Genomic DNA, 1,153,433 nt, shown 5'->3' with positions numbered 1-1,153,433 from the left:
AATGCAGGATTATCTTCAAAGCCTCGCCCAATGGATGCCCCCTAAGGTATCAAGTCAAGCGTCTGAAAGAGAATTCACCTCTATCCCATTCCTCCTCTTCCTGTGTTTTCAAGCAACATCTTGTTTGTGTTCTATCAGTCTCTTAGACCAGAAAACTTGGTCAGTTCACCTTCAGGTCCTTATCTGTCATTCACTACATTCAATCACCCATCTCATCATATCCTCTCATCTATTTATAATTTTCAATTTCCATTACCAATGCCACTTCCATAGTCAGGCTCACTTGAGATTTTCACTGGATCCCTATCATAAAGGCCTTTGACTAGAATTCCTCTTTCTCTTTCCTTTGGCTTCAAAATGTCACTTGGTGTTTGAAAACTTAAGTCATTACTTATGACTCAGAACCAAATTAAGGCTATCTTAGAATAGGGAACATCTTTAATTTGGGGAAAATTTTATCACTTGATTTTTTAATTGGAAAGTGAAAGTGAAAGTTAGTTGCACAGTTGTGTCCAACTCTTTGTGGTCCCGGAGACTGTAGCCCGCCAGGCTCCTCTGTCCTTGGAATTCTCCAGGCAAGAGTGCTGGAGTGGGTTGCCATTTTCTTCTCTAGGTTTTTAATTGAAGTGTAGTTTATTTATAACGTGTAATTTTCAGGTGTACAGCACAGTGATTTAGTCATACATATATATTCTTTTTCAGTTCTTTTCAGTTACAGATATTGAATATAGTTCCTTGTACTATATATAGTTGCTGTTTATGTATTTTATACATAGTATGTGTATACATAGTTTGTATATGTTAATCCCAAACTCTTTTTATCCTTCCTTCCCTTTTCTCCTTGGTAATGGTAAATTTGTTCTCTATGTCTGTGAATTTGTATTGTAAGGACATATGTTTATCATATTTTAGATTCCATGTATAAATGATATCCTGTGATATTTGTATTTCTCAGTCTGGCTTACTTCACTTAGTATGATAATCTCTAAATCCAAAACAGGTTTTCACTCTGCCTCCCAGAAGATTGTGCTGATGGATTCACTGATGGCCTCCATTCTTCCTGTCTTTCTGCTGTTTATGCTGCATCATTCTTTCTGATTTTGCTGTTAGAAAAGGTATCTCCCACCTCTGTGTGTCAAACACTCTGGTATATGTCCTGTTGCCTATGGGGTAGAGTCAGACCTGGCCTGTGTGGCCGACCCCTACCTGCAGCCTAATCCCCATCTTCACCCAACAACAACAGATAAAATTTCGGGGAATAACTCTCCAGTATGTGAGAGTTATGTGATTTGTGTCTCATTCAGAGATTGACCACATAGTCAAGAACTGTTATGCCCAACAATCCGTGAGAGAGCCTGTGGATTGATTTCTGAAGGTCGTTGAACCTCCTGAAACAGGCACACCTGAGTGAACTTTTCAGGGGAATATGCTCCACACCTCTTGTAAGATTGTCAAGTGGGTCCTGACACCCCAGGAGTTTCAGAGCCATGGTTAATCTGTTGAGAGCTTGGGCATTAGTTAATCAAACTTGGTGTAACAATAAGATAAGAAGTAAGAATGGGTGTTTAGTACCCAACAATGGATGTAAAGTACCCAACAAAGTAAGAATGGATGACAGTGTTTTAGTCAGATCATAAAACAGATCTTGGGGTGGTGATGGCTCTGGGGGTGATGATGACTTGCCTGGGATCACTTACACACTAAACAACACATCTTAGATTTAATTGTTGTTTCTTCTCTGTTGTTTGCTGGTTCACATGTTAATTTTACCTTTTTTTTAGTTAAAATAGAGTGGAAGCAACTTGAAATCTGGGATCTTTCCTTGAAATGACATGACAATGAGGATGATAAAGAATGATGATGACGAAGATACTTTTGGAGGAAACTGAAGGAGTGACAGAACTGAAGCTAATTGTTAGTGGACGTGGGACCAAGATAGAGGACCAGTTACACAGCACTGCTTCTTCTGTACGGAAAACGCTCTGTAGGCCTCTTGTAATTCCTGGATAACCAGAATTTACTAATTTCAGTCAAGTGCATTTAATAGATCGCGCAATTTCCAAATAAATGTAAAATGATAGACTCGTTAATTTGCAGATCTACTTTTCATGTTATGCAGTTTATTTACAGATAAATTAAAGGAAGAGATGGCCATTTATCTGAATTATCTTTCACGGGTTATGTGAAGCAGAGGAGCTTGCTTCAAGTTTTGCTTAACCTTTACCAGATAGTTCAAATCTCTCCATTGTCTGGTTTACTGATTTATTTAAGGTTTTAGGAATAGTTTTATTTTGTTAGAGAACTAAAGTACCCTCTACTGTTCCTTTTCTGTCATTACAGTCTGTTAAGACCTTTGAATTAATAGAAAAATTTAAGAAATAAAACAAAAAATTGATTTCTGATAAAGCTAAATTGAAACTGTGAGTTATACTTACAAAAAAAGAAATTATCCTTGACTAAGCATTTCTGAAGCATTTATGTTTTATAAATTGATTAGTGAATAAAATCCCAATTATTTGACTTCATCATATTTTTGTCACTTAAATTTTGTCTTAGAGAAATGCGATGCCATTTATAAATAGCACTTTCAACTTTTCATATTGATTTCAATTCATTTTATATAAGCTAAATGTTTTTGCTTGGTTGACTAATATCTTTTTAAAAAGATGAACCCAGTAGACATTTCCAATTTAAATATGCAGAGGCATAAATATAATTAAGAAGGGCTAGTCATGATTATATTAATCTAATTAATTAAACTTGCTACTGAGGAAGAAAATCTCCATCTTGTTGAGATGTCATGTGATTAATACTCTGAATAACTTAAAAATAGAATTATCTTACAAGTTTACATTTTTGCTTGTTGCAGACTTAAATTTTGACTAATAATTATGCATATATCCTTACAGAAATTTTCAAGTCAAGTCAAATTCATTTCAACCACTATTCATAATCACATCATTAAAAAATTATGTCATCTCCAAGTCTTAGCATTTTGTTTATCTGCATACTGAGAGTTTTAGGATCTGTAGAGAACACTCCTTTACAATTTCATAAATCTAATTATTTAAGAACATTTTTCTCTTTCTCATTCTCTTTTTCATAAGAGTCTTTCATCATTGGCAAGGTTTTAAAATTTTTCTAGCTGTTGGTAGCTATTCAGTTGCTGTACAAAGACACAAATCCTGGCTGCCGGCCTTTTGGCATCTGCTAATATTTTCATAGACCTCATTTGAACTTTCAGTTTGTTCATGAAACTTCAGAGGCTGAGAAAGAACCAGCTTCTGTTTGTCTTTTTCACCCTTCACTTTTAATCCTTTCCATAAGACACTTGAAAGGACTGTACAAGGCAGTTCAGGGATAAAAAGGGAAAAGAAGAAAATCTACATTTCCTTCACAACGTTTTGAGTCTCCCTTTTCTTTTCATCCAGAGAAAATCAAATTAAGCAAACATCAAAACTGGGGACAACAGGGTGCCTTTAACTGAGATCAGCATTGGATGAGCCTCAAACTTAGAACAGCCATTTGAGCTCCCCTGTGTGCCAGAATCAGTCAGCAAAACAAGCCATAAAAACACATTCAAAAAAGTGGAGCAGAAGCGAGAGGGGCTTGTCCGGGAGTGGTGAGCTCACACCAAACCAAACCGCGGCACTCGAATTTGCAGAAAGACTCAGGTCCTTCTGGGGCCCATCAGGCCCTCTGGCCTTTTGGATAGCCCGGGAAGAACTGTTGTCAGCTACCCTTTCCCACTCTGACCAAAGAATGAAGCAGGGCCTGTCTCGTTAGTGATGCCATTACCTGCTTCCCCAAGTCAGTGCATCCGGATCCAAGCTTAGAGCATCTCCGGATAGGTGGGGGTCCCAGTTTGGGTAGGAAGGCATCCCGTTCCTCCCTGGGTCTCCCTCAGATGGGCCGCCCTGTGTCCTAGGACACGGAGCATGGCTGCAGACAAGCTGAAGCTACCAGTCCCATCTAATGGTAACACAGGTGCTGGTGGGTAGCTGAGAAATGATTAGATAGATGGTGAAGCTGCTTAGGCATGTCCGACTCTCTGCGACCCCGTGGACTGTAGCCCACCAGGCTCCTCCGTCAGTGGGATTCTCCAGGCAAGAATACTGGAGTGGGTTGCCATTTCCTTCTCCAGAAGATCTTCCCGACCCAGGGTTCGAACCCGGGTCTCTGGCATTGTAGGCAGATGCTTTACCATCTAAGCCACCAGGGAATGATTAAGGGCTGGTTTATAATGATGCGATTTGTCTCTGATATGTCTTCCCCAGGCTCTGAGGACAGCTGTGTTGTCAGCGGGTGGGCCTGTGGGTACAGCTTTGGTTCACCTGCTTTGAGAGCTGCAAATCCTCTCAGTCAATGAGATGTTTCTTTTTTTCTCCCTTTTATGTACTACTGAATGCCTTCCGCCATGTAATGTGCTTAATCGCTGTGGTTGATCTTTCTGACTTTAGTGTTCTGCCAAAACTTTTAGCCCTATCATATCAGACAAACCATGTGGGGGTAAAAATGGGATCGGTGACAAACAAGGGAAGCTTACCTCGATGCAAATTAAAATCCAATTTGATAGGACCTCTAAAGAAATGTTTGCAGGGATGCAGAATAAAAAATCAGTGACAATTTGGAATTGGAAGAAGTTCTTTAAGATCCCGAGGGTTGTTATAAACTTCATGGCAGTATGGGAAGATGGACTGAAAATCCTATCAATGATACATGAAAGACACTGTGGCTTCATCGGATTTGGAGAAACAAGGAGCTTAAACGTGGGTGCCCCAGGTAGCCTGTCTCCTTAGGAGCCAGCCCTGATGGAAACGGCCGTTTCTCCTGGAAGCCTTGGTTCATCTGAGTGGGGACAAAGATCTGGTGCTGGGTTTGCTACTCTGGCTTTTTCTGTCTTTTTCAGTAAAAAGAGCTAGGACATCTGTCTACATATACTTGCATACCAATATACTCACATACATACATATGTAAGTATATGTATATGTGTACATATACACATGTATCTATGAACTCTTGAAAGTGAAAGTCCCTCAGTCATGTCCGACTCTACGATCCATGGAATTCTCTAGGCCAGAATACTGGAGTGGATAGCCTTTCCCTTCTCCAGGGGATCCTCTCGACCCAGGGATCAAACCCAGGTCTCCCGCATTGTGGGTAGATTCTTTACCAGCTGAGCCATAAGGGAAGCCCAAGAATACTGGAGTGGGTAGCCTACCCCTTTGCCAGCGTATCTTCCAGACCCAGGAATCGAACTGGGGTCTCCTGCATTGCAGGCGGATTCTTTACCAACCAAGCTACCAGGGAAGCCCATGAAGTCTCGTGCTCACACCAATACCTCCAGTTCCAGTCCTCTCCCAAAGGGCTCCCTCCCACCTCCCAGCATCCCATATCTGTGTGTCTTCTTTCCGTAGTGAAAACTCAGGCTGCCAGCAACATCAACACGTTTCCTCATTTGTTCAATGCTTTAGCGCAGTAGATACTTCCAGAATTGCTTTGCACATGCTATTACCATAAACACCATACTAAGAAGAATTTGGGACTTGTTTGAAGTTCCTGCTCCCCCTCCATCCTGAGAGTGAAGGTACGCAGTCAGATACCGTGTTTGCCTAGGCTGAAATGACTTAGACTGGCTGTTCTTCCCCCTTCCCCTCCCTGCAAGGCACCCCATTCTGTTCAGGTACCATGGTTTATTCAATCTACTTCCTATGCTTAGACAGTGACACATCACATTCTGTGAATAACTTTGCGTGGACAACATGTGTTTTCATGTTGTTGGAGACAATGCATTCAGGATAAGTTCATAGAGGGAATTCTGTGTTGAGATTTGCTTGCATATACTTGATCCAATATTCTCAAATTGTCCTCCATAGACTTTGGACTGCTCTTTTTGTTTTTTAACTGATGGAGATTATTTACTTTCCCTTCTAGCTTTATTGAGATATCATTGACATACAACACTGTGTAAATTTAAGGTGTACAGCATAATGATCCGACTTACATACATCATGAAGGGATGACCAGAATAAGTTAGTGAACATCCATCATCTCACATCAGTTCAGTCGCTCAGTCGTGTCCGACTCTTTGCGACCCCATGAATTGCAGCACACCAGGCCTCTCTGTCCATCACCAACTCCCGGAGTCTACCCAAACCCATGTCCATCGAGTCGGTGATGCCATCCAACCATCTCATCCTCTGTCGTCCCCTTCTCCTCCCGCCCCCAATCCTACCCAGCATTAGGGTCTTTTCCAATGAGTCAACCCTTCGCATGAGGTGCCCAAAGTACTGGAGTTTCAGCTTCAACATCAGACCTTCCAATGAACACCCAGGATTGATCTCTTTTAGGATGGATTGATTGGATCTCCTTGCAGTCCAAGGGACTCTCAAGAGTCTTCTCCAACACCACACTTCAAAAGCATCAATTCTTCGGCGCTCAGCTTTCTTCACTGTCCAACTCTCACATCCATACATGACCACTGGAAAAACCATAGCCTTGACTAGACGGACTTTTGCTGGCAAAGTAATGTCTCTGCTTTTAAATATGCTATCTAGGTTGGCCATAACCTTCCTTCCAAGGAGTAAGCGTCTTTTAATTTCATGGCTGCAATCACCATCAGCAGTGATTTTGGAGCCCCCAAAAATAAAGTCTGACACTGTTTCCACTGTTTCCCCATCTATTTCCCATGAAGTGATGGGACCAGATGCCATGATCTTAGTTTTCTGAACGTTGAGCTTTAAGCCGACTTTTTCACTCTCTTCTTTCACCTTCATCAAGAGGCTCTTTAGTTCTTCTTCACTTTCTGCCATAAGGGTGGTATCATCTGCATATCTGAGGTTATTGATATTTCTCCTGGCAGTCTTGATTCCAGCTTGTGTTTCTTCCAGCCCAGCGTTTCTCATGATGTACTCTGCATAGAAGTTAAATAAGCAGGGTGACAATATACAGCCTTGACGGACTCCTTTTCTTATTTGGAACCAGTCTGTTGTTCCATGTCCAGTTCTAACTGTTGCTTCCTGACCTGCATACAGGTTTCTCAAGAGACAGGTCAGATGGTCTGGTATTCCCATCTCTTTCAGAATTTTCCACAGTTTGTTGTGATCCACACAGTCAAAGGCTTTGGCATAGTCAATAAAGCAGAAATAGATGTTTTTCTGGAACTCTCTTGCTTTTTCGATGATCCAGTGGATATTGGCAATTTGATCTCTGGTTCCTCTGCCTTTTCTAAAATCAGCTTGAACATCTGGAAGTTCACGGTTCACGTATTGCTGAAGCCTGGCTTGGAGAATTTTGAGCATTACTTTACTAGCATGTGAGATGAGTGCAATTGTGCGGTAGTTTGAGCATTCTTTGGCATTGCCTTTCTTTGGGATTGGAATGAAGACTGACCTCTTCCAGTCCTGTGGCCACTGCTGAGTTTTCCAGATTTGCTGGCATATCGAGTGCAGCACTTTCACAGCATCACCTTTGAGGATTTGAAATAGCTCAACTGGAATTCCATCACCTCCACTAGCTTTGTTCATAGTGATGCTTTCTAAGGCCCACTTGACTTCACATTCCAGGATGTCTGGCTCTAGGTGAGTGATCACAGCATCGTGATTATCTGGGTCGTGAAGATCTTTTTTGTACAGTTCTTCTGTGTATTCTTGCCACCTCTTCTTAATATCTTCTGCTTCTGTTAGGTCCATACCTTTATCGAGCCCATCTTTGCATGAAATGTTCCTTTGGTATCTCTAATTTTCTTGAAAAGATCTCTAGTCTTTCCCAATCTGTTGTTTTCCTCTATTTCTTTGCACTGATTGTTGAGGAAGGCTTTCTTATCTCTCCTTGCTATTCTTTGGAACTCTGCATTCAGATGGGAATATCTTTCCTTTTCTCCTTTGCTTTTCGCTTCTCTTCTCTTCCACGCTATCTGTAAGGCCTCCTCAGACAGCCATCTGAGGAGCCATCATCTCACATAGACACAGTTAAAGAAAAAGAAAAAAATTTTTCCTTATAATGAGAACTCTTAGGGTTTACTCTTTTAACAGCTTTCATATATAATATAAAGCAGTGTTAATTATATTTCTCATGCTGTACATTACAACCTTGGTACTTATTTATCTTATAACTGGAAGTTTTTATGTTTTGACCACTTTCATCTGATTCCTCGTCTCCCCACACCCTGCCTATGGTAATCACAAATTTAATGTCATTTCCTAAGAGTTTGCATGTTGGTTTGTTTCTGACATGTGACTGTCCTTACCTCTGTGTTAGTCCGTGGCTCACAACGGAGGAGTGCAACCATTTTTCATAACCATCAGCTGTGAATGCCTGTGCCCATGTGTGCACCACCTCATTATCAGAGCCTACTGTCAGGCTTTTGAATTTTGATGATTTAATGGGCAAAAAATGGAATTTCACTGTAGTTTTCATTTACATTTCTTTTTTATGTGGGAATGAAATTGCACATCTTTTAATATTACTAAGGGCCATTTTTATATTTGTCTGTGAGTTTTTTGTTCAAGTCTCTGCCTGTTCTTCTACAGGCCTCTTTCATCAATTTAAAAAACAATCCTCAATAAATTGGGAACTTAACCCTTTGTCTGCAACATATGCCTTCTGTTCTCCCAGCCTATCAGTTTGACTCTAACGAATTCTTTTTCATTTGCAAAAATGCTTTGTTAATACTTAGTCAAAATTTTCAAACTTCTCTTATATGGCATCTGGGATTTTAGCTAAAAAAAAAGTCTTTCCTGGGACTTCCCTGGTGGTCCAGGGGTTAAGGGTCTGCCTTCCAATGCGAAGAATGAAGGTTCTTCAATATTTAGGTTCTTCATGAAGGTTCTTCAACCTCCTTTTGTTGAACCTCCAACCCCTGGTTGGAGAACTAAGACTTCATCTGCCCCGGGAAACTGAGCTGGTGTGCCACAGCTACTACTGAGCCTGTGCACTGTGACCACTGAGCCTGTGCACCGAGACCACTGAGTCTGTGCATCGTGACCACTGAGTCCGTGCACCATAACTCCTGAGTCCGTGCACCGTGACCACTGAGTCTGTGTACCGTGACTACTGAGTCTGTGCATTGTGACTCCTAAGTCTGTGCACCGTGACTCCTGAGCCGGTGCACCGTGACTCCTGAGTCCGTGCACCGTGACTCCTGAGTCCGTGCACCGTGACTCCTTAGTCCGTGCACCGTAACTCCTGAGTCCGTGCACCGTGACCACTGAGTCTGTGTACCATGACTACTGAGTCTGTGCATCGTGACTCCTAAGTCTGTGCACTGTGACTACTGAGCCGGTGCACCATGACTCCTGAGCCCGTGCACCGTGACTCCTGAGTCCGTGCACCGTGACTCCTGAGCCTGTGCACCGTGACTCCTGAGCCTGTGCACCGTGACTCCTGAGTCTGTGCACCGGGACTCCTGAGTCTGTGCACTGGGACTCCTGAGTCTGAGGACCATAACTACTGGGCTTGTGCACCATGACTCCTGAGTCTGTGCACCGGGACTCCTGAGTCTGAGGACCGTAACTACTGGGCTTGTGCACCATGACTCCTGAGCCTGTGCACCGTAACTCCTGGGCCTGTGCACCGTTACTCCTGAGTCTGTGCACCGTGACTCCTGAGCCTGTGCACCGTGACTCCTGAGTCTGTGCACATTAACTCCTGAGTCTGCATGCTCTGGAGCCCGCGAGCCCGAATGAGAGCGAAGTGTGGGCCACAGTGCAAGATCCTATAGGCTACAAGGAAGATTCCTCAGGCCACAACTAAGACCTGACACAGTCAGAAATAAATAAATGCAGAGAGACAGAGAGAGAGAGAGAGAAGCCCTACATAGGGTTTGGCACGTGCCTACACAACAGCAGCTTTAAAGACAATAACATTCTTTCCTCACATGTGCGTTTTAGAGGAAGTCACTCATGTTTTCTTCTGTTGTTTTTATAGTTTTTTTTTTTTTTTAATAGTTAGAACTCTGATCCATTGGAGTTATTCTTAGGTGTGTTAGAAGGAATGGATCTATCTGCCTTGATAGTTTTCCAGATGGCTGTCTAGTTGTCCCTACATTATGTGTGAAATTGAGATATCTGCCCCTTAGTGATTGAAGATACCTCCTTTACCATAAACTAGATATTTAGATGCAGCTGGGTCTATTTCTTGAGGTTTTAGTCTATCCATTCATCTGATAGCATATTCTTTTGCCTGTACTGTATGGTTTAATGAAAGAGATTTGCAGTATATATTTATACCTGATACTAGTTCTTCCTATCCACCCCTGCACCCCCCCCCCTTACAGGTCTTCATATTTAGTAGTTTCCTAGCCATTCTTGCATTTTGTATTTTTAGCTTTTAATAAAACTAAAAATTTTATCAATGTAAAAGTAGCTTTTACTATATCACCATTAATAAATCATACTAAACTTGGATTATGGGAACTGATTTTGTAAACAAGGGAGAGTAATCATTTGATTCTTGATGGTGAAAAATACTTCATCTATTTAATCTCCACAGAGGTTAGTATAGAAGAAAATTATTTCAGTGTAATACCTCCTTGAAAAGTTTATTTTATTGCCTTATCCCTAATATTCCTCATTCTTCCTACCCTTCATCTCTCTCCAATCCCCCGTCCTATCCAGGGGAAGAAAAACCACGCCGTCACCATGTTCTGGGAGTTTGTTTCACCGACACAGAATTCGCAATGAAAACAAGATATTAACTTAACAGTGTTTGGATGAATAGGATTCCCAACTGTGTATTTATGGCCCTAAAATGAACTTGAGACAATCGTAGTCCACTGCTTCTGCCATGGGATTGGGTCTATACTGAAGAGCCTCTACAGCGGCCAGAGATCAGCCAGCTTTAACGTCATCATGGTAATCGTGTTAAATTACAGTAAGCTAAAATAAGGTTAATCCACCCTGCTTCAAAACTGTGATTCAAAAGATAACATCTGCTGATCCAGTGGTCCTTGAGGGTACATTATGTCTTAAAATTCTGTATCCTATGAATCTTATGTTTATCATCATAGTACATTTACTTTTGTTTCTGGCATAAATTAATATTAAAAATTATATATCCAGTAGGATTTACTAATGATAGCCATTCTTCCCATTAATTCTGGAAAAAGTTTTGTAATTTCAAGGCTAGTCACATATAATAGTTAATCAATAGAATTTTATACTCCACTGACATAGTTCAAAGCTTTTAAAAAGGCGTCTTCAGAGATATCACATCACTTCACTCAATTTTATGTGGCAATAATAAACCAGTGGACCAGTTCATCAAGACTTAACTTTTCAATCAGTCAAGATTGTCCTCAATGTTGAAGAATTTTCATTTTAGACACCATCGTGATTATTATCGCTGTTGAAACTTGTGAGCATATTACCAGTCAATTTATGTCTTCTTTTGTGAATTATTATTTGATATATTTTCCCATTTTTCTATTAAAGTGTCTCACATATTATGATTATTTATACTCTCACTGTCTTAAATTTTGTAGATGTTTCCCCTAATAATTATTTTTCATATTTTGTTTAGCATGTTTTATATGTAAGGTCTTAATTATCTTTATTTATATTGGTCCTTCGTCTCATGGACTTTAAAAAATTGCTGTAATTCTTGTAAGGTTTTCTCTCATCTTCATATCATATAAATATTTAACTATTTGGCTTTAAAGAAATACAACTTTTTAATCCAGCTACAATTTATTTGGCTGTACAATATGAGGTAAAGACTACCTTTTTTTTCTATTAACCAATTGTACTATTACTATTTATTAGGTAATTTCCTTGTTGTTCAGTCGCTCAGTTGTGCCCGACTCTTTGCGACCCCATGGACTGTAGCACGCCAGGCTTCCCTGTCCTTCACCATCTTCTGGAGCTTGCTCAAACTCATGTCCATTAAGTCAGTGATGCCATCCAACCATCTCATCCTCTGTCGTCCCCTTCTCCTGCCTTCACTTTTTCCCAGCGTCGGGATCTTTTCTAAGATTAATTAGGCAATTTATTCTTTCTCTATTGTTTTATAATGACCTTTATCATATACACAATTTTGTATGCAGGCTTTCTTTTCTCTTTCATTTCTCTGTTTGTCTATTTTTAATATTGTACTATTGCATTTTAATTAGTGTAGCTTAAATTTTTTCAATATCTGGGTAAGGCAAATCTCTCTCAATAAACTTCTTTCAAAATCTATTTGATTGTTCTCACCTATGTTTTAAAATAAATGAACTTTGGTGTAATTTGATAATTTTTTGTCCCAAACTAACCACATTTGCTCACTGCATTCCATGATCCTCAGCAGACTTAGTCATTTCCTTCATGCTGGTCTGTATACAGTATTTGCACGGGTCTGTAGGTCAGGTGTCTGTTTGACTTGGCTTATTCTTCATTTTGGTTTCTCAAGGCTGACTTGAAGATGACTACAAGTGTGCATCTTTGTTGGGGGTTCTGGGGATGGACTGCCTTCCAAGACCATTCATTCTTTTTATAGAACTGAGTTGCAGGTGGTTGTAGGACTGTGCTCCTCACCTCCTTGTTGGCCATAGGCTGGTGGCTGTTCTCAGCAGCCAAGGTTGTCTCCACTCCTTCACCAGCAACCCTCTTTATCCATCCTCAAGACAGCAATGGCAACTCTGCCAGGGTTGCGCTTTGAATCTCGCAGCCCTTCCCTTTCACCTCTGCTCTCCTCTGCTCCCTCTTCCTCCGCGTCTCTCTGACTCTGTTGTGTTTATTTTACATAAGAAATTTAAGACCAATGTACCTAGCTTTATAAAAAGTGCTTGTTGGAATTTTTATTGGAATTAGATTATATTTGTAAATTAAATTAGGGAGAACTGACGTCTTGATGATGCTGAGATGTGCTAATAAAAATAAGAAATGTCTTTCCATCTTTTTAAGCTCATTTTTGTGTCTTACAGAAGTCTCTTAAAGTGTTTTATAGTTTTCTTTATATAAGATCTGAGCATTTCTTATGAATTTGATCCTAAAATTTTATCTTTCTTATTACCTTGTGAATGATTTTGTGCATTCATTATATATTCCAGCTGGCTATTATTTGTGTATATGAATGCTGCTGATTTTATATATTAATTTTATATCCTACTATCTTACTAATTCTTTTATTGTTTGTGTTCATTTTATCATGGATTCTATAGGATTTTCCATGCATAATATCATTTCATCTGCAAACAGAGATAGAATTCATTTTTTTCCTAGTGAAATTTTATTTTATTAAAGAATTTATTTATTGAAATATAGTTAATTTACAATTTTGTATTAGTTTCAAGTATTTGTTTTTGTTGTTCAGTCTCTCAGTCATGTCTGAGTCTTTGCAACCCCATGGACTGCAGCACACCAGACTTCCCTGTCTTCTACTATCTCCTGGAGTTTGCTTAAACTCCTGTTCATTGAGTTGGTGATGCCGTCACCCATCTTACCCTCTCCTGTCCTCAGTCTTTCCTGGCATCAGGGTCTTTTTCAATGAGTCAACTCTTCACATCAGGTGGGCAAAGAATTGGAGCTTCAGCTTCAGTATCAGTCCTTCCAATGAATATTCATTGTTGATTTCCTTTAGGATTGACTGGTTTGATCTCCTTGCTATTCAAGGGACTCTCAAGAATCTTCCCCAGCACCACAAAGCAAAAGCATCAAGTTTTTGGTGTTCAGCCTTCTTTAAGGTCCAACTCTCAGATCCATACATGACTATGGAAAAAACAAAGCTTTGACCATATGGACCTTTGTTGGCAAAGTGATGTCTCTGCTTTTTAACATGCTGTGTAGGTTTGTCTTAGCTTTCCTTCCAAGGATCAAGGATCTTTTAATTTCATGGCTGCAGTCACTATCTACAGTGATTTTGGAGCCCAAGAAAATAAAGTCTGTCACTGTTTCCATTTTTTCTACTTCTATTTGCCATAAAGTGATGGAACTGGATGCTATGATCTTAGTTCTTTGAATGTTTTGTTTTAATCAAGCTTCTTCATTCTCCTCTTTCAATTTCATCAAGGGGTTCTTTTATTCTCCTTCACTTTTTGCCATTAGGGTGGTATTATCTGCATATCTGAGGTTGTTGATATTTCTCCCAGCAATCTTGAGTCCAGCTTGTGATTCATCCAGGCCTGCATTTCACATGATGTACTATATAAGTTTCAGGTATAAAACAAAGTAATTCAATTTTATTATATATATATATATATATAGATAGATAGATAGATAGATAGATAGATACACATATACATACGCGTTCTTTTTTAGATTTTTTTCATTATAGGTTATTGTAAAATATTGAGTATAGTTCCCTGTGCTATATAGTAGTAGGTTCTTATTGTTTATCTATTTTATCTATACTGCTGTATATATTTTAATCGCAAACTTCTAATTTATTCCTCCCCACCTTTCCCCTTTGGTAACCATAAGCTTGTTTTCTATGTCTCTGAGTCTATTTCTGTTTTGTAAACAAGTTCATCTGTACTATATTTTTAGACTCCACATATAAGTGATAGCATATGATATTTGTATTTCTCTGTCTGGCTGACTTCACTTAGTATGGTAATCTCTAGGTCCATCCATGTTGCTGAGGATAGCATTTTTCATTCTTTTTTTATAGCTGAATACTTTTCCATCGTATGTATGTACCATATATTCTTTATCCATTCATTTGTCAATGGACATTGAGGTTGCTTCCATGTCTTGGCTATTATAAAATAGTGCTGCTATTGGGGTTCATATATCTTTTTGAAGTATGGTTTTCTCAGGGTGTATGCCCAGGAGTAGGATTGCTGAGTCATATAGTAGTTTTTATTTTTTAAGGAACCTCCATACTGTTCTCCATGATGGCTGCATCAGTTTACATTCCCACCAGCAGTGTAGTAGGGTTCCCTTTTCTCCACATCCTCTCCAGCATTTGTTATTTGTAGATTTTTTGATGATGGCCATATTGACCAGTGTGAGATCATAGCTCATTATTGTTTTGGTTTGCATTTCTCTAATAATTAGTGATATTGAACATTTTTTCATTTGCCTCTTGGCCATCTGTGTGTCTTCTTCGGAGAAATGTCTATTTAGATCTGCCCATTTTTTTATTGAGTTGTTTGTTTGTTTAGCTATTGAGCTGTATGAACTATTTGTATATATTGGAAATTAATCTCTTGTTGGTTGTATCACTTGCAAATAATCCTATTCTGTAGTTTATCTTTTTGTTTTGTTTATGGTTTCCTTTGCTATGCAAAAGCTTTTCAGTTTAATTAGGTCCCATTTGTTTATTTTTATTTCCATTACTCTAGGAGATGGATCCAAAAAAACATTACTGTGATTTATGTCAAAGAGTGTTCTACTTATGTTTTACTCTAGGAGTTTTTATAGTATCTGGTCTTACATTTAGGTCTTTGACTCATTTTATGCTTATTTTTGTGTATGGTATTAGGGAATGTTCTAATTTCATTCTTTTAAATGTAGCTGTCCAGTTTTCACTGTACCACTTATTGAAAAGACTGTCTTCACTGTATATTCTTGCCTCCTTTTCACAGATTAATTAGCCATATATATAAGTGGGTTTGTCTCTGGGCTTTCTATTCTGTTCCATTGACTTATATTTCTATTTTTGGGCCACTACCACACTGCCTTGATGACTGTAGCTTTGTAGTATAGCCTGAAGTTAGAGAGCTTGATTCTTCCAACTCCATTTTTCTTTCTTAAGTTTATTTTGGCTATTTGGGTTATTTTGTTTTCCCAAACAAATTAAAAAATTTTATTCTAGTTCTGTGAAAATTTCCATTTATAATTTGATAGAGATTTCATTGAATCTATAGAACGTCTTGGGTAAAATGGTCATTTCAACAATATTGACTTTTCCAATCCAAGAACATTGTATATCTTTCCATATTGCATGTGTTGACTTCAATTTCCTTCATCAGCATCTTATAGTTTTCAGAGTACATATCTGTTGCCCCCTTAGGTAGGTTTATTATTCTTGATTTTATTCTTTTTGATGCCATAGTAAATGTGATTATTTCCTTAATTTCTCTTTCTGATCATTAGTTGTTAGTGAAATTTATTTCTCATTACTCCAGTGCCTCTGGTTATTTTCTAATTTCATTGACTATTGCCACTAAAAATGTCAGATACCATTGGAGACAGTAAGCTTTTTAAACTTGTTACTGACATTAGTTGGAATACCTCTAGTATTTCTCCATTAAGGAAATAGCTAGCCATTATTATTTTCCTAAAATTTTTAACTAGGAATGAGAATTGAATTTTGCCAAAGTCAATTTTTAACACTTCTAAAGAAATTCACATCATTTTTTTCCATAGAATTACTAAAGTAGTAAATTATACTAATTTGTTTTCTAACATCAACCATATTTGTATTCCTATTATAAGGCTTATTTGCTTATGGGGTCCTAATTTTCATTGTACTATCTAAGTCAGTTCATTATTATTTTTAATTAAATTTTTGAAATCAATCTCCACATGTGATATTGCTCTGTAATTTCTGTGCTATCATTGTTTGGTTTAGATACCAATAATATTTCATAATTATTTCATGAAAATTTTAAGGATTATTCTTGATTTCTTGTAATCTGAGATAATTAATGCAGCATTGGGAATGTTTGATCTTTTATGGTTTAGTAGAATTCTCTTGTGTGCTCCTCTGGGCCTTGTGATATCATGTGCAGTAGCTAGAAATCTTTTTCTATTTCCATAAAATTTGGTCTAAATTTTCTATCTCTATTAAGGTCAGTTTCACTACACTATATTTGCTTAATAAATTATCCATTCCCTCTAGGTTTTCAAACTTATTTGCATAAGAATATGCAAAGGTAGATGTTAATATCTTTAAAAAAATTTTTGTGTGTCATAGTTATTCCTAACTTGTAATTTCTTATTTTGTATATTTGGGATTTCACCTCATTTCCAGTGTGTTGTTTATTTCTCTAAGGAACAAAGACTTTACTATGACACACTGTTTTTCCATTCTTTACTTGACTAATTTCTTTTCTCTTTTAATTATTTATAGTTTTTTTGTTCCAGTTTTTTTGAGATATAACTGACATACAACATTGTATAAGTGTAAAGCATACAGCGTAATGATCTGACTTACACAACCATGAAATAATGACCACAATAACTTTAGTGAACATCTATCATCTCACATAGAAAGAAGAAGAAAAAAATATTTTCCTTGTTATGAGAACTCTTAGAGTTTACTCTCTTAATAATTTTCATATATAACATGTAGCTATCATGCTGTTAATCATATATTAATGATGCTGTATATTACATAATAGTACTTATTGATCTTGGAGCTTTTTTTAATTACCTTCGTTCAATTCCCCCTGTACCTACTCCTTACCACTTATAACCACTCATCTGACCTCTTTTTCTGAGTTTGTTTGCTTTTATAGTATAATTTACATAACTAGGCTGTAAATAATGCTACAATGAAATAGGAGTACATATACCTATTTGAATTGGTGTTTTTGTTTCCTTCAGATAAATACCTAGGAGTGGAATTGCTGAATTATATAATAATAGTTTTATTTTTAATTTTTTGCGGAATCTCCATACCATTTTCCACAATTTGCATCAATTCATATTCCCACCAACAATGCATGAGTGTTTCTTTTTCTCCACATCCTCATCAACACTTGTTATCTGTTCTCTTTTGGATAGTAACCATTCTGACAGGTGTGATATGATATGTCATTGTTGTTTTGACTTGCATTTCCATGATGATTAGTGATTAGTGATGTTGAGCATCTTTTCATGTGCTTATTGGCCATTTTATGTCTTATTTGGAAAAATGTTTATTCAAGTCCTCTGCTCATTTTTTAAATTGAGTTTTTTGCTATTTTCTATTGAGTGGTATATGTTTTTCGAATATTTTGTATATTAAGATTTTATTTTATTTTATTTTTTATCAGGTGTATCATTTTCAAATATTTTCTCCCACTCAGTAGGCAGACTTTTTTATTTGGATGATAGTTTGCTTTGAAAAAATTTTTTCACATAGTTGTTTATTTTTGCTTTTGTTTTACTTACCTGAAGAGACATATCCAAAATATTTATGCTAAGACTGATGTCAAAGTGTATATTGCCTATGTTTTTTTTCTAGGTGTCATATGGAGTAATTTAAGCCATTAATACATTTTGAGTTTGTTTTTATATATGGTGTTTGAGAAAGTAGTCTAATATGTTTCTTTTCCTTGTAGCTGTCCAGATTTCCCCATACCATTTACTGAAAAGGTTGTCTTTTCCCCACTGTATATTTTGGCCTCCTTTGCCATATAGATTAATTTCCCATATAAGTGAGGATTCGTTTCTGGGCCCTCTCTTCTGTTCCATCGGTCTATGTGTCTTTTTTTGTGCTAGTTCCATACTGTTTTGATTACTATTGCTTTGTAATATAGTTTGGAATCAGGGTGCATGATACTTACAGCTTTGTTCTTCTTTGTTAAGATAGGTTGGGTTGTTTTGAGTCTTTATGTTTCCATACAAATCTTAGAATTATTGGTTCTAATTCTATGAAAGATGCCATTTGACAGGGATTATATTTAAATGTATATGTCTTGGGTAATATGGTCATTTTGACAATGTTAATCCTCCTAATCCATGAACATAAAATATCTTTACACTTAATGTGTGTCTTCTCTTTCTTCAATGCCATATAGTTTATAGTGTACAGGTCTTTCACTTCCTTGGTTAAATTTATTTCTAGGTATTTTATTCTTTTTGATGCAAATATAAATGGAATTGTTTTCTGGCTTTAAACGCTTTTTAGATTTTTAAAATAAAACATTTTATTTTGAGGCAATTGGAAATTCACAGGAAGTCATGTCTCATTCAGCAAGATCTTTAATTTTTCTCTTCTTTCTTTCATCCCTCCACCTCATGCCTAAGGAATACAGCCTCTCCTCTTTAATCCTCTCTGAGAAGCACCACCTCTGAGGCAGCCACTTCAGGCTCCCCACACTTTTAAGCCCCTTCCTTATAGCCAGGACTGTGAACTGCCAACTCCCAACCTGTATTCAGTGTTTTTGTGTTTTACTTCCTCCCTGGTCCTGCCTCCCCCTACCTACAGGTTTGCTGGGATAGTTGCAGATATTGGAAGCTTTGTTAGAATTTGCTTCTTTTTTCCCTCATAAGTGATTTGAAGGTTGCAGGGTTTCTATCTTCTAACAATGCTTAAATCATGGGTCCTGTGTAGTTTAATTGTTTCCCTTGTCGGTCTTGTGACTGTTCTGGGAATGTGATGGGGAGATTTGGAACCAGGCTGCTGCTATTGTTCTTCAACCTCATTTCATGTCTCTAACAGCTTTATAAGCTACCATCAACCCTTAGTCCTTTGAATAGCAGGAAACTAAGGCCCAGAGAAGTTAAGAGAGACAAAGAAGTTGGTAAGTGGACACCAAGAACTGCTGAAACACACTTAACAAAGCCTGAAGACTGAAGTGATGGGAACATTTCCATTGCATGGATCCCTGCTTTCATACAGACCACAATGGGTACTGACACTTCTACTTGAACATCTCTGGTGATAAGGGAGTCATTGCCTTAATATGGTTGCAAATACTCTTTCTTCATCCTCAACCAAAAGCTCAGAAGTTTACTAGAATAGGATTTTCCGTGGTCCGTGTGTCCATGTTGGTCCAGCAGAGTGATGCTGTCCAGTAGAGCTGCTCAAGGATCTGGTGTGACAAAGGCTCCGCTTTGCCGAGTGTTTCACCAGCACAGGGCACAGGAGCGTGGAGGTGCTCGATGGCACCTCTGCCCACGTCTCATGGCCCGACGCAGGTCCTGGGGCCGCACCCCGCCGTCGAGGATGTGGAGAAACGCTACTTTCTCATGCACAGAAGGGAAGGGTGTCAGGACTACCTGAAAACCACTCAGTGACAATCGCGTTTTCTTAACTCTTCCATTTCCGTTTCCTCTCCTCGAAAATCTGGGATAAGAATTCCCAACTGAGAGGGTCTTGTGAGCATGGCTGAGTGGTTCAGAGCAATCTCTGGCACCATGCTACCTGGGCTGGAATCCCAGCTCCAGGCTTGGTAGTGTCCCCTGGGTGATTTTCTTCATTAACCTCTTGTCCCAGATTCCTTATCTGAAATATAATACCAGTGCCTATTATTACTATTATTTGGCTGTGCTGCACAGCTTGCAGGATCTTAGTTCCCCAACTAGGAGTTGAATCTGGGCCCTTGGCAGTGAAAACATAGAGTCCTAACCACTGGACTGCCAGAGAATTCCCAATGCCTATTAAGTGTGAGGATTCGGTTAGTTATCTAAACAAAATGCTTAGAATGGTCCCTGGTACATAGCAAGGATACTGACTATTTGCTTTTGGCCCCTATCATGGCTTCTGGAACTGAGAATGTTAGTGATGGTTCTTGGTTCTCATGATGATGATGATGATGCTAGAATGGAACCATGTTGGCCCATGTCCAGCGCTGACGTCATGAATGCTTGTGGAGAAAAAGTCAGTAAAATCTGATCAGATTCCACCTGGTAACTGAGTGGATTATATGGAGTTTTAAAAGGTTCATGGTGATAATTGTAAAAGAACCGGCCTGCCAATGCTGGAGACATAAGAGACATGAGTTCAATCCCTGGAAGATCCCCTGGAGAAGGGAATAACAACCCACTCCAGTACTCTTGCCTGGAGAATTCCAAGGACAGAGGAACCTGGCGGGCTACAGTCCATAGCGTTGCACAGAGTCGGACATGACTAAAGAGACTTAGCACGCACACACAGAAGCACCCATTTAGCAGTAAGTGAAGCAGGAACAGTGTCCCCCAGACCAGAAGCTTCCTGAAGGGGATGACATCTTTGTGTTTGCCCTGTTGGCCAGGGTCATCACTGCACTGGTGTGATCTGCAGATGCCGGGGGTGGGGGGGGAGGTGTTGTGGAGTGGGAGGGGGTGGGAGAAGGCGGGGGCCCAATGTCACTGCGGTGACTGCCTGTAACCAACACTGTCTAATCGGCGCTCCCAGGAGAAGGCCCAGGCCCCTCCAGCAACCTCACGTGACTGGGCCAGCGACAGCTCGAAAGCAAACCATCTTCAACGGCAAAGATGGTTTTAAAGACATAGTCTTAGTAATGTCTTAGCCTGGGTGTTCAACGTTTTCCCATACATTTAGAAATTCACAGCTTTCCAGGGACTGAACTACACCGTGAAGTCCTAGGTGTTGTCTGACCCTTGAGTGACGGTTATCACCAAACCTCAGAAATAACTTTTACCTTATGAAACATGGAAGTTAAAATAGGACATACTTTTTTATCTCTGAGCCAAAAAGGAAGCATTTAACGGTCATTACTTGGTTTTTGATGACAAAACATGGGATGAACTCAACATTACAGAATGTTTAGCGTTCACTCCAAGATCGCACGGTATTTTTCTAGTCAGTCTGGAAGCAATTTTTCTTCTTTAATTATGATGACTTTAATGATCATCCAGATCATCATATTGATCTGTTTTAGCTGGGCAGGCTCCCAGGGTGTACACTGCAGAGGTGTGTTAACCTGAAGACTCTAAGGTGTGTACAGTTCAAATTTTCCTAACCTTGAGTGGGGGGAAAACTACAATTATTCTGGTCCAATTATCCTTTTATTTTCCAGTGGGAAAATATTTTATCCCTAGAATTCTAAACATATGTTACTTTTGACCATGCAATGGTTTTCAAAATCTTTATTGGGGTATAGTTGATTTACCATGTTGGGTTGGTTTCAGTGTACAGCAAACTACAGCAAGTCATTCATACATATACATATATCTACTCTTCCTTAGATTCTTTCCCCACATAGGTCATTACAGAGTGTTGAGTGGAGCCCCCTGTGTTACAGGTCCTTATCAGTTATCTATTTCATGTATAGGAGGGTGCGCATGCCAATCTCACCCCCTCCCTGTGCCCTGTGTGTGTGGGGACTCTCCTAAGCCCCATAAGAACAGCCAGAAATGCAGGCACACATTTCCAGCCCCCTGGTGGGCCGCACCATTACCAGATGAGGAGCGCCACACAGAGCATGTTGGCACGTGTGACCTGGTACATAAAGGAGCCAAGATTTTCTGGTTTGGACTGAATAGACGAGCTCCCTCAAGCTGGTGTTTGAAGTTGCAAGCTTTTTTTTGTTTGTTTCCTAAAAAATAAATCTTAAAAGATAGTTTTAAAAACCACAAAACATTCCTTCATTCAAAGAAAAGACAGAAATCCCATCACAATAACCATTCTAAAGATGAAGTAAAAAAATGCCACAGTGAGAGTCTACCTGTGTTTTTGACTCTGAGTGGCAGAGGGTTTATGCTTTTGGTGCCCAGTCCCATGTTGCGTGGCCATGGGGATACTTTGACGCATCAGGGTCTAGCCGGCAGTGTCTCCTTCTGTTTCTTGTGTGGCCACTGCTGCCTGTGTGACCCTCGGTGAGTCAGCGAATGCCGTCACCTGCTTCCCCGAAACATGCATAGCTGAAACCGTGTGGCAACATGGCCAAAGATAAAGGCCTTTCACCATCAGCTGTTCACCCTGATCTTTCAGGACATTGGAAAGAATTTCTCCTATGACTGCTTGAACAGAGACTTCTGCTTGCCTAATTTAAGATAGGTGATATGGCTTTAATTTTTTAATGCTTAATTCTTTAAAACTTTTTACTAAAATCTGTCACACAATCAGAAAAGTGAAAAAATAAATTTTGTCTTGAAGACTTTTCATGAAGCATCACACCTGTGTCACCGGTCCTTAGACAAGAATGGACATGTCACCAACTCCTCAGAAGTCCAGTCCCTCACACCCACTTGCAGGCACTGGTCCCCCAGGCCCAAGGCTGCCACATGCTGACTCCTATCACCATAAATAATAGAGCTGCTTGTGCTAAAATTTGGTACAAGCAGAGACCTAGACAGCATGCCGTCTTCCGTGTCCTTCTTGTTTCGTTATGTCTGGGAGATTTACTGATAACTTTAGGTGACATGAAATCATTTATTCTTACTGCCATGTGGTATTCTGTTCCAACTCTTTGTGACCCCATGGACTGTAGTCCATGGAATTCTCCAGGCCAGATACTGGAGTGGGTAGCCTATCCCTTCTCCAGGGGATCTTCCCAACCCAGGGATCAAACCCAGGTCTCCCACATTGCAGGCAGATTCTTTACCAGCTGAGCCACCAGGGAAGCCCAAGAATACTGGAGTGGGTAGCCTATCCCTTCTCCAGCAGATCTTCCTGACCCAGGAATCGAACTGGGGTCTCCTGCACTACAGGGGGATTCTTTACCAACTGAGCGTGCCAGGGAAGCCCTGTGAGTATACACAATTTATAAATCCCACCATTAATGGAAACTGTGAGTAGTTCCCAACGTTGGGGCTGGCATGGATTGTGCTGCTGTCACATTCTTGCTCATTTCCTTTGAAGGACAGTCTACATAGTTCCATGTGGGAGACAGGAGCTGGGACCCAGGATGGATGCATGATGTTCAGGTAGATGCTCCAGACAGCTTTCTAAAGTGAGTGTGCCAACTAATGCTTCCTTTTACAGTTTTTCCACATCCTTTCTAACATTAGATATTTTTTCCTTTTAAATTTACTGAGTCTAATAGGTGTGCCTTGGCATTGAGCCGTGATTTCAGTTTGCATTTACTTGATAACCAATGAGGCAAAGCAATTCTTTATGTTAATGGGTCATTTGCATAAGCGTTTTATTTGTTATTCAAGTCTTAGTCCACTGTTCTGCTGCCTTGTCTATCTTATTAAGTTGTAGGAATTCTTTATACACTCTGGGTACAAGTTGTTTGTTATATTTGTTGCAAATATCTTTTACTCTATATGCAGTCTTTTTGTTTTCTTAATGATGTCTTTTGATGAACAGAATTTTTTGATATTATTATTTTCCAAATTGTCATGTTTTCCCTTTATGGTTAGTGTTGTCTTGTAACCTTACTAAGGAACTTTTACCCACTCCAAGTCATAAAGATGTTCTATGTTGTTGTTTTTTTTTTTTTAATAAAAAGGAGCTTTATAGTTTTTCTATAAAACTTTATAGTTTTATCTTTCATACTGAGATCTACAATCCATCTGGAATTTGCTTTTATATGGTATGAGGTGGAGGCCAATAAGTCATTGTTTTCAATAAGGATATTAAATTAATCCAGCACTGCTTCCTGAAAAGACCATCCTTTCTCCAGTGCACTCAGAATCACCTTTATCACAAAGATGTCTTTATTCCAGTCATATATCTGTTGTCTCTTTATTGCTGCACCAATGCCATACCACACTCTGACTTTATAATAGGTCTTGACTTTTGGGAGGGTACTTTATCCATCTTTTCGTCAAGGCTGCCTTTGTCATTTGAATTATAAATTCTAGACTTTGCTTGTCAGCTTACTGTCTCTCTCCTGCTCAGATTCTGCTGGGGCCTGCATTGCATCTACTTGGTCCACTTGGGGAGAATGAGCCACGTAACCGTCCTGAGTCCTGTCCTCCATGGACATGGCCTATCTCTCTATCTTATTCAAATCTTTAATTTCTCTCAGCAATATTTAATTTGCAGGGTATAGGGCTTATAGAACTTTTTATCAGATTTATCTTTTGGATATTTGAATGTTTTGTTGCTCTTTTAAATAGTATTTTGAATTTCATTTTAGTTTGTTGCTGATAGACAGCAACACAACTCATTTTTATATATTATCCACATAGTTTTTCAATGATAGAGTTAACCAGAAAAATACCCAAGAATGATTGTCATGGGTTGATAATCTGTTCTCTGCACTTTTAAAATGAAGAGGAAAGGAGAACTATATTTAAATCCAGAGAAATCTAAGCCCCAGTTTTATAAATTACCTCTAGGCATAAACACATTTATATTATAAAAACTTACTAATTTAAACAAATAGGAGACCATGAATTCATAAACAAATAATGGATATATTAGACTTTTATTTCTGTTGAGTTTTTATGACACAATTAAGCTTGCAAAGAATGGTCACTTCTTTAAAATATAAATGAATGTTTATGTTTAAAAATAGTTTTAAAAAAAGTATTTCCAGCATTTGCTTATTGAACAGCAAGCACCCAAATGTAGTACAGTATAAAGCCAAATCATCTTCATCAATATCTGAAGAACTATACACTTGAAAAGAGTAAGGTGCATGTTAATAATTTGCTTGTACTATATACAATGATAATTGGAATATATAGTATACTTAATAAATACATATATATACATGCATGTAAACACATTTGTTTCACCTTTTAGTTATACAACTGCTTACCAATATCTTTTCAGTAAATAAATATATACATAACATGATCTCTCAAGCATGTTTATTATTACTACTTACACATGTCACATAACAGACCAGGAACAATGAGAATATACTTGAAAGAACAATGCAAAAGTGAACAATATCATATAGATCTGTATCTGGATATTTTTAATAGATAGTGAAATAAATTTTCCATTCATTTCACTTCATGTATTTAGTTTTGCAAGACTGAAAAAGGCAATGATACCACTGAATAAAATTAGATACTTTAGACACTCAGAATAAACAAGATGCTTATATTCTGACACAGTATACGTATCTACTTGTGGGTTCACATGAGTAAGGCTTTTATTTCTGTTCACTGATGTACCCTCAGAGTCTGGAGCTGGAAATAATAGGTGCTCAATAAGTATTTCTTGGCTGATGGAAGGAAGGTCAGTACACATTTCAATAAGCTTTGGAACAGCTGCACTCATGACTAAAAGTTAAAATTAAGCGACATCCTGGATATTTATGCAGAAAAACTAAAAAGCTATGGAAAAGCACATGGGTCATTCTCTTCCTACTTGGAGCTGTTTTTGTATTTACTCATATAATCTGTGTCTCCTGGCAGAAAGTGCAGTTTCAGACATTCACAATAACTATTTATTTGAGGAGACTGGAGAGCCTTGTCTCAGAGGGCTTCCTAGAGCCTGGAGGCAAGGCCTGAAAAGGTTGATGACTTGCCCGAGGCAGAGTTGCTCAGCCAGCACTTTGGCTGTGCAGTCAGTCCACTGCAGCAAGCCCAGCTTTGCAAATACTTCCTTGAAGTCACATGCTAAAGCAATTGTATTCATACACCAGGTTTTTTTTTGGTTACACTTACATGAGACAATTGTTCCTATTGTCTTATATTTTGCACTCAGCAAGAAGATGGGATTAAAAATTCCTCTAATACCTTTAAAGCAGTAGAGTGTCTTTTATTAATAGCTTAAAGGACCAGCATTGTCGATGTATCAAGATAACATATGCAAGCAACTGTGTCTACATTTGTTTCACAGCAAAGCAGGCATTAATTATTTTACACTTTTAAAGGCTTGTTATATTAGAATATACTTTACAATTTAAATATGCTCCTTACAAATAAAACTTATCTATATTGATTAGAAAAAATAACAAGAGAGGGACATAAATGCTGGGTGAAGTCTAATTCTAGACTAAGCTACTAAACAACTCTTTGATTTCAACTATTTACAGAAAACAAGAAATGTAAGAGTTATGGGTTTTCTGGGAAGGCTGAGTCCAGGAGTTAGTTCTGTAGATTTTTCTTAAAATTCCCCTTTTTGCATTCCATCTGCCTCCTCCACAATCTAGTCTTTGCTCAAAATGTGTAACTATAAAATATTCTGGTTTTAAATAGCAGGTCCTATTAATAGTGTTCATTATTACCACACTTTAAGCCAAACTGGGGCTCCAACCTGCAACCTACTTGACAAAATAGCAAGTCTAAGGACTCCAGAACTTTTGCTTCAATAAGAGCTAAACTCAGTGTCGAAATGCTGTTCAGGTTAATGGAGATCATCGGCTTTAAGGTGCTTTACCCTTTGTTGCTTTTACAGACCAGACTCTAGTCACCTACAAAATGCAGACTCAGCTGCATAAGTAAGTTACCAGAATATTCATCTCTTGGGTTTATGGTAAACCTTTTTTTTTCTTTCCTCCAAATGATGTTAGACAGGTCAAAGATAAATCTCACAAATTATTTTATGTTTGTTAGCATGACTCAGTTTACTTCTTTCCTTTTAGCATTGACCTCATAAATACTGGCTAGGACCACTTACAAGACACATGTAAAGACACTCCCAGTCTGCTTCTCTAGTTGATTTCCAAGGCAGAGAGAGTAAACAGCCTTCTCCCAGCTTTCTCACTGTGCACAGCTGAGAGTGTAGGGTGTTTACAGTATCTGTCCCTCAGTGCTCTCTGAGGCGGGGCTGTGGGCAGCAGCTCAAGCCTCGGGGAAACCCAGCATTGTTTCAAGATTCCATGAAGTATCACGGGAGAGGACCAGAAACCATTCATGGGACTAAATGATGGTTCTCTGAGGACTGGCATTTTCTTCCTACCTTGTGTACATTAGGATTCTCCTGGGGTCTACAGTTTTGTTCTTTGTACACTTGTGGATTCTCGATAACGTGGATTTTCAATATTCTACGATTTTCCAAAATGGTCTCAAAAGACTCACTCACCCCTTAAACGGCATACCTTTCCTTTCTGGGTGTAGAACCCAGCTGCTCACTTTCTGAGCGCTACAACTTTGCCTCAACTCACTCTAGCCTGTAACTGTGCAATGGGCTTGCAGACAGGCCACCTGTCAATTACTGAAAGTTAGTCACTTTAATCATGGGCTATGTAGCCATAAGTAAGTAAGTAAGAAAGTAAGTATTAGTCGCTCAGTCGTGTCGGACTCATTCTGACCCCATGGACTGCAGCCCACCAGGCTCCTCTGTCCATGAGATTTTCCGGTCAGGGATACTGGAGTGGGTTGCCATTTCCTTCTCCAGCGGATTTTCCCAACCCAGGGATTGAACCCAGGTCTCCTGTACTGCAGGCAGATTCTTTACTGACTGAGCTACAAGGGAAGGCCTATGTAGTGGTAAATTCAATCAAATGAGCAAAAGTAATTATGATAAGACATAAATTATGTGTATAAAAATGGTGTACTGCAAACTGCTAACATAATGCTGAAATTTTTTTAAAAAATGCAAAATTTGGAAGGAAGCAAAGCTGCAATTAGAGGCATATCCATGAGTGAAGTTAGTTGACACCTGAAGTTCTTTTCTAAGACACATTTATTCGAAAGGTTCTTGGACTTAATTTGCTAAATTAATCTATGGTGCACAGAATGCTTGTGTGACAAAGAAAGTCAGTACTGTGTATCACAGGGCAACCCTCTGTCATAGAAGAACACCACAAGGTAAACCAAAGCGGCATCAGATTTCAAACTCACCAGACAGCGTGCATGCATTCCTTCATTCCACAAACACATGTGGGTGCCTATCATAGATCACCGATGTTCTAAACTTTGAGTGATGAGAGATGAAGGGGATCATCCTTGCCCTCAGGGAAGACACAGCCTAGTCTTCAGCACAGACACATTAGCTGTCGTCCGAGTGTGACAGGCCGTGCTGGGTCAGAACACGCTCTCAGTCAGCTGAAGCCTGGGCTGCGTCTTATGGGGGAATGAACGTAACCGAGAGGTGATGGTGTCTGTGGGGGTTTGGGAGAGGTGGGCAGGGAAGGAGACGGTGCAGCTGCGAGTGTCTGAAGAACAGTCACATTGCTGGGACCTTTGAGAATCCCAGAGTTGAAGCCAAATGTGAACGTGGATGAAGGGGGCTGAGGGGAGGGCTGGACAGAGAGGGATGACATGGGTCCCCACACCCACACCCCGGGCCAAGACACGGGGGCATCCTCTCCAAATGAGGAGGCGGCCAGGCCTGCACTTGTAAGTTGACCCCAGCTGCCAGGCTGCAGGGAAGGGAGGTTAGGTAAAAGATTCCTGCAAGCGGGTGGAGGAGTGTGTGGGACCCTAACTCAGGACAGCAGTGGTGAGGACACCTAGCAAACAAACCTGAGAACCAGGAAAGATGGAGACAGCAGTGCTCAGCGAGAGGCTGGCTGAGGGAATGGGGGAGTCCAGGCTGGGGGTGGGGGCACAAGGCCTTTCCTGGGGGAGAGGGGGAATATGAAGCCAGGCGTGCAGGAAGGAGCTGGGGAGAATTCCAGCTGGTGCATTCACGGATCTGCGCTGGAAGGTCATGAAGCTGTGTGGAAGGTGGGTTTAATTGTCATACCTGAAGGGATGGCGGCATTGTGAAGGACTAATCCATGCAGTCTACACCCCTACCAGTAACACTGAAGAAGCTGAAGTTGAACAGTTCTATGAAGACCTACAAGACCTTCTAGAATGAACACCCAAAAAAGATGCCCTTTTCATTATAGGGGACTAGAATGCAAAAGTAGGAAGTCAAGAAACACCTGGAGTAACAGGCAAATTTGGCCTTGGAGTACAGAATGAAGCAGGGCAAAGGCTAATAGAGTTCTGCCAAGAGAACGCACTGGTCATAGCAAACACCCTCTTCCAACAACACAAGAGAAGACTATACATGGACATCACCAGATGGTCAACACCGAAATCAGATTGATTATATTCTTTGCAGCCAAAGATGGAGAAGCTCTATACAGTCAGCAAAAACAAGACCAGGAGCTGACTGTGGATCAGATCATTAACTCCTTATTGCCAAATTCAGACTTAAATTGAAGAAAGTGGAGAAAACCACTAGACCAGTCAGGTATGACCTAAATCAAATCCCTTATGACTATACAGTAGAAGTGAGAAATAAATTTAAAGGACTAGATCTGATAGACAGAGTGCCTGATGAACTATGGATGGAGGTTCATGACATTGTACAGGAGACAGGAATCAAGACCATCGCCAAGAAAAAGAAATGCAAAAAAGCAAAATGGCTGTCTGAGGAGGCCTTACAAATAGCTGTGAAAAGATGGGAAGCGAAAGGCAAAGGAGAAAAGGAAAGATATACCCATCTGAACGCAGAGATCCAAAGAATAGCAAGGAGAGATAAGAAAGCCTACCTCAGTGATCAATGCAAAGAAATAGAGGAAAAGAATAGAATGGGAAAGACTAGAGATCTTTTCAAAAAAATTAGAGATACTGAGGGAACATTTCATGCAAAGACGGGCTCAATAAAGGACAGAAATAGTAAGGACCTAACAGAAGCAGAAGATATTAAGAAGAGGCAGCAAGAATACACAGAAGAATTGTACAAAAAAGTTCTTCACGACCCAGACAATCATGATGGTGTGGTCACTCACCTAGAGCCAGACATCCTGGAATGTGAAGTCAAGTGGGCCTTAGAAAGCATCACTACGAACAAAGCTAGTGGAGATGATGGAATTCCAGTTGAGCTATTTCAAATCCTGAAAGACGGTGCTGTGAAAGTGCTGCATTCAATATGCCAGCAAATATGGAAAACTCAGCAGTGGCCACAGGACTGGAAAAGGTCAGTTTTCATCCCAATCCCAAAGAAAGGCAATGCCAAAAAATGCTCAAACTACCGTACAATTGCACTTATCTCACACACTAGTAAAGAAATGCTCAAAGTTCTCCAAGCCAGGTTTCAGCAATACGTGAACCGTAAGCTTCCAGATGTTCAAGGCGGTTTTAGAACAGGCAGAGGAACCAGAGATCAAATTGCCAACATCCGCTGGATCATCGAAAAAGCAAGAGAGTTCCAGAAAAACATCTATTTCTGCTTTATTGACTATGCCAAAGCCTTTGACTGTGTGGATCACAATAAACTGTGGAAAATTCTGAAAGAGATGGGAATACCAGACCACCCGACCTGCCTCTTGAGAAACCTGCATGCAGGTCAGGAAGCAACAGTTAGAACTGGACATGGAACAACAGACTGGTTCCAAATAGGAAAAGGAGCACGTCAAGGCTGTATATTATCACTCTGCTTATTTATATGCAGAGTATATCATGAGAAACGCTGGGCTGGAGGAAGCACAAGCTGGAGTCATGATTGCCGGGAGAAATATCAATAACCTCAGATATGCAGATGACACCACCCTTATGGAAGAAAGTGAAGAAGAATTAAAGAGCCTCTTGATGAAAGTGAAAGAGGAGAGTGAAAAAGTTGGCTTAAAGCTCAACATTCAGAAAACTAAGATCATGGCATTTGGTCCCATCACTTCATAGCAGATAGATGGGGAAACAGTGGAAACAGTGTCAGACTTTATTTTTCTGGGCTCCAAAATCACTGCAGATGGTGACTGCAGCCATGAAATTAAAAGACGCTTACCTCTTGGAAGGAAAGTTATGAGCAACCTAGACAGTATTTTAAAAAGCAGAGACATTACTTTGCCAACAAAGGTCCATCTAGTCAAGGCTATGGTTTTTCCAGTAGTCATGTACGGATGTGAAAGTTGGATGATGAAGAAAGCTGAGCACCGAAGAATTGATGCTTGTGAACTGTGGTGTTGGAGAAGACTCTTGAGAGTCCCTTGGACTCCAAGGAGATCCAACCAGTCCATCCTAAAGGAGATCTGTCCTGGGTGTTCATTGGAGGGACTGATGTTGAAGCTGAAACTCCAATACTTTGGCCACTTCATGTGAAGAGTTGACTCATTGGAAAAGACCCTGATGCTGGGAAGGATTGGGGACAGGAGGAGAAGGGGATGACAGAGGATGAGATGGCTGGATGGCATCACTGACTCGATGGACATGGGTTGGGTGGACTCAGGGAATTGGTGATGCACAGGGAGGCCTGGCGTGCTGTGGTTTATGGGGTCGCAAAGAGTCAGACACGACTGAGCGACTGAACTGAACTGAACTGAACCCATGAAGCCTGTTCTTTATTCTGCTGGTTCTGCCCTAGACTGACCCTCCAGCTGGCACAGGCCCACATGCTCTGTGGCCCCCGCGGGTCACCACCACCCCTAACACTTGCCGGCTGCCCCAACCTGAAGGTGAAGGTCCATTCCTCTCTGACCATCAGGGCACTCTGCATATACTTCTACCACAGTGCTTACACTTTATTGCAAATATTGATATTTGATATTGATTTGTCTGTCCCTTGATTTAACCGTTTCATGTCATTTCACTTCACTAAAAAAAAATTCAAAACCATATAGCCAGTTTGTTTGACAGGAGGGAAGTTCCCAGTAAGTGTTTGGTGAGTGAAGTAATGCTTAAATGTATGATGCCATCTGCCACCTGGCAATCTGTTAACACTTCAGAGATAATTATCCAGGTTTTAGATTGCCAGGTGGCAGATTTACCAGTCCCTGAAACTTTGTTTTGAAACTCCCAAATACTATGGTCCCCAGGGATCCAGGAGGAATTTGTTCTAGGACTCCCTCAAGTACTGAAATCTGCACATGCTCGAGTCGCTCATAAGAAATGATGAAGTACAGTCTGCCCTTGGAAGTACAGGTTACCCCTGGATCCAACCAACAGCAGTTTGAAATCTGTGCCTGGAGCACCTGCAGATAGCCGATACCAAGGGCAGACTGTAGTTCAAGGTCAGGCTGTTTTGTTTTTCCCAAGGAACTCATGGCTAAGAACAGAAATCACTTCATGACAAGCAATCATTCCTTAAATGACAGCGAAACCTTTTGGAAAGTTAACTTCTCATGATGAACGTGTGATTTATTTATTTTTTTGTGATGGATTCCAAATGAAGGGAAATCAGGGTCCAGAATCAGTGCAGAGGAGATATGCATGTAAACAGTTTATAAATGGACAAGAAAGAAAGGAAATGGCCCTAATAGTTGGACCTGACTGTTGAATAATCATTTAAGAGTTTAAAATGTTCTAACTGGGAAGAACCACACCCAGACTAAATACAGTGATTAAAGTAATTTTTGTTACATAAAATGATGATTTTAACCATTCACAGACAAGTCTGAGAAGTTTCTGTTGTAACATGAAATCTACTCATTTTGTTCAAGTCTGGTTTCTGATTTAACATGTATGTTAGTTACATAAAACCAAACTATGATAAAGTAGTAATTTGCTTACTCAAAGTGACCAAAAGTAAATATTTATATATTTATAAATATATATGTATATATAAGAATATATTTATTTCAGGTGTATATTACATCTGATCACATTTGGCACATTTTGTATTGGAAAAAATCTTTTAATCTATTATCTGATTAAAAAAATAAATTCTGCAGTAGTGTATCTTTCAGGATACACAGTAACTGTCTCCGAATCTCATATTTAAGTTAAACTGTAGCAGCTTTATAGTAGCCATGAGTGACTGACTTAAAAAAAAACACTGTTGCCACTTTGGAAGCTTCATGTCTCTCCCGGAAGCAGCATTTTCTGGTCCATCAGGGGTGTCACTACTTTTTAGTCAGGCTCCAGGCCTCCCGCCCGGAGAAGGCAATGGCACCCCACTCCAGTACTCTTGCCTGGAAAATCCCATGGACAGAGGAGCCTGGTAGGCTACAGTCCATGGGGTTGCTAAGAGTCGGACGACTGAGCGACTTCACTTTCACTTTTCCCTTTCATGCACTGGAGAAGGAAACGGCAACCCACTCCAGTATTCTTGCCTGGAGAATCCCAGGGACGGCGGAGCCTGGTGGGCTGCTGTCTATGGGGTCGCACAGAGTCGGACACGACTGAAGCCACTTAGCAGGCCTCCCGCCACTGCACGGTGGGGCCGCTACAGAGTCTCGGTGAGGGTGCCGGCCTGCGTGTCAGGCGTCTCTGTAAGCTGTCTGCCTCCCGCTGCCTTCCCTCGCCTGGGCCACTCAGTTGCCGTGTCATCTGCCACTCATTTGCTTTCATTTTGCCCATCCCGTGAGATGAGCATTTAACAGGGAATTTTCACATCCCCCAGCTGAAAACAAAATCCAAACCTCCCACAGTCTTACCTGCTCTCAACACATAATGAACTATGTGGACATTTCCAGAGTGACTTATGAGCAAAATCCCAATGCAGATGTCACTTTACAGGCTCAGACTCGAGTTTGTTTGCGAAACTGGAAGCACAGTTGCTTCACTCCAAGGTTACAGTATATGGATAATCAACAACAATGTGACTTTGAAATAGATGTAAGTACAGAATGTATTCATAAGATTCATGGACACTTGTCCAACTGAAAAATTCCACCCAGTTTAACTCGTTTGTTCTAAGAAGCTCACTCATTGTTTAATTAACTTCCTTATGTCTATCCCGAGGAAAAAGCTCTCCTCTCTGACCCCAAAGTGCTGTACTATGAACCCATGCCTGCAATGCCTCTGTCTCAAGTTCTCACTGTAGCTCAAAGCACCTGTTTAAATCCAGAACCTAATAAATTTTACAGCATGAGGGAATAGCTAGAAGTTCATGCCGTCTTGCGTAGAATGCTGTGAGTAGATTCAGAGAGCTAGGAGATCAGTCAGTGTGATGTAACCTACTCAGTCACGCCTTCCTTACATATTCTGTGGGCTCTTCATTCACCTAATTTTATTTTTTCTCATTTACACTTGCTGTTTCATATAAGTTATTGTGCTTGGAAGGGGAAAAAAGAGAATGTGGCCTATCAATCTAACTAGTTTCTTCTTAATTATGCAAATTTCAAGTTTTTTAAAAATATTAATAGATTAAAAAAAACCTTTTTAAATTAAATATGTGGATTTTCAATGAAAGTGGTAGAAAAATTGCATTCAAACAAAAAAATAATGATAATTATTCCAGTCTTCTTTCCATATATTCTGTGAGCAGAGTTACAAACTACAGATCATACTGGCAACTTATAGTAAGCAATTATAGTTTTGGTTAAATAACACAAAAGTAAAAGTTTCTTGATTTTGGCTGCAGCCATGGTGGTGAGAGTGTCACACCAACGGGAGAGAAGGTATTTGGGCAGTGTTGTCACACTGGGACTCTCGTTAGAAGACCTAGTGGTGCTCCAGTCAACATTTTCGTTAAATCTTGAATATTTACTGCAGACATCTGAAATGACTTTAGAATAACTGTCCCTAGTATAGAGTTTCAACTTGCTATAATACTTAGTGGCACAAATGCATATTTTGATGAAGCTAGCCCCTTCACTTCAGCCAAATACTCTCTTTTATGTACCAAACACACGAGAAAGTAATCACCCATCTCTAAATGCAATATGTGTGTGTGTGTGTGTGTGTGTGTATATGTTTGTGTGATGGTTCTGGAAAGCTACATACCAAACTGATAGCAGTAGTTATCTCTGGGGAAACAGAGAAAGGAAGGGTCTAGGGTTGGACAGCAAAGATTTCAACCTTATTGGAAATAATTCAATTTTTTATAAAGAAAAGTTACTCATGAATATATTTAATTGCTAAATTAAAATTCTCAAGACTAGAACTAGTATTCAGTCAAAATTGAAGTTATGGCTTCTTCAGAGACTTAAGCTGTGACCTTGGCTACTCTCCAGAATCTCCTCTATAAAACCATAAAATAATGTTACGAGGTGCATGGGTATGCGAGGCATGTTGTCAATAAATACACATCATCAGAGGCATTTCATAACGTGTTAGTCACACTATTTCCAGGTTTAGTATTAACAGTATCTTAATTCTTCCCACCATAATGAGATCTGTTTCCCAAGCGCAAGGTGGAGAAGGGCTTCAGACCCAGGGACCTCTTTCAGGGAAGGGAATTTGGCCAAGGAGGGAGGGGCCTCTTAAAGCACAGCCTAGCTGATAAAACAATTACTTTAAAAAAGCTCTAGACAAAATAAATCATGTCCAAAAATGTTCTTAAAACAAACAAACAAAAAAAACTAAACTGAAAACAAAAAAAACGAAACAACTCAGTACCACCAGGTGTCACTGTAGCCTAAAGTGCTGCAGGTAATTTCTCTTCATTTGGGAAGTAATGGACGTGACAAGCCAACAAACAACATCTTACAAGACTTTCCATGTCTATATATTATTGTCGTTACTAAACTACAGTTGCTGAACTCGACGTGTATCACTGCAAGCTTCAACTTTTAAAAAATTATAAATAGTGACAATGAATGCTAAATGATTTAAAATGCAGTAAGTAAGTGGACCTTTGGAGGTCAAGGATTTAATATTTTCAGTCTTGCCTTTTGAGAGGCAAGCTGAAGCCATGACTATGCTGATCTGTCATTTGACTGAGAAAGATTTATTCAGAGAGCAAGTGAGTCCAGCCTACTGCTTAGCACTTTTCTTATTCTCTGCTTGATATGGGATATGACTCTCAAAGTAGTAAAGAATAACAGTTGAAAATTCTCAGAGCTAATAAAATTAAGATGATGAATTATAATTTCAGTATAGAGACATAATGTATTTCCATGACTACTCATGGATTTAAACATCATTTTTTTTATACTTTTCATCACTTCTTAAGACACACAACCAGTTAAAACAAAACTTATTACACTGTATTTTGGGGTTTAAAGTACAGCCATTTCATTTCATTGTACTTACTATATTGCACTTAGAAGATATTGCCTTTTTTTTTTTTCCTCTTTTACAAACTGAAGGTTTGTGGAGTCCTCTGTGGAGCAAATCTCTTAATATCTTTTTTCAACAGTATTTGCTCACTTCTTGTCTCCCTGTTGCACTTCCCTGGTCCCCTGGAGAAGGGGTAAGCTACAAATGTCAGTATCCTTGTGCTTCCCTGGTGGCTCAGACAGTAAAGAATCTGCCAGCAACGTGGGAGACCTGGGCTCAATCCCTGGGTATTGAATCCTTGGGTATTCAATCCATATATATATATATATGTTTATCTATATCTATCTCTATATATCTATATCTTTATACATATATATGTATCTCCAAGGCTAATTTGATAATAATTTTAAGTTGATTGTGATAAATTAAAGAAGCGTATTATAATCTCTGTAGTAATCATTAGAAGAATAATGCAAAGGAACATAGCTATAACAAACCAATAGAATTAAAATATACCATACTATGAAACATCCAACGCAAAGAAGTTAGAAAAGGAACATGAAATGCATGAGACAAATAGAAGACAAACAACAAAGGGCAGGCCTAAATTCAACTATAACACTTCTTACATTAAATGTTAATGTACTAAACACTCATCAAAAGGCTGATGTTTTGGGGCCAATCTATATAAAAAAGCTTCATTAGGAAAGACTCTGATGCTGGGAAAGATGGAAGGCATGAGGTAAACGGGATGACAGAGGACAAAATGGTTGGATGGCATCACTGACTCGATGGACATGAGTTTGAGCAAGCTCCGGGAGATGGTGAAGGAAGGGAAGCCTGGCCTGCTGCAGTCCATGGGGTCACAGAGCACTGGACATGACTGAGCAACTGAACAACAGCAACAGTATCAAAAAGCTAGACTCAACTATATGCTATCTGCAAGAGATACGCTTTCAACATAAAAATACAAGTATCTTGAAAGTAACAGGTTGGAAAAGATATGCAATATGCAAAAGTAAGGGCTTCCCAGGTGGCACAGTGGTAAAGAATCTGCCTGCCAACGCAGGCGATGCAGGTTCAATCACTGGATCAGGAAGAACTCCTGGAGGAGGAAATGGCAGCCCCTTCCAGTATTCTTGCCAGGAAAGTCCCATGGACAGAGGAGTCTGGCAGGCAGCTGTCTATGGACTTGCAAAGTCAGACATGACTTAGTGACTGAGCATGCATGCGTGCGTAAGTAAGCCTCATTGGCCATATTAGGGTCAGACATAATGATTAAAGAATCAATACAGCAGGGGCTTGTAACATTATGAACATATATGTATCTCATAATAGAACTGAAAAATACATGAAGCAAATTAGACTTCAAAGGAGAAAAGACAATTACAAATACAGTCAAGCTGATGACTTAAATATGCTTCCTTCAGTAACAGAACCAGTAGACAGAAAAATCAGTAATGGCAGAGTTGTACAACACTGTGAACCAAATTGGTTTAATTCATGTTTGTATACTTTACACTCTACCAAACAACAGCAGCACTCACATTCTTTTCAAGTATAGACAGAATATCAATCAAAATACACTATATGTTAAATCATAGAACAAGTGTCAATATAGTTAAAAGGACTGATTTCATATAGAACATGTTCTCTGATCACAAATAAATTAAAGATAGTAATCAAGATAACTGCAAAATTCTCAAAAAAATGTACATTAAACAATATATATGTAAATAACCCACAAGTCATAAAAGAAGTGATAAGGGAAACAAGAAAGTATTTTGAACTGAATTAAAATGAAAACACAACATCAAAATTTGTGGGGTGCAGTGAAGACATGCTTAGAAGGAAATTATAGCTTTAAATGCTCATATTTAAAAAGAAAAGTCATTTCTCTTAAACAAGCTTCCAAATTTTGTTAGGCCAGTTCTTTTATATTCTGCTAGATGCTGCTGCTGAAGAAGTTACTGCCGGTTTTCAAATGTTTTATGGTCGGGTATGTATCTCATTGGCTTTTGTGAATAACAGAGGGAGATGCATAGCAAAGAAGTATGTACTAAGTGCCTACTGAGTAACAAATGGTGCATTTAAATGAAACACCTTTTTTTCTTTTGAGATTCAGCGAGGTTTTCCAGTCACAGAGCTAGTGCGTGATGTGATTTGGGTGAAGTTCAGACTTGAGTCTGCCTGACTGCATAGCTCGCACTCCTGCTAGACAGCATGATGCCTGAGTTCCTGATGGCTGTTCAACCTGTGGTCCACTGTGGATCCTAGGTTTCCTCTTGCTTAAGCTTTAATCTGCTTAGTTTATCTTCCATTATGATACACTGTTTGTTATTAAGTAGAGTTTCCTATAATTTATCCATTGTCAATTTATGTAAGATAGAGCAACTGCCTATCTTTGTCACTGTGTTGCCTTTTAGGTTATAGGGTCATACGGGCAGCATTCACGTTTACTTCATCATACTCCTCCAGGTATGAAGTGCATGCACGGCATGATCATGACAACATGCTTTTATCACTTAGATTTGCTTTAGGAAACACATCTGGTACAACATGTTTCCAGGTGTCACACCATCAATTACTGGTAACAGTGACGGCTATAAATTCCCAAACAGTTAAAAAAATAAATGCATTTATTAAAAATTAATTCCACTAAATTACCTGAATAAGCCATGTCTTAAAATGGTTCTGAGTTAACATGACTGATCAAACTTTAATAATGATAGCTAATATGTTTGGATGCTTTCCATGGTCCAAGCCCTGTGCTAAATGTGAAGTACCTTACTGCTGTAAATACCCAGATGGATGAGGAAACCAAGGCTTAACCTTGCTCAAAATTACACAGTGTAGATCTACCCTCAGATTTACTTGTCTCAGCATCTTTATAAATATTCACATCCTAAACAGAGAAAGTATGAAAAATGGAAGTACACTCTTGTTCTTAAAGCTTTATATGAATATCCATTGATATCAGAAAAGTACCAGAGACTCAGATGTATCTGGAGACTTTATAGTCTCTTATAATTGCATGCTGTGCTAGATGACACATAAAGTTAATTAGCTGAGGATCATGCAATGTTTTTATGATTCCTTGCCTATAGGTATTTCAATATTCAATAATGAAATTATTGATGAGCATATAACTCCCCAAAGAATAAATTCAAGTAATAAAATATAGAGATCAATACATTTTATAATCAGGAAATTCAAGTAAATTAATTTTCTGAGTTAGCATTTTGCAGCTACTAAATTAGCAACATTAAAACATATACACAGTGTTCCCTAGTGACTCAGTGGTAAAGAATCTGCCTGACAATGCAAGAGACCCAGGTTCAATCTCTGGGTCAGAAAGATTCCCCTGGAGAAGGAAATAGCAACCTGCTCCAGTCTTATTGCCTGGAGAATCCCATGGACAGAGGAGCCTGGTGGGCTACAGTCCAGGGAGTCACAAGGAGTTGGACACTGAGTATGCATGCACGCATGCAAACATCCATATGGTATAGGCACAGCTGCAGCAAATCTGTTATACCCATATGTAGCTAAAAAATCTGCTCTTGCCTTGATGCTATTGCTTAAGGAAATTTATTATGAGAATATGGTAGAACCAAAAGCTGTATGAGAATATTAGTTGTCAAACTGAAAATAACTTAAACTGCAATTTGGTACATTACCATATCAACATAATGTAGTTGTTTAAGTGATTGAGTAAAACATCTAAGTATAATATAATATTGTTTAAATAGTCACGTGATTTTTTTCTGCATAAAAATGTACAGGCACTACAAGATAATAACTAAAGGCAAAACCTAAAATATTTGGGTGTGAATAGTAGGATTAGGGCTCATCTTTCCTTGAGGACATTTTGGTTCCTGTTTGCTCGATGCTTCAACAATATTTAAGAAGACAAAGAAGGATACAATAGTACCTGTGCATTCCCTGAGTCATATGGCAAATTCCTACTGGCGATCTATTTTACATATGGTAAATTTCCATGTTACTTTTTCCATACATCCAATTGAAGCAGGGCTTTGTAACAACCTAGAGGGGTGGGATGGCAAGGGAGGTAGGAGGGAGGTTCAAGAGGGAGGGGACATATGTGTACCTATGGCTGATTCATGTTGATGCTTGGCAGAAACCAACACAATTCTGTAAAGCAATTATCTTTCAATTAAAAAGATTAATTAAAATAAAAATATAGCTAAACTTTAGCTATATTTTCTTCAACTAGAGATCACTTCAAGAAAATTAGATGTACCAAGGGAACACTTCATGCAAAGATGGGCATAATAAAGGACAGAAATGGTATGGACCTAACAGAAGCAGAAAATGTTAAGAAGAGGTGGCAAGAATATACAGAAGAACTATACAAAAAAGGTCTTCATTACCCAGATAACCACAATGGTGTGATTACTTGCCTAGAGCCAGACATCCTGGAATGCAAAGTCAAGGGGGCCTTAGGAAGTATCAATACCAACATAGCTAGTGGAGGTGATGGAATTCCAGTTGAGCCACTGCAAAACCTAAAAGATGCTGCTGCTAAAGTGCTACACTCAATATACCAGCAAATTTGGAAAACTCAGCAGTGGCCATAGGCCTGGAAAAGGTCAGTTTTCATTCCAATCCCAAAGAAGGGCAATTTCAAAGAATGTTCAAACTACTGCACAATTGCACTCATCTCACATGCTAGCAAAGTAATGCTCAAAATTCTCCAAGCAGGCTTCAACAGTATGTGAACCTTCAGATGTTCAAGCTGGGTTTAGAAAAGGCAGAGGAACCACAGATCAAATTGCCAACATCTATTGGATCATAGAAAAAGCAAGAGAATTACAGAACATCCACTCCTGCTTTATTGACTTCATCAAAGCCTTTGACTGTGTAGATCACAACAAAATGTGGAAAATCCTTCAAGAAATGGGAATACCAGACCACCTCACCTGCCTCCTGAGAAATCTGTATGCAGGTCAAGCAGCAACAATTAGAACCAGACATGGTACAACAGACTCGTTCCAAATTGGGAAAGGAGTACATCAAGGCTGTATATTGTCACCCTGCTTATTTAATTTATACACAGAGTATATCATGCGAAATGCTGGACTGGATGAAGCACAAGGTAGAATTAAGCACAAGCTGGGATCACGATTGCCAGGAGAAATATCAATAACCTCAGATATGAAGAGGACATCACCCTTATGGCAGAAAGTGAAGAGGAACTAAAGAGCCTCTTGATGAAAGTGAAAGAGGAGAGTGAAAATGCTGGCTTAAAACTCAACATTCAAAAAACTTAAGATCATGGCATCCCGTCCCATCACTTCATGGCAAATAGATGGAGAAACAGTGGAAAGAGTGATGGATTTTATTTTCTTGGGCTCCAGAATCACTGCAACTGGTGACTGCTGCCATGAAATTAAAAGACGCTTGCTCCTTGGAAGAAAAGCTATGACCAACCTAGACAGTGTGTTAAATAGCAGAGACATTACTTTCCTGACAAAGGTCCGTCTAGTCAAGGCTATGGTTTTTCCAGTAGTCATGTATGGATGTGAGAGCTGGACTATAAAGAAAGCTTAGTGCTAAGGAACTGATGCTTTTGAACTGTGGTGTTGGACAATACTCTTGAGATTCCCTTGGACTGCAAGGAGATCCAACCAGTCTATCCTGAAGGAAATCAGTCCTGAATATTCATTGGAAGGACTGATGCTGAAGCTGAAGCTCAAATACTTTGGCCACCTGATGCGAAGAACTGACTCATGGAAAAGGCCCTGGTCCTGGGAAGGATTGAAGGCAGGAGGAGAAGGGGACAACAGGATGAGATGGTTGGATGGCATCACTGACTAGATGGACATGAGTCTGAGCATGCTCTAGGAGTTATTGATGGATAGGGAAGCCTGTGTGCTGCAGTCATGGGATCACAAAGAGTAGGACATGACTGAGTGACTGAACTGAACTGATGTTTTATTTTTAAATAACCAAAGTGTAAAATAAGCTATGTTATATGTTATATATTTATAAATTATGTTATAAATAAGTCAAAAAGAGAAAAAGTACCTTTGCCTTGCAATGGACAAACTTGGAGAAATAACATAATGCTCTTTTTAGGTCACTGATTATATTCAGTAAAATCTGAAGAGGGGACACCTTATATTTTAAGAAAACTTTTGAAAATTATTTCTTTTCAGCAGCACTGAGGGTAGTATCCTTGTGCAGTTTTTTGCTGCTATTGTACATTAACATGACAGAATGTTTTTTTCTGATAAAAAACACAACCCAGTAAAATTGAGCAAAAAGGAAAATGTATAGAAAATTTTAAGGCAAATTAGTTAAGATATTTTGGGGCTTTTTCATATTTAGTACTTGATCTTTATGTCTTTCTAATTGTATCTATGCACATGGTCCAAATTTATCACAGCTATTTTTTCCATTATATTAAAATATATACCCTGAGAAAAACCACAATTCTAAAAGACACATGTATCCCAATGATAATTGCAGCAGTATTTACAATAGCTAGGACATCGAAGCAACATAGATGTCCATCGATAGATGAATGGATAAAGAAGATGTAGTACAAACACACAATGGAATATTACTCAGCTATTAAAGAAAAATTTGAGTCAGTTCTAGTGACATGGTTTAATCTAGTGACGTAGTTTAATCTAGTGATGTGGTTTAATGCATATATGTGGAATGTAGGAAATGGTACTGATGAACCTGTTTGCAGGGAGGGAGTGGAGGTACAGATATAGAGAAGGGACTTGTGGACACAGTTGGGGAGGGAGAGAGTGTAACAAATGAGGAAAGTAGCATCAACATGTATACACTCTCATGTGTAAAGTGGATAGCTGGTAAGAAGTTGCTGTATAACACAGGGAGCCCAGCCTGTTGCTGTGATGACCCAGAAGGGTAGGAAACTCAGGAAGGAGGGCATATGTGTCTAGTTGTGGTTGATTCGAGTTGTTATACAGTGGAAACCAACCCAACATTGTGGAGCAATTTTCCTCCAATTAAAAAACAATAAAAAAATTGAAAGTATGTTTCAGATAAGAAACAAATAAACAGGATAAAAAGTCTTACAATAAAAGAATGTTATCTTGTTACCTTTGCAAACTCAAGCCTCATTCACTCTCTTTCTTCCCCACCAAGAAAATCTTTGAACAAAGATGAAATCCTATTACCTGGAAATTTATCTGAGAACTGTACATTTCCTTTCTAACTCAGCTAAAGGCTGAGGAGTTTTCAAGGGAAGCAAGAAAAATTTCAGATGCCCCAAGAGAAATCTGATTTGGCTCCATGTCTACTTGCTTAACCACCAATGCCTGAGTGTCTCCAAGAGCCATGTGTGGGGATGAAAGGAGCCTGATTTATAAACTTGAAAGATCAGTCCCTCCCCCATCTGTCCTCTCTCCAAAAGGGAGGAAAGTAAAGCAATACAAGGTTAATCTTGAGGAATGAGTGGTCACTGCAGAATTAGGCAAAAGAAATGAAACAGAAAACTGAGTTGGCCATGTGTTCACCCTCCACATTAAGACTCGGTGAAGAAAAATTGGAGCCCTTGATTGAAATACAACCTTCAGATGAATCGTGGTTGATATTCTGGCCTTATTCACTCTGATAAGCAGGTGCTTGTTATAAAGTTTAATGCACTGCCCTTTATGTTCATTATGCTTTCTCTATAAAGATATACCAATAAATATTTATCAGATCAATTTTTCTCTATTTGGAGGCATTTTAAGGAGCTGCCTAAAGAAACAGGGTCAGCAGATCTGGGTGTGGATCTTGGTTCCACGTGCCACTTGTGTGACCCTGGGCAAGCTCTGAATTTCAACAGGCTAAGCTTTAAAGCAGAGATGATGATTACAACAGCCCCCTCACTAAGATAAACCTTAGGGTTCTGAATCATCAAAACAGGCACTTAATTAAAAAACAAAACAAAACTGAAGGATTTACTATGTGCCAGACACTGTTCTAAACCATAGGCGTGAATCAATGAGTCCCTGATTTCATGGTGTGCACAAAAAGACAAAGAAAAACAAGAAATTAACATATAATTTGACAGGTCTGATAAATGCTTCGAGGGAATGCATGGCAGCTTAGGTGATCAGGTGGACAGGAAAACTATTTTAGGCAGAGGTGGGGCTCAGGTAAGGCCTTTCTTACCAAAGTGACATTTGACCAGGAAAATGAGTTAAGCAAGAGGATGAGCCCCATGTAACCCTGGCGCCACGTATCTGCCTGATTTCATTTAGGCAAGTTTCTACATCTACGTGTGACACACATTTGTACAGGAAGCTGCTGTACAGACAATCAGGGGATTGAAAGAAGCCTGAGAAGTCAGGAGACGAGCAGGAAAATGTATAAAGAGGAAGGAAAACAGCGATAGTGAGAAAAGGAAATATTTATTTTCCTTTGGCCAACTGGGAAGGTCTCATGTAGCTTCTGAGTTTGATTACAAACAATAGGATCCCAGGTGGAAGGGATGCAGGGCACCTGGGTGGGCTCCTGTAGGGATCGAGCTTCAGAGGACGGATGAAAAGTGTAAGTTGCTGACTCATATCCAACTCATTGTGACCCTCTGACTGTAGCCCGCCAGGCTCCTCTGTCCATGAGATTCTCCAGGGAAGAATACTGGAGTGCGTAGCCATGCCCACCTCCAGGGGATCTTCCTGACCCAGGGATCGAACCTGACTATTGTGCATTGCAGACAGACTCTTTGCCATTGGAACCATCGAGGAAGCCCAGAAGAGTGATGGATATTACTTTTATTTGCAGCCTTTTTTAGTGAGGCTACTAAACTTTAGACCCAGGGTCAAGCTATCCTGGAAAAGGGGAAAAGGAACTGAGTTACTGCTAATCAGGCTGATTATCTTCTCTTTCTCCACCTGCAGTCCTTTTGGGATCGTGCCTGGGGTATGATTAACTTTGAAGTCTGTATAAGAGTCAGCCCAGGTGTAGCACACACCTAAACAAAGGAGGATTTTCAGACAACGGTGATTCCAAGCCCTCGGGACAAACAGTGGGAGAGATGGGTATTGCCTAAGCAATTCTCTGAAAGCTCTGGGAAGAACATTAGACTTAGGCAACGTAGTAAAAAAGTGATCCATTGTTCTGCTAGATGTTTCCCCCTCTGTGGCAAAAGAGTCAAAATCCTTACATGGCAGTTCTAAGTTCAAAGACACTGACTTCAGATGACAGCGCCATTTGTACAGTGTCTTAACCGGTGTGTGTGAAAGCTATTGCTTGCATGCACTTGAATTACCAGCATGAAAAATCTACTAATCCCAAATGTTTTAGAAAGCAATCTGCTCCACATTTCAGCTTCTTAGGCGTTATGTGTTACATGGTTCAACTAGTTTCCCAATCTCTCTAGATTTTTTTTTTTTTTTACAATATTATTAACTTGAAAAGCTTCCACATCTGCACGTTGGTGCCTAGCTCTGGTCTGTCGAGCACTGACCACAGCCCCTCTCCCCACCCTTCAGCCCCTCTGAGGGCAACTAGGCAGAAATGGCCATTTCTGGGGAGACAGGACGACATCTGACTTATTCACAGCTGTATCCTAAACTCTTAGCACAGGCTTCCGTTCAGAGTAACTGCTTAATAAATATTGATTAAATGAATAAAATGATGTCTGAAATCCTGTGTCTTAGGTACAGTTTATCTTTCATCTTCTCTGAGAAGGATCTAAGGGAGAAGCCAGGCATGTATTGATGTGATACGGGTGTTGATTTTTATTTCCTCCCTTTCCGATAGGCTTACTGGACTGTGGACAGGAAAAGTATACTTGGCCAAGTCTCTCAAGATGTCCTTGTGGAGAAATCGAGTCTGGATCCTAACATAGTCAACAAGATTCATGACTGCTGAACAGCTGTGCCCCAGAGGATTCAATGGTCAGCCAGTTTTCAACCTGGAGTCGAGGGCTGAGAGCCAGGCCTCATGGCTCTGTTTTATTTATTCATTTTCTAGGCAATGATTTTTTTTAAAATCTTTATCAATAACTTCAACTAACCTTGAGAATAAAGACTTTCTCAATTTGACATAAAATTCTAGAAGCTAGTATCTATGCTGGATAACTGAATCAGGATCCAAAAGGACTTAGATTAATGCAATGGGCCAAATCTAACACAACAATTTGGTAGTATTTCTAAGAAATTTCCTCTGGGGGAAATGTGGCATACTGCAGCTCTTGTGAAGTCTTAGGGATACATGTATCTATCTATTTAAATTCAGATAATAGGCTGAACAAGTACCAATGAGGGCAAAAGAGCAATTCAAATGAAAAAGGAATGAGTTTTAATTGACCTTAAGCCCAACCTGAATAAAACTGATGACTGCCAAGAAAAGTGAATGTGATTTTAGTCAGTGTTAAGAGACCTGTGCTATCTTTAGAAACCAACAAAGTATTCACGGAGCTTCTATTCACATTGTTCTTAGTGCTGCATGGGATAGAGAAGTATCAGGCAGAAAATACCTGCTTTTATGGCACATTCTAGTCAGAGGAAGTTTAGCAATCAGAAGACAATGTAAGATAAGGGATTTGACAGCCTATCAAGGAAATGATCCCTTAAACCTTCCAAACACCCAAAACCAAAACCGAAAACAAAACAACTGGAGGCGTAAGGGGACTCAGCGTGCATAATCCAGTGATACTCAGAACCATTGCCCCAGACCATCAGAATCTGCCTCCTCAGAGGTCAAGTCATAGGAACACACCTCAGAAAATGTCTGTTTTGTTTAGTTTAGTGTTCGGTGGCATGCGATTCACTTATCTGGAAAACTCAAGTTATGAGGATCAGGCCACTCCTGAAGGGGGTCAAATAAATCAGATACCACCATATACAGTTAGTAGCTGAAGTAGAGCGGTCAGTCCATGATGCTCGAGAGAAGAAGGGAGTGAATCCCGCCCCAAGCTCTCTATGAGCCGGGCCTGCTCTGAGGACTCTGAGGTCAAGGCCTAACCAAAGACTGGGGCATACTCACAGGAGGAGGGGGAGACAGCTGCTTTTAGATCAAGCCAACCTCTAATTTACCAGACTACCCCAAAGCGGCACACAGTGTCACATTACTTTTTACAGCAGTGGCACACCACACGCTCAGGAGGTCCCGGCACACAGTAGTCTCCCTCCTTGGTGCCTACGTGTGAACTTCTCATTTAAGGCTGGAGAAAGTCATGCCAACAGGTAGATACCTGCTTCTCCAGCCATATGGCCTCTGCCTTCCGCTGGCCTTGGAGCTGCCCAGGGTCAGCCTTTTCTGTGCTGGCAGCAGCTTTTCCAGATGTCCCCACTTCCCTATTCATTCCTCTCAGGCGTGACCTACCCGACCCACTTCATGAACTACCTGTGGCCCTCATGTGACTGCATCCCAGCTCACAGCTGTCCCGATGGCCGCCCATCCCTCTTTGTCTACAGAGACCCCTTTCCTGTTCCAGGCTGATTCCTCCATCCCTTTGCAGCGCTGATGCTGTGGACCCCCTGTGGAACCCTCTGCTCCTGACCCCTCCAGCCCCTTTCCGGCATTTCCCTCTGCTCATTAACTGCCCACTCCTCGATTCTGTCCCTGGTCCTGCTCTCACATTTCCTCAGGCCACCTGATCCACCGGCTACCCCTTTCTGATTAGGCTCTGTTCTCCGCCTCTCCATCCTCTGCACAACCTCTATCTTTCTGGTGTGTCTGCTCCAGTGGTCCACTTGCCCAGGGTCTGTTTGTCCTTCAGTATGTTCACAATTTTTGGAACTGATTCTTGGTTCTTGTGCATGCTAAGTTGGTTGTGTCTGTCTCTTTGCGACCCTATGGAGTAGCCCGCCAGGCTCCTCCGTCCATGGGATTCTCCAGGAAAGAATACTGAAGTGGATTGCCATGTCCTCCTCCAGGAGAATCTTCCCAACCCAGGGATAGAACCCGCATCTCTTATGTCTCCTGAATTGGCAGGCAGGTTCTTTACTGCTGGCGCCACCGGGGGAGCCCTGTGTCCTGAGTCTTACCCTAAGCTAAATAGACCTCTGTGTGCAACATGTCCTAAAACTCTCCGTGGACCTTTTACCATAGGTTCTCTCCTGCAATTGCTGTTTATCTTCTTTTAAATAGCCAGATCTTTGAAATAAGAGACTGCACTGTTTCTTTCCATATCTCTGCGTAGGAAGGGCTCAATAATCACCACTTGAGTGGATGGATAAACTTTATGTGTGCAAAATATGATGTCAATAATGAGGTCCTTGATGCAGAAGCCGCCCAAGTGTTGTCTGGATGACCAATTTTTGGGGCTGCCACTGGTAGGGATGAGGAAGAGTCTGTGATGTTACAATGATTTTGCACCAAGCAAATCTTCTTCAAATTATTATTTTTTTTTGAAGACTAGAAATTAACAAAGTTTAGACTGTAGAACAAATTAAAAAGTCCATCGGTGGTATTATTTTGCCCTTATTTCCCTCCGCAGACATAAACACGTCTGCGTAACTACTGCTCTGTGTTACGGTGGCAGGGCTCATCGGCTGGTGAAGACTTAGACCATCCTTGTATCCCAGACTTGTACACCTAGTAGGTCTTGTTCCTCAGCAAACGGTCTCTAGCTTTCTACCGCGACTGCTGATCGACCCCTGGAGCCCATCTGACATGCGTGCTAAATCTAGGAAACTCAGGTCATCAGCAGCTCCCCAGGAGCCCTCATGTAGTTAGAGGCAAACAGGGAATGATGACAAGAACACCTTTTCCTGTACTTTGTGCAATCTTTATTTTTAACATAAAGCTCTTTGTGTTAAGGCTTTAAAAAGTACCAGGTCTTATGGCGAGTGTGTGAAAGAAAATCACTTCATAGTTTCTGGCACGACTGGGGACATACAAAGAGCTGTGGATGTTGAATGAAATCACAGTTTTAAACCTTCCTGAGAGACAGTTATTTCCTCACTAATTCCCCTTAAGCAAAATGTTTAAGATTAGTATGAAGTTAAGAGACTACAGCTTTTTCTTGTGAGGATTACCTTTCATGGAAATGATCAAATGGAAAAATAATTATTCCACAAAGTCCAATAAAAGAGACAAATCCTCCCAGCAAATCCAGAGATACCATTACCCTTAAATACCCTCCACTTATCGGGGGGAGAGAAAAAAAAAACTTCCTTAGATCCATTCAAATCTAAAAACATTCTTTACTACATTGAATTTTATAAAATCCCATTGTTAAATACTTCCTCTCAGGCTCCTGCCAATGGGAGGATTACAGCCGAAACAGACAAGGAATCTGTGACCTCCTCCTCCTCCCCTGATGAACATCAGGGTTCTACTCTGGCACACATACAGATCTATTTTCTACAAAGGATGCAGCTTTTCAGAGATGTGAAGGGTCCGGAATGAGAACACTGGCCTTCATCAACCCACTTCCTCTATTGGAAGGGAGTCTCCCAAATAGTCCTCAAAAGGAAATGCTAGGATGAAGTCACCCATGTTTAGTCAAGTAACAGTAGCCTGGTGATGGGCTCGTTTCAGACGGGACCCAAGGTTCAGCAGTGAGACCCAGAGTTCACTGGGACTTTTCATAATGCAATTTTAGATAAATATTTGCACAGATGCACACACGTATTTATTTGTTCTGCTTCAGTGGGACCCATCCAAGTGCTGGTTTTAAAATATAAACAGTGGGAAACTGCTGTAGTAATGACTAGCAAAAGACAGCAATTATTTGCAAGAGTTGAAAACAGTTCATCTAATAAAAAGTGGGAATGCTGTGTGGGAGAAAGAGGAGTGAAATTCTCTAGCAAGTGAGGCCCACTGGAATTTAATAATTCACTTTGGCAATCATATTTGTTTAGTCAGCAGGCCAGAGTTCTTGCTGGGCTGCACAATGCCAGGGAGGGTCTTCATGTAAAACACCCAGCATGCTAAGAGAGCAACTGTTTCTAGCCACGCTGCATAAGTGCACTCAGGGCAGCTCTTCTGAGTAGATACAGATTATTACCTATCTAACATGTATGTAAATCCAGAAAGGACTCTGGTTAGTCGGAGAAGAATTTGGCTGAGATGGTAGCAGTTTATTTGAAAGTGGGCTATGAAGCACTATTTCAGAAGTAGCTTCTATGTCAGCAGACAGCTATGCTCCAGTTAAAAACTAAGATAGTCTCCAAGCTATATTTTTAACATCCCCTTAGTAATATAAACAGAGACTAGGACAAGGAAAACTCTCTTTTTATGAAATAATGTTTGGACACTTCAAGAATATCCTCCTCAGCACCATTCATTGAGATTAACTTTCTTTTTCAAAGCTGAAGAGGTGCAGAAGTTGAGAGGATACAGAGTATGCATATACTGCTATTGTATTAAAAATAGATAGGTATAGCTGATGACCAGAACAGTAAAATGGGGTCTTCCCTGGTGGCTGAGGGGTAAAGAATCTGTGTGCAATGTGGGTTTGATCCCTGGGTGAGGAAAATCCCCTGGAGAAGGAAATGGCAACCCACTCCAGTATTCTTGCCTATGGAAGGTCCATAAAGGAGGGAATGCAAAGAAATGGAAGGTCTAAAAACCCATGGCTGCCCATACGTCTGCGTTCATCTCCTAGCACTTCTAGCACTACTGGCATTGACTTCCTGGGCTTACTCAAGGCCTCTCTTATGTTTGACTCAGAAACATCATTTAGGTATTATTATTATTTTTTCCCCCAAACCTCACAGCTTGTGGGATTTTAGTTCCCAGACCAGGGACTGAACCTGGGCCTTGGCAGTGAGAGCCCAGAGTACTAACCATTGGATCACCAGGTAATTCCCTTAAACACCACTTAGTTGGTTAATACTTCACCAGGATGAACTCTGTATTAATTATCTTGGTAACCTAGAAACAACAGACCTGGTCATCTGGAAGAGGGATAAGTTAGTGTCTGGGTATAATTTGATAGATGGGCTTCCCTTGTGGCTCAGCTGCTAAAGAATCCGCCCACAAAGTGGGAGACCTGGGTTCCATCCCTGGGTTGGGAAGATTTCCTGGAGAAGGGAAAGGCTATCCACTCCCGTATTCTGACCTAGAGAATTCCATGGACTGTATAGTCTACAGGGTCGCTAAGAGTAAGACAGGACTGAGTGACTTTCACTTTCATAACTTGATGGATAATAATTTTTCTTTAATAACCCTCTCTCTCTCTCTTTTTTTTTTTTTTTTTTAGAAAAGATGACTATTTCCATCTAGGATCCTCACAGTCGTTACAGAAGGCAGCTGTGATACAGAAAAATACCATCTTCTATGGCTCCTTCTGCCCAAACAGCCTCTCCCTTCTGCAGCTGGCCTGACCCAGACCTCAGCGTCTCCCTCCCGGACAAAGAGCAGCTCAGGCCACAGGGCCATCCGAGCGTCCCGGGTGGAGTGGACACCAGGTCCCACGGACAGCGGCAGCGCGAGCGCCTCGTGGAACAGAATGTGTAATTCCACTTACCAGCTGCGGAAGCTCATTAACTATGCCGGCAGCAATGATTCTTCCCAACCACAGAAAGAAAGAGAAACGGCAGCCTATTCACAGATGCAGTGGGAGCCGGCCTTATTTTCTAGCTTTCAAGGGAAACAAAACATTTCTGCATAACTTCATCCTATAATTCAACGCTATTTAAAAGCAGAGCTTGCCAGGAACTGCAGAGAGATCCTTGCTCCGCCGTTTTCAGCCCCGTTGCAGGGCTACTGATAGCAGGGCCCCCAGAAGCCTGGAACCTACGGAGGCTGGGGCGGCGAGGCTCAGCCCCGTATCCTCCTGATCCAGACCACCTCCCCAGACACACGCCATACTCCTTGTCCTCGGCTTCAGGAAAGTAGAACTCAGATGACTTTCGCAATCCTCCCAGCTTCAACCAGCTCTTCTTTCTTAGGTGATGGTCAGCACTTTTTAATCTGACGTTAGGGGCCTGCGGCTTCCCGAGTGACCTTGAACAGGTCACTGAGCCCTGCGGTGCCTTCCCCTGTAAGTTTATGACAGCACGGACCTCGCGGGCTCCTGCCAGGATTAAAGTGTGAGTCAGTAAAAGCACCTAGAACAGCGCCTGGCGCAGAGCACACAATTAACAAATGCCAGCCAGCAGGTCATTGTTACTGAGGCTACTCAGGGCAACACGCACCACTACTGTTCATTTTACTTGTATGTTACCAACTCCACCTGCATAAACATTGTTGGAGGGCACGTATCAGCGTCCAGAAGGAGAAGTGGGTTACACCCCGGCGCCCTTTCTCCTCTCCCACTTTTGCGGCCCCTCCAGACACACAGGTGGAGATGAGACGCTGTTGTGGGCCCACCTGGCACACTCAAGTAGAGGCTAGTTGCTGCTGCGCTGGACGCTGGGTTCAGCTGGGCACGCAGGACGATAGAGCTATAGTCTTTGCCTCATTGGACAGACTTTCTTGTGGATATTCTTCCTCCCAAGAGTAAGCGCTAAGGGGTGCTCTGGGAGGGGTCCCTATTTTTATTTCTCTTCCACGTTCTCAGATGCTCTCTTCTTCAGGACCCCTCACACACAGAATGGCTCCATGCAGGGCTTAGACTGAAGGGGTATGAAATGACTCCTTACTGCAGCCTGGTTCATTATCATTCTGTGTTGGGATTGGAGGGAATGTTCTACCTAGTGACATTACTTTGTTTGCTTTCCTTTTAGTTAGCAAGTATAGTTGACCTCTGAACAATGCAGTGGTTAGGGGTCCACACAATCAAAAATCCACATGTCCGTTTTGACTTCCCCTAAAACTTCCCCAGTGGATGAGCGGTAGAGAATCTGTCTGCATGGCAGGAGACATGCAGGAGACCCAGGTTCAGTCCCTCGGTTGGGAAGATCCCCTGGAGAAGGAAATGGCAACCCGTTCTAGTATTCTTGCCTGGAAAATCCCGTGGACAGAGGAGCCTGGCAGGCTACAGCCCATGGGGTGGCAAAGAGTCAGACAGGACTTAGAGACTAAACAACCACAACAAAATCTTAACTACAAAGAGCCTTACTGACAACATAAACAGTTAACACATACACTGTATGTTACATGCATTATTGTATCCCTACAATAAAATAAGCTTAGAGAAAAAATGCTATTAAACTCATAAAAAATATATTTACAGTGCTGTACTATATTTATTGATACTATAAATTTACATTATCTGTTTGTAAGATAGGGCTTCCCTGATAGCTCTGTTGGTAAAGAATCCACCTGCAATGCAGGAGACCCTGGTTCAATTCCTGGGTTGGGCAGATCTGCTGGAGAAGGGGTAGGCCATCCACTCCAGTATTCTTGGGCTTCCCTCGTGGCTCAGCAGGTAAAGAATCCGCCTGCAATGTGGGTGACCTGGGTTCGATCGCTGGGTTGGGAAGATTCCCTGGAGAAGGGAAACGCTACCCACTCCAGTATTCTGGCCTGGAGAATTCCATGGACTGTATAGTCCGTGGGATCAGAAAGAGTATAAGATGAATCATTTGTCAATACCAACATCAGTATTGTCTTATATGATACAAAACACTGCAGATGTTACATGTATTATTAAATCCCGTAATGAAACTCTAATGTGAAAAATGTGTCCTCAGTCACTTCAGTCATGTCCAACTCTTTGTGACCCTATGGACTGTAGCCCCCCCAAGCTTCTCTGTCCATGGGATTCTCCGGGCAAGAATACTGAAGCATTATTATTCACAGGTATAAAGATTCATGCATTGATAACAATGAAGCACCAATATGTTTTATGGTAGCCTCGTGTAATCGATATGACTGCTTCACAGTAGCTTAGCTTATACACTAATAAATGAAATTTCATTAAAACTTTATGACAAACAGTATTACAGTCATACCCATAATACAATATTGGAAACTTAAAAAAAACTTACCTATGATGATAGGCTGATATACAGTTTTTCCAATTATGAAAGAGGCACACCATATAGTAATGTAATTCTTTGAAAGCAGAATTATAAGGGAGGAAGAAAACTAACACATTATTAATTTTATATTAAATATCACTCACCTTCTGCCTATGTAAGGATGGGTTTTCCACTGCAGGACACGATGTGCTACACAATCAAAGACAGTGATGATAACACAAAGATGTCTATACAGTCCTCACCGTACAGTCCTTAGAGTTTCACGTGAAGACACTCACACATATTCAACAGATGAGTCTATCAGCTGTGCAATATGTGGATCTTCAGAAAGGTCTTCGTTCTCGCTGTCTTCACAAGGAGTGGGCTGAGGATGAAGTGGAGGTTCTCGCTGTCTCAGGGGTGGAGGCAGAGGAAGAAGGGCAGGCACACTCGGCACAGCTTTACATAAATACATCTTAATTTCTGTCTCTTTTGCTTCCCACATTTCTCTATCTTTTTAAACACTACCCATCTTTTTTCCATTGTCTGCTTAGGTTTCAGTGCCCACATCACAGAAGCGCCCCTGTTGTAAAAGACGTGAAACACATCACGTTCATACTCGGTCGTGTCTTACTCTTTGTGACCCCATGGACTGTAGGCCTCCAGGATCCTCCGTCCATGGGATTCTCCAGGCAAGAATACTGGAGTGGGCTGCCATGTCCTCCTCCAGGGGATCTTCCTGACCCGGGGATCAAACCCACATCTCCCATGTCTCTGCATTGCAGGTAAGATTCTTTATCTCCTGAGCCATCGGGGAAGCCCCAAGAGAAGTGAAAGACGATCTTAAATAATCAGAACGCTTCTGCCAGATCTGATGTCAGTTTGTTTTCTGGTGTTGCTTCTTGCTCATCATCTGGCACTGGTTGGAAGCACTTGTCTCCATCAGGTTACGTTCTGTTAATTCCTCGGGTGGGGTGTCTATTAGCTCTTGAATTCCTCCAAGGTGCATATCTTGATACCCTTCACACATACCTTCCCCTACCCCCGACCTTTTCCTCCATATCCACAATCTCCTTTATGATTTTCTTGATTGGCTCTGTCGTAAATCCTGTGAAGTCACGTGCAACATCTTGACAGTTTTTTTCCAGTAGGAATGTATTCTTTTGGGCTTGATGGCTTTCATGGCTTTTTCTATAATAAGGATGGCATCTTCAGCAGTGTGATCCTTCCAGACTCTTACGATATTCCATTGGGATTCTATTGCACAGTGTTGCCAATTCTTTCCATTGAGTACCATGTGCAATGAGCTTTAAAGGTCTTTATGACCTCTTGATCTAGAGGCTGAATTAGAGTTGTATTTTGGGAGCAAGTAGGTTATTTTGGCACCTTCAGTGTTGAACTCAAGGGCTTCTGGGCGGCCAGAGGCATTGCCCAATATCAAAAGAACTTAAAAGGCAGTCGCTTACTGGCAAGGTGCTTCCTGACTTCACAGACAAAGCATCAATGGAACCAACGCAGAAAAAGTGTTCTAGTCCAGGACTTTTGTCCAACCAAAGACCAGCAGCTGGTGTTTATCTTTTCCTTTTAAGACTTAGAGGTTAGCAGCTTTATAGATGAGGGCAGTTCTGACCATAAACCTGAGTGGATTTGCACAGAACAGTGGAGCTAGGCTATCTTTCCTGCCTTAAATCCTGGTGCTCACTTTTCTTCCTTACTAACCCATGCCCTTTATGACACTTCTTCTTTTTACCAGAATAGGGCACTTCTGTCTGCATCAAAAACCTCTTCAGGTAGATATCCTTCCCCTTCAATGACTTTATGTGTCTAGGAGCTTATCTTCTGCCTCTTGGTCAGCAGAAGCTGCTTTTCCTGTTCCCTGGATATTTTTAAAGCCAAACTTCTTTCTGAAGTTATCAAACTATCCTTTGCTGGCATTAAATTCTCCAGCTTTAGCTCTTTCACCTGCCTTCTGCTCTAAGTTGTCATATAATGACTTTACATTTTTAAAATCATATCAGAGTCTATAGGTATGCCTTTCTTATAAAGCAATCTTATATCACATAAAAGCTGCATTTTCAACACATGATAATTTCCACCCCCCTCAAAAAATGCAATGTTTTTGCACCTGCTGGTATAGCTGCAGTGACAGTTTTATGAATTTTCTTTTCTTTTCTTACACTGGTCCCTACTCTGGATTCATTTCTCTTGAAATGGTGGCAATCGCAGCTGCAGACCTCGATCTTTGGTACATATAAAGCATTTCAACTATTTTCTCGTAACGTCATGACTTTTCTCTGTGTATTGGGGGCACTTCCAACATCACTAGGGCACTTTGTGTGGGTCCCACAGTCTTATTCAAGGTTTACTCTATTGCACGAACATGATGCAAAATACAGGAGAAATGTGAGAGATCACTTTTTATTACAATACACACTTTACTGAAGAGATGAACTGCTCCATGATCAGTGTCTCATGACACTTTAAGCAGAAACTTCCCACACTTGAGTTTATCGCAGTAGCAATGGGACATGGCCCTCAGGTTAATTTTACGCCATTACGATTTAATGCTGCCTCTGTACATTTACATGTGCGCACATGGCTCCATGTTCAGTCTGCAATGTCTGTGTGCATTAGTTTTGATAAATTTTAACTCTTTATAATAAATTTGTTCATATTTTATCATAGTAAATGATAAAATAGACAAGTATCTATTTATATATTTTATGCATACATGCTGTGTCTTAATTTTTATTGATATTTCCAGGCTATTTTATTCATCTGTGAGCTTTTTCAGATTTTTGCACATCTCCAAAATTTTTCCAATACATTTGGGGAAAATAAGCATACAAGTGAACCTATGCAGCTCAAACTCCTGTTGTTCAAGGGCCAACTGTACTTCCTATGAGACTTCGCAGGGATGGGTGGCTGGTCTCAGGATTTGGATAATCCTGCATTTTGGTCCACATGACATTTCATCCTACCCTTATAAGCAATCACAGGGAGCAAATCTTTTTCAAGTTTTTATCCTTGAGCCCCTAACATTCACTATTCTTTACACTAGTAGGCATTCAATATTTACCGAAATGAGTTGTTCCTCTTAAACAAAACCAAAAGTTACCCACATTCTGATAGAATCCACCACTATGATTTAAATCCTATCACCTAATTAAACTAAAAATTCAAAGAACATTTAATGATAACAAGAACTAATCCAGCATTTACCAGTGAAATCCAAACTTGTCACTCTGACCTAATGATGGCGCTGCACAGCCCGCCCCTTGCTTACCTCTCTGACTTTGTCCTGAACCACAACATTTCATCATTTATGCCTGGCCCAACTTCTGCTCATTTGCACTTGCTGTTCCTTCTGCCTGGAATGCTTTTCCACCCAGAATTTTACATGATGGGCTGCTCCTCTGGATTTCCATCTCAGGATAGAGGAGCCCACAGCATGAAGAAAAGGGAGTAGTAAGACTTCCCCAGAAGAAACACCATTAAGCATGATACCTAACGTTGAGTGTGAGTGTGTATACATGCGTGGGCCTTGTGTATCTGGGGGTAGATGTGGGTAAACTAAGAACATTCTGACTATGCAGAGGGAAGCCCTAAGGCCTTTGAAGGCTTTGTGGGGAAAGGCTAAAGCAAGGTTGTTTGAAGAACTAAAAGTCAGTGTGGCTGAAGCTTAGGAAAGCTGGGGAATTGCAGAAGAGGGGGCACAAGCCAAACTATGAAGCTCCCTTTAGAAAAGGCTCCAAAAGGAGGGCGTGTGTGCAGCATTGATGCACTACAGCCCTTCAGTAATAGCTTAACCTCAGACATAGATCCTTCTTCACGAGAAGACAATCCTTCTGCCCTCACTGGTATTCCCCGAGGCCCCTGAACCTCAACAGAATCAGTGGTGCTAGGCGTGAATCACCTTGAGAACTTTTAAGTTTTCTTCAGTAAGAGCGAGCTACAATGTCCCCAGATTTATGGAACAGGACTGCTCACCAGCCCCTGGAACTGGTTCTCCAACCCTAAGCTTGGCTTAACTTCTCCCAGCACTGCTCCTGGTGCTACCCCAGCTGGGAGACTAGTGAACTCTTCAAGTCAGCTTTAATTAGCTATCAGTACATCACACTCATTCAATAGGAATTAAACTTGTACCAAAATATCAATAGATTAGTTCTATGCAAAATCAATTATATTTCAGAGAAGCAACAGTTAGAACTGGACATGGAACAACAGACTGGTTCCAAATCAGGAAAGGAGTACATCAAGGCTGTACATTGTCACTCTGATTATTTAACTTATATGTGGAATACATCATGTGAAATGCTGGGCTGGATGAAGCACAAGCTGGAATCAAGATTTCTGGGAGAAATATCAGTAATGCCAGCTAAGCAGATGACACCACCCTTATGGCAGAAAGTGAAGAAGAACTAAAGAGCCTCTTGATGAAAGTGAAAGAGGAGAGTGAAAAAGTTGGCTTAAAACTCAACATTCAGAAAATTAAGATCATGGCATCTGGTCCCATCACTTCATGGCAAATAGATGGGGAAACGATGACAGACTTTATTTTTTTGGGCTCTAAAATCACTACAGATGGTGACTGCAGCCATGAAATTAAAAGACACTTGATCCTTAGAAGAAAAGCTATGATCAACCTAGACAGCATATTAAAAAGCAGAGTCATTACTTTACCAATAAGGTCTAGTCAAAGCCATGATTTTTCCAGTAGTCATTTATGGATGTGAGAGTTGGACTATAAAGAAAGCTGAGTGCTGAAGAATTGATGCTTTTGAACTGCAGTGTTGGAGGAGACTCTTGAGACTCCCTTGAACAGCAAGGAGATCAAACCAGTCAATCCTAAAAGAAATCAGTCCTGAATATTCATTGGAAGGACTGATGTTGAAGCTGAAACTCCAATACTTTGGCCACCTGATGCGAAGAACTGACTCATTTGAAAAGACCCTCATGCTGAGAAAAGTTGAAGGAGAGAGGAGAAGGGGACGACAGAGGATGAGATGGTTGGATGACATCACCAACATGATGGACATGAATTTGAGGAAGCTCTGGGAGTTGGTGATGGACAGGGATGTCTGGCGTGCTGCAGTCCATGGGGTCACAAAGAGTTGGACATGACTGAGCGGCTGAACTGAACTGAAATTGCGTTTTGACAAATTGAATTATGCTATTAAAACAACCTTAGATTTTTAGAATTTCTAATAACTCATGATGACTTATTTTTAACTACTCAGATTTAGGAGCAAGTTACAAGAAATCAGTAACATCAGCAGAGACTAAAGAGTAGGAATATTAGAGGATTAACTCAAGATATAGCTGAACATTATTCTGAAAAGCGTGCAAATTTCCTAACTTATTATTCAATATCTGATTGTCAGAATTTATTTTAAGTAAAATACTTCCTAGGGTAAAAGAGTAGAGACAGAATTAGAAAAAAGACAAACTATATATATGATACAGCCAAGAAGACCCCTGAAAGTACATGAGAAGAGTACGTTTCAAAATTAAATTTTCCATATGGGCTTCCATAGTTGAAAGATTATAATTCCAAAGATAATTCTAATCTAGCATGATCATCAATCAGTAAGGAATTTAACAAAATCACTTCCTTAATATGCACTTAGATATATTTTGTACAAAACATGAATACTCAACGTTGAATATCTGAATCTGCAAGTAATTCTCTGACTCACTTCAGCATACTTATGCTCAACACAAATCTTCACTTAAAGAAACAGAGAAATAATGTTTCTATTTATTAACATCACACATCCTGCAAGTCAATATATTTCTACTGTGGGAATCATGGCTGCAAGTGCCAATATTACATGGCATTGTGACATTTATTTACATACTGAACTGCAGGAATTTCTTTAGCTTTTACACACATTTTCCTTCGCTAGTATAAGCATTTGCTCTTTTCAAGAGTTTAACTCTTTAGCTAAAAATACTGAATCCAAAATCCAGAAATAGTAGTTCAGTCCCTGCAAGGGAGTGTATGCTACTAACAAGCTTATGCCATATTATCACAGTGTAATGTCTGATGATTTCCAAGACACTTTTCTATAGGAGATCGCATATCCTGAGAGCTCACGCTGCCATTTTTGAAACAGGAGCTGGGAGACATTCTTATTGTACTCAGAGCTGTTAGGGTAACTGAAAGAGTTCATTTATTTCTCCAACCATGCAGGGCCCTGAACTGGGGACAGTAAGCTCACATTTAGTGCTTGTGCTGCTGAATCCACAATCTACTTGTTTTAATTTACATTAAAAAGCCTCTACTCTCAAAGTACTACATCGTTCAGTTCAGTTCAGTTCAGTCGCTCAGTCATGTCCGACTCTTTGCGACCCCATGAATTGCAGCACGCCAGGCCTCTCTGTCCATCGCCAACTCCCGGAGTCTACCCAAACCCATGTCCATCAAGTCAGTGATGCCATCCAACCATCTCATCCTCTGTCGTCCCCTTCTCCTCCTGCTCCCAATCCTACTCAGCATTAGGGTCTTTTCCAATGAGTCAACTCTTCGCATGAGGTGGCCAAAGTATTGGAGTTCCAGCTTCAACATCAGTCCTTCCAATGAACACCCAGGATTGATCTCCTTTAGGATGGATGGATTGGATCTCCTTGCAGTCCAAGAGACTCTCAAGAGTCTTCTCCAACACTACGGTTCAAAAGCATCAATTCTGCGGTGCTCAGCTTTCTTCACCGCCCAACTCTCATATCCATACATGACCACTGGAACTAGACGGACTTTTGTTGGCAAGGTAATGTCTCTGCTTTTAAATATGCTATCTAGGTTGGCCATAACCTTCCTTCCAAGGAGTAAGCATCTTTTAATTTCATGGCTGCAATCACTATCAGCAGTGATTTTGGAGCCCCAAAATATAAAGTCTGACACTGTTTCCACTACATCATTACATTTATATAATAATTAGACATATCAATTAGGAAAGGCAGACTGAGTATCACTTGGTAGCATTAACTTCCCCACCACATTCATGCTGAAGATTTAAAAGTGCATACTAGTGACAGGTATTTGTGTACAACTGAAGAAGTCTATTCAAGAGTATTTAATTCTCTATTATTTTAATAATAAGCACATCCAGAGGATGAGATTTTTTTTCCATTTTATTTACTGGCTTCTTCCTAAAGGAGATCAGTCCTGGGTGTTCATTGGAAGGACTGATGTTGAAGCTGAAACTCCAATACTTTGGCCACCTCATGCGAAGTGTTGACTCATTGGAAAAGACCCTAATGCTGGAAAGGATTGGGGGTAGGAGGAGAAGGGGACGACAGAGGATGAGATGGTTGGATGGCATCACTGACTTGATGGACACGGGTTTGGGTAGACTCCGGGAGTTGGTGGTGGACAGGGAGGCCTGGTGTGCTACGATTCATGGGGTCGCAAAGAGACATGACTGAACGACTGAACTGAACTACCATTAAGAAGAGCAGTAACAAAACAGGAAAACATTCATAAAACCCCCAATTTCTTCAATGATTTAACAGTTTAGTTCATGCATACAGACGACCACAGTACAGACAACCAAATATGCCTTCCATGTATACTTAGAGACTTCATTTTGATATAGAACCAGATGAAGAAAGTCTTCCACATTATCGGAGTGAGACTCTAAGACTATTCACTGAGCCATTAAGATTTCAATAAGTCATTTCAAAAATTAAGAGGAATTATAAATGAATACTCTTTGTGTGGATCAAAAGAAACTGTGGAATATTCTTAAAGAGATAAGAATACCAGACCACCTTACCTGTCTCCTGAGAAATTATGTGGGTCAAGAAGCAACAGTTAGAACTGGACATTGAACAACAGATTGGTTTCAAATCGGGAAACAAGTATATTAAGGCTGTATATTGTCACCGTGCTTATTTAACTTATACGCAGAGTACATCATGCAAAATGCCAGCTGGATGAATCACAAGTTGGAATCAAGATTGCCAGGAGAAATATTAACAACCTCAGATATGCAGATGACACCACTCTAATGGTAAAAAGTGAAGAGGAACTAAAGAGCCTCTTGATGAGAGTTAAAGAGGAGAGTGAAAAAGCTGTCTTAAAACTCAACATTCAAAAAACCAAGATCATGGCATCTGGTTGCATCACTTCATGGCAAATAAAAGGGGGAAAAGTGGAAGCAGTGAAAGATTTTATTTTCCAGGGCTCCAAAATCACTGTAGATGGTGACTGAAGCCATGAAATTAAAAGATGCTTGCTCCTTGGAAGAGCTCTGACAAACCTAGATAGTGTGTTAAAAAGCAAAGATGTCACTTTGCTGACAAAGGCCCATATAGTCAAAGCTATGGTTTTTCCTGTAATCATGTACAGATCTGAGAGTAGGTCCATAAAGAAGGCTGAGTGCTGAAGAATTGATGCTTTCAAATTGCGGTTCTGGAGAAGACTCTTGAGAGTCTCTTGGACAGCAAGGAGATCAAACCTGTCAATCCTAAAGGAAATCAACCCTGAATATTCATTGGAAGGACTGATGCTGAAGCTCCAATACTTTTGCCACCTGATGTGAAGAGTGGACTCATTGGAAAAGATTCTGATGCTGGGAAGACTGAAGGCAAAAGAAGAAGGGGAAAACAGAGGGTGAGACGGTCAGATAGCAGCCCCGACCCAATGGCATGACCTGAGCAAACCTAGGGAGACAGCGGAGGACAGGGAAGCCTGCTGTGCTGCAGTCCACGCGGCCGCAAAGAGTTGGTCACAGTGACTGAACAACAACTCACTCTCTGGTTATTCTTCTGATGCAGAAAAACAACTGGTATCTTTGCATTATTATTTTTAAGCCACCTCAAACTGACACCACTCAAGAAAGATTTTCTTTTTCCAGCGGTCATTTAGCCACAACTTTAGTGAAAGAAAACAAGGCAATTCTGCCAGGAAATCTGTTTGGCTGCAGTTGGGTTTCAGAGGCAGAGCGCTGATTCCCCATGTAGGACTGCCTTCTGACCAGGCTCCCTTGTCGCTAGAGTATTCACCCCTGGTTTTAGTTATTCTTTCATAGAGGAAAGGTTCCATATGCATAGCATTTACAGATAGCATCATTACAAAATGGAGTGCAGGTTCAAATCTAAGTTTTAAGCTCAGGAAAAATAAGTATCATTTAAATGAGTGACCACTGCCACTTTTAGAACCTCATATACTTCCATTAGAAATGTCCATTTCAAAGATGCATCAATTTTTATTCTGGAAAATCCCCTGGAGAAGGGCGTGGCTACCCACTCCAGTATTCTGGCTTGAAGAATTCCATGGACTATACAGTCCATGGTGTCACAGAGAGTCGGACACAACTGAGCTACTTTCACTTTGCCTCATTTCAAACATATAGTGGTTGTGATGATTGCTTTGTGTTTTTCCTTTTAACATCACAAACTTCACAGCAACACAGTTTCCATTTACATAGCACGTATTTTGACAGTATTTTAATCTCTGTAACTGACCTACTGTGGTCCACTTCAAGAATTTTGTTTTCTAGATGATATATGGTATTTTATTATGATGATATGAACATGGAATTTTAAATACATATCTATAAAGAAGAAAAACCACATGAAAGCAATTAGCTATAAAGAATTTTAATTTATGCTAACTTCTAACTTATATGCACAACTTTGTGTAGTTGTAGAAATGTAATGCTGTACATTTTTTTTAAAGTTGGATATTTTTGTGAAATTAAAACAAGTTGCATCCAGATCTTATTCCAAATATAAATAGCACACTTTTGATACTATCTTAATGCAGCATTTTATATTGTCACCATGGAAATAGGGGGCACATAACATAATGAATAATAGGCATTAATTTCAGAACTAGTCAGAAGGTTTTCTGGAGGTTTGTAGTTTGTTCATAAGAGTATTTAAGAAGGCTGTACTTTTTACATATTAAAATGTTCCAACAAGTAATTACTTAAATGAAGGAAATAACCAAATAGAAATGAGAAATGGAAAATTTAGGGGGCAGTGAGGCAAGGGAGGGGAATCTGAACTGAAGGCAGTGAAGGTCAAAGAGCCAGGGAGGGTTCAGTCACTCCTCCTGCAGCCATCTCCCCGTGACACAGCTGAGTGATTCCCCCAAAGTGTTTCAAGTTTACCTATTAAAGAACATCCCACATTTTCAACTACACATTCCAGGGCCTGGCAGATGGAAATCCCTCCCCTCTTGCCCCTGGCTCAGAGGCATCTAATCTACTGATCTCTCGTGGTCAGTGGCCCGTGTGACTGATTTTTTTTTCCCCACTTAGGAGCTTTATGTATGCAGAGAATGTGAAGGCATTTCAAAACAGATCTCTCTCCATCCCACTTAATCATGATACTCAAATAGCGCTATGTCCACTGTTTCAACAGCACTCTTACCGACGTCATCAGCTTCCCAGGTGCAGCAATGGTAAAGAATCCACCTGCCAATGCAGGAGACACAGGAGATGCGGGTTTGATTCCTGAGCGGGGAAGATCCCCTGGAGGAGGAAATTTCCACTCCAGTAGTCTTGCCTGGAAAATCCCATGGACAAGGGAGCCTGGCAAGCTGTAGTCAATGGGGGTCACAGAGTGGGACACGACTTAGCAACTGAGCGTGTATGCACACATCGAAACCATCAGTGGGTAGTGAACAGGGAACTAATTTCTATATTACTGACAACATTCACATGTAGAAGGTACTGCGTTTTAGAGGGCAAAGGATGCCACCTTCATCTCCTCTTAAAGTGTCTGTCTCCTTCCTACTATTTAAATGTCTCATATTAAACAGATCTGCCATAAGGCAAATACAGATTTACAAGTTAGAAATTAGGTCCTTCACAGAGATCCACAACAGGAGACTTTTAAATATCTTAGGCTGCCTTCCTATATATAGGATAGCATTTGATTTATGTATTATTTTAAAGAGATATATGCTGTTACATAAAGCAAAGATAACAGTTCAATTGAATGGAGTCAGTATCAACAAATGCCTAAAATATTATTCTCATCAGTTAAAATAAGAACAAACAGGTTTCTCAAATCAGGGTCAGTGGAGTCGATGTTAGTTTCTTTTAGGCACTTGGTTAAACTGAAAATGACTTCATTACTTAAAGGCTAAACCTACAACAGTAAAAGGTTTAATACAAACAATGTGAAAGTGAATTAACTCTTTACTCTGGCCTTTACTTTTTTCTTTTTCAAGAAATTTAGATTTATTAATAGAAATATTTGCAAATGGCTGTAAAAAGCACTTATTTTGAAATTACAGGTAAATATAAACAGCAGGACAAAAAAATTCCTTCTGAGAATGATTTGCGGAAATACTGTCCTAGAACACTTTTTTTCTAAGAACAAAAATACTGTAATACATTCCCTCACTTTGCATAGGAATATTTTACTTTTTTCTTTCTTTCTTTCTTCTTTTTTTCTTTTGATATAGCAAAATCCCTCTACAAACAGAGCACCTCTCCTCCTGCTCTGGTGAAAACGTAGAGATGGGTTTAAAAGTTACCGAACCTGTACCATTCACATGCAAGGATGTGAACACATATTCCCAGGAGAACACGGTGTCCGGTGGAGTCAAGGAGGCCACTGCTCCTAAGGGGGCTCCTGATGTGGGAGGCAGTCGGCAGCTGCAAACATCCGACTGAAAGCCTTTCTTCAGCCTCACAGCTTCCAGTCGAGGATGTTTACAGCCGCTCACTGTCACAGGGACACTCCTCGCTGCCTGGTTACCTGAGGGTCCCTAAGACAGACAGGCTGCAATTCTGCACACCACTAAGTCTTATCCCAAACCAGAAATGTTCTAGAGAATGTCTCAAATCCAAAGCTCCATGTGTGTCTATTATTCATCTACCAGATTCCTATAAAATCCTCTGGTAATCTAACACAATGAATGCCGATGGCATTCATCCATTACTGTTAGCGACAAGGAACACACAGGCAATGGTAGGTTTCTTTAGCATGCGTGATGTAACTAAAATCTTTCTTTGAGTGAAAGTGACCAAACATACACGTTAAATCATGCTAACAAGATAAAGCGCACATTTAACATTAAATACATATAGAGTCTCAATGAAAACATAACATTTTTATTTCAAACTCCATAAATTCTGACCCAAAAAAAAGGACTTACGCAGTGGTTTTATGTATTACTTTTGCTCTGAAATCTGCTGCTAGAGACAACCTGTACAGTCAGCTGGTTTTCTAAAGAGTAAGCAACAATCAGGAGAAAAACAGAAGGAATAGCAAGGTCTGTAACAGGCACCTATCAGCTTGTGGGTCAAAGCTTCCCCGCTGGAAAAGCACAGAGCCTGTCACTTGCTGACAGGGTGACGTACATTAACTCCAGCTCTGGATGTTTTGAATTCCACTCCCATTCTCTTACGAAAATAAATGAGGAAAACTGGAGGGTAGGCTCTATTAGTCACTGCTTTCCTGAAAGTAATTCAAAACCCTTCCTCGCCTAGTGAGAGATTAAGTTGATACAAAGAAGTGGGTGTGCCTTTCCCCAAGATTTGTTTTTAGATGGTGTTACCACAAGGTTCTTAAGTTGCAGAAGTCTTAGTCCGTGACACCAAACCCCAAACAAAAACAAAATCCACACAGTGTCATGTTTACTGAAACAAACAAACGTGAAGTGCTCCACAAACTACTTTTTCAAAGTAAAGGGTAACTCTATCTCCTTAATGTTAAGAAAGTTAATCTTTGAGGCAGCAGGTGAAAACAAGCTGAATTATGTTGTGGCCTTTTTCTTTATTAACTAAGGACTTTGAACTATTAAAACTTCCTAGGGAACCACATCTTCTCAATGGGTCAAGTCACATAGGGGAACAAAGCAAACTTTATCAGTGCTGTGCGATTCTACATTCCAGAAATTCTTAGTGCTTGGCATTCATATACCACTGCTGACTAGGGCTTGAGTTGGTTCAGCAAACTCAGCTACAGCTTCCAACCTTGTGAACTTCTCACCAAGATACCCCCTTCTTATATGAGCTGGTCACAAACAGACAGGCAGGATACTCTTTAATTAAAACAGATGAATACCAAGCCTCACCCTGGGAAGACATTGTAGAGCAGTAACTGTTTACAAAAAGAGTATTTTTACTCCCATAAATTTTTCTCCAAGTGACAGATCCCCTATTGCCTTGGAATCTCACTGCTTTTCAATAATAGCTTTAAATTAAAAACGCCTAGTACAAACTAGGCAAACCACCTCACATAATAATTCAGTGAATGTTGAAACAGATAGTAAACCTCAGCACAGCTTTGAAGATCCAGACTTTGCTCAGAGATCTATGAATAAACATTAAAAAAAATCCTCCAAATAAAGCACGAAAGATCATAAGATCTTAGTTACAAGGATTCGTAAATGCAAGGGCATTTAACAGGCATCAGAAGAGTGCTTCACTGCCTTTTTAGCAGGAGACCAACTAGAGGAAATCCATGTGAAAGGTAAAGCAGATTTATCCCCAAAAGCTGCTGGACAATTTTGCCAGTTTTAGTGAGACTCAAAGTTATTTAGTTTAAACTATTTCCTTGTTTTCTGGTTATTAAGCAGTATGAGTTCCGCTTGGAACAGCAGTTCTTAAAATGAGAGGGTGGCAATAGGCTTGTCAGGACAGAGTCTTCTAGCTTCACACGCCTGGCCTGCCTCTTGCCCTCTCCACACTGTTATCCTTTTTGAGATGAGGAGAGCAGTGAGAGCAATTGGCAAAAGCGATGCGACAATCCTGCTGTAACTTCCTGGCAGAGAAGAGCTAATCTAGAAAGATGGAACTGAGTAAATTTGCTCAAGACCGCAATATCTTGTCACTAACTGAGAAATGTGACCAATAAAGTTAATTGAAAACCACAAGAAGCAGGCTGCTCTAGCTCTGTTAAGACAAGGCTCCCAAGACTCCTCACCTGAAGGTGCAGCTCTGGAGGTTTATACCCTGGCCATGTTTTATAGTCTCCTCATATCAGCTTTTTTTTTTTTAAAGATTTTTTTTTGATGTGGACCATTTTTAAAGTCTTTATTGAATTGTTACAGTGTTTCTCTTTTATGTTTTTGGTTTTTTGGCCACATGGCTTGTGGGATCCTAGCTCCCTGACCAGGAATCGAACCTGTATCCCCTGCACTGGAAGTTAAAGTCTTAACCACAGGACCACTGGGGAAGTGCCTTAGTTTTAACTACTTGAAGAATTAATTCTTTCTGACGGTGGATGGTACAGCACTGCTCCTGGATAAAGTTTACACATTTGTCTTAGCAACCCTATGTCTTTCAGTTGTGAACCCTCTTGATGACTATCATCATGAATTTTCCTAAGCTATGCATAATTAAGGACAGCTTAAAATATGACAGCCACCCAAGCTTCCCCACCTCCCTCTCTTCCTAAACCCAATTCTCTGGATTTTGACACATCAGAGTATTGAAGTTAAAGGCCCATCCTTGATGGTGAGAGTTCAGGCACTAAACAGAGGGGGTGGAAGTTACCATCGCTCTATTGACTGATACTAGGACCCTCCTTTGGCCCTGGGAAGGCAGGGGTGCACGTGGCTGGCCTGCTCCACGACACAATGATGTTTCTGCCCCACCTTCTCCATTCTCTCTGGTCCATCCACCTCCACCGCTCTGGTCCTGAGCATCTGCGGTGCACTCTCAGGAAGGGAGCGTTCCACCAGCACAGGGCCCAGCACTCAGGCTCTGGCACGTCCTCTCATCTGCCTCTCTAGGGCCCAAGGGCTCAGACAACTGCATCCACAGTCCTGGCACTGGCCTAGCTCTTCCTTCGGAAAATCCGTCTAAATAAAGACAAGAAACACGAGTGGTCTCCAGTTCCTTTTGTAGAAAGCATACGTAGAACTAACCTGATATGAGAGTAAATGTGCAAACATAGTTCTGCCCTTTGAAATTCATCTGCATCTTCTATTTACACTTGATATTTAGTAGTGCACACTGTTTCTAGGCTAATTCAGAGGCTTCTAATGCTCATCATATTCCTTGCTAATAACAATGATGATGGATTTTCCTTTGCTATTTTCTTTTTGTAATTAATAGAAACACAAACCTACTGGGTCCTTGCATCTTGAAAATGGCTGAAGGCTGTAGAAATTTCCTGGAAACAATTTCCCATGGATTGTGCACACATGGAAAATCAAGAAACTCAAATTCTAGGAAGAAAAGCATTGTCTGGGATAGTACAGAGCCTACAGAGTTATAAAGAGTAAACTCTCTTCTACTCCAGAAATTAATGAAATTTGTGTTCAATGGATATTCTCTAAGAATTAAGCTAGGTAAACCGTGTGTACTCAAGTCTATAGCCTTAACTTTAACACAACCGTTGCTGTGTTCTGAGCAATGCCTATGCACAATCATGTTTTATGCATGCCCTGGTATGATGAAGCATTTGCTCTCACCATCATTACACACGTGGTGACACCAAGCTTGGACAGCTGGAGTCACATCTATCACTCACTCTCCCATTCTGAAGCCTTGCTTATTGTAAGCTCTTCTGAAATCATTTGTGGAGTTCAGGAGGGTGTGAGTTTGAATAAATATGAGCTAGTTAATTCAATAAAAATTGTGTTTTCATTGTAAAGTGGGTGTAAAAAATTAGTAAGCGAAGCAAACTTTTAAGAGCAGAAACAAATATCCAGATCCTCTGCGAGAAAACAATTCATTTAGTCATCAATTCATTCATCATATATATATATATATATTCATTTGCTAAACTTTCTATTAATTATTTTTATGAATCCATGTTTAGTTTAATATCAATACAGGTGGAGATATACACATATTATTAGGTAGACAGATAATATGTACATGCATGTGTTGATATACACACATACATACACATTTTTTTTTTTTTCTGTCAGTTAAGAGGGCCTAGAATCTATGGTTCCAGTAATAATGAGCACATCTATTTTCCAGACTTTGGTTTCCTTCTAAGAGTTTTATTTTTTTATTGACATATAGTTGATTTAGAATGCTATGCTTTTTTCAAAAGCTTTCTAATTTTATTTTTATTGAAGGATAGTTGATTGAAAATGTTGTGTTGCCATGAGAAAAACAAACAATCCAATTAAAAAATGGGCAGAAGACCTGAACAGACAATTCTCCAAAGAAGACATCCAGATGGCTAATATGTAAAAATGCTCACTATTGCTTATTATTGGAGAAATGCAAATCAAAACTACAGTATCACCTCATGCTCGTCAGAATGACCATCATCAAAAAATTTATAAACAATAAATGCTGGAGAAGGTGTGGAGAAACACTGTTGGTGGGAATACAAATTGATACAGCCACTATGGAGAACAGTATGGAGATACCTTAAAAACTTTGAAATAAAACTACCATATGTCCCAGCAATCCCACTACAGGGCATATACCTTAAGAAAACCATAACTGAAAAAGACACATGTACCCCAATGTTCACTGCAACATTATTTACATTAGTCAGGACATGGAAGCAACGTGGATGTCCATTGACAGATAAATGGATAAAGTAGTTGTGGTCCACATATACAATGGAATACTACTCAGCCACAAAAAGGAATGAATTTGAGTCAGTTCTAGTGAGGTGGATGAACCGAGAGCTTCATACAGAGTGTGGGCTTCCCTGATAGCTCAGTTGGTAAAGAATCCGCCTGCGATGTAGGAGACCCCGGTTCGATTCCTGGGTTGGAAAGATCTGCTGGAGAAGGGGATAGACTACCCACTCCAGTATTCTGGCCTGGAGAATTCCATGGACTGTATAGTCCACGGGGTCGCAAAAAGTTGGACACGACTGAGCAACTTTCACTTTCACTAGAGTGAAGCAAGTCAGAAAGAGAAAAATAAATATTGCATATTAATGCATATATATAGAATCTAGAAAAATGGTACTGATGAACCTCTCTGCAGGGCAGGAATGGAGACTCAAAATACAGAACAGACTTATAGATACAGTGGGGGAAGGAGAGGGTGGGACGACTTGAGAGAGTAGCATTGAAATATATCCATTACCATGTGTAAAACAGATGGCCAATGGGGAGTCCCCGTATAGCACAGGGGGCTCAGCCTGGGGCTCGGTGACAACCTAGAGGGGTGGAATGGGATGGGAGGGGGTTCAGGAGGGAGGTGCATGTGTATACCTATGGCTGATGCATGTTGATGTATGGCAGAAACCAGCACAACGTTATAAAGCAATTATCCTCCAACTAAAAACAAATAAATTAAAAAAAAAAAATGTGGTGTGGCCAAACACTCCTTTAAAATGATACTGATTTCTAGTTCAGGCCAGAGTTCCCCAGACAGGGGCTCTCCAGGCTTATCAGAGCGTTCTGGGTGGTTCTTCCTCGGTCCTGCAACCTGACCTGACCCCTGCTCTTCAGCGTGGGCTGTATCCTCACTAGGGAGGGGGATTCCAGAGAGCCAGGGCATCCCGAATCCAGGCTAATCAGGGGCTTTCCATCCCACTCCTCCAGTCCCCGTCCCCGCCACAGTCAGCGGTTTCCAGGCCGCAGCCCTCAGGCCACCTGCTGGCCCAGCGCCTCCCTTTAAGGGGCTCCTGTCCCGCGGATTTCCGATGAAGAGTATGCTCCATTCCTGTTGAAACACAAGTTCTATTTCTAAAGGGACATGAGTTGAATTTAAGATGCATTTCACTGTTATAATCACATGGCAGAATTCAGAATTCCAACCAATCCTTGTTTTGTTTTTGTAAATCAAATCTATTAGGTCATGCAAACGTAAGAACATATTTACAAAGCTCTGCAATGATGGAGAGCATCCGCTATCCCCACAAGTTAAGGAAAAGCCAAGATAAAACTGCATGTATGGTATACACATTATCAGGTTAAAAATTCAGAATACACAAATATTATTTTTTTCCCCTTCTAGTTTTCTGAATTTTACAAGTTCTCTTTAATGGGAATACTTCTAATACAGTTATTTTGAAAATGTTGACTCATTTCAGACATAGGAATTAGTATCTCTTTCATCTCAAGAATAATGCAGACAGCACTAGACATTTTTCAAAACCAGTTTTCAATCTGGAGAACCCTTTGAAGGGAGAGGAGATTGTGCAAGCCTCCTTCCTGAAGGCGGTGATTCTATCTCAGTTGTGGCTGTGGCTGCTGGAGCCGTCCCATGGGAGGGGATCCGTATATTCTGGCCGAACGTCTGAAACGTTGGTTAGCAGAGTCTTAGAACACATCTCATTCAGTTATTCAGCATCTTTCTTTAGAAAAGTTTATGAGCTCCCAGCTCTTTAAAAAGTGCCTTTCCCCCCTTTAAAAATGATGAAATAAGACAACAGCTAATAACTGGTCCGAGTTTCCAGCCAGAGCTACCACGTGAAGATGTGACTCTCCATCCGCGGCCTCGGGGAGCCGACTCGAGACCAGCTGGTGCTGCTGCCGGGGTGGGAAGATGGGGGCCGGGCCCCTTTGGGGGATGCCCGCCTGGACAGGCCCCGCCCTTCGTCGAGCCTGGTTTCTCTGTGGACCAATCACAGTTCACCTCCACCGCACAGAGCTCTTCTGGGAAGTGACCGAGAGCTGTGTGAGACAGGACCGTCCACATGCTAGTTATTTCCCTTTGCGCCTTCTCATTGTGGACACGTTAGGGCAGATTCACCAGAACAGTGGTTACTACTGGAAATAAACTACTAGTGTCATTTGGGCCTTTAAACTCATTACAAGATCTCATTTGACCTCACTGGATACCCTTTTTCTCAACTGTAATGAGAGGGTAAATCAGATCCTAAAATTTTTCTGGCCATAAAGTCCTATGACTCTAATTCCTTCATTGCTTGAATTTATGAGGTGGGATGGGAACTGGATTGGGACAGGGTCGGAAGGATTTTTTAAAAAATAAACATACACCAATCATGGAGGCAGACTTCCCTTAGCCAGTGTGATTTTTCTTAGTACAAAGGATCACCATCAACCCTGCCTTCATTCACCATCACTTCCCACACCCACACACTTTAAAACAGCAGACTACAGAATGGCTGAGAGGCACTCACAGACACAGCAGCTAGCAGTGACTTACGAAACTGTCTATTGTCTTCATTATCTCCAATACTGTCTGGTATGGTAACTGGGCTATAAGTCACAGAAAAACAGAGGCTCATATACTTATGCCGGGGGCACACATGACAAAAATTGTCTATTTAGCGCCCAACACCAGGGCATTTCATATGGAGGATGGGCAACTTCGCCTGACATAGCTCACTGCGTCTCAAAGTCAAAGACACTTTCATCAGACTTCTACTGCAAGTTAATGTTTGACTTACACTGTTCTGATCTAACAGGGGCTTAGTTGCTCATGGAAAGCTTTTCCAGATTTTCAACAAAATAACTGTAAACTCGTAAGATAAAAACCACACTTGAGGGGCTTCCCTGGTGGCTTGGTGGTAATGAATCGCCTGCCAATGCAGGAGACACGGGTTCAGTCCCTGGTCTGGGAAGATCCCATGCGACACGGAGCAACCGCGCCCGTGTGCCACAACTCTTGAGCCTGTGCCCTGGAGCCTGGGGGCCGCACTACTGAGGCCTATGCACCCTAGAGCCCGAGCTCTACAACAGGAGAGGCCACTGCAGTGAGAATCCCCCCACTGCAACCGGAGAAAAGCCCAGTAGGGAAGACTCAGCACAGCCAAAAATAAGAACGAATAAATAAATAAAATTATTTAAAAAAACATGCTTGAACTCAAAGAAGAATAGTTATTAAAAAGCTGTTAAAATTTCATCCTATTCTATTCACCTAATTAACATGTGCTCACAGCAGGTCTGTGCTAAATTTGAACCACAAGGGACAGCAGATGATGAAATGCACTGTGGCTGGCCCTGATTCCATTTGTGGATATAAGTATTAAGAATGGAGGTAAAAATGCTGAGGTCAACCGAACAGCCACAGGAGCAACAGTGACGAATCGCCAACTACTGTTTTGCTCTTCCTGCTTCCAGGGAGAGAGTCTGAGAAAGTATCGGATGGTTTCCGTCACCTTCTAGAGACTCGGGTTTCTAATCCTAAGGAAACTTGGTGTGGCAGTGATCTGGGACATACAAATGGAGAACATTTGATGGACAGTGGAGAAAAGTAAAAATTTCCATGGTTACAGGAAGGGATGGACAAGTGGGGAGAAAATGGATAAATGAAAACAGAACGAATGAGAAAAAACTTCCCTTCCCCTCTTTCTACTTCCTAAGGGCAGTCTGTGATTCTTGAAATGCTACATCAAGAATTTGTTACTGCCATGCAATGATAAAATTTTCTTTTCCTTTCTTTTACTGAGAGGGATCTAATTATTAATAAACCTGTTACGACCAGTACCCTCTACTTGAAAACTGAATAACTATTTAAAAATGTCTTCAAATCGATAGTTATATCATTTAGATTAGCTCAACATTTTTTATTTAAACTGGGTGTTTTTCATAAATGCTACTGAATAGTGTACCTTTCTACAAGGAGCAGGATAAAGAGAGACTTCAGTGGGACATAAAATGAATTATCAGAAAGTTCAAGGGTAAAATAAACCACATACTTTGGATTTTTTGAAAGTGCCACAATTTCAATGATTCTATCCCAATATAATCAGAAATCCTTAAGGAAATACTTTCAGACCTGTGATCTGACCAAGTCATTACAGATAATTTAAGCAGCATCTAAAAAGATCCTAAATTCTCCAAAGAAGCAACCTTAGTTTTACATCCTATGGAACAAATACCTTAACTATTAAGAGGACTTACACAAAAAAAGAGCACTTTAAAGCCACCTTGAAAAAATAATTAATGAATCTGATTCAGTCTTTGAAAACATGAACTTTTGTAAAACCTACTGCATTGGTTGGCATTCCAGAGCCTGAAAGTTCTAACTTTTCTTACCTTTTTCTTTCTAAAGCACTTCTTAAACTTGCCTCTGGTATTTTTAAAAATATGCTCAGAACTCTTAAGGCTCCAGCAGTTTTTTAACTAGTAAAATAAACACTGCAATTGAGGACCTGCAGTTCTGCTAACAGGACTGTTTGTATTCTAAGCCCGGTCCACAAAGGCTACAGAGAAAAATATCCAGTATAAACAAATATTACTTAGATACCAGTGGCATCTCAAAGCAGCACACCCAAGTCTCAAAATGCGAAAGGGAGAAATTTTCCACTCCCACCATGCTTAACTCCCTGGCAAACTTCAGGTCAGACAGAAGGGACTGAAATTGCCTCTGTTTCGGTGAAGGTGGGGAGCGAATGTGGCTGTGAAACACATCAGTAATACTTTTTCTTCATTTTCCCCCCTCTTTTTTCCTTCAGTGCATCTCCTCTTGTCCCTGTTTCTCTCCTTTCTCTGTATCCCCCAGTGTTAGCTGTTCCCCAGTTCCGACAGAAGGGACAGCTTTATCCTTCAGTCTACCTGCTCACCATCAGTCTCTGAACGTCACACGACACACGCACACACACACACACACACAGCCATCGCTGAAAATATTGTCAAAGTAATACACATAGCAGGGCAAAGAGCAAGAATGAAGTGGGCTGGGGTCAAGACAGGGCGGAACGTGTCCACTCATTTTTGTACCACCTGAACTTCCAGCTGAGAAAGAGGCTGAGCCCTCTAGGGGAAAAGAAGCTAGAGTCCCAGAAAGGGAAGGAGTGAGGTTCAGAGGGCTCCCGAGGGGCCCTGCCCTCTCTCAGGCTGACCAGTGGCTGCGGCCGGCAGACAGGACCACCGTTTCCAGGCCTGCAGAGGCCTCTCTCTCCGGTCTGGCCTTTGCCTCTACTGCCACAGCTGACAATCGAGGAAGGAAGCCACGCTGGACTTGGCAACCGGGCCTGGCTCAGTCCCTGATCCTCTCCATGTCAAGTGGTCTTCCCCAAACTCTTCTACAGCTTTTTGCTGATTCTCAGCACTGCTGTTCAGTTATCCACTCCGTTTACACTTACTAGCTGCCCTCAACCCAATGCCCTACCCTAGAATAAAACTCAGTGCCTTAGTTTATTCAATTGCAAAAGGATAATAACTGTAACTGTTTATAACAGCTACAGGGTAAGAGGACTAAATAAACTAATACTTGCAAAGTGCTTAGAAAAGTGGTTGGCACGTGAAAGTACAAGGTAAGAATTTGCTGAATAAAATGAAAACAAACAATCTGTGAACACATATATCTGGATTTGAAGGACAGAAAGTGCTTCATGATGACAAAATAGGCCTCAAACAGAAAAGGAGAGCAAATATATTGATTCTGTCACTCTGGGTCACCAGTCCAGGAGGATTACCAAGGGGACGGCCCAAGTAAGCAGGCTGTACCTTCGTGTTCTGTGTTAAACCGCTTCTGGCCTGGTCCTGAGACACTTCTGTAGTAAGGAAGGAATAAATGTGTTGAAACCACAGATTCCAGAATGGAAGTGTGAGAGTTCACACACAGACTGGGGTATACTGAATCTGACCACTCAGCACTACAGTCATTTACACTCTTTCATGTCTGACTCTTTGCGACCCCATGGGCAGTAGCCTATTAGGCTCCTCTGTCCATGGGGTTTTCCAGGCAAGAATACTGGAGTGGGTTGCTATTCCCTTCTCCAGGGGATCTTCCAGACCCAGGGATTGAACCCAGGTCTCCTGCATTGCAGGCAGATTCTTTACATTCTGAGCCACCAGGGAAGCTTTTTATTAATACTACATAGATACTATTATTACTATTGTTTAAGAAGCTTCATTGTATCTTCTAAAAAATGATAAGAGTTTGAAGTTAAACATGTAAGGGAAAGGAATTTTTCTTTTCGGGTGAGGCTATAATGAGATGAAAAGGACAGTTGTAGGTCGTAAAACTGAGGACAAAAAAGAGCAGAGACAAAATACAGGGCAATATGGACAAAAGGGAGACAACGATGAGAAAATAAGGTCAGCTTCATGGAGTGAGACTATCACTTGTGCTTGTAATGTGTGACTAAATAAATATTATAATGACTCCAAAACCTAGTATAAACAGGGAACAAATGCATTCCAAATATGGAGCTACATACCTCAAAAGTATAAAATTACCTCATGAATATAAAAGCTCTGGTTTTAACTTGATCTTTCCTATTTAAAAATTGCTTCTAAGACAAAAATATTTTTAAAAATCTCTGGAGTCTTAAAGGTACCCCAAATTGGCAATTGCATGCTCTAACTTTTCTATCAATATTTAGCAAAAAAGCACTGCTACTTTTCCACAAACATGAGAAATACTAATTTAGAGACATGTAAGGCAACTAATTATTGAAAAATTTCCATAGATTGAGTTAATAAACAACACTGAGAAATGATTAGACATTTCAGTTGATGTTCTCTGGGTGACAGTAATAAAACATTAAGCTTTAAGAAAAAAATATATTTGATTGATGTTTTTAAAAAATAAATACATCATTTATAATAAAATAAAGTACTACTCAGTAATTCAAGGAATATAATTAATTTGCTTTAAAAATAAATTCTTTGAATCCTTGTTTAATAAAAAGTATTAGCACTGATAGTTTTAATCTACAGAAATGGACTTGAAAGATTTTCCAAGTTTATTATGTTAAAAATATGTAGAGTTAAAGTTTTAAGGTTTTCTAAATTTTAGCATTATACCTTGAAGAGTTCTAACTTCTGCCAGAAGGAAAGTATGCCTCCATTAAACAAGAAATTTCCATTACTCCTATCTTAAGAAGTCACACCCCATACAACTAATGGCAGGAAAACATTTCAATTCAAACCTCTGACACCCTCAAGCCTGAGGCAAAATTTAAAAAAAAAAATACAAAAATAAAACACCACTCACATTTTCAGGGAAGAAAGGAAACCCTGCTAAATAAGTAACAATTATGCTGAAGAATTTATATGCTAAGCACGGCTGAATGTAAAAACACCAGAGCAGTCAACCATAGCTTTAGCACTTTGAGTATGATTAACAGAATGAACTTCCAAAGGTCAATTAAATGTCAACACACTTTAAAGAGATATTCTTCTTAAGGCTGGTCAGTGTGTAATAGTACCTCACGACTTAGGGGTACCCTTCTTAAGGGTAATGTGCATGTAATATATGCACTTGCATGCATATTTACATGTCACTAACCAATAAGGATGAAATGCAAAGTAAATCATAAAATGTTAAGACTAAAGTATATCCAATAGTTGATCCTATTTATTTCATCAGAGGAAGTCATTCACAGAGCTGATCCTTTATTGCCCTAATACACCATTCTACAAATTCATCCCCCCACCAACCTTCCCTGAATACTTGTGGTTAAAAAACTTATCCCCAAAGGCACCTGGCATTCAAAAACTGCCCACTTTAGCATCTGTGGGACAGAACATGACCAGTGCCCATTCAGGACTCTGTCACCCAGCAACGCAGTAAGGGCCCCCATGGGATCCACTAAGGAAGGCCAAATTGCCCCAGAACCTCAGAAGGAGCAGGAATCATCATCAGCATCATCTGGCCCAAACCTCTCCACATTCACAGGACGCAGAAGCACCAAGGCAGAGCGACTTGGTCTGGCCCCCATGGCCCCACCAGACAGCAAGCCCAGTGTTACTTAGTTCAGCATTTTCTTGTCTGAATCAAATCTATCATAGACTTGTTCTCCATTAGGACTTCAACAGCAGGTTATAAGTAACTGAATAGCAGTGGCTACCATCGGACTTCAGAGGAAGGTGGAATCTTTAAGATGTTAATGATCTGGGAAGGTTCCAAGACGAGCTGGAGACTGAAGATGAGTAGAATGTGGATGGCTGGTGGGGAGGCCTCCCTGAAGAGGGAAGCAGGGTGAGCTAAGGCCCCTGGTGGGAGAGGTGAGCACCTCTCCATGCACGGATGGGGACCCTGGCTCTAGAACAGGAGGAGGTGGGACAGACAGAGAGGGAGAAAAGGATTTCTACTTTAGAAAACTGAGACAAAGACAGAAAAGGCTAACCTAGCAACAGGTTTGCCAGAAAGAATGGAGATGGGGAGAGAGAAAGATCCAAAGTGCCTCGTAGGGGTCTAGTAATATTCATAATATTATAGGGCTGTTGTAAGGAACTAGTGAGCTGATATGAGAAAAAAGCACTCGGAAAAGTCTAAAAGCTCTAGAAGGTAAAGATGTTCTAGACGTCAGGAGGCAAGAGCCTCTAATCATGGCCCTAGGTCTTGACAGCATACACTTCTCTGCAAAGACAAACATGCAGTCGAATTCTGGGTCTATTTGTATGAGGTCAGAGATAGAAACATCTTCCTTCGATGATTCCAAAAGCTAGATCCTAAGGAGGGAAGAGGCAGTCACCATCCACAAGTCTCTGTAGGCTGAGGATCACTGATATTAAAATCCAGGTCCAGGGTTACAGTTGTGAGGCGGACCACATCATCCACGGATTTCTCACTGAATCTCGCAAGTATAAAAAGTGCCAAATAGGGTGGCACAAAGAGGGAGGGGAGGGACGGCCGTCGACAGCGGGCTGTAAGCGGGAGCCACACAGCACCCCCTCTGGCCCCTGGCCCCCGGCTCCGCTGCAACCACTTGGCAGGTGACCTTTCCTGTGTCCACTTCTAGGCCCTGCCTCCCTCTTCTGTCCCTCTTCCACAGCAAGTCCCCAAGGCTTAAAAAGGAATTATGAAAAGTTACCATAGTAAAAGCTACATATATGGAGTATATACTGAGTGCCAGTTATTAGCCGCCAGTAATTGGTACCTTACATAATTCCCCAAACAACTCCCAGGTGGCAGGAACCACTATCCTCATTTTTAAGTATGGAAACCAAAGCTTACGGGGTCACCTACGTAGGAAATGGCAAAGTCAGGACTTCCATCAGGTGTGGCTGATTCTTCAGCCTAGGCTTTGAATCTTCCTCCTAAACTCTTCCCTTTTTGGCTTCAATAACCATGAAAATCCTCACTATGTGTTAGGGATTTTATGGATACAGAAGTTATAAGAGCCTTTGTACAGTTTGTGGGCTTCCCTGGTGGCTCTGATGGTAAAGAATCTGCCTGCAATGCAGGATACCAAGGTTCAGTCCCTGGGTCAGGAAGATCCCCTGGAGAAGGGATGGGCTACCCACTCCAGTATTCTTGCCTGGAGAATTCCACGGACTGAAGAGCCTGGCAGATCACAAAGACTTGGACATGACTGAGTGACTAACATATGGTTTGTAGATGAAAGTTTTGACAGAGAAGGCCAAGTGCTGGGTTCACCACACACACCTGCCTGCCGACTGTCAGCCTCCGGACTAGGCTCTTCCAATGAGAGTGCGGCACTGTGTCGAGGGCAGGGCTTTCCACCCGGCATTCCTGCTCTCATCTCCCCCAGGTCTCCTGTCCCTTGGGGTCCTTTCCCAATTATTTGCCTGAAACCTTATCTGGACAGTTGCAGAGGAGGCAGCTGGCACTCTGGCAGATCACACACAGGCTGGGAGTGGGGGTGGTCCCATAGTAGGAGGGGTCTCTTGGGCCTTGGGCCTTGAGACAACCTTAATGCTGCTTGCAGGAGTGGTTCATGGAGGGCTCTGTGGCCACACGGCCCCAATAAGAGGCGAAACCAATCTATCTGGGGCTGGAGGAGAAGTGATGAGAGCAGTGGGCATATGGGGAGGCTTTTCCAATGTTCCTGGAAAGCCACAGTTGCCATTAAACACTGGCAAGAAAACACTAACATTAATTCTCAAGATTTAGTGTGATAAACTCTTTCTGGGAAGAATACAGTTTCCAGAGTCTGCTCACAGATATCTGACTCTTCCAGTGTTGGAAGGCGCCCACGAGTCTGAAGTTTTGCAAGAACTACAGGAGATTCTGATATGGGGGTCTAAGGATCTCAATTTCTGATACACAGCCCTGACCCCCTACAGGGCTGCCCAAACAGCAAACCTGCTCTTAGGCGAACACACATTCTATAAAGACAGCTTGTTCACATAGTAATGCCAGGTTCTGGGTGGAGTGGTTACTTTTAAATAAGGTCACAAGGCTTTCCAGAAGTTTCCACATTCACAAATGTTAGGGACTTATTTTTCTGATGTCACTAATACACACACACACACACACACACACACACACACACACCCCTACATGTATCTGGAGTGAAGCACGCACACACACACACACACACACACACACACACACCCCTACATGTATCTGGAGTGAAGCGCACACACACACACACACACACACACACACACACACACACACACACACACACACACACACACACACACACACACACACACACACACACACCCCTACATGTATCTGGAGTGAAGACCCTTTCAGCAATATGTTCCTGACAGTACTTATTTTCTATCTGGTGTAAGACTGGAGATGACATTCTCACTGAATAAGTGATTTCAAAAGTTGTACTTTTTCTCATTCAAGTGAACTGCCCTGAAAAGTTTACTTCAAGCTATTAAAAAAAAAAAAAGAGTTTAAAAACCAGACAGCACTCAAGTAAAATATTAAGGATATGATTAGGACATTTAACTAGACATTCAATCACAATGCAAACAGCTACTGATTAAGAAACACACCTCTTCACAGCGTGTGTTCTTCAAAGAAAGTGAGGTCATAAAATGTATTATATTAAATCAATATTATTATCTTTCTCCTAGAAACCCTATCATTGTTCTTTGTCTCTTTTCAAATCTGTATCTTTATTTTAAGCTATACACTTTCAGGCTACAAACTGGAATTAAGCTCAGTTTTTCTGTCAGATCTTTATGAGACCTTCTTTCTTTCCCCTAAAGCAAGATAACAATTCTCCTTAAGGATGGGCAAGTTATTATTTTTATCTGAGTGCCTGGTATTTTATTTAGCAAATATTTGTTGAGTATTGGTATTTATGCATTCACGTTTTCAAAAAATCAACTTTTGTTATTATCAACTTCTTGAGCAGAAAAAAATGCTGAGTGGAGAACCTGGCCTCTAGAAGGCACAGCATGAACAGTGAGAAAACCTGGGGAATTTATCATTGAGAGAACAAGATAATTTCTCCTGATTCAGTACTGAGTCCACATTTCACAGTGGAGACAATTCTGGTTAGGGAAAATGTTTCATTTCACTTTGTATGGAAAAAATGCAGGTTGTCAAGATAACCAAAAGTTCACACTGCACTGTATTGCAACACAACCTGTCAAGACATTATTTCAATACCATTTAAAGGCCAAACCTTTAACATTAATCATTTATCAAAATTATACATGTCACTAAGATATCCCAACAAAGAAGATTATGTAAGTGAGCCGTTTTGGCCTCAGCAGCTATTTTCAACCCTTCATTAAAATTAGATCAAGATATACTTGCATTGTGTGTGTTACCACTCCTGCAGGGAAGATTTACATTAGTTTAAGATTTACTTTGGTTGGAAGTGACAATTTCTTTCACTTCTTTGTCAGAAACTAGAATTCCCTCCCCCACAGCCTTCACACGAAAGTTTTCCGTAGAAAGCAGCAGCAATTCGGAAAAACACCACCAAACAGCCGTCCTGTTTACTGTCTCCCATGGGTAACCAAAGCTCTGTTTTCCTACTAAACAGAGTCCGCAGGGCATGAAGGGGCTGCTGGGGCACCTGCCACTTCACCTTGAGCTCGGCTCCGTCCCCAGCCTGGCCCTATACAACTTCCAGGGCTGCCGCAAAGCTCCTGAGGAGCTTTAAAAAAGAAGCGATGGGGAATGGATTTTTCCCCCCGCACCCGGAGAGCGACCTTCACATATAGATGTTTGAAAACACGAGGCTGACAAGTTCCTTCTCTGGGGCTGAAGGGGGTGGGGGGGGCGGTTCCGGGCGCACGTCAAGGTCTCGGCCCGGCGCTTCGCGGTCCGGCTTGCACTGAGGCCCAGGCAGAACCGCGACCCGAGTTCGCCTCGGAATCTGTGGGGTGGGGATGGGAGTGGGGGGCAGGGTGCCGCGATGGTCGCGCAGCTGCAGCCCCGGGGAGGACATGGGGGCGAAGGCGGCCGGCCCCGGGTCGGGCCAGCGGGCCCCGGGTCTGGGAGCGCCCTCGCGCCTCGCCCACCCCGCCCGGGCCCCGCTCCCCGGCCGCCTCCCGGCGCCCCCACGGCCGCGGCCCCCGGCCCTCCCCCGGTCTCTCCCCGCCGCCCCCTCCCCGCCCCGGCGGCCCGAAGCCAACTCACCGCGGCCCCGCGACGACGCGCCCCGGAGCCCCCGGGGGCCGGGTCGCCCCGCGGACCAGCCGCAAACTTTTCCCGGGCCGCGCGGCGCGGTGGGGCCGTCGGGTCGGGCCGGGCGGCGCCGTTGTCCCGCACCGGCCGCCCGCGCGCCCTTTGTGTCCCGCGCAGCCCGCTGCCCCCTGACAGCTGACGGGCCGCGGCGCCGCCGGGGAGGCGAGGGGCGCTGACAGGCGCGCCCCCGGAGCGGCCGCCCCGCGAGAGCCGGCGCCGCGCTCCGGCGGCCGCCCCGCGCCGCCCGGCCTCCCGCAGGCTCCGCGCCGCCCGGCCTCCCGCAGGCTCCGCGCTGCCCGCAGCCCGGCCCGGCAGCCGCTCAGCCCCGGTCGGCTCTCAGCCGCCGGCGCGCTCCGTCAGGACCCGGACCCGCCCCGCCCTGGCCACGCCCCGGCCCCGCCCCCGCCCGCTCCCTCCAATGAGTGAGGCCCGCTGGGGCCGGCTCCGTCCAATCAGAAGCCGGGGAGCGCGGCCCGGCCCCGGGAAGCGAGCCAATAGGAGGCGACTCCGGCAACACACCCGCCCCGAGCACTGGGAGCCTTCTGCTCCGGGGGCCGTGGGGGAACCGGACCGCCGCCGGAACGAGTGGGTTGGGCCGGGAGGAGCTGCCCAGCGTAGGTTTAGTCTGGGGGATCGCCGGACTGCACGGCGGTACTGTAGTATGAGATGCAGACGAAAGTGGGGACGCTGGACGCTCCTCCTTGTAGTCGTCCTGCTCCCCATCCCGAACTTAACACTCCTTTTCTGGCCAAAGTTCACGCAGGAAAGCAAGCGGCACAAACTCGCTGCGGCCGGTGACTGTCCGAGTTCAGGCCTGGCCTTCCCTTTGGGGCTCTGCGCCAAGGGTTCCGTCAGGCAGCGCTCGAGATGCTGCGCCGCAGTACGTGGCTCTTGTTTCTGCCCTTAATAAAATCGTCGGAATACCAGGGATCTGCAAGTGTGGGGGGTGGAGGGACGGGGGTCAGTTTCCATCCTGCTCCAAATCGCAGGTGCTCATGGCACGTGCCAGGTCTTTTTTTTTCTTTCTAAAAGAAAATTGCAATGAAAAATAATACAAAAAAATAATTTCTGTATGCAAGTCGTCTTTACCGTGAGCTTTATTTCTTTAAGAAACTCGCATTCTATCTTCAAAGGACGTTAAATTATATAGCCAAGTAGAATATTACATGCTCCTGTTTAGTCGCTAAGTCGTGTCCGATTGTTTTGCGACCCCGCCAGGCTCCTCTGTCCATGGGATTTTTCCAGGCAAGTATGTTGGAACGAGTTGCCGTTTCCTTCTCCAGGTATATAGTATGTATATAACATTAACACACGGAGAGAGGAGAGACTTAAATAGACCACTGATTATAAAAGACTGGAGCTGTTAACACAAAAGCTTGCAAATTATAAGCACTCTATTGTTTCTTTGCTGTGAATAGGATTACCCATTTGTTGTTAGTCATGCAGTGCTTGTAAGCTTTACTGAGCTCTTTACTGAAAGCGAATTATGTATGATGAAAACAGTTTTGATAACACATATTTGCAAATGTTAAAATCAAACCACATTTATTTGTACTTCAAATAGCTGACACCTTGAGTTTATTTCTTCTAGTAATAGACTTTGCACTTAAACATTTTTGTGCAGATTATGACCTCTTCCTTTTGCATGCATTTAAAAAAATAATTTTATTTATTAATTTTTGGCTGTGCTGGGTCTTCCTTGCTGCAGAGGCTTTCTCTAATTGTGGTGAATGGGACTACCCTGCAATTGTGTGCAGGCTTCTCTTTGCAGTGGCTTCTCTTGTTGCAGAGTACAGCTTTTAGGGCGTGTGGACTTCTCGTTGTGGCACACGGTCTCAGCACTTGTTGTTCCCCGACGTTAGAGCACAGGTTAAATAGTTGGGGCACCTGGGCTACTTGCTCCATGGCACGTGAGATCTCCCCAGACTAGGGCTGGAACCCGTGTCCCTGCATTGGCAGGTGAATTCTTTACCACTGAGCCACCAGGGAAGCCCTGCTTAAAGTATTTTGCTGACCAGATTTCGTTTTTTAATGAACCAAAATGAACCAAAAGAAGGAAAAGGAGAGAGAGAAGTCAAACAAGTGATGAATGGCTTTTGTTACCATCTTGCTTTCATGATTGAAACTTACCACACCTTATTAACTTTAAGAGATAGTATGGACCCAAGACTAAGATTTATCAGATGATTCAGATTCTGGATTGACCTGGACCAAAGCTCTTAATGACTAACTCTGTCATGAAAGGTCAGTATCCCAAACTCTGTCTGCCTCATGGAGGGACAATGAGGTTCAACCACAGGAGCATTTTGTCAACAGTGTGTTTTCTCTAGGATGTTGTGCCAAGTCTTTTCTACAAGCACGTGTTAATATACTAGCCCGATAGCAGCCTATGAATATTTCCTCTGACTGCATATTTTTCCGTCTGAAATATTCTTTGAGTCCATCAGTTTTCCTTCAAACTAGATGTGAGTGAAATTTCTGCCTCTTAATTCTAGAGCAAAGCTGTACTTCTGAGCGTCTTCCTTCTGTCCCCTTTCTTTGTTTCCTCTTTCTCTCTTTTTAAATGGAGAAGATGTTATGAGAAAAATTTAATGTATCCTATGACTGGCAATATGCACAGTTTTACACGGAAATTGTTATTGTCTGGGTCATATTTATACCCATATAATCAAGTAACTTTGCAGGTGTTTATTAGGGCTTCTCAGGTGATGCTAGAGGTAAAGAACCCGCCTGCCAATGAGGGAGACATAAGTGATACTGGTTCGATTCCTGTGTCAGGAAGATCCCCTGGAGGAGGGCATGGCAATCCACTCCAATACTCTTGCCTGGACAATTCCATGGACAGAGGAGCCTGGTGACCTACAGTCCATAGGATCGCAAAGAGTCAGACATGACTGAAGTGACTTAGCACTCACACATTAGGGATTCACTTAAGGCAATTGTGCTTAATTTTCAAAGAGGAAACCAAAGGCATATTTTTAGAGATATTTCCATGTGTCATAATGTAATTTGTTTACTTTGTTCAAAAATATGCAATCTAGTACAGAAGTTTAAATATTACTTCTAACAAATGTACATATGGTAACACTACAATGTGAAATTTTCTAAATTTAATTGAACCAGCAGTTGTTATTTTCAGCTAATTAACTGCACAGATTTCACTTTCTGATTGAAAATTGTGAAGAATTACTGAATATGAATCAAATAGGCATGACTTATTAAGTGTAAGACAAAACCAGTATTGGGTGTTAGCAATCTATTACAGGGAATGAATATTTTATTAATTCTCTGGATGATATTCATGACTCTACCATGGTGATGCTTCATGCACTAAGTGATAGTTTCAAAGATTTTTCTTAATGAATTTTTCATCAGTTGCCCAATGTGGGACAGGAGAGCTGTTGCTGATTTAGAGATCTCTCAGTTTTAACACATATTTAAATGTAACTAGGGAAGCTGTGACTTTGGGGGTAATTTAGCATTTGTAAAGATAATTTTTTTAATATACAGACATAAGGTCTTTTATAAATTGTATCACATGATCAGTGGTAACATGACCAATGATAATATTATTTTCTCTGTATTTTTACATTTAAGATACTGTCATCTTAATATTGTTTTATCAGTGAGCATAACATATAAATGGATTCCCATCTTCTGGATTTTGATCATTGATTTGCCTCTGGATTTTTGTGTGTATTAGACAAACTAGATTCCCATGTAACTTTTGTTCAATTTACTCGATCCAATTCACTGGTTTGAAGATATTGTTATTAGGAACAGTGAAATAATATCTATATTGAGAGAACATAGATAACTAATTTGCTTGTTTTCCTTTCTGTTTTGGACTCAAATGGGGGAAAATTCACTTTATGAACTACGATGTCAGATGCTTTTAACACTGCTTTTACAAAACATATTTTTCTTATTTCTTGAACCTAACCCTGCAGTGTTTCCTTGTTGTAGGATATGTTTATAGTAAGAGTTATTTATAAACATGTGAAGCAACAGAGAGAATATTCCATAAATCACAGGTGATAGGCACTCTAAACTTCTGTCCCTATTTTATCTTGGGCCACAGTCCTTAAAGAAAATTGTTTTAGAGTTTAGTATTAGGATAAATTTTGTTTCTTCTGAATTAAATCTTTGAGCTATCAAGATGCTCTGAACTAAATTTACAGCTCGAGTTAAGAAAGTATTATGGCCCCCTTCACTGTGTTTTTTAAATATATACAAACATAATATTTATCTTGTCTTCATTTATTTATTTTTCACCTATGTAAGAGCTGACTCATTTGAAAAGACCCTGATGTTGGGAAAGATTGAGGGCGAGAGGAGAAGGGGACGACAGAGGATGAGATGGTTGGATGGCATCACCGACTCAATGGACACGAGTTTGGGTAAACTCTGGGAGTTGGTGATGGACAGGGAGGCCTGGCGTGCTGCAGTCCATGGGGTCGCAAAGAGTCGGACACGACTGAGCGACTGAACTGAACTGAACTGATACATTTCTATCTTTTATTTTTATGTATATGTTTTATATAAGTTATCTAAAATACTTTCTGAAATGTTAATACCATGTTATTAAATGCATGTGTGTGCTATGCTTAGTGGAGAAGGCAATGGCACCCCACTCCAGTACTCTTGCCTGGAAAATCCCATGGATGGAAGAGCCTGGTAGGCTACGGTCCATGGGGTTGCTAAGAGTCGGACACGACTGAGTGACTTCACTTTCACTTTTCCCTTTCATGCATTGGAGAAGGAAATGGCAACCCACTCCAGTGTTCTTGCCTGGAGAATCCCAGGGACGGCGCAGCCTGGTGGGCTGCCATCTATGGGGTCACATAGAGTCGGACACGACTGAAGCGACTTAGCAGCAGCAGCAGCAGCAGCTGTGCTTAGTTGCTCAGTGGTGTCCAACTCTTTGCGACCTTGTGGACTGTAGCCCGTTAGGCTCCTCCATCCATGGGATTCTCCAGGCAAGAATAGTGGAATGGGATGCCATGCCCTCCTCCAGAGGATCCTCCCAAATGCAGGGATCGAATCCAGGTGTCCCTCATTGCAGGCGGCTTCTTTACCATCTGAGCCACCAGGGATGCCCTATTAAATGCATAATGACATGTTTTGAGCCATAGGTAAACCATGGGTCTCCTGAGCTCACATCACTTACATAAAATGTGTAGTAAGGGCAGCAGGAAGAAGATTCTGTTGTTCCTTCCCAGAGGAAGCAGAATCTGATTCACCAGGCACAATATCTCAAAACTGTTTTCGGAGAGGCAGAAAAATATAGTGGTACACGATGGGGAAAGTTTATTACACTTATTTTTTAAAGTTAAAGTTATGGGAAACACATATTTATGGGTTTTCTGCAAAATCAGGGGTTTAAGTCAAAAATAGGATATGTGACTTAGCTACAAAATGAAATGCATAGTATAAATTATGCTGAAATCATGGTCACTTCCCACATTATCCATCAGTAGTCGTTATGTTTAATACAGTAATCTTTTAGAGTATGTTTCAAATGCAATAAACCTTTCCACTAGGATTAGTATACACCCATTTCCTTTGATTTTAGTAGTCTCTTTTAGAAAATAAACAAGGCATCTCCTTGTTTTCATATAATATTCCATCGTGGTTTTATTTTCAAAGGTTATCCTACTAAGATCTTTTTTTAGAACCACTGCAGAACTTCATCTTATCATTTTGTTTTGTTTTATGAGATATATAATTAACTCTAACTCACAGATTAAGAAAACCATATATCCCTTTGAAACACAGTCTTTACACAAAATTGATGGTTGCACCCCTTTTCCTCGCCAGCAAGTTGGTTTGTAGGAGGTGCTCAATGAAGAAGAAGCAACTCGACCTGACTTAAATTATAAAAATATTTTTTATCAGCTTGTATAATTTGCAGTCCACTTTACTACCATGGCAAAAGAAATGAATAACTAGCCAGTAGGAGGTAGAAGATGAGACAGAAGAGCCAAAGTGGGGAGATGGGCAGAAGTGCCAGCAACCTCACTCCACCCAGAAGGGTGTCAATGAACCGAGTAACATTTACTGCATGAGAAACACAGATGTCAGTAGATATTTCTAAATTACAAGAAGCAAGACTTAAAATAATAATGAAATTATCAAAGTTGTAGAGATGCTGAGGAAAGAACTACCGTAAAGGAACTACAACCTCATGTTACAGTTGAGGGTCAAGTGCATAAAGAGATAAAAAAGCCAAATATATATGTATATTATTCTTTAAATTTCATGTTTTCTTTTCAAATAAGGTTATTATTTGATTTTCCCAAAAGCAGACACACGTGAAAGACTCTTTCTTTTGGGGGATGTTGCCATTGGGTGGGAGGAGAATTATTGTTTTATTTGCTTTTTTTTTCAAGTGTGAATATTGTTTCTTTTTAAACTAATTTATATTGGTGTTAGTTTCAGGTGTACAAAAAAGTGAATCAGTTATACGTATACATACATTCACCCTTTTTTAGATTCTTTTCCCCTATATGTCATTACAGAGTATTGAATAGAGTTTCTTGTGCTAAACAGGAGGTCCTTGTTGCTTTGTTGTTGTACAGTAGCTGAGTCGAGTCAACTCTTCTGCCACTCACTGGACTGTAGCCCCTGAGGCTCCTCTGTCCATAGAATTTCCTAGGCAAGAATACTGGAGTGGGTTGCCATTCCTGCTCCTTGCTGCTTACCTATTTTATATATAGCAGTGTGTATATGTTAATCCCAAACTCCTGGTTAATCCCTCCTCCCCTTTGGTAAGGGCTTCCAGTGGCTCAGTGGTAAAGAACCAGCCTGTCAATGCAGGAGATGTGGGTTTGATCCCTGGATCAGGAAGATCCCCTGGAGAAGGAAATGGCAACCCACTCCAGTATCCTTGCCTGAGAAATCCCATGGGCTGAGGAGCCTGGTGGGCTATAGTTCATGGGGTTGCAAGAGACCAACACGACTTAGTGACTAAACAATAAACAACAAACCCTTTTGGTAATCACAGATTTGTTTCCTATGTCTGTGGCTCTATTTCAGCTTTGTAAATAAGTTCATTTGTATCATTTTTTTTCAATGAAAGTCTTCAATGTTGCAAAAAAGTTTTAGCATGAAATTTATTAAGAAATAAATGTAAGGAATCAATGTAAGTTTGAAAACCAGAGTTGTAAAGTATTTAGGGTAGGATAAATACTGGATTTAGGCCCTAGTGTGCTGAAATACAAGCATTAATCGGGAATGTATCAATATATGGTGGTTTTAAGAAAGCAAATATAATGGATACATTGTGAAATTATTATGTTTTATTCACAAGCAATTCATAATTTTTTTTGGTGCTTGAGAACAGCTGTGCATCTGGAGCCCACAGATTCTAGTACAGACTGGGTATGGAAGGGTGTTTGTTAAATGCCTGTTTGTTTTTTGATGAAGTAATTGCATCGTTTGAAACCATTTGACTCAGCACACAGGAAGACTCAATAGAAAATGTGTTCAATTGTGAACTCCGTAGCTTGAGAAATGAATGAAAATGATGCAGAAGATTCTGTGGAAAGTTACAAAGGAATTAGAAATCTGGAACACAGAATATTTGAGGAATTGACATTTAGGAGTTTGGGGGGTTCCAGATTTTTCGGATATAATTCATTGCTAATTTTCTGTGTCAGTGAAGGAGAATATTGGGGCTGCTGCGAGGTGCTCCACTGGGGATCTTTTGGAATCAGTTCTTCTTGGATAAAGGGGAAATAAATCTGCTAGACTAGTAGTCTGCGTCGTAAATATTCAGAAGCAAGGAAAAGAATCATTAGTAGAAACTATGAAGGAAGGAAAGGTGTGTGTGTGTGTGTGTATCTGAGGGACTAAACTGAATCAATGTTTGGTTCACCAAATATTTGGATCGCCTGTCAGTAGATAAAGAAAAGTATAAATACAAACAACAAGGGCAGAAAAAAATTAAAGAATCATTATGGGAGTAAAAATTACTGTCAGAATGTAATGTCTTTTAATCCTAATATGTAAATGTTTTCTAATGTGCTCTACCATCTGGGGGCTTCCCAGGTGGCTCAGTGGTAAAGAATCCGCCTGCCAATGCAGAAGATGCAGGAGACTCGGATTCGATCCTTGGGTTGGGAAGATACCCTGGAGGCGGAAATGGCAATCCGCTCCAGTATTCGTGCCTGAAAAGTCCCACAGAGAGAGGAGCCTGGGGGGCTACAGTCCATGGGGTCACAAAGAGTTGGATACGAAGGAGCGACTGAGCACGCATACAGTCATTTGGACAGGGTATTTGTGGAAACTACCTGAACTCTAACCAAAGCATTCTCTTGTCAGTGGAATCTTTCCAAAGTTGTCTGAAAATACATACATCAATAAATGTTGGATTTTTGTTTTATTTTAATTTGGAAAGAACCTTCATGTGTGTCATTGCTGCTGCTGCTGCTAAGACGCTTCAGTCGTGTCTGATTCTGTGTGACCCCATAGACGGCAGCCCACCAGCTCCTCTGTCCATGGGAGTTTCCAGCCAAGAGTACTGGAGTGGGCTGCCATCGCCTTCTCCACATGTGTGCCATTAGATCCACATTAACTTTCCCTCCAGATGAAGAGAAGGCAACTCGGTGTGGTACTTGGGTTAAAAGACATTTTTGAGCTCTGCTATTTCCATGGGTCTCAGTGAGGCCACTAAGTCCTCTGAGCCTATACAGAGGATGATGATAATAATAAATGGTGTATCTCCTTCCCTGTATTGTCCTGAGGATGGGAGTTGCCAGTTTGTTTGAATATGCTATGCAAACCATTATGTGAGTCACCAACGTTCTCTCTCTCTTTTGTTTTAATTCAAAAGAATTTTAACGTGAGGGACCTTTAAAGAACAAATCCCTAAGGGTCCAATACCAGAAGAGTCACCAATGTTCTTAGCATCTCCCACTTTATAGAGAATGCAGAGGGGACACAGATAAGATTGGGTCCATGACCCCAGGTGCCCAGGCCTCCTAACTAATCACAAGTTCTCACAAGACCTGGGGGAGAGGCAGGAGGCTAGGGCAGTGGGCAAAGAACCCTGCGTAGTAAATGGAAATTTCCTTGCTCTTGGGAGAAAAGAGTGGATGCAAAGCACCAGGGAGAGGCTATGAATTGGGAACTACAGAGGGTGAAACAGTCCCTGAAGTTTCCAAGACTGGGGGACCCCAAGCTCTTTTGTCCTCCAGAGAGAGAATTTCTAAAGCTCAAGGGCAAATATTCAGCGACATCTTCTAAACATACAAAAAGCTTTGTTATTGTTGTTATAACTTGTTTGTTTTATTTCAATGGATCCATGAGAAGCAAAGGAAAAAAATAGATGGCCATGAAAATGTAAGACCCTCTTCTCTTTCCCCCAGAATTCTCAGAAAAATTGGCAGGGCTTTGGACTTCTGTATCTAGATGACATGTAGAACAGAATGAAAAAAAAGATAAGCTATAATTGTATTTAAGGGCTCACTTCTCACTATTGCTAATGCCTATGGGGCAGAGAAACAGAATGGAAAATTGGAGCATGTGGAGATTATTGTTGAGAGTAGGCAATCCAATCTTGTGTGCTGAACTGCCGTGAAAAATAATTGTTTGAGAAAGCTGAGTATATTTATAATTACAAAATTTTGCCCTTAATATCCATCAAACATCATGTTTAACTTGCAGACAGGAATATAAATTGTGATCAGTTAAGGTTATAGTAAAGAAAGATATACTGTAAAGAAAATAAATCAGATATACTGTAAAGAAAGCTGAGCGCCGAAGAATTGATGCTTTTGAATTCTGTTGTAGGAGAAGACTCTTGAGAGTCCCTTGGACTGCATGGAGATCCAACCAGTCCATCCTAAAGGAGATCAGTCCTGGCTGTTCATTGGAAGGAATGATTTTGAAGCTGAAACTCCAATACTTTGGCCACCTCATGAGAAGAGTTGACTCATTGGAAAAGACCCTAATGCTGGGAAGGATTGGGGGCAGGAGGAGAAGGGGACGACAGAGGATAAGATGGTTGGATGGCATCACCAACTCGATGGACATGGGTTTGGGTAAACTCTGGGAGTTGGTGATGGACAGGGGGGCCTGGCGTGCTGCAGTTCATGGGGTCTCAAAGAATCAGACACAACTGAGCAACTGAATTGAACTGAGCTGAAATATATAGTATATGAGGGGCTTCCCTGGTGGCTCAGATGGTAAAGAATCCACCTGCAATGCAGGAGATCCAGGTTCAATCCCTCAGTCAGAAAGATCCCGTGGAGAAGGGAATGGCTACTAACTCCAGTATTCTTGCCTGGGAAATCCCATGGACAGAGGAGCCTGTTGGACATGACTGAGTGACTAACACTGTCACTTTCATATTTATATGAGTAAAATAAAATCTAGCAAGATCAGAACCTACTTGTGCTTATGTAGGATTATGGTGATATACACACTTTTCTGTATTTTCTGAAAAATTTCCGATAAACATCTTTCGTTAAAACTATAAAAATCTCTTTGAAAAGGCATGTCACTGATACAGAAACTCTCACTTCTCCATTGCTACATTACTTACAAAGTCTATGAATAAAAAAGTATGCATTTGTATAAATTTTATTATCAGCTTCTTATTGAAAAAAATCTCTTTATTTGGACTTTGGAAACAGCAGTTTGAACACATCATTTAAACGACTTTTATGATCAAGGGCTTCCCTGTTGCCTCTGTTGGTAAAGAGTCTGCCTGCAGTCCAGAAGACCCGGATTCTATCCCAGGGTTGGGAAGATCCCCCGAGGAAGGAAATCGCAACTTACTCCAATAGTCTTGCCTGGAGAATCCCAAGAACAAAGGAGACTGGCAGGCTATAGTCCATGGGGTCACAAAGAGTCAGACAGGGCTCAGCGACTAACACTTTCACTTTCACTATGACCACGTCAGAACTTGTTGTTCAGTTGCTCAGTTGTGTCCAACTCTTTGTAACCCCATGGACTGCAGCACACCAGGCATCCCTGTTCTTCACTATCTCCCGGAGTTTGCTCAAACTCATGTTGATTGAGTCGGTGATGCCATTCAAACATCTCATCCTCTGTTGCCCCCTTCCCCTCCTGCCCTCTATCTTTCCCAGCATCAGAGTCTTTTCCAATGAGTCAGCTCTTTGCTTCAGGTGGCCTAAGTATTGTAGCTTCAGCATCAGTTCTTCCAATGAACATTCAAGGTTTATTTCCTTCGGGATTGACTGGTTTGATCTCCTTGCTGTCCAAAGGACTCTCAAGAGTCCTCACCAGCACCACAGTTCAAAAGCATCAACTCATTGGTGTTCAGCCTTGTTTATTGTTCAACTCTCAGATCCTTACACGACTACTGGAAAAACCAAAGCTTTGACCTTTGTCAGCAAAGTGATGTCTCTGCTTTCTAATATACTAGGTTTGTCTAGTGTATTGGACAAAACTAGCTAGGTTTGTCATAGCTTTTCTTTCAAGGAGCAAGTATCTTAATTTCACGGCTGCAGTCTCCCTCTGAAGTGATTTTGTAGCCCCAGGAAATAAAGTCTGTCACTGTTTCCAATTTTTCCCCATCTATTTGCCATGAAGTGATGGGACTGGATGCCATGATCTTAGGTTTTTGAATCTTGAGTTTTAAGTCAGCTTTTTCACTCTCCTCTTTCAGCTTCATCAAGAGGCTCTTTAGTTCCTCTTTACTTTCTGCCATTAGGGTGGTGTCATCTGTTTATCTGAGGTTTTTTTTATTTCTCCCAGAAATCTTGATTCCAGTTTGAGCTTCATCCAGCCTGGCATTTTGCATGATGTACTCTGCACTAAGTTAAATAAACAGAGTTAAAATATACAGCCTTGATGTACTCCTTTCCCAATTTTTTGCTTCTTGACCCACATACAGGTTTCTCAGGATGCAGATAAGGTGGTCTGCCTCCTGAGAAAGGTGGTCTTGTATTCTCATCTAAGAATTTTCCACAGTCTGCTGTGATCACACTCAAAGGCTTTAGTATAGTCAATGAAGCAGAAGTAGATGTTTTTCTGGAGTTCCCTTGTTTTTCTATGATCCAACAGCTGTTGGCAATTTGATCTCTGCCTCCTCTAAATCCATCTTGTACATCTGGAAGTTCTTGGTTCATGTACTACTGAAGCCTAGCTTGAAGAATTTTGAGCATTGCTTTGCTCGCATGTGAAATGCGTGCAATTGTGTGGTAGTTTGAATATTCTTTGGCATTTACTTATTTGGGATTAAAATGAAAACTGACCTTTTCCAGTCCTGTGACTATGCTTGAGTTTTCCAAATTTGCTGGCATATTGAGTGAAGCACTTTCACAGCATTATCTTTTAGGATTTGAAGTAGCTGACCTGGAAGTTGGAACCAGGAAATAATATAAAAAGAAGTCAGCTGAATTTTCAGTGTGACAGTTACCTATAAAATCTGAATTCCAGGTTTTTTGGTCAGCTGCTTTTCTTTGAAGGATATGGAAAAGCTTACTTGCTTATTCACTTTAGGTAGACTATTTAAGGAATAGTAGAATGTATGGCAACAAGTAGTCACAACATTTGAAACACGGTGTTTTCACGTTTTGAAGATTTTGTAATAGAGGAAGAAGATAGGTATATGCTCCACAGCTCTCTGTGGGTGATATAATTTAGAGCAGAATTCTCAGCCAGGGAGATTTTGCTTCCCCAAGGGACTTTTGACAAGGTCTGCAGACATTGGTTGTTACCACTCAGAGAGGGGGACTGACAGGGATGCTGCTGTGTCTGCTACAATGTATAGGACACCCTCTCCCCCACCCTCTCTGGTCAAAGGATCAGCCCAAAATGTCACTAGTGCCTAGGCTGAGAAACACTGCCTTGGACTCCTTTTTATTTACATATAAACAAAATGGCACCCTCAGCTTAAAAACTTTAAAAAAGAAAACAATCATTGCTTATACATTTTCTTTCAAGCAATGGAAAATGGAAGTGATATTTTTCTCCCCCCAAAGTCAAAAGTAGAAGTATTTCCAGTTCATTTTTGTGTTATAACATAATATGTAAAAATTAAGAATCCTAATTTTAGACAGCAAGGAAGTCAAATCAGTCACTCCTAAAGGAAATCAACCCTGAATATTCATTGGAATGACTGATGCTGAAGCTGAAGCTCCGAAACTTTGGCCACCTGATCATTGGAAAAGACCTTGATGCTGGGAAAGATTGAAGGCAGGAGGAGAAGAGGGTGACAGAGGATGAGATGGTTGTATGGCATCATTGAATCAATGAACATGAGTTTGAGCAAAGTCCAAGAGATAATGATGGACAGGGAATCCTGGTGTGCGTCCATGGGGTTGCAAAGAGTTGGACACAACTCAGTGACTGAACAACAGCAAAGAATCCTAAGATATTTTTTCCCAGTGTTTGAGAAAGCACAGTTGAAATGGTCCAGTTAATGGAAAACAAATATGCTCCAGCAAGTTAGCTGAGGATGGCTAAATAAAAAACATTCCTTAAAAGAGTATTTTAGGTAGTAATTCAAAATTTTGGGGGATGGAAATCCAATGATATGTCAAGAACACACATTGATGATGACTGCTATTCTCCCAAGAAATAAATGAAAACCCAAAATGTACTTCTGAGATCTTTTATGTGCTTTTTGGAATCAAAAGTTACCAGTAAGGCAGTTTTGGGACCAGATTTGTGGATGCAGTACAGAAACCCCAAAGTGAGATTTGTCTTCTCCCACTAAGATTCTTGGATTAAGAACACAATAATAACAGGAAATTTGTCCACACTTTGTAGACAGCATATTGAAAAGCAGAGACATTACTTTGCCAACAAAAGTCTGTCTAGTCAAAGCTATGGTTTTTCCAGTGGTCATGTATGGATGTGAGAGTTGGACTATAAAGAAAGCTGAGCACCTTAGAATTGATGCTTTTGAACTGGTGTTGGAGAAAACTCTTGAGAGTCCCTTGGACTGCAAGGAGATCCAACTAGACCATCCTAAAGGAAATCAGACCTGAATATTCATTGGAAGGACTGATCCTGAAGCTGAACCTCCAGTACTTTGGCCACCTGATTCGAAGAACTGACTCATTTGAAAAGACCCTGATGCTGGGAAAGATTGAAGGCAGGAGCAGAAGGGGATGACAGAGGATGAGATGGTTGGAGGGCATCACGGACTCAATAGACATGAGTTTGAGTAATCTCTGGGAGATAGTGATGGACAGGGAGGCCTGGTGTGCTGTGGTCCATGGGGTTGCAGAGTTGGACACGACTGAGCGACTGAACTGAACTGTATTGTGTTAACCCCACAACCCTGAAACACTTTTTTAGGGCATTTAAAAATATGCTTTCAGGTGGCTAGTTCATAAATTCCATTGAAAGTCACTCTGTGCTTTTTCATTTTTCTCCCCAGAGAGGGCATTTAACTTAGTTCCCTGTAAATGTGAATGAAGGGTGTTAACTAAAGTGTACCTATGTAGTCTGGAATACTTACTTCTTTCCTCAAAGAATCATGCATGTTTTCACACAAGGTGAAGTGATATGTCATGATTATATTTTGGTTTAGTTTTTAATTAAACATTTATGCTTCAACAGCCACAAATTGTCTTTGGCAAGTTAGATGAAGACATGCCACAGATCAAGTTACTTCCTGCCGCCAGGGTCTCTCTTTCTAGCATTTGATAGAATTGATTCTAGAAGCTTAATTAAGAGGCATAAATCCTGTTCTGTAAATATTTACTATAGGTTTTAATTGGTGTAGGAATCAGGAAGGAAAGAGGATTACAGGGTTAGTTTGTAAATGTACTTTATATTATTTGTTAACAATAATTTCTTTTTGCTCATAAAAATAATATCTGCTCACTATTTCCTATTTGGACGAGTCAGGAAAGTTTAAAAGAAAAGATGTTTCAGAGGCCACCACTTCTAACACAGGACAACTTCTTTCTGGTTCTTCCACGAAAGGAGGGGGTCACTGTCCCCCAAGGCTGCCTTCTGCCTCCACTGTAGACTGAGCAGTCACCCATCTCACCAAACTTCTTCCAAACAAGGTTGCAGGGTCTCCCTCGTGTATTTTCAATGGCTGCACCTAACTCAGTTCTGTAAGAGGTTCTGAATTTTTTCTCCATCATGACACACATTGGTGAGTCCTGACGTGCATATCAATAAGAAAGGCAAATTTCTGGGGCATTTGGTACTGCTCTTTCTTTCCCACTCATATAGTAAAAATAACATAACACAGATAACCTCGACGAGACTCTAATTCATCGGCTAATGTTTAAACTTCAGTACTTCAAATATTTGTAGTAACAAAGTGTGACACCCTCTATAACTGATGTTGGATATTTTATGACATCTCAGGTGATTAACAGTACACTCAACTAAATATAGGTGAATGCAGCAATGAATGTTCCTGCCCTCAAAAGTCCCCTAATTATTCTAATTATTTCTATAATAATATGAATGGCTGAAAGTAGAGTTATTAAATCTAAGAACATTAACTCTTGATTTAGATCATCAAAATTTCCTTTCAGAAAAGTTGTTCCAATTTCTATTCTCACATCCAACAATACTGGACTTTAGAATTAACTTTCACTTATTTGACAGCAACAACAACAACAAAAAACCCTAAAAAGTGTTGGAAATTGAGTAATATTTTCCCTCATGTTTTTTATTTTTTTCCTTCCCATTTCTTCTTTCCTTATTTTTCTTTCCCGCTCCCTCTCTTCCTTCTTTTCTTACCTGGAATAGATACTATACATTATTTGCCAATGTTTCTATTGAGGTTTAAGGTTAAGAAGCAATATTTATTGATATATTATGTTTTGGATATAGGTTTATGTCAAGAATTTTTCCCAGTTGTATGCTTGTAAAATTATGTTTATTTTTTCATGCTAATGGAGGTTTCATTTCAGTTTTTAATGCTTTCTCTTTTTATAGGGAAATTTCAAATTTTATTCTCCATAGTCAAATGCATACTATAATTTTTACATGAGTTTTTCCAATGCTTTTACTAATTAGAAAGCTCCTTCTCACTCTGAGGTCTGGTAGGTTTCCACATCTTCTTCTAGATTTGTGAGTGTGTGTGTGTGTGTGTGTGTGTGTGTGTGTGTGGCTTTAATTTTTAACATTAAAATAGTTAATCCATCTGCTAAGTCATGTCAGTCGTGTCTGACTCTGCGATCCCATGGACTGAAGCCCACCAGGCTCCTCTGTCCCTGGGATCCTCCAGGCAAGAATACTGGAGTGAATTGCCATTCCCTTCTCCAGGGGATCCTCCTGACTCAGGGATCAAACCTACGTCTTTTATGTGTCCTGCATTGGCAGGCAGGTTGTTTACAACTAATGCCACCTGGGAAGCCCAAAGGACCATGAAGGGACTAAAACCTTCAATCATCTGACCTGGAATCAGACCCCTTATCTGTCAGGCCACACGGCCAACCAATCAGTCTACAGTTTATTTTGTTTCATGGTTTAAAGTGAGAACTTAATTTTATTTCAATTTGTAAGTAATTGTCACACTATTACTGAGTTGTCTTTAATGTCTTCACTAACTTGTGATGTCACCTTTATTTCACACAGGGATTTTTTATTCTTTTTGATTTATTCATTGTTTTATTATGTAATCTACTGGTTTTGACTGGTTGTCTATCTGTTTAATTCCATTTTATACTTATCTTCACATCTCAATAAAATCTGGTGGGACATGCTTTCTCCATTAAACTTTTATTTTTGTTTTTAGTTCTTCCCTCTTATTTCTAATAACCTCTAGAACTGCTTTGAAAAGATAGAGGATAAGCTTTCTGACTCATACTCCAAGGATATTTATTGGAATTTTGATGGATCATATTAAAACTTTTTTCTCCCCATTTAGTCACAAGGTATGCATGTCTATTAATTAAATCTTTTTATTCTTTTAACAACCACTTGGAATTTTCATTGTATAGGTCCTAAATGATTCTTTTTTAAAGAATTTTTGTAAGTGTATATTATGATAATTATTGAACAATATATTTTCCATTATATTTTGATTGTACATTATTGACATTAGAATATGATTGATTTTTGTATTTATTTTGCATTTGATCATTTCACTGAACCATAGTTCCACAGTATTAGATCCAATACTTTTTTCAGCTCATTCCCTTAGATTACTTATAAAGATATTATCTGTAAATAAACGTATATGTTTCCCTACTGTTTTAAATTAACAAATATACCTTATGTTTCTGGTTTTTGTTTGTTTTGGCTATTGTTTCCAGAACAGTTGGAAAGATGGTGGTAATAATAGATGTTTTTTTTACTTATGATTCCACCAGTGTGTTGTTATAAAAACATGATTTAGACTGTATGTTAAAGATAGTTATTATTTAGCATGTCCGTGAATTATCACTTTAAACTTATTAAGCAAGTTTTAAAGCCAAGAGAGTTATTAAATTTTATCAAATTGTTTTCCAGGCCTATTGAGATGTTTATGTTCATTTTTCAGCCTATTGATGTGATTTATTCATTTGGAATTATATATATATATGCATTCTTACAACAATCCTCAAATATTCAGAGTTTTTAAATATAATATAATCTGAACTAACTATGCTAATCTTTTATCAAATTTTTGTGTCTATGCTGAGCATTTTTAGGTTTTTCTACAAAGGTCATCCTGGCTTTGTAAAATAAGTTAAACCATCTTTCCAATTTATAAAATATGGACAAGAAGAATATACATTACAGGAATAATTTGTTTCCAATGTTGAAAAGTAACCACCAGTAAAACTCTTGACTCTGCAGCTGCCTTGATGGTAGTTGCTGAAAACTTTTTCAATTTCAGTTTTTTATAAATAGTGATCTTTGTAGTTCAGCTCACAGCTATTGTCCTTCATTGTCTTTGAAACCTCATCACTGAGATTTTTAACTTTATTTAGCTAATTCATTTATGCTAATACTTTTAAAATCATGTTTAAAATCATCCTTGGATCTAAGTTCTTTAAATACTATATATTTTTCCTTCCAATTGTGTTTATTTGTTCATTATTTTATTCTTGATTAGATTTGTTAGCAATTTTGGATAGTTGTCTGTTCTTTTTCTTTAGGAACTTAGAAGAATTAATACCAGTCCTTTTCCAACTCTTCCAAAAGACAGGAAGAAGGGATTTCTTTTGAGCTCATTATAAAAGGCAAGCATTACCATTAAATGGGTATCAGACAAGGATGCCGCAAGAAAAGAAAATTACCTGATGAACATAGATGCAAAAATCCTTAACAAAATATTAGTAAATTGAATTCAACAATACATTAAAAAGATCATACACCATGATAAAGACCACGATGAAGTGCAATATATCCCAGGGATGTAAGAATGGTTCAACATCTGAAAAACAGTCAGTGTGATACAACAATTAATAAAATAAAGGATTAAAAATAATATGAGCATCTATCTCAATAGATACAGAAAAACATTTGACAAAAGCCAACATTCATTTATTATAAAAGTTTTGACAAATCCTGTATAAAAGGAATGTACACATAATAAAGACTATATATGAGAAACCCACAAGCTAACCTTATATTTAACAGTGAAAAACTAAAAGATTTTCCTCTAAAATCAGGAACAAGAGAAGGATGCCCATTGTTGCCACTTTTATTCACCATAGTATTTTGTCTTAACCATTTTGTCTTAACCAGAGCATCCAGAGTGGAAAGAAAGAAGTAAAATTGACCATACGTAGATTCAATGGTGGCTCAGATGGTTAAGCAACTGCCTGAAATGCAGGGTTTGATCCCTGGGTTGGGAAGATCCCTTGGAGGAGGGCTTGGCAACCCACTCCAGTATTCTTGCCTGGAGAATCTCTATGGACAGAGGAGTCTGGTAGGCTACAGTTCATGGGGTCACAAACAGTTGGACAAGACTGAGTGACTAAACCCACACACACACACATATATAGAAAACCCTAAAGTGAAAACTGAAAGTGAAAGTTGCTCAGTTGTGTCCAACTCTTTGCGACCCCAGGGACTTTACAGTCCATGGAATTCTCCAGGCCAGAATACTAGAGCAGGTAGCCTTTCCCTTCTCCAGGGGATCTTCCCAACCCGTGGATCGAACCCAGGTCTCCCACACTGCAGGCAGATTCTTTACCAGCTGAGCCACAAGGGAATCCTAAGACTACTGAAGTGTATAGCCTATCCCTTCTCCAGTGGATCTTCTTGACTCAGGAATTGAACTGGGGTTTCCTGCATTGCAGGTGGATTCTTTACCAACTGAACTATCAGTTAAGCCCCTAGAAAATGTTAAAGACTGCATTAAAAAGCTGTTAGAACTAATAAATGAATTCAACAAAGTCACAGGATACAAAATTAATATTCAAAAATCTCTTTCATAATTACGTATGAATAATTAACAATCACAAAGAGAAATTAAGTAAATAATCCCATTTAAAAGTCCATCAAAAAGAAGAAAATTTGAATACGCTTACCAAAGATGTGAAAGACCTGTACATTGAAAAGTACCAGACATTAATGAAAAAAATTTAAGAAGACAAAAGAAATGGAAAGATTTTCTGTGCTCATGGATTAGATGAATTAATATTGTTAAAATGTCCTGCCAATGCAGGAGACATAAGAGATGTGAATTCAATCCCACAGTGGGGAAGATCCCCTGGAAGAGGGTGTGGCATCCCACTCCAGTATTCTTGCCTGGAGAATCTCATGGACAGAGAAGCCTGGTGGGCTACAGTTCATTAGGTGACAAAGAGTTAGGCGTGACTGAAGCGACTTGGCACACAGACACACAGTTGGTAGGAATGTAAATTGGTGCAGCCACTTGGAAAACAGGACGGAGGTTCCTCAAAAAATGAAAAATAGAACTACCATAAGATCCAGCAATATTTACCAAAAGGAAATGAATACACTGTCTTAAATAGATATATGCACCCCCACAAATATCATGAGGTTCATGGTTTTGAAACTAGATCTGAACTGTTTTTGCCATCTATTACAGATTCTCAATTACCCCAAATATTATAACTAATATGTTCGCTCATTTCTTTTATCTTGATTTGTGACTTTTCTCACATTTTCCTACTAATATTGCTTATGTTACAAGCTTTTCCACTCTCTAGTATTTGTTATGTATAAAGATTATCTTTGGGTTTTTTGAAATTGTACTTTCACTCGTGTTTTTAATTCTCGGGATTAAAAAAAGACAAAATAGATCTTTGACTACCTTCATACAAAATGAGGTATTTTGTTCATTTTCCTCTCAGCTTTGACCTTTCCTCACTTGTGTCTTTCTCTTACAATAATGTATAATTATAGATCTAGATAATTATCATTAAATACTTGATATATTTGCCTTCTGCTCTGTAACAAAATTAGCAACAGTTCTTGAGATTACCTTTGTGTTGAACAGGTTTGATACATGCCCTGACTTCCTGTGTTTGAGGCCTTTGTTAAGATTTATCTCTTGGTCACTAGGAGTACAACTTTACCCTTTTCACGTGGATAGTTCATTTTCTGAGCCCTTGCAAACCTGAGACTCTCTTTCTGTTTTCTTCTTTCCTGAAGGTCAAGTTCTCTGGGAACACAATTCTTGAAACTTTTACTGTCACAATTTTTCCCTTAAGAGATGTTGCTGCATTGATTTTCATAATTTTGTTTGTGGAAAATAAAGTCTTATAAATAGCATGTGGTTCAATTCTATTAAAGGTCATTAACTCTTTTTCCTTCTTGAAAGCTTAAAATAAACTTTTTTAATCATTGAATTTAAAATTTTTTTTTCCCAGAACATACATAATTCGGTGTAGTTCTAGTTCTCTTTTTTCATAAATTTTTGACTTGAATATAGTGGACACTTTTTATTTTTATGCTTAAATCATTTAGTCTGGTTATTCAATGAATTTTCCCCTCTGGAATATTTTTATGATCACATCTATTCCAGTAGTTTTCTTTTTCTTGAGATCAGCTATAACTCTTAGGTTGAATTGTGGTTCTTTGCATGACTATAGTCTTATTTCTTAGAATTTTCATCTTTTCTTCATTTTCCTGTGTTTTTTGACTAAACTACTCAACGTTTATGCTTAAGATCTCTGATTTGATTTTCCATAGTACAAATTCTGGAGCTTATTGCTTTTGTTGTGGATTTAATTCAACTATTAAATATTTCAAATATTCAAAAATTATTTATTTATCCTCTATTTTCCTGATGAACATTAGGGTTGTTGTCAGATCACCTTATGATAAGAACCCCACTTAGCAACCTTCACATACCTGTGTTAGAATGTCTCCAGGGTTATGAGCACATTCAGGAACGGAGTTTCTGAGTAACAGCAGCATTTTTAGTTTTCTTGTATGTCTTTTGGGTATCATTCATGTCTCATAATAGTATCTCAGTCTCTTTTCTTTCATTCTCTTTATAACGTTCTTTTCTACTTCATACAGGAAACATTTTCTCACCTCATGTAGTGGATAACAAATATCGTTCTAAAGTAGTTTAAGTAATTTTAAGGGGTGTGTTTTTGACATAGGAGTTAAGAATTCTGTTCCTTTTCCTTTAATTGAACCTTTTTAAATTTATGGTGTGTTTTGGGGTTTTGTCTCTACCCACACTAAAACAAATAGCCTCTTTTTCTAGGCAAATGGTATGTCAGTCGACCTTAGCACCACTGTTTTTCTACTGCTAAACAAGCTAATATACCACCTGTTAGCCCACTTTTTACTGTATGTTCTACCTGACAATTCCATGAGCTCACGCAGTCTTTTCCTTGAATCTCCCCTCCTGACTTTCTGCCCATCTGAAAAGCTGTAGTACTTGAACAGATACAACTCCTAGCACACCCTGCTCTCAGAGCTCTCCTCTCTGCCCAGGTGCTGGACGCTCCTGGAAATCCCTCCCAGATTCCGGCTCAAGCCTGAGAGTCCCACTTTCTTCGCATTGTATTTTCTACAATTTCTTCAATTTTGAACTACTTTGGGTGAGAAGTAGGGAAAAGCTTCCTCATGTCCTGCTAGCCAGGTTTCCCTTTAAAACAGAGCTCTTTATTTCTGATAGATTCTTCCAAGAAAGACTTCCTACGTCTCGAGTTCCAGAGGGTGCTTTGGAATTTTGTACCTCTACGACTCAATTAAGCTATCAGTGATGAGAATGAATAATTCGAAGAATTGCTCATAACATACAGGCTAGCGTTTTTTTGTTGTTTGTGGTGGCGTTTTTCTTTAGTAGCTTGGTGCTTCCTGCTGACCTACTTCCTCATAAAATAACAATTGGTCCTGCAGATCTTACTGAAACTAACAAAGAGTGCCATCTGTTGATGTGGACGATACACTCTCTAGAATCAGTCCTTGATTGCTGTGTAGAACTCAAAGCACTTCACAGTTTTACTTTGCTTTTCATGTTTTTAAATGTCTCAGAGTCACCATCAAGAAAATGTAAATAATTCCCATTTTACAGATGACCACCTTGAGGCAAAAAGCAAGAGAATTGTGCTATAATTGAACAGAGAGGCACCCCTCAAATCAACAGTGCAATCGAAGCCGTTTAATTTCTGGAGAGGTAGTTTTTCCCATTTCTCAGGATCTGTGCGAACTTCCCCTCTTTAATGGGTGTTTATAACTGTGAAGTTCATCCCTAACAACTGCTGCTCCTTCTGGGAAGGTTCTCTCTGCAAAGCACACCTTTGCAAACGCACTTTGAGGAGTGGTGAGGAGGAGAGAGCTGTTCAGCCAGGAGACACACCCTCCCATTTACTCTTTTGGGAATAATCAATAATAATGATTTAAAAATTTCATCCAGTAAGCTAGCAGGTATTCTAATGATCTTATCCCTGGTTAGTTGTTTACATTCAGAGCACCCTGGATTTCCAAAAAATTAAAAAGAGGGCTTGATAGAGACCTATCATTGCAGAGGAAGATGTATGCAAAAATCTCTGAGTTTCTATTACATTTCTAAAAGTTTAGTATTCTTTTAGTAATTTATGCTCTGGAGAGATAGAGGTCTCTTTCAGAAGTTATGGTCATAGGTAGCTAGGCTTCATTAACAAAAGGGTTTTTATTAATGCTTTCCTTTTGAGGAATAGAAAGACACATAGAAAAAGACAGAATATTAATAATTATAATAGAAACAACTCACATGTCTGTGTGCTTACTATTTGCCCAGTTCTTTTCTACACATAGCTCACTGAATCTTCAGGACCCCATATGGGGTGGTTACATCATCATTTTCATTTTACAGATGAGAAAAACGACAGTAAGAAACCCTCCTAAGACCTTAGGGCCAGTGTATCGTGCCCTCTAAAGTGTGTACACACTTTTCTTCACCATGCCATCCTCCCTGCAGAGTGAGCCAAGGGTTTTTCAGTCCTATTTTATAAACCAAGTTGATGTGTTTAGGCAACTAATCCCCAGTGGATAAAACAGTGCTCAGTTCATATGGGCAGAGTTAGCAAACCATTTCCCCAAAGGACACATTCAAGAAAAAAATGCGCACTAAAAGGGACATGCTTGTGGAGATTGATTCAAAAGAAGTGTCTCTTTGAGATCTCTTTCCCCATCCCTTCATTCCTTTCACTCCACTGGGACTGGCCCAGCCCCCAGCTTAACCTTTGCTTTCTTGGCTTACTTAGTAGCTTCCAAAGCGGGGAAGAGTGTGCCAAGGAGCACCAGTATCCGTCGGCCAGCTGGCTGAGGGACATGCCAGTTGCCCTGTGCATCCACTTGTGCTCTGCTGTTCATGGGCACATGAGTCAAAGGCTCAGCGGCCTGTGTGTTTCTCGACGGGTGACAACTCTGCAATATTCCGGATGTCCTAGCACAACTCACTAGATCTGTTCTATGTGGACTTGGAGCAAGCTGCTGTGAGTGGAAAATTTATAAGGTCACGGGTGGTTGAGAAATAAAATCATAAGAATAGGAAAGGACAATCCTCTTTATTCCATGACTTTGGGCCTCCAGTAAGCTAAGAGGCTAAGAATCAAGGACCTAAACACAGCCCTGTTGTATCTTAACCACGGGCAGGGCTGCTCTGTGGCTCTGTGGGGCTTAGAGGATAAAGTCAAGGCACGCTACTTGGCATCCGAGGCATTCTCTGCTCTGCCCGCAGCCTCCTGTTCAGTCCCACCCTTTGGACAAGCCAGGCTGCTATTCAGTGTACAGGACCAGTCGATCATGCCATTGTCTGCACCCAAATGTGTCCTAACTGACTAGTGTTTATGCCTTCATAGGTGTTAAGTCTTTTAATATCACTCCTTTTTCATGTTTCATATACCATACTTTTCAAAATGAAATCCCGTTTCTTCTCCTAGACTGTTCTTATGCTGTTTAAGATCATTGATTCTATCTTATTCCATTTTATATTTATCATAATGCCTAGCACATTCTGGGCCAGTAGTAAATGCTCAGTAAATTTGTGATATAAGCAAGAGAGGGATAAATATTGGAAGAATATATGTTTACATCTCTTATATTTTTTTTTGTGCTGAGAAGGAAAGCAGTTGCGAGTGGGCTGTTCTAAGAAGGAAGACTTGCCGTCTCCCATGATGCTGCACAGAATTTCCCAAGGCCTGTGAATGAGATGCAGGGAAAAATTGTGAACCCATTGGATGGAGAGCAGAGAGAACCTTCTCAGTAGCTCAGTTTCAGTGGAAAGGAAAAAGGTTAGGCTAATATATAGGATCCAAGGGAAGAAAAATAAAAGGTTCTTATAACTGGGAAATATCCTGAATTTCATTCAAAACTGAGGTCCTGTACACTAATGTTCTAAGCCTCGTTGTCTGCCCAGGTGCCAAGAAATGAGAACGACTAATAATTACTGAATATCTACTAGGGCTTATTAGATATTTTTAAAAAGTCAATCTCAGACTTTAGTACGAGCCTGCCTGAGTTCAAATTCTGGTTTTCCCAGAATCTTGTGCTGTCTTATTTCCTCAGAAATTTAACTGAAATAGTAATAATATTAACCTCAAAGGATAGTCAAGACCATCACAAAATAAATATGTATAAAGTACTGAGAACACAGGCTAGTACGTAGCAGATAACAACCAAACAGTTAGTGAATCGAAAATGCTGAGTATTAATTTCCCAAGAGACATTGTTTTATGTGGTAGCTCACTGCGATTTTACTGCACTAGGATGTTCATAGTGGTACTTATCATAGTAGCTCAAGCTAAAAAGCACTCTAATGGCCCCAGTATTAGAACAGAAAAACTAATTGTGGTACATTCACACAACATCATTCCATTTGGCAATGAAAAAAAAAATCTACTCCTTCTTGCAATGGTGTGGATGAACCTCACAAACATTATAATAAGTGAAAAAAGCCAGACATACAATACATTCTCTATGACTCCAGTTATATAAAGTACAAAATCTGGCAAAACTAATCTGGGCTGTTAGAAGTCAGGATAATTGTTACCATCCTCTAGAGAAGAAGAAAACTTCTGGAGTGCTGGCAATGTTCTGCTGCTTTGCCCGGGTACCACTTCTTCAGCTGTGTTCATTGTGTGGAAATCCATCACCTAGTATATTTAGGATATATGAGCTTTTTGTGTGAGTATTACACATCAATAAAATAGTTCCAAAAATGATGTGATAGTGAAATAAAAGTAGAACTTATTGTAATAATGAGTTAATAAGCGATCAGAGGTTAATATAGCAACTAGCAAAGCAGTTAGAATGATAATCTGCAAAATCTTTGGAGTATCAGATGGAGACCTGCTGGTGGTTAGAAGCAATCAAAGAAAGATTTGCAAGGGTTTTGACTGCTTCTGTTCAGTTCAGTTGCTCAGTCGTGTCCGACTCTTTGCGACCCCATGAGTTGCAGCACGCCAGGCCTCTCTGTCCATCACCAACTCCCGGAGTCTACCCAAACCCATGCCCATCGAGTCAGTGATGCCATCCAACCATCTCATCCTCTGTCGTCCCCTTCTTCTCCTGCACCCAATCCTACCCAGCATTGGGGAAGGAGTACGTCAAGGCTGCATATTGTCACCCTGCTTATTTAACTTACATGCAGAGTACATCATGAGAAACGCTGGGCTGGAAGAAACACAAGCTGGAATCCAGATTGCCGGGAGAAATATCAATAACCGCAAATATGCAGATGACACCACCCTTACGGCAGAAAGTGAAGAAGAACTGAAGAGCCTCTTGATGAAGGTGAAAGAGGAGAGTGAAAAAGTTGGCTTAAAGCTCAACGTTCAGAAAACTAAGATCATGGCATCTGGTCCCATCACTTCATGGGAAAGAGATGGGGAAACAGTGGAAACAGTGTCAAACTTTGTTTTTTGGGGCTCCAGAATCCCTGCTGATGGTGATTGCAGCCATGAAATTAAAAGACGCTTACTCCTTGGAAGGAAGGTTATGGCCAACCTAGATAGCATGTTTAAAAGCAGAGATATTACTTTGCCAACAAAGGTCCATCTACTCAAGGCAATGGTTTTTCCAGTGGTCATGTGTGGATGTGAGAGTTGGACGGGAAGAAAGCTGAGTGCTGCAGAATTGATGCTTCTGAACTGTGGTGTTGGAGAAGACTCTTGAGAGTCCCTTGGACTGCAAGGAGATCCAATCAATCCATCCTAAAGGAGATCAGTCCTGGGTGTTCATTGGAAGGACTGATGTTGAAGCTGAAACTCCAATACTTAGGCCACCTCATGCGAAGAGTTGACTACTGAACTATAACAAACCTTTCTCTCAATTTAGATCACTTAGTAAAGAATCCACCTGCAATGCAGGAGACCCAAGTTCAATTCCTGGGTTGGGAAGATCCGCTGGAGAAGGGATAGGCTACCCACTCCAGTATTCTTGGGCTTCCCTTGTGGCTCAGATGGTAAAGATTCCACCTGCAATGTGGGAGACTTGAGTTCAATCCCTGTGCTGGGAAGATCCCCTGGAGAAGGGAAAGGCTTCCCATGCCAGTATTCTGGCCTGGAGAATTTCATGGACTGTATAGTCCAGGGGGTTGCAAAGAGTTGGACATGACTATTCGACTTTCGCTTTCGTAGTTAACCCAATAGGTGAGTTCTCTTTCACTCCTTTGTGACCGTCTCAAATTTGCATAACTTTTTTCCTTTGAGTATTTTAATTTTACTTAACTTGAGTTGTAATGGCACTAGAGAGGGGTCATCCCATCACAGTTTCCTTCTAGGTCCTTCTGTTATTCTTCCCTCCGCACAGTCACCCTGCCCTACTCCCACACCCCCACCCCCACGCCCATGCCTCCAACCTCAGGCTCATATCTCCATCTTCCTGCTCTCCTGAAACTGCCTTCCCTGACTTGTTCTTACCCTTAGGGGCCTAAAAGCACAGAGATCCCTGGGTCTAACGCATAGCCATTCTATATTCTTGTAATTACTATTGCATTCAACAGGGAAAAGAATATAGCTAAGGAGTTAGTATTTATTATCACAAAGGGAACAAGATAAATTTTACGTGGCAGGCTTGTTTATATTTTGGGATTCCCTGGTGGGTCAGATGGTGAAGAGTCTGTCTGCCATGTGGGAGACCTGAGTTCGATCCCTAGGGCAGGAAGATCCCCTGGAGAAGAAAATGGCAAATCACTCCAGTATTCTTGCCTGGAAAATCCCATGGACAGAGGAGGCTGGCAGGCTAGGGCTACAGTTCATAGGGTAGCAAAGAGTCCCACACAACTAAACAACTTCACTTCACTTGTTTATATTACAAACTGTAAGTTAATAGTGATCTTTTTCCTTTCTAAAAATACCATTGATATCAATGCAAATAACACAGAAACCCAGAAAATACTGAATAAGATGGTGAGTTATTCTGGTCATCACTTAAGCCTTTTTAAGAGAACAATGCAAAGAAATAGAGGAAACCAATAGAACGGGAAAAACTAGAGATCTCTTCAAGAAAACTGGAGATCCTGAGGGAACACTTTGTGCAAAGATGGGCACAATAAAGACAGAAATGGCAATGACCTAACAGAAGCAGAAGAGATTAAGAAGTGGTGGCAGGAATGCACAGGAGAACTATACAAAAAGTCTTCATGACCCATATAACCATGATAGTGTGGTCATCATGTGAGTGTGGTCACTCACCCAGAGCCAGACATCCTGGAGTGTGAAGTGAATTGGGCCTCAGGAAGCATTACTACAAACATAGCCAGTGGAGGTGATGGAATTTCATCTGAGCTATTTCAAATCCCAAAAGATGATGCTGTTAAAGTGCTGCACTCAATATGCTAGCAGATTTGGAAAACTCAGCAGTGGCCACAGGACTGGGAAAGGTCAGTTTTCATTCCAATCCCAAAGAAAGGCAATGTCAAAGAATGTTCAAACTACCATACAGTTGAATTCATTTCACGTGCTAGCAAGGTAATGCTCCAAATCTTTTAAGCTAGGCTTCAACAGTACGTGAACCAAAAACTTGTAGATGTACAAGCTGGATTGAGAAAAGGCAGGGGAACCAAAGGTCAAATTGCCAACATCTGTTGGGTCATAGATAAAAAAGGGAAATCTAGAAAAACATCTAATTCTGCTTCACTAACTATGCTAAAGCCTTTGACTGTGTGGATCATAACAAACTTTGGGAAACTCTTAAAGAGATAGGAATACCAGACCACCTTATTTGTTTCCTGAGAAACCTGTATGTGGGTCAAGAAGCAACAGGTAGAACCAGACATGGAACAATGGACTTGTTCAAAATTAGGGAAGGAATATGTCAGGCTGCATATGGTCACCCTGCTTATTTAACTTCTGTGTGGGGTACATCATGCAAAATGCCAAGCTGGATGAATCTCAAGCTGGAATCAAGATTGCTAGGAGAAATATCAACAATCTCAGATATGCAGATGGTACCACACTAATGGCAGAAAGTAAAGAGAAACTAAAGAGCCTCTTGACGAGAGGGAAAGAGGAGATTGAAAATGCTGGCTTAAAACTCAATATTCAAAAAACTAAGATCATGGCATCTTGTCCTCTCACTTCATGGCAAACAGATGAGGAAAAAGTGTAAAGAATGACGGATTTTATTTTCTTGGGCTATAAAATCACTTCGGATGGTGGCTGAAGTCATGAAATTAAAAGATGTTTGCTCTTTGGAAGAAAAGTTATGATAAACCTAGACAGCATATTAAAAAGCAGAGACATCACTTTTCCAACAAAGGTCCTTAGAGTCAAAGCTTTGGTTTTTCCAGTAGTGACATATGGATGTGAGACCTGGACAATAAAGAAGGTTGAGTGCTGAATAATTGATGCTTTCAAATTGTGGTGCTGGAGAAGACTCTTGAGAGTCCCTTGGACAGCAAGGAGACCAAACCATTCAACCCTAAAGGAAATCAACCCTGAATATTCATTGGAAGAACTGATGCTGAAGCTGAAGCTTCAATACTTTGGCCACCTGTTGCAAAGAGCTGACTCACTGGAAAAGCCCCTGGATACTGGGAATAATTGAGGGCAGGAGGAGAAGCAGGCAACAGAGGATGAGATTGGATGGACAGCATCATCGACTCAATGGACATGAGATTGAGCAAGCTCAGGGGGATAGAGAAGGACAGGGAAGACTGGCATGTTGCAGTCCATGGGGTCTCGAAGAGTCAGACACAACTTAGCGAATGTACAACAACAACATGAAGGAGGGACTTCAGGTATCCTCGAGGGCTGTGTGATTAGATACAGGAGTGTCAAGAAAAGTTTGCAGGTTTTCATGAAGTTTGACTCCCAGGAGGAATTGATAATTCCAAAGATGCTCAAATCGAAGAAGGCAGTTGGGTGATCTGCAGCTGTGGAAATGGAAAACTCTTGAAGTGTGAGCTACTTGTTTCTTTAGGGACAAAATAGTAGAGTAATTAAAATCTGGTTGGTAATTATTTCTTGAATGAATAAATGAACAAATAACTGAATTATGGAAGAAATGGATCATCTAAAGCAAAGGCTTTCACTCTATTGATGATTATAGTCTAATCTATTATTTGTGGATTTTAGATTAAGTCTTCCAAAATTAAAACTAAAAATCTTTGATTTTCTGGATTCTACATATTTAGTAAAGAATATTTACAATATTTTACAAGACTGAGAAGATCCCTATAAAGTACAATAGTATGTTCTAGTTGATAGACATGGATATATCTAGGTAAACATTCATACAAACAACTTTTAAAACAGTTTTATAGCTTTGGTAAATTTTAATTGTGATGAGAACAAACTTTAAGTGTAATGAGAAAAAAATAGTTAATCATGTTTTAAGCATGGGATTAGTATCTAATTGTAGACATATTTCAGTTCTTTCAGAAAATAGCATTTCCTAAAAGATTTAAAAGGCCTGTAAGAATAAAGCATCGACAGTCCATTATCACCTTGCCTCTTCCAAGTAGAGAAGACAGTTTTTTATTATGTTGTGTTATTATTATATTTACACATTTTAGCAACCCTTAATTTTTAGAACTCTTTTCTTGGAGGTATTATAATTTCTATTTTATAGGTGAGAAAACTAAAATTCAGGAAGTAATTTGTCCAGGTCACAATATACACCTGGAAGACGTAGGATTCAACCTAGGGACATCTGATTTCAAAGCCTGCTTGGCTTGTACTGTGAATCCTGTCTCTAGGGACAGTCAGGTGAATACACACACACACACACACACACACACACACACACACACAAATGGCAGTTTTTTCCCCCTTCTGTGCTAGTCCGAAATCTTGTCATGGCATTCAAAGCATATAGATGCCATAATAATTATTTAGGCAATTAAAAAAAGCAACAAAAGCATATTCTGAACTGGACAGAACATGGTTTATTCTTCTAATCACTTAACTGAATGTAGTCATTCATTGACTTGGGCTGTGACTGAAGCACAGTGGAGGGTGAGACATCTCACGGTCGGTGGTTCTGTTCTTTGACCTCTTTCTTCGGAAATGTCACTGGGCACTATGTGTCTCTCCACTACAAGGGATCCCCTGTCTTCAAGCCTCCATTTCTCTGACACTGTGTTTCCTCCTGCAAGGACGGGGTGGGGGTGGGGGACCTGAAGAATCCCCACTTGCACTGGTGTGTCCGTGGAATTTAATAGAAAAATGTCTCTCAGGTTTCTTCAAATACCATCTCTCCATTTCAAACTTCTACCAAGATGTCCCTACTAAATTGAAATTTCTAGGGAGAGGAATAAACCAAATGCTGCTTTTCCCTTCAGCATATTTCAACCAGATGGGCCCAGGAATGGAAGGTAACAGTGCTAGTAATTTAGACCCCCCATGCTTCCAACACCACCATTCTCCAGTTAATTAAAAAAAAAAATCCTTACTACTGGCCTGGAAAAATTGTCTATGACAAATACTTAAGGAGCAGGGTTAGGAAAGAAAATGTAACTAGAAGGTACATTTTGGATAATGTGGGCCTGGACAAAGGCCACCACTAAGACTGTAGTTCACAGAACACACACTGGACTCTTGTGAGGACTCTGACTTGATTCCGAGTGGAACAGAGCTCCCAGGCTGTCACTGACGCACTGACCCCAGAAGAGCTAAGCCCTAGTATTTCATTTCACTGACTGTTATTGAGTACTTCAAAAGCAACAGGAATTGCTTTGGGTAACACCGTATAAATGTTTTCAACCGTGGAAACATGACAACAGACATCTTTGACTAATTAGGATTTTAAGTTTTCTAAATGATTATTAGGCTCAGAAACTAGAAAATTTAGAAAATGAGTCGTGTAAAGATGCAATGCCCACTGGTCAAATATAGCTATTCATTTAAATTAAAAAAAATAGATCAAATATACTATGAATTAATTTTTTGCAAACTGAAAATCACATTTCAAAGCATTTGCAGATTTCTTATTTCATTCTGGACTTTGGTTTTCATTCTGTTTGTCTTGGGACATGTCTAAATGTTTTGTTTTATTTTAAATGTAGTCATGTTTATCAATATTTTCTTTTAGGGATTTTGGTTCATTGAATGTCATTTAAGAAATTCTCCTTTTCTTCAAAATCATAAAGTTTCGTGGTTTTTTCATTAAGTTTTTTTTCTCCTAAAAGTTTTAATTTTCACTTTTAGGTATTTATTGAACGTGATATTTGTTGGTGTGTATAGTAGGAGTGGATATCTGATATTTCCCACATAAGGAAAACCAACTCTCCCTGGACCATTGGTTGGATAATTCATTGTTCCTGACTAATTTGTAAGGACATAGGTATTACATAATACTTTTTGATATATGTCTGGGTCTGTTTCTAAATTTTGTATTCTGTATCCTTTGTCAATTTGCCTATCCCTATCCTAATACATTACTGTTTCATTTACAACTACAAGGGAAATTCTATCTCATAGGACAAGTTTCTGTTTAATGCTCATTTTCAGAATTGTCTAGACCATTTCAATTTTCCAAGTAAATTTTAGGATAGTTATGTCAAATTCCTTAAAAATACGTTAAAGTTTTGACTATAACCACATTGAATTGATAGATGAATTTGGGAAAAACTTAAAATTCATATTTTTGAGTCTCTCCGTCGTATTTTGTTGGCTAGAACCTTAGCATCAGGTTTTGAAGATATTTTGAGTTGAATTTTGTTTTCTTTTATATTTTCTAAGTGGTTATTTTTAGCATTTGTTGTTGTTCAGTTGCTAAGTCATATCCGACTCTTTGCAACCCCATGGACTGCAGCATGCCAGGCTCCTCAGTTAGCATGCTGAACTGCTATTGATTTTGTGATTTTTGTGTGGATATCACAACCAGCGAACTTTCTTGATTTATCAATATTTTAAATAATTTGTATATTTTTATGGATTTTCCATGCAATTAGTTCACCTTTAAAGAAAGATAGCCACATCTTTCTTTTTAATACTTGCAGATTTTATTTCTTTTACTTAGTACACTAGTTAGAATTTCCAATAAAAGTAAAATGTTAAGTAAAATGGCAATGATAGTAGTAGTAGCAGGGTCAGTCGCTCAGTAGTGTATGACTCTGCAACTGCATGGACTGTGGCCCGCCAGGCTCCTCTGTCCATGGGATTTGCCAGGCAACAATACAATGATAGTCATCTTTATTTTATTTTTGATTTAAAATAGTGCCTTTAGATGTTTATGATTAAAGAGAATGCTTGTTTTAGGTTTTTCACAGATATTCTTCATTAAGGAAATAGCTTTCTTTTTTGAGTTTACTAAAAGTTTTAAATTATAAATGTAATTTTGAACAATTTATTATATTTTTAGCATCTATTTTATTATTTTTCTCCTTTACTTGTTACTATGGTGTGTAAATAGTAGATTTTCTGAGGCTGAACCATTTTGACACCTGGGGTAAACTTTTCTTGTTCATGACATATTAATTTTTAATAGCTTACTTATATTTGCTTGCATTTTATTTAACGTTTTAGTGTATGTTTATAAGTGAGATTAGTCTATACCTTTCTTGTATATTCCTTGGTATTATTTAGCATTTATTTGTTGTTATTGTTCATGTCATTTTCTGCAACAGTTTATATAGAACAATAAGTTTTTCCTTAGATTCAAGTTTACCTTGAAAGCCAATTGGGCGTTAGATTCTTTGTGGAATCTAACAAATAATCTATTAGTAATCCGGTTTCTGTAAGGTTCATTGCCTTACTGGGGTTTTCCATTTCATCTTGAGTTTTAGTGATTTATACTGAGAGTTCCCGGGTGGTGCTAAATTATAAAGAACCCGTCTGCCAGTGCAAGAAATATAAGAGATGTGGGTTCGATCCCTGAGTTGGGAAGATGCCCTTGAGGAGGGCATGGTAACCCACTCCAGTATTTCTGCTTGGGGAATCCCGTGGATAGAGGAGCCTGGCAGGTTACAGTCCGTAGGGTCACAAAGAGTCAGACATGACTGAAGTGACTTAATAAATATTGTCCAGTTCATCAAAATTCTAAATTTTATTTGCCAAAAATTGTCCAAGCTCTGACTTTTTAGGATCCTTCTAATATCTGTAATTAGTCCTCTTTTAATTTAGTATTGTGTGTCATATCATCTCTCCTTCTTTGTTTTTGAATAGTATTTCTGAAAGTTCTACCTGGTTTTCCTGACCCACTCTGTTGTTTCTTAGCTTTGCATTTATTTATTTTCTCCTTATTTTTATTATTTCTTTTCTTCTACTTCTATAGGTTTACTTTACCATTCCTTTTCAGTTTTTTTTTTTTTTGAGCCAAATACTTGGTGCCTATTAGAAAATTTATTTTCATTTTGTTTTGTTTTTAAGATGTACACTCAAGTTTACATAATTACTGTAAATGTACTTTAGCTTTATTGGCCATATTTTTATATATAGCATGTAGAAAACTCACTCTAAATATTTTGTAATTTCAATTGTGACTTCTTTATTTCAAAGATTATTTAGCAGTTTTTAGTTTCCACTCACACTAAATATTTTGCTATTTTTTTCAATAATTTTGATACAGAAACATGTATAAATTATGATTTCTTTACAGTTTATTGAAACTTTGTGGACAATCTTCTTACGTACTGAAAATTTCTTTTTTTATTTTCTGGGCATATATATCTCTAATATGTATATAAAGCATGTATATTTTATATTATATTTTTATGTTATATATATTATAAATATATTATATCAATATTTTTAATATTGCTTTTTAAATCTTTCATATACTTATTTGTTTTTTCTGCTTGATTTCTCAACTTCTGATAGAAGCTTATTAAATTCTACCACAAATTTAACAATTCTTTTTGTTAATATATTTTTTAAATTAAATTAATTAATTTATTTTAATTGAAGGCTAATTACTTCACAATATTCTAGTGGTTTTCGCCATACATTGACATGAATCAGCCATGGGTGTACATGTGTTCCCCATCCTGAACCCCCCTCCCACCTCCCTCCCCATCCTTCAGGGTCATCCTGTTGCAGGAGGGGGGATCCTTCCAGGGCCCAAAACTGGCGTCTTGTCTAATACTCGGAAATGAATTGTCTGAGGAGACACATGTGCTGACAAAGCAAGAGATTTTATTGGGAAAGGGCACCTGGGTGGAGAGCAGTAGGGTAAGGGAACCCAGGAGAACGGGATTAGTTTCTGGGTTGTCTTTGGCCAATCATTCTAATTCAGAGTCTTTCCTGGTGGCGCACGCATTGCTCAGCCAAGATGGATGCTAGCAAGAGGGATTCTGGGAAGTGGACGGACACGTGGTGTCTCCTTTTGACCTTTCCTGAACTCTTCCGGTTGGTGGTGGCTTGTTAGTTCTGTATTCCTTAACAGGATCTCCTGTCATAAAACAACTCATGCGAATGGTTACTATGGTGCCTGGCCAGGGTGGGCGGTTTCAGTCAGTGTGCTTCCCCTAACAACTCCCCCCTGAGAGACTTCATACTCAAGATACTTCTTGGGAATTGGGGCGGAGGTCTCTCTCTTCTGTAACTTCTTCCTACTGTGCATGGGCGTAGGCCTGCCTGGCAGAGCAGAAGTCTCTCTCTACCTGATCTAAGTCAAGGTTTTGTTTGTTTTTTTTTTGGCCTTGACTGAAACCAGCCTTTACCCTTGTAATAACAGCACTTTAGTTTGAAACTATTGGCTCCTCTCAGAGATGAAACAGACAGGGCCCAAATAGGAGACCTAACAGGATAGTCATCACTGGTCCCCAGAAACAGAAGGCAACATTTGGGGTGAGGGCTGCAGGGTTTATGATTTTTTTTTTTTTTTTGATTGGTTGGTAGTGAAGCAACAGGGCTAGTCTGAAGTTACCATTTTCCACCTGGGTGGGGCTCCAGTTCTGTAGAAGAACTCAAAGACATTGTTATGCATATTTCTTTGAGTAGGATCCAGGACCCTGCCTCAAGGCTGTACCACCATTTGATTGTTTCTCCTCTGTTTCTGTATCCCCTCCCTTCCCTGATTAGCAATTGTTTGAATCCACCCTTTGGAACTCAGGGAAGGTCAAGGAGGCTGAATGAAGCCTATATCCTACAGACAAGAAATGGAGAACACAGAATAGATCTGTACTCCAGAGCCCCACAGAGTCTTGCTCAGTTTTAATTTAGGGAACTGGACAACTATGACTGTGATAACTTCCTGTTAAAATGGGGCATAAGACTGCCTCAGCTTGGAGAATAGACACTGAATTGGAAGTATTCCTGAGTTCCAAGTCCTAGATCTGAGCCTTGTATGATTTAAAATCTCAATCTCTTGGTCTGCCATTTTGTTGTAATAGACCCAATTAGAAGTAGCTGGAGGAGGGGTAACTAGAATTTTAATAGACAAAACAAATCTCATTACTTTTTAGAAGAATAGGCCTGAAACCCGGTCTGGACCTAGCACTTTGGGAGACTTGTAGCCAGGTAGCCAGTTGCCTAGTTTTATACAAGTAAGGTTGCAATTACTAGCTTCCAGCAGACAGTATTTTGAGAATGGTGGCATCCAAACCTGACACAACTCAGAAAGCTCAAGTGTTTAGTAATACAAGGTCTAATCTGAAAGTAAACCCATAGCATCACCTAGTTATTTCCCAGGATGTCTGAACCATAGCTACTCTATTTTGACTTTTAATTGTAAACTTTTCTTTAACAGCCAAAGCAGATTTCACTGTTAATGATGTCAGTGTTTCTCTAGGTATGAGAAGATGTAAGAATTGGGACTCATAAAATCTTCTCCTGAAAAGACCTAACTATCTGAAGGCCTGTTTGCCAGTTTTTTCCAGAGCACAGAGTGCCGCATTCCTGATTTTCACCCTGAACTCCTTTCAGGGGCATTGAAAGTCAGCAGTTGCAGTGGCCATCATTTAATCTTTGTAGACGTAGATGGCAAGTGTCAGTTTTCAGTTGACAGAGCCCTTTTTTGCTCATAAACTTGACCATGATTTTGAGGGGGGGCATTTCATGACCATTTTATCCCATGGTGCTGAGAATGTCCATTCTTGGGTTTGGCAAAGATTTTGTTGACAGGCCACTCAATGTGCTATTACTGGACGTGGCCATAAAACAGTATCCAAAATTCTCTGGACCACCTGTCTTACTAACCTCTTGGTCCAGGAAAACTTTCCCTCTTGTTGCTTCTTCCCATATCTAGAGTTACACTGTTACCGTCATATAGAGCTATATATTATTCTATTAGAGGCCTCAGATACACATTTGGCAGTGTAAGAAACAGCAAACAGATGAAATACAAATAATGTAGCCAGCAGTATTAGTAAAGTCACAAGTAAGGCTTAAGTTAAGAGCTTCCATTAGATGTAGCCCAGTATATCTCAGGTCATATGACTTAGTCTACTCTGTAGAATCTTTATCTTCCATGGAAATTATATATTGGCACCACCATCTATAAGGCACGTTAGCCCAATTTTCTAGTGTTACTAGACTGATTATCCTTAGTATGACTTAATTGTTTCCAACACAGAGGAGACTTTAAACCTAAATTACCATAGCCTGGTGTTATCTATATAAATCCATCCCATAATTGTGGGAGATTTTTTTCCCTCTTTTGTTGAAACTTTACTTGTTGCTCTGATTGAGCTTGAGTAATAGAAGAAAGCTCAAATTTATGGCCAGAGTCAGAGCGGGCATTATTAATTGGCCTATAAGGGGGTCCCATCTAGTAATATCACAGTGACCTGAATATGATTATAATTATTTTTAAGTAAATTTTCTCAGGGCCAACTAGTTACAGTCTTGTGGTAGAGAAATTTACCAAGGTAACCCAGAACTAGACACAGGTAATTGGCCACAAACCCAACACTTGGATTGGTTTCTAAAACTAGCACAGGATCAGGCCTATGATAGAAAAGCACTTGATTTATATGCAAAGGTCTAAGAAGTTTACCTCTGATGTTGTCATCTTCTCATCCTGGTGTAGTCTAGTTTCTCCTGTTTGAGCATCATTTTAAGGTGAGCTCAGGTCAGCTGTCTTCTCTATAGACCAATCCAGTGTAGGGGCCTTTGGAAGTGGGGATTCATCTAAGAGTTAATTTCCCTTCAGTTTCATTGTGCATGAGCTAGTTAAGAGTACCTGATAAAAAAGTCCTTCCATCCAGGTTGGAGACAGTCTCTTAAATTAAGTCTTTTTCCAGTCCTGGTTGCAGGTCATGAAGCATCTGATCTTCATCCAAAGATAGATTACTGAGATAAGCTTTAGAAACAAACTTAGGGTGTTCTTTAAGAATTCAATTAAATTTTACATTAATATCACGTAACAGCAAAGAACTACCCAAGAAATGAGTCTTACTACATACAGACCTCCATTAACAAACCGGGATTTAACATTTATTGAAATATCTTTTTCTCTCTAAAATTACCCTCATTTTTATCAAATATAACCAAATTAAGGCTAGCTTGTTTGCAAAATAGGTCTGTTCTCACTAATTTTGGCCTGATGATTTATATAACCATAATTGATCATAGACTTTTTATTTTGCTGAAACATTTATAGTCTCAGACTGAACTTTTAAAATAAAACAGGGCTGGGAAACTCACATCAAAGGCTTATCACAGATTTTGCCTAATAAATCTAGGTGAATTTTTTTCTTTTTAAAGTCTCAAAAATTCCTTGAGATTTTTCACGTGTTAGTGAGATAACCTTCTTAGCTCATTTGATAAACTTACTGGAAACCTAAGAGTTTCAAATTTCTGGAGGAATCAGATAGAGAGAAAATATTATTTTGTTTATAACATATAATTTTACCAAATTATTTTCATAATTTGAGAGGGAGGTTTTCCCTACTCCCGGAAAACACAAGATTCAAACCTGTAATTTTTCAGATAGAAACCATGGAAGTTATCAGTATATTCACTGGTTCATTCAGTCCTTTGTTAACTTTTGTGAAGTCATCAGGTTTTCCATTAGAATACCAGGACATATCAGAATGTTAAGAACTCCATATAATTTCTAGGATATCTGCATTAGTAATTTTACCATACATTATAACATAAGTGGATTTATTACTCATTTGATAATCTTTTTCATGTAATTTAATGAACCAAATAAACACAGTTTAATATCTCTCTTTGGGATGTTTCAGGGGCCCTCTGAAGCACCCCAAAGTTAGCTAGAGGTCAAAAGAATTTTAAAAGAATTCGATTTAGGAAGTTTTATGGAAAAGATCAATTAAAAGTATTTAGAACATTTGATCAGATTTAGTCAGTGTTGATGGGTATATCATTTCGCTTGTTGATATGTCACAATGGGCGTAAAGACCAAGGCTCAAGTCTAGTGAAAGTCAGCTCTGCCATCTTGGACCTACTTGGCTCTAACCAGTTTTCTTATGGCTGTGTCATTCCTAACAAAATCCACTTATCTAACTAATTGTAATCCAATTTTAGAAAAACCTGATCATGCATAACTCTTTTTAGTATTTTTTCATACCTTTTTTTTTTTGAAAGCACACTTTCTACTTTCCTTTAGCAACCAAGAACTAACTTTTATATTAGCATTTTATAGATTGGTGAGCATAAATACCAGTGATAATTTCTAAAACCCTTGCTTTCTTGAAACATTTTAGGATGGCACCAAACATTATTCATTTATAGTCTCAAATCTCTTTAGTTTTTCTGTAAAAGGAAATCAGTGTTTAGCAGTAAATGTTTTAAAATCTTATTTTATTTGGAAATGACCTATTTAATAGATATCCAACACTTCGTTTAGCACAACCCTTAGAAGTTCAAGTTACGCCAATCTGGAGAGACTATTTTAGACAGATATTTCTAAAGCATAATTATACTTAATAGAGCTTATCTAAAAGCAAGAGAGTTCCAGAAAAACATCTATTTCTGCTTTATTGACTATGCCAAAGCCTTTGACTGTGTGGATCACAATAAACGGTGGAAAATTCTGAAAGAGATGGGAATACCAGGCCATCTGACCTGTCTCTTGAGAAACCTGTATGCAGGTCAGGAAGCAACAGTTAGAACTGGACATGGAACAACAGACTGGTTCCAAATAGGAAAAGGAGTACGTCAAGGCTGTATATTGTCACCCTGCTTATTTAACTTCTATGCAGAGTACACCATGAGAAACGCTGGGCTGGAAGAAACACAAGCTGGAATCAAGATTGCAGGGAGAAATATCAATAACCTCAGATATGCAGATGATACCATCCTTATGGCAGAAAGTAAAGAAGAACTAAAGAGCCTCTTGATGAAAGTGAGAGGAGAGTGAAAAAGTTGGCTTAAAGCTCAACGTTCAGAAAACTAAGATCATGGCATCTGGTCCAATCATTTCATAGGAAATAGATGGGGAAACAGTGGAAACAGTGTCAGACTTTATTTTTTTGGGCTCCAGAATCACTGCTGATGGTGATTGCAGCCATGAAATTAAAAGACACTTACTCCTTGGAAGGAAGGTTATGGCCAACCTAGAGAGCATATTTAAAAACAGAGACATTACTTTGCCAACAAAAGTCCGTCTAGTCAAGGCTATGGTTTTTCCAGTGGTCATGTATGGATGTGAGAGTTGGACGGTGAAGAAAGCTGAGCGCCGCAGAATTGATGCTTTTGTACTGTGGTGTTGGAGAAGACTCTTGAGAGTCCCTTGGACTGCAAGGAGATCCCATCAATCCATCCTAAAAGAGATCAATCCTGGGTGTTCATTGCAAGGACTGATGTTGAAGGTTAAACTCTAATACTTTGGCCACCTCATGCGAAGAGTTGACTCATTGGAAAAGACTCTAATGCTGGGTAGGATTGGGGGCAGGAGGAGAAGAGGACAACAGAGGATGAGATGGTTGGATGGCATCACTGACTCAATGGACATGGATTTGGGCAGACTCCGGGGGTTGGTGATGGACAGAGAGGCCTGGCGTGCTGAAATTCATGGGGTCACAAAGAGACGGACACGACTGAGCGACTGAACTGAACTGAGAAGCTCATATCTCATTTACATTTTTTTTAAAGTTTCTTCACTAGAGGTAATTTCCTTGTTGACAAACTTGTAACAGATATGATAATATTTAACTTATATTAAGCCTAGGTACAATGAAAATATTTTATTTAATGTACTCTAAGACATGTCTATATTAATAAGTCAACAAACAAACATTAATATCAAGTATTTAATTCTGAATATTTCCCAGTTCACATGAACCTGGACTTTATTGTTTAATTTAGAATTATTTGGTTTGTAAGCGCTTACTTTTCTTTAAGCCAATTAAATAGAGCTCATTTACAAATTAGCCTCAAAAATATTACCCAAGAGACAAAGACAAACCAAGACATATTTAGACAGACACAGTGCAAGATCTAGCTTCATTTTCTAAGTTTAGTCGTGAATTAGATATTACAATATAAAATTTACTAGTTTATAAAAAACAGTTGGAATAAATAAAAATTTTAAAGGCTTCTTCTCATTTTTTCTCAGTCTCAGGAATTAGAGATAGTCTAGAGTTTATCCATGTGGTAGCATGTGACAGGATTTCTGTTTTTAAGAGTGAATAATATTCCATTTGTTCCTGAGAGCCCTGGTCTCAAGACACAGGGAAAGAAAATCAAGTTCTAACAAAATGGCGGCAGGTCTAAACCAAATGGTGGCCAGACAGAGCAAAATGGCCATCAAAAATCACAACACAAAACAGAGAGTTAAAACACACACATATAAACCTGACAGTCCTCATCAGTGTGCTTCCCCTAACAATCCCAGCGCACCAGCCCTGAGCACCTGTCTCATGCATCGAACCTGGACTGGCGATCTATTTCACATATGATAATATACATGTTTCAATGCTATTCTCTCAAATCATCCCACCCTTGCCTTATCCCACAGAGTCCAAAAGACTGTTCTTTACATCTATGTCTCTTTTGCTGTCTCACATATAGGGTCATCGTTACCACCTTTCTAAATTCCATACATATGTGTTAATATACTGTATTGGTGTTTTTCTTTCTGACTTACTTCACTCTGTACAATTCTTAATAGTCCCATTGTCTTTGATGATTCTTCTCTATCAGTTAGGGCAAGGTCAGAGACTCAGAACCACTGTGAGGAATGTTGACGGAGGGATTTAGGGCAGGGGTATTGACCAAATGGAACTGTGGAATGTGGTTAAAGTCTCTGTGCTGCTTTGTCTCTGTTGCAGAGCCTGAGGGCAAGAACTGGGAAGGAAGATGGTCAGCAAGTGGGTAAAGCAAGGATAAATAGCAATCCAGTGGGCACAAGCTGGAACCCATGTCTGTATCTCACTGTCTGCAAACCTTGACCTTGGGTGATGCAGGTGACCTATAGGGGAAGCTGGTTCTCTTTGCCCCAGAACAGTGGACGTGGGTGCAGAAGTCAGAGGATCTTGGGCCTAGGGCTGTCCTGGGTGCTGCTGCAGCTGAGCTGCAGAGTACAAAGGTGACTATTACAACTTCTGCCTCCCCAGTTTCATGTAAATTTCTATTGACACCAACCTTCATTTAGAAACTCAGAGGAATGTGAGAAGGAACACAGGCATTCTGAGAAGTCTAGCTTCAGTTTAGCTGAACTGACACAGTGCAAAGCCACCAGGGGCTCCTTTTGAAGCTATTAGCGTATAGTTTCTTTCTTTTGCTCTTGAAATGTTCTTGCGTGCATGCTCAGTTGCTCAGTCATTTTGACTTTTTGCAATCCTAGGTACTGGGATTCACCAGGCTCCTCTATACACGGGATTCTCCAGGCAAGAATACTGGAGTGGGTTGCCATTTCCTCCTTCTTCCTGAACCAGGGATGGAACCAGCATGTCTTGGTCTCCTGCATTGGCAGGTGGATTCTTTTACCACTGACCTACCTGGGAAGCCCCCTGAATGATTTTAGCCTTTAACTAGTCTAATATAAATATTCTTTTTAACAATATCAATATTCTTAGGCTTCTTTCTTTTGCTTAGGTTTCGTTTGATAGAAATTTCCCATCCCTTTATATGTAACTGTCTGGTTTTAGTAGCCATGGAAACGTATGGCTTAGATCTTCTAGTCAGGAAGTGTGATTGACCAGATGCTCCAGTGGCTGCTCCTCTGGATCCACCAGCAAGTCAGAAGAAGACAGAGCAGATCAGGAGAACAAAGGCAGGTGCATCTCTCTGACATGTAGGGCTCTTTAACCAGGTGACTTTAACTCAGGGACCCTCAATTAGTGTCACATATTTCCTGGAATTGCACTGTACTTTAGACTCTCCTACAAGGTCCTTCCTGCTCCCTGTCCTATGGAGAGTTCAAACATGCATCACAGTTGGAAGACTCTCCTCCTTTCTCACCTTCTCCTTTTTGTACAGGCATTTATCCAATGAACCTCCTACATGTTTAATCCTGTCTTTGTGTCTGCTTGAATACTCGAACTAATGAACAGTGTATCTCTGTGCTTTTAAATCCTGTTATTAAGAATCATGATTTTAAATTCAGTCCAAGTCTTTTTTTAACAAATGAGTTTAATATGCTTATGTTTATTGTGATTTATAATAGATTTAGTGTTGTTTTAGTTGCCAAGTCATTTGACTCTGTGACCTCATGGACTGCGGTCCAAGCTTCCCTGTCCTTCACTATCTCCTCGAGTTTGCTCAAATTCATGTCCATTGAGTCGGTGATGCTGTCTAACCATCACATCCTCTGCCACCCTTTTGTCCTTTTGCCTTCAGTCTTATGATTGCATTATTTTCTGTCTGCCAGGCTTTCTCTTTTCCTTGAATCTTCCCCTTTTGTGGAATGCTAAAGCCTACCATTCAGGAAAACTTGGGGTACTGGAGTAACAAAGCCCCAAATTTGTTGATTCAAATCAAGGTCATTTCTCACTCATTCTATAAGATGATGGTGGGCTGACTGATTAACTCATAGAAACTCAGACCTATACAGGCTCCATCTGGACATGTGTTCCTGTAGGAGAGGCAGAGAAAAGAGAATACGCCCAACACCACAGCTCTTCGGGCTGCAAGGGACACTGGCCACTTCCATCCCCATCTCACTGACCATAAGGAGTTATGTGGTCACTTTTGAATTCAAATTGGCAGTGAAATGCAATGTATTGTGTCTACATAAAATAGGATGTTTGCTCCTTGTCCTATTAACTCTATGCCTTTTTTTCCCTCTGCTGCTTTGGAAGCTATAAAATGTATTCTTATTATTTTAATAGTTTTCCTTAAATGTGTTTTAAACATACCTGTTTAATGATACTTATTTTCCCAGCAAGTTCTAAAATGCATGTAATGTTTTTATCTTCCACCCAAATTTAACAAAAATCTTAATGGTTTTTAGAACTATATCCTTTTTTTTTTGGCTTGGTTTTTTAAGAACAATTTGCTAATTCTTTTTTGATTATTATTTTATGTTAATGATCATATTTTTAGTTCAAGCTTTCTAACTCTTTTCTTTTTCATATCTACCAGTTCCTATCACAGTTCTGCCTGTTTTTGTTTCATGGTTTTATGTTTCTGTAAATCAGGAGTCTGCAACTACGGTTCAGTCTCTAGCTTACTGCTATTTCTATAAATACAGTCTTATTGAAACATGGCCTGACTCATTCATTTATGTATTATATATGGCTTCTTTCTTGCTGTAACGACAGACTTGAGTAGGTACAGAAAAGATAGAAGGGAAAGTAAAGCCAAAAAAATTTACTTACTGGCACTTTACCAAAAAAATTTGCAGACCTCTGCTTTCAATGAATAAATAAGACCTCATTTTTTTTTCCTGTTTGAGTCATCTTAAACATACCTTTAAAAAGTCTTTGTCAAACTATTTTACAACATTGATTTCATCTGGAAGACTTTCTTAGAATTGTATTTCTTCACATATCTTCTTTTTTCTTCTTCGGGTACTTTTAACCTGGGGATTATAAACTCATTTTGAGTGGAAATGTTTTTGTTTGATAAATGTTGTTTTTCCTTTATTTTTTTCTCTCTCTCTCTCACTGTCTCCCTTCTCTCTCAGTTGTTTCATTGTCCCCAACATTGGATCCCAGCTCTGCTGCACAGAAATCAGTCTTACAGTCTAGGCTGATGATTCTTTCCTTCCTGGTGTCTGAGGGATGCTTGTGCATCCAGACATCAAAAGAGAAGAATAGTTTGTGTAATCTCAACACTCCTCCTGCTTTTAGGCTCCCCTGATAGACGATATTAATACTTAGCTGTAGACGAAGATTAGGTAGCATATTCTGAGTCTCTATTTTATCAGGGAAGAAGACAGACCCACCATAGCCACTGGCTTCTTCTAATGTCTGGTATCATTCAGGAGCAAATTCTTGCTGAACACTGCCTGCTTCTAACCTGAGAAATGAGCAGGCATGTAATTTTGTCCTGCTCATCAATTTGTATTTCTACTGCTTATGAACCCCAGAATTGTGTATCACATCATATTTTTAAACCTGGTGTTATTTTTTGCCGTTCTTTAAAAATTTTAAATCATATTATTGGCACGTGTTTGGAGCAGAGGAGTGTAACAGCATAAAGTTATGCCACTGTCTTGACTAAAAGTCTCCATTATACATATTATGGAATGATATAATGGTATCTGTTTTTTTTGTAATTGAAGTCACAGGCATTGAATTAAGATGAAGCTACCTGGGTGACTGTGATGGAGTCATTTTAAGACATAATTCAAGTTAATTTTCTCAAGAGTTATGTCTCGTTTTGAAAACTCTAGGTTTTAAATGGAATTATTAAAAATAAATCAAATCTTTAATTTGGCACAAAAACCATTCTATAGAACACAATAAAATTGATTTCAACAGAAAGTCTGAATTCTGCCTTTTAGAATGACAAAAGAAAAATGCAATTTGTTACTTAGTAGAGCTGTAAGATTTTCCTGGGGCCAGAGATACAAAGACAATTATATGAGTAATTATATGTCAGCCCATAAACTATGCTGCCATTAATATCCATTAGTAGCTTTTCATTTCAACCAAAATCTTTAAATTTAGAGCACTAGTGGTTAATGTCCAGCTGTTAGTTTATTACTTAATGGTTGAGGGAACAAAAGAAGTGATAATCCGTTTTTTTAAAGATTGAATTTGATTGCCTTAGATAATTTTTTTGTTATCCTCTTGATTTCAAGATGAACTTTGAGAGTCATATGCTGAAAGAGGATGAGGTTGGGTCCCCAGGTCCCTGAGACTAGAAGCATCCACATGTGGAAGTTAGATGAGTAAGAAATAAACCTGTGTTACACCACTAAGCATTGGTGGTTAATCTGTTACATAGTCAATGCTACCTAAACTAACACCACCCTGGAGGGTACATGCCATCTCACACCCATTCTCCAAGGAATTATCTTTATTAAAATACGTTTTTAACTTAAAGGCACTGTTTTCTATAGCTCTAATTCAGGTATGTCAGAGGAAAGCAGAAAAATTTGCCTATGTTCATATAAGTTATTCCCATATAACCCACTCATAAGTTTTTACAACTGAAAATAAGCCATATTTATGTAATGGAATCTATTTTTTCCATTAAACAAAATTAAGGTGCAGATTATTAAATGGTATCTCAGTGATCTGTTTCTGCTGAATGACTGCTTATTTAACTATTTAAACCTAAACTTAGTTTCAAAAACTGAAATGGGATTTAAATAAGATGTGTGAAATTTTGAAAGTTATCATTGGGCTGGATATGCTGAAGAGTGAACTAAATCACAGATAACCAATGACAAGTTTTTCCTAGTGAAATGCTAGAAAAACTAATTTAGAACCAATTCAATAAAGGAGTTTCAATACTTATGTAAACAATTTGCATTACATTTTTTTAAAGTTGCTTATCTATGTCTTCTAACAGGTATTTGTGGAGTTGTTGAGATATATAAACTACCACACTGGACCCTGGAAGCAATGAGAAACAAATATGAGTCACTGTCTTACAGCTTCTGCTCTCCAAGTTCTTACATTTTAGAGGCTAGATGCACTCAAATATGTCATGTGAAATAGAGTAAGATATATACCACGAGCTGTACAGTAATAAATGATGTGGGGACTTTGTTCAGAGAATGGATACAGGGGCTTGAGTGGTCATTGGAGGAGGTTTCACAGTGAAGGCAAGAATTGGGATGGAGTTTGATAAAAGAAAATATTTGGTGTATTTGAGACAAGTTGAATATCCACAGTCAAAGCCAACAAAACAAGGCAGCATGATTTATGGCAAGAAAGTCTCCAGACTCTCCCAGGATGGTGTTAGTGAGGTTGAGGCATTTTTATTCAATTTTAGAATCACCTGATTCTAGGATTGAATGACAGATTCATTATCCATAAGAAAATAGAGATGTGGGGTTCCTAGGATGCACTGAGCTTGAAATAGAAGTCTTTTGCATATTACAATGAAGATAATAACAAATCTAGACTTGGTATTTGAAAACTGAGATAGTCAATATTTCTGAATCTGAGTTTCTTATGTAAACTGGGGATAAATATTTCTATCCTTTCTTCATGAATGGCATTTGTGAAAATCAAATGAGAAACACGATTAACTGTTTGGTAAACTATGAAGTGCTATGAAGATGTGAAAGGGTAGATGATGCATGGTGTATTAAAGAGAGTCTTGAATTTCATTGGCACTTTTCCCATTAAAAGGTGAAACTTTTGCCTGTCGTTGGACTCTGGGTTGGTTTGGTAACTTTTTGAGCAATAGAACGTAGTACAAGCAATGCTGTGACTATTTCCAGGACCAGAATTTAAGACAGAGGTGGTTTTCATGGTCTGTATTATGGGAATTTTTGCTCTTGAAACTGAGCTAACAGGCATGAAGAAGCCCAAGCAGCTACATGGAGAGGGTCACCAGAGGGGGATTAAGGCCCCCAACCAACTACCTCAACCGAGTCTCCAGCTAACAGCTATCGCTTAACAGTTCTGATGTTGAGTTGTCTTGGAAGTACATTGTTTTGCACTAAACAAGCAACTCCAGCTGATACTGTGTGGAACAAAGGTGAATCGTCCCTATCTCAGGTGAATCGTCCCTATCTCACAGGGACATGGAAACTGAAGTTTTGTAAGTAAAAATAAATGACCACTGCAGTTTTAAATCACTAAATTTAGGGTGGGTGGTTTGTCAATGAGCAATAAATGAACAGAACAGGTTGTTTGTCAAATGTAATTACTGTACTATTTCAGAGAATGATATAATTCATCATACACATTTTATTTGCTTCAATTATGTGCCTGCATGCTAAGTTGCTTCAATCATGTTTGACTCTTTGCAACCTCATGGACTGAAGCCTGCCAGGGTCCTCTGTCCATGGAATTCTCCAGGCAAGAGTACTGTAGTGGGTTGTCATTTCCTCTTCCAGGGGATCTTCCCAACCCAGGGGTTGAGCCCGCTCTCTTACATTTCCTGCATTGGCAGGTGAGTTCTTTACCACTAGCGCCATCTGGGAAACCCTATCAGAGCAAGTTGTTTGTCAAATTTAAGTACTGTACTATTTCAGAGGATGATATAATTCATGACACATATTTTGTTTGCTTCAGCTATAATTACCCTAATATATTTAGAGATATATTTGCAAGAAATACGTTCCAGAGCAAAGAGTCTTTGTCTAAGTCAGGCTTCATTGAAAGCAGTTCTGCCATTTGACTCAGAATCAGTAGATCCAATGATACTTGAAATGCTTATGGCAGATCAGGATGAATGTAAAGATCTCACAGAAAAAGCAGAAGAGAGCAGCTGGAGAAAGGTCACAGACCCTTCCTCAGTGTACTCTGCTTTCTATAGAGGGGGGAAAAAAAAAACTCCTGGCTTGCTACTGAGACTGTAGAAACTGAATACCTGATTATGGAATAAAAGATGACCACAACCCCAGCTGTGTCACCTATTTTCACTGAATATCTTCTGATCCATGTAGACTAAAGAATCTCTTCCTGAAATTTTTTAAATGGCCCTCTACTAGAGCCGCAAAGGAGAAAAGGAAAGATATTCTCATCTGAATGCAGAGTTCCAAAGAATAGCAAGGAGAGATAAGAAAGCCTTCCTCAGCGATCAGTGCAAGCAAATAGAGGAAAACAACAGATTGGGAAAGACTAGAGACCTCTTCAAGAAAATTAGAGATACCAAAGGAACATTTCATGCAAAGATAGGCTCGATAAAGGACAGAAATGGTATGGACCTAACAGAAGCAGAAGATATTAACAAGAGGTTGCAAGAATACACAGAAGAACTGTACAAAAAAGATCTTCACGACCCAGATAATCACGATGCTGTGATCACTCACCTAGAGCCAGACATCCTGGAATGTGAAGTCAAGTGGGCCTTAGAAAGCATCACTACGAACAAAGCTAGTGGAGGTGATGGAATTCCAGTTGAGCTATTTCAAATCCTCAAAGGTGATGCTGTGAAAGTGCTGCACTCGATATGCCAGCAAATTTGGAAAACTCAGCAGTGGCCACAGGACTGGAAAAGGTCAGTTTTCATTCCAATCCCAAAGAAAGGCAATGCCAAAGAATGCTCAAACTACTGCACAATTGCACTCATCTCACATGCTAGTAAAGTAATGCTCAAAATTATCCAAGCCAGGCTTCAGCAATACATGAACCGTGAACTTCCAGATGTTCAAGCTGGTTTTAGAAAAGGCAGAGGAACCAGAGATCAAATTGCCAATATCCGCTGGATCTTCGAAAAAGCAAGAGAGTTCCAGAAAAACATCTATTTCTGCTTTATTGACTATGCCAAAGCCTTTGACTGTGTGGATCACAATAAACTGTGGAAAATTCTGAAAGAGATGGGAATACCAGGCCATCTGACCTGTCTCTTGAGAAACCTGTATGCAGGTCAGGAAGCAACAGTTAGAACTGGACATGGAACAACAGACTGGTCCCAAATAGGAAAAGGAGTACGTCAAGGCTGTATATTGTCACCCTGCTTATTTAACTTCTATGCAGAGTACATCATGAGAAACGCTGGGCTGGAAGAAACACAAGCTGGAATCAAGATTGCAGGGAGAAATATCAATAACCTCAGATATGCGGATGACACCACCCTTATGGCAGAAAGTGAAGAAGAACTAAAGAGCCTCTTGATGAAGGTGAAGGAGGAGAGTGAAAAAGTTGACTTAAAGCTCAACGTTCAGAAAACTAAGATCATGGCATCTGGTCCCATCACTTCATGGGAAAGAGATGGGAAAACAGTAGAAACAGTGTCAGACTTTACTTTTTTGGGCTCCAGAATCACTGCTGATGGTGACTGCAGCCATGAAATTAAAAGACGCTTACTCCTTGGAAGGAAGGTTATGGCCAACCTAGATAGCATATTTAAAAGCAGAGACATTACTTTGCCAACAAAAGTCAGTCTAGTCAAGCTATGGTTTTTCCAGTGGTCATGTATGGACGTGAGAGTTGGACGGTGAAGAAAGCTGAGCGCCGAAGAATTGATGCTTTTGAACTGTGGTGTTGGAGAAGACTCTTGAGAGTCCCTTGGACTGCAGGGAGATCCAATCAATCCATCCTAAAAGAGATCAATCCTGGGTGTTCATTGGAAGGTCTGATGTTGAAGCTGAAGCTCCAATACTTTGGGCACCTCATGCGAAGGGTTGACTCATTGGAAAAGACCCTAATGCTGGGTAGGATTGGGGGCGGAAGGAGAGGGGACGACAGAGGATGAGATGGTTGGATGGCATCACCGACTCGATGAACATGGGTTTGGGTAGACTCCGGGAGTTGGTGATGGACAGAGAGGCCTGGCGTGCTGCAATTCATGGGATCGCAGAGAGTTGGACACGACTGAGCGACTGAACTGAACTGAACTGAACTAGAGCCAAATTCTCCCAGGTTTCATCTGTCTGAAAAGATCTTTATTTCACCTTAACTTTGAAGGCTAGTTTTGTAAGGTGTTCAGTTCAGTTCAGTCACAGGGCATTCATTCCATGATAGCTCTGTGCAGAAGTATTCTATATTTTAGTTAAATGATTGAAATAGTTTAATATATGATTCCAGAAATGTTTGGTCTCTTTTGCTGTTGCTTTGGTGTTGTTGTTGTTGAACTTTTTACCCATTTCCAAAGGCCCAGTTATCTTTTGTTGGTCAATACCTCTTCTAAGCTCTTAACTCTTGTCACTCATCAACCTACATCTTTCCAAACTCCTACTTTCACTACACAAGACACATTTTCCATCTAATAGGAATGGCCCTTTCACTAGTTGAGGGAATTGACTCACCACTTGTTCAATAGAGAGACCCTTGCTGCTTACTTGAGGCGACAGGGCAGCCTGTTAATGAAGAATACGTATGATACAATGAGGAAGTCATTGGGTAGATTGTATTAATGTCAACATTTGCTGCATGATGTTACAGGGTGCTTTTATGGGACATCCATGTGGGGAGATTATGCTTCCTTGATTTCAGGTCTTACCATATGACTTGGTTTGGTCAGTGAAATACGAATAGCAATGCCATGTGCCAGTTCTGGCAGATACATTGAGAGCCATTACATGATTCAGCCAAGAACCGACTTTCCTTTTCTCAAAGAGTAGCAATGTTCCAGGTAAGAATTGATCATTCAGTCTGCATCCCAGAGAAGAGAAAACACATGGAACAATCTATATGTAACCTGGACAAGACATAAGCCGTTTATGTTGTAAACCACTGAAATCTAGAAATAGTTTCTTACTGTGGCATAATCTAGTAAATGTTCACTTTTACCCATGGGGAATTTTTGAGGTTTACCATTTTATGCTGTGTTGATTACTTTGTTCCTAAAGCAGGTATAGAAATACAATTCTTCTGGAAGTGTGTAAAGTATTTATATATATTTATTCATGAAAGTATTTCTTGTGAGATTAGAGATGGCAAATTCTTTAGGAACTTTCCCTGAATCCACAGTACCATCTAGAAGGTCCTTCTCATTTTCCCTTTGGTATCCAAAGCAAACACGTAAATATCAGTTTGCTTAAGCAACTCATTAGCTAGACTCCTTGGAAGAAGGGACTATGTCATACTTGACTTAAGCAGGGCATCTAACAGAGAACCCAGACCAGGCAGGCGCTCACAGATGTTTACTGATATGTAGGCACCATTCTACAATGTCAAAGAGCCAAACTAGACAATTTATAGTAAAACCTGACCTGATCTGAGCTCATTTGCAACCAAATCTGATCTGAATGGACACGAAATATTTCCAGTCATTAATTAACCCACATAAAATGAGCATTTATAATTTTCCTTGAAGAAATACTAAACATTTTATTCTAGAGGGCTTCTCTCAGCCACATGGGTGATGTTACATTATACATAGTAGATGTATTATATGACTTCTCTAAAATCCCCCAAATTCTGATTTATAAAACTCATCCTGACTTCAAGAGTTTAAAATAAGCAATTGTGGATCTGCGTCAGCAAGTGAACACTTTCTGAACTATGAGTAACCCTTCATACTCTGTAGTTAAATCATATGTCATTATAGGCTTCTGTCTTTTATAAGATAAACTCTTTGGATTCTTCATAGCCCTCTTGAGCTAATTTCTACCTTTCAGCTATGTAGCACCTGATGGTAAGAAAAGAGTGTGCTTGCAATTTCAGCACTCAAAATTTCATAATAATGTGACTTGATTTATACATAGATATAAATGTTGACGACTCTTGTTTATAAGGTCTGACATACTAGCATTAAAGATACATATGTAAATAGCTAGCTACATTTAATCTATAGAGTAATTTCACTGTGTAAAGGTGGATAACTTGGAGATTTAGGGGAACAAATCACTCTTAACAAATACTTTGTTTTCAGTGTCTCTATTCATGTGAAGAAATAGTACTTGTCTGGATTAGGAATTCATCACCAATCATTATTCATCATTATACTATGGAATTCCTGGTGGCTCAGTGGAAAAGAATCTGCTTGCAATGCAGGAGCCTTAGGAGACATGAGTGCAGTCCCTGGGTTGAGAAGATCCCGTGGAGGAAAAAATGGCAGCCCACTCCAGTATTCCTGCCTGGAAAATCCTACAGATAGAGGAGCCCGGTGGGCTACAGTCCATGTGGTCACAAAGAGTGGGATACAATAGAAGTGACTTAGCAGCAGTAGCAGAAGACCATATACACATGCGTGCCCACATGCAAACATGTGCATGCACAAAAACCACACTGTTTGTAGAATGGTACAAATGAGGCTGGCATCTCAGTTATAACAGTGAGATTCCAAATCTTTTCTAACTTAAAAGTGTTGCTGATGGGTTAGAGCTGGTCATGCTTAGATCTAAAGAGCTACTATATTTCCTCCATGTATTAAATCATATTTAATCATAGGTAAAACTGCAATAAAATAGACCCCAGAATTTCAGGGCTGCAGTCCAAGCCATTCACTGCTTTATATTCTGATTATGCTGCTGCTATAAAATGAACAAAGAGTAACATGGAATTTGATAAAGACAAGAAAACTTTTATTAAACTTTTACAACAGTGAAATAAATTATTCATGCAGTTGCATGAATAATGGTATCCATGCTGATCAAATCAGCCAAGAGGAGGCAAAATATTCACGTGCATGGCATGAGTTCCATTTTCAAACAGTTCTGAAATGAAAATGTAACATAAAACAACACAGTAGTTGGTCCCCCAAAATGGAAAGGAAAAAAACCTGGAGTACAGTATTAATTCAAAAGAGGAGGGAAAAGTTTAATGCACTAGCAGTTCTGAAATCCACTAGCCAGAAGGAATTTTCAAAGTCAGAAAAAAAAAAGTAATCCACCACTTCAAAGGCATTTAATGAAAGAGAGAAATAGTAAAGAGGACACTGGTGTTAGAGGGACAGATCTGGGGCTTAGAGGAGGGAGAAAAATGCTATTAAAGTGACCCACCACCTCACTTATTCTATAAACAGGATTCTCTCCAAACTGGGCTGTGGGGCCCATGCTAGTCTTTCGGGATGGTCCAGAAAGGAGTTACTGCTGGTGATAAATAAGGCTTTCCAGACTCCTCTGCCACCTGCTTGAAGATTTGTGACTCTCACTTGTTTTTCATCAAAATGCTCACAAATAGAAGGTGTCATAGTTCTTAGTTCTTCTCTTTCCACATCGCTGAGCATGCGAGCTGCAGGAGAAAACCCCTGCCGCCCACAGAATTCCAAAGAGCCAGGACACACATGAAAGGGACGGGGAAGCATCAGTGAGTGCAGGAGGCTGCCAAGAGGGGAATTCCTCACCAGAGATGCAGAATTCCATCTTCAGAAAACCCCTTCCCCCAGGCGGGATGCTGCCCATGATGACACAGGACCTCTGATGCCCCCGTGAGCACAGTGACATCAAAGCCAATGCATAGGGCTGTCTAGAGATTGCTGGTGTGTGCAGGGCCAGCTGCAGATGTCCAGCCAGCCCGGCCACTAGGGGTGCCAGTCTCTGTCCCCCTTGTTGACATCCGTACCAGTGGCACCTACTGACTCAACCTTAATCCGAGCCACCAAGAGTGCCCTGAACAATTCTCTCTCTTCCTCCCCCAGGGACTGTCCATCCCCTCATCTCCCTTCCCCTTCCTCCGGTGAGCCCATGTCCCCATGCCTTTCTCATTTGCCTGACCTTCAGACTTGATGTGGGGCTTCTCTGAGCATCTGAAGGCCCGTGGAGCCAAAATTGGTCCAGGAGGCCCTTGATTCCATCTAGAAGTAAAGACAGAGGAGTAACTGCCTGTAGGACCTTCCCTGAAACCTTCTGTCCCTTAGAAGAGATGCTGTGCCTATTTGAGTCTTACCCAAAACTTTTTTTGAGAAAAGCCATCTGTCTGTAACCCCAGCATCTCCCACTTGCCAGGATGCCTCCTTTCTTTGGACAAAGAACCAGCTGGATCTCTAGCCTGCCTGAGGAAGACAGCTGGGGGTTATTCTCCAACATGAATGAGCATCCTTCTGAGGGTCCTGATTTTGCACAAAGCTATTCTGACTTCTGATGGTCAGTTGCCAACCGGACGTGCTCCAGAGCTGCAGCCCATCAGCCATCTGTGCTCTTTCCCAGGCTACTTCCACCATCCAGGTCTTCCCCATACCTGAAGCTATCATGTTTGGCAGAATCAATGAAGCCCTGGAGGGTACAGGAGGGCATTTATAACACAGGGTGGGAAACACTTTAAAGAATCGTGGTCAGTCTCTGTGGGTCTGTCAGAAGACCCTGTGGTCTCCCCTCTCCATGGGCATGAAGTTGCCACCTGTGCTGCCCTGGGCAGTTCTCCCATAGGGCTCTGCACCAGAACATGAAGCCCAACTCCTCACCCCGGACATGCACAAGGAAGAAAAAACACTGTTGAATATTGACTATCATAATAATTCCAGCAGTGTCATGCTGCCCTCTGAGAAGGCACCCAATACTTTGATAAAAATAGAGTGTAAAAAAAAAAAAATAGAGTGTAGTATGCATGAGTCCTGTTCTGTGGTATGACCATTTGGATGTTTCATCAGTCACGATTTCCCCCTTGGTTACATATGGTGGTTGCATGAAAAAAGAAAAGTGAAAGTGACAGTGTAGTCACTCAGTTGTGTTTGACTTTTTGTGACCTCATGGACTAGCCCTCCAGGCTCCTCTGTCCATGGAATTATCCAGGAGTGGGTTGCCATATCCTTCTCCAGGGGATCTTCCAGCCCCAGGGATTGAACCCAGGTGTCTCACATTGCAGGCAGATTCTTTGCCATCTGAGATGGTGGTTGCACGAGCATTACTAAAGAAAGAATCAGTAAACCGATTTTTTTGCACACAAAGCAAGAGTTTGCACCAAAGACAAATACCACAAAACTCCAGTGCCCATAGTGGCTTTGTTCCACAATGATGCTGCCTCTTAAAAAGAATGGAGTGGAGTGAAAGTCGCTCAGTCATGTCCAACTCTCTGCGATCCCATGGACTATCCAGTCCATGGAATTCTCCAGGCCAGAATACTGGAGTGGGTAGCCTTTCCCTTCTCCAGGGGATTGTCTCAACTCAGGGATCAAACCCAGGTCTCCCTCATTGCAGGTGGATTCTTTACCAGCTGAGCCCCAAGGGAAGCCCAAGAATACTGGAGTGGGTAGCCTATCCCTCCTCCAGTGGGTCTTCCTGACCCAGGAATCAAACTGGGGTCTCTTGCATTACAGGCGGATTCTTTAGCAACTGACCTATCAGGGAAGCCCATCAGTCCGTTCAGTCGCACAGTTGTGTCCGACTCTTTGCGCCCCGTGGACTGCAGCACATCAGGCTTCCCTGTTCATCACCAACTCCCGGAGCTTACTCAAACTCATATCCATCAAGTCAGTGATGCCTTGGGAAGCCCACGCTGCTGCTGCTGCAGCTAAGTCGCTTCAGTCGTGTCCGACTCTGCGCAACCCCATAGACGGCAGCCCACTAGGCTCCCTCGTCCCTGGGATTCTCCAGGCAAGAACACTGGAGTGGGTTGCCATTTCCTTCTCCAATGCATGAAAGTGAAAAGTGAAAGTGAAGTCGGTTAGTCGTGTCCAACTCTTCGCGACCCCATGGACTGCAGCCTACCAGGCTCCTCCACCCACGGGATTTTCCAGGCAAGAGTACTGGAGTGGGGTGCCATTGCCTTCTCTGGTGGGAAGCCCATGACCTTCCTCAAATCATGAAGCTGAACTAGGCTCCATTCTCATGCGTTATAGCATCACACCTTGTGAGTCTGACAATATGGGACCATCCACAATATTTCTTGAATCCTTCACGTATGGGACTTTGGGCTCCGTGTTCAGGATAAAGGGATGACAAAGCCATGGTCTCTGTCCTTAAATTGCCTCTAGGCTAATAGGAAAAACAGACTGCACTCACAGAGTGCCTTATACAGAATGATAATAATGGTCCAGTGAGTGCATGGTCAGTTCTGTAAGGGATGAGAGGAAGTAGACTTTCAGGATCGAGTTTTGCTTGAATTGAATCTTGATGACAAGTGCTGTTTACTCTGGTTATAACCAAACCATAAGCTTCCAGACTCAGAATGACACACTTCTGCAGCCGCTGAAGTGATTCCTCCAATTTTCTCATCATCTCCAATTGCTCATTGTATTATACGTACAAACCTCTCTCTCTAACACTCATGGTGAAAACACCAAACCTGTGGCCAAGGAGGAGGAAGAGGAAATGGGAAATTGTGTCAGTGATAGATATATATTTATTCAGGAAAGGCATGAGTGGACAAAGTTATGAGTCTTGTCTGTCAAACCGCACTATGCATAGTCAAGTTTCTGATCTCAGAGTTTATAACATGTGCTGTTTTTATATGTGAACTTGTTCATAGAAGGAAATATGTTGAGTCCATCCCAGTAAAAATTTAGAAGTGTTATATAGTTTGAAATATATTTCCATCACATAAACCAAATTTATGCAGAAGTAAAGCTAGTTGAAATGTGTTTAATGCATTAAAGTTCAAACATTTCTTGTTCTGTAGGAGAGAGCTGCAGGAAACTCTAGAATTTGTGAGAGCAGGGAAAGATTATATCTCTTGATAAGTGTGTGACTTTCTCCTTTCCCTCTGCCTTCTGTAGCAGAAGACCCAGATATGCTAGGAGATGTGATAAGGAAAGACATAGGAATTACCTCAAAAACTCAACATTACGTACACTGTATTTTCTGAGTGTCCATTTTTCGGCAGTGAGGGTATGTTTTAGGAGAGGAGGTACCTACCTCTAATTGTGAACATAGTAGAAAATCATGGAAAGCAGTAAAGGAAGGGGGTGCCTCCTTTACAACGATCTGATGATAATGTATTGAGCAGTCTTTATATTCTCAGTACTTCTTCCGAAAGATGAAAGAGAGAAACTAGTCAATCGGTCCTAATTCCTTCAATGGGCTCCCAACTCTTTCAGCAAAAAATCAAAGGCTAGAAAGTCCTATCCCGTTCATGCTCTGACCTCTGTGTCTTCATCTCCTTTCACTCCTACCCCAGCTCACTCCTCAAGTCATCCTGGACCCTTCAACACAAAGGCATCTTTCCGCTAAACGTCTCTGGTCTCTCCATCTCCAGGCTCCCTCAGCAGACACTGGCTTGGCTCACAAGTTCTTATCTCAGATGCCATTTTTGCCATGAGGTTTCCCATCACCACAGTTAAAATTTTCAAGGCATCGTCCCATCCCCATCCACCCTTGCTTCGTCTCTCCATCTCCTGTTTACAATCCCTCCATTACCCTTTTCAATCTGTCATACTAAGTATTTTCTATATTGACTTTTCCTGGAATGTAAGGAAGGGATCTTTATTATTCCACTGCTGCATGTCCAGAGCCTGGAACCACACCTGGCACATAGTAGGAGCTCAAGAACCTGTTTATGTGATGGCTAGATTTGGTTGTTACTCTAGAGAAGTGTGACATCAGCCCTGAGATGAAGGCTCACTGTTAAATGGGTAAAGGCAGGATGACCTTGAATGGGCTAACACATTTCCCTCCCCTCTCAATCCAGCAGAAAATGTCCCCTAGTCGATCAACCCTCCTGAGCAAACAAACCTGGGATAGTTCTTGCTGGTCCCTGTATCATGGGTTTAAGTTTTTTTCTAGCCTGTTCAGTTCAGTTCAGTTTAGTCGCTCAGTCGTGTCCGGACTGCAGCACGCCAGGCCTCCCTGTCCATCACCAACTCCCGGAGTTTACTCAAACTCATGTCCATTGAGTTGGTGATGCCACCCTCTGTGGATTTAGTCAAACAAACAAGTCACATCCTTCTGTGGGAACCCTGGGGCACCTCATCCTCTTGACACTACAAAGCCTGCCTCCCATGGCCCTGGCTGTTTACTCTGTTACTGAGTGTAGCTCTGTGTGCTGGATGGCACAACGCCCCTCTCCCCTGGCTGAGAGCAAACGTGACTAAGAAATTACTCTTCAGCCATCTGCCCACTGTCAGGTTGTGTGTTTGGCCGAAACCAGGGTTATAGGTACAGGAATTCTTCCCTCACCTCATTCAATGGGATGAATAGGATGCAATCAAAACAAGGAGCTGTAGTAAGGCAAGACATATATAAGAATCAATAGTATAGCTGAGAGTGTCTAAGAAAGTGGTCAATTAGGTAATGTTCAGTAAAAGTTCTATGGGAGTTTTGGAAATATTTGTAGACATAAATACTTTTACCTTACTAAACAAAGTCTTTTATGAAAATTTGTAGTAAAGATTTGGAAATTGGAATAAAAAAATACTAGTCAGTGTCTTATTTAGTGCACTTTTCTAGGTTATTTCTGCTTTTCATTGTCTAAGCTATTATATAGCTCTATACTTGTAGAAACTAATGATAATGCAAAAGACCCTTGTCCACAGAAATGAAAATAGTTGTATATGGTGAAATGCAACTGTGGGTAAATCCACTTTGCATCTATTTGTAATTTCACTTCAAAATTCCCTATAATATCTATATCTATATTATATCTACATCTCTATCTGTATCTCTATATGTATCACCATCCTCCCATAGAAGTTTCTAAGAATACTCCTTTGAACAGGCTGTAACATTTTACTGCTTTCCTCATTAATTGATGAGTTAAATAAAATCTGTAATGTGCATTCATTTGACATTTGTATGAGAGACATGATTTTGACCTTTTTTTTTAATAGTATCCTTTAACAATGTGATTTCTACTGAAACATGAACAATGACTTACACTACCCTATCCTTATTCCTGTCATAGCCACTTTAAATTTTGAACAATGTGATAAATTATAATGAAATCAGGCATGTCAGATGACAGTCTCTACCTGAAAGCAGACATCTGGAGGAAGCATGAAAATCTCTGGCAGTCAGGATTCAGAGACTTGGCTCTGAGTATGCAGAACATCTGGATTTCTGTGGATTGATTAATTTCCACCCACTTCCACTATTTTGGCTTCATTCAGCCTTTGTGTTGAGCCCTTGCCTTTTCCTAGCACTGCACAAACACTGTCATCTGAGTACAGAGAGGATTTTTTCCTACCTGTCTCTACTTCTCCATATAGTATACCTGATAACGGACTATTTTTACTTGATTATAACCTAAACTATTGCTTGTAACCATCAAAAAGACAGAGGAAAATAAAGACTTGTTTGTATTTAGTATACCTGAGAAGTCACTTTATTCTAGTCTTTAGCCAGACAATTATCAGAAGACCATTTATTTTTGTAGAATTTCATAGTTTCTCTTTCCATGAGAGTCATTGCTTCTAAATATCCCAAAAACAATACACAGATGAACCAAAACTATGTATCTGTTCATTTGTATTCAGCATCACAGTCACAAAAAGAGAAAAATAAGGGGGTAAAACATTGAAGATACATGCCATTCTTTAAAAAGTACCTATAGATCCATTACACAAACTCAAGGTCGTGACTCGGGAGAAATGTGATGGAGCCAAAATATGCCTGGACCTGAAAGTACAGTGTTGCCTTCACAAAGGGACCTGGGACAGTGATTCTATGGCGTCAGACCAAACTGTGAGATCAACAACTTCCATTTTTATTTTCTTACTACAAATCTACCACTTGGCAAATCTTCCAACAACAACCACCACCAAATCCCAAAGAGCACAGAAAGAACCAGTGCAGTGGGTTGTCCCAGTTTATATTCAGTTTTGTCAATTTGACCTTCACAGGTCTGTAATTATTGCAATCACAGCCTGCTGAATCTGCTAACCGTCAAAGAATTCCAATTGGAACAATTCAACAATAGCCTTTGTAATTGGGGTAAAACCATGCCAAAAAAGGCTGACTGCTTCACTTGCAGCCTTTTCTGAAGACACTGAATAATAAGGAACAGGTATCAAGCAATTTGCTTCCTAAAAACCTGGCTATGCAGAGAGTGACCCAACTTTGTCACTTAGAGAACAGTCACGTGGCCAGAAGGAGGGCTGTCTCTACTCTGTGGCCGTGATTCCTCCCACATTGCCCAACCATGTGGACAAAGTATCATTTACTTTTCAGATATTCACTTTGAATACCCAGCAGAGCCTATGACATTTTCAAAGGTTGAAAAGAATCAATAAAATCACTCAATTTGAGATAGCCCCAAATGCCTTGCCAGTGTAAGGGACTTTCCCCACCACCACCAGAATAATAAGGAAAACTGTACTGAATTACAAGTACCTTAACCTCACAGTTGCACTGCCTTTTTTTTTTTTTTTTTGATTACTGTTTCCTTCTACTAATTGCCACAGATTTATTTTGAATTATCTATGACATATTTCTCAACACTTTGGACCAAAATGGAATTAATAAGATTCTAACTAAGATTAAAATAGTCTTTGGTCACGAAACAAACTTTGTGGTTCATGTTTGTGTGAGTGTTTTAGGTTTCATAATTTGTTTTATCATGAATTATAAACTAAAGGTTTGTACTTGCACAATTGCAGAATATCAAGGCTGAAAGAAATTAGAAAATACATGCCCTGTATCCCCTCCCCCCTTTTTTTTTGCCAAAGGACCCCTTTTAACAAGCTAAATCATATATAAAATTAGATTAAAAAGCAGAGCTTCTCTAAGCCCAGACAGCCAAAATCCCACCTGCCACATGTTTCTTTTATCACCTGTCCTTGGCTCCCAGCAAAGCAGAAGTCCAAGGCTCCATGGAACACAGTTTGAATACTTGTGGCTTATCCAAGGTTCCAAAGTCTAAAGATAAAAGGGTTTAGCCAAGGTCACTCCTGACTCCTGGAGTCACCTTTCTCTGACCAACTGAGTCAACAACAAATAAACACTAGTATTGCAATTTCTTATCGCTGTTGTTTTTTTTTTTTCCCACTGTCTTCACCTGGATTTTACTCCAAAAGGCAACCCAGTACTTTGTTTGTGACACTGGGCCCAGCGACAGCAGGACTAGTGAAACTGGCCGTGTAACTACCCAAAGTCGAGACAGCCTTTGTCAGGAGAAGAAGAGGATGCTCACAGAACTGACGCCATAAAAACGAGATCCGTTTCTCGCGGAGGAATCCCAGTGGACACACACAATGGTCCACATGTCCGGGGAGAGAAATGAGCTCCACAAAGCCCGCGCTCTCTCCCCACCAGAGTGCAGGGTGTTCTGGGCCCATGAGAACATCGCAAACTTGCAGGGCCTTGCGCCTCTGTCAGAGGGTATGGAAGATCTCCCTGCTTGCTTCATCAACTCAGATTGTTAACAGTCTCACAAGCATGGTGAGAGTGAATTCTCCGAAGATCCTTACACTGTTATCAGTATTTGTCCCTTACATACTGTCAAGGAGATAACAGTTGGGGCCACTGGAACAAGAAAGTTCTAGACCTGAGTCCAGGAGAGACATTAAACCGGGAGCAGACAGGCACAAACTGAATGAAAAATATCAGAATGGAGAAGCTACATGGAGGACAGAAGCAAAACTCTTTTTTATTGATCAACTGTTATGCAATACTCCTTTTGCCAGATCCTCTCTTTATGCATTTCGAGAGTAAAATAACCAAACATCAGAGTCACTGGCAGTCCCTGGGTCACACAAGGATCACAGAGGAGAAGGCACGCAGCTTCCCAGTCCTGGGTCTGTCTGGCATCATTTACTGCAAAGTCAGTTCAAAGGATGATGGTAGTAGGAAGATGAGTAATGTTAGTGACCTGGAGATTCACAATTCAGAGGCTACAAAGAGAAATTCCTAGGAGAGTCTTGTTTATGTCCCTCAAGAACATTGAAATTTAATCAAAGGCAAACGAACAGGGTACCCTCAGGTCCCAACTCGCTGGTACATTGTTAAATTACCACCATTTAACCTCTAAGGACCAACCAGAACCTGCAATTTGTAAGCCCAATTGAGCACTTTTTTGGGGGGGGTCGGTGGGTGGGTGGGATGAGTGAGTCAAGATAAATTGATCTTTGGAATGAGTAAAATCTTCAGTGCCTCTAACATATCATTTATGAAGTAAAAAAAAATTATATTACTTATTCTGAGCAAATAGTAGACTTTATTTATCAACCAAACCTTTCTATAACTATCTAATATCCAAGTTATCCAAAGGGAGCAAATAGTTATGAATATCATAGGTAATACAATGTCTACTTCTAACAGTCTAAAGTCTGTATATTGACCACTAATTGGGGCCACTGTGTTTATCTGCATTATCTCAGAGTGGTGGGCAAGAGGCCTGAGGAATGAGGAAAACTGATGTATGGAGTGAGGAGAAAAAATTGAAATACTAAGCCATTCCACTAATAAAATGCTCAAGCTGTCTAGCGTAATTTGGGTGCTTGGTGAATCACTGCTTAGCAATTCATGAACACTGTGGGTGCCTGGAATTCAATTCTATTGTCTTCGAGCTGAATTGCTTTGAAAAAAGGTCACATGAGAAGGAGAGGAAGTTTTGACTTTCACATGCCAGTTATTGCTAAGGAAACCACTTCCGCGGTATTCACAGATTCAGCATGTCTGCAGTTTTGGCTTCCATACAGATTAAATTTTGGTGCCACATTAAGAAACAGGGGTGGAGAGTATTTTAAGAAGTCAACTCAACTATGACATGTTCACAGAACAATAACAGGAGCCTTCTCAGATGCCTCTTCTTTTCAGAATCACTCTAGGTAAGCCTGGGTGAAGCTTCCAGGATCTGACAGGATGTTTGAGGTTCAAGGAGCACGCCTGTGATGGCCAATAAACAAACGAGAAGTGAGTACAGCTCTGCTATGCGTTCTGATTGGCAAGGGCTCTGAATTATCTCCTACTTGTAGCTGTGGACAAAGAAACATGAGAAGAATCACCATGTTCTAGGACTGAGTGTTCCTTTCCAATTCAAATGGCAATAAGAAATAAAAATGGTTAGTCTTCCAGAGTTAGATTATATAACTCGTCTCCTCTGTTTCTTTGTTTTTGCTTTGTTTTGCTTTCCCTTTTTGTCTTTTAAGGAGAAAAATGGATAAGATGAAGGGACATTTTTAGAATGACTGGGGCTATCAGTGGACCTTATTGCAAATACAGCTGAACTCAGAAGTGGCTATTTTTGCTCTAGTGGATCTTAACTAATTGGTGACTTCTTTGCTTTTATATACATTTCTATTTTTAGCCCCAAAAGATCTTGTGTCAGCTACCTCTTTGTTCATCATAGACATCCAACTATTTTTAATTCTCTCTGCTGCTAAGAATAATAATTAGGACCCAGAAGATCACAAATCTTAGATGTCTGGGTTCCATCTGTTTGAATATCCCAAGTTGCTCTTCTAGTACCAGGATTTACAGTTTTATCTTCTGTCATTTAGTTTTCAACCTTATTCATGAGTCATAGGTTCAAAACTTGACTGCATTGTTATTAAGAACAATCTGCAAACAGCTACCCTGTAGTGAACTTATAGTGGAAGCTAAATGGTATTTACATGGCAGCAACTATAAAAGAAGCAACTCTCAGTTATAGTAAAGCATAGCATGAGCCAAGCATTTGAGAATTTTAATACTGAAAATGATAGAGTTTATATCAGGTGAATACCTTAAAAATTTCAAATATGTTGCTTTTGAAATCACAAATTTAATTCTTTTTCAACATCTAAGAAAGCTAAATATTTTTGGATTGAGAGAAAAATACACAGAAAGATGTTTATTGAGTTATTTATTAATAACCATCTATGCATACTGTCCAGAAATTCCTCTGCAGCTCTGTCAACTATAAATTGGCACTTGCCATGAACACTTGCCCTCTACCTCTACAAGGATTAAATCATGTGCTGCTGCAGCTGCTGCTTTTCAACACCCCATGAAAGGAGCTCAGGATGGAGAGCAGGAGTGGGCTCTGGGTTCTGGGAAAAACTGGCAGGAGAAGTCTTCAGATAGCTTGATATTTTTAGGAGCCGATTTCATTAGCTCAATTCTTGTATCTTCTCTTATCTAGAAAAGCACTAAAATCCTTTATGGTGATGACTGTTCCTTATGACTGGCAGAAAGCTTTAGACTGGTAGAAACCTTCTGGAAAAATATGTGGTTGATTGCATGTACTCCTCTTTCACTGAAATCACACAGATACTGAGGTTTCCTGCTGTCTCTTTGGAGCAGTTTCTCAGAGCTGTCTGAGGTGCTGTGTCCTAGGCTGCAGTCCTCACTTTACCCCCAAATAAAACTTACCTGGCAACTCTCATGTTGTGCATTTTTTTAAGTCAACAGCCTTGATCTTCACATGAAGAACTAAGACTCAGAGAGTTTAAGGGAATGCTCAAGTTCACTCACATAGTAAGCAGCAAAGCTAAGAAGTGAAAACTCTTGGTCTGTCTCCAGGGTCTGAGCTCTTACTACAAGTGAAGTGAAGTAAAATACGAAAGTGTTAGTTGCTTAGTCATGTCAACTCTTCACGACCTCATGGACTGTAGTCCATCAGGCTCGTCTGTCCATAGCATTCTCCAGACAAGAATACTAGAGTGGGTAGTCATTCCCTACTCCAGGGGATCTTCCTGACCCAGGGATCAAATCTGGATCTCCTGCATGGCAAGTAGATTCTTTACCATCTGAACCACCAGGGAAGCTCCTTACAGCTAGCGTAGTTGTTTACAGAGAGAAAGCCCTTGACATGGACTCATTTGAGTGGCCAAAAGTTTAAAGTAAGGAAAAGACCCTAATCCCTTAACCCAGCAAGTGTCTGTGTAGAGCTCATGGCTGGTTCCTTGGAACTTAAAGTCCAGATACCACCATCTTTGCAGTAGGATGCGAGGCATTGCCAGCCTCATCATCCAGGAAAGGAGACCTCATGGGAGAGAAAGAAGGAAGGTTGGAGCAGCAGACTCATGGGATTAGTGACTTGGTGACTCTGGTGTGTCTCTGGGTATTGGGTTCACCCCCCATTCCTGCTCCGGGGACAGACTAAGAATTTGTAAAGGATCCCAGTCCTGCTGGGGGCAACAAATTGTGGAAGATAGGCCTCGTTCAACTGGAAAAACAAGTTTCATGCTCTGCCCTTAGTCTGGTCCCTCAGTGAAGTCACATTCACTTGTTCTGTCCAAGAGATGCTCCAAGGCTCCTAGGGAAAAAGTCCTGCAGCTGTTGTGTTGAAATAACTTTCAGGCTTGGGAGGCAGGGGCATGTCAGCAAACCGAAGCTTAGGTCACTTTCCCCGTAAATGCTCTGCTAGACCAGAAATGGAGGACATCCCGGCAGCTGATCCCAAATGCCAAGCCTTCTAATCACAAGTGAGTTGGCATCTGTAGCCCCAGCAAATTATTTACTCTTCCTTGTTTGCTAAACTTATAAAAGCTTCCTGCTTTCCAACTCATTCTTCTACAGAGGAGGCTGTAGTTTCACCAAGCATTCAAGCTCGTTTGTATCACCCAAATTGTCTTTAATCGTTTCTTTTAATAGTTCAGATCTAACCTTAAAGGGAAATAGGGCTTTCCCCTAGCTACTCACTCTTTGGCCCAAAGGATAAGATTTCACCAAAGGTTTGGGGTGAATCTGTTGAGAGGACTAAAGCTTCAAGTTCAGATAACTTCAGGCCATGAAGAGATTCTTCTTTCATGCCAAAATGAGAAAAATCGATCTCTTTCTCTCTCCCTTCCTCTTTTTCTTTCCTTCCTTTCTTCTTTTCTTTTTTCCTAAGAAGGCACTGTCTCACAGCATCTCAAAAATATTCCCCCCATTCTTCCTATCATAACCCCAGGCAGTCACCATCCTGGGTTACAGTACTGATGGCCACAATTAAATGCAAACATTAAGAAAGAACCTGGATGGATACCAAGCCCAACTTGGTAAAATGGCAGCAACCTCATCCAGCTCCTGAAGCCAAATCTTAGGTTATTCTTGATTTTCTCATTTCTTGATTCAACTGAACATTCGGAGATGCAAAATCCATATGGAAACCTCCCAAATCTGCCCTCTTCTCTATATCACTGTGAGCTTGTATCTGCCCAGCTGTCCCTGTACTATCTCCTCTTAACTCCTCCACATATCAGTTAAGGGGAGTTTTTTGCAACTTCGTAAGAGGACATAACTTCTGCTTAAACTCCTCTGTTGCCTTTGCACTGTGTTTAAAATAAACCCTAAACCTCTACATGCAGACAAAGTCACTTCAGTCATGTCAGACCCTTTGCGACCCTATGGACTGTAACCCACCAGGCTCCTCTGTCCATGGGATTCTCCAGGCAAGAATACTGGGGTGGGTTGCCATTTCCTTCTCCAGGGGATCTTTCCAACCCAGGGACTGAACTCCCATCTCTTAACTCTCCTACACTGGCGGGCAGGTTCATTACTACTAGCGCCCCTTGGGAAACCATTACGGTGACTTGTAAAGCCACATGTGAACTGGACCTGCCCACTCTTGAAAGGCTCCTCCTGTTACTGTTCCTTCAACTGCCCAGTTCAGCCCTGGCTCTGGACTTTCAAAGTTTCCCTGGACGCATCCAGTTCCTCCCACTCAAGGGCCTTGCCACACATTGTTCTCCTTCCTTGTCTTCAGGTGGCTGGCTCCCTACCATTCTGATTTTACTTTCAATGTCATCACCTTAGAGAAGATCTCTCCAACCTCTCTGCTAAAGTGGCTGAGTTTTAGTGGGAGATTGCATCCTGCTGGAAGGTGGGCTTCAGGAAAGCAGTCCCTTCTCTGTCCCAGTCATTATGTTGTACCCACAGCCTACAAATGTACGAACAGTTCTGGGAGGAGCTCAATGGGTCTGATGAAACAAGAAAGAAGCCCTTGTTATTATTATTGAGTTATTATTGAGTTCAACTCAGATTACCATGCCCCCTAAGCTGAACTCTGGGGAGGCCAAGGGCAGGGCGTGGGGGTTGCAGAAAATCAAATGAAGCTCCTTCTGGTCCACAATTAGCGTGGCCTGAAAGAGTGACACCTGATGCGGGTATTGATTTAAGAATTCTGATGTGATTGTTTCTACCTTAGAACTTACTACAACACAGTCTCAACTATAGCTGTTAACTCACTGTCTACACTGACCAGTCAGGATTGGTCAGGTTAGGGTGGGGTCAAAACACACAACCCCCAAATGTCTCAGGGACTCGAAATAATCAAAACTGATTTTTTGTATGTGATATGTGTTCATCATTTCTGCTTCTTGTAGGGCCTCAGGGACCAAATCAGATGGAGGACTCATGATTTGGAAGTTGGAGCAGCTGAAACAAAGGGAGATGAGGGTGAATTGTCTCCATCAGATGTAACATAGGTCACCTCACATCCATTTTATGGGGACAAACATTCAGACCATAGCACAGATGCAGGAAGTTGGAGGGTGGAATTAGAGAGGTTCGTATGATCACCCTCATCCTGAAGCTCCATCCCTGACCTTATTGTTTTCCTTGCAGGGGTTCCTAGCTCTGTGGCCCCGGGTTCTGTCTTGAAACCTTTCCTCTGTGGCTCCAGACCCCACCAGGATCTTGCCAGGGAACCCCTCCTTCAGTCCTTTGGGCCTTGGGTTGGTGCAGATTTCCTGTTGCTGCTGATCTCTAAGAACCTCATCATCCCTAACTGATACCTTTGCTCTGACATGTCGCCATAAACCTCCTCCTTATCTGTTCCCTATAGTTAAAGGCATGGTGTCTTTCATCTGCTTCCTGCCCAGTTGGGTAATATAGCATCTTACCCGTAGGGTTCCAAACAGCCTTATGCATCCCTACCCACCATTCTTCCCTTCACATATTTCTTAGATGTGCCTAATTTCTCAGCTATCTTATTCCTATGCCTTTGTCTTTCTGTTTACTGTATCAACTGAAAAAAGCACAATGTGAGAGTTGTGAGTTAAATTTTTGGGGGGGCAAAATGAGGGCTATTTGTAGCTTGGGAGGCAACATTTCAGATTGCTCTGAGAAGTTTCTTCAAAGAGGCAGGGGGGAAGGTCAGGATACATGCATTTCGGTGAAGGGGGAGTACATGCAATCAACCATGTATTTTTTGCAGAGGATTCCTGGTAGTCACGAGGAATAGTCATCACCATGAAGGATTTTAGGGCATTTCTAGATATGAGAACATACAAGAATTGGGGTCATAAATATCTAACTATCTACAAACCTGTTCTGCCAGTTTTCCCCAGAGCACAGAGTGCCTCATTTCTGCTTTCCACCCTGAAATCCTTTCAGAGGGTGTTGAAGGTCAGTGGCTATAGCAGTACATGATTTAATCCTTGTAGAGGTAGATGGCAAGTGCCAGTTTGTAGGTGAAAACTGTCCAATCAAGAGCATTTACTGGTTTTTATGGAAATACCTTGTTCCATTCAGCAACATGCTGGCCATGGGCTCTGTGTTAGTTGGCTAGGACTGCTAAAACCACACACCTGAGACTGGGGGCTTAAGAACAGCACTTTATTTCCTCATTGTCTGGAGGCTGGAAGCCTTGGTCAAGGTGCCTCAGGTGCGGTTTCTCCTTCAGCCTCTGTCCTTGGCTCACGAGGCTGCCTTCTCTCTGTGCCCTCCCCTGGCCTTGTCCCTTGGTGCCCTTGGCTTCTGCATCTTCCTCTTCTTAAAAGGACGCTAATTTTGCTGGATGAGGGCCCCACCCTAATGGCCTCATTTTAGCCTAATCACCTTTTCAAAGCTCCAGCATAAACTAGGATTGTATTCGTTTTGAGGTTCCTGGAGTTGAGAAATTTAGCATATGAATGTGGGGCAGGGCACAATCCAGCCCACTAGATACACTACTGTCAGAGGCAGAATCTCAATTGACTTTTGTGCTTCAAAGCTTTTAGCTTCATCTTTCACTTGCTGGAGAGAGGAAGCTGTGTCTTATAACCCTGAAGATTCCCAGATTTCTGAACAATTCCTGCTTCTCTTTTATAGTGGTTTGTGAATGGCTTGATTGTTTTCAAGATCTCTTTCTATGGTGCTTTGTGAAAGACTTCCAACTGGTTATCAATACATCCTACTAATACTGCTTGTAATCTTTTTCTCTAGAACTACTTTTTATGCCTGTCATGTTTTTACCAGTAACAGTTTTACCAAATCTTTTGGGGAAACACAGCAAAGGACATCAAACCAGTCAATCCTAAAGGAAATCAACAATGAGTATTCTTTGGAAGGACTGATGCTGAAGCTGAAGCTCCAGTACTTTGGCCATCTGATGCAAAGAGTCAGCTCACTGGAAAAGATCCTAAGGCTGGGAAAGATTGAGGGTAGGAGGAGAAGGAGGTGACAGAGGATGAGATGGTTGGATGGCATCACCAACTCAATGGACATAGGTTTGAGCAAACTCCAGAAGATAGTGAAGAACAGAGAAGCCTGGTGTGCTGCAGTCCATGGGGTCACAAAGATTCAGACGCAACTTAGCAACTGAACAACAACAACAACCCCAATTACATGGATGACCAGTGTTCTGGTCTCTAGAAACTCATTGTCTATTGTCCGGCCCTTGGCCATGCCATCTATTTTAGGCTTATCAGCTATGGTAGCACTCCATGTCAGGGCTCCAATGTCAGTACTTGTCAAAACAGGCCAATTTTGCCACGAAATCTTCATATTCACTTCTTCGTATGCTGCCTATTTGCCTGGTTGACATTTTGAACCTGGTGGGCACTCAGGAATCCTGAATGATGGAATGACGACCTTCTTGCCATGCCAGGAGGATAAGAGAGCCCTTGGTCCTCGAAGCCTCTCCTCATATATGATACAGATCACTTTTTAATACTTCATTGACCAAAGTATGTCAAATGGGTGCTTTTTGAAATTTAAGGGGACAGGAAATGCCTGTCCTATCTCGTGCTTGGAAAGAGAACCAGAAATTCTTGGTGAACAGCACTCATGGTTACTATTCAGCATCAGTTCTCAAGAGCTGGGATTTAGTCTGGGAGTTAACAAACTACTTGGGGAAAAAGAGTGACTGAGGATTATCTGTGGCATAAATTGTGGGTCCTTGATGCTACTTTTGTTTTCTGATCACCTTGCCACTATTTCTTCCAACATATGTGCGTGCACACACACACACACACACACACACACATGATAGTCACTCCTTTCTCTAATGCCACAGAATTACACAGTCAACTTCTCTAGTGGCGGCTGGCTGTTGTGTGTCATGGTAATATCCATACCTTCTCTTTCTTGCTGTAAATGACGTCTGCAGAGGCTGTGTTAAGAGAGCCAGGTGTAACCTCTTTTGCATTATGGTGCTTCTGATGCACATGATATGTATCTCATTCCCTTCATAATGCATTTGAAAATGAAGTCATATTTAAGTTTGTCATTTCTATAAAGCAAGAAAGATATTTATTGTCGTGTGCTGCCAAGCAGACTGGCAGATGCCACTAACAAATGGTAAAAAATTCTTCTCTGCTTCATTATTTCCATAAAAACAAACTTTTTTGGTTATCATTTCTGAAATAGAATATAAACCCAATTCTAAATGACAAAAGAAAAAAATACAGTAGCTGTCAAACCCCAACACAGTGTGTTTCTAAAAGTGAATAAGTGAAGTGAATCACAGTTCCTCACATTCAGAAGAGGATAGATAATCTGGGGTACCCATTAAAGTGGTTTCCAGCCTAAAGTAGGCAGGAATCCCTAGCAAAGCCTTGAACACTGAAACCAGGTAGGAAGCATCCAGTTGGAAATGCGCATGCAGTTAAGATGGTTTTGATTTGATATAGCCTTTTCTCAGAACCTACTCTGAGAATAAATTATTTTGTTTCAAACTTCTCCCCAGTGAATCCATCCATCTTTTCTGAGGCCAACTGGTTTTTCTAAAATTCAAGTCTGATCATGTCATCGATGAATCAGCTCTGGGACCAAGCTACCGTCAGGAAAGAGTCTGCCCCATAGCCCCCGAGCCTGCAGTCATGACCTCTCCAAGCCAGTCACCCCAGGGATGCCACACGCATACACTCATGCCACTCGCCCCCACGCCCTCCTGGCTGTTGCTTGGCAGCGTCAAAGCTACACTTGACATTGCCTATGCTGCCAATTCCCATTTGTTTGTTCTCCATGCAGGCCCCCGACTCCTCACCTCCTGGCCTTTTCTGCCCTCACTCTTCTGCGTTAGCTGCATGGTTATTTCCTGACTGCATTTTTTTTTTTTCTGTTAAAATTTGCTCTGAGCTCTGTCTTGGCAATCCTTGACTGCCACTTGCTTCCCGGCTGCTGACTCACTGATCTGCTCTGTCCTTTGGTGTGGGGGGCCCTCCGGATTCCTGACCACATGGCCCCCTGCCTCACTGGGACTCCTGGCACCAGGATGTCCTCAGTTCTGACTCAACCAGACACTTTCCTCCTTCTTCAGAGCTCCTTTACTGGTGTACTGTTTTCCCGGACAAGCCTAGGTAAGTCAAGTGGGCTTCCCTGGTGGCTCAGATGGTGAAGAATCTGCCTGCCATGCAGAAGACCTGGGTTCAATCCCTGGGTTGGGAAGATCTCCTGGAGAAGGGAATGACCACTCACTCCAGTATTCTTTCCTGAAGACTCCCATGGACGGAGGAGCCTGGAGGGCTACAGTCCATGGGGTCACAAAGAGTTGGACACGACTGATGTGACTTAGCAGGCTAGTTGTCCTTATGGCTGGTGAATGAGGAAACTAACTGACATGCTCCAATTTTTCATCCAGCAAGAGATGCCTAGTAAGAGGTGAGATTGGAACTCATGTCCCTCAAAGCCCAAGGCATCAGCCTCTAAGTTGTGCTGCTGGAAGACATGTGTCTTTTCACAGGTGCTTTAGATGGGGGATGAAGGTGGCAAGGCTTTTACTTTGGTGCTCTTATACAAATGAAAGCAGATAAGAATTTTACATCTAGAGACAGATTGGTAGGGGACAGTTTGGGGATCACAGATCAAAGTGTGTGCATGTTTGCTTAGTTGCTCAGTCATGTCCTATTCTTTGTGACTCTGGACAGTAGCATGCCCTGCTCCTCTGTTCATGCGATTCTCCAGGCAAGAATACTGGAGTGGGTTGCCATTTCCTTCTCCAGGGAATCTTTCCCACCCAGGGGTTGAACCAGCGTCCCCTGCATTGGCAAGTGGATACTTTTACCACTGTGCCATCTGGGCTTCCTAAATATTTCCAAGTAAAGTAGTCCTACTCCACTTGGATACAGAACCACTTTGACCTCAAGCAGAAGTCAACATTTTATCTGTGAAGAGTCAGAAAGTAAGTATTTTAGGCATTACGGGCCACATATGGTCTGTTGCATATTCATTTTTAAAAAAAATAAACCATTAAATATGTAAAAGTATTCTTAGCTCAGAGGTCCTATAAAAATAGGCTATGAGTCACATTTGTCCCAGTTTGTTACCATTGACTGACGTCAAGTTGGCCCTCAAAGACTATGCCTTAATCTGAGGAAGGTCCTCCATGGGGTTCTGAGTGGGAAATTAAGCCCTAATGTCCTAAAGCGCCCATTGTACCATTGTATGACATGAATCAGCTTCTCTTAGAAAGGTACTTGTTATGTTAGAGGAACTGAGTAAATACTCACTCAAAACATTTTTGTGTTCTGAGGTTCAGCTGACAAGCCCTGGCTGGTAGCACATGTAACCACACACTTCTTCATTGAGCAGTCATTAACCAGGCACTAACTATGTGCTCAGTGTTGGGTTATGGATGTGACAGCAGAGATGAGTGAGATACAGATTTTCCCTCAAAAACATCACACTGAGTGGACGACAGGAGATGCTGAAAATAATTTCTGAAGTCATGCTCAGGCAGGAACAATGTGATGATCCTAATAAGTATTCCATTTTCATGAGTGTGATATCTTTGCTGTAAAATGAGAGCATTTGTTTTTCTCCACAGGGTTGTGATTTGTGCTATGCAGACCTACTGGCATTTCGTGGGATCGCAAAGAGTCAGACACAACTTAGCAATTGAGCAACAACAAAACCTATGGACGGTTGTCTGAGAAATAAAATGACCCCACGGCAGTACCATCCACAGATAGGCTTGGGCGAGAATCAGTCGTTACCCACCACTAACTATGAAACTTTGGGCAATCGCTGATTTTGCTTTTGGCCATGCCATATAGCACGTATGATCTTCCCCGACCAGGGATCGAACCCAAGACCTCTGCATTGGAAGCGTGGAGTTTTTAACCACTGGGGAATTCCTCAGTGTTTCTGAGATCCTTTTCACCATAAGGTGGAGAATAAGACCCACTTCAGCGACCAATGGTGTAAATTTAAATGAAAAAAATCACATAAAGCCTTTAGGGGTGATACTTTATATGTAACAAAAGCTCAACAGAACTCATTGTTAATGCTATTTTCAGACTATGTCCCATGGTTTCAAGGGCGTCCAAAACAAGCTCTTAATCTTGTTAAAGTCAGATCCATGTATATGTGAATATTAAGTGTGCCCATAGAAAAGAAACACCTGCAGTGTTTGTCTAATTGCTTTGGATTCCTCAGAGAACTGGATGGAGCTATGGAGGGTCAAACATGCCTAATTAGAGAATCTACAAATCCTGAATAGGTGCCATATTTAGAAGGATGGTTTGACTTCTTAGTACAACAAACTGGCTGGAGGAGGGTGGGGAAGGGGGAGAGGAATCACTTCAGCACATTCCTGACTTTAACTTGAAAGATTTTTCACGCAGAGAAATCTCTCTCATTCTTCTGGATTCTGAAGTGAGAAATAACACAATCAAGCCTTAGTGAGCACTTGTTTTGTACCAGGCTCTGACCACTTCATCCCTGCACAACCCGAAAAGAGTGTGGATATTTATCACTCACAGTTTAGATAAAGGACAACTGAAAGCACACATTGTCCCTGTAACTTGCCCAAGGTCATATGGCTCAGGCAATGACAGTCTGATTTAAATCCAGGTATGTTTACTTCAGCCCTTATTGCCACTGCCCTACTACAGGGCTGCATAGCAGAAAGAGTCTGTGAGTCACATATGCAAATAAAATGTTTTCCTAGTCACATTTCAAAAAAGGAAACAGGTACCATGAAGTTTTAAAATGTATATGAATGAAGTTTTATTGATTTACAATATTTTGTTAATCTCTGCTGTACGGAAAAGTGATTCAGTTATATATATACATATATATATTATATATATATATGTATATATATGTGTGTGTATATATCTATATATATATATGCATATGTGTGTGTGCATCAGGCTTCCCAGGTGGCACTAGTGGTTAAGAATCTGCCTGCTAATCAGTTCAGTGGAGTTCAGTCATTCAGTTGTGTCCAACTTTTGTGACCTTATGGAATGCAGCATGCCAGGCTTCCCTATCCTTCACTATCTCTCAGAGCTTACTCAAACTCATATCCATTAAGGCACTGATGCCATCCAACCATCTCATCCTCTGTCGTCCCCTTCTCCACCTGCCTTCAGTCATTCCCAGAATAAGGGTCTTTGCCAATGAGTCAGTTCTTCACATCAGGTGGCCAAAGTATTGGAGTTTCAGCTTCAGCATGGGTCCTTCCAACGAATATTCAGGACTTATTTCCTTTAGGATGGAGTGATTGTATCTCCTTGCAGTCCAAGGGACTCTCAAGAGTCTTCTCCAACACCACAGTTCAAAAGCATCAATTTTTTGGCGCTCAACTTTCCTTATAGTCCAACTCTCACATCCATACATAACTACTGGAAAAACCGTAACTTGACTACACAGACCTTTGTTGGCAAAGTAATATCTCTGCTTTTCAATAGGCTGTCTAGGTTGGTCATAGCTTTACTTCCAAGGAGCAAGCATCTTTTAATTTCATGGCCGCAATCACCATCTGCAGTGATTTTGGAGCCCAGAAAAATAAAATCTGTCACTGTTTCCATTGTTTCCCCATCTATTTGCCATGAACTGATGGGACAAAATGCCATGATCATCTTTTTCTGAGTGTTGAGTTTTAAGCCAAATTCTTCACTCTCCTTTTTCACTTTCATCAAGAGACTCCTTAGTTCTTCTTCGCTTTCTGCCATAAGGGTGTTGTGATCTGCATATCTGAGGTTATTGATACTTCTCCTGACGATCTTGATTCCAGCTTGTGCTTCATCCAACCTGGCATTTCACTTGATGTACTCTGCATATAAGTTAAATAAGCAGGGTGACAATATACAGCCTTGACATACTCCTTTCCCAGTTTGGAACCAGTCTGCTCTTCCATGTCCAGTTTTAACTGTTGCTTCTTGAGTTGCATACAGATTTCTCGGGAGGCTGGTCAGGTGGTCTGGTATTCTCATCTCTTTAAGAGTTTTCCAGTTTGTTGTGATCTACACAGTCAAAGGCTTTGGCATATTCCATAAAGGTGAAGTAGATGTTTTTCTGGAACTCTCTTGCTTTTTCTATGATCCAGCAGATGTTGGCAATTTGATCTCTGGTTCCTCTGCCTTTTCTAAATCTAGGTGGAACATCAGGAAGTTCATGGTTCAAGTACTGTTGAAACCTGTCTTGGAGAATTTTGAGTATCACTTTGCGAGAGTGGGAGATGAGTGCAATTGTGTGGTACTTTGAACATTCTTTGGCATTGCCTTTCTTTGGGATTGGAATGAAAACTGACCTTTTCCATTCCTGTGGCCACTGCTGAGTTTTCCAAATTTGCTGGCATTCGAGTGCAGCACTTTTACGACATCATCTTTTAGGACTTGAAATAACTCAACTGGAATTCTATCACCTCCACTAGCTTTGTTCATAAGATGCTTCCTAAGGCCTGCTTGACTTCGCATTCCAAGATGTCTGGATCCAGGTGAGTGATCATACCATCATGATTATCTAGGTCATAAAGACCTTTCTGATAAAGTTTTTCTGTGTATTCTTGCCACCTCTTCTTAATATCTCCTGCTTCTGTTAGGTTCATACCATTTCTGTCTTTATTGTGCCCATCTTTGCATGAAGTATTCCCTTGGTATCTCTGATTTTCTTGAAGAGATCTCTAGTCTTTCCACATCTATTGTTTTCCTGTCTTTGTTTGCATTGATCACTGAGGAAGCCAGTGATCTCTCCTTGCTATTGTTAACTTTCCTTACTATTCTTTGGAACTCTGCATTCAGATGGCTATATCCTTCCTTTTCTCCTTTGTCTTTCACTTCTGTTCTTTTCTCAGCTATTTGTAAGGCCTCCTCAGACAACCACTTTGCCTTTTTGCATTTCTTTTTCTTGGGGATGGTCTTGATTGCTGCCTCAGGTACAATGTCACGAATCTCTGTCCGTTCTTCTTCAGGCACTCTGTCATATCTAATCACTTGAATCTATTTAATAGGGATTTGATTTAGGTCATACCTGAATGGTCTAATGGTTTTCCCTACTTTCTTCAATTTAAGTTTGAATGTCACAATAAGGAGTTAATGTCTGAGTCACAGTCAGCTCCAGGTCTTGTCTTTGCTGACTGTATAGAGCTTCTCCATCTTCAGCTGCAAAGAATATAATCAATCTGATTTTGTTATGACCATCTGGTGATGTCCAAGTGTAGAGTCATCTCTTGTGTTGTTGGAAGAGCATGCTTGCTATGATCAGTGTGTTCTTTTGGCAAAACTCTGTTAGTCTTTGCTCTGCTTCTTTTTGTACCTCAAGGCCAAACTTGCCTGTTACTACAGGTATCTCTTGACTTCCTATTTTTGGATTCCAGTCCCCTATGATGAAAAGGACATTTTTTGGGGGTATTAGTTCTAGAAGGTCTTGTAGGTCATCATAGAACCTTTCAATTTTTTTTGGCATTAGTGGTTGAGGCATAGACTTGGATTACTGTGATATTGAATGGTTTGCCTTGGAAATTAACAGAGATTATTCTGTCATTTTTGAGATTGCACCCAAGTACTGCATTTTGGACTCTTTTGTTTACTATGAGGGCTACTCCATTTCTTCTAAGGGATTCTTGAAATTAATCGTAATCATATGTTTAAGTTAACCAATCATTTAAAAAATGTTACCATTCAATATGTAATCATAGAAAATAGTCTTTTTTCATATGTCATGAGTTAGTGCCTTTCAAGTGGTCAGGAGCTGTGTGTAGTTGGAGGTATCCACAGTAGGAAACACAACCCTGTGTCCACTCAGCCGGAGTTACTGAACTCTGTGTGTGTATCTCTATGTTCACATCATCTTTACTCTTCTTGCTTTGACATAGTCAAACTAGAAAGATTCTGAGTACTGAAAGTGAAAATAAGTTATGAAAAAAAGGAATAAAGACAGCAATGATAATAGGGTCATTGCTCGGCAATTTCTAACAACGCCTAGGAAAGCTATGGTCTTTGGTGACTTCTGTCAGATTGCTCAAATATTTTGAGTTCAACTGCATGCCCATTTAAGAACATAAGGTTCATTTATTATGTTTCCCCCTTGGCCAAGCAGAAATCTAAAAATACACTCTTAAGTTGTTAGGTTTGACCAAACTCTTTATATAAATATCCGTTTGCAGTTGTTGTTTTAGCAAAAGAAAAAGGCAATCTCCTGTCTTTGGGTTCTAAAAACTTTAGGAAACTGATTTTTCCCCTAAGCACTTCCTCCCTCTAAACCACATACAGACTGAAAAAAAAAAGGAAGTGAAAATCAGATTTTTTTTTTTTCCTACAAGAGGACAGAAAAGACAGTCCCTCCCCCACAGGACTGACATTCTTTTGCCATTTCTCCTCCCACCACCGAATCCCAAATGATGATTAGAGGATGGAAAATTGGCCCCTTAATGTAAAGCTTCACTCTGTAAATTAAACCCTGGGGAATGTTGGCCTCAGTAATCATATCTCATCTGATGGGTTTGGAAGGGCCTATGGGGAATCACCATGTCACATAGATCCCTTTGTGTGTTTCAGGCAATGTTTTCCCAACATTGGACAAACAGCAGACAACAGTAGATAGTAAGAGCTTGTTCAATTAAAATTTTTTAATTAATTGAAGGAAATTGAAGAAAAATTTCTGTAGATAAGTATAAAAGAAAAGCAGTTTACTATTTCCACAGACACTCATGGAAACACTTAAAAGATATAGTTTGAATAGAAAGAAATGACCTGTGGGACTAGAGTGATATAAAGACGTGGTAGGAAAACCTGGAACTTAAAAGGGCAACTAACTCCCAGAAGTTCTTCCTTGACCTTGTCTTCATGTGAAATTTTAATATGAATGAAATATAAAAACTAACTATAAAATAAAGATAAAATAATATGTAGAAGAATATTTACAAAATTTTAGTCAAGGGGAAGATTTTAAGGTAGTAGATATGAAACTTGGAAAACACAGTTGTATTTAACTTGTCTCCCTATATATATATATATATGTGCATTATATATGTAGTATTATTTAATATATAGCTTATGCAACACAATGAATTGGGAAAATTATATGCAATTAGAATGCTATCATAAGACATAACAAGTTGCTGTTTCCTAATGCAAATGGCCATTAAAAGGAAAAGCAAGCTATAAATTAAAAAAAAGAAAAATGACTACAAATATTTTCTTCCTCACTAGTGAATCAGAAGTGCAAAGTATACTAAAATCAGATGAAAATTTTAATGCATCACTTAAGCAAAACAAGCAAACGAAAAAATAACATCATCCAACTATAGTGAAGTAGGTCAGCCATCCAGTTGCTGGGGGTGTGAATTGCTTGAATAAATAGAGTGGACTTCACAGTGATTTCTGGTGAATAATACCTAATAGCAATAATGTTAGCTGTCTGAGCTTAAAGCATTTTAGCAAAGTAGTTTTCAGAACTGTGTGTAGGGCAAGGTGAAGCCGTATTGATTATTACAGTTATATGTCCTCTGTGCATGCTCATTTGTGTCCAACTCTTTGCAGTCCCATGGACTCTAGCCACCCAGGCTCCTCTGCCCGTGGGATTATCCAGGCAGGAATACTGGAGTGGGTGCCATTTCCATTTCAAGGTTTATGTCCTTATAGAGAAAAACAAATATCATATGATATCATTTACATATGGAATCTAAAAAAAAAAATACAAATGAACTTACTTCCAAAACAGAAATAGACCTACAGATGTAGAAAGCCTAGGGTTACCAAAGGGGAAAGGGTTAGGAGGGATAAATTATGAGTTTGGGATTAATATATACATACTACTATGTATAAAACAGATAAACAACAAGGACCTACTGTATACTGCAGGGAACTGTACTTGGGAAAAGTATCTGAAAAAGAATATATATAAAGAATATGTGTGTATATATATATATATATATATATATATATAACTGTATCGCTGTGTTGTACACTTGAAACTAACACATTGTAAATCAACTATACGCCAATAAAATCTGAAAAAGAGAGCAAAAAATCTATATACCCTTATGCATTTTTATAAATGCAAATTGATATTAACCAGCTGGATAATTTGCCTTATGCTGTGACTTTCAATTTGCCTGGATGACTACTTTGCCAACGGACCAGGAGCAGGAGGCACAGGGCTGGCTTTGGGCCAGGGCTGCTCACGGCCTCAGTCTGTCTCCTCTGTCCCTTCCATGAGGCAGTGGCTGGAAGACTGGTGCTGCTGACCGTACAGATGAAGGAAGCTTCCTGACGCCATCAGCCTGGGGTGAGAGACGAAAGGAAACCTTTGCTGGATTACTCTACTGAAATGTGAGGGTCAGTCTGATCACTGTGTTCTAGCCTAACTAGACAAACAAAACCCACCTAAAAGAACAATACAGATAGTACTTTTAGGGACTATACAACTTACATATTCTCTCTGGAGTTATGTATATATTATATATATATATCTCTATGTCACCTACCTATCTTAAGGTCTCTTCCTTGACCAAAATTGTACAAATATTCTTCTATACATTCTTTTGATTTTGTCTATATATTTAGTTTTTACGTTTTACTCACATTAAATTTCATTTAAAGCAGTCAGATGCATGTGACACAAAATAGCATCCTCGACTGGATGAAATGTTATGAATAATTTGGAACTCACTTTTAGATCTTCTATCACTTTCAGGTTGTTGCTGTGTAAATACATCATCACTCATCTGTAGTTACACTTGCTAACCGAGTGCCAGGCAATGGGCCTGATAAGATGCTGCACCCACTTTAAAGCTACTTCCTGTTTCGGTGGTGGCAACTGAGGCCTTGGAGGCTTCTGCACTGCTGAAATGACCACCCCTTCTGCCTTCACGGGTAAGAAGGGTTCACCGTTAATAAGGACACCAAGGTACCCAAAGCCTGTTTGTTCACCATCAACAAGGAAGACCACACGCTAGGAAACATCATTCAATCACAGCTGCTGAAGGCCCCACAGGTGCTACTTGCTTGCTACAAAGTCCCTCGCCCCTGGCAGCACAAGACCATCATCCATGTGCAGAGGGCACTGCACTGCACCCCCAGGAGGCTCCCACTCATGCCATCACAGACCTCACCGGGGAGCTCTCCCCGCTGGAGGAGCAAGTCTGAGTGGTCATCAAAGATCAGCAAGGAGGAAATGAGTGGTGGGCTGCACCTGGCTCTTTTCCAGGCACCAGGTAGACGAGAACACTTCTTCCCACCATGGGCCTCCTTGTAGAGATACCAGGGAGTCCCTCACCCATGGCACTGATGTATCCTATACTCAGAGTCTGTTTCATAAATTGTAGCTGACGAAGACCCAGCTGTGGGCTGAAGCAGAGGTGACTTCACAGCAAAGGACCATCAGTTCAGTGGAGGTAGAGGACCTGTTCTGAAGCCACTCTGGGACCTCATTTCAGAGTGCACTGGCCCAGAGACCCCAGATATCTCTCTGTGAAGGTGGTGGGAATAAACTTGTCCTGGACAAAAACTGGGAACCCGGGGCTGCCAGCCAGCATCTCAAGCAGAGGAGAGCTGAAAACCTATGTGATTCTAGGAGTCTCTGCTCCAGAAGCTTCAGTTGCTGGGCCTGCCTGCCTCCCTCAGGGTGGGGACACTCAACGGTCCCAAAACAGCTCTCTCCAGGCTTCTTTTGCATACTAGAGTTTCATAAAAATAACAGTCACCAATAAAAGTCAATCAATCAATCTACTTCTCATACCTCTTCTGAACATCTTGTCCTGACCAGCGCTCTAGTCTTTGGAATTCTTACCTGGTTTCAGGTTCTTCCACTTTCTCCCTCAGTTCTCCCCTGGGATGTGGTCCTCAGGCAGCACTTTTGGATCCCTTGATCACTGTTCTCAGACTGTGACCCATGGCTGATTCAACTTCTCCTTTCCGGCTTCAGCCTTGGACTCAGGGGCCTCAAGCCTCTGCAGTGTGGAGCCTCTCATTGAGCCTCTTGGTGTATTTCCTCAGATGCCACAGTCATTCAACCCCAAGACCTCAGGGGAGAGGGAGAGGGTACAAGGGATGCGTGTGACCATTGGGAAGTTTACCAGACAGACGGAGGATCTTGATGCAAACTTGGTGTCGAGGCACTGCTGAAAGTTTGGGAGGGGGTGGAGGTAGGGGTGGGAAGGCAAAAGTGGGGTGATGGAGGGCTCCATTTTGAGCACAATATTTAGAAACTACCATTTGGTATTTACTTCAAACACAATTTCTTCTGGACTTTTCCTCCAGTAACCAAGCTCTTGTGCCAAATTTGGAGTAAAATTGAAAACTGAAATTAAGTCAAAGAAGGAGCTGAACAATTTGTGTGTGGGTATACGCGTCTGTGTGCATGTGTATGGGGGTATAATGTAAAGAAGGTAAAAATTTTCTGTTCTATGTTGGTATTTTTTTACTAAGTTATATTGAAATATAGTTGCTTTACAATGTATTAGTTTCTACTGTACAGGAAAGTGAATCAGTTATACCTATACATATACCTCTCTTTTTAAGATTTCCTTCCCATTTAGGTCACCAGAGAGCACTGAGTAGATTACCGGTGCTATACAGTAGGTTCTCGTTAGTTACCTGTTTTATAATATTAATACGCAGGAGTGTATATAGGGGGCTTCCCAAGTGGTGCTAGCAGTAAAGAAGCCGCCTGCTAATGCTGGAGACATGAGAGATGCAGTTTCAGTCGCTGCGTAGGGAAGATCTCCTGGAGGAGGGCATGGCAATCCACTTCAGTGTTCTTATCTGGAGAGTCCCATGGACAGAGGAGTATGGTGGGCTATAGTCCATAGGGTCACAAAGTGTCAGACACGACTGAAGCAACTGAGCAAGCATACACACAATGTATTATATGTCAATCCCCATCTCCCGATTTAAACCCCACTTTCCTTCCCCTCTTGGTATCCACAAGTTTGTTCTCCATGCCTGTGTCTCTATTTCTGCTTTGCGAATAAGTTCATCTGTACCATTTTTCTGATCCACATATGAGTCATATTATACCACATTTGTTTTTCTCTTTTTGACTTAACTTCACTCTGTATGAGTCTCTAGGTCCATCCACATCTCTGCACTATTTCATTCCTACATCTTCTTTGGGATTCCCAGGTGACTCAGTGATAAAGAATCCATGTACCAATGCAGGAAATACAGGAAACATGGGTCTGACCCCTGGGTCAGGAAGATCTCTTGGAGGAGGAAATGGAAACCCATTCCAGTATTCTTGCCTGGGAAATCCTGGAGACAGAAGAGCCTGGCGGGCTACAGTCCATGGGGTCACAAAGAGTAGGACATGACTTAGAAAACACACACACACACACACACATTTTCTTTATCTATTCCTCTGTTGATGGATGTTTTGGGATTTTTAACGATGTCAACAGGAGAAATATTTTTCCTATTCAGAGCAGCAATGGTTTGTGTAGAAAGTGAAAGTGACAGTCGCTCAGTCGTGTCTGACTCTTTGCAACCCCATAGACTCTACAGTCCACGGAATTCTCCAGGCCAGAATACTGGAGTGTGTAGCCTTTCCTTTCTCCAGGGGATCTTCCCAGTCCAGGGATCAAACCTAGGTCTCCCGCATTGCAGGCAGATTCTTTACCAGCTGAACCAAAAGGGAAGCCCAAGAAGTCTGGAGTGGGTAGCCTTTCCCTTCGCCAGTGGATCTTCCTGACCCAGGAATTGAACCAGGGTCTCCTGCATTGCAGGCAGATTCTTTACCAACTGAGCGATTGCTGAAGCCTGGTTTGTGAAGTGAGGCCAAATCACAATCATCACAGGGACTCTGCACGTGGCCAGTGCAGATGAAATTAGACAGCAAAGCACATGGTCCCTGAACTCCTCTCTCCTCTACATCTTCCATGTCTATATTCCCTCCGTGAGGTCTCTTGAGGGAAACAGGAGCAATACAACCACTTAAAATGTGTGTAGATAATGCTGAATAGACTTTTCTCAAAGTCTATGAAAAACAGGAAGAGTACTTTGAAATCGGGGGCTGTGTGCTTCCTTAATTAAAACCTTGGGCTTTAGAGTAAGACTGACTGGATTTGCCTCTTGGTTGCCCTGCCTCCTGGTATATAATCTTCAGTGAATTCCATGAACTTTGTGCTTTAATTTCTTCATCTGTGAAATGTGGCTGTTTTGAGAATTAAATGAGCTAATATCTATGAGAGAATCAGTGCAGTTTCTGGCCCATGAAGTTTAACAAGGATGATGGTAATGATTATGATGATGGTGATGATCAGGGCTCAAAGCTGAGTTAAAGGAAGTCAGTTCATAATCTATATATATTTTAAAGAAAATCCTCAACAGTGGGATCTATGTATTCTTGCTGCTGCTGCTGCTGCTAAGTCACTTCAGTCGTGTCCGGCTCTGTGCAACCCCATAGATGGCAGCCCACCAGGCTCCTCCATCCCTGGGATTCTCCAGGCAAGAACACTGGAGTGAGTGGCCATTTCTTTCTCCAATGCATGCAGGCACGCTAAGTCGCTTTAGTCATGTCTGACTCTGTGTGACCCCATGAACAGCAGCCCACCAGGCTCCTCTGTCCATGGAATTCTCTAGGCAAGAGTACTGGAGTGGGTTGCTATTTTCTTATCCACTATGCATTTCTAGACCTCATTTATAGGTGGTACAACTGGCTGTATCACCTCCAGCAAATACCTCAAAACTCTGTGCCTTCTCTCACAGACACATTAGCTGTCAGGATGGGCAGTTCTGGGTACTGTAACAGGATACGGGATTGGCATCACACAGAAATCTACAGGTGTGCCACTGGTCAGAGGGTGGCTTTCCTCTGTGCAGGTACTTAGGAACCAAAGCTCCTGGCATGCTGTAAGGCAGCCTCTGAGGCATGACAGTTCACTGCATTGAAGTGACAATGAGGAAGAGAAAGCAGGAAGTCAGCAGTCTTTTAAAAGCCAAGGCCTGGAGATGACACGGGACATCCATCGTCTTTCCATTGGTCAGACCGAGTCCCGTGTTCCCAACTACACGTCAGTGCCTCCTTTGGACTGTGGTCCCCCAGAGGCATGAGGGGAGAGCAGCATTCTCACAGACAGCAAGCTCTCCTTTCAAGAAAGGCAGAGGGACAGTGGTTGAATTGCAAGTAGGGGCCCCAGACATCTCATTCTCGACTCAATGCTTACAGAGGTGCAGAGGTGGAAGTGCCATCCTGGCATGAACCCTGGAATAGAAGGTTGATGTGTGTCCTCCAAAGTTAGGGGGCCAGACATGAGCACAAAGACTGAGGCTACTTCTCACCCGTGGTTTCATCAGACAGAAGCCTCACCAGAACAGCCAGTTCATGCAGCTTGTGGCAACCCTGGCTTTGAACACACAGGAAGAAAATGGAGTCAAGCTTCCGGCCCATTAGAGGGCCCACACAGGACCCCAGGAGTCTGAAAGGAGGTCTGCAAAATCAGAGAAGATACAGAGGTCTTCAGGCAGCATCTGGCCCACCCAAAAGATGCCCCACTCAGAGAGGTGTTTGGAGATGGTGATGCCTGGATGTGGTTCAACCCTCTTTGGACCCTCGGTTGAGGAGTGGGTCAAGAAGAAACTGAAGAGATTCTTTCAAAATTCACATACAACCTCTACTTAGAGGCCATCGCGTTGGTGGAGACCCCAAGGAGCCGATTGGAGGGTTATCTTCTCCCATCAACAGGCAGCCAGCTGTGCCAGACCCCTCCCACTCTCCTGCTTCTTCCTACATGACAGCAGCGTCCAGTTCCATCGCTCCATGGCAAACAGGAGGGAAAAAATGGAAACAATCAAAGACTTCATTTTTTTGGCTCCAAAAAGGACTGTGACCACAGCCGTGAAATTAACAGACACTTGGAAGAAAAGCTATGACAAACGTAGACACCATATTAAAAAGCAGAGGCATGACTTTGCTGACAAAGGTCCGTCTAGTCAAAGCTATGGCTTTTCTAGTAGTCAGGTATGGATGTGAGAGTTGGGCCATAAAGAAGGCTGAGCACCGAAGAACTGATGCTTTTGAACTGTGGTGCTGGAGAAGACTCTTGAGAGTCCCTTGGACAGCAAGGAGATTCAACCAGTCAATCCTAAGGGGAAGCAGTCCTGAAATCCACTGGAAGGAATGACGCTGAAACTCCAATACTTCGGCCACTGATGCGAAGAGCTGAGTCATTGGAACAGACCCTGATGCTGAGAAAGATTGAAGGCAGGAGGAGAAGAAGGCAACAGAGGATGAGATGGTTGGATGGCATCATTGATGCTATGGACATGAGTGAAGCCTGAGGTGCTACAGTCCATGGGGTTGCAAAGAGTCGGACACAACTAAATGACTAATAACAGTATGACAGCTGACAGGAGGAGGGGTGGGAGGAGGAAGAGAGCAGACCATGCCTCTTAGGAACTAGAGGTCCCAAAAGGTAAAGATTAAGACTGAACCGCAGGGAAGGGAAAGTGTGAGAGCAGAACTTAAAATGAGAAGCAGTGAATGATGCTATTCTAATATGTGAAAGGGACCAGGAAACTACAAGGTTTTCCAGAAATAAGAAGGGACCAAAAAAAAAAAAAAAAATCCCACAGTTTATGGTTAAATACAGTGATAAGAAAAAAAACAATCAAAACTCCTAATATGTCAAGTACATCCCTCTTGAGACCAGTCCACTTAGTGAACTGGTTTTCTAAACAGAGGTGTAGAGGCTGCAGGTGGGAAAAAAAACACCACTTTCCTTTTAGGATCTGTTTGCATTACTGACTCACATGGGGCTCACTGATGGATCTGCCAACATGCATTTACTGTGGGGAGGAGGTGGGCTGTGTGTCCTTAAGTTTTATGATTTTCAGAGCCTGAGAGGTCTTGATACAGGCAAAGAGGGGAGGCGGAAAGTGGGGCAAGGAGTTTTTATTCTCCGTCCAGGTGGCACTCAGAGGCTTGGGGCTGGTGTGGTTGACAGAGAACTGCTCTGTGGAGCAGTGGGAACAAGGGAGATTTTTGGGCATTTAAATATTTAAGGGGGATATTTTAGACCCCAGGGCTTCCTGGGAGAGAGACCAGGAGGTCACATGAAAGGGCAGTGTGTGAGGATAATTGGAAATGAGGTTTTTTATGTTTAGAAATTCCTTTAATGCTGTTTTAATACTACTTGCACAGTAAATAATAATCATAAAAGAAGAGAAATAAAAATCTTGGCACAGTGAACCAGAATTGCTTTCATGTTTTTCCTTAGAGGTCAAGTAAATTAAAAATCAGTTAACAATGATGAAAGTTCCCTCTCACCTCATTTCTGCTTTCCCTGCTGAATCCCGAGAAAGTTTTCTGTTTGTCCATCTCCCCTCCATTCCATTCTCACTGGTTCCTGACACTTCTGGCTCCTTTTCTCTTGAAGCAAGTTATGTTAAGGATTTCCTTTTGGTCTCCATTGTCATTACAGAATCCTTCAGTAGTTTCAGAGGAAGACTATTAAAGTTTTAGATTGCCCTTCCTTGTTATATCCTGAAAAAGTAGGACAAGAGAGCTGTTGTTACCTGAGGACCTCAAAACCAGGAGTGCTTTGAAAGCAAATGATGAGTCTTGTGATTCTAAAGGAAAGCCTGAGAAAGTAAATTTAGATGCCCAGGTACGTTGTGGGAGGAGCCAAACAGGATCTGATATAGGAATTTAAGCCAAGCATCGATTCTAACATCCCCAACTCACATCTGTTACTCACACATACATGTAAGCACAGGGATTCAAGATATATAGGCACTAAAAGAGACTGAACACTTCTAACTAGCCTGAGAACAGGGTTTAGGCTAAAAATGTAAACTCATTAAGTTTAGACCTTCCTAGAAACACTTCAGTGGCCAGTGACATGATTTTTCTCTAGTAGAAAATAAAGGACTTCTGTAGTTTCAAGGTCATACCAGGACCACCCACCCTCAATGAGGTGAATAGGATTCTCCAGCTTCATGGTACAGGCATCACTGAAATCACAGGATGGATAACAGAAGGTTGCACTGTAACCTTTCTTGTAGACCCACTTGTGTGCTTGAATTGAGGAAGCTCTCAGGGATGTCAGCCAGCCCAGTTGACTTCTGTCCTGTGTGGTGGGGGTGGGGTCCCCCGCAGTGACAATGGCTGGGGAAGTGGCACTTTTGACCATGATTTCAGAGTGTGGGGCAAAGAAGTGAAAGAGGCGTGGATCAGGAGGAGACACTGACAGGATGCTTCCCTCCATGGGGACTAAATTAAACAGATACTGCCTAGCTCTGAGAATGCCTTCACTTATCATAAAAGAACTATTTTGCCATCTATTAAAACGTTCTTCCTGGACTTGTTCTTGGGCTAAATAAAATTTTCACCTCTCTTCTAAGTCTCCATTTAATAACCTGAAATCCAGGTTATTAAAGAAATTAATTAAAGAAAAGAGCTATCTATAGAAAAGCTGCTGTTGTTGTATGTCAAGGAGAGGGTCTTTGCTTAGAATATCTATTGGTTTGAAAAAATGATACAATATATGTCTGTAGGAAGAGAGGTAATAAAACATAAAAAGTCTTTATAAAAGCCCTGAGGAAAGAATTTAACTGTAAAGTTAAAAACAAAGAGAAAATAATAGTTTAAAAAAAGCCAATAAAAATACTCATGAATCTGCACAAAAATTGACTTCCATAGAACTTAATGCAGTGTTTAAAATATAGACACTTGTACATTACCCCTTCCACTTCATGTGGTATCAAGGCCATTTTCTTATCTTAACCTTAGGTACGTTTGTAGCATCTACAATTCAAACTGGGACACAGAAGTGAGTATGGGCTTGATGCAGTGGGTGTGAAAGTGTATGGATATTTGCGAGGATGTCTCTGCTAATTATATTCTTCATTGGTTTGTTAGAAACTGTTGGATCTTGGGAAGGAAGATACAGACTGACAGGTAGAAATTTCAGATACTGGCAAAGTTAAACATTGTACTTTATGAGAGGTAATTGGTACTGTTAACCACATCTCCAAGAGAGTCAGCCACCCTCTTAGCACTGCTGGAGCCAGGAGGGTCTCCCAGCTGTGGTCCCACTAGGTAGGACACCAAGATCGAGGGGCCTCTCTCCCACAGTTGGTGGAACTGAGCTCTGTATGCCATATTCATCTTAAATTCCCAACATGACGAGTAACTCTCTTTTCCATAGGGGAATGGAAGCAGAGGGCTTAGGGAAAATCCCTTTTCATTGAAACCAGAAGAGCTGAGAAAATGTGTTTCCCTCTCACGGTAATGACTCCTTAATCCCTCAGCCTTTTCCCTTCTACACTCCTGATGGCTGCAGTGTATGGTTCAAGGTGGCTTTGAGGGATTAGGTGTCAAAAACTTAGGTTGTGTCATGCCGTGCAGTTGGTAGAATTGTTTTGTATGTCTTTGAATCCTAATGCTTTCCTTTGGGTCCTAGGCCCAGGGCTATGCTGAGGGGCTTCGATATATTAAGCTTATTACAAACTGACTAACTGGTAAGAGTGCTGGCAAGTAAGTCACCAAGACCTTCAAACTTGACTTCAAATGGTTCAGTTCCACAAACAAATCAACGACACTTGGTCTTGCCATACAGACGTTTGTTCAACTATATCAGTTACATCATTGTTCAGAATTTTACATCCCAGATTTTATTCTAAACACAAATGAAAGATGTTTCTGAGTTCTTAGAAGCATGGGAAATGTGGTATTCTTATAAGATACAAACATTAAAATTCCTTCAGGCTTTTAAGTCTCTGTTGAACAACGTAAACCAAAACCAATGTGTATATATACACATATACGTGCAAGTAAACACACACACACATAGGCTGCTAACTGTATGGTCTACTATGAGGATTGATCAGGTTATGAATGTTCCAAGTTGAAGCTGTTTTAGTAAGGAAAGCAATCAATGAGAGATCAAAGAGATAAACTGTCTCCATGCCAAATCAACAAATTGTTTTCATAAAACCTACAAGTCTTAGTTTTCAAAATGGCTTTGAGGAAACAAACATGACTGTAATGCAAATATGGTCACTGTTACTGCCTCACTTCCCACTGACTTCTGGTCAACAATTTAAAAACAAAAGCAGCGAAGTCTTTCATGAAATCCTGTGACCCTGGAGCCTTAGCACTGAGTGATTTGGTGGTTGCTAAAAAATGTCTTACAATTTTAAGGGGTAAGTTCATTCTTGGCCGAGATCTGTGAGTATTTGCAGGGAACTTTGGAATAAAAGTGTGTATTTACTAGAAACATGATACTGTGTTTCAGGGCTGATCTGTAGGGGCTGCTTCCCCTTCATGTCTAGAAAGGTGCAAGGGTGCCCTCTGGGGCCCTGGTGCAAAAGCTTTCCTCACACTTTATTGAATTATCTGGGCCCTCAAGGCAAGAACTGCAAAGGTCCAAGGCAAGGTTTCAGCAACTGAACCAGGTCTGAGCGATGATAGGGGTTGCAGAATCGAAGGAAGGTTTGTCAGTAACTTCCAATGCCACCTCCCATGGCCCCCAGGCCTTTTTAAATTGAATGTACCATTCCCACATTGGCTGTCCCCTCCTCTTCCATCAGGACAACTGCTGCAGTGACAGGGTGCTTGTATGTTGGCCTTTTTGGTGACAAAGATAATGTTCCTTAGCTAAACCACACAATACTGTTTCTTAAAGTGCCTTCAAATTAACATCATGTCACTGTGGCTTTAGCCATAAAAACGAAAGAATATAAGGGTTGGAAGAACATTGTTGATGATGTAATTTAATCTATTTATTCTATCAAAGAGGAAATGGAGGTTGGATCCAGTAAGTAACATAATTTAAAAACTTCAAGATCTGAATCTAGAGCCAGTTTCCTGAACCCCAGTTGAATTAAGTTTCCATTACCAAATGTTTACAACAAATATGTTTCTGAGTCAGGATCACCATTATTTCTATTTCATAGATTAAGTTGTTAAACACGATATATTATGTGATTTATCCAAGCTCATATGACCAAGTGAGGACAGGCCTGGAAAGGTACCCAGTGCCTTAGCTTCCAGGTAGGAATTTATTTATGTATTTATTTATTTTAAGAAAACATATGTGCACGAACCCAAACTCAGAAATTGAAACACAAATCTGCCATCCCCAGTTTGTCTCAGTTCAGTTTAGTCAGTTCAGTCGTTCAGTCACGTCCGACTCTTTGCAACCCCATGGACTGCAGCACGCCAGGCTTCCCTGTCCATCACCAACTCCTGGAGCTTGCTCAAACTCACATCCATTGAGCCGGTGATGTCATCCAACCATCTCATCCTCTGTCATCCCCTTCTCCTGCCTTCAACCTTTCCCAGCACAAGGGTCTTTTCAAATGAGTCAGTTCTTTGCATTAGGTGGCCAAAGTATTGGAGTTTCAGCTTCAGCATCCGTCCTTTCAATGAATATTCAGGCATGATTTCCTTGAGGATGGACTGGTTGGGTCTCCTTGCAGTCCAAGGGACTCTCAAGAGCATCCTCCAACACCACAGTTCAAAAGCACCAATTCTTAGCCCCTCAGCTTTCTTTATAGTATAACTCTCACGTCCATACATTACTACTGGAAAAACCATAGCTCTGACTAGATGGACATTTGTTGGCAAAATGATGTCTCTGCTTTTTAATATGCTATCTAGATTGGTCATAGCTTTTCTTCCAAGGAGAAAGCGTCTTTTAATTTCATGGCTGCAGTCACCATCTGCAGTGATTTTGGAGCCCCCCAAATAAAGTCTGTCATTGTTTCCATTGTTTTCCCATCTATTTGCCATGAAGTGATGGGAACAGATGCCATGATCTTAGTTTTCTGAATGTTGAGTTTTAAGCCAACTTTTTCACTCTCCTGTTTCACTTTCATCAAGAGGCTCTTTAGTTCTTCTTTGCTTTCTGCCATAAGGGTGGTGTGATCTGCATACCTGAGGTTATTGATATTTTCCCCAGCAATCTTGATTCCAGCTTGTGCTTCATCCAGTCCAGCATTTCTCATGATGTACTCTGCATAGAAGTTAAATAAAAAGGGTGACCATATACAGCCTTGACATTCTCCTTTCCCAATTTGGAACCAGTCTGTTGTTTCCATGTCCAGTTCCAACTGTTGCTTCTTGACCTGCATACAGATTTCTCAGGAGGCAGGTCAGGTAGTCTGGTATTCCCATCTCTTTCAGAATTTTCCCCAGTTTACTGTGATCCACAAAGTCAAAGGCTTTAGCATAGTCAATAAAACACAAGTACATATTTTTCTGGAACTCTCTTGCTTTTTCTATGATCCAACAGATGTTGGCAATTTGATCCCTGAATCCTCTGCCTTTTCTAAATCCAGCTTGAACATCTGGAAGTTCTTAGTTCACATACTATTGAAATCTAGCTAGGAGAATTTTGAGCATCACTTTGCTAGAGTGTGAGATGAGTGCAATTGTGCGGTAGTTTGAGCTTTCTTTGGCATTGCCTTTCTTTGGGATTGGAATGCAAACTGATGTTTTCCAGTCCCGTGGCCACTGCTGAGTTTTCCAAATTTTCTGACATATTGAGTGCAGCACTTTCACAGCATCACCTTTTAGGATTTGAAATACCTTAACTGGAATTCCATCACCTCCACTAGCTTTGTTGGTAGTGATGCTTTCTAAGGCTGACTTGACTTCACATTCCAGGATGTCTGTTTCTAACACCATCATGGTTATCTGGGTCATGAAGATGTTTTTTGAATAGTTCTTCTGTGTATTCTTGCCACCTCTTCTTAATATCTTCTGCTTCTGTTAGGTCTCTACTATTTCTGTTGTTTATTATGCTCATCTTTGCATGAAATGTTCCCTTGGTATCTATAATTTTCTTGAAGAGATCTCTAGTCTTTTCCATTCTATTGTTTTCCTCTATTTCTTTGCATTGATTGCTGAGGAAGGCTTTTTTTTTTTTTTATCTCTCCTTGCTATTCTTTGGAACTCTGCATTCAGATGCATATATCTTTCCTTTTCTACTTTGCCTTTAGCTTCTCTTTTTTTCTCACCTATTTGTAAGGCCTCCTCAGACACCCATTTTTCCTTTTTGCATTCCTTTTTCTTGGGGATGGTCTTGATCACTGCCTCCTGTATAATATCATGAACCTCCATCCATAGTTCTTCAGGCATTCTATCAGATCTAATCCCTTGAATCTATTGGTCACTTCCACTGTATAATCATAAGCGGTTTGATTTAGGTGATACCTGAATGGTCTAGTGGTTTTCCCTACTTTCTTTAATTTCAGTCAGAATTTGGCAATAAGGAGTTTGTGATCTGAGCCACAGTCAGCTCCTGGTCTTGTTTTTGCTGACTGTGTAGAGTTTCTCCATCTTTGGCTTCAAAGAATATAATCAATCTGATTTTGATGTTGACCATCTAGTGATGTTCATGTGTAGAGTCTTCTCTTGTGTTGTTGGAAGAGGGTGTTTTCTATGACCAGTGTGTTCTCTTGGCAAAACTCTATTAGCCTTTGCCCTGCTTCATTCTGTACTCCAAGGCCAAATTTGCCTGTTACTTCAGGTGTTTCTTGACTTCCTACTTTTGCATTCCAGTCCCCTATAATGAAAAGAACATTTTTTGTGTGTATTAGTTCTAGAAGGTCTTGTAGGTCTTCATAGAACTGTTCAACTTCAGCTTCTTCATCATTACTGGTTGGGGCATAGACTTGGATTACCATGATACTGAATGGTTTGACTTGGAAATGAACAGAGATCATTCTGTCTTTTTTGAGATTGCATCCAAGTACTGCATTTCAGACTCTTCTGTTGACTATGATGGCTACTCCATTCCTTCTAAGGGATTCTTGCTCACAGTAGTAGATATAATGGTCATCTGAGTTAAATTCACCCATTCCAGTCTATTTTAGTTCGCTGATTCCAGTTTGTCTATTGCTAATCAAACATTTGTGGTGTATTAGAGGTTTTCCTAGTCACAGGGATGCTGTTGAACAGGACAGAGTCTGTGATGTTCGGGTGGGGGTCAAACAGATAAACCCCCAAGGACTTCTGCCTCCTGGTCTTCAGGCCTTTGTCCAGTTGTCACATGGAACAGAGGTGGCCTGTGTAATCAGTAGCTTAGTGCTAGATCACCAGGTGTTACCTCTCAGTCTACGTCCTAAAACACACTGTGGTTTCTGTCTTGCTTTTTCTGGGATCATTTGCTCTTGTACACTCCAGCAGCCCTAGGGAGAAGTCTATACAGGAAATGGGACACTTTCCTGATAGCCAGCAAAAACCTGCCAATCCTGTTTGTCAGCTGTCTTGAAATCAGGTTTTCCAGCAACAAACTGTGGAAAATTCTGAAAGAGATGAAAGTACCAGACTACCTTACCTGTCTCCTGAGAAATCTGTATACAGGTCAACAGGCAACAGTTAGAACTGGACATGGAGCAATGGACTGGTTCCAAATTGGGAAAGGAGTACATCAAGGCTGTATACTGTCACCCTACTTATTAACATATATGCAGAGTATGTTAGGCAGAATGCAGGGCTGGATGAAGCACAAACTGGAATCAAGATTGCTGGGAGAAATATCAGTAACCTTAGATATGCAGATGATACCACCTTTATGGCAGAAAGTGAAGAGAAACTAAAGAGCCTTTTGATGAAGGTGAAAGAGGAGAGTGAAAAAGCTGACCTAAAACTCAGCATTCAAAAAACTAAGATCATGGCATCTGATCCCATCACTTCATGGCAAATAGATGGGAAAACAATGGAAACAATGAAATACTTTATTTTGGGGGCTCCAAAATCACTGTAGATAGTGACTGCAGCCATGAAATTAAAAGACACTTTCTCCTTGGAAGAAAAGCTATGACCCGCCTAGACAGCACATTAAAAAGCAGAGACATTACTTTGCCAACAAAGGTTTGTATAGTCAAAGCTATGGTTTTTCCAGTAGTCACGTATGGATGTGAGAGTTGACCATAAAGAAAGCTGAGTGGGGAAGAATTGATGCTTTTGAACTGTGGTGTTGGAGAAGACTTGAGAGTCCCTTGGACTGCAAGGAGATCCAACCAGTCAATCCTAAAGGAAATCAGTCCTAAATATTTATTGGAAGGACTGATGCTGAAGCCTAAGCTCCAATACTTTGGCCCCCTGATGTGAAGAGCCAACTCATTAGAAAAGGCCCTGATGATGGGAAAGATTAAAGACAGGAGGAGAAGGGAACAACAGAGGATGAGATGGTTGGATGGCATCACTGACTCAATGGACGTGAGTTTGAGCAAGCTCCTGGAGATGGTGATGGACAGGTAAGCTTGGCATACTGCAGTCCATGGGTTCCAAATAGTTGGACACAACTGAGTGACTTAAAGACAGCAACAAACCCCAGTCAAGCCTCCAGAGGACTGCAGCTCTGACTGACATCTAATTGCAGCCTCACATGAGACTCAGAACCACACAGTGCAGGCATTCCCAAATTCTTGCTGCAGAAAACAGTGTGAGATAACAACTGTGTCTTTTTTAAAGTTGCTAAGTTTGGGTAATTGATCATGCAACAGTTGACATAATACACAGTGAGTGATCAAATAAACACATATGCAAATAAATAAAATAATTTCAAGGATAGTGTTAGGAAGAAGGTAAAATAGGATGCTGTAATAGACAGATGGTGGAGGAGATGCTTGGCTTTTGTCTTACTGGGGTTGAGACACTCCTTTTCATGAAGCTGCAACCATGGAGAGGTCTAGGGGAAGGGGGAGAGAAACCCTCAAACAAGCCACAGTAGGAGCAAAGCCCTGAGCCAGGAAAAAGCTGGGCATCTGCTGGACAGAAAGAAAGGCTAATTCATGGCTGGAGTGCCAAGTATTAGGGAGAAAGTTGAACATGAAGTAAGAGGCCTAATATGAAGTAACAGGCAGGTCCAGATCACCCAAAGCCTTGGAGGTCATGGGGAGCCATTGAGGATTCATAAACAGAGGAGACTGGGGGTCTGATTCGCGCTTCAGAAAAATCTCTGGCTGCTGTGTGGGCAGTGGATCATTAGATGGTAGGGAGGCACCCAGTTAGAAACAGGTGCCATTGTGCTGGAGAGAGCGGTCACTGCTTGAACCAGGGTGGTGGTGGAGGATGTGGGTGGGTTTGGGTACTTTCTGAAGGCAGCTGGCAAGGCTTGCTTGTGGGTTGAGTTCGGAGTGTGAGGGAAAGTGGAATCAAGGACAGCCCAGAGTCGTGGGACTTGTGGTTGAGAAATCACTCTTGGCTTCAGTTTTTGATCTGGAATAAAGAAGAAAGAGAAAAAAAAAGTAAGAATTGGATCTATGCTTGTGGAATCACACCCTCTGTAGGGAATTTCTTTAAAAACTAGTCAGCACTCTGTAGCTTTAAGAGAATCTCACTACTAACACCCTCACTCATGTTCTTAAGAGCTTTTCTTTGCTGGAGAAACACCTGGCTGGGGGAAGATGTGATTCATGAGGGGTCCCTGCTAAGACCCGAGGGTGTAGACTAGGGGAGACCTCATCTAACCAGTCTCTTTAAAGGAGAAACTCATTTTCAGATAAAGATATTGCTTTTCTTCGGAGAAAGAAATATGCTTAGGGTTACAATTGTGGAGGGGCTTTTTTCTCTTAAATATTTGTGCTTTATGGGGACTTTAAGACTTTCTGGGCATTGGCTATAGTTACTGCTTCATGAAGGCAATAGTAAAATGCAGCTTATTTCTCAATTGTGACGTTCTTTCCAGCGAGGAAATTTGGTTCTTGTAAACGGTAAAATAAAAAGGCAGTTTTTGCTCTTGTGTCATCAAGTCCTGTGCTTAGGAATGCAGTACCTATTTTTAAAGTTGGCACGTATTTCTAAGAATAACATCAAGATTCAAAAATGATAAGGCACACAAATACATGGACTGTTTATGTTTGAAGTGGAGTGAAGTGAAGCGAAAGTCGCTCAGTCATGTCCAACTCTTTGCAACCCTAGGGACCATAGAGTCCATGGAATTCTCCAGGCCAGAATACTGGAGTGGGTAGCCATTCCCTTCTCCAGGGGATCTTCCCAACCCAGGGATGGAGCCCTGGTCTCCTGCATTGTGGGCGGATTCTTTTCCAGCTGAGCAGTTTATGCTTGAGAAACTAATAAAACTTTCTCTTACTGATCCCTCAAGCCAGGGACCATCGTGGGTCACTGGGACTGGATCATGTTTCAGCCCCGTGATTCACTCTGTGTCAGCTGTTCTTTGCTCATCCACACAAACCCCAGCTACTTAACACCCAGTTAAGCACACGTTCTAAAAGCAAGATGAAAATTCATTCAAACACCTAACAGACGTGAGTAAAAATAAGAGGGGGGTTTAAAAATATTTCTGCTGCTGTCAGCAATTATTCTGTCTCCTGAATGGCATCCAGCTATTGGTGTAGAATGTGAAAAGGGCTGATCTGGTTACTGTGGGCGCAGAAACAATGGCAAGTCTCCCATTTGCACTCCCGGAGACTGTTTACTGAAAGTTCCTTATGCTTTTCAGACTATATTTTTAAAGAAAACATCAAATTCAAGGAGAAAGTAATTTATATAGATCAAGAAATGATTCTGCTGTACACATCCTCATACATATAGTAGTATACAAAATGTTACAGGAGTTTTTTTTTTTTTTCTAAATGCTTTTTGGAAACATTTCCTAACTCTGAAAGTAAATATATTGCTGTCTCTATTGATATGAAATTTTCTTTTTAAGCAATACTCAACTAGTTGAAGTTAAATACTTAGAAATTGTTTGTTTTCTTTCGTAAGGTACAATTTTATTTAAACACCACCATTAGGTTGCTGGAAAATGAGAAAACATAAAGGACTCCAGCAAACTGATCGCATATGTCAAATGATTTGATAATTCAGAGTAATATTAAAAATAAAAAGATAATTCAGAGTAATATAAGGAGATTTGATAGGTGGAAATAAACTTTCTAAGTACAGAACTTTATGAATATGGACATGGTTTCATAAGATGTCCATCCAAATGAAATGTCAACCAAGTCAAGGCAAAGACAAATATGTTGATAAAAGGAGCAGAAGGGAGTAATTGCTATATTTGAAATAAACAAAAAATGATCCTAATAAAATCTTGGAATTAGAAAGTCCAACAATTCATGTTAACTGTAAATGACACCGGGGCATGTATATATCTTATTTACATGAAAAATAAAGGCCAGGCTGGGGACCAAGGCAAGAGCTGACCTTGTGGTTGAAGGTTGAAGTCTGTCTTCTGGGAGAAACTTCCTTTCCTCAGGAGAGGCCTGTCTTTTTCTTTTCTTTTTAAAACTGGATGAAGTCCTTCCACATTTTAGAAAGTAACCTATTTACTCAAGATCTACCAATTTAAATGTTAATTGCATGTAAAAAATACCTGCTTTCGGATTATCTGGGTATCATGATCTAGCCAAGCTGACACATAAATTTAACTCCCACAAGAGCATAGCAAGTCAGTTGCTCCTTTGCATCAGTGGTGAATGTGCTAACTCTTCAACACTTTTGGAAAATAATTTAACCATTTTATTGAGAACTTCAAAATATTTGCAGTCATTTTTTTACAAAATAAATACATTTCTGTGAAGTGAAATTTGCTCAGTTGTGTCCGACTCTTTGCAACCCCATGACTATAGCATCCATGGAATTCTCCAGGCCAGAATATTGGAGTGGGTACCCATTCCCTTCTCCAGGGTATCTTCCAAACTCAGTGATTGAACCCAGGTCTCCCGCATTGCAGGCAGATTCTTTACCAGCTGAGCCACGAGAGAAGACCAAGAATACTGGAGTGGGTAGCCTATCCCTTCTCCAGCGGATCTTCCAGACCCAGGAATCAAAGCGGAGTCTCCTGCATTGCAGGTGGATTCTTTACCAACTGAACTACCACAGAAGCCCCCAATACGTTTCTATCTTACAGAAATAAATCTAAATGCAGACACAAAGAACAGAAAGTGTAGAGGACAAAATTTATATATGAAACATAAATATAAAACTTTTTTGTGTCATAAAACCCCACAAAGTCCGAAGCCAGCTATCAACCAAGAAAGATATTTGGAATGCTTGCAGTGAACAGATTAGTTACCAAAATGCATAAACTCCTGCAATCTCACAAGCAATAAAAAAAGATATAAAGCCCAGCTGAATGTTTTTGAGTCTATTTCTGTTTTATAAGTGAGTTCATTTGTCTCATTCTTTAGATTCCACATATATGTAATATTTAAAATATTTGTCTTTCTCTTTCTGACTTACTTCGCTTACTATGATCGTCTTTAGTTCCATCCATGTCACTGCAAATGGCATTATTTCATTCTTTTGCATGGTTGGCTAATATCCCATTGTATACACACACTACATCTTCTTTATGGTTACCCAAGGGGATAGTGGGGGAAGGGTGGAGGGGAATAAATCAGGAGTTTGGGACTAACAGATACTATTATATACAAAACAGGCAAACAACAAAGACCTACTGTATAATACAGGGAACTATACTCAATATCTCATAATAAGCTAAAATGGAAATATATGTATGTGTATATATATATATATATGTATATGTAAATATGAAGTAAGTGTTAGTCACTCAGTTCTATCTGACTCTTTGCGACCCCATGGACTGTAGCTCACCAGGCTCCTCTGTCCATGGAATTCTCCTGGCAAGAATACTGGAGTGGGTTGCCATTCCCTTTTCCAGGGGATCTTCCTGACCAGGGATCAAATCCAGGACTCTTACACTGTGGACAGATCTTTAAGTCTGAGGCACCAGGGAAGCCCAGTTGTATATGTATATGATATATATATACGTAAAATCTAACTGAAAAATGAGCAAAAGTCAACAGACAGCTCTTGAAGAAGACACCTGAATGGCTAGTAACCATGTGCAAAGATGTTCAGTTTAACTCGTAGAAATATACAAGTTAAAACGAGTTTTACTTTTTAAATTATCAGAAAAACCAATACTAAAAGTTCAATAATCCCAACAGCTAGTGAGAGCATAAATTGGTATAACCACACCAAAGAACAATTTGCCTACCTATATTCAGTAAAACTAAAGATGTTAATACCTTAAAAACCTTAAAATTCTGTTTTAGATATATATAACCTAGTGAAATTCTGACACATAAGCATATGTATGCACAAGAAATAGTTTTAGTATTTTTATATGTTTATAATATTGTTTATTGGAGAAGGCAATGGCACCCCACTCCAGTACTCTTGCCTGGAAAATCCCATGGACAGAGGAGCCTGGTGAGCTGCAGTCCACGTGGTCGTGAAGAGTCGGACACGACTGAGCGACTTCACTTTCACTTTTCACTTTCATGCATTGGAGAAGGAAATGGCAACCCACTCCAGTATTCTTGCCTGGGTAATCCCAGGGACAGGGGAGCCTGGTGGGCTGCTGTCTATGGGGTCACACAGAGTCGGACACGACTGAAGCAACTTAGCAGCAGCAGCAGTATTGTTTATAAATGCAAAAAGCACAAAATATAAGCATCGATCAGCAGAAAATTCCATAAATATTGATATGGTCAGAGAATTGAATATTACGTGGTGGTTTAAATCAATAAACTAGATTTACTTTTATCAGCATGAATTTATCATGAAAATATGTTAGATAAAAAAGAGCAAGTTACAAAATTATGTGTCATACGATTTCCTTTATGCCAAATTTAAATATATTTAGTTGAGAAAACCAGCTGAAAGTTTAAGAAATCATAACACATATTACTACACATGTATACAGATGTAGTAAATTAAAAAAAAACACAGGGTGAAAGGCCACCTATCAATCTTAACATGTTGTTTACCTCTACAAAGATTGTGACAGAAATAGGTGGCTTGAGTGTATGTGTGTGTGTGTGTGAGTGTACATGGAAAACAATATTAATGATATTTTAAGAATGTACAATGCAGAGTTAACTCTAATGTGAAACGTAGACCCTGAGTGACAATGATGCATCCATGTAGGTTCATCAATTGTAGTAAATATACCACCTGACGGAGCTTGTTGTTTGGGAATGTGGTGTTTAAAGAAACTGCACTTTCTGCTCAGTTTTGCTGTGACCCTAAAACTACTCTAAAACTAAGGCTTATTAAGTAAAAATGCATGCTAAATCTAAAAGTGATGTTTACATTTTAAAAGTTATTCTTTGAACTTTAATGAGTGTTTGAAAAATCTGATAATGATAAAATGTAGTATATCAGTTCTAGGTTATTTCAAAACTTTTATGTCATGTGTGCATATTCCTGTTATATTAAACACAAACATATATATAGGAAAATAAAAATCTACTTCTCAAAAAACTGAGAATAATTTCTAAGTGTTATTGTTTGAGGATAGACTGTGTTAGAAGATATTTTCACACATATTTGCATATGTTTATATATGCATATATGCATATAAGCATATTTGATTTTTTATTGTAATTTAAAATAGCAAAGTTTAAAGTTTTCAGCTTAGATATGAGTTGTGTATATGTCAAGTTGATGTTTTGTGCTCTTTATAAGGAGAAACATAATTTCTTAAACTTTTCATTGACTTTCTTTTTTTCCAGCCCTTATAGAATCTTGTAGTTTATCCCCAAACTTGAGTCACCCTTTCTTTCTTGCCGGTTGAACAAGTACTTCAGGATAACGTTAAAATTACATATAACTCTTAGAAAAAGCTGATTTCATTTGTGTTCATGCCAGAAAAGTCAGCTGTTGGGCAGGAAGATTCCAGGCCATTCAGGTCAGGAGTCCCAGATTTGGCTGCACATTGGAACCATCTAAGACTCTTTAAAAGCCCTCATGACCAGGCATTCTGCACAGCAAAAGCCTAGGAGTAGGACCTAGGCCCCAGTTTCTATTTTTATTTTTAACTTTCTAGTTATGAAACCAAAAATCTCTTGATATTATGACAATTTAGAACCATTCGTGGTTTCTTTCCTCTTTGAGGTAGATCCATCCCCATGAGATTTACTATTAATTCCTTGCAGAAGCCAGGCTATGGCCTCAGATTGGTTTGGTCTTCATAGCTTTGAATCTTAAAGGAGGAGTCCTAGATTATAAACGTGACCCATCATTTTGTCAGATTTGTCGTTTGGGTACGGCACGAGTTATGTATTCTTTTTGTTGCTAGTGGCAACAGCACCAACTGTTTCAAGTTTTGGCCGAAAATAATGTCACAAAAATAGATCATTTTGGGAAAACTCACAAATACAAGCTTACAGGGTATTTTCAGAATGACCAGTTCCTAGATAAAACTGAAAAGAATGCAGTTAAAAGCACTTCATTTCCTTAAACATATAGACATTTATGATTATTTATAAACACAATATTCAAAAGTTTCACAGAACTTTTCATTATTTCTTGGATGCCAGATTTTAAGTTTCCTATCACTGATTAACACTTTCGTTTTATATATAAAATGGTAAAACCTGAAGAGGAGATACTTAGATACTTCAAAATGCAAACTTTCTTGATGCCTGATGTTTTGTGGAAGCCTAGTTACTATTGGTGGACGTTATATTTCAGTTTTAGAAACTGTTGAGAAGTTAGACTCTTTTTCAGAATTTCCAAATTAATGTTTATAGCGGTGCAGTTCCCTCCATATACACACAGTTGTCATGATATCACTGAAGTGTAAAATCTCACCTACAGAGTAATGAGATGTTTTATAAGGAACTATCATTCGATAAACTGATGTTGTCCATGATCATCACAGATTTAAAGAGCTTGAAAGGTGGACCAGACATGTTCTGCTGGAATATACAGCTATCAGTGGAGAATATGGTAAGCAATACTGGAAAGCTATCCAGTCTTCATTCGTATACTCACTTGTTTACTAAAAGTATATCTATTGAGCTCCTATTTCATGCCATAGTTTGTATTCTCAAATGATCCATTTTGCAGCATTAACTGCCCTTCTTTGAAAGAAGGCACAGGCCCTCTTCATCTTAAACTAAGAGGAAATTTGACACAGGCGGATGGAAGATCTTTGTACCTGTTTGTGTATCAGCATGACTTTATTTAACATTTTTGAGTAGCTGCTGTCTAGGAATGCAGAGTTCAGGGTAAAAGGAAAGGGCTGTGAGGAAAAAGCACAGGGCTCCTCCATGCTCCGTTTCGCTTATTTGCAGATACTTCTTTTGTGAAAGCGCTCCTCTTCTTCGAATATGCCTCACAATTTTTTGCTTCTATTTGCTGTCAATCTTATTAAAAAGTATTTTGCTATCATGTGTTCATTTCTTCATTAACAATAAACAATTAATTTTTGAAATTAACTTATTTAGTAAAGATTATATATGGCCATTATAAAAAGAAATGCAAGCAATATAAAAAATTGGAAAAAAAAAGTTACTCCCAGCTTTCTGTCTCCTTCAGTTCAGTTCAGTCGCTCAGTCATGTCCGACTCTTTGCAACCCCATGAACTGCGACACACCAGGCTTCCCTGTTCAACACCAACTTCCGGAGTTTACTCAGGCTCATGTCCATCGAGTCAGTGATGACATCCAATCATCTCATCCTCTGTCATCCCCTTCTCCTCCCACCTTCAATCTTTCCCAGCATCAGGATCTTTTCAAAAGACCATTGTTACACACATTTGAGGAGACTGACTCAAAAAATCTCTGCATAAACCAACGTAAAGGTAAATTTTAAAATCTTAGAAAAATTGGATCATATAATTCATGCTCTTTTCAAGTTAAAGGTATTCACTTTACTTATTTTTTCTTATTTCTTACTAGTTTCCTATTGTACATCTTTATGTACAATAAATACATTCATCAGGTGCACAGTGTGATGACTTTTGACATTTGCACACATTCATGATGAGAAATGTGTGGCCATTTGAATCATTATTTTCCTGAATGTAATGTGCTATTTTCCTCTGGCCATTTTCAATATTTTCTTGTCACCTTTGTTTTTCAGCAGTTTGGCCATGCTTGGCCAAACTAATCCTGTTTGGAATTTACTGAGCTTCTAGAATATGTAATATTTATAGTTTTCACCAATTTTAAAAATGCTACCAGGCATGATTTCTACAAATGTTTTGTTCAGCCCTATTTTCTATCTCCTCTTCTTCTGGGACTTCCAACCAACAATATATAGTTATAGATCTTTAGAAATTATCTTGCAGATCCCTAAAGCTCTGCTTCTGTTTAGGGTAATGTCTTTCTTTCTCTCTTTTCTCTCCTCCTGCGGAGAAGGCAATGGCACTCCACTCCAGTACTCTTGCCTGGAAAATCCCATGGATGGAGGAGCCTGGTAGGCTACAGTCCATGGGGTCGCTAAGAGTCGGACACAACTGAGCGACTTCACTTTCACTTTTCCCTTTCATGCACTGGAGAAGGAAATGGCAACCCACTCCAGTATTCTTGCCTAGAGAATCCTAGGGACGGTGGAGCCTGGTGAGCTGCCATCCATGGGGTCGCACAGAGGCAGACACGACTGAAGCGACTTAGCAGCAGCAGCAGTACTTCTTCCACTTTCCCTTCTCCTCCTCTGCCTCCTCTCCTCCATCTCCTCTCCCCCACCCTCTTCCTTTTCTTTTTCGAACTGAATGATTATTATTGATGGATCTTCAAATTCACTGACTCTTTCCACATTATTTCCATTATGCTGTTAAAAATCATCAACTTTGTTTTAAATTTCAGCTATTTCATTTTTCAGTCTTAAAATTTCCATTTAGGTCTTTTTCTACACTTTCCAAATCTCTTTTTAACTCTTCTATTTTTCACTTATGAGAATGTATTCCTTTATCTCACTGAGAAAAATTGTAACAGCTGTTTTGTAGCCCTTCTCTGATAATTCCAACATCTGGGTAATCTCAGAGTTGGCATTTCTTGATCATCTTTTTCCTTGGAAAAGGATCCTACTTTCTTGATTATGTATGTTTCGTAGGCTTGGATTGTATCATGGGTATTGTGAATATTACGTTGTGAAGACTCTGGATTCCTTATATTGCTTCAAAGAGTGTTAAAGTTTCTATTTTAGCAAGCGACTGATATGGCCAGACTCTAAATGCATATTTTCATGTCTATAGTGGTTGACAGTTCAGATATCAGCTCAGTGTGTTACAAGCTACTTTCTGTTTGTCCTCTGAATGTGTGGTTCAGAGATCAGACAACAAGGATTTTGGGTCTTGCTTATCTGGCTCTCCCCTTTCTTGATTTCCTTCTTACTCTCCAGCAGCCTGGGTTGCTCAGAGACCTCTTCCTTTAAGGTAAGGAAGATGAGGAATGCTTCTGTAGGAATTTTAGCCAATTTTCTAGCCACTCAATTTTGATTGTCCAATCATGGTTGACTCTGCCCTTTTTAAAAATCTATTATCTTCTGTTACATAAGCACACATTCTCATTATTTGCTTTTTTTCATCAACTGACTATGTTTCAAACTGATCGTTTTTACTGGGTGAGTTGTAATTTCTGTCATATGCAGTAGGAGAAAATATAGAGAATGATTTCTGTTTGCTTTGAAAAGGGACTTACAAATTTTCACTGGTCTCAGATAGTTTTAAAGCCAGAAAAGAGCTTTAAAACCCTTTCTCAGAAAGGGGTTTCTATACCAAATAGGTATAAATAGGACAGGAAGTACAATCATATTTGTCACTAAAATCAAGAGGAAACTTGAGACATTGTCTTGAGAATAAAACCTTCTGAGAACCTCAGCCACTGGGTTTTCACCTCCTTGATTAGATATTATGCTTCGTTTGCTATTATTTTCTCCCATTCTGAAGGCTGTCTTTTCACCTTGCTTATAGTCTCATTCATTGTGTTTTCAACTTTTCTTACACAAAAGAACAAACAAACAAATTTTAAAAATCTATTATTGAAAGTGCATTGTTTGGACAACACATTGAATAATTTTATCCATCAGTTTCTAATCCTTGATAAAACAAAGAAACAAGAAAAGATTTTCTTGCTTTGCTGAAAAGGGTGTAAAAAACTAGCCCAGGATTTTGTATCAGTGCACAGAATGGTGTTGCAAGGTAAAAAAAAAAAAAAAAAAAAAATTATACTGTATCGAAAATTTACTTAGGTCTGGTTTCACTGCCACGTGTACTCCCACTAAGTGTTGCAATCCTATTGGATGCTTTTAAATAGTCACTGACAAATAAAGAGCTGATAAATGTGTTGCTAAATTTCTCATGACAGAAATGGTGAGGAGAATTTAGAGATAATTAACTTTCTCATTTTTAGAAGAGGGAACTATAGTGACCCCCTTCATGGATCACCCGGGTGGTGCCAGTGGTAAAGAACCTGCCTGCCAGTGCAGGAGACATGAGATGTGGATTCCATCTTTGGGTCAGGAAGATGCCCTGGAGACAGGAACTGCTATCCACTCCAGTATTCTTGCCTGGAGAATTCCATGGACAGAGGAGCCTCGTGGGCTACAAGCTATGGAGTCAGACACTACTGAGTGGCTAACACTTCATGGATCACAGCTTTGTTGTGGCTAAGGGGCTTACAAACCTCAATAAAGCTGTGAGCCATGCCATGCAGGGTCATCCAAGATGGATGGGTCACAGTGAAGAGTTCTGACAAAACGTGCTCCACTGGAGGAAATGGCCAACCACCCCAGGATGCTTGCCATGAGAGCCTCATGAACAGAATGCAACAGCAAAGAAAATATGAAAAGATATGACACTGGAAGTTGAACCCCCAGATTGGAAGGTGTTCAGTACGCTACTGGGAAAGAGTAGAAGAAATTACTAAAAGCTCTGGAAAGAATGAAGCAGCTGGGCTAGGACAAAACTGATGCTCACTTATGTAGTGGTCTGGTGGTGAAAGTAAGGTCTGATGCTGTAAAGAACAATATTGCATAGGAACCTGGAATGTTAGGTCCATGAGTCAAGGTAAATTGGATCCAGTCAAGCAGGTGATGGCAAGAGTCAATCCTGAATATTCATTGGAGGCACTGGTGCTGAAGCTGAAGCTCCAATACTTTTGCCACCTAATGCGGAGAGTCAACTCATTTGAAAAGAGCATGATGCTGGGAAAGACTGAGGACAAAAAGAGAAGAAGGTGGCAGAGGATGAGATGGTTAGACAGCACCACTGACTCGAGGGACATGAATTTGAGCAAACACTGGGAGATGGTGGAAGACAGAAGAGCCTGGCTTGCTGCAGTCCATGGGGTTGCAAGGGGTTGAATATGACTTAGCAACTGAACAACAACAAAAACAACAGAATATAGTGGTAATGTGTTGCTCAAAGACGCCAAACAGGAGGAGCTGAGGGGTCCTTACAGAGAAACAGCTCTGCGGCAGACTTAGTGATCTGTCAAATATTTAGTTCCTCCCTAGATGTGTTTACTGGTCCTTCTGCATTTAGACAGTGCCTGTATCTTATTCTAGCCAATGAAATGTGAGCAGAAGGGACGCCGTGGCTTCCAGGCTGAGGCAATAAACGCCAACGATTCTCCAGTCTGTTTTCTCCCCATTGAGGAAGTGATCCATGATGGCATCAGTCTCAAAATTGTGAGACTCGTCAGTCTGTGTCCAAGAGTAACTAAGTGAGCAGACACTCCTGATACCACTACTGTCACAGCCTTCATTCTCCAATGAATCACTCAAAACCACCGACATGTTGTTCCTTTAATCTACTAGGATTTAAGTGGCAGATTAGTAGAAATTATGCTTCTCAAATATTTTGCATGAAGAGACTTTCGAGACTTATTTTTCCCCAACCATTGCCCACCATATCCCAACCCCAACAACACTTCAACACCACAGATTCAAGAAGGGATTTTTCTGCTTCCTCCTAAGAATTAATTTGCCCCCTACTGGTGGCAGTATCATCGCCATTGAGTCAGTCTATTGCATGGTTCAGCAATAGCAGGGACTGCTGTTGAGAGAAGCTCCTAGGAGAGGAAATGTTCACCCAGAGGTCAGAAGCACACATGCCAAAGATGCTTCACTGAGTGTTTTCCATGCAGAAGGCTGAACCAGGTAACTTCTCAAGTTCTTTGAAACTCATATTATATGGATTCTTCCTTGTTCCTGGACGTTTTCCTCCAACTTCTATCATCATAAGACTCCTAGTTCTTGATATGTCTACTTTTTTATGTTTTCTCCTTTATTCTGTGCTTCTCAGTTATGAGTCTTTATGAGACTTGATCTCTCACAGTCTGCTTTTCCCTCTCTATGTGAATAACTAATTCAGTCTTAAGGTTTACTTTTAAATTCTATTTATATAAATTCCAAATGTGTTACTCCAGCATGACCCCTCATTTGAACTGGACATCTGTATCTCTATCTGAATAAGATATCTGCCTGGGCTTCCAGTGGACACAGCACAAGGACCCTGTTTAAAGGAACCCAGCATTGAATCTCCAGCCATGTGGCCTGGTCTGAGCCTGGTGTTATGAGAAGGAGCACATTCCACTGGCTGAAAGTACTTTTTAAATGGTTGAAATTATTTTGTTTTGGTCGTTAAACATAATCAAATGATACGTGGTCCTCATAAATGCCTCTTGAAATCCCGTTTTCCTCTCCCATGTATATCACTTTGCCAACAAAAGTCTGTATAGTCAAGGCTGTGGCTTTTCCAGTAGTCATGTATGGATGTGAGAGTTGGATGATAAAGAAGGCTGAGCACTGAAAATTTGATGCTTTCAAACTGTGGTGCTGGAGAAGACTCTTGAAAGTCCCTTGGAGAGCGAGGAGATCAAAGTAGTCAATCCTAAAGGATGTAAACCCTGGATATGCATTGGAAAGACTGATGCTGAAGCTCCAGTACTTTGGCCACCTGATGTGAAGAGCCAGTTCACTGGAAAAGACCTGAATATGGGAAAGATTGAGGGCAAGAGGAGAAGAGGAAGACAGAGGATAAGATGGTTGGATGGCATCACTGACTCAATGAACACGAGTTTAAGCAAACTCCAGAAGGTGGTGAAGGACAGGGAAGCCTGGCATGCTGCAGTTCATGGAGTCACAGGGAATCAGACATGAATTGGTGACTGAACAACAACAACAATGATACTTTACCTACTCCATGTATTTCTTTTCCCCCAAAGCTGCTAGTTCACCAACAGATTTAGGTCACTAACCAGTCTCCCGTCTCTTAACTCTGCATTCCAAAAGGCAACATTTCTCTTTAGCAATAAAATATTCCTCTCTGGATAATGTGAAACGGAGAGAGCCTGAACATTCAGCCCAAAATTTCTTGATCAAATAGGAGCAGGCGGAAAGCTGGACACACGTGTATGCAAACATTGCCATTTACCATTCCCTATCTCTGTCACCTACGTTGACAGATCTCAGGCCTGAAATCTAAGACCTTTTGAAGCCCTATTTTTGATCAAACTCCCAGAGTACATCAATTGGGGGTCTGCACAAGGAGGGAATCTGCAGTACACAAGGAGGTCCACGTTTGCCCCCTCTGTCATATCCATGGACTCTTGGAATCACAGAGGCCCTAGTCACAAACCATTAGACCCTAGCTCAAACTGGAGCAATAGGAATCTGCTTCCAGGGAATTTTTGGATAGGGCTGCCTTGCCAGCTGAATTTATAAACTCAAAAACTGCTTTACCTGGCAGATGTCAAGAGGAACCTCTTTTAAAGCTCCAAGTAAGGACATCTCCATCTTGCCTCCATACTTCCACTAGAAAGTGTCAAATGGGAGGTCCTTACCCTTGGGGTGTGTGATAATGTGATCTATAATATGAGATATGTATTTTGTCTTCATCCCCATTTCTCACAGTGAGGTTTTAAAAGCCATGGAACTTCTTAAGTGATAAGAGAAATAGAAGTGTCTTGGTATTTATAACAGACCCCTCTCAACTAGAATGAGCTTAGTTTGAGGAGGACACTTTTGGAAAGTCTTTTGTCCAGAGATGCAGGATGATTGTCAGGGGAACCAACCATGTGACTGGAGACTTGGAATCTTCAGTCATACCCCCCGACCTCTGGGTGGAGGTTGAATCCTGGCCTATGGCCAGTGATCTAATCAACTGTGCCTAAGTCATGACATCTCCATAAAAATTCAAAAGGAAAGGGTTTGGAGAGATTCCGGGTTGGGAAACAGGTGGAGGTTTGGGGGAGTTGTAACCTAGAGAGTATATTGAAGCTTCATGTCTTTTACCATACCATTGCCTGTGCATCGCATCCATCTGGCTCTTCCTGAGTTATATCCTTTTATGATAAGCCAGTAATCGAGTCAGTAAAACACTTCTCTGAGTCCTGTGAGCTGCTCTTGTAAATAAAACTCAAAGAGAGGGGGTCCTCAGAACCTCCAATCTGTAGCTGAATTGGCCAGGAGCACAGTGAAAACCTGTATGTGAGGTTGGCATTTGAAGTGGGGGGAGGAGGGGAGTCTCTTAGGCCTGAGTCTTAACCTGTGGGGCCTGATGCTGTCTCCAGGTGGCTGAGCAGGGTTGAATTATCCTTCCGGTGTTGGAGGACTGCATGGTGGCATGGAGAAGAGCCTGCATCCTGGAGTGGATGTAGAACCATTGAGTGAGACAACCCCTCTGCCAGCTCGGTGCCCCGTTTGCAGAATTTAAGGGTGAGTTTGGGTGCTCAGTGCAAACCCACTCCTACATTGACCCATGCCCTTTCAGCAGGGGTTAAGTGGAAGCCCTAATCATTTGGATTCTCTTTAAGCCCACCCAGCTCTTTGATGGACACATGAAGAAACATCTCACTAAGGCCCATATTTCTGTTTGTGTTAACTACAGGTGAAAGCTCCCATGGCTCTGCCCCTCCCATTTCTGACTCCATCTCCTACCTCCCCTCCATATCTAAGGCCCTCGGACCATGCCCACTGGAGCTGATGGCTAGTCATCGGTGCAAATCTATGGCCTCAACCCACTTCCTGAACGTTTTCTTAATCTTGCCTTGCTGGCTGGTTGGTCCCCCGAGGCATGTTTTCCTCCTTGTTCCTACTGCCCCTGGGCTGGCGGGGAGAACAGATCAGCCCTCTCTCTCTCCTAGAAATCTCTGGGGCTGAATTTCCCCACAGATCTAACTGTCCACTCCTGGCTGACAATGCGCTTTTCTTTCTTGAAGACTATCACCCTCCAGAGCTATGCCTGCCATACTCCCTGAGGACTTAAAAATCCCAGTGATCTAGCCTTTTAAGAATCTCATCTCTTCCTCACTCATCAAATGCCTTTCTTTAAGTCTTAGTTTCCTCTTGTCAGTAAGAGTGACAAGATGATGACTTTCTCTTAGGGTTGTCATAAGAGTAGGTGATGTTGAAGAAAAACGTTGCACGAAGGCTACTTGAACTAGAACCCGATTTGCATAGCAGAACCTTCCTGATGGTCCCTGTTTAGCTTGGAAACTGTGCCTCCAGTGGAATCTCCTGTGGAAGACTTACACTTATAAATCCAGAGCTGCTTTTGTGGAAACGGGGCTGAGTGGAGAGAATGGGGCTCCTGTGGAGCACAACAGCTCAAGCTGGAGGCCCCAGCAAGAAATTTCTAGAGCTCCACCCAGAACAACTTGAAAACCATTTTATCCTGATCTTTTCTATGTGTGATTTACATTCCAATTGATACCATTCACCTAAAAATATATGTTAGTGATTCAAAAACATTTTTTTCACAAGAAGAAGGCTTGATATTTATTCCTTGGATATCAGTGATATTTAATAAGTAAAAGCTGGTCATAGAATAGATTTTTGGTATTTAAAAAAAATTATAGATTGCAATATACTTACTTTTTCATCCTATAGACTTTGAATGATCACTCTTTAGAGATTAGTGCTCAGAAAACGTTTGTGTCTTTTGAATGATTATACTTCCTTTTGTTGGCTGATCCTTACACAATATATTATGCTTTGTTTTCTGCCTTGCCTGGGAAAGTTTATACTAGTTGTTCTTAGCCTTTTTTTCCCTGGTACATTATAATAGTATCTCCTTACTTAGATTATGATGTTTTATCCTGATAATTTTAATGACACATATTTTTAATTTTTTCATATATAATATGAATGGATTTTATTTTTATTTTTTAATGGAAATATACATGATTTACAATGTTTCAGGTGTACAGCAAAGTGATTCAGCTATACATATATGTGTATATATAATTTTTCAGATTCTTTTCTATTATATTATCACAAGATACTCTATGCTATACAGTAGGACCTTTTTGTAAAGGCATATATTTTATTGTGAACACTTCCAAATCCTTTTGGAAACAAAAAGCTTTTGGATTAGAATTAACATGCTCTAAATAACAATGTGTAGATAACTGTAGAAAAATCATAACTCAATTTTGTTAGATATTTGCATTTTTAACTATTTGCAAACATTTAAACTTCCAGCAGGTGAAAATATTGCTTAAATTCTCCCTTTACAGCCTTTGTGGGGAGGCACCCATTTAGTCAACTGTGTAGCCTTAGGAATTACAGGAATCTTGATGTTCTTGTTGAAAGTGATCACAGTTGGTCAGTCAACAAAGAAATCCTTTGAAGAGAGAAGAGACTGTAAACCGGTTAGATTTGTTCTATTCACTTCTGAGTGATAGGTATTGGGTTATCTTACTTTAGAATATTTGAAAAACAGGGTTTAGTTTTGTAATGTCTAATGTTCATTTTCAAAACAAGAAATAAATGTTAACTTCTAGGACAAAGTGCCAATAAATAGCAGCTGATGTATGTGGCTTTATGATTAGATCGCTTAGAGACTAAACACTTTGGAGCTGACAGTTTACTGCTAACATACAGTAAATTGCAACACAATGAGTAGTGTTATAGCATGATTTTACAGGAATCTATCTTTTGACAGGTTTATTTAAAATAATACATTTCAAAGATGAGCTTATTAATAGCATTATTTTAATACCAGATTGTCGTATAGCCACCATTCTAAGAATATTTCCCTCTTAAAAAATTCAGGGCAAAACAAATTTAAAAAGAAGTAAAAAGTTTTAAAAAAGATTGACATTGAGTTTGAATTTTAAGTACAAAATAAATAAAGAAATTTAACAAATAGGCATCTAGAAGAAAATTTTAACATCTGAAAACAGATCAGACTATAAAAAGCTGACATTAGTTATGGATTGTAACTAAGCAACCTAGTATGGCATGATAAAAATAATGAACTTAACCCTTCCATAAATAAAATAAAGAAAAAATATTTTACTTTAAATGGAAGGCAGGGATTGAAAACTTGACCTTTTGTATTTATTTGAGTAAATGTCTATTTGGCATATTTCCAAAAAAGACTTTGCGTGGAAGAAAGTCAGTACAAAGAGGCCTGTGTTTAAAGATCACGGTTGTGACAGACGCTGACAAACACCAGGCCGCCCGGCTGTCCCCCTCTGGCTGGAGAGGACGAGGCGGCCCTGAGGAATCGTAGCAGCACCTTCAGAACGCACGCTTTTCTGGCTTCTGTCACCATGTCACTTACTGTATTGCTTTTAACATTTGCTCTTATATTTTGTACAAACTTCTCACGGATCTGGGGCATGTGACAAGCGGTCTTGAAAATAAAAACAAAGACTGGTGAAATTTTTAAAAGTATCCTTTAATCAATCATATGAGGGCAGCAAGCCCACGTCACTGTGAGGGGGAGCAGAAGACAGCCTCTCACTAGCTTCCTTTTTGGGCTGGATTTGTGCAGTGTATTACTACCTCAATATTTCCAGCATCATCAACTGGTAAAAGAGTGAGAAAAAATAGATCAGACATTGCAAAAAGAAAAAAAAAAAAAGTTTGCAGCATAAAAGGTGTGTTTGGCCATTTTGCCAAGTGTTTTTTCTAACACACCAAGAAAGCCTGTTTGACCCAGAGTAGCGACAGTTTGCTACTGAACATTGAGGATGGAAGCGTCTGCTCTGGTAATGGCTCCAACTCATCCTTGAAACGCTTGTCAAATTTGATTAGTCTGATGTACAGAGAGCTGTGTACACAGTAGGTGCTTAATACAAACCTGACTGAGTCTCACTCACTCCTGCTTAGGGCCTAAGTGAAGTGCTCAGTCATGTCCGACTCTTTGCAACCCCATGGACTGTAGCCTACCAGGCTCCTCTGTCCATGGAATTTTCCAGGCAAGAGTACTGGAGTGGGGTGCCATGCCTCCTCCAGGGGATCTTCCCCACCCAGGGACTGAACCCAGGTCTCCTGCATTGCAAGCAGACGCCTTTACAGTCTGAGCCACCAGGGAAGCTCAGGACTAACGGCTCCAGTAAACAAATTGCTGGCAGTAAACAGCAGCAATCAAGACTATGTCAACCACAAGTGACAGAACTCAATCCAGACCTACAGGCTTTCATTGTGTCCTGTTTCTGAAAACTTTGGATACCTGCAGCGAGATACCAGATCCTGGTCTTCAAATGGTGTTATGAGCAATCTCTCTCTCTTTTTTGCATCTTCTGATTCTGCTTTCCCATTTCTCTCTTTATCAGATGGTATTTTCTGTGGGAAATTTAAACGGAGACTAGCAGATCCAGACACATCCTAGCAGTTCAGCAAACCTAACAGAAAGAGGTATCTCTTCGCAAGATATTCCAGCCAAGTTCTCAGATTCACGCTCATCGGATGGATCTGTGTCCCTTGCCCATTTGGCACCAATTTTCATGGTCAGACTGTGGGAGAACTGATCCGCAGGCTCATGTCATACATACAGGGGGGCTTGGAGAGAGTGGAGGAGGGTGGAGGCCTGGGGTGGTCAGATCCACACAAACAATAAGTGGATAGAGAGAGAAAAGGTGGGCCAGTAGACGATGACTCAAACGTACCATCCCTCAAACAATGCATGCTCTCTTGTCAAGATGGAACCTGAAGGTCAGAGGAAGAAATGGAGGCCCAGCGGGAGGCAGTGCAGAGCTAGCTTTAGATTTTGGAACCATAATACAAATCTAAAGCATGCATTTCTTTCATGCTTATTTTCCCAAGTGCTTTCTCCTTTCCGGTGGGGTAGTGGGAATAAACATGTAATTGTCTTCCCCAGGCATCCTATCAAACATTCCAAACATTACTTGACCACTTGCAGAAGAATTTAGTAAACAGCAGCACGGATAAATTTCAGAAGAGGGATCACATTTCAGACAATTTTCACTTGAATAGTAATTTTTATAGTTGCTTTCTCAACATTCCATGGGAAGTTGTTCATAATTTACCATTACAGAAACTGATCCTCAAAAGGGTTTAATAAACTTTACCTTTTGTTTATCTCAGTATGTGGTGAGGGCTTTTTTTAAATTTAAGTTGGGCAACATAAAAACAATGGCTCCTTAACTTCTATTTTGTTAAACAAAGTATAACATACCTTAAGTACACAACTTGGTGAATTTTCACAAACTGAACACACATATATAGTGCTCTTGGTTTCATAAAAAGTTAAGGTGCCAGAAACACCTTTGAGAATCTGAAGAAAGTTTAGCTTTCTTCTTCTCAAATACACACAAACACAAAAAGTTTAGCCTGAAATGTCAAAGTTTTCACAGAATTCCAGGTAACAACTATTGCACTAGATAAATACAAAATGGGCTTTCCTTTCCTATACAAATACTACAATCTACTCATCATGCTTTAGTTTGTTAGTCCAGAGAACAGAAAAAAATGATAATAAAATACTAATCTCATGGAATTTTAGAATCACTAAATAATCACTAAATAATTTTTACATTTTTATTGGCAATGTATAGGCTGATTCAGAGAAGGAAATGGCAACCCACTCTAGTATTTTTGCATAGAGAATCCCATGGACAGAGGAGCCTGGTGGGCTGCTGTCCATAGGGTTGCACAGAGTCAGACATGACTAAAGCAACTTAGCATGCATGCATGCATTGGAGAAGGAAATGGCAACCCACTCCAGCATTCTTGCCTGGAGAATCCCAGGGACAGAGGAGCCTGGTGGGCTGCTGACTCACAGAGTCGGACATGACTGAAGTGATTTAGCAGCAGCAGCAGCAGCAGGCTGATTCATGTCAATGTATGACAAAACCACTACAATATTGTAAAGTAATTAGCCTCCAATTAAAATAAATAAATAAAAAAGAAAAACAAAACAAAATAACCAATTGATACCAATTGCATTGTCTTAGTTAAAAATAGTAATAGATTTTGTTGCTGTTTTTCTATAATAAATATATAGATGTATTTTTAAATGAACACAAATATTTCTTGGAAGATAGTTGAGGAAATATCTTAATTTTTCTGTACTAGATTTTGCCTCTTTTCCAATTCCAGATTAAACAACAATTTATTAATCATTATGCTCTTTGGAAGAGGCTAGTTATGTATAGAAATGGTAACATTTACTACATTTGCAATCTAAATTCTTCAAGTATTTGGACCCAGTTGGATGATTCCAATTCAAGAAAGCAGTTCATTAACACACATGCTAGTAACTGGAAATTATTACTTTCACCACCAGATGGAGCCAGTATTATTTCTGAAATGGAATGGATCCTAGCATTTTTATATTCTCCCACTCTCTCTCAACCTAGGAGTTTCGTATTTGCTTCCAAGTTTGGTCAGGGATTCCAGAATTACTATTATTAATTGAATATAGTAATGCAAAGATGTTTCCATTTTTTCCTATAAACAAACACCTAAATTTCTTATGTTGAAAATGAAGAGGTTGTGGCAGATCTCTTCAAATTTAGAAATCTCTAACGTATTCTGAGAATGTTTCAAAACTGTCATTCAAATTCCACTCTGCTATTTAGGGGAGTGGTTTGATATTTCATTATTTTTTGATATTCGTAATTGTGGCAATCAACACTGAAGTTACAGATGAGGATTTAAAGCCTGCATTAGGGAAGAACATGGAAACAGAAGAGATACACAAGCCTCTTAATGGTGTCTATTATGAAAGTCCACTGAATCTAAACATGGACCATTTCAAAACGATGAGTGAGTTGGTCCAAGAGAATGCAAGTTGTATATTATACATACATGGGGTTTGCTGTCCCCTTCTTTTCCTGCTCATCTTTTGTGCTCAACAAATATCTGTATTCCAAGAAATGGATTCATGTTTCAGTGTCAATTTCGCTATTTTCTGTCCACAAGTTCTGGACAGATCAGCTTTGGTGCCACATCTGAACATAAAGTTGCTGGTGGAGGGAAAATTGGAGTGGAGAGGAGAGACACCCTCAGAGCAGCGCCAAAGGGTTCTTCCAAAATGAGGCCAGTACATCACTGTGGGAAGACGATGTGTGCTGGTGGCCAGAGGGTGAAGGGCTCAGCAACCTTTCAAATCCAGCAACTCGGGAGAAGGAATTCACACAATTAGCCCAAGTGTGCAGTGTGAGAATGGATTTGACAGCACGTGAAAGGCAAGGACATGAGGCTGTAATTGATTTCACCCATAAGGGGCCAGGAGGGAAGCTGCAGATGAACAATAGGCGAAGTTGAGTGTTGATGCCCTGGATACGTAATGGATGTAGTTTGGAAGCAGTATATGGTCTCTAGGTTACCATCAATTACAGTTTAAAAATAAGGAACGGTGCCAGTTGCTAGGAGGGTAACTAAAATGAATTATGCGATGATTAGGCTAATGGAATAAAAAATCTGTTTTGGGGGCACATTCTCTAGATGTGAAATGGGGGTACAAGCAAGCGTGGAAAGGAATGAGGAAGTAGAGCTAGTGGCTAAAACCCCAGACTCTGGGGGAACCATGAGTTCCGATTCCTGCACTGTGACTTTCAAGCAGGTTTAATTCAAAGCTCTCTGCATTCTCTCCTCTGAGAGAGTAAAAGTGGTCCTATCGCAGGTGGTTGTAGTTGGCATTCATTGAGATGCTATGGAACCTCTTTGCTCAGTTTGTGATATTAAGTCCAGAAGCTAATGAACTAATAACGGATATTAACATTTCCAGGCTATTTGTTCCTAGAGACATTTGGATGGCACCTCAGTGAAGGAGACAGGAATATCCTAGTTATGTAAGGAAGAAAATAGCAAATGGCTAAGATTTGCCAGTGGTCTAAGTGCCTCTTGGTATGACAAGGGAACCCTAGGAGGGGAAGAGTTGCTCCTCCTAGAACATAAAGTTATCTGAGTGGCTCGCCCAAGGGTCCATGATCCTGTTCACGAGCTGAAGCATTGCTTGAGGAACCAGGAGGAGTGGGCAAGACAACCGACCCCTGCCCCTCTCTGAAGCCTTGGGCCTTGGGGAAGGGTCTGATTCTCAAGACGGTATGTCACCGAGAAGGGAATTCTAGTTACAGAGCAAAAAAAGTGAAAAGTGAAAGTGTCAGTTGCTCAGTCATGTCTGACTCTTTGTGATCCCAGGGAATGGAATTCTTCAGGCAGGAATACTGGATCGGGTAGCTATTCCCTTTTCCAGATCTCCTGCATTAGAGGCGGATTCTTGACCATCTAAGCCACCAGGGAAGCCTACAGAGCAAAACAAGATATGCAAATATAATGATCTGCTAGAAATACAATTGCAGTAAAAGCAAAATGTCTGAAAATCCTTGACTTCTCCATGAGGATACCCTCACTGCTCAGCAAGTAGAAGAATCAGAAGAATAAGTGGAAACTTCAGACTTAATTTTGAACAGATGATGTACAGGCAGTTGGAAAGGGATGGGTCTCCGTAAAACGGGACCCCGGCAGCTCCAGTCATGGGGAGAATGTGAGCCAGATCTAGGCAAGCACACTCACACTACTCAGGGAGTTAACAATCTGGGGGTGTCCATGTGATTTGAAGTCAATCTGTAAGAAATTCAGGAGAGCACCAGCTTATGGGTATCACTGGAAAACCAAAGTGAACTTATGTTCTTCAACCAGAGCACCATATGATTGTGCAATCCCTCTCCTGGGTTTATATCCAGAGAAAACCATAATATGAAAAGATACATTCACCCCAATGTTCACTGCAGCACTATTTACAGTGGCAAAGACAGGGAAGCAACTGAAATGTCCATCAGCAGAGGAATGGATAAAGATCATGTGGCACATATACACAATGGAATATTACTCAGCCATAGAAAGAATGAAATAATGCCATTTACAGCAACATGGATGGACCTACAGACTATCATACTAAGTGAAGTAAGTCAGAAAGATAAAGATAAATAGATCATTTATACGTGAAATTAAAAAAAAAATGATACAAATGAACCTAATGACAAACAAACAAACAAAAATAGACCCACAGATGTAGAAAACAAGCTTATGGTTACCAAAGGGAACAGGAGGAAGACAAATTAGGAGTCTGGCATTAACATACACACACTACTATATATAAAATAGATAATCAACAAGGACCTACTGTATAGCACAGGAAAGTAAATTCAATATTTTGTAAAACCTACAAGGGAAAAGAATCTGAAAAAGAGGATATATTCTGAATCACTTTGCTGGTACACCTGAAACTAACACAACATTGTAAATCAACTAAACTTCAATTTTAAAAATGTGATAAAAAATGTAAGTAGAAATATATATTCTCCAGCTTTGTAACGATAGTGGCGAAAAACAGTAGCAGCACCTCTGCATGCAGCTGACTCTCAAAGTCTATACACCACATGCACAGATTTGGTCCCATGTACTTGTCTCCACAGAGAATCACCTGGGCTCTCAGAGGAGTAATTGATCCTATATCATGGGCAATGAAAAATTTAAAAAATGAGCAAAATGCACCTTACTGCTATTGGAAAGCAAGGGAACTTGCAAGGATGTTAGGGGGTTGTTGTTCAGTTTTTCAGTCGTGTCTGACTCTTTGCAACCCCCTGGACTGAATCTGCCAAGCTCCACTGTCCTTCACTATCTTTTGGAGTTTGCTCAAACTCATGTCCATTGAATCGATGATGCCATCCAACCATCTCATCCTTTGTTGCCCCCTTATCCTCCTGCCTTCAATCTTTCCCAGCATCAGAGTCTTTTCCAATGAGTCAGCTCTTTGCATCAGGTGGCCAAAGCTTCAACTTCAGCATCAGTCCTTCCAGTGAGTATTCAGGGCTGGTTTCCTTTAGGATTAACTGGTTTGATTCCTTGCTGTCCAAGGAACTCTCAACAGTTCTTCTCCAGCACCACAGTTCAAAAGCATCAATTCTTTGGCACTCAGCCTTTATTATAGTCCAACTCTCACATCCATACATGACTACTGGAAAAAAACCATAGGTTTGACAAGATGGGCCTTTGTTGGCAAAGTAATGCCCCTGCTTTTTAATATGCTGTCTAGGTTTGTCATAGCTTTTATTCCAAGGAGCAAGTGTCTTTTAATTGCATGATAGCAGTCACCACCTGCAGAAATTTTTGAGACCAAGAAAATAAAGTCTGTCACTGCTTCCATTGTGTCCCCATCTATTTGCCGTGAAGTGATGGGATGGGATGCCATGATCTTAGTTTTCTAAATGTTGAGCTTTAAGCCGGCTTTTTCACGCTCCTCTTTCACTTTCATCAAGAGACTCTTTAGTTCCTCTTCTCTTTCTGCCATAAGGATGGTGTCATCTGCATATCTGAGGTTAATACTATTTCTCCTGGCAATCTTGATTCTAGTTGAGCTTCATCCAGCCCAGAATTTTGCATGATACACTCTGCATATAAGTTAAAAAAGCAAGGTGGCAATATACAGCCTTGACATACTCCTTCCCCAATTTGGAACCAATCTGTTGTTCCATGTCTGGTTTTAACCGTTGCTTCTTGGCCTGCATACAGATTTCTCAGGAGGCAGGTCAGGTGGTCTGATATTCCTATATCTTTAAGAATCTTCCACAAATTATTGTGATCTATAGAAGCAAAGGCTTTAGTGTAGTCAATGAAGCAGAAGTAGATGTTTTTCTGTAACTCTCTTGCTTTTCTATGATCCAGCAGATGTTGGCAATTTGATCTCTACTTCCTCTGCCTTTTAAAATCCAGCTTGTACATCTGGAAGTTCTTGGTTCACATACTGTTGAAGGCTAGCTTGAACGATTTTGAGCATGACCTTGCCAGCATGTGAAATGAGTGCAATTGTGTGGTTGTTTGAACATTCTTTAGCATTGCCCTTCTTTGGGATTGGGATGAAAACTGACTTTTTCCATTCCTGTGGCCACTACTGAGTTTTCCAAATTTGGTAGCATGTTGAGTGTAGCACTTTAACAGCAACATCTTTTAGGATTTGTAATAGTTCAGGGGAAATTTCATCATCTCCACTAGCTTTGTTGGTACTAATGCTTCCTAAGGTCGACTTGACTTCACACTCCAGGGTATCTGGTTCTAGATCCGTAATCACACCCATCACGATTATCTAGGTCGTTAAGACCTTTTTTGTACAGCTCTTCTATGTATTCTTGCCACCTCTTCTTAATATCTTCAGCTTCTGTTAGGCCCACATTCTTTCTGTCCTTTATTGTGCCCTTCTTTGCATGAAATATTCCCTCTCATTTTCTTGAAGAGATCTCTAGTCTTTCCCATTCTATTGTTTTCCTCTATTTCTTTGCATCGTTCACTTAAGAAGGCTGTTTTTTGTTTTTCATCTCTTCTTGCTATTCTTGGAACTCTGCATTCAGTTGGGTATATCCTTCCTTTTCTGCTTTGCCTTTTGCTTCGCTTCTTTTCTCAGCTATTTAAGGCCTCCTCAGACAACCATTTTGCCCTTTTGCATTTCTTTCTCTTGGGGTGGCTTTGGTCATCACCTCTTGTAAAATGTGTGGAATCTCTGTCCATAGTTCTTCAGGTACTCTATCAGATCTAATGCCTTGAATATATTTTTCATTTCCACTCTATAGTCATAAAGAATTTGATTCAGGTCATACCTGAAGGGCCTAGTGGTTTTCCCTACTTTCTTTAACTTGAGAATTTAGGGACAACATAAGAAAACCTCTTTTGCGTAAGTTGTGACAATTTGATCAGAATTAATGGAAATGAATGATTTTGTTTTAAAGTCCTGGAAAATTCAAGAAAAGTTAATACAAAGGGAACAGTAACTCTAACAGAAAAGAAATAAAAATATGATGGTATAAGTTTATCTCATTAAGTTTAATAAAGAAAGTAGTATATATATATATATAAAATATAGGTTTTGGTATTATATTTATATCTAATTGTTATTAAATTTATATTTAGAAAATAGGGTGCCTGCGTACCAAGTTGCTCAGTCATCTTCTCCTCTTTGCAACCCTCTGGACTCCTCTGTCCGTGGGATTGGGATTCTCCAGGCAAGAATACTGGAGTATGTTGCCATGCCCTCTTTCAGGGGATCTTCCCAACCCAGGGATTGAACCTGCGTCTCCTGCACTGCTGGTGGATTCTTTGCCACTGCGCCACCAGGGAAGTTCCCTAGAAAACACGGACATATACCCTTTTCCTGTGTAAGCAGATAAGGGGTGAGCATAACGACTTGGGAAATATCAGTATGGATAAGACTTTCTCCTGCTGTGAGTGTACTGAACAACTGGTAGAGGGGTTTCCTATGTATCAGATGGGGTGTATCACAAGACAACCAGGTAGAAAAGAATAAATAGTGGAGACACTAGGTAACAGATTAAGTAGCTAATGAGACAGGCGAGAATCAGTAATGGGCAAACACTATGGCTTGTATGAGAACTCAGCGGTGCCGCTGTTATGAGGCAAAGCATAGGCGAGGTTCTCACAACACTGAGGACCAGATCTATTTACATGGCAGTGTGAGAGTTATGACAAGGTGGGCTCCGCTGGCCATGCAGCGGTTAAAAAAGCACATGGGGGTGAGACGCCAGGTTCCACATCGATGAAAGCATATTGAATTCAACGGTCTTAGTGACTGAAAAAAATGAACTGTAACTGTAAAAGTCATACAAGGAACTTGCATGGCAGTCCCGTGGTTAAGACTCCACACTGCCAGTATAGGGGGTATGGATTCCATCCCTGGTCAGGGAACTAAGATCCTACATGTTACTTGGTGTGACCAAAAAAAAAGAAAGAAAGAAAAAATAGAACTATAAAGAGTCAAATAAACAAACAGCCCAGACAGATGACTGCCTGTTCCCATGTAACTTACTTTGAGAGAAGCAACTGGATTCTTCACTCTTGGCAAAAATCAGCTGTTTACCCAGTTACCCAAATCCTGGAACTTCAATTAATCTGAGACATTAATTTTGGGAGGGAAAAATCAGGTTAGCCTTCAAAAAATATTGTAAGAAAAGAAAGTATATAACCAATAATGAGAAAAAGTAATGAAGAAATACCAATAAAAAATAAACACCAGGTCTTAAGTTTTACAAAATACCTGTAAACAGAAATAAATTTTACTCTCATTGCAATTATACATACTTTGTTGTTTTGAAGTTATTTAAATGTTTTAATGGAGTTATTTAATATCTAAAATGTGCAAAAGAATTAGTTATAGCAAATCTAAAATTATTGTTTAAATCCTTTAAAAGATTTTAATTAAGACTTTAATCAATGTTTAACTGTTTAAGAAAATTTAATTTTCATAGTTTTGGTAATCAAATGTAAGTTTAATATGTTGAACATTAAATAAAATAAAAATGAAGATGAGTGTTCCTTTCAAAGCACATAAAAATCCTCCTAGATATTAACTAATTGAATCATTAAGTTGATAAAATCATGACTTTAATTCACTGATTTAATTCCAGCACTAAGGAATAAGGACTAGTCTTGTTTGAAGTGGGACTGGCATTCACCAGCGGCTGGCAGGGCGTCCCTAGCAGTCTCAGACCTGGGATGATACCAGGCGGTGGCCCCACGGGCAGAGGTGCTCTGCCCCCTGTTGGTCCAGGTGGGTGAGAAGTGATGTGGGAAGCAGCTCCTTTATTTGAAGAAACGTCATTTCAAGCTCTTCTTGAAGATGTGCAACAGAGTAGAAGCTGGCTGCTTTCCACATGTTTATTTCTTGCATGAGGTTCTGATGGGGTTGGGAAGGGTGGTGGACTGGCCTTGTGAGAGGCGGGAGTCAGCCAGGGGCTGTCCCCCAGTGGCGGGATGGCACTGTGGATGAGACTTCACAGACATCCCTGAAGCTGCCCTGAATTCTGCAGGAGTGGATTTTTAATTCAAATTCTAAGTTCAATGCTTGGTCTGTCATCTGACATACACAGCATCATCATTCGCCTTTCTGCCTTGGATTGCAGAGATCTGCAGAAATTTAAATCAAGTAATAGGAAATGCATCTTTTTTCTTCACTATTTCAGTTACCTTATTTTCATGGGAAAACCTTTCACGTTTCTTTCCTGAGCCTTCTGAGAAAACAAGCAGATGATATTTCTTGTTCCTAATCTCTACAGACCCCAAGTTTGCCCCTTAGAATGTGGTCTATGAGTTCTTGGAGTTATTTTCCAACAAAAGGGCCATGTGGTCAAATAATTTTGGAAACTATGAGACGAAATATGTTTAAAAACTTATTTTTCACTCTAAGACTTAATTTGACAAGGAGCCATTTTTTGGGTGGCCACCTGTAATTCCAGGGCTCTGCAGAACTTATTTTGGGAATTGTGGCCACTTTTGGTGTCTTTCCTACTGCCAGTGCCGGGAGGTCTGGTTGAGGACAAAGAGGGGATCAGTAGACAAACAAACAAAAGTTAAAAGTAGACAATAGCTGTCACTCTTGTGATGATAAAAAAAATAGTTAAAATAAAACCAGACAAAATGAAACACCCTCCTCTTTTTCCCCAAAACAAACAAACAAATGAAAACAAAAATATGGAGCAAAGCAACAGAAGGATCTGATTTCACAGGTGTACTTCTGCTAACGGGCCACGTGCAAACACCAGGAATGGACCTTTAAGACGCAGGGTCTTTGCTTGTCCAGCTAAACTAACTATACCTTGAAGGGTTGTGTTGAGGCTAGAAGATTACATAGAAAATATCTGTTACACTGCCAGTTACATGGTAAGTGTTCAATAAACAGTAACATTCTTATGTTGTTAATATAACCATAGTACAAAATGTTCTCTTTTGATTTAATAATTGTACTTGAAAAAAATTAATTTTCTCAGTTTCACACTGTAGGCCAAATCAGTGTCTCTATATCTGGTTTTAAGGTAATAGAGATGCTAAACCCACAAGGTCTCTAGGTGACTCCCGATTCCAGATATTTTCTGTAATTTGATTAAAGAAAAGCTCTTGGTAAAGTCAGGATGGGCTTCCCTTACGGCTCAGCTGCTAAAGAATCCACCTGTAATGCAGAAGACCTGAGTTGGGAAGATCCTCTTGAGAAGGGAAAGGCTACCCACTCCAGTATTCTGGTCTGGAGAATTCCATGGACTGTATAGTCCATGGGGTCGCAAAGAGTCAGACACGACTGAGTGATTTTCACTTCACAAAGTCAGGATATGCCTGGGACAGACTGTCCATGCGAAGGGCTCCAGAAATCAGACTGGGGAATGCTCTACATACAAGTGTGGGTCCCCCACTTTAACTCTCAGACCTTTAAGGATTGATCAGTCTCTCAGGATCGTACTGACAAGTGAGGGCTTGGAGAGACTCAAGCATATAATCTGGAATAACAATGTATTTGCAATTAAAACTGTAGCTGCCAGGTGGACAAGATGCTTAGATTATTGTCTTTTTGTGGCCGAGGCAGGCTTCCTCTGGAAGTAAACAAGACAGGACATATATCATATTCTGAAGTTGCTTTGATAAGCAGAGAATCATAAAAGGGACTTGTCTTGTACTGACCACAGCCTTGGTGTCTACCATAAACGAGATGCTTTGCAAATAGTATCTCACTAAACAGCCTCATATTCTCTTTACTATCACTCAGACCCTGCCTCCATTATCTCACTTAAATTGTTACAGCTGAGCTTATGGTGGCTTCCAGTGATGTCCCTGTGATCTCTTACTTTCTTTTATGTTCACTGAACTCTTGCCATCCTGACCTCCTTAAAATTCTTCAAATGTGCCAAGAATGCTCCTATCTTTGGACACCTACTCTGCATTAGGGTTTCCTCCAGATATCCACTTGCAAACTCCCTCAGCACCTTCCATTTATCACTTAAACATCACTTTCTGATGAGGATTCCCCAACCGTTCAAATTCAAATCACACTGTACCCTTCCTCCAGAGCCTCCCAACTCTTTATACTTTACTTTATGTTTTCCTTTTTGTTTGGTTTCTAACATGCTATATGATTTCCTTATTATGTTTAATGCCTATTGTATATCTGTGACATCAGGCAAGAATCTTTGTCTTGTTCATGGACACATCCTAACTGTCCAGAAAAAGTACTAGGCACAAGATAAGTGTCCAGATGATGAATGGTTTATCTAACTGGAGTCCATGGTCCTTCCCTTGTATAAGTGGCATCTCAACAATTGAGTATCTGTTCCAAGATGCCCCTTACTCAAAGACTCCTTACATGAATGATGATAATGCTCTCCTTTCTGCTTTCACTTCTACAGCTGATCATTTCCTTTCAGACATATTCTTTCTTTATAATGAGAAGACTTAACATCTAACAGTCAATCTTGGCAGACTTGGAGCCAGTATCTTTACAGTGAAATAACTCTGCATCCTGTTAAGAGTGATCTTAGGTCCAGTTTTGGGAAAGGGGGTCACATGTCATGGAATTCGATAAATTGCCAATATCCTAGTACCCATAAACCCTTGAAATATATCAAATTTCCAATATCATATTGAAACTAAAGTCTCCTGACACCTAAAAATAGAGCCCTGATTATATGAGCCAAATAAATTTCTTCTTTCTTTTCTTTATTTTCCAAGCTGGTTTGATTTGAATTTTATTTCTCTTGTAGCTAAAAGAGTCCTGACTAATAAAACAACTTTCCACAATAAAATCACCCCCATATTCTGCATCTTAATTACAACTACAATTGATGCATAAAATGATGATTTGATGCTCAGGAATAATGAATAAAAATCAATTCTGTTTAGGTTTCTTTTCTTGCTCTTGCTTCTTCCCTCTTCTGAAACTTCTGGTTTTATCTTAGAAGGGTTTAAACTGGTTGCATCCACTGCACAGAAAGGCAGAAAGTGGACATTATGAGAAGACGCGTAGTGTCAATTTTTACAACAGCACATTTTCTGCAATTCTTCAGTTACAAAGAAAATTAAAGAAAGTGGTATTCACTTCAGCCAGTATTTTTAGAACCAGGAAGGAAAATGATGTAAAAAGATGTCCTTATTCAGTCTGTAAGAATAGCTAGGGAAAATAGGGCATTGCTAAGTAAGCAAGAAACGTGTGTGTCTGTTTCATGCCTACATTAGCAATAATGTGAAATAACTATAAAATTCAGTCTCTTTTATGGTAGCCTCCATGTTTTCTGTTCTTGTGCCAATGATTTCCTATTGCTCCTGTTTTAAAGACTTCATCTGAATGATCACACCGGTGAGTTGCATCAGCAGAAGTGGACAGACCCAAGGGAGAGGATATTCTCGAGTCCTGTGCAGATTCAGCAGCCTTTTCTATCACAGAGCGAACGAACCAAGCTCCACTGGGCCAGCTGCACATTTGACTGCAAACACTGGCCCTAAAGCTAGATTTTTACCAACAATGATAACAACATCTATTTCTGTTACACCATTGCCAGATATATATGTGTGTGTGTGAGTGTGTGTGTGTGCGCATACGTGCGAGTGTGTGTGTGTTCTCAGTAGCCTAAAACCCTTAAGAATGCAAATATGCAGCCAGGAAAGGTGGAAGATGCTGAAGGATGATTAAGAAGAAAACAGGGCACAACTGTTTTACCAGCTTTTCTTAGGCAAAGCCCTTTTGGGTTATATTTTTCCTTCCAGTGACTGATGAAATGCTCATTCCTATAGCAATGCGGGTCCTTAAAAATAGCCAAATATTGCAAAGTACAGAGTTTTTCATAACCATACAGCCTAGTCTTGAATTAATCTCTTATTTTTCTTGTAATAGGTATCAGTACACAAATAATGTCTTATATCAGCATGATGTGCATTATCTTATCTTTACCATCCTAACAAAATAGCGGTGAAGGCAGAGTCTGCATGCATCTCTTGATGTGTTTTATGGTTATACAGTTTGAGGCTTAGCACATTTTAATATTTTACCAAAAGTTAGTAAAGTACTTATCTCGGAGGTTTGGGACGTAAGTGCAGTGCCTTTTTGGCTATAACAGATTTTAAGGGTTGGATTTTTTTATTGGATGCTCATTTATGTTTTTAGTTGTTTTAAAGCATCAGACTTGAATATCTTTATTGTGCTAAGGAAGTTTTATTTCTCAGGTGAATACAAGAGAACTCTTCTGCTTCCATTCAAGTGAAGGAGAGAATCAATTGACTTTCCTTCCAAATCTGGCTCCTACAAGATGCTGATTTGCCTGATCACCTTTTTATGAGACGGGAGTGGTATACCTGGGAAGTATCAAGTATCAGGTAGGCTTACATGCACCTCCTCCATTCCCTTTACCAACTAAAGCCCTCATTTAAGTGACTCAGCAGGGGAGCGGCTGTGCAGAAAATTCAGCATGTTCTTGGAGCATGTGTTGCAGAGCAGCTGTGAGTCAGGAAATCTGAGGAAAGTTTTCCAGTCCCAAATTACTGAAGACTGACAAAGTGCCACATATTCATTCCTTATTTGTCTTTTCTTCTTTTTCTCCTAGTTAGGTAGTGACAAGCACAGGATGATAAGATAGTGTGCTGAACTAGAATGTCTAGAAAAAATAGTCTAAGAATGCTAGGTTGAATGTAGAAATGCTAGTATTATTTTTTTAATTTATTTTTTATTGAAGTATAGTTGATTTAAAACATTGTGTTAATTTCTTCTATACAACAAAGTGACTGAGCTACACACACACACATCCACACACATATTTACTTTTTTTCATATTCTTTCCCATTGTGGTTTATCACAGGATATTGAACACAGTTCCCTGTGCTAAACAGTAGGACCTTGTTGCTGATGCAAACTATTATATATAGGAGTGTTAATATTCTTGTTTAACCTGGGTTCTGTACATGACATGTCCCTCTCCAAAAGTGATTTGTCCCTTTCTTTTTTCCAACCCCTTTTCTAGTAAAGTGCCTTCTGTTTTGTTTGATATTCATCTAGTTTCCCTCTCTGCTATCCAATAGTAAATCTAGCCTTTCATCCCCAGACAAATGGTCCATGGAGCCCACAGACTTCCCTGGAACGAGTGAGGGATCTGCTTGATCTCAGCTAACCTGAGTGTGTTTGTTCCAGCTCCTGTTGTTAGCAAGGTTCATGCAGCAATCACACGTCCTGAAAAGGAAATAAAAATGTAAACGATGTGATCTCATGCTTGCATAATTGACATGCCAGAAAGTAGGGAAAGAGAGAGAATGAGGTGAAAAAAACTCTATGGACATAACAATGATGACTTCTCCAATAGAAGCACTACTAAATCCAGGCAAATTCATGCTGTATTAAAAAGGCTAAAAGTCAAAGAGAAAGCTGAGGAGAATAAAGGATAAGGGAAGCACTAAGCAGACCTGCTCTCTATCAAGGAACAAGGAATATTCCCTCTTCTTAAGAGTTGTGGGCCTGCAGAGCATGTACCTATCAGGACTGTGTAATCATTATGGACCAGTGAAGCTACATGCCTATGTTCCTTTCATTTTGGAATATGAGTGTCTAGTTGAAGTTATCTTTTCCTTACCTTACCATTGTATGTTAGACACATGGGTCAAAAATAGCTTTAAATTCACAGGTTCACTTTTAGAAAAAACCATTCCCAAAAAGCTGCAGTTGAAAAATTCACTTCTGAAGCCTCATTTGCCTCAGGATCTCATACAGATTACTAGGTCCTTATTAGATATATTTATTAATAGATCCTGGTCTTTGTGCTTTATGTGTGATTAGATGAGATTTGGGGGTTCTTAGGAGAGAGAGAGAGTGTATATTGTGTGTGGGAAATATGTGAACACATAGGATATTTTTACATTAGTCACTCAGTCATGTCTGACTCTGTGACCCCATGGACTGTAGCCCACCAGGCTCCTCTGTCCATGGAATTCTCCAGGCAAGAATACTGGAGTGGGTTGCCATTCCCTTCTCCAGGGGGTCTTCCTGATCCAGGGATCAAACCTGGGTGTCCCGCATTGCAGGCAGATTCTTTACTGTCTGAGCCATCAGGGAAGTTCTTTTTCTTTTTTTTACAACAATGATCTCTAATGAATCAAGCCTTCCAGGATCCAGACACTTGTAAATTCCCCTCCGTACTGACTCTGAGATTGAATGTATTACTTCTGGCCAATGAGATGTCAAGCAAACATGGTACCTGTGATGCAGGGTCATCTGGGAATCATGGCCTAGGAACCTCATCTGTTGCTGTGAGCCATCCAGGCTCTCCATCAGCTGGAGACAACCTCCAAGTAAGCTCACACCAGACAGCAGAACAATCCACTAGTCTAGCCACAAAATCTTAAAAAGAAATAAACTGGATGGTTTGTCATTATGGTTCAGCAATATGTAACACTAAGCTAATCAGAAATATATGACTGAAATTATATGCTGTATTCAATTTATAAATTCACTTAAATGTTTTAAGGGAATTGTCATAGCTTAAACATGATATCTTTTCCAACTATATGACTTGAACAGAAAATATCACAAATCTACATTTACAACTGTAGTTTGCTGGTATACAGAAATCCCATGAACTATGTCAGATCTGTAAACTGCAGAAATTTGTTTTTTGATGGTTAGGACTCTACCTACTCTAAGATATCTGAGTTAGCCCTTAAAAGAAACAATAAACTATCCTAAAAGATGCTATATTATTACCTTAATTGTTTAGATCCTCTTTGTCCATGGAAGTAGTCATGAATACATGTGTGAATACAGTGCCAGATACCTGAAAAGCCCTTCATGGCCGCTGTTTGTGTCTTAGGTGTAACCCACTGAACACTTGTCTGTGATTGTTCAGTTGCAAAAGTCTGGTTAAGACTCTAGTACTAATTCTGCAGTGCCCCGGGTTGTTGAATTTCTATGGCACATGGTGATTCCTTATCTTTCTGACACTCAAGCTCGATAGTTCATATTCTTGGTGCTCAGGAATATATTCCATTACCACTGGTATCTTTTTATACAATTCAGGGGGTTCTTTTGGCAAGAATCCTGGAGTGGTTTGCCATTGACTCCTCCAACAGATCACATTTTGTCAGAACTCTCCACTTCATCCCAGTTCCCAAAAAGGGCGGTACTAAAGAATGTTCAAACTACTGGACAATTGCACTCACTTTCCATGCTAGTAAGGTTATGCTCAAAATCCTTCAAGCTAGGCTTCAGCAGTGCTTGAATTGAGAACTTCCAGATGTACAAGATGGGTTTAGAAAAGGCAGAGGAACCAGAGATCAAATTTCCAATATTTGCTAGATCATAGAGAAAGCAAGGGAATTCCAAAAAAACATCTACTTCTGCTTTATTGACTATGCTAAAGCCTTTGACTGTGTGAATAATAATAAACTGTGGAAAACTCTTAGAGATGGGAATAACAGACCATCTTACCTGTCTCCTGAGAAACCTGTAAATGGGTTAAACCTTACATAGAACAACTGCCTGGTTCAAAATTGAGAAAGGAGTGCTACAAGGCTGTATATTGTCACCCTGTTTATTTAACTTACATGCAGAGCACATCATGTGAAATGCCAGACTGGGTGAGTTACAAGTCGGAATCAAGACGGCCAGGAGAAATATCAATCATGCAGATGATACCACTCTAATGGCATAAAATGAAAAGGAACTAAAAAAACCTCTTGATGAAGGTGAAATAAGAGAGTGAAAAAGCCAGCTTAAAACTCAATATTAAAAAATTGTGAAGATGTCATTCAGCCTCATCACTTTATGGCAAACAGAAGGGGAAAAGGTGGAAGCAGTGACAGATTTCCACTTCTTGGGCTCGAAAATCACCGCAGATGATGATTGCAGCCATGAAATTAGAAGAAATTTGCTCCTTGGAAGAAAAGTTATGACAAACATAGACAATGGATTAAAAAGCAGAGACATCACTTTGCCAACAAAGTCTATATAGTCAAGGCTATGGTCCTTCCAGTAGTCATACGCACAAGTGACAGACCATAAAGAAGGCTGAGTGTCCAAGAACTGATGCTTTTGAACTGTAGTGTTGGAGAAGACTCTTGAGAGTCCCTTGGACAGCAAGGAGATCCAACCAGTGCATCCTAAAGGAAATCAACCCTGAATATTCATTGGGAGGACTGATGCTGAATCTCAAGCTCTAGTACTTTGCCACCTGATGTGAAGAGCCGACTCATTTGAAAAGACCCTGCTGCCGGGAAAGATTGAGGGCAGGAGGAGAAGGGGACGACAGAGGATGAGATGGTTGGATGGCATCACCGACTCAATGGACATGAGCTTGGGCAAACTCTGAGAGATGGTGAGGGACAGTGAGGTCTGGTGCACTGCAGTCCATGGGGTTACAAAGAGTCAGACAGGACTTGGGGACTGAACAATAACACCACCACTGATATCACTGTATTAGGTATCTAGAACATAAATCATTTTGAATCATCTTAATTCCTGAGGGGCTTCATTAGTTCAGTTCACTGGAGCTCCCGTGGCCTCTGGCACCTGCCTGGCACAGGTATTCACCTTGGTGGTATTGGTTCTCTTCCTTGGTTCTCTTTGCTCAAGCTTCACAGGGAAAAGTTTAGAAAAAAGCTGAGTAGCAGCAAAGAGTGTAAGAAGTATAAGAGGGCAAAACATTTGGACAGATTTTCCTCTGGGCTCATGAATTTTTTCTGACATCAGTTCCAAAAGCATTTGACTACGTGTTTAGATGTGATATTGTGGTACAATTAATGGATGCATGATCACGTTTAGTCTCCTCACTTTATACTTTGTGAAAAATATGACAGTTAATGAGAGTTAAAACCATTAGGTATAATAATCACAGCGACTGTTAAAAGGAAGGTGCAGAAGCTGACCATGAGAAAGAATGATGTCATTTTGACTAAACTTTTGAAGTTTTTTGACATTTTGATGCTAAGAATTTCTAAAAGGTCAAAGGATCAAAAATTAATTCTAAATAAAGGTTGGTTCATGCATTTTAAGGCAAGTCAGCTTTATAGCACACATTCTGTAGCTATGTGAGGCTGTGCATGCTGTGCATTGAGATGGTTTCAAAGGAAAAATCTTTGTGTTTGGTGAATGTAGAAGCACTTCTAACTTATTCTCTCCTCATAGTCTCACCTACCCCCTGTGGCCTCCTATTGCCTTTGGATTCTCCAAAAATGACTTTATTCAGGTTTGTCTTTCTATTTGGTATTTTTTCTTCTTTCTTCAACATATCTAAAGGAGACAGATTTCAATTTTAAAAAATCAGAAGGGAATTAAACTTTTCATGAAGATTATAATAAGAGGGACTAGATTTACCTTCTGGCCTGAAACAAACAAACAAACAAAAAAAGTGCCAAATGTATGAAACAATGATTTCCAAAGCATTGGACATTAGGCAAAGACACACAATGATCCCTGAGAGTGGGTGGTTAATGAACACAGTGATCCATGGAATTGCCTCATGTTAGGGCCATGGGAGGGTCTCCAGGCTTCAGGGAAGGGCGGAGGGCCCAGAGGACTTCTTGGATTGAGGGGACAATGCTGAGAGTCCAGTAGTTGTCTAGAGTTTGCTGACAGAACATCAGACATGTCTATACTGAGAAAGAACAGTGAAGAGCTGAAGAAGTTGCCCCTTTAATATTTAGAGGAGTCCTGATCAGTCCAAGGGCAGAGAATTCCCAGCAAGATGGTAGGTCCTGGAGTGGCGGCTGCACAGCACTGGGACAAATTTGAGAAGATACTCCACTTCCAAGGGCAAAGGAGAAGCCCCAGCAAGATGGTAGGAGGAGCAAAATCATGTTTAGAATCAACCCCATATCTGACAGAGATGCTCAGAGGGCTCAAACAAGCCCTTTGCACACGAGGACCCAGAGACCCCACAGAGACTGAGACAGAACTGTGTTTGAGTGTATCCTGTAGAGGTATGGGTCAGCAGTGGCCTGCAACAGGGGCAGGGGCTCTGGGTGTAGCAGACTTGGGTATGGCATAAGCCCTCTTGGAGGAGGTCACCATTAACCCCATCATAGAGCTGCCAGAACTTACACAGGACTAGGGAAACAGACTCTTGGAGGGCACAAACAGAAGTTTGTGTGCAACAAGACCTAGGAGAAAGGAGCAGTGACCCCACAAGAGACTGACCCAGATTTGCCCGTGAATGTCCAGGAGGCTCTGGTGGAGGCGTGGGTCGGTGGTGGCCTGCTGCAGGGTTAGGGGCACTGAGTGTAGCAGTGGGTGCATGGGACCTTTTGAAGGAGGTCACCATTATCTTCATTATCTCCACCATAGTTTGGCCCCAGGTAAATAAAAGGGAGGGAACACAGCCCCACCTATTAGCAGGAATTTGGATTAAAGACTTACTGAGCATGGCCACGCCCATCAGAGCAAGGCCCAGTTTGCCTCTCAGTCAGTCTCTCCCATCAGGAGGCTTCCATAAGCCTCTTATCCTTCTCCATCAGAGGGCTGCTGCTGCTGCTGCAAAGTTGCTTCAGCCGTGTCCGACTCTGTGAGACCCCATAGATGGCAGCCCACGAGGCTCCGCCATCCCTGGGATTTTCCAGGCAAGAACACTGGAGTGGGCTGCCATTTCCTTCTCCAATGCATGAAAGTGAAAAGCTAAAGTGAAGTCGCTCAGTTGTGTCCGACTCTCTGCGACCCCATGGACTGCAGCCTACCAGGCACTTCTGTCCATGGGATTTTCCAGGCAAAAGTACTGGAGTGGGGTGCCATTGGCAGATAGACTGAAGACCACAATCACAGAAAACTAATCAATCTGATCACATGGACCACAGTCTTGCTTAACTCAATGAAACTATGAACCATGCTCTGTAGGGCCACCCAAGATGGACGGGTCACAGTGGAGAGTTCTGACAAAACGTGGCCCACTGGAGAAGGGCATGGCAAACCACTTCAGCGTTCTTGCCTTGAGAACCCCATGAACAGTATGAAAAGGCAAAAAGATAGGACACTGAAAGATGAACTCCCCAAGTCGATAGGTGCCCAATAAGCTACTGGAGGTCAGTGGAGAAATAACCCTAGAAAAGAATGAAGAGACAGAGCCAGAGCAAAAACAACACCCAGTTGTGGATGTGACTAGTGATAGAAGTAAATTCTGATGCCGTAAAGAACAATATTGAATAAGAAACTGAAATGTTAGGTCCATGAACCAAGACAAATTGGAAGTGGTCAAATAGGAGATGGCAAGAGTGAATGTTGACATTTTAGGAATCAGCCAACTAAAATGGACTGGAATGGGTTAATTTAACTCAGTTGACCATTATATCTACTACTGTGGGCAAGAATCCCTTAGAAGAAGTGGGGTAGCCCTCATAGTCAACAAAAGACTCAACAAAAGACTCTGAAATGCACTACTTGGATGGAATCTCAAAAACAACAGTGATCTCTGCTCGTTTCCAAAGCAAACTATTCAATATCACAGTAATCCAAGTCTATGCCCCAACCAGTAATGCTGAAGAAGCTGAAGTTGAATGGTTCTATGAAGAGCTACAAGAGCTTCTAGAACTAACACACAAAAAGGATGTCGTTTTCATTATAAGGGACTGGAATGCAAAAGTAGGAAGTTAAGAAATACCTGGAGTAACAGGCAAATTTGGCCTTGGAGTACAGAATGAAGCAGGGCAAAGGCTAACAGAGTTTTGCTTAGAGAACACACTGGTCATAGAGAACACCCTCTTCCAACAACACAAGAAAAGACTCGATACATGGACATCACCAGACGGTCAATACAGAAATCAGAGTGATTACATTCTTTGCAGCCAAAGATGGAGAAACTCTACACAATCAGCAAAACAAGACCCAGAGCTGACAATGGCTCAGATCACGAGCTACTTATTGCCATATTCAGACTTATATTGAAGAAAGTAGGGAAAACCACTAGGCCATTCAGGTATGACCTAAATCAAATCCCTTACGATTACACAGTGGAAGTACTAATAGATTCAAGGGATTAGATCTGATAGACAGAATGCCTGAAGAACTATGGACTGAAGATCGTGACATTGTACAGGAGGCAGGGATCAAGACCATCCCCAGGAAAAGAAATGCAAAAAGGCAAGATGGTTGTCTGAGGAGGCCTTACAAATAGCTGTGAAATGAAGAGAAGCAAAAGGCAAAAGAGAAAAGGAAAGATATACCCATTTGAATGCAGAGTTCCAAAGAAAAGCAAGGAGAGATAAGAAAGACTTCCTCAGTGATCTAGGCAATGAAAGAGAGGAAAACAAAAGAATGGGAAAGACTAAGATGTCTTCAAGAAAATTAGAGATACCAAGGGAACATTTCATGCAAAGATGGGCAAAATAAAGGACAGAAATAGTATGGACCTAACAGAAGCAGAAGATATTAAGAAGAGGTGGCAAGAATACACAGGAGAACTATACAAAAAAGATCTTCACAACCCAGATAATCACAACGGTGTGATCACTCACCTAGAACCAGACATCCTGGAATGCAAAGTCAAATGGGTCTTAAGAAGCATCACTACCAACAAAGCTAGTGGAGGTGATGGAATTCCAGTTGAGCTATTTCAAAACTTAAAAGGTGATGCTGTGAAAGTGCTGCACTCAATATACCAGCAAATTTGGAAAATTCAGCATTGGCCACAGGACTGGAAAAGGTCAGCTTTCATTTCAATTACAAAGAAATGCAATGCCAAAGAAAGCTCAAACTACTGCACAATTGCACTCATCTCACAAGCTAGCAAAGCAATGCTCAAAATTCTCCAAGTCAGGCTTCAACAGTGCATGAACCATGAAATTTCAGATGTTCCAACTGGATTTAGAAAAGGTAGAGGAATCAGAGATCAAATTGCCAACATCTACTGGATCATCAAAAAAGCAAGAGAGTTCCAGAAAACCATCTATTTCTGCTTTATTGACTATACCAAAGCCTTTGACTGTGTGGATCACAACAAACAGTGGAAAATTCTTAGATATGGGAATACCAGACCACCTGGCCTGCCTCCTGAGATTTGTGTATGCAGGTCAAAAAGCAACAGTTAGAACTGGATGTGGAACAACAGACTGGTTCCAAATAGGGAAAGGAGTATGTCAAGGCTGTATATTGTCACTCTGCTTATTTAACTTAGATTCAGAGTACATCATGAGAAATGCTGGATTGGATGAAGCACAAGCTGGAATCAAGATTGCCAGGAAAAATATCAGTGACCTCAGATATGCAGATGACACCAACTTTATGGCAGAAAGCAAAGAACTAAAGAGCCTCTTGATGAAAGTGAATGAGGAAAGTGACAATTTTGGCTTAAAGCTCAACATTCAGAAAACTAAGATCATGGCATCCAGTCTCACCACTTCATGGCAAATAAATGGGGAAACAGTGGAAACAGTGACAGACTTTATTTTTGGGGCTCCAAAATCACTGCAGATGGTGACTGCAACCATGAAATTAAAAGACTCTTGCTCCCTGGAATAAAAGTTATGACCAACCTAGACAGCATATTAAAAAGCAGAGACATTACTTTGCCAACAAAGGTCCATCTAGTCAAAGCTATAGTTTTTCCAGTAATCATGTACTGATGTGAGAGTTGGACTGTAAAGAAAGCTGAGCACTGAAGAACTGAAGCTTTTGAACTCTGGTGTTGGAGAAGACTCTTGAGAGTCCCTTGGACTGCAAGGAGATCCAACCAGTCCATCCTAAAGGAAATCAGTCCTGAATATTCATTGGAAGGACTGATGCTGAAGCTGAAACTCCAATATTTTGGCCACCTGATGCAATGAACTGACTCATTTGTAAAAACCTTGATACTGGGAAAGATTGAAGGCAGGAAGAGAACGGGATGACAGAGGATGAGATGGTTGGATGGAAGCACCGACTCAATGGACATGGGTTTGGGCAAGCTTCAGGAGTTGGTGATGGTCAGGGAGGCCTGGCGTGCTGCAGTCCATGTGGCTGCAGAGTCAGACACAACTAAGCAACTGAACTGAACTGAACTGATCCCATTTTCCCAGTACTATTTATTGAACAGACTATCTTTTCTCCTTTATATATTCTTGACTCTTTCATTGCAAATTAATTGACCATACATATGTGGATTTATTTCTCAGTTTTCTTTTCTATTCCACTGATTTATATGTCTGTTTTTCTAACAAAATCATTGTACTGTTTTAATTAATATAGCTTTGTAATAAAGATTGAAATTAAGGTGGTGATATCTTCTGCTTTGCTCTTTCTCAAGATTGCCTTGACTATTCAGGATCTTTTGTGGTTCCATACACATTTTAAGTTTGTTCTATTTCTGTGAAAAATGCTATTGGAATTTTGATAGGGATTTCATGGAATCTGTACTTTGCTTTGGGTAGTATGAAAATTTTGACATTATTTTTTTTCCAATCCATGAACATGGAATATCTTCCCATTCATTTGTGTCTTTCAATTCATTTAATCAATGTCTTATGGTTTTCAGTGTATTGGCCTTTCACTTTCTTGGTTAGTTATTCCTAGGTATTTTATTCTCTTCAATGAATTTGTAAATAGGATTCTTTACTTAATTTCTCTTTCTGATTGCTATAAAAATACTACAGACTTTTGTGTACCGATTTTGTATCTTGTAAATTTAATGAATTCATTTGTTAATTCTAGCAACTTTGCAATGAAGTCTTCAGGGCTTTCCATGTATAATATCATGTCATTGGAAATAGTAACAATTTAACTCTTTTTTCCAAACTAGACTATCTAAAAAAATCTTAATAGCAAGTCTTAAAATAATAATATTGATTGCAAATAACTTTACTGGATCCTACAACAAAAGCCAAGAATATTTGTACTAATAAAAATACATCCAATATTCAACAAGGTAAAACTCACAATCTGCCTTCCAATAAAAAAAATTTACAATGTGTGCAAAGAATTAGGAAATTATGATCCGTAATGAAGAAAATATTAGTAAACTGAAACTGACCAAGAACTGACATAGACAATAAAATAAGCAGAGGAGTATATCAAAGAATTACTATGGTTGTATTTCTTTTTTCAGAAAGCAAAGTGAATAGATACAGGGAAAATATAGGATCCAAATTCAATTTCTAGAGGTGAAAACCACAAAGTGTGAAATGAAAAGAAAAAACTTAAAAAAACCCAATATCTTATAACTAGTGAAAATATCTTTCAAAATAAAAGTGAGAACGTTTCAAACATAAACAGGCTAAAGGAACTGATCATAGCAGATCTATTGACACTACAGGAAATCCTAAAGAAAATCCTTCAGGCCAAGGGAGATGGATGTCAGGTGGAAATAGGGATTTACACAAGAAACAGGAGTATTGACAGTGGTAACTACATGGGGAAGAATACAATGTTTTTTTCTTCTTTTACAAGTCTCTCCAAATACCAATTGACTATTTAAACAAAAGTGATAACAATGTAGTGTGGAATTTATAGCACCTGCAAATATAAGATGATCACAATAATAGTACAAAAGCACGAAGGGGAGAAACGGCAGTGCACTATCGTAAGGGTTTCACATTATAGTTAAGTGATATAACTTGAAAGTAGACTGTGATACAGAGAAACTTTGTAGTATAAACCCTTCAGACACCATTAAAACAGTAAAAGAAAGAGCTCTCATAAGCCAGCAAAAAAGATGCATGAAATCATCTAGAATATCCAATCTATTTGAAAAAGGTGGAAAAAGAGGAAAACAGAACAAGATGACACAAAAACAAAACAATAGCAAGATAGATAGATTTAAATCTAATCCTATTAGTTGTTGTTGTTTAGTTGTTAAATCATGTTCAACTCTTTGCCATCTCATGGACTGTAGCCTGCCAGGCTCCTCTGCCCATGGGATTTCTCAGGACAGAATACTGGAGTGAATTGCCATCTCCTTATCGAGGGGACCTTACTAACCCAAGAATCTAACCAGCATTCCCTGCATCTCCTGCATTGGCAGGCAATCTTATTTCCATGGCCAGAGTTGACTGATGGGCTACAGCTCAAGGGGTCTCAAAGAGTTGGACAGGACTGAGTGTCTTTCCTATTAATAACTATTTAATGTAGATTATATTAATATTTCAATTGAATCAGAGACTATCAGATTGGATAACAAATCAAGACTCAATTCAATACTGCCTATATAAAGCACTTTAAATATAAAGACCCAAAAAAGTTAAAAAGCATGGAAAAATATACCATATAAGCATTAATCAAAAGAAGAGCTGGATTGGATATACTAGTATCGGAAAAACTAGATTTCAGAACAACAGATATGACCATGGGTAAAGAAGGTTGTTTCACAATGATATAGTCAATCAATCAGGAGGACATAATGACACTCAATGATTTTACATTTAATAACAGAGCTTTTAGTTTTGTTGATTTTTGCTAGTGGATTAAAGATCTAAATGTAAGACCAGAAACTATAAAACTTCTAGAGGAAAACATAAGCAAAACACTCTCTGTCATAAATCACAGCAAGATCCTCTATGACCCACCTCCCAGAGTAATGAAAATAAAAGCAAAAATAAACAAATGGGATCTAATTAAACTTAAAAGCTTTTGCGCAATGAAGTAAACTATAAGCAAGGTGAAAATGGGAGAAAATAATAGCAAATGAAGCAACTGAAAAAGAATTAATCTCAAAAATATACAAACAGCTCATGTAGCTCAATACCAGAAAAATAAATGACCCAATAAAAAAATGGGCCAAAGAACTAAACAGACATTTCTCTGAAGAAGACAGACAGATGGCTAACAAACACATGAAAAGATACTCAACATCACTCATTATCAGAGAAATGCAAATCAAAAACACAATGAGGCACCATCTCAAGCCGGTCAGAATGGCTGCTATCAAAAAGTCTACAAACAATAAATGCTGGAGAGGGTGTGGAGAAAAGGGAACCCTCATACACTGTTGGTGGGAATGCAAACTAGCACAGCCATTATGGAGAACATTGTGGAGATTCCTTAAAAACTGAAAATAGAACAGCCATATGACCCAGCAATCCCACCGCTAGGCATACACACTGAGGAAACTAGAATTGAAAGAGACACGTGTACCCCAATGTTCATCACAGCACTGTTTACAATAGCGAGGACATGGAAGCAGCCTAGACGTCCATTGCCTGACGAATGGGTAAGAAAGTTGTGGCACATACAGACAATGGACTATTACTCAGCTATTAAAAAGAACACATTTGAGTCAGTTCTAATAAGGTGGATGAAACCGGAGCCTATTATACAGAGTGAAATCAGTCAGAAAGAAAAACACCAATACAATGTATTAACGCATATATTATGGAATTTAGAAAGATGGCAATGAAGACCCTATATGCGAGACAGCAAAAGAGACACAGATATAAAGAACAGACTTTTGGACTCTGGGAGAAGTCAAGGGTGGGACGATTTGAGAGAACAGCATTGAAACATGTATATTACCATTTGTGAAACAGATCACCAGTCCAAGTTCTATGCATGAAACAGGGCACTCCAAGCTGGTGCACTGGGACAACCCAGAGGGATGGGATGGGGAAGGGGGTGGGATAGGGTTCGGGATGAGGGGCACAGGCACAGGGACACCCGTGGCTGGTTCATGTCAATGTACGGCAAAAACCACCACAGTATTGTAAAGTAATTAACTTCCAATTAAAATAGACAAATTTAAAGAAAAGTAACAGAGCTTAAAAATATATGAGTTAAAAGTGATAGGTGGACTCTACAAAAACATTAATAAGACAAATAAGCTAGCAGGATACAAGATAAAATTTTAAAAAGCAACTGTATTTTCATATATCAACAATGAACAACCTCAAATTGAAAAAAAAATACCACTTACAATAACACTTAATACCTAGATATAAATCTGACAAAAGATGCCCAAAATTTATTCACTGAAAACTGCAAAACCTAGCTGAGAGAAATTCAAGACCTGAGTAAATGAAGAAATATAATGTATCATGGATCCAAACACTAGTATTGTCAAGATGGCAACTCTCCCATGTTGATTGGTAGGTTCTGTTTAATCCCAAACAAATTACCAGAAAGGTGCTTTGTAGTTGTTGTTGTAGAAATTGTAAAACTGCCTCTAAAATTTATATGGAAAAGTAAAGGGTTGAGAATAGTCCAACCAGCTTTGAGAAAGAGGAACAAAGTTGGACGACTAAAATAGCTAGATTTTAAAACTGCTCACAGAAAGTCCCTGTGATGTTGGCCTGAAGATGGACAAGTACAATAATGGGGTAGAATGGAGAATTCCGAAATGGAGCCACACACATATGGATGACGCATGTTTGACAAGGGTGCAAAGGCAATTAACCTGAGAAGGATTCTGTTCACCAAAAGGTGTACTGGGGGGTTCTTCTGCTTTTGGAGGTAGAGGATGTTGAGAGGAGCACAGAGGTGAGGCAGGGCTGGGGGAGTCAAGAGGCAGAAGTCAGTGACGGGTGATCAGTCAAGTGAAAACATGTGCTACACACTGTGCATCAAGAAGTCCATGAGGGCAGATCTGCAAGAGATGAGGAAGTCTGTGCTGAACAAGTGAGAAATAGCAAGCATGAGTGAATATTAACATAATATGGCCTCATTCTTAACTATGGGCATTTGAGACCTTATAGTCAAGGCTGTGTCCATCGGTATATGAATGGATAATGAAGACTCCATTTATAATGTGAATATTACTCAGACTTAAAAAAAGAATGAAAATGGGTCATTTGTACAGATGTGGATGGAACTAATGCCTGTCATACAGAGTGAAGTAAGTCAGAAAGAGTAAAACAAACATTGTATATTAATGCATGCATATGGAATCTAGAAAAATGGTACAGATGAACCTATTTTCAAGGGCAGGAATAGAGACGCAGACATAGAGAATGGACTTGTGCACACAGTGGGAGAAGAGCGTGGGGTGAGTTGAGAGAGTGGCACTGACATATATACACTGTCATAAGTAAAATACAGCTGGTGGGAAGCTATTGTGTAGCATAGAGAGCTCAGCTTGGTGCCCTGTGATGACCTAGAAGGGTGGGACAGGCTGGGTGGGAGGAAGGCTCAAGAGGGAGGGGATATATGCATCATATAGCTGGTTCACTTCATTGTACAGCAGAAACTAAGCCAAAACTGTAAAGCAATTACACTCCAATAAAAAATTAAGTGAAATGTACTTGACATGACAAAAGTAAAATCAAGTGAGAAAATAAATGAAAAAGGATCAGTATTAGCATAACTGGACTAGGCATTCATTTGTATTTCTTTCTTGCCTTTTTATACACACATATAAGCAAGATATATACACACATACATACATTATATATATGCACACACATATATATATATATTCTCACGTTATACTATTAACTGATATTTTTTTAGGAGAAATAGAATAGCATAAAAGACATTAAAGGTACTAGAAATCACATGAAAAAGTATACTCATTTCTAAATTAGTTAGATTTTTGTCACATTTTATCATATTTTATCACATAATCTCCTTGAAGTAAAATCCTTTTTGTAAGTTTAATGCATGAATCTGACATTTCTTTAATAACTCACACTAGAAGAAGCTTTGCTAAATTTAGTATAATGTCCAAATAGATATATTACTTTCAAATGTGCATAGGAATATTCAGTTCTTTAATTCCCTTTTCCCCATAGACTGTAGAAACAGTGTGTGATGGTGGAACAGAGTGGTTTTCAATCTGGATTCCATGGAGCCTTAGGGTTTCCCCAAAATATGTCTCAAGGGTGTAGGGTCTGGGAGGGTCTGTGGAAGACTTTAGCATTCCCCTCATAATTTTTCAATGATTCCAAGTAAGAATTCATTTGAAAAAAAAAAGTTCTGTTATTGGAATAAATAGAACAAAAAAAGGAGTAAAAGATGCCTTCATAATAGCATGAGCACTAACAGGAACAAAGACATTCTCTTTGTGTCAGCTTGACCAGGCCAGGGGATGACCAGCTAGCTGGTACATGATTGTTGGGTGAAGCTCTTTCTGGACGAGATCAGCACTTGAATCGCAGACTGAAGCAAATTGCTTTCTGCAGTGTGCATGGGCTTCATCCAATCTGTTGAGGGTCTGGATAGAACAAAAAGAAAGAGGAAGGTTGAATTCTCTTGACTGCTAGAGCTGGGGCATCCATCTTTGGGGCTGTTGGTGCTTCTATTTCTCAAGCCTTCAGATTTGGGCTGGAATTTATACTGTCGGCTCTTGGGTTTGGGGGCCTTCAGACACCAGCAGCCTCACGGGGTCTTTAGCTTGAAGAGGGCAGGTCCTTGGATTTCTCAGCCTCCATAACCTTGCACCAGTCTTATAATAAATCTCTCTACACACATATACAGTAAGCCCCCTACATAAGACCTTCAAGATGCAGAGTTTCATAGATGGGAATGTGTGTTCACATGTCCAGTTACGTAAGTTAGTTCATGTGTCTGGTGTATGTTGTCACATGCATGGATTCTTTATAAGTGGTTGTGCTTTTGTGTACTTTACTGTACAGTACTATACAGAGTATGGTAGTACAGTATCTTTATTTCAAGCCCAGGACTTTTGGAAGCAAGTGTAAAAGCAGCAGTGATGTAGCCGGTACTGCTAAGAAGCACCAAGCAACAACAATGGAAGGAAAAATAATTGAGAGAGTGGAGAGAGGTGAAAAAATGTAGACGCCGCTCTTTCTTAAAACATGAATCATTCAACAATTGGCATGATTCTAAAGAAAAAGGACAAGATCATGGAACATGTGAAGTCTACTGTGCCAGTGATGTGGACTATAATATTGAAGAAGCATGGAAAAGTGATGGAGAAGGTGGGGAAACTTCTCAGTTTGTGCATGAAGGATCAACGTCAGCATCAAGACTAGCTCAGCTTAAATGCTGATTTAAGGGAAAGCTATTAGTCTTTATGAAGACTTGAGAAAGAAACACGGTGAAGAATCAGAGGGTGCATCTTTTAATGCCAGCCATGACTTAGCAACTGAACAACAACAAAAAATGGCTGACTTCATTGGTTTAAGGTTAGAGTCAACTCTCACAGTATAAAAGTAAGTGGTGAGGCAGTGAGTGCACATACGGTAGCTGTATGGGAATTTCCTGAAATGCTTCGAGAAATTATTGATAAAGGCACGTATTTATCCAGGTAGGTTTGGACTGCACTGGAAGAGGATGTCAGATTGAAGTTGCGTCAGTAAGGGAAAAAAGTTGATGTCAGGTTATAAAGCAGCAAAAAGAAGCGAAATCTGCTCAGTTATATTCGACTCTGTGACACCATAAACTGTAGCCCACCAGGCTCTTCTGTCCTTGGAATTCTCCAGGCAAGGATACTGGAATGGGTAATCATTCCCTCCTCCAGGGGGTCTTCCTGACCCATAAGACTTCAAAAGATAGGCTAACTTTGTAGTTCTGCGTCAGTGTTACTGTGATATGAAGCCGAATCCTTTCTTAGTTTATCATTCAGAGAACCCAAGAACCCTTAAAACGTAGCCAAGGGCTCTCTTCCTGTTGTGTGGAAGAGTAAAACCCAGAGCTGGGTTACACAGTTCATTTGCCAGGATTGGTTTTTCCCATTTGATCTTGGAGGTAGAGAAATATTGCTTGTAGAAGAACATCCCATCCAGTATTATTTTACTGTTTGACAATGCTCTGGGCCACCTCCTATCCACGGGTGACTTTCATCCCAATGTCAAATTGGTGCATCTGCCACTGAATACTATGTTGCTCATACAACCTATAGACCAGAGAGTTATAGCAACTTCCTAGAAATATTATTTATGTCACACTTTTTTTCAGGCAGTAAAGGCAAGTGATGAATCAGCAACAAACTTGCGATGATTTTGGAAGGACTGTAACCTCTAAAAGTCCATCAAAAACATTGACTTTACTTGGCAGGAGGTTACAGCCATCACCATGAATGGGGTTTGAAAGAACTTTTGCCTGCACTTTGTCCATGATTTTCATGGATTGGAGAAGGTGGATGTGGAGTCCAAAGAGGGCTTCAGCAGCTTAGTGATGTTCAGCGAGAAGCTGGCTCTAGATCTGCAAGGGATGACTTCAATGAACTCCTTGCTGTGCGACATGAGGAGCTTGCCAATGAAGACCTCATGAAATTGGAGGCCCAGAGAAAGGATGAGGAGAGACAAGATGAAGAAGAAGTAAATGAAGAACCAGAGAGATTCACAGTGCAGAAAACGGCAAGGGGATTGTCTTTATTTGAGGAGGCACTGTTAGTTTTTGAGGCGCTGGTTCTGTTTCTTTATTTGAGGAGGCACTGTTCATTTTGAGGACCTGAACATAGAATGGTACATGAAGGTTGCAGCAGCTGTTCAGAATGCAACCCAGTGCCACCATGTCATCTATGACAAGGAAAAAAAGAGCTGCTACACAGACATCATTGGATCATTTTCTCAAGAGGGTGCATGTGTGCTCAGTAATGTCTGGCTCTTTGCGACCCCATGGACGATTGCCCACTAGACTCCTCTGTCCGTTGGATTTTCCAGACAAGAGTACTGGAGTGGGTTGCCATTTCCTACTCTAGGGGGTCTTTCCAATCCAGGGATCCAACTCCTGTCTCCTGTGTCTCCTGAATTGGAAGGCTGATTCTTCACCACTGAACCACCTGGGAAGCCCCTTCAAGAAAGTCCATAGAATTGAATCGAGCAAAGAACCAGAACCTGTGCTATCGGCATCAGATGTGAGTAAAATTCACCTTGCGCTCTGTCTGCTATTGCTGACAGCTCCTCAGCTTTACTGTCTCCCACCTTCTCTCCCAACTCCAGTCAGTAACATCTCTTCTTGTCTGTTCACTCAATGCCAGCGCCTGGGTGCTAGCTGTTATACTGCACTACTGCACTTTTCAGGGTTCTGCACTGTAAGATTTAAAATGTTGTCTTTATTATTTGTTTTTATTATGTATTATTTGTGTGAAAATTATTATAAACCTATTACAGGACAGCACTAAAAAATGAAGAAGAACTAAAGAGCCTCTTGATGAAAGTGAAAGAGGAGAATGAAAAAGTTGGCTTAAAACTCAATATTCAGAAAACTAAGATCATGGCATCTGGTCCCATCACTTCATGGCAAATAGACAGAGAAACAATACAAACAGTGATAGACATTATCTTTTGAGCTCCAGAATCACTGCAGATGGTGACTGCAGCCATGAAATTAAAAGACACTTGCTCTTTGGAAGAAAAGTTATGACCAACCTAGACAGCATATTAAAAAGCAGAGACATTACTTTGCCAACAAAGGTCCATCTAGTCAAAGCTATGGTTTTTCCAGTAGTCATGTATGGATGTGAGAGTTAGACTATAAAAAAAGCTGAGTGCCAAAGAATTTATGCTTTTGAACTGTGGTGTTGGAGAAGACTCTGGACAGTTCCTTGGACTGCAAGGAAATCCAACCAGTCCATCCTAAAGGAAATCAGTCCTGAATATTCATTGGAAAGACTGATGCTGAAGCTGAAACTCCAATACTTTGGCCACCTGATGCAAAGAGCTGACTCATTTGAAAAGACCCTGATGCAGGTCAGGAAGCAACAGTTAGAACTGAACATGGAACAACAGACTGGTTCCAAATAGGAAAAGGAGTACGTCAAGGCTGTATATTGTCACCCCACTTATTTAACTTACATTCAGAGTACATCATGAGAAACGCTGGGCTGGAAGAAGCGTAAGCTGGAATCAAGATTGCTGGGAGAGATATGAATAACCTCAGATATGCAGATGACACCATCCTTATGTCAGTAAGTGAAGAAGAACTAAAGGACTCTTGATGAAAGTAAAAGAGGAGAGTGAAAAAGTTGGCTTAAAGCTCAACATTCAGAAAACTAAGATCATGGCATCTGGTCCCATAACTTCATGGCAAATAAATGGGTAAACAGTGGAAACAGTGCCTGATTTTATTTTGGGGGGCTCCAAAATCACTGCAGATGGTGATTGCAGCCATGAAATTAAAAGACGCTTACTCCTTGGAAGGAAAGTTATGACCAACCTAGACAGCATATTAAAAAGCAGACATTACTTTGTCAAAAAAGGTCCATCTAGTCAAGGCGATGGTTTTTCCAGTGGTCATGTATGGATGTGAGAGTTGGACTATAAAGAAAGTTGAGTGCCGAAGAATTGATGCTTTTGAACTGTGGTGTTGCAGAAGACTCTTGAGAGTCCCTTGGGCTGCAAGGAGATCCAACCAGTCCACCCTAAAGGAGATCAGTCCTGGGTGTTCATTGGAAGGACTCATGTTGAAACTGAAACTGCAATACTTTGGCCACCTGATGTGAAGAGCTTACTCTTTTAAAAAGACCCTGATGCTGGGAAAGATTGAAAGCCGGAGGAGAAGGGGATGACAGAGGATGAGATGGTTGGATGGCATCACCGACTCAATGGACATGAGTTTGAGTAAACTCCGGGAGCTGATGATGGATAGGGAGGCCTGGAGTGCTTCAGTCCATGGGGTCACAAAGAGTTGGACATGACTGAGAGACTGAACTGAACTGAACTATATAGTCAGTTGTGTTAACTGGTACCTAGGCAAACTTTGTTGAACTTATGAACAAATCGTGAGTACTTGCAAGATACTCTCAGATTGGAACTCATTCATATGTAGGGGACTTACTCTATAAGTATATAACCTGTTGATTCTGTTTCTCTGGATAAACCTGACTAATACACTTGGGGTGTTATCTAATTATGTAGTTAGAGAAAATCATTTATTTTTTGAATTTGGATGTGCAAAGTTTAAGAATATCGCCACTCATCTAGCAATTACTGAGTGAACTTAGAATAGTCCATGAGATGCTGCTGCTTTCAGCTTGAAAAGAATTGATGATCTAAATTTTAATATCCTAGTTATGTTCAATGACTACTATTGTTTTGTTTGTTTTTAATTAATTTATTTATTCTAATTGGAGGATAAATATTTACAATATTGTGATGGTTTTTGTCATACATCAACATGAATTGGCCACAGGTATACATGTGTCCCCCTCATCCTGAACCCCCCTCCCACCTCCCTCCCCACCCTATCCCTCTGGGTTGTCCCAGAGCAGTGGCTTTGGGTACCCTGCTTCGTGCATTGAACTTGCACTGGCCATCTATTTTACATATGGCAATGTACATGTTTCAGTGCTATCCTCACACTATTTTTGTTGTTTGTCTTTTAAAACTTTTTTTCTAATTGGAGGAAAATTGCTTTACAATGTTGTGCTGGTTTTTGCTGTATGACAACAAAAATCAGCTATAATTATACATATATCACCTTTTGAGCCCCCCTCGTCTCCCTCCTCCCACCTCTGTAGGTCATCACAGGCTGGGCTCCCTGTTTTTTATAGCAACTTCTCACTAGCTATCTTACAAATGGTAGTGTCTATATTTCAATGCTACTTTCTCCATTCATTCCACTCCTTGCTTCACCCACTGTGTCCACAAGTCCATTCTCTATATCTGCATCTCCGTTCCTCCCCTCCAAATAGGTTCATCAATACTATTTTTCTAGATTATATATATATATATATATATATATATATATATGCATTAATATACTATATATATTTTTCTCTTTCTGACTTACTTCACTCTGTATAACAGGCCCTAGGCTCTTCCACCTTATCAGAACTGATTCAAATTCATTCCTTCTTGTAGCTGAGTAATATTCAGCTACATGTGTATATGTACCACATTTTCTTTATCCATTCATCTGTTGATGGACATCAAGGTTGCTTCAGTTGTCCTAGCTATTGTAAATAGTGCCACTATGAACATTGGGGTATATGTGTCTTTCTCAATTTTGGTTTTCTAAGGGTTTATGCCCAGTACTGTGATTGCTGGGTCATATGGTAGTTTTATTTCCAGTTGTTAAAGGAATCTTCTCACTGTTCTCCGTAGTGGCTATGTCAGTTCCCATTTCTACCAACAGTGCAGTAGAGTTCCCTTTCCTCCACATCCTCTCCAGCATTTGTTGCTTGTTGGTAGGTGATGGCCATTCTGACTTGTGTGAGATAGTATTTCATTGCAGTTTTGACTTGCATTTCTCTAATGATTAGTGATGTTGAACATCTTTTCATGTGTTTATTGGTCATCTGAATGTCTTCTTTGGAGAAATGTCTGTTTTGGTCTTCTGCTCATTTTTTGATTGAATAGTTTGTTTTCCTGACATTGAGTTGCATGAACTCCTTATACACTAAGAATATTAATGTTTTGTCAGTTGCTCCCATTCTGAGGGTTGTCTTTTAATTTCATTTATTGTTTCCTTTTGCTGTGCAAAGGTTTTTAAGTTTAATTAGTTCCCATTTGTTTTTATTTCCATTACTCTAGGAGGTGGTTAAAGGGGATCTTGCTTTCATTTATGTCAAAAATGTGTACTGCCTATGTTTTCCTCTAAGAGCTTTACAGTTTCTGACTTTACATTTAAGTATTTAATCCATTTTGGGTTTATCTTTGTGTATGATGTTAGGAAGTATTCTAGTTTCATTCTTTTACATGTAGCTGTCCAGTTTTTGCAGCATCACTTATTGAAGAGGCTGTCTTTTCTCCATTGTATGTTCTTACCTCCTTTGTCAAAAATAACATGCCCATACGTGTATGAGTTTATCTGTAGGGTTTCTATTTTGTTCCATTGGTCTATATTTCTGTTTTTGTACCAGTACTGTACTATCTTGATGACTGTAACTTTGTAGTATAATCTGAAGCCAGGAAGGTTTCCAATGACTGCTATTAAAACGTTTTCTCTTTGTTAGAATGTTTGTTTTTAAAATGATGCTAATATCATTACTTTGCTTATAGATAAAATCTACCATGCATCAAAGTATTCTTTCATTTAATTAAATCCTTCTAATAATCTTATGAGCTGGTATTACCTCTATTTTACTAATGAAGGACAACGAAGCTCAGAGATATTCAATGGCTTGTCAAATTGCACAGTTGTCCCAGCATTTTTGGGCTCCAATTCTTGCCTTTCTACCCCACATGCAGCCTTGTTGTAGGATACCTTTGGACCCATGATGGGCTTATCTGTGGCACTGGTGTCTGAATATCAGGATACTTTTGGGTTCTATTATTGAATGAATCAATGTCTTCTTGAGTCACAGTCAAGATAAAGGCACAGTGAGTATCTGATTAAGATTTTCTTGAGCAGACTCAGCTACAAGTACTTTCCCCTTTTTCTTCATTAAAGGCAATATTTCATTAAATATAACATCCCAGTGGGGCAAGTAGCAGAACTAGAATTCACACTGTTATTAGACTCAGGTTTTCACCCATGCTATTCTGCCTCCCATAATACTCTCATTTAGTCAATTTCAACACTCCCTACAATGAATGCTTTAATTTCAAAATAATAATCCAATCATAAAAATTTAACCTAAAAGGATCTCTAAAACATTGAACTTCCTCCTGTATCCCTTTCATCCCTGACATTACTTAAATGCTGCATCATTAATCCTAACAGAGATTTTATGTCTTAACTGTTTCAAAAATATTCAGTGTCTGTAACAATCCACTCTCTAAATGAGTGGTGTCTGGATTAATGGGGTATAGTTACATGTACACATAGAGTTACATAAAATATGTGCAACAATAAAATACATTTATAGAGTTTATTAGGCTTTCCCATTCTTGGGTTATTTAATGGTTGCTAGATAAATTACATTAAATGATGACTGCAATTATTGACAATTTGAGACAACAGGAAACCTCACACCTCTATTTGAGTCATAGCTCAAAGTTATAACACTCAGTCAATTACATTGTTTAATGATTGTTAGTTTAATTTTGCTTCTGAAGTGGAAAGTTGTTTTTTTTTTTCTTTCTGATTGTTAAACTGATATTGCAGCTGGGCCTAAACTATCACAGATCCCCTGAGCCTAAACATTTAATATCTTAGGCTGGTTAAAATGTAGCCTGTCTGAACCACAGACTGCCAGCCCAAGGCTTCGACTTGGATTTTTTTTTTTCTTTCTTTTCCATATAAATTAAATAACACAGCAGGAGCTGTTAACATGCTTGCTTATTGGTTATGGGATCTCTGTTTTACAGCCAGAGAAAAGCTCTGCATACCACTAGGTGTGGGGCAAATGAGATTGCTCGATTGCTGTAATGAAACATTTTATAATTGGGTTGTATTTTCTGATATCCAAGACTGATTTTGAGGAATTAGAGTGCTTGTTTTTACCCTCAAAATTCAGAATTGTTTTGGTTCCTAGTGCTCCTATAAGGTGGAGAAGGCAATGGCACCCCACTCCAGTACTCTTGCCTGGAAAATCCCATGGACGGAGAAGCCTGGTGGGCTGCAGTCCATGGGGTCGCTAAGAGTCGGACATGACTGAGCGACTTCCCTTTCACTTTTCACTTTCATGCATTGGAGAAGGAAATGGCATCCCACTCCAGTGTTCTTGCCTGGAGAATCCCAGGGACGGGGGAGCCTGGTGGGCTGCCGTCTATGGGGTCGCACAGAGTCAGACACGACTGAAAGCGACTTAGCAGCAGCAGCAGCAGCAGCTCCTATAAGGGCTTCCCTCCTAGCGTGGTGGTAAATAATCCACACGCCAATGCAGGAGATGTGAGTTCAGTTCCTGAGTCAGGAAGAACCCCTGCAGAAGGAAATAGCAACCAGCTCCAGTATTTTTACCTGGGAAATCCCATGGACAGAGGAGCCTTGTGGGCTATAATCCATGGGGTCATAAAAAAGTCGTACACGACTTAGCGACTAAACAACAGCAAGGGCTTGTAGAATTCCTGTTCCTTTTTCATGTACAAAATGGTTGTACATTTACATTGTTATGACAGCTCTTCTTCAAAGACTGGAAGGCAGTTTGCACTGAGCAATTCTCCCCATGCCTCTGGGAAGTGGGAAAAAAGAAACCAGAAACCCCTCTCACCCTAACCCTGTCTCAGTCTCTACAATCTAAATAGTACCTAAATAGGAAGGGTTATATTTCCAACTGTGACATATTAATTTGTACCAAATTAATATTATTGTATATTTACATGAAAAGGACAGATTGAAAAGCAACGTGTAGATTATTTATTAAAATTATTAAATACTTTGGGGGAGGCTGTTTAGCATAAGGATGAAAAAATCTGAGTTCTTTTTACAGATTGTCTGTGTTTTAATTCAGATATCAGGGCCAAACAACCTTAACGAATTAATTGTAGTGACTACATGAGATCACTCTCTGTCTCTCTTTGTCTCTTTCTGCCTCCCTCCTTTCCCCTGCCTTTGTAAGGGAAGCGTTAGGAACACGGTAGGGAATGCTTTCCCCTGCATCACAGTGGCGTAGGTGTAGCATCAGGCTACTTGATTTCTAATTCAAACTGCATCCAGCCCACTGCATGCATTTGACTTCATCTATAAAATAAGGGAATGAACTGAAAACTGCTTTTCTCTACTCATTCTGAATCTGTGTTACCAGTTCAGCTGTATCCTTATACAAATGCTGTGAATACTGCTCGCCTGCATTCCCATAGAATCCTCCCGGTACAAGACACCACTTGGATCCTGCAATGGGATTAGAGTTACAGAGGGCTTCCCCTCTGCTCAATCCTTTGGTTTGGTCAGCTTATGATGACAACTGTCTGCTTACTGAAAGACATTGCATGGTGGGTCTTAAACATGGCTATAGCCTCTCATCCTCAGTAACTGCCTCTGATCAACAATCAAGAAAGTAGGTCAATGAGAGCTACACAGCATCATGTGTCAAAGATAACAAATGCCTACTCTGACAAAATACGTATATAGTGTGATTGTGATACACAGGAACGCTGAATGTGTTCTGTAGGAGTCTGTGCAGTGAAAAGAAGTGGGTGTCAGAGCATCAAGACAGAGTTTCTACTTAGGCACTGATTCTTGTGTTGATTTTATTAAATTCATATCACCCCTTTGAGCCTCAGAAAAGCCATTGAAAAGACTGGCTACCATTAGAGCAGTGACAGCCTGGCTGCGCATCTCAGTCATCCAACCGTGGACTGTTACCCTGTCTGCATAGCAGAATCAGTTGCAAAGGCTCTAAGATATACCAACACCTGGACCTGCCCCTGAAGACTGGTTGAATTGGACTGGGGCTAGGGCCAGTCACTGATGGGCCTGAAAAGCTCACCAAGGGATTCCAATATGCAGCAGGTGTGCAAATTACTGCTTTCATTGCTCAGGGGAATCTCCTAAAACTGGGTCGTCATTCAGAGTTGCAGCGTTGCTGCAGTCAGTTCTCGTAGTTGTTGTCTGCATCATTTTTTTTTTTCTGTTAAAATGTTGGAATATTCAGTTCAGTTCAGTTCAGTTCAGTCACTCAGTCATGTCCGACTCTTTGCAATCCCATGAATTGCAGCACGCCAGGCCTCTCTGTCCATCACCAACTCCCGGAGTCTACCCAAACCCATGTCCATCGAGTCAGTGATGCCATCCAACCATCTCATCCTCTGTTGTCCCCTCTCTTCCTGCCCCCAATCCTACCCAGCATCAGGGTCTTTTCCAATGAGTCAACTCTTCGCATGAGGTGGCCAAAGTATTGGAGTTTCAGCCTCAACATCAGTCCTTCCAACGAACACCCAGGACTGATCTCCTTTAGGATGGATTGATTGAATCTCCTTGCAGTCCAAGGGACTCTCAAGAGTCTTCTCCAACATCACAGTTCAAAAGCATCAATTCTGTGACGCTCAGCTTTCTTCACCATCCAACTCTCACATCCATACATGACCACTGGAAAAACCATAGCCTTGACTAGACGGACTTTTGTTGGCAAAGTAATGTCTCTGCTTTTAAATATGCTATCTAGGTTGGCCATAACCTTCCTTCCAAGGAGTAAGCGTCCCCTGAACATAATTGCCATTCTTGTTTGGTAAGACAATTTATATTTTCTTTGAACATTAAAGAATAATAATACAAAAGCTGCTGCTGCTGCTGCATCGCGTCAGTCGTGTCCAACTCTGCAACCCCATAGACGGCAGCCCACCAGGCTCCCCCATCCCTGGGATTCTCCAGGCAAGAACACTGGAGTGGATGGCCATTTCCTTCTCCAATGCACGAAAGTGAAAAGTGAAAGTGAAGTCGCTCAGTCGTGTCCAACTCTTCATGACCCCATGGACTGTAGCCTACCAGGCTCCACCGTCCTTGGGATTTTCCAGGCAAGAGTACTGGAGTGGGGTGCCATTGCCTTCTCCTAATATAAAAGAGCCTATGTCAAATTTGGGTGCGGGAAATTGAGACAGAGATGAAATTTTTCTGGAGGGAAAAGTGAAAAGATACCGAGTTTTCTGATGAGATTCATATGGCTGGTTGGTGGCTTAGATTGGAAAGTGAAGAGCTGAGGGAGGGATCTTTGGAGGAGACATAGGGTCCAGCAGATGGCAGCAGGCAAGAGCCTACAGAATTAAAGACCAATGAAGGCCTAGGAACAGGATTGCCACTGCAAGGAAAATGGATGTTAAGGGATCAGGATCAGGGCTAGGGGAAGTAGAGGGTAAAAGGTGCTGATGGTTAAGTGTTGAATTAAAAGTAGGAGTTAGAATAAAAGAAGATAGACAAATGTCTCCCAATAGGTAGCTCCTCCCATAAATATAAGTAGAGCACTGAACACTATATGGTTGTCTAGGATGAGTTTAAATTTTGTTTGGTAATGGATCAATCAGTCAGTTCAGTCACTCAGTCGTGTCCAACTCTTTGGGGCCCCATGGACTACAGCACACCAAGCTTCCCTGTCCATCACCAACACCTGGAGCTTGCTCAAACTTATGTCCATCGAGTCAGTGATATCATTCAGTCATCTCATCCTCTGTCATCCCCTTCTCCTCCTGCCTTCAACATTTCCCAGCATCAGGGTCTTTTTGAATGACTCAGTTTTTTGCATCAGGTGGCCAAAGTATTGGAGTTTCAGCTTCAGCATCAGTCCTTCCAATGAATATTCAGGACTGACTTTGTTTAGGATTGACTGGTTTGATCTCTTTGCTGTCCAAGAGACTCTCAAGAGTCTTCTCCAGCACCACAGTTAAAAAGCATCAATTCTTCAGCGCTCAGCTTTCTTTATAGTCCAATTCTCACATCCATAGCTTTGACTAGATGGACCTTTGTTGGCAAAGTAATGTCTCTGCTTTTTAGTATGCTGTTTAGGTTGGTCATAGCTTTTCTTCCAGGGAGCAAGTGTCTTTTAATTTCATGGTTGCAGTCACCATCTGCAGTGATTTTGGAGCCCCCCAAAATAGTCTGTCACTGTTTTCATTGTTTCCCATCTATTTGCTATGAAGTGATGGGATCAGATGCCATGGTCTTTGTTTTTCAAATGTTGAGTTTTAAGCCGGCTTTCTCACTCTCCTCTTTCACCTTCATCAAGAGGCTCTTTAGTTCACTTTACTTTCTGTCATAAGGGTGGTGTCATCATTGTACAATGTGAGTGCAGGTTTCCTTGTAAACCTGGAAACAACCTGAATCTTTAGACAGGTAAATTTTGGAGTAATCAATGGCTTTATCCAAGAGCTATTGCACTCATTGGTTTAATTCCAGACTAGGAATGTCAAGTGAACACTGACTCATATGAAGAGAAATAGTGTAGACAAATGCAGGGGACAAAAAGGGTCCAAAGCAGAAGGTGATGTGTGCTCCAGCATAGGTACCAAATTCTAGATAACAGAGGGGACAAGTCTCCAGGGGCAATTTGATTATTTCAATGGCAATACAACCAGAGTAACCAGAGCTGGCAAATTAAGGGAATGAATCACCAAATATCAAAAAAATCCAAGTCGGATAATATTTGCCTTTCCTTAAGGACAGCTCTTAAGATCTTGTGGGACATATCGGTATTTATCTTCCAAATGGACATTTTTGAGAATGAAATGAAGCATGCTCATAACAATCTGTGTAACGGGTGTAGACCAGGGCTGTCTTGGGTGATCTGGGATACATTGTGAAGTCTAGAACTGGGAAGATTTGGAGAGATGGCTGTGGGCACCCATAGTGTGGGCAGTGGAGGTGGGAGGGGAGAGGAGAAAGATCTTTGCTGTGGATGTAAAGCAGCCGTCCCTAGGGAGGGGACTTCTGGAATCACTTGTTCACATCCTCTAGCCCTGGGATATAAACAAATGACTCCAGAAAGAAAAATTCTTACAGTCTCTGGGGGCCACTGTCTTTAGGATAGATAATCATGCATCCTTTTCCCCAGATCTCTTTACGCTCTTCATGGAAGATTGTCTATACAAACAATTATGTTACTCTAGTTAGTCTGACATGACTGAAGCGACTTAGCAGCAGCTGCAGCAGTTAGTATCACTGGTGCCCACAACTATTCTTTTTTAGAAAAAGCAGTTTATTTGTTTTTAATGATATACATGCTTCTGTTCTGTAAATAGATGATAATTCTTTGTAGATAGCCTTGATATTACCTTTATTTTGCACTTTGTTGTGTAAGACCAGTGACTGTAACTCAAGATTAGTGAACTGGATGGAAAGAAACTGGTTATTAGGCAAGAACAAAGGTTGTAGTTACCCATGACTAGTTTTAGCTATTCATACTATTCTGCAGGTTTACAACTCAGCACCTCCACCTTTTTTTACTGGTATTTCATATAAGTATAAGGCATCAACTAGGCAGTTAAGTTCTGGAGTTTTGATGTGACCTCATACTTTCCTAGGATTTCCCTGATGACTCAGTAGTAAAGAATCCGCCTGTCAATGCATCTCCTCTATTGGATGTGGATTGGAGATATGGGTTGCATCCCTGAATTGGGAAGATCCCCTGGGGCAGTCAATGGCAACCCACTCCAATATTCTTGCCTAGAAAATTCCATGGATAGAGGAACCTCATGGGCTACCATCCATGGGGTTGCAGAATCAGACAAGACTGAGCAATTGAGCATGCATGCATACATGCATGCTTTCCTAGGTTTCTCAGACAGCCTGTTTGGGGCTCTATATATCCATGTACATATATATTCACATTTGAGTTGCACATCCAGAGTCAATCCAGGTGATTTTCCCACTGTATTCTAGGGTAAGAAATAGAGGTGTTAGTTCTATATTTGGCTGCAAACTATGGAGCTCTGACTTCAGATAGCTTGGGCCAAAAAGTGGAATTTGTTGCAAGGCTACTGCGTATCTCAGGAAACCACAGGGAAGGGAGGGTTGAATGGGTGAATCCCGACTCCATGCCTTTTCTAGCTTCTCTTTAAGCCTCTGCCTCACTCCCCTCTCCTTCAGATCTGCTGTCTCTGTCTCTGTTCACATGGTTTCATAGGTGAAATAGAGGGCACTTTTGTCTCTAAACCTTGAGAGAGGTCTCAGTTGTTAATTTATATACCTCCTTGTCTGAATCTTTGGTTGCAAGCAACAAAGATGCCATTGTATCACAGTCACTTCTGTAAACAGAAGAGGGACCCTGTGGACCTTAAGAAAGAGTCCTGGATTCCCAGATGGTGAGACTTCAACACTGAGACAGAAACTAGAACTAGGTCAGTTCTGGGAAGTACAATTCCGTTGGTCTTTTCCCTTTACCAGAATTCAGAAGCTCTCTCCCAGAGCTACCTTCTGTGCCTGTCCGTGGTGGCCACATCACCACTAGGCAGCCTCAGGGAGAACACACCCTCTCCTGGGCACCCAGCTCCTCTAAGTGCTTCTCAGCTCTGCTCCTTGTAAGGACTTTTTAAGCTTCCTTTCAGCGGCCCCTCTAGAATTTCTGTATAGGTGGGACTTAGAAGCAGCAACCAGGTTTGAAGAGGATCCTTAAAATGGTAATTTAAATTTTTAAAAAAATTGTGTTATTTAAAATATTATTTTTTTAAAAGTCCATTTTAAGAAATTGAGATGGGAAAACAAGCAGGAGTGAGGTTGGCTTCCCACACCAGCTGTCAGATCCAGAAATGTTCAGATTTTTAAAAGAGAAAAAGTCTGACTGGAGTAGAAAGGATTGGAGCTAGGCTGCCCTCTCCGTGTGGGTGGAGCTTCTCCATTGCCCTCAGGTCACCTGCTGTCCCCATGTGATCAGGGGTGTCCAGGGAGGCCAGTCATGTGTCAGGGCTCATGGAAATCTGCACAGAAGGCACTGCCTGAACCACAGTGTCACCACCCCCACCAGTGTTCCTCTGGCTAAGTCAGAGGGAAATGATCCCCAGGAACACCGAGTCATCGACTTAGTCCTGGCTCTGTGATGTGGAAGGTCAGCAACATTAGTCAAGTTATTTTCTGTCTCTGAACTCAGTTTTCATGCCGTTAAAGTGAGAATACAGAGCAAAGAGCTACACCTAAAGAAAGAAATAAGGAACTACCATGAGATGGGTAGGAGAAGTAGAGATACTGTAGAGTCAAGTCTTATAGACACAAGTGGGTGACCCACAAACAGGAGAATGATTACAATTCAGAGGGTCTCCTCAAGGGGCAAAGGGTCCAAGTCCCACACTGGGATCCACAGCACGCGGGTCCCGCACCCAGCAGCCTGCACCTACCAACAAGTGCCCAGCAGCCTCTGCACAACACAGGGCCTGGAAACCAATCAGAGGCCAGCCATATCTCCCAGAGCACCCACAGCAGTCAGCCTACCACAGGAGGAGGAACAGTGCAGCCCGCAGGGGGATCCCATAGCTCCGGTGAAGAGACATGTGAGACACCTCTACAAAAGGCCATTTCTCCAAGGTCTGGAAGTATACCAACCCACCAGAAACACAGGGCCTCCCAGGAAGTGCAGTGGTAAAGGGTTCGCTTCCCAATGCTTCCCAGGAGGTGCAGTGGTAAAGGGTTCGCTTCCCAGTGCAGGAAATGCAGGAGATGTAGGACACCCAGGTTCAATCCCTGGGTTTGGAAGATCCCCTGAAGGAGAAAATGGCAACCCATTCCAATTTTCCTTCTAGAAAAATCTCATGGATTGAGAAGACTGGAGGGCTACCATCCATTGGGTCACAAGAGTCAGACACAACTGAGTGACTGAGTGTGCACACACACCACACACACACACACCAGATGCATATAAATATAAATAACAAAATGGGCAAAATGAGGTCACAGAGGAATAGCTTCCAAACAAAGGAATAAGATAAAACCCCAGAAAAACTAAGTGAAATGGAGATAAACCATCAACACAATAAAGAGTTCAAGGTAATGATGATTGTAGTGTTTAAAGAACTTGGAAGGAAAACGAAGGAACAGAGTGAGAAGTTATAAGTCTTTAAGAAAGAGTCAGAAAATATAAAGAATAACCAAGTAGAGATGAAGAATACAATAACTGAAATGAGAAATACACTGGAAAGAGTCAACAATAGATTAGATAATACAGTGGAATGTAAATCACTGAAACAGAACAGAAAAAAGAACCAAAAAATGAGGACAGTTTATGATACCGCTGGGACAACATCAACCAAACTAACATTGCATTCTAGGGTCCCAGAAGGAGAAGACAGAAAGTGACAGAGAACATATTTCAAGACATAACAGCTGAAAACTTCCCTAACCTGGGAAAGAAAACATATCTAGGTCCAGGAAGCAAAGAGAGTCCCAAACAAAACTAACCCACAGAGGAACATACCAAGACACATTGTACTTAAAATGGCCATAATTAAAGATAAAGAGAGACTATTAAAAACATTAAGAGAAAAGCAACAAGTGAAGTACAAAGGAACTCCCACAAGGTTATCAGCTGGTTTTTCAGCAGAAACTCTTCAGGCCAGTAGGGAGTGGCACAATGTATTTAAAGCAATGAAAGGGAAAAGCCTACAACCAAGGATATTCAACTTAGCAAGGCTCTTGATCTGGCAGAAAAATTGAAAGGTTCACAGACAAGCAAAAGCTGAAAGAATTCAGAGTAACCAAACAAGCTTTACAGCAAATGCTGAAGGAACTTTTCCAAGTGAAAAAGAAAAAGCTGCAACTAGAATCTTGACAATTATGAAAGGAAAAACTTGTTGGTAAAGTCAAATATACAGTAAAGTTAACAAATCACCCACGCATAAAGCTAGGAGGAAGGTTAAAAAATTGTCTATATCCACAGTAAGTAGTTAAGGGATATACAGAAAAGATGTAAAACATGATATAAAAAACTGTAAACATGGTAGAGGGGAGTGAAAATGCAGGGTCATTAAAATATGTTTGAATTTAAGAGATTAACAACGTAAAATATTCAGTTTATGGAATATATTCAATAATTATGTAATATCTTTGTGCAGTGACAAATGGTAACTAAATTTATTGTGGTGGTCATTTTGAAATGTATAGAAATGTCTATACACAATGTTGTATACCAGGGACAATAAAGTATTGTAGGTCAGTTATATCTCAAAAACTAGAAAGCAAGCAAACATACTCACTAAAAAAAGAGATCAGATTTGTCATCAGAGGTGGAGGGTTGGGGAGGGGCAATTGGCTGAATGAGTCAAAAAGTACAGACTTCTAATTATAAGATAAATAATTACTGGGGATATAATGTACAATGTGATAAATATATAATGATGCTGTGTGTTATATATGACAGTTGTTAAGAGAGTAAATCCTAAGGGTCTATTCCCAAGGAAAAATTATATTTTTCTTTTCTTTTGTATCTTTATGAGATGATGGATGTTTACTAAACTTACTGTGAGCATCATTTCATGATGTGTGTAAGTCAAATCATTGTGCTGTATGCCTCGAACTTATACAGTGCTGTGTGTCAATTATATCACATTAAATCTGGGAAAAAAAATTGGGGATATCAACCTTTATTGAGAAGTATGTGCTGTGCTGTGTCACTCAGTCATGCCCGACTGTTTGTGACCTCATGGATTATAGCCTCCTAAGATGCTTTGTCCATGGGGATTCTCCAGGCAAGGATATTGGAGTGGGCTGCCATACCCTCTTCCAGGGGATTTTCCCAACCCAGGGATTGAACCCGGGTCTCCCGCATTGCAGGCAGATTCTCTACCGTCTGTGCATCACTGTGCATCAGTGAAGTCCAAGAATACTGGAGTGGGTAGCCTATTCCTTCTCCAGGGGATCTTTCTGACCCAGGGATTGAACTGGGGTCTCCTGCATTGCAGGCAGATTCTTTACTAGTTGAGGCATCAGGGAAGCTCATTGAGAAGTATAGTGACTCAAATAAGAAAACAGATATAGAAGTGTTGTGATTGGCAAAGCCCTGTAAGCATAAGAAGTAAATGTTTGTAAGAGCTGGGTAATATTGATAATTAAAAAGCCACTACTTCCTGAATGCTTCTGCTCTAAAAGTTTTATGCATATTATTTTAATTAATCATCATAATTACTCTATGGGAGTGCAAACTATTATTCTTCCTATTTTCTGATGACAAATCTAATGTATGCAGGGATTGTATAACTTATTCAAGGCTGTAGAACCAACAAGTAAAGTTAGGATTTAAACCCAGATAATCTGGCTCTGAACCAGTGCCCTGTTCTACCTAAGTCTCCAAGCTGCAATAAAGCTTCGAGAGATTGTGTGCTCAGTTGTGTCTGGCTCTTTGCAGCCCCATGGACTGTAGTCTGCCACGCTCCTCTGTTCACGGAATTTTGCAGGCAAGCATACTGGAGTTGCCATTTCCTACTCCAGAGGATTTTCCTGACCCAGGGACCGAACTCACATTTCTTGCACCTCCTGCATTGCAGGCAGATTCTTTACCACTCCACCACCTGGGAAGCCCCTTCATGAAAATAAGCAATACACAAAGTCTAAGTTTATCCATGGGGTAGGAAAATCAGCCTTCTGCCCTGTCCCAAAGAGCTGTGAAACACTGAACCTAAGGACCTGGTGTACAAGAAAGTCTCCACTGTATGCGAACCTGATCTGGCCAAGACTTTGCTCTTTTTTGCTTTAAAAGATTGCCTTCATTGATGTTCCTTCTGTTTCCACATTTCCATCAGGGAGTTTTTATCCTTTGAGAAGCACTTGGAGGCATTAGTGAACTCTGCTGGTTATATTCCTGGATTAAAGAGGTACTGGGCCAACAAATTGAATTTTTTGATCTTTTGTAAGGAAAATACCTTCATAATCATCAACTCTTTTTGTCAAGAAATTCAGTTCCTTTCAAACATATGCCGATGCAAACAATTACACTTGGTTTTTCTGAATCCCACAGTTTTTTTATTTTCCTAGTTAATACATTGATGTATACATACAGATTTTCTGAAAATAACTGAAAAATTCTATTACTCAAAAGTGTTCCTATTATAATTTTGCAGCTTTTTAAAAATTAAAAATATGATGGGTTAGTCATATTTTTTTCTTTTTACTTGGACTTATTTTAGATTTTAAAAATTAACATACATTTCATATTAATAAATAAGTGGCTATTTTTAAAATTATAAGGTCTAAATACTTCACATTATTCTCACAGTCTGTGAACATATACTACCAAAAATGGGAGAAGAAGCAGCCATAATAACTAATTATTAATACTGTGATTGTGAAATAGCTAAAAACCATCAGGAATTTACTATGTTTTAGGCATTGTTTTATGTGTGTATAATCCATTTGATCTCTAGAGGCTATAGTAATGGTGTGGTAGTGTTTACTGGATTTCCCTTCAGTCTCTCTTCTCCTGTTATGACATAGTAATAGAAGTTTTCTCATAGCATATGGTATCCTATGAAACTAGATGTGACCATTCACCAGATTCTGGTCAAGGGGATGTGAAGGGGAGTGATGCAGGGGGATTTCTGGGTCATGCTTTTAAAGGAAATGGAGGCAAGCTCCTCTTTTCTTAACCCTTGCAGGCTAGGGTGTGGACATCATGGTGTGAGATTGGGTGGTCATCAATGGTTCATGGGATAGAGACCACAGTTTGAGAAGAGCTGAAGTGCAAACAGAGGAGCCTAATCCCACAGAGCATGATGCCCCCTTATCGATCCTGCACCCTTCCACCAGAGAGAAACAAAATTCCATTTCATTTAAGGTACTGTTATTTTTGCTCGTACTTATTCAGCCAAAGTAAGAGGATGACAGAGGATGAGACGGTTGGATGGCATCACTGACTCGATGGGCATGAGTTTGAGCAAGCTCCAGGAGTTGGTGATGGACAGGGAAGCCCGGCATGCTGCAGTCCATGGAGTCGCAAAGAGTCAGACACAGCTGAGTGACTGAACTGAACTGATTCAGCCAAATATTCTAACTGATGTAGATGGTGCCTCATTTTGAAACTGGGCAGCTGAGGCACACAAAGGTTAAGTGATGGGGCGACAGAGCCAGGATCTGAACCAGTCTTTGCTCCAGAACCTTCTCTTTTAACCACAGCCCTCTGCTGCCTCTGAAAAAGCATCACATGCATTTGTAGTCAGTTTTTGCACATGTGATTTTCTGCCAGTTGTGATTGAGGGTTGGAGGTCAAGGAATGTTTCTTTGCCGTTTTCACTTTGGAGAAGGTGAGAGTTAGGGTTGAAATCTATCTGGATGTGGCTAGACCCAGGGAGGAAGGGACAATAGGCTGATCACAGAAAGAAGGGAAAATATGGTACCAATATGGGGGCAGAAGATTGGAATGGGGAGACAATGACATGAAGAAAGTTGCCTGATGAAAGAAGGCTGAACCCTGACATAGTGAGTAAATATATGTGGTGAAGAAGAACATAAAAATGATATTTTCATACCTGTGGCTCCTCTGCCTCCACGTCAGGTGAGTCAGGATTGACTGGCATCTTTTATAGTTGGTCCTATGAGCTCCAGGTTGTCTGTAAGACAACAAAAATGATCTTCTCCAAGTCCTAAAATAGCATATGATGCTTTCAAAACCTGAGTTTTAGTGTAATCCTCTCCTCAGGAATCTCTTCAATTTTAATGTCTCCTTGGCTGCCTGGACATGACCGAGAAGAGCATTTCCTAGAGCAACATTTAAACTACTATTTGACTCTCCTGTTCATCCTGGCTACCTCATCTGCTAGTGTTTTGACCTCAAGGGCAAGAGAGCTCTTGGAATTAGTAAAGTATGATGCCTAACATTAGAAGATTCTGAAAACATCTCAGGTTGACCTCTGGCTTTCCATACAGTTTGGCCTAATCCATCTCAGAACAGAAATCCTTCTACTGCATGAGTTTTAAGCATGTTTCTTCACTTGTCTAGATTTTGTTTTACCCAAGTGTGAATGGAAAGTTGGAATGAGTATGGAACCCATTCACAGGAATAGCTATCTATGCTCTGCCCCTCTCCTTTTTTTATTAAGCTTTTAAATTTTGTATTGGAGTATGGCCAGTTAACAATGTTGTGAAAATTTTCAGGTGGACAGCAAAGAGACTCAGCCATACATATACATGAATCCATTCTCTCCCAAACTCTCCTCTCATCCAGACTTCCACATAACATTGAGCAGAGTTCCTTGGTAGCCTCCCAAAACACTGAAAAAGAAGGCATAGAGTATGCACTTTCTTGGATGTTTCCTTCACTCTTTACTCACCAGTTCCTTAGACAGTTGTTAGTTTTATGCATTCATGCCTTTGTCTAAGAAATCATAAAATAAGAAATATCTTGTTAATGAAAGATGACTTGTATTTGCTTATACCATGACTAAGGCAAAAAGACAGTGCAAAGATGCAGCTGGTTCCACATCTCTGCCATCCAGGCAAGGCTTCTCATTGAAAGAAGAATCTCCTAACTTTTAACTTTTCCTAACTTCCTAACTTTTAACTTTAACTCCTTTTCTGAACACTGCTCCAGAAGGGAAGTGGTCCTGACCTTCACTAACAAAAAATTGAAACATTTAATACAGTTTAGAATATGCTTGATGAAAATCACTATCCAAGATGGGACTTTGTGCAAGCAAATTGCTTTCATAGTATAAGGCCCCCTGCCCAATGTGGATGAGGCACATGAATAAAATATGCTCCCTGCTCAGAAGGGGTCCATAATCCAGGGGAGAAAATAGGCATATGCATAAATAATTCCAACTCAATAGAGGCCCTGATATGTGCTTTACTTAAGGTACAAAGGGATGCTAGGAGAACAGTCAGGGAGAGGGGAGAAGGTTGAGGGCTGCAAATGAACGTTTCTTAGAAAAAGTGAGACATCGTCTGGCCTATTGCTAATGGCAAATGTAATTTTTTTTGCCCACTTTATATAGATTATTTCTTACGTCTTCTAATTCTCACAACCCAATGAGCAAGTAGGATATTAACAAAAAGCTGGAATACTCAGAAAATTCATTGGGTTTGGAGGTACATGGAGAAAAACTGCATGGAGTTGCCCATATGAGAAGCATCTGGACCTTTGATCCCTGCCAGCAGCTGGAGAGTATGCCCAATGGCTTTGGAGCTGAGCTCATAAAGTGGATATTTTGTATGCCTCACAGCCTGTCTATTAAGTCTGACCATCCCTAACATGCCTTCCAGATTTGGAAAAAAATCCATCTCAGGACTTCGGCATAATCTGGTGACCAACAAATAGAAGAGCAGAGACTTCATCTTCTTGTGTTGAGTCATATGAAATTGTCATCTTTGTAGCAGTAGTGACAGTTTCAGATAGGTCAACATAACTGTACATAGACACACTCAGGGCAGCCATTCCTGGGCATTTGATTTCTGTGGGGCACAATGCTAGTATGTCATGGCTGGTTATTTTCATCTAATATTGGCCAGTTTTAAAACATCTGAATAGATTATCACAGGAAGCTCAGAAAATGTGCTGGATTACAGAGTCTTGGAGGCAACGATTAGGCAGGGTCTTGGTGAGATCTCAGTGTGGGGGTTCTCCCCAACCGGGGCTGGGCTTTTCCAGGGCAGAGGCCACAGCTCACACAAATGTCTTCTGAGAACAGAGTAGGTGCCCCCTAAAGAGTTTATTAAATGAGTCAAAGAGAAGATAGGAGGAAAGAAGACAGGAAGACCAGGAGAATCATCCAGCTGCAGGACCACCAGAACTTGTACTTGAATGTGGGGAGACAGGTAGCATGAAACTAATTCAAAGTGTTTTCGGTGCTTCAAGGAGAAGAAGGAAGCATGTGGATAGAAAGGAAGAACCATCAAACAATGCCTGTGGTCCACCTTCCACTTGTGGTTCCTGCCACAGTGCCCTGTGGCTGATACCTGTGCTGGGGAGAGGGTAGGATCTTGAAGTGTTATGTTAAACAAAGACTTTGAGGACATGGGGAGCCCTGAATGCTGATTGCCTCATCCCTACATGCTGTTTCCAAGCCCAGCAAGACCCTAGGCATCTCCCTCACTCCCCTCTGACCCAGCCTGTCTGGAAGCACCTTTTGTCTTCCTATTGAGCTCTGCATGGCAAAGGCAGCCCTGCTTAAGAACTTGATACTTTAAAAATACAGCAAGGAGATAGCGCTGGGGAAAAAGCCAATGCAGTGTATCACAAAGTTTGTTCCTTTCCAGAGGACATTAACAAGTGTAGAATATTTTGAAAAAATTTTATATACAAAGACATTTGGGAAATGAGCTAAAGTCTAAACGAATTTTTTCTTCACTCTAACATGTTTTGCTCTCTCAGATATTTGTAAGGTACATTGTGAATCTCCAAAGTAGGATGAGAATATGAAATGTTGCCTCAGCTTACTTTACCAATACTTTTTTTCCTTAACCAATATTTGGTGGGCCTAGTGTTTTATGAGAGAAGGCAATGGCACCCCACTCCAGTACTCTTGCCTGGAAAATCCCATGGACGGAGGAGCCTGGTGGGCTGCAGTCCATGGGGTTGCTAAGAGTCGGACATGACTGAGCGACTTCCCTTTCACTTTTCCCTTTCATGCATTGGAGAGGGAAATGGCAACCCACTCCAGTGTTCTTGCCTGGAGAATCCCAGGGACGGGGGAGCCTGCTAGGCTGCCGTCCAAGGGGTCACACAGAGTCGGACACAACTGAAGCGACTTAGCAGCAGCAGCAGTGTTTTATGGCATTCACTTCGGGAAATGTTGATCTTAACTTTGCTTATATGATATATTTTTTAGCATTCTATTTTTGTACAGTTCCCTTATTGTTGGGCTTCCCTAGTGGTTCATATGGTAAGGAAGCTGCCTGCAATGCAGGAGACCCCAGTTTTGATCCCTGGGTGGGGAAGATCCCCTAGAGAAGGGAATGGCTACCCACTCCTTGTATTTTTTTCCCAGAGAATTCCATGGACAGAGGAGCCTGGTGGGCTACTGTCCATGGGGTCACACAGAGTCGGACATGATTGAGCAAGTAACACTTTCACTTATTGTTGACTCAGTTTTCATAATAACTGGGTAATTAAGGCAGAAATCCACTAAAAACTTATAACCAGGTATTCAGTATAATTATAATAGTAATTTTTAAAACCTAACTCTAGGGGAAAATGTAAAATGGATTATTCCATGTTATCAACAGTGATATTTTAGCATAGAACAAATAAGAATTTTTTTCTTTATTTCTTTCCTAAATACTATTTAAGGGTATATTGTTAATGGAAATAGAAGAAAAACAGGAAGATATTTTAAAAGGTAAAAGGAAAAGTGATATAAGAGATTGAAATCAGAAAGTGAGATTCAAATTTTTGAAGAAGTTTTTCTTATATAGGTTTCTTTCATTTCATTTTTTTTATGACTGAATATATTACAATTCTTACCTTGATCCTAGAGACTGCATATTGGGGTTATTAACAGTCACTGTCTGCTGGTGTAAGAGACCTGGGATTTGGAGATTTAAAGAATGTAGCTTTTAAGCCTAGTTCTCCTGTTTAAAAAAAAACAAAGATTTAGTAAGAAGTAGTTAAGTGCATGGCACTGTCACTTCACCTTGATAAGAAAAAGTCTAATGTTTTATACTTCTTTATAAAAATATATTCTTATTACAAAAACAATCCATATTCATTGAAGAAACTTAGGAAACACGAAGAATGAGTCATAGAGCTGTAAACATCACTGATGACTGTCCACCTAACAATGTCCCCATTGCTGGTCTATATCTATTACCCTGTCCACCTAATAATATCCACATTGCTGGTCCCCATCGCTGGTCTGTGTATATTACACCATCAGAAAGGTGAAAGCAGGGCTTTATCCTTTTGTGTGTTCCATGCCCGTAGCCAGGTGAGGAGACAATCAATTTGCTCAATGAACACGAAAGCATATTTTCCTTACTGTCTACCTCAGACTTCTCTTTTTCTCTTATTCAGACTTATGCTGATTCTGTGCCTTAAAAGTATGGAGGCAGAAACAAGCACAGGCTTGCACCTTTCCTCCTGTACTTCTGCTCTCTGGGGTTAGTGTCTAATGCTTTAACACTGTGTAACTACAAGAAGATGGGGCATGCCAGTGAAAAAAAGGCGGTTGACTTGGTGTGGTTGAGGGCCCTAGCAATTCAGCTAGTTAGCAAAATAATCATGATACAAAATGCTGAAATATCAATATAATCAGGGAGTAAGGGTGTAAGTGGGGTGTGACCAGAGATGAATGCACATGCGTGGAAGATGGAGGGCCAGGGAGAGACACAGGGAGGAAGGGCTTCCCCTTCCACTAAAGAGAAGTTTGCAAAAGGGTCCAGTGCCTGCCCATCCTTGGGCTTTCCAGGAGATGTGGAATTCTAAGAAATGCCCTCCTCCTCTCCAGCCCAGCGTAGGGCTCTGCCCTCCTGTCTGTGGTCCAATGTAGCAACCTGTGATCAAGCAGGGATGTCTTCCTAGGTTTCCTGGAGCAGAAAAGGCAGAGAAGGTGCTCCCTCTCCTGTCTTATCTTCAAACACTCAGGTTCCCCAGAAGCTCTCTTCTCCCATGTCCTCCTCTGCTCCTAGCCCACGTCTGGACTTTGTCTTGTGTCTTGGTCTGTTCCGGCTTCTATAATGCAAACACCATAGACTGGGAAGCTTAAACAGAAAAGGTCTAGTTCTCAGAGCGCTGGAGTCGGGAAGGTGGAGGCGTCAGCATGGTCAGGTTTTGGTGAGTCAACTTCCTGGTGCATAGAGGCCCTTCTTCTCTTGTAACCTCACATGAGAGGAGGGAGGGCTGTGGGGCCTTTTCAATACTAGCACTAATCTCACTCACAAGGACTCCACCCTCATGAACTAAGCACCTTCCAAAGGCCCCACCTCCTAACACCATCAGATTTTGGGGTGGCTTTGAATTTGAAGGGATACAGGATTTAGTTCACAGTATCTACTAGCTATGACCAACCTAGACTGCATATTAAAAAGTAGAGACATTACTTTGCCAATAAAGGTCCCATAAGTCAAAGCTATGGTTTTTCCAGTAGTCATGTATAGATGTGAAAGTTGGACCATAAAGAAAGCTGAGTGCCAAAGAATTGATGCTTTTGAACTGTGGTGTTGAGAAGACTGTTGAGAGTCCCTTGGACTGCAAGGAGATCCAACCAGTCCATCCTAAAGGAGATCAGTCCTGAATATTCATTGGAAGGACTGATGCTGAAGCTGAAACTCCAATACTTTGGCCACTTGGTGCGAAGAACTGACTCACTGGAAAAGATCCTGATGCTGGGAGAGATTGAAGGCAGGAGGAGAAGGAGATGACAGAGGATGAGATGGTTGGATGGCATCACTGACTTGATGAACATGAATTTGAGCAAGCTCCAGGAGTTGGTGATGGACAGGGAGGCCTGGTGTGCTGCAGTCCGTGGGGTCACAAAGACTCAGACATGACTGCGTGACTGAACTGAACCGACCTCCCAGCTCATTCTGTGACCTGAGGTAGAGAGTAGAAGAAGTAGGATCGGTGGATTTTCTATCCCTCAGTCAAGGACTGGAGAACTTCCAGGGTGGGCACCCACCCTGAAGAGGCAGGACTTCTCAAAACGTGAGCTCATGTAGTGATCCTAAGCCTTTGGTGGTCTCCTGGGACACCTGTATGTGTCCCACCAGGATGACTGGTCATCAAAATCCACCTTCTAGTCGTTATCGCTTGAGCTTGAAGCTCCAATGGGTGTTAAATCCTACAGACCCCTGGGGACGATGGGTACTTTCAAGGTGTCTTCAGTCAAAATTCATCCACTTCCTCACCAGGATTGATTGTCCGTTGTCAACTAAAAAAAAGGCATAACCTGATAGTTAAGAGTTACGTTTATTCAGTGGTGATTTTTAGGACTTCAAGCCCAATAGGCAGAATCTCAGGTAGCCCTGAGAAACTGCTCCAAGGAGGCAAGGTAGGGAGTCAGGTTATATAGAAGTTTGTGACAAAGGGAGGCAGACAGCCTGAACATCAGAGATTATTGTCAATTACGGGAAATCAGATATCTCGAATTAAGGAATTTAGCATTCTTCTATGTAAGGAAAGATGCAAGTGTTTGGGCTAAGGGAAATCATTCCGTTCATATGCATCTCAGCTATCTGGCGCCAGCAGCATCCTGTATTTTTACATCCCCCCCCACCTCACCCCCTGGCTCAGAAATTCACATTTGGAGGGCCAGAAACGCCGATGCCTGTGACATCCTTGTTTATAGATATGGCAGGAGATATTCCATTTCATACTGTAATGAGGAAAGTTCAGGTGCAGAGATGGAACAGAGCAGAGTTGGAAGGTCACCCCTCTTTGCAGACATCACAGCATAATTCCTGTCAGTTATCAGCACTGGTTCAGATTTTGTGGCTCTGTGGGCTCAAGCAACCTAGTAGCTGTGTTTTCCTGAAGGCCAGAAGGCAAGGCCAACCAGATGAGCAGAATGAAAGAATGGTGTCAAGTGGGTCTTTCTGGACATTTTTCTTGATTCTGCTGGGTCTTCACAACGGACTGTATGCCTTCTGCCTCTTCCCTCGAGTTTCCTGGTGACACTGAAACATACATCACACTTTTCGGAGGCCAGGCTCAGTCTTAAACTGGCCCAAGCAAAGAGAGATGCTTCCTCTTAGCAAAGGCTTCTTCTTGGTCTTAAAACTGTATGTTTTTCTCTGTAGCAGTTTTCAAATAGTATTGAAATTTTGTTGATTTTACATGAGGGAATGAGGTAGCAATGGGGGGTGATGAGAAAAAATATGTTTCTACTACTACAAATTTTAAAATATTTAAAAAATATTTAAATGTCATATCTCCTTGACTGACAAATTCTTGGTTCTGTTTAACTATTTTTACTAAAATTGAAGATTTTTCTAAAGACAGAAAGCAGAGTACTTCCCAACATATAGTGTTAGCTTTTTGTATTAATGTCCAGTGTTTTAGGGTTAAAACATTGTAGGTATCAGAGTTTAAAATCTTCCAACAAATTTAGTTTTGGGAAAAATCTTTTTTGGGGGAGACGGATAAGGGAGGGTGGAAATAAAGACTAATTCCCTAGAAAAATTTGACAAGAAGCCTTCCTTCTGGGGTTTTAATATTGCTTCTTAAACACAGTAGGCTGTTGAGTATTTTTGATCCAGTGATTACATAATGTGTTATAACATAGTGAAAGTCATTCAGTCGTGTCCGACTCTTTGTAACTCCATGGACTATAGTCCATGGAATTCTCCAGGCCTGAATACTGGAGTGGATAGCCTTTCCTTTCTCCAGGGGATCTTCCCAACCCAGGGATCGAACCTAGGTCTTCTGCATTTCTTGTGGATTCTTTATCAACTGAAGCATATTTCAATTTCAAGCTCAAAAGGGATTTTCCAAGTGGGCCATGTATAAAAGCTCTTTCCAAATGAAACACAAAATCTGGTTGTAGTTAATTGTGAAATATTTTAGCTACAGAGAATTATAAAAGAGATTGATTCAGGTAAAGAACTTAACCCATTTTCCATACAGTATCTTTTTCTGAAACAGAGAACAAAAACAAACAGGTATATGTGACTTAGTTACTTGATTAATCCAGGAGCAGGTCTTACTTGTGCTGGCTATTGCATCATATTTGTATAGAAATGATTGAGAATTACAGCACTTTTTCTTATTAAAATTATGGCTTTCCCTTCATGGAAAATAATCTAGTGCACACTGAATTTGGATGTCTATAGGCAAGATTTTAATTAGTGGGCTTCCCTAGTGGCTCAGATGGTAAAAGCGTCTGCTTGCAATGCAGGAGACCTGAGTTTGATCCCTGGGTTGGGAAGACCCACTGGAGAAGGAAACGGCAACCCACTCCAGTATTCTTGCCTGGAAAGTTCCATGGACGGAGGAGCCTTGTAGGCTACAGTCCATGGGGTCGCAAAGAGTTGGATATGACTTAGCGACTTAAGTTGTTTAGTTAGAGCGAGTCAAATTCCTGGCAGAAAGAGCTAGGGCCCTTAGATACATTAATAAACTTGCTTAGATTTCATTTATAACAAGCATCACAAGGTTTATAGGAATTACACAGATTATTTGCTACCAGGACTATTGCTAATTCCCAAAGAAAAAAGACAGGCTTTGACCTGAGTGCTTGGAACATTTGTGTGGCTGCTGTTTTGAATTCCAGAAATACTTTTGCAAATGATAAAGGGCTTTCAGAAAGATTCTCCATTCCCACCCCATCCTGTAGCATCTATTAACTAACAGAATTTTGAGGTAATGTTAACTAATTTATAACCTTCAGCCACATTTAATTAATTTTCCACCCCATTTCTGCTTATAAATGGTATCTCATTTTGAATAATGGCTTCGCACTGGTTTGTTTGCTGGATACGTCATTCCAGACGGAATAAGAGATGGAAATTTGCAAATGCAAAGAAGCATTATTTAAATACCACCCCCAAATGTGGAGGAGTTTAATTTATTCTGTGGCCTCTAATTGTGCCGATTAAGAATTTTCATGAAAAATTTAAAACAGGGTTTCCTAACCTGGGGCCTGTAGACTATAGGCCAATTCTTAGACTGCTTGGAGTCTGTGCATCTACTGAAATAAGCAAAATTTCAAATGTGTGTGTTTATGTACCTTTTACTAGAGACAGATTTTCCCACTTTTTGAGATTCCCAGAAGTGTTCAAGATTCAAAAAGTATTTAAGAATTATGCATGCTAAATTTTAAGGAAAAATTAAAAAAAATAAAAGTATAGGTCATTTGCAAAAGATGTCCCAGAATGAGTTTCCTTCCAAATGACAAGTTGGAGACAATCTCCTCAAATAAATAAATTTATTAAGTGTTTATTACAAGTAAAGAATGCTCTATACTTTGTTGGTATACAGGACTCATTCTGTAAGGCAGCAGGCTTCAACCTTTTTGGCACAAGGGACTAGTTTAACGGAAAACACTTTTTCTATGGACTGGGCACGGCGGGATCAGTCAAGCAGTAATGGGAGCTTTAGGGAATGCTGGAGAGCCACTCATGCCTGCTGTGCGGCCCAGTTCCTAACAGACTGTGGACGGCTGCCCGTCTGTGGCCAGGGGTTGGGAACCCTTAATATAAAGCGTGGAGTTTGGGTTTTGTCCCACTGAATAATGACAGCCATTTGTAAAATTGAAAGCATGAAAAAAAAAATAGAACAAATCTGCTGTTTCACAGGGAATTGAATATGTTGGTTACCAAAGAATTACATGATTTAATAAGCATGGATAAGCACATTTCTCACAATTTAATACAACATTTTTCTCTCACTTTTGTCCAGCACTTCAGAGCTTCCCAGTCACTTCCATGCCCACGCTATTGCTTGATTTTCAACATTGTCTTCTGATGCATTTGGGGCCTAATATATAATGCTGTTGTCAGAGACGAGCAAAGTGAAGTTGTTGCATGACTTGACCACAGCTAATATGAGCCAGACTTCAAGGTGGGTCTTTTTGTTCAGGTAGATAATAAAAAGGTAATAAGTAATATAGAATAAACAAATATAAAAATCATCTATCTAGTTGTGGATGTTAAAAATAGTATACATAATAAATTCAGCATAGTTAATGATAGTGGTACAAGAGAATATTTTACTGTTCGGATTATAGATTGTGCCAGTGAGGTTGCTTTGCACCCAGGGTTTCAAAAATTCTGCTTTTATTACTAAATGCCTCTGGACATTCAACTACTCTAATGGTGTAATACCTGACACATTGCAGTTGAAGCTGTGTGACCATTGTCTTAAAGACCTTACTAAATCCTCCCATAGTGCAAATAAATGAGGCAAATACTTCCCTCCTTGTGAATACTAGTCACCAAAACTGTCACAATGTCAAAATAAAAATCATTCCTTTCTCCTTTTAAATCTCAGCTGCTCTTAAAGTACATGCATAAGAGGAAGTTAAAAACAAAAAGAGAAACTTTATGCTGCATGCTACGTCAATGGTAAAATTCACAGACTAATTTCTATTTATTTATTTAGCTGTGCTGGCATGTGGGATCTAGTTCTCTGACCAGGGATTGAACCCAGGCCCCCTGCATTGGGAGCTCAGAGTTTTAGCCACTGGACCACTAAGGTAATCCCAACAGACTAATTTTTAGATGTAATCTTTCTAGTTCTGGTACTCAAATCAGCTTTGTTCCTGCTCTCAAGGAACTTTTATCCAATGGAGATTTGGGACTCTTAAGATTTGGATTGTGTCAATCCACATGTTTTATATACACTATCTGTGTGTTGTGCATATGTAAAGCATGGAGGCCAGAGCATCCACACATTGATGGATATCACCTCCCTTCTATCAGCTTCACATTGTGGATGAAATGGAAAGTCCGTGGTTACTTTTTCTGGCTGTCAGTGTTTTGCAAAGATGAAAATTTTGCCTCTTAGGCACAAGAAGTTCTCTTCTATGAAAGACCTTTCAGCAGAGATCTGATCAGCTCTTGGGAGGGGCTGAGAGGGCCACTTAGACAGCAGTGAGTAGCCATTAAGGACAACCAGTTTTGTTCTAATTCTGAGAATTCATTGACTTTTCACACTCAATTCAGCCTTAAGTTCCTTTTGAGATAAACTAAAATGTTTTCTCTATATGCATGGTAGATATTTTCTAAACAGTTTGACAAATATATAGTGGTGCAAAGTTGCTGAAGATGGGTAAATATTTTTGCTTGATTACAGTTTCTTTTTTTTTTTGTAATGGGGAATGTTGCTTCCCTGGTGGCTCAAATGGCAAAAAATCTACCTTCAGTGCACGAGGCCTAGATGTGATCCCTGCGTCAGGAAGATCCCATGGAGAAGGGAATGGCAACCCACTCCAGTATTCTTGCCTGGAAAATGCCATGGACAGAAGAGACTGGCAGGATACAGTCCATGGGGTCAGAAAGAGTTGGACATGACTGAGCAGCTAACACTATTCCTTAAAAAAAATTGGCATATAATTGGTTTCCCAGGTAGCTCAGATGGTAAAGAATCTGCCTACAATGTAGGAGACCCAGGTTTAATGCCTGGGTCAGGAAGATCCCCTAGAGAAGGGAATGGCAATCCACTCCAGCATTCTTGCCTGGAAAATTCCATGAACAGAGGCCCTTGGAGGCCCATGGAGTCACAAAGTGTTGGACACAGCTGAGCAGCTAACATACACACACACACACACATACATATATCCACTTTTTAAAAAAAAAAATTCTGTTCCTGTATAGATCATTACAGATTATTGAGGAGAGTTCCCTGAACTATACAGTATGTCCTTATTAGTCATCTATTTTATATATAATAGTATGTATATACCTTGACCCCAATCTCCCAATTTATCCATCACCCCCTTTTCCATTGCTTATAACCATAAGTTTGTTTTCTACATCTGTGACTCTATTCTTTTTTTGTAAATAAGTTGATTTGTATCATTTTTTTAGATTCCATGTATAAGCAATACCATATCATATTTGTCTTTCTCTGTCTGATTTACTTCTTTTAGTATGATCATCTCTAGGTTTCCCTTCTACCATGTTGCTGCAAATAGCGTTATTTCACTCTTTTTCTGACTGAGAAAGCTTCCATTGTATAGATGTACCACATCTTCTTTATCCACTCCTCTGTTGAAGAATTCAAGGGCTTCCCTTGTGGCTCAACTGACAAAGAATCTGCCTGTAATGCAGGAGACCTGGGTTCAATCCCTGGGTTGGGAAGATCCTCTGAAGATGGGAAAGGCTACACACTCCAGTATTCTGGCCTGGAGAATTTCATGGATTGTATAGCCCATGGGGTTGCAAAAAGTCGGACACAACTGAACGACTTTCACTTTCACTGTTGATGAATATTTAGATTACTTCTGTGTCCTTGCTATTGTTAATTGTGCTACAATGAGCATTGGGGGTACATTTAGCTTTTCAAATTATGGATTTTCCTGGATATATGCCCAGGCATGGGATTGTTGGATCATATGGTAACTATTTTTACTTTTCAAGGAACCTCCATACTTTTTTAAAGGTTTTCCATAGTGGCTGTACCAGTTTACATTCCCACCAGCAGTGTACAAGCATTCCCTTTGCTCCATACCTTCTCCAGGATTAACTGTAGAATTTTTGATAATGGCCAATTCTGATTGGTATAAGGTGATACATCATTATACTTTTGGCTTGAATTTCTCCAATAATTAGTGATATTGATCATCTTTTCATTTGCTTTTTGGCTATCTATGTGTCTTCTTTAAAGATATATGTATTTAGATCTTCTGCTCATTTTTGATTGAGTTCTTTGTTTTATATTTATTTATTTTTAATTGAAGGATAATTGCTTTACAGTATTGCATTGGTTTTACCAAACATCAACATGAATGAGTTATAGGTTTATTATCCATGTCCCCTCCCTTTTGAAACTCCCTCCCACCTCCCTCCCCATCTCAACCCTCTAGATTGTTATCAAGCCCCAGTTTGAGTCCCCTGAGTCATACAGCAAATTCCCATTGGCTATCCATTTTACTTATGTTAATATATGTTTCCAGGTTATTTTCTCCATACCTCCCCTACTCTCCTTCTCCCCCTGCAGCCATGTCTTTAAGTCTATTCTCAATGTCTTTGTCTCCATTGCTGCCCTGCAAATCGGTTTATCAGTACCATCTTTCTAGATCCCATATGTATGTGTTCATATGATAACTGTTGTTCTCTTTCTGACTTCATTCTGTGTAATTGGCTCTAGGTTAATCTATCTCATTAGGACTGACTCTAATGTATTTATTTTTATGGCTGAGTAATATTCCATTGTATATGTGTACAACAGCTTCTTTACCCATTCATCTGTCGATAGATATCTAGGCTGCTTCCGTGTCCTAGGTATTTTAAATAGAGCTGAAATGAACATTTGGTAGCACATGTCTTTTTCAGTTTTGGTTTCCTCAGGGTATATGCCTAGCAGTGGATTGCTGGGTCATGTGATGGTTTTATTCCTAGCTTTTTAAGGAATATGCATACTGTTCTCCATAGTGGCTGTATCAATTTGCATTCCCACTAACAGTGCAAGAGGATTCCCTTTTCTCCACACCCTCTCCAGCATTTATTGTTTTTAGATATTTTGTTGATGGTCACTCTGACTGGTGTGAGGTGATACCTCATTGTAGTTTTGACTTGCATTTCTCTAATAATGAGCAATGTTGAGCATCTTTTCATGTGTTTATTAGCTATCAATATTTCTTCTTTGGAAAAATGTCTGTTTAGGTCTTTTGTTCATTTTTCTATTGGGTAGTTTGTTTTTCTGGTATTAACTTGTATGAGTTGCTTGCATATTTTTTAAATTAATCCTTTGTTAGTTGTTTCATTTGCTATTATATTTTCCCATTCTGAGGGTTGTCTTTTCACCTTGAATATAGTTTCCCTTGCTGCACAAAAGCTTTTAAGTTTAGTTAGGTCTCAATTGTTTATTTTTGTTTTTATTTACATTGATCTAGGAGGTGGATCATAGAGTATTTTGCTGTGATTTATGTCATAGAGTGTTCTCTCTGTTTTCCCCTAGGAGTTTTATAGTTTCTGGTCTTACATTTAGACATTTAATCCATTTTTAGTTTATATTTGTGTATGGTGTTAGGAAATGTTCTAATTTCATTCTTTTGCATGTAGGTGTCCAGTTTTTCCTGCACCATTTATTGAAGAGATTATTTGCCCCATTGTATATTCATGACTCTTTTGTCAAAAATAAGATATCCATAGGTGTGTGGTTTATCTCTGGACTTTCTATCTTCTTCCATTGGACTATATTTCTGTTTTTGTGCCAGTACCATACTGTTTTAATGACTGTAGCTTTGTAGTATAGTCTGAAGTCAGGAAGGTTGATTCCTCCAGCTCCATTCTTCTTTCTCAAGATTGTGTTGGTCATTGCGGTTCTTTTGTGTTTCCATATGGGCTTCCCTGGTGGCTCAGGTGTTAAAGTGTCTGCCCACAATGTGGGAGACCCAGGTTCAATCCCTGGGTCAGGAAGATCCCCTGGAGAAGAAATGGCAACCCACTCCAGTACTCTTGCCTGGAAAATTCATGGATAGAGGAGCCTGGTGGGCTATAGTCCATGGGGTTGCAAAGAGTCGGAAATGAATAGTGAGATTTTTTGTTCTAGTTCTGTGAAAAGTGCCATTGATAATTTGATAGGGATTGCACTGAATCTGTAGATTACATTTGTTATATAGTCATTTTCAAAATATTGATTCTTCTAACCCAGGAACATGGAATATCTCTCCATATGTTTACGTTGTCTTTGATTTCTTTCATCAATGTCTTATAGCTTTCTACATATAGCTCGTTTGTCTCCTTGAAGTGAAGTCTCTCAGTTGTGTCCAACTCTTTGCGACCCTATGGACTGTAGCCTACCGTGCTCTTTCATCCATAGTATTTTCCAGGCAAGAGTACTGGAGTGGTTTGCCATTTCTTCTCCAGGGGATCTCCCCAACCCAGGGATCGAACCCAGGTCTCCCACATTGTAGGCAGATGCTTTACCGTCTGAGCCACCAGGGAAGTCCTTTGTCTCCTTACATAGGTTTATTCCTAGGCATTTTATTCTTTTTGTTGCAATGGTAAATGAAATTGATTACTTAATTTCTCTTTCTGATTTTTCATTGTTATTGTATAGGAATGTAAGTGATTTCTGTGGATTGATTTTTGTATCAAGTCACTTTGCTAAATTCACTGATTCACTGATTAGCTCTAGCAATTTTCTAATGGTATTTTCGGAGTTTTCTATGCATGGTATCATGTTGTCTGCAAACAATGAGAGTTTTACTTCTTCTTTTCCAATCTGAATTCCTTTTATTTCTTTTTCTTCTCTGATTTCTGTAGCTAGCACTTCCAAATCTATGTTGAATAATGGTGGTCAGAGTGGGCACCCTTGCCTTTTCCTGATCTGAGAAGGAATGCTTTCAGTTTTTCATCATTGAGAATAATGTTTGCTGTGAGTTTATCATATATAATGTTTATTATATTGAGGTAATTTCCTTCTATGCCCATTTTTTGAATAGTTTTTGTCATAAATCAGTGTTGACTTTTGTCAAAAGCTTTTCATGCATTTATTGAGATTTTCAGATTTTTTTAAATCATTCAATTTGTTTATATGGTGTTTCATATTGATTGATTTGCATATATTGAAGAATCCTTGCATCCCTGGAATAAATGTGACTTGGTCATGGTGTATGATGTTTTTAATGTGTTGTTGAATTTGGGTTGTTGAGGATTTTTGCATCTATGTTTATCAGTGATATTGGCCTGTAATTTTCTTTTTTTGTGTTGTCTTTGTCTGGTTTTGGTATAAGGGTGATGGTGGCCTCATAGAATGAGAATGAACACATCTGTGTTCCTTCCTTTGCAATTTTTTGGAAGAGTTTTAGAAGGATAGGAATTAGTTCTTCTCTATATGTTTGATAGGATTCATCTGTGAAGCCATATGGCCCTGGGCTTTTAATTTTTAGGAAAATTTTTTTTAATTAGTTTATTTTCTATATTTTCAGTTCAGTTCAGTTCAGTCGCTCAGTCATGTCCGACTCTCTGCGACACCATGAATTGCAGCACGCCAGGCCTCTCTGCCCATCACCAACTCCCGGAGTCTACCCAAACCCATGTTCATCGAGTCGGTGATGCCATCCAACCATCTCATCCTCTGTCGTCCCCTTCTCCTCACGCCCCCAATCCTACCCAGCATTAGGGTCTTTTCCAATGAGTCAACCCTTCGCATGAGGTGCCCAAAGTATTGGAGCTTCAGCTTCAACATCAAACCTTCCAATGAACACCCAGGATTGATCTCTTTTAGGATGGATTGATTGGATCTCCTTGCAGTCCAAGGGACTCTCAAGAGTCTTCTCCAACACCACAGTTCAAAAGCATCAATTCTTCGGCGCTCAGCTTTCTTCACCGTCCAACTCTCACATCCATACATGACCACTGGAAAAACCATAGCCTTGACTAGACGGACTTTTGTTGGCAAAGTAATGTCTCTGCTTTTAAACATGCTATCTAGGTTGGCCATAACCTTCCTTCCAAGGAGTAAGCGTCTTTTAATTTCATGGCTGCAGTCACCATCAGCAGTGATTCTGGAGCCCAAAAAAGTAAAGTCTAACACTGTTTCCACTGTTTCCCCATCTATTTCCCATGAAGTGATGGGACCAGATGCCATGATCTTAGTTTTCTGAACGTTGAGCTTTAAGCCAACTTTTTCACTCTCCTCCTTCACCTTCATCAAGAGGCTCTTTAGTTCTTCTTCACTTTCTGCCATAAGGGTGGTGTCATCTGCATATCTGAGGTTATTGATATTTCTCCCTGCAATCTTGATTCCAGCTTGTGTTTCTTCCAGCCCAGCGTTTCTCATGATGTACTCTGCATAGAAGTTAAATAAGCAGGGTGACAATATACAGCCTTGACGTACTCCTTTGCCTATTTGGAACCAGTCTGTTGTTCCATGTCCAGTTCTAACTGTTGCTTCCTGACCTGCATACAGGTTTCTCAAGAGACAGGTCAGTTGGTCTGGTATGCCCATCTCTTTCAGAATTTTCCACAGTTTATTGTGATCCACACAGTCAAAGGCTTTGGCATAGTCAATAAAGCAGAAATAGATGTTTTTCTGGAACTCTCTTGCTTTTTCGATGATCCAGCAGATATTGGCAATTTGATCTCTGGTTCCTCTGCCTTTTCTAAAATCAGCTTGAACATCTGGAAGTTCACGGTTCACGTATTGCTGAAGCCTGACTTGGAGAATTTTGAGCATTACTTTACTAGCATGTGAGATGAGTTCAATTGTGCGGTAGTTTGAGCATTCTTTGGCATTGCCTTTCTTTGGGATTGGAACAAAAACTGACCTTTTCCAGTCCTGTGGCCACTGCTGAGTTTTCCAAATTTGCTGGCATATCGAGTGCAGCACTTTCACAGCATCACCTTTGAGGATTTGAAATAGCTCAACTGGAATTCCGTCACCTCCACTAGCTTTGTTCGTAGTGATGCTTTCTAAGGCCCACTTGACCTCCCATTCCAGGATGTCTGGCTCTAGGTGAGTGATCACACCATCGTGATTATCTGGGTCATGAAGATCTTTTTTGTATAGTTCTTCTGTGTATTCTTGCCACCTCTTGTTAATATCTTCTGCTTCTGTTAGGTCCATACCATTTCTGTCCTTTATCGAGCCTATCTTTGCATGAAATGTTCCTTTGGTATCTCTAATTTTCTTGAAGAGGTCTCTAGTCTTTCCCAATCTGTTGTTTTCCTCTATTTGCTTGCACTGATCGCTGAGGAAGGCTTTCTTATCTCTCCTTGCTATTCTTTGGAACTCTGCATTCAGATGAGAATATCTTTCCTTTTCTCCTTTGCTTTTCGCTTCTCTTCTCTTCCCAGCTATCTGTAAGGTCTCCTCAGACAGCCATTTTGCTTTTTTGCATTTCTTTTCCATGGGGATTTTCTTGATCCCTGTCTCCTGTACAATATCACGAACCTCTGTCCATAGTTCATCAGGCACTCTGTCTATCAGGTCTAGTCTCTTAAATCTATTTGTCACTTCCATTGTATACTCATAAGGGATTTGATCTAGGTCATACCTGAATGGTCTAGTGGTTTTCCCTACTTTCTTCAATTTAAGTCTGAATTTGGCAATAAGCAGTTCATGATCTGAGCCACAGTCTGCTCCTGGTCTTGTTTTTGCTGACTGTATAGAGCTTCTCCATCTTTGGCTGCAAAGAATATAATCAATCTGATTTCGGTGTTGACCATCTGGTGATGTCCACGTGTAGAGTCTTCTCTTGTGTTGTTGGAATAGGGTATTTGCTATTACCAGTGCGTTCTCGTGGCAAAACTCTATTAGCCTTTGCCCTGTTTCATTCTGTACTCCAAGGCCAAACTTGCCTGTTACGCCAGGTGTTTCTTGACTTCCTACTTTTGCATTCCAGTCCCCTATAATGAAAAGGACATCTCTTTTGTGTGTTAGTTCTAGAAGGTCTTGTAGGTCTTCATAGAACCGTTCAACTTCAGCTTCTTCGGCGTTACTGGTCGGGGCATAGACTTGGATTACCGTGATATTGAATGGCTTGCCTTGGATACAAACAGAGATCATTCTGTCGTTTTTGAGATTGCATCCAAGTACTGCATTTCGGACTCTTTTGTTGACCATGATGGCTACTCCATTTCTTCTAAGGGATTCTTGCCCACAGTAGTAGATATAATGGTCATCCGAGTTAAATTCACCCATTCCAGTCCATCTTAGTTCGCTGATTCCTAGAATGTCAACGTTCACTCTTGCCATCTCCTGTTTGACCACTTCCAGTTTGCCTTGATTCATGGACCTAACATTCCAGGTTCCTATGCAATATTGCTCTTTACAGCATCGGACTTTGTGTCTATCACCAGTCACATCCACAGTTGGGTATCGTTTTTGCTTTGGCTCTATATTTTAACTTTACAATATTGTGTTTGTTTTAAATTTTTGATCACAATTTTGATTTCCAAGTTTGTAATTGGATTGTTCATAATTTCTATTTCTTCCTAGTTCAGTCTTGGAAGATTGAACTTTTCTAAGAATCTGTCCATTTCTTTCAGGTTGTCCATTTTATTGACATATATTAGCTCTTAATAGTCTCTTATGATTCTTTGTTTCTGTGTTGCCTGTTGTAACCTCTCCTTTTTCATTTCTAATTTTGTTGTTTTGATTCTTCTCCCATTTATTCTTAATGATTTGGCTAATGGTTTGTCAATTTTGTTTATCTTCTCAAAGAACAAACTTTTAGTTTTATTGATCTCTACTACTGTTTCCTTCATTTCCTTTGCACTTATTTCTGCTCTGATCTTTGTGATTCCTTTCCTTCTATTGCTGCTGCTGCTAAGTCACTTCAGTCGTGTCCAACTCTGTGCAACCCCATAGATGGCAGCCCACCAGGCCCCTCCATCCATCGTATTTTCCAGGCAAGAGTACTGGAGTGGGGTGCCATTGCCTTCTCTGAGTTTCCTTCTACTAACTTTGGAGATTTTTGTTCTTCTCTCCAGTTGTTTTAGGTATAATGTTAGGTTGCCTTTTCAATGTTTTCTTGTTTCTTGAGGTAGGATTGTGTTGCTATAAACTTCCCTCTTAGAACTGCTTTTGCTGTGTCCCATAGGTTTTGAGTTGTCATGTTTTCATTACTAGTTTCTGGGAAGTTTTTTGACTTTCCTTTTGATTTCTTCAGCAACCTGTTCATCATTTAGAAATGCATTGTTTAATCTCCGTGTGTTTGTGTTTTTTACAGGATTTTTTCCCCTGTAATTGATGTGTAGTCTCATAGCATTGCAGTCAGAAAAGATGCTTGATATGATTTTAATTTCTTTGAATTTACTGAGGTTTAATTTATGACCCAAGATGTGGTCTATCCTGGAGAATATTCCATGTGCACTTGAGAAGAAAGTATATTCTGCATTTGGGTGAAAATTTCTGAAGATATTGATTAGGTCCATTTGGTATAGTGTTTCATTTAAGTTTTTTGTCCTTATTAATTTTCTATTTTGATGATCTGTCCATTGGTGTAAGTGGGGTGTTAAAGTCCCCTACTATTTTTGTGTTGCTGTCAACTTCCCCTTTTAAGTCTGTTAGTATTCGCCTTATGTGTTGAATGCTCCTACGTTGGGTGGATAGATATTTACAATTGTTATACATTCTTCTTGGATTGATCCCTTGATCATTATGTATTGTCCTTTTTTTTTTGTCTCTTTTAATATTTTTTATTTTAAGGACTATTTTGTCTTAAAATAGAGATGAGAGATGAGAATTGCCACTCTAGCTTTCTTTTGATTTCCATTTTCATGGAATATCTCTTCCCATTCTTTTACTTTCAGCCTGTATGTTTCTCTACATCTGAAGTTGCTCTCTTGTATACAACATATGTATGGGTCTTGTTTTGTATTCATTCTGCCAGTCTGTGTCTTTCGATTGGAGCATTTAATCCATTTATATTTTAAGTAATTATTGATATATATATATAAATATATATACACACATATATTTTTATCAGCATTTTTTTAATTGCTTTGGGATTGTTTTGTAGGTCTTTCCTTTCTCTTGCATTTATTGCCTATATAAATTCCTTTAATATTTGTTGTAAAGCTGGTTTGGTGGTGCTAAATTCTCTTAAATTTTGCTTGTCTGTAAAGCTTTTGTCTGCTCCGTTAATTTTGAATGAGATCCTTGCTGAGTAGAGTAGTCTTGGTTGTAGATTTTTTTTTTTTCTTTCAGGACTTTAAATATATCCTACAATTCCCTTCTGTCCTGCAGAGTTTCTGCTGAAAGATCCACTGTTAATTGTATGCTACTTCTTGCTTTCCCCTTGCTGATTTTAATATTCTTTCTTTGGGTTTAATCTCTGTTAGCTTGATTAGTATGTGTCTCAATGTATTTCATCTTGGGTTTATCCTATATAGGCCCCTCTGTGCTTCTTGAACTTGGCTGACTAGTTCCTTTCCCATGCTGGGGAAGTTTACAACTATAATGTCTTCAAAAAATTTCTCAGTGCCTTTCTTTTTCTCTTCTTCCTCTGTCACCCTTATTATTCAAATGTTGATGCATTTAATGTTGTCCAAGAGGTCTCTAAGGCTATTCTCAATTCTTTTCATTCTTTTTCCTTTATTCTCCTCTTCAGCAGTTATTCCCACCATTCTATTTTCCAATTCACTTAACCGTTCTTCTGTTTCCGTTAATCTGTTATTGGTTCACCAGAGTATTTTTAATTTCAGTAATTGAGTTATTCATTTCTGTTTGTTTAATCTTTATCTCTTCTATGTCCTTCATAACTGTGCTAATCATGTTGATTGCTTCTTGCATTTTCTCCATTCTGTTTTTGGGGTTGTGGAACATCTTTACTGTCATCATTTTGAATTCTTTTTCTGGTAGTTTTCCTATTTCCTCTTGTTTACTTGGTCTTGCGTGTTTCTAGTTTGTTACTTTATTTGTGCAATATTTCTCTGCCTTTTCATTTTTTAAAAAATATTTTGTTTTGGATCTCCTTTTCTCAGTCTTCCAGTTGAATTTCGTCTTCTGTTTGGTTTCTGCTCTTGGTGGGTGGGGTTGATCCAGTGGTTTGTGGAGACTTCTGTTGGGTGTGACTTGTGCTTGTGCTCTGATGGGAGAAGGTATTTTTTTTTTTTTTTTGCCTGTGGTGGTCAGGGCTGTATGAGGTGTAATCCTGCTTGCTGATGATTGGGTTTGTGTTTTTGTTTTGTTTGTCATTTGAATGAGGCGTCCTGCACTGAGTGCTGCTGGCAGTTGGGTAATGCCAGGTCTTGTGTACAGGTGGAGGCTTTTGTGGAAGTTCTCACAAGTTAATACATCCTGTGGTTAGAAGTTTTCTGGCATTCCAGACATTGTTGTTAGCGCTTCCACTCCAAAGGTTCAGGGCCCAATCCCTGGCCAGGGAATTGAGATTCCACAGGTGGTCTCTTATGGTATTAAAGGGGACTAAAACATACACACTAAAACAAGAAACAAAATGCAAACCCCAGACAAATGGCAAACAGAATAACAGGCAAATGCTAGCAAAAATAATGGAATATATACACACACATACAGACAAATAAACAAAACCAAATCAGTCCAAAAAAAAAAAGAAGAAATTGACCCCATGAGCAAAGGAAAGCAAAAATGATATCAACCAGTTGAAAACAAACCTGACTAAAACATAAACTGAAAAACAAAACCAAAGCAATATGCCATCTGGGGAATAAAGCAATGATGGCAAGACAGACAAATAAACATGGTGAAAAAAAGAGAGAAAAGGAAGAAAAGAAAGAATAGAAAAGCAAAGTCAAACAGAAGTAGATAAAGGAGATTTATATATATTAAAGAATAACTACAACAGGAAAGGAAAAAGAAAGCAAGCAAACTATGTAGACAAATAATAATAATAAATTAAAAATTTTTAATTAGAAAAGAAAAAAAGGGGAGGGGAACCTCAAAATCACAAAAGGCCAATGTAGAGGCAGATGTATTTAAACGAAATAAAAATTGTGGTTAACAACAACAACAAAATACTGAAAAGTGTAAATAGACTTAATAGTACTAATAAAATCAGCAACTACAGCAACAGAGGGGAAAAAAAAAGGAAAAAAGAAAAAACAATTCAGATCCAGCTAGAGAATAAGGTAAGATATAAGAATAATAAATGTTTTCCTTGGATCTTTTCCATCTGAATCACAATCTCTCCCCCCAGGAGACCCTCTAATATTGGGCTGGTATCTGGACCTATTGTGGGGGCAGATCAGACTCCCATCTGGTCCTACTCCTGCGTGTTCTTGCCTCTAACTTCTGCATCTGCCTGTGCTAGTGCATTTTCTTTTGTGGGACCTCTCATTGTCCTTTTATATATTCCATAGACACAAACAAGCCTAGTTGATTGTGTGGATTTAATCTTCTGGAGAAGGCAATGGCAACCCACTCCAGTACTCTTGTCTGGAAAATCCCATGGACGGAGGAGCCTGGTAGGCTGCAGTCCATGGGGTCACAAAGAGTCGGACACGACTGAGCGACTTCACTTTCATTTTTCACTTTCATGTATTGGAGAAGGAAATGGCAACCCACTCCAGTGTTCTTGCCTGGAGAATCCCAGGGACAGTGGAGCCTGGTGGGCTGCCATCTATGGGGTCACACAGAGTTGGACACGACTGAAGCGACTTAGCAGCAGCAGCAGCAATCTGCTGCTTATACCACTGGTGGGAAGGTTTTGGGTTTTCTTTTTTGGCCACATTGTGCCTGGCTTTCAATTGTGGTTTTATCTCCACCTCTGTGTATGAGTCATCCACAGGGGTTTACTTCTCAGGCTTCCCTGGAGGACTTGGGTCTGCCCTAGGGAAGACCGGTGTGGAGGTGGTAAGGCTGCTTGGATTGCAGGGGCCCTGGAAGTCTAGGTACTCAGGGGAGCTGGCAACTGGGAGTCTGGCTAGCAAGGAATATGGTGCTCTTGGGGCCTTTTCTAGCCTCTAGCTGCTCTGACCCAGTGGGGATCATGCAAGGGGGTGACATGGAGAACTTGGCTGGTGGGTACCCTGGCAACGCCAGGTACACAGGCGTGCTGGTGGCAATTGTCACAGGAGGTATGGCACTATTAGGGTTTTTTCTAGCTTCTGGCTGTTCTGTCCCAGTGAGGATTTAGCATGGAGGTGGCACCAACTGCTTGGATCATGGGAGCTCTGATGGTGCCAAGTGTACGGGGACACCAACTACCTCAGTCTCAGGAGCTATGGTCCTTGTTGCTCTATCGCTCAGTGGTGTCCAACTCTTTGTGACCCCATGGACTGCAGCACGGCCAGGCTTCCCTGTCCTTTTCCATCTCCCAGAGCTTACTCAAACTGATGTCCATTGAGTCAGTGATGCCATCCAACTATCTCATCCCCTGTCGTCCCCTTCTCCTCCTGCCCTCAATCTTTCCCAGCATCAGGGTCTTTTCCAATAAGTCAGCTCTTCCCATCAGGTGGCCAAAGTATTAGAGTTTTATCTTCAGCATCAGTCCTTCCAATGAATATTCAGGACTGATTTCGTTTAGGATGGACTGTTTGGATCTCCTTGCAGTCCAAGGGACTCTCAAGAGTCTTCTCCAACTCCACCGTTCAAAAGCATCAATTCTTTAGTGCTCAGCCTTGTTTATGGCCCAACTCTCCCATCCATACCTGACTACTGGAAAAACCATAGTTTTGATGAGATGGACCTTTGTTAGCAAAGTAATGCCTCTGCTTTTTAACATGCTGTCTAGGCTGGTCATAGTTTTTCTTCCAAGAAACAAGAGTCTGTTAATTTCATGCCTGCAGTCACCATCTGCAGTGATGTTGGAGAGACTTTTCCTAGCCTCTGACAGCTGGAAATCAGAGGGCCACTTTGATCTTTCTCTGTTGCTTGGTCTGTTCAGGCACTTACAGGACCCCTCAGTTGGGGTCCTTTTCTGTTTCTTGGTGCGTCAGGCGCTTAAAGGGTCGACCTCTCTGGGGTCTTTCAGCTGTCTGGTGCTGACCTCTGTGGAGAGAGAGGCTATTAGAGATGGCTTCAACCCCTATTTGTGACTCAGCAGTATCGCCTTACTTCTATGTTTGTCTGGTTTTCCTTCACAAGCATTTCCCACTGTGAATTCCTCCCTCAGGTCCCTTTGGGCTGTCTCCCCACAGTCAGCAGCACATCTCTATGCCCCAGCTCCCAGCCACTGCACTTTCTAGGGGACTTGCGTCCCTGTCCAGGGTACGTGTGGCTGCAACAAGATTGCTTGTATGATTCTCATTCCATTCAGACTGTCACAGATTAGCTGTGTCACTCTGCAGTACCCTCAAATGCCTCACTTCCATCCTAAAGAATTGTCCCATGTGGGGATCTGACCCCAGCTTTATTTCTCCCATCCCCAGCTGCAGATCCAGTCCTACTCACTCTCCTCTTTTTCACCCTCCTTCCTTTGTCCTACCAAGTTTTGTGTGGTTCTATATATTCTTTCCCAGTGATCAGGTACTCCTTCCCACTCTCAGCTGGAGTTCTGCAAGATTTTCTGTTTCTGGAGGTGTATTCCTGATGTATACGTGGAGAGAGATGGACTCCAGGTCCACCTACTCCTCCGCCATCTTGGATCTTAGTTGTTTGGGGTTTTATTATATTGAGCTGCATGAAACTGTATATATTGGAGATTAATCTCTCATTGGTTGCTTCATTTGCAAATATTTTCTCCCATTCTGTGGATTGTTGTTTTCATTTTCTTTATGGTTGCCTTTGCTGTGCAAATCTTTTGTGATGAATTAGGTCCCATTTGTTGATTTTTGTTTTAAATTTCATTGCTCTTGGAGGGAGATTGAAAAAGAACTTGCAGAGAATATTCTACCTATGTTTTCCTCTAAGAGTTTTATTGTATCTGGCCTTACATTTATGTCTTTAATCCCCACTTGAGTTAATTTTTGTGTACGGTATTAGAGAATATTCTAATTTCATTCTTTTACATGTAGCTGTCCAGTTTTCTCAGCACCATTTATTAAAGAAGATGTCTTTTCTCCATTGTATAGTCTGGCTTCCTTTGTTGTAGATTAAGTAACCATAGGTATGTGGGTTTATCTCTGGGCTTCCTACTCTGTTCCACTGATCTATATTTCTGTATTTGTGCCAGCACCATACATTATTGGTTACTATAGCCTTGTAGTATATTTTGAAGTCAGGGAGCGTTATTATTCCAACTTCATTTTTCTTTCTCTAGATTACTTTGGCTATTCAGGGTCTTTTGTGTTTCCTTACAAATTGTAAAATTTTTTGTTTTAATCCTGTGAAAAAATGCCGTTGGTAATTTAACAGGGATTGCACTGAATCTGTAGATTGCTTTGGATAGTATAGTCATTTTCACAATTTGATTTTTCTAACATAAGAACGTGGTGTATCTCTCCATCTGTTTGTGACATCTTTGATTTCTTTCATCAGCATCTTTTAGTTTTCTGAGTACAAGAAATCCTCCTTATGTAGGATTATTCCTAGGTATTTTATTCTTTTGGTGAGATGGCAAATAGGGTTGTTTCCTTAATTTCTCTTTGTTATCTTTCCTTGTTAGTGTATAGGAATGCTAGCAATTTCTGCTTATTAATTTTGTAGTCTGTAAGTTTACCAAATTCATTGATGAGCTTTAGTTGTTTTCTGTTAGCATCTTTAGGATTTACAATGTATAATATCATGTTATCTGCAAATAGTGAGTTTTAATTCTTATTTTTCCAGTTTGAATCCCTTTTATTTCCTTTTCTCTTCTGATACCTCCATTGCTTGATAGACATTTGGCTTGTCTCCAGTTTTTGACCATCATGAATAATGGTGCTATGTACATTCATGTACAAGTCTTTTTGTGGACATTTCTCTCAGGTTGGTTATGATCTAAAAATATAATTACTGGAATGTATGGTATGTTTAGGTTTGACATTTAACAAACTGCCTTACTGCTTTTTCAAAGTGGCTGTATCATATACATTTCACCAGCAAAGCACAAGGATACTGGTTTCTTGGTTTCAAGTGACCTTGTTGGTCTTTTTAGTTACATTAATCCTGCTTTATGTGTAATTGAACCTAATTATGGTTTAAATGTTCATTTTTCTAATGACAGATTATATTGACCATCTTTTCACACTTTTTGGCTATTTGTGTATTTTTTTGGCAAGGTACTTATTCAAATGTGTATTTTTAAACTGGGTTGTTTATGTTAGTGTTGAGATGAAGGTCATGTTTCTATGCTATGAATATAAATTCTTTATCTGATATGTGATTTGATAATATTTTATTCCACAGTGTGGTTTGTCCTTTAATTTTTTAATGGGGCCTTTTAATGAACATGGAAGTTTTTAATTTTTATGAAATCTGATTTAACACTTTTAGTGTTAGGGATTGTGCTTCTGTTGTTTTTTCTAACCAATCTTTGCCTGACTTCAGGTATCAATAATTTCTTGTGCTTTCTTTTAAATTATTTTATAGTTTTAAGCTTTACATTTAGGTCTGTGGTCCATTTTAAGTTAATTATTGTGTAAACGATGAAGTAAGCATTTTTTCAATTTTCTTTTAACTATGGAATTTCAATTGTTCCAGCAGCATTTGTTGAAAAAAAATTCTATGTTTTGTCCACTCATGCTTTTGCACTTTTGCTACAATCATTTGTCCATAAATAATTGAATCTGTAGAAGGTCTATCACGTTCCATTGATCTGTTCGTCTTTCTTTATGTTAACAGCACACTCCTTGATAATTGTAACCATATGGAAAGTTTGAAATCAGGTAACGGAAGCCTTCTTATGTTGTACTTCTTTGTCAAGTTTGCTTTGCTTCTTCTATGTCCCTTGTATTTCCATACAAATTTTAGTGTCAACTTGTCCATTTCTAACAAGTTTCCTGGGAGTTTTGATAGGAATTGAATCTATAAATTAATTTGGAAATAATTACCTTTTCAATATTGTCTTATGGTTGATAAACATGATGTATCCTACATGTATTTAAGTCTTTAATTTCTCTCAATAATTCATAGTTTCAGTTTCTCTCAATACTTCACAGTTTCAGTGTACTAGCCTTTCACATCTTTTGTTCAATTTAATCCCTAAATATTTACATTTTCATATACTATTATGAATGACATGATTTTTAAAATATCAATTTCTGATAGCATGTTGCTAAAATATTTAAATATGATTTGTTTGTATATATTCATGTTGAATCCTGCAATTTAAGTAAACTTATTTATTAATTTTAAGAACTTCTTTTGAGATTTCATCAGATTCTTTACATTGATGTTTATATATAAATATTAATTATCCCTCTCCAGGATGGATGACTTACACTTGTTTGTATTTCCTATTGCACTGGCTCAAACCTCCAGTTTAATGTTGTATAAAAGTAGTGAGACCAGAGATGCTTGTCTTGTTTTTAATCTGAGGGGAAAAGTACTTACCTTTACCATTAAGTATGATGTTAACCACAGGCTTTTCATTGATGTCCTTTGTCAGACTGAGAGAATTCCCTTCTATTCTGCTTGTCAAGAATTTCTGTCAAGAGTGTCAGGGCCGGGGCAATGGGATGACCCAGAGGGATGGGATGGGGAGGGAGGTGGGTGGGGGGTCCAGGAAGGGGAACACATGTAAACCCATGGCTGATTCATGTCAATGTATGGCAAAAACTATTACAATATTGTAAAGCAATTAGCCCCCAACTAAAATAAATAAATTTATAAAAAAAAAAAAAAAGAGTGACTATAGATTTGTCAACTTCCTTTTCTACATCTATTGAGACAATTGAGGTCATTTTTATTTGTTGGTTGTTAATATGGTAAATTATATTGATCATTTTTGATAGAAAAATTTTATCTATGGCTATGAAGGAAACTGATCTATAGTTATCTTTTCTTAAAATTGTTTGCTTTTGGAGCAGGACATAGTATAAATTGGGAAGTATTCTTTTCTCTTCAATTTTCCTGAAAGAGTTGCTATAGGGTTGGTATTATTTCTTAAGAATTGGCAATATACACTGGTAATCCATTTGGACCTGGAGTTTTCCTTGTGGAAAGGTTTTAAAACTATAAGTTCAATTACTTTAAAAGTTACATAATTATTCATGTTATCTCTTCCATCTTGGGAGATCATTGGGGGTTTGTATCATTCAAGGAAATTCATCAGTTCCATCTACATTGTAGATTTCACTGACATGAAGTTATTTATGTTATTCATATATTAATGTTCATATATTATCCTTGTAGTATATAGAGAGTCTATAGTTCCACCCCTTTATGTGTTTGATATTGGTAATTGTGTCTACTGTCTCTCTTTTTCACACCAGTATGGCTAGAGTTTTGTTAATTTTACTGATTTTTCTCCAGCATCTAACTTTTAATTTCATTGATCTTTTCTATTGCTTTTCTGACTTTTATTTAATTATTTTTTCACTGTAAATTTATTATCACTTTTATTCTGCTTATATTGAACTTAACTTGACCTTCTCTTTCTAATTTCTTAGGATATAAATGGATGACAAATTTTTTTATCTTTTGTAGGTCTGAAGAGGACTATGTTTATTTTTCCTGTTAACAAAATCAACAGGAAGATACAATCAGTTACTTTTAATTGCCTTTTAATATTTTAAAGACCTTACTCTACTGTTTTCTCACTTGATTGCTTCTGATGAGAAACAGATGTCATTCCTACATTCACTACGTGGTGGGTAATGTGTCTACTGTCTAGTTGCTTTTGAAATTCCCTTTTACCACTGAATTCATTGATCAACTTGATTATGATGAAAGCCTAGGTGTAGTTTTCTTTGTGCTTCTTGTGTTTGGAGTTTACTGAGCTTCCTGAATATGTGAGATTATAGTTTACAACAAATTTGGAAACATTTAAACATTAGTTCTTCAAATACTTTTTATTTTCCTTGTGTTTTCCTTCCATTCAGGGATTTTTGATTGAAATTGCTGCATACTCACGGATACTCTGATCATTTTTTAATTAAATTTTTTCTGTTTCACCTTGGTTTGTTTCCATTGCTATGTCTTTAGCTTCATTAATCTTTTCTTCTGCAATGTTCAATCTGCCACAAATCACTTTCTAGTGCAGTATTTGTCTCACACCTTGTATTTTTCTTCTCTAAAAGTTTGATTGGAGTCTTTTAAATTTCTTTCCATGTTTATTCTTAACTTTTAAACATCTGGGATATAGCTGTAAGGAAAGTTTTAATGCTTTGTCTGACAATCTTAACATCTATATCAGTTTTGGATCAGTTTTAATTGATTTTTTTCTCCTCATAGATTCTATATTCTTGCCTCTTTCCATGACTAGTAGCTTTTTCTTGGTTCACAGCATTGATAATTTTATCTTGTTGGTCGCTGGCTATTTTGGGATTCCTATAACTGTTATTTAGTTTTGTTCTGTGACCCAGTTAATGTACTTGTGAAGAGTTTGACTTCTCAGGCTTCACTTTTCAGATTTGTTATACAGAACAAGAGCACATTTAGTCCAGGGTTTCCCTGCGACTCAGCTGGTAGAGAATCTGCCAGTGATGCGAGAGACCCCAGTTTGATCCCTGGCTTGGAAAGATCCCCTGAGGGAGAGCATAGCAACCCACTCCAGTATTCTTGTCTGGAGAATCCCCATGGATAGAGGAGCCTGGCAAGTTACAGTTCATGGAATCGCAAAGAGTGGGACATGAGTGAGTGACTAAACACAATCATTTACCAGCAAAGGAACTAAGACCTGTCTAAATACTCCACAAGGTACCCTGTGAGTTCTGAAACTAGTCTGGCTGCTATGAGAAAAATATGATTTTTGGTCTGCTGTTAGCCACAGGTACTGTTCTCTTTACTCCTTTTGGGTAATCCCTACTCTAGACTAATTTCCCCACATTTATGCATTGTGCAGTACTCAGCTGAGTACTTTATAAAACCCTTTGCAAATGTCTAGAGCTCTCTGTGTCGCTCTGTGCTTTCCAGTATTCTCTTCTGAGAATTAACTGGCCAGTTTCCCCAACTTAGAGAGTTGGCCATCTCTAACTTGTTTCTCCTTCCCAACAGGAAACTGGAGCCACATAAGTTCATCTTATTTACTTCCCGTCTCTCAATGATCACTGTATTTTGTTGCCTGAGGTATAGTCTTTTGAAAAACATTTTTTGAATTTTGCTTTTCTTTTGATTGGAAGGTAAATATGGTTCTTCATACCCTAATTTTGCAAAACATAACTCCTTCTCAATCTTCTTTCATAGTAAAAATTTTCTTATTTTCCACTAGACAACATAAAGACATACAATTTGTGCCTTACACAATGACTTGCTAAAGACACAAGTTTGAAGTTAATCTCTTGAGGAGTCTTCTTGGTCAGTTTTCTAAACAGTGGCAAAGCATCTTTGTTTTAACCCCTCATGGTACTTTTAAGAACATAACAATTTAACTGATGACATTAATTTTATTACACAGTTTTTAATTAGTCCTGGAAGCTTTCTTCTCACTGTTTTTCTCCTTTATGACTTGATTGCATTGCCAGCAAAGAAGCCCCATTCCCTCTGGCAAATAATCCTCTGAAGAAAAGTTCTGGGGGCTGGCTGTCCTAAAGATGGCTTCTTCCAGATGCAATTTAAGTGTGCAGCTGGAGAGCCTAATTCATTTGATTTCTGATCTCTGTGATAACATATGCTTCCCCCTAAAAGTGGGGAAAGTCAAGGTCAGCTGTTGCTAATCATCACAGGATTTGAACTTCAAAAAAAATGGAAATAGAAGATTTTCATGAAGAGCCCTTATGTCCTTTTGCTTCCTTTCCAAGACTTCCAAGAGCATCATTTTTCAATCTCAGGGCAGAATGAAATAATTATTCAGTCTTATCCTAAGGGGATAAGAATCTAGCTAAATATCCATTTAAAAATATTTCTTTTTCTTTCAATGTACATTTTTCAATGGATTTCAGGAGGATTACTGAGTTTCTGTTTTTGTTTTTCCTTTTTCTTTTTTGTAAAATAGGCCAGGCTCCTTAGAAGACATATGTCAATAAAATGCTTGTCTAAAGTGTGAGGTTTAAAAGACATCTGTTTAAGAAGGCAAGGCAATGGAGAAAGAGAGGAAATGACTTATATATCTAGGCTTCTACAAACAAGCATGGTCACTGACTCTGTGGATGAAGACTTACTGGCAAATCCATTAGGCCAGCACAAAGGCTCTGGGCTCTGATCCAGGCTGCCTGGATGCAAACCCTGGTTCTTTCCCTTAGTGACTAAGCCATCTTCACCAAGTTACATAACGTCACTGTATCTCTGTTTCCCCAACTCTAAGTGGAATAGTGATGCCACCTCTTTCAGAGGTTTGATATGAAGATAATTCGAGTTAATATTTATAAAGAACTTAGAATAGTTCCTAGTGCATAGAAAGTGCCACATATACAAGTGTCCTACAAAATATGCATTTTTAAAATATATTTTCCAGAAAACACAACCATTTGCTGACCCAAGAATCACCCTATTTCAGGAACTGTCATTTTGTGTAAATGTTATGAAGCATGGGTTCCAGTGGGAAATACAATTGAAATATCTATGGAAGAACTTGCATAGAAAGGGCTCTTATCTCTTACTACAATAAATGAGCAGAGTATTTTTTCATAAAAAATGTATTGAGGTCTTCCTGGATATTAAGCATAATGCAAGGTGCTAGGAATGTAAGGATGAACAAGGGCTAAGTTTCGCTTAAGGAGCATTGGAGTCAGCAGACCAATAAATGGATCATTTTTAAACAATGTGGGGATGCAGTAGCAAGAATGTTTCTAAGGAACACCAGATAAAATGTCCTAATCCAATGTGTTGGAGGGGTGGGAAATCAGGTCAAAGAAAGCCTCCTGGAGCTGGTGAGTGTAAGGCAACCAAGCTGTGAGGAGGGAAATGGCATTCCTGGCACAGGGAGAGGAATGACAGCCATTATGAATCAGGGGATAAAGCGAGTCTTACGCTGAGCACTGCTGGAGACTGCACAGGCAGAGGGAGCACTGGGAATCGGTGGGCACTGCCCTTCTTGTTAGCTCTTCTTGCGAGTGACATCCCTGGTCAGAGCAGTACTATATTTCAGGGGCTGGGAAGCAAGGAAAGGATGGGTAGCAAGGGTGGGGGCTGGGTCCCAGGGGTAGAGGCTGGGTCTGTGGGTGGAGGCTGTGTCCCATGGGCTGGCCATATCCTGAGAGATCACTCCAGGATCTGGAACTGCACCCAAGCTCTGGAGTTCAGGGCACAGTTTCATCACTTTGCTCATGGGTGAGCTGAGTCTCAGGTTGACACAGATAAACCAGACTCATTAGCAACTGGTTTTCAACCAAATGTCATATTATAAATATACACCAAAATCTTAATCTTGCACAATAACCAGTATGCTCACAGTGCTTCTGATCCCCACTTTGTTGCTGAAATCCATTTCAGAAATCTAATTAGAGATCTGAGTGCTGATTGGTCAAAGTCATTCTCGGGGGGCATTTCCAACAACCTAGACAAGTGGATTCCCCACTCGTTTATTTCAATATGCAATATTTCTACCCCAGTGATATATATTGATCCTTGAGGGAGAGAAGAAGCTTCCTCTTCTGGAGAAAACTGAATAAAATTGGATAGTTCACTGCCTCCTGGCTTCCTGGTTTTAGAATTTCCTTATCTCAGAAGGATATGTTATGTTATAACTTGGCCACAGTTTTCTCTAACACCAGATCTATAATCATGTTATATTGAAGAAATACTTTTGTTTTCTCAAGCGGGTGTGAGCGTTTCTTGTTTCCTTCACAAACTTAGGGTAAAAGCTTTTCCATTGTAAGGTACTCCTATGATGCTGATATGATCCACCATTCGTTGATTTTTGTTAGATTTCAAAAGATAACTTTTTCCTTCACTGTATCTCTTAACCCAGGTCTTTGTTTTGCTTTCATTTTAATTTTTGGTGGTTGACATTGCAGACGAATTTATAGCCTTTAAATGCACTTCTGGGGCCAGACAGTAAGGGAACTACTTGAACGTGAATCTCTGATGAGTGGAGAGTATGAGAGCATTAGGATTAAATCTGAGTGATAACAGCAAAATACTATGAAAAAGCAACTGTTCTTCATTTGCAAATTTCAGAAGCAGGAGAGAAACCCCACGTACATCATATTTTCATCCCTTGATTCGTTCTTCTCTGCTGTGTCACAGGGCCAAATTGCCACCTGGACCTTCTTAATACCACCAAGCAGCTGCTTGCCATACAGGCTCCCTGATTATTTTTCATGCCTTTTGAATTTTGTCTTCCTTCAATCATAAGTCAGTAATGACTTGCTGTGTCCAGCAGTGTAGTGTCTACCATACAGGACAAAGAATTATCAGTAAAAAAATAAATAAATAAATAAATAATTGGAGAGAAGAGATAAGATGCACGAAAAGAAATCACACGTTTTTTTAAAAAAATTAACAGTCAATATATATATAAGTTGTTTTACTAGAGAATGGGACTCCAGATGTAACTCACTGGTGAAGAATCTGTCTGCCAATGCAGGAACTACAGGAGACATGAGTTTAATCCCTGGAGAAGGAAATGGCAACCCACTCCAGTATTCTTGCCTGAAGAATCCCATGGACAGAAGAGCCAGCAGGCTACAGTCCACGGAGTTGCAAAGAGTCTGACATGACTGAGCGACTGAGCACACACAGGCAATCAATGAATTGATTTATGAATCAAATTCTTATGAATTTGAGAGAAGATTTGAAATGGAAAGAAATTTGAAATCAAATTCTTATGAATTTGAAAGAAGAGTTATAATGATTTAGTGCAGCTAAAGTGTGCTGATAAAGGTGGCGCTTGTGGTGAATCTTAAAGAATGGATACATAGATCACGTGTTGACACGAAGGAGATTTTAGAAAAGAAAAGCTTAGAGAAAATGGAAATGGGAATGCGGTTTTCATGTGTGCCCTGTGTGCCTGTGCTGTTGAAGGGCAGGTCATAAGAAGTAGTCCTGTGGCGGGAAAATGTAAAGTGAAAGTGTTAGTCCCACGGACTGTAGCCCACCAGGCTCCTCTGTCCATGGAATTCTCCAGGAAAGAATACTGGAGTGGGTTGTCATTCCCTTCTCCAGGGGATCTTCCCCACCCAAGGATCAAACCTGGGTCTCCCACATAGAAGGCAGATTCTTTACCATCTGAGCTACCAGGGGAGCTCCTTACGGAGGGAGGCTGTTCCTATTATGAAATTCAGGTAAACATCTTTGAATAGGTATACATAGCTATCATTTATAAAGTGTTTCCAATGCTGTGAACCACATAAATTATCTCATTTCAGTCTTAACCAGAGACCTGTGAAGTAGGTACCACTACTGTTATCCCCATTTTACAGAAGAGGAAGTTGAGGCTTAGTGCCTGAGTTCTCAGCCAGTGAGCAGTGGAGTAAGGGTGGGCCCATAGACATCTGGGCCACTGAGTCTGGGTTTCTTCTGCAAGACCATCTGTCTTCATGCCAGAGGCTTTGTTGTAAGAAATGGGAGCTCTGACTTGCTGCCCTAGGGTGACAGAAGGCCTTTACGGCTCTGTGAGTGATGTGGTGAAAGTGGCATCTAAGGAGAAGCAGCATCACAGGGACACACAGGGATTGGAGATGCGCTCCTGGAAAACCAGTGGGAGAAGGGAATGAATGTGAGGACAAATCTTCAATAAAAAAGTTCTGATTTCCTTGCCTCTCTCTGCCTCTTTCAGCTCTACCACAGGCATGTTTTGGGTATAGTGGAAAGCGGAATAGCACAAATCGCCCTCACCCGGCGCTACACACTTCCGCTTCGAGCAGATTCTGATTCAGCGGAAGGATCTCGACTGGGTCCCGTTTGTTGGCTTGTGAAGAGGCTTGGGGTAATTTGGACAGCTGGAAGGAGATTATTTTGAGCCAGGAAAGCAAATGAGTAATACCCTCGCTACCTGGAGTGGGTGTAATTTATTGCTTAAACATGCATCTTACTCACCTTGAGGCTCATTTGTGGGGGCTATAATTCAGGATAAGCCTTCATGTCTATGAACACACACCAGGACTATGAACTTGCTTCCTGTCTGCTAAGTAGGCAGTGGGACCCGATCTCTGATGATCCGTTGTCTTCTTCAACTTACACTTTGGCTCATAATGAACTCTCACCACACCGAAGGTCATTTTGCGTGATCCATGCTTCTATTTTTTCTCAATAATCTCAACGTGCTTTGACACCAGTAATTCCATAAATCAATGAAATAAGTAGAGATATTAGTCCATAGAGAAATACAGTTTTTTTGTTTTTTTGTTTTTTAATTATGGCAGACAGAAATGCTTTACCAGTTTTCTAGTTAACCCAATACAGGAAGGTATATTCTTGTTAAAATACAAAAGGAAAAAGAATAACTAACATATATTGCCCTTTTGTTTAGGTGCTTTCCAAAAGTTTCTGTAACAGGAACAACAACAAAATCAGCATGCTTTTGTTGTGTGTACAGCCAAAACCTAAAACTCAATGAGCATTATTATTGCCAAGAGTAACTAAGTTACTCAGTTATTGACCATATGGAATATAGTTATATTAACTGTTTTAATGTTCTTTTTCTACAAATTCTATCATTCGTGCCATTTTGGTGGCTGCTTCTATTGACTGATTTTCTTTTCCCTCATTATAGCTAATATTTCCCCACTTCTTTGCGTATCCTTAACCTGCGAGTGTGTGCTAGCTACACGTAGAATTTTGCATTGTTGAATGCTGATATTTTTGTTTTCTTTTAAATATTCTTGAGTTTTACTCTGGGTTGCAGTTCAGTTACCTGCAAAGAGTATGAAATAGTTTAAGGTGTTCCTTTTAGGCTTGGATAAGTGAGATCAGAGTAGCCTTTTTTTTTTAATTGAAGGATAATTGGTTTACACTGTTGTGTTGGTTTCTGCCGTACAACATGAATCAATCATAATTATATATCCCCTCCTTCTTAAACCTTCCCATACCATCCCTCTAGGTTGTCACAGAGCACTGAGCTGAGCTCCCTGTGTCATACAGCAGCTTCCCAGTAGCTACATGGTAGTGTATATATGCCACAGCTATTCTTTCAATTCATCCTGCCTTCTCCTTCCCCTATTCGGTCCCGTCTGTTCTCTACGTCTGTGTCCTTTAAATGTAGGGATAAATATTCCCAACTACTGAGGCCATGCTCTTCTAAGCACTCCACCTGACACCTGACACCTTCTCTATTCTGAGTGTTTTCTACTCTGGCTGGTGGAAATCTGAGCTACTTTCTGTTCTGTGTCAACTCAGTGAGTGCCCTCCTGCTCCCGTCTGGTGGCGCTCTCCCTGCTTCCTGGATTCGTCACACGCAGGTGCCATCAGAACCCAGCTGGTGACTCAGAGGGACCCCTCAGCCCACCTGTGTGTGTGTGTGTGTGTGTGCATTTCTCCCGTTTGTGCAGCTCTCTCCTGTCCAGTATGTTGCCTGCAGATGTTGCCTCCTGTGCCTCCTTGGACTCTAATTTCTGTCTCCTCAGTCGGGGGGACAGTTGTGGCCTGAAATACTCTGCTGCAACAGCAGTGAGCTGGGCAAACCCTGGGGCTCACCTTGTTTGTTCCCTATCTCCTCTAGATCACTTGTCTGTTCTGTTTCCTGTTCAGTGTCTAAAAGCTGTTGTTGCACGTATATTTGGACTGTTTTCTTAGTTACCTAAAGGTGGAGAGTAAATCTAGTCTTGGCTGGAACAGAAACTCCAGTTACTTAGATTTTGGATATGTCAAAAAAAAAACGATAAAGATTTGAAAACTTTTGGTAGTTATAATAAATCATGAGACATTTCCTTGTGCTCAAAAGCAAATCTGGAATAATTCAGATGTTCTTTGAGCCCTGTGAGGAGAACACAGAACTCTTCCAGATCCTCATTTTATATCTTTCCACTGCAAAAATTGATGTTCCAAAATTCTGTTGTCCTTACATCAATTTTTTTGTGGGGAGGAATGAGATGAAAAAAGACTCTCTGGACCAGCAAGTGTGGAAGATTATTAACTGCATTTGGGACAAAAACCATTGTGATATGTATGTCTGTGTACCTACAGCCATGTATATGCACTTGTTTGAATGATGTTATAATTGATAACTGACAATATTTGGGTGGAATACATGTTATGGTAAATTGAATTCTTGGTTAAATTAATATTTGATAGATATTATTTCATGTCTTGTTGAATTATTTTTTTAAATATTTTATATATTTACCTGGCAATAGAGAAAATTCAATGTGCTTTAGTGTTCCTCATGTATCTATGATTCTATTAGTATTTCTAGGTCAAAGTGTTGAACATCAGTAATCACTTTATTCTACCCTATATGTGGCCAATGCAGTGTAAATGTGGCTCAACTGTGAATACTTTGGTCAGATGAACAACGCTTGGCATCCAGGAGACTGGGCACAGTCAGATTCCTGCATAAAGGAGTATAGTCAAGGCAAGGTTCCAGGAGAGCCAGTAGGGAAGGTCCTGGCCAGTGGTGTTTGACAGCCAAGAATCCAACAAGATGCAATAGGTGACTTGCAGGTAGAAAGGAGATTTGGCAGCAAATAGAGGAATGTTTCAGATCCAGGAGAAAGTGATTTTGGGGAGATCTCGGTATAAGTAATATGGGTAGACACACAGAAATTAGAATTTCAGTATCTGAAGAAGACAGTGTAGGGACAGGCAAGGCCCCTTTCTTCAAGGAAGTGGGCGAAAGAAAAGAGACAAATAAAAACCAAGGTGTTAAAATCCAAAGTATGTAAGAATGCTTACATCTCAGTAGGAAAAGAACTGAAATACATTCTTAAAATGGGCACATCTTCTGCAAAGACATTTTTCCAAAGAAGGCTTAAAGCTTTCTAACAAATACACAAAAGGATGCTCAACATCACTAATCATCAGAGAAATGCAAATCAAGACCACAATGAGATTTCATCTCACACCTGTCAGAATGGCTGTGATCAAAAAGACAAGTGTTGGCGAGGATGTGGAGAAAAGGAAACATTGCTGGTACAAATGTAAATTAGTGCAGCCATGATGGAAAACAGCATGGAGGTTCCTCAAAAATTTAAAAATAGAGTTGCCATATGATCCAGCAATCCCACATCTGGGATTCCATTTATCCAAAGGGAAAGGGAATACTAACTCACCAGCTTATTTACATCCTCATGTCCTTTGCAGCATTATTTACAATACCAACACATGGAAACAACCTACATATCAATCGATGGATGAATGAATAAAGAAATGTGTATGTATTCAATGGAAGATCATTTGGCCATGAAAAAGGAGAAAATAATGCCAGTTGCAACAGTGTAGGTGGACCTTAAGGGCATTGTGCTCAGTGAAATCAGTCAAAGACAAACACTGTGTGATTTCATTTCTATGTGAAATCTAAACATACACACACACACACACACACACACACACACAAAACCAGAGCTCATAAATACAGAGAATAGCTTGGTGTTTGCCAGAAGAGGGGTGGTGGTGGGCAGAAAATGGGTAAAGGTAAGAACTTCTAGCTATGAGATAAATAAGCCTCAGGGATGTAATGTACAGCATGGTGACTGTAGTTAACATTACTGTGTTGTATATATTTTTTTCATGCATTTAAAAAAAATTATTTATTTTTTCATTGAAGGATAATTTCCTTACAGAATTGTGTTGCTTTCAGTGGCTGAGTGTGTAGACCTTAAAAGTTCTCATTACAGGAAAAAAGAAAAATTTTCTAACTATCTTTGTTGATGGATGTTAACTGAACTCACTGTGGTGATCATTGAGCAAAATATATATCTCAAGTCATTTTGTCATACACTAAAGTATACTGCTATCTCAGGTATATCGTAATTAAAGTAAAAGCAAAAATACCTAGTAGTGTTGGGAAGTTACTTGAGACATGAAGTACTTGCTATAGGACTCAAGAGGTGCTTTCTGACAGCATCTGGCCAAAGGCTGTGGGCTGACCTGCTGAGTTTTAAGTGGATTCAAACCTAAATATGGGAATGATTTTAGAGCCCAGTGTGACTCTTCAGAGACAGTAAGCAGATTGTTATAATGTTGGAGAATGTGCTGACTATACCAGTGCAGGCCCTTTAAATTAACTCGGTATAACTCCACAAATGTACACTAAGAGGGCATTAAAAAGAAGTCAGAGGTATGTCACCCTGGGATTAATCCACTAACCTGCTCACAACATTCTTCTGTGTTAGTGAAATAGGGAAGAATCTTTGTATTCTATTACAAGTTCATCGCTAAAGGGATGTTGCTTATAACCTTAAATTATACCTTAAATTAACCTTAAATTAACCTTAAATTATATATGGCTCTGGGAACCCTGCCTCCCAGGTAATGAGCATTAAGCTAAAATACCTTTGTTTAGCTTTCAGGAAACATCCTAACCAGGCCCGCTTGTAAATAACTGCAGGAAGAAAGAAATTAACACATTCCCTCTGGAGGCTTATGGGAAGTGTTTGACTTTACTCTCTCACCTTTTAGTGAAAAAGAAGCCTGAATTCTAACTCAGGTAAGATGGCTCTTTGGGACATGAGCCCACTGTGTTCTTAGGTCTACTGGCTTTTTGAATAAAGTTTCTCTTCCTTGTCCCACCAACTCATCCCTTGATTTACTGGCCTGTCGTGTGGCCAGCAATGTGAGCCTGGACTCTGTAACATTTGCTCTTCTTGTTTCCAAATCTCATCCTTCAAGTACAGATGCCCAGACTTTTTCTTTTGGTGCTTGTCACCTTGCCTTTGATTACTTTTCTTGTTTGGGCTTTTCCCAGGTATACTGGACCTCCGTCCAGGACATGCCTTTGGAAATTCACTGTCTGGTCCTGAAATTCACTAATCTGATCCATGAGGCAGTCTTTTCATGCCGTCAAGGGCTCTCAGGGACTGACTCTCTGTGCTCCTTCAGAGCCTGGTCAACAGTCTTCATCCTGAGTTAAAGCCCAGGAATGATGTTTGAATGGATCCCTGGAATGAACCAGTTCTCAATTCAGTTCAGTTCAATCACTCAGTCATGTCCGACTTTTTGTGACCCCATGGACTGCAGCACGCCAGGCTTCCCTGCCCATCACCAACTCCCAGAGTTTGCTCAAACTCATGTGCATCGAGTTGTTGATGCCATCCAACCACCTCAACCTCTGTTATCCCTTTCTCCACCTGCCTTCAATCTTTCCCAGCATCAGGGTCTTTTCAGATGAGTCAGTTCTTCCCATCAGGTGGCCAAAGTACTGGAGTTTCAGCTTCAGCATCAATCCTTCCAATGAATATTCAGGACTGATTTCCTTTAGGATTGACTAGTTTGATCTTGCAGTGCAAGGGACTCTCAAGAGTCTTCTCCAACACCACAGTTCAAACGCATCTAGCCTTTGGTGCTCAGCTTTCTTTATGGTCCAACTCTCACATCCAAACACGACTACTGGAAAAACCATAGCTTTGACTAGACAGACCTTTGTCGCTGAAGTAATGTTTCTGCTTGTTAATATGCTGTCTAGGTTGGTCATAGCTTTCCTTCCAAGGAGCAAGTGTCTTTTAATTTCATGGCTGCAGTCACCATCTGCAGGGATTTAGGAATATAAAGCCATCAGTAAAATCCTTTAAGTGGGCAATTTTCATCATACTGCTCTCAGGGCATGCTCAGAGCCCAGTTTCAGGGATTATCAATCATTTCTGGCTCTGGGCGTGATTTCTATCTATGCAATTTGGGGGCTGTATCACCTCTCAGCCTTGGTGTCCCCATGTGTGATTATAGATGAGAGTTACCATGCAAGTGTGTCAGCTATCAGTTTATTTCCTCTCAGTTCAAAATGCACCCTTCAATTTTGTTCATTTTTATGGCTGACCTACTGTATAGCACTGGGAACTCTACTCAATGCTCTGTGGTGACCTAAATGGGAAGGAAATAAAAAAAAGAGGGGTATATATATATACATATATATATATATGTATATATATATACATATCACTGTTTCACTTTGCTGTACAGCAGAAAGTAACACAACATTGTAAAGCAACTATACTCCAATAAAAATTAATTTAAAATGTACCCTTCAATATATGTGATAATAGAATTTCTTTGAGCATTTCTATTTCAAATTAAGCCTCTCACAGTTCTGGTGGTTTTCTGCATTCCTGGACTTGGTACTACATCACTGCCTCTGTCTTCATATTGCCTTCTTCTGTTGGCTGATTTTTCCTCATCATGTCTCTTATAAGGGCAGTTCTCATTAGATTCAGGGCACACCTGGATAATCCAAAATAATCTCCTCATCTCAAGATCCTTAACTTGATTGCATCTGCAAAATGCTTTTCCCAAATAAGGTAATATTCACAGACTCTAGGGATTAGAACATAGATGTACCTTTTCTTGTGTCCACAATTTAGCCCACTAAAATGATTTTTGCGTTTGTTTCTTAGTTTAATAAATTTAGATGCTTAAGGTGCCATGATATATCACTCTATTAGCTCAGTTAGTAGGGCTTCCCTGGTAGCTCACATGGTCAAGAATCTGCTTGCAATGCAGGAGACATGTGTTCAATTCCTGGGGAGGGAAAGTTCCCTGGAGAAGAAAATGGCAACTTAACTCCAGTATTCTTGCCTAAAAAATTCCATGGACAGAGGAACCCAGCAAGCTACAGTGCATGGGATTGCAAAGAGTCAGACATGACTGAGCAACTAACACTTTCACTTTCAGCTCAGTTAATAAACCCAGAAATATTTTTTCCAGTATTTATTTATTCTATAGGCATATTACTTACTAATGTGATTTTCCTAGGTTTTGTAATAATAGTCATGCTTTGTGAACTTCACTTGTAAAACATTTAGTCATTTCACTGCTATGCATCAAAACCAACTGTTTCGTGTCCCAAAAGGTTGATCCTAATGCAAACCCATGCATGAGAATGAGCTGCCAATGATACAGTGTAACATACTATAAAGTAATATTTTCTCCATGCAATGGGATGGGTGCTTCATTCCACTAATATCTGAAACTGATTAAGCTTAGAGAATATACCTTAATTGCCAACATTTGTATGAAGTATTATGTTATCTAGGAAGATTTTTGGGTCAGGGATCACATGGACAAGTCTGTGGGCTGCATTCTGTAGAGGTTTAACCACAAAATTCCTTCAGCTGTTCAAACATAACCCATCATTTCTGTGTGGATTAAACTGACATGCTGTAGGAGATGTTCTCTTATATTTCTCTAACTTTCCCCCATTTCCTTCCTTATATAACATGCATTTAGGTAGAAGTGTTTTTAATATTCACTAACTTAAATGAGGTTTATTTTGAGCATAATTATAGGCGCTGCCTGAGTGGGAGGAATTTGTGCTGTGGTTGTGAAAGAGGAGAAAAGATGCTTCTCACATAGAGAAGTTAGTGGAAAGATATGTAATAGACTTTGGAGAATACCACGACTGCAGTTAATAGATTCTAGGATGTGGACAGCTCGGAATGCAGAGAACCCTTTACTCTCACCCAAATTGGATGCACCCCCATGAACTTGTCACTTCTGATAGGTCACTGAGTTCCGTTTCTCACTGGTGCTGCTGATAATACAGGGATATGATTTTTTTTTGTATTTATTTATTTGGCTGCATGGAGGTTGTAGCATGAAGGGTAGAGCTGAAGTGGGAGCACAAATGCAGTGAAAGGACCTAGAGGAAGGAAAGGGATTTTTGTAGCTGCCTAATGTAAGACATTTTAAGGAGATGCACATATAGCTAAAGTGATTTTTTGAAAGCTGTGTGCATGCAACACTATATATAAACCCTGAGCTTTTAAAGTAAAGCAAATAATAGTTGTTTTTACAATTATTCTTTAGGATTTTAATAGATTTGTATTTGTGTTTGTATTTCTGGGTAACAAATTAAGAGTTTTTATTATTATGATTTTTATTTAGTTTATGTAAAGCAAGATGCTCATGTTTTCCCTACCTTTTGGCCACTACAAATGAATCACATAGAATCCGTATCTCAATACAACTGGAAGAAAAAAAATAGTAGCTAATACTGGAGTTACTTACTGGTAAGTAACAGTTCTACAAAGTGAGATTGGTGAGTGAGATGTGTTTTATGACTGAGAAAAACATCAGAGGCTAGTCTAGAGGGCAAAATGTAGGTTGAGGGCTGCCTTCTGCCCTCATCAATTCATTCTCTCTCTCTCTCTTCCTTCCTACTCCAAGCAAGTAAAAGTGTACAACTTTCTTATGCACTTGAACTTAAATTATCAGCTTAATATAGACTGTTATAACTATAATATGTATTATGAAAGCCTCTTGGTAATGACAAATCAAAAATCTATAACAGAGACAAAAATGATAAAGAGAAAGAACCAAAACTAACACTACAAAAATCAATTCTCAAAGACAGCAAGAGAGGAAGAAAGGAATTACAAAGCAATAAGAAAACAATGAACAAAGTGAAAATAGTAAGTCCTTACCTATCAATAATTACTCTAAATGTAAATGGTTTAAATTCTCCAATTAGGAGAAATAGAGTGACTGAATGATCAAAAGAGCAAAACCTAACTGAGTGCTGCCTACATGACACTTAAGCTACAAGAACAGTCACAGGCTGAAGGTGAAGGGAATGGAAAAAAAATATCCCATGCAAATGCAAACCAGAGGAGAGCAGGTTTAGCTATGTTTATGTCAGAGAAAATAGAGTTCAAGTCAAAAGCTATTATAAGAGAAAGAAAGGTCTCCATATAATGAAAAAGGGATGAATTTATTAAGTAGATATAAATATATTAAATAGGTATAGCAATTTTAATATATATATACCCAGTATTGAAACAGAGGATGAGATGGTTAGATGGTATCACTGACTCAATGGACATGAGTTTGGGTAAACTCCAGGAGTTGGTGATGGACAAGGAGGCCTGGCGTGCTGTGGCTCATGGGGTCACAAAGAGTCGGACACGACTGAGCGACTGAACTTACTGACTGACAAAACAGAAACAGACTCACAGACATAGAGAACAGACTTGTATTTGCCAAGGGGGTGGGGGTGGGGTAGGGATGGACTAGGAGTCTGGGGTTGGTAGATTAAAACTATTACATTTAGAATGGATAAAAACAAAGTCCTAGTGTGTAGCACAGGGTACTATATTCAGTAATGAATGGAAAAGAATATAAAAATAATTAATGTATGTATGTGTATAACTGAGTCACTTTGCTGTACAGCAGAGATTGTCATGACATTGTAACTCAACAATATTTCAATAAAATTTTTTAAATAATTACAGTTTTAAAGTGATGCCTCCACCCATGGCCCTTCATGTCAGTGATCTCACACAACCCTTCTCCTGCTTCTGATCCACAGCTGGGCCTTGGGTGCTGGTTCCATGAGAACCCAGGCCATGCTTGCATCTTCCTGTTTCTAGCCTTGCTTTGGATGTTCTGGGCTGGGTCCTGCCATCACCCAGCATCCTCAGCCTCATCCTGGACCAGTGTGATGTTGGCCTTCTGGATACAACAACCCTCCTCTTTCCCAGAGCCTTGTGGCTACTGGTTGGTTGGTAGCCTAGAAGTCTGGTTTCCTTCAGAGATGACACAGGGAATTTATTCTGATTGGCTGTCACAGGAGCACCATGGCTGATAATTATAATCCCACAGGGAGCTTTGGAAGGTTTTGAAGCCCAAGTCCCAACCGCAGGGACTCCGAATTAATTGATATGAGATATAGTCTAGATATTGGGATTTTTTAAAAATGTGTATAACTGTCAAAGATAAATAAGCTGGATACTAAAGTAAGTACAGATGTTAATCAGTAATGCACAAATGCAGTGGAGAAAAGAGTTCAGTCTGAACTGACCTCAGTTATGCTTGGGTGGCCAGGTGCTTTAAATGAGAATGAAGGGATAGGAAGTGGGGATGATGAGTGAGGGCCTAGTAGACTTAGGGAAGGAAAAATCACAGAATTTGGGAAGGAAGCTGGTCCATAGCAAACCCACCTGGGATGGTTAGTGAGCACTTCTGGAAGTCAAGCTTCTGCCCTCCCACAGAGGCTGGGACTCAGGCCCTGTCTGCACCTGTGGGCTAGAACGAAATCCTCCTGGCAGCCTTGAGTTTTCACAGGCAGGCACTCAAGTGGAGCTTGGGTCATCCTAGGGACATGGCTTGAACTGTTAGAAACAGGTTAGTGTTTTAGGAAAGTCTTTCTAGGCCAGGGTTGAGCGCTGGTGGAGCACGGGGCTCAGATTAGTGTGGCTAGAAGTTGGTTGAGAGAATCTTTGTCTCAGCCAAGTTTGAGAAACACTGATCCAGGATTGTCACGCCTGTGCCTGTCTCTGCTCTGAGGTCCAGGCTGCTCTTCAGAGGAGGCAGATTCCTGATGTGCAGGCCTTTAAGACAGGATTAAATTGTTTCCTTTTCTACTGGCCCCCCTCCTCCTTTACCTACATATTTTGCTAGACTCTCATGAAAAGTGATAGTGTTTGTCCCTCACGTGTGTCAGACTCTTTGTGATCCCACGGACTGTAGCCCACCAAGTTCCTCTGTGCATGGAATTCTCCAGGCAAGAATACTGGAGTGGGTAGCCATTCTCTTCTCCAGGGGATTTTTCCCAACCCAGGGGTCGAACTCCAGTCTTCCGTATTGCAGGCTGATTCTTTACCATCTGAGCCATAAGAGTACATTTGCCTTCTCACCTGGGAACTTAATTCTCTTCCTGCCTGTAAGAACTTCCCTCCACCTAGCATCTGAGGATCATGCTTCCTTCTCTGCACTGCCCACCCCCACATACACAGGGGCCACCCCCGCCCTGCGCTCAGGTGGGTAAGCCTTTTCTGTGACCTGGCCTTCAGCCAGCTGCCTGGGCCTCTCCTCTGCCTCCGTCAGTGAAGCTCTGCGGGGCTTGCTTCTCCTCTCCGGGTTCTCGCCTCTGACCCTGAGCTTTCTCTACCTCATGGCATAACTCTGAGATGGGGGCGTTTGTGGGGTTCACTGAGGGGCAGGGAGGCTGGAGCTTCTCACCCGACATCTGGTCACCGCTCACTCTAATGCAGCACTTTACACTGACAGAGTTCTTAAGATCATCAATTCATTAACTCATTAACAAACACTCCATGAGTGACTTGGGGGTCTGTTTTTAGTTTTATAAAGTAATCAGAGTTAACGGTTGTTGCAGCATTTGCAGCTGGAAGCCAGGGGAGGGTGTGCTTTTCTGAGTCAGTTAGCCTGTGTGTTTGCGCTCAGTCACTTCAGTCTTTTCTGACTCCTTGTGACCACATGGACCGTAGCCTAGCAGGTTCCTCCGTCCACGGGACTTCCCAGGTAAGAGTTCTGGAGTGGGTAGCCATGCTCTCCACTGAGGGAGCTTCCCAACAGGGATCGAACCTGGGTCTCGAGTGCAAGGGTGAGGCAGTGGAAAGCTTGGTGGGAGAACTTCAGTGTGCTGACATTATCAGCGTGAGTGGTTTCAGAGAGGTGTGCACCCAGCTCTTAATGCAGAGAAAGTGCCCCATCAAAGCATGTTTGAATGACTCACCCTAGGAGAGATTCCTCGAGGGGCTCACTAGGTGGCGCTCTGTCTTCTTTGGCAGAGTCTTTCTAGTCCTTCATAATAAGGGGTGTAATCCTTGGAATTATTGCTGAGATGTACCACAGACAGATACAACCTGAGGCGGTGTAGCCTTTCTGTCTCTGTGGATAGAATGCTGGGAAGCAGGATTTTCAAGTGACATGGAAAACACCAACAGATAATTGAGATTCCTTACCTGTGGGTGTGATAGTCCAGAACTCTTTTTACCTTGGAAAATTTTTGTGTCTATTCATGATTCTTTAATTCCTTTATTTAAAGCTTTCTACTCCTGAAGAAAGATTGTAAAAAAAATTCTGTATCTTGCATTTGTTTGTCATCTACTGAATCTATTTAAATTAAAACATATCTAAACTTCCATTTTGGAAACAGGAGTATTGAAGTCTAAATGTCTGTAATCTCAAAGTCATACAATAGAAATATTATAGAAAGGAATTTTTAAAAGGTGTAACTGAAGAAGAGAATAGAATCTGAAAAAGATTAGACACAGACAAATATATAATTTAATATATGTACATCTGAATCACTTTGCTGTACACCTGAAACTAACATTGTAACATTTTTACACTTCAGTAAAAATGGTTATAAAATTTAAAAATAAAGAAAAAACACCCAACAACAAAAAATACATAGCTAATAACCTTTACTTGCAATCAATATGTTCTGGAAATTGTTGACATATGCAAACTCCAGGAGATAGTGAAGGACAAGGAAGCCTGGCATGCTGCAGTCCATGGTGTCACAAAGAGTTGGACACAACTTAGAGACTGACTAATAAATAAAATCCACAAATGAAATTATAGCACATACTGTCACATGTTAATTTTCTTTGTTTTTTTTACATGTTGATTTAAAAATGTATAATTTTTCATATCAATTCATCAAGCATTATTTTTGCCATAGATTTTGACATCTTTGGAGATAGATTGGCAGGTATTTTATAAATATGCAGTAAGTGACAATTAAAATCCAAGTTCTCTGGAATAATTACACTTTCAATTATCCCTATTAGCACCACAGAGCACATTTTTTTGTTGTCACTTCTCAGTGAAACAAGAAACGTTGTCCTTATGTGCCCTTTACAGGTTCTCTACCTACTGAAATGTTTAAAAATTACTTAGGAGAAAAATACTTAAAAGAGTGATAATAGAAACACGTGTCAGTAAAATCATATTTTTTTTAATGGAATTCTGATAGGAAAGTGGCAACAAAGTTTTCTAGGACTCCTCATTGAGGATTAAAAAGCAAAATTAGAGGAGGATGCAGACAAGTAATAAGCAAATGAACAAAACTTAAAGATGTGGTACATGCATACAGTGAGTTATTACCTAGCCACTAAAAGGAGCAAATAGGGTCATTGGGAGAGGATGGATCTAGATTCTGTCATACAGAATGAAGTACATCAGAAAGAGAAAAAACAAATATCATATACTAATGCATACATATGAAATCTAGAAAAATGCTTCTGATGAACTTATCTGCAGGCCAGAAACAGAGATGCAGACACAAAGAAGAGACACGTGGACACAGTGGGGGAAGAGGAGGGTGGAATGAATTGGGAGCTTAGCATTGATATATATACACTCAGTTCAGTTCAGTCGCTCAGTCATGTCCGACTCTTTGAGACCCCATGAATCGCAGCACGCCAGGCCTCCTTGTCCATCACCAACTCCTGGAGTCTACCCAAACCCCTGTCCATCGAGTCGGTGATGCCATCCAACCATCTCATCCTCTGTCATCCCCTTCTCCTCCTGCCCCCAATCCTTCCCAGCATTAGGGTCTTTTCCAATGAGTCAACTCTTCTCATGAGTTGCGAGAGGGCAGACACACTGAAACTATAATATATACACAACCATGTGTAAAACAGATAGCTAGTGCAAACTTCTGTCCAGAACAGGGAGCTCAGCTTGGTGCTTTGTGATAACCTAGGGGGGGTGGAATGACAGAGAGGGAGGCACAAGAGGAAGGGGATTTATGTATGCAGATAACTGACTCACTTCATTGCACAGCAGAAACTAACAAGCATTGTAACGCAAGTATATTCCAAATTTTTGACAAAAGACAGAGTCTATGAGTAGAATTTCCATGTGTTAGATGCCTAAATGTAGTAGGATATAATAAACATGGGTGAAAGGAGGAGAAACAAACAAAATAGATGCAAGGTTTTGTTTTTTTTTTTCCTATCTTTTTATTGTTTGGAGATGGATTGCTAACTTGTCTCGAAAGACCATTGAGATAACGTGCTGACAGCTATTTAGGAAAGTGACTTTCCTTCATATTTCAGATCACATTTCTGACCAGCACCCCCTGGACCACATCTCCTGCATCACTGATACATGTATGTGGGCTGAGCTGCACCCTTGATAGACTCTCTTTTTGAGGTCTGGAAGACCACCCCCGGTTTCCCTGTGAATCCTTCACGTCTCAGGCTGAACGTTTTTCCTCTCTGTTCCCTCCTCTCTGGTCCCTTCCTGACAAAGCTGATCACGATCACATGCTGCATGGGGAATGCTGATGTTCAGCAACTTTCAAGTTTCTCTCCCTTTTCCTAGGTCCCCACTTAGCCCCTTCCTAGCTCCTTATGGTAGAAAGTGAAGAGGAACCAAAGAGCCTCTTGATGAAAGTGAAAGAGAAGAGTGAAATATCTGGCGTAAAACTCAATATTCAAAAAAAAAAAAAACTAAGATCTTGGGATCCAGTCCCATTACTTCATGGCATATAGATGGGGAAACAATGGAAACAGTGAGGCTTTAATTTCTTGGGCTCCAAAATCACTGCAGATGGTGACTGCAGCCATGAAACTAAAAGACACTTGCTTCTTGGAAGAAAAGTTATGACAAACCCAGACAGTGTATTAAAAAGCGGAGACATTACTTTGCCAACAAAGGTCTGTCTAGTCATAGCTGTGGTTTTTCCAGTAGTCATACATGGATATGAGAGTTGGACCATAAAGAAGACTGCATGGTGAAGAACTGATACTTTCGAACTGTGGTGTTGGAGAAGCCTCCTGAGAGACCTTTGGAATGCAAGGAGATCAAACCAGACAATCCTAAAGGAAATCAATCCTGAATATTCATTGGAAGGACTGAGACTGAAGCTTAAGCTCCAATATTTCTACCACCTGATGCAAAGAGCTGATTCACTGGAAAAGACCCTGATGCTGGGAAAGACAGAAGGCAGAAGGAAAAGGGGACGACAGAGGATGAGATGGTTGGATGGCATCACTGACTCAATGGACATGAGTTTGAGCAAGCTCTGGGAGATTTTGATGGGCAGGGAAGCCTGGGGTGCTGCAGTCCATGGGGTTGCAAAGAATCAGACACGACTGAGCAACTGAACTGAGAATTGGTTCACTCCAGGGATTCACTTGAGAAAGAACATTTGAAAAAGAGATGGAGAAATTGGAAAACATAAACTAAATTAAATGGGAGCACTGGATATGGAATAGAAAAAGTGAAACAAACTAAATAAAAGATCCTTATATATTCCAGTTGTTTTTAAACATGACAGCTCACTAGAGAGCTGGAGCTCTAGGGGAAAAAAGCAATACCTGGGCAATTGTGTTTTTCAACACATTCCAAGATGATTACATACATGCATCTGAATTTTAAAAAGTGATTACAGATTTTTCTATTAGAACCTAGTTTTGGTGATATACAGTTCTATTATTTTTCTGTTGACCAATCATGATACAATGGTATTAAGTGAGTAATAGTTGAATAATCACAATAGTAAAAGATGTTTATCATTTTTCACAATCAGTAGCCAGACAAAAATAAAAGATAATTATGATCACAAGCCATAATAGGAACATGATTAAACTAACAATATAAAATATGATACAATTTGGGGGATCATGCAGAGGGATGTGGTAAGTGGAAGTACATACAGGCACAGGTTTTCATCTGCTCAGCCAGTTGGTGCATTTAATTCATTTACATTTAATGTAATTATCAATATGTATGATCCTATTACCATTTTCTTAATTGTTTCAGGTTTATTTTCTGTAGGTAGGGCTTTCCTTCTCTTGTTTTCTGCCTAGAGAAGTTCCTTTAGCATTTTTAAAAAGGCTGGTTTAGTGCTGCTGAATTCTCCTAACTTTTGATTGTCTGAAAAGCTTTTGAAATCTGAAGAAGAGTCTTGCTGGTTAGAATATTCTTGATTGTCAGTTCTTCCTTTTCATCACTTTAAATATATCATGCGATTCCCTTCTGGCTTGTAGAGTTTCTGTTGAGAAATCAGCTGATAGCCTGATGGGATTTCCCTTGTATGTTATTTGTCATTTTCCCTTTGTTGCTTTTAATATTTTATCTCTGTCTTTAATTTTTGTCCATTTGATTACTATGTGTCTTGGAGTGTTTATCCTCCCTGGGGTTCTCTGTGCTTCCTGGACTTGGCTGATTATTTTCTTTCCCATGTTAGAGAAGTTTTCAGCTATTGTCTCTTCAAATATTTTCTCAGGTCCTTTCTCTGTCTTCTCCTTCTGGGGCCCCTATAGTGCACATGTTCATGCATTTGATGTTTGCATTATAGAGAACCTTCCCGGACAGCTGCTGCCAGTCCCCACCATCCCTGTGGCGAGACCCTGCTGACCCACGCCTCCACAGGAGACCCTCCATCACTCGCAGGTAGTTGTGGTTCAGTTTCCTGTGGTCACTGCTCCTTTCCTCTGAGTTTTGGTGTGGGAAAGGTTTTGTTTGTGCCCTCCAAGATTAGAGTCTCTGTTTCCCCTAGTCCCGTGGAGGTCTTGTAACCAAATCCCCCTGCGCTTCAAGGTCAGATTCCCTGGGGATTCTCAGTCCCTTTGTCAGGTCCCCAGGTTGGGAAGCCTAATGTGGGGTTCTGAACCTTCACAACAGTGAGAGGACTTTTTTGGTATTATTGTTCTGCAGTTGGTGGGTCACCCATCCAGCGCGTGTGGGATTTGCTTTTATCTTGATTGTTTCCCTCTTACCATCTCACTGTGGTTTCTTCTCTGTTTTTGGACATGGGGTATCTTTTTTGGTAGGTTCCAGTGTCCTCCTGTCCATCGTTGTTCATCAGCTAGTTGTGATTTTGGCGCTCTCACAGGAGGAGATGAGTGCACATCCTTCTACTCCGCCATCTTGAACCGGAAGCCCTTCAGATAAAACGTTAATGGTCATTTCTTCAGGGATGTCTGCCTGGTCTCCTAAACTATATCTCCTCCCAACATGTTCCTTGTACTAAGTTTATATCTTTAGTGTCTACACTGACCACTGTTATAGCCCTAGATCTTTACACACTGCCTAGCACAAATGAGAATAATAGAGGTTAATTACATGAATTATTTTACTTATTAGGCAGTGATGTAAACATTCTTTTCATGTATCTTTCTTTCACTATACTTTGAAGTTCTTGAAACCATAAGCCAAGATTTTCATTGCTAGCACAGTGCTGGCACAGAATTAGCATCTAAAAGGACTGAGTGAATGATTGAATGAAACGATTAGTAACAGAAGTATCTGTGCTTGGTCCCTGTGCTGAGAGGAATGGGATGGGACAGTTCAGTGTAATAGGATGACGCTGGTGCATGGAGAATCCTGAAAGCCATCACCACTGCCTGGTCAGGAACACACATCTTCTCAAGAGCTCTGAGCATCACATGCATAAAACAGGAGCAGGTAGTAAAAGTGGCTGAGTATTCATGAGCTAAGTTTTTTCCTGCTCTTTTTTGGAAAGATATTGGTAGAGAGATGGGAGTGAAGAGAGAGACTGCATTTTCTGGGTAAGGGTATAAGCTTTAGTGGAGCATTGAGAACAAGGTATGAAGAGACAGGCTTTGGGGCAAATACAAATACAAGACAAGTGCAAAATATTGGACGTGGAAGAGTGAATTTTAAGAAGTCGTGGGTTATAAATACATGTTCAGTGAGGAACACAGAATTATTTAATTATTGTGAGTGTAGGACTGTTTCTTCAAATGTAACTCTATACTGACATGTGGTCCCCTAGAATGAACAGATTTATTTAGCAAAGAAGAAAACAAGTACTTTCTATTGATCTTACCACATAGCTATGTCGTTTGATTTGCAATGACGTTTCATGAATAGTTTAGGTAATCATTTTACACATAGAAACTGAGACTCTGAGGAGCTAAGAAGCCTTAACCAAATTCACAACTGGAGCATGAAAACACAACATTAATGCACACACCTGTGTTCTCTCTCACCCTCCATGTTACTACTGAATAAAGAGGACAGAATATTTTATTCATTAATTTATAATTAACTTTTAAAAAATTATTATTGGAGAATAGTTTATTTACAATATTGTGTTAGTTTCAGATGTGCAGCAAAGTGAATCAGTTATATACATATCCACTATTACTTAGATTCTTTTCTGATACAGGTCATTGGATGACTAAAGAAATCATTAATTAAGGAAAGAATCTTACAAAAATTTTATAGAATTATAAGAAACAAATCTTGTGTTTATGTCCTTTGAATATCAAACATATGTGCCTATTTACTAGCATGGGAACTCTGTTATTTAAGTCCATTTCCTCAGATAGATTACAACAACAACTAACTGATTTTTTAATTAATTAACTACCTTGTTAATTAATTAATTAAACAGTCATTTATTGATGCCAGCCAGAAGATTAAACTGCAAATAAGGTAGAGTCCCTTTTCTCAATGAGTTCCCCTTCCTGGAAAGATGTCATGATATAAAACGAGAACTCTGGAGTTAAACACATGGATAGAAAATAGACAAAATTATAGAAGCATCTAATTCCTTCTAGAGGTGGGCTCAAGAAGGCTTTCTAGAACTTGGCTTGAGATGTGTCTTACAGGTTGAGGAAACACTTCAGGCAGTGGGCCCAACATACCTATAGACTGAAGATGAGAGGCAGGACAATTTGTGTGTGTGTGCGCGCATGCACGCGCGTGCATGTGTGCACATGTGGCTTGACTACAATCAAGTGAATGTCTTGCTAAAGCACGATTTAATGATCAGAGACAAATATGAATAATAATACAAAGGGTCTTGTATGTCATGTCAAGGTGTTCAAACTTTATAAGTACATGATGAGGGATCCTTTAAAGGGAATTTCATGATTATATCTGCATTTAGATAGGGGGCTCTGTCTATTGGGTGAAGGGAAGATTAAAGAGAAGAACACCAGAGATATTTTATTTAATTATCTTTAGTCCAATTTATCCTATCAAGCAAATATCAATCTAATTAATATAGTCATGAATGAAGCAGTGACAACACAAATGAATAACAAGAAATTGTACCAGTTGTACATAATAATAAGAAATTGTACACAACTGCACACAAGGAATAGAACACAATGCAATTTTCCCCTGTTGTATCATTTTGTTTACTTAAAATAGCATCTGAAAATTTTGAGACTTCAGATTCCAGACCTACATTTCAAGTCTCCAAGTTAAGGGTAAGCCATCAAATGATGAATTCTTTCAGAAAATAAAACAAGAAAATCATTATAAAAGGTAATTAAATGTCTAATTCAGAAAACATGATTAAAAAATTGTTTCTGAAAATAACCAGCAAAGAGAATTCATGAAAAAGATGCTGGAAACCCATGATATCAGGCAATGAGTGATCAATGTTGACATGTGTGGGGAGCACATTAAGTTTATATAGCATCTGGACCACATGATTGAAGGCTTTTATCTGATTTTGTCATGATTGAAGGTGTTTATTTTTGTTTGTTAAAGAGAGGATTCTAAAATGATAGGAGATTGAGAATCCAGCCGATGAAACTAGAGGAGCAGTAGTAGTTAATATTATGGACAAATGGTTATTTCTCTTACATTTTTCATGCATACAATGACAAGCACAGATATACCTTGGATTTAAAGTCCTACAAGGAAATTATACCACTATATTTGGGATGGCAAATTGTTTTCTATTGATCAGAGTTTCCGGGACTCAGACAAACAGGCAAGAGTGAAGATCAATCTGGAGCTTTAAGGGCTAAGACTGAATTTCTGCAGATGGTATTAAGCATCTTTCTGAGTGATAATATTTACTCTATTATGAAAAGTGATACTCTTGAAAATAAGCCAAAGGAAGAAAGATTGGTGAACTATTTCTCCAAGGTGTACCCCAAGGATAATTACAGCCCTGCCCACCCTGCCAGGTTATGAATGATAGACTCCAGGACACGACAGGGTTTCCAGAGAGGTCTCTTTTCACTCATCCTATGGAGTCAGAGGGCTCAAAAAATAACTTACCTCTGAAGACATGGCCAAAAGAAAGAACCAAGTGGAAGATTTTTTAAAAATACATATTCATTCAAAACTGATGTTTTAAAAATTCCTCTATATCCAGCCATTCTGACCCTAATTATTCTTAAACTTTGTTGAAATCAGAATCACTTGAAGAGCTTGTTGACTAAATATTTCCCTGGGATACACCCAAGACTACTGAGCCAGATATTAGGGGGTGTCTTATGGTACCTTTCTGCTTTGCGAAGTATAAAATGAGCAGGCTTCTCTTCTATGGGTGAACTATGGCGCAGCACCATAAAGTGAGTTTTTAAAGTTCCTGTCCTCTCCCCATAACTCATATTTACTTATTCTGTTTTGTTGATGTAATTTAGGGAAAGGAAAGCTCAGTACAAATAGTATAGTCAAAAGTTTATTAATCATGGCAGTTTCAGTTAGTTAAATACAAGGATTTAATTTTCCAAGGAAGAAGACATAGTCATGGTAATATTTGAATCTTTACAATGATTATTATATGAGACCTGCTCTTTGTAGAAATCTAGATCTGAAGTGACAAGTGTGGTCTTAAATCTGTAGCTCTGGATTGGAACTACAACTAAACAAGAGAAAATTCAAGAGATTTGTACAGTAAATAAAATTTGAAATGATAGACTCAGACATCAGGGAGTTGAGAGGTAAGTATCAAAAGATTACCAGATCTCTTCATGGCCACAACTCCTTTGTGGGAAGCAGGTCTCCCCTATGAACTGAGTACAACGAACTCCTGGGACCCTAGGAACTGTCATAATTGACTTGTGATAGTCTAATTTCTCAGGGATTGTCTTAAAGTTCTGTTAATGTGTGCATGCTCAGTTTCTAAGTCCTGTCTGACTTTTTGCGACCCAATGGACTGCATCCTGCTAATCTCCTCTGCCCATGGGTTTGTCCAGGCAAGAATATTGGAATGGGTTGCCATTTCCTCCTCCAGACGATCTTCCCAACACAAGGATCGAACTGGCATCTCCTGCATATCATGCATTGACAGGCAGATTCTTTACTGCTGAGCCACAGGTGAAGCCCTAAAGTTGTGTTAGCTCTTAGCATTTTGGATTTCACCGTAATTATATGAAAATTGATTCATACATTAGTTTCTTTAAGAAAATTCCTTTATTTATACTTAGCAAAGAAAATGAGGTGAGTTAAATATTGTTATTGATTGTGCAGTAATTCTTTGTTAGAATTGACTTCAGTATTTTAGAGCTTCTCCTAGAAATAAGAAGTGAATAAAAAGCAAAAATAAAAATTTCAAAAATTCACAAAATTAAGGATTCTCAATTTCCCTTTACTTACTTTTAAGAGATGTACTCATTTGAACATGAAAATGAATTATTTTACAAATTTTTATTCTTTCTTAGTGTATGTTCTTTGGAAAAGATTATATTTGTGAGATACTTGCGAGTTGGAGGAAATTGCTTAGCTGTCAAAGAAGGTTAAAAAAGGGCATGACACACTTTTTAGAACATTCTGTCATGGCCTGTGGGTTATAAAACATCAAGCTTTCTTTCACAGTGAAAACTTTTGTTTCCTGTATCAAAAAAACAGACCACAGTACTGTGACTTGGCAGAACTTAAGTTTTGCTATCATGTGGTTTTTCTAAGCTTCATTGGAAATTTATTGTATTAAAGCAAGTTTTATACTGTCATTATTTTCTGTGTGTGCTGCTTTTGTTTTTATATCACATTGTATTCATTTTTCTCAATGTCTAATTATAATATTTTTCTTTTATCTTTCCCTTCTCTTTTATTGATTAAATGTGTATGTTTACTTATCTTCTTTGTTTAATTTAATTTTCTTAATGTTGCTGATATGTAGAGATAGAGATGATCTTGTGTATAACCATGTTGCTAAATTCTCTTGGAAACTCTAATAGTTTGTAAATCCTTCTGAATTTTCTACATATATAAAATATCTGGGAATAGTGAAGATTTTTTTTCAAATCCTTAAAATTAAAAATGTTTTTCCTAAACTTACTGCACTGGCCAGGACATTAAATATAATATTGGGAAAATGGCAAAAGCAGGTATACTCTGTACAATGTCAATTCTTTGACATTTAGGGGGAACTTTTTCTATGGTTATAGTTAATTTTGGAGTCAGTATATTATGCATGTTTGAGAAAAATGCCAGTGTTGATGGAAGTGTTCTATTTCATGAAAGCAAATTTCTTAATTTTGTTGTTCAAGGTTTCTGTATCTTTTGGATTTGTCTGCTTCATCATTATTGAGAGAGATGTGTTAAATTCTCTAATTATGATTTTGGATTCTCCAATTATGGATTTGTGTATTTTTTTTCTTTTTTGGTATTTAGTTATATTTCCATTATTTATATCAAGGCTAGACCAGAAGTCCCCAAACTTTTTGGCATGAGGGACTTGTTTTGAGGAAGATAATTTTTCCATGGACTCAGGGCTGGGAGTTTGGGGCGCAGAGGGGGAGGATGTTTCAGGTAGTAAAGTGCGTGACGGAGAGCAATGGGGAGTAGTGGATGAAGCTTCACTTCCTCCCAAGCTGCTCACCACCTGCTGTGAGGCCGGGTTCCTAACAGGTCATGGACCAATACTGGTGGTCTAGGGGTTAGGGATCCCTGGGCAAGACTATAATACTCATCTAAGTTTATAATTATTTCATCTTCCTTATGGATTAAATCTTTTATCATCTTGAAATATATTTCTTGTGTCTACTGAAGATCCTTGCCTTAAAGCCTCTTTGGTCTGAAATTAATATAGATATGCCAGGTTTTATCTTTTGCTTAGTATTTACATCTTTTTCTTTCAAAATTTGATTACTATCATATTAATGTATGCCTCATTTAAAAATTAGTCAAGCACACTTGGTAATATATTTAGAATATTTTGCCCACTTGATTTTTTTTAAGAGGTATCATTACTTTTATTTACTTATTTATTTATTTTTTAATTTATTTATTTTAGTTAGGGGTTAATTACTTTACAATATTGTAGTGGTTTTTGCCATACATTGACATGAATCAGCCATGGGTTTACATGTGTTCCCCATCCTGAACCCCCCTCCCACCTCCCTCCCCATCCCATCCCTCTGGGTCATCCCATTGCCCCGGCCCTGAGCATTTGTCTCATGCATCAAACCAGGAATGGTGTTCTGTTTCACATATGATAATATACATGTTTCAATGTTATTCTCTCAGAACGTCCCACCCTCACCTTCTCCCTCAGAGTCCATAAGACTGTTCTATGCATCTGTGTCTCTTATTCTGTCTTGCATATAGGGTTATCGTTACCATCTTTCAAATTCCATATATATGCATTGGTACACTGTATTGGTGTTTTTCTTTCCGGCTTACTTCACTCTGTATAATGGGCTCCAGTTTCATCCATCTCAATAGAACTGATTCAAATGTCCTTTTTTAATGGCTGAGTAATATTCCATTGTGTATATGTACCACAGTTCCTTATCCATTTGTCTGCTGATGGACATCTAGGTTGCTTCCATGTCCTGGCTATTATAAACAGTGCTGCAATGAACATTGGGGTGCACGTGTCTCTTTCAATTCTGGTTTCCTTGGTGTGTATGCCCAGCAGTGGGATTGCTGGGTCATATGGCAGTTCTATTCCCAGTTTTTTAAGGAATCTCCACACTGTTCTCCATGGTGGCTGTACTACTTTGCATTCCCACCAACAGTGTAAGAGGGTTCCTTTTTCTCCACACCCTCTCCAGCACTTATTGTTTGTAGACTTTTGGATAGCAGCCATTCTGACGGGCGTGAAATGGTACCTCATTGTGGTTTTGATTTGCATTTCTCTAATAATGAGTGATGTTGAGCATCTTGTCATGTGTTTGTTAGCCATCTGTATGTCTTCTTTGGAGAAATGTCTGTTCAGTTCTTTGGCCCATTTTTTGATTGGGTCGTTTATTTTTCTGGAACTGAGCTGCAGGAGTTGTTTGTATATTTTTGAGATTAATTGTTTTTCCGTTGCTTCGTTTGCTATTATTTTCTCCCATTCTGAAGGCTGTCTTTTCACCTTGCTTATAGTTTCCTTTGTTGTGCAAAAGCTTTTTTTTTTTTTAATTAGGTCCCATTTGTTTATTTTTGCTTTTACTTTCAATATTCTGGGAGGTGGGTCATAGAGGATCCTGCTGTGGTTTATGTCGGAGAGTGTTTTGCCTATGCTTTCCTCTAGGAGTTTTATAGTTTCTGGTTTACGTTTAGATCTTTAATCCATTTTGAGTTTATTTTTGTGTATAGGGTTAGAAAGTGTTCTAGTTTCATTCTTTTACAAGTGGTTGACCAGTTTTCCCAGCACCACTTGTTAAAGAGATTGTCTTTTCTCCATTGTATATTCTTGCCTCCTGCGTCAAAGATAAGGTGTCCATAGGTGCGTGGATTTATCTCTGGGCTCTTTTGTTCCATTGATCTATATTTCTGTCCTTGTGCCAGTACCATACTGTCTTGATGACTGTGGCTTTGTAGTAGAGCCTGAAGTCAGGCAGGTTGATTCCTCCAGTTTCATTCTTCTTCCTCAAGATTGCTTTGGCTATTCAAGGTTTTTTATATTTCCATACAAATTGCAAAATTATTTGTTCTAGTTCTGTGACAAATACCATTGGTAGCTTGATAGGGATTGCATTGAATCTATAGATTGCTTTGGGGAGTATACTCACTTTCACTATATTAATTCTTCCAATCCATGAACACAGTATATTTCTCCATCTGTTTTTGTCCTCTTTGATTTCTTTCATCAGTGCTTTATAGTTTTCTATACATAAGTCTTTTGTTTCTTTAGGTAGATATATTCCTAAGTATTTTATTCTTTTTGTTGCAATGGTGAATGGTATTATTTCCTTAATTTCTGTTTCTGTTTTCTCATTGTTAGTGTATAGGAATGCAAGGGATTTCTGTGCATTAATTTTGTATCCTGCAACTTTACTATATTCATTGATTAGCTCTAGTAATTTTCTGGTAGAATCTTTAGGGTTTTCTATGCAGATCATGTCATCTGCAAACAGTGAGAGTTTTACTTCTTTTTCTGCTCTGATTGCCGTGGCCAAAACTTCCAAAACTATGTTGAATAGTAGTGATGAGAGCACCGACTTGATTTAAAATGCTCATGGCTGTATTTAGGTTTAAAAGTACTATCTTACCATCCATTTTCAATTTAAGCTATCTTGTCTCTTCTTTTTTATCCACTTTCTTTTTCTCATTCTTTTTCCTTTACTTTTTCTTCTCTTCTTATTCTTCTTGAAATCAAATATTTTTATTATTCACTTTTTCTAATCAGTTAGCTTGCTAGTCATATTTTGTTTTAAATTAGAGGGTAATTACAATTCTGTGATGATTTCTGCCACACATCAACACTCATCAGCCATAGGTATGCATATATCCCATCCCTCTTGAATCCCCCTTTCACGTCTTTCTCCAGCTCACCCTCTAAGTTGTCATGGAGCACTGGCTTTGGGTTCCCTGTATCACACAGCAAACTCCCACTGGCTGCTTATTTCCCATATGGCAAAGTACATGTTTCAGTGTTATTCTCTCAAATAGTCATACATTTAAAAATTTTCTTTTAGTGGTTACCTAATTTTAAAATAAGAGTATAATAAAGATCACTGTTTTATTGTTTTCTAAACAATGCAAAAATTTTGGATGATTTTAACTCTTTCTAACCTTCTCCCACCTTTTGGGCTATTTGTCATGTATTGTCATTCTGCATGTAATTTAAAACACACAGATCTTACTGACATTGTTACATAGACAATATGTTCATTTGGAGTCACTCGCCCATTTAATTCCTCCATTGGCTTTAGTTACTTCCTACACTGAACAAACTTTCACCTGGGTCCATTTCCCTTTTGTATGAAGAACAGATTTTCATCTTTCTTTTAGAGGAGTTCCATTGTAGAAGAACTTTCTCAATTCTTCTCAGTTTTGCTTTTATTTTTTAAGAACATTTTTTTTGCAGGATATAGAATTCCAGTTATTTTCTTTTTTAATCTTCAAAGATATTCTTCGGTCTTCTGGCTTATGTCATTGCTATTTTGAAGTCAGTTTCAATATTATTGTTGCTCATTGGAAGATAATATGCCATTTCTCAATGGCTGCTCTAAAGTTTCTTTTTTGTCTTTGAGTTTCAGTAGTTTAATTATGATGCACTTGTGTACCCATGTGTGATACCTATGTATGTATATATGAATGAATTTATCTATCAGTCCATCCATCTTTGGAATTGCAGAGATTCTTGAATCTTCAATTGGGTATAATCCATCATTTTAACAAATTTTTTGGTCATTATCTCTTATATATTGTTTCTGCTATGATTCTCTGCCTATGTTTCTCTGGGATTTACATTGTACATACACTAAAAGTGTATATCCTTCATGTTACTTAAGTTTCTTTTGTATTTCCATATTGTTTACTCTCCTCTAATCTGGACACTTTCTATTGACTTGTCTTATGGCTTGTTATTCATCTCTTCTGCTGTATCTAATCTGTCATTAAATCTGTTTAATTGCTTCTATAAATCAGTTCTTGCATCTTACATTTGATTAATTTTTTTAGATTTGCTTTATGTAATAAAGTCCAATATTAGGATGAAATTCTCCATCTTTTATTTTTCAGATTTTAATTGTTATCTTAAATTCTTGGTCACTTAACTTTAATGTCTTCACCACCTAAGCATATATTACTGCCTTTCTTCTATCTTGGCTTTTAATTGTTTGCCTTGTATCTTGGCATTCATGCTGCTGCTGCTAAGTCGCTTCAGTCGTGTCCGACTCTGTGTGACCCCATAGACGGCAGCCCACCAGGCTCCGCTGTCCCTGGGATTCTCCAGGCAAGAATACTGGAGTGGGTTGCCATTTCCTTCTCCAGTGCATGAACAGGAAAAGTGAAAGTGAAGTCGCTCAGTCATGTCTGACTCTTAGCGACCCCATGGACTACAGCCTACCAGGCTCCTCCGTCCATGGGATTTTCCAGGCAAGAGTACTGGAGTGGGGTGCCATTGCCTTCTCCGTTGGCATTCATAAAGGTTGACTAATGTGTATGACGGAGAAGGCAATGGCACCCCACTCCAGTACTCTTGCCTGGAAAATCCCATGGATGGAGGAGCCTAGGCTGCAGTCCATGGGGTCGTGAAGAGTCGGACACGACTGAAGCGACTTAGCAGCAGCAGCAATGTGTATGCAGCAGCAGCAATGTGTATGAAAAATATTATGGATATTTTGAGGTTTCAGCTGCTGTCTTACTGGATTTCCATTGCTTTCTCACAAGCAGTTAGAATTCAGCAACCCGGATTGGGGTTGGCCCAGTTTTATGAAACCTGTTGTATTTAAGGTGTGTCCTTACTCCTTGATGTTGTCCTTTCTCACTCCCTCTTGATGTTGTCTTTTCTCATTCAACTTGAGATTTTCCTGGTCTTTGATGTAAGTTATTTTTTATTGATTAAATGATGTTAGTCAATTATACTAAGTGCGGATGGTAGTTGGGTTCTACTCGTACGTGAAGCCTCTGCCGGCACCTACCTTCAGGGGGCAGTGAGGCGCTGCCTTTCTTAGCCCAGGGAAGGGTGCTGTCGGACTCTGCACACACTCCCAGTAAACACGGCCACCTGCCCACCAGGATGGAAGCCATGTTCTGACTGCCAGGCTGTGCTGTTAGTCAGATCTCTTCCTCAGGTGCTCCTGATGTCAGCTGTCAGAGAAGAGAGGTTTTAGGGGAGGCAGTTTTTCTGAGGTGTGTCTGGTGTTATCCAAAAGATTATGCCCTATGTGGCCACTCCCTTCTAATTCCTTTGGCTAAAGAAGCAAGGTTTATTTTATTTTTGTTTGTTTGTTTTCAATTTTTGTCTGCCCTATTGCTCTTTCAAGCTTCCAAAATCCTTCATTAACCAAGGCAAGAAGAGATCCAGAACATGCCAGGTTATTGTTTGAGTCACAAGATCCCTAGAAAAGCTATCTTCTTTTTTCACCTGAAAGAATTTTCTGATGTTCGTTTCATATATCTCATATTTAAGAGGCAGAAAGGGATCAGGTAAGATGTTTTTATACTGTCTTATCTGAAACTGGAAACCCTCCTTATTTTAATATTCATCCTCCATTTAAACATATTTTGCAAACTTCTAAGTAACCAGCTTCATTCAGTATGAAATACTTACACCACTCAAGCTCTGAGTGGGAAGAAGTCAGGACAGAGCGGTACCTATGCCAATGAGACTCCAGCATCCCAGATGCACACCCAGAGAACTGCACCTTGGCGACCACCATCCTTTTATGTCTTTTGTAAAACTGAGTTCACTGTCCTTATTTTTCTGAATATAAAATAAACTTCTGTTCACTAGAGTAAATTTTTTAAATTTCTATCATTTTATTTAAGGCTTCAAAGTTATGCTTGATCCCAACATCCAGGCACCAAATATATTCCTTTTACCTTGGTACATTTCATTGCTTTGTTTAAAAAATTACTTAATAATTTTCTTTCAATCTAATATTTCATCTCGATGGCCTCATTAGACTTGTTACATATTTTTATTATTTAATATTAGAATATTACATGTTTATTATTTATTAGAATGTTTACATACTTATTAAAATTAAACAACAGCAACAAATTCCTAGACTATACTTTCTTCTTGAGCTACTGTGCCACCTGCCAGCCAATAGGCTGGATGCTTTGGTCTCCACCATCACTAGCCACTTCACAAGTTGGTGCTGCCTTGCACTCTCCACACCACCATGAGTGTAAACTCTACCAGGTCACTGATGGCCTCTGTCTTCCTGAATGCAGTGGGCACTTTCTGGCCTTTGCCTTCTTGACCTGTGATCAGCATTGGGTGACTCTTTGACATTTCCTCCACTTCTCCCTTTTCTGTTTTAAACAAAAGCAACATCTTTATTTTTTCCAAGATGACTTTTTTAACTTTTTTTCTTTCTCATTACTGTGTCAGAAACACAAAGTCATGCTAAACATTCAAATGATGCTTAAGAAAAGCTGAAATTTGCTCTTCTTACTAAGACTGTAGGTACTGCCCTAGAGGAGGGCATGGTTAGGTTACTGCTTATAATTTTCTTACATAAAAGCTTTGTATTTCTCATGATAATATTTTGATACACCTAAAAGGCATTTTTAATTCAGGGTAATTCTTTTAACTGCCCTTTGACAATCCCCCATCAGACAATGTTATCCCGTGTCTTAAGAGAATAAAGGAAAAAAGACAATTAAAAATTATTCCCCAGTCTTCTGAGTTTCAAAATAGATGGTTGAAACATGTTATAGGAGTCATTTTGAGAAAATAAGTTTTTGAGTTTTGAGTTATGCTACTGGAGTTATTTGAATTACAATACCTCAAAGATATTGCTGATTCAGTACCAGACCACTGCAATAAGGTGAAAATTGAAATAGAGTGAGTTGTGAGAATTTTTTGGTTTTCCAGTGTATATAAAAATTCTGTTTATACTATACTATAGTACATTAAATGTGCAACAGCAATATGTCTAAGAAGCAATGTACAAAACTTAATTAAAAATAGTTTATTGCTAAAAATTTATAACAATTATCAGATAATGCAGGGTTGCCACCAAACTTCAATTTATAAAAAATGCAATATCTGGGAAGTATAATAAAGTGAAGTGCAGTAAACGATATGCCTCTTTTCAGTGTTTTCTATCTCACATAACTGGTGTCTCCATCTACTCATTTCTGTGACTCAGAAACCCAGAAGTCATCTGAACAGCTTATTCATGCTCATCCTTGTATCCCATTCATTTGAGCATCCTATTAATTGTGTTTCCTAAACTTCACAAGGTTATTACAGTTTTCCCTGTTACTACTACCATCGCCCTAGCCTAAACTACTAGTATCTCTTGTCTGAATTTCTTACTATTGCAGACACTATTCTAATAAGTCTTAAACTTCCCTCTCCATATCTATGTGGCTCATCTCAAAACGACTTGTTCATTAATAGCTAGAATACCCCTTTAGAGGGCAGACATCATCTTCAGGTCTCCTTTTGAAATTCTCCAGAGATTTTTCACTGCTTTAAGAATGCAGGAAAAACAATGCAAATCATGGTTTCCAGGGCACTGCCTCCCTCTGCTGTGATCAGGACCCAGGCATACAGGCAGATTTCACATCCTTGCACTTTTCTCAAACGTTTGTTCTAAGGTACTTTATCTTTTTTGATTTTTCATTATACATTCTGATATTTTTCATTTTTTAAAGTATCCCAAAACTTCTTACTGTCTTATTACTTTTCAGAACTAATTTCCTGTAACTTTCAAATATAAAATTTTATTATTTTTAAATAATAAAAATTGTACTACCTACTTTGCAATATTTATTCTGTCTACTTTCCCCCTCTTGTTTAAATGCAGTGGTTAATACTCCTGGAACATAGTTATGAAAGAGTAAAGACAGCAGGCACCTCTCACAATTTTCTAGTGTTGTGTCACTAACCATCTTCCTGATTTTATTTTTTATTTTCTCCCTCTCTTTTCTAAAAGTCACCTCTGTTCCTAATGATTTTTTCTATTCCATGCTTGTTTCACTTCATATGTATCATGTGTAAAAAGGAAACAGTCTCTTTACTGGATAAACTGAGCGGCCCTCTCTCTCTCTCTTTTTTTTTTTTGAAATGAGAAAAAGAGAAAATCTCAACAATGAATATTTTCACTTAAATTCCAATAAAGTTCCTTCAATAGATGAATATATTCAATATACAAAATGACAATTTGTTTAACAGTTTATTGCTGTGTATTCAAAATGTTCTATTTTTTATTAAAACCTCTCTATAATATGCATGTTTGTACTTAAAACACCTTTAATGCATTGTAAATGATTCTGTCAGGGTATAGTCCTAGAAATAACATTCTGGATTAAACATATGACATTTTTTTCAAAAGGCTATTGATAAAATAGCCCCACTCTCTAAACTGTATTCTGGAAGTTTTTACTAATTAATACTTCCATTACAGTGGGCTTAATTTTCAAGTTTTGCCTGCAATTAAAGGAAGTAACCCCCTTGGGAAGGGACAGTCTTGGACTACTGATTCTGCTGGCGGCTCGCATTAGGTGACCATCTTGCAACCTCCTGGTCTTCCCTCTCTGCTCCCCCATCACACAGGCATAATGATGCCCAGAGGTCAGGCCACGTTCAGATGCTGGGCTGGACTTATTGAAGCTGCAGGCCCAGAAGAGCTGGCTGACTCCTGGTATGATAACTACAATGTTGGTGTTATTATTTCTATTCCTATCTGCTCTTGGCACAAATGACAGCAGTTCTGGCAAAGCCGAACCTGTTTCCCAATGCCAACATGTTCTACTAATGACTGCTGCAAAATGCCAGCTGTAGTGACAGAGGGAAAGATTTTTCTGCCTTTCTTGCCTTTAGGGATGGAAGGAAGAAAAAGTCCTCAGTGAATGTGTATTGGGAGCCAATTACATGGAAGTTCCTCTCTTTCTAGGTCCGTACCTTCTGCCCAAAGCTCGCTGAGCTCTCTGCTCCAGGCAGAATTCCCTCTTCTCTAACCAGGTTTCTCTGCTTAAACTATGAACCACATTTTCATTACCCTCAGAAATGGTATGGACTGGAGCATTAGTTCAGTTCAGTCGCTCAGTCGTGTCCGACTCTTTGCAACCCCATGAACCGCAGCACACCAGGCCTCCCTGTCCATCATCGACTCCCAGAGACCACCCAACCCATGTCCATTGAGCTGGTGATGCCATCCAACCATCTCATCCTCTGTCGTCCCCTTCTCCTCCTGCTCTCAACTTTTCCCAGCATCAGGGTCTTTTCCAATGAGTCAGCACTTCACATCAGGTGGCCAAAGTGTTGGAGTTTCAGCTTCAACATCAGTCCTTCCAGTGAACACCCAGGACTGATCTCCTTTAGGATGGACTGGTTGGATCTCCTTGCAGTCCAAGGGACTCTCAAGAGTCTTCTCCAACACCACAGTCCAAAAGCATCAATTCTTCGGCGCTCAGCTTTCTTTATGGTCCAACTGTCACATCCATACATGACCATAGCCTTGACTAGACGGACATTTGTTGGCAAAGTAATGTCTCTGCTTTTTAATATGCTGTCTAGGTTGGTCATAACTTTCCTTCCAAGGAGTAAGCGTATTTCAATTTCATGGCTGCAGTCACCATCTGCAGTGATTTTCGAGCTCAGAAAAATGAAGTCAGCCACTGTTTCCCCATCTATTTGCCATGAAGTGATGGGACCGGATGCCGTGATCTTAGTTTTCTGAATGTTGAGCTTTAAGCCAACTTTTTCACTCCCCTCTTCCATTTTCATCAAGAGGCTCTTTACAGTCATCTGAAAATAGAAGTGCAGATTTCCCTTCTCCTAAACCAGTCTGCTTGCCTGGATTCTTTAAAATTTATGAAAGGACTCTAATCAGGACCACACTCAGGGAGCCAGAGCCACATTCGTCCTGGGACAACTGAGTCTCTGGACCATCCTGCAGACCAGAGACAGAAGGTTAATTGTCCGCCTTGCCCATTGAGGGCTTCCTCCTGAGATCAGTGTTCTTCAATTCTTACAGCCTTCCTAGATGGCTCCTTCGGTTTCCGTCTTTAAGGTGAGAGAACCAAGGCTCAGAGAGGTTAAGGAGTTTTGCAAGGTCACACAGCTAAAGCTGACAAAGCCAAGACTTGATTCTAGATCTGGCCGCCTCGCTCGGGCCCTTCCTCCCCAGGAAGCACTTGGCCCCAGCCTTCACCGCACTGGCTGGCGGGAGCAGCGGGAGCATCCTACCCCACAGAGAGATCAGCGCAGTAAAGGGAAGGGCAGAAGTCCACGGCGGGGGAGCCCTGGAGGATGGTGCTGTGTGGGGCCTGGTGTTTAAATTCCTCTAGCGACTCTAACATGAGCCAAGTTCACCGGGCTCAAAGCTGACTGCGAAGACTCCGCAGTGAAGCCCTGCCCGGCTCTGCATTCCCGCTGCCAGCGGCTGTCAGGTCTCTCCGTCCCCGCTCCAAGCCAGGGAGGATTTGGGGCACTCCTCAGCCTGCAATCAGAGCAGATCTGTTCACAAAGCTTTACGATTTTCAATCCTCTGAAGGATTAATTCCACATTTCCTAACATAACAAATTAAGTTCTTACTTTTCTCTCCTTCTCCCTCCTTTCCCCATCCTGCTGTCCTATTCTACTTCAACTGAATTATGTGGGGTCCCTCAACAGCCCTTCCTTGCCCAGGTCTCCAAGGCTCTGCATGAGCTCCTCCATCTGCCAGGCGCCTCCTTCCTCACCCCGGGTAGTCTTCACTCCATGTCTGCCTTCCAAATCCCACTGACTTACTTATCACTGTCACCTCCTTTCAGAATCCCTCCCCACCCCACACCCCCACCACCACCCCTGCCATTGGGCATCTTCATTTTCTCCAGTGAGGCCAAATTTTGTTTTCTTCCTCCGTTGTTCCGGCCTCCCATCTCATCCTGACCACTCTCAGCACATATCCTGCGGAGATGATTTTGTTTACTTGCATTCTCTCTGACTGGACTGTGGCCTCCTTGGAAACCTGTCCTGCCCAGCAGTACATAGGACGCAGCGATAAACACTGAACACAAAGTGCCAAGCAAAGATTGAGTTAGATTCTCCGGGAGTATCTAAATTCTTGCCTTCCTTGGTTCAGAAAGGTGAAGGCTTCTGTAGGACCAGTTTTCCAGCAAAGGAAGAATTAATTTGAGTCAGTATAACTTCAAGTACTTATTGAACTTCTACTGTAAAGTCCTTGTGATGTCTTTTGTCTCCAAAGTAAATTTTAACAGAAATATTGTTAATTAAAAATGTGGCTTCGATAGACAATGTTATAAGATAAGCTTTTTGAAACAAGAATTTGCTTCACTTGGTGTGTACATGCACTGGAATATTACTCAGCCATTAAAAAAGAGAATGAAATAATGCCATTTGCAGCAACAAAGGTGGACCTCAAGATTATCATACTAAGTGAAATGTCAGAAAGAGAAGGACAAAAAAAAGAAAGAGAAAGACAAATACCATACGATTTTGGTTATATGTTTATATTGGAATCTAAAATATGATACAAATAAACATATTTAAAAAACAGAAATAGACCCACAGACATAGAAAACCAACTTATGGTTACCAAGGGGGAAAAGTGGGGAGGGGTAAATTAGGAGTTTGGGATTAACATATACACTCTACTATATACATATGTGTGTGTGTGTGTATAACATTATTTATAGATAATATATTGACATATATCAATACATACATATTGATAACCAATAAGGACCTACTTTACAGCACAGGGTACTATACTCATTATTTTGTAATAACCTATAATGGAAAATAGTATGAAGAAGAATATATAGAGAGTATATTTTATATATCTTATATTTTAACTGAATCATTGTGCTGTACACTGGAAATATTGTAAGTCAACTCTATTCCAATAAAAATTTAAAAAAGAATTTGCTTCAAATAAAGTGAAACATGTATACTAAATGGATCATATGCAGTGGTTTATAACATAGACTGAAGTCCCAAGCCAGACTGACATCTCCTGTGATGCCAGACACAAGCAGGGAAGCTGGTGTCCTTGGGAGGAGTCAAATAATGTGAGTTGAATTTCTATTTAAAATGAGAGAAACACTGGAAAACAATTTGCTTCAGTTTGGCTTCAGATGTCTTCTTTTTGATATATATATATTTTTTTCTCATGGAGTCAAGTCAGAGGAGTAAAGAATATGGTTGGTTTAACGAAAAAGTTGAGAGGAGGTTGAAATTTGCGTGTAGATACAGTTGTTCTAGACTCCTAACTTACTGGCAAAGCTCCTGCATCCTGTCATAGGTTTAACTTAAGTGATTTAAAGAGCAGAGGGTCTGCTGTGTTACTTTATGCATAAATATAAAGTAGAAGTGGCTGAACTACAGGACTGGACTGGACTCCATGGGAAAATCTGGATTTTCCATGAGCGTACTGTCAGATTCTGTGGTCCCCCAGTGGCATGCATTGTAGACACACAGGGAAAAGATAAAGGCAGGAACTCCCCACGCATTCATGGGGAGTCTGTTCATTCACCTAATTCTCAACATCCTTTCCTTTACAAGAGTTCTTTAGGGATCCCTCTTTTTTTAAATATTTTTATTGAAGTGTAGTTGATTTACAATGTTGTGTTAATTTCTGCTGTATGGCAAAGTGATTCACTTATATATACTTGTTTCTCATATTCTTTCCCATTATAGTTTATACAGGATATTGAATACCCTGTGCTGTACAGTGGAAACTTGCTGTCTATCCATTCTGTATGTAATAGTTTGCATCTGCTAATCCCAAACTCATAATCCTTCTGTCTCCCAATGCTTTCCTTCTTGGCAGCCACAAGTCTGTTATCTATGTCTGTGAGTCTGTTCTATTTCATATGTAATTTCATTTGTGTCACATTTTAGATTCTACATTTAAGTGATATCATATGATATTGTCTCTCTTTCTGACTTACTTCATTTAGTATGATTATCTCCATTCATGTTGGTGCAACTGGCATTCTTTCATTCTTTTTTATGGCTGAGTAGTATTCCATTGCATGCACATACTACACCTTCTTTATTCATTTGTATGTCAATGGAAATTTAAGTTGCTTTCCTGTCTTGGCTATTGTAAATAATCCTTCTATGAACAAAAGGATGTATATGTATTTTTGAATTTTAGTTTTATCTGGATAAGTACCCAGGGGAGGAATTGCTGGATCATATGGTAGCTCTATTTTTAGTTCTTTGAGGCACTACCATACTTGTTTTCCATAGTGACTGCACCAAATTATGTTCCCACCAACAGTGTAAGAGGGTAGGGATCTCTCTTAAAATAAAGTAGCATAACTCCTTAATGAAGAAAGGAATGAAGAGTATTATTTGAAAATTTTTCATTTCCAGAAAAACTTTCAAATGTTAACAGACTAAACCAAATATATATAGATTATTTGTACAAGTATTTTTTGAAAGTTTTTAAAAAACAGAGTAGATAGAAGTAATCAGTGTGGTCAAAGAATAGACAACCCTAACTAGAGTTAGGGGAATTCTTTCTAAATGGCTTATCCCACATCGCTCAGCCATTTAAAAACCATGCCCCACCAGACTAAATGGATTTTATAGAGTTTAACTTTCTGCATTTGACATTAAGAGTTCAAGCTCATGCTATTTGTTAATCAGCTCTAACCCTTTATTATTAGAGATGCTCTTGCAAACTGCAGACTACCTTCATCCTAGAACCTCGGAAGTCACAGATCAACTTCTGTATACACGGAAATTCACCACATTCTTCCAACCAGTCACCAGACTTAAAACCAGCTTTTGGCAGGAAAGAGCTCCCTGCGGGTGTCCCCTTTGTCTTGTCACTAAACGTAAACCAGGCACCCCTAAGCTCTACTCATCTCTGGCGCAAGCCCACACAGAAGGTAATGGTGATGACTCTGACCCTTCATCTCAATGATTAACTGAGATTATTTCCCTTTAAAAGCCTTCGTGGCCTAGCAGAATCTTTGGAAGTGGGTTTTGGGGCACCGCACCTCCACCATTCCCCCAGATTGCCAGCATTCTGATTAAAAGTCACTTTATTTTCTACCAACATTTGTGAATAGTGATTTTTTAAGTGGCGAGCACATGGACCTGATATGGTAAAAATGCTTTGGTAGAAGTGCTCTAATGTGGTCAGCTTCTGTCTGGATTCATCATGTAGTCCTGGTAAAAAGGCTTATTAAGGGAGGGGAACCCCTCCTGAAAGAGTGTTTCATGGAGTGACTGACACCTTCAGAAGGAACTCATGATAATATGTCTACTTATTTGAAGGGAACTAGGTGGAAAAGTGGTATGATTAGGTAAGGACACATTTATTGTACAATCATAGTTTCAACTTTTTCCTTGAATTTCAATAACTAATGCCTTGACTCTGTAAATGTTTGTATCAATCTTGTGTTCATGCAAACCTTCACTTCTAAATATTACATTACAAAACTGTCTTATGTAATCTTAATGAAAATAAAATATTAAAAAATTCATGCTCTATACTTGAATTTATTTACATGATGAAATTTTATTAAGCTTATCTTAGATAGCTAATATTTCTTATCAAACACTTGAAATTAGAAAAGATGAAGATTTTAGCCTTTTACTCCCTCAGGGGCTTTTAGTTTGGTAACCTGTTTACTGTTTCATTAGGTGAGCCATTTAATCAGGTACTCATTGTAGATATAGAAATTACTAAGTTTAATGATTCAGGAATTCCCTGAAGAGACAAATAATAACTAAATAGAATAATCTACATTGATTAGTTTTGCACATATCATAACAGCTCCTGGAAACATAATATTGAATCTGTCACTTCAGTATTATTCATTAACTCATTTCATGCATATGTCAGTATCCAAGAGCAATTCCACAATGCAGTTTACCATTTCATTCTTTTTTAAAAATTGCTTTGTCCTTTGGGGAATTTTATCTTTGATAATGCAAATTTGTTATGTAAACCTCATAACAAAATCAAATCATATGATGAGGGTCATCTCTCTAATTCTTGAATTATACATTGAAGCACTGTATACTTTGTACTGACTTTTTTCAGGGAGTCCACACTGGCCATATCATAAGTAATAAAGATGTTATGCATTGTAAAGGATACGAATATGTGAGGTAGGAAAATACATCCTTGAGTAACTTACAATCTGTGACTTTGAGAAGATAATGTATAAAATATTTTTTTGAATGATATGTGACAAGCTGTGGTGATTAAAAGACAAAATGTAATTTGTACTTTTAATAGAATATTGTCATTCAAAGAGCTACTTTGGCAAACTATCTATTAAGTCTGTTGACATTGCCACAGTATAACTTTGGAATGCTGTCATTTGGATTTGTTTTCAGAGTAAATCGCAAAATCATAAGGATACTTGTTTCTTATTGACATACCTTTTAAAAAACCTGAAAATGCTATTGGCCAGTTTGATGGATAATGTTCAATAACTTTTGATGTTTTAAAATTACATTTCTCACAATGAGAATATTAAATTATATACATGCCCAAACACCTGAGAGCAATTCCAATGAAGTTATTACCAATATAGAGTTATTTTAACAAAAATGGATGATTTTTTAAGGTGACATATTTGAAGACATTGATGACTTGTAGTGTATTCATTTAATTCATATTTATAATATTTACATAAAATGTATATATATGTGTTTACATAATACGTGTATATTTATATGATAGAGTGCAATGTCATGGGATCTCACATGAATGATGTTCAGATAACAGAAGGCAGGGACAGGGCACTCATGATAGAGAAAAAAAGGAAAGAGGAGAAGTAACTAAATGATAGTTCCAACCACAGGAAAGAGACCAGTGAGCACTTCAGAAATGACTGGAAAGTGATGGTGACACATTTGATTAAAAAAAAAAAAAGCAATAAGAAGGGGAAAAAATATTAAATGACTAAAAGATTTCGAATTTTTCTTTCTAGAATGAGAGGTGTTGACTCAAAGGAAAGATGGTGCTTCTATGACTAGAAACATGAAATAACTTAATTTTAAAGCTGGATGTTAGATATTACCTTGCAAGAATTCTCCTCCTTCTCAGAAAACAAAGGGAGAAAGTATTTGACCAAAAACATGAAGCTCGCCAACTGACAGCCAACATTTGATAATACTTTCTCTTTGGAATAGGTATGTTTCTTTCTGAGTAGAAAAGTCATGCTAGTAGAGGAGTGGTGATTTACACAAAATAAAAACAATTGAATGGAGGAGGCTATGTTCATAGAGAGGTGAAGGTAGAAATTCAAAGCCTTGGGACATTCCAAGGGAAGGAAAATGATCAGCCAGACAGAGGAGACCAAGAGCTTCCAAGTCTTTTGGAAGAGAAGGCAGTGGCCAAGGAGTCAGATAAGAAAATTCTTATTTTTAATTTTTTTAAAAAAGTTAAAAACATATACATACATTTAATAAATAAAATAAAAAAATAAACAATAATAATTACTAACTAAGAAAGCTCTCCATAGAGAAACCTCCAGGCTCAGACATTTTTACTGGTGAATATTACCAATGTTTACAAAGGAATTAACACCAGTTCTAAACAATCTGTTTCAGAAAATAGAAGAGAAGGAGGCATAACTTAGCTCATGTCATGAAGCTAACATTACCTTGATATCCAAACCAGATAGACACATTGAAAAAAATAAAAACTAAAGATCAATATCTATCATGAGTAGAGAGGTAAAAGTTTTTAAATATTAACAAATAGAATTCAACAATATATCATATATAGCATATATTAATAAAATTATATTAATAATATAATATGCAATAAAAATTACTTATTATAAGCAAGAGAGGTAATCACAGGTATGCAAGACTAGTCCAGTATCAAAGAATTGACCAATCAATGTATTCAACCATATTAACAGGCCATATTTTTCTTGATTAAAGAAGAAAAATCACATGATCATATTAGTCAATGTAGTAAAAGCATTTGACAAAATTCAATACACATTTGTGACAAAACTCTCACTAAAATAGATGTAGAGGATAATTTCTTCAACTTGATAAGAATATCTACAAAACCCTACAGCTAACATCTACTTAATGGTGAAAGATTGGATGTTTTCCCCCTGCAATCAAGAAGACATGGCGTTCGTGTTATCACATTTATTCGACATAATACTAGCAGACCTAGCCAGTGCAAAAACATAAGAAAATTAAACAGAAGATAAACAAATTAGAAAAAAAAAAAGGAAGAAAACTGTCCCTATTTGCAGATAGCATAGTTATCTACATAGGATATCACAAAGAATGTACAAAAAGCTCCTAAATATTGGCTGTAACTATAAAAATTCATACAGAATGCAAAAGATTCAGAATACACAAAGCCATTTTGAAAAAGAACAAATTTAGAGCACTCACACTTCTCATTTTTAAGTTTATTACAAAACTATAGTAATCATGTTAATGTGGTACTAGCATAAAGATGGAAATATAGATCAATGGAACAGATTTTAGGGTACAGAATTGAACCCTTACATTTGCAATCAATTGATTTTCAATAAGAGTGTCAAGGTAATTTAATGAGAAAAGAATAGTCTGTTCAACAAGTGGTGAAGGGGCACACAAAAGAATGAATTTTCAATACACTATATGCAAAAGAATGAATTTGGACTCCAAACTTCACATCATATACAAAAATTAACTCAAAATATATGAGATAAAAGACTTCCCTGAGACAGTAGAGTGTCTGCCAACACTGCGGAAGACCCAGGTGTGATCCCTGGGTCGGGAAAATACCCTGGAGAAGGAAATGACTACCCACTCCAGCATTCTTGCCTGGAAAATCCTGTGGACAGAGGAGCCTAGAATGCTGCAGTCCATGGGGTCACAAAGAGTCGGACATGACTGAGCGACTTCACTATTTGAGATGAAGCTATAAGTCATTTGAAGAAAGCATAGAAAGAAATAGTGTGACCTTGGATTAAACAATGGTTTCATGGATAATACCAAGAGCATTAGTGACAAAAGAAAAAAAATAGATACATTGAAATATATGAGAATTAAAATAATTGTGATTCAAAGGATATTGTCAAGTAACTGAAAAGAAAATCCACATAATGTGAGAAAATATTTGAAAATTATAAACATGATAAGGGACCAGTATTCAAAAGAACAACAACAAAAAACCACTTACAATCCAACAGTAAAATAATTAATAATAATCCAACTAGAAAATGACCAAGAGTTTTGAAGAGAAATTTCTTCAAAGAAGAGATACAAATGGCTAATAAACACATTAAAAGATCCTTGGCACCATTAGCTTTTAGGTAAAAACAAACCCACAATGAAATATTACTACACACCTACTATTAAAGCTGTATTTAAAAAGATGGACAATAAGAAGTACTTACAAGATGTGGATAAATTGGAACTCTTTTTTTCACATATAGGTTGTTACAAGGCATTGAATATAGTTTCTGTATACAATAGGACCTTGTTTTTGTTTTCAATTTTAGACATAGTATTCTGTATATGTTAATCCCAAACTCCTAACTTATCTCTCCTCCCACTTTCTCTTTTTGGTAACCATAAGTCTGTTCTCTAGTCTCTGGGTCTGTTTCTGTTTTGCAAATATGTCAATTTTTATAATAGTTTTTAGACTTTTAAGTGATATATTATATTTCTCTCTCTACAGGCTGAAGGTTGGGTCTGAGCTTCTGTGGTGGGAGCACTGAGTCTGAACTGCTGGATTAACAGATAGCTTCAGGCCCCAGGGAATATTAATCACAGTGAGGTATCCCAGAGGTCCACATCTCAGCACCAAGACCCAGCTCTACCTGACTGAAAATTCCACTGCTGGAATTCTCAGGCCAAAAAGTAGTAAGACACAGTCCCACCCATCAAAAAAAAAAAAAAAGAGAGATGACAAAAAATATGTTACCAATGATAAATGAAAAGGAAATAGGCAACCTATCTGAAAATGAATTTAGAGTAATGATAGGAAAGATGTTCCAAAATCTAGAAAACAGAATGGAGAAAATGCAAGAAACTTTTAACAAGGATCTAAAAGAACAAATGATTAAACAAACAGTGACAAAAAACACAACAACTGAAATAAAACATACTCTAGGAGGAATCAATCACAGAATAGCTGAGCAAGAAGAACAGATGAGTGAGCTGGGAGACAGAACGACGGAAACAACTGTCCAAGAGCAGATGAGTGAGCCGGGAGACAGAACGACGGAAACAACTGTCCAAGAGCAGATGAGTGAGCCGGGAGACAGAACGACAGAAACAACTGTCCAAGAGCAGATGAGTGAGCCGGGAGACAGAACGACGGAAACAACTGTCCAAGAGCAGCATAGAGAAAAAAGGAATGGAAAGAATTGAGGACAGTCTCAGAGACTTCTGGGACAATATTAAACACAACATTTGAATTATAGGGGTCCCAGATGAAGAGAAAGGGTCTGAAAAAATAGTTAAAAGATGACAGTCGAAAATTTCCCTAACATGGGAAAAGAAAATAGCCATCCAAGTCCAGAAAGTGCAGAGAGTTTCATACAAGATAGACCCTAAGAGAAATACCGAGACATATATTAACCAAACTAACAAAAACTAAGTACAAAGAAAAAATATTAAAAAGCAGCAAGAGAAAAGCAACAAGTAATATACAAGGGAATCCCAATAAGGCTATCAGCTGATTTTTTAGCCGAAAGTCTGCAAGTTAGCAAAGAATGACAATATATTTTTAAAGTGATGAAAGAAAAAAAAAAAAACAACTACAACAACGATTACTCTACCCAGCAAGATTCTCATTCAGATTTGATGCAGAGATAAGCAAAAAGCCATGAGAATTCAGCATCACCAAACCAGCCCTGTAACAAGTGGTAAAGGAATTTCTCTAGGCAGGAAACACAAGTGTAGAAAAAGACCCACAAAAACAATCTCAAACAATTAAAAAAAATAGCAATGGGTACATACATATCAATAATTACCTTAAATGTAACCATTTACATGCCCTCAGCCAAAAGACACAGACTGGTAAATGGACACACACATACACAAAAGACCCAAATACATGATTTCTACAAGAGACACATTTCAGACCTAGGACACATACAAAATGGAAGTAAGGGGATGGAAAAAGATATTCTATGCAAATGGAAATTAAAAGAAAGCTGGAGTAGCAATACTCATATCAGACAAAATAGACTAAAATAAAAACAGTTACAAGAGATAAGGAAGGGCATTACGTAATGATCAATTGAACAATCTGAGAATAATATTTGTAACAGTTATAAACATGGATGAACCTAACATAGAAACACTTCAATACACAAGGTGAATGCTAATAACCATAAAAGGAGAAATTGACAGTGACCCAATAAAAGTGAGGGACTTTAACACCCTACTGACACCAACAGAGGGATCATCCAGGCAGAAAATAAAAATGTAACACAAGCTTTAAGTGACACAATAGAACAGATATAATTAACTGATATTCATAGGACATTCCACCTGAAAGTGGAAGAATACAAAAAGAGCATAAAGAAGATAACTTGTCAAGTGCACATGGAACACTCTCCAGATAGATCACATCTTGGGTCACAAGTCAAGTTTCAGAAAATTTAAGAAAATTGAAATCTTGTCAAGCATCCTTTCTGACCACAATGCTATGAGATTAAAAATTAATTGCAAGAAAAAAAAATATTTTAAAAACACAAACACACAGAGACTAAAGGGTGCTAAATATCCACTCGATCATTGCAGAAATTAAAGAAGAAATTAAAAAAAAATACATAGAAACAAATGACAATGAAAATATGATGACCAAAAACCTATGGGATGCAGCAAAAGCAGTTGTAAGAGGGAAGTTTATATCAATTCACTCTCACCTGAAGAAATAATAAAAATCGCAAGTAAACAGTCTAAACTTACAACTAAAGCAACTAGAGAAAGAAGAACAAAGAAAACCCAAAGTCAGTAAAAGTAAAAAAAGCATAAAGATCAGAGTAGAAATGGAAAAAAAAAATGAAGAAAACAATAGCAAAAATCAATAAAAGTAAAAGTTGGCTTCTTTGAGAAGATACACAAAATTGATAAACCTCTAGCCAAACTCCTCATGAAAAATAAGAGAGAACTCAAATTATCAAAATCAGAAATAAAAAAGGAAAAATCACAACTGACACAGTAGAAATATACAGGATCATAAGAGACTGCTACAAGAAACTATACACCAATAAAATGGGAAACATTGAAGAAAAGGACAGATATTGAAAATGTACAACTTTCCAAGACAGAACCAGCAAGAATCAGGAAATATAAACAGACCAATCACAAGTAATGAAATTGAAACTGTAATTAAAAATCTTCCAACAAAAATAAGTCCGGGACCAGATAGCTTCACATGGGGAATTCTATCAAACATTTAGAGAAGAGCTAAAACTTACCCTTATCTTCCAAAAAACTGCAGAGGGAGGAATACTACCAAATTCATTCTACAAAGCCACCATCACCCTGATACCAAAACAAGACAAAGATATCACAAGAAAAAATTAGAGACCCATATCACTAATGAACATTGATGAAAAATCTTCAACAAAATACTAGCAAACAGAATCCAATAACACATTAAAAGTAACATACACCATAATCAAGTGGCATTTATCCCAGAATGCAACGATTCTTCAATATATGCAATAGGTGAATACATTCTTCAACATACGCAAATCAATCAATGGGATACATCATATTAACAAATTATATAATAAAAGTCATGTTCATCTCAATAGATGCATAAAAAGCTTTTGACAAAATTCAACACTCATTTATGATTAAAAAAAGAAAAAAACTGTCCAGAAAATGGGCATGGAGGGAACCTACCTCAGCATAATACAGGTGGTATATGACAAATCCACAACAAACATCATTCTTAATGGTGAAAAACTTCAAGCATTTTCCCTAAGATTAGGAACATGGCAAGGATGTCCACCCTCATCACTCTTATTCAACATAGTTTTGGAAGTTCTGAAAGGTTACGGCTATGAGCTATGGCCAGGAGTTGGTGATGGACAGAGAGGCCTGGCGTACTGCAATTCATGCGGTCGCAAAGAGTCAGACACTACTGAGCGACTGAACTGAACTGAACTAATGCATATATATGCAATCTAGAAAAATGTTACCGATGAAACTACCTTCAGAGCAGGAATAGAGGTGGAGACGTAGAGAACAGACTTGTGGACACAAATGGGGACAGGGTGGGACAAACTGAAGGAATAATATTGACATACATACACCACCATGTGCAAAAATAGATAGCTAGTGGGGAGCTGCTGTTTAGCACAGGGAGCTCAGCTTGGTGCTCTGTGATGATCTAGAGAGGTGGAATGGGAAAAGAGTGGGAGGAAGGCTCAAGAGGGAGAGGACATATGTGTATCTATGGCTGATGCACATTGTTGTGCACCAGAAACTACCACAACATAGTAAAGCAATTATAACCCAATCAAAAAAAGAAAAAAAGATGTCGTGCTGAGGATATCCTATTTTTCATGATGATCATCAAATTGATAGATTATACTATGATAACCAAAAAAGCCTACTAAATTGTTCATGATCTTTGTTGTTGTTTTTTTTTCTGTCAGTAATTGGTGCTATGGTCCATAACGTGAAAATAAGGAGGGGAAAGGGCTGGAATGATTGGGCTGGGTCTATAGCTTGTTTTGTGCCATAAACCTACATGTGTGGAGGTTAGGAAAAACTCCTGCAGCTCTGTCTTTACTGGTCTAGTCCGTATACCTAGGCTTGGACTTTGTTTATTTTTTATAATATTGAAATCTTCCCTGGACAGCAAGATTGATTCCTCATACTTTGCTCAACTCTCACAGGGATACTCTGGGTGGGGCAACCTTTTAAGGACTGGTCTCTTACTCACCACTTCCAATGGATGATCCCACCTGCTGAAATAATGACCATAATAAGCATGGGTGAAACTTGAAAGCTTGATGCTGAATGAAAGAAGCCAGGTGCACAAGACCAAAGAGTACAGGGTTTTGTTCATATGAATATCCTTAAAAGCCCAATCTAGAGAGACAGAAAGCAGATTAGTTCTTGTTTAAGTCTGTTGGATTGGGGAACAGGGGAGTTATGGTTAAAGTATAAGGAATTTCTTTTGGAGATGATGAGATTGTTTTGAAATTGACTGTGGAAATGGTTCCACGTGTCTGTGAGTACGCTAAAAACCACTGATTTGTACACTTTAAGTGGGTGAATTATGTGATAGGTGAATTATATCTCAATAAAGCTGCTATACTTAAGAAAAAGAACAGTTCAGTTCAGTTCAGTCGCTCAGTCGTGTCCGACTCTTTGCGACCCCATGAATTGCAGTATGCCAGGCCTCTCTGTCCATTACCAACTCCCGGAGTCTACCCAAACAATGTCCATCGAGTCAATGATGCCATCCAACCATCTCATCCTCTGTCATCCCCTTCTCTCCTGCCCCCAATCCTATCCAGCATTAGGGTCTTTTCCAATGAGTCAACTCTTTGCATGAGGTGGCCAAAGTATTGGAGTTTCAGCTTCAACATCAGTCCTTCCAATGAACACCCAGGATTGATCTCCTTTAGGATGGATTGATTGGAACTCCTTGCAGTCCAAGGAACTCTCAAGAGTCTTCTCAAACACCACAGTTCAAAAGCATCAATTCTGCTGCACTCAGCTTTCTTCACCATCCAACTCTCACATCCATACATGACCACTGGAAAAACCATAGCCTTGACTAGACGGACTTTTGTTGGCAAAGTGATGTCTCTGCTTTTAAACATGCTGTCTCGGTTGGCCATAACCTTCCTTCCAAGGAGTAAGCGTCTTTTAATTTCATGGCTACAATCACCATCAGCAGTGATTTTGGAGCCCAAAAATATAAAGTCTGACACTGTTTCCACTGTTTCCCCATCTATTTCCCATGAAGTGATGGGACCAGATGCCATGATCTTAGTTTTCTGAACACTGAGCTTTAAGCCAACTTTTTCACTCTCCTCTTTCACTTTCATCAAGAAGCTCTTTAGTTCTTCCTCACTTTCTGCCATAAGGGTGGTGTCATCTGCATATCTGAGGTTATTGATATTTCTCCTGGCAATCTTGATTCCAGCTTGTGTTTCTTTCAGCCCAGTGTTTCTCATGATGTACTCTGCATATAAGTTAAATAAGCAGGGTGACAATATACAGCCTTGACGTACTCCTTTTCCTATTTGGAACCAGTCTGTTGTTCCACGTCCAGTTCTGTTACTTCCTGACCTGCATACAAGCAAATATGAAAAGAGTACTACTCTCTGTAGGAATCAAGATTGAATTTGCAACACTGCTGCCTGGGATTCCTGGTAAACCCTTGTTCTCCCTTCTCCATGCCCCAACACACACAGACACACACAGACACACACACACACACACACACACACACACACACAGACTGAGTTAGGTTATTTTCTCTGTTATTCTTTATTCTGCATGGTCCCCATTTTCTTCCTTTTCTCCTAGTCCACTGTCCTGGGGATCATTGCACACGTGGCAATTGAGTCCTTTAAGGATTCCTTGGATTGAGATGTTGTCCACACACTCCTCAGTGCCCCTGAGGAATTGTAGAACATATTTGCACAATGTGTAGTCACGTTAAAAGCTGCAATAATTGAGACTACATCACTTCATGAAGAACTAGAGGTCAGTTGTACTTTGATAAGTAAGTAAGTAAATAAGTGTTAGTCGCTCAGTCATGTCTGACTCTTTGCGACCCCATGGACCTCAGCCCACCAGACTCCTCTGTCCATGAGATTTTCCAGGTAAGGATACTGGAGTGGGTTGCCATTTCCTTCTCCAGGGGATCTTCCCAACCCAGGGATCGAACCCAGGTCTCCTGCACTGCAGGCGGATTCTTTACCAACTGAGCTACAAGGGAAGACATGTGGAGAAAGTTGTGTATTCAGCAGCAAAGGCCATGGTGAAGGCAGGCCCATCATGGTTTTCCAGAAGAGCAAGTTGCCTTATGCTAAAGTGAGGGAAGAGTGAGCTTGACACTACAGAAGAGGCAGGGCAAGGGTGTTGGGGAGCTTGCGTCCCATGCTGAGAAATGTGGGGAGGGGAGCATCTTAAACAGTGGGCAATCTGGAAGTGTTTGATATGTGAGTCAATTTTAAGTAGAATTTTTGTCTCTGTAATTATGGTGCTTCTTGAGGGTTTCTAACTCTTTTCAGAATTTGCAGCATATGGTCACACAAAACTAATTTTCTTCCCTTGAAATGATCATTTCATGTTTTAAAACCATCATTAATTTGATTTTTATACAAGTCTAAAGGTTATCATGAGTCACATTCAGCATCGTCATTTTTATTACATAAGTTTCCAGTTAAATATTAACCAGGCTTTTAAATGTCTTGTTAAATATTTTATTGCACACCCTCAGATTTCATGCTAGTTATTCTGTAGCCATGACTGAGCAACCTGAATGTTGCAAAATTTTTGGCATGAAGGTTGCATAATTTAGAGATAAACAGCTTCTTTGAAAATGCAAAAGATAGACAATCAATAACACAAAATTTCTAGGTAAAAGGAATATAAAACTCTCAGGAATCACATCAATCAGTTTGTCAGATTGATTAGTTTGCAAATCACATTCACACAAAGCAAGGTGTCTTTTAGTCACGGGCTTCCTGTTATATTTCTCCTGACACTATTTTAATAAGATTCTGACAGGACCCAGAGAATCAGTTTTGATCACTGTCACTCTATTTTCCCTTCAGTCTGTTAAGGTAATTATTAACTTAGCTAAGCTAATTACCACCACTCTATTTACAAGCAGCCCCTAGAACATTCTCAAATGGAAATAATGTTTCAGTTGGCACTCACTCTGCCTTTCACTTCCTACATATATCTAGTGTGCCTCACAGGTGCATCTTATGTCTTTAATTGTTGATAAGCTTCTTGAAGTCTAGAACTCTGTGGTCTTTTCCCCCCTAGCCCTTGATTAGCAGAGCACCAGCTAAGAGCAGGCACTCCAGCATCTTGTAATAAGTGAGTGAATGAATGAATGAATAGCATCATTATATTTTCTTCATTATCCCCTTTGAAGTTCCTCTCTTTTATTTCAACCTTGGCTAAAATTCTTTCTTTAAGCCATGCTCTGAGGTTCCTTTAGACAGTTGTCCTACCATATTTCAATGTAAATTATTAAATATCTACTTGGGAAAAAGCCTGTATTAAGAGGATAAAAGGTGGAGAGAAAAGACCTTCAAGGAGTATCTCTCTTTCCCTCTCTTTCTCCCTCTCTCCCAGATCAGTTTTCAAAAACCAAAAGATCAGAAATTGGAAACTGTCACAGATACATTTTAAACATATTTGTTACTAATTAAAATTGAACTTAAAGAAATTTTTTTAAAAAGACAGTAATCTGCATTTGTCTGCTCACAAAAAGAATGTGTCTTTTTATGCTACTTTATATTGACAACAGATGGGTTCCTTTAACTTACGATCACAGATTAAGCTTATTATGTGGTCTTTCTCCAATCAAAGTTATGATTTGGTTGAGAATTTAAGCAAATATTTATTTTTAACTTATATACAGATTGGTAAATTTAATTACTTTAAGTTTTTCAAGCTCTCAGTTTCTACATAAAATGTATGGCTTGTGATCTTGTGATATATCCAGGGGTTGTAATTATTCCTGTGCCTCGTTTTCAAGTGGCACAAAAAAGTAATTTGATGGCAGGCTTTGGAATGTTTTTCTGTGAGTTGACACATAAATTCCAATACGAAATATCTGATAAGCCCATAAGTGGTAATGGATTTGGGATATACAATATAACTGCTATATTTATCTGTTGCCCAACAAAAGGAAGCAACTTCTAAACCTCTCCAGACTTCATCAAGATTTAGTAGGTAACTTCCCCAAGGGTTTATTGGCAGGTGACAAGCCTTGACTGCTGGGAAATGATTACTTTGAAATGCTGCAGATTTCTTTCATAATTTACATTAGTGAAGGACAATTGAAAATTGAAGACAGTGAAACTCAATGAATAGATGGAGTGTTGGAAGGAAAGAAGACTTGCACAGCAATTCTGGGAAATATGAATTTATCAGGTTAGGCTGGATGAACCCAAGTTTTTGAGGATTTGATTTCTGACATTAAAATGTTAAGAGAAAGGATACACCCTTTCTGAATGGTTAATCATAAACTATTTAACAATTAGCTAGATGTGGCTAAGTTTGAAGTCATTGCTTAAGGACGGAAAATGTAATCTTTTGGAGGGTTCAAATCTGTGCTGAAATATCATAAATCTTGGAGAAGGTAGTAGCATTTTGGTGCTGCTTAGATAAAAGGAGAATATTGAATAAGAGAAAACATGTTCCAGAATTTAATTTTGATGACTATGTTGTGTCTTAGTAAATTTGCTTGTTGTTGTGCTTTGTTATTTTTATGCAAAAGAAAAATGATTAAATCAGAGAAACTGGATATCATTACACCCAATGTAGGATTTTTACAATAGTTACTAAAATGGCCTCCCACTTTACGTCAAAGTAAAATTCAGTTTTTACTGTAGGTGAACAACTCAAACGATTTGCTCTGCTCAACCACCAAGTTTCCTGCCCTTGCTTGCTGAGTGCACCCTTCCCTGAATTCCCCCACTGTGGAGGCTCTGTGGGCTCCCTCTGCTATTTCTAGGACATGCCAAGCACACTCCCACTCAAATAGTGTGCACCTGCTGTGTCCTCCTGCTGAACCCAGTCTTTTTTCTTTCTTTCTGTTTTTTACCTGCATGTTTCCCTCCGCCATCTCCTTTATGGGCTTCATGTTTCAGTTCAAATGTCACTGTATCCACATGTCTTCCCTGATATTGCTACATAAGATAGCACCCTCCTTATCAGTTTCTATACCTATTATTCTGCTTCACTTTTATGACATTTAATGTCCACAGCACTTATTTGCTTCCTTCTATCTCCCCACTAGGATGAGTGCATAAACTTCATCACTGTATCGCCAGTATCTGGAACTGTGTTTGGCACGTGGTATGTCTGGGAAGGATTGGGGGCAGAAGGAGAAGGGGACGACAGAGGATGAGATGGTTGGATGGCATCACTGACTTGATGGACATGGGTTTGGGTAAACTCCGCGAGTTGGTGATGGACAGGGAGGCCTGGCGTGCTGCAATTCATGGGATCGCAAAGAGTCGGACACGACTGAGCGACTGAACTGAACTGATGTCCTCAAGAAAAGGTTTATCAAGTGAATGAATGACAAATGAGAATATATATTGATTCTTTACAAACTTAAGTCTTAGCTTCCCTTGTGGATCAGCTGGTAAAGAATCCTCCTGCAATGTGGGAGACCTGGGTTCGATCCCTGGGTTGGGAAGATCCCCTGGAGGAGGGAAAGGCTACCCACTCCAGTATTCTAGCCTGGAGAATTCCATGGACTACATACACAATCTAAAGTCTTAGAACTCCCTGAAAATAACATTTATAAATGAGGGAACTCTCCTGGTTAGTCACAAGAACTTACAGAGGGCAGAAGTGGGGATGTGTTTGTCTGCTTATCTCGATGTCTGACACTGTGAGGAAAAGGAGCAAAACAGACCAGCAAGGGCAGACAGTTAGAAACAAATGATCAGTGAAGAGTTGGAAGCAGCAGTTACACAGATAATCCTAAAGAGCAAGCAATGCCTAAATTTTTAAAGTGATACACACAATGCAAATCTTCCCTCTTAAGGAAGAGGGCTCCTGGAGGGAGAAGGAGCTCTTCTCTCTCTCTCTCTCTCTCTCTCTCTCTCTCTTCTCTCTCTCTCTCTCTCTCTCTCTCTCCATGTCTTTGAGTTGATGCAGATCCAGGATGGGAATTTTTAATCAGAACATATGAAACAGTCAGGAAGACACAATGCCTGTTAATTTACTGGGAATTATCTGTCAAGTAAAATACATATGCTCATTGCTTCACAGCCAGGACCCAACTCTAGTGTTCTTACTAACTTTCTATTTAGGAGGATTTTCACAGAATATGTTCTGCAGGTACTAATCATTGTGAGATAACCAGAGAAATAGATTCTCTGTTCAGCTAGTGCTAAAAAAGCCTGGGCTAAGCAAAGTTGAGCAGGTCTCTGTATGAGGGAACTTCTCAAGGACAATCAGGCATCTAGATTAGTAAGCAAAGCTGTAAGCAAAACACTAACTGTGGCTCACCACCCAGGTCTACAAGGGTTGAAGTTGTAACTCACTGCGATCAAGTTCAACAGTACACTCAAGGAGGGAATGAAGACAATAGCAGGATGCTCTGTGCTATGAACAAGTAGGCTCCTTAGACCCCTAGATGTATAACTCAGGAAGAATTTTAATGAACCCAAACTCTTGCACATTCTCATACATAGAAAAATCATATACAAACTGACTTTCCTCCTGTGTCTTCAGAGCAGTTGCCCTAGAGCAACTGAGAGCCTATCTCCCAAACTCTAGTCTTCTGCAAGGTCCCTGAATGAAACCTAAACTGATACCCCTTAAACCATGCTTTTACCTTTCAGTTGACACAGCCAAGTCTTTTAATGTTTGCCAATCTTGTAAGTAAAAAAGTTAGGCTGCCCTGTTTCTGTAACCATCACATGTAATAGTTGAGCCAGCTCTGAGAAACCTGATCCCTTATCTCATTTGTTTTTTATTTGTTTGTTTTGGGAAGAACTGATTTAAAAGATTTTCTTTAATGTGTTCGGGAAGAACAGTACTGTACTCTACCTTTTTTTTTTTTCATTCAAGAAAATGTTGTCTTTATTGATTCTGAGGAGTCAGAGTTCAGGGAGAAGATCAAAGCTGCTGGACTTCTGGGCTAGCTCTGCCAGGTCTGCAAATCAGAGCTAGAGGTCTTCCTTGCAAGCTTCTCCTTCCCACAGTGTGACAGGAGGCAGTGTGGGGAGGCAACTAAGGCGGGGGTCCTCTGACATCATGTACAGTGGCCGCTCTAGGCTGACAGTCCTGCCATCCAGCTGTAGCCTCTGCTCACTCTGCTTGTGGGGAAGGCAGTGTTCTCTCTTTGCTGCACCACAGACATTAATCCATTTCTCCACGAGGCGGGGGTGATAATTTAGTCAATGCCATCATTTGGCAATTGTCTTTCTCCTCTTCCTTCTCCACTCCAGACTCATGTGAGGTGAAGATCCTGGGTAAGTGTGTCTGCTCTGCAGATCCACCGTGTTCTCAAGGACCCAACTCAATACCGTCAGAGAAACTGCATGTTTCTGGGACTTCCCTGTGATCCAGTAGTTAAGAATTCACCTTGAAATGCAGGGGATATGGGTTCCACCCCTGGATGGGGAACTAAGATTGCCCAAGCCCCAGGGCAACTGAGCCAGTGCACTGCAACTAAAAAGCCTGTGAGCCCCAACAAGGCCCAAGCAGAATCATACAAAGAAGAAGAAATTAAAGTTTCCTATTCATAAGTGGGCGATACGTGATTCTGTTCAATTTCTTTTAAAATAAACTCTAGTTTTAAAGCAGTTTCAGATTTACAGAAAAGTTGAAATAGCACAGGGAGTCTCATATACCCTATATAGAGTTTCTCATGTTATTAACTTCTTACATTAGCGTATTTGTACATCTGTTACAATTAATGAACTAAGATTGATACATTGTTATTAAAGTCCATACTTGATTCATATTTCCATACTTTCTACCCAATGTCCTTTCATCTGTTGCAGGATCCTATTCAGGCCACCACACGACATGTTATCTCTTCTCCTTAGACTCTTCTTGGCTTTAACACTATTTCAATCTTCCCCTGTTTTTGATAAACTTGACAGTTCTGGTCAGGTATTTTGTAGAATGTCTCTCAGTGAAATTAGCTGGTATTACTTTCATGATTGGAACTGTGTTTTAGGAGGAGGGTCACAGAGGTAAAGTGCCTTCATTATCACCTCATATTAAAGAATATATAATCAACATGACTTTTAACCATTGCTGTTGACTTTGATCATCTGGCTGAGGAGGTGTCTGTTAAGTGTCTCCAATGAAAAGTCAGCCCTTTTTGTCCCCTTTCCCTGACACATTATTTAGAAGGTGTTCCTTGTGTACAGCTCACATTCACCGGCTGGGGAGTCCTGCTCTCCTTGATGACCAAGACTATCCACGTGGATTCTTCACAAGCTGCCTAAGTTTACTGGGCAAGAAGTCCCCAAAGAATATTCTAGGATACTCCAGAATACTCAGAAAGAATATTTCCAGGTCACAGGCTGTCAATAGACATACACACACAATGGCTACTCTTGGAATTCACTGAATGTGGTGAAGTTTAAGTTTGCTTTTCACCATTTTCTTTTCTGATTAATTAGACCTAAAATAAACATGCCAGGAGCCAAGAGTCTTATAAGTTTTGTTCATTTCCTACCTCTTTCAGGTTGCAAGAACCCTGATTCTGTATGTGTCCAGGTTTGCCCAGAGTTGCTCCTGAGTAAATTTTGATTGCTATAAACTTGCTCCAGTGATCTTATACCTTTTTTAGAGGTTAGTTTGGAGTGAGTTCTGTCCCATGTCTACTGAGACTTGGGGAAGGTCTACTGAGAATAGGGGACTTTGAGAAAGAATTTACATCACTCCTTGGATTAGAGAAATAAGAAAGGGACTTTGTGTATATTCCTAGATGAATTGATTCCCTGGTTTGCTGTGATCTGAGGGGTGCTAGCTTGAGAGAGACAGACCAGCTAAGGATGGCAGAAGGAAAAGAACTTTGGTGCCATAATGGCATTGAACAATTTAGTTTACAAACCATGGATCACTTGTTTGTGAGATGACAAATGCAGAAAAAGAAAAAGAAAATGAGAGAAACAGGGATAAGAGACCATGCAAATCCAAAGAGACACAAGAGAGTAGTTTTGGTGTTCTTTTTTTCTTTTAAGTTTTGATGTTTTTATTATCCTGTTTCTGGATCTATTTTCTCCAGGAGATTGAACTTGGGTTCCATGAAATGCATTTACATTTGTTAATATTTGATCCCATTTGTTGCAAGAAATTGAGCGAGTTTACATTACTTACAGCTTTCTAATGCTTGACTAAGGTACTTGTGAACTAAAAGACATTTACCTAAAAAGATTTGATTTTTCCATTGAAAGCATTTCGCCTAAAGTAACAAGGCAAGGGTGCCCACTCTCACCACTACTATTCAACATAGTTTTGGAAGTTTTAGCCACAACAATCAGAGAAGAAAAAGAAATAAAAGGAATCCAGATTGGAAAAGAAGAAGTAAAACTCTCACTGTTTGCAGATGACATGATCCTCTACATAGAAAACCCTAAAGACACCACCAGAAAATTACTAGAGCTGATCAATGAATATAGTAAAGTTGCAGGATATAAAATTAATACACAGAAATCACTTGCATTCCTATACACTAACAATGAGAAAAGAGAAAGAGAAATTAAGGAAATAATCCCATTCACCATTGCAACGAAAAAGAATAAAATATTTAGGAATAAATCTACCTAAAGAAACAAAAGACTTACATATAGAAAACTATAAAACACTGCTGAAAGAAATCAAATATGACACAAATAGATGGAGAAATATACCATGTTCATGGATTGGAAGAATCAATATAGTGAAAATGAGTATACTCCCCAAAGCCATCTACAGATTCAATGCAATCCCTATCAACATACCAATGTTATTTTTCACAGAACTAGAAGAAATAATTTCACAATTTGTATAGAAATACGAAAAACATCAAAAAGCCAAAGCAATCTTGAGAAAGAAGAATGGAACTGGAAGAATTAACCTGCCTGACTTCAGACTATACGACAAAGCTACAGTCATCAAGACAGTATGTGCTGACACAAAGACAGAAATATAGATCAATGGAACAAAATAGAAAGCCCAGAGATAAATCTATGCACCTATGGACACCTTATCTTTGACAAAACAGGCAAAAATAAGCAATGGGAAAAGACGATCTCTTTAACAAGTGGTGCTGGGAAAACTGGTCAACCACCTGTAAAAGAATGAAACTGGAACACTTTCTAACACCATACACACACACACACAAAAACTCAAAATGGATTAAAGATCTAAATATAAGACCAGAAACTATAAAACTCTTAGAGGAAAGCATAGGCAAAACACTCTGACATAAATCACAGCAAGATCCTCTATGACCTACCTTCCAGACTAATGGAAATAAAAGCAAAAATAAACAAATGGGACCTAATTAAACTTAAAAGCTTTTGCACAATGAAGGAAACTATAAGCAAGATGAAAAGACAGCTCTCAGAATGGGAGAAAATAATAGCAAATGAGGCAACTGACAAAGAATTAATCTCAAAAATAAATAAGCAGCTCATGAAGCTCAATATCAGAAAAATAAGTGACCCAATAAAAAAAATGGGTCAAAGAACTAAACAGACATTTCTCCAGAGAAGACATACAGATGGCTAACAAGCACATGAAAAGATGCTCCACATCACTTATTATCAGAGAAATGCAAATCAAAACCACAATGAGGTACCATCTCACGCCGACCAGAATGGCTGCTATCAAAACATCTACAAACAATAAATACTGGAGAAGGTGTGGAGAAAAGGATACCCTCTTATACTGTCGGTGGAAATGTAAACTAGTACAGCCATTGTGGAGAACAGTGTGGAGATTCCTTAAAAAACTGGAAAGAGAACTGCCATATGACCCAGCAATCCCACTGCTGGGCATACACACCAAGGAAACCAGAACTGAAAGAGACACGTGTACCCCAATGTTAACCACAGCACTGATTACAATAGCTAGTACATGGAAGAAACCTAGATGTCCATTGGCAGATGAATGGATAAGAAAGCTATGGTACATATACACATGGAATATTACTCAGCCATTAAAAAGAATGCATTTGAATCAGTTCTAATGAGGTGGATGAAACTGGAGCCTATTATACGGAGTGAAGTAAGTCAGAAAGAGAAACACCAGTATAGTATATTAATGTATATATATGGAATTTACCCTATATGTGAGACAGCAAAAGAGACACAGACATAAGAAATAGACTTTCGGACTATGTGGGAGAAGGCAAGGGTGGGATGATTTGAGAAAATAGCATTGAAACATGTATATTACCATATGTGAAATACATGACCAGGCCAAGTTCGATGCATGAAACGGCACTCAAAGCCAGTGCACTGGGACAACCCAGAGGGATGGGATGGGGAAGGAGGTGGGAGGGGGGTTCAGGATGGTGGACACGTGTATGTCCATGGCTGATTCATGCCAATGAATGGCAAAAACCACCACAATATTGTAAAGTAACTACCCTTCAATTAAAATAAATAAATTAGTTAAAAAAATAAAAAATTTGATTTTTCCTCTTTGGGTAATGCCACAGCAGTTCATACTGTTTTATGACACCAATTTGATCTGCCTTGTATTAGAGTGACTTGGTGACGTGCATGATCTACTAGTGTGAGTTATGAGCAAGTATTAGCTTTATTCATATTTTTAATCTGTTAAGTCATGAAGTATATTCTTTGCCTATAATAGTAACTTAAAATATTTGTTGAGAGGAAACTATAGCCTGAAGAAAGAGAAAATAAAAACTTTCACCCACCCAAACTGAATGTTTACTTCATCTATTTTAAGAATACCCTGAACCACTGAATAAACACATATCCAAATAAAATTCATTTAATTTATTCTAAGTTATTTAAAACAATTAAATCCTTTTCAGCACTCATCATTGTCACCCTAGGAGCATTTAAAAATCATAACAAAGGCTACTGAAAGGTTTTTGCATATTTTTGGAGATTAAGCAGTTCTTTCGAAAAACAGACATGTTTCTTTTTAATGAAGTTGAAGACAGTGAATTCCAAATGGGATTTCATTGTCAATGACCTTAAAACTTTTAAGACGAAACATAGCTATAGGGTGGCATTGCTCAAATGACCCTTCTTTTTTTTTTGTTTTTTTAATAAATTTATTTATTTTAGTTGAGGGCTAATTATTTTACAATATTGTAATAGTTTTTGCCATACATTGACATGAATCATAATGCAAGAATTATCCCCTTTGAATAGTGAGAGTCAAAGAAACCCTGTAAATACTGTGACTTAGGTGGCTCAACTCTATGCCCCTGACCTCCTTCTTCTCAGAACATTTACTTCTAAAAATTTGTAACTGCAAAATCTTTCCCTGACCCTTTGAAATGTACATAAATCCTCCCCTGACTTCTTTCCTGGATTACACTCCAAGAATGTCTTTCTCAAGGACCCAGGAACCATCCCTTTGAAGTGTAATCACAAGGAAGATAGTGCTGTATTGTTGGTATATGATATCAGATACCTTCCAGTGCCCTTGGGAGGGCAGGAGCTAAATTCCTTAGGTGCTTTGCCCCAAGTTATAAAACTACCTCCTGACATAAAGATTTTAGAACATAAGGCAAAAACTCTGCAGCCCATGGTTTACCGCTGAGTTTAGATGGAGTTTTAATCTCTCTCTTATTGCAAGTCTTAAATAAAGTCTTCTTTCCTGTTTAATAGTGTGGTGAAATTTTTGCCATGACTGTTTCCATAAAATAAAAAAAAGTAAACTACCCTCAGCAGTATTTATAAAATGCTTCTAGGAAACTGTAAGTATTACATGAATTTGATGTTAAGATATTTAATTGCTTTACACATTTTATTCAGGAGGTAATGATAAATTGCATTTAAATTAGGCTATACAGATAGGCTTTGCAGGACCAACTGTCAGATAAACTATTTTCTTCTGTTCAGTTGCATAAGGGGTATCACCCTAACTCATTGTTAGTTCTGAGGAGACTGGAGATTCTGGAGTCAGTTGCTTCCAGGACACAGGGTGCACTTAGATTACTTTTGTAATAGTAACTGTTTTGCTACTGAAGGTTGCCATGCCATGCTTTCTGATTTTTACTGCTTCTAACACTTATCTCCTAATGCTATAATTACCCTTGATAACAGACATTTCCAGTTTGTGTCAATTATTTTCCCTTCCTTGGCAAGAGCATCTTTTCATGTAAGCACACTCATGTTAGGGAGCAAACACTGGGTAAAGAAATGAGGTGCTCTCAGTGCCCCTGCCTTCCAGCTCTGCTCACCTCCACAGGCACACACCTGGCTTCTGCAAATGGTCCCCTGGTCCTGGAATTTTCCGGGACTGGCCTGGAGAACCTCTCTCAGATGAGGGGCAGGAAGAGAAAAGAGAAGTTTCGTAAAAGAGTTTCTGTAAAGTTGAAGGAAGACAGTAACTACATGTCACAGAAGAGCACAACAGGTTGATAGAAGGGATCTTTGATTTACCACCTAATGATTAAAAAAAATAAAGAAGTTTGAAAAGAAAAAAAAAGTTTAAATGAAGTAGATCATAAAGGGAAATAAGACAGGCACACATGTTCTTACCACTCAAGGTTACCATCAGTGAATACTGGATCACATTTTTTGCACCTATCATTGACCCAAGAAGAGAATTGAATTTAATTTATCGTTAAGTGATAAACATACCCCATCTCTTCGGTGATGCTAGCTTTTCTACAGTCTATTAAAGAAGAGATCTTAGTCCTATAAATATAGGGCAGGCATAATGAGATTAAAAGAACTTTTAAAAAATTCTTAAGTAACAAGTACTAATCCCTTTCAAGAATACTTAGAATTTGTTAAAGATTTATGCTAATTTTTCAAAATAATTATGCTTTATTTAGAATCTCCAAATAGCAGAAGTGAATTACTTTCTACGTGTCATCAGCATTAACTAGTTGCTGCTTCTGCTGCTGCTGCTAATTCTCTTTAGTCATGTCTGACTCTTTGCGGCCCTATAGACTGTAGCCCACCAGGCTCCTCTGTCCATGGGATTCCCCAGGCAAAAAAAACTGGAGTGGGTTGCCTTCCCTTCTCCAGGGGATCTTCCTGACCCAGGGATCAAACCCGAGTATCTTATGTCTCCTACATGGACAGGCAGGTTCTTTGCCACTACTTCATAAAAAATTTTGGACATAATAAGATAATAATTACTTACTTGAAAGATGACCTGTCTACTGTGGTCCATTCATGCAAGAGAGAAGCTGGCTAAGTGTGGACTGGATGTAAAGTTGTGCGTATAGGGGTTGAGGGGTTGGGATCTGTGTACAAGTCATATAGAAGGCACTCATTTGCAGAAGACAATGCCATTGGGGTAATGGAAGTTCAGAGGAAGTGGTAGGAATCCTGGATAGTAGTAGTGGGATAGAAGAATGATTTGGGAAGGGACAGGCATAAGGGATGACAAATGAGTTAAGCTGATTGATGTGGAGTGTGCATGTAAGCCATCTCTATTTGTCCTCCAAATTTCAGTAGACCAGCTGAAAACAGTCTCTGGGCCTAATCTGTACTTATTGCTGTTGCTTTATGGTGAAAAAAGAAAGACCGATATTGGCATCACATAGGCTCCCGTCAGGGTTACCTCTAAAAGACTTTACACAAAATTCCTTCATGTGCAGATGGAAAAAGCAAATCAACTGGTAGTGTTTAATGAATGCTCACACTGTGTGGATCTTGTCCTACAATGTTACCTGAATTTTATGTCTGATAAGAATTCACATATGCTATTGTCCATTTTACACACTGAGATGGTTTGTTCCTTTGCATTTGCACAGCCTGGCTAGAGTTAAATATGCAAGCCTTGTTTTATTGTGCCTTTGCAGTGGAATTGCTCACTTTCTTAGTTAGCATTTATTAGGCAGTATTTGTTGCTGGTGGTGAGTTGAACAGGACTGAGTGACTGAACTGAACTGAACTGAACTGGTAACAACCTGAGAGACGGCTTTCTCAAGTCGCTGATGATTAAGGAGCCGAGACAGATGTCTAAACAGATGATTTTGACACAACATAACCTGTGCAATAATAGAGAAATTTTTAAAGTGTTATTTAAGCACGGAAAAGGAGTCACTATTATTGGATGAAGAATAGGTGAGGAAAGATGCTAGGTAGAGTATCTGCATATTCTAGTATCATCCATTACAGAACTTTCCTATGGACCATCATAAAGCCTCTCCCATTAGGGATTGGAGACAAGAGCTGTTCTAAAAACACAGGCATAGTTTGCTAGGATGTGACTTTTATCTTCGTTTTCTGGTCAGTTAGCAAACATTGGCATCAATGTGCTGGTTCTAGAGGCCGGCACCCAAATTTTGGAATGCGGGAAATATCAAAGCAATCTGCTCTGAAGTGAAGCCAAAAAGATAGTTCTGCCAAGAGATGATGGCACTGTTCTAAATAGAATCATTTTGTGATGGTAGGCCAGTTTCTCATTTTCCTTTCCTTTATAGTCTATCTTGCTTACATTTGGTTAATAAATACAAATGCAATTTATTTACCACAAAGCAGGCCACCTTAAAGAAGTATGTTTCCAGACAATTTCATTGAGGCTATACTGACCCACATTTATCCTAGAAATCCCATCATTGTGTTACTCACTCTGTGTGCATTTAGGTAGCACCAAGTAATAGGACCCACTGAGCACATATTTGAGTTTTATGTGAGGTATATGTTCATTTAGGCAGCAATGATGGTCTCAGAGAGCTTCTGGACTGTCAGTGGAATTCTGTAATGTCATCAAGGCAGTGTATACAAACCCCCAAACCTAAAAGCCACACAGGATGCAGGGGCAGTTGTTTGAATAGTAATTGACATTTTTATTTGGAAATAAGATTTAGGGAAGATTATCATGTAAGCAGATAAAGAACAATTACTATTGGAGAATGTGTGGAATCTTGAATGCAAGATCAGGAATAAAGAAGGAAGTGTGCCCTCGCTAGGACTTCATCTCCAGGCGTGGCTGTTGTTTGTTGTGGTGTTGTTATTGTTGATGTGATTGTGTCTGCTTTCTGAAAGTAGTGCCACCTACAAACTGGCACTTGCCTTTTGCCTCCTACAATGACTAAGGCACAAACCACTGTAGTTGCCGGCCTTCAACAGCCCTGACAGGAGTCCAGGGTGGAGATCGGAAGTGAGGACCTCTGAGCTCTGAGAAAAACTGGCAGAACAGGCCCTCAGATAGTCAGATATTTTTTAGGAGAAAATTTTATAAGCCCAATTCTACATCTCCTCGTATCTAGAAAAACACTAAAATCATTAAGGTTGACATCTGTTCCTCATGACCAGCAGCAAGCCTTTGCCAAAATGTGTGTTAATTGCATGTATTCCCTCTTCACTAAAATCACATATATACTGACCTTCCCCCTACCTCTTTGGAGCATTTCCTCAGAGCTACCTGAGAGGCTATCTCCTGGGCGATAGTACTCATTTTTCCCCAAATAAAACTTAACTCACTACTCTAACACTGTGCTTTTTTTTTAAGTCAATAGTATACTGGTTCCTACTTTAGAGAATTTAAAGTTTATCTGCCTGAGTAGAATTAATTTAGACTCTGAGCAAGTATAATATCCTCAATACTGGAGCGACTCAAACCTTAGTAGGCTCTAGAAATATTCAAGGGAGCTTAACTGAAAATGCAAATTTTCAAGCTTCTCTTTCAAAATCCTGTGTTAGTACATGAGTATGGGGCCTGGGAGGTTGTATTCCTCTTAATATCTCTAGGGGATTTACCTTTATTTCTGTTAATATTTTTCATACACATTTATACTCTTGTACTCCATCTTTTGCAAGAAATAAATAAATGAATAAATAAAGTGTTAATTGCCCAGTCATGTTTGATCCTTTGTGATCTCATGGGCTATAGCCCACCAGGCTTTTCTGTCCATGGAATTCTCCAGGCAAAAATACTGGACTGGGTAGCTGTTCCCTTCTCCAGAGGACCTTTCTGACTCAGGGATCAAATCCAGGTCTCCTGAATTGCAGGCAGATTCTTTACCATCTGAGCCACCAGGAAAGCCCTTAGTATTTTTCACTGCTTTATAACAAATCTAAATATGTCCTTGTTTACATAAATTTCTTACATGTATCTTGCTATGTATCTCTCTTGATCTAGATAGATAAAAACTTTGATCTCTTACGTGTATTGCAAAAATGTTCCCTTGTGCTATTGCATTTTAGCTGTGTTTTTGTTTGTGTATTGGGGGTGTGTGTAAAATGAGCAATGTGTACCATAATACACACTGACTCTCTGCACTGTGATCTTTGGTGTATTCCACTGCTAAGAGACATAACTTGAATAATTGGTTTCAGTGGGATTATGATTTTGAAATATTAACCAAATTTTAAACAATATCACCTGGCAATTCGCTTTGTTTTCTCTATCCCCAGTTCAAAGCAAGAGGTTTTTCTGGAACCACTGCTTTAGGGAAAAGATGTTTGGGCAAAAAACAGCAGAGGAAGTGCTACTTCTGGCTTTTAAGCTAAACAGCTCAGGCCCTCTGAGTAACGGATGAAGAGGAGCAAACAATAGGCTTGAGAGAAAAATATGATGTCAGTCCTAGTCTTTCTGCCCCAAAGTCTTAGAGAAAAACAATGTTCCTTTGATTAGAGGGAAAGAATCTAGGGCTATGAGAGACTAAGAGGTCACTTGTGAGGGATGGGCTTCTTCCCCTCCTCCCAGGGGAGCATGTGCAGGAGCAGACCCCAAAAGGTGAGCGGGCTCTGGAAGGCAAGGGAACCTAGGGATCCCTGTCCTGGCTGACCCCTCTGGAGTTTTCTGGGGATAGGCAAGTCCCAGGAAACAGTTAATAGGGGGGGTTCACAAACCCAGGGGCACCAGGTAGTCTGGTAAAGTTTCTAGTTCTCCAGCATGGTGGGGAAAAGATGTGCCTTTTGTGCCTGAGAGTTGAGGAAAATAGCAGACGTTGATACTGGTTCTGTAGGGCATTTGCAGATGGAAATAAGAGGTGACTCAGTGGCTAACTGTGGGAACTAATAGTTGTGGACCTCACTCCTTTGCAATCCCTTGACCCCATTTCTCATTCCCTTGTACTGGATGATCTGGGTAGATGCAGACATGATCTCAGGGGAAAGGCAGAGGAAAGTGTCAAAATATGAGTCAAAGAGGTTTCTGAAAACAGACCAAAGTACCTTTGAGCATGCCCATTCTGTGTACACCAGTGCTTGGCCTGGTGAGCCGTCCCCTTGAAGCGGGCACCCTGAGCCTGAGAGGGGAGTGTACGTATCTGCTCTCCACGGTTGCTCTGGGCCGGGGTCACAGTCAGGCAGGTGTGGATAAGCACCCTGTGTCTGAGAAGCACTCTGGAACCTAGAACACTTTCCTTTGCTCCAGATTATCCCAGCCTTGAGGTGGAGCAGAGTCAATGGCATTAGGAAAGCCCCATACTTATCCCACTGAGCAGGGCAGGAGAGGACAGTGAGTATGGCAGGACAGGTGGCATCGTCCTGATGCTCCATTGGTCATTCCTGAGCAGGTGGTGAGCTTCAAAGGGGAGTTTCTGGGTTTTTTTCCTCCTCCACCTTCCTTAACTTGCTGGTTTCCTTGCATATCTTTTTATCAGATTCTAAGATTCTTCAAGGTAGGTTTAATTTAGTTGCCTTGGTTTTTTCACCACAGAGTTAGCTTCCCAGTTTCTAAGCTCAGGCCACACTTCCTAACTTCAGATAAAGTGTTGGCAAACGTTTCTTCAAAGGGCCAGACAGTAAATATCCTAAAGCTCCGCAGGCTATAAGCTCTCTATTGCAACTACTTGACTCTGCCACTGAGGCACAAAAGCAGCCATAGACAACCAGTAAATGGTGTCATGGCTGTGTTCCTGTAAAACCTATAGAACAAGCAGCTGGCAATGATGGCCATCCCCTTAAAGTCTACAGATAATAAATGCTGGCGAGGGTGTAGAGAAAAGGGAGCCCTCCCACAGTGGTGGCAGAAATGTAAACTGGGGTACAGCCACTATGGAGAACAGTATAGTTGTTGTTGTTTAGTCGCTAAGACTTGTCTGACTCTTGTGATCCCATGGACTGTAGGCCTCCAGGTGTTTCTGTCCATGGGCTTCTCAAGGCAAGAATGCTGGAGTGTGTACACATTTCCTTCTCCAGGGATCTTCCTGACCCAGGGATTGAACCCAAGTCTCCCTCCTTGGCAGGTGAGTTCTTTACCACTGTGCCACCAGTAGCCTGGAGAACAATATGAAGGTTTCTTAGGAAACTAAAAATAGAGCTACCATATGACCCAGCAATGCCTCCCACAGGCATATATCCAGAAAAGATGATAATCAATATGAAAAAATGCTGCACCCCAATGTTCACAATAGCCAAGCCATGGAAACCACCTAAATGTCCCCCAACAGGAGAATGAATAAAGATGTGTTACATACATATATATAATGGGCTATTACTCAGTCATAGAAAATAATGAAATAACGCCATTTGTAGCAACATGGATGCACCTAGATGTTATCATGCTAAGTGAAGCAAATCAGAGAGAGAAAGACAAATATCACACAATATCACTTGTAAGTGGAATCTAAAACAAATACAAATTAACTTATTTACAAAACAGAAACAGATACACAGACATAGAAAACAAAAGGGGGAAGTGGGAAGGGGATCCATTAGGAGTTTGTGATTAGCAGATGCACACTTTTATTCTTCATTTGCTTGGTCCTGTCTGACTCTTTGTGAACCCATGGGCTGCAGCACACCAAGCTTCCCAGTCCTTCACTATCTCTCAGAGTTTTCTCAGACTCATATCCATTGAATCAGTGATGCCATCCAAGCATCTCATTCTCTGTCATCTCCTTTTCCTCCTACCTTCAATCTTTCCCAGCATCAGGGTCTTTTCCAATGACTAAGTTCTTCACATCAGGTGGCCAAAATATTAGAGCTTCAGCTTCAGCATCACTCCTTCCAATGAATGCTATGCTAAGTTGCTTCAGTCGTGTCCGACTCTGTGCGACCCCATGGACAGCAGCCCACCAGGCTCCTCTGTCCACGGGGTTCTCCAGGCAAGAATACTGGAGTGGGTTGCCATTTCCTTCTCCAATGAATATTCAGGGTTAATTTCCTTTAGGAGGGACTGGTTTGATCTCCTTGCTGTCCAAGGGACTCTCAAAAGTCTTCTCCAGCACCACAGTTCAAAAACATCAATTCTTCAGCACTCAGCCTTCTTTATGGTCTAACTTTCACATTCATAATGACTGCTGGAAAAACCATAGCTTTGACTATACAGACATTTGTTGGCAAATAACGTCTCTGCTTTTTAATACACTGTTTAGGTTTGTCATAACTTTTCTTCCAAGGAGCAAGCATCTTTTAACTTTATGGCTGCAGTCACCATCTGCAGTGATTTTGGAGCCCAGAAAAAGGAAGTCTGTCCCTGTTTCCATTGTTTCCCCATCTATTTGCCATGAAGTGATGGTACCGGATGCCATGATCTTAGTTTTTTTAATGTTGAGTTTTAAGCCAGCTTTTTCACTCTTCTCTTTCACCTTCATCAAGAGGCTCTTTAGTTTGTCTTTGCCTTTTGTCATAAGAGTGGTGTCATCTGCATATCTGAGGTTATTGATACTTCTCCCGGCAATCTTGATTCCAGCTTGTGCTTCATCCAGCCCAGCATTTCGGATGATGTACTTTGCATTGAAGTTAAATAAGGGGGTGACAATATGCAGCCTTGATGTACTCCTTTCCCAATTCGGAACCAGTCTGTGTTCCATGTCCAGTTCTAACTGTTGCTTCTTGACCTGCATACAGGTTTCTCAGGAGTCAGGTAAGGTGGTCTGGTATTCCTAACTCTTTAAGAATTTTCCAAACTGCTACTCTATATAAAATCATCTACAAGGATTTACTGTATAGCAAAAGGAACTAGGTTTAATGTTTTGAAATAACCTATAATGGAAAGAACATGAAAAAGAATATATGTATATACATATATATGTATACATCTATACACATGTATATGTCTGAATCTCTTTGCTGTGCACTTAAAACTAACACAACATTGTAAATCAACTATAGTTCAGTTAAAAACAAAAACACACTAAGCAGCTGGCCAAATTTTGCCAATGGCCCTAGTTTGCCAACTCCTGCTTCAGGCATTGCTTCACCCCTCATTTTACCTATGAACTTGCTCTCTGGAAATCAGGATTCACATTGTGTGGGGTGATGTGTGGGATATTCAAGCCTGGTCATCTGCTTGCCTCTTCAAACTGTGTTAGAAGGAGTTTGTATAACATTATGTGGACTGGACAGCTGGTGTTATTTAAGATGAACTAACCCAAATTTTGAGAAGTGGATTGTGAGCTCTGGTCCCAGATGTAGGGGGTCAGATAACCATATTAGTAGGGGGTCAGATAACCAAAAATGCAATGGATTTTCTCCTAGTAGCCTGGGCATAAACGCCAGTGGGGATGTGAGCACATGGGTGGTGTACTGGGGTCACATCTCACTTCTGAGGTTTGAAGGGTCCTGTGGTTAACGGTGGAGGATCCCTCACCACGTGTGATTCCACTGGGGCCTGGAAGGTCCTGAGGGATGTTTGTGGGACACTTTTCTCGACTACTCCTCACAGCAGTAATCTGCTACCTTCCAGGCTGAACTTCCTTTTTTTCCCCAGCTCAAGAAGAGACTTGATCACCATCACAATTCTCACATCCCTCAGGTGGCTGGAGGGATAAAGGAGGCAGCGTCTCCTCCCTGGGGCCAGAGAGGGCTCCCCCATGGTTAACAGCAGTCCCTGGAGGAGGACCTGGGAGGAAACCTAAGGTCTGGCCTGGAGCATGTGCGAGGCAGTGACCTCAGAGACTCCCAGAACAGCTGCCAGGCACGTTGCAAGCAACGCAGACTTTTGACAAATACACCAGTAGGGACTGGAGTTAAGATAAAAAGAAATAAGCTCATGTACTGTTTAGCATCTGGTGAGGCCACTGATATAAGGTACACCCGATTTCTAACCCTCACAAATGCACTTATCAATATACATATATTATATTCTAAAGTTGCTTTGTTGTGTACACCTTATGGTCAGTTTCACTGTTGGATTTCTTCCAAATAGGAAGATTCAAACTCGCTAATGTTAAAAGTAAGTTTTATAATTATCTTTGGGAATAAAGTGTTGTCTGTGATTTTCTCATGATTTCCTTGAGACAGATTCCTAGAAAAAGATTCACTGAGTCAAATCGCATCCACCTTTTTATGGTTTCAAGTACAGGCTGACATTTTTTTACAATAGAACATGAAAGTGCCTGTCTCACTTACATCACCAACGCTGGGTTTGTGGGAGATCATTTGCTAATTTGACAGGTATTTTAACTTTATTTATTTGATGACCCATTAAATTAAATGTTTTTTTTTCATTTGTTAGCCATTTTTATGTTATTTATTTTTTTAATTGGCAAGTATCATTGTTTTCATCCCCCAGATGAAGAAGCTGAGACTCAGAAAGCTTAAGTAACTTTCTAGGTTCAAGTAACTGGGAAGTTGCAGAAATGGGGATTCATTCTAAATTTTGGATTTCTCCAATTCTTGTTCCATTGTATAAAATACCCTTAAAAAAGAGGAACTAGAGCTTTCTCAATAGCTGTTTTTGATTGTCTGAAAGCATCCTTTTTTAAAAATTAATTCTTGGAAAACACAACTGATGCCGAAAAATCTCAGAAGTTTATTGTTAGAGCTCACAAAGCTTCATTCAAAGATGAAGGTCAACAGAGAAAGAGTAGACACAATTCCAATCTGTTTTAATGAATCAGGACTGATGGAATAAATTCCCTTTTGTAAAGAAAAAATAAAAGATTGTTGCTGTGGTTTCCTCTCAAAAGATTTTATCCAGTCTTGGATTAGACCAAGCAGAACATATTTCAAGGACAGAAATCATCTTTTTTTTTCAGATGTAGAAACACCTTCTGAATTGGAATCCACACTTATTTTCTATAAAAAATTAAATTTATAGAAAGTAGGGTTGGGGTTGTGTCAAGATGGTGATAGAAAAGACTAAAATGTCCTTCAGCCAAAGCCAGATGAAAACTTTGTTCCAGGTGACACTTTCTGCCGAGTCTTTGCCTTCTTCAACTGTTAAGTTCTGCTTGAAGTTTCTGTCCCTGCCACTTGTCTCTTCCTCTGTCTCATCCCCTGACATCTGTCTGTATCTCTTGCTTCCTACTTTGAATGCCTCTTTGTTTTCACATTTCCTCCCTTGGGAATCCTTCTCTGAAGGATTTAATTCTTGTGGAGGTAGATGGCAAGCACCCATGGCAAGTGCCAATTTATGATTGATGAAATCATCCTTTCACTGCAAGGATAAATGCTCAAGGGTGTGTGGGTGGAACTTCTCTATAGTTATGACTTGGAATTTCAGGACTTGAGGTCCTAACAAGGAAACAGTAATTACAGTAGCCCCAGGAGGGCAGAGCAAGGGCCTCTGGCTCTGGTGCTAAAATAGCCAAAGATCACAGAGATTCATGTGTGGCCGTTTTGAAAAAACAGGAAACCAGATGGAAATTTGCAGCCAGGCCTAAAATAATGTTAAACAGTTACTTGACAACCTGATGTTTGGGGTTTTGTCCACCAGAAGAAGCTGTTGAAGATCTAGATTTTTGGAAAGAGAATTATCTCTTTTCTTGAACATGACTATTATATGCTCTAAACAATCATGTCACATTCTTGACCTGGGAATGTTGGTAGCTCTTAATAATGGGCTTAAGAGGGTAGGGCATGGTACATACTTAAGACCAATCTATATTTTATAGGACAAGTTATCTTCTATTTACTATTGAATATTGTCCTTAAGTACCAATGCAGCAGAAGTTCTTTAAAAGACATTGTAGATAAAAATAAATTCAAATTTTAAAGTATTACCTGGTAGATTTTATCAATATTTTTATGATTTTATGCTTTCTTGATTTATAGACTGAAACTCTTACATTCTTTTTTTATACAATAATTTATTTTAATTGGAGGATAATTACTTTACAATATTGTGGCGGTTTTTGCCATACATCAACATGAATCAGCCATGGGTGTATATGTGTCCCCCCATCCTGGACCCCCTTCCCTCCTCCTTCCCCACCTCATCACTCTGAGTGGTCCCAGAGCACCAGCTTTGATTGCCCTGCTTCATGCGTTGATCTTGTGTTGGTCATCTTTTTATATATGGTAATATACATGTTTCAATGCTATTCTCTCAAATCATCTAACCCTCACCATCACCCACATAGTCCAAAAGTCTGTTCTTTATATCGGTGTCTCTTTTGCTGCCTTGTATGTAGGATCATCATTACTGTCTTTCTAAGTTCCATATACATGCATTAATACATAGTATTGGTGTTTCTCTTTCTGACTTACTTAACTCTGTATAATAGGCTTCAGTTTCAACAACTTCATGAAAACTGACTCAAATGAGTTTCTTTCTTTTTTTTTTTTAATAGCTGAGTAATAGTCCATTGTGTATATGTACCACTACTTCCTTATCCATTCATCTACCGATGGACATCGAGGTTGCTTCCATGTCCTCGCTATTGTGAATGGTGCTGCAATGAACACTGGGGTACATGTACCTTTCAGTTTTGGTTCCCTTGGTGTGTATGCCCAGCTGTGGGATTTCTGGGTCATATGGTAGTTCTATTTCCAGTTTTTTAAGGAATCTCCGCATTGTTCTCCATAGCGGCTGTACTAGTTTGCATTCCCTCCAACAGTGTAAGAGGGTTCCTTTCTCTCTACACCCTTTCCAGAATTTATTGTTTGTAGACTTTTTGATAGCAGCCATTCTGACCGGCATGAGATGATACCTCATTGTGGCTTTGATTTGCATTTCTCTGATAATGAGTGATGTTGAGTATCTTTTTACGTTTTTATTAGTCATCTGTATGCTTTCTTTGGAGAAATGTCTCGTTAGTTCTTTGGTCCACTTTTTGACTGGGTGTTTGTTTTTCTGGTATTGAGCTACATGACTTGCTTGTATAATTTTGAGATTAATCCTTTGTCAGTTGTTTCATTTGCTATTATTTTCTTCCATTCTGAAGGCTGCCTTTTCACCTTGCTTATAGTTTCCTTCATTGTGCGAAAGTTTTTAAGTTTAATTAGTTCCCATTTGTTTATTTTTATTTCCATTACTCTGGGAGGTGGGTTATAGAGGATCTTGCTGTGGTTTATGTCAGAGTGTGTTCTTCCTATGCTTTACTCTAAAAATTTTATAGTTTTTGGTCTTACATTAGATCTTTAATTCATTTTGAGTTTATTTTTGTGTATGGTGTTACAAAGTGTTCTAGTTTCATTCTTTTACAGGTGATTGATCAGTTTTACCAGCACCATTTGTTAAAGAGATTGTCTTTTCTCCATTGTATATTCTTGCCTCCTTTGTCAAAGATAAGTTGTCCACAGGTGATTGGATTTATCTCTGGGCTTTCTATTTTGTTCCATTCATCTATATTTCTGTCTCTGTGACAGTACCATACTGTTCTGATGATTGTGGCTTTGTCATATAGTTTGAAGTCAGGAAGGTTGATTCCTCCAGTTCCATTCTTCTTTCTCAAGATTGCTTTGGCTATTTGAGTTTTTTGTGTTCCCATACAAATTGTGAAAGTATTTGTTCTAGTTCTGTGAAAAATACCTTTGGTAGCTTGATAGGGATTGCATTGAATCTATAGACTGCTTTGGGTAGTATACTCATTTTCACTATATTCATTCTTTCAATCCACAAACATGGTATATTTCTCCATCTATTTGTGTCATCTTTGATTTCTTTCATCAGCGCTTTATAATTTTCTGTATATAGGTCTTTTGTTTCTTTAGGTAAATTTATTCTTAAATATTTTATTCTTTTCGTGAATGGTATTTTTTCCCTAATTCCAGAAATTTTCAGAAGTTCTCGTTCTGTTTTTTTTTTCATCGTTGGTGTATAGGAATGCAAGGGATTTCTGTGTATTAATTTTTTATCATGAAACTTTTCTTTATTCATTGATTAGCTCTAGTAATTTTTTGGTGGTATCTTTAGGGTTTTCTATGTAGGGGACCATGTCATCTCCAAACAGAGAGAGTTTTACTTCTTTTCCAATCTTGATTCCTTTTTTTTTTCTTTTTCTTCTCTGAATGCTGTGACTAGGACTTCCAAAACTATGTTGAGTAATAGTGGTGAGAATGGAAACCCTTGTCTTGTTCCTGATTTTAGAAGAAATGCTTTCAATATTTTGCCATTGAGAATAGTGTTTCCTGTGGGTTTTTCATATCAGGCTTTTATTATGTTGAGGTAGGTTCTTTCTATGCCTGGTTTCTGGAGAGATTATCATAAATGGGTATTGAATTTTGTCAAAGGCTTTCTCTGCATCTATTGAGATAATCATATGGTTTTTATTTTTCAATTTGTTAATATGGTGTTTCAAATTGATTGATTTGTGAATATTAAAGAATTTTTGCATTCTTTGGATAAAGTCCACTTGGTCATGATGTTTGATCTTTTTAATATGTTGTTAGATTCTCTTTGCTAGAATTTTGTTGAGGATTTTTGTATCTATGTTTATCAGTGATATTGGTCTGTAGTTTTCTTTTTCAATGGCCTGTTAGTTTGATTTTGGTATCAAGGTGATGGTGGCTTCATAGAATGAGTTTGGAAATTTACCTTCCTCGGCAATTTTCTGAAAGAGTCTGAGTAGGATAGGTGTTCAGTTCAGTTCAGTTAAGTCACTCTGTCCTGTCTGACTCTTTGTGACCCCGTGGACTGTAGCGCACCAGGATAAGTGTTAGCTCTTCTCTAGATTTTTGGTAGAATTCACCTGTGAAGCCATCTGGTCCTGGCCTTTGTTTGATGAAAGATTTTTTATTACAGCTTTGATTTCCATGCTTGTGATGTGTCTGTTAAGATTTCCTGTTTCTTTATGGTTCAGTTTGGAGGGTTATACTTTTCTAACAATTTGCCCATTTCTTCCAAGTTGTCCATTTATTGGCATATAATTGTTCATGGTAGTCTCTTATGGTCTTTCATATTTCTGTGTTGTCATGATTTCTCCATTTTCATTTCTAATTTTATTGATTTGATCCTTCTCTCTTTTTTTCTTGATGAATCTAACTAATGGTTTGTCTATTTTATTTATCTTCTCAAAGAACCAGTTTTTAGTTTTGTTGATCTTTGCTATAGTCTCCTTCATTTCTTTTTCATTTATTTATGCTTTGTTTTTTATGATTTGTTTCCTTCTACTAACTTTAGGGTTCTTCTGTTTTTCTTTTTCTAGTTGTTTTCAGGGTAAAGTTAGGTTATTTATTTGATGTTTCTCTTGTTTCTAGAGGTAGGCTTGTGTTGCTATGAACCTCTGTCTTAGCACTGCTTTTACAGAATCATATAGGTTTTGGCTTGTCGTGTTTTCATTTTCATTTGTTTCTATGCATATTTTGATTTGTTTGATTTTTCTTTTTGATTTCTTCTGTGTTTAGCCTCAATATGTTGTGTCTCTTTATTTATTTATTTTCTTGTAGTTGACATCTAATCTTACTGCATTTTGATCGGAAAACATACTTGAAATGATATCACCTTTTTTAAGTTTACCAAGGTTAGGTTTATGGCCCAGGATGTGATCTATCCTGGAGAATGTTCCGTATGCACTTGAGAAAAAGTTAAGATCCATTGTTTTTGGGTGAAATGCCATGTAGATATCAAGTACACTTAACTGTTCGATTGTATCACTTAAAGACTGTGTTTCCTTGCTAATTTTCTGTTTGGTTGGTCTATCCACAAGTGTGAGTGGGATATTAAAATCCCCAACTATTATTGTGTTACTATTAATTTCCCCTTTCATCCTTGTTAACATTTGCCTTACGTATTGAGGTGCTCCTAAGTTGGGTTCATATATATTTATAATTGTTATATCTTCTTGTATTGATCCTTTGATCATTATGTAATTTCTTTCTTTGTCTCTTATCATGTTCTGTACTTCAAAGTCTATTTTATCTGATATGAGTATTGCTACTCCTGCTTTGTTTTGGTCCCCATTTGCATGAAATATATTTTTCCAGCCCCTCTCAGTCTGTATGTGTCCCCAGGTTTGAGGTTGGTCTCTTGTAGACAGCATATATACGGGTTTTGGGTCTCTTGCAGACAGCATATATATGGGTTTTGTTTTTGTATCCATTCTGTCAGTCTTTGTCTTTTGGTAGGAGCATTCAACCCATTTACATTTAAGGCAATTATTGATAAGCATGAACCTGTTTCCATTTACTTTGCTGTTTTGGTTCATTTTTATAAACATTTTTCTGTGTTTCCTATCTAGCAAAGATCCTTTGGCATTTGTTAAAGAGCTGGTTTGGTGGTCTCAGCTTATACTTGTCTGTAAAGCTTTTGATTTCTTCTTCATATCTGAATGAGAGGCTTGATGGGTAGAGTAATCTTGGTTGTAGGTTTTTCTCTTTCATCACTTTAAGTACATCCTGCAATTCCCTTCTGGCTTGAAGAGTTTCTATTGGGAGGTCAGATGCTATCTTATGGGGATCCCCTTATGTGTTATATGTTGCTTTTCCCTTGCTGCTTTTAATATTTTCTGTTTGTGGTTAATTTTTGTTAGTTTGATTAATATATGTCTTGGGGTGTTTTGTCTTGGATTTAGCCTGTTTGATGCTCTCTGTATTAGTTGGACTTGGGTGGTTATTTCCTTCTCCATTTTAGGAAAGTTTTGACTATTATCTCCTCAAGTATTTTATCATGCCCTTCTTTTTGTCTTCTTCTTCTGGGGCATCTATGATTCGAATGTTGGAGCGTTTAACATTCTTCCAGAAGTCTCTGAGGTTGTCTTCATTTCTTTTAATTCTTTTTTCTTTCTCTCTCTCTGTTTCATTTATTTCCACCATTCTATCTTTCACCTCATTTATACTCTCTTCCGCATCAGTTATTCCACTGTTGGTTACCTCTTGCTACTGCTGCTGCTGCTAAGTCACGTCAGTCGTGTCTGATTCTGTGCGACCCCATAGATGGCAGCCCACCAGGCTCCTCCGTCCCTGGGATTCTCCAGGCAAGAATACTGGAGTGGGTTGCCATTTCCTCCTCCAGTGCATGAAAGTGAAAAGTGAAAGTGAACTCACTCAGTCATGTCCGACTCTTCGTGACCCCATGGGCTGCAGCCTACTAGGCTCCTCCGTCCATGGGGTTTCCCAGGCAAGAGTACTGGAGTGGGGTGCCATTGCCTTCTCCGGCTGGTTACCTCCAGAGTGCTTTTAATCCCAGTTATTGCATTGTTCATTATTGATCGAATTTTCTTTATTTCTTCTAGGTCTTTGTTAAACATTTCTTGAATCTTCTCAATCCTTGTCTCTAGTCAATTTATCTGTAACTCCATTTTGTTTTCAAGATTTGGGGTCATCTTTATTATCATTCTGAATTCTTCTTCTGGTAGATTCCCAAAACCCCCTCTTTTGTTTGGTTTGGTGGGGTTTTATTATGTTCCCTCACCTGCTGAATATTTTTCTGCCTTTTCATTTTGTTTAGATTGCTGTATTTGGGGTGTTCCTGCAGGCTGGAAGTTCGTGGTTCCTCTTAATTGTTGATTCTGCTCCCAGTGGGTGGAGCTGGACCAGCAGCTTGTCAGGGTTGCCTGATTAGGGGAACTTGTGTCTGATTTCTAATGGGTAGAGCTGAATCTCTTCTCTCTGGAGTGCAATGAAGTGTCAGTAGTGAGTTTTGGGGTGTCAATAGGTTTGGCATGGCTTTGAGCAGCCCATCTTTTAATGTTTAGTGTTGTGTTCCTGTTTTGCTGGAGAATTAGCATGGTGTTTCTTGCACTGAGAATTGTTGGCTCTTTGGGTGGAGTTTGGTTTCAGTGTAGGTACAGGTATGGAAACTTTGGTGAGCTCTTGTCTATTAATGTACCCCCTGGAGTCAGGAGTTCTCTGATGTTCCAAAGTTCTGGAGATAAACCTCCTGCCTCTGGGTTTTGGTCCTTCTCTTACATGAGCCTCAAGACTTCTTATCCATAGAGCATAGAAGAAAAAACCCCTAGGTTAATGGTGAAACAACTCTCCACAGCCAGGAACACCCAGAGAGATTCACCGAGTTATATAGAGAGTAGAAGAGGAGGAAGGAGATAGAGGTGACCTGGAGGAGAAAAGGGAGAGTCAATAGGGGAGAGAGTAATCAAGCCAGTAATCAAATTCCTAAGTAAAAATGGATAATGAAGATTAGAGTCTTAAAGGTACAAAATTGATAACAAATATCAAAAAGCAAAGATTAAAAATGTAGAACAGTGGTTAGCCTCTCAAAAATACAATACAAAAATACAAAACAAAATGAAACACAAAAAATAAAAAAAAAATATGTGGAATTTGTTTTAAAAATATAGCTTTTTTTGAAAGGTATGATAGTAGGCTCTAAAAATGGAAGTAAGAGTAATAAAGAACCAAAATTTTTACAAAATTTAAAAGTGATAATAGTAAAAATATATTTAGGAATTTCTTTGGAGCTGTTGTGGGCAGTGTGGAATCAGTTCAGTGTCAGATAGTCCCTTTTTCCAACTTGTACTTGTTCTCAAGGTCTATAGTTGCCCCTCAAATGCACAGTATCAGCATTAAATGAAGGGTTTTAATCTGTTGCACCTGTCACTTCCAGAGCCATCCACCCTTCTTTGTTTATTTGGGCTCCCTCTGTTTGCAAGTCTCTGCAGTATCTAATTTCCACCCTGCCAGGAAGGGGCAAAGGCGGCCACTTATTTAGGCTCACTTGTTCAGTTGTGCTGTGGAGAGAGAGGGACACTGCAAACAAATACTGTTGGCATGTGTGAGAAGTACTTTCAGCAGATGGGACACACTGGGCTTGCCACAGCCCAAGGCAATATGTACTTCCCAGGTCCACACTGCTCAGACTCCAGGGTGCTCTGCAAGGGCACTGTCCCATGTGGGCCCTGCATTTCATGCACTTCTCAGGTCTAATCCACTCAGGTTCTCTGGTGCTCTGCAAGGACACAGACCCAAATGGCTTCTGCGTTGTGTGCCCTTCTTCGGTTCAAGCTGCTCAGGTGACCAAGTGTTTGGTGAGCGCTCCGTCCCAGGTGAGCCATGCGTCTTATGCACCTCCCTGGTCCCGACCACTCAGTTTCCTGGGTGCGCCACAAGGGCACAGTCACCGGTGTGCCTTTTTTCTCCTCTAGGAAGCTGATCTCAGGCTGTGACACTCCTGGAAGATGTTAACTGTCCAGGATGCCAGGAAGACGTGGTTAGCAACTGACAACCTGCTTGGTTTGGTGGGAGATATGATCTATGGGGTCGACATTGCAGCAGCCCCTTGCCTTCCAGCTCTGGCTGTTGCACGCCTTCCTCTCTGTCTCTGGGGAGGGAGGCCATGAAAGGCAGCCGGCTTGCTCCCCTTTGGTATTCACTCAATCTTTTGTTCTGTGAGAACACCAGGGATCACCATGTGGCGTTAGAGTCATTCATGGGAAAGTTTCCCCCCTTTTTTTGTCTCACTGGTGACCCCACAGTTTGGGTTGTCACACTAGCTACCTCAGATTGTTCTCAAGGCGTTAAAGCCCAGTCCTTACCTTAAGGATGGACAAAGCAGCCCGTGACTCTCTTCCCAGCCCCACTCTCTGGTGGTGGAGGCAAGCATCTAAGCCACTTCTCCAGTGGTAGCTGCAGTTAGGTGTGTATTCTGTGTTTGTTGTTTGTTTTTTTCCCAGTTATGCTGCCCTCTGAGATTCCAAAACTCCACACAGACTCGCCTGTGAAAGGGTTTCCTATTGTGTGGAAATTTCTTCTTGACTCCCTCCCCAGGACGGGTCTCCATCCCTAAATCTTTTGACTCTGTTTTCATCTTTTATATTCTGTCCCACCTCCTTTTGAGGAGTTTGGGCTGCCTTTCTGGGTGCCTGGTGTCCTCTGCCAGTTCAAAAGTTGTTTTGTGGAAGTTGCTAAACATTCAAATGATCTTTTGATGAATTTTTGAGGGAGAAAGTGGTCTCCCTGTCCCATTCCTCTGCCATCTTGGGACTGCTCTTAAATTCTTAATGTAAATGATCTGACCCCTTTTTACGTTAAAATGATTGAAAGATTCCCCAATCCCATATTATGATATGCATTAGTTTTCTTTTATTTCTTCACTCTTTCCCTTGTCTCTGTAACACATATGTGTATAGTCAAATTTTATTTTAAAGAAAACATTTAAATGGTCTGCCTAGACAGATTAAATTAGGTCGTTGAATATATTTTTCTTTCCTTAGTAGCACAATTTTAATAGTAAAAACATCAAAATAGATGAAAATAAAGATCACATTCAGGATAAGAAATGACTTCAGTATTAAGCCTAGAATTAGTGGCCCTCTAAATCTAATTTTCAGTTGTTTAGACGCAAAGGACTCAGTTCAGTTCATTTCAGTCGCTCGATTGTGTCCAGCTCTTTGCAAACCCCATGAACTGTAGCATGCCAGGTCTTCCTCTCCAACACCAACTCCTGGAGTTTACTCAAACTCATATCCATTGAGTTGGTGATGCCATCCAACCATCTCATCCTCTGTCATCCCCTTCTCCTCCTGCCTTCAATATTTCCCAGCATCAGGATCTTTTAAAATGAGTGAGTTCTTTGCATCAGGTGGCCAAAATATTGGAGTTTCAGCTTCAGCATCAGTCCTTCCAATGAATATTCAGGACTAATTTCCTTTAGGATGGACTGGTTGGATCTCCTTGCAGTCCAAGGGACTCTCAAGAGTCTTCTCCAACACCACAGTTGAAAAGCATCAATTGTCAGTGCTCAACTTTCTTTGTAGTCCAACTCTCACATCCATACATGACTATTGGAAAAACTATAGCTTTGACTAGATGGACCTTTGTAGGAAAAGTAATGTCTCTGCTTTTTAATATGCTAAGTTGGCCATAACTTCTCTTCCAAGGAGCAAGCATCTTTTAATTTCAACGCTGCAGTCACCTTTTGCAGCCCCCCAAAAATAAAGTCTGTCACTGTTTCCACTGTTTCCCCATCTATTTGCCATGAAGTGATGGAAACAGATGCCATGATCCTAGTTTTCAGAATGTTGAGTTTTAAGCCAACTTTTTCACTCTCCTCTTTCACTTTCATCAAGAGGCTCTTTAGTTCTTCTTTGTTTTCTGCCATAAGGGTGGTGTCATCTGCATATCTGAGGTTATTGATATTTATCCCGGGTATTAGGAAGATATTAAGAAAAAGTACCAAGAATACACAGAAGAACTATACAAAATAGATTTTCATGACCCAGATAATCATGATGGTGTAATCACTCACCCATAGCCAGACAGCCTGAAATGCGAAGTCAAGTGGTACTTAGGAAGGATCACTATGAACAAAGCTAGTGGAGGTGATGGAATTCCAGTTGGGCTATTTCAAATCCTAACAGATGATGCTGTGAAAGTGCTGCACTCAATATCCTAACAAATCTGGAAAACTCAACAGTCGCCACAGGACTGGTAAAGGTCAGTTTTCATTCCAATCCCAAAGAAAGGCAATGCCAAAGAATGCTCAAGTTAGCACACAACTGCACTTATCTCACATGCTAGCAAAGTAATGTTCAAAATTCTCCAAGCCAGGCTTCAACAGTATGTGAACTGAGAGTGTCCAGATGTTTAAGCTGGATTTAGAAAAGGCCGAGGGTCTAGAGATCAAATTGCCAACATCTGTTAGATCATCAAAAAAGCAAGCGACCAAATCAGCAGACGAATGGATAAGGAAGCTGTGGTACATATACACAATGGAATATTACTCAGCCATTAAGAAAAATACATGTGAATCGGTTCTACTGAGATGGATGAAACTGGAGCCCATTATACAGAGTGAAGTAAGCCAGAAAGAAAATCAACAATACAGTATACTAATGCATATATATGGAATTTGAAAGATGGTAACGATAACCCTATATGCGAGACAGAATAAGAGACACAGATGCATGGAACAATTTTATGGACTCTGAGGGAGAAGGTGAGGGTGGGACGTTCTGGGAGAATAGCATTGAAACATGTATATTATCATATGTGAAACAGAACACCATTCCATGTTCGATGCATGTGACAAGGGCTCAGGGCCGGGGCAATGGGATGATCCAGAAGGATGGGATGGGGAGGGAGGTGGGTGGGGGGTCCAGGATGGGGAACACATGTAAACCCATGGCTGATTCATGTCAATGTATGGCAAAAACTATTACAATATTGTAAAGTAATTAGCCCCCAACTAAAATAAATAAATTAAAAAAAAAAAAAAAAGCAAGCGAGTTCCAGAAAAACATCTACTTCTGCTTTATTGACTATGCCAAAGGCTTTGACTGTGTGGATCACAACAAACTGGAAAATTCTTCAAGAGATGGGAATACCAGACCACCTGACCTGCCTCCTAAGAAAACTGTATGCAGTTCAGGAAGCAACAGTTAGAACTGGACATGGAAAAACAGGCTGTTTCCAAATCGGGAAAGGAGTACATCAAAGCTGCATATTTTCACCCTGCTTATTTAACTTATACGCAGAGTACATCATGAGAAATGCTGGACTGAATGAAGCACAAGCAAAGGACTAATGAAAATGAAATTGCTCAGTCGTGTCTGACTCTTTGCAACCCCATGGACTGTAGCCTACCAGGGTCCTCCATCCATAGGATTTTACAGGCAAGAGTCCTGGAGTGGGTTGCCATTTCCTTCTCCAGGGGATCTTTCCAACCCAGGGATAGAACCTGTGTCTCCTGCATTGCAGGCAGACGCTTTACTGTTTGAGTCACCAAGGAAGCCAAGGACTAATGAGATAGGTATTATTTCTATGTCACTTCTGGTAAGAAAAAAGCAGTTCCGAATACTTTTGAAAGGAAGGTTTTTTTTCAATTTAAACACCATGTTGAAAAATGTTTGCTGTGGTTTTTTATTTGTGATATCTTTAAGATTAAAATGTTTAATGTAACATTAATATTCTTAAGCTGAAAATAATAATAAATTTGTGTTTCTTAAACACTTTTTGAGAGAAATCTAAGACTTGTAATTGCATGCAATGAAAACATCTATACTTGAATGTCATTCAAATGTAACACTCTCATGAGAAAGAAGCTGCTAGGAGTATGTTTTTCATTGTTATACTTAATAGAGCCATATGATTTTGTTTTAATTGAAATTTTATTAACAAAGTTCTCCCTGAGTGATGAGAGTTCTTAATTTAGCAGCATCCAACATCAATTTAAGAACTTCCAATGACTTTCCATTTATCAGTCCCTCACCTAGTTCTTTCAGTTAAACAACAAATATTGCTTTATAATTAAGGAAACAGTCCTGAATGTTTCAACAGGTAATGAGAAAATAGGAAATAATTCCATCTTCATTTAAGAGAAAATAAGAGTGAATATTCTTTAATATTTTTTCTTGAAATATTGCTGATTTACAGTGCTCTATTATTTTCAGATATACTGCAAAGTGATTTGGTTTTATATAATATATATATGCATATATATACATATGTATATATACATGTATACACACACACATATATATATGTGTGTGTATATATATATATATATATATTTTTTTTTTTTACATTCTTTCCCCTTATAGGTCAAGATATCGAGTATAGTTCCCTGTGCTACGCAGTAGGTCCTTGTCGGTTATCTATTTTATATAAAGTAGTAAGTATCTGTTAATCCCAAACCCTTAGGAACTGTGAAGGTGCTAGACCATTAAGAGGCTTACTGCCTGAGAGTTATGAATATGGACTTGGTCCCTCTGTCTCTCATCAGATTTGTCACTTTAGGAACTGGCTCTCCAAGATTCTGTTTCACCATCTATAAAATGGAGATAGTAATAACAGTCTTCCTCTTCCAGGGACTATCATGAATGTTAAATGAGATCATGAATGTGAAGATTTACCATTGAGCTGAAGTTAGCACTGAATTAACTAGAGGCTGGTTTCATTTTTATTATTGTATAATTATTGAGTCTATCTCTTTCATTTTATTAGATGAGAAAGTCAAGATTCAACAAGTTAAAATGACAAGCCCGGGATACTTCAGCTTTTCCTCTTCTTCCTATGCTTCTTCTTATGTTTTATAGAATCCAACTTGATTATCAAATTGAAACAAGAAATGCAATCTGGACTCTGGGGTCTCTAACTTTCCCTACATCTCTCTTTCTCCAGAAACATAAGGATAAGGTCACTAAACGCTTGAGGGGGACAAATCCAAATCACACCCTCCAAGACACAGTTCCAGCAAATGCCTGCTGGGATGTGGAGACAGAAGCAATACACTGTGCGTGTCGCTCTGCTGTGGAGCACTAATCCCTGAAGGCCAAGGGAACACATCCGTGTTTATTTTTGTGAATGTCCTGCTCTGCACACTCTGTGGGACCTGCAGAGACAGCCATCGTCCAGGACTCAGAACGCTTGTCTTTCATTCTGCTGCCCCTTCTAAGGTGCATGATGTTAATAAGAAAACCAGCTTTTCTGAGCCCTTCCGGGATCTTCTGTCCTCATCCATGGATGGAGCATGATGATATTTACCTCCTGCTCTTATGATGAAGTTCAAGTTCACTACTTTTCAGGGTATAAATCTGGATTTCAAACGTTAAATGCTACATGACTGAGTGGGATTAGTAAACAAGTTTAAAAACCCAGTGGGTGAGAGGAAATTATGAAAGTATGTATGAAAACATATTTTAGTTAACAGAATGAGAGAAAACTAGATTTTAGAGCTAAGGAGAAAATATATCAATAGGATTTGGAAATTATTTTTTTAGTCTAACCTACCTTGTCTAGTGGAATAATTTAGACTAATTTTTCTTATAAGTTTATGCTGTATTATTTGCATATACTGTCTTTTAAATAATGTTAAGTTTTGATTTAAATACAACAGCACCATTTACAATAAAAATAATCTATTTTAAAGAAAGGTGTTATATATAAACACTCACTCATAATTAATCTATAAGCTTATAGTTCATTTGAAAAAAAATATTGAGGTATAGTTTATTTAGACTTATAGTTTTGAAGACAAAGAAAGAGTAAAATTATACCCCACTTGTACATGGAGAAGCACAGAAGGGAATGAGTAACACAGATCAGAAAAATGAGAATAAAAAAGGACAAATGATGTCCTCAATCTTTTTTAGTGATGTTGAACTTGGGTTTGCCATTGTTCATCAGCATGAAGTCAGTTTCATGCTGAGATCCAAAAATGTGATTAGTTACTGCACATAGGATAGTTAAAAGATGAGTAAGATGAAATTGTCTTAAGAGAAAGTAAGACCAATATCAAAGGGCAGAGAGTGAAGAAACATCATTATTATTTCCAAACAATAATGAGATATGTGGGGAGGTAGCCAGCAGATACTGTGATCACTAAACACAGGGTAATGGCAGAAGTAGAAGTGGATGGATTAAAGGAAAAAGAGGAAAAGGGATTGAGTGACAGGAGGTGAGAGAAACATGCCCCATGTATGCAGAGTTTGTCCCATAAATAGAAATGTTTGCAGAGCCATTTCGGTTTCTAATCAAAAAGAAGGTTCTCATTGGAAAGCAAATAAAAAGCAAGGCCATTGCAGGGTGCAGGGGCAAGATCTAAAAGCCATTCCAAGAAAGGTGTTCAAATTCTCTTGCATCTGATACCTTTGGGTAATTTCTATTAGCATGTGTGAGAAATTATTAGTAGCCAGAAAGCAAAAGTTTTATCTTCAATTGCTTTCCCATCTTCTTCTAAAGACATCTTTTAGTGAATCCATTTAGGCATTACCATGTGTGTTTATGTAAGGGTGTCCCTAAAACATTTGTATAAAGGATACAGTATTAATGAGTGTGTACTAAAACAAGTACATCAAAATATTTTACATAAAACGGATAAATTATGTAACAGTGTCAGGCCTAACAGAAATGAATGCCTTGTGTTTTCAAGGTGTTAATTGGTATATTCAGAAAATTCACAGCATTTAATTTTGGGATGATTTCCAATTAGATTATTAAAATATTTTGGGCTATCAGAAAATGGCCCACAAATAGCAAAGATTATTTAATTCAAAGCTTTGTGATTTCAATATGATCTTTTTGAATAAGTATTTATACAAGCAGTTAAGTTTTTAGAAGACCTTAATATATGAAACATGGTGTTGGTAAAAATCAAACAACAAAAGACAATGGAATTTGCAAGGTAAGTTCTATACTTTGCTTTTTGCTTTGTTTTAAACAGAGAAAGGTTTATTGCAGGGCCAAGAAAGCATAATGGGTGATTTGTGTTAAAAAAAAAAAAATCCGAACTCCTATACTTTGTTAAATACCATAACAAAATATTAGTCTCATTACCTGCCTGAACAAAGGAAACTATTGAAAGCACTGGTTTTTAATCAAGAGTGAAAACAGTCAAAAACTGTGAATTTTACATGATTATAAAAATACTAAAGGGAAACAGCCATTCACTGATTCACTAACTTAAAAACACGTGGCCTGGAGCACTTCCCAGGCACCGATCAATACTCTAGCCACAGCAGTGGACAAAGCAGACACTGTCACTAGTTTTGTGTTGCCAACACACCGGGGGAGGACACAAATAAGAAACACATAAATCAGTGGCTATGGTGACTGTGGGAGAAGTCAAGCAGAATAAAAAATGGCAGAAGTGTGAAGACACATTTCAGACAAGTGGTTAGGGAAACCTGAAGGAAGAGAGAGACTAGTCATATGGTCATCTGGGGAGGATCATGCCAGCCAGAGGGAGCAGAGCACGCGTGGAACATTTGGGTCGTGTAGGTAACAGAGCAAGTGGAAGGCAGCATGGAGTGGAAGAGAGGGTGGTGGAGAATTCGTGGTGGGCTGGACCACGTAAGGGCTTAGGACTAAGACGCTAAGTTTGAAATGCCTGTTGGATATAGTTGACTCTAGATTTCAGGTAAAATACTTTGACTAGAGAGGTAATTTTTGGAGTGTTTGGCCCTGGAGATGGTGTTTAGAGCTGTAGGACTGGGTGTATCATATGGAGGATGTGTGTGGTTAAAGAAGGTAAGAGGTCTCAAAGATCTCCACGTGATCTAAAGAAGCTCTCCAACAGTTGCAAGTTGGGAAGTCAAGGAGGATCTAGTAGAGGAGGGTGAGAAGGAATAGCCAGAAAGTCAGAGGTAAAGAGTGTGGTTTAAGGTGTGAGTGATGACCTGTGTTGGATACTGAGTTATTGCATCTGGCAGCGTGGAGGTAATGAAAGATATTGACAAGAGGAGGTTGCACAGAGCAGTGATGACAAGTGATTTGCTAGAGAGTGGTCATGGAAGGACAGAAGTGCAGAGAGAAGGTAAAGTCAACTCAGTTTCAAAGTTTTGCTGCAAACGAAGGAGGAAGCAGCAGAGTGGATTTTCAAAAGAGGATCTAGGTTTAAATATCAGTTCAAAACATTTTTCAAAATTCGGATAATACAGACAGTGGGGGATGATCATAGAGGAAACACAACAGTATGATTTTCAGTTATTCCAGCTGTTTCATTTGCATTTCTGAAAATAAATCTATGTTTGATGCTCACAATTATACTTAAAATTCATTGTGGAAAACTCGCCCAAAGCACAGTGCTCTTGGCTTCCTTGGCCCAGACACCCCATAATCTTTGTATCTAAATATTAAAATAAACATGTACACTTCCCACTTGCTGAAGGTAGCTGAATTGCCTTCAAAATAACAACTCCGAACATTTCTAAATCATGAGAATTGTGTTATACACTGTTAGCTTCCTTCTCAGAAGTCATACCTCTTCTTCCTTTTTAACAGAATTCCCAATTTGTGTAGACTGGAGATCTGTTTGGCTATTAGCAAAGAAAACCTCATTCCTCTTAGCCAGGGCATTTTATGTGTGTGGCTGTGGCAGCCACCTTGTGATCATGAGGAAGAAGGCAATAAGCTGAGAATGGCAGATGAGAAAATTAAGAAGGGCCTTGGTTTTTTATAATATTTTGAGCTCCTGTACCACATCAATGGGGCTTCCCTGGAAGCTTGGCTGGTAAAGAATCCACCTGCAATGTGACCCCGGTTTGATCCCTGGGTCAGGCAGATCCCCTGGAGAAGGGATAGGCTACCTATTCCAGTATTCTTGGGCTTTCCTGGTGGCTCAGATGGTAAAGAATCCACCTGCCACGCAAGAGACCTGGGTTCGATCCCTGGGTTGGGAAGATCCCCTGGAGGAGCACATGGCAACCCACTTGAGTTTTATTGCCTAGAGAATCCCCATAGACAGAAGAGCCTGGTCCATGAGGTCACAAAGAGAGATATGATTTAGCCACATAGAGTTGCTAAGCACAGCACACACAGCACCATATCAGTAACACTTAACAGCAATATTTATTATATGTAAGAATTAAATGGCTTTATTAATTAAGCCTTGATTATTCAGGTATGGTGTTACTTGCAGCTGGAAACATTCCTGATATAATTTTGATTCTAATTGACAACTGGAAATCACAGGTGGAAGCATCTTAGATTTCTCACTGTGTGTGTGTATGCGTGTGTGTGCTTAGTTGTGTCCATCTCTTTGTGACCCCATGGACAACTGTCTGTCATCTTTTATTCCCATTTTGGTGCTTTCATTTAAAAAACCATAAATCTATTTTTAATAATAATAGCTAAGGCTCCAAAATCACTGCTGATGGTGATCGCAGCCATGAAATTAAAAGATGCTTACTCCTTGGAAGGAAGGTTATGACCAACATAGATAGCATATTTAAAAGCAGAGACATTACTTGCCAACAAAGTTCCGTCTAGTCAAGGCTATGGTTTTTCCAGTGGTCATGTATGGATGTGAGAGTTGGACAATGAAGAAAGCTGAGCTCCGAAGAATTGATGCTTTTGAACTGTGGTGTTGGAGAAGACTCTTGAGAGTCCCTTGGACTGCAAGGAGATCCAACCAGTCCATCCTAAAGGAGATCAGTCCTGGGTGTTCATTGGAAGGACTGATGTTGAAGCTGCAACTCTAATACTTTGGCCATCTGATGTGAAGAGTTGACTCATTGGAAAAGACCCTAATGCTGGGAAGGATTGGGGGCAGGAGGAGAAGGGAATGACGGAGGATGAGATGGTTAGATGGCATCACTAACTCGATGGACATGGGTTTGGGTAAACTCTGGGAGTTGGTGATGGACAGGGAGGCCTGGCGTGCTGCTATTCATGGGGTCGCAAAGAGTTGGACACGACTGAGTGACTGAACTGAACTGAATAGCACTTACTTTGATCCAAAGACTGTTCTAATCACCTTACCTGTAGTATTTTATTTAACGCAGTAAGATATGTACTACTATGCTTTGAATTTTTACATATGAGAATCTGAGGCACAAGGAGTTTAATAACCTCTGCGAGATTACACAAATGATGATCAGCACAGTTGAGATTAGAACCGGCAACATCTGCATCTCAGCGTCCAGACTTCCAGGGCTGAGTTAGGAGGAGTGTTCACCTGCTCCTGTCTTCCCCTTCTTTCCTGCTGTGTCCCACTACACCCCTACAGTCAGATGTCCCTTCCTAGTTTATTCCTTCCCTTTATTAACATGTCTTCATCATATCACTCTAATTGTGGGGTCAAGCACAGGCTTTATTTCTCAAGAGGAAGGAGAACCTCATGATATTTTTGGCTGCTCCACAACATGCTATTTGGCTCTCTTTCCATCCAGTTATTTTGTGTGATTATCAGGTCTAATTGCTCTTGCCTTTCTTTGATGAAAGTCCCGCGTTTCCTGGAAATATACCAATTCTTTTTGCCCACCTGCACTGCTAACATAGATTGTGAGGAACACATAGCATGTAGACACAGCACACAAAAAATAGACTCTATACAAACATTCACAGTAAGCAATATCCCATTTCATATACAATTACTAAACAGGCATTTTAGTGAACATCTAAAAATTCTATAAATCATATGCTTATTTATATCCATAGATCTATACATACATAAATTATATATGCATATGTACAAATTGCATATCTATACATATTACACATACTGGACATACTGTCAGTTAATTTTTACAAAAACCCTGTGACATTGTTGGGCTTCCTAAGTGGCACTAGTGGTAAAGAACCCATCTGCCAATGCAGGAGACCTAGGGGATACAATTTCCATTTCTGCGTCGGGGAGATTCACCTGGAGAAAGGCATGGCAACCCACTCCAGTGTTCTTGCCTGGAGAATCCTGTGGATAGCGAGCCTGGTGGGCTACAGTCCATAGGGTTGCAAAGAGCTGGACATGACTGAAGTGACTTAGCATGCATGACATTGTTTGCACTGATTTTATAAGGCTCCCAGTGAGGTTAAGTTCTAGTAAGTGGCTTGTATCCTCAATACAAACTTGTATAGCTTCTAGTACCTCTTCTTTCTAATGGCTGTTCTCAGCTGTCAAGGATATTTATTTTTACAATTTTTAAAAAATATTTAACTCATGTTATAAGGAGGCAGGACTCAATTTTTTTTTGTCACTACCTAAAGCAGAGACTGATGCATAGCAGCTATGTATTACATATTGAAAATATTTAAAGGTATTTTATTTCAGTAAAATAATTTAATATTTTAAAATTAATATATGAAAAAATAAATAAAATATATAGAACCAACATTCAGATAGTATCAGATTGCAAATACAGTATTCTTTGGCTAGCTTGCTGATCTCTTTTTCAAAATAACTAAGAAGCGTCTGGATCAGGGGTATCAAATCAAACAAATAGGTTACCATTCTCTCTTTATGTTCCTGGGGCACACTTTGCTTAATAATTATCACGTTTTTCCCCAATGTGCCTTGTTGAGGCCTCAGAATTATTCTCCACTCAGGTCTTTAGACATCACTACTGACCAATTGTTCTTGTCTAAGTTGAAATATATTTGCCATCTCAAATCTACAGGATAATGCAAGAAAATTTTTGTCTTGTTTCATGTATGTTTGCTCTGTTTCCATAAGATTTTTCAACACTGAGGAGGGGAAAAGGTGGATATTAACAATAGCTACACCATCATAGGAATTAACAAATTCTTAGTGCAAAATAACTCTCTACTATTTATCTGTCAGTCTACCTATGTATCTATTTACCTACTTACTTATGTACTTATTTACCCATCTATGCATCCATCCATGTATCATCTAGGGACAGAGAAGGAAAGAACAAATCAGCCCTGTGATAGAATTCCCTGGAGATCCTTAGTACAGATGCCCCAAATGCTATGCACCAGAGTAATTGGTGTCCCTCTATCTCAAATGAGACTGTACAGGAAAATTGTCATTGTGATTGGCCTTTGCTTCATGAACTGGTTTACCCTTTAAGGAATATTGCCTGCCAATTTGGTCATGTGCATGGTAGACCCTAGTGGCAGAAAGCAAAGAGGAACTAAAGAGCCTCTTCATGAGGGTGAAGAGGAGAGTGAAAAAGAGGGCTTAATGTTCAACATTCAAAAAACGAAGATCATGGTATCCAGTCCCATCTCTTCATTGCAAATACATGGGGAAAAAGTATAAACAGTGACAGATTTTCTTTTCTTGGGCTCCAAAATCACTGCAGACAATGACTGAAGCTGAAAAATTAAAAGATGCTTGCTCTTTGCAAGAAAAATTGTGACAATTTCAGACAGCATATTCAAAAGCAGAGACATCACTTTGGTGACAAAGGTCTGTATAGTCAAAGCTATGGTTTTCCCAGTGGTCATGTATGGATCTGAGAATTAGACCATAAAGAAAGCTAAGAGCCGAAGGATTAATGCTTTCAAGAATTGTGATGCTGGAGAAGACTCTTGAGCATCCCTTGGAGAGCAAGGAGATCAAACCAGTCCACCCTAAAGGAAATCAACCCTGAATACTCATTGGAAGGACTGAAGCTGAAGCTCCAGTACTTCGACCACCTGATAAGGAGAGTTAACACATTGGAAAAGACCCTGATGCTGGGAAAGACTGGGGGCAGGAGAAGAAGGGAGCAACAAAGGATGAGATGGCTGAATGCCATCACTGACTCGATGGGCATGAGTTTTAGCAAAGTCTGGGAGACCGTGAAGGGCAGGGCAGCCTGGTGTGCTTTAGTTCATGGGGTCACAAAGAGTCAGACACAACTTAGCAACTGAGCAACAACAATGCTGGACGACCAGCCTCACGATGGCTGCAATGCTTGTGGCTCCCTTCTGAGGAGACCTGCGCTTTTCTTGAGGAGGGCAAATCCTAAAACATAGTTGCCTAAGTGGTACTGCTTAAGCTCAGCTTTGATCACACTGATGGAATTGGACATGTGTATTAGTGTAAGGAAATAGTAGTAGACTGGATAAGGAGCCTTGAGGCCTGCTGACTCCCAAATATCTCAGGATGTTTCAGTGAAAGATAGCAGAGAAAACTGAGGAGGTTATCAATAGAGGAAAGTGCTGGAAATACAGTACAGAAGTAGGCGGATGTCATGAGACAAAGGAGTTTGCAAGAGCATATTTTTCTGGTTGGTGTGTGAAAAATACACACTGGTCTGGGTGAAAAATACAAACATCAACGCATGCAGGTCAAGCTGCTCTAGTGTGCTGAGAAATATTTTTTCCTGTTTTTATTCTATGATATGGTCTGTGTAGGGGCTTCCCAAGTAGCGCTAGTGGTAATGAACCTGCCTGCCAATGCAGGAAACATAAGAGATATGGGTTTGATCCCTGGGTTAGGAAGATATCCTGGAGGAGGCCGTTGCAACCCACTCCAGTATTCTTGCCTGGAGAATCCCCACAGACAGAGGAGCCTGGAGGGCTATAGTCCATAGGTTCACACAGAGTCAGATATGACTGAAGTGACTTAGCACACACACATGTGTGTGTATAAAATCAGGCTAATTCTTATAATACAATGCCTTCATTTCAATCACTTTCAACAAATTCCCTGATATTTTCCAATATATTAAATTCAGATTAAAAATAACTTTCAGGTTTCTCTATCTTTACTTTTCTAATAGTTGGTTGCTGTTGGATTTGTATTCCCTAGAAAACACTTCTTCTGTTTACAGATTCTCAGAACTCTCTGTGCAGTTCCCAGGATGTCCTGCAGGTAACAATACCAAATACTTAAATTGGTCTGTAATGACAAAGGGTGTGGAATATTCAGGGAAATGGAATTTTAACTGAAGAGATGCAGTACCTCACATAGGAAGAAAAAATGGCCATTGATTAGGGGATGAATGAGTGTATAGTGATGAATTGAGTAAGTGGGATTTGTCATTTTCTGTCTAAGTAAATACACTGATAAGGAGACTCAATTAGGTGGCTGTTAATCAGCATTTTTGTTATTGATATGCCCGAGACACACTAATTTGTCTAAGACTGTAGACTTCTAATACATGCAGTATGGCCCCATGCCTAAATTCTTTCTGGGATATGCTTGGCGTGAGTCAGCCACATTAGGAACCAATCGGAGCATGTTGCACAGTTCAACATGATTTGATGTCTTTTACAATCAGCTATATCATTATTACTTTGATTCTCTTATTAATATAATGAGATATTTAAAAATTTGAGTCAAATATATTTTTATTTGATGCTAATCATGAGAATGTTCTAGTATTTGTTAATTTTTATTTTGTTTTTCTAATATCCTTCTCAAGTTTATTTGGTTGGTTGCTTATTTTGCTTATAATTATGCTTTGGTCCATTACTTATGATTTTCATTATCTTTGGTTAACTTTTTATTCTTTACAATGCAACCTACTTTTATTGTAGAAAGTTGAAAAATGAAAAAGAGCATGAACATGAAAATCAGAATCTTTGAACTTCCAAAGACTTTATTTTTAACAGTATTTTATCCATTAACTTAAAAGAAATAAAGGGTAAATTTAGGTGTTGTGGAGCATTTATTTTATTTTCACATCCAATTAGGAGAACTTAAATTATAAGAGTAATCAAATATTTCAACTATAAGGCACAAATAAAAACATATCAATCCTGTGTCTTGAATATTAATCAGTTACTTTTACAACTAAATAAGAGAGAAACAAGAATAATCTCATTTTGTGTAGACAGAAAGACAGTAAATATAAGAGCAGAATCAGAAAATTCACATGTCATGGTGAAGATCAGTGTTGCAAGGACTATTTGCTTTCCCTATTCAATTCTATTGTCTTTTTTCCTTATTAATACAATATCCAGTATTCATGTGTGCACCATGAATAATAACTACAGGTATAGCTGGATGAGATTGTGGGAAGAGGTTTTGTTCAATATAAGTTACTGAACATGTTTGGGAGCAACTTTTTGAAATCATCCTTAAAGCTACTAGATATTCCTTGCCTGTTCCTTACTAATTTACTCTCTATTTTGGACCATGAGGACAAGATGAAATGATGTACTAGAAAGATCTTGACTCCTTAAGATCTTGACTAGAGCTTTTCTGTTGACCAGCAGAACCCTCTCTGATGTGAGAGAAAAAAATTCTATATTTATTAAGCCACTGTGATTTGGAATTTCCCTGTTACTGTCATCTAAAACTAACCCTACCTAATAAAATCAATTAATCCAAAGCATGGTTCTTTGAAAACATAATAATATTTGAAAATGTCTAGGTAGATTTACTTCTCTCCCCCTCCCCCCCCCAAAATAGAGGAAAACCATAGAAAGAAAGAGAAAACCAAAATATGTAATATGAGGGAATAGAAAATGGGACATAATTTCTGTGGTATTAAAAAGTAAGATGGAGAAGGAAATGGCAACCCACTCCACTATTCTTGCCTGGAGAATTTCATGGATGGAGAAGCCTGGCGGGCAAGTCCATGGGGTCACAAAGAGTCAGACACGACTGAGCCACTAAATCACTACCACGAAAAAGTAAGAGGGTAGTATTAAAAATGTTACACCAATAAATTTGAAAACATATGTGAAATTCCAAACATTCTATAGTATAAAATTGACTTAAGAAAAGATATAAAATCTGAATAGTCTTATAACCATTAAGAAAAATTAATCAGTACTTTAAAAAATCTTGCCACAAAGAAAATACCTGAACTGGCTTTATCAGTAAGTTCTACAAAATATTTAAGATTTAGAATACCAGTGGATTTTGAAGAGGTCATGTTATGCACAAACAGTCCTAAGGTAGCTGTGCCACGCACAGCATGTATGTATTTCTCATTCACCGTATGTCATGTTCTCTTTGTCACTGCAACTTTTCTGTAGCTCTTCTCCAGATGTGCCCTGGGATCACATCTTCTAACTCATGTCTTCTAGGACTCAAGTGGAAATAGCTGCTCTTTTCCTGGATACATCTTTATCACCAGAGGGGATGCAGGAGCAAGAAAAGACCCTACATATCCATGCAACTGGGCTTCCATGATGGCTCAGATAATAAAGAATCTGACTGTAATGCAGGCGACCAGGGTTCAATATTTGGGCAGGAAGATCCCCTGGAGAAGGGAATGGCTACCCACTCCCACATTCTCGTCTGGAGAACTCCATGAAGAGAGGAGCCTAGAGGGCTATAGCCCATGGGGTCACAAAGAGTCGGACATGACTGAACGACTGACAGTTTCTTTTTTATCCATCCAATTGCACTATGGTGTCTGTCTGACTGTGACATGTATCCCACCCACTCATATCCCATCAGTGGAACTACATCACATGACCAAGTCTACATCAATTGGATTAGAAAGTACACTGCTTCCAGAAATTATAGGATTTCAGAGGAGAAGTTTTGTGAATGAAAGTGAAGGTGTTAGTCACTCAGTTCTGTCGGACTCTTTGAGACCCTATAGACTGTAGCCCACCAGACCCCTCTGTCCATGGAATTTTCCAGGCAAGAATACTGGAGTGGGTAGCCATTCCCTTCTCCAGGGGATCTTCTCAACCCAGGGATTGAATCCAAATCTCCCATACTGCAGGCAGATGCGTTACCATTTGAGCCACCAGAGAAGCCCTATTTGTGAATTGAAATTTACCATAAATAATAAAATAATAAGCTAGTAATCATAAAATGATAAACTATATGTGGTAAATCCCAATTTTTGTACCAAATCAGAGTATAAAGAATGAAAACCTTCCAACTCATTTATGAAGATGTTACAAAATTGGAAATGAAAATAAAGTTAGAACAGTCTGAGAAAGAAAAGCAATTGCCACTATCCCTCATGAATTCAGATCAAAAAATTTCAAACAAGAAAACAAACCAAATTAGACATGCTTAAAAATAAAATATTTACTGACAAAGCTACTTTATAACCATGAGTGGATGTTTTAAATTGCTCTTGCATTGGAAAAATCAAATAATGTAATTCAACATATTAATTTATTTAAAAGAAAAATATCAATAATAGATGTAAGGAATCATTGAATAAAATTCAATATTTTAATAAAGCATTATCAGCAAGTGTAAAATGGATGGAAATTTCTAAATGATGCTTTATTTATTTCTTCTGAAACAAGCTCATGCTTCCCCAAAACTTACAAAAATAATGTCAAGAATTCCTGTATACACTTTCTCAGCTTACAGAGGGGTTAGATATAATACAATGTCTGTTTTTGTTGTTTAGTCACTAAGTCATGTCTGACCCTTTTGTGACCCCATGGATTCCTTTATCCATGGTTCCTCCAGGTTCCTCTGTCCTTGGGATTTTCCCGGCAAGAATATTGGAGTGGGTTGCCAGTTCCTTCTCCAGGGGATCTTCCCGACCCAGGGATCAAACTCGCATCTCCTGCACTGCAGACAGATTCTTTACCAAGAGCGCAACCATTAAAACCCAGAAATTAATATGGGCAGAACACTATAATTAGTCTGCAGGCCTTAGCCAAATTTCATTAACTGTCCCACGAATTTACTTTTTCAGAACCAGAATTCAATCCAAAATTAGACATTGATTTAACAGTCATCGTTGTTAGTCTCTTTTAATTGTAGATAATCTTTCATTTTTGTGGGGGGAGGCTCACGATATTCTTGAAGAGTACTGGTCAGTTATTTTGTACACTATTTCTTAATTTATGTTTGTTTTATGCTCCCTAATGACTAAATTTGAACTTTATTTTTTTGGCAGGAATAGCAGAGAAGTGATGTGGGATCCAATGGCACCCCACTCCAGTACTCTTGCCTGGAAAATCCCATGGACGGAGGAGCCTGGTAGGCTTCAGTCCATGGGCTCGCGAAGAGTCAGACATGACTGAGTGACTTCACTTTCACATTTCACTTAAATGCATTGGAGAAGGAAATGGCAACCCACTCTAGTGTTCTTGCCTGGAGAATCCCAGGGACGGAGGAGCCCAGTAGGCTGCCATCTCTGGGGTCGCATAGAGTCGGACACGACTAAAGTGACTTAGCAGCAGCAGATGTGGGATCCTGGTGCATCATCTCAGTAAATATGTGATGTTTCTACCTTTCATTGATGGGGATCCTTTCTTTACAAACCTCTTAAGGTAGTGTCTGCTTGGTCTTTCCTTTGCAAAGATACTATTTTTCCCTTTGTAATTAAATAGTTATTTTGTGGGAGGGTTGTTTGTGACCAGGTAAATATCTCATTTCTCATGGTATTTTTGCATACTAATTTTAATATCACTGATGATGTTTTACTGCAAGACTTATTACTGTGTTGCCTGCTAAAATGGTGATGTATTTGCACAATTCTTTCTTCTTTTAATAATTAAATTTCTCCTGTGAGAAAGAGCTCTCCTCTCTCCCATTTATTCGATTATTCATTTATATCATCATGAACTTGTGAATATTTGTCTTTCCCTGTGAGATTAACTCATTACTTTCATTACTTCTTCTATTGATCATATCACCCTAGCTTTGGCCATTGGGGGCCACTTCCAGTTTGATTTTATTTTGAATTACATCCCTATCGCTTTTTGAGCATTTTCTTGTTTTCTAAATTAAAAAGAGTTCTCAGGCTTAGCTTGTTCTTGCTCTGTTCCAGCTCTAAAATTGACTGTTTCTCCTAGGAGTACCAGTTCTTTCTGCTAGAGAAGGACTGTGGCAATGGAGATCTGGGTGCTGGATGTCCTCCTTGCCACTGAGGTGCTATTACTTTTTATTTTGGGGGAGTACAGTTGCTTCACAATGTTGTGTTAATTTCTGCTATGCAACAGTCAATCAGCGATACATATACATCCCCGCTTTTTTGAATTTTAGGCTTTCATCAACAAAGATAAGAAAGATAAATGTTGACATAGATTAATAAATATTCATATAAGCCACATCTGTTTATAGATGTATATTACAAGCAATAAATTCATAGTGACACCATCGATTCCAATCCCCATTTCAGAATCCATCTAGCTTCCCTCTTTCCTTACCTGTAAACACCCTTCTCCGACAATGAGTAACATGGTTCTCCTTACCCACACTCATCAGCTTTAGAATATGTTGTCAATATGCTTCCCCCAAAGTTACAAGTTACTTGGCTTTTGCTACATCTCTCTGAGTTCTGCCTTTGTCTCCCTCTTGTCTTGTCCTCTGTGTGTCTGTGTGAAACCTCTCTCTGCCTCTCTTTTAGAAAGACTCTGTGGTTACTTTAGGGCTAACCTAAATAATCCAGGACCATCTCTCCACCTCAGAATTCTCCCATCTGCAAAGACCCTTTTCCCAAATAAGGTACCATTCACAGGTCCTGGAGAACAGTATACGGATGCATCTTTGGGAGTTGTCCCCAGTCTCTGCCAGTAACTACTGTCACCAAGACCCAGTTGATCTTTTCTGTGACTTTTATTGTCACAATTAGGTAGACAGGTGGCATTAGAGGTAAAAGAATCCACCTCCCATAAGAGATGTTGGTTCGATCCCTGGATCAGAAAGATTCCCTTGGAGGACACCCACTCCAGTATTATTGCCTGGAGAATCCCATGAACATAGAAACCTGGGAAACTATGGTCCACATGGTTGCAAATAGTCAGACACGACTAAAGCAACTTAACACAAACACACACATATATAAATATACATTGTCTTATTTCCCTTTCTTTTTTAGGTGAAAGACAGCATAGGTTAGATAATCATTTGCATTTTACTTTTAAAGTTTAACAATATATCTTGGAAATATATCTGTATCCATTCCTAGAGAGCATCTCATTTTCTACAGCTTCATAGAACTCAACTGCATATGTTGGCTGTATTTTATTCATCCACTCTTACATATGTGGAAGTTTAGATTATTACCAATAATATGTGGTTTCAAACAGCATATGTATGTTTCTCTTGTTGAACGTTTATCTTTAGTGTAAATTCCTCAAAGTAGGCTAGCTGGGTCAAAAGATAAGTGCATAAATAGTACTATTGGTATTTCCAAATTCCCCTCTGCCTTAGTCTGTTCAGGCTGCCACAATAAATTACCATGGACTGGGTGACTTAAACAACAAGCATTTCTCCCACTTCTGGAGGCTGGAAGCCTGAGACCGGGGTTCCGGCACCATCAGGTTCTGGTAGGAGCACACTTTCAGGCTGCAGACAGCCACCTTTTCATATCCTCAGGTGGTAGACAAGAGTGAGAGAGCTCTCTGGGGTCCGTTTCAAAAAGGTACTAATACTTTAATAGGAGTTCTGCCCTCATGACCTGATCACCTTCCAAGCCCCATCTCCTAACACCATCACATTAGGGGTTAGCATTTCAGGTATGACTTTAGGGAAGGTACAGTCTACCCATAGCACCTCCAGAAAGGGTTTGTGTCCTCAACAGCCATATATGGCATTCCTGTTTCCTCATAGTCTCACTACAAATTACATTGTCACAGTTTATAATATTCATGAGTCTGATAGGTAATAAGTGCTTTAATTTTCATTTCTCTAACCGTGAGGAAGGTCAAACATATTTTCATGTGTTTAAGGACCACTGTAGAGTCTCTTTTAAACTGTCTTTTTATGCATAAGGAACTTCCTTTTTTTAAAATTTTATTTTATTTTTTTATTTTAAATTAGTTTATTTATTTTTTAACTTTACAATATTGTATTTGTTTTGCCATACATTGACATGAATCCACTTCCATAACCAGATAAATCATACTTTTAAATAAATGTGCAAACATATCATATTAATTGAGAATTGTTTAAAATATTCCATTTTAGATTAAAAACAAAGAAAGAATAACTGCTATCATTCCTTTTGTTCAGCATTGAATTGAATGTCCTAGCTAGTGAAATAAGGCATGAAAAGAAATGAAAAGTAAATGGATTGCAAAGAAAGAAAAAAGCCACCAGTACTCACAGTTAGAAGGCTGTCTATGTAGAAAAGTCAAAGGAATCAGTAAGTAATGTATTAGAACCACTGAAATAACTTAACAGCATTTCTGGTTACAGAATTAAAGATAATTGTATTTCTAAACACCAAAAAATGTACTTTTATAAAGTATAGAAAAAACATACAACAAAAAATAGAATGAAGTGCCAAATACCTAGGAAAACTTGAACCAAAATATTCAAGGCATTTACAGAGAAAATGATAAATTTTTTATTTTATTGAAAAATATTAAAGATCTAATAAATGGAGATAGATGTTTATGAATAAAAAGACACACTGTTATGAAATGTAACAGGTTGAGCTACAGATCCAGAATAATTTCATTCAGAATCCCAACAGGTTATTGAAGTAAAAAATTGACAAGCTGACTCAAAAATCTACATACAAGAATGAAATCATTCTTGAAGAATTAAGAGCAAGATTGGAGCACTTGGCCCATGAGTCTCAAAAATATTAACAGAAGAGGAGATTCTGAATGGTTAATAAGCACAGTAAAAGATGCTTAACCACTCACAATACCATTTCACTTTTATGTAGTTAGCAAAAGATGGTGAAGATGGAAAAATATTGTCATAAATGGGAACCAAGTGGATACTGGTGGTAATGTAAAATTTGAAAATACATCCTAAAGCATTTAGTTGCATCCCCTAAAGTTTAAAATTGACGTTTATTTTTATTGTAGAAATTGCATTTCTTGAGACATATGTCCTAGAGAAAGTGTTTGATATGTAACACCCAGAGATAAACACAACAAAGTTCATAACAGCAACATTTGTAAGAATAAAATGCTGATAAGAACACAGATTTCCATCCACCAGGGAATAAATAAACCATAGTATATCAGACAATAGCAAATCTATAAAGCAGTGAAAATGGATGACCTTCGGCTGCATGTGTCAATGAGGATAAATCTCGAGAACAATGCAGAGCACAAACCGGGCTGCAGAAGAATATATATGTGTTCTATAAAGCTTATAAATAGATAGAGCTAAACAACATATTATTGAGGAATGCATTGCTAGGGATACACAGTAAAACTGTCCTACAGACGCTGTAGGACTGTGGCTGACTCAGATCTCGGGGTAGATCAGGAAAGGTCAAGCAAGAAGATTTAAAAGTACTGGGATGTTCTATTGCTTAAAAGGACCTATTCTTCATATTTTATGCATACTGCAAAAATACTTTTGTGAATACATAAAAACTGAAAGAGAAAAAAAAGAGCTATCAGTTTAAAGCATTGCCATAACTCATGATCTTTGAGAATACGGTTACTCGTGCGCTTTGTTCTGAGAGCTCTTGGAGCCACTCTGTCCCCTGCCCCACCTATCCAGTATGCGTGCCCTTGTTCACCTCTAGCTGAAGAACTGGGTGGAGAACATTGCTCTCCACTATCAAACAAAACACACAAATAAAGCAAAGAGTATTTGAGTCCATATCTTGGGGCAAAAAAGTTCAGATGAGCAGTGATATCATTAGCAGGAAGCAGGGAGCTTTCTGAGGGATGGGGATGGGTGGGACAAGGCGTGGATGCTGCTAGCTGCCTATGCGGATCGTCTGAGTATCTAAAGGGAAGCAATGAATGCAGTTAATCCGAACCAACTGAGTGTGGGAAAGAGCATGAGTCTACAATGTTATTCCAAAAGAGTAAAATGATCTAAGTTGCTAGAAGAGATTGTATATATCCATATGAGTTAATTTAATACGCACTAAGTTTTTCCCAGATGGAAGAAGGGATAAAGCCATCCAAGTTAAAGGAAATGGACTGCTGTAATAGGTTTAATTAGAACAGTGTTCTCACTGAGTCATTTGAGTTGAAGCATTGGTGAGGAGCATTGTTTCCGCTCTGGCTGAGGAATGTCTTACAGTGACAAGGACGGATGAGCTGCTGAGTTAATACTGTGGGATGTTGACCTGAGAAAGGTGGCTGCCTTGCAGGAGTGGTTCCCAGGCATGGCAGGAGGGATGTATTAACACTACTGGGTGCAGAACCTTCAGGACTGAGCCGCAGGTGTCTCCAGGTCCGTGCTCCTCTCTTGAGAAGCAGGTAGAGACACAGAGCCATAACCAATGAGAGCCTCTTGTAGAGCTGAGGGAACAATACTCAATGCTCTGTGGTGACCTACATGGGAAGGAAATCCAAAAAAAAGGGGGGGTATGTATAGCTGATTCACTTTGCTGTACAGCTGAAACTGACACAACATTATAAAGCAAATATATTCCAATAAAAATGTATAAAAAATGAAATGAGAAGCTAACGTACAAAGCATCAACACACCGTTTGATTCACGTACCACATCCCTCCCTATCCCACCTCTCTAGGTTGTTACAGAGCCCTGGTTGGAGTTCCTTGAGTCATACAGCAAATTCCCATTGGCTATCTATTTTATGTATGGTAATGTAAGTTTCCATGTTTCTCTCTTCATACATCTCATCCTCTCCTTCTTCCCTCCCCCGGGCATGTCCATAAGTCTGTTCTCTATGTCTTCATTGCTGCCCTGCAAATGATTTCGTCAGTCCCATCTTTCTAGATTCCACATATACGTGTTAGTATATATATATATATATATATATATATATATATATATATATGAGCATTTTGGGGGGCTACTCCTTTACACTGGGCATTGAGTCCTACTTAGGGATACAAAGATGTTCTCCAGGCTCTCACTCAGACTAGAGAGGTGCTCAGTCATCAAACTGGTACTGTCATCACAGGGCAGGGGGTTATACACAAGGGTGAGGTGCATAACCAAGATGCCACCCATATAAAGGAAAGGCACACAAACTTGGGAGACCTCTATGAGCCTGGAGCATGTCGATATCAGGTCTAATAGACAACTCAAAAATGCATCCAAAATGGAGCTTGGCGTTTCTATTTTCCAATCACCCTCCAAACCAAATTCCTCTCTCATTCCTTCTCATCTACTGGAGTAAGTGGCACCACCATACACCCATACCTTTTGGCAGAAAGTCTAGGAAACACCCTTGAAAGCTCCCCTTTGAGAAGAAATTTCACCTCTTCACCTCAATCTAATGCAAGTCCTGGCATTCAGTGACAGTTGTACACCTTTGAGCTGTCAGTCTTTCCTCTAGTTCTGGATTCATCCTCCAGTCTCTCCCCAAGATATGACATGATCTTACAGTCTCTGACTGCACTCTTGCCAACCCATCCTTTCTTATCTTCTAGACCCAAATCTATTCCCTTGCAGCCATCATTGTATAAAAGATGCTTACAAAAGCAAATTATCTTTTGTAAATTTTAAATTAGTTGTTTAAATGAAGGATAATTGCTTTAGAGAATTTTGTTGGTTTCTGCCAAACATCAACATGAATCAGTCATAGGTATAGATATGTCCCCTCCCTGCTGAATCCCCCTCCCCATCCCACCTTTCTAGATTGTTACAGAGCCCCGGTTTGAGTTCCCTGAGTCATACAGCAGATCCCCATTGACTGCCTATTTTACGTATGGTAATGTAAGTTTCCATGTTACTCTCTCCATACATCCCACCCTCTCCTTCCTCCCCACCTCCCATGTCCATAGGTCTGTTCTCTATGTCTGTGCCTCCATTGCTGCCCTGCAAATTCATCAGTCCCATATTTCTAGATTCCATATATATCCATTAGTATGCAGTACTTGTTTTCCTCTTTCTGACTTACTTCACTCTGTATCACAGGCTCTAGGTTCATCCACCTCATTAGAACTGACTCAGTCTTTGAATGCTATGATTAAACGTTTCCTCACTGCTTTTAGAGTAATACCCTCAGTGTTCATGCAGGGTCTTGAGGTCCCATAAACTGGTCCCCCGCCCCCATCTTCAGTATAATCTCATGCCACTTGCCCTGTTGCATCCCAGTGTGCTCAACGAGATGCCTTACTGTTTCTCAAACACAACATCTCTGTCCTGCCTTGGTTTATTTATGCTTGTTGCTCACTTGCCTGGCCCAGATCAGTCTTTTGAGTGGTGGCTGAAATGTTATCTCCTTACCTGGCTCCTTGACCACCAACTACTCATTGTCACATTGCCTTATTTATTTTCTTCCTAGCACCAGTTGCAATCTAAAGTAATAGTGTTTATTTGTGTGTGCCCAGTTTTGTTTTTCACTTGTTTGTTTTTGCCTACCTCCCACCACTAGAATGTAAGCTCTACTAAGACTGCATCAAGTCTGTTTTCTCCCTTCTATACCCCCAGCACCATGCACAAATACATTTGTTGAGAACGAATGTGGAAGAAATTGAGAGACATGAGGGTATCATTTCTTTGGGAAACCTGATCAACTCAGTAAAGCAATAAAAATATCTACAGAAGTCATTCTTTATTGAATGTAGTTTTATGCCAGGTATGCTTCCAGCCACTTTATATACATGATCTCTTTTAATCTTTACAACAGCCTTGTGAAATAGGTATTGCAAATGATTCAGTTGAGGCACAGGGAGATTGAGGTTAAGTTTAAGGAATTTGTCCCAAATATAACTGGCAGTTGGAAATGAAGAAATTTAATGTAAACTTAGGTCTGACCTTAGCCTTTGTTTTCCCAGCACCCGTGCCATGGGTCTTCACAGAGCAGGTGCTAAGATGCGAAGGATCCTTCAGTGACTTGTTAACTGAGGCCTTCATTCTGTTGAAATTCTTATGATTCAGGTCACTTCTCTAGGTCTTCTATTTGTGTAATTAAGGTGCAATAGACACATTTGTTAAAGTATTAGACAAATGCATTCATTTGCCCAATTTAGCATTGTTCCATTTCAATTGATACAGACTGTAATCCTGAAAGAGATGAACTAGGAAAGTTGAGGTTTGGTCAGAAAGATTCCTGTGAGGAGGCAACTGAGAAGCTTAATCAAGTAGAAGAAGTCATAAATAATTAAATGTAAAAATTATATACTTGTGTACCCAAATACAGACTTGAGTCCCTGGTGGCTCAGATGGTAAAGAATCCACCAGCAATGCAGGAGACCATGGTTCGATCCCTGGATTGGGAAATCCCCTGGAGAAGGGCATGGTAACCCACTAGAGTATTCTTGTCTGGAGAATCCCATGTACAGGAGAGCCTGGTGGGCTACAGTCCATGGGGTCACAAAGAGTCGGACAGGACTGAGCAATAGCCAGGAGATGTATCATCTATCTTTTGTTTAGACAAAGTTAGAAAAGCTAACTATTTGCCCACAATTGACATGAAATGAGGAGTGCATCTAAAGCAGAGGACACTGAGTTCTAAGTGAAGCGTTTGTTCCAATGTATCAGGTTCTATGGGCTTCCCTTGTGGCTCAGCTGGTAAAGAATCCATCTGCAATGTGGGAGACCTGGGTTTGATCCCTGGGTTAGGAAGATCCCCTGGAGAAGGGAAATCTATACATGATACAGTAGCCAGGATGTCCCGTCCCAGCCCCCCACTAGGATATCTATGTTCTAATTTCTGGAACCTATGAGTATGTTATCCTACATGAGAAAGGGAACTTTTCAGATGTGAATAAAGTTAAGGACCTTGAAATGGGAAGATTATTCTGGATATCTTGGGGGGCCCAAGCTAATCACAGGAACCTTTAAAAGCAGAGGATCTTTCTTAGTTGTAGTCAGATGAAGATGTGAAGAAGGGTCAGGGAGATGCAATAATACTAGCTTTGAATATGGAGGCAGGGGATCGTGGGGCAGAGACTATGGACAGCCTGCGAAGCCGGAAAAGGCACTGAAACGAATTCACCCCTGGAGCCTCTGAACAGAGACTTTGATTCCAGCTCCGTGATATCTATGGCAGGCTTCAGGCATATAGAACCAAAAGATAATACATTTGTGTTGTTTTTAAACTACTTAAAATGTGGTAATTTGTTATAGTAGCAATGTAAAACTGATACATAGCAAAATTAGAATTTTTAACTACTATTTAAATTTTACACAGAAGGGCTCAACAGAGAGCACATTGCAGGAACTCCTTTTCCATCTTAAGGATTCTTTCATGAGTTAAATCATTTTCATGTCACGAACACTGTTGGGCTCTCTGCTGTTTCAGGGACTAAATGCAGTTTGGCTAAATAACATTAACTCCTCTTTCCCAAATGGAACCTGATTATTTTTCCCCCTCCATCAGATGGTGACAGACAAAGTTTCTTGAGGGAAGTTATAGCTCTGATGCTGGTCAATAGGTTTTGTCAATTATTTGCTTTGTCTTGTTCCTGATATGATTAGCTAGTATTGTCATTACTGTGAATTTGGGACAAAGAAAATTTAGGATTCTTAAGCTATCAAAAGGTGAAACAAGCATTTTAAACACAATCTGTGTTTTTATGAGCCTGCTTGTGTTTAGTTAACATCTTGTTTATTTTTGAGACTATGTGGAGGTTGCTTCCTCTCATTCATTATAGAAGTTTATGATTCATCTCATTCCCCTCCTTGCTTGGAAAGAAAAGAGAAAGCAGCTACACTGAGAATTAGAACTGTTATCAGTCTCAAAACATTTAATTAAACAATGCATTTGGTTACCTCTAATCATGTTGCATTAATCTTCTTAGTTTTGTCCTTACATCAGTCAGGCAAGGCTAGGCTATATTGTAGTAATAAATAAATACTCAAAGGCTAAACACAGCAATGTTTATTTCTCATCAGTGTCTGCAGCCTTTCTCCTCTGGGTTCCTATGTGTAGATGTGTTGCAATGTGTAGATGATCCTTCATTCTGGGGTCGCCATATGTGCCCAGACAGGAGAAGAAGGCTGGCTAGTTGAGTGCACCAGCTTTTAAGAGTCTTTCGTTTATTTGTCTTTCTCTTTCTGATTTACATTACTCAGTATGATGATCTAAAGAATATTTTTAAAGGAAATGTATATATATGTATAACAGAATTACTTTGCTGTACAGCAGTGATTAATACAATGTTGTACATCAATTATACTTCAATTAAAACAGTTCTGTAATTTTTGATGGCTCAGATGGTAAAGAATCTGCTTGGAATGCCCTGGGTTGGGAAGATCCCCTGGAGAAAGAAAAGGCAACCCACTCCAGTATTCTTGCCAGGGAAATCCTGTGGACAGAGGAGCCTGGCTGGCTACAGTCCATGGGGTCACAAAGAGTCAGATATGACTGAGTGACTAACACAAGAACCATTTTTGAAAGGTCAACAAACAAGCCTTGGTTTAAAAGTGACACGTCCTGTGTTGTTATACAACTTCACGGAAACTAGAAATTAGGAGGATTACCTGGCTGCTCAATGAGAAATAAAGGTCTCTGCCCCAGAACCCCAAGTGCTACTATCCAATTTTACAAAGAAGCACATAAGAAATGGAAAAGTTCTACTGGTAGTTTAAAGACAATAGATGTTCTCAGCTGTACTTTTGTCACTTACAGGTGTCATACGGCCCACTTTTCTGGCTGTATGAATAATTGAATATCAGTCATTTTTTAAAAGCTCAATCACAAGGAAGTAAAGCAAGAAAGTACTAATAGATACAAAAGTATAACTTTACTAAGGAAACTTTGAGGTTTCCTTAGTAAACAGCAAGCACATGCTTGTGTGGAAGGAGCAATGGATGAAAAGCTTCTTTCTTTTCCTAGCTCTTTTTGCATTCATAAAAAAATAGAATGAATAAATGAATGAACGAACCACCGATACAACCAGGTTAAGTCTTTGCTTGCCTGATCACATTTTCTGTGTCTAAACTTCTATTTGGTGCAGAATTTTAGTAACCCAAACTTCAAAGTCTGTATCAACTTATTTAAGCAATCATTCTCATCCTTGGAATGGAGGTCCCTGTAACCTTTTCAGGATCTTTATTGATATTACAATGATGAATATTTGTCATTATGTGATTGTCCAAACCCATAGAATGTACAACACCAAGAAAGAACCCTGTTGTAAACTACAGACATTGGAGGATAATGATATGTCAATGTAGGCTCATCGCTGGTAAAAAACGTACCATCTGGTGAGTGATGTTGATAATGCCGTGGGGTGGGGGGGCTCTGCATGTGTAAGGGTATGGTTAAATGGGAAATCTCTGTACCTCCTTCTCAATTTTGTTGTAAATCTAAAACTGCTCTCCAAAACATAGTCTTAGAAAAATGGACACCAATCACATTGGATTAGGACCCAACCTAATAACCTCAGTTTAACTTGGTCATTTCTATTAAGATTCAGTCTCCAAATAAGGTCATATTCTGAGTTACTGGGGGTTAGACTCCAGCATTAGTTTTTGAAGGGGTTTTGGAAGGGACATTATTCAACCTATAACAGCATGCAAAGGTGCAAAGACACGTAACTTCAACTGGCAGGATTCTGTTCTCTGATTTTCTAACTTTCAGTCCAATGCATTTTCTGCCAAAGTGGTGTTTCTTAAACTCTGGATCACATTTGTCAGAACTAAGAAAATGCAGATATCTGTGTATGTGCTAAAATGCATTTCCTAGGTTCCATCTCAGACCTCCTGAATCAAAAGATGAGTATGAAATTCATACAGACAACATCTCTTCACATCTAATAATAACTTGTGCTTTATTGCCAAAATGCTTTTCACAGCGATTTTGAAATGTACTCCTAAAGACATACAGAGAGGAGATCAGGTATAAATAGTTGTATTGAATAATTAATCCAGATTTCTCTCTAGAAGTATATATTATTTATAAAAACTATCTCAGGTATGTTTTTAATTTTTAGGATTTCCTTCAACAAACATAAACTGAATTGAGATCTTCAGCAGTTAAACATGTAAACTCTCGGTGATAGTTGGCGTTCAAAATCTCTTACAGACTGAAATCTGTCTTTTAGTTCTGTGGGATGCTATCAATCAATACTGCATACAAGCAAAGCAATTGGCTCAGTAAAATCGTAGCACACATCTCAAACTGTACACACAGTATTAGAGCACCATTGATCTCAATCAATATTACCAAAATGCAGTTGGGTCAGCTAAAATTGTTAACAGGAAATAACTTAAAGCCCTGTATATGCTATTTGAGTTACACTGATTTCTGCACCCATCACATTGATTTCTACACCCGTCATTGGAATCAATTTGGTACCATATATCTTTTGCAGTCTAATCAGTTAATTGTTGACTGAGATTTTCATATACAGTGTAGCGATCAAGAAGAAAGCATGAAAAATGTATTTCTGATGGAAACTTATTCTGGGGGTTGATACATAGGGACCTCAAATGTGACCAAAAAGATTAGTAATAATAACAACAGACCTTTCCTCTTTCTGGTGTGTTTTGCAAATCTCATTATTCCTTGCAGGAGCCAAATTACTTCCATCCTGGCTCCTTACCCCTAAATTTGGAACCAACTACCATGATTGAAAATGGCTCAAACCATCTCTCTTGTTGAGTTTTTAAAGGAATAATTAATGAATATAAAGTGCTTGGGAAATTTAATGTGCTATTTAAGTACTAAAAAAAAAAAAGAAGAATCCTTTGGTACTCAAAGAAAAGATCTAATCATCACACTAGACTAAAATTCCGTTTTCCTTTATTGGATTATATTTTTGCAAAGGCAGGATACAGTTGAGTATTGATGGAGTCTTCCAAAGATTTCCATTTTAGTGCACTTTTGACATGCATGTTTGAAAGGCAACCCTTCAGTAACTAGTAGCCCCCATCAGACATGTTTTTAAACATAGTCAATAACAAATATTAATACTATGAAAAACGACACATCACCTTGGTTATTTAAAAAGTGTTAGATATGGTGGGTGATTTGCTTGTTTTTATGCTAAGTTATCTTTACATTGTTGGTGTATATAGAACATAAGACTCAGTTTTTGTGTGTTTTATTATTGTATCAGGGCAAGACACATGGATTGGTGGTCTGCCGCAAAATTATACTCAACCTTTCTAACCCTCAATTTCCTACACATAGTGTGAAGATTTATATTGAAAAAGTTAATTGATGTTGCAAAATTCAGTTTACTTCATCTTATGAAACTTTCCTCTGGGAAGCTATTTAAGATAGATTATTCAAGTTTCACCAATCTGTTATTTACTATACTTTTCAGAGGGAATATATTAAAAATAATTTGTATTTGTTATAAAATATAATTAAGTAGATGTCCCTTACACAGTCTCTAAAGTCTAGTTAAGGCTGTGTTAGCTTTTTAAGGGCCACGCATAGAAACCTATACGTCTAAAGCCAGACACATAAATGTTGCTCAATAGAGGTGTGATAAATGAACAAAGAAACTTAAAATAACTGAGATTCACCATTAACCTAGGCAAAGTAATGCATCTTCCTGTTTGCAAGAGATTTTAAATAATAATCCTTTACTATAACCAAATCAAAATCCCTCTATCCACAGAAATTATGTCTGAAAGAGAAGTGACCAAAATAGCAAAATATATCCAATTTATTACTGTTTTAATAATATACAGTTTTACCTCTCAAAGAATGGCCTTAGAATTGACTTTAGGAAGCTGAGAGCACTTAAATCACAAAAATAGCTGAAAAAATAAGGAAATGACTATTGCTGGTAATCACATATCTGAATACAAATTCTTTGTTTCAACAGATCAATGCCTATGGCTTGCAATAGCCAGCAGAAAGAAAAGGTGATGACAACCTCTGAAGAAATGACACTGTAAATTTCAAAGCTCAACTCAGCAAGGGTGCTCAAAATGGAAAATAATACCCAGGAAACTTCCTTATTATTGCTTAGCAATTAAATTGATTTAACCTAAGGTGCCATTTATTGATAGGCATACTACTATTTTACCTATGACTAATGGCAAATAGATAGGGAAACAATGGAAACATTGAGAGACTTTATTTTGGGGGGGTTCCAAAATCACTGCAGATGGTGACTGCAGCCATGAAATTAAAAGATGCTTGCTCCTTAGAAGAAAAGTCATGACCTACCTAGACAGCATATTAAAAAGCAGAGACATTACTAACAAAGGTCTGTCTAGTCAAAGCTATGTTTTTTTCCAGTAGTCTTGTATGGATGTGAGAATTAGACTATAAAGAAAGCTGAATGCTGAAGAACTGATGCTTTTAAACTGTGGTGTTGCAGAAGACTCTTGAGATCCCCTTGGACTGCTAGGAGATCCAACCTGTCAATCCTAAAGGAAGTCAGTCCTGAATATTCATTGGAAGGACTGATGCTGAAGCTGAAACTCCAATACTTTGGCCACCAGATGAGAAGAACCAACTCATTAGAAAAGACCCTGATGCTGGGAAAGATTGAAGGCAGGAGGAGAAGGGGATGACAGAGGATGAGATGGTTGGATGGCATCACCTACTTTATGGATGTGAGTTTGAGTAAACTCCAGGAGTTGGTGATGGACAGGGAAGCCTGGCGTGCTGCAACCCATGGGGTCGCAAGGAGTTGGACATGACTGAGCGATTGAACTGAAACTAAAAGACAAAAAAATGGTTAATTCTATTTGTAGGATGTTAGATGTTACTGGTTGTACCAATTTCAGAGATGAAAAGAATGTGCATTACAGAATGAATGTAGTATGCAAAATGTCAGTTGGGGATAACAAATAAAAAAAATAAAAAAAGGATCTAATCTGTTAAGAAATCTGTCTGTTAGTAGGGCTGCCATAACAGAGTGGCACAGGCTGGGTGGCATAAACAGAAATTTGTTTTCTCTCAGTTCTGGAGGCTGCAGTCCAAGATTGAGGGGTCAGCAGGCTGACCTCTGAGGTTTCCCTGTGGGTGATCTGCTCCCTGTGTGGTCTCCTGCATTTGTCTGCGTCTTAATTTCCTCTTGTTACAGGGACACCGAGATTGGATTAGGACCACTGAATGATCTCATTTTGACTTAATTACTTCTTTAAAGACTATATCTCTAAGTACCATCACATTGTAAGGTACAGAGTTAGGAACTAAACACTTGAATTTAGAGGGGGTCAGTTCAGTTCAGTTCAGTTCAGTTGCTCAGTCATGTCCGACTGTTTGAGACCCCATGAAGCGCAGCACGCCAGGCCTCTCTGTCCATCGCCAACTCCCGGAGTCTACCCAAACCCATGTCCATCGAGTCAGTGATGCCATCCAACCACCTCATCCTCTGTCGCCGCTTCTCCTCTTGCCCCCAATCCTACCCAGCATTAGGGTCTTTTCCAGTGAGTCAACCCTTCGCATGAGGTGGCCAAAGTATTGGAGTTTCAGCTTCAACATCAGTCCTTCCAATGAACACCCAGGATTGATCTCCTTCAGGATGGACTGGTTGGATCTCCTTGCAGTCCAAGGGACTCTCAAGAGTCTTCTGCAACACCACAGTTCAAAAGCATCAATTCTGTGGTACTCAGCTTTCTTCACCGTCCAACTCTCACATCCATACATGACCACTGGAAAAACCATAGCCTTGACTAGATGGACTTTTGTTGGCAAAGTAATGTCTCTGCTTTTAAATATGCCATCTAGGTTGACCATACCTTCCTTCCAAGGAGTAAGCGTCTTTTAATTTCATGGCTGCAATCACCATCAGCAGTGATTTTGGAGCCCCCCAAAATAAAGTCTGACACAGTTTCCACTGTTTCCCCATCTATTTCCCATGAAGTGATGGGACCAGATGTCATGATCTTAGTTTTCTGAACGTTGAGCTTTAAGCCAACTTTTTCACTCTCCTCTTTCACTTTCATCAAGAGGCTCTTTAGTTCTTCTTCACTTTCTGCCATAAGGGTGGTGTCAGGGGGTCACAGTTCAGCAAATGAAAAGTCTAAGTTGGTGTCCATGCCCCCTGCGCCTGCCTCAGTGAATGAGGTATGATTCTAATTTAGGTCTCTTTACTCCAAAGCCTGTGTTCATTTCCTTATAGTATCAGCATGATTCACTAGCTATGGAATATTTATGACTCCTATGATGGTTCAGTCACAGAACTAGCTGAATTCATCCAGCTTAAAAAAAATTTAATATAATAATACATAGTGAATACTGCATGCAAACCACATATGAATATTCGTAAGTGAATACTCAGAAGTGGAAGTTAGTGCTATATGGTACAATACAGTCCAATGAGACGCACCTAAATTTAGACATTTATTCTTCAGTTCTAGACCTGTGCTACCTTCCTCCCAAGATTGTAGTGAACATTAAATGAGATTATACCAATTAAAACTTGGCTTGAAGCAAAATATTATCAGCATTGCACTTATTTAAAGAGAACAGCACTCTGGCAGTTCTGTCGGAAGTAGGAGAACCACAATCGCCTTTTTAAAGTTAAGCTTCACAATCATCACATGATGGATGAAATCTTCTTGTAGCAGCAGGAATGGAGACATTATAACTGTTAATACAACTCAGAGAAGGATGCGTCACACGTGGGATGGGATAGCCCATGGGGGCTCAGGAGAGGAGTCACGGAGACAGATGTCAGTGGAGCCCATCTGAGCACTTTCAGGAAACAGGGAATTAAAGCCAGTAGTTTTTTTTGTTTTTTTTTTTAAGATCCTATAGCCAAACTCCCAACTAGGGGATTAACTCTTAGGCCTGTTTTAGTCTTTTTTTTTTTTTTTTTAACTTTTATTGGAGTATAGCTGCTTTACAATGTTGTATTAGTTTCTCCTGTTCAGCAAAGTGAACCAGCTATACCTACCCTTATATCCTCTTTTCTTAGCCTTAAACCATAAGATATTCATTCATTATACAGTTTCCCTGAAAACCAGTTTAACCTGAACAAAAGTGGTGTCAGTCACTGTGCTTGCGCAGATCATGAGAGTCTATCATCCTAACTTGGGTCTTCAGTAACTACATTATTATTTCTTTATTTAAGTAAATAGACATTGATGACTTTAATGTGGTTGAGCTATGAATCCCATATCCATTGTAAATCTGGTTTCTGTCTCTGAAAATCTATGGACTCAATTTTACCACATTGTAAATTTAACCTATAAGATTTAATATTTAGGTTTGACAGATTTAGTAAATAAATATATAGAAAGCCCAATTAAATTTGAATTTCAGCTAATCCATAATTAACATTTTTTTAGGATAAGTCTGAGCCATGCAATATAAAATGTATTCATTGTTCATCTGAAATCCAAATTTAGCTGTTCATTGAGCATTTTAGCTGGCAGATCTAGAAGGACCTCTTTTAACACAGCTCCTAATTTTAATGCTTAAGTCTTATCACAGATTCTGGCACATAAAACCATAAATGGTAGCACATTTGAGCTTTTTATAAAAGATGTTATGCAGGTTGAAAAGTAATCATATTAGTTAATATGGTTACTAAAGAGAAAAATCCACATTTTTTTTTTGTTCTTTTTACTCTTAAAAATGAAAGCCTCAAAAGTTAGCTATTAATTCTCTGATCAAGAAAGATCATATTGCTTCCTTTTTGTTTAGGAGGTGTCTAAATAAGAGAGGATATTTATGAAATGGCCCCCAGTTTTTGCTACCCCTTTAAGCCTGAATGATTACAAAGTGGCCTTAACTCCTGTGTTGAGATTCCTTCCTGCTGCCTGGTATAGACTTATGGCTGACATTAACCTAGGAGAGAAGCAATGTGTAAAAAAGTGTTGACTTTCAGTCCAGCCACACATCTGATCACCTTCGTTCTTCCCTTTTGTCTCTTTTTCTAGTTGAAATATAGTTAGTTGTATTACAATGTTTTGTTAGTTTCAGGTGTACACCAAAGTGATTCAGGTTTTTTTCAGATTCTTTTCCCTTATAAGTTATTATAAAATATTGAGTACAGTTCCCTGTGCCATACAGTAGGTCCTTGATGGTTATCTACTTTATATATAGTAGTGTGCATATGTTAATCCCCAGCTCCTAATTTATCCCTCCTGCCCCTTCCCTCTTTGGTACCTGTAAGTTCGTTTTCTGTGTCCGTATGTCTATCTCTACTCACTTCCTATCAGCTCAATGGGAGCAGATCCAGGGGACAATTGACAGGAACGTCTCTAAAACTTTGTAGAGAAGAAGCAGTTGGCATTCAGGGTGGCTGAATTTCCAAGAAGAAAGTGAAGCTTACCACAAGGAAACAACCATTCTTAGTCTTCAGAGGTTTCTAAAAGAAAATCCTATTGAGTCATTAAAAACATATCCTTTTCTTACCATATTTGTCTTCAAGACCAAGAATGTCAAAAAATTAAAAGCTGTTAACTACTGTTTTGAAATGCTTGGTAGACTGCTTGATCCAGATGATTTGCCTCAGCTAATCAATATATTCTTCCTTTTCTTTGTCTTCCTCATTCCTCCTTTTCTTTGTCTTCCTCATTCCTGCGCTGTTCTTGAAAGAGAGCCCCAAGGTCACTCCCTGCCAGAAAGAACTCATTTAACACAGGCCACATGGAGTAGAAATCTGACCTCTCCTGGAGAAACACTTTGTGTGGTCCCTGACTTGCGTTTACACAACCACGTGGGGATGACCAGTGAAACTACACGATTAAGCTCTCACTGGGGAAGCACTTCTGTACTTTTTCCACGAGTCTAATTTTGATACTTTTTTTAATCACAAGAAGACAATAGCATAATCAAAAATAAATGAGCAAAACACCTAAATGTCCATCAACAGAGGAATGGATAAAGAAGATGTGTTATATACACAGTGGAATATTGCTCAGCCATAAAAAGGAACGAAATGGAATCATCTGTAGACGTGTGGATGGATCTAGAGAGTGTCATATAGAATGAAGTCAGTCAAAAAGAGAAAAATAGATATTGTATATTAACACATATACGTGGAATCGAGAAAAATGGTATACTGCTGCTGCTAAGTCGCTTCAGTCGTGTCCGACTCTGTGCGACCCCATAGACGGCAGCCCAGCAGGCTCCGCTGTCCCTGGGATTCTCCAGGCAAGAATACTGGAGTGGGTTGCCATTTCCCTCTCCAGTGCATGAAAGGGAAAAGTGAAAGTGAAGTCGCTCAGTCGTGTCCGACTCTTAGCGACCCCGTGGACTGTAGCCTACCAGGCTCCTCCATCCATGGGATTTTCCAGGCAAGAGTACTGGAGTGGGGTGAAAAATGGTATAAATGATCTTATTTGCAAAGCAGAAATAGAGACATAGTTGTAGAGAACAAATGTAACAAATGTATGGGTGCCAAGGGGGAAGGAGGAAGTAGGAGGAACTGGGAAATTAGGATTGACATATATACACTATTGATACTATGTATAAAATAGATAACTAACAAGAAACTACCATATGGCACAGGGAAACCTAATCCGTGCTCTGTGGTGACTGAATGGGAAGGAAGTCCAAAAGGGAGGGGATATATGTATACATGGAGAAGATTCATTTTGCTGTATGGCAAAAGCTAACACACCCTGTAAAGCAACTCTACTCCAATAAAAATGAATTTGAAAACTAAATGAGCAGAACACATTAAAAGACATATAAATGTGTTCTATTGCACCACTCTGCATTCTACATTCATGCATGCATAGATTTTAATAGAACAATAAAAATTTGAAATGAATAGAATTATAAGGCAAACTTTCATGTGTGGGACTTACATGTAAAAATTCTGGACTTTCTTTTTCAGCCTGTTTTAAAGAAGCATTTAAAATAAGCTCTCCTCCTTTTACTTAATTTCAACAAATAAGATAAAATGGAGGTTTAAATTACATGTCTTGTGGAGTGATTTGGTTGGCAAAGCCGAAGAGTGTGCATTCTGTAGGAAATAATTACCCTAACAACAACAAGCATTCAGTTGGCTTCTTTTCTAAAGACTCACAGGATGCCTTATAATTAAAACACAGCAAGCTGACCTACTTTTTTAAGGGTGTTCAGGAAGAGGAATGAACAGATATTTCTTTAGTTTTAAGCGTCCAGACAGAAGAGTGCTATGAATAGAATCTGGAAAGAAATTCTGGAGCTTCAAAAGCCTGGAGCTTAGGAGTGGGATAAAACAAATACCCCGCTGACTCTGACCTTAATGATCGACCAGGGACATATGGTCGTCACAAACGACCTAACAAACTTCCTGGGCCTCAGCCATTAAACAGCGCATCAGTGAGTGACACACCATTTGAGTCAGTACTGGGTTTCCGTTCTGGAATGTGCAGCCCGAGGGCCCAGTCGCCTGAGCCTGCAGCCGGCAGAGCTGACTGAGGGCTACTTCCTCCTGTGCACCAGGACCTAGTAGTTTACCTCATCCCCAGGGACCAAGACTAAGATGCAGTCTGAAGCAGGGGTGGGGGAGCAGAGGTCTCCAAGACCACAGTGGGAATACCAATGGAGAAGAATTCCTGGGGCCAGGAGTAGTGACACGCAGGGGATGCTGCTGGCACCAATAGCTCCAAAAACTTCGTCTAACTTTTCAGGCCAGTGCAGCATTAGCCAGGTTCCTCAGCCATCCACTCTGAATTTAAAGAGGCCTTGTATCATCTATGGTTGACCTTCTTTACAGTTAGAGTCTGATGACCATTTCGTACCTGAATACATCCCAGAAATTTGGGCTCAACGCTCTAGTGTCCTCCTCAGAGGCTCGAGGATCCCCAAAGCTGTCATCATCTTCAGATACATGCAAACAACCAACCAGTACTATTTCAGTATGGAAAGTACAGTCAATGAAAGCAAGTGTCATATCTAAATTTGTTTTTTTAATAACAAGTATTAAAATTATTTCAACATCAGAGTAGATCAGTGGTTCTCAACCAAGGGCAGCTTTGCCCTCGCCTTCACCCCAGGGGATATTTGGCAATGTCTGGAGACATTTTTGATCGTCACAACTGGAGGATGCTACTGGCATCTAGTGAGTAGACCCCAAAATGCTGCTAAACATCACACAATATACAAGACCCTCCACCCAACAAAGAAATATCCAGCCCCAAATGTCAATCATGCCACAGTTTCCCAGAGTTTGCTCAAATTCATGTCCGTTGAGTCAGTGATGCTATCTAACCACCTCACTCTCCTTCGCCCCCTTCTCCTTTGCCTTCAATAAGTAGTACTAGTATTAACTGATAGTGACCGGGTCATGAATGATAATCAGAGGGGTTGGTTGGTAATTTGTTACCAAGAAGCAAGTCATCTGTATGGAGTCTATGAAAAAGGTAGCCAAGGAACAAGTATTTGGTCATTCTCACCGCTGTTGAAGAGTAGAATGTTCTGATACCAGAAACCCGTTTACCCATTCTTGAGTTAAATAGAAATATCCCTCCTACATAAGATGAGTTATTTCTCAGGCACTTTGGGCTGTGGTTCCTGCTTTGATCTGATGCCATTTTATTTAGTTATCCTCTGATCTTGAATTTGTTCCCTTCACCAGCCTGGTCTATTATGGGGAAATGCCCTGAATGATGAGTGAGTTTCAGTTCTCAAATTAAGGACCTCTACCAAAATGTTCCACTTGTAAAACACTTGGGGTTTCACATAAGCTCGTTGTATCTAGATCCAAGCCTAGTGAGGTCAAGAAAAGAGTGATTTTTATCAATGAACATATCTATGGAAAACAAAAATTAGGTCAATTGGTTTTTCAAAGCTCAATCAGTTGATGCATACCAGCCAACTCTTTCCACAATACTCACATCTAAGAAGAGTTAATAATACAGTTATCAGAAGATGAGAGGATGATCAATATAAACAATATAGTGTGAGTATTTCCCACCCAAATTGTCTCCACCTACGTTCCTCCCAGTTCTGCTGCCTCTCTCTCTGTGGTTTTGTGACTTTAGTTTCCATTCGGTAGCCTGTTGGATGACCCATGCTCCTCTTACACCTGGAGGCTTTGGGATAACATAAGAGAGGGAGGTACTGTGGCATCTCCAGAGGCAAGTACAGAGAAGGAGAGATTTCTTCATGTGCACAGAGGCGAATGTTAGACTGGCCCAGGAGGCAGATATTTTGAATTCCAAACTTACCATGTCCTTCTTGATTTTTAGACTATTGGACAAATTCCTGCATCTGCTGCCTCAATATTGTTTGCAATTCTGTAATGAGAGTGCAAAAATGACTTGCTAAAAAAGAAAAAAGGCAGGTCCTTTAGAGATACTGAGCTAACAAGTAATTATAATAAATTAGATTTCCCTAATCATTTTGAGATGTTATCAATTATTTCCTGGTCTCACTACATTTTAATCAAGCAGGTGTGTCAATAACATTTTCTGCCTTTTTTGTTTGCTTCGTAATATTTCGCCAATCTAATTCCTTTGAAAATGGGACATATATGAGACTCTTTTTGTGGTATAGCTTTTTCCTATTTTTAATATCCCATATTCACTTATTGCTAAAAGACTATCTTAAGAAGTTCTAAAAAAAAGAAAATATTTAAAGGCATATGAGAAGAATTGTGAACGAATTCAATCATACTTTACCATACCTAATGATCAAAGTGATTCAATAAAATATCAAAAGGGAATTTAACATTAACTTTTATATTTATTTTTAAAAATGTAGACTAGAAGTTTGAGTAGCTGAATTATTAAGGTGCCAAAGAGTCTGTGGTGCAGAGATAAAAGCCTCAGAAAAGGGAATCCCATTCAGTAACAGATGAATTATTCTTTCTTGCTTTAAACTGTCAGTTATAAGGAAACATTGGCCTTAAATAATACATAAGACCAGATGAACTTACTGTATATATATATACAGAATATTCTATCCCAAAGCAGCATAATGTACATTCTTTTTAAGTGCATATAGAATATTCTCCAGGATAGGTTACATGTAAGCCTATAAAATAAGTCTCAATAAATTTAAGAAGACTGAGATCATATCAAGCATCTCTTCTGACCATAATGCTATGAAACTAAAAGTCAAGTATAAAAGAAAAATGGAAAAAAACAGAAGCACATGGAAGATAAACAAAATGCTGCTAGACAACCAATCAGTCACTGAAAACAATCGAACAGGAAATTAAAAAATATCAAGAGACGAATGAAAATGGAACCACATAGCAAGTCAAACTCTATGGGATAGAGCAGAAGCAATTGTAAGAGAGATAAGTTGAAAAACAAGAAAAATACAAATAAACAATCTAATCTTACATCTAGAGAAACTAGAAAAAGAAGAACAAATAAGACCCAACATTAGCAGAAGGAAATAAATTATAAACATCAGAGCAGAGAGTAAAAAAAAAAAAAAAAAGGACAGAAAGAAAGAAATGAAAAAAGATGACATCAAAGAAAATTAGAACTAGTTCTTTAAGATAAACAAAATTGTTTAACCAGATTCATCAAAAAAGAGAGAAGGCACAAATCAGTAAAATCAGATGTGAAAGAGAAGTTACAACTGACACCACAGAAATAGAAAGAAATAAAGTGATTTCAATAAACAATGATAGTTCAATAAAATGGAAAATATAGAAGACATGGATAAATTCCTAGAAATGTACAATCTCCCAAGACTGAATCAGAAATAAATAGAAAATATGGAAAGGACAATTATTGGTAATGAAATTGAATCAGCAATAAAGAGAAAAATCTCCAACAAACAGATGTCCAGGGCCAGATAGCTTTGTGGGTGAACTTTACCAAACACTAACACTTTAAAGAAGAGGTAACACTCTCTTTCTAAAATGGTTCTAAAAATACTCCAGAGGAAGGTACTCTACCAAACTCATCCAAAGAGGCCAGCTTCACTTTGATACCAAAACAAAAGATATTACATAAAGATAATTACAGACCAATATCACAGATGTCCATAGATAAAATAAAAAATTATCAACAGGACATTAACAAATTGAATTCAACAATGTATTAATAGGGTGATTCAATATCTGCTAATCAATCAATGTGATACATCCTACTAACAAAATAATTAAAACTATATGAACATGTCAATAAGATGTGGAAAAATCTTTTGAAAAAATTCAATATTTTTAGAGAATACTATGCTAAGTGTAATAAGTCAAGCAGAGAAACACAAATACCGGGTAATTTAACTCACATGTGCAATCTTAAAAACCAACAAACAGAAAACAGAATCAGACTTATAGATACAGATACAGACTTATAGATACAGACTTATAAATACTTTTCGACCACATCTAACAGAGAACAGGTAGTTGCCAGGGAGGAGGTGGTGAGCAAAGTAAGAGAGAGGTTAAGAAGCACAAATTTTCAGTTATGAAATAAATAAGTCATGGATGTGATGTACAGGGAATATAGTCAATAATTGTATGGTGGCAGATGATAACAGACTTACATGGTGATTATTTTGTAATGTATGAAAATATCAATTCACTATGTTGAACACTTGAAATGAATATAATATTGTATGTCAATTGTGCTTCAACAGACATAAATAATATGCTAGTTATCAAGTTCCAAGTTTACTTAATATCTAAAGTAAGAGCATATTTGTTTATATTGAAGTATCTGTAGATGCAAAGATTTGTCACTTGATTTCAGCTTGAACTGATTGATTCCTTTGAGTTTAGTCATTTTTCTTGTTTAGAGGAGCAGCCATGTGAAATACCAAAACTCTCATTACATTTTTTCATGATGTGCCAGATGCCTCTGGAGCTGTCCAGTTTCCATTATTATGTTTTGTTTGTTCTGACAATTTCAATTCATTTTTATTCCTTATGAAATCTCTGTACAAGAAGATTTGGGAATAAAAAGATTTGTATCAATAATACATGAACACACAAACCTGCTGCTCCCTATTGCTTTTATCTCCCTAATGGAAGAAAGAAAAATGTTCTAAAATCCTGTGCTGTAAGGCCCCTGAAGAACTCCTCCCTGTATGAAGACCAAAACTCAAAATCTTCGAACAGAATGTTAGAACTTTAAAACACCCCTGATTGGTGTTTATCATCTATATTTAGCTGCTTTGCCTGGACAGGTTTTTAATTTGGGAAGTGTGAGAACAAATGGATTCCTAAGCAAATTTCTTATTTGGGAATATTCTTTTAACTCTGAGACTGAAGTATTGCAAGAAATTTCCTTAGTTTTGCAAATTTTTTCTAATAGGGAAGAATTGGGGAGCAATAGGTTTCTATTTACTTTTTCATAAATAGCTGTGTGCTTGTAATATCACAAGTTCTCGCTTGCTGGTAGGAAAGATTCTTCTCACTATGAGTCTGTTCCCCGAGACCCTTTTTCTTCTCTTCAGGTGACATCAGAAGAACACAGCAAAACCATATTGTCACAGTATAAAAATTTTAGGGAGATAGATGTGAACATGTTCAGTAACTTATATGTTTTGAAAATTACTTGTTTGGATGTTTTCGATGTAATAGGGGATACTTTGTTAATGTCTTCAGTGAAGGGAAACCTATGGAGACATTGCTCCTATTTGCTTTGATACAACCTGAAAATCTTAGAAATGGTAGAAGTTCCTGGTAATCTGTTTTTCAATTCTAAGAAATTTCTTTCTCAGTCACAGTTGGGAGCATTCAAATGAGTTCAACAGAACTGAGTTGAAACCTCATAATAAAGATAGCGGAGGACATGGAAGTTATGGAAGACGGTGTTTATCTGTTCCCTGAGCACGTCTCACTGATGCCGACATCAGAGGACTTGTATTTATCATAACTGCGATGCTTCCTCTCCATCAGACTGCAAGTTCTTGGAATTCTAAGGCAGGTCCTTGCACATCTCTTTACCAGCCGTAGCACAGTGCCAGGAACATAGCGACCCCAGAGAATGTTTATGGAGATAACGACTAATTTTATTTTGTGATAGGAAAAGAAATGGCATCTAATGTTAATACATTTCCGTGCAGTTCCTTCTATTGACTCAGTCTTGCTGGATCTGCTGGATTAAAATAACAGAGAAAAGGCTCCCAGCCTCCTTTCTCATTAATCCAAGATCTACCATGTTTTATTCGTTGTTTGTTTTTAAATTTTTTTATTGTGATAAAAGTCACATCATATAAAACATACCTTTTCGACCACATCTAACTGCATACTCAGTGGCTCTAAGCACATTCCCCTTGGTGTGCGACTCTTACCATCATTCAGCTCTCAAACTTTTCGCCTTCTTCAACTGAAACTATGTCCCCTTTAAACACTAAGTCCCCACTCCTCTCACCCTTCCCACCCCTGGCCCCTGGCATCTATCAGTGTACTTTCTGACTCTATGAATTTGACTCTTCTAGATACCTTGTACAAGGGCAAGCAAACAGTATCTGTCTGTACTTACTGTATGTTGGAATGCATTTCAAAGTTAACTCAATATATGTCCTACAAACAGATTGTACTTTTTTTCCCTCGTGCTATACAGTAAGCGCTCATTAATTATCTATTTTATACATAATAGTATATAGATGTCAATTCCAATCTCCCAAATCATCCCATCACCACCACCAACACCCTCCCTTGGCATCCATCTACTACCTTTACTGAAAGTAAAGAGTAAGGTCTCATTGACAACAATAGGTCTCTTTTAATCTGCTTTCATGACTAGGATCGTCACCCTTATTGGCCCAGAGCCAGTTTGGGGTGGGAGGAAATGGAGTAGAGACACTAATGTAGGCAGCATGCAGTTTTGGACAGTCAAAACAGGACAATAACTTTTCAAGCCGTGCTGTTTTTCTGGAAAAGGAGTTTCCAAGTTCCTACCACTCCCATTTAGTGTATTCAGGAGTTAAGCTGGCTTTGGAGTCAGACAGAAGATTTCATGTGGCAAAGTCAAAGGAGACTCATGCTCTTCCCAGGGTCTGGGTATTATGACACAAGGAGAAAAGATGCAAAGAGAAAGGTGACCTGTTGTACGTGTTAGAGGTTTTTTTTTTTTTTTTTTCCTGCATGCGTTCATCTCACTAAAAGTTGATTAGTAAGGGGCTCAAGACAGGCGGTGGGGTTGGGAGAAGCTCTTGCCTGTGCTCTTAGTTTTGGATTCTGGAAAGAAACACTTCCTTTAGCTGCTCTTAAACAACATGGGGCTTGGCCATGAGAACTTGAGGGCTCAGTGAGTAATTACAGGCATGCGTCATTTTAATTTCTCCAAACTACCCAGAATTACCATGGGGCAAGGATGCTGAGTTGAGCTATGAAGGGTCAGCCGTCAGGTCCTTTGTGGCAACAGGAGCTGAAGGTAACTGAACAGGCCAAGATGCTGAGTGGAGGATATGCACAGATTCAAGGGTCTTCAGGTGGTAGAGTTGAAAGGGACCCAGTGGGCCAGGCAGCTGCACATAGCTCTGTCCAAGCCAAGGAGAGACTATACATCCCACCAGTTCTGAATTCCACCAGCCGCAAGCAAAGGCGACACACGGCTAAATGAGACACATGTTCCCCTGAGATGGCGTGGCTAAACTTGCCAGCCAGTAGATGAGAACTCCTGAAAAAATCTAATCTTTATGGATTAACTGTTATCTTTTGTCTGAGCATCTAAATTGTAATCAAGTTCTGCAAGCCCAGTCATGAGGGCAACAGTGATTTGCCAAAATCTGAGTGCAGAATGGTCTTGTTTCAACTTGTCCATGACCAGGCAGTGTTAGCACAACTCAGTGTCTCTTCGTGGCCATGTGGAAATGTGCACTGGGAATTCCTTAACCAGAAAATGTTCCTGATAGGAGAGTCTCTCCCTGCTTAAGCCTTCAGGATGCATCATGCCAGGTCACAGTATAAACTCATGTGAGAGTTAGGATCGGGAAGTAATGGCTGCTGTCAATTCACTCTAGAATATTTACAATAATGACTTATACTCAGTAACATAGGTCCTTAGTTACAAATGCTTGTTCTAGTGTTTCCTATGGAGTAGCAGAAGTAATAATTTACTGTATATCAAATTTAATATACAAATATATTGTTTTTTAATTCTCACAATCAGTCTGCGGATAGAAATTATTAGTGCATTCTTACAGGATCCTGACTCTTCATGTGTGTGTGTAAATTGCCAAATATTATAGCCAATAAGAGAAAAGGACATGTATTTACTGGATAAGTGATTATTATGGGTAAAGAGTATTTCATTAGCTATTTGAAATAATCTTTGAGTGAAATAACTCTCTCAGTTAGATGCTAATGTCTATTTACTGGGACTTCCCTGATAGCTCAGTTGGTAAAGAATCCACCTGCAATGCAGGAGACCCTGGTTCAATTCCTCGGTCAGAAAGATTCCCTGGAGAAGGGATAGGCTATCCACTCTAGTATTCTTGGGATTCCTTGGTGGCTCAGATGGTAAAGAATCCACCTGCAATGCGAGAGACCTGGGTTCAGTCCCTGGATCAGGAAGAGCCCCAGGAGGAGGAAATAGCAACCCACTCCAGTATTCTTGCCTGGAAAGTCCCACGGACAGTGGAGCCTGGTGGGGAAAGATAAGTCATTTGGTCCAGACTGCAAACAAGACTAGAACTCAGTTCTGATTTCACTTAAATCCTGCTGCTCTTTCCATTTTCAGTAGTCTTTACTCATGATTATCTGTTTAAAGATAAATTTGAACCACTATAAAATTCACAATATATTTTAGAGCCTTTATTTGTAGCTTCATATATTATTTGAAGGATGAAAGGGCAAATCAAAGCATAACAGACTGAAACACAGTCTAAATTTTCTGAGTCCTTATTGCCCTATATTTAATTCTCTCATCTTTAAGGGATTAAATGAGATAATACACTAAAAGTGAAAAGCAAAGGCCTGGTGCATAGTAGATTGTTAAATGATTTTATTGTTTCTATATTGTTAAACAATTTTATTTATTTCTTTACCCATAAGTTCAGAATAAATATATATATATATACATATACATTTATACACATATACATACTTATATACCTATTTATCTTATATAATACATTTCTTTATATGATATATAATTTCATTAGTACTATAAAACTATAAAAGCTAAAGATAAACATTTGAACAATTTTGCATTGGGTTTTTAATAGATGCAAAAGAACATAGAGAAAATTCTTACAAAGAATGCTTAACTGAATGAACACTTAAATGAGGAGACAAATCTCAATTCAATAAAGCCTAAACATCTTAATATTACTAAAATTATAAAACTTTATTTTCATAATAAAAACTTCATTTGAAGCTATATAATTTTTTTTTTTTTATTATTGGTGTTCAAATGACATTGTGTATAGTCAGGGGAAAGAACTTAAATGTGTTTTGAAAATTAAAGTGCTTTAGAATAATAGACCAAATTGTAGGTCTAAGTAAACTGTACTTAGGGAAAATATCCCTTGATAAGCGTGAAAAGCAGAGACAGAGATGATTTGCACTGCTGAGCAGTGGAAGGTCCACATCACCCTGCTGCTCTCTGGGATTCCAGCCAGTCCATCTGGTCATCTAATAGGAGGCTGAAAGACAGTAGGTGATCTCACAGACCATATGCATGTAGATATCTAAGAACCACTGGAGCTCAGATAATGACATAGCTAAAACCTAAATTTGGGTTTAACTTGATTTTACTGAGCAGAATCCAAAGCTATTGTTTTGTTTATTTGTTTTGTTGCACATTTCTTGCTTTGTATTTTATTAACTTAGAAATGGGGTTGCAAAAATATACCGTTTTTATTAGAGACATGATTTGACTGACCTGTTTAACCAATATTGTGACTCTCTTCCCATGGAAAGAAAAATTAAAACCTGGGAGAGAAAAATGCTGTTATTCTCTTTGTGCTGAGAGATATTAAGATGAATCACCAGGGGTTGGCATTGGTATTGCAGCTGTGAATGAATGACGGGGTAATGTCATTGAGCCAAGACTGTCCTTGATTCACATGAACGTGCAATTGTGGAGACAATGATATACAAGCCTGAGGAGGGTGATTAAAGCCAGGAGGGGTGAGGAGAGTCCAAATAGGTGGAAATAAAGATCTGGGAAGATGATCGTCAATATCAGGTGATGATGGAGTCCTCCTGAAATGTTCATCTTATTGTCTGTTCCTATGTAAGCATCCTCTTCTATAAGAGGCCACCTCATTTATATAGTTCACAGGGAATAAACATGGAAGGTAGAACATAGCAGGGAGCATTCTGAAGGAATAATATTAATATTATTCTGAACTGGGTTTGTGTTATTATTATTTGGCCATGCGCCACATGGGATCTTCCAGGGACAGAACCCACATCCTCTACATTGGGATTGTAGAGTCTTAACCACTGGACTACTAGGGAACTCACTTGGTCTCTTATTTAAATTGCCAAATATTTATTTCCTCCATCTCCAATTTTGGGCTTCCCTGGTGGCTCAGATGGTAAAGAATCCAACTGCAATATGGGAGACCTGGGTTTGATCCTTGGGTTGGGAAGATCCCCTGGAGAAGGAAAAGTCTACCCAGTATTCTGGCTGAGAGAATCCCATGTAAGGAGAAGTCTGGTGGGCTTGCAAAGAACTGGACACGACTGAGCAACTTTCATTTCATTATCTCCAATTTCACGTTAATCTCTAGACCTAGTAAATAAAAGTGCAAGATTATTAAGAAGCCCCTTCTTAATTCAAGATGAACATACAATTGCAATGTACATTACAAGATGCAGGAGAATTCTTTCAGACAAAAGAAAAACAGGGAAATATGTTTGAGATGACTGATAGAATTATTTTGCAGAAATTTTACACCTACAGAGAGCAAGTTGGCGTAATTTCCCCTGCAGACTACTTTCCCAACTCAGTATCTTTGTTAACAATTTGTACAGGATTAGGAAGCATTAACTCCGATCCCATCCTTAGTTTTCACTTATCAAAGACTTGATCTGATGTTTAAAAGCAAAGTAAAAGTCCAATTAAGCTTTACATAAATGCCAACTTCTATTTAATGTGTTTTTACAGATTAGAAATCAGAAGAGTGTAAGGTTGTCTCTTAGTTCATATGGTGTTGCTTTAAATTTCAATTTTTTCTGGTTTCTGATTTAAAAACTGGTTAATATGCCAGGGAAATGCCACATTTAATTCAACAATGTGTCATCAGATTGTTTGGAAGCAATTTTTTAATTCAATTGAAACCATTTGGGTAATATTAACTTTAATATTCAAAATTGCTCTTGGATTATTCTCAATATCACATTTAATGGAAGATTACAAAAAGGGAAAACTCATGCTTTGGTCTGGAGATAGTTCTGAACATCTTAGACACTAAATTCTCTCCATTCATTTATCAGCAGGCTATTTGGTTACAATAAGTAATAATTTATTCTATATCTGTGGACACTGATATACAGAGTGATACTGGGAAATCAGGGCTTCCTTGATAGCTCAGTTGGTAAAGAATCCGCCTGCAATGCAGGAGACCCCAGTTTGGTTCCTGGGTCAGGAAGATCCATTGGAGAAGGGATAGGCTACCCACTCCAGTATTCTTGGGCTTCCCTTGTGGCTCAGCTGGTAAAGAATCTGCCTGCAATGCGGGAGACCTGGGTTCATTCCCGGGGCTGGGACGATCCCCTGGAGAAAGGAAAGTCTACCCACTCCAGTATTCTGGCCTGGAGAGCTCCATGGACTATATAGCCCATGGGGTCGCAAAGAGTCGGACACAACTGAGCGACTCTCACTTTCACTGGGAAATAGTGGCTTATCTATATAGCGGTGGTGTCATAAGGGTTAGAAATGTATTTCTGATACTGGTTCTAGACTCTGGACACTGATTTCATATCATCAGAACAGAACAGTAACTCCTATTTACTTTAGGTGAGCAACTACAGTTAAGAGGACAACATGTACTTCCGTTCAACATAGAGGTGATCAAAAAAAGAACAATGGGAAAATGGCACTATGAAATTATGGTCACCAAGTTAGATTTAAGCATGAAATAAGAGTCCAGATGGTAAAATTTATAAACTAAGATTCCTGTGGCTCTTTTCCCTGAAAAGTTTGTGGTAGAGTCCCTGTAGGAATACATTTACTGATCCATTCAACAAACATTCACTGCGTGTATCAATAAGAGCCCAGGCAACAGACAGAAATTACATCAGTGATGTGAACAGACAGAATTAAGTGTAAAGAATCATTAAGAATATGGTTAAATGATAACATTTTACTGGAAAGGGTTAAAGCAAAAATTTTGAGTACCATGGTAAGAGCAACTATAGAAAGCAACCACCATCCTTAGGGCTGAAGGAACAAGGGAAAAGATTAGAATAACTGAAACTTAGAAATTTCAAGAAGTTCCACAAAGCTGAAACATACTTCCAAGGAGGAGCTGTTGTGGGCCTGATGATGGCATCACTGAGCTTAGAGAATGACCCTGTGAGTCTGAGACTCAAACCTTTGAAAAATGACCCCCAGGCAGCTCTGTTGGTTTCTTGATCAGAAACAATGTTGTCTGGAATCGCTTAATGGTGAGTAAGGTATCCTATTACTCTATAGGTTGTCATGCTTGCACACGTGTGATGGACAAGGGAGGCAGAACAATATCCAGAACAGATATGTATTGTGGTGAAGACCATGTCCTGCTCCGTAATGAGAGAGGTCCAGTACACCCAACGTGCTGTCAAGGGACTGTCTGGTACCCTGGGCACCAGGCCATGTTAGGGTCTCAGTGTTCATTCCTGCTGTTGATGGGTAGAGTATTCTGCCCCAGTGGGAGCCAGGTCAGGCTTAGTGAGGGTCATTTTATACATAGGCCACTGGAAAAGGACTGAGTGTCTGGGGAAAGAGAGTGATGGACAGCACAAAGAACATTATTTGTCTACCTTATCCTGGAAAGCTTTCTCTGTAGTAGTTGCCCTAATTCCTGAGCATCCAGCCAACTCGTGAGTTACTGCCTATAAATCCATGCAGATATGTGCTTATGACCATTTATTTCCAGACACGTGGGAAACCAAATAGAGGCACTCAAAGATCTCTCCCCCAACCCCTGCCCCTGAAAGAGTCCCTGTCAGTGTTCCCTGTAAGTGGGGTTTTAATGATACAGGTATGCATTCTTATTTGGCGCCACCATTTGGAAACCAGGCCTATTATTTTACCTCCTCTATTAAATGGTCATAATGAATTCACCCAAAGGGACAGAAGTGTCAGTTGAGGGAGGGATTCAATGAAGCAGGTGTTGGTGCCAAAAAACCAGAGACTTGTGCTCATGCAACCTGCATGTGACTTCTGGACCTGGTCAAGTCTGTGTGAGATGCCACAGCTGGCCTTTCATATCAGAAGGACTATCTCAACATGCTCATTGAGGTGGCTCATGCCTACATTTGTTTGTGGTTTATCTCTAACACCTCGCACATGTCATACTAGGGCCTTTGTTGATATACTCTAGCTGTGAATGGCTATCAGTAGGCTTGGGGGATCAGATAATATTCTAGTCAATTGATGGCACCTGATTAAGTGCTCCATTTCTATGAGGACCAAACAGCAAGGTAGAAGCTGTTTCTCAAAAAGAATGGTTATCTGGAGAAGGGAGCCAAGATTTGATCACTCATCCCAGACATCTGATTCTTTTATAGCTGTTTGTGAGAGGGTCCACACAGCACTCTTATCAACCGTGCATTCTGAAAGTCTTGGAATTTGCTGTGTCATCAGGTCCAGGTATATTCACTGCCCTTTAGACTTACTGCAAAATTTCTCCTGCTCTGCTTTTCACTTCAGATTGGAAGACTTATGAGTTACTTGATAGATGTGTCAAGCTGGCATATTTGAATATGGAATATGTTACCTCCCCAGTTCAAAAAAGTATATTAAGCATCGTTCTTCTTTCCTGTGGTTAGTAGTGCAAGATGGTATACCTTGTTTTTGCTTTAGAAGGGATATCTCAACATGCTTTTGACCACTGTATTGAGGTGGCTCCTGACTAAATTTTTATGTGGTTTATCTCTAACACTTCAAATACATCATATGAAGGCATTTAAAATATTTATTACATCAGATAATGGGATCCAATTGGCATATTTTGATTATGGAGGGATCCAGTGAAATATCAAGATGTTCAAGGTCTCTTTTATGTTAAAGTACAGCATGTGAATGGATTCACTCCTAGTGTCAGATTGTGAAGGGCGAAGTAAACTGCTTCTGGTCTTTATTGAATATATGTACAGAGGGATAAACATTTTTTTTTCTAGGTCATATCTGCATGATGGATGCCAGAGTCTGTGTTGATTTGCTCTGGAACATATGCTACATCTGGGATATTGTTGCTGTTTAGTTACTAAGTCCTGTCTGACTCTTCCACAGCCCACCAGGATCTTTTGTTCATGGGATTTCCCAGGAAAGAATACTGACTGAAGTGGTTGCTATTTTCTTCTCCAAGTGACCTTTCTGACCCAGGAATTGAATCTGTATCTCCTGCATTGTAGATGGATTCTTTACGTCTGCAGATACCAGGGAAGTCTTACATCTGGGATACCAAATGCAACTGGAGTCAGCAATTGATAAATTTTATGATACTCCACAGTCACTCTCCAAAACCTGCCCACCTTCTGCATGAGCAAAACAAGGGAGTTAAATGAGAATGAGGTGGATAGCACTATGTTGGCACTTTCAAGACTTTGATGATGGCATTAATTTTCATTTTTCCAAGAATATGAATATTGTTGGCTTAATACACTGGTAAAGAGGAGGCATTTCTAGGAAGTTCCATTTTGGTGTTTATTTTTGTTGTTGTTGTTCAGTCACTCAGTCGTGTCTGATTCTTTGTGACCCCATGGACTGCAGCACACCAGGCTTGGCTATCCTTCACTATCTCCTGGAGTTTGGTCAAACTCATGTCCATTGAGTCAATGGTACCATCCAACCATCTTATCCTCTGTCACTCCACTTCTTCTCCTGCCCTCAGTCTTTCCCAGAATCAGAGTCTTTTCCAATGATGGGCTCTTTGCATCAGGTGACCAAAGTATTGGAGCTTCAGCTTTAGCATCAGCCTTTTCAATCAATAATCAGAGTTGATTTCCTTTAGGATTGACTGGTTTGATCTTGCAGTCCAAGGGAATCTCAAGAGTCTTCTCCAGTACCACAGTGGGAAAGCATCAATTTCTTGGTGCTCAGCCTTCTTTATGGTCCAACTCTTACATCCATAGATGACTACTGGAAAAACCATAGCCTTGATTATACAGACTTTTGTCAGCAAAGTGATGTCTCTGCTTTTTAATAGTGTCTAGGTTGGTGATAGCTTTTCCTCCAAGGAACAAGTTTCTTTTAATTTCATGGCTGTAGTCACCATCTGCAGTGATTTTGGAGTCCAAGAAAATAAAGTCTCACACTGTTTTCATTGTTTCCCCATCTATTTGCCATGAAGTGATGGGACCAGATGCCAAGATCTTCATTTTTTTGAATGTTGAGTTTTAAGCCAGGTTTTCCACTCTCCTCTTTCACCTTAATCAAGAGGATATTTAGTTCCTCTTCACTTTCTGCCATAAGGGTGGTGTCATCTACATATTTGAGGTTATTGATATTTCTCCAGGCAATCTTGATTACAGCTTGAGCTTCATCCAGCCCAGCATTTCACATGATGTATTCTGCATATAAGTTAAATAAGCAGGGTGAAAATATACAGCCTTGAAGTACTCCTTTCCCAATTTTGAACCAGTTCATTATTCCATGTCTGGTTCTAGCTGTTGCTTCTTGACCAGCATACAGCTTTCTCAGGAGGCAGGTAAAATGGTCTGGTATTTCCATCTCTTGAAGAATTTTTCAGTTTGTTGTGATACACACAAAGTTTTTAGTGTAGTCAATGAAACAGAAGAAGATTTTTTCTGGAATTCCCTTGCTTTTTCTATGATCCAGTGGATGTTGGCAATTTGATGTGTTTCTACCATAGTGATCTTTATTCTTGTAAGAGGTTCAGTAATGAAAATGAGAAATTCACTTTTTGAATATTGTGTTGACTGCCCAGATGCTTTTCAAGAAAGAAGAACTCATTTCCTGAGCTGCCGGAAATGTCAGCCGCAGACAGTTCACAGCTCTGTCCTTTTCCAAAAATTTCCATCAATGGTAACAGCTTTATGTAAACGTGCATCTACTCCCCACCATCCTCCCACATTCAATGACTAGTAAACACAGAATACAGAGTGGTACAAAGGTCAGAGTCCCTTGCCATGATTTGGGACATTTGTGAACAGTCATTCCATCTTAGAGCATCATTGGAATACACTTTGAGGTGCTGCCCAACCACACTGCCCCCAAGATTCTCTTCCTGCCTAATTCTGCTTCCTCCACTCCCTCCAAGTATTATTCCACAGAGCACTCACAAGAAGTTCCTCCTGAGTGTGGATCTCAAATCTCAGAGCCTAGAGACTTGAGAAATGTCAGCTGGCATCTTAGGAATCAGATTTTGTAGTCGGTAATTGGCAGTCTGACCAGCAAGGAAGACCTCACCACCTGTGATGTGGATGGATATCTCCACACAAGCAGTTCAGAATTTCTCCAATGGAAAATTGGGAAAAGGTACCAGCGCAGGGCACCACATGGCACATGCAATCTCTCAAGTGTTTGAGAAGTAAAGGAGAAAGAGCAATGATAAAGACTATAAAATTAAATATCTATGGCCCATGGTCAAAAATGTGTTGGAGAAAGACAATGAAAGGATAAGTATGATTAACTATCAATTTAATGCAAAGTATAAAATCTGAAGGATCTTTTGGGCAGCCTATACAGAAATTTTCATCCATTGCAGTATGAAAGCAGAGAAAAAGCTGAGAGGCATCAGGTTCAAAACTTAATCATAAGGATAATAACAATCAAAAATATGTTGAGCCATCAACTTCAACAAATCTATTACATCAAAGCCAAGACCCCAATTGAAATGAGGTGGGTCTCTGTGCCTTGGAAAGGGACATTTGGCTAGAAGCACTTGAAAATATTGAATCCCTGAATCCATTGAGATCTTCCTAAAATCTTTGCTGAGGTGGTCACCCCTTCCTCATTTATTGAAGACAATCCAAAAATCCCTGCCTTGCGGGGCCTCCACTCCTTCTCAGGATTTCCTCTACTTCCCCTGCTAATCACCAGAGCCATTGCTAAGTCACAATATATACCTATGTGGGAAAGCACTAAGTCTGATAATAGAGGAAAGAGAAAATTAATATCCTGAAGGGACTGCAGGGCTCAACCAACATATCCTGGAAGAAATCGTAGAGTATACAGGTGCCTGGATTCTCAACATCCAAGATTTGAAGAAGCAGCACAGAAGGTTGGATGAGGGATATGCTACTGATATGGAGGCAATTGCCCATGACACAGGATTTACCACTCTAGGACAGACCTTGGGAGTTGGTGCTAGCATATTGCTGGGATGGAAATCCTCAAAGACTGGCAAAAGCAAAGATCTATGCTAATCGAATTAGAAATACCAGAATTGCCACAACAAGAATGGAAATCAAAAGGCTGGTTGAAGTGGGCATACTCCAGTGCTAAACCCCTGCAAGCTGACTATATAATACAGGAAGGCTCAGAGGACTTGCTCACCTAAGTGATAGGATGCATTGTGGAGGGGCATGGGCATCACTGAGAACCCAAGGGAGCCTGCTGTCTGTAGGCCAGGTCTGACTGTGGATGGAGAGAAGTGTTACCCTGGGTAGCAAAAGGAGGGTGGGGCCCTGAACACTTGAGTCCAGGTGGTGGTTCTTATCTTTCAGAAGCAAAGTGAACACAACTGCACAATCATCATAATAAGCAGTGAGCACAGAGTGCCATCTGAGAAAGAGCCTGGTTTACATAAAGATGTGGGGGTGTTTAATAAAATACAGTAATCTCAGAAGTAAATGTCAATCTAAAATTGGCACTTGCCATCTTCCTCTACAAGGATTAAAGCGTGTACTGCTGCAGTTGCTGGTTTTCAAGACCTCTTGAAAGGAGTTCAGGATGGAGAACAGAAACGAGGCACTCGGTGCTTGGGGAAAAGCTGGCAGAGCAGGTCTTCAGATAGATATTTTCAGGAGATAATTTTACGAGCCCAGTTCTTGCATCTCCTCTTACTGACAAAAGCACTAAAACTCTGACAACTGCTACTCATGACTAGCAGAAACCTTGCAAAAGCAAACAAATAAATGTGTTCTTGATTCCATGTCCTCCCTCTTCACCAAAATCATATATAACCTGACCTTCCCCCATGCCTCTTTGGAGCAGCTTCTCAGGGCTGAGATGCTGTCTCCTGGACCACAGTCCCCATTTCATCCCAAATAAAAATTAACTCACATGTTGTCCTTTTTTTTTTTTTTTAAGTTGGCATAAGATACTTGGGAATCCAACAAGGACATTGTTTAAACTACATAAACCAAAGGAAGAAAGGATGTATGTTTAAGGGGCTAAGTCAACTGCCCAATAAAACATTACAATCCCATGACTGGTTTCTGAATTTGACCCAGTTTTCAGATGTAGAAGCCATACCTGAAGGAGAGGCTGGGTTTGTAGAAGGAAAAACCCTGAAACATCATGGCCACTGCATATCATAATTATTCCTTCTTTCCTTTTTCCCCAAAGACCTACAGCCCTGTGCTCAAGTTACCACACTGTAACGAAAAGATACTGTTAGCTATTTGGAGCACTATTAAATACTGGATTTCATGTAATAGTTGTCTTCAGAGACTTATCCAAATTTTGTCATCATGTTTCTCCTGTTAGTGTAGGAAGTACATTGGCAACATATACTCAATGGAATATTGGCTCAGGCTCTGCTCACCATGGACTACGTGTCTGCTCCCTCATCCAGTGATCATTTTCTTGGTTTCCCAATATAATTAGCTGGGATATATTTTGTATTTGCCAGAAATCAACATTAGCTCCTTGACTTGTGAAGTAATAGCTACTGTAGGAGCCAAACAGAAACTTCTGAGCACACCACCCCCCAACCCTATCCCCAAATGAAACAGTGTATCAAATGTAACATCGCATCATAAAGAAATGACAGGGATTTGCCATCATATCTTCATTGGCAACACATAATTAAATGATTGTCTTCATTTAGTTCATTATTTGGCCCCTAGGAATATCACATAGATCTTAGAGGGTAAAGGTCAACTACCACAAACCTACACAAACAATAGACCCATTTATAGCTTCTGTGCCAATTAAAATGTCTTTGCTAGAACAGGTTAACACAGCTTCGGTTTTATTTATGTATCTTTTATGTATTTACTTATTTATTAGTTTTTGAACTCATATTTATATTTTGTTGAAGCGTATTTGATTTACGATGTTGTGTTAATTTCTACTGTAGGGCAAAGTGACTCAGTTATGCATATTTGTGCACATTCTTTTGCACGTTCTTTTTCATTATGGTTTATCATAGGATATTGTATAGAGTTCTCTGTGCTTTACTTGTTGTATACCTTGTTGTTTACCCATTCTATATATAACAGCCTACCATCTACAGCTTCAGTTTTAAATATGGCAGTTAAATTAGCACAGTTGTTCTCAGTTGGAATGGGTGACATTTTTATTGTATGACCTGGGTGGAGCTATGGTAGGTAGAAACTAGAGATACTGTTAACATCTTATAATGTATAGGACAGACATCCACAGCAAATATGGAATATCTGGTCCAAAATTTCAGTAGTGCCAATTCTTGAAATCCAGACTTAATGAGTGCATTCCCCCTCCCCCCATCTTTATCGGGAGGGAAGCTCAGGAGCAGTCACTTTCACAAGGAATGGGAAAGAATACACACTTACACCCACAGTCCTGCCCTCGTTACTTTTACCATCCTCTGTCACAATATAATTCAAGGGCACTTAAGCCATCTGGATCTGGACATCCCACTGAATATCATGTGAGTTTATTACGTTGATGACTTCATGTCAATGAGGACAGATGAACCAGAACCAGCATGTATACTGAAGGTTTTGATAAAACTATGTGCTGCAGAGGGTTGGAGATAGTCTTCAGGGTCAGAAGTCCATAATATCAGTGCTTTGGGTCATGCAGAGAAATCCCCCTACAAACTGAAGAACATATTGTTGAATTTCCCGCTTTTCATATCTAAGACGGTCACATAAAGTGCAGTAGCTTTCCTTGGGTTCTCAAATTCTGGAGGGAGCATGTTTCTCCTTTAGGACTAGTGTCAGATCGGTTTACTAAGTGACATGGAGGCTTACAGCTTTTAGTGAGCCCAGGGGAGGAAAGAGCTCTAGGAAATACTGACTGTAGTCAAAGGATTGCTGTCACTTGGACCACAAGACTCAGCAGACCCCATGCTATTCAAGCTAACTGTGGTGGGAAAGATTCCATGTGGAGTTTATGGCAAGTCCCCAGCAGTAGGATCATTACATAGACCTCTAGAGTTGTAGAGCAGGGCCATGTCATCTCCAGCATAAAATTTCAAACCATTCAAAAATCTTCTCCTAGTATGCTGTTGCATCATGAAAAAACAGAGTGCCTGATATGGGACCAGTGAACATGGGTCCAAAGCTACACATTATGAGTTGGGTTCTGCAGCAGGGGGTGTGTTTAGAAGCAGTCATAATGGAGGAGCATTTTATCTAGTATTGGGCATAAATGAAAAAGAGGGTACAGAATGTGAAGATCACATATTAATGTTAGTATCACATATTAACACATGTCAAAGACAATCTCTAAAGAGAGAAAGACTCAGTCTGCAGTCATTACACAACCTCTGTCACCCCAGTGTTAGCACAGTAGGAGCATGAAGAAAGTGCCCTGCTACAAGGATAGAGGCTACTCCACTTTGTGGACTCTCGCACTGAGGCTGACACTGCAGTTTCTAGTGCTAGACCAATAGCACTGACTGTCTCTGGGCTCCTGAGGTGAGCCTCTTCCCTTAAGGACACTGACTAGCCTGGCGCAAAGTTGATGACATTGAACCCCCTTTACCCACTGACACACAGCAATTCATCTTATCTAAAATTGGCAGGTATATCAGGTATCTGCCTGCCTATCCAACCTTCAAAGTGCAGATTACACCAAGATTACAGTGTTTGGTCTAACAATATGGGAAACCACTTACAGTTGCATGAGACCACAGGACCCACTGTGTAACAAGGAGGTTGGCCATGGGCAAATGGCCAAGGGGTCCTCTGGCTCCATAACATGGTGCACCAGGCAGAAGCTGCCAGCCTGATAGAGTGATGGCTTTTGAAAGTGTGGTCAAGATACCAGCATGGTGATGATAGCCTGCAACAATGGGACTTCATCCTCCCGGGGGGGAACCCACTCTAAACCATACTGTGTCTCTCATGTGTAGAATATGTGGGTCTGAGATTCAAGGGGTGAGATGGGCTTCCACTTGCTGTTACTCTCAGTAACCAAGCTGGGGACTCTGTGCCTCCTAACCCTGCAACCCTGAACACTGAAGGCATAGGGATTCTGGAGCTCAGAGGAAGAAAAATTCTACCACAAGAACGCAGTAAGACTCATTTTAAACCATAAGCTAGTACAGCCACCTGGTTGCCTCAGTTTCATAGGGTCAGTAAGCTAGCAGTCAAGGCAAGGAGTCACCATCAAGTTGGGAGTAGTAAACCTTGATAATTAGGATGGAATAAGGCTTCCGTTTCAAGATAAAGTGACTGAATGATGTGTTTGACACTGGAGTATTTCACTGGCAAAAAGTTGGCAATCCCCTAACCAGTTTTGGTGGCAAATGGAAAAATACAGCAACTAGAATCTTCTTAGGGGACACTGGTTAAGGGCCCAGACCCTTCAAGAAGGAGGCTTGGAACACGCTACCATGTTGCTTAGCAGCAGTGTCGGCCAAAGTTGAAAAGGACCTAGAAATAGGTAATAAAACGGTAAATGTTGAACGTCAGTTGTAACCCTAAGGTCAGTTGTGGCAGAAGGGACTGTAGTTTGTTCTACTAACTTTCTTTTTAAGTTTCTACTGAAAGAAACCAATTAGAATACTGGGAATCCTTGCTTTCACGTAGAGGAAGCATAGCATTTGAAATAAGGAATTTGAGGACCATGAGAGTCGACTCCGTGGAGGCTGGAGTGTACTGTCTAGCTTCCCTTTGGATGTGGGAGCTCGCTCCCCTTGCTTCTGGGACTGTCAGGTGCTGAGTCTTCACAGGTGTGTTCCTTTATGAGAACTGCCTTTGCCTTCACCCAAGGTTATGTCTTCTGGAGGCAGCCTTCATCCAATCACTGATCAATGCAAATAGGAAGTTCTGCTCCCCTTACCTTGACTTGAGACATAGCTGAAGCTAAACCCAGCTGCATGGTATCAACTACTCTGTACTTCAAGCTCTCCCTCTGCCAAATTTTGCTCCCTCTGCCAAATTTTGCTCTCTTTGATCACTCTAGCTGCTCCAAAGGGCACTTCCCAGTAAATCCTCTGCAAGCAAATCTCAGAGCTTTATAGTCTGTTTCCTAGGGAAGCTGACCTGTGGAGGCCACTAATTTCACAGAGCTTACATTTGGTTTCAGTACTACGGGGACTTTTGGATAATAAACACGTAAACAAACAACCAAATAAAATAATTTCAGGAGATAATAAAATATCATAAAAGGGTACTTAAACATAATAGTTGATGGTGGAAATAGAATAGTTGATGGTAGAGGGGGAAGTGATCTAACATGAAGAGTTGAATATTTGTATCGAAACCTCATAGGGGCTTCCCAGGTGGTGCTAGTGGTGATGAACCCACCTGTCAATGCAGAAGACATGAGGCACGAGTTTGATCCCTGCATCAGGAAGATCCCCTGGAGGAGGGCATGGCAAACCACTCCAGTATTCTTGCCTAGAGAATCCCATGGACAGAAGAGATTGGCAGGCTGTAGTTCATAGGGTCACAAAGAGTCAGACATGACTGAAGCCACTTAGCAAACACACCCACACTGAAATCTCATGGTGGCATGGAAGTAGGAGAAAGGTAATCTTTGAACACCAGCAACAGCTGAGTTTGTCTGGAGACCAGAGAATGAGCAGAGAAGTTGAGAGGACGTTATAGCAGTAGGAGGACCTTTGCGGAGGTGTTTGGTTTTTATTCAATTTGCAGTGAAGCCAATAAAATATTTTTAAGCAGAGGAGTGGTGTGATATGAATTACTCCTTAAAAGGGTCATGTGTGTCATCTTGGTAAAAGAGACTTTTTCCTATCTAAAATGTTACTCTTATCTCTCTCTACCTTTTCCAACTTTTCATATCCCTCTTTCTCTGCATTATTTTTCTTGCATTTATCACTAATATAAAGTATGTTACTTCTTTATCTAGTATATGATCTAGCTCCCTACTAGAATGTAAGCTCCTTGAGGGCAGGCCTTTTCTTTGTTTTTTGTCATTTCTGAATCCCCAAGACCAAAGAGAGTACTTACTGCTATCACATAGCACATTCAAGATAAATACATATTAAATGGAAGAATAAAAGTAAAAGTTATTGTTATATAGATTATAGGCTGGGGTGAAGGAGGGGCAGAGAGAAATCCTAGAGCAGCAATCCAGTTGAAAGAAGGTGGTAGCATGGACTAAAGCTTTAGTGGTTCAGAAAAAAGAGAACATGGCTCATTTCAGTTATGTTCGAGAATATAGTACTCAGTGATAAATTGGATGTTGGAATGATGTCCGAGAGAGGGAAATTAAGGATGATTTCAACCAGAACAACTAAATAGCTGTTTGCATCATTCACAGAGATGGGAAAGATCAGAGGAGGAGGTTTGTAGATAGTAGATGTGGCTGGAGAAGCTATCTCTATAAAAATTCACGGAGGTGACACCTTTGTTTCTGTGCCCAGAGTAGACTGGGAATTACAAGACTTAAGGAAATGAACTTGAGTGTGAAGAACTTCTTAAGGAGAATTTATGAGTCCTCATTCTTTAATGGTCTTCTTGGTTATTAAAAATGTTGGAACATTGGGTAAGTGGGTAGCAGAAGTGAGGATCTTTAATTTCAATGGTTTAATGGAAAGGTGTCTCTATAATGGAATGACCACTGGTTACTATTTCTGTGACCTTATTGGATCTCTGAGCTGCACTGATCAGTGGATACCTGTTAATAGTCTAATCTCTGTCTTTTGTGGCAGTGTAATGGATTTACACACAAGCATTTGGTCCCTTAAGCAGTAAAAGTTCTGGATTGTCTTCAGCTTTTGAATGTTATACTGCTTTGAACAAGCAGGTGTAGTATGAATCATAATTAAACTATCACAATCACATTACCAACAATATTGAATGCATCTGATAGATCCAAATGTAATAGAAATGACATCCATTGGGGACCACTAGAAAGAGTGTCATAACTAATGAATTGCAAGATTCTCCTTTCCAAACTGGAGAAGAACTTTTTCTAATTTATGTTATGAAACATAACAGTATTCTCAAAGATGCTGCAAAGTGATTGTTCAGACAGCCTCAGCAACAGCAAAACTCTGTCTCTTTTTCTCTTTTGTAGAGATTCTCAAATTTGCCTGCATATTAAAGTCACCTAGGGAGCCTTTAAGAATCCCAATGCCTGTGTCACATATTATCCAAGTAAATCGAAATCTCTTGGCATCAGACCCTGGCATCAGAATTCCTAAAAATCCCTAGGTGATTGTAATGTGTAGTTAACACTGATAACCACTGCTTTGAGATTCTTGAAGCACACTAGTAAATAAAAAAAACCTGATATATGTATGCCTATGTCTGATTTATGTTGAGTTTTAACAGAAAACAAAAAAATTCTGTAAAGCAATTATCCTTCAATAAAAAAATAAATAAAAAAACCCCTGAGAAGTAGGGCAATAAAAATACCCATTTTTTTTGTTAATATATAGTTTGCAAAGTAAAATTCCTCGCAGTTATGAATCACTTATATTATTTCAAGGAGCACTACTATAATATGGGTATATTCTGAAAATATTTCTGTAGATAGTTTAGACATAACCTGCATTTTCTATGACATAACTATGCAAATCTGAAGGATTAAAAGATGGCATCTCACCATTTTTCCCATTTGCATATCCTTTTTTATTAATGGGGTTAACATCTGTGCAGATGTTTATTTAAAAATCAGAAAGCTTTCAGGGTTGCTGCTAATGGTTGTGAATAATTCAAACAAAGGATTAGGAGGAGAAGCCCCACAAAAAACAGGAGAAGAAAGGCAGTGTCCTCTGCAAACAGTGAGAGTTTTACTTCTTCTTTTCCTATCTGTATTCCTTTTATTTCTTTTTCAGCTCTGATTGCTGTGGCCAAAACTTCCAAAACTGTGTTGAATAGAAGTGGTGAAAGTGGGCATCCTTGCCTTGTTCCTGACTTTAGGGGAAATGCTTTCAATTTTTCACCATTGAGGATAATGTTTGCTGTGGGTTTGTCATATATAGCTTTTATTATGTTGAGATATGTTCCTTCTATTCCTGCTTTCTGGAGGGTTTTTATCTCACTGTTTGCAGATGACATGATCCTCTACATAGAAAACCCTAAAGACTCTACTAGAAAATTACTAGAGTTAATCAATGAATATAGTAAAGTTGCAGGATATAAAATTAACACACAGACATCCCTTGCATTCCTATACTCCAATAATGAGAAAACAGAAAGAGAAATTAAGGAAACAATACCATTCACCATTGCAACAAAAAGAATAAAATACTTAGGAATATATCTACCTAAAGAAACAAAAGACTTATATATAGAAAACTATAAAACACTGATGAAAGAAGTCAAAGAGGACACAAACAGATGGAGAAATATATCGTGTTCATGGATTGGAAGAATTAATATAGTGAAAATGAGTATACTACCCAAAGCAATCTATAGATTCAATGCAATCCCTATCAAGCTACCAATGGTATTTTTCACAGAACTAGAACAAATCATCTCACAATTTGTATGGAAATATAAGAAACCTCGAATAGCCAAAGCAATCTTGAGGAAGAAGAATGGAACTGGAGGAATCAACCTGCCTGACTTCAGGCTCTACTGCAAAGCCACAGTCATCAAGACAGTATGGTACTGGCACAAAGATAGAAATATAGATCAATGGAACAAAATAGAAAGACCAGAGATAAACCCACGCACATATAGACACCTTATCTTCGACAAAGGAGGCAAGAATATACAATGGAGAAAAGACAATCTCTTTAACAAGTGGTGCTGGGAAAACTGGTCAACCACTTGTAAAAGAATGAAACTAGAACACTTCCTAACACCATACACAAAAATAAACTCAAAATGGATTAAAGATCTAAACATAAGACCAGAAACTATAAAACTCCTAGAGGAAAACATAGGCAAAACACTCTCCGACATAAATCACAGCAGGATCCTCCATGACCCACCTCCCAGAATATTGGAAATAAAAGCAAAAATAAACAAATGGGACCTAATTAAAATTAAAAGCTTTTGCACAACAAAGGAAACTATAAGCAAGGTGAAAAGACAGCCTTCAGAATGGGAGAAAATAATAGCAAACGAAGCAACAGACAAACAATTAATCTCAAAAATATACAAACAACTTCTGCAGCTGAATTCCAGAAAAATAAACGACCCGATCAAAAAATGGGCCAAAGAACTAAACAGACATTTCTCCAAAGAAGAAATACAGATGGCTAACAAACACATGAAAAGATGCTCAACATCACTCATTATTAGAGAAATGCAAATCAAAACCACAATGAGGTATCATTTCACACCAGTCAGAATGGCTGCTATCCGAAAGTCTACAAGCAATAAATGCTGGAGAGGGTGTGGAGAAAAGGGAACCCTCTTACACTGTTGGTGGGAATGCAAACTAGTACAGCCACTATGGAGAACAGTGTGGAGATTCCTTAAAAAACTGGGAATAGAACTGCCATATGACCCAGCAATCCCACTGCTGGGCACACACACCGAGGAAACCAGAATTGAAAGAGACGTGTGTACCCCAATGTTCATCGCAGCACTGTTTACAACAGCCAGGACATGGAAGCAACCTAGATGTCCATCAGCAGACGAATGGGTAAGGAAGCTGTGGTACATATACACAATGGAATATTACTCAGCCATTAAAAAAAATACATTTGAATCGGTTCTACTGAGATGGATGAAACTGGAGCCCATTATACACAGTGAAGTAAGCCAGAAAGAAAAACAACAATACAGTATACTAATGCTATATATATGGAATTTGAAAGATGGTAACGATAACCCTATATGCGAGACAGAATAAGAGACACAGATGCATAGAACAATTTTATGGACTCTGAGGGAGAAGGTGAGGGTGGGACGTTCTGGGAGAATAGCATTGAAACATGTATATTATCATATGTGAAACAGAACACCATTCCATGTTCGATGCATGAGACAAGGGCTCAGGGCCGGGGCAATGGGATGACCCAGAGGGATGGGATGGGGAGGGAGGTGGGTGGGGGGTCCAGGAAGGGGAACACATGTAAACCCATGGCTGATTCATGTCAATGTATGGCAAAAACTATTACAATATTGTAAAGTAATTAGCCCCCAACTAAAATAAATAAATTTATTAAAAAAAAAAAAAAAAGAAAGAAAGGCAGTGTCCTGGGCCTGGTAGTTGGAATTAGAGCCCTGGGGCTTCACTGCTATCAGCATGGCATCATGTGAAAATTACAAGGATGGTAACACTGAGAGCTTGTAATCATGCTCACCTACATAGCCTCCAAACTCAGCCAGGTGCGTGTCAGAGCCTCAAAAAGCATTTGTTGAATAAAGGATTAAGGTGTTGGCCTTTATCCCTCTAAGGTCTTTCTCCTTGACTGCTGGACGGTTCTCCTCGCTGTGTCTTTACACAGTCTTCTTTTGATGTGTGTTTGTGTCTTAATCTCCTACTCTTCAAAGAACACCAGTCATGTTGAATTGTGTGCATGTGTGCTCAGTCGAGTCCAACTCTTTCTCAGGCTCTGTCCATGGAATTTTCCAGGCAAGAATACTGAAGTCAGTTGCCATTCCCTTCTCCAGGGGATCTTCCTGACCCAGAGACTGAATCTCCTGCATTGGTAGGTGGATTCTTTACCAGTGTACCACCTGTGAAGCTGTAAAATATTTATTTATTTTTGTATGGCTGTGTCAGGTCTTAGTTGAGACACGTGGATTCAGTATTTTTGCGTTTGGTCCCTGGGTCGTGGATATTGGATTAGAACCCACCCAAAGCCCCCCTACAAATACTCACATTCTGAGGATTTGGGGGTAGGACTTCAACATATGAAATAGAGGGCTACACAATTCAGCCCTCTATTAACACTAATAACACTCTATCAGTCAGTTCAGTTGTTTAGTCATGTACAACTTTTTGCGACCTCATGGACTGCAGGACGCCAGGCTGCCCTGTCCATCACCAATACCTAGAGCTTGCTCAAGCTCATGCCAATTGAATTGGTCATGCCATACAATCATTTCATCCTTTGTTGTCCCCTTCTCCTCCAGTTTTTAATCTTTCCCAGCGTAGGGTCTTTTCCAATGAGTCAGGGTTTTGCATAAGGTTGCTGAAGGACTGGAGCTTCAGCATCAATCCTTCTAGAGAATATTCATGACTTATTTCCTTTAGTATTTGATCTCTTTGCAGTCCAAAAGACTCTCAAGAGTCTTCTCCAACACCACAATTCAAAAGCATCAATTCTTTGGTGCTCAGCTTGCTTTATGATCTAACTCTCACATCCATGCATGACTACTAGAAAAACCATAGCTTTGACTAGATGGAACTTTGTCTGCAAAGTAATGTCTCTGGGTTTTAATATGCTGTCTAGGTTGGTCATAGCCTTCTTTCCAGGGAGCAAGTGTATTTTAATTTTGTGGCTGAAGTCACCATTTGCAGTGATTTTGGAGCCCAAGAAAATAAAGTCTCACTGCTTCCACTGTTTCCCCGTCTATTTGCCTTGAACAGATGGGACTGGATGCCATGATCTTTGTTTTTGAACATTGAATTTTAAGCCAAGTTTTTCACTCTCCTCTTTCACTTTCATCAAGAGGCTCTTTAGTTCTTCTTAGCTTTCTGCCATAAGGGTGATGCCAACTGCATATCTGAGGTTATTGATATTTCTCCTGGCAATCTTGATTCCAGCTTGAGCTTCATCCAGCCCAGCATTTCGCACAATGTACTCTGCATAGATGTTAAATAAGGAAGTGACAATATACAGCCTTGACATACTCCTCTCCCAATTTGGAACCAATCTACTGTTCCATGTGCAGTTCCAACTGTTACTTCTTGACTTGCATGCAGTTTTCTCAGGAGACAGGTCTGGTGGTCTGGTATTCCCATCTCTTTCAGAATTTTCCACAGTTTGTGGTGATTCACACAGTCAAAAGCTTTAGTGTAATCAATGATGCAGAAATACATGTTTTTTTCTGGAATTCTCTTGCTTTTCCTATGATCCACCATATATTGGCAATTTGATCTCTATTTTCTCTGCCTTTTCTAAATCCAGTTTGGATATCTGTAAGTTCTTGGTTCATGTACTATTGAAGCCTGGCTTGGGGGACTTTCAGCATTACTTTGCTAGTATGTGAGATGAGTGCAATTGTACAGTAGTTTGAACATTCTTTGGCATTGCCTTTCTTTGGGATTGGAATGAAAACTGATCTTTTCCAGTCCTATGGCCACAGCTGAGTTTTCCAAATTTCCTGGCATAATGAGTGTAGCACTTTCACATCATCATCTTTTAGTATTTGAAATAGCTTAACTGGAACTTCATCACCTCTTCTAGCTTTGGTCATAGTGATGCTTTGCCTGACCCCTTGCTCCAGGATGTCTGGCTCCAGATGAGGGATCACACCATCTTGGCTATCTGGGTTATTAAGATCTTTCTGTATGGTTCTTTTATGCAGTCTTTCCACCTCTTCTTAGTGTCTTCTGCTTCTGTTAGGTCTATTTCTGTCCTTTATTTTGCCCATTTTTGCATGAAATGTTCCCTTGGTATCTCTAATTTTCTTGAGGAGATCTCTAGTCTTTCCCATTCTATTGTTTTCCTCTATTTCTTTGCATTGATCCCTTAGGAAGGGTTTCTTATCTCTCATAGCTTTTCTTTGGAACTCTGCATTCAGATGGATATATCTTTCCTTTTCTCCTTTGCCTTTAGCTTTTCTTTTTTCAGCTATTTGTAAGGTCTCCTCAGACAATCATTTTACCTTTTCGAATTTGTTTTTCTTGGGGATGGTTTTGATCACCGCCTCACGTACAATGTTATGAACCTCCATCTACAGTTCTTCAGGCACTTTGTCTATCAGATCTAATCCCTTCATTCTATTTGTCACTTCCACTGTATAATCATAAGGGATTTGATTTAGGTCATACCTGCATGGTCTAGTGGTTTTTCCCTTCTTTCTTCAATTTAAGTCTGAATTTTGCAATAAGGAGCTCATGATCTGAGCCACAGTCAGCTCCTGGTCTTGTTTTGATGACTGTATAAAGCTTCTCCATCTTCATCTGTGAAGAATATAATCAATCTGATTTTGGTATTTACCATCTGGTTGTTGATGTCCATGGGTAGAGTCGTCTCTTATGTTGGTGCAAGAGATGACTTCGCTATGGCTAGTGCATTCTCTTGGCAAAACTCTATTAGCCTTTGCCCTGTTTCATTTTGTACTCCAAGGCCTAACTTGCTTGTTACTTCAGATATCTCTTGACTTACTTCCTTCTTTTGCATTCCAGTCCACTATGATGAAAAGGATATCTTTTTTTTTCTTTCTGTTTTATTGATGTTAGCTCTAGAAGGTCTAGTATGTGATCATGGAGCCATTCAACTTCAGCTTCTTCAGCATTACTAGCTAGGGCATAGATTTGGATTACTGTGATATTGAATGGCTTGCCTTGGAAATGAACAGAAATCGTTCGTCATTCTTGAGATTGCACCTAAGTACTGCATTTCAGACACTTTTGTTGACTATGAAGAAGGCTACTCCATTTCTTCTAAGGGATTGTCCACAGTAGTAGGTATAATGGTCATCTGAATTAAATTAGCTCATTCTGGTCCATTTTAGTTCACTGATTCCTAAAATAACACTCTGTGGGCAAGTTTATTTCCAAGTGGTCTAGAGAGATTTGGGACTCTCTACAAAATACTCTGAGTCTGACATTCATTCTCTAGAGTGAACTTTTGTGGATCTAGAAAAATTTCTTCTTCCTCAGTATCAGTTTTTCCTGGGATGCATGTGTATGTGTGTGCACCTGTATATGTGTGTGTGTGTGTGTGTGTGTGTGTGTGCCAGAGAGAGAAACTGTTAGTAAAACTATTTGAAATAAATCAGGCTATGTGGGGTATTCTAGCTGTGAAGTTCTGCACAGCATCTTAATGAAGGTAAGGGACTGATCATCTTTCTCCCCTTACATTACTTTCCTTGGGGGTCTACATCATTGCCCAAGAGTTCAGAACCTTTCAAAGGGTTTTGGCAGATGACTGGTCTAGCCCCCAGACTGAGCACAGATATATTTTCTCTTCCTACTGACTATTTATATCACTAGAAGAGGTAAAGTCACATTAAATTAGGTAAGAAGAACTTTAAAATACTGTAATAAATTCCTTAAATGTTAAGACTAACTTTAATACTTCAATTATATCTAGAGCTGTGTGCATGCTGCAATCGCTTCAACAGTGTCCAATTCTTTGCAACCCAATGGGCTGTAGCCCACCAGGTTCCTCTGTCCATGGGATTCTCTAGGTAAGAACACTGGAGTAGGTTGTCACACCCTCCTCCAGGTAATCTTCCTAACCCAGGGGTCTAACCTGCATCTCTTATGTCTCTTGCATTGGCAGATGTGTTCTTTACCACTAGCGCCACTTGGGAAGTCCATATTGAGAGCTACTCTTTACTTATTGAAGAGTTACAGTAGAATTTACTCACATATTAAGGTTTCTAATCCTTTCCATTACTGGCTTATTTTTACCACAGTTTCTATGTTAAATAATGCAATTAAGATAAAATATAAAGGGAATGTGGGAAAATAATATTTGGAACCATTCTTTCCCGATTTATTTATTTTCTGTCCTTTTGGAAGACCTATTGAATTCTTAATGTTCTCTTCACATGTAGATTAAGTGATCTAGGAAGGACCTATAAATATTAGCAGATATTGTACATTTTATTCTGTAATTTTCAGTCATTTAAAGGAAAAATCCTATGTCTTTCTTCTCACTAAAAAGAAATGGAAGAGGAAAAAACAACATCTTCTCTTCCTAAGTTTCATGCCATCATAAAGAGATGACAATTACAATACTTCTTTAAATTTGGTATAGCACAATCACTAAATATATTTCCTAAGATCTTAAAGCTGTCATATTTTGGAGAATTTGACTGGTTATATATAATATTTCATGAATGTCTATGTGACAAAAGAAACAAAATATTTATAAGCTAATGACTGCACAAAATAATATCCTACTTAGGAAAAATTGATTAGAGAAGAAATCTAGCATATAAGTGATCTTGCTTTTCTATCTAAATCCAATCTACATAATATAACAGTAATTTACCTATCTGTATAATAAATAAAATCTCATTCCTCTGTAATGTATATTTTTCTAGCAACAAACATAGGCCCAGTGAAGGCAGGCAATATACCAGCTGTATGTGCCATTTATTTAAAAATTTGTCCTTAGTTTAGTAAATTCTACTTCATCTTTTAAAATGTGTAATTAGAAGCTACAGTGTGTTTTCTGGAGCTTTTTAGAACAGTTTCCCTTCTGGCTCAAACTCATAAGAGGAAGATGTTTGGTGAAATGATTTGGGCTATTAAAATGTATTTAATAATTGCGTCTTGAGATTGTATGACAATTAAGTGAAATAAAACATGCATTGACAAAACATTTTCAATGCAATAAAGAATCGGTAAGTGATATATTTATTAGGATAGAGAGAAATATCATTTCAAGGACTCCTAACTGACAACTAAACAGGGAAATAAAATACAACTAACATAAGGAGGAGCTTTTGGATGTTTTGTGAGAAATGGTCTGATCATTCCAGTACACCTGCGTGTCCCAGAATTCTACTTTCCTTCTGTGGGGTAGACATCTCAACCACAGTCCCTGCCAATTCTATGATTTCTTTTTTAAGTTATTTTATTTAAGTATAGTTGATTTCCAGTGTTGTATGGTTCCCTGAGCTTTAGAGTAGGACTTTGTTTATCCATTCAACATATAATAGTTTGCATCTGCCAGCCCCAACCTCCCAATCCTTCCCTCCCACAATCCCCTCTCCCTTGGTAATCACAAGCCTTCTCTCTTTGTCTGTGGGTCGGTTTCTGCTCACAGATAAGTTCATTTGTGTCATATTTTAGATTCCACACATGATAGAATATGATATTTGTCTTCATTTGACTTACTTCACTTATTATGATGATCTCTAGGTCCATCCATGTTGCTGCAAATGGCAGTGCTTCATCCTTTTTATGGCTGAGTAGTATTCCATTGAATATATGTGCCAACCTTCTTTAACCATTCATCTGTAGATGGACATTTAGGTTGTCTCCATGTCTTGGCTATTGTAAATAATGCTTTATGAACATAACAAACTTGTGAATTTTAGTCCCTTTTAATTTTATCCTTTAAGATGTAAGACTCAGTTCTGTTTACTTGGAGGAGATTGGTCATAATATCTGTGATGCTCATTGTTCATGGCCCCAATCTTTTTGATATCTGAGAAGAAATACTTATGTTATTATCTCTTTCTTCTATACAATAAACCTGTGCAATATTAATCATAAAATGAGACATATCATATTAATGACCAGGCAATAAATGTAGACTGTGACATCTTTCTTTTACTCAATTTTGTCTACATAACCATGCTGGCAAAATTTTTTAATTAAATATAAAATAACTGTAAAGGGAAAAACAAATTGTTTAATACTGTTCAATTACAATAACAAATTTTTTGAAACAGGGGTTTAAATTTGTGCCTAGATAGTGGTTTTCACAGAAATGAATAATAAAATTATAATTTCTGTTTCAAGACCTATCTTTTGCATATTTGTCAATGATTTTGTGACAACTGACTTTTTTGCATGTTCATTTTCAACAGAAGGTCAGTAAATCTTAGCTTACAGTTCATCAAAAATACTTTTTATTAATTTTTATTTAAAAATACTTCTTTCTCAAAAAGTGACAGATGCTAAATTTATAATGAAAAGTATTTTTTAAATTAGTTTATTTTCTATTTTTTAACTTTGCAATATTGTATTTGTTTTGCCATACTTTGATATGAATCCACCATGGGTGTACATGTTTTCCCCCTTCAGAACCCCCCTTCCACCTCCCTCCCCATCCCATCCCTCCAGGTCATCCCGGTGCAAAAAACTGGAAATAGAACTGCCATATGACCCAGCAATCCCACTGCTGGGCATACACACTGAGGAAACCAGACTTGAAAGAGACACATGTACTCCAATGTTCATCGCAGCACTGTTTATAATAGCCAGGACATGGAAGCAACCTAGATGCCCATCAGCAGACGAATGGATAAGGAAGCTGTGGTACATATACACAATGGAATATTACTCAGCTATTAAAAAGAATACATTCGAATCAATTCTAATGAGGTGGATGAAATTGGAGCCTATTATACAGATTGAAGTAAGCCAGAAAGAAAAACACCAATACAGTATACTAACACATACATATGGTATTCAGTCAATCGGTGAAAAGTATTTTATGTAAGGATATATTGACAGCAATTTGTAAAATCTCATTTCACAATGAATTCTAGAATTTCAACCTTTTTCTCCAAAGGATTGATTTCAGTAGTGGGAAATAGTTTGAACACAATGAAAAACTCTCAATAGTCACATAGAATGGCAGGATTGAAGTAATTAAAGTTCTGTTTCTTAGTCTTTTACCATCATTGTGTTATTAACTGCTTAAACACTGAAACACATTGGTTAGAAATACAATTGCACCCCGAGTGAACTAAAATTATTCTAAACTGTTGCAAAATTACTCTTTAAATATAGACATATAAGTCAGTCCCTTTGTGTTGGGAGATTAATTGTATAATTGGAATTTCCTCAAATTAGCTTTGATTATATATATATATATATATAATGTTTATAAAATTTTATTGAAGAGAAATAATAATATGTGTTCATTTGCATACTATATTATTATTAAAACTCAGCATTCAACTATACTTGCAACAAGCGTAAAATTAGAGTGGCAAAAGGTTTGCTTTGATTCAGGAATGACATTATTTACAAACTGCTGGCTACCTTTATTGAATCTCCAGGGCAGACCTCCTCCATCTGCCCTGGTCTTGGTACCTCACTGTTAGAAGACAATTTTTTATGGGTGTCTCATATTTCTGATTGCTTTGTGAACTGAGGTGCTGATTGCCTTTGTTCTAGATTATTTTCCCAAGAATGTCTGCACTGAGAACAGTCTTAAAAGAAAAAGATGGCACCTTCTTCCAAATCAAAGGTCAGAATCAAAGAGAGTTTCTTTCTCCAGGACAAAGAACACATATGCTTATTCTCATTTATAAAAGATTGGAGTTCCCTAACCTTGAATTCTTTCCTGTAACATGAGCATTACCTAGTTTTCTTCACATCACATGATTGAACTGGGGCTCAGGAAACTGGCCTAAAATCTGTTATTCTGGCCATTGCTATTGCTATGAGTAATAAACTCATTTGCCTCTGAACCGGGTGTCCCATGCTTTCTTCCAGCACCCATAAAATTGTGGCAAGGAGGGTGAAATCTCACTTAGTACAAACAACTCTGTTACAAATATCTTGAAGATAAATTAACCTGTTCAAAATACAAAGGAAAATAGATGACATTAAAAAGAAATACGGAGGATTTCTTTGCTTCTTAGAAGGGGTTATATACAGAATGCTCCAATCTTTAGATGTTGCTTTCATGATGTTGAGGTCATTTACGTGTTGTCATGGTGACAAGGGGCATGTCAGGCTAAAACCAGAAACATTCAAGGGCCACGCATAGAAACAATGAATTGCCACGTTGTACAGTAGGGAGTGGCTTCTTGGAAAAGAGGCAATTAGGGTCTAACGCGAGTGGCTAATCAGGAAATATCACATCCTGAGAGGCAGAAGTCAGAAATTAAGAACAAATGGTAGTAAATGAAGATGAAGTAGCTGAAGGTTGGCATAGAAGAGGCAGAGCTATAGCAATTTGTTGAACTCAGTCTTATCACCCCACATTGTCCCCCACATGATAAACCTGCTTTGAGCAACATATGTTCCTCCACATCCTTAGGTGCGGCCTCAGATCTGAAATACGCAGGGGGAGTATTAGTATCATTTGCATCATATCTCATTTCTTTATAATCTTTTTCTAGTTTATATTATTTTTTTCCAAGTTTGAACATTTAAAGGGAAAAATCAATTAAATTTAGTTCATCACACTTTCACAACTCCGGCTTCTATTATAGAAGGTGTTTATTTGTTTCCTTCTCTTTATTTTAATTTATTGTTTACAATCTTTATTACAATCATTTAGAGACACTTTTCCCTGGTTACTAACCCCATTAGAGCTTATGGGTGTATCATAAGTACTAACATCATCATTATTATGTAGCATCATGTTCTTAGGGAGATGGAGTGGGAAACACTGCGTCTTCTCCCTGCAGGAGATGTTAAATGCAGCAGGATAGTGTCTATATTAATACCACAGACTCTAGAGAATATATTGTCTGTATACTTTTTCATCATACAGGTATTATCAGATTGACAGCACACTGTATAAAAATTCCAAAAATTATCCTTTAGACTAATTTTCAGTCTAAGATGGCCATTAAAAATGTTGAAGTATCTATAGGAAACCAAGATGAAAATATGTTCTTGTTCCCCAGTGTTTAGAGTTAACTTTCCACTCTAAGGAAATGAGACTGGATTTAATTAAACTTCATTTCATGTTTACTAAGCACCTACTGTGTTCCAAACTGGGAGTTGGTGCTGGGATCAGACATCAGTTAAAGCACAGGACCCTTCTCTCATGCAAAATTAAAAGGAAAACACTGAGTATTTACCAAGGGATATTAAAAAAAAAACAAAACTAAAAACTTGAATAAGTGAATGATAATATTATATTTAGAAACTAGAGAGATTGAATATCTTAATGGTACTCTTCCAAAATTAATTTACATATTCAATTCAATAAGAATCTCAGTAAGAAAATAGATGATAGATAGGTAGGTAGACAGAGAGATTCAGTTCAGTTCAGTTCAGTCACAGTGTCCAACTCTGCGACCCCATGGACTGCAGCACGCCAGGCCTCCCTGTTCATCACCAACTCTCGGAGTTTACTCAAACTCATGTCCATTGAGTTGGTGATGCCATCCAACCATTCTATCCTTTGTCATCCCCTCTCCCCCCGCCTTCAATCTTTCTCAGCAACAGGGTCTTTTCCAATGAGCCAGTTCTTTGAATCAGGTGGCCAAATTACTGGAGATTCAGCTTTAGCATCAGTCCTTCCAATAATCAGGACAAATTTCCTTTAGGATGAACTGGTTGGATCTCCTTGCAGTCCAAGAGACTCTCAAGAGTCTTCTCCAACATAATTGTTCAAAAGCATCAATTCTTCAGCACTCAGTTTTCTTTATAGTCTGACTCTCACATCCATACATGCCTACTGGAAAAACCATAGCTTTGATTAGATGGACCTTTGTTGGCAAAGTAATATCTCTTCTTTTTAATATGCATTCAAGGTTGGTCATAGCTTTTCTTCCAAGGAGCAAGCGGCTTTTAATTTCATGGCTGAAGTCACCATCTGCAATGATTTTGGAGCCCCCCAAAATAAAGTCTGTTACTGTTTCCATTGTTGCCCCATCTATTTGCCGTGAAGTGATGGGACCGGATGCCATGATCTTATTTTTATGAATGTTGAATTTTAAGCCAAATTTTCACTTTCCTCTTTCACTTTCATCATGTGGCTCTTTGCTTCTTCTTCACTTTCTGCATCTGCATATCTGAGGTTATTGATATTTCTCCCAGCAACCTTGATTCCAGATTGTGCTTCAACCAGCCCAGCATTTTGCATGGTGTACTCTGCATAGAAGTGAAAATAAACAGAGTGACAATATACAGCCTTAACATACTCCTTTCCCGAGTTGAAACCAGTCTGTTGTTTCATGTCCAGTTCTACAGATAAATAGATACATAGATATCAGTATGTTTTTGGAAACTTAGAAGGTGAATTCAAGTTTGTTCTGACAAAAAGAAACAATACATTTTGCTAAAAAGTTTTGTGAATGTGAATGTCCTACCAGATATAAAAATAAAAAGTTGCATAAATAAAAAGACACATGTGGTTCTGAGAGAAGACTTAACACCTCAAAGAGAGCAGACTTAATAGACCAGGAATAGACAAGGGATATACAGGAATTCAGTGCATAATAAAGATGACATCACAAAATATTTGGAGGAAAAATTATTCAATAAAAGACATTGGAGAAAATATATATGTACTTGAATGATCACTCCTCACAAATGCTTCTTCATTAAAATTAATTCCAGAGGTATTGAAAAGTTAAATGGAAGAAATGAAACTTTTTTTTAAAAAAAGAAGAAAACATGATGTGTGTCTATTTTAGTGATCTTGAGGTGGAAAATTAAATTCTATATAAAAAAGCAATGCAAGAACACCCAAAGGAAAAATTTTATATTTTTCTTATAAGAAGCGAAGGATTCTGTGTATTATCACAATTGGAAGGCAAAAAGCATGCTCATTTGGAAAATATATGCAATAAATGTAGCAAATTTTTCATGTACAGAGATTTTGTGGGGAAACTCACTAAATCTCCCCATTGAGGCGGGAAAAGGACACCATGTTGTGGACTGCCAGTTCAGTGAAATCCATCCTGTCTTTGATAGTGGTAGAGGTGTAGTCTGGCCCATGACTAAACTCACTGCCAGCCTCCCTCATGGCTGCAGAGCTAAGATTTTGCATGTGGGCCAGGAGCAGAAATGATGGATCCATTTGAGGAGCAGGGCTTCTCTGAGAGGGAGTGTTTCTGCCTGATCCCTCTCATCCTACCCGCTGAAGCCTGAGTGCAGGACCCAGCACCTCAGGGTCGGCTTTGGAGGGTGGAGAGCTACCAGAGCACAGGAGCCTGGTCTCTCCATGACCACGTGGAGGATGTCCACCTGCCAGTTTCACACCAGCCAGGAAGGGGGACAGATGAGCCTCTGTGTTTTTCAGCCTTTACATTAACCATGTGGCTTGTTATAGCAATGTAGCTCACCTTTAACACAGTGCTAAAAAGAAGAGACACATGTGGCCAATAATCACACAGAATACATTCATGGTTATTAATAATTAAGAACGATTAAAACTCTGATATGCTATTGACTAACTCTGATATTCATCTATTGACTAACTATGTCGCAAATATATATATATTTTAAAAAAAGCAAAATGGCTCATTTTTGACAAGGATTCAGGGGAACTGCCATTCTTAAATAGTCCCTGAGAATGTGTACTGGTCCAAAGTTTTCAAAAATCATTTTACAATATATATTTATTGAAAAGTTTTAGAAAACATACATATTTTAACCTAATGATTTTTCTTTCATAAAGTTATTCTAATAATTAGCATTTAATAAAGATTTCTGTGCAAAGATGTTCATTCCAATGTTCTTTCCAAAAACAAAACATTTAGAAGCAAATTAATGCTCTCAAATAATAAAAAAGATAGTTAAAATTGGGTGTATTATTATGATGCATATATATTCATTAAAATAGTGCTTCAAAAAATTTTAAGTATTGACACCTTAGTTACTAGTATGAAAAGATAGCACACAAAATGTAATACACAGTGATAGAAAGTATGCATCTAATATTTGGGGGAAACTACTAGACTATGCAAACTATAAATATAGATGATACATGTACAGAGATTTGAAATAATATATGCTGAATATTATATTTACTGCAAGTTACTTCTATAGATGCTTTTGAACTGTGGTGTTGGAGAAGACTCTTGAGAGTTTCTTGGACTGCAAGGAGATCCAATCAATCCATCCTAAAAGAGATCAATCCTGGGTGTTCATTGGAAGGTCTGATGTTGAAGCTGAAGCTCCAATACTTTGGCCACCTCATGCGAAGGGTTGACTCATTGGAAAAGAACCTAATGCTGGGTAGGATTGGGGGCGGGAGGAGAAGGGGACGACGGAGGATGAGATGGTTGGATGGCATCACCGACTCGATGAACATGGGTTTGTGTAGACTCCGGGAGTTGGTGATGGACAGAGAGGCCTGGCGTGCTGCAATTCATGGGGTCGCAGAGAGTCGGACACGACTGAGCGACTGAACTGAACTGAACTGAACTGAACTGACTTCTATAATCTACATTTACCTTTATACTTTTTTAGAACTCTCTATAGTAAGTATTTTATTCATTTTTAATTAGAAAAGAAGCAATTTTGAAGGGAAAATGAGTTGCCAAAAACCTGAAGTAGGTTTGTGAACTTCTATTTGTTGATATACCAACTATTGCAGCAAATAGCTTAAAATATGCTATTTGGAAGACTATTCTAGGTTTATTTATTTTTGTTCTCTTGTTATGAAACATTTTCTAATATTAGAGCTTTAGAACTGCAGATTTTCTACAAAGTGGTACAAAGCTAGCAATTTGGATGTCAAATATTTTTAAAAATTTATTAAATTATAACATATATACAGAATCATGCATATAGAGTAGATGGTTCCACAATCTGAAAGCATAACCATATATCCAGCATTTAGATCAAGAAACAAAACATCAGCAGAAGCAAAAGACTTTTCATGTTCCCTTCTAGTCACTTATACCCAAGCTATCTGCACAGACTAATTTTGTGTATATGTATTTAAAGAAGTTGAATCAGAAGTTGAATATAGCATCTTTTATGTCATGTGTCTGTCACTCAATTTTACCTATTTTAGATTGTTCATTCTTTTTGCTGTGCAGCTTCCATTGTGGAAGTGTTCTCTGTTTTATTTCTATGTTCTACTGTTGACAGGCATTTACAGAGATTGGAATTTGAGGCTTTTATGATGAACTAGAATATTCCAATACATATCCAGTGAATATACATGTGCATTTTAGTTAAACGAATCTGTAGGAGTATAAAGTGAAGTCACTCAGTCGTGTCTGACTCTGCGACCCCACGGACTATATAGCCTGCCAGGCTCCTCCATGCATGGGATTTTCCAGGCAAGGATACTTGAGTGGGTTGCCATTTCCTTCTCCAGGGGATCTTCCTGACCCAGGGATTGAACCTGGGTCTCCCTCACTGCAGGCAGACGCTTTACTGTCTGAGCCACCAGGGAAGCATGCTAACTAATAGGCAAGCATATGGCCAGCTGTAGTAGATATTGCCAAACATTTTAAAAAGCTGTTAAAAAATACATAGCTCATCAGTGGTGCATGAGTATTCATCGCTTCACACTCTCATCAGTTTTCCTTTTTTCTCTTAGTCATGCCGGCAATAGGCAGTGAAGTGGTCTTGACATCTTAACGTTATTGAGTCTTCCAATGAGTTAATATATCTTATCATTTATTTGGGCTTTCTTTAAATTTTCTCTCTTTTTTTTGTGTGTGTTGGGGAGTATTAGTCTTTTTATTTTTTTTAATTAATTTATTTTAATTGTAGACTAATTACTTTACAATATTGTAGAGGGTTTTGCCATACATCAACACAAATCAGCCATGGGTGTAGATGTGTTGCCCATCCTGAACCCCTCTCCTCCCTCCCTCCCCATCCCATCCCTCAGGGTTATCCCAGTGCACCAGCCCTGAGTGCCCTGTCTCATGCATCAAATCTGGACTGGCGATCTATTCCATATATGGTAATATATATGTTTCAATGCTACTGTTTCAAACAATCCCACCTTTGCCTTCTCCCACAAAGTCCAAAAGTATGTTCTTTATCTCTGTGTCTCTTTTGCTGTCTCGCATATAGGGTCATTGTTACTATCTTCCTAAATTCCATATATATGCGTTAATTTACTGTATTGGTGTTTTTCTTTCTGACTTACTTCGCTCTGTATAATAGGCTCCAGTTTCATCCACCTCATTAGAACTGATTCAAATGCATTCTTTTTAATAGCTGAGTAATATTCTATTGTGTATATGTACCACAGCTTTCTTATCCATTCATCTGCCTATGGACATCTAGGTTGCTTCCATGTCCTGGCTATTATAAACAGGTGTTGCAGTGAACATTGGGATACACGTGTCTCTTTCAATTCTGGTTTCCTTGGTGTGTGTGCCCAGCAGTGGGATTGCTGGGTCTTATGGCAGTTCTATTTCCAGTTTTTTAAGGAATCTCCACACTGTTCTCCATAGTGGCTGTACTAGTTTGAATTCCCACCAACAGTATAAGAGGGTTTCCTTTTCTCCACACCCTCTGCAGCATTTATTGTTTGTAGGCTTTTTAATAGCAACCATTCTGACCAGCATGAGATGGTACCTCATTGTGGTTTTGATTTGCATTTCTCTGATAATCAGTGATGTTGAATGTCTTTTCATGTGTTTGTTAGCCATCTGTATGTCTCCTTTGGAGAAAAGTATGTTTAGTTAGTTTATATTTTTGTTTAGATTTGTTCTTAGTTATTGATTTCAAGTGGAATATTTTTTTTTGTAGTGTCTGCACTGTATGTGTTTAGTTCTGCACTCTGTGTGAACTCTGGCCATTGTTGTCTCCCAAAACATCCATCTCCATCTCTCTACCTAGAGTGTTCTCTGGGACTGTTCTGCATTCCACCTCTCTCAATGCAGCAAGTGGGGAGAAGCTTAAGGTTCACCTCATTTGTCCCTCTCTTACTGATTACAGTCCTTCATTTTCTAATATTTGTTTTTTTCAAATATGTTCTGGTGTTTTGTTTTTTTCAGTAGAGAATACAAGTCAGTTTCCTTATGCTCCATTTTGACTCAAAGCAGAAGACATGGACACCACAGGTGTTTGCTCTGTTATTGTTCTCTCAGACTCTACATATAGATTTTCATCTTCTTTCAGCTGCATGTCATATTTTACACATACACAAATACACAACTTTAATGAGTTTTTTCAAAGTTATAAAGAGTCCTTATTTTAAAATGTTATCACAGTTTAAAAACAAGTAGGCAAATTTTAAAATTTTTTCAACATTCTCTTTCTCCTCAAACATTGGAAGAGGAAGCAACAGGAGAGTCATACAGAGACTCTGGAATAACCTCTGAGGTTTGGCCACCGCTAAGTAGAAGCAGTAAGTGGTTGCTATTTCTCACTTTGATGACAATCGGGTTAAAGGAAGTCTGTAGCAGCAGGAACGTGACAAAGTTGTGGTTGAGAAATGTAGGAGCCGGAAATGCCCACATCAATTTACAAATAAACAGCAGAATGTGGCTATTCTCTCAAAGTTTAAAAGAAAAAAAAAGGAATTGAATTAAACAAAAATCAATGGCAGTTTGCAGATTCCAATAGCATTAAATCCTACTTGGTTTTTCGTACTCTTAGATACCTTCTCTAAATTATGTGTTTTTGAAAATTCACATTTACTTTATTATCTCCTAGAGTGTACTTAGGTCACAGGAGACTCCAATTTTAATCTGATCTGTAGGCCATATAGTTTGGAAGCCACAGGTTTTAAGATTTTATATTTTCTAATCACCCCTCTATATGCCCTGTCCTCCCTAATTATCATTACATGACATTAGTGATACAGACTCCACCTCATACAATTTGCAGCACAACAGGCCAATCTAGAAATGATTTGTTGGGGCAAACAAAGCAACTTTATTCAGCAAGCCAGCAGTCCTAGGACATGGTGAACTGGTGTCCAAACAACCATCTTCCCTGATCTTCTTGAGCTGGAATTCAGGTTCCTTTTATATTAAAGGCTCCTTTTACAATAAAAGGCAAAACATCATGGCAAATAGACGGGGAAACAATGGAAAGAGTGACAGACTTTACTTTCTTGGGCTCCTAAGTCACTGAAGATAGTGACTGCAGCCATAAAATAAAAAGACACTTGCTCCTTGGAAGAAAAGCTACGACCAACCTAGACAGCACATTAAAAAGCAGAGGCTTTACTTTGCCAACAAATGTCCATCTAGTCAAAGCTATGGTTTTTCCAGTAGTCACGTATGGATGTGAGATTTGGACCATAAAGAAAGCTGAGCACCGAAGAATTGATGCTTTTGGACTGTGGTGTTGAAGAAGACTCTTGAGAGTCCCTTGGACTGCAAGAAGATCAAAGCAATCAATCCTAAAGGAAATCAGCCCTGAATATTCATTGGAAGGACTTATGCGGAAGCTGCATCTCCAGTATTTTGACCACCTGATGCGAATAACTGACTAGTGGAGATCAAAAGGATATGGCCGCAAGAAGAGGTTACTTTCTGAACTTTTCCTTGCATCCTGGGCTTCTGGTCATGGGCAGGCTTGGGAGCAGATCAGCAAACACTCTGACTCTGACATGAGAACTTATGCCCTGCTGCAGGATGCCCATAGGGAGCCAGCACTCAAAGGAAGACCTCCCATGCTGGCCAAGATGTTCTAGAGAGATCCTGGGCCAAAGATGGAGACCAGATTTCTCATTACCTCATCAGTTAGGAAATCCTGCACTTTTGGAAAGGGAGCAAGGGAGTAAGAAGCCTCAAAGGAGCTCTTGGGCTATAACCATATTTTACAAGTGCTTGCAGTTTATGGTGTGTCCGGAAAGAGCTTGGGTCAATACCTCCCCAGGGTGCTCTGTACCCCACAGAGAGGCCATTCATTCTGGTTGCTTGGTGTCTGCAAGAATCCACACAGACATTCATTTCTGACACATTTTCTACAGTCCCAGCTCCAGCAACTCCTCGCCAAATCCGTGACGATGTATTTCAACATTGTCATGCCTTGCTGTTAAATGATGTTTGAACTCAAATGCTATTTCTTTGATTAAACATCCTGTAACCCCTCAACCTAACTATATTTTCATCTGCCTGCTCATGACACTGTTTCCACTTCCTTTGTCATTTTCTGTTAAATTTTGAATTATAACTGGTTTGTTTTTACAACTGTTATCCTCATGAAACCTTGAATCATTTGAAGTTAATGTCCTATATCTACTCTTCTCTTCAGTGTTAATGAAACACATCTAAAAAAATTTCCTCCAGTAGTTATGCTACTAAATGCAACTTTGTGTGCCCTACCCACAGTGAAACCAAATAAATGGAAACATAGAAATTTGCAGCAGAGAAAGGTGTATTGCAGAGCCATTCAAAGAGATCAGTGGCTCATAGCTAAAACCCCAGATTCCCCTAAGGATTTCAACCAAGTATTTTTAAAAGCTAGTTGAGGGAGGCACATGGTTGCAAAATTCTTGGTGTAAGAATCCTTTGTTCTTGCAGTTGTCCACATAGCTCAGGTCAGGATGTTCCTGTGAATCTCCAACAAGACAAATGTTATTCTCTATTCTGCAACATTTTATCTCCATGTAAATGAAAAAGTGTTAAACCCTTAAATGTCAGAGCCTTAAGAATGGGTTCTTCTGTATATTTCAGGCTATAGGCAATATTCTTAACTCCAAACAGAAGCAATAGAAAACTAAGGTTAAAGCAAAAGGAGCAGATCTAATATGCATTGAGTCAGATTTCTTCCTCCTGATAAATATGTTTAGAGAATAATTTGATTGAATGTCAAAATAATCCTCACGTCGACCATAGTGGTGTCACCTAATCACGAAACATCAAATTTCTGGGGGGAAAAAGTCTAACCAGTTTTTAATGAGTATCCATTATATTTTATATCCTATTCATAACACAATGTGCATTTTAATCAAGAAAGAAAACTTGTTAAACTGTGCCTAACTACTTCTAGGATTAGAAAGTTGACACCAACTTGAATTGGGGAAATCAGGAAAAGAAAAGTATCTCTTCTGACAGATCACTGAAATTGAGTTAATGAGTTTAGGCACAGGCCAGAATGAAGATTCCTCAAATCAATTTACCATACAAAGGTGTAACCAGGAGTCAACATTTGATTATCAGCCTGGGTTTGGAGACTCAAGACAGAGACATTTGGGAGCTAAGGAAAAAGAAAGAAAAAATAACATAACCTGAGACCCGGTGAAGTGTAGAGCAGGTAACTTGGTCCAGCCCTTGGTGAAACAGGATGGGCTGGAGAATCTGATCATCAGGAAAGAAACTTTTAGGGATTGTAAACTTGGTTGAATCTAACATTGCTGTTTCTGTTTATTTTTAGCTCCTTTTCATTTCTTTCTTGCAGACTATAGTCTGTGTGCCATAACTAGCTTTTATTAAGAATGCTGATGAAGTTGTGACTTGTGGGCAAAATAAACAAACATATAAATAGAGAAATAGACACTTAACTAATTACTATAAGACCATCTTCAAAGTAGGTGTGTAGTTTTGACAGAGACAGTAATTCTTTTCAGTGTCTCATCCCCTTTCTGAATGTTCTATTTATATTCCATCTCCAATAATACAGATGTGCCCCACTTTTCTTAGAGCAAATGAGGATTCATATTTCCAGGGTGAAAAAATGAGGATAATTATTTCAGTTATGAAATAAATACTTAACAAGTTGACATCGCAAATAATATATTATTTGATTCCACTAAAAGATGCTGTCGGTTTTTGGTTTTGGTTTTGGTATAAATTCTTTTCTACAGAGGTTTTCCTGGAGAAGGGCCAGAAAATTTAATGTAACAGATTGGAAAGTACAAACAACTAAAACATTGTTTAAATCTCAGCTCAAATTTCACTTCCTGGGTGAAGCCTTACCAAGATTCCTGGTTAGAATCTCTCATGTCAACAGAGAGAAATTGAATCACTAAATAATTCAGAAAAGAATATTTTTAATATATATTTTAAAAGCAATTATGAACAACTCCAGAAACTAACACATCACATAAGGTTGTATGCTGGGGTACCATCTGCCAAGTAGAGAAATACTTAGTAGAAATGTCAGTACTTTTGACTTCCCAGTTTAAAGTTTACATTTATGTCCTGCGTTGTGTAAAGAGACAAGAGAGAATTCACTTCATCGTATGAAATGGGCTTTCACAGTGGTGGTATTCCTTTGCTCTTTAAAACAATTTTTTTTAATTGGAATATAGTTGTATTAGTTTCTGCTGTGAAGCAAGGTTAATCAAAAATATGTTTACATATATCCCCTTTTCTGGATCCCCTTCCCATTTAGGTCACCTTGGAGCATTGAGTAGTTTTCCTTGTGCTATACAGAAAGTTCTATTACTTATTTTGGAGAAGGAAATGGCAACTCACTCCAGAATTCTTGCCTCTGAAATCCCGCAGACGGATGAGCCTAGTAGGCTACAGTCCACGGGATCACAAAGAGTCAGACACGACTGAGCGACTTCACTTCACTTCACTTCATTACTTATTTTATACATATTACTGTATACACTTTAATCCCAATTTCCCTAATTCATTCTATTCCCCCTCCCCCTCTTAGTGTCTACATGTTTGTTCTCTATGTCTGTGTCTCCATTTCTGCCTTGCAAGCAGTCTCATTAGAAAAAATAATAATAATTATGGTTTAGTAAGAAATCATTGAGCTAAAACAGTTTCAAACTGAACCTTTTCATTTTTGAGGTAAGTGAATTTGAGGTAGTCACACCACCATTTTGAGATTTAGTTTCCTCATCTGTTAAACATGATGAACCTACATTACAGCTATTGTGAAAATTCATGGACTGCATACACAAAAAATGCCTTGCCCAGTAGCTGTTACTGAGTAGAAAGCCTGTAAAGCAAAGCCTTGTTTATTTGGTTTATACTTTTAACCAGAGATGCCTGGAGTAACAGGCAACTTTGGCCTTGGCATACAGAATGAAGTAGGGTAAAGGATAACAGAGTTTTGCCAAGAGAATGCACTGGTCATAGAAAATCCCTTCTTACAACAACACAAGAGACAACTCTACACATGGACATCACCAGACACTCAATACCGAAATCAGATTGATTATATTTTTCACAGCTAAAGATGGGGAAGCTCTATATTGTCAGCAAAAACAAGACCAGGATCTGACTGTGGCTCTGATCATGAACTCTTTATTGTCAAATTCAGACTTTAATTGAAGAAAGTAGGGGAAACCACTAGATCATTCAGGTAAATCCTAAATCAAATCCTTTACAATTATACAGTAGAAGTGACAAATAGATTTGAGGGATTAAAGCTGATAGACAGAGTGACTGAAGAACTATGGATGGAGGTTCATGACATTGTACAGGAGACAGTAATCAAAACCATCCTCAAGAAAAATAAATTCAAGAAGACAAAATGAGAAGGTCTTAAAAATAGCTGAGAAAAGAAGAGAAGTGAAAGGCAAAGGAGAAAAGGAAAGATATACCTTTTTGAATGCAGAGTTCCAAAGAATATCAAGGAGAGATAAGAGGCCTTCCTCAATGATCAATGCAAAAATAAATAAATAAATAAAAGGAAAACAATAGAATGGGAAAGACTGGAGATCTTGTCAAGAAAATTAGAGATACCAAGGAAATATTTCATGCAAAGATGGGTACAATAAAGGACAGAAATGGTATGGACCTAACAGGAGCAGAAGATATTAAGAAGAGGTAGCAAGAATACAAAGGAGAACTATACAAAAAAGATCTTAATGACACGTATAACCAGGATGGTTTGATCACTCACCTAGAGCCAGACATCCTGGAACATGAAGTCAAGTGGGCATTAGGAAGCATCACTACAAACAAAGCTAGTGGAGGTGACGGAATTACAATTGAGATATTTCAAATCCTAAAAGATGATGCTGTCAAAGTACTGCATTCAATATGCTAGCAAATTTGGAAAACTCAGCAGTGGCCACAGGACTGGAAAAAGTCAGTTTTCATTCCAATCCCAAAGAAAGGCAATGCCAAAGAATGCTCAAACTACCGCATAATTGTACTCATCTTACATGCTAGTAAAGTAATGCTGAACATTCTCCAAGTCAGTCTTCAACAGAATGTGAACCGTGAACTTCCATATGTTCAAGCTGGGTTTAGAAAAGGCAGAGGAACCAGAGATCAAATTGCCAACATCCATTGGATCATAGAAAAAACAAGAGAGTTCCAGAAAATTGTCTATTTCTGCTTTATTGACTACATCAAAGCCTTTCACTGTGTGGATCATGACAATCTGTGGAACCTTCTTCAAGAGATGTGAATACCAGACCACCTTACTTACCTCCTGAGAAAACTGTATGCAGGTCAAGAAGCAACTGTTAGAACAAGACATGGAACAGCAGACTGGTTCCAAATTGGGAAAGGAGTACATCAAGGCTGTATATTTTCATCTTTTTTTTTTTTTTAACTTATATGCAGAGTACATCATGCAAAATGCCAGGCTGGATGAAGCATAATCTGAAATAAAGATTGCTGGAAGAAATATCAATAACCTCAGATATGCAGATGATACCACCTTTATGGCAGAAAGCGAAGAGGAACTAAAGAGTTCCTTGATGAAAGTGAAAGAAGAGAGTGAAAAAACTGGCTTACAACTCAACATAGATAAAACAAAGATCTTGGCATCCAGTCCCATTACTTCATGGAAAATAGATGGAGAAACATTGGAAACAGTGACAGACTATGTTTTATTGGGCTCCCAAATCATAGTAGATGGTGACTGCAACCATGAAATTAAAAGACACTTGCTCCTTGGAAGAAAAGCTATGACCAACCTAGGCAGCATATGAAAAACCAGAGACATTACTTTGCCAACAAAGGTCCATTTAGTCAAAGTTATGGTTTTTCCAGTAGTCATGTATGGATGTGAGAATTGGACGTAAAGAAAGCTGAGCACTGAAGAATTGATCCTTTTGAACTGTGGTGTTGAAGAAGACTCTTGAGAATCCCTTGAACTGCAAGATCAAACCAGTCCATCCTAAAGGAAGTCAGTCCTGAATATTCATTGGAAGGACTGATGCTGAAGCTGAAGCTCCAATACTTTGGCCACCTGTTGAGAAGAAGTGACTCATTGGAAAAGACCCTGATGTGGGGAAAGATTAAAGGGAGGAGGAGAAGGGCAGAAGATGAGATAATGAGTTGGATGGTATGACCTACTCAATGGACATGAATTTGAGTAGGCTCCGGGAGTTGGTGATAGGGAAGCCTGGCGTGCTGCAGTCCATGGGGTCGCAACGAGTCAGATACAACTGAACTAGTGAACTGAGTTGAACTGAACACTTTTAACAGTTTATAGATGAGATGTCTGTTCTTTTATCTGTTATTTTTTTTAAGGAAAAAAGATAAGAAGGCAAAATAATGATATGTGAAAATGTAAACCAAAGAGATGTTTCTATAGTATGGCATCACAGAATTTTTTGAAACTGAGAAATTTTCGTAACAGCCATATGTGTGGATCTTGGGGGTACTTTGGAAAATTCAGACACTGCAGTTCCTGTGGGAAGTGTGACCTGTGGATGTCCATTGCATAGCAGAAGCGAGTTTGGAAAAATGCTGACACTCAGGTTTATTGTTGACTTTGGTGTTGCTTTAAATTGAATTCAATTCCCCACAGGGGCATTTCTTCTCATTGTTGTATTTAACCTGTTATATTACATGATATACAAGTTGCTGTGTGATAACCCCTGCTTCTGAGTAACCATCCCCATTCCTACCTCTGCTCACAGCCAGGTATCAAAGAGGGAAAGAGACTGGGCCAGGGATGTGTAAGAAGATCTTTTGTCCCTTTGCTGTTTGTTCATCACTGTTTTCCTCAAACCTTAATCATAATGATGAGATCACTGGGTAATATTTAACCTAGGTACTGAATTTTGCTTTGCTGAATGTACACAACACCTTGCCTAACCTGTTGATTTTTCTTCTGGATTAGGAGTAAGAATAAACAATTAGCCAGATAAAGAATGACTGACTCTCTGCTCTTAGCTTCTCTTTAGCAAATTTGCAGGTGAATCCCATGGGTGCATGGGAAAGATAGCATCCGAAGGAAGACCAGGAGAAGTCAGCAGGTCTTCCCACAATGGAAAAATGATGACGAATCTGACATCTTACCTCAATGATTAACTGAGATTGTTTCCCCTTTTTCCCTTTAAAAAAAGTCATGGGTGAGCAGAATATTCAGAGTTGGTCTTTGGACACGAGTGTACTTTCTCTTCAGCTTTCTGGAGTAAAAGTCTCTCCTTTCTACGAACACTTGCCCTCCAAATATTGGCTTTTGAAAAGAGAACTGCTGGACCTGAGTTCAGTAACAGAAACACCTTTTCGTGGACAGGACTGAGAGACAGGGTTCAAGTGCCATCTTTACCACTTTAATCTCTGGATTTTCAGTTTCCTTACTTGTCAAATGTGGGGTTTGGTTAGCACCAGGTGATTTACAAGGTCTCCTTTCATTGCAAGACTCTGAATTCAGGTGTTATGGAGCTGAATTTAATGTTCTTTTGCTATCATCACAGTTCCTTCCTTCTTTCCTATAAGGAAATAGAAAACTTCTGCACTTAAGAATCAGTATTATCTGACTTCTAAAAAATGTCCATACACTTGTATTTTATAGGTTTTACTTAAAAAAAAACAAGCCTACTGTCAACCTGTGAACTCTCAAGACTTGAAATGCAAAAGCAAAGTGAAAGAGCAAATCATTTGATTATTTTTCTTAGATAGCAAGGAATAAAAGTAACTTTGTCTCTCCTAGTATAGCCATTCCTGGCAATTCATTATATCAGGGAAAAAAATGGGTCAGGTTTAAATATCCTGCTGCTTATAAAAATATATGAAGCCATAAAGCAGTCTTTGTATGTGTCCTTTTTGAGAGAGGGGATGCTTTAAATGACCAGGCTGGCTTTTGTAGACCAGGTCTTTTTTTGCGCGACATGACCATTGGCGGGAGGCTGGGAGGGATCACCTGGTGTCTCAGACACAGGGCAGAATGCAGCTGTGAGTCAAGCACTAAGAGCTGGTGGTATTGGCTTTAGAAAGGATGATAGAAATTCTATGTTCTTCTGATTTTATTTTTACCCACTTCTCACCTCTAGTTCTGAAGGTGATTAGAGGGGTTCCCAGAGACAAAGACATGCACCGCACACTGCGCACCACAGTAATTTGTGGTCTTGGTTTTATGAGCCTCTTCATCGAGTCCCATATCCATACATTAAAGAAGATTTGTCTCAATGCCACTTGTAGGATAATCAAATCACTTAATTTTTTATTGCATATTCTTTCCTGCACAACCACAGGAGATCTTTTATTTTCATCTTATGCTGGAGAATGAGATTTCTTGAGTCTTCCGTGTGCTCTTTTATTTTTGAATGATTGCCATGATCTATTTGCAAGACTGGAAATCTATTTAAATAGCATAGAGCTATCAACCTGATAACTAACGAAAAATGCATTTAGTTCTGCTTTTTAAAATAAATCTCTCTGATCTAGATTTCCACTCCTAAGAAGGTCATGGGGCCACTTACTTAGGGTTGGGGAAGGTTGAGGAATAAATTATGGCTGCCTATAAATTGAGTGAGTGAGGCAGCAAATGACGAGGCAGGGAGATGTGGAGTCACACAGACCTTGAAGAGGCCACTTGAGGCTGATCTTGCTGCCAAATCATCAGTATTTATGACATCCTCTTTGAGGTTATAAAATGTTGGCCCTGGGTATTATATGGCTGTAATCTTACATGGGTCACCTATCTTGCTTCTGAATTTTTGCTCAAAATATTCCCTATGCCTAGATGTGTTTCTCCCTCCTCCTTCAGTAAGTTTTATTTATGTATAAACTTGATTTCAAACTCTAACCTTGGCTCTTCAAGAATCCTGCCTGGGTTGACATAAAAAGTCCATCATTTTACCATGTTAAGCACACCTCTTCATTTTTAAACATAATTATTTCTATTAAATTAAAAAATATTTTAAATGTCCACTACAAGACAAGCAGCACAGTGGTAGACAAGCACACAAATTTTGTAACCACATTTGCAGACATTGTCAGAATATAAAATCTCTGCTTTGCTGGGGACTGGGTAGGACCTTCTGACCCCAAACAACCTTCCCGTAAATCAGGGCAGGAAATCCAGTCATATTTGTTCCTCTCTCTTGTTCTAAATTAAACACTCTACCCTGAGTGAGGTGACAACAGAATTTTTCATCAACATTTAGAGGTGACAGGTTTACTCAGCACTTCAAAAGGAAGGTTCTGGAGGAGGGGAAGGAGGGCCACGATTGTAGGGCAGTGGTGACCATCTGCATGGAGCTCACGGCATCTCGGCATCTCGAGGCTCCAGAGCAAGCCAGGAGATGGCTAGTGACCCTCTCTGCAAGGCTCCTCTTCAGACAGCCAGCTCCCAAAGAGAGGAGAGAAGTGTGTTGCACACTCAGAAGTCTCCTTCTGGAAAGAAAAGCAAAGAGCTCAAAATAGTGAATTCCTAACTCTCAAGCGATAATGCTGTGTCAACTCCTGGGGCAGAATAACTGCTCCCCCTGGGCCCTTGTCTCATCATGTGCCTTGCTGTTAAACTGTGAAGATGAGAAGGTCCTTGTGGAACCTCTCTGACTCCAGGAGGGATGTGTATGAAGTAGAGTCATTTGCATTAAACCCTCCCCTGCATTCTCACACATCTGGAACTAGGACATGCTTTTTGGTTGAGGTGTCCATAAGCCCCAGCCCCTGGTAGTCTGGCTCCCACCCTGTGGTCAGACTGTCGGTATGGATTCCCTGATGTGCAACAGAAAATCCCAACAGGCAGGTTTTTCATGTTTAGTTAGAAAAGCATAGATCTTCAAGTCTTGCTCGGAAATCTTCCTTTCCTCCCTCTCCCCTCATGCTTTCCGTCACACAGAACTCCTGCTGCCTCCTCTACACCCAGAGCTGATCTCACCCAGTGTGATCTTATTAAAGCAGGTGACACTGAGAGATTTAACACATTCAATGAAGATTTTTTTTTTAATTGGAGTATAGTTGATTTCATGGTTATGTTAGTTTCAGCATACAGAAAAGTGATTCAGTTATACACGTACATCTATTATTTTTCAGATTATTTTCTCTTTTAGAGGTTATTACAAAACATTGAGTAAAGTTCCCTATGCTATATAGCATATCGTTGTTGTTTATTTCATACTTAGTAGTGTGTATGTGTTAATCTCAAACTCCTAATTTGTCCCCCCCTCCCCCACTTTCTACTTTGGTAACCGTAAGTTTGTTTCCTATGTCTGTGGGTCTACTTCTGTAAACAAGTTATCTGTATTTCCTTTAGATTCCACAGACAAGTGATGTCATGATTTTTGTCTTTCTCTGTCTCACATACTCCATTTAGTATGATAAATAGCCTCTAGGTTGATCCATGTTGCTCCAGATGGTCTCATTTCATTGTTTTATGGCTATGTATGTGTATGTGTTCAGTTGCTCAGTTGTGTCTGACTCTTTGTGACTCCATGGACTACAGCCCACCAGGCCCTTCTGTTCATGGTATTATTCAGGCAAGAATACTGGAGTGGATTGTCATTTCTTCCTCCAGGGGATCTTCCTAACCCAGGGATCAAAACTGAGTCTCTTGTATTTCCTGCATTGGCAGGCAGATTATTTATCACTGACCACCAGGGGAATTTTTTTTTTTTATGGTGAATAATATCTAAAAACTTTTTAAAAGATTGGAAGTCATTTTTAAAAGAATGAAATGTGAGACTTAGAAAATTGGAAAAGGTGAGGCTTAGAAAATTGGAAAATGTGAGACTTAGAATCATCAGCAATAATGATGAACTCTTTGTTAACAGTAGGGTTTGTATCCACAACTGTGTGATTCAGGCCCTCTGCCTGGAGGACTCTCAAATGTCTTGCTCTGGATGGAGCTTTTACTGAGCCCTGTGAGAGTGAACAGCTCACAGGTAAAAGGGATGTGTTACAAAGGCCTCTCCGATTCTGACAGGAAAAAGAGAATCAGGGATCTCCCAGAACAAACTAGGGACACTGGAAAGACTCAAAGAAATGAGAAATTGAGTTAAAAATTCTTCATTAAGGATGTGGTACATATATTCAATAGGATATTCCTCAGCCATAAAAAAGAATGAAATCATGCCATACAGTTTTGTTTGAAACCAACACAAGACTGTAAATTAATCATATTTTAAATTAAAAAATGCTTCTAAATGAAAAAAAAAAAATGTTTGCCAGCTCAGTGCCTACACATAACTCTGAAAAGCCCTGCGACCTAAACAGCAAGCCTGTGCTCTACCCTTGCCTTATCTCCTAGTTTTGATGGTCAGAATCAACCACACTCAACTCCTGTAGCTCTTTCTCCGACATTTATCTTCATATTTCTCCTTTTTTATTCCTTAGTGATGTTTGGCTATGACCTATTTATTTGACAAGACAGGAGGACATAAGTTTCTAACAACCTCTTGCCTGCATTACTGCCTTCCCCATAAGGGTAAATCAATATTCTGTGTTTAATTCTCTATGTCTATGCACATGCTGTCTGTACTCAGCCAAATATTACACCAGGCTTTTTTTTTCTTGTACAATTTTTTGTTAATCCTGACGTTCATACACCTTGTTTGTCATTTGATTAGTTTCATAATGATCACTCATTCTTTCCATAGTTTCTATCAACTTTCCACTGCCATTTGCTATAAAATTGAATATTCCATTCAATTGTTTTTCTAGAGCATTCCCCTCCTGGAGATCAGAGTCATCTGCTCCCGTGTAGATGGGTGGCAGCCCAGCCCTGCTCACAGCTGTCACTCTGGGACATTCCTACACAAGCACCAGATCGTCCTTCTGCCGGGACTCTGTAGAGAATCTCTGGACGCCTGGTTCCTAGGGCCTCTTCTCTTGGTTAATTTCCTTGTTTTGAGAGCTCGCACACCCTCCCTTTGGGTGGATTTCTGAGAAAAAAATGCATGGGAAGTAAGATCCTGATATCTTGGAAATCTAAGTGTTGTTATTCTTCTTCCACATTCTTTAATTAAGATTCTGACTGTGTGCAATAATACAGGGTGAAAATTACTTCACTCAGAATTGTGAAAGCCTTTTGCTTCTCAATGTGGTTTCAAAAACTGATGTCATTCTACTTTATATTCCTTTTTATGTAATCCATGTTTGTTCTACACTGGAGACTCTTGAGGATAAATTTCTTTACCCTTCCTGTTGTGAAATTCTGGATGCATTGCCTCCGCGTTTTCCTTCCTTCCTTCCTTTGTCATTCCCTCCTGCCCTCGCTTTCTTTCTTTCATCATGCTTGGCTTTGGTAAACAAATTTAGTCCATTGACTCATAGTTCAGGTTCAGGAAGTGTTTTGTATTACTATATCTTGATAATCCTATTTAATCCTCTATTGACAATTTAGGGGAGGTTTATTTTTGAGTAGGGATAAAGACGTGTTAATTTGCCTGGATAATTTGCCTGGTTCCTCTAGGATTGTCTTGATATTAATGCATGAGCTAAGTTGGTCAGTATTCAGACACTTATTCATCCTACAAAATGCAATAGGTGCCTTATATCCTTTTATGTGCTACATCCTAAACTCAGAGAGCCTGTCAAACTCCACTTGGTTAAACCTCCCTTCACTGCATCTTGAAAACTCTTTCAAGAAAGTGAGCTCAGGGAATTATAAGGCCCTTCTCATTTGCCTCCCTTCCCTCAAGGTCCACTGTTCTTTATTATTTGATATCTGGTATCAACTTGAGAACTGTTTTTAGATATTTTAGTTGGTGTTGAGGTCATTTCCCGGGGGGTGAAGGGGGTAAGGGTAATTCTCCAGTCCTTTTTACTCCATCTTGACTAGAAGCAAAAGATCTGACTCATTTATATTTGAAGCTTGCTTTTAAATTATAGGAAAATTTAATCTTTGCTTCTACACACTTGCTCTCAGATATTTCATTTTAGCTTTCAGTGTATTTTTATAGCAGATAATAACAGCTTCAATTTATGCTTTGTAAATCATTGATGTGAAGTTTTTCTCTTGTTATTTCCCCCCTACTCTTGTATTTAGACTTTCCAGTCAAATAACTTTCTGATTCATAGAAAAATGTTTGTGTTGATGATCATGTTGGTATTAGATTTCCTTAGAATTCTCTACAGTATCCAATTTTTAAAAATAATTTCAGATACACTCTTTTTCTCAATTTTATCACATCTTTCGTTGCTTTCTACTTTAAAAAAATAAAATGTTTTAATCAAAAATATGCTGAGTACTAGTAAAAAATAGTAGTGGTCATTGATTTCTATATGTGTTAGAGTTACAATTTCATTTTTATAAGTTGTAGCAAAGTGAATTTTCTCACAAATAAATTGTAATTTTAATTCAGGTGCAGAGATTTTTTAAATGTAACTTTTCTGAGTATTTATGTGCTCCAAACAACAGCACGCCATGCCTTATATTATCCATTTATGAAAATAGTTTTTAAATAAAGTGTTCTGCTTTACTGAGGCAAACATGACTCAGGAAGGATCTTTCCTGAAACAATCTATCAATACCCTTCTTGGCAACAGTCAAGATCATATGATAAGGAAGCATGTGAAGAGGGAGTCTGATTTTTATCACATTTATAGCCTCATCGATGACTATTGGAGAGAAGGCCTATAACACTTCTTACCTTTATTTTTACTTTTTCTGATGCAGACTCATTGTTTGGGGAAACTCTTACTTGGAACTCAAGATGAAAAACAGATGATAGCAAGTTATGCATTGCTGAGCTACTGACACTTTGAAAATACTCAGCCAGCAGATGTGTGACATTCCAGGAGGCATTTATCCTTTTTGCATTCTTGCATTAGTGTCTTCTGGTGTTATCAAATTTTAAGTAGGATATTATGCATTTTCTCAAAATGCCAGTGTTTCAAATTTAAACCCAGTCCAGAATCAGTGTACACTTAGTTCTCAGAAACATCATTAAAAAGCTGACTCCTGTCTCTTCCACATTGTCTGATAGGATATGAGTGTTCTGGTCGTCAGAGGAAGCTTTCAACAATCATCTTTGTGGTTTTGACCTAGAAATCTGTGTTCATTCACCCCACTATGTATGAGCATCTATTAGGAACCTAATATTATAAAAAATGTTAAAGGGACAGAGAAAACCTATGTCCTTTGGCTAGAACTTTGAGTTTATTGTAAGGTCTGATGTCTTCATTCTTTATAAAAGGAGAGGATGAAGTGGCATGTTAGTCTACAACATGAGGGGATCATTTGAACAGATTGGAAAAGGTGAGTTTTAATGTTTATCACTGCACAATGCATAACCAGCTATCCTCACGAGTAGGCCAGCTAATGGTGACCATGTGGCATAATTTGTGGGCCAGAGATAGAATCACTGCTTTGGGATAACATGTTTTCTTCACTGCTGGTTATTCATAGGCATTCAATCACTAGTGCCCTAATTCATGCCCATCGTTTTGTTAACTTGGATCTACTGCCAAGCAAAACCTGGACTTGTATTTCAGCAGTAGTCTTAAGTAAAACTTTGTAGGTGATAAAATGCACCTATAAAATGATGAGCTCCAGAATCCCATTTTTGTATTCTTTTTCCTCTAAATACATCCTTCAATTGAGGTCTCTGTGTTTTTGTGTTGACCTAAGACAACAATAAAGGATTTCAGTACTGTTACTTGGGAGATGTGCATGTTAGTATTGGTTCCAGAACTCAGTAATGAGACCTTGAGTCTTGGCTTTCTTGTGTGTAAAATGGGGAGTTTGAGCAGCATGATTTGTAAAGTTCTTTAAAGCTCCCAAATTCTGGAATATTAACCTTTCTATCACTGAGGAATAGGACTTAATATGATCATGTGAAATGCTAGTGACTTTGTCACAAATTCCCAAAAAAGTTAAATCTGAAAGAAAAATACAGTAGTCCTCCTTACATATGGTTTCACTTTCTGCAGATTCAGTCACCAGCAGTCAACTGTAGTTCAAAAATATTAAATGGAAAATTCCAGAAATACATAATTCATAAATTTTAAATTATGTGCTTTTTTAAGTAACATGAGTAATTATGAGGTCTCAAGTGAGTGCTCTAGAAAATGATGAAAGACTGAAAAATATTTTAGAAAATAGTTTTCCCACCTCACTGAGCTGCCTACTTCCATCCCTGTTGCGCCCTGGACAATTCTTTGAATATTCTTCCCAAACATTTTGAGTGAAAGGGGAAGAATAATTTTGATGGATAGAGCAGAACTCTAAGAAGGTAATATTGGCATAATATATTCAGGCAGATGCCCTATTTAATGAGGATGGAAGAGAAAGTAGCCATATGAGATGGAGGGGTCAAAAATACATACATTCTGTATAAGAATGCTTTCCAGAAATGATACTTATTTATTTATTTATTTTGGTAAAGACACAGCCTGAGTGTGTGTGTGTATGTGTGTGTGTGTATATACACAAGATTTTTTCTACATTATATATATATATACACATACGTGTATATGTGTGTGTGTGTGTGCATGTGTTTAGTCACTCAGTCATGTCTGACTCTTTGCCACCCCATGGGCTATAGCCCGCCAAGCTCCTCTGCCCATTGAGTTCTCCAGGCAGAATACTGAAGTGGGTTACCATTCCCTTCTCCAGGAGATCTTCCCAACCCAGGGATTGAAGTCGGGTCTCCCGCATTGCAGGAGAGCTTTCTTTACCATCCGAGCTACCAGGAAAGATATATAGGTCTTAAATGATCAAAAGGTTTTGGTTTGTGATTTTTACCTGGAGACATTAAAATTTCCAATTTATTTTTAGCATATTTGCAATAAGCCTGCAGTTCGAGAGAAGCCATCTATACAATTCTATCCTTTCTTCAGCCGATCTTCCCAACTCAGGAATTGAATCAGGGTCTCCTGCACTGCAGGCGGATCCTTTACCAACTGAGCTATCAGGGAAGCCCATAATGTAAGAAGACACACCAGAAATAAGGGTCTGGAAGTTACACACACCTCTGTGAGCACAAGACTGAGCCCTTTGTGTCTAAACTGCAGCATTCATTTTTCCAGGTTTCTCCAGCTCTCAGGCTGCACGTTTGTCATCTTAATTTAGTTGTTTACATGTTTATTTTGGGAGAGCAACTTTTAGAAAAGTAGAATCTGCTTCAAGAAATAAGAAGTGAGAATTCCATCACAAAGTAAATACTGAAATCAAGTGGCATTTATTTTTCACACATCTTTTATTGAATTCTGTATTTTTAGATATCACCTTTTAGAGAGCTTGCAATGAGCAGGATATAAAACACAAACCAACTGTCAACTGAAATTCCCATGTTAAATTATGGTAAAAGTTTGAAAATTAGAATTGGTTGTGGGATTGTCTTTTCCTTTCAACTTCAAGAAGTTGAAGAACTAATTGTTGAGAAATGGAATAATGTTTAAGCCGAAGCACAAGCTCAATAGTCTAAAATATTGCTACTGAAAGGCTTCAGGGCAATTTTTGATTGTGTGATTTATTAGTAAATCAGTGTGTAATTTATTCAACTAATGCATGTTAAAAACCTGATATGTATAAAACATAGCGCTAGAAATAGGACGTGAAAAGAGACAATTATAGAAAGGTGTAAGGCATGGTCCTTACCCAAGTTTACAACAGAAAACAGTAATTACCTCTGCAACTCCAGTGTTACTGATAAAATATATGTGACATTTTTTTAAAACCTCTTCTGGAAAACCCATGAGTCATTCACCTGAAGGTGCCTAATACTGTAATATGAAGCAGGAGTTGTCTAGAGAAAATTTCTTTAAATCCTTTATGAAGAGTTCACCGCAAAACAGGATCCCCATCTTAGAAGGAATTCACTCTTCTTGCCCTTTATTCTGGAGAAGGCGATGGCACCCCACTCCAGTACTCTTGCCTGGAAAATCCCACGGATGGAGGAGCCTGGTAGGCTGCAGTCCATGGGGTCGCTAAGAGTCGGACACGACTGAGTGACTTCACTTTCACTTTTCACTTTCGTGCATTGGAGAAGGAAATGGCAACCCGCTCCAGTGTTCTTGCCTGGAGAATCCCAGGGATGGGGGAGTCTGGTGGGCTGCCGTCTATGGGGTTGCACAGAGTCGAACACGACTGAAGCGACTTAGCAGTAGCAACCCTTTATTCAAACAACCCTGACAGATGAGAAAATAAGACACACTTAGGAAATCTAGGAAGGTGGCCCATTCACAGCCACCAGCATGACATACCTGGCGTTCCACATTTTCTAAAAGTGGATTAGTATGTTGCAAGTCACCAGTGAGGTGGCCAGCAACATCATCACCTTCAGGTTTATGGATCATCTGTGTCCACAGTTCATGGTGTGAAAGTTCTCCAGAAGCAAAAGAAGACATGAAGGCTTTGAAAGAAGGGGGGGTTTTAGAGGCTAGCCCTGATTCCTCCTCAACCCCCTTTGGGGATTAACTCTGTGGGTGGCCACCACCAAAGGTGGAAATTCTGGGCCAAGAATCCTGCAAATTTAAACATGACTCCAACTCATTTTATTTCAAAGTTTATCTCAATTCTCTCTGAATTACTCACCTTAAAGTAAATCCTAACACTAATTTACTGCTTCCCAAGATATAAAGACTGATTTAGAAGTCCTAAATCAGAACACCATAGGCTTGGATTGCAATGATTCCCTGAATTTTTAGTATTCCTAAATCTAACCCTGAAATATATCCTTCAAAGAGAACAACGGGGTATTTAAAAATATATTGAAGAGAACAGTTAAAAATGAAGAGAAGCTGAATGTCAGAGTTGTGGAAAGTTAGTTTTTGGCATTTGAAAAATACATATTTGAAACAATGTCAATTATACAGCTATTGCTTTGCTGCATAAAGATGAAAGAGAATTTGTAGAAAGTAAAGGAGGCTAAGTGGGAAATTCAGAGAAGTTATCCACAGAGACACCATGTCCAGCTTTCACAAGTAATCTTGGGAATAGGGAGCTTTGTGGGAGAGTGGACAACCACTTAGCAAGGAAGATACACAGTTGCTCACATTGCTATGTGGAGAGTTACACAGAGTGTGTTCATTTAATTATTGCTTTCTTTTCAAAATATTTTTCTGTTTTACATCCCTATGTTCTCATTGATTCAGACTAAACCACCTCCTTTCTACTTGGTAAGTCAAAGTTTTACATCTTTTTAAATACTATATTATATTACCCAAATGTAATAATTCATTTGGGCTTCCTTGGTGCTCAGGTGATAAAGACTCTGCCTGCAATACAGGAGACCCAGGTTCAATCCCTGGGTCAGGAAGACCTCCTGGAGAAGGGAATGACAACCCGCTCCAGTATTCTTGCCTGAAGAATTCCATGGACAAAGGAACCTGGCAGGTCAGAATCCTTTTAAGTTACAATTCTTTGTGCACAAAGTTTTAAGTTCAGTTACGTGAGTTGCTACTCTGTTATAAGAATATGGAGTTCATTGGAGGTAGGGATCAGAGAGTTGAAGGGTTTTTCCACACATGAAAATGTCACATAGATAATATGGTATCTGAACCATATCACCTTGAGTGAGATGTAATGTGGCTGAACCCAGATCTAGAGATAAGGCAGAGAGACTGTCCCAGTCAGGGCACATTCTCTGGGTGAGCCCAGCTTCTCAGGTTGCATGCCACTGGGGTTGGTCACAGGCACAGGGAGAGACATCTGTGGGGATGTGCTTTTATTGTGGTTTCTGTGGGAAGAACAGGATGCTACAGGGTAAACAGGTTAGCACTGGTGAGTTTGACAAACTTCAGCAGATTCTGGACATGAAAGCTGGCCCTGGATGCCTGCTACGCAGCCCTGCATGGGCTTTTTTGGGGGGTGTAGAATGTCCAGAAGTGTGCAGTCCTGTGAGGGGAGTGGGTGGAATGGTGGACTTACATGGCTGCTCAAGAAGGAGAATGATCAGCCTCTCAGTTCAGTTCAGTCGCTCAGTCATGTCCGACTCTTTGCAACCCCATGGACTGCAGCACGCCAGGTTTCTCTGTCCAATACCAACTCCGAGAGCTTGCTCAAACTCATGTCCATCAAGTGGGTGATGCCATCCAACCATCTCATCCTCTGTTGTCCTCTTCTCCCACCTTCAATCTTTCCCAGCATCAGGGTCTTTTCTAGTGAGTCAGTTCTTTGCATCAGGTGGCCAAAATATTGGTGTTTCAGCTTTAGCATCAGTCTTTCCAATGAACACCCAGGACTGATCTCCTTTAGGATGGACTGGTTGGATCTCCTTGCAGTCCAAGGGACTCTCAAGAGTCTTCTCCAACACCACAGTTCTAAAGCATCAATTCTTTGGCGCTCAGCTTTTTTTATGGTCCAACTCTCACATCCATACATGACTACTGGAAAAACCATAACATTGACTAGATGCACTTTTTTGGCAAAGTAATGGCTCTGCTTTTTAATATGCATTCTAGAGTGATCACAGCTTTTCTTCCAAGGAGCAAGGAAGGGTCTTTTCATTTCATGTCTGCAGTCACCATCTGCAGTGATTTTGGAGCCCAAGAAAATAAAGTCTGTCACTGTTTCCATTGTTTTTCCATCTATTTGCCATGGAGTAATCAGCTTCTAGCCAGAGTCTTACCTCTGGGTCATGACAGCATCTTAGTAAAATACAAGTGATGGTGCCTAGCTCTGGGTTATAATATGGTGAGTGATCTTATTGGGAAGTCTTCTCCCTCTTGACTAGGCCTCCGTTCAGTTCAGTCCCTTAGTCGTGTCTGACTCTTTGTGACCCCATGGAATGCACCATGCCAGGCTTCTCTGTCCATCGCCAACTCTCAGAGCTTGATCAAACTCAAGTTCATCAATTTGGTAGGTGATAATATAGACATGTGCTTGCAAATCTATTAATTTTATTGCTGTTTCTAATCGCCTGCGAGAGTAAAAGCTCCAGAAAATCAGGGACTTGGCCTCTTTAACTACTGTATTACTACAATATGGAGCTCAAAAGACATTAAATAAACATTTTACTTGTTGAATAAATGAATTAATTTCTGAATTACATATATTTTGCCTATTACTTCTAATTAAGTATTAAGCAAATAGCTTATAATTTATATGTAAATGTTTATCAGTCCAGTCACTCAGTCGTGTCTGACTCTTTGTGACCCCATGGAATGCAGCATGCCAGGCTGCCCTGTCTATTACCAACTCCCAGATCCTGCTTAAACTCATGTCCATTGAGTCAGTGATGCCATGTTTATAAAATGTTTATAAATAAAATAATACCTTAAATGCAATAACGAAATTGTATAGTGTCCTCTGATAATCTTGGGACATGAAATACCTTCAACATATATATATTTTTTTAATTTTAGCTTTGTTTTGGCATATCTTTTCAATATATTTCATAAACTGAATATATATTAAAATACTTAATGAGATCACTTTGTGTGTCTTCATTGTAAAAGGGAATTCTCTCTCAATTAAGAATAATCAAGTAAAAACAAAAAATGGCTAAAACATAACCTGTTATTGAAAATTCATATATCCAGAAAAGACACAAACTAATTCAAAAAATATAGCTGCTCCAATGTTCGCTGCAGCACTATTTACAATAGCGAAGACATGGAAGAAGCCAATATGTGAATGGATAAAGAAGATCTGATATATATACAAATATATCTTATATATATATATACAAATATATCTTTTATATGTATATATATGCTCAGTCTCTTCAGTCATATATATATATATATATATATATATATACACTTACATTAAAATCTTACTACACAGCCATAAAAATAATGAAATAATGCCATTTGCAGAAACTTGGATGGATCTGGAGATTATCACATTAAGTGAAGTAAGCCAGATAGAGAAAGACAAATATCATATGATATCAATTATATGTGGAATAAAAATAAGATACAAATGAACTTAACAGAAACAGGCCCACAGACATAGAAAACAAACTTAAGCTTATCCAAGGGGAAAGGGAGAGATGTTTAAATAAAGAGCTTGAGATTAACACATACAAACAACTATATATAAAAAAAGACATACAATATAGCACAGGGAACTATATTTAATATCTTGTAGTAACCTATAATGGAAAAGAATCTCAGAAAGAATCACTCTGCTGTATACCAAAAACTAACACAGCATAATGGGATTGCCTGATGGCTCAGAGGTTGAAGAATCTGCCAGCAATGCAAGAGACACGAGAGATGAGAGTCATATCTCTGGCTTGGGAAGACCCCATGGAGGAGGAAATGACAATCCACTCCAACATTCTTGTCTGAAAAATCCCATGGACAGAGAAGCCTGGCGGGCTGCAGTCCAAAGCGTTGCAAAGAGTCGGACATGACTAAGTGACTAAGCACAATACCACACTGTAAACCAACTATATTTCAATAAAAATTTTTTTAAGCAAAAACTTCAATTATTTATGGAAGCTTTTAAAAATTAAATACCTAATAACATAGCTCCTAAATGAGTAAAGCAAATATACAGGAAAGCGGGAAGAAACAATTAGCTCCGTAATCACAGCAGAGATTTTAACATAACTTTCTCAGGAATTAATAGGTCAAATAAATAAAAAATAAGTAAGGATTTGAAGACTAAATATCATAATTTAAAAGTTTCTTCAAATGCAGAGAGAGAATAAAAGAATCTCAGACTGAAACAACTGCATAGTATATACTTTATTTCAGCACACGTAGAATATTATGTAGAATATTTAGAGAATCTTTCTAACTTCTAGGCTCCAAAGGAAGTCAGAACACATTTCAGAGAATTTATATCTTACAGGCCATGTTTTCTGACTAAAACACAACAATAGTAGTAATAAATCAGATAAACAAATCTAGAAAAGCTTTATATATATGAAATTAAGAAATATGCTTTTAAAAACTCATAGATCAAGGAACAAATCAGTGAAAACCAGAAAATACTGAAAGTGATAAACAGCTAATAAATAGCTAAATGTGTGTCCAGCTAGAATAGCATTTAGAGACATTTATATTGCATATATTAAAAATGAATAAGGGATGTAAATGAATGAACTGAAGGAAATAATTCATGTAAAGGCACAAATTAATGCTATAGGAAATAAAATAGAGAGACTCCATAAAGCCAAATTTTATTTAAAAAGTGTTTTTTAAAAGGTGGAAAAATAGCCTGAAAATATTAAGTATCAAAGAGAATGTGGTGCTCTGCAGAGAGCACTTATGTTTTACATCTGCAAGTGTTACACAAATTTTGGAATATAATTTGGCATATCTGCTATAGTTGATGACGAACATACCCTACAACCTGAGGCACCTATAAAATATAAACTATTGAAACTGCACTTGTAAACAAACAAAAGCAGAAAAATTCATAGAAGTATGCTCTGTGATAAAAAGGTATTAATTTTTTTTTAAAAGTATAAACAACATGAGTGACTTTGAAAGTAAAATGGACACACTGTAGTATAGTCATACAATAACCTATTACAGGGTAATTAAAACTAATGCATTTCAGTTATATACAATGGCATTGAGACATCTCAGGAACAAAATATTGAGCTAAAAGAGCAATTCAGAGAATAATATTAATAAATAATACATAAACTTAAACAAATATGCAAGACTAAACAGTATATTATTATGGATTAAAGGTTAGCTGATGGATGAGGAACAACCACTAGGAATCTTATACCAACATAGGTCAGGATATTAAGACATAGGACATAGAGAAAGGATCTGTCGAGGGTTAAGAGAGAAAAATAAAGCTAAAAATGCCTTCAGTTGTGATGAACTTGGAGAACCAAATAGAAGAATAGCAAAAAATTGAAGTTATGTTTCACATCAATATTTTCCCAGATAAACCCTAGCCTATATGCAGCTTAAGCTGATCACTGCCCACTAATTGGGATTTGTTGCCTTCCTTTTTTGCCTTTATTCACCTTGCATATCCCTCCCTGAATTCCTTCCTTCCCTCCCCCTCATCCTAGTTGCGGGAGAGTTAAAGTGTCACTCGCAGGAAGTTGTCAGAGGTCATTCCCTGTTCTAAAGTGCTCTAGACTCAGTCCAGCACTTAATTATTTGTAGTGACTTAAACCAGCCGAACATAACTGAAGCAACTTAGCACACTCATGCACCAACCACCTAGGATTCAGACTGAAATTTTAAATATTCAGAATGAAACAAAGAATTTGGAAACAAATAAAAAAGGACAGATGACTTGTGGAGAAAACAGCTGTATCAAAGCCCATGTATGTGTGAGTCAGTGTGACTTGAGCTCCTGTAACAGAGTCCCTTGGACAGCAAGGATATCCATCCTAAAGGAAATCAGTCCTGAATATTCACTGGAAAGACCGATGCTGAAGCAGAAACTCCGATACTTTGGCCACCTGATGCGAAGAACTGACTCATTTGAAAAGACCCTGATGCTGGGAAACATTGAAAGCAGGAGGAGAAGGGGACAACAGAGGATGAGATGGTTAGATGGCATTACTGGCTCAATGGACATGAGTTTGAGTAAGATCCAGGAGTTGGTGATGGACAGGGCAGCCTGGTGTGCTGCAGTCCATGGGGTCACAAAGAGTCAGACACGACTGAACTACTGAACTGAACTGAACAGAATCCTAAGTGTACCCATTCACCTCTGGTCTTCCTGGAAGACACGTGTGGTTCATGAACTCTGTTCCCCAAAGTCCTATTACAATGTCAACCAAAATTCTGTTCTGTTTTCACTGTTTGACAACCAAACTAGAGAGACCCCTTAAAACCAAGGTTGAATTACCATTCTCCAGTGAAGCTTCCAGTGCCAAGAAGCAGCACATGGGATGCACAATGTCACTGTTATCCCAAAGGGAAAGACGTGGGTGAAAGACTGTGTTGACTATGTCTACACTGGCCTCAAGTTGGTAACTGTAAGTGGAAGAAATTGAGCATCACGGGAACCTGTTTATTAGGCAAGTCAGTCAGATTGGAAGAACACTGAATCTTAAAGGAAAGGGAGAATCTACGTGGCATAGTGGAATTAAAGCAGCAGAACCTCATGCCCCTAATCAAGGAGTTTGAGGTGAAATTCAAAAGTACTCAAATTCAAAGTCTGGAGCTTACATCTTGCTCTTAGACAGTCTTTCTTGTCTAACTTGGGTACCAAACCTCCATAACTCAAAAATCTGAGGGGCTTATTTAGCAAGTTTTCAGTTTGAGGGTGACTGCCCTGGGAAATATCTGAGGAGTGGAGTGAGACCACTGAGTTGCAGCCCCCTGGACTGAGATTCTGCTACTTGAAAGTGGCAGTAATGGACGGGGGTTGGGCTGCTTTCTGTGGGACAGGTACTGGGAATGAGGAAGGAATGGGACGGAGCAGAACTAGCAGCTGACAATGTCATGAAAGCATGTAGAGAGGCCAGGGCAATCTGCAAGCCATCCTTTGCTGTCCACTACCCTAAATCTTTAACTTTTAAGAGAATAGATATAGTAAGAAAATTTGCCTATGAGAGTTGTCCCATTGGCCATCATGTTACACCAATGGGATGTTTCACGCTATTTCACATTACATTTTGCTTCCAATTTGCTGGGACCTTTATTGTGTCTGCTGAAGGAAGTGTTTCTCTGAATCAACAGAGATCAAGAATGCAAAAACAGGAGGCAAAACCTCTACATGTAGATTACTAGTAGTAACAATATTTCCACTTTTTGTTCCTGGATGTGTTTATTCTGGCCATTAAGGAGTAAGAGCTTATACTTGATCCTGGATTAAGGTATATACCATATTCTGTGGCAAAACATAACAACTGTGCAGGGTGTGATGCCCCAACTGGGAGGACAACTGACTCTTCTTTGGGTCATTCTGTCATTCTGCTGGACTGAAGTTTCTGAGAAGTAGAAAGAGAAGTGAGATCACTGAAATCCAGGAGCATAGGTTCAATTGTAGTGAAATGAATCCCTTGAGTGGAACAATGTTATGGGGAATAAAAGGGACAGTGTATTGGGCTTTTTGCAAGTTCATGAATAAAGGCACTGACAGATAGGGTAGCTGGGAAAGACAAATCCTTATCAGCAACATCAGCCAGTGGCTCTGCAGACATATCTCTGCCTCGTCTATGATCAAAGGCATCCAACGTCATCTAGTGATTACGATGGGAAGACCAGGGTCCCCCCAGGGTGTGATGACTTACTGAAGACTCAGCACCAGCTCCTGATGTATGTGAGTGGAGCCCTTAGCAGAGGTGGTAGTTACATTGCACCTGCCTCCATCACTGCCCCACAGTCTCTCTGTGCATGGCTCACTTAACAAGCAGCAGTCAGCTGACATTCACAAGACAGTTCATTGGGGTGGGATGGGGAAGGAGATGGGAGGGAGGTTCAAAAGGGAGGGGACATATGTATACCTATGGCAAATTCATGTTGAGGTTTCACAGAAAACAAAATTCTGAAAAGCAATTATCCTTCAATAAAAAATTAATTAATTAAAAAAGAAGAATATATATATATAGTACATATACTCATGCTATTTATAATCTATTTTATGTCACCAGCTACTAATAAAGAACATAGTTAAAAAAAAAAGTCATTATTAAGTTGTTGTTCAGCTGCTAAGTCATGTCCGACATTTTGTGACCCCATGGACTGCAGCACTCCAGCTTCCCTGTCCTTCACCATCTCCTGGAGTTTGCTCAAACTCATGTCCATTGAGTCAGTGATGCCATCCAACCATCTCATCCTCTGTTTCTCCTTTCTCCCACTTCCCTCAATCTTTCCCAGCATCAGGGTCTTTTCCAATGAGTTGGTTCTTTGCATCATGTGGCCATTGGAGATTCAGCTTCAGCATCAGTCCTTCCAATGAATATTCAGGGTTGATTTCCTTTACGATGGACTGGTTTGATCTTGCAGTCCTAGAAACTCTGAAGAATCTTCTCTAGCACCACAGTTCAAAAGCAGCAATTGTTTTTTTGGATGTTTTAATTTTTATTTTTTTAATTTATTTATTTTAATTGGAGGCTAATTACTTTACAATATTGTGGTGGTTTTTGCCATACATTCACATGAAACAGCCATGGGTATACATGTGTCCCCCATCCTGACCCTCCTTCCCATTTCCTTCCCCATCCCATCCCTCAGGTTCATCCCAGTGCACTAGCCCTGAGCGCCCTGTTTCATGCATTGAACTTTGACTGGTGATCTGTTTCACATATGATAATATACATGCTTCAGTGCTATTCCCTCAAACCATCCCACCCTCACCTTCTCCCACAGAGCCCAAAAGACTGTTCTTTACATCTGTGTCTCTTTTGCTGTCTCGCATATAGGATGATCATCACCATCTTTCTAAATTCCATATATGCTGCTTAAAAGCATCAAATTTTTAGCACTCAGCCTTTTTTATGGTCCAGCTCTCACATCCATTCATGGCTACTGGAAAAACCTTAGCTTTGACTATATAGATGTTTGTCGGCAAAGTGATGTCTCTACTTTTTAATACACTGCCTAGGTTTGTCATAGTTATTCTTCCAAGGAGCAAGCGTCTTTTGATTTCTTGGTTGCAGTCACTGTCCACATTTTGGAGCCAAAGAAAATGAGGTCTAACACTGTTTCCAGTTTTTACCCATCTGTTTGCCATGAAGTGATAGGACCGGATGACATGATGTTAATTTTTTGAATGCTGAGTTTTATGCCAGCTTTTTCACTCTGCTCTTCACCAAATTTAGTAATAGTCACTAATATTTTATGTACCAAACATTATAGTGAACCAAACATCATGGTGGTCTCACACATAAAGCAAACTCTTCTAGAAATACATGAAAAAGTAAAAATCTACAAACTTAAAGTGCTAGATATTAATGTATCCTTTTCAAAACTTAAAAATCAGACAGAAATAAAACAAAACACAGGGATTTGGAGATTCGGTAAATAAGTTCAATTTTATTAATATATATGTGTGTATATAGGTTTATATTTAATACACACACACACACACATATATATATATATATATATATATGGAGAAGGCAATGGCACCCCAATCCAGTACACTTGCCTGGAAAATCCCATGGACAGAGGAGCCTGGTAGGCTACAGTCCACGGGGTTGCTAAGAGTCAGACACGACTGAGCGACTTCATTTTCACTTTTCACTTTCATGCATAGGAGAAGGAAATGGCAACTCACTCCAGTATTCTTGCCTGGAAAATCCCAGGGATGGCGGAGCCTGGTGGGCTGCAGTCTATAAGGTCGCAAGGAGTCAGACACGACTGAAGCAACTTAGCAGCATATATATATATATCTGTATTCATATATATATGTGTGTGTGTGTACCTATGGGCTTCCCCGGTAGCTCAGCAGTAAACAATTCACCTTCAATGCAGGAGTTGCATACCAATACTCAAAACATTTTTATTATACTCATGAACAGGCCCCAAAATTCATGACATATAAGACTCAGTTCAGTTCAATCCCTCAGTCGTGTCCGACACTTTGTGACCCCATGAACCGCAGCATGCCAGGCCTCCCTGTCCATCACCAACTCCCGGAGTCCACCCAAACCCATGTCCATTGAGTCGGTGATGCCATCCAACCATCTCATCCTCTGTCGCCCCCTTCTTCTCCTGCCCTCAGTCCAGCATCAGGGTCTTTACAAATGAGTCAGCTCTTCGCATCAGGTGGCCAAAGTATTAGAGTTTCAGCTTCAAAATCAGTCCTTCCAATGAACACCAAGGACTGATCTCCTTTAGGATGGGCTGGTTGGCTCTCCTTGCAGTGCAAGGGACTCTCAAGAGTCTTCTCCAACACCACAGTTCAAAGGCATCAATTCTTCAGCGCTCAGCTTTCTTCACAGTCCAACTCTCACATCCATACCTGACCACTGGAAAAACCATAGCCTTGACTAGCTGGACTTTTGTTAACAAAGTAATGTCTCTACTTTTTAATACTCTGTCTAGGTTGGTCATAACTTTTCTTCCAAGGAGTAAATGTATTTTAATTTCATGGCTGCAGTCACCATCTGCAGTGATTTTGGAGCCCAGAAAAATAAAGTCTGACAGTTTCCACTGTTTCCCCATCTATTTGCCATGAAGTGATGAGACCAGATGCCATGATCTTAGTTTTCTGAATGTTGAGCTTTAAGCCAACTTTTTCACTCTCCTCTTTCACTTTCATCAAGAGGCTCCTTAGTTCTTCTTTGCTTTCTGCCATAAGGGTGGTATCATCTGCATATCTGAGATTATCAATATTTCTCCCGGTAATCTTGATTCTAGCTTGTGCTTCCTCCAGCCCATCGTTTCTCATGATGTACTCTGCATATAAGTTAAATAAGCAGGGTGACAATATACAGCTTTGATGTATTTCTTTTCCTATTTGGAACCAGTATACATATAAGACTGAATGATATGAAATAGTCATTTTTATAGATTAAAAATAATCAAATGTCAGTGATTTCATATAGTTCAGTTTAATAATTGATAATTGTTTAAAGCATAAGCTTTATAAATAACAATATATAAGGCAAAAAACAAACAATAAAAAGATGATTTTGCCCTGCAACAAAAGAGTCAGCCTGTTGGAAACTGATAATAAAAACTTTTAATACAAAACCCTCTGGAGGAGGAAATGGCAACCCAGTCCAGTATTCTTGCCTGGAAAATCACATGGACAGAGGAGCCTGGTGGGCTACAGTCCATAAGGTCAGAAATAGTAGAACATGACTGAGCACAACACAGCGCAATATTAGAAAGCTTTAAAAAAATGTACTAAGTGATCATATCAATAAACTAGAAAAATAAAGAAAAATAATCAAAAGGAAATCTTAAATAAATAAAGCAAAAAAGCAAAACAAAAAGCAACAACAACAAAACAGACAGGATGGTAAAGAAAAATAAGAACAAAAGCCATCACATACATGTAGAAATATAATTCATTTTGATACAATAACTTAAACTTCCTAACCTTGCCAAAGTTATTTGCTGACTATGTTACTTTTTGTTTGCTCTCAGTATTTTATATATACTTCTTCCTTTCCCATCAAGATGCCTTTTCTTCATTTTTCTGTCTTATTGTACTAGATAAGATGGAGAAGCTCTATACAGTCAGTAAAAACAAGACCAGGAGCTGACTGTGGCACAGATCGTGAACTCCTTATTGCCAAATTCAGATTTAAATTGAAGAAAGTAGGGAAAACCATTAGACCATTCAGGTATGACCTAAATCAAATCCCTTATGGTTATACAGTGGAAGTGAGAAATAGATTTAAGGGATTAGATCTGATAGACAGAGTGTCTGATGAACTATGGATGGAGGTTTGTGACATTGTACAGGAGACAGGGATCAAGACCATCCCCAAGAAAAAGAAATGCAGAAAAGCAAAATGGCTGTCTGAGGAGGCCGTACAAATAGCTGTGAAAAGAAGAGAAGGGGAAAGCAAAGGATAAAAGGAAAGATATTCCCATTTGAATGCAGAGTCCCAAAAGAATAGCAAGGAGAGATAAGAAAAGTTTCCTCAGCAATCAATGCAAAGAAATAGAGGAAAACAACAGAATGGGAAAGACTAGAGAACTCTTCAAGAGAATTAGAGATACCAAGGGAACATTTCATGCAAAGATGGGCTCGATAAAGGACAGAAATGGTATGGACCTAACAGAAGCAGAAGATATTAAGAAGAGGTGGCAACAAAAAAGATCTTCACTACTCAGATAATCATGATGGTATGATCACTCACCTAGAGCCAGACATCCTGGAATATGAAGCCAAGTGGGCCTTAGAAAGCATCACTACGAACAAAGCTAGTGAAGGTGATGGAATTCCAGTTGAGCTACTTCAAATCCTGAAAGATGATGCTGTGAAAGTGCTGCACTCAATATGCCAGCAAATTTGGAAAACTTAACAGTGGCCACAGGACTGGAAAAGATCAGTTTTCATCCCAATCCCTAAGAAAGGCAATGCCGAAGAATTCTCAAACTACCACACAATTTCACTCATCTCACATGCTAGTAAAGTAATGCTCAAAATTCTCCAAGCCAGGCTTCAGCAATACATGAACTGTGAACTTCCAGATGTTCAAGGTGGATTTATAAAAAGCAGAGGAACCAGAGATCAAATTGCCAACATCCACTGGATCATCGAAAAAGCAAGAGAGTTCCAGAAAAACATCTATTTCTGCTTTATTGATTATGCCAAAGCCTTTGACTTTGTGGATCACAATAAACTGTGGGAAATTCTGAAAGAGATGGGAATACCAGACCATCTGACCTGCCTCTTAAGAAACCTGTATGCAGGTCAGGAAGCAACAGTTCGAACTGGACATGGAACAACAGACTGGTTCCAAATAGGAAAAGGAATACGTCAAGGCTGCATATTGTCACCCTGCTTATTTAACTTATATGCAGAGTACATCATGAGAAAGGCTGAGCTGGAGGAAGCACAAGCTGGAATCAAGATTGCCTGGAGAAATATCAATAACCTCAGATATGCAAATGACACTACCCTTATGACAGAAAATGAAGAAGAACTAAAGAGCCTCTTGTTGAAAGTGAGAGAGGAGAGTGAAAAAGTTGGCTTAAAGCTCAACGTTCAGAAAACTAAGAGCATGGCATCTGGTCCCATTACTTCATGGCAAATAGATGGGAAAATGGTGGAAACAGTGTCAGACTTTATTTTTCTGGGCTCCAAAATCACTGCAGATGGTGATTGCAGCCATGAAATTAAAAGGCACTCACTCCTTGGAAGGAAAGTTATGACCAACCTAGACAGCATTTTAAAAAGCAGAGACATTTCTTTGTCAACAAATGTCCATCTAATCAAGGCTATGGGTTTTCCAGTAGTCACGTATGGATGTGAGAGTTGGACTGTGAAGACAGCTGAGCGCTGAAGAATTGTTGCTTTTTAACTGTGGTGTTGGAGAAGACTCTTGAGAGTCCCTTGCACTGCAAGGAGATCCAACCAGTCCATCCTAAAGGAGATCAGTCTTTGGTGTTCATTGGAAGGGCTGATGTTGAAGCTGAAACTCCAATACTTTGGCCACCTCACGCAAAGAGTTGACTCATTGGAAAAGTCCCTGATGCTGGGCAGGATTGGGGGCAGGAGGAGAAGGGGATGACAGAGGATGAGATGGTTGGATGATATCAGCGACTCGATGGACATGGGTTTGGGTAAACTCCAGGAGTTGGTGATGGGCAGGGAGGTCTGGCGTGCTGCAATTCATGGGGTTGCAAAGAGTCGGACACGACTGAGCGACTGAACTGAACTGAAGACCTCTCACAAAATACTAAATTTGAAATAGGAAAGTTTTCTATCTAGCACCATTTCATATGTTGTGGGCTGTAGGTTTTTACTAGATATCTTTAATCAATTTTTTAAAGCAAGTTCTCTTTATTATTAACTTACTAAGAGATTTGATCATTAATTGATGTTGATTTTTTGTCAAATGCCTTCTCTGGATCTGTTGATTTTTTTTTTTTTCCTTTTGGTCTATTGGTTTGATGAATTACTTTGATTGATTTTAAACTATTGAAGCCACTTCATATTTTGGTGTAAAATACTATTTGGTCTTGATATAATGATTTGGTGAAAAAATTTTGTTCATTTTTTTCTATAAGATAGCTCTGGTTGTCTTTAACTCCATTTGAAACAATTTTGTTTTTCAAGAAGGAATTATATTATTTCCAGAAAGGTAAAAACGTAACTGAAACACAAAACAGAGTTGTGCAGTATATGGAGAAAGTGCTGAGACTGACCAAACTTTGTGCTGGAGGTTTCTCACTGGATGGTGCTCCACGGTTCAGTAGACCAGTTGATGTTTATAGCAATCGAACAGAGACATTAATTGAGAACGATCAATGTTATACCATGTGAGAGGTAGCCAAGATACTCAAAATATCCAAACCAAGTGTTGAAAATCATTTACACCAGCTTGCTTATGGTAAATGCTTTGATGTTTGGGTTCCACATAAGCTAAGCGGAAAAAAAATACCTTCTTGACCTTATTTTCACATCTGATTCTCTAATTAAAATTAATAAAACCATTCAATTTTTAAAGCAGATTGTGATAAGTGATGAAAAGTGGATACTGCACAATAATATTGAACAGAGATTGTGGGCTAAGGGAAATGAACCACCACCAACCACATTAAAGGATTGTCTTCATTCAAAGAAGTAATCTTGTGTTTATGGTGGGATTGGAAGGGAGTCCTCTATTGTGAGCTTCTTCTGAAAAACCAAAGGATTGATTCCAACAAGTACTGCTCCCCATTAGACCCACTGAAAGCAGCTCTCAATGAAAAGTGTCCAGAATAAGTAAACAGAAAATATATAATATTCCATCAGGACAACACAAGACCCCATGTTTCTTCGATGACCAGGCAAAAACTGTGCTAGTTTGGCTGGAAAGTTCTGATTGATCCACTGTATTCACTAGATATTGCACCTTCAGATTTCCCTTTATTTTGGTCTTTACAAAATTCTTTTAATGGAAAAAATTTCAACTCCCTGGAAGACTGTCAAAGGCACCTGGAACTGTTCTTTGTTCAAAAACACAAAACGTTTTGGGAAGATGAAATTATGAAGTTACCTGAAAAATGGCAGAAGGTAGTGGAACAAAATGGTGAATACATTCTTAAATTTTTGATGAAAATGAAAAATGTGTCTAATTTTTACTTCAAAATCAAAGGAACTTTTTAGTTAACTCAATATTGACATTTTAATGTATTAATGGATTCAACATGCTACTGTTTTGTGAAGAATGTTCACGTCTGTGTTCATGAGAGACATGCTCTATAGCTTTTTATCTTGTTTTTGTACCATGACAATACTGGCCTCAAAAAAATGTTCTGGACTTGATTTATCTCTTCTCCTTTCTGAAAGAGTTTCTGTAGAATTGATATGATCTCTTCCTTATATGTTTGATAGAATTTCCTAGAGAAGCTATCTGGGTCTGAGTTTCCTTGGAGGGAAGGTTGTTAATTAATTCTATTTTTTTTAAAATAAATATGGGGCTTTCAAGTAGTCTATTTATTCCTGTATGACCTTTGTTAACATATGCATTTCAAGGAATTAATTTCATTTGTCAAATTCATCGGCATAAAGTTGCCTCCTTACCTCCAGGTCCTGTAAGCTTCAATTCTTCCATTGGGAAACTGCTGATATTTTACACTTCAAGAGAGATCAGGGACTGTGGCCACCAGCAGATAGTTGTCAGTATGGCCTCCACCCCTAGACATCAACCGTCCCTGCACATGTGCCCCTGAAGCCTGTCCTGTCCACCCTCCAGCAGTGGATTCTTGCTGCTGTTATCCAGGTCAGGGCTCTCTTCGTGAGCAGGCAGTGGGGATTGTTGGTTCTCCAGCACCAGCCTTAGGCAGACCTTGTACCTGAGCCTCACAGGTAGCAGATAACCGCTCTCTCCTACTGAGTCCAGTGTTAGAGTGTGTTTGGTTTCCTGCTCTCACATTTTCCCTTGGCAACCAAGCTCTGCTTGTGTCCTTTGGGGTCTGTTGCCTGGCATCAGTGTGCAGTGGGTCAGGGCAGCCTTACGGCTTCCCCACCCACACTCCCTCCCCCAGCCACAGCCTACCATCACTCTCACACTTTCATCAGGAAGTTGGAGGTTTTCCTGACCTTCCCACCTTTCAGCTTCTGCCAATGAAGGGTCTAGAGCTGACCACCAGGTACCTCACATGTGCCTGAGATGCGGATGCCATTTTTCTGGAGTAGCTTCTGCTCCCTCAACCACTGCCTGACCCTGAGTACCTGAGCCCTTGTGTGATTTTTCAGGTATTTTCCCCCAACAGGTGAAGGCCTGTACAAAAGAGAGAGCAACTGAGTGAGAACTCCCCTTTACCTGAGGCTTTCAAGGATGCTAAAGCGTGATGCTAACCCACATGTTTTTGTTGTTGTTAAGTCACTAAGTTGTGTCTGACTCTTTTGCGACCCTTGAACTGTGACCCACCAGGCTCCTCTGTCCATGGAACTTCAAGGCAAGAATACAGCAGTGTGTTGCCATTTCCTTCTCCAGGGGATTTTCCAGACCCCAGGATTGAACCCATGTCTCCTGCATTGGCAGGTGAGTTCTTTACCACTGAGCCACCAGAGAAGCCTTTAAGAATTGTGAGTAATGTGGTTGTTTGCTTCTCATCAGCCTATACGGATGCCCCTTCTTCTCCTATGTTTTAATGGTGGTAAAAGAGGTTGTCATCTCTCTCTAGAACCCTTTTAGAATTCAGTTCCCCTGATTTGTTTTGTGATGTCAGCTCAGAAAGGAAAAAATGAGAAAATGAGAAATAAAAGGATTTTTTTAAATGATAATTTTGAAATATATTCAGATATCTTTTCTTTTCTAGGATGGGAGCTATGTTTTCTTAAGGTTTTCTACATCCTAAGAGGAAGTAGAATTCTGGATGCTTCCATAAGTAGAAAACCTTGGAGACAGGATATCTTTAGCTGAATCATGAATAACTCATTAAGGATAGGCTGCTTCATCCTATAAGCCCACTCCTACATACCTGAGGACATTTAAGGCCTTCGTTGTTCTAGGATGTCACGGGAAAGGCATTGTTTCAGTCTGTACCTTCTTGGCAGGGTCCAGATTGACTAAGGCAATGCTCCAGAAGTATTTTCTTGGTGAGAAAATGACTTGGTCAGATATTTAGAAGTCCATTACTTTATTTTACCTCCTCTGGGATAATTTGAACCAAAGCTCTAAAAACAGAGACCATCTGCTGGGAATCTTTTACCTTGAACAAAAGGCCCAATTCAGTTTCTTGGCACATTTCTTCAATTCAGTCGTTTGTTTATGGAACAGATATTTATTTAGTGCCCACTACGTACTGGGTTCTGTTCTGTGCTCTGAAGGTTGTATAATGAATAATTGTATAAGATTGTATAATGTATAATGAATAAGGCAAAGACTTTGACTTCACTGTGCTCACATTCTTATGGACAGAACAGAAAATATGCAAAAGCTTAGTTGGGTGTATAACATAAATGCAAGTTTCAATTAAACAAAAGAAGCAGTATAAGGAGATAGAGAGTAACTGTCTTCTTTATGAGTAAGGCAATCTGAGTCAAGTCCACATGGTGACATATGGCTGAGCTTTTACAATCCCAGGAGCTGTGTTTGGAGTCAGAGCACAGAGAGTGAAAAGTTTCAAAGCTAGTGGAACAACCATGTCAATGAGCTTAGAAGTCTACGGGGGAGTCCTAGAGTGGTTTAGTCTACCAAAGTGATGTGCTTCTGAAAAAGATACTGTAGGTATTAGTGAACGTGAGCCATCCAAGTACAATACTGATATTTTCTAGGTCTGATAATATTTGACAAGTGCTAGAAAAATTATTATATTTACAATACCTAAGGTAGGAAAAAATCCCAACATTTGGGATATTGCTGAAACCTAAATCCTCAAAAATCTTTTAAAAATTACTTTCAAGTGCATATATAAAATTGAACTAAGTTACTTTATTAAACAAGAATTATTTATAATTAGGATATCAAAATTTTTCTAACTGAGTGCTTATAGAATGCTTTCGAAACTGGTTCTGGATCACTGACATAGGTTCTCCAGGATATTGTTGACATACAATATTAATTTATTCATTTAGCAGGTCCTGTCTGAAAAAATGTGGATTTAAAACCCTACCTCTTGGTCTTAAAGTTCACAAACCTTTATAAAACCATGGTGATTGAGATTAGTCTAATTATGATGCTTTCTTATTACTATTTTGGTCACTTCCTTGGGCCACAGTCTGTCAAGAGCCAGGTCAGGAGTTTCAGATGCTCGAGGAACCCAAAACAGAATATTTTAAAAGGAATGCTTGCCAACGTTTTGAGCTTAAAATGTGCCAGGAGTGATGTTTTCATACTGAGGGATTCAGAAAGATAAGTACAGAGTCTCCATAAATAAGACAGAGATTCATCTATGGCATGTTCAGCTTGTCAATGTCCAACGTTTTTGCGGGAAAAATTCAGAATCATTTATTTCTTGTATATTTTGGTATACTTTATTTTTTTTAATTTATTTTTCAATGGGAGGAAAATTGCTGTACAATGTTGTTTTGATGTCTGCCATACAACAATGTGAAGCAGCCATAGTATAAATATATCCCCTCCCTGTTGAGCATCCGGCCCACCGACATCCCTGTATCCCACCCCTCTAGGTCATCACAGGGGACTAGGCTGAGTCCTGTGTTAGACAGCAGCTTCCCACTAGCTATCTATTTCACACGGTAGTGTACATATGTCAGTGTTACTCTCCCAGTCTGTCTCCTGCTGTGTCCACAAACCCATTATCTATGTCTGCATCAAAGCTCAGGTTTTTAATAAGAGTACATTGTAAATCTACTAAAATGAGAAATTTTCTTCATGACTATTGTTTTCTATTTCACACAGCATATAAAGGAAAATATTTCTTTTTAATTTTTATCTTTTAGAGTGTACAATATTATGATTCAATACATGTAGACACTGTGAAGTGATTGTCACAATCAAGCTAACTATAACATCCATTATCTCACACAGTTATCACTTTTCTTCTGTATGGTGAGAATGTTCATGATCTATTCTCTCAGCAAACATCAAGTATACAGCAAGGTGTTAGTAACTACAGTAAACATAGTGTACAGTTAGGTCTCTAGAAATTATTCCTCCTGCACAGCTGAAACTTTGTACCCTTTGACTGACCACTCTCCATTTCCACCACTCACCAGCCACTGGCAGTAACCACTCTGCTTTCTGTTTATTTGATTTTGACATTTTTAGATTCCACATGTTAATGGGATCACAGAGTATTTGCTTTTTCTGGGGTTGCCTTATTTCATTTAGCTTAATACCGTCCAAATTTATCTACGTTGTCAAAAATGGCAAGATTCCTTTCCTTCTGTGGCTGAATAATATTCCCCTGTGTGTGTGTGTGTGTGTGTGTGTGTGTGTGTGTGCATATTTCTTTATGTACATTCATCTGTTGATAGGCACTTAGGTTGTTCCCACAGCTGGGCAATTATAAATAGTGCTGCCATGAATATATGGGTGAGGGACAGAGGTTTGAAATAATGATTTCATTTCCTTCGGGTAAATACACCGAAGTAGAAATTCTGGGTCAAATGGTAATTCTATTTTTTTGAGTTGTACAATTTTCCACATTGGCTACATCAACTTGTATTCCCACTAACAGTGACAAGGTCTCCCATTTCTCCACATCCTCGCCAACACTTATTTAGTTCAATTCAGTTGCTCAGTCATGTCCAACTCTTTCCAACCCCATGACTGCAGCACTCCAGGCCTCCTTGTCCATCACCAACTCCCGGAGCTTACTCAAACTCATGTCCATGGAGTCAGTGATGCCATCCAACTATCTCATCCACTGTTGTCCCCTTCTGCTCCTGCCCTCAATCTTTCCCAGCATCAGAGTCTTTTCAAATGAGTCAGCTCTTCGCATTAGGTAGGCAAAGTATTGGAGTTTCAGCTTCAACATCAGTCCTTCCAGTGAATACTCAGGACTGATCTCCTTTAGGATGGACTGGTTGGATCTTCTTGCAGTCCAAGGGACTCTCAAGAGTCTTCTCCAACACCACAGTTCAAAAGCATCAATTCTTTGGAGCTCAGCTTTCTTAACAGTACAACTCTCACATCCAAAGATGACCACTGGTAAAACCATAGCCTTGATTAGATGGACTTTGGTGGCAAAGCGATGTCTCTGCTTTTTAATATGCTGTCTCAGTTGGTCATAGCTTTTCTTCCAAGGAGTAAGTGTCTTTTAATTTCATGGCTGCAATCACCATCTGCAGTGATTTTGGAGCCCAAGAAAGTAAAGTCTGTCACTGTTTCCATTGTTTTCCCATCTATTTGCCATGAAGTGATGGGACCGGATGCCATGATGTTAGTTTTATGAATGTTGAGCTTTAAGCCAACTTTTTCACTCTTCACTTTCACTTTCATCAAGAGGCTCTTTAGTTCTTCTTCGCTTTCTGCCATAAGGGTGGTGTCATTTGCATATCTGAGGTTATTGATATTTCTCCCGGCAATCTTGATTCCAGCTTGTGCTTCATCCAGGCTGGCATTTTGCATGATGTACTCTGCATGTAAGTTAAATAAGCAGGATTACAATATACAGTCTTGACGTACTCCTTTCACAATTTGGAACCAGTCTGTTGTTCCATGTCCAGTTCTAACTGTTGCTTTATTACTTTGTGAAAATTTTAAGAGTCCTGATTCTTTAAATTTTGAGATCACTCTGGGAAATGGAGGAGGCAATTTTCCATGGATTGGAAAGGGAAGAGGCAGTCTGACTAGAGACCGAAAAGAAACATTGAGAATTATAGCAGATTGAGAATAATCTTGGACTGTATCAGTTGATTTTAGAAAAAACAAAAAAGAATGTCTGCTGCTGCTGCTAAGTTGCTTCAGTCATGTCCGACTCTGTGCGACCCCATAGACGGAAGCCCACCAGGCTCCCCCGTCCCTGGGATTCTCCAGGCAAGAACACTGGAGTGAGTTGCTGTTTCCTTCTCCAATGCATGAAAGTGAAAAGTGAAAGTGAAGTCGCTCAGTCATGTCCGACTCCTAGCAACTCCATGGACTGCAGCCTACCAGGCTCCTCCGTCCATGGGATTTTCCAGGCAAGAGTACTGGAGTGGGGTGCCATTGCCTTCTCCAAAAAGAATGTCTATCTGCTTTAATTGAGTTCAAGTGTCCACACTTTGATGACTTTCATTCTAACATACTAAAAAATACTTGCAGATATGATTACATAATTGATGCTGGTAACAATAGGGAGTTATAGGTCAAGGAAGAGGTGGTAGAATTAAGAGATGAGTAAACTTTCAATTTCTAACATTGAGGAAGACAGTGAATTCCAAGATAATGTGAAATATAAATTCTCAATAAAATTCTAGAACTGCTTATTGGGCAAAATACTTGTGAATTCTTGGGGAAAGGATTCACTAGAACCATCATGAATTTTCTAAGAGCAAGTCATGTTAACCAAATTAACTTTATTTCCTTTTAAAAATACTGAAAAAATGTGTGTTTTGAGGCATCTGAAAAAGTTATTTTAGGAATACTTTGTAGACATAGGGATGTAAATTGTGAAGTTGGTTCCTGGTCTTGATTTAAGGGTTCAAGTAAGTCTCTCTTGGGCTCTGTGTCTTTGCTAGTTTATCAACTTAATTGACAATAAACATGCCCTGTTTAGCCTATCTGGATATAGCAGAATTAGGAGGGTGGTTAACATGTTAAATGGCAAAAGCATAAATTAAAAAACACACACACAACAGATAGAAATAATGAGTTGAAATGATGTCTAACCAAAATAACATAAAATTCCGCATTGAACTAATAAAAAATCAATCCTAGAGCAAAAACTTAAATTAATTTGGAGCTTGAAATCCATCTAGTCATTGCTTTTAGTATAAGCTAATACTGACAGGCAGCTGAGAATATTACTTTTTTTTTCTTTCCATTTTGCTTATGCGTCTAATAAGTCTGTCTGCATTAGGCAATTGCTCTTTAGAAGGGAACAATGATTGTGACAGGGCACATTGTTGCTGGCGTGGCAGGAAGCAGCCAGTCTGGTTTAGGCTGTGGCTGAAAGAGGAAGTGGTAAAAAATTTACAAAATAGGACATTTATCCAAATCCTGTGATTCAATGTTTGAAGCAAGATTTGACAAAATTGGGCCCAAAGGTCAAATCCAGCACACCAGCCTTTTGTAAAACTAGTAAGCTAAGAATGGGTTTCCCATGTTAAAAAGGTTGAAAAAAATCAAAAGAAGAGTATATCAGGAGACTTGAAAATTATATAAAATTCAAGTATCCATAAATAAAGTTTTATTGGAACACTATCATCAAGTTTTGCCACTAAATATTTTACTTTGCTCTTAATGACTCTAGAACATCCTTTTTTGTATGATACATTGGATGACTCTCACTTGTGCTTTAGATATGTTTTATTTTTTTTAATTATTTTTTATTGGAATATAATTACTTTACAATGTTGTGTTACTTCCTGGTGTATAATGAAGTGAATCAACCAGTCCCACTGTCACAGTTTATCTCAACAGACTTCCCACATTCATTAAAGTAACTGGGTACAGAGAGAAGTTTCCCTGAAGTTCTATGCATTAAAAAAGCTGAAGCCTGGATGGATATAATTATAATAATTTGTGATACCAGAATTTGTTTAATCATAGATTATTGCTTTATTTTGGATAACATCGTAAGCAAAAACCCTCGGTCTTAACATTTGTAGTTTAAAATTTTGTCTCAAAAATTAAGTTTTGTCCATATGGTAACCATAAATATAACTAATAAACAGGAAGTAACTCAAATAGTATCTTTAAGTGAGTTTAATCACTTGTCACTAAACTGTCTAAAGGATATATCTGAAAAACAAATACTTTCCATCTTTGCTATTTCAGCAACTAAAATGATAATCCTCAATTGGGAAATTTTACTTTCTCCTCAGGGTTAAAAAAGAAAAAGAATGGACTTAAATTTTCCCCATCAAACACTAAATTTTCATGAATAAGGTATTATTTTGAAATTATTTGCTGAAAACTGTGTCCATCTCTGACCATTTTTTCCCAGACAAACTATCCATACAGTAATATCAGTGAAAGCACCAATGTCAGCTTTCAGCCTCAAGAGTTGCATACAAATCAATAAAGGATGGAGACCCACCTGAAGTACAAGAAAAGGCAGAGATATCCATCCTTAGGGATGGACACACAGCTAGGAAGACAATTGCTTGATCGCATGTTAATTCTATGTTGAGCTTTTTGAGGAACTGTCAAATTACTTTTCGTAGTAGTACCTAGACCATTTTACATTTCCATAGCAATGCACAAAGGTTCCAACTTCTTCACATCCTTGCCAACACATTTTTTCCTTTTTTTTTGCTTTCTTATGTTTTATTTTGGTAGGTGTGAAGTAGCTGGTGTGTTGTGATTCTGATTTGCATTTCACCAATGATTAACGATGCTGGGCATATTTTCATGTGTTTATTAGCTATTTTTGCACCTTCTTTGAAGATATATATATTGAAGTCTTTTGCTCATTGAAAAATGCATTTTATTAGTTAGAACAGTTTTGGGTTAAGAACAAAATTGAGAGGAAGGTACAGATTCCCCTTGTGCCTATCACACCCACATACACATAGACTCTGCCCCTCTGTCAAAATTTCACATCAGAGGGGTATGTATTTTATAATCAGTGAAAATGTATCCATCATTATTACCCAAAGTCCATAGTTTACATTAGGGTTCTCACTTGGTGTTCTATATTTTCTGGGTTTTGATGATGTACAATGATGTGCAGTATCATACAGAATAGTTACACTGCCCTTAAAGTCCTCTGTGCTCTGCCTATTCATCCCTTTCCCTTAACAACCAGCGTTTGTCTTTCCCAGAATGTCATATAGTTGGAATCATACAGTATGTAGCTTTTCCATACTGGTTTCCTTCTCTTGATCATACGCATTTAAGGTTTCTCCATGCTTTTCCTAGGTGGATAGCTCATAACCTTTTAGCATTGAGTGTTTGAACGCCTGGATGTATGCAGTTATTTACCCATTCACCTACTAAAGGACATCTTGGTTGCTTCAAAACTTTAGCAATTATGAATAAAGTTCCATTTGTCTGCTTGTTTCTGTGAGGATGTACTCTATGGGGTAAACACTAAGAAGCACGTCTGCTAGGTCATGCAATGAGAATATATTTGGTCTTTCAAAGTGGCTGTACCATTTCACATTCCCATAAGTAGTGAATGAATTTTTGTCGTATAGATCTTACACATGTTTGTTAGCATTTCATTTTGGAGGATGCTAATGTAAATGATTTTTTCAGCTTTGATTTTGGATTCCACTTGTTCATTTATGGTATATAGGAAAATGATTGCCTTTGTACAATAACTTATCTTGCAATCTTGCTATATAGTTGCTGATTAGTTTCAGGAAAGTTTTTTATTTGATTGTTTGCCAGTTCTTTCTGATTTTCTATACAGACAATCATGTCACCTTCAAAGAAAGGCAGTTTTGTATCTTTCTTTTCTAATCTGCATATCTTTTATTTCTTTGTCTTTTAGCACATTAGCTAGGACTAACTGTATGATGTTGAAAGGGAGTGGTAAGATGGGACTTCCTTGGTTTATTCCTGGTCTTAGTGGAAAAGCATCTGGTTTCTTACCATTAAGAATGTTGTTCATTGTAAGTTTTGCAAATCTTCTCCTTACATATCTGAAATTATTCATTTTAATTATAAAAAATAAATCCACTAAGTTTTTTACACAGTCGCCTTTATCCTAAGGTTATTTTTTGCCTATTCATAAGTATCACAAAGGTCTTTTAGGTGTGGTTTGCTATTAAAGAAACAGATTCCTATCAGCCCTGCCCCCACCTGCCTCTTCTCTCCTTATGTTCTGTGGAATCACACCAGGGTGTCTCTTGCAACAAGTTTATCCTAACCTTCTAGTTCCTTACACTGACGCCTATTTTCTTTAGAGTATCCCACTTATTAAAACTTACAAGCTCACAGAATATTAAAACAATGATTCTTCATGAACATCTGATCTCTTTCAAACAGCAAATCTTCACCTGTATTGGTAGTGGTATAGTGATTTTGGAAAAAAAAAAAAAAACAGATTGTAGATTGCAGACCCATTGGCCTCATTTAGAATTTTAATCAGTGCCTCAAAATATCTGCTCATGTTTGTACATGACAGTCTCAGGATAGTGGGATTTTTCTTTTTTTTTTGAGACAACGTAACTGTATTATGTATATTGCTGTGTAAGAGAAATAGATGGCTAAGAAGCAAAAGAGAAGAACCATAGCTGTCATGTAAGACAAAGCCTTAGTATCTCTTTTCCCTTTTTAAAGGACAGTATGCCTGCTCTTTTTATAGATATGAAAGTGAAAGTGAATATGAAAGTGGCTCAGTCATGTCTGACTCTTTGCAACCCCATGGACTATACAGTCCATGGAATTCTGCAGGCCAGAATACTGGAGTGGGCAGCTATCCCTTCTCCAGCAGATCTTCCCGACCCACGAATCGAACCGGGGTCTCCTGCATTGCAGCTGGTTTCTTTACCAACTGAGCTATGAGGGAAGCCTTTTGTAAGTATAGCATGTAAGAAAAAAGAGAGATCATAATTGAGATTATAAATTCAGTACATGAAATAAATGTGAGAATTATTTTAATGTAAATTCCATGATAACATGATTCATGATAGTTTGACATCAAGGCTATTCTGAGCTGGAGTCTTAGACCAACTATCCTCTCAACTAGCACCTCAGGGCATGTGTTTAGACAACTGACTCTTGGTACTAAGAACACTACCTCCAAAGCCTTCTCCAAAGAGTGTTCTTTCCCACCCACCCCCCTTCTCCTACGCTGATAGCTTTGGTCTTAGGTGGCTCTGTTTTGCTTTCAGGACTCTAGGCTTCTCACTCCCTAAGGAGCCCACCCCCAACTTCAGCACCAGACTTGCCAGAGTTGTGCCACCTCTTTGAGGAAGAAGCAGCTCTCATGCTTTGACATTTGGTTATTCTTGCTGTGATTATATGATATCATTAAATAAATCAAGATAAATCATGCTAATAAGCATGAATTTTAAAAAAACTGCGATAATACAACTATTACTGAAATACTGTTTCAATTATTCCCACATCATATATAAAAACTATGGCAGTTAACTCTAAAGCATGATAATTTTCAGTTTCTTTTGAAAAGGAACATATTTAAGCTTTCATTATATGCTAAGGACCATTTCCCTAAAAATTGGGAGGATGCTATGCTCTATATCTGTAATTATGCTGCTTCCACAAAACATTTCTCCATAAATCTAAGAAGTAGTATTCCATCTGGAAACATAGTCATTTCACATTTAGTGCATCTGCTAATTATTATGGTATAGGCCTTTCAGACATAATTTTAGGGATTCCAAAAAGCATTTTGCTAATGATTAACTATGAACATTTCTATTCATTAAGATATTACTGAATCATGGGATCTTTGTCTTTTAATTTTACAATTGCTTGGAGAAATATATTACTTAAAATACAGATGAATCTTAATTTAAGCAAAACAATGTAAAAATAAAGATTTTTACAAGAATAAATTGGAGTGTGACTACTCATTTTACAGAGAAGAAATAACAGCTTAGATCAGGGGTTGGTTAACTATTACCTGTAGACAAAGTCCAGCCCACCATCTGTTTTGTAAATAATTGTTTTAAAAAATAGTTTGTACTTTCAACTCCCCCAACTCTATTGCCCCTCCCTCCTCTGCACTGGTAACCACTAGCGTGTTTCTGTATCTGTGAGTCTGCTTCTTGTTATATTCATTAGTTTGTTGTATTTAAAAAAAATATATGGGAATATAATTGATTTACAATGTAGTGCTAGTTTTAGGTATACAGTAAAGTGGAGAAGGCAATGGCACCCCACTCCAGTACTCTTGCCTGGAAAATTCCATGGATGGAGGAGCCTGGTAAGCTGCAGTCCATGGGGTCGCTAAGAGTCGGACACGACTGAGCGACTTCACTTTCACTTTTCACTTTCATGCATTGGAGAAGGAAATGTCAACCCACTCCAGTGTTCTTGCCTGGAGAATCCCAGGGACGGTGGAGCCTGGTGGGCTGCCATCGATGGGGTCGCAGAGTTGGACACGACTGAGGTGACTTAGCAGTAGCAAAGTGAATCAGTTTACATATACATATGTCCATTGTTTTTTAAGATTCTTTTCCCATACAGGCAATTACATTGAGTAGAGTTCCACATGCTATACAACAGGTTCTTATTAATTATCTGTTTTATATATGGGCTCCCCTGATAGCGCGATTGGTAAAGAAACCGCCTGCAATGCAGGAGACCCCGGTTTGATTCCTGGGTTGAGAAGATCCACTGGTTTAAGAATAGGCTACCCAATCCAGTGTTCTTGGGGTTCCCTTGTGGCTCAGCTGGTAAAGAATCCGACTGCAATATGGGAGACCTGGGTTTGATCTCTGGGTTTTATATATACTAGTTTTATATTTTTATATTTAGTTATAGCTTCTTTATATGTTTTTTAAATAGATTTTTATATTTAGTTATAGTTTTATATTTAGGTTTTATATCCCTGGGTTTTATATATATTAGTGCATATGTGTCAGTCTCAATCTTCCAATTTATCCCTTTCCACCCTTTTACTCTGGTAAGCATAAGTTTATTTTCTATAACTGCAACAGTTTTTCTGTTTTGTAAATAAGAATCTTTTTTAAGATTCCATATATAAGCAATATCATATGACATTTATTTTCCTGTGTCTGACTTATTTCACCTGATATGAAAATCTCTAGTTCCACCCATATGATGCAAATGGCATTATTTTGTTCTTTTTTATATCTGAGTAATATTCCTTTATGATCAACTGGAGATCAAACCAGTCAATTCTAAAGGAAATCAACTCTGAATACTTACCGGAAGGACTGTTGCTGAAGTTGAATCTCCAATACTTTGGCCATTTTATATGAAGACCTGACACATTGAAAAAGACCTTGATGCTGGAAAAGATTGAAGGCAAAAGGAGAAGTGGGTGGCAGAAGATGAGATGGTTAGACAGCATCACCAATTCAATGTACATGAATTTGAGCAAGCTCCAGAAGATAGTGGAGGACAGAGGAGCCTGGCGTGCTACAGTACATGAAGTCACAAAGAGTCAGATATGACTTAGGGACTGAAAAACAATAATATTCCATTGTATATATATGTACTGCATATTCTCTATCCATTCATATTTGATCATACTCAATGGAGAAAACATGAGAATAAATCCAACTGAAAAGGTAAAAGATCTGTTGTATTTTTTATATTCCACACATATCATATGATATTTGTCATTCTCTGTCTGACTTACTTCACTTAGGATAATGCTGTCCAAGTCTATCCATGTTGCTGCAAATGGAAAGATTTTGTTCTTCTTTATGTCTGAGTAGTAAATAAAGTTGCATTGGAATATAGTCATGTCTACTTATTTGCATTTTTTCTGTGGCTGCTTTGCTGATACAAAAGTAGAATGAAGTAGTTGCAACAGAGACCACATGGCCTGCAAAGCCTGAAGATTTTGCTATTCAGATCTGTACAGAAAAAGTTTGCCAGTCACTGGCTTAGGTTTTCAAATAGGAGTGTTTTCAACTGTAGACGTTTCTGATGAATTAGAGAGCTTTCTTGATAAAACTTAGGCTTGCTCATGATTTTGGGGAAATGCATCTGTTATTTATGGGGAGATCCACCCATATTAACAATGATTTTAGAAAGTTCTGTTATTTCCTTTACTGCAGGTCACTGGCTAGTATTCTATTAAATGATGAGAAAATATGGGTCATCCTTCTATTCTTCCTATAATTTAAAAATAGAATTGTTTGTCCTTAAACAGCAGCAATATTTATTTATATTTCATATTAATGGAATGGTGGGTGCAGTGCAAAGAATAAAGTGATCTTGATTTTTAACACTTGTCAACAGCCCCTACACTTTTGCCTCTAATCTTTACACATTGCAGAGTCACTACCCTGAGGTAGAACATCTCAAACTTGGGTCAGTGCAGTCCTCTACATTTTCTTCTCCTGGACCTGGCCTGGTTAGTGCTGGTGGAGAAAACTTGGTTCAAAGCAAGGCATCAGACTCTCATGGACCTGTAATTTCAGCCAAGCTTTTCTAGCACCTTCATCCACATCTCCAAGACAGATACATTCTACATTTCTACAAGAGTCATGTAACATCAGGACTGTTCTCCTCTCATGAATTACTTTCACGGGAATACCTTCACCTCCTCTGTTATAAAACAGGAATTTCCTCAATGTCCACCTCTAGGGTGAACTAGATCTCTAAAACAATTATTACCTGCATTTCTTCCATTTTGTGATAACATGGAAGATCACATTTTCAAATCAAAATTAAGTGCCTATCAAGGGGTAAGATAAAGCTTGCTAATAATTTCCAGGATACAAGTAAACAGAGGGCACAGACGAAGTAGAGAGAGGTCCAGGATCACCAGCTTAGGTACCCATCCCCAGCCTTTCTGCCCCAACCCCCAGCCCCCAACCCCAATTCTAATACTGATTCCACCCAACCCTTCTTAGTAGCCACTCTACCCCAGCTCAGATGATGCTTCTTCACCTGTCAAATTTCAGTTTAGATGCTGCTAATTTGAGTAAACATCCCCCAAATCTCTGCCTGGGAGGATTTGCTCAAACTCCATGCTCCATGCATCATGAACCCATTCTGGTTGTCTTGTAACAATTTATTACCATTATCCTGTATGGTAAGCAAATTGTAAGTAGAAACTTTTTATTTCCCCCCTTTTTTTCCCTGTATCTCTAGCTACTAGCATTGTGCTTGCATCAAATTTGGTGTTTAATAAATTCTTATTAAAGGATGAAAATATTAGGGATATCTTCCCTCTGATATAGTATAGAGCTACCCCACGTCCAAGGTAAGGAGCAGTGGCTGCGCTTTGTTGGAGCAGCTGTGAAGACATACCCCACGTCCAAGGTAGGAGAAACGCAAGTAAGACGGTAGGCACTGAGAGAGGACATCAGAGGGCAGACACACTGAAACTATAATCACAGAAAACTAGCCAATCTGATCACACGGACCACAGCCTTGTCTAACTCAATGAAACTAAGCCATGCTTTGGGGGGCCACCCAAGACGGATGGGTCATGGTGGAGAGGTCTGACAGAATGTGGTCCACTGGAGAAGGGCATGGCAAACCACTTCAGTATTCTTGCCTTGAGAACCCTATGAACAGTATGAAAAGGCAAAAAGATAGGACTGAAAGATGAACTCCCCAGGTCGGTAGGTGCCCAATATGCTACTGGAGATCAGTGGAGAAATAACTCCAGAAAGAATGAAGGGGTGGAGCCAAAGCAAAAACAACACCCAGTTGTGGATGGGACTGCTGATAGAAGCGAGGTTCAATGCTATAGAGTAATATTGCATAGGAACCTGGAATGTTAGGTCCATGGATCAAGGCAAATTGGAAGTGGTCAAACAGGAGATGACGAGAGTGAACATCGACATTCTAGGAATCAGTGAACTAAGATGGACTGGAATGGGTGAATTTAACTCAGATGACCATTATATCTACTACTGTGGGCAGGAATCCCTTAGAAGAAATGGAGTAGCCATGATAGTCAACAAAAGAGTCCAAAATACAGTACTTGGATGCAATCTCAAAACGACTGAATGACCTCTGTTCATTTCCAAGGCAAACCATTCAATATCACAGTAATCCAAGTCTATGTCCCAACAAGAAGCTGAAGTTGTACAGTTCTATGAAGACCTACAAGACCTTCCAGAACTAACACCCAAAAATGATGCCCTTTTCATTATAGGGGACTGGCATGCAAAAGTAGGAAGTCAAGAAACACCTGGAGTAACAGGCAAATTTGGCCTAGGAGTACAGAATGAAGCAGGCAAAGGCTAATAGAGTTCTGCCAAGAGAACTCACTGGTCATAGCAAACACCCACTTCCAACAACACAAGAGAAGACTCTACACATGGACATCACTGGATGGTCAACACCAAAATCAGATTGATTATATTCTTTGCAGCCAAAAATGGAGAAGCCCTATACAGTCAGCAAAAACAAGACTGGTGGCTGACTGTGGCTCAGATCATGAACTCCTTATTGTCAAATTCAGACTGAAATTGAAGAAAGTAGAGAAAATCACTAGACCATTCAGGTATGACCTAAATCAAATCACTTATGACTATACAGTGGAAGTGAGAAATAGATTTAAGGGACTAGATATGGTGGACAGAGTGCCTAATGAACTATGGACGGAGGTTCATGGCAATGTACAGGAGAGAGGAATCAAGACCATCCCCAAGAAAAAGAAATGCAAAAAAGCAAAAAAGCCTGTCTCCGGAGGTCTTACAGATAGCTGTGAAAAGAAGGGAAGTGAAAAGCAAAGGAGAAAAGGAAAGATAAACCCATTTGAATGCAAAGTTCCAAAGAATAGCAAGGACAGACAAGAAAGCCTTCCTCAGTGATCAATGCAAAGAAATAGAGGAAAACAACAGAATGGGAAAGACTAGAGATCTCTTTAAGAAAATTAGAAATACCAAGGGGACATTTCATGCAAAGATGGGCTCAATAAAGGACAGAAATAGTAGGGACCTAATGGAGAAGGCACTGGCAACCCACTCCCGTACTCTTGCCTGGAAAATCCCATGGATGGAGGAGCCTGGTAGGCTGCAGTCCATGGGGTCCCTAAGAGTTGGACATGATTGAACGACTTCCGTTTCACTTTTCACTTTTATGCATTGGAGAAGGAAATGTCAACTCACTCCAGTGTTCTTGCCTGGAGAATCCCAGGGACAGGAACGTTTGCTATGACCAGTGGGCTGCTGTCTATGGGGTTGCACAGAGTCGGACATGACTGAAGCGACTTAGCAGCAGTAGCAGCAACAGAAGCAGAAGATATTAAGAAGAGGTGGCAAGAATACACAGAAAAACTGTACAAAAAAGATCTTCACGACCCAGATAATCACGATGATGTGATCACTCACCTAGAGCCAGACATCCTGGAATGTGAAGCCAAGTGGGCCTTAGGAAGCATCACTATGAACAAAGCTAGTGGAGGTGATGGAATTCCAGTTGAGCTATTTCAAATCCTGAAAGATGTGCTGTGAAAGTGCCACACTCACTATGCCAGCAAATTTGGAAAACTTAGCAGTGGTTACAAGACTGGAAAATGTCAGTTTTCATCCCAATCCCAAAGAAAGGCAATGCCAAAGAATGCTCAAACTACCGCACAATTGCACTCATCTCACACACTGGTAAAGTAATGCTTAAAATTCTCCAAGCCAGGCTTTAGCAATACGAGAACCGTGAACTTCCAGATGTTCAAGCTGGTTTTAGAAAAGGCAGAGGAACCAGAGATCAAATTGCCAACATCCGCTGGATCATCAAAAAAGCAAGAGAGTTCCAAAAAAACATCTATTTCTGCTTTATTGACTATGCCAAAGCCTTTGACTGTGTATATCACAATAAACTGTGGAAAATTCTGAAAGAGATGGAAAATCCAGACCACCTGACCTGCCTCCTGAGAAACCTGTATGCAGGTCAGGAAGCAGCAGTAGGAACTGGACATGGAACAACAGACTGGTTCCAAATAGGAAAAGGAGTATGTCAAGGCTGTATACTGTCACCCTGCTTATTTAACTTATACGCAGAGTACATCATGAGAAAGGCTGGGCTGGATAAAGCACAAGCTGGAGTAAAGATTGCTGGGAGAAATATCAATAACCTCAGATATGCAGATGACATCACCCTTATGGCAGAAAGTGAAGAAGAACTAAAGACCCTCTTGATGAAAGTGCAAAAGGAGAATGAAAAAGTTGGCTTAAAGCTCAACATTCAGAAAACTAAGATCATGGCATCCGGTCCCATCACTTCATGGCAAATAGATGGGGAAACAGTGGAAACAGTGGCTGACTTTATTTTTCTGGGCTCCAAAATCACTGCAGATGGTGACTGCAGCCATGAAATTAAAAGACGCTTACTCCTTGGAAGGAAAGTTATGACCAACCCAGACAGCATATTAAAAAGCAGAGCCATTACTTTGCCAACAAATATCTGTCTAGTCAAGGCTATGGTTTTCCAGTGGTCATGTATGGATGTGAGAGTTGGACTATATAGAAAGCTGAGCACGGAAGAATTGTTGGTTTTGCACTATGGTGTTGGAGAAGACTCTTGAGAGAGAGTCCCTTGGAATGCAAGGAGATCTAACCAGTCCATCCTAAAGGAGATCAGTCCTGGGTGTTCATTGGTAGGACTGATTTTGAAGCTGAAACTCCAATACTTTGGCCACTTGATGTGAAGAGCTGACTCATTTGAAAAGACCCTGATGCTGGGAAAGATTGAGGGCAGGAGGAGAAGGGGATGACAGAGGATGAGATGGTTGGATGGCATCACCAATAGGAAGGACATGGGCTTGGGTGGACTCTGGGAGTTGGTGACGGACAGGGAGTCCTGGCGTGCTGTGGTTCACGGGGTCACAAAGAGTCGGACACGACAGAGCGACTGAACTGAACTGAAAGTGGGAAAAGCAGCAGGAAGAAGTGATGAAAAGACAATGTAATAAGAATTATTACAGATGCAAAAAGCTGTGGAAACATTGCAGAGAACCACTAACTGTGCTCCAGGAAGTCTTGGAGGATTTCACAAAGACAGAGGAGAAATAAAGCTGCATCTGAGGGGAGAATAGATTTTTTTCAGGCAAAGATGAGGGGGAAGGTTGTATGGGGCAGAGGGAATAGTGGTTCTGAAGTCATCATTATCATTCTGCCATGCTCAAATATAATGATGAAAATTAGGTACCTCATGTGATAAATTATTTAAGTGGTATGCTTTTGTTTATAGAAAGCATCTGGTATTTCAGTATTTACAAAGGAAGTGAATTTAGCCTAAATTCATATTATTGGATGATTAAAGTATTTTTAAAATCAGTGCATAACTTGAAGACAGATTTTTTCTTGTGGGTCATTATGCAATGATTATTACAGATGTCCTGTGAATTATTGATTTAGCAAGGAGTTGAGTTCAAAACCAAGAATACTGAACTTATATGCATTTTATTCTTATGAGACATGCATTTGAGTATAGCAGCCAGTTACTTATATTTGGAGGAAAAACAAATATTGTCATTAATCAATGTTTAAATAACAAAGGAAAATACTCCATCAGTTACCCTGAAGTTCATGGTGATTTCAGATACTCAAGGTAAAAAGGATTGGGGAAAAGAAGCCAATGACATATAATGTGAGTTTAAGGGTAAATACTGCTATTGTCCAAATGTTTTTGTCCCTTCTCCACCCTGAATTCATAGGCTGAAATCCCAACCCCCAAGGTGATGGTATTAGGAGGTGGGATCTTTGGGAGACGATTAGGTGAAGAGGGCTCTGCTCTGAGGAGTGGGATTTGTGCCCTCATAAAGGAGGCCTGAGAGGGCTCCCTGGCCCACCATGTGAGGACATAGCAAGAAGTCGCCATGTATCTGCCTGACCCTTGGTCTTGAACTTACAAGCCTTCAGGATGGTGAGAAATAAATTTCTGTTCTTGATAAGTCACTCTGTTTATGGCATTTTGTCATAGCAGCCCAAACCAACCAAGGCAAGTACTGCGTACAGCAGCTGACGTGTATACATCCCTCAATATCTCACAGTGATTTGTAGCAAATTGTAATTTGTGACAGGAACTGCATTCCTTACTGATTGTTGACATTGTTGACATCAATAAGATTTGATGCTCGCCACTGACCAAAGGTGGCAAATAAATGGACCGGGAGAAGGGGCAGGAAACACGCAGGGATTGTAAGCATTCCTGTGCTCTGAGGATTTACATGGATGGTTTTTTGCAGGCTCACAGGCTCTGGAGGAGCACAGCATGGGACCTACAGGGACCTTTACATACTGCGGACTCCAGGCCCCTCCACATCTGACACCTGTAGGGAAACCAAAGAGACAAAGATGCACAAGGGAAATAGTGTCGATGGGACACAGAGGGGACCCCCAGAACAGTAGTTCCCAACCACAAGCGGCCCCGCCTCACTCCCACCGAGGAGGATATTTGGCAATGTCTGAACATATTTTCAATTGTCACAAATGAAGGATGCTACTGGCATTTAGTGAGCAGAGGCCAGAGATGCTGTTAAACATCCTGCCATGCAAAGGACAGCCCCACAAATAGAATTATCCAGCCCCAAATGTCAATTGTGCTGAGATTAAGAAACCTCTGTGCTAGACCACTATTGATGGCAGATTTCTTTTGACTATTAAGAAGTAAAAGAAATATGGGTAAGGAATGGGTTGGCATTACTTTTTAGATTATACATGCAAGGCATAGTTTTAGAAGTCGTAAGTATGGAAAATTTATTTGGTATATACAAAATAGTATAAAGAAGAAAATAAAATTCACTTGTGGTCCTGCCATACAGAGGTAACTGCTATCAAACTTTTAATGTTTTCCTAGTAATTTTTGTGCAAATATGTTGGAGGGCACTATGAATCAGATGGGAATCTGTAGTAATGGGGAGGGCAAGCTAGCGAGGTTAATTAGTAGAAATAGCATAAGAGAAGTTAGTAAGTGTAAAGCAGAAATGCACAGGTTAATAAGAACTTATGAGGAGAAAAACAAGGAGACAGGAAACCAAGATCACTTTGATGAGGTAGTGAAGGGTCTGTGGTAGCTAAAATATGCTCCCCTACTCCCTGTGGTCCTAGAAATGGAGATAGAATCTTATAACAATGTTCAATGATAAGCAAAAATAAAACAAACACTTGCAAGTGAAATAAATAGCAGAGGCAGACAACATCTTGGCTCAGAGCCTGATAACTTTGGGGGAAGATTTTGCATTGTGCATAGGGCTTCCCACGTGGTGCTAGTGGTAAAGAAACCACCTGCTAATGGGGGGTTTGCTCTCTGAGTCAGGAAGATCCCCTGGAGGAGGAAATGGCAAACCACTTCAGTATTCTTGCCTTGAGACCCCCATGAACAGTATGAAAAAGGCTACAGTCTATGGGCCACGAAGAGTCGGACACGGCTGAGATAGAATGGCTAAACTAGACTGGCCTGTCCAAGAACCTCAGGTATGGCAGGTTTTTCCCAGTGGTTGTTGAAACCAGGGCCCAGTTATTCCAACAATAAAAAATTCACTTATTTTGTCTGTTCTATTTACTGCCTTTGCTGCCCAGAAGACTTTTGTATTAGGAAAGTGGAGGATGCTTTTTCTTGGTGGTCTGCATCAATTCTCTTAGAATTAGTACAATTGTAACCATCACTACCGCACACCCTTCTTACTCTCTAGATCCCTGAGAGGAGTAACAGGAATAATCCAAGGGGTGAACAATACACACTGTGTGTGGACACACATGTCTTATAATTGCATTATTTAAAAACTTGAGATGATAAAGCAGAGAGATTTCCATACCTGGTGTTTTTTTGTTTTTTTTTTTTTCAATTTGGCAATGTGCCATGAGGATTCTCACATTTCACTTATGTTCTAAACAGATTTTATCACCTTCTACTCACATAGCTCTACCTTTATTTATATACCTAATCCCTGTTGTTGAACATATAAGCTGCTTATAACTCTTTTTTCGTATAGAACAGTTTACACTGATCATCATTCTACAGTGAGGTTTTGTGATAAAATGTATTTAGAAATCAAGGTTGGATAGATAAGCAACGTATTGAACTTTTCTGTTATTAACAAGTTTATTGAAGTACAATAAAATTCACCCATTTAAAATATACTATTCAGTAATTCTTAGTGTATATCTAGGGCTGGGCAACCATCACCACGATCTAATGATAGAATATTTGCATGACTCCAAAAGGAATTCCTGTGCCCACCTCCATCCTCAGCCTTAAGCAAATGTTAATATATTTTCTCTCTGTATAAATTTAACCTTTTGTGGACATTGCATGTGAATACAAGAGTACAATATGTGTTCGTTGGGATCTGACTTCTTTCACTAAGTCTAATGCTTCCAAGTTACATCCAGGCACTTGGTGTGTTCATACTTCATTCCACAGTGGACTCTTACCCACCAAGAGAGTATACACAGCTCCAGGCAATTACACTAAGAAGCTTCTGATGCAGGGCTGATGGTGGGGGTGGGAGTGGTCTTGGTTCAGTGGTCACACACTTCTGGGGTGTGAATATGTATGGTGAGTGACTTTTATTTTAACACCTTGATGAAGTTTAGGGCCAAAGAATTCTGTTCTTCCCAGTTGGAATACACACAATTACTTCCTCCAATCCTTTTTTCTAGATGAGTATTTTTGGCATATTATGATTTCGTTAGATCTAAACATGACTAACCAAAGGGTGAAATATATTTGTTTGACTTACAAATTTAACCTAACTGAAGTCACTTTGCTGGTGATTAGCCATGGGTTTGGTTTTCCAGGGTGATACACCAAGAGACACATGTTTTAAATAAATCATTTTTAAAAAGCCATCAGTCAAGAGTGTAAGTGAAAGCTTATCAGGGTACAGTTAGCCAAAAGTTTATAACAAAAAGTAGGAAAACCATAAAATGGCCCAGAATGTGTTCTAAAATGGCTGAGGGAGAGGGTGATTTGGGAAAATACTATCAAATGCCAAATAACATGCTAATGTTTCTGGACTTCACTGATGGCACAATGAATAAGAATCTGCCTACCAATGCAGGGGACAGTTTGATCCCTGGTCCAGGAAGACTCCACATGCAGAGGAGTGACTGAGCCCCTGTGCCAAACCGCTGAACCCACACTCTAGGGCGTGTGAGCTGAAAGTACTGAAGCCTGTGTGCCATAAAGCCTGTGATCCACAATAAGAGAAGTCATCACAATGATCAGCCTGTGCCCTGCAACTACGGGGTAGCTCCCGTTTGCCACAACTAGAGAAATTACATGCAAAAGCAATGAAGACTCAGCTCATCCATAAATAAGTACACAAGTAAAATTCTGAAATGCTTCCAAAAACAAAGAATCCAACAAAGGCAGAATGTGGTATGTAGAATAATGCCTCCCTAAGATTTGTACAATCTTGATCCCCTACCTCTGTGAATATGTTACATTTCTTGGCGGGACTGATTTGGCAGATATGATTATGTTAAGGATCATGAGGAGATCATTCTGTATTATCTGGGTAAACCTGATGTAATCGCACGCATCCTTATAAGGGAAAGAAGGAGATACTAGAGTTAGAGGAGATGTGAGGATGGAAGCAAACGTCAGACTCGGGAGAACCTTGGACCAAGGGATGCAGGAGCCTCCAAAGCTGGACAGACAGGCAAAGAGACAGATCCCACTCCAGAACCTCCGGGAGGAACACACACAACGGACGCTTTGATTTTAGCCAAGGGCAAGCTGTTTGGGGTTTCCATGCTTCCGAACCAAAAGAGAATGTGTCTGTCGTTTGAAGCCACTGCATTTTTGGCGGTTTGTTCCGACAGCTGCTGCTGCTGCTAAGTCGCTTCAATCGTATCCGACTCTGTGCGACCCCAGAGACAGCAGCCCACCAGGCTTCCCCGTCCCTAGGATTCTCCAGGCAAGAACACTGGAGTGGGTCGCCATTTCCTTCTCCAATGCATGAAAGTGAAAAGTGAAAGTGAAGTCGCTCAGTCGTGTCCGACTTTTTGTGACCCCATGGACTGTAGCCTACCAGGCTCCTCCGTCCATGTCCATGGGATTTTCCAGGCAAGAGTAGTGGAGTGAGGTGCCACTGCCTTCTCCGTGTTCCGACAGCAGTGTGAAACTAATATGCAGACGCTCACCGCAGTGATAAAGGGAGGAATCTGACCCACTATCAGGAAAGGAAACATGAGGCCATGAGGGAGACAGAGCAGCTCTGAGGCAACCAGTCTCTGACTGACCCTGGAAACTGCCCGCCACCCCACCGCCCGCCACAGCTGACCCTGGACCAGGCCTGACTTGGCCTCTCTGAGCTCTGAACTGGAACCCCCATCCCCTTTGTCCTCTCTTCCCCCAACACACAGGTTACCCTATAATCACTAATTCCAGTTTACTTTCAACTCAGGACTCCCCTAGAATATAGTTTAAGTGCTCCTCAGTCCTCTAGGTATGTTTTAAATTTGCAACCTCATATGTGATTGAAACTGGGATGAGCAGCCAGATCCAGTTTTGCATATGACTTTTCCTACTTTCCAGCCATCATGGTGGGCAAGAGGCACAACATATTTAAAGTTTAGTGCCTTCATATGAAAAATGAGGAAATGTTACCACCTGTTTCCTGGAGTCACTGAGAAGATCAAATGAAGCACAATGTCTCCTTCTCAACAGCTGTCAACATCAAGAGCTTATGGGTATCACCACCATCTCATCGTGGAAAATCACTAGTGCCTGGCACACAGAAATGCTGTGTAAGTGTTTGTACATACATATTAATAAATCAGAAATCAGGCAGATTGCTTCCATGTGCTGGCACTATTTGTAAATAATGCTGCAGTGAACATGGGGTGTACGTATTTTCTGAATTATATTAATAGTTTTCTCTTGATATGCCCAGGAGTGAGATTGCTGGGTCATATGGTAGTTCTATTAACATTTTTAGTTTTTTAAGGAGCCTCCATAATGTTTTCCATAGCAGCTGCACCAACTTACATTTCCACCAACAGGGTCAGGGGGTTCCCTTTCTCCACATTGATGCTATATGTAAAACAGATAACTAATGAGAACTTGCTGTATAGCTCAGTGAACTCTACTCAGTGCTCTGTGGTGACCTAAATGGGGAGGAATTCCAAAAAAAAGGAGGTATATGAAACACATAGCTGATTCACTTGCATGTACAGTAGAATCTATTCATAACACAGCATTGTAAAGCAATTATACCAATAATAATTTAAAGAAAGAAATCAGGCAGGGCCCAGAAACAGGTGACTCTGAAGACAACCTCTGTGACATCAAAGACATACTGATGATTAGATCTACTTTTTGCAGAATTTCTGTGACAGATTAAAAACTACACAAAGCACATTTCGTCATGTTTATAGCTGTACAACCTCTTACTTTACCAGCTTTAAGGAAAGTGTGACTATTTCAGCTGGCACTTCTGGAATTTACTTAATGAAATTAATAATGATTTGATTTTTTTTTCTCTTCCTGTCTATTGTCTTTGTGATTACAGGAAAGTTTTAAGGAAAGAAAAAAAGACTTTCCCTGTAAACAAACCAAAAATTACATGTCTGTGCATAGATTTTTTTGTTCCAGTAAAATACTCCTGTATTTTTCCATGTTACGCATATTTCATTTCTTATTGCGACATGTAGTCAAAATGTATTCTATACTTTGATGTTATTTAACTCATTCACCACTGTGGTGTGTATCTTCAATATCACGAATGCAGATGCAAATAATTTTTGCACACGACAGTGTCAGTGCACTTTCCAGAGTAGATGTATTGGTCTAATGATCTGGCTTGGTGGCAAGAGCCAGCGTCTGCTTCCTCTGAAAATTCCTAACACACACATGTTAGGTTGTCAGCACAGCTCGCTTTGTCTCTCCTTCAGATCCTGTTTAAACAGTATCTTCTCATGAGACCTTATTATCCAACAACCACATTATTTAACATTCTCTATCCATTCACTCTTTTTTTCAATATTCGCTTTCTGCTCTTCAAAGCATTTGTCTCAGAGACACAGTCTCTGACATACTATATATTGCACTTATCTATTTTCTGTCTCATTTGTCTACATATATGCTCCACAAAGCATGATTTTTGCATATTTTGTTTACTTCTGTGTCACCAGCCCCTATAACAGTGCCAGCTAAATTGCAGACATTTAACAAATATTTCTTTAATTGATGAATGAATGATGCCGTGTTTGCTCAGTGTTCTATTTCCAGCAGGTTGAAGTAAATTGCAAAAGAGTCAAAATCTTTTCAATGTATTTAGTGCAGCTTGCAGAAGAGTACAAGAGAGAGCTTGGTGGCTGGAGTTAAGACATACTCCTTGTCTGCCCAGAAATGCTAAAAATCACAAGCTGCATCAGGGAATTGGAGGATGATCATATTTGCAGCTCCCCAACTCAGGTGTAGGAGGCTGGAATGAATTCTATTCTATTCATAGACATCATTCTGTACACCCTTCCTTTGAAGGGTTTGCCCCCGGAAAAAATCTGTCCCAATGGTCTGTGTGGCAAGTGGAGTAAAGTCCAGGTGAAACAGCAGTCAAGCATGCAGACCAGGCCTTCCTCAGGGACCCATCCACATTCATAACAAGGAGGATCTGGCTCCCTTGGGAGGAGCCTTTCATCACCACTATAGGGAAGCAGACAAATGAAAACTTATGTCATTTTCTCCTACTCTCGTGGAGAGAGCTGTGGATCCAAGCCATTCATGAACAGAATATTTTCCAGGCTCTTCCACAACCTAAATGAGAACATGCCTAGTGATGCCTGGTGCCCTGGTCTGATTGCAGGCTGTGATGCGCCTACTCAGGAAAATTTTCCCAGGAGGAGTGGAGCCCTCTTCTACTTTTTTACTCAGTCATTCTGGATTGTGAATTAACAAGATATAATTTCCCAAGGCTATGTTTATTTATCTTTGTAAGAAACTATCAACATATCTTCTGAAGTGGTTGTACCTTTTTAAATTCCCACCAGCAGTGGATGACAATTTCTGTTGTTCTGTATCCTTACCATCATTTTTCAGGGTTTCTGTTTGTTTGATTTTGATTTTAGCCTTTCTCATAGCTGTGTGATTGTTGGATTCAAGCATTTATCAGGTATGTGTTTTGCAAATATTTTCTCTCAGCCCGTGGGTTTTAATTTTCTTAGTAATGTCTTTCATTTACTGAGTGAAGTGAAAGTCGCTCAGTCGTGTCCAACTCTTTGTGATCCCATGAACTAGAGAGTCCATGGAATTCTCCAGGCCAGAATACTGGAGTGGGTAGTCTTTCTCTTCTCCAGTGGATCTTCCCAACCCAGGTATCAAACCCAGGTCTCCCTCATTTATCAGTTATGTGTTTTGCAAATATTTTCTCCTAGCCTGTGGCTTTTCATTTTCTTAGTAGTATCTTCAACTTAGGGTAAGTTTTTAATTTTGAAAGGTCTAAACATTTCCATTTTTTTAATAAAAAAATGGAAAATTTTATTCCAGGCAACTGGAGGATTTTAACCTGGGAGACAGTCTCTTAGAAAGTTCTGAGGACTCATAAAGAGCTAAGAGGCATATGTGATTTTGGCAAAGGGATATGTGCAATCAAGCACACCTCTTGATAGATGGTTACTGTTATTTGTAGGAACCAGACATCTAGGTTAATGGTTTTAGTGCCTTACAAAGTGTGCAAAGATGCAAGAAACTTGGTTCATAAATTTTTTCCTGAAAATATCTCATCATCTGAGGGCCAGTTCTACCAGTTTTTCCATAGCTCAGAATGCCACATCTGGCCTTAACCCTGAATGTCTTTCAGGATGTAGTGATGATCAGCAATTGTAGTGGCTAACAACTTGATTATTGTAGAACTGGTTGGTGGGCAACATTCTTTATTTAATATTTCTCTTCCTCTCGGTCTTAAATTTGATCAAGGATTGGGAGGCATTTTCTAATCAATTTGTCCCACATGCTCGGGTTCTATTGATAGGTCACTCCAGATGATATTACTGGACTATTAACAGATTCTATTAACAGTAACCAAAAACCTCTAGATCACCTGTTTTACTAGTCTGTTTTGGTCCAGAATCTGATTCTCTCTTGTTGCTTCTTCCCATATCTAGAATTACACCATTATAATCATTGATCTTATAGACCATTCTTTAACACCATACACAAAAATAAGTTCAAAATGGATTAAAGACAAAACATGAACCAAAAGATTACATGTACCACAATGTCCACTGCAGCAGTGCTTACAATAGCCCAGTCATGGAAGCAACCTAAACGTAAATTGACAGAGGAACAAATAAAAAAGATGTGATGCATATATAGAATGTAATATTATTCAGTTATTAAAAATGAAATAATGCCATTTGCAGCAGCATGGAATGGACCTAGAGATTGCCACACTGAGTGAAGTTAGAGAAGGAGAAATATCCTATGGCATCCCTTATATGCAGAATCTAAAAAGAAATTATGCAAATGAACTTATTTGCAAAAAGGCAGAGGAACAAGAGATCACATTGCCAACATACTTTGGATCATAGAAAAAGCAAGAGAATTTCAGAAAAACATCTAATTCTGCTTCTTGACTATGCTAAAGCCTTTGACTGTGTGGAACACAACAACTGTGGAAAATTCTGAAAGAGATGGGAATACCAGACCACCTTACCTGCCTCCTGATAAACTTGTATACAGGTCAAGAAGCAACAGTTACAACCAAATATGGAACAATGGACTGGTTCAAAATTCGGAAAGGAGTACCTCAAGGTTGTATATTTTCACCCTGCTTATTTAACTTACATGCAGCATATCTCATGTGAAATGATAGGCTGAATGATGCACAAGCTGGAATTAAGATTGCTGGGAGAAATATCAATAACCTCAGGTATGCAGATGACACCACCCTTATGGCAGACAGTGAAGAGGAACTTAAGAGCCTCTTGATGAAAGTAAAAGAGGAGAGTGAAAAATCTGGCTTAAAACTCAATATTTATAAAACTCAACATTCAAATAATGAAGATCATGGCATCTGGTCTCACTTCACGGCAAATAGGTGGGGAAACAATGAAAGCAGTCACAGACTTATTTTCTTGGGCTCCAAAATCGCTGCAGATGGTGACTGCAGCTATGAAATTAAAAGACGCTTGCCCCTTGGAAGAAAAGCTATGAACAACCTAGACAGCATATTAAAAAACAGAGACATTGCTTTGCCAACAAAGGTCCATTTAGTCAAAGTTATGGTTTTTCCCGTGGTCATGTATGGATGTGAGAATTGGACCATAAAGCTGAGCACCGAAGAATTGATGCTTTTGAACTGTGGTGTTGGAGAATACTCTTGAGAATCCCTTGAACTGCAAGATGAAACCAGTCAGTCCTAAAGGAAATCAATCCTGAATATTCATTGGAGGGACTGATACTGAAGCCAAAGCTCCAATACTTTGTCCACCTGATGCAAAGAACTGACTCACTAGAAAAGACCCTGATGCTGGGAAAGATTGGAGGCAGGAGGAGAAGGGGATGACAGAGGACTAGATGGTTGAATGGCATCACTGACTTAATGGACATGAGTTTAAATAAGCTCCGGGAGATAGTGAAGGACAAGGAAACCTGGTGTGCTGTAGTCCATGGGGTCACAAAGAATTGGACATGATTGAACAACTGAATAGCAACAACAAACAGACTCACAGACTTGGAGAATAAACTTATGGTTGCTAGAGGGAAAGGATGGGGAAGAAAGGATAGTTAGGGAGTTTGGAATTGACATGTACACACTGTGTATTTAAAATGGATAACCAAAAAGGCCCTCCTGTATATCACAGGGAACTCTGCTCAATGGTATGTGGCTGCCTGGATGAGAATGGAGTTTGGGGGAGAAGTAATACATGTATATGTATGACTGAATTCCTTTGCTGTCCACCTGAAACTATCACAAATTTGTTAACTAGCATACTCCAATATGGGCTTCCCTGTTGGCTCAATTGTAAGGAATCAGTCTAGCAATGTAGGAGATGAGAGTTTGATTCCTGAGTCAGGAAGATCCCTTGGAGAGGGAAATAGCAACTCACTCCAGCATTCTTGCCTGGGAAATGCCATGGACAGAAGAGTCTGGCGGGCTATAGTTCATGGCATTGCAGAGTCAGACATGATTTAGTGAATAAACAACAACATACCCCAATATACAATAAAAAAAGTTAAAAAAAACAACCTCAAAAATATGATTGCTAACAAAACGATAAATTATTCATTTTAAAATTATAGCAAGAATCTTTCCTTTTAAGCAACAGAAAAAGTAGTTTTTTCAAATATACAATAAGCACAAAAAAAGGGGGGTGGGGAAACAGAATCAATGAAAGCAAAAACCAAATGAAAGGCAGATTAGAGTACTTAGCATAACATCAGACTCCATATCCCAGGCTCATCTCAATATAAGCAGAAATAGAACTCCAAAGAGAACAGAACATTATTAGACTAACAAAAGATTTTCTAACAGAACTTAAACATAATGTTGTACTTCTCGCCACTCCTTTTTGGTGCTCAGCCAAATGCAGTTATTAACAGTAGTAAAAGTATTCTGGAAACTGGAAAATATGGTTTATGCCAGTTAACAAACCATGTCCACATGGAAAGGAGGCATTTGTAAAACTCTTGATTTGTTTTCAGGAAAATCTGTTCTTCATCATTATTTATTACTTTTATTGGACTATGGGGAAATCCACTGTTAATGATTTGAGAGTTTCTGTAAGATATCTGAAATTATTCCTGGGAAACTTTGAAGGTTAAACTCATTTTGAAGTTGTAAGTGATAAAATAATTTATTGGGGGCAGAATGTCATTTTGCCGTCTTGGTTTTATAACTGTTAGTATCTATACACACACACGTATGCATAGCACATGCACACACACTTCCTAATATAGACGCCAAAGAGTTATGATTTGAGATGCAATAATGGTTTAAGTAATAAAATCTTTGAACCCCTTACACTAAAAGGCAATAGAGTATAATAACCAAAAGCCTGAAACTTATATTCAATTAAAATCCTTTAACTTTTAAGAGAAGAGCAATCCTCTTTTACCCTGTCAATTATTTAACTAAATATTCAGCAAATCTCCACCCCTGTTTACTTAGTTTTCCAAAATCAAATGACACACTACCTAATAGTCACTCTCTTTTGAAACTTGAACAATGGTGAGATGTTGATCTTACACACCCATTTCAAGGAGAGAAATGATGCAAACACACACGGGGGAAACTGTTCAAATTGATCCTACTCTTTTAAAATAAGATATTTAATAATATTCATGCCTTGCTGCCTGGAATCTTTGAGAACACTGTGTGTTTCTACCTGAAGTTTATTTAATATTGTCAATTAAGGAGTTCAGAGCAAGGAAAAATGCTTTTATAATTCCACACCATTGGCAGGACCAAAAATTATTATTATGCATATTAATGAGAAATACAATGTGAATTAAATCTTTGTAACTTATTGCAGATTTTTTTCTTTTGTTGATCATGCTTTTGATGATATCTAAAGACATCATCAAACTCAAGAAATTGAGATATTTTTCTCTTACATGTCATTCTAGAAGTTTTATAGTTTTGCATTGTACATGTAGGTTTCTTTTACACTTTGACCTAATATCTTTGAAAAGCATAAGATTAGTATCTAGTTCATCTTTTTGATATGGATGTCCAAGTGTTCTAGAACTATTTCTTATAGGACTATTCAAACCTTCATTGAATTGACTTTGCTCATTCCAAGGCAAACCTACTCAATATCACAGTAATGCAAGTCTGCCCAAACCACTAATGCTGAAGAAGGTGAAGTTGAACAGGTTTTTGTTTTTATTTTTTATTTATTTTAATTGGAGGCTAATTACTTTACAATAGTGTAGTGGTTTTTGCCATACACTGGCATGAATCAGCCATGGGTTTACATGTGTTTCCCATCCTGAATCCTCTTCCCACCTCCCCCCCCACCCATCCCTCTGGGTCATACCAGTGCACCAGCCCTGAGCACCCTGTTTCATGCAGTGAACCTGGACTGGTGATCTGTTTCACATATGATAATATACATGTCTCAATGCTATTCTCTTAGATCATCCCACCCTTGCCTTCTCCCACAGAGCCCAAAAGACTGTTCTGTACATCTGTGTCTCTTTTGCTGTCTTGCATATAGGGTCGTCAATACCATCTTTCTAAATTCCATATATATGCTTTAGTATACTGTATTGGTGTCTTCCTTTCTGGCTTACTTCACTCTGTATTATGGGCTCCAGTTTCATCCATCTCAATAGAACTGATTCAAATGTATTTTTTTTTAATGGCTGAGTAATATTCCATTGTGTATATGTACCACAGCTTCCTTATCCATTCGTCTGCCAATGGACATCTAGGTTGCTTCCATGTCCTAGCTATTATAAACAGTGCTGTGATGAACATTGGGGTACATGTGTCTCTTTCAATTATGGTTTCCTCAGTGTGTATGCACAGCAGTGGGATTTCTGGGTCATATGGAAGTTCTATTTTCATTTTTTTTAAGGAATCTCCACACTATTCTCCATAGTGGCTGTACTAGTTTGCATTCTCACCAATAGTTTAAGAGGGTTCCCTTTTCTCCACACCCTCTCCAGCATTTATTGTTTGCAGACTTTTGGATAGCAGCCATTCTGACCAGCATGAGATGGTACCTCATTGTGGCTTCGATTTGCATTTCTCTGATAATGAGTGATGTTGAGTATCTTTTCATGTGTTTGTTAGCCATCAGTATGTCTTCTTTGGAGAAATGTCTGTTTAATTCTTTGGCCCATTTTTTGATTGGGTCGTTTACTTTTCTGGAATTGAGCTGCAAGAGTTGCTTGTATATTTTTGAGATTAATTCTTTGTCAGTTGCTTCATTTGCTATTATTTTCTCCCATTCTGAAGGCTGTCTTTTCACCTTGCTTATAGTTTCCTTCGTTGTGCAAAAGCTTTTAAGATTAATTAGGTCTCATTTGTTTATTTTTGCTTTTATTTCCATTAGTCTGGGAGGTGGCTCATAGAGGATCCTGCTGTGATTTATGTCAGGGAGTGTTTTGCCTGTGTTTTCCTCTAGGAGTTTTATTGTTTCTGGTCTTACATTTAGATCTTAAATCCATTTGAGTTTATTTTTGTGTATAGTGTTAGAAAGTGTTCTAATTTCATTCTTTTACAAGTGGTTGACCAGTTTTCCCAGCACCACTTGTTAAAGAGATTGTCTTTTCTCCATTGCATATTCTTCCCTCCTTTGTCAAAGATAAGGTGTCCATAGGTGCATGGATTTATCTCTGGGCTTTCTATTTTGTTCCATTGACCTATATTTCTGTCTTTGTGCCAGTACTATACTGTCTTGATGACTGTAGCTTTGTCATATAGTCTTAAGTCAGGCAGGTTGATTCCTCCAGTTCCATCTTCTTCTTTCTCAAGATTGCTTTGGCTATTTGAGGTTTTTTGTATTCCATACAAATTGTGAAATTATTTGTTCTAGTTCTGCAAAAAATACTGTTGGTAGCTTGATAGGGATTGCATTAAATCTATAGATTGCTTTGGGTAGTATACTAATCTTCACTATATTGATTCTTCCAATCCATGAACACGGTATTTTTCTCCATCTATTTGGGTCCTCTTTGATTTCTTTCACCAGTGGTTTTTTTTTTTTTTAATTAGTTTATGTATCTATGTGTTAACTTTACAATATTGTATTTGTTTTGCCATACATTGACATGAATCCACCATGGGTGTACATGTTTTCCCCTTCCAGTCTTTTGTTTCTTTAGGTAGAAATATTCCCAAGTATTTTATTCTTTTGGTTGCAATGGTGAATGAAATTGTTTCCCTAATTTCTCTGTTTTCTTATTGTTATTGTATAGGAATGCAAGGGATTGCAGTGTGTTAATTTTATATGCTGCAACTTTACTATATTGATTGATTAGCTCTCATAATTTTCTGGTAGAGTCTTTAGGGTTTTCTATGTAGGGGATCATGCCATCTGCAAACAGTGAGAGTCTTACTTCTTCTTTTCCAGTCTGGATTCCTTTTATTTCTTTTCCTGCTCTGATTGCTCTGGCCAAAACTTCCAAAACTATGTTGAATAGTAGTGGTGAGAGTGGGCACCGTTGCCTTCTTGTTCCTGACTTTAGGGAAAATGCTGTCAATTTTTCACCATTGAGGATAATGTTTGCTATGGGTTTGTCATGTATAGCTTTTATTATATTGATGTATGTTCCTTCTATTCCTCTTTCTGGACGGTTTTATCATAATGGATGTTGAATTTTGTCAAAGGCTTTCTCTGCATATATTGAGATATTCATATGGTTTTTGTCTTTCAATTTGTTAATGTGTATCACATTGATTGATTTGCGGATATTCAAGAATCCTTGCATTCCTGGGATAAAGCCCACTTGGTCATGATGTATGATCTTTTTAATATGCTGTTGGATTCTTTTTGCTAGAATTTTGTTAAGGATTTTTGCATCTATGTTCATCAGTGATATTGGCCTGTAATTTTCTTTTTTTGTGGCATCTTTGTCTGGTTTTGGTATTAGGATGATGGTGGCCTCATAGAATGAGTTTGGAAGTTCACCTTCCTCTGCAATTTTCTGGAAGGGTTTGAGTAGGATAGGTGTTAGCTCTTCTCTAAATTTTTGGTAGAATTCAGCTGTGAAACTATCTAGTCCTGGGCTTTTGTTTACTGGAAGATTTCTGATTACAGTTTCGATTTCTGTGCTTGTGATGGGTCTGCTAAGATTTTCTATTTCTTCCTGGTTCAGTTTTGGAAAGTTATACTCTTCTAAGAATTTATCCATTTCTTCCAAGTTGTCCATTTTATTGGCATATAGTTGCTTATAATAGTCTCTTACAATCCTTTGTATTTCTGTGTTGTCTGTTGTGATTTCTCCATTTTCATTTCTAATTTTGTTGATTTGATTCTTCTCCCTTTGTTTCTTGATGGGTCTGGTTAATGGTTTGTCAATTTTATTTATCTTCTCAAAAAACCAGCTTTTAGCTTTGTTGATTTTTGCTATGGTCTCTTTTATTTCTTTTGCATTTATTTTTGCCCTAATTTTTAAGATTTCTTTCCTTCTACTAACCCTGAGATTTTTCATTTCTTCCTTTTCTAGTTGCTTTAGGCATAAAGTTAGGTTATTTATTTGCCTTTTTTCTTGTTTCTTGAGGTGAGCCTGTATTGCTATGAACCTTCCCCTTAGCACTGCTTTTACAGTGTCCCATAGGTTTTGAATCGTTGTGTTTTCATTTTCATTCATTTCTATGCATATTTTGATTTCTTTTTTGGTTTCTTCTGTGATTTGTTGGTTATTCAGAAGCGTGTTGTTTAGCCTCCATATGTTGGAATTTTTAATAGTTTTTTTTTCCTGTAATTGAAATCTAATCTTTCTGCATTGTGGTCAGAAAAGATGATTGGAGTGATTTCAATTATTTTGCATTTACCAAGGCTAGATTTATGGCCCACGATGTGATCTATCCTGGAGAAGGTTCCGTGTGCACTTGAGAAAAAGGTGAAATTCATTGTTTTGGAGTGAAATGTCCTATAGGTATCAATTAGGTCTAACTGACCCAAGGTGTCATTTAAAGTTTGTGTTTCCTTGTTAATTTTCTGTTTAGTTGATCTATCCATAGGTGTAAGTGGGGTATTAAAGTCTCCCACTATTATTATGTTATTGTTAATTTTCCCTTTCATAGTTGTTAGGATTTGCCTTACATATTGTGGTGCTCCTATGTTGGGTGCATATATATTTATAATTGTTATATCTTCTTCTTGGATTGATCCTTTGATGATTACGTAGTGTTCTTCTTTGTCTCTTTTCACAATCTTTATTTTAAAGTCTATTTTATCTGATATGAGTATTGTTACTTCTGCTTTTTTTTTGGTCCCCATTTGCATGAAATATCTTTTTCTAGCCCTTCATTTGCAGTCTGTATGTGTCCCTTGTTTTGAGGTGGGTCTCTTGTAGACAGCATATATAGGGGTCTTGTTTTTGTATCCACTCAGCCAGACTTTGTCTTTTGGTTGGGGCATTCAGCCCATTTACATTTAAGGTAATTATTGTTAAGTATGATCCCATTGTCATTTACTTTGTTGTTTTGGGTTCAAGTTTATACACCTTTTCTGTGTTTCCTGTCTAGAGAAGATCCTTTAGCATTTGTTGAAGAGCTGGTTTGGTGCTACTGAATTCTCTCAGCTTTTGCTTGTCTGTAAAGCTTTTTATTTGTCCTTCATATTTGAATGAGATCCTTGCTGGGTACAGTAATCTGGGTTGTAGGTTTTTCTCTTTCATCACTTTAATTATGTGAAGTTGAACAGTTCTATGAAGACTTATAAGATCTTCTAGAAGTAACACCAAGAAAAGATGTCCTTTTCATTATAAGGGACTGGAATGCAAAAATACAAAGTCAAGAGATACTTGCAGTAACAGGCAAGTTTGCTCTTGGAGTACAAAATGAGTCAGGGCAAAGGCTAACAGAGTTTTGCCAACAAAATGCACTGGTCATAGCAAATACCCTCTTGCAACAACACAAGAGACAACTCTACACATGGACATCACCAGATGGTCAATACTGAAATCAGATTGATTATATGCTTTGCAACTGAAGATGGAGAAGCTTCATATAGTCAGAAAAAAAACAAGACCAAGAGTTGACTGTGGCTCAGATCATGACCTCCTTACTGAAAAATTCAGACTTAAATTGAAGAAAGTAGGGAAAACCACTAAACCACTCAGCTATGACCTAAGACAAATCTCTTACGATTATACAGTGGAAGTGACAAAGAGATTCAAGGGATCAGACCTGATAGACAAAGGGCCTGAAGAACTATGGACAGAGGTTAGTAACATTGTACAAGAGGTGGTGATTGGAACCATCTCCAAGAAAAATAAATGCAAACAGGCAAAATGGCTATCCATGGAGGCCTTACAAATAGCTGAGAAAAGAAGAGAAGTGAAAGGCAAAGGAGAAAAGGAAAGATATACCCATCTGAATGAGTTCCAAAGAATATCAATGAGAGATAAGAAAGCCTTCCTACGTGAAAAATGCAAAGAAATAGAGGAAAATGGAAAACAATAGAATGGTAGATACTAGTAATATCTTCAAGAATATTGGAGATACCAATGGGATATTTCATGCAAATATAGGCACAATTAAGAACAGAAGTTGTATGGACCCAGAAGAAGCAGAAGTTATTAAGAAGAGGTGGCAAGTATACACAAGAGAACTGTACAAAGAAGATCTCAATGACCCAGATGACCACGGTGGTATGGTCACTCACCTAGAGTTAGACGTCTTGGAGTGAAGTCAAGTGGGCCTCAGGAAGCATCACTACAAATAAGGTACTGGAGGTGATGGAATTCCAGTTGAACTATTTCAAATTCTAAGAGGGGATGCTGTTAAAATGCTGTATTTGGTATGCCAACAAATTTGGAAACCTCAGCAGTGGCCACAGGACTGGAAAATGTCAGTTTTCATTCCAATCCCAAAGAAAGGCAATGCCAAAAAATGATCAAAATACTGTACAGTGGCACTCATTTTACATGCTAATAAAGTAATGCTCAAAATTCTCCAAGCTACACTTCAATAGTAAGTGAACCAAGAACTGCCAGATGTTCAAGCTGGATTTAGAAAGGGCAGAGGAACCAGAGATCAAATTGTGATCATCTGTTGGATCATAGAAAAATCAAGAGAATTCCAGGAAAACATCTACTTCTGCTTCATTACTAGAGTAAATCCTTTGACTGTGTGGATCACAGCAAACTGTGAAAAATTCTGAAAGAGATGGCAATACCAGACCACCTTTTCTGTCTCCTAGGAAACCTGTATGCAGGTCAAGAAGCAACAGTTAGAACAGCACATGGAACAACAAACTGGTTCAAAATTTGGAAAGGAGTATGTCAAGGCTGTATATTGTCACCCTGTTTATTTAACTTATATGCAGATTGCATCATGTGAAATGCTGTGCTGGATGAGGCACAAGCTGGAATCAAGATTGCTGGTAGAAATATCAGTAACCTCAGATATGGAGAATACTGAAGTGGTTTGCCATGCCCTTCTCCAGTGGACCACATTCCGTCAGAACTCTCCACCATGACCAGACATCCAGACATCCTGGAATGTGAAGTCAAGTGGGTGTTAGAAAGCATCACTACAAACAAAGCTAGTGGAGGTGATGGAATTCCAGTTGAGCTATTTCAAATCCTCAAAGGTGATGCTGTGAAAGTGCTGCACTCAATATGCCAGCAAATTTGGAAAACTCAGCAGTGGCCACAGGACTGGAAAAGGTTGGTTTTCATTCCAATCCCAAAGAAAGGCAATGCCAAAAATGCTCGAACTATGGCACAATTGCACTCATCTCCCATGTTAGTAAAGTAATGCTCAAAATTTTCCAGGTCAACCTTCAACAGTAGGTGAACTGTGAACTTCCAGATTTTCAAGCTGGTTTTAGGAAAGGCGGAGGAACCAGAGATCAAATTGCCAATATCTGCTGGATCATCAAAAAAGCAAGAGAGTTCCAGAAAAACATCTATTTCTGCTTTATTGACTATGCCAAGGCCTTTGACTGTGTGGATCACAATAAACTGTGGAAAATTCTGAAGAGATGGGAATACCAGACCATCTGACCTGTCTCTTGAGAAACCTGTATGCAGGTCAGGAAGCAACAGTTAGAACTGGACGTGGAACAACAGACTGGTTCCAAATAGGAAAAGGAGTACGTCAAGGCTGTATATTGTCACCCTGCTTATTTAACTTATATGCAGAGTACATCATGAGAAACGCTGGGCAAGAAGAAACACAAGCTGGAATCAAGACTGCTGGGAGAAATATCAATAACCTCAGATATGCAGATGACACCACCCTTATGGCAGAAAGTGAAGAAGAACTAAAGAGCCTCTTGATGAAGGTGAAAGAGGAGAGTGAAAAAGTTGGCTTGAAGCTCAACGTTCAGAAAACTAAGATCATGGCATCTGGTCCCATTACTTCATGGGAAATAGATGGGGAAACATTGGAAACAGTGTCAGACTTTATTTTTTTGGGCTCCAGAATCACTGCTGATGGTGACTGCAGCCATGAAATTAAAAGACGCTTACTCCTTGGAAGGAAGGTTATGGCTAACCTAGATAGCATATTTAAAAGCAGAGACATTACTTTGCCAACAAAAGTCCGTCTAGTCAAGGCTATGGTTTTTCCAGTGGTCATATATGGTTGTGAGAGTTGGATGGTGAAGAAAGCTGAGCGCCGAAGAATTGATGCTTTTGAGCTGTGGTGTTGGAGAAGACTCTTGAGAGTCCCTTGGACTGCAAAGAGATCCAATCAATCTATCCTAAAAGAGATCAATCCTGGGTGTTCATTGGAAGGTCTGATGTTGAAGCTGAAACTCCAATACTTTGGGCACCTGATGAGAAGTGTTGACTCATTGGAAAAGACCCTAATGCTGGGTAGGATTGGGGGCGGGAGGAGAAGGGGACGACAGAGGATGAGATGGTTGGATGGCATCACCAACTTGATGAACATGGGTTTGGGTGGACTCCGGGAGTTGGTGATGGACAGAGAGGCCTGGCGTGCTGCAATTCATGGGGTCGCAAAGAGTCGGACACGACTGAGCGACTGAACTGAACTGAATAGATATGGAGATGACACTATCCACGTAATGTCAGAAAGTAATGAGGAACTAAAGAGCCTCTTAGAGTGAAAAGAACTGGCTTAAAATTCAACATTCAAAAAACTAAGATCGTGGCATCCGGTCTCATCAGTTCATGGCAAATAGGTGGGAAACAATGGAAACAGTGATAAACTTATTTTCTTGGGCTCCAAAATCACTGCAGGTGGTGACTGCAGCCACAAAATTAAAAGATGCTTGCTCCTTGGAGGAATAGCAAGACAAACCTAGACAGCATACTAAAAGGCAGAGACAATACTTTTCCAACAAAGTTCCATCTAGTCAAAGATATTGTTTTTTCCAGTAGTCGTGTATGGATGTGAGAGCTGGACCATAAACAAGGCTAAGTGTTAAACAATCGATGCTTTTGAATTGTTTAGAAGACTCTTGAGAGTCCCTTAACTGCCATGGGATCAAGCCAGTCAATTCTAAAGGAAATCAACCCTGAATATTCACTGGAGGGACTGATACTGAAGCTGAAAACCCAATACTTTGGCCACCTGATGAGAAGAGCTGACTGATTAGAAAAGACTCTGTTGCTGGGAAAGATTGAAGGCATGAGGAGAAGGGGACAACAGAGAATGAGATATTTCAGTGGTATCACCAACTCAATGGGCATGAGTTTGAGCAAGCTCCAGAAGATGGTGAAGGACAGGGAAGCCTGGCATGCTGCAGTTCACGAGGTCACAGAGTTGAACGTGACTGAGCAACTGAACATTGGTTAAAAATTAGCTACCTGTATTGTGAGTCTTTTGGGGCTTCATCTTCTGCTCCTTCCCTGTTTCTATTCTCTTTGCAATATCATGCTATTTTGTTTACTGTAGCTTTGTAGTAATACTAAAGTTGAGTTGTCTGAATTTTGCAGCTTTTTCTTTTCAGTGTTGCTTTGCCTCTTCTAGATCTTTTACCTTGCCATATAAACTTCAGAACCAGTTTGTAGATATCTGCAAAAGAGTTCTGTAGCTATCAAACCTTGGTTGTTGAAATCATTTGCAATTTTTTCCTCCTTTTCCGTAAATTGTCTTTTCACCATTTGTCAATGGTATCCTTTGCTGTGAAAATATTTTTAAGCTTCATTACGCCCCATTTAGAGCTTCTTTGGTGGCACAGACAGAAAAGAGTCTGCCTGCAATGTGAAAGACCTGGGTTTGATCCCTGGGTTGGGAAGATCTCCTGGGGAAGGAAATGGCAACCCACTCCAGTATTCTTGCCTGGAAAATTCCACGGATGAAAGAGCATGGAGGGCTACAGTCCATGAGGTTGCAAAGAGTCAGACACAACCGAGCAACTAACACACACACACACACACACACACACACACACACACAGGTTCCATTTGTTTATTTTTGCTCTTATTTCTTTATTTTAGGAGCCATATCTAAAAAAAAAAAATTGGTATGATTTATGTCTCAGTGTATTCCTCCAATGTCCTTTTCTATGAATTTTATGGTTTCAGATCTTACATCCTTTATTCTATTTTATTTTTGTATATAATGCAGGATATGTTCTAATCTCATTCTTTTACATGTAACTGTCCAGTTTTCTCAGCATCATTTATTGCAGGGACTTTTCTTTTCTCTATTGTACATTCTTCTCACCTTTGTTGTGGATTAACTGATCGCAGGTGCATGTGTTTATTTCTGGGTTCTCTCTTCTGTTCTGATGATCTGCGGGTCTGTTTTTTTGTCAGTACCATGCTGTTTTGATTACTATCACTTTGTAGTATAGTCTGAAGTTTTGGGAAGTCGACACCTTTTGTGGTTTTGTATAAATTTTAGGATTATTTTTCTTGCTCTGTGAAAATTTTCATAGATATTTTGACAGGAAATGCATTAAATGTTCAGATTTCTCTGGGTAGTATGACCATTTAAGCAATAATTATTCCAATCCAAGAGCATAGGATGTCTTTCCATTTCCTTCTGTCATCTTCAGTTTCCTTCATCAATGTTTTGTAGTTTTCAGAGTATAGGTTTTTCATCTCCTTGGCTAAGTTTATTATTAATTATTTTGTTCTTGATGGGATTTAAAAATCTTCTTTTTCTGAGAGTTCATTACTACTAGGTAGAGCATTAACATATTTTTGACTAATCTTATATCCTGAAACTTTCTGAGTTCAATTATTATTTCTAAGGTATTTTGGTAAATAACCAAAGGCTCTTTGGTAGTATCCAAAGGGGTTAGTACACCAAAACATAAGCAGACCATCCAACTCAATATCAAAAAAGCAAACAACCTAATCAAAAAATGAACAGAAGACCTATGTGGACTTTTTTTTTTCCAAAGAAGACATACATATGACTAGCAGGCACATGAAAAGATACTTAGAATTTCTAATTATTAGAGAAATGAAAATCAAAACTATGAGATATCATCTTACATCTATCAGAATAGCCATCATCAAGAAGTTCATAAATAACAAATGTTGGTGAAAATGTGGAGAAAATGAAACCCTCCTCCTAGTAGGAATGTCAGTTGGTTCAGCCAATATGGAAAACAGTACTATGGAGGTGCCTCAAAAAATTAAAATTGAACTATTAATACTACATAATCCAGCAACTCCATTCTTGGGTATATATCTGAAAAAAAATTTGAAAAGATATAAGCACCCCAATGTTCATAGCAGCATTATTTATAATAGTCAAGATATGGAAGCAAGCTAAGTGTCCTTCAAAAGATGAATAGACAAATAAAATGTGGCATATATATATATGTGTATACATGTATGTACAAAGTGGAGCATTACTCAACCACTAAAAATAATGGAATTCTGTCATTTGCAACAATGTTGGTGGACTTAGAGACTATTATGCTTAGTTAAATATATTGGAGAAAGACAAATGCTATATGGTATCACTTACATATGAAATCTAAAAAATAAAACAAATGTAAATTGCAAAACAGAAACAGACACAGATACAGAAAGCAAGCTAGTGGCTCCCAGTAAGGAGAAGAAAGGCAGGAGAGATTAACAGAGTACTCTTTGCACTATAGGTAAGCAACAAAGATACAACAAATTATAACCATTATTTTGTAATACTTAAAAATTTTTCTATTTGGCTGTGCAAGGTCTTAGTTGCAACATTCAGGATCTACTTCCCTGACCAGGGATAGAACCCAGACCCTTGCATTGGGAGCAAGGAATCTTAGCCACTGGACCACCAGAGAGATTCAGTGTAAATAAGTTTTAATGGAGTATGGTTTTTCCAGTGGTCATGTATGGATATGAGAGCAGGACTGTGAATAAAGATGAACAGCCAAGAATTGATGCTTTTCAACTGTGGTGTTGGAGAAGACTATGAGAGTCCCTTGGCCTGCAAGGAGATCCAACTAGTCCATCGTAAAGGAGATCAGTCCTGGGTGTTCATTGGAAGGACTGATATTGAAGCTGAAACTCCAATACTTTGGCCACCTCATGCAAGGGGTTGACTCACTGGAAAAGACCCTGATGCTGGGAAAGATTAGGGACAGGAGGAGAAGGGGATGACAGAGGATGAGATGGCTGGATGGCATCATTGACTCAATGGACATGGGTTTGGGAGGACTCAGGGAGTTGGTGGTGGACAGGGAGGCCTGGTGTGCTGTGATTCATGGGGTCGCAAAGAGTCAGACACGACTGAGCGACTGAACTGAACTGAGTCTGTAAAAAAATGAAGCTGTACACCCAAAACTAATAAAATATTGTAAATCAAGAATAATTCAATAAAAAATTAAGCCTGCATTCAATAGCAACAGAACTCATGCTTCTCAAGCTCATATGGAACACTGAGCAATAAGATTCAAAGCATATTCTCAGGCAAAGAACACTTCATAATAAATTCTGACAAATAGAAACAATACAAAGAACATTCTCAGACAATGATGGAGTTAAATGAGAAACAAACATTACACAGAGAACTGGAAAATCCTCCATTATCTGGGCACTGAATAACCACTTTTAAATATCACATGGAACCAAAAAGAAGTTTCAAGAAAAATCAAGAAATGTTTTGTACAAAATGAAAATGGAAATACAGCTTATTAGAGTTTGTGTAGAATGCAACAAAGCAGTGCTAAGAGGAAAATTATACCATTACTTTTATATACTAAAAAAAGAAACAATAATCAATAAAGTAGTAAATAGTAGAGAAATTGTAGAGAAAATCAAGTAACTCTAAAATATGATTTTAGAGAAGATTAATAAAGTTGATAAAGCCTCTATGCAAGGTAATCAAAAGTCGGAGACAGAGAATGGGAAAATAATGACCAATATCATAAATGAAATAGTCATCACTGTTGAAGCCATGAACCTTAAAACATGGTGAATATCAGGAATAAACTCATGCTCACAAATTTGATGCCTTAAATGAAATGGATCAATTCTATGAAAATTACAAACTGTTAAAACTCATACAAGGAGAGAGACATAATATAGACAGGCTATATCTATTAAATAAAATAAGTCAATAATAAATAAACTTTAAAAAAGAAAGCACCAAGCTCAAATGGTTTTACTGATATATTCTATTGAATATTTGAAAAAAAGGTTATATCAATTCTTCACATTCTATTCAAGAAAATAGAAGCTAAGGAAATACTTCTTAATGCACTCACTGAAGCCTGCATTGCTCTAATGCCAAAACTAGACAAAGGCATTATGAGAAAGGAAAACTGCAGACCAATATCTCTTATGTACATAGATGCAAAGATCCTTAAGACAGTATCAGCAAATTAACCCAATGTGTAAAAAGGATTATACCAAGTGGGATTTATTCTAGGTATGTGAGCTGAGTCAATATTCAAAAATAAGATAATATATCTATCACATCAACAAAATAAAAGGATCAATGATATGACTGTATCAAGCAATGCAGAAAACAGCATTTTAAATGCATTTTAACAACACCAAAGCTTAATCCATGAAAAAAATACTGATAAGTTGAACTTTTAAGAAAAACCTTATGATTAAAAACTCTGACAAAACTAGAAACAAAGGGGAACTTACTCAACTTGATAAACAGCATCTACAAAAATGCTACAGTTAAGTCTACTTAATGATGAAGAGCAGGACAATCCCCTTCCCCCTAAGATTGAGACCAAAGTCAGGCTATCTCTATCCATCACTCCTCTCCAACCTCGTACAGGTAGTCCTGGCCAGAGAAAAAAGGCTAAAAAGTGTGCAGATTGAGAAGGAAGAAACAGCTGTTTTTATTGATGGATGACATGATTGTCTATGTGGAGAATCTTAAAGAATAGGCAAAGAACTCCTGGAACTAATAAGTGATAGTAGTGAGCCCATGGGATCCAATTGCTTTTCTATATTCAAGCAATAAATAACTGCAATTTGAAATTTGAAAACACAGCACTATTTACAATAGCACTACAAAAAAGAGAAATACTTTGATATAAATGTTATAAAATACATATAGGATCTAAAAACAGAGCATCATGAAATACTGGTAGAAGAAGTCAAAGAAAACATAAAGAAAAAGATATTCTATGTTCATGTGTGTATGCGATGTCTCTTCAGTCATGCACAACTCTTTGTGACCCTATGGACTGTAACCCACTAGGCTCCCCTGTTCACATGGTTCTCCAGGCAAGAGTACTGGTGTGGGTCTCCATGCCCTTCTCCAGGGAATCTTCCTGACACAGGGATCCATCCCACATCTCTCAAGTTCCCTGCATTGGCAGATGGATTCTTTACCACTAGCACCACCTGGGGAAGCCCTCCATGTTCATAGGTAGACACTGTTGTCAAGATGGCAATGCTTTCCAAATTGACCTATAAATTCAATTCTATTCCAGCCAATATCCTACCAAGCTGTTTTTTTTTTTTTATTTAAAAGGGATTTTGCAGCTTTATTTTTTATTTTTATGGAAATATAGTTGATTTATGATATTCTATTAATTTCAGTTGTACAGCATAGTGATTCAGTATTTTTACAGATTATACTCATTAAAAGCTATTACAAAAGAATGGCTCTGCTTTTCTCTGATGTACAATATATCTCTGTGGCTAATGTACTTTATACAGGGTACTTTGTTTCTCTTAATCATATTCTCCTAACTAGCCCTTCCACCCTTCCCTCTCATATGGGTAGTGTCTAGTTTGTTTCCTATATCTGTGAGCCTATTTTTGTTTTGCTATATGCGTTTCTATGTTTTATTTTTAGAGTCCATATATAAGTAATACCATACAATATTTGTCTGACTTATTTCACTGAGCATAATAATCCCTAGGTCCACCTACATCATTGCAAATGACAGAATTTCATTCTTGCTAATAGTTGAATAATATTCCATTATATATATATATTAAAATCCATTCATCTGCTGATAGACACTTAGGTTACTTCCATATCTTGGCTATTGTAAATAATACTATTATGAACATTGAGGTTCATGCATTTTTTCAATTAGCACTTTTATTTTTGCCAAATATATGTCCCAAAAGGAATTACTGGATCTTATGGTAGTTCTATTTTTCTGAGGAACCTCCATACTGTCTTCCACAGCAGCTGCACCAGGATACATTCCTACCAACAGCATATAGGGATTACATTTTCTCCACTTTCTTGTCAACATTTGCTATTGTAGACTTTGATGATGGCCATTCTGAAGGTATGAGGTAACACCTCATTATTGTTTTGATTTTCATTTCTCTAATAATTAGCAATGTGAGCATCTTTTCTTGTGCCCATTGGCTATTTGTATGTCTTTTTTAGGAAAATGTCTGTTTAGATCTTCTTCCTATTGTTTGTTTGGGTTGTTTGCTTTTTTGATATTGAATTGCATGAGCAGTTTATATATTTTGGATATATATAAACTTAACAGTCATATTATTTACAAATATTTCCTCTCATTCTTTAGGTTGTTTTTGTTTTGTCCATGGTTTCCTTTGCTGTGTGAAAGCTTTTATTTTTTGATTTGATCCTTGACTGGACTACTTTAAAGATGGATTCTATTAACATGTAAAAAGAGCTGATACCTCTCCCTCTCAAACCATTCCAAAAACTGAAGAAGATGTGGTCTTTAAATGCTAGTTTTTAATCAAGGTGATTGATAGCACTGTTCAGGTTAATTTTCTCCTTACTAATTTTCTGTCCCCTAGATCTATCACTTATGGAAGGAAGGAAGTTTAATTCTCCAACTATAATCCAGATGCCTCCTTGGAGTTCTACCAGTTTTTTGTAGTGTATTCTGATGCTCTCATGTTAGATTCATGCAGTCTAAGAATTGTTACGTCTTGGAGAATTGACTCCTTTATTGTTGCCCCTCTTTAAGCCTGATAATTTCTGTGCTCTGAAGCTCACTGTTGCAACTTTCTTTTGATTCATGTTAGCATTAGCACTAGTATAGTGTTAGTGTTATAGTATAGCGTTATGGTATATCTTTTTCTTTTCTTTTATTTTAACCTAATGACTCTGAATTTAAAGTGAATTTAATATAGACCATGTAGTTGGGTGCTGCTTTTTTTTTTAAATTCACTGACAATCTTCTCTCCTTATTTTGTGTATTGACATTACTCACATCTTAAAAGGTTTTGGTACAAAACCTTATTATATTATATTAGTATCTACCATATATGTATCTGTTTTCCACTTGTGATTATTCTTTGTTGCTTTTATTTTCCTCCTTTCTTGCCTTTTAGGACAATTTGTAACTTCTTGTTAAAAGCACATTTGACGTATTGGTAATAGGAAAAAAAATGAAAAACCTTAAGTATGAGATTTTGTGTTGACCAGACTGAAAGTTGGGCTGTATTTAGAGTTTTCTGTAGCTGTGTCTGTCACAAGTTTCAAATTCCTTTAGGGTCCTTGTTTTAATTTCTGCTTTTGTGTCTGCACTTCCCTAGAAACTTCTCCTTAAATAATGTATTTTCTTGCAGCTCTTGTAATCAGTAATCTACTCTTATTATACTAAAACACTTTTAATCTGGTGATAAATTGTGGGGAGGGGAGTACTCTATAACCTGCATGCTAAGTTGCTTCAAGTCGTGTCCAACTCTTTGCCTCCCCATGCACTGTCCCACCAGGCTCCTCTTTCCAAGGGATTCTCCAGGCAAGGATACTGGAGTGAGTTGCCATTTCCTCCTCCAGGGAATCTTCCAGACCCAGGGATCGAAACTGCATCTCTCACATCCCCAGCATTGGCAGGTGGGTTCTTTACCACTAGCACCATCTAGGAAGCCCCCTATAATATTTGATTAGATCTTATTCTTTTACTGAGCTGGTTTCACTGGACAGTGACCTTCCCAGGTTTTTCTTAACTTCTCCCCTCCTCTTTAGGGAGACAACAAGGATAAAAGATTCTAGGGTTGAATAAGGGCTTCCCTGGTGGCTCAGATGGTAAAGAATCCGCCTGTAATGTGGGAGACCTGGGTTCAATCCCTGAGTTGGGAAAATTCCCTGGAGGAGGGAATGGTAGCCTACTCCAGTATTTTTGCTTGGACAGTCCCCATGGACAGAGGAATCTGGAGTGCTACAGTCCCTGGGGTCTCAAAGAGGTGGACACGACTGAGCGACTCAGCACAGCAGGATTGGATAAACTTTTTTCTCCCTAGGTGGGATAAGGCTATGGTAAAAATCTTTTTCCTGGAGAGTAGTTGTGGGGAGAGAGCAAATTAGCCAAGATGGAGTGTTCAGGCTCTCCTGCCCCACGTTTTGTAAATGTTGACTATGTAACAGCTGAGATCATCGGTAGCACTGTGCACACGCATCACGTGGCACTTGCTTGGTCACAAGGTACTTTGCGCTGTAGGGATGTAGGTGCTCCACCTAGAAAGTGGAGGCATTAACTGCTGCGTCACAGCTGTGTCCATTGGGTCAGCCACAAAAGGAGCGAACATAGGGAGTCTACTGCTATGGCTGCTGCATCAGCCAAGGGAGATGCTATGTTATGGCTGCCATGCGAACCAGGAGAGAATAAACGTGTCTGCAGTTCCTACAGCTCCTCCAGTCTCCTTCCATTCTCTTAGCTCATGCCTTGCCTACCTTGGTTTCAATGAACAGTGCAAACAGGGTGAACAGCAATACAATTGGTATCAAGAACAGGATCGGCAAGACAGTAGCTCTCTGTAATGGAAGACACTCAGGGTATGTTTCAAAATGGTATTCCTCTCTCCCACTTCTAGAGCCATAAGAGGATTTTTCTTGGCTCCTCACGGTGAGAACCTTAAGAAACTTTTCCTTAAGGTGAAGTAGATGAATTGTGGGGGGTTCCTGTAAAAGTGCAGCTCCAAGGAGCTTCTCCTTCTTGCACTAGTCTACACTCATCCTCTAGCAGTTTGTCAAGATCACAATTTAAGTGTTCTCACCAGTTACTGGTTCTGCTCCCAGTAGTTGTGGTCTCAGCTGTGAGTCTCTGCATCCTCCTGGGTCTCCAGATTTTCGTGTGGTGGTTTGCTTTGTGACTCAACTCTCTGATGGCTCCAAGAAATGTTATCTTTCAGTTTGTTATATATATATTTTTCCTTTGTTGTGAGATTGGGAGTAGCAACTTGCAAATTCTTTATACGGCAAAGCTAAATACAGACGTCCCCATGTAGTTCTTAATCTTTCATTTCCAACCACCATAAATTGTCTTCCCTGTGGCTACCAGGAGGTCTCAGTACATACTGATCCAAACAAGCCAGGGACTTCTGATTACTATAGCAGAGGAAATGGTGGTGCTTAGCCAGATCATTGCATGTTAGCCCAGTTTCTCCTCATGAACATGGCATAGGGACAAGGAACTGTTTTCATTTTTGATGCATCAGGTTTAGCTGACCCTTGTCAAAATGGTCACATTGATGAACATTTGATTCTATATGTGATTCTACATTGAGGAAGTCCTATGTGAGGATGATCCAAGAGGAAAGGGGAAAAATCATCTCAGCTCTTCTTGGCGTTAAAATATGAGTTTCTTTATAGTTTCTAGAAAATATTTGGATCATAATAGGGGAGATTCATCTCCTAGTTTGAGAAAAATAAGTTTATTCTATTATTACAAATATATGAAAGGAAAACTATATATGAGTTCCTTTCTTGGAAACATTGTTATTTAAGTAAATTCTACTATATTCTTCAGTTGCTGGGTCTGAAAACATTACCAAGAAAATAATATTTAGGCTTTTGTTGTCTAAGCAGAAAATTTGAAAAATTTCCTTGTTAAAAGTAAATATTCTATGAAATGTATATTCATGATCTCAATATAATTCAACTTCAGGTGATGTATTTATTCAAAAAGTTATCAAACATAGGTTTTGACATCCAAGTAGTTAATTCTTATTTTAGGAAATAATGACATTATTATAATTAGAGTTAACAATCAGAAAAATATTCAAATTTGAGACAGAAAGTGAGGATAAAGGGAAGAACCAGGAATGGGGGGAGGTGGAGAGAGAGATGTTTTGGGAAATTGCAGATGATGATAGAAAAAACTTGGAGAAATGCAAACATGGAAGCTCTGTCTGAAATATGCAATTATGTTGAGAAGGTAACCTGAACACAGGTGACACCTGGAGGCTGGCAAGTGTCCCCAGCAGGGATTGATACCAGGCTATGGCTTCCACCCAGGGAACAGGAAGAAACCAAAGGAGGTCCCTCAGGCTCAGCCAGACCAATGGGACTGTTGAAACAAGTACAAGGGGCCAGAGAAGAGGAGCCTCCACAAGTAAACCCCTGCTTGCTTTCGACAGATCATGTTGTCTCCTTCTCCTGAATGTGAGCAGACAGCGTGAAGAGGATGGTTAACTTCCTCAACTGCCCAATTCACTGTGAAAACTCAAGAATTTGGTGCCAAGCCTTTCAAGATTAAAAAAAGGAAAATATAAAACTAATTTAAGGGTCATGGTGAGGTCTGATGAGTTTCAACATGAGTTACTGTAAATCACAGAGAGGGAAAGTAATTACAGGCTTCAGAAGATGCCTGTTCAACCAAAGACAGCAGTGACTATAGCTGAAGTGTTTATGAATCATCCCAGAATGGTGTATTCTGGGATAAACTTCTAAACCCATTTTTCTTCTTGCAGCCTCAGTTTGCTTCATGAAACATATGATACATTTTGACAATCCATCCTTGTGGTCCACCCACCTCCGCCCAAACCACACAGACTCATCTCTGTACGATGCACCCTGACCATGTCATCCTCACCTGAAACTCTCCCATGACTTCCCCTCCCCTTGTGAGAAGGGCCAGAATTCTTTATGTATCTACCATGCCCTCATGTGGTGTGGCCCTAACCATCTCTCCAGTCTTATCTCCTACTTACTCTTCATTAGAAAAGCAGCATCCAACAGAATTCTCTATGAAGATGGTCATTTCAATATCTGTATCCTTGGTGTCCAACTCAGGAGTCACCTATTACATTAGACCAATTAAATTTAATATTAAGCACATGTAAAATCAGTTCCTCAATTATACTGGACACATTTAAGGTGCTTGACAACCATCTGTAGCTAATGGCAGCTGAAATGGACAGTCAAATAAAGAACTTTTCCATCAAGGCATGAGGTGCTTTAGGGCAGTACTGATCAGCACAGACTAGCCTCAATTTCAGTCAGTTCAATTCAGTCACTCAGTTGTGTCTGACTTTTTGACCCCATGGACTGCAGCACCCCAGCCTTCCCTGTCCATCACCAGGTCCCAGAACTTGCTCAAACTCATGTCCATTGAGTTGGTGATGCCACCCAACCATCTTATCCTCTATCATCCCCTTCTCCTCCCACGTGCAATCTTCCCCAGCATCAGGATCTTTTCAAATGAGTCAGCTCTTCACATAAGGTGGCCAAAGTATTGCAGCTTCAGCATCAGTCCTTCCAGCGAATATTCAGGACTGATTTCTTTCAGGATGTACTGGTTTGATCTCCTTAATGTCCAAGGCACTCTCAAGAGTCTGCTCCAACACCACAGTTCAAAAGCATCAATTTTTTGGTGCTCAGGTTTCTTTATGGTCCAACTCACCCATCCATGCCGTGAGTACTGGAAAAGCCATAGCTTTGGCTATATGGACCTTTTTTGGCAAAGTAATATCTCTGCTTTTTAATATGCTGTCTAGGTTGGTCATAGATTTTCTTCCAAGGGGCAAGTGTCTTTTAATTTCATGCCTGCAGTCACTACCTGCAGTGATTTTGGAATCCAAGAAAATAAAATCTGTCACTGTTTCCATTGTTTCCTCATCTATTTGCCATGAAGTGATGGGACCAGATACCATGATCTTTGTTTTTTCAATGCTGAGTTTTAAGCCAGCTTTTTCACTCTCCTTTTTCAGCTTCATTAAGAGGCTCTTTAGTTCCTCTTCACTTTCTGCTGTAAGGGTGGTGTCATCTGCGTATCTGAATTTATTGATATTTCTCTCAGAAATCGTGATTCCAGCTTGTGCTTCATCCAGCCTGGCATTTTGCAAGATGTACTCTGCATATGAGTTAAATAAGCAGAGTGACAGTATACACCAAACTGTGGGAAAAGAGATGGGAATACCACACAACCTTACCAGCCTCACTTTAGAACCTCTAAATATTTTCTCACTTGAAATTGTTTCCAGATGTCCCTTCTGTCCCCATCTCTCTCCTATCTCTCTTTTGTAATGTCTTACTTTTTTCCTTATTTCATTTGGAAGAAGTCTTAAAACACAACCTAGGTTATATTCTTGTGTATTACCTCATTCATTGTAATTAGTGAGTGATTTAATGATTCTTTCTCGCTAGGTTGTAATCTTTATTATGAAAGACATTATATTTGTGTTCGCATTTCTGGCAGCAAAAATGACCTTAATGGGTGCTCATTAAAATTTATTTAGTAAAAGAAAAATTAATAAGGAAAGATATGGGACTGAAAATTTATCCATTAAGAAAATGTTCATATATGGGAGTGAAGGAAAGAAACTAGTTTTGGTAGAAAGTGTGTTTGTGTGTGTGTGTGTGCTCAGTTATGTGCAACTCTTTGAGACCCATGGACTGTTGTCCGCCAGGCTTCTCTGTCCATGGGTTCCTCAGGCAAAAATACTGGAATGAGTAGCCATTTCCTACTCCAGGGGATCTTCCCAAGCCAGCGATCAAACCTGTGTCTTTGGTGTCTTTTACACTGTCAGGCAGATTCTTTTCCACTGAGCCACCAGGAAAGCACTTACTGTAACATTAGACAAATTGCCTTTGAGGTGATGGTAGGCTAGGGCCATTTGTCCACTGGAAATATGGAACTGAGTCTGGGAGTGGAAATGGGGCTGGAAATGTGAGAACTCAGAGTTGAAGCCTTGGCATTCAGTGAGATCTTTAAAATAGTGTAGGCAGAGATACAGGATAAAATTGTGCCACCCATGGATGAGAAGAGAGACGAGAGGGCTTTCTTGGTGGTCCAGTGGTTAAGAGTTTGGCTTCCAGTGCAGGGGACACCTGTTTAATCCCGAGTATGAGTAAATCCCACGTGCTGTGGAGCAACTAAGCCCATGTGGCACAAATCCTGAGCCCTCACTGTAGAGCCTGCAAGCCCCAACTACTGAAACTTGTGACCTAGAGCTCATTCTCTGCACCAAGAGAAGACACTGTATTGAGAAGCCTGCACACCGCAGCCAGAGAGTAGCCCCTGCTTGCCATAACTGGAGAAAAACCCAAGCATGGCAATGAAGGCCCAACACAATCAAAAATACGCATAAATTATTTTTAAAAAGAGAGAGAAGAGAAATCATCGGTGAAACCCGTGAGACTGAAAGAGCTCCAAAACTGTCTAATGTCATGAAAGCTCAGGAAGATGGGCAATGGAAGCCAGGGATGTCATGCAATAAGACCCTCCATCTGGAAAAGCTCTTCATTCAATACCCTGCTACAGAGAGTCAAAGTTTCTCAGGGTTAGTCAACACTGTGGGGAGAAAAGGTGGCAAAGTAGCCTGTAAATTAGGGCTGTGTCTGAGCAAAAGATCCTGGAACACAGGCAGGTTGGCTGTCATTCTACCCATGAAGGGAGGAATAGGTAGGTCTCCTGGGGTTAGGGATCCAGAAACAGAATGAGCAGGCATAGACTCTGAGAGTGTGATCCACATGTGTTCCAGGTCAGGACCCCCAGGAAACAAACTGTGGCTTCTGATATTTATGTGCAGTAAAAGCTTGTTATGAAGTGTTCTTGGCATTAACGGGAGAGAAAAAAAGGAAAGAGGCCTGGTGGTGGTGGTGGTTTCGTAGCCAAATCATCTTCGACTCTTGCAACCCCATGGACTGTAGCTTGCCAAGCTCCTCTGTCCATGGGATTCTTCAGGCAAGTATACTGGAGTGGGTTGCCATTTCCTTCTGCAGGGGATCTTCCGGACCCAGGAATCAAACCTGGGTTTCCTGCATTGCAGCCAGATGATTTACCGACTGAGCTATGAGGGAAGCCCAAGAGGTCTGGACAGAGTGCAAAGTTGAACAGTGATGGAAGGAATCATAGCAGAGGTTTCACCCAATCTCCACAAGGAGCTCCAAAACTAACAAGGCCCTGCAGGAACGTCACTACTGGAAGCAAGGAGACCAGGCTTTTGATGCCTACTTTGGAGAGTTATCAGACGTAGTTTCTCCAGAGGAGATGGTGCAACCTTGGGTGAGGCATATTCCTTACATAGAAGGCAATTCCAAGAAAGAGATGCAGATGTGAGCCACCAGAAGTCAGTCCCCCCAGTATATGGGAAAAGTGTGCTTCAGCACAAAAGTGAAACTTAGGGAACACCGTGGCACTCACTCCTGTCCACTCCTTCTGCTGCTTGAATCTACTTGTTTTGAAGAGTGTGTTTATCCCATTTGGGAACAACTCTTCCAGCATCCTGGTTAGTCTACATTTGTGAGACACCTTACAAAAGCAAGGTTAGTGAAAAGCTGGAACTGATCCAGAGATCATAACTGACCCTCATCATCTCCTTCTTCTACTACTCAGTTCACATCATTCTTCGTGAGCACCTGTGCTTGTGTAGTAGGTAATCTGGCCAGATGACCCAGACCACTAACCCTTAAAATCCCGGTCTCTCTTTTTTTTTTTTTTTTAAATAAATTTATTTATTTTAGTTGGGGGCGAATTACTTTACAATATTGTAGTGGTTTTTGCCATACATTGACATGAATCAGCCATAGGTTTACATGTGTTCCCCATTCTGAACCCCCCTCCCACCTCCCTTCCCATCCCATCCCTCTGGGTCATCCCATTGCCCCAGCCCTGAGCATTTGTCTCATGCATCGAACCTGGAATGGTGTTCTGTTTCACATATGATAATACACATGTTTCAGTGCTATTCTCTCAGAACGTCCCACCCTCACCTTCTCCCTCAGAGTCCATAAGATTGTTCTATGCATCTGTGTCCCAGTCTCTTGATCACCACACCTTTCTCAGGCTTTGGCTAGCGACCTTGCCAATTTTCTGTTAAAATGGACGTGATAGTAGTAAGAGACATTCCAGACAACCCACATCATTTTAGTGGCACACGTGTCATGGAGTTCCCTGACCACCATGTGTAGCTTCCTGCTTATGACCAGAGTCAATGATGCCTGCAGCATAGACTCCTTTTCTTTGATGGTTTCTTGGCACAGAGGTGGAAGTGACTGAGAGGCATCCATAGCTTAGAGATAAATATTTCCCTGAGGGGAAATATTCTGCCTCTGTGAATCTCTGGACTGGCAGAGCCTAGGTATATGGGGTCGAGAAGCACAAACTCTCCATGAGGCCACTTGAAGTGATGATAAGGGGGGCACTTCAACCTCTTGCTGTCTGAACTCATATTCTGATTGCAAGAGATACCACACAATATTATGGTCATTGATTTTAGAGTGCATATTGCATTTTGAAATATTGCACTTCATTTTTTATGGTATTAATTTCATATTGGAACCTGTTCTTTCAGGGCAGTAGTTTCGAGGTGGTACAGTATGTAATAGGACCAGTAGAATCCAAGATCATGTGCCCATTCCTTTTGTTATAAAGTAGATCTCTTAGTCTTATTGGATGTATGTAGGACTCTCTGTTATTGGTTTGGAAACTCTATAAGCTCTAAGTTGGTATACTTGCTGAACTTTGGTGAGCAAGAAACGTGAATACATGACCAGAGTATGTGTTGATTCCATCCAGATGAGTTGCTGCCCATTCCAGGATGCAAAGAGTTCAGTGCAATCAACTTGCATCCCAGTGGCTGGTTGGTGTTCTCTAAAGGTGGTGCTATACTGGGGCTCAGCACTTACCTCTGCTTCTGTTAGATTTGGCATCAGGAGGCCAGATCAGAGCCATTGAATTGGAAAAATATACATTTAGATCCATGTATACCTACTATCTCAATCTCATGATTAGTCCGTTCATGAGCCTATTGTACCAGCCGTTGGATCACCAGTGACATGATCATCAATGACACAAAATGACAGGCATCAACTGTCTCAATCATTCTGCCTACTTAGCTGTTTAGTACTTTTACCTGATGGATTCTCTCTGTTAGGCATGAATGTGAGACAAAAACATCTTTATACTTTGTGCTGCCTCCACTGTTCAATCTACAGACCTCTTATCCACATCTCCTTGCCTACAATAATTCTCCTTCCTGACCCTTAACCAAAACACTAAGTCATTCATCTGCCCATGATACTCTATATATTCTTGTGGTGGTTGCTGTTGTTTAGTCGTTAAGTAGTGTCCAACTCTAGGTTACCCCATGGACTGCAGTGCACCAGACTTCACTGTCTTTCACTATCTCCTGAAGTTTGCTCAAACCCATGTCCATTGAGTCGGTGATGCCATCCAAGCATCTCACCCCCTGTCACCCCTTTCTCCTCCTTCCCCCCAATCTTTCCCAGCATCTGGGTCTTTTCCAATGAGTTGCCTCCTCTCATCAGGTGACCAAATTATTGAAGCTTCTGCTTTACCATCTGAGATTATTCTGCTGTTTTTTAAGATTATATCCAAGTACTGCATTTCAGGCTCTTTTGTTGACTTTAAGGGTTACTCCATTTCTTCTAAGGGATTCTTGACCACAGTAGTAGGTATAATGGTCATTTCAATTAAATCTGCTCATTTCTGTCCATTTTAGTTCACTGATTAAGATGTTAATGTTCACGCTTAACATCTCCTGCTTGATCATGTCCAAATTTACCTTGATTCATGGACCTAACATTCCAAGTTCCTGTGCAGTATTGTTTACAGCATCAGATGTTACTTTCACTACCAGATGCATCCACAGCTTACCATCATTTCCACTTTGTCCCAGCCTCTTTATTCTTTCTGGAGCTATTTTTTTGCTCTTCCACAGTAGCGTATTGGACATGTTCTGACCTGGAGAGCTCATCTTCTGGTGTAATATTTTTTTGACTTTTCATACTGTTCATGGGATTCTCAAGGCAAGGATACTGAAACAGTTTGCCATTCCCTCCTCCAGTGGACCTCACTGTATCAGAACTCTCCACTATGACCCATCCGTCTTGGACAGCCCTGCACAACATGGCTCATAGTTTCTTTGAGTTACACAAGCCTCTTCACCATAAGACTGTGATTCATGGAGGAGCTATATATTCTTACCTTGAGCCAATCTTTTCCCACATAGAGTAGATGACTAATGTACTGCCCAAATCTCTGACTGTTGAAAGGTTTTCCTTTAACACTATCTTTCAGGGTCATGCTTGAGACCTACAGGGATGCAAAGATGACCTACATTTGAGCCATCTTCAGCCTTTTTCCCCTTAGTCAGCTGGACATAAAGGCCTTCTCATGCAGCTATGGTCACGAGCTGGTAGATGGGATTTAGAGCCACCTGCTCATATTTGTGCCCTCCAGCCCAGCTTATGTCTAATAGCAGAGCATTTACATCTTACTTGTATTGCTTCTGGACCTTCTGACCTAATGACACAATGGGACTGGTATAACCCAGCTCATGATAGGCAGTTTGGGCTGCATGCTTCTTTGGTATCCCATGATTAATGTGTCCCATTACTACCAGGGCCCTGGGCCATGCCAAGTGTTTTTGTTGTTGTTGTTTATTTTCAAATACTGTATAACTTGCTGCTTCAGATAGTATGGCCTTGGTCAAGCCCAAGAGATTCATATTGTGATTCTTCTGTTGGAGTGTGAGATATGGCATCCTTCCCCTGAAGATACCCTATCTTTCATTAGATACTCTAATACTAGTGTCTGCTGGGTCGCATGGAACAAGTTGATGGAATACGGAGCCATAACATGGACTTAATTCACAGACTTCCCCTGCTCTAAACTCCTCTAAAAACATTTTGTGTCATCCAGTGTTTGAGAGTGTTGAGAGCCTTATTCCCAAGTGTGGAGCCAAGTTGTCTCCAAGACCTAAACAGTCTCATCAGTTGTGAGAGATGAAAGATGCAATAAATTTCCCTTTATGTGGATTGGGATGGATCTTGCTTTATCTCCACTGCTAGACCTACAACTTCACCAAGACCACCAACTTCAGGTCAAGCTCCTGAATCTTTGTAGAGTTTAGTTTATTCTCTTAGGAGAGTTTGATGTTTTACAATGGATTTTTATGTATTTGTGATTCCTTGCTCATCAAGTTTGATTAACATGATGTTACCAATGTAGTGGAGAGATGTGATGTTCTATGGCTTGGCTGCACAGCCTGGGTGTCTTTGAATTATATTATGAGAGAGATTAATGAGGTCAACATAACCCTGTTGTGTGGTGTAAATGGATACTCTTGTCAATTGTGGGTTTTTTTTTTTCATTTTTTTATTGGAGTATAGTTGATTTACAATGTTGTGTTAGTTTCAGATGTACAGCAAAGGAATATATATATATATATCTGAATGATATGTATATATCATAAAATGATGCATATGTATATTATATCTGATATGTATATCAGAATATTTATAAGTATTCATATATATATATAACTATATTATTTTTCAGATTCTTTATATTATAGGTTATTACAAGATATTGAGCATAGTTTTCTGTGCTATACAGCAGGGCCTTATTGTTTATCTATGTTATACATGGTAGTGTGTATATGTTAATACCAAAGTCCTAATTTATCTCTCCCCCTTTTCACTTTTGGTAACAATAAGTTTGTTTTCTATGTCTGTGTGTCTATTTATATTTTGCATGTAAGTTAATTTGCATCATTCTTTTCAGATTCCACATATAAGGAGATCATATGGTATTTGTTGTTACCTGTCCAACTCACTTCACTAAATATGATAATCTCTAGGTCCATCCATGTTGTTGCAAATGGCATTATTTCACTTTTTATGGCTGACTAATATTCCCTTTTAGGAATCAGTGAACTAAAATGGACCAGGATGTGCAAATTTAATTCAGATGATCATTATATCTACTACTGTGGGCAAGAATCCCTTAGAAGAAATGGAGTAGCTCTCATAGTCAACAAAAGAGTTAGAAATGCAGTTCCTGGGTGCAGTCTCAAAAAGACAGAATAACCTCAGTTTGTTTCCAAGGCAATCCATTCAATATCACAGTAATTCAAGTTTACAACGTAACCACTAACAAAAAAGTGGAGCTTGAATGGTTCTATATAGAACTACAAGACCTCTAGAACTAACACCAATAAAGATGTCCTTTTCATCATTGGGAACTGGAATGCAAAAGTAGGAAGTCAAGAGTTACCTGGAGTAACACACAAGTTTCCTTGGAAATTAAACAGGGCAAAGGCTAACAGAGTTTTGTCAAGAGAATGCACTGGTCATAGTGAACACCCCCTTCTAACGACACAAGAGACAACTCTACATGGGGGCATCACTAGATGGTCAATACTGAAATCAGATTGATTACATTCTTTGCAGCCAAAGATGGAGAAGCTTCATACAGTCAACAAAAACAAGACTGGGAGCTGACTGTGGCTCAGATCATGAACTCCTCATTGCAAAATTCAGACTTAAATTGAAGAAAGTAGGGAAAACCACAAGACCATGCAGGTATTATCTAAATCAAATCCTTTATGATTATACAGTGGAAGTGAGAAATAGATTCATGGGATTAGATATGATAGACAGAGTGCCTGAAGAACTATGGATGGAGGTTCGTGACATCACACAGGAGGCTGTGATCAAGCCCATTTCCAAGAAAAAGCAATGCAAAAAGACAAAATGGCTGTCTGAGGAGACATTACAAATAGCTGAGAAAAGAAGAGAAGCAAAAGGCAAAGGAGAAAAGGAAAGATATATTCATCTGAATGCAGAGTTCCAGAGAATAGCAAGAAGACATAAGAAAGCCTTCCTAAGTGATCAATGGAAAGAAATAGAGGAAAACAATAGAATGGGAAAGACTGGTGATCTCTTTGAGAAGATTAGAGATACCAAGGAAATGTTTCATGCAAAGACTGGCAAAATAAAGGACAGAAACAGTAAAGACTTAACAGAAACAGAATATCTTAAGAAGAAGTGGCAAGAATATACAGAAAAACTATACAAAAATAGATCTTAATGACCCAAATAAGCAGGAGGGTGTGGTCACTCATCTAGAGCCAGACATCTTGGAGTGTGAAGTCAAGTGGTCATTAGGAAGCATCAGTACAAACAAAGCTCATGTAGATGACGGAATTCCAGCTGAGCTACTTCAAATCCTAAAAGACAATGCTGTTAAAGTGCTACACTCAATATACCAGCAAATTTAGAAACTACAGTGGCCACAGGACTGGAAAAGGTCAGTTTTCATTCCAATCCCAAAGAAGGGCATTGACAAAGAATGTTCAAACTACTGCACAATTGCAGTCATTTCACATGCTAGCAAAGTAATGCTCAAAATTCTCCAAGCTAGACTTCAACAGTAGGTGAACCGAGAACTTCAATTTAGATTTGTTGAAACTGGATTTAGCAAAGGAAGCAAACCAGAGATGAAATTGCCAACATCCATTGGCTCATAGAAAAAGCAAGAGAATTATAGAAAAACCTCTACTTCTGCTTCATTGACTAGGCGAAAACCTTTTTCTGTCTGGATCACAGCAAGCTGTGGAACATTCTGAAAGAGCTGAGACTACCAGACCACCTTATCTTCCTCTTGAGAAACCTGTATGCAGGTCAAAAGCAACAGTTAGAACTGGACATGGAACAAGGGATTGGTTCAAAATTGGGAAAGAACTTCATCAAGGCTGTATATGGTCACCCTGCTTATTTAACTTATACAAGCTGGAATCAAGGTTGCTGGGAGAGATATCAATAATCTCAGATATGCAGATAACACCAGCCTTTTGGCAGAAAGCATTGAGGAATTAAAGAGCCTCTTGATTGAAAAAGGAGAAAAAGTGAAAAAGGAGAGTGAAACAGCTGGTTAAGACTCAACTTCCAAAAATTAAGATCATGGATCTGGTCCCCTTGCTACATGACAAATAGACGGGGAAACAGTGGAAATAGTGATAGACTTTATTTTGTTGGGCTTCAAAATCACTGCAGATGGTGACTGCAGCCATGAAATTACAAGACGCTTGGTCCTTGGAAGAAAAGCTATGACAAAACTAGACAGCGTATTCAAAACCAGAGACATTACTTAGCTGAAAATGGTCCATATAGTCAAAGCTATGGTTTTTCCAGTAGTCATGTATGGTTGTGAGATTTGGACCATAAAGAAAGCTGAGTGCTGAAGAATTGATGCTTTTGAACTGTGGTGTTGGAGAAGACTCTTGAGAATCCCATGGACTGAAGGAGACCAAACCACTCAATCCTAAAGGAAGTTAACCTTGAATATTCATTGGAAGGACTGATGCTGAAGGTGATGCACCAATACTTTGTCCACGTGATGCAAAGAGCGGACTCATTAGAAAATACCCTGATGCTGGGAAAGATTGAAGGCAGGAGGAGAAGGGGACGACAGAGGATGAGATGGTTGGATGGTATCACAGACTCAATGGACATGAATTTGAGCAAGCCCCAGGAGATGGTAAAGGACAAGGAAGCCTGATGTGCTGCAGTCCACGGAGTCACAAAGAATCGAACATGACTGAGCAACTGAACAACAACAAATATTCCATTAATATTGAATCTGTTGTTGCTGTTCATTCACTGAGTTGGGTCCATCTCTTTGCAACCCTGTTGATTACAGCACACCAGGCCTCCCTGTCCTTCAGTATTCCTGGAGTTTGCCCAATTACATGTCCATTGAACCAGTGATGTTATCCAACCACTTCATCCTCTGTGGCCAATATCCATAATGTGTGTGTGTATATATATATATATATATATATATATATATACCCACTTTATATGATGTTCCATTTATATATAATGCTCCATTGCATATAGACTATTTCATTATATATATATATATATATATATGAATATATATACATAAACACACACACATTGGGCGTGCATGCTCAGTTGTGTGCACCTCTTCGTGACTGCACAGACTATGGCCCACCAGGCTCCTCTGTCCATTGGATTTCCATAGGCAAGTATACTGGATGTGTTGCCATTTCTTTCTCAAGGATATCTTCTTGACTCAAGGATCTAACCCACATCTCTGATATCTCCCGCACTGGCAGGCGATTCTTTACCATTAGCACCAACAGGGAAGCCCTACACACACACACACACACACATATACCTCAAACTACCGCACGATTGCACTCATCTCACACGCTAGTAAAGTAATGTTCAAAATTCTCCAAACCAGGCTTCAGCAATATGTGAACTGTGAACTTTCAGATGTTCAAGTTGGTTTCAGAAAAGGCAGAGGAACCAGAGATCAAATTGCCAATATCCGCTGGATCATCGAAAAAGCAAGAGAGTTCCAGAAAAACATCTATTTCTGCTTTATTGACTATGCCAAAGCCTTTGACTGTGTGGATCACAATAAACTGTGGAAAATTCAGAAAGAGGTGGGAATACCAGACCATCTGACCTGTCTTTTGAGAAACCTGTATGCAGGTCAGGAAGCAACAGTTAGAACTGGACATGGAACAACAGACTGGTTCCAAGTAGGAAAAGGAGTATGTCAAGCCTGTATATTTTCACCCTGCTTATTTAACTTCTATGCAGAGTACATCATGAGAAACCCTGGGCTGGAAGAAACACAAGCTGGAATCAAGATTGCCGGGAGAAATATCAATAACCTCAGATATGCAGATGACACTACCCTTATGGCAGAAAGTGAAGAAGAACTAAAGAGCCTCTTGATGAAGGTGAAAGAGGAGAGTGAAAAAGTTGGCTTAAAGCTCAACATTCAGAAAACTAAGATCATGGCATCTGGTCCCATCACTTCATGGGAAGTAGATGAGGAAACAGTGGAAACAATGTCAGACTTTATTTTTGGGGGCTCCAAAATCACTACTGATGGTGACTGCAGCCATGAAATTAAAAGACGCTTACTCCTTGGAAGGAAGGTTATGACTAACCTAGATAGCATAGTGAAAAGCAGAGACATTACTCTGCCAGCAAAAGTCCATCTAGTCAAGGCTATGGTTTTTCCAGTGGTCATGTATGGATGTGAGAGTTGGACTGTGAGGAAAGCTGAGCACCACAGAATTGATGCTTTTGAACTGTGGTGTTGGAGAAGACTCTTGAGAGTCCCTTGGACTGCAAGAAGATCCAACCAGTCCATCCTAAAGGAGATCAGTCCTGGTTGTTCATTGGAAGGACTGATGTTGAAGCTGAAACTCCAATACTTTGGCCACCTGATGAGAAGTGTTGACTCATTGGAAAAGACCCTGATTCTGGGAAGGATTGGGGGCAGGAGGAGAAGGGGATGACAGAGGATGAGATGGTTGGATGGCATCACCGACTCGATGGACATGGGTTTGGGTAAACTCTAGAAGTTTGTGATGGACAAGGAGGCCTGGCGTGCTGTGATTCATGGGGTCTCAAAAAGTCAGACATGACTGAGCGACTGAACTGAACTGACCACATCTTCTTTATCCGTTCATCTCTGTGGACATTTAGATTGCTTCTATATTTTGGTTATTATAAATATTTCTGCAATAAACATTGGGAAGCATGTATCTTTTCATCATTTTTTCTGAATATACACCCAGGAGTGGGATTTCAGGATCATATGGTAGTTCTATTTTTACTTTTTTAAGAAACCTCCATACTGTTCTCCTTAGTGCCTGCACCAATTTACATTCCCACGAACAGTGTAGAAGGGTTCCCTTCTCTCCACTCCCTCTCTAGCATTTATTATTTGTAGACTTTTTGATGATGGCCATTCTGACCAGAGTGAGGTGGTACCTCTTTGTAGTTTTGACTTGCATGTCTGTGATAATTAGTGATTTTGACCATCTTGTCATGTGCCTCTTGGCCACCTGTATGTCTTCTTCGGAGGTAAATTGCATCTGGAACTCTTTCCCAGAAGAGTAATGAAAAAAACATATATCTGTTAGATCAATGTCTACATACAATGAACTTGAAGTCATGTTAACTTGTTTCAGGAAACTTACCATATCTGAAAAAAACAGTTAAAATTGGGGCTACTATTTGGTTTATTTGGGGCAAGACCATTGTCATTTCTAGGATTCTGTGAATTCAGTGAGTACACAAGGGAGCCAATCAATCCCATATACTTTAAGGTTGTTTTTTTTTTTTTTCTATTATGGTTTATCATAGGCTAAAGTGTACATTAGCACCTTGATTAGCAATCCTCTATGAAATAGTCTGTCTTTAATTTTTTGTTGGTAGCGATATTCTCTGTCATTCCTCTCCAGTGTGCAGTATTGTTTTCATTCACTCTCTTGGTCTAGTGGGAGATTATTGAAGAAGTTTCTACTTGATTTCTCTACTACAGTAGCTCTTATCTCACAGACCAAGGAACAAGTTGGGGATTCTGCCAACTTCCAATTATGTCTATTTTAATTATATTCAGAAACCCAGGAAATGACTAAGGGGAACAGTTAGCCAGATCCAGTGGCTGGAATATAAGCCAGACCTGTGTCCGGACTTTTTAAAATTAATATTTTATACAGCCCTAATTTTAAAAACAGACAATTACGATACTTGTCCTGTTTATCAAATTTAGCTCAAATCCCACATTTAAAAGTTCTGAAAAATTACAGTTTTAGTGCACAGGTACCTGAAAAGGTGAGCATAGGTCATTTGGAGAGTCATTACCATTATAGACTTGTCATGATTTTGCAGTCTCCATACCTGGGCATGTGTACTTTTTTAGCCAATGGATTTTAAGTCTTAAAACTCACCCAAGGAAGCTACCCTTTGTCGCCTGATTTGTTGTTGTTTAGTCACTCAGTTATGTCTGACTCTTTGTGACCCCACGGACTGCAGCACGCCAGGGTTCCCTGTCTTTCATCATCTCCCAGAGTTTGCTCAAACTCATGTTCATTGAGTCAATGACACCATCCATCCATCTCATCCTCTGTCGTCCCCTTCTCCTCCTGCTTTCAATCTTTCCCAGCATCAAAGTCTCTTCCAATGACTTGGCTTTTCGCATCAGGTGTCTAATGCATTGCAACTTCAGAATCAGTCCTTCCAATGAATATTCAGGGTTGACTGATTTTATCTCCTTGTTGTCCAAGGGACTCTCAAGAGTCTACTCCAGAACCACAGTTTGAAAGCATCAATTCTTCAGTGCTCAGCCTTCTCTATGTTCCAACTCTCCATTGGTACATGACTACTAGAAAAACCATAGGTTTGACTATATGGACCTTTGTCAGCAAAGTGATGTCTCCATCCCCTGATTACCTATCCTTTATTTAGATGGAACAAATCCTTATTTTATGTATTTGGATAGATGGAGCAATTAGCCATCTCCATAGCTGCTGCCTCTCCAACCATGTTGCTTCTTATAATAACTGTATCAAATTTTCTTCTGATGGTTAAACACCACCTGACCTCTACAATTATGGAATTGTCTGATACTCATTTCTGTCAGGGAGTCTAGTCACTTCTGGCCTGGAAGAGAAGCCACCACTGAGTTTTTTATTTTAAAAATACTTTTAAAATTTAAAAATTTTATTTTTAAAAGTTTTTTTAAACCACCAGCTTCTAGGTTACTGCTTTGATACACGGAGTGTCCTCCAGGGTCTTGCTCAGAAGCTATTTGGCTATTAGCTTTTATGACCTTGTATGGTATACCCACACTAGCAAGCTCCTTTCTCTGCGTCTTTTGATCCACCGTCTGCCCCAGCAGTTCTGGTATTTCTAACCCACTTACTATGGGTTTTCACTTTCTCCACATTTCAAACATCCATCCCAGTTATATGTCAGCGGTGCCTCCACAAACCCTCACCAGAGTATTTTGTCCTATAAATGAGAAAGTGTGTCTGTGCTCAAGTCAATAAGCTCTCTGGTTTGTGACTTTATTTCCAGGCCTGCTTGATCCAAGAGAGTCAGGGTTCAGTCCCCTACAGACATCCTTGGCTCTTCCTGGCTCAGGGTGGCTAGTCCTGTGGCTCCTTCAGGGTGTGGCCCCTGTTCTCTCCAAGCAGGCTCAGCACGACCCAGCTGGGTTATATAGTGACTCAAGCCTGTCATTATTGGTCTGGTGGCCAACAACGGAGGCAAAGTAAAATCTCAAGGGAGATACTACATCTCCCTTCAGTTAAGGGTAGCCCTGGCACTTAACACAAGATAGAGCCACTTTGGCTGGCTCAGAGAGTTAAAGGTCCTCTGGGGATTCAGTCTTTCTGAATACAGAGGTCCAGATGCTTTCATCCCATGTCTTGGACACCCAAACTCCTTCCATTCAGGCTCTGATTTTGGTGTAGCTGACTTATTGAAGTTGAGAATTCAACCACTTAGTGATTTCAACCACTTGGGGAATTCAACCACTCGGGTCTGAATATCATCTTTGTCTATTTTATAGCTGTATGAGATGAGACTCTTGGTACATGCTGCCAAGGAAGCCCTTTGACTTGTTCACCTGATCTTTAATTGATGATTAATTACCCTCATTTAATGTCTTTATCCAGTGAATCAGTTGCACCCAGAAGCAGCCATCCAACTCCATAGTCTTTATAACTGCAACTTTTTCATGTCTCTCAAGTGTCAGGGATGTTGCATTCATCAGAGTAATCCTATGCATTACTGTCCATCCCAGCTCACTCCCAGGGAAAGTTTGAACAATTGTATGGCTGCTGAACGAGGACTATGTGTATTCTGCCTACCACAAATGGGCTCTTTGTTACCGGTTGGCCAGCAGGTGAGTCAGCATCATAATCCCATTTTTAAGACTGCTTCCTTGGACCACTCCTGATAGCAACTGCTGTGCTCAGGTTCCCAGGGAAACAGACAAAAACTCTGTGATTAGCAGGCAAGAGGTTCATCATGCTGCACTTTTGAGAACAGCTGTGAGGGAGCAAGGAAGGGTGAATTTGGTGGCGAGAAAAATTGAATATCCACACAGGTGCAAAAGTGCATGCCACCAATGACACAGGATCTCTAAAGATGCTCCCCTTTTTATAGCAAATAAACAAGTTGGATCTTTGTACACTGCAGCCTTGACCACTCGTTGAATGCGGCTTCTTCAAGGAAAGGCATGTTGGGTGAGACAGCTCTCTTAGTCTAAATGTCTGCAAGCAACCAAACTCCCAGTCAGAGGGGCAATGAGTGCCTTGGTTCTGAAGGAAGATCTCAATGAAACTTGACAACATCCACTAGAGTATGTATTCTATTTCTAAAAACAGGGTGTGTTGCTTCCAAGGTGTCTGAACTAGAATCAGATGAAAAGTAACTTGGTAAACTGAGGAAAATGCGTGGGAAATTAAGTCTTGAAGGAAACGAGGGTGACATCGCTGTAAATGGATGTTAGAATTTCTCAGTACTTAATAGAACAGTGACATACTCAATGATTTCATAATCCTTTTATTCTCACCTTGACCTTGAAGTAGGATCATTGTCTTTAGACTACAGCTCTTCCATATGCTGCAGCACTATAACAGAGAATGGGTAAAACACATAACTTCAACATCATGTGAATGAAATATGCTCCAACCTAGAATATAATGATGTACTGTTTCCTAGGTAACTCCATAAAATTCATCTACCTATCAAGGACCACATGCCAACTCCTGAATCAGTCCCTGTGCCCAAAATAATGCTACTCCTTGTTGCAAAGAAAAAGTAAGTTTATCCCTTGGTTTAGGCAAAGAAGCTCCAAACAGGAAGCTGGGATCAATCACTAAGCCGTAAGTTTCTAAGAGTGAAATAAAAGGTGCAGATGAGAGCACCATTTAAGGTAAAGAATAAGATAAATATTTTCATCTGTCTTCTTAGTTTTTGTTTTGAAGTATTTATGGTGTCCAGAGAATCACAGAGGTTGGTAGATAGATTCTCATAAACCATCACCCAGCTTCCCTCAATGGTGATATATTATGTAACTGGAAGAAAGTATCAAAACCAGGAAACTGATGTTAGTGTGATATTAACTAGACCTTAGTCTATTTTCAACATTTTAAAAATATACATCCACATACTTGTGTGGATGTTTGTGTATAGCTCACACCCAGCCTGTTCTCATCCTTACCCTGTCATACACTAAACGATTCTCCATCTTTATAATTTTATTATTTCTTGAATGCTATAAATGGAACATTTTTGGAAGGTTCCATTTGGTTTAGGCAAGGAAGCTCCAAGTAGGAAGCTGGAATTAATCCCTAAGCCAAAAATTTATAAGAGTGAAATGACAGGTGTAGATGAGTACCATTTTAGGTAAAGAATAAGATAAATGCTTTCATCTGCCTTCATAGTTTCTAGTATGAATTATTTAGAGAGTCCAGACGATCACATTCTTTGCCTACATGTGACCTTTTTGGAATTATCTTTTCAGTCACCATAATTCCCTGAGATTGGTCCAAGTTGTTGCCTGTGCTAATAGTTAACTCCTTTTGTTGTTTAGCCTTCTGTTAGTGTGGATGTACAAGTCTCTTTAAGCATTCACTCAGATAAGGACTTTTGGGTTTTTCCCAATTTTTTGCTATTACTAATAAAACTCCCATAAATATTTATATGTAGGTATCTGAACAAATAATTTTATTTATCTGGGAATAACTCCCAAGATTGTGGTTGCTGGGTTTTTTAAGAAAATTATTTGAGTATTGTTGATTTGCAAAGTTGTGTTAGTTTCAGGTGTACAAGCAAACTGAATCTGTTATACACAAACATATATCCACTCTTTTTTTTTTAATTAGTTTATTTTCTACTTTTTAACTTTACAATATTGTATTTGTTTTGCCACTGTATAGGCTGTTACAGAGTACTGAGTTCCCTGTGCTATACAGTAGGTCTTTGTTGTTGATTTATTTTATACATAGTAGTTTTAGTTTGTATATGTTAATCCTAATCTCCTAATATATCCCTCCTCCTCCTTATCACCTGGTAACCATAAGTTTGTTTTCTACATCAACGACATTATTTTGTTTGTAAATAAGTTGATTTCCACCCCACTTTTAGATTCCACATATAAGTGATATCATAAGATATTTGTCTTTCTCTGACTTGCTTCACTTAGTATTATAATCTCTAGGCCCATCTTTGTTGCTGCAAATAGCATTATTTTGTTCTTTTTCATGGCTGAGTAATATTCCATTATATGTAGGTGTCAGATCTTCTTTATCTATCCCTATTTTTTTTTAAAGAGTAAATTAAAAAATTTACTGAAAAGATAAGTGCACGTGGAAAAGCACACAGGCCTGCTCAGAGAGAGAGCTGTGCCTTTGGGAAGTTTAAATCCTTTATAAAGGAGCAGCATTCTGGTTCTTTGTCTTGCCTCAGGCCAATCACCTTGCTTTGTCCCCCATGGTTAATTTGTCTCAGGACCCTCCCCTGGGGTGCACTTTCACACCCTAGCCAAGATAGATCTCGAAGTGAAGGCTTCTGGGAGGAGCAAGACTCATAATGGCCTGAAATTATCCCCTGGCTTCTGACTCCAATGAGTCTTTCTGCAAATGTGTAGTGTCTCCTTTGTCAGACAGGGTGTTTTCCTTTCTTTGTTCTTGCTATGATTATTCCCTTGAGGTAATAGACAAAGACTGGCTATTTACCTTTTTTTTTTCCTTCAGTGATGCTATTTTATTTTTCATTTTATTTAATAAATTGTTTTTAACTGAAGGATAACTGCTTTATAGTATTGCATTGGTTACTACCAAATATCAACACAATTCAGCCATAGGTTTACCCATGTCCCCTCCCACTTGAACACCCCTCCCACCTCCCTCCCTATCCCACCCCTCTAGGTTGTTATCGAGCCCTGGTTTGAGTTCCCTGAGTCATGCAGCAAATTCCCATTGGTTATCCATTTTACATATGTCAATGAACGTTTCCATGTTACTTTCTTCATACACCCCCACTCTCTCCTTCTTACCCCTCCAACTGTGTCCATAAGTCTGTTCTCTATATCTGTGTCTCCATGCTGCCCTGCAAAAAGTTTCATCAGTACCAGCTTTCTTGATTCCATATATGTGTGTGTGTGTGTGTGTGTGTTAGCATACAAAAAACTGTTTTTCTCTTTCTGTCTTCACTCTGTATAATAAGCTTTGGTTCATCCACCTCACTCAGTCATGTCTGACACTTTGTGGCCCATAGATTATAGAGTCCATAGAATTCTCCAGTCCTGAATACTGGAGTGGGTAGCCATTCCTTTCTCCAAGGGATCTTCCCAACCCAGGTTTCAAACCCAGATCTCATGGATTGCAGGCAGATTCTTTACCAGCTGAGATACCAGGGAAGTGCTGTATGTATCTACTAGTATATGATAATTGGTTTTCTCTTTCTGATCTACTTCACTCTGTATAATAGGCTCTAGGTTCATCCACCTTATTAGGACTGACACAAATGTGTTCCTTTTTTGGCTGAGTAGTATTCTGTTGTATATACGTACCACAGCTTCTTTATCCATTCATCTGTCGATGGATATCCACGTTGCTTCCATGTCCTACCTATTGTAAATAGTGCTGCAGTGAACACTGGGGTACATGTGTCTTTTTCAATTTTGGTTTCCTCAGGATATGTACATAGTAGTGGGATTGTTGGGTCATATGGTGGCTTTATTCCTAGTTTTTTTAAAGGAATCTCCATACTATTCTCCATAGTGGCTGTATCAGTTTGCATTCCCACCAACTGTGGCTCAGCTGGTAAAGAATCTGCCTGCAATGTTGGAGACCTGGGTTTGATCCTGGGTTTAGGAAGATCCCCTGGAGAAGGGAAAGACTACCCACTCCAGAATTATGGCCTGGAGAATTCCATGGACTGTATAGTCCATGGGATCACAAAGAGTCGAACACAGCTGAATGTCTTTTACTTTCACTTTCTTTCAACAGTGCAACAGAGTTCCCATTTCTCCATGCCCTCTCCAGCATTTTTGATGATGGCCATTCTGATTGGTGTGAGGTGATATCTCATTGTAATTTTGATTTGCATTTCTTTAGTAATGAGCAATGTTCAGCATCTTTTCATGTGTTTATTAGCCATCTGTATATCTTCTTTGGAGAAATGTCTGTTTAGGTCTTTGCCCATTTTTTGATTGGGTTGTTTACTTTTCTGCTATTGACTTATAAGAGCTGCTTGATTATTTTTGAAATTAATCCTTTGTCATGCGTTTCATTTGCTATTATTTTTTCCCATTCTGAGGATTGTAATTTCACCTTGTTTATAGTTTCCTTTGCTGTGCAAAAGTTTTTAAGTTTAATTAGGTTCCATTTTTTTATTTCTGTTTTTATTTCCATTAATCTAGGAGGGGGTTCATAGAGGGTTTTGCTTTGATTTATGCCATTGAGTGTTCTGCCTATTTTTCCTGTAGGAGTTTTATAGTTTCTGGTCTTATATTTGGGTCTTTAATCCATTTTGATTTATCTTTCTGTATGGTGTTTGGAAGTGTTCTAATTTCATTCTTTTACATGTAGCTGTCCAGTTTTCCCAGTACCACTTATTGAAGAAGCTGTCTTTGCCCCGTTGTATATTCTCACCTGCTTTGTCAAAAATAAGGTATCCATAGGTATGTGGGTTTACCTCTAGGCTTTCTATCTTGTTGCATTGGTCTATATTTCTGTTTTTGTGTCAGTACCATACTATCTTGATGACTGGAGCTTTGTATTATAGTCTGAAGTCAGGAAGGTTGATTCCTCCAGCTCCATTCTTCTTTCTAAGATTGCTTTGTCTGCTCAGAGTCTTTTGTGTTTTTATATGAACCGTGAGATTTTTTTCTTCTGGTTCTGTGAAAAATGCCATTGGTAATTTGATAGAGATTGCATTGAATGTATAGATTAGATTTGGTAGTACAGTCATTTTCAAAATATCAATTCTTCCAACCCAGGAACATGGGATATCTCTCCATCTGTTTATATTGTCTTTGGTTTCTTTCATCAGTGTCTTATAGTTTTCTGTATACAGCTCTTTTGTCTCCTTAGGTAGGTTTATTCCTTGGTATTTTATTCTTTTGGTTGCAATGGGAAATGGATTGATTCCTTATTTTCTCTTTCTGATTTTTCATTGTTAGTGTATGTGAATGAAAATGATTTCTGTTTATTGATTTTGTATCCTGCCACTGCTAAATTCAGTGATTAGCTATAGTAATTTTCTGATTGTATACTTAGGGTTTTCTATGTATAGCATCATGCTGTCTGCAAACAGTGAGAATTTTAATTCTTCTTTTCCAATCTGGATTCCTTTTATTTCTTTTTCCTTCTCTGATTGCCAAAAACTATGTTGACTAATAGTGGTGAGAATGAGGACCCTTGTCTTGTTCCTGATCTTTGAGGGAATGTTTTCTGTTTTTCACCATTGAGAATAATGTTTGCTGTGGGTTTATCATATATGGCCTTTATTATATTGAGGTAGTTCCCTTCTATGCCAATTTTTTGAAGTTTTTTTCTTTTAATCATAAATGGGTGTTGAATTTTATGGAAAGTTTTTTCTTCATCTATTGAGATTTTCATATCGTTTTTATCTTTCAAGTTTTTAGTATGGTGTATCACATTGATTGATTTGTGTATGCAAATCAATACTTGCATTACTGGAATAAATGTGACTTGGTCATGGTGTATGATCTTTTTGACATGCTGTTGAATTCTGTTTGCTAGAATTTTGTTGAGGATTTTTGTATCTATGTTCATCAGTGATACTGGCCTATAATATTCTTTTCAGTGTTTTCTTTGCCTGGGTTTGGTATCAGGGTGAGAGTGGCCTCACAGAACAAGTTTGGAAATGTTTCTTCCTTTGCAATTTTTGGAAGTGTTTTAGAAGGATAGGGATTAGTTCTTCTCTAAATGTTTGATAGAATTCACCTGTGAAGCCATCTGGCCCTGGGCTTTTGTTTTCTGAGAGATTTTGGAATACAGTTTGGATTTCAGTGCTTGTAATTGGATTGTTCATAATTTCCATTTCTTCCTGGTTCAGTCTTGGAAGATTGAACTTTTCCAAGAATCTGTCCATTTCTTCCAAGTTGTCCATTTTATTGGCATATAGTTGTACATAATAGTCCCTCATGAACCTGTGGATTTCTGTATTGTCTGTTGTAATCTCTCCTTTTACATTTGTAATTTTGTTAATTTGATTCTTCTCCCTTTTTTTCTTGATGAGTCTGGCTAATTGTTTGTCAATTTTTATCTGTTGATGGATGACATCCATCGGTTGTTATCCATCAACAGAGGCATGGCTAAGAAGATATGTCACATATACACAATTGATGCTGACCGTATCTTCTTTGTTCATCCCTCCGTTGATGGCATTGAGGTTGCTTCCATGCTCTGGCTGTTGTAAACAGTGCTGCAGTGAACATGGGAGTGCACGTATCTTTGTGAATTATGGCTTTCTCAAGGTATATGCCCAGAAGTGGGATTGCTGGGTGATATGGTGCTTCTGTTTTTAGTTGATTGCTGAGTCTTATGGTGAGGGTATGCTTATGGTGAGTTTTATAAGAAATAGCCAAACTATTTTCCAAAGTGACTGCCACATTTTACATTTCTGCCATCAATGTGTGAGAGATCTATTTTCCCTGCATCCTTGAAAGCATTTAGTATTATCACTCTTTTTATTTTAGGTGTACTGATAAAGTATACAGTGATATCTCATCATGGCTTTAATTTGCATTAGCTTTAATTTATTTAATAACTAATGATTCTGGTAAGTTGATAGGTATGACTCAAGTAAATTGTCTAGCTTAATGTTTCTGACTTTCTTGCCTACACTTTCCATTAAAATGATACTCTTATCTCACAAAAAAATCTTCTTTATTTATTGAATACTGCCTGCTATATATTGTTCCCTGCCTCTTTGTATGTTATAATGTTAGAGATGGCTAGACTCTTAAAAATACTGGTGGAATATTTAATTTTACATAGTTAGGAAATTAGGTATAGAAATATTAAGCAACTTGTTCAAGATTGCACGATCAGAGTTGGAACCAAAATCCTGATGAACAGTGTCTCAGCTCACTCCCTATTCTGACACTTTGGTCTCCCCAGCTGAATTGGCAGTGTGTGTGTTTCATTTCACCTCCTCCCACATCAAGCACAACCCCCTGAATACAGCAAGTGTTCAAAATACAGTTATTTGTTTATTAATAGACTGAGAGTTACAAACATCTCTCCTCCAGCTCCATTTTTCACTTTTGTTTCTGGTCAAATGCCTATCTTTCAAATACCCAGCTCTTGATTGATTTTTACTAGAGTTAAATTCTGCATTGTATTAGTGATGGATGTGTGTGTATGCATGTGTGTGTGTGGTCAATGGATGCTTTTAATTTACTACTTTCTCTAGCCCCCTGGCCTTCTGATACCCTTATCCAGAGTATAATTAGATAACATATGTTTGTCTTTAACTTCACAAAGCATTGCAAGTTCTATCTAGCTTTTGGGACATATACAACTGAAAGAGTCGGGGGAGGGGCAAGATAACCAGGGATGAATAGAGGTAGATACAAAATTCTGTTGGTAGAAACGTGGATGGAGGTCTGAGCTGCTAAGTTTTGAAGGAGAGAGTAGAGAGAAGCAGACCCAAGGGCAAGTAGCATGTTTAGAAATGAATGGATACTCCCATAATGACTTCCCCAGTGGCTGAGATGGTAAAGAATCTGCCTGCAATGCATGAGACCTGGGTTTGATCCCTGGGTTGGGAAGATCCCCTGAAGAAGGAATGGCAACCCACTCCAGTATTATGATCTGGAGAATTCCATGGACAGAGGAACCTGGTGGGCTACAGTCCATGGGGTTGCAAAGAGTTGGATACAACTGAGCAACTGACACTTCCACTTCCACAGCAAATGAACTGGGAAGAATTTATTTGCTTGATACGTTCTTTCTTAAGCCAAAATAAAATCATATATAGCATTAGATTTAAAATCCTTTCCTTATATTTTGTAATTTGCTTTGATTCCACCCATCATTTTGATGAAGACTCATAAACACACCTCACAACTTGTGCATGTGGAGAAAGGAAGAAAGAATCAGAATTACTTTGCAAATCCATTTTCCACTTAAGATGTTGTTATTTTTGTAGGTAGATAAAACTTAACATTCCTTTTTAGACAATTCCATCCATCCTTCTTTTCAATAAGGAGATTGATTGTATATAGAGGAGGAATTCACTCCCATAGTGGGGAGGATGGCACTAAGACTTTAGTGCCTCAACCCATCTGGTACAAACACTTAGAAGGCACTCTCAGAAGAGCAACACTAATAAACAGTTATGGCACGTGAGGAGGAGACTCTTCATATCATGCAACATCACAACCGAAGAGTTCTCAAGAAGTTACTCAAAGCAGAGAACAGAATGTAGAGAAATTATGCTCAAACACTGCCAATTAAACATTCTAAGTGTGACTAAAATGGAAGATGATCAGTTTCAAAAGAATGTAAAACAGGCCGTGAACTCTGATACTCTGATTTTTTTTTAAATCACGAGATAAGCATTGCAATAACTCAAAGAAAGAATAGTTAAGGATATTTTTATTCTTCCAAGAATTAATTGCTTGGAAGAAGTATGTCCAAGGCTGGTGTGACCCAGCAGGAGAGAACAGAATCATGTTCCTTCTATGTCCAAAACCAAGACAGTCCCACACATTCAGTTCCTCATGAAATAAATGACAATAGTGGAGCCTTACCAAAATTCAGATTAAAATAAGAATTTGGTTGAATTTGAGCAAAATCTCATATCCACATTCAGCCAAATACTTTAAGTGAGATCACGTGAGAGTGAAATGTTGGCTGAAGCCAGAAACATAACATTTTTTGCAAATAATTATAACTATGCATAAATAGGGTATACATATAATATATGTATAATATATTTATCATCCATATAATTTGTCATCCAAACTGGAACACTGTTAAGTGAATGAAGATGTTGTTTATAATAATGCCGGAGGCACAAACTCAGATGGTCCTGGATTGACCGGAACACATGATAAACTTATATAGAAACCATTTTGGTGTAATAGAATAGGGGCCCATGACAATATGTGAATAATATATAGGTGGAGGTGATGATATATTGAATCAAAACTCATTGTTGTCATTCACTGGTTAGGCAAGACTGCTTAGGTGTTGAAGATGTTCCTAATTTGCTTCTAAATTTTCCAGGAGTTAAAAACCCTTTCATAATTGTAACTGGAGTTATGTGGAATCCTAACATCACGAAAGAACCCCTTGCTTATTCCTTGGAGTAGAAATTCCCTGGAGCAGCTCGTCTCCTGTGTTTTCTCCTCTCCTTTCAGTGAACCCCTCTCCCTGGCCCACCTTCTGTTTCTCTAGGGCTCTGCCCCTTCCTGACTTGAGCCTTGTGTCCATTGCCTTCCTAACTCTGAGCCAGGTCATTCTTAGACAATTCCCTTCTTTAAATCTCTGCCTACAGAGGCCTTCCTTAGGACACTGTGACTACCCACCACCCACAGTTTACTCTCTATTCTATACCACAAGTTCTTGTCTAGAGCAATTATTAAAGGCCAACTGTTCTTGTGTGTTTATTTAGTTATGCCTCTGTCTGCTCCAATCACATTGTAAGCATCTGGAGCAGAGGTCAACAAACCTATTTCTGCGAGGCAGATAGTTAATATTTTAGGTTTTGCTGTGGTCCACTGTACCATCACAGCAGGAAGGCAGCTATAGATATTACATCAATCAATGGGTGTGGCTGTGTTCCAATAAAACTGTATTCACAAAAACAGGCTTTGGGCTGCACTTGACTCATGGGTCATATTTTGCTAATCCTTCTAGGGCTATTAACTTATATTCAGTCTTCACTCCCATAGCCTCAGAGCCCAGCTTTCATTATTCCCAAAATCCTGGAAGGTGGATAGTGTTATTTACATTTTATAGATATGCAAAATAAGGCTCAGCAAGGCATACTTGACCCAAACACACATAAATATTGTAACACCTTTCTAAGGCTTCTATAGCAATGCAGCACAAGTTGCAAAACTGCTTGAAACAATAGATTTAGTCTCTCACAGTTGTGGAGGCAACAAGCCCAAAATCCAGGGGTCAGTAGGCCAAACCTCCTGCTTCTACCAGCTTCCAGGGGCTCCCTCTGTTTATGGGTCTGGGGCTGCCTCACCCTCTCCTCTGCCTGTTTCCACATGGGCTTCCTCCCTGTGCATTTGAGCCTCTCTCCTCTTATAAGGACAAAAGTCATTGGACTCAGAGCCCATCCTATTACAATATGATCTATTTCATCTAATATCATCTGTAAAGATCCACTTCCAAATACAGTCGTATTTTGAGGTTCTGAGTAGACCTGAACTTTGGGGAAAAACAGTTTTAAACCCATTACATCTGTCAAATGGTATAGTAAGGATTTGAACCTGACCTCATTTCAATGATTTTTCCACCTGGAAATTATAGTCTTAGCTACTAAGTTAAACTAGTAATTACCAGTGATGTTGAATTTTAGACATCTTTTAAGAAATGATGATTTGAGGACATCAGTGGAAAAGAGAGCTTAGAATTTTACCTGAGAGGAGCTTGGTCTCAGCCATCTCTTCTGACTTAAGTCCTGAGCATAGGGTTAGTGTTGACCTGACAGACATTTGATACATATCTTATGAATAAAGACTTAAGACATTTTCCTGTATATTTCATTGGCTGGGCAAGGCATATCTCAGGAGATGTTTCATGGTTTCTCTAGTCAACATCTCTGGGTGCCAAGCTCATAAGATGAGATTTTTCCTAGTACTTGTCCAAAGCATGCTTTGTCCCTTAGGGAAATGGATAGTTTCATTACTGTCCAAATACAGTTGGGAAATGCCAGGCCAAATCAACCAAAACAAATTTTGTTATTGTGGTGAATAACTTGCTTCTTAGCACCTTTTATTTGTTAAGCTACCTCATGAGTTTCTAAGGAGGAAGTAAAAGTCTCTCAGTTGTGTCCGACTCTTTGTGACCCTATGGACTATACAGTCCATGGAATTCTCCAGGCCAGAATACTGGAGTGGGTAGCCTTTCCCTTCTCCAGGGGATCTTCCCAACCCTGGGATGGAACACAGGTATCCTACATCGCAGGCGGGTTCTTTACCAGCTGAGCCACCAGAGAAAACCTCTAAGGAGGAGGTATTGTGCATATTTTTTCTGTGTTTATTGGATATTTTTTGTACAGTATCTTCAAGAACTAATCATCTGTGCCACACAGTCTGGCACATCTACTTTGGGCATTTATTCACTTACACAAGTGCGTATAAGTCTGATTTTCTGGAGGCAAATGTAAATGTAAAGAAATGTACTTCTCTTGGATTTGAGCCCCTTGATAACAGATGAGATCCCTGACAAAAGGGGACACATCGATGGGTGTACCATGGCATCTACTAATTCACTGGTCAATTCATTCTCTCCTTTTTTCTTTTATTCACCTGCTGATTTCACACTCACTTATCAAAGAGCAGGCAAGGAGTTGTAAACATAAAGATGATTGAGACCAGACTTCTTATCACTAAATCATTTAGATAATACACATCAATTACCATTTCCCAAAGTAATTCTAATAAATGGAAACCACTAGTAATGGACTAGTGGAACTGTGTGCCCCACACCCTGAAAGTCACAGTCGAAGCCCTAATCCTGAGCAGGTTAGAATGTGACTGTATTTGGAGGTAAGACCTTTGAAGAGGTGCTGCTGCTGCTGCTAAGTCGCATCAGTCGTGTCCGACTCTGTGCGACCCCATAGACGGCAGCCCACCAGGCTCCCCCGTCCCTGGGATTCTCCAGGCAACAACACTGGAGTGGGTTGCCATTGCCTTCTTCTTTGAAGAGGTGATTAAGGTTAAATAAGGTCGTAAGGGTGGGGGAGCCTAACCCAACAGGAACAGTGTCCTTACAAGCAGAGGAGAGATAGCAGGGATGGGCATGCTCAGAGATCAGGCCATATGAGGACACAGCGAGAAGGTGGCCAAGGAGAGAGGCCTCAGGAAAAATCAATCCTGCCAACACCTTGATTGTGGATTTCTAGCCTCCAGAACTGTGAGAAAATAAATTTCTGTTGTTTAAGCCACCCAGCCTGCGGTATTTTGTTACAGCAGCCCTCTCAGATGAAAACAACACTGTTAATTGTTCATTAGGCCCCTACCTTCAAGAACTTCATTTAACTAGTTCTAATGTCTACTGAGGGTTTCTCATTCCTTTATTGACATCTTAGAAGAATTTTAAAAACTTGATTTTCCGCCTTGTGAGGACATGGTCCTTGTTGTATCTTCACATTGACCAGCAGAGATGCAGGCATCAGACAGAATGAATGTGTCACCTACATTTCTCCTCCCCTTTGAACATCAATCATCGAGAGATGGCCTAAAACATCCCTTGCAAGAAGAAAGAAAAAAAGGGGACTAGAAAGTATTAGGCACACAGCTAGATGCTCCAAAAATGCCTTCTCATTTAACATCCCTCTTCTATTTTGAGGTGAATATCTTTACTCCTCTTTCAAGGGGAAGAAACAGAGATCCAAAGAGGATGATGGATTTGCCAAGATCATGAAATTATTGATAGAGTCAGAATTCAAACTCATATAGTTTTCCCTCCTGAACATATGCTGGTCTAAGGGAAATAAGGCTAATTTTTTTAAATGAAGAAAAGATGCTGATTAGAGTGTTTTCATCAATTGCTTAATTAGAGGAAAGGGGAAATCTGGCTAGGCAATAGCAGTTAAAAAAAAGGAGTGAAAATTTTAGGACTATGTGTTTATTTCAGTGACATCCTCATAACCAACATGGCTACCAAAAAGCCAGGCCAAATGTTAAGTGGTGCAAATAAAAACAATGATTACAGAGCAAGCATCAGGCACTGTTCTTGGTTCTTCCTGTGTGTTCTTGATTTCACTATTCAGGAAGGCAAGTGAAAACCCACCAGAATGTCCCAAGACAAGTGACAAAAATGACCAGATTTTGAAATGATGATACAAGATTGTTGGTTGGAGAGACTGAGAAGGTTTACTGTGGAGAAAATTGAAGGTGATATGATGGGCATCTCAAGGAACTGAGAGATTTTCGGGTAGAAGGGAAATGTAGACATAGGGATAAAATTAAGGGGCAGTGAAACTTCGGTTACTGAGATTATTCAAACGGATGTGTCCAGATAGAAACACCACCACCCTTCATTCATTCATCAACTGATTAAACTCCTAAAATTTTTAAACTTGAATATTTTAGGGTTTTTAAGCACTTATAAATGTCATCATCCTTATCTTCTTTATTAAAAAAGTTAGGCTTGGAGGGAAAATTAAAAAAAAAAACCCAACAAACTAGATCCCTTTCAGAACTATAAAAAGAATTGGACAGGAGAGAAACGTATCAAATTTTCCCAACACCATTGCTAAGAGAAATTGTTGTTTAATTTGAACTCTTCTCAATATTAATTTTTTTAAATAAATGTATTGACAAAATTCAGTCTCAGGTATCGAAAGCCAATAACATCAACAGTTTTGAAAGGATTGTCTATTTTTGCCTTTATCAGCAAGGGGAGCTCATCCTTAATGCTAATCACTGGGCCAAGCATTGAGCAGAAGCTTCTCACAGTAGGCTGTGGTGGAGTGGTTTTCTTATCTGGGATCCGTATTTCTTGAGAAGTACCTACAGAGGCTAAGAAGTGAATGCATGATGATAGCGAGCATCATTAGAGGAATTAGAGTAGATAATCCATTTGCCAACAGCAGAGAAGTGCAGTTATGTGATAAGATGGACTATCCAGAGCTCAAAACGACAAATTAAAGATTTGCCGTGGTGTGGTGCCTCTGGAGGGGGATTTCAGATACGTTGCACAGCAAGACCGCAGAGGGTGGGTCAAGGAAGACTGGAAGACCCAGAAAACCCAGGCTGTTGTGTGTGTGTGTGTGGGGGGGTGTATCTAAATTATCTTTAAAAACCACATCGTTGTGGCTATGAACACTTGGCCAGTACATGTGAAAGATACGGTGGAAGGGAGGAAATGCATGCCGAGGCTGTTCCGTCCTATTCAGAACACCATGGGTGTTCTGATAATACTAATGATCCACGAAAAACATGGGGAGCGGGGATGATGACGATTAAGGCAAACTGTGGAGACACAGGGCTGGCCAGGATGGCAGAGACGGGGGAGCGGGAGAGGCAGGATGAGTCACGGGCCGAGGTACCTGGGCTGGAGCGCGGCGGTGCTCACGCTGGCCAGGGGCGGGGGTAGGGGGCGCGCGGGCCGGGGCCCGGGAGTGGGCGGGTGGGCGCCGTGGGCGGAGCGGCTCGGGGCCGAGCGGCTGGCGGCGGTGTCTGCGAGCTCAGCAGCATCACCGGAGCCGAGCCGCGGAGACTCCGCCTAAGTGCCACCCAAACTCTCCTCCCGCACCGCGGACGCACGGAGGCGGTCGAGCCGGAGCATCCTCTCCGAGCCCCGAACATCCTCGGCCCCGTGCGCTCCCGCCCCCGCCCGGGAAGGCTGGGCTGCGGGAGGCGGCCGGGCGCCCGCACCTCGCCAGGGCCACCAAAACAAAGGCGGCCGCCTCCGGGGCTGGGTGCTGGCGGAGGACCATGACAGCCCGGGCTCGCGCGCTGCCGGGTCCCGCCGCCGCCGGGAGGGCGCCGCGGTGAGCCTAGCAGGGACGGGGCCGCCGCCGGGCGTGGATCCGAAGGTGCGCTCTCGCTGAACCCAGGCCATCGAGGAGGGCGGGCCAGGCCGCGAAGATGTCCTCGGCCGTGGGGCCCCGGGGTCCCCGCCCGCCCACCGTGCCTCCCCCGATGCCCGAGCTGCCCGACCTGAGCCACCTGACCGAGGAGGAGAGGAACATCATCCTGGCGGTGATGGACCGGCAGAAGGAGGAAGAGGAGAAGGAAGAAGCCATGCTCAAGTAAGCCAGCCGGCCGGGCCCGCCGAGCCTCCCTCCCGCGGGCCGTTCCCCGCTGCCGCCCGGTCCTCCCGGCTGGGGGTGGGGGCGGGGCGGGCCGGGTGCTGGGTGCGGGCGGAGGCGCCTGCCTGGGGGCCCGGGGACCGAGAGGCCGGGGCAAGGAGGCGGGTGGGGGGCGCGGGACAGGTGTCAGGCGAGGATGTGCTGAGCTCTGAGCCCTGAGCCGAGGAACCCGGGGAGCCGATGGCTGGGGACCGAGGTGCAGGAGAGGACTGGTTGCGCGGGGGCCACCCGGGGGTGGAATGTGCGGAAGCTCAGAAGAGCAGATGCCGCCCGAGTGGAAGGAAGGGGCCCAGGAGCCGGAGCAGAGGAGGGGCAGGGGCTGAACAGGCAGGAAGGCGAGGTGGGGAAGAGCTGCCAGAATAGCTCTTCTTGTCTTGGAGTTGTTGAGCAGGTTGGGGTTACCCCAGCCAAGGGTGCCAGCATTGATGCAAGAAAGATGCTTATTTTGAGTGTTCATTTTGCTACTCATTCATCTCGCAGCCCGAGGTTGGGTGTTTTTTTTTTTTTTTTTTAGGCAGTTGCCATCTTTGGTAACCTGCCTCCCCAGCTTCTATTTAACCTTTGATTCAGGGTCTGCTACACAGAAGACCCGTGTGAAGACATTTTCTTCCCCACATATAATGCCATTGGCAATGCAAAGTTTTTAACAATGGAAGAAGCTGATGGGCACCCTGGCCTGAATAAAATACAGGTTCCTCCTTACTGGTTTCCAAGGGAGTGCCAGGGCCTGCTTCTTCCTGGTTCAAGTCTTACAATAGAGGACTGAATCTTTGCACACATCTGCCCTTCTTTAAATCCCATCAACTCTGCAAGGGGATCTCTATCCAGTGCCCCTTTTAGCTGGGTTTGGGGAGGGGACGGACTGGTGGCTGGCGATGTAGGCATGGGTGACCCTGTCCTGCCACCTGCCTTAGTCTCAGGCCAACCCGCTCTCGGGGTGCTGGCCTTCCTGCACCTGATGAGTGGACTTGAGGGGACTTCCCCTAGAGGGTTCTCCCAGTATCTGGCAAAGTTTTCAACTTGGCAGTGAGGGGCTTCAGAGCCCTGATGGAGACAAGCTCCTTGGAGCCCCAAGTTAAGGCCAGAAGTGTGTCCGGGGGTGGCAGATTTGTGTGAAAAGCCAAAAGGGAGCCTGTTGCATCTGGAGTTAGTGAGAGAAGGAGGGATGGCAAAAGGGTGATACCCACCGGAGCTCAGGGCTGCCGGGGGCCTCTCCCCCGCCCACCCCCAGGCCGGCCTCCAAAAGAGAAGATGCTGCCACAGGAGGGGAGGTTTCCTCCTTCTGCCTGGGTGCAGCAGAGGCTGGCAGGAGACAGCTGGAGGGAGCTGTGTCCCTGACCTGCCGGGTCTCCACCAGCACGACTGCAGCCCGTATGGGGGAGGGGGCGTTGAGGACAGATGTTGGGGCCGATCACAGCTCACAGGGAGAAATCAGCCATCCCTGCCCTTTTATGGTAGACTCCGAGGGGAGCCATTAGCTCGGAAGGCCAGAGTTTGTCTGGTTCTATGAAGAGCAGCAGGTTTCTAAATTCCCTGTCCCTTCTTATCCAAAAAAAAAAAAACAACAAAGACTTTAAGCCTCCAGGCTTGAGGGAGGCAGAACCTGGTTAATCTGCTGCCTGTCCCTGGTGGACCGTCCCTGGCGCTGCAGGCTTCCCCTCTTCTGAGACTGGAAGTAATGCATGGTGTCTGCTGGTGCTGCTGTCTGTCTGTCTGGTTGTCAGTCCGTCTGTCCTCCCCGGCCGCCGCCCCTGCCACCTGTCCCAGGCATCTCTTCTGCGGTCAGGACGCACAGTTTGGCTCCCATTTCTTTTGGTGTTGACTGCACACACCAGGTGGACGGAGGCCTCCAGCCGCCGGTGGAAAACATGGGAGGCTGCCTGACGGGCCCGACCTGGAAGGGAGGTGCAGGGCACGCGGGTGGGCGTCACGCCTCTTCATTGGCTGTCTCAGGGTTGGCAGAGAGTGAGGGATTCTAGTGGGGAGGGTGCATCCTGGTAGTGATCAGATCCTACCGGCTTCTGTGGACAAATAAAAATGAAAGATGCTGTCCAACTGCTCACGTGGAAAGCATCGTTCCCGCTGCTGTGCCCGCGACTGCTCTCCCGCACACAGCGCTCCTTCATTGCAAAGATTCACAAAACATGACAGGATGTGATGCTGTCACACCACAGCTTCTGTAACCCCGGGGCCTGGGCACTAATTCTGTCAATCAGCCTAATGTATTGGCCTTCCTTGCCCTGGCAGATTGGGCATGCTTTGGAATCCCAGTTTGCTGCGATGTAAGTCTGCCCTGTTATCCTTAGTGGAACAGAGCTGTACTTTTTTTCTAGAGGGCACTTTATGTCTTAGAAACAGGATCCTTAGGGGGTATTCAGATGACACACCTATGTGGGAACTTAATGACACACAGTCATGGCCCTTTCTAAACTTTGCATAAAGATAGATTGGAAAAAAGCAGGAGGCTTTTCACAAGGTTTTGAAATAACTGTTAAATCAGAGATAAGTTTTTGTGATTATGTGTGGTCATCATAGCACATATCTAAGAAATTGCTCTCACAACAGGTCCTACAAAGCTAAACTCCTGGTAAAAGAACATTTAGACTTAAAGTTCATTTTAGTCATTACTGTAGAGTCATCCCCTTGGGCTCCCTACCTACCATGTGTACTTGCTGTTCACAATTTGTAAAATCAGATGTCAGCAGAGAGAAGAGAGAAAACTGATGGGTGAATATGCCAAAGAAATGTTATATAATATCAATTACAATATATTCATATGGTCTCATCAGCCTTGATTTTATATTGCTGCTTGAATTTGGTCTTGATAATGTCTTTAAATTTTTATAAATAGAAAAGAATAATTAAGCTAATTTCACCTTAAGATGTCAGAAAAGAAATTCTTTGAAATTTATAAATACTTTGTCATAAAAATAATTCATTTTGTTGGCAAGGTGCACTAGTTTTAGACACCATTGCCATTTAGTAATTACTAGATATAGTTGACTCCTGCAAATAATTTCTAATGATTTGGTTTATTTCCTTGAAAATAGAAGGTCTTTCTTAATCTTAGGGTTTCAAGGTGTGTTGGTGTGGGTGTAACTATGTGTTCTAGAAGTTTTTTGGAACCTAACTTCCTCAATGAATACTCCTTGAGGTAACTGTCGCCAGATACCAAGAGCCAATATATTACATGGGTTGAAAACTGTGTTATCCTGGGACCTAAATCAAAGAAGATCTCATTAGATCTAAAATCTTATTCCCTTTTTATAAAAGCTTCATAGAAAAAAGAGCTACAGAGTAGCAAGACAAGAGAAAAAAATATATAGAAGCAGAAAGTGAAAGCGATGGTTGGAGGCAGGGAACTGAGAATTGTGTCAGAATATTTAATAGAACTATTAACATTTATTGAGCATTTACCTCACATTGGCCATTATCCTAAGTGGTTATTGAAGCAAATGCCAAAGAGTTGAACTGTGTTCAAGTTCAATATGTGTGTATTTGGATTCTCCCAAAGAGCTTGTGTAGAAGGTAAGTTGGGTCATGTCATCCACAGACCCTCATCCTGCCCTTAGAGGGTTCCTGTGGTACTTTGAACTGCCTCACAAAACATAGCCCAAATGGGTCCAGACCTTTTATGCTATGTCCAAGCACAGTCCCCACATGCCACCCTGCCCTTCTGCCAAGAAGAAGAAGCCTGTATTTCATCCACCTCTTCTTTAAATTGGTGTCTGTTCATCCTTCAGTGTCAGAGAGGGAGTTTGGCAGAAGGTTAGGCTGATTCAGAGGATGAGCTTCTGATTATAGGAGAACCAGGAGTTTCACCCACACTCTTAATAGGGTCTCCCAGTGGAGTGAGGGCAAGGGAATTATCTCCAATTTGAAGGTTATAAAAAGCATAATGGAAAGTCCATTAAAGTTGGATCTGAGCATTTGGGGGTTCAGGTTTTAGTTCTGCCACTTAGAGTGTATAAATGTGGGCAAGAAAATTCAGTTGGGATTCTAGGAGGTTCTGTCTTTCTTACGAATCCTGCAATTCATGGTGTGAATTGATTTATAAAGGATATTGACTTTGGACTTCTCCATCTCTCTTAACAGGGAACCTCGCACCCACTAACTCTTCAAACCTCCATAATGCTTACTTCCTTTGTGAGAGGAGAGACAAAGGAGGGGGTGGGTAGAACCCTTGTACCTTCAGCTTTTTTTCCTCCTTTTCCTCCTCCAACCAATTATAATATTGTGACTCAAAATTCATCCAGCAGTCTCAATTGGCAACTGGGAAATGAAGGAATGGTGGCAGAGGGCATCTGGAGTGCAGTGAGAACAGAGTCCCCAAGAAGACAGACATCAGGTTTTCATGGACATTTGTATAGATTTTCGTATATTATACCCCAGAATGCTTTCTCATGTTCCTGAGGCAGGGATGCATAGGGGAAAAATAAATATTAATTTGAGAATGCTGCTAAAGCACGAGCAGGTGTCTGCCTGGCCCAAGGTGCTGTGTTAAGTAGAAAAGTCTGGGGAATAAAATGTACCCTTTCACCCAGAGTCTAGTCTCCCTCACACCCCTAATTGGATAGGGTTAAATTTAGGAAAGGTTGTCCCTAAATTATTGTAGTTTTCTGGTTCAACAAAAACTTATCTTAGTAAATATACATACCTAGTACTAGGTCCCAAAATGCTCCTGGATAAAATTCAGAAAAGAGAAGCCTAATAAAATGAAAGTGAAACATTATCAAAGAGAAAAGAGGGTAAGAAAGATAACACTTAGTTCACATTTTTGCCAACCTGTCTTGCCTCTCCTTTACCTCTGAGTATTCTCTCTTAACCAGAAGTGAGAGGCACCACTGCTAAAGTAAATAGATTCTTAAATCTGCAATAGAATGTGGAAACCAGTGTGGTCTGCAGGTGCCCCTGCTGACTTGAATAGAAACACAGCATCTTGGGAGTGTTGCCTGCTCAACTGGTTAGATGAGAAGAAAGGTTTGAGTTCAACCTGTGCAGAAAGAGTCAGCTTCCTGCAAAGATATCGAATAGCAATGTCTTCAATAATATTATTGCCCTCCAACATCTGTAATATGCTGATGAGATTACTGTACCATGGATTGTAAAGCCCGTTGTATTGCATTTCATTTATCTTTATGGACTGTTTTATATTTTTAAGCAGCTTTCTGCAAGTTGTCCTATGATAGGAGCTGGATATTTTAGAACTTGTCCTGGGAGTTGAATTAAGTTGGCCTGAGGCATATAACAATGAAAGTAATAGAACACAGAACCCACATACATGGACTCCAAATCTTTAGTGTTCTTAAAAGTCTTTTCAAAACTGCATCAAGCTATGGGTATCAGGGTTAGTTTCCCTCTTCTGTTGGGGAAGGAACTTAACATTTGGTCATTTGGCTGCATACCTTACATATTTTACTCTGCCCCACGCTCATCTCCTGAAAGGGCTATCCTGTGAGTATTCTATTATTACTAGTTTCTGTTAGTGAAATTCCCAGAACTAACTTGGTTCCTTCCAAACCCTTGCCTTATGACATTTGATCCTGGATCCAGAAAATAAACCTAAAACGAGCAAAAAGATGTCATGTAAACAGTGGCATTTTCCAACCTTTTCTGAGGACTCCAGTCATGCTCCAGGCTCTGGATCTGGCCAACCTCATGTGCATCTGGGTTCTCTGATCTGGCTCATTTGCTCACAGAATTCTCTAATCCTTTTGCACTTTTCCACCGTGAGATTCTCTCTTCTCTCTACTATTGTTATAAATTTTATGTGTTAGGTAGCTTATTTCTAACAAGATATCATGTGATAATAAACTCACCAATAAGACCGTCTTGTCTGGTGTAAGGGTTGGGTCAGGCATTGGGCTGTTGGGTAGAGTAAAGAGAAAATTTTTGCTTTAGCCGGATGTCGACTAGTTCCTACCACTTAAAAACTGCCATGGCCAGAAAGGAAGGTGAGCATCAGAGAGTGAGACAAGGCAGTGGACTACATTCAGCTCTTAACATTGTCATATTCTACAGATGTAAACATCGATAAGTTAACTCATCTGTGCCCTGATTTCTGCCTGTGTAAAGTCGAATTGCTAATGTCTACCCTTCTAACTTACAAGGCTTTAACATGATGATACAGGCACCCTTAAACTTCCAACTGCTGTACCAAGAAAGGTGGCATTATTAACTTCACTCTGTAAAACTACAGAAGATTCCCAGGAGTGTCTTTTCCTGTGATGGCTGCAGCTACTAAAGGTCCTGCTGAGATGGGTCCTTGTGGAAGAATCCATCCATCGTATTGTGCTAGCTGAGTGGTGTGACCAGGGCTGCAGCCTCCAGGGTGCGAATTTGGCAAAGAGATTGAAGGTAAAATGAGTCCAGGGTTTGACCTGAGGTTATTTTTGCCTTCATTCCATTCTTCTTTCTTTCTCATTAAATAGCTCATAAATGTCTTTGCAGGAAAAGCAATGTGGACAAAATGATAAAGTTTGAAATGACTAAAAGGCAACCCTAATTCAAAAATGAGAGGAGAAATTAGCTTAGGGTCATTCCACCATCTTTTGCTAGAAAAAAATTGGAGAAACAGACTGATGATTTTAGTGTCACCAGATTTAATTAATTATTCACTGTAAATTAGCAGAATATGGGGCAATATACTTGCTAAGCAGAAGTTCCTGTTTCATATCAGTTAAATGTTGGGTACAGAATAGATTTAAATATGGTATGTGTTGAAGAACTTTTTAAGATTCTGTGGTGGATGTCTTGGGTTTTCTGTATTTATTTTCTTACACTTTTACATCAGGCGTATGTACATTTATTATGATCTAAGTAAGTGTTCTGTGGATGATTACAGGGGAATATATTGCAGAATTGACATTAACTTTTAAAAATTTGTTTTGGTGAAGTACAATGTTGTGTTAGTTTTTGTTGTAGAGCAAAATGATATATTTATATATATCAGTAACAGCAACGTTATTTATATATATATATATTTTTTTATTCTTTTCCATTATGGTTAATTATAGGATATTGTATAGTTCCCTTTGCTGTACAGTAGGACCTTATTGTCCATCCATACTGTATATAATCCTATATATAGTAGTTTGCATATGCTAATCCCAGACTCCCAATCCATCCCTCTCCCGCCCCCCTGACCCATGGCAACCACAAATCTGTTCGCTGTGTCTGTGAGTGTGTCTGCATCTTGTAGATATGTTCATTTGTGTTGGATTTCAGATTTCACATATGAGTGATACCATATGGTATTTCTCTTTCTCTTCGTGATTTACTTAACTTTGTCTGATAAACTCTAAGCCCATCCATGTTGCTGCAAATGGCATTATCTCATTCTTCGTTATGGCTAAGTAATATTCCACTGTATATATGTACCACACTTCTTTATCCGTTCCTCTGTTGATGGACATTTAGGTTGCTTCTGTTTTCTGGGTATTGTGAATAATGCTGCAGTGAATATTCAGATGCATATATCTTTTCAAATTATGGTTTTCTCTGGGTATTTGTGGGGCTTCTCTTGTGGCTCAGTGGTAAAGAATCATCTTGCAGTTCAGGAGAAGCAGATTCAATCCCTGGGTGGGGAGATCCCCTGAAGAAGGAAATGATGACCCACTCCAGTATTCGTGCCGGGAAAATCCCACAGACATAAAACCTTGGCAGGCTACAGTCCATGGGTCACAAAGAGCTGGACACGACTGAACGGCTGAGCACACACACACTAGATATGTGCCCAGGAGTGGGGTTGCTGGCTCAGATGGTAATTCTATTTTTAGTTTTTTGAGAAATCTCTATACTGTTCTCTAGAGTGGCTACACCAATTTACATTGCCACCAACCGTGTAGGAGGGTTCCATTTTCTCCACATCTTCTCCAGCATTTATCATTTTTAGACATTTTAATGATGCACATTCTGACCAGTGCTAGGAGATAACCTCATTGTAGCCTTGATTTGCATTTCTCTGATAATTAGTGATTCTGAGCATCTTTCCACGTGCCTATTGGACATTTATATGTCTTCTTTGGAGAAATGTCTATTTAGGTCTGCAGAATTAGCTTTAGATATTCTGTAATCTGTTGCTAACTTGTGAAAACTTTTCATACACATGAACATTTATTTAACTATAAAATAAAATATTAAAAAGGAAAGTGGTTATATATGTTGGTTTGCTCAGGATATTATCTGTTGATGCCAATTTCATCCTATAATTAGAGCTAGTACCTCTTTCAATTTTGAATTTCAATCTGAATGATAACTTAAATTATCTCCCTCTTTATAGATTTTGCTTTCCCTGAACCAAATTATTCATCTAGAACTTCAGAAAGTCAAGTAATTAACTGTCATAAAATATAGAAGTTAGTAATTATCAATAAGTAACACAGCAAGGTGTAGACATAGAATCTTGAAAATCATTGTTTGGTAAATGGAAACGCACTTGCTGAGAATCAAATATTATCTTTTATGAATTCTCGGTGAAATGCTACCTTTAATGGCAAAGGTGAATTTAAAAGTTCAAAACACTTTTCAAATAACAGTAACTAGGAATCCAACTATATGCAGGACTCTCTCTATGAAGATTTTTCTTTGGGACTTGCAAAGGAGCGGCCTATGGTTTAGAGAAGATATTTAGCTAGATTTTAGGAAGAAGTTCTGATAATTCCTCTGTATTGTATATAGTAAAACAAGATAATTTTATAGAAAGTAATTTCATGAAATTTGAAAGCAAATGCTTAATTAGATATTAAAGAACCATAGTGAACCAAACATATACGCTTATGTAATATAAAATATAATACTTTGCTGATGATTTCCATATTTTTAGTACCATATTTTCTGTATTTTCCATCATTATGCCAGGTAATTACCCTCTATTTTTGTACAGCAGCACTCAGTTGTGTCCAAGTTTTTGCGACCCCATGGACTATACAGTCCATGGAATTCTCCAGGCCAGGGTACTGGAGTGGGTAGCCTTTCCCTTCTCCAGGGGATCTTTCCAACCCAGGGATCGAACCCAGGTCTCCCTCACTGCAGGCAGATTCTTTACCAGGTGGGCCACTAGGGAAGCCCAATTATCCTCTGGGAGATGCCATTATATTCAGATAGAGAATAGATGTGAACTGAAAACCAATTAAGGTATCTGTGCTGTCTTGTAAGCTTGTACCAGCTTAGCTTCTTTTCATAGACCTTGATTCATGATCTGCATATTCACAAATGGGGACTAGTGTAGTCGTGGTTATTGATGGAGTTTTCTGTCTGCATTTGCTAAACTTTATGTAGTCTATTAAATTAGTTCCAACTTACGTTCCTGTACTCGACGCATTCTTGATCGATATTTGAGCAGTGTTCTTAATCTCAAACATATCGAGTCATTTTAAACTTGTAAGTGATGAATGTACAAGTGTCATGGGACACATTTTTCTTGTTTAAGCGTAGCTCTTAACACACAAGAAGGAGCTCTTTGTTCTGTTTTCAATTTATGGTTCATATTTTAGAAAAAATAGATGGTATATGAAATATCTAAGGAATGCATAAATCAATGTATCAAGTCTCTGTAAATATGGAGTGGTATCCCAGGTAGTTCAGACAGTAAAGAATCTGCCTGCAATGCAGGAGACCTGGGTTTAACCACTGGGTTGGGAAGATCCCCTGGAGAAGGGCATGGCAACCCACTCCAGTATTCTTGCCTGAGAATTCCATGGGCAGAGGAGCCTGCCAGGATTCCTTTGGGGTCGCACAAAAAGGGACATGACTAAGCGACTAACGCTCACACTCACACGCATCCACATTCAGAAGTTCTATCTAGGTCAGAAAGATTAGTTAGTGTCTTAGTAGAAAGAGATGAAAACAAAAGTAAAGTAACTCAATGTCTTTCTTTTTATTTTTCACCCAGCTTAGCAGATTTATCTGCCTTAGCTATCTCTGTCTTGTAATATATTGAAGCTTAAGCCTTCTTTCCTAGCCCTTTTCTTCCTTCAGAAAAACATGATATATTTTACATCCTGTTATCTGAAATATAGGACTGTAGGTATCAGCTGGCTAATATACTTTAGATATTAAAATTTTGGTAAGAGTAAAAATTATAGAGATTCTGTTTTGATATTCTTCATGATAATGATGACAATCATCATAAAATGTGATTGGGAGAGATAAAATGATTAGGCTGAATACTTCAATGTACAGATTCTCTGTTCCCTACACCAAAAATAGTGACCTAATATATAGCAGCCTGAAGTAAAATCTTGATACCTGTCTTAAAAAGATTGTACTATCTGAATATTGTTCCAGACATAAGTATTAGAAAGGGATTTCATGGTATTTGGAGCTTCAAAGGTCTGAGCTATAATAGTCACTGTATGATAGATAATCAGTCAGGTGACTTTCCAGTCCTGCCTTCTAGAAAGCAGCAAAGTGGAAGATTCCTGGAGGCACAGGTGCAATTTAAAAAAGTCAGAGTCCAAATGGATAAACAACAAGGTCCTACTATAGAGAACAGGGAACTACATTCAACACCCTGTGATAAACAATAATGGAAAATAGTATGAAAAATAATGTGCATATATGTATAACTGAATCACATTTCTGTACAGTAGGAATTAACACAACATTGTAAATCAGCTATACTTCAATAGATGATTTTTTTTTAATATTAGAAAAGAAAAACATGGTCCTGGCCGTTGGAGTCAGATATGGTAAGGTAGTGCACATCTTAGAAAACATGACATATGTACTTTGGAAAAGGCTAATTAGGTAGCAAGACAAATTGTGCAAAATGAGTGGTGGTTATAAAAGCTGGAGGACTTTTGGACGCTCCCTCTTGCCCTTCCTTCCGTAATTCCATTTCCTTCTGATTTGCCTTCTTCTGTGTGGTTACTGGTCATGAACTCAGTCACACTTATGTGTTAATGATCTCAAGTCTGTATTACTACACGGAAATTATCTACCAAATCCTGAATTCACATACCTTACCACTTGCTAAATTGTCTCCACCTGGATGCCCCAAGGGCGCTTCAAACTGAGTGTTACCCTTCATCCATTTCTTGATTTTCTGCATAAGCCTGACAAACACTTGTATGAGTCTTGTCTGCGTGGGTAGATCACCACTGCAACCCCTTACTCACTGTGTTGTCAGATCCTTCAGGTTTGATCGTCTGGCTGTGTACACTGTCAGCATCAGCCCTGAGAGCAAGGTCGTTCTCATCTATGTCTGTCACATAAGCACAGAGCTTGCCATGTGATAGGTACCTGGATTTCTAAACTGTGTGCATGAATGAATGAGCACATCCGGAGGATGTGGGGTGGAGGAGTCATCTAAGGCTGCTGGATAGATTCATAGGGTATGAGTAGGTGGCTGGAGTGGGAAGTTTATTCTAACCAGGAGAATTCTATCAGCATATTCTGAAAGCAAAAAAAAAAAAATGAGCTGTGTGTTTTGCCTATTGAGAGAACCATGTTGGCCAGAATTTATGAGAAGAACATATTGGTTGTTAGATATTACCAGGTGAAATTGAAGTAAAATTTTCAGATGATATGTTGTACTCTTAATTTATCATTCATGGCTTTGTGAAGGACAGCATTCTGACAGTGTTTGAATGCCAGTGTCGGAGGATGTAAACAATACATTTTAAAAAGTAATCCTCTAGACAGACAAGCTTAATGGAAACATTTCCTTTGAATTCAAACATTAGTAACTTCAGTGAGCGTTTAAAGCATAATATGGATTCTCTGGTTTGATACTTAGAATTAGATCAGATGCTTTTGACTGTAAAGTATTGTACTTTTGTAAAATATTATATTTTTAATTAAAAATTGCTCTCTGGTTAAGTCATCTTCTAAATTTTACTTTAATTTGAAATATAGTTGATTTATAATGTGTTGATTTCAGATGTAGAGCAAAGTGATTCATTTATGCACACACACATATATGTATTCTTTTTCAGATTCTTTTCCCTTATAGGTTATTATAAAATATTGACTATAGCCCCTTGTGCTATACAGTAGTCATTGTTGATGATCAATTTTATATATATATATATATATATATATATATATATATATATATACATTAATAGTAGTGTGTATATGGTAATCGCAATCTCCTAATTTATCTCTCCCCTCCTTTGCTCTTTGGTAACCATAATTTTGTTTTCTATGTCTGTGGGTCTATTTCTGTTTCTTAAATAATTTCATTTGGATTAATTTTTAGATTCCACATGTAAGTGCTATCATTTAATATTTGTCTTTCTCTTTCTGGTTTACTTCACTTAGAATGATAATCTCTAGGTCCATCTGCGTTGCTGAAAATGGCTTTATTTCCTTCTTTTTATGACTGAGTAGTATTCCATTATATATATGAACCACATCTTGTTTACCCATCCTCTTCCAAACTTAAACTCCTTGAAGACAAGTATCTTCTCTTACTCATGTTCATATTTCCATTGCCTAGCCTGTGGCCAATATACAGTGGGGCCTCAGTAAGTGCTGGGTGAGCTGAGCTGCACAGTCTGCATGCTGAGGACACAAAGGCACTTGTTTTTGACACAACACAGTTAGACGAGTTGAAATGTGGATGGGAGCTTAGGGGCTGCCTTGTCCGGGTCTGGCAAATATTCAGAATACACAGGCAACTTCCTGAAGCTAGAACAGTATTGCTGATAAATGTCAGATGCCTTAAAACCCTTCTGCATGGAGTATTCCAGGCCATCAACTGATGAGAGTTGCAATCAAGATAACACATTTTAGCCACTGAATATTTGTTCCAGCTCCACTTTTAAGACGAGAAAACTGAAGCTCAGAGGCTGTTTCAGCTTTCATGAGTAATTCGCTGGAGAGTTAGGTATAAGACTTGGGGTTTTCTTTCCCCTGGTCCAGTGTTTTTCCCACTGTCACACTCTCTCCCCATGGTTTCATTTTAATTACCATCAAATTCAAATGATTATTTTTTTTTCAAATTTGGTTTGGTTTGTCTGCTCTATACGGTTGTATCCTATTATAGAAAACTCCAAGGAAACCTCTTAATTATTTTGATGATTTTCAATTTGGTTATGTTTAATATTACTCATAATAAGTAGGTCATTTACAGGGATCAAGAAATACTTTATTTAAAGATTTCATTTTCAATGGTATTTGTTGCAATTATATTTAAGTTGCATTAATCATTATTAACTGTGATCATTTTATTTTTAATTTTTAATACATCTTGAAAGAGACAATGTTTTCAGTATGCAGTAATTTATTCATGATTCCAAAGAGCTTTTATTACCATGCATTTGAATTATATACAGATTAAAATCATGTTTTGTTTTTTCAGTAGGAAAAACCAGTTGGTCTTTGTTCATTGTGAGAACTTTCCTTGCTTCTCTCTCATCTGGAGGTTTGGTTTCAGTTAGACTATTGATCAGGCTTCCCAAGTGGTGCTAGTGGTGAAGAATCTGCCTGCCCATGCAGGACACTCAAGGGGTACAAGTTCAATCCCTGGGTCGGAAAGATCCCCTGGAGAAAGAAATGGCAACCTGCTCCAGTATTCTTGCCTGGAAAATTCCATGGGCAGAGAAGCCTGGTGGGCTACAACCCGGGGGCTTGCAAAGAGTCAGACACGACTGAGCAACTGAACACACACATGCAGACTATTGGTCAGTGACCCAAAGAAAGAATCTGTAGGTTAGGGAAGGGGGTGGTATCCTATATATATAGATCTGTGAATGCTCCCACTCATAAATCCATCTGTACTTATACACCTCACACCCACACACCTGAAAACGTATTCTTTCTACAAAGTCTTTTTAAGGAGTTTAATTTTATCTCATTTAGAGAATTGGCATGATCTAGACATTCCTCACTTACTTTTTTGCATTATATAATTTCATTTATTTATTTTTAAATTTAATTTTATCATGGTAAAAGTCATATAATATAAAACATACTATTTTAACCATATTTCCTGTACAGTTCAGTGGCACTAAGAACATTAACATTGTGTACAACTCTCACCATCATCCATCTCTCAAAATGTTCACTTTCCTAAACTGAAATTCTGTCTGTGTTAAACAGTAAATCCCCATTTCTGTTCCCCACCCCCTGAACCCCAGCCCCTGGCACCTCCCAATGTTCTTTCTGACTATGAATTAGACGATTCTAGGTATTTCATGTAAGTGGAATCAAACAGTATTTGTCTGCACCTAATGTATATTGGAATGCACTTTAAGGTTATCTTAATATATGTCCTACAAGCAGTTGTTCCTTGTTTTTTCCCCCTTGTGCTATACAGTATTTTTGTAAGCACAATCTATCCTGTGAATTTTGCCTCAATGAGCATTCTGGAAAAAGCAGTCTTGTTTACATATATGCCCACCCTGGCCATAGTGATTGGACTAAAGATAAAAGATATGATCCCAGTTCAGATGATTCATTGACCAACCTAGAACTAGTAAGATTCTCTTTCAAAATGAAAATAAGAAACAATCAGGGAGTCAGGAGAGTGAGTGACACCCGTTCATTTTTTTCTTGGAACAGAAATGGATTGAGCATTTATGATATGCCAGGAATTGTACTGAGATTAATAGAATTATCCAGAGTCCATGCCCTTTAGAGGGGGAGATATATTTCACTTAACTCAAAATATCTCTGATAAATGCAACACAGGACAATACATGATCCTTTGATAATATAAGCCAGGAATTCTGATTGAGATCAGGCTGGCTAAGAGTGGAAGTGACAGTGAGACTGAACTAAGGTCTGAGGATGAGGAGGAGTTAGTGAGGCAAAAACACAGGGAGTTACTCAGTAGGTGAGGGAATCAGAGGGTTTCAGGAGGAAGAGGGAGGGGTGAATCTGAAAAAGTGGAAGGAAACCAGTGTCATGAAAGAGTAGAAAGATGGCTTGAGAGGGTCTTGGAGATTAGAAGCCTGACAACGTGAGGTCTTCCAGGTCATGTAATAGAGGTTTATCTTCATCTGAAGAGCCAAAAGACTTTGAGGAGAGATATGACATAAGCCTATTACTATTTAAGAAGATCTGTCTGGCTCCAATATCTAGAAATTATTGAATGGAGCACAGGTGTGTGTAAAGACTTGGAGAGGCTGTTGCAGGACTCTAGGTGAGAGATGTTAGAAGCAAGGGCTTCATGGAAATGCCAAAATGTTAGAATTAGAGAGAGATTTGGTATGCCAAAGCCACATTTTTTTTTCCTTTTACTAGCTTGAAAATGGGTTAACTTCTGACTTGTACCACCAGAAAGGGAGATCCTATATCTTGTCTTGGTCATTTTGCTTCTGCAGGCTGGAGGTTTGGACCTTAGAAGAAAGATGGTTGGAAATGTAAACTCCCAGTGAGTCATCACTGCACAGGTGCCAGAGATGTTACAGATGAAGATGAGTGATTAGATCCAGAGCAGGAGAAAACCTAGGAATTAGCCTTAAAGAAACTTTACCTTTCAAAGCAGAAAAGCAACAGTAACCTTGCAAAGGCATTGTAGAGAAACAAAGGATAAAACTTTGTAGATATCTTGTTACACCAAACAAAAGGGAAGAGAGAATTTCAAGGAGGATAAGGCACTCTTACTAGGATGCCTAAAATGAAGGAGACTGGCAGCATGCAATGCTGAGGAAGGTCATGAGGAACCAGAATTCTCAATTACTGTCTGTGGAAGCATAGTATGGTGCAACCACCTTAGAAAACTCTTTGGTAATTGCTGTAGAAGTTAAACATGCTTTTATACTATGACCTAGCAATTATTTATACCATTCATAGAGGTTATAGAAAAGAAATGAAAACATTTCTTCACAAAAATTCTTTAACAAGAATGTTTAGATCAGCCTTCTTCATAATAGCTCTAAACTGGAAATAGCCTAGATGTACATCAGCAAAAGAGTGAACTAAAAACCTGTGGTATATTCATCCAATGAAATAGTATCCAGCAATGAACAGGAGTTCATTGGTACATGAACACACATATGAATCTCGGAAGCATCATGCAGAATGAAAAAAGCCAGACACAAATCATGCAGATCATAAATTTCCATTTACATGAAGCTCTAGAACACACAAACCTAATTCATGTGTTAGAAACTAGACTGACATTCAGCTCTGATAGCACAGCTGAGGGGTTGACAGGAAGGGGATAGGAGGCAATTTTATGGAGGGATAAAAATGTTCTGTATTTTGATAAGGGTGTTTATTATATGTGTGTATGCACTTCTCAAGACCAATCAAACTGTACACTTAAGAATTATGCATCTCACTGTATATAAATTATACCTGAATTAATAGAAAAGGAATTCAGCTGAGACAGACAATACAGTGAAATACCACTGTGACTTCATAAAATACACACATATAGCTGATAAATACATTAATTAGCATGGACAAATCTTTCCAGAAGTTTGGGAAGAGGGACATAAGGTATACCAGGGGGGTACGGGAGGCAGGTCCAATGTGGGCCTCCTTTAAATAGTCTTTGAATAAAATATATGTCCATTGGCAGATGAATGGAAAAGGAAGTTGTGGTACATATACACAATGGAATATTATTCAGCTATAAAAATGGAAAGCATCTGAGTCAGTCCTAATGAGGTGGATGAACCTAGAGCCTACTATACAGAGTAAAGTAAGTCAGGAAGAGAAAGACAAATATCATATATTAATGCATATATATGGCATCTAGAAAGATGATACTGATGATCCTATGTACAGGGCAGGAAAGGACACACAGACATAAAGGACAGACTTCTCCACACAGTGGGGGAAGGAGAGGATGGATCACTTGAGAGAATAGCATTGAAACATATACATTAGCATATGTAAAATAGATAGCACGTGGGAGTTTGATGTATGAGGAAAGGAAGCCACCAGTGCTCTGTGACAAGTTAGAGGGATGGGGTGGGGAGGGAGAGAGGTAAGGGGCAGGTTCAGGAGGGAGGAGGTACATGTATGCTCATGGTGAATTCATGTTGATGTATGTCACATGCCATCACAATATTGTAAAGTAATTATCCCCCAATTAATAACAACTTGCCAAAAACAAAAATGTTGATGGAAAGAATATAGCAAACAAGATGGCTTGAATAAAGGAAGGTGTAAGTTTGTGACTTGGAAGATGAGGAACCTTATGTCTGATGGTTTCTGTTTTTCTGGGAAGTAGGTTTGGAGTCATCTTCTGAGAATGATGGGAGTTTGAGATTTGAGGGTGAGGAATAAATTCTGAAATATTTGAGGTAGACAGCAGGATTGTAGATTTGCAGAAGTAGCCCAAGGAAGCCACATCAGGTGATGTGCAAGAGGAATCAGTGGTGGGGATACTTTCAGATAAAAGGCGTGGCTGCTGAGAGAGGCCTTCTGGCTGCCAAGTGAAGCGACTTTGGTCCTAACCTCTGGGCAGAGTAACAGTGAGGCTGTCTGAACTCTTGACTGTGTGATCTTGATCTATTTGAGTAGGATTCTATTTCTTCCAGCCTAAAGAAAGCCATGATTAGGACTTTCTAGTTCTGCTTCTTTCTGCACTGGAGATACCAGCTATTCTCAAGTCTGCATCTTTAGTTTTCACATTCTGAGAGGATATTTTCAATTCAGTAATGAGTACATATTGGGCTAGCCAAGACATTTGTTTGGATTTTTCTGTAACATCTTACAGAAAACCCAAAAAACTGTTTGGTAAACTCAGCATATATATATATATATATATATATATATATATATATATATATATATATATACACATATGTGTGTGTGTGTGTATGTGTGTGTATGGGCTTCCCTGGTGGCTCAGACAGTCTGCCTGCAATGCAGGAGACAGGGTTCCATCCCTGGGTCAGGAAGATCTTCTGGAGAAGAAAACGACTGTACCCACTCCAGTATTCTTGTCTGGAGAATTACATGGACAAATACCCGTGAAAAGAAGCGAACTGAAAGGCAAAGGAGAGAAGGAAAGATAAACCTGTTTGAATGTCGAGTTCCAAAGAATAGCATGGAGAGATAAGAAAGCCTTCCTCAGTGATCAGTGCAAAGAAGTAGAGGAAAATAATAGAATGGGAAAAAACTAGAGATCTCTCCAAGAAAACTAGAGATACCAAGGGAACATTTCATGTAAAGATGGGCACAATAAAGGACAGAAATGGTATGTACCTAACAGAAGCAGAAGATATTAAGAAGAGGTGGCAAGAATATACAGAGGAACTGTACAAAAAAGATCTTCACGACCCAGGTAATCAGGATGGTGTGATCACTCACCTAGAGCCAGACATCCTGGAAGGTGAAGTCAAGTGGGCCTTAGGAAGCATCACTACGAACAAAACTAGTGGAGGTGATGGAATTCCAGTTGAGCTATTTCAAATCCTAAAAGATGATGCTGTGAAAGTGCTGCACTCAATATGCCAGCAAATTTGGAAAACTCAGCAGTGGCCACAGGACTGGAAAAGGTCAGTTTTCACTCCAATCCTTAAGGAAAGCAATGCCAAAGAATGCTCAAACTACCACACAATTGCACATATCTCACACGCTAGCAAAGTAATGCTCAAAATTCTCCAAGCCAGGCTTCAACAGTACATGACCTGTGAATTTCCAGATGTTCAAGCTGGATTTAGAAAAGGCAGAGGAACCAGAGATCAAATTGCCAACATCCATTGGCTCATCGAAAAAGCAGGAGAGTTCCAGAAAACCATCTATTTCTGCTTTATTGGCTATGTCAAAGCCTTTGACTGTATGGATCACAACAAACTGATGGGAATACCAGACCACCTACCCTGCCTCCTGAGAAATCTGCATGCAGGTCAATAAACAACAGCTAAAACTGAACATGGAACAACAGACTGGTTCCAAATTGGGAAAGGAGTATGTCAAGGCTGTATATTGTCACCATGCTTATTTAACTTATATGCAGAGTACATCATGAGAAATGCTGGACTGGATGAAGCACAAGCTGGAATCAAGATTTCTGGGAGAAATATCAGTAACTTCAGATATGCAGATGACACCACACTTATGGCAGAATGTGAACAAATAAAGAGCTTCTTGATGAAAGTGACAGAGGAGAGTGAGAAAGTGAGAAAACTCTTGAGAGTCCCTTGAACCACAGGGAGATCCAACCAGTCCATCCTAAGGGAAATCAGTCCTGAATATTCATTGGAAGGACTGATGCTGAAGCTGAAAGTCCAATACTCTGGACACCTGATGTGAAAAGTTGGTTTAAATAGCAACATTCAGAAAACGAAGATCATGGCATCTGTTCACACCACTTTATGGTGAATGCATGGAGAAACAATGGAAGCAGTGAGAGATTTTATTTTGGGGGCCTCCAAAATCACTGCAGATGGTGACTGTAGTCATGAAATTAAAAGACACTTGTTCCTTGGAAGAATAGTTATGACCAACCTAACAGCATATTAAAAAGCAAAGACATTACTTTGCCAACTAAGGTCCATCTAGTTAAAGCTATGGTTTTTCCAGTAGTCATATATGTGTGTGAGAGTTGGACTGTAAAGAAAGCTGAGTGCCAAAGAATTGATGCTTTTGAACTGTGATTTGGAGAAAACTCTTGAGAGTCCCTTGAACCACAGGGAGATCCAACCAGTCCATCCTAAGGGAAATCAGTCCTGAATATTCATTGGAAGGACTGATGCTGAAGCTGAAAGTCCAATACTCTGGACACCTGATGTGAAGAACTGACTCATTGGAAAAGACCCTGATGCTTGGAAAGGTTGAATGTGGGAGGAGAAGGGGATGACAGAGGATGAGATTGTTGGATGGCATCACCGACTCAATGGACGATATTGAGTAAGCTCCAGGAGTTGGTGATGGACAGGCAGGCCTGGTGTGCTGCAGTCCATGGAGTCTCAAAGAGTCGGACACGGCTGAGCGACTGAACTGAACTGAGGAGCCTCATGGGCTACAGTTCAACCGAGTGACTAACACAACAACAGTATATGTATGTGTGTGTGTGTGCGCGCACGTGTGCATGTGTATGTGTGTGCACATATGCAAACCTTATTTGAAGTCTCCATAAATGAGCACTGTGCTATCAAAAGACATTGTCCTCCTCCTCTTCCACATACCTCTCTTAGTTTGTGTTCTGTCTTCTTTCTCAGCATGCTCCTGTTTATTTGACTTGAATGCATTTGGGGACACAGAATAGAGAGTGACATGATTTGCTTCACATCCTTACCATGAGGGACAGCCTGGGACACATGATGTGATGGGAAAACTCTGAACACCTTTGTTTGACTTGTTTCCCATCTTTGTGGTTAGAGAGTCATTTAGATTTGCTGTCAGTCAGACTCCCTAGGAATAGACTCTGAGATGGGGATTCTTGTGCAAGAAGTTTATTAGACAGTCCTTTTGGGATTGACATCTGGATAGGAAGGAAAGCAGAGAGAGAGAAGCTGGACTGCAGTGCAGGACCAATAAGACTCCGTCAGCCCCTTGGAGGCGTGACAACAGTTACAGTATTCTTGCATTGAATGATCCCCAGACTCATGCCGCTCAGGCTGTGGGACCTGGCCGAGGGAGAGCAGGCTCTGGTTGCTGCTGCTGCTGCTAAGTCGCTTCAGTTGTGTCCGACTCTGTGCGACCCCATAGAGGGCAGCCCACCAGGCTCCCTTGTCCCTGGGATTCTCCAGGCAAGAACACTGGAGTGGGTTGCCATTTCCTTCTCCAATGCATGAAAGTGAAAAGTGAAAGTGAAGTCGCTCAGTCATGTCCGACTCTTCGCGACCCCATGGACTGCAGCCCACCAGGCTCCTCTGTCCATGGGATTTTCCAGGCAAGAGTACTGGAGTGGGGTGCCACTGCCTTTTCCATGGCTCTGGTTAGCAGAGGACAATTCAAAAGGAGGGTTGCCAGCTAAGAGCATCCCCTACATGTGCCCACAATGAATGGGGCATCTGGGCAGCTTTGGGCAGCATCCACTTAATAGTTTTAGTTGAAAATCAAACTAAGACATTTGGTGAATTAAATAGTTTTTAACTGCCTGAAAATTTAAGGAAGCCAAATGCTATATATGAAGTCATTTAATTAGGTAAGCCTATGATTTATGAACAAAATTGAATATTTAAATCAATTTTTGAGACTGTCCAAATTGTACATCTATTTGGGGTTTGACAATATCACCAGAATATTAAATTATAAGTCTGTCTATAGATTGAAGGCAGGAGGAGAAGGGGACGACAGAGGATGAGATGGTTGGATGGCATCACTTCCTCAATGGACATGAGTTTGAGCAAGCTTTGGGAGATGGTGAAGGACAGGGAGGCCTGGTGTGCTGCAGTCCATGGGGTCGCAAAGAGTCAGACACGACTGAGCGACTGAGCAACAACAAAATAGAACATTTGAAAATTCCTGTGAGGCAGTGAATAAGATTTTTAGAGGGTGGTGGTTTCACTTGAGAAAGATATCTCTGATTTCTTTCTGCATTTAATTGGAAAAGTGAGCCTTCATAAGACCTTAATCTGTATAATATTTCTTCCCACCATTTTTTCCATAAACAAGGCAATTGACCTGGTACCTCAAACAGTATAGAGGATATGCAAAGACAGGATTTTTATTCAGTGACAAAAGTTTTGAGACAACTATGACGCATAGTTTAGGGGAAGTCCCCTCCTCTTATTTAGACCATTCTTCTCCAAACATCCTTACCTCATCCTCTGAAGCATGTGTCTCTAAAACACTAAACTCTGTGGGCTCCTTGTTATCTGTGAAAACAGACAATTGAATTTTAGAGATCTACTCAGGGTTCAGCCTTAGTATCCTTATTAAGTTAAAAGTGTATGTTTGCCAGAAAAAAATGAGCCAAGCAACTTTCACATTTTCATGGCTTAACATAGTAAAACTTCATTTCTCACGAGTACAGCTCTCTGTGGGTTGAGTGGCCTCTTCTGTTGGGAGGTTGTGACCTCTGGACCACGTGGCCACAGCCAGGGAGGGGATGGATAAGTGAGGTTGAATGAACCTATGTCACTGCTGTCCATGGGCCACTGGCGAGGGCCAGGAAGCTGTGAGAGGGGGAGGGGCTGTGGGAGAGCATGTGGACCTTAGATGAGCAATTTAGAATGATTTAAAAGTCAGTATTTTATTAATTAAGCTACTTGATGCAAAATAGAAATGTCAGTTTCCTCAATATAGAATTGTTAACCCGTTGAAGATAGATGTCAATATTTAGGCTCATGGAATTGGAGTCAAAAGGGGACTTCAGCATCCAAATTCGAGATTTCCACACTGTGTCTGGAGGATTTTCCCCAGAGTTTGGGGAGTGATAGTTAGCAGACAAGAGAAAGTTGGTGAGCAGGGTCTGGGCACATGGATGCTATAGTGTCATAGCTCCTGCTTTAATACCAGATCTCGACTTTAGCTGCTTTATAGTTTGCAGTTTGGGTATCCTACTAAAAATAAAAACAGTTTTGCAACTAAAGAAAATGTCTGAAAACCACTCATCCATTCCAATACTACTCCTTTCATAGCTGTGGAGATTTATTCATCCGTTTAACCAATATCTCTGCACACTTGCTATGCAGCAGGTGCTGATGTAGGTTGTGAGGACAGGGTCCCTGTCTGGCTCAAGAGAACACTCTGGCATGTCCCAGAGAGCGCCAGGGCCCCCAGCATCCAAGTAAGATCCAGAACCCATTTCCCTAACACTCAACCCTGACTGAAATTACAGTAATTTGTGAACTGAGAATATTTTGAAGACTGCCCAGAAGTGACTAGCTCTGGAGTGTCTATACTTCCCATGGAAGATGGCATCTGTCTTGAAGAAAGAACGCTAAATTTCTTGAAGTTTTTTTTTAAGTCCAAAATATGGGCATCATTTGGACTTCCTTTCTTCCTCACTTCTAATATCTAAATGACCAAGGGATTTTCCTCTCAGAGCCCAGCATGCATCCATTGCTGCATGCATGCTAAATCGGTTCAGTTGTGTCCGACTCTTGCGACGCTACGGATGGTAACCTCCCAGGGTTCTCTGTCCATGGTATTCTCTGGGCAAAAATACTGGAGTGGCTTGCCAAGCTCTCCTCCAGGGGATCTTCCCGAACCAGAGATCGAACCCGCATCTCTTACCTCTCCTGCATTGGCCCGAGGGTTCTTTACCACTAGCACCACCTGGGAAGCCCCATACATCCGGTAGGACCAAGTATTATTGTCAACAACTCGCATTTGTACCTGGAGCAGAATGTGCTTGCATGCACATTCTTTGTCTGTTCTTTCTCTGGTGCTATGAAGTCAGTAAGACAGTTATTACTACTATTCGTACTTACATTAAATAGAGAACAAAAGTGACTTAAGTGAATATTACACAGAACGAGCAGTGAGTGCTCCATGAACTTGGGAAATACACTTCATTATTATGTTATTACAACCAGATACTGAAATACGAGTCATAAGGGAGAGTCTCCCTGACTGTGCACACTTACCACTCCTTGTGGCAGGAGTTACTGTGGGATGCAGATGAGGGAGATCTTAAATGTGTGAATTTCAGAATCAAAGAGGCCTGGACGTGCATCCCAGACTCTAGGGCCCGCTGTGTGACCTCGATCAGCCATGTCTCCCTCCAAGGTCTTATCTGTGGTCCAGGGCTGGTGGAGCAGTAACTAAGAGAGCAACAGTTACATGATACACTCAGCATAACTCTTCATCCAGGGGCAGCATTAACAGCTTCGGGCTGTCATAATCGGTATTTATTACAGTGTGATTGTAAATAGTACTGTGCACCCAGTATTCACGTCTCTTTGAGTATAAAGACAGGTGCAACTACACTGTGTGAGCCCTGTTCCAGCTCAGAGGTACAGAACTTCCTGTGTTGATGCTACATAAAGGAATTTTGAGTCACAGTTGGAGCCTCTTTCTCAAGTGTGCTAAGCCTGAATACCCTATTCATTGATGTGGCTTTAGCACAATTCAGTTACCTGAGCTTTGGGAACACACAGAATAAGGGGGTGCTTTTTTATCTAACTTAGGTAATATCCTTATTTTGGCAGCAATTTGAAATAGGTTTACCATGAATTATACCAACAGATTTAACTCTTCCCTTTTGTTGTTTTACTAAGGAAACATTTTGACTTACCTATTTGGTTTATAATCTCAGATGAATGCATAGGGATTTACATACATAATTAATATGGTTTGTATTCAGTGAGACAGACTGAAACTCAAATATCTTATTTCCAACCAGAAATAATCTTTGTACAAGACTGCCTTATTTCAAAAATTAACAGATTTCCACGCTGAATCAATGGTGTTCCTGAGTAAGTACTCATAATAAATGCTGAATACAATATAAAAGTGGTCATCAAAAACATTGTTTAAATGAAATGCAAGAATGAATTTATACTGGTGAATAGTTGGAATAGTGCTAACATTTTTATATAAAATTGGAAGTAATGAGAATAAATTTCTGGTGTTTTAAAGAGACAAATGCATCATAGATCTGTACCTTTGCTAAGACTAAGGTATAATGAAAAAACTGAAAGATATAATAAAAATGCCTAACCATCACTACCAACTTCTAGCTTACAGCAAGTATATATGAGTGTGTGTGTGTGTGTGTGTGTGTGTGCATATGTACAAATCACCACGTATATCAAAATGCCTGCTTTTAACTCATGAGAAAGTCAAGTGCCCATAATAATAACATGTGTTTTATTGGTGAAACTGGCAAATTGAATATATATTCTACAGCATTTAATGCAAATTTTCCAAAAGATAAAGCTCCTTTTAGATGCTTGCTCCTTGGAAGAAAATCTATGACCAACCTAGACAGCATATTAAAAAGCAGAGACATTACTTTACCAGCAAATGTGCATATAGTCAAAGCTATGGTTTTTCCAGTAGTCATGTATGGATGTGAGATTTGGACCATAATGAAGGCTGAGCACTGAAGAATTGATGCTTTCCAATTGCAGTGTTAAAGAAGACTCTTGAGAGTCCCTTGGACTGCAAGGAGATCAAACCACTCAATCCTAAAGGAAATCAATCCTGAATGTTCATTGAAAGGACTGATGCTGAAGGTGAAGCTCTAATACTTTGGCCACCTGATGCAAAGAGCTGACTCATTATAAAAGGCCCTGATGTTGGGAAAGCTTGAAGGCAGGAGGAGAAGGGGATGACAGAGGATGAGATGTTTGGATGGCATCACCGACTCAATGGACATGAGTTTGAGCAAGCTCTGGGAGATAGTGAAAGACAGGGAAGCCTGGCATGCTGCAGTCCATGAGGTAGCAAAGAGTTGGACACAACTGAGCGACTGAACAAAAACAACAAATATAGTGATGACTTGGACTTCCCAGGTGGCAAGTGGTAATGAATCTGTCGGCCAATGAAGGAGACACCAGAGAACCAGGTTCATTCTCTGGGTAGGGAATATCCCTTGGAGGAAGAAATGGCAACCCACTCCAGTATTCTTACCTGGAAAATCCCATGGACAGAGGAGCCTGGCGGGCTACAGTCCATGGGGTTGCAAAGAGTTGGACACGACTGAGCAACTGAGCACACAAACAGTGATGACTTAAAAGAATCAGTGTAAATCTGAGAATGAATCCTTAATTTTGTTTCCCTCAAATTTGAAATTAAGAGGCTAAGGTGTTTGCCTGTATCCCACCAGCATCATTAAATCTTTTATGCTGTAGGTCTGTATGAGCGGTGGTTAATCTTAAGGTAGATGACTATATGTCTGTTTACCCTTTGGACTCTTGGTTCTGGTGGGCAGGTTATCTGCCCCTCCCTGCCAACACCCCAAAAGATGGCACTCTTGGGCTTTCAGTTTCTGTTTTTTCTTTCTTTAGGGAAGAAATAGTGGATAATTTAGGCAGAAATTTAGGGACTTTATCTCCGTCTTCCTTTCTTTGTTCTCTCCTCCTCCTCATTACAGGAGATGGAAATCTGAGAGCCTCAGTGGGGAATTTTCCCAGAAGGGATAGATGAAATATCCATTCATCTATAATGCCAGTCATTTCCGGGGAAGAGTGATGTTTCTTTTTTGGCCCTTGGGCTCTGCTCTGCTGGGCAAACCCAACTGTTTGAGGGATCCTCCAGGGCTGAAGGAAGGGAGACTTTTTAGGAGAGAAGCTATGCAGATAAGAGTGAGCTCCTTCTGGGAGAGTTAGCCTCCCAGGATGAAGTCAGCATCTTGGACCCCATGGGCATGTGGGGTTCTTAATGTACTTGTAGGCAGAACAGAAGCTGTGGCTGAGACAGAGCAGCAGATTTAGAAATGAAGAGGATGCTGTGCCGTCTGCACAGTCATTGTAGAGTTGGGGCACCCCCCTATTATCTTCCCTTCATTGTGATGTTACAATGTGTTTTGTTCAAGCCTAAATGAACCTTTTATCTGGTAATTAACTTTTTTGCAGTGTTTCCCCTACCACCATATATTTTTGTTTAGAAAATTAAAACCCAGAGCCACAGTCAGTGTTTGCTTTGCAGAGAATGTATTTAAACCTGTTCGAGATGATTAGAGGGTAAAATGAGAAAGTTAAAGCTCATTTAATCTCCACCTCCTTGATTGGCCCATATATCAATATTTTCATCCTCCTGTCTTTGGGGTTTCTTTCTTACTTATATTCATTGGATTTGTTTCTGAATTCATCTCTCTCTAACATTACATGACTGGTGCAACCATCAGTGAGTTTAGTGGCCTGCTTTTGAGGAATTGCACCTCAGTGAACATGAACATGAGTACCCGACTCTGAGCTCAAAAAGTCTGTGTGGGAGCACCCACCCTAGTCACAAGTTAGCTCAAGAAATCCTGGATTTTAGACCCGATTCTACTATCTGTAATCTAACCCTCTAGGGTCTCTGAGTTGTCAAGAATGTTCCATTCTTTTTAATTCATTAATTGCTTAATTAGAATAATGTTCTGGCTCTGGCTTGCGGAGGTGTACTAAAATGAACAACAATTACATTGTAAGTTACTGCTGATCTTATTAAACTTTCAGGAACCTCTGTTTTTTATGTACATGTCAGAGTGAGTTTTTAATTTATCTGAAGTGGCTTGTAATTACTGTAATGCTGACCATAAAATGTATGCTCTTTGGATCAGAAAAAAAAATTCTATGGATTCAGTCTTTGGTTCGATGTAATCTGAACTGCAAACTGTGCTTCCTGGCATCCCCGTATTGTAGTCATCCTGCCCTCTGCCCTCTCACAAAGTACAGGGGCCGCCAGGACGAGAAGTCAGCCCACTTCTTTTGCAACACTGATTATTTGCTCTGAGCAGGATGGTCAGAGACTTCAGTTCAGGTTTCTGTTTAGAGATCTAAGCTACAGCAGAAGAGAGTTTATTTATACTTGGGAAAGAACTTATTAGTGCTAGACGATCTTGAAGTCTATAGAAATCAGAGAGAAGAATTTCTCTGTACACACTTGCTCCCAGATCAGGAGAAAATAAAAGATTACTGCCCATTTGATAGACTCTCAGCTAAGCTGACAGTCCAAGGCTTCAGAGGAAATCAGAACATTCCATATTTTTAAAATATATAACTTTAGGAGGATGGAGAACAAAATAAAACATAGGTTTCAGTGTGTTTGTCTGACAGTGGAAGCTTTGTCACACTGTGAAATATTGTGTATTTTTGGACTGGCCAGTGTTTAGTCAATATGCTGTCTGTGAGATCCCTGGATTGACCTCTAGACAGGTCTGGCACAGCTGCTGATAGCCAGTTGGTACACAATATCCAGTCCATGAATACACACTGGCCACATTATGTTTACCAAATTCTTGATAAGGTCCCATATTCTTTATTGACAATTTGCAGTTATCAGTGCTATGTAATTTTCATATGCATCTGGGTTTTTTAAAACGAATTTTTAACGCTAAGAAGCTACTGATTTATGGCTGGATGGCATGACCAATGCAATGTACATGAACTTGGGAAAACTCTAGGAGATGGTGAGGGACAAAGAGGCCTGGCATGCTACGGTCCATGGGATCATGAAGAGTTGGACACAAATGGGCGACTGAACACCAACTGATTTATATTTGTTAGGTTCATGTTTTTCAAAATCCACTAAATGCTGCTACTGCCACTCTGAACTTTCACCCAAAGTTTTTGACTTGAGCTTATTCCTTCCTGGTGACTTTCTTGATCTCATCAAGGCACTTACACTCTTTTCTCTGTTCTGTATCCTTTGTGATCCAGCATTGCTTTTAGACATACTTCATATACATTTTTGATGATGTATGGTACCCACGATGTCATTGTCCTTTGCACGTACATCCTGTGCTTTTGGTAGTGTGAGGATCCAAAGGACAAAGGAAGTTAGTTAGGGTTGTTTCTAAGTAAATTTGGGTATTCCAGGGAAGGTGTGTAAAACATACCCTCCAATAGGTCAGAAGTTTGTTCCAAGTCAAAGGTTAAATACAAGAACCTGGGAGGGCTCCCAGCTCCAAAGAATCAGAGGCGTCAGTGAGTCTGGCTCCATGAGAGGGACTGGGTTAGAAGAAATTGCAAGAGTGATGCTGATGGTGAAGTTAAATCTAATTTGTGCATTTGGTTCCCAAGGCAATACAGTAGATCAGGCAAAACTTGAATATTGTTGAAATTGCTTTTGAAAACTCTGCCAGGAGTCACATTGAAGGTAAACACATCCTGTCTATCACATGCACACAGGCATTCACCTTCTGGCCCTAGAGGAGGCAGCTCTGTTGAGCACTTACAGATGCCGTTGGCTTGTGCTTTAAGATCCATGTTGGATAAAATATGTGCATCTCTATGCCATTGAATCCAGTGACTACCAGTGTCCTTTAGTTGGTGAGGGCTTCTCTCAGTTGGAGAACCACACAGGACCTGAGGCTGCCTTGAGTGGAAAATTCTCATGCTTACTCAGGGTAAATGCTTATGGATAAAATTGCAACACTGAAGGAATTCCTGTCCACTATTTCAAAATTGTTCTTGCCTGCTTCTCTGTCCCATAAGTGTGGTTCAATTCTCGTAAGCTAAATGCTTGTGCAACACAAATGCACATTGTGGTCAATTGGCCAAAGCAGAGGAAAGAAGCTTCCCGGGACCCTCACACTCTGTTTCTTGGTGGGTGAAGCACTGGAAATAAAAAATGTCCATTGGTAAAGATTCCTCCCTTGAATGCCCATTGAATGGATTACCTCTACAGAAATTGGCTAGATTTGTTCTCACAAAATCACATTCACCAGAGACTTAAAATATGCAAAACTTTGGAAACTTTTGCTTCCCTTCCACACATCAGTCTAATGATTAAGAATTGACACGTTCTGAGAGAATAGCATTGAAACATGTATATTATCATATGTGAAACAGAACACCATTCCAAGTTCGATGCATGAGACAAATGCTCAGGGCTGGGGCAATGGGATGACCCAGAAGGATGGGATGGGGAGAGAGGTGGGAGGGGGGTTCAGGATGGGGAACACATGTACACTCATGGCTGATTCATGTCAATGTATGGCAAAAACCACTACATTATTGTAAAGTAGTATTGTAAAGTATTTACAGTATTGTAAAGCCCCCAACTAAAATAAATAAATTTATTAAAAAAAAAAAAGAATTGACGGGCATTTATTTGTCAAAAATCTGGCGGTACTTGAAAAGTATAAGATATCACCTGGCCCTGGTGCAGCAGTGTATAGAAGGGACACAGAGTGTATAGAAGGGGTACAGGTTGCAGCCCTTGTAGGGCTTCCCTTTGAACTTGGCCTTCCTGTTTCTCCTACATCTGACCTCATCACATCCCCACTTAAGACCTGGGAGCGTGAAGTCCCCTCAGGGGTGCATCTACTGAATGGATGAAGCACTCCTTCCACACCAGGGCCAACACTCCTGTTCAGTGTCAATGTGGCCTTATGTTCTCAAGTTCTTGCTGCTCCCCACTTCATAGAAGGTTTATATTAAATTTTCAAGTTCATATCCTGAAACTAGTCATTCAAATCCACAAGAGAGTTTGGAATTGGCTATAGAGGAAAAAAAACCTGAAGTTAAGGAATTGTGCTTAAAAACTAGCATTCAACTTTTTGTAGTCTATGAACTTATATCAGAAGGGAATATGAGAATGTACTTCCAAGATCCAGGGCCAGTTCTTTCACTGTTTTCAGGTAATATGTTTTTCACTTAATCAAAATATATTTTGCTATAAAATGTGTGTAAACAAAATCTCTGAGCCTCAAATTGATTCTTTATTTCTCACCATTCATTCTTTCCTTGGCTCCTGATTTCTTCCAACATTGTGTTTGCTTTAAAGCAAACAAAAAAAAACCTGATCTCTAAAATATTGGAATAGAATTTAAATATCCTACCTTCTTATTGCTCTTGTTTATCATAACTTCTATTACATTATAACACATACATTTATCTGTAATGACTGTTAGCTCTAATGACTTTCTTCCCTATGCTAACTTATTTATTTAAAATTTTGTAGCATTGTTCCCAAGGCTGGTTTCCATAATCTTCTCCAGATAATGACTTCCTGTAATGAAAGGGAACCTCTTTAATGGTAAAAATGGTGCTCAAAGGTCTTGGCAAATATTAGCCCTTAGAAATGAACACAAGCTTAACTATTCAATTTAATTGAACAAATATTTATTAAGGATTATGTGTCAGGTGCTGAATCATATTGCCCAACAGAAAACTCTATTATTAAAATAAGTAGAATTTTAATGGAGAGAAGCATTTGCTGCCTTCTTTGAACCCAGTGGCATGGGAAAGAAGGATTGGATGTTTCAGGATTATTTTGCAAACAAAAGATAAGTATTTTTTATTACAAAACCCTTGGTAAAAACAAATGTGAAAAACAGACTTCATGCAAGCTTCTTGAATTTCATGTACTATCTTTTGTTCTGAAAACAATTGACTGCAACCAGATATAGTTTGAACTTTTTAAAGGAAGGGCACTCAAACTTATTTTTTTTTTTAGCCATAAGCCACCTTGATCTATTATTAAATCTGTGTGCTAATGCCTTAATATAGTCACAATACTTTGAAATTCTAGGTTGTGTAGTTTGCCTTAAAAGAGATACTTATTTAAAATACGGAAATATGTTATACCATTTAAATGATTAGGAATATAATTTTGTTTTGCAAAATATCTGTAAACAGATCCTTATGGTAAAATGTTCCTGGGAGATAGTTCAGCTTGGCTCATCCAGCAATAGGACAAATGGATGAGTTTTCAGGAATGCTCCTTGTGGAGTGGGGGAGCCTGGAAGGGCAGGATGGGTGGTTGACCACCAAATAGATTTTAAAAAACACTGGTATTTTTTTAGATTACAGTGTTGTTTAGGGGAATCTTTTTATACATTTTATAATCTTCTTTAAATGTGTTTGAAAAATATATTCTATAACCCCCCTCCCATTCTGTTTCTATTTATACTGGGATTTTTATATGTATCACCCTTAAATAGAGAACAGTTGCATCTAATCCTATTTAAAATGGTTGCTAAGGGACTATTCAGAGGAGCTTAGAAATGAGTCCAGATCTCCCTTTAGGGAGTAAAGGAGAAAAAGTAAAGAAAAGAAAATGTATGGAAAGAATTCTGACATATGGGTTTTTGTCACACATTTCCTGGTATTTGGATGTAGGATTCATTTCCCAATCTGTGAAGTCCAGGCCTCCCCTGAGCCCTGAATCTTCACCCATTTGCTGGTCCCCTGTAGACCTGAGGACCCTCCAAGGGCACACAAGATCAGACAGAGAGAGCAGGGTAAGAAAGATGCACCCTTCAAGGACAGCTCAGGCCTGATAGAAAATGATAACTAGGTTTCCATGCATATCTACTAAGCAGCTCCTCCAGAGAGGACATAAGGGTCCTTGCTGGCGGGGGGAGTGTCAGGCCAGCTGACCAAGTATTCTCCAAGGTCCATTTAAAGAAACATGGAAGTTCCAGCTCTTCATCTTGGGATGAATGGGATGTGATGGATACACATTATGTACACACACACACACACACACACACCCCACAGGGCTTCCCTGGGGACTTAGCCGCAAAGAATCCACCTGTAATGCAGGAGACACAGGAGATCCCTGTGTCAGGAATATCCCCGTGTTGGGAAGATCCTCTGGAGGAGGAAATGAGAACCCACTCTAGTATTCATGCTAGAAAAATCCCATAGACAGAGGTGCCTAAAGGGCTGCAGTCCATAGGGTTGCAAAGATTTGGACATGACTGAAGCAACTGAGCACGCATGCACACACACACACATGTGTATATAAACACATATATGTATACACACATGTACTTATGCTCACACATGTGTATGTGTATATATACACGTGCACATAATACATATGTGTGTGTGCGTGTATATATATATATATATTTACTCACATTTATACATACACGTGTATATATATATATTTCTGTTCATTTGTGTGAATGGTTTTTGTTTTCCTCTGTGATGGGAAAAATATGAACCCCAAGGCTTGCTATAACCCAGGTAGAATATATTTCTACTCTAAACATTGTTTTTTTTTTTTGGCCTTTTTCAAAAACAGGAGCTCATAAGAGACACCTATGAATGCCAACTAGACATTTCTTCTGACAAGGATTAAGTAAGAGATCTAGTAGCTCACAAAACAGTTAAGAGTAGATATAGGGTTTTTTAAAAATCAAATCTGTCCAGAGGTTTTAGAGCAAAGAATATAGAGAAAAAATTCTAAGTGAAAATCTTAGGATGAATTAGTTCTCAAAAACTAAAGGTGGAACTCAGTTAAGATTACATATGAGTCTTTAATAATAAAAGTGTCAGTTTATTTTTAGGTGTTTCTATTTAAAACAAGAGCTACATAGATATGTTCATATACCAATGTTGGCTAATATTTATTGATTATAAATATAGATTTCTCACTGTATAAAATGGCCAAAATCAGGTCAGAAATTGTTATGGTCTTCACCTCATTTTGCCAAACAACTTTGAGATCTATGCAAGGCACTGTAATTTATTGTTTGCTCTTTATAAAGCACACATAACTCTTTAGGGAGAAATGACCTCTGATTGCTAGCCTGTCATGTCCTAACAAATCAAATGTTAGGAAACATAAAGCGTGCTACAAATTTAGGGCCTTTTTTTTTTTTTTTTTTTTGCTGGATTTAAGTTTTATGAGGATCTGGGTCATCCTAAGTTGCTGACCTCTGTGTTTCCTGCAGGAGTGTCTAAAATACAGTGAAACTCAGTGGGAGTTCTTGATCTAGTGAATTTAAGTATATAAGAATTTATACTATGATTTGAGAAGCTTGATTTTCATAATCATAATACCAATTGTGGAAATATTGATAAATTATGCATATAGACCCAAGGCCTCCTTTTCTTCTATGTGTGAATTATTTGGTGTTTTCCTATTACTCTGAACCTCTGCCCACCTATATAGTGACCACTTTTCTATTTACAGTATATCCTACAAATGTTATCTACACGGTGTACTCCTTCCCCCCTTTTGAGGTCTTATTCTTTATATTTCCCCAATCCTGTCATATATGATTTTCATCTTTGCCTCCACTTTCTCTCCAAGTAATGATCAAGCTGCTTCCGAAGCAATGAGTCTTGTGACACGTGAGGTCATCTGCCTTTCTTTAAACAATGGTTCTGAAAAGACCAGCATCATAGGATCCATTTGCTCTGTGTAGGTGGTCCCAGCTCTTTTCCATCTGTCCACATGCTTTCTTTTCAAACACCTCTGTGTCCCCCTCGCTGCCCTTGGCTACTTCTTCCTCACATCCTAGAAGAGGGGTTCTTCCTGGAAGATTACACAGCCCCAGCAGATTGCTCAGCTCTTGGCCTGTATCCTGTTACCACAGGGTTGATGGGAGAATTAAATTAGATAATGTTTATGAAGCACTTAAAACAAGGGCAAGCACAGAGTAAACACTGAATCATTTGATAAACAAAATAAATGAAAATGGGTGTGGAGGAAAATCAGTGGTGAAGAAACTGATATTTGGGCATAGGAGTCCTTCACTCCCAAGTTCTGTGGGATGGTGGTTAGAGAAGAAGGCATGAACACCAGGAAGAGCTTTGCAACCCGATGGGTCAAAGGTATTCCTGTGAAAGCCAACTGAAGCCTGGGCATTCAAAAAGATCGTTTTGTGGATTAGCATATTTGAGGGAGAGCTTATAAACTGTTTCCAAGGTTACAGAGCATTTTCCAGCAGACTCCTTAGCTAAATCCATTGTCCCACTGAGCAATGATGAAATTTTACTTTTGTATGATTCCCTTTAAAAAATCCGTGTCTGCTCCTCTTCTATAGGTTAACAATCACCTGGTATTTATACAGCTAAGAATTTACCCTAACTTTGAGGGGTCTAAGCCGATTTTTAAATTAACCTTATAAGATTATTCTTACTTGAGATTTCTGAGTATAATATTAATTTGCTAATCTGAAAGTCATCCATTTCTAGCACCATGAGGAACAAGGCATACATTTTTTAATGTCTTGAGAATCCAAAGGTGATATTACTCAGCAAATTGTGTCTTAAAACACTTTATTCATAGGCAGACACTTTATTCTTAGGCAAACCCTTTCTGGTCTCACACTGAGGCTGTATATTCTAACTTGTTTAGGTAGTAATCTAACGAATTAATTTAATGAGTTAATGAGTTACTTATTGCCAGTTAGGAGGGGGAGGGGGTCAACCAGAGGCAGACACATTCATCTTTTTCACCCAGTCAGTACTTATTTACAGAGTGCCTTCAGTCCAGGGACTATGACAACACAATGGCAGCCAGACAAACTCCCTGCCTTCCTGGAGGTTACATTCTGATGGAGCAAATACTGGTGTGATGGAATAGGGTGAAGTCACTCAGTTGTGTCCGACTCTTTGTGACCCCATGGACTGTAGCCCACCAAGCTCCTCTGTTCATGGGATTTTCCAGGCAAGAGTACTAGAGTGGTCGCCATTTCCTTCTCCAGGTGTGATGGACTAGGTGTAATGGAATAGGGCCCATTTATATCCCAATGGTTGATAAAAGTACCACTTACTGTGTGCCACACCAAGGATTTCAACCTCTCTATACCTCAGTGTCTTTATATGTGAAGTGAGAATTATGAAGTTATGTAGGTTGTAGGGCTAGTTTGGTGATTAAATAAGTTAATATATGTAAAGTGCTTAAAACACTGTGTGCCTGACACACAGTGAGTGCTTTGTAAACATTAGCTTCTATTATTGAGAAGTTATTTTACATGCTTCACGTAAAAACATAGATGGGGTGAACCATCTATGAAAAGAGATCATTGAAAGAGATCATTCAACAGTCTACTGCAGAAATTCAGATAAGATATGATCATAGTTTGAACTAGAACAGAAGTGAGAATCGGTTAGTTGATGAACAGATTGAGTGCACGTTATCTAACAGAGATGGAACTGACAAGTTTCTTATAGATTTTAATGTGTGTAAGTGAAAGAGAAGAGTCAACAATGTCTCCAGTTTTGTATGTAGGCATCTGAATGATGGAGGTGCCATTTACTATAAGTAAATAAGTAAGTGTTAGTTGCTCAGTTGTGCCCGACTCTTTTTGACCCCATGGACTGCAGCCCACCAGGCTCCTCTGTCCATGAGATTTTCCAGACAAGGATACTGGAGTGGATTGCCATTTCCTTCTCCAGGGGATCTTCCCAACCCAGGGATCGAACCCAGATCTTCTTCGCTGCAGGCAGATTCTTTACTGACTGAGCTACAAGGGATGTTGTCTATTTGGGGATGAGGTCTAATTGGACCAAGAGTCCAGTTTGGGACATTATCATACTGAGATGCTGATTAGATAAACAGCTAGAGAAACTGGGAAAGTAGTTGAATATTCAAGTTTGAGATACAGAGGGATATTAGGACTAGGGATATAAATTTGGAGTGACCAGGTTATAGATATTTTGGAAAGTTGTGGAACTTGGATTTTATTGCTAAGACCTGGGATAGACAGAGAAGAGAGGAGGACTAAAGAGTGAGCTGCAAGGTAGCTAATTTTTTGACGTAGAGAAGAGGGTGCAGGGAGAGTAAAGGAAACAGAACCAGAATGGCCACTGAAATAGTGAGAAGACTAAGAAAGTGTGGAATCATGGACGCCAAGTGAAGAGAAAACTTCAGGAAGGGGAGAGTGACCCAGTCTTGCCATGTGTTCTTGAGGAACTGAGTAAAAATGAGCCCCGAGAGGGTCTTATAGGATTAGACAATATGAAGGTCACTGGTTGTCTTGTCAAGAGCATGTGCCTCAGAGTGGTTAAGACCGAAACACAATTTGAGTAGATTCAACAGAAAATGAGAAACTGCAGGGATGGGTAACTCCTTTGAAGAGTTTTGACATAAAAAGGCCTGAGAGATTGGGTGCTATTTGCAGAAAATGTGGGGTTACCTTTCTCTTTTTCAGAGAGAGGTATTATCAGAAGTGTATGTACTACTGAGAATGGGTCAAGCTAGGGCTTAAAGGAAAAATTTTGTTGGTGCAGAGGACTGTGGGGTAATTATGGGACTGAAGTCCTTGAATGGGGAGGAAAGGAGGAGGGGTGGGTGGGGGAACAGAGCATCATAACTGTGTAGAGGGATATTCAGTGGTCACAGAGCCAGAAGGTGGCAGACAGCAAAGTTGTGGGAAAATGTCAAAATTCTCCCTTGATCACTTCTCTGCTCAGAAATATAATGACCAGCTAAGAACAATGAGGAGTTAGGGTTGTTCTAGGAGGAACAGATGCAAAGCAGTAGCCCCAGAGAGTGCATGAATAAAATCACCAGAGAAGAATAGAGAGTTGAATGCAGTCCTGAGGATTTATTTGAGGTTGGAGATTATAAATTTTTAATTTGAATTTAGTTGACATATTGTGTGATTTTTCTCCAGCTATATTCAGCTGTTTGGATGTAAACAGTGGGTGAGTGGAGAGTGGGATTGAACCGAGGTTAGAGTTTCACCTAATGAGTCTGAACACTCAATAAAAGACAGATGCTCTGAGAGTGTGTGTATGGTTATAGGGAATCATGGTCCATGAAATCTGCATGGGTAACAGGGTAGAGTCTATGAGTGTAGGTACTTCTGGGCTACAGGATTGTGAAGAGGGATTTCTAGAGTGAGTGAGCAGAAGAAGAGAAAGTGATCTTGAGTGAGAAGAATCTTTGAAATTGAGAATTGGTCCCATCTGTGATTGTGGCAGTGGGCAGCTGAGTCATGGCAGTGGACTGGAAAAAGAGGCTGAGCCACTGAAAGGCCAGTGGTCAGATGAATGACCTACATGTGCACTGAAATGAGCTCCTCTAGCAAAGTATACTTTGGCCACCTGATGCGAAGAATTGACTCATTAGAAAAGACCCTGATGCTGGGGAAGATTGAAGGTAGGAGAAGAAGGGGACAACAGAAGATGAGATGGCTGGATGGCCTCATCAACTCTATGGACGTGAGTTTGAACAAGCTCCGGGAGTTGGTGATGGATGGGGAAGCCTGGTGTAGAAATATATTTCTCACAGTTCTGTAGGACAGAAACCTGATATCAGGGTGCCAGCATGGTCACATACTGCTGGGAGACCCATTCCAGGTTGCAGACAACCACATGCTCATTGCATCCTCATGTGGCAGAAAGAATGAGAGAGCTCCCTGAGGTCCCTGTGATAAGGGCACTAATCCTATTCTTGGGGACCCCAGCTAATCATTCCACAAGTTGCCACTCTATAATACCATAACAGTAGGAGTTAGGATTTCAATGTAAAAAATTTTTGAGGAAGTACAAACATTCAGTCTGTTACAACTGGAGAGAGCAGTAGTGAAGGAAAAGATGATAAGTCAGTGCAAACATTTTAGGTGACCAGGGCTTTGCTTCCAAAGCTACAAAGGAGATATAGGTTCATGACATGTACTTTGACTTTTAAAGGTCTTTTTCTACGTATGAGAGAGTTTAGTACCTGTAATATGCAGGTGCTTCAGGAGATCAAAAGGTGCATCAAATAATCATCTTAAGGAGTTTGAAGTCATTTCATAGGTGAGATGAGAACCCTGCATGAGTGATATAGAAGCAGGGTAGTGTGATACAAGAGATCATAGCAGTATAGCTAAAACACAGAGTGGAGTTAGCAGAAGCATCTCCTTTCAAATGAGGAAGAATCCATGGTGACCTATTGGGAAGAAGTGCCTTTCCTATGGGATTTGGAGGCTGGAAAGGGTTGAGCACGGAGATAGGATAGAGGAGGCTTCACACAAGGAATAATGGAAGCAAAGGCATGGAAATGAAAAATTACAGAGAAACAGGAAGTGGTGCATCTTGACTTCCAGGATGCTTGAAGAGAGAGAGAGCTGGAAAATCTGAATGGGACCAGATGAAAGGAATCTAATGCCAAACAAAGGCCTTTCCTTCCACAGGCAGCAAGGAGGGGAGCAGAATGTAAAGGCACACAGATGATGTGGTCGGATTTGGGCTTCAGAAAGAGAAGTGACACAGCCTCAAGTCCAACGGAGAGAGGAGGAGGAGTCTAGGAAAGAGGCAAGTTAATAGCACAGGCAGAGAGTGATGTGAATTCATTTTATGACTTACGAAGCCCACCATGGTTGGGATAATAGCAATAATAGCAATGGAAAAGGATTGGTCGGGACAAATTAATAAAACAAGCAGAGATTCAGTCAACACATATTAACAACTATTGGATGCATGTGATATTGAGAAGTATGGAGTATGAGAGTCAAGAAAATGACAAAGTTGGTGACAAATAGAGGACAGAGGAAGGAAAGGACCAAGGGCGGGCAGAAAGATGACCAGTTTGGTTTTGGCCTATCTGGCAAGTAATCTGAAGGATAACCCTGGGACCTGGGAGTCTTCACTGCTGACAGGAGGAGTCGCGAGCCCAGGTTAGAATGCCGAGGAAAGGGTGGGTATGAGAGAGAGATAAATAATATTAATGGAAGTCTTCGTGGCACATTTTTTTTTTATGGGGGGAAGAACGAGGGGAAAGGGCTAGAGATTAAGGCAAATAAGCTATAGTGAGGTCACCACAGAGCAAGCCAAGGAGACTGTAATGTCCCTGAATCAAAGGGAAAAAATTTGAATGAAAGTGCTATTTAATTTTATCAAATGATCCAAGAACTTTGCAAGTAAGAATCCAAGCTATGTCGTTGGATTTTTAACTAAGAAATCACAATTGATGGACAATAGCAAAATAATGTGAATAACAACTATCACAACAGCTTCGACTTTGTGAATAATTCAACAGCAGCATTTTATCATCAGCAGAGAAAACAAATAGTCCAAACACCAGGAACATGAGAACTATAAACTCAGGTTTATAGTTTACAAAGCCAGATAGTTTGAGATTCAAAGAGTGCAACTCATTTAAGCAAATGTTGGAGGAATCGGTAAATTATGGTATGGTTTAATTAGGTCTCATTTGTTTATTTTTGCTTTTATTTCCCTTACTCTGGGAGGTGGGTCATAGAGGATCCTGCTATGATTTATGTCAAAGAGTATATTTCCTGTGTTTTCCTCTAGGAGTTTTATAGTTTCTGGTCTTACATTTAGATTGTTAATCCATTTTGAGTTTGCACAATGAAGGCAACTATAAGCAAGGTGAAAAGACAGCCTTCAGAATGGGAGAAAATAATAACAAATGAAGCAACTGACAAAGAATTAATCTCAAAAATATACAAGCAGTATATAAGCAACTCCTTAAGCTCAATTCCAGAAAAATAAGCGACCCAATCAAAAAATGGGCCAAAGAGCTAAACAGACATTTCTCCAAAGAAGACATACAGATGGCTAACAAACACATGAAAAGATGCTCAACATCACTCATTATCAGAGAAATGCAAATCAAAACCACAATGAGGTACCATCTCACGCCGGTCAGAATAGCTGCTATCCAAAAGTCTACAAACAATAAATTCTGGAGAGGACGTGGAGAAAAAGGAACCCTCTTACACTGTTGGTGGGAACGCAAACTAGTATGGCCACTATGGAAAACCGTGTGGAGATCCCTTAAAAAACTGGAAAGAGAACAGTAATCCCACTCCTGGGCATACACCCTGAAGAAACCAGAATTGAAAGAGACATGTGTACCCTAATGTTCATCACAGCACTGTTTACAATAGCCAGGACATGGACTCAACCTAAATGTCTGTCCATCAGCAGACAAATGGATAAGAAAGCTGTGGTACATATACACAATAGAATATTATTCAGCTATTAAAAAGAATTCATTTGAATCAGTTCTAATGAGGTGGATGAAACTGGAGCCTATTGTACAGAGCAAAGTAAGGCAGAAAGAAAAGCACCAATACAGTATATTTACACATTATATGGGATTTAGAAAGATGGTGACGATGACCCTATATGCGAGAAAGCGAGAGACACAGATGTAAAGAACAGACTTTTGGACTGTGGGAGAAGGCGAGGGTGGGATGATTTTGAGAGAACAGCATTGAAACATGTATATTACCATATGTGAAACAGATCGCCAGTCCAGGTTCGATGCATGACACAGGGTGCTCAGGACTGGTGCACTGAGACGACCCTGAGGGGTGGGATGGGGAGGGAGGTGGGACGGAGGGTCAGGATGGGGAACACAAGTACACTGATGGCTGATCCATGTGAATCTATGGCCAAAACCACAACAATATTGTAAAGTAATCAGCCTCCAATTAAAATAAAGAAAAAAACATGGTATGGTGCAATTGATGCTTATAAGATCAAAACATGAGTCTTTAAGAAAAGTTCAATTTACATTACAGATATTAGTTTAAAAATCACTGATGTTGAATTCAATATGTACCCTGAATTTCTTCTTGGAACAGTAAAAGAATACTAGTGAAAAACTAGTGAAATAAAAATTGAGTCTGTAGTTTAGTTAATAGTCAGGCACCAATGCTAATTTCTTAGTATAATAGTCCATGTATGATGGAGCATTAAGGAGGCTAGATGAAGGGTAATGAAAATTCTCTACTGTCTTTGTAACTTTTCTGTAAATCTAAAATTTTTACAAATTTAAAGATGTATTTCAAAATACGTGCCCCCATATTTAGATGTGTAATATAAACAGATTTTCCAGTCCAAATAGTTAAATTAATACTTTTGGTGCTTACATAGGTAAATATTAGTTAACGGAAATTTTATTTTTGCGAACTAACTCATTCCTCAGATGGTTTTATATGTATGAGGCATTGTTGTTCTGAGGCCAAATAGTAAAACTGAATAAGGTATCCTTCAAGTAACCTCCTTTCTCCAGTTGACTTTTTGATTTATAACCTGAATAGACATCGCCAAATAAACCTATTTACACAATGAAATCAGATATAGTTTTGTATTTGTATTTAGTATTTCTTCATAATAATAATTCATATCTATGTTTTTCATCACTAAGAGCTTAAGACCAGAAAGACATGTGGCCGCTGTTTACAAACAAAGAAATAAATATAGTTGACCTTTGAACAGCATGAGTTTAAACTGCCTGGGTCCACTTGTATGTGGATCTTTTTCAATAGTAGATACATAACTACATCGTCTGTGGTTGGTTGAACCTGTGAATGGGGTAGAACCACAGATGTGAGTGTTGACTATAAGTTATATGCAGACTAATCTTTCAGTTGTTCAAGAGTCAACTTTAAATTGTTCTCACTAAGAAAAGGACTGACTTCTCCTTCTGGAACCCCTATAATGAGTGTTTTTGATGAGCTAGGAAAAGGAAAGCATATCTTCCCATTTAGAAGTCCATGTTCCCATGGGCAGAATATTTTACAGGATCCCTCCAGTGAAGCAACAGAAGTGTGCTTCCTGGGAGACTGGGTCAACTGCCAAGTCTGAGCCACAAAAGAGATCAAGTCCTTAGCCACTGGAGTGGGAGCACTGACTCCAAGACCCTAGACTTCCAGAGAACAAACCTAGGGGGTATCAAACAGTGAGAACTCACACAAAGGAAACCACTTGAGTACAAGACCTGGGCATCACCCAACCACCAGTAGCACCCTGTTCAGGACATCTGTTCTAAACAACAAACAAAACAAAAATACAAACCCAATCATCAGGAGACAGGATTACCACCTCACTAAGCCTTGCCCATCAGAGGAAAAACAAACAAACAAACAAAAACTCAGCACAAATCTCACCCTATAAGAAGCTTACACAAACCACTGGACCAAGCTTAGGAAGACAGAAACCAAAAGGAAGAAAGAATTCAACCTTGAAGTCTGAGAAAAGGAGACCTCAAAAACAATAAGTTAAAAACAATAATGAAAAGGCAGAGAAATACTACACAAATGAAGGAACAAACTAGAAACACAGAAATCCAGATAAATGAAGAGGAATTAGGCAAACTACTTGAAAAAGAATTCAGAATAATGATAGTAAAGATGATCAAAAACCTTGAAAAAAATGGAGGAAATGCAAGAATCAATTAACAAACACCTAGAAGAGTTAAAGAATAAACATACAGAGGCAAACACAATTACTGAAATTAAAAGTACTCTAGAAGGAATCAATAGCAGAATATCTGAAGCAGAAGAATGAATCAGTGAGCTGGGGGATAAAATGGTGGAAACAACTTCTGAAGAGCAGAATAAAGTGAAAAGAATGATAAGAACTGAGGATAGACTCAGAGACCTCTGGGACAATATCAAACACACCAACATTCAAATTATAGGGGTCCCAGAAAAAGAAGAGAAAAAGAAAGGGTATGAGAAATTTTTTGAAGCGATTATAGTTGAAAATTTCCCCTTCATGGAAGAGGAGACAGTCATTCAAGTCCAAGAGACACAAAGAGTCTCATACAGGATAAACCCAAGGAGAAACAGGCCAAGACACATACTAATAAAACTAGTAAAGACTAAACACAAGGAAAGAATATTAAAAGCAGCAAGGGAGAAGCAACAAGTAATATACAAAGAAAACCCCATATGCTTAACAGCTGATCTTTCAGCAGAAGGGAATGGCAGGATATATTTAAAGTACTGAAAGGGAAAAATCTACAACCAAGATGACTATATGCAGCAAGGATCTCATTCAAAATTGATGGAAAAATAAAAAGCTTTGCAAAACACATGAAAAGATGCTCAATATCACTCATTATCAGAGACATGCAAATCAAAACCACAATGAGGTACCATATCACACTGGTCAGAATGGCTACTATCCAAAAGTCTACAAACAATAAATGCTGGAGAGGGTGTGGAGAAAAGGAAACCCTCTTACACTCTTGGTGGGAATGAAAACTAGTACAGCCACTATGGAGAACAGTGTGGAGATTCCTGAAAAAACTGGAAAGAGAACTGCCATGTGATCCAGCAATCCCACTGCTGGGCATACACACTGAGGAAACCATAATTGAAAGAGACAAGTGTAGCCCTGTGTTCATGGCAGCACTGTTCATAATAGCCAGGAAAAACAACCCAATTAAAAAGTGGGGAAAAGACTAAATAGACATTTCTCCAAAGAAGACATACAGATGGGTAACAAACACCCGAAAACGTGCTCAAAATCACTCATTATTAGAGAAATCCAAATCAAAACTGCAATGAGATATCACCTCACACTGGTCAGAATGGCCATCATCAAAAAGTCTACAAACAATAAATGCTGGAGAGGGTTGGAGAAAAGGGAACACTCTTGTACTGTTGGTGGGAATGTAAATCAATGCAGCCACTATGGAAGATGGTATGGATATTCTTTACAAAACTAGAAATAAAACCATCATATGACCCAGCAATCCCACTCCTAGGCATATATCCTGAGGAAACCAAAACTGAAAAACAGACATGTCCATTGCAGCACTGTTTACAATAGCTAGAACATGCAAGCAATCTAGACATCCATCAACAGGTGAATGGATAAAGAAGTGTGGTACATATACACAATGGAATATTGAGTGAGTGAGTGAGTCGCTCAGTCGTGTCTGACTCTTTGTGACCCTATGGACTATGCTATGCTATGCTATGCTAAGTCACCTCAGTCGTGTCCAACTCTGTGCAACCCCATAGACAGCAGCCCACGAGGCTCCCCTGTCCCTGGGATTCTCCAGGCAAGAACACTGGAGTGGGTTGCCATTTCCTTCTCCAATGCATGAAAGTGAAAAGTGAAAGTGAAGTCGCTCAGTCGTGTCCGACTCTTAGCGACCCCATGGACTGCAGCCTACCAGGCTCCTCCATCCACGGGATTTTCCAGGCAAGAGTACTGGAGTGGGGTGCCATTGCCTTCTCCTCTATGGACTATCCAGTCCATGGAATTCTCCAGGTCAGAATCCTGGAGTGGGTAGCCTTTCCCTTCTCCAGGGGATTGTCCCAACCCAGGAATCAAACCCAGGTCTCCCACATTGCAGGAGGATTTGTTACCAACTGAGCTACCAGGGAAGTCCTCCACAGTGTCTATTTCCAATTTCCATTCCCAGCATCAGTGTAGGAGGGTTCCTTTTTCTTCTTCCTCTCCCCAACATTTATTGTTTGTCGAGTTTTTCAGTGGCAATTCTGACCCATGTGAGGTGATACCTTGTTGCAATCTTGTTGCATTTCTCTAATATGTAGCAATGTTGACAACTTTTCATGTGATTTTTTTAAATGATGCGAGTTAAATTTACCTCTTTTCATCGGCTCCTTGACCATCTGACTTGTTTTGAATTCTTTCTCACTGACCAACCCTAGGATATTTCAGGTGTAGATTTTTTTTTGTTTTTTTGTTTTTTTGTTTTTTACTGCAGCCCCAAAGGCCTTGTAAGCAGTTAGTGCCCATCAACACAGGTTTAAGTTGTTTTGGAAAGGGCCCAGAAGGTGGCAGCATTTCTTCATCCCCCTTTTTTCTTCTTGTAATTTGTTATTTTATACTGGAGTAGAGTTGGAATATTACTCAGTCATAAAAAGGAACACATTTGAGTCAGTTCTGATGAGGTGGACGAACCTAGAACCTATTATACAGAGTGAAGTGAGTCAGGAAGACAAAGATAAATATCATATTCTAACACATATATATGGAATCTAGAAAAATGGTTCTGAAGAATTGATTTACAGGGCAGCAATGGAGAAACAGACATAGAGAATAGACTTATGGGCATGGGGAGAGGGGATGAGAGGGTGAGATGTATGAAAAGAGTAACATGGAAACTTACATTAGCATATGTAAAATAGATAGCCAACAGGATTTTGCTGTATGGCTCAGGAACCTCAAACAGGGGCTCTGTATCAATGTAGAGGGGTGGGATGGGGAAAGAGATGGGAGGGAGGTTTAAGAGGAAGGGGATATATGTATACCTATGGCTGATTCATGTTGAGGTTTGACAGGAAACAACAAAATTCTGTAAAGAAATTATCCTTCAATAAAAAAATAAATTAGAAAAAAAAGAAAATGACTTATTCACTTTTACTGGGACATATTTCAGCTTTGGGGTAGTGATGTTTCTGTATAATCCACATAACCTGAAGCAAAGCCATCCTCCATCTAGTCCTGGCTAAACGTTCATTCTTGCAACTGAGGCAGAGCATCTCCCTCTGGTCTTTGAAGCCAGTGATGAGGTAACCAAACCTCTGGTCTTGAACATATTTCATTCTTCCACCATTTGTTAGCAAAGGGAAGTTCATGCATCTAGCTTTTATTTTTGAATACTGTATATTAAAATTTCTGGATAATTCCCACAAAATTTACATCTGTTTTTGTGCTGTGACTTGTGCTGAGCAAGTTGAGTTGCTCAGTCGTGTCTGACTTCTTGCCACCCCATGAACTGCAGCATCCCAGGCTTCTTGTCGATCACCAACTCCCGGAGCTTGCGCAAACTCATGTCCATCAAGTCAGTGATGCCATCCAACCATCTCATCCTCTGTTATCCCCTTCTCCTCCTGCCCTCAATCTTTCCCAGCATCAGGATCTTTTCCAATGAATCAGTTCTTCACATCAGGTGCCCAAAGTATTGGAGTTTCAGCTTCAGCATCAATCCTTCCAGTGAATTTTCAAGACTGATCTCCTTTAGGATGGACTGGTTGGATCTCCTTGCAGTCCAATGGACTCTCAAGAGTCTTCTCCAACACCACAGTTTAAAAGCATCAATTGTTCGGTGCTCAGCTTTCTTTATAGTCCAACTCTCACATCCATACATGACCACTGGAAAAACCATAGCTTTGACAAGATAGACCTTTGTTGGCAAAGTAATGGCTCTGCTTTTTCATATGTTGTCTAGGTTGGTCATAGCTTTTCTTCCAAGGAGCAAGTGTCTTTTACTTTCATGGCTGCAGTTATCATCTGAGTGATTTGGGAGCCCAAGAAAATGAAGTCTGTCCCTGTTGCCATTGTTTCCCTGTTTATTTGCCGTTAGGTGATGGGACTGGGTGTCATGATTTTTGTTTTTTGAATGTTGAGTTTTAAGCTAGCTTTTTCACTCTCCTCTTTCACTTTCATCAAGAAGCTCTTTAGTTTTTCTTCGCTTTCTGCCATATGGGTGGTGTCATTTGAGTATCTGAGGATATTGGTGTTTTTCCCAGCAATCTTGATTCCAGAATGTGCTTCATCCAGCCTGGTATTTCACATAATGTACTCTGCATATAAATTAAATAAGCAGGGTGGCAATATACAGCCCTGACCTACACCTTTCCCAATTTGGAACTAGTATATTGCTCCATGTCTGGTTCTAACTATTGCTTCTTGACCTGCATGCAGATTTTTGAGGAGACAGGTAAGGTGATCTGGTATTCCTATCTCTTGAAGTATTTTCCCCATTTTGTTGTGATCTACGCAGTCAATGGCTTTGGCATAATCAATAAAACAGAAGTATGTGTTTCTCTGGTATTCTCCTGCTTTTTCAATGATCCAACAGATACTGGCAATTTTATCTCTGGTTCCTCTGCCTTTTCTAAATCCAGGTTGATTATCTGGAAGTTCATGATTCATGTGCTGTTGAAGCCTGGCTTGGAGGGTTTGGAGCATTACTTTGCTAGCATGTGAGATGAGTACAATTGTGCAATAGTTTGAATGATCTTTGGCATTGCCTTTCTTTGTGGTTGGAATGAAAGCTGACCTTTTCCAGTTCTGTGGCCACTGCTGAGTTTTCCAAATTTGCTGGCATATTGAGTGCAGAACTTTCAGAGCATCATCTTTTAGCATTTGAAATAGCTCAACTGGAATTCCGTCACCTCCAGTAACTTTGTTGGTAGTGAAGCTTCCCAAGGCCCACTGTACTTTGCATTCCAGGATGTCTGGCTCTGGGTGAGTGATCACACCATCCTGGCTATCTGGGTCATGGAGATCTTTTTTGTATAGTTCTTCTGTGTATTCTTGCCATATCTTTTTTATATCTTCTGCTTCTGTTAGGTCAGTACTATTTCTGTTGTTTATTGTGCCCATCTTTGCATGAAATGTTTGCTTGGTATCTCTAATTTTCCTGAAGAGATCACTAGTCTTTCCCATTCTGTTGTTTTCCTCTATTTCTTTGCAATGATCACTGAGGAAGACTTTCTTATTGCTCCTCACTATTCTTTGGAACTCTGCATTCAGATAGGTATATCTTTCCTTTTCTCCTTTGCCTTTAGCTTCTCTTCTTTTCTCAGCTATCTCTAAGGCCTCCTCAGACAACCATTTTGCCTTTTTTCATTTCTTTTTCTTGGGGATGGTCTTGATCCCTATCTCCTGTACAATGTCACGAACCTCTGTCCATAGTTCTTCAGGCACTGTGTCTATCAGATCTAATCCCTTGGATCTATTTCTCACTTCCACTGTATAATTGTAAGGGATTTTTTTTTAGTTCATACCTAAATTAAGTCTGAAATTTGCAATAAATAGTTCATGCTCTGGGCCAAAGTCAGCTCCCAGTCTTTTTTTGCTGACTGTATAGAGCTTCTCCATCTTTGGCTGCAAAGAATATAATCAGTCTGATTTCAGTATTGACCATCTGGTGGTGTCCATGTGTAGAGTCTTCTCTTGTGTTGTAGGAAGAAGGTATTTGCTCTGACCACTGTGTACTCTTGGCAAAATTCTGTTAGCCTTTGCCCTGCTTCATTCTGTACTCCAAGGCCAAATTTGCCTGTTACTCCTGGTATTTCTTTGCATTCCTGCCCCCTATGATGAAAAGGACATCTTTTTTGGTATTAGTTCTAGTTCTAGAATGTCTTATAGGTCTTCATAGAACCATTCAACTTCAGCTTCTTCAGCATTACTGGTTAGGGGCATAAAATTAGATTACTGTGGTATTGATTGGCTTGCCTTGGAAATGAACAGAGATCATTTTGTTGTTTTTGGGATTGCACCCAAGAATTGCCTTTGGACTCTTTTGTTGACTATCAAGTCTACTCCATTTCTTCTAAGGGATTCTTGCCCACAGTAGTAAATATAATGGTCATCTAAATTAAATTCACCCATTCTAGTCCATTTTAGTTCACTGATTCCTAAATGTCGATATTCACTCTTGCCATCTCCTGTTTGACCACTTCTTATTTACCTTGATTCATGGACCTAACATTCCAGGTTCCTATGCAATATTATTATTTACAGCATCAGACTTTACTTCCATCACCGGGCACATCCACAACTGGGCATTGTTTTCACTTTGACTCTATGCCTTCATTCTTCTGGAGTTATTTCTCCACTCTTCTCCAGTAATATATTGGGCAACTACTGACCTGGGGAGCACAATGACACACAAATGTGGACCCTTCTACGATTTGGGGCTCCTGCAGAGTCAAATTTATTGACCTGCATTTTGACCACAGAAAACATTTGCCTGCTACATTAACAAGTGTAGAAATCAAAACTGCTTGAACTCTGTGGGAGAAGGCAGGGTGGGATGATGTGAGAGACTAGCATTGAAAGATGTATATTACCATAGGTGAAATAGATGGCCAACCCAAGTTTGATTCAGGAAACAGGGCACTCAAAGCCAGTGCGCTGGGACAACCCAGAGGGACGGGATTGGGAGGGAGGTGGGAGGGGGGTTCGGGATGGGGGACACATGTACACCCGTGTCAACATGTGGCAAAAACCACCACGATATTGTAAAGTAATAAGCTTCCAGTTAAAATAGATAAAAGCAACTGCTTATAAAAAAAGAAATGGTGAATTATGGAAAGCCGTTTCCTGTAAAGTTGTTGAATCTTTCAAAGTTTAAAATTAGCTTGCATATTGTACTCTCTCTATTGGGAACCACAAATATAAAAAATAGTCATTTCATACAAATACTAACAGAAAAAGAACCTGCTTTGGTGTTTATTATGCAAATGCAGTTGAGGACACTGGCCACCACATCATACAGTATTTCCTTTGTGAGCATCCCTGGTGACTCTTCTCTGGTTTCTTTACCAGTATTTTTCCCTGGCAGTTGCTCTGTTATATTATGGATATTGTGAGTTTTTGTTTTGGTTGTTAAGAAAATCAGAACAAAATTTGCTCTTTATCTTTAACCACTATGTTGAACTTGATAGCATATGCATGTGTACTTACGCAATTTCAACCTATTTTCTCATCTTATTTTTATTTCACTTTCTCTCTCTCTGTCACACACATGTACGCATACACACACACACACACATGCATTCTGTTATATGTATCTCACTCCTTCCTCAAATTCTTTTCTTTGGTGTGGTTAAAATAAGCCCATCAATATTTGTCATTTTAACCATTTATAAATGTACAATTCAATGGCATTAAATACATTCATAAAGGTGAAGTAATCATCACCACTATCTACATCCTGATTTTTTTCTTCATCTCTAACAGAAACTCTGTATCCTTTAAACCATAACTTCCCCCTCAACCCCTTCCTCCCATCCCCAGGTAACCTCTGTTCTATTAATACTTTTGTCTCTATGAATTTGCCAATTTTAGGCACCTCATATAAGTAGAGTCCTACAATATCTGTCCTTCAGGGTCTGACTTACTTCACCAGGCATGATGTATTCAGGCCCATTCATATTGTAGCATGTATCAAAACATCATTCCTTTTTATAGATGAATAATAGTCCCTCAAATCCATTTTGAAAGAAGGCAAGTTACTGAGTCCAAGCTCATCCTGCTTGCCCCCCTCTACAGGAAACAAGCCTTGCTGACTCAGTAACCGGTTTGGTAACATCATCTTCAAGGACATATTTTTTGTTGCTGTTGCTGAAACACTTTGAGTTTAACTTGTTGACATATGGTCTGTACTTAGACAAATACTATGCTCTCAGTTCAGTTCAGTTCAGTCACTCAGTTGTGTCCAACTCTTTGTGACCCCATGGACTGCAGCACACCAGGCATCCCTCCCTGTCCATCACCAACCCCTGGAGTTTACTCAAACTCATGTCCACTGAGTTGGTGATGCCATCCAACCATCTCATCTTCTGTTGTCCCTTTCTCCTCCCACCTTCAATCTTTCCCAGCATCAGGGTCTTTTTCAGTGAGTCAGTTATTTGCATCAGGTGGCCAAAGTATTGGAGTTTCAGCTTCAGCATCAGTCCTTCCAATGAATATTCAGGACTGATTTCCTTTAGGATGGATTGGTTGGATCTCCTTGCAGTCCAAGGGACTCTCAAGAGTCTTCTCCTACACCACAGTTCAAAAGTATCAATTCTATGCTCAGCTTTCTTTATAGTCCAACTCTCACATCCATACTTGACTACTGGAAAAACCATAGCTTTGACAAGACGGGCCTTTGTTGACAAAGCAATATCTCTGCTTTTTAATATGTTGTCTAGGTTGGTCATAACTTTTCTTCCATAATTAAAAGCAAGCATCTTTTAATTCCATGGCTGCAGTCACCATCTGTAGTGACTTTCAAGCCCCCCAAAATAGTCTGTCCCTGTTCCCATTGTTTCCCCATCTATTTGCCATGCAGTAATGGGATCAGATGCCATGAACTTAGTTTTCTGAATATTGAGTTTTAAGCCAACTTTTTCACTCTCTTCTTTCACTTTCATCAAGAGGCTCTTCCAACATTGGAAAATACCACCTTTGGCATTGCACATACCAATGAATAAACAGATTTGCACCAGCATAGCAAAGAGTTCTCATGAAGGAACTTTATTACGAGTCAATAAAGTACAAAGGTTTGTTCTTGTCTGCATTCCCCTCCTCCTTCACTTGTTTTACACAGAAGCAAACATTGCTAGAAATGTCATCAAGGGTGGTGACTTCACCAACAACCCCCCATCTCTTATTTTCAGATGTGCAATGTTCTCCTGTTGAAGAATGCTCTGAAACAGAGTCTGAGGGTCTCAGAGATGGGGACTATGCAGGGCAGTCTTAGCAGGTGAAACCTGGTGGGTTCTTCCCAAACAATCTTGAGTGTTTGAATCAATGCATGATAACTGCTTATAGAAGAGTTTAACATGTAATATGTTTTTATAATGCAAAAGGGTAATTAGGATTAATTTTGGAAGACTTAAATCCACTGAAGAGTTTAATTGAAGTATAGTTGCTTTACAATATGGTGTTAGTTTCTACTGTACAACACAGTGAATCAGTCATATGTATGTGTGTGTGTATATATACATATACATCCTCCCTCATGGGCCTTCCTTCTTCCTGTCCCATCCCACCCATCTAAGTCATCACAGAGCACTGAGCTGACCTCCCTGTGTTATACAGCAGCTTCCCACTAGTTATTGTTTACCCATGGAGTGTATATATGTCAATCCTAATCTCCCAATTCATCCCAGTCTCCCTCCCCTCCATGTCCACAAGCCCATTCTCTACGTCTGCATCTCTATTCCTGCCCTGTACACAGGTTCATCAGTACCATTTTTCTAGATTCCACATACATGAGTTAATATATAATATTTGTTTTTCTCTTTCTGACTTGCTTCGATCTATACGACAGACTCTCAGCCCATCCACGTCTCTGCAAATCCACTTTGAGGTTTCTCTGTCATCCTTCATTTTGGCACAATCACATCTTTCAATAACTGGCTTTGCCAATTTGGGCCATTGAATGGCCTTCTGCTTGAGTGAGTCTCCCCCTTACCATGCCCCTCCAGCTGCAAAAGTGTGAAATCAGTGTGATAGTGTCTGTCAGAGCTCCATTCACCATTTGTAAAATAAACATAATAGGACTTCATGAAGTTTGTATGAGAAAAGAAGTTAAGAAAGGATCAGGCATCTGATAAATTAAATGTTATTTTTCTTCTCTCTTATTTGAATCAGGAGTTGTGGGACAAATGGTTGTCAAAAGACTGCAAGGCAGGAATTTAAGTATAAATGCATTTGAGAAAAAGATTTGATAAATAACCAATGTCCTGTTAAGTTGGAATATTTGTTTGACATGGATTGTGAAGCATGACTACTTAGGTGAACCACTTAACAACAACATTGGCTGATATTACAAATTATAACATACTACAAAAGAATTTGTAATTGATGCACGGGTACAAAATAGTCCAGCTATTTAAGATAGTAACTACTTCTATATGTAATCTAATTTGAAGACATGGAGGAAAATTTAGATGCCAAAATAAGATTAGGTTTTTGTAAAAACATTCAAAGCTAAAAATCTGTGTTACTCCAAGTGTTTATGTCTTTGGTCAGTCCTATTGTCTTTTACTTGTCCTATTATTTTATAGATTTTTATCTCTGTGATTTTAAAGCTGGTATTACTGGTGCTTCTTTATACTATTATATGTTTAATTAGATGGAGAATTGATCAATTTTGATTGATTCAGCCAGTTTAGACATAAACTTCAGGTTGTTCAAATCAAGATGAACTTCTCCTTTAAGGAACTTTTCCATATATATTGATACAGATGTCTTCTAGCTCAGTTTCACATTAATAATGTAGACAAGAGTTTAAAGATTCAGTGTTATCAAGTCTGAAGGATATAATGCACATTAAAAACACAATTGTAGAATCATGTACAAGGTACTAATGCAGTCAGCATTGAACAACCAACCTGAAACATTTTCTCACGTTATCGGCAGAATCAAAAATCAAATATTGCCAGCATGTTAGGGGGGCAGTTGATATACCTCAACTAAGTAAATGAGGAAACTTTTACCAAATTCAAGATACAACAGTAGCCCAGATACTTTTACTTGTTAACATCAGCCTAATTACTTTAATCTTAGTTATGACATTAACCTTTAGTACACAGATACATTTCATGGCATGAAAAGCATGAAACATTACTATACAAAGTATAGTAACAAAAATTAACATTACTATACAAAGCAGTATAGTAATGTTAATTACTTTCTACCTAGATACCCACAGATCAAAGGTTCTGCTCTGAGACATGGTAAGTAAGGTATTATTAAATTCATTTCACATGTTAGAAATCCAAGGGAAGCACATACAGCCAGTGAGTGGCAAATCAGCATATATACTAAAGCTATCTCTCTTTTTTTTTGGTCGGGGGAGGCTATTTTGCCACTCCAAGTTACTGCTGTTTCAAGATGAAGTTTAGGGAATTCTCTGGCTCTCCAGTGGGTAAGACTCCACACTTTCACTACTGAGGGCTCTGGTTCAATCTCTGGTCAGGGAACTAAGATCCTGCAAGCTGAAAAAAAAAAAAAAAAAAGATGAACTTTATCTGAACTGATTAGAGGTGGAGAAAAAGGCAGAATAAATGTGAGAATGAGTGAATGGCAGTGAATAATTTCTTTTCCTCATTCATTTTTACTCTGATGTAGGGCAATGGGGGAAAATGAGAATTCCTCTCAACTCCCCAGGTACTTCTCTACCCTGAACTTCATCAACCATGTTGTTTAAACCAGCAGAGCCTAGCTCTTCTGTATAACCCAGCAGAGTTACTCTGTTGGGTAAAAGCATCTAGAGTATTTAAACCCGACTGATTCACAGTTTTCTTACTTGTTATTGTGCAGTTCTGTGCAATGGTTTGTAAAATTGTTATGGTCAACCACACAGAATAATAAACTCAAACAATGTTGAATATGTTTTAGTGTATCCTGTGATGAATAGAGAGTCACAGAGAGTTAGAAATGAAAGGATAGTTTTGGCTGAATGAAGGTGAATGTTATTAACTGACTGATTAAACAAGATTCAGCTAAATTCTTAAGGGCCTACAGTTGGTGTATATGACTGTGAATTTGGACGTGTGAATATCTGTCAAGTTTTTTCTTTGATTTCATAGTAGGGAAATACATTATTGAATGATGTTAAAGGATAGTCTTTAATTGCTATAGAAGCCTTCACTCTGTAATATTTTGGCCATATACCAGCTAATGGTTAACTTATTTGGAGGCTAATGTAAAAATATCTTGGCATTATTATCATAAAACTTCATATCATAAAATAAAACTACCAATTTATAACATTTGAAGAATGATAGATTAAATTTCCAGGTAAGTAGAACGCATTTGTAAATTTTCATTTGGCCAATTTTCTTCTGAAATTACACACTTTTATATAAAATTCTACAGTTGTTTTATGGTTGAATATGAAGACTCTTCCTATTCTTTATCAGCTGGAAATTTATTGTTCTCTGTAGAAATTTTAGAAATCAAATACTTGTGTTTTAAAATAAAAGAATGCTTGCTTATCCCTTTAAAAAGCTGAACAATGTGTAAGTATATGAATGAAAAGGCACACTCTTCCCTCAGCCCTAACCACATTCTGCAGTGTAGGGATTCCAGATGTCACTCCTTGTATTTATTAATATAAACAAATGCATTGGTTTTCACATAGACATATTCATATACACATGCAATTACAAAAGAGAACTTGTTTCATTCAAATCATTCTGAAATCTGATTTTTTTTTCACTTAACAGTGTATCCTAGACATCTTTTCCTTCAGAATGTATGTACCTGCTTAATCGCTCAGTCGTGTCTGACTTTTGCAACCCCATGGGCTGCAGCCTGCCAGGCTCCTCTGTCCATGGGGATTCTCCAGGCAAGAATACTGGAGTGGGTTGCCATAGTTTCCTCCAGGGGATCTTCCCAACCCAGGGATTGAACCCAGGTCTCCCGCATTGCAGGTAGATTCTTTACCATCTGAGCCATCACCAGGGAAGCCCAAGAATACTGGAGTGGGCAGCCTATCCCTTCTCCAGTGGATCCTTCCGACCCAGGAATTGAACTGGGCTCCCCTGCATTGCAGGTGGATTCTGTATCAGCTGAGCTACCAGGGAAGCCCTCAGAATGTATAGAATGACCTTAATATTTTTACCATTTCCCCACTGTATCATGTAATAATGTTTATTTAACCAATTCTTTGGTAGTAGTGTCTCCTTTTCATTATTTGAAGTACTGTTCAAAGAATATCTTTCAACATGTATCCCTTAAGTGATTAAATTTGGTTTTCTCCAACTTAATATTATATAAGTATGATTATTATATACAACATAATCACAATATATGTTAATTTATATTATATATTATGTTACTTATATATTCAGTATGAATCACTGGATTGCAGAATGTTAGGAGAAAGAGCATATGTAAACTAAAGCTTCAACCCGTTTATAACCTTTATATCTGTATATTCTATGTTAACCAATAAAATGTACAATAAACTAGCAAACATACATTTTTTCTTCATCACATCCTTGTGTTTGGAGAAGACACTGCATATAACAATGCTTCTCAATCTTGGTTGCACTTTAGACTTTTAAAATCATGATTCCCAGATTGCATTAATTAAATTAGAGCCTCTAGCAAGGGGGACCCAGGCTTTGCAAAGCTCCCCAGATGATTCCAGTGTGAGTCAGTGTTGAAAACCACTGACTATGTAACACAAAGAGCCCAGCCTGGCATTCTGTGATGACCTAGGATGGAAAGGTGGGGAGAGAGGAATAAGAGAGAGGGGATATATATATACATCCCCTCTAGATATACCTAGATATATATGGTTAATTTATGTGGTTATACGGCAGAAACCAACAACCACATTGTAAAGCAATTATTCTACAATTAAAAAAATAACAATAAAGAAAATAAAGAAAGAAGACTGACAGACACAGTATCTTCTTTAGAATGAGATGCTGCTCAGAGAGAAATAGAGAGAATGCAAGAAAAAAATTTCAATATGTTAGTCATCAAGAATTTTATATATGTGAAAAACATGTCCACAGAATGCTGATTTTTTGCACAAGACCAAAAGTGTCCTTTTTCTGGTTTAATTTGGTTAATGGAAGTGAAGGAACAAGTTGCAGCATCTTGCCGGTCTTGAAGATGTAACAGGATGGGGTAACAGGCTCCCCACAGGGTGAGACATTTTACCAGCTATGCTGGCTTGTGGCATCTCTCCTCCATAGCAGTTGTTTAGGTGGTATTACTTCTCTATTTATCGTTATCACTTTCCCACTAATGCTTCTTTTTCCTGGTAGAAGGGACCTTCCTTGAGCAGGAACCCCATCCCAAGTTCACAGTAGAGCTAACACAAACAACTTTGAATCAGTATTGTGTCATGAATAAATGACTTTGGTCCTCCAAAGGAAGGTAACAGGTGGCTAAATAGAGGTGATCACCATGTGAACAGATTGGCCCGGTTTTCACTCTTTAAAATTCTTGTAAGCCAGATTGAGGAAAATAGTACATTTTATTTGGAGAGATATCAGAATGCATTTCACTTCCAATTGGATTGTCTTTAAGAAAAATAGAAGAAAGATGATTTTCCATTATATACAACTGGAGTAAGTATAAGAAAAAGGTGATAAAGAAGAAAATTAGGAAGAAAAAAGACATTTTATTTAATATGGTAATGAGTACATTCTTCAGAAAGGCAGAGAAATATTACACTCTTTTCTAAAAACAACAACAACAACTTGTATTTAAGCAAGAAATAATTTTAAGGAAACCTGGTTCTTTGAAAGTGCATTTTCATCAGAATGGGAAAGATTTCTTGTGGAATGAAGATGGTACCTAAAGGAACCAGGAAGGGTCAGATCAGCACTAGAAGGAGGTTTGACAACTACATTAAAAAAGTATTCTAAAAGTTCAGTTAAAATGACTGAATATATGAACATTATTATGTTTAATGTCTAACACTAACATGAATGAGACAGGCATGACTTGGGAAGAATGAGAATGATTCTGCTGTACTCCAGGAATCTAAGACCTTGGTGTAAAATATCTCATTCAGCTGTTGGAGAAAGAACAGAATAGTTTAGCCATCCTTGCAAACTTGTACTTGTATATCTGAGGAAATGAAAATTAGTATTTTAATGATCCAAGGCAGGATGTAGGTGATGACAGACATTGTCAGTTTAATATAGATTTGATTTCACTGCTGCGTAAATTCAGAAATAGGAAAGGCCCAAGTATACAGGAATAAAGGTGTGAGTATATGAAGATATGGATTGTGAAAAGGGAAAATATTTTTTATCATGTTTGCAATCATAATTATCTGCAATAAATAAGTTTCCTGTATTTATTTCTTATATTTAATATCAATACTCTCAAAATAGTTTTAAATTTGACATCATTAGAAGCATAATGGTGAAATAATTTTACCATAATCTTTTGTCTCAAAAAACAAAGCCAGTCCACTTCTATGCAATTTTTGTTCTCCAATTTATTATTTTATTCTGAACATCTTCAGTTATCTGTGTTATATATTTTATCATTATCAATGCTATATGCAGGCTGAATTAGAAATGTCTGTTCTCCCATACAAAGGGGTCTAGAATTTTTAAACGGCCACTTTAAAATGAAATTTTTGGACAATGCATGTTTGTTCAAAGTAATTGTTTTAATAAAATAAAATAAACTAGATAGACAGCATATTAAAAAGCAGAGATGTTACTTTGCCAAAAAAAGGTCTGTCTAGTCAAAGTTGTGTGTTTTCTAGTAGTCATGGATGGATGTGAGAGTTGGACTATAAAGAAAGCTGAGCACCAAACAATTGATGCTTTTGAACTGTGGTGTTGGAGAAGACTCTTGAGAGTCCCTTGGACTGCAAAGAGATCAAACCAGTCCATCCTAAAAGGAAATCAGTCCTGAATATTCATTGGAAGGACTGATGCTGAAGCTGAAGCTTTGAGACTTTGGCCAACTGATGTGCATAACTGACTCATTTGAAAAGACCCTGATGCTGGGAAAGATTGAAGGTGGGAGGAGAAGGGGATGATAGAGGATGAGATGGTTGGATGGCATCACCAACTCATTGGACATGAGTTTGAGTAAACTCTGGGAGTTGGTGATGGACAGGGAGGCCTGGTGTGCTGCAGTCCATGGAGTCACAAAGAGTCTGACATGACTGAGTGACTGAACTGAACTGAACTGAGATGGTCTGTTGAAATGTATGTCATTCATTATTTCATAATATTTTTCATTTCTAATACTACTTTTTATTACTCTGTTCCTGTTGAGGACCAAGGTGTAGCTTTTAGTAATATGAAAAGCTGTAGTCACTATTTAAAGATCTACTTCAAGACTACTTAAATATGATGTCTTCCATCTTAAGTTATTTTATTTTGCAAATAAAGATAACAATTTTATGATTAACCACATGAGAAGGTTATTATAATAAAACCTAAAACCCAGTGAAACTTGGTATTAAGTTCACTATGAGAGTTTCCCAGATTTTAGAAGGTATAAACATTTTATAGAATCAGAATTATATTGCTGGTGGAAAGACTCTAGAGATTAGCCATCCACTACCCTGTTTTATAGATGAAAAACAAGGGCCCAACAGGTAGTTATTTAGATACTGATGAGCTGTGAGTACAATCCTAACTCTTGATTCCTAGTTTACTGCTCTTCTGTGTCATAATACACTGATTTTTTTAAGTGAATCAAGCCCAAGTATTTGTCCCCTGCAATCCCCCTTCCCATTAGCATTCCTTCTCATCATGAAAATAAAAAGTGTCCTCTCCCTCTACTTTAAAGCTTTCCTGAAAATGTACAGATGGAAATAATGTTAGCACAGCTGGAACCAGAAGATACCTGATCTGAGTGTTTATATTATATTATGATAAAGGTCAGGTTGGAAAAGTCAGCCTGGATTAAAGGCAAAAACCAGCATGAACACTAAGACCAATATCTACTAAAAATGTAAAGCAAGGACACATGTTGACCCTTTTTTTTTATATAAAGCCACTAAAAATATAAATAAACCCTTGCATCAAAAATTATGTGTTGTTGACACTTATTTTTTGACTTTTGGAATAGATTTTTATAATTATATTTTCATGTATTCATGTATAACTCTGGTTGAAAATGCATATCCAATGACCCTAAGGAAATTAATTCTTTCAGTTCAAAAATAGGACTTTCTGAATGATTTCATCAGAAGGTTATTATACTTTCATTTAAAAGGGTCATGTAAGACCTCAGGAGAAATACTTGCTTAATGTGTATTTAAATACAGGGCATTTATATCAAGACTCTAATTTACAGATGCTTATGAAATATAAAAGAAAGAGGAGAACTAAAATCTGACAGGAATATCTTGACAATTGGCCCAAAGAAATATAATCTTCCTTTGCAGTGGATAGGTTCTGCCATGGATAAAGGAATTTAAGGACACCCTTTCATAGACAAATTAGAAAATCTGTCATCTTTGGATAATGATGATTATCATTAGCTATGTTTAGTAGATGGCATTCTAGGATACATATCTTGACATACAACGTGCCTTGGATTTTTTCATCTTTTATAGATGGGCTTCCCTGGTGGCTCAGAGGGTAAGGAATTTGCCTGCAATGAAGGAGACCTGGGTTTGATCCCGGGGTTGGGAAGATCCCCTGGAGAAGGAAATGGCAACCCACTCCAGTGTTGTTGCCTGGAGAATCCAATAGACAGAGGAGCTGTGCAGACTATAGTCCATGGGGTTGCAAAGAGTCGAACACCACTGAGTGACTTTCACTCACTCATTCATACATGGAAAGATCCTCAACTAAACTGTTAATGGAGTACAGTAGAGGAACTATATAAATTTGGGGGATACACTTGATAAAAGTCACATATTTAAACAAAATTATAAGGACCAAGGAAGAGAACGTTAATCAAAGAGTCTTTATTGGGTTCCTATTCCTTTAAATAATATTTATGGTCCATGTATTTATGTAGTAGGCATTAGGGCATATAACAATGACTGAAGTGGACAATAATACATTTTAGCGAGGCGTACTTTTTACTGTCAAAGGTGTATCCTCAGTGCTTTGAATGCTTACAAAGAAGGGGGAGGTTGAGAGTAAGCTTGGGGATGCAGAGAGCAGATAGAACAGAGAGCCCTGAGGGCAGAATTGCTGTGGGGGAGAGGCGGGCTGAGTTCTGGGACTTTGTCCACTGTGGAGCCTCCTCCAACTCAGCTTCTGCATGGGCTCCTCTAACGGACCCTGACTGTTGTTGCCCACTGGCTAAGTCAGGTCCAGCTCTTTGTGACCGCATGGACGTGCCAGGCTTTGTTGTCCTCTACTGTCTCCCGGAGTTCACTCAAATTCACACCCTTTGGGTCATGACCCTAGTCAGTCTGTCTGTCTCCCACCTAGTAACCATCTCGCTCCATTGCCTCTCCCCTTGGCACCCCCAACTCCCCACCTTGTGGTAACCATCTCATTCCATTGCCTCTCCCCTTGGCACCCCCCACTCCCCACCTAGTAACCATCTCACTCCATTGCTTCTCCCCTTGACACCCCCCACTCCCCACCTAGTAACCATCTCATTCCATTGCCTCTCCCCCTGGCATCCCCCACTCCCCACCATGTTTTCTTGCCTTTCCTCGCCCCTGGCTCTGGGGCCTGGCACAGGGTGGGTGCTCTGTGGTTTCTGCTTAATCAATAAGCTAGCAGTTATCTGACAAAGCTACAGGGGTGGTGGACAAACAGCATCTCTCTGCTTGACCATCTGCGTTACATTAGAAACATAATGATTGAAAACATCTTTCCCTTTGAATTTTTCAAGACCGAATACCAGTGGCAGGGAGGAGAGGTCCTATGGGAGAGAGGGTTGTAGCTGCCCCATTCTCTCCATATAACGTCTGTCAGCTCTTCCTCAATCACAAGTAGATACAACTGGACTTAAAAAAAAGAAAAGATGTGAATTTGCCTTCAGAACAGTTTCATAGGCCTAGATTCCAATCAAATTTCCTCTCCAAAGCTATTATACTTCCAGCAAGTTGCTGGCTATTGGAAATCACTGCAAACAATTATTTAATCATGTTATAAAAACACAATCTGTAGAACAAAACCCCAACCCAGTCCCCTGCCTTAGATGCTTGAGGGAAACCCATGCCTTAGAGGGAAAATGGCAAGTGGAAATGTACTTGAATTCATGCCTGGAAACCCCCTCCCCACGCCTCCTCGAACTCCCATGATGAGTACTGTTTTAGGTTCTCTCTGGACTCTGTGCAGAAGTTCTGGCTTGTGGGAGTAAAAGCATGAGCATCCCTGTGTGCTAAATTCCCATAGTGAAAATTAAGTTCCAAGACTTCCCTAGAAGAACTTTGTATCAACCTGACCCAGCGTTACCCCTGGTATTTGCTTCAGAAATTCATTTGAAACATAACTGTTGTCTTTGGCTTCAAGTTTATAATCAGAGCGGTTTGAAATCTATTGGCACTGAACATAAAAGCCAAAGATGAAAATGGGAACATATGAACACTGAATATAGGTAGTGATGAATCACAATGTGTCAGCTTTCAAGTATTACAATTATCCACCTAAAAATACCCTAAGGCACCCTGTACCCTTCCCTACTGTTTACCCTGCTTGCTACTTGAAAAACCTCGAGAGCTGCTACATGTTGGCTTTGAGGTGATAATGTTAGAACTCTTCAATATTTTTTACTTACCAATTATCTTTTACTTGCTATATATTTATCTTGTGAGATAAATATAGAACTCACTAATCACACTAATTGCGAGTGGGCACTGGTAGCATTATGGGATTTACAGATTAGTCACTTTCAGAAGGAAAGAGAGTCAATGTTAGCTGGATTATATCAGTGCTGCTAATTAAAAGGGGGAAAAAAAAACAACTTAGGGCAGACTTTGATCTTGGACTCTGAGCCCTAGGGTTAGCTGCCGAAGGATGTCAGATTCCTATTGTTAACTATTAAAGAACCCACACAGGGTTTTGGCTTATAGCACCTCTGGATGTTTATTGGAGCTCAGAAAATCTCCGCCATTATTATGCTTAACCATGATGACCTTGAGTTTGTGGAAAGACCATCGTTCCCTCTAGAATTGATGTGTGTGTGCATGTGCTTGTGAGCTCAGTCCCTTCCACTGTTTCCCACTCTTTGCAATGCTATGGACTCTGTAGCCCACCAGGCTCCTCTTTTCACGGGATTTTCCTGGCAACAATACTGCAGTGGGTTGCCATGCCCTACTCCAGGGGATCTTCCCAACCCAGGGATCAAACCCACATCTCCTGCACCTCCTGCATTGCAGGCAGATTCTTTACCGCTGAGCCAATGTGTGTGTGTTTTCTCCTTTAGAACAAAAATTAAAAAAATAAAGTTCAACTATTGTCAACATTGAGACCAGTGTTAAGGCAAGTATATTGAAAAAAAAAGACAAAACAACTGCAGCTGGAGTAGGGGGAAAACAGAAGAAAAGAAAGTACTACATAGCAAGACAGAAGCAGAAGATGCCCAGACGGGTTGGTCTCCTGGGAGGTTTCCCCGTAGCTTTGGGTGAGACAAGAGAATAACTTCGAAAATTAGCCCTTGCCCCTCACTTGTAGAAAAACACTTAATTTAATGTTATACTGAAAGCCCTTGAATTCAAACAGAGGTGACGGATGAAAAATTTATTAAGTCAAATGGATTTCCTTTCCACCAGCTTCATATTCTGTAAACTAGAAAAGTTAATTTATGTCCCAATTAAAAATGTGTCGGAACACAATCTTACCTGATTTAAGTGCTCATTTAAAAATAAGCATTTAAATAATAAACCCTGATTTAAGGGTTATTTTTGTTATACCATATATTTTCACATATGTGCTGCCATTATTCGGAGAAGGCAATGGCACCCCACTCCTGTACTCTTGCCTGGAAAATCCCATGGACGGAGGAGCCTGGTAGGCTACAGTACATGGGGTCGCTAAGAGTCGGACACGACTGAATGACTTCACTTTCACTTTTTACTTTCATGCATTGGAGAAGGAAATGGCAACCCACTCCAGTGTTCTTGCCTGGAGAATCCCAGGGATGGGGGAGCCTGGTGGGCTGCCGTCTATGGAGTCGCACAGAGTCGGACACGACTGAAGCGACTTAGCAGCAGCAACTGCCATTATTGTAATAAGACAAAAATCAAGAAAATATACAACCCCATAATTAACTTCTAGAAAAAAAATGCTTTTAAAAACATAGATTTCTCTCAGAAACATATACTTTGGTCTAGACACACATAGATGTGGGTGAACTGCGAGAGAAAGCCACCTGCATTTGCTGGGAAAGAAAAGGCTGTCGGGGGCACACTGGTTGCCCTGTGGCCTGTTTGCTTTTTATCTCTCTCCCAGTTCACTGCTATCAGCATCCCTTCTGAGTGCAGTCTGATATGCCTTAAAAGCACGAGCATATGCGTGTTATACCTGAGACCACGAGCTGAATTATCCTGAGGAGAGGAGAGCTTCCTCTGGGGAACCTCCCTGAGGTTATGCACTTGGGATTAAGTTCATGGACAGCCAAATTTAGAGAATTGCCTGTTAGATGTGAGAAATTCCGGAATGAGGTATTTGACTGGGTTTCCCAGGTGGTGCAGTGGTAAAGAACCCGCCTGCCAATGCAGGAGACTCAGGTTCGATCCCTGGGTCAGGAAGATCCCCTGGAGGAGGAAATGGCAACCCACTCCAGTATTCTTACCTGGGACATCCACATGGACCAAGGAGCCTGGCAGGCTACAGTCCATGGGGTCGTAAAGAATCAGACACAACTGAGCATGCATGCACAACAATGTCTTTGACTTCAGGAAATAAAATGCCCCTCGGTAGCTACTGTTCTATCCCATGGTGTGTCCATGTCACAAGACTGACTCAGAATAGGGTGGTTTAGAGAGCCAGGCTTTGCTGCAGAGGAGCTGCTGGATGTTCAGTGAACTTAGAAGTAACTCCCTAAACTCTTTCAGTCACCTTGACTCTAAGCAGAACTTGGTCCCCAAGTGTTGGCTCCCAGTCCATATAAGAGGTTTTCCATGCACACCCAAACAGTGCTCCCACACCACCTTGGTATGCTGCCATCAGCTCAGCTTGGACACCGTGGAGCTGGAGATGGGTCCCATCCTGCAGGTCTAGGGCTCAGTCCCTAGGACTGCCCCACCCCTGCCTCAGAAGGCAGTCTCAAGTCTAGGTTTTCACTTAAGCACATGACCAACTGTGTAGATGGAAGGTTCCCATGCTATCAGGTTCTGTAGCTGTAGGTCACAGGTCCCAGTGACCCTCTCCTTGGGTTCAACTAATTTTCTAGAGCAGCTCACGGAACTCAGAGAAGGATTTGACAGGCACACCTCAGACATCAGGCTAGATTTCAGTCCAACATGATGAAGCGGACATTGCAATAAAGCAAGCCACGTGGCTTTTTTGGTTTCCCAGTACATACAAAAGGTCTCTTTACACTATACTGTGGTCTGTTAAGTGTAAACTAGCATTATGTTTAAAACACACACTGTTGTTCAGTCGCTAAGTCATGTCTGACTCTTTGTGACCCCATGGACCACAGCTCACCGGGCTTTCCTGTCCTTCACTATTTTCTGGAGTTTAAACTCATATTCACTGAGTCCGTGATGTCATCCAACCACCTCATCCTGTCGCCCCCTTCTCCTCTTGCCCTCAGTCTTTCCCAGTACCAGGGTCTTTTCATTGAGTCAGCTCTTTGCATTAGGTGGCCAAAGGATTGGAGCTTCAGCTTTAGCATCAGTTCTTCCAATGAATATTCAGGGTTGATTCCCTTTAGGGTTGACAGTTGATCTCCTTACTGTCCAAGGCACTCTCAAGAGTCTTTTCCAGCTCCATAACTCAAAAGCACAAATTCTTTGGCACTCAGCCTTTTTTTATGGTCCAACTCTCACATCCGTACATGAATACTGGAAAAACCATAGCTTTGACCATATGGACCATTGTCAGCAAAGTGATGTCTCTGCTTTTTAATACATTATCTAGGTTTGTCATAGCAAGCATCTTCTAATTTCATGGCTGCAGTCATTGTCCACAGTAATTTTGGAGCCCAAGAAAATAAAATCTGTCACTGCTTCCACTTTTTCCCCTTCTATTTGCCTTGAAGTGACATAACCTCAATTTAAAAATACTGTATTGCTAAAAATCGCTAACTATCATCTGAGCCTTCATGGAGTCATAATCTTGTTGATGGAGGGTCTTGCCTCCATGCTGATGACTGCTGACTGATCATGGTGGTGTTTGCTAAAGATTGGGGTGGTTGTGGCAATTTCTTAAAATAAGACAACAGTGAAGTGTGCTGTGCTAATTGGATCTGCCTCTCATGAATGATTTTTCTGTAGCATACAGTGCTGTTAGACAGCATTTTACTCACAGTAGAGCTTCTTTCAAAATTGGAGTCAGACCTCTCAAACCCTTGTGCTGCTTTATCAACAAAGTTTATGGTACAGTCTAAATCCTTTGCTGTCATTTCCACAATCAATCAAGTTTGCCATTTTATGTGAGCACTATTCACGGTGTCCCAAATAATTACAACAGGAGCCTCACTGATCACAGATCAACCATGATAAATATAATATATTATATATATATATAAATATAATATAATAATTAAACATTTGAAATAGTGCAAGAATTACCAAAATGTGACTCAAAAACATGAAGTGAGCAAATGCTATTGGCAAAATGGCAAGACATGGGACACAGGGTTGCCACAAACCTTCAATATGCAAAAAAAAAAAAGAAAAGAAAAGAAAATGCAATATCTGCAAAACAATATAATTAAATGCAATAAAATCAAATGAGGTATGTCTGTGTTTACCAGATCACTGGTTTGTCCTAAAAAGGTGTAACTCAGGAACAGCCATATGGAAGGGATGCAGAGGGCAGGGGATGGGGAAAGGGCACAGAGGTTTCATGGCCCCGTCAAGCTCATCACTGTCCCAGAATTTCCTTGTGTTCAGAAGAGCCTGAGTAGAGTTTTTTCAAGCAAAAAATATTTGTCAGTAGCTACTATCTTTGTCAATCTGTGGTGGGGGTGGTGGGATATTATAAACCAGAGTTTGCAAGCCATCTTCCAAAATATTCTTTAGTGATTTAGTATAGAGCATCTATGTGGTCTGTCTATAGGTTATGGACCACAGCTTTCCAAACTAAGGTAGATCCTTATGTTGGTGATTACACAGACTAAGGAGGGAGTTGCTTTGCAGGGTTTGGAGAGGGTCCTCTTTTTAGCCCCTCCTTCCTGTCTCTGTCTCTTTTGATACTGAAGTCAGCCCTTTGGTTTATTGCTTCCACACTATCTCTTGCCGATGGATCAGGCCTTTCTGTTTCATGTTAGAAATCTGTGCTGACTCTATTTTCCACACACTGAACTGCTGCTTCTCTGCTGGCCTCTTCTGATTAAAACTTGAGTTGAGCTGTTTGCTTGGCTCTTGGGGAGGGGGTGGGGAGTATTGTGTTATCTCTTGTACTGTGTAATTTATGGCTTTGACCTTGTGCTGTCCTGATCTAAGGCCAGGCCAGGCTTTCTAATTGGAATCAGGGGCCCCAGGTCCAGGGAGGAAACCTCCAGTAATTCCGGTCACTAGTAATTTCTGGTCACTGTTTTCCTAACCGTGATGTCAATTCTACAGGACCACCCTTTCTACCACTGACACCCTACCTATGAACAGTGAATCCTTGGTAGATTATCCTGAAGTTACGGTTCCCTCCTTACCCTTGGGTGCTTGGGCCAGTGGTTCAGATCCTGAGGAGGGCCAGCCTCACCACCACGGTGCCAGGTGGACGAGGTTTCCTGGCCCTTGTGGCTTCCTTGCTGTGCCTGCGTCACAGCAGAGGGCAGCGCCTACTCTCCCTATGTGTAAGGCCAGCCCAGGTAATGCCACAGACACTCAAAGCCAAGTCACCATTGAGAATGGCGTTAGCTATGGGTTCATCATATATGGCCTTTATTCTGTTGAGGCAGGTTCCCTCTGTGCCCAGTTTCTGGAGAATTTTTATCATAAATGGATGGTGAACTCTGTCTAAAGGTTTTTTGTTTTTTTTTTTTAATCTATTGAAATGATCATATGATTTTTAGCAGGCAGAATAGAGACTCAAACATAGAGAACAAACCTATGAATACCAAGGGGAAAAAGTGGGATGAATTGGGAGATTAGGATTGACATAATATACTATAGATACTGTATAGAGAACAGATAACTGATGAGATCCTACTGTATAACACAGGGAACTCTAGGCAATGCTGTAGTCTGCTAAGTTGCTGCTAAGTCACTTCAGTCGTGTCCGACTCTGTGCGACCCCACAGACGGCAGCCCACCAGGCTCCCCCGTCCCTGGGATTCTCCAGGCAAGAACACTGGAGTGGGTTGCCATTTCCTTCTCCAGTGCATGAAAGGGTAAAGTGAAAGTGAAGTCGCTCAGTCGTGTCCGACTCTTAGCGACCCCATGGACTGTAGCCTACTAGGCTCCTCCGTCCATGGGATTTTCCAGGCAAGAGTACTGGAGTGGGGTGCCATTGCCTTCTCCATGCTGTATTCTAAGGTGACCTAACTGGGAAGGAAATCCAAAACAGAGGGGATATATGTAGACAAGTAATGGAATCACTCTGCTGTACAGCAGAAACTAATACAACATTGTAAAGAATTATACTCCAATTAAAATTAATTTTAAAAAGTTGAGTTACACAGGCAACCAATTCTGTGTTTATTGCTCTGTTATTAATATGAGGACTAAAGGTAAACTCGTAAATCCTCCCTTGACTAGACTTCACAAGCAGGTCATTAATGACTTGTAAAATTTATCACCCTAAATGTGATTGCATATCATTTTTAATAGATGTCACTTTCCTTAGTTTATATCCATTATACATACATTCTGGAATTTTTATTCAGATATCAAATGATTCAAACATGCATAATAAAATATTTATTTTTTCACATCATATTTTATTTTATGTATTTTATAGCTTTAGTTTTGCCCTAAGTTTAATTATAACATTCATCAAACAATAAACAGGTATATGTAACTTTCTTAGAACCCTGGAGGAATTCTTTAAATGTATTATCTGTTGCTATACAACCAAAAATATCCTGGTATTTTATAAAAGAAACAAAAACAAAAGTGACAAAAATTAAAATAACTCAGAGGCAAAGACAGAAACAATACTATGTATAAAAATTAGATTCTTATGTATTAAAATTTTTCTGAATCTCTGAATACTAATGATTACTCATACATAATTTATTTAAACATACATGTGCTAATTTAAAGCAATACTTTCAAGAAAAAAGGTTTACAAATATTAAACATAAATGTATATAAGTATTAAAACTAGCCATAGGTACTTAAAGACTGTACTAAAATGAAAATTTATGAGTGAAAAGATCAGTGAAAGTGAAAGTCGCTCAGTCGTGTCCACCTCTTTGTGACCCACGGACCTTGGAATTCTCCAGGCCAGAATACTGGAGTGGGTAGCCTTTCTCTTCTCGGGGATTTTCCCAACCCAGGGATCGAACCCAGGTCTCCCACATTGCAGAAGAATTCTTTACCAGCCGAGCCACAAGGGAAGACTAAGAATACTGGAGTGGGTAGCTTATCCCTTCTCCAACAGATCTTCTCGACCCAGGAATTGACCTGGCTCTGCTGCATTGCAGGCTGATTCTTTACCAACTGAACTATCAGGAAGCCCATTAAGATCAAAGATAAGTTAAAATCTTGATTCAAAAACAAATATAACCACAGTATATTAATGCATATATATGGAATTTAGAAAGATGTTAATGATGACCCTATTTGCAAGACAGCAAAAGAAACATAGATATAAATAACAGACTTTTGGACTCTTTGGAAGAAGACGAGGGTGGAATGATATGAGAGAATGGCGTTGGAACATGTGTATTACCATATGTGAAACAGATGACCAGTCCAAGTTGGATACATGAAACAGGGCACTCAAAGCCAGTGCACTGGGACAATCCTGAGGGATGGGATGGGGAGGGAGGTGGGAGGGGGTTCAGGATGGGGGACACATGTGCACCCGTGGCTGATTCATGTCAATGTATGGCAAAACCCACCACAATATTGTAAATTAACTAGCCTTCAATTAAAATAAACAGATCAATTTAAAAAGTAAAAAGTCAATGTAACTAGTATTTGAAAGAGTCAAGATAAAGTCCAGGTTACTTATACCCATTCTTATATACAGTAGTGACTCCTAAGATAGTGCTGATGTCTTCATCAAACAAAATGAAAACATTACCTACCACTCAGTTGTGAATAATTAATATTTATTTATAGCTTGAAATGTGTAGAGGTGAAATTTCACCCTTAGATTTTAACTATAAATTCTGAATTTGGTTATATTTCCTGGCTGTGCTTAGCTATTTGAAACCTGTGATATCCGCGACCAAGCAGAAGGAGATCCCTTTAGGAACAATGTTGTTGCTTGCATTCATAAAGTAGGATCACTTAATACATTTCCCCCTGACTGTTTCCAGGCCTTTTTTTTTTTTTTTTTTGCCCACAGACTCAGCACTCTAGGAGGAGGAAGAATTTGCAAAAAATTGTGAAAAAATTGTTTCACAAGGATTAGAAGTCAGCCACTCTTAAAAAGGACAAAACTTGCTCTTTAATTTGTTGAATTTTACCTGTGCTCAAAATCGGCGCTGCTTTTCTTCATCGGTAATTCTAATCCGGTATAATATGCATTGCTTCTGTGCATACCCAAAGCCTGGGTGATGATGTGAATACAGCACAGTGCATACTGGTTATTTAAGGGCAGTTCAACTTTGTTCAGCATGTACCAAATAACATAGGCAATAAGCCATTTTTCCTTCTCAAAAGCAGCAGGTAATTCTTATAAGTATCAAAATTGCAACTGCCATGGTTAGTTTTCTCCCAAATTGTTTGAGCAGAGCGGCTTTCTGGAGTATTTGAAAGCCAAGGTTGTGATTCATTCTTTGAGTTGCAACTCTCAAATGTAAAATGGCTGATCCAAATTTTTAAATGGCTTAAACCTATTAACTGGTAGGAGATTGTAAACTGATAGACTCAAAATATTTTATATTACTCAACACATGGAAATAGACTAGTTCGTTACTAGTTTTAATGTATATAAAGGAAAATCACTTTAAAGAATTTTTAGTTAAAAGATTTTTCTTCATTTTCTTGGAACCCATACTTACGTAAACTGCAACGCATAAAATAATTGATGCCTCTCAGTCTTGGGCATTGTTTAAATCACTTGTTAAAATAATATTATGATTAATATAAATTCAGAGAGGCATTTGGGTTTATTTTCATATTCACAGTGTCTTATTACAAAAATGTACCACATTAGGCAACAATTTAATATTTTAAATGGGGTATATATACATGAGTTTGCATTAGGAATTTTAAGTGAATACCGTACATATTTTTAAAAAGAAACAGATTATTTGAAAATAGATGTGTAAGTGTAGAACTGTACTGCTGCAAAAAGGCACCTCTTCTTCTTGGGGCTCAACCTCTTCCCTGCTGGAGGGCATGGTATGGGGGGAGCCAGCTCTACCCCAAGACTGGTGCTTCAGGAAGATGGGCAGCTTGCCCACTGTTCTGTGCAGCTGGCTTATGTTGGAAGTGAGGGACGGTGGGGTTTCGATGCTGTGAAGGATGCAGTGGTGTCAGACAATGTGGAGCTGGCTTGCAGTAGATGCCAGAGGGAAGAGGGGAAAGGGAGGACGCTTTGTGTGGGCAGAAGGGTCATGAGTCCATGAGAAGGGCTTCATAGGAAGGAAGCAGCGAGAAATAAGTCACAGGCTAAAGGCATTGTAACGATAGCAATAAAAACTATCCCTCACATCATATATGGACTTTATGTGACCTACATAGAAATCATGCATAATGCCTGCCCTGGGGATACTCAGGGCATGTATGTAAGTCTGAACTGGAATTCAGGTCCCTCAGTAAAGCACCCTTTCCACAATGCTCCACTGACATCTCGTAATTTATCCAGAAGGTGACCTGTTCCCACCTGTAGAAACGGGTCCTGCAGGAGATTTGATCACTTATGGAAAAGTCTAACACCTGTGTCCTCTATATGTATCCGGAAACAGTGTGTGTGAACTTTCCGGACTTCTGCCTGAATTGTCTCTCCTATATCAAATAGCATGAGAAAATGGGTAGTTTGGAGAGAATTTAGAAAATGGACTGACTATAAAGACATGGGCAGTGATTAGAACAGGCAGCAAGGGGTGGCGAAGGAACCCAGCGCCAGCGCCAGCTGGCAGGGGCGTCTCCCTCATTAACCCTGGAGGAACAAGGGTGAAGCCAGAGAGAGCTGTGTGGTCATGCAGATGTCAGGGTGGGGCCCGCATTAGAGAAACAGCCTCCCTGAGGGGATGCTGGGGAGTTGGACACTCACCCAAGGTCTCTCCTATTTTGATAGGCTTCAGCTGCCTGCCAAGGATAAAGTCAGCCCAGCCCCAGGAAGGAAGGAATCCCATTGTTGCAGCTTGGGTAGCTGAGCCCCCAGGCCCCAGAGAAGTGGAGACAGGGAGAGGGATTGCATCTGAAGAGAGGGACACAAAGTGTCTAGGCACAGTCATCCCCAGCCCACCAGTCACTCATCATAAAATCTTTATGATTTATGATTGTTTCTTAGCACTTATTGCCTTGTTGCTGTTTAGTCGCTGAGTTATGTTCAACTCTTTTGCAACCTCATACAATACTGGAATGGGTTGCCATTTCCTTCACCAGAGGATCTTCGTAGCCCAGGGATCCAACCCATATCTCCTGCATTGCAGGCAGGTTCTTTAACACTGGGCCAACAGGGAAGCCTTCAGTTATTACTTATAATTATTTATTTATGTATCCATTGCTTATTTTCTATCCTCTGTCTCCTCTCATAAGAGCAAGGACCTCATCCAACTTGTTCTCCCTTCTACATCCAGTTCTTAGAGCAGTGTACTCCAAACCATGGGCATCAATAATTTCTTGACTGGATAAAGGAAAGACAGCTATTAAACATTCATATGTGTACACACTTATATTGTTTATATATTATATATAAATATGTTAATTATGTATATATATATATGCATAGTATGCATGTGTGGGTAAACTATCTTTCTTAGACAGGATTATGTTTTATAATTTAAATTGGAATAATATCTAACACACTGATGTCCATAAGGTAACCTCTCATTAAAAACTTATGAAAGGGGTAAAAGTGTATCTGTTTATGATGGTAAATGGATGTATTCAAGTAAGATCAGTTCAGTTCAGTCGTTCATGTCTGACTCTTTGCGACCCCATGGACTTCAGCACACCAAACACCCCTGTCCATCACAAACTCCAGGAGTTTACTCAAACTCATGTCCATTGAGTCGGTGATGCCATCCAACCATCTCATCCACTGTCATCCCCTTCTCTTCCTACCTTCAATCTTTCCCAGCATCAGGGTCTTTTCCAATCAGTCAGTTCTTCTAATCAGGTGGCCAAAGTATTGGAGTTTCAGCTTCAATATCACTCATTCCAATGAACACCCAGGACCAATCTCCTTTAGGATGGACTGGTTGGATCTCCTTGGAGTCCAAGGGGCTCTCAAGAGTCTTCTCCAACACCATAGTTCAAAACCATCAATTGTTCAGTGCTCAGATTTCTTTATATCCAACTCTCACATCCATACATGACTATTGGAAAAACCATAGCTTTGACTAGATGGATCTTGTTGGTAAAGTAACGTCTCTGCTTTTTAATATGCTATCTAGGTTGGTCATAGCTTTTCTTCCAAGGAGCAAGCGTCTTTTAATTTCAACGCTGCAGTCACCATCTGCAATGACTTTGGAGTCCCCCAAAATAAATTCTGTCCCTGTTTCCATCATTTCCCCATCTATTTGCCATGAAGTGATGGGACTGGTTGCCATGATCTTAGTTTTCTGAATGTTGAGTTTTAAGACAACATTTTCACTCTCCTCTTTCAGTTTCATCAAGAGGCTCTTTAGTTCTTCTTCACTTTCTGCCATAAGGGTGGTGTCATCTACATATCTGAGGTTAATGATATTTCTCCTGACAATCTTGATTCCAGCTTGTGTTTCTTCCAGCCCAGCATTTCTCATGATGTACTCTGCATATAAGTTAAATAAGCAGGGTGACAATATACAGCCTTGACGTACTCCTCTTTCTATTTGGAACCAGTCTGTTTTTCCATGTCCAGTTCTAACTGTTGCTTCTTGACCTGAATACAGATTTCTCAGGAGGCAGGTCAGCTGTTCTGGTGTTACCATCTCTTGAAGAATTTTCCACAGTTTGGTGTGATCCACACAGTCAAAGGCTTTGGCAGAGTCAATAAAGCAGAAGTAGATGTTTTTCTGGAACTCTCTTGCTTTTTCGATGATCCAATGGATGTCAGCAATTTGATCTCTGGCTCCTCTGCCTTTTTTAAAATCAGCTTGCATATCTGTTAGTTCATGGTTCGTGTACTGTTGAAGCTTGACTTTGAGAATTTGAGCATTATTTGCCAGCGTGTGAGATGAGTGCAATTGTGCAGTAGTTTGAGCATTCTTTGGCATTGCTTTTCTTAGGGATTGGAATGAAAACTGACCTTTTCCAGTCCTGTGGCCACTGCTGCATTTTCCAAATTTGCTGGCATATGAAGTGCATCACTTTGACAGCATCATCTTTTAGGATTTGAAATAGCTCAAATGGAATTCTCATCACCTCTACTGGCTTCGCTCATAGTGATGCTTCCTAAGGCCCATTTGACTTCACATTCCACAATGTCGGGTTCTAGGTGAGTGATCACACCATCATGATTATCTGGGTCATGAAGATCTTTTTTGTACAGTTCTTCTGTGTATTCTTGCCACCTCTTCTTAATATCTTCTGCTTTTGTTAGGCCTATACCATTTTGTCCTTTATTGTGCCCATCTTTGCATGAAATGTTCCCTTGGTATCTGTAATTTTCTTGAAGAGATCTCTGGTCTTTCCCATTCTATTGTTTTCCTCTATTTCTTTGCATTGGCCACTGAGGAAGTCTTTCTTACCTCTCCTTGCTATTCTTTGGAACTCTGCATTCAAATGGGTATATCTTTCCTTTTGTCTTTTGCCTTTCACTTCTCTTCTTTTCATAGTTATTTGTAAGGCCTCCTCAGAGAACTCTTTTGCTTTTTTGCATTTCTTTTTCTTGGGGATGGTCTTGATCCCCAAGATATTTTTCTTAGGGATGATATTCAAGTAAAAATGCAGTTAATTTCATGTCAGTTGAAATCAATATTATTAGCATATAGTCATAATTTATGACCTTTTTTATTCACCATAGGATTAAAATTGCCCATCTAGTTCATATATTAAGCATTCATCATATAAGCTACATAGGTATTGCTAAGTTCTGATACTATCAAATCAAGTCATTATTACTGTTCACCAGATATTTCTGGTTTGCCATCTTCCAGGCACTTGCTAGGATTATACTTCACACTCTTAAGTTGGGTATGGTTATGACACTTGTTCTGGCCGATGAATAGGGAGAGAAATGACATCCCGTTTTTCTGAGCACAGACACATCAGAGCCCAGTTTTAGTTTGCCACTTCCCCTGTAAGTGGCCTCGAGCCCTCCTGGGGTGAGAACAATGTGGAGAAGAGCACCCCCACGCTGGCTGAGATAATGCAATATCCACGGGAAATCAGCCATCATGATCTTCAGCCACTAAGATCTAGGAGCTGTTTGTCATGCAGAATAACTTGATTAATGTAGGATGATACAACAAAGCAAATGAGAGTGAGTTTTAGCTCCCAAGGACTTCATGATTTAATGAAGGCGATAGACTTAAAAGCAAATTACAGTAAAGCATCTCAGAAAGTTTTAGTAAGAGGTATCAGAGACCTAGGAACACAGAAAATGAAACCTCCACATGAGTTAGGGCAGGATTCAGGAGGTGACACAAGGATTTGGGTTCAAAGGAAATGTACAGTGTTCTCAGACAGATGCCTTCCAGGATGAGGAGCATCATGAGTCATAACAACAAGCCCTGACTTGGGACAAACATTTATACCCCAACAGACACTTGGACCAACTCTAGAGTTTTAGACACAGCATAGTGAAATGGGGAAAAGTGTGGCCTCTGGATTTGAAGGCTACTTTGATATTTGTGGCCTCTTAACATACTACACAGCTTTCTAAGACTCACTTTCTCCCTACATAAATTAGAGACAAAGAGGATGCTGATGCTGTGAAGATGATTTTTGATGCATTTAACAAAGTACATGATGGATGCAACCTGAATGTTCATAAACAGAGGAATGGATAAAGAAGATGTGGTATATATGCCACATCTAATTTTCTCACACACATACACATATATATATGTATATATACACACATATATATATATATATAATAGAATACTACTCAGCTATAAAAAAGAACAAAATTGTGCCATTTGCTGAAACATGTATTGATCTAGGGGCTTTACAGGTGGCACTAGTGGTAAGGAACCCACCTGCCAATACAGGAAACATAAGAGAGACTGGTTAAATCCCTGGGTTGGGAAGATCCCCCAGAGGAGATCATTGTAACCCATTCAAGTATTCTTGCCTGGAGAATCCCACAGATGGAGGAGCCTGGCAGGGTATAGTGCGTAGTGTCACAAAGTGCTGGACATGACTGAAGTGACTTATCATGCACACATGCACAGATGGACCTAGAGATGGCCGTACAGAGTGAAGTAAGTCAGAAAGAGGAAGAAAAATATCATATATTAATGCGTATATGCGGAATCTAGAAAATGGCACAGATGAACCTGTTTGCAAAGCAGAAATAGAGAGCCAGACGTAGAGAACAAACAAATGGTATCAAAGGGAAAAGGGGTGGGGGTGGAATGAATTGGGAGATTGGGATTGACATGTATATACTACTACTACTGGTAAAGAATTTGCCTGCCAATGCAGGAGATGTGGGTTCGATCTCTGGGTCAGGAAGATCCCCTGGAGAAGGAATGGCAACCCACTCCACTGTTTTTGGCTGGGAAATCCCATAGACAGGGGAGCCTAGCAGGCTACAGTCCATGAAGTTACAGAGTCAGACATGACTTAGCAACTAAACAACAACAAGAACAACTGTATAAAATAGGTAACTAATGAGAACTGTATAGCACAGAGAACTCGACTTAATGCTCTGTGGTGACCTAAATGGGAAGGAAATCCAAGAAAGAGGGACTATATGTAAACATATAGCTGATTCACTTTTCTGTACAGCAGAAACTAATGCAACATTGTAAATAAACTATACTCCAATAAATTTAATAAAAAAACACACAATAAAAAGTGATTAACACCTAATAAGTGTGTAAAATGTGCTTCATAATTATTGCTAGTAATAGCCTGTGGGCTATAAGAGCTTCACAGATGGAGAAAGGAGAAGGTAGGGGAGGAGAGCTGGGTGGTTCTGGCCTGAGGGCAGGTGGGAAGGAGCACTGCAGGCTGAAGTGACCTGGGAACTCCTCCGAGCGGTTAGAGCAGGGAGGCCCTGGGGATGCATAACGATGCTAGAGCGCCGACCTTGCCAAATCATATCCACTTATGTTTTTAGTCTTTATGCATTAAAAGGGTCTAAGTTTACCCATCAAACCTATAAATGGAGTGAGGGCATAGCTAATTCAGGCCTGCAAAGCAGAGGCGAGGGCAATTAGCAGGGTCCCTAGTATAGACATCACACGGTCCCTGGCGACAGACAAGTGCATTTCAAACTGGGCTGAGGACGTTTTTACAGTAGGAAAATTGGTCCTTGTAAGTGCTTATGGGTGTATTTTTACGGCTTTCAATGCAATATCTTAATGCAGGTTGAGGGTGTGTATGGAATAGGAATGGAAGAATGGATATGACTTGCAAAACATGATCTCAGTATAATTTGGTAGGATTTAAGCTACCTTGGGATGTCACTTCCTAGATCCCGGATCTGGGCATAGGAAGTTAATAAGAAACGTCCTTTACATCATGTAGCATACTATCTTCTTCTTTCTCTGAAGGTCAAGAGGAATCAGAACGAAAAGGAACAACTCTCTGTTCTGTTTTCCACGTATCATTAAATGCACTGTTGTAGGCAACCCCCTCCTCTGTGTTTGCTACACACTACAGTGGGCTTTGGAATCACACCACCTCAGATAACATTCCAAATTTTGTCTTATTTCATGAGAAATTAGCCAGTTTAAGCTTCAGTATTCTCATTAACATAAATGACGATACTAAGTACTCTCTGCTCATAGATATACAGCAAGAGTGAAATGAGACAGGCAAACTCTTAACCTCCATAAACGTTAGACTAATGTAAGTTGAATGGTTATGAATTATCAAGTCATCCTGAGGTCTCATACACAATGGTTAATTGTAATGTTTCCATTGGCCCGTTAAGGGCTTAGTAGCTGAAACTTTCCTATACTGCTGACAGAAATATAAAACTGTGTAGCCACTTTGGGGACTAGTGTAGCAGCTTCCTCTAAAATGAACATGCACTTGTCATATAACCCACCAGTTCCACTCCTAGGTGTATCCTTAGAAGAAATGAAGAAATATACCTTCACAAAAGATCTACCCTCAATTTGTAGCAGCTTTATTCATATAGGCAAAAAACTGGCAACAATAAAATAACCATCAACTGCTGAATGAATGGGCAGGCTGTGATACATGCATAAGACAAAATAATGCTCAGCTCTACAAAGGACCCAAATAGTGATTCATGGGACAACACAGTGGATCTCAGAAACATTATGCTAACTAAAAGAATTCAGACAAAAAGACTACAAATTGGATGATTCTAGAAAGGGAAAAATTATAGAGATGAAAAAGACCTCACTGGTTGTCATGGGGTAGAGTTGGGGCAGAGGTAAGAAGAGTGGAGGAGATGGACCACAGGAGACAGGATAGAACTTTTCGGGTGGTAGGAATGTTCCATGTTTTGACTGTGGTGTTTGGTACAAAGCTGTATACATCTGTCAAAGAACTGATAACCATGAACTTTAAATGAGTGAATTTTATTGCATGTAAGCTATATCTCTTAAGGAAACAGATATCATGGAAACCTCTGAGGAGGGAGAAGATCACATGAATTTGCAAACCCAGAAAATCATTCTAGAAAGGAGAAACCAACAACTTGGATAGTGCACATGTATTCATCCTGATTTGCTCATTTGAGTCTCTAATTAGGATCTGGTGATAGTGAATTAAGTAAAAAATGTGAACTTAAAAACAAAAATGTCTTAGAAAACCTGCAGCTGCAAGTTTATTAGAATAATTTTAGAAGTCTCCCAAAATGTTTGTGTGAGTGTTTGAGAACTACGAATTGTCCAAAAGTTTCAAGATTTATTTTGAAAAATAACTCGCTGTTTAATCTTCCCCCCACCAAATACTTTTTTCCTACTAAGAGAAAATTTTACCTTTAAAACTGGCTTTTAAGGGCCATAATCTGATGCATTTTATCTAAAGTGATGAAATAATACAAACTTCCTCTTTAAAAAAAAAAGGAAGAAAACTCAAAAGACTGCCTGAAGCAGCCCTTTTGTGCCTGTTTTTCATGTTTACATATTTTATTGAACTGCCTTCACCAAGAAAGCCAGAAATCTAAGATAATATTTAAAGTGCAAAATTATACTTTAAATAGCTGTAATACATGGCATTTCAATGTGTTCTTAAAATCAGCATGCAAGAATCAAACATACTGTTGGTTAGTTGACTGTGGTAAGACTGAAGACACGAGAAATCAAATAAGCTTACATGAAGATCAGAACACTGGCTTCATACTCTGTTCCCCAGCCTGATCTCTTTAGTGGGTTGATAACATGGTAAATGCAGAATTTTTCCTCAATTTTTTTCTGACCTAGCTCCTATTTTAGCTTCAGCTTGGTTAGTTCCTTGTTCCAGAAGGTTTTTTGTAATTTCCTTGCTCTCAGAACCACCCTGCACTGACCACACAACCCTGTTAGTAATGTCATTAGTCAATAGGATGACATGTCTTCAACTACATTCTCATACACAATATTTTTGAAGCACCTCTATTTCCAAGGTAATGTTTAGATTGGGGTGAAAGGATGACTTTTTAAGATAATACTATACAATGTGATAATGCTTGAGTGTCTTCAATGCATTTTTAAACGTAGTACTTTATTTCCTATTGCTAAGAATCCTCAGCATAATATAATCCTCAATAATATTATGCTCACATGTCCTACAATAAAGAGACACAGAAGGTTATTCACCTAATGTCTTCTAGTCAGTAAACGGCCAGCACACCTAGAACTCAGTTCTTTTGATTCCTTTTTCTGCTTCTCTACCATACTACCTTTCTATGTTAACCTGCTTGCTCCCTGATAAAATAAAAAAAAAAAATTGGACAACTGTATTTGGTTGTGCAGTTGTGTTTTTCCTTCCAGGTCTCTTGGGATGAGAGTCAATGGAGGTCCAGATTGATATGACTTTTTGCATTTTTCAGTACTTTGAATAAAAATATTATTTTACACTTTTGGTATAAGGTGTTGCTCTTAGAAGTTACAGCTAATGCTCAGAATTGCTTAGAAAAGAAATGTCATTTGCTTTATCATAAGGCACATGGCATAAGACATATTTTCAGTTCTACGTAAATTGTATACTGAGTCTTCGAAAATACCAATTTTATGATTTTTTTCCCACCATAAATGCGTGTACCAGTCTTAAATAATATTTTGTGTAAAATACTGGAAGCAAATTTACCTTTAAATGATCTGCATATGTGACAGGTAATATTTTAAATATGGTTTTAAAACCATAGTGTCATGTTTGTCCTTTTCCTGAACTCTATTTTAAAAGCTCCTTTAAGTTCTTTATGTACTTATACTTAATATTTCATCTTGATGAAAAATATCCCTACACAATACTTATTTCTTAGCTTTAATTATGTTTATATTTACCTTTCTTATTCTGACAATGTATAAAGAAATACAGTGTTTGCTTTGAAAAAGTGTATTAATTGACTTCCATAGTTGTTTATTGGCATTACTGTTTTCTAAAACACATTAAATTGTTTTCTACGTACATGAAAGATGACATATCTTCAAATTACTAGACTTTTGACTTCTTTCTTTGAGCTATTGGTTATTGTTATTGCTTATTTTTTTACTTTTTTATTAAGATGTAATTTACATACAATGAAATGCACGGATCTGAAGGGTTTGGCTTGATGAATATTGACATTTGTATACACTTGTGTCACCACATCTCAAAACAGGATATAAAACACCCCCATCACTCCATCCACACACCCCACCCAGTGTCAACTTCTTTATTACTCTTGACACATGGAGGACTTTTTACCTCTTCTTTATAAACCTTGAATCACACAGTAAGAAATCTTGTGTCTGGCTTCTTTGCTCAACAAAATATTTTTGAGATTCATTCGTGCTGTTGCATATAACAGGAGTACATTTCTTTATATGAATATACCAAAGTTCTTGTCAATAAAGTCCTCTGTTGACGGGTTGTTCCCACTTTTAGGCTCTGAACTTTCTTGTACAAGTCATTTTGGAGACATATGTTTCATTTCTCTTGAGTAGTAGAATAGGTTGCTTGTTTATTGATTTATAATAATATATATTCATGCATTGGAGAAGGAAATGGCAACCCACTCCAGTGTTCTTGCCTGGAGAATCCCAGGGATGGGGGAGCCTGGTGGGCTGCCGTCTATGGGGTCACACAGAGTCGGACACGACTGAAATGACTTAGCAGCATATTCTGGATGCAAGCCCTATATATGTACATATAATTAGTATATAAGGAAGATTTATAAAGCAAATATTTTCTATCAATTTGTGACTTCCATATTTTTTACTTTAATATGATCTTAGGGGAGACAATTTTTTTAACATTAATGAAGTCATATATTAAAATTTTTATCATTGGTGAAAAATCACTAATTTTTAATTATTTAGTGTCAAAACCAATAATGCTTTTCCAAAGTAAAAATGTCATTTTGAGTCATTGTTGTTTGTTGTTGTTGTCTAGTTGCTCGGTCATGTCTGATTCTTTTGTGACCCCATAGACTGTAGTCCACCAGGCTCCTTCGTCCATAGGATTACCCAGGCAAGAATACTGGAGGGTGTTGTCATTTCCTTCTCCAGGGGATTTTCCTGACCCAGATATCAAATCCGCATCTCCTGCCTTGCAGGCAGATTCTTTACCACTAATCACCAAGAAGACAATTTTCCCAATGTCACATTTTGGGGTAAATGTACTACTTAACTTTATACATAAGATAAAAAGTAGAAAATTTTTCACTCAGATAATTGTGACTTTAGAGAAGATGTCTGACAGTACCTTAAAATTTCTCCATGGGTAAAAATATATATGTACAGTAAATTGGTCTGAAAAATAAATGTTTAAAATGTATGTATGAAAAGTGTAAATTTTAAGGGTTTGTGGTATTTCTTCTCTTATATTAGGGTGACAAATAGTCTTGCCTATTGCAGTGATTACATTTTTATTTCCCATATATCTTACTTGGGAATTACAAAGAAGTACATTGGGATTTCTATGGTTTTATTTTTTAAATTATTTCTCTTCAAGTTTGCATAAGTATGTTGATTGCTTTTGTTGACTGTGAGGACTACTCCACTTCTTCTAAGGGATTCTTGTCCACAGTAGTAGATATAATGGCCTTCTGAATCAAATTCACCCATTCCTGTCCATTTTACTTCACTGCACTGACTGCTAACATGTCAACGTTCACTCTTGCCATCTCCTCTTCGACCACTTCCAAATTACCTTGCCCTCATAGTCAACGAAAGAGTCTGAAATGCAGTACTTGGGTGCCGTCTCAAAAATGACAGAATGATCTCTGTTCCTTTCCAAGGCAAGCCATTTAACATCATAGTAATCCTAGTCTATGCCCTAACCACTAATGCCAAAAAAATTGTTGAACTGTTCTATGAGGACCTACAAGATCTTCTAGAAGTAACACCCAAAAAAGATGCCCTTTTCATCATAGGGGGCTGGAATGCAAAGTAAGAAGTCAAGGGATACCTGGAGTAACAAGCAAGTTTGGCCTTGGAGTACAGAATGAAGCAGGGCAAAGGCTAACAGGGTTTTGCAAAGAGAATCCACGCATCATAGCAAATGACCACTTCCAACAAAACAAGAGATGACTCTACACATGGGCATCACTAGATGATCAGTATGAAATCACATTGATTATACTCTTTACAGCCAAAGGCAAGGAAGCTCTATACAGTCAGCAAAAACAAGGCATCACCAGATGATCAATATGAAATCACACTGATTATACTGTTTGCAGCAAAAGGCAAGGAAGCTCTATACAGTCAGCAAAAACAAGACTAGGAGCCAACTGTGGCTTAGATCATGAACTCCTTATTGTAAAATTCAGACTTAAATTGAAGAAAGTAGGGAAAACCACTAGGCCACTCAGCAATGACCTAAGTCAAATTCCTTATGATTATACAGTGGAAATGACAAGTAGATTCAAGGGATTAGATCTGATTGACAGAGTGCCAGAGGAGCTATGGATGGAAGTTAGTAACACTGTTCAGGAGACAGTGATCAAAACCATTCCCAAGAAAAAGAAATGCAAATAGGAAAAAGGGTTGTCTGAGGAGCAATATGTGAACCGTGAACTTCCAGATGTTCAAGCTGGTTTTAGAAAAGGCAGAGGAACCAGAGATCAAATTGCCAATATCCACTGGATCATCGAAAAAGCAAGAGAGTTCCAGAAAAACATCTATTTCTGCTTTATTGACTATGCCAAAGCCTTTGACTGTGTGGATCACAATAAACTGTGGAAAACTCTGAAAGAGATGGGAATACCAGACCATCTGACCTGTCTCTTGAGAAACCTGTATGCAGGTCAGGAAGCAACAGTTAGAACTGGACATGGAACAACAGACTGGTTCCAAATAGGAAAAGGAGTACGTCAAGACTGTATATTGTCACCCTGCTTATTTAACTTATATGCAGAGTACATCATGAGAAACGCTGGGCTGGAAGAAACACAAGCTGGAATCAAGATTGCCTGGAGAAATATCAATAACTTCAGATATGCAGATGACACCACCATTATGGCAGAAAGTGAAGAAAAACTAAAGGGCCTCTTGATGAAAGTGAAAGAGAAGAGTGAAAGAGTTAGCTTAAAGCTCAACGTTCAGAAAACTAAGATCATGACATCTGGTCCTATCATCTCATGGGAAATAGATGGGGAAACAGTGGAAACAGTGTCAGACTTTAGTTTTTTGGGCTCCAAAATCACTGCAGATGGTGATTGCAGCCATGAAATTAAAAGACACTTACTCCTTGGAAGGAAGGTTATGGACAACCTAGATAGCATATTTAAAAGCAGAGACATTACTTTGCCAACAAAAGTCCATCTAGTCAAGGCTATGGTTTTTCCAGTGGTCATGTATAGATGTGAGAGTTGGACGGTGAAGAAAGCTGAGCGCTGAAGAATTGATGCTTTTGAACTATGGTGTTGGAGAAGACTCTCGAGAGTCCCTTGGACTGCAAGGAGATCCAGTCAATCCATTCTAAAAGAGATCAATCCTGGGTGTTCATTGGAAGATCTGATGTTGAAGCTGAAACTCCAATACTTTGGCTACCTCATGCGAAGGGTTGATTCATTGGAAAAAAACCCTAATGCTGGGTAGGATTGGGGGCAGGAGGAGAAGGGGACAACAGAGAATGAGATGGTTGGATGGCATCACTGACTCGATGGACATGGGTTTGGGTGTACTCTGGGAGTTGGTGATGGACAGGGAGGCCTGGCGTGCTGCAATTCATGGGGTCGCAAAGAGTCGGACATGACTGAGTGACTGAACTGAACTGATAGAATGGAAAAGACTAGAGACCTCTTCAAGAAAATTAGAGATATCAAGGGAACATTTCATGCAAACATGGGTACAATAAAGTACAGAAATAGTATGGACCTAACAGAAGCAGTAGATATTAAGAAAAGGTGGCAGGAATACACAGAAGAACTGTACAAAAAAGATCTCCATGACCCAGATAACCACATTGATGTGATCACTCACCTAGAGCCAGACATCCTGGAGTGCGAAGTCAAGTGGGTCTTAGGAAACATCACTCTGAAAAAAGCTAGTGGAGGTGATGAAATTCCAGGTGAGCTATTTGAAATTCTAAAAGATAATGCTGTGAAAGTGCTGCACTCAATATGCCAGCAAATTTGGAAACCTTAACAGTGGCCACAGGACTGGAGAAGGTCAGTTTTCATTCCAATCCCAAAGAAAGGCAGTGCCAAAGAATGTTCCAACTACTTCTCAATTGCACTCATTTCACATCCTAGCAAAGTAATGCTCAAAATTCTGCATGCTAGGCTTCAGCAGTACATGAAAAGAGAATTGTCAGATGTTCAAGCTAGACTTAGAAAAGGCAGATGAAGCAGAGGTCAAAGTGCCATCATCCATTGGCATAGCAAAAGCAAGAGATTTATAGAAATCTATAAATAGAGAAAGCAAGAGAATTCCAGAAAAACATCTACTTCTGCTTCATTGACTACTCTAAAGCCTTTGACTGTGGGTATCACCACTAACTGTGGAAAATTTTTAAAGCGATTGGAATACAAGACCACCTACCTGCCTCCTGAGAAACCTGTATGCAGTTCAAGAAGCAACAGACCAGACATGGAACAACAGACTGGTTCCAAATTGGGAAAGGAGTACAAAATTCTATATATTGTCACTGTGCTTATTTAAATTATATGCAGAGTACATCATGCAAAATGCTGGGTTGAATGAAGCACAAGCTGGAATCAAGATTTCTAGGAGAAATATCAATAACCTCAGATATGCAGATGACACCACCTTTATGGCAGAAAGAGAAGAGGCACTAAAGAGCCTCTTAATGAAGTTGAAATAGTAAAGTGAAAAAGCTGACTAAAGCTCAACCTTAAAAAAAATGAAGATCATGGCATCCAGTCCCATCACTTCATGGCAAATAGACGGGGAAACAGTGGAAACAGTGACAGATTTTGTTTTCTTGGGCTCCAACATCCCTGAAGATGGTGACTGCAGCCATGAAATTAAAAGACACTTGCTCCTTGAAAGAAAAGCTATGACAACCTTGACAGCATATTAAAAATCAGAGACATTATTTTGCCTTCAAAGATTCGTATAGTCCAAAGCTATGGTTTTTCCAGTAGTCCTGTATGAATGTGAGAGTTGGTCCATAAAGAAGGCTGATCGCCAAAGAATTTTTGCTTTTGAACTGTGGTGTTGGAGAAGACTCTTGAGAGTCCCTTGGACAGCAAGAAGATCAAACCAGTCAATCCTAAAGGAAATCAGTCCTGAATATTCATTAGAACGACTGATGTTGAAGCTGAAGCTCCAATACTTTGGCTAACTGATGTGAAGAACTGACTCATTGGAAAAGACCCTTTATGCTAGGAAAGATTTAAGACAGGATGAGAATGGGATGATAGAGGATGAGATGGCATGACCAACTTGATGGACATAAGTTTGAGCAAGCTCTGGGAGATGGCAAAGGATGGAAACAGGTGTGCTGCAGTCTATGAGTTGCTAAGAGTCAGACACCACTGAGGGACCGGAAAGTAACAATTGATTACTGCCTGTGTAAAAAACTATCCAACCAACATGCAAAATCTTTAAGCTTTGGCCAAAGGATTGCTAGTTTAGGCAAAATCTGTCCCTTTGATGATCTGATATTGATGCTTAATCATTAAAGAAAATAATTTATTATATAAATTCTGGTGTCATCTCCCAGTGAAAGTAGTATATAAGAATAGAGAAAAATATGTACTCTTAATCTGTATTGTCTTACTTGGAAGATGTACTTTCTGAGAGTTGGGTGATACATTTATTCCATGGACCAAAATGTAAGGCCTTTGCCTATGTTCAGGTAGACACAGTAAAGCTTTTAGACTAAGAAGTGGCCACGTGAAGATACTCTCCCCTGAAGTTTAGTGCAGTTTTTGCTCTTCTGTGTCAACCTGGAATAATTTACCAAGCATTGATTCTGTCCTGTAGAGAATTCTTATTTTTCTCATGTTGCAGTTATCAAATGCGATGTCATCACTTCCCAAACTGGATAGTATTCCTTGGAAAATGCTACATATTATGCGTCTGTGTTTAGAGAACAGCGAACACTAGCATTTTGAAGAGTCTGAAAATTTGTGCAGTAGGAAAACCTACCCAGCCTGTCTAAATTAACGTTCTCCTCATTTATTTTATCTGATCATCGAATCATTCCTTTCTGGGTCTAACAGTTCCTAGGGAGTGTTCCCCTGAAACAAAATGTTCTTTCTGAAATGCTAATTTTGTATAACATGTCAGCCTTAGAAAGATGTCATTATCATCATTATTATTCTTTTATATATATTTTTATATTGTGTTTACATATTCATATATTAGATGCCAGGTATGCTCTTTAGGACTTATTAGAATTTTCTAATGTAAGAAAAATTTAAATTTAAATTTTGCTGATGGGATAAAGTTTTAACCTTTTTCTATTATTCTTTTTTTGCTTTTCTCAAATCTATTTCAACATAAAACATTAGTAAAATGTAAATTGAAACTTTTAAGTAGGAAAAAATGAGGTTATAAACATGCTTACCATGCCAACAGAGTTGTTATGATAAGCTTTAAGCTCTTCTGTTAGCTTGCTTACAACCCTGACCAAAGGAAATTATGACAATTATTGGTAGTGAACAAGAAAGGACATTTTTTGAGTGCTAAATTTGAAAAGAAATAATGTAGAATGAAGGTAGAGGTTTATAGGATGGACTCAGACTGAAATAACAGCAAAGGCAGAAACCAACTTCATACAACTATTTCTTGTATTAACTTGTCGTAAGAACTGAAGCTGTAACACTAAAATGTAGTTCAAGAAAAGTCATTTTATGAGGGACTATGATAATGTGGCCCGAGTTATGGAAGGCTCTTGTGGTTTAGCTTCATATAAAGAAGGACTCCATCCAGTGCAGTCACTGAATTGCTCATTCATCAGCAAATGCCTGCCTGGATGTATTGGAATCACCCAGAGAAGTTAATCACTCGCCAATCTCTGGACCCAAACTTCACCTCTTCAGGTCTGAGCTAAGACCCAAAAAATTTGTTTCTTTAAAAACCTCTTTGGATGGTTCTGATGTGTGACCAGGTTTTGGAAGCCATGCACTGATAATTTCCCCTGAATATCACTTCTGTCAGTTTGCCTTTTTCTAGGACCTGGTTATTAGAGGGGCATTATAAAATTTGAGGTCCTGTGGACCTAGAGTGAAAATATTGCACAAAAAAATGGAGCCAGCTTTTAGGAGAATTGTTAACCAAAAGAATTGCAGCTAGAGTGGGCCAGTTTCCCGAGCTAATGCCTTAGGAGATGTAATTGAGGGGCTGATGAGAAAGAAGCAAAGATTTGTATAGCTGATTCACTTTGCCGTGTTGAAACTAACACAAGGTTGTAAAGCACCTATACTTCAATATTTTTTTTAAAAGCATCTTAGTTCTTGAGGCTGATGACCAAAGGTCATCCTTAAAATTTTGAAAGGACTCATAAAACAAAGATGATATTTTTTTTTCAAACTCTGTCTTCTTGATGAGTGATCACTTTTCTGTTTCCATGATTTTTAAAATATTAAAAGACTTTGCTTTTGGAAAAAGAAAGAAAGTAACAAAGAGATTTAATTCAAGTACATGGAGAGATGTCTCTGTGGCCTTAGGTTTGCCTACAGCAGAAGCATAAGAGCCATAGAGGAAATTAGTGACTTGGATGGAAGGGTGTTGAATTTAAGTCTTAGAGTCTAAGAACCTCTCATGTTTTTCTTTACTCATGATCTGTACATAAGAGGTGTAATCCAAGGAAACCCTAGAAATGACTAGCTGGAACTCTGGAAGTGACAGCTTAAAAGCAACCTGAACATTACTTATATGTGATAATGGAATTATAATTATTTTATGACCTTGGAGAACTGATGTGACAGTGTACATATACATTAAAAATAAAATAGACTACAGTTTTATTCTTCAAAATGAAGATAATTTATATTTAAACATTTTGGGAGAGGGAAAGAGGCAGCCTCTATTCCATTATTAGTCTAGATTCCTACACTTAATCTTGTTGTTTCTGTGCTTGAAGATAATGTTTTATATTAAAATAGGAGGAATTTAAGCAATTTCAAGTAATTAAAATAGTATACTAATAGAGCTCAGTTGTGGAATGAATACTGTTGCAATTTGCACATGTTAGACTTTTATAAATGCTTTGTCAGGTAGTTACTTAACTTGCCCACCATACAGAGTTGTGAGGATTACATGAGTTCATGCATATAAGGAGCTTAAAAGAGTCTGTGTGATCAATGCTCAGGAAATCTAAGTTGATAATTTACAACTCTTATTGATGAGCAGGTTGACTTGCTTTCACGTTGTGGTATAGCATGGGGCATGGTGCTTGGCACAGAGTAGCTGTCCTGTAAGGGTTCGTTCACTGATCGCAAAGGTGTCATGGTCATCAGAGCTTCCCAGTCAGGTCCCTGGAACATACTTCCGTTTCATGTCCTATTTCTAAAACATACATTTCCTGAATGTCTTCCCAGCTGTTAACAAATTGTTTCATCCATACATAAGGACTAATTCATTTCTTAGAAGATGCTAGTGAAGGATTAATGAGAGTCTTTAGCCTGGAAGGCTTCCTAGAGTTCAGTGCATTTGAGCTGAATTTTATAAGAACTAAAAATGAATGGAGAGGAAAAAGGAGGCAGATCATTTTAAGAAAGAAATGTGGCAGATGAACTGGAGATGCAAGCGGCACAAGAATGTTCTGAAAGATTGAGGTGGATGCACCTGACTTGAGAAATAGACTCTATTAGGAGTTAAGAGGAAGAGATTAGTGTATGAGGATGTGTGTAGGTGGGACCCTGGAACTAGACAGTGGTGTGTGTATTTGACACGATCGGGGATGGGAAGGCTTTTGTGGAATCTGGGGGCAGGAGAAGATAGCACTTGAGGAAGATCAAGTCAAGCAGTTCATTCCGGAAAGAACATGACTTTGGAAGCAGTAGACTAACGCCTTACTGGCCATTAGTGATCCAGGGCAGCAAGATTGTGGACATCAGTAATGGGAGGGTTTAACCAGGTAGACTTTGGGAGGTGTTTCAGACTGAGAGGAGGGGGGACACTGAGTTAGTACTTTAGTCTGATTTGGCTCAGTCATTAGGAAGCTTTTCAGGTAGACAGATTTCAGACCTTATAGGTAGTGGAGGTTGAATTCTGGAAATGATAGTTCAGGAATCATCAGCCCATCGGAAGCCACAAGAATGACACTCTTAACAACTCAAAAGTGCTCAGAGAGTGTTTACCTTTGTCAGTGAGGAGTCAGCAGTCCCAGTCCCTGGATTACTTTTCCAAATCTCATACCTCTCTTATTTGTCTAAATATCTGTACATATTTTCATTAGTTTGGTTGAAGGGGAGGAAAAAATGATTTACAAGTTTTTTTGATATTCTCATTCTGAATGTCAAAAATATTTAGACCAAGAAGCAATCATATTCAAGTATTAAAGTTTCTATTGGTGTGTCCAAATGATTTAGATTCATCCTTTTGTCATATTTTGGGTAAAAAAAAGCATCATGGCCTCTTGAAAAAATAAAGAAATCTTCATTTACAATAGGAAAGGAATAGTGTATATTTAGTATTGAGCATTTTCAAATTTATATGAAAATTTATATGTGTAGTCCACAGACAATGTATTTTCATATCTGATTGACTCCAGTTTCTCTCTAACTTTCTAGCCAGGTGAATCAGATGAGAAATTAGTTATAATTAATTGAAAACAATACCTGAAATATTTCATTAATGCTTTTCCAAGTTCCAATTCCCCATTTTATCTATTGAAAATTCACTTAAATCCCACCAAGGAACTATTATGGACCTCTTAGTAGATATTTATTTAGCTATATGGCTCCCCATGAGCAAGGAGAAGGAATGCTTGTGGAGAAAAGGCACACATAGAACTATCCTAAAATTGTTATTTAAAGAGCTAGGCTTTGTGTTACAAATAAAGAGCAGAAAAATCATTAGTTGTAAAGAAGCTCTGGCAATAATCCTTACAAATAACATTCATCCCTCCTTGCTACTGAATTGAATTTTTTTTATCCTGGACATTAAACTGTAGATAAGCATTATCAGACAGCTCTCTATTCCTCTTGGTTCCTGAAATGTCACAAGAGGATGTGAGGTGCTTAAAGCTTGAAATACTCAATTACAATCTTGTGTCTCATGCTAACACTTGAATGACAATGGAATAATTTATTTGATCAAAACAAAGCACTTCACAGATCGTGTGTAGTTTTTGAAATGATGAGTTGTGCTTCTGAGAAGAAATGGTAATACTGTATAAGTAAACATGTAACTTGAGTGACACCAAGGGCCACCTATGACCTGTGAGCAGATAACATGCTAAAGACATGTGGTACACTTAGCTCAGCCCCTGGCCCAAGACAGACAATCAGAAATGTGAGCTGATATCACTCACTGTCCTCTTCCTGTTCTGTTATTGTAGAGTTTTCGTATCTGAATAGATGTATATTTCTTGAAATTCATCTTGTTTTGTTGAATTGCATTTTTGATTAATGAAGAAAGTTTTACTTACTTGATTCTCTGTGTTACTGTTTCCTTGTAACTTGGTATTATTGCTGATCCAACAGTCTCTCTCATCTCAATCAATCAAGCGTGTGGCCCTTTGTTTAGGTGGAGAGACCACTCTCAGCCAGGCTTAAGACAGAGCTGCAGTTCAGAGTAAGGATCCCAAATCAGGCTGTAAGGCCCAGGAGTTGGCTGTGAAGGGTGCTGTGCGTGCATGCATACTCAGTTGCCCAGTCATGTCCGACTCTTTATGACTCCATGGACTGTAGCCCTCCAGGCTCCTCTGTCCACGGAATTATCCCAGCAAGGATGCTGGAGTGGGTTGTCATTTCCTCCTGCAAGGAGATCTTCCTGATCCAAGGATCAAACCAGGGCAAGGTCCTGTTTATGAATGGAATTGAAGTACTAACAACTATAAACAATTTCCCCTTTAAGATAACCGTATGTTGATGAGTGAGTTTTCGCTCAGTCATGTCTGACTCTTTGTGACCCTGTGGACTGTCAGGGTCCTCTGTCCATGGGATTCTCCAGGCAAGAATACTGGAGTGGGTTGCCATTTCTTTCTCCAAACTGTATGTTAGTTCCAAGATTATTCCTTGGTACTACCATTCTCATTCACTTTAGATCAATATGCTGTCTTTTGTTGTTGTTCAGTCACTCAGTCATGTCCGACTCTTTGCAACCCACTGACTGCAGCAGGCCAGCCTTCCTTGTCCTTCACCGTCTCTCAGAGTTTGCTCAAACTCATGTCCATGGAGTCAGTGATGCCTTCCAACCCTCTCATTCTCTGCTGTCCTCTTCTCCTCCTGCCTTCAGTGCTTTCTTTAGTGGGACAAAAATGGGTGGGGGGTTTGTTTGTGCAAATCAGATCCTGTGCCACTGTGTTCCACACGAATACACCATCCTGGGGGCCAGAGGAGCAAACCAGGATGACTTTTCCTGATCCAGAAGACACTCCTCTCTTGCCAGAGACAGTCAGATTTCACTGAGTTATTCCGATGTTCTCTCTAACTGCTGTGAATTGTCATTCACAGTCGAGGTGGTGGTGGTGGTTGTTGCTTTGTTTTTGCTTTTTCAATTCACTCTAAATCTAAAGGACTAAGGACCAAGTTTTCTGAGTAGGTTTTCGATATGTTGACCTAAATAGTCTGAGTAGACTAGAATTTGGCTTCCCAAGTGGCACTAGTGGTAAAGAACTCGCCTGCCAATGCAGGAGGCATAAGAGAAGAGGATTAGATCCCTGGATGGGGAAGATCCTGTGAAGGAGGAAATGGCAACCCACTCCAGTATTCTTGCCTGGAGAATCCCATGGACAGGGGAGCCTGGTGGGCTACAGTCCATAGGGTTGCAAAGAGTTGGACACGACTGAAGCGACTTAGCATGCACACAAGAGACTGGAGTTAGTAAGAAGTAGAGGGAGTTAGAAACAAGCAGAATCTGCCCTTCCCCTTCCACTTCTCCCCCGCCCCTCTCCCCATCCATTTTGTTGTTCAGTCACTCGGTTATGTCTGACTCTTTGTGACTCCATGGACTGTAGCAAGCCAGGCTTCCCTATCCTTCACCATCTCCCAGAGTTTGCTCAAACTCATGTCCATTGAGTTGATGATGCCATCCAACCATCTCATCCTCTGTCGTGGCCTTCTCCCTTTCCCAGGGGGAGTTCATCACCTGGAATTGTGCCTATATATATAAAAAAATAAAGAAAATCTTCCCTTCCTCATGACTCTTTTCTCAGCCTACATTACCTCACTGTCTATTTTCACATTGCTCTTTTCCCTAACCTCTTACCTTTCCACTGAAGTCCCCCCATCCCCACCTTTAGTCTTGGAGGATCCAGAAGGTGGCTAAGGCCTCCCTTGCCTCATCGGTGCCTCTGCTGCCTTGATTCTAGGATGGTTTCCTCTGGCTGGAAATACCTTACCTCTTATTAGACAAGATTTTTTCCCCTCTATTGAAGCACACAAGTCATTTTCCCTTGCAGGTTTAATGGCAGGAATTTCCTGGTAATCTTCATTTTTCTAAAGTTATGTTCTATTTTGCAGGCAGCAGGTGGCTTCTGGTGAATGCACACAAATTAATAAGTAGAAAAATGTCAGCAGGATGGTGTGTGGGGAATAGTAGCAGATATAAATTCATAGGTCTTTGTAACACTTCCAGAATGGTGAATGGAGATAGCAACTGATTGTGTTAATAAGAAATATTAGCTTGGGTAAAAGGTTAATTGGCTATATTGCTGCCATGTTGGAAACAATATTAGGACCTTATAGAACCAAACCTGTTAGCATCCTGGAGACATGAGAGGTGAAAAACAGGCAGATTTGAATGGTCCGGAAGACCAAGGGCTTGATTTCTTATGTATTATTTTCCTTCTTATCAGTCCTCGAGAAAATTGTTTTTCCCGACTTTAAAATCACCCATTAATCTCTGTAGCAAATCAATATCTTGTTATCACCTTTATTTTAGAATCCTATACTTTTTAGTCTGGTTTTGTGAATAAATTCCTGGCCTAGTTAAGGGAGATTTAACTGCCCTCACCACTTACTGTGGAAACTGGCCAGCTGGGTTCCCTTTTCTTACAATTAAGAGCCTAGCTTACCTGCCCTCCTTGTCCTTTTAAAAATAAAGATCACTCTTAGTAGCTTTTGAGCATTCCCTGAATGTACATCAGAGATAGACCGGACCCTGATGATCTGTGATTAGTACATCTGGCTTTTCAAAATAGGAGCACCCACTTTTCCCATCTGGTGTAGAATTGTCACTGTCTCATCTTCATCTTACAGGTAGCAGTCATCACACTTATCGGTTCACTGCTAAGTCGACATGAATATGCAACTTTCAAAATTCATTTTGTAAAATAATATTTTCAACTTTTCCTCTTTCAGTATTAGTAAATGGAGATGAGAAGATCACATTTGAAGACCTCCTTTGAAAACTATTTTTGAAGAGATTTTTATCAACCAAATGATATTAGTCTTGCAAGAAATTTTTTAATTTTTTCACTTTCTTGACTCTTTTCCTATGTAAGCTCTTTTTCTCTATGCAGATGATCTGCCTTGACTTTTACATTCCCACTGGCCTCAAGGTCACTCTGCATTTCTGATTTACCAAGCTGACACCTGCTGTCACCATTGTTCTGCTGGTATATTTGGAGAATATGGTCTTGGAATACTAGAATAACATTTCAAGAACAATCAGCTATGTGAGATATCTGAATAGTTTCAATAATGTACCTATATCATGAAATCAATTATATTGAAATATATCTGAGGATACTGGACTCTGTAGCTTCATGATTGATTTGTATTAATTTTCACTCATCTTTTGAGTGTTAATGTGAGAAGGCTTCTTCAAATGATGGAAAAGACATTACCTTTGGTCCCAAACAAAACTTGATGCACATCTTGGCTTCTTAAAATATTAACATTTGCCAGTTATCATTGGAAATGAATTTAATCTCTTAGAGTTGTAGTTATTTCATCTGTTAAATAGGACAATCAGATCCCCTTGCAGAGCACTGTGAATATTAAATAGGATATTAACTGAATATCCATGGACATTTTCAAAATAGATGACAATAAACAGAAGTTTTTGTTATTTTCCTACACTGTTTAGAAAAATCAAAAGAAAGGGGGATTAATTTTCTCTCTTTACTATTAAGGAATTACCTCACGTACAATTATTTTAAAGTTTTATTTGATAAAAGAGCAGGATACTAGATGTTAAAGAGCATCTCATTGTTTTGAAGCAACAACATGACATTAAAGAGTCTTCCACAAAATTAGCCATTTTTTTCTTGTTTAGAAAGAAAATGAACCTTAGTCATGTCATATAAAAACAAATTTAGTGGGTTATTCAAATCATTAAATTTGTTGGTCATACATTAATTTATTTTTTGCAGATACTTTATATAAATATGCTGTAATCATGCAAAAAAGTATTACCTAAATCTATTTGTAAATAACTGTATTTTAGCATGTTAGTTACTCAAGCTGGAAATATACAGCATTTTGTCTTATTCATTTAACAAATATGTAGTGAGTGACCATGGTGTTCTATGTGACTATGCCCTGTTCTAGACTCTGGGCCTTTGCCAGTGAACCAAACAGAGATCCTTCCTCTTGAGCAGCTGGTATTTCAACCTGGGTTGAAGAGGAGAGGCAGATTTACAATGGCAACCCACTCCAGTATTTTTGCCTGGAAAATCCCATGGACAGAGGAATCTGGCAGGATACAATCCATGGGGTCAGAAGAGTCGGACACAACTAAGCGACTAAACCACCACCACCACCACCAGAGCGAGATGAGATGAAGGGCACTGAAAGTCTGATGGGGGCAGACCGTAGCAGTAGGGAGGGAATTCAAGTGGGAATCACCAAACACTGACGCTTGAGCCAAGACTGAAAAGAGGGGAGGGGCTAGTCCTGTACATATCAGGGAGGGAAGGTTTGGTACAAAGTTCCCGGTGTGTCTGAGAACCAGCAGCAAGGTCAGTGCAGCTGGGATAGCATGAGTGGGTGTGGATGCTGGGAGGAGACAGTAGGCGAACGCTGGGAATTAACATGAGGCCAGATGACACTCCAAGGACTCCTGCCTTTTTGTGGGTAAACTGTGGCACCATTGCAGGATCTGGAGCAGAGGAGTCATGATTGATTTATCTTTCCAAAGGGCCAGCAGCGAGTGAGAAGTCCAATTCAGGAATCCAGTGAAAAGTAGCATTGACCCCATCGGGGTAGCCACAGGGGAAGGAGGAGGAATGGACAGATGCTGCACATATTTGAAAGGAGAATCAAATCTGATGGACTGGACACAGGTGCGAGAAAAGTGAAGCATTGAGACTAAAGCTTTCGGCCTGAACAACTAGAGAAACTGTTTACAGCCAGCCAAGACAGTGCTGGCCCTGGAGGGTCAGGTGTCTAAGAAAAGGTGGATTCCAACTGAAAGTGTTGATTTTGAGAAGCCTACTGGAAACCCAAGCAAAAGTGTTGAGGAGGCAACTGGATGCCTGGAGTTAAGAGAGAATCAGGGTGGAGACAAGGCTTTTGCACATATTTTGGTACTTTTGCCTAATGTCTTATGTAAGGAGGGTCTCAAGTGCTGAATAGAAGGTTCAGAAGAAAACAGCTGGTTACAGAGCCCCCTTCTTGCCTGTTTTTCCCTTATTCCGGGTGTCTGATCAGTGATCAGCAAATTAGAATACTGTATATTTGAAAAGTATTTCATTTGCTCAACATGATGTTTTAACTGACAAACTCTTGTGACAAATGCAGACTGGCACAATCCTACCCAGGGAGTAAGCACAAACACACTTTTCCCTAGCCTTGTTTCAGTGTAATTGTTTCTATCACTGAAGGAGAAACCCCAGTGAAGGCCAAAACCACAAAAATGGAGAACAGAAATGCACAGGTGTCATCATCTGTGGTACAGCTCAGTGCTCAGTCACTAGACTCATGACCTTGTCATCAAGCTCAGCTGAGATAAAACAGTAAGGGTTTTTTTTTGTTTGTTTGTTTGTTTTTTTAGTTATTTTTCAGGGAAGGGGAGGCCGAAGTGGGGCTGGTGACTGCAGGCACTAAAATGGAAACTCAAAAGAGAGAAAGTGATTATGTAAATTGTGCCTTTTGAAGGCATTGAGAATGTTTGATTCACATACTCTAAGTCTCTGGAAGCACATTTAGTTCCTGTTTGGGAAGATGAAAGCCTTGCCACTGCCTCATCTGCGGGCTTGTGGCAGGGCGAGTCTCTCTTGTGTGTACGATGCAGGGAAGAGTGGGCAGTTGGCAGTCGTTCAGCATTGATTGCAGTCATTCATAAAACCCAGCCGCGCGGAAGGCGGAGTCCGGGGGAGCTTCCCTGAGACGCTTGCAGGATGCCTCATTTGAATAAATCCTCAGTGATGCTTCAGTGATAAGGGGTGCTCACAAGCACCACCAAGATGGTGAGGGGTCCACCTTCCTTCCCAAGTAACTGAAGACTTTGCAGGAACTAGAGGTCACATCTCTTGGACTCCTGGTCTCTCCATCTACAGCTTTTCTGGAAAGTCAGCATTGTGGCTTATCTGTGGCCTCTTTGTGTCTGGATGAAGGAGTAAATCATATGTAAGGAAGACCCTTGGGGCTTCCCAGGTGGTACTTGTAAAGAACCCTCCTGCCAATGCAGGAGACATAGGAGATGTGGGTTTGATCCCTGGGTCAGGAAGATCCCTTGGAGGAGGGCATGGCAACCCACTCCAGTATTCTTGCTGGGGAATCTTCATGAACAGAGGAGCCTGGTGGAGGTCCCTAAAGCATCACAAAGAGTCGCACACACTGAAGGGCCTTAGCACACAGCAAAGGAAGACCCTTGATCACTGCAATGAGCTGATATATCACTGTGGTGTTTAAGTATGAGGGATCCCTGTTATTGTGTTATAGCCTAAGCCTGGGACAGAATGGGAGGTGCGAACAGTTTCCACACATTACAACTGGCGACACCACTTTGCTTTATCCCTCAAGCTGCAATAGAACAGACACAACAATTCAAGTATAACTTTAAAGAAATGCTAATTCATTCAGGCTGACAAAAATCTGAGGAGGGCGTTGTATTATTTTATGTATCTTATTCTGAATGTAAGTTTTTTTTTTTCTTCTTTTCTTTCTCTAGAAGCAATTTCAGCTAAAAGAAGTCAGATTGGAAGATGTAGGAATATATATTGGCATAGCTTAGTGCCCCCTCAAATTGGTTGAATAACTAGCAATCTGAAACTAATTGCTTTCTCCCTGACAACAGAGTCAACAGCTAGCTGATTCAGTCTAGACCTGAGATCGGGATATAATTTAGAATGAAAAATTAGTTTTCTTATTTTGTTTTAAATAAAGTATGTTAATTAAGTTAGTATATTTTAAATTAAGTACATTAAAATTCTAGCAACTTTGTTTTTGAGTATTGATGTGTTTATTCTCATTATCTGAAAAGAGCTTTAAATTTCAGAAATTCAAATGAGGTTTTTATGGGCCAAAGAACTAAACAGACATTTCTCCAAAGAAGACATACAGATGTCTAACAAACACATGAAAAGATGCTCAACATCACTCATTATCAGAGAAATGCAAATCAAAACCACAATGAGGTACCATCTCATGCTGGTCAGAATGGCTGCTATCCAAAAGTCTACAAACAATAAATGCTGGAGAGGGTGTGGAGAAAAGGGAACCCTCTTACACTATTGGTGGGAATGCAAACTAGTACAGCCACTGTGGAGAACAGTGTGGAGATTCCTTAAAAAACTGAAGAGAACTGCCATATGACCCAGCAATCCCACTGCTGGGCATACACACCAAGGAAACCAAAATTGAAAGAGACACATGTACCTCAATGTTCATCGTAGCACTGTTTACAATAGCCAGGACATGGACGCAACCTGGATGTCCATCAGCAGATGAATGGATAAGAAAGCTGTGGTACATTTACACAATGGAATATTACTCAGGCATTAAAAAGAGTACATTTGAGTCAGTTCTAATGAGGTGAATTAAACTGGAGCCTATTATACAGAGTGAAGTCAGAAAGAAAAACACCAATACAATGCATTCATGCATATATATTAAATTTAGAAAGATGGTAAGTATGAGAGACAGCAAAAAGACACAGATTTATAGAACAATCTTTTGGACCCTGTGGGAGAAGGCAAGGGTGGGATGATCTGAAAGAATAGCACTGAAACATGTATATTATCATATGTGAAACAGATCGCCAGTTCAGGTTCGATGCATGAGACAGGGTACTCAGGGCTGGTGCACTGGGATGACCCAGAGGGATGGGATGGGGAGGGAGGTGGGAGGGGGGTTCAGGATGGGGAACACATGGAAACCCATGGCTGATTCATGTCAATGTATGGCAAAAACCACTACAATATTGTAAAGTAATTAGCCTCCAATTAAAATAAATAAATTAAAACAAAGATTTTATAGCATAGGCAGACAGATAAAATATGCCAGTTACTATAGTTTTAAATTAAAACCACTGAATTCTTAAGATTAAATGAGAATTTTCTTACGCAGACATGGTCTTTCATGCTGGCTAATAATCCACTTTTATTGGAGAAGGTTATTTAAAAACATGGATGAAACTAGAGCCCATTATACAGAGTGAAGTAAGCCAGAAAGAAAAACAACAATACAGTATACTAATGCATATATACGGACTTTGAAAGATGGTAACGATAACCCTATATGCGAGACAGAATAAGAGACACAGATGCATGGAACAATTTTATGGACTCTGAGGGAGAAGGTGAGGGTGGGACGTTCTGGGAGAATGGCATTGAGACATGTGTATTGTCATATGTGAAACAGAGCACCATTCCATGTTCGATGCATGTGACAAGGGCTCAGGGCCGGGGCAATGGGATGATCCAGAAGGATGGGATGGGGAGGGAGGTGGGTGGGGGGTCCGGGAAGGGGAACACATGTAAACCCATGGCTGATTCATGTCAATGTATGGCAAAAACTATTACAATATTGTAAAGTAATTAGCCCCCAACTAAAATAAATAAATTTATAAAAAAAAAAAAAAAAAAAAAACATATTGAAGGAAAACCCTAACTGAGTGGCACATTTATTTTCTTCCTAAAACTTTGCCTAAAAACCTGAATTTTCAGAAGGGAAAAAAAAGAAAAAGAAAGGAAATGAACAAAGACAGAAGGTTGCATATGGTTTCTCATACATATAATTCTTCAAGATTTTCTCCAAAGTTGGTGATATTTCCGATATTTTCACAAATCAATGCATGTGACGATTCAACATGCCATGTGGGCTATTTTTAGTTGCGTGAGAATTGCTAAAGACTTCCTGGTGCAGTGAAATGTAACTTCCTGTACACTGTACGTGAGTAAGTTCTATTAACATTTCAGAGCTCAGAAACCTCAGGGTATTACTTCTCCCTGGCGACTGCCTTCTTGAATGTTCTCTGAACTGTCCTGTCAGAGTGGCCTTCTCCTCCATTGACTGGTGACCAGTCCATTAAGAGTTTACCATTCACTCTAGATAGTTACCACATTTCTTTCCTTTGGGCCCAGGAGGGATGGCTTTGAAATGGTACTGTTTTCTTTTCTTGTCACATTATATATTGATTTCTAAGTCTTACTTGATCCTGTTTGGACTTAGCTGTGTGTGTGTGTGTGTGTGTGTGTGTGTGTGTGTGTGTGTGTGTGCACGCACGTTTCTGTGCTGTGTCCACGTTTGCCTGTATCATTTCTTTCAGAAGTGGAGAATTTTGCCATGCAGCTTTTAGCTCTGGGAAAACAGTTTATCTGCCACTACCTCATCACTGAGCCACCTCTTGAATAGCATCACTGGCCTTACAGGTAGTAAAATCTCTGAGTGCAGCCAAAGCCACTGTCAAAGTTAAGAACCAGGTTCATGCTTGAGAATCCCAAGTCGTATGTGGCTTTTCCATTTAGCCTGAGTCTAAGACTCAGGGTCTCAACTTTCTAAACAGGTCTTCCCTCTTCAAAGCAGGGTTTGTTCAAGGCTTCTGAGATGGAGGGATGTCTGAGCCATCCAAGGACAGCCTCAAAGGGCTATGTTTTCTGGCTTATGCTGTGAATCTCTCCACCGCTCCATTAAGCCCTGCTGACATCAGGTTAAGGGCATCGCCCCCTGCTGCCCTTTGCAGCTGTGACCCATCCTCTGCATTTATTAATTCTGTGATGGACAACTTAAGACACAAAGACCTTTTCCTGCCTATGTTCACACTGTGCAGGCATCTTGCATATTTATTCTGCATGCTTATGGAGACACACACACTTTACATATGCACATTTCCTTCTGACTCTTCCTCCTTTCTTAGCTTGAATGGATTTAGAACATGGGGGATGTCCCAAAACATCTCAGATCTCTGTTTTTTTGTTTGTTTTTGCATAAAGGGAAAGACCTATGTGATGATGAAGGGCATAAAACAAAAGTCCACGTGTTGTAGTAAGATAGCCAAAGCCACAGAAAGTCCTGCCTGTTTTTAACATATCAGCACAACAGCTGCTCCTATGTTTACGCTTTCAGATATCTTCATAGGGTGAAGCCAAAGTTTTCAGTAGCTTTGCTTCTATAGGGAAGCCTAATGAGGATCGTTTTATTGGTAGCAAACAGGAAATCCAATACCGAGGCCAGCACTGGCATGGAGTTCATCTGGGTGTAACTGAGCTCTTGGAAGCATGAGCTGAAGGTTTCTAACTCCCAGGGCTTCTCAGGGCCTCCAGTTTAATATTTAGGGGCTTGCAGACAGTTCCCTTAAACTTGTTTTCAGTACCGTGTTTAATTTCCAGATGTTTCTCCCCATTTTATAATTAATAGTGCGTTGTGCTGTCTATCATGCGCCCCAGGTGTGTGGTCAGGGACATGGTGAAGCCTGCTGCCTGCAAAGCCCCAAGAAATGTTGAACACCAGCCCCACCAGCCTCCACCGTGAGTATGACATTGGTTTTATTGACTGAAAATGTCGTCTCTAACACAGATCACTGGTTCCAGATGTATTAATTCACATTGCATGTGGGAGTGCAAACTCTGGCTACTCTGGGGTGTCTGGGGGTAAAAGGCTACTACTGAATTAGATAAAATGATCTGGAAACTGAGCTCTGTGTTCAAGCATCTTCATTAAGTGAAGTTTCTAATGCCAAATAGGAAGCATGAAGCTAATTATAGGAAAGAGACATGTATTGGGGAACTCTGTGGTATCAGAAACTCTGTACCTTTTGGATTTAGAAAGTATGTGTGTTCGAGCCTGAGACCCTGGGAAAGTAATGAAAAGGTGCAGAGAGGGGATACTTCCCTAATTGTGAAGAAGGGAAGTGCATGGCTCGTTCATAACCATCCTCACACTGTGTCATGTAAAGGTCAGGGACAGTCTGAAAGAGGGATGGACTGTCAGTCTATTTGTATTATTGTAACCTCAAGTGTGGATATTCATGAAGGGTTAAATGGCCAACCAAAGGGAATTAGAGGAGAAACTAAATAAGTAAACTCTGTGTTGCAAATGTGGATTTCTGTTAGATGAAATGTAAAGAGCTTTAAAATTCTGCAGAGTAGCAAAATCTATTCAATCTTCTGAATAGAATTATGCTCCTGGTAAGAAAAATTAAACATTTCCTTAAAATGTCTCTGCAGTGGTAATACTGTTAACATAACCAATACAGCTAAGTAGTTACTCCCAGGGAAATTTTTTATTATTGCAAAAGCCATTGAAGAAATGTGTCTTAGGAGTGATTTTTCTGTAGGTTTCCTTAGCTATCTGACAATTTTTTCAAGTAAAACCAAGATAAAGTAATAAGATTGTCAAAAGGCTATGAAAAGAAGAGTAAATTTTTGTAATCCTTTTGCTGTGTCAAGTTTTTATTCCCATTGGCAAAACTGAAATTAAATAAAATGTTTAAATGCTTATATTTTGCATATAAATGGTCACAAATACAAAATTATTTATGGTTTAAGATATAAAATTTGGGTAAATAAATTTCAAGAGTCTCCGTAAATGGGTTATAGATTTTATCTATGTGTACTTGAATATCATCTTCCTCACTTGATCAGTACTTTTCAAGGAATACAAATAATTTTCATCTAACTGTAGTAGAAATGATTTATAATTACATTTAAAAAAGTTTTAAGAGGGAAGGACTGCTTTTAATGATGTTGCCATTTTTTTCTATACATGTTCTAGCCATAAATCCATTTTCCTGATGTTGTAACTTTTTTTGAAAATTCATGGAAAACTTACAATCCCCACTTTCCATCATATGTTCCAGGCATTAGAAAACAAACAACTTTGGGGAAAGTTCTTTGAGGAATTAACATGAATTTTGAGAAGTTTTATATTCCATATATTAAGGTTCCATTTTTATTTATACCACTTATTCCAATGTCCACCTAAGATTGGAATTATCAGATAAGAAGCAGCAATTGACATCCTTGCCAAAGAGACTCTAATTATTTTTTCTTATTTGTTTTTGCTTTCCATGGACTCCTAGGAGTGGAAAGCTGTCGTAACTTACCATGAACCTAGTGGAACCTTCCTGGCAGCCTCTCTGAGTAGAGTGACTGAGAGGGGCTTTTGGGTTCTCCTTTCTGATAATCCTTTTCTTCACTCCATGCTTAACTAATTACGACAATGGACCTCTCTTTAGGTGACTTGAATAATTTAAAATTTGCAGTCCATTCCTCATTTCTACTGATTCTATATAGAGAGTGGTATTTGTAAGTTGAGCTCTCCATTTCCACATAAGCCCCTTTCTAGGTTGCTATGAAAAGAATGACAGTAATTTAGGGGTGGGGAGGACACTAAGGATGGGCTTTAGCCTGTAGGCCAGTGTTTTTAAATATGTGCATTACAACCTATCAGTGGGTCTGAAGATCAATAAAAGCTAGAATTTTTAGTGTGAAGGTTATGTTTAAATTTTGAATGGACTCAAAGAGAATAGAAAATGTAATATGGCATCCTGGATTGCTATTGCAGGATGAGCTTAGGTTTCTGTACATGATAACTGGATCAAAAGAAAATTTAATAAACACTACATTTAGTTTTAAGGATGCATTGATGGATTTTAATTCATCAGATTTTCACTATGGGTATGTATGTGTGTATGTATAAAATATGTATAACTTACTTTGGGAGATGTAAGAATAATGGCATATGAATAGGATATGGGCAAAACTGGAGACAAGGAGATCAATTAAGGGACTATTGCAACTGTCCAGAGAAGGATGAGGTCTTGACCTACAGAAGTAGTAGAGGGTGTGGGAAGGAAACATTTTAAGAGCTCAGTAAGAAGGCAAATGGGCAGTGCTTAGTTGTCAGTTGAATATGGTTTGTAAGGAAAGAGTTTAGGGGGGCTATTGTATCAGTGGTTTGGGTGATTGAGGACCAGCAGCTGACATGGGGAAGTAGAAGTAAACCAGGCCAACCAGTAGGGTGGGCAGTGAGGAGTTTAGATCATGATAGATGATTTGGGGCACCTGTGCATTATCCAGGAGTATATGTCCAAGAATGAGTTTGGTATATGAACCCAAGACACTCAGCTAGAGAAGTAGATGACATCGCCAGAGGGCACAGAGTTAGAAAAAATAACAGAGTGCCTGGGTAAAAACCAGTGTTTAAGGAGTAGGTAAAAGAAGAGGCTCCCCTGACTCAGCTGAGAAATAATGGTCAAAGAGGTAGGAGAACCAGAAGCCAAGTGGGAGGAATCATGGAGGGTGCCCCAGAGTAGCAAATGCTGCAAATAATAATAATAATAATTCAAGAGATTAAAAAAATTTGACCCCAGGTCATTGGTGACATTTGCTATAAAACTTTTAATATCTAAGTGAGTGGAAATACTTTATTTTTATAGGTGTAACGAAAAAAAAAATAGGAGGAGGAGGTGGTGATTTTGAGCAGGAAAAGTGAGAGAGATTATCACTATGTGAATCGGTGGTAGAGTCACTGTGTTCAGGTCACTCAGTGGCTTCTGTTTTACAAGTCTATGTCAATGGCTGCACATGTCGATATAACTTGTATTTTGATAATCATGTTGTAAATGATCTGAAAGTTCTTTCTTCAGTTATTATTAAAATGTCACTCGGTCATATTTTAAGCATGCTGCCTAAGTTGTCATCACTTAGTCAAAGTTCAGTTCAGTTCAGTCATTCAGTCATGTCCAACTCTTCGCAACCCCATGGACTGTAGCACACCAGACTTCCCTGTTCATCACCATCTCCTGGAGCTTACTCAAACTCATGTCCATTGAGTCAGTGATGCCATCCAACCATCTCATCCTCTGCCGTCCCCTTCTCTTCCTGCCTTTAATCTTTCCCAGCATTAGGATCTCTTCCAATGAGTCAGTTCTTCCCATCAGGTGGCCAAAGTATTGGAGTTTCAGCTTCAGCATCAGTCTTTCCAATGAATATTCAGGACTGATTTCCTTTAGGATGGACTGTTTTCATCTCCTTGCAGGCCAAGGGACTCTCAAGAGCCTTCTCCAACACCACAGTTCAAAAGCATCAATTCTTCGCCCTCAGTTTTCTTTATAGTCCAACTCTCACATCCATACATAACTACTAGAAAAACCATAGCTTTAACTAGACAGACCTTTGTTGGCAAAGTAATGTCTCTGCTTTTTAATATGCTGTCTAAGTTGGTCATAGCTTTTCTTCCAAGGAGCAGGCGTCTTTTAATTTCGTGGCTGTAGTTACCATCTGCAGTGATTTTGGAGCCCCCCATAATAAAGTCTCTCACTGTTTCCATTGTTCCCCCATCTATTTGCCATGAAGTGATGGGACCCAGATGCCATGATCTTAGTTTTCTACATGTTGATCAAAAACATTAGTGGAGTTGAACAAATTGAGTCTGATAGCTTCTATTCTTCAGATATGAGATGCATATATAAAGCCCTGTCAAGTTGGGGGCAGCAGTTATATAATCCAATTAACTATTACTACATGATAACTGCAAGACTAGAAGTATGTCTATAAAAGAGAAAATTACATATTCTTTTTGGGGTTGATGAGGTCAGAGAAGAACTTTCAGAGCCTGAATTTAGAACAAAGTCTCCAGAAGAAGAAAGTGATTGATTAGTGCCCCAAAGCATCACATTGTGGGCAGTGATTTGAAACATGTACTCATTGCTGGAGCCTGAGGGCGTGCAGGTATGTGTATCTGTGTGTTGTGTGTTTGCGTGAGTGAGACTGCATGTGTGGGAGGGTGGGGTGAATGTGTTAGGGTGTGGTGGAGAGATTTGTAAAGACTTCAGGAGGTGCAGCACCAGGGTCTTTAAGGAAGAGGATGTTGGTCTAACTTGGAAAGGATAGGCTACACACTTGGTCTTGTCTTTGGTTTTAGTTTTAATATAGCAGTTTGAAAGTTGACCTAACATTATGGGGTTTTTGAGTTTTTCAAAGTGAGCATGGATTTTAGAAGACTGACAGCCCTTCAGGCTACCAATCAGCTCCAGCTGTGGATGGAAGCAGATCTAAGCAAGAGAGGCAGTGATAGGGTGGATTTGAGAATGTTTTCCGGGTGGTGTAATTAGAGCACAGTGATTCATTAGCTCTGATAATAGAGTCAAGAGAAGAAGAAATAATTCACTTTATCTCAAGAGAGTAGGTGGATGTGATCATAGCAAGAAGAGTTAATTTAGGCACTAAAACAAGTTTAGATTTAGCTTTAGATGTATGTGAAAATTGAAAGTGAAAGTTGCTCAGTTGTGTCCAACTCTTTGTGACCCCATGGACCCCATGGAATTCTCCAGGCCAGAATATTGGAGTGGGTAGCCTTTCCCTTCTCCAGGGGATCTTCCCAACCCAGGCCTCCCAGATTGCAGGCAGATTCTTTACCAGATGAGCCACAAGGGAAGCCCAAGGATACTGGAGTGGGTAACCTATCCCTTATCCAGCAAATCTTCCCGACCCAGGAATCAAACTCGGGTCTCCTGCATTGCAGGCAGATTCTTTACCAACTGAGCTATCAGGGAAGCCCCCTTAGATGTATCTGTTGGTGGCCAAAGAAATCTCTGATTGAAACATCCAGAAGGCAGTTGGCTATTCATACCCCAAACTCAGGAGAGACTTACATAAGTTATACTAATTTGTGAACAATTATTTTATAGTAAAACTATTAACACAAGTGAAATAGCACATAGAACTCTACTCAGTATTTTGTAATAACCTGTAAGGGAAAAGAATCTGAACATAGTGATACACACACACACACACACACACACATACACACACAATAATGTGTTATTTTCAAGTGTATGGCAAGGTGATTCAGATAAATTTAATTTCAAAGTTGTTTTACAGAGTATGATTTCTATAAGATTAATTTTATATCTCTAAAAAGTGAAGTTTAGGAGTAACTTCATTATTAAAATACTTGAGATAAAAAATATACCATAAGCAGAAGGTGTCAGTTTGAAGGAAAGAGCAGGATGAAGAACATCATAGGAATTAAAGAGAAGAATTAAGTAAATTATACAAAATCAGGCAAGAACAAACTTTCCTCAGTTTTCCTGGAATTTTCCATGTTTTAGTGCTGAAAATCTCAAGTCTTGACCTGCCCCCCACCCCCCACCCCCGCCTCAGCCCTGGGAAAACTGGAATGATTGGCAACATTAGAACAGGTAAATTTGGAATATGAAAGTAGAAACTTAGAAAAAGAATATACAGCCAAGGAATAACCATGTTCAGACAAACAATTTTTATCTTACTGTGGACAGTGACATGATCAAGAATAATTGAATTCAGAGAGATACATCCATCATACTTCAGCTCAGTCTTTTCAGTTTTCCTTTGTTTTGTTCGTGGTTGCCTGCTTCAAACAAAAAATTAAGAATAAAATAAATGCCATACTTGCAGTTCACCTTTTCAAAGGGTAAAAGTTAGTGTTCTTGTTCAGTTGTTCAGTCGCTCAGTCCTGCCTAATTCTTTGTGACTCCATGGACTGCAGCAGGCCAGGCTTGTCTTCCAGAGTTTGCTCAAACTCATGTCCGTTGTGTCGGTGATGCCATCTAACCATCTCATCCTCTGTCGTCCCCTTCTCCTCCCACCTTCAGTCTTTCCCAGCATCAGGGTCTTTCCCAGTGAGTCGGCTCTTCGAATTAGGTGGCCAAAGTACTGGAGCTTCAGCTTCAGCATCAGTCCTTCCAATGAATATTCAGGGTTGATTTCCTTTAGGATTGACTGGTTTAATCTCTTTGATGTCCAAGGGACTCTCAAGAGTCTTCTCCAGCAACACAGTTTGAAGACATCGATTCTTTGGTGCTCAACCTTTTTCATTGTCCAGCTCTCACATCCATATATGACTACTGGAACAATCATAGATTTCATTTACGGACTTTTGTTGGCAAAGAAATGTCTTTCCTTCTCAATATGCTGTCTAACTTTGTCATTATTTTTCTTCTAAGGAGCAAATGTCTTTTAATTTCATGGCTGCAGTCACCATCTGCAGTGATTTGGGAGCCCAAGAAAATAAAGTCTGGCACTGTTTCCATCGTTCCCCTTTCTATTTGCCATGAAGCAATGAGACCAGATGCAATGATCTTCATTTTATGAACCTTGAAATTTAAGCCAGATTTTTCACTCTCCTCTTTCACATTCTTCAAGAGGCTCTTTAGTTTCTCTTCATTTTCTTTCATAAGAGTGGTGTCATCTGCATATCTGAGACAACTGATATTTCTACCTGCAGTCTTGATTCCAGCTTGTCCTTCATCCAGCTCAGCATTTTGCATGATATATTTTGCGTTTAAGTTAAATAAGCACAGTGACATTATACAGCCTTGATGTATTCCTTTCCCAATTCAGAACCAGTCCACTGTTCCATGTCCAGTTCTAACTGTTTGCTTCTTGAACTGCATACAGATTTCTCAGGAGGCAGTTCAGATGGTCTGGTATTCCCATCTCTTTAAGAATTTTCCACAGCTTATTGTGTTTTTTCACAGTCAAAGGCTTTAGAGTAGTCAATGAAACATAAGTAGATGTTTTTACTGGAATTCTCTAGCTTTTTCTATGATCCAATGGATATTGACAATCTGGTTTCTGGTTCCTCTGCGTTTTGTAAATCCAGCTTGTGTATCTGGAAGTTCTCGGTTCACATACTGTTGAAGCCCAGCTTGAAGGATTTTGAGCATTACTTTGCTAGCATGTGAAATGAGTGCAAAAAAGTTAATAGTTTTTTTTACAAAATTGTGCAACAGTCTCCACTATGCAATTTTGAAACAATGCTGGATTATTCCAAAAAGAAACATAATATTCATTAGAATCATCCCTATTCCCCTCAAAACTGAGCTTTTAGAAGCCACTAAACTACTTTTCATCTCTATGGATTTACCTATTCTGGATATTTAGTATAAATCAAATCACATAACGTGTGATTATCAAAATCTCATTTTTATAACTTGGTTTAACTTAGCATATTTCCAAGATTCATTCATGTTATAGCATTTATCAGTACTTCCTTTATTTTATTGCCATATAGTATTGCATTATACCACTTGTACAGTGGAACATATGCACCACTCTTGTGTCTGTATTTGAATCGTTTCCAATTTTTTTATGCTGTATAAAGTGATCCTTAACATTTATGTACAAGCTTTTGCATGGACATATGTTCTTACTTCTTTCTCTCTTTTTTTATTTTTATTTTTATTTTTTATTAAATTAGTTTATTTTCTATTTTTTAATTTTACAATATTGTATTTGTTTTGCCAAACATTGACATGAATCCACCATGGGTGTAGAAATTTCTGGGTCATTTGGCAACCATATGTTTACATTTTTTCAGAATTGGCAAGCTGTGTTTGAAAATAGCTGCAGCATTTTACATTTCTACCAGCAATATAAGAGGGTTCCAATTTCTCTACATCCTTGTCAACACTTGTTATTGTCGGTCTTTTTAGTTATAGCCATCTTTGCAAGTGTGATGTGTGTGTATGGTTATCTTATTGTAGTTTTGATTTGTGTTTCCCTAATCAATAATGATGTTTAACATCTTTTCACATGCTCATTGGCTATTTGTATCTTTTCTTTGGAAAAATATAGATCAAACCTTTTGTCCAGTTTTGATTGGATTATTGTCTTTATTGTGTATATATATGAAAATGAAAGTCGCTTAATCATGTCTGACTCTTTGCTACCCCACGGACTATACAGTCCATAGAATTCTCCAGGCCAGAATACTGGAATCGGTAGCCCTTCCCTTTTCCAGGGGATCTTACTAACCCAGGGATTGAAACCAGGTCTCACGCATTGCAGGCAGATTCTTTACCAGTTGAGCCACAAGCAAAGCCCAAGAATACTGGAATAGGTAGCCTATCCCTTCTCCAGTGGATCTACCCAGCCCAGGAATCAAACCAGAGTCTTCTGCATTGCAGGTGGATTCTTGACCAACTGAGCTACCAGGGAAGCCCCTGATATTATGTATATATCCATTATATGTATAATGGATGCTATATTCTTGGCAGGCAAATGATTTACAAATACTTCCCCTCATTTAGTGAGTTGTCTTTTTATTTTCTTGTAACTTGAGGCACAATTTTTAATTTTGATGAAGTTGAATAGTTCTATTTTCCATTGATTACTTGTAATTTTGGTGTTGTATTTAAGAATTTCTTGTCAAATTCAAGGTCATAAAGATACACATCTAGGTTTTCTTTTAAGAATTTTATACTTTTGGTTTCTACATTTATGTCTTTGATCAATATGGGGTTATTTTTTGCGTATGGTGTGATGTAAGGATCCAGTTTCCCATGTGGACATCTAGTTGTCAGAATGTGGTGATTGCAGACATACATGTCTTGCTCCTGATAATAGGAGGAAAGCTTTCAGTCTCTACTGATTAAATACGGTGTTAATTGTGGGGTTTCAATCCATATTCTTTATCATGTTTAGCAAGTTTCATTCCAAGTTTTGTATGTTGAGTGTTCATATCTTGAAAGAATGTTGGATTTTCTCAAATGCTTTTCCTGCATCTATTGAGATAACAATGTGTTTTTTGAACTTTATTCTATTAATATGGTATAATGCCTTGATTTATTTTCACATTTAAAAACTCTTAACATTCCTATGATAAATCCCACTTGTTTATCTATTTTATTTGTTGCTTTATTTGATTTGCTAATATTTCTGATGATTTTTATGCATGTATATATAAGGGATATTGGTCTACTGTAATGCCTTTGTATGATTTTAGTATCAGGATAATACTGGCCTCATAGAATGAATTTGTAAGTATTCCCTAGTATTCTATCTAGGAAAAGTTTTAGAAATATTACTATAATTTTTTCTTCAAATGTTTGGTAGATTTCACCAATGAAGCCATCATCTTTTCTTTGTAGTAAGTTTTTTTCTTACTAAGTTCATTTTGTTTGAATATTTGTAACAGTTTTATATGAATATATATGTATGTTTAGGCAAGTGTATCATGTGAAATCCCTGCATCTTTAGAACAACTCACATTCAAAAGTCAGTTCTATTTAACTCTTGAACCATTCTTGATTTGTGGTTATTGATACCTTGGTTTCCAATTCCCATAAAATAAACTTAATTCTCTCTCTCTCTCTCTCTCTCTGTGAGACTAGCTGAATCATATAAAAATTATCAGTGTAACCTCAGAGTCTGGGATCAGTGTAGCTAAAGGCCAATCAGAAAGAAATTTAGTATCTAAAAGAGCTTGAAGATATGAGTTCTTAAATCTTGTTGAGATTCTTTGGTTTGAGTTTATCTGATTACCATTGGAAAAACTGAGAAACTGGTTTTGATATAGTGTTTATTTTTACTTATTTTTCTTTTGTTTTGCTAGGTAGATGTTTGTAGGTCCTGTAATTAATTATAAGTTTCATTCATTTAACAAAAAATGAATTTAGGTTCTGGATAAAAAATTCAAATTATTAGTCTCAGGATTTTACTTGGCTGCTCTCTCTCTGTCTTCACTTCCTCCTTCCCAGAAGTGATCTTCCTGTGCTGTGGGAACTCACATCCTGAGCTGGATCATTGGGTACATCTGCGTTGAGGTGAGGCTTTTGACATGGGCATGTGTGCGACACACATTCTGTTCTTTTCCCTTCTCACAGCTTCAAATTAATCAGCCTTGAATTGACAGGGAGTCTGCATCCAAATTTTTCTTTTAATAGACATACTTTTTCAGATATCAGGGGCATGGATTTTTTTCAGCAACAACAATCTTCCTTCAGATTCGATTATTATACAGGGACTTCTGAGGACCAACATGTATGGAACTAGAATGAATTTAATAATCATGGCAATGTGGCATCTTATAGTAAACTTATTTTTAAAATAGTCTACCTTGAGGGCCAAAAATATGATTAAAAAATACCTATTAGTATATTTACTTTTCCCATAACACTACAGGAAATCTACATATATGTTTATACTTGAAAATATGTTTTTTCATTAACATCACATATATAACAGCAAAATTGTATATCATAATAGATAACAAATCAAACAGAAGTGTCTCTGAGGTTGTAAACAGTTGGACAGCAGCCTTTGTCATTGTGTGACTATGCTCTTAAGGTCTGCTCACCACATGTGATCTTTAGGTTTGTGTCCTGATGCCCAGAACTGTGTGTCTTGCTGTAGTAACAGATGGCAGAAGGCCCATGGATAGCACAGAAAACTGGGCAACCCACTGGCAGACCACCACCACCTCAGACATACCTCTGTCAAGAATCCAGGGATTCTTCTGCATAGCCTAGCAGAGATGCCAAAGGTGCTAAAATCGAGCCTTCTCTTCCCTGATTTCCCTGATCTTGATCCTCAGCTCCTCCTGAGCCTCCTGGTGTTCTGTGTTCCTAATGTTCTGCAGACTTTACACCCAATCTTTTCCAAAGTCTCCTGAGTTCTGAACTCAGCCTGGCTGTGGTCTGGTTCCTCAATGAGAACCTGTCAAATCAGCTTTGGATGAGAAGGCAGCATGGAGCAAAGTGGGTTTGAATGTCTAAAGTTGGTTGGAAGAGGGTGCTGGCTCTGCAGTGAATCTGGCTAGTCCTTCTTCCTTCCACAAATATTTATTTACCCTGTGCCATATGCAGGGCCTGGCACCAGGCACTGGAGGTGATGATGAACAAAGCAGAGTCTTCATAGAACTTAGTGTGTGGAGGAGAAGATCTAAACAACAAAATAAAATACGTGAGAAAAACTCTTCCTTTTAATCCAGAGCCTAAACCAAGTGCAGGGATGGAGACCACACAGGGGAAGCTGTCCAGGGAGAAGGCTCAAGGAAGACTTGGGAAGAGATGACATTTAAGGAGAGACCTGAAAGATAAGAAGTCGGCATGGGGAAGAGTCAGCAGAACGGAATTCTAGGCACAGAGGATGCTATGTGCAGTGGACCTTATAAGGAAATTTGTGTAGTGGGGTTGGAAAACTAAGAGAAAGGCAGAGAAAAGCGAGGAGGAGGCCGGCGGTGGAGGAAATAAGCAAGGTTCCACCCCAAAGGCTTTTCAGGTTTTTGAGTTTTATGTAATACTGTGAACAATCCCTTGAGGCCTTTCAAAGAAGGGAGAATCATGATCCAATGTGGTGTGGCCAGTGTGTAGGAAGAAAATGAGGGACTTTGGGAGGCAGATGGGGTAGTTTGGACTCTGCTGGTGGCCAGAGATGTGGAGGAAATAGAATTCAGTGAAGTTTAGTGTCATTTAAGGAAGTTTTTAAAGCAACGAAGGAGAAATTTCTGGTGAGAACTGGAAGGAGGGGACTTCAGTTCATGTTTGTAATCCCCAATATGCTTGATCAGTCCTCTGTTCATTAAATGCATAATGTGTGGGAACATTTTCTCATAAAGTCTTAAGCACCCTATTATATATCTCCAATTTATCTTCAATGGCTTATATAAGTGACAAATTTAGAAATCTCACTTTATCACTTTAGGTAAATTGGCATAGAAGTTCAAGTTTGAAGGTTAAAAATAGTGAAAAGTAAAACTGAGTATAATTGAAACATGGTTAGACTTTACCATTTTAAATAAATTTGTTTTGCATGATTTTTTTTTCACTCTAATATCCTGTTGGGATAGATTTAATAATTTTGTAGGGGTTTGCATACACTAGAGGAAATGAATATTTAAAAATATATACTCCTTATAAAAATAATAATCCTTTTTTGAAAGGTGTCTCATTTTTCTGAGTAAAATTCAGCCAAGAAGAAAGAGAATGTGTTTTCATTTGCTAAGAATCTTTTAGCTATATATTTTATTATGAATGAATGTATTATTCAGAGACAAGCAGCTGTTTTTGGACTTCTCTTAGCTACATGTTTACATCAAAATGTGATGAGTTTGATTATTTTCCTGGGTTTATTTTTTTTTCTTATACTATAAAAGATGTTCAATGTCATAGTCTATGGTTCTATTACCAAACATAGTAAGAATCGTATTGAGCAAGTGATAATAGAAAAAAGTTTCAAATAAGAAACATGTTTTTGTCTTTTAGAATAAAGTCAGAACAGCCAGTAACTTGCAAATAGAGTACTGGGAACACTGACATTTCCAATTCATGGTTATAATTAGCAAGTGACAGAATTTTTTTTTTAATTGTGTGGCTTTTATAGACTTCATTCTCTTTGTATGATTTGCTAGTTTCTGCAAGTCATTCTCTGCCAGTTTACAAAGTCTTACAAAGCTCCTCTTTCCGATGTAGCTATTTTAATTTTGTGTTTATCTCTGTCTGAGTTCTCAGGGGAGAAGATGCCTCCTTCAACTTCTTAGTATTAAAAGAGTTTAATTCTTTACTTCTTTAGGAATAGAGCTGTAGTAGTTTTATATGTAACAGTTGTATTTGGTGGACCTTTACTAGGCATTAATTGCTCTCCCCAATTATCCCTTGTTGATTGAACTAGGTCCTCTTTTAATGATGCTCTGAGCAGTACCATAAGCTGAGGACCAGCCGCGAGCAGCCAGCTCAGTGGATTTTCCTACTTTCCACTTTCTTTAACTAAGTGATATATGTCCATAAGAACAAAGAATTGCTTTTAAAAGATGTCCATAAAAAAAAAAAGTAAAAAATAAAAGATGTCCATGTCCAGAGGAAACTAAGGTTGTACAAATCCCAGCAAACCTTTGATTGAGTTCACTTAATGTCAGCTTTACCTTGAGCCACATGTTGGCAACAAACAAGCTTGGAGGATATGTGGATTTGGTCTGCATGTGGCGGACACCACACAGACCTAGGAAGTGCCTCTTTGTGGTTACCCAGCAGGAGAGGGGCAGATCTAGGTCTAGAATTCATGTTTTCTGACTTCATAGTAGAAGATGAATCCAAATTATGCAGATAATCCACATTATTAGCAAGGAGAAGAATTTTGCTGTTCTTCAGGGAATAATAAATAAATTCTAGATTTAAGGCTTCAAGCTATGTATTTTTTATCCTTGCTCTGGTGTTCATTTGCTGGATGATGGTGGCCCAGTTATTTTAATTTCCTAAATACTTAGTTTTCTCATCTGGAAAACAGGAAGAAAATAGTTTCCAGTTATCTCATTGGAAGCTTTTCAGGATGAAATGAGATAAAGAACAAGTGTTGTATATAAAGTGTCACAAAAATATTATTCTATTAAAGTAGATATCAATAATCTTTACATTATTTATTACTTCATCCATTTAACAAATATTTGAAAAGTCATTACTGTGTGCTATACTGACACATTTTGAAAAAAATATATATATATATTTTGGCTAATTCAGTCAAAACACAAACTATCTTTTCTTACCTATTACTGTTTCTTCTTGAGAGGAGTGGTGTAAAAAGCATACACCCACCTCATGCTACCTCATCATGTGTATCAAATGTTCCTTCCTATGCCTGGGTAGGGAGGCCAGGAAATGTGCATTTGGATCATTCACCCAAGTTATTCTGATCTAGTCTCTTGATTTAAAACCACTGGTATGTACCACTGAGATTCTCAATAAAAATGAACATTAGCTGAGATGAGTGATCATTCATAATTCTAAATTAACGTGAATATCACTAAATTGCACTTCTCTAAAATTCATGTACAGAGGAAATAAATACTGGCAGGCATTATTGTTAGAAAGTCACTGTGCCTTGGGGCTAGTTACTCTGTGAATCACTGCTATTTCCTCTACTCTCCTACAGAGTCTTTTCTCTGGGACAAGAACGCTCTGCCTGTGCCAAGAAAATAGATGGTCGTTGTGCAAAAACAGGGATCTTATAGCCAAAGGAGAATCTGTACCCATGGCTACTTCTGTTGGTATTAGAAGGAAGGTATTAAATAAAAAGGAAGAGATTATTTCCAGTTCCTAGGCAATCTATGCAGCAAAAGAATGCTTATTTAGTGAGAAATGATGTAGGTAGATAAATGAATGCACTCATCTATGAGGCATGTAACAAATATTAAACCTTGTGGATGTATCTAGCTCGTTAATGACTTCAGATAGTGTCACTAGTGATCTATAATTGAGGTCGTTGGTAGACAAATTCAGAACATGGCAGGCTGAAGCAGACCTCTAAGTCTTATTTAACTCTGGGTAATGTTAAATGAGATTTCCATCAGTTCAGATGACCCAAATATGTAGCATCTATTGTGACACTTATTCATTAACTTTTACTCATTCATTCAACAAATATTAGAGACTTGTAAAGCTATTAAGAAGACGTAATTTAGTTAAGCTGAAAGACAGGTAAACAAATAATTACAATAAAGTACAAGGATGAGGCTAGGAAAAGGCTTACAGGTTCCTATGAGAGCAGAGAGGAATCTAGCTCAAAATGGGAGGTGAGGAAAGATTGTTAGAGCCAGTCAGATTTTATCATGATTACATTAATATTTAATTATATGCTATCTGATATGTGTCTTGGATGATACCCCACGTCCAAGGGCAGAGAAGCCCCAGCAAGACGGTAAACGCTGGAACAGCGGCTGCGTGGTGCTGGAGCAACTTTGAGGAGATACCCCATGTCCAAGGGGAAAGGAGAAGTCCCAGCAAGATGGTAGGAGGGGTGAAATCGCATTTAAAATCAAACCCCATACCCAACAGAGATGATCAGAGGGCTCAAACATACCTTGTGCACCAGAACCCAGGAGAAAGGAGCAGTGACCCCACAAGAGACTGACCCAGATTGCCCGCGAGTGTCCAGGAGTCTCTGGCGGAGGCGTGGGTCCCTGGTGGCCTGCTGCAGGGTTGGGAGCACTGAGTGTAGCAGTGCATGGATGGGACCTTTTGAAAGAGGTCACCATTATCTTCATTACCTCCACCATAGTTTGGCCTTAGGTCAAATAATAGGGAGGGGACACAGCCCCACCCATCAACAGAAAATTGGATTAAAGATTTACTGAGCATGGCCCCGTCCATTAGAATAAGACCCAGTTTCCCCCTCAGTCAGTCTCTCCCATCAGGAAGCTTCCATAATCCTCTTATCCTTCTCCATCAGAGAGAAGACAGACTGAAAACCACAATCACAGAAAACTAACCAATCTAATCACATGGACCACAGCCCTGCTTAACTCAAAAAAAATATGAGCCATGCCGTGTAGGGCCACCCAAGACGGACTGGTCATGGTGGAGAGTTCTGACAAAACATGGTCCACCAGAGAAGGGAATAGCAAACTACTTCAATATTCTTGCCTTGAGAATCCCATGAACAGTATGAAAAGGCAAAAAGATAGGACACTGAAAGATGAACTCCCAGGTCAGTGGGTGCCCGATATGCTACTGGAGATGAGACAAAGCCAAAGGACAAACAACACCCAGTTGTGGATGTGACTGATGATGGAAGCAAGGCCCCATACTGTAAAGAGCAATATTGCATAGGAACCTGGAATGTTAGGTCCATGAATCAAGGCAAATTGGACGTGGTCAAACAGGAGATGGCAAGAGTGAACGTCGACATTCTAGGAATCAGTGAACTAAAATGGACTGGAATGGGTGAATTTAACTCAGATGACCATTATGTCTACTACTGTGGGCAGGAATCGCTTAGAGGAAATGGAGTAGCGAGCATGGTCAACCAAAGAGTCCGTAATGCAGTACTTAGATGCAATCTCAAAAACGACAGAATGATCTCTGTTCATTTCCAAGGTGAACCATTAAATATCACAGTAATCCAAGTCTATGCCCCGGCCGGTAATGCTGAAGAAGCTGAAGTTGAATGGTTCTATGAAGACCTACAAGGCCTTCTAGAACTAACACCCAAAAAAGTTGTCCTTTTCATTATAGGGGACTGGAATGCAAAAGTAGGAAGTCAAGAAATACCTGGAGTAACAGGCAAATTTGGCCTTGGAGTACAGAATGAAGCAGGGCAAAGGCTAATACAGTTTTGCCATGAGAACACACTGGTCATAGCAACCACCCTCTTCCAACAACACAAGAGAAGACTCTACACATGGACATCACCAGATGGTCAACACTGAAATCAGATTGATTATATTCTTTGCAGCCAAAGATGGAGAAGCTCTACACAGTCAGCAAAAACAAGACTGGGAGCTGACTGTGGCTCAGACCATGAACTCTTTATTGTCAAATTCAGACAGAAATTGAACAAAGTAGGGAAAACCACTAGACCATTCAGGTATGACCTAAACAAAATCCCTTGTGATTATACAGTGAAAGTGACAAATAGATTCAAGGGATTAGATCTGATAGACAGAGTGCCTGAAGAACTATGGACAGAGGATTTTGACATTGTATAAGAGGCAGTGATCAAGACCATCCCCAAGAAAAATAAATGCAAAAAGGCAACATGGTTGTCTGAGGAGGCCTTACAAATAGCTATGAAAAGAAGAGACATGAAAGGCAAAGGAGAAAAGGAAAGATATTCCCATTTGAATGCAGAGCTCCAAAGAATAGCAAGGAGAGATAAGAAAGCCTTCCTCAGTAATCAATGCAAAGAAATAGAGAAAAACAACAGAATGGGAAAAACTAGAGAACTTTCCAAAAAAAATTAGAAATACCAAGAGAAATTTTCATGCAAAGATGGGCTAAGCAAAGGATAGAAATGGTGTGGACCTAACAGAAGCAGAAGATATTAAGAAGAGGTGGCAAGAATACACAGAACTATACAAAAAAGATCTTCATGACCCAGATAATCATGATGGTGTGATCACTCATCTAGAGCCAGACATCCTGGTATGTGAAATCAAGTGGGCCTTAGGAAGCATCACTACGAACAAAGCTAGTGGAAGTGGTGGAATTCCAGTTGAGCTATTTCAATACCTAAAAGATGATGCTGTGAAAGTGCTGCACTCAATATGCCAGCAAATTTGGAAAACTCAGCAGTGGCCACAGGTCAGTTTTCATTCCAATCCCAAAGAAAAGCAATGCCAAAGAATGTTCAAACTACCGCACAATTGCACTCATCTCACACACAGCAAAGTAATGCTCAAAATTCTCCAAGCTAGGCTTCAGCAGTACGTGAACCGTGATCTTCCAGATGTTCATGCTGGATTTAGAAAAGGCAGAGGAACCAGATATCAAATTGCCGACATCTGTTGGATCATCAAAAAAGCAAAAGTGTTCCAGAAAAACATCTACTTCTGCTTCATTGGCTATGCCAAAGCCTTTGATAGTGTGGATCACAACAAACTGTGGAAAAATCTTCAAGAGATAGGAATACCAGACTACCTTACCTGCCTCCTGAGAAGTCTTTATGCAGGTCAAAGAGTAACAGTTAGAACTGTACATGTAACAACAGGCTGGTTCCAAATCAGGAAAGGAGTATGTCAAGGTTGTATATTGTCACCCTGCTTATTCAACTTATATGCAGAGTACATCATGAGAAATGCTGGACTGGAGGAAGCACAAGCTGAAATCAATATTTCTGAGAGAAATATCAGTAACCTCAGATATGTAGATGATACTACTCTTATGGCAGAAAGTGAAGAATAACTAAAGAGCCTCTTGATAAAAGTTAAAGAGGAGAGTGAAAAAGCTGGTATAAAACTGAACACTCAGAAAACTAAGATCATGGCATCTGGTCTCATCACTTCATGGCAAATAGTTGGGGAAACAGTGGAAACAGTACCAGACTTTATTTTCCTGGCCTCCAAAATCACTGCAGATGGTGACTGCAGCCATGAAATTAAACAACCCTTGCTCCTAGGAAGAAAAATTATGACCAACCTAGACAGCATATTAAAAAGCAGAGACATTACTTTCCCAACAAAGGTCCACCTAGTAAAAACTATGTTTTTTCCAGTAGTTATGTATGGATGTGAGAGTTGGACTGTAAAGAAAGCTCAGCATCGCAGAATTGATGCTTTTGAACTGTCGTGTTGGAGAAGACTCTTGAGAGCCCCTTGGACACCAAGGAGATCCATCCAGTCCATCCTAAAGGAAATCAGTCCTGAATATTCACTGGAAGGACTGATGCTGAAGCTGAAACTCCAATACTTTGGCTACTTGATGCAAAGAACTGACTTATTCAAAAAGACCCTGATCCTGGGAACGTTTGAAGGAAAGATGAGAAGGGGATGACAGAGGATGAAATGGTTGGATTGCATCACTGACTTGGTGGACATGAGTTTGAGTAAACCCCAGGAGTTGGTGATGGACAGGGAGGCCTGGTGTACTGCAGTCCATGGGATCACAAAGGGTCAGACATGACTGAACTACTGAACTGATCTAATATTTTCCTATAATTATTTTTACTTTGTTTATTAAGTCCAAGCTAGGTTCTAGAAGGAAGCTTCCCAAGGTAATGTTAAGCAATAGGATTTGCCCTCAAATATTTTATAATTTAACTGTTGAACATGAAGTGTGGATGCATGGATGAATGGATGGATGGATGGATTTATGGATGAATGGATGGAAGGATGGATGGGAGGATGAATAGTACATGAATCGCTGGTGGCTATGTAGGTCACAAGATCCTCTACAAAAATCAGGTGAATTCCTTAAAAGTTAATATGTTGTTTTTTTTTTTTTTTCAAAGAAGGGGAAAAAAGTACATAGGTAAAATGGTGTGGAGTCAGGAAGAGCTAGAGGGGAAAGAAGCACTTTAATATTCCATCAAGAATGAGTATTAATTGGGGAGAAAGGAGAGTTTAGGGCATCCCAAACTAAGAAAACAACTTGGGTAACTGTTCAGAGTGAGAATGAGCTAGTCAGGCAGAGACGGCCTTGAATATAGACTCTGGTTTGGGAAGCATGTTTCACAATGGATTTGGGGGATATCAACCTATGAAGGAAGAGTGGCTCTAGTTTATAAATATCCTTATCCTTCAGGATCCTTAACCAGGTTTTACTCTGAAGGAAGACATGAAAATAGCTGACTGTGGAGCTACCCAATTGAAAGGTACCTTTCAGAATGATGGATTTCTCAGAAGTACCCATGATGAATGCTAAAAGGGCTTTCTTGGAAAGAAAGAGATCAATTAGGAGATGATTAAAATTGACCAGACATGGTTAGTAATAGTAAGGATAATGTAGTGGTTAAAAAGAAATGGATGAGAGAGGGAGGCATAAGCACCAGCTTTGGTGACAAGCGAATGAACCAGAGAAAGGGACAGAGAGGAAAGAGTCTAAAAATGTCAAAAAAATAAATAAATAAAAAATAATAAAAATGTCTAAGAGTTTGAGCCTGGGAGTTATGTAGGGAAGTTAATGAAAAAATAAGGAAACTGAAAAGATATGTAACGCTAGGGAATTACATCCCTAAGATATGCACTTTTTTCTAATGACTTAGGAAGGTCCTTAGGAAAGAAGTCTCTGTGGCACAGGGGAGAGAAATATTTTATGTGGTAGCATCACAAAGGAAAAGAATGCACACCTGATTTTCAGTATCTAAGGGATGTGTCGGGTTGCGGCAGAAGACAGTCTAGTTTTAGCTCTTGGCTGTTTTTTTACCCACAGTAGTAACAATAACTGCAAAATGTTAGCAATTGCAGTTGAGGTGGTTGGGGGATTAATTGTATTTTTCTCTTTAGTTTTCTATATACTTTTTTCATAATAAAGGTAAACCCCGTGAAAATCTTATGTTGTTCTGTCTTAGGCACTTCGTGTGTGTTCAACCCTCACAAAATTTTGTAAAGTACCACAATTATCTTCATTTTATAAATGAGAAAATAGGTGCAGAGATTGCTCCTGCACCCACACCCACTGGTAGTGAAGCAGAATTTGAAATGAGGCAGTCAGATTCCTGAGCTTCCTCAGAGGCTTGCTCAGAAGAAGGCACTGTTAGTAATTCATTTCAAAATCCACGTGAGGACCTCACTTATGGCTCCCTGCCTGCTCAGTCCTGGGCTGTGCTCTATGAGACTAAAAGACAAGAATGTCATCATGTTTTTTTTTTTTTTCTTACTGAAGTATGATTGAGTTACAGTATTGTGTTAGTTTCAGGTGTAGAGTATTGTAATTCAGTTCTTTTATATAATCTTCAGATTATATTCCATTACAGGTTATTATAAGATATTGGGTATAGTTCCCTGTGCTGTAGAGTAAATTGCTGTTGCTTTTCTATTTTATATATAGTAGTGTAAATTTGTTAATCCCAAGCTCCTAATTTATTGCTCTCCCTCTCAGTTCCCCTTCAGTATCTATAAATATATTTTCTATATCTGTGAGTTTGTTTCTGTTTACATACAGATTCATTTGCACTCTTTTTTAGATTCCACATATAAGTGATATCATATAGTATGTCTTTCTCTTTCTGACTTATTTCACTAAGCGTAATATTTTCCAGGTCCACCATGTTGCTACAAATGGCATTACTTCATTCTTTTTATGACTGAGTCATATTCCATGATATATATCACATATTCTTTATTAATTCATCTGTCAATGGACATTTAGGTTGTTTCCACTGTGATAGTGGCTATTGTATCGTAAGTAGTGTTGCTATGGTAAACAGTGTTGCTATGAACCTTGGGACGCATGTATCTTTATTTTTTTTTATTTTTAATTTATTTTTTTTACTTTACAATATTGTATTGGTTTTGCCATGCATTGACATGAATACGCCATGGATGTACATGTGTTTCCAGACCGCATGTATCTTTAGAAATATGATTTTCTCTGGATATATGCCCAAGAGTGGAATTGAAGGACTATGTGATAATTCTATTTTTAGTTTTTTTAAGGAATATCCTTACTATTCTTCATGGTGCCTGCACTAGTTTACATTCCCACCAACAGTGTAGGAAAAAGGAGACTGAAGGGAAAAGGAGAAGGGGGTGGCAGAGGGTAAGTTGGTTAGATAGCATCACTGACTCAAAGAACATGAATTTGAGCAAACTCAGGGAGACAGTGGAGGACAGAGGAGCCTGGCGTGGTGCAGTCCATGGGGTCAGAATCAAACATGACTTAGCAACTGAGCATCAACAGTGTAGGAGGGTTGCCTTTTCTCCACAGTTATTATTTGCAGATTTTTTGATGATGACCATTCTGACTGGTGTGAGTTGAAACCTCACTGTAGCTTTGATTTGCATTTCTCTAATGTTTAGTGATGCTTGAGCATCTTTTCATGTGCCAGTCGGTCGTCTGCTCGTCTTCTTTGGAAAAATGTCTATTCAGTTCTTCTGCTCAGTTTTTGATTGGGTAGTTTGTTTTTTTGGTATTGAGTTGCATGAGATTTCTGTGTATTTTTGACATTAATCCCTTGTCAGTCACATCATTTGGAAATATTTTATCCCATTCTGTGTGTTGTCTTTTCCATCAGTTGGTACTTCTTTTTGCTGTGATGTCAGTGTTCTTGATTTGGAGAATTCATTCCTGTTGGGGGTTTGGGGCATATTATACATAATCAGTCAATAAATCTCATTGTCCATGGAGTTGACCACAAGTTGGAACAAATTCATGGAGAATATAAAATTGAATTGATCTGGAAGAATGTAAAGAATTGCTCTCATGACTTTTTGCACCTAAGTTTTCTCAAATATGAAGAAAGTAGATTCTTATTGTTTTGCTTGCAGAAAGGAGAGGTTGATATTTAAATTAAAGATGTGCTTCTGCAGTATTTTAAAAGCATATCAGTTACTTTTTGATAAATTGTGTGTTGGTTTGGGATGTGTTTTCTTTGGTTGCCTTAGTTGATTAAAAAAAAAAAAAACTATTGACTTTTCAAATGTTTTTATCTTCCCACCTGCAGTGTTAACTTCTTGAAGGTGGAGGTTGTATTTTATGAAAGGTCTTGGTCTTCTATAACGCATAATACTTTGCTACACCATTGCAACTTGGTATAAACAGCTTTCTTTTGATTTGAATTATGATTTGGTTTGATTTGAATAATGAAGTCCAATTGCAAATGATTTCAAAATGGATCCCTTTATCCCCTTATTGTGAATGGTAAACTGGTCTGATAAACATGAAAAATTAGAGAATATGGAGAATTGGGGAGGAGAATGAAAGCCTCTTTTATTCATCTCTTAGATTTTTCTAGCTCTGCCTTTCCAGGCAAAGCAGCAGAACTGTTTCTCCATCTGTTATCCTTTGAAGCATTAGTTGAAATACTTAGGCTGGTCCTTTGCAGAGTCATTTACTCTGAGAGTTCAGGGGATAGTTTTGGGTCATATTTATGAGAAAAGTTCAGACTTGGAAAAAGTATGACTTTGAGTTATATTTAATTGTTTCTGTGTATATCTCTGTGTGTAGATTAAATTTATCATTTTTTGCAATTATGATCAGTGGGATCTCATGTATCACCAACTCTGCTGCAGCCAGCATAGTGCCTATACATGAGTGTAATTAAGCATCATGTTATTTGGTCCAAGTGAAACAGAACTGAGCATGTTATCTTCTTCCAGGTGTGCGCCCCCCACCCCAAACAGTGCATCTCCTTCCACCTTCCCTCCTCTCTTCCTGCTATTTCCATCCTCCGAGTCATCTGGACAGGAACCCCTGGTCACTTTCCACTCTGGCTTCTTTGGGCCCCTGGTGTCAGTCACTGGGTCCCATCAGCTCCATTTCTGAATTGGCTTTCACACCTGCTCCATCTTTCCATCCTCACTGTCATCCTCCTATTTCTCTTCTTCTCTGTCACCTGGAGTTGGAAACCGAGGTGTCCTTTCTATATCCCATTCATTCTCCAGTCAAAACCATCCCATTCAGCTTTGGATAGAGCAGCTGCCCCACCTTGGAGGCCTTCAGCCTGAAAATAATCCCAGACCTTGCACTGTCCAGTAACTGCCTGTGTATGCTTTTAAGATGTTCTTTCCTAAATCTCACATTCATCATACTCCTTTCTGATTCAAAAATGCATTTTGGTTTGCAGTTACATGTCAAGTTAAGCCCAAAATCCAATGTCTGTATTTCCTGGCTTATCCTCATCTTCATTCCTGTTGTGTTTCTGCATACTTTTAGCAATATACTGAAACTCATAAAGCACTCTAATTTTTTTTACTTATTGGTTGATCTGTTATAAATTGCTATTACTGAATATTTTAACAACCGTAATCAGAATGTATGAGAAATAAGGGGACTATCATCTGATTTCTGCAATGTGTTTATATCTGAGACTGAGAAGAAGGCAAAAGGCTTGAGAAACATCTCTCTACTCTGAAACACTTAAGTAATTGTTAGGTGATGTAGAGGGACACCTGGACAGGAAAGTGAGAGGTGAAAGTTTCCAACATGCCCACCAGAAGGACTCCAAGCTAATATTAAGAGGATGATCTTCGAGAAAATAAGAGGGGAAAAGAAAGGAAGCTTTGCTGCTGCAGCCACACTGTGAGAAATAAGGGAGTGTCTCCACAGAAGCAGCAAATGTACGTTCTCTTGGAAGGATACAGGGATCCACAGTCATACAAACTTGGAATATCTTCTCACAATTTTTGGTTTAAAAACCATTGCCACATTAAAGCTCAGCTCATTTTCTTGCCTTGGAGGAAGTGTTATTCTTCCTTTTCTGTTTTGAGAAAAATGATGCTCAAACTGGCTAAATCATTACTAGATGATGGAGTAATAGTCAGACCTCTGACTCTAATCCTCCTTTTATTTCATTGCACTGGAATGGATAGGACCTTCAATAACTTGTCTTAAAAGTCAAGGTTGTAAATCTCCAGTATTCTGTCTGTTATCATCATCTTTCTATATCTATCACCTATCATCTCTCCATATACAGGCTGATGGACGTGGTATAAAAGGCACAACTGACCACAGACCCTTCCCACATCCCCCTGACCTGTTCATCCACGTTCTCACCTTCTCCTCCTTCATATACACAGACACCTTATACTCCAGCAGAATAGACTTTCGTGCTGCTCACAACACAGAGAATGATTCATAACAGGAATTTTTCTTTTTAGGATAATGCATGTATAGTTAAGGGCTTCCCTGTTGGATCACAGAGAAGGAAATGGTAACCCACTCCAGTATTCTTGCCTGAAAAATTCCATGGACTGAGGATCCTGGTGGGCTACAGTCCATGGGGTCGCAAAGAGTCAGACATGACTGAGCGACTTCACTTTCTTTCTGGTGGCTCAGACAGTAAAGAATCTGCCTGCAATGCAGGAGACCAGGGTACGATCCCTAGGGTGGGATGATCCCCTGGAGAAGGGAATGGCAACCTACTCCAATATTCCTTCCCAGAGAAATTCATGGGCAGAGGAGCCTGGCAGGATACAGTCTATGGGGTCGCAAAGAGTCAGACACGACCGAGCAACCAACATACACGTGTACAGTTATCTTACTCTTTTCCTTATCTAACACATATCCCTACATGTTTCTGTTGGATAAAGTCAGGTAATATTTCTGTGGGATATGAAATGACATAGTAAGACTTGTGTCTTATGCAGGTAAGATTTTAGATGAGAAATGGTTTATAACTGGAGATGGTGGAATTAGGGCAACTAGACTGGAGGTGAAGGCAAGAGGCAGAATAAGTGATGATGTGTGTACTGGGGACCTGAGAGTGCCTGGAAATGGGGAACACTGGGAGAGAGAACAGCCAGACAGGATCACTGATTACAGATGCTAAATAAGGAAAAACTAGAAACGACTCTGAAATTTCTTGCTTTGGTATTGGAGTGCTTAGGGATGCTCTTAGCTGGGAGATAAATGTCTGATGTACAGCAGGTTGGAAGGAATGAGGATAACTGTGGAGGTCTGTGTGGGACATGTTAAGTTTGATGTTCTGTAGCCAAGTGCGCATTAAAAATATTTAGCCACCACTACAGTATGGATACTGACAATGAAAATGAGATACAAACCAATGGAATGGATAACAGTCATCAGCCAGCAGGCACTGGTGCTGTGTGTCAGTGCTTTCAAGTCAGCAACAATATCCAACCCACAACTTTGGGTCTGGGACTCAGGAGAGAATCCGAGTCTGAAGATTTCAGTCCTTGACTCGGGTGATATCGATACTCTAGGAGTAAGTGAGATTATCTGCAGAGTATTTGAAGAAGAGAGTGAATGGTGCATCCATAGAGTATATTAATATTTACAAGATGAGAAGGAGAAGTAAAAGTAGGAAAGAAGAAAAAGATGGAGTGGTTAGATTTTGTGTATTGTGAAGATGATGAATTTTCTTGCTTCCACTTCAACCACCACATTTTTCTGATGGCTTTTGAGCTGAAGTGTTGGAGAAGACTCTTGAGAGTCCCTTGGACTGCAAGGAGATCCAACCAGTCAATCCTAAAGGAAATCAGTCCTGAATGTTCATTGGAAGCACTGATGCTGAAGCTGAAACTCCAATAGTTTGGCCACCTGATGCAAAGAACTGACTCATTTGAAAAGCCCCTGATGCTGGGAAAGATTGAAGGTGGGAGGAGAAGGGGACAACAGAGGATGAGATGGTTGGATGGCATCACTGACTCAACGGACATGAGTTTGAGTAAGCTCCAGGAGTTGGTGATGGACAGGGAGGCTTGGCGTGCTGCAGTCCATGAGGTTGCAAAGAGTTGGACACGACTGAGCGACTGAACCGAACTGACTGAATTGTTCTGTTAAAAGTGAGGTTATATAGGGGCTTCTATAAAATAACAATCACCACAGAGATTGGAGGCTTGGAGTTCTGTGCTATGGGAAGACCACCCTTCATTGGACCGATTGGTTGACTAGGGTTAATGTATATCATTATCACTCCAGGAGCACCTGCTGGGACTGAAAACAAAGATAATCAAACAAGAAAGGCAGAGGGCTTATCAGGGCTCAAAGGTGACTTCCCAGCAGCCTCTCTGACTTCAGCCAGTGATGGAGGAGAAAGGACTGGGAATAGAAAGTGGCCTGTGTGTGTCAATGACTGTGTCCTTAGCACACTTCTGCTGTTGTGATATTTCTCAAACTTGATAATAGGAGCAATTATGAGATGATGAGAAAGCATTTGCATTTGAACAGTGAGTTGTTCTAGTTCTGTTTCCCAAGGAGTTCCTGAGGAAACCAAGGCTACCACAGTCCATATGGTCTGGAAAAGAACACCACGCTCAGGCTCAAATATGTGTGGGTCAGCAAACTGCTGGTTTTTTTTTTTTTTCAGGATTCTGAAAGGTTGCTTAATCATTTGTCTTCTTATTGCAAATGTTACCATAATAATTATAAATGTCCTTTATCTCTAGGGCAGCAAATCTAAATTTTTCCAGTTGGCATCAAGATCCAGGCTGCCATATCCGCAGTAATGCCCCCTCCCACATCTACGTGCCCTCAGATTAGACCTCTAGCTTTACTTTCAAGGCTCTAAGTCCGTGATTGTCACATGGGCACATCAAGTTGATTCCCATTGCCATATCTTGTCTTACTTCATTCCTCAAAATTCCATCCAATTTCTGCTTTGCCTATGCAAGTTGTTTTGAGTCCAGGAGACCTTAACCCATATATTCAAGATTCTTTTATCAGGAAAAACTTTCAAAGCAACTGCGTGTACCCTGGTCTTCACCTGATAATCCTACTTACGGGAATAGGTCTGGCAGAAATACAGTGCCAATACATAAAGATGTATCTTCAGGGATGTTTATTTCAACAAATTGGATAAGCTTGAATACTCAGTGATAGGAAAATGGCTAAATAACTTATGGTACTGCATGTAGAGTCCAGTTGTTGCTACAGCCACCATGTCACATGTATGTACCTAAGCTGAACTGAGTCTAATTATTGCATAAATTATTAAACAACTTGTAAAGCACTGGTGCAAGTCTAGCAAAAGAGATCTTGGCTCTGAGCAGCTGAATGGTTTACCAGTTTGTAACCAGCTCTGTGTGAGCCCTGTAACTCAAGGGGTGCATGGGCAGTGGAGGACATGTGTAAGGTTACATCAATAGGGTTAGACTTGTTGATAGTGGCTCCTTAGGCAGGTGGGACTGGAGTGGGGCAGGGCTGTTCAATGTGAAAACTGTCTTGTGCGAATTGTCCTAATAAACAAGTATTACTTTTGTCACTAAAATGACTGAAGTGTAAAATACTGCTTCTCTAGTAGAGACACAAGCACATAACACATAGCTCAACATTTGATAACTATTGTGGTCATATGCCTGTTTCAAGTTCAGGAAACTCTAGAAACAACATCTCTCCTCTCCGAATTTGGACTGTAGAAACATGTGTGCAATTTATTTTTAATACATGAAATTGCATGGACAGATCTTCATTCCTTGTGGCCTTACCTGCACGGAAGTTTTGTTTTGTTTCAAAAACATAGTACTTTTAAGGTGGAGTCACATTTCATGCTTAGCTTACTTTACTGAGTAGTATCAGAAAACGTAATTGCAAGCAAAATGTTGACAGATGATTGCATTTGTTTCTTTTAATGAAAAGGCATTTATTTCTGAGTCACAACTCTTGATTATGTTTGGTGGTGACCACTGATTGATTCATTTGTTGAGCAGGTATATGTGAGCATCTGCTGTATACCACCAGTCATCTCTATGAGGTCCAGGAACACAACAGTGAACAGGACAGATCAGGCCCATCCTGGTGTGGAATTTGTTTTCTGGTGGCGGAGACACTCCAATAAATTTATATAGATATAGATTTGCAAATATGTACAAATAAATAGATCAAATAATTAGAGACTGTGGTAGGCACTGGGAATTTAATGAGTAGGTGTGATGGTAGAGAATAATGGAAGAACATACTTAGCACATCAGAGATGGACTCTGTAGACACCTGGACCCCACAAATGAGAAGCTGGGATGAGGGTTCCCCGGCAGGAGGCACACAAGCTCCCAGTGGGAATGACCATGTTCTGTGACCCAGGATGGATGGAGCAACCAGAGCAAGGGTGGAGGAGCAGAAATTAGCTGGGGCACAGTAAGAATTGGGCCTGTTCCAAGTTTGATGGTAAGATTCCAAAATAATAGCATCTACGAATAATATCAGGTCACCACCTTAGAAGTCTTCATGAAATATAGTTTACACAGTTAATTACAGAGAGTTTTCACATTGAAGAAAGTATATCTCAGAATACTCTAAGATATATTTCTGGGTCAAGTGCTACTTGTTGTTCATAAATAATATTCAAATAATTAAAATGAACACAGAAAAACCAGTGAATCATTTCCAAGGTGAAAATGACCAGCCTCATCTCAATCCTGTTCCTTTTGTCTAGAATTCTCCTCTCTAAACTACACTGAAGGGAATGTAGTAACTGCTTTATTTTTATAGATGACTTCCTTTAAATTGCAAGTTTTATTTTTGAAATTGCCTCAAGACTCTGTGAGTCACTTGTCTTTTTATATTAAAAAAAAAGCTTTCAAAATTTTGACAGTATTTTATGTCATTTACTCAGATCATCTGAATGTGTTTTTTAAAATGTCTAACATTGTACCATTTGCTTGACCATGTCCTTTTTTTCCAGTAGCACATCCTAAAACCCAGATCCTTTGTATTTTTTAGGTTATATAAATGACTGTATCTTTAACAAATATCACCAAATTGAGTGTAGTTTATTCAGCATTTATTTACTCATCATACATAAGCAAGTGCCACATACAAAACATACTTATGTGAAGGAATCATCAGTGAAATCAAACCTGTTTCTACCTTCAAAGATATTCAGTTTAGTGACAGTTTCAGTCTAATACTCAAACACAAAGTAGACTGTATTATATAAAATGGGACCAGAAAATACTGTAGAAATTTAGGGAAGGCGCAGATGGAATGGCAGCTACAAATATACTGTAACAGGAATCAAACTGACATGGCAGAAAGAGCCTTAGATTCTACAGTATACTAAGATAATGTTCAAAATATCATTTTCCTCTGTAACAATTTAAAGTATTAAATTTTCACTGTGCTTCACATCATGTACTTCTCTAGTCAAAGTGGTATAATAAACAATCAGTGACAACGAATCAGTGTTAATTATAAATCCTTGATCCTCTGCAACTTGCTTGAAAACACACACAAACCATTTGGGTTAAAATCTTTAACATCTGTTAGAAAGAATTTCTCATGTGTGGTCAGAATTTTTTTTCAAATTTTCCCCCTTAATCATTGTACTGGTTGTTGACCATCAGATACCACACAGTAAATATCTTTTCTTATATTCCCGTATACCTAGACAGTGATATTTGTAAGACAAAAATTTTATTCTTTATAGGTTAAAAAAACAGAAAGAAGAGATTATTTCCAGCCACCACAGCATATGCAAAGGTGTGCTCATCTGTCCACTCTCCTTTACTCTTAAAAGTATATCAAATAGAAAAATCAAAATTTAGAGCTGGAAGAGGTTTACAGGATCATCCAGTCTACATCCATGCTTGAACAGAAACACCGAGGCACAGAGGTCAAATGGGCACACTGCCCAGTGTTGCTTGGGAAGAGAGTGGTAAAGCTGGGTGATTCCCCCAAGCCTGGGCTGCCTGCTTTCCACCAACATGGATACAGGTGGCCAGTTTTCCAGGGAAGGTGCTGCCAGACGGTCAAGGTTTATCCAAAGAATGTGCTGTAGAGTTATTTTTTTTTAATTTTAAAATAATCACATTTTATTTCCAGTTGCCTTCTAATTGGAATTTAAATGAGCAAGTGTATTTTAATCAGAATCTTCTTATCTAAATATATAGAAGACAGTTAAGGGAGAAAATGGGTTTAACAAAACCAGTTGAGGGGTTGATTGGTCATGAGTGAAGCTTCTTCTTCATGTTCAGGTGGTCACAATGCGGGCATGCTCTGTAAAGAGAGGTTTCTGAGTCCTAGATTCCAACGTTTTAAAGAAAGAAGACTGTTTTGCCTATGGTTCTCAGATACTACCTTGTCACAACGTCTCTAAAGGCCTCCGTGTTCTGTGACCTTAAATTGTTGTTGTTGCTTCCAGAGCTATGAGGAAAGGGGAGGGAAGCTCCAGGGGAAACCTGCTGACGTCTGTCTCTCTGTTTTAAGCTGACATCTGTCTGTCTGTTTTAAAAGTCCATGAGAGCAAAATAAGAACGTAAGCAGGAGTGATGCTATTTTGGTGTGATTGGCATCTCGACTAACTGTCGAAAACTTAAGTGGGAAGACTCCCTGGGTAGAAGTCAATCATAGTGCAGAGGGCCTCTTCTTCTCCTTCCTGTCTTTGGTGTAGACGGAGAAAACAATCACAAATTACTCTAGCTGACCTGGTCCACTGAGAACTTCTAGAGTGAAAGCTTTGTATAAGCTGCAGGTTGGCCCCAGACAGTTACTCTTCTCCAGATTGATCATTATTTTCAAATTGTAAACTTTATGCTGTTTGATTCGTGAGGGATTCTGTCTAAGCTTTCACACAGTGGTAGGCTGGAGGATATTTCCTTAGAATTTTCAAAGTTGGATATCTTTTGAGAATTATAGCTAAAATATGTACATTATATATTATTTCAGTTACAAGTGGACTTCTTTTACATTGTCATGGGTAGAATGAACGCTGTTCAAGGACTTTTGAAACATTTGTATGTGATTTTGAGGAAGTGCTTTATTTCCTAAAAATGGTCCTGAGATGACTACAATTGAAGGACATTAAATCCTAAGTCAGTGAGAGTGGAAAATGATTCATTACTTTGTTTTATCAAAACAGTTTATGGAAGATAGGAACTAGAATTCCCCAGCACCTTTTGTTTATTTTCACCTCCCTTGTCATTTTAAGTGTAGAGGGTTTATGTGGGGGATTCAGTATTGTTGCTTTAAACTTGATCTTCAAAAAGATAAACCCAAACCATTTGGGGTTTGGTGAAACATTTTGTTAGAGAAAATGTTTCCATCAAATACATGTAGTAGAAACCTTCTTTGCTCTTTTACCCTGCCATCTGTGAACACGTGGAGTAAATCAACAGTTCAAGTAATGTCTGGAAGGATAAATGTGCTGAGAGTAAGCGGCTGCTGGCAAGAAGCATCAAAGACAAGATGCACCATAGATGAAACATTCTAATAGACTCTGGGCAAGTCAGTTGACAATGTCACAGGTATATATATATATATATATATATATATATATATATATATATATATATATATATATGGTCACTGTCTCAATACAGGTATATATATATATATATATGGTCATTGTCTCAATACAGATTTTCAATTGCTCAGGAATGGGCTTGATGGATGTCCTCTCTCACCACCTGAGTTTCTCTCTATTCCTGAACTTTATCCCTAAGGTGTCTTTTGGACTCAGCTATCCCAATGCTGTCCTTCGGGCTTAGCTAATGCTCCACCCAAACCAGCTATTCTTTCAAAGGAGAAAATAAAATGAACAAGAAGGAGCACTGTCAGTATTGTTCGTGGAATGGATGGAGACTGCATTTTAAACATATTTAAATGATGTATGATGATTTTCTCCTGAAATTATCCAGCATGCTCTCTCTCCAGCTTGGGCTGCAATACTTAGTGCTCAGGGAAGAAGAGGTGCGTATACTGCCTAGTGAGAAAATTTCATCATTCTGTTTCTGCACCTCAATGCTGACTCTTAACACTGTTTTCAGCAAAGAAAATATTCTGAAATATAAGCTTTGTTAGGAAGAAATTAATTTTAGGAATTGTGTTAGATCCATTAGCATATCAAGAACTCTTTGTGACCCCATGAACTGCAGCACACCAGGCCTCCCTGTCCAACACCAACTCCCGGAGCTTACTCAAACTTATGTCCATTGAGTTGGTGATGCCATCCAATCATCTCTTCCTTTGTCCTCCCCTTCTTCTCTCGCCTTCAATCTTTCCCAGCATTAGGGTCTTTTCAAATGAGTCATTTCTTCACATCAGGTGGCCACAGTATTGGAGTTTCAGCTTCAACATCAGTCCTTCCAATGAATATTCAGGACTTATTTTCTTTAACATGGACTAGATGGATCACCTTGCAGTCCAACAGACTCTCAAGAGTCTTCTCCAATACCACAGTTCAAAAACATCAATTCTTCAGTGCTCAGTTCTCTTTATAGTCCAGCTCTCACATCCATACATGACTACTGGAAAAACCATAGCCTTGACTAGATGGACCTTTGTTGGCAAAGTAACGTCTCTGCTTTTTAATAACTTTTCTTCCAAGGAGTAAGCGTCTTTTTATTTCATGGCTGCAGTCAACATCTGCAGTGATTTTGGAGCCCAAGAAAATAAAATCTGCCACTGTTTCCACTGTTTCCCCATCTATTTGCCATGAAGTGATGGGACCGGATCCCATGATCTTTGTTTTCTGAATGTTGAGCTTTAAGTCAACTTTTTCACTCTCCTCTTTCACTTTCATCAAGAGGCTCTTTAGTTCTTCACTTTCTGCCGTAAGTGTGGTGTCATCTGCATATCTGCGGTTATTGATATTTCTCCCAGCAATCTTGATTCCAGCTTGTGCTTCATCCAGCCAAAGTGTACAATACATTATGTCTGAAAAAGGGAACAGTGGCACAGTGGTAAAGAGTGTGCCTTCCAACGTAGGAGACTCAAGAGACACTGGTTCAATCCCTGGGTCAAGAAGGTCCCCTGGAGTGGAAAATAGTAACTTACTCCAATATTCTTGCCTGGAAAATTCCATGGACAGAGGAGTCTGGCGGGCTACAGTCAATGGAGTCACAAAGAGTCAGACATAACTGAGCTACTGATCACTGAGCACATTGCTAAAAAAGGCCGAAACATTTATGATACTAATATCAAATATCACTGATCACAAATCACCATAACAAATATAATAACAATGAAAATGCTTGAAATATTGTGAGAATTACCAGAATATGACACAGAGACACAAAGTGAACAAATCCTGTTGGAAAAATGGTAATGATAAATGCTTGGCACAAGGTTACCAGAAATTTTCAATTTGTTAAAAAAAAATAAAAAAGCAGTGTCTGCAAAGTATAAGGTAAAATGCAGTAAATTGATATCTGTATTACTTTGCTCGTACTGATAGAACAAAATACCATAGACTGGATGAATGAAACAGGAATTTATTTTCTAGCAGTTTTGGAACAGAGAGTCCTAGGTTAGGGTTTTCCAGCATCCTTGGATTCAGGCAAGGGCTCTTCTCCTGACTTGTAGAAGTCTACGTTCCTGCCATGTCCCCACATGGCCTTCCCTTGGTTCTTAAGAATGGAGAGTAAGAACAACCTCTCTGATGTCTTTCCTTGTAAGGACACTAATCCTGTGGAATCAGAGCCCCAGTCTTATTATTTTACTTAACCTAAATCCTTGGAAGCCCTGCCTCCAAATACAACCACACTCTGGCTTAGAGCTTTAACATATGAATTTTGGGGGAATATATTCAGTTCATAACACCTTCAAACCTAAAATTTTGTTTTCAGTTTATACTCTTAGGTTAAATTAACCCAATATTCACTTATTGAAAGTGTGTTAGTCATTCAGTTGTGTCAAACTCTTTGTGACCCCATGGACTGTAGCCCACCAGGCTCCTCTGTCCATGGAATTCTCCAGGCAAGAACACTGGAGTGGGTAGCTATTCCCTTCTCCAGGGGATCTTCCCAACCCAGGGATTGAATCTGGGTCTCCTGCACTGAAGGCAGATTCTTTACTGTCTGAGCCACCAGGGAAGCCCTCACTTAATGAGGTTGGATCTAAATACCATCAGTCTAAATTCTAAATTTATGAAAAATATTAAAACCTTGCTTCCCAACTAATGCTCCATGCTTATGTTTTATATCTTTAGGTTTAACATACTTTAATTATTACATTTTTCAAATTCACCATTAGCAGAATTAGAATGGCTTAAGAAAATTATACTGGTTTGGAGGTTTGGTAACAGCTCAAAGCATGCCCTCAGGACCCCAGGCTCTCTTTTATAACCGGTGCTTCACTCTCTTCTCTTTCAATAGCTGTATTTTCTCTATCACCAAGAATAAAGAGAGCAGAAAATGTCAGACTCATCTATGAGTTTGTGATATATCCCAACCGTGGTGCCACTGATCAGCTGGCTTGGACAAGGTCCCTGTGAAGATACTTTACAAGGGCCCCACTTGGCACAAACCTCTGTGCAGACAGAGATAAAATAGTATTAACTGACCTCCATACTGGTGGAAGGAGGTTCTCTGGCAAAAAAAAAAAAAAAAAGGAATGTCCTTACAAAGTTGCTTCCTAATCTGGCTAATAAAATTGCACTAGGTTTGATAATTATACACATTTCTAATGAATAAGAAAATTAATGTGTCAACCTAATAATTGTTGGGCAATAACAAATCAAGGGTACCAACTGTTCTGTCACCACAAATAAAGTTTTTATGTGGAGTGAGAGATAAATTAGCTTCAATGTAGTTTATTGGAATTTTACATTGGTTTTGATAAATTACTTTTTCCTTAGAGCAATACCAACATTTTGTCTGAAATATTTCCCAGTGACTATTCAACACAGAAATTACAACACTGAAGTAAAGTAATTACTTTTGGAGGGAGGCAGAGTTCACTTTCATATAGTTTTACAGAAGGGATGAAATAAACTTTTTTGTATTAATGAAGAGTTCCATTGTTGCTGCTGCTGCTGCTAAGTCGCGCCAGTCGTGTCTGACTCTGTGCGGCCCCATAGACGGCAGCCCACCAGGCTCCCCCATCCCTGGGATTCTCCAGGCAAGAACACTGGAGTGGGTTGCCATTTCCTGCTCCAATGCATGAAAGTGAAAAGTGAGAGTGAAGTCGCTCAGTCGTGTCCGACTCTTCGTGACCCCATGGACTGCAGCCTTACCAGGCTCCTCCGTCCATGGGATTTTCCAGGCAAGAGTACTGGAGTGGGGTGCCATTGCCTTCTCCAGAAGAGTTCCATTACCTGTCCCTAAAATGATTAAACCTTGACATGAGTTTTCAGTATTAGCTTCATTTTAGAATTAAAAGAAATAGAAAAAAGAATAAAATACTTATAAACCAGGTGATACTTACAGGTAACAAGGATTCTTTGCAGAAAGATTCAAACTTCTTGGTTATAAAAAGCAAGCCAGCTAAAATTCAAAGGGATTTCAAAAGCTATAAAATAAAATAGCCATTTAAAATATTTAATGAAGTGTGAGCAAAGCTCTTGTTCTTTAAATGCCTGCCCCTTTCATTAATTTCTTCTCTAAAACCTCAACAATTAGGCTGAAATGTTAAAGTCATTGCAAAACTTAAATAGCACTTCTGGGAATAAGGTGTTTTGAAGGAAGTGTTATTGCATAAGAACTACAAACATGAAAATATCTCATCACAAGAAATCAAGCTGTATTTTCTACGTGGGATGGGTGAAAAGAAGGAAATTTTATTGTAATTATGAGCAGCAGCACCCTCACAGTATGCAGGAGAGAAACTAGTTAATACAGGCAACTGTTCTAGGAATTTCAGTGTCTCTTTCTAATACTATATCAAAGCAGATAGGGGATCAAAATGAGTACATCATGTAACATTGCTTTAAAACATCTTCGTTTTGTAGTTAGTACTGTACTACTCTACTCCAGAAAACAAGTAAAATCACTGGCTCTTCTCAGAAACTTCTGATGATGAAATAATATTAAAATGTTTAGGGGTGGAAAGAAGATGCCATTTGTTCATGTTCAGAATTATGGGTGGAAAACAGTATATCCACAATATAGAGTGATTCCTGAGAAGACCGAGAGGCGGCTGGCTCTCGGTGTGAGGTCTCTTGGTGTCCCTGGCCCCCCTTTTCAATTTGGTTTTAATACTTTGAATATTCTTCTGCTGTGTCCTTAAAGGATGCTTACCTATTAATACATTGTTTGGAGTTTTAATATCTGTGTTTCTTAAACTTAGGACATTTGCTATGATCTGGGCTCCAGGGACCACAGCCCTTGTTTACCGAGCCCTGGGTGCAGACTCGCCCTGCAGCTATCTGCTCTGTTCACCAGTTTAGCAAGCCTTCTCTTGTGCTTGTCTTCACCCCTATTCCTTCCCCGTGCTGATTTGTCCTTCTTTAGGGCACATGCCACAGCCCTACCTTCACTATGTGATGTGTCCACTTGTGGCGTGGTTATGTCTGTCTCTGCCCTTAGGGTGTCACCTCCAGAAGAGCAGGGCGCTTGGAGATCGTGGACGCTGCCTCCCTCATAACCATCATCACATTGTGCCTGGGGAAGAATCACTGCTCAAAGGAAGCTAAATAAAATAATCTGTGTTTCCCCACTTATTTGAAAGTCCACATCTATCACTTGTCTAAGTGTATATTGATATATTTTAGAGTCTCTTTCCTTTTTGGATCTATTTTCTGCTTTTACCATTTTTTTTTTAATTATTGTAACTTTAAAATATACTTTCCGACTTAAAAAAGCAAACAGTCTCTCACTCTTATACTGTTTCAAATATATCCTGACTATTGTATATGTATTTTTCCAGGCTGAGCTTTAGAATAATCCTATCAGATTCCAGTGAACCTACCTTTAGATTAATACTAAATTTGTAAAGGAATTTGCCTCTTTAGATATTGACAATTTTCATTCTGGATCAAGGATAGAATACCACTCAATTCTTATTTATTTACTATATATAAAATTAGTACTATAGTTTTTTTTAAAACACATCGTCCACAATTCAAGTTTTGTACTCTTTTTCTCCATTTTTTAAAAAATAAGAATCATTTTATAGTATTTTTTCCTGACTATAAAATTCTTTTAATTTTTAATATATTGTAACTGAGCACCTAATCAAAATCTAATTTCTGCAAGTAACTTACTTTTAATTTAGTATTCATTCAAAGTAGGCAATCATAGCAAGCATCAGTAACTTTATTTCTTCTCTAAACTTTAGAATTCTTATTTCCTTATTGAAATCCATTGTCAAGGACTCCACTACTATTGTTACAAAAGGGTTAGCCCTGGCTATTAGTGCTGAGATGAACAAACAGATATAGAGACTCAGATAGAAATATGGTTACAATACATATGTCCTTTGTTATACAAATTGTATATAAGTTCTATGCTACCTTTGTTAAGTCTTCCTAGTAAGATTATTTTCTTCTGTAAAATAAATTAGCAAGAATCCCAACCCCCTTGGATAGTTTTAATCGTGTGGAAACATTTTGACAGCTTGAAGCAATCTGAGTCTGGCATTTTGAGACAAAGAAGTGTAGTTCTTTGGTAATTTAAAATATATCCATTTTTATTAATATGTCTCAGAATACACCTCTTTTAAATTAATGCTTGTAAACTATTGATATTTACTAGTGTGGCATCAAGCTGGTAGGGTTGTCAGAATTTTCTACCAGCCTTACCTTTGTTGGCTTCCCTGGTGGCTCAGACAGTAAAGTGTCTGCCTGCAATGCAGGAGACCTGAGTTTGATCCCTGGATTGGGAAGATCTTCCTAGAGAAGGAAATGGCAACCCACTCCAGTACACTTGCCTGGAAAATTTCATTGGGGGGATCCTGGTAGGCTACAGTCCATGGGGTCGCAAAGAGTCCGACGTGACTGAGAAACTTCACTGGTTACCTTTGTTGTTTGTCAGTGGTGGGACTAGGATGATTTTGGAGGAGCGTTTCTGTCCTTTACAGTTACCTGGGGTTTCCAGTCTTCCTCTTTCATAATGGGTGTTGTGATTTAAAAAAATAATAATTTCCTCTACTACCTATGACTTATTACTACTGTAAAGGATAATTGAATGTCAACTTTCAGCATCTAATTACTGTTTGGATTGAAATACTCTATCTGGCAGACACTTCTCAAATTTGAGATGGTCGTTATTTTTAGCACTGATAAAGTTTTCAACCTAATCTGTCCTTTTTATTCATGTCAATCACTTTCTGAGAACTGGAGCAGGAGGTGAAAGTAACCTCACACTTTCACCCTGTCTTCATCAGGGATGCCATTATATCATACAACTTCTTTTAAGTCAAGAACAAATATATCTTGTATTGTAAATAAAGCCATAAAATGAACCCCAAATTCTTCAGACAGAATTTGAAATAACAGCCCAAGCTTTCTTCTATAAGTCATTTATTTTTCATTGTTTAAGTTCAAGATATAGAAAAATTTCAAGTTACAAAACTGTATTATATTAATAACACTTTGTAAATATAGTTTAGTAAACATGCTTAGTAAGTTCATTGCTTGTAAGATTTAGTGCAATAATTTCTGCTACATTCTTTATTTTCAGTTTCTCATCTTCACAGGTCCTCTTTCCTTCATCCTATAGTCACATTTAAAGTCAGCCCAATCAAATAATGCCCTCTGCAAGCAAACAAGCAAACAATTTTCCCCCTAATCCACTGCACTTACATTGGAGTCCGTTTTCTCCTTCTGCTTGACTTCCAAACCTCATCAAAGGAAGGGGCTTCTCAGCTGTGGGAGTTTGCCTGTTGCATTTGCCAATACTTGGAACCTGCCCACTTTGGTCACAGATAATTTCATACTGCCAGATTTATTTGTTTTGCTTTCATTTTCAAACTGCTTGCTCACATTTGGGCTCGCCTCTGTGAAATTCTCCCCACTTTGCTTATACAGACACTAATCTATCCAGACCCTCTCCCTCCTCGGTCATTCGTCCTTCAATGACTTCCTTCATCAACTCCCCTTTAACATTTCTTCGGTGACTTTCAGCCACCACTGTGAGGCACACAGATTAAATACACATGAGAGACAGATTATGTTGTGTGTTCTATCAACTGAATCATGCTATCCGTATATTCCCCAGTCATCCCAAGTGTCAAACACCCAAACAAAACAGAAGTACTGTCCTTATGGTCAGTGCATTTTCCAATGTGCATTAGAGTCATTAATTCCATTCTTTCCCTAAAGTCACAAATCTCAGCCTGAAGAAGGAACCTCAGCCTCCTTAGCTGACCGTAAAACCCTTGAAGGCTGACCACATGCTCCATTTCCAGGCCGTCCACCACCCAGCCTCTCTACACTCCCCTTTGTGCTCTTTTAGGCGAAACATCATGCTTTCTTGCATGTCTATATGTATCACTTCACTCTCCTCTATCCTAAAATGCATTTTCAATTCTCTGTAAAAGTTTTGCCCAAGCATCAGAACATAGCTCAAATATAATCTCAATCCCTTAATAAGCACTTTGCTCTATGATCATAGTGTTTGGTTCATGTGCTGTTTTAGAACCAAGTATATTAATATTTACTCTAATTTATGCCTATTATCCTCTCCCTGATAGCTCAGCTGGTAAAGAGTCTGCCTGCAATGCAAGAGACACTAGTTCAAATCCTGGATCAGGAAGATCCCTTGGAGAAGGGACCTGGTTACCCACTCCAGTGTTCTGGCCTGGAGAATTCAAAGGACTGTGTAGTACATGGGGGTGCAAAGAGTCAGGGACAGGACTGAGCGACTTTCACTTTCTCTTTCATCTTCTCCCTAACCCCACCATCATATTCACTAGAATGTGTTCTTGAAGGCAGAAATATTACCTTATGATATTATACTGCATAAACAACAAAGCTTTACTAAATTTTAAGAATTCAGTAATGAGAGAAAAAGACCAAGCATTAATTCCATTAGGTAGATACAGTCTAAAACTATGACTAAGCTATTATCTTTCTGTTGTATATTTGGGTAAAAACTCCAGACATTATGGTTGTATACACACATATAAATAGTGTTCTAAGGCTCCATTATAATAAATATGTATTTCTTGAGGTCAGTTTTCATTCCAATCCCAAAGAAAGGCAATGTCAAAGAATGCTCAAACCACCATACAATTGCACTTATCTCACATGCTAGCAAAGTAATGCTCAAAATTTTCCAAGCCAGGCTTCAACAGTATGTGAACTGTGAACTTCCACACGTTCAGGCAGGATTTAGAAAAGGCAGAGGAACCAGAGATCAAATTGCTGACATCTGTGGGATCATTGAAAAAGTGAGAGTGTTCCAGAAAAACATCTACTTCTGCTTTAATTACTATGCCAAAGCCTTTGACTATGTGGATCATAATAAACTGTGGAAAATTCTTAAAGATATGGGAATACCAGACCTGACCTGCCTCCTGAGAAATCTGTATTCAGGTCAAGAAGCAACAGTTAGAACTGAACATGGAACAACAGACTGGTTCCAAATTGGGAAAGGAGTACATCAAGGCTGTATATTCTCACCCTGCTTATTTAAGTTATATGCAGAATACATCATGGAAATTCCAGACTGGACGAAGCACAAGCTGGAATCAAGATTGCCGGGAAAAATATCAATGACCTCAGATACGCAGATGACACCACCCTTATGGCAGAAAGTGAAGAGGAACTAAAGAACCTCTTGATGATAGTGGAAGAGGAGAGTGAAAAAGTTGGCTTAAAACTCAACATTCAGAAAACTAAGATCATGGCATCTGGTCTCATCACTTCGTGGCAAATAGATGGGGAAACAATGGAAACAGGAATAGACTTTATTTTCCTGGGCTCCAAAATCACTGTAGATGGTGACTGCAGCCGCAAAATTAAAAGACGCTTGCTCCTTGGAAGAAAAGCTATGACTAACCTAGACAGCATATTAAAAAGCAGAGACCTTACCTTACCGGCAAATGTCCATCTTGTCAAAGCTATGATTTTCCCAGTAGTCATGTATGGATGTGAGAGTTGGACTATAAAGAAATTTGAGTGCCAAAGAATTGATGTTTTTGAATTGTGGTGTTGGAGCAGACTCTTGAGAGTCCCTTGGACTGCAAGGACATCCATCCAGTCCATCCTAAAGGAAATCAGTCCTGAATATTCATTGGAAGAACTGGTGTTGAAGCTGAAACTCCAATACTTTGGCCACCTGATATGAAGAACTGACTCTTTGGAAGAGACCTTGATGCTGGGAAAGATTGAAAGCAGGAGAAGGGAATGACAGAGGATGAGATGGTTGAATGGCATTACTGACTTGATGGACATGAGTTTGAGTAAGCTCTGGGAGTTGGTGATGGACAGGGAGGCTTGGCGTGCTGCAGTCCATGGGGTCGCAAAGAGTCGGACACAGCTGAGTGAACTGAACTGAACTGATTTCTTGAGAGTTCATGGCTGTCAGTTACAAGAGTCATGTTGCTTGTATTTGGGCAGTAAGAAGATCTTATTCTGTCCAAAATGTGGTGCAGAAAATTCTACAGAATAGTGGCATGAATGATGAGGACATGGAAGTTGTCAAAAGACAAGTTGTCATTTTATTTTCTTCATGTCCCTATGATATAAACAAGCCAGATGATTTTTAAAAATAAAAGCTATTCTCCCAGAACGTCCCACCCTCACCTTCTCCCTCAGAGTCCATAAAATTGTTCCATGCATCTGTGTCTCTTATTCTGTCTCGCATATAGGGTTATCGTTACCATCTTTCAAATTCCATATATATGCATTAGTATACTGTATTGTTGTTTTTCTTTCTGGCTTACTTCACTCTGTATAATGGGCTCCAGTTTCATCCATCTCAGTAGAACCAATTCAAATGTATTTTTTTTAATGGCTGAGTAATATTCCATTGTGTATATGTACCACAGCTTCCTTATCCATTCGTCTGCTGATGGACATCTAGGTTGCTTCCATGTCCTGGCTATTGTAAACAGTGCTGCGATGAACATTGGGGTACACGCGTCTCTTTCAATTCTGGTTTCCTCGGTGTATATGCCCAGCAGTGGGATTGCTGGGTCATATGGCAGTTCTATTCCCAGTTTTTTAAGGAATCTCCACACTGTTCTCCATAGTGGCTGTACTAGTTTGCATTTCCATGTTCGATGCATGTGACAAGGGCTCAGGGCCGGGGCAATGGGATGATCCAGAAGGATGGGATGGGGAGGGAGGTGGGTGGGGGGTCCAGGAAGGGGAACACATGTAAACCCATGGCTGATTCATGTCAATGTATGGCAAAAACTATTACAATATTGTAAAGTAATTAGCCCCCAACTAAAATAAATAAATTTATAAAAAAAAAAAAAACTTAACCATCAAAAAAAATAAATAAATAAAATAAAAGCTAAAACTAAATACACAGCAGGTGGGATTTCATTAAAATTTGCCAATGTGCCAGCAAGAGAGCCCAATAGTAAATAGAATGCTATTTTTTGCTCCTCACGGTCCATCTTGCTGCTACATATAGTTTCACTTGTAACTTGTAAACTTTCCCACAAATGGCAGTAGGTTAAGAACACAAAGAAAAACATCATCATTCTCAGGGCTTTTTAAAAAACTGCCTGTACTCCCTACTGAGAAAAGCAGCTGCTGCAGCTCCAACTGGGGAAGAAATAATGTTAACAGCAAAAAGATGCTCTAAAATGTATAGACTATGAAGGGTGATATACCACCTCTGGCATCATTATAGTCAGGCGTGGCACTAATGCCTTCAATACCTAGGAAGATAACTTAAAAAAAAATAGGTAGAAAATGGCATCCTAAAGATACAATGTAATAAAATACCTCAGTGGGACTGGGGAGAACAAGGGACCAAAGTTACACGAGTGGGAGTGCTCGGAGGCGCTAGCAGGCACAGAAGCACAGCTCTGCAGGCAGGGAACCTGCCTGGAGGCCTGAGGAGGGGGCAGGCACAGAACCAGTTTTCACTGAGCAAAGACGAAATGCTTGTGTATCCAGAAACAAGATCACCACGGTTGCCCGTGGACCCCAGTGTGAACAGGTAACCCAGGGCAGATCAGCAGAATGCAACAAAAATAGGATTGAGCAGAAGAGTGGTTAGCAGATGAAGAAAATGAAGGTCAAGAGCACAGGCAAAAATGGAAGTCACCTAGGGTGCTGTTTACCCTTTCATCCCCGAAAGAAGGCAGCTAAATCCGTGTCAGAAATCCCATCAAGGAAAATGACCTGTGGAGTAATTGTCCTTGCTCTCCCCACAGAGACCGCAAGCCTCAGGATGCCGGTCTCTGTACCTCCATCCTCAGGGTCACAGGTATGCTTTCTAGCCCCTAATGAGGCATCTGCTTTTATGGTGTCTCCACAGCAGTCAGCTTGCAGGGTGGTCAGATCATACGCGACTTATCACGACTCAGTGACAAGGGCAGAGATGAGGGAGGACTCAAAAATAGCTGGGAAGATGCTGACAGGGTGACGGTGTGGTGGGCTGGTTGTGGAGGGAGCCATCCGTCGTCACGATGTGCACAGAGATCTTTTCACTGTAGACCTTGCAGCCCTTTGAGTGTCTGCACCTCCTGAGTGTTTCTGCAGCGCTCCACCCCTTACCTGGGTATCTATCTTCAGAGGCCTATCTCCTCTGGCAGCAGAGTGCACGTGGTCACCATACTCTCACAGCACTTTCTAGAAGCCTGGCTGCCTGCATGAGTGGATGCATACGTGAATAATGCATGAAGCTGTTTAGCCTCCTCCTGACTGTCCCCTTCTATTTCCATTGACTCTTGCTTTTAAAATGATTAGTATGTAATAATCACTTACTAAAATGATGAGATATGCCATTTTGCTGGTGGTCATCAGAATTCATCTGGATTCTCTACCTAAGCTATCATTGCTCTATAGGATCCCACATGGATGCCTCTAAAAAAGGAGTCAAATATCAATTATATACATCAGATGATCCTGGACAGCCTTGTACTTGTAAAAACTGTCCACTATAGTGGTTCTCTTTCTTCAATTAGATTTTAAATAAGTTGTGAAGAATAAGGCCACGGCTCCTCCATTTCCTACCCACATGGAACTAATACTGAGCCCTGCAGTGGCTTTTGCTGATGAATCAGTTGCTTGGAGACAGCTTATTGCTTCCAGCTTTTCAAAAAATCATTTATTGTTTGAGAAAATTAGCTTTCTTTTCCTTAGACTCAAGTAAGTAAGTAGACTTAGAACAAGCATCTGGCACACAAAAGGCAGTGGGTGATGCCCCCCTATGACTGGCCTCTATTACAAGTACCTCTGGGATTCAAGACCTGCTGAGCTCATGAGCAAAGCTCTTTTGATCAACAATTATTTACTTATTATTCATTGAAAATCATTTATTGGCTGTCTACTCTGAGATTCACATTGGGAATACAAGATTGAGCTGGATAGATGGATTTGGTCTCTGCTGACATGTAACATAGATTAATAGGAGTCCAAAAAAATGAAATAAGTCAATGAGAAATTCCAAAAACTTAAGTTCCCTACAGTTAAAGAATGCAGGATGTAGTAATTGGGAAGAAGGAGGAAGGGTGGTCAAATCACACTTATTTGAGAAGGAAACATTTAGGTTGAGACTTGAAGGATGAATAAATAGCTGTTTAAAAAATAGAGAAGTGGAACCTGTTGAAAAGAAAGAAATGCAGCTGCACATTCCAGGGGGTGGAAGAGCCAGGACCTGAGGGGAAGTTTGTCTATTTGATGTACAGACACACCTTGGAGACATTTCGGGTTCAATTTTCATACCACCACGATGAAGTGAAGGTTGCAATAGACCGTCACACAATTTTTTGGTTTACCAGTGCATAAAAAAGCTATCTTTACTGTAATTTTTTGTGTGCAATAGCACTATGTCAAAAAAATAGAACCTACATACCTTCATTTAAAAATGTTATTGCAAAAAAAAAAAATTCTAACCACCATCACCTTCAGCTAGTTGTAATCTTTTGCAGGTAAAGGGTCTTCCTTTCAGATTTACTGACCAGGGTGGTATTTGCTGAAAACTGGTGCATCTAAAATAAGATGACAGTGAAGTTTGACACATTAAGAGACTCTTCCTATAAGGAACAGTTTCTCTGTAGCATGCAATGTTGTTTGATAGCAACCTGTTTTCTGAAATGTTTGCACCATTTTTTAGTACCACAGGCAATGAATGAGGTTTCTGATTGTTCCACGTTTGACTTATCATTGACCATCTTTTTAAATTTTACGTATCCTAGTGGATATGAAGTGTTATGTAGTTGCAGTTTTGATGGGCAAATCTCTGATGAATAGTTAAATTGAGCTTCATGTACTTACTGACCATTGTGTATCTTCTTTGGAAAACTGTAATCAAATCATCTGCCCATTTTTATACTGGGTTATTTCTTTTGTCGTTGTTGAACTGCATTTTCCACTGCCAGAGTATAGAAGTACAGCTGGCTTTCGTATATTGATTTTGTATCCTGCACTTTTGCTGAGCTCACTTATTAGTTCTAATTCGTTTTTTATGGCTTCTTTAGAATCGTCTGTATAGAAGATCATGTCATATACAAATAGAAATAGTTTTTCATATTCCTTTCATCCTTTCTGAGTGTTTTCACTTATTTTGCTTGTCTAATTCCCCAGACCAGATCCTCCAATACAATTTGAACATATGTAATAAGAGCAGAGAGTCTGGTATTGTCCACATCTTGAGTGAGGAGCTCAGGCTCCATCATTTAAGTGTGGTATTAGCTGTGAGTGTTTCATAGACGGGATTTATCAGATTGAGAAAGTTTTGTTCTATTTCTAATTTAATGAAATTTTTTATGATGAAAGTATTTGAATTTTGTTAGTTACTATACTTGTACCTTTTTGGATAATCACATGGTTTTTGTCCATTATTATACTGCTATAGTATTTTGCTGTAATTGACTTTCAGATGTTAAATCTACCTTGCATTCCTATGATATTATACATAGTTATGGTCTGTAATCTTTTTTATATGTCACATAGATTCACTTCATCAGTAATTTTTCAGTGACTTTTGTATAAATATTCATAAGGAATATCAGTCTGTAGTTTCCTCTTTGGGTCATATCTCCTTTTATTGTCAGGGTAGTATTATCTTTCTACTCTCTATTTCATTTATTTACATTCTTATTTTCATTATTTCCTTCCTTCTTTTTGCTTTCAGTTTTTTTTTTTTTGCTTTTCGTGTTCTAGTTAAGAAACTAACTCCTAGGCTCCTGTTTTTCATGGATACTTTGGTTCTGGGGCAGATAGTTTTGAAAGCTACTGTGAAGCTAAGAGGAGAGAAGTGGGAAGAGAACAAGAGAAAATGCCATAAAGCATACTTTTCTTACCCAGATTCAGCCATTTTTCTTGAATAAGTAATCTTTGGATTGTTGCAAGTGATGGTAATTTCCAGAGTTCCGAAAAAAAATTGACTTTGACAAGTTTTGTCAGTGTCCTCATTTTATGGAGGACAGGGTTTGGGGAGGGCCAGATTCTCCCATTCTAGAAGTGATTCTCTCTGCTGTGTTATTTTAACCACATTTGAAAGAAGAATGATCCACAAAATTTTGGAGAAGCATTAGTTGTTCCTTTATGTGAACACAAAGTAGTTGATGAAACGATGTGGATAATAATTAAAATCCTTCTCAAATGCCTATTTTGGGGAAAATAAAACGTACTTGACTGTCACTTGGTGAGTATGTGCCAATGACATGGGACTCTGACAGTTACAATTGTTATAGAGTGGGAGTCCTGATTATTTTTGTTCTAGTGAATAAAGGCTAATGTGTCCATGGGCTTGAGAAAAAATATTTGCTTTTATTAACTGAGTTGAGTCCATTAAATCTTAAAAAGCCACCTTTTGAGAAAAGCTCACACGTTACCACACCTTTAGGGTGTGTGCATATAGCGTGGCCCATATTCTAGACCTGGGCAGTGACACAGCGTGTTCACTGCGGCTGTGGTGAGAGAGGAGACCGCCACCTCCTTCCGTCAGCATGTACCAGTCATTCTTAGCTCTTCTCAGTGTTAACATTCAAACATTGTAATTAAATTACTAACACCTAATTTCATTCTCATGCGCTCACATTAAAGCTGAGAGAGATTTCCGCCCAGAACAGTAGTGATGCTGAACATTTGGTTTTCATGACTGAGTGATGCACATAGCCATGATGGCGGTCTGCGAAAACTGGACTTTGCATCTTGAGATGATGCATAGTGCCTCTTTGGATGCAGCTCTTTCTGTCTTTCCAGTCATGTGTGGAAAAGTGAAAAGCGGCATGACCCGAGGCATACTTGAACCAGATCACTCTGGTTGCTGTGCTAAGCGTGGCCATAGAGGTGAAGGGCTGGGAACAGGAGCTATCACTGGGGGCTACTGCAGTACCACTCCTGAGATGCGATGACCGGTAATCATAGCAGCAGTCTAGGTTTTAAAAATATGTTGGGTTCTGAATATTTTTTCACAATTAGAGCTGAAAGGATGGCCTTACAGATATAATATAGAGCATGAGAAACGGAAGAGAGTCAAGTGTGGCTAAGGTTTTTTTGTTTGTTTGTTTTTTGGCCTGAACAAATATAAAAATTGAGTTTTCCTTTAATGATATAGGGAGAACTTTTAAAGGGACAGATTTTGTACATGGTAGGGAGAGGGGGCAGAATATCAAGAGCTCACTCTTGGACCTGTAGAATCTGAGGTGCCTTTCAGATATCCTAGAAGGAGATGGAGCTGAGGCAGTCTTTTACGCAGAGCTAGAGCCTAGGGAGACATGGGAGCTGGAGGTCTATTGTGAGAGTTATGAGTTTACAGAGGTCATTTATTGGATGAGAACCCTGATTGAAAGAGCAAGATCCCAAATGTGAGCCTTGGAGTACTCCATCCTTTAGAGGCTAGTAAGGAGGAAGCAGAGAGTGTGGTAACATAGAACCCAGGTGAAGACCGTCTCAAGGAAGAGAAACAAAGGATGGCTCAAGGGAGCAGATAAGAACTGAAAACTGACCATTTGGTTTAGTAATATAAATACCATTGTTCAACTGGGAAGATTATCCCCCAAATGATGAGTTTATCATTGCAACGGGAATTCTGCTCTGAATTTCAGAATGTTGTTGAATGATTTCATGGGTGGTAGAAAGGATCACGGTCACAGTCTTTGGGTATTCAGTCCTCTACTGCCTCATTAGGTGACCCTCCTGATGGGATGAGACAGTAACTAGGAGGGCCAGCATGAGGCATACCCTGTGTGGACGCACCGTGGTATTCTGGGGTGAGATGTACAGACTTTATGGCTCTTATAATTTCTTGCCAAAAGTTCTGTTTGTTGGATAAATTCCTGTGTGAGTTAGGAGAATTCTTTGACCTCATAGGATGAAAATATTTATATAAATTTAGAATGAATCAGATTTGTCTTTGTGCAGTATAAATATGCTTTCAGAAAAATATTATTGACCTTTAAATTAGAATTTTATTCACCTATGAAACTATTATTATATGGGAGATATCTTTACAGATTGCAGTCAACACAAATCTTGGTCAACAAATTAAGTCACTAATATTTGATTTTTTACTTGACATTTGTTTAAAAAGTAGGGATCAGTTGAAAAAATCAGCAGGCAAAACAAGTGAAATTACTTTGTCATACATAAATAGCTGTGCATATGATTGATTATTACAGTACGCCATTTTACTTACTTAGGGAATTTTATTTACTTACTTAGGGAATCTGAGATATAGGTAATACAAAACAGGGAATAATCAAGATATTAATTTTGGATTTTGTAATGTAGTTTGAATGGATATAAACCTAATATACTGGAAAGTTATTTCCCCTTGATAATCTGACTAAAGAAGCCATTTAAATCCCCCTTCCCTTTCTTGTTCTCCTTGGTTTCTGCGTTCTTGGCTCTCTGGCAGAGTGTGGGTTATAGATCTTTGTAAGGAGATGAGAGTGGTGGGATTTTATCAGTTTCATCTTTGCAATCTCCTTTGTTGCAGTTTTTCCCATATAGACACGTGAATTTGCATGTATTGCTCAAAGCATTGGTCCTGATGTGATGTCCCCCACCATCATGTAAGGTTGTTGGAGGTAGTCCAGTTAGCCCTTTCATGCACTCTTTGTGCTGAACTGTACCAAGTGTACTGTAAACTTGAGTTTGGCAGAAACTTTTAAAGAGCTTAGGCTTCAGAGACCAGAAATTAGGGTTTGAATCCTGACTCCATCACTTCCATGACAAGTCTCTCCACCTCTCAGAGCCTGTGTTCTTACATGAAAATGACAATAATTATGTTTATTTAAAACAATGTTTCAGAGTAAGTTCTGAATAGAATTATTACTCATTAATATAACATGCCAATCAGTTAGTAATTACTGCTACTAATATAGAGATATTCTGTGATGCAAGTTGCACCTCAGCAGACCACTTCTCCTCATTTCTTTGGAGGCCCTTGGAAATAGTAAAATATCTTCATGGCAAAGTCCTTCTCAAATAGTCTGCACAACAGCCAGAGCAAACTTTTAAAATTACAGAACTAAGTTTTCTTCACTTCAAACCTATCAGTGGTTTCTTTGGGGGAAACCCCTGTGGTAAGATATGACCAAGGACTGCCATCCCCTTTAGTGGGCTAGTTCTGTGTACCCTCAAAGAGGACATTGATGAAGAAAGCTGGAGAACATGAGGTAGATGGATAAAGTTATTGGAATTAAGACCTCAGACTCCAGAAGGGGTTCTGACTCTGTTTACCATCCCTACATAAGAAATGAGAGTCTCAGAGGTGTTGACCTCTTAACGTCTAATCGTACATGAAAGATCTCTCACTACAGTTTATTCACTGGCCTGATGTGAGGTCAAATTAAGACAACAACAACAACAAAAAGCCCACCTAAATGTCCCAGCAGAGTTGCCAAAAAATACTAAATGCAAAAGGTGATGAGATTCTTTGCACAGTACCATACAGTACCATACTATTGGTTTCAAATTTTCTGTCTTATAATCTCATAAAGAGGATGGGTAAACAGGCAGACATTTTCCTCTCCCTCCCACCATGCTAATGGATATCTTCCCCTGTCCCTTGCTTCCCTAAACCACTGGAATCTGTCCTCTTATCCACCATGCCTTGCTATATAGATCTTCCTGGCTCTCAGGGAAGCAGCTGTCAACACTGATTGTGGAGGTCTTAGAGAGGATAAATCCCTTTGGAGGTTCCTGCTCTTCTTTCTATTAGACAAAGTGAACCAATGCCCAGATTCTGAGCTCATCCTGCCAACTATCAAGCGGTGGGTCCTGAAGTGCTCCACTTCCCTCTCTGTCCTCCTCTTCTCTTTGGGGGTGCCAGAAGGGACAGAAGTGCTCTTCCTGCTCACTAAGGAACTAGGCTGATTTCTCTCCCCAAGAACTCCCAGGAGAAATAACTCATCAAACCTGTGTCAGTCGGGTTCCTGGAGAAGCAGATGCTGAGAAGGATTCTATTAGGGGAAATGCACAAGGCGAGAGAAGACAGAGTCGGAAAAGACTGGAAGACTCATTGAATGCAAATCTGACACCACAAGAAGGGTGGAAGGAGAGGGAAGGGGAGGTTGGGTGGAAACACCCTGGATTGCTGTGCAGTCTAAGGAAGGTTCCCCAAGGTAGTCAGAGAGCCTTTAAGCCAGCGTTAGTGATGAGGTGAGTGAGTACCTTTGCTCCTGGGAACCAAATTGACCTTTGCATCCCTGCCTGGCTCAGTGGTGGCCTAGAAGCAGCTCATAGTGATGTGGTCTCCACGCAGTAGCTGTGGGTTTCCGGGGGACTGAAGATGGACCTGTGTCAATTTGCATCTCCTGATCTGGCCATTCCCATGACAGACAATGTGGCACCGTGATTAGGAGTGGAACTGTGGATTCCCTTTTTATCAGTTTCAGTCTCAGCTCTATCACTCATTGGCTGTGATATTGTACAAGTGACTGACATTTACCACCTCTCCATGTCCTCATCTGTAGAGGGAGGAGACTAACCCTTTCTAGGCAGTGGTGGTGTCATGATGTTTAACTCTTAGGAGACTGCCTGGCACACAGGGAGTGTTCAAAAGCACATTAGTAAAGGGATGAACTAGTACGAATGTACTTAACCTCAGACCCCGTTATCCTCCTCCTATGATGGCACCATAACTCCTGGTGAAATGAGATGAGATGGTTTTATGTAAAACTCCTGGGATGATGCTAGAAATAGGATGAGCACTGAATAGATAGTATAGGTAACACTGATCATTATCAGCAACAGAAGCAATGGCAACTGCATCTTCACATAGTTCTTTTGTTATGCGATCATTCTTTTCTAAAAGTCAAGCCTATTAGATTAATAACCATTCTTTCAGTGTGCTGTTGCTGAGAACCCTCTCTGCGTTTGACTATTCTGGACAGAAGCTGTTTTCTCTTCATTCCAAGCTATTCCATATCCATGTTCTAATTAAAGTCGTAGCGAATGTGACAGAGTAGATGATTTAATCCTCTCTAATTTGGCTGTACTTGTAAAAGCATGTCCGTAGATACATAAAGGTTAATGATCTTGCCCTGTTTCACATTTTAAACAGCTGGCTCATGTTGGATTGGAATTGTCTTTTAATTCTTCACCCAGGAAGGTTCTAAATGTGAGACCATCTTTTAAAATAATATTAATAAATGCGTTTCCTTCTTCTGAAACTGAAGCTCTGAAATATGTATGTCTAAAAAAAGTCTTACTTAATAAAAATTTGTTGTTGTTATAGGGTCTCTTAGTGTTAAAACTGACAAGTTTTGATGAACTGGACTTGCCATTAATCCACTCAATGTAGTGCATAAGGAGGATTTTAAACATTTATTAAGTCTATATTATTTTCCAGGTCCTTAGAGGATCAAAAGATGGCACAATGTCTGTCTTAGAGGCACTTATCCAGAAAAATAGATACTCACAATAGCCTGGTGATAAGCTCCATGCTAAGCTTAAGCCAAGAAAGATGTCTGGTGCACAAATAAAGGACATGGTGTCATTTGGGATTAGAATCGCCTAAGAGTAATAGTAAAAGCAAAATACCCCAAATAACAAGAGCAAAGTTTATTTCTCTCCCAAGTCCAAAAAAGGTACAGCAATCAATGTAAGAGGTGTCCAGGGCCTCACAATGTCAGGACTTAGGCCTCTATCCTGTTGCTACTCTGTGAGAAGGATCCTTTCCCTACGTCACTCATGGTCCACGTTGGTGGCTGATATTCCGTGGTGTCTGCACTGAGCCATGAGGGAGGAAGGAGAAGAGAATGCAGGACTCACCGGAACCTCTGACAAGTAAATCCTACAAGTTTTGTACAGAACATCTGCATGCATACCCTTGACCAGAAAGTGGAGGGTGTGCAAAGGGAGTTTGTAAATATAATCTTTATTCCAAGCCATCATGTACCCAGGTAAAATGACAAATTATTTTTTCATACAATGTAAGGTAGAAAGAATGGATATTTGACAACAACAATTCTGCCATAAAACCCACCCCAGATAGGAGTGGGAGTAGAGGAAGCTGTCAAGTGTTATTATTAAAATAATAATATTATTAGTGTGTGGCATTTTAGCTGATAAGCTATATTGAATTTCAAAAAGCATTTACAGAAAAACTCACAATCTGATTGAAAACCTAATGTAACCAATTTGCATCCATTGACAGCAAAATGTTTATGTTGCTTACAAGTGAAGACAGAGGGTGTGGAGTGTGCTGTAGGTGGAGGTTAGGTTGCCATTTTCTTCTCCAATCGCAATATAGGCAATGACTTAATACTCAGTGCTTTAGTGTATCACTGCTAACTTCAAGCAAAATACCTAATGAGTTCATTCAGCATTAAAAAATTAGGTAATCAGTGTCCTAAATGCTTTGCATTATGCAAACATCCTTGGTGGCTTTTTTATGTTTAAGAGGGTTTTAATCATATTTGGTGAAGTTGATTGGGTTTTTTGGAGTGATAGGAAGAGTTTATTACTTCTCCCATTTAAAATACTGGAAGATAGGCTTATGCTATCAGAAAATTCACAATCCAGCACATCTTCAGGAACATATTAGGTGCAGACAAGAGGAGTATCTCTAATTAATCCCTAGAATAGGGACCCAGAGTGGGAAGGAGATAACTAGTGGGGCAGAGACACTTTTTGCAATAATCTGTTCTGAATGTAATAGGCATCACTGAGAGACAAACATATGCACACCAAGATGCGTGTAAGTATGTGTTAGCTTCTTTATCTGTTTACATCTAGCTTTTTATCCATCATCAGTTCTCCCTCTGTGGCAACAGTTGGGAGTCACAGGTTGTTGCTAAGCACAGCTCTGAGTTTTGAGTGATTTTGAATAAGTATTTTGCTTTGTGCAAAGAAAGTTACCAACAAAAATAAAAAAAGATTCAGTCTTATTTAGAGTGTTTTCAGTGTTATTTCAGTTATCTAAATCATTTAAAAAGACTCTTTTACATCCTAAAAGAGCAAAAAAGTGGTATTCAATGTTTGGTGTTGATTGTAGATATGTAATATAGATCAGGATCATTTTTATATGTTGTATATAAATAGCATGGTATGTTTCTACTATAATCAGTTTTTGAAGTATTTTATAGTTTTATATAATCATATGTAATTTCAATAATTCTTATTATAGTCTTTTATAGTTGTGGGCAGGGGTTGTTATTATTTTAATGTGGCTAGAATTAGTTCTTAACCTAGATTTAGAAAATGTTTAGGAAAATATCTGATTTAATGAAATATCTTTTCCTAGTCATTCTTTTAAGAAAAAAAAAGAAAAACTTCTACTGATTATTATATTATTTACAATATATTATTTGAAATATGCAGATATAGATAAAACTTTTCAATTTTTTAAATTTTATAAGGATTTTTCATTTCCTTGTTATTTGTATCTTAGTGAGTCTAGAATTTCGTTGATTTGTCTCAGACAGAATTGCTATGTAGTATACTTTGTAAGTATCTTGTTGTGGGAAATTCTGAAACCAAAATTATCTCTTGTTAGATTGTTTTATATATGTATATGTAAATACTTACATGTGTAAACTGACCTCATGGATATATTTAAATAAATACACCTGAAATTGTTTTTAATAAAAACCAAGTTTTAAACACATGTTATATCTCAGGCACTATTATGACAATTTTAGGTGAGCTAACTTGTTAAAAGTGGATCCGTTTGACTCATCTCCAATTACTGATGAGAAAACTGTCTTAGTGACGTTAAGTTCCTCATTCAGTGACACAGCTTTGGGGTGTCACTAAGTCATTTTCCCCAAAATCAGATTATGAAGCATAATTTTTATGTCTTAATGAGCTTTAGAGGAAATGCCTTTGTGAGTTTGTGGAGGGGATTTCCTTAACATGATTTTCAATTGCGTCTCTTGCCATGTCTATCTCTGTGCATATTTCTGATCGAAAGATTATTTTCCTGAAGCAGAGTTAATTTACGATGTTGTGTTAGTTTCAAGTGTACAGCAAAGTGACTCAGATGTACTCTCTTCCATATTCTTTTCCATTGTGGGTTATTATAAGATATTGAATACAGTCCCCTGCACTATACAGCAAGACTTTGTTGTTTATTGTATATATAGTGGTTTGTATCTGCTAATCCCAAGCTCATGATTTATGCCCCCACCCTCCTTTCCCTGTTAGTAACCATAAGTTTTCTATGTCCATGGGTCTCTTTCTGCTTGATAAGTAAGTTCATTTGTGTCATTTTTTAAGATTCTACATATAAGTGATATCATGTGATATTGGTCTGTCTCTGTCTGACTTTCTTCAGTTCGTATGATAATCTCTAGGTACATCTATCATTTCTTATTTTTTATCTTCCTTCTTGATGTCTTTGTCCCTCATTTAGATGTAGGTCCATCTTCTTCTCTTTCCTGTGAATTCTTTACAACTTGCTTTTACCTCTATTCGAGCAGTTTTCTCTGGTAAGATGCACTTCCAGTTCTGAGTTCAGTGAACTTGGGTTTTATCACAGTTTGCACATATTGTTCAGTCTTGGTTTCCCCATGCGTGAAACAGATGCTGATCTTAACCTCATAGGGTTATTGTGAAAGGAAGGACATCAGTTCATACACATGAAATTTTGAATGTAAAATACTTGGCATGTTAAAACCAAACGGCGTTTGTTATTTGTATTAACGTTTTAATTCCTGTGACTTCAGCTGTCTTTGTCAATATATCCAATCAGATATGAGTCCCTCATACCTACTCACTTTCGGATTTCCTCGTCACCTCTCCCTGATAGTAGGTGCCTCCACCAGCTGCTTCCAGCTTCAGAGAAGTAACATAACTTGGGTCAAATAACAGGCTCTGAGCCAAGCAGTGTGCTGGGCACCACCCACTACACTATCCTATTTAGGTCTCACAATCATTACCCATCTTTCTGAAAAGAGAAACAATAAACTGAAATTCCAAGATATCGAATCACCCAGTGTCAGGTAAATATAGTGAGTAGCAGAGTTGAGATTTGAACCCAGGTTTCTCAAATTGCCCATTCACTTCACTGTGTATCTTTACATTTGTTTTACACTTTTATGCAGACTTGGTGCTTTAAATTTGGTTCCACCCAGGGTTCCAGTGTGATGGAAACAGGACAACTGTTCTTCTCACCCTGCTGACCCCTCTTAATGTACAGAAGCGAGAAGACTTACCCATATGGACGGCGGAGATGAAAGTCAACAGCAGCTTAACCAGCTGCTATGTCCGGGGTCTGCTGCTTCTCTAAAGTGAAGCCGATATTTTCTGACTTATTTTTTCATTTTTTTTTCTCTGTATCTATGACTTTATTTTGTTTGTTTGTTTCTTTTAAATTAGTTTATTATCTGTTTTTTTTAACTTTACAACATTGTATTTGTTTTGCCACACACTGACATGAATCCACCATGGGTGTACATGTTTTCCCCCTCCAGAACCCCCCTTCCACCTTCTTCCCCATCCCATCCCTCTGGGCCATCCCAGTGCACCAGCCCCGTCAGATGACAGTCTAACTAAAATGTGATACGATTAATCGGTGCCACATCATAACTCTACCTATACTAGAATGTCTATCAACAGAACACACAGAAACATAGTTGCTCTCATTCTCTAAAATAATATTTTGTCTGGTAGAACTCATGGTTGAGCAGATGGTTAGGACCTCTGTGTTAGCTGTCCATTTCTTCACTCATATAAATTACCCCCAAATTTAGTGGCCTGAGATAGCTGTCTTTTTTTTTTTTTTTTTAATGTGTAGCTGGGGAGTGACGGTGTGAGAGTGGTTCAGGCTTGGATTCTCCAGGCTGCAATGGGATGTCACCAGCCGTGCGACATGCAACTGCATCTCGACCGGGGACATAAGACCCACTTGTAAAGCAACTCACTCCCATGCTGGCAAGTTGGTACTGAGAGTTGGTTTCTCTGCAGATAGTCCTTGCACAGGGCTTCTTGAGTGTCCTCCCAGTGTGGCAACCAGGCTCCACCACAGCAGGCAATCTGAGTAGGCAGGGTGGAAACTGCAGTGCCACTGAGACCCAGCATTGGAAATCACACGCTGTCATCCCTTCCATATTCTGCTGGAACATGGCGATCCAATTGCAAAGGGACTATGGGGGCTGAAATGCACAGGTGTGGATTTGGGGTGGTCATCTTAGAGGCCAGCTACCATGTTTTTCAGGAGAAACAGCAGTATTTTCTCCTTATCGAGAACAGAGAGGCAGTGGATTGTGTGTGAAAGGACACAAGTATGATCGAGGAAAACCTCTTTTACAAACCTCTGGTGGCTCTTCATTGCCAGTTGAACAGAGTGCAAACATTTGATCTTTGCATGAAACATTCACCAAAATTCTGTCCCTAATCTTATTTACTCCCTTGATTTTCCACTATTATTATTTTTTTTTTCTTTTTTCCTTTATTTTTTTATTTTTTATTTTTTATAAATTTATTTATTTTAGTTGGGGGCTAATTACTTTACAATATTGTAATAGTTTTTGCGATACATTGACAAGAATCAGCCATGGGTTTACATGTGTTCCCCTTCCCGGACCCCCCACCCACCTCCCTCCCCCTCTCATCCTTCTGGATCATCCCATTGCCCCGGCCCTGAGCCCTTGTCACATGCATCGAACATGGAATGGTGCTCTGTGTCACATATGAAAATACACATGGAACAATTTTATGGACTCTGAGGGAGAAGGTGAGGGTGGGATGTTCTGGGAGAATGGCATTGAGACATGTGTATTTCCACTATTATTTTTAACTGATGAATAACGTACCCATTTTGGGCACAGTATAGGTATCAGGAAGTGCTCAAATTCAGGAATTCTATAAAATAGTATTGTTGTTGTTGTTGGTATTCAGTAGTTAAGTCATGCCCCACTCTTTGCCACCCCATGGGCTTCAGCATGACAGATTTCCCTGCCCTTCACTATCTCCTGGAGTTTGTTCAAACTCATGTTCATTGAGTCGATGATGCCATGCAACCATCTCATCCTCTGTCACCTCATTCTCCTCTTGCCCTCAATCTTTCCCAGCATCAGGGTCTTTTCCAATAAGTAAAATCTTCATAACAGGCAGCCAAAGTATTGGAGCTTCAGCATCATCAGTCTTTCCAGTGAATATTCAGGGTTGATTTCCTTTAGGATTGACTGGTTGGATCTCCTTGCTGTCCAAAGGACTGTCAAGAGTCTTCTCCAGCAGCACAATTCTAAAGCATCAATTCTTTGGTGCTCGGCCTTTTTTATGGCCCAACTCTCACATCCATACATGACTACAGGAAAAAGTGTAGCTTTAACGATATGGAGCTTTGTCAGCAAAGTGATGTCTCTGCTTTTTAATGCTCTAGGTCTATCATAGCTTTCCTTCCAAGGAGCAAGTGTCTTTTAATTTCATGGCTGCAGTCTCCATCCACAGTGATTTTGGAACCCAAGAAAATAAAGTCTGTCACTGTTTCCACTTTTCCTCCATCTATTAGCCATGAAGTGATGGGACCAGATGCCATGATCTTCATTTTTTGAATGTTGAGTTTTAAGCCAGCTTTTTCACTCTCCTCTCTCACTTTCATCAGAGGCTCTTTAGATTCTCATCACTTTCTGCCATTAGAGTGGTATCATCTGCATATGTGAGGTTGTTGATATTTCTCCCAGCAATCTTGATTCCAGCTTGTGCTTCCTCCAGCCCAGCATTTCACATGATGGATGTACTCTGCATATAAGTTAAGTAATCAGGGTGACAATATACAACCTTGACATACTCTTTTTCCAATTTTGAACCAGTCTGTTGTTCCATGTCTGGTTCAAACTATTGCTTCCTGACCCACATATGGGTTTCTCAGGAAACAGGTAAGTTTGTCTGGTATCCCATCTCTTTAAGAATTTTCCATAGTTTGCTGTGATTCACACAGTCAAAAGTGTTAACATAGTCAATGAAACAGAAGTAGATGTTTTTCTGAAATTCCCTTGCTTTTTCCATGATACAAGGAATGATTTTAATTTGATCTTTGTTTCTCTGCCTTTTCTAAATTCAGCTTATACACTTGGAAGTTCTCAGTTCATGTACTGTTGAAACCTAGCTTGAAGAATTTTGAGCATTACTTTACTAGCAGGTGAAATTAGTGCAATTATGCAGTAGTTTGAACATTCATCAGCATTGCCCTTCTTTGGAATTGGAATGAAAACTGAAATTTTCAGTCCTGTGGCCACTGCTGAGTTTTCCAAATTTACTGACATATCAAGTACATTACTTTAATAGCATCCTCTTCTAGGATTTTAATAGTGTACATAGTAATATATGTACACTTCTTTTTTTGACACTGAAATGTGCCCAGATTTTCTACTGTTACGTCCTTCCAGGGATAGATTAAAGGACGAATTCTACATAAAATGTTATCTAAACTGTTGAAAGATCATTCCCACCCTGACTCTACCCTACTCTTCAATAAACCTTACAATATATGGTGGATTTTTTTCAATGTTTCTTTCTTTCTAAATGTATTTTAATTTATTATTGACATGTAGTTGATTTATAAGGTTGTGTTAGTTTCAGGTGTATAAGTGATTCATATATATATGTATATATGAAGGATATATATATACATATATATATATACTTTTTCAAAACTTTTCTCCATTATAAGTGATTACAGACTATTGAGTAGTGTTTTCTGTGCAATACAGTAGTTCCTTGTTGGTTTTCTCTTTTACATATAGCGGTGTATATATGTTATATAATTGTAGTTTTGGCATACTACCTCCTGTCAATATTTTGAGTTAATGTCTCACCTCTTCATAAAAATCTCTAAAGGCTTTGATAGCATAAGTCATATCTAAATTATTTTTGATTCTCCAAACTTACATTTTTCTAAATCAAGTAAAATATCTTCATTTTAGAGAACTTGGAATATATGGAAAATTAAGTGAGGAAATACTTCTCACTCATCCACTGCAGTTTAAGCTCTAAATTCAACAAATGAACTACATGAATGCATTTTTAATCATTCATGGAAACAAGGATGAATGATTTAAAATGTTTTCACATGTTCATTTGGGCCAACTAATTTTGACAGTCAGAATTGTTTTCTTGTAAATAGTGGCTTCCTAATTTTCTGTGCTTTCTAAGACCAAATTCAGAATCTTCTGGCTTACTGGCTACCACACAATGTCTACTTTACAGCAGAAGTGGATGAGCCCAGAACTGTGCCCAGGAGGCCTGTGGTTCATTAGCCTGGAAGCCTTAAATTGTCAAATAGGTCATGTTGTCCTGTGGCTGGAGTGACAAATATCTGCCTCTCTGAAGGGACAGACACATGGGTAAGCTACAGAAAATGATCAGTTTAACCACATCTCTACCACCCAATTCTTAAGACTAATATAGCACATATAACAGGAAATACTGAGGATGCCCTCAGAACATGGAACATAATATAAACCAAAGCTGTTTTATAATTTCCCGACAATAGGTTAAAGAAAATATCCTCTTTTGTTCATTCATTATGAAATTCTTAGAAATGAACTATCAAATCCTTAGAAATGAACTGAAAAGATCAATTGAAAATGTATCTTTGCCAAACTCTTCATTAATAAAAGCTGTATGAAATTTTCTTGGTCACAGCCTCTTTTGTTGATGGCTCCTTACTGTCCTTATGTTACCAACAGGATTGTATACTGTGCCCTAATTAATACAATGACAACTACTTTAATTTTTGTGGACTTTTTCATAGCAGTAGAGAAGATATAAGAAACTCAAGGATTGTGAGATTTGCTGCTTTGCACAATTTAGATTTTGAAACACCTATTTCATGGATGCTCATGGTAGTATCAATACCAGTGGTCTCAATTTTTACCCCTTGCTGTGCTCTTGAGGCAGTAAGTGGACCAGAGAGGCATGTTTGCATTTTTATGTGTATTTGTCTTTGCTCAGTGAGAAAAATGTGCAAAATTGCTTATTTTTAGAATTCAGATTAAAGAAGAGATTAAATAATCAAACAGATACACATCAGGTTGGATAGGCTATCAAACTATTACAAAATGAAGGAAAACATATTCTGAATTCCACCTGGGTATGTTAAGTACAATGATTATTTAACGTAGTTAAGCTGTCGCCAATAAATGATCTTAATCTCTTGGCCATGATGTTTCTATTGTAATATTTCTAAAAAGACATTTAATAAAAAGTAAACATTTAGATACATTTGTCAAACTATTAAATAATTGACGTAAAACATTTATGTTCATATATATGTGTGTGTGTGTGTGTGTGAAAGATTTCTTTGAAATGCTTTATTTTCACATTGTACCTACATAGAATGTTGAAAATATAATTTGTGATTTGGAATTTCATATACAGTTGGGAAATCTACATAGTCTTCCAAACAGGCCAACAATGGAAGCAGAAAAACGTTTCACAGGCTTGTCGTCCTAAATCAATACCGTTTTCAACATGATGAAAAATGAAATGCTTCCTTTCTTAGCTTCTTCATTATCATATTGGTGATGAGTCAACACAACTTTTTGCCAGCTCCCCTCCTAACAAGCCAAATGAAAACATGAATATTTTTCAGTTATTTTATTTGAGTTTGCATGTATTAAAATAGGATATTCCTCAAAATATTTCAGGGATTAAAAGGATCAGAATACGTATTTCTTTCACCAAACATATAGACTGTTCGGAGTTCCCTGGATTCTGAATGAAGAGTCTAAGGAAAAGTGGAGATTGAATAAATATCCATGCATTGTCCACCTTCTACGTATCTGCCCCTCTGTGAGAATTAGCAGAACCCACCTTAGACTGGCTTAAATTATGGTCAGAAATGCCCCATGGGCTTGTGAAGGAAACTGAAAATGCAGTGTTTAGATTACTAACATTATGTTTCTTGATCCCAAAAGACTTTTCCCTCCATTAGTGACTATAGAGACCTTAGCTGCAATTTCCACAGAATATACTTGTGACTTTTCATTTTTACTTAAACTGTTATGTTGTTAGTATTACTACAGCATATGTTTGAAACTAACCTACAAAAATGTAATGGAAGAAGTCTAAGTTATGCATGTTCTATAAATATTTACAATTGCAATGACATTTTCCCATAAATTTTTGCTATAATTTGAATATATTTTGACCACATCTATAATTGAAAAATACTATAAATTTTAAAAGATAGTTATATTTGAGTTATTTCAATAAATGTGTGATTCAGTTTTAAATAAGATTTTTAGTACAGTTTATTTTTCTTAATATCTTCAGTGAAGTAAAAAAGCCTTTGACTCCCAAATGCATATGATCTGTTTAAACACAACTACACTGTATAGCTAGAAAAGCAGAATTAAGGAGATGCTGCTTTCAATTGCTTACTTCTGTTTTCATTCTTATTTTCACCAAAGTGTAGATCACAATCAAATAAAGGAGATTTAGTTCAAACTCTCCTTGTCTAACTCTTGCTGAGACAGAAAAAAGCAAGGGAACGGTTTAAATATATTTCTGTGGATTTGTAACTTCGGTTCTGTTCTTTATCTACTAGTCTTTTCTACAAATCTCATGTGAAGGCCTTGAGATCTTGTTGGAATAAAAGCAAACAAGTGAAATAAATATAAGACATGGCACGACTATTTTAGCAACTTTGTATCTTGTGGTCATGAAACTCTCCCTTACAAAACTTTAGATTACCTCTGATCACTCCATGTAACCAAAGATTATACAGATAGCCATAAATAGAAATAAGAACAAACTGCAAGATGACAGCTTGAGGTTCCATTAAAAGAAGTGGTGAAATGAGGGGTGGTCCCTTGCATTTTCTGTCTGGTGGAGATGTCCGCCACTTCTGCTATATATTTAGCAGTATATAAAGGATTAAATGATACTCTGTCAGAGCCCACAGCAGATTTTCTATTCCCCAACTCATCCTCCCAACAAAGCGTTTTCATTTATAGCCTAGAATAACAGTCTATCTATATGTGGGGATAATTTTTCAGTGATTCCAAATAAGGAAGTTGTTATTTTTGAAACTGGGATTAAAATATAGAGAACTTTCTCCAATATGGAAAAGTAATTATAGAATTCAGAGTCTCTTGAACTGGTGTAAACTAAATTCTGGGGGAAATAATTAAACAGGCACAAACTTCCTATGGGCAAACAGTCAGGGAGCAATAAACACAAATCTTACAGCCTGATGGTCCAGCCAGGCAGAGACCTGCTTTGTAGGTCTAGATGATGCATTTGGGTACGATTCGGAAATCCTTAAACTTTAACATCTATGTATTCCACTACAGTCATTTATTACTCAAATGCTTGTTACTTGAACACTTACTAGGTAAACAGACATATATTTTGTTATCAAAGGAGAAAAAAGAAGAAGAGAAGAGAAAGACTTTGCCTTTGAAGTTATAATAATAGAGATGGAAAGAAGAACAAGCACATATACCATGATGGGAATCAATGAGCCAGTGTTGACGGTACAGTGTAAAGTACTGGTTTTGAGAGAAAACCATGTGGCGTGTTCAAGGGAGTCTTCTGTAAAGGGTCCCATTTGGAGACCAAGAAGGCTTGTACTGGAGGAGAGGAGGTGGGGAGAAACCGAGGTGTGAAGAGCCGTGTAAGCGGTTATAGAGCGACGTCAGGAGGAGAGAGGCGGGCAGGGAGAGGGACAGAGGGAGAGGAAGGGGCAAGGGGAGGGAAGGAGTGTGCAGGAATGAGTTTTGGAGGTGTGTTAGAAATATGGGTCTGCATCGGGGTATTTCTGTGTGGTATTAAAAACACAACAAACCATCCTGAATTAAGCAGGAAGAACAGACTACATGGGAGACAGAGAGGAAAGCTACCAGCCAGAGCACATTGCCACCGGTTCAGGATCTTCCGTTGTTGGTTCACGGATGCACACCTAGACCCCCCGGGGACCCCAGCTTCCAGAACTCTCTCTAAAGACCATTGTGTTCCTGCAGGTGTGGGTATGGAGTCTGCTTACCCTAGGGTACTGGGCTTTTTTCATTTTAGCTGGAAATGGTATCTATCTGGGAAGAGGAGACAGGATACCCTTAGAACATTGTGGATTTACATTTATTCGTGCTGCTGCTGCTGCTGCTGCTAAGTCGCTTCAGTCGTGTCCGACTCTGTGCGACCCCACGGACTGTAGCCTACCAGGCTTCTCCAGCCATGGGATTTTCCAGGCAAGAGTACTGGAGTAGGGTGTCATTGCCTTCTCTGACATTTATTCATGAGGGCTTGTTTAAGAGGAGCTCTATTGGTATAAATCCTCTGTGAGTAGAAATGCTTTATTGCACTTCAGTCAGATTTCACCCCAAATCCTTAGGAATAAAATTAGAATTTTTAAAAATAAAATGTGTAAAATAAATTCCTAATGTGAAGCAGCAGAGCAGAAGAGAGGTGAATCCGAATCAAACATCTTTGATTATTTCTCTCCTCTGTCATGTGAGCACTGTCACTTTTGTGCATTCATTCAGAAAGGTCTCAGGATGCTCTGGAGAGGCACAGCTCCTGCTGTCAAATCGTTCTTGCCTTTTAGGGAAAGCAGACATGCAGATTCCCAGCTCCATCTGATAATACAGCACTGGCTCTGTGGGTGCATCAAGGGGGTAAACAGGTACAGAGTCCTAATGAAGAGCCAGCTGAGCAGGCCTGGGAGGATTTGTGCAGATGGACAGACAGAGGGTGAAGACAGATTTCCCGTGAGACACAGAGTCTGGGTCCTGTGAGATAAGTAGGCATTTTCTAGGAAGTGAACAAGGAATAGAACACCCTTGTAGGTCGCAACGTAAATTGGCACTGCCACTGTGGAAAACAATGTGGCTGTTTCTCAAAACGATAAAAATAGAATTACCATATAGCCCAGCAATTCCACTCCTGGAAATACACTTGAGAAAAACAAAAACTCTAACTTGAAAAGATGCATGCACCCCAGTGTTCCCTAGCAGCACTGTTGACAGCGGCGAAGACATGGAAGCGATGTGCCTGTCAACAGCATGAAAAATACACACTTATATAATATGCAATTATAAATACCATATTATATGTACATACATATGTCCCATATATGTATATTTTTAGTCACATACCTTAGGTATCCGGGAAGGGAGCCAAATCCATGATAATTAGTATGGTGAATAATTGCACTGAATACATTTCAAGACATTTTTGGTTGTGTCTCAGGGAGTTTAACGCTGCACATTCTTATAAAAATTAAGTATTTATATACTCATGTTTAGATTATTTTGACAAAATGATTAAAGTAATGAGATGGAAAAAACCCAGGTGAATGGTGAGGAAGAGAAAGTATGTATATATAAATATATGTATATATACCATGAAATGGTATATAATGGAACATTAGTCATAAAAATAATAAATAATATCACTTTCAGCAACATGAATGCAACTAGAGATTATAGTACTAAGTGAAGTAAGTCAGAGAGACAAATATCATAGTATGACTTATATGTGAAATCTAAAAAGTCCAACACACTAGTAATGCAGCAGTGTAGCAAAACAGAAGCAGTCTGACAGATACAGACACCAAACTATTGGCTACCAGTGCGGGAAGGAAAGTGGGGAAGGGCAGTATGGGGGAATGGGGTTAAGAGGCACAAACTGTTAGATGTCAAATAAGCCACAAGGAAATATTGTACAGCCTGGAGAATATAGCCAATATTTTATAACTATAATGGACTATAACCTTCAAAAATTGTGAATCACTATGTTGTACACCTGTAACTTTTAATATTGTACATCAACTATACTTCAATCAAGTTAAAAAAGAAAAAAAAAGAAAAACAGGAGAAGAACATTCCAGGCTGGCCTAACTCTCTTGCTTCTTGGTAACTGATTCTGTCTTTTCCAAGCTGTTGCTTTTTACTGTATCCATCCTAGATTCACAGTTTTTTGTCACAGGTGCCTGGCTACCTTCTGGTCACTTACCATCCAGAGGAAAGCTGTGTGTGTTATGCTGCCTTCAGCAGGCAGGCTAGGGCTTTGCGTGGATACTTTGTCCACCAAATGTGATTTCTTGCCTTATCTGGGGCATGTAATATGTCCATCTTAATTACCTAATTATATGAGCTGGATTCCTAGCCATCACTCAGGCCTAGGCTTACATGCTTTAGTCCTTTTATCACATGTCTCCTTTCAATACCAAATTCCGTGGACTGTCTCTTCCCTCCAAAACAGCCAGATGCTTTTGCTTTTCATGGCCACTTCCTTTCTACTAGTATTGTCATCATTAAAGAAAACTCATCAGGGAATTAAAGAACAACAACTCTGTGAAGGCTGATTTATAGAAAATTTTTAAAAAGATTCTCCTGCCTGTAGCATGTTTGAATAGGAACCAGAAATGGAGTTTAGTCTTTTTGTATATGATGTATATAGCTTGGTATCGGGTAGGCACGGGAATTTGAGGAACAGGAGCTGGTACCTTAGGCTAGCTAGCATTTCTCACTCAGATGCATGCTCAATGCTTCATACGTTCTAATTATTTTCTTTGGGTTTCATATTTTCACCTCAACCAGATGAGTCATTTACCAGTAGTTTTGACAGATAAAATACAGGTGCCCAGTTTAATTTAAATTTCAGATAAATGATGAATAATTTGCTAGTATGACCCTAGATTTTACTATACCCCTAACACCCTCAATGTGGTGGTGGTGGTTTAATCACTAAGTCGTGTCTGACTCTTGCGACCCCATGGACTGTAGACTGCCAGGTTCCTCTGTCCATGGCATTCTCCAGGCAAGAATACAGGGTGTTAAGAAGTTACTCATTGTTCATTTAAAATTTCAACCTAAATGTGTGGGTGTATTCCGTATTTATTTGCTAAACCTGGCAACTCTGTGTATTAGTGAGGGAGATTAAATTTCTCTTTTTCAGAGATGATTCACATTTTCATTGTATGAAGTGAGATTTTTGAATCAGTGTTTCTCAGACTAGGTGACTGTGGAAATATTTTTGTCAGTTCTCAAAGGTTACTCTTTCCTTGAACAAGTATCTGTTCCATACTTAGGTTTTTAAAATGCTCCTTTAAAACTAGGAAACTCTCTGTAAAATTATTTTTCATTATCAGAAAGAACACATATCTAGAGTTTATAGAATTCTAGGAATTTGGAGCTCAAGGGATATGAAATATCATTGAATAATCATTGTTACAGTTAAGGAATAGGACCACAGCTTTTAATGTTAAGTGACTATTGATAAGCTAAAAAGTTAGCAGGTTAATAAGCTGAAACTGATCTCACATCTTCCAGCTCTTGGTCCTGTGCTAAAAAATATGTGAATATGAGGGTATATTCTTTCTCTTCTATGAAGGTATCAATATGCATAGCTGTGAAGTAATTAAGAAATTAATTGAATTCAATATCTTGTTAAAATGCACTGGCCTAAGTGTTATTGACCATCACTAACAACTTCCAGTATCACTAATTAGTTAATGTATTCAACCAGTTTAGTTCAGTTCAGTTCAGTCACTCAGTGGTGTCCAACTCTTTGCCACCTCATGAACCACAGCACTCCAGGCTTCCCTGTCCATCACCAACTCCCAGAGTTTACCCAAACTGATGTCCATTGAGTCGGTGATGCCATCCAACAATCTCATCCTCTGTCGTCCCCTTCTCCTCCCACCTTCAATCTTTCCCAGCATCAGGATCTTTTCAAATGAGTCATTTCTTCGCATCAGGTGGCCAAAGTATTGGAGTTTCAGCTTCAGCATCAGTCCTTCCAGTGAATATTCAGGACTGAATTCCTTTATGGTAGACTTGTTGTATCTCCTTGCAGTCCAAGGGACTCTCAAGAGTCTTCTGCAACACCACAGTTCAAAAGCATCAATTCTTCGGCACTCAGCTTTCTTTATAGTCCAACCCTCACATCTATACATGACTACTGGAAAAACCATAGCCTTGACTAGACGGAACTTTGTTAGCAAAGTAATGTTTCTGCTCTTTAACATGCTGCCTAGGTTGGTCATAACTTTCCTTCCAAGGAGTAAGCATTTTTTAATTTCATGGCTGCAATCACCATCTGCAGTGATTTTGGAGCCCCAAAAAATAAAGTCTGCCACTGTTTCCCCATCTATTTGCTATGAAGTGACGGGACCAGATGCCATAATCTTAGTTTTCTGAATAGCTTTAAGCCAACTTTTTCACTCTCCTCTTTCACTTTCAACAAGAAGCTCTTTAGTTCTTCTTCACTTTCTGCCATAAGGGTGGTGTCATCTGCATATCTGAGGTTATTGATATTTCTCCTGGCAATCTTGATTCCAGCTTGTGCTTCACCCAGCCCAGCATTTCTCATGATGTACTCTGCATATAAGTTAAATAAGCAGGGTAACAACATACAGCCTTGATGTACTCCTTTTCCTATTTGGAACCATTCTGTTGTTCTATGTCCAGTTCTAACTGTTGCTTCCTGACCTGCATACAGATTTCTCAAGAGGTAGGTCAGGTGGTCTGGTATTCCCATCTCTTTCAGAATTTTCCACAGTTTATTGTGATCCACAGAGTCAAAGGCTTTGGCATAGTCAATAAAGCAGAAATAGATGTTTTTCTGGAACTCTCTTGCTTTTTCAATGATCCATCAGATGGCAATTTGATCTCTGGTTCCTCTGCCTTTTCTAAAACCAGCTTGAACATCTGGAAGTTCCCAGTTCACATATTGTTGAAGTTCAACAAGTTAGCCATCATCAATTAAGAGCCAACAGCCATGCTGCTTGCCTCACCATCAACTGGCTGTTTCACTTTCGCCAAGTAACTTATCTGTGCCTTGTGTCTTCATCTGTAGAAAGGGGTCATGGTGATGAGCATGCCATCAAAAACTGGGGTAGGAATTACATGGGGATATGGCAACCCACTCCAGTACTCTTGACTGGAGAATTCCATGGACAGAGGAGCCTGGGCAGGTTACAGTCCATAAGGTCACATAGAGTCAGACACAACTGAAGCAACTTAGCATAGCACACCTACAGAGGAGCCTAGAGGGCTACAGTCCATAGGGTCACAAAAAACTTGGACACGACTTAGTGCCTAAACAGAAAAACAGACCCGCAGGAAACATCTAACAGTGCCTGACACCAATCAAGATATAATAAGGGTGACTTCTTTTTGACTTGTTATTGGTCTTGATATTGTTGGCTCCTTAGACACCCTCAGGTAGTGATATTAATATCCTAACCCCTGTCTGAGTAGATGTGATTATTAATGGTATTAAAAGTTTCAATTTAGATACAGATTTTATGATTTTAGAAAATATCTGATGCTCAGCATTGTATAAATTGTTGTTTTCTTTATTAAAAAGCTAATGGTCCCCCTTCCTGCAACTTCACCAACCAAAGGGGACAAACCAAATTCCTCTCCTATTGCTTTTAATGATACAATATTGGAGATTTAGCCTTGAATTTATTTCATCTTTTCAGGATTTTTTTTTTTCTTCTGTTATTTATTTATTTATTTATTTTTTATAAATTTATTTATTTTAGTTGGGGGCTAATTACTTTACAATATTGTAATAGTTTTTGCCATACATTGACATGAATCAGCCATGGGTTTACATGTGTTCCCCTTCCTGGACCCCCCACCCACCTCCCTCCCCATCCCATCCCTCTGGGTCATCCCATTGCCCCGGCCCTGAGCCCTTGTCTCATGCATCGAACATGGAATGGTGTTCTGTTTCACATATGATAATATACATGTTTCAATGCTATTCTCCCAGAAAGTCCCACCCTCACCTTCTCCCTCAGAGTCCATAAAATTGTTCTATGCATCTGTGTCTCTTATTCTGTCTCGCATATAGGGTTATCGTTACCATCTTTCAAATTCCATATATATGCATTAGTATACTGTATTGTTGTTTTTCTTTCTGGCTTACTTCACTCTGTATAATGGGCTCCAGTTTCATCCATCTCAGTAGAACCGATTCAAATGTATTTTTTTAATGGCTGAGTAATATTCCAATTAGAAAAATATGCTCCTCCCGGTAGGAGATGCCCCTCTCACTAGGAAAGCCTTTGACTGTGTGGATCAAAACAAACTAGAAAACTCGTCAAGAGATAGGAATACCAGACCACCTTATCTGCATCCTGAGAAACCTATATCCAGGTCAAAAAGCAACAGTTAGAACTGGACATGGAACAACAGACTGGTTCCAAATTGGGAAAGGAGTACAGCAAGGTTGTATATTGTCACCTTACTTATTTAAGTTCTATGCAGAGTCCACCATCCGAAATGCCAGGCTGACTGAAGCATAAGCTGGAATCAAGATAGCTAGGAGAAATATCAATAACCTCAGATATGCATATGACACCACTCTTATTGCAGAAAGTAAAGAGGAACTGAGTACTCTCTTGATTAAGGTGAAAGAGGAGAGTGAAAAAGCTGGCTTAAAACTCTACATTCAAAAAACTAAGATCATGGCATCCAGTCCCATCACTTCATGGCCAATAGATGGGGAAACAATGACAGAATTTATTTTCTTGGGCTCCAAAATCACTGCAGATGGTGACGGCAGCCATGAAATTAAGAGACACTTGCTCCTTGGGAGATAATCTATGACAAACCTAGACAGCACATTTAAAAGCAGATACATTACATTGCCGACAAAGGTCTATATTAAGCTATGATTCTTCCAGTGGTCACGTATGGATGTGAGATTTGGACCATAAAGAACGCTGAGCACTGAAGAATTGATGCTTTTGAACTGTGGTGTTGGAGAACACTTTTGAGAGTCCTTAGACTGCAAGGAGATCAAACCAGCCAATCCTAAAGGAGATCAGTCCTGCATATTCATTAGAAGGATTAATGCTGAAGCTGAAGCTCCAACATTTTGGCCACCTGATGTGAAAGGCTGACTTATTAGGAAAGATCTTGATGCTGGGAAAGATTGAAGGCAGGAGGAAAAGTGGACAACAGAGGACTAGGTGGTTGGATGGCATCACTGACTCAATGGACATGAGTTTGAGCAAGCTCTGGGAGTTGGTGATGGACAGGGAGGCCTGGTGTGCTGCAGTCCATGGGGTTGCAAAGAGTCAGATATGACTGAGAGACTGAACTGATTAACTGAGTAGGAAATTAGTATTTGAATTTATAAAGTTATACAATCCTTTTAGAGATTCAAAAAAAAAAAAAAGACTAGAAGAAAACATTGTAAGCATTCGGATTCTTCAGTGATGTCCCAAGAGGCTCAATATTCACTTGTTGGAAGGAGAAAATGAGTATCTTCACACTGTAGTTCTGATCATTCCAGTTAGAGCTTTATATCCAGAGCATCTGGGGATAAGTTTCCAAAATTAGTGGCCACAGTGTGTTCAATTCCAGAAGAGTCACAAAGGAGACTGACTATATTTAGCTCAGTAACATTTGGGGATAGAAAAGACCAAGTCATACTCGGGGTAGAAAGTTATTTTTTTTTTAAACAAAGCAAGACTTCACATCCTTGAAAAATAGCTAAACAAGTTATTGTTGTTTAGTTTTTCAGTCATGTCTGACTCTTCTGTGACCCCAGGAACTGTAGCCCACCAGGTTCCTCTCTCTGTAGAATTTGCCAGGCAAGAATACTAGTGAAAGTGAAGTCGCTCAGTTGTGGCCTACTCTTTGTGACCCCATGGGCTATAGCCTACCAGGCTCCTCTGTTCACAGAATTTTCCAGGCAAGAGTACTAGCTGCTACTGCTGCTAAGTCGCTTCAGTCGTGTCCAACTCAATGTGACCCCATAGACGGCAGCCCACCAGGCTCCACTGTCCCTGGGATTCTCCAGGCAAGAATATTGGAGTGGGTTGCCATTTCCTTCTCCAGGGAATCTTCCCAACTGAGGGATCAAACCCGTGTCTCTTGCATTGGCAGGTGGGTTCTTTACCACTGAGCCACCAGGGAAGCCAAGCTAAACAAATAGATAGCTGTTATTCTGTAGATTCAAACCCAATGTAATCCACCAAATGGCAAAAAATAGCTTGCATTTGTGTTCCTGAAGTACTCAAATTCACAACATTCTGCTAACAATTTATGCAACATATTCTAGACGAATTTCTTCTGTGCTGGTCTCCTAGCATATCTGGAGACCCGTGGTCCTTGCCAAAGACTCATAAGTAATTTCAGATGTGAAGCCCCAAGTTCACAACTGGGAAGGCCTATTGATTACTTATTGTCAGTGTAAGAGCTTGAATTTAGATTACAATTCTCTTTGTTTTTCAAAAGTTGTTGATAAAGAGGAGTTGACTGGAGCAATAGAGAAAGGAACTGGCTTCCTGATGTGCAGAGATGCCAAATGTGTCTGCTGTGGGAAACCCTTCCCATTTCTATGCCCACAGATGTGTATGTGTGTGGTGAGTATGCATAACTGAGCTTGCCTGAACTGAGAACCATGTGTTTTGATAGATGCTTACAAAGACAAATAAACATAGTTCCTGACCTCGAAGCTCTGTCTGTAGCTCTCATGAGAAGCCTCCAAACAATCAGCTCTCCCTCCAGTCTCAGTTCTGTGAGTCATTGAGATAAACCCAATAAAACCATGGACAATGTCTGATGCCTGATAACTGGGCATCAGAGCAAATTATATCTGTATTAGCAGTGATCACATGTTTAACACACTGCAGGCTGTATAGTAGGTGAATAGTCCTTTAAAGAGGAGGTAAAATCTAGATATATTCTATCAAAACCATCCATCTTGTAGATACAAACAGGCTGAAACAATCTAAATCTGTCACTCATATAAAAAGCTTTTCTTAGGCTAAAAATGGAAGTGGCCAACATGGGAATTTCTAACGGGCTAGGGGAATGTTGTATCTTCCATATCTGCTTTTAGATCAATAAATGCATCTTAGCCTTGAACTTTCTCCTAGCAACTGATGTCTCTGAGTAAGCATCTCATGGGGATCCTGAGACAACAGCTGGGATTCTTAGGAAATGGCTCATTAGGACAATGAAGTATTTCCCAGCTTTCTGGTCAACAACCCTTGGCCATCATCAGCCCCTTGGCGGTCTGAGTTCCATGTGTTTGCTTCCTTATTCTGAAGGCAATTTGGAGGTGATGAAGTAGGGATGCAGGCAGTCTTATAGGTTGGCATGTGGATGAGGTGACAGGAGAATTTTAGCAGCCCGTGGGTGGGTGTGCGGGGAGCAGGTGGCATGGGAGAAGGGAGTGACTGTCAGGATTTGGTGGCATTTGGGGGCGGGTATAGGCAGGCACAAAAAAAGAGTCAGGGATTCTAAAAACACTTTGGTATTCTTGTCACGAGAAATGTAATCCAGGGTTTCTGACATTCTAAAGCAGAGTGTTTAATTTGTCACTCTGAGCAGAGTTGGAGGAAAAGAGCCACAAGAGTTAAAAATAATAGGAGCAAGTAACCCATTTACATAGTGTATTAGCAAAACCTGCGTGATGGTTTGAATTTTGAAACAATGCTTCCGCAGGTCAACAATGGGCTTTTTATGTTCTTATCTCCTTGGGGAGGAAATGGTTTTCACCCCAGCATTGCTGTTGTGGGGCCATTTGTGACACTTTAGCTGCCTCAGTTAAAATAAAGCGGTTTCAGTGTTGATTGGAGCCATATCACCAAACTTTAGCCCTTGGCCTCATGTGGCATCTGTGCTCTGAACTGATCCAGAGGTGTTCATCCCTTTACAAATTCGGGCTGTCTCCTGTGGAAGAAGAAATTCTTCTGTTACTGATGGGACAAAGTGTTCCAGTCTCTTCTGGGACATGGAGAGAACACATTTTGGTTCAGTTCTCGGTTGAACAAACAAAATATTAACTTCTCTGCTCCCACCTTCCAAAAGGACACTCTGGAAATCTTCAGGAAAGAAGGTTAAACAAGAGAGATATGGAAAACCTCGGTACACGGACAACAATGTCATGACAAAGATAGTTCTAAAAATGAATAGTCAGTCTCTTTTTCAGAAGGATTTCAATAAGCTGTGATCACGTGTAAGCCCTGTCATATCATAACCATAAAAACGATGCATTCAAACCTTTGGGCAACCGGTTTTTCAGAATTCATGATAATGTTTAAAGATAAGAATATCCTTCAAATGCTCCTGTCACTTTAAAGACATAAGGGGACTTGCATACACTATAAGTTCAAGTTGAAATATTGTACATTTGTAAGCTTTTGTTGAAATAGGAAAAGTGAAAGTCGCCCGGTCGTGTCCGACTCTTTGCGACCCTATGGACTGTACAGACCGTGGAAATCTCCAGGCCAGAATACTGAAGTGGGTAGCCTTTCCCTTCTCCAGGGGATCTTCCTAACCCAGGGATTGAGCCCAGGTCTTCCACATTGCAGGTGGATTCTTTACCAGCTGGGCCACAAGGGAAGCCCGAAATAGGAAAAGTGAGGGTTTAGAATAGGTGTTTAGGGACTTCCTGGCAGTCCAGTAATTAAGATTTTTGCCTTCCAATGTAGGAGGTTCAGGTTTGATCCTATGTCAGGGAGCTAAGGTCACACATGACGAAAAACCAAAGCATAAAACAGAAGCAATATTGTGACACATCTGGTAAAGATATTATTGGATGTGTTTTTTTTTTTTTAAAGATGTGTTATTTTAAAAATAGAAAATAAAGTAAAATAGGTGTTGACTTGCACATTTTTGAGTCAGGGTTCTGGATGGGGAGAGAGTAGAGGGCGGGTGTGGACAGGTCAACAGTCATGGTGCAGCCATGCTGGCAGGTGCCAAGCTGCATATTTCGCTCCTCAAAGAACAGCATTCAGATAGCAAGTGCTTTGAGAAGAGGAGGGCACCTCTCACTGTTCTGGGTTTTCCAGGATCCTCCTGGGAGTGAGGTGTACGTAGGGCTCTGACATCATTTGTGTTGGGGTTTCTTCAAGTTCCATAGTGCAGTGTTTCCCTGTTGCCAGGAGCTCCCTGAGCTGTAACAGGATTCTTATGCAATGACTGCTTAAAGCGGTAGCTGTCTCTTGGGTGTCTCCTAGTGTATTTACATTTTAAAACCTTGAAATAATGGTTTCTTTTAATTATCAGTGGAATTCTAAAAATAAATGGAAATAGCATTTCACTGAGGCTTCAACATACAAATCAACTTGATTTGACTTTTCCTAACAGTTTCAATGTAGTTTAGCAAAGCTCTTTTGTTTGCCATCATTTCTGTCCCAGAGATCACTGTTCAGGACATGTGTTCCAACAGGAAGAAACACCAATACATTTTAGAAGTAACAATGTGCCTTAGCCATGTATGTAATTTGAATAATGTCTACTGTGAAACATGACACTCTAAACAGTATATGTCATTTAGAAATCAATTTAATGATTCTTACATGTTTTTCATCATTGAAAAGCAAAAACTAATATAAGGCACAATTCTCTTAATCTTGCAAATTCAGAAAGAAAATGTGAATTTTTTCCCCCTAAAGTAGATTTTCCTTTATACTTGATATTCATTTTGACAATATGAAAAAACTGCAGGTTGTTTGGTCAAATGTTAACATATTGATGTTTCCACACAATTCAAATGATCTCTGGTATTCAGCAGAGATGATGGCTTCATCTGCAAGTCAGCTGCAGTGCTGAAATACGGAAACACTGCTCTGCCACTCAGATAAAGACCCCCTTTACTAAGTGCCCTCATAGGGCTCATTCCTCTCAAGCACTGGGACCATCTGTTACACAGCCTCTCAAGGAGTCTAGGATGACTTATCTTTGAATCAGGCACTCTAAACGGTTCTGTGATATTAGCAGAGTTATTAGTTTACATTTTTAATATATATTAAAAATCTTAATGGATTATGATTAACCTCAATAACCCAAATGTGATTTTAACCCAATGCCTTTTTTGCCAAATGATTTGCTTAATATAAGTACAATGGTTCAAAACATTCACAGCACTTTCAAAAACTGGTATAACTAGGATGACATTCTTTGGGAGGCAGACCTGATGACACACTAATAAGGAAAGAAAAAGAAATAGTGGCTCATACAATTGCCATCATATTTCCCCTTAATGTTTTTGTCATTCATTTTTGCATTACAAGAAAGTATATGCCAGTATTGGTCACTTTATATTCACAGAGATGGCAAATTTGTGTTGCTCATGGCACATCGCTATGAATGCCAAAATGGGGAGTGCTTCAAAGAAATATTTTGGACTTTCTGCTGAAAGGCTCTGTGAAAGGGGATCAGTTCAGTTCAGTTGCTCAGTTGTGTCTGACTCTTTGCGACCCCATGAATCGCAGCATGCCAGGCCTCCTTGTCCATCACCAAATCCCGGAGTTTACCCAAACTCATGTTCATTGAGTCGGTGATGCCATCCAGCCATCTCATCCTCTGTCGTCCCTTCTCCTCCTGCCCCCAATTCTTCCCAGCATCAGGGTCTTTTCCAGCGTGTCAACGCTTTGCATGACGTGGCCAAAGTATTGGAGTTTCAGCCTCAACATCAGTCCTTCCAATGAACACCCAGGACTGATCTCCTTTAGGATGGATTGGTTGGATCTCCTTGCAGTCCAAGGGACTCTCAAGAGTCTTCTCCAACACCACAGTTCAAAAGCATTAATTCTTTGGTGCTCAGCTTTCTTCACAGTCCAACTCTCACCTCCATACATGACTACTGGAAAAACCATAGCCTTGACTAGACAGAACTTTGTTGGCAAAGTAATGTCTCTGCTTTTTAATATGCTATCTACATTAGTCATAACTTTCCTTCCAAGGAGTAAGCGTCTTTTAATTTCATGGCTGCAATCACCACCTGCAGTGATTTTGGAGCCCCCAGAAACAAAGCACGACACTCTTTCCACTGTTTCCCCAACTATTTCCCGTGAAGTGATGGGACCAGACGCCATGATCTTACTTTTCTGAATGTTGAGCTTTAAGCCAACTTTTTCACTCTCCTCTTTCACTTTCATCAAGAGGATTTTAGTTCCTCTTCACTTTCTGCCATAAGGATGGTGTCATCTGCATATCTGAAGTTATTGATATTTCTTCTGGCAATCTTGAATCCAGCTTGTGCTTCACTCAGCCTGGCATTTCTCATGATGTACTCTGCATATAAGTTAAATAAGCATGGTGACAATATACAGCCTTGACGTACTCCTTTTCCTATTTGGAACCAGTCTGTTGTTCCATGTCCAGTTCTAACTGTTGCTTCCTGACCTGCATACAGATTTCTCAAGAGGCAGGTCAGGTGGTCTGGTATTCCCATCTCTTTCAGAATTTTCCATAGTTTATTGTGATCCACACAGTCAAAGGCTTTGGCATAGTCAATAAAGCAGAAATAGATGTTTGTCTCAAACGCTCTTGCTTTTTTGATGATCCAGCAGATGTTGGCAATTTGATCTCTGGTTCCTCTGCCTTTTCTAAAAGCAGCTTGAACATCTATGAGTTCATGGTTCACATACTGCTGAAGCCTGGCTTGGAGAATTTTGAGCATTACTTTACTAGCGTGTGAGATGAGTGCAATTGTTCCATCACCTCCACTAGCTTTACCCTTAGTGATGCTTTCTAAGGCCCACTTGACTTCACATTCTAGGATGTCTGGCTCTAGTTGAGTGATCACACCATCGTGATTATCTGGGTCATGAAGATCTTTTTTTTACAGCTCTTCTGTGTATTATTGCCACCTCTTCTTAATATCTTCTGCTTCTGTTAGGTCCATACCATTTCAGTCCTTTATCGAGTCCAACTTTGCATGAAATCTTCCCTTGATATCTCTAATTTTCTTGAAGAGATCTCTAGTCTTTCCCATTCTGTTGTTTTCCTCTATTTGTTTGCATTGATTGCTGAGGAAGGCTTTCTTATCTCTCCTTGCTATTCTTTGGAACTCTGCATTCAAAAAGGAGTATCTTTCCTTTTCTCCTTTGCTTTTTGCTTCTCTTCTTTTCACAGCTATTTGTAAGCCCTCTTCAGACAGCCGTTTTTCTTTTTTGCATTTCTTTTCCATGGGGATGGTCTTGATCCCTGTCTCCTGTACAATGTTACAAATCTCCATCCATAGTTCATCAGGCACTCTGTCTATCAGATCTAGTCCCTTAAATCTATTTCTCACTTCCACTGTATAATCATAAGGGATTTGAATTAAGTCATACATGAATGATCTAGTGGTTTTCCCTACTTCCTTCAATTTAAGTCTGAATTTGGCAATAAGGAGTTCAAGATCTGAGCCACAGTCGGTTCCCAGTCTTGTTTTTGCTGAGTATATAGAGCTTCTCCATCTTTGGCTGCAAAGAATATAATAAATCTGATTTCACTATTGACCATCTGGTGATGTCCATGTGTAGAGTCTTCTCTTGTGTTGTTGGAAGTGGGTGTTTGCTATGACCAGTGCGTTCTCTTGGTAAAACTATTAGCCACTGCCCTCCTTCATTCTGTACTCCAAGGCCAAATTTGCGTGTTTCTCCAGGTGTTTCTTGACTTCCTACTTTTGCATTCCAGTCCCCTATAATGAAAAGGACATCTTTTTTGGGTGTTAATTCTAAAAGGTCTTTTAGGTCTTCATAGAACCGTTCAACTTCAGCTTCTTCAGCATTAATGGTTGGTGCATAGGCTTGGATTACCGTGATATTGAATGATTTGCCTTGGAAACGAACAGAGATCATTCTGTCATTTTTGAGATTGCATCCAAGTATTGAATTTCAGACTCTTTTGTTGACCATGATGGTTACTCCATTTCTTCTAAGGGATTCCTGCCCACAGTAGTAGATATAATCATCATCTGAGTTAAATTCACCCATTCCAGTCCATCTTAGTTTGCTGATTCCTAGAATTACTAGGATTCACTCTTTCCATCTCCTGTTTGACCACTTCCAATTTGCCTTGATTCATGGACCTAACAATATTGCTCTTGACAGCATCAGACCTTGCTTCCATCACCAGTCATCTCCACAACTGGGTGTTGTTTTTGCTTTGGCTCCATCCCCTCATTCTTTCTGGAGTTATTTCTCCACTGATCTCCAGTAGCATATTGGGCACCTACCAACCTGGGGAGTTCCTCTTTCAGTGTCCTATCTTTTTGCCTTTTCATACTGTTCATGGGGTTCTCAAGGAAAGAATACTGAGTAGTTTGCCATTCCCTTCTCCAGTGGACCACATTCTATCAGACCTCTCCACCATGACCCGTCTGTCTTGGGTGGCCCCACATGGTATGGCTTAGTTTCACTGAGATAGACAAGGCTGTGGTCCGTGTGATCAGACTGGCTAGTTTTCTGTGATTATGGTTTCAGTGTGTCTGCCCTCTGATACCCTCTCACAACACCTACCATCTTACTTGGGTTTCTCTTAACTTGAATGTGGGGTAAGAAAGGGGATAGAAGGTGCTTAACATCCATGAATTTTAGTTTTACATCTGCAAAATGGAGAAGGTAACTAGGTTATCTCTGCAGCTCTACAAGCTGTATTCCCTTCCCATGTTTCCCATTGCACGTGGTTGTTCCATTGGAATACAAGTGATGATTAGTGCTGGTGTCTGGTTACTGTTTCCAATCATCTGTTATTTGGAGCAAAGTGAGAGCAGTAACAGGACTTAACAAATAATAGACTTTTCTGGGCAACATGACAATAGCATGGTGTTAGGATATGCTTGTCTTGATTTTTTTTTTTCTTTTTCTTTTCTTTTATTTTTTTACCTTTCAATATTGTATTGGGTTTGCCATACATTGACATGAATCCTCCATGGGTGTACATGTGTTCCCCTTCCAGAACCCACCCTCCCACCTCCCTCCCCATCCCATCCCTCTGGGTCATCCCAGTGCACCAGCCCCGAGCACCCTGTATCATGCACATATACACAACAGAATATTTCTCAGCCATTAAAAAGAATACATTCGAATCAGTTCTAATGAGGTGGATGAAACTGGAGCCTATTATACAGAGTGAAGTAAGCCAGAAAGAAAAACACCAATACAGTATACTAATGCATATATGTGGAATTTAGAAAGCTGGTAAAGATAACCCTGTATGTGAGACAGCAAAAGAGACACAGATGTATAGAACAGTCTTTTGTCTAGATTTTAAATCCTAGCATCCAAGCCAATGCCCATGTCATGCAGGTATAAAGTACTTAGCCATGAGAGGTATGTCTGGAGGCAAGTTAGAAAATTTCTTGAACTAAAATGTAGAACTCTAGGCTAGTGTGCTTGGGATAAATAGATAATATTTAAAAATAAGATTTGTACTTTTTCATTTATTATTATTATTATTATTATTATTATTATGTGAAGTGAAATGGGCTTCCCAGATGGCACTAGTTGTAAAGAACCTGACTGCCAATGCAGGAGACAAAAGAGGCACGGGTTCAATCCCTGGGTCAGGAAGATCCCCTGGAGAAGGGAATGGCAATCCACTCCAATATTCTTGCCTGGAGAATCCCAGGGACAGAGAGGTTGGTGGGCATCAGTCCATGGGATTGCAAAGAGTTGGACACGAGTGAAGTGTTCAATTCATATTCAATTCACATGTTGTGACTTAGCAGCAGATATGAAGTAAAATAGTGAAAGTTAATTTTGTAGCCTTACATGATACCCAAATGTTGCCTTACATTATATTTTGTATTTGTATAGTTATAGTGTTTCTGGGTATCATAAAAACACCCTTTCTAAATGAGCCTATTTTAAGACAATAGCATATACAATAACTTTCCAGGTGGCGCTAGTGATAAAGACTCTGCCTTGTAGTGTAGGAGACATAAATGACAAAGGTTCAATCCCCGGGTCAGGAAGATCCCCTGCAGGAGCACATGGCAACTCACTCCAGTATTCTTGCCTGGAGAATTCCATGTACAAAGGAGCCTGGTGGACTACAGTCCAGGGGTCACAAAGAGTCAGACACGACTGAAGTGACGTAGCACACATGCGCGCAACACATACAATATTCTTATTAGTTGCATTAAAATTTTACTACACTCTCATCCTGGTAATCCAGATCAGATACTATGTAAAGTTAAACAGTCTTAACACAGTAGAAAGCTGTCAACCTTGACTGATCTCCACTGCACATGCCCAGTAGTTTAGACAAGCAACCTTGTTAACAGGAGCTGCTCTCTGATGGATAAAGCCTCTGTCAGTATGTGTTTTTCAGAAGTATCACTTCAGTAGTTATACTCTAAGGTTCTGATGAGCGTCTTCTATGTTATATATAAAGGTTTTCTTTTAATCTAGGTAAAGAAAAGAAAAAAATTAAAAGTCACTCTTTATTTTACCACCCACATGTAAGTCAAGACTATACAAAGTTTTATTTTTTTTATGTCAGTAAGTATTCTTTTGCCACATTATAGTTAATATTTGGAGGATATGCTACCATACAGGTGTGTTATAATTTATTTCAATAATCTTATATCTACAGGCACTTAAATTGTCTCCTCTTTACCCAAATTATTAGTAGTGCTCTATAAAACAATCTGGTGCATTTTTCCTTCCTTAATTGAGGTGAGCATGCTACGCTGAGAAATTACAGACAAGTAGCAATCTACTCTAGTGTACCTCAAAGAGTATTTCTAATGCAGTTGCCTTTCCCTTTCATGTTACTAAGGTTCTTTACATATAAAACATAGTAAACTACTTAAAAACGGGTTCATGCGACTTCTCCAAGTGGTATTTGATGGCCAAGTGGATGTAGTGGAAGGGCTAAAGAAGCAAAGCAGAAAATTTGATATTAGTTTTCATATTCAATTCACATGTTGTCTGAAGCTTCTTCTTAGGTGATTGCTGGTTATTAAAACTGTACTATTTTTGAATATTTTGAATATTAAAAGAATATTGTTTTTTCAACTCATTAATCTCACAGATTACCCTTTGAACAAAATATTTTGGGCTATCATTTTATATGTTACTCTAACACTACTTCGGGAAATCATGTCAACCCATTTTTATTTTACTATATACTGCATGTTAAGAACCATTATTATAATGTGAAAAGAAAAGGCATCTCTATTAGAAATATCTTTTGAGATATACTAGGTTGGGCTGTTATTTATCTGTAATTTCTAAACACAACATGCAAACCTCTATTGAGAAATAAGAAAGAAAAAAATGCAGCGTACAGAGTGTTTTTTTTTAAATTAGTTTATTTATCTATTTTTTAACTTTACAATATTGTATTTGTTTTGCCATACATTGACACGAATCCACCGGAGACAACTTGAGTGTTCTAACCATAAGAAATCACCCGAAAGCAAGCTTAAGACAGGACTTGAATTGAATGTGAAAACGAATTTCAACTTTCCTTCTTAGCTTTTTTAGCTCTTACACTACTCCCACTTGGTACTAATTATATTTTTTGCCATGTTTCAGTTTTTCTTAGAGTCATGCTATATAATGCCATAGTCATGAAACATACTCACACTCACACACAGTCACAGCCTTGCAAGATTATTTGCATCACTGATATTATGAATGTAAAATAAGAAGTTCCTGAAAAGGCAAGTTCCGCTCTGCCAAAACTGTCTATTATAAAAAAAAAATAAGGATAAAGAAATAGAACTGTTCATAGTTGTCATTTTTATCTTTCTACCTTAAAATCTAGGGGGAAAATCTTTAAAAACTATCAATTGCTATCCATTGATGTTTTTCATTCACTCAGGTTCCGGCAGAAAGTCCTTGATCATCAGTGAGTATGTAGAATTCAGCATTAAAATTGGGTGGGATCACACAATATAATTGTATGCCTAAATCATTTATTAATTATTATTCTTTTTTCTTTTTAAGGATATAGTCTGTTTCAAACTTTTGGTTTAATTCTAAAATTCTGTCTATTCCTTTGAGATTATTCAATTTAACAATGAAACTGTCAAATAAAATCTGATATTGTTTTAGAAAATTGTAAGGTAATTTTAACCAGCATTTCCACTTTTCTGTTGACGTACTATGTTTAATTTATTTATGTGATTATTTCTTCCAATTATAGCATTAAATAGAGTTATAACTCAGGAATCTGTTTCAGAAGTTTAATGAATAAAATTCCAAAATTTTATTATAATTTATACACACATTTATGGAGGAAAATGCAATTAAACATAAAAAGAAAAGTAAAAATATACACTATATAATCAAAACTCAATAACCCTGGAGCATATATTTTGGTATATTATCCTCCAGATTTGTATATACATTTTGTTTTTAATATTTTTTTCATGTAACATTGTGTCATTTTAATACATTATTAATTAATCTGTTATAAAAAAACATTTACTAAAATCTGCAACTCTCTGACATAATAATGCACAAAAATAATTATGTCTTATAGAGTAGGTCCTTGTTTTATAAAACATAGTTATTTTTTAGGATTAAGAATAGACATATGTATACATATATAACTGAATCAATTTGGTGTACACCTGAAACTGACACAGCATTATTAATCAGCTATGCTTTTGTTCTGTTCTGTCTGACTCTTCGTGATTCCATGGACTGCAGCATGCCAGGCTTCCCTGTCCTTCACTATCTCCTGGAGCTTGCTCAAACTTATGTCCATTAGTCAGTGATGCCATCCAACCATCTTATCCTCTGTCAGCCCCTTCTCCCCCTGCCCTCAATCTTTACCAGCATCAGAGTCTTTTCCAATGAGTTGGCTCTTCACATCAGGAGGCTAAAGTATGGGAGTTTCAGCTTCAGCATTAGTCCTTCCAAAGAGTATTGAGGGTTCATCTTCTTTAGGACTGACTGGTTTGATGGCCTTGCTATCCAAGACACTCTCAAGAGTCTTCTCCAGCACCACAATTTGAAAGCATTAATTCTTTGGTGCTCAGCCTTCATTATGGTCCAAATTTCACATCCATACATGACTACTGAAAAACCCATAGGTTTCACTATAAGGACCTTTGTTGGCAAAGTGATATATCTGATTTTTAATATCCTGTCTAGGGGTTTGTCATAGCTTTTCTTCCAAGAAGGAAGCATCTTTTAATTTCATGGCTGCAGTCACAATCTGCAGTGATTTGGGAACTCAAGAAAATAAAGTCTGTCACTGTTTCCGTTTCTTTCCCATCCATTTACCATGAAGTGATGGGACCAGATGCCATGATCTTCGTTTATTTGAATGTTGAGTTTTAAGCCAGCTTTTTCACTCTTCTCTTTCACCTTCATCAAGAAGTGCTTTAGTTCCTCTTTCCTTTCTGTCATTAGGGTGGTATCATCTGCATATATGAGGTTGTTGGTATTTCTCTCAGCAATCTTGATTCCAGCCTGTGAGGCATCCAGACTGACATTTCACATGATATACTCTTCATGTAAGTTAAATAAGCCAGGTGACAATATACAACCTTGACATATTCCTTTTCCAATTTTGAACCAGTCTGTTGTTACATATTCAGTTCTAACTGTTGCTTCTTGACCTTTATACAGGTTTCTCAGGAGGCAGGTAAGGTGGTCTGGTATTCCCATCTCTTTAAGAATTTTCCTCAGTTAGTTGTGATCCACACAGTGAAAGGATTTAGTACAGTCAATGAAACAGAAGTAGATGTTTTTCTGGAATTCCCTTGCTTTATCTATGGTACAATCAGTTTAGTTCATTTCAGTTGCTCAGTCATGTCTGACTCTTTGTGACCCCATGGACTGCAGCATGCCAGGCCTCCCTGTCCATCACCAACTCATGGTACAATGGATGTTACAATTTGATCTCTGCTTCCTCTGCCTTTTCTAAATCCAGCTTGTACATCTGGAAATTCTTGGTTCACATACTGTTGAAGCCTAGCTTGAAGGATTTTGAGCATTACCTTGCTAGCATGTGAAATGAGTGAAATTGTGACATTGCTTGAACATTCTCTGGCATTGCCCTTCTTTGGAATAGGAGTGAAAACTGACCTTTTCCAGTCCTGTGGTCCGGCTGAGTTTTCCAAATTTGCTAGCATATTGAATGTAGCACTTTAACAGCATCATCTCTTGGGATCTGAAATAGTTCAGCTGCAATTCCATCACCTTCACTAGCTTTGTTGTTAGTAATTCTTCCAAAGGCCCGCTTGACTTCACACTCGTGAATGTCTGACTCTAGGTGAGTGGCCACACCCTCACGGTTATCCATGTCATTAAGTCCTTTTTTTGTTCAATTCTTCTGTGTATTCTTGCCACCTCTTCTTAATATCTTCTGCTTCTGTTAGGTCCATGCCATTTCTGTCCTTTATTGTGCCCATCTTTGCATGAGATGTTCCCTTGGTATCTCTAATTTTCTTAAAGAGATCTCTAGTCTTTCTCATTCCATTGTTTTCCTCTGTTTCTTTGCATTGATCACTGAGGAAGGCTTTCTTATCCCTCCTTGCTATTCTTTGGAACTCTGCATTCAGATGGGTATATCTTTCCTTTTCTCCTTTGCTTTTCCCTTCTCTTCTTTTCTCAGCTGTTTGTAAGACCTCTTCAGACAGCCATTTTGCCTTTTTTCATTTCTTTTTCTTGTGAAAGTCTTTGGTCAGTGTTTCTTGTACAATGTTACAAACTTCTGTCCATAGTTCTTCAGGCACTGTATCCAGTCTAATCCTTTGGATCTATTTGTCACTTACACTGTATAATCGTAAGGGATTTGATTTAGGTCATACCTGAATGGCCTAGTGAATTTCCCTATGTTCTTCAATTTAAATCTGAATTTTATAATAAGGAGCTCATAATCTGAGCTGCAGTCAGTTCCCAGTCTTCTTTTTGCTGATTGTATAGAGCTTCTCCATATTCATCTGCAAAGAATATAATCAATCTGATTTCAGTATTGACCATCTTGTGATGCCCATGTGTAGAGCCATCTTATGTGTTTTTGGAGGAGGGCATTTGCTATGACCGGTGAATTCTCTTGGCAAAACTTTGTTATCCTTTGCCCTGCTTCATTTTGTACTCCAAGGCTGAGCTTGACTGTGACTCCAGTTGTCTCTTGAGTTCCTACTTTTGGACCTGAGTCCCCTATGATGAAAAGGACATCTTTTTTTTGGTCCTTTTTCTAGAAAGTCTTGTAGGTCTTCATAGAACAGTTCAACTTCATCTTCTCTGACATTTGTAGTTGGGGACAGGCTTGGATTACTGTGATGTTGAATGGTTTGCCTTGGAAACGAACCGAGATCATTCTGTTTTTGAGATTGCACCCAAGTACTGCATTTTGGACTCTTTTGTCAACTATGAGGGCTACTCCATTTCTGCTAAGGCATTCTTGCCTGCAGTAATAGAAATAATGGTCATGTGAATTAAATTTGCCCATTTCCATCCATTTTAGTTCACTGATTCCTATACCTCTGGCTGATTCATGTTTAAGTTTGACAGAAAACAACAAAATTCTGTAAAGCAATTATCCTTCAATAAAAAATAAATTAATTTAAAACATGTCATTGTTCACTCTTTCCATCTCCTATTTGACCACTTCCAATTTGCCTTGATTCATGAACCTAACATTCCAGGTTTCTATGCAATATTGTTTTTCATAGCACCGGACTTTTCTTTCACCACCAGATACACCCACAACCAGCCAGCCTCTGTATTATTTTTGAAGCAATTTCTCCTCTCTTTTCCCAGTAGCATGCTGGATACCTACTGACCTGAGAGGTTCATCTTTCAGTGTCATGTCCTTTTGCCTTTACATACTGTTTATCCGTTTTGTAAGGCAAGAATGCTGATGTGGGTTGCCACTCCTTTCTCCAGTGGACCACATTTTTGTCAGAACCCTCCACCATTGCCAGTCTGTCTTGGGTCACTCTACATGGCATGGCTCATAGTTTCACTGAGCTACACAAGTCTGTTATCATTTTGGTTAATTTTCTGTGATTGTGGTTTCCATTCTGTCTGTCCTCTGATGGTTAAGGATAAGGATTGTGGGAGCTTCCTGATGAGAGGGACTGGCTGTGGGGAAAACTTGGTCTTGCTCTGGTGGGCAGGGCCATGCTCAGTAAATCTTTTATCCAATTTTCTGCTGATGAATGAGGTTGTGCTTCCTCAAAGTAGTTTGGCCAGAGGCAGCCTACTCCTGGGGTCTTGTATTCTTTATAGAAGGGCTATAGTCTCTGTGTTAGGACTAATGGTTACCTCCTCCAAGAGGACTTATGCTAACATGCTGTACCTCCCAGGAATGCTGTTTCCCATGCCCCTGATCCCACTGCAGGCCTCTGTGGAACCATGCCTCTGAGAGAGACTCCTAAACACTCACAGGCAAGTCTGGCTCAGTCTCTTATGGGGTCACTGCCCTTTTCTATCAGCTATACCTCAATATAAAATGTAAAGTTTAAAAAATTACTGGTACAAAAATAATTACATTTTGTCTTTAAATTAGTCTGGGGAACTTTTCAAAGGTGCCAAGGTAATTCAGTGATAAAAAATCAATAGTGCTAAAAGAGCTGGAAATACAAATGCCAATGAAAAAAACATTTAGACCTTTAACTCACACCATAGACAAAAATACGTCAAAACAGATCATAGACTTAAGTATAAGAGTAAATTATTAGAAGAAACGGAGAAGGCAATGGCACCCCACTCCAGTACTCTTGGCTGGAAAATCCCATGGACGGAGGAGCCTGGTAGGCTACAGTCCATGGGGTTGCTAAGAGTCGGACACGGCTGAGCGACTTCACTTTCACTTTTCCCTTTCATCCACTGGAGAAGGAAATGGCAACCCACTCCAGTATTCTTGCCTGGAGAATCCCAGGGACGGCGGAGCCTGGTGGGCTACCACCGTCTATGGGATCGCACAGAGTCGGACACGACTGAAGCGACTGAGCAGCAGCAGCAGCAGCATTAGAAGAAAACGTAGGAGATTGTTTTCTTTCTAAGAAAATTACTACTACTCCTATGAAAGCAAAATAAAATATTTTGGTTCACAGATAAGTGGTTTGATAATTGGAGCAATAGTGACTAATCAGTGACCACATATGTCTTGAAATCTCACAAAGTTGTTGAATTACAGGGACCAGCCTGTGGTATGAACCTTAATCTCAAGCTCTGAGTTTACATAACCATCAGATCTGTTTAGAAAGTGTTCCAGTTGGTGTCTTCATCCATTTTTGTGAGTCTTGAGTCAGAGAGTGGTGTGGGGGCGAAATGATGTACAAGTTTGATTGTTGGGGGGATGCTGACATGGAGGAAACTTGGCCATGTTTAGACACTAGAATCCATAGTTCTGGAAAATTTTGAGGCTGCAGAGTAGGAGGACAGCTGGTGAACTAGCGTTTCTGAGGGTGCTGTGGGGTTTCCAAGTCTACTTGGAGAGATCACCCTGGATTAGAAAGAAGTTATCCTTACTGAGGTCTGAGGATGCTGTGGGGTTTCCAAGTCTATTTGGAGAGATCACCCTGGATTAGAAAGAAGTTATCCTTACTGAGGTCTGAGGATGCTGTGGGGTTTCCAAGTCTATTTGGAGAGATCACCCCAGGTTAGAAAGAAGTTATCATTACTGAGGTGAGAGGGAAGGATGGGAGCAGGAACAGGAATATTTACCAACAATTCAGAAGGACTCTGAGGGGAAGCCTATCCAACTGTGTTTATTTGTGTTTTTATTGCTACCTTTAGCAAGATGATGTGCGATAAATTAGGATCTGGAGACAGGTGCCAAATGGTTTAGGATGGTTTAGAAAAGTCATGGAGAACTGAAATTTCAGATGCCATTCTTCCAAAGAAGGAGTTCTGAGAGAATTAAGCTTTCATGGAATGTTTGCTTCCAATATTCACTTCAGGTCAATAGATCATATAAAGTAGATACTTTATACCATTTTAACGATTTCTACTGTGATAGTTAACTTTCTTCATCTTTCATTGTAAGCTATTATATTCTGCTATCCTCCTGTGACTTGAGTCTTTGCATAAAATAGATACTTTTTAAAACAGGCTTAGACTTAGGAAATAAATTTTGAAGTCATCTGACATGGGGAATTAAATAGTATTTATATGAATTAGTCAAATACCTCTGTCCTTTACAGGAAGATTACAATGTATAGTTATCCCCTCAAAAATCTGTTTTTATGGCATAAAATGATATGCTTTGTAACTGGAAGTGATCTGTGTAAAGAAACAGTGATTTTTTTTTTAAATAAAAACTTCATTCTCCTTTTAGCTGCTATGAATTTTTTGTGTGACCCTGCAAACTGCAGAAATTGATTTTTTCTTGCACTCCTCACTGCAGGAGATTCTTTGAATAAGCTCATCAGACTTTACTTATTAGAGTTTTACTTTTCAGAAGCAGCACTGTGACACTCAACTTAACAATTCCAAATTAAATCTAAATGCAAATGATGGAATTTTCAGTTTCACAATTTCTTTGGAGACCTGGTAAATACTACAGAGGAGGAATTCTGTGGTGAAGTAAATCTAGAAATGATGACCACATAAGATGTTGCTGGGCTACCATATTTTAATTCCCACTGAACAACATTAGGCAGTTTGCTCATCTGCCTGAATTAAATGCTTTGCAATCCCAGATTTAAAGACATAGACATAATTATGAGAGACAAGAGACTAATGGAACAAAAACAACAACAACAAAATGACTTTCAAAAAGTTTACCTGCCACTTCTGTAAGCTACGGAGGTGACTTTACAGCTTCCCTGAGCTAGGTAGCAATGCAGAAATAAAGGAGGTACAAACTCAATCCAAATCCTCCTCCCATAAAATTCACATTCAGCCTCTAAAAGAAACATGGTATATTGATTATATGGTTGTATTGGGTGGCTTTCAACATTATCTTCCTAATCAGGAAGTCTTAGTTAAATCTTTGTTCTTTTATGTGGATTATACTTTAAAAATCAGTTGCATACTGATTGAAACTATTATTCAAAACTTTCAGCTTATTGGGCAGTTATTTTTGAATTGTTTCCCATTTCCATCATCCCATGTTGTCAGCAAATCGTAGTGGATTCAAACCAAATACTGCTGTTAGCAAAACAAGTTATCCCTTCAACAACCATGAGAGGTTGCCACTCTTCAAGGTTTTGGGAATACAGACTGAATAAAACAAGCAAAGATACCTCCCTCGTGGAGTTTATATTACATTGGGAAGAGACAGAAAATAAAATAAACAAGCAAATTTTATATTATATTAGAGATGATAAATGACAAAGAAAGGAGAGCGTAAGGGGATCAGGAGACTCAGGGGAGGGTACAGAAAGCGTGGGTATTCTCCTTTATCACTTCACAGTGAGCCTCCCATTGGGCCATTGTACCTGGGGCTGCCTCAGGGATAAAATGACATTCCAGCAAGGAGTTAGAAAGGACACCAGAGTGAGGTAAGCAGAGAAGTAGGGGAAGATTTGAAGCAGTGGTGGCAGCAGGTAAGAAACTTTCAGGCAGGGTTTTTCCAGGGAATTCTCAGAGCAGTAAGGAGCAAACCTGGCTGGAGAGGAGGACGTGAGGGGGAAGGTGGCAAAGGTGAGGCCAGAACAGTGACAGGTTTTGTGGCTGTCCCTACAGCAGTGGACCTGACAATGCAGGCTTCACAAGTGGTTGCTGACTCCTGCATAATCACACTGCATGCAATTTGTAAAATTAGTATTTTGTTTTCCTTTATGGAAAGGATGGCCTACTTTTCAGCAGTAAAGACAGAATGTTGAAAGTAAAAGCATATATTTTAGAAAATAAGAAGAGAGATGTTACTCTATAAAAGTGTGAAATCACTCAGAAAATATAATCTGAATTTTTGCCATTTATATTTAATACAGTGGCTTTAACTTAACCATAGACTCATTATCATCAGCCTGAGTTCTTCTTATCCTTTCCCAGTGCCTCAGAGCCAAATCTGATTCTTGAAGCCAGGTTAGATTTACATGGTTCAGTGGAAGTTGACCAGTAAGTACAAGGTGTCAGTTGTCTATAAAGGAGGGTAAGTCTGATGGGTGCCTTTTGATTGCAGTTGCCAAGAGCACCCAGCTGATCCATTGCGTCACTTCTGCCTGAAAGAGAGCCACCAGGACGACTTCAGGTCTCATTTGTGACTTCACAGGGGGCTTTCCATTGGGTCATGGTTGACAGTCACCAGGAAGACTCCCCAGTCATTACCCAGAACCTGGCATGTCAGTTACCTCTTCCACCCTCAGCTGCCAGTCATCTCAGCTTCTGCTAGTCTGAAAGGTCTACAGAGATCATGATGAAGGCACCTCAAATCTCAAAATAGAAACTTCATTAACTTTTCTGTTTCAGAATATTTTCTTTCCAATATTAGCTTTTAGTGTGAGTTTTGAAGGCCTAGGACTTAAAGAGTAAAATGTAAAAAAATAAACTGAGGCGGGGGAAAGGATATATATTATAGTGCTTATGGTACAAATTCTAGTAGAAATCAGGAGAGTAAGAAGCGGAAATGAGGTCTTTCAGAGATGCATGGTATTAATCTAGCTTAATTTTTTTTTTCAAAAATTAAGGTTGCCTTACTCCCAAAATCTTTTAATATTTCTTACAATAGAATATAATTCAGAGTTAGACTTACATTCTTAGTTTGAAGGGAAAAGTGTTATGTAAAATCTATATTTCCAAAATATCACTGTTACAATACTTAAATGAAACTGCTTTGGCGGGGGGTGGGGGGGTGGGTACTGTATGAATCAAAGAGATTCTGAAGAATGAAAGGAATTATCACTCTTTATGTTGGTCTTGAATATAAACTGAATTGTTCCCTCTGGTCTTGCCTTCTGATCCTTGTGAGGTGAGGGAAGATTGGCCATTAAACTTGTGTCTGCCACCCTTTGGTTCAAATAGCATATTTGTTGAGACACCTAAAATCTGTGATGACCTATCTACAGTGGTGAAAATATATGCATAGCATTAGGTATGGTAGTGATTTTAAGAAGGAATGGTAGACAAAGGAGCACAACATAGATATTAAAAATATCTTCACTTGCCATTTTACAGCAAGTTACTTTAAGTCAGGGTGTAAAAACCAGGCCTGCACCCGGGACTGGTTCAGAGGCTTTTGCATCCACAGTGAGAGGATTTCCCAGAGAAACATGGGGTTCAGCCAACGCAGCCCCAGTGTTCCTGCTCAGCCCTTCTCCAAGCCCTGGTGTCCTTTAAAGAGGCAGGAAAGGTTTTCCTTTCATCAGAGACTGGCAACACAATGTGACCTCACTGTTGCTTTCTCAAGAGTTACATGATGCATTTTGTTTGACTATGTCTGCAGGATGTAGAAACAAAATAAAAGGGAAAATTAAAAGTTTGAGAAGGAACAAACTATATTTATAGCAGTGGGTAATAGTATCATAATGTAAGAACTGGGCCTGGTGGGTAAAGTGTTTCATCAACAGCCTGCTGGGAAAGAGGATTAAATATAAAAATGTCAATGTAAAATGTTATTATCCCATCTAAAGTTATTTTCTTACCTTTAAACTTTAATTATGAAAAACATAGTGAGAAGAGGGAATATATTCATGACTTTTGCCTGAGATTAACCTTCTTGGTTCTCAGTGCAAGTAAAACACTCGAAGGAGGAGTGATAGCAGTCTGTATAAACCCAGCATAAATGACCTTTGAGCCCTTGACCTGCTGTCAGCATCTTACCCTGGCTGTGGGCCTGACCCAGGATGCTGGCAGGTGAGACAGGGGAGGGTGATAGACCTGTAGGCAAAGACAGGGCAAAGATGAGCACAGGACCCAAGGAAACTGATGAAGAGATGCTGCTAGAGGGGACCAAGGGCATGACCAGTAGTAGGGTTGCCCTATGGGTGAGTTCAGGGTAGACCAGAAGGACCGGGCACTCGAGAGCAAGATGTAGGGACATCATAGGTCAAGTGTGGGGGACTTGGAGTGGGATCAAGCCATTGAGGAAATATGAGCATTTGAATCCTGGCAGCCAAGGTCCCAGGAAAGGACACAAGAAGCTGAACACTGCTGGCTTTCTCTGGGGGGAGTTCTGTGGTGTTGTCCCTCTTGTGTTCGCTGATCAGGCAGGAACCAGCCTCAAGAGTGTAGAACTTAGCATCTGGGAACTCATCACTTCTAACAATTTGGCAGTGAAAGCAGATGATGGAGAATCTTATATCATAGAAGAATCCACACACTGAAGCATCTAATTGGACTTGATAGAGTCTGGTTCATGTAACTGTGGTTGCAAAGCCAAGTTCCATAGCTGCAGGACAGTGGGCATTCAGATAGCATTTATTGCAGATCTGGATGTTAGGAAGTGGGATGGTTAAGTGTTGTGTAACTTAACCAGTAAGGAACGAACAATCCCCAGATGGTTTTGTCCCTGTAAACCCTGTAAACTGAGGGGCAGGAGCAGGTCACCAGGGAGCATGAAACATGCTGTGGCCTCTCCCACAGCCCCCCAAAAGACTCCAATATAAGTTTTCTTTGTAGACATATAGCTACTGTTTGTGGAGAGGCAGTACAGGTAATATAGAGAAATGAGTAAGTATAACATTTCTTGACACTACCATTATTGATCCCTGCTACCTGTTCTTAGCAGGTTATTTTTATTAATTTACTTTTGGAGTATAGTATTAGTTTCTGCTGATGGGTTATACTAATAGTTTTATAAATTTCTTTTCCAAGAGAAAGCACTCATTATTTATTATAAATAGAAACTTAGATGTAGTTACATATTTTATGTATATAACAGATGCATATAAAGTGTGTGTGAGTATGTAAGTGTGTGTTACTCATGTGACAATCACCTTCCTTATTGGACCCAAAGTACATTTTTTCAGTGTAAAATTGAAGAATCCATGCTGAAGGCCTGGCCAAAGAAATCAAAGAGAAGCCCATGACTCTACTTCCCCAAACGTGGAGAATCCAAATCAAGGAAAAGCTATTTCTAAGAGACTGACTTGCTAACTAGAGACCAGGCATCTGCACACTCCCTGTGACTCTGCCAAGGGCCAGTCCCTGAGTTGAGCTGAGTGACTTGACTGTTGGAAATGGTAACAGCTGGCTTTTTAAAAATACATATACATTTTGATTGAGAAGTCTCAATTTATGAGGAGTAGGCAACAAAAAAATCCTTGTTTTTTCAGTAAAAACCACCTCCTTGGGTCTCCACGAGGCTCTCCTTCTGCTGGGAATCAGTATCTCTGAAAGCCATCTCGGTGCAGTTCTGTGATGTCCAGTCACTCTCACTTAATGAGGGTGTCTGGGTGTCTGGAGTGAGAGTGCTCAGCCTCTTGAATATTTCAGCCTCCCCTTTGATGTGCAGTAAGCCCCTTCCACGCCTTCCCTCCCCTCTCCCCTGGGGGTCGATCGCTTAGGGCAGAGCCCCACAGTGGGTGGCCTGGGCTTTAGGGTTTGAGTGCGGTCTGTGCTCACAAGCCCGCGCCCTCTTCCTGGCTCTGGCCCTTGGTGGTGGGCCTTGGCAGTGGGCGAGGGGAGAGGCTGTCCTCAGAGGCACCCGAGATGAGTCAGAGACTTCCACCTGAACCAGGCCGGCTCCTCCGATTCTAACTGCCCAGCCCTGCCTCCCCTCTGGGGGTGGATGTCCAAGTGCCTGTACTCTTCTGGGCTTCTGTGTTGGGCAAGTTCTCAGGGGAACTGCGTGTGTACAGTGCTGAAGTGAAGATGTCAGGAAGGGCTTGCTCACCCCCCGTCTCACCCCCGCCTCTCTCTGCCAGGCGTGGGCAGGCAGCTTCAGTGCCACTGGCATCTGATCCACCTTGGGGACCAGAGGAGATTGCCATCCCCAACTTGCTGGATGGAGGCATCGGGCTCACTGGTCCTGTAGGAATGGGCTGTGACTCGCAGAGGAGGGTAGAGAGGAAGCCACCGTCATCTCAGCTCAATGGCTCCTCCAGGAGACCCTCTTTCTCCCTCTGGCCTCCTTCACTGTCTCACTCTGACAGAAGCTGGTGGAGCTTCTTTGGCCTTTGAGAGTATGAACAACAAAGGCCTGCTTTGAGCTTGACTCCAGAGATGTTAGTTTATTTTCTCAACAAGGCACCATCTTTACAATAATCTTGTCTGTTTTTTGAGGAGTGGGGAGAGAAGGAAGGACTTCATGGCATTCTCATAATAATGTTGAATTGCTTACTGTGTGTTTGGGACACTGTTGTGACTCATTGGAAGCTGAGGCCCAGAAAAGTTCAGTTACTTGCCCAAGATCAGAGTCAGAATTTAAATCTGAGCAGTCTCAACACAGAGGCTGTGCTCCAATCATTGTCTCTCAACCAGGCTTGTAGGATGTGATGCTTGTCCATCATTCGTGGGTTTTTGGAGGCAAGACCCTGGGGAAAAGTGGCTTTTGATGCAGGGGACAAAGCTGGGAACCCTCCTCTTATGGTGAAAACTCCAAGTCACAGCACTGTGGAGTTTAGTGCCAGATCTGAGACAGTAGCAGCCATTGGCCCCAAGATCCCAGCTAATTTAAATTTACTTTCTGTCTGAATAAGAAGTACTGAAGCATTGAAATAAATTATAATTATCAGTGCACTCTCCTTTTATAGTTGAATTAACAGTTTATTTTGCAAGTATTAGAAAATTTAGTGGCTTTTTTTTAAATCTAATGCACACTAAGCTGATCTACAATAGATTTCTTAGACAACCAAAGAAATTTAAAACCATGATGCTGACAGCAGATTAGTGGTCATACAAACAAGGGGGAAATAAATGCATCATTTTATGCATTCATCATGATATATTAGACTTTGCTAAAATTTCAGTCTTCAGTAAATCTCCCAGAATTCTAGAGCTATTATCTATAGGACAGTGATGTACATAGTTCAGTTTCTAGTGGTTAAAACTGTTGGGCTGCCCTCCACCACAGCTGTGCTTTCTCAGGTGAAATGGGGGTCTGTGTGGCTCAGGGTGGAGCGTGGTCCTTGCCGCCTCCGAGGGCCCCCAGCAGCACGTGTAGGAAACAGCATGATTCCTTTTGTGAGTCAGAGAACCTCATCTGGGTTGCTTAAGAGGTATTGGAGTGTCTTGCAGAACCCAAGGAAGAAGGATAAAGAAGGACTAGATGAACAGTTAGAAATACGGCTTGAGGTCCCCAAGGGAACTGTGGACATTTTGCTTCTAGCCTTCATCTCTACAGACCTGCCTCCTTTGCTGGCCATTCAGTGATCTCTGCTTGTACTTCCTTGGCATCTGTTCAAATGACAAAAAAATCCATCATTTAGATTTCAATGCCGCATGACTATGGTAAACCGTCCAGATCATCAACTTTGAGACCTGCCTGACCTGGATTTTGTATTTCAGTTTTGTCCTTTGATGGCTCTGCCAGTTTGGGGGTCTCATTTAATCTCAGTTTCCTCATGTGTGAAAGCGATATTGAAGCTACTGGATGGTGATGCCAACCAAATAGATGTGATATGGAGAGCATCTGTATTGTTGGAACAAGTGTTATTCTCTACCTTGTGGAATACATGGCCACTTGACCAATAATGTAACAGAAATATAGCCGTTCAGGACTGTTATTCACTTAGATGCTTGTAAATGCTCACTCTTTGGGCGAGAAGGGAAACCACAAGGCTGTATCCTCAAACAAGTGGGGAAATGGCTTCTGCAAGGAAGCCAGTGTGGTCACCCCAGATCCGCTGGGCTGGACAGGTGATACGTGTGATGAGCCCGCTTGTGATGGTGTGCTACAGAGACAAGGTTAGCTCAGGCTCTTCCTCAGAGATCACCTCCTGTTTCTGAAGAGCAAGCTCCAGCTCTAGTTATGCCCCGGAACCAGGGCCCGCTTTCCCGGGTGGCCCTGCCTCTTGCCCTACATGGGCAGAGGCTCTCTGCTCTCCCCTCCATGGCTCACACACCTGTTTGTCACTCCGCTGCATGCAGAAATCTTTGCTCCATCGGCTCCTTTGACCTAATAAGCTAGGTATACTATCTGTTGCCTTTCTTTCTATGTTTGCAAAATTTCAAAGGAAAAAAAAAAACCCACAGAGAATAGGTAGACTCTTCTTGGCTTTTATGGTTTAATATCTGTTAGCTTCACTCCTTATGAGTCCTGTGGTACTTTGTCACCGTGGGAACACAGATTTGGATTGCTTGCACAATGAGAGGACCTGAGTAGGGGTAAAGATAAAACAGTGAGGGATCTCAGTTAGGTAGATCTTGCCATCTACCCTGAGTCTTCTTAGCATCTCACCGAAAATTCAGGAATTTCGCTCACAGAGGCATATTTAATCACTCTTGCAAAGGGAGGTACATTTCATTCTTTTGTGAAGAACAGTCCTGGGAATCAAACGAACTTTAATGGCTGCTGTTGGAAGTAAAAAGAATAGGAAAAGGTATAAAAATAATACTTCTGAACCAGGACATAAATTCAGGTTTGCAAAACCTTATGGTTGGACACCAGAGCTCCTGGTGGTTAATATATGTGACATGAATAAGTTTATTATGTTCTCCAAAAGCAATGAAGCAATGTGACTCATAAAAGTGTTTCAGTGAGTATTGAAGTCAGTCCTCAAATGTTACTTTCTGCAGGATGTAACAGAGGGAACTTTGAGAAATGGGAAATTCACAGAAATCTTGGAATGCAGTTTTTGTGATTGTTAAGGACCAGTTTTTCTTTCTTTTTTAAATAAGAATAATTGCCATTTAATGAGCATCTGTTCCAGGCAGGTACACTACTGGGTCTCCTTCATATGCTGCTGCTGCTGCTGCTAAGTCACTTCAGTCGTGTCCAACTCTGTGCGACCCCATAGATGGCAGCCCACCAGGCTCCCCCATCCCTGGAATTTTCCAGGCAAAAGAGTACTGGAGTAGGGTGCCATTGCCTTCTCTGCTCCTTACATGTAATTATATTTTATTCTCACAAAATGTACATGAAGCAAATGCTAACTATATCTTAAAGATGAAGAATTTGAGAGTCAGGGAGGTAAGTTTTCTTATCCAGTGTCATACAGTCTGTCCTTCCATGTGTAGCCTAATTCATTTTCAAAAGAACTATAAAGGGAATCCTGTGCATTATTATGTGAAATTTAGAGAGTCACTGTGATGTTTTTCTGCTCCAAACCAGCAAGAAAAGTCACTTTTTCCCTTTCATATTTTGACTTCAGAAAATGAATGACTCTTTTGCCTATCAAGTTCTAACCATTTTCTCTCTACACAATGATTATAGTTACTTCTAGGATGAAAGGAAGATTTAGAATATTTATTTGAAATCTTAATTTTTATATTTATTTAGTACTTCCAAGTTTACAGAAAGAGTTGGAGTGGCTTGTCAGTTAAACATAACAGAAAGTAAGAAAACAAAGGTCAAACAAGATCTGTTAAAATTTATAGATAGCAAAGTGTACTTAAGAAAAGCTAATTTAGATACCTAGTTTCTAAAATTATTTAAATAAGAAAAGTATGATATATAATCTACATTATCTTTCCTAATAACAAAACATGTAGAATAGTCTGTTGATAGTTTCCAGACGCTATGCTGAAGAAGAAATTTTCATATACACAGATTCGAGGGTGGCCCCATGAACTGATGGATTTTAAGTGATGCTGAGGTGACATGGTTTAAGTCACTGCTTTCTGTCCCTTTGGCTATAGGACAAATAGATAAGCCAAACATAGGAGAACGTAAAGTACACTGTGAACAAGGTTGTTGAAAATGTTGTTGAATTGGAGTAGAGTCTTTAGCAATGCTTGAATCCAGTCAAGTTGGACTCAGGTCCTTTGACATATGGTTGCTAAGCAGAAAATACCTAAGCTATTAACGGTGCTGTGTTTATACAATTTATGGTCCAAACTGGGGTACTTGAGAGGAAAAAGGAGAACTGATCATATTATACCAAGTGAAGAGCTTTCATCGGAGACCATACAGGCACATGGGAACTATGGTGGCCTAGGTAACCGCTCTCTTACCTGAGGTCAGAGCACCCCTGGAGCAGTCCCTGTGGTGCTGAGGTGTGTGTGCTAAGTTGCTTCAGTCGCGTCTGACTCTTTGTGACCCCATGGACTGTAGTCCACCAGCCTCCTCTGTCCATGGGATTCTCCAGGCAAGAACACTGGAGTGGGTTCGCATACCCTTCTCCAGGGGGTCTTCCCAACCCAGGGATGAAATCCATGTCTCTTGTGTCTCCTGCAGTGGCAGGTGGGTTATTACCACTAGTGCCACCTGGAACACATTTTAATCCTCCTCTGTGCGTGTGCCAGCCTCCTCAGGATGGTTTCCGTTGCATAGGAGCCTAGGAAATAGATCAAGATTCCTTTACAAAATATTTCCAACAACCTCATGGACTTCTAAAGGACTTGTTTGATTCTCCTGATGTCTGTACACCAAGTTGTTGAAGAAATGCATCGGTTCTCTGTTAACTTGTTTTTTTTTAAGAAATCAAACCCTAGACTTGTAAAATAGCTTTCTGACCTTGACCCTTATGCCCAAGTGTCCCTTCCTAGTACGGTGTTCTCACTCATCCCCACTAAACCCCTCAGGCTGGCCTCAGAGAAGCTCTGTGAAGGCCAGCCTCCCCCACGAGTCCTCGTTTCAGAGTCGATCATCATCTTTATTATATAAACAACCTTCTGTAAAAGGCTCAGATATGGTAGGTGAGTAATACATGCACAGTGACAAGTGTCTTGGTGACCTGGCTTACACAGTGGGACTGACTCACCATTCTGGAAGGCTTCTGAGCTTGGGGTGACTGCCAGGTGCCCAGCACACCTCCACCTGCCAAGCCTATCTTGTTCTAGCTGTGCGTTGCAGTATGTGCCCTCCAGACCCCCAGGTAGAGTGTCAGCTCCTCCTCTAGGCTCTGGTTTCTCTCCAAACCTTCTTCCCTGGGTTATTAAGAGTAGTACTGTGGACACTCAGAAGCCCCTTTATCTTACACTTGCCAGAAGCATCCTTAATTCAATGTGCATCACTTATTAAACACAGTTTGAGCACAGGAGACACAAAGAGAGTTGTAGGGAGATGACTTGGCTGCATATGATCCATGGGAGTCATGCTCTTGGTCTGAAAATATTATTACAATAGTACCAACTTAACTCTTTTTTCTATATAGTAAGTATTGAAAATATTTGCATTATTAAAATTAGCTGTGAGAGGAAAGCAGCCTTCTGATTGGACATTTAAAGGATTAAAACATAACTCTTAATTAATTATTTTAATATATTATTAGTAATAGTAAATGAATCTTCATTTTGGACCACATTGCTACTGCCCATATTTACTACTCTACTTACTGTTTCTAATTTTAATTTCATGATCATCATTTTTTAAGGCATGTGTGCGTGCTAAGTCGCTTCAGTCATGTCTGACTCTTTGCAACTCTATGGACTGTAGCCCACCAGGCTCCTCGATCCAAGGGATTCTCCAGGCAAGAATACTGGAGTGGGTTGCCATGCCCTCCTCCAGGAGATCTTCCTGAGCAAGAAATTGAACCTGCATCTCTTTACAACTGCTGCACTGGGCAGTCAGGCTCTTTACCACTAGCATCACCTGGGAAGCCCCATGATTATCACTGGGGACATATATACCATCTTTTCAGAGATTTGATGTAATTATGATATGATTCCACTAGATTATCATTCAAACTGTAATTTTTTTGGTTTTTTTTTTTAGTCTTAATCATTTTTGTTTGACTTAAGTGACAAATAAATACGAGAGAATGGTTGGGAAACCACTGGCAATGTAGTAAACTTAAAGAATATATACATTTCTCAGAATAGGAACGAAAAAGTGAAAAAAAGAAAGAGAAGTCGCTCAGTCGTGTCCGACTCTTGCGATCGCATGAACTGTAGCCTACCAGGCTCCTCCATCCATGGGATTTTCCAGGCAAGAATACTGGAGTGGATTGCCATTTCCTTCTCTAGGAGATCTACCCAACCCAGGGATTGAACCCAGGTCTCCCGCATTGTAGGCAGATGCTTTACAATCTGAGCCACCAAGGAATTCCCCAGGATAGGAATATATATATTATTCAACAATAAATGCTTAATGCTATATATATATATATAATTCAAAAATAAATGCTTAATGCTTTAACTTTACAATTACTTTATTTGCAGAAACTTGGAAATCATTCCAATTCAATGAGGGAAAAGTACAAAGTAGTTTTTATAATTCAAAATATATTTAAAATAATATTTTTAAAACAGCCAAACCTTTAACCAAAAATTGTGTGTAACTGTGACCTGCTTCTATCAGGTAGTTTTAAATTCCTTCTAAATCATGTCACCTTAAGGTTGTTGATTACTATGTATTAAAAGCTAACTTATCAACCAATTAAGTGTAAGAAAAAATGATTACACATGTGATAATGCTGTCACTGTTCCATTTGAGGCCTTATCAATTCATGCCAAGGTCACTCTAACATCCCTGTTACTTGTGGACCCACTGAAAGCTGTCAGCACAGGGATAGAATTCCACTTTAATCCATCAGTCAATCCATCCATCAGTCAGTAGAAATTTCCTTTTGAATTATGTGACATTCAGGAATTAGAAAGATTCACATCAAACTCTGGGTTTCTAGTTTTTCTGAAAGAACCAGGTATCTGGCAGAATCGTATCCGCTGAGTTTCCTATGGGCTAGAACAATGTGGTCCCCCGAGCCTGCTGGCACAAGGTCCCCCAGGCCTGATATGCACCTGAGTTTGCAAGTGCTGATCTAGACACCCACATTCCAGTGCAGCCTACACTCTGCCTCCAGATTAGATCTCTGGTGCATCATGGTAAATATGCCACACCCCACTAGGACCTCTCTTTGGCTCCATCTATGGACTGTGGTATAATATTCTGATACTCAGCACTCGGTACCATTGTTCTAGTCAAGTGGGGCTGGTTGTTACCAGATCCCACCTTATATTTTTATACACCTTCACTTTTCTGATGCTTTTCTTCTGCCTCACATTTCTTCTCATCTTCATTCATGTACGAATACCAGACCCATTGTTTTAGATCCAGTTAAAAGTTTGCAGTCATGAAACTAAAAGACGCTTACTCTTTGGAAGGAAAGTTATGACCAACCTAGATACCATATTCGGAGAAGGTAATGGCACCCCACTCCAGTATTCTTGCCTGGAAAATCCCATGGACGGAGGAGCCTGGTAGGCTGCAGTCCATGGGGTCACTAAGAGTCGGACACAACTGAGCAACTTCACTTTCACTTTTCCCTTGCATGCACTGGAGAAGGAAATGGCAACCCACTCCAGTATTCTTGCCTGGAGAATCCCAGGTACGGCAGAGCCTAGTGGGCTGCCGTCTGTGGGATCGCACAGAGTCGGACATGACTGAAGCGACTTAGCAGCAGTAGTAGCAGTAGCAGATACCATATTAAAAAGCAGAGACATTACTTTGTCAACAAAGTTCCGTCTAGTCAGTTCAGTTCAGCCGATCAGTCGTGTCCGACTCTTTGCGACCCCATGAATTGCAGCATGCCAGGCCTCTCTGTCCATCACCGTCTAGTCAAGGCTATGGTTATTCCAGTGGTCATGTATGGATGTGAGAGTTGGACTGTGAAGAAAGCTGAGTGCCGAAGAATTGATGCTTTTGAACTGTGGTGTTGGAGAAGACTCTTGAGAGTCCCTTGGACTGCAAGGAGATCCAACCAGTCCATCCTAAAGGAGATCAGCCCTGGATGTTCATTGGAAGGACTGATGTTGAAGCTGAAACTCCAAAATTTTGGCCACCTCATAGGAAGAGTTGACTCATTGGAAAAGACCCTGATTCTGGGAAGGATTGGGGTCAGGAGGAGAAGGGGACGACAGAGGATGAGATGGTTGGATGGCATCACCGACTCGATAGACATGAGTTTGAGTAAACTCCGGGAGTTGGTGATGGACAGGGAGGCCTGGAGTGCTGTGATTCATGGGGTCACAAAGAGTCAGACACGACTGAGCGACTGAACTGAACAGAAAATTTATCTCAGATTTTTCTTCCCCGAGCAGCTGAGATGGGTCTACACACATATCACAGATTTGTCCAACTTTCAAATTCCTGAACATTATGTTGAAATTACATTCAATTGAGTCTTATCTTGACTGTTAAGTAGTGTCTAAATCTTGTTCAGTTTGAATTCCATGGATATTTGGCACAATTCCTTATGCTTATTTGAGACTCAGTAGTTATTTGTTGAATGAGAAAATTGTTTTCTTTGTTCCAATATTCTCTGTGTAACTAACATCCTGTGAGACACAGATGTTGATATTTATGATTGTGTTCTCATTAGGTAGATGACAGATGTGTGTATTTAAAATACTAATTTTTATGACATATGTGAATCATTTAAGCTCTAGAGCGTTTGTGTAATCAAATATTTGACCTTTTTGTTTAATCTTTTCTTTCCAGTTAATTCCATGATGTAGTTCGGTTCTTTATAGCTATCTCCTAAGAAAATAATTCAGAAGTAATTATGAGATACCAATGGTATATCTCTCTTGACAGTATAATAATATCATATCCAAACTATAAGAAAAACTGTTACTCCTAAACGGTAACGTGGTGCTAAATTTTGGGTTAGTGGGATTCAATAAGCTAGAAGTTTGGCTGGGAATTTGTAGTTCATGGCAGTCCTTTAAAAAAAAAATACTATATAATATTCCTTTCGGTTACACAGTTTACTAGAGTAGTCATTGCTCCTTGTTGCTAACTCGGAAGGGTGTGCTTACATTTGCATATATGTCACACACACAACACACATAACACATGTGTGTTACATGTGTGTTACATATGAGTGTGTGTTGACAGCTTCTTTTGTGCCCATTGATAGACTCATTCCTTTGTTAGAACTCACTTAGCAGCCAGTTTTTCCAGCCGCCTGCCTTCCAACCTTCTCACTTGCTTCTCTTCTTCCCAAAGCTGGTACCTGGGGCTTGCCCCCTACTGCCCTCCTTGTGGTGAGGAGAGCACGGTGGCGGATGGAGGGGGGTATGGAGACCAGCCTGGCCACTAGGATCCCCCAAGCCTGGCTGAGCATCTCAGAGCAAAGTGAAGAGATGCCCTGTCAGGCCACATGTACCTTCATAAACTTCAAGTAGAAGCATTTTCCTTTTAACATTTTAAATCTGTTGCAAATCATTCTAGGAAAGATTTGCAACACAAAAACGTTTTTATTTTTCCCCAGAGGGAAATTTTCACTGCTTTCAAAGACAGAAACAATTGCATTTTCATAAATATAGCCATCACAGTGTGCATACATATAATTATTTGGCATATCCCTATCAGCAGAACTACAGGGGAGACTTGTGCTTGACCTTGAATCAGAGTGAGAAAGTGAATAGTTTCTGGTGGCCCTATAAACCTCTCAGTGGGCCACTGCGGTGGAATCGTCGGGATGAATGGCATTGAAGCTTATGCAGTATCTAAGGCTCCAAAAATGCCCAGATATTTTTTATCAAGGACTTAGTTTTTTGTTTGTTTTTTCCTTCATTTTATTAAAGGGAAATAAGTAACGTGATGATGAAGTACGACAATCCTGTCCTTGTAAAGTGACCATGATCCAGCCTTTTCCAAATAGTAGCTCCAGTGATTTATTTCTCCATTTATCTGTTTACATGCACCAAACCACTTCTGTCCTAAGATCCCTTTTATTTTACTGCTTCCTGCCTCCTTCCCCCTTTCTTTCTCTCTTACTTGCTTCTCTTCTGCCTTTTCTTTCTTTCTGTTCTTTATATCAATCTTACTTTGCCTATACCTCCACTCCTTGCCTGTGGCAACTGCCAATCTGATTTCTGTATCTATGAGTTTGTTCTTTAAGATTCCACAGTTAAGTGTGATCATACAGTGTTTGTCTTTCTCTATCTGACTTATCACAATTAACATAATACCCTCAAAATCCATCCATGTTGTTATATATATATATGTATGTATGTATGTATATATCATCCATAAGAAAAAGGGAATTTATATATGTATATATATATACATACATATATACATATATATATATACATACGTATATGAGTGAGTGAGTGAAGTTGCTCAGTTGTGTCCGACTCTTTGCGACCTCATGGACTGTAGCAGGCTCCTCTGTCCATGGGATTTTCCAAGCAAGAATACTGGAGTGGATTGCCATTTCCTTCTCCAGGAGATCTTCCTGACCCAGGGTTTGAACCCGGGTCTCCCACACTGTAGGCAGACGCTTTACTGTCTGAGCCATATATATATGATATCACTTTGCTGACAAAGTTCCCTTTAGTCAAAGCTGTGGTTTCAAGGTCACTCAAGGATGTGAGAGTTGGACCATAAACAAGACTGAGCACCGAATTATTGATGCTTTCTAAGTGTGGTGCTGGAGACAACTTTTGAGAGTCCCTTGGACTACAAGACGATCAAGTCAGTCATCCTAAAGGAAATTAACCCTGAATATTCATTGGATGGACTGATGCTGAAGCTGAAGCTCTAATACTTTGGCCACCTGATGTGAAGAACTGATTCACTGGAAAAAACCCTGACGCTGGGAAAGACTGAAGGCAGGAGGAGAAGGGGATAACAGAGGACAAGATGGCATCACCGACTCAATGAACATGAATTTGAGCAAGTTCCAGTCGATAATGAAGGACAAGGAAGACTGGCATGCTGCAGTCTATGGGGTCGCAAAGAGTCAGACGCAACTTAGTGACTGATGATATATGTATATAACACTTTCTTTATCCATTCATCCGTAGACACTTAGGTTGTTTCATCCTTTTCAAACCATCATTAAACTTTGATACTATGGAGAGTATTTTGCTAGTAATCAGAAGAGTTAGAAGATTAGAATGTTCAATATCTTTTCTAAAGTATCTGACAATCTAATCAGGGAAGTTAAGCAGACCTTAAGATAAAAATGCAAGTACAAACCCTTGCTTAGGGGCAGGGAGGAGTCAGTGGGGTGGGGGGGTGTGGAACAGAGGTGTGCTTCTTTCCCAGGGCTGCCTTCACAAAGCACCGAAGACCAGGTGGCTTAGAGCAGCAGAAATGCATTATCTGATGGCTCTGAGGGCAGCCATCAGGCACGGAGGTGCTGGCCAGCTGGGGCTCCCTTTGGCGGTGCTGGGGGAGAACCCTTACCCATCTTTTTCTCTGCCTCCTGTAGCCTCGCTGTCTTTGCGAGTGTTTCCCCTACCCTCCATCTCCCCTCCCTATAGGTCCGTCTCTGTGGCCATATTCCCTCTTTGCATATGTCCTGTTGGATGGGGGCCCAAGATAATAAGCTCATTCTTAACTGGGTTCCTCTGTAAAGGCTTCATTTCCATATCAGGCCCTCTTCCTGAGGGACTGGGATCAGAACTCCACACGTCTTCTTGGGGGACATACCTCAATTTATAAGAAGTAGGAGACGAAAGTCAAAGGGCAACGTTAATTCTGGTAAAGAAGCACTGGCAACAGCTGTGACAACAGAGGCCTCAGGTTCTCTCCCTAAATGGAAGGAGGAAGCAGGGGCCATGATTACAAGGCCCCATGGGTCACGGGGCCGGGGGTGTTCATTGCTTCTCTCTTGGGCAGAGAAAGCACACAGGCAAAGGATGAGGCGCTTAGAGCTGGAAATTGTGGCTGCACTGAGGCAGTGTGTATGTGTGGGGGGGCACCCTCAGTCTGTGTGACCATATGAAAAGTCCTGTCACCAGCCTGTCCCAGAGCCACAGAAAACCCGGAGTCAAGCCAGGAGTCAATGTTACCCAGAGCAGGGTAACACAGGCAGTGGCGTCCGCTAGTGAGAAACTGACCAGGAAACAGCAGCGCCCAGAGACCCCATCAACATGGGAGGTGGTCTGTGTGCAGCAGACAGGAGGAGGGGCCTTGCCATGTACCTGCTCCTGTGCTGCAGGGGGCGTCCACACCGCATCCTGTGCTTTGTATGATTTAGCCACTACCTGCTTCTCAACGCTTCTCCAACTGTTAGCTGGTGTGCGCTTTATCCATAAAAGTTAAAATCTGTTTCAGTTTGCTAGGTCCCACAGGTGGAATGGCTTAAATAACAGAATGTATCTTCTCAGTTATGGAGGCTGGGTCCCAGTCATGGATCAAAGAGCTGGCAGACTTGGTTCCTGACGGTGCAGAAATCTGAGCGCCGAAGAATCGATGCTTTTGAACTGTGGTGTTGGAGAAGACTCTTGAGAGTCCCTTGGACTGCAAGGAGATCTAACCAGTCCATCCTAAAGGAGATCAGTCCTGGGTATTCATTGGAGGGACTGATGTTGAAGCTGAAACTCCAATACTTTGGCCACCTCATGCGAAGAGTTGACTCTTTGGAAAAGACCCTAATGCTGGGAAGGATTGAGGGTAGGAAGAGAAGGGGATGACAGAGGATGAGATGTTTGGATGGCATCACTGACTCGATGGACATGGGTTTGGGTAGACTCCGGGAGTTGGTGATGGACAGGGAGGCCTGGTGTGCTGCGATTCATGGGGTCGCAAAGAGTCGGACACGACTGAGCAACTGAACTGAACTGAAGGACTGAGAAAAGACTGTATCCCAGCCTTCCTCCAGGGCTTACGGGCCTCTTCCCTCTTCCCTCTTCCCTTTGTCCTTGTCTGAGTCCACATCTGCTCTTTCTACAGGGAGAACAGTTACACTGGATCAGGGCTCCCCCTCATGGCTGTGTTTTAACTTAATTGTCCCCGTAAAGACCCAATCACCCCATAGGGTCACATTCAGAGGTACCACGACTTGGGACTCCAGTACATAAATTTCTGAAGGGACACAGTTCAGCCCATAACACTCTGGCCCCACGAGTCATGTCCTTCTCACAAGCAGAAAGCACTTACCCTCTCCCAACTGACCTGAATTCTTAATCCCATCCAATGTCAATTCTAAAGATAAAATCTAATTTTTTGTTTGTTTTTGTTTTGTGTTTCCTATTCATCTACTAAGCAGATGTCCAGCTGGCATTTCCTTCCAAATGATTCCACTCCATTTCCTTCAGGGTCCCGTTTGCTTGCTTGTTCTCTCAAGGTCCTGTATGTCCCTGTGATGGCATGTGTCACAGTTAAGTTCAGGGTTAAATGCGCTCATCACTCTCTAAGACAGGATCCTGTAAGAGAGGAAAGGCTCTCAGAGAGAAAGAAAAGAAGGAAGGGGAGAAGAAAAAAAGGAAGAGGTTTACATGGAGGGAAGATGAGCTCAGAGCCTACTTGATAGGAAGCTTTGAATGCAATCTGAGACATAAGAGCTAGGCATGTCACCTTGTCCAACTGATTTAACCTCACTGGGCTTTATCTGACAAGCAGGAAAGCTAGACTTCAGTTTTCATATCTCCTTTAAGATGACGCATGTGTGTGTGCTAAGTCACTGCAGTTGTGTCCAACTCTTTGTGACCCTATGGACTGTAGCCCGCCAGGGTCCTCTATCCATGGGATTCTCCAGGCAAGAATATTAGAGAGTCGGTTGCCATTTCTTCCTTCAGGGGATCTTCCCAACTCAGGGATCGAACCCAGGTCTCTTATGCCTCCTGCATTGGCAGGTGGGCTCTTTATCACTAGCGCCACCATGATGATGCTTTAAAAACTTTATTTTCAGCAGTTGTGAGTGGATTTAAGCTATTTGGCATGGGCTGAAAGACCACCTAGGAATCACTTATGTAAGTACAGGTGTGAGGTTCTGTTTGGAAGAAAGTTAAAATGATGGATTTGAGTTGGGAACAGGGTTTGGACGATCACTACCTGCATTATGGTGCTGTTTGTACAGGTTGACTGCCTTTGGAGATGGGTGTTTGCTGTAACATGGGCTTGGTGTGTGTCCTCCTACACCAAAGTCACCTCTTTATGAGCATTATCAGTGTTATTGATGCTCAGTGTATGAGGGATGGTGTGAAGGTATTGATTTGAAGTCTGGTTAAAGTGTCTGTATTGTTCAACTGAATTATGCTGCTATAACCAATTATTCAAGCCTGATGTGCTACAGTCCATGCAGTTGCAAAGAGTCTGACATGATTTAGTGATAGAACAACAAAAATCAGTTATTCATCTGCTGTGATTAGAGGTACAATTTAGTGAAAAGGTCCAGGAAACTCTTCTGTGAATTAAAATGAAGGAGAAAGAGAACCCTTTGAGGCTGAACAGATCTTATCCCAAACCCAAGCCCAACCTTGATGCTGTGACACCTAATCTGTACCACACTCTTGCCAAGGCTCACCTCTCCTCTGTACCCAGGATTACTGAAAACTGGCCAAAGGTATTATGTCATGTTGGATCATAATACTGGATTGAGCTCTCCAATAGGCATAGATGAAAACATAAGTACCTAATTTTACTAATGGAAATTGCAAAAGATTTCTACAAAATAAATTATTTTAAATGTTAAAGCTTGAAAGAGTGACTGCTGTTGGTAATTTTACTTTTTTGAAGAATTTATCTTTTGTTAATGGTTTCTTCCTCTCCTGGAGAGAAAAGGAGATATGGGACACATGAAATTCGAGGGACCTGTAAAAATAATAGTAGTACCAAGTAAAACAACAATAGTAATAGCAAACCTTGATTGATTCCTTAGTCTATGCCAGATACCTATACTGTCTCATTTAATCTTCAGAATAACCCTGTGATGAGGCCCAATTATTATCTCCATTAGACCAGCGAGAGTGTCTGTGAGGCACAGAAAGGTAATAGGACTTGCCCTTGAGCACAAACTTGGTTAATGGTTGAACCAAGATTCAAACCCAGACTGTCTGGAAACCATGCTCTTAACCAAACATGTTATGGTTAGGGTAGTCGCTAAGTAATCACTCACAGAAAATGAATCTGAAACAATGTCCAAAGAGAAGCAGCAGAAATAGGAGCTGAGGAAAAGGATTGCCGGATCCCAGTAATGCAGCTGAATATATATTGTGTAGGGAATTCATCAGCTTTATGTACAGGAAGAAGTGAATTTTCTGTTTGATTCAACTCATTCTCAGAGGTGCTTGTTTAAAGGCACATAAAGACCATGGAGAAATTCCAGTCATGCTGAGGGCTTGGACAATTCCTTTCTTGAGATATTTAGTGTAGTTTAGAGACATGCAGGTGTAATAAATGATTCATCATTATCTTCTTACATATTTATAGATTTCAATGTTCTCTTTTTAAGTCTACAGTGAGCCAAAAGAAAAATATTTGGCTTTTCTAGTTTTGTTCATTGCTTTCCAGGTACATACCTGGCGGATTGGGCCTATTCTGTATCTGTGACTTTATGAAATATGTCCTTGCATTTCCCTGACTGTACACCTGGAGACTTCTTTTCAAGGTCATTCAGTATTATAATTAATGCTGAACTTGAATCTCAGCCAGTAACCAAGTTTGTATTGTACATCTACCTTGTCAGATTTTTTTTCTATTAACTGTACTTAGATTTATCCCCTCAATCAACCCAGATGTGAGCCCAGCTACTTGTAAACTCTTTTAGATCCTTCTTCTCTCTTTTTTTTAATTGTAATCTTTCTCTGTGCTCAGAAGCAAATTGTGTTGCTTATCCAAGTGTGTTTTCTCTTCTATAAAAATGAGGTAATAATAGCTCTCATATCTTAGAACCATGTGAGCATTAAACAAGACTGTATATTTGTATCTCTAGCCTAAACATTTTCCTGAGCAATATGTAATTACTTATGCAGCATCATTGCTCAAATATCTAGTAAACATGTCAAACTTAACATGACTCAGGCAGTAAAGTTTCTCCCTCAAATAAGCTCCTTTTCTGACTTTCTAGTCTGTGTAATTGACCCAGTTCCTCAGGTCATTAATTTAGGACTCACCTTTGAATTGTCTTTTTCAATCATTCCTTGAAGAGCTCTACCTTCAAAATAAGCCAAAACCTGGCCATTTTCAGTAACTTCCTTGCTCATATCCTTTGGTTAATCACAAGTCATCACCCTGCTCCCCAAAAGCAGCCAGAGAGATTCTGTACATCTTTTAAATAGAGCATGTTCTCCTCTCTGCTTAAAATATTCTGGTCAGTTTCCATCCCACCTGAAATAAAATCTATGCAATTTATCAGGGATGGTGGGACCCCAGGGGTTGTGGACACACATCCATCTCCACCTACCTTGCTCCTGCTGGCACTGCCCCACTGGCCTTCTTGCTGATTCTTAGGTACATCAAGCTCATTCCTGCCTTGTTGCCTCTGCATTTGCCATTTCCTCCATCTAGAATATTCTCCCACAGATATTTGCATCATTTGCTTCCTCACTTTATTTAATCTCTGTTCAAATCCATTTTTTCCTGGAGAGGTTGGGTCAAGCATTTTTAGCATAATTTACCTAAAATATCCCTCCTACATTCCTGGCCACTCCCTAACCTCTTCCCCAACAATCACGGCACTTGTTACATATTGCAGGATATTTTTCTCCATTTATGTGTTCTCCTCATTCAGGATGTAAGCCCCTTGAGTTCAGGAACTTGCCTTATTCAATGCTGTATTTCCAGTGCCCACAGCAGACCTGGCATATGGTAGGTATTTTTATACAGATTTGTCAAAAAATAATTAATAGAAAGCATACACAATCTGAAGCATACTGAGTCCTCCTGAATGTTAGTTCTTATCTCTCTGTTTTTCGGCTGAGACACATTACAAAGTCAGAACTTGATCTATTTGCCATTAATGTGTATTATGCACTTTTAATTGAATTTACTTATATTTTCCTCATGGAATCTGTTCAGTTCAGTTCAGTTCAGTCGCTCAGTCGTGTCCAACTCTTTGCAACCCCATGAATTGCAGCACGCCAGGCCTCTCTGTCCATCACCAACTCCCGGAGTCTACCCAAACCCATGTCCATTGAGTTGGTGATGCCATCCAACCATCTCATCCTTTGTCATCCCCTTCTCCTCCTGCCCCCAATCCTACCCAACATTAGGGTCTTTTCCAATGAGTCAACCCTTCGCATGAGGTGCCCAAAGTATTGGAGTTTCAGCTTCAACATCAGACCTTCCAATGAACACCCAGGATTGATCTCTTTTAGAACGGATTGATTGGATCTCCTTTCAGTCCAAGGGACTCTCAAGAGTCTTCTCCAACACCACAGTTCAAAAGCATCAATTCTTCGGCGCTCAGCTTTCTTCACCGTCCAACTCTCACATCCATACATGACCACTGGAAAAACCATAGCCTTGACTAGACGGACTTTTGTTGGCAAAGTAATGTCTCTGCTTTTAAATATGCTATTTAGGTTCGCCATAACCTTCCTTCCAAAGAGTAAGCGTCTTTTAATTTCATGGCTGCAATCACCATCAGCAGTGATTTTGGAGCCCAAAAAAATAAAGTCTGACACTGTTTCCCCATCTATTTCCCATGAAGTGATGGGACCAGATGCCATGATCTTAGTTTTCTGAACGTTGAGCTTTAAGCCAACTTTTTCACTTTCCTCTTTCACCTTCATCAAGAGGCTCTTTAGTTCTTCTTCACTTTCTGCCATAAGGGTGGTGTCATCTGCATATCTGAGGTTATTGATATTTCTCCCAGCAATCTTGATTCCAGCTTGTGTGTCTTCCAGCCCAGCGTTTCTCATGAAGTACTCTGCATATAAATTAAATAAGCAGGGTGACAATATACAGCCTTGACGTACTCCTTTTCCTATTTGGAACCAGTCTGTTGTTCCATGTCCAGTTCTAACTGTTGCTTCCTGACCTGCATACAGGTTTCTCAAGAGACAGGTCAGATGGTCTGGTATTCCCATCTCTTTCAGAATTTTCCACAGTTTATTGTGATCCACACAGTCAAAGGCTTTGGCATAGTCAATAAAGCAGAAATAGATGTTTTTCTGGAACTCTCTTGCTTTTTCAATGATCCAGCGGATATTGCCCATTTGATCTCTGGTTCCTCTGCCTTTTCTAAAACCAGCTTGAACATCTGGAAGTTCACGGTTCACGTATTGCTGAAGCTTGGCTTGGAGAATTTTGAGCATTACTTTACTAGCATGTGAGATGAGTGCAATTGTGCAGTAGTTTGAGCATTCTTTGGCATTGCCTTTCTTTGGGATTGGAACGAAGACTGACCTCTTCCAGTCCTGTGGCCACTGCTGAGTTTTCCAAATTTGCTGGCATATCGAGTGCAGCACTTTCACAGCATCACCTTTGAGGATTTGAAATAGCTCAACTGGAATTCCATCACCTCCACTAGCTTTGTTCGTAGTGATGCTTTCTAAGGCCCACTTGACTGTGCATCCCAGGATGTTTGGCTCTAGGTGAGTGATCACACCATCGTGATTATTATATTTTCCTCATGAAATCTGTTAAGTCAGTGTTTTCATTTCATGGATGGAGTAACTGAGGATTATTGTGCTTAACTGGCCCAGAATGACACAATCAGACGTTCAGAGTTGGGCCAAACTCGTGTCTCTGTGTCCAGGGATCACGCAGTAAAAGGTGGTTTAAATGAAGGGCTACAACACTGTTGATAACAAAGTTGACTTGGTTAATGTCAGTGCTGGGCCAGTGCCTCCTCTTTGTTTACTGCAGATTGCTCATGCCTGGAAGAAGCTAACCCATTCCAGAAGGCCAGAAACATTTTTGATCCATGGTACCAAATGAATAGTCAAAACTATGGTCTTTCCAGTAGTCAGGTACGGATATGAGAGTTGGACCATAAAGAAGGTTGAGTGCCAAAGAATTGATGCTTTCAAACTGGTGGTGCTGGAGAAGACTGTTGAGAGACTGCAAGGAGATAAAACCAGTCAATCCTAAAGGAAATCAACATGAATATTCATCAGAAGGAGTGATGTGGAAGCTGAAACTCCAATACTTTGGCCACCTGATGCGAAGAACGGACTCATTGGAAAAGACCCTGATGCTGGGAAAGATTGAAAGTGAGAGGAGAAGGGGACGATGGAGGATGAGATGGTTGGATGGCATCACCGACTGTATGGGCATGAGTTTGAGCAAGCTCCGGGAGTTGGTGAAGGACAGGGAGGCCTGGTGTGCTGCAGTCCATGGGGTCGCAAAGAATCAGATACAACTTAGTGACTGAACTGTAACAACAACCAAACTTTCTACAATTAGACATGTTTTAACATCCAACGTTATTGTACAATGCTGTGTCTGCCTCCCAGATCACTGCCAAGAAACCAGCATCAGCTCTTTTTCTTTTGACCATTGTGTGTAGGCTTTAAATTTTTTAAACTAATTTTCATTCTATACACTAAGGGTAGTTTTTACATGAGTCAATTAGGAACAATTTTTCTCACAAAAATCCACCATTCTTTGCACTAGATAAAACCTTTCCTGTCCTGTTAGGCACTAGTTGTGGGCCTGCTAAATTGTTCTCAAAGGCAGGAGACAGGTGTGGGAGAGAATGCAGGTGGCAGAGAAGCTGGCAGAGGTGACGGGTGGGGAAGCAAGTGACAGTGGGAAGGGATGGGAACACGGAAGAGAGGTGATGGATGTGCAGCAGCCTAATCAATGAGGAGCCAACAGAGGTAAACCAGTGACGAACTTACGAAGTTCCAGGCATTGAGGGCCGTGCTGAGGCGAACAGAACAGAAGCAAGCAGAGGAAGAACAAAGGCAAGACCTGGAGACAGAGTGTGGTCCAGGCGGCAGGATGAAGACGTGTCTGGGATGATGCAGTGGTTTACATATCATGGAGGTTAACAGTGTTAGTGACGCTCAGGGTGAAACTGGCCTGTGGCTGTAAAACCTGAGATTCAGACTGTGCCAAGCTGAGGGAGAAACAGGAGACTACACCTAGCTCTCCCTGCTGCTGATCTGACCAGTGGGAGATGCAGGGCACCCGGAGATGCTGCGCTTAGGGCTGCTGTGCGGGGTGGGGAATCTGGGCCAGCAGATGCTTCCTCTGCCTGAAGGCAGTGTAGACAGGGAAGGTGGCCCCCAACCCAGAGCTCACTGGCCCAGTTCTCAGATGGAGGTCTCTGGTGATTTGTTGAGCTTGGAGGACAAACTAAAAAATGCTTGTGAAAAAAAAAAAATCAGATTAGAATTGAGGAAACTCTTTCTGTATGTTGTGTGTGTGTGTGCTAAGTCGTGTGCGACTCTTTGCAACCCCACAGACTGTAGCCCACCAGGCTCCTCTGTCAATGGGAGTTCCCAGGCGAGAAAACTGCAGTGGGCTTTCTGCACATTAGTGTCGTGGCAAAGGTAAAAGGAAAACTAGATGTTTCGGGATTTTTCGAAAGGAGACAACCGTTTCTGTTTCTTTTGCGTATGCAGAGCAGTCTTCGTCTCCCAAGCCCCTGCTTCCTGACTGTTCGCACCCTGTGTTTGCTGATCTAAACCTTCGTTCTTCCTGATGCCCCATAGAGAAGCAGGCTTCTCCTTATTCTCACAGCATCTTTGAGCAGAGGGCCAGTGACATGATTTCCGTTTTTCAGCACCAAACTGAGGCAAAGGATTGAGTAGTTTATCTTAGACTAGGAGCACAGCCATCCAAGTGGCCTTCCTTTTGTTTTTTGACCCCTGGTTGGTTTAATCAGGTTTCATTTGTGTGTGTTGGGGCGTCATGTGAGAGTGGGGGAGTATCCAGATGTGGAGCTGAGAGTAACTGCATGGATCGTCGCCCCTCTGGAAAATGTGTACCGCACCTTGATTCTATTTTCTGGTTTCAGTACAAGTTTTAATTTGATATGTTCCTTCTGTTTATCATAACTTCCCATTTTCTCCCTTAGCGTATTTATTTACACTTATTCAGTTCACATACTTGAATACCCACTCTGTGTCAGGCAAGGTTCTAGGCACTAAAGATATAATGGTGAATAACATAGTGTGGAAAGATTCATTAGCACAGCCGTTTTATAAAATATGTTGAAATCTACCACTTAACAGAAGTAAAATGGAAAAGCATATAAATAATTTAAAATACGATTTTATTCATTAGCAACTATTGATCTCTGATTAGGAATGGTACAATGGTATAAGTCATAAAGAGCCTTTAGTCAACTGGGGGAAAGGCATTGTAGTAACTGATTTCTACCACATGTACCTCTATAATGAAGTCTGTCAAAGGAGACTCTGGGGGGACATTATAGATAACACTCTTCAGATATTCAGATCAATGTCTTGAGGGAAAAGGATTAGGTTTATTCTATGTGAGCCAAGGGTATAAAGTCAGTGATGGAGGAGCAGAGAGGAGGTTCAATATAAATAAATACTCATTTGAATTATTGTTCAAATATGGGATTTTTATGCCTCAGAAGGTAATTCCTTTTCCTCCCTGGAAGGTGTGGACAGAGAACTCTGAGTCAAGATGTCGTTGATGGGATCAGAAGATCAGAAGGAAATCTAGATTAAATGACATGTAAGATCTCTCTTGAAACTGAGTGTCCCAGAGAGCAATTGCCATGAATGCATTTTGATATTCCTTGTGCACTGATTGTTTGCAAAGTTTATAATTGTGAATGAGACAAAGGGAATCCATGATGTGGATTCAAGGGGGTTTGAAAATAAGAGATAAATGCATTAAACATCAGGATGAGTGATGTGTAGACTGAAAGTCCACGGTCATTCAAAGAGCATGGGGTCAGTGAACATTTCAGGAAGGGGTGAGCTTTGAACGAGCTTTGAAGATTGGTTTTAATTTGGGTGGGTGGTAATAAGAACACAGAAGCTCTAGGTGATGAGAGCTGTATGAGCAAATACCAGACAAGGAAGGGTAGGGTAGACAATATGGACGGTGGGGAGAAAAAAAAGGTTTCTTGGAGCAATGATTCATTCAGCACTGAAGAGGCACCCATTACCAAGATGAGTACAATAAAGATTCTTGTCCTCAGGAAACTTCTAGCCCAGGAAGAGGAAAATCAATGCTGACGCCTCTCTACAGTAGCTTCATTCCTAGGTGATTCAGCCACTAGATGAGTTACTGGAAATTTCTTGAACAAGCTTCCTCCAGCTTAAAAAACTCAACAACATGCATTGAACAAATCCATATTGAACTCCAGCATTGTACTGGCTCTTGGAGATGGGTCCGTGGACAAAGCAGAAAGAACCCTCATGACTAGGGTGTAATCTAAACATAATTTTTGTTATTCCCTGGTCCTTCAAATAACATAAGACACTATTTATTGTTTTGCAAACATTGAGAGGGCAAAATCAATATGAGAAACATCTTTTGGGGACTTTCAGAAGAATATTTAGAGCTCCATCTGTAAAATACTCAGCAGTGTCTCTTAAAATCTATGCTCCTTCCTTGAGCAGTATTTGTATCTTTGTCATCCATTCCATTGTGATTTTGGTTTTGTTTTTTAGCACCTGCAAGATTTAAACTGGAAATTTCATCCTTTGTGTCTCAGCTCTTGTCACTCTACATGTCTCTTGTTGGGTGGAATCAGTACTGGCTCTTCATACAAATAAAATGCAAATCATATGCTTGTCAGAGCTAAACGCTTATCTCAATGAAATCAGAACAAATATTTGAAGGTTAAAACTGAGACGCATTGAGAGAAAAAAAGAAAAACACTGAATGCAACTTGAATTTTCCACTGAGATGAATTCAGAAGACAAGCCAAAAATTCAGTAGAGATAAAAATATTTCTCTTACCAAATGATGGATTTTGATATCTAGAACCAAATAGCGTACTTATTTCATAGTTTTTTTTTTTTAATGGAATTTAATGTTGAGCATCAGATTGCTTCTCACTGTTGAAAAGGCCATATTAGATTTCACAAAAAGAAGTGAGTTAGCTCTGGAGTCCAGGTCAAATGGCTTTCCAAAGGGAACAGTTTCCCTGGTTTCCCTGCAGAACCAAAGGTCTACCCGCTGGTGGACTGGGAGGTTCTGCCTTTCCCTCTGTAAATCACTTTTTCCCTGGCTCCTGGCCTCCTCATCTGTTAACTTTTGAGTCTGTGAATGTAGCCCTCTAGGCAGTGGCTTTGAGGCATAAAATAAGCATCAGCATATTATATTCTATTGTGTATTTTAAAAAAGTGTTCTCCTTTTATGTGTCCAAGAAGTTAAAATGATCATACATATTACTACATTTTAAATGTGTTCTTTTAACACCTGGATAACTTTTTCAACATAATTGGTTTCCTTGATCATTCTACCTATTTTATGATCTATGCTTGAAAGCATCAGTGTGAGGAGGGATCTGTAGATTGCCAATGAAGTCCATAACCCCAAAATGGTTCAGAACCCCAAATCTTGTACTTGGCTGTCAAAGAGTGGGTGCTTCCTCTGACCCACTCTCCCATGTCCTTAGGTTGCCTTGAAAGAGAGAGGCAAGATCTCAGTCAGCTTTCCTAAAAAGATCTCCTACAAAGCCACATTCATTCACATAAATGGATTGCATAATATAGCTGGTGTGTTGTGCTAAGTCACCTTAGTCATGTCTGAGTCTTTGCAACACTATGGACTGTAACCCACCAGGTTTCTCTGTCCATGGGATTCTCCAAGCAAGGATTTTGAAGTGGGTTGCTATCCCCTCCTCCAAGGTAACTTCTTAACCCAGGGATCAAATCTACATCTCTTATGTCTCGTGCATTGGCAGGTGGGTTCTTTACCACTAACGCCACCTGGGATTGCATTACATAGCTGGCATTCATAGTTATTTTTATTTCATCAATATATCTTTTGTTTGAATATGAGGGAAAAACAAAGCCAAAATGATTGTTAAAAATCATTGTTAGAGTGAAAAGTGGTGTCTGCTGGCAGGCCAACATTTCCAAGATGAGTGAGTTGGGGAAATGATAGTGTGTATATAGTTTCTGCAGTTTCCACAGCTGCTGGATGTGACCAATCAGCACTTCTCAAGGGAATAAACGGAGTTCTGGACCTACGTAACATAAGCAGTGACCAGTCACTGACACCGCAGACATCAGGCCTGATGCTTACTGGATCTGTGCATCTGGAATCAACCCCTCTCTGTGTTCTTAAAAAGGGAGAGTCTGTATGTATAGGAGAGGGGATCCTTTCAAACAGTGAAGAACACCTGTTCAGGAATAATTCTGAGAGGAAACTCAGACTATCCTTTGGAACAAGGATGCTTCCATATGCCATGTTCTGGTGAAGGTGAATTTCATTTTTCAGGTCTATATGGACTCTAATGGTGAAGGAATTTCACCCTGGCATCATGTTTAATGAGGTTAAAAATTACTATTCTGCTTAACTAATAAGAGAAGAATAAAACAAAAAAGGATGTTCACAAGCTCTAGATCTATAAACGCTCTAGAAATTCTCTCCTTGGGTGTCTAAATAGCACAGGTCTGAACAAATTTTACATCTATACTTGTACAATAACACTGAATAAGTTTTTTTTTTTTTTAATTAATAAGGATTTTTTTCTTCAGACTTCTACCTTGAAGGCTATTTTTACACTAGTTTTCTAAAATATCCACATGAATAAGAAAAAAATTAAAGTGTTTGTTTATGAGAAAAAAAATAATGATTGGAAAAGCTAAAGTTAATTTTGCTTATGATCAAAGTTGTAATTGCAGATAAATGTTTGCAGCGAGTTTCTTGTGACTGTATGACCTGTTTTTTCAGGTGTAATTATATGTGACCTACATTTCTTGTCTTGTTAAATATTCTCCAGCAAACCTTAAGAATTTTCAAAGCATCTGTTCCTAGGAATTGATCCTTATATCAATGAGGATGACTTGAGGAAGTTTTAAATTGCATTAATTGCTGGTGAGGCAGACTAAGCATGTTAACATGGGCCAGACCTTGACTTTGCTCAGCCTCCCCCATGCAGGCCCCACAACAGCCACACAGAGTGGACCAGCTGTCCCCCACTGACAGGGGAGGGCCTTCAGTGTCTTGGTCAGCTCAGGCTACATAACAAAATGCTGTAGACCGGGTTACATGACAAGAGGTCAGTCCTCCCAGTTCTGGAGGCTGGATGTCTGAGATAATGGTACTGGTGGAACTGGTTCCCCTAAGGGTCTCTCTCTGGGCTGCAGAGAGCTGCCTTATCGTTGTGTCCTCATGTGCTGTAAGGTCCTCAGTCCTGGCCTCTTCTCCTTCTTACGGGGACACTAATCTCATCATAAAGCCCCAAGCTTATGACTTATCCTCACCTCCCGACTCCCGAAGTCCCCACTCCAAACACCATCTCACAGGAGTGAGGGCTTCACCTTATGCCTTGCAGGGGGAGGACACATACGTCATGTCCCTAACACCGAAGGTTGAGGAGGTTAAGGAATTTGCTTTCTGTTACAGAGCAAGTGGGCGGCCCCGGTGGCTCAGTGGTAGAGAATCCGCCTCTAATGCAAGAGCCGCAGGGGTGAGGGTTTGATCCCTGGGTCAGGAAGTTCCCCTGGAGAAGGGCATGGTAACCCCTTCAGTATTCTTGCCTGTAGAATTCCATGGACAGAGGAACCTGGCAGGGTACAGTCCATGGGGTCCCTAAGAGTCAGACACAGCTGAAGTGGTTTAGCACACATGCATGCACACAGGGCAAGTAAGTCCTTAAAGGTGGAGCAAGCCCCTGGAACTGCTAAGATACATGCTTACATTGGAGTGATGGCTTTAATAGACGCTCCGTGTGACTTTACCACCCTCCCCACAAGCACCCCAGAAAAACACCACCACGCAGCTTGCTGCTCTCCTGAATGCCCTGCTGCGGGCATGTCCTCCACACAATAAACTGAGGAACCCTTGCAGTCCTCAGCTTCATCATATCAACTTGTCACTCAGCCCTTCAGTGGCCTTCGACACCATTCAGGGGAAAACAGAAAGCCCTCCATGACTCCAAAGTGCTCTGGCCTCTTCTGATTGTAACCTTGTCTCCAATCCCTGCCAGACTCCGCCCTGCCTGCCGGAGCCCACCAGCCCTTCTCTGAGACCCTGACCACCCCTTCTCTGGAAGCATGCCCACCCCAGCTAAGACTGTGTTCTTTATCCTCTTGTGTTCATCATCAGAGCCCACGCTGCTGCTCGACAGTGTCCCACCCTAGGGCCTTTTCTTACTGGGTTTTCACATCCACCTCCCTTAGTTAAACGCAAGTTTCCCCTGACCAGAGAGGCAGTTGTGTTTGTGTTGAGCTCACCAGTATCTCTAATAGCATCCAGCCCATAGGAGATTGCATTATTTGCTGAATTCACAGAATAGTGAAGGGTAACTCTAAGTGGTCCGAGTTTATCCCTTCTATGGAGGTAAAGACGCCTGGCTCAGAGGTGCTGAGGGCTGTATCTGAAATTCCTCTGGATGCGGAGGCGAAGCCAGGCCTGAAACCCACGTCTTCTTTCTTTACTGGTCCTCCCTTCCCTGCAGGAGCACAGAGTCAGGAGCAGACATCCTGCTGAGAAACGGGGGGAGTGTAGGCAGAGCTGCAGACCCACTGAGTGTCAGGCCAGCATCCAACACACACATGGTCATCCCTCTACAAGCCTGAGGGGTAACAGTGGCTATTCTCACTTTGCAGACAGACTGCCACTTGTTGACCTCACTCAACAAGCCCCTGGCAGAGCCTCTGCTCAAACCCTGGGTCTGATGCGGCGGTCCTGCCCTTACCAGCACATGCCACTCAGGGTCCTTGGATGAATCACTTTCCCAGCCTCATTCACTCAGGAATTTAAGGGAAGAGGACGGCTTGGCCTTCGCCAAGTTTTCTAGAATTTAGAAGACTCCTTCCTCTTGTTCTTCTGTTTACTGTGAGGGTATTCAAAACTCAAACAAGAGCCAGAAACCTCTGGGTTTTGAAAGTAATCTGTTAAATCTCCATATAAATCATGTGTTGTTAGAGCCAAGAGTATTTACACACGAGGCCTGCAGTCTGATCCCTTTAGACAGCTGGGATGCTGTGGTTGAAGCTGGCTTTGCAGTGTCATCTTACACAGATTCCAGGGGAAGGTGAGCTGCAGGCTCACACAGAGACAAGTGAGCGGTGCTCCCGGCCAAGCCATTTACATTATTGTTAGGCCAGAGACTTACTGTCCTCACCGGGCTTTAGATGTGAGTAATGAATTTGAAAAACACCCTCCCTCTTTGCCTGCAGTCACACTGAGGAGGATTTCTCTCTCTCTCTCTCTCTCTCCCTAGGTCCATTGCCTGGGTTCTCATGCATTGTCCATCTTGCAGATTGCCCTGTTACTGAGAAAAATGTTCTTGTTATACTGACAAGAATGTGTGTTCTCTAGATCAGGCAGTGGGGCAGTACCCCTGCCCAGAGCCCACAGTGCAGGGGCCCTGTGCCCTCCACGGTGCTACCACCTGAGACCTTGGCTCCCCTTCTGTGATGGACCAGAGGCATTCACTGGTGTCTGATCAGGGGTTGGGATGCATTTATTTAGTTCACCGCCTGTCTACTGAGACCCTCCATTAGTTAGAAGCTTTCTCCTAGACTTAGGAGAAGCAAAAGCGAAAACAGAACAAAACAAAATAAAACCCAAACCAACAAAAGAAACAAACAAAAACCAAAACAAACCAGAGGCTGATAGAAGGGATTATTTGAAGAAGCATCTCCTTGGCATCTGAGCCAGTTTCCCATCCCCTCCAATATCTGTGTTTTCAGCAGCACACGGGTTTGGGGTTTTTGTTGTTGTTCAATCTCTAAGTCATATACATGCATATCACACAAGGTGGAGGCATTAAAATGAAGCCCCGAGGCTTGTGCTATCCCATATCACAAGATAAGGGTGACCACACACACACACACACACACACACACACACTGCATGCCTGCGTGCTAAGTTGCCTCAGTTGTGTCTGACTCTGAGACCCCATGGACTGTAGTCCACCAGCTCCTCTGTCCATGGGATATTCCAGACAAGAATACTGGAGTGGATTACCATGCCCTCCTCCAGGGGATCTTCCCAATCCAGGGATCAAATCCGCGTCTCTTATGTCTCCTACATTGCCAGGCGGGTTCTTTACCACTAGCGCCACCTGGGAAGCCTGCACACATACTACACTGAGCATTTAATGTGTTTGGGGAAGTAAGCTTTCTCAGAACACCGCAAGTTAGGTTTTTTATAAATAATCCAAGGGAAGGTGGAATCTGTTACAAAAAAAAAAAACAGAAAAAAAGCATATTTTAAAAATATTTTAAATTAGAGTTGTTTTCCTTTGTTTCCACACAGAATCTACATTCTATTAGTAACAGTGATTTGGTATAACCTGGCCTTTCATTCCGCCATGGACACAAAAGTCAGGACCGTGGGACTTGACCCAGGAGCTAGAAAAGGGAAAGGGAACTGAGGAAACAGGATTAACATGACATTTCCAGACCTGAGATTACTATGTAGTCACATTGTCTGCACAGTATTCATAAAATATACAAAATAGATGAAATTTCTGGTAGTTTTAAAGTGAGTCAGTGTATCGGTTCAGGTCTGCCTTGATGCCTCAGCAATTGCCAGCTTTTACAGTGGGGTGTGTGCTGGGCCATACTTCAGCCCTGATGCCAACAGGGCATCTGATCAATTTGGGTGTTTTTAACCACGAGGCAATATATCATCATACTTCTGCATCCCCTTCTGGTGATGCAGGAATTCCTTCAGAGACAACGTCCTTGGGTGTCCCTCGGCCTCAGATAGCTGAATGCTCCTAACTTGTGATTTGGCAATAATTGCCATTGATGCTGAGGGACGCTGTACCACGTGAGGTAGAAACCGAAACTTGATAACCAGTTTTGAAAGAAAAAGAAATTATATTATGGTCATGAAAATAAAAATCTACATTTGTATCATTGTTTAAGATTTCACATATAAGCAATATCACATTATATATCACGCAAAGACAAATATATATTTGTGAGTCAATATACTGACATATATATATGTGTATATCAAATATATAGTTGACTTACTTCACTTAATATGATCATCTCTAGGGCCATCCATGTTGCAGCATGTGTAGTACATTGATGGTTGAGTAGTATTCCATTGAATATATGAACTATATCTTTTTTATCCATTCGTCTGTTGGTGAAAATTTAGGTTGTTTCCATATCTTAGCTATTGTGAATAGTGCTGCTATGAAGATAGGGATGCATATATCTTTGTGAATTATAGTTTTCTCAAGGTATATGCCCTGGAATGGGATCCCTGAATTATGTGGTAACTCTATTTTTAGAGTCATTTATGAAACAGAAATAAACACACAGACATAGAAAACAAATTTATGGTTACCAAAGGGGAAGAGGAAGAGGGATAAGTTAGGAGCTGGGATTAACATATACACACTCCTATATGTCAAATAGATAAACAACAAGGATCTACTGTATAGACAGGGAACTATACACATCAGGGAAAAGAATCTAAAAAGAACATATTTATGTGTGTGTGTGAGTGTGTGTGTGAGTGTTTGTGAGTGTGTGTGAGTGTGTGTGTGAGTGTGTGTGCGAGTGTGTGTGAGTGCATGAGTGTGTGTGTGTGTGCGTGTGTGAGTGTGCGTGTGTGAGTGTGAGTATGTGTGAGTGTGTGTATGTGTGTGAGTGTGTTTGTGTGTGTGAGTGTGAGTGTGAGAGAGTGTGTGTGAGTGTGAGTGTGTGTGTGTGGGTGTAGGTGAGTGTGGGGGGGTGTGTGGGTGAGTGTGTGAGTGTGTGAGTATGTGTGTGTGTGTGTGTGAGTGCGTGTGAGTGTGAGTGTGTGTGTGTGAGTGTGTTTGTGTGTGTGTGAGTGAGTGTGGGTGTGTGTGTGAGTGTGTGTGCGAGTGTGAGTGCGTGTGTGACTGAGTGTGTGACTGTGTGAGAGTGTGAGTGTGTGTGAGTGTGTGTGAGTGTGAGTGTGTGTGTGGGGGTGTAGGTGAGTGTGTGTGTGAGTGTGTGTGAGTGTATGTGTGTGTGAGTGTGAGCATGTGTGTGTGTGTGTGTGTGTGTGAGTATGTGTGTGTCTGTGTGTGTGTGTGAGTGAGTGTGTGTGTATGTGTGTGTCTGTGTGTGTGTGTGAGTGAGTGTGTGTGTGAGTATGTGTGAGTGTGAGTGTGTGTGTGGGTGTAGGTGAGTGTGTGTGAGTGTGAGTGTGTGTGGGGGGGTGTAGGTGAGTGTGTGTGTGAGTGTGTGTGAGTGTATGTGTGTGTGAGTGTGAGCATGTGTGTGTGTGAGTGTGTGTGTGTGAGTATGTGTGTGTCTGTGTGTGTGTGAGTGAGTGTGTGTGTGAGTATGTGTGAGTGTGAGTGTGTGTGTGGGTGTAGGTGAGTGTGTGTGAGTGTATGTGTCAGTGTGAGTATGTGTGTGTGTGAGTGTGAGTGTGTGAGTATGTGTGAGGGTGTGTGTGAGTGAGTGTGTGTGTGAGTGTGTGTGTGAGTGCATGAGTGTGAGTGTGAGTGTGTGTGAATGTGTGTGTTTGTGTATGTGAGTGTGTGTGTGAATGTGTGAGTGTGAGTGTGGGTGAGTGTGTGTTAGTGTGTGTTTGAGTGTGAGTGTGTGTGTGTTTCTGTGAGTGTGAATGTGTGTGTGTCTGTGAGTGTGTGTGTGAGTGTGTGTGAGTGTGAGTGTGTGTGGGTGTAGGTGAGTGTGTGTGAGTGTATGTGTGTGTCAGTGTGAGTGTGTGAGTATGTGTGAGTGTGTGTGAGTGTGTGAGTATGTGTGAGTGTGTGTGAGTGTGTGTGCGAGTGTGTGTGTGAGTGCATGAGTGTGAGTGTGAGTGTGTGAATGTGTGTGTTTGTGTATGTGAGTGTGTGTGTGAGTGTGTGTGAATGTGTGAGTGTGAGTGTGGGTGAGTGTGTGTTAGTGTGAGTGTGTTTGAGTGTGAGTGTGTGTTTGTGTGTGTGAGTGTGTGTGTGAGTGAGTGTGTGTGAGTATGTGTGTGTGTGGGAGCGTGTGTGAGTGTGTGTGAGAGTGTGTGTGTGAGTGTGAGTGTGTGTGTGTAACTGAATGTCTTTGCTGATCTGTTGAAACTTTGCTGTGCTGTACTTACTCACTCAGCCGTGTCCAACTCTTTGCGACCCCACAGACTGCAGCCAGCCAGGCTCCTCTGTCCATGGAATCCTCCAGGCAAGAACAGTGGGGTGGGTAGCCATTCCCTTCTCCAGGGGATCTTCCCAACCCAGGAATCGAACCCAGGTCTCCTGTATTGCAGGCCAATTCTTTACCATCTGGGCCACCAGGGAAGCCCTGAAACTTGAAAGTAAGACATTGCAAATTAACTATGCTTCAATAAAATAAATAGAATTTAGAAACACTCCCTGCCTGCCTGCACAGGCTCTGGGAGTATTTGAAACAGGATGAAAGGGAGAAGCAGATTCTGAGCCCAGCACCACCTGCTCTCCTGAGCTTCTGTCCAGACCTCCGTGTCAGACCGTCATAAGGCCTCATTATGGACAGAAGGACCACCTGGACAGTGTAAAAATCTAAGTCCAGTTGTATGGTGCCTCCAGGGGCTTCCCATCACCCAGAGTAAATGCCAGCTGCTAACAGTGACTTAAAGTTCAACATTCAGAAAACTAAGATCATGATACCTGGTCCCATCACTTCATGGCAAATACATGTGGAAACAGTGGAAACAGTGACAAGTTTTATTTTGAGGGGCTCCAAAATCACTGCAGATGGTGACTGCAGCCATGAAATTAAAAGATGTTTGTTCCTTGGAAGAAAAGTTATGACTAACCTAGACAGCATATTAAAAAGCAGAGACATTACTTTGCTGGCAAAGATCTGTCTAGTCAAGACTATGGTTTTTCCAGTGGTCATGTATGGATTGGAGAAGGCAATGGCACCCCACTCCAGTACTCTTGCCTGGAAAATCCCATGGATGGAGGAGCCTGGTAGGCTGCAGTCCATGGGATCACTAGGAGTCGGACACGACTGAGCGACTTCACCTTCACTTTTCCCTTTCATGCATTGGAGAAGAAAATGGCAACCCACTCCAATATTCTTGCCTGGAGAATCCCAGGATGGCGGAGCCTGGTGGGCTGCCATCTATGGGGTCGCACAGAGTCGGACACGACTGAAGCAACTTAGCAGCAGTAGCAGCAGCAGCAGCATGTATGGATGTGAGAGTTGGAGTATAAAGAAAGCTGAGTGCCGAAGAATTGATGCTTTTGAACTGTGGTGTTGGAGAAGACTCTTGAGAGTCCCTTGGACTGCAAGGAGATCCAACCAGTCCAGCCTAAAGGAGATCAGCCCTGGGTATTCATTGGAAGGACTGATGTTGAAGCTGAAAGTCCAATATTTTGTCCACTTGATGTGAAGAGCTGATTCATTGGAATGGACCCAGATGCTGGGAAAGATTGAAGGCAGGAGGAGAAGGGGACGACAGAGGATGAGATGGCTGGGTGGCATCACCAACTCAATGGACATGGGTTTGAGTGAACTTCAGGAGTTGGTGTTGGATAGGGAGGCTTGGCATGCTGCAGCCCATGGGGTCACAGAGAGTCAGACATGACTGAGCGGCTGAACTGAACTGAACAGTGACCCAGTAGATGGACAGAACCTGCCCCAGCCCGACACTGCTCTGATGCCGAGCCTCTCCAGCCACATCAGCCACATCCGCTCCCTGGCTCTCCCTCCCCTCGCACCCTCTGCCTGCTAATCCTCCTTGACACCCTTGCTTTGGGACATGTCCACTTACCTCCTGCAGGTCCTCACTCCATTTAAACCCCTCTCAGTTAAGCCTTCCCCAGAGTCCCCATCTCTCCTTTCAGAAGCAGGAAATCAACAGAAACCAACATTATGCAGCATTCAGAGACCTCAGCTGATGGCAAAATATGAGTTTCACTCTACAGAGCTAGAGTTTTCTGTTATATTCCTGGCTTTGCCATCAAGAAGAGCTCAGAGTAATACAATTTAAAGAGAAGGAAAGGAGTCGATTCCTCTGTGCGATGACAAGGTGACTTTCTGGGCCACTCCACTGTATAGATTCCAGGTAGATAGAACTCTAAATATTTATCTAAACTCTATTTAGATAAACTCTAAATATTTACTGATCTCCAGTTCTGTAGGACTCTGTGCATGGGTTACTGAGCAGATCAGAGAGCAAGGGACTCAGGCTTTAAGTTTTCGATGCTCATCAGAGGAAATAAATACTCAAGAGAAATCACACTAAAAGGTATAAGATTAGGTGTTACCCATCAGTGAAGTAGAGCAAACCATTCTCTGCAGTATTGATTATTAGATGGTTGAGCTGAAATTAGATGATGCTTAATCTGATGGATAGGGTTTCCTTGGTACCTCAGACTGTAAAGAATCGGCCTGTAATGCAAGAGACCCAGGTTTTATCCCTGGGTTGGGAAGATCCATTGGAGAAGAGAAAATAACCCACTCCAGTATTATTGCCTGAAAATTCCATAGACAGAGGAGCCTGGCGGGCTACGGTTATGGGGTTGCAAAGAGTCAGACATGACTGAGCAACTTTCGCTCACTCACACTCTGATGGATGGTTACAGGGACAAAGGTTGCAAGATTTTCTGTCCATATTCTATCGAACTAAATGCAGTTCAAATTTAAAGTACCTTGATATTATGTAAAGTTTTTTCATAGATAATGCAATATTATGAAGGGTAAAACAGACTATTTCTAGCTTTGTGTGCACTGTCATTAACGAAAGCTGATTATGACACATTTTTAGCCTCTAAATATAACATAAGATGGTAAGTTTTAAAAATAGACTTGATTATTCCTAGGCAGTGGCTGGTGAGAGTAGAAGATGTCTGGAGTTGATTAAATAGTGGTTGGGGTTCTGGGTCACATGGCAGAGATATAGAGTCAATATACATTTGGATAAATTAAAAATTCTTCCGATATTCTCTGGAATTTTAGATTCTATATTGCCAAACCATGTGAACAATCCACTTTATGATCTCCCTTTCACGGTATTAAAAGAACTTAAGTTATTTACAACACCTGTTATATTATTTAGACGGTCATTAAATCTTAAATGCATATTAACAATGTATTTTAATTAAAGGATGAAAACAGATGTCACCATTAGCAAATATAATGGGGAGGAAATTACATCTTGTCACTTGTCTTGAAATGCACTCCAGAATGGCTTAGAAAATATGGTACCTAATGATAGCTGACTAATTCATCTAAGCAGCACAAGTAGAATCCAGGAAGCTTGTATTTCTCTGCTGTTAAGAAATGGCAAAAAGGAAGCCTTTTTGGAATAAATGTCTTACCCCTCAGATATTCAATTTAGGCTCTAAAAGTAGGATATTTGTTGCTGCTACTTTTAGAAATCTGAACGCACCTAGATGCTTTATATTTTATTATTCTAAATCCTACTTACACACTGCAATCCATTAAAAATAACATTAGATGTCACAGAACAAAAGCAGATGCTTTATCTGAATAGTGTTCACTGTTTTCTCTGTATGTTATAAAAGGAGCAAATACTTTATGGAGTACTTACCATGTCCATACCTACCTAAGTGCTCTACATGGATTAGCTGTTTTAATCCTCACAACCCTTTAAGTAGTTGGGCATTATCAACCCCATTTTATATATGAAAAAGTGAGGTCCTAGAGTGTTAAATAGCTTGTCAGGCCACAGAGCTGGTGTAACAGGAAGAGCCCAGGAAAGATTTGCACCCAGGAATTTGGCCCCAGAAGTCCTGGGCTCTGCGATTTTCTCAGGTATTGGTACATAGCCATGTTTGCCAGATTCAAAACTAGGGAAATATGTCTGTGTTCTCACTTCCTGGGGCAACAATCCATTTCCTTCTAGACTCAGAGGAGGGTTGACACGACTTCATTACGCCCTCTCTAGGGATGAGACAGAACATACGATCAGACAAGACAGGAGAGTGACTGGGGGCCAAACAGAGCCTGGCAGCTGGGTGGGTAAGCTCCGCCTTGACCACCAGGAGGATTTGTTCACAGAGGCTCTCCTTTGAGGTCTGCAGATCCAGACATGTTGCCCCTCTTCCTCTGGTGGCTCTTTGATTTCTGGGAAACAAAGGCCCTTACATGGCTTTGTGGGCCATTGACTTCTAAAAGGAATTATTCTGATCAAATACTACAAATATAAGGTAAATATTTGTCCAAACTACATGGAAAACTTCCCCTTATATTTATCATTCAAAAGAACACACAGCAAAACTTGGTTAACTCATTGATAAGAAGGGTAAATTCAGTGTGCATAAATTGATCAGACATTAAAAGCAGAAGGGAAAATGACTTTTGACCTGTTAGGAGTTTTTTATAAATCATTCATCCATCCACTATTTCAGAGCATTAGGGACACTTGTGATTTGGACAATCTACCTTTCTCAGTTCCAATAGCCTTAATGATACTGTTCTTTTCTAAAATATCAGATTTTAGAATCTCCCTTCTCTTTTCTGTTTGTGTGAATTGGCAGTAACCATTTTAAAAAACGCTGACAAATTTTTCAGACGAAATTCTGTGCATTTCCCAGTGGCTGAATCTCCTGGACTTTTCACAAAACAAGTTATAGTAGTAGGTTTGCCTTTCTCTCTAACTTTTGTCTTATAAGATGTCCTTTTTGTCCCTTATTCCTGGGTCTATTGATAGATGATCTTGAGTCACTCACAGTGGTTCCTACATGCCAGGAAATCCTGCAGGAATAGCTGCTTCCCCAAAACTTCAGTGTGAGGTCCTTTCTTCTCTCGTATATGATCTGTGTCTACAGGTAATAAAATGAGCTCAGTAATACTATGAGTAGTAATAAGAGCTCAGTAATAATATGAGCTCAGTTAACGTTTGCTGACCTCACGCCACCTGCTATGCCAAGCTCAGCACTTTAACTGGAGGAACTCAGCTAACACTCCCCAGGGTCGAGTCAGGTTGCCACTATTATCACCAGTTCATTCGTGAGAAAACTAAGCAATAGAGAGGTTATGTAAGTTCTTTGTTGGGCTTCCCAGGTGGCGCTAGTGGTAAAGAATCTGTCTGCCATAAAGGAGAAGCAAGAGACTCAGCCTCAAAACCCCGGGACAGGAAGATCCACTGGAGTAGGAAATGGCAACCCACTCAAGTAATCTTGCCTGGAAAATTCCATGGACAGAGGAGCCCGGCAGGCTGCAGTCCATAGCGGTGCAAAGAGCTGGACATGACTAAGCACATACACAGTCATGATCAGAAGCTAAGAAACAGAACTAGATTTGACCCTGAGCAGGCTACCCTAGATTTGTCCTTCAACCGTTATATTGAATCTGAAGAGCATCCAGTTGTGGACTGAAGTTGGTTTATCTTTCGCTTCTGTACACTAGTAAAACATAGCCAGTCTGGTGAAGATGGTCAAGATGCAGCAAAGGCAAGGCTGATGGCGGTGTGCCTTCCAGGAGATGGAGGCATGAGTGAGTTGCTCAGCACATTGACTTTATCATAAGTGTGGACACAACCTTCTTCTACATGGTTCCCACATGTAGTTTGGCCTTTCTGTCTCAGATGGATTAGCAGCAAATGGCATGATACAGACAGAGAACTCCACATGGAATGGAATTTAATATTGATCAATTATATTTTTTATCACATAGATGGCACCAACATTACCTATTAGATCATTTTCTTCAAAAAACTAAATTCCTTCCTAGTTAACTTTATGATACTTTATGTTTTCTCTTCCTCCTCTCACTTGACTTTCTTCTCTTGGGCTGTGCTGTAATGAATAACCTGTTCCTCAAAGTATTAAAATGATCCCTTCTTGGGCCGATTTTCAGGTTTAGGCCTCTGGTGCATCTTAAGTGTTAGAAGCAGTAATGATATCCAATCATTTGGAATCAATAGTTCTAGGATCTAAGACACAGTTTCTACACAGGCAGGGCTTCAACCTGCAGGTGCCCAGGGAGAGTGTTTCTTGGGAGATGAAGTGGAACAAAAATTGAGAAGTGTGTGAGGAGGGCCTCTGTGTCCTGAGATGCTCGCTTAATGCTCACTCAGGAGTGGCCTCCTCTGGTAAATTAAAAACAAATGCTTGACTGAAAGAACAGACTATGAAACACTCGCAGCTAATCATCACCTCTGCTCTTACTTCTCCTAAGTGTCATTTCTCTGTGCTTTCAGAGCCCCGTGGGATGCTGATTGGATGAGCTACATCTTTAAGAGTTCTCTGCCAATCCAAACCAAACAAAAAACAAACAAAAATAAACGACCGAATTCTTAATACATAATTTCTATCAGGGCATGTAGAAAGAGGTCCTCCAAAACAAGAGCAGAAACTGCCCCACTTTGTACATTTCTCTTTTATTCTTTTTCAGCTGCCTCTGAAAACACATTTTTCTAATAAGTTACACCTCCTGCTGATTGGTCTGGTTTGATTGAACATATTAGGTACTTTCAAGAAAAGCAGTTTCAATTACTAAGAATTCTATATGAAAGGAAGAATCTTTAGCGCCATCTGCTGGACATTGACAATAAGTAAAAAGTATAGGGCTTCCCTTGAGGCTCAATTGATAAAGAACCGGCCTGCAATGCGGGAGACGTGGGTTCGATCCCTGGGTCAGGAAGATCCCCTGGAGAAGGGAAAGCCAATCCAACTCCAGTATTCTTGCCTGGAGAATCCTGTGGACAGAGGAGCCTGGCGGCCTGCAGTCCATGCAGTCGCAAAGAGTCAAACACGACTGCACGACTGAGCATGCTCATTTTCAAGACTAAATATAGTCCTAACCACAAACTGAAAAATGGTCTTTTCACCTAGAGTAATTCATTTGAAACTGAAAGTCGCTCAGTAGTGTCCGACTCTTCACCACCCCATGGACTATATAAGCCATGGAATTCTCCAGGCCAGAATATTGGAGTAGGTAGCCTTTCCCTTCTCCAGGGGATCTTACCAACCCAGTGATCATGCCCAGGTCTCCCACATTGCAGGCAGATTCTTTACCAGCTGAGCCACAAGGGAAGCCCAAGAATAGTGGAGTGGGTAGCCTGCCCCTGCTCCAGCCTTTCTTCCCGACCCAGAATGGAATGGGGTTCTCCTGCATTGCAGGTGGATTCTTTACCAACGGAGCTATCAGGGAATTATTCAATAATATCTGGGGTATAATTTTGAATTACTGAAATGATGAGAATATGCATAGTATTATATTTATATTAATGTATTATAAATACATTTTATATATAATAACATTGCTATTGCAATATTTCTCAGACAGTAAAGTTTTTTTTTTTTACAGACTTTAATATTTTTTCAAGGTCAGTTCAGTTGCTCGGTCATGTCAGACTCTTTGCAACCCCATGGACTGCAGCATGACAGGCCTCCCTGTCCATCACCAACTCCTGGAGTTTATTCAAACTCAAGTCCATCGAGTCAGCGATGCCATCCAACCATCTTATCCTCTGTTGTCCCTTTCTCCTCCTGCCTTCAATCTTTCCCAGCATCAGGGTCTTTTCAAATGAGTCAGTTCTTCACATCAGGTGGCCAAAATATTGGAGTTTCAGCTTCAAGATCAGTCCTTCAAATGAATATTCAGGACTGATTTCCTTTAGGATGGACTGGTTTGATCTCCTTGCTGTCCAAGGGACTCTCAAGAGTCTTCTCCAACACCACAGCTGCAGCTCAGCTTTCTTTATAGTCCAACTCTCACATCCATACATGACTACTGGAAAAACCATAGCCTTGACTAGACGGACCATAGGAGGCAAAGTAATGTCTCTGCTTTTTAATAAGCTGTCTAGTTTGGTCGTAGCTTTTCTTTCAAGAAACAAGCATCTTCTAATTTCATGGCTGCAGTCATCATCTGCACTGATTTTGGAGCCCAGAAAAATAAAATCTGACACTGTTTCCATTGTTTCCCCATCTATTTGCTATGAAGTAATGGGACTGAATGCATGATCTTAGTTTTCTGAATGTTAAGCTTTAAGCCATTTTTTCTCTCTCCTCTTTCACTGTCATCAAGAGGATCTTTAGTTCCTCTTCTCTTTCTGCCATAAGGGTGGTGTCATCTGTATATCTGAGGTTATTGATATTTCTCCCAGCAATCTTGATTCCAGCTTGTGCTTCATCCAGCCCAGTGTTTCTCATGATGTACTCTGCATATAAGTTTAATAAGCAGGGTAACAATATACAGCCTTGACGTACTCCTTTCCTTATTTGGAACCAGTCTGTTGTTCCATGTCCAGTTCTAACTGTTGCTTCTTGATCTGCATACAGATTTCTTAGGAGGCGGGTAAGGTGGTCTGGTATTCCCACCTCTTGAAGAATTTTCCGTAGTTTGTTATGATCCACACAGTCAAAGGCTTTGGCATAGTCAATAAAGCAGAAGTAGATGTGTTTCTCTTACTTTTTCGATGATACAGCAGATGTTGGCAATTTGATCTCTGGTTCCTCTGCCTTTTCTAAGTCCAGCTTGAACATCTATCTGGAAGTTCACTGTTCACGTACTGTTGAAGCGGGGCTTGGAGAATTTTGGGCATTACATTGCTAGTGTGTCAGATGAGTGCAATTGTGTGGTAGTTTGAACGTTCTTTGACATTGCTTTTCTTAGGAGTAGGAATGAAAACTGACTTTTCCAGTCCTGTGGCCACTGATAAGTTTTCCAGATTTGCTGGCATATTGAGTGCAGCACTTTCACAGCATCATCTTTCAGGATTTGAAATAGCTCAACTGGATTTCCATCACCTCCACTAGCTTTGTTCATAGTGATGCCTCCTAAGGCCCACTTGACTTCGCATTCCAGGATGTCCGGCTCTAGATGAGTGATCACATCATCATGATTATCTGAGTCATGAAGATCTTTTTTGTATAGTTCTTCTGTATATTCTTGCCACCTCTTCTTAATATCTTCTGCTTCTGTTAGATCCATACCATTTCTGTCCTTTATTGTGCCCATCTTTGCATGAAATATTCCCTTGAAGAGGGAACATTTTCTTGAAGAGATCTCTAGTCTTTCCCATTCTATTGTTTTCCTCTATTTCTTTGCATTGATCACTGAGGAAGGGTTTCTTATCTCTCATTGCTATTCTTTGGAACTCTGCATTCAAATGGGTATATCTTTCCTCTTTTCCTTTGCCTTTCTCTTCTCTTCTTTTCATAGATATTTGTAAGCCCTCCCCAGATAGCCATTTTGCCTTTTTGCATTTCTTTTTCTTGGAAATGGTCTTGATCAGTGCCTCCTGTACAATGTCACAAACCTCTGTCCACAGTTCTTCAGGCACTCTATCATATATAATCCCTTGAATTTATTTGTCACTTCTTCTGTATAGTCATATGGGATTTGATTTAGGTCATACCTGAATGGTCTAGTGGTTTTCCCTACTTTCTTCAATTTAAGTCTGAATTTGGCGATAAGGAGTTCACGATCTGAGCCACAGTCTGCTCCCAGTCTGACTGTATAGAGCGTGTCCATCTTTTGCTGAAAGAATATAGTCAATCTGATATGGTGTTGACCATCTGCTGATGTCCATGTGTAGAGTCTTCTCTTGCGTTGTTGGAAGAGGGTGTTTGCTATGACCAGTGCGTTCTCTTGGCAGAACTCTGTTAGCCTCTGTTAATATTTTTAGATTTTATTATTTTAGAGAAATTCTATGTTGACAACGAATCTGAGGGGAAGGTGCAGAGATTTCCCGAGTACTCTCTGCCCCGACACATGCACCCCCCAACCGGGTGCTTTTGTTACAACTGATAACTTTCAGTGACAAATCAGTAACATCCGGAGTCCATAGTTTACCTTAGGATTCACCTTTGATGTGGTACCTCCTGTGGTTTGGACCTATCCATCTTTATAATATGCAAAGTAGTTTGACTGCCCCAAAAGTCCTCTCTGCTTTGCCTATTCATCCGTCCCTCCCCACAACCTCTACTATGATTATTTTTAAAATCTATGAATCCTAATGTGTATATATCTGTTATTCATAAAAATGTTAAGCTTTAAACAACGGTGGACGTCACATTAAATTAGATAACACAATATTTACATTTTCAGCATAACTTCGCACAGGCCATACCCCACATTTTGCGTTTATAATTGAAATTTAATAATGTGATGAAGATTATTTTAACAAGTGATATGAAAGATATATGAAAAATGCCTTCATTTTCTTATTTAACCTTAATGTAGGATCTCTACTGTATTACAATCCTCAGATAACCTACACCAGGATCACCCGGGTTGACTATCAAAAAGGCAGGTTCCTGGGATGCACCCCACACCTACTGACTCAGAAACACCCGAGGTTAAGGTGCATTTTAATAAGCCCCTTGGATAATTTTGATGTTATGTTTGAGAACACTTGGGAACACCCCTCATAGATTGGTAATTTTCCATTCCTTCAACCATATTCAGATGAGATTCCAAAGACAGGAAGATGTAGTGGAAATACTGGGCCTAATTATCACAAACCAGTTTCAGGACCTTGCCTAGATTTTCCCATTTTATAATGAGAAGCTTATCCCCAGAGATCTTCAAAGTCCCTCCTGTGTCTCTATTTTCATAAATATTTGCATTTAAAGTAAGTTTTGGAATCTTTTCTTCATCTTTTCCCACTCTGATAATGGGGTTCAAATGACTCCAAAGTTGTGAACCCCAAGTCCTAGCAAAGAAACAAGGGCCTTGGTTCAGATTTGTACAATTTGTACAATTCTTAAATGTCAAGAACTACTAAGTAGAAAACAAAGATGAAATGTAGAATAGTTCAAACTTGTGTCAAAAGAAAGCTAACATGGTCATATAGAGAAAGAGCATATTGTATTCCTACATACCAGTGAAAAATTAACCTAAGTAAACATAGATTAACAAACATTGAGAATTAAAGGTTTATAATACTTGGTAAGGGTTCAGGTTGCAAAAGACAGTTCAAAGCTGCAAGGAAAATACACTGCTGCAGAAGTGATCTCACGTGAATTATATGAATTTGCAATTGCAATCATTTCCTTCTGAAGAATATTATATATATATATATATATATAGGTGTATATATGTGTATATATATATGCTAAACACCTGCAAACAACTTGTTACACTATATATGTTTTATATAATCTGAAAACATTGCAAAAATACATTTGCACATTTTAACTAAGACTAATTGTTCCTCTAAGTAACAAAAACTACTTAATTTAATCAACAATAATAGCAAATCATAAACCTTTCTTAATTTTGTGACTAGAGCCTAGAAATTTACATTTTTTTAATAAATTGTTTTATTTTTATGATCAAATTGCATTACATTTTTTTTTCAGATTTCAGCATGATGTCTTCTTTTAACTGAAGTATAGTTGATTTATTTATTATGTTTATTTATAGGTAGCTCAGTCAGTAAAGAAACTGCCTGCAATGTAGGAGACCAGGGTTCGATCCCTGGGTCGGGAAGATCCCCTGAAGAAGAAAATGGCAACCCATCCAGTGTTCTTACCTGGAAAAATCTCATGAACACAGTTCATGAGGTCACAAGGGTTGGACACGACTTAGCGACTAAACCCATACTATAATCCAGGGGAACAGTGTAGTGATTCAACATTTTTATAGATTATACTCCATTTCAAGTTACTATAAAATACTGGCTGTATTTGTCTGTGCTGCACAATATATCCTTGCAGGATATTTACTTTATACTTAGCATTTGTACCTCTTCATCCCCATCCCTATCTTGCCTCTTCCCACATCTCTCTCCCCATGGTAGCCACTAGTTTGTTCTCTATATCTGTGAATCTGCTTCTGGTTTTTTAATATTCATTTATTGTTTTATGTTTCAGATTCCAAATATCAGTGATATCATACAGTGTTTCTCTCCCTCTGACATTTCACTAAGCATAATTCTCTCTAGGTCCATCTACTTTGTTGAAAATGACGGAATTTCATTCTTTTTCATACTTAATATTACATTAGATAAATATGGATAGATTAAAAGTGATATATTACATATCACTTGTTTTTGCCCATTCATCTGTTGATAGATATTTAGGTTACCTCCATATTTTGGCTATTGTAAATAGTGCTGTTATGAGCATTGGGGTACATGTACCTTTTCAAATTAGTGGTTTTGTATTTTTCCAATATGTATACCCAGGAGTGGGATTGCTAGATCATGTGATAGTTCTATTTCTAGTTTTCTGAGAAAGCTCCATACTGTTTTCCACACTGGCTGCAACGACTTACATTCCCACCAACAGTGTACGTTAGGCTTTGAAGATTAAAAAGAAAATAGTAATCTCTAATGTAGGGAGGATGATTTCCATGTACAACAGAAAAGACCCATTTTCTGATATTTATCAAAAGCCTTAAATAAAGTAATAAAATAAGTGAAACTTATATCTTCTTATGTTGTTTTGCATTGTTCTTTTTGTACCCCCAAGGGAGGCAAGCAACACCTATTGTACAGTTGTAGCTCAGTAAATGTTTGTTGAATTGCTGTTTGTAAGATTCTACTGTGTTTTGTAACTAGGGAGAAAGCCTGGTGCAAGGGCAGGTGTAAGATGTATGAGAAGCGTTTGTGAAAGCACTGATAGTAAGTAGATAGTGGGAAGGAGGGAGAATCACCTCAGATCTTCAGGTGGGAAATGGACTATCTTAGAAATGATAGTTCAGCTGCTAATTGATGTAATTGGTTCAATTTTTTAAGGGCGATCATTCAAACAGTGTGAAAGGTGAACCAAGTGAGGGAACCTATTGGCCAGAGCCTCACTAAAAAGTTGATGAAACAATCCAGGCTAAGGATAGGGCGTCTTCATTACAGGTGGTAGGTTTGGGCTGTGCATCTCATGTCCACAGAAGCAAGGCTGTATGTGTGTTTATCTGATTGTATGTGTCTTGTACCTGAGTCTGAGTCTCACCTTGATTTGCCATTCTTGCAGCTTGTTTACTAGAGGAAATGGGCTGGACAGACAGCTGCATGTATGTGTATGAGAGTTCCTCGGGGGGCTGTGCTCAGTGCTTAGTCGCTCGGTTGTGTCTGACTCTTTGAGGCTGGGTGGCTCTGTGTGGCTCTGGGGTGGCACCCGGACCAGAGCACCTCAGCTGAGGAGTTGGGGCTCCAGCATGAACCCTTTGCACAGTGACTTTTGGATTCCACAGCTTCCTGGCTGAGGAACTTTTAGTAGCTGGAATTGTGCTTTAGTTTGGGGATCATCCTTGGAGATCAGGCCAAGAACTGCTTCTTTCCCCCTTTTGACAATTTTTGTAGCACCAAATTCTATTACCTAACCTTTTTGTTTAAAAGACTTTTTGTGATGTTTGTTATTTTCAATATTTTCAAATCAACTCTCATACAGGGACCATTACTTCCAAGCATCATTTAAAAGAAAAAATCAGTCACCACTGAAATGTAGTGGAAGTTTACTGCCCCTCTGTTACAGGGTAGAATCAAAGAGACAGTTTCATGAAAAACTGGACAGTTGCATTTTGGGGTCAAGAAACCATTCTTAACTGCACCTGTGTTTTGACTTCATGGTCAGTTGTGTAGGGTGATTGGGATTGTCGTTGACTAGAACATACACACCTGCATGCTTGTTTGCTGATACACAGAGAATCTAAAACGTGATTTGATTTAAACTCCATTTCTGAGACATTTGGGAACATTCATGATTATTTTATTATTATCTTAGCATGCTTTCTTATTTCTTTATGAAAGTATTTCTAATAACTCCACCATGAGCCAGATTTTTATTATTTCGGAGAATAGTCCAAGTTCTAAATCATCTAAGAAAATATTTTTGACCAGCTAAGCCAAATAAATCTCCCTGATCATTTCACCCACAATTATTACTCTCTACTGAACAATTTATTTGCATTCTTTGTCACTTGGTATACGTTGCCATAAACTGCTAATTTATGTTTACATATAACTTACTTCCTAAGTATAAGGAACATTACTTGGAGTAAAGCACAAAGAATGTTCTTTAGAGTTGAGATTCGTGTGAGTTTGCTGTCAAAAATTTCTGAAGCAAGCCTTCAGCATATCAGGATAGCAGATGTTTAATTTCAGTCACTGCTGGGGCTCCCTCCTGGACATCCCCCAGGTCTTCTGGAGACACCTAACCAATCCAGTATTCTCAGAGGAACTCTCCTGAGTGTATCTGCCCTGTCACAACTTGCACAGGTCCTTGCGGGTGCCCTGTGGTATGTGTTCTGGGCCAAGGTTTGGACGGAAACAAAGACCATGCTTGCTGTTCTCAGTACCCCTGCCTTCCTGCCTCACATATGTTCCAAAACGGTTCTCCGTCTCGGGAGCTACATGCAAACTGCTCTCACCTTTCTTCAGGACCTACAACCTTGGTTTTTAAAACTTCAAAGCTCTGGTTCCCGTCTCCTCTTACTCCAGGAAAATCTAGCCTAGACTTTGCAAAGCAAAGACAGGAAGAAAGGAGGGATTGTGATCTTCTAGCTTCTGATGACTTTGGGGTTGGAGGAAGGAACAAAAGAAGTAAATCAGGCACCATGCTGACTACAAAGGTCCCTCTTCATCCCACCATCACCAGCATCTCCAGTTATTTATAGTAAGGGATCAACATACATGCATTAATTGGTAAGGATGTTATTAATAACTTCCTATTTAAATAATTTATTTTGCATTATAGGATGGTATTTACATTTTAGATGTACAAAGAATAATATTTAGTTTTTTAGGCATTCGTCATTATTTCCTTCAAATCTGTGTCATTACTCATCAAAACAGTTTGTTTATAAATGAAATCTTGGAGTTTCTTGAATTGAATGCAGAGATAATAAAATGATGCAATGATTATGACATAGTGAAACAATGGAAAAATTACATCCAAGGAGAAAGTCAAGGTTTCTATCAATGCTTTTCTTCTGATAGCGTTGCATATTTTAGAATACTCTCTACTTCCTTCCCAGAAAATTTAAATCAGAGATCTGTGATCATATATTTTGTCAGTCTTGCTAATCAGTAAGAATACTGTGTTAATTTTAAAAGTGAAAAGTACAAATAAATTTCACAAAAGATTCTACATTTGTGTTCCTGCCTGTACTGAAATACCATATAATCAAATATGAATTTCCATGTATTATTCATAATAGAATACTGTCACATATTTGATATGGATTAAAGCATTACAATGTTAGATACAAAAAATAAATATATTGTTTACAGCTCCATTCCCAGTATCCTGATCCTAGCAGCATACGAGGACAGCATCTTGACAGTGAGCGGTGTGAGTGGCATGAGGGGAAGAGAAGGGCATTGAGGTTGGTTTGTGAGAGAGAGTTTCCTAGAGCATTTCAGAGGGTTATGGAATAAGGAGATTTCGAAGAAGTCGAAATTCTGCCTGTCCCCTCCCTTGTTCAGTTCAGTCGCTCAGTCATGTCCGACTCTTTACAACCTCTCCCCTCCTGCTTTCCTTTTATAATTTCTACCAGCAAGAACAAGGAGTCCTCTAGGAAATAACTTGGAGAGGTTGATGAGTTCTTGGTTGGGGCTTTCTCTTTCAGGGCACAATAAGGGAGTCCTATCTGTAAGTAGAGGAAGAAGCCCAGGAAGAAAGAGACGTGAAGATGTGGCCTGAGTTCTGTGCTGAGAAACAGCAGGATCTTTCTTCTTTGGTTCTACTCTCTGTGATGGTGTACAAGCCAGTTGTATAAACAGGGCCTATTGCTGAAACCAAGAAGGAATTTTAAATGCATGTGAGAAGAGGGTTCAGATGCGTACTTGCCACCAAGACTTGGCATCCAGGAGGGTATGAGTCCTGGTAGGGGCTGGAGTGATGCCTGTGGGGTGAGGCACAGGGTACATCCTTCTGGGAGAAGAGCTCTGTTCCCTGCTGGCTCTTTTCCGTAGAAACTACTCTGTGGGCTGAAATTTTCCTCACTTTTGGCAAGACTGGAAGGGAATGCCTCTCTAAGGCATCCCATGGAGAAAGTATGAACCTGGAGACCTCACCCTCAGACTGCAATTAAGAAGCCTCATCTTGCCGACCCTTTGCTGTGGTCTCTGGGCCTCTTGGAAACTCAGTGCTAGTCTCCTAAGTGCTAGTGTGACTTAGACTGTGGGGTCTACCAAAGCCACCCAGCACTTAGGAGACCAGCATTGAGTTCCCAAGTCACAAAAATAGCATTTTGAGTTTTATAGAAGGACACAGTCACTTGAAGTAATTTGGAGAATAAATACCATAAAGGAGCTGAGAAGTGAGTGGAAGCATAATTGAGCAGGAGTATAGACTCTGTAGAAATGTTGCAGCTGAGCTTATCGGCATAGCTTTTGCTTTTCCATAGTCAGCTTTGTTCATGTACTTTCAATTAGTAATGATCAAAAGTGGACATTCACTCCCGGTGAACACTTTCCTGAGGCCAGAAATGCTTTCATTTGAAAGTTGGATCACATTTATTCTCATGTTTTGTGTAAGCTCAATGTAAAATCTGAAATATGTCATTATTCATGTATTTATTTTTAATTTTTTGTTTTTATACAATTTTAAAGTTTACACTGCATTTACAGATATTACAATATAGGCTATATTCCCCACATGGTACAATACACACCTGTAGTCCATCTTACACCCAACAGTTTGTGCCTCCCACTCGCCTGCCCCATCCTTCCCCCCAAACTGGTAAATGCTCGCTTTTTCTCTATATCTGTGAGTCTGCTTCTTTTATGTCATATTGACTAGAATGATGTATTTCTTAGATTCTACATATAAGAGATAATCATACAATATTTGTCTTTATCTGTCTGATTTTTTATTTTTATTTATTTTTTGGTCCCACCACTTGGCTTAAAAGACCTTAGTTCCCTGACCAGGGATTGAACTGGGGCCCTGGCTATGAAAGCATCAAGTCTTACCCACTGGACTGCCAAGAAATCTCCTGTGTGACGCATTTCACTTAGCATAATATACTCCAGGTCCATCCATGTTTCAGCAAATGGCGACTTTTCATTCTTTTTATGACTGAGTAATATTCCATTATATAAATATATATATATATGCCACATCTTCTTTAGTCCTCCAATGATGGATATGTAGGTTGCTTCTGTGTCTTGGCTATTGTAAACAGTGCTGTTATGAACATCAGGGTGCATGTATCTTTAAAATTAGTATTTTTTTTTCAGATATATGCCCAGAAGTGGGATTGGCAGACCATGGGTAGCTCTATTTTTATTTATTTATTTTTAGAAACTTCCATAATGTTTTCCACAGTGTCTGCACCAATTTACATTCCCACAAAAAATGTACAGGGGTTCTCTTTTCTCCATATCCTTACCAGTACTTTTTATCTGTGTTCTTTTTGATAGTTGCCATTCTGACAGATATGAGGTGATAGCTCATTGTGGTTTTGATTTACATTTCCCTGATGATTAGCCATGTGGAGCATCTTTTCATGTGCCTGTTAGTCACCTGAATGTCTGCTTTGGAAAAATGTCTATTCAGTTCTGCCCTTTCTTTCATTGGGTTGGTTGTTTGTTTGATGTTGAGCTCTGTGAGCTGTTTATATATATTGGATATTAACCCTTTAATAATTATATGATTTCGAAATATTTTCTCCCAATTAATAGGTTGTCTTTTCATTTTATTCAAGGTTTCCTTTGTCATGCAGAAGCTTTTAAGTTTCATTAGATCTCATTTGCTTCTTTTTGCTTTTATTTCCTTCACTTTGAGAGATGGATCCAAAAAAAAAATATTACTGCTTTGATTTATATCAAAGAGTATCTGCCTAAGTTTTCCTCTGATTTTTATAGTATCTGGTCTTAAATCACTAAACCATTTTGAGTTTATTTTTTATATGGTATTAGAGAATGTTCTATTTTAATTCTTTTACTAAAGCATGCAGATTTAGAAAGATATATTCAGGCAGAAAATAAAAGCAAAGTTCCAAACAAAAATTAGTTTCCTCATCAATAAAACAGGAATAATACTGTATACTTCATAAAAAGTCATTATGTGGTTAAATATATGCATTTCTTCTTAAAATTATATTCCGTACATGGTAAGTTCTTTTGTAGATTTTAATGCTCTCGAATACATTCACTTTTTAAATTCTTTAGCAGCACTCATTTGTTAGCCAGTGATACCTAATGAGATATAAATTTTCTTTCTTTTTAACATAAAATATTCCACACCTACAGGAGTATTATGTTATACATATGTAGAACATAAAGAAAAAGAACAAAACATACATCATGAATTTGCTATGCTGCTTAAGAAATAACCATTTACTTTCCATTTAGTTTTGGGGTCCAGATTTGGAAAAATTTTATATCTCCTTGAAAAAATATGTATTTCTTCAATATATTTACTGCACTCAACAAGTTAAAACAAATTTACTTTACTGGACACATGTATACATATACACATATAAACTTGTTCAAACCTCCCCTGTCACTGTTTATTTTTGATCTGTCAACTACATAGACAGAGCTGTGTAAAAATATTCTACTGTGATGGTAGACTTCTCTGTCCTGTTAGTTTTATCAGTTTTTGGTTGTATATGTTATGTGCAGAGAAGTTTAGAATTATCACATACAACATGAAATGAACACTATCTTAAGTAACGCTTTTTGACTTACATTTATTTTTCCATACTTTTATTTAAAACATTTTGTGCTTTTGTTTTATAGTTTGAGTGTTTCTTATCTAGAATTCATTTAGCTGAATTTTTGAAATCTAATATTGTGAACTTTTAATAATGCTGTAGTCTGCAATTACTGAGACTCTTGATAGGCTGAATTGTCTCTACTATCACTTGCTGTATTCTGGATTCTGTGTTTGTTTGCTTCAATTCTTATCTTCCTTGTATTGACTTTTTTCTCATTCCCTGTTTTACCCTCTCCCAGTTTGAATATTATACATTCTACTTCAATTATTTTTGGTGGCTACCTAACTAAAATTTTATTTTCAGTCATTGTCGTTCAGTCACTAAGTCGTGTTCGATTTTTTGAGACCCCATGAACTGCAGAACAACAGGCCTCCCTGTCCCTCACTATCTCCCAGAGTTTGGCAAATATCATGTCCATTGAATCAGTGATGCTATCAAACCATCTCATAGGGGATGCTATGTCATCCCCTTCTCCTCCTGCCTTCAATCTTACCCAGCATCAGTGTCTTTTCCAATGAGCTGGCTCTGCGCATCGGGTGGCCAAAATATTGGAGCTTCAACTTCAGCATCAGTCCTTCCAATGAGTATTCAAGGTTGATTTCCCTTAGGATTGACTGGTTTGATCTCCTTGCAGTCCAAGGGGCTCTCAGGAGTCTTATCCAGCACCACCATTCGAAGGCATCAAGCTTTCTTTATGGCGCCCAGCTTTCTTTATGGTCCAACTCTCACTTCTGTTCATGACTACTGCAAAGACCACAGCTTTGACTATATGGACCTTTATCAGCAAAGTGATGTCTTTGCTTCTTAATAACCCATCTAGGCTATTTTCAGTTACATGTACAAAAGTTAAAACTGAAGTTCTTGGTCACAGAGCCTCTGTCTTTGTTTCCAGGGAAGCCATTGGTTTCAGAGCTATTTTATATCTGAATTACTGCTCCTATTTCATGCTTCTCATTTGAGGATCTCCATTGTATCTGCTAAGCTCAAACATATGTTTAAACATAAAGTTATTCCTTTAAATATTTTATCCAGCATCTCTAGCATTTTGTGGTAGTAAGTATTTGATGGATATTTAGTCTTCAGTATAAACTTCTATATTAATTGTGAGTTTTGCTTTTTTTCTCAAAATGAAATATATATATATACATATATATACATATATATGTATATATATAAGTATATGTGACATTTTCATTTGTAAGATGTATGCTTTTACTATCTGACTAAACTGCATTTCTAAACCATTTACCATTTGGTAGAAGACATGTATCATGTCCAGAAACACTAGTAATATATGTTAGAAATAGTATGAAGTAGTTTTTGAGGGACCAAAGGAAATGCTATGAAATTGCAGTAGAGGAGTTTTCATTTCAGTGGTCAGTGCTCTGCACAAATATATTTCACAAAGCTTCCTTGAAACAGATCCATTTTTTATTGGACCCACCCAATAGGACAGATAAAAGGTCCTGTGTTTGAATTTTTTTAATTTACTTATATTTTAAATTATTTTTTATTTTTTTAAATTATGAAAATATGATAACACATACTTTCATAATTTACAGGAGACTTGGAAAATACAGAACAAAGTTACATATAGTTCCACTATGAATTACAATTATTTTTAGGTAAAGTAAGATTTTCAGTTGGAGTTTCAATGTCAAACTTTCAAAAATTAATAGAATGAATATACAAAAATGTAGGATATATTGGACCTGAAAACACCATGAACCAATTCAACATGATTAAATGTATACAATTTTCATACAGCAGCAGAATACAGATTCTATTCAAGTCCCCATAGACTATAAAAAAAGAGATACTAGAATATATATGGGGACATAAAACAAGCTGCAAAAATTTCATAGTCTAAAGGTATTGAAATCATAGCATCTGTTCTCTTATCAATGTGGAATTATGCTAGAAATCAATATATCAGTATCAATAGATATTTGAAGACAAGTGTGGTGTGATATTTACCAACAGAGATCTTTGACTTAGCCATCAGAAGCCTCAACCAAGTTAGAAAACTGAGAAAACACAGAGAGTGATTGCAGATAAGAAAGCATTTAAAGGAGAAATTAATACCAAAGATACTTTAAAAACTCCATGTATTTGGAAATTAAAAGTCCAATATTAAATAATGAGTGTATCTTAGAAGCCATAACAAAGAAAATTAGAAAATATATATAACAGAATAAAAATGAAAAAATAATTCATCAGAATTTGTTATATGCAGCTGAAGCTGCTCAACACAGCTAAATAAAATGTGAAATCTTGAATAAAGTATGAAAACAAATAATGGATACTAGCATAAAATTTTGCAAAATTTGAAAAAAAAATCTATATTTAACAATACTATATCGCATGTTAATTTCCTGTTTTTTAAAACATAGTATTTCTTTCTCAGAATTTGATTAGAAGTTTCAAGCCTCATTCAAATTATTTTTAGAATCACTGAAATAATAAGCTTTCTAGAGTTTTAGCAGTAATACTAGATGCCAGAATAAATGGAACTATATCAGTGTTTTAAGTGAGTGTAAATTAGAAATCTAGCATTCTATTCATATTTAGTCAACATATAAAACCAAAATGTCATAAAATTTTTAGCTAAGCAGTAGTTTATGTTTTCTAAAGTATATATTATAAATACTAAATACACACACAAGTTTTCCTATTATACTTAATATACTTGTTCTTCTTGTGAAAGAACAACAACAAAAAGGATGGACAAATTGAGGAACATAAACTAAATGGAATGGGAGCACAGAATATGAAATAGAAAAAGTTAAGCTAAATTTAAGTAAAACATCATCATACAATGCAGTTGTTTTTAAAGATGGCTGCTCATTAGAATCACATCTAGAACTTTAGACAAAAACAAAACCAAACCTGGACATTTGTATTTTTAAAAAATTTCCTAGGTATTTTTAATGTGTATCTGTGTTTAAACAGTGATTACATGTTTTTCTACTAAAGCTATTAAATGGTAGCTTTAGTTATATTGAATTCTATTATTTTCTGTTGACCAATCATGATACAATGCTATTAAAATGAGTAATAGTTACATAATCACAATAGTGAAAGATGTTTATCAGTTTTCACAGTCAATAGCTAGACCACCAGCCCAAAAAAAAGATATTTACAATTGCAAGCCATAATGGAAACAAGACTACCCTAACAATAGAAAAATAATTGCATACAATTTGGGTGATTAAGTAGAGTGATATGGTAAGTGGAAGTGTATACCTGCATGTGCTTTCATCCACCCAGCCAGTCTATGTTTTTGGTTGGTGTATTTAATCCATTTATACTTAAGCTTACCTGGTGGCTCAGTCGATAAAGAGTCTGCCTGACCCAGATTCGATCCCTGGGTGGAGAAGATCCCCTGGAGAAGGAAATGGCAACCCATTCCAGTGTTCTTGCCTGGAGAATTCTATGGAGAGAGGAGCCTGGTGGACTACAGTCCATGGGATCAAAAAAAGTTGGACACGACTGAGTGACTCACACTTTCGCTTTCATTTTTCATACTTACGGTAATTATTGATACGTATGATTCTATTACCATTTTCTTAACTTTTTTGTGTTTATTAATTGTAGATCTTTTCTTTCTCTTGTGTTTCTTGCCTAGAAAAGTTCCTTTAGCATTTGTTGTAAAGCTGGTTTGGTGGTATTGAATTCTAACCTTTGTTTGTCCTTGAAGTTTTTGATTTCTCCATCAAATCTGAATGAGAGTCTTGCTGGGTAGAGTATTTTTGGTTGTAAGTTCTTCCCTTTCATCACTTTAAGCATGTCATGCCATTCGCTTCTGGCTTGTAGAGTTCTTTTGAGGAAATAACTGATAACCTTATGGAAGTCCCCTTGTATGTTATTTGTCATTTTTTCCCTGTTGCTTTTAATATTTCTCATTGTCTTTAATTTTTGTCAGTTTGATTACTGTGTGTCCTTGTGTGCTCCTCCTTGGGTTTATCCTGCCTGGGACTCTCTGCACTTCCTGGACTTGTTGACTATTTCCTTCCCCATGTTAGGGCAGTTTTCAGCTATTATCTCTTCAAATATTTTCTCAGGTCCTTTCTTTCTGTCTTCTCCTTCTGGGACCCCTATAATTTGAATGTTGGTGGATTTGATGTTGTCCCAGAGGTCTCTTAGGCTGTCTTCTTTTTTTTATTCTTTCTTATAAATTCTGTTTTGCAGCAGCGATTTTCTACCAGTCTGTCTTCCAGGTCACTTATCTGTTCTTCTGCCCCAGGAATCCTGCTAGTGATTCCTCCTAGTGTGTTCCTCACCTCTGTTTGTTCTTTAGTTTTTCTAGGTCTTCAGTAAACATTTCTTGCATCTTCTCCATTCATTTTCCGAGATCTGGATCATCTTCATTATCATTATTCTGAATTATTTTTCTGGAAGACTTCCTATCTCCACTTCATTTAGTTATTTATCTGGGGTTTTATCTTGTCCCTTCACTTGGGACATAATCTTCTGCCTTTTCCTTTTGATTAACTTTCTGTGATGTGGTTTTAATTCTGGCAGCTGCATGATTGTAGTTTTTCTTGCATCTTCTGTCTGCCCTCTGGTGGGTGAGGCTAGGAGGCTTGTGTAAGCTTCCTGAAGGGATGGACTGGCAGTGGGAAAAACTGGGTCTTGCTCTGGTGGGCAGGGACCAGTAAAACTTTAATCTAATTGTCTTCTGATGGGTGTGGCTGTGATCCCCTCCTGTTAGTTATTTGGCCTGAGGCAACCCAGCCCTGGAATCTACAGGCTCTGTGATTGGTCAATGGTGGCTTCCAAGAGGGCTCCCACCAAGGGGCTCCTTCCAGAACTGCTGCTGCCAGTACCCTGTCCCTGTGGCAAGTCCCTGTTGACCCACATTTCTGCAGGAGACCATCCAACACTGACCAAGGAGATGTGGTTCAGTCTCCTGTGGGGTCACCGCTCCTTTCCCTTGGGTCCTGGTCCATGCAATATTTTGTTTGTGCCCTCCAAGAGTGAAGTCTCTGTTTCCCCCAGTCCTGTGGAAGTGAAATCCCTCTGGCCTTCAAAGTCTGATTTCTGGGGGATTCCCAGTCCCTGTGCTGGATTCCCAGGCTGGGAAGCCTGATGCAGGGCTTAGAACCGTCACAACAGTGAGAGAACTGTTGATATTACTATTCTCCAGTCTGTGGGTCACCCATCTCGCAGGTATGGGATTGGGTTTTATCATGATTGTGCCCTTCCTACCATCTTGTTGCAGCTTCTTCTTTGTCTTTGGATGTGGAGTATCATTTTTGGTGGGTTGCGGCATTCTTCTGCTGATGGGTGTTCAAAGCTATTGCGATTTTGGTGCTCTCTCAGGAGGAGATGAGCACACATCCTTTTAATCTGGCATCTTAACCAATTTAGGGGTCTGTATTTGAAATTTTAAAAGTCAGAAAATCTTTGATTTTCAAACTGTTATGCCTTAGTATAAATCAGACACTAAGTCAGAAGTTGACAACCTGATGCGCTGGCTAAATCTGGGTTACCATTTTTTTAAAAAAAAGTTAAAAAGTTTAAAAAGAGGTTTAATTGAAACACAGCCATGCTTACTATTTACGTATTGTGTGTGCCACTCTCCTGCTACAACGGTAGAACTGAGTACTTTCAAGAGAAATTTCCTGTCTCACAAAATCTTACAATATTTACAAACTGGCCTTAGACCATAAAATTTGCCAACACCCAACTAAATCATATTCTGTATCATACATAGAGAAGCTTTTTCCTAGCCCAGCTTTCTCCTTTGCATTATACATATTTATGATTTGGTGGTTCTCACAATAAATATTTATGCATGCACTTCTTGTCTGACTAGCATTTTAGAATGGGTCAAATTGCTCTTCAATATATTGATCAGATATTCTTATATTCATTAAACCAAATATTATAATATCCTTCTCTGAGCTGAAATTTGCTGGCTTCTAAACTAGGAAAGTTTCAGATTCTAAACTACTTAATGTGCTAGTACAACTGTGTTTACTTTAATTATGGAAATTAAGTAGAAAAAGTGTCAATTGGCAAAGCAGGAAAGGGATTTCAGAATTTTTAAAATAATCATTAAAGTTTTGCTTAAAAGTTGTTGATGTTAAAAGGAAAATATAATAAAATCCTAGTATTTCAACCAATATAGTGCTGGTACTTAACTTATTTGATGCAGTTTCCAGGGAGTCCCAGACCCCCACGGTCATTGTAGAAGTGGAGCATCACACAAACTGCGTTAGTTAACAATAGCATGTGTCTTCTCTGATCATGGAGAACTCACATCCAGAAAGAAGCTTAGATACACAGATGCATCTGCTCGGACATTTCCCATGAGTTTCTCTTCTGGTGTCAGAGACAATGACTGTTAGGCCTGGGAAATGCTCTCAGTTCTCATTTGCTAAACAAAGGCATCCTTCCTCTGGGAATTTACAGGATGTCACCAAGCTCTGTTTCTGTCTGTAACAGTCTGAGAGAGAGAGGAGTCTGGACTGATGGGGAGGCTGTGGAGCCTCAATCACATTAGGTGTGAACGTTCTTTGTCTTGGGGAAATGCTTTGCCTCAACAAATTCAGTTGTCCCACTTTCAGTAGTTATCAATAAAGAGGAATAGGGATCCTCATGCATACAAGATGGAAGAGAGCCAGTAAAACTGGGGCATGTAAAAATCTGAATATTTTCAAGGTATGGTTTAGAACTCATAAGGTGATGCAGCAGATCTAAACAAGCTCAACTATTTTATATATATATATATATATATATAATACTATATATTATATATATTAATATATTAAACATACTTGTCAATATATTATATATTAATATAATTATATATATTTGTGTATATATAAATTTATATATATATATGTATATATATATCTAGAGATAAATGTTATACTCTGTGTACTGTGTGAAATGTTTGATGCCAAACAAAAGTCTCCAGGAATGGAAGTGAAGACAGCTTGCCTAGCCATGTAGTTTAAAATAGTCAACTCCCAAGCATGCATTACACTTCATGAACTCAATTTACTGTGACAAACATCTTAAAAATAGTAATCAGTATTTGGGACTTCCCAGGTGGCTCAGTGGTAAAGAATGCAGGAGACGTGGGTTGGATCCCTGGGTGGCAAAAATCCCCTAGAGAAGAAAAAGGCAACTCACTTCAGTATTATTGCCCGGGAAATCTCAAGGACAGAGGAGCTGGTGGGCCACAGTCCATGGGTTACAAAAGAGTCAGACACAACTTAGCAACTAAATAAGAACAACAAAACAAATCACTATTAGATTTCAAACAAAGTAAGACAAAATATCAAAGCAAATTCTGTAGAGTTGGTCTAAGAACAAGGCATAATTTTGTCTCAGTTGTATACACACATACTTGTTGTTGTAAAGTGTTGAGTCCCAGTAAAATACTTTGAAAACTGCCTGCCAAAGAAGCAGAGGCAATGAGTGGATACAGGTATTTCCACTGCTGGGGAAAATAGTGATTATTTAGAGTCAATTTATATATGGTTCAATGCTATTAATAGTAGGCAACACTTGAAGGAATAAATACAAGCTAATACTTTTCTTACCTCTGATAGTATGGTTAGAGGGGAAGTGAAAAGTGAAAGTTACTCAGTCGTGTCCAACTCTTTGCGACCCCATGGACTATATAGTCCGTGGAATTCTCCAGGCCAGAATACTGGAGTGGGTAGCCATTCCCTTCTCCAGGGGATCTTCCCAACCCAGGGATCGAACCCAGATCTCACGCATTGCAGGCAGATTCTTTACCAGCTGAGCCACAGGGAAGCCCGTTATTGAGGAAAGTTGCCTAATATGTTTTGCTTTAGTTCAAGTAATTAGATGTCTCCTCTGCCAGGAAAAAGTGTTTGTTTTTTTTTCCCATCTCCTTCATCTACTTAGTTTGTGCCCATTTTCTCTTCTGTCCAGGAGATTGCATCAACAGTTTGAAAGCTATAAAGAACAAGTGAGGAAAATAGGGGAAGAAGCGCGGCGCTACCAGGGAGAGCACAAGGATGACGCTCCGACCTGCGGGATTTGCCACAAGACCAAGTTCGCGGACGGCTGTGGCCACCTGTGCTCCTACTGCCGCACCAAGTTCTGCGCGCGCTGTGGGGGCCGCGTGTCTCTGCGGTCCAACAACGTGAGTACCGTGGCCGCAAGCATCCAGCATCCCTGAGCGCAGGTGGATGCGCCCCACCCACCCTTGGCCGGCAGAAGGGACGAGTGATGCAAAAAATTCATAAAAGATGCTCTTTGTATGTATGCACCTCAACAAATGATTGCCACTCAAAACCAACAGGTTACTTGTGGGAGCACAGTTGTTTTCTGAAGAAGGTCGAAGATTTATATTTAGTGTCAGGAATTATGAAACTCTTGAAAGTTGTTGTGGCCAGTTCTACTTGTACAAAGCAACAAAACCCAACAACCTACCTTTAGTTTCTGCACCATGTTTCAGATTGAATGAATATAAAATCAATAGAGTTTGTGTGGCATTAATTTAATCCAATATAATCAATTATGAAGCTATAATTAGCCTCTGTGAGAATCAACTTCATTTACTATCATGTCTAAGAAATTTAGTACTAAGTTTGTCTCATGAAAATTATTTGGATATTTAAAGAGTATGTCAAAATACTGTTTGTTTGTTTTTTTATTTTAATTTCATGGAGTCTTGCACTTATGTCTCCCTAATTTGGAAAAATCACAGTTAGAATTAAAGTGAAGTTACCACTCAACATTGTTTTTTAGTAGTATATTTGAGTAGTAAGTAGGGTATTATTCTAAAATCTCTCTCAGGGGAATTAAGACATTCAGTAAAATAGATGCATTATTATACTTAAAATGAGCCTACTATTATCTTTGTAGCTTTAACTTCTCTGAAAAACAACTTCTTTATCTATGAAATTGTATGGTAATAATTTCAATATAGGGTTGTTATGAGAATTAAAATAGTTCTAATCTATGCACATTTAATTTTTCTTTAGGTTCCATTCTTTTGACCACATAAGAATTTTTTCCTCCTAAAACTTCTGTGTTTTATTTAATCTTCATATGCTACCTGACAAACTTTCTAGAGTAACCTTGGATTGAGATCTTGTTTGGCACATAAAAAAGTGCACAGGGTATATTTGTTAAATTTCCCTTTAGTTCTTCAAAACACAATTTTGGGATAAAGTCTCACAAATAAAACCTGTGATGATATTCAAAATACCTAACAACTCATGCAACACCCTGAAAAGTGTTGGCCCTGAACAGTACAGTGCAAAGGAGTTAAATGTTAATTCTGACTGAGTGTGCATAGTGTTGGATGCTTTTAAATTCACATTATAGGTTCGAAGCAAGCCAGTAACATAGAGTCAAACTCATGTTTTAAATAGGAGATGTGTTTAAAGGAGATTGAACTAAGGGGTACTTATGCTTTCAAACAGACACCCAGGCCTAATGAAGCTCATTTGTCTTTACTATACCCATTCAATCTTGGGAAAAATTAAAATTAAAAGAAAGCACAACTTACAATTTTTAATCTTGGGCAAAAGACAAAAATTGTATAAAGTTGGTTTTTCCTGTGACATTGTAAATGTTGAAATGCATATTACAAACAAATCAACCTTGTGGGATAATTTATATTTCCTTTGTCTTTTTATTTATTGCAAACACTTTCCTTTCTTACATTTTTCCAATTCATAACTATAAATATTTTAAGGACAATTTGATACAATTATTCATTCAAAGTTTATGCATTTTAATATAATCTTTTCAATAATAGGTAAGCCAAATATGGTTGCAAATTTTTTTCTTTCTAAAGAATGTTTTAAATGTAGATTTAAGAATCCAAGTTCTAAAAAATTCTGAAATTTTAGTGTCCAACTTTCGTACCTACCATATAGCAAGATGAGCATATGTGCATTTGGAATGAAAGATTGAATAGTGACTATTTTTTGGTAGGAATAAACATTTACTTTTCAAAGTATCTGTATGTTTATACTTTAAAGTAACATATGACTGTTTTCTTAAAATCTGCTTATTAACATGTGCCTTATTTTTATTCTTCTCTTCTTTTCTCTCTCCCTTCACTCCGCTTCCTTGGATGCTTTCCCAAAGGAGGACAAAGTGGTTAGAATCCATGATTTCTTTTCTATCACTCATTATTACAATGTTGTGAATTTTATATTAAGAGAATGTTTCACTTTCAAAAAGAAATTAAATGCTAGGAAGAGCTCATTCCCAGTTCTCATGGAAAAATAAAATGAACATCTAGGAGCATTACAGAGTTTTATATTAATAGGCAAAGACTGGGTAATAGTCATGGAAATAGTGATATTTTAATATAATTAAATCATTATGAAGCTCATTTGTTCTCTTAGCTCCCTGAGTGCTGAGGATGATCTATTTGCCTTTAGAAACAATAATGCCTAATGAGCTCTACCTTTCTCAACACTCTTTAGATGCATAGACAGATGATTTGAAACCTTCTGGTAGAAGAAATGGAATGCATTGATTTAGGAGAGAGGAAGGATCAAATTAAGATCAAGAGCTCAGAATAAAATGATATTCCTCTAGAACACAAGTAGTCGAGTTGTCATATTGAACCACAGTTTGCTCTTTTCTTTTCCCTCATTCACCGAAATCACTCCCTCAGGGAGTAAAAGGTCACCTTTAATTTTTATCGACTTTGGAAACCACTGAGGCTGTACTCGGTAAGATAGGAGATAAGTGAAATCTTCAATCAGCCTGTCCTTTGTATACATACCATACACTTCCGTTTGGTGTAAATTACAATTCCCCCAAAGCTCATTAATTTCCCAGAAGGCGACTGAGGCAATGAGCATTTCAGGTTCAATATATCAACTCAGCTGACCCTGTTCAACTGTTTTACATTTTAGATTACACACTATAGTGCATAGGTAGTCCGTGTGACATTAAGTTGAACATTAATTTGGGTTTTTAAGTTTGTTGCTAGTGTATGTTATCAGTACTTTTTTCTATGAAAAAGAAATTAGGTTGAAAATTATGCAGTTTGATTATTTTCACTGTGTTTGCTTGTAACATGGGTGGTATGTGTGATCATTTTAGGGGTTGTTATTTTAATGCAATATAGGTTTACCATGCTATCTGAAAGTAGAGTGTTTCTATGAAAACTTTTGCAAGTCCAAATGGCATATAAAAGGAGCAACCAATTACCTCTGGACACATCTTGCTAACAGATGCACAAAATAAATCAGATAAAGCACAGATGCCCAGAAACACAGGTCAGAGTATGGTGGCCAGATGCTGAGATGCTGGTGGGTCTGGGAAAGGAGCTTGGTGGTCCCACTCTCTTTGCTCTGGCTGAGCACTGCCTCTATAACGGCTCACTCTAAAACAAACACAGAATGCTGTTTTCACATCTCATCTTTTTTTCATAAAAGTGAAAATCCTTTTTGGATTTCCTTCATTTAGTCAAAACAGGTACAAGTACAGGTCTTTCATAAAAGTAAAGTGGAATGAAGTGAACTTTCAAAAAGTGGAGGACACCAGTAGTGTATCACGTTAGAAAAAATGTAATTATAATATCACACTTTTGGTTTCATGAATATTATTACTTTGGATGAGTCTGAATTTGAAGTGTAGATCATTTTTAAATCCTTTAAAGAAAAAAAGTTAACTACATCAATAAAGCTGGTGTCATACAGAACTGGTAATAAAACTTTAGCCACTTCGGTAGAGCTGGCCAGATTGACTGTCTTATATGTGCTTGTTATGATTACTGACTCTGTAACAAGAATTCAGGTGGATTTTGTGGTTCTCAGGCTAATAATATAATTAAAAGACCTATGAAATACGATAACTTTCAATTATTTTCTTCACTTTGGTTAGAATGTACATATCTAAAACCTACCATTTTTGTTTAAGTACTTGGTCATAATTTCATTAAAATCCTTCGTAGCCAATTGAGGTTGTTCAATGAATTGCTTTCTAGTCCAAGGAAACTGAAACCAGATTTTGTCTTTGTGTTAAATAGCTGATTATTAAGCAAAGTGCTTGCTGTTTCTTTCTCTATTCCTCTGGCATCTTTTATTTTTAACGGAGAAATTATAATTTGCAAACGTGTGTGTAGCAGGAGGAGGAGGCTGTTGGTATGAGAGGAAAGTAAAGATTAATAGGATGAATAAAACCTGTCTAAAATCAATCTTCATCTTGATCAATGCAATGATAATGAAGTCTACATAGGTTGTTAAATTGATGAATAATGTGACTAAAATAACACTATATATGCTATGAAGACCTAAGGTTAGCTAAGATATAAATATTTCTTTATTGAGTTCAGTGAAAAATATTCAAGATCTTATTTTTTTTATAGCCTAGAAATTTTTTGTTTTAAAATTCTACTGTTAGTCTATATCAGCTCTAGTAATTTGGGGGATTGTATACTTGCTTAAAAAGAAAATGGCTTGTCATATATAGTCACTTTGCAATTGACCCATAATAGTTTATAATAAGATATTATTTTATATTATTTATATTATTTTTGTAATATTTATTTATATTATTTTAAAGTGCACACTTTCAGAGATAAAATGGCAGTTTTTACTTTATCAAAAGGCCTCTCCAAAGTCTGAATACCTAGGGGTACTGAGTATTTTCCCACAACCTGTTTAAATTGTTTTTGTCTTTGTTTTATCCTCTGTTTGATGGCAGAGTATTGAATTTAGATAACTCCTTTGGTAAATTAACAATTTGCTTTTACTAAATCTACTGAATTGAGTCCTCTAAGTTCAATTCCTTTAGGGTTTTCCATAAATTTTCATCAGTATTTCCTTTTTGGTGAAGGTGATTGACTGTCAAAGAAAGCAACTAAAAATGAACTACATTGCTACCTTTCTATTTAATCTTTATCCTCATACAAAAGAAGTGTCATGTATTATAAGTTGAGCATTTTGTAATAAATGTAAGCAATATTCATAAAACAGAATGTGACCATTTTCTTAGCTATTTTTTTAAATATTAAGGCTAAACATATCTACCTTTTAAATGTCATGTATAAAAGAAATAAAACTTCTTTTTTACTCAAGATAATAATTAATGAAGGGCAGTGTTTACAAAGTCATGATTTTTTAAATTGGCTCCTCATACATTTTCATTGGTGTTTATTTATATAATTATGCTAAATGATATGCTGATAAAGTAAGTATGTTTTTGTAGAAAATAATTCATAAAATGTAACGGCTGGGTGGAATGGGATAGCACCAACTGATTTTGGAATTGGTCTCATCCTAAGATGTTATCTGTGGAATAATTGACCCTTGACATCATAAAAAACTGCTCTCATAGACTCTGTTCTTAAATGCCAAACTTGTTTCATATTTTCTCTCACTAGGGTTAGATAAAAGAAAAGCGATTCAGCAGAAGCATATCTATTTTTAAAAATTATTTGCATGATTGTATTATTTATTCTTATGAAAAGAACTCTCATAATTATCCATATTTAGTCCATGATATGATGAGTAATCTAATCATAATTTTCCACATTCACTCTTGAAAAAAAATGACTTGAGTGTTCCTGGACCCACTTTCACGTTCCCTCTTTCTCTCTCTATTTATTCATTTTTTTGTACCAGATGCTTTGGTGATGGTGTTCTCTGTAAGAGTGTTCCCTTAGAGATTCTGCCCAGAAAGATAGTATGGGCCTAAGTAGAGAAGCTTATAAATATAGGTAAACGTATCAGTAAGGAAATGTCAGGGTGCATTGAGAGGAGAACATTCACTAAGCAGTTTAATTGATTAGATTTGTTAAGGTGCCTCTTAATGTATTGTGCTTGTCCAAGTTGTTATTGTTGTTTAGTCACCAAGTTGAGTCTTGCTCTTTGCGACCCCACGGATTGTAACCTGCCAGGCTCCTCTCTGTACGTGGAGTTCCCAGGCAAGAACACTGGAATGGGTTGCCATTTCCTTCTCCAGGGGATCTTCCCGACCCAGGAAACCTTCTGCATTGGCAGGTGGATTCTTTACCACTGAGCCACCAGGGAAGCCTGCTTGTCCCAGAGAGAGGGGTAAAACATCAAGTTGTAAAGACTTTTATTAGATAATTCAGAAAGTTTTTATTCCAAATCTGTTTTAGGAATTTGCTACACTGTTCTTCAGGACCATGAAATTTTAATCTCTTGAATTTAGCCTTATGATCTATGGGCATCTAGTCCCATCACTTCATGGGAAATAGATGGGGAAATAGTGGAAACAGTGTCAGACTTTATCCTTTGGGCTCCAAAATCACTGCAGATGGTGAATGCAGCCATGAAATTAAAAGACGCTTACTCCTTGGAAGGAAAGTTACGACCAACCTAGACAGCATATTAAAAAGCAGAGACATTACTTTGCCAACAATGGTCCATCTGGTCAAGGCTATGGTTTTTCCAGTAGTCATATATGGATGTGAGAGTTGGACGGTGAAGAAAGCTGAGCGCCGAAGAATTGATACTTTTGAACTGTGGTGTTGGAGAAGACTCTTGAGAGTCTCTTGGACTGCAAGGAGATCCAACCAGTCCATCTTAAAGGAGATCAGTCCTGGTGTTCATCTGAAGGACTGATGTTGAAGCTGAAACTCCAATACTTTGGCCACCTCATGGGAAGAGTTGACTCATTGGAAAAGACCCTGATGCTGGGAAAGATTGAAATCAGGAGAAGGGGACGACAGAGGATGAGATGGCTGGATGGCATCACCAACTCGATGGACATGAGTTTGGGTAGACTCCGGGAGATGGTGATGGACAGGGAGGCCTGGCATGCTGCGATTCATGGGGTCGCAAAGAGTTGGACATGACTGAGTGACTGAACTGACTGATCCTGGAAATACTTGCTAATATTTAATAATTAGGAAGTTCATAGTCCTGCTTTTGCCCCCACTCCACAAAACATTTTTAAAGCCTTTAAACAATCTCTTTCCAGAAATCACAATTTCAAAACAAATGTCCAATACAGATGCATCTTAGGGTACAGAGAAAACCTTTCTAGTTTCAGGAAAGGGGCTGTGGAAGTCAGAACTTTCACAAAGGCAGACTAACCCATGGCAAACTCTCTGGTATTTTGTGAACCTAAGTTGTCAGATCTGTTTTTCATTTACCTAGGAGTGGAATTACTGGATCACATGATAGCCCTATGTTTAACAATTTGAGGAACTGATCGTTTTCCCAAGCAGCTGTATAGCAGTGTTTATGGGTTCCAATTCTCCACATTCTCATCAACACTTGTTACTAGCTGGCTTTGTTTTTACTCTAGCCATCATGTTGCATGAGAAGTGATGTTATATCCCATTGTGCTTTTCACAAAGCTGTTTTTAGACCAAAATTATCAAACTAATTTGATATCTCCAAGAATTCATTTTGTATCTTACAAAATAAAAATGTTTCTAAGTTAGCGATTTCTTGAGAATGAGTTTTTTTAAGCTACTGTATTCAAAGTATTAGGCATTTAGTTTCTTTCTTTAATGATTCTTTATGTCTCTTATGTTACAATTACACAACTACTTATTAGTCTACATAAACTAATCAGAACAGGAGCTTTGTTGAGTTTAGGATAACTTGGAATCTAATATCTATCTGCTTAGACCATCTATCCCTAGGATGCACACAAAGTTAGAGACTTTATTACCAAATGAAAAGGCTATTTTTTAAAAACGCAGTGTTTTTAAACATGCAGCTTCTGTTTTTCTACTCAGCCATAGGCCCAAAATTAACACAGATATTTAAGCCCAGATTTTAAAAGATCATTCTTTTTTCAGCAGGTGCAGGATACTTTTTTGAGTGATGTGAGCTTGCAGCAGCATGCAAACAGACCCACAGAGAGACTGACTAACAGCTAGACTATTTGTCATCTGCCACCCAACTTTCCATACCTCCCTGTGGTCTGCCTCCAGCAGATTTCGGTAGTAGACAGATTCCCTGTCATTGCTGCTGCTAGTGGGGAATAAATTTTTAGTTGCAAACAAAGCCTATTTTATCTGATATTAGTATAGTTACTCCAGCTCTGTAATGTTTGCTGTTTGCATGGCATATCCTTTTGTATTTGTTAAAATTTAGTCATACATTTATCTTTGAATCTAAAGTGTGTCTCATATAAACAACATGTACTTAGGTGTTGGATTTTTTTTTAGTTCACTCTAACAATCTCTGCCTTTTGACTAGATTTTAATGCATTCATATTTAACATTATTACTGATATGACCATATTTTTTCTCCTAGTTTACATTTTGCATTTTATGTTTTTTGATTCCTCTGTTTCTCCTTTACTACTTTCTTTTGTACTGAATGGGCATATTCTAGGCATGCTTTAAATATTTCGGTGATTTTTAACTATATTTATGATTTGTTTTCTTAGTGACTCTAGATTTTCCAGTTTATAACTTTTTTTCCTAGTATTATTGAAATATAATTGACATGCAATGTGTAAATCGAAGGTATTCAATGTGATGGTTTGCTGCATCTATCTATGCATCCATCTTGACAGAATCTACTTCAGCTTTACACTATCTTAATTCAAGTGAAAGATATGTTTTTCAAGATTATTTTTAATGTGGACCATTTTTAAAGTATTTATTAAGTTTTTTTTTTTTTTTTTGCATCCAGCATATATTTTGAAAACTTTTACACTGATATCAAAGACAGGCAAAGACACTACAAAAAAATTACAAATATCCTTTGTGAATATTAACATAGAAATCTTGAACAAAATACGAGCAAACCACAACAGTACATTAAAAGGTTTATATACCATGACCAAGTGGGATTTATTCCTGGAATTTGAGAATGTGTCAACAGACAAAAATTAATCAATGTGATATATCACCTTACAATATTGTTTCTGTTTTATGCTTTTTTATTTTCTGGCCCCAAGGCATGTGGAATCTTAGCTAACCCACCAGGGGTCAAACCCACACCTTCTGCATTGAAAGGTGAGGTCTTAACCACTGGACTGCCCAGGAGATCCCATATATGTTAATTCTACATAGCTTTATTCACCTTTCTCCCTGTTTTGTACTATTATCTTTATATATTTTATGTCTATATATGTTGCAAATCCAATAATACATTGTTGTAACTAACACTTTATATGGTTTTGCCTTTTAATAAAGCCAATAAAGGAAATGAGAGCAAGTGTATATTTATAGGATCTGTTATGTAATGTTCTTATTTACTCTTTTTGATTCTCTTCATTTCTTCCTGGGTATTTAGGATACCATCTGGTGTTCATTTCCCAACTCCAATTCATAGTTGCTTCCATCCACCTCCTTTGTTCTGTTATTGCCAAATCTATTTGATTTCTTTATGTTATAGGCTTAAAAATGCTAGTATATTAATACTGTTTTATACTATTTTTAGATAACTCAAGATAACAAGGAAGAAATATGAATTTATACTTTTATAATTACCCCTAGAATTATCTTTACCAGAGTTTTTTTTTATGTGAATTCACGTTTCTATCTACCCTAAAGACTTTCCTTTAGTATTTCTTAAATGTGAGTTTCCTAGCAATGAATTCTGTCAGGTTTTGTTTACCTAGGAATATATTTCACCTTCGTTTTTGAAATAGTTTGCTGAATGTAGGATTCTTGGTTAACAGTTTCTTCTTCCTTCTTTTAGCACTTCAAGTATACCATCCTACTGCCTCTGACCTCCACCGTCTCTGTTGAGGAGTCAACTGTTAATCTTACTAAAAGCTTGTGTGTGTGTGTGTGTGTGTAAGATGAGTGTATTTTCCCTTGTTATTTTCAAGAATTTCTCTGAATCCCTCTAGTGATTTTTTTCATTTTGAATCATTTTATTTCTTTAATAAATTGTATATCTTTATCTTCTCTATTAGATGAGATGCTGTTTTCCTAACTTCTATTGTTCTTTGAGCATGGTCACTTTAGCTCTTTGAACATATTTACAACAGTTTTGTTTTTTTACCTGTCTTTGTCAGGTATGTCCAACATCTGGGCCTTCTCTGAAGAGGGTTAATCATATTTCTGTTTCTTTGGATACCTCATGATTTATAGTTGAATACTGGCTATTTTAGATAGCATATTGTAGCAGATCTGGATACTGATCCCTGTGCTCACTCCCAGAGCTTATTTTTGCTTGCTTGCTTCTTTATTTGTTTCATGAGTTGGCTATATTATCTCAGTGAAGCCTATTTCCCCTGCAGTGTGCAGCCTCTGATGTTTCTACTCACGGGCAAAACTTTACCATGTACACATCAGTCTCACCTTCCCATCAGAGATGCAGGTGTTTTTAACCAGGCTGTCTTTAACCGTCATTCTCTTTTCTTGGTCTCCCAGTTAAGGTCTTAGCTATTCTGCTCAGACTGGAGCCAGCCTTTCAAGCCTGCTCCAGTTCTGGGCTCCTGTCTGTTTCCACAGCTCTTTCTGCTCAGCTTCTTGCTGCCTCTCGTCTCCCTTGTTGTTGTCGTGGAGCTGTCAGTCTCCTCCTGACAGCTCAGCGCCAGAATCTGCATTGCTTCTGACTGTGCCGCTCTGCTTAAATGTTCCCAACCCCTATTCCAGATAAAATCCGTTCTCTTAGAGGAAGATACAGAGCTCCTTCTTCCTGTGTAAGACTTGCCTCTTCTCCTACTCGAACTTCATGTCACTGCTCTGGAGCTAGGGTTAGGGACAGCAGCCTGCTTCTCTTGGACAGACACTCCTGCTCCCTGAGTGTGGCACTGGAAGAGGTCAGTAATTTCTGAGAGGCTTGATGTACTTTTCCTCATGAGGTAGCTGAGATCAGGGTGTTTGGGGTCCCACAGCCTTGGCCTGCACAGCAGTAGAGTTTTAACCCTACAACTGGGAGATGGGTGGGGGAAGGGAGCCTTTGACCACTCCACAGCCTTTGCCTGGAGGAGGGCTTTTGCATCACAGAGCTGGAAGTGGGGATAAGGAGCGCTGGTGGCCTTACCTGCTAGGGCAGACACTGTAACCCTTGAGCAGGGGCTGGAGGTAGTGCACCCCCTCAGGTGGAACTTCCATCTTCCTGAGCTTGGAGGGGAAAAGGAAGGGAGTGGGTTGTAGCTCAGATGCCACAGACCCTCCTTCACTGTTTTGATGGATTTGAATAAATCTTTCTCCATTTGTTACATGCCCTTTGGAAAGTTTCTAGGGACTTTTTTTTTTTTTTTAGTAATTTCTGATTTTTATTTTATTTTATTTTTTTGTACTTGTTTAATTTATTTTTATTTATTTTAAATGGTTACTTTTGAAAAGTTTCACCAGTCATGGAGAAGAAGCAGTTAATGACTCTAGAAATGCCTTTCAAACTGACTGTTAATGGTTCTATGTTCAAACTCGTCTATTCACTTATTAATTCATTTTTTCATCTTATTTTTCATTATTAGTTCATGCTTTCTCACATGAGATTTTTATATAATTTTGTCTTTTTAGAATTAACTACTAATTGACTCAACAAATGCAATTTTGATGGAGATACATGCCTAATGCACTATTTTTGTTTAATTCATATAAAATATTTCTGTGAGCTTATTAGATCATAAATTCAAATTAAAAGTGTGAGGGTGCATGCGTTGTTGTGATGCATAAAAACATTTATGGAACACCACATTAAGGAAAATATGATTCTCAAAAGCTTCTTCTTAGTGTACATGATAAAAAATATCTGATAATTCTATGAACATTCCTACTCAAACTTTTCAGTGCCAGAATAGCTGTACTTATTTGTTTTAAAGCCACAAGTTTAATAAACTATGACTAATCCCCATGTTCTATATATTATTTTCTTTTTTTCATGTTAACATTTTATTTAAACCAGTACAAGCACCATACTTAACAGAGGTCTGCCCAAAATAAACATGTAATATAAACTTGCACATATTCTATTTATCAAAGCTGTTTTGGAGATATCTTTAAAAGTTTATAAAATATGTTCTAAATTTGTTAACTTTGCATGCACTTAAATTTTTTAATATGTTCTAAATCTTGTAGTCACAATTAAAGTTGCTGCTGCTGCTGCTAAGTCACTTCAGTCGTGTCCGACTCTGTGCGACCCCACAGACGGCAGCCCACCAGGCTCCACCGTCCCTGGGATTCTCCAGGCAAGAATACTGGAGTGGGTTGCCATTTCCTTCTCCAGACACACCTAGATAATAAGAAATCATTGTTTTCATATATTTCTTTACCACATCATTTAACAAATGTATTTTTTGAGTAATTTATTTTGTTTCTACGTATATATACATGCAATAGATATGCTTCTTACAACAACTTCAATAGGAAATATTTTGTTTCCAAAATTCCATTTGAACTGTTTCATAATGGAGGAGAAAAATGACAAATACTTGTGTTGCCAAAAATTTAGTTCTCATAAAACTCAATTATTTTTATTGACTAGTAAAATATTGTTGTAGCAAAGAACGTGGTAAAAGTAGAAGGCTTATTTTCCATGAGAAAAATACTACACCACTGAGCTCTTCATTTATGTCTAGGGAATTTGAAAATGTCTGTGCTTTTTAACAGAAGACCAAGTGTGCCAGCAACTGAGTAGAGTGTGCAGTTATGTACACGCACCAGATCTGATCATCTCAGGGAAATGGGGCACTTGGGGGCAGTAAGTCAATACTCAGGTTGGGGGTTGGAATAGAAAATCACCAAAGTTTCTTCTTTATTTGCATTTGTAATGTTTTCCTTGTTTTGTTTGTTGTTGTTTACTTCTAGATGTGGTTCAAATTGCATTCCCTTCTCTAGGAGATCTTTCCAACACAGGGATCACACCCGAGTTTCCTACATTGCAGGTAAATTCTTTACCATCTGAGACACCAGAGAAGCCCCAAAATTTTACTACTGATTACAATTACTTTATAGTATAGTTTGGGCTTCCCAAATGGAGTACCCTCATCATTAACAAAAGAATCAGAAATGCAGTATTTGGATGCAACCTCAAAAATGACAGAATGATCTCAGTTTGTTTCTAAGGAAAACCATTCAACATCACAGCAATCCAAGTCTATATTCCAACCACTAATGTTGAAGAAACTGAAGTTGAACAATTCTATGAAGACCTGCAAGACCTTCTAGAACTAACACACACACACACACACACACACACACACACACACACACAGAAAATGTCCTTTTCATCAGGGGGACTGGAATGCAAAAGTAGGAAGTAACGAGATACTTGGAGTAACAAGCAAGTTTGGATTTGGAGTACAAAATGAAACAGGCAAAGGCTAACAGAGTCTTGCCAAGAGAATGTGCTCATCATAGCAAACACCCTCTTCCAACAACACAAGAGACAACTGTATACATGAACATCACGATGGCCAAAAATGAAATCAGATTGATTATGTTCTTTGCAGTTGAAGATGGAAAAGCTCTACAGAGTCAGCAAAAACAAGGCGTGGAGTTTACTGTGACTCAGATTATGAGCACCTTATTGCAAAATTCAGGCTCCAATTGAAGAAAGTAGGGAAAACCACCAGGCCATTCAGGTATGAGCTAAATCAAATCCCTTATGATTACACAGTAGAGGTGACAAATAGATTCAAGGGATTAGATCTTGTAGACAGAGTGCCTGAAGAACTATGGGCCTCCCCCTGATGAAAAGGACATGTGTGTGTGTGTGTGTTAGTTTTAGAAGGTCTTGCAGGTCTTCGTAGAACTGTTCAACTTCAGCTTCTTCAGCATTAATGGTTGGGGTATAGACTTGGATTACTGTGATGTTGAATGGTTTTCCTTGGAAACAAACTGAGATCATTCTGTACATAACATTGTACAGGAGGCAGTGAACAAAATTATCCCCAAGAAAAAGAAAAGAAAGAATGCAAAATGGTTGTCCAAGGAAGCCTTACAAATAGCTGAGGTGAAGAGAAGTGAAAGGCAAGGGGGAAAGGGAAAGATATACCCAACTGAATGCAGAGTTCCAAAGAATAACAAGGAGATATAGGAGACCTTCTTCAAATGAACAATGTAAAAAATAGTGGAAAACAACAGAATGGGAAAGACTAGAGATCTCTTTAAGGAAATTGGAAATATCAAAAGAATATTTCATGAAAGGATGGGCACAACAAAGGACAGAAACTGTAAGGACTTACAAAGCAGAGGAGATTAAGAAAAAGTGGCAAGAATACACAGAAAAACTGTACCAAACAAAAAGGTCTTAGTAACCTGGATAATCACAATAATGTCATCATTCATCTAGAGCCAAATATCCTTGCATGTGAAGTCAAGTGGGCCTTAGGAAGCATTACGGCAAACAAAGCTAGTGGAGGTGATACAATTCCAGATAGGCTATTTAAAATCCTAAAAATGATACTGTTAAAGTGCTGCTATTAATATGTCAGCAAATTTGAAAAACTCAGCAGTGGCCACAAGACTGGTATAGGGTTACTTTTCACTCCAGTTACAGAGAAGGACACTGCCAAAGCATGTTCCAACTACTGCACAATTGCACTCATTTCACAGGCTAACAAGGTAATGCTCAAAATCCTTCAAGCTAGGCTTCAATATTACATGAACAGAGAACTTTGAGAAATACAAGCTGGGTTTATAAAAGGCAGAGGAACCAGAGATCAAATAACCAACAGTCATTGGATCATGGAAAAATCAATGGAATTCCAGAAAAACTTCTGATTTCTTAAATAGATTAAAGCCTTTGACTGTATGGATCACAACTGTGGAAAATTCATAAGGGGCAGCAATACTAGACTACCTTACCTGCCTCCTGAGAAACCTGTATGCAGGTCAAGAAGCAACAGTTAGATGCAGACATGGAACAACAGACTGGTTCAAAATTGACAAAGGAGAACAACAAGGCTGCATATTGTTACCCTGCTTATTTAACTTATGTGCAGACTACATCATGCAAAATGCCAGGCTGGATGAAATACAGCTGAAATAAAGATTGCCACGAGAAATGTCAATAACCTCAGATGTGCAGATGGCACCACTCTAATAGCAGAAAGTGAAGAGGAATTAAAGAGCCTCTTGATAAATTTGAAAGAGGAGAGTGAAAAAGCTGGCTTAAAGATCAACATTCAAAAAACTAAGATCATGGCATCCAGTCCCATCACTTCATGGCAAATAAATTGGGAAACAATGGAAACCATGATAAACTTTATTTTGGGGGGCTTCAAAATCACTGCAGATGGTGACTGTAGCCATAAAATTAAAAGACTATGGCTTCTTGGAAGGAAAGTTATGACAAAACTAGATTGCCTATTAAAAAGCAGAGACATTACTTTGCCGACAAAGGTCCGTCTAGTGAAAGCTATGGTTTTTCCAGTAGTCATGTACAGATGTGAGAGTTGGGCAATATAAAAGGCTGAGCACCAAAGAATTGATTCCTTTGAACTGTGATGCTAGAGAAGACTCTTGAGAATCCCTTGGAGAGCAAGGAGATCAAACCAGTCAATCCTAAAGGAAATCAACCCTGAATATTCATTGCAAGGATTGATGCTGAAGCTGAAGCTCCAATACTTTGGTTGCCTGATGCGAAGAACAGACTCATTGTTGTGAAAAGACCCTATGATGGAAAAGACTGAGGGCAGGAGGAGAAGGGAACAACAGAAGACTAGATGGTTGGATGGCATCACTGACTCAATGGACATGAGTTTGAGCAAATTCCAGGAGACAGTGAAGGACTGGGAGGCCTGGTGTGCTGCAGTTCATGGGGTTGCAAAGAGTTGGGCATGACTGAGTGACCGAACAACAATAAGACTGTGTATTAGAGACATCAACAAATATGTTTTTCAATAGTCATGAATGTATGTAAGGACTGGACCATAAAGAAGCCTGAGTGCTGAAAATTGATGCTTTCAAATTGTGATGGAGAAGACTCTTGAGAGTCCCTTGGATTGCAAGGAGATCAAGCCAGTCAGTTCTAAAGCAGCCAACCATGAATATTCATTGGAAGGACTAATACTGAAGCTAAAGCTCTACCTGATATGAAGAGCTGGCTCACTGGAAAAGACCCTAATGCAGGGGAAGACTGAGGGCAGGGGCAGAGAGGACAACAGAGGATGATATGGTTAGATAACATCACCATCTCAATGGACATGAATTAGAGCAAACCCTGGGAGATAGTGGAGGACAGAGGAGTCTGCTGAGCTGCAGTCCATGGGTTCACAAAGAGTCAGACAGAACTAAGCGACTGAACAACAGCAGCAACACAATTCCTTTATTTGTATGGTAAGACTATATCTTCTTATATCTATATACTTTAGTTCTTAATATTTGAAATTATTAGAGATGCCTAAATTGTTATTAGATACATAAACCATTTATTTTGGATTTTGTAGAGAAGATTCATCCATTATGTTGCCAATTAATAATACTATTTATTTCTCTAAATGTATCTTGCTCTTTTGTACTTGTATATCTTTGCTTAGTTTCTTTTTGTACTAAAATAATCTTGCCCCATAAAGCACTCCCCACAAAGATCTCAGGCAGAGTTAGCTTGTCCTGAACTTTTCATACATCTAAACTATAATATATTCCACTTTGATTTATGTTTCTTGTAGGCAAGGAAATATTAAATACTCTTTTGAATACTCAATGATGTGGACACTGCTTGACACACATTAGGTATCTGATTCTTATTTGTTAGAAAAACATGAATTCAATGAGATAACAAATAATTTCTCTCCAACTCTGACATTTTCTATGTCTTTGAAATATTAGTATCATTAGGTGAAGCAAATCCTTCCTAGAAACTAACTAGTGTTTACCCGGCATGTCTTTTTCAAGCCCTAGATCACAGGCCTAATTCATGTGCAGTTTATATCAGTTTATACCACAGCAGCCTTCACGTTTGCTGTTGTCAGCCCAGCTCAGTCTTTAATTCATCATCCTTCTGGACCACAGCATCACCACTATCCCTGAATTATTTCAGGAAACATATCAACATTGTCACCCAACTCAGTCTTTTCTTTCTGTTTACCAGAATGGTATATTCTCCTTATTTTTATTTGAGTTCTTTATTCTCTTGAAAAATTAAAGAATGAAATACTATCTCCCTGCCTTTATTGTGGATTAAGTACAAGGAGGAACTTCTATTTTACCTGATGTCTGACTCACTTGTTTTCTCAATCTTTGCTTTATTTTCAGTTTTTGGTAAAAAGGGTAAACTTGGGGTATTAGGGTGAATTGCAAGACATAGTGTAAAGATAATCAGGGATTGTGTAAAATAAATTAAGAAGCTATATAATGAACACAACTGTATTTCTACTTCAAAATTATTCTTTAAAATGGAAAACAATTTTGATGATGTCATAAAACTTGGTTTATAATCAATATAAAAGAAAAAGTTACAAAGACAAGGTCAGTTGTCTCTGTCTTACTGATGTTGCCCATTTGCTTGTGTGGGTTTCTGATCTTATTGCCTATGTTTTTCTTTAGCTGTGCACACTAACTGCTTCCTTGGTCATTGTTTCTCAGCTGTCTGATTTGCCCTATTTTCTATCATATGTATATTAAATTTCCTGCATCCATCTCTTCATATTTTTTCACATCATCTTCACTACTTTTCATTGCTAATAGTTCTCAGAATCTCAAAGCTCTTTTTATATAATTATCCCTTCATGTGAATTTTGAATTATCCAAAAGCAATTTTTCTATATTAGATTGTCTTATTTCCATGAAACAAATATTTTCTCAAAACTCATTAATAATATGAATTATGCATTTTCTTTTTAATGTCAGCTTCCCCCCAATTCATCCAGTATAGAATATGATTGCTATTTATGGAAACATTTGCTGTAATTCCTCACAAAACTCCCATTTTTCTCAAATGAAAATTTCACTTTTTGGTTCATCCTTAAAATTTGAGTTTGATCCCTTTTCTAAATTTTAGCTTTAGGTAAAGAAGAAAGTTTTCATTTTCTAATAGCCCCATCTGTCAGTTTTGGGGAATGTATGAGCATGATGCTGTGGGAAGAAGCCTTGATGCAGGGAATTTGGGGCAGATTCCTGGGTTCCCCTCACTTCTCTATACCTCTCAGACTCAAGCATTCAGGCCCCTTTCCTTTGGTAAATCCTCAGCACCATTCAGGATCTAGATGTCCTTCCTTCCAATACTTTGACTGTGTGGATCACAACAAACTGTGGAAAATTCTTAAAGAGATGGGAATATCATTCCATCTTACCTGCCTCTTGAGAAATCTGTATGCAGGTTAGGAAGCAACAGTTAGAAATGGACATAGAACAACAGACTGGTTCCACATTGGAAAAGGAGTGTGTCAAGACTGTATATTGTCACCCTGCTTATTTAACTTCTATGTAGAGTACAGCATGCTAAATGCTGGGCTGGATGAAGCACAAGTTGGAATCAAGACTGCTGGGAGAAATATCAATAACCTCAGATATGCAGATGACACCATCCTTATGGCAGAGAGAGAAGAGGAACTAAAGATCCTCTTGATGAAAGTGAAAGAGGAGGGTAAAAAAGTTGACCTAAAACTCAACATTTAGGAAACTAAGATCATGGCATTTGGTCCCATCACTTCACGGCAAATAGATGGGAAAACAATGAAAACAGTGACAGACTTTATTCTTTGGGCTCCAAAATCACTGCAGATGGTGACTGCAGCCATGAAATTAAAAGGCACTTGCTCCTTGGAAGAAAAATTATGACCAACCTAGACAGCATATTTAGAAGCAGAGACATTACTTTGCCAACAAAGGTCTGTCTAGTCAAAGCTATGGTTTTTCCAGTAGCCATGTATGGATGTGAGAGTCGAACTATAAAGAAAGCTGAGTGCCAAATAATTGATGCTTTTGAACTGTGGTGTAGGAGAAGACTCCTGAGAGTCACTTGGACTGCAAGGAGATCCAACCAGTCCATCCTAAAGGAAATCAGTCCTGAATATTCATTGGAAGGACTGATGCTGAAGCTGAAGTTCCAGGACTTTGGCCACCTAATGCGAAGAACTGACTCATTTGAAAAGATCCTGATGATGGGAAAGATAGAAGGTAGGAGGAGAAGGGGATGATGGAAGATGAGATGGTTGGATGGCATCACCGACTCAATAGGCATGAGTTTGAGTAAGCTCTGGGAGTTGGTGTTGGGCAGGGAAGCCTGGTGTGCTGCGGTCCATGAGGTTGCAAAGAGTCAGACACAACTGAGCGACTGAACTGAACTGAACTGAATACTTCTGTTCCTCGTACTTGTCTCCTAGCCTTGCAGGCAAGCCTGAGGTTCCCAGTATTTGTGACAGATCAGAATCCTAACTGTGTTAGTGAACAGTGTGGGGGGAGGCACTCTGGGGGAGAAGCCTCAGTGTGGCAGTTAGGTGCATCTGCAGATGCTCAATAAGCATCTTTAACTTAACACATGTAACACCCAACTCCCATTTTTATCTCCCAAGCTAGCTTACTCCACAGTCTTCACTGTAGGAAACAGCAACTCCATTCCTGAAGAAGCACAAACCAAAGACCTAGGAATTCTCCTGACTTGTCTTTGCCTTTGTTGTTGTTTGTTTGCTTTTCTGTCATGTCTCACATCCAACCCATCAGGAAATCCTGTTGGCTTTGTCTTCAAAATATATCTGGAATGCAACTTCTTCTCACCATCTCCTTATTTCCAGCCTGCTCTGAAACATCATCCAGGCTGAACGGCATTCGTTTGCTAACTGAACTCTTCTTTCTACCCCCAAAATGCTACTCTCCAAACCCAATCTTAGCTGTGATTTTAAGATGTAGAGCAGACTATGTGATGTCTCTTCTCAAAATGATGGCTTTTCATCTCATGATGAAAGTAAAAGTAAAAGCAAAGCCCCTCAGAGTGGTACTTAAACTCTCTGAAACCTGATCTATACCTACACACAGGCACCCTTTCCAGTCATCTCACACTTGCCCACCGCCTTTGCTGGAGACCTTCTTCCTGTCCCTGTCACACACTAAGCAGATACCTGTGTGGGTCCAGGCGCAGCTTCAGCCTCTCCTGGAAACTCTTCTCATATGTCAGCCCTGAACTCTCTTCTGGTCTTTGCTCAGATATTGTTGTATCAAGGATTCCCTCTCTAATCACCCCATATAAAATCCAAACACCCTCCTCTACCACAATATCCTTTTTTCATGTTTAATTTCTCTGCATATATATATTTATGGAAAGTACTATGGATATATACATATATATATGGAAGTTTTATATATATGTGTGTGTGTGTGTGTGTGTGTGTGTGTATGGAGATAAGTACTATGGAATATATATATATATATATATATATATATATATATATATATATATTCCATCCAGGAGATAGTGAAGGACAGGGAAGCCTGGCATGCTGCAGTCCATGGGGCAAAAAGAGTTGGACAAGATTGAGCCACTGAACAACAACATATGTGTGTGCATGTGTGTGTATATATATATATTTGTTCAATGTGAGTTCTGTGAAGACTTGGCTTTGTTTTAATTGTATTAGGGTTTTCTAGAGAAACAGAACCTATATATATATATATATATATATATATATATATATAAGGAATTGGCTTATGCAGCTACAGAAGCTGAGAAGCTCCATGACCTGCTGTCTATAGTAGGAAGGCCTAGGAGTGATTACTTCCTGGAAGGCAGTGTTTACTCCCTGTCCAGGCCAGAAGGCCTGAGAACCAGAGGGGCTAGTGGTCAAGTCCTGACCTCAGTGCAGGAGGAGACTGAAGCCTCAGCTCAAGCAGTCAGGTGGACAGTGAATTCTCCCTTTCTCCACATTTTTGTTCCATTCAGGTCCTCAAGGGATTGGATACCACCCACCCACACTGGGGAGGGCCATCTGCTTTAATTAGTTTACCAAATAATATGCTCACCTCATCTGGAAACACCCTCACAGACACACCCAGAAATCATATTCAACCCCGTATCTGGGTGGAGTGTGGCCGAGTAGAGTTGACATGTAACATGAACCATCTCAGTGATGAGGGCTGAGAACTTAGTGTCTGTGACATGAGCTTCAGATCAGCAGGACAAAGGACCTCTTCTCCATTCAGCACCATCGTCCTTCCTTGAGAACTTCACTGGGCACAGGACTACTGTACTTTATAAGCTATATTTGCATGTTAAAGCGAGTAGTAAAACTTGCAGCCCAGTTGTCCCACTCTGCGTGCAGAGTGATGGCACAATTTTGGAAGTCTCTTCTGCCCTCTCTCACCTGACCCTAGACCATCCCTGTCCTGAGACCACATGCTCCTTAGCTCAGGCATCTCTGGGAACTCGGTCCCTGCCCAGCCTTCCCTTTGTCTCTATCAGATCACAGGCTAACCATGTCCTGCTCAGCTCGATTCATTTTTTTTTTTTTTTTGCTGTGCTGAGTCTTCATTGCTGCCTGGGCTTTCTCTAGTTGCAGAGAGTAGACAACTAGGCTCCCGTTGTCAAGTGCAGGCTTCTCACTGTGGTGGCTTATCCTGTTGTGGCCCACAGGCTCTAGAGCATGTGGACTTCAGTGGTTGTGGCGCATGGGTGCCAAAACTCAGGCTCAGTAGATGTGCCTCACAAGCTTAGCTGCTTGGCAGCACATGGGATCTTCCTGGACCAGGTATCAAACTAGTGTCCCTTGCACTGCAAGGGGGATTCGTAACCGCTGGGCCAAAAGGGAAGCCCTCAACTTGATTCTTACCCAGACCGTGTCTTCTAAAATTCTCTCAAAGTTTCTGATGACTAATGGTGCCCATCCTTGTTCCACAGAACATGTCCAGAGGCCGTTCTTACCTTTGTCTTTTTATAGCTTTTGGAGGAGTAGGTAATTGCCTTCTTGAAATGGAAATGCATTGAGCAATTTTGATAAGGTTGAATTTTTAGACAAATAACATAAGAACTTATATAGAATGATAAACTTTCCCCCAGTTTAGAAATTGTGAGTCTTTATGCTGGCATTGAACCTGCATGATTTTAAGGTTAACTTTGTTGTCGAATAATCATCACACAAAATTTTTAAAATACTCTTATTGGTGAATGTTTTCAAAAATTTAGTACTTTTAGTTTTTTATTATATGACCCTGAATAATTTTTTTCTTGAATTCTTTTCACCTCCAAGTCTTACTGGGTTGATTGGCCCATTAGTGAATATCAGTAATGCTAGTTATAGATTATTGAAAACCAATAATCCTAGTTATTGCGGTGAGAAAATACAAATTAATGATATTCTAATATCAGAGAAAAATTCAAGTAATTTTAAATTTGGTGATTAATGCTGTATAAATAAATGTTTGATATGAGACACTTCTTGATCATTTTACTCTTTGCCCTAAAACTCATATACAGATATAAAATACTGTAATCTGTAGTATTTTTAAATATTGAGAATATTTTATGAAAATTACTATGTCAAACATCAAATGAACAATTGAAGTAGTTGTTCTCTGTTGTGTCTTGAGATTCTTTTGAAAAGAAAATATTTGGCTTATGTAAAGTCATTGTTGAACTGCACACTTTCTCATTGATGAAGTATTTTGAAAGTTAGAGAAAATGAGAGGATTAGAATTTGACTTGGCACAATTTAGTGAATGCAAATGAGCCAAAACTATACTTTCATAATTTGTCTTTCAATTTGCTTAACATTGTTTGAATGTTTTGCAAAGTAATTTCCAACTTGCATTATTTCATGTAATTATGTACACACTGTACATAGTCACAGTAGTTCTTTACAGGTAGGGATGAGAAGTATGGCTAAATAAGTTTAGTGATATTTTTCTACATCAAAATGTTGACAGAATGTGGTTGGAAATCCAAGTTACTTGCCTCAGAACTCGTGGCTTTTAAAGTAAGGTGATGTGATTAATTTCTTCCAAGACAAATTCTCTGGTTATAAAATGTCTTTGTGTTCATAACAGATTTTAAAGGGAGTACTAAATCTCACATTATATTTGTGGATATGTTTTAACTCCACTTTGCTCTAATTAACTGCTGGATGACATGGGCCATATATATATATATATATATATATATATATATATTTTCCTGAGAGATATTTGAATTGAAAAGAATCAAAGGAGGCTCCCCACAAGCTTTTCAACTTACCAAGTCCATATCCAAATCAACCTCAGTAGTGAATGGTACATGCATGAAGAATGAGCACATATAGATTTTTCTGTTTTATACTATTAATTTAATATTTGGAGTGGTAAAGAATTAGCTTGCCAATGCAGGAGACACAGGAGATGTGAGTCCAGTCCTTGGGTCAGTTCTCTGGAGTAGGAGATGGCAACCCACTCCAGTGTTCTGGCCTGAAAGAGGAGCCTATGGGCTACAGTCTTTGGTGTCGCAAAGAGTTGGACATGACTGAGAATGCACGCACACAATCTGGTTTCTATTTCATGAATTCTTGTTAATCATACACTTCTTGGTGGGCACTTTATTATTAGTTGGAATAAGTTACTTTGCTTCAAATTGTATCTTTCATAGGCATATAAATCTGGTTGAAAGTCAAATACTTATTACAGGCATTGATTTTCTTGATATCCATAGAATAAATAACATGTAAACTCTTCTAAGGGATTCTTGCCTACAGTAGTAGCTATAATGGCCATCTGAGTTAAATTCACCCATTCCAGTCCATTTTAGTTCGCTGATTCCTAAAATGTCAATGTTCACTCTTGCCATCTCCTGTTTGACCACTTCCAATTTGCCTTGATTTATGGACCTAACTTCCCAGGTTCCTATGCAATATTGCTCTTGACAGCATCAGACCTTACTTCCATCACCAGTCACATCCACAGCTGGGTACTGTTTTTGCTTTGGCTCCGTCTCTTCATTCTTTCTGGAGTTATTTCTCCACTGATATCCAGTAACATATTGGGCACCTACCGACCTGGGGAGTTCATCTTTCAGTGTCCTATATTTTTGCCTTTTCATACTGTTCATGGGGTTCTCAAGGCAAGAATACTGCAGTGGTTTGCCATTCCCTTTTCCAGTGGACCATGTTTTGTCAGAACTCTCCACCATGACCCATCCGTCTTGGTTGGCTCTACAAGGCATGGCTCATAGTTTCATTGAGTTAGACAAGGCTGTGGTCCATATGATCAGATTGGTTAGTTTTCTGTGATTGTGGTTTTCAGTCTGTGTGCCCTCTGATGGAGAAGAATAAGAGGCTTATGGAGCTTCCTGATGGGAGAGGCTGACTGAGGGGGAAACTGGGTCTTGTTCTGATGGGTGGGTCCATGCTCAGTAAATTTTCTGTTGATGGGTGGAGCTGTGTTCCCTCCCTACTATTTACCTGGGGCCAAACTATGGTGGGGAGAAGGCAATGGCACCCCACTCCAGTATCTTGCCTGGAAAATCCCATGGACGGAGGAGCCTGGTAGGCTGCAGTCCCTGGGGTCTCGAAGAGTCAGACACGACTGAGCGACTTCACTTTCACTTTTCACTTTCACACATTGAGGAAGGAAATGGCAACGCACTCCAGTGTTCTTGCCTGGAGAATCCCAGGAATGGGGGAGCCTGGTGGGCTGCCGTCTATGGGGTCACAGAGTCAGACATGACTGAAGCGACTTAGCAGCAGCAGCAGCGAACTATGGTGGAGGTAATGAAAGTCACAGTGATCTCCTTCAAAAGATCCCATGCACGTACTGCTACACTCAGTGCCCCCAACCCTGCAGCAGGCCACCACTGATCCACACCTCCGCTGGAGACTCCTTGACACTCACAGGCAAGACTGGGTCAGTCTATTGTGGGCTAACTGCACCTTTCTTCTGGGTCCTGGGGCACAAGGTTCTGTGTGTGCCCTCTAAGAGTCTATTTTCTAGTCCTGTGTAAGTTCTGGCAGCTCTATGGTGGGATTAATGGCGACCTCCTCCAAGAGGGCTTACGCCATAACCCAGTCTGCTGCACCCAGAGCCCCTGTCCCTGTGGAAGTCCACTGCTGACCCGTACCTCCACAAGAGATGCTCAAAAACAGTTCTGTCTCAGTCTCTGTGGGGTCCCTGGGTCCTGATGTCCACAAGGTTCAAGCTGGTTTGAGAAAAGGCAGAGGAACCAGATATCAAATTGCCAACATCCCATGGATGATTGAAAAAGCAAGAGAGTTCCAGAAAAACATCTATTTCTGTTTTATTGACTATTCCAAATCCTTTGACTGTGTGGATCATAATAAACTGAAAAATTCTGAGAGAGATGGGAATACCAGACCACCTGACCTGCCTCTTGAAAAATCTGTGTGCAGATCAGGAAGCAACAGTCAGAACTGGACATGGAACAACAGACTGGTTCCAAATAGGAAAAGGAGTATGTCAAGACTGTATATTATCATCTTGCTTATTTAACTTATATCAAGAGTACATCATGAGAAACCCTGGGCTGGAAGTAGTACAAGGTGGAATCAAGATTGCCGGGGGAAATATCAATAACCTCAGATATGCAGATGACACCACCCTTATGGCAGAAAGTGAAGAGGAACTAAAGAGCCTATTGATGAAAGTGAAAGAGGAGAGTGAAAAGGTTGGCTTAAAGCTCAACATTCAGAAAACTAAGATCATGGCATCCGGTTCCATCACTTCATGGCAAATAGATGGGAAATAGTGGAAACAGTGTCGGGCTTTATTTTTCTTGGCTCCAAAATCACTGCAGATGGTGAGTGCAGCCATGAAATTAAAAGGCACTTGCTCCTTGGACGAAAAGCCACGACCAACCTAGACAGCATATGAAAAAGCAGAGACATTACTTTGCCAAAAAAGGTCCGTCTAGTCAAAGCTATAATTTTTCCAGTAGTCATGTATGGATGTGAGAGTTGGACTATAAAGAAAGTTGAGCACCAAAGAATTGATGCTTTTGAATGGTGGTGTTGAAGAAGACTCTTGAGAGTTCCTTGGACTGCAAGGAGACCCAACCAGTCCATCCTGAAGGAAATCAGTCCTGAATATTCATTGGAAAGACTAATGTTGAAGCTGAAACTCCAATCCTTTGGCCACCTGATGTGAAGAGCTGACTCATTTGAAAAGACCCTGATGCTGGGAAAGATTGAAGACAAAAGGAGAAGGGGAAGACAGAGGATGAGATGGCTGGATGGCATCACTGATGCGATGGACATGAGTTTGAGTAAACTCTAGGAGTTAGTGATGGACAGGGAGGCCTGGCCTGCTGCAGTCCAGACACGACTGAGTGAATAAACCGAACTGAATTGGAAAAGTATGGTATTATTAGAAAGTGATTTCATCTGTCCTCTAAATTCACTCTTTTATCATAAGGAGCTTATTTTTAGAAGTATGTGACCCAAATACATAATGCAAATAGTATTTTTGTCATTCCATAAGCCAATTAAAACATACATTATCAAGTTAGATTTATAAAGTGATTATATTTATTCCAGACATTTGAGATTCTCTTTGTTCAGCCTTGTCATTATTCCTAAAAAAGTGTCTTCCCTACTTAGATTTTTGGTTAATGAATTAGAGAATATTTAAGCAATAAAACAGAATACTATGCTAATATAATATCCTTCCAAAATAAGTTGCTACATAATTTTTTGACTTTTAAAGATTTTCTTGTAGGTGCTATTTCTTTTAATTTGATTTAGGCAAGTTAAAACTGTGTAACTAATTCTATTACTTGAGTAGTAGGCTATAAAAATATCTAATTTCCTGCTTGCATTCAATTGTGAGGTCACAGTCATTTAATTTATATTATGAAATGCAAGTAACTTCCTACAACTGCAGCACTAAGGACATTCATATTCTTAATTGCTTGTATAAAGGTGTTTTCTTCTGAACCTGATTTTTCTGTTTGCATTCACAGAAAGATCTAAAGATAATATTATTTTTGCAATATTTAATTTCAGTGATACAAATGTAAATGTCAGGTGTAAACACAGTGTATAAGCAGAAAGTATGGCTTACAGGAATAATTCTTTTTTTAAATTTATTTTATTGAAGTATAGTTGATTTACAATGTCATGTTAGTTTCTACACTACAGCAAAGTGTATCAGTTATACATATATACATTCTTTTCATGTTGTTTTCTGTCATGATTTATCACAAGATATTGAATATAGTTCTCCATGCCACATTATAGGACCTTATTTTCTATCTATTCTATATATAATAGTTTGCATCTGCTAATCACAGACCCCCAATCCATCCCTCCTTCATACCCCTGCCGCTTGGCAACATCAAGTCTTTTCTCTACATCTTTGTGTCTCTTTTTGTACATAGATGAGTTCATTTGTATTATATTTTAGACTCTGCATGTAAGTGTATCATATATTATTTGGTTTTCTCTGTCTGACTTAGTTCACTTAGTATGATAACCTCTAGGTCCATCTCATTTCAATCCCAAAGAAGTTTTCATTCCAATCCCAAAGAGGAGCAATGCCAAAGAATGTTCAAACTACTTCACAATTGCACTTATCTCAAATGCTAGCAAAGTAATGCTCAAAATTCTCCAAGCCAGGCTTCAACAGTATATGAACCATGAACTTCCAGATATTCAAGCTGGATTTAGAACAGGCAGATGAACCAGAGGTCAAATGACCAGCATCCACTGGATCATAGGAAAAAAAAGAAAATTCCAGAAAAAACATCTACTTCTGCTTTATTGATTATGCCAAAGCCTTTGACTGTGTAATCACAACAAACTGTGGAAAATTCTGAAAGATATGGGAATACCAGAACATCTGACCTGCTTCCTGATAAATCTGTATGTAGGTCAAGAAGCAACAGTTAGAACTGGACATGGAATAACAGACTGGTTCCAAATTGGGAAAGTAGTACATCAAGGCTGTATATTGTCACCGTGCTTATTTAACTTATATGCAGAGTACATCATGAGAAACGCTGGGCTGTATGAAGCACAAGTTGGAAGCAAGATTGCTAGGAGAAATATCAATAACCTCAGATATGCAGATAACACCACCCTTATGGCAGAAAGTGAAGAGGAACTGAGGAACCTCTTGATGAAAGTGAAAGAGAAATGAAAAAGCTGGCTTAAAACTCAGCATCCAAAAACTTATATCATGGCATACAGTCCAATCACTTTATGGTAAATAGATGGGGAAACAATGGAAACAGTGACAGCCTTTATTTTCTGGGGCTCCAAAATCACTGCGATTGTTGACTGCAGCCATGAAATTAAAAGATTCTTGTTCCTTGGAAGAAAAACTATGACCAACCAAGAGAGCATATTAAAAATCAGAGACATTACTTTGCTGGCAAAGGTCTTCCTAGTCAAAGCTATGGTTTTTCCAGTAGCCATGTATGGATGTGAGAGTTGGACTATAAAGAAAGCTGAGTGCCAAAGAATTGATGCTTTTGAACTGTGGTGTTGGAGAAGATTCTTGAGAGTCCCTTGGACTGCAAGGAGATCCAATCAATCCATCCTAAAGGAGATCAATCCTGGGTGTTCATTGGAAGGACTGATATTGAAGCTGAAACTCCAATACTTTGGCCACCTGATGGGAAGAATTGACTCATTGGAAAAGACCCTGATGCAGGGAAAGATTGAAGGCTGGAGGAGAAGGGGACAACAGGGGATGAGATGGCTGGATGGCATCACTGACTCGATGGACATGAGTTTGAGCAAGTTCCGGGTGTTGATGATGGACAGGGAATTTTGACGTGCTGCAGTCCACAGGGTCACAAAGAGTTGGACACGACTCATCGACAGAACTGACTGACCGAGGCCCATCTCTGTTGCTGCAAAGAAGTGATTCTTAATGACAGAATGTAAATATATAATTACTTTATGTTTTTGTTTAAGGAGTGTATGAATCATTTTCTGTTCCTACTTAATATTATTTCTTGTGGCTGTTGAGATGACCACTGAAGTAGTCTCGAGATGAGTGAGGAACATGAGAATAAAGCCTAAAAAGTCTGAATTTAGGTAGGAACCCAACCCATCTTCTAGAGGGGGGAGCCACATGAAATACCCCTGATTTCTGGTCTACTATTGACAAATGCAGTGGACTGTCCCCAGGGCTCATTTACTCACTGCTTAGCTTGGACATGGGTCTCTAACAGGTTACTAACAAGAGTCATCAAGATGTGTCAGTGTGAATATTGACAGTGGTGGTATCACATTAGAATCTGTAATTCTAAGTGTTGGCTGAGATTCCATAAACAGCAAATGAATGAGGATTCGATCAAGAGGCCATTGTCAGAACCAAGAAAACTGGAAATAAATTGAAAATAGCCTTATTATGTTCTACTCAGATTAGATAACACACAATGCATTCCCAAGGACTCATAACCACATGATTTGCTGCATCAAACCCTCCAAATAATCACACTTTAGATATATATTTTTTTAATTTTCAGAATTTTCCTACATGTGCATGCATGCTCAGTCACTTCAGTCCTATCTGACTCTTTGTAACCCACCAAGCTCCTCTTGTCCATGGGATCCTCCAGCCCACTGGAGTGGGTTGCCATGCCCTCCTCCAGGGGATCTTCTTGACCCATGAACTGAACCACTGTCTTCTATGTCTCCTACATTGCTGGTGGATTCTTTACCCACTGAGCCACCTGGCGTCAACAAACATTTTTGTAAAGGGCTAGTGAATGTTTTAGGCTTTGTGAACCTTCAGATCTGTCATATCCACTCAAATCTACATAAATGAGTCAATATGGCTCGATGCAGTCTACCTAGACTGAAACATAATTTTCATGTGTCACAAAATATTCTTATTTTGATTATTTTCTTGACATTAAAAAGTGTAATTATTATTCTTAGATGCTGAGCTATTCAAACAAGGGTGTCAGGCAGGATTTGGCCTATAGTTCCCAGCTGCTGATTCTGTGTTAGGACCATCTTTTGATCAATACTATATATTAGCCTTTAGTGGAACAATAGGGGTAATTAGTCTCATTGCATTATTATTAATTTTATCCACTATTTCTCTTACTTCCCAAAGTGTAATTGTGTGTGTATGTGTCAAAGAGAGAGAGAATATATTTTTAATTTCCTTATGAATATTAAAGTTGATTATAAATCAAAGATTTAACAAAATATCTGGTGTATAATAAATGTTAACAAACTAATATTATATATATGTTACACATTAATGTATAATAATGTAATAACATAATGCCATTAAAGTGTAATATATGACTAATTTTAATAAAATGCATTATTATTGCTGAGATTCAGTTGCTAAATCCTGTCTGACTCTTTGCAGCCCTGTGGACTGCAGCACACCAGGCTTCTCTTTTCTCCATTATTATCTAGAGTTTCCTCAAATTCACATCCACTGAGTCAGCGATGCTATCTGACAACTTCATCCTCTGCCCCCCACTTCTTCTTTTGCTCTCATTCTTTACTAGCATTAGGGTATTTTCCAATGAGTTTACTTTTCCCATCAGGTGGCCAAAGTATTGGAGTTTCAGCTTCAGCATCAGTCCTCCCAATGAATATTCAGGGTTGAGTTCCTTTAGGGTTGACTAGCTTGATCTCCTTCTCAAGAGTCTTCTCCAGCACCACACTTCAAAAGCATCAGTTCTTCAGTGCTCAACCTTCTTTATGGTCCAACTCTCACATCCGTACATGACTACTGGAAAAACCATATCTTTGATTATACAGACCTTTGTCGGCAGAGTGATGTCTCTGGTTTTCAATATGCTCTTTAGGTTTGTCATAGACAAATCTTGCTTCTTCCTTCCAAGGAGAAAGCATCTTTTAATTTTATGGCTATGGTCACCATCCACAGTGATTATGGAGCCCAAGAATATAAAATTTGTCCTTGCTTCCACTTTTTCCGCTTCTATTTGCCATGAAGTGATGGGACCGGATGCCATGACCTTAGATTAAGTTGAGTTTCAAGCCACATTTTTCACTCTGCTCTTTCACCCTCATTAAGAGACTCTTTAGTTCCTCTTCATGTTTGGCCATTAGAGTGATATCACCTGCATATCTGAGATCGTTGGTATTTTTCCTGGAAATCTTGATTCCAGCTTTTGATTCATCCAGCCTGGCATTTTGCATATTAAATACAAGATAAATAAGCACAGTGACAATATACAGCCTTGACATACTCCTTTCTCATTTTTGAACCAGTCAGTTTTTCCATGACCAGATCTGACTATTGCTTCTTGACCTGCATACAGGTTCATCAGGAGACAAGTAAGATGGGCTGATATTCCCATCTCTTGAAGAATTTCCACAGCTTGTTGTGATCCACACAGTTAAAGGGTTTAGCTAAGTCAGTAAAGCAGAAGTAGATGTTTTTCTGGAATTCTCTTTATTTCTTTATGACCCAGCAATTGTTGGCAATTTAGTTTCTGGCTTCTCTGCCTTTTCTAAATCCAGCTTGTGCATTTGGAAGTTCTTGGCTCGCGTTCTGCTGAAGCCCATCTTGGAGGATTTTGAGTAGTACAACCTTACAACCATGTGAAATGAGTTGCAAACGCACGGTAGTTTGAATATTTGGGGGCATTGCCCTTCTTTGGAATGAAAACTGACCTTTTCCAGTCCTGTGGCTACTGCTGAGTTTTCCAAATTTACTGACATTAAATGCAGCACTTTCACAGCATCAACTTTTAGGATTTGAAATAGCTCAGCTAGAATTCTACCACTTCCACTAGCTTTGTTTGTAGTAATGCTTCCTAAGGCCCACTTGACTTCTCACTCCAGGATGTCTGGCTCTAGGTAAGTGATCACACCATTGTGGTTATCTAGGTCATTAAGACTCTTTTTGTACAATTCTTCTGTGTATTCTTGCCACTTCTTATTAATCTCTTCTGCTTCTGTTAAGTCCTTACCATTTCTTTTCTTTATTGTGCCCATCCTTGCATGAAATAGTATTTAAATATTTCCAATTTTCTTGAAGAGATCTCTAGTCTTTCCCATTCTGCTGTTGTCCTCTATTTCTTTGCATTGTTCGTATAAAACCTTCTTTTCTCCCGTTGATGTTCTCTGGAATTCTGCGTTTAGTTGGGTATATCGTTCCCTTTTTCTCTTGCCTTTCACTTTTCTTTCCTCAGCTATTTGTAAAGCCTCCTCAGACAACCACTTTGCCTTCTTGCATTTCTTTTTCTTTGGGATGGTTTTGGTCACTGCCTCCTATACAATGTTATGAACCTCCTCCATAGTTCTTCATGCACTCTACTAGATCTAATCCCTTGAATCTATTTGTCACTCCCTCTGTATAACCATAAGGGATTTTATGTGGGTCATACTTGAATGGCCTAATTTCTTCAATTTAAGCTTGAATTTTGCAATAAGGGGTTGATAATCTTAGTCATGGACTTCCCTGGTGGCTCAGACGGTAAAACATCTGCCTACAATGCAGGAGACCCGGGTTCAATCCCTGGGTCGGGAAGTTCTCCTGGAGAAGGAAATGGCAACCCACTCCAGTATTCTTGCCTGGAAAATCCCATGCATGGAGGAACCTGATAGGCTACAGTCCATGGGGCCAAAAAGAGTTGGACATGACTGAGTGACTTCACTTCACTTCTTCACTACACTCTGAGTCACAGTCAACTCCAGGTCTTTTTTTTTTTTTTTTTTTTTTGCTGACTGTGTAGAGCTTCTCCTCTTCAGCTGCAGAAAAAAAAAAGTGTAATCAATCTGATTTCATTATTGATCACCTGGTGATGTGCATGTATACTGTCATCTCTTGTGTTTGTAGAATGGATTGTTTGCTATGACCACCATGTCCTCTTGACAAAAAACTCTGTTAACTTTGCCCTGCTTCATTCTGTACTTCAATGCCAATCTTGTCTGTTATTCTAGATTCTCTTGACTTCCTGCTTTTGCATTCTAATTGCCTATGCTGAAAAGGACATCTATTTTTAATTCTATAAGGTGTTGTAAATCTTCATAAGCCAGTCAACTTCAGCTTGACTGTCACCAGTGGTTTGAGCATAGATTTGGATTATGGTGATGTTGAATGTGGTTTGCCTTGGAAATGAACTGAGGTCATTCTTTCAAAGATTGCACCCAAGTACTGCAATTCAGACTCTATTATTGACTATGAGGGAGTATTCCATATCTTCTAAGGGATTCTTGCCCACATAGTAGATATAACGATCATCTGAATTAAAATCTGCCATTCCTGTCCATTTTAGTTCACTGATTCCTAAGATGTCGATGTTCAATCTTGCCATCTCTTGCTTGACCACATTCGAGTTACCTTCATTCATGGACCTAACTTTCCACATCCCTATGCAATGCTGTTCTTTATGGCATCAGGCTTTACTTTCACCAACAGACACATCCACAATTTACTGTCATTTTCACTTTGGCCGAGCCTCTTCATTCTTTTCGGAGCTATTTCTCTGCTCTTCCCCAGTAGAATACTGGACACCTTCCAACCAGAGGAGCTCATTTCCAGTGTCATATCTTTCGCCTTTTCATACTGTTCATGGGGTTATCCTGGTAAGAATACTGGAGTGGGTTGCCATTTCCTCCTCCAGTGGATCATGTTTTGTTAGAACTCTTCACTATGATGTATCTGTCTTGAGTAACCCTCCATGGCATGGCATAGCTTCATTGAGTTATGCAAGCTCCTTTGCATGACAAGACCGTGATCCATGAAGGAGAAATGCATTATACAAACTTCTAAAATAGCATAAGTATGTATATGTATATGTATGTATCTATAATTATTATTATTAAATCATGGATTCCTGAATGTGTAGGCCAACTGAAGGACCTTTCCATGAATAATAGCAATTATCCTAAACAGTTTGATGTCTACATTTTAAAACTAAACATATGATTAGTATTTTAAACTTTTTATTGTGATAAGAATAAGGTATCTATATTTTGTCACAAAACAAAACAGAAACCTATTTCCTTGACAATATACTCATTATAATGCATATCCCTGGTTTCTCTCTTAAATTATTAAAATTACATTAAAAATTGATAAATTGTGACATATCTATCACAAGTTGAAAAGGATGAGAAAGCATTCTTAGGCACATTTAGGAGAGATCATCTTTTTATACTTACAAGTATTCTGAAGCCATAAATGCTAAACTCACTTCTTCCTTTTCTCTTTTAAGTGTAAGAGAGTTACTTTTCAATAGTGGAAAAAATATAAAACCTATACACACTTAGATTTCCTCATTTTATTTTTTCTATCAAGTTTCATTCTTATGTCACATTCTTACTATAATCAGGATCCTGATATTTATTAGAAACATGGTTGTGGATTGCTTCTCCAACTTGCATAATTTTGAAGATGAAGATCCAAAATTCCTCTCAAAGCTTGTTTGTTTTAATGTCTTGTAACTGTTCTCCTAGCAGAGAGGAGGCACCCCTTTACCAGAAAAACTTTTTCCAGATATTTTGATACTTAAAGATGGTATTATTAATGTTAATACCTTATGTCAACAAAAACCAATGACGTCAGGTCACTTTTAATTTACGAACTTCAATTGCACTTCTCTAACTCTGATCTTCCGGAGAAGGCAATGGCACCCCACTCCAGTACTCTTGCCTGGAGAATCCCATGGATGGAGGAGCCTGGTAGGCTACAGTCCATGGGGTCGCTAAGAGTCGGACACAACTGAGCGACTCCACTTTCACTTTCACTTTTCCCTTTCATGCACTGGAGAAGGAAATGGCAACCCACTCCAGTATTCTTGCCTGGAGAATTCCAGGGACGGTGGAGCCTGGTGGGCTGCCGTCTATGGGGTCGCACAGAGTCGGACACGACTGAAGCGACTTAGCAGCAGCAGCAACTCTGATCTTCATTCTTCTGTGCTGTAGGCTAACACCAGTACATACTGTGAAGGTTTTTTCCCCTTAATCTGTGTGTATTGTATTGCATGTGAATATTCTACTCAGCTGTGTTCTATTTCCTAAATTTTAGTGGTACTAGCAATGTAGAAAGGACATGGAGTCTCTTGAATCACCTTCACTTCCCTTAATGTGGTCATGACTGTTGGATTTCATTCTATAAGACCAACAGGAAATTCAGTCTCAGTAATCATTAGATTCACTCCCTCTAGCCACCCTGACTCCCAGATATGCACCTTATTTATACACTACCAAGGCATCTTATGCTCCTCCAGTCCCCAAACCCACATCAGCAACCACTGACACTATTTTTTGGAGGCTTGGTGCCACACCTGGAGCCTGGCAATCTTATGAAGCAGAAGCTCTATGCTTCCAGTCCAGCTTTGTGGAAAATCAAATTAAAAACGAAATTGTTTCAAAAGCCAGAAAACCTGTACACAAAGACAGTGGAGAAAGACAAGACTCTTATTATTGAATAAGCATTAAGCCAGGATGTGATGTGCTTCACAGGCAATCAGCTAGGAAACTGTAAAATAGAGAGAAACCCTATCCTTTAATATAGCCGAGTAGATACAGCTCACTGTGCATGTGTCCTCAAGAAAAACAGCAACTAGCCCTCAAGTTAGAGGGCTTGATAGCACTATTCATCACAGGTAGGGAATCCTAACTTCTTCTGTTTGGCCTGCATTAGCTGATTGGCTTTATACAAACATAAAATGTACTCATCTCACTAGGACAGGAGGTTGATTTGCAGTTTATAGAGAGTCAGCTTCTACCATCCTAGAAATGGTGCTGTCCTCCTTGGTGATGTCATTTCAAAAAGAAGGCTACAGGCTTTGGGAAAGACCTCCTTGAGTCTTAAAGCTGGCAAGAGAATTTTTTCAGTTCAGTTCAGTTCAGTTCCATTCAGTCCAGTCACTCAGTCGTGTCCGACTCTTTGCAAACCCATGAACTGCAGCACACCAGGCCTCCCTGTCCATCACCAAATCCCGGAGTTCACCCAAACCCATGTCCATTGAGTCAGTGATGCCATCTAACTATCTCATCCTCTGTCGTCCCCTTCTCCTCCTACCCTCAATCTTTCCCAGCATCAGGGTCTTTTCCAATGAGTCAGCTCTTTGCATGAGGTGGCCAAAGTACTGGAATTTCAGCTTCAACATCAGTCCTTCCAATGAACACCCAGGACTGATCTCATTAGAATGGAACGGTTGGATCTCCTTGCAGTCCAAGGGACTTTCAAGAGTCTTCTCCAACACCACAGTTCAAAAGCATCAATTCTTTGGCACTCAGCTTTCTTTATAGCCCAGCTCTCACATCCATACATGACTACTGGAGAAACCATAGCCTTGACTAGACTGACCTTTGTTGACAAAGTAATGTCTCTGCATTTTATTTTTTTATTTTTATTTTTTTAAAGGTCTGTAACATTTTTAGATTTATTTTTAATTGGAGGATAATTGCTTTACAATGTTGTATTTGTTTATGCCATACAATGTGACTCATATATATATACATATTCTCTCCTCAAACCTCCTTCCCACCCAAGATTTTATTCTTTTTTTTTTTTTTTTTTTAGTTGGGGGCTAATTACTTTACAATATTGTAATAGTTTTTGCCATACATTGACATGAATCAGCCATGGGTTTACATGAGTTCCCCTTCCTGGACCCCCCACCCACCTCCCTCCCCATCCCATCCCTCTGGGTCATCCCATTGCCCCGGCCCTGAGCCCTTGTCTCATGCATCGAACATGGAATGGTGTTCTGTTTCACATGTGATAATATACATGTTTCAATGCTATTCTCCCAGAACGTCCCACCCTCACCTTCTCCCTCAGAGTCCATAAAATTGTTCTATGCATCTGTGTCTCTTATTCTGTCTCACATATAGGGTTATCGTTACCATCTTTCAAATTCCATATATATGCATTAGTATACTGTATTGTTGTTTTTCTTTCTGGCTTACTTCACTCTGTATAATGGGCTCCAGTTTCATCCATCTCAGTAGAACCGATTCAAATGTATTTTTTTTAATGGCTGAGTAATATTCCATTGTGTATATGTACCACAGCTTCCTTATCCATTCGTCTGCTGATGGACATCTAGGTTGCTTCCATGTCCTGGCTATTGTAAACAGTGCTGCGATGAACATTGGGGTACACGCGTCTCTTTCAATTCTGGTTTCCTCGGTGTATATGCCCAGCAGTGGGATTGCTGGGTCATATGGCAGTTCTATTCCCAGTTTTTTAAGGAATCTCCACACTGTTCTCCATAGTGGCTGTACTAGTTTGCATTCCCACCAACAGTGTAAGAGGGTTCCCTTTTCTCCACACCCTCTCCAGCATTTATTGCTTGTAGACTTTTGGATAGCAGCCATTCTGACTGGTATGAAATGATACCTCATTGTGGTTTTGATTTGCATTTCTCTAATAATGAGTGATGTTGAGCATCTTTTCATGTGTTTGTTAGCCATCTGTATGTCTTCTTTGGAGAAATGTCTGTTTAGTTCTTTGGCCCATTTTTTGATTGGGTCATTTATTTTTCTGGAACTCAGCTGCAGAAGTTGCTTGTATATTTTTGAGATTAATTGTTTGTCTGTTGCTTCATTTGCTATTATTTTCTCCCATTCTGAAGGCTGTCTTTTCACCTTGTTTATAGTTTGCTTTGTTGTGCAAAAGCTTTTAATTTTAATTAGGTCCCATTTGTTTATTTTTGCTTTTATTTCCAATATTCTGGGAGGTGGGACAATATGCTCTCTAGGTTGGTCATAACTTTCCTTCCAAGGAGTAAGCGTCTTCCAATTTCATGGCTGCAATCTCCATCTGCGGTGATTCTGGAGCCCCCCAAAATAAAGTCAGTCACTGTTTCCACTGTTTCCCCATCTATCTGCCATGAAGTGATGGGACCAGATGCCATGATCTTAGTTTTCTGAATGTTTAGCTTTAAGCCAACTTTTTCACTCTCCTCTTTCACTTTCATCAAGAGGCTCTCTATTTTTTCTTCACTTTCTGCCAAAAAGGTGGTGTCATCTGCATATCTGAGGTTATTGATATTTCTCCTGGCAATCTTGATTCCAGCCTGTGCTTCTTCCAGCCCAGCGTTTCTCATGGTGTACTCTGCATATAAGTTAAATAAGCAGGGTGACAATATACAGCCTTGGAGTACTCCTTTTCCTATTTGGAATGAATCTGTTGTTCCATGTCCAGTTCTAACTGTTGCTTCCTGACCTGCATACAGGTTTCTCAAGAGGCAGGTCAGGTGGTCTGGTATTCCCATCACTTTCAGAATTTTCCCCAGTTTATTGTGATCCACACAGTCAAAGGCTTTGGCATAGTCAATAAATCAGAAATAGATGTTTTTCTGCAACTCTTGCTTTTTCGATGATCCAGTGGATATTAGCAATTTGACCTCTGGTTCCTCTGCCTTTTCTAAAACCAACTTGAACATCTGGAAGTTCATGGTTCACATATTGCTTAAGACTGGTTTGGAGAATTTTGACCATTACTTTGCTAGCATGTGAGATGAGTGCAATTGTGCGCTAGTTTGAGCATTCTTTGGCATTGCCTTTCTTTGGGGTTGGAATGAAAACTGACCTTTTTCAGTCCTGTGGATTTTTTAGCATTTAAAAATTTTACAGACATTTCAAAGGGACAGAGAAGGACTTACATGTTTTGCAAAATAAGGTCTCTAAAAAAAAACGTAGAAGAGGGAAAGTCTCTTCCCTTACTTTCATCAGAAAGACCTATGTCTTTTTAAAATTTTTTTCTGAATTGATTTTTGCCCTTACAAATCCTCCCTGGATCCACATACAGTCAGTTCAGTTCAGTCACTCTGTCGTGTCCAATTCTTTGCGACCCCATGGACTTCAGCATGCCAGGCTTCCATGTACATCACCAACTCTAAGAGCTTGCTCAAACTCATGTCCATCAAGTCAGTGATGCCATCTAACCATCTCAGCCTCTGTCGTCCCCTTCTCCTCCAGCCTTCCATCTTTCCAAGCATCAGGATTTATTCCAACGCGTCAGTTTTTCGCATCAGGTGGCAAAGTATTGGAGCGTCAGTATCAGTCCTTCCATTGAATATTCAGGACTGATTTCCTTTAGGATTGAATAGTTTGATCTCCTTGATGTACAAGAGGTGCTCAAGAGTCTTCTCCAACACCACATTTCAAAATATTGTAACGTTAAAAAATAGAAAATAAATTAATTTTAAAAAAAGCATCAATTCTTCAGCACTCAGCATACTTTGTGGACCAACTCTCACATCCATACATGACTACTTGAAAACCATAGCTTTGACTATATGGACTTTTGTTGGCAAAGTAATGTCTCTGCTTTTTAATATGCTGTCTAGATTGGTCATAGCTTTTCTTCCAAGGAACAAGTATCTTTTACTTTCATGGCTGCAGTCACCATCCACAGTGATTTTGGAGCCCAAGAAAAAAATGTCTGTCACTGTTTCTACTGTTTCCCCATCTATGTACCATGAAGTGTTGGCACCAGATGCCAAGATCATAGTTTTTGAATGCTTAGTTTTAAATCAAATTTTTCACTCTCCTCTTTCACTTTCATCAAGAGGCTATTCAGTTCTTTGCTTTCTGCCTTAAATGTGGTGTCATCTGCATATCTAAGGTTATTGATATTTTTCCCGGCAATCTTAATTCCAGCTTGTGCTTCATCCAGCCTGGCATTTCGCATGATGTACTCTGCATGTAAATTAAATAAACAGGGTGACAACATACAGCCTTGATGTACTCCTTTCCCAGTTTGGAACCAGTCTGTTGTTCCATGTCTGGTTCTAACTGTTGCTTCTTGACCTACATACAGGATTCTCAAGAGGGAGGTCAAGTGGTCTGGTATTCCCATCTCTTGAAGAATTTTCCACAATTTTTTAGAGATCCACACAGTCAAAGGCTTTGACATAGTCAATAAAGGAGAAGTAGATGTTTTTCTGGAACTCTCTTGCTTTTTCTGTTATCCAACAGATGTTGGCAGTTTGATTTCTGGTTCCTCTGTCTTTTCTAAATCCAGCTTGAACATCTGGAAGTTAATGGTTCCCATACTGGCGAAGCTTAGCTTGGAGAATTTTGAGCATTATTTTGCTAGCATGTGAGATGAGTGCAATTGTGCGCTGGTTTGCACATTTTTGGGGCATTGCCTTTCTTTGGGATTGGAATGGAACCTGACCTTTTCCAGTCTTGTGGCCACTGCTGAGTTTTCCAGATGTGCTGGCATATTGAGTGCAGCACTTTCATAGCATCATCTTTTAGGATTTGAAATAGCTCAACTGGAATTCTGTCACCTCCACTAGCTTTGTTTGTAATGATGCTTCCTAAGGTCCACTTGACTTCACATTCCAGGATGTCTGGCTCTAGGTGACTAACCACAGCATCATGGTTATCTGAGTCATTAAGATCTTTCTTTGTATGTGACCCCATGGACTATATCACTCCAGGCTCCTCTGTCCACAGAATTATCCAGGGAGGAATACTGGAGTGGATTGCCATGCTCTTCTCCTAGGATCTTCCCAACCCAGGGATCGAACCCAGGTCTTACACATTGCAGAGAGTCTCTTTACCATTTGAGCTACTGGGGAATCCATATCCCCACACCACCATCCACTTAAAAGTTTGACCATACACCCAGGGAATCACCAGCCAGCCCTGCCTTAGTTTCTGCTATCCATCCCCCAGCTGCCAGCCAACCTCCAGGCTTCTAGAATCTTGCAGGATTCCTCTCTTAAAATCTGCAGTGTGCTCCTTTATGTTGAAAAAAGTCCCCAAGACAGGGAAACAGAGATTAGTTAAGCTGAATATAGCTATGGAATCAGGGGCCTTCCCTGGTAGCTCAACTGGTAAAGCACTGGTCTGCAAAGCAGGAGACCCCAGTTCGATTCCTGGGTCAGGAAGATTCCATGGAGAAGGGTTAAGCTACCCACTCCAATGTTCTTGGGCATCCCTGGTGGCTCAGACAATAATGAATTTGCCTGCAATGCGGGAGACAAGGGTTTGATCCCTGGGTTGGGAAGATCCCTTGGGCGGGAGACAAGGGTTTGATCCCTGGGTTGGGAAGATCCCTTGGAGGAAGGCATGTCAACCCAGTATTCTTGCCTGAAGAATCCCCATAGATGGGTGAGCCTACAGCTCATGGGCAGGCTACAGCCCATGGGATCGCAAAGAGTCAGACATGACTGAGCATCTAAACACCTGGAACCCAAAGACAAAAATTACAAATTAACATCTTAATAGCTTTCCACCACATCATTATTATTGTTTTTACTCCTTATGTTTTGAAATGAACTGGATCAACCAGATTATACTGATTGCAAGATGTGTCTCTTTGTGTGCACATGTGCAAATACCCCTTCCTTCTGTATCATTAGCACCATACACATTATCAAGTTCTTAATTTCTTTTATGAATATAATATCCACTTTAACAGTCCTACATTGCATGTGATAGTTCCAGATCATCTTATGACATTAAACCAACTCACTAGGCTCAGTCCCATCGCATAACTTTTGATCTCACTTCATTGCTGCCCAATTGAAAAGATTGGGTGTAAGAAATGGCTGTGTTTGGTGTGACCTTACTAGTGGTCCCTAGGAGCTGAGTCATCTTGGTCTGAGTAGCAGCCCTATGACCTGGAAAAAAAAATCAAGTCTTCTCTGGATTAGTTTTCTACTTGTAATATGGAAATAATATTATTACCCATTAGCTACTGCTCAGAGCTACTGAATTAAAATAGTGAGAAACTTCTGATATTGGAAAACTATACAAATATAAGTATTTTTATTCATGTTTTTACATAAGATTTCACTTGTAAATAGAAGAGAGATAAACATTTATGATTAGCATTCATTCAATGCAGGTGGACCTCCAGTTGATATTTTTCTCTTAAAATTGATTAAACTATATTTCTTTACTGGTTGCAAACTGCTAGAAAATGGACAGTCTATCTCTTAGCCTGTGATGTACATAGGAAAGTGGTAACTGTGTCTGATCATTATGTTATGGTTGCCTATCCACACAACTTCCAGAAGCATCATGAATCATAATAAAATAAATGTGTCCTGGCCATTCACACTGTAACACTGGACTGTTTGTTACCTATGATTCCTGTTCGGATATTACGAGGTATGACTTTTCCATGATCCTCCTTCACAAGTTTTATCTTCTATTCACATTACTTCAGAATGAAATCATTTTGAGTCTTCCCAAATAATTAGAAAGAATTCAAAACTAGTCCAAGTTTTAGTCCCTAATTTTAGTTATTAGGAATTTCCCAGATTTTATTTCAGTTATTCTAAAAAATAAGTGCATTTTAATTTCCTTTTTGTTTTGTCACTCTTTTGAATTAAATTTTTTTTTCTATCTCCTTGTCAGTTATTTGTGTCAGCCAAAACACTCTAGCTAGGTGATTATTTCAGTAACCTTATTATTTAATGTGCCTGAATGACGCTTCCTTTCATGTGGTATAAGTTATTCCAGCTATTTTTTTCTGAATTTATTTTGTACAGCAGCCTTATTTTCCAGATAAAAGCATATTTTACTTTATGCATATATTCATTTCTTTGCTGTGAGGTTTGATTATTTTTAGGTCAATATTTTATCAATGCTGCTGTAGCAGTTAAACATAAATTGTGTATATTCCACATCCATTTTTAAAGTAAATTATCAAGGTAGAGCCTGATTATGGAAGTAGGTCATAATGATGGATAATCTTCTTAGAGACATGTGTTTGGGGGATATTGTGTGGTACAATATACACCAAATTCTCCTACAGCAGCATCAACATAATTCTATTCTTTATTTTAATGCTTTTATTATTTTAGTGATCATTTATTCTTCCACAGATAATGCATTGCTTTTAAACATATTTTGGAACACATGCCTGATACCTCTTATCTTGGAGGAGCAAAATTCTGTTCTATAAGCTATTTGGAAACTTGTAAAAAGATCAAAGGATTGAAACTTTGATACTCCTTGAGGAAAATATGCTAAGGCACTGGAAAAGAATTTCCTTTATTAAATAAAAGAAAGATAAACAATTCTTTTTAAAATAAGGAAATTGGAAAAATATATTTTTTAAATAAGGGTTCAAGATGGGGAACACATGTACACCTGTGGCTGATTCATGTCAATATATGGCAAAACCACTACAATATTGTAAAGTAATTAGCCTCCAATTAAAATGAATACACTTATTAAAAATAAAAAATAAATAAAATAACTTTGAAGGACTCCCCCAAATTATGAAAAATGTCACATCATTATTTCAAAAAAATCTGAAAGTTTTGAAAACACAACATTAAAAAGGAGGTGTTCTAATAAAGAAATAGGAATTGATCAGTTTGGTTTCCCAGGCATTGATTAATCACCAACTGTTCTCAGTACATCTTTTTGGCCCTGTTGCTTGCTTTTAGTGGAGAGAACCCTGCTCCCTACTGATGGTTACACAAACCATGATTAGTGAAGAAGTGCTTCATCAATCTGCATTCTCAAACATCTCAGGGATTAGAATCCTCCTGTACTGGGTAGAGTGGAAAGTGACCTAATTCTCCCTGAAGACAGAAGACGAACAGGATGCCTCAGATGTGACCAAGTTAACATTAGTGTCGGCAGTAATATTATAATGAGAATCGATTTGCAGAAAATATCACTTGAAAATATCACCAATCATGGAAGCAGACATTTGGAGTTAATGTATGCTGAGCACACAATACTGTGGCAGTCAGGGCTCTGGTGTGCTCTGCTGAGTGTGTGTGTGTGTGTGTGTGTGTGTGTGTGTGTGTGATAAATTTTAATATGTATTTTATTTGATTAGACAAACTTAGTGCTATCTTCATGGGACAGGTGAGGAAGCTGAGTCATAACCGGTAGCTCAAGGTCATGCTTACCTCTTCCATGCTTGGCTTGAAGAAGGCTATTACTCAAATCTGTGCTCTTCAAAATCTAGATCTATACAAATGCATCCCTTGAGGAGCAGTTTTTTATTTATTTTTTTAATTGAAGAATAATTGTTTTACAGAGTTTTGTTGCTTTCTGTCAAATCTCAACATGAATCAGCCATAGGTATACATATATCCCCTCCCTTTTAAACCTCCCTTCCATCTCCCTCCCCACCCCACCCCCCTAGGTTGTTACAGAGTCCCTGTTTGTGTTTCCTGAGCCACACAGCAAATTCCTGTTTGTTATCTATTTTACGTATGGTATTGTAAGTTTCCAGGTTACTCTCTCCCTACATCTCACCGTGTCCTCCCCTCACCACACGTCCATAAGTCTATTCTCTATTTCTGTTTCTCCATTGCTATCCTGTAAATCAGTTCTTCAGTACCATTTTTCTAGATTCCGTATATATGCATTAGAATACAATATTTATCTTTCTCTTTCTGACTCACTTCACTCTATAATAGGTTCTAGATTCATCCACCTCATCAGAAATGACTCAAATGTGTTCCTTTTCATGACTGTGTAATATTCTATTGTGTAAATGTACAACTATTTCTTTATCCATTCATCTGTAGATGGATATCTAGGTTGCTTCCACGTTTTAGCTATTGTAAATAGTTCTGCAATGAACAATGGGATACATGTGTCTTTTTCAATTTTGATTTCCTCAGGGTATATTCCTAGGAGCGGAATTGCTGAGTCACATGGTGGTTTTGTTTCTAGTTTTTTAAGGAATCTCCATATTGTCGTCCATACTGGCTGTATCAATTTACATTCCTATCAACAGTATAAGAGCGCTCCCTTTTCTCCACACCCTCTCCAGCATTTATTGTTTGTAGACTTTTTGATGATGGCCATTTTGACATGTGTGAGGTGATATCTCATTGTAGTTTTGATTTGCAGTTCTCTAATAATGAACGATATTGAGCATCTTTTCATGTGTTTGTTAACCATCTGTATGTCTTCTTTGGAGAAATGTCTGTTTAAGTCTTTTTCTCACTTTTTGATTGGGTTGTTTGTTTTTCTGGCATTGATTTGTATGAGCTCCTTGTATATTTTGGAAATTAATCCTCTGTCAGTTTTTTCATTTGCTATTATTTTCTCCCATTCTGAGGATTGTCTTTTCACCTTCCTTGTAATTTCCTTTGCTGTGCAAAAGCTTTTAAGTTTAACCAGGTCCCACTTGTTTACTTTTGTTTCTATTTCTGCTGGATCATTGAAAAAGCAAGAGAGTTCCAGAAAAATATCTATGTCTGCTTTATTGACTATGCCAAAGCCTTTGACTCTGTGGATCACAATAAACTGGGGAAAATTCTGAAAGAGATGGGAATACCAGACCATCTGACCTGTCTCTTGAGAAACCTGTATGCAGGTCAGGAAGCAACAGTTAGAACTGGACATGGAACAACAGACTGGTTCCAAATAGGAAAAGGAGTACGTCAAGGCTGTATATTGTCACTCTGCTTATTTAACTTATATGCTGAGTACATCATGAGAAACGCTGGGCTGGAAGAAACACAAGCTGGAATCAAGACTGCCAGTAGAAATATCAATAACCTCAGATATGCGGATGACACCACCCTTATGGCAGAAAGTGAAGAAGAACTAAAGAGCCTCTTGATGAAAGTGAAAGAGGAGAGTGAAAAAGTTGGCTTAAAGCTCAACGTTCAGAAAACTAAGATCATGGCATCTGGTTCCATCACTTCATGGGAAATAGATGGGGAAACAGTGGAAAGTGTCAGACTTTATTTTTTTGGGCCCCAAAATCACTGCTGATGATGATTGCGGCCATGAAATTAAAAAACGCTTACTCCTTGGAAGGAAGGTTATGGCCAATCTAGATAGCATATTTAAAAGCAGAGACATTACTTTGCCAACAAAGGTCCATCTAGCCAAGGCTATGGTTTTTCCAGTGGTCATGTATGGATGTGAGAGTTGGACCGTGAAGAAAGCTGAGAGCCGAAGAATTGATGCTTTTGAACTGTGGTGTTGGAGAAGACTCTTGAGAGTCCCTTGGACTGCAAGGAGATCCAATCAATCCATCCTAAAAGAGATCAATCCTGGGTGTTCATTGGGAGGACTGATGTTGAAGCTGAAACTCCAATACTTTGGCCACCTCATGTGAAGAGTTGACTCATTGGAAAAGACCCTAATGCTGGGTAGGATTGGGGGCGGGAGGAGAAGGGGACGATAGAGGATGAGATGGTCGGATGGCATCACCGACTCAATGGACATGGGTTTGGGTAGACTCCGGGAGTTGGTGATGGACAGAGAGGCCTGGCGTGCTGCAATTCATGGGGTCGCAAAGAGTCGGACACGACTGAGTGACTGAACTGAACTGAACTGAGGAGGTGGGTGATAGCTTTGATTTATGTCATCGAGTTTTCTGCCTATGTTTTCCTCTAAGAGTTTTATAGTTTCTAGTCTTATATTTAGGTCTTTAATCCATTTTGAGTTTATCTTTGTGTATGATGTTAGGAAGTGTTCTAATTTCATTATTTTACATGTAACTGTCCAGTTTTCCCAGCACCATTTATTGAAGACGCTGTCTTTGCCCCATTGTATATTCTTGCCTCCTTTGTCAAAAATAAGGCATCCATAGGTGCGTGGGTTTATTTCTGTGCTTTCTATCTTGTTCCATTGGTCTATATTTCTGTTTTTGTGCCAGAACCATACTGTCTTGATGACTGTAGTTTTGTAGTATAATCTGAAGTCAGGAAGGTTGATTCCTCCAGCTCCAGTCTTTTTTCTCTGGACTACTTTGGCTATTCGGAGACTTTTGTGTTTCCATATGAATTGTAATTTTTTTATTCTAGTTCTGTGAAAAATGTCATTGGTAATTTAATAGGGATTGAATTGAATCTGTAGATTGCATTTGGTTGTATAGTCATTTTTTCAATGTTGATTCTTCCTACCCAGGTACATGCAATATATCTCCATCTGTTTATGTCAGCTTTGATTTCTTTTGTTAGTGTCTTATAATTTTCTGTGTACAGTTCTTTTGTCTCCTTAGGTAAATGTACTCCCAGATATTTAATTCTTTTTGTTGCAATAGTGAATGGGATTGACTCCTTAATTTTTCTTTCTGATTTTTCATTGTTAGTTTATAGAAATGCAAGCGATTTCTGTGTATTGATTTTGTATTCTGCAACTTTGCTAAATTTACTGATTAGCTCTAGTAATTTTCTGATACTATCTTTAGAGTTTTCTATGTATAGAATCATCTCATCTATAAACAGTGAGAGATTTACTTCTTCTTTCTGATCTGGATTCAGTTTATTTCTTTTTCTTCTCTGATTGCTGTAGCTAGGACTTCCAGAACTATGTTGAACAATAGCAGCAAAAGTGGACAACCTTGTCTTCTTCCTGATCTTAGGGGGAATGCTTTCAGGTTTTCATCATTGAGAAAAATGTTTGCTGAAGGCTTATCATATATGGCCTTTACTAAGCTGAGGTAGGTTCCTTCTATGCCCATTTTTTGAAGAGTTTTAACCATAAATGGGTGTGGAATTTTGTCTAAGGCTTTTTCTGCATCTATTGAGATTATTATATAGTTTTTATATTTCAATTTGTTAATATAGTGTATCACATTGATTGATTTGTGTATATTGAAGAATCCTTGCATTCCTGGAATAAACCAAACTTGATCATGGTGTGTGAGCTTTTTGATGTGTTGCTGAATTCTATTTGCTAAAATTTTGTTGAGGATTTTTGCATCTATGTTCATCAGTGATATTGGCCTGTAGTTTTCTCTTTTTGTGTTGTCTTTGTCTGGTTTTGGTATCAGGGTGATGGTGGCCTCGCAGAATGAGTTTGGAAGTGTTCCTTCCTCTGAAATTTTTTGAAAGAGTTTTAGAAGGATAGGCATTAGCTTTTCTGTAAATGTTTGATAGAATTCTCCTGTGAAGGCATCTGATCCTGGGTTTTTGTTTTTTGGGAGATTTTTGATCACAGCTTCAATTTCAGTGCTTGCAGTCGGGTAGTTCATAATTTTTATTTTTTCCTGGTTCAGTCTTGAAAGATTGAACTTTTCTGAGAATCTGTCCATTTCTTTCAGGTTATCCATTTTATTGCCATATAGTTGTTCATAATAGTCTCTTATAATCCTTTGTATTTCTGCATTGTCTCTTGTAACCTCTCCTTTTTCATTGCTAATTTTATTGATTTGATTCTTCTCTCTTTTTTTTTCTTGATGAGTCTGGTTAAAGGCTTGTCAATTTTGTTTATCTTCTCAAAGAACCAGCTTTTAGTTTTATTAAGTTTTGCTATTATTTCTTTCATTTATTTCTGCTTGGATCTTTATGGTATCTTTCCTTCTACTAATTTTAAGAGTTTTTTGTTTTTCTTTTTCCAGTTGTTTTAGGTGTAAAGTTAGGTTGTCTATTTGATGTTTTTCTTGTTTCTTGAGGTAGGGTTGTATTGCTATATACTTATCTCTTAGAACTCCTTTTGCTGCATCCCATAGGTTTGAGTTGTCATGTTTTCACTGTCACTTGTTTCTAGAAATTTTTTTTTTAATTTACCTTTTGATTTCTTCATTAACTTATTGGTTATTTAGAAACCTGTTGTTTAATCTCCATGTGTTTGTGTTTCTTACAATTTTTTTCTTGTAACTGATACCTAGTCTCATAACGTTGTGGTCAGGAAAGATGCTTGATATAATTTCAATTTTCTTAAATTTACTGAGGTTTGCTTTATGACCCAAGATGTGGTTTATCCTGGAGAATGTTTTATGTGCACTTGAGAAGAAGGTGTATTCTTCTGTATTTGGATGGAATGTTCTGAAGATATCAATGAGATCTCATCTAATATATCATTTAAAACTTGTGTTTCTTTATTAATTTTGTTTTGATGATCTGTCCATTGGTGTGAGTGGGATGTTAAAGTCTCTTACTATTATTGTGTTACTGTCAATTTCTCCTTTTATGTCTGTTAGTGTTTGTCTTATGTATTGAGGTGCTCCTATGTTGGGTGCATAGATATTTACAATTGTTATATCTTCCTCTTGGATTGATCCCTTGATCATTATGTAGTGTCCTGCATTATCTCTTGTAATCTTCTTTATTTTAAGATCTATTTTGTCTGATATGAGGATTGCTACTCCAGCTTTCTTTTGCTTCCCATTTGCATGGGATATATTTTCCCATCCTCTCACTTTCAATCTATATGTGTCTTTAAGTGTGAAGTGGGTTTCTGGTAGACAGCATATATATGGGTCTTGTTTTTGTATCCATTTAGCCAGTCTGTGTCTTTGGGTTGGAGCCTTTAATCCATTTACATTTAAAGTAATTATTGATATATATGTTCCTATTGCCATTTTCTTAATTGTTTGGAGTTGAGTTTGTAGATATTTTTTCTTCTCTTGTATTTCTTGACTAGATAAGCCCCTTTCATGTTTGTTGTAAAGATGGGTTGGTGGGACTGAATTCTCTTAACTTTTGCTTGTCTGAAAAGCTTTCTATTTCTCCATCAATTCTGAATGAGACCCTTGTCGTGTATAGTAATCTTGGTTGTAGATTTTTCCCTTTTAATACTTTAAATATATCCTGCCATTTCCTTCTGGCCTGCAGAGTTTCTGCTGAAAGATCAGCTGTTAAGTGTATGGGGTTTCCTTTGTATGTTACTTGTTGCTTCTCCCTTACTGCTTCTAATACTCTTTCTTTGTGTTTAGTGTTTTTTAATTTGATTAGTATGTGTCTTGGAGTGTTTCTCCTGGCTCTATCCTGTATGGGACTATTGGTGCCTCTTGCATTGATTTATTATTTCCTTTTCATTGTAGGGGAAATTCTCAACTATAATCTCTTCAAAAATTTTCTCATACTGTTTCTTTTACTCTACTTCTGGGACCCATATAATTCGAATGTTGATGCATTTGATATGGTCTCAGAGGTCTCTGAGACTGTCCTCAGTTCTTTTCATTCTTTTTACTTTATTCTGGTCTTCAGAAGTTATTTCCAATGTTTTATCTTCCAGCTCATTGATTATTTATTCTCCTTCAGATATTGTACTATTGATTCCTTCTAGAGTATTTTTAATTTCAGTAATTGTGTTGTTTGCTTCTGTATGTTTGTTGCTGAATTCTTCTAGGTCTTTGTTAATTTATTTTTGCATTTTCTTCATTTTTTTCAAGGTTTTTGATCATCTTTACTATCATTATTCTGAATTCTTTTTCACGTAGTTTACCTATTTCCTCTTCATTTATTTGGACTTCTGTGTTTCTAGTTTTTTCCTTCATTTGTGCAGTATTTCTCTGCCTTTTCATTATTATTATTTTTTTAAGTTATTGTATTTGAGGTCTCCTTTTCCCAGGCTTCAAGGAAAGTTAAATTCTTTCCTTGAATAAGGTTGAATTCTTTCTTCCTTTTGGTTTCTGCCCTCCTAAGTTTGGCCCAGTGGTTTGTGTGAACTATGTATAGGGTGAGATTTGTGCTGAGTTTTTGTTTGCTTGTTTGTTTGTTTTTCCTCTGATGGGCAAAGCTGAGTGAGGTGGTAATCCTGTCTGCTGATGATTGGGTTTGTATTTTTGTTTTGTTGTTTAGCTGAGGCGTCCTGCCCAGGATGCTACTGGAGGTTGGGTGATGATGGGTCTTGTATTCAAGTGGTTTCCTTTGTGTGACTTCTCACTATTTGATACTCCCTAGGGTTAGTTCTCTGGTAGTCTAGGGTCTTGGAGTCAGCACTCCCCTCCAAAGGCTCAGAGCTTGATCTCTGTCCATGGTCCAGCACAGAAGCAGTGGATCCAGGGCCACCCAGTAGGTGTAAGAGAAACTCATTTGCTTTGTGCTTGTCCTAGAGCTTCAGCCTGAGGGTCATGCAGCAGATCTGACACACCCTGGGAGTCCTGCAGGACACTCTCCTGCACAGAGACATGGGTTCCATTCCAGGAGCAGGTTTATATGGAGATTTATTCACCTTACTCCCAGAAATTTTATTTCAGTGGGTTTGGGATAGGGCCCAGAAATCTGTATTTGTCAACATCACTCAGGAGACAAGTATCCATGGATTCAATAGCATTGGCCCAGGTAACTACTATGTTTATACATTGCTGTGAAAGTGAAATCACTAAGTAGTGTCTGACTCTTTGAGACCCCGTGGGCTGTAGCCTACCAGACTCCTCTGTCCACAGGATTCTCCAGGCAAGAATACTGGAGTGGGTTGCCATTTCCTTTTCCAGGGGATCTTCCTGACCCAGTGATCGAACCAAGGCCTCCCGCCTTGCAGGCAGACACTTTACCCTCTGAGCCATCAGGGAAGCCCCAGTGTTGTGAAGTATCACATTATATCCTATACACAAAATGTGGTATCACATTATATCCTGTACACAAAGTGTGGTTTAGTAATAAATTAACACCTCATTCACGTACACTTCAGCCTTTAATCAGCTTCACCTTCTTGATAAAATCAGATAAGAGACAGAAAGTAAACAAAAAGTTACTGTGGAATTTCACAGATGATCTTTCCATGTCCAAAGAATTAGGTGTGTACTATGAATTCATAAGAGAACATATTGGCTCTTAGCTTATTCAGAAGTCTTAAAATCTGGATTTGAGTTTTAGTCTTCAAGTTTGGAAAACTGGATCAGAAGGAAAAAAAAAAAAGCCTACTCCAGTGTAGCAGGTGCCTGCTGAGAATTATGTGGCACCTTCAGAGGACAGTCAAAGATAGAAAGATAAGCACAAGAATCTGAATGGACAGCACAACCCAACTGGCCTGCCCATCACTGTTTGACTATGATTCTCAGTTGTTGTAGCAGGAGCAAGTGCATCTGTCCTTAAACAGCGATGGCTTGAGGGAGAGAAAAAAAGCATAGAATTTAGGATAAAACAGAATAGTTTCAAATCCTAGCTGCTCCACTTCCTGTATGTGTATGACACTAAGTTTTCTGAAACTATATTTTCTCATCTGTGAGATAGTCATAGCAGTGTCTCCTTAGATGGGATAAATAGACCAGGTGGGCAGGTAACCAAGGACAATGCCTACTGCACAGTAGGGACCCAGGCCCCTGCTCTGCCATCCTCGAGGGCATGAAGGATGGGGAGGGTAGGAGAGGAGCCAGCCAAATCAGGGCCCAGATGCTGGCCACATACCCACCAGCTGGGTGACAGGCAGGCTACTTGAACTCTCAGTGCCTCAGTTTACCCGTTAGCAAAATGGAGTCACCTAATGTTGTTTTCTGGGTTAGTGTAAGAATTATAAATTATAATAGTATTCTGCTTATATTAGTATTATATTATTATATTATATTATTATTATTGTACCTTCAGTAAATGATAATTGTAAAGATTATATGTGTCATTTTCAGTTTCTTTCTTTTAAAATAATATTGCAAGTATGTTATACACTTTGGAAATATTTGTATCCTACATGGCAAACATTAAAATGAAACCAACAACAAAAGAGCAAATATGTTCAGAAGAATGAATCACTGGTAATTCAACATAATTTATTCATTAGAGTTTTGGTTATTTTTAGTTTCATTATAGAAAAATAAATACATAGTTAATATCTTGTTTTACTTGAGATGGATATGAATACACACAAATAGACATGTGTCTGTGTATAGACAGACCTAATTTCACTGCAGTTTGTATCACTGCACTTCATAGATATTGCATTTTTTATAAAATACAAGATCTGTGGTGACCCTGCACAGAGCAAGTGTGTTGGTACCATTTTTCCAATGGCATTTGCTCACTTCATATCTCTGTGTCAGTTTTTGATAATTCTCATATTTCAAGCTTTTCCATTATTATCATATTTAATATATTATATTTGATTATCTGTGAACAGTGATCATTGATAGTACCATTTTAATTATTTTGGGGTACCATGTATAGAATCCATGTAAGTTGAGGAACTTAATCAGTAAATGTTATGTATGTTCTGACTACTCCACAGACCAGCCATATCTCTCTCTCTCCTCAGGCCTTCCTGTTCCCTGAGACATAATAATACTTAAATTAGGCTGATTAATATCCCTACAATGTCCCCCAAGTGTTGGAGTGAAAGGAACAGTCGCACGTCTCTGATATTAAATCAAAAGCTAGAAATGACTGAATTTGGGAGAAAAGCATGCAGAAAGCTGAGACAGGCCAAGACTAGGCCTCTTGTGCCAAGCAGTCAAGTTGTGAATGTAAAGGAAAAGTCCTTGAAGGAAATGAAGTTCTACCCCAGTGAAGATGTGAATGATAAGGAAGGGAAACAGCCTTATTGCTAATATGAAGAAAGTTTTAGTGTCTGGATAGAAGATCAAACTCACTGTAACATTCATTCTGCAGTCTATAGGTCAAGAAGCAATGTCAACCTTCAAGTCATTATTTAAGCAATATATTTTGTAAAGCTACACTTCCATAGGTAGACATTCCTCTGATGAATCTGTACAAAATCAATAGAAAACCTTCTGGAAAGGACTAACCATGAAAGATATCATTAAGAACATTTGTGATTTGTGGGACAAGATCAAAATATCAACATTAGATGGTGTTTGGAAGAAGTTGGTTCCAGCCCTCGTAGATGACTTGGAGTGTTCAATGGAGAAAATAACCACAGAAGTGGTGGAAAGAGCAGGAGAACTAAAATTAGAAATAGAGACTGAAAACATGACTTAACTACTTCAATCTCATGGTAAAACTTGAATGGATGAGAAGTTGCTTCTTAGGAATAAGCAACGAAAGTTGTTTCCTGGGATGGAGTCTATTCCTGGTGAAAATGCTGTGAAGATCGTTGGATGACAACAAAGGATTTAGAATATGACATAAACCTAGTTGATAAAGCAGCACAAGGATTTGAGACGAATGACTCCAAATTTGTAAAATTTCTACATGGGGTAAAATGCTATCAAATAAAATGGCAGGTTAAATTGTTCACAAAAGGAAGACAACTTTGTGGTAAACTTTACTGTTGTTGGATTTTAAGAAATTATCACAATCACCCAATCTTTATCAATCATCACCCTGACCAGTCAGCAGCCATCAGCATGGAGGCAAGAACCTCCATCAGAAAGGTTATGACTTCATGAAGGCTTAGATGAAGACTAACATTTTTATCAGTAAAGTAGTTTTTAATTAAGGTATTGCATTATATTTTAGGGCTTCCCTGGTGGCTCAGTCAAGTGGGCCTTAGAAAGCATCACTAAGAACAAAGCTAGTGGAGGTGATGGAATTCCAGTTGAGCTATTTCAAATCCTCAAAGATGATGCTGTGGAAGTGCTGCACTCAATATGCCAGCAAATTTGGAAAACTCAGCAGTGGCCACAGGACTGGAAAAGGTCAGTTTTCATCCCAATCCCAAAGAAAGGCAATGCCAAAGAATGCTCAAACTACCGCACAATTGCACTCATCTCACATGCTAGTAAAATAATGCTCAAAATTCTCCAAGCCAGGCTTCAGCAATACATGAACCGTAAACTTCCAGGTGTTCAAGCTGATTTTAGAAAAAGCAGAGGAACCAGAGATCAAATGGCCAATATCCGCTGGATCATTGAAAAAGCAAGAGAGTTCCAGAAAAACATCTATTTCTGCCGTATTGACTATGCCAAAGCCTTTGACTGTGTGGATCACAATAAACTGGGGAAAATTCTGAAAGAGATGGGAATACCAGACCATCTGACCTGTCTCTTGAGAAACCTGTATGCAGGTCAGGAAGCAACAGTTAGAACTGGACATGGAACAACAGATTGGTTCCAAATAGGAAAAGGAGTACATCAAGGCTGAATATTGTCACCCTGCTTATTTAAGTTACATGCAGAGTACATTATGAGAAACGCTGCGCTGGAAGAAACACAAGCTGGAATCAAGATTGCCGGGAGAAATATCAATAACCTCAGATATGCGGATGACACCACCCTTATGGCAGAAAGTGAAGAAGAACTAAAGAGCCTCTTGATGAAAGTGAGAGAGGAGAGTGAAAAAGGTGGCTTAAAGCTCAACATTCAGAAAACTAAGATCATGGCATCTGGTCCCATCACTTCATGGGAAATAGATGGGGAAACAGTGGAAACAGTGTCAGACTTTATTTTTGTGGGCTCCAAAATCACTGCTGATGGTGATTGCAGCCATGAAATTAAAAGATGCTTAATCCTTGGAAGGAAGGTTATGGCCAACCTAGATAGAATATTTAAAAGCAGAGACATTACTTTGCCAACAAAAGTCCGTCTAGTTAAGACTATGGTTTTTCCAGTGGTCATGTATGGATGTTGGACAGTGAAGAAAGCTGAGTGCCGCAGAATTGATGCTTTTGAACTGTGGTGTTGGAGAAGACTCTTGAGAGTCCCTTGGACTGCAAGGAGATCCAATCAATCCATCCTAAAGGAGATCAATCCTGGGTGTTCATTGGAAGGACTGATGTTGAAGCTGAAACTCCAATACTTTGGCCACCTCATGTGAAGAGCTGACTCACTGGAAAAGACCCTAATGCTGGGTAGGATTGGGGGCAGGAGGAGAAGGGGACGACAGAGGATGAGATGGTTGGATGGCATCACTGACTCGATGGACATGCGTTTGGGTAGACTCTGGGAGTTGGTGATGGACAGGGGGGCCTGGCGTGCTGCAATTCATGGGGTCGCAAAGAGTCGGACATGACTGAGTGACTGAGCTGAACTGAACTGGTGGCTCAGACAGTAAAGAATCTGCCTATAATGCAGGAGACCTGGGTTCAATCTCTGTGTCAGGAAGATCTTCTGGAGAAGGAAATGGCAACCCACTCCAGTATTTCGAGGTAAAACTGCGATACCAATAATGGCATTGCACACTTGAAAGATTATAGTACAGTGTAAATATAACTTTTATATGCACTGGGAAACCAAAACATTCATGTGACTTGCTTATTGTGATATTTGCTTTATTGCAGTGGTCTAGAACCAAAACCACAATATCTCCAATATGCCAGTGGTCTAGAACCAAAACCACAATATCTCCAATATGCCAGTGCGTGTGTGTATGTGTATGTAAGAGGCATGTGTGTTCAGTCATGTCCAACTCTTTTGCAACCCCGTGGACTATAGCCCACCAGGCTTCTCTGTCCATGGTATTTCCCAGGCAGGAATAGTTGAGTGGATTGCCATTTCTATCTCCAGAGGATCTTCCTGACTCAAGGATCAATCCCAAGTCTCTTGTATTGCAGGCATATTCTGAGCCACTGAGCCACTGGGCAAGAGTGTGTGTGTATGAATTATATATATATATATATATATATATATATATATGAAACCATATATATATATATGATTTTTAATTTAATTTGTATCATTATGTTATATAAATGGATTTTTGCTTGGGAATTTGATGTCTTAATATGCTTTAATAGTGTTACTATTTTCTAGGAAAAATATAGAAAAACATAGTTATGAGTCTGAGCTTAAAAGTATAACACAAATAAATCTCAGCTTCTCTACTCATGAATTTTGTGACTTAGGATGATCTACTTAACCACACTGAAACTCAGTACTTCATTCATAAAGTGAGAGAATATTCCCTACTTTCTATGTTTTGGGGATGATTACTAGCACTTATAAAGTCTTTCCAGGTGACACTAGTGGTAAAGAATCTGCCTGCTAATGTAGGAGATGCAAGAGACATAGTTTCAGTCCTTGGATTGAGAAGATCCCCCAGAGTAGGAAATGGCAAACCACTTCAGTATTCTTGCCTGGAATATTTCCTGGACAGGGGAGCCTACAGTCCATGAGGCTGCAGATTTGGACATGACTGAGCTATTTAGCACTAGCATTTATAAAGTGCTTAAGCATGATACACATTATAAATTATCAACAAATGGTAGTCTTGTCTAGTTATGTGCAAATAATTGAGGAAATCATTCAGAATGTCAAGGACATTTGAGTTCTCCTCAATCCCCACCCCTACTTCTATACATATGCACTTAACAGAACAAGGCAGCAGCATCGTTGATTCTTAAGCTTCACACTAATTCTCTAACACAGGGGGACTTGACCACACTCTAAGCAAATGTATTTATTTGTGGAAGGTGCCTAGTAAAAGTGTCAGGGTCCAAAAGGGAATTGGAAGAAGCTTTAAGTTTTAATTTGGTGTACAAAGTTGACATGAAAGAAGAAAAGTACAGCATGTACCTCTGAGGCAAACTCACAGAGAACAGTCAACTTACTTTTGATAAATGAAATACTAAGAAATGTTTTTATGTGTTTGGTTATGGGTGGGTGTTCATTGCCTTTCTTCACGTGTGTTATATGCTCCAATAATGAAAATCAAGTCAGGCAAGCAACACATTCACCCACTCACACTAAACCCATAGTGAACGCTCATATTTAGAAAATATGGAAATACCCTATGATCTGCACAATGGCAGAAGGAAGGAACTCCAGAATAAACAGAGATGATAAGTGAGATTTGATATAACTAAAAGAGAGATATGCATACATAAATAGAAACACTTTCCTATGGAAAGGGGCTACAAGTGGATAAGAATGAGTTAGGAATTAAAATATGTTTGAAAAACTTGTTTTTAAAAGTTGATAGAAGTCTCTGAGCCAATGTCATCCACCAGGAAGCAGACACCAGAGCAAAAGGAATCACAGTCTTGCAGCCTGCAGAAAGGAGAGCATAACACAGTAAATTTGACAAAATGAGACAATAAAGAAATATGTTGCAGACTAAGGGAAAAGATAAAAGCCTACAAGACCAACTAAATGAAGAGGAGATAAACAATCTATCCAAAACAGATTTCAGAGTAATGATAGTGAAGGTGACCCAAGGTCTCAGAAACAGAATGGAGAAACAGATTTTTAAGATACAGAAATATTTAACAAAGACCTAGAAGAAATAAAGAACAAACAAAGATGAACAAGACAGTAAACAAAACAAAAAATACACTAGAAGGAATCAATAGTAAAATAAATGAGGCAGGAGAATGGATAAGTGAGCTGGAAGACAGAATGGTGGAAATTTCTGCCTGGGATAGAATAAAGAAAAAAGAATGTAAAGAAATGATTACAGTGTCAGAGACCTCTGGGACAACAATAAAATCACCGACATTTGAATTATAGGGGTACAAGAAGAAAATGAGCCTGGAAATATTTGAAGAGATCATAGTTGAAAATTTTCCTGACATAGTAAAAGACAGAGTCACCGAAGTCTAAGAATTGCAGAGATTCCCATATAGGATAAACTCAAGGAAGAAAATGAAGAGACACAAATTAATCAAACTAACAAAAATAAATGCAACGAAAAAATATTAAAAGCAGCAAGGGAAAAGCAACAAATATATACAAGGGAATCCCCATAAGGTGATCAGCTGATTTTTTCAGCAGAAATATTGCAGGCCACAAGGGAATGGCAAGAAATATCTACAGTGATGAAAGGGAAAAATCTACAACCAAGAATATTATACTCAACAAGGCCCTCATTCAGATTTGAAAGAGAAATAAAAAGCTTTACAGACAAGCAAAAGCTAAGGTAACTCAGCACCACCAAACAAGCTTTATAATTAATGTTGAAGGAAATTTTCTAGGCAGGAAACACAAAAGAAGAGAAAAAAGAAGAAGAGAAGAAAAAAAGAACTACAAAAACAAACCCAAAATAATTAAGAAAATGGCAGTAGGAACATACATATCAATAATTGTGTTAAATGTAGATAGATTAAATGCTCCCATCAAAAGACACAGACTGGCCGAATGAATACAAAAGTAAGAGGCATATATAAACTGTCTAAAAGAGACCCCCTTCAGACCTTAGGTCATGGACAGACTGAAAATGAGGGGATGGAAAAAGATATTCCATACAAATGAAAATCAAGAGAGGCGCTGACTGCCGACGTTAGCCTGGGTCGCCGGCGCTGTCGCTGCTGGGTGAACAGCTACACTCTGTGCCCCTCCAGGGAGGGCACCATGTTGCACGCATCTTTATCCCCAGCATCTAACTGTGCTGGCACGTAGTTGGCACTCCAGGAATGTGTGTTGAATGAATGATGCCTGTGACAAGCAACTGGACTTTATTCTTTCCTGACCCTTGCTCCTATGACACACCTCTCCCAGGCTGACCCTGTCAGAGAACCTGTCTTCTCTGGGGAAGCTGGAAGGCAAACAGCCATGGCCAAGGACATCCTGGCTGAAGCAGGGCTGCACTTTGATGAGCTGAACAAGCTGCGGATGTTGGACCCAGAGGTTACCCAGCAGACCATAGAGCTCAAGGAAGAGTGCAAGGACTTTGTGGAAAAAAATTGGCCAGTTTCAGAAAATAGTTGGTGGCTTAATTGATCTTGTTGACCAACTTGCAAAGGAAGCAGAAAATGAGAAGAGGAAGGCCATTGGTGCTCGGAACTTGCTCAAATCTATAGCAAAACAGAGAGAATTCCAACAGCAGCAACTCCAGGCACTAATAGCAGAAAAGAAAATGCAGCTTGAAAGGTATCGGGTTGAATATGAAGCTTTGTGTAAAGTAGAAGCAGAACAAAATGAGTTTATTGACCAATTTATTTTTCAGAAATGAACTGAAAATTTCATTTTCTAGCAGGAGGGCAAAAAAAGGAGAACAAACCCACAACCCCCAAACCAAGAAAACCTCTGTACCATTCCATGACTTGACCAGTGACCCAACTGTGTCATATGAGAAGCTGTGTAAGGAACTGAAGCATCTCTGAAGGCAGTAACAAACCTGGGGGAGTTTGTTTCAGATGTCAGTGCATACCTGCAGGCGAACATCCAGTGGCCACTGTGGTCCAGGTTCTCACCTCTTGCGTTCTCAGTCTGAACTGAGCAGCCTGTCAACTTTTTTTTTTTTTTTTTGTAAATTCACAATGCTTTGGAAGGAAAAGCAATAAATTATTATTTTCAAAAAAAAAAAAGAAAATCAAAAGAAAACAGGAGTAGCAATACTCATATCAGAAAAAATAGACTTTAAAAATAAAGCTATTACAAGAGACAAGGAAGGACACTAAAATAATGATCAAGAGAATCACTCCAAGAAGGAAATGTAATGATTGTAAATATTTATATATCCCAAATAGGAGCACCTCAATACTTAAGGTAAATGCTAACGCTATGAAAGGGGAAATCAACAGTGAAGTGATAATAGTGGTAGATATTAACACTTCACTTTCATCAATGGACAGATCGTCAAGCCAGAAAAGTAATAAATAAACACAAGCCTTAAATGACACATTAGTCCGGATGGATTTAACTGATATTCAAATGACATTCCATCTTAAAAGCAGCAGAATACACATTCTTCTCAAATACACATGGAATGTTCTCCAAGATAAACCACATCTTGGATCAAAAATTAATCCTCAGTAAATTTAAGAAAATTGAAATCATATCAAATATCTTTTCTGACCACAAGGCTATGAAATTAAAAATAAATTACTGGAAAAACACTATAAAAAACATAAACACGTGGAGGCTAAACAATACGATTATTAAATAAGCAATGAATCATTGAAGAAATCAAGTAGGAAATAAAAAAAAACTAGAAAAAAATGACAAGGAAAACATGGTGATCAAAAATCTATGGAATGCAGAAAAAGCAGTTCTAGGATGGAAGATTATAGCAATACAAGCCCACCTCAAGAAACAAGGAAAATTTCAAATAAGCAACCTATACACCTAAAGCAACTAGAGAAAGAAGAACAAATAGAACTCCAAATTAGTAGAAGGAAAGAAATCATAAAAATCAGAACAGAAATAAATGAAATAGAAACAAAGAAAACAATAGAAAAATTCAGTAGAACTAAAAGCAGCTTCTTTAAAAATATAAACAAAATTGGTAAATAGCCAAACTCATCAAGAAAAGGAGAGAACTCAAACCAAGAAAACTGTAAATAAAAAGGAAAAGTTACAATTGACACCACAGTAGTACAAACAATCATAAGAAATGAGTATAAACAACAATAACCAATAAAATGGACACCTGGAAGAAATGGGTAAGTTCTTAGAAAGATTCAACCTTCCAAGATTGAACCATGAAAAAATAAAAAAATACGAGCAGACCAATCACAAGTAATGAAATTGAAGCTATGATTTAAAACCTTCCAACAAACAAAACTCCAGGATCAGTGTTTTCACGGGTGAATTCTATCAAATATTTAGAGAAAATATAACAACTATCCTTCTCAAACTCTTCCAAACCTTGCAGAGAGAGGAATGCCCCCAAGCTCACTCTATGAAGTCATTTTAACCCTGATAACAAAATCAAGCAAAGATATAAAAAAAAAAAAGAAAGAAAGAAAGAAAGAAAATCACAGGCCAGTATCCCTGATCAACATAGCTACAAATATCCTCAACAAAATACTCACAAACATGATCAAAACATGTAGCTGGAGGAATCAGCCTCCCTGATTTTAGGCTATACTACAGAGCTAGAGTCATCAAGCGAGTGTGATACTGGCACAAGGACAGAAATATAGATCAATGGAAGAGCATAGAAAACCCAGAGATAAACCCACACACCTATGCACACCTAATCTATGAAAAAGAAGGCAAGAATAGACAATGAAGAAGTCAATTTCTTCAAGAAGTGGTGCGGGAGAAACTGGACATCTACATATAAAAGAATTAAATTAGAACACTCTCTAACACCGTGCACACACACACACACACACAAACCTCAAAAAGGATTAAAGTACTAAATACAAAAGTATATATAAAACTATACACACACACACACATATATGTATATAAATATATACACACATAACTTATTCACTGATTCAGTTTACTGTACAGTAGAAACTAACATAACTGTAAAGCAATTAAATTCCAATAAATATTAGAAAAAAGATGAAAACAAAGAAACCAACTAACAAATCAACAAGCAAAGAAATCTAATAATAATTAACAGGAGCTCCAGAAGATAAGAAAAAGAAAATGGAAAACATAAATACAAAAATTGAGAAAACTATTCCCAAGTTGTTCAAAGACTTGAATCTTGTATATATCAAGTATTAAGTGAAATTATTGAAAAAAGCTGTACACACAGATGTCACATAGTGAAATTTTGTTACTCTAAATATGCAGATGAAAATACTAAAAGGATTTAGGAAAAAATGAAAAAAGTTGATATACAAGCAAATGAAAAGCAGACTATCGTGATTTATCATTGACAGAATGTTAGGAGTTAATTGAACAATGTCTTCAATGTTTTGAAGCAAAAGTATCCTCAATCTGGAAATCTATATATAACCAAGTGTGAGTAAAAATTTAACATGTTTGGGACATAAAAATATTCAGAAATTTTACCTTTTACAGACTCATTCTAATAGTCTAAGGTTTAATGTAACAAAATGATCAGGTAGTAGCCACTATAAGAATCAAAGAGTGGTTTGATAAAGTAAATCTAACAACATAATTCAATGTATCAAACATGTAAAGAAGAAAGTCATATAATCATATTAATAGATTCTTCAAAAGCATTGGATAAAATTGACAACCATTTCTAATTAAACCCTAAGAAAGCTGGAAGCATAATAAGGCTTCCTAAATATGAATAGAAATATTTACTAGAAACTAACAGCAACTATTTTTCTTACAGATGAAAAACTAAAGGCATATCAGTAAATGACAGAACTCAGCTTGATTACTATTTTTATTTTAGCCTTAGACTTTTTGGTGAAAGTAATAAGACAAGAAAATAAAATAACTAACAAGAGATAAAATAGAAAAAGTAAGGATGTAACTTTAGGCTAAGATTGTATACCAAAATGGAAATGAGAAATTCAGTATGATACCTAAATATTAAATAAATATGCAAAACTATATATATATCATAATTTATTCTACATTCTTATTGTTTCAAGGTTTTTTCTCACTGAAAATAATACTATAATGAATGTCTTTGTCAATATATTCTTACTTTTTAGTGTTTTACATTTTAGGGATAAATTTTTAAAAATAAGTTTTCTGAACTGCTTTCCAAAAACATTTTAATTATTAAGAATTGTTTGAGAGTACATTTCTCCCACAGATCCAAAAGTAATAGCTGATGACATTCTTTTTGATCCCTGTCAACATAATACACATAAGTTAGCATTTAATTATTAATTTGCTCTACTTAGATATTTGTTAAGTTATGCTTTATTTCACATATTTTGGGCCACTTGAGTTTGATTTTATTAGAATTTGTCATTTATAACTTTTGCTTATTTTTCTTTTTCTTATCAATTAGTAAGCACTGTGTATTAAATGTATTGGCATTCTATCTGTTAAATACAGTGTGTGTGTATATATGTATATTTTTTTCTTCTGAATTGGTGTCCTGCTTGTTTACTGATTTTGTTTTGTTGTCACAGCTTTTCTATTTTGCTTTTCTGTGCTGAAAGTAGGGTATAAATATGTGTGCAGAAATTAAAGTGTGTATGATCTATGTAATGCAAAAATCATACATGAGTGTGTGTATGTGTATATAAAGACTAAAGAAAAGGCAGATTTTGAGACTCTCTGTACTAACTTGTGGGGATACCCATGATATATTGTTATTTGAAAAAAGTTGCTGAGTAATGTATACATTTCTTTTATTAAAATAACTTGAAATATAACACACATATAAAATTCATCTCATTCAAATGTACATTTCAGAGTCTTAGTACCTTTATCAAGTGGTGATACCATCATCATAAATCAATTTTAAACATTTTCATTCCTATTTGCAATTAACCCACATGCCTAACCCCAGTCCCAGGCAGCCACTGATCTATTTTTTGTCTCCATAAATTGCCTTTTCTTGTGTTTTCAAATAAATAAAAACCAAACAATGATATATGTTTGAAAATAGGCTTGCATATGTTTGTATGAACAAGGAGATAGCTGAGAAGTGATACACACTGGGTGTTTGAACTGGTTAAAAATCAGAGGTTTGTGGTAAGAGCAAGGGAGGCAGAACAAAGACAATCAAATAAGTACTCTCTAACACAAAAGAAGTATAACCTAACAAAAATAGAATTTCCTAACAGGAAATTCACATAAGGCATGTTACAAATAACATAGAAGTATATTAAGTACAGTGCTAATGTGCAATGAATTATTGTTTTCACTACCAGATTGATAAAACTTTCCTAGACCAGGGATCCCCAAACCCCAGGCCACAGACTCATAACAGGTGATCCTGTTAGGAATCTTGCAACACAGTAGGAGGTGAGTGGCAGGCAAACAAATGAAGCTTCATTTTTATTTACAGCTGTTCCCCATCTCTTGCATTACTGTCTGAGCTCCACCAGATCAGAGGCAGCATTATATTCACATAGTAGCCTGAATCTTACTGTGAACTGAGAGATCTAGGATTCTTGCCTCTTATGAGAATCTAACGCCTGATGATCTGAGGTGGAGCCGAGGAGGTGATGCTAGTGCTGGGGAGTGACTGAAGGTACACATCATCATCATCAGAGAGGTTTGACCACACAAAGACTGTAATAAATCAATTTCTTGCAGACTCATATCAAACCCTCATCAGTGAAGGGCAAGTGAAAATTAAGCTGCATCCAGTGAAGGGCTTTAAGTCAGAATCTAACACTGCACATGGCTTGCCCTTTATTTTATTTAGTACTTTCTTCCATGCCTCTTTCCCACACTGTGCACTTTCTCACTCACAGTTTTGATATGACCACAGGCTAATCCTAGCCAAATGAGTTAAAAAAAAATCTCTGGGGTGCTCCTTTGAAAAGGGGGAAGACCCAACGATAAGACAGAAGAAGACTCTAAGACTGCCAAGAGCAAAGTTGCATTTAAAAGAAAATACCAATTCCTACATAAATCGCAACAGGTGATTTACATTCTACAAGCAAACTTTGTATAATATATGTTGATCATCTATACAGTGAAGTCAAGAAAGAAAGGTGTTTTGCCACTTGGAGACCAAGCACCCTGCATAAAAGATAAGCCTTTGGAGTTTTTCAAAAGAAACAAAGAAAATATAAACATGAAGAACAGAAACAATTATTGAAGTCCACCACTTCATCAAATGTGTCTACACAGAGAGCAGCATTCTTAGTGGCTAACCACACTAATAAAGCTTAGAATCCCTTTATTACTGGTGAAAAGTAGATCCTGTCTTCTACTAAGGATATTTGTCATGAACCTTTAGAAGAGACTGCAATTCAAAAGATCGCACATGTTCATCTTTAATATAGCACTGTAACTAGACAAATTGATGAAATAGTAGGAGAATATTGAGGCACAACTGTTAGAATTAATGAGTCACACATGGTATGCAATTCAGGTTGGCAAGTCTACCAGTGCTGACAACAAGGCAACGATGTCTGTTTTCACCAGATATATTTTTCAGAATGATGTGCTTGAGGATATGTTATATGCACCTTGTTGCCAACCAACACTACCGTTACAGAGCTATTCAACTCTTTGAATGGTATATAATCATTCATATGCAAAATTGAATTGGTCATTTTGTGTTGGTATATGGATGGATGGAGTGGATGTCATAACTGGACAGCTTTCTGGTTTCACTACTCTGGTCAAAAGGATCGCTTCTGAATGTAAGACTACACACTGTGTCATCCACACAGAAATGTAGGCTAGCCAAAAAATGTCATGTTTTGTAGGATGTGATTAAAATTATCAACCACATTAAAGTATATGGCCTTAAGTCACATTTGTTTGCATCTCTGTGAGGAGATGGATGCAGAGCACAGATTTCTTCTCTTAAACACAGAAGTAAGATGGCTTTCTAAAGGTGTATCACTGGCCAAAGATTTTGAGTTATGAGATCTGCTCCAGGAATTTCTTTTAGAAAAACAGTCACCACTGGCAGCACACTTCAGTGACAGTTCAGTTCAGTCACTCAGTCATGTCCGACTCTTTGCGACCCCGTGGACTGCAGCAGGCCAGGCTTCCTTGTCCTTTGCCAACTCCCAGAGCTTGATCAAACTCATGGCCATTGAGTCAATGATGCCATCCAACCATTTCATCCTCTGTCATCCCCTTTTCCCGACTTCAATCTTTCTCAGCGTCAGAGTCTTTTCCAATGAGTCAGTTCTTCACATCAGGTGGCCAAAGTATTGGAGTTTCAGCTTTAGCACCAGTCCTTCCAATGAATATTCAGGACTGATAACCTTTAGGATTTAATGATTGGATCTCCTTGCAATCCAAGAGACTCTCAAGAGTCTTCTCCAACACCAGAGTTCAAAAGCATCAGTTCTTCGGTGCTCAGCTTTCTTTTTGGTCCAACTCTCACATCTGTACATGACTACTGAAAAAAACATAGTTTTGACTAGACAGACATTTGTTGGCAAAGTAACATCTCTGCTTTTTAACATGCTGTCTAGGTTGATCTGAGATTTTCTTCCAAGGAGTTAGTGTCTTAATTTCATGGCTGCAGTCACCATCTGCTGTGAATTTGGAGCCCCCAAAAATAAAGTCTGTCACGGAATGGATCTCAAAGCTTGCTTACTAGTGTGACACATTCAACTTGCTCAGCAAACAATCTATCACTTCAGGGGAGAACAACAACTGTGTTCAAGTCTACAGACAAAGTGGCTGCATTCAAAACCAAATTGGAATTATGGGGGTGATAAATGAACATTGGGATTAGTAGAGATTTTGAAACATTGGTAGAGATTTTGAAAGAGACTGAGCAAGGGCCTTCTTTCTCCCAGCTGGTCCATGATCACCTATCTCAGCTTTCAAAAGAGTTTGTGCATTACTTCCCAACCACAAAAGACCCCAAAATTGTGAAAGAATGGATCCAAGACCCATTTCTGAATAAGTTTCTGTGAATTGACTTTGTATACGCTAGAAGAGGATCGGCTGCTTGATACCTCAAATGACAGTGACCTTAAAAGTATGTTTGAGAAAGCTTTAAATATCTGTACATTCTGGATTAAAGTCAAGGTGGTTTATCCTGAGATTGCAACAAAAGCACTAAAACCCTGCTTTCATTTCCATATATATATATATATATATACATATATATATATATATGACAAGGGTATGGCAACTGACTCCAGTATCCTTGACTGGAGAATTCCATGGACAGAGGAGCCTGGTTGGCTACAGTCAATGATGTCGCAAAGATTATATATAAACTCCCTATCCATCCCTTCCCCAGCACCCTCTCCCTTGAATCCTAGAAAATTGCATATGAGCAATGTTGTATTTTGTAATAGCTAAATAAAAACATCTATACACAGCAACACATATGTGTATGTATATATGTACATATATACCCACACATATTCCATCTATCTATCTAACCATCCACCTATCCATCCATCCATCTACCTACATCTCAGTTCAGTTCAGTCATTCAGTCATGCCTGACTCTTTGTGACCCCATGGACTGCAGCACGTCAGGCTTCACTGTCCTTCACCAACTTCCAAAGCTTGATCAAATTAATGTCCATCGAGTTGGTGATGCCATCCAACCATCTCATCCTCTGTCGTCTCCTTCTTCTGCTTTTCATCTTTCCCATCGTCAGGGTATTTTCTAATGAGTCACTTCTTCACGTCAGGTGGCCAAAGTATTGGAGCTTCAGATTCAACATCAATCCTTCCAATGAATATTCAGGACTGATATCCTTAAGGATTGACTGGTTTGATTTCTTTGCAGTCCAGGGGATTCTCAAGAGTCTTCTCCAACACCACAGCTCAAAAGCATCAATTCTTTGGTGCTCAGCGTAATTTATGGTCCAACTCTCACATCCATACATGACTACTGGAAAAACCGTAACTTTGACTAGACAGATCTTTGTTGGCAAAGTAACGTTTCTGCTTTTCAGTATGCTGTCTATGTTGGTCATAGATTTTCTTCCAAGGAGTGAGTGTCTTGTAGTTGCATGGCTGCAGTCACAATCTGCAGTGATTTTGGAGCCCAAGAAAAAGAAAAGTCAGTCACTGTTACCATTGTTTTCCCATCTATTTGCCATGAAGTGATGGGACCAGATGCCATGATCTTTGTTTTTTGAATGTAGAGATTTAAGCTAGCTTTTTCACTCTCCTCTTTCACTTTCATCAAGAGGCTCTTTAGTTCCTCTTTGTTTTCAATCATAAGGGTGGTGTCATCTGCATATCTGAGGTTATTGATATGTCTCCCCGCAATCTTGATTCCAGCTTGTGCTTCATCCAGCCTGGCATTTAGCATGAGGTACTCTGGATAAAGAGAAGGCAATGGCAACCCACTCCAGTACTCTTGCCTGAAAAATCCCATGGATGGAGGAGCCTGGTGGGCTGCAGTCCATGGGTTCGCGAAGAGTCAGACACGACTGAAAGACTTCACTTTCACTTTCCACTTTCATGCATTGGAGAAGGAAATGGCAACCCACTCCAGTGTTCTTGCCTGGAGAATCCCAGGGACGGGGGAGCCTGGTGGGCTGCTGTCTATGGGGTCGCAGAGTCAGACAGCAGCAGCACTCTGCATAGAAGTTAAATAAGCAGGGTGACAATATACAGCCTTGACACACTCCTTTCCCAATTTGGAAACAGTCTGTTGTTTCATGTCCAGTTCTAACTGTTGCTTCTTAATCTGCATAAAATTTCTCAGGAGGCAGGTAAGGTGGTCTGGTGTTCCGATCTCTTTAAGAATTTTCCGCAGTTTGTTGTGATCCACACAGTCAAATGCTTTATCATAGTCAATGAAGCAGAAGCAGACATTTTCTGGAATTCTCTTGCTTATTCGATGATCCAATGGATGCTGGCAATTTGATCTCTGGTTCTGCTGCCTTTTCTAAATCCAGCTTGAACATCTGAAAGTTCTCAGTTCACAGACCATTGACGCCTAGTTTGGAGAATTTTGAGCATTACTTTGCTAACGTGTGAAATGAGTGCAATTGTGCCGTAGTTTGAACATTCTTTATCTTTGCCTTCTTTGGGATTGGAATGGAAACTAACCTTTTCCCATCCTTGGCCATTGCTGAATTTTCCAAATTTGCTGGCATAGTGAGTGCAGCATTTTAACAGTGTTATCTTTTAGGATTTGAAATAGCTCAGCTGAAATTCCGTCACCTCCACTAGCTTTGTTTACAGTGATGCTTCCTAAGGCCCACTTAACTTCTCACTCTAGAATGTCTGACTCTAGGTCAGTGATCACAACATCATGGTTATCTGGGTCATGAAGATCTTTTTTGTATTGTTCTTCTGTGTATTCTTGCCACCTCTTCTTAATATCATCTGCTATATCTCTCTATATGAGCTTCCCAGGTGTCTCAGTGGTAAAGAATTCTCCTGTCAATGCAGGAGATGCAAGAGATATGGGTTCGATCCTTGAGTCAGGAAGATCCCCTGGAGAAGAAAATGGCAACCCATTACAGTATTCTTGCCTGGAGGATCTCATGGATAGAGGAGGCTGGCGGGCTACAGGCCCTAGGGTTGCAAAGAGTTGGACATGACTGAAGCAACTTAGCATGCATGCATATCTCTCTATATATCTCACTATACGCATGATATGACTCTCAATGTCCTTTATCATCTGTTTCCTCCCACTGTCATAGAAGCTTCTTGATAATGGGAACTTCTTGCTTCCCTAAGGCCTAATACCTGGCACAAGATGGATACAGAATATTGACTGTTAAATAAATAAACTAGATTGTAAAGGTTATAAGAGATTGCATGAAAGGAAAATGTCATATCTCAATTATCTTTCATCTCACTTTTGATTATTTTTAAAGAATATGTTTCCTTTATGTGTGCATTATTGTATTATTTTAGAAATCACAGATGAAATCTCTCACACTTCCAAATTAATCCAAGAAATGTGCTTTTAGTTACATTGTTCAAATTACCTAAACAAGTCCAAGCTTAAAATAAAGGCCTTTGTCTTAAAAATGATAAGAAATTCGAAGGTTGATTTAAGGTTTTACATGAATAGTTATAAAGAAAACAACATGTTAATGTCTTTGTATTTAACTCTGTAGGGTGCAACGTTGGTCCAAGTTTGGGGAGAGCTTGCTTTCCTTACACTATGTCAGATGAAAAATGTTCCTCATTTTTATGGACACGTGATGTCAGACTAAGTGTTGAGCTATAATGGTTTAGCAAACTGTTCTAATCAGTGATATATAGCAAACAATAATTATTTCTTTTAATGTGACCTTTTGAGTTAAAAAATCATTTAAGCAACTAACCTTTATTCTAAAATAGATTTTTTTTCTTCTCTTTACATCACTTTCTTTAAATTTATGATTTAAAGACAAGAAGAAACACTATTGTTCTAGTTTGGTTATAATTGTACATGCCTGGTGATATCACAATGAGAATCAGAAATTATGTGGGTAACATGGTTAAATAGAGACAGAACAGTCTGTAGTGAGGACATGTTGAAATTTAATCAATTTAATCAGTTTAGAGTATTTCAGCACAGTTAGAATTTTTTTAAAAATACTTTGTTATTTTGCCTGGCAGAAGTTATAGAGCGTTGGGAAGAGGAAATATTACTATTACATAGTATTATTCATTATGCTTTAATATTTCCACCTGGTGTGATTGTTATGTTTAAAACTTAATGCCTGAAGTTCCTTATTGTGGTTATTTTTATTTTGTTTCAGTTTATGAGAAAAAGGCAACCTCATTTCTCCAGCAAGAAAGCAGATAGATCCCTGTTGTGTGTGTGCTTGTGTGTGTGTGTGTGTGTGTGTGTGTATGTGTGTATGTGTTATCAGACCTCTCTCAGCCCAGAGAATTTCAAACCGGGAGTTGAGACATCCAGAGTTGCATTTCTTATCTTCCTTCCTGTTATCAAAGATTAAGTAATCATCTTAGTTCAAATGTGTATCTCTGTCTTTAAGAGACTTCAAAATTTACACAATATACATAAATATAATATATCCTATAAGTATATAGAATATATAAGGTAAATACATAAAGTTAGCCCAGTGGCAAGCAATCAGCCTGCCAATGCAGGAGGTGCAAGAGACCCAGTTTGATCCCTGGATCAGGAAGGTCCCCTGGAGTAGGAAATGGCAACCCATTCCAGTATTCTTGCCTGGGATAATCCCATGGACAGAGGAGTCTGGCAGGCTACAGTCCATGGGGTAACAAAGAATCAGACATGACTGACCATACACGCAATGCAGTGCAGTGCAATGCAAGTATATGAAGTATATATATAAAATATATTAAGTAAAAAATTGCGTCAGCTTGCTTTTTATTGTCATGTGAATGAAAAAGTATATACCTTTTTGAAAAAGTGAATACTCCTCCTGAGGGTTTTGGAGTGAAAAAAGAAAGTTGGCAACAAGTTCAAAAGGAAGGAGAAATCAGTCATTCCCTAAGGTGGCAATGTTCCCTGAAGATGGTAGAAAAAAACAGTAATTTATCAATGTTCCCAGTTGCTGAGAAGCAGGTTACAAATATCTCATATTTGGGGGTTGGTACAATTCTAATTTTTTTTAAACAAAAGTATCATTGATTTGCAATGTTGTTTTATTTTCAAGTGTACAGCAAAATGATGCCATTATACATACACATATAGTACTATTGTTTTCAGACACTTTTCTCTTATAGGTTATGTGAATTCCAATAGTGCCGACAACATACTGAGAGATTATTCTGCACAACCTCTAGGAATAGATAATTAATTTCTCAGTAATGTTTTCAGAATGTTTAATAAACTATTTGAGGCAGCTATGAAGTGAGTTGTCGAGTAACACAGTTATGGCATTTAGATCATGAGTGTCTGAAAAGGGATGTGGTCTGAGTGACAAGGGCATGAGTGATGTGAGTGAAGGGCTGACTCCCCTCCCTGCCTCACAGCAGTGCAGATCAGACCTGTGCACAGCAGTGCTTAGTTCCCATGGGGCTTTTCTGCTATTATTTATTCCTAATCCCCCCTCCAAAAAAAGAAAAAAAAAAGGATATACTTAGAAGCTATGTGTATCTAAATCAAATGGCTAGGAGGTCTTAGAAAACGTGTTTGTTATAATTGTTAAATTAGAGGCTGCTTTTTGTGGCAAAAATATCACGAGAAAGTTACACTTTCTCAAAGAATTATAGTGTTCAATGATGACCAGTATGTTTATTAATCAAAAGGAATTTCAAAAGGATGTGGATTCTTGGTGTTATATTTAAAAACTATATTTCTCAGAATTTAATGCACTTAGAGTACAGCTGGCATGAGAGAAGCTGGTGATAAAAATGACAAATCACTAGACTCTGACTAAAGTGTTCTGTTCTCACCTCCATGAAGTTGCCAGTCCAACACTTCACTGTGTGCAAGGGAGGTCAGTGTACTTTCATTTCCTGGGAAGCAATGGACATTGACTTAGGTGACCTATAAATTTCCTTCAGTTCTCACATTCTGGAACTAAAAATGTTTGTAATTTGCATTTTAATGAGATACTTTATATCATGCTTTTACAACAGTTACTAAAAGTGAAATTTGCCTTTGCTACTAGCAGGCTTTTTAATTTTTTATGATGTTTTATAAGACATTTAAATTCACTATCTTAAAATCTGTAAACTGAATTGATGAGTAGGAATTGATTTAGCCTCCTTTTAAATGCCAAGCACGGTGTTACCCACACTACAGAAAGTCTCTTTTCCAGCCCCCACCCAGATTTAGCAAGTTGAGTGTTACTGTCTTCAATTTACAAAGAAGGAAACTTAAGTCTGTATATGTAAGGTGACTTGCTATGTTTCAAAAAGCACGAAATAGGGTATACCTAACTCTAAAGACTATTTGATTCCCCTCACTGTACTATTTTAAATGAAAACATCTTCTTTACTCCTTGGAACAAAATGTGAGATACTTGGTTATCATTTTAAAGTAATTTTCTAAAAGAAAATGGTGGAACATTAAAAATAATCAATATGTCTTTTAACAGGTTAGACAGTAAATTCCTCCTTTATAATATGACATATTTACATTTACAGAAAAAAAGTAGATAACTGTTGATATTTGTTTCTAAAATCCATCAGAATTAACTCACAGATCATACACAATAACAAGGAAAGGCTATATTTTAATGAGTTGTTGCAGAATTGTGTCAGTGTGAAATCTGTGTCAAGTCACATTTTCCCATTATGTATACAGAAATGAGGTTAACTCCAGCTTAAAATTAAGCAGGAATCATCTTGCAATGACAGGTGTTTCTGCTCTGTTATGATATTATTTTCAGGGTAACTCAACAGAACATCATAAAGGAAGGATTATGTTGGCAGGTGTGAAATAAACAGCAGGAGAACACTTTACAGAAACTTTATAAAACTTTGAAAGTAGATGATGTTTTTGGTAAACATTGCCACCAGCAATGATACATATAGGATTAGGAGGGGTTCAAAAATCACCTAGTACATGAAGTACATGATGAAAACTAGGTCAATGTTAATTTACTAGAAATAAGAGAATTTTGCAAACAGTTTTCTCCATGATACAGTTTTATAGAGCAAGCAACTTTTTAAAAATTTTGCTGAAAGATAGTTGATTTACAATATTGTGTTCATTTCTGCTGTACAGCAAAGTGACTCAGTCATCACACATGTGTGCTCAGCTGTGTCTGACTCTTTACAACTACATGGACATTAGACCACCAGGCTCCTTTGACCATGGAAATTTCCAGGCAAGAATACTGGAGTGGGTTGCCATATCCTCCTCCAGGGGATCTTCCCAGGGATCGAACACATCACCTACAATAGTAGGCAGATTCTTGACCACTGTGCCACCTGGAAAGCCTCAGTTATACACACATACGTTCTTTTTCATATTCTTTTCCATATGGTTTATCACAGGATATTGACTATATTAATAGTTCCTTGTGTTATACCTTAGGATCTTGTTATTTGTCCATCCTATAAATGCTAGTTTGAAGCAAGCTACTTTTTTAGGTTCTTTGATGATCATGGGTCTGTTACTTATGATAGGTTGGTATACAGTGAATACACTTATGATCAAAAAACAGTGTTAATGTTGAATTGGTATGTGTATGTTTTTCTTTCTTATTGAAAGATGTTTCAGTTTGTTTCTAATATATAGTTTGGTTCAGTTCAGTTCAGTCACTCAGTCGTGTCCAACTCTTTGTGACCCCATGGGCTGCAGCATGCCAGGCCTCCCTGTCCATCACCAACTCCTGGAGTTTACTCATACTCATGTTCATCAAGTTGGTGATGCCATTCAACCAGCTCATCCTCTGTCGCCCCCTTCTCCTCCCGCCTTCAATCTTTCCCAGCATCAGGGTCTTTTCAAATGAATCAGTTCTTTGCATCAGGTGGCCAAAGTATTGGAGTTTCAGCTTCAGCTTCAGTCCTTCCAATGAATATTCAGGACTGGTCTCCTTTAGGATGGGCTGGTTGGATCTCCTTGCTGTCCAAGGGACTCTCAAGAGTCTTCTCCAACACCACAATTCAAAAGCATCAATTCTTTGGTGCTCAGTTTTCTTTATAGTCCAACTCTCACATGCATACATGACTACTGGAAAAACCATAGCCTTGACTAGACAGACCTTTGTCGGCAAAGTAATGTCTCTGCTTTTTCATATGCTGTCTCGGATAGTCATAGCTTTTCTTCCAAGGAGCAAGCATCTTTCAATTTCATGGCTGCAGTCACCATCTGCACTGATTTTGGAGCCCCCCAAAACAAAGTCTGTCACTGTTACCATTGTTTCCCTATCTATTTGCCATGAAGTGATAAGACCAGATGCCATGATCTTAGTTTTCTGAATGTTGAGCTTTAAGTCAACGTTTTCACTCTCCTCTTTCACTTTCATCAAGAGGCTCTTTAGTTCCTCTTCACTTTCTGCCATAAGGATGGTGTCATCCGCATATCTGAGGTTATTGATATTTCTCCTGGCAATCTTGATTCCAGCTTGTGCTTCTTCCAGTCCAGCATGTACCCTGAACATAAGTTAAATAAGCAAGGTGACAATATACAGCCTTGACGTACTGCTTTCCCAATTTGGAACCATGTAGGCTTCTAACATGTAGGCTTGTCATAAAATGCTCTAGAGTACGATGCTTATCTCAAAACCGTTAGCAGAAAGACACACAGTTCTTGTTCACCAGTGAGTCTTTTGGGGGAAGGAAGACAGTTTACAAAACTTGGATGTAGAGTTGGCCCTGTTTCTCTTTCAATGGATAAGCCATATCAAAATAGAAGATTGTTTAAGTGAGTAGTTCAGGAGAGGGGTGCGGCGGGATGGGGATGATCCATTTAAATTGCTTCATGGAAACTGGAATCCAGAGCAAAATACTGGGTCAACAAAGTCTCCACTATTCAACCTTGGTGCTTGGGAAGAGGGACCAGTTTTAGAGAGTGTGGGGGAAGGTGGGGGGTCCAGGAGGGGGAACACATGTAAACCCATGGCTGATTCATGTCAATGTATGGCAAAAACTATTGCAATGTTGTGAAGTGATTGGCCCCCAACTAAAATAAATAAATTTATAAAAAAAAAAAAAAAGAAAAAAAAAAAAAAAAAAGAATCTGCCACCAACAGGTTGCAGAAATGTGTGCAGAACTTCACAGCTTCCATAGACTTCCTGGATTGTGACTCCAGGAGCAGGACAAGCAAGCCATTAAACTGAAACCTAAGTGATGGTCCCAGGACCTTGCCTTTCCTCCCTCAAGCTGTGTGGATGCTCAGCTGATGCTCAGGGCTGTCTGTGAAGATCAAATCTCATTTTGAGCAGAGGAAGGCTCCAGCATATGGCAGAGGGACATAACAAATTCCAGGTTGCAGTAAATGTCCCATCTGGATGATGATGTCTGCATCTTTTCTGCTAGAAGTATGACACTACAGCAACATAAGACGGGTTACTGGATGAGGTTCTATTACTTGAACGACAACTCTTAGCCATTCACAGCTTGGCAAGGAAAGTATAGCATTATGCACGGATCCTGAAAAGATGGAGAAAAAAGATGGGGAAAGTAAAGAGAGAAAAAGTCAGATGTAACAAAGGGCAAATATGAGCTAAATACTTTATGTTTTAGAGAATGGATAAACAAGGTCCTACTATACAGCACGGGGAACTATATTCAATATCCTGTAATGAACCATAGTGGAAAAGAATATGAAAAAAATTAATTTGCTGTACAGCAGAATTAACACATCACTGTAAGCCAACTATACTTCAATAAAATCATTTTTTTAAAAAAAAAGAGTAAATGTGAGCTGAGGACAGTTGGGGACAAATTCATAATTGCTTGATGTCTTTCCTGTAGCAGCTGACATTCCCGAAGCTGCAAATCATTAACTAAATAACAACAAACAACTTTTCATTATGCAGTTATCCACCATGCCTCCATTAAGTGTTATTCAAGTACTTGATCACTAATGAGATGGTTTACATTAAAGCCAAGTATGTTTTTGCAAAGGTGAGCTAACTCAGAATGAGTCCTCAGCATTGTGGCAATGGTCCTAAACTCCACAAAAGGAGCTGACTGCACTCTGTCCAAGAATTAACAAGGAAGACTGTACATCTATTGAGCTCTTTCCTGAGGAAAGAAGGAATTTGAGATGTTGACTCTCAGGGAAGTGCTTCATGTCCTAATCACGTGTCGGGATGTGAGGTGATGGAAACTTGAAAACTGAGGCTTGAAAAGATTTGCTCATATTTGTGAGAAAAATATTCAAGAATCTTTGACCCCCTCACTAATCACAAATATACTTTATTGTGTAGAAAGCTCTCAAGCTAGCATAGCCATAATTGTTCACTTTGCAAGTATCCTAATGTCTCAGTATTAGTTTTGCAGGGACTGAAGCAGACAGAAATTGGAGGTAATTGTTCTGTTTGTTCATCACCATTCACTCATCTCCTTCCCCTCAGTCTGATGCTTTGTTTTCATTTCACCCTTTTCCTGGGGTTTCCATGCCTGCCCTCACCCTCAGATTAAGGATGGCTGCCCTGCAGTGGCAGACCACAGAGTCCACGTTGTATTGTTGCCTTCCAAGGCTCTTTTCTGCTTCCCAAGGCTTTGCAACCTAATAATGATGGTCAGGCATATTGCTATATTGAGTTCAAGTTGACCTCAGTGACAGTCATAAATGCAGTTGACAATTATTCTGGTCTAGGATTTCTGAATGAACTGAGGCATATATTCTAATTGAAAATGTAGTTGACTGAATCAGGATAAATGTTGAAAGAAATGGTTTCAGGGTTTTAAAATTACAAAGAAAGGATCTTGAGATTTTTTTTATACTCTCTGAATTTCATTACAACCTGTTCAAATCAGCAGCTGAAACTCATATTAGCAACTATATGGGCAAGAAAAACATGCCATCCTGGTGCTCTGTGCAGTGTTGGCATCTCTTATTGTCAATAAACTCTTCCTTGTATCAGATGCTAATCTTGGCACTGCTATCTGTGTGTGTTTGTTGTCTCTGATACCTTCTTCTGGAGCCAAAAAGAGCTTCTCAACCTCACTTTCTCTCTCTCTTCTCTGTGTAATAACATGTTGCATTTAAGACAGGTCGTTTTACTTAAGAGAAGACAGCTTGAGTGGGATGGAAAACGCTCATTTTTAAACTCCACATTTAATTTGTTTATCAAATATTTTTATAGCACTTACTACGTGTCAGGCATTACTCCAACTACTTCACAAATGCTAACTCATTTAATGCCTTCAGGACAAGCCTGTGGGGGAGGCATCATTAGTGATCTCATGTTGCAGACAAGGAAGCTGAGGCATAGAGCAGATGGGTAGCTTGCCCAGGATCCCAGCGACTGATGCATGACCCAGGTGGCTCTCAGTGAAAACGTCTGCATGATTTTCTCTGACATCTTTAATGTGTTTGACTGGGTTCTGTTCCTAGTAGTATCACCAATTCTGCATCTATGCCACAGGTATCCTAAGGTTGTTATGCGATGTGTATCTAGCCTGTTACCAAACCAAACTTGGATCCACTGGCCCACACACAGTAAATGCAACCTACAGACACCAGGCTGTGCTGAAGGGAAGAACAGCATTTATTGCAGGTGCCAAGCAAGGAGAATTGGTAACTCTTGCTCAAATGATGCAAACTCTTTGATGCGTCTCTGGGAAGAGATTTTGAAGGCAATGTGAAGGAAGGAGTTTCAGGATGCACGATCAGCTTGTGCATAGTTCTCGGGTTGGCTGGCATCAAGATGAAGCTTCAAGCCCTCTGGTTTCAACCAGTCTAAGGTTTATGTGCTCGTGGTAGGCAGTTTTCATCTAGTGAGAGTCTGCTTCCTGCAAAAACAATGTAGAAATGTGTGTCAGGCCTTTATCTATATCTTTCAGGGAACTGGGAGTTCAGCGACTCTGCTGTGTGGCTGGTTTATAGTCTAAATTGTTTCCAGTTTCCCAGTCTAAGAGCTATTCTTTGTTTTTACATCTTCACATTTCCTAACCACTAACTCTTGAGCTAGCCTTTAGAGACTCAAGGAAGACCTGGGAGACTAAAGCAAAAGCGATTTACTTCAAAGGACAGGGGCACAAGGGGCTTAGACACCAGATCAGCCTGTGTGTGTGCAGCAGTGTGAGCTTGTGTACAATGTTGGTCATGTGTTGTTTTATCACAGCGTTTTTTGGAGATACTAACACTGGGGAACCTTAAATTAGGAAGCAAGCAAAGAATATATAACAACTCCCCTCCTCAAAAACAAATTCCTAACTAATTGCATTGTGAGACCCTGAGCAATTCATGACCACTCTGAGTCAATTTCCTCATTAGCAAAATAAAGGAAATGGATTCGATTTTTTTTCAATTTTGTTTCATTTTCAAATTCTAAGCCTGGATCAGGGTATGCATCGATTTATAAAGCAGCCAGTAAAGAAATTTCTCCTTAAGACTTTTGACATTTGAAAAAACTATACCCCAAGACTTTAATAAATCCCTATGTTTTCAAAACATCATCTGATCCCATAACCAAATATACTAAGAATAAAATGAAATTTTTACTTCTAGTCTCAGCTCTAAAATGATAAAATAAATAACTTACAAAATTATTACAAAAAAGCTATGTAATAAGACCAAATTTACACTGTTGTATTATATAATCAATCAGATAAAACCTCAGCAGCAGTACACCTGTAGTCAACCAAAATTTGGGTTTGTGTATTTACAGCACAGAAAGAGAAAGTTCTAGAGGAGCTTTAGGAAAGATCCTGAGGAGGAAGTGGGGGAAGTACACCTAATATGGTATAGTTATGTGACGAGTTTACCAAGGAATATAGATAGGGCCTGCTAACCTGTAATGGTTATCTCCTTAAATGCATTATTTTGGAAAATATGATGTGTTAAGCTGTTGCATTTTTGTTTTTGCTTATACAAGTGGTTGTAATAGTATAGAAACAGTTTTTAATTTCAAAATGAAAAAAATTTACAAACATGTAAGGAGTAAAAGGGACAGAATTTATTTGCAAGCCCAGTAGGTATAAAAATGAAGGAGGAAACACTGTTCACAACATAACTCTCACCAATGAAGGCACAGAATTAATTATAAGCTTGAATATGCAAATGATTATATTGCTTCACAATATCTTTGCTCTTTGGTGAGATGACTTATTTCTACTTGGCAAACTGTCTGATTCCTGGAAATATATATACATATACATATATATATTTCTATAACAGCTATAAATTTGCAAGCTGAAAGGATAATCACACATGAAAAAAGTTACACATTTGCACAAAATGCAGAATCTTTCTCTTTTCCTTTTGCTTAATGTTTTTGGCTCTCCTAAACAGCAGCCTGTTGCTATGCTTACTGACAACCGACCCCTGGATGGATGTATTGATTATATAACTTTGTAGAATAAAAAGGAAGTAAACACTTCAACAGAAATTGATTGAGCATCAATTACCCCAAGGGCATATGATGGTTTCCCTTTAGGATGAAAAGAAAAAAAGACCTAGCTTGCAAGGAGCTGCAGTTTAATGGAGGTGACAGCAGCAAAATGCTAGAGAGTTGTATGAATGCAAAAATGTATCCATAGCATACTGTGAGAAGTTAAGAGAAGAAAAGCTGGTCAGTTGGCTAATGTGAAAAATCATCTGTCAACCTGAATTAATATTTTACTAATCCACATTTATTAGAATAATTGAAATACCTGAATATAAGACTACCACAAAATCCAAGACATATGATCATTGTGAATCTTTTACTGCAATTGCTGTGTGCCTGACTCAGCCAATTCATACCCAGTGTGGGGCTGGATCAGCCCTTGTGGTTCTTATTATGACTTCAAGAGGCCCTCAGGAATAACCATCAGGAAACAGAAAAATAAAAAAGAAAGAAAGAAAAGTTTATTACTTATAGGTCCTGGAAATACATTGGCACACCTGGGACCACACAGCATGGTCTTGGGTAGACAGGTAGACGGTAAGAGAGCTTGGCCTGGGGTTCTGATTTTATTGGGGTTGTGGCTGGAGGTGTAGTGTTTCCTAAGCCTCTCTTTATTGGTGAATTTAAAACAGAAGAGCAGGTATTTGAAGCATAGGAAAAGAAAAATACAAGAGCCCCAAATGGTCAGTCATGAAATGAGCCAAGATCTCTAAAACAAAGGAGTCAGTTTGGGGAGGTAGCCTGTCTTTTAATCTTGTGTTGTGACTGCCTAGGTGTTTATTTGGGAAGGCCGTTTTCGAAGTGGATGCCTCCATAATCAAAGCTTAAGTCAGGCATTTTCATGTAAAAAAAAAAATTAAAAAAAAAACACCTGTTTGAGCTTAATGATTTTTTGAATAGATAAGAATCACTTGTCTAAATAATGAAGAACTGTGCAAGTGGTCTGATGGCACTGCTTTAAAAAAATTGTTGCAAAATATTTGCAGTAAGGGAGTAAAAAGAGTCTAAATCTGAAATTGTTCTTTTTCTTTGTAATTGTCTTAGTTTTTTTTGGCCTTTAATAATAATTAATAATAATCTATAATAATTTTAGAATCATCTTATGCATTTCCAGGAAAACATAGCGGGATTGTGTGTGTGTGTGTGTGTGTGTGTGTGTGTGTGTGTTCTGTGGATTGCACCACATCCATAGAGCATTGTTAGATGTACACATTTACACGTTTGTGATTCTGCAGTTAATGAACACAGTTCTGCTTGTTGATGAGGGCAACTTTTGTTCAAATCTTTATAACTTTACTGATTTTTATTATGTGCGTTTTGTTTTACATATTGAGACTATGTTAATACATATAAAATTAGATATTAGTGTCATTGAATGGATTTGTGTTATTGTTCAGTTGCTGAGTTGTGTCCAGCTCTGCGACCTCATGGACTGCAGCATGTCAGACCTCCCTGTCCATCACCATCTCCCAGAACTTGCTCAAACTCATGTCCATTGAGTCAGTGATGCCATCCAACCATCTCATCCTCTGTCATCCCTTTCTCCTCTTGCCTTCTATCTTTCCCAGCATCAGGGTCTTTTCCAATGAGTCAGCTCTTCGCATCAGGTGGCCAAAGTATTGGAAGTTCAGTTTCAGGATCATTCCTTCCAAAGAATATTCAGGACTCATTCCCTTTAGGATGAACTGGTTTTATCTCCTTGCCATCCAAGGGACTCTCAAGTCTTCTCCAGCACCACAGTTTGAAAGCATCGGTTCTTTGGCGCTCAGCCTTCTTAATGGTCCAATTCTCACATCCATACATGACTACTGGAAAAATCATAGCTTGGACTATATGAACCTTTGTCGGCAAAATAATGTGTCTAGGTTTGTCATAGCTTTTCTTGGATGGATTAATGTTTTACTATATTGAAATGTGTCTTTTTATTAATACTAAGAATTCTTCCATCAAATCTACTTCACCTGACTTTAGTATAACTACATTAGTTTTCTCCTGGTCAGTGTTTGCGTGATATTTCTTTTGTTTTCTCTTCGTTTAATCTCTCCATATCCCTATATTCAAGGAATATCTCTTCTAATTAGCAGTTAGATTGTTTAAAAAATCCAGTCTAATGATTTTTTTCTTTCAGCTGAAACACTTAATTTGTTTACATTCTATGCCATGTCACTGTATTTGTGTTTAAATTTATCCTCTTGCTTTGCATTTTCTATTTACCCTATTATTACCTAATTTTTAGTTAATTATATATAGCATTCTATTTTTCATTAGCTAATTAGTAATATTGGGTTGGCCAAGAAGTTCATTTTGGTGTTTCTATAAAATTGTAAGAAAAACCTAAAAGAACTATTTAGCCAACCCAATACATTCTTTTGCTATTCTTTTATTTACTATCCAAAAAAATCTTATAGTATATTATTAATGCTTAACCTATATTAATATATTTACTACTTTATGGAAAATACAAAGACTTTACTACCACATTAATGTGATGTATTACCCCCAATGTTTATGCTAGTATTGCAATTTATTCTAAGATAAATATTTTAAATGATTCTTGCTGCTTGCCATCAATATTCATTTAGATTTATCAACTGTTGCTCTCCTTTCTTTCCTGCATGTTGGTTTCTGTCTGGTATCATTCTCCATCTTCTAAAACTTCACCTTAGTAATTCCTTCACTGTGCTTCAGTTGGTGATACCTTCAGTTTTTATTAGAGTTAGAATGGCTTTATTTTTAAAGGACATTTATAGAACTCCATTTGGTGTTCATTTTCCTTTATTATCAAAGTATAATTGTACTGTCTTCTAACTTTTCTGTTGAGAGGTCAGTTCTCAGTCTTTGGTTTCTCCTTTGAAAATAATATCTCTTTCTTTCTGTGGCTGCTTTGAAGGTTGTCTGGTTTGATTTGGTATGGTGCTGTTTTCTTTGTATTTATCCTGCTTAGCGTTTGCAGCAGCTCTTTAATCTGTGGCACGATGTCATTCACTGGTGTCTTAGTCAGTTCTGGCTGTGATAACAACATACCACAAACTGAGTGGCTTACACAACAGTCTTTCATTTTTCACAGTTCTGGGACGTTCAAAATGAAGGTGCCCACCTCCAAATACCATCTCATAAGGGCTTAGGGCTTCAACATATGAATATAGCCAGAGCACAAACATTCAGTCCAGAGCAGTTGATTTTGAAAACTCATGGCCTTAAATATAGCTTCTGCTCTCTACTTTATATTCTCTCCTTCTCTAATTACACATGTGTTAAACTGTTTTACCATGGTTCATACCTCTCATACAAACATCCGTATTTTATAATTCAATATTTTTCTTCACCCTATTCAGCCTGCGTATATCATCCTAACCTGAGTTCACTAATCCTATTTTCTATTTTGTCTAATTTTAAAGCATACCAATCTACTGAGTTCTTAAGTTTACTTTTTTTCAGTTCTAGAATTTTCATTTGCTTTTAGTTTCCGGTTCTCTGTTTAGATCCCTTCTCTTGTCATCTAACTTACCTAACGCATTAATCACATGATCAGAATATCTGTTTGCTCCAGTATTTGGATCTCCTGTTCCGTTACGTTTCTGTCCTGCTCCCTCTTTGTCTCTCTGACTCCATTTCTCAGTCTACATCTCTTTCTATCTCTTGCCGTGTGGTATTGTCTTCTGTGATATGTAGGAATTTTTGTATAGATGCTTTAGATTTTTCATGAAAAATTATGCATACAATTTGAGGCTTTTATGATGTTATAACACATCAAAAACAAGTACTTTTGCTTCTTCCAGGAAGTAAGGGTAAAGGCAGATCACTTTAATCCAATCAGAGATTGAGTTGGTTTGAAGTTGCAAAGCCACAAAGAGATCTATGTCTAGGGGAGTCAGGGGAGGAAATGGTGGTATAACGGTCATGGGAGAGCAACGTAACTGGGGGTCCATCCAAGGGGAACTACAGAGGGATAAATTCACTGTCCATACTATTGGAGAAAAAAGTCCCCAAATTTCTCTTCTCCTGACCTCCGGTCTCCTACTTATGCTTCTTCTTTGTGGGAAATAGCATCTTAACAATGCCGAGTTTTTCAATCATTAAATATGATACAGGTCTCCATTAAATATGATACAGGTCTCCATAGTTTGCTTACACTATGATAGCAAATGCCATAGACTGGATGGCTTAAACAGCACACGTGTATTTATCATGAGGCTAAGGAGTCCAAGGTCAAGGTGTCAGCAGAATCGGGGGCTGGTGAGAGCGCTCCCCTGGCTTCCAGACCACTACTTCCTCGCTGTATCCTTGCTTGACATTTTATCTATTGCTTCCATGGGCAGGAGCTAGGTGGAGAGCTAACTATCTCCTCACGCTTCTTATAAGGATGCTAATTCTAGTTTTTTCAGATCAGAGTCCCACCTTTATCATCTCTTTCTTACAAGGCCCTATTGTCATATATAAGCAAATTAAGGGAGTTGGGACTTCACTACATAAATTGGGGAGGGGGTCACAGTCCAGTCCATAGCAGTCTATGAATTTTTCTCAGTAGCATTTTATAAATTTTAGTGTGGAGCTTTTCACATATATTGTTGCTAAATTAATCTTTAAGTATTTATATTGATTTTTGTATGTTGACTTTGTGACTTACTGACAGATAAAACCACTTCTTTTTATCCAGTAGTGTGTTTTGTTGATTCTTTAGGCATTCTTGCATGTATGGTTATTACTGCTGTAAATAAAGATAGATTTACTTTTTCCTAGATTGATTTTTTTAAAAAATTTTCATTGCTTTATTGTGTTTGCTCTGATCTCTACTATAAGGTTAATAGTGGTGTTGAATACAGAAATCCTTGCTTTGTTCCTGATTTTAGGTAGAAAGCAGTTGACTTTCGCATTAAATGTACTGCTGGTGGTAAGTTTCCTGTAGATTTGATAAATGTTTTCTTAAAGATTTTTGCTTCTATGCTTTTCAGAGATAGTGGTTTTTAACATTATTCTCTTATAGCAGGGTTTTCTTGTATCAGAAATTGAGTTTCAATGCTAAGCTGGCCTGACAAAATGAGTTCATAAATTGAAGTGGTCCATCTTCCACTTTTTTACTAAAAAAATTTCATATTATATTGGTATTATTTACTCTTTAAATATCATTTAGTCTTTTAAAGTTTTAAAAGAATTTTCCATTAAAGATATCTGGCTCTGGAATTTTCATTGTATATTGTCTTTTAATTAGGAATTCAACCACTTTACTACTTATGGAGCTATTCAGGTTTTCTATTTCTTCTTGTATTATTTTTAGTAGTTTAAATTTTAATGGAATTTCTCTATTTAACACATGTTAATTAATTTATTGGGACTTCCCAGGTGGCAATAGTGGTAAAGAACCTGCTTGCCAATATAAGAAATGCAGGTTTGATCCTTGGGTTGGGAAGATCCCCTGAAGTAGGAACTGGCAACCCACTCTAGTAGTCTTGCCTGGAAAATTGCATGGACAGAAGAGCCTGGTGAGCTACAGTCCATGGGGTCACAAAAAGGTGGACATGACTGAGCCACTAAGCACACACATTTTATTTATAGGCATAAATAAATATATTGTTAATATATATACTGTATACTAATTTATAAATATATATTATATATTTTGTATATATATATAGTATATATTGTATATTTATATATAAATAAATATGTTGCTCATAATATTCCCTTATTTATCTTTTTAATGAATCTAGGATCTGTGATACTGTCTCCTCTTTTGGTAATTCTATTTTCTGTTTTTTTTATTTTTCAATGAAGTGGGAAGTTCATCAATTTTATTAATCCTTTCAAAGAAGCCAGTTTCTAATTTCATTGATTTTCTCTAGGTTTTATTGATTTTTAAATTTTATGTATAATGGATTTCCCCTCTCATCTTTATTATTTTCTTCTTTATTTCATTATTCTTGTTAATTAATTTTATTATTTTTGTTCTTTTTATTGTCAAAACTGAGGTTATTGATTTTGTAATTTTTTTTCTTTTGGAATACAGTATTTAAAGCTATAATTTTCTAAAAAGTACTTGAGCATCATCTTAGAAATTTTGATAAGTTGCATTTTATTATCATTTAGACCAAAACCACATTTTAATTTTGTGATTTCTTCCTTCCTTCCTTCAAACATTGGCATATTTAGATACGTGTTCCTTTATTTTCAAAATTAGGCTGTTCCAACATTTTTGTGATTGTTTTATACTTTTATTCAAGTACAAAATAAAATTATTATTCTATTATTTTTCTATATATTTTATATATATTATTCTACTATTATTCTATATATTTTAATCTCATTCATTTAAATTTATATTTTGCATGTTTTATACTGCAAATACTGTGTTAATCTAATAGACATGGATATAATTTATTAAATACCTATTTATTGTATAAGCTTCAAAAATATTTTGTGGAACTTCACTGGCAGTCAGTCCAGTGGTTAAGATGCCACACTCTCAATATAGAGAGCACAGGTTCGATCCCTGGCCATGAAACTATGATCCCACATGTCACATGGCATGGCAAAAAGGGAGTTCTTATCAAAATGGAATAAGAGATGCAGAGAAGCAAGAACTCAGGCAGGTCCATGAGTTTAGGAATAAAATTTGCAAACAGAAAGGATACTTTACCAAAAAGACTGAAATTCTGAAAAACATCCAAACAGAAATTTTGGAGCCGAAGACCTCAATTAAGGGCATGAAGAATACATTAAAGGCTTTGGAAATAAAACAGACCATATGGAAGAATTAGTGAGCTCAGAGATGGAAGTATAGAAATCATACATGCACAGGAGGAAAGAGAATTAAGACATTTTAAAAAAGAAGAAATTCTGCAAGAACTGTGTAATCCTATTAGGAAGTGCAAAATTGAGAGAATAGTTATCCTAGGAGAAGAAAGAAGAAAAGAGTAGAGAATTTATTTAAAGAAATATTAATTGAGAATTTCCCAAACCTTAGGAAGGAATTAGACTTACCATTCCATGAAACTGAGAACACTTAATGATCTCAATGCAAAAAGGCTGTTTCCAAGAGACATTATATTAAAACCATCAAAAATCAATGACAAAGAAATAGTATTAAAGTGGCTGGGGTAAATGGATGGTCACTTGCAAAGTAACCTCTATTAGGCTGCCAGGAGATTTCTCAGCAGAAACTCTGAAACCACGAAAGGAGAATGACGTTGTCAGAACACTGGTAGAGGAAAAATGTCAGCCAAGAACACTCATTCCAGGAAAGTTACCCTGCAGACATGAAGGAGAAATAAAAGCTGTCTCAGAGAGACAGAAGCTGAGGGAGTTCATCATCATCAGACTTGCCTTACTAGAAAAGTTGGAAGGAGCTCTTCTACTTGAAAAAAAGTCAAAAGTACTTTAATGGGACTTCTCTGGTAGGCCAGTGGTTAAGACTTCACCTTCCAGCGCAGGGACTGTGGTTTGATCCCTGATCTGGGAATTAAGATGCCACATAGCCTCATGGCCAATAAAACAGAACTTAAAAAAAAAATAGATAAGTAAACTAATTTAAAATAAAAACAACAACAACAAAAGTAATATTATAACATCTTAAATAAAGACTTTAAAAATTGTCCACATCAAAAACAATTTTTTAAATAACAAACTGAATAAATATAATCAGACTGTACATCTGAAGAGGTTGGTAATCATAATAGGTTGTTAAAGAAGAAAAAGCAATAAAAAAATAACAATAGCTACTTCAATTTGGTAACAAACTCACAACATAATAAAAGAATAATTTGAGACAACAAAAACATAAATAGGGAAAAAAAAAGGATGATATCCATGTAGGCAAATGAAAATAAGATGTCATCGGCATAAAACAGATTATTTTACTTATTAATAGAAAACCACCAAATTAAAATGACAGACAAAAACATAAAGAATCAATAGAGAGATAGAGAACAACCAGAAAAGGAAAAAATAAAATGGCAATACTAAGTTATCATTTATCAATAATCACCTTATATATAAATAAATTGAATTCACCATTGAAAAGACACAGAGTGGCTGGATGGATTAAAAAACAGGACCAAACTATAGCTCTAAAGACAAACATAAGGTCAAAGAGGAGGGATGAAAGATTATATGCTAAGGAAATGGCAGCCAAAAGAAAGTGGGTATAGCCACTTTCATATCAGAGAAAATAGTCTTCAAGCCAAAACAAAGACGGACGTTATAAAGATAAAGGGGACAATTCATCAAGAAGACATAACAGTGGCTAATATATATGCACCTAGTATAGAAGCATCAATACATCAATGGATGGATCATTTAGAAAGAAAGTTAAAAAGGAGACAGAGGCCTAAAATGAAACATTAGACATAATTGTGCTCAATCCCTCAGTTGTGTCCAACTCTTAGTGACCCCATGGACTGTAGTCTGCCAGGCTCCTTTGTCCATGGAATCGTCCAGGCAATCCGACTGCAATGGGTTGCCATTTCCTCATTCAGGGGATCCTCCCAACCCAGGCATCAAACCTATGGCCTCTGCATTGGCAGGCAGATTCCTTACTGTGTCAGCTGGGAATCCCCTTATACAAAATGGACTTGAATGGACTTGATAGATTTATACAGAACATTCCACCCAAATGCATCAGAATACACATCCCTTTCAAGTGCACATGGGGCATTGTTAGGATAGACAGTAGATGGGGACACAAAAAATTTAAGAAGATTGAAATTGTATACAGAATCTTTTCTAATCACAAAGGTATGAGAGTGGAGATCAACTAAAAGAAAGCTGGAAAATCACAAAATATGCAGACTAAACAATATGCTACTGACCAACTATTGTGTCAACAAAGAAATCAAAGGATATGGAGTAAAGGGAACCCTCATGTACTGTTGGTGAGATTGCAAACTGGTGAAGCTAATATGGAGAATTCTTTACCAGTTGAGCTACCAGGGAAGCCTGAAGGAATTATAGGTGTTCCCCCCAAAATTACAAATATTACTACCACATGATCTAGCTATTCCACTTCTGGACATTTTATTCAAAGATTATAAAAGCGCTAATTTGAAAAAAAAAAGCCCCCCTATATTCACCATAGCATTATCTACAATAGTCAAAATATGGAAACAGCCTAAGTGCCTGTCAACAGATGAATGTATAAAGGAGATGTGTCTTATATAGTGGAATATTACTCAGCCATTAAAAAGATATTTATTTTTTCCATTTGTGACTACATAGCTTGATCTTGAGGGCATCATGCTAAGTGAAATAAGTTATTAAATAGACAAAGACAAATAATTTCACAGTAAGTGCAATATAATAAAACAAGGAAACAAATAAAATGAATGAACAGACCAAACAAAACCAGAAGTTACAGGGAACAGAGTATCGGTTAACAGAGTGAAGGGGAGGTTGGGGAGGCTGAAATGAGTAAAGGGGATCAACTCTATGGTGACAGGTGGAAACTAAATTTTTGGTGGTAAGCATGAAGTTCTGTATACAGAATTCAAAGTAAAATATTGTACATATGAAAGTTATATGATGTTATAAATCAAAAAAATAAAATGTACTTCAATATTACCTGTGAATTTCCATAATGCCAGTTATCTATTGACCAAGTAATACCTATAATAGGAGTCATTTTACTCAGAGTAGAATATTTTATGAGACTTTTACACTTTCTTTCACTAGAAGGGGCTTCCCAGGTGGCGCTAGTAGTAAAGAGCCCGCCTGCCGCTGCAGGAGACATAAGAGATGCAGATTCGATCCGTGAGTCCGGAAGATCCCCTGGAGGAGGACATGGTAACCCACTCCAGTATTCTTGCCTGGAGAATCCCATGGACAGAGGAGCCTGTGGCTATAGTCCATAGGGTCGCAAAGAGTCAGACACGACTGAAGCGACTGAACACTCACATGTGCATGTCATTAAAAATGATACATTTGAATTTACTTGTGAATTCTCATACAGAGTTCCTCAATACTGTCCTTCCAAACAACAGATATGATTCTGCTCCTTAAATTAAGATTATAGCGATAATAATTGCCACGATTTATTAAATGTCAATAAACTTACTGAATGCCAGGAGAAGAGTATGAGTCGGGACTTCTAAAATAAGGATTGTGCATTTCTAGATGCTACTAAAACACAAAAATTAGACAAATAAATACAATTCAGTCTTGTGCTCTATATGAAAAGAGATGCACCACCAACAAAATGACACAAAAAGATAACCTACAGGGCTTAAAAAACACATATAGCAAAAATGAACCCAAAGAGCAGGATAGGAAACCCCCTACATATGAACCTTCAAGTTGCAACATTACAAAGATGCGAATGTGAGTTCCATCAGCATCAGGTGTGAGTGAAATTGCAGCTTGCCCTCCGTCTCCTATTGCTGATGATCCTTCAGCTCTGCAGTCTCCCAGCCCCTCTCTCCTCCAGTCAGTAACTCTTCTTGCCTGTCACTTGATGCCAGCCCCTGTATGCTAGCTGCTATGTAGTACTACTGTACTTTTCAAGGTACTGCACTGTAAAATTGAAATGTTTTCTTTAATTTTTGTGTTTTTATGTATTATTTGTGTCAAAAGTATTACAAACCTATTACAGTACATTGCTGTGTAACCCACTGTGTTAGCTGGGATAACTTTATTGGACTTACAGACTGGACTTATGAAACAAGCTCTTTGAACAAAACTCGCACTTATGTAGGGAACTTACTGTGTTAGAATTCAATTCAAAAAGATTTCAGCTGATCTGCATTTTGTCCCCAACACAGTAGCTAGAAGGATCCTATTAAAACATAACACATTAGATCACTTCTCTGCTCAAAGCCTTCCAAGAGTTTCCGTTGCTCTCATCATGAAAGTCAGTCTTTGCTGTGACTCCCAAAGACCCACTCCGTCTGACCCTAGTTGCTTGGTGAACCTACCACAGTGCTTCACCTTCACTGCCTTGAAATCAATAGGTTTATATCTCCTCAAAATCGTCTTCACTTACTATCGCTACAGCAGGACTTTTTCAATACCTTCTCTCAGTGAAATGTTCCCGATAGCTAGTATGAAGGTAAACCAACCCCATCCACCACCACACAGAATGCCAGTTCTTTTTCATTTGTTTCTATTGCACTTCTCACTACCCAGCATACCACATCTATTTACTATCATTTTTTGTTTTTGTCTGTCTTCTTCACTGGAATGTGAACTCCACATGTCATTTTGTTCACTGCTGTATCCCCATAGCCTAGAAAAAAAAATAGTACATTACAGAAATACTTGTTAAATCAGAAATATGTGCAGACTATGGCACTTTTTACAGAAAAAAAAAAAAAAGACTACTTACCTTTAACTAAAGTCGTCTTCAGTGAGTTTTTGTTTGCTGTTAATCATTCATATATATTGAGTGCTTTCCATGAGCTAAACAAGGTTGTATATATTCTCTCACTGACTAAATCCTAACACATAGTCTATGAAATCATCATTATTATTATTTTCCCTATTTTATGAATTAGTAAACTGAAATATAGAGAGATGATGCAACTTCCTCATTAGCAGAGCAGGAAGGTGGGTCAGTCCACCCCCAGTTTATCACACTCAGTGTTCATCACTACGTTTGACATGTCTTGACCCACACAGATAATAAAAACGCTCGACTTTACACAAACAAGAGCAGTGAGAGACATACCACCATCAGAAGCCCACATGGAAGCAACTCAAGAGGGAGGACTGTGCATCATGATTTAATTGATGTGGTCGAATTAATAAGTGCACAGGAACATCTGTCTGTTCCTCTGTAGGAACAAAATACAGTTTTCTTGCTGGCTTTGTACGCTACAGAGAGCCCCCAAAATTTTATACATATGATTAAAAAGGTAGTGATGATGGTAATGATTAGTTGTTAGTAATAATTAGACATTACCATGTGATTAGTGCCTCATAAGCTCTTACTGTCTGTCAGGCTCTGTGCTGAGTGATTTAGATGAATTATGTCATTAATTCCCAGAACATCTCAGTCAGTTAGGAACTGTCAGGATCCTAATTTTACTGATGAGTTATGGAGGCTATGAAAGGGGGCTGGAGTAAACAGCAAACAAGAGGTGGATCTGAGGTGAGAACCTGGGCTGTTTGGACACCACATGCTTACCTGAAGTTCAGTAATGAGATGAGGAGGATTATTCAGTACATCAGGTCAAGATCGTTAGCAATGAGGGAAAGACAACCACTTTAGATCCCTGCCTTGTCACATATCAAAATAAATTCTGATGGATCAAGAATTAAGTTGTAACATATTAAATCATATAAATAGCCAATGAAAATAAAAATGAATATTTATCACAGCATTTTGATGCTAAATTAGAAGCAACAGACGAATCATTAAGGAAGAGCACAACAGATTAGACGACGTGAAATGAAAAGTCATCTTTGTAACAAAAAAATAGTTGATATGGCAAGCACCAATTTGAAAACTCTATCAAATAGTTATTAAATGAATAATAAAATGCTATTAATTCAATTGATAAATACACAAAAGGCTGGGACAGTTAATATCCTAATGAATATGTAGAAACATTGGTACAACTGAAATGAACAAAAGTAATAAAGTCATCAATAAATGGCAGTAAATGATCACTGTACACCATTCTACTTTTAAACATTTATTATGAATATAGTTAAGAGGTAAATATACCAGTAGACATACATGTATATATATGTATATACACCTATATATACATATGTCTTCTCCTCTTTGAAAAAAACTCAGTTAAGAAAGGATCCCCAACCCACTTGTGGATTTTTCTACAGTTACAAGTAAGCGTAATAGTTAATATTCAATTCAAAAACAGAATCTTTAAGCACAAATAACTGCATTGCTTATTAGCAACTAATTGATCATTTTTATACATGTCTGGAATGTTTGATATGAACTATGTTGAAAGGTATGACTAATATTTTATTGCAATTCCAGATATTTTTCTTTACAACTCACATAAACAATTTCTTTTTTGTTTGTAAAGTTTGTGTCAAGAGTAAGTTAAATAACTAACAATAGATATTGAGAATTAGTATTTCAATAAAAATATTTTACCTCCTAACAGTTAATTTTGCTTTAAATTGGAGGATAGGTTGACCATACTTTTAATTAATTTTTAAATAAAAATATAAAAATACTGTGGTACACAAATAAATAAGATGTAGGAAAATTTGGAATTAAACAAGAGTTTTCCTAACTGTTAAAGTTTGACAAATATAATAACACAAATTTAAATGAATAAATAATATTACAAAATGCCAAAGTAGCTGCTTCTACTAACCATTAACTGTAACTTTTTAAATAAATTAAAAATAAAATTAAGTGAATTGTAAAATTTAATTGACTTCAACAATACGTGAATTGCGAACTTCCAGATGTATAAGCTGGATTTAGAAAAGGCAGAGGAACCAGCGATCAAATTGCCAAAATCTGTTGGATCATCAAAAAAGCAAAAAGCAAGAGAGTTCCAGAAAAACATCTACTTCTACTTTATTGACTATGCCAAAGCCTTTGTGTGGTTCACAACAAACTGTGGAAAATTCTTAAAGAGGTGGAAATATCAGACCAACTTTCCTGCCTTCTAATAAATCTGTATGCAGGTCAAGAAACAACAGTTAGAACTGGACATGGAACAATGGACTGCTTCAAAATTGGAAAAGGAGTACATCATGGCTGTATATTGTCACCCTACTTATTTAACTTCTATGGACAGTACATCATGCAAAATGACGGGCTGGATGAAGCACAAGTTGGAATCAAGATTGCCGGGAGAAATATCAATAACCTCAGATATGTAGATGACACCACCCTTATGGCAAAGCAAAGAAGAACTAAAGAGCCTCTTGATGGAAGTGAAAAAGGAGATGGGAAAAGTTGGCTTAAAACTCAACATTCAGAAAACTAAGATCATGGCATCTGGTCCCATCGCTTCATGGGAAATAGATGGGGAAACAATGGAAACAGTGACAGACTATTTTCTTGGGCTCCAAAATCACTGCAGATGGTGACTGCAGCCATGAAATTAAAAGATGCTTGCTCCTTGGAAGAAATGCTATGACTGACCTAGACAGCCTATTAAAAAGCAGACACAATACTTTGCGGACAAAGGTCCGTCTAGTCAAAGCTATGGTTTTTCCAGTAGTCATGTATGGATGTGAGAGTTGGACCATAAAGAAAGCTGGACACCAAAGAATTGATGCTTTTAAACTGTGGTGTTGGAGAAGACTCTTGAAAGTCTCTTGGACTGCAAGGAGACCCAACCAGTCCATCTTAAAGGAAATCAACCCTGAATATTCTTTGGAAGGACTGATGCTGAAGTTGAAGCTCCAATACTTTCACCACCTGATGTGAAGAACTGACTCATTGGAAAAGACCTTGATGCTGGGAAAGATTGAAGGCAGGAGGAGAAAGGGATGATAGAGGATGAGATGGTTGGATGGCATCACCGATTCCATGGACATGAGTTTGAACAAGCTCTTGGAGTTGGTGATGGACAGGGAAGCCTGGTGGGCTGTAGTCCATGGGGTTGCAAAGAGTTGGACATGACTGCGTGACTGAACTGAACTGAATTAATAAAAAGCATATTCTGTTTGGTTTTATTGATCCTACAGCAGTTCTGTACATATTCAAAATATGGGACTCATTCAAATCTGACAATTACTTTTTATTAGTCCATTTTTATAATATTTAAAATCATGAAATAATCAAATAAAACTGTGATAACAATTTTATAGGAAATAGGGAGGCCTGGCATGCTGCGGTTCATGGGGTCGCAGAGTCGGACATGACTGAGCGACTGAACTGAACTGAACTGATGCAGATGTGTGATGAATCGTATAGTCTCCTTCCTGCTCTTTTTCTGCCTCTTTACTCACCTTGATTCCATTTTGGAACTTGTGTAATAACTGTAAATTTTGCTGTGTTCTGTATGGTTTTAAAGGAAAAGTATATTTATCCTAAGTACACCTTAATGTTTTTGTAGAAAAGAAACTAACTTGATGATAAGTAATACTTTGCAAATTATTTGTCTAATCAATACAGTTTTAATGTCTACTTAGTTACTGTGAAATAGTCAAAATTTCATATCAATGTCCTAGAACTCCGTGAATTCAGACTTTCTCTTCACTGTCTTAGCAACCGATGAGGCAGCCAAAGAGGAAGGGTGTCACCTGTCCTGAGGATCCAGGATCTGGACGGAGGAGACATGGTCTCACTGTTGATGGAAGTCCTGATTCTGGGGTATCGTCCTCACGACGCTATCACTGATTCCTCTATGTTCAACCAGTCAGAACTTCTGAGGGACCTTATTTACAACATCAAAGAGATGGAAGTATGCTGTGCAAAGTATAGCCATATTTGGCAAGCATGTTAAATTGAAGTTCCACTCCATAGAGCCTTTATTTTGCTATAGGCATCTTGTCTAACATTTCAGTAGATGGGAAGTCCATGATATAATACATTGTGCAGATGTTATAATTAACTGATTCTGTGGACCAAATTTTCTTTGTTTTATGACCCAAGGAAATATAGAGGGCTGAGTTAAGTGTCATAAATCTTAAACATATTATAGCAAATATATTTGCTACATCTTAGTTTCCCCCATATTATCAATTCATTTGAATTTTCTTGGTTGGAGAGAAGGAGTTTTCAACAGTTCATCAGCAATATTTTCCTTTTTAAAATGTAATACTTCTCATTTCCTTATTATCACTTTAGCTTTAGTCTGATAAACAGTAACAAGTGATAACTTTCCTCATATCCATTGGAGAGTTTTCAGTATTCCATTTTCTTCTTTTTGCCAATTAAACAATGCTTCTTCTACTGTTTTACATTGCTTCTCACTTGATGTAGCTAGGATTTATTGATCCTTAAGCGATATATTTGAGTGGTTGTGACTTAGTCTTATTAGTGGAAATGGGCACCTGGAGATAGGTGATCAGCCTTCCCGGAGGTGCTGTTTCTGAAACACACACACACAAAACTGAAGTGCATTCTGAGAAGAGTAACTGAGGCAGGCTTGGCTGTTGTATTGTTATTTATGATTTCTCTGAACATCATTGTCTCCATTATTACATTCACTGTAAGCGTTCCCAAGAAGAGAGCAGCTATATAGATTTTAAGTGGTGATACATTTCATAATTTAACAGCGGATGTGTTTCCCAGTGATGGCAGCAAGATAGCTCTTATAGCTGAGCTTAGTTGATTACTAGTAAACTAGAGAATATATGCAGCCTGTCCTGTTCTTTGGCACCTACCCTTCATTGTTTGTTTGTTCCTCTTGACTATCTTGTAATATTGATTTTAATAATGGATGGTTCTTGAGAAGACAGATAACTTCTAAATCCTTTGACACAGTGAGGTGTATGTACATAAATATTAATTCCATGGTTCCCTACAACATTTTTCTAATCAATCAACTACCTTGCTTAAACCATTTTTACTAATATATTTTAAATGAAACTTCAGAGTCAGTCATTCAAAATGTGACGAATACATGGTAACAGAAAACTCAGAATCATAGATTATGAATGCCAGGAAAGACTCTGTTCTGGCTACCGTAAGTCTATGGTTTCTGATAGGTCATGCTGCAGGCGTTCATATATTTGTTCAGAGGTCATTTTCATAAGACCTGCTCAAAGATGAACATAAAGATGACAATCATTCTATTTTGCCTTAAGAGATATTTTAGTGTGATGAAAAGAAACTTATTTCCACAGCACAGAAAGTTTACACCGTTCTCTCTTCTTCAAATAGGTTATGTGGGTATGCAATTTGTGTCGAAAGCAGCAGGAAATCTTAACCAAGTCAGGGGCGTGGTTCTTCGGCAGCGGCCCTCAGCAGCCCAGTCAGGATGGAACGCTCAGCGACACGGCTACAGGGACGGGTTCCGAGGCCCCGAGAGAGAAGAAAGCCCGGCTCCAAGAGCGCTCGAGGTCGCAGACGCCCCTGAGCAGCGCGGCCGCCTCCGCCCAGGACCAGGCTGCCCCCGGCACACAGATGGACAGGCCCAAGGGCGCTGAGCCCGCCCCGCAAGCCGGGGGCCCTGAGCAGAAGCAGGCATCCTCCAGGTCTAGAAGCGAGCCTCCCAGGGACAGGTAAGAGGTCAGCAACCCATAGGCAAAGGGCAAGATCTTAAATGGAGAGCAAACCCATCTTCAGGAATTGAACGGCTAGGATATGCAGAAAGTGTGCCTCTCAGACTCAACCAGAAAGGGTATAGGGAGCCCGCTGCCTTTGTCTCTCTCTAGAGTGTATCTTTCCTTAGGAGGCCTTTGCTGAGATGCTTGTCTTTCACGTCCCGCATGGAGGTAAACAAGTCACCCAAGTGTACTACTAACTTCCAACCCTTTGGTGAGAACAGCCTTGGACCATTTATTGGCTGTTAGGGTGAGTCCTGCAGTTGAATCTGTGCTCTGATAGAAGAATATGGGGAACAGTCACGCTTAAGGGTGTGGGTGCGTCAGCAAAGCCTTCCTGGAGGATGTTTCTATGCTGAACTTTGAAGGTGACTAGAGATGAGCCAGGTAAAGGAAGGGATATGTGCACGGGTGTCTGGCCAGAAGGAACAGTGGGACAACCCAGAGGATGCTTTTGGCTGGAGGGTGAATTGGAGATGGCGGAGCAGGGAATGGCCGTGTGGTCTGAGTGCCCAGGTCACACTGGGCCTTTTAGCCAGGTTCAGTTTCACAGACTTTATCCTGAAAACAATGGAATGCAATGGAGGCTTGTAAGCTTGGGCTCACATGACCAGCGTATTAATTTCAATTTGTTGACTGTATCGTTCACTCAAAAGAGTATATTTATGACCAGACAGGATGCTGTGCACTAGGGTGGGGACAGCGTTAATAAGGGGGAATATAGCCCTTTTCTTCCTGAGGCTGGGAGTTTGGGACACCTGATGGTTAGCACTGGGTATGGCTGCTTTCGTCTGTGTGACCCTTATTTATCCCACTGGGTTGGAGGATAGGATCCGAGGGTAGGATCTAAGGAAGGTTTCTGTTCCTTGTCAAACGAAACTTCCACAATAAGCTCAAAGACTTGAAAGCTGAACTGATCCGGATTCCAGGCCTGGCTCCTCACCAGGGATTCTCACGGGCGCCTTGGAGGATTAGGGGGCACCTGTGCTCAGCAGCAGGCCCGTGGGAGACCTCTAGTGAATGCAGACAGTAGGCACCATGTGTTTACCATGACCGAACACTGCAGGAGCCAGAGGGCATCAAGATGACTGGCGTGTAGTCCCTTTTCATTGAGATCTGGGAAAGAGACCGCACCGTCCCCTAGGGAAGACAGAGCCCTGGGCAGTGAACTGGCCCAGAGGGCTGACATGATCAGAGCTAGACAGTACAAACACAAGTCCCTTGGAGGCCACAGGAAAGGGGAGCACCTTCTGAATACGGGCAGACAGGACACCCAGAAGTTGTGGGATGGGCAGGCAAAATAGGAGAGACCATGATGGCAAGAGACCAGAGCCACCCTGGTGATGGCTGGACATGCAGCATGGTGACAAAGCGCTGTGAGTTAAGGAGAGGAAAGATGCTGACAGGGCAGCTCAGGATCGGTCAGAAAAGGATTTCTTTAAAGGAGACGAAAGGTTTGGACGTATAGAGTTTCCAAAGGGAAACTCTGAGTCATACTTATGATGAACTGTGAAAAACTACAAAGAGGTCGAGAGTAGGCACTGAGGAGAGGCTTTTTGATGAAATTTGAAAAAGACTGATAAGGGCAAATAGCTTTTCTGATGATATAAATGACTTGCTGATTATATAAATACCGAGGAAAACAGTGAGGATATTTGGGGCTGGAGAAGGAGGAAGAGGGGACCTGGTTGGTAGTCAGGGCCCTTGAGAGAATGAGCCAAGACTGAAGGAATGGCTGGCTGTCTTGTTTTATATTTCATTATTTTTTTAAATTTTATTATTGGAGTCCAGTTGCTTTTCAGTGCTGTTAGTTTCTGATACAACAAAGTAAATCAGTTGTATGTACAGATATACCCCCTCCCTCTCTGACCTCCCTCCCACCCTGCATTCCACTCCCTAGGTCATCACAGAGCACTGAGCTGAGCTCCTATGCTACACAACCGCGTCCCACGAGCTGTCTGTGTTACACATGGGAGTGTGTGTATGTGCTAGTCTCTCAATTCGTCCCGCCCTCTCCTTCCCTGAGAGCTCAGTTGGTAAAGAATCCCCCTGCAATGCAGGAGACCCCAGTTCGATTCCTGGGTCGGGAATCCTGATCCGCTGGAGAAAGGATAGGCTACTCGCTCCAGTATTCTTGGGCTTCCCTCGTGGCTCAGCTGGGAAAGAATCCGCCTGTGATGTGGGAGACATGGGTTCGATCCCTGGGTTAGGAAGATCCCCTGGAGAAGGGAAAGGCTACCCATTCCAGTATTCTGGCCTGGAGAATTCCATGGACTGTATAGCCCATGGGGTCACAAAGAGTAGGACACGACTGAGCTCCTTTCACTTCACTTCACTTCTTCCACCACTGCGTCCACAAGTTCTGTTCTCTAAGTCTGTGTCTCTATTCCTGCCCTGCAAATAGGGTCATCTGTACCCTTTTTCTAGATTCCACATATATGTGATAACATACCATATTTGTTTTTCTCTTCCCAACTTACTTCACTTAGTATGGCAATCTTTAGTCTCATCCATGTTGCTGCAAATGACATTTTCTTTTTTATTACTGTTATTTTGTTCCTTTTTATTACCGTATTCCATTGTATATTATATGTACCACATCTTCTTCATCCATTCAACAGTTGACGGACATTTAGGTTGCTTCCTTGTCCTGGCTATTGTAAGTAGTGCTGCAGTGAACACTGGGGTACATATTTCTTTTTGAAACAAGATCTTAATCTTTTTGATCCTAATTTGTGGAGACTGGAGAAGAGTCCCATATGCATATAATGCTATCCTTTCATAAAGCATCTTCACAGATGCTGTCTCCTTTAATCTGCACATGAACTCTGCAAGGTAAGCATCATTGATCAGCATTTCAACAACAAAAAGATCGACTCTATAGAAACTTCCAACAAGGGTGCTATGCCTTAATGAGCTACTGAGATTTGCAGTACATTCATAACACTTTTATGAAAACTCTAATTATGATGACTGCATTCATAGCAGACCCGTTACACCGGAAAACAGCATTGCTACCTATGAAACTACACCCTCCCTGAAAATTCTGTCCCACTTCAAAGGACCAAGTAATCTAAATGCCTCAAGCAGAGCTGACCATGCTTCTGTTTTGCTTTTGTGTCATTGGAAACACTTGACCCTTTCTTTCCATTATCACCAGCCCCTGCTCAAACTGATCCCACAACATGTTTTAGCTACTTTGATAATGGACAATAGAAACTGCTCTACTTTTCTGCATCTTGTATATTATTCTCAGTTTTTGTTTATGAAGTCTGCTTTGAAATTCCAGTGTTCTCTCTGGAAAGCCCTTTCTATGGATCTAAGGATTCCGGAAAGAACCTATCTGTCCCCATTCAACTGTGCAGTAGAGCATATAGTGTCTGAATGCTTTGCTGAGGCATCCCCTTTCTGTAACTTCTGGTGTCCTTGCTGAAACCTTCCCAAAGCAGATGGACTACAGTGTTCAGAAAAGGGCTGGACTGGGCATCTTAAACAAAGTAATTTAAATATTCAGACTGTGAAATATTTTTCCTTTATCTTTGCTAGTGCCTCCTACAAGATGGAGAGCAAAGTAGAACACAAACTGTTTTTTCTTTTCATCTTCTTTTCCGTTATGGTTTATCATAGGATATTGAACATGGTTCCCTGTGCTCTGCATTTTGGAATGAGGGAGAAGGCCTGGGGGGGGAGATGAATAATAATTTCAAAATGTCAGCATTTCTATTTTTGCTGGGGAAGGTAAAATGAAGGCTAGGCTTCAACCATTTTTTTTTTCTAATCAATTCCCTAAAAAGTGTTGGACTGTACACGATCTCTTAAAAATTACTTTTGTTCTACAACTGAAGTGCTAGTAGAGTTAATTTCTGAAATGGACATACTTGTATTCAGGTTTCCTTGAACGTTTCAGTTACAATGAGATTAATATATATTGCCCAAATATATGTCAGGTATAAATTTTTGAACTGATATATATCTATTAGCGTTTATCCTAACTCATTATTACCTACATTATTTTCATCTAGAACATGTTAAAGTCTTTGCTTCACAAGCAGAGGTCAGCATAAAACTTGTTCCTTTACTGCATTAATTTATTGATTTTTAAAATGATCTGTTTAACTGATAGAGAATTTAAAAATCTGAAAGCCAGTTGTGAAGACGCTGAATATCTTGTAACGCAAAGAAGCCTTATTTAGAAAGCTACTCAGGCATACGGGTTTAATGCGCCTCTTTTAACATCTCGCTTTTTAATTAGACATAGAAGGATAACTATTTCCAAGGATGCTTCTTCTGGGGGTCTGGTCCTCGCCTTGAGTTTACACGCGATTCTCCTTCTCCACGTTCTTTTGTGCATCCCAGGAAGAAGACACCAGGGCTGGCCGAGCAGAATGGCAAAGGCGCCCCAAAGGGCGAGCGCAAACGCGCGCCCAGGACCTCGGCGCCTCCCGCAGAGGCGCCCGCGGAAGAAAGGGAGCGGAAGGAAAGGCGGGAAAGCCGAAGGCTGGAGAAAGGCCGGTCCCAGGACTACTCGGTCGTGCCGGAGAAACGCGAGGAAGGCCCGGCGGCGGAAGCGGAGAAGCAGCGGAAGGAGGAGGAGTACCAGACCCGGTACCGCAGCGACCCGAACCTAGCGCGGTATCCCGTCCAGCCGCCGCCCGAGGAGCAGCAGATGCGCATGCACGCGCGGGTGTCCCGCGCCCGGCACGAGCGGCGCCACAGCGACGTGGCCCTGCCGCGCACCGAGGCGGCCGCGGGGCCCGAGGGCAGGCCCGGCCCGCGCGCGCCCCACGCCGCCCGGGGCTCGCCGCCCGCCTCGCCGCGCGCCTACTCGGCCGAGAGGACCACGGAGGCCCGGGCGCCGGGCGCCCAGCCGCTCCCCGATCCCAGCCCGCCGGCGCCCCGGCCGGGCCCGGGCCCCGGGGAGGTCCCGGAGCCCAGGGTCCCGGAGCCGCTCCGGAAGCAGAGCCGCCTGGACCCCGGCTCGGCCGTTCTAGTGCGCAAGGCCAAGCGCGAGAAGGTGGAGACCATGCTGCGCAACGACTCGCTCAGTTCCGACCAGTCCGAGTCGGTGCGGCCGTCGCCGCCCAAGCCACACCGCGCGAAGCGGGGCGGCAAGCGGCGCCAGATGTCCGTGAGCAGCTCGGAAGAAGAGGGTGTGTCAACGCCGGAGTACACGAGCTGCGAGGACGTGGAGCTGGAGAGCGAGAGTGTCAGCGAGAAGGGTGAGCGAGCGGCAGCGCGCGGGCTCTGGGCGCGGGCGGGGCTGGCGGGGTGGGTGGGAACCGGGCGCCCCTGCTCGGATCCGAGGTGCGCGCTCCGGGATGAGGGCGTGTATGCTGGGATCCGAGATTCGCGATCGTGGCTCAGAGGGGCGTTTGCTGTGCGCTCAGGGCGCGCGCCTGCAGGGATTTCAAGCGTAGCTGGTAATGTCTAGCTCGGTGACTGTGACTGTAGTTACCACTGCTTTATGGTATATTAGAAACAAACTAAGAAGGTAAATCCTAAAATTTCTCATCACAAGAAAATTATAAGTATTATTTTGGTAACCGGATGAAGACAAAGATGTTAATAAACTTCCTGGGGTAGTCTTCTGGCCTCCTGTATATGTCTAATGGTTACTTTAAGTTCACATGTCTCTCAGCAGTGTGACTCTTTGCCATGCCATGGACTGTATAGCCTGTCAGGCTCTCCTGTCCATGGAATTTTCCAGGCAAGAATACTGGAGTGGATTGCCTTTTCCTACTCCAGGGGATCTTCCAAACCGAGGGATAGAACTCGCATCTCTTGGGTCTCCTCCACTGGCAGGTGGATTCTTTGCCACTGAGTCTCCTGGAAATCCGCAGATGGTTACGGGTACACCTTAAACTTCCAGTGAAAGTGAAAGTCACTCAGTCGTGTCTGACTCTTTGCGACCCCATGGACTAAACAGTCCATGGAATTCTCTAGGCCAGAATACTGGAGTGGGTAGCCTTTCCCTTCTCCAGGGGATCGTCCCAACCTTGGGATCCGAGGTGCGACCAAGGGATGAGCGGAGCGTGGGACTCGGGGCTCGTGTGCAGGGATCTGAGGTGCGCGCTGGGGCAGGGTGTGTGTGTGCGGGGCTCCGGGATTCGCGAGCGTGGCTCAGAGGCGCGTGTGCTGGGCTCAGCTCAGGGTGCCCGCATGCACGATTCGAACCGAGGTCTCCCGCATTGCCGGCGGATTCTTTACCAGCTGAGCCACAAGGGAAGCCCAAGAATACTGGAGTGGATAGCCTTTCCCTTCTCCAGGGGATCTTCCCACCAGGAATCTGGTCTTCTGCACTGCACGCGGATTCTTTACCAACTGAGCTATCAGGGAAGCTGTATGTCAATTAAGTCTCAGTAAAAGTGGGGAAGGAAAGTGGGGCTTGGAGTGCTCCAGCCAGTCTCCCAGCAAATGGAAGATTCTAGTGTTTTGTTTTCTTTTATTTTTGGATGTGGAGTTTAAAAACGTCACCACAAGCACCGAATGAGTTACAAGAGTTTTTCATGACGTTGGTTCCTCTCATTCTGGGAAATTTAGTATTCTTGTTTTTTTAAGTTATTTTTAGGGAGTGGGTTTATTTGCCTGATAAAAGTATATGTACCTTTTTGTTACACTTCAGTGGTGTAATGCTCTAGTAACAGAGATAGTGTTTTGTCAAGTTGCAAATGAATCTTACAGTTTGTGGAAAAGTTAACTTCACAAAGTGTCTGTCATGCAGATGTTATACATAGTGTTTTCGTAGTATCTTTGGGGTACAAATTTCAGTTTACCTGTTACAGTCCAAAAAGATTTTTAAATTATTTCGTGATGGACTTTTTTTTTTCCTGTCTAAACTTGCACCTTACAGTACTACGTACAGTGCAGGTTTAGACAGAAAAAAAGTCAGCGCATCAGGAAATGTTACAGAACGTTTTCTGTACAATACCGTAGCGATGTGTAGATATTTAATTAAAATGAAATAATCTAAAAAATTCAGTTCCCCACTCCCACCTGTGCTCAAGAGCGATCATCACAGAAAATCCTTTAGATAATACTGGCCTAGAAGATACTTCAATGTCAATTTAAACTCCTGTGTTTATTTGGTAGAGTCTCCTCCTTGTGCTGCTATTCACTTAGATTTAAACTGATTAAACTGACCACAGCCATAAACTCGGTTGGTGGCGGTTATCATCTTTGTTGTAGTGCTGGGGCTTCCCTGGTAGCTCAGATGGGGAAGAAGCTGCTTGCTGTGTGGCAGACCCAGGTTCGATCCCAGGGTTGGGAAGAAACCCTGGAGCAGAGAATGGCAACCCACTCCAGTATTCTTGCCTGCAGAATTCCATGGACAGAGGAGCCTGGTGGGCTACAGTCCATGGGGTCGCAAAGAGTCACACATGACTGAGCTATCTGGGGCTCTTTGTGTTTTTCTTAATGAATTTCTCTTTTGAGATGACTGACTATTTTTACATTTTTGGCTTGCTTTAGAATTTATAGGTAAATAATAATTTAGAATTGCTAAATTATGTTAATATTATGTTGTGTAAAAAGAATCACTTCCTCATCTTCTTTGCCTGCAAATTGCATGCACATGGGTCCATCCTGTCTCCCTCCACCCCTTCTGTTCTTCCATATCTTTCTTTATATATATATATGCCCCAATAATCTTATGCTATATTTGGGAACAATTTTAAAAGCTCATTCTGTTGCTATTATTACTACAATTCAACTGGTAATAGGTGTCTTTGGAGTATGGGGGGAGGTGAATTTGGCTTTTTCAGCTCGGCATTGATGTTTATAAAGTACATGTTGTTTTTTTAAAAGTCAGATGATCTGTAGACTTTCAGTGCCTTTAATACCTCAATATTGTGTTTTGTGAACATGTATTTTTTTCCCTTAAGTCATAAGGAAAGTGTTAAGTAAGTGGATATGCTTAATTGGTGTGCAGAAAACCCCTTATGAGGATGGATATAGATATCGTTACATATGTATATTTCCTACTCTGTAAAGAAAGGGTACACCAGCTCCACGTGAATGTGTGTAATAAATCACGAATGGCATGAAATTATTAATGAAGCTCAGAATTATTCACAGAAACAACAGATTATGAAAGAAACATGACTGGTGGTGTGGGTGAGTGGAGGAAGGCAGCTAGTGTGAGGAGGGCGCTTACTCTCTCTGGCCGCTATCTCCCTTTCCCAGGAATTATCTTCTGGGCACTTGGGTGACCACCTGGAATTTAGCCACCTCTGAAGTTGGGGTTCAGTTTCTTCATATGGAAGCACAGGAGCCATTGTCTGATACATGCAGCCCTGTATTCTCTTCATTTATAAATAATTTCGTTCTCAATGTCTATGAATGTTAGCATAGGCGTTTTCCTCCTTTAACCTTAATCTGTAGTATTTATTAATGCCTTTATTGCCAAGGCTCACCACTGCCAACCAAGGGCTCAGCCATGATCATCTAGCATGCTGTGACCCTGCACAACTTTTTTTGCATCCCTTAGTCTCAGTTTTCGTATTGCCACAGTGGAGATGAGAGTTTCCACTTTGTCATGTGACTGAGCGGTTTGAACGAGCTCCTGTATCTGCAGTAAGATGCTAAATGAGCATTCTTCCTGTCTGGATGCTGCTGCTGCTGCTGCTGCTGCTAAGTCACTTCAGTTGTGTCTGACTCTGTGCGACCCCATAGACAGCAGCCCACCAGGCTCCCCCGTCCCTGGGATTCTCCAGGCAAGAACACTGGAGTGGGTTTCCATTTTGTTCTCCAATGCATGACACTGAAAAGTGAAAGGGAAGTCGCTCAGTCGTGTCTGACTCTTAGCGACCCCATGGACTGCAGCCCACCAGGCTCCTCTGTCCATGGGGTTTTCCAGGCAAGAGTACTGGAGTGGGGTGCCATTGCCTTCTCCCCTGTCTTGATGAGCCAGTGGCATATATGCCACACATCTAGTATTGCAATGAAGGTGAGATCATCATATATATATATATATATGAGATGGTGTGTGTGAGTGTGTGTGTGTGTGTGTGTGTGTATAATATATTACAAAGAAGAGGTGAAAGAACTCATTTTATATCTTCTAGGCTCTAGGGGGGTGAGAAAGGGAAGAGTGATCAGGGAAGAGCCATCTTCCCAGCAGAGGAAGCCATACAGCAACCTTCACGGTCGAGGAAGGTGATCTTCATGGAATAAATATAAGAAAGCAGCATTTGAACTATATCCCGTGTATTCACTTGCTCAGTTTATCAGTTACATGTATGATGTAACTATTGAACACTTGCATGGCTCTGCTAGTCTGTTTGGGCTCCTGTAACAAAATTCCACAGACTAGGTAGCTTGTAACGGAGAAGGCAATGGCACCCCACTCCAGTACTCTTGCCTGGTAGGCTGCAGTCCATGGGGTCGCTAAGAGTCGGACACGACTGAGCGACTTCACTTTCACTTTTCCCTTCCTTGCACTGGAGAAGGAAATGGCAACCCACTCCAGTATTCTTGTCTGGAGAATCCCAGGGACAGCGGAGCCTGGTGGGCTGCCGTCTATGGGGTCGCACAGAGTCGGACACAACTAAAGCGACTTAGCAGCAGCAGCAGCAGCAGGCAGCTTGTAAACAAAAGAAATTCATTTTCTCGCAGTTCCAGGGGCTGGGAGGCCCAGGGTCCAGCGGCAGCAGGGTCTTGTCCTGGTGAAGGCGCTCTTTCTGGTTCAGATGGAGTCGCTCCTTCCCGTTGTGTCCGCACATGGGGGAGGCGGCAGGGAGCTCTGTGGGGTCTCTGTGATGAGCGCTGATCCCATTCATGAGGGCTTCACCCTTGTGATATGAGCACCACTCAAAGGCCCCACGTCCTAATTTGGGGAGTTAAACTTTAAACATGTCAATTCTGAGGGGCTGCAAGCATCCAAACCATAGTTTTGGCACAAGGCGTCTACTTAATATACGTGTCCTACTCTTGCCATTTATGTTGTTATCCTTATCATTATGCTGAGTTGGTTTGTGTGTTTATTAGGAAGTGTAGATTTAACACTTTCAGTAGATACACGTATGTTAAAAACAAAGAAATATGCTTCATGCCCTTATAGAGCTTACATTTTGTTGCGAGAAATAAACAATAAGGAATAATTATACAATGAAGTATAATTGATTAAACGCCTCAAAGGAGCATTCCTTCCAGCTGCATTGATACAGTTCTGCTTTGTGTCCAGATGTTTAACCAGAAAGGTTCCCTGGGCAAATGGTATCTGAAAGTCAACACATAGATAGTCAGCATGATGCTCTGTGTGCAGCGTAATTACACACACACACACACACGGATTAACAGTGAGCTCTATCTAGTGGGCTTATCTAAGAAGTGAGATCAGCTGCTGCATGTTTCAAAGAGAACGCTGTACTCGTACTTGTCTTTGGAAAAAATTGGGCATCTCTGATTTCTTAGATGAGGGGTCCCCAAGCCCTGGGCCAGGGACCACTGCTGGTCCGTTAGGAACCTGGCTGCACAGCAGGAGGTGAGCACAGGCCAGGGAAGGAAATTTCATCTGCACTTACAGCCACTCCGCATTGCTCCACCTCCTGTCAGATCGCTGTGGCCTTAGACTCTCCTAGGAGTGGGAGCCCTACTGTGCACTGCGCAGGGCCTAGGTTGTGCGCTCTTTACGAGAGTCATCCTGAAACTACCCTCTCCACCCTGGGCTCACTGTCTTTCATGACACAGTCCCTGGTGCAAAACGGTTGGGGACCACTGTCTTAAATTATAAGTATTGAATCTCTTTATGCAGAAGAAAAACAGAGAACTAAGTCTTACTTGTAATAAGAAAGCAGTTGAATTTACATGAAATGTGTAACAAGATCCCCTGGGGCAAGGCCCAGTGAAGATTTGTGCCCCTAAGGAATTGAGTCAGGAAGCCTAAGGAGAAAAACAAGAGACACAGGCAGTGCAAAGTGGATGAGAGGAGGAAAAGGCCCCGTAGCTCAGAAGAAGCAGAGCATCGCTGCCTCAATCAGGGGATTCGTCCACTGACACTTACAAGGAACCCGAAGTCCTCTGACAAAGCACACCAGGAGAAGAAGAGTCTGGCGTGGGGTGAAAGGGTTTCCTTCCCTTTTAATCCTCGGCCTTCTTGCTGGCTTTGAGTGACTGGGAAAAATATGACCCAAATTAATGTTACCTTTGAACTTTTAAAGCACTTTGTGAGTGGCTTCTGATAAACAAAGGCTAACAGGTGTGTTTGTACTGTTACTGCTAAGCATCATTTAGCAGTCCTTGTAGGAGGGCGTGTTACCTGGATGACGATCAAGACATAATACTTCCAAAGATAGCAAATAATGAGTGATTGAAAAGGGAGACCGAGGACACTTAATCACAGGGTTGGATTTTCCTTATAAAACAAAAACAGTTTCAGGGGATCCGTGTGTAAGTTGTGGGCAGTGTGAACTATTCACTATGTAGTCTGGGTCCCTGACAGCTTAAACACTGGGGAGTCAGGAACAAGAGTTGGGGACCTTTGCAACTGCTGCTGCTGCTAAGTCGCTTCAGTCGTGTCCGACTCTGTGCGACCCCATAGACGGCCGCCCACCAGACTCGGCCGTCCCTGGGATTCTCCAGGCAAGAATACTGGAGTGGGTTGCCATTTCCTTCTCCAGTGCATGAAAGGGAAAAGTGAAGTGAAGTCGCTCAGTCGTGTCCGACTCTTAGCGACCCCATGGACTGTATAGCCTACGAGGCTCTTCCATCCATGGGATTTTCCAGGCAAGAGTACTGGAGTGGGGTGCCATTGCCTTCTCCAACTATCAGGTACTAAATTATTTAGGTGTAACTAATTCATGCAATGCTTTGTATCATTCTTCAGTCATTAAGCTAAAATTGTTAGGAGTCACCTGTTTGGGCTCCAGCAGTATATCACCTGTTGCTCACATAGTACTTTTAATTCTACACAGAAGTTGTTGATTTACTTCCGTTTCTTGAGAGCACAGAATGTGCTTTATATTCTTTTGATGCTCCCGGTGCTTTTCCCTATAACTTTAAGAGGGTTTGCAATTAAAGAAGGTGGCCACCATTCAGTCATGTATTAATTTCTGTGTGATATTACATAAATATAACATTATTTACATGATATTAAGCAAGGTATCTATAAGAATCTGCTGAATTCTAGGCACATTGTGCTAGGTTTTAGAGGTACAGTGATTGAATAAATACAGACATATACATAGATACAGATAGATAGATATAGGGACAGCCGTGGTTCTTGCTCCTGTGACACTTTTATAGGTAACCAAGAGAGCTGTTATTGTGGACTTTATAGAAAGGACATATTCATTAGAAGGACGAACACTGAAGCAGAAGCTCAATAATTTTGCCACCTGACGTGAAGATCTGTCTCTTTGAAAAAGACCCTGATGCTGGGAAGGATTGAGGGTAGGAAGAAGAGGGGGTGACAGAGGATGAGATGGTTGGATGGCATCATCAATTCAATGGACATGAGTTTGAGCAAACTCCGAGGGATAGTGAAGGACAGGGAAGCCTGGCGTGCTGCAGTCCATGGAGTCGCAAAGAGCTGGACACGACTTAGGACTGAACAACAGTGTATCTAATGAGTGTGTCCTCTCTATCAAGTCTTCAAGACACTCCAAGATAAAATCAGGTTCTGTGGTAAGAATTTGGCTACTGATGTTGAAAACTCAGACCTTTAACAATTACAACTTGGAAAGACTTCTCTATTTTTTTTAATTTAAATTTTGTTTTATATTGGAGTACAAATTGATTTACACTGTGGTATTAGTTTCAAGTGTACAGCAAAGTTATCACATTATACGTATATACATTCTTTTTCAGATTCTTTTGCGATGTAGATTATTACAGGGTATTGAGTAGAGTTCCCTGTGCTATACAGTAGGTCCTTGTTGATTATCTATTTTACATCTAGTAATAAGTACGTTAAACCCCAGAGGGACTTCCTCTTTAAATGTCTGCCCAAATGTAGATATTTATTTTTCCTACCCCATGAGACCCAAGAGCAGCGAAGAGGAGAGGAAGCGCACTGTGAATAGATGGTGTAAAGAGGCCAGCAGCCTGCCTTGGGACAGAGGAGCTTGCCGAGGAGGCGAGAAGGGTCAGGGCAGAGGGAGGCCTCCTGGCCGTGAGGTCCCTTGAAGAGACTTCAGGCTCAGACCCAAGAGTCGGCGAAGCCGGGAGTGGGAAGCGGAGCTTCTGATCACAGACATACTCACTGTTTGTTGACAGAGCCCCTGCAGCACACCCTTCATCCTTCCTACCGTTTCCTCCTCCTCTACCCGCCTGCCACCCAGCAGGAGCAGCCCAGCATCTAATTCCTGGGAAAAACCAAGAGGCAGTGCAATGAGCTGCCTCAGCAAAGCCAGAGGTCCTGGAAAAGGTGCTGTGTGTTCTGGGCCCCCCGCCAAGCCGACGCCTCATTCCCTTTTCGGGGAAGGGGCCAGCTCACAGGCGCCATCCTTCCCAGATGTCAGAGACGGCATCAGTGTCCACAGGAGCAGCGCCACTGCTCACACCTGCGTGGTACCCGCCACGAGTGTCTACCTGAAACTAAGTATTTCATGAGGGACACCAAAGGCTGTGAGATACGAGTGTAAATAAGGGGACCTGTGGACCCTAGAAGTAAAGGATAGCTCAAAAGCAGAGGTGAGCTCAAAAAGCAAACAGAAAAAAATGCTACACACCTCGATTAAGTTCAGTACACCTTGAATTTCCCAGCTTCACTCCCGGGGCAGTGTCCCTGCCTAAACCTACGGATGTTCCATGCAAAATATTTTGATATTAAAAATTAATAAATAATTAACTTTAATTTAATAATACTATCATTAACAAAACTCAAAGCGAAAGCTCTGAGTGTGCAAATCTATTGCCCTGAAGTTCTTGGAATATATATTTGGACAAAATACAAGACTGTTAAACTGGACACAAGATTAAACTCTTACCTGCAAATATGGATTAATTCTTCTGAACAGGAAGTAAGATATCTTGATCTGAGACCTTAAAATAAAAGCTGATATTAAATCTTTAAAAATTCTTTTGAGTCCAGAAAGAAGCAGCCATACAGAAGCCCATTACAACCTTGGGGATGCCCAGAGGATGGCTCCAGACATCAGTCGAGAAAAAAAGAGGAAATTCAACACCATGCCAAGGGAAAAGGGAAAAATCCATAAAATTCTGGAGGCTAAAGAATAAAGGTTATATGTAAAATATGAGGTTATATGTAAAATACGAAGTTGTATGTAAAATAGGAGTTACACTGACTTTACATTTCTCATCAGTAATGGATCCTATACTACAAATGAGCAACGCCTTCAGAGTTTGGATTGAAACCAGTTCTAGACACATCTAAATTATCAGTCAGCTCCCATTTTCAGAAATTCTACTTTGCAATCTCCTTCTGAGAAAATTGTTTAAATTTGTGTGTACTCGAGAAAACTGAGAATAATCCTGAAAGTGGGGCAAATGAGAAGAAGCAGTGAGCTGATCCAGGAGCCCAGTGCAGAGAGAGCCGTGAACGGCACTGCAGGCCATGCACAGGAAGCTCCACAAAGAGCACCTTTCTAAGAAGAACGTCATGGATTCCTAGAAGTCTCTGACGACTGATCAGTTGCTTGATGTTATTGACGTGGTAAAGAAAGGCTGTCTTTCTCAACAATAGAGAGGAACAGTCAAAACTTGACCGGGCCGGGCGGGACTGTTAAGGAAAATCATGGTCCAAACATGAAGCAATCAAGAATGGCATTATTTTAGTAATTGATACAGACTATTTGACTGTTAACCTAGGTAATCTTTCCTCTAAGGGAACAGGAAGCCTGACAGTTCATCTGTAGAAGTGGAAATTTAACGTCTGCCTATAACTGGTTTTTACTTGGTCCTGAAGTATTTATATGTAATGATATGGTAAATGCCAGTTTTGCTGTTGTTCAGTCACTAAGTCATGCCTGACTCTTTGCAACCCCCATGGACTGCAGCATGCCAGAATTCCATGTCCTTCACTATCTCCCGGAGTTTGGTCAAACTCATGTGCATCGAGTCAGTGATGCCATCCAGTTGTCTCATTCTCTGTCACCCACCCAATCCTTCTCCTCTTGCCCTCAATCATTCACAGCATCAGGATGTTTTCCAGTGAGTCGGCTCTTTGCATCAGGTGGCCAAAGTATTAGAGATTCAGCTTCAGCAACAGTCCTTCCAATGAATATTCAGGGTTTATTTCCATTAGGATTGACTAGGTTGATCTCCTTGCTGTCTAACGGACTCTCAAGAGTCTCTAGCACCACAGTTTAATGTCAGTTACTGGTTTTCAATTTTTAGAATAAAGCCCTTTCTGCATTGAATATATGTATACTTATCTTGGTCTCTTTGTTTTATACTATTGAAGATAAATATCATGTCCATTTTAAAATAAAGGAAAAACTGACAGATATGGGAAACAAATGATTTGGAGAACAGAGAGTTAGAGATAAGCATGTGGAAATTCTTATCTCTAATCATCATCTCTAAAACGATGATGCTGTGAAAATGCTGCACTCAATATGCCAGCAAATTTGGAAAACTCAACTGTGGCCACAGGACTGGAAAAGGTCAGTTTTCATTCCAATCCCAAAGAAACGCAAAGCCAAAGAAAGTTCAGACTACTGCACAATTGCACTTATCTCACATGCTAGCAAAATAATGCTCAAAATTCTCCAAGCTAGGTTTCAACAGTACATGAACTGTGAACTTCCAGATGTTCCAGATGGGTTTAGAAAAGGCAGAGGAACCAGAGGTTAAATTGCCAACATCCGTTGAATCATAGAAAAAGCAAGAGAATTCCAGAAAAACATATACTTCTGCTTCATTGACTATGCTAAAGCCTTTGATTGTGTGGATCACAGCAAATTGTGGAAAATTCTTAATAGATGGGAATACCAAACCACCTTACCTGCCTTCTGAGAAATCTGTATGCAGGTCAATAAGCAACAGTTAGAACTGGACATGGAACAACGGACTGGTTGCAAACTGGGAAAATGGTACATCAAGGCTGTATATTGTCACCTTGCTTATTCAACTTAGGTGCAGAGTACATCATGCAAAATACCAGATTGAATGAAGCACAAGCTAGAATCAAGATTGCAGGGAGAAATATCAGTAACCTGTTATGCAGATGATGCCACCCTTATGGCAGAAAGCAGAGGAACTAAAGAGCCTCTTGATGAAAGTGAAAGAGGATAGTGAAAAAGCTGGCTTAAAACTCAACATTCAAAAAACTAAGATCTTGGCATCCAGTCCCATCACTTCATGGCAAATAGATGGAGAAACAGTGGAAACAGTGCCAGACTTTATTTTCTTGGGCTCCAAAATCACTGCAGCTGGTGACTGCAGCCATGAAATTGAAAGACACTTTATCCTTGGAAGGAAAGTTATGACCAATCTAGATAGCATGTTAAAAAGCAGAGACATTACTTTACTAACAGAGGTCCATCTGGTCAAGGCTATGGTTTTTCCAGTAGTCATGTATGGATGTGGGAATTGGACCATAACGAAGGCTGAGTGCCAAAGAATTGATGCTTTTGAACTGTGGTGCTGGAGAAGAGTCTTTAGAGTCCCTTAGACTGCAAGGAGATCCAACCAGTCCATCCTAAAGGAGATCAGTCCTGGGTGTTCATTGGAAGGACTGATGCTGAAGCTGAAGCTCCAATACTTTGGCCACCTGAGTGAAGAGTTGACTCATTAGAAAAGACCCTGATGCTGGGAAAGATTGAAGGCAGGAGGAGAAGGGGACGACAGAGGATGAGATGGTTGGATGGCATCACCGACTCAATGGACATGAGTTTGAGTAAGCTCCAGGAGTTGGTGATGGACAGGGAAGCCTGGCGTGCTGCAGTCCATGGGGTCGCAAAGAATCAGGCATGACTGAGGGACTGAACTGAACTGATGAATATTCTCTTCTAAAATGTTCAAGATCCTGTGCAAATTTTAGGCCAAGAAATAGGGGATTAAGACTACTTAAATATACAAATATATAAAGAGAACTAAAACTATTTGTTTTTGATAGCAAGAGGATATCGATATCACAGTGATCTAAACAAGTCTCTTCTTTCTTTGGTTTTTAATGTCATAAAATTTGAAATCAGTGGAGAGTATCCTAAATAGAGTGGTTAGTAGATAGAGGAAAGTTATTTAAACATTAGAGTGCTTTCCATTAGAAGAACTAAGAAAGTAATCATTTTGAAATAGGTTGGGAAATGGAATAGTGTGGGCAGAAGGGCCATGAGGATAAATGAGTTATTGTAGCCGCCTCAGAAGTCTTTCATTTTCATCATGTGCACAGGTTCACTTGATAGCCACTAAAATTGGAAAACAGAAAATTGCTATTTAACTTCCCCTTGATAAGTTGTGAGTAATCAGTTTTGGTGTTTCTGGGCCCTCTCATAATTTTACTGACCATCTATCAGTGGTGGATCCACATGGAACTCTTGACAGCCTTGGCTTCTCTTTGACCTTTTATACATTAATCTTTCGGTGATTCCTACTGTTTCTGTGGGGATGAGAAATTTAATTCTCCCTTGCAACTGTTGGAAGACCCAGCATTTAGAGTGTTAGGTGCTTCGGTTTAGATTCCTTCGAGAGAGTCTGATAACTAACTTCTTCTTACAGTTGGTATAAAATGACCTTGACTGCTTTAATCATCCATGTAATTTAAATCTTAGAGACTGAGGGAATATAGGTAACTGTGTCCATGCATGTGGGGGGGTTGTCAGAGCCAACGTGCTAATTCCTAATTTCTAAGAATACGGGATAAGAACGTTTTGGGAAACATCATGGTGAGGAGCTGAGTTTTTCAGAATTACAGTTTCTCCATAATATATAAAGGACCGGAAAATCTCCTTGATTCTAAAGCAGGAGCTCTGACTAAAAAGAAGTTGTATAAAAAGAAAAGAAATTAAGTCTATAAATCTAACCTGATTATATCCAATAATATTTTCCCCAAATTAATCCATGGCTAGAAATACTACTCATTTAGCTACATCTGAAGAAGATTTCTATTCTAGAATCAGGAGAAACTCAAATTAAAATCTGGTTTACATCTCATTTTCAAAACTAATCATACAAATTTGACATGTATGCTGACAGTTTTTAAAGTGGAATGTTTGGGTGTATGATTGAAGGACTTTTAAGGGAAACCATTTGTGCTTCAAAATGCATTTAGAAAAAGAGTTGATATTGAAAGTTTCAGTGCATCTATTTTATCTCATAGGTTATTCAATATCGTTTCAAAATGCAGAATCATACTGCAGTGTTTGTGACCCATTTTATCCAGTGAATGAAAAGGTTGTCCTTACTTGGGGTTCAGTTTCGCAGAATAACAGAACCTCAGGGCCTGGGAGAGACTTGGAAAGCAGGCAAACAAAGAGAAAGCCTCCCCTCTCACACACTGTTGAACAGAGAAGTGGATGTCGTCGGTACCGTCAGTTGCCCTGCCCCGGCGCCATTTTCCATTTGCAGCCAGAAGAGGTAGAATGCATACTGGTCCCAGCTCCAGCCAGACTCCTGAGGCCCAGCAGTGAGTCAGTCCTGCCACTGTCCTGTCCTCAGTCAAGGCCCAGCCCTAGCAATCTGGTCTCTAACATATTCTTGAGACCAGGCCCCCCGATGGTGCCTGGTTTTAGTTATTAGATTTCCCCCGCTGGATCCTTGTGAAAAGTGAGAGTGTTAGTCGCTCAGTTGTGTCCAACTCTTTGCCCGAGTCCCTCTGGAACTAACGCTTGGCCTTAACCAGTCCCCCTGTAGGAACTAGGAACTGGATTGCAGATACTGACTCCCTGGTGCCGGCTACCAGATTGGAAATCTGGGGGTTACCATGTGTGCCGTTCTTATTCATACCTACGGGCATCTCCCTGGCTCTGTTGATCTGCATTGAATGAACGGTTACTTCCTGTGGCCATCTTCTTTGAGCCTCTTGGTATTCTTCCTGAGCTGAACTTCTACATTTGGGTCTTCTTAAAAGCACCAGTTCTATACCAAGGGCCAGACTAATTTTAATTCCGATGAAGTCTTCTGAGGCTGGTAATAATATATCAGTTTCTTAGGCTGCTGTCACACAGTGCTACAGCCTGGGTAATCTGAACAAGAGAAGTTTGCTTCTTCCAGGCTGGAGGCCAGGACTGCAGCGTCTGAGTGTCAGCAGAGTTGACTCCTTCTGGGGGTCCGTGAACAGACCTCTGTCCTTACCCTGTGAGGAGCGTCCCTCTCTCTGAGTCTCCATGTTGTCTTTCCTCTCTGTGTGCATCCATGCTTCCTCTCCTTATGAGGACACTGGGCATTTGGGATTAGGGAACATCCCAATGAAGTTTTTTCAAATTGATTATCTCTTTAAAAATGCTATCCACAGATATGGTTACACCCTGAGGGAGTTGGGGTGAGGACTTCAACATATGAATTTTTGCAGGAACACAATTCAGTCCATAAAAATCGTATTCTCAGGATGAAGGAGACCACAGCCTCCATGTATTTGTATCCACACAAGGTAAATACTCATGTCTGGAGCTTGACTCCATTGGTTTCCATTTATGAAAAGTATAAGATGATCAGGAATGTCACTGGGTAGTTACTTTGTAAAGAGGATTGCCACCCATGCTCAGGAAGATACAGACAGTTTCAGGCACTGCCAGAGACTAAATCCACTGGGCATGTTTCTTAACCTCTGTAAGACTCAAGTTCATCCTCTTTGGAACTTATGGAGTAATTAACTCTACACATCCCATGGAGTCATTGTAAAGATTAAATGAGATTATGATACAGCTCTGTATCCCTGGTACATAGCAAGTGCTCAATAAGTGTTTCTATTTCTGCGACACCAAGGAGGATGCAGAGATAGTAAATGTAACAGGAATCAGAAGGAAAGCTGGGATGCCAGGGCTTCATGTCAGAGCTGTGGTAGAATTTTGTGGGAAGAATCAGTGTGGCATTTAAGTCAGAGAGGTGGGCCTGAGCATGAGAGATGCGGAGACACACACATGTGGAAACAGGAGACTTCCAGACCTGTAAAAGGAAACAGCCCAGAGGCCAGTGATTGAGGGAACAATTTGGATCCTAGTTTGAAGGACTAGGTTACCTTGGGCAATAGAATGAGAGGGATAGAGTGTGTCAGTGATCCTCATTCTTGAGTACTCTTTAGAACCCCCTGGGGGAGCATAGAGGTTATCATACTACATAAAATAAGTCAGAAAGAAAAAGACAAATGTCACGTGATGTCATATGATTGAAGCTGAAGCTTCAGTACTTTGGCCACCAGATGCGAACAACTAACTCATTGGAAAAGACCCTGATGCTGAGAAAGATTGAAGACAGGAGGAGAAGAGGGTGGCAGAGGATGAAATGGTTGGACAGCATCACCAATTTGATAGACATGAACTTGGGCAAGCTCTGGGAGGTGTTGAAGGACAGGAAAGCCTGGTGTGCTGCAGTCCATGGGGTCGCAAAGAGTTGTACATGACTGAGCAACTGAACAAGAATAATATATGATGGCACTTACATGTGGAATCTAAAATATGACAACTACAAAACAGCAACAGACTCACAGACATAGAGAACAGTCTTGTGGTTGCCAGGGGGGATGGGGTGGGGGTAGGGGTGGACTGGAAGTTTGGGGTCAGTGGACGCAAACTAGTATATATGAGATGCATAAACAGCAAGGTCCTATTGTGTAGCACTGGGAACTGCATCCAATCTCCTGGGATAAAGCATAATGGAAAAGAATATTTAAAAAAAGAGTGTGTATTTGTATAACTGAATCAATTGGCTGTACAGCAGAAATTGACACAACATTATAAATCAACTATACTTCAATTAAAAAAAGGGTTGAGGCATCACCAAGAGAGTCTGATTTGGTCAGTGTGGAGCCGGGCCCCGATTTATTTTATTAAAGCATGTAGCTGAATTAAGAACTGTAGGATTAGTTCAGAGTACATTATAATCACTTGAGGAGCTTCACAAAAAAAGATACCAGTGTTCAGGTCCCAAGCTCCTGATCTGATGGTTCCGGACTGAGGCCCAAGCATCATCACTGTTCTTAGCATCTCTTTGGTGATTCCATTGTGAGGTCAAGGTTATGGCCACAGAGCCTTCAAGGACCTTTCCAAGTCTCAGACTTGACCCTTCCTAAATTATGAAGTGCTGATTCTTCATGAAAAACGTTATTGTGTATCACACAAACTTCCCATGAAAAAAAGTTGCCGATTTATACAGGGAAACATTTGACTGGAAAAAACAGCTGAAGTGACTCGACTAATGTTTACGGGACAGAATAGAGTGGGCTGTGTCCAGGTGTACTTTGGAGCCCTGACCCAGGTAGAGTTGGCCCTCAAAAAAGACAGGTTTGTACTGCACAGGTGCACTCATACGTGGATTTCTTGCATTAAAGGCAGTACTACATGATCCAAGGAATCCAGGGACATTTGTTATATGAAATGTGATTGCATCCCAAAGAGTATCTTGGCAGAATCAACTTTTTATGATGAATATGGGTAAATGCTTCTTATTACAACAGATATGTGGATGACACCACCCTTATGGCAGAAAGTGAAGAACTAAAGAGCCTCTTGATGAAGGTGAAAGAGGAGAGTGAAAAAGTTGGCTTAAAGCTCAACATTCAGAAAACTAAGATCATGGCATCTGGTCCCATCACTTCATGGGAAATAGATGGGGAAACAGTGGAAACAGTGTCAGACTTTATTTTTTTGGGCTCCAAAATCACTGCTGATGGTGATTGCAGCCATGAAATTAAAAGATGCTTACTCCTTGGAAGGAAGGTTATGGCCAACCTAGATAGCATATTTAAAACCAGAGACATTACTTTGCCAACAAAAGTACGTCTAGTCAAGGCTATGGTTTTTCCAGTAGTCATGTATGGATGTGAGAGTTGGACGGTGAAGAAAGCTGAGCGCCGAAGAATTGATGCTTTTGAACTGTGTTGTTGGAGAAGACTCTTGAGAGTCCCTTGGACTGCAAGGAGATCCAATCAATCCATCCTAAAAGAGATCAATTCTGGGTGTTCATTGGAAGGACTGATGTTGAAGCTGAAACTCCAATACTTTGGGCACCTCATGCGAAGGGTTGACTCATTGGAAAAGACCCTAATGCTGGGTAGGATTGGGGGCGGGAGGAGAAGGGGACGACAGAGGATGCGATGGTTGGATGGCATCACCGACTCGATGGACATGGGTTTGGGTAGACTCCGGGAGTTGGTGATGGACAGAGAGGCCTGGCGTGCTGCGATTCATGGGGTCGCAAGAGTCGGACACGACTGAGCGACTGAACTGAACTGAACTGAACAACACTTTATAATACAGGAATTGGAAGCCAGCTCAGTTTTCAAATTAAGCAGCTCTGGTTAAAGGAATCCTGTGTTGCAATAAAAGTTACCTTGTATATTCTTATATTTAAGACATAAAATATGTTTGTGATTATTGAGAGAAAGATAATGCTAGTTGTATACATACTATATGGTATATTTTTGAAAAAGAATGTTTACAAAATATGTGTGAAGAAAACTGAAAGATCAAAGTATCATATCTATTTATATCTGGATGATAAAACAGCACAAATTCTTTATTTTTCTTTTTGTATTCTTTGTATGTTTAAACTCCTACCATAAACATATTCCTTCGTATTCACTTCATGTGGGTTTTCTGTTTGCCAGTCACTCCTTTGCTTTGCTTTTTCTCTTCATGCCTTCTGTAAGATTGATCAGGTTGTTTCGTGTGCTTTTTCACTTATTTAAAGCATTATATTAATACATTCCTGTGGTGTTCTTAATGCAAACCTGAACTTGTCAATGCAATACTTAGTTTTATAATTTTTTTTAGTCAAATCTAAAATTAATTCACTAACCCTATGAAAGATGAGTTTAACATATTTTAACTTTACTCTAAAATTTTTGCTTTTCTACTGTCTATGTTATTATTGTTTAGAATAGGTTCAGATTGTCTTTCCTATTCAAATAAGTAGGTATTACTATTGTTATTTTTATCAGTTCAGTTCAGTTCAGTCGCTCAGTCATGTCTGACTCTTTGCAACCCCATGGACTGCAGCATGCCAGGCCTCCCTGTCCATCACCAACTCCTGGAGTTTACTCAAACTCATGTCCATTGAGTCGGTGATGCCATCCAACCATCTCATCCTCTGTTGTCCCCTTCTCCTCCCTCCTTCAGTCTTTCCCAGCATCAGGGTCTTTTCAAATGAGTTAGCTCTTCGCATAAGCTGGCCAAAGTATTGGAGTTTCAGCTTCAATATCAGTCCTTCCAGTGAACACCCAGGACTGATTTCCTTTAGGATGGACTGGTTGGATCTTCTTGCAGACCAAGGGACTCTCAAGAGTCTTCTCCAACACAATAGTTCAAAAGCATCAATTCTTTGGCGCTCAGCTTTCTTTATAGTCCAACTCTCACATCCATACATGACTACTGGAAAAACCATAGCCCTGACTCGATGGACCTTTGCTGGCAAAGTAATGTCTCTGCTTGTTAATATGCTGTCTAGATTTGTCATAACTTTCCTTCCAAGAAGTAAGTGTCTTTTAATTTCATGACTGTAGTCACCAAGACTTATTTAGATTTGCCAACATCTTTAATATGTTTCACCTGATTTCATGTTTGTTATTACCTTTTAAAAAATTTTATTTATTTATTTATTTATTTTTAAATAAATTTATTTATTTTAGTTGGTGGCTAATTACTTTATAATATTATAGTAGTTTTTGCCATACATTGACATGAATCAGCCATGGGTTTACATGTGTTCCCCTTCCTGGACCCCCCTCCCACCTCCCTCCCCATCCCATCCCTCTGGGTCATCCCATTGCCCCAGCCCTGAGCATTTGTCTTATGCATCGAACATGGAATGGTGTTCTGTTTCACATATGATAACAGACATGTTTCAGTGCTATTCTCCCAGAACGTCCCACCCTCACCTTCTCCCTCAGAGTCCATAAGACTGTTCTATGCATCTGTGTCTCTTATTCTGTCTCGCATATAGGGTTATCATTACCATCTTTCAAATTCCATATATATGCATTAGTATACTGTATCGGTGTTTTCCTTTCTGGCTTATTTCACTCTGTATTATGGGCTCCAGTTTCATCCATCTCAATAGAACCAATTCAAATGTATTTTTTTAATGGCTGAGTAATATTCCATTGTGTATATGTACCACAGCTTCCTTATCCATTTGTCTGCTGATGGACATCTAGGTTGCTTCCATGTCCTGGCTATTGTAAACAGTGCTGTGATGAACATTGGGGTACACGTGTCTCTTTCAATTCTGGCTTCCCCGGTGTGTATACCCAGCAGTGTTATTACCTTTTACATCTCTTTTCTTTCCCGCTTTCATTTTTCTTCTTGTCAGAGCTTACCCTATATTCATTCTTCCAGTGAGAGTCTAGGAATAGTTTGCTATCACTTCTTGGAGGACACCCAACTGGGTGTATAGCATAGGCTTTTTCTCTTTTGAAGAAATAGTAAAAAATACTATTTTTTTGGAATAAATATTTTATTACATTTATGGCACAAAAGTGAAGAATACAGGCATGTTTTATCTTGACCTGAAGCACATATATCATTTTTAAGATTTTTTTAAACTAAGTGAGGGAGGACTAAGCAAAGCAAAAATACTGTGGCCATTTAGTCATGGTATAAAAGCAGAGAAAAGACTGGCCTTGGTGTGATTTGGTTGGAAATTTAATTGAGGTGGAACTTAGGGACCTCCTGTTCTGGGAGATCTCTGGTTCTAGTATGTTTTGCTTAATTCGTATAAAGATTTGAAAAATTCTTCTAACAAAAACAGAAAAAAGACAGCAATTAAGATGAAAATAAATAGGTAAATGGGTTTTAGAAATAATGAAGTAAAGCAATAGGCTTTTATGTAGTGTTTAATTAATTAGCTTGTACATTATGTAAATAGTCTTCCACCTATCCTTGACAATGTGATTTCCTTAATAATTTGCTGTTTGAAATCTTGTCATTTCTAACATTTCTACTAAGCCCTTTGAATTAGTTGTTTTCTTTAGGGAGAAATAACTTGTGTCCACTGCTGTAGGAAGCAAGGTATTTGGGCCACAGGTTAATAGGAAAAGGTATCATTATTCACCCACTTCAATTGTAGTTCTGTAAGACAAAGGCAGAGGAACCAGAGATCAAATTGCCAGCATCCGATGGATTTTCGAAAAAGCAAGAGTACCAGAAAAACATCTATTTCTGTTTTATTGACTATGCCAAAGCCTTTGACTGTATGGATCACAATAAACTGCAAAATCCTGAAAGAGATGGAAATCCCAGACCACCTGACCTGCCTCTTGAGAAACCTGTATGCAGGTCAGGAAGCAACAGTTAGAACTGGACATGGAACAACAGACTGGTTCCAAAAAGGAAAAGGAGTACATCAAGGCTGTATATTGTCACCCTGCTTATTTAACTTATAGGCAGAGTACATTATGAGAAACTCTGGGCTGGAGGAAGCACAAGCTGGAATCAAGATTGCCGAGAGAAATATCAATAACCTCAGATATGCAGAAGACACCACCCTTATGGCAGAACGTGAAGAAGAACTAAAGAGCCTCTTGATGAAAGTGAGAGAGGAGAGTGAAAAAGTTGGCTTAAAGCTCAACGTTCAGAAAACTAAGATCGTGGCATCCGGTCCCATCACTTCATGGCAGATAGATGGGGAAACAGTGGAAACAGTGGCTCCAAAATCACTGCAGGTGATGACTGCAGCCATGAGATTAAAAGACGCTTACTCCTTGGAAGGAAAGTTATGACCAACCTAGATAGCATATTAAAAAGCAGAGACATTACTTTGCCAACAAAGATCTGTCTGGTCAAGGCTCTGGTTTTTCCAGTAGTCATGTATGGATGTGAGAGTTGGACTATAAAGAAAGCTGAGCACCGGAGAATTGATGCTTTTGAACTGTAATGTTGGAGAAGACTGTTGAGAGTCCCTTGGACTGCAAGGAGATCCAACAAGTCCATCCTAAAGGAGATCAGTCCTGGGTGTTCATTGGAAGGACTGATGCTGAAGCTGAAACTCCAATACTTTGGCCAGCTGATGCAAAGTGCTGACTCATTGGAAAATACCCTGATGCTGGGAAAGATTGAGGGCAGGAGGAGAAGGGGACGACAGAGGATGAGATAGTTGGATGGCATCACCGACTCGATGGACATGGGTTTGGGTGGACCCCGGGAGTTGGTGATGGGCAGGGAAGCCTGGCATGCTGCGGTTCATGGGACCGCAAAGAGTCAGACACGACTGAGCGACTGAACTGAACTGAAAGACAAATAAATATAATATATCCCCTTAGTGGATTTTGAGCTTACCCATTAGATTTTAAACTGCCATCATATCAAATTGAAAAAGCCAAGAAGCACACCCCCGGAAACTATTTCCAGTTTATAGTTACAAGTCTGCCTAAGCTAAGGAAATTAAGAACAAACAGAACCAACTTCCACTGGCAAGAAATCTATAAATGGTGGATGTAGAAAACATTTATTTAAAAATGCATCGCTGAGTTTGCATAAAAGAGAAACCTCAAAACGGCAGAAGTGAAATGAGAAAACCACATAAAAGGATGTGGCATGATGCTTCAGTAATGCCTCTGGTTGTATAAAGACAGGTGATGTCTGGGGCTTTAAGCAACCCGCGGCTGTGAGGAGCAGTGGTCCCTAAGAGGCAGGTGATTGGAACTGGCATCTCTGCATGAGAATATGACCCTCAGAGAGCTTCCCCCACAATGAAAACAAAATTAATATTAAACTTCACATAGTTTGGATAAATGAGAAACCTTGTTTCTGTCTGAATGCTGGGAGAAAACAAAACAAAACAAAATATATCTCTTGTAAGAACTTGAAATCTCTTTCTGTTCCTAAGGTGAATTTTTTAAACTGAATTTATATTGCATACATTGTGATTTAGTCTCAAGGCAAGAAATTAACATTTCCCTTGGTCCTTGATCAGTTCAGTTCAGTTCAGTCGCTCAGTTGTGTCCGACTCTTTGCGACCCCATGAATTGCAGCAAACCAGACCTCCCTGTCCATCACCAACTCCCGGAGTCCGCCCAAACCCATGTCCATCGAGTTGGTGATGCCATCCAACCATCTCATCCTCTGTCATCCCCTTCTCCTCCTGCCCCCAATTCTTCCCAGCATTAGGGTCTTTTCCAATGAGTCAACTCTTTGAATGAGGTGGCCAAAGTATTGGAGTTTCAGCTTCAACATCAGTCCTTCCAATGAACAACCAGGACTGATCTCCTTTAGGATGGACTGGTTGGATCTTCTTGCAGTCCAAAGGACTCTCAAGAGTCTTCTCCAACACCACAGTTCAAAAGCATCACTTCTTCAGCACTCAGCTTTCTTCACGTCCAACTCTCACATCCATACATGACCACTGGAAAAACCATAGCTTTGACTAGATGGACCTTTGGGATAGTTTAAAGCTCAGAAGCCTTCCATTTCTTTATAATCAATGGCCTAAGTTCTGAAAAATGGGCTTCCTTCGTGGCTCAGTGGTAAAGAATCTATCTGCCAAGGAGGAGATACAGGTTTGATCTCTGGGTCCGGAACATCCCTTGGAGAAGGAAATGGCAACCCACTCCAATATTCTTGCCTAGGAAACTCCATGGACAGAGGAGCCTGGCAGGCTATGGTCCACGGAGTTGCAAAGAGTCGGACTTAACTAAAAACAATGACCACAATGTTCTGAAGAACAGACAAATACTATGAAGTGGCCCTCAGAGAATCAATATTTTGGCTTTATCATTTGGATTTCTTTTTCTTTTAACATGTATTCTGTCTTTTACAGAGCAGGGTGCTAATGGTTAAAGCATTCACACCAGGCTTTAGGCTGAAATGTTCAACTTCTGACTGTCCTTTAAAGTATCTCAGCACCATGGAAAGCCCTCAATTTCATTCTATTTTGTTTCATTAATTTATTTTATTGAAATGTAGTTGATTTACAGTGTTGTGTTCATTTCTGCTGTACAGCCAAGTGACTCAGTTATACATACCTATATGTATACCTATATGTATATGTTCTTTTTTCTATTCTTTTCCATTGTGGTTTATCCCAGGAGATGGGATACAGTTCCCTGTGCTATATAGTAGGACTTTGTTTATTCACTCTATGCATAATAATTTGAACCTGCTAATCCTGACCTTTCAATCTTTCCCTCCCTCATTCCCCTTATACCCCTTGTCAACCACAAGCCTATTCCCTATGTGAGTCTGTATCTGTTTCATATATAAGTTCACTTGTATGATATTTTAGATTCTACATGTAAGTGATATCATAAGGTCTTTGTCTTTCTCCATCTGAATTACTTAGTATGATCATCTCCAGGTTCATGCACTGCGCAATGCATGCATGCTCAGCTGTGTCCAACTCTTTGGGACCCCATGGACTGTAGCCTGCCAGGCTCTTCTGTCCAATGGATTTTCCAGGCAAGAATACTGGAGTGGGTTGCCATTTCCTCCTCCAGGGGACCTTCCTGATCCAGGGATTGAACCTGTGTCTCCTGTGGCTCCTGCATTGGCAGGTGGGCTCTTTACCACCAAGCCACTGGGGAATGTCGCTGCCAATGACATTAGCACTTAATTTCCAATTGTCCTGCTTTGCTAGATCTCCTCTAGGAGATGTGTGGGACGAGTCAGAGGGTATGTATTGGAGGAATATTCCATGGTGAGAGTAGGGCTTACAGATCGGTCACTTTCCATAGCAGCCATTTGCCTTTTCTTTCTTTCTCTGCCTTCCATAACTCAGCTGTCTTTCCTCTGATCTCCCTAAAGAGATCCTCACTGAAATTTTCCAACCAACCCTGGCTCGTATCCTGCTGCTATCTGATGTGTTGGACTATTTGCTATTCTGATACTCTTTATTCTATACCAGATAGAGATATGGAACATGATCTGGGAGCCTTAAGATCCCGAGCTTGGAGAACACAGACCATGGAAAGCTGGGTGACCGGTTCTTGCTGAAAGATCCCTTTCACACACCCACACACACTGTGAGACAGAGAACAGGGAGGGTCCTAGGGGGCCTGTGTTCATTTCATGGGAAATGGTTTCATTAGTACAACTTGGAAAGAGTATTTCTCATACCTGTATTTCAGAATTTCAGAGTGATCTGGGATCCAGGGTTCCTTAATAGCATCACATTCTTTGAGTGTTTTTGAAACTTTGAAACTTTCTCAAGCTGGATAGTTTATAGACAGAGTCCTTCTAGTATCCAACAAATCCTTGTAGAAAAACTATAAATCCTAATAGAAGTGCTGTAGCCTTATGACTCAGGAAAGGCAAGTGTGAAAGAAGTTCTCAACCTGGAAAAAAATGAAATATCTTTATTATTACACCAATGCATTAAAAGAATACACGTGTGACTTACAGAATGAGTTATTTCCACCTGGACTGTCTCCAGTCTGTAACCTCATAGAAAAGTAGATATCTCGTCAGGTGTTTGCAATCTAACTTATAACTTCATTTCATTTAGAATTACTCAGTATATTTGTCTACATGGAGGTATACCTTGTTTTTCTCTAAGATATGATTGTAAGCAGCCAAGGGCATTACACAGATGAGTCAGCTGAGGAATAATGGATAAATTTACTGTGCAGGAGCTTGCTGTGGCACAGGGGTAAAGAATCCACCTGCTAGTGCAGGAGACCCAAGAGTCGCGTGTTTGATCCCTGGGTTAGGAAGATCCCCCTGGAGTAGGAAATGGCAGCCCACTCCAGTACACTTGCCTGGAAAGTTTCATGGACAGAGGAGCCTGGCTGGCTACAGTCCCTGTGGTCAGAGAGTCGGGCATGGCTGAACATGCACACACAAATTATTACACACAGAACTTCAGTGCTGCTTTCCTTAATGTTCTGAGGTTATATAGAACATAGAGATTCAATACGTATTGATTATTACTACAGAGTGCACTAGTAGGAGATGTGTGGTTTGAAATCAGATTTTGTTTTGTTTTAATGACTACGACTGTGGAGGAAAAAAATAAACTTCTAGTTCCCAGGGTATCGTTATGTGACTAATATTTCAACATTAGCAGTATTGGCATTTGATTGTAATAATTTTTATCTCTATTTTCCAGCTGTTGTATTAGGACTAAAGTTTAATTTGAAAAATAAAAGCTTAGTAAAATAGAAATATTGGGTTGGTAATGTAGGAGTTTAGTTTCTGGGACATACTAGTCTGGATGTTTACTCCATATCTGTTTCTATAAGTGGTTGATTTTCTTGTAATGCACTCCATCCTGGTCCCTTCTTAGATTTGTTTTAAAACCCATGGAGGGGTTCCCCTGGCAGTCCAGTAGTCAAGACTTTGGCTTCCAATGCAAGGAGTGTGGATTCAATTCCTAGTCGATCCCACATGCATTGAGGCCAAAAAACCAAAATGTAAAACAGGAGCAATATCGTAACAAATTCAATAAGGACTTTTAAAAGGGACCACATTAAAAATAAAACCCTTGGATATGTTTTGGGAAGTATGAGATACCTGCATATACATCATTTTTACAACTTACATTATCTGTATTAAAATCCAAAAGGTAATGATCACCTGCACAATAGTACAATAGTGTATTCTTAAAATTATATGTATCTGTTGTTTTAGTCCAGTTCAGTTCAGTTCAGTCGCTCAGCTGTGTCTGACTCTTTGCGACCCCATGAATCGCAGCACGCCAGGCCTCCCTGTCCATCACCAACTCCTGGAGTCTACCCAAGCCTAGTCTTGTGTTTTAGTTAGTAGAGGAAAATATAATCCCCTAATTCAGAGTGCCTGATGAACTATGGACAGAGGTTCATGACATTGTACAGGAGACAGGGATCAAGACCATCATTGCCGGAGTCCCGCTCCAGCTGGTCCAAGGGTCCCCAAGGGATGAACGGCATTGGCGAAAGGAAAAGAAAGGAGACAGAGAGTTTTTGATGGCCCAAGGACCATTGGTCCAAGGACAAAATCTTTATTGCTTTTAGTTTCTACTTATATAGCACATGTTCTTCTATGTAATGATTCTTACAATATTTTTCCATTCAGATCAACATCCCCTGATTCTAAGATGTGTTAAAAGTTTTTTCCTAGTCCTTTGTCACATTTTGGTTACATGTTTACCCCGATACCTATTTTTATTTTACTAGAACATAGTCTATGAATCATATCATTCCATCTACTTTTTCTGTACAGCCTGCTACTATAGCGAATACAGCGTCTTGCTTCAGTGAATAAGTACTATAGCAGTGTCTAAGGGCAAAAGTTTCGCATAGTACAGCCATTGTCAGCGGTGGCTTGTTTACCATCTACCCACATACCACAAAACTATTTCTGGCAGGGGCAAGTCTTTTGCAGTTTACCTAGAAACTATCTACAATACAATTTATGTATTTCTTTTCCATTTATGCTTAGATTCTGAGGGAAAAAGGCAATTGGCTTAGTTTCTGTAATTTTCCCTGATACATGACCCAAGTTTTCCAGTCATCAATAACAATCTCCTCATGAGGCCAGGTCACAGTAGGCTTAGGGCTTGTTTTCCAAATGATCTGGCCTTATTCCCTGGCTGAAAGTTAGGGACCCACCAGTCAGGGGCCTCAGTAGGTGTAATCATTTTTGGAATGTTTCTCTGGGGCAAGGGATCATTTTTCTTTTTCCTGGACTCTCATGACCTCATCATGGAAGCTCCTACAACTCCAGTCATCAAAGAATGAAACAGAGTTAGCCACAACAAAAGCATAGAAACAGGAAGGAGTGAAGGTTCCGATCCAGGAGAGAAACCACTTTGCAGTTTCTTCTTGAGTGGTGTCGTGACTTTGTTATCTGGCAGTAGTTCCAGAACGGCTCCCAACACATCACCAAGGAAAAGAAATGCAAAAAAGCAAAAAGGCTGTCTGAGGAGGCCTTAAAAATAGCTGTGAAAAGAAGAGAAGCGAGAAGCAAAGGAGAAAAGGAAAGATATTCCCATCTGAATGCAGAGTTCCAAAGAATAGCAAGGAGAAATAAGAAAGCCTTCCTCAGTGATCAATGCAAAGAAATACAGGAAAACAACAGAATGGGAAAAACTAGAGATCTCTTCAAGAAAATTAGATACCAAGGGAATATTATGTGAAGATGGGCTTGATAAAGGACAGAAATGGTATGGAACTAACAGAAGCAGAAGATATTAAGAAGAGGTTGCAAGAATACACAGAAGAACTGTACAAAAAAGATCTTCACGACCCAGATAATCACGGTGATGTGATCACTCACCTAGAGCCAGACATCCTGGAATGCACAGTCAAGTGGGCCTTAGAAAGCATCACTACGAACAAAGCTAGTGGAGGTGATGGAATTCCAGTTGAGTTATTTCAAATCCTGAAAGATGATGCTGTGAAAGTGCTACAGTCAATATGCCAGCAAATCTGGAAAACTTAGCAGTGGCCACAGGACTGGAAAAGGTCAGTTTTCATTCCAATCTCAAAGAAAGGCAATGCCAAAGAATGCTCGAACTACCACACAATTGCACTCATCTCACACGCCAGTAAAGTAATGCTCAAAATTCTCCAAGCCAGGCTTCAGCAATACATGAACCGTGAACTTCCAGATGTTCAAGCTGGTTTTGGAAAAGGCAGAGGAACCAGAGATCAAATTGCCAACATTCTCTGGATCATCAAAAAAGCAAGAGAGTTCCAGACAAACATCTATTTCTGCTTTATTGACTATGCCAAAGCCTTTGACTGTGTGGATCACAATAAACTGTGCAAAATCCTGAAAGAGATGGGAGTACCAGACCACCTGACCTGCCTCTTGAGACACCTATATGCAGGTCAGGAAGCAACAGTTAGAACTGGACGTAGAACAACAGACTGGTTCCAAGTAGGAAAAGGAGTACATCAAGGTTGTATATTGTCACCCTGCTTATTTAACTTATATGCAGATTACATCATGAGAAACGCTGGGCTGGAAGAAACACAAGCTGGAATCAAGATTCCTGGGAGAAATATCAATAACCTCAGATATCCAGATGACACCACCCTTATGGCAGAAAGTGAAGAAGAACTAAAGAGGCTCTTGATGAAAGTGAATGATGAGAGTGAAAAAGTTGTCTTAAAACTCAACATTCAGAAAACTAAGATCATGACATCTGGTCCCATCACTTCATGGCAAATACATGGGGAAACAGTGGAAACAGTGTCAGACTTTATTTTTTGGGGGGCTCCAAAATCACTGCTGATGGTGGTTGCAGCCATGAAATTAAAAGACACTTATTCCTTGGAAGGAAAGTTATGACCAACCTAGATAGCATATTAACAAGCAGAGACATTACTTTGCCAACAAAGGTCCGTCTAGTCAAGGCTATGGTTTTTCCAGTAGTAATGTATGGATGTGAGAGTTGGATGGTGAAGAAAGCTGAGCACCGAAGAATTGATGTTTTTGAGCTGTGGTGTTGGAGAAGACTCTTGAGAGTCCCTTGGACTGCAAGGAGATCCAACAAGTCTATCCTAAAGGAGATCAGTCCTGGGTGTTCGTTGGAAAGACTGATGTTGTAGTTGAAACTCCAATACTTTGGCCACCTAATGCGAAGAGTTGACTCATTGGAAAGACCCTAATGCTGGGAAGGATTGGGGGCAGGAGGAGAAGGGGACGACAGAGGATGAGATGGCTGGATGGCATCCCTGACTCGATGGACATGGGTTTAGGTAGACTCCGGGAGTTGGTGATGGTCAGGGAGGCCTGGCGTGCTGTGATTCATGGGGTCACAAAAAGTCAGACACGACTGAACGAGTGAACTGAACTGAACTGAATTCCTTTTTGTTTCCATAAAGTTGGCGTTTGCATTTTATCTAAAAGAGGATAGAGCTCTTTATAGTCTGGAAATGTTACATCATGTCAAAGATAGTAGAAAAGAATCCCAGAGCCATATACATATATATATATATATGTATGTATATGTGTGTGTGTGTGTGTGTGCGCATTTAAAGTATTTGCCTCTGCTGAGAAAATAAAGCAATATGAAGAGGGAATCTACCTAAAAGTTTGTGTAATAGGAGGAAAATATTATATAAAAAATACATAATATGTACAAAAAATAGCCTAATTTCAAATATTTCATCAGGAGGAAACAAAAAAATTTTTTTTTCACAAATCAGAGCTCTAATAGCAAGAAACCCTCTCATTTACCTGGTTTTAATATCCCTGCACAGAACCAGAAGACTGGAGCTTTAAGGAGTCATCCTATGGGCGACTGGCCATTTGGTTGTCATAAAAAGCCTTTATTTAGCGCTCTCCACAAATAAGCACACAGCAGGATAAAGGACACTAGTTAGAATGACTGGGGGGTAGGTAAACAGAAGGAAGGGCTTGGAGCAGAGTGTCATCTGGCTGAGAGCTTATTTCCTGAATCCTGTGGATCTGGTTAAAACCCAGCAGAGATGCCAATATGTTTCTGCTCAGTAAATGCTACCAGGCTCCAGGCCACCAGGCCACTGAGGCTCACGTGCGGTGTCCTGTCCAGGCAGTGCCTATGATGACCTGAGTCAGGCATGCAGAGCGACTTTCTCCTGCTCCCATCAGCATCCCTGGGCTCCGTCTTCTGCTGCTCCTGACCTCCAGGTCGCTCAGTGGCCTGAGCGGAGGTCCAGAGGAGACACCGTGTGCGGCGCTTGGATTAGATCTTGAACTTGTTTCTAAGCCAGGCTGATAACCCCTCGGCTGGATTTCTGCGAGAAGCTGCGGTCATGTGTGCCCCCAGGACACCTGTGTCTTCAGAAGGGTGGGACGATATGAGGGCTGTAGACCCCGAAGAGGGGAGCATGGAAGCCTGGAGAGCAGGTGCTGGTAAGCCCGACCAGAGTCTGGGGCTCGGGGATCCCGCTTTACTGTTTTCTCTAGTTGGACGCAAGTTTGTATTTATCGTTCGTGCTGTTTATCTACCTCCCATGCAAATATTAACAGGGTGTATCAGGTAGAATATGATTTTGTTCCATTTTCTCAATAGAGCAGTTTCCAGCTTTCAGCCTGATCGTCCGTCTTTCTCTTTGAAAAGACATGATGAGACTTATAAGATAGTTCTTAAGGTTATAGGGTGATTAATCACATTTGTGATTTTATTTTCTTGAGTAATAACTAAGTCAAGAAAGAGATAAATATTAGAATGTCAGTGTTTTCTGAAAATAAGAGAAAACAATAGCTAGTTGTTTAATTGTGCATGAGTTTTGTTTGTAGTCCATGTTTTCCATGCTTTGCTATCGTGTGCTCAAAGAATGAGAAAGGCTTGAAAAGTTGGAGTCATTATTGGTAGGGAATCAGTCCCCAAATAGGAATTTTTAATTAATTTTATCGGAATATAGTTGGTTTACACTGCTGTGTTAGTTTATGCTATACAGAAAAGTGAATCAGCCATATGTATACATATATCCCCTCTTTTTTGGGTTCCTTCCTATTTAGGTCTCCACTGAGGACTGAGTAGACTTCTCTGTGCTATACAGTAGGTTCTCATCAGTTATCCGCTCTGTACATATTATCAGTAGTGTATATATATCAATACCGATCTCCCAGTTGGTGTCTGTATGTTTGTTTTCTATGTCTGTATCTCTATTTCTTCTTTGCAGAAAAGATCATAGGTGTGGAATATAGAAAAATGCTGTAGATGATCTTACTCCCAAATGGGAACTTTGTGTCACTTTATCCAAATAATGGATCCTGAATGCTTGTGAAAGAGCTGAAGCTTTCCACAAACACAAGCCATGACACTGACCACGAAACCAGCGGCCAATGGTGTATTTGAAGCAAGCTCAGTATCCCAGTTGGTGTTAGGTCTTATGTGTCCTCTCCTAAGAGACAGAGGATGAGATGGCTGCATGGTATCACCGTTGCAACAGACATGAACTTGGGCAAAACTCAGGGAGATGGTGAGGGACAGGGAAGCCTGGCATGCTACAGTCCATGGAGTCGCAAATAGTCAGACATGACTAGGCGACTGAACAGCAATGACAAAGAGAAATTAGCTGGTCTTTGGGGTGACTGTGGTCCACAGCGGAGTAGGAGGTTGTGAGACACATAGCCCCAGAGAGGGATGCACATGGCTCAGATAGAGTGGTACAAATATTTTCAGTAAGCAAATATTGTTAATATAAATTTCTGAATTGACAGATTAAAATAGGATTTTTTCTCCTATTTACATGTGGACAGTGGCCTCCATGAAAGACATTTTTCACCTTACCATGCGTGGGATATCAGAGTAAATGGTACCCGGACACAAGAGAAAGGGTTTTTTAAAATAAGGTCAACCTTAACCACTCTTAAACTCGATTTTCTATTTGGGTTCTGTAATTAGGGAAGCTGTGTGTACCACTTCAGAGACTTTACTTGGTTTATCAAGCATCTTTGGTTAGAAATAGCAATTTGTTTCCATGTAGGGAACTCAAGATAATTACACCAAATTAACATAGGTTTCTAAGATGGAATGAGGGATAGGTATTAGATGCTGCTGCTGCTGCTGCTACGTCGTTCAGTCGTGTCCGACTCTGTGCGACCTCATAGACGGCAGCCCACCAGGCTCCCCCGTCCCTGGGATTCTCCAGGCAAGAGTACTGGAGTGGGGTGCCATTGCCTTCTCCGGGTATTAGATGAGTAGCATTCAAATGATGTTATCATTTGAAACAATCCCATTCCAGGTGCTAAATGGGAAAAAAAGAAAAAGAAGAAGAGCAATACAGAAAAGAAATATGTAAAGGTCAGGCACGATGATAGTCATAGAAAAATATTAGTACAGAAAAATATTTCCAGATCCATAGGCTTTTTTTTTTGGCTGTGCCCTCAGGCATGTAGGATCTTGGTTCCTGGACCAGGGGTGGAGTCCATGCCCCCTGCATACGAAGCATAGAGTCTTAACCACTGGACCAGCAGGGAAGTCCCAATACCCACAGCCTCTTTTATTTCCCCACTGTCAGACTCCATGGTGCCACACTCAGCTGGGGGCGAGGGCATTGGTTACTGAGGGTGTGACTGTCCCTCCCCTGGTTCTCACCGGTGTACCTGTGGGGCCAGCACCTCCATCTCTAGGCCCGAATGCTTGTGTGTCTTTATGACGGAGCCAGTGTTGCCCCATAGACTGGTCTGGAGAATATACACTGGCTTCAGACGTTGGACATAGAGGTAGACGAATGTCAGCCCTCCTGCCTCACCAGTTTCCACACCAGATCCCTAGCACTTTGACAAACCCTGAGAGGACTTCAAGGTGATCTACGAAAAGAATCTCTGCAGCTTCTGTATACCGGGGTCATGAAAACCTGTTCCTCCTCGTTGCTGCTGCTGCTGCTAAGTCGCTTTAGTCGTGTCCGACTCTGTGAGACCCCATAGATGGCAGCCCACCATGCTCCCCCGCCCCTGGGATTCTCCAGGCAAGAATACTGGAGTAGGTTGCCATTTCCTTCTCCAATGCACGAAAGTGAAAAGTGAAAGTAAAGTCGTTCAGTCGTGTCCGACTCTTCGAGACCCCATGGACTGCAGCCTACCAGGCTCCTCCGTCCATGGGATTGTCCAGGCAAGAGTACTGGAGTGGGGTGCCATTGCCTTTTCTGTGCCTCCTCGTTAGATGAGGCCAAGCACCAGTCCCAGCTCTGCTAGTTGTGAACCATGTGTCCCAGGGCAAGTTCGCTGGCTTCTTGAGCCTCATCTATGGTATGGGGTAAGTAATATCGACTTTGCCATGCGCCTGTGAAAGACACATGAATTAAAAACAATGCACGTGCTCATTTAGCAAAGTATTTGGCACAAGTTCACTCAGCTAATGTGTATTTCCCTTTCTCTTTTCAACTAGCAACCATGTGGCTAATTTTATATTCAAGCCAATTTATTAAAGCATATTTGGAAGTTTGGGGTAAAGAAAAAAATAAGCGTTCTAGTTAGAGACCAGAAATGTGCTTTTTGGTTTGTTTGTTTTAGGAAAATGTTCATATTAGTCAGTTTGTCTCAAGCTGGTATTTTGCGCTTGCCTTGGTGATGATGAGATGATCCATAGTTCAGTATAAATTTTTCCTTTGCTGATAATTATTTTTGACCAGTATCTATAATTTAAGCACAGTGCATTTAGTTTAGATAAATGAAACCTGGGTCTTAATTCTGCCATTATGTCATTTGATCATTTCATTTTCTAAAACAAACTAGAAGCAGTCTGCCCCAATTTTTCAATGATTTTCCCTTAGATTAGATTAGAGGAGTTCGTTGTTTCTGGAAACTGAATGATAGACCACAATAAACATGACTTTGGAGGAGTGACATCATTTGAAAGCATTTCAGAGTTTTGTTGTGATCGTTGCTGTTCTGTCATACATGGTCCGGGGGGATCAAGAAGTGCAGGAAATCTGGTGAGAGGAGGGTGATTCCATCTCAGGGGGGAAAGTCTAGTGGGCCATAAAGTGTGATCCCACAGTCGTCAGAGGCTTGCATCTTTAAAAATATTGAAGCTGAGCGCCCACCCCATCTCCCGAGCTCTCAGATACACCAATTTTGGTTGTCCTTTTGCCCCCTGGAGATGAGCCCGGTGAGCGCCAGGCTGGGCATCCGCCCAGCACAGCTGGAGGAAGCTCTGTGTCCTGTTCCTGGTCATGAGCTCCTGGCTGACGCCTCCTCCTGCCGGTCGTCCCTGGGCTGAGTAAAGTCCCAAGTAGGGAGACTGCAGAGGAAGTGATGGGGTTTACAGAGCTTGGCAGGACCACAGCCTAAGATTGAGGATGGGATCAGATCATCTCAGGTGAGTGTTCTGGGGTCTACCGGCCAGCCGGGGTCTGCTTGTCATTGTCATCTTTGCCCATCCATGACTGTCTCTCCGAAATGTCACAAGAGGGATGAGAGGAGGGGCTTTTCAAGCCTCCGCCTGGGACTTCTCTCCAATGCTGGCTTTAAGGGACCGCAGCATTTCAGGTCTCTGCCTACAGGAAGGTAGCATCTTCTGGTTCAGGAAACGGTTAATTACAGACTTGCCAGGGCTTCAGTGTTTGCTACAGTGGGGGTTCTCTATAGCATAGCACAGAGCACTTTGGATCGGTGATGCGGTAATCAGTGAGAATCCGTACACTGCGGAGATCTGTTTTGACGACAGCAGCACTTCTGGCCTTGTTCAGTGTCACCACTGTATAACCTTGGACACTGCAGGATTTTTTTGTTGTTGTTGACTTAGAAGGCAAGGACCACAGGGGATGTTATTCGGCATTTCTTTTGGTAGATTTCTGAGTGTGTGGTGGATTTGCTGCCATCGCTAGCTGGAGTTCAGTGATCTGATGCCAGCAGCCTCTCTTTAACCCCTCCAGTGCTGCTGTTATGTTAGCTGTGTTTCTGCAGCTTCTGCTCCTTCGTACATTGCACTCAGGAACAGGTAAACCAAGCTCTAATATTAATCTTATGCATAAATGTAAAATTAATGGGATATTTGTTTCATTATCTGAAACAGTAAGATATGACTCAGGAAACTCAAACAGGGGCTCTCTATCAACCTAGAGGGGCGGGATGGGGAGGGAGATGGGAGGGAGGTCCAAAAGGGAGGAGATATGTGTATACCTATGGCTGACTCATGTTGAGGCTTGACAGAAAACAACAAAATTCTGTAAAGCAATTATCCTCCAATTAAAAAATAAATAAAACACTTTATCTAGAGTCTATCAGTAGAGAATAAGGAATTTGACCAGGGAAATTGCACAGATATGTTATTAGCATCATTTTGGAATGCAGTGGTAATCATCTAGTTATATTGTATGAGGTTATTTTCATGTTTCACGCTTCAAGTGAATATCTGAAGTGTGCATTTAGTTGTCTACGATTTAGTTTTTAACTCTCGACTTGATGTATGTATGATATACAATTAATTCAGAAAGTTTGCATTTTCCTTTTCTTACTGACCCAAGACAACTGTTTTCCCTGTTTACTGAATTTTACTGAAATCAGAAGGCCTCATACCTTAATCTTAAAAATACAAAGGAGTAAGTTTGTATATAGATCGCTATTTTGAAGCATTTAAACAAAGGTTGCTGAGGCTGGGTTTCCTGTGACTGATGGCCTTGATTGTAGAGCGTGTTATGGAAATGCCCGAGTTTCTGTGTGACGTTAAGCTGTGGTATGAAGGAAAACCTGCTAGGATATGAGGGCTGGGGAGCCAAGACAGAAAGAGGGGGAAGGCCAGGCAGTGCTTTGGGTCTGAGATTTGGGTGTGTGTCCTCAGATGATGGAGCAGGCCCTGGCCCCCATTTCTATATGCCAGTGTGGTGAAGACGCTGCTGCTCATCTCAGTAGGGGTAGCATCCCAGTGCTCAGGTGCTCAGAAGTGTCTGATGGTGACGTCTGTGCAGAAAAAGACCCTACTGAGAAGTTTTTAAAGGTATACAGTCTGCTGAATAAAGGGGGGCCATGGAGCTCTTTGAGTCCTCCCTTCACAGCATTTTAGCAACTGAGGCTTTTCTGAAAGGGAGCTTACAGCTCTTTTAAACTGATAAATCTCTCAGCTCCACTGCAAGTCTTTTGCCAGCAGACCTTGAGGAGTTCGCTGTGTCCTGAGTGCACGTGCTGGGAAAGACTGCACCCAGGAAGGGCGCGAGTCACAGGGTCCTGCTGCAGCGGTGCGAGGCTGATGCAGACTGAGAGTTCTCTGGATGCCTGCCAGGGCTGCAGGCGCGCCTCCCTCCCAGGCAGAGCGCGTGTTCAGAGGGCAGCTGAGGGCAGCTTCCGTCTTCTCTTCTTAGTAGAGGTCTTTCAAGAGGTTCGCCTTTTGCCGAGGGCAAACGTCGGATCTGACAACCAGAGGCGACCAGAAGAGCAGCTTCCAGCCACCCTCACCCGCCCCTTGATGAAGTGTAAATCAGTTGCTGCTTGTCCAGTGCTAGCTCCCATCCATGAGTCTAGACACAGTTAATGTTGCTTCAGGGAGGATAGAAGGATTTGGTTGTAAACTGAGTCACGTGCTGGCAGGGTAGCTGATCATCCTTGACGAATGAAGATAGTGAATCTTGTGTGAATAGTGATGATAGTGAATCATCATCCCTGGGTCTTGGCAACAGACCCATCTGCAGGGGGAAGGACAGTCCTCCCTCACTTGCAGGAGTGGCTGATGAAGGATGAACTCCCCTCTCTCCAGCTCTGGGGAGCCTGTCTTGTGTGAGACATGCATGGAGGGAAGCAGCTTTGTTAGGAAAGTGATTCTTCCTTGGGCGGAAGGGGGTCCCCTCAGGTTCTTCCAACTTTCTCACTTTACGTGGTTCTGTTAGTCATTGCCTGTGGTTGGAAAGCTCTTCAGGAGAAGGCGATGTGCTCGTTTTCAAGGACTACCTAGGGATGTTCCTGAGGAGAGCACTGTCAGAGGTTTGGAGAAAGGCATTTGCGAAAGAAAGACAAAAATCTGAGTGAACATCAAGTATATATTCTTCCCTGTGCCTCTCCAGGTGATCCACAGACACTTTTAACAAATGAAATAAATGATTTCTGTTCTCAATTTTCCAAGGGCAGAGAGATTAGGAAGAATTATGTCAAGTTGCAACATAGGGGAATCAATGGAAGAATTAGTAATTTTAATAATATCAGTAATTAGGGAGACTGCTACAGTATTTATTACCTGGCCTGTAAATTGCAGGCTAGTGAAATGAGTTTAGGTCCCGGACAGCCTGCTTCAGGCAGCCGACCTTTAGTCATTAAAGTAGGGAACTGTTGTGACCATATAATGAGTTGGTCAATTTGTTACAGAAGTGCAAGGAAGAATTTTGGATGCCCACTTAATTTAGATCGGTTGTTTCAGAGAAGGTTTTATATGAGTTGTGTAAGTTTCAAAGATTTGAGAGATAAATGCTGACAAACTCTAAACATTGAACACATTTTAAAGCTGACTTCAGTAAAAGAGGGCATATTGATAGTAATAGAAGGTAGGTTCTATCAAATAAGTTTTCAACAGTGTAACATCTGTCGTGTATTTTAGACTTACTAATAGTTTCTGACAGTTCTTATTTTCTTTTTTTTCTTTCTAGGGAATGCTCAGCCCTTGAAACTTGTTCTTAACTTTTAAGTGGGTCCAAATTGTAACTATTTTATTCACTTTGAAGTTTTACTTTTATTTCAAGATTATAATTTCTAATAACATTTAAATTATATAAAGTTTATTATTTATTCTGTATTTTCCTGTTTAGCAAATGTCCTTGAAATGAAGGTATTCATCAGGGAGCTCAGAGAGGAATAGCACATCTGTATATAGTATTTCTCTTGCCTATCGATACTAAAGGCTCTAGAAAATGTGCTTTATTAGAGTCTTGAGAGCACACGATGTGCTTTCTGATGAGAATTTCTTTGCTCTCTATATGTAACCACAAAGCTCATTTTCCCCAAGTGTGGTTTTTGGATTTCTCGAATGGCTAGCTTAAATGGGGGTCTTAATGAAAACCTCTCACTGAGGCTGGGGCCCCGTGGGAGAGGACCTTGCGGTGAGGCACCTGGGCAATAGGGCAGGCCCCGGGCTGAGGCACCTTCATCCAGACTCGTTACTCCTTTGCTGTTGATTTGGATAAAGATCAGGGACCCTTTAGAGAAATGGAGGAAGCAAGGAGCACTTACACACACAGAATTGTACGTGCAGTCTCAGGGAGTATATTGATCCCCTGAGTCTAAGCAGAGACCATGTCAAAAGGCTTAGCTCACATATCTCAGGTTATAATGCTGTGCTGTTCTTAGGACTCTTTGCGACCCCATGGGCTCTAGCCTGCCAGGCTTCTCTGTCCATGAGATTCTCCAGGCAAGAATATACTGGAGTGGGTTGCCATGCCCTCCTCCAGGATTGTCCCAACCCAGGGGTTGAACGCAGGTCTTCTGCATTGCAGGCAGATTCTTTACTGTCTGAGCCGTCAGGGAAGCATGAGGTTATAAACCTTGCCCTAAAGGTCCCGGAAACAAGGGACTTGACATTCAGTGGGAGAGAAGGTCTGCAAACTTGAAGGTAACCTGTTTCTGTTCTGAAGTTAGTAGATAAAACCAAGCTCCTCCGTAGGGGAACAGAGGAGGCTCCTGCCCCTGGGTGCTAACTGGGGTAATCAGAGACCTTGGCCTGTTGGACCCCAGACCCCCCACCCCCACCCCCCAGCCCCAACCTGGGAAGACCCCTGCTTCAGGATTTGTTGTTGTTGTTGTGGTTCAGTTGCTAAGTTGTGCCAAACTGTGTGCGACCCCGTGGACTGCAGCACGCCAGGCTTCCCTGCCCTCCAGTATCTCGGAGTTTGCTCAGCTTCATGTCCATTGAGTCAGTGGTGCCATCCAACCATCTCAGAATGCTCTTGCTTAAAAAAACAAAAACAAACAAAAAAACTCCAAAACTTAATTTCCATTTGATGTTTTCGTGAGTTATGTTATTGCAGGTGATAGTGAAAAAAATCCATCCCAAGCTGAATTCTGTGAACAAGAATAAATGATTAGATACCTTGATATAAATAAATGGATTAGGAATGACTGAAAACTCAAATATAACAAGCCTACCAGCATGCCAGCCTTATTTCCCCGAACCTGGAGGTCTGGCCACGGCTTGTTTCTGTTCAGAAGAGCTTGACAGAGACCAGCTTTTTCCTGACAGTAGGTCTCTTTGACCAAATGCTGTGATACCCTGACTTAGAGGCCAGTGTTGTTCTAGGTGGGACACATAGTTTTAGAAATCTCTGTGCAAGATGGGCCTTAGGCTATTAGATTTGGCTGTAGTCAGAGCTATTCAGTGAAGGCATGAAAGTGATAGAACGATTGAGCACAAAATAAAAGCCTCCCAAAACCCCGGTTCATTCTGAAAGACCCCTAGAGGTTGGTGGAATACCCATGTTTTGTCCTGAGAAGGATCCCTCTTTGGAGTGTTTGCTTGAAATTGTCTCTGCTGTGTTTGTGGCATAGAACACACTGTCTTTGGTCTCTTCCAGCCCTGGCTGCTTTTACAGAGGTCAGTGGCAGTGGGTGCATTTCTGTGCCTTGAAGTAACCCCACACCTGGTTGTTAGGACTAGAATGTGATACAGTGACAGTTACACCGAGCAAAGATGGTAGCAGATTCAAAGATGAGTGTAATTTTTTGTTGTCAAAACTGTTAGTGCCTCACTTTAGAAAACAAGCAGAACTGTTGAAATTCTGGGTAAAAAGTGAAATTATAAAGGCTAGCAAGATGTTGACTTTCAATGTTTTGACCCCTTTCACAGAAGAAAAGGCAAACTAGCCAAGCAAGAATAATATAGAGTTTCTCAATTGAAAAATAAATATTTAGTCATTAGAATGCAGTTGCAACAATTATCTTACTCCAAGTAAAAATATATTTGAAATATGAATAATAAGCTGCTTATACCTAAAAGTGTATGCTACACTTAGAGTCTTGCCAGGTAGAAAGAAAATGAGCTTGAACTTAAGAGATGTTACTGACTCATTTTAAAATGGAGATGAGCCTTTAATTTGATTTAATATGGATATAAAATAAAAATCTGTATATTTGGGGAAGTTTTAAGGCAAGCTCTTATTTTTTAATAACATTGGAACCATTAGTATTACAATCAGTATAATAATTAGGAATTTCTCATAGGTTATATCCACTTCTCCAGCTCATTCTTGCTGTGATCATTAAGATATCGTAACGAAATTTAAGTTTCTTTATATAAAATCAAGTGCAGTATAATGCAGAGAAGGCAGTGGCAACCAGCTCCAGTACTCTTGCCTGGAAAATCCCATGGACGGAGGAGCCTGGTAGGCTGCGGCCCTTGGGGTCACGAAGAGTCAGACACGACTGCGTGACTTCACTTTCACTTTTCACTTTCATGCATTGGAGAAGGCAATGGCAACCCACTCCAGTGTTCTTGCCTGGAGAATCCCAGGAGCCTGGAGGGCTGCCGTCTATGGTGTCACACAGAGTCGGACACGAATGAAGCGGCTTAGCAGCAGCAGCAGCAGTATAATGATCTTATGTAGTTAAATCATTGGAGTTATTTGAGCAATCTTAAAAGTGCTCATATTTATTGGGAGAAATTACATAAAGGTTTTTTATGGATTTATAAAGTATGATTTAGAAATTACATGTAAAAATTATTATTTTTAACATTGAAATGACATTCAATTTAATCATTTTATGAAGGAGTTAAAGGGTAATTTCAAATTTTAGATTTAATGTCACTGAAAATTTTACATAACAGTGCTCACATTATTCAGTTTCAATTTTTTCACCAAATATCTGTTTATTTTGTAATTTGATTCTGTTGCATAATCAGTCTTCTAGAAAAGGAAATCAGTCCCCAAGAAAAAGACGTGCAAAAAGGCAAAATGGTTGTTTCACAAGGCCTTATAAATGGCTGAGAAGAGAAGTTAAAGGCAAGGGAGAAAAGGAAAGATGTGAATGCCAAGTTCCAAAGAATAGCAAGGAGAGGTAAGAAAGCCTTCCTCGGTGATCAATGCAAAGAGGTAGAGGAAAACAATAGGGTGGGAAAGACTGGAGATCCCTTCAGGAAAACTAGAGATACCAAGGGAACATTTCATGCAAAGATGGGTTTGATAAAGGACGGAAATGGTAGGGACCTAACAGAAGCAGAAGATATTAAGAAGAGGTGGCAAAAATACACAAAACTATACAAAAAAGACCTTCATGACCCAGATAATCACGATGGTGTGATCACTCACCTAGAGCCAAACATCCTGGGATGTGCAGTCAAGTGGGCCTTAGGAAATATCACTGTGAACAAAACTAGTGGAGGTAATGGAATTTCAGTTGAGCTATTTCAGATTCTAAAAGTTGATGGTGTGAAAGTGCTGCACTCAACACTCCAGCAAAGCTGGAAACTCAGCAGTGGCCACAGGACTGGAAAAGGTCAGTTTTCATTCCAATCCCAAAGAAAGGGAATGGCAAAGAATGTTCAAAGTACCACACAATTAACACTCACCTCACACACTAGTAAAGTAATGCTCAGCATTCTCCAAGCCAGGTGTCATCAGTACATGAACTGTGAACTTCCAGATGTTCAAGCTGGATTTACAAAAGGCAGAGGAACCAGAGATCAAATTGCCAACATCCACTGGATCATTAAAAAAGCAAGAGAGTTCCAGAAAAAAAATCTACATTTGCTTTATTGACTACGCCAAAGCTTTTAACTGTGTGGATCACAACAAACTGTGGAAAATTCTTAAAGAGATGGGAATACCAGACAGCTTTACCTGTCTCCTGAGAAATCAGTATGCAGGTCAATATGTTAAAACTGGACATGGAACAACAGACTGGTTCCAAATTGGGAAAGGAGTATGTCAAGGCTGTATATTGTCACCCTGCTTATTTAACTTCTATGCAGAGTACATCATGCTAAATGCCCAGCTGAATGAAGCACAAGCTGGAACCAAGAGTGCTTGGAGAAATATCAGTAACCTCAGATATGCAGATGACACCACCCTTATGGCAGAAAGCAAAGAAGAACTAAAGAGCCTCGACAAAAATGAAAGAGGAGAGGGAAAAAGTTGGCTTAAAACTCAACATTCAGAAAACTAAGATCATGGCATCTGGTCCCATCGCCTTATGGCAAATAGATGGGGAAACAATGGAAACAGTGAGAGACTTTACTTTTTGGGGGGCTCCAAAATCACTGCAGGTGGTGACGGCTGCCATGAAATTCAAAGACGCTTGTTCTTTGTAAGTAAAGCTATGACCAACCTAGACAGCATATTAAAGAGCAGAGACATTGCTTTACCAACAAAGGTCCATCTAGTCAAAGTCATGATTTTTCCAGTGGTCATGTATGGATGTAAGAGTTGGACTATAAAGAAAGCTGAGCACTGAAGAAATGATGCTTTTGAACTGTGGTGTTGGAGAAGACTCTTGAGAGTCCCTTGGACTGCAAGGAGATCCAATCAGTTAATCCTAAAGGAAATCAATCCTGAATATTCATTGTAAGGACCGATGCTGAAGCTGAGGCTCCAATACTTTGGCCACCTGATGTGAAGAACTGACTCATCGGAAAAGACCCTGATGCTGGGAAAGATTGAAGGCAGGAGGAGAAGGGGATGACAGAGGGTGAGATGGTTGGATGGCTTCTCCGACTCTATGGACATGAGTTTGAGTAGGCTCCAGGAGTTGGTGATGGACAGGAAAGCCTGGCATCCTGCAGTCCATGGGGTTGCAAAGAGTCAGACACGAATGAGCAACTGAACTTAATTGTACTGAGAAAAGGTAGTTTTGTTTGCTTTGCTTTGTTCTTACTTGAGAGACATCATTTTTGTTAAGCATCTTTAGAAGACAGTTCAGCCTCTCTGTGTGTAGGAAATTATGCAAAAAGCAGTTAACCATCTTTTTCTCATGTTTTTTAATTGCATTCACAAAATGTCAAAATATAGCATTCAAAGAGAGGAAATAAATAATATTTATAGTGCATGACTCTTTAATACATGTTAAATTTAAAGCAGTATCTGATAAGCGGTTACTACATGTTTCTGTTGTTCATAGTATTGATTAGTAATAATTTTTTTTTTTTTTTAATAAATTTATTTATTTTACTTGGGGGCTAATTACTTTACAATATTGTAATAGTTTTTGCCATACATTGACAAGAATCAGCCATGGGTTTACATGTGTTCCCCTTCCCGAACCCCCCACCCACCTCCCTCCCCCTCCCATCCCTCTGGATCATCCCACTGCCCCGGCCCCGAGCCCTTGTCACATGCATCGAACATGGAATGGTGCTCTGTTTCACATATGACAATACACATGTCTCAATGCCATTCTCCCAGAACGTCCCACCCTCACCTTCTCCCTCAGAGTCCATAAAATTGTTCCATGCATCTGTGTCTCTCATTCTGTCCCGCATATAGGGTTATCGTTACCATCTTTCAGATTCCATATATATGCATTAGTATACTGTATTGTTGTTTTTCTTTCTGGCTTACTTCACTCTGTATAATGGGCTCCAGTTTCATCCATCTCAGTAGAACCGATTCAAATGTATTTTTTTTAATGGCTGAGTAATATTCCATTGTGTATATGTACCACAGCTTCCTTATCCATTCATCTGCTGATGGACATCTAGGTTGCTTCCATGTCCTGGCTATTGTAAACAGTGCTGCGATGAACATTGGGGTACACGCGTCTCTTTCAATTCTGGTTTCCTCGGTGTATATGCCCAGCAGTGGGATTGCTGGGTCATATGGCAGTTCTATTCCCAGTTTTTTAAGGAATCTCCACACTGTTCTCCATAGTGGCTGTACTAGTTTGCATTCCCACCAACAGTGTAAGAGGGTTCCCTTTTCTCCACACCCTCTCCAGCATTTATTGCTTGTAGACTTTTGGATAGCAGCCATTCTGACTGGTGTGAAATGATACCTCATTGTGGTTTTGATTTGCATTTCTCTAATAATGAGTGATGTTGAGCATCTTTTCATGTGTTTGTTAGCCATCTGTATGTCTTCTTTGGAGAAATGTCTGTTTAGTTCTTTGGCCCATTTTTTGATTGGGTCATTTATTTTTCGGGAATTCAGCTGCAGAAGTTGCTTGTATATTTTTGAGATTAATTGTTTGTCTGTTGCTTCATTTGCTATTATTTTCTCCCATTCTGAAGGCTGTCTTTTCACCTTGTTTATAGTTGCCTTTGTTGTGCAAAAGCTTTTAATTTTAATTAGGTCCCATTTGTTTATTTTTGCTTTTATTTCCAATATTCTGGGAGGTGGGTCATGGAGGATCCTGCTGTGATTTATGTCGGAGAGTGTTTTGCCTATGTTTTCCTCTAGGAGTTTTATTGTTTCTGGTCTTACGTTTAGATCTTTAATCCATTTTGAGTTTATTTTTGTGTACGGTGTTAGGAAGTGTTCTAGTTTCATTCTTTTACAAGTGGTTGACCAGTTTTCCCAGCACCACTTGTTAAAGAGGTTGTCTTTTCTCCATTGTATATTCTTGCCTCCTTTGTCGAAGATAAGGTGTCCATATGTGCGTGGGTTTATCTCTGGGCTTTCTATTTTGTTCCATTGATCTATATTTCTATCTTTGTGCCAGTACCATACTGTCTTGATGACTGTGGCTTTGTAGTAGAGTCTGAAGTCAGGCAGGTTGATTCCTCCAGTTCCATTCTTCTTCCTCAAGATTGCTTTGGCTATTCGAGGTTTCTTATATTTCCATACAAATTGTGAGATGATTTGTTCTAGTTCTGTGAAAAATACCATTGGTAGCTTGATAGGGATTGCATTGAATATATTAGTAATAATTTTGAAATTGTAAAAATGTAGCCTCCAATCCCTGGATAGCTGAGTTTAAAAATATACTTAATATTTACCAGCTACCTTGTTATTGATGCTATTCTTTTTTATAATTTTAATTCAGATTCTTCTCATCAGAATGGCAGCTTACTCTTTTTTGTTTTTGTTTTAAATCGGGAAAGGGGGAGAGAGGGTTTCATCTTCCTTTCATAAAAGTTTATATGTCATAAAATAAATGTTTCTAGTTGTTGCCTAATGGATATTGTTCTACCTTTGGTTTATTTTGTTGCCTCGTAGTACAGTTGTTTTCTCATAGCAACTCACAGTTTTGAAGTGTTGAGAGCAGGTAAAGAAAGCCTTGCCAACTTGTTTGATTTGGTTTTGTGCTTTTTTTTTTTTTAAGTTTCCCATTCCTGTTCTCTTAGAATTCTTACTGTTGTCAGTGTGTTTGTCTGTAGTAATTCCTTGCTGGTTTACAATGTGCATCTTCAGTGATCCTGTGGGGCTGAATGTCAGAGAAAACTGTCTTATTATTGTGACCATAAAATTATGAGTGAAGCCTGTTGGATTTTTAAAAGAGTACAATCTAGGAGCTCAGATTTATGATACTGGTTTTAGTCAGAAAATCTTTTTTTGCTTGCTTTCCATTCTTTGGCAAGATTCTCATGTAAAGTACAGTGATTTGCTGTTTACTGAATGCTTTGGTTTAAGGTCAGGATAAGCTAACATCTGTATATCAGTTGTATCTTAGTTATTTCTCATGGCAGCAAGGACATTTTGAGATTGATAGGTGGAAAAATCTATATTTTAACAAAGCAGGGTTTACAATAATATAATAATATTTTATGCATAATCATTCAACTTTATTTTATTCCCACTGTAAAGTCTACCTTTATACCAAAGAGACTTAACATTTTCACTAAAATGTAAAAATACAGCCATAAGCAATCAGTGAAAAATGTGTAGAAAGGATCAGGAAGGGAGAATCAAGGTAGGCATTTAGTTGTAGATTTAACCATAAACATCCTAACACATGTGCTTTGAGAAAATATCATTATTTTAAAGTGGACAGCATCCATAACATGAAAATGAAATGCTTGTTCAAGTGCTCACTGATGGTCCTGACACAGATGCCAGAAAGATGGCTCTTCTGTACGGTTTCCTGGAGAAGACAGTCAGTAGCAGCAGCAGTGTGATCTGTGTGATAATCTGTGTAATATATAACGTGCTGAAGGACAACATGGTAGAAAAACAGTGGGCCAGACTGGGGATGCATTGCAGTCCAGGTGCATGGCTATGGTCTGGGTTAACACCAAGCTAGATTTTAGAACAGCTAAATGTATTCATTGCATCTCCCTCACCAAGACCTCGCTCTGCGTTATTGCTTTGAGTTAAACATGTCAGAAATATCCAGGGATAGGCTGTTCCAGAATCCTCCCTGAGCTGTGCTTGGGTAGGTCAGTGCAGCTGGATGACTGTGGAGTCCTGGGTTTAAATAACCAGTGGATGCCTGTCCCTCCCAAGACAGCACCCATAAGCAGACAAGAAACCACGCTGAACACTTTGAAGGCCAGCAAGCCATCCTGATGTTTTCAAGTAACAAGCTTTGGTATGAAGGTTTAATCTAAGAAGGATGTATTTTGAAATGCTTGCATCGGAAATGGAACTCTGGACTCATTTATCCAAACCTTAAATGTTCAGGGCCTCTGGGAGAGAATTCCTTTCCTCTGTCAGTAGGTTAATCTCTGATCACCTGAACTGAGATGTCTGTGTGATTAGCAGTGTGTGTCCTGTGCACGTGTGGTTTGAGGATGCCTCGTTCCTTTGGTTTCTTTGGTGCTTTGATACTTGCATTACCTCCTCCTACCACCCGGAGTGGGGGCCCAGTAGAGAGGTCGTGCCTGTGAACAGCTTGACTGTTTTGGCACTGTGGTGGCGATCTAGGCCAGTGACCTTGGGGTGTTTTGCAGTCTTGTTTTCTGATGGCTATAATTTTGAAGGTGTATGGATATGGGTACTTAGCAATTTTCTCTAGAATAATGTGGAGGTGTAAAATGTTCTCCAAATTGCTTTGCCTATTGATTTCTCATCACCAGTCAAGGAATTTCCAGCTTAAAAAAAAGTCCTTTAGTAGATCTATAAATTATTTGCTTGCATACCCAGAATAAAAACAATGACAAATGAACAAGAAAAAAAAAAGAGAGAGAAAAAAAGAAACAGTATTTAGGGTAACTTACTTGGCAGGAGGGAGTTCTGGTTTTAAAACATGTTTTTATTGCAAAATGGTTGCTAGGGTGAATTTATTTTCTACTCTTTTATACTTTCACGGTATGTTTATAAGTGGTAAGCTGTATCAGTCCCTCATAAGAACTTCCATTTTGATCTGTATAACCTTAAAATTCGTCTTTGTCATTTGAGTATTATTCTTGTTATTTATATCTTGTTCTATACAGGAGAACGTATTGATCTCCATTGATCTCCCTATTTTTCATTTCTGTGTCTTTGGGATGTAAAGGCAGGTGGAAATTGATTGACAGTCAGGATCATTGCAGGTTAATACTGTTTTGCTAATGTTGCCTGGGCATGAAATCTGGATAAAGACTCGAGTTTTCCTTCATCAGAGATGTTTGCATCCAGAATCTCTGCTAGGACATCACCCAGCACTACAGCTGCTGAAACCTGTGGGTTAACACCCAGTCCCCAGACCATGAAAACAAATAAACCCTGGTTTCTTCCACAGGGTTTCCTGGCTGGTTTTTCCGAGACTTTGCACGTGACAGCCGGTCTGCCCGTGAATGGAGTGCTCAGTGTCACAGAGGAAGCCTGGTCAGTTGGAAGTGGCAGGGACACCCTCCCTCCTATAGGAAGAATCCCCAGGTCCAATTATGAAAGGTCCTTGTGCTGGGAGAAAGGGAGCAGGGTCCCTGTGATTGTAAATTTGGGGATCTGCTCCTCAGGGTACTCAACTGTCCTTTCTATGTGTAGATTCTGGGAAAACAATGACTCAGTCGTGAAGCCTCAAAAACATGTCTACACATGAAATTTATTCTTCTCTAAACTATTCTATGAGGGCATCCTTTTTCCTGTCATCAGTCACCTCAGACCTGTTTTTAGATCCATTTTTATTGTTATATAATATGGGAAATATATACAGTCTGCTGTAGATTTCCTAAAGACTATATAAACATCCTTATTTTATTATTCTAAAGGCACAGATGTGTGTGTGTGCGTGTGTGTGTGTGTGTGTGTGTGTGTATGTTTTCTGTTGCTGTGGTTGTTTAGAACTTTCAGAAATTGTACTTTACTGACTTCTTTGGAGATCTGTCACATCAGATCCACATGGTGGTAAATGGTAGAGACATCACAGTTGTAGGAGTAGTTCTGAACCCTGAAACTTCACATAGTCTCAAAAATATACATTTATGTAACTTTTAAACCTAGGAAAAATAAAATGACTCATATTTCCTATATGAAATAACTTGTATTTCTCTGTCTTTTAGCCCATTTAAAGTAAAACAAAATTTTCTTTGTTTTGTGCTTTGCCAAAACCCCATCATTCTGAGTGAACCATGTTACAGATTTAAATTTACCGTGGTTTTGATTAAGACCATCCATCTTGTTATGATTTAGATTATTTTGTTTGGAATGTAAGCTAAAAAAAGGAATACTAGAAAGTTAGGAATCTTATAACTGTTAGAATATAAATATTGAAATATATCCCATAACTAGTAACTGTACCAAATAATTTTAAGACATAATACAGGCTGGTTTCAAAAAATAATTTCAGGGGTATCTTTGAATCATCAGAAAAAAAAAACATATAAAGGGATAAAATAACCTCCTTGTTTCAAAATATGGAAGATTTTAGTCACAACTATGTGGCTTATACACCAAAAGTGTTTCATTTTTCCACATGAAAATGTGATCATATAAAGGAAAAATGACAAAATGCTTATCATTAGACTAAGAATATATTGAGCAACCTGGTCAAATTAATTCCTTCACACTTTTGGGATTGGGTTAATCTATATGCATCTTGGTGTATGGAAAACCTCCCAGAGAAAGTAACTACTGTCTTATCCCCTGGGCTCCTGCTAGCTTTGCCGAGATAAACAGGAAGATTCCTGCCTCAGTTTCTGTACATGGTGGCTGGTTTTCTAACTGTTTAGCAATCGGAGTTAAAGAAATATTCCTTCTGAGCACTTGGGTGTCTGTTTTATAGCAGGCCAATTAATAATTTTTATAAACAAACTGACTTAACATTTTTCTAAGCCCATTTCAACTCATCCTTTGGAAAGATTACTGATACTGCATGACTTTTAGCTATGGTTGCAATTTCAACATCAATCTGATCTCTTCACACTGTGACTTCATATTCCTATTCTCAACTGTATAATTAGACAATAAAACCTGTTTCTGAAATCCTTTACACTGTACAGAACTGGCAGATCTCATTTAGGCCTCGTGGAAATTTCATGAGGAAGTGGCATGTTCCCTCCTTCTTTTCAGTCAAGGATTATAGGAATATAGGAATGAAGGGATATTATTAAGATAGAGCACCTGATATGGTAGAGTTAGGGTGAGAGTCCCAAGTCTCCATCTCCGATTGCTATGCTTTTGTTATATCATGTCTTGTTTTTTGTATGTTTTATAGAAACAGCATAATTTTAACTATTAGGTAAGATGATACTGCTAACAGAGAAATTAAAATGCAGGGAGGTTATTTGATTTGTCATGATTTCAAAAGGTACACTGTGGATCAGAAAAAAAAATTACACAATGTTTGAATTGACAAAAATACTTATCAGTATTATGACGGGAAATACTTTTCAGTGTGTATTTTTACATTCTAATGACCACTTGAATATTTGGGGGGCTTTACAGTTTATTACAGAATTTCACATTCATTGTCTCCTCCTACCCTGAAGAGGGTGCTGAGAGCTCCTAAGAGTTAGTATCTACAGAGGGGAGGGAACTCAGCACTCAGCCAGAAGTGCTCATGCCCAGTTACACATTGCCGCTTTGTAGAATTCTCTGGTGGTTGGGTTGACATACCCAAAATTAGCTCTCAGACTCACCAGACGACACATATAACCAGAAAAGTACCACCTCCACCAGATAGGTTTACAAATTCTCCTTTCCCAGATTGGCCACCAGCCTTCCTTCCTGTGCTTAAGATTGTAAACCACAGAGACAGCATCACAGGCCCTGAAACAAATATTTCATTTTTCCCTAGAGGTAGTTCACCTCTGGAGGTTCTATTTCATGTAAATAATCTCTGAAGGCAAGCGTCTTTGACACTTCGTTAACTTAATAACTGGCAGTTGCTGAATTTACTTGAATTGTCAAATGTATACATCAAAGACAGAGAGATGGTGGTACTGTTGGTTCTGTGATAGAAACAGAGCACGTTGTGAACAAATGGGGATTTTGAAAGTGAAATTTCTAAGGTGCATTTGGAAACCAGACACTTTTATCGACTCCCTAAAACCTGGAGATAATGTAGTTCTCGTTAGCGGGCGGGGTTGTCTCACGGCAAATGGCGGGGGCACATCTGCTCTCAGCCGGCTGAGGGCAGGACGCTGGGGAGGAGGTGTGGCCCCTGTGGTGGATGGATCCCCGACAGTGTTGGAACAGCCCGGGGGCTGAATGGAGGCTCGCAGGACCGTAGTTCTCCGACCAGGGATCGAAACCCGGATCCCCTGCAGCGGACGAGCAGAGGCCTGGCCATTGGACCAGCAAGGAACTCCCGTGAATATTGTCAACATATCCACTGTTGTGGATGAACAGCAACATATACAATATTGTCGATGAACAACCATTGACAGGAGAATGTTGAATCCCACCAAAAAAAGATACCCCCTGTCCAAGGGCAACAGAGAAGCCCCAGCAAGATTGTAGGAGGGGCGCAATTGCGTTCAGAATCAAACCCTATACCAACCAGAGACACTCGGAGGGCTCAAACAAAACCTTGTGCATACCAGGACCCAGAGACCCCACAGAGACTGAGCCAGGCCTGTGTTTGAGTCTTCTGTGGAGGTACAGGTCAGTAGTGGACTGCCACAGGGGCACAGACTCTGGGTGCAGCTATCTGGGTCACACAGCCTGTGGCTTAAGCCCTCTTGGAGGAGGTCACCAATAAGCCCTCCATAGAGCCGCTTAGCAGATGACCCACAAAGTGCAGAACAATTAAACCAAAGAAATCCTCACACTGTTTGGAAAGTTCTAGGACCCACAACATATTTCCCCACCTGGGGATCCAGCAAGGGGACTGAGAACCCCCAGGGAATTTGACTTTGCAGGCAAGTGGGATTGGATTACAGAACTTCCACAGGACTGGGGAAACAGACTCTTGGACGGCACAAACAAAACCTGTGCACACCAGGACTCAGGAGAAAGGAGCAGTGACCCCCAAAAGAGACTGACCCAGACTTGCCTGTGAGTGTCCAGGAGTCTCTGGCGGAGGTGTGGGTCTGCGGTGGCTTGCTGCAGGGTCAGGGGCACTGAGTGCCGCAGTGCCTGCACAGGACCTGTTGAAGGAGGTCGCCGTTGCCTTTATTCAGTTCATTTCAGTTCAGTCGCTCAGTCATGTCTGACTATTTGCAAATCCATAGACTGCAGCACAATAGGCTTCCCTGTCAATCACCAACTACCGGAGCTTACTCGAACTCATGCCTATCGAGTTGGTGATGCCATCCAAGCATCTAATCCTCTGTCGTCCCCTTCTCCCGCCTTCAATCTTCCCCAGCATTAGGGTCTTTTCAATGAGTCAGTTCTTCGCATCAGATAGAAAAAGTATTGTAGTTTCAGCTTCAGTCCTTCCAATGAATATTCAGGACTGATTTCTTTTAGGATTGACTGGATGGGTCTCCTTGCAGTCCTAAGGACTCTCAAGAGTCTTCTCCAACACCACAGTTCAAAAGCATCATTTCTTTGGCACTCAGCTTTCTTTATAGTTCAACTCTCACATCCATACATGACCACTGGAAAAACCATAGCTTTGACTAGATAGACTTTGCTGGCAAAGTAATGTCTCTGCTTTTTAATAAGCTGTCTAGGTTGGTCATAGTTTCTTCCAAGCATAGATCTTCTTCCAAGAAGCAAGCATCTTTTCATTTCATGGTTGCAATCACCATCTGCAGTAATTTTGGAGCCCCCCAAAATAAAGTCTCACACTGTTTCCATTGTTTCACTATCTATTTGCCATGAAGTGATGGAACCAGCTGCCATGATATTCATTTTCAGAATATTGAGTTTTAAGCCAACTTTTTCACTCTCCCCTTTTACTTTCATTAAGAAGCTTTTTATTTCTGCTTTGCTTTCTGCCATAAGAGTGGTGTCATCTGCATATCTGAGGTTATTGATGTTTCTCCCAGCACTCTTGATTCTAGCTTGTGCTTCATCCAGCCTGGCATTTCTCATGATGTACTCTGCAGAAAAGTTAAATAAGCAGGGTAACATTATACAGCATTGATGTACTCCATTCCTGATTTGGAAGCAGTCTGTTGTTCCATGTCCAGTTCTAACTGTTGCTTTTTGACCTGCATACAGATTTCTCATGAGGCAGATCACGTGGTCTGGTAGTCCTATCTCTTTAAGAATTTTCCACAGTTTGTTGTGATCCACACAGTCAAAGGCTTTGGCATAGTCAATAAAACAGAAGTAGATGTTTCTCTGGAACTCTCTTGCTTTTTCTGTGATCCAACGGATGTTGGCAATTTGATCTCTGGTTCCTCTGTCTTTTCTAAATCCAGCTTGAACATCTGGAAGTTCTCGGTTCATGTACTGTTGAAGCCTGGCTTGGAGAATTTTGATCATTACTTTGCTAGCATGTGAGATGAGTGCAGTTGTGCAGTAGTTTGAGCATTCTTTGGCATTGCCTTTCTTTGGTATTGGAATGAAAACTGACCTTTTCCAGTCCTGTGATCACTGCTGAGTTCTCCAAATTTGCTGTCATATTCAGTGCAGCATTTTAACAGCATCATCTTTTAGGATTTGAAATAGCTCAACTGGAATCCCATCACCTCCACTACTTTTGTTTGTAGTGATGCTTCCTAGGGCTCAATTGACTTCACATTCCACAATGTCTGGCTCTAGGTGAGTGATCATACCATTGTGGTTATCTGGGTCATGAAGTCTTTTTTGTATAGTTCTTCTGTGTATTCTTGCCACCTCTTAATGTTTTCTGCTTCTGTTAGGTCCATACCATTTCTATCCTTTATTGTGCCCATCTTTGCATGAAATTTTCCCTTGGTATCTCTAGTTTTCTTTAAGTGATCTCTAGTCTTTCCCTTTCTGTTGTTTTCCTCTATTTCTTTGCATTGATCACTGAGGAAGGCTTTCATATCTCTCCTCGCTATTCTTTGGAACTCTGCATTCAAATTGGGTATATATTTCCTTTTCTCCTTTGCCTTTAGTGTCTCTTCTTTTCTCAGCTATTTGTAAGGCCTCCTTAGACAACCATTTTGCCTTTTGCATTTCTTTTTCTTGGGGATGGTCTTGATCACTGCCTCCTCTACAATGTCACGAACCTCCATCCATAGTTCTTCAGGAACTCTGTCTATCAGATATAATCCCTTGAATCTATTTGTCATTTCCACTGTATAATCTTAGGGGATTTGATTTAGGTCAGACCTAAATTGTCTTCATTACCTCCACCATCCTTTGGTCCTAGGACAAACAACAGGGAGGGGACAGAGCCCTGCCCATCAACAAAAAGTTGGATTAAAGATGTACTGATCATGTCCCCGCCCATCAGAAGAAGACCCAGTTTCCCCCAAAGTCAATCTTTCCCATCATGAAGCTTACATAAGCCTCTTATCTTTATCCATAAGAGGGTAGACAGAATGAAAATCACAATCACAGAAAACTAACCAATCTGATCACATGGACCATAGCCTTGTCTAACTCAATGAAACCATGAGCCATGCTGTGTAGAGCCACTGAAGACAGATGGGTCATGGTGGAGAGTTCTGACAAAATATGGTACCCTGGAGAACAGAATGACAAACCACTTCAGTATTCTTGCTTTGAGAACCCCATGAACATTATGAAAAGGGAAAAAGTTACAACACTGAAAAATGAACTCCCCAGGTTGGGAAGTGCACAATATGCTACTGGAGAAGAGTGGAGAAATAGCTCCAGAAAGAATGAAGAGACGGAGCCAAAGCTAAAAGAACACCCACTTGTTGATGTGACTGTTGATGGAAGTAAAGTCTGATGCTGTAAAAAAACAATATTGCACAGGAACCTGAAATTTTTAGGTCCATGCATCAAGGTGGATTCAGTTCAGTTCAGTTCAGTTCAGTCACTCAGTCGTGTCCAACTCTTTGCGACCCCATGAACCACAGCACACCAGGCCTCCCTGTCCATCACCAACTCCCAGAGTCCACCCAAACTCATGTCCATCGAGCTGGTGATGCCATCCAGCCATTTCATCCTCTGTCGTCCCCTTCTCCTCCTGCGTCCAATCCTTCCCAGCATCAGGGTCTTTCCCAATGAGTCAACTCTTCGCATGAGGTGGCCAAAGTATTGGAGTTTCAGCTTCAACGCCAGTCCTTCCAAAGAACACCCAGAACTGATCTCCTTTAGGATGGACTGGTTGGATCTCCTTGCATCCAAGGGACTCTCAAGAGTCTTCTCCAACACCACAGTTCAAAAGCATCAATTCTCCGGTACTCAGCTTTCTTCATAGTCCAACTCTCACATCCATACTACTGGAAAAACGATGGCCTTGACTAGATGGATCTTTGTTGACAAAGTAATGTCTCTGCTTTTTAATATGCTATCTAGGTTGGTCATAACTTTCCTCCCAAGGAGTAAGCGTCTTTTAATTTCATGGCTGCAATCACCACCAGAAGTGATTTGGGTGCCCAGAAAAATAAAGCCTGCCACTGTTTCCACTGTTTCCCATCTATTTCCCATGAAGTAATGGGACCAGATGCCATGATCTTAGTTTTCTGAATGTTGAGCTTTAAGCCAACTTTTTCATTCTCCTCTTTCACTTTCATCAAGAGGTTTTTTAGTTCTTCTTCACTTTCTGCCATAAGGGTGGTATCATCTGCATATCTGAGGTTATTGATATTTCTCCCAGCAATCTTGACTCCAGCCTGTGCTTCTTCCAGCCCAGTGTTTCTCATGATGTCAGGGTGAATTAGAAGTCATCAAACAGGAGGTGGAAATAGTGAACATCAACATTTTAGGAATCAGTGAACTAAAATGGACGGGTTGGGTGAATTTAATTCAGATGATCATTATATCTATTACTGTGGGCAAGAATCTCTTAGAAGAAATGGAGTAGCCCTCATGGTCAATAGAAGAGCCCGAAATGCAGTACTTGGATGCAATCTCAAAAACGACAGAATGATCTGTGTTCATTTCCAAGCCAAGCCATTGAATATCCGAGCAATCCAAGTCTATGCCTCAACCAGTAATACTGAAGAAGGTGAAGTTGAATGATTCTATGAAGACCTGCAAGATCTTCTAGAACTAGCACTCAAAAAAGATGTCCTTTTCTTTATAGGGGACTGGAATGCAAAAGTAGGAAGTCAAGAGATTCTGGAACAACAGGTAAGTTTGGCTTTGGAAAAAAAAAATGAAGCAGGGCAAAGGCTAACAGAGTTTTGCCAAGAGAACACACTGGTCATAGCAAACACCCTCTTTCAACAACACAAAAAACAACTCTACACATGGACATCATCAGATGGTCAATACTGAAATCAGATTGATCATATTTTTTGCATTCAAAGATGGAGAAGCTCTATACAGTCATCAAAAACAACACCAGAAGCTGACTTTGGCTCAAATCATGATCTCAATATTGCAAAATTCAGACTTAAATTGAAGAAAGTAGGGAAAACCACTAAACAAGGTATGACCTAAGTCAAATCCCTTATGATTATATATTTAAAGTGACAAATACATTCAAAGGATTAGATCTGATAGACAGAGTGCCTGAAGAACTGTGACAGAGGTTTGTGCCTTTGTACAGGAGGCAGTGATCAAGACCATCGCCAAGAAAAAAAAACGTAAAAAGGCAAAATGATTTTCTGAGGAGGCCTTACAAATAGCTGAGAAAAGAAGAGAAGCTAAAGGCAAAGGAGAAAAGGAAAGATGTGAATGCAGAGTTCCAAAGAATAGCAAGGAGAGATAAGAAAGTCTTCCTCAGTGAATAATGCAAAGAAATATGGGAAAACAATAGAATGGGAAAGACTAGAGATCCCTTCAAGAAAACTAGAGATACCAAGGGAACATTTCATGTAAAGATGGGCACAATAAAGGACATAAATGGTATGGACCTAACTGAAGCAGAAAATATTAAGAGGTGGAAAGAATACACAAAAGAACTATACAAAAAAGACTTTCATGACCCAGATAACCACAATGTTGTGATCACTCACCTAGAGCTAGACATTGTGGAATGCAAAGTCAAGTGGGCCTTAGGAAGCATCACTATGAACAAAGCTAATGGAGGTGATGGAATTCCAGTTGAGATATGTCAAATCCTAAAGATGATGCTATGAAAGTGATTCACTGAATATGCCAGCAAATTTGGAAAACTCAGCAGTGACCACAGGACTGGAAATGATCACTTTTCATTCCAATTGCTAAGAAGGACAATGCCAAAGAATTTTCAAACTACTGCACATTTGTGCTCACCTCACACACTAGCAAAGTAATGCTCAAAATTCTCCAAGCCAGGCTTCAAAAGTACGTGAACTGAGAACTTCCAGATGTTCAAGCTGGATTTAGAAAAGGCAGAGGAACCAGAGATCAAATTACCAACATCCAATGGATCACAGAAAAGGCAAGAGAGTTCCAGAAAAACATCTACTTCTGCTTTATTGATTATGACAAAGCCTTTGATTGTGTTCAGTTCAGTTCAGTCGCTCATTTGTGTCTGACTCTTTGCGATCCCATGCACCACACCATGCCAGGCTTCCCTGTTCATCACCAACTCCTGGAGCTTACTCAAATTCATGTCCATCGAGTCTCTGATGCCATCCAACCATCTCATCCTCTGTCATCCCCTTCTCTTCCCGCCTTCAATCTTTCCCAGCATCAGGGTCTTTTTCAGTAAGTCAATTCATTGCATCAGGTGGCCAAAGTATTGGAGTTTCAGCTTCAGCATCAATCCTTACAATGAATATTTCCTGATTGGATCTCCTTGCAGTCTGAAGACTCTCAAAAATCTTTTCCAGCATCATAGTTCAAAAGCATCAGTTCTTCGGGGCTCAGCTTTCTTTATAGTCCAACTCTTACATCTGTACCTGACTACTGGAAAAACTATAGCTTTTACTAGATGGACCTTTGTTTGCCAATTAATGTCTCTGCTTTTTAATAGGCTGTGTATGTTAGTCATGGCTTTTCTTTCAGCGAGCAAGTGTCTTAATTTCATGACTGCAGTCACCATCCACAGTGATTTTGGAGCCCCCAAAAATAAAGTCTAATACTGTTTCCATTGTTTCCCTATCTATTTGCCATGAAGTGACGGGATGGGATGCCATGATGTTAGTTTTCTAAATGACTGTGTAGATCACAACAAACTGTCGAAAATTCTTCAAGAGATGGGAATACCAGACCACCTTACCTGCCTCCTGAGAAGCTTATATTCAGCTCAAGAAGGAGCAGTTAGAACTAGACGTGGAACAACGGACTGGTTCCAAATTGGGAAAGGAGTACGTCAAGGCTGTATATTGTCACCCTGCTTATTTAACCTATATGCAGAGGACATCATGTAAAATGCTGGGTTGGTTGAAACAGAAGCTGGAATCAAGATTAGGAGAAATATCAATAACCTCAGATACTCAGATGATACCTTATGTCAGAATGTGAAGAGGAACTAAAGAGCCTCTTAATGAATGTGAAAGAGGAGAGTGAAAAAGCTGGCTTAAAACTCAGCATTCCAAAAATTAAGATCATGGCATCCAAGCCAATCACTTCATGGCAAATAGATGAGAAAACAATGGAAACAGCATCAAACGTTATTTTCTTGGACTCCAAAATCACTGCAGATGGTGACTACAGCCATGAAATTAAAAGACACTTGCTTCTTGGAGGAAAAGCTATGACCAACCTAGACAGCATATTAAAATGTAGAGACATTACTTTGCCAACAAGGGTCTGTCAAGTCAAAGTTATGGTTTTTCCAGTAGTCATGTGTGGATGTGAGGATTGGATTCACAAAAAAGCTGAGCGCCGAAGAATTGATGCTTTTGAACTGTGGTGTTGAGAAAACTCTTGAGAGTCGCGTGGACAGCAAGGAGATCCAACCAGTCCATCCTAAAGGAAATCAGCCCTGAATATTCATTGGAAGAACTGATGCTGAAGGTGAAACCCCAATACTTTGGCCACCTTATGCAAAGAGCTGACTCATTGGAAAAGACCCTGATGCTGGGAAAGATTGAAGGCAGGAGGAGAAAGGGACAACAGAGGATGAGATGTTTGGATGGCATCACCAACTTGGTGGACATGAGTTTGAGCAAGCTCTGGATGACGGTGTAGACAGGGAGGCCTGCTGTCAATGGACAGGGGTTGCAAAGAGTTGGAAATGACTGAGGGAGTGAACTCAACTGACTGAATGCAATTCTCCCGGAGACTGACAGTTTCTGTGTGTGTCTTGGGCCAGCAACAGACAATGGAATTTCAGTTACTTAGAATTACTGAAGAGATTTCTGCTGAAGGCCGACAGTTTAGAGATGCTTCCACCCCTACCTCAGGCCTTGCATTCAAGTGACATAAATTTGCTACTTAATTACACAATATTTGCCACCAGATTGTGCAGTGGACATGGTGGGATTTGAATGAAGTCACCAGAAAGCGTTTGTAGGCCGATACTTTTCTCTACTAGGAGCTTAGACCATCAGGATCCCAGTCATGAATGACAGCTTGCTGATTTTGCATCTGTGCAGAAATTCTCTGTTATTTCACAGATTACTTGGTTAATCACTAAAGTTAATAAGGACACGTTCCAATTTTATTTTAATGCCTAGATGCTAAGTCTCTTTAAGTAATATTTGTTTCTTCTCATGGATTGTTAAATTAACTGAGGCGAGGTTAGGCTTTCTGGCACTCTTTTGTATAACACATTTTTATTGGCTCATTGCACAGTTAGCTTCATTATTGTATATAACAAGGGTGAGAGTGAACACACTTGCCCTTGGAAGGCATAGGACCTTCTAAAATATAAGGAAACTATTTCAAGCATTTTTGTTACATCACTCAGAAGTTAAGTTTTTCCCTCCATTCTTAGACTTCACAGTTTATTTCCTGTTTATGAAAAGAATGTCCTTGTAATGTATTAAAATGAATAAAATGGATACATGCCTCATTATATCATAACTGTAGCAATTTAGCAATATTTATTAACTTGCATGCTGATCATGGTATGTAGTATTAAAACTACCTTGCTTTGTCTCAAATTAAAATATATATCTTATACCTGAGTTGGCTTTTATGTCTACACTGTGTATAGACATGTAATAAATGTGTTTTTGCCCATATTTTAATTTGTGTAGTGCTGTGCTATAAAAAAGCACATTAGGATTCGTCTATTAATAGTTTCATTGAGTCTCCACACATACCCTGCCATAGAGTGTAAACAAAAAAGAGGAAAAATTTAAAGAAGTATACGAAACCTCGGGGAAAAATTGTTCTTCTGATTTTGGACTATGATTTTTATAATGGTTTTGAATGGTACAATCTGTTCTATGTAGGAAGAACAATCCATTTATTTTGAAATGACAAGTGGCAAAATTATGGATGTGTATTGTTCAGACTTACTGTGAGTCTATCTTGTATTTAATTTAGTCCCATCTTTTATTATCATCCATTATAATGATGTTAAAAATACGCTATCTATGTCTTCTGGTGGTGGAGAAGTCCACATTTTCTAATGCTTCAGCAATTTCATGTTGATACTCTTTTCTTTACTACTTGAACATTAGTTAGACCTTCAACTTGGTCAAGTATAGTTGTTATATGAGTTTTTAAATAGATATTTAATGTGTGAAGTTATTTATGGTTTTCTCCTTACAGTTTTAGTATATTCATATACACGCAACCATGCATATGTATTATTTAGAAAGTGTTCTTGTTCATTGCCTTCGGTTGGTCTTATTGAAATCTCTTGTGCTTTGACATTAACTATCACAAGATGCAAACATTTAAATCATAGAAATGTATGTTTATGCACTGATACATACTCTTGCCATAATAACCTGGGTTTAGGAAAAGCAAGGTCTCTTTTCAGAAAGTTCATACGTCACTGTGCTGTGCTTAGTCACTCAGTCGTGTCCGACTCTGTGTGACCCTATAGACTGTAGCCCGCCAGGCTCCTCTGTCCATGGGGATTCTCCAGGCAAGAATATTGGAGTGGGTTGTCATGCCCTCCTCCAGGGGATCTTCCCAACACAGGGATTGACCCCACGTCTCCCGCATTGCAGGCAGATTCTTTCCCAACTGAGCCACCAGGGAAGCCCATATGTCACTCAGTTCAGTTGCTCAGTTCTTGTCCGACTCTTTGCAAGCCCATGGACTGCAGCACGCCAGGCTTCCCTGTCCATCACCAATTCCTGGAGCTTGCTCAAACTCATGTCCATCAAGTCGGTGGTGCCAGCCAACCATCTCATCCTCTGTCATCCCCTTCTCATCCTGCCTTCAGTCTTTCCCAGCATCAGAATCTTTTCTAATGAGTCAGCTCTTCACATCAGGTGGCCAAAATATTGGAGCTTCAGCTTCAGCATCAGCATAAGTCCTTCCAATGAATATTCAGGACTAATATCTTTTAGGCTTGACTGGTTTGATATCCTTTCAGTCACTAGCTGACTTATTTTTTTTTGGGCAGTGAAAGCTGTGGGCTACTTATGAAGTTTAATTAACCTGCTTTTTCAACAAGGGACAGGATAAAACTCTGTTTTTAATGTTTTCACAAAAATTAATCAAATTATAACACTTAATTGAACATGAGTATTTATGAACTTCAGCCATTTCAATAGACTGAAGCATCTATTTGCTGGATCTAAATTAATGATAATACTAAATTTACGCCTTTATAGTTACATTGAACATTAAAACCTGGGTGCTTTTGTGTAAATTCCATAAGCAAATGCCATGAATTTATCATTTTGTAGTTATGCCACTGGCAGTCAATATCTTTAATCACCTATTAGGAAATTTAATTAAGAAAAATATTTTATATTAATGAAATTCTAGTCTGAATATTTTAGGAGGGAGTTTTGTTGAGTGTCACTTCCATTAATAATAGATAAATGTCTTATAAAGACAAATTACAGTACTTAAAAGTCAGTGATACATCTACAGCTTCATAATGCATGGAAAGATGAAGCACAATAGTTTAAAAGTGCATATTTAGATTTTAGAATGTATTTTTTATAAATGTTTAAGCAAAACTGTTGTATTTTAATGTGTGATGATGAAATTCATGCTAAGAAAGCTGATAAAACTTTTGGAATGTGAGGGAAGTATATTCGTGTACTAAAATATATGCAACCATTAGTATATACTGCAGTACTTAATGTGTTTTTTAGATTTATGTTTATTAGTCATTTTTAGTCACTTGCCAGAATTGAAAAGCAGAGTTTCCAAAGCTGCAAAATCTATGCCATCCAAATGAGCATTAATGTGCTGACCACATACCTGAATTGCCTGGAAAAACATATATACATACATATGTACATACATGCATGTGTTCCAGTTCAGTTCAGTTTAGTTGCTCAGTCAGGTGCGATTCTTTGTGACCCCATGGACCACAGTATACCAGGCTTCCCTGTCCATCAGCAACTCCCAGAGATTACTCAAATTCATGTCAATCGAGTCGGTGATGCCATCCAACCATCTCATCCTCTGTCGTCCCCTTTCCCTCCCAACTTCAATCTTTCCCAGCATCAGGGTCTTTTCCAATGAGTCACTTCTTCACATCAGGGGGCCAAAGTATTGGAGTTTCAGCTTCAGCATCAGTCCTTCCAATGAATATTCAGGACGGATTTCCTTTAGGATGGGCTGGTTGGATCTCCTTGCAGTCCAAGAGACTCTCAAAAGTCTTCTCCAACACCACAGTTCAAAAGCATCAATTCTTCAGCACTCAGCTTTTTTGTGAATACAACCCTCACATCCACACGTGACTACTGGAAAAACCATAGCTTTGACTAGATGGACCTTTGTTGGCAAAGTGATGTCTCTGTTTTTTAATATGCTGTCTAGATTGGTCATAACTTTTCTTCCAAGGAACAAGCGTCTTTTAATTTCATGGCTGCAGCCACCATCCACAGTGATTTTGGAGCCCAAAAAAGTAAAGACTCTCACTGTTTCCATTGTTTCCCAGTGTATTTGCCATGAAGTGATGGGACCAGATGCCATGATCTTAGTTTTCTGAATGTTGAGCTTTAAGCCAACTTTTTCACTCTGCTCTTTCACGTTCATCAAGAGGCTCTTTAGTTCTTCTTTGCTTTCTGCCATAAGGGTGGTGTCATCTGCGTATCTGAGGTTAAGTCAGTTAAATTAGACTTTTATTCATGGTCATTTCCCTACACAGTTTATACCTGATAGAAACCATTGCCTGAAAGCAGTCTTTTCATAATAAAGTGTGCTCAGTGTCATTACTGAATTATACCAGAAACATTAGCTTTTGACTCTTTACATATTATAAGGAGCCCTTTTTGCACAACAGACATTAAGCAGATAGAAATATCCAGATTTGCTCAGGAAAAGGTGAGTGAAACAATATTTAAGTCCGTACAAGGATTTGGAGGACAAGACAGAGAAGGACCCAAGGATTCTAGTTTCTAAGATCTAAATCAATTCCTGAAGGATGCAATGAACTGTCTCCCTGAAGCCTTTAAAATAGGGAGGATTTTTGTCATTTCTTTATCCTTAAAGACTTCTCAAAACAGCTTCCAACTTAATGACTAATTATTTTTTTTTCTTTAAGCCCCAAGCATATCTCAGTAAGTCTATTAATTTGTCAGAGTATTTCAGAGTGAATCAGCATTTGAGAAGTCATCAGCCTTATTACTTGGTATGTGAAATTTTGGGGAGAAAGCTTTATGAATTGAAATAATCTTTTGAATATCTGAAGTTACTACTTAGTAGTAATTTTAATTTTATTTTTATTGTAGATAGTTTTTCTTTCAAGAGGAATGGTGTCATAATATTAAAGACAAAACAGCTTTAGTGAGATATATTTAAACGTTAAAATATGAAGTTTCACGAACAGTAAAAATAAAGGAGAAAAACCTTTCTTTTACAGCTTTGCTTATATTCCATTCACTAAGGCCATCCAGAAGAGTATTCGAGATCTATAGTCACAAATTCTTGTACAAATTTTAAAGTTTGTGATTTTGGGAGGGATATGGACTCCATGTGAAGTAAATTTTAACAGAACATGGCTTCATAGAATATATTGCTAGTTACCTACATGCCATATTTGAAAAACATTAAGTGTTTATTATAGTATGTATAACACTCTCCCACTTTCCTAAGACGTTATGTAAAAGGAAAAGAGAGGCAGCTACTGAAAAACTGAAATGTGTGCAATTTTTGTGCCTACACACTTTAAACTTTTTTTCTGTTTCTGTCATATTTCTTTTATCATGCTTATTACGTTTGTCATGTCAGTCAGCTACATAAAATTCTTTATTTATGACCTTCACAGGCAGCGTCCAAACATTTTCTTAACAGTGAGCTAGACATCTCACTGTTAACTGGTATGCTTTACTCACTCTCCTAGTATTTTTCTCTTTCAACATCCATGGGGAGAAAATTTTTCATTGATTTAATCTGATGTTTAAAATGTTTAAGGTCATTAATTCTTGCACGGTCACCCACTTTGGACTTTCTTCCTGTGCAGATACTTACAGCCCTGATGCTTGGCATTGATTTTTCTTCTTCTTCTTTTTCTTTTTCCTCAAATGCTTTCTTTCACATTGTATTTTTAAGCCAAAAAATCCAAAGTAAATGTTCATAAATTCATGTTAAAAAAGTTAGAATTTTTGAAGTCTTTTTTATGATTTAGTAAAAGTGAATACTTTGTCAGTTGTATGTACTCTTTTGCTAAAAGTTTTTTTGGATCTTTAACTTTCACATCACTTTTTCAAAAATGTCGTAAAACTGTGTGTCCAGTTTTAGAGACTAGAAAAAAAATTTTGAAAAGCATGATGTAGTTCAGAAGAGTTGAAGAAGGGGCACTAAATTTTAATACTCATCTCAGTGCAGTGAATATAATTTTAGCCAGGATCACTCATGACAGTCTGTGTCTTGGCATGGGTTGTCCTTTGAGGGGCGGTGTGTGGGATAGCCTCGTTCTTTCTGTACTTTTTATGTGTTTCTAGACTGAGAGTAAAGATAACCCTCCCCTAGGACGATATGCATTTGTGATACACACTCATTCTGGGGGTGCAGGTCACAGCCTGTACAGCAGCGCAGATGTGTACCATATGAGATGCGCACACCCAAGATGATGATATTAACCCTTCATAGATGGAGGAAGTTGCACATAAGGTATTCATTCTCCGCTTCAAAGCCTTTGCACTTTTCCTTCTCTCCCTACTGTGCAGGTGACTTGGATTATTACTGGCTGGATCCCGCCACGTGGCATAGCCGGGAAACATCACCTATTAGCTCGGTGAGCATCGGGGAGGGAGATTTGGGAGCTCGGGGAAGATGTGGGCCAAAGTTCATCACCCTTTGCTGATATGTGATAGACAGTAACCTTATTCTGCTCCATTATATATCTTATGAAATAAAATACGGATTTCATTTAAGACGGTACAGTTTTGAAGAAAAATAAGTTACCACTGAATAATACTTCAGACAAATTTTTGAGTAGTAAAAGCAAGTGTTAAGTAATGGATATATGTAAATGAGTTATTATTTGCTTAATGATAATCAACATTACTGACAACTCAGAATACAGAATCGACTTGACTGATGTCAGCAGATACATTTTAAAATTTCATTTCATTTCATTTCAGAGCTGTATTTTGAAGAAGTACTTAGTTTCTGACTTTTTAGAATGATGTAGTCTAGTAAGTGCTTATTTTGAAAAAATTACAGCTGTAAATGAAAATTGTCATAAGCCAAGGATAGAGCCCACTAGAATAAGGAGTCCCCTCAGAGTGTCCTTAACTGAGGAAATCACATCGTATTACAACCAGTAATTATGTGTGTATAGGAAAGAGAATAACTGGTTTATCTTCTTAACTTTGTTCATGTTTTAATAGCATCCTGTAACGTGGCAGCCTTCTAAAGAAGGGGATCGATTAATTGGACGTGTTATTCTTAACAAGAGAACAACCATGCCCAAAGAATCAGGTGCATTACTGGGTCTGAAAGTAAGTATGCTGGTTTATAATGTTTCTTAAATGATGAATTAAAGTGTGACTGCATTCAACAAAGTTTCTGACAGTGATCATCTTCTCCTCTTCAGAAAAAAGTTCTTCTAGTAAATATATCTTGTTAATATATTGATGGCTTATGGTATATTTAGTACCTTTATCTGGGCAGTATTTTAAAATCATTTTGTTACAATGGCATACAGATATGTTAGGAAACTGCAATAAAATGTAGAAAAATAGTAGAGTTTTCCTCTAAATGTAAAGTTTAAGGACTGTTTTACATTAAAATGGTTTTAATGGAAAGTAGTAACATTAGATAATATGAACCTCATAATTTTATTATATTTTGACAGACAACATCAAACATCACTGAAGAGATGGTTTCCTAAGTGCAATAGAATTTATACCCAAAGAGTATAAAATGTACCTTTAAAAATATTAGCTGACTTCTAACAGATAAAAAAGCAACTAAAAAATTACAAATATTTTGATTTTGGCAAGAAAAAATATATATGTACATTTTGTTTTATTTTGTGTAACGTGTATGAATGTTGTCACATGGTTTTATTTGCTTGCATAAACATTCACAAATGTTGCTTTAAAATTATTATTTACCAAGAGATTGTATTATATAGTTGGGTAATAGTTTGATCTCTTTAAAACCATTGCCTATGAGTCCAACTAAAAACTTTCTTTCAGCTAATGTCACCTTATTGATTATTATCATTAATTTCTCATGCTATGAACTAATTCTGATCACCTCCACTGTTGAGCATGTCCGCATTGATCAACTTCAACATTTGACGATACCCCTCCCATTTTTAATCATATATATTGAGCCCCTGCATTGGGAGAAATTAAACTTAGAACCTTTCAGATATGTTTAATTTTAGTTACTGAGGAAAATTCAGGTGAGCATGTTAATTATTCAGTGGTATAACTCAGCCTTGGAGACTTAGATTGGATCCTCTACGTGTATCAGATGAGGAGGTCACTCAGGTGTTCAGGAGATGTGATAAACTTAGGCTGTTACTCTTCACCACGGTGAACTTCTTCCCCAGAGTGGTCTGTTCTTGGTTTAAATCCCCAGTCTTTGCCTTCGACTAAAAATATACGAAAAAGATCAAGTTCCCATGTCACAATAGAGCATGGTCTGATTATAGAAATTCAAGTGAATTTAGATAAAGAAAAATGAACTCCAATATTAGTAAAGTGTCAAACACCTGTTGTCTGATGGTGAAAGGGGACATTGTGTATTCTCAGGGGCAAGTTGTCCTAGACACCCTTCAGTGTGTCTGGTACGACGAACCAGTATATAAACTTCCTTAGGACACATTAGCTCACATGCAGTGAGATAAGTTCTTGTTGCTACTGTGCTGCAGCCTCCTTTAACCAAAAACAGATTTCACTTCATTTTTATTCCTACATTCAATTCTAAACATATCACAAAATATGTAGGAATAATTCCCCAAACTAAGAGACATGTTTCAGTGTGAGTCTTGGGAACTTATCAATGTATAATTATCCAGGTTGTTGGAGGAAAGATGACTGACTTAGGACGCCTCGGTGCCTTCATCACCAAAGTAAAGAAGGGCAGCCTCGCAGATGTGGTTGGACACTTGAGAGCAGGTAAAGCTCCTCTTTTAATATCTGAGTCATATGTACGCTATGCATGAGGTGGTGGTTTTCAATTTTGGGTAAGTTATATATGCCCATTAAGTGAATAACCAGTATTAATGCAGGCATACAGATATTTTTCCTGATATGAATATTTAATTGATTGTCCTAATAGACAACTCTACTGAATAGCAGTTTGGAGAGAATGAGTCAAATCTTTGCATTTATGTAAAAATAAATAGATGCAAAATGCCAAAGGATTACTAATTTTTGTATATGGCTGCATAATGTTGCTACAAAAGTCTGAAACAGTTAAGCTTGTGAAAAAAATAGAGTCAGAGTTTAGTCCTTTATTTTATAAGTCATAGTAATCACTGAAGTTTTTCATAATGGTCCCAAAACATGTATTCATTACTGGTGTTTTTAATAAAATATAATCACAATCACATTTCTTACACAGAGTATATATTATTTGTTAATTGAAGTGTGACATATATTGTTGTATTCATGCAGATATGCTACTTCATGGTATTTGGAAATTTACATTGTGTTACTTTGTAACCTTGATATGATATAATAACATCATTTATATATTGAAATGTGCCATACTTAGTAGCAGCATATTTTAAAATTTATTTTTGATAAATCTTTTTATTTTTAATTTAGTAAAAGCCATATAAATATATTTTTTTCCGGTTTGCTGTACTTCAGAGTTTAGTAGAAATCTTTTGGTGAGAGAATTTGCTTACCCATTTGCCCAACAATCATAAAGAAAACAGAGTAAGCTGACCTGTCAAAGTGAGGATTAATAACCCATAGCATGTGGAAAGAGAACATTTCTGGACTATGTTTTCAGTTTTTATACCTTACGGTTATAATTATTGGAACCTTTAGAAAAATATTCTATTAAGGACATTTTTGCTGTAACTGATTATGAGGGCGTCAGTTCAAAATCGTTCAGATTTTTTATTTGCTAGGGACGTGCTCACCAAGTATTCTATAGAGGGAAAATCCAAATAAGAGGTTTTTCTCCATCTGCTATATGCACAGCTTTGAATATGTGTACTGTCCTCTGGTATTTCTTATCAGGGACTATTATGATTCTGTAAGAACATAACTCAATCAGGAGTGACTATGTCACTGAACCGAGTCTGCTTGTTTAGAGACTTGAAGACTTGAAACGTTATCAGAATCACTTGTTGTCTACTCAAGTGTAAGATAACTTTGATTACAGACATCTGAATTTGCAGATCAGATTCTAAACATGACATTGTTTTATTTTTGTGTTTTTTTTTAATAGACAAGTACTCAAGAAAGTCAGGTTTTCTATAGTATATATATATCCCTTAGTGATTAATTTCACTTATTTAACCCTCTTACATGCCTAGACTCTGAGAAACTTAAAACTAAAACGCTAGAAGCTCTACTTAAATAACTGCAAAACATATAAGTGTACTTTTTGCTTGAAGCAACTGATGTGCTTGAAAATTAGACAGTATTTCCTGTTTGATTTACCTGGCTATTTAGGAACTGTTTTCCTTCTGTTTACATATAAACAGCGTTGGCCTGTAAAACTAGTTTGTTTAGCATGACGTTTGTTCAGCACTTGCCGTCTTGCCTTAATCCGAAGTAGCTTTTCCTGCTGCTGTTCCCTTCAGTCTGTGCCCACTGGTGGGTGACGGAGTCACAGACTAACACTGTCACTCCCCTCCTTGAGGCCCTGTCTGCTGGGTGGAAGCTCTGTGCTCTGCCCCCCACTAACAGTCCCGCCCCCTCCCTGCGCTCACCCAGCCCCAGCCCTGCTGGTCCACCTGTGGCCCCAGGCTGTTTCCGCCTGCAGGACGTGGCCTTGCCTGTCCCCCTCACGGTGGCTTTGCTGTTCCTGAGCTCTGCCTGTTGATGTCCTTGCCATTCTTCAAAACTCATTTAAAGTTGCCTTACTTGTGACGCGGTTCCTGATACCTCCCCTGAGCAGTAACTAGTCCCCTCCTCCCTGGTGCACCCTGACTCTCCTGTTCCTCACATGGATTTCTCTCACTGCATGTAACATTTTATTAAAGGGATTCAGTTTTGTTTTTCTCCTCCAACAAATTTAAAGACAGAAGAAAGCCTCTTTTTCATCTTTGTTTCCCCATAATCTTTTATAAGTAGTTTTAAGGAGGCCACCTTCTAATTTAGGAATTCTTGTTTGTAAGTAAATAAATACATGTATTAAGTTAATTTTATGTTAAAAGTTGTGCTGCCAGATTGATGTCTATAAGAGGAAGAATTTTATATTGCAGGGCTTTTTGCAAAATGTTGATTGCATCACATTACTGGATAGTAAAGTTGATTTAATGAGTTGCATCCATTATTTTTTTAAAAAATGAAATAGAACAAAATAGAATAGAAAATACCAGGGTAAGTATTATTTTAGAAATATATATTTTTTCATACAGACACACACATATGCATTCACATGATATAAACTTTGGTTTTTTTTTTTTTTGTCAGTAAATTTAAAAGACTCCTAATATATTTTAAATTTGTATTACTTTTTTTTTTTTAAATAGAGTGATGCGTATCCATTCCTGTTTTAAAAACTGTTAGTTAACATCTTAGGTCAAATGATCAGAAGTCATTTAATTGTTTGTACTAACCATACTCTTTTATCATACCTAAACAGCATTATATGCTTTTCAAATATTTACCTTTTACTTTTGAGTAAGCAAACACTTGTGGGGAGGGAGAAGAATTATTTTAAAATAACCCTAGCAAAGCAAAAACCTACTTTTTTAAAGGCATAGCTAAAAACTAAAAGTTCCATATTTGTCATTAGCTCTAAATGTATAATGATGATATTGATCCATTTGTTAGAGACATATTTCATTTGCTACTGAAGCATTACAGGAACTGATAACAGCAAAATAAGCAAACACAAAACAAACACAAAACTAAGACTTCTCAAAGTATCCTGGCTGCTGGGATATTTCAGCTGAGCCTCTATTGTCAATTCAAGTTTACATTGCAGAGACATTTGAGAACTAAAACTGCTCTAAATATTTATGAAAATAAGTGTTTTTTCCAAATGGTCTTTGATGAAAGCTCTAGTTAATATACCAGGTGGTTAGTCTATGTATTTTAATACCATGTTACTTTCCTCAGTGAATTTTTGGTTATTTAACAACCTAATATGTACTATATTTTTATTATTTAAAAATATTCTCTAATTTTACCTTAATTACCATGATATGTATTATGTATAGAACATGTGTGTATGAACATCTGGAAGTGGGTTGACTGTCATGCAACAATTTTACATCTGCTTGCTTTGTAGTTTTGCCATAGCTCCCTGCGTTACCCTCTGGGTATGAACTCAGATCCTTTCATGCATTTTTATTCTGCTGTGCATCTGGAGAAGGCAATGAAGCATGACTTATAGTTGGAAAATTCATGCTAACAAATGTTAATTGCTCTTTCTACCAAAAGTAAAGCAGGATTTATGCAGCATTTGATAATCTTTCATGTATAGAGCCGCCTACATTTATTATATGGAGGGCATGCTGCTAATTATTATTTTTGATGTTTCCAAATGAGCTGTGCTAATTCCATCCCATAGCATGAGATGATTTTTATATGATTTCTGATATTTCTCAAAAGATAAAGGTAGTTTGTGTGGTACTGTTTCAAATGACCAGAAATATTCTATGGGGGAAAGAAAAAAACAAAAAGAAATAAGTGTTTAGAAAGAACCATTTAGCTGACATTATATGGCAATCAAGTTGCTTTCAAGAGCAGAGCCTAGACGATTAAACTATTTGTATATGTTTTGCATTTCTTTGTTAAAAAAAAAAAAACAAGAAAAGATAAGAAAAATAAACAGAATATATAAGGTAAAAAAATACCCTTTTTTTTAAATTCAAGGGGATGAAGTTCTAGAATGGAATGGTAAACCCCTGCCGGGAGCTACAAATGAAGAAGTTTACAACATTATTTTAGAATCAAAATCAGAGCCTCAAGTTGAAATTATTGTTTCAAGGCCTATTGGGTAAGGCTAAAAAAACTTGCTTCTTAAGTTTAGTAAATTACATGTATTAGCAGGGTTTCTAAAAGAAGTTTATACATTCATACAGTACATGTTACAATGGATAGTTTTTTCTTCAAATATGGGCATACATTTTAGGTCTTTCAAATCTCAAGTTTTAAAACTTGGGCTGAATTTTCTTCACTACATTTTAGAAGCTCCACTATTTAACAATTGTAGTATCAAAAAGTATGTATTTTTCATGAAGTGGGCTATAAAGTAAAAATATTTTCTTTTAATGGTAGAACTATTTATTTTTATTAATTCTAAATTATTATAGTATTTCCTTAAAAAGAGTCACTTACAAACTTGTCTTTTGTGATGTTTAAAATAGTAGTCATTTCATACGTCTGCCTGACTTTTTGTTATTCTACTAGGAATGGAATACTTTTTCTAAATCTTTAACTATGGGTAGTTCCAAATTTTATTTAAAATCAAGCAAGTGTGAAATATTTAAGCATTTTAATTGGCCATGATAATCAGTTGATATTTTTAAAACTCCAATTTTCAGCATAATTTAATAATCTACAGGCAATGGGATATCTTCTTTCTGTATATAGGGTTCCCATATTGGTAAATGTTCCTAACAAACCCACAAGTTCAGAATATTCATTTTGCCTGTCTGTAATCCTTTGGGAGACATTTTGAACTGTCTCATAATTAGCTTAATGTTTGAATATATTTTTTTAAATTATTCTCTTTTTTGTATTCTCTAAAATATTATAGAGCCGTAAATTCAAGACTTTTAATGAAAGAATAGTAACCTTAATTTTTTGTTGTTCTCATGAATACATATCAATGCAAAACATGCAAGAAAATATAATTATCTTAATTCTCAAAGAACTGAAACTGTGTGATCATATATTCTAAAGAATAATATACATATATAAAACTCTAAAATAAAGGCAAACTTATAATCAATTTTAAGTGGTGATTATTAAGAAAAAAGATTGAAGGCATTTGCAGAAGTATTTTACATTACCATGCAGATTTTTTAAGAATAACAACACTATATAATTTATGCTAGTTTTACATGATGTGTTCTAGTGCTGAGGTAAACATGAGGCTGGAAAAGAGGTAAGTAAATTGGAGACTGAATCAAAAGTATAAAAAACAAAACTTAAAGCATTGGGCACATTGCCAAATGCTTTCAAATATATAGTGGTTTTAAAAGTAATCAGCTAAAATACCATTGATTCATGGTGATTTAAAAAATAAACATTAACAGACAGTTAAAGTGGACTGGAATAACATTCTCATTATCTTTAGTGTAAAAATAATTTTAAAAGTATTCTTTGCATAAACAGATCTAAACCATTATGGATTGTGGAACTCAAAGGATATGGGAATACAAAGATTATATTTAAATAAAAATTAAATCTGACATCAACTTTCGAGTTAATAGGGAATTTGTTAGAATCTTGGAAGAATAATTCTAGATATATTTAGTAATTATGTTTCATGTAGTTCTATAATTAAAGCAGAAAGCAGATATTTATTCATTGTTTAAGGGGATAGTTATAGTGATTCCAAGAATCATCCCAAATGTAACTTACACACTGACCACCATGGTCTAACAGACATCAATCATCCTGAGGTACCGCCCTTTTTTGCTAGCCCACCTAATGTAATGTTCTTTACCTTTACGATTATAATTTTTATCCAGAGTATTTTACCACTTTATTTGAGAGCAGAACAATTTCAGAAGGCTTACATAATTGTCAAGAGGACATTTTTTGCCTGAAAATATTACTGAAGCAATTAACAAACTTTAAATACATTTTAATTCTGTCTCTTAAAAAATTTTTTTTTATAACTTCTCCACGGTTCTTCTTTCACAGACACATAAAATTCAAAGCTTCTATCTAGTTTTGAAGTTCCAAATTTTACTTTCATGACTGAGGCTAATTTTCAAAGAAGTTATATTATCTAAAAAAATATTGTTTCTAGATTTTTAAGAATTGATTTTTTGCCTTTGAATTAAGAAGAAGGTAGGATAAGATAAATAGTTGGTTTCTTGTGTCTTAGGTATTGAATGATTAGCCTCATTATCACATAAAATATATATATTTCAGACACATTATTAATTGTACATGATTATATAATAAAATTCGGCTTCCCGGGGGCACAGTAGCAAAGAACCTGTCTGCCAATGCATGAGACACAAGAGACACAGGTTCGATCTCTGGGTTGGGAAGATCCCTGGTATTAGGAAATGACAACCCACCCCAGTATTCTCCCCTGGAAGATCCCCTGGAGGAGGAAATGGCAACCCATTCCAGTTTCTTTGGCTGGAGAATCCCATAGACAGAGGAGCCTAGTGGGCTACAGTCAGGCCATAGCGTCCTAAAGAGTCAGACACAACTGAAGTGACTTAGCACCAGCATTCTTGCCTGGAAAATTCCATGAACAAGAGGAGCCTGGTAGGCTACAGTCCACGGGGTTGCAAAGAGTCAGGCATGACTGAGCAACTGAGGACACATAGAATACCCAAGATTAATTGTCATTTGCAAGAAGTAAAAATCGTAGGCAGTTGGAATTACTTTGCCCAAAAATGTGAAAATGAAGTCAGGAAAATAAATCATCAAACAGAAAACTGTTTTTGTTTCAATTCCTTCCAAAAGTGCAAAGAAAAATCAAAGTAAAGTTAGTTCACAAGGTAAGTGGTTAGAAATTCTTAAATAATATTCTGATAATTTTATTGGGAATAGCTAACTCCAGTCTGCTTTAATTTGTCCTGTTCATACTTGCATATTGTTAATGGCCTTACACTGATACGAAACTATCTTGGAAAAAAGAAATTAAATAGTTTAATACAGTATAATTCCCAAACCAAGCTGGTCCAGGGTTCCAAAGCCACAGTGGATAATGGACGAAGCTGAGGTCATATTAAATATTTATTCAGAATAATTTGTGAGTGTGTCAGGAGTGGGTGTTCTCACAAGTCACATTCTGATCATCTAGTAAATGGCCATATATTTAGCTAACTTCAGCATAGAGATATGAATCTCTGTATAGGGTTATATATGTGTATATGAATTATGTATTCACATATATAATATATGTTGGCTTTTTTTTTGCTAGCTTTAACCATTTTTAATTTCCAAAGCGATCCATCTTTTTTGTTTTATTAACTTTGCCCATGATATTCACCATATTATTTTATTCTCAGGAGATGTTTCCATTCCTTTCATTCAGTAAACTCTTTCAGATGTGTTTGTAAAGCATATTACTGATTTGTAAAATATGTGTCATTTTGATTTTCTAGAATTGAAATAAAATATTGCCTTTAACATTTTTTATTTCCAAAACCTGCTGTTTTGGTAGTAAAAATATTGTGGTGATTTTAGCCACAATATTATTCTGATTGTTGTCATGTTAAAGTGTTTTGCTATTAAATATATAAAAACTTATTTTTACTGAAGTTTTTTTTCGTGTGTGTGTGTGTGTGTTTGTGTGTGGTGATTGACATTCATGCACATTAGAAATTGCCTTAATGGTAACTCTTGTCCATTTCCACACCAAAAGGACTTTTGACACCACTGAGATAAAGTGTGGTTGTGACTGCCTCAGGCAGGGTGGTTTAGCTAATGGGATTTTCACCATGCCCTGTTTCTTTTAGTGACATTCCAAGGATTCCTGAGAGCTCCCATCCACCACTGGAGTCCAGTGAGTATAAAATATAAGGTCTTTTTCAGTTAGTTGATATAAACGAGTTGTCAACCATGGGAAATCCAAAGAAGATCTGCTTTAAGATTTTTCTCTTTCTATTCTTTGTGTATGGGGGGATGTGAAAGTTCAAAAGTCTTTCTTGGCAGTAGCCTTCTGCATCTTAGCATTTAGGATGCACAGAGCAAAATTAATGAAACAGTAACAGTTCTATTTGTCTATTTGTCGTTGTTTAGTTTCTGAGTCACGTCTGACTCTTTTTCGACCCCATGGATTATAGTCCTCCAGGCTCTTCTGTCCTCGGCTCTTTTGTTCTCGGTTTTCTCTGTATTTCCCAGAACACTAGAGTGGATTGCCATGTCCTTCTCCGGGGGATCTTCCAGACCCAGAGATCTAAACCGTGTCTCCTGCTTAGCAGGCAGAGAAGAGGAAATGGCAACCCACTCTAATATTCTTGCCTGGGAAATCCCATGGGCAGAGGAGACTGGCAGGCTACAGTCCATGGGGTCACAAAGAGTTGGACATGACTTAGCGACTAAACACAACAACAATTCTATTTGCCTAACATAAACATGTGTTTTGATGCTGGATTATTTGGTTTCATTGGAAACTGACTTCATGTCATGAGCAGTCTAGTGAAGGAAACAGGCACAGAAACAAATAATTTTAATTCAGTGTAACGTGTTGAAAATGACCATGAAAGTGATGGGTAGGGTAGAGGGAGATTTCAGTGCAAATAAAGGGCTCATGGGATTGAGGCTAGAGGGTTAAGTCACCTACATGGACGTTACAGGGACTCCAGATGAAAGAAGATGATAAAGTTTTCAAGGACAGTGTGGAAGTAACTTAAATATTTACTTTGCAATGTATTGGCATTAAATTGATAATACTAGGGCTTTATCACCAAGTGTTATTATGTAACCTAGCTTATTGGAATAGAAAATACAAGGCAATTTTAGGAGAAAACAAGGGATGGTTGTAAGAAGGTAGGGAATTTATGGGTGGGATAAACAAGGAAGTGGGGATCAGGTGAGTTAATCAAATGTATAGCATCATGTTCCACATTCCTGCTAGGTATGAGCCCATGTTTGGTTTTGAGTTTTCTAATATGAAGAGAGAAATGGGACCAATTGCATAATTTACAATGTTGATGCTGTTTTGTTTTTTTTTTTTTTAAGTCTGTAATGTTAGAAAGGTACTGTTAGAAGCAACAATGTCTTAGAACTAAGAAGAAAATTATCCTAAGGATACTTCATCAAGGAGACACAGTAACAAAGAATCTTATAGCACTGTATCTTATATTTAAAAGTCTTTGGAAGGTGCAAAATGACACTGTGTGATTTAATTTAACCAGATTGATAATTTGCATGTATGGCAAAAAGTGTGCATGATGTACTCTTGAGAAATGGTTCATGAGTACTGTGGCTGTGGGTTCAAGGTTATACCTGCTGGGGATATAGCATTCTGCAGATGCTCATCCTGCTGGTTGTGGACACTTTATCAGTGATCCAGGAAAAGAGGATTTTCGTTTGAAAGGGGGAAGAAGACCCTCAGTGCGGTGCTGTGTGGGAAGCCACCGTCCTTCCTCCACAGGTGGATCACTAGACAGCATCCTCAGACAGTCAGGAGATAGCTCTGTGAGATCACAACCGAAAGAGGTGGAAATCTTACTTTAAAAGAGTGATGAATTCTATCTCAGTTTAGACGCAGCCATAAGTTATATGATACGGGCATTCATTTTAATTTCAGTGAGGGCAGTTTGTCATAGATGATCCTAAGATAATTAACACAATGGGTACCATCTTTCTTATCATTAAAGTATGAAGCCTTTAACTCTGGGTAAGGCTGTATAAGAACCCACATTGGACAATACCCTCTAGAAACTCAGAAAATCAATACTAACAGAGTGAAGCAAACAAATCCAACATGTGTTTATATCACTTTAAATTCCTTTAAAATAGACAATCCAAGAACTCATGACAATAACTTTCTACCACCTCCCCACTGAAAGTAGTTTCTACTCTTATGGGTGGCATTGAATTATGGTTATATACCAATAACACATACATTAAACATTTCATGGAAAGTATGTATTCTCCGCCTATAGGTTATCATTATATTATTAAAAAGTACTTCATTTTTCTCCTCATTTTAGGTTCTAGTTCCTTTGAATCTCAGAAGATGGAAAGGCCTTCCATTTCTGTAATTTCTCCCACAAGCCCTGGAGCTCTCAAAGATGCCCCACAAGTGTTACCAGGACAACTTTCTGTATGTATTTGCGGTGCATGCTGCTGACCATTAGTGTTAGCTCCCTGCTCTGCTTCTGTCTTTAAAATGTGTGGCTTTCCTTGAAGCCTGTGATACAGTCAGAATCATTTCACAGCATCATCTGCTTCATCAGTTTTCCATTCACTTATTAGATTGTTCCTTTACTCACATATGTATCTGAACATGTCTATGGAGGGCCTACAATGTGCCAGCTGTGCTGAACATTAAGTGATAACTTAAGAAAATAAACTATCGATTATTTTTCTGTGTGCTATATGAAAGTTTCTAAGGTAAGTAGTTGGTTAGACATAATAAACGTAGAGAGTCGTGTTCTGTCTACTTAACAACCTCATTGTCCTGGATCTTGGAAAACTTAAATTTAAAATATTTTTTAACTTCTTAAGACATTTGATGAAACTCTCTGTTACTGATCTTAGTGTGAAAAAGCTACAGTTTTCTTCACTACCATCTTATATGTGATCTGGGAAAAGCTGAAGTCAAGAAGCCGTGGATAATACAGGATTTTGTGTTAATAGCTAATAGAAAATCTTGCTTCACACTGTTCTATAGCAGTTAGTCTTCTGCTACGTTGATAATGTGTGGATTTCTGTAGTCTTTATTTTTTTTCTGTTCTTCTCTTAGTTTTAAATAAATAAAGAAGGTAACTGTAAAATTGCTGTGTTTTTAAAAACTTTCCTGGTGTTAGCTTCTGTCTTTAGTAGGTTGAAGATCTCTGTCTAGTCCCTGTGCCACTGTTTCAGTGTGTGTGAGAATCTCTCATACACGCCATCTGCATTTTAAGAGGGATAAAAATCCATCTCAGATTTATGAAAAACACACCTCTGGAATTAATTGAGAACAGATATATAGATTGATACAGATCTGGGTTTGAATTCTTAATGTGCCCCTTACTACTCCCTTGTTAAACTAGCTTCTTTTGTTACAATGACTCTTAAATGTGTTACAATAAATACCTCTTAAATAACTAATCCTGATAGTTCTTATTTAACCATAAAAGCTAACTTCTAAATTAAAAAAAAATAAAGATAAGTTAGCATTGTCTCCTGCCAGTACAGATACAGCCCTGACTGTATCAACAGTTTGCCAGTAATATTTCAGTGTGTGCTCTTTTTGTGGTTTTCTTTATTCACGCTATCATGAATCTTAGTTAATACAAATATCGCTTGGTCTTCATTTGGCTTAAAGGCATCATATATGTAGGATACCTTCCTTTTTGCTCTTCTTCTCTCATGAAAATTAACCTGTAATAGGTTAGTTGAAAATTAAATGAGGAACGCCGCAGTACCTGGTGTAAAGAGGCCTTTGTGTTTCCTGACCTCTTCCAAGTAACTTCAGTATATTGTTTCTAGCATCAAACGTTTTGTTTCAGCCACAAGTGGCGCTGCAGAATGCCTTTAGCCGTGCTGTAATCATTAAGATACTTATAATCACCCAGCAGTTGCATTCAGCATTTAAAAACAAGAATAATTATTTCAATATTCCTCTCTTCCCTTATTTTTTTCTAAAATTTTTACCATTATTTTTATTTCATCACACGGTATAAGACAGTATACATCAACACTGCAAGCCTACCTGTTGTAAGTCATGTTTAAAATGCGTGAGGAGGAAAGTCAAGTTCTAAAGCAGTTATGCTTTCATGTCGGTATTCTTTGCTGAAAAGTATCTATGATTCAGTTTTATTTTGCAACTTGAAATGTCCTTCAAAAATAATTTTAGTATGTTTTGTGAAATTTTAATACCTCGTGATTTTTATAAATGCTAATTTCCATGTCCCTTGCGCTTAGGTGAAGCTGTGGTATGACAAGGTGGGCCACCAGCTGATTGTCAATGTTCTGCAAGCAACAGACCTACCCCCTAGAGTAGATGGGCGTCCCAGGAATCCCTATGTAAAAATGTATTTTCTTCCAGATAGAAGGTATGAAAATTTTTTTAAATATGCAAAATCTTTATTTATAGAAAAAGTAGAATTTCTTCTCCTGGGATATAGTTTCATTTAGTTTTTAAAGCTTTATTGAGGTATAACTGATATACCAACATTTCCACATACTTAATTATATATATATTGATGCGTTTGCACATATGCGTACACCTTGATATAATTTTAAAATATAATAGGTACTTCTCTATGGGGGAATAAGCTATATATTGTCCCTAAAAACTTCCCTCAAGCCTTACATTTCTTCAAAATGATCTGCCAATTTAAAAATTTTTCATTACCTTGTTTGTACATCTATTAGTCTTTGACAGCTGCATCATTTAGCATGTACCCTGTATGTGTGTGGCTATAATCATAACAACTGCTTACATCATAGTTAAAACTAGAATTGTGTTAAACTCAACTGTCTTTTCAGACTTTTATATAAAAGGTATAAATTACAAAGGGTAAAAAAATTCCCAAGATCAGTATTGCATGTAACTACAGTAGGTGGCAGCATATACTTACGTTTGCTTTTTCATTGACAAAGCACACTTACTTTTTAGTGATAAAAGTAAGAGGAGAACCAAAACGGTAAAGAAAGTCCTAGAACCGAAGTGGAATCAGACTTTTGTCTATTCGCACGTGCATCGTAGAGATTTTAGAGAACGGATGTTGGAAATAACCGTGTGGGACCAGCCCAGGGTGCAGGAAGAGGAGAGTGAGTTCCTTGGAGAGGTGAGTATATGGTCCAGATCCGAGTCAGATGCTTCATGCAGCTTCTGCAGCGTGCATTATAGTGGCTGCTTCTTTATGCTTGCGGAGAGGCCTTGATCTAACCTGAAGGCTGTCCTTTCAGATCCTCATAGAGTTGGAAACAGCGCTTCTAGACGATGAGCCACATTGGTATAAACTTCAGACTCATGACGAATCTTCACTACCTCTGCCGCAGCCATCGCCCTTCCTGCCGCGGCGACACACACACGGCGAAAGCGCCAGCAAGAAGCTGCAAAGTAGGTTGACGCTCTTCTCAGTCACCAGGAGCAATTGTGTTGTTAGCTCTGATTTCCAGATTGACGTTCAGGGTGTTTTTTCAAATGTTCATTAGAGAGTATTGAAAAACTAGTCGTCTATATAAAGAAGCCTGGCAAGACTGTTTTCTCCATTTTCCCAGTGAAAGTAATCCATATAATATAGTGCAGTCATTGCAGAGGTGAAAGTTTAGAACCTGTGAATTGTAATCCTTTGTGCTGATGGAGTTGTTCATTGGCTGACTGATGGGGCAGTTATTGCCTGAATTGATGGGCTGCTGTGCAGAATATCTTAATAACCATATAATTCCTGGATATTTTAGGATTATTATTTGTAAGAAACATTTTCTCAAAAGCATTGTAAAATCTGTTTGCTTTTACTCATCGGATGATTGGAGAGGAAAAAACTACTTTTTTTGCATTTATTTATTAATTTTTGAATTATGACTAAATCTCTTATTGGACAAATGAAACTTAGAAGCCTCGTTTTGGTAACCTGGAGTCAATATTCAAATAATCATTCAAATGTTCATATAATTAAACATGTCATGTTAGCGCTTCTCTGATGAATTATTTCCTCAAATTAAATCTTTAATGCAGTGTAATGGATAATTTTGAAGGCTAAACATAAATATTTATAGAGGGACCTGATACCCTTTCAATAACATGAGTTCCATAGACTCCTAGCCAAGAAAGGTCTCTCTGAACCTTTCCACTCAGCCCCATCCTGCCCTGTGGAGGAGGGTGTATAAGTGGGTAGAAAACAGTATATACTTTGCTATAGACCTTAATTAAAGCATAATTTGAAAAGTCAAAATACTATTCTATGAAATCTTCTTTCTTATGTGTGTCTTCAGTGATTATAAGGATGCTGAGAACATGGTATCCTTGGAGAACAAGTATTTGAAAATCAACTGCACGTGAACTTCGCAGACTATATATGTACAAGAAAATCACTTTGTTGCACCCTGAGACATTGAAATCAGTATACTTCATTCACTAAAAATCAAGTGTTTAGTAGTAATGTAATTAGCATTTACAGAGAAAACTGTGACCGTGTCCTCCACATTTCCTGACCCGAGCAGACGCAGAGGTATCTGTTTGCCTTCCTGTCGTGCAGGGTCCCAGCGAATCAGTGACAGTGACATGTCAGACTATGAGGTTGATGATGCGATTGGAGTGGTTCCTCCAGGTGCGTGGGGGGAGTGTGGCGGCTTCACGGTGCTTCTGTGCTTGCTGTCCTGTGGGTTTCCTGACTTCCCCGGGTCCCACGCTACAGATTGATAGCACAGAGAAGTCTGAATGATATTATTCCATGGTGACTTGTGTTCCAAATTGTTAAGAAAGTGTGAAACGGACTAGTAACTATTCGTTAACATCCCCCCTTAAATTAAATTAGATAGGTTCTCCTTTAGAAGCATGGCTCTTGAGGTTAAAACTGTCAATTCAAAATGTTCTGAGCAGAAGTGAAAATGTGAATTCTGAAAAGATATAGTTAATTTTAAATAAAAATCCCATTCTCCTTTGTTTTATATTGTATCTCTGTGACTTTCCTTCCTGTGTTTCTGGAAATAATGTAGCCGTCCATGGAATATACCGAGAAATGTGCATGGCAGGGTTTAAATTGCATGTGGCATGGCTTAACTTCACTGCTTTTGTGATGTGCTGATTACACATAGAGTGATTATACCTAGAATCTGTATGTATGTTTTACAAAAGGGAAATGCTTTAGAAAAGTTTACTATTTGTTTTAAGTCAATGTCTTTTGTCACTGCATAAATTAGGAAAATCTTTGTGAGACTTTGCAGTTCAAGTCTGTTTCTCACCTGACTCTAGTCACAAAGTGAGTAAAACCAATTAGTAAAGACTTATTTTCTTGGCACTAACCCTGTTCCTTTTGTTTGCTAATGAAAAGTAGGGAGATATTCAAATGAGAAAAAAATTAAAGAGAACATGTTAGGATATTAAGAACATTTTCTTAGGATGATATTGACATATTCCCCCTTAATTTACATAATTCCTCAGACAGGGATGCACCTAATTTGAAGGCAGTGATTTTGGTAAATGTCAATAGATAGATGCCACACTAGTGACTGAGTTTACAATCTAGAGATTTTTTATGACTTCATTAAAACTGAGAGAATATTATGGAGAGTTCCCTAAAATTAGGCTTCATTTGCTCCCTGTAATTCAGAGAAAATATAGTCTTTGATCGCTGTATGAAGTGGCAGATATCCTTAACAATAATAAATCTGGTTCTGTGCATATCTGTATACTTAGATTACCCCTTGATATCAGACCATCAGGGAGAGTTTTAAATAATAGTGGATACTTGTGGATTACAGTTCATGTTTTGCTTTCTGAGTTTGTTGGTTTCTAAAAGGATCAGAATAATTAGACACATTCACTCTACATGGAAACTTCCACACAAAATTCAATAGAATATTTTTTGTGAAATTGAAAGGGGGAAGGTAGTTGTAAATGGTACCCCTTGGCATATTTAATAGAACTCAGATGATTCCTGATAGGAATGGGGTCTTGTTATCAAATCTTTCTAATAAAAATTTTGCCTGCTAATTACCTTAATGCTGTGATTTCCAACTTATCTAAATAGAATTTAGTTCTGTGGGTGGTTCTCATATTTTAGCCACCTAAAACTTCATACTTGTATGATGAGGCAGGATAGCAAATGAAGGGCTAATATAATAAATACTACATGTATATTTAGTTGATCTCTTTCTAGGCTTAATATTACAATTTTCTGAACAAGGAAACTCTACATGAAATTAAAAATAATACATGAATTGCTATTGTTTTTGTTATAAAATGAGAGTATATGAAATTATAAATTAATAGCACTTATGTTTATAATTATTTGGTTGTTTACTGATGTTTTTGTGGTTGTTTAGTCACTAAGTCATGTCCAACTCTTTTGCGACCCCATGGACTGTAGCCTGCCAGGCTCCTATGTCCATGGGATTCTCCAGGCAAGAATACTGGAGTGGGTTACCATTTCTTTTTCCAGGGGATCTTCCCGACTCAGGGATCAAACCTGAGTCTCCTGCATTGACAGGCAGGTTTTTTACCACTGTACCACTATGTAATTATTACTTTTTTGCATGAATACTAAATGAAAATGATTTTGCACCACTACTGTTTACATTTCAAACATTCCCACCATTCCCCATCTCCAAAATAAGAACACCAAAAGCTACCAAGTTCACTGTTGTTTTCACGATGTAGTGCTTCTGGACTTTTTAATGTAAACAAACATTCTTAATTTACAAATGTTCAGAGTAATATACAAATTTAGCTTTCTCCCTGGAATGGAAAACTTGCTTGGAAGTTATTTCCTTTTTTTTCTTTTTTTCTCTTTCAAGTGCTTCTTGTAGCACCACCTGCTAGATGTTTTTAGAGCGTGACAAAATGGCTGAACTGCTTTGGTGTCAGTATTGTCAAATCAGCCTTTATGAAATGTTTGGAGACCTTCCTTATATGCTAAATGAGGTCAAAAGATTATACCATCACAACAGATAAACCAGTGGGGAATTTTAGTCTGCCTTTAAAAATGATGTCACATGGCCTTTAAAAATCATGTGGGAGTTATCAAGTAAATAGATGAGCATTAGTGAGGCTGCCCAGTTAAATTTAATGTTTTCATAGTTTGCGTACATTTTATGTAATTGTAAATATAGTTATTTTTCCTTTGGCCACATATTTTTTTTTATTTTTCTTGAAACAATAGAAACAATGACCCTTGTGAAAAATACTTAAACTGTTACTATGTAATTGAGATTGCTGTTTAATCTTTAACTAAATCAGAGATCATAAAACCTTTTTGTTTCACGGGAACATGACTGTTAAAATTTATTTTTAATTTAAACTATTAACTTAATTATTTTAGTTTAATAGCACTTTTGTGGAATAGTTTCATATGTAGATTTGATTATTATTTCTTTAGGAGGTTTAATTTGTTCTGCATTATTTTCATAGTCATCTCCACCCATACCATATTTTTCATTTGAAAATTGCAGTATTATCTGTGGTTCCACGAAATTCACAATCAGTATTTGTAATAGTGAAGACCTGCTGCTCTTCTTTGATAATTAAAATTGGTATGATATTGATTTTATTTTCTTATTATTGAAGCCGTCTGAAACCCAAATAACATATATTGTCATTTGGAAGAAAAAAATCAAAAAACACAATTCAAAAAGGCACCAAATTTCTAAGCATTGACTTGTATATGAATAACAGTTCACTGTCAAGTCCTTGATTTGCATGGCTGAACAAAATCACTAATTCATTCTTTAAATTAAGCCAGTATCCCAATTCATCATGATTTCTGAGGCATCATCTGTCATATTCATGTCAGTATCTCCATGGTAACCTTTGAGTTGAGCCAGACTCTACTTGGTCCTCATGCATGTGTATGTTACACTCCATACGTGTAGTTAGTAGTTTTGAAGATAAGCCTGATAATACTGATTGCATGGCATTTATCTCCATAGGTCAGTGGCTGCTTTGGCTATAATTTGACGTCGCCACATTAGCATTGACATTATAGAAGAATATTGACTTGTTCTTCATGTGTACTCTCACCAGTAGGTTATAGGTCTAGCACTCGAGAAAGCAAACCTTCAACATTAACCGTGCCAGAGCAGCAGAGAACAACTCATCATCGCTCACGGTCAGTGTCACCTCATCGCGGCGATGATCAGGGGAGGCCACGGTCACGTTTACCAAATGTGCCATTACAGAGGTAGGCTTTGAGAAGGGCTTTGCATCCTTGACGGGACTTTTTTTACGTTACGTGCGTGTGTGCTCAGTCCTGTCTGACTCGTTGAGGCCCCATGGACTGTAGCCCGCCAGGCTCCTCTGCCCATGGGATTTCCCAGGCAAGAAGATTGGAGTGAATTGCCATTTCCTCCTGCCAGGGATCTTCCTGACCTAGGGATTGAACCCACATCTCCTGCACATCCTACATTGGCAGGCAGATTCTTTACCACTGAACCACCTGGAAGCCCTGACAGCACATTTTTATTATAATAACATGCAATAACATTTTATTATAATAACATGCAGTTATTATAATAACTGCTAGGAGACTCTAAGGGCAATGAAAGAGTGGTGTGGTCAATCAGTTATTTTTCAGAATGCTGTGTAGGCAAAATGCCATCTTATTCATGACCTGACCTGTGCGACATTCTGCTCTCGAATTTCAAGACATCTCCCAGGGCATTGAAGAAGTTCATGTCACAAGCATGGTTTTTGAATAACTGTCTTCTATTCTCTTTGCTAGTTTGTATTTTTTCTCCCATTGGGAGAAATTGTAGGATAATAAATTAGCTTGGGCAGAGAAGTGGCAGAGAAAATAAGGTTAAAAGGCAGAATGTATTTTTAAGAAATTTGATGCTGTCTCTTTGAAACACTGTAAATGTTTGGAAAAGCATATAAACCATAAGGAATGTCCTTCTGTATTTCACCTAACCCTGAAATGCAGTTCTGAAATTTTAATTAAGTATGCAGATGAAAACCATGGTCCTTTTTGATAGTAGTTCAAAAGGAGATTGGGGAAATATAGCACAGGCAAAGCAACAACAGACAATAAATACCTTTAAAACAGGCATTTGGGGATATGGCCAGAGGTTTACAAGTCATGTCAGTTGTTTGCCAATTACTATCAGTTCTTTCCTGTCAGTCTCTCAGACTGCTTGGGGAAAATGTTACATTTTGATACATATAAATTTTTGTAATCATTTTAGGAGTTTAGATGAAATTCATCCAACAAGAAGATCACGTTCTCCAACCAGACACCGTGATGCCTCCCGAAGCCCAATTGATCAGAGAATCAGAGATGTGGACAGTCAGTGTTTATCAGAACAAGACAGGTATTTGTTCACATTATGATCTCAACATGATACATTTTCTTTGCCATGTTTTCATATATGATAGATATCTTAGCAGAGCACAAAAGACAGTAAAAGAATTCCATCTTTCAAAACCGAACTTCTCCCAAGGAATGACTTTTGAGATATTCTAATAGAAATGCACCTCTAGGAAATACGTGACTAACAGTATATTGTCATAAAATGTGCACTATTTTACAAAATCAGAATTTATGTTTAGCCAGATTTAAATATAGTTTGTTGTTGACTTACTTAACCTAAATTACAGAAGGGAGACTATATAAGCTACTTTTAAATATTTTATTTTTTGTGTATTGCAGTCTTAGGAATATTATTTGTATAATTGTGAAAGTATGTTTTTTCTGTAATAAAAAAGTACAGGTCATCTGAAAGACTGTTACTTTCACAGTATCTGTGAGAACTTCAATAGTAATTATTTTTAGTATACCTACTTTTCATAAAATGTGGTAACCTAAAATGTCTATAAAGTACAAAATGTTGAAATGGACTCTTTCTTCTATGGATGTGTACATAAACTTAGTTCTGCATTTATTTATGAACAAGGTACTTCCTGTTACTTACAGTTACTGAAAATCAGCGTTCTGGTTCCATTGGTCTACATTTCCACAGACCTGCTCCTCTGGCCAGCCCTCTTCATGTAGGATGTGCTTGACCACAAGCTCAGGGTCTGATTTAGTTGTTAGAATCCCCAGCTGGTTGGATAGTGTCTTCTGGCTTTTTGAAGTGGAGAGGTTTTTAGGGAGGGGTAGGAAGGGAGAGTGGTACTCAGTAGCTAATATTTTGCTGTGTAATCAAGGACACAGAACTCACAGATAGCCTTTCAGCTCCGTAATTGTCACTCTGCCATGGAGGGCGTGGGGCCAAGACCTTCAGGACGGGGTGATGGAACTTACTGGGACTTAACACTGCTCCCCAGAGTAGGGTTCCTGGCTACTCAGGGTGGACTGAAGTCAGTTGAGGGTCCCTTTGTTGACAGTCACCAGGGCCACTGTGAATTTATGTGAAGGAGGAGGTAAAAAAGGACTTCCAGACCAGGGCATTCAGTGGAGTGAAATTAATTTGAGTGCAGAAAAAGTATCAACTGTAAGATAAACATTTCTAATCAAGTATGTTCCTAGTCAGAAAATGAGAAACAGAAAATGAGCTGTTGCATTTTAGTGGCTGTAAAAGCTGAGAAAACTCACGCTTTGAGTTGCTAAAAAGAAATGAAAGGATCTAGGGTTCCCATTAGAAGCAGAAAAGCCAGATTTATAGGGCTTTTAAAAGCTATTAAAATAACCAAGTGTCCAGAATTGGAAATAGATTTCTGTGTCTTACATGGGAAGGGATCTGTTTAAGCTTTTTCTTGATACTCTATAGAATCATTTTGAAATTGCATAGCAAATCAGCAACAGCTAGGACTTTGACCATGATTGCACTTTATTGTTTAAATTTTTAAAAATACTGTCATGTTTATTTTTGTTTGAACTCTCAAGCAAATATGCTAGTGCAGACAATCTGGTTTCTTCCCTTTTCCTGTTGTCATCGGCATACCATTGGCACAACCCATGTCATCTAATGCCTCATGACTTATCTGTCTCACTCGCCACCCATCCTGTCTGTACAGTGAGCTTCTCATGCTTCCCAGAGCAAAACGAGGACGAAGTGCAGAATGCCTACACACCGCCAGGTAAATACAGGGGTTCGGTGGAGTGACTGTGTGTGATGACTCTCTCCATGCTACTCTGCTTCCGTCTCCCCCTCAGCGGTATGATTACAAACGCGTAAAATTAATTCACCCAGCATTCAAAATTGGTTCTGTCTTATATGGAGGTTGTGGAAAAGGTTCCAATATATTTGAATTCTGATCCAGGCAGACTGCTTTTCTGTTTGTAGATTCAAAATCCAGAGGCTAATGAGCTTCTCTGCAGAACTGTTTACACATTCCCAAAACCAAGGAACCGATTTCTGCAATTAAAACTCGGTAACCTCGCTGTGAGGGGTCCCCGGACCTGCCACATACACCCATCAAGTCACAGAAGTCTGATCTGCTGTGCGTGGCAGTGTTACTGTTTACATCATTATAAGTTTGCTTTGTTTTAGCCTTTTTTAAAATTTTTGTCTGTTTCATATTCTATTGTTGTTTTCTTTGATTTTAATAAAATCTTGACCGTTTTCATTTTTAGTAGCTGAGCTTCAGTTCCTATCTTGATAAAAGTGAGGATATTTGACATGTAAGCTTCCAGGCCCTCCAGTCCTTCATGCCCCCACCAGTTCAGAAGTGCTACGCTACAAATGTTCTCATGAAAGCACATAAGAGTGTGAAGGCTTTTTAAAGATGAGAACAAAAGGGGGCATAATACTGTCCTCTAAATTGGAACCTAGAGCTTATTTTCATCTCATTACATCTTAGATCTCATGTCCCAGCTAAATCGTCTTACAGATTACTTACAGGACAATCTGTGCATATTTATTGTCAGTATGGAGTTAATAGAAGGGAAAGAAGTAGTAATGCAGTACAGCAAACAAGCCAAAACACAGATAAACTCTTTCAAATATTGTGGCCAATAAAGAGTAAGTAGGAGAGAGAATGAAAGGGCTGTACCTGGAGAGCCTGCCAGTGCACACGCAGGTTTATTGTGTCTTTGAAGGCATGGGCTCCTGCTGAGGTAGTGAACTTGGTCCCTACTGTGACCATGGTAAGCACATGTGCTTACCACAAATAAGTGCTTAACACAAATAAGCCCTAACGTTTTACACGTATAAAACTTGCCTCAAAATAAAAACGGTTTTGTGTGCAATGCTACAGGGAAAAATGAGGAACGTCAGTTCTGCTTCCAAACTGGAGAAATCAGGTAAAATCATAACTACTATAAAAATCAACTCAGATTCTTTATAACGCTAAAGTTTCCAGCTTTAGTATTAGTTGTCCTGACAAACAATTTAATAGGAATGATTTCTTTACCGATTCAGAAAGTTTTCTCATATTCCTGTTGACATGACTCCAACCATAAAACAAAAGCAAAAAACAGCCTTCATGTTTATTAGGCACCAAAGTGTGGGTATTTTTAACACTCTTACACCAATAATATACATAGAATTACTAAATATATTGTTTTTCTTTCCCTCATGTTTCATTTCTCAAGGTAAAAATATCATAATATGCACAATAAAATAAACTAGTAGTTTCATCATTGTGTAAAATTTTATCATCAAGATACAGCCTGTCATATTCACTTAGGACTTTTAAAAATAAAACCTGTGTATTTACTATTTTCAGTAAACAAGGAAAGTTACATTCATTGACTACAAAGAACTGCGCTAATTAATTAATATATTTTTTCTCATCATCCTGACAAAGTTGTATCACATTAATATTATTATCTTCATTTCCCAGTTGAGGAAAGAAGCTAAGACAGTTTTGTTTGATGTGTAACTTAGCAAGGATTCAAAATCAGCTCTATTTGAAGTTTTCCACTAAACTAGTTTTTTTTTTTCCCCAAAAAAATTTGACAAGGAGTTAGTCTTGCACAAAGTTCAACCAGTTTAAGAGTTTGCAAGTCAAACATATTTTGAAAACTTTACAAATTAAAATCAGTGCCTAGATTTTATATGAAAAGCTGTGTGCTACCGATATCTGTCCCATATTGTTTAATTCATCCCCTCCTATTATTGTCATATCAAGTAATCTTTTCATAGAACATTTCCTGAGGAAGTCATGTGGTACAGAAAATGCTGTGGCTTCCTTACTGTGTCCTAGTTACTTGTACCTGATATTTCATTTAATGCTGTGGCTTCCTTACTGTGTCCTAGTTACTTGTACCTGTTATTTCATTTAATGCTCACAGACAGCGTCCCCATTAAAGATTATTTCTCCCGTGATACAGACGTAGAAGAAGGCTGGATGATTTGACTTGAATCACCCAGGTTCACAGTCAGTAAATGGCAAAATCAACGTGGACCTTCATTCTGTAAACTGTGCTATTTTTCATTTTTTCCATTCTCTTCCGACCCCAATTAGAGTGTACTCCTCCCAAATCATTTTTGAACCAATTGCTTAGAAAAGTTATATGGCAACCTGTTTCGTAAGATAGTTGCCTTAGGATTAGGAGTTGAGAAGAAGATTCTCTTGTTTGTGATGTAGGCTGAATCGTTTGCTTCAGTTTAAGTGTCCTTAATTGATGCTTGAAGATGGTACTTTAATACATCTTAAACCAACGTTTTAAGAGATTTCTTGATTCAACCATTAGTATAAAGATGAATAAACTGGGGGAGGGGGTGTTGATATTTAATATGTCCTAAGCAAATGTTTAATCCATTATCAACTTATCAAACTTTAATGTAAGCCAAATGGACAATATATTTTCATAATTGATAGTTAAATTTGTAGAAATATTATTAAATTTAAATTATCAAAAAAATAATTGACTGGGACTCATTTGTCCTATAGACAGACAGAAGCCCTCATAGGTTTTAAGTGAATTCAAATGATATTGGGTCTCATTTTGGCCATTTTTTCTGCCAAATCAGAATTAATATTCTGATTGCAGCTAATATCCATCTCACCCAGTTTCCAGTGATTGTTACCTGTTGCTGGGTTTGTATCCAAAAGCTGATAAGTGGAAAGGACTTGCCCCACTGTAGTCATCTCCTAATCTTCCCCCCTCTACTGCCTGGTCAGTACCATGGCCAGCCTTTTCCCTGAAATACTAGTTAGCATTTTCCTTCTTTTTAGAATATTAACTTTTATTCATATTAATTCCCAAGTTTCATGAATTATTTGGTTAGTGCTTTTAACTATGAGTTGTTATTTCCAAAGAAGTAGGTATAATATTAAATCAGAAGTTAAATAGTAAATTTCATGCCTGTTATTAGATAGAATATAGTTCACAGATCTTTTTCAAATTAAGGCTTTTGAACTATAATTTAGAGTATCTTAATTATGCACACAGATGTCTGTAATTCCATATTTAATAGTTCGATTCCTACCTTCAAATAATCAAGGTGGTTCTTCTGAGAAAAACAAAAGATTCATCTTTTTAGCTTTCTAGGCCTCTTACTTATTTCATATTCTAATAAAACTCACTTCATATATATTTTTCTGTTTCCTGCGTGTCTCCATTGCCACGTTCCAGACATCTTGTTAGACACTATAAAACATTACCGCCTAAGATGCCCTTATTAGAGACCTGTTCTCACTGGGATATTTACAGGTAAGAGTCCTAACAGTGAGTCTCAGTTATAAACTAATCCCTATCTCCAGACTACTAAAAATAGCAATTTATATTCTAATAAAGCACTAGCATTTCCTCTTAAAATTAATTATATACAGAGAAACACTAATGATTTCTAAAAATAACTTTAAGGGAGGGAAGAGGGGGGTAAACTGGGAGACTGGGACTGACAAATAAAATGCTATATATCAACACTACTGTATTTAAAATAGATAACTAATAAGGCCCTACTGTGTAGCACAGGGAACTCAACTCAATACTCTGTAATAACCTATATGGGAAAAGAATCTAATAAAGAGTGAATATACATACATATATATATATTTATAAAACTGATTCACTTTGCTGTACAGCAGAAACTAACCCAACAGTGTATAAAAACTAATAAAAATTAATTGAAAATAAAAATAAGATCATTTTAATTATAAAACTTATGCTAGAATACTTCTCTAAATGAAATCTACATACTCAAATGTCAGATTGCTAGTCATTCTCACCTTTTTTTTTTTGCTGTTACTTGCTGATTTTAATTATGAGAATTAATTTATTTTATTTTATTTTTGGATAATTTTACTTTGTGGAGCTCAATTCTGCCTGCACGTACAAAAACCAAAACCCTTGACCATGAATACTTTCACTCGAGAGCACTGAGGTTTACTGATGAGATTCTGGTTGGGTAAGGACGTCTGGACGTCATACCTTCCACCTCCCCTGTCTAGTGTTTGATCCAGAGTAGCTGAGTTGTGAAATTTTCCTCCTCTGCTGTCCTTCATTTTGTTTTGGTGTGGCATCTGTCCTTGGTAACGGAGTGTTAGGCATTTCGTTTCAGTGCTTTCTGTATCCAGTTTTTTCATGAGTAGGTGTGACTTAGTCTTTTTTTTTTTTTTTCAGTCTGAGACCCTTTTAAAAATTATGCAAAGCAATTCAAGCATAATATTTGTTTAGTGTCACTTTCTAAACAAAATTGTGCATGGCCATCCTGTCGGTGCTCACCCTTATGAGCGCGGCGCACTGGTTCTGCACTTGGTGTACAGGGCAGGACTGGATGGTTTCCGCTCTAACTGGTCTTCCTCTCTCTGTTCTCTCTGTCTCCCTCCTCCGCCCTGGATGCAATGCGCTGGCACTAGTGACCTGCAGCCCTCCCTTGACAGGGCGAGGAGTGCTAGTACCAACTGCTTGAGACCAGATGCTAGTTTGCATTCACCAGAACGAGAAAGGTATACAGTAAAGACTTTCTTAATCTCCTATCATTTTGTACAGTCACTTTTTTTCCCATCACCGTGTTTCGTGTCATGGAGCCTCACAGGTTGTTCATCCATGCTCACCTGCTGACTGTCGGCCTGTCCGCTGCCTCCTGTCCAGGTCCGTGTGGAGGTATATGTGTACGTGGGGAGCCCCCGGGCACACAGACACATATGTCCCTGCGTGTCGCTGCGAATGGCGTGCTGTGATCTGTCACTGCTTCTGGCTGCTGCCTTTCCCTTTTGTTGCCTTTCTGCAGTTTTCTTTACATCTACTCAGGGAGCCTTCGGTACGCTGATATGGTTATGGGGACAGGGAGTTATTTGAAGGAGAAAATCACTTGGTAGATCTGCTGATAAATAGTTCCTGTAGTTTTAACAACAATCTTCCGTAAACTCAAAACAAGAATCTTATTTAGATTGAGTACTTCCTTTGTGCATCTACATTCACTCTTTTAAATCAGCTTTCTCTTTGATATAGATGTTTTTATTAAATTCTGTTTTGACAACAAAATGTATGTTTATCATAGATTTCCTGATGCCTTACAAAAATAAATGCACATTATATACACACATACCTAATTTTGCTTCACACTTTTAAATCATCAATTAATAAGTATGATTTTAATTTAAAGGTATTCAGTGATCACATGTTAACCTGTCTCCTATGTGAGCAGCTAATTTTCTGGTGGAATTTTCTGTTCCAGTAAACTTGGTTATATTTGATAGTGTTCATTATAAATGTTATCTCTCTTCAATTAGAAGCCATTCACTGGAGATAAGAAACTACCTCATCACAAATCCTGAAAAAAAGTGTTTTATTATGCTAATGTAACCCACTTTTCCTCCTCTTTTGAGGCTATTTAAAGCTTTGCTTTAGCAATCTTATAGTCTGATTCTATTCATTTATGAAACATTTATTTATAGAAATGAATGATAAGTTCAGGTAGACATATTCATTTTTAGTGTCTTCATAAGATTATTCTAAAAAACATGCCTTATAATTTTGCATTATTTTGTATTTGCAAAATTTATAATAGAAAACAATGGAATCTGACTTATATTTTGTATTTTTTTTTACATTTGCAAGAGAAATTTTAGTTGAAATGACTATGGGGTCTTCTAAAAGCACAGTTGAAATTCTTTCATTTTCCTCATTTGTTTTATATTACCCTTCCCCAAGCAATTACAAGAGTGGCAAGAAAAATATTTTATATTATTTGCATATTATTATTTCCTTGAATGTTTTGGGTTGATGTTAAATCAAGGATAGAATGAGTCAGTGGACCCTGCTGATGACAAAACACCACCCAAACATCTTAAATATCATGTATTAGTTCTATCTAACAGAAGTACAATTTGAGTCACATGCATAATTTAAAATTTTCTGCTTGCCATCTTAAAGATGTGAAATTACTTGAATACTTTAGTATGTATCTGAACTGTTATCATTTTAACATACAATCAATTAAAAACTGCTAGTGAGATATTCTGCATTCCTTTTTTCACAGTGCTCTGTGGCCACTTGTGGCCACTACATTGGACAGTGACATGTTATTTGTTGAATCCTGTCTAGCACGTGTTCTCTTGTTGCACTAAAGCTATAGAATTCACAACCCCATATGCTGCTGAATTTAATCTCTCAGATAATACCCTTAGAACAGGCCAACCTGTAGGCAGATAATCCGGCCACAGTTATTTTACAGGTGATAGTGAAGTCTGAGTGCCCTCACTTGTGATATTTACTTTTTTTTTTTTTAATTTTTGATAGAAGAACATAAAATATGCTTGAGACTTATGTTCACTCTGTCTATTGCAAAAAAGAAAGAAATTTCCCATTAAGATGAAAAAGGGGCAAGAATTCAATCGGTATTACTAATGATCTTTAATTTACCGGGGTCAGTTTCTTGTCAAGAAGAAGCTAAAATGAGAAGAGTTTTCATCAGGAAGTTTGCAGACATTATAGATGCATTTTGGTGTGGAGGGTGCTGCTCCTGCATGCTCAGACCCCTGAACAGCTTCGAGATAGCAAAGAACAGGGCCAGCAGTGGGGGCTTTTCTACCTACTTAGGAGGCTTTCCTGAAGTTTCCTCACTAACCTTGAGAGCAGACGAAGTTCTGTGTTAGTACAAAGCATGAAATTGTTAAAGCTGAGTCAACACCCACCGCCACGTGTCACTAATGATTCCAAGATACAGGAGCAGCAGGCACAATTAGCATGTTCTTCTCCCGAACTACCCCAAAACCATCAGAACCACCTTGTCTTCCTTAGGAGAATGGTTTGGCCCAGGTTAAGAGATAAATTTCCATATAAGCCAATGGAAGCCCTGTTTTCAAAGGAGGTAATTTCCGTGTTTGAGCACCTCTGGTATGTATTCTGTGGATTGCACAACTAGAAAACATATATATTACCCTTAGTCCCATCCAGTCATGACCAGTAAGTCAAGAAATTTGAGGTTCATTTACAATGAAAGATAACCAGAAAGACTGGATATATCCAACTGAAGACGTCTAATAGAAATCTTTTCATCTTTTCTCTAGCAAATACTACTGCAGATTTACAAGGAGGTCCGGTCAAGGTCATTACTTTCCTTCCTCTGTGTCAAGGTCTGCTTGAGGTCATCAGTTCCCCCCTTGTCCCTGATCGCAAAGCAGTGAGTTACAGGTCTGCTCCTAGCCTTTCCTCTCCCAGATTTTCAAACAGAATGCTGCTTATGTATCCAGAAACACTGATTTTTAGAGCCACTGGAGAATGAGTCCTTTTCTCGGATGCTTTATCTTCTTCTCAGACCTTTTACGGAAACCATAGCCTTGCTAAAGTCCATCAGAGAGTAGTCTATACTTGCTACCTCCTTTTTGTACCTCTCAGAAGGTTCTGCAGTCCCACCACTGTGCTAAAACCTGGCCATGGGTTACCTTGGCCTCTACCGGCCCAGCAGCATTTTACATCTTACAGTCACTGCTGCCTCTAGAATCTTTCCTTTCTCAAGCGCCCTCTACAAATTCCCTAACGCCTCCATGTGAAGTCAGTCTCCTCTACAGGTTTCCTTCGCCCCTGTCTCCCTTTCAGCTTTCTTTTGTTGCTCACCCATCCCATCTCTGAAATTCAATGTCTATCAGAAGTGTCCGCACTAATACATATGAGGACCGCAGTCCACTGTAGCTGTTCAGGCCAGACCTTCCCCTGACAATGCCTAAGTTCCTTAGTAATTGGCAGACCCTGTGGGCATCAAATTCACCGTCTCCCTTCACACCCTTTGACAGCAAAGTGCTTTGTTTTCTGACATGTCCCTGTGCTTTGACAAATTCGACATCTAACCATCCACATAATCTGGAAATACTTCTCCTGCTCCTTTGTCTCATTGAATGAAACAGTAAATCCTATCAATTCTCCTTCAAGAATCTTCAAAACAGATCCTCCCCTTGATTATGCTAAAGTCCTCCTCCACTTCCCATGTCATTCTTGTCCCCTAAATTTCTCATAAGCTCTACTAAGCATTCTGTTAGTTTTTGTATGAAGTTGTCTTTGCATTGAAATTAAAATGTTCTTTTCCTTTTGTTGTTATTCTCATTTTTCAAAAGGGGGGGATCAAATAACCATATCTTCTGTAAAACTTCTCCTAACCTCCCTCCCTCACCCCCTCCCACTTCCCTTTCTCTGCCAAGCATAATAATCGATGATCTTTTCTGGATTCACATAGTATTACATACTTTCTATTTCACTTAGGCATATATTTTTTTCTTTTACTAGATTTTCCTCCTGGAGGGCAGGGATCATATCTGATTCGTCCTTGATGTCTGTTGTAATAGCATTATTATTATTATTATTATTACTTAGTAAATGCTCAGTTTGGGGAATTGAGGGCACTTAAAAAACACTCTCTATTTTCTGCTCCCAAGTCTGTGTCCAGTTGTGAACTAGACCCAGGAACTGCAAGGTGGAAGATCTAGTCATCACCATAAATACAGTGAACAAGGTCAGGAGCTAGACTTCAGGCCGTAAGCTTGCTGATGGCTTAACAAGATGCTGAACCATGAGGGCTTCTGCCATCTGAAGGCTGCTCTGTAGATTTGCTTGCTGTTGTGTCTGCTGTTTTGCAGTCAGACTGATTTGGAAAAGGAATGCAGAAAGGGCTAAGTCATCTGCACCTGATTCTTTAACACAAAGTCTCCCCTCCTCCCTCCTTGGGGTGGACAGACACCCAAGGCAGGACTTGAAAGAATTTCCTTCCACGTGAAAACACAGGAGGCCTAAGATAAGGAAGTTCCTGCCTAAAACTTAACAACTGTTAACTTGAATTGAAATAGATAAACCTTATTCCAAAATGTAAGTACCTATATTAATTTAAATTTTAGATAGTATCGGGGAAAATGTTTTAAAGAATTCCATGAATAATGGGAATAGACCATAAAAATAAATAAAATCAATTCTCTCCTCTGGTCAGGTTTGGTTTCTAATGTTGCAGAGCTTCACAGATAATCTTTATGTGTGCTACTTACGGAATGAAGGATTTGCATTTCCAGATGCTTTCTCTTTCAGGTAACTAAAGCAGCTTAGCCACGTTCTGCCAAGAGTTGTGTGCCACTGAAAGCTGTGTACATAGGCAAGCATAATACTAGTTACACATTTAAATACACGTGCATTTGGTTTAAGGTATATCCTTGGTGGGGAAAAGCCCCAACATAAGAACCATTTGATTGCTTACTGAGGACAGTCAGTTCTAAGTCCTTGTATTGCCTCACCACTATTGATATCTCAGTTTAGTTTCTCATTATTTCTTACCAGTATTACCCCCAAACCTCAAATCTTACCCTCTTCATTATCTACTTAAATATTTGCAAATATTTATTCATTATTTATTCTGTGCTGTGCATACCAAAACAAAGCCAAACAAAACTTTGTAGACCCTTATTTAGGGACCCCCTCTGCAGCCTGTTCCTTCAGTCCCACAGCCATCGGAGTGACCTTTGCCCCCCTGTTCTGAGCCCAGTGAAAAGGGTGAGTGAGCTCTCAGCAAGCAGACTTCCTGAATTAATGAGTTTAAAAGTATCTGAGATTAAAGCATTAATAATGTAACTTGCAGGCAAGATGATTTGGAAAGAGAAATCAAGAAGCAGCTGTTTTAGTTCAGATTGGCGATTAATGCCCCCAGCATAGCTGGCCATGTTCACTTCTAGCACAAAAATGGATGTGGAAGGTGTTTCATTCAGTAATAATGAATAAAGATTCTAACTTTGATCCTCTTTATCTGTGTGACAGGAGGAACAGAGAAATAAGTTGCACACATTTTAAAAACATATAAAACATTAGTATATTTAATGCTCAGAAATATGTATTATTAAAACTTAGGTAATAGCTGATCTTTGGGGAAAAAAATAGGTATAAGTTGATCCTGCTCTTATCATATCCAAGATAGAAGGGAAAAGCAAACCTTCTTTTATTGGGACTACATATCAGCATATTCAGAAGGACTTTGAGTGTACAGATATAAATATGTGATGCTAAATGTTTCTTCAGAATTTGCCTTTTAATAGCTTGCATTCACTGTGCCGTGTTTCTAAATGTACATCTCTCTTCTTCATGGCTTTCCTTGCATGTTTCATAATTATAGCATTTTCTTTAATTTTTGCATTTAAATAAACACAAGGACTGGAATTTTGCCTCAGAAAGCAAGGTTATTCATAATCCTGTCAAGTGAATACTACTTATTCCTTCAAAAATGTTTAAAGAAAATCATATTGACTCTATATTTGTATTTTCACAGAACACCTTAATTTTTCTCATGACTGAGTACAATTTCATGTAGAAAACACTATAGCTGTAATTCTTTTTAAAAACTTTAGAAATATTTTTCTTTATTGTGTCTGCAGAGCAAAAGTCAGTGAAAAGATATGTTTTCAAGCCTTCCAATTGAATTGACCAGCCATTTAAACCATTTAAAATACTTAAATCACTTGAATGCAAATTTAATTTCACAAACATGTAACACATTACAGAGGGCATGCCACATAATTTTGTCTTCTGCCCAAACTCTGCTATCGAGTATCTTTACTTGGTGCACCGATAGCTCACAGCCCTCCTTGAATCCATCCGAAGCTGAGAGATGATGAACAGGCTTCCCGGGGGTTCTCAGAGATGAGCACCTGCTGATCAAGTCTATCCTGGTCCTGTCTGTGGCCCTCTGCTGCTTTTGTGCAGATTGTCTGATACATCCAAGAAGCCAAGTTATCAACGGCAAAGAAAGATGGCTTTTAAAAGATACTAGGATTGGTCTTCTTTATATTGTTATAAAATCTTATGGTTAGATGAGTCTTAAACATCATTCAGTGATCCCCTGTTACATATGAGGAAGCCAGTATGCAGGGAAATTATCCTGCTTACAGTGTGCATATCTAATATATTAAAATTTCCAAAATTGGGCTGTTTAGTCCCTTACTGCCTTTTTTCAGTATTTGCCCAGATGTTTGTAATTTGTAGTTACACAGAGAGCATATCAAGATAGTTTAACAAAAAAAAAAACTAAGTTTTGAATGTTTATTTGACTGTTAATCATAAAAAATTAGTATTCTTCTAAATGCTGAAATAAGACAACAACTATGTAACTCACTGATAGATACTTTTGCAAGTTAAGATTAGCAGAATATTTTAAAGGTAATGCTCTTTTACTGTGGCATTTATCTGCATTTCCCATTTCTATACATCGGTGATTTTTGTTCAGAATATTTTAATTTCAATTATTAACCCTCAGTTTTCCCCAGGGAAGCTTGTTTAGACTTCACTAGTAGCATTTCCATGAGGTATTTCTTCATGTTAGTGTTTCTACACTAGAGAGTACATTTATTTCTTCTGCTTTGTATCAAATGCACATACCTCATCTTTGCCACTTTAATCCAGTAATTTCAAGACCTTGTATCAAGTAAGCATTGGTAGCTTCTTAAATCTATTTTATTCAGCATCTGCTAGATTCTTAAGCATGCATACTTATAAAGTTTTATATACATTTATGTAAAGTTATATACATACATATAGATGTGTGTCTATAGATATGCAAACACACACAAGCACATTGAAAAGACAAAAAAAAATACACTTAATATATTTCAGACATCTTCCCAAAGAAGTTTCTCTATTCACATATAAGCCTACCAGTGTTCTTTTCTTACGGTATTATCATTTATCTTTCCAAGGCTTGTAAAACTGAAGAACACGTTATGGAGCAAAAAGCCTGCACTTTGCCTTTCTGGGGTGCTTTTCCAGTCCTCTTGTTCCATATATTCTTTTACTTTAGGAGTTACTAAATGTCCTGTTTTTTCCTGTCTTGTTCACTGGGCAAACAGGGGTAGATGGTCCCCCTCCCTAGATAGGAGACGGCCTCCTAGCCCCAGGATTCAAATCCAGCATGCGTCTCCGGAGAATGACAGGTACTTCCTCCTCCCAGACAAGTGGCTTCCAGAGGCTGGCAGGGCACCCGGTGGAGGGTAGCCAGACCCGTGTGGTTACTACGCCTTCCTTTCAGGAGCCCAAGAGGTGGAGATTCCAAAACTGAATGCATCCACCTCCGATGAAGCACCTCAGAATATTTTCTGAAATGAAACCAGCATGCACAGGGCGTGGTTCAAACATAAGAAAGTTGGGTACAGAGGGAGAGTTTTCTTTTAATGAGCGTTTGTTTCAGGGTTTCAATTTTCTAGAAGCGTATTTAACTATTGCTTTTGTTTACACTTGAATAAGTTAAAACTCTCAGATGCTTTAAGATATTTTAAAAACTATCACAGAGCCTGTTTTTTTGTTGTTGACCTGATTGATGGTTTGATCTTCACCATCTTGTTTTGTAAATGATGAAGTTTAGGCTTTTAGATATATTCCCTGATTTAAGGTAGAATACCTGGTTCTTACGTGTTTTATGAATATTGTGTTTTTAAGCCAAATATTGTCAAGGGCTAGGGTCAGTCATCAAGGTAGGTTTTTAAAAATGGCATCAGAGCTTTGAATCCACTTCATGCTGTGATGTCATAAGTGCCACAGTGTGTGTTTTCATTGCTTTGTTTTCCTTCTGGGGTGTACTAATCGTTCACCCAGTTCTTCTGTTTTGTGGTAGTTGTTATACATAGCGCATATCTTTTCCTAACTGGCCATGAAAGGCTACGGGTGTTTTGGTTGTTTTACTTCTGGTGAAGCAGAAATTCAGTCAACACACGGGTAACATTTATTAAACAGATAAGCAGAGGGAGTATCTCAAATATGGAGCAACTAGTCATGCCAGCACACAGGTTTTTATTAATTTATCTTTTAGTATGTGTGTATATAGTAAAGTAATTGTACCTTTAGTTAAGAGTGATATGATTTGTTTTCTGTATCTGTAAATTGTCAAGGTATTGTCAGGATTACAATTTGAAAGAAAAAGTAAATATCATCACTCAGAAAAAAATAATAAGTCATCTTACAAATACTGGACCCAAAAATGATATTTATGGAGGCTTTTCAAATATTTTATTATGCTTAAATCCTTAAGACCTTAATATGACTTACATATTTGGAATTTAAATCTTATGTCTTCTACTGCTGTCTGATTTCTAGCATAGTAGAAATCAGACTAGAAACATTAGTAAAATCTCCAATCTAAACATTATTATAAACATAAAGTCTTTGCAAATAAGAATATAAAATAATAATGTAAATTAAATTTTAAAATGTGCATCCACACTGCTACTCATCCATTCAACAAATGTTAATTGCGTGCTTTTTTACCTGCACTGTTCTAATGGCTAGAGTCACAGCAGGGTTTAAGATAAACGTGTCACGGCAGCCAAGGAGAGCGAATGTCCCTTTATGGAAGGCTGTTCTGTGCTTTGTTTCATATAATGACTGCTAGAGTGTAAGACAATTGAGTATCATGGTCTTTGTAATGAATATAAACATAAGTTTAACTGGGTTTAGAATAAGCAACATGGAAATCTAAATAATAATTTCAGTTCTTAACATATGTGAGATGAGGATTAGTTGAAAGTTAGTTGTCTTAATAACCTGAATTAATTATGACATTTGATTTAATGCATTGTATATATCATTATAAAAGTAGATTTTAGAAGCAGAAATAGTCCTTTTAGATCAGATTATTAAATCAAACTCTTCCTAATAAGTAGTAACTTATTCCTAATAAGTAATTCTGAGCATACATTTTACTTGTTATTATAATTTATTTGTAAGTAAGTTCTGGGTTCAACAAAGGGAAATACATTTTAAATGGCTTGATCCTATGATTTATTAATGTAGGGAACAGAATATTATTTATAGTATTTAACATATACTTTTTTAAAAATATGAGTAACAAGTGCCCATAAAAATAAGAAAGAAATTACTGTATCAGTTGATGTAAAAAAAAAAAAATCAGTGATAACCCTAGCAAACACTTAATACTTGATTTCCTTTTTACCTCTTTATAAGCTTTATTTACTCATTTAGAAAAATTTGCAAATGAAGTGAACATGGCATCAGATTTGGAGACAGTGAATATTCATAAGAATTTGCCACCAGATGAATTTTGCACTAGGAAACTGGTAACTTAAAAAAATATTCTAAAATCAGTGACAGTTTATATTATCAGCTTTTGGGTGTCCTGCATACTTGATTATTTTGAAAACAGCATAGTAATACAAGAGGTAAATATTTTATTAAGAGAGCTCGCTGGTCAGTTAGAAAGCATTGATTTGCCATCTTATTTCACATAATGCATGTATACACACACGCAATTTTTAATGTACTATTTCTCCATAATTTAATTTCAACAGTATGAAATATTGATGTTATTTCAAGTGGTACAATAGCTTTATTTGGAATTAACATGGAAACATGTTTATCTAGATGGAAAATTTTTCCTAGAAGTTGTAGGATGTTTTTAAAACAATAATGAGGAAAAAATACATAAATCTGTAACCCCAGCTTTTTTTTTAACCTTAAAGTTTAGTGTACGTTTTCTTGTAGTTTTATTACTAAAAATACTGAAACTTCTAAGAATCACCTTTCCAATAACAAAGTATTTCTTTGTAAATGGCATTATTTTAATATATAAATAGCTTTTATGAGCCTGTGTATACATAATTCTCTTATAAAATTCAGAGCTACTTATGCCTGCATATTTAGCCAAAATTTATGAATAGCAAGTTAGAAAAAATGTATTTTAATAGACCCCTGAATCATCAAGTTCTGAGTTCAGTGCTCACAGTAGAATCAGTCATTTTTAAATGTGAAAGGCAAGTATAAATTGCTATCATTATTACTAGCATCTAAATTACTTTTTGGTAAATGTTTTTTCAAGAAGACACATATATTCTTTTTAAATACATTAAAAATTGATAGTGACCATTCTAATAAATGTGAGTTGATAGAATATTTTCCTATTTAGTATGTTTTAAGATGTATTTTAATGCTTCATTAGCTTGAAGGTACTGACTCTACTGTTCCGATTAAAATATTTTTGCATGTGTGTACATATTTTTTGGTACATGCTATTTTTAAGGATGCAGTTTATTGATGTGACTTTAATAAAATGGAAAATATTGAATAGAATAACACTATTTTTTAAGAGTTTAATTATTAGAAAAAATAAAGTATCCCACTGTGTTTAGATTAATTCTTGAATTACTCTGCTATTCTAGTTCTAATTTCTTTTGCGAATAACCAGATTTCTATAGGTGCCCACACTTGCAACTTGAAAGCAGCTACTTGCCAAGGAATTTTTAACCAAAAATATTATGTGGTTCCTCTTATTCAAAGTGGATGGGTCTTCTTTCTCCACTGAAAATATTTCTAGGATAAAGAAATTATACACTTTTCCACTTCTAGAATTCATGATACTTCTGCAGTGTAGATGCAGAGGTAATGTAGAACCACTTATAAATTCAGTATATTACTAGTCATTTTTGTTTGCTTCATAACATTTATTATCTATGCTTTTCAAAATTGTCCTTTACTTAAAGGAATGAAATATACTCATGTGCTAAAATACTTAGTCTTTTTAATGGCGGTAGTCATATACATAAATATCAATAATAAGCAAAAGGGTAAATGTATCTAAATTGTATGCATCCATCTTTACTGCATATGAACATTTCTTAAGTAGATTCTAAACCTAAATTTAATATTTTCTTCCCAAAATTATGAGGAAACAAGATGATGGAGATTTGCATTTCACATCAGACCATCTGGAGAGTCAACCAGAATATATACAGAAATATTCTTATGACATCAGTGTTAATTATAATTAAAACATTATGTGGTACAACTTATTATTCCCCAAAGCAGAACATATTATATTTTCATTTTATTAGCATGTTAATTTTGCACTTCAGTAGAATTGTAGTATCTTTAGAAAAGTGGTGTTTATCAGTGTCTTCAGGGAATTGTTCTAATTGAGCTTAGTTATTGATGAGGAAAGGAAAGTAACGCAAAGATGGATTTTTAACAGTTGCCTTTCATTTCATTAGTACATTTTATGAATCTTCACACTTAATCTAACAGAGAATGATAATTGAAAATAGGAGTTCCAGAAAATTAGCTTTAATTAGGAACACTCCCACTCTTCTGATTATTTCTCTTGCTTCCACTTAATGATACGATAATTGTTGTTATAACATATTTGAATAGACCTTTATAGCTTTTAAAGAACCTCATTTGTGCCCTAAGAACTGGGCACAAAATCGTACAGCTGTAAGTCGTGATTAAAAAAAAGACAACAACAAACTGAGGATTCTCTGATTCTTGCATACCTGAACCAAAGAAATGTTCTTTAAGAATAATAAAAGGTAATTAAAATTTTTAATGTAACAAAATGCATGTTAAAACCCGAAATAGCTAAGACATGATGGAAGTGCTATCACTGTTTTATTTGATTTTGTTGAGGGATCCCTTCAATGGCCATAAAGTCATTCAGAGTTGCTGGATGGCAGAGGGGCAGGACCGTGGGCCATGAGAGCAGTGTCCTCACCGATTGACTATGGCCCATATTTCCCTCAACTAGTCATTCAACCTTGCTGGGACTCATTTCCCTTTGTATAGATTTAGGTGGGTGTAGATGGATTAGCTGAATTCGGACATCCCTTAAGATTCTAAAATTGAGTCCACGCTGCCTGGTTGCATCATGATGAACATGCATCGGGCCAGGAGTGATAACTCATCGTTATGCATAAGGCAGTAACCAGAATGCATTTCTTATATATAGTATTTTATGTTTTACTGATGATCAGAAAACAGTATATGTCTAAATTGATTGATATAAGCTGAATTGTATAATCCTAGTTAGATTTTTACTTGTTATAATCTTTTAGACTCTTAAATTCCAGTAGCATACTCAAAATACTACTTTTTAAACCACCTATTTATTCTACATATATTTAATAAGAAGCTACGATGTGCTAGGCGTTGATGTTACAGTGTGACCCAGATACAATGCCTGCCCACAAGGAACTTGGGAAAGAATAGTGTAAGGTAGAAGGTAGTTTCTTTCACTGTGATCCTTTTTATGATTCTGTGGCCAGTAGTTTCAGGAAAACAGTACATGAATATAAATTGATGGTTTTAACCCAGGTGGCGCTAGTGGTAAAGAATCTGCCTTCCAATGCAGGAGATGTGGGTTCAATCCCTGGGTCGGCGAGATTCCCTGGAGTAGGAAATGGCAACCCATTCCAGTATTCTTGCCTGGGAAATTCCATGGACAGAGGAAGCTCACAAGCTACAGCGCATGGGGTTGCAAAGAGTCAGACAAGACTGAGCGACTGAGCGCAAGCACGTGTACACATCACAAAACTATTCCAAGAAAAATCTGTCTTTACAATGTATGATATATTCAGAGAAAAGACAGTCGAATTTTCTATTTTCTTCTCTATTCTTGCTTTACACTGAACTATTACAATCAAGTGTATATCAGTTTAACTTAACTCCAGGATTCTTTTAAGTGGTTAGAAAAATTATAAGGACATATCCTTTGTAGAAATCTTTAGAAGAACCTTCAATAAAGTAATTCTCTTTAGCATTTGAAGAGAAAAAAAGGGGCATCCTTAAATAGAGTGTTACAAACAAAAGCAAAAACAAAAGTTAGACACATGAACCTCGGCGTGGATATTTATCATCTAGTTATGGGGCACTGACTCTGAGGATGATACTCGTATAGATGAGTAAGAGTTTTTACTCTAGGGAAACAAATACATATCATTATCATTTTAAATAATACTTTTATAGCATTGATATCTTGGTATTCCAAGTAATGCTAAAACTAAAATCCTTGTTCTATGTCATACTACAAATACTATAATACAAATAGTAATATTGCCATATGTAGAGTTAGCAAATCTGTGAGGTGATAGTGTTTTTGCCACTTTGCAAGCAGAGGAAACCTGGGGCACACAGAGGTTGAGTAAATTGACTGGAATCACTCAGCTGTTCGGAAAGACGGTGGGGAATAACCTCCGTTTGGCCCTACGATCCCTGTTTTTAGCTACCATGATCCAGTGTCGTTTATGCCACAGATGCAGCATGTTCACAGATACTGAGACTATAGACTCTCAGTTTACGTCGTGGTTTGACATGCAAGGTCCATGTAAGAACAACTGACTTCACCCCTGCAAGCCTCAATCTCCTCCTTCTTAAAAGGATGAGAGAAAAGTATGCCTTCATTGGCTTGGTGAGCTTAGATGAGAAAAGACAGCAAGTTCTTAGTAGATATTTGATGTTGTTAATATCAGCGCTGTCATCATCGGTATCACCAGGTACTATGATGATCAGTCTTACATGTGAGCCCATTAAACTTTAGAGATGAGAAGAGGAAGAGTTGAAATTTTATAGAGGAAATAAAATCTCCATTGAATTAGTAGCAATGGCTAGGGATAGGAGAAAAGCAGAGAAAGTCTAAAGGATGCTCATCACCTTTTCATTGCAGGGATGTAGAAAGTTGGTGCAAAAGCCTGCCACCCTCCCCCCACACCCTCTTCCAGAGCATCTTCCTTCAAACTGCAACCTGCTTTTATCTGAGACCGCATCCCTCCTGCACATCTCTGAACTGTGTTTCCCTGGTTGACGTTTTCTCATTGTTCTTATTATTGATCTGACATGTTATACAGTTTACATGTTTGAGGGGTTCTTGTTTATTGTTTGTCTTCTACCAGAAAACACGAATTGTTTGAGGGCAAAAATTTTGTCTGCTTTGTTCACAGACATAGCCCAAGCAGCTAGAGCAGCATCTGGTGTATAAACACAGTATTTGTTAAATGAATGAGTGAATGAATGAAAACCCTTAGTGGTTGTGAGTTTCAGGAACTGGCCTGAAACTCTGTGTCTTCACTTGGCTCTCACTCTTCCCAGAGGGGACGAGGGACTCTGGCTCTCTCGGTCCCAGGACACTCTTGGGACCAAACGTGTGTGTTAGTCGCTTGGTCATGTCTGACTCTTTGCGACCTCATGGACTGTAGCCCACCAGGCTTCTCTGTCCGTAGAATTCTCCAGGCAAGAATACTGGAGTGGGTTGCCATTTCCTTCTCTGGGGGATCTTCCTGACCCAGGGATCAAACCTGGGTCTCCCACATTGCAGGTAGATTCTTTACCATCTGAGCCACCAGAGAAGCTTGGGGCCAAGTATAAATTTCCCCAGATGTTGGACCACATGTTTGTTGGAGCTCAGGCCCCTGGGTCTGCAGACCTCTTTCCTCTGCCTTCCCTCCTGATCACTTCCTGCTCTGCACCTGGTACTTCTGTCTGCTCCAGGAGAAAACTTTTTCTACCAGTGACTTTCCTTATTGATCACAGGCATGTGCTTAGGACTCCTCTGCTCTTCCGCACCCCTGGGCCTGACGGAACTGGACCTGTGCTGGACACTTAGAGCATCTGGCATTAATATGTTGAAAGAGTAGAGATGAGAGACTAGATCTTAAAGCTTCCTGTCACAAGAAAAGTACTGACGTGAGTGGTGATAGATGTAGACCAGGCTTATTGGGGTGGTCATTATGTCACACATCTGAAACTAGTATAACGGTATATGCCAATAATATCTCAAAAAAAAAAAAAAGCGGACAATTTTCTCCTTAACATTGTTGGAAGGAAAGGATATCAGACAATAAAAATAAATTGTAGGCAACCAGTTATCTGATGTGAGAGTTGTTCAGCTGTGTCCGACTCTTTGCAACCCCATGGACTGTAGCCCAACCAGGCTCCTCTGTCTGTAGAATTCTTCAGGCAAGAATACTGGAGAATTCTCTTCTCCAGGATAAACTTTATTGTTTTATAGTTTCTCTCTCTTTTTTTAAAAATAAGTGAGCTTCTTGGCCACAGTATTTTTTATTTATTTCAAGTGTATTGTAGTCCAGACACATTTTAGGATGAATATAGACATATGTAAGATGCCTTGGGGAGGTTAGTACTGTGTATAAGCATTATTTCTGTGGGAAATGCATTTCAAGTTTCAAATGTTCAATATACATAAGTGCTTTTAGAATATAGAGTTAATTGTGAACTTTATTAGTTATTTGGTTTGTGATGGATGATTAGCTCTTTAAAATACTACATGAGTACAGAAGTATATGATAATTATAAAATAATTTGAATAGTTGATTTTTAAATATCAAACGCATTTCACCAGAGCATAATTTGGAGGAGAAAACAAGCAAAGGAAAGCATCTTTGTAGCACCAGGTTTGAGACTTTCAGGGTGGCGAGCACTTCCCCCGTGTGTGGTCTTTCAGTGCCTAAACCACAACTGTCCCCGTGTCTCTCATTACTGCATTTCACCAGTGAGTTTGTTTCCGCCTCAGTTGCTAGCAGTTGCCAGCAGGAGTCTCCTTGACATCAGGACTGTAGACTTTCTCGTCTACACTGGTGGGGTGTCAGCTTCTGTGCCTCCTGGTGGGAAATTGTGTCTTCTACACAACACCAGTTCTCATTTTTGTTTTATTTTAAGAAAGGACTGATTGACAAAACCATTTAGGTAAAGTAGTTGCCATTTTTCCATATCAGTTGCTTTTGTCATTGTACAAGATGAGCAGATGACTGTAGCGTGATTCATCATATATTTTGTGTTTCTTTAACATTTCATTCCACAGGCACTCCAGAAAGTCTGAAAGATCTAGCATCCAAAACCAGACTAGGAAAGGCACTGCCTCTGATGCAGAAAGGTAGGCTCGGTGTTGTGCTGTGCAGCATCTTCTGTTTCACTAAGATGTTCTGGGGTACCTCCTCTCTCATTTTACAAGATCGGTGGTTAAACACAGTTGCGATGCTTAGAGAGACATTCCTGTTGAGAAATCTCCTACATGGGGATAGCCTCATTCAAAAAATGAGAGATGGATAGTTTGAAGGCAACCCCTAAGTCTTAGGGCTTAAGAAAAATCTCATGCATTTCTCTTAGTGATTATTCTGATCACTAAAAAACGATTGAATGCAGTGTAGTCCTATATACATTTTAAGACGTTAATATTTGGTTTCTGAGATTATTGAAATGTTACCGATGAATATGTTACCTGAAATATGCAAGTATTTTGAGTGTCCGCTATTTATCCAAATGATGCCATCGTCTTTAAAATCTGTTCTACAAATGCATAATCTGAGTCTACTCATAACTACAACTTAAGATATTCGCTAAGTTAATGTGGAAATTAAGTGATTTCTCGTACTTTGTTTGTACTTTTTATAAAATTTTAAAGTGCTTTTAGGTTCAAGATACTGATGGAATTTTTGCATAGCTCTAAAAAAGAAACACCAAAAATCCAATTACATATATCCACTCGTCCCATCAGTATTGAGGGTGTGCAGGGTGGCATAGATGTAAGTGGATGCAGGCATTCTGGTGTCTCAGCTGCCATAGAGGTGACGCAAGGCATAGTGAGAACACAAGGGAAAGAGGCTGCAGGCGAGATTAGGTGAACTAATCTAAGTGTATAAAAGCAGATGTCAAGAGTAGCGTGTGCTTTGAGAAAGGAACGGCATGTGAAAACACTAAGAACTGAAATACCCTCTTGAGTTTGTGGAAACCATGCTTATTGGGGGCCAGTTCATGAGATGGGAGAGAGGTTGAAAACAAAACGGGAGACATTCTTAGAGATTCCTATAAATGACCTCACACGCTGTGGTATAGAATTTTAACTTCTACCTTATTACTCCTTGAGCCACGGCAATTCCCTCCACGTGATTGGTTCTGAGTCCCAAAGTTATAGATCACTTGAACAACACTTTGGAAAGTGGATTGAAAGATCCAGGGGTAGATGGGAAACACCCGCAAGGCTGTCACAAGAAGGAAACTTGGTAAAGAGGGAAGCTGCAATTCCATGATCCATGCAGTCAGCAAATATGTGCCAAGCTGTGTGACCAATTCAAGGAATAAAATAGCGAGCAACAAAAAAGGGCAAGCTTTCCAGAGGATAATACCTCTTAGGTGAGGTTAGAAAAATGAGAAGGTATTAGTCACATCAAGCATCATGGGTGAACAGGAGATTGAATTGGTTTCTGGCTAATGATCTATGGAGATATGGACTACATAGGCAACTTAACTTACGATGGAACAAGGATCCCAGGAACCAAAAAAAGTGCCAAGTAGAAATTCGGTTTTGCAGAGACATTGAATAAATAGATACATACCAGTCTTCTAGAGATAGAAATAGATAGATAGATACATACATTCTTACGTAGATGGACAGGTAGATAAAATAGAGCAATAGTGGTGATAGTGGTGGTTTAGCGGCTAAGTTGTGTCTGATTCTTTGTGATCCCGTGGACTGTAGCTGGCCAGACTTCTCTGTCCTTGGGATTTCCGAGGCAAGAAGACTGGAGTCGGTTGCATTTTCTTCTCCAGGGGATCTTCTCAACCCAGGGGTTGAACTGTCATCCATTGCATTGCAGGCAAATTCTTTTACAACTAAGCCACCAGGGAAGACCTCAATAGATATGTACATACATAAAAACACAGATGGACAGAGAAATAGATAAATAGATGAACAGATAGATAAACAGATAATGACAGAAAGAGTGCCTGAAGAACTATGGACAGAGGTTTGTAACACTGTACAGGAGACGGTGACCAAAACTATCCCAAAGAAAAAGAAATGGAAAAAGGCAAGATGGTTGTCTGAGGAGACCTTACAAATATCTGAGAAAAAAGGAGAAGTAAAAAGCAAAGGAGAAAGGGAAAGATATACCCAACTGAATGCAAAGTTGCAGAGAATGGCAAGGAGAGAAAAGGAAGCCTTCTTAAGTGAACAATGCAAAAAAAAAAAAAAAAGAGGAAAACAGTAGAGTGGGAAAGACTAGAGATCATTTCAAGAATGTTGGAGATACTAAGGGAACATTTCATGCAAAGGCAGGCATAATAAAGGACAGAAATGGCAAGGACCTAACAGAAGCAGAAGAGATTAAGAAGAAGTGGCAGGAATACACAGAGAAACTATGCAAACAAGAGCTTAATGACCCAGATAACCACAAAGTTGTGGTCACTCATCTAGAGCCAGATGTCTTGGAGTGTGAAGTCAAGTGGGCTGGAGTAAGAATTACCGTGAACAAAGTTAGTGGATGTGATGGAATTCCAGCTGACCTATTTAAAATCTTAAAAGATGATGCTGTTAGTGCTGCACTCAATATGTCAACAAATTTGGAAAGCTCAGCAGTGGCCATAGGACTGGAGAAGGTCAGTTTTCTTTCCAAATCCAAAGAAAGGCAGTGTCAAATAATGTTCAAACTACCATACAGTTGCAGTCATTTCACATGCTAGCAAGATAATGCTCAAAATCCTTCAAGCTGGGCTTCAGGAGTACATGAACTGAGAACTTCCAGATACAGAGATCAAATTGCCAACATCCATTGGATCAGGGAAAAAGCAAGGGAATCCCCCCCAACAAAAAGTCTACTTCTGTTTCATTGACTACACTAAAGCCTTTAACTGTCTTGATCACAACAGTCTGTGGAAAATTCTTAAAGAGATGGGAATACCAGACCACCCACCATGCCTACGTCCAGAGAAACCTGTATGCAGATAAAGAAGCAACAGTTAGGACCAAACATGGAACCTCAGACTGGTTCCAGATTGGGAAAGAAGAACGTCAAGGCTGTATATGGCCACCCAGCTTGTTTAACTTATGTGCAGAGTACATCATGCAAAATGCAGGGATGGATGAATCACAAACTGGAATCAAGATTTCTGGGAGAAGTATCAACAACCACAAATATGCTGATGGTACCGCTTAAGTGGCAGAAAATGAAGAGGAATAAAAGAGCCTCTTGAGAGTGAAAGAGGAGAGTGAAAAAGCTGGCTTAAAACTCAACATTCAAGAAACTAAGATCATGGCATCTGGTCCCATCACTTCATGGCAAATAGATGGGGAAACAGTGGAAATAGTGACAGATTTTATTTTCTTGGGCTCCAAAATCACTGCAGATGGTGAGTGCACCCATGAAATTAAAAGGCTCTTGCTCCTTGGAAGAAAAGCTGTGACAGATCTAGACAGCGTATTGAAAAGCAGAGACATCACTTTGCTGACAAGGTTCGTATATGAATGTTAGAGTTTGACCATGAAGAAGGCTGAGTGCCGAAGAATTGATGCTTTTGAATTTTGGTGCTAGAAAAGACTCTTGAGAGTTCCTTGGACAGCAAGAATATCAAACCAGTCAATCCTAAAGGAAATCAACCCTGAATATTCTTTGGAAGGACTGATGATGAAGCTCACTTTATACAATTTAAAGTGAGTTTTCTACTTTTTCTCCTCCCAAAAAACTCGAAAAGATACCTTCAGTAGGCAAAGTTGAAATTTCAGACTCAGAACTTAACATAGAGCACAGCTGCAGCAAGTGAGTGTGTCAAGGTAACTCAGAAGGGGCTGTTTTCCATTACAGAATGCCTAGTTTGTCGTAATGGCCTAGTAGAAACCAAGATTTCCTGAAAAAGTGAGAGTGTTTTTCGCTCAATACTTTGTTGGTCAATGCTTTGGCCACCTGGTGAGAATAACTAGGTTGCTCATTGGGAAAGATCCTGATGCTAGGAAGTATTGAGGGCAGGAGGAGAAGGGGGCCACAGAGGGTGAGATGATTGAGTGGCATCACCGACGCAGTGAACATGAGTTGGAGCAAACTCAGGAAGATAGTGAGGGACAGGGAAGCCTGGCGTGCTGCCGTCTATGGGGTCACAAAGAGCTGGACACAACTTAGGGACTGAACAACAACAACACACATACATACGTGCATACAAGCACGCATGCATGCATAGGTGGGCAGACAGAGAAATAGATACATACGTACACTGATGGCCAGACAGAGAAATAGATACATGGCTAGCTAGCTAGATGATAGGTGAGAAGAATGTAGTGAAAATACTGATTATGTAACTGTTTGCCTTTACTTTACTCTCAATACATCTAATTATAATACAGTCTCTTTACCAGAATATAAATTACTGAAGCTACTCCCATTTATTTTCACAAGACTGAAAATTTTCCTCAAAGTTTCATATTCTTTATATTCCACAGAGACTTCTTTAATTCATTTAACAATTAGTAGTTAAATGTCTACTCTGTGCCATTTTCCAGAATCAATGTACAAGGTTTTTTGACAGTAAGATACGGTTTTACAAAATGTTAGATGATTCTAGAGTCAACTGAACATGTTTCCCTCCAAATGAGAGATGTTTGAGCGTCATCCCTGGCAACACTGAACACGTGTGGTGGTGTTGTTAGTCGCTCAGTCGTGTCTGACTGTTTGCAACCCCATGGACGGCAGCCCACCAGGCTCCTCTGTCCATGTAATTCTCCAGGCAAGAATACTGGAGTGGGTTGCCATTTCTTTCTTTAGGGAACCTTCCCAACCCTGGGATCTGGGTGTCCTGCATTGCAGGCAGATTCTTTACCATCTGAGCCACCACCTGTGTGTGTGGATAATCACAAATCTTCCCTCCAGTAAGAATAGAAGGGATTCCATTCCCCCCTGCCTCAAATGTTTGCTTAAGGCCATATTCATATTACTCTTTCCATTACTTGCTTTGCTTGTAGGTTTTCATGTAGAAAACTCAGACCTGTTAGGTATTTGAATTTGTTTGATTATAATTAAAGCTCTTCATTGATTTTTATTAGAGTGTAAGTCTCATGCTTAGCTTTCAAGGGAATTGATGAATAGCTCATTACAATAGAAGAATTGGCCTGGATTTTCTAGGTTTATGTTAGCTCTCACTTCTTTTGAAGATACCTTGTAAGTTGATGTTCAGCTCCAGGTGAATGAGGCCACAGTATGAATGCTCTGGACACTGATTCTTGGCCTCAGGAATTGACAGCTCCCCAGAGGAGCCCCAGCATACAGACCCATCCTGGCCTTAGGCAGAATTTGCTGTGTGACGATCATAACTTTTAAGGCCCTTTGTTGGCCTCAAAAACGTAACCTTTTCAGGAATAGCCGTGCAAGAAAATGTTTTGAAAGCTATGATAACCAGTTCTAGACAGAAGAAAGGCAGAACTGATTTCTGACTTACATGTCTAACTATTGAAGGGGAGCTTCAGACCCTCAGGAAGCTCCTTGGTAAATAAATATGTATCTGTTCACCCTTATGTGCGCTGAGCTTTGCGGATTGTTAGCACTGCTGCACATCCTACTCTGGGGACTTTTCTTCTTGGGGAACCTGTTTCTGAACCCTGACTGGGGGATGTTTCGTCAGGGATGATATTTAGAATTGCTTACGCATTCATTTTATGTTGTGCTGGTGCTGCTGAAAAAAGCCACAGACACCACGGGAGGAACCATGGTGACTTTAAGTACCACATGCATCTCTGTCCTTTAACAAGTAGTTTTTTAAAAGGACTCTATTTTTAAGCAGCAATAGAAGCAATTTACTGCAAGTCTCCTTGCAGCAACAGAAATGTCCAACAAACTAAGATTTTGGTGGGGAAATATAAACTTTAGTTCAGGCACACTAGTCTTAGGTGAAGACAGTAGGCATAGGTTGAACTCAGCAGTAAATATTTAGAAACTCGTTTGGAGGTGGTGAACTGGAGTTTTAGTTAGATTGGATTCATATTTTGTTCTACAACCCTCACTATTTTTATTTCAAAAGTGTGTTATGTGTAGACATATGAAGCAGAGTTGATATTCATTAAATACCATTTTCCATATATTTTAGTCCTATAAACTTTCAAAATACGATTCTATTAAATCTTGTCAAGCAGTTTGTTACTGGACATGCATTTATATTTTGTGTTGCAAGATGAACAATATATCCAGGGATGTGATATTACCATGTTTCATCTCATGATAATAGAAGCCAGTCCGGCCTCAAAGGCAGAAAAGAGAGCAGAGTTGGAGCTTCATATACTCTGTGGGTCCTGCCTTTATCAAGCTAGTTATTTGTCTTTTTGCAATTCACACTACGAGCCCCCAGTTTTCCCATCTATAACATAGGAATGATAATACTTTGAAGAGCTGTTGTGAAAATGCAAAAAAGGACACCTGTGTATGTATGTGATATGTACACCACACCACATGCATGTACACAGACAGACACGCTAGAGCCTGGCGTATGTAGATGGCGCCATGTGGATGCCCGGTGAGGAACACTTGCTCCCACCAACCTCCTCCTCCGTCCTTCACTCCCTGTCCATCTCTGGCCTGCTCCTTCCTGGTCTCTTTCCCTCGATACCTTTACATTCTCAGCACATCCCATCTCATGGAAAAGTCTGGATTTCCTCCCATCTCACTCCTGGACCTCAGAATTTCCTGATTACCCTCCTTCCTCTCCTCTGAAACAAACTCCCCTTGTCTGCACCATCTCTTTCTCCAAAGCCTGGCTCGTCTCTCTCCAGCCCTTGCCTTGTCACTCTCCTCCGTCCCGCTCCTGTGATCCAGCCTGGTTTATCCTCAGCCAGAATGGTTTCCACGCCTCCTTGGAGCCTGTGCTTTCACACTAGTTATAGATAGGCTGGTAGCAGAAGCTGTTTTGTTCCTGAGGGACTTGTGATTGGTCTCAAAGGAAAAACAGCCCTGGCGCTAAGCAATCAACCCCAACAGGACACTCTATTCTTGGGCCCTGAAAGCTCGTGGCTTGGGAAGATCTGTGTACATTTATTCATCTAGAAATGAATTTGCACTTATTTGCCCCTGAAATTGCCGTTTTGTATTTATACAGAATGAGTGGCAAATTAGATAGATAGATAGATATTTGGCTATGTCTCAAGGCATGGGAGCTCTTAGTTCCCCAACCAGGAATTGAAACCGTGCCCCTTCAGTGGAAATGCAACGCCTTCACCACTGGACCACCAGTGAAGAGTGCTTTTTATATTTTTGTCATTTACTTTGGGGTCACATAAAGCTTACCTAAATTATTCGTATGTCAAGTTGCATTTAGGAAGTTCTTTTAGTTTATGAATTGCATTAAGAAATGAAGCAAGATTTTAGTGAAATTGCAAGATCTATGAAATTTGTCTGGACTAGAGTAAAAACTGTATTATTAAACTTTCAAACCACGTTAGAGTGTATTTTGTACAAGGAAGTGTTGAAGTTTATTCTCATGATAATGGCTTTTAAAGAATAATAGATAAAAACTCATTATTTATCATTGGAAAGGACTTGATCACACCTTGATCCTTCCCATGTAAGTTAATTCTGTAGAGTTGAGTTCATGTGAGAAGTCAACCCAGAATGAATGAACAGCTTTGATACATGGTGTCAGTGCTCTCTTCCATTAATTCAGAAATCAAAATGACTGTCCAGGTTTCTGGATATGCCTTAGGGTCTGATGCAGCATTAATCCAGAGCTCAAAAAGGTTAAATGCACATTAGATACCTAAGTTGTACCTTTTTATGCTCTAAAATCTGACATTTTCCCATTTTGTTGTTTGAAAATAGAGGATATACTCTGAATCAATATAATTACAGCTGCAAAAGACATTCTACTTAAGAGAAAAATTGTCAATCCAAATAAAAGTTGAATAAACACTCGGTAATTAATGTATCACTACTTCCTGTGATCAGTATGGATTCTTGACTCACCACTTTAAATGACTTAACTGAATATTACAGCATTGTTTTCAAAAGGATGAATTGTTATTTCTTGGCTTCTGTGACTATGAAAAATAATACAGATTAGGTATTTTAAATGTGCACTTTATTTAAAATACAAAAAATAATAAATAAAGCAAAAGTGTGTATGTTTTAAAGAAGCATATATATAATATATACACATATATTCACATGTAAACATCAGTTTTTAATTTTTAATCCTTAATTTAGACATTTGCTTCATAATAATTTTGAACACCATATTAAAATAGCTGTCAATATATAGACACATATCCTTTCCGATACTTTTATGCCTTAGAGGATGTGTTTTTATCCATATATCAGCCGTTTGCATTTAGTCAGCTCAAAAACAAAGCATTCTCCACCTTATATCGTTTTAATTTGTTGATCTATTTAAAATAACCTCATAAGATGGCGTCCCTTTGCTGTTTGGTAGGAACTTGCTACTGCAGGGTCCAATTGTGAACACTGTGAATGCGCACGGAGTGCCTTGCTCCTTCTTGAGGGCAAGTGGTTCAAGCCTCCCGGGTTCATCGTGGCGATGGTGTTCTCTCTGCAGTCCCGATCTCTTTACTGAGCTCTGCTGTGTTCCAGGCACCAGAGATCAGCTCAGTAAGACACGAGAGTCGGAAGTCTCGGCCCTGTGGGCCCTGAAGGCTCGTCCCCCTGGAGGAACCCACATGGGTCCTCGCAGGACCACTGGGCGTGCACGTTCGCGATCACGCGTCCATTTCGTGTGAAGTCCCGCTCAGTAACACTGTGACGGGTTTGCTCCTGGGTTTTAAAAATCACTGCCTTGTACGAGTAACCAGGTTTTCCTTGGACAGATATGCTGGTATCAAAGTGGATGTGCCCTGCTGACTGAAGATCTTTTCTGACCCTAATGTTTTAGGGTTCTCCCACCATGTCTTTCTAGAAGGGGATACGCAGCCGCGAGAGCGACTGATGAGCCAGTCCTTAGGGGGAAACACCCCGCTCGCTCCCGCTCGAGCGAGCACCCTAGTGTCAGAGCACTGGGCCCCATGCGCCGCCTTGCCCCCGGAGGCTCCGCGCCGCCTTCTCCGCTCCTGACAAGGTCGCTGTTCAGTGTCCGCCTCCAGGTGTCGCTGTGGTGTTGTGCCTCCCTGAGCTCTCGACACTGTCACTCATCACGGCGCCATAGCCCTCGATCCTTCTTTGTGACACTTAAACCCCTCCACATCCGCCCTTACCTGCATCTGCCTTCACTGTCCTGGTGACCCGCTCTTCTACACTTCCTGCCAACCAGCCATTACTGAAAACTAAACTTGCCTGTGTTATGTCCTTTCATCTGTTTGTGGCATATTCATATATACTTTTTTTTTAATTATGTGAAATTCTATATAAGAAATTGCCAGGAATTAAATGTGTATTTGCTTTAAAATGTATAAGAGGAATTAGGGAAAAAACAAGTCTTTCATCTTTGTTCACAAAATTCTGAGAGTGCTTTAAAATTCTTAAATATAAAAAAAATAAATTTGAATAAAAGCAGATGGAGGTCAGCTTAGTCCAGTATAGTAGTAATGTATCCGCACGCTTCTTAAATTTGTATCTGTAATTTTGATCTGTTCTCCAGTATATTTCATAGCATGTGCCCAAGGTTCTTTTTATACATATTTTTTTCAGACTTTTCCTATTTAAAATAAATTGCAAGTGAATGGTAGCTTATAAAAGTCTGTAGCTATAACTACTCTTGTCACTTACATGGATTCAATTGTAGCAGTCTAGGAGCCTTTCCTAAATAATTGACGCACGTTGTTAAGATTCAGAAGCTGTGAGTATCTGCATTCCGTCCAGGACTACCGAAAATGGATACCTGCACAGCAAGTCACAGCTTCATAGACAGTTTATGAAAAGACGTGTGTTCAGTTCTGCCCTGTTCAGGAATTCATCCTGCAGCACCGTCTGTGGCGGAAATCTTCCTTTCTCTTTTAGCGCCATTTTAGGTCAAAGTCATTTTATGCACATCATGTAAGATAATTTGATTTTACTTCCAAAGGCCCATGTAGGGGTTTTGTGTCTCTTAATAGTAGCAGGAGGAAGTAAGGGCTTTTTGCCAGGCCCCCCGGGGTTGCACCCTTTGATTTGTCCCTCTCTGTCTCCCCCCACAGGACGCGCCGGCAGGCGAGCCCCACCCGGTCCCCGCCCGCGGACGCCGCCTTCAGCAGCCGCCGGGGCAGGCAGCTCCCGCAGGTCCCCGTGCGCAGCGGCAGCGTAGAACAAGGTATCCACGGAGGGAGCCTGGCCCACAGCCTGGGCTCGAGAGACCCCTCCTTATATATGCCTCCTGTTAACAGAATCATATTCTGGTTGCATGTAGTCGGATGAATCCTAAGAGCTCAAGTTCCCTAGAGCATTATTCCCAGCACCTGGTTATAACAATTGGTGCCTCTGTGCAGTTTTTGCTAAGGGAGTGAATGAATGAATTTTAGATCGTCAGTTAAAAGAAAAAAAAAAAAAAAGAGCCCTTAGAGATACTTCTTCCAACAGTACCAAGGAAAAAAATAAAACTTCAAAGACCTCAGTACGATACGGTATTTTTGGTGTTAAAGGAAGACTTACTTAACCTTATTTTTAAAATATTTTTAAATGAAACAATCATATTGAAGGCTTTGTTTTCTTATTTTAACTTACTTGCAATATCTCGTATTTTTATATTTCTGATTAAAAACTGACTTAGAAAACACATTTTAGTGTCTTTAACAGTTAACATCACTTAAATTTCCCTTATTTTAAGCATATACCCATTGTTTTTATCGTCTACATAGAGAGGGTGTGGGAGTGGGGGATACATTTTACTGGAAATTAAATTTACTAAGCTACCTGACCGAGCGTTAAACACAGAGTTCAAAGAGTCACATTTCTTCATGTGACTCAAGCTGCTATCCCATTTCTCAGTAAGTGAAATGATATGTTACCACTAAATGTTGTCATAAATTTTTTAAACAATTTAGTGAAATAATGTTCAGTTTTGGGGTTGTAATATGAATACAGTGGACTTATATTTAAAACATGTATTAAAAATCTTCATCCCTGTGAAACAACTGAAAGGTTAACATTTTGAATATTTTTTTCAACAGTATTGGTTGTTGCTGATGTAAAACTTGTATATTTCCTTCTATGTTGCTGAATATGTGTTCTCCTCACTGAAAGCACTTTACTGAATGTATCATTGAAATATTAGTGGTCAAAGAAGATAAATATGTTTTTCCAAAGACTGATATGAGAGTTTGTACACAGAGTACTTGGTTATAAGAAAATTAGTGTAGATTTTAAGAAGTGTCATCTTATTGACAGAAAAATGTTGCTACAATAAATTCTGAATTTGTATTATTTAAAAAAAATCTTGCATCCTGTTGATATGCCATGCTTTAATATTCAGGGTCATTATAAGGTTATTCATTTAGCTAATCAGAAAAATAAAAGGCTATGTGAAACTCTGACTTTCTTTTCTAAAATAGCAATTAATTCATGGGCATTCTCAATTCCTGTCTTTAACAAACTTTCTCCTATTTGGGAACATTTTGAGAAGATAATTCATGTTATTAATGTTATTAAGGCTGTAATTAGCAATAGTCTAAATGAAATTGTCTTAAAATTTATCTTAAAAAATGTGGTGTTTGTTTAAATTATCCAGTCACGGACTCCTGTTGCACAACCAAAAGAACTATAGGTTCCAGTGTTCAACTGCAAACTCACTGCTGGCCATAGTATACTAAAGATTGATATCCAAAAATCATGTGTTCCTAAAATTCTTTGCATTTCCTCCAGTTGCTAAAACACTTAAGGTTCAAAAGCATATAAGGGTATTGAATATAACTCTCATATAGTGAGATTATAGTTTTATTAATCTATAGAAATAAGACTTGGTTCTACAAAATCAGATGGAATGTATGCTAGACTTTGTATTTTTTTAAACTCATGTTTGGTTGTTAATATCAATCAACATTACTGTTTATGATATTCATATTCACAGTTGTCTTTCAGAGAAATCACCAATTTGTAAGGATTGACTTGAGGTGGGAAGAAAGGAATGACTGAGGATGAAATTGGTGGAGTTATTTTGATAGTTAATATCACAAATACATTCCTAGTCACTTGCTACTTGAGGTTCCTCAAGCTTATCATCTTAAGAGTCATATAGATACAACCTTTTAAAAATACAACAACAAGCATGTACTATTTTATCTGTGTGTTCTATAACTAAAGTGGATCTGATTTACTCTGTGATGTTACTGGATGCTTCGGGGCATGGTAAATGATGATACTGCCCACCTTCATCTTATTATGGATCTGTTTCAAACTGAACAGCTCACATGACATCTTTGTATTTCCTGGAATATGTTTGTAAAAGTCAACATCTAATTTAATTCATGGGCTCAGTAGAATTTAGCTTATTTTACTGAAGATGGAGTTCATTGATGTTCTTAGGGCTATATAATCATGTCATTTTTTCCTTTCACTATTATATGTTAAAATTTATTTCTGTATTCTGTGAAGACTAATGCCAAATGCAGTCGATTTACAATTGATGAAGGCCCTACCACATTTGACTTCCTTCTTTTCAGTCTCATTTTATGTTTATTTTTACTTTTTTTAAAAAATTTTTAACAAAGTATAATTGTATTTTATTAAAAAAACTGAGTTGACAATTGGTTGATAAGAGTGAGTATTTCAAATGATTTAGATTCCTGAATAGTGTTATAACTTCTTGATGAACTTGTAATTTTATTCATGCATAATTTCTGGATATAATTATCTGCATTATTGTGTTTAGGATCCGTAGACTGTTTGGATGCTTATTTTCTTGATTATAATTCAGTTCTACCATTCACTCTTTGTACAATGAAAACTATATATATACATATATGTATACATATACACACACATATATATATTTTAAAGGCTAACATCATGTGAAAAAAACACATTTACTTAAACTTCTAAAAATGTATTTTAAAATTTCTTTTAAAAATTAGGAATGCTAGCCTATTTTCTACAGGGAATCTGATTATGTTACAGTTAGGGAGGAAGCAGAGGTGTGGTTATCATACAGATTTTGAGATAAAGTAGCTGAAAAAGTAGCCTTAACATTTAGGTAGCTCTAAAGGTATGTGATAATTGAGAGCAGAGACTGTCAGGAAACTCCTCTGGGTATGTTCCAACGCTGTATTCCAAAGTAACCCTAAGGTAGTGTGAGACTGAAAGCAAGATAATCAGTTGCATTAAAATGGATGGTTTTCTGAAGCCAACCAAGTGATTTTGTATGTATGTGTGCAACATAGGTGTTTTTTTTTTAAGACCTATTTAAGGATCATTCATAAACTGACACAACGTGCCAATTATTTTGTTGTTGTTGTTGTTCTGGTATTCTGCTACCTAACATTAATGGCACTCCCCTTCAAAATATCTGGATAGGCCATTATTTCTCAGTAAATAATGTACCAACAAGGAGGTAGACAAATGAGTAAGAAATGTGTGAGAAATACTATCTCCAGAGAACATTTCACTTTGAGATAGTTTAATATAATTAATTTGAGAAGGAGGAAAGGATTACTTGAAGTAGAATATATTTTTTTCTGGGTGGAAAATGTTCTAGAATACTTTCCACAGTGAAAAGAAAATGCCTACTACCTACCAAAAAATGGAATTTATGTTTTCATTTATTATATAAAATTTTAAATTATCTGAAAGGCTATCATTTTTGAAATTAAAATGTTAGTTTTGAATGTTAAATATGCTTTTGAGTACATTTATAATAAAATGTCATGATATATTAAGATTAAAATGTCTTAGTAAAGTGGGTGCTGAAATATTGTGCAATTCTTCAAAGGCAAGAAAAGTAACACAAAATATACTTTTCAAGTTCTAAATATATTAATTACCCAACGTTTATGCTATTATTTAAAATCTTTAAATTGCTGCATTCATTCTTTCTTTGATTAATTTTAGTGCCATGTTTGAGACTTCTTCATGGTTTGTCATTAAAGTTTGTCATATCACATTATATGTTATGTATTTTTATTATTCATGCCATTGTGTTGCTTCACATTTCCATGTCTAACTATAAATTTGCTGATTTCTTTCTTTTGTTTCCATCATTATGTGCATTTAATTCATTGAAGAACAAGAAAAATATAACTCATCCACAAAAGGTAAATATTAACGTAACTTTTTAATAATTGAATATTGTTTCTTTTCTCTCATAGTATATGAGTTATGTAACTGTATTTTTTAAAATAATGAGCTACATTATTTAACAGATAGCTTTTTGCCTGCGGTGATTTTGTAGGGCATTTGGTGTCAATTGTTCTGTATTGTGAGCAGTTCACATCAAAGAAGAGACGATTATAATTAAGAGTATTTTTGCTTCAAAATTTATTTATCCACACTGACAACTAGAAAGTAATTCTCTTTGGAAAAGAATAGCATATTTATTTTATGTTTTTTGCATTCTCTTGTACTCATTGATACAGGGTTTAATGCTTACTGTCTGTGATGCAAAGGAGCAGAAAATCCCTAGCTTTTCCTTCTAAATAGCAGTAACCTTATGGACTATTTGGCCCCCTGCAGTCATGCATTGGAAAGTGGCTGCCAGAATTCTGCTCCTCTTGGCCCCAGGAGGGTTAGAACACCCATCAGTTCTTCCTTCTTGAGGGACACTGAAAGGAAACTGATTACCCTGCTGTGGTGGCACCTTGCTGACCTGCCCTGGCCCTTCAGATCACATGTGATGTGTGGTCTTTGTACTTGAATCCCATGTAGATACAGGCGTCAACCCACTCTCACGTGCCATCTGATTAGGTGTGACTATTGGCTTGATAATTAAATACTTGAATATGAGATTTCAGCTTAAAGAAATAATATTAGCAATGCTAAAAGATTATATAATTTAACAAAAGTACCTTTGCTCACTATTTGTAACTTGATGATGTAATTAATTTATTGTTCCCAGTAACTCTAAAAGCTAGTCCTGAGAGGACCATCATCCTTTTCTGAAAGATGAAGCTCAGGTTGAGAGAGGTTCAGAGATTTACCCATCCACCCTGGAGATGTGACATAGATTACAAGCCCACCTCCTACTTCGGACCTCTTTCCTCTATACTTGATTGCATCCTATTTTAGTAGGCACAAATCCCAAGTTTAGATTCCTGACTTTGAGTATAGTGAAGTATGTGTTATGTCTCTAATGTCATAGGTTGAAAATGGGAGGTAATATTCAAGTACTTATATTAGTTTGAGTTTATGAAAATTTTATTTATATTCTGGCACATAATACATATTCTGGCAAAGTGTCTGAAATACCAGGCAATGAATAGATATTAATAAAAATAAAATGTTATTCAGATCAAAATGTTGTGAGATCCTAGGCTTTGGTCCCTAGATTTTTCAGATTTCTGGCCATCTTGCATTTTTAATTCAGGTATCAGAAACACAAATTTAGGTTCAGTAGTACAAAAATGGCCAATGCATTTATTGAATGCATTCAAAAGAATTTATTTAGACTTGCAAGATACATTTTAGTATGCTAAAAGATGTTATGTTGGAGATGGGTCAATGACCTCATTTGTTTAGCGAAAATAAGTATAATAATTGTTCATTTGGAGACCTCATCCTCCTATATTATTACTAGCCAAAGCTTTAATTTGCTAATCGAAACAATGCAAAATTCCTGGGTTGTACAACTTCAAGTGTATGAAGTATGCACCTTTACAGCCTCGCTACAGAGCATGTCAGGTTGTTACATTTTAACAAGGTCGATTTTGTCCTAACTGAGGTGTGTTATCATTCTGCCAAGTCTTCCTGGGACATAGGGTGTAGATAAGCTTCATAGGATGTACCACATGACTGAAAACAATCGAAGAGACTTGTTTCCAAATGCAGCCAGGAAGGCAAAGAGCAGTCCAGGATGCTGCATTTCTCTCCTGGAATTTAAGGGAGCCACAGCTTAGCCATGAAAAGCGTGGGCAGCCCGGAAAAGATATAAGCAAATTCAAGAAGTTTCTGTTGAGTCCGATTGTAGGTTCACCTGCCCCATAGGAAAGAAAAACGTTTTGTTTTGCGTAGAAATCTTGCTGCTGTGAGCTGAGCTTTCTGAGGTTGACTATATTTAGAATTAGGTTATCCTGAGTGCTCCCTGAGTGTCGGGACTGGCTTAAATACAGGCGGTAACAGCACAAGCTTACAGGACCCCTAGTGAGAGGTAGTTTTGATGAATTGCAGACAAATTTGTAAGATGTTCCCAGTTTGTCCAGGATTTATGAGGTTTCACAAGATGCAAGATATTCAGTGCTAAAATCAGGAAAACTCTGGGCAGGATGGGCCGGTTGGTCAGTCTACCCGAAGGGGATGTAGGGGACCAGTATATAATTTTCAAGCATATTTTGTAAAACACATCCAGAGAGATATAATATACTGAACGTTTTTAATATGAGTTAGAGGTTATAGGGCACTTCCTTTAGATCAGTGTCTTGACTGACAGGATCATCTCTTCATCTCATCATATTTCTGCCCCAACTTGAGACATAACTATTCATATCCTCATTTATCAACTGAGGGAGCTACAGCCTAGAGAATTGCAGATCCCAACCCCAGGTCAGCTGCTCACTGGGAAAGTGCTTGGACAGGAATCTGGGCTCGAGCCTCACTCAGGCGCCCTTGTGCTGAACCACTTTGCTCGGCTGCCTCTCCCACATTCAGCACCGACCAAGCACCCACTGTGGTGTGACACCACCTAATCAGGGTAATGACCAGGACGGAAGGTGTAGTGATTCCTCTTAGAGAAAGAGGGCAGAGGATGTCCAGAAGAGCAAAGCTGCTGCAGGACAGGGCTGGACCGTGAGGCCACTCCCTCGGTCGCGGTCACCGTCCCCTACCTTGGAGGCCCACTCAGGGCCCTGCCGCCCCCGCTGACCCAGTTTTATGTCACTCACCCAGATCTTCCAGTCCCTGGCTTGCTCTTCAAGTGACCCCTGCACCCAGAGCAAAGGAAACCACTGTATTCGGACTAAGATGACACCATCTCGCACTTAAACATTAACTGAGGAAATAGAAATGTTCACACCAGCTTCTTTACCTCTTTCCCACCTCCTCTTTGTATGTTGGAAGCTGAGGTACCTTATCTTTCTAGGATTCACAGACTGTTTTATAGGCATATTTTAAATCATTCATTCTCAAAGTAAGCCAATTTTTCCCTCTCTGCTACATTTCTTGGACAGTTTTAAAGAGCCCATGAATGTAGTTTGGGGGCATCGAAATAATGATATAAGAAGATCAAAACAGAACCAGAAATTAAAAGGCTTCAGGTGAGAAAAAAATGTTATTATCATACTAAATTTCTAATTTATATGCCTTTAAGATAGGATCTCTAAAGTGCATTAACTTTTTGCCTTTTGGAAGCAATCTGGAATAATAACAAAACCCATTATACTGTCTCTACAAGTAGAATTCCCTTTATCATAAGAAATGTGTAGTTTACCCATAGGGAGAATGAAGTGCAATTAGGATTCAAGTAACTAAAGGATTTGAAAAGGAATGAAGAGCAAATAGCATCTGTTCTGTGGTCCTGTTTAACTAATAAAATATATAATAATTATTGTAAGCAGGTCATAAGGGCCATTTAAGGATTATCTCTAGTCCACTGAATTTTTAAACTTCTGTTAGAAAAATGCTCCAATAAATTATCTGTATTTTCTTTTTGAAGTTTTGACAAGAGTAGTTTGAATGCTAAGCACTCAAACTATAATCTTTATGGAACTATTAGCATTAATCTGAATTAAATGTAATTCAGATTAAAAGTGAAAAACATCATTTTAATGATTTTATGTTACGTTATTTATTCTTTATGGAGTTTCTTTTGAAACACATTATAGGAGAAAAATCACGTCACTTGGCTTTTGTCAATATCAGTAAACTAATTTATTTGTAATCTTTAGAGGCGGCATTATTTTAACTGTCATTATGTAGAAAAGGATTTCAGCTTTCTTCATGTTTTTCTTAACTGCATTTTTAGTAGGTGCATATTACCCAGGTGATTCATTTGATGTTACTGTGTGTAAAGATTTCAAGTTCTTTTATCTTCTAGGGCTTTGCTTTTCTTGAACACTTGCCATGAATATTCATAAATGTTAAGTCATAAACATTTAGACCTCTGTTAGTAAAAGCATCAAATTGGTCTGTTTCTCTTTTTATCACAAACCGATAACTATGTCATTCTAGCCTTCGTTTTAAACTTTAGGGATATATGAAAGTGATCCATGTACAATAGTTCTGAACTCTTGGTTTGGACCCATTTTTTTCTGTTTTGCTGATTCAAATGTGATGCTTTATAATAGTATTAAAGACTTTTAAAGTTTTGAAGTATTTAATGCTTGAATCAACCAGCTGTCAGCTTGCCAGAAATATGCCCTTGAGGGAGAAGGGTTTTGCCCCTTCCTCCCTGATTCTGCAAGAGAAGATAAAAGGTGGATGCCTAGCCATGAATAGACCTTTTGGGTTTTCTCCTCTAAAGCTGTATATTTCCCCTAAATACTGTAATTTTGTTTTGCAAACTTTAAAATTTGTCAACACTTTTTGCAAAAAAGAAAGGAGACATTGAATTTAGCAGTTATGCCACATCAAACCTTTCAAGATAGATTCTGTTGCCACCAGTGTAATTGGATTAACAAAAAATGATTGATAAGCATGTTAAGAGATCCTGGGGATGAACAGCACCACCCTTTGGGTTACCAGAGAAGCCTTAAGTCCATGGACTACTCTCACAAAGATTGCGTTCTATGCAGTGCCTTGTAAGGAGGACAGTGCATGGTCTCAAGACAGACATACACATAAAAAGCTATCTAAGCCTGTGTAACAAAAGGGCAGGGTAAAATGACAGATTTTTCGTTTGACTTTCTCATCTGTCCAGTATCTGATTAATATTTTCACTGTTACTCTGGGGCTTGGCTATTTTGACACTGAAAATGATATATGAGACTGGAAATCCTGAACTTGTTTTAGGTAGTTGAGTGAAAATCAGCTAAAACAAGAGTTGGCTTTGGGGTTTTGGCTGCAGACAAAAGAGAAATAAGTGATGATCCATGGAAGTTACCTATTTCTTCTAAATCAATATTCCATTTCAATTTTCTGTACCAAAACACAGCCTCTTTTCAAGTCCTTAAAGGCGATGTGGTTCTTTTTACTTTGCATGTGTTATCTACTTGTTGTATTTTATGTTTCTCATCCTGGATAGACAGTATCTTTTATTTTATTGTTTATGTTACTGTAGCATAATCCTTAACATCCAAGAGAATCATGGAAGGGCACATTTCTCCCCTTGCAAATTGAAATTCAGTTTATTCTAGGAAAATGACCCAGAATATGGGCATTGCTGTATAGTCAAAATATTTTAAATATTTACTCTTTAGATACACATATTCTATATGTCGGGGAGGGGGAAAGGAGTGGGTATGTGAGGATTGTATCAAAGTTGCTTATTATGTTTGTATGACTCCAAAGATAAGGATGGGCAAGAAAAGATTGCTTTATCTTTTAACTGGCAAGAAAAAATGATAAAAAATAACCAAATATAACTGGTAATTTTTGCCCCTTAACTTCTATAGTTTTGGTAAATTGGCAAACAAAAAAAAGTAAAAATGCTGGAAATTAGTTGAGGAAGAGAGAAAGTTGTTAGCTTCCTATTTTTTAAAAATATCGGAAAAATGTCAACACTTTATTGAGACGGTACAGAGTCAGAGACTACAACAGCAGGAAGTTACTCTAAGTGATGTCTTAGAGTTTTCATTTTCTTTACAAATGAAAGCTCTGTAAAGGTGAGATGTCAGGCCTGATCACGTTCGCACTGATGAATGGTGGTCTGTCTGAAGTTTTAATCTCTGCCAAGTGTTTTTGAGTCCTGAGTTCTTACCATTTTACCCCGTTGCTTCCAGTAGGTGGAGAATGTTCCTACATCTTAACAGTTTGTGTTCCTCTAAAACCCATGTGTAGGGATAAGTACTGCAGTCTGGAATTTTCTAATAGAAAAGCATCTTTCTTTCTTTTCAGGCTGTATATAGCTTACAAAGTTTACAGATTCAGTCAGCTCATTTTTTTCATCTTGTATTACTTTCCAGTCTCCACATTTCCTGTTACATTGTTTATTGTATTTGAGTGCCCACCAGGAGTGATTTGTAAAAATAAAAGCTTCAGAGAAGGGATTTCCTTAGTGCTATCAGTAACTGAGGCATTGCAGATACCTCATTCATATGTTGAATTCTGACAGCTTTCAGGCCTGTGGTCATTTATCACTCTTTCTGAGACACACTAGACCCAGATCAGGGCTTCACTGTTGCCAAACTCGTTTTGTATCACCAAGCAGCAAGGATGCAGAGGCACTAAAATTTCATCAAGTGTGGTAGCAAACTTTAGACAAGGTTGTTATCCTGTACAAATGTTACCATGTTTTACCTTTCACACATGTGCTAGCTAATCTTGTTGTTAAAAAAAAAAACTCAATAACCTTTTTGCTTTAATATGTTTAATAATACAGCAATTTTCATTATTCCTATTCCCTTTTATACTCAGATTTCACCTAGAATACTTGGAAATGTAGGTTTAGCAATATATTGTATGGATTATCTGTTTTGCCTATAAACACAAGCATTTGAAATTTCAAATTCATGTTAATTTCTAGATGCATAGGGAGAAATGAGAAAGATTTAAGGAATTTGAAGAGCAGAACAAATTTGTATTTATATAATTGTAAATTCATTCAAGAATAATTTAAAATATATTTATGAAAATTTAATGTTTAAATTATAATTATCTTAGATTACACAGGACCATAATATTTACAGTGTTTTAAAGCAGGTCATGAACGTCTTCCAAGTCAAAGGAGTTTCCCATAAAACTGCATTTCTCTTTAGAAGAGGTGATACATTGGAAACCTTTCAATGATGGATTAGGGAAGACTTATTAATGATTCTTTAGCTTTATTTTAAGTCAGAGGCCTCTTTAATAATCTTATGGAAGGGATAGATCTAGAAAAGTATGTATAGATCCAAGCATGATATTTGCAAATGATTGCGCTAAGAGTTGGACACGACTGAGCGACTTCACTTTCACTTTTCCCTTTCATGCACTGGAGAAGGAAATGGCAATCCACTCCAGTATTCTTGCCTGGAGAATCCCAGGGACGGTGGAGCCTGATGGGCTGCCGTCTACGGGGTCGCACAGAGTCGGACACGACTGAAGCGACTTAGCAGCAGCAGCAGCAGCAGCAGCTTCTTCATAGTTTCTCCAAATATTATCTATAATACTAGATTAAGAATTTACACCACTACATGGGCCATGAAAATATAAGTAATTATATTAATCTGTCTTTATCTTTAATAATATCTAATATTTTCCATTAAAAAATTCTAGTAAATCTCACCCTTTGTGTTCCAATCAGTTATACTCGTTTAGAAGACAAGAAATGATTTCACAAGTATTTTTTTTTAAGAAAAGTTCTAAACTTTCTTAATTGTAATGTTGAGTTGATATTTGATATAAGTACATCCATTGGATAAAAATGTCAGAGCTTAAAATTAACTGAGGATATAAAGTTGATCTAAAGAAAATTGATGAAATCCAATAAATATCTTTTAGGAAAATTAATACCTGCTTTTTAAAAAGCACAATTTATTTAACATCAAACACATCAGTCAGCTTGTAAAAAGCATAGTGAAAAATTCTAGCTTTAAAAAAAAGCTTGTGTATAAAATTACAATGTTAACTATACTCTAGTGGCTAGGGGAAATGAATTACGTTACTACCACTCTATGGGAATTATAACTGAAGCTATATTTTCATTAAAATACTAAGTGAAATTATGTAATAATTTGTTACATTTGTTATAAAAAATGAGCAAGGTTATTTAACTCTCTAGTATGTGGCAGTATGGAAATTGAAAAAAAAAATTAAAACCCAGATGTTCTCCAAATTTAAAATATTTTTAGAAAGAAATAGTAATTGACACTTTGATGATTTTGTTAGTTTCCAATGCTACCAGTATTCAGAGTATTCCTAAAATGTAAATTTAATGCTAGGATTTATGGAAGAATTAGAAAATATTTTATTTCATATTTTAACTTTGCTATTAGTATTAATATTATTAATATAAAAATTAATTATCAATAACCATTCTTTTCAAAGTAAGATATTTGAGCTCTCTAGGCTGTGGTTAATTTTACATTTAGTTGGATACTCAAGAGTTAATCACATTCCAAGGACTGATTTCTAATCATTACCAAGTATGTTATTTGCTCTATAAATCATGTACATTAATAATCATGTTTTCTGTATCACTTTGTGATAAATGTTATATTTTATCTCATAAATTTTCTTACTACTTAGATTGACACACCAATAATCCAGAATTGATGTCATTTCATTCCATAATGTACAGTTGAAAAATAAAATGTACAATACACAAAATATGTAGAGAAGTTAAAGAACTGCCCAATTCACACTGAAGCCTCTTCACTGATGTTTACAAAAAACAATTTTACTGAAATATGACCACTTATATCAACAGTTATTTTAGAATACACACTAATGTGCACATCATCAGGAAATAATGAGAAATACTCTTTAAAAATGTGGATTATATGTAATTATCTGACTTTTTGATGTAAGTCAGTGATAAACTGTTTGCATTTCACTTCTGATCTTGGAATCCAAGAGCAAGCATTGAGGACATAGAAACAACATTATTGCTGATGAGTCAAGAGTGTCCAGTCAAGATTTTGAAAAGAAAATGATTTGGAGATTTTCTTTCTTTGACAGCTTAGAGGATGTCAACTTTCACTTCTTTAAGGATAAAGATAGTATATTAATCATTTTTGGAAGGTCAGAGTGAAGTCATTGAACCATTGTAGAATTCAGTTTGTTGTTGGTATTTTTTAAAGTCTTTAAAAATCCTGCTGCTGCTGCTGCAGTTTGCCTTTGGTACCCGCCGTGGTCCTGTCCTGCCTCTGGAAGCAGAAGGGCAGACAGCCCTCACCGCCAGCAGGTCTTCTTGAGAGTGATACAACACAGAGAACAGCCTCGTCCAAGGGGGAAAAAAATAAGACCACATTTGAAAAAGGGAAAGAAAAAGAAATGAAATGAGAGTAAGAAAGAAAAGAACTCTCATTTCTTTTTGTAAACTTCAGAAGAGCCTTCAGAATTGCTAGTCTGGACGGAGTTGGCTTTAGAAAAGAATAAAAACGAAATATAGCTGGAGATAAGTAGCTGATGACAAACCAGCCTGTCTGTAGAGTCTTCCAGGTGTATTAAATGGAAAGCCATCCTTCATTCTTAGGGATGAAAAACCTGGTCTTCTCTAAGGTACAACTGTAACCTACATATACTTTGCTAATCACACATCACCTTCAATCTGAAGCATTTTCCTTAGTTTTTCCATGACTTCTTGGCCACCCTGCTGTGTGTTTCTCAGACTCACCCCAGGAATTCTGTGTCTTTTATTTAAAGAAATGAGGTGCTATCCTGGCAAGGTTAAATCACCAGAACTATTTCAGACTGCTTTAGCCTGTAGCTCTTGGGAAATAATCTTTTCACTGCTCCCCACCAAGACTTACATGATGCTAAATGTGAAGGTTACAAAGCTATAGGCTAACCAGTGTCAAAGATTTCTTAAAATGTTTGTGATTGCTGAGAATATTAAGCTGACATTATTTAAATCTGCTTTTATCACAAGTAGAGATTACATAGATTTGCTTTAAGCATTAATTGTGGAGTACAGCTGCTTACACTTCATCTGTCTTCCTCAAAGCCCAAAGCAGGTGACCGGAGTTACCCACATCACAGGCACATGGCAGACAGCAGACTCCTGTACATTTTCTCACTGGCTATATGGCTTTCTATAAGTACATCTCACATTTTCAATAATCTGTTTCAATTTTGCTTTATAATATTTATTATGACCCCTTATATATTGTCAAGTAATTAATATATTTAGAAACTGCTCTTCGCAAGGTCTTTATTGAGCCACACGTTAATCACAATAGTTATTTACAACCACAAGTCAACATTTTCAAAGCAATTGTTGTGACTGCTTCATTCATGTAACTGTGTCATTAGGGGTTGATATCATCTGTCTAATATACTGAATTTAAACAAAGCAGAACATCTAATAACTTGGTGTGAAAAGACAAAACATTTGGCACACATTTTATACCATGTACTTGTCTCATGGGCTATTAGTCTATACTTGGACACACAGTAAACTGCGTTTTTACTGCATTTCCATGAGTGTCGGTGTCTTTTATCAAGGATCACAGGCCATGTGTAATCACTGCAATGGAAAACATTTGTCAGCAAGTGTCCTTATAAATTCCTTGTTAGAGAGGAAATTGACAACCAAATCAATTAGATGTATCAGTATTCCCATTCTCCTTTAAATCACAAAACCTCTTGGCAGAAACCCTAGTACATTAGTTACAAAACCATACAGGTTTTGGTCAGATAAATGTGTATGTAAGCAACTTAATAACAAACTCTAGCACTTGTTGCAGAGATTGGCAAAAGATAAGTTATAAAGCATAAACATAGTCCTCATACAACACAGGCACATGTACACAACTGTATTCTTATTTTTTAATTTGTAAGAATGTAAAAATTAAAGACAGGGTCTTTGAGCTACTTGTGATGGATTTTGACTTAAAATAGCTCATACTTTACTGAAGGCAGTACTTCACATCTAAACAGCCACACCTGCTACGCTACTTAGAAGATTAATAAAGGCTTAACTGGAATACACTCATTTATTTACAATTCAAATTAAAAACCTAAAATTCTATATCACATTTTGAAAAAGTACAAATTTTGTTTTTGTGGTCAGACAGAGCTTTCAGAAACAGAAAATGAATCTTTTCCCTTAGCAAGTCCAGTTTTAAGATTGGCAAATATTCATGAAAAAAGGTTGGTAGAAATGAAGGATTTAATCAGAACGCCTCAGAAAAGCAGATGCTCTTCCGTTACAAGAGTTTTTAGATGCCTGCTTCAGCTGACAATGTTATCTGATGTGCATGCGTCTCAGTAAACACGTGTGGCTTTGTGTGATGTGTTCACTTTATATGTACAAGCAACCAGTTCATTCAATAGGGAGCATATTTTCACAATCAAATTCGGTTTCACATAATCATTTACGAATGGAATTGATATTATTTCATCTCTGAGAAAGACATAGGGTCCTTAGCTTTTGTTACTAACCTTTGTGTCCCCCATTCTGTGTGATTTGAGTCACATTCATCATTAGAGCCCCAGTTGCTAGCATTTTATCTTCTGCCGTTTGTTTGTTAATCATGTGATTTTGAGATTTTATTTGAAGTCATTATCAAAAGCATTGCAATCTTAAACCATTCGGTTCCTCAGAGGTGCTTCGGTCTTTTAATGGATTCCCGTTGTGTGTTTTTGCAGCAAGCTTAGTAGTGGAGGAGCGAACGAGACAGATGAAAATGAAAGTGCATCGATTTAAGCAGACAACAGGGTCTGGTTCTAGTCAAGAACTTGATCGCGAGCAGTATTCCAAGGTAAAACCAGTAACTGACCAATAGTTTCCCTGGTTACAAAAAAAGAGTACAGTGTGGGTAGCAGGTAGGACCAGTGAGCCCTTAAGTTATAGGAGAGAAATCATCGTTCAGATGATGGTCTTGCATCGTGACTTCTCTCCTCTGAACATGTTCACAAGATAGTTTAGTAACGTATCATTTATGAATTTGGATTAAATGTTTTATCTTAAAAAGAAAGTGCTTGATGTTAAAGTCACTTAATGATTGTCAGTAGTCAAATTCATATCAATAAGGTACATGAAGCCATTTTATCTCTTGAATTTCATTTAACATTGTATTTTAAATATTAAAATGTAGATTTATAGTCTTAAATACTATTTGAGGTTGATAATTCCTATGGAGATTTCACAGTGCGTGAAAATTGTGTGATGTGAGATTTCTTATTGATCTGTCTTTAGTAAGAAAACTTATTTAAACTCTGAGAACCTGAAATCCACACAATTTCAAGAAATAATGAAAACGTATTTCAAAGTTATTTTGTAAGGATGCATTGAGGAGTTTATAAAATGCTAAATAGCATCTGATAATTTTGTTTAAAATATGATTTTTAATTAAAATAGAGTTTTATGCTTCTTTAATTTTGAACGTATTATCTGATTTATTTAAAAACATCTTTTTAAAAAAGACTACAAAAGCTCAGTAGCCACCACAGTGTGTTCTAAGTCGCTTCAGTCGTGTCCAACTCTTTGCAAACCTGTGGACTGTAGCCCACCAGGCTCCTCTGTCCATGGGAGTCTCCAGGCAAGAATACTGAGATGGATTGCCTTGCCCTCCTCCAGGGGATCTTCCTGACCCAGGAATTGAAACCTCAACTCTTATGTCTCCTGCATTGGCAGGCAAGCTCTTTACCACTAGTGCCACCAGAGAAGCACACTACAGGATAACCTGTGTTATAAGTTGATATCTGGAGCACTTTTTAAAGTAATGACCTTTTAGAAATTCAAAATTAAGTAAAAACTATACTAAATTAATATTGTTAGCTTGTTATATGAACCTAGAAAAACCTACTCATTTTTAATATTTGAGGTTGTTCATTATGTAGCCAGATATTCAGAGACTAATACAAAAATAAACAGGCGGTGACAAAATCAGATTTGTTACCAGCCCTCCATACAGGCATGTGTGTTGGACACCATCTTATCATCTTATGACTTTATGTCTTAGTTTAGCTGCAGAAGGTTCCAACTGGACAAAGCTCAAGGTCACCGTGATCTAGTGGAGCCCAACTCCCTAGGAGTCTGAAACAATATTTTAAAAAGTAAAATCAGTAAAAAAAAAAAAAAAGAGAGAGAGAGAGAGAAATATTAGTAAACAAAATATCTTGATGTTTCCCAGAGTTGCTGATTCCTCCATGTGTTTTTTCCTCCAGTTTGTACTTTATGATATTATCACTTAATCAGCTATTTGAATATCATCATCATTTTTGTTTTCTTTTATACAAATGCAGTAAGAATTATTAAACAGGTTAAGTTAGGATTTCTTCCTCCACTGTGGCACTTACTTATTTGGGAAGGATCTTCAAACTAGAAAAGTTAAATCTAAGATGGAAATGCTTTCTTGATTTCTTAGCATCATGTCAAAGGATGCGGTCAGATTGAACCATGGAGTGAGGTAGAGCCAATACAGAAAACAAGCAAGAGGTGAATAAAGAATCAGCATCAAATCCTGAAAGCCTTTCTGAACTGGGCCTCTAGTCATTCATCAGGTGATCAAAAGACTCTAAAATGAAGTGCCCTAAACGCTAAACCACCCTAAACCACCACTAACACTTGTTTTCATAATGAATCAAAAGTAGGTTGATCTTGATTGAGAGATTCCAAATTCTGAAAATACCTAAAAATGACCCCCTCTAGTCCAGCTGTCTTATTTACCAAATTTATGAAAACTGAGGCTCTCTCCAAAGAAAGGAGATACTTTCTCTTCATTAGCAAAGATTTCCTGTTTGGTGGTCAGCCCTCCATTCCCAGCTAGAACTTAGATGCCCTTTGCTCTTCCTATGACACCAGTGAAATGTATACATGACTCCAGCCTGATTCAGAGTCTCTCCTATGGCTTTTAATTTGTATGTAGTTGAATTATTATATTCTATCATTCCTTTCTTGTTTGCATAGGCATCCTTTTCCTTTTTCTCTCTCATTGAATTTGAATATTAAAAACCTCTTTACTTTCAAATATATTACAATTTCTTTTACTGCATACATTGATACTACTATATTACATAAATGAAATTATTATAAATTATACTGATAAGTGTGAGATCAAAGATACAGTATCTTTAAAAACATGAAACTATAATACAGGAAAAATATATAAGATAAAATAACAAATAATTAGCTTATATTAAATTTTATGTGTTAAGTAAAAGGTAAATACTCTGCATGATTCTAATATTCCTAATGCTTACAATAAATTTTTTAAATAGTTTCCAGTAGTAATTTCTGTTATTCTTCTCCTCTTTTTTCTTTCTTAAATTTACCCTTTTACCCCAACCTTTTAACAATTTGCAAAGATATATTTGTATTTGTATAGCTGAGAACCAATATTTTCATAAATTTAATATACACTAAATTTTGAACTTTATTTCTATTGACTTATTTTTAGTCCTTTGCCTAAAGCAAAGCACCTTAATTGAAATTCTGTCAAATTAGAAATTGGTTAACTGTTTTCAAATATTTATAATGAAACACCAACAGAATTCGATTTTCTTCAGGACAAAGAATTAGCAGACAGATGTAGTATAATTCCTAAGATGTTTCAAACCTGACACCTCCTTCAAGTATTAAATGAACCTAACTCCATCCTGAGTAAAGAATTAGCAGTAACTTGGCTTCTGAGAAAATACGAAACTACATCACTGTCCCTGAAATGTGACACTGTGCTACATTTTCACTGATGTTAGAGTCACAGACCCTGGTGGTGGAGTGAAATTCATCAGTGGAGAGTGAATTTTCATGTAGGTCTCACATTTGAAAGAGCGCTTCTGTTTCTGTAACTCAGGAACAGCAGGCAGAGTTGACATGATAGATTCTGAATGTTTATTATAATTTATGAAAGCAGCAGCCCTATTATCAGGGCTTCCTTCACATCAAGGACAAATTTCCCTGTGATATGATCAATATGAATTTCTCCTTGCTAAGTCACTTCAGTCGTGTCCTACTCCGTGCGACCTCATAGACAGCAGCCCACCAGGCTCCGCCATCCCTGGGATTCTCCGGGCAAGAATACTGGAGTGGGTTGCCATTGCCTTCTCCAGAATTTCTCCTTAGGATGCTACATTTCTCAAAATGCATTTAACATATTTCCATTAAAATATTTAATTGTTAAATAGGAGTTTTAAAGAATCATGCTTGATGAAAAGTCAAAGTTATTAAACTTAAAAGATTTTGAAAATAAGTAGATATAGTAGTATAAAGTGAGTGTAAAGCCTTTCCTTCAAATTACAAATGTGAAGAAAACTGTGACATTGTGTCAGAATGATGGATTATTCTTTACTCCAATATAAAAAAAAAAATGTTAACATGACAGTCTTTCAAAATTTTTTGTTTTGTCTCTTGACAGGAGTAGAAGAAGTCTATATACAAAAAGGAGAAGAACAGATAATTTATAGGAAAGGAGAAAATCTTTAGTTGGAGAAATAATTCCATGCATATTCCCTTACCCTTAGTTTATAGTCCTCACTGCTTATTATTGGCATTTGCCAAATAAGGGGAGACTTTGTTCTAGGGGTCAACACCATGCCAGGATATTTCCTACAGCTATAAATTTTTATTGTATTAGAAACAAATTAATTCATGTTCTCTCAAGTACAAGCTATCATTTCAATGTTTGGAAGTATTACAGGAATGACATATTTACATAGCAAAATAGTTTTAGAGACAAGTAATATTGGAATTATGTTTATACCCCAGTAACAGTATTAAATTCAGCTTCCACTATGTGAGCATGTTATGTTTTTACATCTATTAGGTAAATAAAAAACAGTTCTGACTGAAATGAATCTTTCCAGTTAGTGTCATGCTACCAGATATGACAATTTGATGATAAAAATTACCATGCTACTTTAAATACATTATCATAAATCATGTTAACTTTAGGTCACATACAAAGTTGTGTAAATAGCTCATTTCTGAACATATTAACATATATGCATTTCCTTTTGGATTACTATTTAGCATATAGCTTTCAAAAATAAATCATGCAATCATGAAAAAATTATTTGAAAATAGAATTTTGTAGACATTCTCTAAATTTGGAATTGTGAAATTCTTTGCCCAACACATACATGTAAGAGATGGAAAATTAAAGCTAACATTTAAATACCTTCACCCTGAACTGCTATCATATGAATAATTATTAAATAAATGTGGTCCTTTATCTAGAACTTTTAAAGTATTATTGTCCTATAATTGCCTTTGTATATACAGAACCACAATTTAGCATCATTTTATGTAGTGTTCTTTAGCAAGACAATTGTTTATACAAAATTTTGAACTAGTTAGGATTATTTTAGATTTGTTAAAACTCACATGATATGGAGCATAGAGGAAGGGTGAGTCTTTCTACAAGTTTAACAAACATTTGATATTTTCACACCTGAGCACATAAGTGCAGAATTAAATTTCTTGGTAAGAAACATAAATAGCTGATGTTGATCATGTGTCCCTTTAGTCATATGTTCTTTTATGTAAGAAGTTAGCTTACCTTCCAGGACCTAACAATATAAAATCAATTATGTATTTGTTATTTTAAAATTGTAGATACTTATACAACTTTACTATTTATTATGATTTAAACACACATAAAAATATAGACTGTATAAAGCACTCAACTGTGTGATTCGTTGCAATAAGACAGTAAAGTAGAAATAGAAGAAAGATACTTTTGACACCTTCACCAATTTTAACTTTTACCTAATGATTTCTAAGACTTTAGATAATAAATACTTAAGACAGATACAAGGATATATTGAGGGGCTTCACTGGTGGTTCAGTGGCCAGCACTGTGTGCTGCCAATGCAGAGGGCCCGGATTTAATCCCTGGTTGGGCAGCTAGATCCCACATGCCACATAAGACCCACACAACCAAATAAATTAATTAATTAAAAAGTAAAGACATTTAAATATGAGATGTAGCGTATATTGAAATTTTAATAGGAATCCTTTTTTTTTTTCTTTCAACACTTAGTTAATAGTTTAATCTGAAAATGAGTAATTAAACCATAATAGAAAGCCAAAGTTCTGTCTTTGCCTCCATCACTTCACTTGACTTTGGCATAATCCCTTTGCTTTCTTATCAACTCTTTTTTTTTAGAGAGTTATATTTTTGGGTAAAATGTGAAAGAATGTGATGTCTTAAAATAGGGAAAGTGTGTAGGGTAGATTAAATATCAGTTTTAGAATGCCTCAAGAAGCACAGACAGATGGAAGCAGTCTATTTCATGGGTAGAGTAGAAGGTGAGTAGAATTTGTAGGAAGTGATGAAAATCAAGAAAAGAGAAATTGAGAAGATGAATAATGCAATTTTGAGGCATTAAGTAGGTGCGAGTCATTCGTTTAGTGGATTTTCCACCCAGGCATTGACACTTTTGATTATTTTGTCATTCAGTCCTCATAGACCACTTCTTTCCATTCAGAGGGCATGGGATTGTTCTGTTGGAAGCCATACATCATGCTAGTGTTGGGTTATTTTAGATTTCACACCGAAATTTATGCAAAGTGCACTTTTGCTTGCTGCGGGCAGAGTAGTTGCTAATCTCACCGTGTGTATCTCTGCTTCCCACCACCTGGTAACAGAGCTCACACGCTCTTGTTTTCACTCCTTAGTATAACGTACACACAGATCAGTACAGAAGCTGCGACAACGTCTCCGCCAGGTCCTCAGACAGCGATGTCAGCGACGTGTCTGCCGTGTCCCGAACCAGCAGTGCCTCCCGCCTCAGCAGCACCAGCTTCCTGTCCGAGCAGTCTGAGCGGCCTCGGGGCAGGATCAGGTGAGTGGGCATCACTCGTGCCAACCAGATAGAAGTGCACCTTGCCTCCTGCTTATTCTCGCTCAGAGTTTAGGTAGAGGAGCCGAAGCGTTGCACTGAAATGACCGGGACTAGGGTGGCTTGAGCCTTGGTTCACTGTTGTGTAATGTTGCCCGGATTCTGTGGTCCTTCTATCAGGTGGGGCTTGTAACCACAGAGCAGTCTCTAAAATTCCTTCTAATATCATTAAATCTGTAAAGCATTCTTTAGTCCTGTATTAGGAAGCCTCTCTGTAAAGGGCCTGGTAGTAAATACTTCAGGCTCTGCTGGACAGCCTGTGTTGCAATGATTTACAATGTCATTGAGGTACTGAAACTCTGCAAACAAGTGAGCACAGTCATAGTCCAATAAAGTTTTATTTGCATAAGGACAGAGAGCAGGCTACATTTTCCCGTAGGCTGTAGTTTACTGAGCTCGTCTTCAGTCCCCAAGCAGTTGGTACACCTTCAGGTGGGGGTGATAACAAAATACACATCCCTCTTTTTTACATTATAGGACTTGTAAGAGATTTGCATGTAGTTTGTTTAAATCACCAACAATTATCTTGGTTTTCACGAGGTAAATAACCCTGCTGAAGGGGAAAAGACCTCAGCAATCTGGTCCTGTCTTCAGTAAAACAGACTCAGTGTGGACAAGGCATATTTGGTATTTGCTCTTAACTAGTTCCCAGAAGTAGAAGTTTCACTGAAGGCATTTCGGGGTTGTTGAGAGGTCCATGAAATATAAACGTTCTAAACAGGAGCAGTTATCTTCCTAATACTCTGAAAGCTGATATGATGGCACATTTTGATGATGATCCTGGAGTGTTCTGTCTCCCTGGATTTCTCTGCACCTCATTCATCTGTTGATGTAATTTGAGAGCAGTTATCTTACTTTAACTAACAGTGTCTCACTGAGAATCTACAAGAGAAGTTCTGATCAATCAAGATATTAGTGGAACATTTTATCTCTATTTTGAATATTCTCTGCCTCTGGTCCTAACAGAGTATTAAGTTCTCTAAAAGTGAAGAAAACATTAAAAGAGCTAAAGAATATATCTATTGAGCTGCTAGGATAGAGGGGTAAAAATGATTCTAATTGATCCCTTTGTATTGAAATACTATTAAGATACTGTGTTTCAAAACCTCTTCAGTTTAGCAAGAATATTGATAAATAGGGATTAAACAAAAACTTTTCAGTTTTAATCACTAAAAACAACTTAATTTATATTCATGATAGACTCTACTGGCCTGAGTCCTATGGTATAAAGTATGACTAATTAATAGAATTCACGTCACAAACCAACTCTGAGAACGCTGTGGGTCAACTGTCATTCTCTTGAAATTTCAGGAGATTTTCTTCAAAATTTTCTTCAAAGGATAATTTTCTTCAAAAATTTATCTTCAGGAAGAATTTGGCAACATGGCTTTTAAGGAAGAAAGCAAAGAACAGAAATTTTAGGTAGCTCAACAGCAAGGTACTGTGATTTTGTACAAAGGGTGAGAAGGAACTACATGATAGTGATTGGATCCAACGTTACTTTGTGAGAAAATGATAGTTTATCAGATGGTTCAGTTCAGTTGCTCAGTTGTGTCCGATCCTTTGCAACCCTTTGCATCGATTGTAGCACACCAGCTTCCTTGTCCATCACCAACTCCCGGAGCTTACTCAAACTCATGACCATTAAGTCAGTGATGCCATCCAACCATCTCATCCTCTGTCGTCCCCTTCTTCTCCAACCTTCAATCTTTCTCAGCATCAGGGTCTTTTCCAGTGAGTCGGTTCTTCACATCAGGTGGCCAGAGTATTGGGGTTTCAGCTTCAGCATCAGTGCTTCCAGTGGTGACACCCACTATGGTGCTGCTGCTGCTAAGTCGCTTCAGTCGTGTCCGACTCTGTGCGACTGCATAGACAGCAGCCTACCAGGCTCCCCTGTCCCTGGGATTCTCCAGGCAAGAATACTGGAGTGGGTTGCCATCTCCTTCTCCAATGCATGAAAGGGAAAAGTGAAAGTGAAGTCGCTCAGTCATGTCCGACTCCTAGCGATCCCATGGACTGCAGCCTACCAGGCTCTTCCGTCCATGGTGTTTTCCAGGCAAGAGTACTGGAGTGGGGTGCCATCGCCTTCTCCAAACACTCACTATACTGTACCATGATAAGAAGTAGAAGATAGATGATATTTTGCCTCCTTGATTCATATGATTTCTATTTATTGAAGTTGATGAAGACAGAGATTAGACCTAGAAAGGGTACAAGTCAATTTCTTAATGACAAATCTGTTTTTTCTGGGCATTTCCCTGTTTTCAGCTCCTCTTTCCTGTCTCTGTAGCTTGGAGCATGTTTTAGTTAAGTTATTTTTATTTAAGTGGATTATGTAAAGGCAGGCAGTTAAACTAATAGCTAAACAAGTTTCCCCGGAAGCTCAGGTGAAGAAGTATTTTCCTGTGGCCTGATGCTCGAGGTCATAATTGGTAGATGTTTGATTTCTTAGAACACTTAGGAATAAAGAGGGTAAGATGAGCTACGGAGGGGCAGGACTTTTTTTTGACATTTAAAACCTAGTTATCTTTTCATATATGTCCTTCCCCGGGAATATCCATAGGTGCACAAACACACGTGTTAACACACACACACACACACACACACACACACACAGTTCAGAGTTACTTTGCAGCCACCATCAGCTTTGTGGTGAAGACTTGAGAGGAGGGTTTGTAATGAAGAAACAAGCAACAAAATGGTTTCAAATGGTTGCAAGCTTTTCAACCTTAAATATCCCTGATGCTTATAACACTATGAATGTTGATTTTTCTCAATATAATACTGCTTTGCATTTCTTTATTTTTAGTAACTAACTACCTTCATAGGTTTTAAAAGTCTATGTATTCAAGCTCATATTTAAAGTACCTGATCACTATGATAATAGATATATTTATATTTCATAATAGGTACCAGCAAACCTTTGAGATCCAATCATGCATAAGGACTTTATTATTTCCCAAGACTACTTGAAAGTAGAATATCTATGCCACACACTCAAGGAGATTATAATCTCTTTAAAAGTTTAAAACCTATTTTTTATGTTCTGGTTTCCTATACAAGAGGTCAGATCTTTGACAATGTGGGCAGGAAGCTGAGATGGTTAAAATAAAATAAGGACTCAAACCCTATTCTTTTCTTTCCACATTGAACACAAACTTTTCCCCACACTTAATTAATTTAAAGATTAAAATATATGCTATATTTATTGAAAAAATCAGCATATAAACCCACTCACTTCAAACCCGTGTTGTTCAGGGTTCACATATAAGTATCTTTGCTTATATCTTCCTATGAAACATGAAATGCTTGGCTCTACGTTGCCTGGGGTTTTATACTGAAAGTCATTAAAAGGATTAGAAGACACTATAGCATCCCCTGAAGACAGTGTTCAGTGTCTAAAAGTCCACCAAGTGTCCAGCACACTCCTGAAGGACCCAGAGAGAGAGAAACCACTGACTTCATCTTGTCATATCATATAGAGCCATAGTGTGCAGGCAATTAAATACCATGAATGTATGGTTCTGATTCCATCTATCCAAGTATGTGATGAACCAAGAAAACGTCAAGATAGGCACCTCTGAGATGAACAGTGGGCTGCACAGTGTGATACATGGGTCAGCGTCTCCCAAACACTGCTTGCTACACTTGCCTGTTAGAGATTTGCAGGACAAACTACAGTCCTTGAGGTTTTGAGACATACTACCTTGTAACAGCTTGTTTATCTCTGCTGTCTCCAGCATATACCAAGCTTATTTCATTCTAGAATACCTATTTCCCGGGGATATCCATTAATGTGTTACATAGTTTTTAAGTGAAGTTTGAGAAATTAGCCAGCATCCTGCTGCTGGAGAGATAAATGGCTGTAAAGAGAGCTTCAAAAAGCCTGTTTGGGGAACAAATGAAATTAAGCCCTTACAAAATGTGTTTAGGTTGAAGAATGTAAATATATTTAGATGACCAATCACTTAAAGATCATTTGCAGAGTATTAGGAATTCAGAGGCCATATCCTGAATCTTGTATGTTTGACATAATGATTAGATGAAAGATAGTTGACCACTGGGGGTGGCGCCAGCTAAACCATATGTTTCTGTGTGAACTGAAAAAACGGCGTCTATCCCCCTAGATGCATTCTAAATGCTTCATTCAAAATAACCCAAAACATACTGAATGTTTTCAAATGTTATGTAAACAGGGAACTTCAGTACAAAAACATATACTATACTGTTTATATTAATTAACCTTTTGTAGACAGAATGAATTAAAAGTTCTTCCAAAAATTGTTGTCATGGATTCAAAGTACTTAAAACTTAAGTGATTTCTAGGATGATTCTTACAGGAAAAATCAACACAATAATTCAAAGAGCATGCGTGCTAAATTGCTTCAGTCGTGTCTGACTCTTTGCGACCCTAGGGACTGCAGCCCCCCAGGCTCCTCTGCCTGTGGGGTTCTCCTGGCAAGAATATGGGAGTGGGTCGCTGTGCCCTTCTCCAGGGATCTTCTCTACCCAGGGCTCAAACCCATGTCTCTTCTGTCTCCTGCACTGGAGGGCGATTTCTTTACCACTGGCGCCACCTGGGAAGCCCAATTCAAAATAATAAGCATCAATAAAGATTTGAGGTCCCTTGTTTTTCAGATTTGTCCTGCATGTGATATATAATTTTAACTTAGTATTAGCTTAAATATTTCTCAAAGAACATTTTCCCTTCCAACCATAAAGTGTATAAAGTGTAGAAAGAAAGTGAAAGTGAAGTCGCTCAGTCATGTCCAACTCTTTGCGGCCCCTAGGACTGTAGCCCGCCAGGCTCCTCCGTCCATGGGATTTTCCAGGCAAGAGTACTGGAGTGGGTTGCCATTTCCTTCTCCAGGAGATCTTCCCCACCCAGGGATTGAACCCGGGTCTCCCGCATTGTAGGCAGACGCTTTACTGTCTGAACCATCAGGGAAGCCTAGTAGAAGTGGCATGAAACGTGAAAGTCGCTCAGTCACGTCTGACTATTTGTGACCCCATGGACTGTAGCCCACCAGACTCCTCTGTCCATGGGATCCTGCAGGCGAATACTGGAGTGGGTAGCCATTCCCTTCTGCAAGGTATGTTCCCAACCTTGGGAGCAAGCCCAGGTGTCCCTCATTGCAGGAAGCCCCATAATTGATGATAAGAAATGCACATGTTCTGGAAGCCAGAAAGAATTTGTTAAGTTTCTGAGTTCTCTGTTTTGTTTTTTTTTTTCGGCATCAAAGAAAATGTTCATCCCAAAACAAGGCTGAATTTTTATGATATAGCTCTGAATTTTTTTCCATCTTTGTAATGTATCAATTTCTTTCCAGGCAGACAAATTTCAGATGTTTTATGTAAGATCAAACTACAAAACCAAATACAAGCATAATCCCATAAAATCATTTAATTGTAATCAGATGTTACATAATTTTAGAAGTTCTGTCAAAATCAGGAGTTTCCCAGTGGCCTTCGCATATAAACTTTTGTCAGCAGTGACAAAGGTTTGCCTTGATCTACAAGGTCGCCTTTCTATATCAAGGTGAATTTTGATAAACAAACTTGATGAGCAAATTTGATGCAAATAGTTTTCAGTCTTTTTATCATCTCTTTTTTGAAAGAATATTTTCAAAAGCAGTTCTTTTTTCTACAATCATAGTTTGAAAGATATGAGAGCTTTTTAAGAGAAGCTTTCTCCTATACGCAAATAGTAATTTCGGAGCAGGAAATTTACTAAAATCTGGCAGTTGATGTCAGTAGGCATAATAATAAGTAGGCACATACTTAAGGAAATATGCTTATTGGGGGATTTTAAAACATTGTAGGTTAAATTATTCAATCTTTTAAATTGTGATAGAGAATGAGTGTATAGTTTAGTATCTTCTGGAAAATCAATCTTGATATTGCAGTTACATTTGAAAAATATTACAGAAAATTTCAAATGCCCTTAATTTCATGGTAGTTCTTCAGCTCTGCAAGGGAGTACAGGATACCATTTAAAAATAATCTTTGGAGTTTTGTGATGACTTTTGACAAATGCTTAACTGCAAAATTATTTGCTATATCGATAGCTCAGAATAACAAATGAAACTTTCATTTTTATATAATTATTATTATGCCTACTGACATTGAGTATAGTCAAGAGTGACCACGAGGGAATTTTTAAAGCTCTCCATACAATTTTTCATGCCCTCCTGTTCTCCTGTGGAAAGACAAAGTCTAGTGAGACACGCCGAAGTCCTAAAAAGAAAGGAAAATAACATGGACATTTGATGATGCGGAGAAACTGAGTGGAACGCAGTGAGAGATGCTGATATTGAATATCTGAGGAAGGGAATATACTTCGGCATTCTTCTTTCATGGAATTTCTTCATTTTAATTGTCTAAGACTGATGAGTGGACTATTATTCTTTCTGTGACGAGATTAAAGCAGTAGAGAGATGGAAAGACTGTGTCACGTGCCCTTTAAAAACTCTCTAGCTTTATGGTGAAACTACTAGATGATGCTTGTTAGTATACTGTAAGACCGAAGGTGCCATGCAACTGAACTGGTAAACTGTGCCATGTCCACAACATAATTCTCTTGACCCATTATGAATGTAAGTAACCATCAGTCCTTAGAGTAGTGAATTCGAGCTCTTGGGCAAGTGAGTAGTTTTTCCTGGTGAGAGTCTTCCTTGCAAACCTTCAGTACTACTGCAGACTATGGTTCCATTCCTGGTAGGGAAACTGAGATTCTGCCAGCTGTGCAGTCAAAAAAATAAATAAAAGACTACAGTTTAAAGGGAAGCAGCAACAGTCTGATTTGAAGAGCTCCATCCTGTTTGTTTTTACTGACCTATTCTGTCAATTCCTTATAGGTTTACTAAGATGTTTTGTTGAAATCTGGGCAGGTTAGCAGAGTATTAGATAAATGCTTCCTATTTAGTAGGCAATAAAAATGGTCAGTTATAATGAAGTTTTCACAGTTTGATAGAAACCCAGAATACCTCATAGAGATGGGAGTTACTTGTCAAAGTGATCATTTGTAATTAGATCTTAGAGACAACTTCTGTCTCTTAGGGAAAAATATCTACACTGCATATGGAGTTTTAAAGTATCCTGTAACTTTTTGTTATTTGTATAAATCTAATTCCCTGTAAGGATTAAATCAGATAATTTTTAGCATTTAAAATATTTTCAAAAGCATGCTCAATGGACATCATAGACACTGTCAATTAGAAACTTTTCTTTAATGAGAAAAATAAGACTTAGTGTGTGTTTGGAAGAGTGTATTAGACTTATTTCATTTATTGTTTTATTTGAGGTGAAATGAAATCTTTGAAAGTTCAAACCAACAAACTATATTAATAACTTTGCTTGTAATACATGTTCATATATTTATGATACTAAATCATACTCGATTTTATTTAAGAGAATATAATTTTCAAATTTTATTTAGTTATCCTAAAAGAAGTTACACATTTAATTTAATATTCTGTTATTAAATGAAATAAAAATGTAATTCTCTCTTCTTAATTATTATTTCCCCACAATATACGAGAAATTAACGTACGTACTTCTAATAGCCACATCTTCAGTGTAACAAATTATTAGAAAGGTATAGTTTATACATCTTTTAAATGCAAGGAAAATAACATAGGTTATGAATCCTATAGTGAATTGACTATATTAAAGCAGCTTTCAAATAAAACCAATTTATTTCCTAGGAATAGTTTTGAAAGAGAAAAAGAAATCAACTTTAGGTTCAAATCCCTGTTCACTGTGAGGGATATGACTGTAGTTGTGATCTTGGTTTTTGACAAGAGGCATAAGCAGTGCGTTTACTCTGGGGCTATGAGTGATGCCCGAAGTACCACCTTCGGATTCAGGGCAGACTCAGGTGTAGGAGACCACTCCTGTTGGTAAGATGTTGACCAGCTTTGCTTCAGTGCTCTGTAATTCCCACGGCACGTGAGGGCCTCCTAAATGCTGCTGACGTGGTCCTTTTGTTTGATGTGCGGTCTCTACCACACAGACTGGCTATAGGAAGGCTGCCCTGTGCTCCATTCACTCTCAAACAGCAGGGTGGCTGTTCCGAGAGGACCTCGATTTGTTACTATATTTTTATGCCCAAACATAAAGGGGTATTTCTAATGGGAATTTTCTAACAGATTCTTCAGTTTCTATTTATCCTGCTGTGTTTACATGTTTATATCTGCATGTTGGAGAACTGATTGCTGATTTTAAATCTGGCAGTATTACACAGATGAACAGCTAATAGTTTTTATCGTCTCCATGTATGAACTCTGGTTGTCAACATTAAATATCTCTTCTTTGGGACAGTCTTCATATTTCCATGGCAGTTAGCCTATAATTTAAAGTAGATATGAATCCTTTCAGTCCAAACCAGTGCTTCTCAAACTTCAGCTATTTCACATGTCATCTTCATAATTTTTCCATGACTGTGTAATACATATATAATTTTAATGAATTAAAAATGTGGTGACATGTAAAGTGTGTTTTATGATTATCAGATATTCCAATAGATGGTTTACATGCAATATCATGAGTGCTGTAACAGCCCAGTAGTGTAACTGCTAATAGTCTCTTTTTATAAATAAAAAGTGAAGCAGCATATTGACTTTGCTTGGCAATAAACGGTAGAGCAAGAATCGAGAGCCAGGCGCTTTAACCTTTTATCTTATGTAGTGAATCTCTTTATCTCTAATAATTTTTTTTTTTTGCTTTTAGTTGATTTTGTCTTACATGAAAAGTTTTAAAAACAATGCTCAGTCTAACTTTTCACAGCCCTTTACTCTTAACCTTTCTGTTAAGGGTTATAAGTTATATATGAGTTATATCTCTTGTAACCAGCATAGAGCTGGATTTAGATTTTTTTTTTCCTTCTAGCTTGACAATCTGTATTATTTACCTGGCTACCTAATCCTTTTACATTTGTTTTGATTTCTTATGTATTTGGAAGTCTTTCTACTATCTTATTTAATACGTTCAACTGTTATTATCTTACTTTTTCTCTTTCCTGATTGATTATGAATTGTTTTTATTTCATTCTCCATTATTATGGAAATTATATTATTTCTATGATTTTAGTGCCTAATTTTGTGCCCAGTTTTTTTTCTTCCATTATTGGATGAGGTTTTTTTAAATGCTTTAGAATGACCCATGCTTTTTCTAGTTTCTCTGCTAACCATTTTTTGGTGCATTGTAGATCTTCCCTTGGGGGAGCATTCTCTGTCTTCCTGAAATACATACAATTATGTTACATTTTACTATTTATTTATTTAAGCAAATCATGGCACCAGTCAAGGTCCCATAGGGCTTAGACAAAACCCACATTTTTCCTTTTTCTTCAATGGTCTTGACTCATGCAGGGGTTTCACTTCTAACTCTCCCCTGACCCTGGACTCAAGTATCTAAATTTGTCATCTGCAAAACGTCCCAAGACATTCATACTTACTTAACCTGTTTTCAGGCCCTCTTGGTCTTTGGGCCACAGAATTTCTCTTCCTTTCTTAGGAACTTGGGTTTGTATTTTAAAACGTATTTGTTGTCATTTTCCCATCAGTTCTGGGTATTGGGGAGGGAAAGGATTTTTTCAGAATGCATCATCTACTACTTTGCTAGAAATAGAAGCTCTTATTTCAATGTGCTACTATTTCCTTAAATTTTTTAAAGATTTACTCACTTAAAAGGATACTGTTTAAAACAAAAGAAACAAATAATTGTAGCAAAAAGCACTATGGCCCTAAGGACCTTGTCCCAAGGCAGAGGGCAAATGCCAGGGCAGGGAAAAGAGAATTGAGTCTTGAACTGGCCATGAGATCTAAGGCCAGGAAGACAAAATGCTGGGATGGGGGGGGGGAGCTGAGGACCAGGAGATAAGGAAGGGAGGGTGGGAGGGAGAGAGGAAGGAGAGAGGGGGGAGGGAAGCGCAGAGGGAAAGAGGGAGGTCCAGAGGAGGAAGGGCCCTTGGATGCTGAGGAGACACGGAAACCAGGGAGAGAGACGTGAGCTGGGGTAAAAGGTAGATTATGGTCCAGATGGAGGGAGAGACGCGAGGACGTCTGAGTTTAAGGGACGGACCTGAGTGAGCCATACGTTAACGGAGCCTTGTCATCCTGAAATAAAGAGGCCATTAGATGTTGCTTTGGACTCAGATGCCAGTCTTTGGTCAGCTCTGGCCGAAGTGACAGGACAACCCAGCATGTGAAGCTGGGCCTGCCGGGCCCCTGGGGCCCCTGTGTTCACCTGGGGAGCAGAACCAGTGCAGGATGCCGAGAAGCAAGCAAACAAAGCAAATCGACAACAAAAACCTCAACCTTTAACATCCCAACAGTTCAGTTCAGTTCAGTTCAGTCGCTCAGTCTTGTCCGACTCTTTGCGACCCCATGAATTGCAGCACGCCAGGCCTCCCTGTCCATCACCAACTCCCGAAGCTAACTCAAACTCATGTCCATTGAGTCGGTGATGCCACCCAACCTTCTCATCCTCTGTCATCCCCTTCTCCTCCTGCCTTCAATCTTTCCCAGCGTCAGGGTCTTTTCAGATGAGTCAGTTCTTCGCATCAGGTGGCCAAAGTATTGGAGTTTCAGATGCAGCATCAGTCCTTCCAATGAATATTCAGGACTGATCTCCTTTAGGATGGACTGGTTGGATCTCCTTGCAGTCCAAGGGACTCTCAAGGGTCTTCTCCAACACCACAGTTCAAAAGCATCAGTTCTTTAGCACTCAGCTTTCTTTATAGTCCAACTCTCACATCCTTACATGACTACTGGAAAAACCATAGCTTTGATTAGATGGACCTTTGTTGGCAAAGTAATGTCTGAGCTTTTTAATATGCTGTCTAGGTTGGTCATAGCTTTTCTTCCCAGGAGCAAGTGTCTTTTAATTTCATGGCTGCACTCACATTATGCAGTGATTTTGGAGCCCAAGAAAATAAAGTCTGTCACTGTTTCCACTGTTTCCCCATCTATTTGCCATGATGTTAACATCCCATAGGTTGATATAAAATCATTTCACTACACCTGAGAAGAACAATCACTGCATCACAGTAACTGGAATTCCATGGGCAGTATGTTACTGAGGCTTGTGATGATAATACTGGGAGCTACTATTTATTTACAATTGAGCATAATTTTAGGCAAAGGTGATTTGCTGTCATCTGACAAAGTAGACGTTTCTCTTTATTTTAGAAATGAGAAAATGTGATATCTGAGATTTGAAGAACTTGTGCAGGGCCATGAATAGCAAGTAATGATACTGTCATTAGAATGTAGGTCTTTCCTTAAAAAAATAAAACAAAAGATTCTAGGTCTTTCTTAGCTTAAAGCTTATAGGCTTGCTGTTGTTATTTTTCTTTTTACTTGTACACCTACTTTTAAAAACTATTGACGTTTTTAACGGCATAAATAGCAAAAAAAAAAAGTAAGTTCAATGCTAGCATGACTTCAGTGATGAGACCAGTGAAGCGCTGAATGTATTTAGAAAGTTTCCCACCCCACAGCCATAGGGATGCATCAGAAATCTGACAAACTCTGGAGCTTTGCATTTTGAGGTTTCTGTACAATAATCCCTCTTTCCCTCTGAGGCCCCTACAGTGCAGTGAGTGAAGCTGAGAAGCCCCAGATGGAGGTGTGTGAGTTTGTACAGGTGTCCAGTTGTGTCTGTAGGAAGTGTGTGTAGACAGTGTTAGTTGCTCAGTCGTGTCTGACTCTCTGACCCCATGGACTGCAGCCCAGCAGGCTCCTCTGTCCAAGGGATTCTCCAGGCAAGAATACTGGGTGGGTGGCCATTTCCTTCTCCACAGGATCTTCCCGACCCAGGGATCGAACCTGGGTCTCATGCACTGCAGGCAGATTCTTGACCATCTGAGCCACCAGGGAAGCCCACAGTTGTCTCTGTAGGTTCTAGGAAATACTGAAGTGAGCCTCTTCCCCAAGCCCCTGACTGGCATGAGAGAGCACCCAGTCTTCACCCAGGCTGCATTCCCTCCAGAGCAGAGCTGATCGTGGCTTCCCGGCCTTTGTCAGGTATATCCTTTGGGACCCTGGACGGAAACCTGGAGACAGCCACCGAGATCCTCAGTCTGAAGTCCAAAGTTAAAGTCTGGAGAAGACTTGCAGGGAATGGGGACAGAAAGCTGATGGGGACTGCAGGTCATCTGGATCTTGTACTTCTATGGTCAGAGTAGACATGTATAAAGAGGTGTTATGTTTGACGACTGAAAATGCGTGTGAGGAGGAGGCCTCACCCAGATTGAAGAATTTTCTGAAAGAGTGTGTTTTACCGAACTTAAGAAAGATCACTCTTCTGGGCAGAGTTCTCCATAGTCTGTAGCTGCCGCTGACCTCCTGCATCTTGGTTGGTGCTCCCTTTAGAATGGGACTGGGTTCGTGGACCCTCCCATGTCAGGCCCTAGTCAGAGTGGATACAAATGTGCTCATAAAACCTGCCAGGTCGTTAGGAATCCGGGATTCTGAAGGGAACGGAGATCAGCCATTACGGATGAAATCATTGCAGAAAGGTTCATCCTTACTTTCAAAACACTGTCAAGTATTATTTCCTTATTAAACTTTTAACTAAATCTGCTCCAAATGTTTCTGTGTCTGTGAATAAATTCTTGATTTTATTTTATCAAAACATAGAAAATATAAAGCTATAAAAAAACTCTTAATATTTACATTTTAGTGATATAAAATGAATGCTAAATATCTAATTTTTAGCATTACTTGCTATATATTAAATGATATTATTTAATAATATTAAATAGTAAAAAGTAATTTGTTGTATTATCCACTTACAATGTTAGTTTATCGTTACTTGTATCAGTTACTTACGTATGGTTTTATCTATTGTAAGTTCCTAGTTCTAGAAAGTGGTCAGGTGTGCATCTCAGACATGAAACAGGACATTTGGACACATAGCAGGAGCACGTGTGAGGAAGCTGAGGGACTCAGAAGGGTGTGAAAAAGGGGAAGTAAGATGATCATTTAGTAGGTAGTGAAGTACTAATGGGCTCCCCAGGTGGCACCAATGGTGAGGAACCCGCCTGCCACTGCCAGAGACTTAAGAGACTCGGCCTTGATCCCTGGGTCAGGAAGAGCCCTTGGAGGAGGGCAAGGCAACCCACTCCAGTGTTCTTGCCTGGAGACTCCCATGGACAGAGGAGCCTGGCAGGCTACAGGCCATGGGCTCACAAAGAGTTGGACACGACTGATGCAACTTGGCACACACAGTGAACTAAATAGATAATATATGCAGAGTAAATAAAGAACTGAAAGTTCATGCAGACACTGTCTACTGTCTATCTATCTATCTCTACTATCTATCTATTTATCTACCTATCATCTATCTCTCTAGCATCTGTCTGTATCTATCCATCTATTTGTCGATCTATCTGTCTATATCTGCTTTGATACTATCACTAACCAGTATTGAGAACTTCACCAGGTACACTACTTCTGTAGAGCTGAATTTACTTTTCTGTTTAGCCATTCATTCATTCACTCATTCATCGCTTACCAGTCATTTATTGAGTGCCTATTACATGGAGGTACCATACTTGATGCCAACTATATGGTGCAAAGCAAAACCGACTCGTAATATACATGTAACATTAGGATGCATATATTCATCTGAGAAATGAGACTCAACCTGCCACTCCTGCCTCACAGGACTGTGAGAGGATAGAATGAAGGTTGGTTATGCTGCGTGTTTATAACTCAGCTACTGCACACAAATGTCAAGAATTAAGTGAGTTACTTTGTCTTTTAAAGGTTATCCTTACATCTCTCACGGGTCAGATGACTACATAAGGTATGATGCAACACCTTTCAAAATTTGTATTTTGATTATTAATATTTAACTTTTCCACTTGACTGCGCTTTATGATGAGCTGAATGAATGTGTGTCGGCTTGAAGAAGTCCAATTTCATTAGGGTGGAAATTTTCAGAGTCATGCCCCTGGACTGCTGGTATTCTAATAAACATTAACTGTCTGCAAATTGCTACATACAGGTTTGAAACAGGAATATTAAAGGATAAGAAGAGGAGACTCAGATAGCAGGGCTCTGAGCATTACTCTTCCAATAGAGCAGTTTTACTAGGATTTGTTTTATTAATTAAAGACTTATGAAATACGTCATTAAATATGAAGAGGAAGTACCACTGCCTTAAAAGCATATTTTAAACCAAATGTGGCACAGTAATTTCTAGTGCTATGATTTGAAGGAAAAAATGAAAATATGAGATTCAGTTCTAATTCTTTAGCTATTAAGTATTTTTAATTCAGATAGTATCATAATTTGGCCAATGGTTTGTCTATTATGTTGCAAGTCCTTGGTATGATACATTAGGAAGAAATTCTATTTCAAAGAAAAAGGAAACTTGCAGACTCCTAGGTCTATGTTGAGCTTAGATGGTCTTTTTTCCTACTGCATATTTTATTTATGAATCATACACTTGGTGTATGAAGTAACAGAAGTACTTGGGATTGCTTTTTAGCACAATTATTTTACACAGTATGATACAGACTATATAAAATGATATATTTTATTTTCAAATTCACTGCTTTAGCATACATAGTTAACAGATTTCATACTACTCTTGGTAACTTAAATTTAAAACAATATGGTAAAAATTTTAAAGGCTTTTTTTTTTACTTTATTATTTTTTAAGAAAATAATCACTTAGAGCTACATTTCTTTACTCATTTTTAAATATGATTACCTTGATTTCAACCAGAACATCTTAAAGCATAGACACAATAATGAAATTGGTATAATCAGCACTCACTGACTGAATACATAGTACATACCCAGTTTACTGAATCAAAAATCCTAGACCTTGAAGGATTCTCAAAAGACCTTATGCACTAGCTTCCTATAATTAGTGGGAATATTTTCTAAGTTATTTGCATCATCCAAAATAATTGGTGATCTTTGTTCCTTTGTAAACTGAAACAGCAGTTTTATCAAGAAATCACTTGTGTGTCCATCTTCAGCTTTCTGACTTTATTATTTTGTGACTCATTTATACTATTTTATGGTTCATACATGAAATGAAAAAGTATTTACTTTTTTATATGTTTTTTTTTAATTTTAGTTTGATTTGCTATGTTTCAGGTATACAGCAGTGATTCAGTTACGTGTGTGTATATATATATATATACACACACATATATGTATATATATGTGTGTGTATATATATATATATATGGGTGTGTGTGTGTGTGTGTGTATATATATATATACACACACACACACACGTATGTATATGGGGGGAATGGTTTCCATTTGGCACTAGTGGTAAAGAACCCACCTGCCAAAGCAGGAGACATCCGAGACAGGGGTTTGATCCCTGGTTCAGGAAGATCTCCTAGAAGAGGGCATGGCAACCCATTCCAGTATTCTTACCTAGAGAACTCCATAGACAGAGGAGACTGGAGGGCTACAGTCCATAGAGTCACAAAGAGCTGGACATGACTGAAGCCACTTAGCATGCATGTACTCACACACGTATATGTGTGTCGGTATGTATAGGTATGTATGCATATATGTGTGTATATGTATGCATGTATGTATATACATACGCATATACATGTATGTATATACATATACGTGTATGTATATTCTTTTTCTGATTCATTTCCATTATAGGTTATTATGGGATATTGAATATAGATCCCTTTGCTATATAGTTGATCCTTGTTGTTTATCTATTTTATATATATATATATATATATATATATACACACATGTATATATATATTAGTGTGTGTTTGTTAATCCAGACTCATACGTTATCCCTTCTGTACCTGCTTTCCATTTTGGTAGCAGTAAGTTTTTCTATGTCTGTGAGTCTACTTCTATTTTGTAAATAAGTTCATTTCTATCACTTTTTGGATTCCACATGTACACGATATCATATAATATGTGTCTTTCTCTGACTTACTTCACTTAAAATGATCACTTCTACTTGCAGTGATATTGCTAAAATTGGCAAATTTTCATTTTTTATGGTTGAGTAATATTCCATCATATATATGTACCACATTTGCTTTATCCATTCATCTGTGGATGGACACCTAGGTTGCTTTCATATCTTGGCTATTGCAAATAGTGCTGCAAGGAATGGAGAAGGCAACGGCAACCCACTCCAGTACTCTTGCCTGGAAAATCCCATGGATGGAAGAGCCTGGTAGGCTGCAGTCCATGGGGTCGCTAAGAGTCGGATGTGACTGAGCGACTTCACTTTCACTTTTCACTTTCACTCATTGGAGAAGGAAACGGCAATCCACTCCAGTGTTCTTGCCTGGAGAATCCCAGGGATGGGGGGGCCTGGTGGGCCCCTTGTCTATGGGGTTGCACAGAGTCGGACACGGTTGAAGTGACTGAGCAGCAGCAGCTGCAAGGAACATTGAAGTGCCTGTATTGTTTTGAACTATGCTTTCCTCTGGAGTGGGATTGGTAGCTCATATGGTAGTTCTCTTTTTCATTTATTGAGCAACAGCCATACTGTTCTCCATAGTGGCTGCATTCCCACCAACAGGGTAGGAAGGTTCTCTTTAATTTTCTAATGTTTTAGTATTACTGAAGATTGTACACACACCAGCTTTTGTTGAGCAGTGTGTGTGTGTATACACACACATATATATTTGATTGAATTTTTGATAGACTGGAAATACATGTGTATATAGTTAGCCCATCACTTATAATCACTAAGGTCCTTAAATGTTTCTTAGAATAAATAATAAATGATTGATTTATTTAGTATTTGAACAGAGTAAGTATATTCTTTCCACCCCATTAACCACCTAGTTCCCAAATCAAAAAGTTGGAAGCTGCCCTAGTTTTAACTCCTTCCAGTCCTCTTTATAACACTCAGCCCCCACTAGACTTCTGGATGTTCTTTCCCTAAAGACCTCCTCACATGACCTGTTAACCTCACAGGTACTCTGTGTTTGTCTTGATAGGCTGTGGCCCCTTGGAGGACCCAGCAGTGTGTTATCTGAGATCTTTGCATTCCTCCCACCTCCAGGAACCAGTGATACCTTTGGGAGACTTAATTGGTCTCGTAGAGAACTTGTGTTCAAGTCACTCCTTGAGTAATACAGTCGATTTTAATTCCTAAATAGAACACATGATCACAGACTGCAGATTGAAGAGAATAGATATTTTTATTCGTCTCTAATTGCCAACTGAAAGCTAGCCAAATTTTATAAGAAAAAGACTAAAACTTATCTACTGTGAAACTAGGAGACAACAGCATCCTTAAATTATAAACTATAGAAAACACCTTTCAAATTCAGTGAAATCTATACTAAAAGGAGGAGTAATACCAAGAGTAGATGCTGACTTATTCAACTACTGAATAATGTCGAGTTATCTAAATGGCACAGCCTTAAAAAGCCCAGTGAAAATGTGCACCTCAGATCTGTGGGAACTGGAGAACTTCTACACCTGGGACGTCCTGACAGTGTTTCATGCCTCAGAGGAGAAGTCTTGCTGGTCTGCCAGGCTGTGTGGCACCTAGAGCCTGTCAGGGAGCTGTAAAAAGAGGCAATTTGGAAAGCACTACTCAGTGTAGTTTGCAAAGAAATGAATCGCTGCAGCCCTAAAACACATACCTCTTCATTACTCGCCATGTGGAGATTTTGACACCACCACTGGTCCTGATGACTCTAAACTTATTCGAAAGTAAGGAGTGAGATGACACAGCCTTTCCAGTTGCAGGTGTGACAGAGTAGCTGCTATCAGATGGATCTTCCCACCTACAAAGTTACAAAAACTAAACCAAAACACATGAACAGATAATAACCTATTTGACAACACTTACGAGCGATATAGCAGACAAAGAAATTGGAGGGGCTGCAACTCTTGAAAGAAGAGAAGGACACAAAGTGGTGCTGCATGGACCCCTTTTCCTCTGGAGGGACTTTGCAATCCAGTGACACAGATAGTCAGTTCAGTTCAGTTCAGCCGCTCAGTTGTGTCCGACTCTTTGCGACCCCATGCGCTGCAGCACGCCAGGCCTCCCTGTCCATCACCAACTCCCAGAGTCCACCCAAACCCATGTCCATCGAGTCGGTGATGCCATCCAGCCATCTCATCCTCTGTCGTCCCCTTCTCCTGCTGCCCCCAATCCTTCCCAGCATCAGGGTCTTTTCCAATGAGTCAGCTCTTCGCTTGAGGTGGCCAAAGTATTGGAGTTTCAGCTTCAACATCAGTGCTTCCAATGAACACCCAGGACCGATCTCCTTTAGGATGGACTGGTTGGATCTCCTTGCAGTCCAAGGGACTCTCAAGAGTCTTCTCCAACACAATAATTCAAAAGCATCAATTCTTTGGTGCTCAGGTTTCTTTATACTCCAACTCTCACATCCAAATATGACTACTTGAAAAATCATAGCCTTGACTAGATGGACCTTTGTTGGCAAAGTAATGTCTCTGCTTTTTAATATGCTGTCTAGGTTGCTCATAACTTTCCTTCCAAGGAGTAAATGTCTTTTAATTTCATGGCTGCAATCACCATCTGCAGTGATTTTGGAGCCCAGAAAAATAAAGTCTGCCACTATTTCCACTGTTTCCCCATCTATTTGCCATGAAGTGATGGGGTCAGATGCCATGATCTTAGTTTTCTGAATGTTGAGCTTTAAGCCAGCTTTCTCTCTCTCCTCTCTCACTTTCATCAAGAGGCTCTTTAGTTCTTCTTCACTTTCTGCCATAAGGGTGATGTCATCTGCATATCTGAGGTTATTGATATTTCTCCTGGCAATCTTGATTCCAGCTTGTGCTTCCTCCAGCCCAACATTTCTCATGATGTACTCTACATAAAAGTTAAATAAGCAGGGTGACAATATACAGCCTTGATGTACCCCTTTTCCTATTTGGAACCAATCTGCTGTTCCATGTCCAGTTCTAACTGTTGCTTCCTGACCTGCATGCAGGTTTCTCAAGAGACAGGTCAGGTGGTCTGGTATTCCCATCTCTTTCAGAATTTTCCATAGTTTATTGTGATCCACACAGTCAAAGGCTTTGCCATAGTCAATAAAGCATAAATAGATGTTTTTCTGGAACTCTCTTGCTTTTTCGATGATCCAGCGGATATTGGCAATGTGATCTCTGGTTCCTCTGCCTTTTCTAAAACCAGCTTGAACATCTGGAAGTTCACGGTTCACGTATTGCTGAAGCCTGGCTTGGAGAATTTTGAGCATGACTTTACTAGCGCGTGAGATGAGTGCAACAAAGCAAAGAGCAGCATCTTCCTGGGGTGAGGAGATAGATGTCACAGTTCAGGAACTGATAGAGAAGCTGGAAACTGAGCGGAGGGTCCCACGGTTTGTAACAGATTTCCCGAATGTGTTGACTGCTGAGCTGTGCATGCACAGAAATTAACCAAATAGCAGCAGCTGGAGGATGAACTTCTGAGCAAACTTCCCAGCAGCTGCCAGGTGCTGGGAGACCCATGCCCACTTCAAGTGCGTGGGAAACACTTTGGTGTCCTGGACAAATGCCAGGAGGGCCAAACTCTGGGAATTGCATCACAGTCTCAAGTAACGGCAGACCTTTAAGCCCAGCTCTGCACTGGAACAGGGTTTATTCTCTCTGCCAATCAAAAACAATTTCACTCCTGTTGGAGGAAAATAATATCATCGAAAGTCTCTTCAGGTTTTCACCCACAATGTCTGGCATCTAATTTAAATTAATGAAGAAAAAGACCAACCAACTAACAAGAAAAACGAACAATAGCATTATCAAAAAGGGACTTTAAAATATCCATGAGCAGTATGTTCTAGAGACAAAGGGGGAGAAATGCTTTCAGCAAAGACTTGGAATCAATTTCTACAAATTGATCATTTTAAAACTAAAAAATACCCCCCCCTAAAAAAAAAAAAACCCTGACAATACATTTAATGGGTAGGTTTAATGGCGTATTAGAGACAGCAGGACTGAGTTAGTGACCAGGTCTGTGGAAAGGACATTGACACGAGAGAAAAGAGAAGTTGAAGGAGAACAGGTCAGATGTGGAACAAGATGGAAAGGTGGTCTGAGAGTGTAAGCAAGTCCTAGGAGGAGAGGAAGGCAGAAACAAGACTTGAATCCTGAAGGGCTGGCTGAGCACTTTGGAAAAGTAGTAAAATATTGATACATTACATTATAAATCCTACAACCTTTCATATTCTCAAGATGGAGAGAAAAACAAACCAAGCAATACCATGATCTGTGTCCTGAGAACTAAACAAAACAACTTTTCTTAAAATAATCCTAGGGCGGAGAAAACAAGATGATTTTCAGGAAAGAAACAGTGAGACTTTGGCTGGAATTTCAGCAGATGTGATCAAAGCCCCGAACCCATGGAGTGACTGAAAAGAAGAATGCCAGAGGGAAAAATAAAACAGACCTGCTGTTTATGCTTGGTTCATGTTACCCGGTGAAAATATCCTTCAGATAGTCAAAGGATGAATGGATGAAATATCTAAGAATTCATCACTAGCCAACCTACTCTTCATGTGCAAGGAAAGTCTCCCATCAGGAGTAAACTTGAGGAAGGAATAGGGAACGCACGGGGCGGGGTGTTAAGAATAACACAACAACATATGGGGGAGAGTTAGCGATAATAACAGTAACAAATCAATTGTATTTTTATGTGCCAGCAGCAAACATTAGGACATGAAGTTTATAAAATACATCAATACAGTATAATTAGAAACATGAAATACCTAAGAATAATTCTAAGTAGGTAAGCTAATTAGAAATCAACTAGATGAGTAGGAATCAATCAATAATATGTAAGTCCTCAACACAAAGAGTATTTATAGGCTCATAGATAAATCCAGTTGTGTGTGAGTGAAATTCAATAAGAATTACACAGACACGACTACTTCAAAAGGTCTGCTGTTTGAGGGATCAAATGTTAATAACAATCTAACTTGAGCATATCCCTTGGTTCCAAGTGATGCTGCTATCAAAATAGGTCCAGTAGACATGCTTAGATGGAATTTCACACCATCCTGTTATCAGTCCCAGAATTTTAACTCGTAGAAATTATGAGCTAGATACCTGGGGGTCTCTTGAACAGCAAATTCCTTTTGTATTGACCACTGATGATTCAGTTCAGTTCAGTCGCTGAGTCGTGTCTGACTCTTTGCGACCCCATGAACTACAGAATGCCAGGTCTCCCTGTCCATCATCACCTCCCAGAGTCTACCCAAACCCATGTCCATCGAGTCGGTGATGCCATCTAGCCATCTCATCCTCTGTCGGCCCTTTCTCCTCCTGCCCTCAATCTTTCCCAGCATCAGGGTCTTTTCCAATGAGTCAGCTCTTCGCATGAGGTGGCCAAAGTATTGGAGTTTCAGCTTCAGCAATAGTCCTTCCAGTGAACACCCAGGACTGGTCTCCTTTAGGATGGACTGGTTGGATCTCCTTGCAGTCCAAGGGACTCTCAAGAGTCTTCTCCAACACCACAGTTCAAAAGCATCAATTCTTTGGTGCTCAGCTTTCGTCACCGTCCAACTCTCACATCCATACATGACCACTGGAAAAACCATAGCCTTGACTAGATGGACCTTTGTTGGCAAAGTAATGTCTCTGCTTTTCAATATGCTGTCGAGGTTGTTCATAACTTTCTTTCCAAGGAGTAAGCGTCTTTTAATTTCATGGCTGCAGTCACCATATGCAGTGAATTTGGAGCCCCTCAAAAATAAAGTCAGCCACTGTTTCCACTATTTCCCCATCTATCTGCCATGAATTGATGGGACCGGATGCCATGATTTTAGTTTTCTGAATGTTGAGCTTTAAGCCAACTTTTTCACTCTCCTCTTTCACTTTCATCCAGAGGCTCTTTAGTTCTTCTTCACTTTCTGCCATAAGGGTGGTGTCATTTGCATATCTGAGGTTATTGATATTTCTCCCGGCAATCTTGATTCCAGCTTGTGCTACATATATTGTCCAAACTTAATTGTAGGACTCAAATAATTTGAGGTGACTTCTAGAACATTTGAAATCATGTAGTGAATTTGTATGTATTATAGCCATCTTTTCATATGCCTTAAATTACTTATCCTTTTTTGGCCTTACTGTGGAGTCATGGTAGTCGTCTACCTTCTTTTGGTGTTTGAAGATACAGAAATTGATTATAATTATTTTTAAGCTAAATTTATTGTTAAGACTAGAAATCATCTTTACATAGTATCTCATAAACTTTTCCTAAAAGTGGCCTTACTTTCTGAAAATGAGAAGCTATTTCAGGCCCATATTTTTTTTTCATTCTATTCCAAAATTACATGTCAGTCACCTTATGTTAGAATAAGGAACCAGAGTCTGACAATTAATGGTGCAGATTTGGTTGCTTATGTGATTGGTCTCTGGTATGTCTATAGGTGATGCAAAGTCTTTTTGTCTCCTTTAGGGAAAATAAGCTCATAGGGTTTCAATTTCATTTTATCAACCTTTAAAAAATTCTTGATTGAAATTAGTTTCTAAATTGTCTATTACCATAATTTCATTGGTTCTATTAATATAATGCACACTGGTATGTACTATACCATATATGAAATCCATGTATAATTTACAGTTGGCCTTTTTCTTTCTTAAAATACATAAAATTTGATATATCTTAATATTGAACATAATTGATTTGATTTGTTTAGTCACTAAGTTGTGTCCAACTCTTTTGTGACCCCATGAACTGCCAGGGTTCACTGTCCATGGGATTTCTCGGGCAAAAACACTGGAGTGGGTTTTCATTTCCTTCTCCAGGGGATCTTCCTGACCCAGGGATCAAACCCGCATCTCTGGCATTACAGGTAGTTTCTTTACTGTTAAGCCACCAGGGAAATCCAATTGATTTTATTAAGTGCATATAGATTATTCATTTTAACAGAAAACCTAATTCTAATCTTGAATTAATATAATATTTGTCAGTAAATAGTTCATAGATCTTTCTTATTACATTGTGAAGATTTCCATTAAATAGAGCCAGTTAGTTAAAGTTCTCTTTTTTTTCACTTTAAACTTACTGTTTACAACTGCAGTAAACCAGAACAAATAATTTACTTTTCCTCGAACCTTCTACAATTTAATATATTCACCCAAGTTCTGTTTTTTACTATCCTTATTTATATTCCAGGTATTTTATTGTAAGGAATGAGTTCCTTCCTTTCTTTAATAAATAAAAACACATCTATTATCTTGAATATGTCATATATTTTTTGTCACTTTTTTATAGTTTAGAATGAACCATCCATCCTAATTGCAACTTTTTAAAAAATTTAATGGAGTATAGTTACTTCATAATGTTGTATTAGTTTCTGTTGTACAGCAGACTGAATCAGTTATATGTATACATATATCCCCTCTGTTTTAGATTTCCTTCCCATTTAGCAACTTTTAACCTAAGCTTGTATTTCATAAAGAAAATCTGGAGGTAGATAATTGAGCATAACAGGTTGTCTGTCATATACAAGCAATTTAGCAACCTAGCAAGTTGCCGTGCATATAATAAGCATCCTACAAACAACCCAGTCAAAAATGGAAAGGAGACCAAATAGACATTTTGACCAGGAAGACATACAGATGCCAAAAGACACATGAAAAGATGCTCAACATCACTGATTATCAGAGAAATGCAAATTAAAACCACAATGAGGTATCCCCTCACACCAGTCAGAATGGCCATCAGCCAAAAACCTATAAATAATAAATGCTGAAAAGGATGTGGAACAAAGGGGAACCCTCTCACACTGTTGGTGGGCGTGTTAATTGGTGCAACCACTATGGAGAAGAGTGTGGAAGTTCCTTAAAACCTAAAAATAGAACTATCATATGACCCAGCAGTCCCACTCTGGACATACATCTAGAGAAGACAAAAACACTAATTCAAAAAGATACATGTACCTCTCCAGTGTTCATAGCAGCACTATTTACAATAGCCAAGACAGGAAACAAGCTGAATATCTATTGACAGAGGCATGGATAAAGAAAATATGGTGTGTGTTTATATATATATATATATATATATATATATATATATATATATATATATATCTCACAATATTACTCAGCCATAAAAATGAATGAAAACAATTCCATTTGCAATAACATGAATGGATCTACAGATTATCATACTAAGTGAAGTCAGAGAAAGACAAATGTCATATATCAGTTTATATATGAAATTTTAAAATACAGATGAACTTATTTATAACACGGAAACAAACAGACATAGAAAACAAACTTATGGTTACTTAATGGGAAAGGGGAAAGGGATAATTTAGGAGCTTGGGATTATGGTACATATAATACAGTTCCGTAGTTTTTAGTATATTCACAATTAGCTATGCAACCATCACCACTATGTAACTTGAGAACATTTTTATCATCCCCCAAAGAAACTCCTAACCCTTGGCATACATCTCTCCCCCTGTTCTTCTAGCCACTGGTGATCACTTAACATTCGTCTCTTGATGTGACATTTAATTTAAATGGAATTATACAGTGTGTGGGCTTCCCAGGTGGCGCTAGTGGTAAAGAACCTGCCTGCCAATGCAGGAGATGTAAGAGATGCCGGCTCTATCCCTGGGTTGGAAAGATCCCCTGGAGGAGGACATGGCAACCCACTGCAGTATTCTTTCCTGGAGAATCCCATGGACAGAGGAGCCTGGTGGATTACAGTCTGTAGGGTTGCCCAGAGTCAGACATGACTGAAGCGACTTAGTATGCGTGCACCCATACAGTATGTAACCTTTGGTAGCTGGCTTCTTTCGTGTAGTATAATGTTTTCGATTTTATAACATGCACCGTTCATTTTAATGAGTGATAATATTCCATGGTATGGATAAAATACATGCTGTTTCCTTTCATCATTTGATAGGCATTTGGGTTGTTTCCTTTTTTAAGTATTATGAATAATGCTGATCTGAATGTTCCTATGTCAGTGTTTGGATATGTTTTCAATTCTTTTGTGGATGTATCTAGAAATGAAGTTACTGAGTAGTATGGCAACTGAAAGTTTAATTTAGATGTGTTTTATTTAACTGACTGCCAAACTGTTTCCAAAAGGACTGCATCATTTTACACTGCCACCAGCTGTGTATCAGTTTCTTCAGGTTCTCATCAGCTCCCGTTAGCATACCCCTTTTACTGTAGCTGTCCTGTGCTTGCAAAGTGGCCTCTCATCATGGTTACATAAAGCTTCTTTTAAGCTAAATTTATGAAACTTGTTTGATATCTCAAAGAATTCACTTTGATTGTGGATTCAGATTCTTATATTAAAATTCTTTTGAATCAGCCATTTCTTACAAATGATTTTCCCTTGAAAGAGACACATATTCACAGTATTAAGAGTTCAGTTTCTTTTTCCCCTGGGAATTCTTTAGCTAACTGCATGAGAACTATGTCTACATAGCTCAATCAGAGCAGGAACCCTGTTCAGTTAGTATCTGTCTCCCCAGACCAGTATTCCTAGGGTACACAGAAAGTAAGAGACCTTTTTCACCAGTTGAAAAGATGGTTTTTTAAACATGCAAAGAAAACTAGTAGTTTCAGGTTTGCCACTTGACATAGATGGAAATTGATACAGAAACCTAATCCCAGAATGTGAAAGGCTGTTCTTTATTGTGGACAAGACATTTTCTTGAATGATCAGAACTTTTATAGCATACTGCTGCAACCAACAGAAAAACCAGATTTTCTGTCATCTGCCACCCAGGTGTTAATACATCTCTGAAATCTTCCATCAACCCGATTTCATCCATAGACAGACCTTCTATTGTTGCTGCCACTGGCCACAGACAAAGCAAAACCAGCAGCAAACAAAACAAGGCCAGAGTTAAGAAAAGAAAATAGTGATTGAAAGTAACATTCTCTTGTCTCTTGATATTAAATCCAGGAGCAAGGAAAAGGCATCATTGGGCTCAGAGCATTCATGGGACACCCTGCCCAGAGGTCCAGAGGAAATCCGTCTGGGCATTTTTACAGGATCTCCAACACTCTTGAAACATAATCCCCCAATTTAAAACAGTTGTCAGAAAAAGATATAGGAAATGTCAAAATTTTGACTCATTAGTGAGCAAACCAACAGAGGGACAGACTGGTTTCTCAGATGATGTGCATATAGACACAGATATATAGTCATTGGGGGAAAAAAAAAGAGAGAATGCTGAACATTGTCCAGTTTGATTCCAACTGGATCACGTTCTCTAGGTCAGTAAAACTCTACCCTTTGGAGTTATCCTCACTACTAAGTAGTGATCGTTTGCTCCTTGTAAGTTCTTTTCAAGTTAGTATCTTTTTTTGTTGTTGTTCAGTCACCTAGTCATGTCCAACTCTTTGCAATGCCACTTTGTAACATCTTTTACTGAGTTGTAAAATTTTAGGACTGTAATTATTATAAGAGTAAATAAGAAGTCAATAAATATTCCATTCCCCCAGAGAGTCAGATGTCTTTAGGCCCTTGGGGTGCTTATTAGATAATCCTTAAACATGGCATTAACAGGTAAAGCAGTTTCTTTTTTTCCCCCTAATCTCATTTCCAAGTGTAGATTTTTTTTTCTTTACTGGATGGATGTAGGTATTACTCTGAGCAACTGGGTAATTGGCATGCCCTTAATGTAATGTGCAAGATTAGAGAACGCAGTTTTTTCGTTGGGTTGACCACATTTTTGAGAGCCTTACCAGACAACCCAAGCAGTTCACAAGGAAGGTACATAAATTTAGAGTCAAGAGCTGCAATGAGGTGGAGAAAAGCCATGCAAATTGGCAGAACATAGAAGAAAGTAAAACTTGGAACCAGATGAGACACGTAGAGAGTTGGTCTCATGCAGTTATAGAGGTGTGGGGAGTGGGGGTGGAGAACCCCAGTTTTATGATTAAAGAGAATAAACATCTTGCCAGGAGGCACTTGGTGGGAAAACCTATGAGAATAGAGTGTCTCAAGATCAAAAGAATCAAATGCTTTGTCGAATACATGATGTATGAAGATGCCAAAAAGATGAGGACTGAAAAATAATAGGATTTTGCCATGTGGAGTCATTTTTGACGTTGATGAAAGGAAAAGGCCATATGGATGAAGTGCTGGTAACAGAACCTGGTTTTGCTTAGTTTAGGAGAGAATAGAGAGAGAGGATGTACAACCCAGAGGTTTCAGCACAAGGTCACCCACTAGGGGAGAGTCTTCCAAAGAAGGAAGGAGGGTTTTTTGTTCGTTTGATCTTTAAAGATGGGTTGTATCATTCTGTTTGTATAGTGAGAACTTATTTAACTTCAATTTAGGGGCTTCCCAGGTGGGTAAAGAATCCACGTACCAATACAGGAGACACAGGATTTGATCCCTGGGTTGGGAAGATCCCCTGCAGGAGCAAATGGCAACCCTCTCCTGTATTCTTGCCTGGAAAATTCTATTGACAGAGGAGCTTGACAGGCTACAGTTCATGGAATTGCAAGGAGCTGGACACAGCTGAGCAAAGGACAGAACTTCACTTTACTCAGCAATGGGAGGAATGCCGCAGATGTTTAGTGTGTGCCGATATTAAGTATCCAAGTCTTAATGTAACCGGTACAAAATCTAAAATACAGGGGTTGGAGGCAGCTGTCAGGGCTCGACAGAGACCCCCAAAAAGCTTTATAAGGCAAAAGGCCTTCCAGGGCATCTTGAAGGACTCAGGCACATCTAAAGGACAGGAATCAGTTTTTGGATGATGGAAGCAGAATAAAGGAGAAATAGGCAAACAGAGGTAAATCTGTGCTAAGACTCTGACCTTCCCATTGGTTTAATTGATCTGGCTGGTTACACCCAACTCCAAACCTCTCCCTTCAGTTAGCTGACAGAATTGGAAATGCCCTAACATGTTCCATTTGAACATATGATGTTCTAGATTCTTCAGGAAACTATTCAGATCAGGTAATAATGATTTTGATCTTCTAAACAAAATATTTTATTTTTTGAGGAAAGAAAATGTGTCTTACTTAGACTTACTTTTAACATAACTTCTTAAACCACCCCCCACCAAAAAATGATAACTGTTTACTGTACAGATGTATCTGATTTTTTTCAAAATTTTTATTTGTTGACATTGTAGAACATTTCATTGCTGTAGTTAAATATCCATGGAAAAATTTGTGAATCTTTCTCAGTCATTGGATACATTTTCATAATAGAACTATTATAGAAAACACCTTCCTGTTCTTTCAAACTTCTCTATAACCTAAATAACACCATCTAAAATTTAACAATATTATTTTGGTGCACTGATTTTTAAAATACAGATTGAGAGTTTTGATATAATTCTGTTTTCATGAGAATCATATGGAGAAAAAAAGTTTTGTGTTGGTTTATCTGTACTTTACAATAAAGGTAAAAATAAAATCACTAGAAAAGAGGGTTTCAGTAACCACTGTGGGGAGTGTGCTGAGGAGACTGATGAGAGATGAAAAACTATGGATTTCTCAGTCGCAGGGGTTTGATTGAAGATGGATATTACAAAGGTGAAATTGGCCAAACCCTGTCATTTCTGTATCTCCTTCAGCAGAATCGTGTGAATAAAATAGTAGAGAAACCAGGCTGTAAGAGAGGACTTGAGTAGGATCACAGGGTTAGGAAGCAAATTCAGATAAATTGGTGAGGACATGAAATAAATTGGCCATAACATTTATCTGAAAAGGAAGTCCACTAGAGTTCGGTATATAAACCTCACAGAAATCAGTGTTAAATTGATCATATGTAAAACTGTCTTCTTAATGTTTGGAAAAAGAGACTGCATAAAATGCGTAGCGAAATTACCAGATTTGCAAATTGCTTTAAAAAACATTTGACTTAATGAAAAGGTGATTAGAATAAAGGGAAACAGTATGAATACCTGAATACTGTCAGGTGAATGTTGACATGGACCGATTCAAGAAGCATAGCTAGGATTTAACATTCCAAGTTATTCTGGTCAAATCAGTTTCCGTTCACGGTCTCTGAAGGGATCATAGGGTCCAGACAGTCCACTGTTTTCCTTGCCTTCTGAGCCCCCATACCAGTTTTCCTTTCTGCTGAAACACTCATTGTGTATGTAACCACAGACATGTTATGTGATCACCAAGGCTTTCGGTTTTATTGTTTCTCATCATACTAGGGTTTATTCTGACTTATATAAGAAGTGTCATCACTTAAGCTATATTCAGTGATATCTTTAGTATTTCCAGATGGTGGTAAAGGTCATGGGAGCCAGTTTTTGCAGGTATTTTGAGGACACATAAAATAGGAGGGCCATTTCAAAGATATCAAACAGGCCTTTTTTGGACCAAAAAGGAATAGTCTATGTCAATAACGTAAATGCATATGCTGCACAATTAAGACAGAAAGAATTCAACCCCCATGGCCCCCTCTGCCCTGCCTCTGACTCCAGCTCATGGACACACCTTTGCTTGGGCAGGTAGAGAGGTTTGTCCATTAACCTACAGTGCCTGAGCAGAAATGTATTCATTTGGGAAAGAAGTCCAGTGATCTAGTCAGATACACTGAGGCAAGCTTAGGACACAGACAAGTAAGTTTTGCAGAAAGGAACAAAAACAAGGACATGTGGACCCAGAACCTGTGGGTCTGAAGAGTCCAAAGATGAAAATGAGAGGAAACTTGTGTGGAGGAGATGGACCAGGAGGGGCTAAGCAAGGAGAAGGGGAGAGGCTGGGGGTTTTGCCGGATTAACAGTCTTTCCTGGATTCACTAAGCCTCAGAGAGCAAAAGATGTGCCAATGAGTTGGAATCCCAAAGAGAAACCAGCACAAACACTGTTTTCATTTTTTTTTAAACCTTGTCATGTGGCAAATTCAGAGTATCCATTTTTAACAATATTTTTCTCTCAGAAATGCATATGAACTTTTCTCATTGGCTGAAATATTTTAGCTTTTCCCTGAAAGTAACAGAGGAACTATTGACAAAACTGGTTAGGTCCATTTACTTCCCCATCGCTGGCACCTGTTGCATTTATATTCCTCTCTTCCAGGAGTTGATAGATGACTCTGTGTTGAAATGCTTATTGTTTCAAGCTACATCCAGTAAACATTTGTCGGTGGTGATGTGATCTTAAGAGTATTCATAGTGTAGGACCACTACTCAACTGGCTTTTCACTCCTAAAATTTTGCCTGGATTATTTCAAAATGAATGATATTTAGAGTTTCAGTTCTGCTGACCTGTAATTTATGGATGCATATATGTTTTTACTTTGTAAATATAGTTCATTTACCCCTAAAATGCAAGGCAGACGGATGGGGACTTCCGGAAGAGCCATCCCCAAGAGCACAAGCTTGAGCGGAGAGATGTACACGCTGGAGCACAATGATGGCAGCCAGTCGGACACAGCTGTGGGCAGCGTTGGAGCAGGCGGGAAGAAGAGGAGGTCCAGCCTGAGTGCCAAAGTGGTTGCCATAGTGTCTCGAAGGAGCAGAAGCACATCCCAGCTGAGCCAAACAGGTGAGTGATATGAACTCGAATGTCTCAAGTTCTCACTAGAGAGACAGAAGCTGATCTTCATGCTGTGTCTTGTGATGGGCTTCACAGTGTGTCGATTCTTCTTTGCAAAGAATGTTTATTTCTGTTTCTGGAAACCTGTTCCATATGTGAGTTTATTCTTCTTTTCTGTACAGCTGTCTAACAGGGTATCATTTGTCAACCCTAAAGTGGTCAGATGCTTTCATTTAAGTGAAAAAAAAAAAATTAAGCCGTGTTTACAAATATGCAAGGAAATGCAAAGAAGTATTAAAGAACCAAATTGACTGAAATGCAAGAAAAGCAACAGGATTCTCCTTTTCAAAATGTTCCTTAATGCAATTACTTCTAATTTAGATAAATTCCATATTGTTATAGAAAAGAAGGTCAGTTGTGCAACTTGAAAAAGTGTGTGAATGCAATAATTGGACTGTGATTGCTGTATTTTCAATGCAAGTAAAAATCTAGTGGTTATTTTTACTTTAGAAAAAAAATGGGTCAGTGTATTCATGCAAAGAATAATGTTTTAATACAAATTTGAGTTTCAAACATTTTCTACTTCTTATAAATCTTAAAAGCTTTATGTCCACAAGGTATATAGAAGAAAGCAAACACAGAAGGGAGGATGGTTATTTATGTGTTATAAAATATAAAAAAAAAAACTGCCTGAAATTATATAACATTTGATCTTACTTACATATGAGATAATTCATTACTAGGCTGAGTACTGCAGAAAACCAAAGGTAAGTGAAAGATGCAACTGATTTCAGTTGTCAGCACTTGTGTCTCCTGCCATAATCTTAGTTCCATTTTTTGTTCCTTAAGAGTGAAAGTCTTATTGCAAAATGTATTTATGTAATTTACTTATGCTAAAACACTTTCATGAAATGCTTTTTATAGTTAACTTGGCATCCTGGAAACTACGTGTTTTACATTATGCATTTTACTGGACAAAGTGATGAATAAATTAGAAATTGGGAATTTTGAGCCATTCAGGAATTGAACTAGTGCACATAGCTGTTTATCAGAACAGAGGTTTGTCTTTCTGAAAATCATAGGATTAGAAAGGAGCTACATTAGCCAGGGTCTAGGAGCTGCCTCTCTGCCATTCCAGGGGGTTGGGCTGTTCATTTTGAAGGAAAATTATGTGTTTTCCTTGGGATCCTATTTCCTTAGAAGTAGGACGTGTGTTTTCATTTCTTTTGCTTCTTTTATTTTTGACGTTGGTGCTTAGTGGTTTGTCGGATTGATGTAATAGATGATCTTTTCCTGTGGGGTGTGGATGGACTTTGACCACCAGATACACTTTATCACTAAGATGAAATGGAAATTCTCTTTAATGTCCTTCTAGGGAACCAGTGTTTGCTGCAAGTTCGGGGATGGCTTATCTTCTTCCATGGCTTCCGCTGTCTGTTCTCAGTTTCCCCCATAGTTAGTGTGAGTGGAGTTACCTTTTTTAGAATAAAACACAGCAATAATTAAACGTAAGAATTATATCTGATGCGCTGCTTTGCAGGTAAAAGATTCAAATGAGTGCCATTGAAACCCTCAACCCCTTTAGTTTAAATTTTATCCCATTTATAGTCATTGCTGAGTTTTGAATATCTACCTCCCAGAAGTCGCATTGTTAGTAAATTCCACTGAATACCTGGTTTCAGAGATCAGGTTTCAAGGTATAGAGGCAAAAAGGATGACAAAGCCAAGATAACAAAATAGTTCTATTCCAAAGTGACTGAAGGAATGGACTCTGACTTGCCCTCTGGGGCTCAGTTTGCCTGTTTAGTGGGTGGGTTTGACTGAAAGTCCACCTTTGAACTTTCCAGGTGTAGGGATTGATGTTTCTTCTACATCATGATTGTGTCTTACATTTGATGACAGGTTTTCTCATTCTTCTTGATCATCCCAAAGTAATTGACCAATGGTGACAAACCTCAGCTATCTCTCCTCTTTCTTTCAGTGGATGGCCTGGTTTGTCTCCCTGTTGCTTCTTTTACAAGTGATTCCCCCCCCCTTTTTCAGTGGTTATATTTTCTTTCTCCTGTGAAGAGTCACCAAAATTCAGAATTCTCATTCTGAGAACCCTTTTTTTGTTGTTGCTTCAGCTACTGTGTGAAAGTGAAAGTCGCTCAGTCGTGTCCAGCTCTTTGCAACCCCACAGACTATACAGTCCAGGGGATTCTCCAGGCCAGAACACTGGAGTGGGTAGCCTTTCCCTTCTCCAGGGGATCTTCTCAGCCCAGGGATTGAACCCAGGTCTCCTGCATTGCAGGCAGATTCTTTACCAACTGAGCTATCAAGACTGTATATGATCATCACATTTTTTTTTCCATATTTGTCCTCCAAAGAATTATTCCTTAATTTTAATTTCTTATAAGAAAGTCCTTTGGATGGCCTACTTTAAATAAGTGGAACATCTCCACAAATCTGAATTTCAAGGCCTTCCTTTCAGTAATGCCACAGTATGTATAGTTACAAACCCTTAGAATAATTTTCTACTTTTTAAAATGTTCCTTTAATTCTCTTTCCCCCAGGTCTATCATTCTAGTGAAAACTATGTGATATTTGTCCAATTTTAAGAAACATTATTATATTTGATTTAGATATCTTTAGTGTAAAGTGAACCCGATAATTGCAGACTGGTGAGGGTTTCACAGGGCCTTCTAAATATATGTATAATTAAGACAAAATTTTAAAATGTATTTCATTAAAATATAGTTGATTTACAATGTTGTGTCAATTTCTGCTATACAGCAAGGTGATTCACCTATATATATATTAAAATGCATGTGTGTGTGTTCAGTCGGTCAGTCACGTAGGTTTCTTTGCAACCTTATGGACTGTAGCCCACCAGGCTCCTCTGTCCATGGGATCGTCTAGGCAAGAATACTGGAGTGGGTTGCCATTTCCTCTCTGAGGCAGATTCTTTACCACTGAGCCACCTGGGAAGCCCAATATTATAATATATATATGTACATATATATATATATATTATTTTTCATATTCTTTTCCATGATGGTTTATCATAGGATATTGAATTTAGTTCCCTGTGCTATGCAGTAGGATCTTATTGTTTATCCAGCCTATATATAATCATTTGCATCTAATAATCCCAAACTTGCAATCCATCCCTCTCCAAGTTGCCTGCCTCTTGGCAACTACAAGTCTCTCCTTTGTATCTGTGAGTCCATCTCTGTTTTGTGAATAAATTCATTTATGTTGTATTTTAGAGTCCACATATAAATGATATCATATGTTATTTTTCTTTCTCTGTCTTACTTCAGTTAGTATGATAATCTTGAGATCCAGCTGTGTTGCTGCAAATAGATTTATTTTGTCCTTTTTTATGGCTGAGTAATATTCCATTGCATATATGTACCACATCTTCTTTATCCATTTAACTAAGACAGATTGTCTAATTGTGTCAATCAAAGATTTGGAAGAAGAAAGCAATGTTACTTATGTATTAAAACAAGCTGGATATTCTGTGGACTAGAATGCATTATGTTTAATGTAAATGTCTTCTTATGTTTGTAAAAAAAAAAAAAAGACTTTAAGGGCTTCTATGGCAGTGAGTCTCTGGGATCTTCCCCAAGCACCTCTGCCACACAGGTGATAGGTAATCAGGGAAACATGAAGCATTTAGAAATAATGTTTAACCAGCTCTTTTTAGAATGGGAGATTTCAAGTATGTTGTTTTATTTGTTTTTGTTTTTATAGCCACAGGTTTGCTCAAGGAGTTTATTTGATTCTTTGTTCAAAATCAAGTAAAATTTATTTCCAAAAAGTGAAGAGCATAGTAAATTATATATATACATACTTTATGTAGTAAATCATACATGTGATATGTAAGTAAGTTACATTTACTTTGCTCTTATATGTAACTTGCTGTGCACCTCAATATATTTACTGTGCTCTTCAATTATGTATAATTATTTATGTTGAATATTTCAAGTATAAACAATGTTAATATTTTAAAATCACCTTTAGCACAATATTCATAATTTAAATAGGAATTTTTTAAATGTATGTTTTAACTAGGAGACTGATATAAACAGAAATGTTTCCAAAAATGCTACCGCTGATAAATGGCTTCAAACCATCAGGCACATAACTCAAAACTTGTTCAGTGTGCAACAGCTGAATTAGATTGAAAAGGGTGTGAGGAATGGAAGGAAAAGGAAATTTTAAGAAAAAGCTCCTGATCCAAGAGTGTTTTGGAATTGAATGAAGCTCTGGTTCACTCAATGTAGGGCCAGGCTTTAGGATATGAGGGAGGTTTTGGGCCTGTATGTAGGTATAGCCTGGCCTATATAGCCTGAGGTTTGCCTCACTAAGAGTGAAGCCTCTTTTGAGAAAGATCATCCTTAAGTGAGTGAAGCCTCTTGAGAAAGAGCATCCTTAAGTACACCCTGTATTTACTTACAAGTGAAGATAATTGTGGTGATAGTTATCATAATAATGGTAAGTATTCATATATCTAAATGATTGAAACCAGGATGTTTGCATTTCTAGAGCTTTTTCCATGTACCCCTAAGTTATACAGGTACAGATGTGTGTGTATAACTTCAATCCATGATTGGTGACAAAAACATTGTGATTAGAACTTTTAGCGTTTTTGAAGATGACACCTATAAATGCAAAAGTATTATCAGCTTTATAGGCTAGAAACTACTTCATTTACTTTACCATATTATTGAATATCTGTCTCTCCAGGACTGTACCAGGAACAATGGGTATTTCAAAATTTAGAAGCATCATTCCCAGTGGACAGAAAGCATTCACACTTGAAATAAACAAGAATCGAAGAACTCAATAAGAAAACGTAAAGGCAAATGCCAAATGCAATAAAACCCAGTGCCATTTATGTGTATTACCAAAGGAAGTGGGAAGACAAATTGGTCAAAAGACTAAATTTCTTAGGATAAGAACACATGCAGAATCAGCAGCTAATTATAGTCTAGACATTTAATGTAATTATTATTTGTCATATCATTAACAGCTGATGATACTTCATTAACTAGATTAATATCATCTTTTCCTATAAACTGGCAGGATTTTGGTGGTTGTGCATTGATTAAATTATGGAAAATGTTGCAGGATTTTGTTATACTGTCAAATAATTGAGTTAATTATCCTATACTAGGAACATACTAAAAAAGTCACTTCTGTGTTTCTTTAAGAACAGATACTTTGTACCGTTCCAACATTTTCCACCATCCACATTTCTGTTCCCCCTATGCAAATTGTTTCTTTCAAGACCTGCTCAAAATCCTCTTAAGTCATCTCGTGTTATTTCAAGATTTTTGAGTCTCTTTTTCCTCTGAATTCTTGTAGATCCTGACTTCACTGTCAACTTGCTGCAAACACAAATGCTCTGGGACCTTTGCCATGAGCAAAGCAATAAGGAAATAATGGTTAAGAAAAACTCTCACCTGGACACAGATAAACAAACAAACAAAACACTTCAGTTACTTGAAAATGATTCACACTCCCTCTGAGAGAAATCTAAGTCTACATATAAAAATCCCTACCAGACATACTGTGTTTCTTCCTCTTGTCCTGTGTTACACCAGGGTGAGTGGAACAGGGCCCAGGTCCCCACGGACTGTGCTGAGTCCAGAAGCCCAACTATGCCTGCTCCTTCTGCCTTCCTGACCTGACACATTTAGCGTCATCTGTTCTGGCTCAGACGTTTCCAAAAGACTAAAGTTTTAGGCCTGCCTTCTTGCTGCTGTTTTTCTTCAGAAATCCTGAAGCAAGGGAGCATATGATAATTTTGTGGCAATTATTAAGAGACCAGTAATGTTGCAGACAGGGGAAGAGAAAATACTGGAAGAAAAATACAAGATGTATTTCAATAAATTGCCTAGCCTATGAACACAATTTGGCTGAAGCAAAGGTGTATGAAAGAGCTGTAATGGGAAATGTGTTTTGGAAAGAAGATTAGAGCCAGGTCTTGAAACCATTTAAAGGACTCTGCTCGTTATTTTATGGAGAACTTTTAATTGAGAATAGAAGAAATAAAACTGTGTCCTCAGAAGCTTAAGTGGAAGCAAGATGTGCAAAATAGTGAGGAAGCAGAAAGGTCAGGGTGAGGCTAGTGGATGAAATGGAAAAATGTGACGTAGGTAGAAAAAGAGCCATAAAGAGGGACAGGGATGAGCTTGTTGCAATAAAGTAGGGGCCCAAACGGAGAGAGGACAAAATGAGAGACCCACATTTAGGGGTAGCTGGTGAGAGACTGGGGGTGGGTGGGGCAGGCTTCAGGGAAAGAGCAAGTGAGCAAGAGAAGGAGAAATAGACCCGAGCGAAGGGAGGGTTTCCCAGAGCGGCTGCTCAATCCCCAGAAAGATTGGGAGGCCAGGGAGTGAGAACAGACTGCTGGAGTTTGCACCTGCGGGGTCACTCTGCCCGGGCCAGTGGGGAGGACAGGTGTCCTCAGTGTGGGCAGCTCGCCAGGAGGGAGACCCTGCCTCTCTCCATTCGGTCCGAATTGCAGCTGGAACCACCGTCTCCTAGATGGGAGATGGGACTGCTGGAGATCAGGCTGGAGGGTCTACAGTGAGACAGAGCAGGGATTCCCCCAAACCCTAAAACCTGTCAGATGAATGGGGCTGGAAAGATGAGAGAGAGGGAATTATTACGAGCTTATCTTCAGAAGGGAAGAGCTCAATGTGAACAGTCTGTCTTTCATTCATTCTACCAGCATTTATTGACTATTTTTCATGTACCAGACTCTGTCATCGAGAGGGTGTTAGGAGTAGATAAAGTGTGTGTGTGTGTGCACATGCATGTGTCTGACACACACTTGTGTGTCTCAGAATGAAGGGGATCTGGGCATTTTTCCAGGATGACATGTGGAAGAAGCACCTCTGGGTGAAGATACTTAAAAAATTTGAGATACGATACAAAGGATTTAAAGTAATGAAGGAAAATCTCAAAGAGCAAAGTAGTTAATTTGAGGACCCAGGGTTATTCTTGAAGAGAGGGCAAGATGGTTCTTTCCCTGTTTGATAGAAAAAAGGAAATGGTTGGAAACCAGAGGAGTACTGCAGTGGGATTCCTGAGAGGTGATGGAGCCCGAGTCCAGGGCGATGCAGGTGAAGGGAGGGTTCAGGGTGAGGAGCGTTGATAGTGAGGTGCTCGTTTTGTGGATCAGAGTACGTCCAACCCGTACCCACATTCCACCTGAGTTTGGATGATGGGAAGTCTCTGAAAGTAGCTTTAGAAACATCTCCCAGGGTCCGTGTCACCCCTGCAGGCTTCTGATTCATCGTGGCTGTTCTTCTATCTATCAAGTCATCCCCAGAGTTTCTGCATCTCTGCTGTCCTCCCAGGATTTCTGCAATCATTGTTGAGTCTTTGAGTTCTTGTGGATTCTGACAAGAGGATTGGTTGGATCCAGACCCATTTTGGAAGTTCACTGTCTTGGGATGTCATCTGCTCCTTAGGTGACTGTCTCCATTGTGAATATTAGTCGCTCTGGAGAAAAGGGAAGTCCTGCCTTCTCTCTTATCTGTGGATATTCCCCTTCCCAAGGCAGAGAGCAGATCTTACTCTCACTCAGAATACTGGTCAAGGGACTTCCCTGGTGGTCCAATGGTTAAGACTTTGCCTTCCAATGCAGGGGGTGCAAGATCAATCCTTGGTTGGGGAGCTGAGATCCCACCAAAAATCCAAAACTTAAAAACAGAAGTAGCAGTGTGCATGCATACAGTCACTCAGTTGTGTCTGACTCTTTGCGACCCCATGGCCATGGACTGGAGCCCATCAGGCTCCTCTGTCCATGGGATTTCCTAGCAAGATTACTGTAGTGGGTTGCCATTTCCTCTTCCAGGGGATCCTCCCAACCCAGGAATCGAACCTTCTGCATTGGCAGGCAGGTTCTTTACCACTGAGTTACCTGGGAAGCCTGTGAAGTAATAGTGTAACAGATTCAATAGAGACTTTGAAAATGGTACACATTGGAAAAGAAAAAGAAAAAGAATATGGATCAGAAAGACTTTTTTTTTTTTTTGCTTTGGCAATTTAGCTCAAGGAAATTATTTCATTGCCATCATGGGGATGAAAAGAAATATTTCAGAAGGTCCAGAGAGTATTAAAAACTATAAATAGAGGTCATTATTCTACAAAATCACACAGGTAAAAACTTAAGTATTCTAAGAGATTTTAGCTAGACTTATGGATAGTTCATTTCAGAATAGCTTAATAAGAGTTAATGAAAATCCAAGGTATATCTCTAACTTCTCAAGACATAGATAGAAATTAACCATGTTACCGTTGATCCATTGCCAAGAAAAGAACAATATACACAAAACTTGAACTGTAATCTACTTAGCCCTATAGGAATAGTTCCTGAAAAAGCTAATTTACCCATGAGCTCAAGGCATTATTTTAAAATTTATGTTGTTTTTAGTCAATAAGCATTCCAAGAAAATGTCCAAGTTATTAAGTGCTCTTCTGTTTATCTTTTTTCAGTTTTCATTTTCAAAGCCACACAGTTAAGGCGAGTCATAAAATAAACCATGCACCAGCTTACACCTCATACTTTATTTACCTGGAGAAAATGATTGTCTTACATTCGCCTTAGGACTCGTTTTTAATCTTTCCAAGCTATCCAATTTACCAGAATACTGTGCATAGTTTAAATCTAGTGCTTCATTGTACAGGTTCTCTGCCTGTTCCTTTGCACAAGTAATTGTAGAGCTGGAGGGAGAGGGAGCCACAGTGATTTTATTGGACAGTCAAAGAAAAGTTTTCTTGACTCCGCTGATGTTAATACTGGAAGCAAAACATTTTTACAAAGAATGGGCATCCCCCCTCCAAAGCTTCAGAAACTGAGAGCTCCCGTAGATGAAAATCTTGCTGAAATTGAAGTCCCTTGTCTGTGCCTCATTTAATCATTTGATCGTGCTGGGGAAGCATTCTGAGGAACATCATGCTTCATGTTCTTTGTTTCCTGAACGCACAGTCGTGGTGCCAGAAATGATTTTTGGTCTGCAAAACCATCAGATGAATATAAGCATGGGTTCTTTTATTTACCGCTGCTGTCTGCCTTAGGAATTCACTACTGTTAATAGAGATTTAATGCTGCGAGAGTAAATCTGCATCAAGAGATGCCCTAATAAGGATTCGTAGTTTTAAACATACACCAGCTGCTCTATTTTTGTTCTTTTCCTTGCTCTGAACTATAAATTTTGGCGTGGCTAATAGGTAGATACACTTTTAGTTTGGTTTGGCAGAAAAGAGTGGAATTCTTTTTTATAATTAATTTGAATTTTAGGACTTGGAGGAAGAGAGAAATACATTTATTAAGTGACTTAAAAGCATAATACTAAGTATATCTTTGATTATAAATTCCTTTAATTATAATTATAAATTCTTGCTGACTGGTACTAAGGTAATTTTTACACACGAGGTCAATTTCAGAATGGATGTTCTAAAGTATTTCAGGTAGCTCCAATATAACAAGAAATATGTCTGATTATTTTTCCAGATGACCAATTTCAGTGCATCCTCATCTAATGCAGACTGGCTTACAATAAATATTTTTTGATTGATTTCTTTACTAATGATTTTTTTCAGTTTTAAACCCAAAAAGATTAAAAAGAAGATTCATCAAACTCCTGCAGTATCACCACTTATTGCAATTTCACTGCAAAAATATTAGGAGCGTATGATTAACTAATCTTTTATGCATTTTACTATTAATATTGATAAAGCCACCAGCAATTAAAGCTATTATTTAGTAATCACCATCAGCCAGCTGGCATTTTAATTATTTTGCATATATTAATGCCTGTGAGTCTCAAGACACAGCCATGAGGCACTATTATTATTGACACTTTATGACTTGTCCAAGACCAAACAACCCTTAGAAGTTCAAGTAGAACTTATTTTCATAACCACTTCACTATAATCTCATTCAACTGCATGGACACAGAAATACCTTGCTTTTTAGCATTTTAGAAACAATCACAGTTTTATAATATTTCATTTTGTCCTAAAATATGGCCTTTTTTTTTTTTGCTTTTAAAATAACCCGTATTTAGGATGACCACTGCAGAAGGTTTGTCTAGGGTTGATTTGGGAAAAGGTGGATTGGTGTAAAAGGAATCACAGTGCTTTGTATCTAGGAGTCAGTGGTTCAGGGGATGGGATGTCAGACATGAGAGTATGTGATGTTGCCTTTTAAGGAGAGAGTGATTCTTGGGAAAAAGCATTCTTTGTCACTTCAGTCCAGTTTGCAGTGGGGACAGTGATTGGAAAGGGTTTTTGAGGAGATTGTGTATCATCAGCATATAAATGGCAACTGGTGTCAGTGAATGTACTTAAGAAGGAAATGCAGATCTATTTTCTAGATCCTCTTCCAAAAGGGAAGTAGATCTATAAAATAGAAAAAAACAAAAATGGGAAGGCCTTTCTGAGCCTCAGTTTCCTCAACTCTGAAATGGAATGGTAAACCACACCGACCTGAGAATACCATTGAGACGAATATGTGAGCATCTATGTTAAGAGTTTAGCAAAGGACCTGGCATATGAAAATGAATCAATAATAATAATGGTTAGTGACTTTAATAACTCTGAGAAAACAAAGATAAGAACAGTAGGCAAAGAACGGTGTTGGCGGCATCGCTCATGGGGCGGAAGGAGATTGAATTCTTTTTGGATCAGTGCTTCCAAAGTTCCTCCTGTCCCACGCCCTCTCAGGACCTGGTGGGGTCGTAGCACTGACCTCAGGTACCTGCTTGGACGTGGTTGCACACGCCACCCTGTGCACACACTGGGCACCTGTGGGCTCCCTGACCTGCAAGGCCTGCTTCAGGGCCTCCTCCCTGGACCTTTACCCAGACTTTTCTGTACAAGGTCCAGGGTCAGCAGCCTCTGGCCCACAGCCTGTGTTTTCTAATGGCCCATGAGCTAAGCATAATTTTTCTGTTTTTTCAAATGGTTGGAAAAAAATCATAATATTTTGTGACTCATGAAAAAGATGTGAAATTCAGGGTTTGCATCCATAAATACAGTTTTGTACAGGTGTTCAAAACTGGTTTTGAACACCAGGTTTATACAGGTGTTCCCCGGCTGCTTTCATGCCAAAAAAGCAGAGACCATGTGGCCCATACAGCCTGAAATACTAACTTTCTGGTCCTTTAAAAAGCAAATTTCAGGATCATTTTTATAGACTCCATATATATATATATATATATATATATGTATATATATGATACTTGTTTTTCTTGAGTTGGGTAGGAGGTGGGAGGGAGGCTCAAAAGAGAGGGGATATATGCATACTTATGACTGATTGGCATTGTTGTACAGGAAAAACCAACAAGACTTTGTAATGCAATTATCCTCCAATTAAAAATTGTTATTATTTTTTTTATTAAAGAAAGTTTTATGGCTGTTGCTCCAGCCTGAGAGCTCAGTGGTTCTATTAGGGAACAGGATCTTCTCTATAGTTCCCTAAACAAGGTCTCTGCTTTTCAAAGGCAGTTGTTAGTTTACACTATTACACCATGAACTTTGCTCTTTCCTCCCTTACTCATGCAGAGGTTACATTTATACGGTGGGCCCATTGATATCATCTGTCATGAGATCAATGAGTCTCCAAAATGAAAGTACTTCTCCGAAAGGATACGAATCTTTAGATTTTCAACTTTTCCCGAAAAATTGATCCCTGACGTAGTTGCTGACATAAAGTAGTAAAAGCACTTTCCCTCAAAAGCAATTCGTTTTCACAGTTGGGCACTCAGGGACTTTGTTATTTCACTGGTGATTACATGCCAAGCATTTAGCACATGGCCTGGCCTGGGCACACGCAGATTGTTTGGAATGAATGAAAGTTTGGAAAGAGTTTTCTATATCCCCTTACTTCACAAGCTGCTGAGTCCTCCTCACACTCCAGTCTGAATTCTGCCTACTCGGTTTCCCCAGACTGGTCTTCCCAAGTTCACAGAAAGTCAACGGGCATGTATTTGATTGGGAGAAAATTTAACTTACGGTAGAGGTCAGAGATATTCTGCAGATATAAACCAAAGAGATGGGTATAATAGAAAAATGTTTATGAAGATATTTATTTTTATTTGACATAACTGAACATTTCTCTTACACATGTCATTTAGTTTCTGACAATGCCCCAGCCAGACTTACCTTCCTTCGGTTCAAAAAACACACCTTAAAGCTTCCTTCTTTGTACCTTTACAGGTGTTGAAAAGTTCTTTTTTTAAAATTAATTTTTAGTGGTATATGCTTGATTTACAATGTTGTCTACAATGTTGTCTTAGTTTCTGTTGTACAGCAAAAGGAATCAGTTAAACATACACATATATTCTTTCTTTTTAGATCCTTTTCCTGTATAAGTCATTACAGAGTATTGAGTAGAGTTCCATGTGTTATACAGCAAGTTATCCATTATCTATTTTATATATATTAATGGGTGTATGTCAACCCCAGTCTCCCAATTTAGCCCCCCATCCCTTTATGTCCTGGGGGACTATGTTGGTTTTCTGTGTCTGTGACTGTTCCTGTTTTGTAAGTAAGTTCATTTGTACCATTTTTTTAGCCTGTCAAAATCTTTCTCTGCATCCAGGCGCTACCCAAATCCCAACTTCCTATTGGGGCTAAAAGCGGTCTCTGAACTCCTATAAGATTTTTCTGGTTCTCCAGTGGTGTGGTTTAAGTACTTCTCTGCCCCATAAGTGTGGAAGTCCTATCATAAGATGAACTTAGAAGCTACCCAAGGACAGTTATCCTGCAGCAGGTATGTGTCCCCAAGGACAGCTATTGAGCAGCAGGTGTGTGTCCCCAAGGACAGATATCGAGCAGCAGGTGTGTTTCCCCAAGGACAGTTATCCTGCAGCAGGTATGTGTTCCCAAGGACAGTTATCCTGCAGCAGGTATGTGTCCCCAAGGACAGTTATCCTGCAGCGGGTGTGTGTCCCCAAGGACAGTTATCAAGCAGCAGGTGTGTTTCCCCAAGGACAGTTATCCTGCAGCGGGTGTGTGTCCCCAAGGACAGTTATCCTGCAGCGGGTGTGTGTCCCCAAGGACAGTTATCAAGCAGCAGGTGTGTGTCCCCAAGGACAGTTATCCTGCAGCAGGTATGTGTCCCCAAGGACAGCTATTGAGCAGCAGGTGTGTGTCCCCAAGGACAGTTATTGAGCAGCAGGTATGTTTCCCCAAGGACAGTTATCCTGCAGCAGGTGTGTGTCCCCAAGGACAGTTATCCTGCAGCAGGTGTGTTTCCCCAAGGACAGTTATCCTGCAGCAGATGTGTTTCCCCAAGGACAGTTATCCTGCAGCGGGTATGTGTCCCCAAGGACAGTTATCCTGCAGCAGGTGTGTGTCCCCAAGGACAGTTATCCTGCAGCAGGTGTGTTTCCCCAAGGACAGTTATCGAGCAGCAGGTGTGTGTCCCCAAGGACAGCTATTGAGCAGCAGGTGTGTGTCCCCAAGGACAGTTATCAAGCAGCAGGTGTGTGTCCCCAAGGACAGTTATCCTGCAGCAGGTGTGTGTCCCCAAGGACGGTTATCCTGCAGCAGGTGTGTGTCCCCAAGGACAGCTATTGAGCAGCAGGTGTGTGTCCCCAAGGACAGTTATCCTGCAGCAGGTGTGTGTCCCCAAGGACAGCTATTGAGCAGCAGGTGTGTGTCCCCAAGGACAGTTATCAAGCAGCAGGTGTGTGTCCCCAAGGACAGTTATCCTGCAGCAGGTGAGTGTCCCCAAGGACAGCTATTGAGCAGCAGGTGTGTGTCCCCAAGGACAGTTATCGAGCAGCAGGTGTGTTTCCCCAAGGACAGTTATCCTGCAGCAGGTGTGTGTCCCCAAGGACAGTTATCCTGCAGCAGGTGTGTTTCCCCAAGGACAGTTATCCTGCAGCAGATGTGTGTCCCCAAGGACAGTTATCCTGCAGCGGGTATGTGTCCCCAAGGACAGTTATCCTGCAGTGGGTGTGTGTCCCCAAGGACAGTTATCCTGCAGCAGGTGTGTTTCCCCAAGGACAGTTATCGAGCAGCAGGTGTGTGTCCCCAAGGACAGTTATCGAGCAGCAGGTGTGTGTCCCCAAGGACAGTTATCGAGCAGCAGGTGTGTTTCCCCAAGGACAGTTATCCTGCAGCAGGTGTGTTTTCCCAAGGACAGTTATCGAGCTGCAGGTGTGTGTCCCCAAGGACAATTATCTGGCAGCAGGTGTGTGTCCCCAAGGACAGTTATCCTGCAGCAGGTGTGTGTCCCCAAGGACAGTTATCCTGCAGCAGGTGTGTTTCCCCAAGGACAGTTATCAAGCAGCAGGTGTGTGTCCCCAAGGACAGTTATCCTGCAGCAGGTGTGTGTCCCCAAGGACAGTTATCCTGCAGCAGGTGTGTGTCCCCAAGGACAGTTATCGAGCAGCAGGTGTGTTTTGCTCTCACAAAACCTAGTGTCTTCAGAGCAGGAGGATCTTGGATGCACATGATGCTGACCTGGTGAGAAAAGCTCATGATGTCTCACTGATCCTTATTGTTAAGACATGCTGTGTTTAGTGGATAATTTTCAAAGGTAATTTTTCTTCTATGTTGGGTTTCTTTATTCTTAGGAAATCCACTGATCTTTTTTAATAAGTAGAAGTAACTTTTCTATTATTCTTCTACCTATCTTTCCCCTTATTTCTCTTCTTGGCTTATACATCACTTCAGAAGCACCTAGGCATTGATCTGGATACGTTTTACTTGGCAGTTCCACCTTTTTGCTTTCAAGTTTTAACCCTTCTACAAATAATTATAGACAATTATCATTTGAAGGTTTTGAGACAGTAAATGAATTGTTGTGATGGTAACTTCCTTACCTTTACAATAAAGGTCAAATACGGTAACACTTTATTGGGAAATTACTGAGAGACAAAAATTGGCATTGATGACTTATGATGCTAGTTTTCAAAAACCTCCTTTGTATATCACTCCATTTAATAAAAGTTTGGCTATTAACCTTTGTGAAAATACTGGGTAAGACATTCAAAAATGTCCATTTTTTAAAGAAATCTTTTATTGGCAATAGAAACAGAAGACCCTTCTATATATAATGGCCCTACTATAACTTCTTTGCAAGTCAGCTAGTGAATTCCTACATGGAAAATAAAACTTCTGATTTTGAGCCAGTACATTGTGATACTTATTATAAAATCATTTACATTGTAAGGATTCTTTTCTTATGAATAAAGAATGTGTACACACAATGATTAGTCATAGTTGTAGTGAGACTTAACAGACTTTATCTAGGACTGCAGGAGAAAGAACAGTTAATATTCCAGATTCAAACTCAGTTTCTTGGGATGTTTTTGAAAGTGGAAATAGTACATTCCTTCTGCTCTTAATTTGAAACTCTAAAACCTCTGACGATTTGTCAAATAGTAAAGTTAATAATCTATTATACTTAAGAAAGTTTCAAATGGAAAAGATTATAAATTATACATAATAACTAAGTAAATTTGCTTTTATAACTAAGCATATACCTACATTGAAACATTTTGCTATTATTTAATGAAGTAAAGGTATATTAATTGGGAATAAAGCAAATTGATGAAGATGTTAATTTAATACTTTTATCACTCTGAATTTAAAAGAGTAAGAAACAGCCCTTGATCTGTCTCCCTACATTCTAGAAACTGGAAATAGATGCAAAGCTGCTAATGAGGGAGAGGGAGAGTTCTTGAGGGAAAACCTATTGATTTGAAGCCCACAGGAAAATATATCCAAGAGACAGTTAATTGACTTTAGGTGGTCTAACCTGCTGCTAAAAATGCCAGTCTTATTTACAACATCTACCTCAGGAAATTCACCTAAACAATTACTCAGTTGTTTTTAAAATGAAAAAAAAAAGAAAAGAAGGGAAGAAGGAAGAAAGAGAGAAAGAAGAAGAGTAAAAATTATTTTAAGGGAGATTACATAAAATTTCATGGAGATTCTTAGATATTCAGCAAATCATTGACCAAAAAGAAAACCAATTAACATGTATATTGGAGACTTACAGCAAGATCAGAGAAGGGAAATTTTACCTCCAAAGTAGAAATTTACTTTCAATCTGTCTTCTCATGGATTATTCCTTACTGTTTCTTTCAAAGTAAACACTCAAAAGTATTATGTTTTGTGAGGAAAACCATCCACTTGTATAGAGTATATGAATGATTTTGATATTTAATCTAAATTTTACAGGCAGGAACATGAAGGAATAAAGGCTGAATTCAAATATACGTTAATGTTGCATTAAACGCATTCACCAGGGTGATAGAGCATTTCTTTTTTCCAGAGTTGCTTGAATCTAGTCTAAGTGCAATTGCAGGCATTGTATGGATTTTCATTTCAAGGTGTATGTGGCCTGAATCCCAGGTTCCTTGGTGAGACTGCCTGAATCTAAGTGGTAATAAGTCAGGGATGATGGGAATCTGCCAGCTCCCTCTGCTTCTCCAGACCCCTCACTGGGCTTTTAATTCATATTTCACACGACCTAGATTCTCTGGCCCAGATAGCGTGGTCTGACAATTGGATGCACATCTTTTCACTCTGTAAATGGATTCATAACACTATTCAAAGTAATGCCGGTTCTCTTACTCTTTTGTTCTGCTTTTATATTTTTAGAGTTGTCGCTCATCACATACCCTTTAGCTAAGCATTTCAGAAAAGCCTCTGCCCTTTGCAACGCTGCACTGGGTATTCTTTGTGGTCCATAAGAAAGGCAAAGCATTCTCTGTGCCCTTCATTTGTTTACAAGCTCTTTGACTAAGTAGCTCATCAACAGGCAAAGAACTGCCCTACCTTTTTATAAAACTTTACAGTTTTATAAAGCCTTTCATGTTTATCATCTCATGAGTGCAAAATGACTGAAAGTTTTAAAATTGGAGCCTGAATCATATGAGGAAGATCAGAAATCCATTAGTTGAAGAAGGTTCCCAAAGAAAATGAATTTTAAAGTGAAATGTAATATCAGTACATGCTCTTCATCCCTCAAGCTTTCTATAAGTTTTGATACATTCTTAATATAGTTTTCCCTTGTTTCTACCCAGAATACAATTCTGACAACTGAATACAACCACAAGGAACATAAATATTTTGAGCTGCACATGCATATTAATCTGTTAAAAAGTCTGTTTTAGCAGCTTATCATCCTAAGCATTGATGTTCATTTTTAGTTATGTCCTGCTCATCTCCCCAGGATAAGAAGAAACCATCATTTTTGTTTTAAGCTTTAATTTTTCCCCATCTTTATGTCAGTAGTGCCTGAAACCAGCAATTGCTCCCCAATGAAGTTTAGTGGGGACTGTTTTTACTGCCCCATCACTGGTGGCTGCTCACATGGTAAAAAATCCGCCTGCAATGCAAGAGACCCAGCTTTGAGAGTTGGGTTGGGAAGATCCCCTGGAGAAGAGAATAGCTACCCACTCTAGTATTCTTGCCTGGAGATTCCCATGGACAGAGGAGCCTGGTGCACTACGGTCCATGGGATTGCAAAGAGTCGGAGCACTGGTGGTACTGCTGTGCGATGACAGACATTTATCCACTCCGCAGATACTTATCACAAGGTTATCAATAGCTAATACAAATGTAATACTTGTTCAGGCCACATCCTGTGACTATTCCTGCATAAAGCACTTGGTATATGTGGTCACATTCAACTCTCTCAGCCAGTTTGGGAGATTGCTATGACATAAGAAGGTGATTATTTTTGAATTTTCAAGGGAAAAATGAAGGCTGAGAGAAGTGAAGCCACTTGTCCCAAGTCACACAACTGGCAAGTAGCAGAAAGGCTTTGAGTCTTGTCTGTTTCCAGAGCCTCAGTCCTTGCTATGGGCTGAATATCTCTGTCCCCCAAAACACATAAGTTGAAATCTGATGCCCAAGGTGAGGGTCTCAGGAGGTGGGGCTTTGGGAAGATGATTAGCTCACAAGAGTGGAGGCCTCATGAGTGAGATTAGTGCCCTTATAACAGAGAGCCCAGAGACTGAAGGGCCCTTCCCCTGTGAGAAGACAGCGTCTTCACAAGGCGGGCTCTCGTCAGAGACCAGGGCTGCCACCACCTTGACCTTGGAATTCCCAGCTTCCAGAATTGGGAGAAGTAAACATCTGTGGTTTTATAAGAACTTGGTTTATGGTATTTTCGTTGTAGCATCCTGAATGAACTGAGATAGTCCTTAACCACAATACTGCGTGGTCTGGGTATTTTGATGTGGTTAATTAAATGTATATAGTATAGTGTTAGTCACTCAGTCCTGTCCAACTGTTTATGACCCCATGGACACTAGCCCACCAGGCTCCTCTGTCCATGGAATTCTCCAGGCAAGAATTCTGTAGTGGGTTGCCATGCCCTCCTCCAGGGGATCTTCCCAACCCAGGGATCAAACCCAGGTCTCCTGCACTGCAGGCAGGTTCTTTACCATCTGAACCACCAGGGAAGCCCAATTAAGTGTGTAATCATCTATGAATATCTGGAATACTCAGTGTCAACAGTTAGTATTTTGTCGGTTCTATAGAAGTTTGTATAACTAGAAAAATGTTTCATTCAGATTTCCTTTTCCTTTATAGGGAAAGTGAAAGAGTCAGTTGGTCAGTTGTGTTTGACTCTTTGTGACCTCATGGACTGTACCCCACCAGGCTCCTCTCTCCATGGAATTCTCCAGGCAAGAACACTGGAGAGGGATGTCATTCCCTCCTCCAGTGGATCTTCCTGACCCGGGGATCAAACCAGGTCTTCTACATTGCAGACAGATTCTTTACCATCTGACTATAAAATGTACAGCTGTATGAGTTTACACACAGAGACTAAAGTCAAGTCACTGTGTTTCTTCTTCAGCATTATGGATCACTTTGTTACTCGTTGGTGTCTTTTTACCCATTAGGAAAGGCAAATACCGGTTGAGGAACTTGCGCGAGTCTACACCAGTAAGGGCAGAGCTGATCTTGAACCCGGCAGTCAGACAGAAGTCTGTGCTCCACGTGGGGCAGTGAGAGCCAGCAGTGTGGCTCCAGGTCCCCAGCCCCCTGGCAGCTTCCTGTCTTCAGACACAGTGAGGCCAATACCATACTGTGATTCTTATTCATTTCACACACACACACACACACACACACACACACACACAAATGAGCTTGCTGGACATCTGTGGGCTTAGCAAATGCTACTAGATTTCTCTGTGGGGAAGGGAGTCTATGAAGAAGAGATCATATCACAAGTTATATAATCTTGTCTCAAAACAGTGAGTCATATTCAGACTGGTGCTGGTTTTTCTCTGGACCACGTCCCTGTTTCTGAGCCCTGGTGGATGGGGGGAGGGGTGCAGTACATGAAGAAGAAAAGACTTCCTCAGAGTGTCTGGAGCTGGCGAAGGGAAGTCGAGGGAAAAAGGAGCCCAGGCTGCCATGTGCATCCACGTGTGCGGTGCCCTGGGGTCCCTGTCCCCTGAGCCGTGTGCAGTCAGGCTCCGGCAGCTGCTGGAGGGAGGGCTGTGCCCATACATTATCAGATCATCATCTACTAGGTTCCCTAACAGGGTGAGTCAAGAACAAGATGGTTGTGTTGGGGGAAGATGGGAGATGCAGAAGCAAGCGATTTGTACCTTGAGGAACGCCTCTGCATATTTATGGGAAAGCTGGATGCTTTTGTTGTTTACTCAACAGATGCATTTATCCACAAGAATACATCTCATTATCAATAGTAATAAAGGTTGAGTTTATCAAATCCTTAAATGATGAGCCAGACTGGCACATTCAGGCATTTCAACCAGGTACCACTCTTACCAGGGGCTTCTCTCATGGCTTAGATGGTAAAGAGCCTTCCTGCAATGCAGGAGATGTAGGGTTGATCCCTGGGTTGGGAAGATCCCCTGGAGAAGGGAATGATGACCCACTTCAGTATTCTTGCCTGGAGAATCCATAGATGGAGGAGCTTGGCGGGCTGCGTCCGTGGGATCACAAACAGGCGCACACAACTGAGAGACTAGCGCTTTTACTCCCTCCCTTCACCATTCTTACTCCCCTTTTCTGGATAAGGAATCCCAAGCTCAGGAAGGTTAAATATAATTTGCTCAGCAACACATAGCCAGTAACTGGTCCATTCAGGGTGCTAACATGCTTATTCTTAGCCATGTGCTGCGCTGTCATCTTCAAAGCTGTATATATTAAAGTAATTCTACTTGCTGTAAAAATTGATCCTAAAATGTGCAAATTCTCAAGCTGAAGGAAATGATGTACATTCTTCATTCAGTAGCATGAGCAGGTGCTCGTAGCTGACAGCCCTTGCTTCCACACAGTGGCTCAGGTACCGAGGAAGGATGAAAGCAGATGGAGAAAGTATATCTGCTTCTTAAAAGCCCTGCCTCAGAGGCCCATATGCCTTGAGCCACATGGCCGTGTCCAGCTGCTAGGGGACAGGCCCTGGGGAAACGCGATGCTGGAGGAACAGCCCTTAGCATCAGTTCACTGCAGTGGAAGGTGGTGGACAGTAGGCTAGCTCCCACACAAGTGACTTCAAATGTCTTCCTTTATAATGAGTTAAAACATTTGAGAGGTTTTTTTTTTTTTTTTTTTTAAGCAGAGGCTGAAAATACTGGTGATTTTTCTTGTTTTGATTTTTTGTATCTCTCTTTTTAAAATTTATTTATTTTTTAACTGAAGGATAATTGTTTTACAGAGTTTTGTTGTTTCCTGTCGAACATCAACATGAATCAGTCATGGGTATACATATGTCCCTTGCCTCTTGGTATTTCTTATGTAAGAATCATACATAGCCAGTGTGATCCAGGTACCTGTTTATCTCAGCTCCAAAGCCTGGAATAAAAATTGGTGTCTGTTCGTTCCACAGTTTAAAGGTTTCTTGGCCTCTTCCAACTCTTAGATTCTTCTGCCCCATTTTACATATACCAATGTGTGAAGCTGAGTCATTTCTTTGCCTTTTTTTAAATTTTATTTTTTATTGAAGTATAGTTGATTTAGAATGTTGTATTAGTTTCAGGTGTACAGCACAATGATTCAAATAAATACATATATGTACATTTATACATATGTATCTTCCATATACCTTAATACACACACACACACACATATATATATGTATATATTCTTTTTCAGATTCTTTCCCATTATAGGTTATTACAAAATATTGAGTGTAGTTCCCTGTGCTATACACTAGGTCCTTGTTGGTTATCTATCTTATATATAACCGTGTGTCTGTGTTAATCCCATTTCTTTGCTTTTTAAAACAAAACTGGCCTGTGCCAGCGTGCCTGAGTTTAGCATCGTTTGGTGAAGATGTCACGGGGAGCGGGGCTGGAGGAAAGGAGATGGTGGGAAGTGGTCAGATCACGAGACACGCAGGATTTTGCCACTTTTTCCTCCTTGGTCTTCTCTCTCTCTCCCCTGTGCTCCTCCATTATTTTTCTGGGAATCTGTCATATTGCTAAACAACAAGGATGTGCATTTCTGTATCCCTCTTCTGAGTTGCTTCATCAACATCTATTTATTTAATATTTAAAGCAGGCCTGTGAGGGGGGCTCTGTTAGCCTCTTTCTGTTTATCAGTGTGAACACTGCAGGATGGAGAGTGAATGGTGATGGCCTGGCTCAGGTGTGAACCCCAACTTCTCAGCTGTAGAGTCTGCCCTCGTGGCCATGAGACCGTTCTCCCTCTCAATAAGGACTTTCTCACAAAGGAAAATGCTGGTGCCGGCTCTCCAGGTTCAATTCTGTTTTGTTAAATGTATTTCTGAAGTTCATCTGAGCTTTAATCCAGCTCTTAAGTACTCACTGTGGTTATAATTGTAAGGACCACAAAGTACTTCCCAAGCTTTCACCAGAAAGGAAGCTGTTATGTGAGCCATCGTTGAATGCTGCTCCGTGTTAGTTCTTAACAGTGAAAATTGCTATTGATTGTTTTAACTGTAGGAGGTTTATTTGTAATTTCCCTAGTATTCTTTCCCTAGTATTGTTTTGCAGATCAGAATAAAGATTTTGATGGATGGGCTTAGTTAAGCACACCTCTGTTTATGCACACTCGTAGCCAAATCTCAGCATACTCGGCAACCTGTTTTGTTCTTCAGACCTTTTTCGGAGCTTGTCACCCAGCCAAGGCCCAGAAGTAAGTCCAGATGCCACCGACGTCTTTGTCGCAGATACTTTCTGCAAAGAACCCAGCTTTTACTCTTTTTTTTAAACTGAAAATCCTTTTTTTTTTTTTTTTTGGTGCTCAGTGGCCTGTTCAAATATTGAACATCCAAGGAGACTTCATATATTTAGATAAGCAAATAGGAGGAAAAACTATTATGTGTTATGACTGTTCCTCCAAGATGTCTCCAGCGAGTCCTAAGATCGTGCAGTGTGGTGAGAAGGAATACCTTCACGTTGTACAGCTAGAGTGTTCTTTTAATTTTTAAATGATATTATGTGTCGCTTTATAATTTTGACACAATGAAAATACAAGGGTGAAGAAGAATGGGATTATCTCCTAGTCAATCTGTGCTGGATTTTGTGTTCTCTATGATGTTTACACAGTTCAGTACTTACAAATAATTCCTTTAAGGATTACAGTTTACATGTCCTTTTTTGAACATTAGTTTATCATAGAGGATTTCATTTGATGTAGATATTATTGATATAACTAAGCTTTGATGCCTCAAAACAAAAGAATATATGTATTCACACTCAAAGAATGTAAAGCAAAAATAACCTGCAGAACACTGCCGTGGTAATTTATTTGGGCTTGAAAAGATGTTTTGTTTCTTAAAATTATTGTCGTTTGGTTGTTTCTCTTTCCTTTAAATGCAAAAGCCTAATTCTGTTTCTCTTCTTTTGTGTGAGTAAAGATACATGAAGCCACTGTTATCATAAACAGTTCATTTTTCACACTGATAAACTGAGCTGCAGTGATGTTCTTGGTTAGAGGACAGCTTGACAAAAGACACTGGATGTTCCCGCTTCTCAGATTGCATGACATTATAGTGAATATTTATGCCTGCCATCTATGCTTTCCCAGGAGCTCAGTGCTATGTGTAGATGAATTTGGGGGCTGTTTATCATTTTCTTATATCTCCAGTTCTGTACCCACTATTTATATCCATTTTTCCTGCCCCCTCAAAAAATTGGTCATGAATGTAATCTCATGTTTGCTGATAAAACACACTTTTTCACTGAAGTGTAGTTGATTTACAGTGTTGGATTAGATTCTATTGCACAGCAAAGTGATTCAGTTATACATAGAGGCATTCTTTCTTTACATTCTTTTCCATTATGGTTTATCACAGGGTATTGGATGTAGTTCCCTGTGCTGTACTACATGTGCTGTTGTTTGCCATCCCATGTATAATAGTTTGCGTCTGCTAATCCCCAAACTTCCAGTCCATTCCTCCCCTACCCTCTCCCCCTTGGCAACCCCAGTCTGCTCTCCGTATCTCTAAGTCTGTTTCTGTTCCATAGACAAGTTTATTTGTGTCATATTTTAGGTTCCACATGTTAGTGATATCATATGGAAAATGTCTTACTCCTTCTGACTTTCTTAACTTAGTTGATGACCTCTAGGTCCATCCGTGTTGCTGCCAATGGGAGTATTTCATTGTGTATATATACAACTTCTTTCTCTATTCATCCATTAATGAACATTTAACTTGTTCCCATGTCTTATGTTGTAAATGGTGCTGCAGGGAACACTGAGGTACATGTACCCTTTTGAATTAGTCTTTTGTCTGGATATATATACCCAAGAGTGGGATTGCTGGATTTTATGGCAATTCTATTTTTAGTTTTCAAACGCACATTTGACATTCTTATCATGTACATAATAAGACCTGGTTGATGCCCAGAAGATTAGGTTTCTATATACTAGATGGTTCTTGGTCTCAACATACATAAAGGAGATTGGACATCATCATTGACCTAATTCTTCCACATACTCTAGAAGGTGGTTACAGCCCAGTGTATTAAGCTGTTGTGTGATACCCCAGAGATGGGTTGACATTCTCCATCCAGTGAGTTGACTTGATGTCTGAGATATGTCATTTTATGCTAATTCCAGGCGTTATTGCTATTTTCAGAACATAATCATTTCCTATCTGTGGAATGCATAAAATGAGAACTATTTTAACTCCAAACCACTGATCTCCAAGAAGATTTGAAATTCTGTCACTTGCTTTCTGGAATTTGGAAATGTGCTTCTGAGACAGATAAAGAAATGGTCCACGTTTCTCTAACTCTTCCTTTGAAACGCATCTGGTGGCAAAGGAAAGCCCATCTTCAATGGGATGGAGGCCAGAGCCTGAAACAGCACCAAAGAAGGAAGATTATTTGAAGTCTTGAGTTTTAGCTTAAAAATTCATGAGACTTTAGCCTTTCCCTGACTATGTACTCATGTTTATTTTACTATAAAATTTCCCCAAAGCTTCTAGCGAATGTAGAATAGCATTCTCCTCTAAGTTCCATGCTTGTTCGTTATCCTCAAATATCATCTAAAACACTGCTTCCATCCCCCCTCCAGGATCATTAGCCAGAACCTGAAGGCCAGGTGTGCTCATCTGGGGGCTTAAACAGCAGGGTTTTCAGTGCAGTCCATGACCGTGGAGGAAAGGACACCTAACTGAACAGCAGAGATGACAAGCTAGGGCTCTTACCCAGCACCAAAATCCGACTGCCTGAGCTGGCTCTGATTCACACTGAGGGCAGGCTAGCCTGTAGCCTGAAGAATGAAGGTTCTTTGCCAGGGATCTTCCCACAAAAAGACTTCTCTTTGCTCAACCGGTTCTCAGGAAGTCTCAAAACTTTGATGCAAACCTCCTTTACTTGAGCTTTACAGATACGTACTATTGAACACTTAGCCTTCTATAAACTTGAAACTAAATATGCTAATAACCATCTTAGTTATTATTCCACATTTCTGATATTGGTGATTGGCAATCATTCCACTCAAGGTATTTTTTAAAAATTTTTTCTAGCTGTAAAAATACATTGAGTCAGATTATTTACAGAGATTGAGAAAAGAAGAAAGCAAACCATTAGTGGTTTATATTACTTCGTGGTTCACTCTTATGTAGCTCTACCCTTCACATGTCATTCTCTGATTCTCCAAAATGCAGCTGCTACCTATGAGGGAGATTCGTTTGCAAAGCTGTCACCCCTCTTGGCCATACAACACAGTTATACAGCAAAACAAGAGCTGGATTTGTGCAATTGTAGGAATGTATTCTTCTCTTCTGCCTTTCATAGAACTGAATGAAGGCAGGGTTAGGAAAAAATAGTGCTGATATTGATGATAAGAAACATAGCCTTCAGAAAATATAATCCAACAAAATATAATTAAAGACGGTGTCTAATAGGGGAGGTAGAAGGAAGTGCTAGACAGATATTTAAAATTCTAGGGTGATGATCCCTGTCTCAGAAACATTCCAGCGAGTGTTCTTAATGCAAAGTAATGCTGTATATTTGCATGAGAACTGCAAGAATATTTAGAAGGGGCTACTGAGATTCCAGAATTTCTGATTAGACAAGGCTGCTTCGATAAATTGCAGAGAAATTCTTGTTTGCAAGATACCAAACAAACCTAGAGTTTATATGGGGACAGATACAGGAAACGTTGTCTAAATGTAATTTCTTAAGTTATGAACACAGAAGAGGGTCCTGTTAAGTTTGTCAGGGAACAGTTCAGTTCAGTCGCTCAGTCATGTCTGACTCTTTGCGACCCCATGAATTGCAGCACGCCAGGCCTCCCTGTCCATCACCAACTCCCGGAGTTTACCCAAACCCATGTCCATCGAGTCAGTGATGCCATCCAACCATCTCATCCTCTGTCATCCCCTTCTCCTCCTGCCCCCAATCCTTCCCAGCATCAGGGTCTTTTCCAATGAGTCAACTCTTCACATGAGGTGGCCAAAGTATTGGAGTTTCAGCTTCAACATCAGTCTTTCCAATGAACACCCAGGACTGGTCTCCTTTAGGATGGATTGATTGGATCTCCTTGCAGTCCAAGGGACTCTCAAGAGTCTTCTCCAACACCACAGTTCAAAAGCATCAATTCTGCAGCGCTCAGCTTTCTTCACCGTCCAACTCTCACATCGATACATGACTACTGGAAAAACCATAGCCTTGACTAGATGGACTTTTGTTGGCAAAGTAATGTCTCTGCTTTTAAATATGCTATCTAGGATGGTCATAACCTTCCTTCCAAGGAGTAAGTATCTTTTAATTTCATGGCTGCAATCACTATCTGCAGTGATTTTGGAGCCCCAAAATAAAGCATGACACTGTTTCCACTGTTTCCCCATCTATTTCCCATGAAGTGATGGGACCAGATGGCATGATCTTAGTTTTCTGAATGTTGAGCTTTAAGCCAACTTTTTCACTCTCCTCTTTCACTTTTATCAAGAGGCTCTTGAGTTCTTCTTCACTTTCTGCCATAAGGGTGGTGTCATCTGCATATTTGAGGTTATTGATATTTCTCCAGGCAATCTTGATTCCAGCTTGTGTTTCTTCCAGCCCAGCGTTTCTCATGATGTACTCTGCATATAAGTTAAATAAGCAGGGTGACAATATACAGCCTTGGCATACTCTTTTTCCTATTTGGAACCAGTCTGTTGTTCCATGTCCAGTTCTAACTGTTGCTTCCTGACCTGCATACAGGTTTCTAAAGAGACAGGTCAGATGGTCTGGTATTCCCATCTCTTTCAGAATTTTCCACAGTTTATTGTGATCCACACAGTCAAAGGCTTTGGCATAGTCAGTAAAGCAGAAATAGATGTTTTTCTGAAACTCTCTTGCTTTTTTGATGATCCAGTGGATATTGGCAATTTGATCTCTGGTTCCTCTGCCTTTTCTAAAACCAGCTTGAACATCTGGAAGTTCACAGTTCACGTATTGCTGAAGCCTGGCTTGGAGAATTTTGAGCATTACTTTACTAGCGTGTGAGATGAGTGCAATTCTGCAGTAGTTTGAGCATTCTTTGGCATTGCCTTTCTTTGGGATTGGGATGAAAACTGACCTTTTCCAGTCCTGTATGTTTTCCAGGGAACAGTATGGGTTTTGAAAAATGTATATTCTAATGAAAGGAAAAATTTAAGATTAAAAATGGAGAGAGAATTACTTCCTAGAGCTCGGTCCTTGAGAAGGCAAGAGGGAGAGGCAGCTGACCAGACAAGAGAGACACCCTTTGCCTTGTGGGAGGAGACATAGGGGTAAAAGGTGAGTATGGAGGCTTCAGTGCCTGTGACCTTTCCATTCATCAGGCTTCACCATGCTTCTGGTACATGACTGCCTGTATGCTGGCTCCATGCACAGATGGGTCTTCAAATAACACACTGACTGCCCGCAGGGTGCATAGCCCAGCCCCAGCATTACCATCGGCTCTGATGAGACATCCTCAGGCCAATGTCACTTAAGGCATGTAAGAAGCCAGCTAAGTCAGAGTCCCCACCAGTCATCTGGTTCTTTGAGCCTCGTCTCTAGTTTAAGTCATATCATTAGGAAGCCATTCACTTTATTTTTCTGAATAATGACCTTTTCAGATAATACCTGGCCAGTTAGATACATCTTCAGATCCTCAGTGGCCCTGCTTAATACTGAGTGTTTCAAGTAGTAACATAATCCAGCATAAATGACAAAGTTTATTAAGTTAACATTTAGCATCCATGGAGTCATAGAGTCACCCAAACCTTTCTAGGACAGGGAATTTAATTAATTATTATACTTGGACTTGCATCTCTTCTAATTCATGTGTAAAATAACAAAGTTTACCTGTCTAAATGACAAGAATTTTCCTTCAAGGGTCATGTGAAATAAATAATGCTCAAAAGACGTTAATTACAAAGGTTGGGTTTCAAATATATGTTATTGTGTTTATAAAGTCACCTTTTCTCCACAAGTACATGTGTGAAAAATTACTGTTAAAAATCTTGACAATGACCCAATGTAAAAAATTTGTTTTACCCAATTTTCTGGAAGAATCTTATATTCTCTACATTCAAACTTACATGTGAGACTTTTAATCTGCAGTTGTTTTCATGGATTTTTAACAGAAGCTGTATGAAATTTGTTAGGTATGTATGCTTGCTTTAACGGGAGTGACTAGGCTAAAAGAGGACAATTTACCTGTCAGTGTTTGTTTGACTCTTCAAATTCCAATGATACATCCCTTTTGTGTAAGGTTAAGAGTTGTGTTAAGGTTAATTTGTGTTGTATTTTATCACCTGGCTTCTAATCAGAGCACTGTGTCTCTATCTTATAAAATGGCTTTCCTATTAGCGACCATTTTTCAGGAATATGTGTGTGCTTAGCCATGTCTGACTCTTTGCACCCCCATGAACTGTAGTCCACTAGGCTCCTCTGTCCATGGAATTTTCCAGGCAAAAATACTTGAGTGGGCTGCCATTTCCTTCTCCATTTCAGGCATATATGGAAATATTATTAGGCAGAATCCTTATTTGTGAGAAAATGCAAAGGGTCTGCAGTGAAATATTATTCCAAGTAAAAACCCATAAGTACCAAGTTGTTATTAATATAACAGCTGTTTGCCTTTTAGGTGTCAGATCCTGCCCCTTGGTACTTTACATACATCATTTCTATTTATTCCTGAAAACTAAGCTATTACCACTTTACACAAAAGGAAACTTAAGATTAACAACTTACCAAATATTATATAGTGGTAGTGTTAGCATTTCTTTTCCATGGGGATTGTCTTGATCCCTGTCTCCTGTACAATGTCACGAACCTCTGTCCATAGTTCATCAGGCACTCTGTCTATCAGGTCTAGTCCCTTAAATCTATTTGTCACTTCCACTGTATACTCATAAGGGATTTGATCTAGGTCATACCTGAATGGACTAGTGGTTTTCCCTGCTTTCTTCAATTTAAGTCTGAATTTGGCAATAAGGAGTTCATGATCTGAGCCACAGTCTGCTCCCGGTCTTGCATGTCAATGTAGGTCTGTGCAGAGTCTTAAGGGCGGAATACACATGTGTGTACATGTGTGTATCTAAAGATAGGAGAAAAAGCAGTTTTTATATATGTGTATTGTTCTTGGGGTGCATAACAAACATTTGACTAAATGGGTTCTGATTACCAATGACTCTGTTGTCTATAGGCGTGAACTTACGGCATCTATAGTAAATTACGTTTCTTGGCCTGAGAAATCCTCTTTATAAATGGTCATTTTTTTCAAAATTATTTGGAAATTATTCTTCAGATTTGGATCACAAGATCATCTTTTAAATGAAAGAAAACTTTAGGGAAGTCTCTTTTGCAGAGTAATAACTTTCTGAGTAATCTTGTAGGAGTAGTGTATTAACTTGTTTTTGCTGCTGTAATAGATGACTATAAATGTAGTTGCTTAAAACACAACAGAAGTGTATTATCTTGCAGTTCTGGAGGTCAGAAGTCCAAAGCGGGTCAAGGTGTGGGTTGGGCTGTGTTTCTTCTTGGGGCTACAGGGGAGGATCCCCGTCTTTGCCTCCCCATCTGTTGGGGCTGCTGTCACTCCTTCACCTTCAGCCCTCTTCCCCCTTCAAAGCCATCATGCCACTCTTTCTCAGACCTGCGTCTCTCTTCCTCTTGTAAGGACCCCTAGGATTGTAAGGACCCTTAGGATAACACTGCCCTCCATCCTGATGATTCAGGATAATCTCCTTATTTTACGGTCAGGTGATTAGCAAACGTAATTCCATCTGCAACCATAATTCCAACTCACTGTGAACATAGAATATGTTCTAGAGATTAGGGTGCAGACATCTTTTGGAGGGTGGAGATGCATTATTCTACTCATCCCAGACAGATTTCTATCTTGTAGGGTCTGAAGTGTAAGGATACAGAATGAAGCAGGGCAAAGGCTAATAGAGTTTTGCCAAGAGAATGCACTGGTTATAGCAAACACCCTCTTCCAACAACACAAGACAATATACGTGGACATCACCTGATGGTCAACACCAAAATCAGATTGATAATATTCTTTGCAGTCAAAGATGGAGAAGCTCTATACAGTCAGCAAAAACAGTACCGGGAACTGACTGTGGCTCAGATCATGAACTCCTTATTGCCAAATTCAGACTTAAATTGAAGAAAGTAGGGAAAACCACTAGACCATTCAGGTATGACCTAAATCAAATCCCGTATGATTATACAGTGGAAGTGAGAAATAGATTTAAGGGACTAGATCTGATAGACAGAGTGCCTGATGAACCATGGATGGAGGTTCGTGACATTGTACAGAAGACAGGGATCAAGACCATCACCAAGAAAAAGAAATGCAAAATGGTTATCTGGGGAGGCCTTACAAATAGCTGTGAAAAGAAGGGAAGTGAAAAGCAAAGGAGAAAAGGAAAGATATACCCATTTGAATTTAGAATTCCAAAGAATAGCAAGGAGAGATAAGAAAGCCTTCCTCAGCCATCAGTGCAAAGAAATAGAGGAAAACAATCGAATGGAAAAGACTAGAGATCTCTTCAAGAAAATTAGAGATACCAAGGGAACATTTCATGCAAAGATGGGCTCAATACAGGACAGAAATGGTATGGACCCAACAGAACCAGAATATTAAGAAGAGGTGGCAAGAATACACAGAAGAACTGTACAAAAAGGATCGTCACGACCCAGATAATCACAATGGTGTGATCACTCACCTAGAGCCAGACATCCTGGAATGTGAAGTCAAGTGGGCCTTAGAAAGCATCACTACGAACAAAGCTAGTAGAGGTGATGGAATTTCAGATGAGCTATTTCAAATCCTAAAAGATAATGCTGTGAAAGTGCTGCACTCAATATGTCAGAAAATTTGGAAAACTCAGCAGTGGCCACAAGACTGGAAAAGGTCAGTTTTCAATCCAATTCCAAAGAAAGGCAATGCCAAAGAATGCTCAAACTACTGCAGAATTGCACTCATCTCACACGCTAGTAAAGTAATGCTCAAAATTCTCCAAATCAGGCTTCAGCAATAGATGAATGGTGAACTTCCAGATGTTCAAGCTGGTTTTAGAAAAGGCAGAGGAACCAGAGATCAAATTGCCAACATCCACTGGATCATCGAAAAAGTGAGAGAGTTGCAGACAAACATCTATTTCTGCTTTATTGACTATGCCAAAGCCTTTGACTGTGTGGATCACAGTAAACTGTGGAAAATCCTGAAAGTGATGGGAATACCAGACCATCTGGCCTGCCTCTTGAGACACCTGTATGCAGGTCAGGAAGCAATAGTTAGAACTGGACATGAAACAACAGACTAGTTCCAAATAGGAAAAGGAGTATGCCAAGGCTGTATATTGTCACCCTGCTTATTTAATTTATATGCAGAGTACATCATGAGAAATGCTGGGCTGGAGGAAGCACAAGCTGGAATCAAGATTGCCTGGAGAAATATCAATAACCTCAGATATGCAGATGACACCACCCTTATGGCAGAAAGCGAAGAAGAACTCAAGAGCCTCTTGATGAAAGTGAAAGAGCAGAGTGAAAAAGTTGGCTTAAAGCTCAACATTCAGAAAACTAAGATCATGGCCTCCGATCCCATCACTTCATGGGAAATAGATGGGGAAACAGTGGAAACAGTGTCATGCTTTATTTTGGGGCTCCAAAATCACTGCATATGGTGATAGCAGCCATGAAATTAAAAGATGCTTAGTCCTTGGAAGGAAAGTTATGACCAACCTCGACAGCATATTAAAAAGCAGAGACATTACTTTGTCAACAAACTCCGTCTAGTCAATGCTATGGTTTTTCCAGTAGTCATGTATGGAGGTGAGAGTTGGACTATAAAGAGAGCTGAGTGCCGAAGAATTGATGCTTTTGAACTGCAGTGTTGGAGAAGACTCTTGAGTGTCCCTTGGACTGCAAGGAGATCCAACCAGTCCATCCTAAAGGAGATCAGTCCTGGGTGTTCATTGGAAGGACTGATGTTGAAGCTGAAACTCCAATACTCTGGCCACCTGATGCGAGAGCTGACTCATTGGAAAAGACCCTGATGCTGGAAAAGACTGAGGGCAGGAGGAGAAGGGGACGACAGAGGATGAGATGGCTGGATGGCATCACTGACTTGATGGACATGAGTTTGGGTGGACTCTGGGAGTTGGTGATGGACAGGGAGGCCTGTCGTGCTGTGGTTCATGGGGTCGCAAAGAGTCTGACATGACTGAGCAACTGAACTCAAGTTTAAGGAAAGCTTTTTTGATGAGAATGAGCAAACAATATTACAAATGCAAAATTGGACACTAAAGTACCTAATTATGTATACTGAGAAAAATATGACTCCAAATACAGACTTTTTAACAAACCAAGCTGTATAAATATGTCCTAAACTTAATCCATACTAATTTTAACCTCAATTCTTTCATATTTTCATATATAAAACAAAAGAACGGCGCTTGATAAAAATCCCTCATTCAAAACTTCCATTTGTTTGGGTAAGTTAAAAATGAATAGGTAGGATCCTTTCCAAAATTATATTTTCAAAATTTGGTTTCTAACCAAGTTTTCATTCATTTTTATTTATGACACTTTTTCCCCCATGGTTTCAGTTGTCCAATTCCTCCTGTTCTGAGAGAGATGACACGAAGAATATGGAAATTGGGGCTGGAAGACCTTGGCTCATTGGTTTGTTCATTCATTCTGAATGTATTTATTCAGCATCTGCTCTGTGCCAGGCACTGTGCTGGGCTCAGGGGATGTGTCCTAAGTGGGACAGATCCCTCAGGACCTTACAGTGTAACAGGCAAACACAGAAGGTCTTCTCAGGAACTTACAGTGTAACACACAGACACAGGAGGTCTTCTCAGCACATTGGGTGTTTTGAAGGTTTGCAGGGCCTGGGAAAGTGCTGAAAGGGGCCTGGCCTGGGCTGGTGGCAGTGAGGTTTCCTCCAGGACCTGCAGGATGAGATGAGGCAGTCAGGGCAGATGGATGCGGGGAGAGGAAGGAGATTTTAGCAAAATACTTACACTGGGAAAGCTGATACAGATTTTGAGAAGGTAAAAGGGCAGGACCCCATCATCTGGGGAGGAAGGGCGAGAGTGGTGTGAGAGCCGTCCCTGAGAGCAGGTGGGGGCAGGTTGGAAGGAGCCTCAGGACCAAGCCTAAGGTCTTGATTTCATCTTAAACACAGCAGGATACCAAGGAGCGATTCTAAACAGAGATGCAGAATGATCTGATGGAATAAGGGACCAGCAAGTGGGAAAAGGCAAGAGTAAATGCAAGAAAATATTAGGATAAGGAGAAGTATTTGGATCTTAAATTAAGACTTGTTAACTGTCTTCTCCTTTTCAAAAGGATTCAGATATATATGTCTCTTCTTTGGCAATGACTCCCTTTTTAAAAAAGTTATTCATTAAGCACTATTTAAGATACACGAAAAAATTAGAAAGCATATGATCACTTGCTTTTTGCTGAGAGACTTACAGTTTCTTTGACCAGGTGTTTGTGTTTTATTTCTAATTGTGTAATGAATGTAGTTTCCTTAAAAGGAGGCACTTGGGCCATCAGCAAGCTGGTTAAGGGGAGACTGGGGCAGCTAGGAACTCCCTTCTCAGGTGGCACCATGCCTTCTGTAGCTGATGGTAAAGACTACCTGCTTTAGGACTTGTTGTTGGTGTGGGGGAGGCTCCTCATACGCCCCCCCAGTCTCATGAGACTCGTGGGTTGTGGGGACCCCTGGGGCCTCTCCACCAGCATCCAAGGGGCACTCTTTGTCCTTACTGCAGGTGTTGACCTCCCCCCCAGGAGTCTCACCTCCTTGGCTCACAGGCCAAGCCCCATTCCTACTCCCATTAATATAACTCTGGAGCCCCCCTTTTGCTGCCCTGAGATTGTCAGAGGCATCCTGTGTATTTTCTGTGTGGTTTATGCACATCTTTCAACGTTTTCTCACTCTAGTTTCCTTTCTGATGTAGTTTCTACTTCTTTTTGCTACGTTATGACAAGGAAACCGACCATTGGTGTATATTTCCCCGTTGATGGAGGTTTGCGTGCATGTGTGCTAAGTTGCATCAGTCATGTCTGACTCTTTGCAATCCGATGGACTGTAACCGCCAGGCTCCTCTATTCATGGGATTCTCCAGGCAAGAATCCTGGAGTGGGTTGCCATGCCCTCCTTCGGGGGATCTTTCCATCCCAGTGGTTGTACCCGCATCTCTTGCGTTGCAGGCATATTCTTTACCACTGAGCCACCGGGAGGCCCCTGATGGAGGTTTGTTTATACCTTTAGGAGTAGTTGAGATAGACGGCCGTGCATGAATGTCCACACTATAAAGGATGAAGAGCTGAAGGAAACTGTTGTATGTGTGTTTCTCACGTGCTGTCTATGGAAAGCTTGTCATTATAGTTTATGTCAAGTAAAACTTAGGTTATTCTAATCTTTGTAAAATACTAATGAATTGACAAAGAAAATTTTCTTTTCCCACATTTCCCAAACATCTGCTAAAACCATGTATCTCTCCAGCCCTAAAAACTAAAGTAAGCTTCTCTTTGGCAGCTGTGTAGGTTGGAATCACCTGAAAACAGACCCTGAGTCAAAAGTCTGAGTGCAGATAGTTTACTTAGAGGTGATTCCAGGGCAGTGAGACAGGAAAGGGCAGTCAGTATAAAGTGCGTTATTTAGTGGGTGAGTGCCCTCAGCAATTGGGGCTCCATCCCTTTGGGGTTCGATGGGAGACAGTGTAGAGGTGTCTCCCTGAGGGTGAGGAAGCTGGCGTTTATCCAGCAAGTCCCACTCCTCATCGACTGGACACTGCTTCCAGGGTCCTCAGCTTCATGGAACTTGAAGCCCCTTTCCTGTGTGGGCCCAGCTGACAGCGGCCAGGGCCCCATAGAGTCAAGGGTCCTGCAGGGAGAAGCAGTCTTGCATCTGGGAACAGGAACTGCCCAGGGAACTGGGCAGGACCCCCACAGCATCTGCTCCTTTGGACTCTTTCCAGAGTCTGCCCCTCGAGTTGTAGGAAGGGCCCCCGACACATGGGCTCCCGCAGCCCTGCAACAGGCAGAGGTGGGCTGCTGTGCCAGCCACAGGCCCGGTGAGGTCACATCCGCTGGTCCTGGTTTGCCCGGACGTGCGGGACTTGCTCAGGGAGGCCCCTCTCCCGCCTCCTCTCTCCATGCCATCCAGTCGCCACTGGGGCTAAGGTTGGACTGCTCTCTTGGCCTTCCATCGTTGTCCAGAACATTCTGTTACAGAGGAGCACCCCCATCGGTCCCCTCCACGTGCTGCTGTCATGCACACTGTGGTCAGTAAGGTGTTTGTCCACCCATCTCCAAATCCCTTTGGTTGGTTTTTCTCTATGCTCCTCATTTTGGCTGCACCATGGAACACACCTTATTAAAGAGATGCTCTTAACAGACAGCATGATGTTGTCCAAAGTGGAAGGTCTTCATCCTTTGAGGGCAGCTGCTCTTAATTGGAGGGACCCAATTCTCATGGCAGGATGTCCGAGGTCACGGGGTGGGGGGGCTGCCACCTTCCACCCCTCTGACAAACATCCAAGGGAAGCAAAGTAGCAGTTAGAGGGGTTCCCTGCTGGTCATGAAAGACTCCCATGTATATGCTGTTTTATGTTAGAAAGTTCTGTTACAACCTTGTCCCTTTTCAGTTATTCCGGCCTCAAGTTTAACTGGTTCAGTTGTGTCAACAGAGGTGGCTCCGTCAGCACAAACATACGTTTCCCCATGCAAAAGACCCAGGTAAGCACCCCAAGTTCCAGGAGCGCTGGAACACACACCCTGTTCCCCACAGAGCCTCCAGGCTAGACTCTTGAGTTCCATGGGCTTCTGTTCTTTGGTGCCTTGTGATTTGAATAACTGTCTAAATGAAATTTCACAATATCATATGGAATTGTTCTGAGGCAAGTTTAGTTTAACTTGTTACTGCTCTCCTTTTTATATTGGTATATGTATGTGGACTACATAATTTATCATCCAGACTGGAATGTCTTGGTGAGTGAAAAGGAAACATTACTAACATGTTACAACAGTGGTCCCAAACCAGGATGGTCCTGAGTTACTAGTGAGTAGGAACACCCTGCCATATCTCACCTATTCGTGTTCATTTTTAAGGTGAGAAGGGACGAAAGCATAACACACGGTCATGGTCAAACAAGCAGCTACACATAGTCAATTTCATAACCCAGAATAATACATGTATTGCCTACCAAATAGTGTTAAAATATTATATCATTGGGGTAACTGTAATAATAGTATTTTGAAGATATTTTTGCTTGGTTCTTTGTGACAGTTTACCCCCGACTCTGAAATGGATCAGCTAAAAAAGAAAAAAAACGAAGTTCCTATGTTTCAAATAGTGCTTGTTTCTTATCCAAAAAAAAACCAAACACACAAACAAATAAACAAATGTGATGCTAGTAAGATGGTTCTGTCAGCGCCATTTTTCCCATCCTCGTGAAAAGGGCTTAAAGCGCCACTTTGAAAGGAAGCGGACTTCGTTGAAAGTGGCGTTAAAGGGTTTGCTGTTGCTGCTGGTGGCAGTTTTCCACGTAAATACTAACTGCTGCTGAAGTCTGGGGCCTGTGTCCTCATTCTTATAAAACACAGCAAGTCCGGCAATGCCAGCAGGTTTGAGGAGGGTGAACAGAAATGTGTGGAAGCAGTGAGCTTGGTGTGTAAAAAATGTTCAGCAAAAGTTGGGCTGTTTACCTTTTCTATGTTTTACCGTCTCCCTTGCCCTCCTCCTGTCTCCTGGCAGGCTGGGGTGCAGGGGAAGCCCCCGAGTGCATCTGGAAGGTGATGCTGTTGTTGCCTGGGTGTATTACATGTGTATTACAAGCACCAGGCGGGAACCAAGGCAGGACATCCGTATGGGACCTTCCTCTTGCTCCTCTAAAAGCCCTTTAAACAGGTTTACCCTGGAAATCATGTGTTAAGCCCTGAGCTTTACTTCTTGAATTTTTATTAAATACTAGAGAAGCTACATGGTATTTCATAGATAAAGAAACAGATTTTCAGTTCATTTGATTTAAATACATCTTCATTATATAGTTTGTTTAAAATTTTGTGACTATGTAGCAGCTTTCAAATTGTGCTATTTAGCAGTTTTCAAATTATGAGATGATGCATAGCAAATTTACTGAGTGATTTTTCACTTCATGGTCGTATAATATAATAGGCTCTGGAAGAAACACTCCTGGCAGAAGCAATTTAATCATCCTGTTGTAAATGTGAGGAAGAGGGGCGGGGGAGAAGGGGTTGTAGGGGGAGAGAGAGAGAAAGGAAAGGTTTCTCAGAGCTCCGATATTCCTCCCCGAGGCAGCACAAGTTATTTAAGCCAGGTCAAAGCTTCTTTGGCTTCAGTTTTCCTCTGAGAACAACCTAATGCTGATTCCTCATTTTCTCAAGATAAACAAGGTAAGTCTGTGTTCTGCATATGGATTTACTGAGTCCTTACAGGAGTTTGTTAGTTGATGTGTAACATTTTATGAAACTAGAACCAAAAGCCAAATTCCTGTTTGTCTGAAGCGTTCAAAAAATGTGTAAACAGTTTTTGCAAAGGTATATTATAGTTTATTATTAGAGTACTAATAATTGAATGAAAAAGAAAAAAAGGTAAAAGTAATGTAGTGGATGAAGTACTTACAGAAGGATGTTGAGGCTGTAGGTGTATTTATAAAATCATAATGTCTAAATAATGATAACTTTAGACCTAGGCTTATAGGATTTTAAAACTGGATTTGAAATTGAGCAGTGCTTCAACTCAAACATACCTGGTACTGTTATCACAAAAGTATATTTTTCTTTAAAGCAGTTTCATTTGTATTTAAAATTGTATCAACTGTTTTGCAGATCACATAACCCTTTTACATACAAATAAATACAAATACTTTTATATGGACATGCATTTTAGAAATTTAAAAGTTTATTTTCATTACTTTTTAAACTTGTAAATCATGTAAGGTTCCAAAAATTTTGCCTTTCATGTGTTATAGTCAGGCAAGGGCCAGAGAAATGTAACTATTTTGTGTAAATAATTTATGATGACTCATATCAACTGTGGTATTTAATATAGTTTATATATATATATTTTTTTGTTTCCTGAGACTACCTATTTTTGAAGATCTTTCTCAGCTGTATTTCAGAGAAACTAATCAAAATTCTCAAATGATAAGCATGTTTTAACTATCTTTAGGTTAAAAGAAAACGTATGTGTTAAGAGTCTAAAGAAAATTTTAAAATAGACTTGTTTTGTGCTTTCAGATAGTTCATGTGGAGAAGTGTAATCTGGTTGTCTTTTCCCCTAATTCATTTTCTTGTTCATGCGTATGCTGTTGCCACAGAAGATCTGGCTGAAATTAGAAGTGTTTGTCATCATTAGACCTTGTGTCAAAGCCATTCTGAGAATCTTCTAGAAAAGCGTAGTCTTAGATGCATATGTTCACAAATAGTGCTGCTCTTCAAAGACTAACCATATAATATGTGTGGTAAAGTCAACACTGTTTCTTGCTTCTTTCTAAATTTTTTTTTTTTAAAAAATAACCTCTAAATCAAAATCTGAGGGGCATGTAGAGGCTTTTATACATTAGCAAAATCTTCACCATAAGACTTGTGTTTTGTTTATATGTTTATTTTATATTCTGATTAACACTTGTATAGAACTAATTCCTGATTTTAGCTCCAGTTAACACTTCACACAACTACAGAAGCAGGGCTCATCCACGGAAAGAAGGCATAAACACGCTTAGGATGGTTGTAATATGTCATGATTTTTATCTTTCCCTTCCCTAATCCCCAATTTAGTTTAAGTCATTTGTCTGAAAAGGAATCTTAGCATCTGTTTGGTTTCACAACAACTTCATGTTTAACCAACTGAGTGAAATGGTCTCTTGCTTCTTATATGTGCTTATTATTAATGGGCAGTAAGAAATTATTTTTCTACTGAAGTAAAGAGTATATTTTTAAAAAATTTTATTTGCGTATAGTTGATTAACAATGTTGTGTTCATTTCTGCTGTATAGTGAAGTGAATCAGCTACATATATATCCACTGTTTTTTTAAATTTTAGATTCTTTTCAAGAAGTGTATTTTTTTTTCATCACACTTTAAACTTGGTGTAAGGCTAACAGTGCAGAATCAGTGTGTTCTGGATTTTATTTTTTTAATCTGAATGACCAGTGATAAGGAACCGCTTTGGGCCAATCTGTGAAGGTGTACGCACAGTTAATGCTCTCGGCTTTAGTTACAAGATTCAGTCAGCGGCTCACTCAGTAAATATTTTTTTGAGAAACTGGTGTCTCACAAAGCACTCTGACCAGGAGAATGCTAAGGGGAGAGGCATGAAAGCATATCCAGATGAAAAATTACATGTAAGTGAAGGATTTTGTTAAAAGTCTATCACGTGCATCTAAGTGTTTCATAGAGCAGTTTATAGTCAGTTACCAAGTAATTTTTAGGGAAGGTACCAACACAGGAGTGGAAAGAGCAGTGTCACTTTAACTTAGGCTGGTCTGACCTGGTTGCAAGTGCTTGAGGTGGGGAACCTAGGAGGGGTCATCTCAAGTAAGGAGGATAAAGTACAGCTTAGAGGCAGAAGACATCAGCTTATACACCAGGAACAGGCTAGGAGCAGCCTGCTTGGAGCAGAAGGTTACTATCGGGTAATAGAGAGAAGCGGATGAGGCCGAGTTGGTGGGAATAAAATACAGGGACACCGGCCAGTAACACAGGAGCCAGAGACCAACGACCACCATCTTTATGAAAGTTAATCTGCTGTGGTTGTACAGACCCCGGCTGAAATGACAAGCATCTCAACAAAAGGAGACTGATGGAAACAAGAAGGAAGGAACGGGCGGAGAAGATGAGGCCGGAAGAGTCACAAAGATAACCGTGTTCTGTCTTGGAGAAGTGCAGCCCCTTTAGCAGAAACGGGGCATTAGGGGAGAAGATGTCTTGGGATCTGGGAAGCTCTGCCGCTCAGGTTCATCCAGAGGAACAGAATCTGTAGGAGACAGACATTAGGAGATTTATTACCGGGCTTCTGTGGTTGTGGGGCAGGTCTGAAATCCCCAGGGAAGCCCTGAGGAGGGGCAGCCTCGGGCCCCAGGAATGGCTGGAGCTGCAGCCTGCACAGCGTGTGTCCCCAATCAGAGGGGCCTTAGTTCTGCCCTCAAAGCCTTTAAATCATCCAGGTTGTCTGAAATCGCCCCCCTTATTAAAGTCAACCGAGTATGTCCTCTAATCCCACCTACTAAGTGTACCTAGACGTGTGTTTGATTCAATGACAGGACTGTAGCCCAGCCAAGGAGACACACAATAGAACCATCAGAATCCTCCAACTTGTTATGAACTCCAAGGGGCTGGTCAGATTTCTTAGGTGGCCATGGAAGAAATACATCAGAAATTTGGAATTGAAATTCAGGAAAGGTGCTGAGTTTGGAGGGCTTCCCTGGTGGCTCAGATGATAAGGAACCCACCTGCAATGCAAGAGACCTGAGTTCAATCCCTGAGTCAGAAAGATCCCCTGGAAGAGGGCATGACAACCCACTCCAGTATTCTTGCCTGGAGAATCCTGTGGCAGGAGGAGCCTGGTGGGCTACTTTCCACAGGGTTGCATAGGGTCGGACACAACAGAAGCGACCAGCACGGCAGAGCACTGAGGTTGGAGCTGCCGTGATAGGAGTTACCCACTAGAGGTGATATGTTCATGTCAGTCAGGAGTTCAGGAGGTCCTCATACAAGGCTATAGACTTCTACATCAAAGATGAATTCTTAGGAGAAACCATGTTTAAGGGGCAGAAGAAAGAAGAGTTGACTAAAAGAGGCAAAGAACAGATTAGATTTAGAAGTTTAGATTAAGTGCTAAGAGGAGAGCATCATTATGACTTTGTCCATCTCTGCTATACTTTCTCACTAACTTCCCAAGATTTCCAGTGGGGCCGGGGAACACCGTGGTCCCCTGGTTTTCTCCTGTACTATATTGAGGGGTCTTGCTGCCAGGGATCCAAACAGAATCTGCACTGAGAGAATGCCAATGTTTTGGTTTTTTTTTTCATTGTGAACTTTAAACATACAATTGAGTAAGGTAAAACATTCCAGATTGCAGATAGTACAGACGTAAAGAATCAGATCCGTATTCCAAATCATGAAGAGTTAGAGGTACAGCTGTTCTGCTTACTTAGTGGAGAGATTTGGGAGAAGCTTCAGCCCCCGGGCTTGAATGCTTTGTCTCTTGCTCATCTGTTCAGCATTTTCCTTTACCTTCAATATACAGCTCAGGTGTCTCCTCCTCTTGGAGAAGTTCATTAACTCACCACGTCAAGGATGTTAACTCTGTCCTTTGTGCTATCACTTGGGCATATTTGCACTTCTTATCCTGCTGAATGGGGCTTCCTTGGTGGCTCAGTGGTTAAAAAAAAATAAATCTGCCTGCCAATGCAGGAGACACAGGTTCAATCCCTGGATCAGGAAGATCTCCGCTGGAGAAGGAAATAGGAACCCATTCCGGTATTTTTTTCCTGGGAAATCCCATGAACAGAGGACCCTGGCAGGCTATAGCCCGTGAGGTCACAAAGAGTCTGGCATGACTGAGCGACTAAACAGCCACACCAACATCCGGCTGAGTTAGAACTGCTTGTATGTTTTTCTCCCCCACCAGATGGTAAGCTCCCTTCAATTCTCAATCCACCACCTGGAAGGAAGAGTTTCTGGGGGTTAAAGAGTAAAGTTTAGGAGAATAAGGTAGAGAAGAAGAGGAGGGGAAGTGAATGGCAGGAACGTTGCAGGAGATGGGGGAGGTGTTTACCGTGGTCCTAATAGGGACAAGGTGGAGGGTGGAGTCGGAAGGGAGGAAGCTTGGGAGAGATCTGTCTTCTCAGGAAAGTAAAGACGAACAGATGCGAAGGAAAACATCTTTAACGAGGATATTTTTTCCTGATGTGAAAAACTCGTTGATTTTTAAACTGTATTTGTTAATTTAACTTTAATATAAAGCATGTAAAGGGCTTATAACAATGAACGCCACTAGTCCTGTGTATGTGTGTATACGTGTTGATCTGTGTGTGAATGTGTGTGTGATCTGAGGGTCTATTGCGAGTCCGTTCTTACGTATTTTGCTTAACTGACATTTCACCTGTGTTTTTCCCAGTCATATGCTCTCCTAGTGTTTGGTTACAAATGCTATTATTAATAAATCAAAATGTGGTTCCTTCCTCAACTAATTGAAAGTATTTTACAAATAGTGGAATTCTATGTGAATATGATTATGATGCATTGGGTTGCAAGAAAACAAGAAAAGTGACATTACGTATCAGCATTGTCTTGCAGTGCCCTTGAGAGGAAAATATAAAGGTTAGAGAGAAGTGTCTCATTCTAAAATTGAAAGTACTGGTCTATACTTTCATGGTGTTTAATGTTTCTCATCCGAATTGTTTAATGTATTAGTAAGATGATTATTTTCACCCCCTGCCTTCCAGAGTTCTTTTAGTTTGTTTTTATTGTCTTTAACTTAGCAAAAAGTGTGTGTTACTTGCTCAGTCATGTCTGACTCTTTGCAGCTCCATGGACTGTAGCTCTCCAGGCTCCTCTGTCCATGGAATTCTTCACGCAAGAGTACTGGAGTGGGTTGCCATTCCCTTCTCCAGGGGATCTTCCCACCCCAGGGGTAGAACCCGGGTTGTCCATATTTCAGGCAGTTTCTTTACCATCTGAGCCACTGGGGAAGCAAAAAGTAGATGTTTTCTTGATCTGTAAAATCTATAAAATTTTTTTTCCCTTAGATTGATTTAGAACCTGACTGCTTAACTGCTTGACTGCTTAATGTCTTTCAAAAAATGTGAACTTGTTTGCAGAGAAAGTCAGCTGAAATCAACTTTTCAAAAATTTAGGTACCAGGGACCTCCAGTATTTCTTTCCTTTTGTTCTATTTTAGGGGTAATTTCAAGAAGCATTATCAAGAGCCTTTTACTGTAGAATTTCAGTTTTAAATTTGCAGACAAAATCTTCCTGGCTTAAGGAGAACTGCAGAACTAAGGGCCATGTCTCTAGACCATATCTAATGCACAGAGATGCGGGTCCTTGTTCATTAAAAGACACCATTCATGGCTGCCTGCAGGTGGCACCACCTGTTAGGTAACCATTTATTGTAGCAGGGATGCTCGAATCTCTGGAGGTTGGACTTAGTCTGTTCAAGTGTGAATGAATGGAGTGTGACAATGTCTGATTGATTGAAACAAACAATCCACTCAGGGCGTCACTGCTTTCATGGTCAGATTCTTCTTCTTCTTCTTCTTTTATTTACAAAACAGGAATTGAAATTTCACCTACAGTAGAGGCCAGACAGAGAGAGTTTGGAGCAGAAAATTTGAGGCTCTGATCTTCACTGTGGCTTTAGAAGGTGTGGCCACCAGCTAAGTATTTACATCCTGTCCCTTTAAATAAAGAATTTGGATGAGATCACTCATGTTTAAAGTTCCTGTGCTAAATTTCAGATCTGTTCTACTCTAAAATGTACCAGTTGAATCCACCTAATTGCAGTCGTTTTAGGATTTCAGCTCCATGTTTAATTTTTGTATTCTTTTAATCCTCATTTGAACTGAAAATAATTATTGCCAGTATGCAATTATCTTACTGCTTTCATATCACATAAGCCTCCAGGTATATTAAGAAAAGTATTTAATACTATAAATTTACTTCTGCTCTAGTGAGGAAAATGTTAGGTTTGTTTTTAACTGTATCCAGTTGTTTTCCCTCCAGGAAAGGAGTTACCACCTCTGCAATCGTGGTCATGTTTATCTGTCTCCACTTGACAGAGTGTAATGTCCTAGTCAATTTGGGCTGCTGTGACAAAAATGCCGTAAACTGGGTGGATTGTAAACAACAGAAACTTGCTTCTGGAGGCTGGAAGCCCAGGGTCAGGGCACCAGCATTGTCTGCTTCCTGGTTCACAGATGACCATCTTTTTCTGTAACCTCACATGGTAGAAGGAGCAGGCAGGCATTTTGGAGTGTCTGTTATAAGGGCACTAACCTCATTCATGAGGGCTTCACCCTCATGACCTAATCACCTGCCCAAAGCCCTGGCTCCAAGTACCACCACAATGCAAGTTTCAATATATTAACTGGTGGGATGGGAGACACAGACATTCAATCTGTAGCCTGCGGCTGAACCGAAGTCAAAACGTTTTTGTGTCATTAACACCTAATGCTTCTCTAACTCAGGCTCTCAGGACTGTCATTCTTTTATTGTACCGTCAGGTTAGGGCAATGCCTTGAGAATAATAAACAATAACTTGAAAAAGGAGAGGCAGAGTGACTAACTTTGCTAAGAATGTCAAATTAGTATCAATAATGTGTGCATAACTCCTATCCCTCATTTGGTTAACATTTTCATTCTGTTCATGCCTAGGCATCTGCTCAGGAACATTTATTTTTTGGCAACAGAATCTTTAAATACTGTGCTTGACCCAGTTCCGTTAATTCCTTATCCTTAGATGCCCTAACATACAGGTGATGCTGTGCTATGGATTGGTGAGTCTTGATTATCAGCGTTTCCCTTCACCAGTACACATTTTAGGCTTTTCTTATATTGTATATTTCAAATTCTGTTCATCTGATTTTCTAAAGATGGAAGGTAGAAGAGTGAAAATGAAAGACCTCAAATTTTTAATATTCTTATTTACCAATTTATCCACCAAGCATTTTTGTTTTTGTTTTAATTTCCTAAGGGTTTCTTTTGCTCTTTGGATGTGAAACTTTATGTTTTATTTAACACACATTTTTTGTATTGAAGTATAGTAGATTTACAGTGTTGTGTTAATTCTGCCGTATAGCAAAGTGACTCAGTTGTGTATGTGTGTGTGTGTGTGTGTGTGTGTTATTTTCATATTCTTTTCAATTATGGTTTATCCCGGGATATTGAATATAGTTCCCTGTGCTACATAGTAAGACTTTGTTGTTTATCCATCATATGTGTAATAGTTTGTATCTGCTAATCCCAAGCTATGAATCCACCCCTCCTCTACCCAATCCCCTCTTAGCAACCACAAGTCTGTTGTCTATGTCTGTGAATCTGTTTCTGTTTTGTAGAGATATTCACTTGTGTTGTATTTTAGAGTCCACGTATAAGTGATATCCTACGGCATTTAATACATTCTAACCACAGCCAGTGGAGAGCAGCCAGCAGGTTCCCAATGACCCATGTAGACCTGTTTGTGTGCATGTAGTGTTCCTACCACTCATGGACTCTCATCACTGGGCACAGCCAGACCCCAAATTACTCCCAAGACCTGTGTGGCCAGGCCTCCAATTACCACTGTTTACTTAACTTGCTCATTTGCTGCCTGTTTGGCTCATTCTCCGAGGCTTGGTTTGATCTCCCTGCCAGCTGGAGTGGTTTGCTTTACAAGGACCAGCTGCTCAGAATCCACTGTGCAGACAGCCACCCTCACTCTTGTGGTCTTTTTTTGCCCCAGGAAAGTTGCTTTCTCTTCCTTGGCCTCCCTCTGCCTGTTCCGGCTGAATAATTCACCCTTCTCTTTCCACTTGGAATCTGAAGATTTTTCTCTTGAATCAACTAACTTAACTCCTTCTATGCCTATTTGTAATATAGGTATATTTTACCTCTTAAAACATAAATTGCCTTTCTGATCATTCAGTAAATAGATATAACCACTTTTTAAAATTTTTTTATTCCCATCCTCTAGAATAGGTGTTAGAAATTAAGCTGATGATACGGTGAGTAAACAGAAATCTAAATAAACCTCCAATTATGATATAAGAAGGTCCTTCCCTGGTGGCTCAGACGGTAAAGAATCTGGCTGCAGTGCAGAAGACCTGGGTTCGATTGCTGGGTCGGGAAGATCCCCTGGAGAAGGGAATGGCAGCCCACTCCAGTGTTCTTGCCTGGAGAATCCCTTGGACAGAGGAGCCTGGAGAGCTTCTGTCCATGAGATCACAAAAAGTCTGACACAACTGAACAGCTAACACTTTTTTCACTTTATGATATAACAGACAGAAACATTTCCAGATAACAGTATTGCAGAAGATTACAGCCACCTGAAGCAGTCATACTCTCTCAAGGTGGATTTTGCTTCCCGTGTAGTGACACATAAAATTTCTGATGTTTGGGTGCATGTCTATGGGGTAGTCAGGTAAGGCTTGGGTAGGATAGGGTACTGAGGATGGATAGTTTTGTAACTAAGTTGCCCCCTGTATGAGATTCTTACAGTATTTCCTGGCTCCTGATCCCTTGGAAGTTTGCCAGTGAACTTATTTGTCTTCTTTGCCACTGCATTAAAAATATCTCACGGACTAATGAAGTTCTGAATGTCCTTATTAATAAAATGGAAACAGGATTAGTTTTAAAAGCTACCAGTAGTAAAGATGTCTCTTTGACCACCTGTATTTCTTACCTCGTAATTTTATAAACGCAAAAGACAAGAGATGGCTGCTGACACCTCTGAGTTAACTTTCTCTTAAAAAGTTTGGACTTAAAGATGACAGTTTTCCAATTTTGTAGCTTCAAAAAGATTGATCCCAGTACCCCAGTTTTCTTTGAATTCTTTGCTTCATCAGATCTTAGCAAATAATGCTTTGGCATGCTATTAAAACTCTGTAGAATAGCATCCAATTACTTGAGGATTATAAATCAGACATTACGGGAGGTGCTGGCTCATCCTGTTTTATTCTGCAAAGTGTAAGCGCTGCTGCCCTGCTCTCAAGCCATGAGTTTCCATGAGGAGTGTTCTCTCTGGATCTGTAGGTTTTGTGGCCCCAGGATCTCAGCATTATGGAGACCACCAGCCAGAGGGACAGAGCAGCAAGTCTTCAGAGAGACGCACGCCCAGTGATCACTGACTGTAGGGACTGCCTGTCACCTTCTTTCTTGATCTCCAAGTGTCCTGAACTGATGGAAGGTTTCGTAAAACCTTGAAAGACAGCAGGATGCTGTGGCCACACTGTCCTTCCCTGGGTGTTTATCATCAGAATTGATCACAAGTTTTCCAGAGTCTGATCAAAGCTCAAAAAAAAAAAAAAAAAAACCAGTAGATAGTTGTCTAATGATAATCCTTCAAGTGGATCAAAATAGGGTTTTCCTTATATTATGAAGCATGAGACAGTTTCATCCATGAGAGATGCTAGGCGAGGGCCTGATCAAAAAACCAGAAGTACACATACCTGATGTCACCTAACAGTTACAAACCAAGCTAAAAGAAATGCTAAATAAAAGGTCTTTTAGTTTCCTACCTTGACAAAAAGATGTTTGTCATCACCAAAGAGGTCAAGTTTCAACTTGGAATTCTGACTGCTAGGAGCTCTGTGCTTGACTGTGACACACCCCCACCTTCTGGCACTCACCACCTGCCCCTTCTGCTCCAACCTGCTGGCTCTGCAAAGTACCTCAAGGGGTCCTGCCTGCTTCCTCCTGGACTTTGGGCTGGACATTGGTAGTGCTGTCCGTCCTTAGGAGAGAGAAAGATGTATGGGCTGGTCCTGGATGTGGAATTGGGGCCTCTGGGTGGGAAATTCTAGGCTCCAAGGACCTTGGAGGCTTTGTGTGGAAGCCGGCTCGTAGGCTCTAGGTGGGTGAACCCTCTGGATGCCCTCCTGGTCCCTCAGGAGGGAAAGACTCCATCCTCTGCGAAAGAGTGGGGCCACAGGCGGGACTGAGCCAGGCCCCGGAAAGCAGGAGAGGAGGATTTAATGGTCCTCCAGAGATGATCTTTCATCCAGAGATGATCCAGAGATACCTAGAGTATCATACATTCTTATTAACTGTATGGATTAAATCATTTTGTAACCTGATCTTTGTCAAAGTTTGTTTTACATACAGAGTCTTTATATCCCTCCCATCTGTTCGGGAAGATGGGTAATGCCCGCGTGATTAATGTGCCTAACCAAAGAGGTGGGAGGGAATCTCAGAGTCCTCTTCACATGAACTTGGCCTTTAAGAGTTGGTCAGGCCTGTTTCATTCCATCCTGTTTCTCTGGACAGCATGTATCTCATCCTTTCAGTAATCATCTTGTGAGTCATTCTGTGATGATAGCGCTCTCCCTCTGTACAGAGAAGCACAGTTACACATGCGGCTTGACTCTCCAGAGTGGATTGGGGAGGTCATAAGCCTGAATACAGTTAATTCCTGCTTAGCGGCTGGTTCAAGCTAGACCAAGTCCCCAAAGAGGAGACTGTGTGATTGTCTCCATCACTCACTATTCTGGGTGCCTGATGCTGTGGGTCCCTCTTGGTCATGGTTGCCTGGTTACACAGGACAAGTCTCTCCCAGATCAGTGTACCCCTGACTCAGACTCTGTCAAGAACTCCTGCCTGTCTCTTAATCACCCTGCTGGTCTCTGAAATTCCTGAAAAGAACTCCTCTTGTGCTACATAGCTCATATTTAAAATCAGACTATCCTGATTTTGATGACAATCCTTGCAGTTGGTTTGAAGGAATGTAATAAGAAGCAGAGAACCTACCTTGTTTTGTAGAATCTGGAAAGAAATTTACTCATGTAATTTGTGACCTCAAAACTCTTTTCTTCCCATAATGACCAGTGCAACAGGTCATTGCCACACAGTAATGAGGAACTTCATATGTGCACATTACAGAATATTAAACAGGAAAAGATCCACATACCTGATGTCACTTAACAGTTAGAAGCTGAGGACTTATAACTTAGAAAGGACCCCTCTATGTATTGAATCAGTTATTGCTAGATTCTCCCCTTCTAATCCCATTTTCTCTGAGATGACAAAGAGAAGAAAAATTTCTCACCCTGCTGTTAGAAGAGGAGCCTTGTGTTTTCTAAATAGGAAAGTGTCGCCGACCAATTCAGTAACTCAATTCTCAGATATGAAGTCAGAGAACTGAGAGTACTCTTCACAAAAATACTATTACATTTTTAAACTCCACACTAGATTTTATTTATAATCCTATGTTCCATGGTACAGATTAGGCTACTGTAACAAGACACTCACAAATAGAGTGGCTTAATCAAGACCCTCATGTAGTAGTACAAGTAGACCATCTCATCTGGGGCTGGCAGAACAACTGCAACACATCAGGGACCCGGGTTCTGCCAGCTTCAACACCTGCTTGCATCCTGAGGCCCAAAGTGGCTGCTGCAGCTCCCACTATCACATCCCCATGCCATTCACAGTGGAGATGGGAAGGGCAATGTGGTCAGCCCTTAGCTGGGAGGATGAGGGAAGTTCTATCACTAGAGAAAAGGGTAAGGGCATGAAAAGTCTCTGTGATCTGTTGCCACTTACACTTGATTCCAAAGAGCATTTTGAGCTAAATATGTGAAAGATACAGAAAGATGTACTTTGAGTTGAGCATGGGGAATTAGTGTTATTCTACTTGGAGACCCAATCTATGCAAAACAGTTTGAGATCTCACAGTGTAGCAGGAAGTGAGTTCAGAAGCACGGTCTTTTCATTCCTGCTCGAGACAAGCTCCCATTTCATAGACAAGGAAAGTGAGGCAAAGAGAAACAAAGTGAGCCACGTGCAGACTCAAAACAAACACAGGTGGAGCTGGGACCTGAATCCACAGGCTTTGATCCCACAGACGGCCCTCAAACTATCTCCTATCCAGCCGACACTCAGTGTACTAGGCTGCCTTTTCAAATTGGAAAAAGCCAAAGATTCCCTAAATAGCAATTATTGTTGTTCAGTTGCCTGGCTGTGTCCCAACTCTTTGACCCCATGGACTGCAGCACGCCAGGCCTCTCTGTCCTTCACCATCTCCCAAAGTTTGCTCAAGTTTATGTCCATTGCATGAGTGATGCCATCCAGCCATCTCATCCTCTGACACCCACTTCTCCTTCTGCCCTCAATCTTTCCCAGCATCAGGGACTCTTCCAATGAGTCAGCTTTTTGCATCAGATGACCAAAATACTGGAGTTTCAGCTTCAGCATCAGTCCTTCCAATGAGTATTCAGGGTTGATTTCCCTCAAGATTGACTGGCTTGATCTCCTTTCAGTCCAAGGGACTCTCAGGAGTCTTCTCCAGCACCACAGTTCGAAGGATTCAATTCTTTGGTGCTTTGCCTTCTTTACGGTATAGTTCTTACAACCTTACATGACCGCTGGGAGGACCATAGCCTTGACTATGCAGACCTTTGTTGGCAGAGCATTGTCTCTGCTTTTCAACACACTGTCTACATTTGTCATTACTTTCCTGCCAAGAAGCAAACGTCTTATGATTTCATGGCCGCAGTCACCATCCACAGTGATTTTAGATCCCCAAAAGGGGAAATCTGTTACTACTTCCATTTTTTCCCCTTCTATTTGCCCTGAAGTAATGGGGCTGAATACGACGATCTTAAGTTTTTTTAAGATTTAGTCTTAAGCCAGCTTTCACTCTCCTCCTTCACCCTCATCAAGAGGCTCTTTAGTTCCTCTTCACTTTCTGCCATTGGAGTTGTACCGTCTGCATACCTGAGGCTGATGTTTCTCCTGCCTATCTTGGTTCCAGCTTGTAACTCGTCCAGCCCAGCGTTTCTCATGATGTGCTCAGTGTACAGATTAAACACACAGGGTGACCGCAGACAGCCCTGTCGTACTCCTTCCTCGATCTTGAACCAGTCAGTTGTTCCATACAGGATTCTAACTGTTGCTTCTTGACCCGCATACAGGTTTCTCAGGAGACAGGTAAGATGGTCTGGTATTCCCATCTAAATAGCAATAACTTGGTTTAAACATTTTTTAAAAAAAGAGAAAACATAAAACATGCAATAAAACATTTGCTGTTTTGTAGGTTTCAGCCTGAAGTATTGTTTTATTTTTACAGTCAGAATGTCATATAGTTAAGGAGATATTCTAAGTTTACACTCAGTAAGTGAAATACAGTTTGAATTAAGGTGTTAATTTAGAACAAAGAAGAGTTAAAAAAATATGTGACATAATTGTGGTATGTTGTACTCCTGGGAAAATAAATCTGAGGCCTTATTTTCTGAACACTTGAGTGTTTTTTTGTTTGTTTTATGTTTTTGTTTTTTGTGTGTTTTTTTTGGCTAGAAGTATATTTAGTATATTTGTTAACTGTTAAAATAATTTTATTTTATATTGGAGTACACTTGATTTATAATATTGTGTTAGTTTCAGGTGTACTGCAAACTGACTCACTTATACATATACATATATCTATTCTTTTTCAGATTCTTTTCCAATTTAGATTATTACAGAATATTGGAATAGAATTCCCTATTCTGTGCAATAGGTTCTTATTGTATATCTTTTTTATATATGCTATTTTTTTGCTACTGTTAGTCACTAAGTCATGTCTGACTGTTTGCATCCCAATGGACTGTAGTACCCCAGGCTCCTCTGTCCATCGGATTTTCCAGGCAAGAATACTGCAATGGGTTGCCATTTCCTTCTCCAGGGGATCTTCCCAACCCAAGGATATAGTAGTGTTTATGTTAATCTCATCCTCCTAATTTATCCCTCCCCACCTTTCCCCCTTGATAACCGTAAGTTTGTTGTCTATGTCTATGAATCTGTTGCTGTTTTGTATATAATTTCACTTGTATCATTTTTTTAGATTCCATATATAAGTGGTATCATAAAATATTTGTCTGTGTCTGACATACTTCACTTAGTGTAATAATCCCTAGGTTCGTCCATGTTGCTGCAAAAAATGGCATTATTTCATTCTTTTTTATGGCTGAGTATATATATATCCCTTGTATATATATCATGGGCTTCCCCCTGCTCAGTGGGTAAGGAATTGGCTGGTAGCACAGGAAACTCAGATTCGATCTCTGGGTGGGGAAGATCCCCTGGAGGAGGTAATGGCAACCCACTCCAGTATTCTTGCCTGGAGAATCCCATGGACACAGGAGCCCTGCAGGCTAGTCCATAGGGTCACAAAGAGTCAGACACAACTGAAGCAACTTAGGATGCATTCAAGCACGTATATATATCACAGCTTCTTTATCCATTCATCTGTTGATGGACATTTATGTTGTTTCCATGTCTCGGCTATCGTAAATAGTGCTGCAATGAACTTAGGATGCATATATCTTTTCAAATTATGGTTTTCTCTGGATATATGCCCAAGAGTGGAATTGCTGGATCATATGGTGGCTCTGTTTTTAGTTTTTTAAAGAACCTTCATTCTGTTTTTCACAAAGGCTGCACCAACTTGCATTCCCATCAAAAGTGTAGAAAGGTTCCCTTCTCTGCACACCCCCTCTAGCATTTACTGCTTGTAGACTTTTAAATGATGGCCATTCTGACTGATGTGAGGTGATACCTCATTGTAGTTTTCATTTGCATTTCTGTAATAATTAGTGATGTTGAACATATTTACATGTGCTTTTTGGCCAACTGTATGTCTTCTTTGGAGAAGTTTCTAGTTAGATCTTCTGTTTTCCAATTTTTTTTTTCTTTAGCTATTTGAGCTGTTTGTATGCTTTGGAGGTTAATCCGTTGTCCAGTTGCAAATATATCTGAGGCCTTATTTTCTGAACATTGAGTTGTTAATAAACACTTTAGATATGTCCATGTAATACTTCAGAGTACTTTTTAATCAAGTCAAGCTGAAATAAGTCCATCCCAGTATTGGGGGCTTAATCTCATCCTCAGAACATTTAGATGATCATTGATCCCCAGGTGCTTTAACTTGTATGCATCACATTTTTTAAACAAGAAGATGACCGTATGTAGTATCCACTCCCTAGATATATTGGTCTGCTCAGGCTGCATGACGGAATATCACAGACTGGGTGGTTGGAACAGCAGAAGTTTCTCCTCTCACAGTCCTAGGGGCTGGGCGTCCACGATGGCGGTGTGGGCAGGTGCAGTTCCTCTGAAGCGTCTCTCCTCGGCTTGGAGGTGGGTGCTGTCTCACTGCCTCTCCAGGCCGTGGTCACTCTGCATCCTCCTCTCCTCTTCTTGTGAAGACACCAGTCAGATGGGTTAGGGTCTCCTTAGGGGCTTCTTTTAACTTAATCACTATTTATAGGCCCTATCTCCCAATAGTCTTATCCTAAGGTTTTGGGAGTTAGGACTTCAACCAATGAATTGTGGATGGGTGGTGGGGGGTACCCTGTTCAGTCCACAGCCATACTTCGGGAACGTAGAGACTGTGAACTCAAGCCAGATGTCCAGCATGTGGCTGCCTCCTCCCTGATGGCTTTGAGCAAAACAGGATGCGGGGCGGTGGTATGTTTCAGTAACCTTAAGCCTCTTTACCTAAATATTTGAGGACCACATTATTAAGTTTAATCTGCAGGTTATTTAAAAGCTCATCTTGAACTTGCTCACATTTTCACCATCTGGGCAAGAGGAAAGGTTGAGGTCACAGTTGTTGTTATTGTTGTTTAGTTGCTTAAGTCATGTCCAACTCTTTTGAGACTCCATAGACTATAGCCTGCCAGGCTCCTCTGTCCATGGGATTTCTCAGGCAAGAATAATGGAGTGGGTGGGTAGCCGTTTCCTCCTCCAGGGGATCTTCCCGACCCAGGGGTTGAACCTGTATTTCCTGCATTGCCAGGCGGATTCTTTAACACTGTACTACCTGGGAAGCCCTGAGGTCACAGTAGCGAACATTTTCCTGGAAAACTCAGTGTGTGTGAGGGGGCGGAGATGGTCTGACTGCAGGCATTCCAGGCACTCAGCACGATGCCAGCTTCTCACCGGGGAACCATTTTTAGTCGTGGTTAGGCTGAAAAGCGAAGGTCAGGGGTCAGCGTAGACCTTCTAAAGCCATGTTTGCAGAGCACACAGTAGCAAAGGAAGCACCATAACCCCCTTCAGGTTATTGCAGTGAAATAAGGAAGCACAGGCAGGGTCTTTCCCCGGCTGTTCAGTGGTTGGGACTCTGAGCTCCCAGTGCGGGCAACATGAGTTCACTCCCTGCTCGGGGAACTAAGATCCTGCATGTTTAAAACAAAACCGAACCAAAAACAAGCATCACTACATCACTGGGAAAGACTGGAAGAATTCTGAAAATATTATTAAGGGCACTTATTCCACCCGTCTCACAAAAAATATTCCTAATGATTCTATTTTTAGCTTCTTGACCATTGTGTATCTTTCATGATAAACCTCTTTGGAAGACGAGAAAACTGTAAACTTTATGGCTTGTGGGATTAAACTGGAGAATGAATGAGGGAAACCATAAAAGTGCAAGAACCCTCATGCGGCGTTCTAAAAATATTCTTCAGACTTATGAAACTTTTACAAGTTGTACTTATCTGGAGTGGGGTGAGGTATATTCAAGAACCTTGGCCCAGCACAAAAGGAACATTTTTGTTTGTTTAAAAGTACCCAGAAACTCCACTGTGGCACCATTGGGACAGACTGCCTAATAAATGTTTTCCGACTGTGTGGTTGCTACAACATTGGAAGCGTCTGACAGCAACAGGAGAACTGCTGGGTCTTTGCTTGTAAAACATGATCACTAGAGATCCGTGTTGTATTGTGCACAATACAGGGTACACACAGCTCTGTGTGGCCCTGGGGGACCAAGAATTTGATGCCAGTAAGAACAGCATCAGTAGTCATACAGCAGCCACAGCCCCCCAGGTGGTACGTGACCATGCATCCTGAGGGCAGGTCAGAGGTCATGTAGGGAACTGCCTCGCTGCACTCGCCACTCACAGTATCCACTTGAGGTTAACGTGAGTCAACCCAGAAACGTACCCACTTCAAGGGACCATGCTCCCCCTCACTCGAGACCTTTACATATAATGGTCTCCTGGCATGATATACAAATGCTCCTTCACCAGTTAAAATTGCCTTTGAAAAATCCCTTGGGTATCAACCTGTAGTGTCTCAGGGAGTCCAGTCCCATCAGTTAGAGTGTTTTGCTGCTGCTTTGTTTACACACTAGATAAAGAGGTTGGTTTGCATTTAGGCAGTGTATTTTATTAGACATCATCATAAACTCTGGAGGGCCTCCTAGTGGCTCAGACATTAAAAAAAATCCTCTTTACATGTGTAAACCCATGGCTGATTCATGTCAATGTATGGCAAAAACTATTACAATATTGTAAAGTAATTAGCCCCCAACTAAAATAAATAAATTTATAAAAAAAAAAAAAAAATCCTCTTGCAATGCAGAAGACCCGGGTTTGATCCCTGGGTCAGAGTCAGGAAGAGCCCCTGGGGAAGGAAATGGCAACCCACTCCAGTATTCTTGCCTAGAGAATCCCATGAACAGAGAGGCCTGGTGGGCTACAGTCCATGGGGTCGCACAAAGTCGGATACGACTGAGCGACTAGCATACACAGACACACGTAAACTTGGGAATTCTCTTGAGGAACTGACAAAAGTGAAGGAAGAGAAGTCTTGCATTTCTCACCTGATTCTGCCAGGTTACTGCTCATTTAGTGGCTGAGCAAGCAGCAGACCCCTCACTGTCTAAACTGTTCTCTCTCTTGCTCCATTTTCTTCTCTCTGTATTAGTAGCATCACATTAGATAAAAACCTGAAGCTCAATACACATAAAATAAATCCTCTGGGTTGCACTCATCCTGAACCACAGTTAAAATTGTACTTGCTCATCCCTCCTACAAGGCCGTGAGCTGCCTGGAATCAGGGACTCTTTCCTTTCCAACTGTACATACACAGCGCTGGCCCAGAACATTCAGGGAAAAGTTCCTCAAATTAAGTTAATAAAGGAATGAATGAACAAAACAGATCACATTAACCACAACAACTTTTCTGTTTAAAAACAACTGAATTTTGTCACTGTACTTATAAAAAAAAATTAATCTTATCACTGAGCTCAATTGTTACATTCAAGATAACCAAAGCGATGCACTTCCTCTGTAGTTTCTATGAGTTGATAAGAAAGACATTTATATCTATCTTTTGAATTCAAATTGTTTATCGATTAAGTTATATACTTTTACTGATATTTCCAGTTGATGGATGGAATTGACTTTTTGTTTGATGATTAGATACTCATTGATTGGAAGACGATTTTTTGGACACTATTTATCTTTATCTACCTCTCCAACCCATGATATTACACCTGAAACTGTTGTACTTCATCCTGTGCATTTATGGATTCCCATCTGCATAGAAACAAGCTCTAACATCTTTAAAAAAGAGACAAACTGCCTCCATCCTGTGTGATTCTCCAAACACTCTCTCAGTCACTGCACGCCTTTTGGAAATGGTCCTGGAGCCTCTCTGCCTCCTCATCTCTGGTTCTGTCTTCTGACTGGTCCCCAGCTCCCCTCGAAATCACTGCTGCCATGGAGGTGGCCCTGTCATCCACTCTACAGGTCTGCTTCTTACTAAAACACTACATAGTAATCAACAGTTAATTATCTTACTTTCTGAAATACCTTATTCTTCTGACTTCTGCACCATGACACTTACCTCTTTTTCTCCAAACCTGAAAAGGTCTTCCCATGGACACCCCTTAGCTGCCTTGATTTCCTTCTAGACTTTCAAACGTGAAAACATCCTGGGCTCTGCTCCGACTGCCCTGTGTATCTCTCTGTGTTCCCTGGAGGTTAAACTGGTACCCTGGATCTTTATCCCATTGCCTGCCAGTGCGTCCTGTCTGTCTGCCCCCTCCCGCCTCTCGGGCCCCGACCTGACCCTCTGGTCCTGATCCTACACCTTCCTCCTACTGTACTCTCCACACAGCTATCGCACGAGCTCCTCAATCATCCACTGGAGGACCCAGAATTTCCACCGCCCATGAGTTCCCCTGCCCGTAAGTGACACTGTCATCCAACTGGTTGTTGTTTAGTCACTGAGTCGGGTCTGAGTCTTTGTGACCCTGTGGACTGTAGTCCACCAGGCTCCTCCATCCATGGGATTTCCTGGGAAAGAAGACTGGAGTGGGCTGTCATTTCTTTCTCCAGGGGATCTTCAGAGCCTGGGATTGAACCCGCATCTACTGTATTGGCAGGTAGATTCTTTACCTCTGAGCCACCCAGGGAGCCCCTCCAACTGGTTTTCCTAACTGAAAACCTGAAAGTTCCTGACTCCTCCTGTCTTTCTGAGCCACTTTCACAGGGATGAACAGGAGGGCTGTCAGCTACACTGCAAGAGAAGCTCAAAGCCTCTCCCCACTGATCTGCCCTGCTGCCCTCCGAACATGGTCTCCACTTCCCTCCTCAGAGAGGAGAGCTTCCCCCCCTCTGCCACTTCTGCTCCAGGAGTTCAGCCCCACACAGTGGCTCGGTGACCCTGTGAGAGGGGAGATCAGAACAGGACCCGGCCCTGGGCTCCCCCCACACTCAAGCACAGAGTCCAGGCAGCCACCCAGCAGAGCCTGAGCCTCTCCATCTCCTCCTCTCCCTGTGTGTAGTCTTAGACTCGCCAGGCAGGCCTGGCCCTCCTCAGGGTCTGCCTCTTGCTCCTCTGCCTGGACTGGCCTTCCCCCAGACCCTCCCATGGCAGCCTCCTTGTCTACAAGTCACCTGTCCGGCCCAACTGATCAAAAGGAACTCGCTCAAAGCAGACAGGCTCTTCCTCATTTTTCTGTGATGATATCCAGTATCCAGATGATATACAGATGGAATTACAGTTGAACTCTTTCAAATCCTAAAAGATGATGCTGTGAAAGTGCTGCACTCGATATGCCAGCAAAGTTGGAAAACTTAACAGTGGACACAGGACAGGAAAAGGTACGTTTTCATTCTAATCCCAAAGAAAGGCAATGCCAAAGAATGTTCAAACTACCACACAATTGCACTCATCTCACACGCTAGCAAAGTAATGCTCAAATTCTCCAAGCCAGGCTTCAAAATTACATGAACTGTGAACTTCCAGAGGTTCAAGCTGGATTTAGAAAATGCAGAGGAACCAGAGATAAATTGCCAGCATCTGTTGGGTCATAGAAAAAGCAGGAGAGTTCAAGAAAAACATCTACTTCTGCTTTATTGACTATGCTAAAGCCTTTGACTGTGTGGATCACAACAAACTGTGGAAAATTCTTCAAGAGATGGGAATACCAGACCACCTTACCTGCCTCTTGAGAAATCTGTATGCAGGTCAGGAAGCAACAGTTAGAACCGTACATGGAACAATGGACTGGTTCCAAATTATGAAAGTAGTAAGTCAAGGCTATATATTGTCACCTTGCTTATTTAACTTGTATGCAGTATACATCATGTCGAATGCTCGGCTGGATGAAGCACAAGCTGGACTTAAGATTGCCAGGAGAAAGCTCAATAACCTCAGATATGCAGATGACATCACCCTTGTGGCAGAAAATGAAGAGAAACTAAAGAGTCTCTTGATGAAAGGGAAAGAGGAGAGTGAAAAAGCTGGCTTAAAACTCAACATTCAAAAAACTAAGATCATGGCATCTGGTCCCATCACTTCATGGCAAATAGATGGGGAAACAATGGAAACAGTGACAGACTTTATTTTCTTGGGCTCCAAAATCACTGCAGATGGTGACTGCAGCCATGAAGTTAAACGATTCTTGTTCCTTGGAAGAAAAGCTGTGACAAACCTAGACAGCATATTAAAAAGAACAGACATTACTTTGCCAACAAAGATCCATCTAGTCAAAGCTATGGTTTTTCCAGTAGTCATGTATGGATGTGAGAGTTGAAGTATAAAGAAAGTTGAGTGCCGAGGAATTGATGCTTTTGAACTGTGATGTTGGAGATGACTCTTGAGAGTCCCTTGGACTGCAAGGAGATCCAACCAGTCCATCCTAAAGGAGATCAGTCCTGAATATTCATTGGAAAGACTGATGTTGAAGCTGAAACTCCAATACTTTAGCCACCTGATGCAAAGAACTGACTCATTAGTAAAGACCCTGATGCTGGGAAAGATTGAAGGCAGGAGGAGAAGGGGATGACAGAAGATGAGATGGTTGGATGTCATCACTGACTTGATGGACATAAGTTTGAGCAAGCTCCAGGAGTTGGTGATGGACAGGGAAGCCTGGCATGGTACAGTCCATGGGGTCACAAAGAGTCAGACATGACTGAGCAACTGAACTGATCCAGAATCTAAAGTCATTATTTTTCCATTTATATTATCTTTATTTATTTTTAAGTTGAAATACATTTGATTTACAATGTCATATTAGTCTCCGGTTTGCAGCAAAGTGATCGAGTTATCTATCTATCTATCTATCTATTCTTCTTCAGATTCCTTTCCCTTTGGTAAAGAATAGGTTATTACAAGATACTGGATACAATATACAAGATATATGATACAGTATGCAGTATATTGAATACAATAGGCAAGATATTGAACCCAGTTCCCAGGACTATACAGCAGGTTATTTTTTAACTTTTTATTTTGTATTGGTATATAGCTGATTAACAATGTTGTGATAGTTTCAGGTGAACAGCCAAGGGACTCAGTGATAGATATACATGTATCCATTCTCCCCCAAACTCCCCTCCTCCCCAGGCTGCACAACATTGAGCGGTGTTCCACAGATCCTTATTAATCATCTGTTTTATTAATTTATAGTACTGTATGTATTAATCTCAAACTCCTGATTTATCTCTCCCCCTGCCCTTTCCCCCTTGGCAACCATAAGTTTGTCTTCTGTGTCTGTGAGTCTGTTTGTAAATAAGTTCATTTGTATCTTTTTTCACATTCCGCATATAAGCAATATATGATGTTTGTACAGAATTATCATGTTACCTGACTTGCTTTAGCTGTTTACTGGATGTGCTCTCCTATTTCTTGTGTGACTTTGACACCTAGAATGCTATCAGATTATAGGCCTTTGATGCTTAACAACCATTTGCAGAATGAACTAATAACATTTATAGGTTGTTTCTAAACACAGCATTTCTAAATATGCAAAGTGAAAGTTCATATATAAGTAGGACACATTTTGGAATATTTTATGAGAGCATGTCTATTTTTCCAAAGCATGAGTAAAGTATTGCCCCCCCCAGTATTATGGATTTTACTAACTTTTACGTGTCTGTGAATGTAGAATATTAAAATATTCTAGTTTTCTAATCCTTTTGTTCTTTGTATCGTACTTGGGACAGGGTTTCAGGTCAAAGGTCTCATGACATCATTTGCCAGTAGACTTCACGTCTTTTTCAGGTTAATGATTCTTCAGTGGCTACAAGCAATTATTAAATACTGATGGTATCTTTAATAGGCATAACAGTATTTTCTAATATTTAGTGCTTTACTACATTGTGTTAGTATTAAAATGTCATATATGTAACATATTTATTCTGTAATTATAGCATGCATGCTCAGTAGCTCAGTCGTGTCTGATTTTGTGACCCCATGGACTGCAGCCCATTGGGGTCCTCTGTCCATGGGATTTTCCAGGCAAGGATACTGGAATGGGTTGCCATTTCTGACTCCAATCATGGCACAGAAGGATGAATACAGGCAATTATATACACTTGTGTAGAATATATGTGGTTTTATCAGTGTTTTCAGATGAGTTTGTAAGCCCAAATGAAAAGGCATACATGAAAATATCTGTAGATAAACTTTTGTTTGTAAAGTCAATCAGATCAGACTGTCTGTTTTCCTAAACTGTGGTATAATGAAATGATCACAAGACTGAGGTTCAGAAAATCAGGTTTCTCATCTAGCTTCCAGGCTAATGAGGGGGATACTGAAGAAGTCACTGTTCCCACTAGAATGTAAGCTCCATCGGGCAGAGATCCGTGTCAGTTGCATTCACTGCTGTATCGCCAGCATGCAGAAAAGGCGAGGACCAGTTTAAGTACTGGACGGTTACTTGTTGCATGAATTATACTTCTCTTGTGTACGGTTTCCACATCTATAAAGCTCTGATCCTTCCAACCCTTACATTCCAGATAATATGAGAGCCCTTTGAATATAAATCAGACAGATTCAGAGCTAGAATTGCTCATACAGCTGTTGCCTGGGCCTTTATACAATTGTATAGTGAGTGCATCAAAACTCTGTGTTGAATATTTCTTTACATGAGTAAGACAAAATATCGGTCCATGATTGCCATCTTTAGAAGGCTTAAAACAAGAACTCTAAAATTAAAAATATATTACTCAAACTCACAAAATTAAATAAGTATAAAAGAAAGTTCAATAACTCTTACATGATATTTTTGCAAAGTGTGTAGCACTTAAACATTTATTTTTTGGAAGCTGTGAAGGTTTAAAACTGCTGTAAGGATTTGGGGACACCCTGTAGACATACCCCTCTTTGAGAAAACTTGAAAAATACAAATTGATAAAGAACTCTTTAACTTTTAAATGTTTTCTTTTCATGCATCAAACACATATATCACTACCAGCACCTGTAGCATGTGTTAGGAGAGGCGGGAGAAGCCAGGCTCTGGTAGGACCTCCGTCATCTGGACAGCCAGGCACACAGCGCCTCCTGGCCGGAGTCAGCATCAGCCCTGGAAACGCCACAGAGGAACCCTGTGGACGGGGGGCTGGTGACCAGACCACCATCACTCACAGCCTCCCCAGCACAGCCACCAGGACCAACCAAGCTTTGGGGGCCACCGTCCGGTCCCCTCCCATCCTCCAGACCGATGTTTGATGAGACCCTGACCCCTTGTTTATAAAACCGCTGCTTTGGTCCACCAATCTCTTCTCTTGCCTGTTTTTATCCACAGCAGTTATTACCAGACCTGTTACGTATTTGTTGACTTGTGACTTGCCTTTCTTGTGTATACATACATGTATGTAAGCTCCATGGTGACAGGAAATTTGTCATTTGACAGTGTTTACCCAGAACCTAGAACAGTATGGGACACCTGGTTGGTGTTTAGTAAATATTTGTTGGATGGAGGGATGGATGGAGAAAGTGATGGAAAGAGGGAGGGAAGGAAGGATGGATAGAATAAACGATGGAAGCATAGATGCATGGAAGGAGCTAGGGATGGATGGATGCATGCATGGAAGGATAGAGGAAGGAAAGGGATGGAAGGATGGAGAAATGGGTGGATAAATGAATGGATGAAAGTATGGACGGATGAATAAAAGGAAGAATGAATGGATGGAGGGAATGATGACTGAGTGGATAAATGAACACCTTAATGAAAAGATCCTTGTGGCTGATCCTCTTAACCATTTCTCTCCAGTTCCCAGAATCCTCCCTTCCATTTATATATGAAGTTTGCCTTCATTATTCTAGCTATGAACCTCATTATTTTCAGTAGAATTTGGCATTCTACCCTCGTTCTTTGCCTTGGGATGCTGGGGTGGACATTTGCCAGGATTCTAGCTGGCTCACCTGGCTAATGGGCCGTGGGGGCTTGCTTGCCCCTTGCCCTCAGGTGGTGTGGTGCTGATAGGTACGCAGGGATGAAATGTTGCTTTATGTGGTGACTTCATACAGGAGCGACGTCTAAGAAGGAGCCACAGGACACACATAAACACCCAAACTAGGCTAAATGGCAGCCATCATGGCTGTAGGTGAAGTCCCTGCCTTGAGTCCAGTGGGTGAGACAGAAAGCAGAAGGAGCACAGGTGGAGAATCTAGAGCCAGAGGTGGGAAAAGAGATGCACCCATGTGACAGTTGGTAGGAGCACAAATTGCTTTGTAGAGGGCAAGTTAGAAACAGTAAGATCAAACAGATTCCTGGCTTTCACTAGCATTTCAACGTCTAAAAACGTATTCTGTGAAAGCACCTCTAACAACTGGAAACATCACCAGTAATGAGCCCTATGTGGGTAACCTCTATGCCATCTCAGATGAGGTCCTGCATGTTAAAGTGTTACAGAAAGCATTGAATAAAATGCTGCTTTTTTTTTTCTTTTATGAGGATTGTGGATAGCTGGCTATACCAAAACAGTGGTATTTTCCATGCTGGGTTCCAAGTGCCTCTTCTGTAGAGGACATTCCCAGTCATTCAGATCCGTCTCCACGCAGTTGGAACCTTCCAGATTAGAAGAAACCTGTTAGCTTCCACAGAACAGTTCAGTGCAAAATCCACTTTTCACTGAAGCTGACGACTCGAGCAGCCATAATGCAGGGATGCATTTTGGCTCATTGGGAGTCAGGAGGTCTCTGAAACCAGGCGGTGGTCTACCTTCCACGGCTGCCTCCTTAGCCAGAGCACCCTGTCGCAAAGAGATTAATTCATCAGAGTATTCTCTTAGACATTATTTTTGTGAGTAAAACTTGAATTATATGCATAATTAGCTATTGTACTTGCAGAATCGATATCCAGGGGAACTGTCTAAAAAAAAAAACAAAAAACTTAGAGTTGCTTTTACTCTCTCCTGTCAGAGTCAGGCCACAAGAAGTTGAGAAGCACCATCCAGAGAAGCACGGAGACGGGCATGGCAGCTGAGATGAGGAAGATGGTGAGGCAGCCAAGCCGGGAGTCCACAGACGGCAGCATCAACAGCTACAGCTCTGAGGGAAAGTAAGTGGGCCGGCGCACGCTCCAGGCCTGGACCCGAGGGCCTCGGGGTCACAGGGTGGGTAGCAAGGCCCCCAGGTTATCCTGCAGTTGCTTCGTACAGCCGAGAGTCCAACCGTCCACTTTCAAACAGCAGGCACACCTCGGCACCTTGTCACTGAGACCTCTAAAAGGGATGAGGAAATGGCGGCTTAATGTGAATAAACTGATTTTTTGTTATCCAGAAAGTCTCAGAAAAGTCCATGACCAGAGGCTTATGGTAGAAATGCCACATTTAATGAATTCTTTCAGATGGGAAATTCATTGTCCGGCACAACTGCCAAAATCTGAATTAAAGCTTAGACATATGAAACTAATTGTCCATATTCCTGCTTTTCTCCAAACTGTTTTGGGATTCAAGTTGTTGGAAGTCTAACATTCTTATAATAGCAACTTATTTTTCTTATTTTTGAAACATCATGGATTCATTTTCACCTTAGGAAAAATGCCCAGGATCTACCTACTTAGTTATTTTTCTGATTAAAAAGTTTTCATTAATCTCAAAACTAATTAATTTTGAAAAAATATAACTAGATTTTTGTTTTTGTTTACTTGGTGTGATTTTTACACAAAATCGCATTTTTCTTATGCTTGAGAATTTTTCTGGTGAAACTGAAATAATGGTTTTACTGGTTGATAGTTTGATAGTTGACAGGTTACTAAGGTGATAGATCTTACAAATAATTAAGTATCATCTTGCAATGGGTTACTGGGGATTGACCATGTACAAGTTGTCTATAATTATGTATTGCCATGCAAATATCTTTTACCCATTCATTATTAATAATTTATTTTATTTTACTGGCATTTTTAATTTGGTTCAGAAAATAAAATAAATTCTGCCAAGTTAATGTTCACGATATGGTTTCCCATTCCTGAAAGTAGTCAGTCCCTTTATTTGATCCAATGATGGGAATGCCTTCTCCCAGCAAGATACAGCCAGGAACAAAAATCAGAAGGCATGAAGTTATGGAGTTAAGTTTGCTGACAAAATACCAATATCTGGTATACCAAAATACCAGTATCAGCTCAATATCTTTATATCTATATATATGAAATCAATAACTAATAGGAACCTACTGTATAGCACAAGGAACTCAACTCAGTTCACTGTAATGGTCTATAGGGGAAAAGGATCTAAAAAAGGGTGGATATATATATGTATCCAGATACATATAACTGATTCACTTTGCTGTACAGCAGAAACTAACATAACATTGTAAATCAACTATACTCAAATAAATTTTTTTTAAAAAAATTGACAAATCTAGTAATACTTCCACCATGGATAAGCCACTTAATGTCTCACAGATTTATTTTATAGTCTCTGGATAGAATAATAATTGATGCTCTGTCTAATTCCTTTGATTTTGAAGAAATAATATGTATGAAAGCAGACGGTTGTTGTTGTTCAATCGCTCAGCCGAGTTTAACTCTTTGTGAGCCCAAGGACTGCAGGTTGCCAGAGTTCCCTGTCCTTCACTATCACATTGGAAACAATCAACCCTCATAGAAAACTGTTTAATCCAAAAAATTACATATTGAACAGCCTGGTTCTTGTTACCCTGGAGACAACAGTTAACGAGAGCACAGTCCCTGCTCTGGGCAAAGATATAGCCTGGGGCTTCAGGCAGGCATGGTGAGAAACAGACAAACTTCAACCAACTTACTTCTATTTAATTTAAATACAAATCTCATGTAATGTGACATTTTACTTAATTCAAAACGTTAATTCATTCAAAACTCAAGAAATTAAGCATTTTGCTTTGTACATAAGAATCTGTTTTCAAATAATATTTATTCAATATTACAAATTAGAAATACCAACAGAACATTTCATGCAAAGATGGGATCAATAAAGGAGAGAAATGGTATGGACCTAAAGAGAAGATACTAAGAAAAGGTGGCACGAATACACAGAAGAACTATACAAAAAAGATATTCATGATGCAGATAACCATGATGCTGTGATCACTCACCTACAGGCACATCCTGGAATGCAAAGTTAAGCAGGTGTTAGGAAGCATCACTGTGAACAACGCTAGTGGAGGTGATGGAATTCCAGTTAAGCTCTTTCAGATCCTAAAAGATGATGCTGTGAAAGTGCTGCACTCCATATGCCAGCAAATTTGGAAAACTCAGCAGTGGCCGCAGGACTGGAAAAGGTCAATTTTCATTTCAATTCCAAAGAAGGCAATGCCAAAGAATGTTAAAACTACCACACACTTGCACTCATCTCACACACTAGCAAAGTAATGCTCAAAATGCTCCAAGCTAGTCTTCAACAGTACCTGAACCGTGAACTTCCAGATGTTCAAGCTGAATTTAGAAAATGCAGAGGAACCAGAGATCAAATTGCCAACATCCATTGGATCATTGAAAAAACAAGAGAGTTCCAGAAATATATCTACTTCTGTTTTATTGACTACACCAAATTCTTTGACTGTGTGGATCACAACAAAATGTGGAAAATTCTTCAAGAGTTGGAAATACCAGACCACCTTACCTGCCTCCTGAGAAATCTTTATGCAGGTCAACAAGCAACAGTTAGAACTGGACATGGAACAACAGACTGGTTCCAAATCGGGAAAGGAGCATGTCAAGGCTGTGTATTGTCACCTTGCTTATATAACTTCTATGGAGAGTACATCCTGTGAAATGCTGGGCTGGATGAAGCACAAGCTGGAATCAAGATATCTGGGAGAAATATCAATAACCTTAGATACACAGATGACACCACCCTTGCGGCTGGTGAAAATGTTGGCTTAAAGTTCAGCATGCTGAAAACTAAGATCATTGCATCTGGCCCCATCACTTCATGGCAAATAGATGGGGAGACAATGGAAACAGTGAGAGATTTTATTTTGGGGGGGCTCCATCCACTGGATCATCGAAAAAGCAAGAGAGTTCCAGAAAAACATCTATTTCTGATTTATTGACTATGCCAAAGCCTTTGACTGTGTGGATCACAAACTGTGGAAAATTCTGAAAAAGATGGGAATATCAGACCACCTGACTTTCCTCTTGAGAAACCTGTATGCAGGTCAGGAAGCAACAGTTAGAACTGGACATGGAACAACAGACTGGTTCCAAATAGGAAATGGAGTATGTCAAGGCTGTATACTGTCACCCTGCTTATTTAATTTATATCCAGAGTACATCATGAGAAACGCTGGGCTGGAAGACACACAAGCTGGAATCAAGATTGCCGGGAGAAATATCAATAACCTCAGATATGCAGATGATACCACCCTTATGGCAGAAAGGGAAGAAGAACTAAAGAGCCTCTTGATGAAAGTGAAAGAGGAGAGTGAATACGTTGGCTTAAAGCTCAACATTCAGAAAACTAAGATCATGGCATCCGGTCCCATCACTTCATGGGAAATAGATGGGGAAACAGTGGAAACAGTGTCAGACTTTATTTTGGGGGGCTCCAAAATCACTTCTGATGGTGATTGCAGCCATGAAATTAAAAGACACTTACTCCTTGGAAGGAAAGTTATGACCAACCTAGATAGCATATTTAAAAGCAGAGACATTACTTTGCCAACAAAGGTCCGTCTAGTCAGGGCTGTAGTTTTCCAGTGGTCATGTATGGATGTGAGAGTTGGACGGTGAAGAAAGCTGAGCACCGACGAATTGATGCTTAGCTGAACTGTGTTGTTGGAGAAGACTCTTGAGAGTCCCTTGGACTGCAAGGAGATCCAACCAGTCCATCCTAAAGGAGATCAGTCCTGAGTGTTCATTGGAAGGACTGATGTTGAAGCTGAAACTCCAATACTTTGGCCACCTGATGAGAAGAGTTGACTCATTGGAAAAGACACTAATGCTGGGAAGGATTGGGGGCAGGAGGAGAAGGGGACAACGGAGGATGAGATGGCTGGATGGCATCACCGACTCGATGGGCATGGGTTTGGGTAGACTTTGGGTGTTGGTGATGGACAGGGAGGCCTGGCGTGCTGCGATTCATGGGGTCACAAAGAGTCTGACACGACTGAGTGGCTGAACTGAAAATCACTGCAGATGGTGAGTGAAGCCATGAAATTAAAAGATGCTTGCTCCTTGGAAGAAAAGCTATGGCCAACTTAGACACCATATTAAAAAGCAGAGACATTACTTTGCCAACAAAGGTCTGTCTAGTCAAGGCTATGGTTTTTCCAGTGGTCATGTATGGATGTGAGAGTTGGACTATAAAGAAAACTGAAAGCCAAAGAATTGATGGTTTTGAACTGTGGTGTTGGAGAAGACGCTTGAGAGTCCCTTGGACTGCAAGAAGATCCAACTAGTCCATCCTAAAGGAAATCAGTCCTGAATATTCTTTGGAAGGACTGATGCTGAAGCTGAAATTCCAATACTTAAACCAGCTGATGCAAAGAACTCACCCTGTGGAAAAGACCCTGATGCTGGGAAAGATTGAAGGCAGGTGGATAAGTGAACAACAGAGGATAAGATGGTTGGATGGCATCACCGACTCAATGGACATGAGTTTGAGCAAACTCCAAGAGTTAGTGATGGACAGGGAGGCCTGGCGTGCTGCAGTCCATTGCATCCCAAAGAGTCGAACATGACTGAGCAAATGAACTGAATATTGCAAATAATATTTATTCAAGAAATTATTAAATGGTTCTTAAAATTTAGCATTTTAATATTACTTAATGCCCATGAGCAATTATTTAATAGGTTGTGACATAAAATATCACATCTTATATCTTATGTCAGAGAAGGCAATGGCACCCCACTCCAGTACTCTTGCCTGGAAAATCCCATGGACGGAGGAGCCTGGTAGGCTATAATCCATGGGGTCGCTAAGAGTCGGACACGACTGAGCAACTTTACTTTACTTTCATATCTTATGTCAGTCATACATTTATGTAGGGATTTGTAGTGTAATATGTGCCAAAAACTTACAGCATTAAAAACTTTAACTAAGCCCTCCTCAACGTCAGGTCTTTTTTAAAACTTTTTTATTTTGTATTGCAGTATAGTTGATTAACAATGTTGTGTTAGTTTCAGGTGAATGGGAGGGAGGGAAATACTGGGTATTCGGGATTGACATGTACACACTGCTGTATTTAAGATGGATAACCAACAAGGACCTACTGTGTAGTACAGCGAACTCTGCTGAATATTCTGTAAGTTGATAGGGTAGATCTTTTCTCATTCAACACTGAGCCTCATATGCTTGGTTAGAGGAAATGCAAAGAATCAGTAAGTAAACCAATTACCTAAATAGTGTTTGATTCATGTTCAGAACTATAGTCTAATGGAAACTAGTGAAAAGAATTCTGGGAGATCTAATGTTTTGATTTTTGTTCTTTTGCCAATAGTTTAATATTTCCTGGAGTGAGACTAGGTGCAGATAGTCAATTCAGTGATTTTCTTGATGGATTGGGACCAGCCCAGCTTGTTGGCCGCCAAACCCTTGCTACTCCTGCAATGGGTAAGAATTCATTTCATGTCTTGAAAGAAAATGAGTGTTTCATGGTTGACAAGATTATTTAAAGTAGAATAATAACATTGATAATACAAGTGAAAAGAACATTTTATCTTAAGTGTTGCTGGTTTCAAATGACTATTCTAATTTTTAATGCATTTTTCTAACTTGATACTTATTTTCTAATGCATTTTCCTAACTTTGCTGACAAAGGTCTTTATAGTCAAAGCTATGATTTTTCTAGTAGTCATGTATGAATGTGAGAGCTGGAACATAAAAAAGGTTGAACACCAAAAATTAATGCCTTTAAACTGTGTTGCTGGAGAAGACTCATGAGAGTCCCTTGGACTTCTAGGAGATCCAACCAGTCCATCCTAAAGGAAATCAACCCTGAATATTCATTGGAAGGACTGGTGCTGAAGCTGAAGGTCCAACATTTTGGCCACTTGATGTGAAGAGCTGACTCACTGGAAAAGATCCTGATTCTGGGAAAGATTGAGGGCAAGAGGAGAAGAGGGTGAGGGAGGAAGAGATGGTTGGATGGCATCACTGACTCAGTGAAGATGAGTTTAAACAAACTCAGGGAGATAGTGAAGGACAGGGAAGCCTGGTGTGCTGCAGTTCATGGGGTTGCAGAGTCGGACACGACTTAGTTATTAAGCAACAGCAACAACTTGACACATAATGTTAAATGAATAAAGTTAGTCACCTGTCTTTGAATTATCAAAATTCTGTCAATGTAATGTCTACAGTATATCCAAATGTAGGAGAAGGGTAGCATTTTACAGCATGGAAAAATCAATAATGAATCCAGAATGTTGGTATGAGTATATTATTATGAAAAAAAATTAATGAAATTGCCTCCCAACTTCAGAACTAAAAAAAGTAGTATTTTGGAGTCAATTGTAAAAGAGAAACAGGTGAAGAGAGACACTAACAAATAGTGAAAAACGCTCAGTGTTTCTGTACTCTTGGAGTGGGAGAGAACTTCCAAACCAAAGCTAGATAAATCAAAAAACTTCTACTAGCAAAAATACCATGAATGAAGATTATGAAAGGTGATAAATGAAGAAAATTGTGTGTAACATGTGCAATAAATATCTTCCTAAAAGGCATGAGATTCTAGCTTGAAAGGGAGTAGTCCGCAAAATCATGAGAATATTTCAAACACAAAAACAATATTTATATTTATGTCATTTTACAGTACCAGAGATTGATAGAAAATCCCACAACTTTCCTAAAAGGGAAAATAATTGTATCCAAACTATTAAAAATCTGATTCTCACTGCACTCTTCAATAATAATAGTGAAATCCTGAAGATGAGCATTGTCTTCAAAATTCTGATTAACAATTGATTTCCAACATGGAGTACAATAGCCAGCCAAGTCATCTAGTAAATTTGAGGCTAAAATTAATATATGTTCAGACAAAAAAGGCCTCAAAACATTTTCCTTATACCCAGCATCATTCAGAAAACTATTGAAGGATATACTTCAACAAAGTGAACTAAGTGAACTTAAAAATTGTGAACTAAAAAGGAGGAACATGAAATTCAGTAAATTAATGCTTCCATGCAAGAGAGAAATGGACGGGATGCCCACAATGGTAGTGAAGGAAAATCTAAGAAAACAGCTACCGCTTTAAAAGCAACCTCTCCAAATTGTAGCCTGTCAGATTCTTAATCTAAATCTAGAAAACTTGGTGTGTTTGATTTTGTAGAAGAACTAGACAAGCAGGACAGAGTGAGAGGGTTTAATTAGCATAAAAATACATCAAAATGTAAGCAAGTACTTTTTAAAACACACTTAGTGGGGACAGAGAGAAGAAAGAGTGTCCAAGAAATGAGAAGTAATCACAATATTCCATTGTACTTAACTACAAGTAATAGTGCATAATCATAATATAAATATTAATATTGGGAGAACAGCATGACAGAAAATGTCAAGTGTATACTGGGGATAGGAAAACAGAGAAAGCAAAATTAGAGGTCAATAATAATATGTATTACTGAAAAAAGGAAGGTATCTTATGAATATGATGTTTGGAGATAGGGATGCAAATGCCAAAAAGTAAAAAAAATTAAGTTAAAATATCGTGAATTTTGAAAGCAGTGACTTTTGAAAGGGAAGAAGTAGAGAGAGAGACTGGGAATTTTTTATACTAATAACAAGGCTTAGAGTAACAGTTTGACTCTTTAAATTGTGTGTGTGTGTGATTAAAAGGAAAAAGCCTGAGAATTCCCAGGAGCTAAGGTTTGAAACAATAATTATTACAAAACTAATGAACAATCCAGAACCACAACATTGATCAATGGATGAGGCAAATAAGAATAATTCACAACTGAATTCTTTCTTACAACTGAGAAAATGGAGATGATTCAACTAACTAAAACCAACTGAGAAATAACTATATTTAATATTTTGGAGAATAAAGTAACATATCATTCAGAAAAAGTTTGCCATCTTCTAAAAATGGATAAAGGGCATGAACAGGCAATACAAAAGAAGAAATAAAAATTGAAAATATTTGCAAATATGTTCAGCCTCCCTAATAGCCAAAGAAACACTAATTATAACTTATGGAACACCAGATTGGCAAAAAAGTAGACATATTGCTCTTGATGATATTAGTGGGCTGTGGAAATGGGAAGAAAGATTTTTCTGATCACAGTGTACCTTTCTGAAGGATAGTTGGCAATATGCATGGAATTATTGAATGTCCCTTCAGTTAGACCTAATGATTAAAAATCTGGGAATTTATGTTTAAGAAATAATTGACCATGGGTGTAAAAATTCTTCATAAAGCTGTTCTTTCTAGTGTTGTTTAATGACAACAATATAGATAAGCTATATTTCCATCCACAGGTAATGACATCTGGTTAAATAGGTAATGACATTCCCATTCCATGGTTCATACAGTCAGTAAATTGAGGGAGTATGGTCATGAAAGATGTTAGATAAATAGATAGAGGCAGATGGGTAGATAGATATATAGGTAGAGAGATGGAGAGAGAGAGATGGATTAATAGATGATAGATAGAGATAGACTCATAGCCCAAGGGAGAAAGAGAGATAGGAATGAAGGAAGGAACTAACAAATTGTGAAATTGCTAGGGTATTTATCAAGACATTAATGGAGGTTTTTGCTAAATAATGGAAATGCAGATAACTGTACTTTTCATTAAGTATTTTGTATACTCAACATAAAGGATAAGAAAACTTAGGGTACAGAATTCCTTAAATACTTCAGTGTTGTTACAGGTAAGCAATTTATAAACTATTATGAGACTCTCATAAGTTGAATGAGTACCAAAAAAATGAAGAGAAACATTTCAAAACCTGATTTAGAGGTAGGGAAAAAAAGTGGGGTTGGGGGCTCTAAGTATTAGTTTTTTATGAAGATCATGAGGATCATAATTTGGAGTCTGTTATGACCTTTTTTTTTTTTTAACTGAATGTTACTGCAAAGAAGCTGACACATTTTGCTTCTTCTGGCAGGTGATATACAGATTGGAATGGAGGATAAAAAGGGCCAGTTAGAAGTTGAAGTGATTAGAGCTCGAAGCCTCACGCAGAAGCCCGGCTCCAAATCCACACCTGGTAAGATGCAGAATTAACTGTTCATATGAGAGTCTTCCGTGGACAGAAGCTCAAAATGTGTTGTGTTTGAATTTCATATGCTCTGTGTTGCATTATCTGTCCTTTGTATAAAAGTGGATCTGGGTTTTCCTTGCACAATTATTCTGTTGAAAGTATTAGGAAGAGTCTTGTTGTATTAAGACAAATTTAGTTATGATGGCTTCTTAGCTCGTGTCAATTATTTTTGTCTGCCCATTTACAAAGGCAGCATAAAAATTCAGTTCTAATCATAACAAGGATGAGCTTTTAGATAGAAAATGAGCTTTAAAATATAACCCTGTGTTGTATTGCCAGCCATAAACCAAATAAGTCAGAATCTTATGATAACTTTGCACACTTGAAATGAGGAAAATTATGTTAGTAGTAACATATGGGTTTTAAGGGGTAGCACTCATGGAGCACTGAAAACTTTAAATGATTTAAATAGTGGAAAGCTTTTAGTAAGCATCTCTACTTCTCTAAGGAAGCATTTGCTAATAAAATCAATTTAATTTGAAGGATTAACTTTTTATCTGTTAATGTTACCTTTGTTCAGCTCCTTACGTCAAAGTGTATCTTTTGGAGAATGGGGCCTGCATAGCCAAGAAGAAGACAAGAATTGCACGAAAGACCCTTGACCCTTTGTATCAACAGTCCCTGGTTTTTGATGAAAGTCCACAGGGTAAAGTCCTTCAGGTCAGTCATAGCTGGTTTGACTTTTTACACTGTAACAGGCCTATTGTCCACATCAACATTGAAGAGGTGGGCAAACAGGAAGATGATAAATTCCAAATTGTTGATTTATAATATAAGTAATATGTAGTTGTAAAATATCTCTTAGTTCAAATGGAAAACAAGGTATTTATTTCCACTCTTCTTTTCTCCCTTCTCTCATCCTCTCCTTATACTTTTGCCTGACTTCCCACCCCCTTCATCTTCTAGATGATAGATAGGTAGACCAGATGGTTAGACTAGATAGATAGAAAAATGAATAGATAGGTAGGTAGACAGATACATAAATACATAGACTAGATACATGGAAAAATGTATGGATGGATGGGTAGATAGGTAGATGGATAGATAGATAGATAATTAGGGCAACCAATGTTAATAATAGTTTATTGAGCAAGACGTGATGCAAAGAGGAAGAAAGGAAAGGATGAGCAAATATCAATGACTGGTTGAGTGTCAGGTTCACTGCTAGCTGCTTCCACATGTTACCTTTTCTAAATGTTTTGACCACCATTGCCTTGCCGCCAGCTTTTTTTGGCTTTTCATTTGCATTTCTCTGGCTACTAATAATATTAAACAAATTGTTCATATATAATTGATCATTTGGATTTTCTTTATGTGAAAAATTAAGACTTTTACTTGATACTCTTTTTAGCTTGTAGGAGTTTTACCTGATACTTCCTTTTAGCCTGTAGAAGTTTTGTTTCTTTGTTTGTTTGTTTGAAGCTGTTCTGGATACTGGTACTTTGTCATTTACATGAATTACACACACATTTGTCCTACTGTGACTTTTCTTTCACCAAACTCTTTACATCTTTTGATGAACAGAAGTTCTCAATTTAAATATACTTTTTAAAAACCACTTTTATATTGTTTATGCTTTTTTCTGACTTGGTTTTAAAAAATCCTTCTTTATACCTATTTATTAGGTATAATCCTTCTTTATTTTTATCTTTATTTATAAATATATTGAGTATATATTTATAACCTGCAGGTTATAAATATATTGTTTTCATAGAATTTTATCATTTTGATTTATGTTATGAAGTAGGGTACAATTTTATTTTTTTCCCTTTTATATGATCAGTTGTCCAGAAATTATTTAATGAAAAGTCCTTCTTTTATACCCATTCTATAATATCAGCTCAGTCATAGATCATTTCACCATCTGCATTGTCCCCTTTTGAAAGATTATGTCTGAGGAATACAGGCATTAAATAATTTGGCAAGGTTACTCAGTAAATTGAAAAACTGAGATTCGCCACCCCTGCCTCTGTGAAACAGGTTAGTGAGTTCATTTGGGAACCTCCACAGAGCCTGGAGTAAGTATAATGGGAATCTTACCTGACACCTAAAGAATTGGTTTTGGTGTCAGATTGTTCTGTCAGTTCACTGACTTACTAATCTGATCAAGTCAAAACTGTCAGGTTAAGTCCTCAAAGGGCACCAGCTTATAATTATTGTTCAGCCTATCTCTTCAGTAACAAGTCTATAATATAAAAGAAATGTAATGAATATTCTCATTCTTTATACACGTTCACCATGCACACATGCCACGGTACTGGGAGTTGGGTTGTCTTGCCCTCCTAGCTTGCACAAATTTAATTTGTATATCTCCATGGCCCTGCACATTGCTTACTAGATAGTAGTTGCTAAAGAAGGTTTTGAATTGATAAGTAAATAAGCTTGCCTGTTTGATTTTAACATGGTTTATATAGACAATACCCCTCATGGACTAGAGAAATATTATATGTATCCCATCAAATCAAAAAAATCATGATGAAGTGTCTCAGAGTACCAGAATACTTGTTATTATTAAGTCTCCTTGGTCTTGGTTATATTCACTTCATCTCCTTCCCTGTCTGGCTCAGTTTTGCAGACCAGTTTGCTCTCAGCTCTTCATGTGTGAAGGAAAGGAGCTCAAGTTCACTGCACTTCTCTGTCTCCACAGGTGATCGTCTGGGGGGACTATGGCAGGATGGACCACAAATGCTTCATGGGGGTGGCTCAGATCTTGTTGGAGGAACTTGATCTTTCCAGCATGGTCATCGGCTGGTACAAGCTGTTCCCACCGTCATCACTGGTTGACCCCACGCTCACCCCTCTTACCCGCCGGGCTTCCCAGTCATCTCTGGAAAGTTCCACTGGGCCCCCCTGCATCCGGTCCTAATGAACTCACACCAGGAAGACTCTACCTTCAGGATAATAATCTGAACCAGATATTTCATGAGCATTGTTGGAGACAGACAATCAACCTGTGTTTTGCCTGTAGTCGTTTTTCAATAATATGTCCCAATCGTTGTTTAAAACCTGGCTTCACATGACAGAACAAGGCAGTCTATCAAATACAGGAAGAGTCAACGTGCTAGAGAATCACTGATGCTTCTAACAAATGAAAGAAAGGAAACTGCAAATTCGCATACACACACGCGCACATGCACACACCAAACTGAACAAACTGGAAACTGTCACTCTTGTGAAAAGCTGTATTTTATGTGTTTTTTGCACAAACCACAAGGAGTGTTATTTCCCTGGTGTTTAAGTTTTGTTTGTGTCTTGTTTGTTGATTTCAGTTGATTTCAGATTTGTTTTGATTTGATTCGGTTTTCACTGTATTTGTTGTTTTTACTCGTTTTCAGCTGCATCATGACAGGCCTCGTGATGTTTACAGAGACCCTTCCTTTCTTTTTCCAAAAGCAGCAAAAAAAAAGGGCTGAAGCAGTCTCTGTAGCATCTCTGCAGAGTGTGTACCATGAGACAAAGTGAGGCCAATGCAGGGCTTCACTGACTTTTGCTTTATGATTCTTCAAGTTCTTATGTGTAGAAACCCAGAAAATGAAAGTTATCGTCCAAAAACAAAAAATCACAGAATCACTTTTTTGAATGGAGCTCATGTCTGCTTGTGTTCTAAAACATTAGTTTATGTTTTCCATTGTTTTGCATGGAAGACTTTTACAGAACTGAGTCTGCAGCAAATGCTGGGAACTAACCTAAATGCATCGTTGTACCTTGGAAACACTCCTTGTAATGCCTTTTCCTTCCTGACATCCAAAATAAAAGCAACTATATGCTCATGTGTACAAACCATATGTTTGACTTCCCAAAATGGTGACTAGAAATGGATTTGAGCCTCAGACACTTTGAATGATGCCCAGGCTCCTTGGCCACATCTCAGTGTAGACTTAGTACCTGTCCTGGCAAGAACATGGTATGGGTTATTAATATCCCACTGGAAATTTAATTTGAAATATTTCGCACTAAACTAATGATTTTTATCAAATTTTGGTTTACATTTCTTTGAAATTGATACAAGCACAAAGCTTGTTTTTTTAATGCAAAGCATCTTACTTTGGGGTGGGGGAAATAAAACAAAGTCCAATTCAATTTGCATTTTCTTCATCTGAGTTTTTCTTGGCCTTGAATTCCCTTGTGACCTTCTGTATCTGTGCTAACAACTGCAGAATCTGCAGGTGCATCAAGACCTACTCCCTCCTTTTATGAGTCCCTCCA

At 39.4% G+C, this 1,153,433-nt stretch overlaps 1 protein-coding gene, 2 long non-coding RNA genes and 1 pseudogene across 45 annotated transcripts; 2 read left to right on the top strand and 2 right to left on the bottom strand.

Moving 5' to 3' along the window:
* Window positions 1-71,847: 71,847 nt before the first annotated feature.
* On the bottom strand, window positions 71,848-83,179 carry LOC145520223 (uncharacterized). Its single transcript, XR_014064321.1, has 2 exons — window positions 83,050-83,179; window positions 71,848-76,288 (listed from the first exon to the last, which is right to left on the bottom strand). It is a non-coding gene; the product is annotated as an uncharacterized LOC145520223 (long non-coding RNA).
* Window positions 83,180-553,096: 469,917 nt separating this feature from the next.
* RIMS1 (regulating synaptic membrane exocytosis 1) lies at window positions 553,097-1,153,001 on the top strand. Of its 43 annotated transcripts, XM_081526161.1 has the most exons (35): window positions 553,097-553,178; window positions 553,693-553,887; window positions 654,757-654,837; window positions 805,853-806,066; window positions 808,028-808,039; window positions 901,897-902,237; window positions 906,636-907,498; window positions 971,022-971,089; window positions 971,688-971,798; window positions 973,331-973,430; window positions 977,322-977,445; window positions 981,104-981,150; window positions 983,306-983,418; window positions 985,224-985,354; window positions 985,921-986,092; window positions 986,214-986,367; window positions 987,506-987,577; window positions 990,991-991,147; window positions 992,151-992,276; window positions 993,922-993,984; window positions 997,430-997,507; window positions 998,112-998,204; window positions 998,656-998,745; window positions 1,006,108-1,006,191; window positions 1,014,852-1,014,923; window positions 1,023,680-1,023,862; window positions 1,024,917-1,025,029; window positions 1,040,245-1,040,357; window positions 1,046,219-1,046,385; window positions 1,076,661-1,076,896; window positions 1,139,965-1,140,103; window positions 1,145,467-1,145,579; window positions 1,149,072-1,149,173; window positions 1,149,748-1,149,887; window positions 1,151,875-1,153,001. In XM_081526161.1, the coding sequence occupies exons 1-35, from the start codon at window positions 553,162-553,164 to the stop codon at window positions 1,152,091-1,152,093; spliced, it is 5,103 nt and encodes a 1,700-aa protein (XP_081382287.1). In that variant the 5' UTR covers window positions 553,097-553,161; the 3' UTR covers window positions 1,152,094-1,153,001. The 43 variants fall into 43 exon arrangements, with proteins under 43 accessions (XP_081382287.1, XP_081382288.1, XP_081382290.1 ...); XM_081526162.1 differs by lacking the exons at window positions 553,097-553,178; window positions 553,693-553,887; window positions 654,757-654,837; ... (4 more) ...; window positions 1,006,108-1,006,191; window positions 1,023,680-1,023,862 and adding an exon at window positions 936,991-937,090 and having other exon boundaries at window positions 990,994-991,147; XM_081526164.1 differs by lacking the exons at window positions 553,097-553,178; window positions 553,693-553,887; window positions 654,757-654,837; ... (5 more) ...; window positions 998,112-998,204; window positions 1,006,108-1,006,191 and adding an exon at window positions 936,991-937,090 and having other exon boundaries at window positions 990,994-991,147.
* On the top strand, window positions 864,478-865,142 carry LOC145520245 (intraflagellar transport protein 20 homolog; annotated as a pseudogene).
* Window positions 953,935-992,954, bottom strand: LOC145520246 (uncharacterized). The gene is made up of 2 exons (XR_014064337.1): window positions 992,877-992,954; window positions 953,935-960,120 (listed from the first exon to the last, which is right to left on the bottom strand). It is a non-coding gene; the product is annotated as an uncharacterized LOC145520246 (long non-coding RNA).
* Window positions 1,153,002-1,153,433: the final 432 nt, after the last annotated feature.

Source organism: Giraffa tippelskirchi, chromosome 9, assembly GCF_054371585.1.
Source record: "Giraffa tippelskirchi isolate mGirTip1 chromosome 9, T2T-mGirTip1v1.2.pri, whole genome shotgun sequence".
NCBI lineage: Eukaryota > Metazoa > Chordata > Mammalia > Artiodactyla > Giraffidae > Giraffa > Giraffa tippelskirchi.
The sequence above is the reverse complement of the archived record's forward strand: the minus strand, read 5'-3'. Positions and strand labels throughout refer to the sequence as shown.

What these genes read in the sequence shown, in the direction of transcription:
- RIMS1 (XM_081526161.1), top strand. An exon ending in GTGCATTACTGGGTCTGAAA is followed by an intron (nt 971,799 to 973,330) that starts GTAAGTATGCTG and finishes ATAATTATCCAG; the next exon opens with GTTGTTGGAGGAAAGATGAC. An exon ending in CCATCCACCACTGGAGTCCA is followed by an intron (nt 981,151 to 983,305) that starts GTGAGTATAAAA and finishes TCCTCATTTTAG; the next exon opens with GTTCTAGTTCCTTTGAATCT.